The sequence below is a fragment of the Pseudopipra pipra genome, chromosome 2, assembly GCF_036250125.1.
Source record: "Pseudopipra pipra isolate bDixPip1 chromosome 2, bDixPip1.hap1, whole genome shotgun sequence".
Lineage (NCBI taxonomy): Eukaryota > Metazoa > Chordata > Aves > Passeriformes > Pipridae > Pseudopipra > Pseudopipra pipra.
Genome location: NC_087550.1, coordinates 8713952 through 9711569, shown reverse-complemented (window position 1 = coordinate 9711569; position 997618 = coordinate 8713952). Strand labels below are relative to the sequence as shown.

General features: G+C 39.4%; 2 protein-coding genes and 1 long non-coding RNA gene across 6 annotated transcripts; 1 reads left to right on the top strand and 2 right to left on the bottom strand.

Moving 5' to 3' along the window:
* Nucleotides 1–23522: 23522 nt before the first annotated feature.
* On the top strand, nt 23523–634013 carry CADM2 (cell adhesion molecule 2). Of its 3 annotated transcripts, XM_064643960.1 has the most exons (11): nt 23523–24116; nt 419068–419094; nt 451761–451910; nt 508809–508961; nt 511414–511551; nt 517469–517639; nt 538052–538142; nt 563815–563993; nt 583294–583413; nt 624658–624783; nt 626374–634013. In XM_064643960.1, exons 1-11 carry the CDS (start codon nt 24056–24058, stop codon nt 626490–626492), a joined length of 1335 nt encoding a protein of 444 aa, XP_064500030.1. In that variant the 5' UTR covers nt 23523–24055; the 3' UTR covers nt 626493–634013. The 3 variants fall into 3 exon arrangements, with proteins under 3 accessions (XP_064500030.1, XP_064500032.1, XP_064500031.1); XM_064643962.1 differs by lacking the exon at nt 583294–583413; XM_064643961.1 differs by lacking the exon at nt 419068–419094 and having other exon boundaries at nt 23566–24116.
* Nucleotides 634014–779410: 145397 nt separating this feature from the next.
* Nucleotides 779411–811423, bottom strand: LOC135406551 (uncharacterized). Its single transcript, XR_010426334.1, has 2 exons — nt 811342–811423; nt 779411–783000 (listed from the first exon to the last, which is right to left on the bottom strand). It is a non-coding gene; the product is annotated as an uncharacterized LOC135406551 (long non-coding RNA).
* Nucleotides 811424–877368: 65945 nt separating this feature from the next.
* GDPD5 (glycerophosphodiester phosphodiesterase domain containing 5) lies at nt 877369–988065 on the bottom strand. Of its 2 annotated transcripts, XM_064643959.1 has the most exons (17): nt 987876–988065; nt 941291–941465; nt 906227–906330; nt 903152–903245; nt 902496–902555; nt 900021–900119; nt 898552–898645; nt 895071–895216; nt 889061–889143; nt 885873–886023; nt 885238–885456; nt 884440–884597; nt 882560–882707; nt 882104–882186; nt 881295–881309; nt 878026–878138; nt 877535–877783 (listed from the first exon to the last, which is right to left on the bottom strand). In XM_064643959.1, the coding sequence occupies exons 2-17, from the start codon at nt 941405–941407 to the stop codon at nt 877668–877670; spliced, it is 1800 nt and encodes a 599-aa protein (XP_064500029.1). In that variant the 5' UTR covers nt 941408–941465; nt 987876–988065; the 3' UTR covers nt 877535–877667. The 2 variants fall into 2 exon arrangements, with proteins under 2 accessions (XP_064500028.1, XP_064500029.1); XM_064643958.1 differs by lacking the exon at nt 881295–881309 and having other exon boundaries at nt 877369–877783; nt 987876–988058.
* Nucleotides 988066–997618: the final 9553 nt, after the last annotated feature.

The following is a 997618-nucleotide window of genomic DNA, read 5'->3' as shown; positions in this document are numbered from 1 at the left end:
TACCTATATGTAATTTCACAGGCAGGCTTCATGTAAATTAGGTCACTGCAGAACCGGTTTCCAAATTCTTACAAGTCAGCCTAACTAATGATTTTAGTCTTGAACTTTTGCTGAGCTTCATGCAATGAATTCTCTGCATATACCAAGCCCCAGTGGTATAAGCAGTGGCTTTGGGCTGTACTTCTTGAAATCATTGTGTACTACTTCCAATTAAATTCACCGGGTTGAAATTAAGATGGCATTTGGAGAAGTAGCTGTGGTTTTCTGTGTTTCAGAAACTAAGTGGGAAATTCTGAGAAGAAAATATGAAAGGAGAACAAATTAATGGAAGGCAATGTGAGCAGCAGCAGTACTCGTGATCTCCTTCTTCAGTGTTTCTCCTGGTGTTTCTACAGCGTGTCTGAACTCCCACACAATCCCTCTTTGACTTCAACTTTTCTGCCAGCTTTCCCTGACCATGACATTTTTATCTCTTCGGTTCAGTCTCCAGTTTTTTGTAACAGAACATAATACTGGAGATGTAGTTTTAGTTTTAAAGGGAACAATGGAAAGTGATTACTGTCTTCCCAAGACAACCTCCATTACCCCTTAAAACAGAAAGCAGAGCTGGGATTTGTCTGCATAATGTCAGAGTGGCTTTGCTGCCACTGAAAGCTGCTTACAGAGGAGGTAACATTCTGTGACTGTGCCTCTCAACATAGCTGCCAGCTTTGTAGGACAAGTTGCCAGGAGTGGCTTGCAACAAAGGTGGAGGAAAGAAGCACCTAGATTTCAAAAGTCTAGGGGACATTTCCACTACAATTTCTTGAAAGGGAATCCTTAAGGCTTTTCCTTGATTTTTCTGCTTCAGTTTTAGAGATTTTGAACCCCTTCCAGCAAGGCTAGAAGCCCCTTATACATTTTCTAAGCTGCCCCATATGCATATACACTTTTAAGTCCATGTAGCTAATTATATTGTCTGAGTCAAACATATGCATATAACTAAAAAGTAGAAAAATGCATTTTTATCGGTAACTAAAAAAATATGTAGCAAGAATGCGTTGTCGCTTTCTGAACTCCATATCCTTCAGAGCTGGTTTTCGGTCATCCATGTCCTCTGTGTAATCTTGCTTAGTCTCAATTGCTCAGTCCCAGACACAGTATTACAGCATGAGATACTTTTTCTTTCTGCTTGTAGGACAGGTAGACAGCTACTGCCTTTTGATCTACTTTTACCCACTGCCTCTATTCCTTTTTTGAAACCATAACAGAAGTTAAAGCTTTCACCTTTGGGAAGCTTTAAACAGCTGCTGTGATTGCACTAAGACATATGTGACTGCCCCTGCTATTTCCCAGCTGTTGGCCAGGACTACCATTTCTCCTCCACTGAGTGACTCCAAAGCACGTGCATGAAAGGAAGGAAGAGAGAAAGAAAGTGATCCCCAGTACTCCTGGTTCCAGCCTTGATCCTTGATGGGATATACAGTCCTGGGGGCACAGCCTGGGCTTGGTTAGGGGTACCCTTTTATAGGTAACTTTTTGCCACGTTGGAGATAAGTTTCTCATTTTCTATGCAAATTAGTTATCATGCACAGTCCATTCTTCCAATCATTTCTGGAAATGATTCAAAGGGCTTTGGGGGTCTTAGGTGGTCTTGATCCCCTCCCTGATGTTCACACCCATTTATCGACCTCACTCCTGTGCTCGTGCTGTGCTGTGCTTATCTCCAGGAGCTAGAACAAGGATGTTTGTCCCAGAAAAGTGCTGCCCTACCTCCATAGTGCCCCTTCTCCAGCCACAGCCTGTTCTTTCTCACAGTGTGTTATTACCAACAATCCCTGGCTGTTGTTACCAACACTCCTTGGCTGGCTCCACAGCCCTCTGGCTCTTGGTGTTTGAGATGTATCTTCTGGGCTTCTACAGCATCTTAACCTGGTATTCTAGTATTGAATACCAAGAGAGTTATGATGCTATCACAAGAATTGTCAGTTCTGACTTTTCATATGATGTATCTTCCAGGCAGGTAATGTGTTTACATACACACTCCCACATAGTGAACACACCATGTATTTAATGCAATACTGGAATTTAACTGCATTGAGGTTATATGCCAGCTTTTTAGTAATACAGAGTAACACTATGAAAGCCATCTGTTAGAGCTGTGGTAAGATTATAGGCAGTTAAACTGCTAAATGTTATTCCCCTGTCTTTTTTAGTTCTCCCTTATGTTCACTGAGACTCACTGGAGCATGTGTAGTATTCTGTAACTCACTGAAATAGGAGATACTGCATTCAGACTAGTCTGCTACCAGAGAAACAGTATCACTGTGTCATTTTTCCCAAGCCTTTTCCTGAAGGCTCAGTACAATTGAGAATGATGCTGCCTGGAGGTTGCTGTTATTGCTAGACTCTCCAGTGATGGACAGCTCAGAATTTAAGAACTTCAGTGGCATTACTCCTTCCAAATGTATGCTTGCTTTTGAGGTATGAAGTGTTTAGTCAGAAAAGAAGTACTGCTTAAGGTCAAGTCTGGTTTGTTTGATGTCAATTCCACTCATCTCATCAACATTTTATTCATAATGGAGTTCTCCAGAAAGACTGATATAATTTTCTTCAAGCAACATCTTGCCCCTCTGCTAATTCAGTCAAGGCAGCTCAACAAAGCCAACATGAGTTTGAAGGAAAGCAGAACCACTGTAAGAGGAAGGGAGTGCACTTCAAAACCAGCATTTTTTTTTTATCTGTTTTACTTCTTTTTATTCTGAAGGAAAAGTCTAAAAAGTAGAAAACAAAAGTTATGCAGTGTCATGGTTTGAGATAGTCCCCAAATCCAATTCCCTAGTTCCATCCCCCCTCCCACATCTCAACCTAATGTGAGATGGGCTTTTCCAGACAAAACACACCAGACTCAAAGTGGGGGAAAGGGAATATATTACAATGACTGTACAAATAAATACCATATCACATTATACACACAATCACAACTATCTCTACCATGACATATAGTATTTACAATGGATCAGATCTCTTCTCCCCTCCAAATAAAAGTCCAGGAGGGAAAGAAGGACAGATCCCTTCCAGTTCTTAAGCAGCAGGATCTTCTAATGCAGCAGGTTCTGTCTCTCTTCTCCACATGCAGCAGCTGATAGCTGGCTTTCTTCCAGCACTCAACGAGGGAGGTATCAAACTCCCCCGGCCCCATCGCCTCAACCGAGGGGTCTTCCGTGGGCTTCGTAACCCCAGACAAGGTCGTATCACCACGTCATATCACGAAGACACAGGGGGGTCTTCGTGACTGTCTGGTATCTTCAGGAGACTCAGCTCCTTGCTTGCAGGGCCTCTGTGCTCTGTCTCTCAGGCTGCCACCGCGGCAGCAGTGCAAGGGGGGGAAGCCAAGGTCAACTCCCCCCGCATTCCATCTGGCCGTCCCGGTCCAGCTCCGGGATGCTCTGAGCTTCTCAGCTCCTCTCTCTCTCTGGTGCTGCATACTCCAAGGCTCCTTTAAAATAGGAGTCCATGTCCCTCTTCTCCAAGAGGGTCTCCAAGGGAGTTTTGGGGGCGCTGGTACAGTCTTACCCCAAACTCTGTCTCTCAGCTGCTGGCTCTCCTTTTCCCGGCTCTCCTTCCAGGAGTCTTCTCTCCGGTGCTGCATGTTGTTTCTGCTGCTTCTTCAGTTCAGGTCTTATCTCTGGCTCTCTGCCACCTTCTCTGGTGCTTGCCGGTTGCTGTCTGTGCCCATGGAGAAAAAACATCTCCCGACATAACTACAGGCACCTAGCCCAGCTTTATGCTGTTCCAGGTCCCTGCAGCCCCCAGCCAGGGCTGGGAGGGGGCCAGAGGCCCCAAGGGGCACAGAGCCCCTTCCTCGTGGCTCTACAACATGGCCACCTCTTCTACAACAACCAAAACTACAACTCTTCTCTTCCGGTCTGGTTGTGATATGTTTACATTTCTGCAGGAGCGCCCATTGGGCAGAACTTCAAAACTTCTAGGGGTTTCCACCCCTTGGGGTCTACCACTTTCCTTAGCCTCTGGGGGAAAACAAGGTCCAAACCACGACAGCAGAGAAGTGGTATCTTTAAGACTAAACTGAGTGTTATCCCTAAAAATCAAGGACACTTATGGAAATTTTTCACTCTTCTCACCTAAGAAGTTTAAAAGGTTTTATTTGCTCACCAAGTAAATTACACTTGCAAGAAATCATCACTCTTAAATACCTATGTTTCTGCTTTAATTCCTCTACCAGTTGTATAAAACATTCCAAAAAAGCTGAAACCTCATTCTCTTTCAAGATATCAACTGATTAAACTATGAGGTCTAACAAAGAATCCACAGTTTGTAAGAAAGGTATCAAGTGTTTTGTCACCAGGACAAGTTTTTAAACTATTACTCCCCCCAAAAATTTTGTGTGTTATAAGCACTATTAACAGTAGTGGCAAGGGTTTTTTTCCCAAATACTCAGTATTCATTTTCAGAACTGAAGTTTAATGCAAGTGCACACAAAGCACAGTGAAAGTCCATTTTTTAATACAGGTTCAAAGAAAAGGTTGGTTGCATTCCTGCATTAACCATGGAAAGAGAAGAAGACTAATATGTAATAAGAACATGGCTTCATAAACTGGTTTCAGATTTCTCTAGCTACTTCTTCAGACACTGTAAACACTACTGTTTTTTGGAATTAGGTCTTCAAACTGTTTTGAGACACTCTCACTAAAAAATAACAAATAAAAAGGCAGCTTATATTTCTGGTTATATTTTCTTTCTATTTGAGCCCAGTAAAGGGACACCTACAAATGTGGGCCACCAAAAAAAAAATATTATTTTCCATCAAGGACACAAGTGAAAGGACAAAATCTCTCAGGTTTTGCCAGTCCACTAAAAATCAAAGGCCCTTATCACTCAAAGTTTTCATGTATAGTCTCAATTTTATTACTGTACATCCTATTGAATTTATTAACACTTCTTACAGTGAAAAATATATACATATATATATGAATATTTACAGGATTGTTGCCTAACTCTGAAGAGAGAGCTTGTTAGATAAGGAAAGAAGGAAACAAGCACCCTTGTACTCTTACCCGGGCACAGAAAGTGGTGATATAACTTAGTGAATTCCTGAGAGAAGTAGTTTGTAAATGAAGTAACAGATCCAAGTCATATAGACTCCCTAATAAACCACCAGACCTATTTTCTGACAGCAAAAGTAATAGGCTTAATACTTGCTTGAAAAGGACATGTATGGAAACTTAGAGCAAGCTCTAGAATTGACCAAATTGCACATGTCAGGGGATTGGGAGTGTCTGTCCCCTAAAATCCATGGAAGATCCAGCAGAGGACGTCGCTTTCCTGACTTTGGACAAGGGCATTTCTTTATGTAAGTTGAATCAGATGAATTCCAACTGTTTTGATGCAAAATTAAATTCTTATGTGTCCCATAATTTTTGGGTAAGAAAGTAGCTCGGGAATGCTGGACAACTTTAATGATTAACATTGCCTATACATGTACCTCTCAAGGGCAAATTTTCTGCGTGGTTCATTATTAATGGAAATTGCATGCCTGTACACCATGCAGAAAATGTACTCCTTTACAACTATCCTGATACAAAAAGTAAGAAAATATTTACTTTCTTATTTTAAAATTATATTCAAAGTATCTCTGATAAGAAGTTAATAAATATGCAAAACAGCTGAAGAGAAAAATAAGTGAAAGTGGAAAGAGGTTCTAGCAACAATTTATTTTCAACACAATAAGGTGATTTCCAATATCTTAATGTAAATAAAAGCATTCTTTAAGGTTATATCTTCTTATACTTGCAAAACACAGACTTTATTGTCTTTGTTTCGCCAGTAGTAATTATAGAAAATCATGTAATGCATGTTATGCACTTAAAACTACTATTAGGGAAACAAAGAAAAAAATCACAATCTTTTTTCACTGTTACTGGAACATGAGAGAGCATTTCTAGACAAAGAAGGGTATAGAACCACAGTAGTTTATTAGTCCCCAGCATGAAGGAGTTCCTTATTTTAAAAATACTGAATCTTGATCAAACAGGTTCCCCTTCAAAATACTGGTAAGTAACTTAAAAGTTGTTTCTTAATAGCTTTGCTGAAGTCTAAACTAAACATTCTCACTGCCTTACATATGAGAATTCAACCAAATAAAACATAGAATCATAGCTGGAAGGATCCTGAAGTCCAACTCCCTGTTCCTTACAGGAGTACCTAAAATTAAATCATATAACTAAGAGCATCATCCCAATGGTCCCTGAACTCTGACAGCTCAGCACTGTGATGGCTTCCCTGTGGAGCCTGTGGTAAAATAAATAAGTGTCATGAGATAAAATAATGTGTTATTTAACTGATATAAACTGCAGGATCTCAGAAAAGCTACCACAATATTAAGCAGAACGTCAAACATATGGCCTGGGAAAAGTGTTGGTTCGGTTTTTGTTTGGTTTTCTTTGAATGATAAACAATAATAAGCGATAAGAAATGCGCACAAATATACCGTGAAAAAATCTGATAAAAATCAAATAAACAACAGAAAAAAATTCCCAAGGAAAAATAATATTGTAGTAGAAACAAAGAAGTCTTGGAAAGTGGGATACTCCAGGATCAACTGGAAACAAACCATGATTATGATCTGCTTACAGAGGACTGGATGGTTGAAGGACATGACAAAGCACTCGCTGCTTCACAAATAATCAGGAGTCAAAGCTAGAACAGATTCCTAACAGTTACAGAAGAGTCTCATACATATTAATTTAGTAAAATAGGAAATGGAATTCAGTACCAGTAAATGCAGAAGAATGTATGTCTGGCAGAAACAAATGCACCCGCTACATATTATATCCACATATAGCCCATTCTTCTCCTTTCTCCCAACATATGTACACAACTACACAGAAAAATAAACAATTTCCCTTAAGTCATCACTGAGATCCTCACTGGTTTTCTACTGAAGAACTGATAGTCAGGGTAAAGAAGCAACAAGGCAATGTTAGAAAATATCAAGGAAGGAAATTAGAACAAAACTGAACCAAGCATCTCACTGTATGAATTTATGGTTCCTTACATTTTGAATACTATCTGTCTGTCTGCTGCTTCTCAAAAAGCATAGAGAAGAACTGGAATAGATAAGGAGCAAGTCACAGGAAGATTGTAGAAACAGTATACTCCACTACCAAAGACAGATTGAACAGAATGGGACCATTTAGTTTGGAGGAGAAAAGGGAAGGAAAGTTTGTCCAACATGTAAGGAAATCATGAAGGAGTAATGAACCAAGTAATTGTAACTCAACCAAAGAAATTATCAGGCAGTGGACTTAAGAACAAGAAAAAGGCTTAATACAAACAAAAAGAGTATGACTTATACCACACATTCAAAACTGTAGTTGATTTTGCCACAAAGAGACTCCGTGCTGTAACTATTTTTCCATATTAAAGAACATTAAAATCTGTTGACTACTGCAAACCTATTGCCTACCTAAATCCCAAGCCTGTTTTTCAGTATCACTGCCCTGAGGCTGATTTTTAGAGCTGCAAGGGATGATTCTGTCAGACGCTATTGGAACCTGAGTGCCATCTTAGAACCCTCCTACAAAGTTCCCAGCTGCCATATGACCAGGCTAAAACCAGATGAAGGGAAAAACCAGGGAGGAAAAGGGAAAAGGGGAATAACATAGCTCTCATGAGAGTTGTGTATAACACGGTCAGGTGGGAAGCAGTGCAGTGTATAGACCTCACTGATCTGTTCTCAAATGGAACAAGTCATAACCATTTTCTGTAATAAGCCAAGTTTCTGGATTGTCTTCAGATGCAATATTGTATAGTCTATGCAATCTTGAAAAACACAAGCAAATCCCAGACTGGACATCTGAAGACTGGAATTACTTGTTTTTTCCATTTTAAGTGATCCCCTGTTATTTAATGAAAATGAGAAAGAATGGTCATAAATTGCTCTAATTTGGAACTCAGCACCACATCTTCCAAGGAAAACAAAGTAAATTCAAATTGCCTGTTTTGGGTAAAACCACATAGCCACTTTTCATCAGCTTTCTATGCTTCTTTTTCCCACAGAATTAAAATTCTGTTTGAGACAACCCTGGTAAAAGTACTAAGTACTATGAAATTAAACAGCAGCTGTAACACTTGTGCAAAATTTAATCTGCGAAATGTTGAAGCATCTGATCTTTCCATTTCAATTTGTATCCCAAAATGTAAGCAAGATGATTGAATGATGAGGTAATCTAACTTGTGATTTGCTATGGCTTAAAATGCAATCCCCATTTCCTTTGGTTATTCCGTATTACTAGTTGGCGAAGTAAGAAATGAATTAATGAGAATTTATTATTTTATCTAATTTTTCTCTCTATTACCCTTTGATAAAACTTTGTTTGAAGGTGTTAAGACTGTGGACTCACTGTTACAGTAATTTCTTTTTCTGAATTAGAAGGTTTGGCTGACTGAGAGATGCTGTAAATATTTATGTCAGATCCTCTGTACATCCATTCCAAACACTGATGGTGCACAGCAGTGAGCTAGAGCATCCATTCAGACTAACACAAGCTGCATTCTGGATTTCTAGCTGTAATAGGTTAAACACATCAATATTTAAAACAGTCCACAGCCAGCCTCTAGCATTTTCCTTTTCTGTGAATAGATAGCAAGACTCAGAACAAATAGATGAAAAATACAAACCAATTGTTCCTGTACACTGAACATAAAATATTGTTCTCTTGTATTATTCGGGGCCTGAACAATAAAACAGTTATTTCAGCAAGTTTCAGCTGAATAATAAACCTCATCATTACTAATATATCATATTATCCATGTGAAACAGAACATAGAATCATAGAATCAGAGTTTGGGTTGGAAGGGTCTCTGAAGTTCATCTCGTTCCAAACTCCCTGTCATGGGCAGGGACACCTTACACTAGACCAGGTTCCTTGGAGCTCCATCTAGCCTGGCCTTGGATATTTCCAGGGATGGGGAATCCACGGCTTCTCTGAGCAACTTTACATCTACTGATGTGGAACAGGGAAGGGGCATAACTCCACCTCAGCGGAACAATCCATATAAAGGCCACAGGAATTAATGGGACCATTAAAACATTTACATTTGAACACATGCTGCACCTTTTGCTCAGGTAGTACCTTTGGAAGCTGCCCTATCCAGGAGTTTTTGCATCATGCTGAGATCACCAGGACAATAGATTTTCACAAACACATCAGTAAAGAACCCTCAGCATGTATCCAAGGCTTTGAAACATTAGAAAAAGAACTATTATGATGCTAGTTGTACAGTTATTATATTGAATTTAATTTTAAGATTTATAAGCAGGGAACACAAAAAAAGCAGCTTTTTGATTTTGTAAGCTTCAAGAGATCATATAGTTAATGATATACAGCAGCTAAATTAATATATATCAGGAAAAACATTGGAGTTTGAATGAGGTTACTAAAGGAATGCCACGAGAGCCTTACAGTCTGTTTTGCTCAATTTATATAAAAGTGAGAGGTGAGTTGCTAAAACATGCGGATAACAAAACACAGAATGAAGATGGATCGACAGGAAAAAAGAAACTACAATAAAACTCGGAAAATTCTGGAAAAGCTATCAGTAATGACTTATGCAATTTGATGTAGAGAAGTGTAAAACAACAAGCCCAGGGCCAAAAAGAGAAAGGAAAAAAAGGACAATCTATGATACGCTCTCTGCAGCATTATGCTCCACAACACTGAACAAACAGATGTTCTCAGGAAGTACTGCATAAAGTTTCAAACCTTTTCAGGATACTATTCAGTGAGTGAAAAAACGTACTGAATTATGGACAACGTCAGTGGACACATCAAAGATAAAACAGAAGAAATTTCTCTGCAGTATTATTATCTCAGAACTGTACCTGGATATTTTGTAAAGCCCTTGTCCCTTTCGCTAGAGCTAAAAACTTGTGAAGGAAACCACTGGAATGCAGAGAATCAAAAGAAGTTTCCATTAAAATAGGTAAGAGAATTGAGCTCTTACTTAGGAAAAGAAACCTGAAAAGTGAGAAAATAAACGCTGAAGTTATTTGAGCAAGTTATCTCGAGGCACCCAAATGGCATGGGAGTATTGGGTTTCTATGAATTTTTTGATCTTCCGTAGGATTTCCCTACAGATACCAAGCCCTTCACACTGCTACACAATATTCTTGACTACATAACCTTCATACAGAAGTCTGGTACCTTAATTGAGGGTTTTAATTACTGTTCTACCTTCTCTCTCTCTCTTTTTTTAATTCTTTTCTTCTGTTTAAGCAATTATAACTTGAAGTTTTATGAGTCTTTCCTAATATTCATTAGTTCTGTGACTGCTAATGATTGCTCTTCCAGCTGTGTTCATCACTAGTGCCAGACTAGGACTATTCCCACTAATTTCAGACAGGCAAAAACATTTTTTCACCCCATAGGATGAAGCACACAAAGCTCTAGATTGTCGTTTCACACCCTTTTTTGGTCAGTCTAAATCATCAGGGTATAAAAACTCTTCCCTTTCTGCTTCTTTACATTTTAGGTTGCTAAGCTGCATTCCTGAAAAATTCCTTTAATTTCAAGTATCAACTAGTATAATAGCAAAATAGATGATTTTTCTTTTAATATTTCTCTTTCTGAGGTGTACCTCTACATGGCACCGGCTCTGATTTTTAGGCAGTGAGGAGCCCACTTCATACTTGTAGGATTCCTAGAGTAGAACACACTGCATATCTGTTTTAGAAATGCATAATTTACCAGAGTTTATTATCCTAACTTTTGTAAAAATAGTAACTGTACCAAAATCAACAGCAACCTTTTTCTCTGAACATTATAGTTTCCTGACACGGAATTTTTAGACTACCATGGTAGAACAGGAATTTTTACACAACACATTCCCTTTGCACGCTGAGCTCCTCAAATGGAAAGCAGAGAAATTCTCAAGAAACATAAAAGAGCAACTTCACAGGAAAAAAAAGTAATTAAATACTCAAAATTATCACCAGATGGGAGAGAAGTCGGTAAATCCAAATGGCAGCTTGATCATGGACAAATTCATACCAAAAAAAAAAAAAAAAAGAGAGCTGAGCAATTTCAGAGAAATTTCTGATAGTTTGAGCGTGAACTTCAATGAAGTCGTGTGGAAGGTGGATGATGCATCTGCACATCGCTGGCTGTGCACTGCTAAGCCTTTTTCAGGTGGGACAGACAGTAAATGTCAGTTGTGTTATACAACAGCCTTATTCAGGACATGCTTTAACAACATTCTCCCGTAACAAATGGTCACTGAGACAGCACTTAGAAAGGGAAACTCTTCTTAAAACATTGCAGAGTAATATCTGGTCTGCCAACACAACAGTCAAACAACAGAATTGTGCTGTCCTGTGTTCAAGTAATGACACCTCATGCACCTAAGAATGCAAATGCTAAACAATTAAAAATAGAAGCTAATTTTCCATATCAATTATTTCTCAAAAAAAAAAAAATGTACTTAGGCCAATTCTTTTGGGGGATAGACCTATATAGACTGGGAGTATCACCAGTACAGAACAACTGAATTGCTCACTTGTGGGTTATTTATTGTTTCCTATTCAATAAATATTTATTAATATTATTTGATACTAAATTAACAAATTAAAATATCACAAATGTAATTCTATTACTCTAACGTAAGGAAAGTTTATCAATCTTATCAGTAGAAATTACATAATACACTGAGATCAATATATTGTAAGACAATTAATTTACTTCATGCTACTGTGTGAGCAATTTCACACCAAAATTCACTCTTTTGGAAATTTAAAAAGTGTAAAGAAACAGGGCTATACATACATTAAAAGTTTAGATTTTCTTCAGGAAGAATCTGTATTTTCTTCAGCAAAAGGAAAAAGCATTCCCCATCTTGACTTATAAAAAGTTTTCTTAAAATTCAAATCCTTGAAGATTTTGTTCTATTGCTGATTTAACGAGCTTAGTTGGATTTGATAGAAAAGACTCCAGGCTTATTAACCCACCCACTAAGTGGACTGAAGTGTGTGGGTCGTGTATCTGAGAAAGAGGTTGGAAAAACAATATTAATGGTGTTCTGAGGGTCACCCAACCAAGTCAATATTTTCTGCTTCTACAAATCCTGTGGAAGGATTGATTATCTCACCCTTGTATGACGTGCCAAAAACTGTTCAAGACACAAAACATCAAAAAATTTGAATTTCAAGAAACTCGGGGAGTTAGTTTCTTTTACTTCTCTTTTTTTTCATCATCCATAAACTAGTGTTGACTACCATGGACCTCAGGGAGTATAATCCTGTACACTTAGTTTTAAAATGGTAACATTCTTGTGGTGAATGTCTGTAAGCACAGAATACATCTCCACCTTTGCTGCACTGTACTTCTGATCCATATAACCAGACAAGTAGTCTATGAAAACACTACAAAATGAAAATGAAGGCTGAGAAAGAGCCATTTCATGATTATATTTGGAAGTGCAAATCATGGTCTTCAAAGACAAAACACTTATATTGGCACAATTCAAAGTGTCAGATACTTGAATTCCACATGATATGACATAATAAAAATTGTAAATCTTCAGCCTTACTCATGGCTGTTACCAACAGTGAATGACTAATAATAACAACAACCACAGTTTCAACTAAACTGTATAAATGTTAATTTATGTAGTACAGATAAATGTGTTGGCTAAATGTAAATCAATTTTTGCATGGCATCAAACAAAGACCTAGTGCTCACTGGAACTTGCAATGTTTTGTCTGGGTCCCTTATCAAAATACTGTCAAAAGGCTTGTCATGGAAACCTCATATATTGTTATCAAATTAGACTGTCTAATCTCTCAAAGGAGTAGTGGAGTCCAACAGTCACAGGCTAGAGAGGATAAAGAGATTCCTTTAACAGTATGAACTGCAAAACCTCACACAGCAAACATTCCCCTAAAATCCCTGGAGAAAGCCAAAACATACCAGGGAGCATAGCTCTTATAAGGTCAAGTTAAAAACCCTGGAAACTCCTTTGCCTTTCTAATTTTGTTACTGTTCTCAGTGTAAAAGATTAATGAGTGCTGTACTTACAGTAAAGCTGCTGGATGTGACAACCACCACAAGAATTTAAATCGAAAGTTATATTTTGGTAAATATACTGCAGTGAAGGCCAGAAAATTCGTGAACATGCTTAGAAAGAAAACTGGACCTAAGAGCTACAGGAAAATACAGTTGTTTAGCAGTTGTCCCAGGTTGTTCTAGTACCTTCAGTTACAGTGACTTTAGGGTCATCTTGAAACAATTAATGTTTTGGTCATGACCTTTATTGGTCAACTATAAAGAAATTTAAAGACAATGGTTACACTCATCAACCTCTTGTTGTGAATGTAGGAAAAATCCATTGTTCAAGCTGTCATCTGCTATGACTATTGTACAGTGAAAAGTCTGAAATGTTCAACAATGATTGTCTGCATGATCACCTTGGCTTCCAAACTAGTTGCATAGGAATTTTCTGGTAATGAAATCTCTCTGAATTCTCTGCTTGTAACAACACTGTCCAGGAGCAGCACCTGATCTGCTTCCTTCTGCAAATATACATGCACAAATCATATCACGATAACAGATTAGGCTCATTCCTAAGGGAAGATCCCTCTTGAAGTCGATCACACAAGATCAGAAATCTGCATCAAGGTGTGGGGACAGAAACCAAGTTATCAAGCAGGCAACAAACTGTATATTTTTTTCAGCAGTACTGGAGCACATTCAACTACACCTGAACAAGACATAAGAAAACTACATAATCTTTTCTATAAATGAAGAGAGAAGAACACAACTTATTCCAACTACTCAAAACTTCAGATCATCTCATATATACACACAATTACCAACCTCAGAGTACACTTGCAGGAGACACAAAAGGAGTTGTATCACATCTTCCCAGATTCTCATGAGTCATTTAGTAATCCTAGTTCCCATTTTCAATTCGTCATCACTTTTGGAAATGTTGAATGTGAAACAATTATGAAAAAAAATAAAAGAGAGAATCTCTACTCCACAAATTGAATCTTCATTAAATACCTCAGTTAATAATTTTTTAAATGTTTTTCATAATGTTAAAATAATATTCAGTTTTTATATGAAGCATTTTTGTATATCAAGACACATTTTGGAGTATGAGCATTAGGAAAGTATCCTTTGTTATCTTCTATTTTCCTCATATAACAAACACCTGAACAGAATGCAGGAACAGAACTTAAATAATGTTTCCTGTTTTTTTCTCTTCAACTTACCTTTTATATAGTAAATAGTTATTGTATACTGTTAAAGTGAAATATCAAAATTATTTAATTAACCTCTTTTGACCTCTGTAAAATGCAAAAGCTATAAATATGAAGCAAATCAAATTGAGTTCTGCTGTAGGCAAGAGACCAGCCTCCAGTGGATTGCCTGCTGCTCAGATAGCATTTGTTAATTTTAGTCTTTATACTTTCACAGGAAAAACTAAGGGTACACTTGCAGTATAGTTGTATTTAGGGATTTTCTGTAGTTTGGTACTATAAAAAATCATTCTGATCTTCAGAAATAAGTCATAGCTTAAACCAATTAATTGAAGAATCTCTGTTGCAAGTGAAAAATTTTGGACAATTGAGACCCAGAAAAACAATTTCTAGAATGACATTTAGAATGTGTCCCTACTTAACACTATTTCCATAAGGAGCCTCTACCAAGGGCTGATTTTCAGCTCATTCCAATCTCAACGTCTGTCACTTAAAAAACTACTGACAACAGGCTAAAACACAGTCCTGATACTAAGAAAAATCTCAGGAAATAATTTAGACCCATAAGAATCAAAAATCTTACTTTTCACGTCAGTATTTTAAAGTGCTATTAGTACCATCTTTTAACAACTGAAGTATTAATGGCAGACAATTTGAATTCTGGATTCTAATCCGTTAAATCTTCTGCTTTATGATTTTTCTATGGGAAAACAAACAATGCACCCCCTTATGGCTGCAGGCAGTGCAACATATACTTTCTTTTATCCTTAATTCCATTTTTCACCCAGAAGCAAACTGTTTGACTTGATCAAACATTATCACAATGGCAAGTGATATAATGAAACACTTTACTGCCTCACTATGTTTCGATTGCATTAAAAAATATGCCACATTCATTTAATATGTTGTGTTCATTAAACAACATATTAACAGGGCTTGTTATGCTGCAGGTCTAGAGCGACACTTAATAAAAATAAATCGAGCAAACTCATAAATGTTTGTATTCCACACATTTCTGTGATTCAAATACATTTCAATGTGATCACAAATAACAACGTTCTGCTTAAAAAAGAATTAGAAGGTTTACATGCCAAATAATGTAGTGATCACAGTAACAAACACTTCTCACCTGCTCCAAAACTGGTACAGTTCAACAGAGAATGACAAGCTGTATTTTGTGTAATTCCTTGTTTTCTTTCTTTCCTAATATACTTCCACCATTTTTCTTCAAAGGATGGGTGAAGTCAGTTCCATATTTGGAGCCAGTAGCAAGTTGCAATGTAAGTCATTATTTATCTTAGCAGTCGTAATGTCTGTGTTCATTTGTGATTTATTGGCTTAATCCACAAGACTCACACTCTTCAGGGGAAAAAAAAAAATCCTGAAACTTTCACTGACTTCATTTGTGATGATTATGCTTCTGAGATCTAACAGATTTAAAAGTGTTAGGTAAATATTTCAAAAGAGTAACTAAGTCAAAGCTAATAAGCTAATAAAAAAAATTCTAATATCTGACCAAATAGATACACAAAGCCATATTAACATCACTAAAATTGAAAAATCAAGGACTTGAGAAATGCCAGGATTCAGAATTGCCTATGCAACCTTAATTTGTCCTCGTTCTGCAGATACATTATAATGAAGTATTTAATTAAGATTAATGTCAAAGGTAACCACTAATTCCAAGTGGCCAATTTTCATTACACAGCTCTGCGTGTTCTTAGTCCAGTTCACACTGGCTTTAGGATGTCTGCAGTACTTCACATTTCTGCAGATAAGACTCTTTGGTATGAAGTTGGGAACTGAGAAAATGAGCATTAATATCAATTTATTAGCACTGTAAAAATGTTGGTTGACTTACCTAACATCACAGAGGAACTCTGTGGCATAGTGGAACATAATCCAATTCTCAAAGGCAGCGTTCAGTTACTCTAAGACTGTCTTTTCTTCTTTTAGACTTCTGTCACATTGTTTACATATTTTCCATTTTTTTTTTCAGTTAATGAATTAGAGGTTCTATCTGTCAAAATCTTCCTTCTCCCCAAAACCAAGAATCATGCCCAGAGCTTCTCCTTGGGTTGTATAGGACCAAGGCTTTGTGTTAGGAGGGGTGAAACAGGCTGATGGATGGACAAGGCATGGAAGAAAACATAGGGAAGACCTGTCATGCAGTTATACTTCATCATATGAAAATGCAAAAGCAACACAAAGATTGTATAAGTAATAAGTTCATTTCTTTCATTATGAACATCTCCTAACTGTAAGATACTTACATACAGTACATGTATGTGTTTCCCTATAATTTATGAAAGTGAATGAGGTGGAAAAAATGTTATCCATAGACATCACCAGAACGCCTAGTGGCTTCAAATCCACCTGACACCTCTTCTTTTGAGCTCATCAGTTAGGGAGTAGTATTGTAAATTACTATTTCCTAAAGGAAAGAGTAACCTCCTATATACTTTATCAAGAATCTCAGGTATTTACTAAAAGCAGATGCATTACGAGAATGAGATATGATGAGTTTCAGGCCCTGTAAAGCAATTTGGGTACCAACATTTCTTCTTTTTGTTTAAAGCCTGAAATTTTGTTATTTTGCTAGTTCTGTCTCATCCACCAGTAGTTACTTCTATAATTCCCCTTCCCCTTCCTCTGACTTCTCAGCTCATGATGCATAATTTCTACTATTTAAATCTTGATTTTCTTTTCCACGCTTCGTGTCTTTTTTTGTCTGCTCTCATCTCTTTTTACTGTTGGACTTTTTCTTCTGGTTCTTCATCCCCACACAGTTTCCCTTTGTTACCTCTTTTCTAGTATTGACTCATGCTCCCCATCCTGTGGCTCCTCAGTCCAGTTTCTGTGCTCAAGGATTCTCAGTTCCTCTTTGAAGCTTTACTGTCTTTTCAGATTTATCTTATGGTTTGTATTTTCCAAATGTTCTTCTGCTTGTCCTAAATTCATTACCTGGGTGATCACACACTTCTTTCCTCCTGGGGTCTCAACAGCATGTTTTCATTGCTTTGCTTTTCCTTACTAAAGATTTGTGTTCCCCCACATTTCAACCTCTGTGTTATTCCAGCCTTTTCATCCATTCAACCTGTAGTCTTATTTTTACCCTAACCTTCCCTCATACCTGTATTTCTCTTTAGCTAGTCTCCCAATATAATTTGACTGAATATATTTTACCTTCTTCCCTTATAAACTTTTCCTCTCTCTCTCTTTTCTTTTTTTTTTTTTTTTGGTCACATGACATCCCTTTGATTCCATCTCATGTCAGCAATTAAAAAACAGCACAAATCTCTGAAACCAAAGACCTGGATCTACTTCCCACTTCTTGGGAGCTCTGGTCTCTCAGACCACATCTGCTAGGAATCATTAAGTGTGGGATTGCTTTCCTAAGGAAAGGTGACCCAGGAACACAGTCGTGTCGTGTACATTTTTTTATTTCCCTGAGGCTTATGCCTTGGACTGATTTTCATAGAGACAGCAAGAGAAATACTCTTGTCAGAAAGGTCCTATCAATTCTTAAAAATTGTTTTAAGAATTGTTTTAAAGCATGGAGGTGCTAGAAAAAATTATTTTAGGAGTCTTTAGTATTGGCAAACCAATGTATTTGTTCAATTTTTTGAGTCTTACTCTGGATCAGCTGAATCACTTCGACTTGTATTTGAAAATATTTTCAATACAAGATATGAAAATCTTGGTCTGAAAAAACCTAAATGTTGGATCTAAATGTTTAGAGTCTCCTTAAAAATTACCAGAACATGTAAAATAACCATTGCAAATGTTCTGGTGTCAGTAATTGAAGCTGCTCTTGAGAAAGAAAAATGGATTACACGATGTTCTACAGAATGAACAACTTCCTTCTTACCGAGTTTTTGAATGTTTATTACCTCAGCTGAGTGCAAGAGAGTTTTTTAAAAATATATTTTTTTGCATAATTAAAAAAATGCAAAGCAATTAAAAGCTGCAAACCATCAGAAATAACAAAACTAGATAATTGGATAAATACATATTTCAAAGATGTTGATAGATAATTGGGTAAATATATATTTCAAAGATGTTACCTAGGATGTATTCTAAACTGTATGTTAACATGTTCAAGCATATTTAAAACACAATTAGTCTCTGTTTAATTCATGTATTAATATGTTTTTATGACCAACCGTGACAATCATCATATAGAATCATAGAATATCCTGAGCTGGAAGGGCCCCACAAGGATCATCAAGCCCAGCTCCTGGCCCTGCACAGGACAGACCCAAGAATCACAAAATGTGCCTGAGAACATTGTCCAAATGCTTCTTGAACTCTGGAAGGATATAACTACAATTTTATCGTCTGGGGTAGGTAACTTAAATGTTTCTTCAAGTAGTTGCTTCTTAGTTAACAGTTAGAAGGTGTAGGACAGCACACACTTTTGCTAATTATCCATCATTCCAGGAGGAGAGAGACCTAACTAGAATGTATGGAGAATTATGTTACCAGCACCATCTTTTTCCATGTCTTCATTCCACAAATTATACGGATGAGAGGTCAGGTAATGAATAAGGTAATTCTGCTTCCACTCACCATTGGTAATTCTCTCCTGCAATTATATTCACCAACTCAAAATGTAGATTAGGGATTTTTCAATGATAATGACACCAATGAGGTTTGACCTTGGTTTATTTTGCACTGGCATTGCACTGACAGTTTTTTTGTTTTACAGACTTTTTTCTCCTCCCAAAGTCTGTGAGATATCTCATATTTATAATTGCTTTATAAATGGGACTTCATCTCACACATATTTTATATGTAGTATTTGCAGCATGCCATTCCTTTTACTTGTTTCATCTTACTAACTAATGCAGAACAAAATTTCACTGAATTCATAATATTGCTCTGGAACTGATAGAGATACATACTGTAAATTTACACACCAATATGTTTTATGGAAATGAACACATTTCTTCTCGGCAGCATATTTTCAAACTTCAATTGCTCTTTACAGAAGCCAATTTTTTTCCAAACAACAAAAAAAAAAGTGCAATGCGTTTCATGTCTATATATTTTTATTCATGCCAATATATTTTCACAGTTGGATAGATTTAACTAAATTAGTAGTTACAGTATTTGTTCAAACCAATGCATTTTTGCTGGCATCTGGTAAGTAAATGTCATATGGGTTTTGTTGGTTTTGTTTGGTTTTTTTTTAGTAATCAGCTTTAACCAAACCCACATCATTTAAAACAACGCCAACTCACCTCCATCACTCAAAATTTCTCACCCAAACCAAACAAAACCCCGACTCTTCTCTTCCAGCTGCTGAAGGATGGTAAAGGGTGACACAAAAGGCAAATACACAGACTTCAATTGATGAACATCTGCTCTTCTGGTTTCCACATAGGCCAGTAGTGATGCACTGGGCAGGGAAATGCCCTTTCTGTGATCACACTGTGTTGCCTTCAGGAGAGGGACTCCCCACATGAGGGAAGCTCTGCTGCCCTTTTCAGGTACAGAGGGGCAAATATAAGCACTAAAGACTTATTAAGGACTGCTGCAAAAAGTGGCTGTTATCCAACCAAATAATTCCTCAAGGCTGGGTAGCAGCTGTAGTGGAGTTTTCTCACAGGATTTTTTTTATCGAGCCACCTAAACAAGTCTCACTTCTCAAAATACTATTTTAAATGTGCTTGTGAGTGTTTAGCAGTTTTGCAGCTCAGGATGGAATCTGTCTCTAACTTCTGTCACTGCCAGCTTGCCTTCTCCATACCTTACTTCCTCTGGGGCTTCTTTGTTGTTGTTGGAACTCTGCAACCATATTTTGACTACTTCTTCACTACCCTCTAGATTACACAAAATTTACTTTAAAGTATGTATTATAGAACATAGCACAAAGCAAGTGTTTCTAGAGCTATGTTTCTCAGCTTGTAACATTGGAAGGTTCTCTCTCCCTTAAATGATCTCTACATCTTCCACCATTTGCTGAATTCAACAAAGCCACAATATTTTGCCAAGCAAATAAGCTTTCCTTGGGCATCATTTACTCTCCCTAATCATAGAAGACTGATGCTATCACAGAGCATAATTAAAAACATGTTTATCCCTCCAGATTTTGCTTGTCTTTCAAGGCAAACTCTAGGGGTAGATTGGCCCAATGCAATACAGATGGCTCCTTCTAGAGGAGGTGGAGTTTAGCTTTTCAGAGAGAATCCCAAAGTCTTGTTTATCAGCAGTAAAAAAGTGTGCAAAAAAATTAACCAATCATGTAGTAGACCCAGATATGAAGTGATTTATACTATAGACCAATATCTATGAAATCTATGCCATCTAAAAAAGGATGAAGAGGAAACAATTGGGAGGGAACGACTAAGAGAGCTGGTTGCTCTGCTAGAGAAAGAGTTTGTTCATTTTTGAGTGAACAAGAAAAAAATTGTCAGGTAGGAGAACGTAATGTAGGGTCTATGCTGAAAGTGTATGGGAAGCTGGGCAACTTTTATTTATTGATTCAGTGAGAGGAAATACTTGAGGACCCTTTCTAAATCATGCTTGGGAGTTAAAATCTTTTGCTTGGCTTGGCAACAGGAATATTTGTGCATATCACCTTGATAAATAACAGAATAAAGCAGAAGAACATATTTCTGGTTCTGATAAGATGTTTACCCTCTGCATCTGATTTTCATTGTTCTCTTGTGTTAATATTTTACTCTTTGCTTTGTTCTGAAGTGTGTTTCCTGAAGAGTCCCTGTTGCCTTTTTGGAAGTAACGATGCTTCTGGCCATGCTGTGTGTGAGCTCCAGCTCCACAGACTAATTACAAAGTTCTGCTTATGTTTGGTGTCAGCTGCCACTGGATGTCACAAGATGTGATACTATGCCTACCTAAACTGTCAAATTAGCACGGCTAAGTTAATCAGAAGAAGTGTGACATCATGTCTGGCACGATTCTAATGGTTTTAATCATAAATTTTTCAGTTATATGGTTAGTCAGATAAATCACAGGGTTTTGTTGTGAATTCTTTCTCTTTTTGAAAAATGGACAGAAAGATCACTTCAGCACATACAGTTAAAAGACCTCTTGATACTCCTCTGCACTGCAGTGCTTGGTGGGGCTTTATTGAATCCCAAGTGTAATTTTCTAATGTTTAGTAAATATTTCTGCTCTGTTATGCAGCGGAATAATGCTAACCTCCCCTCCTCACTCCGCTCCCTGAGAACCAGTTTCCCATCAACATGTTGCCAACTCATTTTGGAAACACTTGAGCCAGAAAATAAGGGTGAGTTCCAGTGTTTTTGGTTATGCTTCTGACATGGGGTGTGGTGTAATGTCCATATTACTGGATTCTGGGAAGAAAATGTGAGCTACACTTGCCAGGGGACCTCTTTTTACACCTTTTAATCACTAAGGTGGGAAGACACTTGTATCTTTTTTATAATGTTTCCTGGAACAAGGCTACAATCAAAAGTATGTCTTGTCAGAAGTACAGAGCTGTCAGTTGTCATAATTAATGCAAAAGCACTTCAGGATGGATTATAGTCCTGCCTTAGTGAAGGATTTAAGTTGCTTATTTTGTAGGAATTGCTTTTTTAATTTCCTCTCCCAATAAAAAAAAAAAAGCATTTGTTGACATTTATAGTGCTGCCTTAAAAATGATGACTTGATCCTTTTTGTAAGACTTCTATAATATTTTGATAATCATTCCCCAATCATTACTGCCATACCTGCACTTTACTCTGAATACAGTTGTAAAACCTTTGCTTATTGTGTATTTTTTCAGTATCAATAAAAAAGAAGAGGTAAGACAAGTGTCATCCAATCTACTCATCCATTAGAGACAGACTTCAAATCTTCCCTTCCTAGGGGATGTTCTAGTGCAACATCTTTGACTGTGTTCATGTAACCTACCAAAGGCATGGAGATGTATGTGAGGTTCCTTTGATACAAAAGCATACAAATGACAGAACATTAAAATGTAATTCTTTAATTCGGTTCTATATTTTATGTGAGCTTCTTTTGGAGATAAGAGGAACTCAATATAAAACCTGATGCAGTCTCAACTGTTGCCAGGTATAATCACCACTTGCTAATGGACAAAGTGGAAGATATGAATACAGAATACATAACTTCCCAGATCCCACCCTAGCACAAGCTCTTTGAGGCAAAGTTGACAACTGATTGCACTTTCTTGATGACCTGAGACCATGGACCCTTTGGAGAAATGAGCTTTTAAAGAGCTTCCCTCTACTGCAGGAAAGACTGTTTCATCACTCAGATAAGTAAAGCTCTTTGGATTCAAAGACTGGCGGGAACACAGAGAGCTACGGTGGGAAACACACAGTAAAAACCTCAACAGAAAAGGAACGGAACCAGAACTGGAGAAACACCTGATCACTACAGGCATTTGGGTGCACGGGAATCCTGCTTTCTACCAGATAAGGCAGCACAATTCCTCCACAGGACGTTCACGGGCAGATCCTTTAAAGCTGAACACAAATCACACGAACATGGAGTGGCTGCCTGCCCTCTTGGGTTCCTCACCACATTCAGAGCCTTATCTATTAGACCACAAGCGCTTTAGGACCAGGAAATGATCCCAACCCTCCCAGGAAACCCTCCAAACGAAGAGCTTTCTCCAAGCCGTTCACAGTCCGGGCAACACCGCGAGAAGTCCAGGACGCTCTTTATTGCCATTGTTCCGGGGCCTCACAGGCGGAGCCGCGGGAAAGGCGCCTGCACAGGAATGCCGGTGTTCCGAGGAATCCGGAGACTCATCCTTTTACCAGCTGTTTTCGGAGGGGGGCGGGAGGAGACGCAGAAGGCAGAGAAGGGGCTTCACTCCCCGCAGTGAGGGGCGCTCGGAGCCGGCACCACCCGTCCCGCACCCGCCGGGGCCGCCCCGGCTCTGCCGCCGCTTCAGGACCGGCCCTGGACAGCGCCCGCCGCCGGCCACGCCCCCCCGCGCCGCTCTCCCCGCCCATTGGCTGCAGCGCGGCCGCGCGGCCGCCGCCCCTCGCGATTGGCCCGAGCCGACCGCCACTCAGCGAGCCTGGCGCAGAGGAACACTCGTTCGCTTTGTAACGCGCCGCCTCATTGGCCGCGCGGCCGATGTCGGGCGCCGGCTATTGGGCTGCCGCGCACGCCACTCACGCGCCCACCTGAGGGGCGGGGCCGCACGGGCGGGGGCGGGGCCAAGGGCGTAGTGGAGGCGTGGCAGCGGAGCGGGGAGGGCCGGGGTGTGGCGATGGGGGCGTGGCCTAGGGGCGTGGTTTAACCAGAAAGAGGCGGGGCGTGCGCGGTGGGCGGGGCCGGGCCGGGGGAGCCCGGCGAGCCCAGAGTGCCCTTGTGTGTCGCGCCGGGAAGCGGCGGGAGCGGAGCCGAGTCCCTGCGCATCCCACCCCTCCTCTCCCCTCCTCCCGCCAGCGGGACGGCACGAGACGGGACAGCACAGGAGAGGCGAGCAGAGAGACGGACGGACGCGCCGGCAGGGGCGAGGGGAGCCGGCGGGGGCACCTGGCACCGCTCCGCGGTGGGAACCTGAACCTGCCCAGCAGCGCCGGAGCCAGCGGAGAGAGCCGCTCTTTCCTCCTCCTCCTCCTCCCTCCCCAATCCACCCCCGCGACCCTGGTCCTCCTCCTCCTCCTCCTCCTCCTCCTCCTCCTCACCCCACTGGATACAGCGAGGGAGACACTGCGGCGGAGGCGGCGGCGACGGCGGCTCCTGCGGGGGGAAGGAAGCGCCCGGAGAGCGGAGCGGCGGGAGGCTGCGGATCTGCGTGCCTGGCGCCCACCCAGCCCGAGGGGAGCCCCCAGGATGCGGCTGAAGCCCGGCGCGCTCCTGCGCTTCTACAGCCTCTGCGGGATCCTCGTACAAGGTACCGCCTCCTCCCCACCCCTGCCCCACGCGCGGGGAGGGAGGGACGCCGGGGGGGCACCGCCGCGGCCCGGGGCATCCCAAGCTCCCCCCCTGCCCACCGCCCCACTCCTGACCCGCTCCCTCCCTCGCTCCTCTCCCGGCTTCCCCCCCTCCCCGGGCTCCTCCAGCCTCCCTCCCGGGTAGCGCTATCCAGCGCTGAAGCGCCGCACGGCTGTTAACCCTTCCTGCCCTTCCAACGTCAGCCTCTTCCCGCCCTCCTTCGCCCTCCGCGCTTCTCCCTCCACCTACACCACCACCCCCCCCCGCCGCCGCCAGTCGCTCGTGGAACCCCCTCATCCCCCTCCGGCTCCCCCGTCCCCTCCTCGCCCCCTCTCCCGCCGCAAAACGTGCCCCCGAAAGTGCGGGTGCAGCCGCAGCAGCGGCGTGAGCGCCGCAACAACATCCCGGGGAACGTGCGGGCTCCAGCCGTGCCTCCCTCCCCGGCGGGGGGGGCGGCGGGATCGGGGTGGGGGGAGGATGGCGCCGGGAGTGCGTGTCTGTGTGCGAGGCATAAGATGTGCACGTAGGGTAATCGGATGAGCCGCGGGTTCAGCAGCCAGATCCCTTCACCATCCTGCTCCAGGCGGCTCATCCTGCGGCTAGTTTGCAGACTGGATGTATATTCCCCCTCTCCCTCCTCCTCCCCGCCGCCGCTCTGTTCCCCTTCATTCCCGTTATCCGGCCAAGTCGGATGGAGCGGCCGCCGCGCAGGGAAGTCCCCGCGAGGCGCTGCGAGGTGCCTGCGGGAGCTTCCCGAGCCCTCTCCCGCTCTGGGGGGAGCCGAGCCCGCTGCGCTGCCGCCGGGAGCTCGCCCCCTCCCTCCCTCCGTCCCTCCCTGAGCGGTGTTCGGGATGACGGCGCGGCCCCCCGGCCGCTTTGGGGACCACACGGTGGGAGGTGACGGTCGGGGGGGCGGCGGCCCCGGGGGTCGGGGAACCACCGCGCAGCAACTCCGCTGGCCGGCGGGGCATCTCCCTGCCCTTCCCTCGCTCGGCGTGCGGGGCGTTTCGGTGTGGGAGAGAGAAGCGAAGAGTCGATTAAAACTAAGTGGCCTTGTAAGATTTTTTTTTTCCTTTTCTTTTCTTTTTTTTCCTTTTTTTTTTTTCTTCGCCTCCGTTGTGCCATCTCACGTCAAGTTTAATATATCTCGCGTTTCACATGGCTGCGTCATGTGTCGGGCGATCTCCGGGGGGAGCTGTGGCTGGAAGCCCGGAGCGGGGGCACAGGCAGCCGCCCGGGTTCCCCGAAACACACGAGCCTCGTACCCCCCACACCCCACATCATCCAGACCCCCCCGGAGTGCCCTCCGCTCCACTTCCCGGGGAAGTTACCGGCCGAGGAGGCGAGAAGGGATGGAAGGGGAAGGGAGTGCTCTGGGCAACTGCGAAGGACGGTTCCGTCGGGCGGATTATTTGTATTCTTTCCCGATGTTTATGGGTTGCCCGGTACGTCACCGCACAAGGAGCCGCTGTGTTGGTGCTATACAGGATTATTTATTGGGGCATGTGCGGCGCGCTGCACCTGGGGGCTGGCTCCTCTCTGCCTTTTGCATTTCCCTGTGAATTGTCAATTCATTGCCCTGCAAAGGAGCGGGGGGGGGTGGGGTGGGGTGGGAAACGTCTGGACTGACTTTCTGTCACCAATAAAATCGGGGCTGCTGCTGGAGGAGGAGGATTTGATCTCTCCTAAGATGCAATCAGCCGCATTCAGCGCAGCGCAGTTTTGAGAGTAAACCAGTGATTAAAAACAGTGATGTCTTTCACTGCAGTTTAGGGAGCGTGCCAGGCAGAATGTAACTCCGTGAACTGCATCAGGTAAAAAACATGTTGCAAGAAACGGGGTGTAATACAAACCTGACTGCGACTGTGTGAAAACAGCCAGATTGGGCCTGTCCTTGAAGATGGGCAAAAGCGAACCCAGCTTGCCCCTATGCATGTGTAAAACATCTCCCCCCTCTTCGGTTTCTCACACAATTATTTTTTCAGCTCCTGATTAAAACTTCAATCAAACATACTTAGGCACTCTGTGTACTGCACTTCAGCAGAGAGCTGCTTCAAGGGGATATAAAGAACCTTTAACGCTCCGGCAGGAGTGAGAGGAAGTAATTTCTCCTATCCTTTTCTCCTAAGGTAAAGGAGGATGGAGAAGAGGAGTAAATATTTTCTGGAAGACTGTCCTCAATAGCAACTGTATCTGACAGAATATCGAATTCTTTCAACCCACCTTACAGTGCAGCTTCATAAATGTTGTTTTCTCAGTTTCTGCCATTTATTTTGACACAAATAGCAGTCAGTTACCATATTAGACACATTTCTTTTTGATAGCTTTATAGCTGCATTTAAAAGTAGTTCTTGCTGCTGGCTTGATTGACTTGCCCAAACTGTGTTGTGAAGTGGCTGAGTGGATTTGTTAGAATCCTCCAGCTTTCTGCTTGTGGGCCGTGGGAGATGCAGGTTTTTCGTCAGCTTTTTACGTGAATAAGATCTTTGTTCTGAGGATTTGAAGCACTTCTGGACTGTAATTACGGATGGTTTCTGTTTGGTGAAACTGAAGCTAATTAAACACAAGGTGACAGAGAGTCAAGCTGACGTGTGTCCTGTATGGAAGTGTGCCTTTCTGGCATGGTCTGTGGAGAGACTTGCTTAAGAAATCTGTCCTGAGTATTGATGAAGCATCAGCTGAGGGAAGAGGACATAGAATAATTCTTCTCAGCTTGTGCACAGAATAGCATTAGCAGCAAGCAGTCCCTTCAGAAAGGAGGCAAACAAGAAGTAAAAGAGACCAGTGTCAACTGCTTGCTGTGAAAGGGGAGCGATGGAGGTGGAGGAGGGACTAATAACATGTTGGGCTGAGAAGCAGTTTGTCAGCTGAGTTCGGGTACGATATTAGTCTGCTCTGCCCTTTCCAGCGTTTGCTGTGAAAATAGTAGGATCTCTGGCTGCAGTTGTTCTTAGCTTGTGCTCTGTAGTGATTCTGGAGTACTTAAATGATGTCCCAAGGGGTTAAGCTGTTATTTATGTTTACAACCAGCCTTACTTTTTTGTTGTATTCTGATTGCTTTTTTGCTACATGAATTTACTCTTACTCAGGCAAAATTTAACAGTTGAAGGGGGGCATGTTTTTAGAATAACTCAAGTACATCGTCTGAGCTGTTTTTATGCAACCTGACAAGCAAGCTTGTTGTTGTCAAGAGGTACCACGTGAGAAACTGTAACAATAAAAATAGTTCCGTTGGATTCATAGGGTACAGATACAGGTTAGGATTATCCTGGAATTGTAGCTGCTGTAGCCCCCTGCTGTGTGATAATGCAAATGGCATCTAATGCCTTAATGTGCTCGGCTCCAAGAAGGCACTGGCTAGTGCCGGGTGTGGGAGCAAATGATCTACTTCCAAGATTTGCCAACAATGGGCAAACCTCAGCGTGGTTTCTTCGTGTACTTCAAATGCTTGCAACCTGTCTGCTAATGAAAATGATGTAGGGATTCTTTAATTTGTCTGAAACTGTGGTCACTGATGCAACAAATCAGTGAAGACAGGTAATTGCTTTCGGGCGAGACTCTTTTTTTCATTAGCCCAGACCTGTTACGGGCAGAATTAAGAAACCCCCAAACAAACCTGGATGGATATGCAAATGACTACTTCTGAGATCATGTAAGCTGATTTAAGATGAAGTTATCATACATTACTCAATATCTTCTGTGTCTAGATTCTGTTTTGAATTTTCCGTTGGGTTTCTGTTAGCAAAATCCAGGCAACCTAATGCTGTGTGCATAGGGGTTGTCTTGACAGCAAAGTGTTCATGTGCTAATACAGTGTACAGCGAGTCAAACACATGCAGTTGTAATTCTGTAAGGTCTGCAAGGGTGTAGACAATTACAGAATAAAAGACAGTAGTTTTAATACAGTCTTTATTTGGAATAGCACAAGTTGAAACATAAAATATATCACTCTACTTGACGGCGTTTTTCTTTATATGACTTCCATCATTCTATCCAAGGCCTGGTAGGCTTATTAGCTGCTTAGTTCCCAGGCTAGTTCATATTTTATGAATTCTTTTACTTGATTTCATCATGCATTTTTATTGATAGTCATCATACAGCAGTTCACTTTCAGGTTTAGAACACGACGTAACTAAACAATCCAGATTCCCATTGATGATGTCACACAACTTCCCTGAGGAGTACATGAATAGGGATGACTCACTCACATAATATTTATCACTCTTGCACTCAAAGTATTTATCAAGTGTCTATCATCAAATTAACAGTAAACAGTTCTGAAGTTTCTCATCAAAGAAGTAACTCCATGGAAATGCTGATCAAGAGTAGAACCTCTGTTGAAACAAATTCATTTTTCTTGTCCACTTTCTTGTTGGTTTTCTTTTTTTTTTTTTCAATATTATTTCCGAAATGTAAAGCAGTGAATCTCCCTCTGCTTTTAAATTTGCTTGTCAGTTGCAATTCCATTATAATGTACTATAAATGTCTTGAAGTTATAGTTTATTATTATAGAAGCCTTAGTTCTCATAATTAGCTTTCTCATCATTCTGGCCTGATCCTACTATTGACAAAATATGTTGAATGTGATTACTCTTACTCTTTCCACCAAAGAATTAATCTTTTAATATTGCTATGTGAAGTCAAGATTGGATTTTGAAGTGATTTTTTTCTCTTGTGCATCACAAATGGTGATTAAGTAACTGATAACAGCTGTTATGTATGGAATGGACATGGACATCTGGTAGTTGCCAAGAGAACAGCAGTATAACCAGAGTGTGGTTGACTGTGTTAGAACAATGATTAGAACAATTATTCCCTCTCCATTTAATATTTAAAAAGTAGAAATAGAAGGTGTCATTGTCCTCTTAATGCCTTCTCCAAGAGAAAGAAGGATTACTTCAATTTGTTTTAATTGAATTAACCAGCAGGCAGAAACTCTTAAAAGTTAGACCCTCTCAAAACAATGCAGGGTCTTCTGCAGAGAGGATGTGTATTTTAAAAAGCATGTCAGTGGCATTCTAAAACAAATGTAGAATGGTAAAACTATTAGACACAGTTTAGTATGTGAGTCCTCTGGGATTGCATCGATATTAAGTATGATCTTAATGAGCATATCCCTTCTTCCCAAGGAGTTTTTGAGGTGTGTTTGAAAGGAAGAAAGGCAAATATCACATCCAGTGGCAAGGAATACATTGTTAAATCATGATTACTCTCAGGAATTTTCCCTTGAACAATTATCTTTCTACATAATGAAAATATTTCAGAAAGAATTGAGTATTTTCAAAAGGAAATGTGGGTGTCTTTGCGAGGGTTCTTAATGTCGTGGGGGTTTTCTATCTTTTGCCTCTGAACCTATTTCAGGATCTTTTCCCTTCCTTTTATGAGTGAAAATTAAAGACAAAGTCCAAATTTTTACAGTTTCTTTTATGCTAATGCACTCTAAGCTGAGGATGGGTGCTTTATAGTATCAATACATAAGACTTTACCGTAAGGGCATCTTAAAGGGGAGAGGAAGAAGCAGAGAACATTTATTTCAGTGACAAAACATTGGAGGCTGTGTAGAGCATCTTCCAGGGCTCTCTTCTAGTACTGGTGTTTTGTGTGTAGGACATTTTAAGGCCCAGAGGATTCAGTGAAGAATGTAGGTGCTCAGTTTTGTTTTCCAGAGATTGGAAGACTCCTTCCTGTCTCTTCCTCTCATAATGTCTGCATACTTGTCATCCCATCTCCTTTCCCTAATGTCTGTAAATGTGAAAAATAAAATCATACTTACATCCTTTGCCATCCTTTTCATTTGCAGTGTAGAGATCTTGGGATCTTTATAAGCCTTGTTTACAGGACTGTTTCTGCTGTCTTGACAAGTTTGGGATTTTTGAGGGAAAGACCATTTCTTCCTAACCATGAACTGAGTTGTATTTACTGCTTTGTAGTTTAATCCAATGGCTCCTGGAGAGTGTGAATGCTTTTATAGCTTTCACATTTTAAGTAACAGCAAATCACTTTTAATATAGTTTTACATTACTATAAATTCATACATATAACTTTTTTTCCTATTTTGTAGTACTGAGTTTAGTTTTCTCCTTTTTTCTTACATAGCTGATAAAGAATATTAAGTGTCCACAGGCAGCTGCTCTTCAATTTCAGAAAAATAATTAGTGTATGATCTATGTTTCTCAATTTGAACACCTAAAGCTCCTCTGGAGCTGAAAGCTCCTCTGTGTAAGTTTTGTTTACATGGAGATACATTACTGAACTCTACAGCTTATTCTTTGTTCTGTGAATGGAGTTGGCAAGGTTTAGGTTTTTTGTATAATAGTGTGTATCATCATATATGTAGTATGGTGGTTGTTTAAATAGCTGGATGTTTGACGTTCCCTCTGTTGTCATCTTTGTGCAAACAGTTTGTTGACTACCTGTCATTTTCTTTGTTGGGTGGGAAGGATAGCGCAAGAGAGAGACTGTTTTCTTATGCTAGAGATAAAAACACCCTGGTTATATTTTAAACTTCTCATACACCACAGTATTCATCAAACAGTGGTTCTAATCATGGTAATTCAATTACTGAACCTTAGGTTAAGTAAACCAGAGTGTGCTGTTACACGCAAAAATAATTCGTGACCAGATATGAAAGCGCAGTTACGCCTTTCTGGGTATCATCAATAAATGATCCCCTGCATTATTGCTGCTGCTTCTGGCAGCAGCTGAATAGGCAGCACAGCTGTACAGGCCTATCTAAGTCTTAAAACTGGGTTTTTTTTTCAAAGTTCAGCAATGGAAATTCAACAACTGCAACTGACTGACAGCTATGAAGAGAGTGAGGCCAAATTACTTCACAGCAGCAGTTGTAGTAGGCACAGGCACTTTAGTATTTTCTGTCTGTTCTGATATTTATCCCAAACTGACCTACATCTGCTGGATTAAGAGTGTAACTTGACCTGCTTTTATTCCTGCTATGCTATAAGGCAGGAAGGCTGTTCTGGTTGGTCCTTAACAAGGGGAAAAGCTGTACTAGTTGAAGCAGAAACAATCAAATCTCTTTTAATTAAAAGACTGTACAAAATATGCTCTAATGTCAATGTCAATCTCATATTTATCCTTTTCAAAGTCTTTTTTTTTTTCTTTCCTGAGTGTTAATATGTTTTTTGTACGTGAGGCAGAAATCTTGACATGCTACTTGATGCTTCATTGTGGTACACTGGAGAACAGTGAAGAATTCTCTATACATTTGCACAGTTAATAAAGAGAAAGTAAAACTTCATTTGATAAATGAAAACACTTGTTCATACTCCAGACCATGAATGGAAAGAAATTTTTTATGTCTTCAAACACACAAAAATGTCGAACTGCAGCCATTTGCAAATTGGAAAATAAATGCAGTGACTAGAAATATTACTAAACTGATTACTGATCAAGGACTAACATAACATAGTATCCCAAATCTGTGACAGGTCATAAAATGGCATAATATACTGAAATATACCGTAGTGTTTCTTTTATATGAATTGTTTTGTTAACATCTAAGATAATAGTAATGGAGATGAGAGAACTTCTTTTCTTTGGAGGAAATCTTAAACTAGCATGGCCATTTTTAAGTGTCATGTGAAATATTTTCTTCATTACAGTAAGCTTGGCATTACGGTTTTCTCTTAACTTTACCGTTTTTTAACTTTTCCATTGCAGGTTCCTAATGGCATTATTGATGTCTCCAGGCTTGTACCATGTAGCCTTGTAATGCTATTAAAAATAGGTGAGATCTCGACTAATATGGAGCTATAAGTACCATCGTGTTCGATGATAATTGTGGTTAATGAAAAATTATATCTGTGCAGTGGAAGGGGAATCCCTTCAATTTTAAATTAAAACCAGTTGTACCAAAATTAGCAACCCCTAACATTGAGGAGCTTTTCAGAACTGAAATATAAAATTTGACAACTAATAGGATATTGCATATTAAAAGAGAGTGTGTCTCATCTTTTGATATAAAACCAAATTAAAAATGAAAAAGCTTTATAGACTGTGCTTCCTTTAGAGGCTGGACTCCTCAGTCTAGCATGTCTTAGGGAATATCTTGACTGCTGCTTATATAAACACAATCAAGATGATGTGTTTTTGAACACAGGCAGTGTATAAGTTATGTGTGGGCTAGCACCTTGACTATTTGCCCAACTTCTTCAGAACCTTCTTCTTACCTTATCTGGATTTTTTAATCAAGCATTTGTCAAGTATTTGGCATCTCTCTCCTTAGTCAATGTGAAGTTTTATGGTTTACAAACTGCTGGTTGATGCTTCTTTTTGGTATGCATAATGCGAAATGCATACCATTCATAGAGCAAGTAAATCTCATTCACTCTTTAAAGAATGGGCCAAAGCTCACAGAATTTCGGTACCTTCCCTACAAAATAAGCTTGAGTTTTTGAACTGGGTCTAAGTAAAATTGTTTTCTGCTTCCTAAGTCATCTTTGTTTTGCAGACTCTAATTCATTATTGCTTTGCTGCATTCTGAATGGTGAATTTTGGAGGCACTGGGGAAGGCACATAATCAATAGAAATACATGGGCCATTTGTTTTTATTTATGCTAGAGAAAAGCCTCAATGGCCTATAGACTTATTTACTGGACGCTCACATATGTTTAACACACAAGATTAATGTAATTTGAAAATAGCTTGGAGGAAAAGATTGGTTTAAGTGACTAGGTTTTTATATATCTTGTGCAAGCAATAGTTGGGGAGGGGAGGAGGAGAACATAATAATGTGATTGCAGAATTTCCCAAACCATCTTTGGATTTTGAGAAAAGAGTTATATCAGATTTCATACAGATTTGTCTTTTTCTGTTACAAAAGCAAGGGATGCTCCTGTTCTACAAAAGCACAGTTTTCTCCTGATCTGATGCAAAATGGAGTAACAGAAAATCTGGATAAAGAAGGTAGTTAAACACGTCCTATAAGGGATATTCGTCATTTACTGTGACATCTGTATTGCAGGATTTGGAAGTGCAGATGCATTTGTTGTTCATTAGATTTTATCTATTGCAAGCTGAAATATACTGTAAATCACAATAGGAAACCAGAATCTAGTAGCCTTTATCACATAAACTAAACAAATGAAAATTTGCTGTTTAATGAGTTAATATCATAGGATTATTTTTTCTCTTAATTGGTCTTTAAAAACTGTTATGATTCAAACTTCTTCCAGAAAGTTAACATCTCGAGAAAGAAATTTCAAGATAGGTGACTGGCTGGTCACAGATACATGCAGGGTAATCTCCCTTCAGGCCTTGTCTGCCTGGGATACCTGTCAAGAAAAACAAACTTCTCTTTTTCTGCTGTTTGCTGCTGCAAGGCTTGTGGTGGGGAAACAGCAGTAGCCCTACTCTGTGTGCATGAGGGATTTGCTTTCTTAAGATTGTGAGGATAAGAGCCTCAAATTTGTCTAGTCTGTTTACATTGACGTGTCAATTCTGCAACAAGTGAGCTATGCCATGACAACACATGGATGATACGTAGGTACGTGGATAGATGGAGGGCAGGGAATGTGGGCAATTAATTTTCTCCAGGAATAAAACTTGCCTTCCAGAGTCACCACAGAAGCCTTTGCTGTGAAAGACAAGGACATGTATGAAGGTTAGGCTGGGGCAAACCCCTGTATGATTGGAGGGTTGCAGGATGGGAGTGTACCTTTTCTCCTTGCTCCTGCCATGCCTCTCCACCTCTTCCTCTCCACAGGAAACGAAATGCAACGAGGAAAGATTTTAGGGGAAGTGCATTCTGTAGAAGCTGTGAGAGGACATCCTTCTCCCTACTTAGAGGAGAAAATACCTGAGAGGGATGTGATGGCTGGCTTAGATTTTTTTTTCCTTTTTTTTTTTTCGTTAAATTTTTAAAATTATTGTTGTTTTCTTCCCACTACTTCTCTGCCTTCCTCAAATGTGCACTGAGAGAAGGCAGGAGGGGAAGCAGTGGGAGTCAGTCCCTGGCACTGGAGCCTGAGCCCTGCCAGGGGCACCAGTTTCAAATGCTTTTTAGTGAGGTAGGCATAAGGCTCTAGTCTCTTCCATCCGTTAATAGCCTGATTTTTTTGAGTCAGTACAGCATGGAAGACTTCTTACAGGCATCGGTGAGAAGGGGCAAATTTGAGAGCAGAAAAATACTTCAAAAGCTACCATATGAAAACCAGGAATCTAGATGAATTTCAGCATGTTGATACAAATGTGCTACATGAGAGTATTTCAGCGTGGCTGCATTTCATTCTCCTCTTTCTGAGTTAAGATAAATCAACTAGCTGATTTGAACGTTTGATTCAAGTGCAGCTAAAACACTTTGTAGGTGCAGTTAACACCCCTTTTCTCTGTGATATTGCAAGACAGGCCATCTCAGTGTAAAATTCAGCACTATCCAGAATACTCACAGTGTCAATGTCACTTGTGCTTTGTTTCAATTAAGAGACTTACAGGAAAAATCTAGTGAAATGTATATTAGTATAAGAAATTGGAGCTGACTTACGAATGTCAATGTCAAGACAGATGATGACTTCAAAAATACTGTTCCACTGCTATTATTTCCTCTTGATGTGCGTGAGACCCGAGGAAATCTAGCATGCCTAGAAAAACAGAATGGCTATTCTGCATGTGTAGTGATGTGCTTATCATGTTTAAACACTGGCAGCTCTGCTGGTAAAACTTGGTTAGGAGCAGGTGGTTTCTGGGGCAGGAGTAGGTAACTTCTCAGGTGCTGCTGTTGTCTCCTGGTAAACTTCTGGATTGCTCCAGTGCACATTTCTCATTCTCTGGAAGGGGAATTCCTGACATGAAAACCTCGAGTCCAACTAGCACCTGAAATATCTACCCCTTTTCTGAAAGGCTTCTACTGTTTGCAGAATAGAAAAGTAACGGTGAAACAACTTGCTTGAGCTCTAATTAGGTTTTTTAACATGTTGCTCAGGGTGTCTGCTCCATTAGTATATTTTTTGTATCTGCAACACATATACATACTGTGAAGTATCAAACTGCTGTATGGAGGAATCAGCACAAATACAGTGTTTTGGTCAAATTAGAGAAGTGGTCCCACAAGTAGTATTAGGGATGGATGAGAAATCCATCCAGTGTTTATGGTGCTTCGGAACAATATTTGTATTATTGCAAGTCTCTAGCATTCATGTGCTATGTCATATCAAGTCTTTGCTTTTGGTTTTGTTGTTTTTTTTTTCCTTCACAGCTCACACTTGTGAAGTATCTACATCAGATGCTTTAATAACTCCTGACAAACTTGTTAGTATTGTTTCCTATGGCAGTGTGACAGATTTCGCTGCAGAATACACAGGCATATGTGAATATAGATTACAAAAATAAATCAATGGATGATAATATTTGAAAACTTTTAAATAGAGAACTAGGTGGTGCTGTTCTTTCATCTTTGTTGCTTAGCTGAATTCTTAAGTATGGGCTGAGAACACCAGGCTACTACTTTTCAAAAATGAATTTGCCTGTCTTAAATGTTTGAAGAAGTTATTGTTCCAGATTTCTTTGGCAATGCTACTTTGAGAGCTAACAACTGCACAATATAGCACTTTATACTTTATGAAAAGGAACTTTTGCATTGAACAAATGTTTTAGTTTTATTCAGCATGGTGATGTATACTTCCTTTTATTCTCAGTTTGAATTAATTCAGAATTAATTCAAATAACTTTTTTGACTCTTTACTTGTCTGTATATTTAGGATTATTTGGCCTGGTCAGTTTAGCATGTCTAGATGTGTGAACCTTTTTAATCCTTTTCTGTTGTTAGTTTCTTGAACACTTTGGGACTAATTTAGTAACAGCACAATGAGATCATCAATAATAGCTGGAAGAAATTTGTTGTAATTGTGTAGTAGCAGTATATAAACCACAATTAATTAAGCAAGAAAACAAATTTATTAAATTTTCTTCCATTTACAGAAAGATATAAATTTTTAATCACTGTCTTGTCTCAATGCCATTAATGCTGCAGTTGGAAATAGTGATGCTAGATTATAATGAACTGCCTAGGATCTGGATAGATTTGTTTTATCAGTGTTCAGTGTTGCAGCAGAATAATAAATGTCTAATTAGAATCCAACTTCAGTTTGCAGCACTTTTGTAGAGAGTGCCTCTCATTGACCACTGCTTAAACTAAAAGTTGGAAGAACAGATGGAGGATAAATAAGGGGAAAATGTACTTCTGCACTGAAAAAGTGATGAAAATGTGCTCTAGCTAGGTCAGAGTTATAAATGTGTTTGCTCTAAGTATGTAATTACTTATTCAAAAAATAAGCTGCAGCTGTTAATGGAGGAGTGTGAAAACACTTTTTCTTGGAATTTATCTCCCCTATTCCTTCTAAAGCACTGCAATATATATAGTGGAGTCTAGAGAAGAAAGTTTTAGTTGTGCTTTTTGGTTGTTCATTATTAACAGTAAAATGCTTTTCCTTGATTTAAATTAGAGATTTTGTGACATATACAAATAATACCCATACAATTGAAAATTAATATCTACCAAGGCTAAAAGTAATTCATTTTATGATGATTCATTTTATGTTGATTTTTTTGGTAAGATTTCAGTGTCACAGGTGTAGTTATTGTTGTTCCAGTGTTTGAAAAGCACCGAAAGGTGTTTTGATATTTTTTTGAAAAAGGAAAGAAACCCAAACCAACTCTAATTCACAAAGAAAGAATTTTAAAAATCCTTTTTTATTCCTGAGCATTAAGTATTCTTGTCTCTGAAGCAGAAGTCACATTTTGGTATACTGCATGTGTTAATTGGCTTTGTGGAATGTTTTTGGTTTGTACCATTAGAAACTAATAAATTAATAAAAACTCAGTGCCAGAGTTAATGCAGTGCTTAGCACTTGCTTGTTCCAGAATTGTACCTCAGAGATAATGGTTCAAGTTTGCGCGGGTTAGCAGAATATTAAGTTTTAAAAGGGGTGAGTTAATAGATTATGGGTTCCTACCTGTAATTGGGTACAAATGTGCAGAAGATTTCTGAATGCATGTTATTAAAAATTGAAAACTCTTAAACTAGCTACCTTAAGAAGCTTCTGCTTTCTCTCACAACCTGCAGCCTATGGATTAGCACATACTCATGGATATTGGAAGTACTGGATTTTTGCAGTATTTTCCTCTTTTTCCCCGGAAAGTGTTGGACACCTGAATCAAGTCCTCCTAGGTGCAAGCGTCCTCCTAAAGAAACGTTTGACTGGAAAGAAAGATAATTTATTTCTAGTATCTACTTCTTTTCAGTTATTCTCACTCAAAACAAACAGAATTGACCATTTGTGTGCTGTATTTTAGGTGGGTCTGGGAGGTCAATAAATAAATAAATAAAGAACCTCTTCAAAGTCTTTCTACACCAGCCCACTCCTTTCAAAGCAGTGAAGCACAAACGTGAGAAGGAGTGAGGTGTCAGAGTCAGAAGTTCTGTTGTTTTACTGAGGGATTTTTCTAAGTTACAGATTTAGGAATCTAATTTTAGCCTGTTGCACTGGAAACGTCCTGTGATTTCGACAACATTCCAAAATAGTTTTTAGAAAACAGACGCTGGTTGATTCTCAGATCTGAGAAGGAGAGAGGGTTATTATTTGAAATAAAACAGAGCAAATGCACGATAAAAAAATTATCTTTATTTCTTCTGTTTTGTGTAGGTTCTGGGAAACACAGTGATTCTGAAAGCATGAAATGTGTGGAGGTTGGAACTAGATCATCTTTAAGGTCCCTTCTAACTCATATGATTCTATGATCATATATCATATGATCAAGCTCAGATTTGCTTTCTGAGTACATTAAAATAATGCTGAATTGTTGGTTTCCCACCCCCCCTCCTGAATATTACCAGATCTGAACTAAGTACTGAGTTTAAGTGACTTCTGTTAGAAATCATTGAGGTTACCACTGCAGGCTTTTTCCTTGGCTTACATTGCAATGAATAATTTAAACATGAAGTGCAAGATGACACCATGTATAAGGTTACTTTCCTAATCCAAGAAAATGCCACAATTTAAAGGCATCATAAAATATTTTGCATTTTTATTTGTGAGAATATGGTATTTTTTTTTCCACATTTTTTCCAACATTCTTGTATTTCCAACGTCTCTTAGGCTTCGTGATCCATTTTCAGGTTTATTCTCTTTTAATCTGCTCTTTCATCTCTTCTTCCTGCATTATCTAGGTTTTTAGGTTTTTTTTGTTCTTATGTCAGTGTGCTGACATAAGACTTGATATTTTAAGTGCATTAAATCCGTTGAAGAAGTCTGAATAAACATGAAATTGTCATCTGTTTTGGGCCAAAACATGAGGAAACCATTCTCATCTGAAACTTCAGCACAGGATTTTCTTATCTCAGATGTAAGACAAAATTTTGTGGGATTTTTTTTTTTTTTCTTGCTTGAGTTGGAGTGAGGATAATGGAGATAACACTAAACATTAATGTCTGATATAGTAAAAATGACAACTAAGAACAACTTCCATTGTATCTGTGGAAGGGATGCAGGTTGTGAAAAGGGGACAATAGAGAATTACCCTGTTTGTTGTAACAATATCTCAGCTTTTGCTGGGGTTATAGTTCTTGGATAGCTTCTTTTGATATTTCCAAGTACTTTCCCGTTGTTTTCATAGGTTCAGTTGCCACAGTTACAGTAGCTGTTTACTTTAAAATACAGTTAAAACAAAACTCTTTAGTATACCTTCAGTATAGGGTATGACTTTAGTTCCTTTCTTCAGTACAACTTTAGACAATTCATATTTCAGATTAAAACTAAATGGATGTATATAGAGAATTCAACTGGAAGTCTTTCTTCCAACTATGTAATTTAAAGGAAATATTTAATATTTATAGTAAGCCAAGTGGTTACTCCTTCTTTTCCCTGATAATGGGATCTCAGAACCTTTGGATTTAACTTTTTAAAGTTAATACTAATTAAATTGAGCTCTAAGGCTACTCAGGCTCATGAGAGTATGCAGGTTTCTTTCAGAGGTTTTCATAGTGTTTGTCATGATTAATTCCTCTTGGAAACCTCTATCTGTGCCTAACATTGCAAATATAGGGGAATTAAATGGGTATTATGAGATAGGCGAAGAATTGTTTGTGTGCATCCCTTTAGATCAATACTGAAAATAAATGATCAAGAAGATAGGGCAATTATTTTATTTGATGAATGTAATTCAATTTTTTAGCTGACTGTTTGCAAATGTTCCCAATATCCAGGAAAGAAGTTGTTGTTTTTTTTTTTTTGCCAGCCACCCTCCCCCCACCCCAGAAGAATTTTAAGTGTGTGTGAAACTTTGCTGGCAACATGTAAAAAATAGATAAAATAAAATAAATAAAACACTAACTCTTCTGCCACAAAACCAGTTATCTAAGCTGAATCAAAGATGATTGTCTCCTTTCATCTGTGGGGAACTGTATCATTTGCAATTCTGTTTATTTTCATTGTGAAACACAAAAGTAATCGGTATCAATGCTCAGATAAAATTGAGATTTTGTTACTGCAACGGAATTACTTGTGTGTTGTCTATAATTTTTTTGCAATTGCAGCTGGAATTGTAGGAATGTGCTGTGTACTTACTTGTCTGTGAAAATTCAAAGGTGCAGTCACAGTATATGAAGAGTCATTCAGCCACACAAGCGTGTTGGCATTTTTCTCAACGTGCTGAGTGCATAAACTGTAAATCTTAAGTAATTGCCATGTAGAAACCTCATACATATAACAGGACCATTTTATCTAGGCTTATTTGTCAGCAGCTGCATCCCAGCAAGAATTTGTTAAATAAGTACTGCTATTCTGTGGTTTGCACTCATGAATGCTTTTAAGTTGTCTGATGATCCCAGCAACTCAAAAACTCTTTCTCTCCCCCCTCAAAATCGTCTGTTGAGACTGTGGAAGTGCTAAAGTTTGTTCATTAAAGTGATACAATAAATGATGCTTTCAGCCACCTAGAATGTTGGCTAAATGAGTGGCTATTTGTCCTTTTTGTGTTGCTATGTCTGCTGGCAAACTTCTTTCAACATTTGCATTTTTGAAGCTTTCTCCTCTCAAAATACAGTGAGACAAATTATGAAGTAAAGCAGAACTCTTCATTCTGCACTAACTCTTGTGTGGAGCCTTTCTTATCCTGTGAAAAGTGTATCTTCTGAATAGTTACAGTTCAGTAGCTTATAGCAAGGGGAGGAGGCTGAAAGAGGAGCTCTCCAAATAAGTCCCTGAACTAAAAAGATCACAGGGGCTGTGGTTGAGCTGATTAGCCTTGTGCAGTTGATCTTCAGTATAATTGTTTTCCTTACTCTTCTGTTTGCAAACACAGCCACTTAACGTTTGTCCCATTTTTCTCAGTGAAATTTTTTTGGTATCAGATCATCCTATTGCTGTACTAAAACAGATCCAGTCATTGGTTTTGGTTTCTATTTGTAGTGTTGTAGTAGAAGGCTAAAAGCACGTTGAAATTCAGAGTTTTGAGTGAGATGTAGACCAGCTTAAAATGCAGTATCCACTGTGATCAGTAAAACTTCTTGTGCAAAGTTTGAAAAGAGTGAAGTTGTTTCTTCTGTTATTTAAGCAATATGTGGTCTATAGGCTGCATTTATTGAATATGCACATTTTAACTGTATTCATGTATAAACTTACAAACTACGTATAACTTTACATATATATTTTTAACTTTATAATTTTCATAACTTGGTTTGCACTGATAAAGCTCATAAATTAAATCTCAATGCAAAACTTGATTTCTGACCAGAAAGACTGGGCAAAACTGAAGAAAACTTAAGCGCAATAACTGAAGTGCTCTGGAAGGGAGAAATGGAAACTTCCCCCAGAAATGTTGTTGGTTTTTTTTTTTTTCCTCTGTAAATAAAAGTCACACTAAAAATATGTGCTATTTGTTTTTGGAGTGTTGATGTCAATACAGATGAGTTATGGAAGACCTGGTGCTGGCTAGTTCAGCAGAGTCAGAATTATGCTGTTCCAGGTCATCCTGGGTCATCTGGTTAATGCTGGATGTGAAAGGCTGTGCTACATTCCAGCCTTTGTCCTACTTTCATGAAACAGATGCTCTTCGCTGAAGAGGCATCATTAATTTCTGTGAAATGGGAGGGTGTCCGTTTGCCATTCATCAAATGCAATCATTTTAGTTGAAATCAGTTAAATTCTTTATTTTTTTTTTTTTTGTAGCTGCAGGAGTTCATGTGTTAAACTTGTGAATTTCTTAGGCTGCAAGATAAGCGCAACGAATGGAAACACAAGTGTCTGACATAAATACTTCCAGTGTTTTTAAGCTTTTCGCCTGTTTTGCAAGCATTTGAGCTTATTAACCCTAAAAAAGGTAATTTGAAATGGTAACAAATATAAGTGTTAATGCAACCTCCTTTTTCCACAAAAACAACCTGAAATTTGCAACACCAGGAGGTCACTTGGAAGGCCTCTAGTTTAGTGTTGAATATGGTTTAATAAGCGTTTTCTTCCTTTCTTTGAGATTTCTTTGTTAAGCAGTAATTCTCCTGTAAAAGATTATTTACTAGCAGGATTAAAAGGTAATACATCTACTAAAATATAATAGCATGAATTTTATTGTGTGTGGGAAGTACATCCACTACATTTCCAGTGGCAGATGTATTGTTTTTTATTATTGGCTTCCACAGACTCCAACGAGGGGAGCTGCCAAGCCAGATCTTGTGCGTGCACTTTGCTAATACTGGAGTTTAGAGCCTAATCTTGCTAATCTACAGACCTGAGTGTGCACATATGCCTGGACTAAGCACCGTGATTTGACCCTCAGAACTACTAGATCAGGTTCTTCTTAAACAGGATTTAAAGAATTAGGGAGGCACCAGGACTTTCTAAGAAACAACAAATATTCTTTCTGAACACCTGTTCAGAAATCTGCTTCGTTGCTGGTAGTGAACCAGAAGAATCCAGAAGTGAGCAAACTGTACTAATACAAAAACAGAGCAGAAAAACAGAATGGCAGAATTCCTGGATGCAGGATTCGGGAGAGTAATGCTGCTGTTAATTCTCTGACAAACTTCTAAACTTGTTCTATGTTTCCTTTTTTTCAGAAGCTTGAATTTAGGATCAAGCTTCCTCAGATGATTTTATGTTATCTGTAGTATCTGTGTAGTTGTTCTCAAATTTTCCTAACTTCTGCATGAAAAAAAGTTTTCAAGAATTTGACGTAATGAGAAAAAGGATCACGAATCCATTTTTGCTTTTATTATTCTTATTGTCCTATTATTCTCCTGTCTCCATCTTCAACCAGCTGGTCTCCACCATGAACAATAAAAGTCTGTAAAGAAGAGGCTTCAAGTTTGGGCTTTTTGCCCTAGTGTTTTGCTAAAAATATAAAGAAATAGAAGCAGGAAGTTTTCATAGTTTCAGTTTCTTTACTTGAAAAACAAGCAGCAACCTTGGATCAGTTTACCTGAAATTCAAGCATATGTGGGAGAGCAACTGAAATGGGAGTTGGCAATTATCACACTTAAACTCATAATGACAACCTAGAAGTGTTTGGAAGATCTCCTGGGAAAAAAAAATATTTTTCTTCTTATTTTGTGTCTTAATGTAAGCTGGAAATTTCGCTGTGGGGTTTTATAGGTACTTGTCACAAAACTGTTAATGGTAAAGTCATACTTGTGTGTAACTTTGAGTCAGCTACTCTAATTTATAGGTTAAACATGAATACTTCCTGCACCTGATAATGTCACTTCACTTGTCTTGGACAGTGCCTTGTCTCATAAGATCCTTTTCTAGTTTTATGGCAAAATGCCTGATTGCTTTTGTTTTTTGGAAGAATAGCTTTTTATGTGTTGCATTTTCTCAGAGACCACCTAACCAAGGCACCTTCTGTGCAAAAACATGCCCACCTTCCTGGATAGTGTTAAACATGAGTGGTTGTGGTCGTGTGTTTGTTCTTTAAGAAGAGTTTTAGTATTTTTTATCTCTTGATCCCCTTACTGAAGTTTTTACTGTGTTGCCTTTTTAGTCTGGAAGTGGTAAATTTGTAGGGGTGGTATTTAATATGGAACTAAGCTGCTGGCTGTGGTTACACAGCTTAGAACTTAAGGAACTTTAGAATGTGGCAGAATATTTATTCATGGCCAATTCTTGCACCTTCCCAGCGAAGCTCAACTCCACAAAACGTGTTGGTGTTTCTCATGGGTACCTCTCTGTCAGCTGAGGAGAGATTTGGGAGAAATAGTGAGGCAGCAGGCAGACAAACAAGAAGAATGACTGAAATGGATAAGCAGATATGTCCCTTTACTGATCACTGCAAAGAGTAGCAAAAAATTGAAAATTCAAGGACAGTTGGCCAAAAAAAAGGAGATATGGGCAAAAAAAAGGAATTGCAGAGTTGGTCAATGTATCATAACTTCTGTTTGGCTGCGTGGCATTTTTGTTTTTGCCAACACAAATGAACATCCTAAAATTCCAAATCTTCAGGAAATTGTCTGGGTAGAGGTAGGCATAACTTTATTGACTGTGGAAATAAAATTTAACATGGCAAGAGCCGAAGTGAAGTAGTGGAAAAGAAGAATATTTGATGAATAGCGTGGTCCATGTGCATTTGGTACTGCAAATGTAAATGTGTTTTTGGCAATTGCTGTTGTTGCTTGGCCAGATCACAGCCAAAGACTGGGAACAGGTGAGCATTGCCTGATTCCTTGGTACCTGCATTCACATGATAACAATATATCTTTATCAATTGATTATTATTATTATTATTGATTAATTGCTTATTGAATAATTGATTGTTATTGATTATTAATTTTTAAATTGTGCAATTTTATGTTGTCTTATTTCTTCACCTTTTTTTATCTATGTGGCACCTCTTTAATAATGGTACACTTGTTTCTGTGGTTGGTTCTTCCTGTGCCTGATTTCAGGAGAACAGCTTGAGTGATTTCCTCAATTCAGTTTTTATATTGTGACAAGTATCTCATACTTCTATTCCAAATGCTGTGTGCTTGACTAGCCACAATCCAGAGGGTGAATATCCCTCTGTGAACAGAACCTATATTAATAGTTTTCAGAATATGTATCAGCACTACTCTGGTATTCTGAGCTGCCACATACTATAGTCCCTTTTATGAACCAAGAATTCATTTATAAATAAGACTAGGAAACTTTTGTGACTAAGACTAGGAAATTTTTGTGACTAATCCTTCCTTATTTTTAATGTTCACTGCTGCTGGATTACTCCACTTGTCATTTATAGGAACTGTCACATTTGGAGCTCACACTTGTGAGTTGTTTGGTTTTCTTTTTTTTTTTTTTTTGCTTCCAAGTCTTGAACTATCAGCTTAAAACAGGAAATTCTCTACACAAAAGGAGTGAATAGTTACCATTTGTCATTTCAGGCTGCTGTATTGGCTTAGTGCTTTAAGTTATGAAGTTTTTTCTAGATGTTAAATTGTCCTTTTTCCCTACACTGAAAGTTCTTCTCAAGTTTATCATCAATAAATTTAATTAGAACATTCTTACCTATGTGGTAAATGTTGTTTACGGGAATGCTAAATGAAGTTTGTCCAGAGATCAACCTGAGGCTCTCCAGATATAAAGCAGAAGCTAGTAGAATTTGTTTTCCATATGATATTTGAAATATTTGTTTTCTTAGGATAATCGGAGAATATTTGATTCCTACTGTTTGTTGTAAAAAAGGATAGGTTTTTGTTTTCTTTTTTTAATATATCCAGCATGGCATTTCTCACACTTAAACTATTCTACAGCTTCTGACGTGGAACTTGAAATTTGCTTTACTTTTGAATCAAAATTCCATTCCCATTGCATTAAAAAGAAATTACACAGATGGAAATATTTTTCCTTAGTCAATCTTCTTTATATATTAATTGCAAGACTTTACTTGTTGACAGTTCTTTTTATCCTCCTTGTAAGCATTAATTTACTCTTGCCTTGTTTCATTTTTAGGACTGCGTTTTTTTTTGTAAATACCGTTGTTTTCAAAAGGTTAAGGTGAAAATTGATCAGAGTGGTCTCTTGATGGAGCTATTCAGTAAAGTCAGAAGCTTCTCAGTAGCTTTTTGGGTTTCTGTTCTTTGATTAAGATACTATTTCCAGACAAACTCATGTGAAAGTGCTGAGTCAGTATTTGCCACATTTCGGTGTTGCAGATGCTTTAAGTCTTTATTTTGTCCTTCTGAAATGATAATGCTTTACTTTAGGCTCATTTTTTTTTATCTTCTAGTTGCTCTGAAGTGTTTTCTAGTTGTTCAGTCCAAGGTTATATTCTGCTCTCTTGATTTAGCTACTTACCAAAACAATGTGTAAGATAATATGACCTCTAGTTGATATTTTGCAGCAAAAAAAAAAAAAAAACAAAACCAAAAACAAAAAATCCCATCTCAATCAGATTTCTGTATTCCAAATACTGGTACTCAATGTTCTTGAATGAATATCTGGAAAGCTGAAAACTCTAGAAATGAATTAAATTCTTGTGTTGTCTGCTGACAGACCAAATCCACCAAGTTGTCAGCAGAGTTTGAACTTGAAAAGAAGACTCTCCTGCAGGACTTGCAAAGTTCTTCTGTGTGTTAAAATCACAAAAGAGAGAAAGCAGATGGCATATAGAGGTAAACTCTCATAGAATATTTTGCAAGCGTGTTATTGAACATAAAATCTAATGGGTATTCAGGATCAATCTTCTGTTTCTCCTTTGCTGAATCGTACTTCTAAAGTTCTCCCTTTGCAGAGCATAGTACAGCAAATCTTTTGAAGTGTTTCATCAGAAACTGCAGGTGCCTAAGACAAGTGAGACACCCGAATAGCTGCCTTGTGAAATCTACCCATTGTATGGTATTCAGGCAGATTTGTGTTTATCTACAAGTCAATTTAAAATCCAGTTCTTTCACTAAGCACCAAGGCAATGGTTGAAGATTTCTTTCCATCATAGTTACTGAAGAAAGACAAACCAATGGTGTCAGCTAGCTGTTCCATTTCCATTTTGAAAAACAGATTGTTTTCAAAGATTGACTTTAATGTTGGAGCAGATTAGAAAGTAATAGCCAAAAAAAGTTTGAAGTTGTTATTATTTGGTGTGTTTACCACATATGCACCTGCTAAAATCTCACTAAATCCAGGTGCACATTTAAAAAGTCACTTACTTAAATTATTAAGCTGGGGATGACAAATTAAAAGGCTGATTCATTGTTTATTTTAACGAGGTCAGTTGCCAGAAACATTGCTACCCTCCTACGTTGTTTCTAAACATTTTTGCTTGGGAAAATGACCAAATTTTTCATAATTTCTGGCTTTGCCAGGTTGCATTTGTTCTGTGACTTAAAGCTGTTAGATATGCTCCAAATCCTCTGGAAATTATGGATCGGTTGGATGGCAGTGTTAGTCAGCATCTTCAGCTGCCGTGTCTTCCAGCAGGCTGTGGAAGGGTGACAGGGAGAGCACGCAGCACTGCTCAGCTTTAGGATTTGGCTGTGTGCCTCAACAGGGGGTTTTCCTGGTGGCATTCCTGGCAGCTCTGGGGAACGTAGAGCAGCTCCTCAGGCAGCTGGTTGCTCCATCTCTGAGTGGCTTTGGTTCTGCACTCGCCCGTAGGGATAGAGCTGCGGTTGGAGGTCGGGAGGAAGGAGGTGGCACAAGCACACCTGAGGAGTGGTGAAGGTTGTCAGAGCTGTAGCCAAGAGGGACTGATGAGGAAACACTGTGCTGCCTGCAGGAGAGGAAGATGGAAGCCGTGAGGAAGAGGATACAGCAGTGATCAGAGCAAGAGGGAGGAGAAGTGTGCGGTGAGGAGACAACGGTCTGTGGAATACGCAGGAAAGAGGAGGAAGCAGGAGCTTTTCAGAGAAGGTGGAACAAGCGAATCAGACACTTCTTAGAACTTTCATTTGGGTAGTTATAATCATCAACGTTAAAATTGTCCAGGCAAGAACACGTACAAATAAAATGATGTATCCTTTGTCCCTCCTGGTGATGTAGCAACATAAAGAGGTGACCCTGGCGCTGCTGAAATTTTAATCCATGAGCTTGGAGTTCAGGGCACAGCCAGCATGCTGCTGACCTGTGTGTATGTCTTTGCTCTTGGATAGTGTTCTGGGACACTGATTATTTTGCTCTAATTTGAAGACATCTTAAATTGTCTCTGTTGCTAGGTAGAAAAATTTTACAGCTGCCAACATTTGCAGGTTTGATTACGTCATAGAATTGGTTTTACCTGTGCATTAACTTGTAAAATATTTCCTAACTACAAGTGCTAAAACAGTTAATATGCCTGTATGTCCTTTTTCTTCATTTTGAATTGTGTTGCTTTGACTGACAAAAAAATAAATGCAAACAAGAAGTACAGTTGAGTTGGGACTTTGACAATGTGCCAAATATGAGTCAGTAAAAAAAGAATCAAACGTATTTCAAATATAGATATTGTATTAATTTGAAAGAATTTAACGTATGAAATATAAAACAATTGATTATTTTATTTATGTATGTATATAAATAGATTAAAATAATTGCGTGGATATATATTTGTATAAGATTCTGAGACCTTATGTTGTTCTAAACTGTGCAGTAAACCCTGATTTTGTAATAGTCATCCTAAAAAAAACAGGAAAAATTTCTGTCTGGCTCTTTTCTTAGCTTCATGTCTGGCTTTTCCGTGGGCTAAGAATACTCTTTTGTTATCCATCCTTAGAGCCTGTCTGAAATTGTCAAATTTAGAAATATAAAAAAACCCAACGAAACAGCCAAAGCCTAAAGCTAATACTTCCCTCTCCCTCTTCCTTTTTGTATGTCTTAGATGGTTCAGGTGTAAGGGAAAAACACAACAGTAGAAGACATGGGCATGTTTTTCTACATGTCAGGGGACAGAGGAGAGCATCCTGTATCCTTTTGTGAATGTAGCTTCCTCCTGGCTTATCAGAACTTATTTTGCCAGTTTTATGTCTTCTTGTAGCTGCCTCAAAGTTTATGGCCCATCTGTTGGACATAAACAAGGTAGCAAGTTCTCTTGGTTTGCAAGAGCTGCCTGGTTCAGTGGCATTTCAAAGCAGAGTCTGTGTTTGGATGGGGACGATGTTGTGTTCAAGGACTAGATGTGTACAGCATTGTAGAAGCTTTTGTAATGCAATGGATATTGAGGAGGAGGGAATTTGGGTGACTTGTGGCAGAGAAGGAGAAGGGGGGACAATCTCCACTGGGAGCTTGTTCTTCCTTCCCGTGTTTTGTTGTCAAAAATTTCTAAATCAGACATGTGTGTGCATGCTTTCAAATGATTACTATCTTAAAGATCCCTCATAGAAATAATTGAGAATATTCTCAGGGCATTAGAATTCCCAGAAATAGGGAGATCCTTTGATACTGCAAGTGTCAGCGCTCCTTCTGCTGCATCTGTTGCCAACTCCATGTGCCAGGGTATTATTTGACTGTAGTGCAAGGCCTGGAGAGTTTTATTTATGGAATAGCCCTGTTTTAATGTCAGTGCCTACTTGGTTCAAAAACTCTCAGATCATCTGTTTTTTGAGAACAGTGTTTTTTGCATGGTAAAATTGCTACAGCAGAGTAGTTTTATGTAAGTGGATGCTCCATATTCATCAAGGTAAGTGCATTCAGTACATTGGCAGTGAACACTATTAGCTCTGTTACTGGGACACAGTGGTTTTTGATGATCTTTTTGGACGCTTAGCTTTTGTGTTTAGGGTTTTTTAAGAGGCCGTTGAGGTTTTCTGAGTCACATCACCCTTAGAAAGTGCTTCAACTTGCTATCATTTGGTCAAATAACACACAAATACAGATAAGTAAATTCAGTTAATGCAATCATGGAACTTGCATATATGATATATACCAAGCATCCCTTGTATGCCAGGGATGCAGCAGTCAGCATTTTTATAACCCAAAGAAATCACAGGTGCTTGAAGAAAGATGTGAAAATTTAGTGTTGCATACTAGCAGGTGCACTGATCTCTCATAATTGTGGCTGAGTTTGTAAATCTTGATTCAGTGAAAATGGGGCAAGAATAATTTGCCTGTTCACACAAAGGAAGCTAATGCTAGCACAGCCTAGAAAAATCACTGCTTTAAAATGGTGTGCTCGTTTCATCTACAAGGTTGAAGGAAATTCTGCATTTCAATATTGCCTTACTTTCATTGATTTTGTTCGTTTGTTCTTTTTTGGTTACTTAATTAGTTTCACTCTTCTGAGGAATTTCTCCTTGCACAGATATAGTGTTTAAGGAGATAAAAGCTGAGGCAGAGGCTTGAGGTTTTCTGTACCAATCAGATGAGCAAGATCTTGGGAGGGGACCTAGCCAGGACAGTTGACCCAAACTGACCAAAGGGATATTCCATACCCTGTGGTGTCAGTGCAGCAATAAAAGCTAAGAGAAAGGAGTAGGAAGGTTGGCCATTGTTGCTGAAGTGGAGAAAAGAATCGTTTGTTTTCTTTTGCTTCCACATGCAGTCTTTGGCTTTTCTTTGTTAAACTGCCTTTGTCTTGACCCATGTTTGTTTTTATTTCCCCCCATCTTATTTTCCTTCCCCCCTGTTCTGCTGAGGAAAGGAGTGATGGAGCAGCTTGGAGGATCTGCCATCCAGCAAAGGTCAATCCACCACGAATGGCAGCTAATTTATTGATACCTTGGAGGTTTGCTGAGAGTTCTCATAGTCATTCTGTACCTCATATGGCTGTAACCAAATTCATCAAATGGAGATTAGTTTTGTAGTGTTAAAGAAGGAGAGTCTGGGTGCTCTTACATGCCTTCATAAGGTGGAGGGAGATCTGTGTGTTAATTTAGGTGTCTAAGATGGGTTTAGAAAATGAAAAACACTGAAAAAGTGGAGAATGAATTTACTTCTCCCTGTTACAGAATTCTTCTGGTGATGGACTATTTTGTTATTATCCGTGCAGCTCTAATGGAATTTTGGAGGTAGCTGTCAAGCAGGGTTAGTTGTTTTGTGGGTTTTGTTTTTTGCTTTTCTTTTGTTTTGTTCTGGTGGTTTTTTTGTGGTTTTACTGCTTAGCTTTTATTATTCTGTGCTACTGTTGGCTTCTCAGTAACACTGAGAAAATACCTAAACACAACTTTCCCAAATAGAAGATCTTGTTGAGGGTATAAGTGCAAATGTAGTCCTTAATCTGTATTTGCTACTGTCTGTCTTTGTAATGGTGTATCAATTCACCTTTCCAGCTTTTGTTACCAAGTGGACTATGTAGCACTTTGAATTGCTTTCTTTCATTTACTTCTGTTTTCAATATTCCATTTAATTACTTGGCTTAGACTAATAAATGGGTTTGTTCTTACATCCTGAAAGTATAGTTTTACTTTAATTGCTATATCTGATTTCACATTAGTGCGCAGTATCCTAGCAACTTAATTCCTTGGTAATTTTTCTTACTTCATCGGTATTTCTTCTGCAGTTTGACCAACCTTTTCTTTTCTTGTCTCTTGCAATGTGAATCTAAGTATGGCTCTGTCTAATCTGACATTTATTTCTTCAATAAAATGGAGACTGTCCAGTTATAGAAATGGATTCTAGATTAGTCAAGTCCACTGAAAACTGATGCAATGTGGATCTTCTTGCTGTATTAATGGATTTCTATTCTCTATCGTTTATTCAGATGAGGTAAATGTAGCTTTTTGCCTTGAAATCTCTCTTGACCCTGAAAAACTGTTTTCTAGTCTTTAGTGTGTACACAGTTATGTTCTGCAAAATTGGCATTCACGTTGGGGAGGTCATCCTGACAAGTGTGTGTTTTCATCTCCAAGGCTATTTGTTTGGGAAACTAAATGCAAAGAATGCTATTATTTCTGCAGATGCCTGATGTTGTAGCAAATAGGTTTTGTATATTGGGTATCTAAATGTGTTGGACTACATTTTTTTTTTCCTTTTAGATTTTGAGTGCTTGTAGTGATTGGATGTGTCTGCTGTTAAAGTTATAATTATAATTAAAATTATAATTTATTTAGCATCACTTTTCTCCCAGTTAGTTCCTTTATCGCAGAGTACCTTTTGGGAAGAAATTTGTTTATATTTTGGGGCCCTGAAATAGAAAGCAAACATCATCCTGGGCTTGAGATTAACATCAAGCTTGGAGAAAATTGGAGTGCTGTGCAGCTGGAGTTATTTGAAAGTGTGCTGGGCAGAGGAATTAAAGGGCAGATGTTTTTCCATATAAGCTAATACAGATATGTTAAATATGAGAGTAATGGTGACACATTGATAAAAATAAGAAGTACAGTATATATGTATTTTCCTGCTGAGAAGAATTTAAAATCTTTTCTGACATTACAAAGTTAAACATCAAAATAAATAAAATATACTTGGTTACTGAAGTGCTCACTAACATGGGGGTCAGCTTTATGACTGGACCTTGATGCATTGACTTTCACTCTTTGGCTATAAGGAACCTGTGCGGAGATCACAAAGGTGACAAAGCTGTTTCTGGGAACAGAGAGAATGCCTATGATACTAGATAATTTTTGCAAAATAAAATTCTAAGTATCTTTGGGGGGAAAAGTAACTTGTTAGAAAAAGAGTGGCTGTAAATACCTATTCCCACAGCATAACTGTCTTAGAGGCTGTAAACTCGGAAAACCTGGGAGGGCTGGAGTTCCTGAGAAACCCTGTGGTCAGAAGCCACATGTACAGAGAATCCCAGCTGCACCTTCTGGCTGCTGCTGGACATTGGCAGCCCTTGGGGAAAGCAGCAAAGCAGATTTACATCTGATCTCACAAATCTGCTGTGGAAGGGATAAGCCATCGCTTCAGCTTGAACTCTGCAGTTCTGTGCTCTGTGAACTTAGACATGACTATAATTTTCCTTCCCTCTCTCCCCACTTTCCTGAGATTCTGGATTTTTATCTTTGCATGTAATATTTAGCCATTGATTCACCTTGTCAGTTGATGGATTGAATGCTTATGCCAGTTAATGAGCAAAGTTAAATTTTTTGAATCTTCCCAATGGAAGACTGCTTACCAGTCCCTTCTCCTTATGCTTTCAGTACTAAGGGTATTAAGAAAATGTGTAGTTATTATTAGAATTCCCAGGAAAAAAAGAAAAGTTGATCTTCATCTTAGATTAAGAAGATATTCAAATAATAAATATCAGTAATCAGGATATTTAATACATCCTGAATTGTGGCTTTTACTAATGAAATTTAATGTAATATGTGAACATATTTTTCCAGGCACAAATGAAGAAAAATAGAGATCCGGTTTGTTTTAATCAATTTTTATTAATTCTGCCCTGAAGCTCTTCATGATTTCAGCATGGAACACAAACACGCAGAGCAGCAGACAGAGAGGAAATCTGTCTCATTAATCTCTTTTGGACAGGGCATGGTGGAGAGTCATTTAGGATGCAGACAGGTTTTATGGATAACATGCTGTCCATGTTTCTACCCAGGCCAGAAAGGCTCTTGTGTCCTGGTCCAAAAAGGTGCCAAGCCATTAGTACAGAGTGTGCAGTCAGGAAAGGGGTGAACAAAGTTTCCTGTCTTCAGCTTGGGAGGTGGAGGGAAAAGGCAAAGATCTCAGGATTTTCCTTCTGTGAAAGCAATGATTGATATTAAACCACGTAACTGTGTCTTATCAGAGGCCTTGTGTGCTAGTTTCGGGCATCTTTATTTCTAATCCTCAGGAAATATTTGAAAAAACTGTAAATAGATGATTTTAAAAGTTTTGTTTGTTTGTTTGTTTTTAGCAGGTTTACTTTTAGGATAAAAAACTTCAACAGTAATTAAAAAAAAATATTATGGGAAATACCTTAAAAAAAAAAAACAAACACGAAACCAACCAAACAAAACCCACACAAACCCCCAAACCCATAGGAAATAGCAGTTGGTGTTTTAATGAAGAGCAGTTGTGCAGCAGGCTGGAAAAATCTGATACACTGAATAGCTTGTAGCTTTTTAAGGCAGTTTGCTCATAGTTGTCTATGCTCTAGAAAGCTCCCAGTTCTTCAGCCAGGACTGGAATTCTTCACAGACCAGCTCTGAGCTTTCATGTGCTCTTGAACAGAGGCATTCTCAGATTTCTGTGCTCCAGAGGGATTCAGGCTCCATGTTCCACGGAAAGGAGAATGGAAACCTGGCCACAGAAAGGCTGTTCCCTGCCTGTTCACACAAGGTAATAAATTATAGCTGATACAATGGCAGTATGTCCTGAAATTGCCAATAGTGGCAGGTAACCTTCCCAGGCAGTGTGCCCTGAAATTTCTGATTTCATAAAAGGTTAATCACCTCTGAGACATTTTGGTAGTGTTTAGCATTTTCCAAAAATCCATTAGAAAATATCTCTGTTTAAGAATCAATATTGAAATGCAGCGTATTAGGGCTGTGTAAAATGAGATACTAGCCTATGTCTCCAAACTGGAATATAATTTGAATTACATTTTATAAGGTATTTTCTGAAAGACACTAATACCTGATGTAGCTACAAAAAGTGTGTGTTCTGCAACAGATCACAAAGATGGTTCTTGTGACTTTACTTCTTACAGAGAAGTAAGAATTGAAGTTTTGTACATTACTATCCATACAGTCTGTATGCCCAATCTCTATTAAGAAAAAAATAGGTTCAAAGCTTTGCCTAATTAAGTGTTAAGTTTTATTATTTAGTCATTTCAGTTGCTGTTCACTTTTTAAAATGATCTATTTTTTAGAATCTGAAAGAACTAATTTTTCCAGGAGAACAGAGCCGGGGGGGGGGGGGGGGGGGAGGGAGAGACATTCCAGCTGGACAGCTCCCTTTTAGTTTGGCTTCATAGATTATAAAAGAAAGTGGCTCTTAAGTATCTATCTATTTGTTTGTTTCCCTCCTCCAATATCATTGAGTTCATTGCTGGATTGACATGAGGGAGAAGAGAACCATGAACAGAGTATCTAGTTTGAGAAGGGGCAACTGAGTTGAGTAAAATGTTGAGAATCTCTATAAAGCAGGAAAGGACTTTGCATTTTTTTGTGTGTTTGTTTTTTGGTGTACCTTCTCCATTACACTGGTATTTTGGCTTTGGAGACTGATAGTTTGCTGTCATAATTAGTCTTTTCTCTTTGTAAAGTGTATGAGTGGTAAGTCACCATCATAACCCCTAATTACTGCTGCTTCTCCAATAAGTTAATGTAGAGGAGGATTATAGCCATCATGTTTTGATGTCTCACTACATGACATTATAAAAATTCCTGACTGTTTGGATACACTAAATATCTTTCTTGCCATCTGGAAATCATCAGGAAATTATGAGTATATTTTTGGTTTAATCTGCTCTCATCTCTTTCTGGGCAAGACACTGAAGTCCAGATTCACAGAACGACACTGATATAGGAAGTAAGATATCTAAAGGATGAGCTTTAGTTACTTATCAGGGATTCTAGATGTAAATTAAAGAATGTGTACTACAAGAACTTCCAAGACATCTCCTGTTGTACATGAAGAAGAACCACCACTTTAATATCTCATCATCTCTTTCATACCAAATTGGGAACCAGCTCTGCCCTAAGTCATCAGGGGCTGATTGACAGGCAGGTGTCACCTGCCTCAGAGCACTGCTCCAGCCAGAGGGCTTGGAGAATCCTGCTCCAGGAATTCCCTCTCTGGAACATCAGGTTTGCTGTGCAATGTTAGAGTTGTGATAGGAAGAGTGTGAAGTGTAAAATGACTTATTTCACTTGATAAAAAACTTAATATTCCCTTAGTGAAACAGGATGGATTAAAACCCTTCTGTCTGGGTAGTGAGTCTGTACTTTACCTTTTTTTTTGATTATTCAAACCACTGTGCTTTTGGAGTTCTATAAATCCTACTTAAATGTTAGTGGATCAGCAACACCCTGCTCCCTTCTGCTTTCCAAGACTGTAATTTGAAATACAGCAAGGTTCCTCATATTACAATTCCATTTCTAGGGATTGCAAATTTCAGACCTGTTTATCTGACAGTGTTAGATTCTCCAGTTAGATGCTTAAACCTCTGAGACCTGTGGAATGAAATAAATTGTTCACTGTCATCCAAGTTGTATATTTTCCTGCTCAGTATCTCTAAATTGTATCCCCTGGCCTTAAATTGCTCTTTTCTGTGAATGCTTTATACAAACTGGACCCTCACTGTTGACTTGGACACAAAACTGTTAAATAATTGCAGTGTAAATGCTGAGTATCATTGTTCTGAAGTACCATAGTTTATCTGACTTTATTAAAGATGGCTTTTGCAAGTTTTAAGTTTTCAACACTTTGTGTGAAGTTAAGAAATTCTTCATAATAACTTTATAGTTTTCTCAAAATCATACACTTTCCAGATTTGCTTTTTTTTTTCTCCTGACAAATCTAATGCCTGCAAAGGGAAGTGTTATGATTACTCATGGCTGCTAGAGTAAAGAATTGGCTCACTTCAATGCAAACCTTGGGTAATAGTTGTACAAAGAGAGAAACAACAGGAGAAATTAGGAAAGATGATAGTGGCAGTTCTGAATGGCATTTCAAAATTGAATCCACAGCTGGGATGTGTTGGAAAAACCAAATTAATTTTCCGTAGATTCTGCTGTAAGAGTGCACTTCTTTTCTTCTGAATTTTCCAGGCTTATGTTGCTGCATGAGTAACTCATTTGAACATAACAGCTTTGATATATTTGCCTGTAGAAGTATTTTTTAATATGTGTTAGCAGCCCAAAAATAACAAGCCAGGTTTAAGTGAGATTTCTGTGAAGTTCTTCATGGTTCCATACCTGCAGTCTGTACAGATTAGCTGTCCACCCTGGTTTGTGCACAGTGGAAAGGTGCTGAACTGAAATCACTTAAATGAGGGAGAAAGAAGAGTTTGTATGAACTTCCTTTGAGAGGAAGAAATTCCCTTCTTTGGGAATTGTTCTTCCTTTTCTTACCATATTGAGTCTTCTGTGTTGATTATTACTAAAAAAGCCCCCTCTCTCTAGCCAAGGCATTTAAATAAAAAAAGCAGTCAGTGACTTCTGAAGTAAACTCAATAGGCTGATTGCAAGGATATTTTCATTATTTTTCAATTTCTTAAGTTTTTAGAGAAGAGAATTTGTCAGTAAGTATTTATGTTTCATTTAAAATAACTGACTCTTGAGTTTTTTAGGTGTTCATATTGGTGACTTTCACTAGCAAAGTAGCTTTAGGATTATATTTATTTTATAATTCCATTTGATCCTGATGTATTCAGAAACCTCATAAACAATATCTATATGTCCCAGTTGGTTGAATAAAAATAAGTATAAATGAATATTGTGTCACTCTTCTCACATCCTTAATTCTGACAACATTCTAAACCCATTCACTTTTTAAATATTTTTTTTATTTAGTTGGAACTTGCAAAATGTGTGTTAAGTTGACGCAGCAAAGCCTCTTATATTAGAAATGCTCTATAATTACATTTTTTCAGTCATGAAAAATGAATTAGTGCTGCATTTATGTGATGACAAATTTTCCTGTTTGTTCTAATTTTACTGAATAGCATGCTGTAGTTTCTTGGCACAGCCTAGAATAACTCTATTTTGCTATGAAAGTAGGAACTGTGCTTCATACCAGAAAAGGCCAATATTGTGTGTAAACAATTAAATTACATGAAAACAAAGTGAAGCAACTCTGAGAAGGATGACATGGGGGAATTGGCTGTCAGACACCAGTACACCAGTTGGTCTAGACTATTGGGATCAATGAAAGTGCTTGAAATGGAGCTTCAGCTGGACTGTTAAACAAGTGGTACAGATATTTTCTCTTCTGGGAATACTAGTTTATTTCCATCTAACTTCCTTTTGGTAGTGGTGAAGTAGGAGATGGAAGACATCAGTGGTTTTTTTTTCCTTCATTGCTGAAAAATCTGATTAGAGACACAGCCAAAGCTTGCATTTTATTTTGTCGTGTAGGAAAGCCTTGTTTTTGTTTTGTCCATTCCAGATGAAAATGGAAAACACCCAAGAGACCAATTCTCAAAAGAAAACATATTTTGGGTCTGTCAAAACACTTTGTTTTGATAAGTGCTGCCTCCTGTTTTTTGTTTTTAACCTTTATTAAAGATTGGTAATCAGGTTGCTTACACTTTGATGTAGTTGGCTTCCTAGCCATGATTCTTACTGATGCTTCCTTGGTTCTTGTAAATTGTCAGATGGAACCAGACAACCATATTCTTGTTTAACTCCAGAGAATTAGGAAACACTTCAAACAAACAAACAAACAAACAAACAGAAAAACCCCACCAATCTGGGGTCCACTGAACCACATCCATTTCATGTAGCTTTCTGAACTAGATCATGCTAATAATTGAAAAAAAGGATTTTAGATGGGAGAGATAGATAATAATGACTATTAATCTAATTCCCGAATTGTGTTGCTCTTCTGATGCTGCCTTTTGATGCTCAGGTTAATATCAGTTCTTTGCTTTTCTTTCTGCCATGGTTTATTGCTATTGAGACAGTGTCCTTCTTTACAGTATATATTTAAAGTTCAGAAGGTTTTTATGTTATAACTGATGTGATAAATGCATTGTTCAACCAGGACAGAATACTTTCCATGCCTCTGTGCATTATTCATAATGCCAGATGAATGTCTTGAGTCACTTAATTCAGTGTTTTTACTTGTCAACTGGAAGGCTTCCTCAGCTTTCAAATCTGAATACTGTGTGAGATGGTCAAAAGCTTTCCAAAAGTCAATGTATAGTGCATTCACTGTGCTCTCCTTATCTGCATAGACAGTCATTTTGTCACAGGGGGAATTGGGTTGGTCGAGTATGATTTGCTTTTTGTAAATCCATGTTGACTGCTCCTGATTGACCTTTTTAAACGTGTTTTGAAATGAATTGTGAGGATTTACAATCTGTGGCTTATGCCTTTCTTGTTATCTCAGGTGGTTGCCTGATTTCCTTTTAAAACAAAACAAACCCAGAGTCCACAGCGAATCATTTTGGCTTTGTTTAAAAGCCTTTTGGAAATCTTTGTGAATTCCTTAGATGGAGCATCGTTAACCCTGTGCTATTGTTCCTCAAAGAACTGCAATATGTTTCCAGGCTTCTCTTCAAAAAAGCCATGCTCACTGTTCCAATATAAATCATATTTATCCACATATTTTACTAACTCTGCTCTCTGTTATAGATCCCTGCTGTTTTGTCCAATGTAGAGATCAGGTGTATGGAACCTGCAGTTCCTTTAATAAAACATGGAACCGTTTTTAAATTATTTTTTTTTATTTTATTTTATTTTATTTTTAAATTTTTTTAAACAACTTTTGATTCCACTTCGTAGATAAGTAGATAATTTTAAATGTGTTTAATGTGCAAGATGTGAAGTATTGCATAATGAGCAAAAAACTGTGTCAGAGGGATGGATCCCAACCAACTTCAGAATTTGTGGGGATATTTTTGGTGGTTTTATATTTTTGGGGTTTTTTTGTGTTTTTGTTTTTGTTTTTGTTTTTTAACTAAGAAATATAGTTTGGGCTGCCTTGAGGATCCGTTATCAATTCCTGATGCTGATCAAGATAATAATTTTGTTTTAGCTAAATGTAATTCTTAAAAAGCAGTTTGCACCCTAATTTGGTAACTTTAGGCTGTTCCAACAGGCTTAAGATATAACACAGAGGAATGTGTACTGCAGTAACCCAAATTTAGTAGCCAATGGAGGGAAAAAATCTGCTTTGGAAAGGAAAGTTTATGATGTGCTGACTGCGCAGAGACCAGGAGAGGTTGTTAGCACAGGCAGCTCGAGCAATACAGAAGCAGTCATCTTCACAGTGTAGAACTTGTCACAAAATAACACAGCAGCAACAGTTTTGTAAATATAGCAGCTATAATAGCTGTCTCCATTATTCTAATGTGACCTCTCCTAGTGCATACAGTTTAAACAGTCTAAATGAACTGGATAAATAGCCAAATGGGGCGAGTAATTTGAAGTTCTGTAAATGCTGCAAAAGCAGTGTCTCGGTGCAATTAGGTGCCTGCCTTGCCCAAAATGAGACTTTTTTTTTTTAATTTTTATTTTTAAGTATATCTTTTGTTAAAACTGCATGCATGTTTCTAGATGAGTTTAACGCTTAGTCACATAGGAATTTGTGTAGCTCCAGCTGATGTGAATTCCTAGTCAAATCATAGAATCTTAGAATCATAGAATCATGACAGGAATTCCTAGTCAAATCTGTAAGTGTTTTTTCCACACAGAATGTAAGATTGGTTATGCCTGCAGTAGTATTAAAAAAGAGATGCCAAAAGAAAGTAAAAGCAAGATGAACATCTTTGGTGGAATTTCTCTGGAATATTATCCCAGTCTCCAATAAATAATGATTAAGATAATACCTGTGTTACAGGTGACGTTTCCTCTTTAATTAGGTGTTTGGTCATCTTATCATCTTCAATAGCTAATTATTATCAACCAACTTGATTACTTTCCTATTCATCTCTTCTTTGAGATAATTTAATAATGGACCTTCTAGTTGCTATCTTAGAGCACTTAATTGAACATCTCCAGTTGTAGTATCAGTCACTCCCCCAGTGACTTCTCTCTGCTGTAAACCAGGCAGGTATTTCCTCAGGCTGGGCCTTACATCTGGTGGCAACTTTGCTTCTTTAAGCACCTGTGGAAGGGGCATTGTCAAAAGCCTTTTGTATTAACAGGGAGACCCCTGTCTGTGGCTTTTGGACACCTTGACAAGACTCCAATAGCTTTCTGAAGTATTACTCCCCTTTACAAAAGCCACGTTGATTCTTAAGAGGAATGTTTTTACTTACTAATTTACTCAATAAACACGTTAAGTTCACAGAGCTGTAAGTTTTTATACAATATTCAAAAAGCTTGTTAGAATCGTATGGCCATATTTTTCATGCCATGCTGTAATTAGTAGCTGAGCTATTTTATCCCATCAAGTGCTGCTCATTTGTTTGTTTGTGTTTGAGGTTGGAGTCCAACCCTTATGTGTTTGAGGTTGGAGTCCAACCCTTAGAGTCCCCCATGCAAATCAACAGGGGAAGGTCTCTTCCCTCTGCACATCCTCTTAGCCATCACTCCTCAGAAGGTGCTGCTGACTTCCTGACATGTTTCCTGCTCCCATCGTGCTTGGGAAAGAATTTGCTATTAATTTATATAACTTATTCCCCAAATGTTCTTCGGACTGTCTTACTGAGTCCTTACCTCAGATTCACCAAATTTTATGATGTTTCCTTCCTCTCATTTGTGCTATTTTGGTTTACCCTGCTGTCAAGCATGTTTTTGTGCAAACTTGAATCATCTTTGATAAATATTAGTTTGGTTTGGCCTTTCTATATTGTTTGGGTTTTTGGTCTTGTTTTTTGGTCTTTATGTGCTCTGCAAAGATGATCTCCTTCGAGCTTCCTTTCAGCATTTTTTTTTTATACAAGTATCCTTATTTCTATGCAGTGTTCTTTGAAAATAAGCACAACAGCCATAAAACACGGGAATATTGCTGATACAGAGCTATGAAAAATGTATGTAAAACACTTTTTCAGTGTTAAGCCTTGTAGTTCATCTGCTTAATGCTTGTTCAAGTATTTAAATGACGTTTTATTCCAAAATTAATTAAAGCCTGGTAGACAGAAAGGTACCCATTTAAACAAATCTTGCAAAAACTGACTTTAATTTGTGATGAGTGGAATAAATAGAAAAAGTTCTGCTGTGTCAAGGCCCCAAGGGCACTAACAGGCCTTAACTGCCCTGACCAGCATCACCTGGGACTGAAGCCCACAGCCTCTGCTCATGAGCCCTGGAGCTCCATTTAAGGTCAGGCCAGGCAGCTGCTCCTGCTTTGCATGTCTGTCTCCAGGCCTGCTCCTGAATGTCAGTGGGATTCCCTAGCTTAACTTTGGCTTGTTCCTTGGTCTGTTGCTTACTGGGGGTGTGTTACTGTCACTTTGTGGCTCTGCTCAACTTGTTCAGACACTGTGCCCTGCCAAGGAGACATCATTTGTGCTGGGGTCACCCACAGCTCCCTGACTGGGGAGTAGCCCAGCTCTTGCTGCTTTCTGGCCATGATGTTGGTGAGTTTTAGAGATTTAAGGGTTAAGATTTTTGAAGTAAATGAAGCAGTGTTGGAGATTGTTCCTTCTAGTTATATACTGTGAATAGCAGGGTTTTTTTCCTGTTTTTTAAAAAAATAATGATGTGGTATATATTGCAAATAACCAGAAGTGGCAGAGTTTTCTGTGTCCTGTGATCTGATTAGTCTCTTGTCCTGCATTTCTCACTTAAAGCTGCAGATACTGAAGCTTAGTATGCTTTTAATGCTCAATATGGGCCCTGTATTCACATCTTATATTTGCTTTAACATTGTTACAATTAACTTATTATTTTCAGAAATTTAACTGAAAGTGTATCCTAAGCCCCATACTTTCGAGGACCGCTATTAATGAGTTTATTAATTTTCATCTCTCATTTTTCTCCCTCTCATTATCTGTATTTGCAGCTTCTGGTTGTTACATAAATGAAAAGGCTCTTCTGGTACTTTCAGGCAGACAGGCAATCATATTCTAGATTGTTTAGTAACATGCCATTGGCAAGACAGAACAGCCTCAAATTGCACGAGGGCAGGTTTACATTGGATATTAGGAAGAACTTTTTCACTGAAAGGGTGGTCAGACATCAGAACAGGCTGTCCAGGGAAGTGGTGGAATCCCTGTCCCTGTTAGCATTCAGAAAAGTGTAGATGTGATGCTTAGGGACATGTTCAGTGGGACACTTGGCAGTGTTAGCTTAACAGTCAGGCTCGGGGATCTTGGAGGTATTTTCATATAACCTAAATGACTATATGACAGCTTTTTTTTCTTTTTAGTTTAGTTGTTGTTTTTTTTTTAAGCTTTGTATGGCACCCTTGAAGAGATTAGTAGCTACACAAAAGGTTCTAGGCACCAGTGAGATAGGCCCACCTAATGTGTTATGTGATGTTATCTGTTATGTATTTTTTTCCTAAGCAACAGAACGTAAATTGAGTTATTCTGTTCTGTACATGATACTGGATTGTATAACTAATTGCATGACATATTATGGGCAGCCATGAGACAGACTTTCTCTGTTCTTAAAAACAGCTGTAAGCAATGCATGTTTAAACTCATGTATCCTGCCTTTAAGCAGGAATTACTGCTTTAGGTCCAACGTTTTCCCTGTGCTAATGCTGTCAGAGGAAATACTTGCTCATGTCTGCCTATGAAAATCCATTGTAGCCTTGACTGTTTGAAATGTGTTGTAGAAGCTGACAATGCACAGTTAGTAAAGAATAACTTTCTGTACCTTGTAGTAATTAAAGAAGCTTGGCTTCTGTCATGATCAATGCACGCTCAGAAAACACTGGAAAGAAATTACAGATTCAAAGAAAGGTTGTTGCTGCTTAAAACACGCAGGTGTGCTGCTTCAAGCAGCCTAGATGCACAACATGCCTGTAACTGAGTTAATGTAGAATTAAAAGTAAAGTAAAGCCACGGAAGACAGTTAAACTGAAAGCTGATGTTCCTTTTTACCCATTCTCTTTTTAGTGTTTAACTCTATAAAAGTTTTGCCTGAATTCTCTAAGACTTAACAATTCAGTGAGAATTTGCTGCTTCATCTCGGTGCCGAGGTTCTTCTCTGGCTGCCCCTGTGCCGGTGCTCTCTCTGCCGACCGAGAGCTGTGTCTGTGTAAACAGCATTTTACATCTGTTACCAGCTGAATGTGAGCACTGCTGACGTGCCTGTTGAGTCATCTTGGAGGCAGCCCTCTGGAGGGTGAGGTTTCACAGGCGACAGCAGGAAAGCAGCTGCTTTGTAAAAAAAATTTTTGGCTGTGGATAATGCAAAATACTTGTAACTAAACATCCAGGTTGAAGTTTGGGAAGCTGCAAGCTAAAGGTAACTTAATCTTTTCTTATGAACTGAACAGTCTCCTTACGTTGTTCTTAAAGGTAATAAATCAGTTTAGATTAGTATAACCCTATGGTGGTGCTATTCTTTGGGTAGATGCCCTCAGAAATTAAGTTTAATGTTTAGTTTGTTGGTTTTTTTTGAGAAGATCAAATCTTGGAAGAGTGTCACAAAACTGCCTTAAGGATTGACTATAGAAAAAGAGTTCACTTTGTTTCAAAAACTCAGTCATATGAGACAAATATTTGCCTGAAATAGGAGAAAGGAGTAAATCAAACTGAGAATAAACACCAACTGAAAGCAAATGTTTTAAAGCATATATGCAATAGCATTAAAACCCACTGTAACTTTTCAGGAATGTCTGTTTCTATTTGTAAGAGCTAAACACTAAACTGTCACAAAACAATTCTGCTTTTGAGTCCTTAGTTACATATTGCAGTTCACAATGGCCTTGTCCAAATTTAAGTTGGATTCCATGGAGTAGCAGGGGACTTTTCATTTGTTTTCCTTCCTGTATGTAGTTATCAGAGCTTCTCTTTGCATTGCGGTCTCTGCTCCTCAAAGTTAATCTGTACCAATTATTAAGGATTCAGTTGCTAGCAGGAATGAAATTAAACTAGTATTGCTACCAGTCACCAGACTAAATTTTGTCTTTGTGATAAAAGGCTGATGGAAGTTTGAGAGAACTTCAGTAGAAAATACAAGAATCGCTTCGTGCACTAAGATGCAAAGAGCTCCCTTAACTTCTGGTTTTGCCAACTCCTTTTTGCTATCATCTACCTTCTTTTCCACCTCCTTATGGGTGTAGGTCCCATCTCAAGGAAGCTGACTTTTTTATTCAATAGAGATAGGGATTTGAAAATGGTGTATTATATTGCCAAATATTTTTGATCTACAAACTCTTTAGGTTTAAAGAATGGTAGTTGTTATTTCAGCTAATGAATAAAATATTTACAGTCAGAACTTGGTGCAACTATGTTTGTTTATATACTTCTATATGTATATATCATTTCAAATATGGCTTTGTTGTGTTTCTCTAAGCTTATTAAATGTCCCTCTTCAATGGTGGGCATTTCAGTATATGTGTGGTAAAACCTTACATGGTTCAAAACATGCCTGGAGGGATGCAGTAGTATAGACTGCTTAATTTCTCTAGTGAGAGCCACAGATCATACTTGTCTCAGACCTTGAGAGGTACTAATACTCTAACTCTATAATTATGACATGCACTTCTCCTGTTGCTCCTGAGCCACATTTAGATGCATATTTGAATTTGGTACCTGGTTCGGGGTTTTTTAATACACAGGTTTAGAATCTTTGCTTCAAAGAGGAATTAAATTATGAAATGAGATCATACTTACTAGCCAGTGTTTCATGGCTGTTATTTTAGTGTTGTGGCATAAGTTACTCTCTTTGAAGATTGTGTTGAGTTGAACTGGACAGTTCTTCCCTTTGTCTTGAATATTTGTTTGGAGGTCTTTAAACCTGTCCTTGCCAGTTGCTTCAGAAGTTTCTTTGATTTAAAGGTGCTTGTTTTAGATCTGTTAGAGTGTATAAGCAGAATGATTGAATTTTGTGAGCATCAAATGTTGGATAAGAAAATTGACTGCTTTGTATATATGCTTCAAATTTTAAATGTTTAAAAATTTGCCTGTTTCTTGTTTTCTTGAATTTGTTAGAAGACCAAATGCCATCCAAATAAATAGTGACAATATTTTGCAAGATTTAATGTTGTATTTTTTTCTAGAAAGCTGCTTTTTTTTCTTATTTATTTTTAACTACACTCAAAAGCATATGCATATTTTTAAGTACGGTGGTTGTTTTTTTCCGAATGATTTTTGGTTACTGGTCCAACGGTGAGGCCAGAAAAAGTGTATATGTGGTGGCAGGAGATCTAAGAACTTGCAGATTACAGCTAATCGTTCTGCTAAGTTGTTTTGTGTTTGGATCCCTTCCACAGTCCAGAAGCCAGCAGCAACAGTGTAGTTGGCACAGCAGCAGAAATAAACAATATGGACTTACAGGGAGAGATGGGCCTCCTTCCTTCAGTTCCTTACAGTGTTTAAGTTGATATGGAACTACAAAGTGATGGGGAGTCCATCTGAAAGGGGATTATCTGCCATCTGAATGCTTTTGAAATATGGCGATGGCTTACATTTCACCTTATAATTTTATTTCTTTCTGCTTTTGGAGATTTTGAAGAAATAATTTTTCTCTGGTAAGGGCAGCTGGCAGCTTTGAATTCCAAACATCAGCTGAGGGTGTTATTTCAACAGCTAATACTGTCTTGCTGTTAAATTAGTTTTTCATTTGATCAGGCGTAAGTAAAGACTTGGACATGCTCTCCTCTGATTACTGGTTGTTTTTTTCTTATTGTATAATTTCTACTTCTTTATTTAAACAATGCAGCTACATTTGAATTGTAAATACTTTGGAAAACATCCAGTTGAAGCAGATGTTTCTACTGTAATCTGTTTTAATTACAAAAAAATAGTTTAATTGATTTTAAAGTTCGGAAATTCTGAAGTTTAAGTTGGCCTGGTTATGGTTATTTGCAAATACTTTGATTAAAAAATGCAACTAAAATTAGGAAATATAAAAAGGAGACGGTGAAATATTTCTTGCTCATTTGCACTACTTCAGTGAGGCTAACTCAGAGAGAATGTCACCTTCTTCAGTTAGTTATTTCAGTTTATTTAATACTTCTACATAAGAAATTACTGTATTTACTCATACTTAAAATGTCCTGCTTCACAGTTATTGCAAGAGACTTAACTGCAAGTTAATGGATAGATGATACTCAACTGAGGGAAAAGATTTTTATACCTGCAGTTTCTAAAATTCCAGCACAGGAGAGGATAATTCCAGTTGGAAGGTACCTTTGGAGGTTTCTAATCAATCCTCCTGCTTTCAAAGCAGCATCAGCTGTGAGGTCTAACCAGGTTGCTGAAGTCTTGATCCAGGAGGGTCTTGAAAGCCTCCAAGGACTGAGATTGGGAAAACTTCTGGCAGCTTCTCACAGAAGCCACCTCTGTAGCACCCCTGGCTGCCAAAACCTTGCCATGCAAACCCAGTACAGCCACCTATTTGCTTAGCTGGTGCCAGATGTTTCCCAAAAGGTGCAACTTGATAAAACTGCTGATGTAAATTGTATTGGTAGTGTTGCTAGGTCTGAAGGTACATCAGGAAAGGTTGTGTGTTGTTTTTCCAAGCCTGTTGGTAGCTTCTGTGATCCTGTATAAGAGTTCTGTGAGGGTAAGGACAAGGAAAACTATGCTGTGACCATAATAACGGGGCAAAGTCTTGAAACACAAAATGAAATGGGGGCTCAGAGAGGGGGTGGCCTTGGCAGCAAGGCAAAAGAATCCTCAAAAAATGTTTTTGTGTAAAAGGTTGTCACAGCCTCTGAACAGGAGCTCTATCTACTGTGAGAATGTGGTACACACTGCTCATTAGAGAAGAGAATCATTGTGTTGGAACTCCAGACACGAATACTTGAAGCTGTAACGTAAAGGAAGTAGGCTTGCTGTTTCCACAGCTGCTGTTTGGAAGATCAAGTGATGATTTGAAGGTGGATTAATCAGGATATAGTGTTGGTCCTTCTCTCTATTCCCTCTGCCCAATAAGGCAGCTTTATAATAGGCCATTTGACTGTGTAGTAGCACTCTAACTCCTGGTTTATATTGTGGCCGTGTCTTTTTCTGTATTTGTCAGCATTTTGGAAAGTAGCTGCTTTTTCTAAAGCATCATGAAAAGTGATTTAAATGCAACTTTTTCAGGAAGCTGTATTGCCCATTCTGAAAAAAAGGAGTAGAAATCATGACAAATTAATGTGTCTGGATTTTACATACAAGTTGTTGGGATTTGTTTATCTTGTGCATTAGCTTTTCTGAAAAGCAAAATCTAACCTAAAATGCAAGCAGTAGAGTATTAGATGGTTGCATTTCCTACTGCTTCACCTGCAAACTCAGTGCAAATTCTTACAACTGCTTCTCTTTATAAGAGGCTGAAGAAGTTCAATGTGGGGGGTTTTAGGTTTTTTTTCTTCGTACTGTTCTATCACTTCTCTTTTTGGCAATGCCTTTTGTTCCCCTACTCACCCATGTGTTCAAGACTGCATTACCTCCATTGTTTTGCCCAATGGAGTGATCTCATTTCTCAGTGAGAATGATCTCTGAGAAGTTACAAGGGCAAAGAATGGCAAGAGCTTTAAGGTGGAATCAGCAAGATTAGTTAGGGAGCAAGTGTATTCTTTGAAGTTCAAGGTCTTACTTTAGTTTTCTTGCCTTTTCAGTTGAGCATTAGTGCTCAGTGTGGGGGTAAAGCGTATTTGACATGAGTTTATGATTGATATTGTGCAGTTGCTCTTGGTCATAGAGAGGTAATTTGCCTTCTTCGACATAAATCTTTGTCACTTCCTTCAGCCCCTTCTTGGTGGAGTTTTTCACCCTTTTCGTTTGGGGCTTGTTTGTTTTTTTCTTTTTCTTTCTTTTTTTCTTTTTTTTAATTTCCTTTGCCAGTTCTTAAAATGGCATCTTATTTCTCAGCTATTTTTGGTACTTTAAAAAATAACTTTCCAAGGAATAAAAGGAAATAAGAGGAGCAAAAAACAATTATGGAATGAGAAAGAATCCCACCTAATTGCAAAGCTTGTCCAGACCTAGAAGTGGCACTGGGCTGTGTGTTCCTAAAAGCTCTACCTCTGCCCTTGCTGCCAGCATCCATGGATTATGGCACTTGGATTTGTCAGCCTGCTTTATCAGGACTTCAGATGTCTGCCAGCAGAAGGGAAAAGGCTATATGTGGTTAAACCCTCAAGTAGTAGAGTATTTAGTTCAGCTGAGCTGTGTGTGTTACAGTTGCCCTGCAATCCCTTTGCCTGCCTATGCCCGTGAGTCTTTTGGGGAGCTGAAGCTGCCAGGACTGGAGCTTTGTTGCTGCCCTGTGTGGGGTCCCTGCCCCTTGGGAGGGTTGGGGTCAGCCTGCCCTGTCTGCCACCTGGGAACAGGATGGTGGTTTACCTCTCAGCCTTCTTCTGTCAGGCTTCAGGTTTAGAGGTGGCATCGCCACAAAAAAATTTGTTCCTGAACACAGAACAAGCTACCAATTGTGAACTGCTGTGGAAACCTGGGGAGAAATGGAAAAGAAGGAAAGGGGGAAACAACTAACACTGCACTTTCAACATCATTCTTGCTGAGATGGGGTTTTAAATCTTATAGAAAAGTTGAAAAAAAAATTAAGTCCAAGTTCAGCTGGTGATGTCAGGCACCTGAGTCCTAAGTGCAGTGCACGGGGTGCAGGGGCTGCACAACGGGAGAGGGGGGAGGAGGTGATCCAGCTCCCTGCCAGAGCAGGGATTCCCCTGCAGTTCCGAGAGAAACTGTGCTGGGACAGGTATTCCCTGTGGAGAGGACTGTACCAGAGCAAATACCTGCATTGCAGTCCATGGAGAGCCCCTACAGGAACCTTTATCCTAAAGGACTGCACCAGTGGGAAGGTCCTGTGCTGGAGAAAGGGAAAAGCATGAGGAGGAAGGAGCAGCACAGAGGAGCTGAGGACAGACCATAAACTGCTGTCCATGCTGCTCAGGGAGGTTGGACATAGAGGAGCCAAGGTGAGCAAGGAGGGGAGAAGGTGCTTGAGTCTTGGTTTCTCATTGAGCAACTCTATTTTATTTGGCAATAAATTAACTTAATTTTCCCCAAGTTGTGATGTCTATTTTTCTTGTGGTACTAATTGGTAAATGACCTCCCTGTCTTTATGTTGACCCAAAAGCTTTTCCATCTTATCTTCTCCAGTGATGAGAAAGGGGAGTGAAGGCAGCTGGGTGGGTGCCTGGCAGCTGGTCAAGGTCACCTCATCATCACTAGGAAGTTGAAATCCACATGTGTTGTTGATGATATTTAGCACAGTTATTTAATTTCAATTATTTTCCTACTAAAGCATTTTTAGAATTTGTGTAGCCCATCATGAGGTCAGCAAAATTCAAGTGATGTTTTATTTAAAATTTTGAAGAAGTTCTTGAGCACAACATACTTCTTAGCTAAGTCATGCAAAAGGAGCTTCAATTTTAGGATTCTGTGCCAGGTAAAGTTTTTTAAATTGAGGTGACTCATGTATTTTCCTAACTAATTCCAATGAGAGAAATTAATATTTGGCAAACTAGGAGAACTCGATGTGATAAATAGTAAGCTTCTGGAAAGATTTGAAATAAATATCGTAATAAAAAATATGTTGAGAATTGTCCTAGAGCGTCTCCATTTACACAGAACAGATGGCATGGAGATTATTAATGGCATACAAAGCTTTTTACCTCTTGGTCGTGGGTTTGAACTGCTATGAGGCTGGACATGATTGAAAGTTGTGACCATCTGTCCAATGGCCTACTTGAAATGAGTTAGTTGTCTAAATCCAGTTACTAAAGAGCATCACCTTCATCATCATGTAAATTTCATAAATAATACCCATTTTTGTCTTTTATCAATTTGCCCTTTTTGGAAGGGAAATAGCTTTTCAAGAATAGCCAAAGCTCCTATGGGTTGCAAATACCTTTTTGCCATGACATGAGTTTGCTTTGCTTTTCCACAGATATAATGTGACTGAACACGTTAATTTAAAATATCCTGATTTTAAGGAAATATATTGATGTTCTGGCTTGCTATGTTGAAAGAGGCATTTTATTTCAGTTGCCAGCTGCCAAGAGTCCTAATCTGACTCTGATCCCGCAGTTATGCCATTCCACTAGCTTTGCTGTGCTCTGTCTCCACACTGATTGAATGTTCCAAAGGCTTTAAGGGCTGATTTTATTAGTTTAAGCTTAACTCTCTGGGTCTCTAAAAGCCAGAATGATATTAGCAAACTCTGTGCTTTGTTCACCTTGCAAAGCAAATTTTGCTGCTGTTCTTTTGAAAACTTGAGTGATGTCAAACAAATAAAGCCTTTTTTCCCTAAGCAGATGGTTGTAAGAAAGCCTGATTGAAAAATCTGAGCCTTTTGATTCTTTAGCTTTTGCACCACGGGCTTAATTTGCAGAGAGGAAAAATTCATAAATGAAAAAACATTACCGCCTTGAGAAGGAAACAAAAAACCCTTTGCACCCCTCACTGTTGTCTTTGATGTGCTTACTGTATGCACTGTTGAGAAGAATTTTTATTGGGAGCTGGAAAATTTGTTGAGGTATTTGACACGTTTCGTTATAAGCCGAGCCTTTGGAAGGGCTTGAAATGCTGACTGTTTTCTTTTACGGGATTATAAAAACACAACAGGTCATGCTGAGGATTCCTGCACTCTGTTTGGAATACTAATGAGCATGTGAAAGGAATCAATGGACTTGAAGGACTGATGCAGTTGAGTAATATAGGTTTTTCCTATTCTTCTAGTGACCAATTTCCTAAGAGGTTACCATGTAGTGAGGGAAGGGGAGGTTACAAGGGACAGGAAGATCTGATGTTTTTATTTCACTGAAAATATTTGTGAATACTTGTTTTAATTCCGTCACATTAATGTGTGAAAAATACAACTGAATGCAATAGATCAAATCACAAGTAACTTACTCTTTTACAGTTTGGTCATAAATAACTTGTGCTTTTTCACTGTCACTAAGATTCTGTGAATTATGCAGAGTATACTGCTTGTGGTTAAATAATTTGACGTGTGCACTGGCTGTGCATGGATAGAAGGAATTCTGAAGTAACTGGACTCTTCTGCATCCTCAGTGTCTTCCTTCGTTGACAGAATAATTTGTACCATATCCAGTGAAATGGAGGCTTTTCTGGTGTGCTCAATAACACTTCAGATAATATTTTGTATTCTTTACCCACTCTGCATTATGAGTAGGAGGAGAGGTGGGGATGAACTTGCTAATGTCCTCAAAGCTAAAATAGTCACAGGACCAGACATGTTCGTGGTAGAAGCAAGAGGTAATTGAGTGTTTCCCACTGAAAAGGTAAAATGCCTATTTTCAAACTTAATATTACTCCCTCTAAGTGGGAAAGAACACCAATTGCAACCTACTGAGTGGTAGTTTTTGCAGTCTGAAAGCAAACCCTTTTCTCCATTTGCTCTTTTGGTCATAAGTCAGTCAAACCAAAATCAATGAAAGAGGAGTTTGCTGAAGTTACAAAGAAACCCTGCAAAAATGCTATTAGTTATATCTGTCCACTGGTTCCTCTGAAACCATTCCTAATATCCAAGATTATGAAGAGGCAAAATACTATTTATTACTTCCAGTGTTTAAGAAGTAGCCTTTGTAGCTGCAGCACCTATAAAAGGGAATTTAAGAAAAGAGTTGATTTTCATGCCAAATGAAGGCCCAAGATATATCTTCTTTCTTTGTCGTGATAGTCATGGTCAGAGAGATGATAGACGTTGGAAGATACTTTCCTGATGATTAATATACTTCAGATTTTACTCTGGAATTAATGTAACAAGGAGATTCCTCGGTAGGCATCCTTCTCTCAACTCTGGAAGCATCAGTGAAATTGCCGTTAAACAGGACACCTCTTCTGCAGTTCAGGACAAAATAAACTCTGTCTTAACTGCCAAGATCTGATATTGTTAGTACGTTTAGTTTCAATGGAAGAGTACCTGTTTACAGATCAAGTTCCAAACATTTGGGGTTTTTTTAAGTGCTTATTGGTGAAGTTTCCAGCTCTATTAGTAGAAAACTCTGTTGTGTTCTCCAAAGAATATTCTCCATATTGAAATTTTGGCACGTGTTATGCAAACATGGGATGCTCTCAGGAAAAATGCAGATCTTAAAGGCCTCACTTGTGGCAGATAAACCCAAATGTGTGTGCGTGTTTTCGCTTTTCTTTGTTTAGTTCTTCTGACTAGAAAAGTGAAAGCAGAGTTTTCCTGTGATCCTGTGTGAGATTTCTTTAACTTGGCACTGACAGAGCTGTGTGTATTGGTGAGAACCAGCTGTTTGACTTTTCAGAAGGAAAATGTATGTCATTACTTGGGAAGCTCACAAAACATTCCCAGATAATCCTCGGCAGCGCCAGTCAGAGCGCTGTCCTGGCGCGCTCTGTGGTGTCTGCAGGGTTTGTGCTGTTCTGCAGCTGCTAAAAATTGTCAGTTTTTAAACACAGTATATCTTTATCTACTGTTGGTATTGAAATCACATGGTTTTGTTTTTGCAGACAGAATATTGGTCGTTAATATGCAAACAGGTACCCAATTATTATCTGTCCTGCTGTTTTCGATTCTGGCGGATTGTTAGTGCTGGGATTGGAAACGAGCTCCTTAGTGTGAAAGGTCTCTCTGTTTTGTGAAGAGTTCTGACATGCACACAGACTTTTCAAGGCTTCCTAAGTCATTTGGTAATATTAAATGTATCGCATTTTTTGTAATTATCGGGGTGTTTAAAAATGAATTTTGCTGCAGCATTTGAAATATTAGAGCTAATATCTTTGAAGAGACTTGACTTGTTGCTATTTTGGCCAGGTAACTTATACAACTAGGCTGATAAAATTAATATAAAACAGGAGCTATATAAGTTTCATGGGTAGCTGAGAAATACAATTGGGTTTTGGCTGAATCTAAAAGCTACTTAACTAGAAGTAATGCAAGTTAATATTTTACATTTTCACGTGAACTGTGTTTCCAGAATTACCAGCTTCTGTAAAAATTACTAACTAGGTGATGCAGATAATACAGGTTAACTTAGTAGAAACTACTAGTGGGGGATAAAAATCAAAAAAAAGGGTCAGACTTCCAGGAAAATGCATGTATAAAAGGTTTCCATGTATTTCACCTCATTTCCAGTCTTGAGCTAAATTAGATGCATATGTTTTTGGTTTTTTCCCCGTGGTTTATACTTCTTTCATAGTTTTTGCTGTTGTTAAGACTTGTTTCCTTTGTGCCCACAACAGACTTACTGCATAACAGAACTTGTACTTGTGTTAACATAGAACTAACATTGCCTATGTGAGAGGACTTCAGGATTTTTCATTTTAAGTTCTAAAAATAAGTATTTATTTCCTTTTTTGTTTGTTTGTTTTTTGTTTGGTTTTTTGTTTGTTTGTTTTTTGTGGGTTTTATGTTTTTGTTGTTGTTGTTGTTTTTTGTTTTGTTGGGTTTTTTTTTTGTTGTTGTTTGTTTGTTTTTTGTATAATATTACTGTATTGGCTTAAAAAGTATGTTTGATGTTTTGACCAAGGATAAGAACTTTAGCCAATCAGAATATATGTGTTGTTCCTCTGTATGCTTTCCTCTTGGGGAGAAATGCAGACTTGAGAGGATTTTCAGATTTTAGGGTGTTTTTTTCATAAATATGCAGTAAGTTGTGGATTTTACTTTGTGAAGAAAAGGTTGTTAATATATTTTATTGGGAATGAAAGCTGAGGTGCTACTGGTAGTCATTACAACTCCGTCTACCTTTATAAACAGGAATCCTAGTAACATTCCTCTGACTGATTAATATTGTCCTAAAAGAGTAGTTTTGTGGCAAAAGTTTGTAATGGTTGATTATCACATTTGCACAGAAACTTTGGAGGGCATTTTGCATATTTTGGGCTGATCCTAGATAATAACTGAGGGATCTGTCTTAAGCTTGCCAGATCTTCCTACTGAAGTATGGAATGTGTTTGTACCAGCTTGCATTACTGAAAAAGTGTGCATGTTGGAGTTTTCCGAGTTGTTTGAAATTCGAGATCAAATGGATTGATAAATAACTTTGGAGCTGAAACTCTGCGGGGTTATCTGTGGTCCTTACTGAATTAATGGGAACTTGGCTAATTTTGAACTCCATGGAAGCAGGTAGGCTGCTATTTGAGAAGGAACCATGCTGTTTGGGAAGTACTCCCAAATGTCTCTAATGTTTTATGTTGAAGAGTGTGTGGAGTATCATCTGCTGTAAGAACATATTCAGGCTACAAGCTTTCCCAATTCATGGTGCTTTTTATGGTCCCTAGCTAGATCCTTAAGGAATTTTACTTTAAAGAAAAAATAAATAACATAATATTCTTTTCTCTTGATGACTTTTATTCTTGTTAGAGCTGTGAAATGTAACCCTCTGCTACAAGATATGTGTTCAACATTAATCTATGCAGTCTTGTTGGTGGTATTTAAAGCATTCCCAAAGTATATAGTGTGTGTGTATATATATATATATATTTTAAATTATTTTTCCTTATCAGAAAGAGGTTCTTGCTGATGTTTGTTGGACTGATCAGTAAGTGAAATACTGAGATAGTGGAGAACATTTCTCTCCTGCCAAATACATGCTAAGATGTATATAAAGGTTGTTATACATACTTGGCTTAACATGGTGGGATTATCCCCATTTACCTTTTTAGTTTTTGAACCATCTTTTGGCTTCAGAAGAAGCAGAATGTTAAATTTAGCTGTGAATATCTTCAGTCTGAGATGTGGTAAAATTCAAATGATAAAAGGCACTTTTTTGTGCCTGTTAGTGTCTACAGTCTCCTAGTTTTGGGCTCTTTTTTAAGCAGAGGTCTAAAAGATATTATACAAGAGTATGAACAATGAGATGACTTTTTTCTTATATTGTTGGCCCAAGGTGGTGGGTTTTCCTTTTATTTTGTTGGCACTTTTTGATACTGCTTTTGTTTGAATTTAGTTCAGAAATTTAACTGTGCTTGTAAAATGCAGGTCTAGCTTAGGTGCTGAATTCTGTCTGATACAATCTGTCTGATTTGATTTCTTTAGTTGCTGTTCTAGTACTTATTTATATGGATAATTTTTCCAATAGCGATTTGAATCCCAAAATAGACTTAAGCCTCAAGGAAGAAAAATATAAATTATATGATTGCAGCTTTCTAGTTTAGAGAACTCATGACTGATGATCTGATATAGTTCATAATTACAGTTCATAATCTATAAAATTATTACCTGTGTCTAAACTTGATGTCAAGAACTGACATTATGACAGAAGGTACACCTGTCTCTGCAGTCTGGAGTCTGCTTTTGCTACATAACCACAACATTTCTAACTCCAGTCCTCCAAAGGAAGCCTCAGGTGAAAGTTTTTCCATGTCTGTCCTGTTTCAAGCTTTGCAATGAACAGAAGATATCCTTAACTATCACCTTGGTATGGCTGGCACACTTCTGTACACTATTTTTCCCTGAAACTTGAATTCCAGATGAAGCTTTCAAAAGTGCCAAAATCATGTTGAAACTGAGAAGGATTTATTTTCCTTACTTCTGTTGCTCTCCCTCTTCTTGTGGGCAAAAAGAAACTTAGTGTATGTATACAGGGCCAAGGATTTATTGTTAGTTCTGTTTAATATTTTTAACAATCTGATAATCTGAACTGTCTGATTAATATTGGAAAAGTTTCAGTAAAGGCAAATTTCAAGTCTTTATCTGTATCCATGTAGCCAGCAGCCTACATGTAACAGAGAAGCAGCACTGAATTTGGTTTTGGTGTGGCAATAGATTCTTTATTTGCCATCTTCAACTTGCAGCTCTTGTAATGAGATTTATCTTGAAATTTGTATGCTGCACTTGTGGGCTGGGGCAGAGAGGAGTGAGTGATTCCAGGTTCTATGGAAAATTTATGAACATAACAAACAATAGCTTGTGCTGTTGTATGTAGCAGCAGCTTGAGAGCTGGATCTTGGTGCAACAGACATCCATATTTGATGGGAGAGGAGGGAATGATGGAGATAAAAGATGTTCGGACACAAATTGGGGAGCTGCTGAGATTCTGTCAGGCTGCACCCACAAAACCTAATTTGGCTGAATTTCGGTGTGTGATTTTTAAGCAGATGTTACTTCACAGGAGCCCATTTCGTTTGGATGCTCTGGGGTCAGTTTAAAGCAGAGTGTTTCAGTTTAGCTCATACAGGAAACACGTCGACAAATTTAACTACAAAGGAGTTTGCACTCACTGAAACAGATTTATGTCTACTTGTGTAAAAGTTTTGTTCTGATAAACACTTAAACTTCCCCAGATTTGTGGTATGATGCAGAAATGTTGTTCTCTAAACTGTAGAGACATGAAAGTATAGGAAAGGAAAAAGTGGTTTTGTTTTTTTCTTTAGACCACCCAAAGAATTTTTGTTTGAAACATATGCCAATGTATACTTGTGTTTCTTCCTTGAAGGAATTTTGGCACCATAGATATAAAATATTTGGGGATTTGTACCCCAACCTTGTTAAGTTATGCAAAATAAATAAAATTTTATCTAATGAAACCCTTGATGGCTTGTGGAAGCTAATTTCAAGGAAGCGTTAAAATAACATAGAATAGGGTCTGAATTTTGCTGTACTTCCATTTTTTTAGGAGAATGATTTACCAGTACTGTGGCAGCATTTCAAGGACTTCATGTCTCCTGTCAGTTGTTACCCAGGTAGATCTGAATTTGTATCTCTAGCTCATCAGGACATAAAGAAACTTTTGGAAAATAATACACCTTGCAAGTTCTTGAATATGTTATTGCAGTAATGGAAATTAGGTAAGAGTAACATTTATTTTGTTTCAGTTTGGGGTTTTTAGTTAGGATAGTTTTTATGGTTTTGGTTTTTTTTGTTGTGGTTTGTTTTTTTTTGTTTTGTTTTGTTGGTTTTTTTTAGAAAGGACTTTACATACCTGGATTTTATAATATGACCATTCCCCACAAATACCATTACTCATACGTGTTTACATACAATACTTGCATGTTTTCAATCAATGGTTTAAAAAATAAAAAAAATTATGTTCCATGCTAGCACTGGACTAAAAAGTATTAGGAAGGGGGAAGTAAAAATAGGAAATATACGAATTCATTTATATAATTTATTAAAAAATAATTTGCAATGGGAATAAGACAGTTAGAGAGATCAAACAAGACAGGAGCAGTAGTGTGAGTTGGGGAAGAATATGGTGGGTTCAAGATGTTATGAGTTATGTTGTGTGTTTCAGAAGAAACCTTCAGATGCCCAAGTTGCAGCTTTAATTTCTGAAGTAAGTTCTTACATGCAAAAAGATAAATTATGCAAACTGAAATAACAGGGATCAGTAGAGGAAATGCTAGGATTTTAGAGTTAGAAAGGATTTTCAAAATAAGATTTTAATATGAACTCTCCTGGAAAGGGAATATTGTTAAAGATGGTATTGTGCTGAATTGGAGATTTACTTCTATGGAGATTGGAGATTTATGAGGCAATGGGACAAACAACACTTGCTGAGATCTAGACTTGTGAAGGAATGTGTAATGAACAGTATCTGCCAGGACAGAGTGGTGTAACACTCAGAACCTTAAGACTTAGCAGTAGCAGTCAGTGTGGATACTTAATTTCTGAAGGATATCTAATAAACAGTAATTTTGTAAATTCATCTGTAGTTGTTAGCTACACTTCTTCAAGCTCAGGGACACATTGGTTTTGTTGACTGTACACTGCAGCCATAGTTAGAAGGGGATGGAAAATACTCAGCACAGCTGAGAAATGTGGAGAAACCTTGTTTCCTCATCAGTGGTACAGAGAACAAGCTCCTTGTAATCTGTACAATTTTTTTATTATTGTTGTGCAGCAAAAGTGATGGCATATATAATGCTTTAAACAAAAGTTGACACAATCAATGAACTAATTTGTCTTGGTTGAAAAAAATGTGGAAGAGATCACACTTCTTTTTTTTTTTTTCCCTTCTTTTTCATTTTGCGGTAAGAAGTGATCTGTGATTAGGTAATAATAAAAAGATCACAGTTGAGCTACTGGGTGGGAACTCTCCACGAGTTAACTTTGTTGCTTAATATTAGATATGGGGTTAGATCAAGACAATTTAAGCAGAAACAAAGGAAAGCTCATTTGATTTAATTAGAGTTTGTTAGGAAATACCCACTGAAAAAGTTACTGTGGTATTACAACTACAGAAAACAGTTGGAACAGTTGTTGAGATTGCAGAGGTTCTGCTAGGAAAGAAACAAGCTTAATGAGAGGCTTTTTCAGCTGACTGGAACAAAGAAAACTCCCTCGAAGGTTGCAATTGAGGCAAATAACAGGGTTGAAGTGTGAGAATCAGGTAGTAAGGTTTTCTGGGTGAAATGAACCAGTGCAATCGAGTTCTGGTTTCTCTGTTTTCAAATTTTAAGTCTGATATAAAAATACTGGATTTCCCTCATCCACTGCAACAAGTAATATTGGTATGGATACAGTGAAGCATTAGCTACTCAAAGTAGTTTTTATATTGAAAGAATATGGAGGTTTTGAGTATTCTTTTTTTTTCCCTTCTGAATCTTTATGAACACCATACCAGCTAAATTAGGAATATGCAGTAACAGGTTTGTCAGAAAAACTTTGACCTATCTCTCCTACTTGTTTTTGCAGTGTTAGCAAGTTTCTTCTTCTATTGTACTGAGCTAATAGTTGGAACCTTTAGCAGAGGTTCTGTCTTCTGATTCTGTTTTCCTATATTTTTATCTAACCTGGCAATGTAACTGGAACTGAAGTGCAGAGATGCAGTTCATTCTGCAGTTGTCCTTCAACTCATCACAAAACTTTATCAGACTAGCACAGTCTTTCCATATCTGCCTGAAAAAGAGAACTCAGTGACATTTCTTATGTATGTTTGCAGCCAGTTTCCATCAGAATGGAGGTTGGTATATAGAGAAAGAGAACAGTCAGCACAGTGGCTGTAGGAAGCTGTGATTTTTCAGTTTATTTTTTTTAATTGACCACATTTTTCTATCAACCAATAAGAATCTTTCTGTTCTTCAAGTTAACTCGAACAGGTTGAAAAAGTTTCCATTTTTTCCAGAAAACCTACACAGTATTTCTCAAATAGTCAGAACAACATAAGTCTTCAGGCCTATACTTAATATGTAAGGAAGATATTTGGAATTTATATCTTGTCAGTTGTCTAAATATAAGGCTTTTTGGGATTAACATGCTTGGTTCTCTCTGATAATTTGGCACAGACTATATAGGTAGGTATAAGCAAGTGGAAGTAATGAAATTAGGGCTTGCTGGGCTTTCCTTTGGACTAACAACACGTTTTGGAGTAGTTCTGTTCTCATTTCAAAAACAGAGCTACTCAAACTGAAGGCAAGCAAAAGGACAAACTTTCTTACAGTTTGAATAGAATTATATTTTGTCTTTTAGGTAAATTAGACAAAGCTCTTTGGCCTGAGGATTTCTTCCCTCTCCCCTCCCCTGCCCCCCAGTATTAGGGCAATTTATTCTGTATGTTGACAAGGACCTTACGAAAGCAGCCATTTGGTACACAAAGATGCTTTTACTCGGTGATTTGTAAACACTGGCAAACTACCAGTGTTGAGAAGTGTTTATTTCTTGATTTCCAGCTAGTGGAGGGAAATTTAGGTTTGAAGTGGCAAATCAGTCAGCATTTCACTCGATTCAGGAGCTGATATGATTTACAGCTTAAACTTTTCATCCTGCTTTGGATTCGTAATAAACAAGCTATAGAAGACTTTGTAGCCTGGATGCAGAAGAACATGTGACTGGACTGAATCAGTCTTGAGGACCATAAATCTTTCTGTTTCTAGCAGTGAAAACAGTGGCACAAGTGTTTATGACATTACCTCTAATATCTCTATGCCTTAATTCTGTGAACTTCTAGAGCCAGATGTGGGGTTTTACATAGCTGGCTACCCTCTTTGGATTATTATTCCATGAATTTGCCTGGTCCCCAGTGTAATATTTAGCTTTCACTTATCTTTTGGCAAGGAGTGCAGCAGGTTTATCTCCCACTGCAAGGAAACGTCTCCCTTTTGTTTTACATTACTAATTCATTTTGATAACTGCTAGCTCACATATTAGAGTGTGCAGTGATACTTAACTGCTCCTTCTGTGCCACTGATGACCATATAGAGTTTGTAGTCATGGCTTTTGAATTCCTTAGTTGCTGCATGAGTTTGTCATTGCTATTGCTCTGAGTTTTTCCCAGTATTTTTTTCCTGTGTCCTTGTAGATGGAGTGATTGGAACCTAACACAGTGTTCAAGATGCAGACAAACTGGATCTATACTGTGGTTCAATGGTGACCTCTGTTTTATTTTCCTAATAATCACTAGGATTCCATTTTTTGGGCAAAAAGCCAGAGGGTTGGCTTGATTTTTATAGCATTATCTAGCATTATACCAGAGCCTCACTCCTGAATGGAGGCAGCCAACTTAGCCTCCATAAATGCAAATATGAATTTAGGATTTTTGCCATATGTATCACATGACTTGTACTGAAATTCATGTACAATTTCGTTGGAAGTCACAAAGTCTCATTAAGATGATTTGCAGGCCTTCATTTGCCCATTGTACTTCCTATTATCATCACTAAAAGCATGTAAATTTATTGTTTGTCCCCCTTTTTTAGATAATTTGTGTGCATTTTGGCTTACTGCTATCTATAAACTTTCTGAGCTTTTAGATGGACTGAAATATGACCCTGGGATTAGAATTGTCAAGACAGTAATTTACAAGCTGTGTATGGGATGGGTCTCTGCCCATGCCATCAGATTAAACATATCTCTTTCTGTCGATTAAAATCCCTTGGGATCTTTTTTTCCTTGTTTTTCCTGCTCAATGCCAAGGTTTCTCTTCCTCCTTTTTACTAAGGCAGCTTCCATTGCCTGGCTATTGGTGCTTCTAAACTTTCTCCCTCACTGTTCTTCAGGTGTGTGAGCACCACTACATTAACATCAGCAAGCAGCTTCTCAGCACTGCTACCAGCTGGAGATAAGTGCTGTCCTTTTCCAGTGACTCCTGGGAAAACAATCTCGACTTGTTTCAAGTCATTACATCTTCGTTCAGCTTCCATGAAATTACACTGAAACTTCTGACCGACATTCTCTTCCTTTTTCTAGTTATTCCTTGGGCATGGTCTCTTTTCTGCGTGTGAGGGTTTTTTGGTTGGCTGGTTGGTTTGGTTTGTTTTTTTGTTTAGTGGTTTGGGTTTTTTTGGTACATAGATGTTGAGTTAGTAGGAGACTAGTCTGTGTTTTATGAGCTTTACTACCACAGGTAAATGAAGTATCTTATACAGAAAGGAGCAGATGTCACTAAATGTAGTGGAAGTCTTCTATAATCATACACATCAATAAGGACACTTACTGTAGTTATGGAGACTGAGATTCTAATTTTATATGTATTGTACCATTAGGCTTTCAGTTAAAGTTAAGGAAAGAAAAGGAGTTATTATTTTTTTTATTTGCTAAGATATTGTGCATTTTGATTTTTGTGCACCGTAGGAGATAAGTTTTATTTTTTCCATGCCCTCTTGTTTTTGGGAGCTGGCTTTTTACATAATCTGACTGCTTAAACACTACTAGAAGCGGGGCTGTGTAATGTACGTGTTAATATTTGAAGTCAAGTTAGGTGATGGGGTGGTGCTTATCACAATGAGTTGTCTGGATAGGGGTGAAGAATGGGCCTGTTGTGCTCAGCTGAAGTGGCAAATGGGAAACATAATAGAGCAGGGAGTAAAGCACTAGGAATTGAATCAAGAAGATTATTTGGGAGCGATAAACTTCATTAGGAGAGGCAGGTGCAAAAGGTTTTGAACTGCTTGAAGAATCTGGAAGAGAATCCAGAATTCCTGAGCCTCAGACTTTGCCAGATGTTGGCAAGTAGCCACAAAATGCACTCAGAGAAAACATCCATTTCCCTCTCTTGCTAGTTCACACAGCTGTTGTAGATTATAATCTTGGATCAGTTAGGAATGTCAGAATTCATGTGACTTCTTCATATTTAATTTACCCCCCATTCTCCCTGTGAGTATGTGTTATAATTGTCTTTAATTACATGTTCACACACTGTCTTTCACTGGATTCTTACTCAATTTAATGGAGGGTATTTGGAGAATGAATGAGAGTTGTAGAGTTAATGAAGCTGTTGTCTCTAGGGTCTCGGCTGTAACTTGGTGCAGAAATAAAGTCATGTAGTGAATGAAATAGATAAATTAGGGAGAAGAAAAATAATGGTCTTCCACTGTAAGCCATTCCAGAAGATTACTGCTCCCATGGCTTCCAACTTTGATGTAGTTTAAACCAGCTTTTCATATACATCTTCAAAGTGTTGCTCATCAAAATGACTTTAATATCTAGTCTTTTCCATGGTAGGTGTCTCAGAGCAGTTTTGTAGACACCAGCACAGCAAGGAAGAAGGATGACTTCAGTGACCTTGCTGGAAATCTGAAGGAAGACAATAAGAAAATTCTTAAAAGCATAGCTACAGGTGGTGCTGTGTTGTGCCAGGGATCACAGCCTTAAACTTGTGCGACACCGCAGAATCAATATCCTATTTGGAAAAGGAAGAGGGCTTAAGGGGTTTCTAAACCAGAATTGTATGATTTTTTTTTTTTTTTTTCCCCTCGTATCAGTTTGGAGGAAGTGCTGGTAGAGTACTGTATCCCATCTTGTTCTAGGCTGGTCTGTCTCACTGTTGTTGACCTCATTTTCCATATAAATCCAGTGGAAGGAAATGAGAAAACAGACTTTTTTTATCACCATCTAGTTAAGGCCCTGTTTGCAGGACAGCTTATTTAATAACAGAGGCTATTTGAGGGTTGAGTACTTTTTGATGTGAAGTGAGTTTATCTACCAGAGAATGGCACGAAAGCTAAATGGGTGATAAAATGGCTCCTCTTGTCAGGGATAGCAGACTTAGGTGTGAACTGCTCAGCACTGGCATGAGAAAAGCAGTTTTATTTATATACTGAAAAATAGATGCCTTGGAATCCCTTTGGCATTTTGTACTAGTGGTACTTATCTGGCCAGATGTTGGGTTTTGAAATGCAAAAGGCTCCCCAGCATGATTCCTTGGTTCTACCTCCTGAGCCAAAACACTGAAGGTTTGCAGCCCAGGTTCTTCCATGTGGATCCCATCATTCTGGGGCTTTCTGGCCATGGGAGACTTGTTGCCCTGCCACGAAGTCAAGCCCATGAAGATGCTAAAGACCCTTCCCCACCATCCATGTCTGATATTGGATCTGATATCCCAGCGTCAGAAGGTGTGTAAAATAAGGGTGGACAGTAAGCTTGATATTTTGTGATTTTGTACTTAAACCAGTCAGTGTGATTTTTATTTTTATTTTTTTTAGGCAGTGTCTGGAAAAGTATGTAACTAACAAAGCAGCTGTTAGATCTTTCCAAAATCACCTTCACAAAAGTGTTTCGTCTGGCAACACTTTTTTTAATCACCAAACATTATTAGAAATGCTAGCACGTTTGTACCCATGCACAACAGCCATGCTGAGAATTTAAACAAGATTAAGTCCATAATTGGACTATGAACACAGAAAAAAAGTTCTCTGGAGTGTATGTGTGTGTGGGATAGTTGGTGGTTGTGAGGCTACAGGAATTTTATTGGGCCACTGTAAACGTGTTCCTCAGTATTAACTGTGATGTTTTATTTTCCCCATCCTTAAAGATATAGCAACATATGTCAGTACCTAATGCAATTTTTTTTTTGGTAAAACCAAATCATAAATAAAATTTTTCTAGAGTGCTGAGATACTACACTGATGAAGATGATGGAAAACAGAAGTGCTGAATTCAAAGAAAGATGGTTATTTCTAATAAATGATGCATAAGAACACATACTTAAAGATGAGAAAAAAATCTAAAGTACTAGTGCATCTCTTATAAAATGAAATTTCAAGATTCTCCTATATAATACTGTTCTATTTTTAATGTCATATGTAAGAAATATAAGTATAAGCCTTTCTAAGACAATTTTCTGTAAATTTGAGCTTAAAAAATAAAATTTCAACTGTGGGTAATTAGACTCAATTATATGCCACTACTGCAAAAGGAAAACTAGCAGAATGTTCTACTTTTTAATGTTTATGTATATTTTTGTCCTTTTGACATAATTAAGAGGAAAATGAACTCCCACCTTGTAGGTGATAAACTGGGGATTTTTTCCTCTCAAATTTTTTTATTTAAAATTCTCAACAGAGCTGGAACACAATTTCTTTTTCAGAATCATCAGTTTCATGTTCTTGATCATTGTCTTCTAGTCTTTCCTCCTTTCAAGTGCACTCAGGTTTTTTTTTTAGAAATGCAGCTTCCAAAAAAAAAAAAAAATGTCCTGAAAGATTTTATTGCCAGGTAGTCAATAGCAGACTAAGAGCAAAAGCAACAAAACAGAATGTGAATTTTAAAATATTTACACTGACTCTAATTACTCAATTAATAAGGGTTTTAGAGTTCTTGAGGATGACCTATAGTTGAGCTGTTAACCCTTTCTGTTCAGTTTTCTTCTAATTAACTGAAGAGCACTTAGAACCTGATATTTCAGAGTGTGAAAAGTCAAAGCTAATCTTCTAACCTTTCACCCTTTTCTGAGCTTATTTTTTATCACTAATGATTTGTCGTTTTTCTCAAATTGGTTTCTGAATCACTTTGTTTCATAGTGATAATACCTTTGGGTACTGACAAACTGATTTCAACAGGGTTAATGTTAACCTGATCTTTGTTAAAAGTTCAAGGAAAATGAAAGGTAAAGAAGGGGCTGTGGTATTTGGTGAAATGGAGTGGATTTTAAGGAAGGGGCTAGTTTTGCCTAGAATTTCCCTATTTTCACCCCACAAACAGTAATAAGTTTTCATGCCCTATCGTATACGTGCACAGCAAATGTGGCTGCCCTCAGACTTTCCGTGGCTTTGAAAAATTTGTCTGTGTAAGGAAGAATTCTCAAGGATTTCTTGTAGTTTAGCTTCCTTAGCACAGTCAGTCCAGCTCAGCTGAAGTAAATAGAAGCTCTGGTCAAAATAACAGGCACCTGTGGTGCCTGTGAAGTTGGTGGCACAGGACATCACCAGTCCTTTGTCTGCACCAGCACTTCCATCTGGAGTTTTCAAACATCTGCATCCTCATTAGTGTGACAGTGTCTGATGCAGTTCCTGGGAAGGTGGAAAGGGATGTGTGTCCCTTTCCTCAGTGTCACGTGCATGAGGCTCTGGTTTTTATTTTAATTTTTCCTGCAAGGCTCTCACAGAGGAAAAAAAAATGTTTTGCTTTTTGTAGCTGTCAAAGTATACCTCACTTAAAGGTGTGCTGATTTTACACACTCGGGGTCTTTATGGGGCGAAAGCGAGTTTATTCTTTATTCTTTGTGTTTAATTCGGAATCATGTCATGTCCTCTCTTGACCTGTCATGTCTTTTTCAGGCTGAAGGGTCATAGTTATTTCTTCTGCAGAAATAATTTGGTACCTTGTTACTTGGAAATACATCTCAAGCTCAGCTGCTGGAAGAACAAACTCTCATTTAAGATGCATCTTTGGCTGGTTCAGCTTTCAAGTATGACTAGGGGAAAATGAGATTCAAGACTTACCAATGCCTTTTAGCTCCAGCTGAAATCAACCATTATAAAAATATTTGCCATTACTTTTCCTTTCAGACGTCCCATTCAGGATATTAGTGTGGTTTCTAATCTCAGCTTTATCCACTGTGAACCAAATCCTAATGTGATGATAGGACTGGATCTTTAGGTTTTGACTTGATCCCAGTGACAGACTGTATTCGTCCATGGAAATAAGACTCTAAATGTTGAACTGAAACTTAGTTTTAATCTTGTTGCTGTACCACCTGTGGAAGACTGAGCTTGCCACTCAACACATTTGCCTTCCTTGGCTGAAGATTTCTGAGACCCAAGATATGTTGTTCAGAGCACTGCACAGGAGCAAATATCTCATTGACCAGTGAAGTCCATAATGATCAGTATTTTTTTAAAAAAATGGCTATTTTACTTAAACACAATTGCACTTTGATTTTTATCCTAGGAGCAATTAGAGCACAAAAATTGAAACTGAAGTGCTTTGTGATTCTGAAAGGAAGATAGAGACTATATAGCTTTTCCTTTTTGAGTAGCAAGCAAACAGAAGGGAGGTCAAAGCAGCAAAGATGTTATCACATTTTGCACTTTACAAGATCAGTGTAGTTACTAGTGGTTTTTTTCTGAAGTGGTAAGATTAAATTTAAGCAAAGATTTCTAAAACATGTCCTAATCTCTGCACCACAATTGTCATATTGCTTTCCATTTCATAGTTTGCATTAGGATCAACAATTAGTGAAACCAAACCAATTCCAATTTCAAGGTTTGGAAGACCTCTGAACTGGATAACTGAACTTAGAAACTTGGATAAATGTTGCAGCCTAAAAAAATAGCTTTTACATTTCCATGCAAACTTCAAATTTCTCAATTTCCTGTATTGTATTAATATTTTAGTGTCTAAGTATTTGAGAGTAAGGTTAAATGTTCAGCCGAGCCTCCGATCCATGCAGTATGTGTAGAACTATTTGAAGTTCTATCTTAGCCACATCATCCTTCTACACATCAGCGTAAAGATTGATTATGGGAAGATTTATGTACAAGACAAAATCTATACAACGTTAGGAATAAACTTTGAGGCAGACTGGTAATTTTCAGTAATCAGTCTTTTTTTAAAAAAAAAAAATTGAATAACATTTCTTTCATTAACGTGTTTTGTTTTTGTTGCATTTTTGTCATGGCTGTTATGTTCTGAAATAATTTGAATGTTCAAAATTATTTTAGTGAATCGGCAATTGAGCAAGTCAAATTTATCTCTTGTCCTGCAAACCAATTATAGTAAATTACAGTCATTCAGAACATAAAGACTGTAATAACTCTGACAGAATTATGAGCAAACTAATGGGTCATTTATTATCAGATAACTTTGCTTTCATTGAAAATGAATATATACTCAGCTATTTTTCCTTCTAACTCAAGAATGGCTGTTAAAGCAAAAAACTTGAAAGATAGCCTGCTATATTACTGTAATATAATTCTACCTCATACTGTGTTAACAAAGATCTATTAGATTGGAATAATATTTTACCAGTAACAGAACTGACCAAGTTAATTTTTATTTCAATGGAGCACTTATGAACAGTTTATAGTTTTCTGGCAGATGAGCAGAGTCTGGATAATATTACCTGATGGGAAGGAAATAGTCCAGTACTGCTGTTGCTAAAGGGTGTTTGTTTTAAAGGGTATTCTCACTGTTTTAAGTTGTCTTTCTCACCAGAAATTAGAGCATGTTTTTGTTTAGTAATGACTTTATAGGGTATGTGTGTGGAGCAAAATGTCTTTGTCAACAACAAAGACATCATGTAGGTATTATTTAGGTGGTTATTCTCCTAAAAATTGACAAATAAAACTATTACCGTGTTTGCAGATAAATTTTAAAATACCTTTGTTGAAATCAGATATGAATGATTTGTTATTTTTTTACGCAGCAACAGTAGTAATTGCATGCAAATTGGATATACATTATCTTGCATTGGTACAATTTATGTACAAAACTCTAAAAGGCAAAGAGTTCATGTTCTGAATAATTTTTTATTTTTTTTTAACCATGTTTTTTTTTGGTTTATGAGCTTTTTCCCACGTGCATGTTGGTCTGTTACTTGCTCTAAAATTCAAAAGTTTTTCATATTCTTAAAGCTGAAATGCATTCAGATGCATGTCAGAGAAACTTGATGCTTCTTTAATAAATACACCTGCTCTAATTTGAAACTTAGTTAATGAGCTCTGTGTTTAATCATGCACCGAAGAGGGGAAAAACATCAGTTCATCTTTTGCCTGTAGCAGGAGGTACTTTTGAGAAATGTTTTAATGGGGTAATTGATTGATGTGATCAACCAGCCTAATCTGTAAAATCACAGGGAAAAAATCACAGGAAGAGCCTTTTTGGTAAAGGATAGTTAAGAGAAGGGTTCAGAAAGATCATCATGATTAATATCAGTAAGTGCAAGGGGTATCTAAACCTCAAACTACCAAGGAAATAGGTTGCTGAAGGCTGTTGCTTCTGATGAACTTAATCCAAGGGGACTTCAAGCAGGATGATAGAATTTGGAGTTATTAATAATTTTTAATTCCATTTGGGACAGCAGGAAACTAAATAAAGGTGGAGGGAGAAATGCCATCAAAATACCTGTTATTCCTCCAAATTATTAGAAGAAATAAAATAGTTGTAAGCATGAAAACATGGTTGGGTAGGGAATAGTATCTAAACAGTGCTTGAAAGTAAGGTATTTTACTATCACCTTACCTCTGTAAGTACAGAGGAAAGGTGAAGCATGGTTATTATTAATTCTGGTATTGATACATACAACTTAGAGCTTTTCAGGTTACTTTTTAGGGGATCTTTGCATTCACAGAAAGTATGGCTGGGAACCAAACATCATGCATACTTGAGAGTGTGGTTTAGGGCTGGACTTGGCAGCTTAATGGTTGGATTTCATCTTCAGGGGCTTTTCCAATGTAATGGTTCTATGAATGGTTGACTAAAACTCGCTGAGACACTGTCAGCTGGCAAAGATGAGGGGAAGATAAGTGAATTTTAAGAGACCAAAGGCCTCTAGTGAATAAGCCTGTGGTGGAATGGTTGTATTTACCAACTGGGCCCTCTCTGGTCGTGTCCCATCTGACCTGGGTTAACTTGGTAAAACACAGTGATTCTCTGCTGTGGGGGTATCTGCAGTTCAGTTTTGCTCACAGTTCTGTTTCTTCTTTGATTATTAGCTATTAATTTCTTTTTTCCTTGTTTTTTCTGGGGGCCTCCAGCAAGGCTTTTGTAAAACTCTAATGTGTGTAAAAATACCTTCTGAACCTCTTGGATATGTAATAAATAATTTTGTTCTTCATCTTAGTTTTGTCTGAGAAGTAAAACACCCTATTGCAGTGTCATATTATAAAGTCTTTTTTTATCATATACCCATGTTTTATTAGCATCATTAGCTGTTAATGATGCTTGTAGAGAAAACAAATCAGAAAAAATAGAAATGAAAGTTTAACTGATACTTATAAACCAACAATTAAGTATCTTTCAGAAGGGTATCACAAAAAACCCGTGCGTTACAGACCACTTTCAGAAGATTTTATTTTTAAAAGGAAGAAAATTAAGTGGACTAAGTTTCAAATTGGAAAATTCAATCTCCAAATAAACATGAAACCAAAATTATCTATGGTTAAGTTCTTTTTGCTGACAAATGGATACCTGCAGTGCCTTGCTGATTAAACTTGAAATTATTTTGACTGTGACCTTAGATAACCCTGTGACTGTTTTTGTTGCAACAAGGAAGCACTACCTCAGTCATCATTTAGCCAATCCAGTAATTATGGAGAATATAAAAGAGTAGAAATCAGAAATGTAAGACCAAATGCCTATTTGAAATAATTGTTATTTAGTGGTCCCATATCCAGTACTTAGGTGATTAATAATTTAGCCTATAAAGAAAAAACTAAGACTTTTTTATTGTTTGTTTCCATTCTACGAGAGTTGGTTTAATTCACAGAATAAAACAATCTAAAGCAGTGTTTCTGGTTATTGACATTTATTGCATACTATGTTTGGGAATTAGTTTTACTTTACAGAGGAAACTAATGCCAAATATGAAGCTCAACTGCAAAATTAATTGTCTTGAGTATATTGGCAAACCATTTATAAATCCTAAGACACTTGAAGCATCTGCAAAAATTTTAAACTCCTTGAATGTTATAACAATGTAAACTTTGTTTCTTTTTCTATCCTTTGTCTGCAGGAAGGCAGGAGGAAACTATTGCTCAAGACAGGTTTTTAAAGTGAGTAGGGAAAGTGAGAACAATTCTGCTGTCATATGGACAATGGTCTAGAAGGAAAATATTACAGTATACTAAAAAGGTGATACCAGGTGTGAAGAAAAACTTAGGCTCGTAAGGGAAAGCAATATGAAGAATATGAAGATTACTGAAAGTTTGGGGGGGGTGCTCTGAAAGGAGTGAAAAATTAGGTTAAGAAGGCTGAGCTGTGTAATAAGCTTTTGAGGGCACTTTAAGCAGAGAAAAAGGATGTCTGTGGATGTTACAGTTGTAGATATCAAAGGGGACAGGAGAAGTAGATTAGCAGATTTAAATAGTAAGGAATAGATTTTAAAGCAATATCAGGATTTTTTTTATTTAATTTTGATTGAAAAACTATGTGGAAATTGAAATGTAAGAAAATGTTTGATGGCAAAACAAGCACCACCAAGAAGGAATTGGTTTCTACTGAGAAAAGAATGTTGTGGAGAAGTTAAAATGATTGTTTCTTTCTCACTCAGAGCTGCACTCAGGGTGTTAATATAGATCCTGGTCACTTTTTCCTCAAGTTGTCTTTTTGCTAGAATCTAAAAATCCCGAATTGCAGGTTTTTTGGGTCACAAAAGACATACTTAAGAGAGCAAATAGAAGACTCACTGATAGATAACAAATTTTGTTTTCTGCATTTTTAGTTTAAAATAGAAAGTAAACAAGTCCAAGAGTGCTGTAGGCAAAAGTACTTTTAGGGCAGAAGTGTAGAACTTAATGTACACACTAGATAAATACAATCTGGTACAGTCAAAATCACTATTCAGTCCCTCTACAAACTACAAGTGAAATATTCTTTCTTTTATTAATGTCTTCTGTTTGACTACAAGCTGTTTTACTTTTTAGATGTGTTTGTTGTTGAACAAATCCCTTCTGATAGCAGGGACCCAATTATATTTTCTTAGACTACTTGTATCCTTTTTTTTTTTTTTCAGAAGTGTCATTTTACTTCACTTTTTTTTTTCCTGGAAAAGTATTACATTTAGGTTATTTTGATGATGAAATAGTGTGACTTAGTCAAAGAATGTCTATTTTAAAATTCCCTTTCTATTCTGAAGTTATTGAAAACAGTATGCAGCCTATCAGTAATTGATATTTCTTGTCTCATGTTGAAATGAGTATTACACTTTTCATGTGAGGTAATAAAAATTAGTTAGGCCATTCTCCAGTCAAAGACAAAAAAAGTTCTTCAGCAATTATTCTGGCGAGGCTTGTTTTTTGTAGTAATTTGCTGAAGTTTGGCAGAACTTCTGTATTGCAAGTTCCCTGGCATTGTTCTTTCCCTTCTAAGTGTGTACTATTGACTATATAAACATTTCCATAAAGCTTGGTGTGTAGATGAATCTTTCTCTTTATGCAAAATGTTTTCAGTTTATTGTATGGTGTTAAGAGCTTCAAACTAACTTTGTTTGGTCAGATCTGCTGTGAAGCAGAAACACTGGTGCACCTCAAATGTGTACTTGAGTGAGAACTTATAGCAATTATACAAGCCATTAAGCTCTAGTTTATACCAAAATGCTGATCATAACATTGTAGCAACACTATCTTCTGATTGCCACAATAAAAGCAGCTTCTGTTAGTCAGACACGAAATATTTCTAGAGAACAGAAAGATGCACATTAAAATATGAAGTCCCAGCAGAGCTCATGGGTGAATAGGCCAAATGAGAAGGCACAAGAAATATTTTTGTGTTGACACTTTGTTACAGTGGACAGTGAGGGGGTGATATCTCAGCTTTTTGAAATATCTGTAATGCCCGAAGTAACTCCCTTTGTTACAGAGTCTGCATATACATCTGGGTTAGCTTTGGAGCTTTATAGCCAGTGCACCTAGATAAAATAGGTTCCTCTCTGTCCCCTGTAAGTATTTTCCTGGTGTTCCTACAGATTCTTGTCCTTGTAAGAGCTTTAATCTTCTTGATTCTTTTGTATTAGCGATAGCTCCCGTCCACACCTTGGTGATTTCTGCTCTTCAGATGCATCATCTGAGGGGAACTGGTGTGGGTGAAAGCTGATAGCCTTGCTCCTTCTCCTTTGTGACACCTTTTGTAAGGGGAACAACCACAGTAGCATAGATTGGTTTGGGTCAGAAGGGACCCTAAAAGTCATTTAGTTCTAACTCCCTACCCTGGATAGGTACAACTTCCACTGGATCAGGTTGCTCAGTGCCCTGTCCAGCCTGGCCTTGAGCACTGACAGTGATGGGACATCCACAAATTCTCTGGGCAACCTATTCCAGTGCCTCATCACCTTCACAGGAAAGAATTTGTATGGCAATAAAACTGGCTACGTACTTTTTACGTTCTGTTTTGAAAGCCGTTGATGTGAAGAATTCAAACTGAACACTTCAGTATTGTTCTGGGCTTGATGTACCTAAATGGAAAGTCCATTATTTTGTTAATAAAGTTTTATTGCCCTGTAATGACAGCTTCATAAAAGACCATATTCTATAGTGCATTTAGAAAAGAGGTATAATATTTTCCCTCGAGGATAGTAGATATGGTATATTTCAATTAAGAGAAACACTAATGTTTTAATATTCTTCATAGTCAAGTTACCATAGTTAAAAAATTTGTAGAAAATTAACATAATGACTGTGCTTTATTTTTTTGTGTGTTAACCTTGTTTAATTTTAAGAAATGCAGTATCATTCTGTGAACATGGAAAATACTGCATTCAGTGTTCAGGTTTTTTTTTTCTCTCCTCATCTGAATGCCTTCTTTTTAAAGCAAGTCACCTACCCAAACAGCTTTTTTTTTTATTTCTGTAAAATGTGGCAAAACATTCAAGGATCCATAGCAAAGTACTGAAGGGGGGGAAAAAGAATTGCTGCTACAGTTGGCTACGTGAAACAATTTTACTGAAAGATACTTCTATGAAAAAGCTGCTGCCTCCCTCTGTGAACATTTGGTTACCTGGATGAATGCCCATCCCTTGTGCTTAAGGCTGCAAATACTGCAAATATATTTAATTACCCATTGACAGCATCTAATGACTAAGTTAATATGATTAGTTAGAATTTGGAGTTTTTAGTCAGATATTAGTGGTCCTTGGCAGGGTTTTTGGACCATGGTGACTCACATGCTGTGGCTGCTTTTCTTTTATTTGGTTTCTTCTGTTTGCTTTCCTTGAGAGGTCTCTGGCATACACAAATTCAGTGCTGTTTGATTTTGCAGATTCCCTTTCTCACATGTGTGTCTTTCGCAGTTAAACATTTGACGTGACCTTTGGGTTTCTGCACATGCTGTTGCTGGCACTGTTTGGGTTTCTCCTAGGTTGATCTTGAATCTCAAGGATTTTGCATAGGTAGCAGTTCTCCCTGGAGTATGAAGGGTGTATTATTAGCCAACAAAGCATGTTTGTCTGCAAAGTCGTGACACTTCTGCACAGTCAGCTGTTGTATTTTTTTTCTCTTTTGACCTGTCTCTCAACCATGCTTTAAAAGAGAAGGTTAGAACACAGAATTGCTGGGTAGCTCTGCCTTTGTGAAACTTACGTTCTAAGTTTATTCTTTCAAACTGTTAAGTTGCACTTCATATAGGCTTGCTTTTAGATTAACTTGGATGGTTTGCAGATTCCGAACTGTTCACATGCAACACAAGTCCAGTGGAGAAGCTGTGCACGTCAGGTCAGCAAAACATTGATCTGTATTTACTGTTCCATAAAAGCAGGCGATTATCTGGGGCATGGTCTGTCTTTCATAGGATTTTCAGATCAGAATTGTCTTGTATAAACCCGGATGAGATTGCATGATAACCAGATGCAGAATGAGCCCTCCAAATATGCCCATCTGAAAGAAAATTGGGTTCAGAAGCAACTGAGATGTTTTGGTAGTTTTGTGAGTGCTACTCAAGTATTTTTATCTGGTACATGTGGTTACAGGGTATTCATAATGGAGACTTTGAGCTCAGGCCTCTTGTTTCCTTTAGTCCACATACTTGCTATAGCTTCTGTACTCTGTCCTGAATTTCTGGTTGGTTTTATATGAGAATTAAAGTACTATAAAACTTGCTCAAAATAAGGGTATTTTAGTCTGATACATAGTCTCCTTCCTCCTAAATTACTGGGTTTAGCTCCAGAGCAGCTCTTATCACACTGTCTTACATACACTCATGTCTCTTATTCAGAGACATTTCTCAAGTCCTTATTGCCACTGCAAACAACACTCTGTGACCTGTCTCCAAGAACAGTTGCAAGACTTGTTGAACTGTGAGTAACAAAAGGCAAAGCAAGTACAAACCACATAGGCTGTATTTTGGTAGGGTTGTCAGCTGCTGTTGTGCTTCAAAGCAGATAATGTTTCAGCAGGCAGCTCTTCTGAAAGAAACCTCTCTAAAAATGAAAGTAAAACGTGTATGGAGTGTATGGAGTAAATAAAATTGAGGCACTGAACTCAAACCTGTTTAGGATGAGACTGCCCTCGAGTACTTGGAGTGAACAAAGAGTAAAAATTAAATGCCTACCTGCTTGGAGAAATATCTTAAAAGCTGATGTGCTGGAAATGGCCAGCAATATGATCTGCAACCTCACTGCATTCTTTCTAGGATGAAGCTGCTTTTCTGAAGCTTTGTTAAATTGTATCTTCTACTGCCTCTGCTGAGGTTTTAAATGAGTCAAGTGTATGCGGTTTCCCTGGTTATCAACCTCCCACAAATGTTCCCTGCCTTCTGCAGAACAGTGACTTCCCGAGAAAAAACAGAGGACTTGCTGGGTGATGTCATACAGAGCTCAGGCTGATATTATTTAGTTACATACAAATAATTCTAACCAGGGAAAGAAAATCTGCAGTATACCCCAGAACTTCAGGAACATCTATCAAGCTGGTTTTTATGTGTGTTATTTTTGTGGATTTAAAAAAATCATTTGTCACAACCTAACCCCATAAAAATCATCTTAGTTTTGTTGGATGACATTACACTGTATGCCCTTGTGAACAGACTTCAAATTTATTCTTGGTCTAGAGCAAATGTAAACAAAATTTTCCAATTCTTGCCACTCTATCTGTTTCATGAATTTGAATTCTTGTGTAGACCTGTGCCCCTGCATGTGTGTAACTTTTAGTTGCTCTTTTCTGTAATGCAATCTGCAGACAGTATAGACCAAAACTCAGCATTATAGTTAAGGAATTTCTGCATCCGAGCTGAATATGTCAACTCAGTTTTCCTGCCTAACACATGTGCAGGTATCAGTATTACTAGAAGCATTTCAGGTTCCTAATTCTTAGCTGGACTTCACTGTCCATGAGATATGAAGTTAGAGTTGCCAGTGAGATCACAACATGGGAAATGCATCTGGATTATTATTAAAAAAAAAAACACCCAAACTTGTACAAAACATGTTCCACTGCACTCCAAAGAAATGGTTGTCACAAGGGCTTTGCTTTGTCAGAAACTACAAGCAAAAAGGCCAAACAAAACTGGAGGAATTAGGTTTCTGTTGAGTATTTTTTTTATTATTATTATTTTTTTTTTTAGAGGTGGGAGTTGACTTTGTTTTGGTTTGGGAGTGTGGTTTCGTTGGCGCTTTTTTCTTTGAAAGGCACTGTTCAAAGTTTGTTCTTGCTTCTCTAATGAGCTGTGGTTCATGATAATGTCCTTCTTCCTCACAAGGAGGAAATGAGTGCAAGAGTAATTCCTCAGCAGGAAGTCTTGCTAATGCACACAAGCAGAATGGAACTGAGCAATGCATACAGTTGCATGGTTAGCTACGTGTTCTAACACTTTTATGTGTGTTATCCTCTTTTTTAATGTGTCCCTTGAAGAGATTTAAAGGAAGGCAGAGTTTTAAAAAAGGTGTTTTTAATTATTGAACATATTCTAATAGGTTTGTTGTAACTCCCTGCTTAAATGTGCTCATTTATCTGAGAAGCCATCAGATGGTCTGCTGTGAGATTTAGGGAGCACCTAAAGGTTAATACTTCAGAAAAAAAGAGGGTAGGGAAGAAGGTGGTGGGGTGGTGGAAAGGATTTTCATTGCCTCAAAATGTGTGCAGTTCTACACCAGCACAATATGATTTATGGTGATCTAATTACGTCTGAAAAAGAACACTCCTAGGTAGCTGAGGAGGAAAGTGCACAAAACTGTAGTGAAGAGCAGCTTTAAATGGAGATTAAGGCTGGTAAATGGAAATTCTGTGTCTCCAGTTTAAAAACCTTTGTGAATATTGGATTTTATAATCCCATGAGAATTTCTAATAAAAAATAATTGGGAGAAAGACATCATCAGCTGCTTCTGTTAGTAATAGTTGACCATAATATCTACATGAATAAATGTATGTAAATTGCTTCATTTGGGGACTACTTAGTATTGTAAGATGCCTACAAATGTGAAAATATATGAGTGTTCCTGCCTCACTTCAGTGACTGGTGAAGACATTTTTTTTATTACTGTATGAAATGTATAATAGTAGCTACTAAGATGTATCCAGTGCTCAGCATGAATACTAAATTGGTCACTTATGCTGTAAAATTTTCTATGCTAATGACATTTGGAGGTTCTTACTCTATAATTTAGCATACTAGAACACTGAAAACAGTTGTTTCGGGGGTTTTTTTCATATTTCTTCAAAATAGGTAGAAGTCCAATGGATTTCTTTATTCACCAATTTTTATTTTTTAATTTTTTAAAAAATTATTTTTATTTTACAGCGAACTCAGTCCCCATTTTAGGAATTGAAAGTGTAGATAAATGTTTTGTGTGGAACTTTGATTCCGCAAGTAGAAAAGCAACTCAGAAGTTTTTGAGTGCGAAGTCTGAAGTTCATTCTAAAGAAAGCAAATCTAAAGAAACCTCTATTTAGAATAGTTTTGTGGTTTCGGGTTTGTGTGTTTTTTGTGATTTTTATTGTGTGTTCGTTTGTTTGTTTTGGAGCTTTTTTGGGGGTGTGTTGTGAGTTTTTGGATTTGGGTTTTTTGTTTGTTTGTTTGTTGGGGTTTTGTTGTGTTTCATTTGTTTTTTTCCTAGTTTAAGTTACACTGCATTTTTCTAGATCTGTGTGTGCAGTCTGTTAGCCCCAGATTGAGTCTTGTGGCCAATGTGACACAGCTACTAGAAATTACAATGAGCAAGGAGAAATAACACCCCTTCCTGTCTCTTTATCCTGCTGGAAAGTGGGCCAGGCAGTTTTTAAGTCATTTCCCAGAAGAGTTAAATTGTCCTTCCTCCCATCTCTTCCCAGCCTTTGATTTTTTTTTTTTTTTTTTTAGTTTTTATTCTGTTTAAATAATGATGTAATAAAGTGAATTCTTTAACTTGAGTATTATAGATTGCCGATTAGTAACTGTGGAGAACTGTTGCTCTGTTAAAATTACCAGGTACACTGCTTGTAATTTTTAAGTATTATTAATTTAACAAACATTTTCTCACTTGAAGAAGACTTAATCTTTTAGTATTCAGATTCTGAGAGGCTGCAAAAGACCCCTGTAGTAAATCTGTGACTGTCCCATCCCACAATGTTTTAGAAGCGGGGTGGAGTTCTAGGGGGTAAAAAACCAGGTTGCCTCTTCCATTTTAGAAGGCTTATTGAATGAATTTAAAGGAAAAATGTGTTATCTATAAATGTGCCTGTAAGTATGCATAGTGATGTAATTTAGCTACCTACCTTTCACTGAACCAGCGTGTTCATAAGAGGATGACTTAAGCTTGCCTTGAGTTCCAGTGAGCGTGTGGGCCAAGTTTGATATTCTGAGCTAACATTTTCAAAGCCAGCTCTTGTACATTCCTGCCTTGCAAGAGTTTGCATTAATTTATTTTGGATTTGGAGCAAGAAACACTGAGGGTAGGTAAATGCCCTTCATTTCTTTATGATCTTTATTCCTTTTTCTTTTTACCTGAAAAGCAATGCTCTCAAATAGATCTCCTCCCTCCCCCCACAAATACAATATTAAATAAGTAGGACAAGTACATGCAATAGGAATGTTGTGTTGCAACTGTTTCTCTTACTCATTGCCTTTATTTCAGTCCAGAAAAGTTGAGATTGGTCAAGCAACACTGTGCTTTCACACCAGATCAGTTTTAATTTTGAATATGATGATCATCTATCAACGTTTTTTCTTCAATGATAAACCCATGTTTCATTTTTCTTCAGGTCTGCTGAAAGTCTCAAAGTCAAAATATGTTACTCATATTTTCCGGGGTGGGTGAGGGGGGGGAGGTTTGAAACAAGGGGTAGGTTAAGTGACTTGCTCAAAGTGTCAAGCTAAGTACGTACTAACAGCAAGCTCCTCTCTTGGACACTATGTGCCCTCTCACTTTTTAATGCCTATAAATACCAATTTATTACTAGAGATGAGATGAGAAAACTGGAAAAAAACATCCTCCATACAGAAGATGGAAGATGTGTGCATTTATGTGCTGTCAGTACTTTAAAGAAGGAAAGGAATGACAAGAAGCCTAAGGTAGGAGGGAGTAATGCTGAGTAATAGCTTACAAACACACAGCATGGTTTCATGAGCAGCCTGCACCAATCTGAACTGTTCAGGCTTGGGAAGGCCTTTTTTACCCAGCATCCCAAGGTGAATCCAACTATTAACTACTTAAGTAGAAAGTATTAGGTTTTCTGTCCACTGCAGTAGCAGAAGATGAAAATGGCTGGTAGCAGGTTACACAGCATCAGCAAAAGCAATGTTGGTGGCCAGTTAAAAGCAAGCCTGACCTTGGAGTAAGGGTGGGAAAAAGAGAAGGAACCAGAATGAGCAAGGGGGGAGATGAATGGGCTGCCATGTGGTGACTGTGTTCTCAGACTGAAAGGTCAGGTGCATGATGGTTTCTTGCCCTGCTCTATGTTGTGATGAAGGTATAATTTGCCAAGCAATTAATTTTTTTTGTTTGGTCCATCATTTTGGCCTGGATTAGCACTCTTTATGTGAAACAGTGCCTGTGGTCTGCTGGAGTTTAGAGTGACGGGTCTGGTGGTCGTTTCTGGACTTGTAGTTATAAAAATGTCTTATGTTAAATTTATACATGTACACAAAACAAACTAAGATGTGATTGAAAAGCGTGGCTGATTATATGTAAGATTAAGTCTTGACATGTGGATGCTTTGGCCAGACAGCCTCCTGAAATGAGATCTACTGTGGGTTTAGTGTCACCACCTTCATATACCGCAGTGCTGAACTCGGAAGAGCCACAAGAGCATCCTCAAAATAATAATCACTGAGACCCAAAAACATTCCACTGTTAGTGTGTGTTTGGGGAGACTCAACCCCTTTCCTTGAGTGCACTGTAGCCCACTGGGGCATTCAGTGAACTTTGTATCTAAAGTTTGTTGTGCACAGTAGTCACAGATCTGCTGTTAACAATCCTTATTGTACACCAGAGTTTCCTGCCTTGGGATGTGTCGTTCAGCCAGGTTGACTGACAGCTTGCACAAGGTCATTTCAGGTAGGACTGGGACAGAAGCCAAGCTCTCCTGCACACTGACAGTGTGGCTCTCCATTACCCCTCATCACTGCATATCAACATGTGACACTGCTGCTGTTCTCCTGAGGAGGAATTTGTTCACTCCTTGAGCCCACGTTCAATCCTTCACGTACCTTGTGTAGAGTAGCTGTGACAACCGAGCCATTGTTTCTTCCAGGAACTGAGTGAAATCCTCGAGTATCTATTATTTTGGTTTTCTTGTTGTGTGTACATTTCCTTGGCACCCTTGAATGCAAATCAGTGGGGTTTTTTTGTGCTCTCCAGAGGAAAAGCAGGACATGTGTTTGTTTCTGTCTGCTAATTAATTATACCTGTAACTAAAATGATGCAATTGGTAAGCATTCCCAAAGCATGCCAACTTCCATGCTATAGCTTTAATATGCTCTGTGTTCCACCTTGTGGTGCTCTGTTTGTTAGTGGTTTTATCCCTTGTTTTTTCTTAGGTAAAGGAACAGTTGATATTTTGCTTTTGGGTCCTTTACCATGAAATCTTTCAACTGTAGCCAAAATGATTTCATCTAACTTTGTAAGATGGCAAAATTGTTGTCTTATGTACTTAATTTAGGTTGGGAAAACAAAAGACTGCAATGGAGCACATATCTGCAGGGATCTCAGAAGAGTGTTGCCACAGATAAAAAACCAGTTTGTAAAAATGTGGATGCTCCTGGGAGCTTCAGAGAATCTAGAGAGCGTAGTCAAAGATGGCATGTAGATGATAGGAATGAATGACTGGGAAGCAGATTTAAGAGGGCATAGAAAGAACTCACTATTTCTTCTGGGTGGTTTCTGGCACAATGATTTGGAAATCAATTACTGTTCCATAGGAAATCCTGTTTTTTTAATTGTCACTCCAATTCAGGACAAAAACTGTTTACCGTAGAAATAACACCCTAATAATTTCATTATGGATGCACTGGAGGCTTTTTGCCTAAGTGATGTTGGATCATTCCTATTTGATTTTGAAAAAACTCAAAACCTTATAGATTGAAATGCATCAAAATTGTAAAAGAAATACAGAAAAGTAAGGTTTTAGTAAAATAGAAAAATCCCAGTCAAATGTTTTGAAACTAAGTCACAGAATATTTTCTAACTGTTCTGAACAAAACCAATTTTGATAAAAATATATTTTTGATGAAACAGTGTATGACTTATGTTATCTTTTCAAAGTCCTGTAGGCTATATCACACAGATGAAAATGAGGTAGTTGAAACTATTATGAGATAAAGTTAGCTAGAAAATAGTTGTAAAAGTGTTAGGCTGAGAGAGGGCATCCTGCTTGTGCTGCATTTCCACTGCTGAACATCATAGTACCTATTTCAAAAGGTACAACAAATCTTGTGTGACTCACAATAGGCATCAGCTCTGTGTTTCTAAGGAGCTGACTTAAAATATTTAACTGAAATTTTCTTATCCCAGCAAGGGATTCAATGGATGACAATCAGGCTGCTCGTATAGAAGTCCACAGTTATAGTTTATATTCATATTTGCCTAGAACAACTTGAGGTGAGTGAGGGGGTTGCTTTCTTTCCTAAGCAGCTCTTAAGGGATTAATGTAAGGAGATCTCCTGCAAAGCCAACTGGAGAAATGACACAGAAACAATCAGTTCTATGTTTGTGTATTTTGCATGGAGTTGTGCTGTCAACAAAAGCAGTAAAACAGATTTTCCAAATTTGTATAACCCCAGAGGAATGCACAGAAATCATACAGTGCTGATGAGACACGTGATGAAATAGGAGAAGCAATTTTTAGAAGCAATTTTTATATACTTGCTGTAGATATATCAAAAAATCCAGGCCAGACCAAGAAATCCTGCCTCTTGTTTAAGAACAAAATTGGTTGTAGTAGAAGATATCTTTAGGCAGCAGTGAAGAAAAACGCTTCAGAATTTTTCCTAACAGCTGAAACTTTAATTTTTAGAGTAGAGTTTTAGAATGCATCTGGGTTTTTTTGTACATGTTTCTGTTGGTATTATTTGCCAAGATGACTAACAGAATACATTGCTGTGAAATAAGCCACTAGGAAACACTCTGAATTACTAATGTGCTGATCTGTCCATTCCAGTGAGGTTTCATTAACGTTTCTGTGCTTGAATTTTAGGGTACAGGTTGACTGTCATTCTAACTTATAATTTAAGGTTAAGTTGCCTACGCATGTACAATAAGTGTGTGTGATTTCAGCCTACATAGTAGGGTTTAAATACAAATGTATGAAAGTTAATCAAGCAAATAACTTCAGAGAGTGCTGATAAATAAGTGCTGGCGTATCAATATATCTTACAGTCTTAGCTAAAAGGAAAAAATAGGCTGATAAAGGCTTATTTCTCTAATTTGAGAGTACGTGTCAGTGGTTTTCTGGTGATTATCTTCATTTATGAAGCAGTTAATCCTTAAGTAAACATCAAAATACAGAAGCCTATATATGTGTCCAACATTGAAATGTACCATAAATTAACATGGAGTCTTTAATGTGATTCAATTCCATGCCAGGTTTTCGGGGTGTGCTGAATTTTTTCCTTTTCTTTTTAATAGTGGGTTAGTATGTTCTCAGATTGTGACTGGATTTCTAGAGTTTATACTGTGGGTGGGCCCCAATCCTTACCAAGAATACATCAGTGCAGTATTTGCAGTGTTTTTAGTGACCTCCAAGAGACCTAAACGTATCTATTTCAGGCCAAAAATATTGTCTTGCACTGGGAGGTATTTTTCTTTATTATGTGGCAGACGAGATTACGGTGTGGCTGTTCTCTTTCAAGAAACTGTCTTTGATTTTAGTAGAGAATCATGCTTGTTCCAGGAAGAAAATACACCATTGAAAATAAGTATATATTCATATGTGTGTATATCTATTTAAAAGAACTGGTGGTTGACTGTGTTTTCTGAGTAATTAACCAATTTTTCCCACTCAGAACCAGAATGTGTTACTAAATCCTTCCCAGAACACTACTTTAAAACATTTGCACTCGGTGCATCGTTCATTTATGTAGCTCTTGTTCATTCATGGACAATCTCTTAAAACTTAATTGGTGTCTAACAGTAAGAAAAATCTTTGCTCGGTTGTTGATTTATGAGAAGAGACAATGTTTATCCCTGAGTTGATTTAGATTTTATCAGGCAAATTAGAAAGCTTTTTAGTAGAGAGCAATAACTTTAAAGTTACAGTCCATGTTTGTAGATTCCCTGAACAATAGGTTGTATTCATCTCAGTCTCTTCAACTATTTAACTCTCCTGTTGAGAAATTTATTTTCTAAAAGCGTGTTTTTTCTGAAATATTCAACTAATTCTGCAGAGATATTTTACTGATAACCCAAGTCTTCTTCCTAGCTGACTTTTTTTTTTTCCCCCCAAAATGAAAACCTTTCTTCTGATCAGAGGTTTAACCTTCCAGCATGGGAGATGTTAAGTGATTCAGCTGCACTCTGACTTTTATTTTCTCAAGAGAAATAAAACCCTTAGGTAAATAACAGGAATAGTAATAATATATTGGAAAGCCCACTAATACTTTTGGATTTTCTGAACCTTAACATTTTGAATAGCCTGGCCTTCAAAGGGTTTTGATACTCTGTCTAGCCATTATGAAATCCAAGAGCATTTATTCTGTGTATATAATTTCACATAGAAATACCTACAAATTTTCAATGTGATCTTCACACTTCTTAAGTAAATTGGACCTGTAATTGAAGTTCCCATTCACTGTCAATGCTGTTCTTCTTAAGAGATGAGCGGATATGAGAGAAAAAAATCATAGTAGGTCTTTCACTCTCATGGATGGGTTGTGTCAAAAGGATAATTTCCTTGATGTATTTTGCAAGTAATTAATTTTATTAGCTTTCACCTATATTGTTTGTTCCACAGCCACACTTCTATTACCACAATCACAATGAACATGTAGGAAATGTGAATATTTGGTGTGTTTTGGCTTTTACCCTTTCAGTTGTTTGTTTGCTGAGTCCTAGAGAAAGATCAAGCAGGGGAATTGAGTTGTAATTAGGGTGTGGCATGTTTGTGTCTTTGTTGGTGATGCTACTGAGGATGTTACACTGTCTTGAGAGTCAGACCAGCGTGCTGTGATATTTTGAAGTGACCCATTGAGGATGGAGGTGGTTGTACTGTGAGAATTCAGGGATAACCACATGGTTTCTGCTTTCTCTGAATTACAGTAGTACAGTCTGAAAGTGGCAAATATATCGTAGCTGGATCCTCTTCAGGTGGGAAAGGACACCACCTCTCATCCTGGAAGATTTGATCTTTGGACTTCTACAGTGATATGTGTGGGGTTCTCTTTGGTTTGGTTTGTTTGCTTGTTTGTTTTCTACATTAGCAACTGGGTTTTCTGTTAACCACAGAAACCTTTAGATATTTTTTTGTCCTAATCTGCTAGAATGTACTTGTCTGCCGGGAGGTTGAGGTTAACTTGATTTCTCACGTGAATTGAAAAATCAATTTAACTACCCCTTAGTTATAATGCTATAAACTACATTTGAGAAGCTGATCTAGTGTTGAATTATATGTGCCTTTGTGCTGGGAATTGAGTCCCAACTTCCTGAATTGGGGTGGGGGGGTTCATAAGATGACAGGCTTTTTTTTTTTTTTCCCCCTCTTTAATATCATTAGCTTTAATGAGAAGTAGCTATAAATGATGTTTTGCCACAATTTTCTGACTTTGCTTAGTTGCTGTTTTTAGTTGTTGGGGTTTTAGTTGTTTTTTCCATTTTGGTTGTGTGATTTTTTTACTTGCATAGATACAGCATAATGTAATAAGGTTTTTTATATGTGATTCTGAGAATTTTCTGAGAGTTCTTTCGTTAAGTGCTTGTGGTCAGGTTGCAGCTTATAAAGACGACTTTAGTAAACAAGCAGAAATACTACATGGATGAATAACACTTTTACTGTCCATAATATAGATTATTTTAGTTTGGGGTTTGGGGTTTTTTTTATTGTTTTGGTGGGTATTTGGGCTTCCTTAAGGTGAAAGTGTCACAGACTAGTTTTCCAGGTGAAATTTTTTGTTACTTCTGAAAAAAATTTAAAAAATTCATTAGTTCTGTTGGATTTTTTTTTTCTTTAGTCTCATCTACCAATGACTCTGGAAGTGAACTTCATAAAATTCAGCCATTTGAGTCATTTCTCCTTCATACCTTGTTTGTTTGTTTGACCACCTTGTGAACTGGCATAAATTGGAAGGAAATTAAATACTCCAGTTGGTTTTATCTGATATTCCAGTTGTTTGCTGTGTTTGGCCTGCTGACTAATTGCATGAGTGATTCAATGTGATTCAGCACATCTGTATTTTTAAATTTATTGTCAGGCAGCTGTTGCTCCAGTTCAGGGTGTGATTATGGGCAGTTTAACAGAGGCAAGGCTAACGTGGAAGTGGAGGTGTGTTGGGGTGGAAGAGTTCATAGGAGAAGAAGCTTTTCGCTTTTTTGAGTGGAAATACAGCATCAAAATCCAGAGAAGGCTGAATTAATTCAGTTTGATTGCTCAGCTTGATGTTTTGTGCTTTACACTTGGGTGATACTGTGGAGTACTTGAAGTTACAAAGTTTGTGTGACAGCAGACAGGTTATGATGGTTTTGGTACTATTCAGACAGTCCTGCTTAAAAATGTGTTGGCAGTAAGAGGCACAGAGAGCAAGAGCAGGATGTAAGAGCTTAACAGAAAGCAGTCTATTCAATTTGCTCTGAGTTAAATTACATCATGTTTATATTAATATAAATGGAGCCACAAATTTATTGAAGTAATGTGAACTTCATGGTTCAGGAATATGTTGTCAGTCATGCCTAAGTGCACTGATTGTCAGCTATGACATGGAGTAGTGTTTTCTGCTTATTTTGAATGTGGGGAGAAGAGAACAAAAATCTCAGGTATTGATGAAGTTTGCAGGCAGGTGTTTAGGTCTAGTGTGTTTTTTCTTAAGGATTTCTTCAAACTGTGATATGGAAACTTCAAAGTGAACTCATGGTGAACTCACACTATTTAAAAAAAAAAGAGCAGTCTTATCATGGCATTTTTGTGCTGTAGAATGAATCTGTTTTGTTCTAATATTGTAGTTGTGACTGTCAGGAGTTTGTTTCTGATAAACATGGGTCACATTACCGCAAGCTTAAGTGGGTACACATTCTGTGTTTGAAGGCACTAGACATTATTCCTGCATAAATTACTGTTTTAATATTTCTTTCTGAAAACACTACCAAATTTGTGAAAGTGAAAGACAAAGCACTCATCTTGGATTTTAGTTTTCTAATGACTGCGTATGTAAAGTTTTTACTTAATCACTTTTACAGTCAGTTCAGTTCTATTGTTTGTGAATTTATTAGAAGGAGTTAAAATAAATGGTTATAACTAGCTCAGATATGTTAGGATCGTTTGCTTTAAAGCCACTCTGATTTCATATGCTGTAAATGAGGATAATTCTGTCTCTGTGACTAAGAACCAGCCACATGACCTTTTTTGGTTTCCCATCTGTTAAAGAGTGATTGCTGCCTTTTATCACCTGAGGGATGGTAATGCTTGAAACATGCCAGGAACCTGTACATGTAAAGTATTCTATGGACTGTTGTGTTTTCTGATTTCTAACACCACAGAAATGAAACTTTTTTTTGTAGTAGTTATAAGAATGACAAGAAAATATTTATAATGTCTGCAGCATATGCTTAATTTACACCAGGGAGTAGTTTCAGTTATTTAAATAGATTACAATACTTGCTTGCATAAACTACCTACTATCCACCAGGCAAATGTTTGTAGTGAAACTTAAGTATAGCTACATCAACCACCACTATTAAGGGCAATTTTTCATTTTTTTTTTCATGTTTTTTTCATATTAATAAAAACCATAATCATATCTCACTATGTCTTTGAAGGTAAGAAAAAGCGTTGATGAAGTAGTTTTAGATTTCTTTCTTTCTTTGTGGGTTAATCAGGACTCTTTGGTTGCTGTTTCCATTGTCTTTGAGCAATCTTCAATGCACCTGTGCAATTCTATGTGCCTTAATTTTTGTGACAAAGTTGTATTTGGAAACCCCCTCGCATGAAATTAGAATAAAACCCAAACCAACCAGCCATCTGATATGTTACTGTGCATGCCTGCCAGATAAAAAGACATTGCATTGACCTACAACCTGACAAATGACTTTCTGCTTTATTACATCTTGTGGCTCAGTAATGCTGTTTCTATCCCAATACTATCTACTTAATTATCTTTTTTGACAGATAATAAACATAAAAAGTCCTTTTGCTATAGGACTTTCTAAATGAAGATTTATGGTAGTTGTGTACAATATCACTTCAAATCCTGTGTACTTCATCAAGGGTGAGATTTATTCTTTTAAATATTGTAGTCAGTGGAAAATAAATGTAGGTGATTGAAAAACTGCACTTGTGGGTGTTATAAGGACAACAGACCCTTTTTTGTTTTCCCTTGACTGTCAGATGAGTTTTGGTTGTATTAAAGCAGACCTGTTAGTCTCCTCCATCAAAGTGGAATAGAGGAGCTGCGGAAAAGGAAGGAAGGAGTTCTTGCTGGGATGGATTAGCAGTTGGCTATTGATTGCTGTTTCCTTGTGGTACCTTATTTAAGTTAAACTGCATCTATAATATTCTGTCTGTCTGTGTGGTGTTCAAAAAACGACTGAGTTGAACCATTTGCAGGTCTGTGGTTTGAATTTATTAGCAGTATTTTACTTGAATTTAAAAGGATTCCTGACACAAATAGGCTTTGTTTGAGAAACGGTGTAGCTGTTTTGTGCATAGCATACAGTACATCTTATTTCACTTTATTTCTTTTCAGTATCTTTTGAAGACCTTTTCAGGTGTTCAATAAGAATACAGACAAATCCACACCAGACAGGAGCAGTAGTTAAGTGCACTTATACTTATTGCTGCATGCAGTACATCAAACATAATGGGAACATAACAATATGCTGTTGTATACAATGATTTTTTTTAAAGTCAGCCTCTTTAATAATAAATGTTAATTTGTAGTTTTCATAACTTATAGTTTACTGTACTGTTCTTTTTATAAATGTAATACTTGGTTTCCCTGCATTTTTGAGAAATTAAAATTATGTGCTGTGTGGTAGGGTTTTTTTAGTGTTTCTTTTTTTAAAAGAAAACTCTCACACATGAACAAGTTATTCAAATTCTGGATGTAGTTGTCATGTAATAGTGTTGTCCCTATTTGATTTAATGGCTTCTTCATATTTCAAGCTTCCTAATGTAAGTGATAAAGGAAAAAACTATTGGTTTTGGAAGAGAAAAAGAAATCCTCACTACTGTGCCTTTAGGAAAATTCACCTGTCTCAGAAGAAGAGGTTTAACAACAAATCTGTGTATATTCCAGAATCAGAACTTATGTACCTAATAAATTAATTTAATGTTACATCCTATGTATCCAGAACAGCAGTCACATTACCGAAATTGTGCTCAGTGGTTAATTTAACTTTTAAACTCCACTTAAAAATATGTCCAAGTCTGAACTTCAAGCAGGTAGGAGGCAGACTCATCTCTTACTATTGCAAATGTAATGTGTCACTAGATATCAAAATATCTATGGGCACACCTTGTTAAAGGCTTGTTAATCTTCTCTGCTCAGGTAACAGGAGTGACAGGGATTGATAATGCCAGATTTGGTCTCCTTCATTGTATTAGAGCCAGGAGCCATTGGAGAGCAGAACTGACATCAGAGCTGGGGCAGGCATCTGCTTGCATAGAGGTCACTGCAGAAATGGAGCCATAATATTTATTCCATCTTCACCTTTCCTTGTGTTACATAGGTTTGTTATTTATTTTAAGTTAAATGTGATTTTTTTTTTTTTTTTTTTTTGGTGTGTGTCCTGTGTCAGGAACTGTCGAAATCTACTGTACTCTAGTGAAACACTCTGCTCACTTAAAAGCAGCTCACTTTAGGAACTAGAATTTTTTTCAAATTAAATTAAGTCATTCTCTAGAACAGTACCACTACAACACTAATGTGAACGTTGACTTTCCATGGTTTTTTTTATTTAACCTTCCTTGAATTGATTCTGAATGACTCCTCCTTGCTTATTCATGATAAATGTTCTGTTTCTGTTTCAGATTATACTTTCTCCATGTTTTGAGGTTCTTAATTTCCTAGGAATTGGTTTCATAAGAGAGACATTCAAAAATGCTTCTAATTTTCCTTCTTGTGATTTACCAGAGGGACTGATAGTTGTGAAGGGAATTCATATGTACAAAACAATTTCTTCCAGCCTGGATTTCAAACCTGGTTTCATGCAAAAGTGGGATACACAGAAAAGTAAGATTGCTTATGTCCATCCCTCCATTAAATATCCCCCAAATGTTGAATAAAAGAAACGTTTCTCTCTCTAAGCAGGGTGGAATTTAGGCAATGTGGGTGGGAGGTAACTTGCACCAGGGATCCTGGAAAGGGACTCTGTCCTGGAAAGGGGTTTTCTGTCTTGCTGTGTCAAATCCAGGGGCATCCCTTTTCAAAGCATGTTTGAATATTAAACCTCAAGGGAGTGGTCAATTACAGGCAAAACTGCTCTGATCTTTTTAACTGGAAAATTTCTTTCCAAATGTTCTGAAGCGTAAGGGAAAAACTGTTTTATTTTGAAATAAAGTAAATGCTACTAGTGTTGAGAATTGAATACATGGTAAAGCCTTAAGGTGGATGTGACACCGAGAACTTGAAAAAAAATTGTTTGTTATTTCATCATTTTTAGTCTGATCATGAGGTTAAATTACTAGAACTGCAAAATTATCAGACTATGGGAATCTTAAAATATTTTATTACTAATGCAGAAATGATCCTCACTCGCTCCACAGTATATTCTTTTGAGTCATGCAACCCTTAAGAATAATTTTAGAGCACTCAGTTGCTAATTCTCCAGCTGCCCAGACAGAGTGGAACTGCACATGAGAACAACTTGAATAAATGCAGAGATGCTGCACAGAGATAAGGAGAGTTGGAGGCCAGCCTGCACATTTGAGAAGGTGGTGCAGTCTTCATGCTGCTTTAACCACAGGCCTGGCTGTAGAAAGGACCAGCAAAGACTACTAATAGTGAAGTGTGATACTTCTTCTCCCCCCTCCCTGGTGTATTGGGTTTCTGTGGCAAGGTTTGGATAAGCTGGAGGGAACTACAGGGGTGGCTTCTGTGACAAGCTGCCAGAAGGTTCCATATTCAGCAGGGGAAACACCAGCTGGCCTCAAGACAGACCTCAAGATGGCCAAGGTCAAGTCCATCAGTGATCAGGAGCACCTCTGGAATAATGTGTTTGAGAAGGGAGGGATAAAAAAAGTCCTGGGCAACTGCAGCCAGAGAAAGGAGAGAGAATATATCTATGGTGAAGGATCTCTCCCTGCCCTTATCTCGACCAGTGAGCCTTTCATTGAGTTTTCTCTCCCTGTCCAGCTGAGGCTGGGGACTGATAAAGCAGCTTTGGTGAGATCCAGCATCCACCACACCCTGTGATGTGGACAGGTGCTTCCTAGGAATTAATTTGTTGATCTCATGAATCATTTTTTAGACCATCACTACTTAGAGGGTTCCTGAGATTCAAGTTTAAAAACTAATGCTCATGTTAAAAATAAGCTTGATAATGTATGGTAATCACAGTCTCTAAATTAGCTACTGTTATTAACTGAAAGAAAAGAACAACCCTCATAGAGATGTTATAGGTAGTTGCTCGACAGGGTCAACCTAGTGTTTAGTTACTATTATGGAATTTCAGAAGGGAAATGGAATCAGGAACAAGAGTAAAGATCAGTATATAATTGTAAATTCATGAGCCACACTATCTTAAAAAGTCATAAATTAAAAATAGGGAAGTTACACAGTAGGATAACAAAAATGTTAATTTTGGGAAGGTTTCCATTTCAGGTGAGATTAAATGTACTGCACTATGACCTGGAAGAGAGGCAACTGAGAAGAGTTATAACACAGTAGTGTGGCACTATAAAGTACACAGATAAGAGGAACAAAAATTTGATTCACAAAATAACAACTTGGCTATAATATGAATAAAATCTCAGGCAACTGGCTTAAAATTAAACAAAGTGCCTGTTCTCAAGTCAGGTAATTACAATCAGCTTCATGGATTCAGAGTGCTACAGTTGCCCAAACATGAACTCAGAAAGCTACTACACAACACACACCCCCCCCTACCTAATGACCACTTGTGCCAATTTGGAACTACAAGTAACTAAACTGCAAGATGTTGCAGGTGGGGATAATGCAGAGGCCCCCTGTCACAAAAACCCCTGTATTTCAATTTATTTGTTCTTTGGGTACTTGTCGAGGCATGATTGAGTACCTGGAGATTGATTTTCACCTGGTTTTATGTTCCTTGTAGAGGAAATTAAGCTACTTAAGAAGAATAAGTGTTGCTCTAAATTCCCACTTCACCCATACTTTGACCACTTAGTATAGACTGGTAGCTATTCAAAAGCAAAATCTGTCCATTATTATTATACATTTGCAGTTTTTGTAAGACTGTGGTGCTTGAATTTTCTATGCAGGAAAGCCAAGAAAGCCAAAGAAAACTTCCTTAACCAATCCTCAAATCGAAGTAACATATGAACAGCATCATTCAGTTAGCCTTGTGAGCAGGATTGTCAGTCTTCAAAGTATTGCTTAATGAGCCTTAAAAAAAAGTTGTTTTTCTTGTAGTAAAAGGAAAGGTGGGAGAATTAATTTTGTAAACAGAGAAAACAATAATTCAAAATAAGTTTGCCTCAGAAAAGAGTTTACTGAGTGAAAAGAGGTGGTTGGTTTCTGTATTTGTTTACTTGATTGATACACAGTGAAGGTTTATATTACACAGTGTAAGATTAACTGCTCTGTGAATCTTACTTTTTTGTAATTATCTCTGCATCTTTCTATTAATGAAATCAGCACTACATAGTATGTTCAAAACTGGAAGGTAACCGTGTTATCTAAGCACCAAGTTAACTTCCTGAAGAGCTAAGAAAAAAAGTAAAGAGCTCTTCAGAGTAAACACATCATTGCTTTTCTGTGCTGGTTCAGAAGACAGCTAACAGCAGAAACAAGCTTCCTTCCTGAGTGGGAACTTCAGGTATTGGCAGGACATAAGTATTGATAACAATTTTTAATTTATTTTTTTTTGCATGTGTGTACATATATATTTATTTAGTTACTTATTTTTTTGATAGCTTCCAGATATCCTGAGAAGCCTTTTCCTGATTATTGAAAAATAGCTTTTCTTTTTTCATAAAAATGTTCCTTATAATGTTGTTTATTTTGTTGATATGAACATATTTATGAAACCTAAAATCTGAATAACATTAACCATATTAAGTGTTAAGAAAGGGCCTGATGAAAATGTAGGAGCACTTTAAGTCTAGGAGTAAGGTATTGATAGCAAGTAGGTTGAATGCTTTAAGTGAGGTAGCATCTGTTGTGTGAGCTTGAGTTACTATAACAATGGTAAGAAAATAAGAACAGAACTATGACTTTCTGAATTCTTGCAGCTGTAAAAGAGACAAACTCTACTTTCTCCCTGAAAATAAAATAAAATAGCAGACCTTTTTCACGAGGGAACTTGTGGAACATATTAGAATTCATAAGAGTAAAATAAACCTTACAGCTAATTCTTCTTAGAATGGAGGAAGGAATAAATTAAAGGATTTGAATATTAAACTGATTTTCAAGGTCTTCAAAGTGGTAAATTATCTTCCCAGTTTGGTGTTCTTTAGTTTTCTTCTTCAGCTCTTATGTTAGTGGCTATATCCTAATAAATCAAATCTGTATTTATAATGATTAGGTTCATTTTGTATTTCTAGTAAAATAAACACCCTAGTAATTGCATGCTTACTACTGGTAGCAGATATGAGATGATAGACTATAGACAAACTTTTATTTTTTGACTTTTAAGTTGAAAATTAGAAAACAGGAAAAAAAACAAGTAATAGGTTTATCAGCATGAAGGAATTGTGAATGCATTTTTGGTATGCATGCAAATTCTCACATATATTACTGACAACACTTTTTAGGTATTTTTAATGTTTATGCATTCTTGGAGATAGGTTAATTTTTTTTAGCTGATAATTAGAATGTATAATGTGTTCCTGTATAAAAAATAGAACATTAATTCAGTTGAATTATATAAACCAGTAGTTGGAATACATGTTTTCAAATTTGTTTTATAAATTTTTAATGTGGTGCAATTTGCAAAAGGTGATCCGTAAAGCTTTTTTTTCCCAGATGATGCAAACAGAAATTATTCTTTCAAATTTAAATATTTAGCTTTGCTGAAATTGCATCACGGATAGTGGCAGAGGATTAAAACATCAGAGGTTGAAATCTGTCAGGTCTGGTTAATCAACAGACTCATTTATTGAACCATGAACACATTTTTATTTTCCATGACAGAATCACTCATTAAAATTCACATTGTACATAAATAGCCATGTCACATGGAAAACTGTAAAACGTTAGTTCAGTATGCAGTGTGTTGTTCATAACTGTAGCATTCAGTCAAATATCATGTAACAATATAATTCCAGAAGAAGCACTGCTTTTTTTTCCTCACTTGTTTTCTATATAAAGAACGTTTCCAATTGTTTTCTAAAAAGCTGTGATTTGAGTTGTTATATATGCATATACATATATTAGAATAGAAGTAGAATAAAAAATGCGAGTCAGTACAGTAAATTAATATTATGTTTTCAATTACCATATTTTGAAATCAATCAGCCTGTTTTTATGTCCAAGATTAATGGGTGTATAGAAATTCCAGTGGAACAGTGTATATTTAATTTGACAGTAAACAAGCTAATAATTAAAGATGACACCCTCTTCTTTGCCTAGAGTAATTAAGACAATTCAGATAATATCAACTTTTTTTTAAAAAAAAAAGCACCAAGCAAAACAATCCACCAAAACAACAAATCAAAACAAATCAAAAGAAACCCAAAAACCAACCAGCCAAAAAAACAACCCACTGAAAAACACCCAAAGCCTCACAAAACCCAGAAACCAAACTCAGGAAAATACCCTATTCTGTACTGCTCAATATCCCCTTGAGTGTTAATTGAGTGGATCTCAATAAACTGGTTTGGTAAAACCACTCATTTAATATATTGAGAAAAAGGAATGAAAAAGAAACAGTGCTTTGGTTTTTGTTGACCCAGGTCTTTTATTTGTGGAGGTTTTTTTTGGTTTTTTTTTGTCTTCTCAGTCTTTGCCATCACTCAGATGAAGCATTCCTGGGCAGTCTGGAAACACTTCCTCCGAACTCATCTGCCTTAGAAAGGTTGCTTTTGGTGGTGGAGACTTTGGGCTACCAAGATCTGGTTTTGCTACCCAGACAGTGACCTCTTGCCTCGTGGGTGTTTCTGCTCTCATCTCTGCAGATCAGATCAGCTGTCACTGTGCAGCTGTCCCAGCTCAGGTTTGGATGCTGCCTCAAAGCATCTTTCACTCTGGTGCTGGATAAACTGAAGAGGTGAAGCAGCTTTCAGTTTGGGAGTTTCAGGTGCTTCTCTCTTCTCTTTTTTCAAGAGAGGATTGTTTGGGAAGTAGAGAGGTGTCTGGAGAAAGCTTTAGGAGAGTGTGAGGCTCCTGGGGAAGGAGGTGAGGAAGACACTTGGGGTGATGGATGCCTGTGTAGGAGGTTGGTCTTCAGAACCTGCCTTTCTTGTGTGCTTGCCAGGCTCATGTGTCTGATGGTCCAAGGTCATTCTTTTTCTGATGGATTGTCTCAGTGTGTACATCCACTAAAACCACGTTTCCAGTATTTGCAGAGCCAGGGGAGCTTCAGTTATTCTCATTTGCTTTTATTCACTGCTTCACTGTTGTTGGAATTTCAGGTGCCAAACCATAATCTTGATTCAAATCAAGAGTTCTCCAGTTTTCTGTCATGTAGGACTATTTTTCTATTGATTTTTTTTTTTTTCCCCCCTCGTGGAAGGTGGCAAAATAGCACTTTCCTCAAAAGTAAAGAGTGTGGAACTTGTGACATTCATTTATCATTAGTTATGTCATTATTAATGTAACATTACAGGTAGGAATCATGAATCTGATTTCAAAATAGCTTTTATAATTATTTTTATTTTTAAAAAGTGCTGTTTTTCCCCTTATCTTAGAAGTTAGCTTTTACCTTCTGAAAAGTAAAGCAAAAATTGTCTCTTTGGGGAAATAGTGGATGAAATCTATATGGATGTACTATTCTTAGCATCCTGTTAATTGAAATACTACAGTGAGTCCAGAAGTGTGAATTGTAATTCAGTGCTGCTTGACTGTCATGCACCACTGTAGAGATCTGTTCACTTTCTGTTCAATTCCTTGGACTTGTGTGTTAATCTTGTAGGATATCACATACATAAAATAAAGAATATAGTAAAAGACTGCTTTGGAAATTCAGAGGAATGGAAAGTGTAACTAACAGCCGATGGAGAACATAAGAGATGAGAAAATTTCCTTAAACAAGGAAATATTCCCCTAAAAGTTACTTCAGAAATCATGCTCTAGGTTTTAATTTGATGGAAGAGCCTTCACTACTATGTCAATCATCCTAATTTATAATTCATACTGGCATAAAATTTTTGGAATTGGTAATATTTTAATGATGAATCTTGGTACAAATGTATAATTTACTAGATGTTTTCAGCTTCAAGTCTTTGCCCTGACACAGATTCCTCATTACTCCATCAGACAGATTTTATTTAGTTGGGAAAAAGATGACAAAATCTTGCTAAGTTGTTTTAAGCATTTGAACTTTTTAAAGAATTTCAGTGTTCTGTTTTGAAATATCAACAAATGTAAAGTTGGACTAGTTTTCTTTTTGGAATTGTTCTCTTATGGAAAGAATTGTAAAACAATATTTTAATTCAAAACTGCATAAACTACATTTAAGAGTAATTTACATGTCTGGAGAAGTTTAGTTTGCATTTGCTTATGAAGTGGATTCTATGTCACTTAATTACTGCTTTATATGGTGCTTAAATGGATCTCTTCAGTCACTTTATATAAGATACAGGTAAATTGTACTTGTCATTCCTCTGCATGAATCTATTTTAGTAATAAATAAATAAACTGACAGAAACTCTATCAACTAAACCAGTAGCTTATTATAAAAGGAAGTGGGATTCTTTTTCAGCAGTAGGAATAGGGAAGAAGTAGTAAGAAGAAAGTTGAAATGAGACAATTTTAAACCTTTTTTTCAAAACCAGAACAAAAACCATTCAAGTAAAACCCACTATTTAAAGTATTTCAGGAGGTCTTTTACAAATACAATTTTTAAGCAATTAATTAGTCATCCGAATGCAAAAGAGACAGTTCTTTTTTTTATGACCTTTTTCAGGCTCATTACAGGATTATTAAAAATTATGTTCTTGTTTCAAGATAGCAATAATTGTGTATATTAGCAGAAAATCAACAGAGAATTTATAAAACTCGGGTTCAGTGTTTTTATTTAACTGCCCTGAGATAGCAGTTCATAGCATGTTGTGATTTGAAGTGAAACGTATTGTCAGATTTCATTTAGAAAATTTCAGATAGGACTTTGTGTGTTAAAATTGCTTATTATATATAATTCTACTTCTGTGCTCTCACAACCACTGGCATACACTTACGCCTTAAAGGTTCCTTGTAAGAATTGAAGGTTTACAATTTCAGTAGGATGTTTTTCCCTTCCTGTGTAAAACATGCACACATGGATGGAATAATTCATCATGGAACAGGTCTTTAAATTTTTATTTATTTATTTATTTATTTATTTAAATCCCAGGACTCTAAAGGAATGTCAGTTTAGTTTTTAGGCATAATCATCCTTTGAATTATCTTTGTCAGATCAGTATGTCAGCGCAGCTGAACTTCTAATCTGAAGGCAAACAAACGTGTTTACTGAACCTCCTCCTTACCTGTTGTAGTTACCAAACCGGAAATATATTAAATGTCTGCGTGCTAAATGGCATAAAGACTTTGTGATAATGATATTCATAGAGTTTAGCTTTCAAACACAGTAAGTACTTTGCATGAAAGGCACAGTGCACAGAAGGTGTGTGCGACACCAGCTTTGGTCTCTCCCAGTTGCTGTACCCGGCCTTTGATGCAGTCAAGGTGATTTTAGTCATCTGTGGAGCTGTAGGCAAGGCTGGAAATCTGCACCTGGAATATGATGAAGGAAACAAAAGCTCAGCTCACCTTTTTTGGGGATGAGGAAAATATATTTTCCAACTCGAAACTGTAGAGGAATCTTTTTTAAGGACTTGGTATTTCTACAGTTCCTGTAAAGAACGGAGAGCGACGTCTGATTTCAGATGTTTAGAAATGCAACTCTAAACACACAGAAGAGCTGTGAAGGAGTAGAACCTGTTCCACTCCAGTTTAAAGGAGAATAGGAAAATGTGGTTAGGAAAACAAAAAACAGAGATGCAGGTTTCACGAAATACGTGTAGAAGTAATTTTCTGCATATTTTGATTCAATTTCTTTAATTTTTCTTAGATACCATTGAATTAAAAATACCAAAATGTAATATGTGTGTGCATTAATTTCAACAGTTATTTCATATGTAACATGTTGAGTTCTTTTGGCAAGTATTTAATCAGTTTAGAATTAAAATAACATGTTTGGTTGTTGGCTTGAAAAGTCATAGAGTATCTTAACAGGTTAGAGAAATGTCAAACTGAAAAATTTTCAAAACTTGAAATAAAAAATATTTTTAAATTCATGTTTTTGTGTTTAACCTGTAGTGACTTTGACCATTAAAGGGCAATGACTTTCTGTTAGTCCACTTCAGTTAATTTGTTGGTATTCAGCGATTCAGATCCATTCAGCCTGAAACTGGCTCTTCCCCTATGGCATCTACTTCTAAGGCTTTTCCTTTCAAGTAGTGGAAGGAAATGAGATCTGGAAAGGCAGTGATTAAATTATTGCTTTACTTCATGGTTGAGTTGTTTGGGATTGTTGCAAGTTGGCATCAGTGCTAGTTTTCCTGAAACTCTGGACATTTACTAATTCAGTTGATTCTTTGTATCTTGTGTGTATATATATATGTGTTGTCAGGGAATTTTCATTTGAGGTTTTCAAATCTGTGAGAACTCTCAATGAATTTGGCACAGAACAGTATGACTTTGTCACTAACACTACTTCATGCTCTTCCACCTGCATTGTTCTGCCCTGATTTAGAGACATCTTTTCTGTCTTTGGAATCTAGGCAGACATTTCAGGACAGAAGCTTGTAATTCTTGTTCTGTTTTTAAATATGTTTTTATATACACATACACACATATACATTTGCACTCAAGATAATTTTAACTAATATTCAGAATTTATTGAAATTATAGATTCTCAGTTCTTGATATATGCTTTTTTTTTCTATGGGGGGCATATTACAAATAACTTTGAGTGAATTGCAGGTAACCATTATAAACCCCAAATTCAAAACAAGCTAAATTGTTTTTCTTTAATAGAAAAAGTAACATACTTACATCTGTGATTGTATCATAAGAGGTCTAGAGAGTTGTGGACATGTGCTCTTGGAAAAAATAGTACTGAAATGAGGTATATTGTGTACAAAGTACACTTCTGTGTGTGGTGGTTAAATTGAAAGATGCAGATCTGTAGATGACATCTCTTTATCTTGGAGTGTGCCTGAGCACACTTTGCATCACTTGCAGTTTGTGACTCACAGTTGATACTTGAATATTGTAATTTTGGAGTCATTGTTTTTAAATTGCTGCCCTAACTGTGTTCTGAACAGTGTTCTGTGACTGCCACAGGAATGAAATGCAGTTCACTACTGTCTCCCTGGTCTCTTTTGGGTTTTAATTGTTGAGGTCTTCCCTGCCTAAGCAGTGGATCATGTTCTTTCATGCCTGGGCCAATTTCTGAAGTGGTGGTTCTGAGCCATTGATAACAATGTTGGTATTTGAATGATCAGTCACATCGAAGTATAATGATATAGATGAAAAAACAAACAAACAAACATGTAAGGCAATATTTAGCAAAACTAATACATATGCTTGAGCTATTCCCTTGGACTTCACAATCCCAGGAGCTGGGGGTGTCCAGATTTTCTCTGTATCTGCTTGCTTCTTGTCAGAGCACCACAGAGATGATGTGCTGACCAGCTGCAGGCAGGTTGTTCCTTTTCATTCCTTTTCCAGAGAGCTTTGCTTGGTCTACAATAGGTGGAAAAAGGGAAACCTCCTTTTATCAACAAACTTTTTTTTTTTAACTTGTTGGCTAGGTATTCATAAAATGGATTTATAAACTCAAGACTTTTAGGAGCTTTTCCTCTGGTACTGATTGAGGAAATGAGACCTGTTCCAATGTATTTAACACGAGAGGTTCTTTAGAAACTCACCCCTAAGACCTAGATTCACATTTCCCTTCTTATGTGTGGTGGTTTGGTTGGTTGGTTCGTTGGTTGGTTTTGTTGTTGTTGTTTGGTTTTTTCTTTGCATTTTATTTTTCCACATAGGAAAATCATCTGATCAAATGACATGTAGTCCTGATCATGTTTCAGGTTGGACTGAGTTAGTTCTGTTATGGGCTTTACCCAAAATAAATAAAAAATACCAAAACAAGAAAACCCTCAAAACCCAAACCCCCTTGAATAAAATTTTTCTGTCCACATAGAACTCTAAAATATCTTAAACAATTTATTAAATTTGATGAAATTTTAGTGCAATTGACATTCTGAAGACTATTTATCAAATCATCCTACTTCGTGCAGTAACATTAAAATATGAGGGAAAGCTAATAAAAATTTGCTTCACTGAGAAATATAATGAAGTAATAGTTCACTAGGCAACGTGTCAATTAGTGGACATATAATTTAAATATCTACATGCCCAACTGCAGCTTCAGAATATGAGATCAGCTGTGCTGTTCTTGTGCTTGCAGGGTCATGTAGCTTGACTATTGAGTTCAGCCACTGACTGAATGTACTTCAAGCTTGAGTTTTATTTCCAGAGTAATTGTTTTAAATTCATCTTTTATTTTGTTGACTGTATTTTTCCACTTAGTGAGGCAGCCATCCTGCCAAGTAGCCTTTCCACATTTTAGTGACCTCTTTAAGCACTTTGATGTGAAAATGCCCAGGATCTTAAGCTTAGAAAATATGCTTGCTCTTTTGTTATTTTTTTGATACCTTTCCCAATGAGTTTTTTTCTATTCCAAAACTAAGTCTGAAAAACTGACTTTAGTCTTTTTTTTTTTTTTTTCTTGGTTTGGCATGGCAGCAACTTGAAGGTTATGTGAAGTCGCATTTTATAAGTAATAAACAAGCTCTTAAAAGGTTTCTCTGTTCAGATTTAGTACAGAAGACTTTCCTACTGGACACATGGATCTTGCAGTATGGTTTTTGAACAGCATTTGTCAGACTTATCATGAGGATAAAGCTTTGACTCCTTCCCCCTGTGTGTGTGCTACTGGAAAAAAAAAAAAAGTAATTGATCTGAAAGTCTGTAGCCCAAAACCTGCTGTCCTCAACCCTGTAACAATTTCTCCTGCCCAAGGGAAATTACCAACGGAATAAACAAGCCACTAGTGAAGACACATGGGAAAGAAGCAGAAAACAGAGTAGCAGGCTCATGCTCCTTATTGGCTTTCATTTAAGGCCAAGTCTTTGGTAATGTCTGTGTGGAAAAGATCTCACATGACTCTTGAAACTTTGCTGTTACTAATAAACAAATATTTTCTACAGTAATTTTCTACAAAACAAATATTTTCTACATGACAGCTTTTAAGAGTTGATTAAAAAATCTGGAGACAATGTGTTGTATGGATCCAGACCAAGCAACTCGTTCTGTTTTCGAAGGGGAAGTGCTGTGGCAGAAATAAAATAAAACAAACTGTGTGTCAGCTGGGGTGCTTTTTGTGAGAAGGAGGCTGATGTAAGGAGAAATGAGGGAATAAAGCAGAAGTTTGGTCCAAATAGTCACTTTGAATGCAGTGGAAGAAAGGTGTAGTTCTTACAGTAATTATAAGAGATGGTGCAGGTAATCTTGCTGGTAGTGTCAAAGTTGAGACAATTAAATTTGCAGAAGAAAATACTAAATTTTAGATGCCTTTTAAATTTTCATGAAAATGAAGAGAAGGAAAGGAAAGAAGGACGACTGCCTTGCTGGTTGTAAGTGGTGAGGTTCAGCTGAGGTTCATCCTGACTAGATGATTTTGCAATTCTCTTCCTCTAGTAGCAGAAGTTTATTTTTCTGGACATTTTTAGTTTGTTCCTGTGTAGTTTTGATGGAGATTTTATTTCAGCCTGTCCAACTCTTTAGTAAGTTGTTAATTCCTCTAGACTAAAAATTTATAAATCTTTTGGTGTTCTTGATATGTTTGCATCTCGCTGTGCTGGTGCAGTTCATCCACTGTGACAAATTTGTTTTGGAAAATTCACAGGATATGGAAGAGTTGTTGCTAACAGTCATCATGAACAGTCTGTGATGGTTCTTGTTGGAGACTTGGTTTGGTTTATATTTACATTTCACCCATTAAGATCTTTAATTCAACAATTAAAAAAAAAATAAAAATATTGGAACCAAGTGATTGGAACCAAATTTTAACAACAGGATTGGAGGGGGGGGGGGGGACGAGAGATTATTTTAGGGGGTGTATCAGATATGTTGAGAAGAAAGGTACAGCAATGCTTTAAATTGGAGAATAAGGAGTGGAATCTCAAGTAAAAGGCATAAATTTTTTTACTAAGGGGCTTACCAAAATGTACACATAACAGAGAATTCTGCAGAAAGACAGGAAGATTGGAGGTTTTTTTCTTCCTTTTCCATCTTATTTAAACCTTAGGTGGACCCATTTAATCATGTGTTTTCAAGACTTTGTATGTAACTGAAGTGTTCATATCTGAAAACATCTAAAGGTGGGGACCTCAAAATTTCAGTTACAGACGATTTTTCCATTTTTGGTGAAAAAAAAAAATTAAACTTTGATCTGTCAAACCTATTTATCTTTATAAAACATTTATATAACTTTTTTTTTGTTTTGTTTTTTTATTAATTGTTGTGGTCTCGCATTAAAATGTTCTAAAAGGTGTGACCCTTATAAAATGTTTGAAAACCAAAACACAACTAGAAAAGCAGTGAGCATGTCTGGGCCTGCTGTGCTGTGGAAACAGTCAACCAGAGAAATGAGGCTGATGTATGTAAAAAGGCATCAAACCAACAGCAGTGAAAACCAGGGTTGGCAGCAGAATGACATGAGCAAACAGTAACAGTGTGATGCCTGTGAAGATTTTGCAAGATTAATAATGAATAGGTATACATAAATAATTATAGTTTTGGACAGTTTTAATGACAAGTCATCCGAGGCAAAAAAAAAAAAATCTGCATATTTGGAATTGAAAAATGACGAGTTCGAGATGACAGAGGGAAAGAGGGTTGGGAACAGAGACAGGCAGCTTGTCTAAATATGTGTAATGCTAAATACAGGTGATTATTTTATTTGAAATTAAAAATAAGCTCTGATTTGGTTATTTTTAAATTGTTAGGCCTTCTCAGCTGCAAATTTCACCAGGTGCTAGGAAGATTTGTAACAACAGTCACACCACTTATTACTTAAAAATGACATTCTTAGGCATCAGTGGATGCCTTTCCACTTAGGGAATGCTGTTTAGCATGGTGAAAGGCCAATTCCCCCTTTTTCCCCATGTATTTAAAAATAACTTGTGAAACTGTGCAATTTGGAAGCAATAGCAAAGATTTTTAAAGAGTTATGGTTTGGACTGTAATATATTGATGAATTGGGCAACTGTTGTATGTACTATGGATTTTTTTTTTGTGGTTACATCTAAAGGTGAATGAAGAAATACCCCTTTTGGCTTGTAATCTGTACTCTTAAATATGATCACGTTTCCCTTTCTTTTGCCTCATCAATCTTGCTCATCTCCCTGTAGCTTAAAGTACTGTGGAAATCAATAGGCAAAAATAGAAAGCTGCATTTATATTTTTTACAGTAATGTGCCAACATTAAATATGTATAGAACACTCAAAACATGTAAAAACCCCCTTGTTTTTCCCTTTTTGGCCTGTACCAGTGGGGTAAGTTGGTCATGGTTTAATAGTTAAGTCAGGAGAAGTATCTGTGCTGTCCTGGAGCCCAAAAAAGTCACGTGTTGGAGCAGTATTGATGGTTGTAACATGACATATGCAGTATAATGCAGGACCACCATAGTGTGATCTCCAAGGGGTGCCAAACTTTACTGGAGCCAATGTGGGGCTGAGAAACAAAGAAGCAAGGTGTTATTGGTATCTGGAAAGTTATCATACAACCTCATGTTACACAAAGTGATGGTAAGAGTCCTCTTGAGAATTGATTACTTTTTTTTTTTTTGGCTCTTGGCATTGAAAAGATAGGGAGGGCTTGTTGGTTTTATTTATTAGAATAAATAAAGAATATCTTACAAATACTTAAATATTTACAGCCTTTGGAAAAGTGGCTTTTAAATGACAATGGGTCAAATCATTATCCCAGTATGATGTGGTATGTCAGTACCTCATTATCTTAAGATGCTAAATCTCAGTTTTGATTGGCAGTAAGTATAAAGGTCTAATATGCTATTTGCAAGCTATTTATCGGTTGTAATTTTTAGTAATGACTAGACAAAGCTCAGCTCAGATAAGCTTATTTACTTGTCATACATGTCAGCTTCCAGTTAGCACAGGATTACTTTAAAAGGTTTGTTATTTTAGTTATAGATGTGTCAAAAAATAAACCCGTGACGATGACACCTAAAGAACCGACACGGATGAATTTTAGTGTGTTTTGTTTTCATGTCTTGTTTTGAAGTTTTATATGGTAAATACTGAATCCAGGAAGAAAACCTGGACTCCTTTTTAATCTTTGAATTTAAGTGCTGTCAACTTTCAGAAAGCAGAAACCCCTGAATCTCTGCATGCATTTCGGTGTGATGTTGATATTACTGTGATTGTCACTAGACTAAAAGTCTTTTCAGTGATGCAGAGATCTTAGAAACACAAATGTAAACTTTCAAGTATCAGATCTAGTATGCTTCCAAGAGCGCCTCTGTAGCATTATGTGTGTGTGTGTTCATCTGGCTGTGTCTGAATATACATGAGCTCTTTTATACTCTTAAATTGTGGAGTGTGTTTCCAAATGTATTTGACAAAAATGTGAAAGCTTTGATCCGATACTTTAATTTTATCATACGTTTGATCTTTTGATCATTGCAATTACTTTCTAATATTCATATCCATGTTGTGTATAGATAAAAAGAAGCACATTTTGTTTGGGAAACACAGCACAAAAGTAGCCTTGTGTCTCTGAAGAAGATTATGCAAAATATCAGGAGGTAATTATTCACAAAAATGTATTTCTAAATAATTCTGTTTGCTTTTAAGCAGTTGTTGGAGGGAGTTTTTAATATTTAGAAAGTGGGTTGAGGGTAGGTCAGATGCAAAGCTTTGAACTTCGAATGTATTTCAGCTTAAGTTAGTTTTTATTTTATATGTGTTGATTTGTTTTATCACCTGATAAGAACTAATCGACTTGTCCACAGAAGGAGCAAGCTAAGTAGTGAGTTGACAATGTTTTGTTCTGTCATGACATAATCAGTAGCTTCTTGTTTCCTAAGCAGGTCACCAAAATGAAGCTTGTTTGTCGTGACCCACAGCAGGCTCTGGCTTCTAGTACCTGGTCATGGATACCTCAGCCCTGGTTGATGAGGTTTCCTGTCTCTCAGAGCAGTGCTCTGTCTTCCCTACTGATGCTGTATTTCATGGATTTTGAGTTATCATATGACAGTTCTTCCGTTGTGCATCTTTACTGGTGGTCTGCTTGATTTCTTGCACGAGTGAAAGAGTTACTACACCAATAATGGCAAATACCTGTTGTTTACTCAAAAAATTCTGTGTTTAATGTTTGATGCAAAAAGTACTGAGTAGCTAATGAAAAAAAACCATTCTTGCTACTTGTTGCCATAATTAGTATTACAAGCAAACAAAATCAATAATTAAATTAAGCTTCACCCAAGATGAGATGCTAAGTGATGTCATCCATTTTGGAAGAGCATTGGTGTGTGGAAGTTGTGTGAAGAATTTCGCTGCTCAGGCTTTTTTGAGGGATATATGTTATCTAGGATAACCAAAATGACGTTCATTTGTCTTTAAATCATTAAAGCTTTCATTAAGCTTAATTGCACTGGAAGTTTGAAGAGTCTGTATGAAGATAATTAGAAAAGAAATATACCTCTTAACAAATTTTTTGTAGTTTTATAAGGAAGTCACTTCAATTAGTTAAACGATTTCTTAAATGCTTAATTGACTAGAAAGTTTTCAGGAGTTAACCTCTGCTATTAATATGCATTGTCACATCATTTTTCATATATAGACAGCTGAATTCTGGCTATAGGTGTACAAACCAGCCTTAATTTTAGATTTTCTACAGTTGAAGCCCACATGACACAGATTATGTTCTCTTTAAACTTCCACATCGATTGCCTCATCTGTTGAGCAGGTAATTTTTCTGTCTTTGGCACTGAACAAATGTTTACAGAAAGTAACCTGGTGCTTTAATAATGACTGCTTTAACTGCTGCGTTGCTTTATGTGATGTTTAAGTTTACAGACTGCTACCTGTAAAAAAGAAAAAAAAGTTTAGCTTTGACCTAAGTTACAGCAAAGAGGTGATGCTGCTTGCCTTGTTGTGACATGCTATGTTTTTTGCTCTATGCCATGTTTTTACTAATAGTATGATTCCTTGTCTTATTTGGCCTGGATGTTGGGCATGATTGTAAGACAATGTACCTACAACATGGCTAGAAGCAAAAAACCCAGGAAATTCCTAACCTTTAAAATTATGAGATTTTTCTTTTTTTTTTTTTTTGAGATTAAAAACTAGAAATATTGATCCTTAACACTGTGCCATATATTTATTTTTAGATAAAAGTATTCATGTAAAACTCAAAGGAACCATGTCATTAGAATTAAATATACACCTCTTCACTGTTCCTTTGAAAAGCTCAATAATTACTGAAGCTGGCCTTTGTAAAATGATTTTTATTTCCTTTTAAGTAAATAGATGTATTAGACCTAAACTGTTTCAAATGTCCTTTCATTTGAAAGCTAATTGTATGTCTTTGGGAGTGGAGTTTATCATGATGGCAATAAGATTAACTAGAAGTCCAGTTGAATGCCACTATAACTTGGATTGAAACTATTTCCTTTCTATGTATGTATTCCCAAGCAGAGCAGGCTATTTAGCATGTGTGTATCTTCCTTCAGTGAAATTAGGCAAGGTGGTTTCATTGTTACTTGAGTCACACAGAGAAGTACTAGATAGCCAAACAAAACTGCAAAGGAATTGTAAATTCACTCTCATCAAGAGAAAGACTTTGGAAATAGCAGTGTGTGAAATATCTAAGGATGACTCAAAGAGTAGGGCAGTAAAATCTGAGAGAAAGAGGACTGATGGGATGTTGGTGGTGAGATGAGTGAGGAGGATGGGAATGCTGGGAAAGAGAAGGTTAAAATGGGCAGGGGAAAGGGAAGTATTAGAAGAAAGAGTTCATCTTCAGTACTTCTTACCTTGTGTGGATGTCAGTAGTGCTGCATTATTACAGAGTAGTCTCTTTGCTTTTAGACAGAACAGTCCTGTGCATAATAATCATCTTGAAGTTTGCAGTAACCAGTGCTGCTTATGTCACTTTTGGTTAGCTTCCAGTAGCCATGAAGTGCACCTCTCTGCTCTGAAAAGTGACACTGACACACTTTTGTATTGATTAAAAAAAAAAAAAAAAAATTACTTATTTTCTTATTTCCCAAAGAAAGAGCGAAGTAAAGTTGGTGATTTGTGTCACGTTGTGTCCCCTTTCCCCTATGGTGTTAGGTTATGTTGAATATAAAGCTTAAGGAGACTGAAGTTCAGCCAGAACTCTGTGACTTTCACTTCTGATCAGTGCTTTTGGAATTACGATGCCTTTATACAGTATTCCAATTAATTATTGTGTGGATAGATCTTTATTTCTCATGAATTTTAATACACAGTTATCTCATACTTTACCAATACAATTGCTGTCCATGTATACTAGTACCATGGTGATCTTTGAATTTTAGGAACATTTCTAACATTTTAGGAACATTTCTGACATTTACTTATGTTATATAGTCCCACATACATTTGAAAGTAACAACCCAGTATAGAATTAAAAAAATAAATAAAATTTAGATTTAGTTTGCTTTTTACATTGAAATATAATTTGATTTAGTCAGGAGCAATCATGAAACAGGAATTGTTTTGGCTATCGATATTGTATAAGACAGTCTCAAGGTCACTTTAAGCATGTAAACCATTTTACTCACTATTTTTGACTAATGACTACAATTTGCTGTCACATTAATAGTCTGACACTGGGAAATCACAAAAGCATAACATTGGAAAATGCAGTTGCTTAGAAGATTTTTCACTGCAGCATTTATACAATTTGAAGGACTTGATGAAAAAAGTTAGGGTTTTTTTGGCTTCTAAATTACACTTCTGTATAGGGGCTGTTTTTAATAGAGTGATTTTTATTTAAGACAATAAAAAGCATTTCCTGTAAATAATATTGCAGCAACAAAAGCGATATAACATATATTAGAACCTCACAAACCTTTTCTCTGCTGGTGCATGGGTTTGTTGTTTGCCCTTGCAGAAACTGGAAGCAGACATGCACACTTGATGGTTTGGTTTCACAGTAGAAATTTGATGTATTACATTAAACTACATGGTAATGGTAAATATTTTAAATGCTCTCCGTGTTGATTTTCAATTGGTTGTTTAGAAAAATACTTTGCCCCACTAGAGTGTGTTTTATACTGCTGCCATGAGTTTTACATTTCCTAAAGCTAAGTAAGTCTTATCCTTGCTAGCTTAGATTAACAATATTGCTAGTTTGGAATATAAACTTGGGGGCTTCACAATTACGCTGGCACTGACAGCATTTAAAAGGCTTTTTACACACAGTATTAAAAAAGTTATGAAAAATAAATGGTCGCCTTATGGGTGCAGATTTGTTCACCTGCTACATTGGGAAGTTCCACAACCATCAACCACTGGCAGAAATTAATCCTCCCTCTCTCTGCATGAGTAGGGTCAAGTTTTGTCCTCAGCTGGATTTCCTGTTAAAGTGAGGTGCTCAGATCTTTATTCCCCAAACATGTTTGTTTTTTGTTTTTGTTTGTTTGTTTTTTTTTAATTTGCTTAATGATTGCTCTGAGTTATGCCGGGAGCGGTTCAGGTTGGATATTTGGAAAAATCACTGCAAGGGTGGTTAAAGTTTGGAACAAGCTGCCAAGGGAAGAGGTGGAGTCACCATCCCTGGAAGTGTTCAGAGAACAAGTAGATATGACATTTCATAGTATGGTTCAGTGGCCATGGTGGTATTCAGTTGAAGGCTGGACTTAATGATCTTGGAGGTCTTTTCCAACCTTAATGATTCCATGACTCTCTCTTGGACCATAGATTTCTTCTGCAATCTCTTCTTAGTAAAATGGGGAGGACAAGATCTCCATGTAGACTTAAAGTTATGTACTTAAGTCTTAGAACTTGAAACATATAGTCTTGAACCAGTTTAAAGACTGGCTGTTACCCTGCAGGGTTATTGGAAATTCTGTTATGGAAAACGCTATGTACCTTTTCAGATTTTTACAACAGTGTTACATACACTCTTGGAAAAGCGTAAGGCAAGTTCAACTAGGCAGTTTGCTCTAGGAAAACATAAAATAGAAAGAAAACTGCTTTTTCTAAACCTTGGATGCATGTAAGAGCCTGCAGTGGCATCTAGGACATGCTCTGATACGAAACTTGGTTAGTTTATCTGCAGCAAGCCAGTCTGACCTTCTAGACATAATATTTTAAAGTTTTTTTCCTGAAGAACCTCTGCAAGAGAACTGAGTTTGTCCTGTGAAGACTGGCAGGGGTGTAACAGAAGCAGTTTTAACAGTCCTTTCCACGCCTCTGGAAATTCTTGTGAGTCTCGCAAAGCCCCTAGGTGTCCTTCTTGGTGTGGATGGCTTTGCCCCTCCCTGTCAGCTGAGCAGTCTGGGTGCCAAAGAGAGATTTACAGGATGTGCCAGTGGCTCTCCATGAACTGAAATGTATCATTGGGATCACCCCTGAGCCGGCAGCTGCAGTGCTTTGGGGCTTTGTGAGTGATGTTTCCAAAGAACTGTATTTTAGGTTCCTTGTGGTTGTGACTCTACACATTGGGTGGGTAAGGAAAGATACACAAAAATCTTACCAGATGATGGTGATTATTGACAGTATTCAATTCTAAGTACTTTGTATCTCGACATTAAAAACCAGAGTGAATTATGTGTCAAAAACGTTATTTATAGGGACACTTTTACCATTTTAAATCTACTGTGGAAAAATCATGTTGTTTGTCATGTTTCTTCACTAATGTAGTGTCCTTAGGTTTTTAATGTATGCTCAGTTTCTACTAACTTCCATTTTATTGCTTCCTTTGTAGTTTAATTCCTTGGCAAAATCTCTCAGATTGAAAAAGGCACAGCCTTTCCTAAAGCTAATGCAAGTTTGTGTAATATATTAGAGGAAAATATTAGCTTTCTTGGTAAAGGTGCTATTTAATATGCTTTTATTGTTTGGGGGATTTTCTATCTATTTTAAATATAGGAGAGTTAAGGCCTTTTTTTGAACAAGTGTGGCTTATACATGTACATTGATGAAGAAAACTTTTATTCTAATAAACATAATTGTTTTCCATTCATGCTACTCATTAATAAATGCTGAATTGATTAAACCTCTAGAAGAACACATCATCATTAATACTCATTTGGCATTGCCTAAAGCACAGTGTGTTCACTATTCTGTTGAAGAGAGAATATGATAAAATATATAAATATGCCAGTTTAGAAAAGCTGTCAAATTTTATCTGGCAAAACTTTGGATCTGTCAGCAGGCTTGACTGGAAACCTTGAAAGTGATTGTAGTAGTCACAAAAGTTAATTAGTTTTGTAACTGTGTTCTGTTAAAATGTTGCTTTAGGCAGCATATTCTGAACACACAATCTTTATCCATTTTGGTCTGAGAAGGTTTTGAGACTCCTCTGGCAGCAGAACAGTGTTGTATCAGTGCTGCTGCTCAACAAGCTGGTTGGATTTTACACAAATGCAACTTTAACCAAATCCTTGTTTTGTGATCCACCTCCCTGTGCCAGATATTTCCATCTCTTTCCTTTAAGCTTGAATTTAAAAATATTTTGTTTCAAAAATTTCATGAACGTGGGAGCTTACTGTGTAAATTAAGAAGTAGCACTGTCATCTTCCTCCTCCTCACACAAAGTTTGCTTATGCATTTCTCTCCTTTTTTCCTAGGTGAGTACCTGAAGGTTAACAGAATTCCTGATTTTCAAGGGTGCTTAATGCTTTTCTGTAGTATGTGGTGGGTAAGTAAAAAAGATGTTGCTTGTTATTTTGTTGGGTTTTTTTAATGAGCACACAAGCAAAAATGAATAATTTGTAATGACTTCTACAATGGTGTTTTAATCAGTGTTGTAATTGGCTGCTATATTAACATGACATAAAAACATGCAACATATTTGAAAAAGTGTTTTATATAGGGAAGCTTGGATTGGAGGCATTACTCAGTTCCATGGAATTTTCTGACTGCTGTGTCCCTTTGTCATCTAAATTATGTAGGGGAGACTTTTAAACATTTAGAGTTGTAGATGCCAAAATGATTTGGTTTTTATGGGAACAAGAGTACAAGAAAGGCTAAAATTCACAGTTGTACACATCCATTCAGAAAATTATTTCACAGATTTGGATAACTGTTTCGTACTTGTGGCTACTACACTTATGAATAAATGTGTTGTATTTTCAAATTTTATTGATGGGCAACATTATGCTTTGGAGTTGTATTTCTTCTGCAGAAGTTGCTAGGAAAAAAATCTGCTATACTTTAAATGCTTAAGAACAATCTTTAGAAATGTGGAAGAAAAATTTTATAGATACTTTGTGTATTCAGGTGTGTTTGAGTTTATATTTTTAGACAGCAGATTAACTTTTCAAGAACTAGTAAGACACCTTTGAAGTTCAGATGTCTTGTGTCTAGATCGAAAACCTTGATTTTCCAGAGGTTTTGTTATCAAATCTCAGACTATTTACTTCAATTGAAATACAGATAATCAAGTGATAAGCCTCGTGGAAGTGAGTGGAAATATTGCTTTCAATGGTCAGTAATTCACCCCATATGAAAGTGTTCAGTGTGGTGTTATTTTCATTCAGTGATTCCCTAATTAATAGCTACGATGTATAGACTATTGAGGGAACCTAAATGGGTTCAAATGTGACTGTAGTTTGCAAATCTGAAAGGTATTTTGTATTAATTTCCAGCTACCTGGATATATAAATCTACTAAATGAAGTAACTGGACTGTAGTTTATTGTCTACTTTCTGTATCATTTCTGTTGCTGGGAACTATTCACAGTTGTCTGTATCTTACAAATAGACTTAAAGCAAGTTCACAAGAGGAAATATTGAGGCCGTGGATTTATCTGCTAGGTTAGATTCTATCTAGGAGTGTAGGTTTGAATAAGGTAGTCCAGGAAAAAGAATATTAATATGGAATTAAAAATATTTAGTCTGTAAGTAATCACTAATATAAAAGCAGTATTTCCAAGAACCTGGAATTTTTATGTCAGCATTATTAGCTGTTGGAGAAGCCTCTGGTAATATAGGAATAAACCCAAATGTTGGTGACATACATCTCTTGAACACAGAAATAGATTGTATTCATCTTATATTCTACAGAAATAATCTGAATTGCATTTAATGAAGTTGAAAAACAAAGCTAAATGCAGGGGAACCTTAACTTAGTTATGTTAATAAACAGTTTTAGGAACAAATCAGTTGGAAAATACCAATGCTATTTTCATTGCTACCCGATTAAGTAACCACTACGTGTGGATGGATGCAGTGTGTCATCTAAATATATAATTCTGTACATAAAATGTTAAATTTTAAATAACTGCCTTAAAAGTTTCTACAGGAATGACGTCTTCTGGCACCTTGATTAATTACATCACCTATGTTTACATACTAAAACCATTCTTCATATCTTTTTTTGAGTGGGCTTGTGTTACTAAGGGCAGCAGTAATGGAAAACACTTGCATTTGTAAATATTGGTGACATTTTATTGCAGTGTTAAAAAAATAAAAAAAAAGAAGTTTTAACTCCCACTGTTGTAGCCAGGTTGATATTTCTCTTTGGTTCACATAAAATTTGGTATGAACTTTTCATCAATTTGTAGTTAATACTACTTAGATCTTTGGTTCTATAAACCAGAGCATATCCATCCTTCCATCCTACTGTTCCTCCCCCAGACCTTTAAGATTGTCTTGTGGTGTTAATTGAACCATAAAAATGCCTGAATCTGAAAACAAGTTGTGACTACAGGAACACCTTCCCAAATCTTTGCATGAAAAGATTTCAAATCCAGCTGACACAAAAGCAGGCATTGTACTTGCTGTCAAAAACCAGAGGCACTGCATCCACGGTGACTCTCCTGCAGCTACAAAATCAAGGTGCAGCCAAACTGTACAATTTTTGAAGTACCTCAACAATTTGAGCAGTCAGGACCGTGTCTGATGAAAAAGGTGTGTTTCAGATATGCCTTGATATAAAGGATTTTCTCTCATCTGCAGGTAACTTTAATACTTCGTTCTTCGCCCCAGTTTGAGACGAAATGTGAATTTAATAGGCTTTTGAGCGCTGTGACTGTGCCTTGTTTTATTTGATTGAAGGCAAAATAAACTAAAGAAATAGTGTTCTGATAACCTGTTACTTATTCCTTTTTTCTTGGGGCTGGTTTTTTTGGTTAATTGTTTTGTTTGGGGGTGTGGTTTTGGTGGGTTTTTTTTTGGGGGGTGGTGGTTTTGGTTTCTTTACCCTTCTAGACAACATGCATTCTTCGTTTAAAACAAAGGCTGATTATTTACCCTTTTATTCGTAGGGCAAACAAATCCTTTAGAATGTCTGCATCGTACTTCAAAGTGAAACAATAAAATAGGAAGACTAATACTGAGACTTGATAGATTTAAATTTTTATACATGGAACTACTACTTGTGGAGCATTTTTGATATCTCAGCAATGGCAGATGAAATTTTTTATTCCATAGAATCTGCAAGCCCTGTGAAACTAAGATCAGTTTGAAGCTTGTCTGTTTTATATGCTGTGAGACAGTTGTTGAGACCAGTTATGCTCTGCTGTCCCTGAACAAAAGTTGTTCTTTTATTGTAGTCTTTAAATGCTTTCTTGCTAATATATGTGTATGCAGAAGAAGATCTGTGTAATGTGCTTAAAATCAGATTTTATTCCTGTCATTTGCAAATTTGTGCACAAAGTGTGATTTTCTTCTTTGGCTATTGATGAGTTTTCTGTATACACTAGACAGAATGGAGTGTCGCTGGTAATTCATGGTGTGGACTAACACACCTTAACTTGCAGATGGTTTTGTAGCTTTTTGTTGAAAGGTGACAAATTAGTCTTTACAGTGGCAAGTTAAGCTTCACAGGGACTACCTGTTTGTGTAGCACACCTTAGTTGTGTGAAGATTACTCCACTTGGGGTTTCTTGTGCATGTTGCCTGCTATTTGAGTAGATGACATGGTTGATTCTGGCCAGAAACATGGGATGTGCTGCAGCTTGCTGGCCAGGTGGGCCAGGCTGGGGCAAAGAGCATGCAGAATTCAAGTTTAAAGAGGAAAAAGAGTGTGTGGTGTTTATGATGACTCTGCTGAAAGAGTTCGTGTTTATTTCTAGCAGCTTTGTGCATAGGTATATGACACTAAATATTTTTCCATGTCAAAGCTACCATGTAATGACAACTTGCATTAAAGCAGAGTAATTAGAGAAACTTCACCAAATTTTGTCATGTCTGCAGCATATTTCTATGCAGTGAATGGAAAGTGTTGCTAAGGGGCATGATGTGCTTTGTCTGTGATCTGAAGCTTAATTGAACATCTTGTTATGTGTTTGTTTTATTACTTATAGCACACAAAATATGCTATGTGACTTCCAATGTAAATATATTATCCTTCATTCAGCTTGCAAGATGCAGTGCTGTGCAGGAGTAAGGTGATAAAAAGAAGCCAAGGAGGGAACATAAGCTCACTGCAGCCATATTCATTGGGACCTAAAACAGTGTGTTTTAGGTCCCAATATAAAGAGCCTTCATTTGATGTTAAAGAAATAAAATAAGGAAAAATATTAAAAATATTTGGTTGGTTGGTTTGTTTTTTGTTTTGTTTTTTTTTTTTTACTTCTAGAAGACAAAGGTTAAACTTTTTACCTGGGTTAGCTCAGGAAAGGCAGCTGAGCAATTAAGCTGCTGCTTGTTCTCACAGATAAACTCTGGTCCAGTTTGTGCTATGCAGAAATCAGGAATTAACACTACTGATTAATAAACTTGCCAGAGAGTTTCTCTGGCTACCTGGATGCTCTTTTTCATGGTGCTTATACATTTGTTTTCAGTGGAGACAAGTACCAAGCCAAATTGGCTGGTTGACAGAACTGTGCTAGTTGGGTGTCCATTCAGTGACGGGGACTTTTGTGAGTGAGTTATTGTCTCTCACATTCCCCACTCCAGGCTCTTTCTGTTCTGCTGTGTTACAGCTTCCATCTAGTAAAGCCCATTTTATGCTTTTTCAGCTGCCTTCCATGCCTTATTTTTATTTGGATCATTTAGGGGTTTTTTGTTGGTTTTTTTTTTTTTTTTTTTTTTTTTGGTTTGTTTTTTTTGTTTTTTAAGGAAGAAAGGACAGATTAATATTTTCTGCAAAGAACGAGAAAAGACTTATTTTGGTTATTTCCCTCCAGAAATGTCTCTGTCAGTCTCTCCTTTTTTTTTTTCTTTTTCCAAGTTGCTAAAAACAGGCGAGGCCACGTAGAAAGATGGATCAGATAAACAGTTTAGTAGTTTCCTTATTTTTACTCTGTGTGGAAATGTTGAAACAAATTCTTTTTTTATTTTTTTTTTTTTTTTTAGCAAGTGCCAGGTGTTTCAATAGGAAAAAAAGAGGCCTTTCAGAGATTAGTCAGCAGTTCCAGGCAACTTGTGTGTGTGTGGAGACTTGAGATCCTACTACTCTTCTGTGTCACTCAGAAGAGGAGCCAAATCATGGTTCTTCTGAATGCAAGATGAAGATCATAATGTGCTGTTCATGCTGGTGTGGGGTAGTGATGTCTGTACTTCTGGCCAAAGATTGGCCAATTCTGCTTTGAATTAGAGAATTTTCCAAACTTTCATATTTTCCAAATAATACCAGCAGCAGTAAAAATTGTTGGACTAATAGTAAAGTGTCCTTTTTGTTCTCCATGTGGTATTTTTTCTCTGAAAAATTCACTAGTGATTCACCTCTTGCGTTTCAACAGCTCCAGTAAAATTCTACACAGAGCTTTATCTTCCTGTCCTACTGTACTATAGATACAGCATGCCTAGTATTGTATATCTCAGCTTTTCAGCACTAGAATAGTTCTTAAATATTTCTACTATAAAACTATTTTAGATTTTTCCATAACATTTGCAGTTGCTTACATGGCATTAAGTTTTTGCAGGCTAAGTACCTAGTTAAAAATCTATTAGTAAGCATGTCTGTAACCCATAGTCAGTGAGATGAGGTTTAATTTATTGTCAAATAAATTGCCTGTTTGTGTTATGTAAGTTACCGTTTAGGTCCGTAGAGCTTGAAGGAAAGGAGAAAAATGAAATTTACTATCCAATACTAAAAAAAATCCCCAAAAGCAAAAACAAAACAAACAAACAAAAGAAGTATACACTTTTTATTTATGTGTAACAGACTAGTTTAAGGTTCAGGGTTATTTTCTGTCATATAGGCCTGCTTGGGTTTGTTGGTGCTTTCTGGCTTTTTTTTTAATTTCTATTTTATTTCTATGTGCCAAGTGGCTTTACTGACTTTTTTTTGTCCCTGCTAAACAAGCTGGATGAATGGGATCATTTCATTTACTACTATTTTAGGAAAGTAATAACAGGTTTCAGGCACGAACGTCTGTAATATAGTCCATTAAACAGAAAGAAAAACAGTGCCCTTTTTGATAATATTGTGCATGACTTATTAATAAAATGTTACCCCCTTTATTGTGAATATATTTAGAAAAATTGCCTTGAACTGTCGGGTTCAATAAAAGCACTGGCATAACATTGGATGCATTTACTGAACAGGATTCAGCATAAGGAACTCCTGAGGTTTTTGTGGGAGAGAGGCAAAAAACTGACTCCCTGTAAAACTAGTTTGTAATTGTTGGGTATTATTATACTTCATATACTTATAATCCTTATTGGTTCGGAGGGGGTTCTTTTTGAAGTGAATTATTATTATTACTTTTCCTTGTAAGGTAAATTATGCTACATGTTTCCTTGCTCTTCATTTGGACATTCACTTTCATTTTTGTCTTTAAAAATTATATGACTACTTGATGCAACGTTATAAATTTATATCATTCAATTATACTTTCTTGTGACATGCTGTCTCTTCTTAATCCAGTGCCCATAATCTATCAATAGGAACCCTTAATGGGAAAATGATATTTGAATGAACATACTTTCTGCTTTTGTTGTCCCTTCTCTGTTCAAAGTCTAACATGTTCTTTTCTAGCTTTCTGGATACCTTTTTTCACTTCATCCTCTTTAAGGTTTTGTAACAATGCTCTTTCTGCTATTTATTCATCGTCATTCTCACAGCAAATTTTAATTTTCCTTTTACCTTTTCTATACTGTTAGCTTTATTATGCTTGACTGCTTTGTAGTTTCAGTGGACACTAAGAAAAAGTAATTGAGACTTTGATCCTACACTAAGCAATTCTCTTATTCTTTGAGGGCAGAAGTGACTCAGTACAGAACAAAACTGTATAATATTAAACTTATTTCATGGATTAAGTAGTGCTAAAATGTTAGCTGTGTTAGTGCTAAATAATTAGGAATTTAAAAGTCATCTGGCTTGGTCCAGTGGCAATTGTAATCATACTTTTTTTCATTTTTAATTTTTTTAAAAATTATTTAAGCTGCAAGAAAACTATTGGAACACTTGCCAAGTCAAGTCTGTCTTGAAAAGTTTCTCATTACATTTTTGATTTAGAGGCGATAATTTTTTTGGTTTGATTGTTCTTTAAGAATAGTCTCGCTTTTGAAGGTCTTTTGGATGGAAAAAAGTTAGTTAAAATGAGCTAAAACCCCTTGTTACTACCATTTCTGAGGAAGGATTTTTGTTTCCTTGAAGGTAGAATAAGACAAATTGATAAAAAGTAGGACTGGAAGATGTAGCTTCTCTGCACTGACCTATTGGCAGATGTGCTAGAGTAGCAAAAGCTTAACATGTGGTTTTTACTCCTTGCTAAAAGCCAAGACACAGGGTTGCCTAGATCAACCCATTTTAGGATACAGTCTAAGTATTTCTCTAACAGTAAATGTAGTTGTTTAAAATGGTTGCCACCTTACTGGCAATTAGCACCTCTGCAGCTGAATTAACAGACTGTCTGAATTCTGTTCTTCAAATCACAGTAGGGCTCTTAGAAAAATCCAAATAACTTTGTGCTGAAATGACCAGAGTCCATAATGAGCATCTGTTGCAGTAAGTTTTCAATCATTCCAGCTTGCTGTGCCAGAATTCATCTTTTTATGCCCTTAGTCATCGATTTTTGCTGGGCTTTTTGTTCGTTGACTCATGGCAGTGTTGCAATTGAAAGTCTTGACTAGCTAAATCAAAACCCTTTTCGGGAAGGTAGTCAAGGAATGAAAAGATGAAGGAAAAAAAAAGAGAGAGAAAAGAGATAAATCAAGGGGAATCTGAGAAAGGGCAGAAATGCTGGTGTTAAACTCCAGACCTGTTTCAGAAAGCAGCAGAAATCAATAGAAGCTGCAAGTGCTTTGAAAACCTCTGTATCCCTCTCTGGTTTGTTTGATCTGGAACAGCACAGAAGCGCCAAACACAAAACAATTGTTCCTCAAATCCCAGAAGCTGACTGAATGGCAGGAAGGGTCCTATTTCTTCCTCATTTTATTTCTGTTTTCATCAGTGCCAGCGTGGAGTAATTCCATTCCAAATTCCATGTGCAAAACATCCTCCTCTTTCATCCCTTGGCTCGCTACTTAGCGCCACGTTTTTTGCACGCTTGGATTGTGGATTTTTGATAGTACACTTTTTTTGTTACAATCACTGATCTATCAACTCAAACTCAGTGGTTTCAATAGAATAATTCTATCCATTATTATTTTTTTCTTATTGTTATGGAGAATTTTGAGTAATACAAGACTGAATAGCCCAGGCTAACAGTAGCCATGCAAGATCTCTGTGAAGTGACGTTCCCTGCCAGCTTTGACAATAGAAGATCGTGCTGTGCATTCACTTTATGGGACATCCCAGAGAGAAATGATGTTTTTCCCTCACCTTCCTTTTTTTTTAAATGGAGATTTAGTCCACAAATAAAAAAGTCAAAGGAGGCTAATGCTTTCCAGGCCATAGTGAACTCTTTAAGCAGATTATTCTCTTATGCTCTGGTAATCTGTTTTGGATTAGATATTCAGTAAATAGTCCCAAATGCATCATGCAATAGTTTGCAATGTCAAGTGGTTTTTCAACAGTTTGGGTTGGTTTTTTGTTATTGTTTGTTGGGGTTTTTTGTTTGTTTGTTTTAATTTGGATGTTTTTCTAATAATAATAATAACATTCTTTATATAATCAAGACATGATTCGTTCTCAGTTTTTGTATAAATGTTTTCTCTACATTTGCATTACTCTTATGCTCCTGTATTCTGTTCTGAATGTACTATGGGCTCTCAGTGGAAAAATCTCAAGGAACTTTCTGGTACCTTCTTACTTAAGAATTACATTAGATTAGGATATGTGAGGGAAACTGATATTCTCAGTTCCAGCAATCTCAAATTTGACCTGTCCATCACTCGTAGAAAAACCTTCAGGTGTGGATCTTTTGCTTTTATTTTTGAGCACATGTGTGTGGTACCTACATATACATAATTAAATTTACAAAGTATATTTTTAAGGGTGCTTTTTTAGCCTCTTCCTTTTCACTTCTAATTTGGTGTTCTAAACCTAAACTAGCAGCCACCCAAACAGCTTATGTAATGTGTGAGGGTTTGTTTGTTTTTTTTAATAAAGGAGAAGGAGATGGAAGTGGGATGGTTTGCTAATGCTGTATTGAAAAGATTGAAGGAAAAAACAGATAAAAGTCCCAACTTTTTTTAACTTAAACATTGCAAAAATTAACAATTGTACTTCCACTCGATTGCAGTAAAGAATTGCTGTCTGCTTCATGAATGGACTTCTCAGTTTCTTAGAGCTGAGAAGACCATCACCGACTGGCTTCCTTCTGCAAGCACTTCAATGGAGATTGTTTAGCACATATAGAATTCTGCAGTTGCTTGCAGACCTCTTCATTTAACATTCAGGCACAAAAAAAAAATTAAGCAGTTTGACACATGCATCTGTAATTAAAATTTTATATACAAATTTATGACAGAGACTTCAGAATACATTTAATTTCAGGTGAATATGTGCTGTTACATTCTGAAAGTTGTTGCATTATTTGCTGTGGCCACAAAAGGACTTTTATTTTTATGGCTACACACTTTCCCATTCTTTCACTAATCATCTGAAAGAAACTTACTTCAAAGACAAGAGATCCCTCTGATTTATAGATTTTAGATGCTTGGGGAGTCCTTAAGTATTGTGGTCATTATACCTCGGTGGCCTATGACTTAGCCTATCAAAAGAAAGGGGATGTTAAGACAGATTGAGGTCTCCTGACTTTGTTTCCTGAATAGCCTTTGTTACAGTAATTGGGAGATGAAATTATTTGGAAAAACGCCTCATAAGATATCTGGGATGCAACAAAAGGATTCATCTGAAAATTGATCTGGCCCCAAGACTTGTTTGTCCTTTCAAGATCAGAAAACAAAACCAGATTATGTTATTCCTACAGAGTAACTCTTAGAATAGCAAAGCTTGGGTGTGTAGAGAAATTAATTTTTGAGTGAGAAATTTCTTAAGACGTATTGACCTCTGATGGCTACTGACTTGTGCCTTTATGCTCCCAAGAGATTTACTATGTTAAAAATAATTGTTCATAAGGAAGAGATTATGAGAGTACAATTAAGAATTTTCAGTAAAACTTAGTGAAGTGGCTGAGAGCACTTTTTAAAAAGAGCAATAATGTTTTTATTGAGCAATGAAAATTATTTATCCATACAGATAGTACACAGAGCTTTATCTGCTCTTTTTATGCTTCTTTGAGACCCCTATGTTGATGGTCTTTTTTTAGCAGCCCACATTTTCATTGAGGAAAGAGAAATGAAAACCTCCAATCGTTACGTGCCTGTGGAAGATGGTTGGTACTTTGAGGCGTACAAAGCTTTTATGAGCAGTGGAAATTTTGGCTGAGGGGCAGTGCCTGCAGGAATTAAGATCTGCTCCAGGATGAATTGACAACACAGGCTGGCAACACATGGAGCAGTGGTCTGAGTTGTAGGGGAAGGGAATGTGGAGAGCAGCACTCACCCTCTTGCATAGTTAATGCATTTGTGCAGCTGTACCAGGTGAAGGAGTTTCACTCAGAAAAGTCCTTGGAATACTTGCAATTCCTGAATCATCTAACGTTGGCTGGGCTCTGGTAACCCCTCTGGGAAATCTAATTGCTGGCAGCTTCTTAGAGGTCAATATTATAGATTGCTTTTTACAGAAAGATCAAGGAAAAGATCAAGCTGTACTTCTTATTTGAAGATGGGAGGGAGGAAGGACAGGTAGGAAAGGGCAGGGAGCTCAATAAGAGAATGTGCACTGGGGCACTGAAACAACTTTTCCTTGTAACCTGGTATTTGATTATGGTGCTTCAGAAGTAAAGCCCAGGGATAAAAACAGAATGAAATGATTAAAAGTGCCAGCCCTGTTAAATAATTTCCCATGGAGAAAAAGTTTGATTGTGAAACTTTCATGTTTTATTATATGAACAGTTTTATTTTTGTTTATATTTGGAGTTCAAACTGTAGTTTGAAGCTCGGTTTTTATATTTTTTTAATTAAAAGCAATTTAGATCCTGTTAATTTTTGAGGAAGTGACTCTATCAAATAAGTCCTCTTTGATATGACAAATATAGGACACCGATAGATGTACTGAACACTTTCATTGCAAACAGTGATGATAGCAAAAATGAACTTAATCTGCTTCTTTATAAAATTGAGAAATAAATTATTCCCTAAGTCAGACATGGAGTATGTGTCCTTTTTCCTTGTGTTTTTTCTTTTCTTCTGAGTTTTTCAGTCCAGCTGTTGTGCAAGTGCTGTGTATAACCACTGTGAGTTGAACACAGAGAATTAGGCTCTGCTGGTAAGTAGATGCAGTGCGTAAGCAGCATTCATAAGGCCACAGGTTTTTGGAGTTATTTTGTTAGTGATTACCTTCACTTCCCCTCATCTGAGGCTCTATTAAAGGTAAACAAAGTAGCAAACTGAAGCTATGGAACTGATTGCTTTGTAGAATCTGTTGGCTGATTAGTAGATTAAGTTTTTCAAGTATTAATAGATAAGTATTTCAATGTATATAACCAAAGAGCCAAGTTAATCTTCTTCTGCTCAGTAAAAAAAAAAAAAAAAAAGGCAGTTATGATACCTAAAGCCTAAGTTCTTTGAGTTCTGCAACATGACCAGGCAAGCTTTCTGATGGACTTCTCTAGAAAATGTCTGAAGAATACTAGAAAAATTGAGTTTCTGAACTTTGTTTTCTCTCTGCACTTCACTACACTTGTAGAATGGCTTGATAGAATATAGAACCACAGGAAGAGGCTCGTGCTACATCTTTTTTTAGTTTTTACGATGGGGTAGCAGAAGTTGATATAAACTTAGTTCACGTTTAGGGTGGGGAACAATTTAATATAAAGAAGTCTGTTTTATTGACCATTTAAGAAAGTGCTGGGTAATACAGCAATAACACTGTAGTATCATAATTCTAAAAGTATGTTTTAGCATCACTAATAGTTCATCCTCCCTGTTATGCTGCCAGTTGAGACCTGAAGAGATATTAGAGTTACATCCCATGCTCTTCCAGAAATTCTCCAGAAGTTCTCAATATCCAGATGTACCATTCCAATTTGTGAGCTATAAGAAATTAAAGAATGTAAAGAAGTGTAATTTTTCACTTGGCACCTCCTTTGATTGTGGAAACCTAAGTCCTCAAGGAACTCATGAGCAAACACATAGGGGGTGATGGGTTTCAAAGGGTTGACAGGCAACACCACAGCTTATCAGCACTCTACAGTGAACTTTGTCTTCATTAAAGCCTCAAAGCCAGAAATGTAATGGGACAGTAGGGAGAAAACAAGAGTACAAAACATCATCATTGGTATCTTGCATCCCCTGCAGAAATAGGATCCTTGTTAGGTAAATCGGAGATCATTTCAGCAAGAACCAAACATGACCCTGCAGGGTGAATCAGCTGTGCCAGAACCACTGGGGGATGAAGGCTGGGGACTCCCCTTTTTTCACTGTTCTCAATTCAAGTGCTTCCCTGGATGCCAGGTATTCATTGCTTTTACAGTTAGCAGTGTGCTGTCTTGCTGTCTGAGGCTTGATAAAATCTTTAGTTGAATGAACATGTTTTTATTTGCCATTTTGTTCCAATTATCTTTGAACAATGCATCTTAACTAATGCTCCTCTGCAAGAAAAATATTTGTCAGGTATAGTGATCTGTCAGAGAAGATTAGGATCTTATAGTATAAATTTTATCACAGGTGCCTTATGTGCAGACTTAACTAGTTTAGCATTTGTTGTGCTGCGATGATTTCCTTTTTCCTGCTTGTTCAAATACGCTTTTGTATTGTATGCATCTGTTCTGACTGACACTGGATAGTTATTCTAATATGCATTTTGATAAAGTGTAGAGCAATTAAAAGGGAGATGACACTTGAGGGAAGACAAGTAGTTTTCACTAGACTTTATCATTTATCATTTTTTTATTAGAGAAAGATAGAAAAGCTGTATACAGTTCTAGAGTGAGGGCAGTGGAGTGTAGAACTGCATGCCCCTGTCAAATTGATAAAGTGGAGATGTTGAGGGAGATAATGGAAACTTTCTATTCAGTGAGGAGTGGAATAAAGAAACCATTTCTAGTCATTCTTCAGCATTGATTGCCTCTGTGCTTTAGGCTTAGATCAGGACTTGTACATAATAAAGTTGAACAAATATGGAGATCCACTTGGGAAAATCACAGATTATGCTGAGTTGCAAGGGACCTATAAGATCATCGAGTCCAAGTCCAACCCTTAGTCCTGCACAGGACCATCCCCAGGAGCCACACCACGTGCCTGAGAGTATCATCCAAATGCTTCTTGAACAGGTGAAGCTGATCCTTTGATGCAGAGAAACCGGGAAAATATTTAACATGGAAATTTAATGTACACAGCTACAGTGGTGATATACAAAGGAATAAGCTGCAGTCAGTAGTGCTGATGAAAAGTAAAACATTTAGTGTGTAGTGGAATAAATGGTTCTGTCCAAAACCTACAGTTCCATATTTCTCATTTGACCTTATTGCAAGGAAACAAAGGCAGTAAAACAAACCTACATTCCAATTTTAGCAGTTCATACTGTTCTTTATTTGGGACATGTCAGGATTCAGTTCAATTTTCTTCACACCTGGTTGTATCACTCAGACAACACTTATGTATTCCACACCTGCTAGTACCTTGCCTCTGCAATCATCGTTGCAACGATTAGTATATTAATTTAATCATTTAGCAATTTTATTATGCAACCTTCTGAAGCTTTAATGTACTATAATTTTAAAGCAGTGTTGTTATGGCTACCTGCTGGGAATTTTATGTTCAATTTTCATGACGCTCTGTTATTCATTATTTATAGTTGAGAGTTGTCCAGAAGACTGGATTTTGCAAGGCTTAGAACAAGGACATAGGAGCACAGAGTCACAAGAACTGAAAGCAAGTGACATAAAAGTGAGCAACAGAACAGCTGCTGCTGTACCACACACAAGAGTTTTGCTGTTCCTGCATCATGCTTACATTATTTCCAAAATATTAAGCTGCTGTTAATTGACACTGGTTTTAACAGCCTGGGGTCAGGACTGTTCATTACAGTAAAAGTGGTGATTGCTGTAGCTGAGAATAAATTAGAATTTCTATGAGTCACAGATAGCAGATATTCATCAGTTTGGGACAATTTCGCTGTAGAAGAGTCCATGTGTGAGTTGGAGTGTAAATAGAACAGAAAGCCACCTTAGTATTATGAAAAAAAAGAGTCAACCAAAAACCACCAATGACAAGAAAAAAAAACACCAAATCCCACTTCATTTAGCTTTTTTTCACTAAGGGATGGAGGACTGAAGCAAGATTAGAAGACAGAATTGAAGATAGTGGGAAGAGAGTTTTGCACCAAAAACTGTTTTTAAACTGAGAAGGTTGCAAACCATACAAGAAAAAAATAAAAAAAAAAAAAAGGGAAATTGTCATTGGCAAACAATATTAATCTGAGAGTGAAATAATAATTAAAGTAATTTGGATTTTGTAATTTATTCTGTACTATTATGTTTTTTAGTGGAAAAAGCTCAGCTGTTTTTTATGATCTTTTCCTTTTCTATCATTGCCTGCCTACAGGTGAAAAGATTTTTAAAACATTGTAGGAGATATCAAAATTATCCATAATTCAGTTTGTTATGATGTTCACTAATGGGTCTATTTTTTTTATGCTGTTTATTTCAATCTGACACTGGAGGAAGTAAGGTAGAAAAGTGGGTGGTTAGAGGAATTTCCATGGCCATCTTCTCTTCTTGACCCAAGTCCTTAATGGGAAAACAGAATATTTAGGTCAATCTAATGCTTCAAACTGTTGTTACTCATCAAAAGATACAATTGTGAGCATTTATTTGCCTCATTTTAGGAGCAATTGTTTTTAATTCTTGCTGTAAGTCAGAAAGAATTGGGTCCTGTCTCATTTGTGTACAGATCTTTTGTGTATTATTGTCAATATTTGCCCTTCAGCTTTGTAACTGGGGTTTTTTTCAGGTTTTCATGTTTTGACTTCTAGGATTTCCTCTCAATTTTAATTGAAAATTATAATGTCTCTGATAAGATTCAAGCTGAAGCAAACAAGCAGGATTTACACTTGTTTTAATAGCCTGTAAATGTCAGAAGGAAGGAATTTTCTATGAAAATCTCTAATTTTAACAGAACTAATTGTATTATTGTAAAAAACTATTATGTAAAAAACATGCTTTTCATTGTCTTGGAACTGAAGACAATATTTAAAAGTTGTTCTTTATACTTAGAGACGTTCTCAGAAGCTACAGTGGAATTCAGTGCAAGGTAATACATACATTATATCATAACCAGACTGGTAGTATATTTGCACAATAAATAACTTACTATTTCATTTCTTTTGTCAGAGTAGAATTTACCAAATATGTGCTTATGTGATTTTTCAGATCTCTTAATGGTTATATCTGTGAAAATATTTATGTGTAAAAAAAAAAATTCACTCTCTAATTCTGTTAACTAGTATTTTGTCATATTCTTGTGCATTTTTGTATATAGTTTATCTGTGTGAACATAAGAAATTAGCGGCTTAAATCTAATTAATTACTGTATCTAACATCTGCCTGCGAAGAAATTATTGAAAATGTAAGACAAGCACAGAGAATCAGAAGCCTTTTTAGCAGTGTAATGAATAGTGCAATGGGACAAAATATTTGTTGATGTTCTATGAATGCTAAACAAGTGGCAATATAGTTGTTAGTATATTAGCCAGGACTATCCACTATTTTTGCTTTTTAAAATTATTTTTCTTAAATACCTTCTTACATCTCTACTTTTATTCTGGGGTTTTTTTTACCTGTTGTTTTAGTAGGATGTCCCTTCTACAGTAAAGGTTACTCTACAAGACATGCATAAGGTTCATCTTTTTGTAAGTCTGCTTTGTGAAAAGGGTATTCATTGTCCATTAAAACAAGCAAAATATATTAAGGAATACTAGATAGTTCACATTCAGGTGTTTTTATTAAATAACTTGCCTGAAATGCTTAATAGAGTTTCCATCGGTGTTGTCAGCTGGTATTGTTGAAGTACTAAAATATATTGAAGAATGAAGAATAAAAATAATTAAAAAATGTTTTATGAGGTACTTGACCTAATGTTATCAACTTGAAATACAAAGAATCAACTTACTTGAAGTTTTGAGTGTGCAGGAAATAACAGGGAGGACTCATTTTTAATAGCCATTCAAGAATTATTTCAATTGCTAATAATAAGAGAAAGAGCTGTTTACTTCTACCTTCTTGCTCCATATCTTCCTTTGTTAATTTGAAACATTAGATAAATCTGGAGAATACTTGAATTAAAATCTCTTATTAGATAACTGAACACAAGTGAAATGAAAGCAGTATGTCAATCTACGTTGTGGTATTTTGCTACTAGATTGGTTAAATAACAAGTTCATCTTGTTTTCAAGGGCAATCACAAAATTGCAGACCTGTAACGTCGCTCAGAAAAGGCATCCATGAAATTATTTTTGTATTGTGAAGAAATAAAATGACAAAGCTTATTACAATATCATAGAAGTCCATGGCTTCTAAATATTTAAATGTAAACAGCTATTTGTAATAAATATTGAAAGTCCTTTCAAAAAAACGAAAGGATGTTCCCTTCTTGCTTTCCTGTAGATTACTTATTTGTATGACTGGAGTGGGAAGAAGTAAGGCAGTAGTAATAGTAGCTTTTTCATTATTGTAGTGACTTTTATTGGCTGGTATAATGTGTCATGATAGTCTGAATATAATGTGTCTTTTTTTTGTAATGTCCATTACATGTTTCACAGTCTTAAAATAAATGAAATGTCCTTTGCATAGCTATAAAAAAAAGATATATAGGTATAAAAAAGCTTTAAAATACAGAAAAAGGAAGACAAACTTACCAAATTCTCTATTTTGTTTAGTTTTGCCCAGAGAAGGGGAGTACTGAGTTGTTAACAACAGAATCTGTAAGAGGTTTAACAGCTTAATACTAACAGTGTTTCTCACTGCTAAAATATCTCTTCTTCCTTGGTCACTCTGACAATCATTTTGTTCTCTGAGATTTTTGAACTTTATCTGTTTGCAAGAAATTGCTGATTTGCTAGCCTGCACTAACCAAGATGTCATTTGGTTTTTACTTCATGATCACTTGACTTATTTTGATTTTTTTTTTTTTAACTATGAGATTTTTTTTTATTGGACTGTTATCTTCTATTTACACTATCTTCTTTTATTAGACTTTTATGAGACTGCCATTATTTTTATTAGACTATCTGATCTTTTTAGCCTGAATGTTTCTCTCTTGCTAAGGAAACTGGGAAGATGGGATGGGAAACAACATTTTCAGCAGGCTGAAAAGATCTGTGCTCTGTCCTTATCTGTCAGGCTCTCCTGGGGCAGTAGATCAAAAGAAAGCTGTTTATGTGAGCTTAGGGTTTGGAGAGAGCTATATGCCTGTTAGCTAATAAAAGCCAGCAGGTATAATAATTTCCTGACAAATGATGAGAAGATGGCAAGAGGAAATTACTGAAGTTAATTCTCTGATGTTCAGCAGAGCGTGTTTTCGGGTCTTGTGCTACCTGTGACTCGCACAAGTCATAAGTGCTCCTTGCCCACCATGGCTTGGTGTGAGTTGAACTTGTCTTTCTGGGGGAATGTGTTGTGAGCATGGTCTACATACTTACTGTTTGGAGGCCAGACTGGCAGAATATTTCTCTTTTTTTTATCAGTTTACATAAAGACTGATTGCCTAAAAATTTGCTGCTACTGTTCTGTATTTCTGGACCTCATATTGCCAGAGACAGGGCTATCTTAAAGTAACTGGAAAGATGCCAGTAGCAGGATGCAATTGTGAGGGACATCTGGCTTACAGCTTTCTCTTGTCATTAGTCTGCTGGCATCTGAACTCGTTAAACTGCCAAAACACTACAAAACTCACTCTTTCCCTTCTCTTCCCCCTGTTTTCTCCTGCCCAGCACATCTACATACTTTTTTCGAGTGCTGTTGAGGCACAAGTGGATTGAGAACATTCATTGTTGTAGACAAATTGCTCTGTGTTTGTACTTGCTTAATATAGCACAGACATGTATTTTATAGCCTTTTTTAATGGATTTGGGTAACACTGCAAACTTCTTCAGAAGGGAAGGTGTGACTCCTTTCAGTTGAAGGAATAGATTCTTCAGATACCTGAGAAGGGAAACCTCAGGACTTTCATATCCGTGCTGTCAATCTGATGACATTTTCAGTAGGTAATGAGTGACAGTTGTTACCAGCTGATGGCTGCGTGGTGACCTGTGTGAAAGCAATTGCAATTGTGTTTGATTTCCTGGTGTACAAGTGTCTTCGCTGCAGAATAAACCAACAAAACTGACAGTAATTGGCATTGGTTGCAGCAGCCTTTGCAAGAGGTCAAGGGCAATCCAGCATTCTAGGACATTGCTGAGGCATTTTTCTGAGGAAACTTCTGTGGTTTCCCAAGCTCCAGCTGCCCTGAGGATCAGGAGAGGGTCTTGGTTTCCAGGAATGTCAGCTTGATACTCTTAGCGGGGCTGTCTTTCCTTTAGGTGGGAGAGCAAGATGATAATCTCATTATGAGAGTATTAATTCCTTTCTAGAAATACCTAACTGAAAGTGTATCTTCTGCATTTCATTAAATAAGATTGGAAATGAACTTTTAATAGTGGTTTTGATTTCAGTTTTAATTGAGAATAATAAGGAGAAAAGAATAGGGCTTTTTTGTGAACGTCTGCGTGCATGTGCATATATGCACAAACACACATGGGTTTTATGTAAACTGATTAAGCACAGCATATTGTGTGTAATTGGTGATTTATGGCACAAAGTGGCACGATTAATAACAATTAAATGCCAATAAATCCTTAATTGTACCTTATGCTCGATATAATTGTGCAGTACTTTCCTTTTTTGTGTACTGAAGAGTCAGCTATGAAAACAATTTCTAGGATCCACCCTGAACCTGTGCATTTTGTGGGTATAAAATGATTGTTGGGATTTTCTTCATTTCTCTTGCTTTGAGTTTCAGTTATGAAAGACCTTTTTTTCAGTTGTTTTGATTAGAGAATAGCTTAGTGTTTTTACCTTCACCCCTGCTACCTTGATCTGTGATAGTTCAAGAAATGGTAGCAGAAGTTTACCATCTTCAAATTGACGTTTAAATGTAGCTACCTTGGAGTTCTGGCAAGTACAGTTGGAGGAGACTCCTCTGTATCATTCTGTTATCAAATACTTTTATTCTTTGGAGAGAAAGACAGTGGAAAGAGGAGGGGGGAATTTCCTCCCCTCCAGTATGAACCAAAGAGTATGAGTGAATGATCGTATCAGGGTACCACTGGGTGGTACATGTGAACCAGACTCTTGGAAGATAAAGCTTGGGATCTTTTTGGCTGAGAACAATTGTCCTCTTTTCCAGATGTTTGAATTACATTTAATCCCAATGGTGACAGCCCTCCCCGTTTGTACAAGGTGGTTGTGTTCTAACCACGCAATTCTGTGCCCATTCCTTACTCCCAGAATCTTACCTTTTAAAATTTGTATAACATTTTAATAGCATCAGCAAATCAGATACATTAATTCATTATGCACTTGTATTTTCCTTTTTAGCGCTGCGTACCACAAATATTTAATCAGCTACTTGTAAGTACTCTTTAAATCAAAACTTGTGCCAACTCTCAGAAATCAAAACATACTCCTGGAAAAGAAAAAACAAACATCGTTGCAAATATAAGTTATATCTATCATAACGATTATCTTTTTTGGTTTATCTTTTCTCCACAATTTTGGATTCCAGATATTACTGCTGACTCGGCAATTTTTCAAATCTTCTAGTGTTTTAGCATGAGATTGATCTGTCTTTCTGCTGTCATGAGATATATTTGGTGCATTTTTTTCATCACAGAAGTTGAAAGTGTTAGCTTGTACCTTTAGTAATATGTAAATTCAAGGATCAATACGCAGTGCTAGCAAGTTAAGGTTTTCTAAACCAACATTTAACTCTGAAGGAGGTTTGGTGTTTAACTCCTTCAGGTTCCTTGCACAAATCTCAGTGTAACTGTGTCTTAATTTGGAAGCAGTAACCTAATTTTTGTTCCTGCGTCTTCCTTCTCCCAGACCTTTTCCATCTTTGTCTTCCTTATTTCCCTTCGCACTTTTTAACTGGGACACAGAAACAGGGCATGTGACTGTGCTTTTGTCGTGAAATAGTCTCGTAATATGGGATTTTATTAGTTTTTAATTCCATGTTATAGGAACCTGGTACTTCTGTGCTACACTGTGATTTTAGCACAGTCTGTATGCTTGCTTACAATTCGTGCTAAGTCAGGGAAGGTATTTGGTTTTATTTCATACTATTTAAGATGAAAACACTTTACAGCGTTATAGTATTCACTGAAGATGTATAAAAAGCTATAAATAGTGTTATTAAATTGTTGAAACCTATGTGATTTACATCACTTATATTTCATTCGGTATTTCAGTGCAGAGCAACATCTTATTTTCATTAATATGCACTTACATAGAACCAATAAATGCCTTTTAGAAGTATATTAATGCTGTGGTTCTGAAAGATATTTTAAGAATTTGCTCTATCCTGTCTCAAGCAACTTATAAACAAAAGAAAAAAGGTGCATGATAGAGAGATATTTCTCCTTGCCATTATTAACTCTAAGAGATCTATTTTAAGAGGTCTGAGGTTGACCCTGGGGGGCAAGTAGGAAAGGAGAAATGTATTGATGAATGAGGACAGAGATATTTCTAGAAATGTAAAGCAATGCTCTTAAGGCAAAAAAGATAAGTGAAATAAAATATTTGGGAAATGCAGAAGAAAAGAATGGAAGGAGAGCTAGTTGAGATGCAAGTCCAGTTCATGCGCAGAGCATAGGTGACAAAGAAGAACTCAGCTTCGGGGCTCAGGAGGAAGTTTGGGAAACTAGAGTGGATTGCATGCTTTGGGTGGTGGAATAGAATTCCATTCCATTGCAATTCATTCATCAGTAGCATTTTGAGAAGGAAGTAAGCAAGACTATAAATTGTTTTACTTAAAATGATGTATTCAGAAGCCTGTTCCAAGGCTGAATAGTTCACCCAACAAGAGAACCTAAGGCATGCTAATCTTCTATTGGGGCTATTGAAGAAGAAAGTGGTATGATCATCCTTTCATTTCTACAGTTCAAATGACCAGGCTCTCATTCATGTGTGGATTAAAAAGAAACAGCTTTTCACATACATTCGGAGCAAGGCTCATGCATGACTGACTTTGTGGTGAGATGCATTAACTGTATATTTCTGATATGAAAAGTGAGTATAAAGCTAAACCAAATTTATTGTAGCCCATTTCTAATTGAATTGTATTTGCAGAAATTTCAGTCACTAAAAAGGCAGCACTCTTGTGATTGTCAAGTGTCAGATTATAAACCCATAAAGGATCAATAAAAAATAATAAAAATATAGTTTGTAAATATGTGCTGAATGAATTGTTACCTTTAAATGTATTAAAAGAGGGCATCTATCTTTGCTTAAACTTTGCCTTCTATTTAATTTTTGTGTGGAAAATTAAAAAAAAACTATTTCTTTTAGCATTTTGTAACCTCTGGTTTTTAATTGATCTGTTATATAAGTTTACCATCACTCAGCATAACATACAGTGTTTCAAAGAACGTGAATGCCATTAAGTGCTGAGTCATACAGGCAAAATTCAGTGTGATGATTTAAAACTGCATATTTTAGATTCTTCATGTGGTATTTTGATCTGCAGCATTTGTTACTGCTGGTGTAGGATAAGATGGCGAGTCTTATTCATTGTAATGCTCCTTGGGTGGAAGGTGGCAGGTGTACAGGATATTACAGACATTCATCTTCTCTAAGACAGTATTATGTGACGAATCTACAAGTATGCATGAGAAAAATATGAGCTTCAGGAGCTGGAAATAATTGCTCAATTGCCAATGTATTAGTGGATAATTCAAAGGAAACCTGGACAAGTCTTCCTCTTGACACACAACTTTCTTGTGATCTTAGGTAAACTACTAAGGGCCAGATTTTACAAAAACAACACACTCCCTCAGTTTTATTTTTTAAAACTTGCTTTAAGCATTATGCTTGGTGTGTTTTTTCCTTGTGCTAGGAAAATAAAATAACTCAAAATGTAAACACAGGCATGAGTGAGTTTCTCTATCAGTAAGGGATGTGTGTTATGTGTAAAAGCTCGTAAAATAGGTTAAGAATACACTGATAATGTCTAATGCAAGTTTTTGCTGTATTTAACTCTGTATTGAAAGGAAATAAGGAGCATTCTTTCTACCCAGAGCAATAATTCTATTATAGTGGAATAAACAGTTTGTCAAGTTTGGGCAAACTGGAAATCAAGTGCTTTAAAATAAATGTCATAACACCAAGGGGGGAAAAATATCCAGACCTTAATCTGGAGAGACTGGGGAAGGAAGGAGCCTGTGGCAGAACCAGAGGCTTTTGCAATATTTATAGTCAAGAAACTACCTTTTAGGTAATGTTGAAATCTGGTATGTCTTGAGACTTCAAGAAAAACTTTGTTGTTACTTCCCTGAATTACAAGTCTTTAAACAGAGTGGATTCCACCTTGTCTGAATGTACAATAAAATCAATCACTGAGTTAGATTCTGCTTTGGTTTTGTTTTCTAATGAGGGAAAGTTGACTTTGTCACAATGGAGACAGACCTGATGACATTCAAAAGTTACTTAACTACGCAGGATGTTTTCCCCCCTTTATTCATATAAAAAAACCATTACTATTGCAAAAAAAAGGAGGATCTGAGGTTAAGATTGATTAACAACAAGACAGTAAATCCAAGCTACAATGGTTAATTAGGTTTCTTCATACAGTGTTTGAAGAGAGAAAGTGGAAAACAGCTCCTTTTGCTTTTTATGCATCTGAGTGTACACACATGCATATATATATATATATGGTGTCCTATTGCCTAAATAGCTGGAAGGCTATAGAAAAAGAGTAATTTTTTTTAACCTCAAGTAAAACATGTCTTCAGAACATGTGAAGATGATCCTAGAACTAGTCCCTATGTATCTTGTGTATTTGTGATCTGCATTGTAGCATCTTATGTGTAAGGTCCTAGGTCATCTTCAGTGATATATTAATGGTTTAGGAACTAACTCTCCAAAAGCAGTGCCAATTAAACATAAAATGTACTGCAGGTACATTGTTAATTAGTCATTATTATTCTCCAATGTTACTGTCTTTTAACTGTAGCAATGCTCTGAAAAATTCTAATATTCAGAGTATGGTCATCAATCATTTTTTATGTGTCATCCTCTTCCAGTAAAGTTTATTGTGACGTGTTTACTTGAATGTCTTCGTGTTGGTTGGTATCGCGCCCCTCTTGTGAGATGATGCATTTTATTGCACTGAAGATTTTTAGATTTAATGTTATGAAAGATTAGCTTCCAATAAAATATTTCTTCTTCTAATTTCCATTTTTAATGTCAGTGCTTGAAGTAATGTCTGTGCATGTGTGTGCATGCAACTCTTCCCTCCCTGCTAACAGTTTTTGAAATTTGAAGCACAAGTTTCCTGCATGAAATTTTCAATTTATTTTATGATGCTTAGTTTTTAACAAATTTTTCTCAGGATCCTTTTTTTTTTTTTTTAATTTACAAGGTGGTTAGTATAGGTGCTGTGATGTGCTAAGCTAGTCCTTAACTGATAGAGAATATTTGAAATTTAAGATTTTCTTCATTCACCATTTTAAAATAAACACTCTTGGAAGATATGATGGTCACTGCAATTTCTTTTTGACAAATGATACATATTATAATGAGCATGGAGGTCATTGTGTGTGAGGTACAGTGCTATATAAATGTCTACTATTATTTTTTATTACAAAGTAATTTACAATTCCCTTGTCAGTCAGTGACCCATGTATGAATGTTTCTGTATACCAGTCAAAGCAGATCTTTTCTTTCTCAGAAAAAAATCAAATCCTCATTGCCTTTACAATATTCTCTGACAAAAGACATTATCATGAGATAATTGATTGTGCTGAAGAATTACAAATGTTGCAGCACCACCAAGGTCATCTAACCCTCACCAACGTGGGTTACCCAGTGATAAAAGTGCTTTGTTCAGAAATACTGCTGTTGCAAAATGGTTTGATAGCAGCACAAAGATGATGCTCAGAATTTGAAAAAGCCATGTTTTGAGAGACAAATGCTACCCAGAAGCAGAGCCCATCCAGATAATAGTAACAGTTTAGTGGGATGCTATGGATGATAAAAGTGTTCCTGACTAGAACTTAAGTATCCTATACCAAGTTTGTGCACTTTGCACTGTGATCTTTACCTTTTGAAACAACTCGGATCTGTTAAGAGCTGAAACTGTATACCAAGGTGTTCTAGATGCAGAACACATGCTTAAATTTCCTAAATCTCAAATATTGAAATCCAGGGTGTCAATGATTCTAATCATCACCTGATGATACTTAACAGGTCAAAATAACTTCGTGTAATGGGCAGGATTTCTGTCATCCCTGAGTAGATAATTTACCCTAAGTATACTGTAGTAGCAGTTCAAGCTGTGGCAGATTCATCTCGCTGTTCATGGGAACAGAGAGCATGATGATTGATTTTAGTGGTGTCATTAGGATGTAGAGATAAAAAGTGTTGTAAGTAGGACAAACTTTGTGTGGAAAAGCGTGTGTCACGGAAAACCAGGGGATAGGTGCTCCAATTCATTTGTTTCTCTGTTAAAGAGACAATTTGTCTGCATTACATATACTTACACCTCCAAATTAGCTTAGGTTGAAAAGAATATCCTTCTGTGTAACTAATACTGCTGCTGCAATGAACCTCTTTAGTGGGCTCCTGATTAATGTAAAAAATACATTAGCATCAAGAAGTTACTGCAGCAAACTTATACTGATAGATGGTACTTTTATTCCATACTTTGTGCAGTAGGTGTTTCAACAGTTTTAAATATACATAATATTTTTTTAGAGTCCTTATTTAGGCACTTAACGTTCCTACATTGATCTTGTGTCTTGCAGCTATTTATTATCATAGACCAACTTTCAAAGCTGAGTTCTGAATTTGTTTTAGGACATGTATTTTCACCTTCAAAGGCCTGAAAACAGCTTCTCATGAGTACATAATCTGCAGAATCTTTCTTGACTAACAAAGATAATACGATTTTGCAGTCCTCACAGAGGACAATGTGTAAGCTTTCTGATGTTCCTTCACGTGTTCAGCCTTAGAAGTTGTGGGTAGGGTTTCTCTTGGCCAGTCCTGTGGAGGCCTTTCTGAATTAGTTGGTATCTCAGTGGCTGTGGAAAGGAAGACACAGGAAGCGAATGGAACTTCCTTAATGTGATGCATCAAATATGAGCTTGGTTGTTGTGCTCATCTGAAAACTGTAGCTAGCAACTCTCCTTGGGAAAGGCTGTATAGTTGCAGGGTTTTTTGGGGTTTTTTTGGTCACTTCTAACACCTTGGAAAGCTCTTTGTCATTGTGCAAAAAAAAAAAAAAAGTGAATAAACAGATCAAGCCAAGATGCCAAGCAAATTATCAGGCTGTGAAGCTGAGGTGTAAACCACATACCTCTGTGCACTTTCTCTGGTATAAATTACTTTGTTTTGTTTATAAAGGCTATTTAAAGAGTTGTCTCCCTTTGTCAGCAGTGCTAGAACCATCATTAAAGAAAATCCTTACCAGCATGCAAGTTGAATTCCTGTTATGAGAGATTTGGCAAAAATACTGGTTTTAAGTGGCAAAAAGTGGTCTCAGAATTAAGGCCTCTGAGGTGATTTCTGACAGTAGTAATGTTTGTAGTGCACAGCCAGGAAGCAATGGTGAATGAGTGGTCACACCTCAGGATTACTGCAATTATAGTTACCAGGGTCTGAGACCATTTGTTTTTTCTGGTTTTGTTACTGTCCATTCTCATTGTATCAGTCTTCATTCCTCCTGTTTTTCTACTTTTGAAATGATTAATTTTTAAAAGTAGGATATTTGGGTTACTGAAATCTTCAAAACTGGGGTTAGTGATGTAAGTTCCGGTTATTTCATTCTGGAGCATAGGATTTCTAGTAATATTTCTTAAAACTACTGCCAGAGCCTTCTCTTTTTCAGGCTGAAAAACCCCTACTCTCTCAGCCTGTCTTCACAGGAGAGGTGCTCCAGCCCTCTGACTTATGTGGGCTATGTTTGAATACCAGAATGTTTTCATGCCTGAGAGTATGTGGCAAGTGTTATTTTTATTCCCCACGAGAACTGTTCCCTAGTTGATATTATTTCCAGGTAACCACTATGTACTGTGCTGCCATCTTCACTATGACATTTTCAAGTCTGTCTTTTCAGTCATTTTCAGTTGGTCACTGCCAAGAACAAGATTTTATTTTATCTGGGTATTTGGCACTGTGAAGGGTAGCTGCAAAAAAAATCCAAGTTGCGTCATGCAAAATTTTTGTTTCTCTTTTGTTTGTTTGTCTGGTTTTTTTATGAGCATATGTGGAGTGAATACCAATTCAAAGACTAATTTCCATTAGTGTGGGAATGTGAAAGGGTCACTGTCATATACTGATATCTGCAATGGTTAAAGAATTTATATATACTGAAAATTGGATGTCAGATGATAACATGAGTTTGCAAGGAATATGACTGGAGTTTAGAAGTCATTTCAGTGACAGAAGCTATGTAGTATTTGAAGGTTTTCTGTCATTTTTTCTTTACAGTGATTATAGATCTATTTCTTTAAAAATCTCGACCACATAGGTTGAATCTTCATTTTTCAACTTTGTCGTTTAATTTTGGTTATCCTAAATATCATGAATTCTTTGTAAGACATTTCCTACTCCTTTCTTGTTTTCCTGATGTGCTAACATGGCTAGAAGTTTTGACGGATTGTTCTGTTTAATTACTATACATGTTGACTGATTATATATTATTTTTGTTATTATTTTTCATGGCAGTGCTTGCCACTAGTTACTGAAAACCCTGAGAGAGCTGTGTCTGTCTTTTGAAAGATGACCCAATAAAACATATATCTTCATATGCAGTGATCCACTGAAGTGCAGTTTCGTCCTGTAATATGCTATGATTACATAGCACTTTCCATTTCAGAGTGTTTTGCACTTTTTATCTGGAGAGTTCAGTGAGAATGCAGCCATACTTACTGCCCTCCTACTAGAAAAGGTTTAAAGTGAGGAAGGCTTTTCACAACAAGGAACAGAAAGCAATATTGCTTTTGCCCTCAATACTGCTAAACCTTTGGCAAAGAATCAACACTTCTGAGAAGAGCTGGTAAGTGTGCTTTATCTTCTGCCAGAAGAGGAAGGGAAAGGGTAAAAAGTTGTCCAGCTTTATTGAAGCTTCTTAGAAAGGATGTCCACATCAATAAGTCTGGGAAGTCTCACACCAGCTAGCAGGTGGGCAAAGTCTATGCCAAGCCATCCAGGTGACCACGGGGATCCATCTTTACCAATGCCAAGCCAGTGTGAGTTTTGGGGAATTAATCTTGTGTTTACCCTGCAGTTCTTAAGGAATAGCAGCCCTTTGCTGAGTCAGACTTGAAGTTTCCAAATGACAGATGTCCCAAGGGCTGTCAATCAATTTTGTGTCAACCTCTGTGGACTTCTGCATTCTCCTTGCTCTAACATGTCTGACTAAAACTGTCCTTTATGGAGAAAAATACCTCTGGAGCCACTTACATAGTGGATTTTTTTTTTCCAAACACATTGGGACTACAAATTAATGTCTTTCCAGTAACTGAAATCTGTTACTATAGTACAACAAAGCTTAAGCCTGTATTGTGAATTTACTTTTTCCCTGGTCTTTCTCTGCAAGCTGGAGGAAACCAGAGGAGCTCACCCACCACTGTGCTGTATCTACTGACAGGCCACCACCCTTCACTGTCACGTGGAGGACCAAAAGCTCCTACTGCAAACCTGTCACCTGGCCATTCACTTGCCATGCTTTACTAGACTCTTGGTGAAAGGAGGGGTTACCAAAGCACAGTGTAGCTCTTGGCCTTGAGATACTTCTTTTGCCCACAAAGCGTTTCAGAGCAAGAAAACCCCCTTGAAAAGTAGTTTGCTTGCCTTACTGTAGCTTAACCTTCCCTTTTTCAGAGACCAGCAGAGACAGGGAAAGGGTTTAAATGTCTGTAGACTGTCATGAGAAGCAGTGTTGGAAACGTTTCTCAAAACTTGAAAAAAACTTGAAGCAAAATAGCCATTCAGCAGATGACTATATTTTATATATATATATATATATATAATATATAAAGCAGATAAAATACTTTTATTTTATTACTGGCAGCTTTTCCAGAAGTGGTAGTGTATCTGTTGTTCATGTTCTCTGTTTTGTTAATCAACTTAAATTCTTCTTTTTCACAAATATAAGTGATAAAAGAGTCACAAAAAGTCATGTTACATTTATATTTATTTTTACCCTATTTAAAGGGAAGTAATCCATCCCAGAAAGGGAAGTTCCTTTTTATAAAATTTTTACTCAGTAATTGATACTGTATATTTAGAGAGTGAAAAACAAAAGAAATGCTAAAAAACAAAACACGGAATATACTTTTAAGTCTATTTTTAAAGTTTATCGCTCAAATTACTGTCATTTTGGCTATATATTTAATTTCAGTGAATGTGGGAAAAGAAGCTGTATGTTTTGTATCATATACATTTTAAAATAATGAACTATTTAGGAAAAGATTAGTTTCTCAAATGAAGTTAATGCTATATGGAATTAATAACTTTCATACAAAGCAAATTCAATCAGACTTTAACCTACCTCTCTCTGTGAGGAGAAGAAAATAAGACAAAAGAAAATCTGAGATGCAGGCAAAAATAACATTTGGACCATTTTAGCTGATTGAGAGAATGAGAACATGTTTCCTGAGCTGAAATCTGCTATCAGTGAAATAAAACCCCTGCACATGGAGTACAGGTACATCCCCAGAACTGTCAGATCCCATATAACAGATAGTCCTTCCAGATACCTGGTTGTTGAGGAGTAGGGAAGTGTTTTTCCAGCTTTGCAGGACAGAAGTCAGCGTAGGTCTTGCTTCAGTTTAGAGAACAATAGGTAATGGAAGCTTACTGATTCAGAAATCCTTAAGACTAGTAGGAAAATTAGGCATTTTGCTTTCTTCTCTTCACTCCAGATAGGTTTTGTTCTTATGGTCGTGAAAAAATTCGTCTGCTTCCTTTGCCTCCCTTCTCCCCTTTCTGTCTGCATGTTTTTGCTTACCTAACAAAAAACAATCTGAACTTGCCAATCTCTTTGCCTTGTTTTTATTTCTTCAGATTTGCATCTCAGTATTTTTTCATCCCCAGGATATCTGTAGTTTGCACAAGGGGACAAGTCTACCCTTTCTCAATGTATTAATAAATTAATCATATGAGAGGACGTGACTCACTGTAAGCAAGGGCCTTTGGATTCTGCAGCAAATTAGCTTTCATCTTGCATTGCTTCTGGATCCTTCTGCACCAAAGGAGTAATGTGGGAGCTCCTAGATGATTTTAAACATGTAATTGTAAGTATGAAAATGAGCAATAATTTTTCATGTGCTAATGGGTGTTTTTCATCCAGTTCGGGTCCATTTGTTCTATAAAAGCCCTCAGTCTGAAAACAATGGCATTTGCTGTTGGGAGACGCCCATCCAGATTATTGCTTGTTTGTGGAAAGCAAAATTTCCCCAAATTTCTCTTATTCCAAGCGTCCCTCATTGCTGCTGAAGATAAAGTTGTATGCAAAGTATTTTGCAACTGTTGGAAGTCATTTTGTGGAGCAAGTCTTAGCTGGAATTAAGTTCATCCATAATTTAAAATTTCTTACATTACTTCAATCATAAAGATTGAAGAATCAAAAAGAAGCAGTCTTTGGGTTGGGATTAGAGACCATGAAAAGGAAGAGAAATGAATCAGCAAGTAATAATCCAGATAACAGTAAAGCTTCCCTTTTTTACAGAAGTTGTAAATTTAGCTATAGCTTTTCATATTAATATGAAATATAGCTGGATTCTGTGTTATTTAAGTGCAGAATTTTAATTCTCATAGCTCCCAAACAGCAACATGTAGGAGTTTGGTTATCTGTATTATGATTTGCTGTCATGGACAGCTTTTAAGTAATGAAATACTCTGAAGAGACAGGTTCTCCCATGCAACGTGTATCAGTTGGTGAAAATATTTTTGTGCATGGAAGCTTTGCATGACCTAAAAGAAGGACTAATTTATCTTTTTTTCTCATGACATATATTAAAAAAAATATTATTGAGAGTTTCAGGGATTTTTTAAAAAAGTTTATATAGAAAATATCTAAAGTATACCCCACTGTATGAAATGTTTTGTAGATGGAAAAAATGCCTATCTAAGGGAGGAAAAGGCTTTTTTTCCACATACTTGATATATGGATAATAACATTCAACAATTAGTCACATGATGAAATTCTCTGAATAAAAAGGCATAACAGCAAAGTGGTATAATATGCATTATGTTGACATTCATATGCCTGCATATAATTGACACATGATTTCCACTCTTTCTCTTTATGCATCCCAATTCAGAGTTTCACGTATTTTATATCAGAATAAATCGTCCAAAATAGTGATTTACAGCCTTTACTAGCTGTGATTTATTTCTCATAAATTTCATTTCTCTGGAGTGGTGTTGCTGTAATGTGGCATTTAGCATTATCTAAAAGATCTGTTTCACTCGGGTTAGAGCAACAGCATTTTCTGTATATGAACTTTTTTTTTTTTTTTTTTTGCAGTAGCTTAAGTGTTAAAGCCTGAAAGGATTTAGAAAGCTGCAGTGAATGTGTTAAGACTGTTAATGAAGCCTCTGAATCTGAGGACAAAATTAGCTCTCACACCCACACTGTGCAAAGTACAGCAACTGTCTGATAGAATTGCATCATGACTTTTACCTGGGGACACGAGTATTATATTCACTTGAAATGATGAAATTGGGAAGACAGATGTCCCCAGTGGACACTTTAAGGAGCTTGTACCTACATAAATCGCTCCACAAAAATCCCTGAAATTTGAATATGAAACCTATGTAAAAATGCTTATTGGGTGTGAGCGACGGATAATACATTCTATCTTGTAATATTTGCTTTTAAGAGTGTACAGGAATATACTTAGGATACAGAAAAACCTGAGAAAGAAAACGTGAAAGGAACTTCTGAAAGCAAGGACTTTTAACTATTTAATTTTGTTCAGGGGGAAGATAGGTCTGCATGTGAGTTTCTGATTCATCAGAATCGAGCGCTGGAGAACAGAAAAGGGGGTGGCTACTTGTTTCCTCCGTTTCAGTGAGTGGGAAAGATGACTGTGGCTGTAGTCATGGAAAAGGAGAATCTCCAAGATCCAGAATATCCTGTTCCTCTCACATCTCAGCCCACGCCAGCTCCTCCTTTCAGGTGCAGCACAGCCATCAGGCCCAGCAGATCTGTAAAGAAGGACCCAGGAGCGTTGCCATTCCCTTGGCAGCTCATTGCTAGTTCCATGCTGCTGATTCCATCTTTTCCTTCTCGATTTTATCTTCCCATTTAAACTCCCTGTGTTTGTGCAAGATCGTGAGGACTGAACAGCACTTGGCACCGTCCAGCAGTGTAGGCTTTGAGTGGGCTACAAGAAAGCACTGCAGGAGGAAGAGGGAGTAGAGAGAGCAGGGAAGAAAGGATATAAGCCCATTGAGCACTGAAATGAAAATATTCTAGGTAGAGGTAGATGGTGGGAAATGTATATAGAAATGTGAATGGATATATCCTACAGTATAGAAGCACCAAGTAAAACTGATAATTAACAAGAACAAAAAACTTGCAATTGCAAACATATTTGAACTGTACATTCTTTGCAGTAGTTTAAATAGTTTCTTTTCATCCACTTGACCCAGAAATACAGGAAGTGATCTGCAGATCAAATATGTACCAGCAATACAGCAGTGCTTGTTTCCACCAGAAGCTCCACACATGAGCAGATGTTATAAACCCATTTTTTCCCTTCTGTTAACAGAAAACTTACAGGAACAGGAGTCTTAATCAGGCAATGATTGAGAAGATCTTAATTAGAGATTAAAAAAGGATATTTGTAGGAAGTGGCATCTTTAAGAATGCTCATGCCTCTTCAAAAAGTATCCAGTGAAGGCACTTCACAAAGTTAAACAAGGATTAAGCTTGAATGCTCCAGCCTTCAAGTCCAAGTGTAATTTCTTCATAATGGGCTACTGAGTGTGCTGGTGACTAAAAGGAAGCACTTCATAAAGAAGGGTTTAGTTATTTCTCCATGAAGTGTGTTGACTCCAATAGCACAGAACTAAACACTTCTGTATCATGTCTGCTCACATCTCTGTAACTTCCACAGTGCTATGTAGCACTGAAAAACCCACTGGCTACTTCCTCCTTGAGGAGGAAAACGTGTTGCTTTTAATGAAAAGAAAGAGATATATTTTATGTCTGTGATTCTGTTAATTCTTGCAAAGGGGTTCTTGTGGGTATCGAGATAACAGTTGTCCTTTGTTAAGGTGGATGGTAGTAAAACTATATATCCCATCACTGTAAAATTGAAGTTTCAGATCTGATTCTTGTAGCTGTTCTTAGAACCCTTTATAAAATTAAAGTGTTTGGAACTGCTGAATGCCATCTACTTGCACTCATCAAAATGTAGAGTAATTTTTGCATGATGTGATATTAGAAGGATATCAAAGTTTAGAAATGTATTTTGTGAGAATTTTAGAAATAAGGGGTCTAGTGCATGTGAGGAGATTAAAAATTCTTATTCTTACATTCTTGAAATTGATAAATTGACCCTGTTATCATCAACAATGAAGTATTTTATAAACATGACAATAAGGTGAAGTAAACTAAAAATCTTCAGAGATCCATTTTACATCTATGGGTTAAGGCACACACACACAAAATCCTAGGCAAGTTACCAAATATGAGAGATCAGTTGCCTGGGATACTGAAATCAATTTTAAGTAGGACTCTTAGACAAGGAAAACCAAGAAAAAGCATTTATGATTAGAAAATGAGCAAGTTAAAAATCCTGTAAAATAATTAATAATTATTGATTAAAACCAAGAAATGGAATAACTTGGAAACACCTTTTGTTATGCATACAGTCACACAGGAAGATGCATATATTTATTCCTTATTTTCTATTTACTAAACAACTGACATAGACTGTGACTTTTGACATTTACCTTTTCAATTTTTGTGGTGAAGCTTGGATCTCATTTATGTTGGAAATAGATTAGTTTGGTCTTAACTCCATTTCCATAAAAGTACAGTATCCTACAACTTAGAACATATGCTGAAATCCTATCAATGGACATGTAGATTAACTTCTAGGTAAACCCATTTTTGCTTTCTCTCTAGAGCCTAAGGCTGTACCACTGGTTAGTCAACAAATCAGTGCTTGGAAAGGCAGTGTCTACCACAGCTCTGCCTATGACTTCCTGAAATACCAGAAGCTATGAAGGAAATGTATAATGACCAGGAAAAAAGCAGATGTACTATAAAAATATTGTATGCAATCTTCAAAGGGTGAGATATAACAAATACATAGCCTATAATTGCCAATTAATTTGGTAAATAAATCTTATTATATGAGTTGATTCAAAAAAACCTACAAAACTTGGGGCAGGGGAATGAGGAAGAAATCAATGTAGTAATTTTGGATTTTTGCAGAAGGTTGGCTGTTGCTTTGCTAAGCCTGACTTGCAAAATTAATTCAAATTGGCTTGGATAAGAGTACTGTCATGTGGATTAAAAGCTTGGCTGAAAGACTACAAACAAAGGGTGTCTTGAGGGTACCACGGGGATCACTGCTAGAACCAGTCATTTTTAATGTCTTTATTAATGATCTGGGAGAGAGTGTTAACGATGTGCTAATAAAATTAACATGTAATACTAAATTGTGAGGGAATAGAAATACTTGAAAGTTAAAAAAAAAATAAAAATATGCAAGGCCTACAGAGATATTAGAAACACTGGCAGAAGTACCACAGTGAGCTTCAGCTTCAAGAAAATGCAGTCCAATTAGATCTCACGAGGGGCATTTGGAAGATGGATAACATAGTTAAGGAAACTTGGAAGCAATTAGGTAGAAAAGAAAAAAAAAAAAGCTGAAAGCAAGAGTGATAATCAACAGCAAACCAAATGTGTATAAGCCATGTAAGAAGAGGGTGGCGAAGGAGGGCGAGTGCAGCTGGAGCAGCCCACGAGCCCCTGGGGCTGTGGGTTGAGCTCTCAGCAGCTGAGCTGAAGTTTTTAAGTTTGTTAGGCATGCATCTGGTAAATGCTGCAGAGGGGAATAGCCATAAAATGACAGATTAGTTGCTTGTGTGTTTCCTTCCTAATTTCTTTGGGTCTGACGTGATGTTGTAAAGGCCACATCCCCTGGTTGTCGCTGTGATTAATTAGGACCAGTTAAGCTGTTATTGAAAAGTGATGTTACTAAATTATTACTCCTGAAGTACCAATGGCAAATACCTGGCAGAATCTTAAGCAATGAATCAAATCACAAATAAATAATGGAAAGTACAATAGTATTGAGTACCTCTGCAAGTGAAACCAATTTAGTCCACATAGAGTAGCAACTGAACAATAAATCTGGTATTCCTATAAGTGAAATATAAACACTTTTTCTATCAGAATAAGAAATGCTGACTTGAGTCGTGGTTGTGTAGTATACTTAGTACTAAATTCATAAAGAAATAGACTGGTGTTCTTAAAATGCTATTCAAACCACTTCAACAACTGCTTCTGGAAATCTTCCTTTGCAGTTTACAAACATACAAGCATTTAAAGTTGTATTTAAAGCATTACCTTCCCCCACTTCAGTGGTATTAGTGTGAAGAGATAGCTTTTGTTCTGTTTTACTATATCTCCTTAAACTTTTTAAAATGGGGAAAATAACCTAAGGTTTTGGAGGCTGAAATATTGTATAAGGACATAAATTATTATAACTGCATTGACAACATTATTTTCTTGATGGAACCAGGTGCTTCTTGCTGGTTGTTGTTTTGTTTTTGTTTGAAGGATGTTTTTCAGACTGGCTGCTTTCTCTCCCAGAACTCCACGAAAGTTTAAGGATTCTGGATCCTCCTTACTTGTAACCTCTTTTTTTTTTTTTTTTTAATCAAAAAATCAGTGGGTTTGTGTTAGGAATCTTATCACATAAATATTTCAGAAACCACTCATTTCCTCCTTTCTGTTGAAAAGAATCCTTGTAACCAGTTGAAATTTAAACAGGGTGGCAGCAATAAGAGTCCGTGAATTTCTCTAATGCTTAGTGTGGTTCTTCAGATCTAAGAGCTGATGAGAGGGAAGATTTGTTGTGGAAATGTGTGAAAAGTGGGCAGCAGATCTTCCTTGCCAGCTGTTACGTTTCAGCTTCTGGTTGGCCCACACTGGACACAACCAAACAGCTCACATTGTTGGAAAAGCATTTGCATTGATTTTGAAGCTCTGCATCCAGGGAACATGTTTGAAGCAGCAGTGATAGGCTGGGCAACATTTACTGCATTAATTGTTTGTGAAACTAAAGGTGAATTATATTGGAAAATTGATCTGGCTGAACAGTAACCATTATTTTATTTTAAAGCAGTTTATGTAGCAACATTATGTGTGAGATGTAGCCTCAAAAAGAGAGCATCTCCTGTTGTAGCTCTATTGCTTAATTGAGAAGGAGCTTAAAGTCTGTCTGTCACCTCTGGTGGGATCTATACCTGTAGATCTATTGAGGCTTTTTGGGGTATGGGGATGTAACTGTAAGGACCCTTTGTTATATGTACATTCCTATGAAACGTCTAACCTAGAGAAGAAAATGCTGGGGGACAAAAAGCCTTCCTGATAACTCATTTGTCAGCTACAACTCTTTGAAAAATAATAGAAATTTCCATCTTCTATAAAACTCTGAAAATTAAATCGACACCAGTGGTGAGTGATGTCAATTGTGGTTCCAGTAATCTGTTTAGTATGCCACTGAAACCTGGCTCTGTCTGAGTGCTCTCTATCAATAACAAAGGTTCAGTTGTTTTATTTGTTTAGCTGTTTGCTCCAGCTTTAGTCAGCACATTGAAATCTACATTTTGAGTGCTTTTTTGAAACATTTGTAAAATAGATTTTTGCCTTCTGTTGATGATTAAGGTAACGTGGTACAGTTCCAGACTGCAAGAAAATACACTGGGTTTTACTTGTGATTAAATAGATGCAAATCTGCATATTTTTTTTTTTCCATTTAACTTCAAACTGTGAGGCTACTTGGTCTATGGGCATATTTATTCCACTGTAGTGCCGGTATAAGCAAATAAAAAACTGGGCATGAAATTAGATTTTGATCAGAAAATGGAGTTCTGTTTATATATTCTTTATGTGTGCAGTAGTATTATAGATTTACAATATTTGAGGGGACAAATATAATATGCATCTTAATTTCTAGAAGACTGAAGTATATCTTTGTCGCCCCTGTAAATACAAACAAATCGAGCTCATAAAGTGAGGTTTGTAAACAACTTTAAAACTTGCAAGGTCACTTTGAAAGTCTTTTGCAAGTTTTTAATCTTTTAAAGGTTTTAAAATATTAGCTATCTAATCCTTTCAAAAGCTCGGTGAGAAAAGCAGCGAGCACAGCCACACCGCTCAGCTCCAGGCAGCAGTGTTAGGCTCTGCCATGGCATCCAGAAACTTCCCTGGCTCTGGAATGAAGCGTGTGCCCTGACTCCAAGTTGGTCTTGGACCTAGGCACACTTCAGTCCTGCACTTCCTTCTTCCACTTTGGCACGCTGTGGTTTTCACGGGAATCAGCCAGGCTAGAGGATGGCAATGACCATGGAACATGCTCCAGAGAGCACCAGGGGCTGTTCTGCCCTGAAGTCTCATCCCAGCTTAATGTCAGCCAGAGGAAATCAGAGAGAGCCAGTGAAATGGAGTGTGGAGGGGTGTTTTATCCAAATGTTTAAGCAAAGAAGCGATCGTTGGAGCTTTCTGCTTGTTAGCAGCAGGGATTGCTCTTTCCTGAAGGCTTTGTGTGGCACACACCTATTGACACAATGTAGAAGTGTAACCTGTTATTAATGAAAAGGCACTTGGCAGAATCAATTAAAGTAGACGTTCGTTTGATTCATGGTTGTTGCTGTTTGTTTTTCTATCAGTTATTTACTGAACTTGGTTGATTATCCCGTTCTCCTTTGTTTCTGCTTACGGGGGTAAAATCTTCCGAAGACTTAGTTTAAAACTTTCACTTTTACTAATAAAATACACTGTGCAGAATCTCTTCAGAAAGCTGCCATCAGTGACACAGTACAGAGTTGCACAAAACAGGTTAAACCATCTAATTTTGCATTTGATTCACCAAGAAATATGCCAAGCATTAGTGGTTGTCTGGAGAACTGGTGGTAAAAACAGGATGATATTGCAGCTAGAATGCCATATATAGGAAGATCAAGACTAGCATCTCTAGAAGGGAATACAGATTACTTAATTTATCACTAGAAAAGATGCCATCTGTTTTCTTTTTGCCCTACAAAGGAGTAGGAACACTATAGTTGTGGGTTGGATTTTTTTTTTTAAGTTCTATATATGTGAAAATATTTCTTTTTTTTTTTTTTTTTTTTTTTTTTTTTTAGAACATCAGATAACATCAAGCCTCAAAAAGGGAACAGGAAAAAGAAATTGTTTTAGCTGAAACGAGTAATAGTGTACTGCCTTCATCATTTCTGTAATATAAAGTAATGTGAAGATTTGTACTGCAGGTACAGAGGTGCCAGAATGGTTTTGGGTTTAGGGAATCTCTATGACCTATCTATTGTGTGCAAGGTATGTTGTTAGTTATAAAATGTTTTCGTAGGTTTGGTTGTTTGATAACATTTGCCAGTCATTTCGCATGGTTGAAAGAACTGCATAGGGTAAAACCACTTCATATTGTGTCGTTTAATTGACTGTAATAGCAATTTAACATGCATTGTTTGAAAGGCACTGTGTAATCTCAGCTAAGGATATTGCTTATAGGATGAGCTCCTGCACAAATTGCTTTCTCAGACAAAAAAAAGATGTAATCAGTTTTAAATATCTACAACAAATTTTGTGCAGTTGCTTGGTGTTGTGCTCACTTTAACATAATGAGGAAAACAGTGCCTTATTTCAATAAGCAGGATCTTTGAATGTTAATAGCACCAAGGGTGAATTTTATTATGGAGAGTAGTTGAGAACTTGAAAGTATAAGAGCAATATTTCAAAGTAACAATTAAGATACTGACCTAAAAAATAATGTCTACATTTTCAAAAGAATATATGTATGTATGTATAGCATGTGGATAACCATATTATCCATAGGCTGCTCAGGCACTGGTTTACAGGGAGAGGACTGGAAACTTTCTTTGATAGTCTCCAACCTGTAGTTTGTGTCTGTCACCTCCTGGATGCTGCCAAGTGGGGACCAAGGGGCACCAGGCCTCCCTCACCATTCCTCCGGGTTCTGGAGGAGAGAGCTGTGCTTTGCCAGAAGTGGATACTCCCAGGGATGAGCAAAACAGCAGGAGAAAAGCAGAAGGGGAACAAAACATGTTAAACAATCCCACACTTGAAATAATGGAATAGAACAGGATTTGGTGGAGAACCAGGGCAAGCCCAGCATGTTGTTGTGCTTCATGCACTTTACAAGGTATGTAGTCTTTTCATGAGAGTATTTAGCTATAGAACAAGGGAGAATGGCTTTAAATGGAAAGAGGGCATGTTTAGATATTAGGAAGAAATTCTTTACTGTGCTGGTGGTGAGGTAGTAGAACAGGTTACCCAGGGAAGCTGTGGATGCCTCATTCCTGCAAGTGTTCAAGGCCAGGTTGGATGGGGCTTTGAGCAACCTGGTTTAATGAAAGGTGTCCCTACCCATGGCAGGGATGATCTTCAAGGTCTGTTCCAACCTTAACCATTCTGTGGTTTGTGTCCTGTGTGGATAATGGCTGGATTCTAACCCTCAGGGGTTATTACAGGCATCATTTTATAAGCAGTGTACTGTAAATAAGAAAAGCTATTTTTTTTTCTTCAGGACTTTGTTTCATTGATTCCTTTGGTCCTATCGTGCCACAGCTAAGAGGCAGTTCCATAAATTTACATCTGTTCCTCTCATGTATGTCTTGGAACAGGACAGATAGTACTCTAAATCCTAGATGAGAAATTATCCATTGCTCCTTCCCACCTCTAGCAGCCTTTTGAGAGTAGTATCATGTTGCCTTCTCCATCCACTATGTCACTCCTTGCTGCTGCATTTAACAGCAAGAGAGTCCACAGTGCCCTTTTTCCTTCCCTGATGTTTGGCAGTGGAACAATTAACACCGACTTTTAAATTGTTGTCATTTTGCATTTCCATTAGCACCTGTTTTGACAAATAGGATCAGTCCACACCTCAGAATAGCTGTGTCAGCCTGTCTGCAGCCCTCCCCAGGTACCATCATAAACCAGACCAAACCTTGTGAATGTTACTGTCTCTGGTGTACGGGCTGGAGAATTTGGGGTTGATGAAACTAAGATTCTGGAGTCGAGTTATGAAGGAACCTAAACTAGAAAGGATAATTAAGCAGGCATTTTTTGCAGCTGCCTAATTGCTTTATTCAGCAGGTCAGGATTGTGCTGCAGTAATAAATTGTAATGTTGTCCACGCCTTTTAAAACGTTATCTTTGCTTTTGCATGCGAGGAAATAACAAATAAGATGTATTCCAATTTTCAGGTAATCCAGTTCATTTAATTCTAGTTTGCATACATCACATTTCAGTTGAATTTATCACCACTACCAAAATCACCTCTTAGAAAGCAAAGCCTGACTAATTCTGAATAATCTCAGCAATGGCGCAAGCATTGCTTTTGTTCGTGGTTTTGTTTTGTTTTGTTTAGTTTTGTTACCACATCTAACTTTTCAATTTTTTAAAAAGTATTTATTCAAGAATTTTTTTTTTCAGTTGCAAATGCTTTCTATTTATTCCAGCAGCCTATAGAATCAATCACCGGCTCACAATAAACCCTGTTTTCTTAGAACAGTTGTTTTTAGGATATTTGGAAGCAGTTAATTTGTAGTATGTTAAAAGTGAAACCCCTACAGGGTTCCATGCCACCCATGAAAACATACTTCTGGCTGTAAAAAATTAACTGTAATTTGAATCACTTTATTACATATTTTAGGATAGTCACACAGACCACTTCTGTGGCATTTTCCTTTTCCAAAAGTGAAATTGGTCCTTTCATTTTATTAGGGTTTTCACTGTATAACAAATGCTGTTTTCAGATCTAATTACTGAACATCTTAATCAAGGCTTTTGCTTTTAGTCTCAAAGTTAATAAAGTTTAGAAAGAACTGAATTTAAATGTGAAAGACAATTCCCTAATACAAAAATGTTCAGTTTTCACTGAAGAACTCACCACTAAAAGCAAAATATGCTGCATTACCATTTGTAATTTAAAAATAAATCTATTAATATTGTTTTGTAGCATTTAATCATCAAAGCCAATGTTATCTGTGCATTTCCCTTGGCAAACTGTATCAGAAGAACTAACAGGGGCTTCAGTCCAAGCATGCAAAAACTGTTTCTGCTGAGAGGGGCAGAAATTGTTTTTTGTTTAGGGTTTTTTTGATATGTGTACAAGTCGGCACTCTCTTCTGTCCTATTAGGAATTTCAAGTATGTAGTTAAATTCTTTCTGTTCCCATAGCAAGGGAACTTCAAACCTTTATTGGAATGAGGCAAAGACTACATATATATTTGTTTGGTTAAAAAAAAATAAATAAAACTCCCCAAATTGAAATTCAAGTCTTTCCAAACAGATAAATGATTGCCTTGGGGGTAAGTGCAAGCTTACTTGCCTTGTGGTAGCAAATAATTATCATATCTGCAGGTTGATAGCATAGGTCAGCTTATTGTTACGTAGAGGTAAGGGTGTCACTGTCTTATCTTTCTCCTGTACCTGTGGTAAATCTTATCTCTCTCTTAAAAATTAAATTAGACAATAATCCAAGTTACTTTTTGGACTTCAAAGAAGTTCTGACCTTTCTTCTTTCCTCCTTAATATCTAATGTTCAGATGTTTTAAGCTTGCATGTTTTCAGTATGCAAGTGAAAATCAAATTTAATATAAAATCATGAGGTTTTGAGTCTATTCGTAAAGTACTTAATGGATTTAACAACTTTGCTCCAAACTGGCTGGTGGATCAACTTTCTTTTCCCTTTGAAGGGGAAATCCAAACTTTTCCTTTGGTGAAGACTGAATTGTAGGTGCTTAGATTCAAGCTGTTTTGTGTGGGTTTGTTTTTTGTTTGTTTGTTTGTTTGTTTTGTTTTGTGTTTTGGATTGGATTGGATTGTGGGATTTTTTTTAGCAGAGTTTTAATGAAAGTAATATCTGTTTGAGGTCTCCAGCTCTTCTGAGAAGTTGGCAGACTTTCCCCTTAACAAAGATACACTCAATTGCAAATTTGACTGTCAATTTGTTTGCTTTGTCACAGTTATTTCAGTAGATGTCTCATCTTTTAAGATTTGTCTTTTCTGTGGGTGAGGGTCAAATTAAATTGCTACTCTGCAGGTAAAATCATCAGTCCATCTAGTGCTTAAATTTTGTTGAAGTGTAACACCAGGAATCCAGAACTATGAAAGAAAACAATGTCCTTTGGTTGTCCTCATGTTGTCCCTAAAACATTCTAGTCCTGTATCTATTTTGGATACCGAATATCGGGGGACTACCATCCTTCACTCTAAGAAATAACTGATTAATTTTTTTACACTTTGCATGGTGACTCTGTCGCTGAGTAATTGAAATTGAATTATTCATGTGCCAACTGGTGACATGAAGTGTGTTACAAGTTTTCCAAGTATATATACTTTTATTTTTTCCTAGCTATATTGTATTAATTTGTTGTGGAGGTAACAAATTCCATTTGCCTTACTGAGAAAGCAAACCAGAAAGTTAATTCGGTTTTTGGTTAGCATGTAAAAACAGCGGAATAATAAAGCATAGGAAGGAGGAAGAAATATAAAAACTTGATTCAAGACTGGAGAAAATACCTGAGGGAGCACAACCTTGGGTTCACACAACTTGGGAAAGTGTATATCGAATAAAATGCGTGGCATATAATGGAGGAAAATAAAAAATGAGAGGATCTTGTATGAGTCATTGGATGCTCATATGTAGTGGGTTGACCCTGGGCAGATGCCAGGTACCCACTGAAGCCACTCTCTCACTCTTCCTCTGCAACTGGACAGAGGAGAGAGGAAAAAAAAATCAGCTAAGGATTCATGAGTTGGGATAACAGCTGGGAGAGGTCACTTACTGATTACCTTCATGGGCAAAACAGACTCAAAGTGGGGAGAGCACTTAAATTTATTACTAACAGGGTAAGAGCCAAAGAGTGAGAAACAAAACATCCCCCCAGCAGTGCAGGGGATGAGGAATGGGGGTTATGGTCAGTTGTTGGTTATGGTCAGTTGTTGTTTCTGCCTCTGCTCAGAGAGAGGAGTTGGAGTCCTTCCCCTGCTCCCACGGGGTCCCTCCCATGGGACACAGTCCTTGATGGACCTCTCCAGCGTCAGTCCATCCCTTGGGCAGCAGCTCCTCCCAAACTGCTGTCCTGTGGGTCGCTTCTCCATGGGGTGCAGTCCTTCAGGAATGATCTGTACTGGCGTGGGTCCCCCACAAGGGCCACAAGTCCTACCCAGGAAAAACCTGCTCCAGCGTGGGCTTCCCTCTCCACAGCCTGCAGGTCTCTGGCAGGATCCTGTTCCATTTAGGGCCTCCCACGGGATCACAGCCCCTCATGCACCCACCTGCTCCAGCATGGGCTCCTCCATGGGCTGCAGGGGCACAGCTGCCCCACCATGGGCTGCACCATGGGCTGCAGGGACCACAGCTCCGGTGCCTGGAGCACCTCCTGCCCCTCCTTCTGCACTGACCTTGGGCTCTATGTTGTTGTTTCCATGTTCCCACTCCACTCTTCCCTGGCTGGAATTCTTTCTGCTCCACAACCTTCTGTTCTTAAATATGTTATCCCAGAGGCGTTACTATTATTCCTAGTTGGCTCGGCCTTGGCCAGCGGCAGGAAGCCCGTCCTGGAGCCGGCTGGCATTGGCTCCATGGGACAGGGGAAGCTTCCAGCAGCTTCTAACAGAAGCCACCTCTGTAGCTCCCCCCCACTACCAAAACCCAGCTACAGAAACCCACTGCACCGTAGTGTTGGGGTTGCAGTACTGCCTGTCAAGCACCGACAGCAGCCCAGCCCACCTGTGTGGCTGCTGAGCCCCCTGTGTGCTGGGCAGGGGATGCTGAAGCAGCAGTTCACAGTCCAGGGCTGTGATCATGACAAGTTAAGGACCAAAGCCTGAAAAAGAAATTGGCTTGTCCAGAGGCAGTGCCTGAAATGCTGATTTGGAGACAACCACCGTGGATAAATGTTATTTCAAAAATTGGGCATCAGCTCCATTGCTCAGAAAGCCTCTTCTTTTTCTCTATAAGACCTCATACTGGGATTTAAAGAATCCTCTATTTCACAGCGGAAAAATTCCAGCTTTGTCAATCTTAGGATTTTTGTTGTCTCGTGTGGTTTCTAGGACAAAGTGAAAGAAAGGGGTAGTTAACAACGTGCAGGAGCGAAATGGACTTTCTGAACTAACAGAATTGATACTGTAACCTATACTGAACATTTAAAAAAAAGGAGGGAATCTCAGTCAAAACCAATGAGAGTCTGTCAAAAAATCGATGAGCGTGCAAAGTACTTCAGAGACTAAATGGATCTGGACAGAGGGATCCATTCTTTCGACTGAAGAACAGGACACATTGTTCCAGCTCCTGCTGTTGGGGGTCTGCAGGCAAATCTGTTTTGCGAGGCCTGTAAGGCCAGCTCTAAGAACCAAATGATAATTTTTATCCAAACTGTTTCTCCTTCAGATTTCTCACTTGAAAGGTGCTTGAAAATAGTTCATTTAAGTTAGCTAGGATCTCTTTCATGATGATTAAAGAGAAATTTCCAGAGTAAAAAAGCTCTATTAAAAAATTATAGCTTTAAGTGAGGTTTTACACTTATATCTAAGGAAATGTCTGCCCTTGAGTGGACAACAGACTGTCAGGAGAGATAGTTATTTAATTAATATTAACTTTAAGCAGAAAGTTAGAGACATTGTAAAATGGAGAAAATTACTGCTTTTGTCATCAATGAAATCTAAAATGTAGATTGTTGCAAGAATCTTTATTTTTTTATGTTCATGTTTCTCACGCACCTGAAACTTCACAAATTTTGCCATTTTCCTGTCCTTTTGCACAAGTAGATATTTAACAGAAGAAATTAAGCAAACAAAGCTCATTCAATACTGTATTGAACACTATTTTGCCTGTCTCCTCTGCAGCAGCTGAAGTTAAAACAAATGAAGTGTTTCTAGTCACACTCAGTTTGTCAAGCATAACAAACTTGTATTTCAAGCAAAACAAAGCTGGCACTAGAACACTATAAGCCAGGATGGTGTTGTCTTGAGCTCCATGACATTAATTCTAGTCCAGAAACATTGTCAGTTCACAGGTTCTTAAAACAACCCGTTCACTTCCCTACGGTTGTGTCTTTGACTAGATCAAACTGCATCTGCTTATTAGTTTCAGCACAGTAAAATGAATCAAAGCTCAGGCAGAATTTGGTTTTGGTGGTTAGCTGTGAGATACTTTAACTGCATTCTGCCTTACCCATGCCATGGGTGCTGCTGGGAGCTGAGGCATCTTGATGGCAAAACTCCTGAGGACGTATCAAAGGTCAGGCAGACCATCGCATCAGATTTCAAGAAAATTGTAATTTAAGAGATAATAATTGGTGTAACCGTACAGACAATTTATTTGTTTTGTCAGTGGCTGTAGGAGGCATATCAGATATTTAGAGCATCCTAGAAGTGGGATGTGATTGACTTGACCTTATTCTACTCTGGTGGTTTAAGTAGAACTTTGTTATGTTCCTTGACAGGTGGTGACTGACTGTACACACAGACTTGTCTAAACACAAGCAATCTGCCCATAATACTCAAGGCAAAGAAACTGGCATTTTATTCTGTCTGAGCAGTCTTGTGACTGCTGGGCCCAAAGATCCATCAGCACTAACTCAATTATGTGAATGCCTGGAATCCTTCATGCCCCAAGTGCTTTTAATCAGCATGCAAATAATGTAAATAATGCAAACGTGAACCACTCAAGAAAAGTAAGAAGCCTCACCTCGGACTTTTTTTGTTCAGTGATTATTATGCTTGCATTTATGCCATTATGTGTCCGTATCATACCATACATTTATTCTTTTTGATTTTGAGTGCTTTAAATTTTGGAAGACAACTTCATGCACAAACTGCAAAACCAGTATGACCTGAACTAATACATTTTCCACGAGTTCCATCAGTTTCTCATTTAGCTGTAAGAAATCGACTCAAAATGTGCCTTTTTTTTCTTTTTTTTTTTTAGTGTGTGTTGTGCTAAATGTAAGCCTTTGATCAGACAGTACATGAATAAGAAATGTTGTTTTTCTGAATTAAGTGGAAATGAGGCCTAAGGCAGCCTGCTGTCAGGATCATAAGTACTAAATAAAATATAAACTAGTTAAACTTTGCAACCTTCCAAGGACAGCCATAATTTCATATACTGAAAGGAATCTCATACAGTGAATTAGCAGATTTGTCTTGTATCAGGCCATGTATGCATTGTTAAGACTTAAAATAAAGGTTGAAATTTAAAAGTACTAAAGTCCTAGAACATACACAATTTTTTTATCTACTTCCTCTCTGTTACAATTTTTTCTTTAATTATCACAATAATATTTTTTTTACCCTTGTATTTTGTTGACCTTTAAAAAATGTTTTGGAGTTCTACTTGTGTTTCCTTCTCAGCTACCTAAAGACATAAAAAGAAAGTTGATTCTTTATTCAGTATTATTTGTCTTTTACATTCTTTTTTCTCTTGTTTCTTATGGCTTGCTACTCCAGCAAATTGGAACAGAGATGAGTCTTGAAGAGGTGATGACCAAAAAGTAAATGAACAATTTAACAATATTTGTTCACTTTCTTAAAATAATTCTGAAAGTATTATGGCTTTCAGCCTTCGTTTGGTGTTGGGGAACCATTCACAGTCTCTTCTTTAAATTCATCACCATTGCATTCTTGGCTCTTTTTTACAATTATCTGCTATTATTTTTCTTCTTTTTGTTTGATGGTCCTTATATTTCAGTTTTATTGTTTTTCAGTATATCAGGTACGTTCTGTGCATCTAAATTTTGGTCATAAACGCTAAGATTTTTACACTTTGATGTAAGTTTTTCCACAACAGTAACAAGAATAGAGCAAGACCCCCACAAACTCCCACTGCAGTGCCCCCCTCTCTCCCTCCACACATGACCACAGGCTACAACAGCATTTGTGTCAGGCCATATACCACGTGAAAAAGGGTTTATATAGCGATAGTGGGGCATGTGCTGTGTTCAGAAACTCGTGCTCTCTGTCATTCTCACACCCTGCAGAGCTGTGTGGCACCTTGTTTTCAGGTCACCAGCATTTACATTTTGTATGGTCCTCATGAGCTTAGACCACATAACAGCAAAATCTGAGTCCTTTCATATTTTTTCTCAGGGTGTTCCATATCAATCTTTTCCAACCCCCCCCCCCCCCCCCTTTCATTTTCCCAAACATGGTTAACTGGATACATGCCCTCAGTGTCTGTGCAGACATAGATAGTGCTTATACAAAATGGGATGTCACTAAAATGACTCAAGAGAAGTTCTCCCCTGTTTCTGTGGCACTCAGGTAGCTGGAAATATTCTGATCTTATCTTTGCTGCCTTGTTTGTCTGATGTAGCCTCACTGTATCATTTTATCAATTTTTTATTTAGTACATTTTAGGTGTAGCCTGTAATTTTTTTACCAGCATTCTAGGTATATTCACTCATTAAATAATTCTTTACTAGGTATATTTAATTCTTAGTGTAAGTCTTTCGAGCTAATAAGTAGAAACTGCTACAAGTGTTCTGTCTCAAAACTGGGGATAAGTATGTATCCTGATTTTATTCTGTGCACTCTTCAGAGAAATTATTGCACGTTTTGGATACATTGTTGAAAAATTTTGGTAAATATTTTAGTAAATATTTTTGTGTGTAATATTTTCATGTGTTGCATTATCAATGGCAGTTCATAGAAGCCATTTCTCATTTCAGCTTGGAGCCTTTAATGGGCTTAAGTTTCAGCCTCCCATGGAAACATTACCCATAATGTTGTAATAAATATCAACATTAGTATTTTTATAATGACAAAGATGTTAAAAAGTTATTAGATTACAAAAGAAACAAAGCTTCTGTGCAGATAAGCACAGAAGCTTTGCTTTTTTTATAATCTAATAACCCTACCTTTGTAAAATATAAAACCATTTGATACAGGGCTTCATCCCTTAAAGAAAAATAAGACAGGTTAATTATTGATTGATTTTCCTGTGTAGCTGTCAATAATGCCACAAAATGAATACAAATTAGCTTCCCATTTTTAGATGCGGCTGTAATTTATTATCTTCTCTGAAACTGCTGTCCCAGCAATTTTATTTTACTTCAACTTGTGTTACATCCATTAAACTCTGGTAGCTTTTCCACGTACAGTGAAGAAAAATGCGTGGTTGCCAAGATGGTGACAATAACGGGGTTGACTGACCTTTCTGCCCACGACTTACCTTACCTTACTTCTGCTGCTGCTGCTCTTTTTTGGAGTCCACATGATACAGTGACAGAACAGCATGATGCAGAAGAAGGAGATCTGAACCTCCAAGGATTTTCATTAAAACCTAACTACTGGCGTAATTCATTATTTTGTTCTTCTTCAAAGCATAACAAAGCGATTCAGACCTGTTTCAACCAGATCAAAATAGTTCCAACTAGTTCCAATCAATTCAAAGCAGATCAATCTGGCTTTATCTGGTTCCAACTGGTTTAAATTAGATCAAACTGGTTCCAACCAAACCAAAGAGGATGGTTTTTGATCCAGTTGAAACTGATTGGATCTGATTTAGTTTGGGTTGCACCAATTGGAACCAGTTTGATTAAGTTTAAACCACTTTGGTCTGGTTGGAACCATTTTGATGGGTTTAAAATAGCTTAGTCTGGTTTGGTCCAGTTGAATTCAGTTTGAATTGGTTGAAAACCAGTTTGGTCCAGTATAATCTGATTTGAACCATTTTAATCTGGTTGGTAAGTTAATGTACAAACTTCAAAGCATAAATGGAGTCTTAAGCAGGACTTTATCTGAGGAGACAGGGGAAACAATCCAGCAGTGATATTTGCCATGCAATATAAATTATCAACATCCCCCCTGTCAGCATTGCTCACCCCTTCTTCATATGGTATTGAGACCAGGTAAAACTGCAGAAATCTTTATGGTCTGATATCCATCACAGCTGCTTACAACTGTTACTAAACTTTCAGTAATTTGTACCTTTTTACAATTTAATTTGAGAATACAGTGAAAGCTAAAGCAGCTTTGAACTGTTTTTAACATTGTGTAAAACAGTAGTTTGCAGATGTATGGCCTATGCTTCTGCAGTGTAAATGATTGTTTAAGGATTATTTTACTCAGTACTGTTCATTTTTTAATTACTGATCCCATCAGGAAAGAGATGTAATTCTTGGTCGCTGTTAGTAATGTCCACCTCATAAGGAAGGTGTTCTGGAGAACAGCCAGCAGCTTTTTTTCTTCCTAATCACTAACTTGTAGAGCCCAAAGGGTAAAGATGAAAATTAGGCATATGGACCAGTTTATCTCATCCCAGGCCTCACCTTTGCATCTTAATTTTAGCAGTCAGCTCTTAAATAGGGTACCTATCAAGCTATTTCTTTTGGCCTAAAGAAACACACTGTGTATGCAAAAGCATTTGTTCCTAATCTCATTAAAGTCTTAAGTCTACTCAAAGAACTATTAGCCTCGTTACAATGATATGAGTACTTATAGACCAAATTATGCAACTATTACAAGTTGTTCCTCATAACTGGACAATTAGAACTGATATAAACAAACTTTCTGTGTGTACCCCTTTCTCTGGTGTTACCCTTACCTTTCTCAAAGCCTCTTAGGGCTAAGACTGATGGTGGTGGTCTTATTCAGTAGAAAAGTAGAATGGAGTTACGGTGAGTGGTCAGAACCTCAAATTCTACATCGATGTTAATGTTTTTGTCTTTTCTTTGGTGGGAAGAGTGTGATGTTGTCCTAGAGTGTTTCTTCCTCCTCAGCTGGGGTCTGCTTTGGTTCATTTTTATTGTTTGGCTAACCCAGTCTAATAACTTTATTGACTGGGAAAATATTTCCCCCCCTCTCCCCCAGCTCACAAGCTTGCACTTTCTTAGTGGCTTGTGCTGGACTGTTTCTGATTTGTGTTCATAGCTCTGGCAGCTTTGCCATTGCCATCGTCCTGTATTCCCTCTGTCAAGGCCTTTGCTGTCATATAGTGTTTGTGCTTTTGGGGAACCTGTGCTTAAATCCCTTGTTTTTCTTCAAGGTGTGGTTTCCTGGTAGCCTGAATAAAGTTTCATGGCCACAAACTGGTCACATATAAATCTGTTTTTCTAAGACACTTGACAACAATAATGATCCATTAGAAGAATCTCATGCATAAAGTAACATAAAACCTCAAAAATATTTTTGCCAGTGTAAGTAAGGAGGGAATAAATGATTAATAGTCAGAGGAGTAAAGAGGGAGAGCAGAGATTGCTCAAGCCATGCTGGTGTTAAAGGGAATGCACTTGGAACCACACCTTTCAAGATGAGTCTGGTCTTCCATACGTCTTCTCTGGTGTTTAGCAGAGCAGAGAAAGAACGTGCAAAGACAGAGGGAGAGCACAGGAATGTGGGAAAGCCTCCTGACAGCCACAGGAAACTGTCAGCAAGAGGAAAGCAGGGAGTGGAAGAACTCATCCCAAGACTGAAGGATGCTAAGAAAAGTTACAAGCTCTGGGAGAAGTTTGAGATCCATTGATTTGTAGGAAAACTATCCAGAACAGTGAGGAAATCGATGCAATAATAATTTTTTTCTTCTTTCTCTTTCAGGGGTAAGGGGGGCATTTTTTGTCTGTGTGTGGTTTTGTTTTGTTTGGTTGGTTTTTTCCTAGGTCCATGTATTCCCTCATGCTACTAGGTAAAGCTGTACTGTGTTCTACATGTGTTGTGTTTCACACCGAACCTGAAGTACATGTGGAACATAAATTCTTTTGTGTTGTTAGAAATAAGGTCAACACTGGTCTTAGAGGCCTAGAACAGTCTGGCTTTTGGACTGCTTTCCTGTCAAATAGTAATAGGCAGATGTCACAGCCAGGAAATATGCCAGGAGACTCAGGGGTTGAACACAGGAGCAGTTTAATATAGTAATCTTGCACTCTGCAAAACAGTTTTGGAGCTGGAGGCATTATAGCTTCAGACATAATAGCTTCAGAATAAATTATCAGTGTACAACCTGAACTAAGTAGCCTTGCTGGCAGCAAGGCTTACTGACTTCTCAGTGCATTGGAAGATGGTATCTCATTGTGGTCTGGCCCTTCTTGCAGAGCTTGTGTGGGAGCTGAACTCAAATTCAGCAGTGAGGCACAAAGTCAATGCCTGCAGTCCACACAACCTTCAGCAACTACGTGCATTAAGTCTGTGCACAGTAAGTGTGAGCATTGCACAGTAACAGTCCATCCATCTGCTCTTTCTGTTAAAAGACATAAGGAAAAAAGGAAAAAAAAAAGAAAAAAACAAAAAAGCCTTATTTGGTTTTGCTCAGTACTTCCAGCTTGTACAGGTTCAGGCAAACATGGCAGCAACAGTGCAGTTGAACTGTGTCCTCAGCAAGCTCTACAAAAACTTTATTTGTGATCAAGGGGTATTTAAACATGTTTTTGTTGAGGAATACATTTGGTGCAGGTAGCTCGGTTTGCAAACTGCAGACCGAGCTCTGGGTGGGAGCCCAAGGCTGTGATAACAAAGGGCACTAAGATGGGTGGCACCAGCCAGGTGGGTGGGCACTGGGAGGCAGAGCAGGAACGGGGGACTCAGAAGGAAGAGTGAGACTGTGGCATGCTTGGGCTGTGAGGGGATAAAAGCCTGGGGAGTCCTTTGTTAAGGGTCTTGGAGGCACCAGGTCGGGCTGTGTCTGTGGTACTGCACCATAAATAAATTGATTTGTGCAATGAGACATCTGAGACTCTGCTATGGGGAACTTGGGGGATTGAACTGGTGAGGAAAACTGGTCTGTGTGAGTGGGATGTGCAGGGAGTCAAGGGGGGACCTGTTTGGTTAGTGGAGCCGTTGCTGTGAAGGGGCCTTGGTCCCAGCAGTGAAAGTCTGTGATGATGAGAGCGTGACTGCCAGAGAGTCCTGTGAATGGTCACACTGGGAGTTTGCTTTAACAGTTTTGTTGGTTTTCTTGTTTGGTTGGTTGGTTTTGGGTTTTTTGGTGGTTTTGTTTGTTTTTTTCCAAAAGCAAAAGGATTTGTTAGCAATCTTTCAAAGTCTGTGTACTCTGGAAGTTTTTCTAAAATCTGCTCCAACATCAAAATTTGAGATGTGTGAGAGATGGCTCACTTTGAACAGCCTGGCTTGTGGCCTGGGCTGTGGACAGAACCACTTCTCTCCACTCTCTGCTTTGAAAACCACACTAACACTGATCACTACGGGTCATGGTGTGAAAACCTAATGTTAAAACTTTCATTGTGTGTAGAGTGATTACAACCAAGTCAGAAATAAGTGTTTGAGTATACTGAATATTTTTGTGAGAAAACCACAAAAAAATGTCTGAGGGATATATAACTAAGATGTTTTGGAAGAATTTAGCAAAGATTAAAAAAAAGTTCAGTGGCTTTTTTTGTTTTATTTTTATTTTTTTCTTTTTGTCAGAAGTTTTGATTAGCTGATGTGAAAATGGAACTCACTAATTTTTCTGCTCACTCAATATCTTTCAGGTAAAGGCTTTAAAGTGCATCACACATTTGTGAAAGAACCCATAACTGAAACTCAAATTTCCTGGCACATTTAGCATCTAATTAGTGGCCTTGGTTTCAAGTGGATGCATGTGGCTGGATCAATACACAAGTATTAATCTCTACAGAGCAAAACGGAACTGAGCTGAGCTATTTACATTTGTACTTGCAGGAGCAGGTTCCTAATTTACCTTTATTTTCTCAAATATTATATAACAGCCACTGAGAACAGGAGAAGCAATTGAATATGATTAACCTGTCATTGTAACAATTATATATGGCGTAAAGTTGGGATGCTAACAACAACTCATCAGTTTTGTTTCAAACACAAGACTTCTGGGGAAGTGAGGATTTAGTAAATTTTAATTCCATCACACATGCTGAGGTTAAACTCAGTTGGAAGAACTTTATCCCCAAAGTTTCTAGTCAAAGCTTAATCACTCCATTAACTTTCTGAAACTAGAGGATTGACCTCAAATCCTCATCCTTAATAAGAACTTTGCAGTAGATAAGATTCAGTAGAAAACACTTCTCTATCTCTAGGAAAGGCTTTCTTTACATTCTTTAATGAAACTGGAAGGATGCAGCTACCCTTCTATTATCAAGTCAACCTTCACTGAAATTTTTTAACTTCGTGACCAGTACCATCAAAATTACAGTCCACTTGTTATTTGACTTTGCAGACTTCTTACATTTTCTCAGTGTAAATATATAATTACTTGTTTGCCAGTTAATGCTGCCTACCTTGATTGAGTTAATGGCATGCAGCCTCCACACTACTGTTAGTCATTAGTTTCTTGTTGAGACTGATACATCGCTATAAAGGTTCTTGTGGTTCATCCTGACCGAGACTTGGGATCAAACCAATAAATAATCCACCCTCAGAAAAATGTGTCAAAATAGATTTCTGCGTGTTTTTTGTATTGTTATTTCGTCGACTGAACTGATTCTCCAGGGTCAGACAAGACTTTTTTCGACTGGAGATTTTTCAGATTTGATAACATGCCTCCAGATACGACTTCAGATTGAGATTTGCAGAGCAGACAGTTGGAGTTCATTTAACACTTTGGCAAATGATTACTTTAACATTGTTCCTTCCAATAGCTTGACTGAGTTGCCAGTCAAGTAGTTTTGTAGTATTTGTTATCTAGATTTTCCCTATCCATTAACCATGTTTGATTTGTTTGTTTGCTTGTTTGTTTTTCCAGAATATTCTTGCCGTTTTGCCTGAAGCTAAAACTTATTCTTAAAAATAACTTAGTTTACAATTAGTTTTAAATGAACGTATCACTGAATAGTCTGAGTTGGAAAGAACTCACAGGGATTGAGTCCAGATCTTAAGCCTATACAGGGATCCAACCCACACAACCTTGTTGTTACATTCTCTTTTTTCCCCCTCTCTATAAAGCTTTTACTGAATCTTTCAGGTTTGATGATCTGAAAAGCAGAAAGGAAGAGCAAGATTTCTCTTCTTTGTTTACTTATCCTTCTTTGGCAGCTTTTTCATGTCATCTTTTCAAAAATCCCTAGTTGTTAGGTACTTGGATTCTACTTAATTACAGTGAGATTTGGATTCCTAAATCACTTAGTACAGATTGCCATATTCCCAGGTGTTAACCCAAAGCAGTCAGCACACCTGAAGAGCATCTACTGGGCAAGAAACTGGACTTTTTCCAGCCAATTACCAAATGCTAATTAGAAGATGAGGTAGGTCAAATGAGAATGAATAACTTCTCTTGCTTGTCTTTGCTCACATTCTTTGAGTGGGCTCACGAACAAGGCTTGGGAGAGATCACAGCTTCCAGAGGCAGATGTTTTATGTGCCCCGGCTCATTTCACCACAGCTCTTCTACACCGTGTGTTTCCTATCACTAGGGCTCATCTAATTTTTGTGTGATTGATAATTCCTCCTCAGGTCCTCTAATTCACACTTCCTTTTAATGTGGCACTGGTAATTCTATAGGCCATTCCTAAATACCTCCCAAAAATCTAGCCAGACTGGAACTGGTATGGGAAGCCAAAATTCAGAGCAAGTATAAAATATTATATAAACCTATGTGATAGTAAATGAGACAAGGAATATGCTTCCATGGTTTGTGGGCTATGTACATTTTTTGGGAAAACTTCTCGATGCATTCAGTGAATGATATTGAACAGTACAATTTGAACTGTGTAATGCCAAGGTTGCTATAGAATTTATGATGGTCCTCAAAGTGTTTGTTTTCCGGCGGTCCAGTCGTACAGAAAAGTTTGAATTTCAATCACCTGTTTGTAAGAAGTGAAAGAGTACAGAAGATGCAAACTTTTTGTAAACAACAGAGATTTCCATGATGTTGTCTAAAAAGTAGGATGAAAGAATTGAGTATGTTTTTAAGCTTTAGTTTAGATTTCAGTTTCTGAGTATTATTTATTTATTATAACTATTAAGGTTGTTATTTGCTAATTGCTACTTATGTAGTGCCATTCCAATAGATGACACAATTACTACAGTGCTTTCCCAATTTTATTTGAGATAACTATTTATGCTCCACAGAGAGGCCAAGACCTGTCCCTTCCAGAAGGAACACACAAATGCAGATTCTTTCTTTGCCCTTCTGCTGTTCTTAAATCTTGATCTTGTGGATTCTTTTGGGGGTTGTGTGTGTGTTTGTTTGGTTTGTGGTACGTGGTTTTTTTGTGGGGTTTTTTGTTTGGTTTTTTTTTTTTTAATTTTAAATCCATTTTAAATGGATTTAAATTTAATTTTAAATTAGTTCTAACTAATAGAATTTAAACTTGATTGACTTTATAGAAATATTCAAAAAGGATGGTTTTGAAGGGAAAATGAAACAGCTAAGAACACGTTAAATATTTCAAAAATGAGATAATTTGACTTTAATTTCTTTGAAGAGAAGAATGACATCTGCTAGCTGCCTGGATTTGGGAGGAAATTTTCCCTTGAGATTTTCTTATGTGTTCTGAAACACCTTATCCTGTCAATGTCACAGATGGAGCATCCTATTAAACTGCTTATGCTGTAATTTTTATATTTTATCTATGAAGTGCAACTCTAAAGGAATCATGGCAGGAGAAAAAAAAAACACATCTTGAAATACAATGAGCTCATCAGTGAGTAAGCCTTTAATAAGATTAAAAATATGCATAAATATCTTCCTGAATGAAGTCCATGGTATGAAGAGTAATGTAAAAATGCATATTATTGAAATACTTCCATCGTGGACTATATAAGTATATGGTTTTTTTTAGTGCTTGGCATTTTATTCCCTTGTTTAATGAGGTTGAAATATCTCTTTATGCTGTTTAATTTGAACATTTTTTAAAGGCTAGTATTTGTTGAGCATTTTATTGCTGTAAAGTGGGTGGGGAAACTGGTCTTCCTACAAATTCTGTCAGAGCAAAATTATGGCTCTTACATCTGGATGTCTAAACCCAAAGACTGAAGCTTTCTGCTTTTATGATGAAAGGCAAATGAGCTGTTATTCTAATTATAAATTTAAAATATCAGTCGAAGTACCCACGAAGTAGCAATAAACATCTCTATATAAATTTCCTGTTATATCGATTGTATCTCATATGATAGCACATTAACTGATTGCTGTTGATCAGCAAAATGAAATGAGATTATATTTATTGCTTTTCACTGACGAGTCTCATAATTATTATGGCAAATGTGAAAAGCAGAAAAATAATTGCTACTTCATTTATGTTAATTATTCATTATTTTTAATATCAAGCTCCTTTAAAACATATATATAGAATAAATTTAATCACCAGTTTATTGCCATACACTTAAAATGCAACAACTGTTTGATTGTTTTAGGCTTTGAAAGCAACAGACCTTTTTGCACTTTTAACCTCTTACAGTTCTACAGCTCTCATATTACTGTGTAGTTTAATTTTTCCTGTTCTTGGAAACAAATATCATGAATGATATTGCAGCTGCTGCCCGTATGTTTAATTGTTGACCTTGGTGACACTCTACTTTTGCGTTGGCGATCCCATCTTAGAAGGTCAGTGTGCTAATTTCCAACACGGGCAGAGCTTAAACTTGCTCTGAGCTTTCTCAACTACTTTATAAGCATGTTGACTTGTGGAAGAGTCTCTGTTCCCTTGATGGGTCAGTTTTTCTGTTTTGCCAGATATATTTCATGCGCCGTCTCTGTCGTTATAGTCTGCAGAGGTTCTTATATTGCCTTCACCTCTGTCACCTGAATGTCAACAGTCAAATTGCCAGAGTAGCCTGTTTTCCAGGCATTGAACTAATGCAAGCATGAAATATTAAAATATTTTGTTGGCTTTTTGTGTTTGGGTCATATTCAAATGTCCTGTGACTGGCAACAGGAAAATACATAACCAGGTGATAGCGAACTTAAGTTGTGATTTCAATGTTATGTACTCATCCTTGTTTGATGCATCAAAAATCATTTTGTGTGCTGCAAATTACCATATTAATAAGATCTTTCAGAACAGAAATCAGTGACCAGGTCTGCACTGTCATCTGAACTGGTTCTGAAGCTTCCCACTCACAGTGAGCACTAAAACTGTTATTTATGTCTTTATGTTACACTGGAACTGGATGATCATTAAGGTCCCCTTCAGTTGCATGTAAAAGTGAAGCAGAATTCCTACATTTCACAGTGTAACTAGTATGCCTGTTCCTCTCTGACAACTGAAACAAATAAAACTATCACTTCTGTTGAATTAGCACTTACCCTGGTGACAGCCAAAGGTGAGTGTAATTTTATGTCAGCTCTAGGAAATCCCTCTCTGTGTGAACAGCAGTACACAATGGGCTGTAATGGGAATTTCTTACAAATCCCTCCCTGCAGGGATTCACGTTGTCAGTATTCTCCCACATATAATGTGCCATAATTGACAGACAGTTTTTTTCCTCCTAATTACACAATAATATTGTCTTATGTGTCATGTAAAACACATATTTTTTATGTTGTGTATATCTCCTTCTAGCAAATCAGAAAGTGAAGGTGACTTTTTTTCATCTGTTCCTTTTCTTCGAGGCCAAGAACGTTTTGTAATTTCTTAGGCATGTGTTTCATACCACTGGACTGTTTCCTGTTGTTAAATGGCATTCTGGCTTAGTCAGAGACAGTGTCATGGTTTGAGATAGTCCCAAAATCCAATTCCCTAGCTCCATCCCCCTCCCACATCTCAACCCAATGTGAGATGGGTTTTTCCAGACAAAACACACCAGACTCAAAGTGGGGGAAAGGGAATATATTACAATGACTGTACAAATAAATACCATATCACATTATACACACGATCACAACTATCTCTACCATGACATATGTATTTACGATGATCAGATCTCTTCTCCCCTCCAAATAAAAGTCCAGGAGGGAAAGAAGGACAGATCCCTTCCAGTCCTTAAGCAGCAGCTCCTCTTCTGTCCTCCATGCAGCAGTAACTGGGTTGTTGTAGCTGGATCTCTGTTCAACATACACAAGGGGGTCTCCAAGCCCCTCGGCTCTCCTTCGGTCCAAGCGAAGGCCTCACCTGTGGACTGCCAGCAGGGACAAGACTCGCATCACCACAGGCATATCACGAAATGCAGGGGCATCTTCGTGAAAGTCCCTTCCTCAGGGGATTCAAACTCCCGTTTGCAGAGCTCCGTGCTCTGTCTCCAGGCAGTGGGGGGGGCGAAGCCCTCCTCCACATTCCTTTGGCTGTCCTGGTCCAGCTTCAGGACACCTTTGAGCTTCTCAGCTCCTCTCTGTAAGTGCTGTAGCACTCCAAGGCTCTTTCAAGTAAGAGTCCATCATCTTCCTCCTTCCAGGAGGTCTCAAAGGAGTTTTGGGGGGTCTGGTACAGTCTTACCCCAAACTCTGTCTCTCAGCTGATGGTTCTCTCTCTCTCCCTTTCCAGGAGTCTTCTCTCCGCTGCTGCATGTTACTTCTGCTGCTCCTTCAGTTCAGGTCTTATCTCTGGCTCTCTGCCACCGTTTCTCTGGTTCAGTCCCGGCTGCTGCTCTGTGCTCATGGAGAAAAACATCTCCCGGCATAACTACAGGCACCTAGCCCAGCTTTATGCTGTTCCAGGTCCTTGCAGCCCCCAGCCAGGGGCTGGGAGGGCCCAGAGGCCCCAAGGGGCACAGAGCCCCTTCCTCGTGGCTCACAACATGGCCACCTCTCCTCAACAACAAAAAAACTACAACTCATCTCTTCCGGTGAGCTTGTGGAATGTTGACATTTTTGCAGGAGCGCCCATTGGGCAGAACTTCAAAACTTCCAAGGGTTTCCACCCCTTGGGGTCTACCACTTTTCTTAGCCTCTAGGGGAAAACAAAGTCCAAACCACTACAGACAGGTATAGCATCAAAACCAAAGGCTGGCTGACATAAAAAAGAATGAGACTATCACATAGGTAATTTTTTAGTGAACTATGAGTCAAGATCTTTTATCATGTATTTATTTGTGGCAGAAATGGGTATTTGAAAGCAACTGATCTGATAATTGTATTTCTTCGTTAGTCTGGATTACATATATTCACAGATAATAAAGGCATCTACAAAACTGGGTAAACAAAAATGAAAATTAAACCTATTAGAAAAGATTGTGGAGGTTGGAAACTGTGACACATTGAAGTGGTCACAAAGATTGAAGTCTTGGCTTGGTCTATCTAGGCAAAGTAATCTTGCAACTTTAATAACACACATCCTGAAAATCGAATCACTGATAGACCATGTGACCCTTGTGGTTTGTCATCAGTATTTTCTACAACAGGTTTTTCCTGCTGCTTAAACCCCAGGATATTGTGAAATTTCATCAAAGGAATCTATATACACACCTCTGAGGCAAAAAACCTGAGACCCAAGCACTGGGAAGCCATCCCTAACAAGCTGCAGTGCTCTACCAGTGTGCACGTCTGAGGGACATGTGTTATAACTGTCCTGCAGGAAAATGAGCTCAGCAGATGCTCTGCAGCTCTGGGCAAACCCTGAGGTGCCATATGTGGCTTTGCAATTTGCTTTCACAACAGCTAAGAGGGGCAATGTTGACACGATTGCTGTTTTAGTGCGAGTCTAATCCAGGGCATCTGAAAGAAGTGGGATTAGGAGAAAAGAGACCCAGAAGAGCCAAGCAGGGATCCAAAGTTTTGATCTTGGTATTTTAACATAACAATTACTAAGAACAAAAGGCCAGATTTTGCATTTTACTGTGGTTTATCAATAAATGGTGTAGATGATGGTAAAGGACACAAACTTCTTTCTGAGCTGCTCATCACCTTAGAGTTCCATCAAGAGTCTCATCTGATGAAGCAGATTGTTAGCTTTCTGCTGGATAACCCAGTTGTGAACCTCTGACACAGCTCTTATTATATGATGTACAAGGTGAAGGATAGCAGATGGAAATTAGGAAAGTAATACTGATTTTGCAGGTAACTGCTAAAACAGTTACTGTCATAATATGCTTAACTTCAGTATCAACTCTTTAAAAAAAAAAAAAAGCCTTAAGAAACTGGAAAGATGACAGAACAGAGTTACAGGACACTTCAGGAATGGAATTCTGCAGTCTCAGGAAAACTCCATACAGAGAGTTTATCAAGTGAGGAGATCTAACATCTGTTTTATACCAATTGCTCTGTGTCTTCTGTGGTGCTGTCCATGTGGACTGCAGTCATCTCACTTGGCATTTAGATTTTCTGGATTTTATTTCACTCAAAAAGATCTCATGGCAGAAAGGAGAGTTTGTGTAAAATCACCTAGGAGTGTTTCTTGGCTTTTAAGGTGAGCTTTTCCCTGTGTGTGGAAATTGCCTATTGAAGGCTGAAAGGAATTGCTTATAACTGTGTGAATGAAAAACTTTGGACTAAGAAACATGTGCATGGTTCTTACTTTGCAGGCAACATGTCAGAAAGCATTCCAAATATGTAGTATAAATTATATAAAAAAATGAACTAATGTTGACTGATGTTCATATAAAATGAACAATCAGAGGAGTCAGATGTTATTTCTTCCCAGGACAGACAGTGTTACAAGTGTATTGCCCATTTGCTGGTTTTTTTTTTTTTAGTCTGTTCCATTTTGAATATTTAAGAAATCAATAAGAGAAATAAAATCAATAAAAGAAAAAAACCATGAAATGTGAAAGAGTAACACAGACCAGAAAGAAACTATATACATGGTATATTTATGGCAACACTTAAAATGTCCAGAATGATAACTCCAGGAGAAATCACAGGCTAATAGAGAGCTGGAGACTGCAAGGTTTGCTCTGTCTTTCCTTATCTGCTTGTCTTGTCTTCTGTAGAACTGTGTCGTTTACCCTTTAATAACAATTCTTTTTTTCTCACATATTTTCTTCAGCAGTGTATAGGTTGATATTACTTCTATTAATTTTTTTATCTTTGGGTAAAGTATCCATTGTAGTGCAACACTCAAGGCAAAGAAAATATAGCTGAGTTTTTTTAACCCTTAAGAGTTCAGTTTTATTGCATTTTTAGGTGATTCATGTTCGTGATTCATGAAAGGAAAACCTTTCAAAAGGTCTTCCATCAAAATGGATATTGCATGTGCTATAACACTCTATAATACTTCCCAGCAGGGGGTTACCTAGTCTTTAGGTTGCATTAGTCTCCTCTTAAAATATGGAATCATAGAGCCATAGAATCATTTAGGGCGAGAAAAGACCTTCAAGGTCATTAAGTCCAACCATTAACCCAGAACTGCCAAGTCCAACCCTAAACCATGTCCTTGAAAGCTGCATCTACACCTCTTGCAAATATCTCCAGGGATAGTAACCCAACCACTTCCCTGGGCAGCATGTTCCAATTCTTGACAATCCTTTTTGGTGAAGAAATTGTTCCTAATGTCAGATCTAAGTCTCCTCTGGCACAACTTAAGGCCGTTTGGTCTTGTTGGTTGCCAGAGCACCACCCCATGAGGAAAGATATGAGTGTTGAGCAGTGAAGAGTGCAGTACATTAATTTCATATTGGGGGGAAAAGGGTAAATTTGAACTCAGCTGTGCACTACTTACGAAAGCAATATATCTGTTCCAAAATGCGTTCTAAGAATAATTGGGTTTCTAGGCATTAACTAGATAAACTTCACCATAAAACAAAAAAGTTTATAGCTTAGATATAGACTTGTAAGATTTAAAAGATGACTTGGCATATCTTATGTACTTACCTCAAGATTTGCATTCCAATGAAGGAAACACATTATTTTTCCCCCAAAATAAAACCAAAACAGAAGTTGTGGCAGGGTTTTGACAGTATTTTTTAATGGAGAAATAAGAGGATTGTGATACATTTTCTACAAAATCTGTCTTTCCTCAGAGTTCTGTAGCTGCAGCATAAATTTTAATTCACCAGAGCATAGTTTTTATAAATTCATTTCTCATAGGGATTACTTTAAGCACAACCTATAATGAAAATGTCATTCATAGTTTTCAAACATTGAAGTATTACACATTTTCTCCTTACAATGTTATTAAACACATGCTACAGGCAGAAAAAAATTAAAATTCTGAAATATGCGATCAAAGATTAAAAAAGAAGAATCAACACTTCTTTATTATACGTGTAGGAGACCTTTCCATATTTCCCCGCCCACAATTTGCTGTTTTAGGGCCAGACTAACCTGCTGGCATGCCAGGCAGTCAGCAAGAAGACAGAGGATAATGGAAAAAGACCCTTAAAAATACCCACACTGTTGGGATGTGCAGCACAGCCCAGCGTGAAAGCTGTCATATGGGCCCGGCTTATTAGTGCTGGCTCCCTTCCACGCCAACAGGAATCCAGACTGGCTCCTGCTGGCTCAGCCCCCTGTTCCTCAGTGTTTTGGATCCATGAGCAGCTTATTAGCTCAGGTGCACCGCCTTGCAGGGCCAGGTTTTGCCTGGGATTGAGTGGAGGCCGATAGGAACCCGGAGCAGCTCGGAGTCGGCCGAAGCGTTGCCCTGAGCAGCTGCTCCGCTGACCTGGCTCAGACATCTGTCCATGGCTCTGCTAAAGCATCCTCCTGGAAGGAGGGTGCCTCTGCAAACTGCCAGCTCTGATATCTCAGCATCTGTGGGTCACTTAATCTACAGCCCAGATCAAGTGCACGTGGATAGTTCTGAGCTGAACGTGTTTTTAGAGGGTGACCCTGCGACTAAACCGTCCCCGACTCTTTCGCACCTTCCCCTTTCCCTCTGTTTGCAGCTCCCGGGTTGACTGAGAGGGCAGTGAAGGCTGAGCTGGGAGGAATCATGAGCTGGCCAGCAGCTAGTTAACCAGTTAGTTCAGAATTACTCCGGGCCTGTCTCTGGCTCTGTGCACTGCATGTTGCTTAGTCACATTTTGGAGGCTGTCTAAAATTCCTCTCATGAGCTGTCTGCTCTGAACTGTTTGAAAGCCAATAAAGCAAAGGTGTCTTCATGTGCAATTTGCTACTGAGTGTGAATTAATGCATCCACATATCTTTCTGATACATTTTAGTAATTTAATTACTTCAGTAAACCTATGATTTAGAAATTTAGCTTAGTTAAATGAATAATCTAGCTTGTCACTTTGATAAACTGGCCAACTGTCAACTCAAAATGATAAGAGGTGAACAAAGAACAAATATCATTGTTACATTACTTCAGTAATGTCTTTTTTATTCCTTCAATGATTTAAGCTTTTCCTGTCATAATACTATATATTATTACAGGCATATAATAATAATATTATTTATTATTATGGGTACATATTAAAATTGCTAAACCCAAGATATGTTGGAGAAGAATAAAAAAGCTTATCGTTATTTTTTAAAAATAGTTTCCTTTTTAAAGCGCAACGAAAATCAGCTGGAACTTATTAGTTAATAAGTTAATAAGTGCAAATAACTGTTTTTACTCTCTCTCCAGCTTCTCTTCCAGATACCATTATTCTCTTGCCTTCAGGGAACATTAGCTTTAAGAGTGATTTGCTTATTTTTTTCTCTGTTTTCTGTGCTTTTGAGGGTACCATGAGAGATTAAATGTGGAGCTGATCACAGCAGTTAACATTTATATTGGAGGTTTCTGTTGTCCTGCCAAGTCTTTCTGAATCCACAGGTGGTCTGCAAGTTTGGACGGTTTTTAAATTTTTGTAAAATTATATGTTATACCAAAGAATGCATAACAGTAATGTTAGTAGATCTACTTTGTAAATTAATATTAACATCCTCCTAACTGTACTTTCTTTCTGTTTTCTCAAAAGATACTTAAATTTTCAAAAGCACGCCTAAAAATAGTGCCAAAAAAGTATTTTGAGGGGAACTAAGTAATTATTTTACTTTGATATGTAGATTTGCTCTACACAAAGTATTTTCTGTTTCTGGATGTAGCCGTGGGATTCTTACTAGAGAAATAATTTATTTTAGAGAAGGTGGTATAAAAAGTTGTCTTTTAAAACAAAAATTAAATTTTATTATCACAGACTCCAGTACAATTCTCATTAGCAGATTTTCAAGCCAATTTACCTGTCTTTTTCTTGTGGATCCTGTAACTTCTAGTTGTCATTATCCATATTTTTGAAAAAGAGTCCTTTGAAAATGAGGGAGGAAAAAAGCAATTTAATTTTAAAATATGACTTCTAGTAGTATTTTTGGTGGGTTTTTTTCATTTTTTTTTAATATCTTCTGATGTTATACATTTAATAAGATGTGAGTGCCCATTGCTGCTTCATTCTCTTTTCTCTTCCTTCTACCTTTCATGATCGAGTCTCCTTTTGTGAACACAAATTTCCCTTTCTGCGAAACTCGTCACGTCAAAACACTTTCTGCCAGTCACTGATCTACAGTGGGATTCTATTACAATCCAAGGGATTGCTCTTTTAAGAATCTCATTAAAGTCTGAACAAACAATATGAAATGAAAAATCCTTCCCCAAGGCACAAAAGCTGTAGACAATACTGCATTGCAAAGCTGGATGGGTGGGATAATGTTAGACAGGCGATAATGACAATATCAGAAAGATTTCATAGCTAAAAATGGGTAACAGCTAAGGTCAAGAAAGCAGCCCATTTTCTGATTTTAAACATTCAGTGTAATTCACAGATGAGAGAGCATAAATACATGAAATCTTTCATGATAAGGCATTGGTCAGAGGGGGGTTTCTCATGGACTTTTCATAGATCTACTGAAAATTCTACAGTGAAGAAAGTATTTTAAAGATGCCCATCAAAAGTATACCAGAAGTTGAATATCTCTTTTTTTTTTAAAGAAAAGCAGTTCAAACAAAAGATATAGGTACATTAACTTGCTTTAAAGCTCACGTTCTATAAATGTTTTCAATAAATTTACTAGTGCTAATTTTACTGAGTCACGGATATACTATAGGATGATCTTGCCAGTCATTAATCTGGGGGTAACTTCTGTTAGCTTTTAAAATAACTCATATTTAAACACATAGAGATTTTTCTATAGCTGAGTATTTTATAAAATTTTATCTATAGTCAGGGCTTAAATTGGTTTTTTTCTAAGTTTGTCTCTCTGAACAGCTTTTCTTATGATGGCTCAGCAGTATTTTACGTAGTTGTCTCTTGAGAAGAAAAGTGCTTGAAAGCTCTTATTTCTGAAAAGGTGATGAGATTAGAGGGATGGTCCAGAGACAGTAGGGAAAAAAAAAAAGTATTTTCTAAAGTAGACTCTTTGAAAATTGTTGTGTTTTCTTGGTACTGAAACTTTTAGCTCTGGGGTTCTTGACAATTCCTGTATTCTTCTGGGTGGCCAAAGGCTGCTGCTGTCAGAGCAGACTTGTGAGTTGGGCAGTTTTTTTTCTGTTTGTATTTTTGGATGAAAGGCTGAGTGGATTTCTTTTAGATAAAGACCTCATGAGAAGTATTCTTTGCCTCTATCTCATCTCCATGTAGGATCTGCTCATTTCTGTGGCTGCATATATGCCATAAAAACCCGAAGAGAAAGTAATCAAATGTTACTGTCTGTAAATTAAAGCTTGAAAAAAAAGGTAATTAGTGTTAAAATCCAAAGGTTCTAAATAAAGATACACATAACTTGCTGTTGTGTGCTTTGGACAGTTAATTTTTTTTATTTTGGGGGTAGAATGCTGTTTGTCTTCATATCCCACTAATGTGTAATTTCTGGGTTTCCTTTTAAGACATTAACAAAGAGTTTATCAGGGGAATTCATTCATCCAAACAGGAAGGTTTAGCTATTTGAGGATTACACGCTGTCAATTAAGACAAATAGTTATTGGCTGGTGGGAAGCTCATGAGCAAGTAATTACAAGAGATGTTCCCCGTTGAACTACCACATGCAATTCATTGGATTTCAAGTGATGTGGATTAGGCTGATAAATTGAGTTGCATCATTTGTGCCTTTCTCCACCTTTGCACTTTTTAATGGTGTTTGCTTTTGAAGTGAGGGAGGAGGAGGGGAGGAAAAGCTTTTTTTTAAAATTCAAGTCATTTGTAACTGAGCTGAGAAAATAATATGGAATCAAAGTTCTTCCTTAACACTGGTGAGGTGTGATCCTCCTTGCAGTGAGAATTTGCCCCAGTTGCTCTGAAAGAGGTAAAAAGTCCTCCATTTTCCTTTCCCCATCTCTCAAAGGAAATCCAGTTTTGGTGAATTTGTCACAATTGACCAGTAAAAAAATTCTCAAATCTGTTAAAAAGAAAACAAAAACACTGAAACTGCAAAATTGTAAAATTTTGCTTTCTATCCTCTGATACAATTTTTTTGATTTAGATAAAATTTTCTAACTGTGTAGGGTTTGGATAAAAGTATGTCAATAAACATTATGAATCCCTTACAAAAGAGAAGATTATGATGCCATTGCATGCCATAGCTCAGCAGATGATGGTTGTTTTTTTCGTGTTCATTGTTGTAGCTATAAATGAAAGTAAAAAATGAACTTGTCCGCATTCATGTTGTGGAATAAATAGTATAAATATTAAAAATAAAGCCTTACAAAACAGAGGGTAAAAAAATCACGTGCAAGTAAATAGATATATCTGGGACCTAATGGGTTAAAATAATTTATTTTTGTTTGCAATGGCTTGCATGGTGCTAAATTAAAAACCAGACACCACCAGGCACTCTTCTGTGTGACTGTTATATATATATATATATATATACACATATATATATTAATCTGTGTGATGTATACCATAAAGATGAGCTTAAATTTCCCTGTCCTCTATTCTCTGCTTGCACTGAGAGGAGTGGTACGAATAGTGAACATGGGTATAATTCAGTTGGTATTCACATGAATTTTTGGGGCTGTTAATCCTTAATAGCCTAACAATAATGTCTGTATTGTTGCTGACAACTAACTAGTTCTTTCAATGGTTTTTTTTCTTAAGGGTAATTTCTTTTTGTACCTGGGCTTTTATGATATCAGGTCAAACTGTAGTGGCTTGTTAGATGTAGATTTTGTTGCAAATGCCTGATTAGGAACATGTAAATAAGAAAAAATAGAAAATTCCACTTGTTCTGTTAAGTAGATGGTTTTTGTTATAAACCTCTTTCAGGAACATTACTCTGAACTCTATGGACCATATAAGACTGCATTATTTGCATGGTACACAAAATATCTGGATTTTTCTCAACAAGACAGAAATCCTGTAGGCTGGATCAACGTGTCATCTTTGATTTAAGTGGGTGATTTTCTGAAAAGAAAACTTGCAGAAAGATCTATCTCTGCAGGCATAATTTTGTGTCTAATAATACGGTACAGTATCAATATATCTGATTTTCAGTCAGGATGAGTTGTACTTTGTATTTAGGCCAATCTATAACCATACATATCTTTTCTGTCTGAGCTGCATGTTTAGTATGGGAAGTTGGGTTACATAAATTAAATATGCAGTGGATCCAACAGCAGGCCATACTGAAACAGTTTGTATTTCATTACAATTTTTCAAGGGCATTTCCTGTGGTTTTGGGAGCCTGGGCTGACCTTAGTTATGGAGAAGCTGAAAGTGAAGCCTTGTTACAGAGTAATCTCTCACACTGGTCAAGTATCAGACACTCTGACACTCTCCTACTGTGCTGAACCACCTTTTCCCTCCCTGTATTTTGTTGAATAAATTAGAAGATAATCAAAGAGTGTTCTCAAGGTGTGATAGCAATGAATGGTCTACATTTATTGTAGGTATTTACATCTTCTGAATGTTTTTATGTATCAGGTTTCTTTTTTCTTTTTTTTTTTTCCCCCCAAGTTTTGCCATATTGTAAAATTTACGTATGGGTATGTAATCAGTGTGTTGTTTGTTATTGGTGGGGGTTTTTTTGTTTTGTTTTTGTTTTAGTGTCTTTTTTTTTTAATTAAAACCTTAGTCAAATCTCATTAGACATCTTACATGTCATTAATTTATAAAGAAAATACCGCATGCCTTAAAATGTAATTTTGGTTAGTGCAAAACAACTAAAATTATTAATGACTTTTCTGGTAGTCATTAGTCTTGGAACCTCTTTCTCCTTGGAAACGTACAGCAGCTGAAATAGCAGAGCACTGTGTGAAGTACAACATCAATCAGAAGTTACTGATGATGCACCACAACAATGACAAACATTTGTGATCAAAAACTCACCATCTCTGTTTCTGGTCCAGCAAAGCATGCAAATATCTGTACACTGCTTTCAGTGCCCTTATTTAGATGTGTATGAGAGCAGAGTGCTCTGCATGTGTCAAGTAGGAATACATTCAGTATTTAGGGAGAGCAGATGAAACTTGGACTTCAATTTGGTGGAAAATAGATTGATGGAGAAGTATGCAGATGAGGAGAAAAATGATCCTATTGTATGATGTTACCTTAATAGTTCTCTCTACAAAGCATAAATTCTAAAAGCTAAGAGATACATAATGAACCCAGTTTCTTACTGGCTGCAGTTCATCAGTAACATGTAAAATATTTAATATCCTGTCCTTTTTATGTAACCCCTTGGATTGGTCCAAATTTTTCACTGTTTCTTTGGCTGGACTCTGCTCTGTAAATCTTGGTCAAGATGTTCTTAACAGCGACACCGACTCCAGCAGTCCAAGTGACGTCTTCTGTCTCCCGTTGGGAGATAAAACATTGTTCCAGTCACTCACTTGGAACCAGGAGATTGCCTGCTGCAAAAACAGGCTATCAGCATTTATTAGCACGACATTCTTCACGGGTTTGAGACAAATGAAACATTTAAAGGGAGTGAAACTGGTTGGGTTGTTTGTTCCCATTTCTCCTAAGAGATGGGAGAATGCTTTTCTCTTTGACTCGTACATATATATGTGGGTACACTTGTATGTATACACACAGAGACCGTGTAAGACTTAATGTTTACAAATTGGGTTCTGTCTTTAGGTTTACCAAAGACAGAAATGTTCTTTACCAACTCAGAAATGTTAGGCATAGCACTTTGAAGTTGACCGTGGTTTTGAAACGAACAGTGCGTAATTTTTGGAAAGGAAGTGAAGAGAGTTTATTGCTTTAATTACAGTGTAATGTTCATATTAAATATACTTATATTTTAAAATTCTGGTTTTAAGGAGATTTTAATAGAAGCTGGAGCTGATGAGGCAAAGCAATGCAAAGAGGCCGTTCCAGATGGCACACATCCAGAGGGAAACATTTGTGTATTGACAACGGTGGAAATAATATGAAAAGAGAAATAAGTAACAAGTATGAGACTAGTGAAGAGAATCCGAGTGAAAATAGCTCAGGACTCAATCTGTTGTTGTAAGGAGAGGAGTAGTGGTATTCTCTACATGCTGTAATCTGGTCCCAGGGAAAGATACTGAAAATGGTCAGTGCTTCAGTCAGGCAATGGGGGAATTCAGGAATGAATCAGCAGAGCAGTTGTAGCTGAAATTGCAGAGTGAGAGAACAAAAGTTTTGCAAAAACAGGAGGAAAGAGGGAAGATGAACTTCTAGTGAAGGTCAGTCTTGAGGTGATGATAGAGATATAGAAGTCATTTTTATGTATTAGAAACTGAGAAGACTACATTGTGTGAGGCTTTACTTACTGTCATGGGTGATCCAGTGATCTAATCTGGCATAATGGTGATTCTTCTGTGTGTTGGAGGATCATTTTCTTCAAGGAAAGCACTCTGTGAGGCATAATGTTTATATTTGACTAGCTGCATTTAAAATTAATTGAAAGGAATATGAAAAATACTATTTAATGCTAAAAATCTTTCCCATTCCTTTTTGATGTTGTTTAAAATGACACCACCAATTCTAGGAATACCTTATAACTAGCTCAGGCAAAGGTTAGAACTAAATATCGTGTTAAGGAAAGCAGGCTCTTTAGTTAAAAGCAAATACCAGCTGCTGCCTTTGAGTGTAGAGGATAAGTTTTCTTGCTAAATGCCTAATTATAGTGTTGTGTATCTGCTCCCTTTTCATGCAGCTTTTGTTCAGACTCCTTGTTCTGATGTGGCTTTAAAATTTAGTGCTCACTTTTTAGCCCGGTGCTGTTTGGATATTTTGGTTTAGGTATTAATTGCTTCCTCATGTGCTTTTTTCCCTCTGTGCTATCAAGAGTCTTCAGTGTCATGCCATAGGCACAGTGCACTGTGGGAGGCACTTTTTTGCCTCCCCAGGTGCCACCCAGCAAAGGTTCCTTGGGAGGGCTCCTGGGAACACGGGGAGTTTCATAAATTGAAGATTAATTAAGCGTTGCCCTGCTTGGAAATACGAATGTGCTGCCTCATGCTTCACAACTCCCACCTGCTGTCTCCAATCCAGCGTGGCATCATCCTCACTTTGCTTCTACTGCCCAGAATATTGGCCTAAGCTTTGCTGACCAATTTTCTTTGCAGCTCAGAGCGATGGGGAACATGGAGCTTCTGCAGCCACCCTCTGGAAGTAACGGATCGTGGTTCTGCAGAGGGAGGCAGGCTGACATTGTGACATTGCAAATTTGAAAGAGTAAATACAGTGAATTAAAGTAGACTGTTCATAACTTAAAAAATATGAGAGTTTCTTTTTACTCTGCCAGAAAGAGTAAAAGTTATGCCCCTTGCTAAGTTAAAGTCTGCTTTTATAATGAATATTATTATGAGATGGTAGACACATGGTTCAGTGCCTGTATCATTACCATCTTATCAACTTTCTGAAAGCAGTATCCATCCATCAACTATGGATTCACTTTCCTTTATTACAATCACACAGTATGCAAAAAAGACACTGATACATAAAAAAAAAAAAATAATTATATACTTTTATATATTTCTACTGCGAGTGTGCTCTTTTTGCAATCAGAACATGTTGGCTTTGTGTTATCCTAATTTATTGTGTAGTATATATTACATAGTGTATCTGAATTTTTTAGCACATGATAAATATGAAATGCAGCAAAATTTACTTGCTATGGTTTTTTGCAGAGAATAAGCCACGTGAAAAAGCCTTCTGAGCCGCAAGGCAACGTGTGAACTCGATACATTGGGATATTTTGAAGGGCAGATTTTTCAAGGGCACAAAGGGCAGGAATGTGCCCCTGCCATCGAGGGGCTCTGGTTAGATAGGGGTGGGTAGGTTGTAGGGAATGTACTTCCCACCTGCCCCTCTGGCTGAGCTGCCAAGGTCCCATCCAGGCAGGGAAGTTGGTTCAGCTCTGCTTGGGAATCTGCTGCTGGAGCAGTTGGGGAAGGAAAAAGGGAGGTGAGAATCAAGCAGTATCAAAAGTCTTAGGGTGGAAAAAAAAAAACCAAAGGAAAATCTATGTTTTGTTGACATTTTCTTAAATAGAGCTGTTTCCTGGAGGATGTCTTCAGTGTCAAGGCACGTTGGATATGGCTTTCAGTTTGCACTGATGTAAGCTGCAGGGTCTAAATTATTATACTTCGTTGTACAACAAAGGTGGAGCTGCCCTCAGAAAAGAACTTGTTAATATAGGCTTGTAATTTCAATTTTTCACACATTTCTCAGTCTGTGTTTCAGTAAAAATCTAATCTACCCAATCACTGCTTTAGGCTAATAGCCTTTAATACAGTATAGTGTCAAAAATGTCAAACCTAATAAAAAAAAAAAGGGAGGAATCATAAGTGCTCACTGAAACCACTCCTTTAAATACTTTTTTTTCCACAAGATCTGTGCATTCTCTTTGCTGGGGTTTGTGGAATATGTATTAATCGAGTCTGAAATAAAAAAAGAAAGCTGTACTGCCATGAAACTCTTCTGTGTCTAAGGTATGTATTAGATCTATAAATCTATTATATATATTTTTAAGAAATCATTGACCAAAAACTCAATAGAAGGTTTTATGCTATGCATGTCAGATATATTCTACTCTACCTCGTTGAGACTTGTGCTTGACCTTTTTAAAATGAAAACCTGGAAAATTTTGCCATCTGTTGGGCAAGGCGGTCGAATTCTTTACTTTTAAAACGGTTTAAAATTTCTATTGGAAAGTTAAAAGGGGAGAAGGAATAGATTCTACAGTGTTCATGCTATTTAATTGCAACAAATAGTTTAATTACCTGACTCACCCATGTATGACCAACCCCTGAAAGCTCAGAGGTAATAGGATAGTACATGGGAGGTGAAACACCTGCATGTCAATACTTGGGTGGATTTGCATAACTCCCTTAAACAGGAAGGCAATGGAAAACCAGCAGCAGTGATTTAGCAAGTCTTTGTGTTCACTGCTGTCCTTCCATCTCTGCCATTAATATTTGTTTTGTTTTTCTCCTTCATGCTACAGCAGTAATGCTGATGATGCAACCCCAGACAGTCATTTCTGTGTAATAGCTTTGGGCATGAAATGCTTGATTTGCACTCCTGAGCAGCTATCACAGGCTTGGCTCCCCAGGTTTGGATGTATGAGGGATGGAGAAAATGAGGAATTTTCTTCGAACTAAGGGTTGAGGGTAATGCATGGAGTAACAAAGGAAGAGAGTGACTAAGTAATGCAACCACAGTGCAGTTGAAAGCAGGAGTAAAAAACCTTTTGCTCAAAACAACAGATTTATTCGATTCGACTCTTGGAGAAAAATAAGCAAAAGTGTAATTCAAGAAGAGGTTATTCTTAGTCTATCCTACCATAAATAAAGCTGCAGCAAAAAACTGTTTGCATAAATTTAGACTAACTTCTTTTCTTCTGGACAAAGATTGTCTGGACTCATGGCAGCTTTCTCCTGAGTTATTGAGGTAGTAACTGCAGAAGAAAAACCTATTATTCACCAATAGGTTACATATTCTACTTGTGAAGCCTCTCAGGTCAAGAATTATAGCATTCACAGTTCTGTTTTTTCTTCCATTTAGATTTTCACAACTTCTTCCCCTCCCCCCCACCCCACACACATTCAAGAGACTTTTAAACTTTCCTTTAAATCCATTGTAATGGACTTAACTAATATGATAAATGTCAAGCATCTTCAAAAAGTTTCTGTAAAAACCAGTTCACAGAATGAAGTTGAGGCTGAGCAATTTGAATCCTTCTTGTCCATGCAGTCAAAACTTCAGTGGAAAACCTATCCAGAAATAAAAATGTAATTTGCTGTTGCAATAAGTAAAATTGTCTGATTCGGGTGAAAGTTAATTCATTTGCAGAGAAAAGATCACCTATAAATTTAGTAATTTTGCTTCTGGATCAGAAATAAGGCCCGATAACTAAGTGTATACTAGTAAAATATACTACATGCTTTTATGCCACTGTATTCCTATATACTAATACGTTACAAAATATGCTGTATCCTCAAAATGCCCCAAACACCATTCAACAAAAATGTTGATTGATTTGACACGTTCTTATCAAATTATTTTTCCAAAAAGTTAAGGATGGTATTCTGAAAAGTGGAAATAACTGAAAATGTTCGGGATATCCATTCAACCCACGTGAGTAACAAAGTATACATCAGGGATGCCTGATGGCATTTCCAAATACACTTTGTTTTTATTTAACAAGGCCTGAAAATTTGTGTATTTTTACTTTACTTAGAAGCAATATTCGGATTTTGATCTCGAGCTTTGGTTTATGAGCTTATCTCCACCCTCCCCATCCCCACCGTTAGTTCATCCCTAATTGGGAGACTTGTGAAAAAGTCAGTGATGAGGTTAGTCTTAACCATCTGCCCAAAAAGTCTCTTCTCTAGAAGTTCACACGTTCATGCACCAAGACACACCACAGGGTCACTGTCGTTTGCTAACAAGCTACTTAGGCAAACTGAGTGAGCAGGATTAACTGCACTTCCCTACAGAGATTTATTCCTGCTTGAAGTTAGATGCAAACTCAATTCATATCTTCTATTAAATTTGGTACTGCTGGATTTCCACGGTGAGAAGTTTCTCGTTGCTTAAAAACAGAGCTGGCTGCATTTTCTGTAATGTTAAAAATGTTTTTAATCAGTTAAAAGGGCCCATCTTTGGGTAAGAGTTATCTGGGGGTGGATATTGTTCCAACAATGTTGTTTCATCATGTGGAAGTATCCCACCATCTTAACCAACAGGCATTCACTTGCTAAGTAAGTTTATGATCAGTGACTTACCATATAAATTGCCTGGTTTTCTGTTTTAGTGCCAGATTTCCCTTCAGCTCCAGGTAAAAAAGTGAGGGGGTTGCTGGATTTATTTCTACATGGATTGTCAGCAGTATTACTCAGTATTACACAGAGTTAGGGTAGAATCAAAATGTTTTATTCATAGGAAGTACTTGATAAATCTGAAGGTTTTCCTTTGCCTTCAGGAAAAGTCAGAGTGACTCAGCATCTGTAGAAGACTGGCTTTAAGCCTTGCCTGTGTCTGTGTACATACACATGGGAAGTCAGAAGCCTAATCCATGCAAATCTATGAATAATTTGATGAGAGTATTTTAATCTATTTTCTGCTAATCAGTACATGAACATTTCTACACAAAATGCATCTTTGTAGTGAAATCGCTACACTGGAGTCTATTATAGAATTTAAAATATAAAATTATTTGGTTACTGTTACTATGCAGCTTACATTTTTACCTACTCTTAATTCACTGTCATGATCTCAATCTGTATCAATTTCTTTTCTTCTTACTAGATTTTGATTTTTAATTTATTTTTTTAAATAAAATGTGATCTAAAATGAAGAACGTCTTTTCCATTCAGTACCTTATAGCAGCAATGGGAAAAAAAAATTAAAAGGGCTTGGAGTGAGTTTGATATTTTGGTTCAGCCAAAACCATCACTTTTTTCTTAACAATAACAAAAAAATAAATAGAAAAAATAGAAAAAAAATTCATCCTAAATTAAAATTTGAATATTGAAATTTGAATACTTATCTTCTAAAACATAAATTTAAGAATATTTCAAAAAGGAATTCTATTTTTAAAAAAAAATCAGTCATTTTTCTCCCAGTTTTTAAAAAAAAAGATATGAACATTTAAAAGCAAAACAAAGAGTAACCTTCTATCCACTAAAAGAGAAAGCAGTATGGATTTATTATAGCTGTGAAGAGACATTAAATTACCAAGTAATCTCTCTCTTCCATTACAATAATTTTATTTATTCCCTTCAACTTTAAATCTGAAATGTAATATATGAATAAGTAAATTTTTTGAGTGCTTTTGGGTTTTATACAATATGTCTCGAGCTATTTTGGAAGAAGTTTTTTATTTTAATTTTTTAGACAGTGCTTTCAAAAATACATGTCACATGTCCAAATGCATATAAAAAATGAATGAGAAATATTTTTACTTTTTAATGAGAATGATGGGCTGTGAAATATTTATATTTATGGTTTTTATACCAGACATGCTCTTTTTTCACTCTCATCAAATATGTAATGCACTAAATTTTTGGTGTCAGGAATTATAAAAGACCACACATCGTTAGATTGGCAAATTACGAGCCACAGGAAATCTTCTGTTTTAGGGAGATTTATCTTCCTTACAAAGAACTGAACCTTGTTCTGGGAAGAACTATCCAATTGTTTCTTCTCGGAGCAATCACTCTCCTGAACTTTCCCTGTGTGATGTAGGGAGATCTTAAGCAATTAGAGTATGCATGTACAGCATTAAAATTAGGCAAAGAAATGATGCTATAAAAAAAATTAGAAAGCCAGTTGATTTGAGTGGGGGCAAAAAGAAGATCTTAGGTGAAGTGAAGAAAGAGAGGATTTTTGCCTGATTCTCAATTTTATTTATTCAGCTTCCCAAGTCCAGAATGTCATTGCTTTATAAACATAAGGGGTGTGTAAAAGTCGCCTGAGGAAAAAAGGTGAGACTTAAGCTGACACACAGAGAAGGCATAAGTGGACTGGAGCAAAAATAAACATTTTAAGTACTCTGGCATTATACGTGTATAAACAAAGTCTGTGTTTCTGTAACACATCTATCAACATAAATAGTCAGAACATGGTTGAATCATTCAGAGGCTGAATTTTTTTTTCTTTCTACCATCACCTCATTTTGTATGAATTCCCATTTTCTCTGTGACCAATGTGTACATTGGTCATTTTTTTTTCTGGGATTTTGCCTAGATAGAAAGGATATTTCTGAGATGGAAAAAACAATTGAAGGTGTTAGAAAGACACATAGAAGTTAAGGGTTCTAGAGCAGCCTCTCTAGACTCCGGGAAGATCAAGGTTGAAGAAGACATATAAACCCTAACCAGGTTCCATCTCAACATTTCCTGTCTATGGCAGAAGAATTTCAGAATAATGTTTTAATATTATGGCTCTAATCTCCAGAAGATGAATCATGAACATTTGTGGCTCTTGCTAAAATTAAAGTCTTGGTGCTGTTTTGTTCAACAAAGAAATAGTTTGGATGTTTTCTTCTGGTTTTAGATAGTTTAGAAATACCACGTTCAAGCTCCATTCTTCCCGTCCCTCCAGTTTGCTTATCAAAAAGAATGCAGAGCAATTTTAAAATATGAACTCTTAAACCCTCTTTTTTTTTAATCTGTTTTCTCTACTGCCTGTTTTATTTTTTTGTGTGTGTCTTTATTCTTTTCCTCCTCCATATCCTACAGGTCGAGGTATATTAGAGTGCTCGCTAAGAATGATCTCAAGAAAATCCTGAATGCTTGTTGAGTCAGATTAAAGGTTGTTTCGGTGGGGCTGCAGCAGCCTCAGGTCAGGTCCTCCTGATGAGATTTATAGGATAGTTCTTCTGAGTTTGCTGCATACTCTCATGAAACCTGCTTTGCTGACACGGTGTCACGGCCCGAATCCAAACATGGGTGTGCCAGAGCCACACAGCTGGTTTTTGTCTGCACATTCCCAATCCAGCTGACCCCTGGGTTTCCCTCCCACGCTCACCAAGGCTCTGGGCAGCACTGGCAGAGCACTGAAGAGGCGGTGCTGGCCACTGGGATCATTAGGAAAATAGGATGGAACAGCTTAATATTGAATGTTCTCTTGCTTCAGCTGACAGCTCCCTCTGTCCCTGCACAATCAGAGTAATTCACTGGGTACCTGCTTCAGAGCTTCAAGAACCTTTCTTTCAGTTAAAATGTTTTAAAAATTGAGAAGTAGCAGAGGAGCAAAATGCCAATGACAAGTTGTGTGGTTTCTGCTGTGAATGCCACATCAGTGGTCATCCTCCTCCTCCCCTGGCAGTGTGTAGTTTCTGGGTTTTGTGAAGGCATTTTCATGTGGTGTACTAACGTCAATGCCTATGAACTGCAATAGGAGATAACTCTAACAGAAGGATATGTGATAATATGTCTAATTATATGAGTAGTGCTGTCTGTAAGAACACTATTGTTTTCTATGTACATTTTCTATGTACATTTTCTATGTAAAGGTTATTTCTAAACTAAAATCTCTGAAATTTTAGTCAGGAATAGCCATTTTGTAGAATTAGCACGGTATACAGAGAGAACAGTTACATTAAAGGAAAAATTAAAGTCTCTTTTTAGTAGCTATCTTCATAAAAACAAATGCAGTGCTTAAATCATTTTAGTTTCAAACTGCACCCACCTACCCTACACTTCATACCCCAATTAATAATTTTCTGTGGGGCTTTGCTGGGTTTTCTTTTGAGTGGGGCAGGGGGGGTGGGTTGTTCCTTTCTCTTGTGGGGGCTGGTTTTTCAACTTATAAAATGTCTTAGAGAGAAGTCTTAAATCAGTTTTGAATAGGAAGGAAATTTTAACTGTCAGAAAACTGGGGTACTCAGTAACCCCCAAGTGTTGATGTAATTAAGCCAACTGTCTGGTTGACAATCATAGTGATGATTACCTTTTCTGTCTGATGTGAGATGATTGTGTTACTTGTAGAAAAGGAATTTTACTGCTTGCATCTCAAAATGTGGTACAATAGTTACCAGAGTGCTAAGCTACATTTAGTTTGCATTCCCAAATTTAACATAAAAAGTATTTATAATAGTTAAGCATCAAAATGATTACTGAAGCTGCACATTCACATCTTGTCTTTTCTCAGCAGACTTGTATCAATGGAAAATCCTGTAGAGATCTGTCAAAATGAAACTTTCAGGGACGTGAGTCATTATCAGCCAGGAGTGTTTATTGCCTCTGGATAGTTTGCAGTCATTTGGATCTGCAGTATTAATTCTGCATTACCCAACATCATACATATAATATTTAATATATACCAAACAATTATCTAAGTGTATCCTTTGCTCTCCCCAGCTTCTCATTTTCTCTGAAAACAAAGCATTGCAGAGAAGGCCTTTGAGATAAAATAATTGTTTGAGAAAAGTGAGGCCAGGTAAGGCCAAAAGTGTCTTCAGGCTAACGGTATTGATTAGCATTTTTAAAGTTTGACAGCTAACAGTTTAACTTTTTTTTTCTTTTTTTTTTTTTTTTCCTTCACAAAGCCTTTGGTTTAACATGACAGCCACATTATTAATTAACAGAAATTGGAATGAGTGACTTCGGCTAACTGCTAGCTGCATAATTTATTAATTTATATACAGTATAAATACTTCTGTGTGTATGCCAAAGGAATTAATAATCATAGGAATAATATCACAGAACTTTCATATCAAGGAGACACAGTAATACTTTATTACAACATTTGAATTAATGTGAAAAATTAACATCCTTATTCTATGCTATGCTTATTACAGTGAAGAGAGAAACTGCTGGTGTTACAGACCTAGAAGCAGGAGACTATAACTGGAAAAAACACATACACAAACAACTTTAGAGGTTGCCTTTCACCTGGCAATTGTGGATTATAGGTAGTGGAAGGAAGACTAACCTTATGTTCTTTGTTTGGATGCCTGATGACTTAAAAATAAAAAAAAAAAAAACAACCACCAAACCCAAACCTTCTGTGAATGACCTGATTTGTACCTTACTGAATTCCTACATGTCTCGTGTTTTTATGTGTAATAGGGAAGGAAACTAATATTTCATCATGCATGCTTAGCTGGTATTGATGGCAGTACTACTTTTTGTTAGTTAATGGGGAGGAAAGCAGCAAATTTTTTTTATGACTTGCATTCTCTGATATTTGAATCTGTGACACGAATATTCTGATCAGTTCTGGTGGTTCGTTTCTGCTGTTCAGTTTTGAATATTTCACTTTTGAAGTACTTTATCCATTCATTAATTACTTCTCCAAGTAGATTATATGTAGTTACAGGACATATTGAAGGCAGACACCACCCAGGTTTCTACTCTGTGTGTTGGATTGAATCATTATTTTGGTCTCCTTGGTGGCACACACAACTTTTCTCATTCTGATTTTGTGTACTGTGCCTCTGGGCTTTCAAATGCAGGCACACCAGAGGCCTCACAATACAGTCATGGCTATATATTGTTTACTGAAGTTGTTTCCTCAGCATCAAAAATAGTGGTGAATAATGACTATCAGAACATTCCTATGAGGGTTATGAATTACCTGTGACCAAAATGAAGACAGCATATGATGATATATGGAAAATCTACTTTTGAAAACTCATGTATATTACCTTTCCAGCTGTTATCTAATGGATGGATGAAGTTTCTTTGGAAGAATGGATATTGAATTTTCTATATTGGGTTTCTTAAGAAACTCCCATTGTGAGGCATCTATGCAATCTTTTTGTTTGCAAAAGACTTGAGAAATGCTCCCTGCTAGGTGGATTTTCCTTATTAAATGCCCTTTCTCGTGTAGAGTATGAATTTTACCTTTTTTCCTACTATGCCATGATTTTACTATGCTTTTTGTATATTGTGGTTTCTCTCTATAGATGTAGTACTTTTATTTCAGCCATGTTTAGTACTGTATTTTAACTGCATTATTTCCTTAGTATTAATTAAGTGCTTGAGCGAAGTGGAATTGCAACAGTTTTATGTGAAGTATGTGGGTTTAGAAGTAGAAAATACAATTGCTTTTGTTACTTGTCTATCTCTTAAATTCCCTCAGACTGACATTATTATAACTCATGCAGAGCACCAAAGTTCTAAAATTTTAAAGAAATATGGAATTCTTAATAAAGAATAACCTGTGGCTTTTTTTTTTATTATTTTTAATTAATTTTCTATTTGTTTTTACTTAAGCTAAATTTCATTCTTGGCACAGAGTCAATGAGTCCAAGTTTAGTCCTGTCTTGTTGCTAAAAGAAAGAATCAAAACACTTTTATAATACTCAGACTTGTAGAATTCTGTCACTGTAAAGTACAAATGGGGAGGAAAAAGCTGACCATAGGCATAAGGATTTAATAAATGCAGTTCAACGTTTTTCTCTCATTTTGTGGTTCTGCACAAAAGAGCAACAACAACAACAAAAAAAATCAACCTTCCAAACAAAACAAAACAAAACAAAACAAAACAAAAAAACCCAGCCAGAACAATTGGCATGAATGATGCTGAAAAAAGTATTTTATAGGACTCAAAATTCAGGAGCTCTGGCTTCTGCTGGTATGTAACAATCTGCTTGTTTCACCTTCCCCTCTACTTCAAAGGTCTGATCCTAAAGCTGATAGAAAATAAAAAGAGGAGCGGGGGCATTGGGATGGCAGCAATCCATTGCAGTCAGCCAGGTCAGGAACCAGGACAGTGCACAGGATGATGCTCCTCTGCACGACTCACTCAGACCCAACTGTCTTAAATCACAGACATCTATGGAATTAAATAATGGACCTTTTTCTGAGTCAGCCCTCATCTAGTAAAGACAATGGGGAAGGTTGTATAGTATTTCTGTCCTTCCTTTTGTGGTAAGTTTGTTTGGCTTATTCCTTCTACTAATCACAGAATCACAGAACACCAGTTTGGAAGGAACCTCGAGCACTGTCTGGTCCAATCTTTCTTGGCAAAGGCACAGTCTAGACAGGATGGCCCAGCATCTTGTCCAGATGGAACTTAAGCGTCCAGCACTCGGGGATCCAGCACTTCCCTGGGGGGTTGTTGCGATGGCTGATTGTTCTCCTTGTGAACAATTCTCCTCTTGAGTCTAATTGGAACCTCCCCAGGAGTAACTCACACCCATTGCCCCTCATCTTGTCCGTAGGACTCCTTGTGGAGTCTCCATCTTCTTCGTAGCCACCTTTTAAACACTGGAACATGGTGCCAAGGTGTCTTGCAAGCCACCTTTTCTCAAGACCCAGTTCTCTCAGCCTGTCCTCATATGGCAGCTTCCCAGACCTTTGCTTACCTTTGTGGTTGTTATCTTCGTGATAATCTTATTTTATTGTGAATAAGAAGATTATTTAATTTTTGGGTTAGAACAGTAGCTTTGTCTGAGTCTTCAGCAAAATCGTGCAAGCATTTCCCACTGCTTGTTTCCCACTTACTCATTTTGTTCTTATGAGTATTTTGGAGCTATGAATATCAGGCTTAGAAGTGAACATTGAAATTAGGTTTATAATTTCTAACTAAGGGAAAGTGCAAATGTACACAGTACTGCTTCAGTTTCCTTTTATGACCAAAATACTTGGTGTCATACTTAAAAGACTATGCTTTTGAAGTTGGAATTTCAAGCTAAATGCCAAAAGTCAAGAAAAATACCACTCGGGTAAGGAGCAAGAAATTATCAAAGTTCTTATAGAATCAAGTGTATCGTATGCACTTTCAAAGAAAACAAACCACAAAGAAATATCTTCTCTGCTTCCTAGTAGAGATATTTAGTAATAAAATGTTTCTGAAATTGCTATAATATACAAGAGATTTTTTGTATTAATGTTTGCAGAAATAAGTATTGTTTTGGAGTTTCTCTTTGGGTCTTTTTTTTTTTTTAAGTTGTGAAGAACTTGAAATTGTAACCTGAACTTTCAACTCTTCTTCAATAAGTTCTGTGTTACTTTTAGACATGTAATCACAGAAACAATTAGGATGTTGTCCTGAGACTCCTTTACTGCAGGTGCAACTGTCTGATTGCTGTTTTGTAATTACTGTATGATTCTCACCACCCATCTGCATCAGATAAGTTGTGCAGTGTGCTTCAAATAAGTGAAAACCCTTTTTGAGTTCAAGTAAGCACTTAATAATTGAGGTTGCTCTGTTATTTAGTCTCAGATCTACTCCTTGTTTTATTTGGTTTGTGAAACTCAAAGCTAATGGAGAATTTGTCATGCAATTGGTTAAATTGTTGCAGAAAACTGTTGAATAACGGTGCTGATTAAAACACTGAAATTAGAATTCCTTGAAATATGCAAAAGGCTTTAAATTATTACAGAGGCAATGCCAACTTCAGGATTTTTGTTTTTGAAGTCTTTGAAGTCTGACTTTGCAGAACAGATTGTGAGTCCCTGGCCCATTACACACCTGCAGAGATTTTGGTGTTTTATTTCTCTTGGGCGAAACAGCAGAAGCCCAAACCATGTTAATCACTGTCAGAACCAGTTGTATAAAATGCCAAAATGCAATGAACCAGGAACTTTATAATAAATATGACAATGCAGTAAAAAGTGTTGTTTTGTTAGGCTTGCAATTTGTTGTAATTTATCACTTACAATAGTACTGGAGGGGAAACATATCTGGGACCTCCAAGTAATCCTTTCACTTGGAAGAAATAGTCCTGTATTTGTATGCTGTTTTCAAGATGAAGTAATTAAAAAGTTAAGTGTAGCTATGAGACACGTAAAATGTGTATTTTAAATATATGAAATTAAAATGCACTACAATTCTCTATTAATATCTACTTAATACATAGATGCTACTGGAAATAATATAGATTAGTCACACCTTGTTTATAGAAAGGTACCTATATTCTGTTATCCTGCTAAATAATCAGCAGTTTTACCATATGAGAATATTGGACTTTTATATTATAGAAATGACACTACTAAAAGCTGAAGAATAAGCAGCTCTCAGATACATAAACAAAATCTGCTCTGTTCTGTTGTTTCAGTATATGTACTGCTCCGTGTGAGTGAATTATTGTATCAAGAATCACTTCTGAATGTATTTTTTGAGCAACTTTATAAAATAATTTTCAGAAGACTTTCTGGGAAAGAAATTGCTCCGTTTTAGCCACCTTGACAGGGAGTGAGTGTTGTTCTAGAACATGACTGTGTTGTTTCCTATCACATTGCCATACATGCAAGTAGAGTTCTTATTCTCTGGACTAGTGGATTCCTAAGTTACTTATGCAGGGATGACAGGTTCCTCTGAAATAGGTTTCACTGAAAATACAGATACATTATGTGTCCAATTCTAACAGAATGTACAGATTCAGGTTCTGATATTTAAACCTGAACATGTTTACGTGGGTATTTAAAACACAAGAGTAAGCTGGTTTACTTCACTGGAACTATATCTGAAATTAAACACTTGGATAAAACTTCATAAGGTTAATTTTCTAATGTACTTCTTCCCATGGCTTTGCTACTTTCTGTTGGCTGCAGATTCCAAAGGTGCCTTGTAGGCAGCTGTTGAAAATTCCTGCTTTGTTCCAACAGTAAACTTTCCCTCCTTCTGGCATAGTGCTGCTGGAACTGCTGACCACAGAAAAATTGCTTCTGACTTTGTTTGTTGTTCCTCCTGCTGTGACAGCTTCTTCCATCCAGCTGTATTTTGTTCTGGCTGAGTCCCTCTGATGCCTCTTGACATCATCGTAGTCCCTGAACTAGGTTATAGGCAGTTTAAACATTAGGGTATGATATAATTACAAAGGTAATTTGTAGCTCCTGCTGTCAGATAAATGACCGCTTATATGTTTTCCAGAGTAATTTTCAGTACGGAATACTGAAACAATGTGAATAATGTAAATGAGTTTTGAGGAAGAGTACACATGATCTCCCTGGGAAGGAATCAAAGAAGAAAAATCACCCCAAACTCACCCCAAAAGATGATGATTGGATGATTTTCCTGATATTTTTTTTTTCCTAAGATGGTCTTCCCAATCAATTGGGAAGTAAAGCAACTGGTACGTTTCTCTGCAAAACCAAATAAAAAGTTTTTTTTATTGTTGGAATTAGCTGCTATTTTTTGTGCTGGTCATTTCCACAGACTATGTCCCAAACAGAGCTTTGAAATGGATATATATGATTTATTGCATCCTGAGATGACTGAGAAGGATATGGTCCCTTGGAAGGGTGGTGAAATAAGTGCCCATATCTATCATAATGCCCAGTGGGTTGGTATTAGTCACAGAGATGAATCCATCATTCTTCAAGACCTCAGACAAGCCTTTCATATGGAACCATAATATTATTTATGGTACTTTAAAAGAATTTCTTCCAGGAACTCACCTAAAATCTGATACTTCATAATCATATGGGTAAGAGTTTCCACTGTGAGCATTCTTGATTCTCAGAATTTTAGGTCTAAAACCAATGCAGATTGAACTGTTGACCTCACTTACTGCATTTGATATCTACAACTTTTTCAACTATTTCTCTGTTTTAGAATAATCCCTTTGGGCTACTGTCTAACAACTCTAGTTTTTAATGCAAGAGATTGACAAGAAATTTGTCGCACTCTATTCTTGAACAAATTTTCTCTGTGTGAAAAGCTAATGTTCCTGGGCTTGTTTCCCAAACTTTTCTTGATTTTTGAATGTTGCTGACTTCTAAGCTTCCTTCTTCCGTAGAAATCATTGGAACAGTGCTTAATTTCTGTAGCTCAGTTCCTAGAGGAGCAACCAGTCTCTTTTTACTGACTAGGGAGCGGGCCAAGATATTTCCACACAAGGAAGCCATTGCTAATGACCTGACTCTGTCTGAGGCACATGGCTTTTATCCAGTTTCCCCTTTCAGTCTTACTCATTATTATGACTTTTAATAGCTTGCTTCCTTGAGAGACAAGTGCTTCCTAAGCCTGTAATTTGCAACCAAAAGTATCTGAATTTGCTCAAAACAGGCAAAGGTTTTATTTTAGGAAGCTTTCACATTTCCTCTTCTCCTTTTTCCTCTGATGGTGATACCTACTCTTCCTTTGTTCATGATCCAAGTAGTGAAAGTAAACTGCTTTGCTGTTGCTTCTCTGAAAGTCTTATGTCCTAACAGGGTAATAGGGTAGGGCATTCAATTAGTACCTGAACATATGTTTGGGTATGACAGCTTTTTTGTGATTTCTTGAAGACTGAGAAGGTTTTGCTGTGAAGTAGGTCTCTGCTGAATGGATCTGAGTTGTAACAAGTTCTTGAGAGAGTGACTTTAATCTGGCTCCCTGTTTGCTTCTTGTTATCTACTTTTATCTCCCATTTTGTCAAAGGTGTGACTTTTTTTTCCCTCCTCTTTCTGTTACATCTGCTGCACCTGTGTGATAAGGTCTCTTATGTTTGTTTATCTTTTGATGAATGAGTTCTAAAAGTCTTTTGCTTGAAAGTCAAACAACAGTCTTGTTTGAAAATGTCTTGTCTGAAATACCATTTTGGGATCCTGCTGTTCTCTTTGAATTTGGCTTTAAATGAACTCAGGAAAGAATTGGTTGTCTCTGTGAGTGGCTGACTGACTTTACTCTCTTCTTCTGAACCTTTCACCAATAATATCCATCACTTTAGGGGGGGGGAAGCTTTGTGATATGTGATATGTTTATAAAGTATGCCTGCAATCTAGGAATTCCATGTTTAGAAAGTATAGATCTATTGCAGAAAGTAGAAGCCTGATAGGCTCTATAGCCAGTAAAAAGAAAGAGGAAATGGCCATAAGATAATGGACTATCTGGTAGGCTCCTCCTTAAGTATTTCCCTCTACTTTCCAGAGGAGTCTCTCCTCAACATGGGCTATAAAAGGGAAGTTGAGTTTCAACCCTCCAGAAGAAATCTGTCTTTAAACCAACACACCACTGGGCTGAGAAACTCCCTGCCACAGGATGTTTTAGATGTCAAAAAGTTTATGTAAGCTAAAAAGGCAAACAACTGGGTTAGAGATAAAGAAAGATGTTCGAAGCAAAATTAGATTGAAAGATACAGACTCCAGCACTTCACTTCTATTTGCTCATGATATCTTGCTTTGGAACTTGATCTACTTTCTACACCTTTATGTGAAAAAAAAATAATGTTGCTGACTTTTGTGGATGCTCCTCATTTCTTTTGGTCACTGCAGAACAAAATATTTATGCCATATTTTTATTAAAATAAGGTCAAACTCATTTTTCGGTGTTGATTAAAGTGATACATTAATATACTCATTCTTTTTATATAAGTGTGAAAATCTGGAGAATAGATCTAAATAAACCTATACTGTATGAGTGTTATTAATTACTGCATCCATTATACTATAACTAATAGCTTATTAAAACATTTTTTTCTTTTAATTAAAAAAAAAATCCACAAAAGCAAATGTTTCGTTTATTTGTTTTTGAAACCTCTTGGAGAACTTGAAGGCTGAAAGAAATTAGATCAAGGACAGGTAAAATAAATGTGAAACTCATGTACTGAAATATATTCTCAGCTTGTTTTGTAGGTGAGTCTGTTCTCAATAATAAATTCCAGCTATTTCTTAACACCTCTCAAGACACCCCATTGCAGGTTTACAATTTTAATTTCTGATTCACACAAAAAATATTGTTTCCATTTTCAGGTGTGTGTCCCTGAAATTCTGCATGCCACTAAAGATCTGTAACGTTGGTAGGTCTGGTCATGCTAAATTTTCAATGATTAGTTTTAGATGTGTGACTAATTCATACCACTATAAAGGCTGGCTTGTGTTTCCTACTTTCCAATAATAAATCAGCAACAAATAATTCAAAAATGTAAGTATTTACAATATGTAAAAATGGTATTGATTTAATTTATTCTGAGTGAAGTAATACATATGAAAGAATCATCCAACTGAAGATCAATTTGAATATATCGCTAAATGTATTTGCATCTTAAGAACTCTGACTTCCTAGTATGATATTAAAGTGATTATTAAAATATAATTTTTCATTTTAACCACACGTCTTGAATACTGTTAATGTTCAGGTTTCTCACGTGTGCTTGAGTTGGGGGTTGTATATCTGAGGTTGAGCTGCCACAGGACTATTGTGCCCTTCACAGGCCACTAACTTCTGATAATCTCATTTTATCTTCAGTGCTTGTGCACAAGAAAGATCACATAAATGTGGTGCTATTGAGTGATGTCATGGCTGTTGGGAAAGGAGTGTTTGGGGCCGGGTTGGTACTGCAGCAGAAGGGAGGGGAAGGTTCCTGGGTAAGGAGGGCTGATATGAGAGGCTCTCCCACTGCTTTTGCAGAGTTCATTGTTTCACTTCGACTTTCTCTCTGCATTCCCAAGAGGCTTTACATGCATGGCCTTGCTAACACACTTCACAACCACTTCTGGAACCAGCCTGTGCACCTCTTCTGCAGTAATAATGGTGGAGTGTCTGGTCACGTTAATCTGATAATATTTTTCCCCTTTCTCAAGAGAGTGCGTGGCATCACAAGGAGTTGTGGCCCAGGGTTTGGTACAGGGAGGGCCTTGTGAAAGCTCTTGGGTGAATGTACTTCTTCAAAACGTCCTTTTGTTCTTGCTAATCCTTTGCCAAGCATTTGTGTAATAAAAGTATTGTTACCTTAGATGAATTGCAAGACCTAAGCATACATCCACATGCTGAGACACGGGTGGGAGATCAGGTCTACCTAATGCTATGTTTTTAAAGGAGTATTTGGCAGTTTGTGGTGGGGATATTGCATTCAGTTCTTGAGGGGGGGGAAAAATTGGAAGCCATCACTGTGGCTCTGTGATCAGAAACAGGAGAGGATCCAGATATGCCCTCAACACTCTTTCTAACTAGAGAAAAAAAAATAAAAACCTAAAGGTTTCTGGGTAAACCAAAAGCTGAACAACGTACATAGGTTATAAAATAGATGATGCAAACGTCTTACAACCTTGAAATAAAAGCGGAGCGAGCAAAAATCCCTATTGTGTAAATATTAAACGTTGAGTAGATAATATATTAAACCTATCAATCAGGGAATTTTTTTAATGCGTTTTCTCCCTTACGCCCCCTTGACACTCTATAATAATGAACAAGTTATTTAGTTAATGAAGAAAGCATCTTGTATTTAAAGATCTACATATTAATGTGACCTTCCTTTGTTCATAGCTGTTAATATTTATTGCCTTTTCTCATTGAGATTTTATTTGGTGTTCTGTGACAAACAAGAGTATGATTAGTGAAGCTGTAAAGTTCTCATGGTGGCTGCCTGTGTTCCCAAGATAGCAGCATTAGTGTCTGCAGAAGCATTTAATGCTGTTTATCATTAGTGACAGAGGCTGGGAAGGACCTTCTGTAGCTTTTATCTTTCACCTTGCCAACAGAAGTTGATGAGCTTTGTGATTTAAATGCATAGGTGATATTGTAATATTTATATTCGTTTCACATAGACAAGTGCACAGGTAAACTAATCTTGTTGATGGAGATTAATTAAAACCATGTTACTGTACGACTGGACAGACTATGAATTAATATACTAAGAAAAAAATAGCACTTAATTTACTTTTCTTTTTGATTAAGCTAATGTTTTCAAAATTTGTACAAAAAGCATATAGGTTAGTATTTTATGACTGTTATTCCACTTGTTTTGAGTTTAGAATCTTGAACTCTTCATCTCACACCCACAATTTAGAATAAAAGAATTTTAGCAACGGGTTGCAATGGACTCTAATTTTGAAAGTAAAATTATGTGCCTTATGGACCTTCATATTCAGAGTTCCTTTTGTACTTGTGGGTTTGTGTACCTTGCATCTCCTCAAATTCCAACTCCACACAGAATGTTTCAACATTCAGCTTGTCCAGTATTTAACTGTGCATATCTGGAAAATAGATGATAGACACTACTGCTGTGCCAAAAGCTCATCATACAATTCTACTTGTGGAAAAAGCTGAAATTTGTGTTGTCTTGTATTTTACTTCTGAAGCTCCATTTCAAAGTGAAGTAAGTTGGCTGTCTACATTTCATGGAATCATCTTAAAAGTAAAACTTGTCACAAAAAACCAAAACTCTTGAATAACGAAAATAGTTATACATTTGTACACATTTAGACTTCTTAGAAATTCTTTAGCTGTTTCAAAAGGTGCCTATTTTGAGAGAAAAATTCAAGAGGTAGTCTGTCATGACTACTGTCCAAAGGAGGTACAGACTGCTAACTTACCTGTGATCCTCATTTGTAGTGGTAAAAGTTGGAGGTTTTATTGGATCTGTAGTAATGTAAAAAGAGAAAAGGTGACGTATCTGAAACTAAACAAATGAAATATTCTAAACCAAGCTCCTTGCCAAAAGCTCAGTGCAAAACTGGTACGAAGCACACAGACCTTTTCTATCAGCTCAGAGAATAAAGTGCCCAGGTATGACATTCTTTTTGTACAAAGTATCTCTTTCTGATGATAGTTACCCTTTTTTTCTTTTTTTTTAGAAGCAATTGCTTATTATTTACAAGTGCTTATAGTTTGGTGATTATAATAATCCAGAATATGTTCTCTGTTCTTTTTCCTAATTATTTAAAACAGATTACAGATGAATTTTTAACCACATAAATAATGTATAGTCTTCTATAAAATTTTTGTCTCTAGCTAGCTTGTAGCTGCTTTGATGGTCAAGGTGAAAAGGAATGGAAGAGATGCATGGGGTGGAGGATTTAGTGATATGTGAAGTGGCAGCTACATATGAATGAAGATTAATAGTAATGTTTCTTGACAGTTTGCATTATTACAATATTTCTAATAAGAGTTGGGAAAAAAGAAAGACTTCCTATTGTTTCCTAAAATCTGAATTTGATTGAAAGACAAAGTTTAAAGGCTGAATATTACATATTCTTGTAGCAGCTCACTTTAACTAGGCACAGTATAACAAAACAGTATTGCAAAAGAGAAGTATGAGGTAAAATACACACATCAATATGCTTGCTTACATACTATATTATTACAGATGCTTTATATTCATTTGTCTTTGTGAATGAAAGAGTACTGCTTCAATTTTAAAGTGTTAAAGAGTTAGAAATCTATTATGTGTTGTCTTCCATTACATCCCAGGCCAGCTGTAGAAGCAACACAAGCTTTTCAGCTTGACATCTGTAAAACATAATCTGATCTTTACTTAGACACAGAATTCTTGTATTTGGGGGGGGTGGGGGGGGGGGGGAGGAGGAAAGTTTTCCACTTTCCTCCTTTTGCTGTCAAACATCTTTGAATCATCTTTGATTTGCATTCTTCCAAGTTTTACATTATTTGTAAGGCCAGCTTGGGCAAGGAGCAAGTGTATACTTGCAGCAAGAATGCCACATCCTGTTCTCTTGTTGCAGTCAGTGGTGAAGTGGGAGCTTGTCCACTGAGTTACAATATCTGAGTTATGCCATCACCTGGATATTGTCTGGGTTTTTTTCTCTTTGAGGAAGAGAGCTCAGTAAACCTGTGACTGTATACAAAGCTGTCATAGCAAAGAGGAGAATTACACTTACTGTCTTAAATATTTTGATAAAACCTGCAATGGCTGATAAAATACACGTAAAACAAAGAGTGCACTTACAGTAATAGTATGCAATTTATCACTACAAAGGCAATCAGAAAGAACACCAACTTTATATTCCAAGCTTTGAATGTTACCCGAAAGGTTACTACCAGATGAACATTTTGTTAGGGGAGAAGTAAAACCAAGCTCACCAGAACTGACAGACTAAATTGCAAAGAAGCTCTTAAAGTGTTTGCAGATGGGAACCTTTGCTTTAGTCTGTCTTTGATGCAGGAGGAACAGAATATAAAGGGAAAACCTATCTTTATGACCATGTTGTTAATATGAAATTGTCTAAATTTTATATACAAGGCAACCAAATGTTACTAATAGAAGCTTTTACAATGAGCTATTCACAGATTGGTTCAGTCAGCTATGCCAGTAGAAAATTCCAGTTTGTGCTTTATTTTGATTCTTTTTTTATTTCTGAGATATTTTCAATTTTTTTTATTTTGTCAAGCTATCTTCTGCATTCCTTTTAACCTCTTTCTGGTGTTATTTTATGCTGTCTAATAAACCAAGTACAAAAGACTAAGATTAAGAAAGTTCTATGCTGCTCTTCAGTTAAGCTTTTCACACTGAGTCTTCTTCTAGGCAGAAGGTAAGGGGGAAGTTCCCAGGAAGCTACAGTTATCCTTTTTTGAGTGCCCCTACTTGTGGACATGTACTGACATGGATGTAGGACCTACAGCAGAAGTAATTTCTTTCCAGGTGGTAGAAAACCTTGGATCATGGAGGCCACTTTGTTCAGCTTGCATGAAAAGAACAGTGTTGACGTAGGACTTTTTGTTCTTTGTTGATACAAAGAGGGCTGAGGATTCCTAATGACTAAGAATTAGAAGACTCTTGTGATTATTTATTGAGCTTTGACTGGGAAATAAATTATTGGCGTTTGCAAGTTTAGAAAATGGTTGAAGTGACTGAAGATAAACAAATGTAATAAATTTGCTGCGTAACTCATATAACTAATAATAACTGATAAATCTAATGACTAATATAAAATACCCATCCACAAGAAAAATTAATGTGGTCTTATTAGTTTCTCCCAAATATTTTTCATTGAGCTGAAGATAAAAGGTTTGAAGCCATTTGTCACACTCCCATTTTGCCACCAACGATTTCAGGTGCACTCCCATCCAGAGCAGAGGCAAATGGAAATGGGCATTGATCTCAGGTCCCTTTTTTTTTTTCTCCCAACTCTAACCTGGAAACACTTGATTCCGTCACTGCCAATGAACTAGATTAAGAAGAGTAGTTATTTAATAAAACTTTTCCATAATCTGTGTTGTATTTCACATCCACACACCACACAAAGAAATCTTTTTCTCTCTGCTGCAGTATAAAAAAAAAACATATAATGATGGAGCACAGAAGAGCACTTCTAATCTTTGCTCAGTCTTATGACTGAAGGGTTTATGGAGAAAGTTAGTAATTTGCTTTTTGTTTCTAACTCTTAAATATTTTATATTCCATCGTTGTAATATGGATCTAAGGTCTTTAATTATATAAGCTTTTTTGAATAAATTACCTCAGCTCTTAATCTAGTTCAATAGACTTTACATAGTAGCTGGGGGAATCTTAGGTAACAATTAGTCTAGGTAACTTCAAACTTAATGGTAAGAGGAATTTGTTAAGGTCAATGCTAATGCTACATTAGTTATGCCTGAAAATGATGCATACGAGGAAAACACTGAGTTAAATGAAATTTTAATGTCACTTACCGCCAATATTAGATTGATTGTTATTTTATGTTCAGTGCAAGTAACAGTGCACAGCAGAAAAGTCTGGGCTAAAATAATTTAACATTACTTAATATTTCAGCAGGCTGTATTTGTTTGTGACTTATATGTAGAGAACATCTTAAAGAAAAAAAAACAAAACAAAACAAATACGAGCAAATTAAAATTCAGCAAGGAGAAGGGAGGGAGTCGATCCATAAGTTTTTTGGGTATACATTTTTTTAACCATTTTTAATACAATAAGGCTTTTAAATAATGGTTCAAAGAGAAACTTCTAAATGGTATCAGAAAAACTCTTGAAAGATGAGTAAGTGCTCTTAGATGATACTTACATTTTATTTAAATACTAGGAGCTTGTGCTCACTTTCCTCTTTTTTTTGGCTACATCAGTGACCTGCTGTGGAGTAGATGGTAAAGCTCTTCTGTCCCAAAGAGCTAGGATTGATATTTCCTGCCTAAAAAGCAAAAAGACTCTAGTAAATAGAGAGGCTGGGAGAGGTTTATACAAACCATTCATGGGACTGGAGTCTAAGGAAATTTCTTGTTAGTTGTGCCATGGTTTGGTTTTTTACTCGTGTTTTCATGGCAGCTGACTCTAGCACTTATTTTGTGGAATTGAGGAGGAAGAAGGAAAAGAATCATCAATTTTCAGATACTAATAGCTTTTTTAAAAAAGTTTTTAGACGCAAGTGGGAGAGGAAAATGATGTCTTAGTGAAAAAAATACATTGTATATATGAATGAACAAAATTATTGGTTTGTTGCTGTTTATGGTAGGATATATTCTCTTTGAGAGGAAGCTTTCTTCAGTATTGAAACAGTGTCTTACATTTTTCTTCTTATTCTCCCCTGGATACTCTTGGAACAATAATGAAGTTTATTTTTCCAGTAAGTATTTTGAACATTCTCCTTTGTGCACAGGATGGGCAGAATGCCAGATAGAAAGAGTTCTTCAGTGGAAATCTTTTTTTTTCTCTCTGTCTTGTTTTGAATCTGTCATTGCTCAAACACAGCTCCTTTTTGATATAAATACCTTTCATTTAAAAACAGGTGTATAAAACTGCCAGTCAGCAGCATTGTGATTAAAGAATACACCTGCTCTCTGGGTTTTATTCCTGTCATCTATTCAAAAGGCAGATATTAGTAACTGCAACCACTCGCAGAAGCCAATTTTTTGTTTATAAGAAATTTGTTTCAAAATCAAATAATTTTTAATTTGCTAAAAGTTACAATTTAGAGAAAGCTTTGTAGTAGCGAAGGTTAAGTAACTCAGGCTATGCTCATATTTCATTTAGTTTTATCGGGTATTTGGCTTTGTCATGTTAAGAAGCAAAAAGTTTTCAGAACCAAACGAACCACTTGAGGATAAGAGACTGCAGAATTGGGTGTGAGATGACTGAATTTTGGATGACTGAAATGGTCTGGTCTTTGTGTGGTATAACTCTTTTTAGGCATGAGACTATTTTGGGAATGCCTATAATAGATCCATAACCAAAGCTGACTCTTCAGTTTGTATTTTGAAAGTGAAGCAAATCTTTAGTAACACGTAGTTCTTCCAAAGCTGATACCAACATCTTATTCGATGTTTTACACAAGCAATGAAATTAATGTAGGATTATAGAATAATATCAGTTGGAGGGGGGAGACCTCAAGAAGTCTCCACTTCAACCTCCTGCTCAAGAAGGGTTGGCTAGGGGGTCAGACCAGGTTGCCCAGGGTTTTCTTCAGTCTGCACTTGAAAATCTCTCAGGCTGAAGAGAGGTAGCCTGCTTCACTGCCTAACAGTCCTCGTAAGGAATTTTTTTTTCTTACTTCCAGATGGAATTCCTCCTGTGAAAATAAACCCAAGAACTTGGGCATCTTTTAAAAATCTCAGATGTGTTTCTATTTAATATAGCAGTGAAGGATGCAGGACTCAGTTCTGAGGACATGTGGGTTTTGTTTGTTTTTTTTTTTTCTTTCTGCTGTATGTGGTGGTTTGTTTTTTGTTTGATTTTGTTTGTTTGTTTGTGGGGTTTTGTTTGGTTTAGTTGGTTTATTATCAGTTATGTGTTTATATGGAACGGCAATATTGTACTGTAATCTTATAGTATTTGGTAAAACTGTATAGAGAACAATTGTATTGACATAGATTTTTCATTTGCTTAATGGCATGACATCTTGGAATTGGTTCCACTAGTTTCTTGATGACAAAAAAAAACAAAACAAAACAAAACAAAACAAAACAAAACAAACAAAAAACCAAAAACAAACAAACAAAAAAAAACAAAAACAAAACAAAAAAAAACAAAACACAAAAAACAACAACAAAAAAAAAAACAACCTTAAACCACTCAGTAATGTCTTCCAATAAATCTTATTTTATATTGGTACAGCTTAGAGCTTTACTGCCTCATTAGAGGTTATAGACGTTGGTTCTTCCATGTTAGGAAACTTTGGTATATGCTGGACATAATCTTATGTGTCAGAAATGGTTATTTTAAAGACAGTAAATATTTCAGAGAATGATGGGAATCCTGGTGGAAAAAAAATGCTAAGCAGAATTAAATGAGATTAAACTGTCAAAAAAAATCTTAAAAATTCATGAATGAAACTGCTGTTTATTTGCTAAGTGGTGGTGGAGAGTTTATCATTGTAATATTAGAAACAGAATGTCTTTTCTTCAATTGTTTGTGACAATTTTTAATGGTTTTGCCCATATTTTATTGTTTGTCAACACTTCTTTGGTTGTGATTTAATATTCGAAGGAGAAGACATGTCTTATATAACTATAATTTGGATTTTTGCTGTTGGGGCGCGAGGAGATTGAAACAAAGACAGACTTGCATTTTTTTCTCTCCTAATAAAAGGCTCATGATATATATTGGGTGAAGCAAACAGCTATAATTCTCTGACATTAGTTCATTCATTTGAAACCTAAACCCTGTCCTATTTTTTCACAATGATCAATTAGCTGTCTATACTGTATTCCATTTCGGTGGGTATTTTTTCTCAATTAGATGCAGATCATTTGATATTGAATAATATTTATGCACCTCTAGTACCTATTGCTGTGTATTTTCTAGAATGCACGTCTAAAGGCTAACCAAAATTATTAAAACCGAAAAAAAATTAAGTACTAACAGTCCTTCTGAATTTGAATATAACTGTCAAAGGGAGTCTCATATTTAAAAGAATTCTCTTCAGGAGAAAAAGAAAGATCACATAAGTGCATGCAGGTATTATATATTGTCAATCAAAAAAACCAAAAAGGCTGCAAACCATTCTCTCTCACCTCCCAAATGTGCAGGATCCTACATATACTTATTATGGTAAAATCTCTAGCCAATAGTAGAAGATGCTTAGGAAATACCAGGAGAAAACAGATTTCCATCTGTTTGTATTCTCAGCTTCCTGGGATACTGCATTTTAGGATCCTCTTGCACTAGAGGACATGCTTATATGCACCATAGTTTTGGAAAGATTTTTCTGCCATGAATTTAAGTTAATTCTCTTATGGAATCTGTGTCTGTTGTTTGTCAGCCAGAGCTGTCTGTGATAATGACTTGCAGCGTTTGACCATGCATTGTGTAGGAAAAGGACTCCCTCACACCCTTCATTATATAGTGATTTCTTATCATGGTTTCCAGTTTTGCATTGCGAGCAATAGCGAATTGCTTATTTACTCGTTAAGTAATGAAGATGATATACTCTGCCACGTTCAGCATTAAAAACATTTTAAAAAAATTTAAAAAGCTATGCTAAGCATTACCAGGCTTTGAAGTGGAAAGGTCTTTATCACATGAAGCTAAATGTAAAGGAAGTATGCTTGATTATTTTTGAAAAAAAGCAATTTGTCTTGTTTAATATTATTATGCATTGTTTTTAGACAGTGGCGATCTCAGCAAAAAATGTGATTAACTTGAAGCTGACAAACGTTATTTATAAGAAAATCTACTTGTCCTTAGGAGTGGTATCATCTCTCATTGTTCCTGGGATAAATGCTGCTTCAGCAACACTTGGCAAATGAGGATTTCCACTGTTTTGCAAAGTACTGAATGTCCATTGCAGTGATTATGCTTTTGTTTCTGCTTGCTCTAACTGTTGAATGGAATAAGTTTATATTTGGAACAGGGTGAGATCTTGTACCCTGCCAGTTGCAGAGCTCCAGGTGACTGGTGGTAACTTCTGAAGCAAGTTGTTTTGATCCTTCACCTTTTTCTCCCCAACTGCTGCAGTTCTTGTTGCAGTCCTCCCAGTTTCAGATCTGTATCAACCACCCATTTCTCACAATAAAACTATGGTTTACCTTTCCCTGTCCAGCTGTGCCTGGACTATAAGTCCTTATGTACTATGCAAAAAGTGTTGAGAAGGTCTAATTTTGGGTTTGCTTCTCTCAGAAGGAATGCATTAAGTGGAAAAAAACTGTTTGAAAGACAATACCATGTATTAGGAAGAAAAATTATTTTTGAGAAAACATATCTAGACAAAACAGCATCTGAAAAACAATGAAAAGTAAATTAGTTGCCTGTTTGGACAGACATAACGCCTAAATAACTACATCTTCTGCATAAAGATTCTAGAAAAATTGAAATACAGGGCTACAGGGGTAGCTGGGTACCTAATATAACTAGAATTAATACACTTTTTATCTCACGTCTTAACTTTTTAAAAGCTTTTCTTTAATGTTCTCGTAGGTCAACTCCTCTCCTTTCTCAAAACTCACAAAAATGTTCTTGAAAGGCAACTCTTCTTCCTTCACAGGGATTTGTGTGCTTGAAGCTTTCTCAATCCTTATGCTTTCAATCTCACATAACAGTTATCAGTTTAACGTAAAGCTTAGGAAAATGATGTTGTCTTTCAAATCTGTGCTTGTCAGCTGTTTTCTGAAAAGAGGTGGCAGTGTCTTCCTGAGCAAATTGCATTCATTTTAAGAATTATAGGCATATGGTGAGCATCCCAAGAGTTTTAGCATAACGTATTTAAACCAAAAATGTTGGTACCTCATCATAGTCACGTAGTTATTTCACAGACTACATTCATAAAATAGTTAAATTTCAGTATTCATAATGCTACTACATACAATTTCCATATCCATTATCTTTCTATATAATATAGCTTACAAGAATCTTATTTTCAGTATCAGTGGAGATGCTTTTAACATTTCTGGTAAAAGCACAGAAGTAAAATTAAAGTCTAGAGATTTATCTTCATAAAACTATATAAAACAGTCAAAAGAACTCAACAAAAATAAGAGCAATACAGCTTTTTTTTTCTTTTTCTTCCAATGGGTGGGAAGTTTCTAGACACTTACCAATGCCATTTGGAGAAGAGGACAATAATAATATCAATACTTGTTTTTAACAACTGTTACTAAAACTTAGTTATATTTCTTAGGTGGGTATTTGCTGCTTGAACTAATGTTTTCATTGCAGTAGCACCTGGCCTGTAGCTGCTTCTCTGGAAGGGTTGGAAGGGTGATGCCTGTAGTTTAGGCAGCTGAATTCCAGCTCTAGTCCTGCTTCAGACTGTTTGTCAGTAATTAATCTCAAGAACATTTCCTGTAAACATTTTTTATTTTTTTTTCCATGTTGATGGTTACAACACAACAAAGTCCCTCCCATCCTAATTCAGTGTAGGAAAAAAGAGAATATTTCAGCAAGTTACTCGGTTGTAACAAATGTACACAGCAGATGTTGTGCGAATTTTCAAAGAGAAAAAAGAGGTTGTCATGTTTATACAATCACAGTGTCTTGCAAATGACCTGTAGATACATGGGTTCAATTTTAGAAATGGGTATCGATTTTTATATATCTCATTTGTTCTTTATGGAATAATGCAATAATTTTGTTCTACGTTAATTACCTGTGTATTCATCCAGTGTTTTCTATGGTAACAATACAATGTAACAACCATTAGGATTAAAAAAATAGGCAGGAAAGGCTTTTTAAAGTCTTACAATTTGTGAAGAATGTGCAGACTTTGGTATAGTCAAAATCTGAGCTATAATATTTGGAATTCTTTTGTGACAGGAACCACCTCTGACTTGACTGGGAGATTTAAAGGAGTCAGTTAAGAGCAAGGATTCAACACGTAGAACAAGTTGCAATAATCTAGTGCTGAGAGAAGGGTTGAGACTTAAGGAGTGGAGGTGTCATCCCAGGCTCCATCAATGGTGTTTGTTGGTGATCCTCCACGTATAGCAAACATGGGAGTTCGCTGGCTCTGAGAGGTGTCCCACCCAGAAGGAAATTGGGACCTGCTGTGGTCCAGGAGAGCTCAAAGGGTCTTATCTTGGACCGCTGTTTCTAGGGTCGTAAGAGAATTGCCTTTAGTCATAGTAATTTTCCATCCTGGCCACAATTCAGGTTGGTAACTTTCTTTGAAAGTTTGATAAGAAAAATATTAATTCACTCAGGTTATTATTCGGGCAAAAGAAACGCATTTCCAAAGCTGTTTGTTGAACATCAGGAGCTCATTAGACAGCAGCAATTCCGGGAAGCAGAGAGTGGTTCTGAGAAGGTCAAGTGAGGTGAGCCCAGGTGCTGTTTGTCAAGGCCAAGGCCTAATGAGCATTTCTGAGATCAGAGTGCAGCCTGGGCGTGGAGGATGCACCACCACAGTGCCATGCACTTGTGCCATGCTGCCAGTCTTGGCACTCCCCTTGCCTGGGTCTCTTGGAAATAATTAATTTATGGGGCTTTTTGTTTTCTTCAAGGGTAAAAGTGTAGTTCTGTGCAGCAGTTGCACTCGTCATGGATTTTGCTTTATTTGCTGTTACAATGGTTTATCTGAGGACTCTTAGAGGTGGTTGTTCTTCATGCTGTGCTGAACCAGCAAGAAGCCAAAGGAAGGTAATGCTTCATTTATGGAATTTGATTATTTCTTAAAAATATTTCTATTTCTCATGCTGCTGTTCAGAACTTCCACTTAGCTGACCAAAATGTCTTCTGACATGCCAGTTTTAAGAAAATAGCTTTAAAATTCTGCTTATAACTGGTAATCTCTTCTGGTCTTTCTTGGAAGTCTAGTCCTAGCAGCTCATTTGAGGAGACCCTTATATTACATTACACAGGTAGTGTTTTGAAACTGAGAGCAGGAGAACTTTCACATATGCTAGTTAGTGTGATAGGAATTCATTTCATTATGTCAGAAAAATAAAACTTTGAAAAGAATACATTTCAAGAGGCATACTTTTGAATTCACAAATTGATGAATTATTGATTATGCCTATCAATGCAGAAAACAAATTAAAGATAAGGGAAAAGATTGTTTGAAAAGCTATGTTCATGCAAAATGCATTATAATCATAATATAAATACTCAGAGAAAAGCTAAAATATTTTTAAAAGGCAAGACAGTCACACTGCTTCTGATCCATCTATCTGGCAGTTGTTAAGACAGCTGCTACACATGAAAATGCATTTTTGAAATGGTGCGTGGATATTCGACAGGAGAAGAAGCCTTATGTTAAAACACAAAATACCAGAACACGAGCATATGAAATTAATTAAAAGTGAAAAGAAGGTGGTTCTTTCAAAACAGGCATGTGTGCAAACAAAATGTGTTTGCAGCATTCAATCCCCAAAGAATTTGATTATGGAAAAAGGCAGGCTATGAGCATTTGAAAAGTGCACTCTGAAAGTAATTCAAATTCAATGCAGTGTGATGATGCCCTCTTGGGAGTAAAATAATTATAGAAGGGAGACTACACCAGTCCAAAGACAAATCATAACCTATTCTTATCTATTATTTGAAATAAGTTCCTAAAGTTCTATCATCCCCTTTTTTTTTATAATAAAGTATTTTAAGTGAACTATTTTTAATGTAACTGGTATAGCTTCATTTTAATTCTATATTTTTACTAGAAATGTAATTTATAATTAATATATTTAGGCCAAATCCTCCTTATGACAGTCAAAATATGCTTTTAAGTATGTCCATTTGTCTTCAGTTTCTTTCTAAGCAGTCTCAAATAAATGGATTTGAAATCTTGTGAAAAAGAAAATACTTTTAGTTTGTGTTTATTTAATTTAATTCTATTTAAGTGGAAGCCACTAGAGCATATGACAGTTTTAAGGGTGTGAATTTTATAAGTGTGTACTCATCTGTCTGACACAGACACACATCAAATTATTATGCATAAAATCCATCTCAGCTAATTAGCAGTCTCAACATGTCTCCTGAAGTATAAATGAATTATTAAATATTGGCCCAGGACTGATGAGGAATGACTGAAGTGAAAGAATTACTTCTTTAGCCACTATAGATGAGGATCACAAAAAAAGTAAGCTAATTCTACATTATATAAAAAAAAAATATAAAATGTATATATGAGTTTGATTTGCTTGACTTCTAGCTGAACTCCCCATAAGAAGCATTCTACGTCTGTTCCTTCGACAATTCTCTCAAAAGGAAGCGATGGTTTGACATAGAAATAAAATTGCAGAATTCTGAGCTAATCCTGTAGCAAAGTAATTTTTACAAATTTCCTCATTATAAAATGAAATTTTCATAAAGTTCATATGCTTTTTCAGGTACAAAAAGTCATAATTTGACCCCTGTTACTTTTCTTGCCCAGTTTTGGGAGGAAAAAATGTAAAACCTTTTAGTTTTGGATTTTGGCTTTATGGTTGTGCTGTGCAAGGCTGACCTCCATATTTCATGCTTATTTGGCCACAGAAGCATATTTTTCTCAAAAAAATGCTGAACTCTGATATAAAATGACTATTTTATTAAATATATGAAATGAAGGGCCAGACCATAGCAATGAAACAAAGTCAGAACAAATTGTGACTTTACACTTGAAGCCTGGTATCATCACCAGGGGTCATTGATATGGCCCAATTCATCTCAAAATCATAGAATCATAAAATCAGCCAGGTTGCAAAAAGACCTCTGAGATCATCAAGTCCAACCCTTGGTCCAACAGTGCCGTGGTTACCGGACCACAGCACTGATGTCACATCCAATCTCATCTTAAAAACGTTCAGGGACAGTGAATCCACCACTTCCCTGGGCAGCCCATTCCAATGTCTGATTAGTCTCTCTGTAAAAAATTTCTTCCTAATATCTAACATAAACCTCCCTTGGCAGGTTCTCTCTTGTCCTACTGCTGGTTGCCTGGGAGAAGAGACCAACCCCCACCTGGCTCCCCCCTCCTGTCAGGGAGTTGTAGAGAGTGATGAGGTCTCCCCTGAGCCTCCTCTTCTCCAGGCTGAACAGCCCCAGCTCCCTCAGCCTCTCCTCACAGCACTTGTGCTCCAGTCCCTTCCCCAGCCTTGTTGCTCTTCTCTGGACCTGCTCCAGGACCTCAATGTCCTTCCTGAACTGAGGGGCCCAAAACTGGACACAGCACTCCACGTGTGGCCTCACCAGTGCTGAGTACAGGGGCAGAATCACTTCCCTGGACCTGTTGGCCACACTGTTCCTGATCCAGGTCAGGATCCATTGGCCTTCTTGGCCACCTGGGCACACTGCTGGCTCCTGTTCAGCTTCCTGTCAATCCCAACTCCCAGCTCCCTTCCTGTCTAGCTGCTCTCCAGCCACTCTGTTCCCAGCCTGTAGTGCTGCAGGGGGTTGTTGTGGCCAAAGGGCAGGACCCGGCACTTGGCCTGGTTGAAACTCATCCCCTTGGAATCAGCCCAACTCTCCAACCTATCCAGGTCCCTCTGCAGAACCCTCCTGCCTTCCAGCAGATCAACACTCCCCCCCAACTTGGTGTCATCTGTAAATTTGCTAATGTTGGACTCGATCCCCTCATCCAGACCATCAGTAAAGACATTAAACAGGACTGGGCCCAACACTGATCCCTGGGGGACACCACTGGTGACCGAATCCCAACTGGATGCAGCCCCATTCCCCACCACTCTCTGGGCCTGACCATCAGCCAGTTCTTAACCCAGCACAGAGTGTTCCTGTCCAAACCATGGGCTGCAGCTTTTCCAAGAGAATGCTGTGGGAGACGGTGTCAAAAAATGTGCGCTGTCTTTGAAGTGACACCACCCTGTGCCTTTGCCTGTTCGAGTAGCTGATCAAAAATCTTTTTGTCACTATCTATTTTGTGAAACAATCGATCTGAACCCCTCAAGAGTGTGATCTTTATTGAAGAAATTGTTTCACCAACAGTAAAGGGGTTTGTAAATGAGTTTCAAATGGATGTTTGTCTAGGGCAAAGAGTTCACCCTGTAAAATGTATCCATGCTGAAAAATGCATTGCATAAGAGAAAGATGTGTTAGGAGGAGTAGTTTCAGCGCTTCATCACTTCAGATAAAGACTATATATTTTAAGATAACGACTGCTGGTGTAAGTGGCCTTGCATGTTTAGTAGAGTATCCTTGTTCTTAGTAGATTCACTTGATACTTCATATTGATCTGGTCATTTTATTCATACCTTCTTTAGTCTGCATCCTTGTCCTGTTTATAGGTACTGGTTTTACATATTATCAGCTTTAAGAGGAAGCACTGGAAAAATCACAGCTCCGGTAAAGTAGTTCTTAATTTGTTGTGCACTTTAAGAAATTCAAAGCCACGAATTTTTTTTAACTAATTTCTTATGTGTATATTTGTTCTATGGGAAAAAGCCAGAATGCTACAGATATTGGAATGAAAATAATTTAGGAATGTTGCTGAGGAAGAAAATACAATTTTATTTTCATGCCAAAGTGAAAATTAAAACCGATGGAATTAATTGTCAAACGAATCCTTTTTTTATGTAGTTGTTCCTTGGAAAAAGAACAACTTTTAGTGTATTGTAACTTCTGACTAGGCTGATGGCATTGGATACTATTTTCTTTGGACCTTTGAAGTCCTCTTGCTTTGACATCATCTGGCTTTTATGCTGATAGAAAAATATATTGCATTCAGATGCTCATTTCATTTTTAAATGCACATAACTTTATTTCCTCTCTTCGGACTGTTTGCTCTCTGTACAAGCATGGGGTTTATGCATTTTTTTCCTACTGTGGAGTTAAGATTCATCTTTACAGTTTCATTTTGTGGATAACATCTACAGCCTTTAGAAAGCATTTATTATTAATGCTGTGCTTGGAATGAAATTAAAGCAGTCCTTTACCCTCAAGATCCATATGTACCCTTATACTCTTTATTATATGCCAGTCTCTAAAAAAAAAAACCCAAAAAACCAAACAACCAAAAAACCCCACACTCTCAAAAAATATCAAAGGAGGCAAAACTCTCCACTTTCCCACTCTTTAATGCAAAAACTGAAATAAAAATCAATAAAATATCCCAAAATTATTTTCCTGTTCAGTTTTATCAGGAGACGTGACTTTATTTATTTATTATTACTTATTTCTGTTGAAACTGTCTTGTCAACAATATGTGAACTGTGTTGTTCTTGTTGTGGATCAGCTGAGGATAATAGGAAATGATCTTGAACTTGAGACTTGCAGAGAATTTTCGTCTATTTAATATGGAGATACTAAAAGTTTAGGGGGGTGTTGATATAAATCATAACATTAAATTTTCATCTTGATTTTAAAAAAATTGTATTTAATATTTTAACAACTCTTTAAAGCTATATTAGGTCTCTAAAGAATAATGTAGTAGATTTAAGTCACTCTTATTTCTGATCAGTTCTGTCATAATCTATGTGAATCAGTAACAGTCATCTAATACCACTTAACCAGCTAAGCTGTTAGTTAAAAACATTATCTGAAAAAAAAATGCAGTATAGCTGTCAAAACAATCTTGCTGCTGATCTTAACTTTGTAGAGTAGAACTTTTTAGATTATTTGATACTTTTTGGTCCTTCTTCTCATTTTCTTTTCCAATAAGTCTAGAAAGAAAATTTAGTTTTATCTCTTAGTTTTATGTCTTAGTTAAGTTAAAGACTTTCAGTGCATTATTTCAGGTTATTGATTCCAGCAAACATTTAGTTATCTTTTATTTAACTGTTAATGATAATTAATAAATATGCTGTCATATCAAGGTGGAAATTGATTTAAAACATCAAATATTCATCTAAATTTCAGGGTGCTTGTTTGTTTGTTTATTTGATTTTTACTTTTTTTATCCTAGTAACACAAGTTTGATTACCTGGATTCTAATATGTCCAGCTGGCAGAAGATTATAATTTTCCCCTTATTTTCACATTTTCACCCAGACACCCCTATGTATTTTGTATGAGCAGTTTCAATGAATTGCTGTGTCCTGGTTCTGTGTGGTGTTTAGCTGCCTGCTGAGTTGAATCAGCACAGTCCTTTCCTTTGATTTTTCTACCCTTAAGTGACAAACTGAACACTGTGCCACTGAGGAGCTTTAACTGCTACTGCCATCCCACCAGCCTGTTTTGTCATCCTCTGACCTCGTGTCTGGAGACAAGATATGGGAGCACAGCAAAGGAATTTTTTCTGCAATACAACAGCAGAGTTGCTCGTGGAGCGGAGTCAAGTATTTTGTCAGTCCTGGGCAAATTTATAGCCAATTACTGAGTCCAGCAGCACCATATAGAGATTGATACAGTGCAGTGCTTAGGGTTGTGTTGTCCACAATTGAACAAAATAGAACAGAGTGTCTGCTTTGGCCTGTGGAAATCCTTAACATACACACTTCGAGATCTGTACGGAAGATGACTACAGACAGATCCACTTTGGTGTCTGTGGTATATCATTCACATGAAATGCTTATTAGAAGAAAGTAATAAAATGGGCAAGAAAAAAATAAAAAAGAAGTCATAGGTAGTCCCATTATGGTAGACAGGGCATGTTTTCACATTTTTCTTCTGAGGAATCACCTTGAATACTTTATCTTAGTGAGCTGAGGTGAAGTGTTTGCAGGGCACTGGGGCAGCATGTGTTTGAACAGCAGAGACGAAATGCGTAGCATTCTGTGCATGGTCCATTCAAAAATAATTTGGCTTTTGACCATTTTAGTTGTATGGGCTTGCGGGTCGTGGTTTTTCTTGTTGTTGTTGTTTTTTGGGTGTTTTTTGACCTTTGAAAATAAATTCTCCACCTTTAGAATTTGTTTAGAGACAGATGGTAAAGTGATGACAAGGAAATCGTATCTTTCTCTCCCACAACCAGAAAAACATTGTCGTATTTGGGAACTTCAGGACAAAATGTAATTTTCTTGTGGCTTTTAAGGTATGACTGATTTCTCTGTAGTCGGTGTAAACACCAGAAGGCAAAAAAAAATAAATCTTCTTTCTGAATTCTCTTAGTTTCTGATGACAGAGGGATTATAAAATATAAATACAACCTCTATTTAAATTGTAAAGTTTATGAGTCAAGAACAGCAATAATAATATATTACCGGGACTAGATAATAGTTAGTGTTACATTAGGTTTTTTTGGTTGGTTGGTTTGTTTTTAGTTAAATATTAGGAAGGAAAATTCTGTAAAATCTAGGATAGAATCTTATTTCTTTATACATTCTCATTTTGGGAATTTGAACACTTTATTTTCTAGCTTATGCAAGAACAGCAGTTGGCAACTGTATTTCTATCTAGTTCTTGTTATTGGAAAGAATGCATAAATGAGAAAGATTAAAAACTTGATTTCAAATCAATATTTGTCAATGAATTTAAAAAAATTGAAAAAAAAAAACCACCAAAGAAACAAAAAAACCCCAACAAATAAAATCATCATTACACCACCATCAACCTACTATCCTGAGTTTACTTTTAGTAGGGAACTAAACCAACCACTCCCCTGGAGCTATCCAGTCACTTAACTTACTGATCTCTCTGCATTTGGGTCCAGTGAAAACAAGACCCTCAGCAAGCCATAATCATGTGGAAAAGGGGAAAAAATGTGCTCATTAGTTTATCTTTGGCTTTCTTCAGCAGCCCCTGCCTCTGTCTGCAACCACCACTGAATTGGTGAGGCTGGACTCAGTTCAGATCAGTCAGGTGAAAGTGTGCTTCCCTGAGAATTTGTTAATGACACCAGGAAAAAGAAATCTACAGTAAAAGAAAATAATTAAGAAAAAGAAAGATACCTGAAATACTAAAAAAAACCAAGTAACAACAACAATAAAAATTCGGTATATATTTTCAGAACTTATTCTATGATAATTTTATACAACAGCCACGCTAAAAATGGATGGAGTTATCTTGTGGCTCATGGATATATCCCATTGGAAATAATGTAGTGAATATGAATAGGTTTATGTGCCAGAGCAGCACAACTCCTATCTTCACTGGGAATTTATGATACAGCTGTTAAGCCTCAGACTCCTTGCAAATTTCCCTGTGAATAAAGGATTAGTTTTTGTGCTGTAAATTATTTCATCCCAGTACAAGCAACACTTTATTCAGTGATTTTGTTTGCGTGGCCCTGCACAAAAGATTAAAAAATGTTACAGTGCAATCTTCCTGGGAAATTTGCATGTCTTCTCAGCCAGCTGTAAAGTTCCTGGGAGCAGAGCAGTGACTGGAGAGGTGACACCCCAAAAGCAAAAGAGGTTCTGTGATTAATTGGTTTGTCTCAGAGTAACTGTTTCAGTCCTGGACAAGAGATCAGTTTGCTGCAAGGAAGAAGTTACTCTTTCCAACTAGTGCTTAATGTGACCTGACGTTCAGACCATCTGTCTTAGGAGTAGAACTCCATTAGAGCAGATTTTAAAGGTACTGAGTTGTGGGGGTTTTTTCAGGGATGAAAAAAACCTGCAAAGTTTCGATCTCTTAAGGGCTAATTTTCAGATGCTCTGAAATCTTTGTTCTTTTGACTTTGGTGGAGCTGTAAGGATGTGTATCAGTTCAGGATCTTGTTCTCTTCCCCGTCTGTATTTCGACCAAGTCAAGTGAGAAATGAATCCTTGCTGAAGAGGCGACCAATTTTGCTCCTCTCTTGATTTGGATAAGATCTGCCACTTTGAAGAATTTATTAGATTTCCAGTGTCCTTTGGTTCTCTTTTTATGTATGGCAAACAAGGCTTCATTTCACCTCTGATCCTTTTTTTTTTTTTTTAATTTTTATTTTTATAGAGAATCTCTGCACGTATTACTCGATGAAATTTAACTTGAATGAATGTTTTCTAGACAGTGTTGTCTGTTGTTACACCACTGTTTGAAAGCAGAAAAATCCTCATCCAACCTCCAATTTGGGAAAGAGGAAATAGCATCTAAAGAATCAGATCAAGCAAGAAACCCTGCTTGACATCAAATTATTCCTGATTGTCTAAGAGTCTTATAAAAAGATTTTCCACACTGCAAAATATATTGGCAATTAAGGATAATGTTGTGGGTCAAAATCAAAACATAAACTAACCTCTACTGTTCAGGAAGGAAAATTATAGACAGTATGTTTAAATACAAAATAATCTGCTTTTTAAGGGGAGTAGATGGTAAATGCTTACATAGTCCTCCAGAAAACAAAACAAACAAACAAAATGATTGCAGAACTTTCTTTTGGCAGCATTTGTTTAAACTTAGTTCAGTTGCTTAAATTATCTGGACAAATTGCCCCCAGGTCTCTCATACAGCACAGGACACCTGTGTTTGAGCCATAGAACCACTCCCAGAATCACTCACTAATTAGCTCCTGGTTCCTTATTGTTGTTATTATTATTATTATTATTATTATTGGTTTTCATTATAAACTTTTTAATGTTGTAAGTCGTTGAATGAGGAGAGAACCTTCTTTTAATTCTCTGCAGTTTAATTTCCAGAATATTAAATAATGTTTTGTGCATTTTTAATGGATGCTGCTTTTTAACATGTCATTCTAAGGTTCACTTTTATGTAGTCCTAGCATTAATTTAAAAGAGGTTTTGATGTGTTTGCATTTCTCAGAAAACAAGGCTATAGACTAAGCTATTTGGATAAAGGCAAGCACACAATGGAAGATGGTAGTATCAGGACAGAAAGGCACACCAAACACTCCATCAAAATTGAATGAGCTGATAATATTGCTCCCTGTAATGGGGATGACTTATTCATTCACAAAAGAGGGATCAGTCCAAAGATTTGTTCTTCTGCTGTCAGACAGCAGTTCCTCAATATCTCTGTGAAGATACAGCTTTTCAAAAAGTCATACTCCACCTTACAAATTTTGAGTTTTGTGGGCAATTTTCGCGCTCCTAAATGATGTTGTTCATCCATTAAATGACAGTGTGAAAACCAAACTATTGTTTTTTTCAAGTGATAGGTAGGCTGAGTAATATTTTCCTATCACTAATACTTTTGATGTCCCAGAAAACATCATAAAGGTACTTGGCAGTTAAGACATGTGAGAAGAGTCTATTTACATGAGGAGTTATACATCACCTGAATTAACTGTAGTGGAGCAGGAGCAATAAACAGAAAGTAGATAGCTGACTGTCAGAGCACTTTCTCAACACATAAAAATCAGACTACTGAAAAGGGAGGTACATGAATTATAGTTGCTTGATGACCTGTAATTGGGTTTGGACAAATATTTTGAAGGCAGTCATATTTTAAATACCAAGTACTGTTTGTCTCCTAGAAGAGAGATTCTACTGCAATCCAGCTGTTCTTTTCTGAAAGCTTTGTAATATGCTACCCCCCTTTACAGGTAATATATTCTTTATCACACTAAATCTGCTTTTCAGTTCCACAAAACATAATTTATATGAAACTTTGTGCTTTTTTTCCCCAAAAGCATTTTTCTGTGAGGTATCATTCTACTTCTTCTAACAACTGTCATTTGTTTCTCATGTAAAATTTAAATATTCTTCAACTTTTCCTTTTATATTATATTGAAATATTGATGGAATAGCATTCACTGGAAGGCTGATATTTCTTCTTGCAATAATTTTAAGTTTTCATGTTAAATAAGAACTTACCGTTTCTTTTCCTTGTGTTTCTTTTATTTTCAGAAGTGAGAAGTAAGACTTAAGTCTTGTTTGAAGCAATGATTTTCTGTAAATGCATCATAAATTTTCTACTTTGTTTAAAAATAAATCAGGTAGTACCGACTGCTTCATTGGGTGTGAAGAAATGCATGTGTTATTATATTTGCCTCCATGTGAGGGACAGCATGTATGTTCATCAGCAACAGGAGTTTTGGGTCCTCTCTGTGTCCTGTTATCCTCTGTTTTGTTGATTCTTCATTCATCATGTGCAGTCAAATAACAAGGGAAGTTAATTAACCAACTATCTGTAGAGAGTAATTATAACAATGAACAGCAATCAAGTAGAAAGGTATATTTTTTTATTCTTTAATTACTGCTTTGTGCCACTTACCGTTCCACTACTAAACGTTTTTATTTTCTATTTTAAGTACAAGTGTAATGTTTCTGCCGAAAATGCTTTCAGATTTCCTTGTGTAGCTGTTACTGTCTCCCTATCTCTTTCCTGGCTGAACTGGGAGATTCCAGGAAGATGTTTCACTCTAGAGTTCTTCCTACAAAAGCCTTTACTCTGAATAGTACCAGGTCCAGAAGCTTCAATTTTCAAGTGTCTCTTGCAGATATCTTTTTTTTATTATTATTTTGGATTGAATTGGCTTGGTTTTGTTTTTATTTCTTTCATATGCTGGAATATTTTCAGATTATATCAGAGTAAATTCTCTGATAAATTACCAATTCTGCTTATTGAAATGAGAACTATTTTAGTAGCAAGCATAATAGATTCCACATGCAGAATGGAAAAGTGGGGAGAATAAACTATTGTCTCTGGCACCTTCAAATATAATTCCAAAGGTTCACATGCAACTCTGGAGAAGTATGTAGGAGCAGCAGGTTGTATGAACATCAGTCTCAGGAAGCCACTGAGACAGACAGCCAACAAAGAGCATAAACCCAAGGGAGTGTCAGAAAGTATTCATCCCTTGATGATTTATATTTCAAAAATGAATATTCTGTCTGTGCTTGGCATCTTTAGTAAATTTAGTGCAAGTAGCCCATGAACATGAGCATGCAAGGCTTTTATATTTGTACACAAATGCTTAGGAAAATGTGTCTTTTTTTTTTTCTTAATAATATGACTTTATGCATTTCACAAAGTAGAGAAAAAGGTTCTTCACATTTCTTTAAAATGCCTTTGATTTTAATGTTGTAGCATTAATAAAAACTAGTAATGCTTCTTTTTTAGAGGAATAATAGAGAAACCTACACAAACCTTTCTGCCTGTGGCTCGCTTCTGATCTTACTGGCTTTTGGATTTATGACGAGGACCATTTCTTAGCCTTGTATTTTATTTTCATAAACTTATACTTTGCTCTTGGTTCTTAAGTTATTTTAAAATAATACACCCTTATCATCAAACCCATACATATCAATACTTCCTCTGTCACCTTGCCCTTAAAAGCACCAGTGCCAAGGATGTGCAGTCACAAACTGAATGACTTTCTTCTGGCTTCAGCACCTCAGGTCCTTGTAGGGTGTAGTTACAACTGTTCTCTGAAAAATTATTTGGAGAAACCCATAGCCATGATTTCATAGGAATTATCCTCAAAGGAAATCTTCCTGAGCTTTATTGTTGTTTATGAAATAGATTGTGTTCCTAGCTGAGGGAATCATTACAAGGAGAAATATTATTTGGGCATGAGGGGCAGAGGCTTCTCTCCCATCTGTTCCACCTGTCTGGCAAAGGGTGGAAGATGTTTCTCATAAAGCTCCTATTGATTACATTTTTTTCCTCTGGACCAAAGGGGTTGTTAGCCTGATAGCAGTTCCATGGTCTGATTTTTAGAGTTTATATCTCCTCTTCACACCACCAGCCTTACAGTCTTTACCCTCACACCCGTGCACGCCCCTCAAGTCCCGAGGCTGGCATGAGAAAATCCATCCTCTCACTGAAGCAGATCAACTTTCAAATAAAAAACCATCTCAGATGGCAAGAGCAGTAAAGTCCATCTGCTTCCTCAGCCTGTAGAAAGGCCATGAGGATGGGAAGGAAATATTTTTCTACTGCTCTGTCAACTGCTACAAGGGAGGCAAGTCTTGGAGAAGCTGATGCATTTGATGCAGGGTCAGTTCCAAGCTCAGGCTTTGAAGTTCTCCAGAAGCCACCACTGCTTGATGGAAGAGCCTGAAACAACTCAGCTTGAGAAGAAATCAACCTTAACAACTTTTCAACATAAGTAGAAAAAAAAAAAGATAAATACTATTGAGAGTGCTCCCAGGAATGCTCTCAATTATTTCAGAAATAGAAAGGAATGATAACACTAATTCAGCTTCTGCTTTTCAAAGGCAGTTCGAAATTATGCTGCTACTTAAGGAATTTGGAGAATGTATTTATTAGGTAATTTGAAAAGTAAACATAATGCTAAGTGTTAAACAGGGGGAAGGCTTTATCAACAACTCCGAAACTGAGGCAATATGTATAAGTTTTGCCTGGGTAATTAAGAACCATTATTTTTTGCCATTATGGAAAAGTAAATTTAAGTCAGTGAATGCAGTGAATTTAAAATTGTGTCTCTGACAAAGCAAATGAGTCAGTCTTTGTAGCCTAACACTAGGCTTTAGATTGTTACAATACTACACAGAGAGTCCAGCTGTGTGGAAGCTTTTGGTGAATACATTTTCTTTGAATTGTAATCCTGTATCAACTCTCAGTAAACTGTAAGAAGAGTAGATTCAATCATCAATTATTTGGGGGGGGGGGGGGGAAATGCCCTTTATTGGTTGTCTGCGGATCATTATTTTGTCAAAATGAGCAGACATGAAGGAAAAGGGGGTAATTTCGATGCCAGCGTTCCAGTAGTGCTGCAGTCGGCCTTGCTGTGCATGGGAGTGAGCTGGAGAGGTTCATATGAAAAGCAAATTACTGTGCTTTTCTGCAGTCTTCATTAGGGATGTACTTCACCAGAAGAAGAAAAAAGACAACAAGCGGGAATGGTACCAGCTCTGCAGCCTGAATTGGTATTCTGCTGTGCACGGGGTTTTTTTACTCCCTGGCAGCAAGATGGCTTGTTTTTTCCAATTTCTGATGGTAAAGGGTCAGGAAACAGTATTAACTAAGGCAGGCAATTAGAAAGAATTAAATGGAAAACTTTTCTCTGCCTTGCAGAAGTCAGCATTGAAACCATCTTATATTGCATAAGAGGGATTTATCATTTCACTCTTAAGTGATTTCCTCCTCTCCCCCACCCCCACAGTGATAAACCCCAAATGCCACATGCACAAGGGATATTATTTGATTCTCAAAGTTGTTGTTTTTTATTAAGGTAGGAAAAATAGTTCTTCAAGCACATATTGAGAATTTCCAGGTGTTTATTTCATACGTGCAATAAGCCTTGCTCTAGCCCTTGTAGCTTTTAAGGGAGTGGATTTAGATATACAAGGAATAATGAAACATATTTTTTTCTGAGCTCTGTGTTATCCAACAAGTCAGTGCTCTGATGAGTATTTTGGGAAGTAAGTATGATAGTGGATACAGCAAAACAGAAGCACTGGCTTTCTCATTACTCTACTTTTTCTTTTCAGTCCTTGGAAAATATACCTGAAAGTACTTGATGTGACAGACTTTCAAGATTCCAGGGTCCCAGATCCTCCTTAATGATTTTGTAGAAGAACTCTAGGAAGTTTAATCATTTAATTTTTTAGCAAATGTCACTATTTTGTTTTCCTCTGTTAGGTGTAAATGGCACAAGTGATACACACTGACTTTTTCAAACTTTTCTGTTCTTGCATAGTGAATGACAAGGTTATTAAGAAGTATTGCATTAATGCCAGTGGGACCTTTTGAATTCTTTATGTTAAAGGTTGTACTCCGGTGCAAATTTCACCTTTACAAATTACAATATTTTGATTTCTCTATTTTCTAGGAAGATAGTTTTATAGAAATTACTGGTTTTCACTTATTTGCCATGTTTCCATTCATGGGTCATGAAGGAAGGAAGGGTATTTTTTACCTCTTCCATGTATTAGGATTTAGATTTAGTGTATGCTGAGGTACACAAATAGTAACCACATCAGCTCTTCTAAGGTTCAGTCTTGATATAACTGATACAGCCTATTTTTTAACTGAGTACTCTCTATACCTGTATTAATGATTTTATTTACACCCACCACACACACATGCCCTGAAGACACATTTTGAAAAAATAAAATATAAAATTAAGGAAGGAATACTTTTGGAAGAAGTGTGTTGGAAGAGGAAATCCTATCAGTCTTAGATTTTCAAGAACATAAAACTATAACGAACCTATAAAAAGCTACATAAGAATTTGATAGTTTGTGCTATCAAATATAATCTTTTTCTGTAACCAGGGATACTAGAATTGTGTGGTATTCCCCTTAATGCATTTGGGGGGTATTCACTATGGGCAAAAAGTACATAATTAATAATGTACATTTGTTGTTATTTTACACTCGAACATATTGTTACTGTTTTGTTCAGAAGAGTTCTCAAAACATTTGCTCCCCTACTGAACTTTGGAAATGAAAATTTCCGTTTGTGAGATTTAAATCAAATTTTTGAACAGGATTTAAGGGAGGAATTTTCTTACCATGGTTGAAAAACAAAATCAAGTTTTCAACTGAATACTTACTTTGAAAAAAATAACCTATTTACTTTAGATTATAGGGATACTTTCTATGTAGAAGCCTGTTGCTGTAAAAACCTTTATGTGCTTTCAAAACTTATACCTTTTAATTACTGAAGATCCTGTTTCCTCATTAGTTTTCTTATATAATTAAACAGAACTTGAAGAGATGGCTTTATCAAAACTTGGTCAAGGAAACATTTTGTATATAACACTGTGTAAAATGATATGTGCATTCTTTAGAAAAAAAGATAAGTGTTTTACCAGCTTCTCTTTTAGTGCTTTTGGTCACAGATTGGTCTTAAAAACGAGATACTGTTTTACTGGCTTGTCTCTTTATAAATATGTTGCTATTAAAAATTCAACTTGCAGTGCACAGCACTGCTCTGATATTGTAGTTATATTATGTGGAAAAATTACTGCAAATTTTGTCGTGTACTAATGTTGAAAAGGTTAATTCCCTCCTTTCTCCAGATTTCCTTTTCTTTCTTCTCTGAACCATGGATATGTACCAGTCTTCATCTATTTAGCCTAAATATGTAGTGATCATTGTATTACCTTTTTATTTCTTAAAGCCATTTTTTTTTAGAATTTTCTGGTTTAATTATATTTCAGAACATTTTATTAACTGTAAATATTTAAATATCCTCCTGCTTTTTAATCTAATGGTTTAAAATTAGACAGAGTTTTGAATTTAGGAAACTAAAAAGCATGGCTGTCAGTTTAGTGGCAGCAGTTTATTTGCCTTTAATTTGATAGCCTTTTGTGATGATAAAAGCAAATCAAATTTTCCCTCATACATATCATTTATGGTACGTCTATGCATATGTGTATGATATTGAACATATGATGAATCTCCATATGACCTTTTTTTTTGATTTTTTTTTCTTTTCTGTTGCTTTGTCACATGAAAATACAGCTTTACTTCACTGTTTCTTTTCCCTACCTATTATTCTCCCTTGTTCAGTGAGGTTACTTTATACTTCAAAAATATTGAAGTATTTAGTGTCCTTAAACTCTAAATTCAAGCAGAAGTACTTGTTTTTGTAAGTCATTACACAAAATTAATCTACAGGGTGGTTTTAGAGGTAATTCATTATTATTCATTAAATATTTTGCTATGCTTTGAGAGGAGGACTTGTAAAATTCAAACCCAACTAATAGTTTCTTACTCTGCACTTTCTTTATGAGTTTTTCTAAAGATAGCACCTCTTACCTAAGAACTAAATACTATATTTTAGTGTAGTTATAGTGGTATAACAAAAAAAACTTCATCAGGCTTTGTATCTCTTTTATACTTTCTTTAAGACCTGGTTATTTGCAGGACTATTTTTTATATTAGGGTTGTAAGATTTATAAACCAAAAAAAAAAAAAATCTTGGGAGTGAATGAAAGGACATTCAACTGAAAATGAGTCACTTTTTGTGGGAGAAAAGAGGAAATAGATTTTTGTTTTAAAGACAGTAAGTCTCCTTTGAAAAATGGAAACCACTAGCTTCTACTGTAAGTTTGCACATTATGTTTTAATATATGTTTTCTTCCTAGAATGTTGTTAAGGAAGAAGCTTTTAGCTTTGGGGTTTTTATTGTGCCTTTGTTTTAAACTGTATTACAGAAGTCTAATTTTTTGAGTATTGTTTGAGTATCTTGCACTGGTTTGTAGAGATGTTTCTATGTCTTAAGGTAGAAAAAATAACTTCTCTGGACACAAGACAAGCACAGACATTGGGCTGTTCTTTAGAAAACAGTCTTGAACTTGGAAACTACTGATAAAACATCTTCTGTTTTATCACCAAATGTAACCTCCAATGGATTCTATATAAATACAGCTTTTCAAGTAGCCAATGTCTCCTTCTGGATAAGGTCTGCTGCCCAACCTCCCAGCAGATCTGATTGCTACCACTGGAAATGTGACTTGTTTACTTGCTATTTGTAGTTTATACTTTATACTCCCATTCAGTGTTATTTACTAAGGAGATCCTGAGCACCTTACAGGCATAAATATATAAAGATAGATAAATAGAGGAATTAATTAATGCTAAATTCCTTTATCTATGGTTTCCACCTGTTAAAATTAGAACCGAGTGGTAAAATAAATTCAGCAGAGTCCTTCTAGAGTATTACATCATGTAATAAAACTATGATATTTGTTACAACTTGCAAATAACAATTGATTTCCTTTTTAGTATCACATATTAAGGAATTTTCTATTATATTTCATTCATTAATAAGCCATTTGACACGTTTATAATAAGAGTCTTCATCCTTTCACTGTATGTTACCCTCACCGTGCTTAAACAAGCCACCTCTAAATAGGAAAAGCACTACGAGTTTCAGAAGAGAATGCTGAACCTAAATTTGCTCCATTTCCCTCTCTGTCTCCTGAGACCCTTGAGGACTGTTCTCAGATGCTTAAGCCATTTTTCTTTTACTGTTTTGCCCTATTTAAGAAAATAAATCACCTTGTACAGTCTATACAGGCGTGTCATTTAAACTTGGGATTATATTTTTCACATCCAACATTTTAGAATTTAATAGAATTATCTACCGAGTGCTTTCCTGAGAAAATTAAATTCTGGGAAGGCTTCCAATTCTCATCACCTTTTACTTGTGGTGGCTACCACTATTGAGAAGAAAGATAACATTACTAATTTTGTGCCAGCCTTGGCAAGCTTCCATTGGTTCTAATGTAGTCATGAGATTCTTGTGGATACATAAGCTGTTTTTCACTTCACTTTGTAGTCTTTTCCTCTTCATCCTCTTCTCTTCTTCCCTTTTTTCCCCTTTTTTTTCTTTTTCTTTTCCTTCTGGCTTTTCTCTTTCCTTCATTCTCTCTTCCATTCCTCCATTTCCTTCTTCCCTTCCTTGCTTCCACCTTTCTCTCATTTTTCTCATTTTTATTCTTCCATGTTTTTTCTGTCTTTCTAATTCTGTCTCATTCTCTGTTTTTGTTTTACAGTAGGCTGGGGATTTATAATCTGCTGTGAATCTTTGGGTACAATGGGTTTTGGTTGGCTGCACGCTCCTTTGGGTGCTCAGGAGTTATATGAAATTCTGGACTACCAAAGAAATTCAGTCATACGTGAAAGGCCACTCTGTGTTTTGCCTTTTACACTTGAGAACACAGAAGAAGTTTATATATTTTTTTATTTTAATAGTATTTCTTTTAATGTGAACTTGAATTGAGAAGGAACTGGCAAATTCAAACTCTGTTTTTCTCCCTTCTATTTTAGCACACCTTTATGTAAGGCAAATGCAAATTATAGCTATTATGATCTTCAAGCTATGCTTTTCTGGTGACTTTGTACATTAAACAGTTTCATTCAAAACTGCCACAGAAAAATCCCTGCACACTAAAATTCACAAAATTTAAACAAACACATTTCCCCATTATGGAAATAAATTATTTCCAGATTACTTTATCTAAAGATGTGAAAATACTGGAGATTAGATATGTTTTCTCTGGCAATCTAACTCTATGATGCAAGTTTTCATTCATGAGGTTCAGAATTGGATAAAATTAGTAAAATAAGTACTTTTCCCGCTGCATAGTCAGTACAAACAACACTTTCCTCTTCAGGCATTCTGGTTTTCCAGAAGTTTTAATACTTGCGAGTTTATTTTAATTCCTTCTGCCTGTATTCTCCACCAATATTTGTTACTAGTGGGAAACAAAATACAGCAATGCCTTCCTCATATGCACTGGTTTTGTCATCAAAATTGTAAATAGTATCACACACTGTGGAAGATACTGTTGGTATTTTGGTAGAGAAATTGGTCTTGTAATGAACTCATAGAATTTCTGCAGTACCCCTAAATTTTGAATTCATACTTTTAATTTCCAAATATTGTAACTGGAACATAAAGAATTCTTTTTGAATTAATACTTTTAATTTCAGAATATTGTAACTGGAACATATAGAACTAAATATTGTAGCAAATGTTTAGTCTGCCTCTTCTCCAGCATATTCTGTGTCTTCCACATCTTCTACATGAGACTGAGGTCTAAACAGGGAGATGAAAAAATGTCTTGGCCAATAAAATATCTTTTTTTGTGACTTGAGAGCTCTCAGAGACATATGCATTGTTTCAAACATATACAGACTTCTAGGAAAACCTAATTGGAAAAAAGCATTATTACAAAAGAAAATCTAATAGGTTTTGGAAAAAGCTTCCCTGTGATATCTACTGCAGACAAGATAATGCATCATGTTGTTTTAGAGAATTTGGGAAATTTTTTTTAAGTTTATGATTCAAAAATAGCCACATTTTGACACAGTGTCCTTGCTGATCTATTTTCTTCTCTTTTTAAAATCGGTTCAGTTAATTGGAAATAAACGCACTATATTACTTTGATACAGAAACTGTACCTTTAGGGAACTTCTCAGAGGCGTAGTCTGTGGATAGAGGTCGATGTCTTCTTCCAAAAACACATCTGGGCCATTAAGGTGATAAAGAAGCTGAAACACGAAAGATTAAAATTACCCTAAAATGAAAGTAAAAATTCACTGTAGTTTTATCTAGTGTACCGAGAAAGGAAGGAAGAAATTTAGTGCTTCTGGATGAATGTGATTGCACTTTATCTCCTGCTGGTCATAAAGACAGATTTCAACAGATAATTATCATGTAGTAGGAATGTAAAATGAGCTTTTCGAGCTGTGTTTGAACAGGTAGGAGACTAGTTAACATAGAAGTGACAAGTGAGTGGATTGCAGTTAGCTTGAAACTCCTAAAGCAAATGAATTTAAGTCTCTTTAAATTTTCTCAAATATGCTCGAGCGTGGGGTTCAACCACTTAATAATAGTAATAATGTTTATAGTATTAGTATCCTAAGAAGAATAAGGTAAATTAAACTTCTTTTTTCCCCCCAGGACATATCTTTCTCTCTTCCAAGTAGCTTTATTTTGGTGCTACAGTGACTGTATACTTGTACTGAGTGAAGTAAGCTCTGTCTCCTTAGAGTTGTCAGCTCTTCACCTTATCTTACCAGAGAGCTTCTGTTTCACTCTTCAAACTTGCCATCATATCCAGCACTCTCTTAATATTTAGAGATGTCTTCATACATCACCAAAAGTTTTGCCCCAAGTGGATCACAGGTCTACAATGCTATATGGAGGTGACAAAAAAAGCCAAACAAAACAACATAATAATATAGACAAACAGTGTCTTTTTGAGTTCCTCTTTTTTGTCAGGTGGAATACAGATCTGTGAAAATGAAATATAAATTATTTTCTAAACCTTCACTGTGCAAGGAACATCCTGGAGATAATCTCACAAATAAAGGTGATTCATGTATGTTTTTGTTAAACCCTTAGGAAAAACCATTGCACAGGCATCCTTCTAGAAGGAAAAGTGCAGCACTGCTTAATGAGACTTTTGAATACAGACACAGCATTAAAATAAAACAGAAAGACTGTTAGCATTCCTTATTTTACTTCAGAGGCAGAATATTGTTACATTTTAAGCCATCATCAAATGCACATTTGCTGCTTGGCAGCTGGAGATATCAGATTGTGTGGAGTCAGTGAGGTGCATTTGGGAATGATTTGTCTGAATGTAGCAGTCGACTTCACAGCCAAGGGGAGTTTGTGGATGGAGAAAAGAGGGAACTGGGGGACTGGACCAGTATCCTGGCAAGCAGGCAGGCTGTTTTGTCTCAACATCATGCCACAGGAACGACTGCAAGGCAGGAGGAGAAAACTAGGAATGGACTGGGGCTAACAGGGAATCCTAGATCAGGAGTTTGGAGAAGGAAGAAGCAAATGCGATGATAAAATTCATGCCCCACCAGAAGGTTGTGCAGAAAGAGCTAGTGAAGAGCTGGTTACTGTGACTGGAAGTTCAAAAATATTCCATTTACACTATTTCTTTGGATATTCATAATAACAAGTGAAATGATTAACATTCCAGAATCAAATTACAGTGCTCGTTTGTGGAACTAAATTGTGTCATATAATTGTGGTTTTGTCTAGTGTTTGCACAGGTTTCTGAACCAGAGTAAAGTGGATAGAAAAGGTCTATAGTCCTGGTCAGTAAAGCAGATAAAACCCTTTTCATCTATTGTTTAGCTCATTCTCTTGAAATCTGATCTACTTTCTCCTAAAGAGTCCACTGGGGTTTTCAGTAATTCAGTAATTTGTCGAGTTTCTTCACTTTGGGGGGGTGTATAAAACCTTTTCTCGAGGACAGTTATGGGAAAATGTTTCCAATTCAGTGTTCTCAGTCACAGTCAGGCATAGTTATCTGAAATAATGTTCAGCCTCTAGCCCATTCCAGACATTTTTGTCTGCAATGGCAAATTACCTATTATTATACTTGCCTGTCTTTTATAATCATTATAGAAATAATTTTATTTGGGTCATTACAAAAGTATGAGTTAAAATATAAGTTAAAATATAGTTTTGTCACAGATTAAACTTTGTCCCTGACATTCAGAGTTGCTTTTGTGCTGTTTTTCCATATAGTACAGTCATATTACGTTATACAGTTGCTGGCTTTGCAAATGTTATAAAGCAAAGATAAACCACAGCTGCTTCAGCTTCTACAAAACTTGAATATTTGCACCAAACGAAAATTGTCGATAACTTGAGCAAACAAAATTTAATACATTATTAACTTGCTGTAATTAACTGGCTACTAGCCAGTGATGAAAGCAAGAGATCAGATAGCTTACGCTGTTTCAATTTTACTTTATTTCAGTTAATAGCTTTGATAAACAAGCATTTCATACAGCGGTTTAGGACTCAAAATCTTTGCCTTACTTGTGCTGCTTCACAGCCTAGCAAGAAATTCATAAGCTTGCTTCCTTTCCATAAGAAAGTAATGGCTCTGCTGGCACTTCTTTCCATGCACTTCCAAAATGGGGAACTTTTCAAGTCTCGTGTGCAACAGTTTTTATATAATTGTATTGCTTTACTCCCTCAACATGTCATCTCTTACAGGACTCCAATTGGCAATATCAGAGCTGGACTAGTTAAATGGTCAAGTGAATCATCACACACTCTTGATAATATCTGTTGACTGGCACCAAAAAACTGGCAAAGGCAACGAGATCCCAGTGATAAAGCATGAAAATTAGAAAATATGGAAATGCAATTATCTGTACGTGACCCCAAACTGTCTGGTCTTGCCTCTGGAGCGGGAGATCATTGCATATATGTTACCATTTGTATTGGGCTGTTTTCTGGAAGCTACAGGGATGAAATGGAAGTGCTTCAAAGTGTTCATAGCAGCAAAAATTAGGTTTACTGTGAGACACAATAGAGACCTGCCCTTACCAGCTGAGAAACTGGAATATTTCCAGGCTTTGCCTAACAGTGGGTGGCATGGAATGAGGATACGTATGCCTTGCAACTAGCTGTCATCTGCCCCAGCTACCTCTGTCCTTTTGCTTAAGTAAATGCTTCAGCAGCAGTGTCCTCTAACCTGCCTGCTATTATTCCTTGTAGCACTTGCTACAGCAAGAATAAGAGGCATTGAATTGTTCCTTTGTTCTTCCTCTTGTCATACCCTCTATATCAAATGTCTGGGGTAATGCCTTCCTTCCTTCCTTTTCTGCTAAAGAATCTGTCCTGTGGGAGATCTTGTTTTGATTATACACTACCTTCTTAAAGCAAGCAGCAGGCAAACTAAACCCCTTCCTACTTTTCTTTAAAACCTGAAAGTTGTTAACAAGGTATTGCTCAGCAAGTCATCTCATCCATACATGTTACTGGCAGACAAAATATTCTCTGGAGGCTCCTTCCCATCAATTTGTATTTCTACAAAATTTCCTAAAAGGAAAATGAGACTTCAGTAGCAGAAAAAAAAAAAAAAAGAAAAGAAAAAAAAGCACCTTGAATGCAGCAATGTCTGGAAACGTTTGTTTTAATTATGTGTTGTCATGGAAAAAAACAAATAGTCCTAATGAAATTCAGGCATCCAAACCACAAAATCAGCCCCATGCTGAATTTCAGTTATGCCAATTCTGTTTTCAGTACCTCTGTCTGAACCCTGTAACAGCATTTTAGGAAATCCCAGCTCAAACCCTTTACAGAGCACTTGTAATGAAGACCCATCGTAACAGGTCATGGAGATATAATACTGAGAGCACAAAACACAGCCTACACTTATCAATTCCAGTATTAAGTGATTGGTTTCCCAAAAAGATATTCATCTTCCAATATCCTGCCTGTTTTGTCTAAATTAAAATCCACTGAATATCCAAATTATCAGAATACAAGAATACAGACTTCTGGAAGTCTGAGCTTTCGCTTTAGCTTCAGATCACTAAAGGAGTGACCTTGAAAACAAATAAATCTGCCTAATCTGTTCTCCTCGGTATTCCATAAATATGTGAAGGAATAAAATGGCTGTCAGAGTTACAAGATTCTACCAGAGGTATTGAATGCACATAGAAGGCTGGAAAGAATGTTTTGCAGCTTTGCTTTTGCTTATTCCTCCTTGGCTTTTTGAGGTAATGAAGGGACTAGTTTTAACCTTGATCTTCTCTGCAGGCTGATTCAGAATTGAATCTTAGTGATGTTTCAGTTCCTTTAATTTGATATTCTTGTGCAATGCCTTTATAGGGATATTTTTTTTAATTGCTAATAGTAGTATTTATAACATTTAAGTATTGTTTTTTCTCTGACATAAATTTCAAATGATTAGTGCTACTTTCACAGGTATTTCTACATAATGGGATGAATACAGAATGAGTTAGAAGGCGAATTTAAAGTTTGACACCTAAAAGCTGCATTTACAAAGTAGATTAACCTAAACTAGACAAGGTGCTTCTGGGTCAGAGTAAGAACTTTGAGTCATGAGCTCTGCTGATTCCTGCTGGGCAACTGAAGAAGATCTGGCTGGTGTCCGTCCTCCGTCTCCCTCAGCTGACAGCCTCTGTTCCAGGAGTGGGGAGGATGGAACAGTGGCATTTCTGCTCCAGAGCCATGGTAGTATTAGGGTAAACCAAAGGACATTTAAGTTTATGGGTGAGATGATGAGCCATGGTACCTGAGAGGTCTGATTCACAATCTCTGCAGGATTTAACTGCAACAAGTTAAGAAATTTAGTTCTGCAAAGTGTTGGTTTATTTTAACTGCCTAATTAGGCTGGGGGGTGGGACAGTAACCTCTTCAGCTGCTGCAACTTAATCAGGTAAGAGTGATGAATCAAAGCCATAGTGCTTCTCCCCTGTGACTTGGTGAAGTGGGGTTAATTTGCATTCTGGTTTATTCACCTGGCCTTCCTGCTTTACACCACCATTGGGCTGACTTGCCCCAGCTCCACAGCACCAAATTGCTGGCTCAGAGAGCAGTAGCTGCCTTATGAAGTAAAACTTGTTAGCTTTTTTTCTATGTCACATCCCAGTCTGGGAGATGGGGAAGCAACTTGTACCAGCTTCAGTGGACGGGGAGCAGGCACAGGAAGGGAACGGTTTTGAATGTTCTGGGTTCTCATGGAGGGACCCTGGGTTTGTATGAGGTTTGTAAAAGATGAATCACGGAACCATGTAGGTTGAGAAAGACCTCTGAGATTTCTGTGTCTAACCATAATCCAGCACTGCCACGTTCACCACTAGGACATGTCCCCAAGCACCATATCTAAACATCTGTTAAATACCTCCAGGGGTGGTGATTCCACCACTTCCCAGGGCACTCTGTTTCAATTCCTGACCATCCTTTCAGTGAAGATATGTTTCCTAATGCCTAATCTGAACCTCCCCTGGTGCAACTTGAGGCTATTTCCTCAGTGACTAGGCCATTTTCAACCCTGACTCTGTTATTGACTGACTCACAGAGTTGAGTGAGAGATGCTTCAGAGAAGCAATTCATTGGGGAATCCTTAAAGAATGATCTTCTGTCTGTTGCAGAACGATTTGAGCCTGCAAAGTGATCCTCTTGTTCTGTATATATGTCAGTCTGAAAGAAAGATTTGTCTAGAAATTATGACTGGGTTTTGTGGTTTTTTTTCTTTGTTTTTTATTTATTATTATTTTGTTTGCATTGTACAAAAACAGTATGAAGGCTCAGGTGGTGTTAAATTCACATCGTATCATTCTGAGGTTGAGTTTCTTTTCCATATAATACAAACTTTTTTTTTTTTTTTGAGTGTGAGTAGCTGGATTCTTGACATGGCATTAAGGAAATGTCAAAGTAGACATTCTTAGTCTATAAGTCATTATTTAACAACTTCAAAGTTTTGACAACTACAAAGGAATGAAGCACAAGCACCTTGGTATTGATTTTGTCTTTTGCTTTGTATCTGCTCCATTAAATTCTATTGGCATTGACAACTGCTGAACTCTTCTTCAAAATTCGTTGAGCTTTCAGTCTCTAAGGACAGCTTAATTTCATTTTCCACACCTTTTTCCTTCTAACATCTCTCTATCATTAAACTATTACTGCAATCTCAAGAAAAATTGTTTGAAATTAAATCAATTGAAGTTTACCCTTCCTGTACCTCCGTGAGGTCACATGTCATAGCCTGGTCACATGTCATTGATGATTTTATGGCCACTTCCTATCAATGGATTTTTGATATTAGAATTAGTTAGCCAATGTAAGGAGTAATAATCAGTCACAAATGGCTGGTAACATATAAAGTTGACAATGTAAAGAATAGTTCTTTAAAGGAGGTTTTTTCACCTGTATTACAAAATACTTAATAATAGCTGAAAAAAAACAAATTTATACTTTTATTTAACAAGAAGTCATTAGAGTAGTTTATAGATTGCTAGCTAGGGATATATTTAATTTTAAAATGAAGAACAAATAAACATCAGTAGGCACTTCTAGAAATATCACGTCTCAGTGCAAGACAAGATGACCATCTGAAACTAGAAAAGGGAGAGCATTTCTATACTGCTTTAAACAATGCTGGAAGGGTAACTACTCAGTGCAAAAGTCAGTGATTTTTTCATTCAATTTATCTGCAAAAATAGCTAGGCCCAGGTTGATACTAATGCAGTGTTCTCATGGATGTGCATGTGTACATGCTCTGTGGTGTTCTCCATGGGGACAAGATAATATACAAAATTGATTTAGTGACATCTGGGAGAATTTTTCACCTTCCTTGACTCCAGTGGCTGCATGTGACCTAGCTTTTTTGTCCTAGCCTTCATGGGAAGGTAAGGGGAATAAAGATATGTTCCACTCTAGTCAAGTTGTTTGGGTGGTTAACATAGTTGTTAACCAGCTAAGGACTCTCCGTGGAAAATGAATCCTCAGCTGATGAAAACGTCAATAGAGCTGGCAAACAGTTGTGCCCTGAAAGCAAATATTTGGGTTAAGCCAATATTTATGGGGTGGTTTAGTTTGAGTATTTTGCTTCAGCTAGTTTCTATTCTTTGGTAATTCTCTGCACTCCAGCTGAAAAAAGGCCAAGGAGTAATCCCACTCCCTGGGGCCAATACTTCACAGGGGGCTAAGATTGTGATGGTTCAGACTCTCTAGTGCAGTTGGTCTCGTCCACATTACAAGTCACTCTGCTCTGAGTCTCCTCCACAGTGTCTGAGTCCACAGACAGAACTTTTTTTTTCTTGCTTAAGGTCACACTGGATAAAATATCAGGGCCCTTTTGTGCTGACCACCTTCTTATTTTGTACTATACATGAATGTATGTGATGCTCTGTGCTGTGGCTGGAGTATGTCTGAGGAAGCAAAATATGCCAGGGTGGTTTTGAGAGACTCTTTTGGGTTGATGGGAGGCAGTTTCCTGTAATGTCACCTGTCCTGTGTCTTGAGAGCAGACCTGAGAATAAATTGTCTCAAAAAATGGACATATATTTTACTTTGTGAAGAGCTGGTTTGTTCATTCCAGAGTAGAGTCTGGGACCAAAGTAACAGGTAGTGTGAATGATCTGGGATGATTCAGTGCTCAGTTTCACTTCTAGACATGTTTTACATTCAACATAGATGTACCTTCAGGGAAGTTTATGAAGAATTTTAATGCAGAGTAACTAAGAGATTGCTACAAACTAGTGATAAAACAAGCTAAAACTGTCTTGAGACTTTGGAAGCTGTGGCTCTGTTTTATTTCTCCTTATTTTAGGGGGAACTGGAGGTGGTTTTTCACTAAAAAGGTATCTCATAATATATATATTATTTCACAGACTGTGACCTTTATAATTAGGCAACCAACACAACTTTCTCACTGAGTTGTTCTCACACTGTCCACTTTTGGAATGAGGAATATGGTGCAGAGCAAGTAGTAAAACCATAGATTTCTCATTCTGAGAGGGAGAGATGTGAGATGCACGTTAACATGAGCAAAAGTAGTATTTCTTCTTGGGGGGTGAGAAGAAAAGTCATAGCAGGAGGTGGTACTTGCAGATTATATTTTAACTACCAAGTTCAAGAACTATCTCTGATTCTAATTTTCTCCAGTTTAATTTTCCCAACCCTGGAGATACTGTAAATCATCTTCTCTAGCTTTGTGAATCTCGACTCTCGCTGCCCTTGCTTTAATTTTTCATATTTAATTTCATATCAACTGGAACATAGTAGGAAGGGGTAAGCCTTTGCTTTGCAAAGGTTAGGATGAGAAGAAAGAAATTAGAACTTTTAAAACTAAGTTTGATCTGGTCAAAAATTATAATTAAAATTTTTGGTTCAGTTGCAGATGCAACAGTATTAACAGAGACCTTCTTAGAGCTACAGTTTGAAACTGCCTTCAAAATTTCTTTTGAGTCAAGATTTAACTGCTCCTTATGAATTTTATCTGTCTGGTTTTTTATGAGCCGAAGTTGGAACCACTGAGAAAACGCTGTAGAATCGTGCAGTAAAGTGTATTTCGAATTACTAAATAATTTTAAGGGGTTTGTTTGTTTGTTTTTGTAATAGTAATATTTAAGGTACAACTGGAAACACTTGAATTTCAGCCGAGCACTGACTGTCTTTCCACAGACTACCCAGCTGTAGTGAAGGTAAGCATTATCACTGATAGTTTAGGTGAAGTTTCAGGGACCACAGATAAAAAAGGCAATGCATTTTTTTTAAGCTACATTTTGCCTGCATTCCAGCCAATATGAAACTAAAGTAACAGAAAGAAGACTATAATGTCTCATTTTAAACATGCTTGGATAATGTAAATACTATGAAAAAAGAAAGACCTTCTGATTTGTCCATTTATAAGGAAATTACCATAATTTTCCAGTTCCTTGATTTTTTTCAGGATAATCCATAAGGGCTCATTAGACTTCATGACAGACCTTTCTGACAGTAAACTTGTATCAGATATTGAAGTGTCAAAAAAATCTTTTAAATGCTTCTAATAATTTAGAATATGGACATTTCTATGTGGGTTTTATTCCATCAATTTGAGTAAGACAGATAGTTTTAAATGTAACTGAAGTGATTAACTTATCTCAGAATTTTTTTGATTTATGAAAGCAGATACGAAATTGTAACAGCAGCTACCTAACAGAATGAAGTTATTGGTACTGGCAGTTATACAGAGAGTTGTGTAAAATATTTCAATGGTATTTTTAAATTTAGAGAATCTGGGAGGTATAAATGTATCACAGAAACAAGAAACACATTTAAGGATGCAATAGTTTCTTAAAGGTATCATTCCATTATTTTGCTTGTTATTTTAATTATTTTTCAATTTAATAATTTATAAGGTGACAAAATATAGTTTGGATATTGTCATGAAGTACTAAGCAGTTACATCATTCTGCTTACTTCTCATGGCCTTAAATAAGGTACCATTGTTTGGATTTCCAGAGAGGAAGGACCCATAAGCTGATAAGCTGAAAATTTTTCAGCTGTCAAATTGTAACCTACATCTAAAATCACTTAGAATAGAACCAGAATTATTTAGGTTGAAAAAGACCTTTAAGATCATCAAGTCCAAGTAAATCAAACACTGCCAAATCCACCTCTCAACCATGTCCCTAAAAACATCACTTGAGAAACATCAGTGTGGATGTACAAAGGCCGACTGTCATGAAAGGAGCAGTAAAGCTTAAAATGACAAATGTTAGAGGAGCCTTCTTAACCTAAATTATATTTTGTGTTTTCAGATTTCAGATTTGAAACTTAACCTGTAGGAATCAAATGCTTTCTCATCCCGAGATGAGAGTTATTGTCGAGTTGGTTGACAGATTAAGGGCTGGTTGTTTTGGGAAGCACAAAGGAAGAACGTAACACTGACTTTTCGGGAGGGTGCATTTAGCTTCACTCCCAGTAGCTTGGCTAGAAGGACAGGCATTTTGGTTTCATCTGATTTGAGGTAATTCTTTCTACTTATACCAAGAGAATTGGTATAAGTACCAATATATATATTGGTATAATATATAGTATAATATATATATTGCATCTCAGTGCTGGGAAGATGCAGAATTTACTTGCAAGTAATGAGTGACGTGAAATTGGCTCTTAAAGCAATTTTGTTCTGGCATTTACTTTTTAGGGAGCTGGGGGACAGATACTAATACACGTCTCAGCATCTAGAGAGTAGTTTGCTAGTTCACACATCACTTAATAGACTACCTCATCAACAGGAACTTTTGCTGCTGTTTCTCTAATGACTCACTTCATCTCTTCTTAGACCCAAAATCCAAACTTGCAGCAGGACTTGTTCCAGTTCCTTTAAAACAGATAGCTTTGCACTTGTTTCTCTATCATACAGTGTTCACAATCAAAGAAATGCTTTCTTCACCCTAAACAATTTTATTCTAATTGTATATGAATATTTTCTGCTTATGGGTATGAAAGAATAAGATTAAATGTTACTGTGCTTTCTTTTGGTATCACAAAGTTTTATTAAAATGGATTCAGCTGCCTGTAAGAATCACAAAGCAATATTCTTCATTAAGCTGCTTCAAATATCAACACCAGTTTTAATGCTCAAAAGCTTCCTTCAGTTTTCTAGTAGAGAAGGCAGTTTAATATCATCACAGAAGAATCAATAAATCCAGCCTGGGAAGCTAAAGGGGCATTCCATTTCTGAGTCAGGGGGCTTTGACAATGAACACCCTTCTAGGAGTTCCAACTTTAGTAAATTGACAGAACTCAAGCACAAATTTCTCTGCACTACAATCACACAACAGAGAAAACGTCTCTCAGGTACCCTTTTTCCAGCCATTTAAAGGTCAAAACTAACTCCTTTGGTTCCATTTGAAAGCCCACAGGTGTGGTAAGCAGCTTAGGTTCCAAAGCTAATGACTGATAGAGTTGATTCTGCATGACAGAAGGAATACAGAGATTTCTCAAACAAGATTTAGTTTGCTATCTCTATTACTAGCCCTGCTATTTTAACCTCTAGTAATTATGTGACAGCCATCCAGATTTGCCAACAGATGTGTGGAAGTAAAGCAACTTCATGCACTTAAGGCTTGGCTACTGAAAGGAGGCAGGGGCAAGGGGGAGGATTAGGGAAGGAGATACCACTTTCTTTCTCGCTGTAAATAGGTGTCATACAAAGTTGTGCAATGCAGAAAGTTTTCCTCTCCTCCATCTGGGCCTGTCTGTTCTTTGTGATGGGTGAGTTACCACAGGACCATCCAGCAAATGCTTCTGTTTTCAGGTTTCGTTCTAAAGGAGAAACCAAACCAATGATTGCTGTGGTTTAGAGCAGGCAAAGGAAAGGGAAAGGAAACCTATCTGTAAAAATGAAGTGATTCCTGCTCCTGACTGCCCTGGTGACACCTGGGGAGCTCACTTCTGCAGCTGCAATATGAGGCTCAGAGCTTGGGGGCTGACCACTTCCACTCTTGCTGTCAGCAGAGATGGGGGATTTTTAGAACTGTGGGAACTGAAAATCCTCAGGGGCTGGATAGACATAATGTCAAAGGACCAGAGAGGATAACTGTCAGGAATGGCCTAACACTGTATTTCATTTTGACAATTGAGTGCCTGAGCTCAAGTTATGACAGACCTGCATGGTCTGCTGGGGAAACTGGTGGAAAATTCATGATCACTTCCAGTAGAGAGATGAATAAATGGGGAAGGTTCCCCACTTGCAAGTAGAAGTGATAAATCTGCAAAACCTTTCCTCTCTCCCTGGTTGCAGTAGTACCATAGAGTTAGTCAGGAAAGTTAAGATCTCATTAAAGTTCTCTCAGCTCCTTGTAGGTGGGAAGGGTACAACAAAATTTCACTGAGTAAGCAAGAATACAAGTTCACTTTTTAACCTGGGATTATGACTGAAGAAGTATGTTAAAAGAAGACTAAGATAAAGGCAAAAAGAGGCAGAAGTTGCTTGGTGAACAGATGAAAACAGAGAAGGACAAAGGAACTGGGAGGTAAGAGGAAGAATTCAGTGAGCATAAAGGAGAGCCTGGCTGTGGTCAAGGAGGGATACGAGTCTTGACCTCTGATCTGTTTGTATTTGCATAAAAAACACTTTTTTGCCCTTTGGGATTTATCAGCCTTGTATTTTCCTGAGTTACTAAAATAGGATGCCACACACTGAATACAGAAACTAATCTTTTTAGTAATTTTCCATTTCATTAGTGTTTTAAGTGATTAACAGACGATTTTGTTTTCCCAAGGCAATATTTTAAACTGAATTTATTTGTGTTTGAACATGGCTGATTTTTTTCATATTCATTCCTTTTGTTTGTAGTGGTGGTTGGGCATTTGAGATTAGGAAATGACAATAACAGTGTCCCTTCTTTCCTAGTTAGCGTCATTGTATTTTTAATTGCAATGCAATTTCATTGAGGGCACTTGCTTGGAATTGTGACCATCTCAGATGATCAATAACCAGAAGTGGTAACTGACCAAATGAACACAGAGAAAGTCAAAAGATTATAAATACATTGAAATGTTTTTATCGTGGGAAATCTTTAAACATAATACAATAACTCACAAGGCAACAGCCAAAACCATCATAGTAAATTAAAATGTATCATTAACTAGAAAGTGTACCCCAGAGCTGTCTGTATGGAAAATCAAGACTCACCAGAGTAATACTAACCACTTATATTATTCTTCCTATAGTTGAAGGACTCAGATATGACAAGTAAATTGTCTTCACCACATTTTTTCCGAGTGTGTAGATGCTGTTATCCCTACCTCAGGAGCGTGAAAACTAGGAGGGAATCCACATCTTTACAACTGCCACTTACTAGGTGTGAGGTCTAGAGATCAATAATGCTGGGCTTTAATACATATACACAAATATGTGTATTTCCTATTTTAAAAAAATATATATATGCTATTCTTATTCTGACAGTTTGCTTGTAAAGAGAAATGTGAGAAATACCACTGAAGAATATGTTTTCTTATATTTCATGTATTTAATTCAAATAGCCATAGTCTATTGGAGATGTAGTGATGGGAACATTAGAAATGCTTTAAGTGATGGCTCAGAATCCCATATGAAACAGAACACAGTGACTTAACACTCTTATATTTACACATAAATTAGATTTTTGTTGGCGATTTCAGTGTAAGTAGAATGAATTTCAGTTGAAAGCAAGAAAATTAATAACTATTGGTCAGGACCATGGAATAACTCAAAACTTCATATGCTGCTTTAAAGCATATGTGTGTGTATGTATGCATAAGATGTGTGTATGCACTGTTTTATTAATGTGTATCAGAAATGGATTAAATGCTAGCAGCCAGGAGAGCAAAAGTGTAATTTTTAAAGTGATATTAAGAGTAACACACAAGAGGGATCAGTCAGCCTTTATATAGATTTGTGTCTCTAGGCTGAGCTGCATATTCTTTCTGTTCTGTTGCTGAACTAAGACAATGGGAAGGTTTCAGTTTTTTTAATTTTCTCTTCTCCCTCACTTATCTATGAGTGTTTGCATTGTGTGTTACAGCATCTCTATTTAGGAAAATACTCTGTGATCTGTATGGTCATGACACTTCTGTTTACGGATGATTCATTGCTGCCTTTTCTTGAAGAATATCTTCCCATCTCTTATTTAGCAGTGCTGGCTATTCCACATTGTCTTTTGTAACAAATTCTGACTTCTGAGGTAAGAATAGAGGTTTGTGGAGGCTGACCTCCCGTTCTTAGTTTCAAGGACTGGGATGCTATCTTAAGCCACGGTGATTAATTGAGGCAGACAAGATTAGATAAGAATATATATTTTCAAGGGAGTGTAGGTTTGCTGGGCAGTAAAGCATGGGAATTAAAATCAACTACCAAAGAACTGAACAAGCAAGTACAGCAGGAGCAAACCTCATCAACGTGCTGCACATCAGGGGGAGCAGAGATGGCCCTTCAGTTCTTGGCTTATGCCAGGGCTGCCAACAAAGGCAATAATTGTGATGGGCTCCTTGATGTGATGAACTGTCCACCAAGACCAATGAACAAGCAGCTGCCACATAGGAAGGCATTTAGGTAACCAACACCTGTGGCCTCATTTAAAATTACAATTAGCTGCTTTGTTGAGGAGCACTTACCAATTCCAAGGGATATCTACTTTCTTTTTTCTTCTGCGATTCCTGACATATAATTATATCATGTAATTTTTCTGAAATATTTTTTTGTTTATCCATGCATACTATTCATTTACTAGATCTGCTTATGGAGGATTAAGAAACTTTTTTCTCTGAATGTTGAACGTGGCTTTGATTTTTCAGTAACATCTGTGCATAATGAATTGAGATGCACCTATATTTTTAGCTTGTTTGTATCCTTTCTTTTCTCAGACCATGAAACATTAGAACTTATGACAGAATTGTTTCATTTCAGAGGGTTACTACATTTAAAATACAATAAATAAATATAATGAACTATAAGCAGGCCATAGGCTTTCTATTTTTTCTTATTGCAACATCTATATAAGGAAGAAAGGAGGAAAGAGGAAAGCAGCCTTTTCTACCCTGCATTGTGTACCCTTTAAATAAGGGCCAAAAATGGAGGTACAGAATCTGAAATGTCCACAGTTCTGACACTGAATGGGAAACAAGTGGATTTGAGAAACTGTAAATCAGGAGTTTCATGATTAGACCAATTGACTTAGCAATACATTTGTTTGATTTTGAGTTGTTGCTGGCACATTTCCATTTGACATCCAGAAATTTATTACGACCCAAAGAATTTTCTACCGAGTAAGCATCTCTCCAAGTGGTAAAATGTTCTTATAGCAGTGGGAAAACTTGGAGGGAGCGTAGAACAGCTGCACTACCTGCTCGAATCGGTACCTGATTTCGTATTTGTTCATCAGCTTCTTAAATTAACTCAGAGCTAGCTCAGACTTCCCACGCAGTTTCCAGTGCATTCCTGAGTGAGGTGTGCCAGGTTCTGTACGTGGGCTGAACTCAGGGGGCTGTTGGAGCTCCTCATGCTGCTCGTGGGCGAGGAGCTGCAAAGCGCTCAGCTCCGCCGGTGCACTGTGCATGTCCACATCCCCCACCTTCTCCTTCCTCTGGAGACCCAGGTGAAAATCCCTGCAGGGCTTGCCTCAAAGGAGGAATGGGTTGCATGAGCTATGAAAGAGAAGGTGTTCAAACAAACAAACAAACAAAAATATTTCAAATCTCTGCGGGTCAGTAACGTAGGAGCGTCCACCTCTTCACAGGTTTCCTGTTCCAATCTAATCCGTGACATCCATACAACAGGTTGCCAAGAGAAGCCATAAAAATGGCCCAGACATATTTGCATAGAAAAGCAGGCTCTTAATTTTAAAATCATTACAGCAAAAACTTGATGACGGGCTTTTGAAGACCAACCCTGTCTTCCCTGGGTCATTTCTATTTTCTACACTCTCTTGAAAGTTTTTGTCTTTTTGATTTTTCCAAACAGCTTAAAAGTAATCATTAGAGCTGCCTTGGTTTGGGGAATACATAGAGTTATTATTCCTCTGGCTATATGCAATATTTGTAGGAAATAAGCAGGTATATTTGTGTTGCTATAACAAAGATGTTGTATTAGATGTTTTTTAAAGATAACCTGTTGGAGGAAAACTCTTCTCTGTGAAACTTGTTGAGCTTCCAAAAAGATATTTTTTCCTCACTGGATCAAATGAAGCCTCTTCAAAATCATCTATGTCAGTTTGTGGGTGGGGGATGCTATTTCTATTTTTGTTTTGTTTTGGTATAAAGAAAGAGAGAGAAACCAAAGAAATCTAGAAGTGAATATTCTTACAGCAGAAATGAGATCGCAACAAATGCTCATCCAAGTTCCTGTCTTAAATACTGTTTATTATTATACTGTTCCTGTCTTAAATGCTATTTATAAAAAAAACAATGACCCCCATATAGATGTGGGTCATTGCTTATAAACTTGAGCTTCTTTGGAGATGGTAAAATAGAGGTACTCTTTAGAAAATCAAAGATATAAATAGAATGATTTCTATAGTAGAAGCCCTACTTAAAAAGTGTAGTATTAAACCAAATTTTATTAATCCAAGCTTAATAATGATGTGGGGCATGAAAAGTTCTTTAAAAGGAAACTTTTATGTTTTGAAGCAAATACAAAGCAGTTTTGATGTTTTTATCTCTGTGCTCAGTCTTTGGGGAAAGAAACTAGAAAACAAAACATGACAGTACATTAATTCATTGTTTCAGTAAAAGATCAGATACATTCAAAATGCACATTTGTTTTCCTTCTTTGACTTTAGTCAGTGCAATAGGGGGAAAGACCAGCTTTCTCATAGTAGATGAATGTTGCAAGTACATAATAAACCCAGATCTCCAAACACATCAGTCATGTGTCATCTGAAATATGCATTGTGTCTCACATGGCAATTGCTTCCCCAATATTCATGAAATATTCATGCTGGATACATGCAGTACGTGCCACGTGGATAGATGTGACATGAAGCAACAACAGTAATCAAGACTTCAGTATAAGGAGGCCAAAACAAAAGCAGAATAGCCTCCATTTCACCTTAGCATATGGTATTAGGAAAAAAAAAAATGGATTATTAATGAAGTATGCAAGGCTTCCCTTCTTACACACATGCACACCAGAGCTCTCTCTTCTGTCTGCCCCATCAGTCAAGTCAATGAAGAATTGAGTGTCTAGTAAGTAGTTTTTTACTTTACTCTCTAATCGTGGAGGAATCTTGGTTATTAATGGTGAGTTTAGCTGCTTAAGCTCATGGAGCAATTGGATTTAAAAGAATATTCACACCTTAATCCCACTGTTTGAATTACAGCTCTCTCTTTTTCCTGTTCAGTTAGTCCATCCTGCTTATTTTCCTTGGAAGCTGAAAAAATAAATGGGTCTGTGTTGTGTTTTGTCATCACCCATAAATCCTCAGGAGGATGGAGTAATAAATTTCATTTCATAGGTGGATGGTGGAGTTTGTTTTTATTTAAATTATTTTTATATAGGTTCATGCCTAGATGCCAGGCACATTTGCACAACCTGAAAGAATTTCCAGATTTCCAAGGTCTGGTCAAATTCCACAGACAAAGCCCAGGGGAGCTTGACTCAGCCCAGAGGGATTGAAATCTTTGCAGGTGTTTTCAGTTGTACATTTCTTGTTTTGTTTCACAAAACCAGAAAATAAATCCTAACACTGAAAAAGGGCTATGAGTCACGGCATTTTATTATCCACAGTGCTGTTGCCTTCCTTGAGTGTTCAAATATTTTCTCTAGTTTTATCAAGTGATCCAGGAACTAGAACTCTGAGCTACTTGTGAAGTACTTGAAATGATTACATCCCATTTGAATTCTTTTTGCAGCTAAAATAATGAAATGTGTCTCTAACAGTGACAGCTGATAGGCACAAAGCATGACTGTCTTAAAACAGACTTTGAAACCATCACCAGTGACCTTCCAGAAGAGAAATGCAACATTTCCTAAACCAAACTTTTATTGGTGGCATACCTCCTCTGCCACTATTTATAACTAGGTTTCATTTCACTATCATTATGTTCACGTGCAGGAAGTCTTTTTTTCACTGGTGCTTTGCTGGTGCATAAGACAAGTTTAGGAGGAGTTTGGACCAGCAGAGATGCAGCCCAGCCCTCATTAGAAGTTGCCAGCCATTGGTTTCCTTTTCTAGGCAATGCCAGCAGGATTTTTCCCTCCACCCATGAATAGCAAAATATCAAATAACACAAGACTTGCCAAGTAGTCCCGTAACAAAAGGATATTTTTTCCAAGAGAAAGTTGTTACTATGACTTTTTCAGATGTTTACTTGGTTAACCCAGCCACCTAATTTTATTCCCACAGTGTACAAGCAGAAGAGATGTTTGATCATTTATACCAGTAAATTCATGGTTAGGGACTTCCTTCTATGTGAAGAAAAGTTTTCTAGATGGTGGGTGCTTGTCAGTGTTTAACTGATTTAGAGAAGGCATTATTTTGAAAATTACCATGTCAATTTAACTGTGACGGTAACAGAGGCAGGTACCAGCAGTTTCTTTCTGATTATGTTAAAATCTCATCTATTATTTAGTTTAAAACTGACAGCATATATTAAGGCTTAATGAAGGCTTTCAGTAATTTAAAAGATGGGATTTATCTTTGCAGATTTTGGGACGTTTCTGTCATTTATGAGCACCAGGATTTGAACAAAAGCTAATCTTAGGAGGAGTTTCAATCAAGTTATTTTTACTTTGAAATAAGAAACTTTGAATTTACCAAAAAACCCCAAAAAGTTCTTTAAAAATTACTACATCTGAGTTGGTTTTAAAAGCCACCAAAATGGTGGTGGTGGGGTTTTTTTCTTTTTTTTTCTCCTTTTTTTTCCTTTCTTTCTTTTTTTTTTTTTTTTAGAGGCATATATTAAAATAGCATTAAAAAGTAATAGAACATCATGAGCAAAAGTTGGAAGTTCAGACTGGTTTATGAAAATGAATCTTCTTCATAGACTTTTCATAGTGCTCATTAAAATTGACTGAATTTAAATGACTGTCTCCTGGAGTAAGGAGAATTTTTGAAATTCATACTTCTGAAGCACAGCTCAGAGACAAGACAGCTTCCATTTTATTTGTTAAGGTAACACTGTTTTTGTTTGCTTGGTTGGTTTGGGGTTTTTTTAGTGGTTTGGTTTGTTTTTTAAAAGAAGAGTTCTACAATTATTCAGTGTTTGTGACTTTGTATGACTCTCTCTTCCTCTGAAATATCTGAAGCTATTGGGTGATTTCAGTCAAATCTGACAGAAGGCTCGAGGTCTCCAAGGTAATTACGTTTCTTTAAACTTCATAAAGACAGTCAGAAAAAAGAATGAGCTTTGAACTATCATAAATTGGCCTCAAGAACTTTTATGTTTGTTTTGGGAGAGCAATTTTAAGGAAATGGGAAGTAATTATATTGGGAAAAGGAGGGAAATGTATAAGCATATGCAAAATGGAAAATCTTGATGTGATAAAGTTAAAATAAAAATCAAGCAAAACCCGTAACGTTTTAGGAAAGGGAGGGGATTTTTCGATTTTTTTCATTGTTGTTGTTGTTATTGTTAGGTTTTTTTCCTTCATTCCACTGCATTTCTTTGTTTTAGCAGAGGGAAGGAAAAAGTTAGTGCAGCTCCCATAAAAGATCATTGACTCATCTTATGAGAGAGATAAGAGCTGAGATATAGAGAGGATGACTTTTTTATGAACTGCATTTCTAAACTGAGGCAGCACTTGACAGAAAAATAAATTCCATTTTTGAAGAGCGGTATCTCTTTTGAAACATTCAGAATTCCATATTTTTCTAATTGCATACTTTGGATGATGGCAGACATATGGATTAATCTTTAAAATTGAGCAAGAATTATGTTTCGTATTTAATTTTTGCTGTCAGCTGGGGAGAAATGGAGCCACAAGTGGTTATGAATCTTTAACTACTCTTTATAAATAAGCAATTTTCAGATTAATATCTGTGAAGAAGTGGAGACTGCATTTATGTTGTACTCCCGCATATATTCCTGACATTAGCACTTCTTCTTTTGCAGAACAACACGCGGCTGAATTTCAGCCTTATGGACACTGAAAAATCATCAGAATTGACATTGTATGCACAGGTTAAATGTTTTAATTAATGTGTGGCCAGCATGCTCCTTTATTTTGTTTTTTCTTTCCTTTTTTCATAAGCAAAGCTGAAATTCCTTGTGAGTTTGTAGAGTCTCAAACGTTGGGGACAGTCAAAAGCCATCTTGATTATAAAAAGCCATCCTGAGCAACTAGCACTAAGTGGCACTGCTTGAGGGAAGGAGTTGGATCAGATGGCCTCCAGAGGTCAAAGGAATTGTATGAAACATCGGAATTTTTTTCTTCTCTTGTCACAGTTTCATTTTTGCTATTAGTCAGTAAAGCAATCAATCATAAAATGCTTGGGATATTTGAGATTTGAAAGGGAAATCAGCCAAGAGGAGCTGAGGCTTGTGACGTGGATGGGATCGTCCATGCTGGTGAAATAAGGCCATTTGCTAATCCTGCTGGTAGCAGGTAACTGGGACAGCAAGTATCTGGGTTAAATATGCTGAAATTTCTGTAGAATAGATGTGGAAACAATGGATTTCATTCACACAATAAGAAAATGTCTAGGGCAGGTATTGCACTGATCTGTTTTATATTATTTACAGTATTTATAGTAAAACTCAGAACTTCTGTGTTTCGTGTATTGTGTGAAATGAAAGAAGTGTTTAACAAATGAGCTGTTCAATAAAACTTTTTAATGAAATGGTGGCCCACCATCACTCTCAGAAGTGAGAACATCAGCTCTTGCTGCTCACAGGTAGCACACACACCAAACCAAGCTTCAGTGAAACAGCTGCCATCTTCCCCAAAAACTCTCTGTGTCTTCTGAGGTGTTAGGACAAAGGAAGAGGGTGTCATCTTCTGGTAGGGACCAGCTGGGCCCTGACAAAATTGCCTGTAGAGAAGCTATTGCCTTCCTCAACCACGGACAGGAGCGGAATAACTATTGTTTCTAAGAAAGACAAAGTTCTAACTATAATGGGGAAAAATATTTTTTAATTATAATTTTCCCATGTGCGTTCATTATTTCAAATTACGCAGAGAGTACAAACACTGGAAAACTAGCAATTTGTTAGTGAGAGGAACCAGAGAGAAGTGAGCAAGTGCAGAACTACAATTCTTATGAGACCTTATGTTTAATTATTTTTAATTCATAAGCTAAGTGACAGATTTAGTTAAAATCCTGAGAAAATTCAGTCTTTAATTAGAGTGTGTCCTTTGAGTGGGGAAGGTGTTATAATGTATCCTTCAAATAAAACAAAGAGGATAATTCCTTTTTTTTTTTTTAGTACAAATATCTGAAGTCAATCTTTACACAGGGATTGTTTGTATAATATGACATTAAAAGGAATGAAAATTAACATATGCCAAGGCTACTTCAAGGTGGCAAGGCAAGCTCTTGCAGCCAAGGAAACGCTGTGATGAAGATTGCCTGTGCAACACTGATTTGTCCCCTTCAGGCAGGTGCACTAGTACAGTCTTTAATTACCTGCTCACACACTGGTATTACCACACAAATTTCTGCTGAGTACTGAGTGAGCTGCTCTTCAGTATTTCCTCCCAACCTCACCATTCCCATCCTGCCTGTGATATTTACCGCACACAGTCCAGTCTTCACACTGAACACAGACAGAATTATTGATTTCCTTGTGTGCTTTTTTTCCAGGTATTTCAGCTGTTCTATCTTATGACTAGATCCTCAAAGGGACACAGGTATTTTGCTGTTTAGCATTGCAATGCCTAATTTGTAGGTGTCTGGCTCTCAGCTTAGCTCCTACAATCCCGACTGAAATTCCCTTTCCAGTGTGCGGGCGCCCCAGGGTATTGCTGCTGCAGGCTTTTCTGCAGAACAAGGAATCCTTGGGCTTGGTTTAGGTGACATGAATGCTTGCAGTAGTGCAGGTGTTTCAGCACGTGTCTGACTTAGTCTACCACCCTAAGTTATAGCTTCTGGTGCCCGTTCTGGCAGTCGGGAGGCAAATCCATCACTGCACAGGCTGACTGTGGATGTTTGTATGTCTAAGGGGTGCTTGTACGTGTCAGATCTGAACACAGGGGCCTTTTGCCACTGTGAGAAAACACAGCCAGGGCATATTACATGAAGTCTTTCTTTATTTATGTGACAGGTTCCCCAGGGAGACTGTGGATAGCCCAACCTTGGCAGTGTTCAGTGCCAGGTTGGATACAGCCTTGGGCAGCCTAGCCCAGTGATAGGTGTCTCTGGCCATGGCAGTGGAGGTTGGGATTAGGATGATCTTTAAGGTCCCTTCCAACCCTTAACATTCTGTGATTCTATTTCTGCAGGAAAGGAGAGTGATTCTGTCTTTTTTCCTGTTGTGGTGGTAAAACCTTTGTCCTCTTGCTCACCCCTTACATTCTGGCTCCCCGTTAGATACTCAAACTGTGGGACACCTAGGTTTACTTCTTACCTTTTTTTTTTTTTTTGAGTGAGCTTTCATATCTGCAAATACAGTCTTTTGGAAATAATGTTGTCACTACTGGCCAAGTGATGTTGAAGTGGCAATCCTGCCAACACCTCCTGCCAGGGGTCACCAGAGACCACTGCTAAACCCAGACTGGGCTGGGTGTCACTTGCAGCCTCAGCTGGGGTAGATACCACAGTAGGGAACAGCAACAGAGCTGTGGGTGTACTGGGAGTGGGGTCTGGGGGAGGCTTGGAGTCAAGCCTGATGGTGCTGGGGTTGGGGAAAACCGCTGGGGGCAGCACAGGAGGCAGAGCAGTGCTCTCAACAGGAACAGCCCCATCCCACAGCAGCAAGCCAGGCAGGCCTGGGATGATGGTAAGCACATTCAGCCAGGGGTCCTGATCATCTGCTGTGGCTGTAGGAACCATGAGGGTCAAGGCTGGGTCAGGTTGGTGTCCAGCTCAGCACTGACAGGACTGCAGCACAACAGCAGCACAGCTCAGACAGGGATCTAGGATGAGAGGCTCTGCACAAAAGCAGCTCCCAAGGGAAGGAGGAGCAGCCAGTCCCAACTGAGGTTTCTTCTCACTTTCTTTACAATGTCTGTCTTCAAGGTCGCCAGCTGTGCTTTGAGTCGGCCTTGAGTCCAGCTAGCCAAAGCCCCAGGAGGCAAGATGTGCTTGGGGTCCTGACAGCTCCCTTCCCACAAGTGTCAGAAGGAGGGAGAGGTGAGATCATGAGCACCTCATAGCTTGTGGTGAAGCAGAATTTTATTGTAATATATATATATATCTCCATATGACAAATTCAATTTTAAAACACCTCTGTGATTACAAGCCATATTACTGTTATTCTTAAGTTGTATAGGGTAAACCCAGGCTTGGACAATGTATGTCCAAAAATTTAAAAGCATCAGTTGGGTCTTCAGTTTGGCACGCCTCGGGTATGGTTGTGGAGACATTTATGTGCTGATAGCAGCACTCTCCTTGTTTGTGGTGTTCTGAAGGCTTGTGTCTGCAGATTATGTCCCACATGTCTCAAATTAGTTGCCTCCACATAAGGAACAGACAATTAGAGGCCACGAGGAGGAATTTGATTTCATACTTTTTGATGAGAGTGTATAGGTAGAACAGACTGCTGGTTTCAGCTGTAAGATTATTCTTCCATGGTTTTTTGCTTCTTTCCTCCTCACTGGACAGCAATGAGCTTCTATATCCATGGTAGAGGGACAGTCTTTCTCATGTGACAATTCTTCTATAAATGGGCAGGATTCCATGGAGGGAATGGATGACTTGGACAGAGATAGTCCAGCTCACAAGGGAGCTGAACCATGACTGTACAAAGGAACAATATTTAAATTGATAACCACATATTATTTAAAAACTGTTGTCTTACATAACAGTAAGTAATGTCTTCGGTGTATAATATTAGTGATCTGTAACTGTTTCATTATTCATATCCTTTTGGATATAAGTAGACATGCATACTTCACCCTATATACATAGATAGGCAGAGACATATAAAGGAACAGAAAGTTTCACAGGTGCAAATAATGGATTTGGCCTCCAGATTCACTAATCACCAAGACTTACACACCCCACCTGCATTTTATGGGCCAAAAACGTAACTGCTGAGACCTACAGCTCTGTCAAGCACTGTCTGTAAAAGGTTGAGATGATGTAAAAACAAGGATTTTCAGAGGGGTTAAAATGTTAATTACATTACAATAAGAAGGGAGAGTGAGAGAATTGGAAATGCCCTAGGTATGTATAAGGAGTAAGTAATGGGAAAGACTGAAATGCATTAATATTAAACCTTCACTACATAACTCATCCTTATTGGACACAGCTGTCGATAAAATATGCCCTTACTCTTGACAAGTAGCTCCTGTGTTTTGCTTGTAGATTAGCTTGCAGCCCTGCTCTGTATTCTTTATCTTCATCACTGCACCAGTCCTTTAATTAGGCAGTGAAATCTTCTGCATAGTGATTAGCAAATCACAGTCAAGAAGGTGTTACAAAGAGAGGCTCTGGAAGCTGCTCAAAATAGCTTTCAGCTTTGGAAATTCCTCCATCTACTGTGGGAAGGAAATGTGTGTAGGATCCAGGGAAGCATGTAAACTAACCTTAGCTCAGTTGCTGCAGAAATGTGTTAGCCTTTAGTGCAAGGATACGGTGCTTAAAAAAAATTAGTCTGAGGAGTGTGAGGAGTTAGGCAGTTGCTCACTCAGAAATTAATAACCTTAGAAATTATACTGAGTGCCTACAGAAATCAAAGATGTATTGAACAGCTTCATGTTGATGAAGATTTTTGATTTCAAGAGAAATTATCTGGCATTCTATCCAAATGTATGCAGAACTTCAGCTGCTCACACTGAAATAAAAACTGGATTTGTTCTTCATGGCATTGCTTTTTTTTTTAATGCACTTTATCCCACCATTATTGTTTTGGTTTGTTTTTTTTTTCCTTTTGGAAACATGCTTGCTTCTGTTCCTGGCAATCAGCTTGTATTAACTTTCTAATTCCCCAATCTCAATTACTGCTTGTTGCACGGGAAAGTTTCCACATATATGGAGAAGTAGGGGAGTAGGGTATAACATAAATCCTGCCAAAAAAAAACCAACAAAAAAAAGTCTTTTTCTTTCATCTTGATGCTCATCATGTGAGAAGGAGAGGCTTTCTAACCTTACTGTGTGGAGGCAGAAGACAATGGTGATCATCTGCTGAGGGGGAGATTGATGTTCTTGCTATAAATATATGTATTTATAGAGATAGGAGGAGGCCACCATTCTACAAAGCATCTCCTTTCTTGCTTTGCTGCATGTTTGCATATCTGTATGTTCCCTGTAGTTGTCAGAATAGTCTGCTTTTCAAAGCAAGGTGCTTTTTTTCTTTTTGTGCAAAAAGACACCTAGAAATGAATCTTGATGTAAAATTTTGAGTAGAACATGTAAACATAACAGATTATACTAAACAAGAAGAGTCCTTTTTTCCCTTATACATTTTATATCAGTAACATTCATCCCCCATAATTTTAGGATACTTTTTTTCTTTAATGAATGATATGTCCAGAATCACCTGGGTCATTTTTTTTCCCTCTTCACAAGCAACTATAAGAAACCTTAGAAATACTGAACATTGAACTGTGGTTTATTCCAGTGAATCTGGAGGATCTTTATTCACAACATACACAGATTCAGTGCTTATGATTAGGGGTTGTCTTCTGTCAGTGTGGCTGCATAAGTGATCTAGAGTCTGTGCCTTTTTTTTTTTTTTCATTTTTATGGATTTTTTACTCGTATGAATCGTCTGCTGATATTCAAGGAAACAATTTGGGTATTTCTTCTTGGTGCCTTGATAGCAGCAGAAGAGACTCTGTGGTTGGAAAAATAAATTTAACCTTTCCTTCACCTTGTTGTGAGTTGGGTTGGCCAGTTTTCTGGCGTTTTTTTTTGTGGTTGTGGGATTTTTTTTTTTGTTCTGGTTTGTTTGTTTCTCCCTTTCTGCCTTCCTCTGAAGGAAGGATATAGTTTAAAATTAATAGGTACTTAGGCAGTTTATATTGTAGTTTTTTCCTAGTGCAGTGGTAGAGTTCCATTAATTGCAGATAACGTAGCAGATGTGATCTGCATTACTTGTTCATTACCAGGATTGACTTACACGCTGGTTTAAAATTGATAACTGTACAAGGAGTTGTGAATTCTGTGTGTGCAGAATTGACTCTCTACTCGTATTTATTCTTTCTGTATTTTCGAGTATGGGTTATGTGTTACAAGGACAGATTTAGAATATGAAAAGTCTTAGTCTTTTAGAAATAGATTTTCCTTTTTATGTAGTCATAGGCCTCACTTTCTTTGACCTCACTTTTTACTTTACTATTCCTGCTCCACAGTGCATTTGCTCTTTGTGAATAAAGTAAGGGAAATCACTGGAATGGGTGATGAGAAGGGTCTAAGGATGGCACGAGATCATTTTGAACATTGGACTAGCTTTATAGTCACTCATATTCTGTGTCAGGATATCTTAAATCAGAAAATAGAACGTATCAAGGCTAAAGTGCATGTCTAGCCTTAGAGAATTCTGGCATTAAATACATTTGTACTTTGCCACATAAAGATATTCTAAGTTCCATAATTAAACAGGGAAGTTGGACAATACAGAGTCAAATCCAGGGAAGCAACATGCTGAGCAATGAAGTACACCTGGAAGTTGGTGGATAACACTGACATTTCTGTGTGTTGAAGAGAAGAATATGAAAAAGAGGTGAGTGGAATAGGAAAAAAGGAAAATGAAGAAGATTCTGATGTTTTTCTCCCTTGCTGGCCTAAGTGTCCACTTGAAGACTTACAGTTTGTTGTGAAAGATTACTGTTTTTTTCGGGTATCTTGATAATGTGCTCAAGGAGTGGACTTTCCTTGCAAGGCAGGATCAGTGTAAATAACCTTTCCTGAGTGGGGCTAGGGCACAGTTTAACTTGCCTGGGGGCATCTGCAGAGTTCCCCCTCTCAGGTGTTTTAGGGCAGTAGGTGGGATTTCACACCCCTGGTGCTGGAGTCAGCTGTTGAGCAGTCAGCAGTCTAATCCCAGAGTGTAGAGGGTAAGAGGGAGCTGCCCTGGGGTCAGAGGGACAAGAAGATGAGAGGAGGAAAAGTCTGCTACAAAATGACTGGTACTTCTATGTGTACTGCTCAATGTGTACTGCAGTTCTGTTCCTCCTCTGCCTCCTTGCTTTTGAATCCTGCCTCTCACTTCAGAGGGTGGTTGGACATTTCTGCATTAAATATTTCATTACACACATATTTGCAAGCAGGTTGTAAATTCAAATCGCAGAATCACAGAATTGTTAGCGTTGGAAGGGACCTCTGGAGGTCATCTATTCCAAGCCCAGCCCCAAGAGGAGCCCAACCTCAGCCTGCAGGCTAGGGTAGCTAAGTGAGCCTTGGGTTAGACTCACCTACTCTTAGCTACTGAATCCAGACCACTCTGCAGAAAGTTCTGCAGGGTGAGAGGGAGAACAGAGACCATTTCCTTTTGTGGCCTGCTGTGAATTGTGCTCCTTTGGGAGTGATGCCTAATGATGCTGAGGAAAAAAAAACTCCTGAGCAGTTAATTGAGGGTGAGATAAGGAAAGGGTTTGATTTGTGCCTAGGCATAGATGTTACAGGACACGCACAGGCCGTGTTTAGGTGTTACAATTTATAATCCAAGTTTTGTCCATCCCGTAGCTTTTGCCCTGGTCCACCCCCTGGCCCTCCCCTTGGGATTTAGGTCTGGGGGCTTTTTGGGACCACCTCTTCATCACCTTCGCCATCTTCAGAGCACACGGTCACCCAGTTCTTGACTGTGTTCTGTCATTTAGGCCAAGATATGAGTGTTCTCTAAACAGCATAGGCCTTGCCTTGACAAAAGACTAAACATTTTCTACTGAATTCAGGGGTAGAATTGATATGGGGAGCATGGAATGGGGTGAGAGGGTTGAGGAATGTGTAAACTAAAGGGTGCTAAAGGGTGAGGAATAAGGGCTGCTGCTTCTAAAATCTACTTTTACTACTTAACTACTTATAAAACTTATAAAACTAGGAAAATAAGAAAAAAACAGGTGGATTTTACGGCGTCAGGAGTGACAGGAATCCTGATTCCCAGTCCTGCTTCAGTGAATGTATGTGTTTATTTTTCACTGAGCTGTTTGTGCCTAAGAGCTTTGACAAGCAGGATCCAACCCTAGGACCCTTTTCTCACTGAGCAACAGAGTCATGTATCTACATAGTAAGAAATATGAAGTGGTGTAACTTTCAGGTCCTTAAGCTCTAGCTAACATGAAAAAAGGGATTCACCTACAGTAGCCCTTTGTAAGATCCAACATGAGTGAACTTGATTCTAGTTTGGTCATCAGGGTGTTTTTGCCTTTTTAAAGTAACTGACTTTGAGAGTTTTTTAATTCTCATTTACTGCCTGCTATATAAAACAAAAATGGAGGAAAGGAACATATGCCTAAATATTTTTTTGCTCACTCTCCTTTTCTTCTTTCTTTTTTCTTTTTTTTTTTAATATTTCATTTTTCCCAAATGTAAGTGTGTGTGATGCCAGTGGAGGAAATTAGAAATGTTGCCATTCTTTCACTTCCTTCTCACATAAGTCCCAAAATTTTTATAAAATTTTGGGTATTCATTCCCTTCATTATTAGAACTACAGCAGGTAAGCTGCATTTCATAGGAAGTGTTCATTAGTAGCATTTTCTAGAAAACATGTTATTTTTTTTTCAAAAATACTACTTGTACAACACATAACAATACGTAGATCCCAAGAGTTATGAACTGAGTATTTATACTGAGGCTTCTGAATAACAGTGATTATATGGCAACAAACTGCATTCTCTAGAAAATGTTGATTTCTGGTATTAATGGCATTTACTTAACACAGTGTGTGTTGCAAAACTTCAGAAACTCTTAACAAAAGGGGAAAAAAAAGATCTGATTGTTCAGGCCAAGGCTTATAGCAGCTCCTTTGACTTTTTCTCTGAAGTTACATAATAACTTGTGACAAGTCTACCTTTCATTTTTGTTAACCTCTTCACCAGGAATGTTAAACACCTGAAAAAATCTGAGTGCGCACTGAGAGTCATAAATAATGTTCTATCCTTTTACAACTTGAGAAGGTAAAATGTTGAAATGTAATGGCTTGGTCCAGAACTGATTTTTCATGCTTACATTTTGATATGTTTTTGAAAAGAGGACAGTCAGTGCCACAGTGTCTCAAAGCTTGATTACATGTATGTAATCTGCTGCAGGTAGTTTTAGGCAAATAGGGCAGAGTAATTCTGCATACACTTTATGACAATGGTGAGAAGTATTTCCATTGGAATAATGCATTAGTTGGATAACCTGAGGATATCTTTTTCTGTTCCTGCTTTACTTTAGAGGAAGATTAGACAACAAATAAGGGAATAATTCATGGCATTGTATGTTTCTTTGTTGGATTAATTTCACTTTGTGTCCTAGATTGAAAAGAAAAAGATAGTGACAGTGTACCCTGGTACCAGTTAAACATATATATTAACATAAAGGAAACTGTGAAAAGTTCAGTATTTTTGAAAAATCCTTCTTGTACTGTCTATCATTGAATTAATGTACAGACAGATTTTCTTAGACTCAACTTTCACACTCCCATATTCACAAATATGTTCTAGGGCTGTGTTTTTTTCCATCTTTCCCTTCAACATTGTTCCTTTTGAAGCATCTCCCCCATGCTGTTTCCTTTAGTAGGTGTGTGGGATGAGGGTGAAAGAGGCTGATCTTCTCATCTTCCTTTTAGGACACACAATGTACCTCAAAGATATTAGTCCAGAGTTGATCACAGTTCTAAGCTAGCTGAATAAAATATTTTTTTGGTACTGATTCAACTTGATTCATCTTTCAAATATAATAAAATCACATTGTGTACAATCGATCTTCCATGCAAAGGGTTCAGCAAGGTTGCTGTAACATCATCTGCACCAGCATTTTATTTTAAAATTTAAGCATCTTTTGGAACATGCTGCATGAAACATAGTTACTGTTTCTTAAATAATTAGGCTTTGCAAAGTTCACCTTCTCCCAATGACAGAAAAACAATTTCATTCGCGCTACTGAAATGCCCTTAATTGGAGCAGTCAGCTGCACTGCCAGTTTATGAAAAAGTACGTGAAAATATTCTTTGGCTGTGTGGCCTCTAGCATGTGACACTGGAAAATGGATTTGTAACTCCATGAATTAAGACTTTTTGCCTAAAGGCATAACTATTAGGCATGCATTTTGCCTGCCTCTGAGGGTACCTGCGCTATACCAGTCACTTAATCCTCTGCTCCTTCCTTTGGTAATGGCTGTAGTGTACTACTTCAAGTTTGCTTTTTATTTTTTTTAAGTTTTGTTTCCAATAGTTGTTAATTGTCCAGCTTTATTTGCTCGGTTTTAATCTTCCAGTTGTTTCAGTAATATCATTATATGTCTTTCGTCCCCACGAAGTAAACCTACCGGAAGAACAGACATTTAGAAAGCTGATTAAAAATAAACCATATTTTTTTTTTTTTTAAATTGTGATATGCCAGCCACTGCTGTTTCTCATAGCTATATAGCTCTTCTAGATAAAAGATCCACATGGAGTTGTCATTGGGACAGAGTATGTGGAGTTTTTAACACTGCAGGATGCATTGAATGTCTTAATAGCTTCTGGAGAATGCTTAAGGGCACTTTCAATAGTGCCATTAAAAGAATTTTATATTTAAAGCAAATTACTCTCCACACATCACATTTTAACCCTGAGTTATTCCTGCACTTTGAATGTAAGGATGTTTTAAAAGCCTAAAGTTGGACAGCAGAATTTTGGGTTTTGTTTGTTGTTTGTTTTTTTTTTTTTCTGGATCAAGTAAAAAGCATTAGTGAGAAAACCAATTCATTGTGCAGGAATTATTTTCAATAGATTGTGAGAAAGCTGTGAAAAAAGCCTAAAAAGAAAGGCTGGGGAAGGAGAATGGATGATGCCACAGCTGTGCTTAGTCCTAGTTCTTACTGCGTGGTGAAGGAATTGGCAAAACAAGCCACTAAAATGGCTTCCTGATGGATTTAACTCCTTGTCCTAAATCTGGTGAAGATGTTGCATAAACGAGGAGAATAGATAATTTATTTGCATATTTTTAGCAAAGTGGTTTTGACAATTAAGACTGGAACTAAGTGCAGCTGAAATTAAATATTCATGTACATTTAATGGCTTGATCGTTATTGTTACAGAAATGAGTTAACCCTTGGGACTTCAGGTATCTCTGGCATTTCCATTACCAGCAATCAGCAGCACAACCAGTTTCCACTGCAAAATATCTGTGTGGCAGAGATAGGATTTATTTGGTGCAGGCATAAGTATCTGGAAGTCACTTTTTGGGCTTTTTAGGTAGGTGAAAACTTCTTTGTCTGCTGAGATATAAAAATGCAAGCCTAAGTTCTTTTGCTTCCTCCTTCCTCCCCCCTTGCCAAAGGTACTGGTTTCCTATTAAGCACTGCATAATGAATTCAGATATTTTTCTGTGAACTACACTGAACAGTGAAACTTGGCTGTGTTGAGATACCTAAGAAACATTTGGTACAGGAAAAGGCATAACTCCTGTGGTCAAAGTGGAACATCATCCCTGTGAGCCATCCAGAAAGTCTTTTTATTCTGGATGTAGTTAATATGACTGTATGTTTCCAAGTCATAGGCAAATTAGAAGTAGATTATCTCAACAGCTCATTAGGGAAAATTCAATGTGGTGTACCTGCAAATGTCTACTTCAAGCTGCTAAATTGCACCAGAAAACATTTGTGGGTTGTTGGGAAAAAAACCCACTAAACTATTAGGTGGTAGCTCTGTCTATGCCGTGCTGGAGGTTTTGTGCTGCCAAGTGTTCTTTCTTAAACCTGGCAACTGCTGGTATAACCTCAGCTTTCCCATTAGTATGAGACCTAATAGAGAGAGAAACAAGAACTGAAACAAATATTTGCTCCCGACAGCCACCACGTTTCTTATCAATTTTGCTTTACAAGCACGTCAGTCCAAATTGAAATACTTGTGCAGATGTACTTACAAAAGTGGTATTTAAAGAAATTAGTGTGTCTTGAGAAGAACAAACTTTTAATACTGTAGAGAGAAGAATAAATTCACTGCGCTACTTTTGTGTCCCAAAAATAATTATACTTTTTTATAGGGCACTTATGGTATATCATGGTGGCATTACATGTGAAACCCAAGTATGGATAACTCTAAACTATGAAAACCATAAACTGTGTTCACAAAGACAAAATTCCACAACCTTAAAGAGGGAAAGGGGAGAGAAGAGACAAGATTTTTAAAAGTCTGGGCCAATGAAAATTAAAAAAATCAGTTGCTATACTAGGAAGAAAAAGAAGGTTATTCCTATATATCCAAAGCTAGGAATGGCAGAAAATTGATAGAGAAAATGGGAACATAATCTTTAACCAGCAGCCAGCAAGGACAGTCCAGAAAGAGCTTAAATATATTAGGAGCAAAAGGAATCCTAATGATTTTTATTACAAATAAAATCTGTTAAGAAGGATGTGGAAGAGATATGAGGACTAGGTAATGTATTTGTGTTTGGGGGAGGAAGAACAGCAGACAGCTAATGCAGTCACATTATGTAATGCTGAAATCTTTTGCATTCTAAAAGCAAAGGGATGCTAATGACTGTGTAAGTAAAACTGTACTGAGTATTGCTTAAAAATGCCTTAGGACGAGAGAGAGGTCGGTCACGCAGTTGTGGAGCCTGCGTTTCTCCCTCACCTTCATTATTGCGCCGGCGATTCTTTGCTCTGTGGATTCAGCCTAAGAAGATCTCATGGTCTCTGTCTGGAAAGAAGCAGACACAACTCACTCTCTCTCTCATTTCTGCACACTCGTTTCATCCACCTCAGAGCGAGTTCATGCAGCTTCTCGACTCACAGCCTGTATCTGCAAGAGCTCCCTCTAATTGGCGATTAGCTTGCATCTATCAATCTTATTGTTAGGAGGATTGACAGTTGAGACAGATGTCCGGGCTTATTCAATTAAAGCTCCAGTTGCATCCATTGCCAACCTTATGTCAGGTCAGTCCCTTCAAATGCAATTTGCAGAGCTTCAAGCAGAAGCTTTTTAGATACGTTTTCAAACCTGTTCTCTGAAAATATTTTCCACAATTTTCCATTAATTTTTCTGAGTGTGGTCGGAATCATATTTTAACTTTGTCTTCATTTTGATATGTGCTGGTCTAGAACCAGCTCATTATAATTTTATAGTATGAACTTTTTTAGTGTGCCAGACTAATGCTTCCTGATTCAGTAGTCAATACCCATAGATGGCATTTCCAAAGGTATTATTAGCTACTGCAGGTAAACAATTCCTTTTATTTATTTTTAAATTCAAATCCTTTATGTGAATCCCACAAAAGAGATTAGTTTCTCATTGAAATAAATGAGTCTCTTGCCAGATAAAATCTACTTGCAGTGTGACTATTAAGGTGGTGAATAAATGCCTTTTGTACAGCAGAAGGATTTCATTAACAAGTCAAAAAGGGCATTTTGACTTGTTTCCAACTTGGTGCAAGTATTTTTCATTCTTACTGATCAACACAAAGACAAGCAAGAGATTTTGCTTTATAATGTTTCAGAAAGGCACAACAAAAAGGGGTGTATGTGTGTGTCTATTTCTTCTTCTGTTGCATTGGAAGTGGGGGAGTGAGGGATAAAACTAGTTCAGTCTTATCTGAAAAATACTGCATTATTACAAAAGCACTGGAATTCTTATGCAAATATTTCTTTGCAAGTGCCCTCATGAGCAATCTGTTGATGTCATTAGCCCTCTTTGTGAGCTGGAAGGAAGTTGTACCTCAAAAGAAGCTGGAAAGGATTAAAAATGCTGACCAAAAAAGTAAGTAGAGATTAGAACATCAATGACTCTTCTGTCTTTGTAGCATGCTGGAGTGCTACAACTGATGAAAGTAAAAGGTGCACCATAACATTTCATAACTCTGAGGGAAGTGATCTAACTGGCAACTGAATTAGGAACAGACATTCAGTCACAAGTCTGAATGGTTTCCCATCACCATTTTAATTTTTGTTTCTTGTGTTCACTGTAGCACCATCACATTGTTGTATTTTCAGAAACAACAAAACCCATATTTTGATTCAATCTTTTTGCCCCTCTTTTCTACTGTCATTTTTTCTTTAAAATGGGTTGCATATAAGCAGAGAAGTCTGTATAGGTCAATTATTTGAATGGTTTGAGTCCCTAAAGGAGGGAAAAGGAGTTGAGAGAGATATTAATTTCATTTTTATACTGCTACCAAATCGTTCAGTTGTATGTTTCTAGCCACTTGCATGCCTATGTTGGATAATTGAAATGCTCGGCATAAAATCCTCTGTACAATATATTTGCAAGTATTTCATTTGGCTATGTCATATTTCCTAGAAAATTCAGTTTAATTTTTGTGAATGTTCTAGTTTGGGGTTTATTTTTGTGATATTCTGGTTTGGGTTTATTACCTGCTTTTTCTTTTATGTGTTACAAGTACTCTATTTCTGGAGACTCATTTTTCCTTAGACAGAACTGGTGCTCTAATTGGTTCCATAGCTCATATCTAGCAGCATCTTTCAAAACTACAAGAGAAGTTATGGCTATATCCTAAAAAATTGCATGCTGGACTGTAATCAAACTGAATTTTAAATGTATGAAAAAATACAACATGCCTTACCCTATTTAACTTTTAAGTTGTATAGGTAATAGTGTCTGGAGGGGTTAAAAAAAAAGAAATCCCTCCCTTGTTGATACGAAGGAGTTTTTTCTCATGAGAAGCACTTTTTTTTTTTTCCCTTCACTTTCCAAATAACCTTGAAAATTTATAGGCTGAAAAAGCAGGGCATACTTACTGACAGTGTTCAGGGTCAGAATTTGAAAACTCGCTTTTTTATAGTATCCCAGGAGTTTATGTGGAAGTTTTATGTCTTCCTTTATTCCAGGGCACAGAAAGCCTTCTGGGTTTTCTGCAACAGAATAACAGTGTCAGATTCTTGTCATTTTTATCCTTGTGTATAACCAAAGGCTCAATACCAAAAGAGTTTTGTTTGGGTTTTTTTGCATTAGTTTTGTGAAATATCGTGATTTGGTTTACCTGGTTATTTTGTGGGTGCATGCACGTGTTGTGTTGCTTCTTACCTGACCTCCAAGGGTAAAGGTTTTACCCGTGGCACTCACTATTTCCATGGGCATTGTTTATGACAGGTAGGAACTGGTTAAGGCCAGTGGAAAGATTAAAAAACTCATTGGCAATTTAATGGGTCCACTTGGGCGGTATCGTGGATATACTAAAGAAGCTGGCCAGGCAAGAGAGCAGCTTTGCCAAATGGGCTGGTGAGCAGCTGAGGGATCATCTAGCATTTTGACAAAAGGCATTCTGACAAAACTGATGGCCAGGTTATTTGACAGGGAGTGGACACGGACAGTTCGGGGAGGGCAGAATGTTGGACACAAGTACAGGCACAGAGAGATGCCTGTGTTAGAAGAGAAGCCAGGATCTGCACCAGGGTGAGGAGAGAGAGCCTGCTGAGCCATATTGACCACACACTGCACTGCAATCAAGGCTAATGAGTCACACCCAGGAAGCACTTAGAGATGTGCTATGGTTTGACCGGGTCTGAATAGTAGGGCTACATTAAGTGCAATTCAAATAAATTCTAAGAAATTACTCTCTTTTGCTTCAGCAGAGGCTTAGAAAAATTTAGCTACAAACCTAGAGCTCTGATTTATGGTGCTTAGGTAGCTGGGACTTGTGAGTAAATACAGGGAGTCCAGAATAACTATTACCATTCCTTTCCCTCCCCCCCCCATACTGTGAGAAACTGAAAACTCAATTTTTTTGTGGAATCCTTTCCCAAGACAATTTCTTCCAAGAAGGCTTTCTAGAAAACCTAGTGTCAGAGACTGCATCTGATCTCTTTTCACACTGAGGAAGCTTAGCAGTAACTGGATCCTGTCTGGGATATAGGCATAGCAGCACAGCCAGATTTGATCACAGAAAAGCTTTGCTAGAACTAATGTCAGGCAGAAGCAGAATTAAGCTGCTTGTTTCAGTTCTGGAACAGAGTGTTCAGAAATGCAAGATTTAAGAGCTGTCGATTTCCAGCCTGAGCTGAGTCACTTATTTTATCCAGTTTCACTCAGGGCATTCTAACCTCAAAAGGTTTATTGGCATAACACAGCAGCATGTTAATGTGGCCAGACTGCTTCCAGAGCAGGACAAATAATTTCCAGCAGCCCTGTATAGACTTGCTATTCTGGGACCTCTGTCTTGATCTTCCTTTCGTGGTCTAATTATGTAGCCACTAATTCCTCCAGATCCTTCATTCCGAGAAGGGCTGTGTCATGCCACTAATTTAATAATGCACACTGCCTCCTCATAATGTTTAAAGTGCTTTGGTCAGCACTTGAAAATTTAAGTAAGTGAAATTAGTCATTGTAACTAGAAACCTGATAATTTTAGATGGTTTGTGGTCTTTTCGGGTTGGGGCTGGAGAGGAGAATTTGAGGTGCCAATCAGGGTGCATTTCAACAAACCAGAGCTGCAGGTGGTCAGTCTGTTGATATGCAGTTGACAGCATAAGGATTTAGGAATTCAGCTTCGGGCCCTGTATTTTGTATTTATCTGCCCCACTTTTTTGTCAATTATAAATAAGAACACAATGATGTAATTCACTGGAGTATTGATGCCAAATGCAGTGATGCTTTTCGGTGACAGTGAAAAGTGGCAAGGACAGTGAGATGTCTAAATATATATATATATATATATGTATATAACTTTTGATCACTGTCTGCTCTCGTAGAACAAGGGGGCACTTTCATTATGTGAACTCGTTTTATAGCTGACACTACGTACAACTAAAGTTCAAGAAAGTTCCAGTCACCGTTGACTGAGTGGTTAATGGCCACATGGTAAAGATGACATTAATTTCTCTCAAAGATATCATCAGCTTAGACCTCAGGTATATTTTTAGTTCAAGTGAGGGAGAGTTAATATATTTGAACTAAGATCTGATTTCTTTTGTGAGCAAACTAAGGTCTTCTCCCCTTTTCTTATGGCTGCTTTAGAGTGCCAGCAATATCTTTCTACCAATGAAATTTTTCATTGAAAAAAACACGTGAATGGAAGAGTGAAATTCTAAAAGATGTTGCCAAGGTCATTTTGTCTCCTGTTACTGATGTGGTTTTGCACTGCACATGTGATAGTGTTCACAACTAAAAAGTGAAGTGAGAGGAAAGAACACATTTCACCTGAGGAAAAAATCTGACAAACCTGGACTGTGAGCTCCTGGATTTCTGTGACTTAGCTGGGCAAGAGCCAAAGAATGAGCTTGTTTTGCATGTGTTTCTTCCTACTGTTCATAATGCCAGCTTCAAAGATCCTATGAATAGAACTGTGTAAATGGTAAAATGTTAATGGTAGGGTAGTAAAACAGGCTCATGTATCTGAAAATTGCTCACACTTTTTATAATGGAGATTTCCTGACGTATAAGATCACACAGGTTTGAAACAAAGATTTATGACTGCATTGTATTTAAAAGGACAGTATTTTAAGGGGGAAATGTAACTTCCCCTGCTAAACCCGGTGCCTCTTGCTGCATGGAAGTTCCCCTTTAATTTTGGTCCATGAATTATACACAGAGAAATATAGAACAAAAAATTCGAGAGCTTCCTCTAGAGGTGATTGTGGATAGGTCCTTGAATCTCATTATGGTAATTTTCTAGTTAATAGACAATTTTCAGCAAGCCTGTGTTGTGAATAATATTTAGTAGAAATGGAAATCGCTGAATCTCTGTGGTGACTTCTGCTTCAGTCCTGAAGAAGGTACAGTCTCTGCTAGCTTTATTGGATAGCAGAGAAGGCTCGACTCCTTTAGACTTTTTTGCTCTTTTCCACGCCATTGCACACCTACTCGTTCACTGTATTCATGTCCCATGGAAAGTGATTGCTGCCTCAGGCACTAAAGCCCTGATTAACGACTTACCTCATAGATGCTCAGTCTAACTCAAGGTGAGACTGTGAGCAGAATTCAGAGTTGCTTTTCAGCTGAATTAGTTCCCCGGTATTCAGTGTGCACCAACACAAGTGCCCATTTCGATACAAAGTGGTGTTATGAGGGCAAGAAGAAACAGAAACAGCGACTCCTTTTGAGGAGTTAATTGGGGAAGCACCGTTTCAGCAATCACACTAAGATGGTTGTTAGTACAGTAATTAGTGTATTGTTAGCACTCCTTTTTTTTCTCTCTTTTCTTAAAAAGGGCTCTGAAAATGTGCTTGTTCTGCCGTCTGGCAATCTGGTACTGGTGGTTGCCCATGAATCCTTATTGTCTGCTGTCCAAACCACCTCCAAATCTTTCCAAGGTGTTTGGCTGCTGCCAGATTACTCAACAGTTCTAGTTATCCTCCTTCAGTGCCTTCATAAACCCAGCTTCTTACCATAAGCTCCTGTTTTACCTTAATATATCCAGACCCTCTCAAACCCCTTTTCTCATCTGCCTGCTGAATTTTAGCCTTGCCTGAAACCCGCTCTTCATTATGCAAGTTCACAGTGTTCATTGCCTCAGCCTCTTACCTCAGCTAACAAGCTGGCATCCATTTACTCCTTAGACACCTGCAGCTTCCATTTGCCACATCTAGCACAGCTTGAAGCAGTTTGTTTTGCTATAAATTGGAGTTTATGGTAACATACAATGTATTTGCAAATGTCACAATATTTAAATAACAAACTTCCATGCTCATAAATAACAAAAAAACCCCATAAGCAGCGGTAACAATATGATTCTGTTTCTTCAGTTTTAATGACTTACATAGGTCCTTGTCTATAACTGAAGCCTCCTTAGGAAAACAGAAAGCTCTCCTAACTTAAATCTTGGGTCTTAGATCAGGCCATATGTTTTCAGACAGGCTGCCAGACCACCCACCATCATCCATCTTCATCTTCTATTTATTTTTATTGTGACGACTTCAAATTACATTTTCCCTATTTTACTCTCAAAACTTATTTTGCTTTTACAACAATCTCTTCAGATAAAGTATTTGCAAAGAAACAGATGGTGATCTTATTTTCTGTGCTGTGAAAGGACAGCAATTCTCAGCTTAGTAAGCAAAGTGAGACCCTTGTGGTATTCAGTTCATTTAGAAGGATAAAGCATCAGAACAGAGAGGCAGTCCCTTTTCCATTAATCACTACAGCAGCAACTATATGTTATTTCTACAAAATGGTAGAATTGCATTTTGCCAGTTGATGGAAAGAAAGAGTTGCTAAAGCCAGGCTGTTCCCATTGACCACTGATTCATTTTCAGGAAGTCTAAGTCTTTAATGAGTATTTGTGTTCAAAAGCCACCATTATTCTTCCTTTTAAACTGGAAGAGAGTAGGTTTAGATTGGCTATCAGGAAGAAATTGTTTGCTGTGGGGGTGGTAAGGAACTGGAACAGGTTGCAAAGAGAAGTTGCAGATACCCCATCCCTGGAAGTGTTTGAGGCCAGATTGGGTGGAGCTCTGAGCAACCTGGTCTAGTGTAAGGTGTCCCTGCCCATGGCAGGGGGGCTGGAACTAGATGGCCTTTAAGGTCTAAGGGACTTTAGATGGCTTCCAGCAAATCTCTGACTCTGATGATTTATAACTCTTCCAATATTCTATGTTTGGAGCACAAATGATAAAATATCAGGGACAGGATAAAACAGCGTGTGGTGCACAGTATCTTTACAGGTGAGTGGGTTATTTCTGGTATTTTCTTTATCTTAAATCGCAATTAGAAGAATAAAGATCCTTCTTATCTTAAAATATAGCTCAATAAGAATGCTATTTCTGGAAGTCTGTTCTATAAGAAGAAAGTCTAGAGAATGCAGATACTTGATCATTTTTCCAATTCAAACACTTAGATTTTTATTCATACTAAAAAAACTATGTTGTAGGGTTTCTTTCTGTTCTTGTTAACTACCATTCCACATCTTAAAGTGATATACTTTGTAATAACTAGGACATGGTCTTGTTTTTATTCTTGATTTCTTCTGAAGTATTTCTTAATGATAAGTCTCAAAGATGAGAAGACAATAGTCTTCTTGCTTTCATACATGTATACTGATATACGAAAGCCTAAGATATCTATTTCATTTATTTTCTCAGAATACCTGTTTCAGAAGTAACACCAAGGGCAGTTTAATAAGTAAAATGCAGTCCCCAAATGTGTGAAACTTTAAAAAGGAAAAAAAAATTAAGAGAAGGTCTTTGGTTTTAAAGAAACATTTAAAACCAGTTTAAAGTTAAACATTAGCTTCTGTGATGGTGAATATGAAGTTAAACAACTGCAGATGATAAAAATACTGATTGTTTGGCACTTATATATGATGAGAGACATTGTAATAAATATCCTATGCCACCACCAGCACATTCAGTGGCAGCAGTACCTATAAGTCTTGAAATAGGTGCTCCTTCTTTCTTCAGGGTGAAATTTAGGAGCTGTGTAAGTATGAGGTTAATGCAACAAAGAATGTGCTTGCTATCCCAGAAGATGAGATTGTGTCAGTGTGAAGTAAGTAAGATTTTGTCTTTAGTTGCAATAAAGATCTTGAAAGGGAAATTTTGCAAAATTGTGGCTCATGACTGTACTACTTTAACAGTATTTGATAAGCGCTGTAGCAATTACTAGACATGATATTAAATTCAAATATATTCTCAATGGCTTATTTCCTTCCTGTTTGCTGATCTTTCATTTTTATATATGTGTCTTTTTTGTTATACTCCAAGACTACTGGAAGGAAACAGATGCATTTTAGTATAAACATCAGATTTTTGTGCTTGTGTGCTCAGAACTTACTGCTGAACTCTTGGCTCTTCTGCTGAACTTGTCTAGACAAAAATATATGGTGTGTTTTTTTCATAGTCAGAACTATTTATATTGGTCCAAGCCTTTTGTGCATTTCTAGTTTTGTAGTAAAATTACTCTACAGTTCCCTGCTGGCCCTTTACATGAGAATTTGCAGAATAACTCCTCTGATTGATGGATTGATTTCCATAGTTATGGACTGTATAGGTTACTATAAACTGCTTCCAGTATTGGCTAAATAATTATTTCTAAATGTTTAGGTCAAGCGTCCATTGACAACTGAAGGGAATAAGATAGGAAGATATAAAATACCTTGGAGTTTTAATTCCTGTTTGTCTGTATTGCATTAATTGCTCATCCAAATTGGATGACAAGTTGTCTTTTATGTCTGACAGCTGTAGTAAAATTTATCTCAAAAAATTATATCAGCAGTTCTAAGCACCAATAAGAGAGCTGCAGTGACAAATAGCCCATGAAGTCACCACTGTGCTACTGCCTGTATTTCACTGTCTGTTACTGTAATTCGTTTTAACAAACAGTTATGAAAGCATATGTCAAATAACACTTCATTCAAAGTCTGGCAATAGCAAAGTGGCAACACAATCACCCCTTTTTAATGTGTGGTGTAACTGGTGGCCCCAGGAGAAACGTAACCGATTAATTTGCTTAATATATTCTTCTGACACAAAGAGCCACAGGAGCTCCGCTAAAGAAACTTAGGAATGTAAAAGGTGGTAAAAGATCAAGGAAAATGGAACTCGGCACTCTTTGGATTCTGAAACTTTTGTCATCTAGAAATATGATGGTGTTTACTGTAACATTTTATTTCTTGCCCATCTTTTATCATTTCTGGGACAAGATTGGAGTAATCAGACTCATCAGTTAAGACTTGTACAATCAACTCTATCTGCCAGTCAGTGGAACTGCTTAAGGTGTTACATTTAGATGTGTGTTTATGCACCTTAGAAAAGAAGCACTGTATGATCATTTCCAGCAGAAGGCAGACAACTTACTTCATAAAATAGAAATTTGAGAACATATTTATTTATTCTATGCTACTTTACATATATAGACGGGTGCATATATCGACAACATTGCTTAGTAAATGCACTGTGTGTAGAAATAGGGAGAAAATAGACTATTTTAATGTATAAGTGTTTTTTTATGGAATGTATTGATACGTTAATAGTTCATAAAACAATATTGTTCAGAGGAAAGTATTTTAAATTATTTTTTGAAGTATTCTGCCTCTACCCATTGAGTTACAGTTTTGAATATAATAATAAATTATCTTGTCCTTATTTGGTTGAATATGGAAATATAATTTATAATCTTCTGCCAATTAGCTTTTCTCCTTAGTAGTATTTCTGAAGCATTCATTTCTGTTGTAAAATTCTATTAAGATAAGAAAATACAGACTGTTAGACTGCTTAATTTTGCTCAAGACTATCACACAGTGTTTCTCTCAGTAAGCTGGGAAGAGAGAGAATGTAATTTGTACTTTCCAGAGCTTTTGATTTGAACTGATTGGTATATTCTTTCCAAAAAGCTGAGTAAGTTTTATTGCAGTACAAACATGACCTTCAGGAAAAGGTTAAAGATAACTTTAACAAACTACTTTCCCAACCACTCAAAAAGAAACAGTTAAAAATGACGGGGCTCAGCTCCTCAGGTAAATAGCCCTCATTAATTGTCTGTTCCTGACATGCTCATTGTTATCAGACAATTGACAATTGCTGATATTAAATCTGAACCAAGCATACACGATCAACTAATGAAACTGAAATGCCGGAATTAAGATATTGCTAGTTGGCTTTTATAGCTAATGAGGAGGTTTCTGTAGTCACACTGGTAGTTCCAAGTGGTTTAATGGGATCCTTTATGGGGTTTATAGTTCTAAGATCATGTGGTTTAATTATTTCTAGGATCTTAATATGATCTTCATTCTTTTCACCTTTCACATGAGGAGACTCATTACTTTTCTCCAAGGATCCAGTATGATAGACAAAATGTCAGAAATAATTAAAACTAATGATGGCCACACACACACAGGAACATTGAGTTGAAATTCAGTCTATCTGGTATCAAGAATTCCCCCTGGAAATCTGAAATGAAATGCTTCCCAGTTGAATTTTGACACCTTCTCACCAGCCTTATGGTTTTATTAGTTGGATGGTGTTGTGCTTCTTTGGCACCCTGATTTATCGGCTTATGGGGAAGAGGTCAAACATTTTATGGCCTTGCATTGCTTAGGCTGTCTTTATAACTCCCTGGATAGAATGATTGTTTTGTGATAGGAGTGCCTCCAGTTTAAAATCCAGCATCCTGAAATTTGTTGTAATGGTCCCCAGGTCCCTTTGGCAATAAGAACTATGCTTCTCTATGCTGTAACACTGATATGGCTTCTGGATCAAAATTTAATGTTATTTTAAAACAATTGGGATTGTTTGCAATTCTGACTCACTGTATGTACTCCATCAGCTTTACCTTCATTGCATTCTTGGCAGATTTTCATAACAGCCATATGAGTAATAAGGTTTTTCCAAATACCAAATAGTTGCAGCAGAGCAGGCACCAGATTTTCTATTCAGAATATGAAGACATTAGAATAAGATATTGTCTTCAAGTGGAATATGAGCACTCAGCTCTTCTTTTTAGTCTTTGAATCCATAATTTCATGGAAAGGTTTCAGTTTCTTAGCCCTGCTTATAGCTCAGACGAGTTGTGACTGATAGGGGCAACTAGATTAATAAAAACAACCAAAAAACCCCCCTATGAATTGAAAATGAGAGGTTCTGCCATTTTTAGGTGCATATGCTGGGGAAAGGCCATTTATACACAGTCAGGGGCTGTATTTGGTCAGGGGACAGGGAAGAACTACAATTTACAGCCAAGGGTTTTAGAACATCTGCTTGCCTGGCACATCTGTTTGCTCCAATCCTGGAGCCACAGTGTGGGCAAGCAGAGATCCAGCTGTGGAGCTTGTGGTGGGAGAACATGGGTGGTGGTGGAAGGGGAAACCTAAGCATGAGAGTAGGACAGTTAGACAGTCACAGCACTGTTCCTAAGTGATCTATACAGTGTATACATCAGACAGAAGCAGCTGTCTGATAAGCAGCTCTTACTGTGAAGAGCACCTAATGACACATGGTGCAGATCTGTCTCAGCTCGGGGTTCCTTAAGCAGAGAAATTCTAACCAAGAGGTCTGTTAGTTCTTCTCGCCTTTTAGCACTGCTTCAGAAGGAAATGAAACCGGATGAGGCAAAATATATGGCCAAAACTACCAAGTTCTGCTGATAGTCTGAGGCAAAAAGTGTGCCCCTCCAATTGTAAGTGCTGGGGGGTGCAGTTATATTGATTTGGAATTAATGTCAGTAATATGAGCCATTTTCATCCGTGTGTAATTGTTTCAAGATCTTCACTGGAAATCTTGTTTCTGTAGCTTTTCAGCTGAAGTGAAAAGACTAGGAAAAAGAGCTGAGCATGATACTACTTAAATATTGGTTCTGAAAATAGTGTTTACTTTAGCTCCTGAATCTCCCTTCTCAGGGACCAAACTGTAGAAACTCTAAATCCAAGTGTGAGATGGTTACAAATGTTCTTAATTCCGAATGCATGAGAATCTTTGAGTGTATGAGTCTATTTCTGTCTTTTTAAAATTCGTTCTGTCTCTTCCATATGAGACAAATACAAACAGTGCTTGGAAGGTGGTATTTTGCAGACTGAAATATTACTGACTTGGCTCCTTGCATACTTAGACTTCTTATTTGTAATATATGTCATTTTTATCAAAGACTATTACTAGAAGTGAAGTAAGCATTAAGAATGGTCCTTGCTTCACCTAGAGCTATCAGAGCTCCTTCCCTTTTCCACAGTATTAGGAATAGTGCTCATTTATCTTCTGGTGGTGAATCCTCATCTTTCACACTCGATGAAGCCTTGCTTCAGGATAAATCTTATGTCGCTCTACTTCGTCTTTCCTAAATGAAATGCTGTTAATAAACCAAGTGCCCACAGATTGCATGGCATTGCCAGCAATCTACCTTGTGTATCTGCTGGTGGGTTTAACTGATGTTACTTTTAATTTTGCTTATCAGATCTAACTCCTCTCCCTACCTTTTTGACAGTCGTGACTGAAGTGGAAATCGAGTCCAGCTTTTAAGATCACTTTGTCATTAGGCTTGCATTGCTATGGTGAAAAGCCACAGATAAAAGGGGCTGATGGACAAGGTGCAAGGATTAAAACTATGCCCCCTTTTTTGTGTTCGCATGTGAGGCAATAGATCTGCAAGATTGAGTTTATTTTCTCCTTGCTATTGTTAATGCTGGTCTGGAAGATGAAAATAGAACCTGCTTCTCTCCTGGTATTTTTTTTTCTTCAGTGCATTTCCATTTGTGAGATTGTTCACCGGTGCTAAAACTTCATGCCCTATTTTTTTTGTGACAAAAAGCAGAATTTTTTGGAAAGAGAATATTTATATCCATGGAACACTGTAAGAGAAATGTAAGAAAAAATACAAGAAGAGTACATGAAATTTTGCACCTAACATGCAGGTGAAGTACCAAGCTTGCAAAAAAAACAAATAAAAATGTTCAACTTTGACTAGAGAATATACAAAAACATTAAGCATTACTGACAGCCTAAATAACAACTCCCACTTTCACCCACGCACAACTCTGAGCCAGTGTTGGTTTATTCTTCTTCCCTTTGGAAACCTAAAATCTAGCTTGCTTTGCCTTCAAGTAAATCTTTTGCCACTGCAGTGCTGAAGAATAGGTTGTGGGATGTGGTTGAGTTCAGACCTTGAAAAGAAAACAGAATTGCTCAATTAGACTCTCCAGAAGAGCTTCATTTGTTGTAGTGAATTACATTGGTCACTAGCTACCATTAGGAAAGGAAAAGGGAAGGAACAAGGGATCACACGTTCTGAACAGGTCAGATTAAACCAGACAGAAAGGTTCATGATGTCATAAACATTGCAGAGAGTGAAAAAAGACTTTGATAGGTGATAACTTAATTATCTGCCACTATCAGTTTGGAAGGGCTTTTAAACATGTCCAAAGTGTCTACCAAAATTTCCAGCAGGAGTGACAGCAGATTTTTAAGTAAGGATAAAAATGCAGCAGTCTTCCTGGAATAAGAGTCTGACAGACTATGATGAATTACCTTATTATGGTTGTTCGCATGACAAATGTACTTGATCAGTGTTTCTTCTTGGGAATAGTTGAGCTTATCCAGAGGCAAAAGCTGAAAGGAAATGAAAGCTAACTAGTAATCCTAAGTGGAATACATCAGAATTTCTAGCAACAGAAGCTGAGAAACCTAATCAATTACTGTGTATGTCAATAACAAAACAGTTCTTAGGTTCCCCATAGTGTTAGTTCTTCCTTTATCTGTTTAGTATTATTGATAGAAATTTCACATACACATACTTTTGTAATTGACTCAGAGGTCTACTTAAAGCAAAATGCTTTATAAACAGCAAGATTTAGCCTTTTTCTATGCTGTAGGAGTAGCCACGGCACTAACTCAGAGTACCTACCTTGAGCACAGAGACTGACAGGGAAATTAAGATGGGGCACATCTGCTTGTTGACAAATTGCAGCTGACTGCGTTGCCCTGCTTCCCCAGGGAATTTGCAGCCTTGACAGTCCTGATTATGAGGCCAGTTTGTGGCTCTGTACGGGGTACAGGTGCCCAAGGTCTGGCAGGGGCTGCCGGGTGCCCTCTGTGAGGAGCAGCCAGAGCTGCCCCTTGCCCTCATTCCTCTGCTCAGGTACAGATGGATACAGAGGATTTGGGGTTGAAGAAGTGAAAGTGTTTTGTTTTTTTGTTTTTGTTTCTCACTATCCAACTCTGTTTTACTTGGTAACGAATTAAATTAATTTTTCCCAAGTCGAGCTTATTTTGTTTGTGGCTACAAGAAAAAAAAAAAAAAAAGAGCATTGTCATCTTACTTGTCCTGTTGCCAAAGGGGAGTGAGAGCAGCTGGGTGGGTGTCTGGCAGCCAGCCAAGGTCATCCTACCACTGCATCTCTGTGTTTTGGTTTTTTTTGTCTTGATATAGCATCTTAATCCAGGCCTATGTCTGGCACACACATATTTTCCTCTTATTATTTTCCAAGTGTTTACATTTACATTAAATGTAAGGTATAGTGTGTAATGCAGAATAATATTCAGACTTTGTAGTTGCTGTTTATTAAGGTAACTTGTTACAGTTTTGTGAAATGGTATGTGACACACGATAATTATCTCTTTTTTCATTTCTACATAATTTCAAAAGAAACTCATGACATAGGACCTAATATGTGATTACTTACCCAGAATATCAGAGCTCTCCTAACCTGTAGTTTTCTGATCTGCCTCCTTTACAATTTAAGTATGAAAGCAATGGAAATCCTACTCCAGAATTTGGAATTAACAGATAAGCTTTTGATATCTGTAAAGGTGTAAATTAGGTTGTTACCCCAAAATTACATTTGGGAGTCTACATCTGATCCTTCAAGGCTTCGAGAGACAAGGCTACAAGCCTATCTGGCAGGACATAAAATCTATGTAATAGAACAACTGTGAAATTCAGATGGAGAAAAATCTCAGTATTTCAGACAAATTGAATGTTTTAGTTTAACCTCACTATTTTGTTTTAAACTTGACATAGGCATTTAGAACACTGCCAACTAATTTTTTTGTTTGTTTAGTCCTTAAGCAAAGAATATGTAGTTCTGATAACTACTAACACTTCTTACAAGACTGTGACATAGTAAGCAGGTTAATACACTAGTGAATTATTCCTCTGAGTAATGGAAGTTAGACTGAAGGAAAACTGTAGCTACAAACCAATTTTTGTGATGCATATATCTGTGCTGTTTGGGGTGTTCTTAGTGTATTTTTGCTCTTCCTCTGATTTAGGCATTGGCAGTGGTTTTCCTATCAGTAGTGTGAATTAGGGACATTTTCCTATGTTTCTAGTTATATATAATTATTAGTTTGTCTCAAGGCACGATTTGAAAAGCAACCATGCATGCAAAAAAAACCTTGTGCTGTTGTTTATCTTGGCTTTAGAGGACAGATAAGTACATCTGCATCCAAGCTTTCAAAACTCATCAGAAAATCATTTTCTAAAGAAGAATTACTTCTATTAACGCTTACATTTAAATTGTGGAAAACAAGACTTGGTTATTGCATGTGCTTTGTAATACTGTGTACGTGAAGTGCTCAGCAAACTTTAATGACCTCGATCATGTTAAAATAAATAAAGTTAATGGAATGTGTAGTCAGCTATTTTGAGAGTAAGATTGCTGATATAACACAATTTTTCTCATTGTTTTCCTTGAATTGTTCTAATTTAGACAACAGGAGTGGGACTGTATTTGGATCAAAAGACATATTTTATTATCACTATAAGTATCTGTCCAGACCTGGTATGGATATAATGCCTCTGAGGAAATTAGCACCTCGATGGGTTTGTTAGAATTTCTCTAGATCAAGCTCAGTAGCTTTTGCATTGGAAGTGCAGTGTATGTAGACGCATCAACTAGGATAAAAAAACTAACATACTTCACATCTGGTTTTCAGGAAGTGACAAGCTGTATTTTTTACTGAGCTAGCTTTGTTGCTGGAAGAATCTCTCCACAACAATAGGGAACTCTGTGGGGACAGGAGTAGAAAGTGTTTACTAAAGCAGATGCACAGTGATGATGCAAATCACTTTTTTGTTGGTGTTTTGTCTTCACCACAGAGAGAGGCAAACCCAACACACGGAGTAGGTTCACCCTGGCAGTGGTAACACAGCTGCAGAAGTAGGGCTGCAGGGTCCCCCTGGCCTGGGTACATTTACAATGCACCCTGTATAAACAACGTGCTCCATCTTTCTGGGGAAAAAAAAAAAGAAGGTGAAGAGCAAAGTGTGTTTGTCTCTAGAAGACTCAAGAGTGACCAGCACTCTTCTATATAAACATGCTCCTGAAGGATTATTGTCATTGTCTTTAAACTTACCCAACACGTTTTGTCTTCCTGCTTCTGCTCTCACCTGTGGAGTGAGAAGGGGGGGTCTCACAGTCCTTTGTTAGAAAAGTTCAGTTACAGTAGCTCTGTACTGAGAACTTACGTATTCATAAAAATGAAAAAAAAAAAAATCTGCCTGAAAATAAAAGGATTCTGTAGTTTCCACATCGATCTTTGATTTGTGTTCTTATTTGCTCCACCTGTATCTCAAGCAACGTTTAAAGTGGAAACTGGGATTGAAACATTGAGAAGACAGGTGGGGGTTCTTTGAAGTAATTGAGTTTATCCTATTTAGGACTGATTTCATATCTTAATGGGGTTCATGTATTATTTGGGTTGAGGAATTCTATCAGGTAGGATAAAGAAACAAAAGAACTACCAGTTTCCTGTGAGTCTCCAATGCCTTTTTCCCTTGAAGGCTTCTATAATTTGTACATTTGCTCCTTATCTCAGTTCTTGAATATTCCACTGCCTCTTTGAGTTTTATTTCATTTCTTTCTTTTTAAAATAACAAAACTTAAAATTGCCTGTAAGGACAAAATGCATACATTTAAAAGTCAACTAAAATGGCAATAATTTGAATGAGAGTTTAGATTTTTACTGGGTCTTGTTGTACTGAATTAGCTATTTTGTCTTTATTTCAGGTATTTATCTTATTGTTGTGCATCAAATAGATTGAATCATATGGTACTTCTGTCAAAGCAGTTAAACAGAAGAGTGGGTAAAACTGCAAGTTAATTGAATGGATAGACTTGGGTCTAATGCTTCTCTAGCTGTCATTTGCTTGTTTTGTTCTGCTAAATTTAGCTGCTTTTCAGCTCATAGACTTCGAAGTCAGCTCAAAGTCGAGCTCAAGGAGAATTCATAGGATGCAAGCAGGCCTGATTACCCTGAGAGCTGTGAGCAAGTCTTGTTCCCTGTGCAGTCTACAGAACTGTGGTGAAGATGAAAATATTTATTTTTTTTTGTATTTTGGGTTTGAGCTCAAAGGATTAATGAGAAATTAACAAGGAGGTTGCTAAGATTGAATATATAAAACTGCTAGTTCTAAGATTTTAAATAAGTAATTTGTCTCAAGGGATGGTAATTCAGTAGTTTGACTCATCAGCAGTGACCACAACTAAAAATCATGGGGTTTTTTTGTTACTGTGGATTATTTTATAATGGATTTCCCAACTGGATTTTAAGAACAGTGTATCTGTTTATTCAAGGCTACTAATTTATACTGTGCCATGCCATAAGGATTGCTGTTGATTGCTGACTGGTCAGATATTTGTTGAACTTGACTTATTCTTGGATCATTGGTCATAAAACCTATAACTTCCAATTTACAGGTCAGTTTTAAGGCTCTGATCTCTTTAAATCCTTTGGAAATTAACTCTAAAGCTTTCTAAAAGTCGCCAGTGATGCTTTTTCCTTGTGCCATTTCCTGTTTCTTAAGTCTATGTCCCACAGAATTCTCCCTTGGTCTAGTTTTTTTGTTCCCTTTGACTGTGTCAGATCAGAGCATGTCAGTGCCAGTTTGCTAGCCCACACTAAAGCACTTCTTTTACTAATTATTAAATCGAAATTACGTGTTGCTCACCAACATCTGCTGCTCAGTTTTACACCTGAAAATACAGGGTATAATACTCTATTCCATGCTTGTTTTCTTTTTTTATTTTCTTTCTTTCTATAAAACATGTCCTGGCTACTAAAACTTACAGGTGTTGTTTTGGTGTTTCAGATGGAAGCAATAAATCCCTGTATATGCTTCTAGAATTTGTTACTCTTTTCCAAACACCATTTTAAACTTTCTCTCACGTGACACAGGACACTGCTGATGGCTGCAGTATTGGCAGTCATTAAAAAAAAACAGAATAATACATATAAATCCTAAGATAAATGTATATTTTATTCTGCTGGTTGATAAGAGGAGTTTAAAGGGGTAGAAGGATGCAACAGAAAGAGTCTGTCTCTGAGCTCTCTGAGCTCCTCTTTTTTTGTCTTAGACAAATGTCATGACCACTGAATAGGGAAGATGTGTAGAACTATTACAACAGTTGCAGTAGCAGGACGTCCATTTGGCAAAGTCTCCCTTTCTCAAAGCCTGCTTGGCTTGTCTGGATGGAAGCCCAAATTTTTATCTTGAAATATTTTCGGATTATAGCACTTTTGCATCCTTCTGCAAGGTATTTAGCAACCTCTAAATAAAACACATTGACATTTAAAATTTAAATACTTTGTTATTTAAAAAACCCTAATAGTTGGTATTCTCGCCAGAATATTCTGTAGTTCTTCAAGAGTAATAAAACTCTTATTGGAAGTTGTGGGGATGAAGCCAAGCAGCTTTTCTCTAGAATAAAATCAGAGAAACAAACACAAGAAACCATTTACCATTGGTAATGTTTCCTTTTTTTTTTCCTTTCTCCTCTCCCCCTCCACAACCATCACTCATCCCTAGTAACAATTACCAAGGAAAATCTAAGCTAAGTTAGTTGCTAAAAAATTATGAACTTAACGAAGGGATCACGGAAAAAAAATAATTTTAAAGAGAGTTCCGTTCCACAGGTTTCAGTAACAGGGAGAAAAAAATGTTGGCTTTCCTGTCCCATAGCCATTCACTGAGAAAATCAGTTAGGTTACCTAATGGATAAACAGAACTAGGTTAAAGGAAAGGTGGGGATGCTCTGCCAGCAAAACTAGTTTCCCTTCCCTACTGAGGGAATTATCACAATCTCTGTTGTGTCATTTCAAGCATTGCTGTTACCAGAAACTAACCTAGATCTGTCTAAATGATCCAGTTTAAGAAGAAAACCGAAAACTGTGTTCGAGTTTAAATGGTTTGAAGTCTAGAGTGGGGAATGTCACAAAGTAGTTTTGGGTCAGTGCATGTCTACATAAACAGAGCATGAAGAAACTGTAGCACCTGTGGGGAGAAAGAAATAAGCAGATACGTGGTTTTGGTTGTACGAGAGACTCACAGGGTTAAACGAGAGAGAACCCAAAAGTTTCAAGAAGAGAGGACCTGAAGGATGCATCCAGGGGGCCTAGTGGTCCTACCCCTGAGCTGTCCAAAGCCAGCAGAGCCAGAGGCCACTTACCCTTCCCCCCCAGCTGTGCCATCTCTCCTGTGGGACATGCAGCTCGTGTAATTTATAGAACTGCACACACATCGGTGATTAAAATGGTTTTGTTTCCGAGTTCATTTAGTATCCACACTGTCAACATGGTTTTAAAACATGACACTGCTTGTTTGAATAAGAGGTAGTGATAATTTCACAGGGTAGTTAAGGACACTTCTGCCATGCGCTGTTGGACGGGGAAGGATTAAAAGCCCTCAGACCAAGCAGTTGGTCAACATTTGTTGTGATAAATGGTAACTTGTTAAAACATGTGGATACCTTTAACAAGGCAGAGATACTGCAGAAGGAGAGAGGTGATCAGAACTGAAAATCACCAGCAAGGCAGTCGTAGGTGGACAGGATTTGATTGTGTCACTGAAACCAGTTTAGATGGAAGGGTAATGGCAATGGGAATGAAAAGAAAAATGTTGAAGTAGTTTTCCTGGCAGACCACAGCAGACCTGAAAGGGATATTGTACTGGTGGATTTCAACTTATCTCTAAGCATTTGCATGTTGAAGACAATACTAAGTTGGCTGTTTATGTATTCATTCTTGCTGTGTTGCTCATAAGAAGGTAAACTAAATTTAAAACTTCGGTAGGATTTCTTGAAGTTGATGCGAAATTGTAAATATGATAGCGTTTATGGTTTTTTTTTTTTATATTTTCCAATCCCCCTCACCTAAAAACGTAGTTTATAGCACAGTGAGACCTGACGGTTTATGGCTGCAGCTCTGTATTATGGGATGCTTTGTTTTACTTTTCTCATAAGGTGAACCTGGTGGAAAGTGAACAACTGTAGTTGTGGCTGAGGCCCCAGCAATCCACACAAGTGTTAATAAACAGCTTGTAGGAACAAACTTTCAGCATCCATATAGATAGATAGATAGATATTCTTCAACAAGCAATTGGAAGAGCTTGTAACTGCTCTATTGCTGGCATCATTAGTTACTTTGCTTAAGAGGGTGTATACCATTTAAAGGGTAGGTGGTTTGAAAACATACTTATTTCTTAGTTTATACACTTCATAAAGAGAAGGTGCCACTACTTCTTCAGACTTTCCTTGAGCTTTAAGGTGCTGCTGACAAAAGCTCATGGTACATTTGTTGGCTGGCTGTTGGAAAAGAAAGTGTAAGATGAAATAACACCTAAGTGCATGGGTAGCATCCTTAGAAACAAAAAATCAGTGTAGGGTAAGGTGTATAAAAACTGCCTTTGAAAGATGGGAGCCTGAATCATACCAAGATATAGACAAACATGGAACTTGGATTTTTGTTGCAAGTTATGATCTTACTTGATAAAAAAGGATTCCATCTATATTCATCCAAGGAGATAAAATAACAAAGCTATGATAGAAGATGCTGTCAAATCTCTTAGATTGATTTAATACTAAAGAGCATTTTGCAACTCAATAGCCTAAACCTAATTTGTTGGTTTTATGTAGTTCAGTCTTCTTTAATTTGCAAAATATATAACTTGAACAATGCTATGAATTAATCTAAAACAATTTCTCTTTTGTGTTCTAGGTAAGAGAATATCAGGTTTCTCGCTATAATCCAGCTACATCAAGGTAACAGATTTCAGGTATCTGAAGCCTGTGATGGGACTGTAATTGTGTATGTATGTATATGAACATCAGATTATCTTGCATATGGAAAATGTCTGAATCAGTTAAACCTTTGATTTCCGAAGGAGAAGTAGCCAACTTTAGCAAATCTTTAGCAAGCCTTGAAAATATGATAGAAAAAGTTATGTTCTGTGCTATGGTCTCACTGGGTTATGTTCTACTTTTCTTGTGTGAAAACTATTTAAATCATGTTGTTACCATACTGGATGTATTTTGTATGTCTGTATGTTTGCAAAGACTAAGGCAACACTTGTCTTAGTCACTCTGTGAGGTGGTTTAGTAAATGAAGGAAAACAGGAAGAAATAAAAACAGTTTGATGCAAATGGTAAGAAAGTATGGAGCTGCATATGTAGTTCTCAATATTAAGATTAAAGTAGAAAGACTCTGAAATGCCAAATTATTTATATTAGTACAGGTTATAACCTATTAAGTCTCAAAAAAAAAAAAAAAATAAATCTTAAGGTTGTTTCTTGTGTCCATTAGGGTTTTCTGCGCTAAAAAAGCTCTTCATCCAACTTGATTTTTTTCTTTGATTATAAGTTAATACTCAATATGGACAACTTTAAAAACAAACTAACAAAAATGTTCTTTTCCTTTCACATCCTTGACGTTAGTCAAGATTTGCAGATGTAACTTCTGTGAGAGTCTTTGTATTTGAGTAGACAATCGGACCTCATTTATCAGTGTGATTATTGAAGCAAAATAGAATGGATTCCATGAGCTAAGTAGTTTCAGACAAGATTCAGTACTAGAATGTCTATCATCTCCAGCTTTCTAAGGTTTTCCTGCAAAATTTAATTAAAACTGTTCTGTGTTTTCCCCCTCAAAAATAATCTGTACTCTTCTGGTCCTTGATATGGTAGTTTTCCAGCAAGAGTAATGTGTAGCATCTTGCAAACAGTCAGAACACTTATAGAAGTCTTTCATTTATTGCATCCTGCCTTTAAAATGCTACTTTATAATGGCTTTATAATGACTGGTGTGTCCTTAATAGTGTTGTATTCACATTTGAGCAACTGACATTTTTTGTGCCAGTATCTGGACTGTTGGATACTGGGATAAAATCCTACAGGTACACAAAGACAGGTAAACAGCGTAAATCCTTTACTGCTAGACAGAATGCTGTGATGAATCTAAATGGCTTTTTAAAGGTAAGGTTTGGTGAGATGTGCAGAGATTTCAATATTATTTTGCTAAATCACCCTGAGTTCTTCTGTGAATAACATTGGGATGGGCGAGCCTTTCCTTGTCCAGCTGCATTTTGAGTGCCTCGCCAGTGCCATTGGATCAGCGTAAGATTGATAGTTATTTGATGTGGCAACATCTGTTGTTCTGCAGTGTACTTCCAGCAGATGCTCTTCCTTTAAGTGTAATATGCTATTTGTTTTAATCTTGGACCACGTTACCTGTAGCAGATGAATGGTAGTAAAGTTGCAGTGCAGGTTTTGAAGCCGTGAATTGTCTCTCTCTGGTCGAATCGATACCTGCATATTGTGTAAAACATCATTAAGTTTGATCAGGGTGGCAGCTGGAACAGTTTTGGATTTATTCCCCAAATACTTCTGACCGGAGGGAAATTCATGCTTTTGTCTTCTTTTTTTTTTTTTTCCATCTCTCCCTGCCCCTAGTAGCCATTCTTTTCTCTTCCTGGTGAATTAATGAAACTGCATAAACAAGCATCTTCTCAGAACCACAAGACGTTCCCAAAGTTTGTCGCTGTTTTTCCCTTTCACACTGTGTGAAGAGTTTTAATGAGAGTGCTGAAATCCATAACTTTGTTGATTTTGCATGTATAGGTGCTAGCGAGTAGTCTAGACTAAGATAATTTTAAGACAGTCACTGTTTCCTGCTATAAATACATGATAGCACATATTTTATTTAAGATAAATAAAATGGGGGTGATATCAAGCATTTCTGTAGTCAAAGGAAAGTTTTTGGTAAAAAATGCTCTTTTTCTAGCAAGAATATTAAAACCAGAATATAGTACAATGCAATGCTCTTACATATGTTTGCAGAGCAGGTATCCCATGTTTCTGGCTGTAAACAAGTCCACTTGTAAATACCATTTCCTTCTTTCAAGGAGTGGCATTCTACTACCTGGTAGAATGCAAATCCTGGTTTCTGTTGCTACAGCAGTCAAGAGAGTCCTATGTAATGACAACATCTGCTGAATGCTGTCAGAATTCTCCATACATGCACAGACAAAAAAATGAGGGTAGCTGTAGATGTTTGTTTACATATTGGTGGCTGTTTCATCTGAAGTTATGTTTCTGTTTGAATCTTTTAATAACTGAAGAATTTTTAGAATTAATAACTCTGCGTGATTATGTTTTGCCCAAAAAGAACTTAGGAAGTTATAAAAGGCAGTTTAGCAGCTCCTTTTCCTTGTCTCTATCTTCACCCTGAGGTTTCAGGTCAGTGTATTTGCAATATCTGTTTTGAAAATTTTATCTTTCTTAGGGTTCTAAGAGGAAGTAGGAAACTCTAGAATTTCTTTGGCTGTAGATAGCTCAGTCCAGGCTTCACGTGGGGTTTTCTTTGACTCACATTAACTCTGCTTCTCTGTCAAGTATCTCTTTATTTTATGTAATAAGGTCTAACTTCTTGGGCTAAATAGTGGTCTATCAGACCTTCTGTCATGGTTTAACACCAGCCAGCAACTAAGCACCACCCAGCCACTCCCTCAGTCCCTCCCAGCAGGATGAACAGAGGGAATAAAAAAGGGCAAAAGCCAAACTCATTGGTGGAGATAACAACAGTTTAACAGTTGAAATAATAATAATAATAATAATCCACATAATTTGTAAATAAAAGGAAAATAACCGAGAGCAGGTTTTTCCCCCTGTCAAACCCTTCCCCAGCTCTGTATGCTGAGCATGATGCCATATGGTACGGAACAGCCCTGTGGTCCGTGGGGGGTCAGCTGTCCTGGCTGTGTCCTCTCCCAACCCCTGGTGCCCCTCCCCAGCCCACTGGCTGTTGGGGTTGGGTGAGAAGCAGAAAAGCCCTTGGCTCTGTGCCAGCCCTGCTCAGCAGTCAGGAAAACATCCCTGAATTATCAACACTGTTTCCAGCACAAATCCAAAACACAGCCCTGTGCTGCTGCTGTGAAGAAAATTAACCCTATCCCAGCCAAAAGCAGCACACTTGTATTGAAAGAGATGTTATCAAGGTTCTTAAGAGATCTATTTTTGGGGGAGTCCATTAAGATTAATAGAGGTTTCTGAGCAGTTTGATGAAATAACACATTAATGCGGTATCGTGTTATATAAAGCTACATGATGCTTAACCCAAAGTACTCCTGGTAATTTGTGACAAAGGCTATTATAATCCATTATAATCCATTAGCCATAATTTCCAAGGCAATTTTCAATCACTTTTAAGTTGTGACAACAGCATGTGCTGTCAACTATTGTATGGATTGCAGAGATTCTTAGGTTTTCATATCATTTTCACATACAACCCCATTATAAGCAGAAGTTTTATATGTGAGGTTACATTAGGGCAACTTTGTCTCTGCACCTGTTGTGAATGGAGGTATGGTCTCTTTGTGATAAAAATGGGTAGGGATAATGGATAATCCTTCCTTTTACGCTGTATCCCTAGTTTAGGCAATGTCTTTAAACGTAAGAATTGACTTCACCAGTAAAATAAAACACCTTCAGTCTATAAGATTTCTTGCCACTGCAAAGCTTAAATGGAACTCAGGACTACTGTAAGTAAATTTATCAGATTAAAAGCACACTGATTTTTTCCCCCGCTGTAAACAGTCTAATGTCATGAATGAAGAGGGAGTTGTGCAGAAACACTAAGATAAAATTGTTAAAGCGTGCACTTGTATTAAATATGCATGTGGAATCACATAAAAGATTATGTAGAAAACGAGGTGTTCCTTTTGCAAGAATTTATTTTTTGTACTTCACTTTTCCAAATTTAACATTCTTGTATGTTAGTTTCTGTGCATGTTTCTTAGAATGATCAACAAATTTAAGATTTTATGATATCATGTACAATGAGAAAAAATTAATTATATCCTTCAAAAGTATATTTAGTAATTATTATGTAGCTTTAATAAGTAATCCTTTCTCTTGGGCAACATAGGATCTTCTGCAGTTCTGATTCAAATTATATTATTAGAATATGAAAGTGAAAATCTTTTTTTTTCACAGAGGTTTTGTTGCACATTTGCTTATGCTGTGGCTATATGTGCTATGACAGGCAGTAATCTGAAACTATCTGTCTGCTCCTTAGATTGCTGGCATAGTAACCCAAAATCCTTGTCCAGAATTCCTCCAAAAGCAATGCCACATTGCATTGTCCTGGACATGGGACCCATTATTATATTATAATTTATCTTATAATGAAAGACCTAAAAATCTTAATGCATGTACACACAAATCAAGATGAAGCAAAGCTCATTTCTATAAGTGATCAAATTATTCAGTAGAAAAGCCAGCAAAACTACTGTACTGTTGTGATAATAATTAAAGAAAATATATTACTTTTTAAATCATACAAGTTTAGTAGAAATATAGCTAGAAAGCTAAATCAGAACTGTTTTTATATCAGTCAAATACCAATTAATTTTTAACTAGATTGTTTAAGAAGAAACCTTCAAAATTAAGCTGCTATTAATGCATTAAAAAGTAAATGCAAATATGTTGCTTTCCAGATCATAGGGTTTCAAATGAAAAAGCAAATTCTGGTGGAACACAGTCAACTAATTTTTCTTCATGTGAGTCATTCAACTTTCCATCAGTGTTCTTTTTGTTCCCCTTGATTTGACTATTCAAAAATTCCATTTGTTTTTTTTTTTTTTTGCATTTTTCATTCCATTGCTGTCACCCAGTCGCGAAAAATATATTTGGGGTGGGGGTTTTTTCCTTTTTTTTTCTTTTTTTTTTCCTTCTTTTTTCTTAAGCTTTGGTTTGACAAAATTCAGTGTAGAAAAGAGCAGTACTGCAGGGTGTTCTAGTTCTTGCTGGGTGGAACAGCAGGTCGTTGCTTACATGATCCCACCCAGGTGAAAGGAGGAATGAAGGCACAAGTCTCTGAGGAAACTGTTCAAGCCAAACACTCTAAGGTGGGATGGTGCTTGTTTGCTCATGTTAAAAGTCTGTGCCTGCACCTTCTGTTGCTGGTTAACATTTGAAAAGGCATAATCACCTCGACACCACGCACTCATTCACCTGTGTGGATGTTCCCATAAAGTCATCCCTGCTGACTCCAGCCATGTAAGTCAATAATGTAAAAAAATAATCTAAAAACTGTACATTAGTGATGAGAAATTCTTTCTGTGGGATGCCTTCTTTTCTCCTATCGAAGTCCTTTTGAAGTAGGGGAAGAGAAAGTCTAGATTTCTTTTGTCCACTTAACAGATTTCTTAAAAACCAACAAGACTCATTTAGGCACTGACATTTATTGTCTTCTTCTGACTTATTATAGAAGTTGTTGCCAAATGTGTAGCACTGGATAGAGGTATAAATGTGAGAACTTTGATAGGAATCCAAAAATTCTGAAGGTTAAAAGAAGACTCTTCAGCTAAATGAAAATACTGCTATTTTTTGGGTTTGCAGTTGTTCTGCATTCAATTAGTGCTAACCCACAATTGTCTTAGGCTTCTTTGTCTTGCCACCAAATGTTTTGCCTGCCTTCTTATGAAACAGTGCAGGAAGACTTAGGGAATAAGCTCATGTCTATTTATAATGAATGAAGCTTAAATTCATGCCTAAATATAAATAGACAGTTCAGAACAATTCCCTCAAAGGAATTTTTTTTTATTTTTTGGTAAGATCTCAACTGCTTAGTCTTGGTAGCAGTAGGTTTTGATACAGTCACTTAGAAATAGTCACGTTCAGTGAGGTTCCCATGATTATTTGGGATTTTTGGTTTTAGATCAATAAAAATAATTTGCAAATGAATACAGAAAATATTTTAGCAGTGTTGTCTAAGGATGTTTTTCTTTACAATTATTGTTACTCATGGTAAAGATGAATTGGAGAATAAAATCACTTGCAAACAAATTAGTGAATTAAATGCTGTAAGACACCCAACCCATAACTTTTTAATTTTATATTTGAGTATATAAGTTGACATACCCAGAGCTTTTTTTCCCCAGAATATTCTTGCTATTTTTGTTGAAAAATTTGCCAAATATTTCATTTACTGGCCAGAAATATATCAGGCTCTAGGAAAACCTACCAGTAATTCTTTTATATTTAGAAGAGAATCTGATGAGTTAATTGATTGATATTACCACTTGAAGAAGTAAAAGGGATTATTTTTCTTTTTTCTTTTTTTCTTTTTTTTATTTTTTTCTCTTATGTACTACTCTAAAAATCACAGGAAGAGTCACTGCTGAAAACTCTTCTGTGAAATGCTGTTCATTTGTTCGCTTATCTTTGAAAAGAATTCTTCTAAAAAAAGTTCAGTTCTGGCAAAATATGAAATATCAAGGAATTGAAACTTAGAAAATGGCAACTACTCCTTAAAATGAAAAACATGCATTGGGAATTAATAGCAAATGTTCCACGTTATGGTGGAAAAAATCCCAAAATAGTTTCACCCTCTAGTCACCTTTCTTCATTAAGTATTCTTCCTTGGTGTTTGCAAAGTAGAACGATCCTGGCACTGACAGAGGAGCCAATGACAGCTCCTCAATGATTTTCAGTTAATCAGTCTAATTACCTTTCACTCCATCGGGGAGGCAACATCAAGCTTGTGAAGGAAAACTCTTCAAGAAATCTCCAGGTTTCTCCTGTTGTGTTCTACATTCTTCATGCAGGCTCTGCTGCAGGAATTCATTTTAGCATATACCTAATCCCATTAAAGAACTGCTTGAAGTCATGGAAGACTTCAGCCTGTTTGGTCACTGAATCGACGGAGCGATGTTCTGAAGAGCTTCTCTGAGTTACAGCCTGGTAGTGAGGATGGAATTAAAACCGTTGCTCTATAAGTCATGAGCTTCAGCGGGTCGGTATAAGATTAGAGAACCATAGAATATCTTGAGCTGGAAGGGACTCACAGGGATCATTCAGTCCAACACCTTGCAGGCGTCGTCTTGTCCTGCCAGAGGGGAAGTCTTTGGGAGATGAGGGAGTCTGGCACTGACCTGCCACATTTTAAATTCAACCACCAGTTATTTAAGTTTACATTTTTACAGTAGACTTCTTGAATCACCAGAGGTGATGAGGTGGGGTTTTCAGAGAGTTTTTAGAGGGTCCATACTGTCTGTTCCAGGTTTGTTTGCATATACTTTTTATGGCCACATAGTCTCAATACACCTCACATAACAGTCATTGGCTCATATGTCTGTAAGTATATTATCTATGTTTTATCTTTTTTCCTATAACTCTACAACCTTAATTTATATCTCCTGTTTCAGAGATAGCTCATAAAATTGTATTTCTTCCTTTTTAATTCTGCGGCCCTCACTGTTCTTTCGTGAGTGTGGCAGATGTTTGCATATTGCATTCTTAAATCTGTCTTTTCCTGTCATTTTAATTTTGCTGTGATCCAGTTTAGTAATAACAGGTAGAAGGGAAGTAAAGTTTTTGATTACCATGCAAACCATCAGAGGCTGAAAGGTGTTCACAGTAGACACGGTAGCATAGTTTGTGATATTCAGAAAAAAGTTAAAAGAAGGTTGGTATATAACCCTGTAATCAGAGATCCTTCTCTTTGTCATTACCTGTCGTTATCTGGATATTTAGTTATTTTTAACACTTATTTTTGAAAATTGATTTTCCAGATGAGTAAGAAAGGCCTATGCCAGAAACCAAATGACTTGTTTTCTCCTGAGTGATATATTAGATCCATATTTGTCCCCACTTGAAAAGTCTTTGTTTTGACCCATTTTTTTTAATTCTCTTCTAAGTATGTTTTAACAGTTACATAAAGAATTCAAATAATAATAATCTGTGTAAAGATAGTACACCAAAATACCTCAGGTGCTCTATTTAAATTGAATATGCATCTAAATTGATTCAGATGTAATATGCACTTTGGCAAAGTGCCTTGACTTTCAGACTTAACTGTAGGAAGAATCAGCAATGAAAAACAACCAGAGTTAGAGAAGACAAAGAAATACAGATTGTCTTTTGTGGTGCTGAATTTCAAAGGACATTAATATATGGTTTTATTTGAAAAGCAGGATGCTGCAAAAAAGCACATTCTGTTAACCACTACAATTACTAAGGCAGGTTCTTCATGTGACATCTTCTGTCCTCTGTATTTCATTCAGCGGTGGTCAGTTTATACATGAATGTGCAGGGAAGTCTATTTGGGAATGTCCCAGATACACTGGGTGGTTGTGTCACACTGCACCTTGCACTTCTGTCCTCAGCAATCACATAATTTGTTGATGGAAGCCAAGGATGGTGCCAGATCCACAGTCACAGTGGGAGAACATCTCTGCAGCAGCACTTGCCCCGTGCCTGTTTATAAACCAGTGCCTCTGCAACCCCAGTCTTCCAGGAGTGTTCAACTCCCTGTGACATGAACTGCTCTCTGATTTTCCTCAGAGACCCCCAGATTCCCATTTATTCTGTTTTTTTAGCTCGTTAGTTTCCTTGGAGGAGAAAATAAACCTCTGCCAAAAGCTGGAGGATTTGCCAAATCTGCAGCTATCTTAGAAGAGGGAGTGAGCCTTTGGGAACAGTAGGAGACCCGAATATGCAAGTCTGTCAAAAGAATAATGTTCTTTTTAAAGAGATCTATACATATGAAAATATGATAATTTGCTCTGTCATCCACACTTACTTTTGTGTCATATGTATCACACAACTTAAATTGCACAAAAAGCTGTTGTTCCTTGGGGTGCTCTTTAAAAAGTTAATCCTTTTCATTTAAAAGTTTTTGAGAGAAAAAAAAAATCATAGTTTAAGTAGTGTAATAAATGATAATTTTTTTACCTTTGCAAGTCTTCTTAATTCAATATAAAATCATAAACACTATTTTTTATCCAATTTATACATTTGTATATTTCTACAAAAAAGTCTGGGTAGGTTTTTGGAATGCTGTTGCTTCTGCCAAGTGCGTATCATAAACAGTGCAGAAGGCCAAAATCTCATTTATTATTAATTGGCACAGCTTAAATGAAGCTGGAGAATGAGTGGCAGCACAAGGGATGTCACAGCTATTCTGATGAAGCAACTTTTATTCCAGCAGTCTGTATGAAAATGGGCGGATCATTTGTCGTACTGCACACTCAGTATTGTTGATGTTTTGAACTTTTAATTTAAAATGAAGTCAGGTATTACAAACATCAGTAGACAGAAATACAGGTCTGTAATTTGTTGCCCTGAAGATGGAGTAAACAGAGGATTCTTCTGATGCTCCTTCATTGTATTTTACTCAATAAGCTGTGAGAGAGGTGGTTACATGCTATGAAATTATAAAACTGCAGTGTTCACTGGGAAGTTGTCTGCATGTTGTGGTGTTTCTCAGTTGAGATTATTACCTATAATTTTTGGTTTATTACAATAGTGGACAACTACAAAGTAAGCATATATTAACGTGAAAACTAGGCTATAATTTCTGAGAAACTGTAAAGGATTTAGGTCATTCTTGTTTGCAGATATGTAATTCTGGAGAAAAGAACTTAAGAGATCCTACTTACTGGGATTTGCCACTGAGTACCTGGTGGATAAGTGCCTGTGGTGAAACATTCTCCCCCTACCCTCCCCAGAGCTAAAGGCTGATAAAAAGTAGAGTGATGTTCATTAAACTCCCTTAATTAATTGTATCCTAAATACAATGTACATCTCACATTTATAGAAACAAACTTTGTTTCAATCATAGGTTTCTTGCAAGTAATTTTTTTCATTACTCAAATCAGTGAAAACTTCAAGAGTTGGCTGATAATCTGGCTTTTTTAGTAAATATCTTTGTTTGGCTTTAACAGAGGTCAGGTATTTTGTCATTCTGCTTTCTGGACTTGTTGATGCTGCTTTCCACTTGCGACCTAAGAAATACCTTTCCATTTCTGGAGACACTGAAGAAATCAATTGTTCACATGCAGAGCATTTAATGTGTTGCAAGTCCTAGCTTTGGTAGTAGAACTTTTGTGGTTTACAAGGAAAATTAGTTTTTTATTTTCTACTTTTACTGCCAATTTCTATCATTGCCTAAGAAGTGCCCATGGGCAGGTGCAGGAGGACACAGACATTCATTGATCTGTTTTTTATCGGTCAGACTCTGCTCCTTTGGCAAACCTAACCCTGTAAAATTGGTACTGTAAGAAGCTGGATACTCTCCTGCTCTGAAGTTAAAATGTACATTCGAGAACTGATTTTTAGCACAGCTGAATACTTCGCCTTTTTTATAACATTCAGCTCTCATTCACTAAGTCATTTGTTTCTCTGTTAAGGTTGGCAGCAGGTGTTAATTATAAAAGCAAACTGAAAAAGAGAGCAATCAAAGACACATAGGTGTGTGTAGCTTAAGCAGCAACTTTGTTCTCTGGAAAAACGATGTGACTTTGTAATAGTAGATTTAGCGTGTCTGTTCAGTAAAACAAAGTGACTCCTGCAGTGAAAAGTCCTCTGATGGAAATAAATGTTTTTTGTTCTTGAGGGCTCTTTGTTTTTCATTGTCGGACTAAATACCTGTTGAAGTATCCAGAATGGGTGATACTTATGAGCTCCTTCTGAGTGCATGGGGGAAAGGGGGGTGAAGAAGGAAACAGGAGCCTGCATGATAAGAATGTTTACCTCATTTTCTCAGGGAGGCTTTTCTGTTCGAGAAAGTGTTGGAGGTTGAGCTATTCAGACCTCGACAGGTTATATATCCCCTCAGCTCCCATTTAATTAATGGAAAAGAGCTCTTAATAATATTTCAGTTTGAGAATGTTCACAAGACGAGGTGGCGGAAGCTGAGCCCATTATCCACCTTATCTGTCTCTAATCTTTTACCTGGTCTCCTTATCAAGTGCAGATTCTGAGCTTCATCGTTCCCTTTGCTGCACGCTGCTGACCCACAGGGTCTGCTGCCAGCGTGATGTGGGGCAATCAGTCGTGGGATGGATTGCTGACTACTCTGCAGGAGGTTAAAATGTTTCCCGGGGTTCTTTGGTAGGATGAGAGAAAGGAGACAGGGGACATCTAAGGTAACATACATTAGTGCAGAATTTCACTCAAAGGGGTATTTTAATTTAAATACCTCTATTAAGAGTTTAATAGAGTTGTAGCTTCTATTCCCATTGTGCTGACATGTAACTATTTTCCTCCCCCTGTCTCTTCACAGACACCCCCTTTACACTCACTTCTTTCCATCAAATGTCTTTTTCCTTGGATTAATAGAGATACACTTGAGTTGCTGTATATCTCTTGTAGGAATTAAAATCATAATAGGAAATATTTTTGCTTTCAGACGCAAGGGCGTGGAATAGTGATGCTTAAAAATGAAAGAGGAATTTGAAGCCTTCAAGGACAGCTCTGTGAGAGCAAACAGTATGCAAAGTTGTGTGTACTTGTAGGAATAGGATGAAAGTAGTAATGAGAAAGGCAAAGAATAAACGTTCCTCATACCTCCTAGAGTCAGTCATCTCTCATTGAAAAGAAAGCTGAAATTAAATTGATCTTTACTGTAGAGGAGATAGCTGAAATAATAGGAGATAACAGTGAGATAGTTTGGAAATGTAGAGGCAAATGTTAAAAGAGACTTGTAAATTATGGGAAAGAAGTGAAAAAGACCTAGCAAAGAAGAGTGGCAAAGTGTCACAGAAACACTTGTTACTGTAAGTGGATTAAGAGAATTCTTCAAATTAATTTCCTGATATGGTCATGCTTTCTCAAAACCAAATCTAAGATTCCTGTTGTGTTCAGAAAAGAGTTTTTCATATGCTTCCTGTAAATAACAATGAATTCTGTATCAAAGCAATAGTGATTCTATCCTTGGCTTCCCCTCCAAGCAGAAATTGTCTGTAAGACCACAGGCATTAACTGGCAGTCTGGCTCAAATGGATAAGCAAGTTCCTAAATGTTTGTACATTCAGTTACTGTTTTCAAAGTTTATTTTAGCTGTTGGGTAATCTCATACACAAACATGCTTAAACATACACCCATAAAGTACCCTTAGAAAAAAATTCTACGTGGGAGTCTGATTTTGGTCCCATTCGTGTAACCATTCTGGAGAGAGGATCTGTTGCTCTTCGCACTGATTGAGAAGCAAGCATGGAATTCAACTTCCAAGTGCCTTCCCCAGTGTATGTAGCCAAGTTCTGAACAATTATAAAGAATAGCAGGCTCACATAGGGGATTCCAAGTCATTCGTTTCTGCACTGGCCTATGTGTGTCTATGTAATGTTTCAGTATGATCACGTGGAATATAGAATGGAGTAGGGCTTACTCCATGTTTGCCAGTCCTCTGCCTTGTTTGACAGGTTGTCAAATATATAACCTTAAGCAGAATATGTTCATGCTGTAAGTTTGGTGAGTATTCATACTAATAAACCAGTGGTGTCCCTGGCATAAGGAGAAATAGGAATTAAAGGCCAAAGTCCTCTTCTGCCACCAGGAGGGAAATGAGGTGCACTCCTTTTTTTTAAGCAGAGGAATAGTGGGGCAAGTTGTTATATAGACTCAGGTCTTACTTCTAAGCAGACTCTTAACATAGGGTGTACACACAAGAAGTGGTGCATGCAGTTGTGAAGAAAATAGGGAATGTTTTTGATGTTGAAAGTCCATGTTTCCTACAGGTAGCCTGTGGTTTTAGGCACTGCCTACTATTCTTCCAACTAAAGCTTACCTTTTTAAAATTATAATTATTTTTATACCTCTCTGTAGCATTTCTTAGCTCTTTTCTTTCTCTTTTTGACAATAGAATTCTGGCTTACAAAAGAAGGTATGCATGTACTGCGTGAATGGCCATATGCATGTGAACTAAAATACCAATAATTCTTGAATCCCCTGTGAAAAGCCAAACCTGTGCAGTTAGCACTATAGCTCAGCTCCAGCTGGCTGAAATGCCTGTATTTATGTGAATTCATACCATATGTTAGTTTCTATTTTTCAGCTTTATGTTGCATCTTTAGTGAGTTTTTAGCTCTCTCCAGTTCGTAAATAAAAGGCTGTCCTTTCTTAGACAGGAGCAAATTTCAGTAGCTGAATCCTGTTACACTGTAAATCAATTTTACACAAAAGGTTTTCAATTATTGACCAACAAAACCAGCTTATTTTGTTTCACTGTGTTGTTGCATACACTGGCAAAATCATTAAATAGGACTTAGCCTGCAACACTGAAACTCCTAATGCTTAATTTTTACGTGCAACTTTCCTATGGTATTTTTTAATGCACCCTGGACAGTGTTTTATTCTTTATTCTTGGTAGATCTGTTAATTTGCTGTCTCTCTCTTTTCTATATGGAGCTCCATGTCATGGTTGTCTTACATTTCAGTCAGACTGTAGTTCTGCAAAGCAACCATGGGGTAAGACCTTGTCCCCTCCACCAGGTTTTCATTGATCTCCATGGCATTCCATGTATGAATAAGGATCTGTCTAACTCCTTTTACAGAATCAGACCTTGCCCTTGGAATAAAATTTGAGCATTGTAAGTGAATATTTCTTTTCTAGAAGGACAGATCAGAGGCTGCCTTTGCAGCTGACATATAAGTAGCTCCGAAGATCCCCTAGAGAACGTTGCAGTGTGGTATCTTACGTGTTGTGATGCATGTAGGGGGTAAGAATTATCAATTCCACAGTCCAAACTGCTTTATATATTAATGAGAGTTTCAGAGTTTTAAAAGCTGTCTCTGCAATGGAGGTGTGTGTGCATAAATGTATATTATATATATATATGTTTAAAAATTTAAGAAATGGAATTCATGGTGTATTTAAAGACTCTTGAATTTATATGCAAATGACTCATTATACTTTGGAAAATGAATATATTAATTTGGTTAATTTCTTACCTTATTTAAATCTTACGAAATGTCACCTGCCATTCAATCTACACACCGGTTATAACAAAACAACAAACATCACAAAGAGGTGAAGCAATAAATTTATCTTAAATTTATTTTAGGATATAACAGGTCTCACTTTATGCACACAGACATTGCTGAGCGTGCTGAAAATATGGAGATATTTTACTCCCTTCACAAAACTCATCAGAATAAAACCTTTGGTTTTAAATGTGTAACTGAAAACGTTTGTTCCTGTGTCACAGAAAAAAAAAACACGGGGTTCTATTAATTTTCTGGTGAGACTGTGAACTAGATTTGACTTTTTTGTAGATAAAGGAAAATATAAATTAAGTACAGAATATCTGGAAAATTCGGGGGCTTGACGGAGGGAGTTGGTTGGTTTGGGGTTTGTTTGTTTTGTTCAGGTTTTTAAGTGTATCCTTTCCTCTAGTCTCTTAGAAATTTTGTGTCTGAAGCCTGATGCCTATTAAGAGGAAATAAATTCCTTCATGCCTTCGTTACATAGAAAAGTAAAATGTTGTATCCTTGTGTCTTCCCTGGGGCATCCAGCCTGTCAGTTCCATTACTGCAAGAAGGCTTTTCCCAGCAGTCATTAGCTATCCCTCATGCTTTGGTGTAGAATTCTGTTTAAAACCTGTTGAATTCAGCATCTTCTCTGGGAGAAAACCGTATTTTTAAGTGTTAGTTCCACATTTAAAGCTTAAAGACCAAGTTTCAGTTAACCATACTCGTTTGAAACAGAGCAGATAAACTATTCTATGCCAAAGCTTAAGTTACTGTGGCATAGGTGATTACAGCTTTTCTAGGTATTTTGTGAAACATTATAATTTTCAATGTTTTCAGATTAGTTTGCATTCTTCTAATGTGATTGAGGTAGAATTTTAGTGCAATAGTGTTACTGTGGTGGGTTCTTTACTCCTTTGGAGCCTTGCAAATAGATGTCTTATGGTGTTAGGCCTCACTACTATCTCCTTTTGATGGAAATTTGCATCTCCAAGTGTTTCCTGTGGCAAAGCACAACATGAATTAGCATGTAACCTTCATACATACATATGTAGATTTCTGACCACATATAAATTATAGGTGCTGACTGAAACATTCTCAGATTTTTTTGAGAAAGTGATTCTAGGTTTGGGTGCTTTTTGTATTATTTCCTTTCTGGAACAATTTACTTACTCATATCACTGGAAATATGAGACAAGTTAGAATGACCTTGAGTAGAAAAAATGTAATGTTTTCTTAATTAAATATGCATTTGAAAAAGTGTATCTCAAAAACTATTTCATATGAAAGTAATGTCTACCTAGATTAATAGTTTCATTATTAATGGCTTTAGACTATATTATATCATTTAATTGATGTTTATAAATAGCTTCCTTCCCCGTGGTTATGAAATATAACATTTACCAAACTTCTTCTTTGATGGAATTTACATATGGCACATCATGATGATTAAAAGCCAGCCGTCTTTTCACAGCATGGCAAGAAATAGGATTTGATTTATCTTCGTTGCTCGCCTACCACTTGCTGTGACTGTACTTTTGAAATTTTAATATTCTCATTTCTCAAAAGGAGCTTGTTATGTAAAGTATTATGTAAATATCTTTTATGCTTTGTTTTTGGCTTTCAATGTAAAAAAAAAAATAGTAATTTTAATGTGACGAGCAAACAAAGCAGGAAGGTAGGAATGAAAAGTCTTCTTAGCCAAGCAGATTCTTTTTTTCCAAAGAAGCAGATTTATACTTCTAAATCTGAAAGAATTTCAGTAAAGTGTAACGTGAGCAGTGTGTATTGAACCCTTTTGTATGAACTGTTTAGCAATAATCAGTGGATGGCTGGAAACATGTCACTTCTAGATTTCCAATCCTGGCCTTTTAGAGATTAGTACAAGCACAGTACGGTTTTCTAAGATAAACGAGAGAGCACAGGCCTCTTGTGTGTGGGCAGAGAGAAGATCCCTTTTCCTGCCCTCCTTCCTCATACTCCCCTCTTACAAATACCTCCCCAGTAGCAAATATGTGGCAAGGTCCAGACCTCACGCCGCCTAGGCTGTGATGGGATAATCTTTATGGGCTGGAGATGCAACAGAATGCTCCTGCTACAGCAAAGTACCTTTTGAAAGAGTAGGCTTTGTGGATTCTTTTGGCATCTGCTCAGATTTTAACACTCTCCCTTTTCATGCTGGCCTTCCCAACACAAGAGATTTGATCAAGGTGTTCTTCAAAATTCAGCACCATGCTGGGAAAGTCTAGTATAAACCTGTTGTCTGTCACCTCCTAATTCTTTTTAAGCAATTAAGCACCTGCTGATTTACTGAGGCTACACTAGGATTTTTACTTTGATTTTTTTCTCCATATTTTAGCCTAGTTCTTTTTTTCTTTGTGTGTTGTTCAGTTCAACAAGGGAACCTAAAACTACTTTGGCTGTCCTCCTTTCCCCTCCTTGTGAGACAGCCTGTGCCTACTAAACATCTGTTTCTTAGACAAATTAAAATAAGGATAAATTAAATGTACACAGTGCTGTGGTTTAGAAAACTGAATACAAAACTAAATAGCAAATTCAAACAAAATATTGTCTAAAACTGCACACAAAAGGGAGGATTAACTAACACCTATACCAAAGCTTTGAAACAGGAGGTGCACAGTAGGTGGCTCATATCAAATTCAGTAAACCCACAACCCACAGGTAAATTGGATTTTTTTTTTTAATTGGGTGCTGGGGTTTTGCAGTTTGTTTTTAGTTTAGTTTGGTTTTTTGTTTGTTTTGTTTTGTTGTTGTTCTAAAGGAAAAGCACCATATCCCTTGCCAATATGTCTACCTCCTAAAAACTTGCAAAGCATTTAATGTGCAGAGGAAGAAGGAATAAGTACACCAAGGGCAAATTATATATATATATATATGTGTAGCTCTGACAGTTTGAGCTGGTGAATGTGAAGAAATACTGTCCTCTGTACAAAACAGTCCTACTCTGTTACACTGTTAGAAAATAAGAGGATGGAATCATATCCCTCTCCTAATTTTTAATAGAATATTTCATACACTTGTCAGTTTTCTTTGCCAGTTGTTAAAAATTGTATGTCAAAATAAACAATTACCAGTTCTAAAAATAACAGATAAAATCATTGCAGAAGTGGAGCCGTGCTGGGGCTGTAAAGCTGGTTAAGATGGGATTTTTCTTGGAATACACTCAGGCCCTGCCCCATGAGGTGTGGCACATCTTTAAATCCTATTGGATCTGAATGGTAAAAAGGATTAAATGTTCTGCAAGGCAGAGTAAATGACTCCCTGTCTCAGGAAGAATAAACATATAAAACTAGTGCAAAATGTATTTTTCCTGCTCTGTGCATTGTTATAAATGCTATTTGTTGTGATAAACAATATATACAAATGGATTGTAACCACATTACCTCGACTGAAACTTGTTTGCTAGCTACAGGAGAAAAAAATATAAGGATTAGGTATGACTCCCTGGGATTTAGTTTATAAACTGTAAACTGTAGCAAATCTCCATTTAAATAATTCTGGAAGGAAGCATGACACTCAAGAGTTTCAAATTCAGAACTTTCTCACTTGCTAGCCGGGTCTGCAGTAATAAACTCATGCTGTTTATAAAAAAAAACCTATTAAGCAACAGGCTGCTCTGTCTTGAGTACAAAAGGCTTCCAATCCATAACATGGTGATTTCAGACACTTTGGATATTTGTTTTTCTTTATCTTTTCAATTACACAGTGGTATAGAAGGCTGTAATTAACCAAGAACATATGAGGTGAAGTATTCAAATAATTTAGTAAATAGATTGTAATTTATTTTCTTTAATACACAGTTTCAGATCACACTGAAGACTTCATCAAGGTGTTGGTTGTGTAATGGTAAATTATATGACAGGTGTCCTTTAAACAATTGTCTGTATCCAAAGGATATGTTATAAGGAAAAAAAAACCTGTATAAATGACTTATGATTGATCTCTTGTAGCCTCTAAAGAGTATTGTAACAAAGAAAAAGCATCTTTTTTGTCTCCATCGTAGTTTTATGAGAGGACTTTTAAGATGCTGAATTGGAAAACATTGAATTTCCGTGCAGGTATTTCGAAAGTTGTTATATAATCCTAACATTTAAGCAGGGATAAATATCTTGTTATTCCAATCATACATTCATTTTTGTTGAAACATAAAAATGAGCTTATCTTTGTCTTGCAGAGCAGTATAATTTGTATTTACCATTACTGAGGGATGCCGTAATTGTACTTGTGAAGATTAAGACACTGATGAAAAATGAGGGGCCTTTTCATTGCACACACCAGGTAGGGCATAGACTACACAACTATGCTCATGTTGTTCCACTGCTGATCTCACACATGCCCTGTTCTAACAGAGAATTTTTGTGCCTGCTTGCCTGATCTTCTGCAGAAGAAGAAATGGGTGCTGCAGAGTGCCTGATAATTTTGTGCTTTTGTACATGGGAAACAATAAAGTATGTACATGGTCTCACCATGGCAGGAATAGCAACAAACAGATGGCTTTGGTTCATCCCTGCAGTGGCTACCCAATGAGAAGAAGTGAGTTATATTTTGTATTGTTTTCATAAATCTGTTTCGCTGCACTTGCTCGAGATGGGACTAGGTTCAGAACAGCAGTAGCAAAATGGGTATAAACAAAGCTAAAAAAAAAAAAAAAAAAAACCAGCTAAAGAAAGAACAAGCCCCCAAACATATTATTTCTAATTTTGAATTGTTAAATGATTGCAGATATGGACAGTGTTTCTCAAGACACACTATGTATAATGCTATTAAAATAAAAGTATTGCCCAGCACAGTCATAGTATGGATTCATGGTACCTGTCAGCTGTCCTGGCACTTGAATATATCCCTCATGTGTAACAATGTGGGTTTTCATTGGGATTGAAGCATTGAGTGTTCTGACCTTATAGATACTTGATTCAATCTGAGATGTTTAGCTAAAATGAAAATGGTTTATCCTATGGCTCAGCTTCAAGACAAATGCATACTGAAGAGAACGTAGAATTGTTTATAAGGTAGAGAGGAAAGAGGAAATGGACTTATTCTGCTCTTGGAAGCGTGTGAGATACAGTAGAGTTGCCAGCAGTTGTATCTAAATCCATACCAACTCTACCAATTTGTTGGAACAGTTTTGCATTGCAGTCTTTGCAGTTCATGTGGATCAAAACCGCACACCTTGTGTGCAAAGCAAGGAGATTGTTGTTAGTCTGGCTCAAATCTTACCAGTTTAATCAAATAGTTGTATTATTTAAGCTCTGCTACATACAAATAAAACAGACAAATCATTTATAGAGAAAGTCTCAATAGTAATACATGTAAAATCATTACATGCACTCCCTGATATCTTCTGCTTTACTCTGGTGTTATATTTCTCCAGTATATACCATCCAGTCTCTCTCTGGGGTCTTGGCAGATTCAGCTGTGCTCAAACAGGGGTGGAGGTAAGAGTGGGTTGCATTGTCACCAACGTTCTAAGTTCTTTACTAAGACAAGTATGTCATAAATGCTCTATTTAGCCCTCACTCTACAGTTCCTTTGAGGCTGATTTAACATCTTGCTGTAACATGCTCTCTACCTTTTTTCACTTTAAGTCCCACATTACATCCTAGATGATATGTTTTACAAATGTTGGATGCTTGTTCATTTTTCTCTTAGGATGCAACTCCCAAGGTCACATCCTTTGGTGACCAGTAATTGGCTACTGAAGATTTTTCTCAGTCCTGGGTGTGTTGTCTGTACTTTGAAAGCCACTGCTGTCATTTCATGACTGCACTCCTCTATGTGCATTTTTATGCATATTATTCATAGATAGCTTGCTAGATGCAAAATAACAACTCTCTACTAGTTTGCATCAGTTAAAAAAAGTGCTTTAAAATTCAAATAACAGCCAGGTTTACACCACACCATTGTACAGAGCCAACCCAAATCAAGTCAGGTGGGAGTTACCTGATAATTAGACAGTTGCTATTACAGCTCATTATGCTAAAATAATGCTCAAGGCCAGCCTAAAACAAGCCTAGACAAAAGCTGACATATCCCTGTCTTGAGGCTTTGCAGAGTCACCCATCAGTGTTGTCAACTTTACTGGGTTAGGGAGTTCCACAGCAGCTTCGTGACTTGAAGCCAGTGTTGCCATTCCATATTACTATTTACAGGATTTCATGATGAAGTCACATAATTAAATTTTTTCCTTCTCTCTGTTTGTAATTTTTTGGCATTGTTTTTCTATATTTAGAATCCCAGATTGTATTAGGATTGTTCCCATCCTATTCCGAAAACACTAGATAGGAAGTCAACCCAGGATTAGACACAGTCTGCTGCGTCTTAAATATTTTGGGGGGTGGGTTGGTTTTGTTTTACTTCAGATGGATAGATTAGCAGCTAAATTATGGTGGTAATACCTTGGAAAGATAGTCAGTGGCAATCTGAAAAACTAAACACAATTACAGTGTGGGGTATTACTGGAACAGTTTATTGCAGACAAGAACACAATTTTAAGGGCCTTGGGGGCTGGACATGTAAATGGGGAGGATGAGTTATCTTAATTAGGGAGTTACACAAGTTTTACTGCAGTTTCAAAACAGTTAATTTTTCTTTAAGCCGGATTACACAGGAGGAGGAAGGATTACAGGGGTTCAGACATTGTCTCAAACAATCATCTCAAAAAGTTCTTTTTTAATTCTGCTTGAGCCAGGCTAAATCCCAGGGTTGTACAATCAACAACTCTGATGAGGAAGGTCCAACTTCTTTAGAACATGAGATTCTTGTCAGCCCTAGTTTTCCAAGGTTTATGGTTTAAATTGACCAAGCTCTTTTTGCTGGCAGCTGGGTCTGGGCTGCTTTAGTCATCCCTCCATGGAGCTTGAAAGAAAAAGTAATAATGGATGTCATCTTCACAGGTTTTTTTTCAGTTGCCTCAAGCTGACTCTTAGTTGGATCAGAGCCATCCCCCCCAAAACAGGCCAAAAACTTCCTCTGTGGAAATTCTCTAACATGCTTGTCAAAAATACCCAGAAAAAATCCTAAAACCCGCTTTCATTAACAGAGAGTTAAGTTGCCCAATTATATCATATGCCTTTTACAGGATGTGTCATTCAACAAAACTCAACATGAGGAGGAAATAAAAAGGCAAAGTCAAGAGGTCTTTACAACTTTAATCCCGTGCCTCTTGAAGTTAATAGGAAGTATCTGTGAGCAATGTTTGCCTGAGGTATTCCAGTACTGCGTGGGGGGGGGGAATTACAACAGCTTGGAGAAGCTGATGTGATGTAAAACACCTGAGAGGGCTGTTCCTTCAGGCTTGGTGCCTTGTAAGGGTCAGTATAAAAAGGTGTGTGCCCGCCTAAAAGGGGCTCGTTAGTTCCTTTTCACAGCTCCTTCATGTGTGATGGGCTAAGGGCTTAGCCAGTTGTCCTCTGAAGAGATTTCCTGCAATTAATCTGTGTGTTCTGGAGACGTAGTGCTTGGTAAGTGAAATTATAAATTTAGATGTATTATATGCTTATGGGTGAGGAAGATGTAAAATGAGGAAAAATACTTGGAAAATATCTTTTCTGGGGAGTGGGCTGGAAATGAAAGGTGACTGAGGGAGGAATTTAACATAGAGGAGTGCAAAAATGGAGGGATATTAAAATAATGAGTCCTTAAGAAAAAATAATAGTGTTGGAATTAAACTTTATGTAAACTATATTAAACCTATTTCTGTAGGTGCTGAATGACGATTTGTTGGTACCTTAGGAAATTGGAAGATTAGGAAAAAAAAACAAAAGGAAGTACCTTGTTTTCAGATTATTAAAAGCAAAACTGTTACAACTTGTTGCTGTAGAGTGTTGTGCATGGCCAAAATCTGGATGCATTGGAAAAAAAATATAAAACAGATAATGGAAATAAAAACTTCTCAAAGGTTTCTCAGCATAAAAAAAAGTGTTCTTTGATCTGGGGAATCCTTAGACTTAAGACTTTGTGAAAGCTGCAGGAGGTCATGCTATTATTACAGCCCTCCCCTCTTTTATTTGCTTGCTGCTGTTGAACTGACAGTTCCTTCTGCACATGGAGGAAAAACTGAGATGCAGCCAGTTATTCTGAAAGGGGCTTATGGATCTGTCCACCAAGAACAAGGAAAAGTAGACCTTAAGATTCTCTGCTCTATATTTTTTTAAACCCTATTTGTACTGTCTTCCAATTTTTATTCTTTATTTCTTATCACCTAGACCCTCTCCATGGCAACACGTTCACCTGTAGAGTTTTCTCTAGTTTCAGCTTTCTCAAATGTAGGTGGATTGCCCTTCCTTTTTTGTCTGCCTGTGTCCAAATGTCTCACTCATAACTGTATAAATGACAGCTATATTATTGCAAATAACCTACTTAAAATTAGCTGTGATTTCTTTGAAAAGAAATAGTGTAGGCCTCCTACTTTAGGGGAAAAAAAAACCAAAACCTCCACAAAACATTTGTGAAGTAGGCCAGTATCCCCCCAAAAAACAAGAAGAATGCTTTTATCCAGACTTTCATAGCATTTTCACAGGGGCTGAAATCTGTAGTAGCTGAGTTTCAATCTTTGGCACCTGTTGCAAGATTAATGAAATGGGTTTCCATTTCATTTTAGAAATGACAGCCAAAGGTAAGGCTTGGATAGAAGCATTTTTTTATTAAGCAAGCTGGGGCACAGCAATGCATGTGAGTTAAAGCAATTTATGCTATCAAACTTTTATGCAACAGCATTGAAAGCAGAAGAATTTTGAGGCACACATTTTATTTTCTATTCTGCCATTGGCCTCTATCTTTTGGTAATTAGCAGAATCTATCTGCTGCAATCAATGAGCTTGTTAAAGAATAATTATCCACATCAGTGTTTTTGAGTTACTTGTGTGTTTGTCTGTTAATAAAGACTAGTTCATGTTTTAGTTTTCCTTTGTTTAATATAGTAGAAACATCAATACTGTCCACAACAGTGTTTTAACTGTTGGGGACAGGGATTTTGCTGATATAAGGAAGGCAGAAAAATCCTCCAATACAGTGATAAAGTCACAAGGCATCATTACTGTATGTTCTGGTGCTGACAGTTATGATTATGATAGAGGAATATATTATATACTGTAGGAGTTCAGCCAAAGTTATATGCTGTACATTGAACTGATGAGTTGCTACTTATACCAAAAATAAAGAAAGAAGGAGCAATAGATAAGTTATGATAGATAAGTTATGATTTTTTTTTAAATATAGATTACTTATTTATATAAATAAAATATATTTAGAGATGTATGCAGAGATTTTGTGTGCTCAGCTTGGGCACAAGACGAGTCTAATTGACTACAGATGATGTAGGTGAACTATCAGATGTGGCTGTAAATGAAAATACTAACCCAATAAATAAAAAGCCTAATTTCTAAATGATAAACTTTTTTTTCCTCTCCTTTCTTGCTAGCTGTCATTCACAGCGTGCACAGGGAGGCAGGGCTGCCTGTGCTGCCAAGGCCTGCCCGTGGATTCTGTGTGGAAAAGTGAGAGGAAGGGGCAGTATGAGCTGTATGGTTTTGTGATACCTTAGTGTTTGGACTCGACACAAAAAGCTCGTAACAAACTAAGGTCTATAAACGTTGAAGCATTGTAAATGTTGAAAAGTTTTTATATCGAGCTTGACAAATAATTTAGAGCCTTTTGTTTGCGAAATGAGATGTGATGTTACCTTAAACCAGCAGTTTTAATTATGTGTAAATAAAGGAAAACACCTTCTCAAAATCAAGAGTATGTACTAATCTTGTAGTATATACTCGATTACCAATTTTACAAGTTTGAGCCTGGAGTTGGAGCCAAGTGGAATTACTTGTGATGTTTCTGTTTCCCATTTTAGGGATCTTGGAGCTTGCAAATTCCCTCACGCTAAGCAGGGCAGGCTGTCAGGACATTAAAAGCAATTGCTTTGTGTGGCTGGATTTTTTTTCTTTTTTTTCCTTTCTTTTGTGCTCTCTTTCTGCAAAAACAGAGCTCTAAGAGCTCTTCAAGATGTACTGCTACTAGGTAAAGTCGCTGCTGGAGGTGCTAAGGGTGTCTTTGCTGAGTGTTGTAGTTAAGCATAGTCTTTAATTATGGTGTTAATGTGTTGTTATGAGTTTTTCTTGTAACTCACTCATATTTAAATGGATTTTATTTTAATAACTCATGTCTAGTGACAAAGATAGGTCTGAGTAGTGGCCAGGATATCCTTTATATTGGGGACACATATATTATTTGGAATCCGGGTGTCTGCTACCTGCTGGCTTATGCTAACCCCAGAACTCTTCAAGGAGATCCAAAGCTAAGCCTGAAAGGGTCTGATCTTGTTGAGCAATGTAGTTTACCAATGCAACTGAAATTTGCCTGAAAGAGGGGTTTCTTCCCGACCTAAAAAAAACCAGGAAATTTTTGGGCTTGATATTCAAGCCCCTGCTTCTATCTGCATATGTCTCCTCACTTCCTGATTTCCAGGAGCTCTCTCATAGCTTCTCTGCCTAGCAGCGAAGGTTTTGATCGAGTGCTTTTAACCTCGTTTCCACAGGCTCTGCTTCTACGTTTTTCAGGCCTGATTGCCCGCTTGCACATCTCATCCGACCCACAGAACTGCTGACACCACTTCCCATGGCATTTTCTTCTATGTCATGCCCTTCCTTGCCCTCCCAGTCTAGCCTTTGTTTTTCCCATGCTATAATTTCCCATGTGAACATGTCATCTCAGCTTCCAAACGTCCCTTCCTTTTCTCTTCTCTCTCTGACCTACTTATGTCTGTGGCGATTTTAGGCAAAACTGAACATGATAACTGCTTCTTCCATGAGGGGAATGCTGATGCATCTTAGTCTCTACTATCTTCTAATCATAATGGACTATAAGAAAAATGACTTTATGTCATCTGTGCAAGCATATGTAGTTACTGCTTGGCCTTCCTGTCCTTGCTCACTAACCTGTCCTTCCTTCTGCATTCCCTGTTGATGACCACTTGCCATGTACCAGTGTTACAACACCTCATAGGCCATTCAAGGGATAAGCCTGTGTCTCTACTCTTGTGAGCACAATAAGGATACAGACCTGATCAGAGTTGTGTGCACTCACAGATGTAATCTGGTAGCCAATTCTTTGAGGCCATTTTTCTCAGCATTATATTGAGTCAATAAGTAAGCCAATTATTTTGTTTTCTCTCAGCTTCTGTAATATTTAATTGTGTAAAGGAAAAATTGGGGGGGGTGGAAGCCATGTAGAAACAGAATGTGTTTTGGATTTGCACTTCCAGATTTGACAGTACAGTACACAGAAGAGAATTTTAATAAATCAAGTCTCAGTTGGCTTGTGTGGTATGTGGAAAAAAAAACCAAACAAAACAAACAACAGAAAACAGCAAAAAAACCCCAACCCCAAACATTTAACCTGCTTGTTATGCTGAAGAGTTGCCATACATATTAAAACAGAATTTAGACTTTCTTTTTTTTAGGCAGCAACTATAACTGTATAGTGTTAAATGATTTAAAAAAAAAATCAGGAGGTTTTCATAAATTTTAAATTCTTTTTTTTTTTTTTCAATGAAAACCCAAGGCCTAGGCTTGTTGGGATGTTACTGATGGCTTGACCAATTGTTCATATCAGTTCAGTAAATATTTTTATGCTCTGACTATCTCAAGATATTTGCTACACTTCAGTGCCCAGCAGCACACTAGTGCAGCTCCAGATGTGACTGATAGGAGCTGAAAATTGATTACAATGAGCTTCATCAATTTAAAGTACTGGCGTTTACGTTCAACAACACAGGAGCAAAAATTGACAGCTACCATATCAGCTATAGGCCATTCAGCTGCTGAACAACAAAATGCTGGCAACAGTTGCATTTCTTTTTTCAACTGGCTTTGCTTACAGATTTAAGTATTACAAGGGTAGAATACATTTCTCCAACTCTAATTTAGCAGAAGCACAGCATAAAACGAGTCTCTGTCAGCTTGACAAGCTAAGTTACAGAATAAAGCATTATGTGGAAGACGGCAGACCTGCGCAATTCTAAGTAGCAAGGCTCATATGTGCTTAAAAGGCTTTGGGGGTTCTTTCTGGTTTGCTGCATGTCTGTGTGTAGAGGGATCATTTCAAAATTTATTTATTTATTTGAAACTGAGGCTGTTAGTTCTGTCGCTGACTTTGGGATTACATTATCCACTGTGTCCTTCACTGGATTTCCAGCCAGGCCTGTAAATGAAGGGTGGTTTGTTGCCTGTGAAACTCTCCCATGTTGTTTCTAACCAAAGGGTATTTCTAAGCCTTAAAAGTGGTGGTTGCTAGATAAGGAGGAAGAATCCAACTGTGACATTATGTATAATGTCTTACTTGTCCAACTTTGTCCTGTGTGAGTTGTGAGAGTTTAGGATCACCATGATACCACGTGTGGTGTTTCTACTTTCATTTCACTCATTTCTTGAGACTCTGAAGAGAGATGTGGCATGTTCTGCTGATGGAACTTAACTTCATGTATTTTATACTGATGTTATTACAAAGTAGTCTTTATTTTACAAATGCAACATATAGTGCTTTTTTCTATTCCCATGGCTTTTCCTAATTTTCATTTTGTTTGCCATTTACTGTTACTTTTACACCTGGAATGTTAGGGACAGAAGCAGACCCTATGGCTTTTTTCCCCCCACCCCCTTTAAAACGTGTTCTATGATAAGGCTTTGTCTGTAATGAGTGGGTAGATCTGTGCAGCCTTACAGAATATACTTGCTATTGAATATAAATATGAATCTTGCATTATAGATATGGCTAGAATGCAAATGACAACTCAGTGAACATAAATCATGCTGATATACTAGTCCCTCATATTTTATTAAATTCTTAGATAAATGGACTTAATGAGTACTTCTTTTAAAATTATCAAAGTGTGCACTATTAAAACCAGGAAGTTCTTTTAGAGAGTGTTCAATACTAAATTGGCTTTCATGGAAACAGTGCAAAAAAAAAAAATCAATTATAGCAATCATATTATCTTTCAAGTATGTCCAGTAAAGTCAGCTAATGGATGTAATTTATTCTTTATGGAATTACTGTTTAAATGTACTGGAATGCACTTAAACACAGGAACTACTAAAGTGATTAAGATTTTACTTTGTAGGAAATTCTCAGTTTATGAATGCATAAGCAGCCTAAATTGAAATTAGAGTTTTACAGAAGAATGTGTGGATTTTCCTTCTTCTGAAAGAAAAAAATCTGTAGCTGCCACTTTCTTTGCTTGATTAAATGTCCTTAATTATTATATACTGCCTGAGGTAATAGATTTTGAAAACTATTCTTTCTTGCACACTTAGCAGTCTTTCTAACTTTCCCCTGAAATAATGCAGTGGGCACATGTATTTATCAAAGTATGTCAGAAAGGAAATTTTACTTAAACATTCTCCAGTTGTTTCTCCTTGCTCTTCCCTGTATCTCTTTTTCCAGGTGAATCACAAGTAAGGTGAAATTAGGCACCCTCTTGTTCCTGTAATGTTTGTACTGGAAGCTTATATTGATGAATCCTACCTACTCCCCCTTGTCTTGGGAGGGTGTCCAAACTGATTCTTTGCCTACCCCATATATGAAATGTTTTCTAGAAAGAAAAACAGTTTTATTGGGAGTGCTCCAAATTAAGATGTAACGCGAAGTGACTGCTCTTGGAACCTGATATTCTGTTTTGTAAACCATCAGAACATTTACTAGGAAAGCAAAGGAGTAGCTTTGAAAATATTGAAAAAAAATATTGAAAGCAGTTTTCAGGGTAGGGGATGTTGAAAAATAGTAGGAAATAAGGTGGGAGGTGAGGCAAGCTTATTAGGCTGTAAGCAGGAGTACAATGATGCATTTTCCCTTTTAACTTCCTGTTTGTATGTTCATGCTTACAAACGTATTACTACAAACAGGTTATAATATATGTCCTCAAGCAGTGAAGTCCAAAATTGATAGAAATGTTACTTTTTATTATTTTATACTCTGTTGACAATATATGTAACATATTGTCCCTTTACACAAAAGTCAAAATGGCAAATACACGTAACTGAGATGTTACTTTCTCATTTAACTTCTGGAATGTGTCACTGCTGCTGCTCAATTCCTGGGAGCTCTGCAGTTCACACAGAGGGCTTGATACCTGTTAATGCATAGAAGTTTGCCTGGAGATTTACAAATCAAGGTAGGCATTGACATTTCCAGCCTTAGAAAATTGCTGCTCTATGTCCATATGAATGAATTCTGACCTAGTTTCTAAGAACATACTTAGTCCAATGAAGCAGGGTTTTTATTCATGAATATGCTTCATCACTGTTGAAGAAATATGCCTGGGATGTTTGGTTGATACTACTGTTTTTCTTATCCTCATGTACTTCTATAACATGCTTCTGCCTGCATGAATCATGTGAATCTTGGGGAGCAAGGGGAGGAAAACATTGCAAAAGATAAGTGTGATTTAGGCTGGTTTTTTGTTACTTATTTCAAAGTATTTTTTTTTTATTTTCTCTATCCATGTCCTGCAACTCACATTACTTGTCAAATAAATTTAGAGTACCTTTCTAGACTGTAAATAAATAAATAGACTGTAAATAAATGTGTAATCCAACAAGTCATTGGAGAGAAGTTTGTAATCTGTCCCACACTTTTCTGCTTTTGCTTCACAGTACAGTGTTACTGACACACTATCTTAGCAGTAAAGTAAACCAAGCAAACAAGACAAAAATATCTAGGTCATATAAGGGAAGACTCAGGGCTGGGAATGTCCCTGTGGTTTAATGTCTCCCACTCTTAAGCCCTTGGAGAGGTAAAATCAACAGGCAGGAAAGTTCTGTGCACAGCCCTTCCCTAGGGATGTGGTTCTGTGTTACTGGTTATACCTTTATGCACTCAGGACTCTCAGGATGGAATGATCCACTGACAGTGAGCTTTTATGCTATTGCTGCCCATGATCTGAGGGTTTGGTTGGCCTGTTGCTTTTCTTAAACAAAAAAGAGATCATCTTTACATCTCTTTTTGTTAAAATATCCCAATAGTTGGTGGAGTGAAACATCCAGTATTCATGGCTTAACAGATATTACAGGTACTACTGGACTGAGGCCAAGTGGCTTCTCTAAATTCAAGGGTCATGGGATCAGAAGGGAGAAAGACAAAAAATATTGTAAAGGTCACCCCTTTAGCTGTGCAGCCAGAATGGTGAGAACCTGGCTATCTATTGCTGCACCAAGGTCTAGGTATCTATTTTATTTGAGTATTTTAACATATATTTTAACAAGCTGGATGAACTGACCATAGCAGTGTTTGGATAGAAATGGGAAGTTTTCCTGCCCTGTGGAAGAGCAGAGCCTGTTGAGGTTGATCTGTAAAAAGCATTTTTGCATTGCAGACTGATCTGTTTAAGAGGAATGGGTAGGACACCCCAAATTCATGACTCTTGGTAAGGTCTTTCTGTGAGCTAGATACTGAATTATTGAAAGCCTTAGGATGTGTGCAGTGCTCCTGGGCTTTGATTTGGCAAACTTCCACAAAGTTATGAAGTATGTAGAAGGCAGGAAGACAGATCACTTCCAACTAACTTTATTACCAACACTGTAGTGTCTTGGAGTTTGCTATTCACTGTTCCTTACTTTTCCGGGTCTGTGTGTCTGCTCTCCAAACACTGTGGAAAGGCAAAAGTGGAAGTCTCACTTGAAAAGGTATTATTGTACAAGATCAGTGCATTTTAAACAGGTAGGATATATATGATATAGAGTCTCTGATATAGCTTTTGGGTTGTTTTGTTGGTTTTGGTTGTTTTTTTTTCACCTTTAGGAGAGTATGGTTTTTACGAGCATTTCTGGAGAAAGCAAAATACAATATGTAAAAGATATGATTGGATTAAGTAGAATTGTTCTCCTGTTTCAGTAGGCTTAGTGTTCTGTATAATGTCTTTATTTTTAGTATCTGCAGTAAAATATGCAATTAAAATCAAAAATTTTTACGATGTCTCATGTGGTGTACAGATGGTATCTTTACCCCTATCTGTATGTCTTGTCCTTTCAAGGGCATCCCTCTAGGTATGTTGCCTTCATAGAAACCAATTCATTTTTGGAAAGAGGAGGTCTTTAAAATTTCATTTTATCAAAATGAACTGGTTCTCCTGGGTAAAAAATGTTTGCCAGAAAGTAATTTTCTTCATTTTTCATTCAAATCATCCTTTTTTCATTTTGTAGCCAGGCCTGTTTGTAAAGGCCAAAGAAACAATTGCTAACTGTGCATGATATATAAGAGTTGGATAGAATTAGCATTCCTGTCTTTAGCTGTGGAGTATTTTGGCCCTAAGCTTCAGATGAATTCCAAATAGATGGACAACTATTTCCCCACAGTAGAAAATGAGCCTCAGGGAAAGTGAGGTTGAGTTACTTACAGCTCATTTCTGTGTCATGGGTTTTTTTGCATGTGTGGCTTGGCAAAGCTGGTTTTGCTTTCTTTCTCTTCTATTATCCTGTGATGATGTGGTAATAAAATTTAATGGCTTGGGCCTCCAATATCCTAATGCTACTCTCAACAGTTTTTAGGAGAATGCAGGTCTCTAAATTTGACTTCACTTAAATGAGGAAACATAGGATAAAAAGGAGGAGCAGGTAACCTGTCTTATTTAATAGAACAAATATTTAATAGCTAAAGCTCTGTAATCTGTAGGAGAAGGAATTTTTGAGCTGTGTTCTGGTCTGCCACTGTTCAAAGGGATAGAGAAAACCCAAAGTTGATCCCTTTCTAAAAGGGATTTAATCTTATCTGTAACATTTTGAGTTCATGTCTGCATGAGGTGCAAAGACAGTGGCAAAAGGATCACGAGTATCACAAAGACTTGGGGGCCTGTGAGAAGATTATACTGTTTCAACTAGTGCTCAAATGCCAAACAAAATAAATATTTGCCAAGGAAGCATCAGCAAACCTATAATATTGGGGTGCCAGGGAAGAATCATATACCTACCAAATGCATCACATGGCTGCTGAGTCCAGTAAGAGACCAAGCATCATCCATGGAAGAAAATCCTAAGGGCAGAATTATCCAAGCCAGCAACATAAGAAAGCAGGGCCAAATAAGTGCTGAAATTATTATTTTTTTTTTAAAAAGGATCGTTTTTATTTTGTGCCACAAACTCTCCTTGGCAGTTCAGTTTCATTTATTGAACTGCCTTTCCATTTCTGACAATGTCACTGGTAAAGAAAATGAAGTTGGTATCACCCACTTTATTGATGCTGGGTTTGTCTGTAATAATCTGTACTCTCAGAAAGTGATTTAGCACATAGCTTCTGTTTTCTGAAGCAGTATTCTATGACCTTGTTGGAGGTGCAGTTGCTGCTGGCGTAGGAATAGACCCTGTACACTGTATATTCTTTTGTCCTTCTGAATAATTTAACTTTTGATCAAGTAGATTTTGTTAAATCAACTTAGCTTGCTATGTGGATGAAAATGAAGTCGTATTTGAAGAATATTATCTTCTTTATGCTGAAAGAAATTGTGGTATCAAGAAAAGAAATAATAAATCCACAAACTCTACATGAATGTATGTGTTTGTACATAACCATGGCACTGCAACGCTATTGGAAAATTGCTTTGCTGGAGAACAGATTTCTCCCACTATGATTTTATGCATATTATAGGAATATAGTTACTGAGACATAAAAGCACAACCCCCCTACCCCAAGCAGAAAAGCAGCACTAACAGATCAATTCAGCTTTTCTTCTTTTGGAAATGTTCTATTAGTTGTTAAGGAGAATGAGTTTCAAATTTAAAGGAAATTTAACATCACAAGCTGTGGTCTGGTCAGGAACTCTTAGTATTAATGTCCTTCATGGCTGGAGTAAGTGGAAGACTTACTGTGGGTTTGGCCTTTTTCTCTCTAGAGAGAATTAAGACACTAAAAATAAATTGCCCATGCCATGAAATACAGAAAACCTACAATGAGCTTTAGTTAAGCTCTCATTTCTTTGCTTAATGTTGCTCTGAACTGTCCCACAACCTTGGCATAGATGTTTGCCCTTGTTGCTGTTCTGTGTTTTACATAAAAGTATTATAGGGTTGGTTTAGCTACTGGGTTTTTTTGTTTTGTTGGTTGTTTTGGGGGTTTTTTTGATGTTTTTTGTTGTTGTTGGTTGGTTGGTTGGTTTTTTTTTAAACTGCAGTATCAATTATATGATACATCTTTTTTTTTTTTTTTTCCTTCTGTAGTCAAAATTGACACCAGAAAGCCTTTTATGAAAAGTTGTTTTGGAGAAAAAAATCCACACATATTACTGGAGTGAGCACTACGTAGAAAGGGCTGGAGTTTCAGGCACTGTGACTGCAGAACATGTCAGTACAATAGGTCTTTGTATGTTTTTAATACATGTGTGTGTGTTTTTAGGATGGGTTATTTTAGTTATTTTCTTTTTTCACACACTAGTGACGTTGGGCAGCAGGAATGTGTTTTCTGTACATTGCAGCAAAAGCTAATGGTGTCTCTCTTCCCTTGCTCTCCCCAGGCAATCTTCCTGCACAGCAGCTGTGGGATCAGTACCTGACACCTCCTGGTATAAAGAGGGGTTAGGACCTGCTGCTGCTTCCCTTTCTTGATGTCCTTGGAGGAACAATTATTTTATCCCAACAAAATTCCCCCCTGAGAGCCATAAATCAGCACTGATCTTGCACTCAAACTAGTTCTGATTTGCTTAAGAGAGAAAAGAGCTGCACTCTTGGGAGGGTGGAGGGAAAGATGAAATATGGTCTATCTGCAGCTTTCCTGTTCCAGCTGACAAAATGGAGAGGTGATGTAGATGCAGCCAGAGGTCAAGTGCACAATCCCTGGTAGGATCCTACTCACTGGTCTAAAGAATTATTTTTGCTCTCTGGTAAAATACAGAGACTCACATCAGAGTACTGTTACGTGTTATGTTTTCCTGAACCGTGGAAATTTTTTTGTACTAAATTCAGGCTCTTAATCTGTGAGAAAACAGATTTCAGTTTGTCTGTATGACCTATCAGGTGCCTGGCTTCATGACTGGTCCATAGGATTTTCCAAGTTCAATCCCCTCTCATCATTGCTTTTCAGCTTCTACTTCTCTCCATCCTCAGTTAATTCACTGTTACAGTGTTCTCTGTAAACAAAGAAAGAGGCTGAGACTCTTATCAGTTTGGAATCACTTATAAAACGTGGGTGCAGGAGATGGAAAATTCTGATGTTTTTTCTAAAGCTTCTGAAAATGACAGGAATGAGTGGTGAAGTTTTAAGATGTTGGGGTACGTGCTCTGTGGCAGGGATCAGAGAGTGTCTGTGGTGTTCTGGGTGTGTTTTGAGCTGTTACACCTACTGTAGTTTTCATCATTGCCAAACATAAATGATTACTTCTGTCTTTGACAGCAGAATGTCAACTATAAAATCAGAAGATCCACTTCTGTCCTCCACATTTTATCTACAGTCCAGAAATTGAAATAATAGGGCCGTAATAGCTAGTTTTTAAGAGACTGAAAATATTAAGAGCAATACTCTATACAGAACGAGTTGTTTGGTGGGTTTTTTTCCCCATGTTTCTGTAGTGCCAGTATGTTTCAATGTCTTGGAAGTTTCCTCTGAGAGCCTGAAAATGTATTCTTCAGAAGCACAAAGTACCTTCTGGGTGATTTGTTAAAGTCTTATGATTCTTACAGTGTTTTCCTTTGAGAAATGACAAATATATTCAGAGGAGCTGAGTAAAGATGCATCTTTTGCCAGCCATACAGCTCTTCAAATTAAAAAGAAAATGCTGCAATAGTCTGCTGAAAACAAGTATTAGCTTTTTACTTCTGAAATGTAGACATATTCAACTACTTCCAGAGATTGCATGGACAGAAGTTACTGGAAAAAAAAGAACAAACTGCTGTGTGCCTACCTTCCTGTGTCTGAAACTGTAGTTTGACATGCACAAAATACCTTGAAGCACAGCTGGTTGAAGGAGGCATCTTTGTCTTCTCAAGCTGTTACCTGTCAGTTGATTGTCAACGAAACCCCTGCATTCTGATATAGGTAAACATGTTTTAGTAAAGGAACTCAAGCAGCTGGGGGAACTCTGAGGCAAAAAACACACAATTCTGTGAACACCCATAGCTGTTCATCTACCAGTGTGGGTAATGACATTCTAATGGGAATATAAAGCACAAGGAAAGTAAAAATTGCTTAGCAAGAAATAATCTTTACTGAAGACTGTATATAAACTATTTTTTGACATCTTGTGGAGTTATTTCCATTTTGTCATTATTCAAAAAGTTCTTTGGAGTTGAGAGTTGATTTAAAGATTTATTTTTTTTTCCAGTTATGTTTTATCAGGCAATCTGCGTGGAGAGCACAATTTTTTCCCCAGACACTTACTTGTGAATTAGCAAATGTGTAGTGTGACCTTACAGCAGGAAGAAATACTGTTGCTGCTACAATTTCCTGTGAAGTTTTTCAGTTGTTTGCTGCCTTTACTCTCAAATACAATTGGCAAATGACGTATACACCACATTAGCTTGATGCATCCTTTGAATGGTTGTTACAGGCATTTGTAAAGAGGAGTGTTCAAGCACTTTGCAAATTGAGATAGCTAATGGGTAATATTTCTAGATGGGAGAGATTAAACATTTATATCAGGGAGGCAAATCTAAGAAAAGTAAACAGTGTAGGATGGAGTTGTTATTTTTTTAATGTGGAAAACTCATAGACTCTCTGAGAGAAATATTTAAACCTGCTCAGCCTCTAGATTTTCTTTTTTACCATAGTAAGGGTGAAAATGCAGGTAATGAATTCTCCTTTATTTAGCCATGTTTTCCAAATAAACCTAATGAACTGCATCACTGGAAGCCAGCGCTTGTAATTTCTGTCTGCCTCTTCAAGATGTTGCCTGAAACCTGTGGAATTTTAAATGGTTCCTTGCTGGCTGAGGTGCTTCCTTTCTTTGTTTGACACCATAGCAACAAAGGGCAGATGATGAGCTGGAAGGAACCATCTCTTCATATATTGTATAAAAAAGCAAAATGCAGGTTTGTTTTTAATGAAGGAATGATTGTCAGCTCTGCCTCATGTATTTGTCCATCTAATTGCAAATTTGTATTTACTTCAGGCTGTTATTATAAATAAGTCTTTGGTCTGACATTTATACCTGGTAAGATAGGAGAGAAGATAATAGGGGGTCTCTGGACAACTTTCTTGTGAGGAATTTTTTACTGAATTTTATTTGGTTCCCATTTTAGCTGTATGCAAAGGAAATTATCAAAGGACATCAGTGGGATGTTTATTAAAAAATGGAGATTACAGGATCTAGATTATCAATAAAAATCAGTTAGCTTTCCTAATGAAAATATGCATGAGAATGTAAAAAACAGTTGTTGCAAAGTGTAGGGAACAGTGATTCAGATTTGCTTTCTTATCCTCCTAAATACAATCAATGCATTCAGTCTTATTGTATGGTGGAGGAGTTTTCTTATTATTAATTTTATTATTATTATTGTTTTCCTTGATAAGTCTTCAGTCTCTTTCTTTCTTAGTGAGCTTAAGAAGTTAATGTTTGGTCACTTAAACTGCTGCCCAAGTCAGGTAGGTTGACTTTCTTAGTAACTTATTAATGGAATGTGTGTTAGTAGTAATGCCAATTTCAGCACAGTTATTTTGGGGTCATGATGGGCATGGTTTGATTCGTGCCAATCTTAAGTACAGCACAGCACTTGTGGACTCCAGACAACAGAACCTGGAACATTTTTTTTTTTAAATATGAAGCAGTTTAGGAGCAGGAAGATTGTCACTGGGCAACAGTTGTAAAGGATCTTCCTGGAGGAAAAGGGGGGGGGGAATTTTCTTAGGTTGTAACTGGCATAAATGGTTTAAAAGAGTCATGTAACTGAAGTTGGAGAGGCTGCCAGAATTTAAGATATCTCACAGTTTCCTAAACACCCAAGCTCATTTAAATAATTTGTTTTATATTCATGTGTTTTGATCACAGTAGTTAGAACAGCCTTTTCATAGCTGTTTTATGAGCAAGTTCTTTTTGGATAATTTCCTAGTTTAATCTGGGGAAATGGATCCTCCTTTGGTGATCATGAAGCCCACATTTCCATTTTTCCAGTACTATATACTTTAATAACTGTAATGTACAGGATATGTGTTTTAAGTGAGGAGGTGGAAATTGGAAAGCTTTTCTCTGGCACCGTGCAGGAAAGACCAAACTAAAAATATACACACATTATTGCAATGAAATCAAAGGCCATCTCTGCACTAGCAAGTAGAGTGGTATTGGAGGAAGGGGGCAGTTGATTGTGCTGGTACTCAGGACCCAAAAACGTCGTGTGTGTTTTTGAAATCTTCGTTCTGTATTAGCTTTAGTTTTGAAGACTGGAGAATCTGTCTGAGGGTTAGAGAGCACTGCAGGTGTTCTTGGAGTACCTCTAGTTTAGTTTCACCTGGAAGTGATCTATTTGTGCCTTTCAAGACTGCTGCAAGATGTGAAGCAAAGCATTATAAGTGGGAATGATCAGACCTTTTTGTAAGAAAATGCTGCTCATATAAACTATCCTAGTTGCATAGGACCCACCCAGAGACAGTTATGTGTGAAATCTGGTTCTAAAGTCTGTGTTCTAATAACAAGCAACTTCTCATAAACAGGGAGTTTTATCAGCCCAGCTGGATAAACTTACCACCTCTAGAAGAATTGTACTAATCTTTTTAATGCTTTTAGTGAGCAGTTAGCAGAGGAAGCTCAGAGCAAAGGATGTAAGCCTGACTTTGCCCAAGTCAGCTGTGAACTCTTGTTGACTTGAGAGACTTGTCCTAAATTCTGAGAGATGTTGCCCTTTCCCCATCTGCTGCACTTTCAACTGCCAGAAAACTGTCCTGGTGGTTGACTGGCCCTGTGTCAGATGTTCTGGGGGCTTTTTTTTCACAGTCCTGATGGAATTAGGGAACCACTCCTCCAGCCTGCTAAAATCAGAGGTTTATCTTTTGCCTTGCATTTCTAACTTTTTAATAACTTGAATTTACATACTGCTCTTTCCCCAATTTACTATTTAGAGTCTTGACTTCCTCCCTTCCCTATTTGTCTCCCTCTTTACTTAATGTAATGATCTCCCCCACCCCCTACAAGGGGAATGTGTGCTGTAGTTTCATGCTTCTTTGTTTAGGAGTTTCTTATTTGGTTTTGTTTCTGGTTTATTTTATTTTTTATTTTTTTTTTACCCCTTGGGTAAGAATCAAATCTCAAGGCATGGTAACTAGATAAAGCCAAAGTGCTACCCCTGCACTCTGTGTCAGTTTGCTTAGGGCAGGATTAGAGGGAAGGTGAGGCTTTTGGCTGCTCTGCCACCTCCTATGTTCTGTATCCACTTTTGGTTACAGCAAGACTTGTAGAAACAGCAAATGTGTGATTATGGAGAAGAATTTGCTCCCAGTTTCCCTATCCCAGGGACAGAAACTGGGTTCAGGCAGGATTGTTCCAAGCAGTGTGTGACATAGGCTTCAGATTATGGAAGGGATATTCCTTAGGGCCTCAGTGTGATGGGAAACTATTTCCTCTGATTATAGGACTCTGTCACTGATCTGTGACACAACAGTAGTGTTGGACTAGGCTTCTTTTTGAGAAGAGATAATACTGGGAAAGTTTAAAATCAATCTTCTTCAGTGGATCACCCATAAGTATTTAGGAAGAATGGGGTTTATTCCAATTACGTTTTTCAATACAGGAATTTCCTCTGAGGAAAGTGTGAAATTTGTTTCTGAAAATGCAGGCAGTCTTCAGCCTGAGCATCTTTCAGGTAGACATTATATTCACATTTTGGTTCTACAGACTGGAAGAGTCTGCAAAGAGCCCGTCTCACTGAGTGATAATATTAAACAGTGAAGCATACAAGCACACTGATCTCCAGAGGCAACTCGAAATCTGGAGGGAATACACCCATGTTAGCTGCATGACAGTGCCAGCAGGATCTCTGTCAGGAGAAAACTGAAACTTGCCAGATGTTTGTATCTGAAATGCACCCCAAGCCCCTAAGACATCAGGATGATGATTGTGTCAGAGCAAAGGCCTTTGCAGCACATAAATTCTGCCTTTACCATACGGACAGAGGTGTATTTCAGGATAGACTAACTCATTAAAGCGGGTTAAAGTTGTAGCTTCTCATTTTTAATGAGGATGGCAGTGAAAATCAATATCCTCTAGAAGCAGACTTACCAACTAAAAGATGACCTTCCATGTATTTTGGAGTGTGTGCTGCTGTTGTGGTTTAAGACCACATTGATAATACGGAGATTAAGTGGAGACTGATGCCAAAACACTTTAGTTGCATATGCTGATTCCTTGAAGTTAAAGGATTTCTGTGCCTTGCAGGAGAAATGGTGGTTTGGCAGAGAAGTTGTGTGTGTCAGCATAAGGATTTCTGCCATAATATTCTCAGCCTGATTGCAGGGCTGCAGGGTCCCCTGGACGTGTCCATTTGCTTTTTCTCTTCTGGAGTCTCTTTTGTTCTCTCTTTTGTACCCTGGGAATCTCTTAGATATCCTGAGGTGTCTCCTTTAACTGAAGTTTTTCCCTCTGTGTGTCTCCGGGAACATCTTTCAGAGTGTCTGTTTGGATTTTTCTCCCCAGAGACCTCTTCCCACCCATCTCCTGCCCTGTGGTGGCTGTTATTGCTCACATACATGAGTGCTGTGGTGCCATGGGCGGCAGTTCAGCCTACACTGGTGTGTTTATTCCAGTGATGGAGCTGGTTATGACTAGTACAGAGTGGCTCATAACCTCCTTCCTCATGGATCGCCTGGCAACTCCCCACCATTCAAATTCTGCTGGTTTTGCCCACAATAACTGTAATCCATTTTACTCACAAAAACATTTTCATAAGATGTTTTCTAGAACAATAACTGTTCAATGGCTGAACCTATCTGAACCACAAAGACTGAGGGACAGATAATGAAACCAACCCCAAAGTGAAGCAAAGCTCCCTGGCTGTAGCTGTGGTGGAAGTTATGATCTGATCCAAGCACAGAACCCAGACTCTCAAAGTTTGGTGCAGTGCCATTAGGACCTGATGCTGCCTTCTCTGATCACAGGGAAGTGAACTATGTTGTCTTCCCAAGTAACCACTGCATGATGGGGCCCTGCTTTCCTGGAGATGGCTGCTCATGGGAAGCAGCGACTTAATTCCTTGTTTTGCATGGCTTGTGTGCGGAGCCTTCGCTTTCCTGTTAAACTGTCAACCCATAAGTTTTACAGCTTCTACCCTTCTGATTCTCTTCTTGATCCTGCTGGTGGAGGAGTGAGCAAGTGGCTGTATTGTACCTGGTTGCTGGCTCAGGTTAAACCATGGCAGTCCTTTTTGTCTTTTGTTACCATGACTAAAGATTGAGAATTCTTCTGGCTGTAGGGGTGATAATGTGAAATGCCACCATGTCCTGGTAGCTGTTTCCTGGGAGTTACTGCCACGAGGGATCATGCTGGATAATCTAATTTAATATACCAAAGAATGGTGCTTTGAGAATCAGATTCACATTGCCTACTGCTGCCTGCTCAGTTGTGACAGTCATGTTCCTCCAAGTTTTCTTCAAGATAGCTGTGAGCAGTAACACTTTCAGTCCCACAAGTGAGATTCTCAGAATCTGTATAAAAACTGAGGGCATCGTGGGGAAGAGGTAATGGAAGATGAGGATGTCTTTCGGTAAGTTCATTGTGCATTGAAAAGTAATGCTATTTGGTTCATTTCTGGTCATGTGTTTTAAACATCTGTGAATGCATAACACTATTAGCAGGCAGTAAAGTGCTATCAACCAGCCAAATCTGTTATTTAATCACCTTTATGGAATTTACCCCATGTTAGTTTAGAACTGTTGGCTACTTTCCAACAGTAACTGATGTGTTGCAATGTACTCATAAGTGTGTTTTGGTCGTTGGTTTTTCTTTTTTTTTTGGTGCTATATGAGCAAAGGTGAAAATGAAAGCTGTTTGAACAGAACATCAATGTTACATATTAGGCCCTTTTAAAATTATTAATTAATTATTAATTAAAAAACAGTAGGAAAATTGACAAACTCTAGTACAGGCAGTAGGTGGTTCTGTTTGTGTGGTGTTGGTGCGTTGTCAGCATAACAGCAGCCTGCAAATAGAAATATAATTGAAGCAAAGCCAAGTGTTAGAGTAAGTTACAATGGTGGGGTGTGGTGGAAGCTGATGCCATGTGTTTGTACTTCCTTTGTGCTTGGTTAAAAAGGTGATATACTATCTCTGCAGCTATGTGGCCCAGTAAAGCTTAAAAATATTTCAAAATCATTGGAAAGGGAGTCCTTTGAAAAATAACGGCAGAGCTCTCTTGAAGTTATATTCTGGATAGTGGATAAAACACTCAGTCGTAGAATCAGCTGGGTTGGAAGGGATCTCCGAGATCATCAAGTCCAACCCTTGATCCGACACCACTGTGGTTACCAGACCATGGCACTGCTGCCACATCCAGTCTCATCTTAAAAACCTCCAGGGATGGAGAATCCACCACCTCCCTGGGCAGCCCATTCCAATGGCTGATTACCCTCTCTGTAAAGAATTTCTTCCTGATATCCAACATAAACCTCCCCTGGCAGGGCTTAAGACCGTGCCCTCTTGTCTTACTGATAGTTGCCTGGGAGAAGAGACCAATAACACTTTGATATAAATGCAATGTTCTGCGTTTGAAATTATTTTGTTTTCTGGTATGTGATTTAAAACAGGAGCAAATCATCCATGGCATTGCAATTAAATCGTGAGATAGAAAAAGAATGAAGGCAAAATGAGGTAATCAACATGTGCAAGCAGTTAATCTTATGCAGGTGTCTTATAAGCACCGACATGGAGGCTTTCTACTTTTGATGGCTGTGGCTCATAAGGAAAGTCTGTAGTCCTGAGTAGGTCTAGACTTGAGAGTGTTGGATTAAGGTGGATTTCCCTGTGTAGTGCTTTAACCACAGACAGCAACAAAGAACCTTGCAGCCACTCGTTCCTCCCTCCCGGAAGGTTCAGCTGTCCTGGCCACGCTCTCCCAGCTTCTTGTGCCCCTTTTTGCTGGCAGAGCATGGCAAACTGAAAAGCCTTTGTCTTAGATTAAGCACCACTAAATAATAACTAGAACATCAGTGTGTCATCCACATTATTCTTATGCTAAATTCAGAACACAGCACCGTACCAGCTACTAAGAAGAAAATTAACTCCATCTCAGCTGAAAGCAGGACACCCTATGGGTGCTCCACGTGGCTGCCAGGCACTGAGACTTTGGAGCACAACTGTAACACTGATTCAAGAATATATAATTGCATAGAGGGAGCTTATTTTTAAATTTCTGGGTTGTTTGAAGGTCTTAAATACATTGGTAGAACCCGGTAGAAATCTTCACAAAGAAAATTATTATTTTGTATACCAGATAATAGTTATATAATGGTTTGTGTTTTAATGTATAGGGCTATATGGTGAACATAAGGATGAAAGTAAGTTTGCAGTGAACTCTTTCACTCCAATATAGAGGAGCTCTGATGGTGAAAGCTAATATTTTACTGTTCAATTAGGAATTGTGTCATAGTATAGAAGAAGTGGGTTTTACAGGCTTCCTTGAGTGTGGCATTTCCTCCTTTTGAATATTTTGCTTAGCAACAGTTTCTTTATATGATTTTGTGGATGCAATTTAATATTTATGTAATGATAGTGCCCATGGGCTTGATCACGATCAAAGACCTGTTGTACTAACATGCATATAAACACAATTTCTTTGCTCTTAACTGTTTCTCAACTGGAACTTCCAATTCAGTGTCATCAAATTAAAGCTCCCGGGAAAACGTGTCGTGTTAGAGCTGCTTCTAGGTTAACCAAGCTGCATTATGGCTTTTTAAAGAGTAATATTTACATTCCGTGGAAGAGACTTGGAACACAGGAACTTCCTTGAAGTTGAAATAAAGCTGAACAAAGGTTCCCATAAGAAAAAAGAAATCCTGTTTTTGGCAGGGTGGTATATGGAGAATTACGATGAATATTTTTTTTTCTTACATTTTCTTTCCTATAAGATAGTTAACTGAGAGGAAATGGGCTGCAGGAGTTTTGAAGAAAATGGCAGTGTTTTGGATTTTTTTATTTTTGGCTGCCTGTTACAATGCAAAATCAAAATAAAGAAGATAGCACTGTGACTAAAGAAAAAATGCTCTTGAGCCTTATCCACACTCCAAAGACAATTTTTAGTTTTTTGGAAGCAATGTTTAGACTGAATCCCAGACTGAAGTTTTCAGCATGATTCTTAGATAATTTCTCTTCAGTGGCCAAAGAGGAGAAACAAAAATTATACCAAACTTCAGAGATTTAATTTATGAGGAAAGATTAAGAGGTTTACTTTGAGTGAAGAAGAGGAATACATTTTATGGTGATTTTAGTGAAAATTATTTATTTGGGGAGAGGATGGCTAGTGTTAAATGAGCTCTTTATACATGCAGAAAGAAAAGGGGGGAATCACAACAGATTGGGAAAGGTTGAGAAAAAGCTTGAGTGAAACATTTTTACACATAGAGTAATAAATGTATGGAAAAAATTACTGGAAAGTTTATTGAAGCCTAAAGCATTGATGGATTCAAAAGGCATTTAGTTTCTGAGGATAAGAAGATATGGAAATTAAATAATTGAATAGAAGTGAGGAAAGCATAGATAAGATGGCAAGGATTTTTTCGTGTCTGGAAATGTAAGTATTCAAGGTAAGCAAAATGTGGTTTAAAACAAATTATTCTTTTTTTCTTTTTTTTTTTTTCCAAAAACGTCTTCAGGAGATGAAAGCAAGATTTGAACCTCTCATGTATCATAGGCATGCTGAGATGCACTCTAAGCTCACGTCTTCACCACGTTTTAATGATCAACTTTTGCTGGCTGTGCATGTCCAAAGATTTGATGGTAGTGCTTAACACATATGACTTCCTTCTTCAGGGAGAGATTTTCTCATCTTTCCCTGCGTTAGAATTATCAGTGATATGAATCTAGTCAACTTAACACATCCATTGGTACTGGGAAGTGCATGTGGGCTGCCCCACAAAGCAGATCCAGAACCTCTTCATTTCAGAGGTAAGCACAGGAAATAAGAGGCAAAAGAGGGAAGGATGAACCTACAGAGACAATTTTTTCCAGGCCTTGCTTGTTGCTGTCCCAAATCAGCTCATGTTGCACTGTCTGTCCACCAACTGGCTGGAGCCTCCACAATGCAATCCTGAAAAACTGAGCAGAGTTGCAGGCTGGCCTTTCAGAGTTGGAGCTGGTATGCCAACTGAGTTGGTTTTGGCAGAAGACTTAATACTTTTGTGAAAGAGAGGAAAATAGTGACAGTACAGATCAGCTGACTGGTTGAAATTTGCTTTTGTATTACTTGAAGCTGTTAGCTGTACTATTACAGATGAAGAGGAATAGTAGAAATGAACTAAGATAAAATAAAAATATTTACTCTCTGTTAATTTGGAGTTATAGAATTTAATGCATAGAAAACCAGATTTCATTAGGTTTGCAGTGTACAAAACTACTTGTTACGAATACTGAATTTATGTTCAGATTTAAAAATAAGTCCTGATAAATGGGAAAATACTTTCTTGGACTCAAGCATGCAATTTCTCAGTAGTACTCTCTTCATTAACCCTTCTCTTTTTTCGGAAAGATTTGTTCAATGCATTGGAACAGTTCAAATGTCCATTAGCTTTTGACTTCTTGCCTGTTCATACCTCCTGCTTAGTGGGACATAGGTTGTTTAACATAGTTATGTTAAAGCTTTTCCAGACAAGGTTTCCATACCTGGATGCTTTCCATGAGACTTCATTAGCCCAGGGCTATCATACCCTACCACAGGAGTATGCAAGACAGTAGATAATTTTTAAGTATTAACCTTTCTTTCCAGACTTCTGAAATAGTTTAGCAGCATGCTGGGTATAGCTGACTACCAGGTATAGCTGAGTATTGAAGTTATCTTACTTGTGCAGTTTTAAGAGCTGCTTAAATGCCTTTTGTATATAAAAATTTTCCTCAGACAAAGGGCATATTAAATTCTTATTAAATTTCCTCTAGCTCCATATTCACACACCTATATATAGGGAAATCTGTTAATTAAATCAGAAGTTAATGACAGCAAAGGATCACCTGAAGCTGGAACACAGTTTAACCAAAACAATCCTCTTCACCCCAGACCCTGTCAAGATAAACTGTGAGTAGGACAAAATTTTAGATCCTCTCTTTTCAGCTCCTTTGTATACAAACTTGAATATACTCAAACTTAAAAATGAGAAGCAATTATCATTAAAGAGTTTCAGTTTAGGCTTTTATTGAAGCGTAGACATACATCTACTCTAGGTAGAAAGGTAAATTTGTCTGAGTACAGCTGGGGATTTAAATAAAATAAAAATAAAATTTAAAACCCTTTTAATTTATGTTGCTATGTTCACTGTTCTTTGAGACTTACCTCAAAATTTTAGTAACTACCATAAAACATTATAACAAATTGCAATACAGAATATGATGCAATACATTTCTAAGGAGATTTTTAATTACCTAATTGTGTTCAATGTCTTGCAAGTGAATGGAGTCCAGTCAAAGTTTTCTGTATTGCTGCAACATATGTGGGTCCATTGCAATGAGAACCTCAAAATGCAAAGAAAAAATACAAAATGCTTAAAAATATGCTGCTATCAAAATTGTTTTTAAGGAACATGCTGAAGTGGAGGTATTTGTATGGGAAATACTAGTACTTGCCAATAATTTTGTCAAAGTGAGACATTTCAGTGCAAACTTTAGTTCTTTGGGCGTTTTTCTCTTTTAGTCCATAGTAACTCTGAGTTAACAAACTTGATTCAATAACTTTTTTTTCCACTTGATAGACCAGCAGGGTAATTTAGATCTCATTTCATAGCATGATGTTTTGTTAGTTGGAGCATACTGTTTGTGTGAAGTGACTGAAATGGTGTATTGTTGACAGTAGAGCATGTTCACGAGGTCTGAACTCAAACAAACTGATTAAATTTTTGGCCCTGCTGCCTGATCCGTGTCTTCCAGGTACTTGTGTAATAAGGGTCTTTATCACTGTGCAGACTTCCCAGATTGCAATCTCACAGTTCAGACTTTTTGAAGATCCTTTAAAATGTTTCATTTGCTGTTCAGAGATGCCGAAAATCACAACTTAGACCGGCATCTTTTAGTCATTATGTTAATTTTGGACCAGATTTACCTTTCCTACACGTACCGCTGAGGTAATCCATCATCCCACTAAAGCAAGGGGAATTCCATCCATCACTGTTGGATTCTGATACAGGGCTGGAAGGGGGGATGCAAGTCATCTTCCTGGTAGTAATCAAACAGCTGTGGTACATGCCACTTTAAGCTTGTATCATCCTATAATAGATGGTTTTCTTCTACATGGGAGCCTGCTACAAAATCTTCTGACAGATGGACTGTCTTGCAGAGGTTTCTTTTTTTTTTTTTTATGGAATTTAAGGCTGTGAACTAGTTATTGACAAATACTACATCATCAGTTCCAGTTGAAGACACAGACTAATAAGTAGAACATTGGCACTAATCCTTATTTAATCAGCCTTAAAATGGTAATTTCAAATTGATGAGGGCATGGGGAATAGATTTTATACTTTTAAAGTGCTGCTAAAAATACCAGGAATGTGTGTATGCAACCCAAGGATGAAATTAAAGTGCATTCTGCATGTATGGTGAGTGAAGCATGCTACAGAAAGCTGAGGTCAGAGTCATACTGGGACCAAAGAATTTCTTGTTTAAGAAACAATACACTGCTATTCAGAGTTTTACAGAGTGTCTGTGGGAACACTATTGCTTTATTTTTGTTCTGTGGCTTTTTGTTATTTACTCAAGTCCTTTCAAAAGCTTTCAAAACATTTTAAAGCATTAAGAAACTTTTAATATAAAAACAAACAATCAATGACAACAAAAAACAAAAAAAAAACCAAAAAAAACCAAAAAAAAAAAACAAAAAAAAAAAAAAAAAAAAAAAAAAAAAAAAAAAAAAAAAAACACCATAACCTGCAGCAAGGTAAAGCTTCAGAACTCATGAAAGTGAATTCAGTTTTCTGTCTAATATAACCTTAATTTTGACAATAATTTCCCAGTTCTCTTTACTGTGTATTTAGAGAACCTAAAGCTGATAGCTAACCCTTTATTTTTTACAATATAACTCACTGATTTCTATAATGCTTTTATTTGTTTAATAGTGGTACTGATTATTATTATTGAATATGACCAGCAAGTATTCATATAAAAGCAGAAATAATTTCTAGCCACTTTGAGCATTTCAGCACAAAGAAACACAGTACAACAGGAGAAGCTTGCTTGTCTGTTTAAATGGAGTAATAGAAATATTTTAGAAATCTTACTGAGTACATTAATCTGCAAACATCAATTTCAATCTATTCTGGAACTTAGTAAGGTGAGCCATGAAACACGTAACAAGCATGCAAGTGATTTAGTTGGTTTTTGAAGTTTCCTAACTTGACTATTTTGAGATTTGAGATTTATCTAAATACAGTTAATTAGTTATCTAATGCTGGAAAGCAGCTTGGTTGAAAGCTGAGCTCAGAAATGTTAATGGGCACCAAATAAAAGGGTGCCCATAAACTGTTTGAAGTGTGATAAATGTGTCACTGTATAGGCCTGAGCTATTTGAGTACAAGTATTCATCTAACTAGAGCAGAAAACATTCAGTCGGGGCTGACTTGCTCTGGCAAGAACTGGGATGGATTCATCCAGTGCTGAAGTCTGTGCCCCTTAAAGAAAACTGCTGTTGGCACTTGTGTTCTTAAATTAATCCTAGACTAGGATAGCTTGTTACACTGCAGCATGAAGAATGCTGTGCCTAGAAATTACTTCAGTATGTTTATGTAAAGATAGTTTTATGGATGCTAGAAAGATCATACTACTATGGACAATATTTTACCTATTCTGTGAGGAAAATAAGAGGGATCAGACTAAATCCGTAGTAACTTCTGCAACTTTGCATTCAACGCCAGTTCAAGACAAAGAATTAAGCCAAACAATTAGAAAAAGCAGCATCAAAAAGCATCTATCCAATGTGTTTTTCTGTTTTCCTCTTTTGGTTTTTGCTCCAAACCAGCAAGAAGAGGCAGAGCATGTTTATAAAGCTTCTGATAGTTGGTACAGTAAATCTGCTAGAGATGGTTCTGCTTTCTGCAGTTTAATCACCAGTAGATTTACTTGCATGTGTATTTCTATCTATTCAATAATCTCTTCATCCAGCAGTTCTGCAGTTAGCTTATGGGCACACTTTCCAAAAAAAAAAAAAAAAAAGAGAAAGTGCACCTATACCTCATTTTCAAGATACTGTACCAGGAATACTGGCAGATATAGAAAGCCTCAAGCAATTGATGTGACACCTGGACTACTGAAGATAACTAAAGGAGATACAGAGAAATGGGTTATGCTCTTTGGTGGGTAGTAGAATTTTGAAGGCATGTTATAAGCTTATGATGTGCCTTTCTCTTTTGAAAACCCTTCAAACCTAACAAATATCCATATGCATGCAAGCACACAAACAAGGCAATTTTATTTCTAAAAACTCTTGGGAAGTGTTGGACATGACCACCTTTCTTTGAAGGTATCCTATTGTGAATAAAGCCAGCTAATCCCAGCCACAAACAATCACAGGATCCTTTTGTTGTTGTCAGTATATCTTTTGAAAGTCTTTTAGAAGTACAGCCCTGATATAGCCATTTAGACCATCAACATCCTTTTCACTCTTTCTAGGAATTCTATCTGCCTTCTGCCTGTGATGACATCTCATTAGAGGTAACCTGAGGCACTATTAGTATTGTCCTGCTTAGGGTATTATCCCTGTCTTCTACAAAACAGTAATTTATGCTTTTTAATTACCTTCTAATCTTTGAATTGAAATTGATTGTATGTCCCATCCAAATGCTAAACTTAGATCAAAAAGCTTATAGAAGCAGAGGGAAGAGAAGTGAAAATGTGATGTACTGACCTTGTGTTCTGTAGAATGTTACGCCTTTTCAACAGTGGCTTTGGTAAAGCATCAGAAAACCCAGGATGGCATAGGCAGAATTTCAGTGCCATTGATGGCATAAGCTGCAGACCTGTCAGTCTGGGCCAGACAGCACAGATGATGCTTACGGAATTGTGCTCGTGTTTTTGGTGGAATGAGTTTCATTACTCAAACAGAAAACGCGCAAAACAACACTGGGAACTTCCTTGGTCAAAGTCGAGTATGTGACACTACAAAGCTCTTCCCTTTATTTCTTCACCATTGCTCCTGGACAAACCACAAAAGCCTGGCTTGTTTCTGTGACTAGTTCAGCACAGGGTCTTTTGTCTGGTTTTTTAATGACTTAATTCCTGTGTAAGTAGTCGACTGCTGAACTGACTAAAGTCAGCTTAGTCACCATCTATCAGCACGTGCTTAAATAAAGAAATCTCTCTCAAATAACCAAACAGTGGCAAATAATTTTGGGAATGTTTTTGTACCTAGTACACAAAAAGATGGGAAAAAATGGAAGATGATTTGTAAGAGCAGATTCAGCATTAGAGGTGAGAGGAATTTGGGCAGAATATGCATGTTGTTGTAGAGAGTGAGCCTCTAGCACTAACAAATACTAGCTATGAAATATCTTTAGCAATAGTGGAAGGGTAGAAGGAACTCTACCCTTCATGTTCATAGGTTGGAATGCAGGAGTCCTGGAAATCACACTCCTCCCATACTGAAAAATATAATAAATTTCTTACCAGTGAGTAAACTATATTTTCTGGGTCTCTTTAATAATATGTTAGCTGATGAAAGCTAAGTCTTTGCAATATATTGTGCAAGACTAATGACTTTTATCTTCTGGGGACAGTTTTCATTAATATTTTTCGTCAGTTGTCATTGCCTTTTTCCTAACATGGAGATAATAAAATAGTAATTAAAATGTGGTATAATAACCAAAATAGACAGTTCTAGCTCTTTTTATTTATTTGTTTGTGTAAACCTGAGGACCAGAATGTTAGTGAATTGGTTAGATACAGGAAAGTTGTGGTAAGTTGCTTCATTTTGCTGTGGTGTATCATGAGTCTATATGGTGTTTATCCATCTCCTGTCCAAAAACCTTGCAGTCACATGATGTTGAACACTAAACAGACCGACCTTGTTACCTCACACCACACTTCAAGGATGTTAATTGGTTCATAATACTCTACAGTTCCAACTATTTGTATATTAAAATGTTGATTGGAAATTAGAAAAGGGCAAATTAGCTTTTTATTAAAGGAAATATTCCAGCAGCTGTAACAATTTGCTGACAGAAATATAGACTTAGGCTTGGTCCTGGTTCTGCTTTAGTGTTACTTTTCTTGTCAATAACGTGCAACTAAAAACTGTTTTCCAAAGGTCTGTGGTCCTCAGAAGACACATTTGAATTCAGTGACAGTTTTAAGATATTGTGTTTTACTCTTTTTGAGAGTATCTCTGAGGGAATAACCCAAGTAGAGTGGCAAAAACCACTTGGGGGTTGTGTTTAAAATAAAAGCATGTATTTGAGGTTTTGTCCTGTGCTACAACCCCTCTTCATAACCATTCCAGGTTGTAAAGTCAATTGATCCTTTTTTTTTTTTTCCCTCTGTATCCAGGCACCAAGAAGACAGTCTCTCTAACAAAAAGACAGGAAAGCTTCTTCAAGAAGCTTTTGAGTTACTCAGACATGTCGTTTATAAACATTAAGCCTTATTTAGCAGGTCTAAGAGTTCAAGCTTTTGAGAAACGCTTCCAAATTGCTACCCTGCCTAACTGGTGAAAAGGCTTCTTATAATCTAGAATAGATAAGACAACTGCAAGAAGTGTAACACAGTGCCTGCTAGCAAGGGAAAGGGTTTGATTCCAGATAATGTACTTTGTGAAAACTGCCAGAGATCTGGCTCACCCTCAGTCAGGAAGTATCTTGATCAAGATAAAATCATGATAGTCGGTCCCTCAGCCTTCCAGGGGAAGACTGCTAGCTCTCATTGCACATGTTTGCAAGGAGTACCTTCCAAGAACTGCAAGTATTTCAGATTAGCTATCAGGGAGCAATAATGTGCTCTTTTTAGTGTGACTATTGGCCGCAATTTTCCCGTTGTCACTGTGAAAATCAGGAGTCAAATGCATTTAAAATTTTCTTGTCTTTGTAATGTCTTAAGTGGATATGCAGGGAGACTGGAGAAACCAATTTTGTTGGTGCTTTGTTTACAACCTTAAATGTAAATTCAGAAATTCTAGTAAGGTCTTCAGTGGCAATCCTTTAATATTAACTGAGTTTGTTCTTACTTTCTCTAATCTTCGTTTGGCTCAACTGTGAGTGTTTTGAGAACTCTCCTATGACAAACCTAGACAAGGAAGTCTGAAAAATACTAATGAGTCCTGCTTATCCATACTGAAGGCAGTTTAAATTTAGATGAAAATATCAGCACAAAGCTTGGGTGGCAAATAAATTGACATTTCCGAAGCACGTTCAACTTGCAGCTCCTGTCTGATGAAGTAAAGTTTGGATAACAGATGAAATGTAAGTGCAGAGATGGCTTGTTAGAAGCAGCATTCATTTCAGGTGTCAGTGTAACTAATATTCTAAAGCCTTCACTTTCCTGTAAGACATGAATGTCTTTGGCTGATACGTTACCACTAATGGTATAAAAGAACTCACAGTAATTAGAGGAGGTGAAACTTGAGTGTTCTGAAAAATGAATTTGGTTTATAGAAAAACTCTTGTCTCTTACTGAAAGAGTTGATTTCTATGGTGATTCATGTAAACATGTTCCTGTTTCAAAAGCTGAAGATAATAGATTGTTGATGAGAAAAAGATTGGATAATTCATTTTACTGATGCTTAAAAGTATACATCATTTTTCTCAGGAGCACCAGCATAGTATCTATATAATCAGATGACTTGCAAAAGCCTGTCAATATTGCATTATTAAACAGATAATTTAAATATTAACTTGGACTTTTTTTTTCTTTTTAATCTGTGTTGCTCAGTATATTGGAAACTGTCTAGATGTAATCTCAAATAGGCAATACACTCTTGTAGAATTTTCATTTCAGCTTCTAATTTTCTTTGACAGGTCTTGGCCAAAATCTCCTCAAGCCCTCTGACGCTTGGGCTGTTTATACTACTGCAAGAGTATTAAGATTATGGAGGAAGTGCCAATAGTTGCACTGTAATTAAAGCTGCATATAAAGTAAGAAAAGGTTTGAGAGCGGGAGAGGAATTTTAGATGAGGACTGAAATGGAAAAAGGTTATTTTTAATATATTTGCTTCACTTATTTATACATTCTGTGAAATAAAGGAGGAAGGGAGTACCAACTTCCACAGCATACTATTTGATGAGCTGGTATTTCAGTGCTGGATTACCCTTCTGACCCTTTCCACTGGTCACCCAGCAAATCTCTAACTACTACATATTCTTTCAGACTTGCATACCAAATTTATTTTGCCATTTTATCTGAATGACGCAAGTCAGGGAAACAAAAATAATACAAAAACCTGATGATTGTATCTGTCACAGGGCCATTGACCTTCCTTTTCTTTCCCAGAGCCACTGTGTTGGGCTTTCTTTATGCTTCTGAATTAGATCAGCTTTCTGAGCTGCAGGGGCAGGGATTGGGATGAGCTGCCAGATACTGGACAGCTCATCAAGGAGAAAATGAGAACTGCAACAGAAGAGGAGGGAGATACAGTTTTGCTTGATCTATAAGGCCTCTGGAAATAAAGTTTAAAATTTGGTATTTTGACTAGTCCATTCTGACTAATATCCAGGTTTGTTGTTTTTTGGTTTTTGGTTTTTTTTCATTTCAGGAAATGAATATCTTTACTGTAAGATAATTTAGCAACATGTGGAGAAACTTCATGCATTGGGAATCTTATTAACAGCAACCTATTGGTAGCTTAGTGCTGACTTCCTTCTAACTGGCTGTTACTCTTGCCAGTACAGGATGTGGAAAATGTGCATGATGGAAATTACATTCCAAAGAGGGAAAGCCACTTAGAAAGTGCCTGTTTCAAGTAATTTTATGCTTGCCCCTTTCTTCATTTAAAAAAATGAAAAAATGTATAGTTACATTAGACCTTGGCATTCATATTGAAAGCTTTAAGTCACTGCTTTGAGGCTCTGAAGAGCTAGCATTTCCATTTGCTTCATTAGTAGTTTTTTGGTCTTTTTTTTTGGTCCTAACAATGTTTAATATATGTATATGTATATCATGTGTATATATCAATTGTGTATGTATATAATATTTAGAAATTCAAATTTAGAATTTCAAATTTTAATGCTTACATTAAAAAAACCAAACCACAAATAAAAAACAAACCAAGAAAAATTCAGCAAAAACAAAAAAGTGCATGTAAACCCCAACATTATCTCTACTTAGATGTGGATCTTACTGTATGAAATTTTGGGGGTCTGCAGACTCTTTTCTGACTTCCTTTGAGAGTCAAGTTCTGTGGGGAGCACTCTGTTCATCCATATGGGATTACAGTCTTTCATGAAATCAGAAGTGTGAGGGATGATCTTCATAATAGAACAGCTAAAAGATGAGAAAATTATATGTAGTTTACCAATGGTACAGTAGTAAAAGGCTTGTTCTGAATGCTCCAGCCAAGACTATATTTCAACCCCAAGGGGTTCCCCTTCCCTTCTCCTCCCATGAAACTGCTTTTTGGTGTTTTCTCTGCCTCAAACCTCTTATCTCTGCTCCTTGAGCTTCAGCATGAAAATCATAAAAAGGCAGAAAACTGTGGCTGTAGGAGCTTGAAAAGAAGTGTAAGAGAATGAGTCTAATGCAGTCCTAGGGGCAGAAAGATGTTATGTCTTGGGGGGATGAGACTTGCCCCCACATTTATTCTTGATTTGTAGAGGATGCAATTACTTATTGGTGGATCTGATAGCAGTTTTATTACTTATATCCTAAAATTGATTATTCATTACTTTCAGTAAGGTTATGTTAGAGACTGCTTTTCTTTTTCTTTTTCTTTTTTTTTTTTTTTGAATAACAAGATACAAGTCAAGCCAAAAACTCTGGGTTTGGATTTCCTTAATGGCTTTTAACTGTCAACAACTTCTTTATAAGAAGTGCATAAGTGTAATTTTTTTTGTTTTTAAAAAGCAGCTCATCGCTGTAGACCTTATACATACTCCTGCAATGCAGCAGGAGCAAATAATACACTATGTAGTCCATGTTTTTAAAATACACATTTATACCATGTGAGAACAGCACGAAGGTTACCAATTGTTTCAGTTTTAGTTTAGATAGTTTTGCTTGATACTGTTTTTAATGTAAGTTCTAACATGATCATTGCTTTTAGGGAGCCCGTGTTCTAAATTTGTAAAAGTACAATGCCTATGAACAGGTAACCTGGATGAATAGATATTTACTATTAGGTCCCTCTAATAAGTAAGAGTTAAAAGGAATTATCTGATTCTTTTTAAAGAGCTATTTAATATAACTAGCTTATAATTTCCTGTTGACCCACCTCTTCCATATAATGATCACAGGAAAAGCCTTAACTTATTATTGTGTCTACCTACTTACACTTGAGGGAAGGAGAGATGGTGCTGAATGAAAAACTTCTCCAATCTGAATAGAGAAGCATGTAAGTACTCTTATGTATGTTACATGCATTTATAATATGTGGAGTTCTGCACACAAATAAAATAACAATGATATAAAGAAGGATGTAAAGTAGACTTCAAATAGCTCTCCTTTAAAAAACGAAAACAAAAAATAGAAGCAATTAGAACTGGAAACACACATTTCATAGTCTCGTTGCATTTGAAAGTACTCAGTAGTGAATGATGAATTGTACCCTTCCATTAACTGCAGAAGAAGCATAATTTAGACAACTGTTCCAGTAGGTGAACTTGCATTTTGTGATGTGTGATGTCATCACTCAGTAGGTTGGTATCACTTTGATTCTTCTCTACCTTGAATCATCTTCATCAGGCAACCCTCCCTTGACATTACTTGTTCATTTTGCTGACGGAGTGTCTGAGAGGGTGGAGCAATGAGAAGGGTACTGAGGAGCCAATATCTACACAAAGATAGAGGTAGTTGTCAGTGTAATCTGTGGTCTGTAATAGCCACTACCCAAATTTTGTATTGTTCAAATTAAAATAAAACAAAAATACTGTTTCCTTGTAGTGGACAGATCTCTATTCATGGATGAACATATATTTCAACAACATAAAAATCCCAAAGAACTTTAAATAAGAGGATATTAGGAGATCATGATAGTCTTTGAAAATAATTGAAAAGTGTAAAACCAGCATCAAAAAGCAATCTGGCAACAGAAATATGGCCCTGTATACAAATTTTGAGCTTGCTCAGCAAATCACCCATAATATAATTGCAACAAGATTCAACAAGATCAAGGATATTAAGGTTGAAGTTATTAGAATAGCACATACTGGGGGAATAAAAAAGGTACAATAACCAATATTTGTATGCTGACCTACATCAAAACAAAAATGTGGCAAATGTAAAGTTTTTCATTTTGACACATCAAAGCCTTTTCATCCTTCAGTGAGTATTGTTTCCTCTTTTGCACTAATAATCACTTCTACACCATTTTAAAATTCATTCTGCTTTTGCATAAAGCTTAAAAAATTGGTAGCCAGCAGAGATTCATGTAATTGCAAGTGTCAATTGTCTCATCATGTGTATCAAATGCATTTTGAATCCAGAAAACCATTTTGAAGTTTTAGATTTAATTCTCCCGTACTTTTGTTTCTGCTACAGATATGCTGTCTGTACCCAGCTGCCACATACAGAGTTCAGAATTGGTGTGGTTTTGGATTCACAATGTGGTTAAAAAAAACAAAACAAAACAACAGAACTGTTGCAGGTAAAAATCATTATGGAACAAGTAATAACTTTTGGCAAATTACTAGTATATCATTAATGCAGCAGATAATTATTACCAGCCTGGCTTACTCCTCAATTCCAGCACCAGGAAATGGAATGGTAGCTTGTAAGGGGGCAAAAAAAATAAAAAATTTTCTTTATAAGCTTTATAATGACAGTAGAAAAAGATAGATGCTCTAGTCCATTTTCTCTAGTTTTTGGAAAGTCTCAGTTTCTGAATTTAAGGTATTTTCCTGAATGGCACTGAGAAATCTTGTTGTTCTTTTGGTAAGATTGATCTGCTTACTTGCCCTGTTAGATTGCTTGTGTGTGTATGTGAAAAGTAATCCCAGCTGCAGAGGAATAGCTGTGGCACTAGGAAACAAGCTTAGACACAACTGTGGTCAGAAGCAAGGACAGATTAACAAAAAATAAATGTGAGTATCTAAAAAGGTTAATTTTAGAATCGTCACATATGCTTCAATTATCGCATCAGGAAAAATGGAGACTTGTTAAGAGTATGCTTGTATGTTTTTCAGATATGGTGCCCATACTTCAGGTAGGTTTTTTGCATGTCTTTTTTTCTTTCGCGGCTACTCTTGATTATTTTAAGGCTTTTTATTAAATAAAATAGTATTAGTCAGTGGTTATTTCTGAAATGGCAATTTTTCTTTATGTGAAATTTAAATATATTCATTTAGCCTGATGATAAAATGTCTGTACAGCATACTGCCCACAGGGAGACCAGCTGCCAGATGAATTATCTGTGTCTCTTTGCCTCTTCTGGGGAAAGCAAAGCAAAGCTGTTCTATGACCAGTGGAGAAGTCTGAAGAGATTTTTATCTCCAGTTCAGCGAACAGTTCTCAATTTTGAAATGAGTCTCACATGTAAATGAGGATCTTGGAAAGTATTGGGGTTTTACATAAAATTTACCTAATAAGTTACTTTCTTCAAACTGGGAATGCAAAGAAATGCAACAATATTACAGGGAGCAAGTTAAACATTAAAAGCAAAAAGGAGATATCATATTTCTTTCAGAAAGTTTGTCTTTCCTGATGGAGATGAATTCCTAAGAAACAGGTTTTTGTGCTCTTTCAAAATACTGAAAAAACAAACTGCTCTCCAGCCAGGGACTGTCATGTAACAGTAGCATTTATACATGGAAAATAGATAAATATATATGTAAATATAACTATGTAATACTTATTTTAGTATACACTTATATAATATATATGTAAATATAACTGTGTAAGTATGAAATAGCATGAATATTCTAGAAGAACACAGAATTTTCCCCGTGTCTATATGTTTTGATCTATAGTAGGCTGATCCACTTATGTCTGTCCAATCCTCTGGTAATCCTAGAGACTCTCACTGCCTCCACTATGGAAAAAATAATTTGTTTGAAGTTAGTGATTTGGTGTGATCTGGTTTGAATGGGGGTTTGTTGCTAAAGCAGTCTTGGTAATGCTGTCTATGTGATTCCTGATCTAACTCCATTGTGAAAGACAGATCTTGATGTTCAGGGATTCGCTTCCGCCGTTTGACAGGAGCGAAAGAAAGACTAAGGAAACATGTAATTCTTGGACATCTTTTTCCTGTGTGGAAACACAAAGAGCGCTTTCTGAGTTGCTAAATCAAAGCTGCTGCTCGGTGGCAGGAAGTACAAGGGGTAAGTGGAGCCGTGGTTCAAGCTACCTGCCCTGTGTAGTGGCCAGCAGTGATTCCGAACGTGGCTTCCGAAGAGGCCGCGTGCGCTGCCCATCAGCCTCTTTGCTGTTGCTGGCAATTCGTGAGCCAACAGCCCCGGAAACATTTGTGAAAAGGTTAGAGGTCTTCAAAAATGTTCAGTGTGATGCTTAAACGAAAATTCGGGGAGAAAAAAAACTCCGAGGCAAATTAGTTTTGAAGGTGAGATAAGGAAAGGGTTTTGATTTATGCCTAGGCATAAGATTACAAGACGCGTGCCCCCATGTCTCAGATGTTACAATTTATAACACTGCTTGTCCAATCCGAGGTTTTCCCACCCTGTGGCTTTTGCCCTGATCCACCCCAGGCCCGCCCCTGGGGAATTGAGGGCGGGGGTCTTTTGGGGACTGTCTCTTCATCAATCTTTATCTTCTTCGGAGTACAGGGGGCACATAGTTACTCAGAGTTTGACTGTACTCTGCGGTTTAGGCTAAGATACAAGCATTCTCCAAACAGAACAGGCTTATCTTAAAGAGAGACTAAACATTTCTGCTGGAATTCAGGGGGTAGAATTGATATGGGGAGCACAGAATGGGGTTACAGGATTGGCAATCTATGTAGCTTCTGTTTTAAGGGTAAAGGAATGAAATGCTGCTGCTTCTAAATCTACTTCTACTATATAACTACTTATAAAACTTATAAGAATTAGAAAAATCAAAAAACCAGATGGACCTTAAGACATCAAGTGTCCGGAATTCCATGAAAGCAGCAAGGGCAAGAGAATTGTGGTAGCTGTCTGTTAGTCGAGGGGAAAGAACCATTATTTGTGTTCCATTTGAAAGCAGCTAACTCACCGGTCAGTACAAATATACCAGCTAGAAAATAACACCTGCTAAACGTGGTATGTGTTGGATCTCTTGTCCAGTGGCTGTTTCATGAAAGGGATATGGGAATTTCTCTGCTGGAGAGAGGAGTTTAGTGAGTAAGAAAGAAATCTTTGTAAGGAAGAAGTAAGATTTTTCTGTCCAAAGAAAACTTGTTTAAATCCTTAGTGAATTGGAGTGCTCTGGAAAACTGTGTTCGGATGTTTCCTTAGTAGAATAATGGAGTCATAATTTAAGTTGGAAGGAACCTCTAGAGGTCCAGTAGTCCAAGTGCCTGCTCCCACTATGACCGATTATGTTGGGTTGCTCAGGGGTCTCGTTTGGTAAACTTGTGAACAGCTCAGAGGATGGAGATTGCACAACCTCTTTGGGTTAACCCATTCTAGTATTTAACCACTCTGATGGTTTAAACAAACTAAAAAAGAAAAAGGCAAGAACAAAAAACACCACACAAAGAGCCTGAAACAGTATTTGTGGGAGGCCTCTATGAGGCTGAAGAGGGAAGAGGGTTCCCTTCCCTAACCCAGCAGGCTGCACTGGTGCCAGCACAGCCCAGGCTTTGGCTGCAAAGATCCACTGCTGACCTTTGACATGTCCTCTAGGGGCCCAGATCCCTTTGTCTTCAATAAGGTGCTGTGGGTTTGGGTATAATTTAACTGCAATGAGAATTCTCAAAATGAAAGAAAAGCTTGTGCTGTTCTTACACAGGAAATAATAATAAATGCTAGCCGGTTCTGGTATTTTTCCTATTTAATTTGGTGAAGAGAAGCTTGGACAGACTCTGTAGTTCTTCTTTTTAATTTTGCACATTCGACTTGTTTGAATTAGATTTCTGATAAGTTTCATGCTATTGGTTTATTGGTAGAACATACTTTATATTCTAGAAACATCACCTGCAGGTATGTGAGATTTTTATGGTGTTTTTTTTTTTAATGTTCCTCTACCCCAGTGTGGATGTAACAGCATTACAGTGTGTTCTGTTTTAGATCACAGGAGCAGTAAATTACTTTTAAGTTCATGCTGGACACTAGTTTGTTATTTAACATTAAAAATGCTTACTTTATTTGCTAAAGAAAATCAGAAAATACTTCCAGTGACATCATTTTCTGTGTCTGATGATTTTTTTTTCCCCTTATTATTTTTACCTATTCATTAAAATCACCAGCTGGGTAGTTTCTTTAATTTACTTCTGAATCTCTTTGGAAACCTCTTCTAACAGTAATACTTTACCTCATGCATATATAAAAACAGATGCTGACCGGAGAGCAGCTTATGGCTGACAGAGTGTCAGCCTTATGTGCAACACCTGCCTCATCTTTTTTTATATGCTGTAAACAACAAGGTGAGAAATAAGCACACTATGAAGCAACTGAAACACAAAAGGAATTCTAATTGCAAGTGTGGATGATTCAGTCTAGAAAAAAGAAAAGGTGCAAAATACCTAAGTAAAACCAACAAAACCAATGTTTTGAGTTTTCTCCAGCTGCATTTTTCACAGTAACAACAAAGTGATCTTACTGCATATTTTAATCCTGATACATATAGGTAGAAGGGTAATTAACAGTCATTTTTCTTACTACAAAGATTATTGGTATTTTAGGCGTGTGTTGGTATTATCTGAGATTTTTTTTCCAAACACGTGAACTCTTCCTGAATCACAAAAGATAAAGGGCTGAGTGGGGTTTAAGTGTTCACTTATCTTAGAGCCCTGCCTGGAGGTGGAACCTGTATATTGGTTTTCAAGAACATTCAGTAGGAGAGATTGCACAGGGGGTTCAGATCATCTGTTTGATTGCTCTAGTTCCTTTAAAAATGGATTTTCCTTTCCATGCTTCCCTGATAGTCAAATGTGACTCTTTCCTTGAAAAGCAAGTCCATCTCTGTGCCCTCCAGCAGAGGACAGGGGGAAGTATTGAGTAAACATTCTCACCCCATTGTATATTGGGATGTATGTATGTGTTGTATATTGGGAACACGTGATCAGTCTAGAAAGCAAGCATTTGATGAGACACAAAAATCCAGGTTTTCTGTAACCTTTTGTTGCAAATCATACATTTCCACCCACGTGAACTTGGAAAGCTTTTTCCCTAGGTAGGTTTACATTTGTGTTTAGACAGTGTTGTGTATTCTTCAAGGAATACCACAAACCTCACACTCAAAGAATAAAATGGCTGCTCTGTGTTGGCCAAAAGCTGACAAAATGAAAGGGTTTTATACATATTTTGTTGCATATGGTAATTAGACAGTCAGGAAAGCCACAAATAAAGAATGTTGAAGGCTGATTTAAGCCTTGTTCCCCTACTTCAGTAATTCTGTCTTGACTGGTGCAAGTGCCAACCTGCTGAATTTGAAATTTCTTGTTTGAACAAATGCTGGTTGCTCTTTCAATAAGCTCAATTCCAAACTTTAACTGCCTGATCAAAAAGCACACTGCCTGTGTAGCAGGTATAACCTTTAAGGTATAAAATAACTTTCACCAATTTTAATTATTGTAGTCTTTTTTGTTTTACTGGTCATAGCGGCTTCAAAATGCTCTTTTATTGGAAGAGAATGCTTTATCAAGCAATGGAACTCCTATCTTTGCCCTCTTTTTGTGGCAAAGATACGTGTTCTGTCATAGCCAGTTGTGGGAAACTGCATGAATGTTGAAACAAAGAGAATAATTTGTGCAAAAGGATCTTAGCATACGGTATTTCAGGCTATGAATGATGGCCATATTTAAGGAAATCCAAATAATTTGCCTCTGTGGTGCCACTGCCTTCTGACAAACATACAAAAAAACTGTTTTATAGTGTTCTGCACCATAGTTTAGCTGTCCCTGAGTCTATATTTTGCAGGCTAACTGTTTTTAATATGGGAATTTTGATAGATGTTGGACTCTTAAACTACCCACATATGCATATTAGTCTTTATAGACACACTCTAATCTTAAAGAGCCTTTCTCACTCCCTGTAAAATACATGCTTATTCTAATAGTAATTTTTCAGGGATAAAAAAGGCAAAGCACTGGTTTTCTATATACAGGTGACAATTCTGTGTAAAATTAGTTGTGGTAAAATTCCTGGCTCTAGGAGCCTTCTTAAACCAATCTAATTTCTTACCATGAACTTTTTGCTTGTACATATGTGTACCTCACATACAGCTGAGCCAGATTTCTGGTTTGGATTAAATTCCATATAAGAATCATGACTCAGGTTTTCAGTACAGTGGGAGCAGCACCAGAGTTGGAGATATATTGCAGGCCAACAGGTAGTATTGACCTATCCAGGTATTGTATATCTAAGTAGTTAAAATGAGCTCCTGTCCAGCCACCTTACCAGGTGCATGTAAGTAAAAAAATCTACTTCAAATTCCTGCTGGGTCTCCGTTAGAGCTTCCAATCTTGTGACAGTATTACAGGCTGTCACTGTTGTTTTCATTTCTACTTGTGTCATTGGAGATGCCACCTTCAAGAGTAAAGATTCTCTAACCTAGGAAAACATTTATTTATATGTGACCTAATTAGCTGTTATTTCATACTGAAACCTCTGGAATTCGAATAAATATGATTCAAGAGGTATTTAAGAGGGATTTTAAGATTTCTTAGTGCCTCTTCCCAAATGGAAAAACTCTTTGCTCAGCATGAAAACTATCCTGGGAAAATGAACAGCCCTCATCCATAGATGGATAAATATGAGGTGAGCCCAGTAAAGCTTTGGGTGATGCTGGTGACTAAAGTGCAGCTGTTGGGCTGATGTGTGTGACCCCTGAAACAGTGGAAGTCACTGAGCTCTTCATGCTTTCTTTTCAAGAGACTCCAAACACTATTTCAACTTTGACTTCTCTTGCCTATGCTGAAACAGTCAGAGTACCCTCTTAAGCTTTTTAAAAGCCTTTTGCAGTGACATTGCAGCACAGGAAATGCTCCAGTAGAGTAAATGACTGTGTGATAGTTCATAGCTGGGACGCACCAGCCTTGTATTCTGCACTGGCTCTTGGCAGCAGCTGAGTTCCAAGTGGAGTTTGGCAGGTCAGGTTTGACCTATATCAGCTCGATTATCCTTCTGGAAAGACTGCTTCTCTGCCTCTGATGTTATATTCCCAACAACTTTTTGGAATCTAGGAAGTGTGATGAAAAACTGGTTAGTGGCATCCATTAGCTTATTTGTCACAAGAACCAGATATTTCACACTTAGCAGTTTTATTGTTACTGTTATATTACTTTTTCCACTAAAACTTTTTGTGTCAGCACAAGCTTAAGCATTTCCAGGATACAAAAACACAAGAAGAGCTTGAGAACCACATGGCTTTCAGAACTTTCACTGATTCTGGTTTTTGTTGTTTATTTATTTGCCAATGAAAGCTTTCAAGCAGTTTGGGAGGGCCTGATAAGCTCTGAGGATTCCTCTCTGTGGCAATCATTCTTTCAAGGGTAAGAAATACACAAAGGCAAAAAAATTATATAAAATAAACAGAATGATGCCTTTTCCTTCCACTGCAGGGCAATTAGAACATTTTGCATGCTGCTTCATATTTTAGCAAAACATTTTATTAGATTTCTTCTATAAAATATAAAATTCTAAATCAGTCTAAGTAGTTTTAACTCCAAATCTAACAGGTTTTTAGTCTACATTTCTCTAAAAGAGTTGCTAAAAACTTCCTTTAATCTGGCATCTGATTTGCTTTTGTTACAGCACGTGCTTTTTATAAACTTTAGGTGACCCTTGTCCATTGAGGGTTTTCTTGGACCTGAGTAAGCAAGAAGCTCTTTGATTACCTCAGAATCCATGATGATTGTCAGGCTGTGTTTTCACTTTCCTTACAGGGATTTGCCGTTTAGGGGGACACGGTAGTGAGGTAACATTTATATTTTTAACTGTACAGTGTGTGTCCTTACAGAATAAACATGCATGCATCCTGTGCTAAACAAATTACTATTTAAATTTTGCTATGCACTATGAAGTAGTTTTTCAATATTTGGAAGAAGCAATATTGAAAAAAATGAGTAGACTAACATCCTCAACATTGCATTTCTTCCTTTGGTCAATTTAAATGAAAACTTCACAGAGATTTTGCATTTTTTTTAATTTAATCTATTCATCAGTTTTATTGGAAGTAATATAAAGTGACACTTAATTCTATCATATTTGGCTAATATGTAACTCAGCTGTCATGCACCCAGAGAGATTCTTTAGGGTGTTCAGCTGTCATTTGTAATTTATAATACAGTTTTGTTGCACGAGAAAGAAAAACAAATATATTCAGCTTTAAATTTGCCTTTCCCTGTGAATGGAAGGGAGGGATCTGATAACAGTCTTTTTAAGACTTGATTTTCATATATTTGCCTTGATAATATTGACCTTGGGCTTTTGTAACAAAAACAAAGATTGAAAAACACAACAAAAAAAGGTTCTTGCAAAAACATTCTCTGAGATGCCTGTAATATGCCTGCTGTTAGGAAGAAGAGGTCAGGAACAGTAGAAGAGATCAAATTATACCCAAGTAACAACTCACCCAATGAAATAATTATAAACACAGTATTAAATTCCTGTCATTCCCAGGTGTCCCCTCCTATACTTGGTACTCAAAATATTGAACTAAACAGTATAATTTACAATCAAAGGTAATTAATCTCAGTGAAATGAATCAAATATGTCACCCATATAATCATCCTCCATTTTCTCAACTATTGTTCCGTCCTAGATTTCCTTCTTGTGAAATAAGTTTCCGTACTTGTGAAGTAACAGGTGCTGCTTCTATATATGGTATAATAAACATTTCATGATTTTTAAGCATACTAAAATCATATTGGATATGGAAAACTGATAGCAGAACTTTTAAAACTACGTTATTGTTAAAACAAGCAACCTAAACTTTAACTTTTTTATTTCTAAACAGGTTTTCAGCACAAATAAACCAGGCTCTCATGATAATACATTCCAAGTTTTCTTGGTACATCATTCCTCTCTCAGGATTTTCACAGTTTATCCAGCCTTCAGAACAATGTATGTAGAAGTAGCATGAGTAGCAAACCCTTTTTTTTCGATGTGGTGGTTCAGCAACTGACTTGCTGGTTTTTGTTCAAATGCTGCCTAAAGGGCAATGAGGTCAAATAAATTTAAAAAATAAAGAAAAAGGTCTTACATCTTATAACTCCAAACTTTCTGTTGCTAAACAAGTGAGCATACCTTATCAAACTGCTATTTGTTAACAATTTAAACATCTGTGGTTACCTCATTCCCATATCAAGCTTTTTCTTTCCTTCAGAAAAGCTTTAAGGTTTATGTCTCCCTCTGGAACTTATGGGGACATGGGAAAAAAACTTAACTTTGATTAACACTTTGCAGCTTTTCCTGCTTCTTGTCTTTTAGTAAATGCTGTGCATCCAGCTTTAATTGCTTTCCTGATGCTTTTTTTTTTTTTCATAGACAATTCATAACACTTTCATTATAGCCTGGCTGTTTGGAGATGAGAATAATTTAAAAATGGTATAATTTTCTCATAAAGCCTCAAAGCTTTAATGGTTCTTTCTGCTAATTTATCTAAAATATATGAACACCAGTGTCACATGTGAAACTATATTGATGTGGAGGAACATTTATTCCTGAGACATGTATTGTTTTCTGACACATTTGGAAGAAGAAAAGCAACTTTGACTTTGGGTTGCTATATTATTGTTCATAATAGCCTGTTAAGCCACCAGAGTGGTTTTACATTACAAAATTGGTGCCAGCTAGAGAAGGACAAGTGTAAAATTAATGAAAAATGCAAATAATTGAATGATGAACTAAGAAACTGTATTTCACCTGTCCTTCAAAACATTCTGAATAAGCAAGACTGGTTTTACTGAGATCACCTGTGATCCTGGAATGGCATCTGAGTGATGGATGCCCTCCTGATCCTCCACACACTGCTCTAAAAGATCTCTGCTTCTTAATCAAGAAAAGAAACCCTACAACAAACCAACAACAAAATTGAGAAGAAGTTAATGGTAGTATCTCAGTTTTAGAGAAGGGCAGATAAAATACAGAATAGGTGGTTTAGCAATATTTCTGTTGAAAGTCCTTGAAAGAACAAGGAACTGAAGTGACATAAACTTCAGTCAGATTTAAAATGTTGCATTTGCACTACTATTCAGTGAAAACCATTCACTTCATAAATGCATAATTGAACATGGCAGTTTATTTTCAGTTGCTGGTCCCACATGTAAACGGAAAAAATGTAAGGTGTATTTGACAGCACTGCACTAATGAGTTTTGATATTCATGTTAAATTTTAAGAAGGTACTTAAATACCTCTCTATTGAAAGTGTAGGCTTCAGTGGGATTGCCAGGATAGTTTGTGATAGAATTTTTTTACCAATGCTCAATGTTATAATGAGATTTCAGTTTGCATCTTTGTTCATGTAGTTATTTTTTGGGTTTTTTATCCGTTTATAACCTATTTGTAAGCCCTTCCTATGAATACTTCAGTCTAGCCAAGATTAGACCCTAGGCAGTGCAGTAATGCATCTTAAGGTGAACAGTTCATATGTCTACGTTTGGAAACCAATGTTCTTTATAGTTCTGCAGTTCAAGAACAATTTCCTGCTCAAATAAGTCTTATTTTTCTGTCTTGAAAAAGACTGGTCACCACAAACGGGTTCCCTAGAAGCATTCTGTAATTCAAGGTGTGTATATGGAAACTTAAGAGGAAGGAGTAGGACAAAGTAAGACTGATCAAGTCATAGATACTGTTCTTAGTTTTACATCTGAAAGAAGTCTGTGCTTACAATTCCTTGGTATCTGCATCGTCTCTTAAACATATACAACACTTTCAAAGAGTTATGGCTGGGAGAATTTTAGTCAGAATTGAAAGATACATTTTCTCAAATGGACAGCACAAAATTTCAGGTTTCCCTTTCCTAAAGCTATTCAAAATTCATAATCTCTGTTCCCTCAGAAGTGTGCCCTAGCTTTTGTGTTTTCAAGTATGTTGAGCTTGGGTGATCTATCTCCACTTAAAATTTTTACATGCTTGCAGATAAAAATCAATGAAGCAGAAATTGTTGTTACTTCTAATGTGGTGTCACTAACTACAGAATAAGGAAAACTTCTCATTCCCTTGATTTATGACTCAATAACTGTTTACATAGTATGTATACAGAGGAATAATTACAGCAGGTTTCAACTCAGAGTATCTTGACACATGTTAATTAGGACAGTTATTTTACTGTAGTGTGATTACACAGATCTTTGTGTGTTTTTTAAATGGAAAACAAATACATGATGGTTTTTGTCAAGTAAAAATATTTGTGGTAATTTTCAGTACTAGTTTTGATCAGGAATTAATTATGTGAGCAAATTGTTTTGACATGAGACCTCTCGCTAGATACTTGAAAGATTAATATGCTTGTGAGCAAGCACTTTATATAGTTACTGAGAATTGTTAACAAGTTAACAATATGTTAACAAGTGTGGTAAAAAAAAAAATAATTTGGAAAGGAGGTAAACATCTCTTTAAGGAGGAGATCCTTAGCTTGCTTCCAATATCACATCATCGTGTTCTGCCACACTATATAACAGGTAAGCAAGAGCAGAATGAAGTCTTATTGGAAAATCACTGCTTCACTTGAAGTAAAACTATTTAAAGTTTTCTTCCTAATTTCCTGCTACAGTGAACCTGTGATTTCTGATTAGAACAGCCATGTGTGGAAAAAAACCCACAACCTAGTAAAAGCAGGGGTGTTAATTTACCTCTCTTCAAATCTTACTCTAATCTGATTAACTTGATTGTTATAAATTTGACTGCTATTGAATGAATGAGAGTCTTTGTGTCTTCTTCAGTTTTTTCGAACTCCATGTCCTGGCTTGTCCTCTGAGTTCCCCAAGTGAAATATTAGAAATTAAATGTAAAGGTTTTGTATGATTTTCTTGTATGTTCTGTACTTCCCTTGGCTATATAATCCAAATATATATCTTGAACTAGAAATAACATTAAATTAGTTGTTGACTAACTGTGGATTTGACAAAGATTCATTGGAAAGCAAGGATTTAAAAATTTGAAATTTTTCTGTTTGAAAAATTGAAAAAGTCACTTTGCCTCAAGGGACGTGCAGGTGCTTAAGGGGAGAGTAATGTGAGAAAGTACAGGATGCACTGAAGAATTCGAGTTTTTGGGGTTTTTTTAAATGCAGTTGAACTCTCAACCATCAGAGATACCCACCTAGCAAATGCTCAGGAACATTAACAACTATTCCACCGTGATTTTTATGATCACAATTGCATAAAAATTAGCAAAATCTTTGTCACTACAATTTGATTGCTAATAAGTAGAGTATTCATTTGAAGGTAAGGGAATGATAGTAGGCTTCATTACTTCTGAATTTCCTGTGAAATCTGATGTATGATTCATAGTAAAGGGTCTGAAATTCATATCTTGCCTTAGCATAATTTCTTTGCTCTTCATGAAGTGAGCTTGTCAACATCCTGGTTCCTCAGATTATTTAAGTTATGATTTTCTTATTAAATTATAGATACGAATCATTCCAGTGATTTGTTACGTGAACTGGCAGAGACAATTATTGGAGCAGTGGCTAGAACAAAGACTGAGAGAACTCTTTTCCTCCACAAATAAATTGAATTGCCTAGAAAAATTCCTTTCCCCAAACAATCCAACCCATGACTTTCTGTTGTGTTCTAGATTTCTATAAGAAAAAGAACCTAAACGTTACCTGTTACTGGTTTGCTAATTTGTCACCACATTTACTTCACATTTACTTTTTTTTCTTGGTGTGAATTAAGTCTTTGGTTTTCAGAACACATTCCTTTTTTTTTTGTAAAGAAGGAATAAAGTTGCAGAGATCAAATAGATGGACTCGTTTGAACCATTGGTCCTTGGCACTTGATCACTTAATACTCAAACTGAATTGCAGAGTTGTTTTCCTCTTTGATGGAAACGAGTGGTAGTGTTCTAATTTCATACAGATATAATCTTTGGTTTGAAAAGTAGCTAGTTTAATAGATATCATCTCAACCACATGTTTCAAGTGCTTTGAGAACTGTAAGTGTTCCTCTCTGTGGGAAATGTATTTCTCACTGAAGTTTTTCTTCAGTAAACAGTAAGTTTTCAAGCTATGCTGTAAGTATATATCTAAGTTATAGTATAACTTAAATTTGAAAAGGCATATTTTATTGTTAGTCCTTGAGACTTGGCAGTTAGGTTGAATGCAGAATGTTTCATCAATAGAATCACAGCAAAGGAGTTTATAGGAACAACCTTTCTTGAAGAGCATTGCTGGCAAATATGAGCGGTGCTCTCTCATTAAAATACCTAAATAATTTTCTAGCTGTGCTTTTGAAATAACTGCCAAAATCACAAATAGCCAAGTTTGGACTGTGCCTGTGATAACAGCAAAATTAAAGATTTCTGTGGAGTTATGGTATGGGTTCCAAAGTTCTTTAATCTTGTGTTTTTAAGGATGTTTTGGAAAGCTTCTGGTATTTGTGTTCTGAACTGGAGATAGAAAACACATCCTCAATTAAAAATACATTTCGTATTCAACACTCCTTAATGGGCAACACCTATAATGTTTTAGAGGGAAAATGTTTAATTTATTTCACTTGAATCTGAAACCAGGTTATATCTTGTGTTTTCCTGTAGATTATAATATGAGATAAGTCAAATGTCACAAAATCTCCATTTCCATATTTTGGAAAGTTTCGTAGTTACCTTTATTAGTTTCTTGTCCCAAATTCAAATTGAGGATAATTAAGAAAATGTCTTCTGCAAATTTTTTTACAGAGGGAAAAGTGGAGAACAGGCAAGTAGAGATGTTTTTGCTGTGATTTCATAGCAACTCATAAAGAGAATAGAGATTTCTTCACCTTTTACATTTAGGTTATTATTAGAATATAACAAATACTGTAATACCGAAGCTACAGTTATAAATATGTATTTTTTTCTATAATTAGTATACTATGATGAATTTAGAATTTTGACAGTAATAACAGTTAGGAGTAATCAGTCATTTTTGTAGTGAGATACTCTAAAGCAATGACACTACTCAAAATTTGAAATCCATAACACCTAAGAATTGATGGCACTGTTACACAGTGTCTTTAGTATTCAGTCTCCTCAGTCAAAAAACTTCCTCTTCTAATGTTCCACCATTCAACTGGAAAGCAGAATGGATGGGTGGCAGCCTTTCTGAGGAGGGGAAAATATGTCTTAATAGCAATTGAATTAAATCATCAACTTTGAGGAAACTTTTACAGACATGAAGATTATAGACAGTAGAGACACTTTTTACACCCCTTCCTAATACCAGCTATTTTTGTTTGCTAGATACAGATTGCTAGATAATTTATTTTGGGGAGGATCTACAAAAATAATTCAAGTTTGTAACAAAGCTTAACCACTTGAAATTCTTCATCAAATGAATGATAAATGATGAAGTATTTACAATTCTTTTTCAAAGAATCATAGTAAGGTTTTTGTTTTAATCTTGTCTTTCAAAAGTCTATAATACAAATACGAGATGTTTTTAAAATGCTAAATGAGAAGTAATGTTAAAAGAAAAAAATCCAAGTAGTTTTGTAGGAAAAAACCCAAGTAAAATGTTTTTGACAGGCTCTGAGTGTGTTTTTAATTTGAAATGTGTTTTCTCTAAAATTGAGTAATTGGATTTTTTTTTTTTTTTTGTTTAAGCTGCACTTTATTTAAGATTGCTCTTCAGTTGTTTCTGACTCCTCCTTTTTTCTGTCCCAGTATCATCAATGGGGTATTTAGGTAAGACAGCTTTTTAATAAATCAGGTATTAATTGATGTGTCCCTTTCCCTGTTTAATGGAGTTGAAGGAGTGTCATCTTGTACCTCTTTGTCCTTTCCTGGTTTCCCCACAGCTGTGTTTGTGCTTCACTGGGTCTCTGCCATGGTGCAGATCTGCAGGGTCTTGAAGTGTTAAGCCAGGAAGGAAGGAGGGAAGCTGTACTCAGGATTTCACTTCACTGAACATGTCTGTGCCCTTCTCCACAATGCCTCCCAAATGTTTTCAAGAAATCCTCAGAGCTGCTTCCTGCTGTTTATTCTTTATTGATGCTTCCCTGCTCGTGCTCTCCCTGCGTGTCTGGGTAGTGTTGGAACTGAAAATAGTCTGCATGACACAAGGAACTGGATATGATGGGACACGGGAATCTGGAGTGATAATCCTTGAAGACTGTGGATGGCCTGAATGATGTCAATCTGGTGGCTGCAGCATTCAACTTAAGCCTAAAATGTAAGCCTAAAGAAATATAAATAAGGAAGCAGGGACTCTATTGCAGGTAAGAGCTTGAGGATCAGGCAAATGCAGGGCACGACAGTGCTGTGCAAGTGTGACACTGCCTGGATGGGGGAGATATCAGGCTCCCACACTGGTTGGAGGGGGCCTTGTTCTTGCCCATCAGTGCCTTCCTTTCTTACCTTTCATGTTGGGGAGGAGAGAAGCAGCAGCAGCCCAGTCTGGGTAGGCTTGGTTAGATGAAGGAAAGGAGTCCACACCCACTGATTCTGACAGTCCCATCCTAATCTTGCCTTTTGCTTTCTTCTGTAGGAAGGGGATATCCAGGAGAGTGTGCAGGGAGATGCCTAATTTGAGTTTTGTCCACCAAAGTATACTCGGGCTTCACTCCGGTCCGAAACTGCTGTTGTTGTATCTGTAACAATACGTTTTTCAGGAAATTAAATTTCCATCTGTTCCTTAGTGCAACTGATGTAGGAAGACACTGCAGAAGCCAGGCAGTGAGGAGCAGCAGAGCGTTAGTGGTTGTAGAAGGCTGTTTGTCCTCAAGTCAGGTGTAGTAAAATATAGGCAGATACTCCATGCTAAGAATTCTTCACAGAAACAAAATAAGTATAACTCTATTCTCTTTCCCATTTCACTGTTACTTCAGAACAAAATGAAACTACAGTCTTAATATCTTGATTTCTGATGAACTTATTTATTCTACATAAGGTAATAATTCCTTTTTTTTTTTTTCCCCAGGAAGTAAACTCCTACTTCTACTAGTTTATTCTGAATATGTTCTTTTTTTTAAATTGTGTGTTGGTTTGTTTCTCCTTTTCGGATACCACTTTTTTTCCTGTCTGAATACTTTTAAATTACATTGTATTTGTTTAATGTAGCATTCCATACTCCTTGAGCTTTAGTGTTAGTAATACCAAAGCTTCTATCAATGGCTCACTCTCAGGGCCACATACAGTTCTACAGAGTATTTATTTCAGAGACCTGCCACAATAATAAATATTAGGATTGTTGTTAAAAGTAATTACATTTAAAAAAAAAAAATATGAGCATGTAATGCACAATATCCGTTTCTTTACACTAAAGTCCTGATTTGCAAATGTGAGTGAAAGATTGACTTTACGTTTCCAGAGATGATTAGCTGCCAGCTCTAATCAAATTGAGAAGTAATTAGCAAATCAAAACTTGATTAGCTCTTTGCTTGATTTACTAAAATTACAGTTTATGCTGTTTAAATGATGGGGGAGGGGAAATGTCTCTTGTCTACACACTGTTCTGTATTAGGGGAGCACGGGAAGAGGATCATTGCTTACAGTACTTAGCTCTTCAGCACCTCAGCACTGATACTTCAGTGAAAGCAATGCTGGATAAGCAAAAAAAACTGAAATAAACGTGTTGTGAGTAGCTGCTTAGATTTGTTTGGGATATGCATGACCCAGACAACCTGAATTTTCATTACCAGTACTACTCTTCTTTCGTGGAGTTCTTCAGTGTTGTTTCAGAGTTATTAAAATGTGAAAGTTGTGCATGTGATTCTGCAATAAAGTAAATTATCTAATTGATGTATGTGCTGTAATAGTGCAGGCAAAGTTGAAAAGGGAGAGCAGTCTTGACAGGGTGAGAGTTCAGTTTTCACCTCTGTCACCTATTGTCTCTGGGACATTTGCCTGTGCTTAATTTCTGGTTTTTCCTTTTTGTGGAACATGGATTTTGTTCTTCCACCTTATAGAGCTTTTGAGTTCCTGATGAAAAAATAAATACATCTGTAAGCTAAAACGCTAGAATAGATGCCCCTCTAGATACATAAATCAAATGCAGAGTATGAGATTTTTATATGCACGAGGCCAACAATAAATGTGAGTGGTTTTTCCAGTATGCAGTTTGTTACAGTCTTCCCTGTCTGTCTTCTCCTTGAGATTAGGTAGCTGTAATGCTCTCTGCATTTACATTGTGACCAAGACACGTTTTAATGCATCTTTTATGCTTGAGTCTTATTTGTTGCAGAAGTAACTGCAGTAGAGAGCTTCTCTGAATTAATTTAATGACAGAATTAGCAGGCCAGCTGTAATCCCATTGAAGTACCTTAAAATCTGCACTTTTTGGAGGTAGCTTTATTGAAAAGCAAGAGATTTAAAACAAATTCAGAACAGAGTATAAGATACTGGGGGTTTTTTTCCTGGAACTGCTCTGCCAATACCTTAAAAATAAAAATTACATTGTAATTAAACAGAAGACTAGAGAGATAAACTAGTAATATTATGGTACAGAGTATTGCAGAAATGCTGATATTTAGGGAACCCAATTCTGCTCTTAAATGCTAAGTGTGAAACACTAATTAAAGTAAACTGAATCTTCATTGTGTTTGTACATCTGAAAGAAAAATGGATCCCTTGTATAGTCTACATTTCAGAGTATATTCTAGCAAAGTTGCAGAAAAAAAAATGGATGCTCTTTTCAATTGATTTTTTTTTCCCTTTAGTTTTTAGGGCACTTTCTTTTCAGACATGGGTTGTTTATACAGCAATTTAATATATTGAGTATTTCTGCCTCAGGCTGCAAGGTTGTGGTATGGCAGCTGATCTATTTCTCTTTTGGATTAACTATTTAATCCATAAAATTTTCCTTTCTCTGGGGAACTCCAGTAGCTTTAAACATTACTCTTGGGCTTTCAAACTTGAATAGGCTATTAAATGAACTGTTGTATATTTTTTATCAGAAGCTTTATTTACTTTTTCTTGAGGTCTCAAGAACTGCACCATGCTTATCTTTCCCTGATTCCTTTCCTCCAGCAGACTCAACCTGCTGTTAGGTACAAAACTCCTTTTCCTGCATTTACTGGTCACGAAGCCTTTTTCTCATTGTACTGAAGAGAGGCCACGCAATTTATTTATTTACCTTCAGCTAAATTGTGCTGTGGAAGGAGGCAGATCTTAAGAGGAACAGAAGTGGCAGGAATCCTTGACAAGCAAAGATGGTGGTCGATAGCTCTGTGAATGGGATTATATGATGTGTGCTGAGATATGGGAGGGCTTAAGCTGGTCTCTCTGATGTCCCATCCAATATTCAATTTAGGTGCCTGATAGCTGGAACCTCAAGCTGATAGAATTCATACCATTAGAAGGGGATAATTAGACTTCATAATTTTCACCTGAGGTTCTTAAAGGAACAAGCAGAAGACAATTTCCATTTTTCTATGTAAAGGCAGTGGATCTCTCGTAACTTTGTTGCTGCCAAGGCTGATTTTAGTTACAGAAAACTGAGTTTTCACTTAAGGGATGAGGAGTTTCATTTTTTTGGCTTGGAGGTGTTGTGGTGGTAGACAGCAACATTTCATAAAAATATGCATTGTCAAAAAATAGAAGATATTGTTTTGACAAGGAGGATAGAGAATATGTAACTGAAACTTTCATTTTCAAAACTATGTTTGCTGCTTAGTGTTGTCTCTTGTTTAGGGTTTTTAATCTTTTCATTTACTTACATTTCCAACCGCTTAAAGTTTTTACTCTGAGTGACATTGTTTGCACTCAATCTTGTTGTAGAACTATTCCTCATAGCAGCCTGGATGGTGCTGTGCTTTGCGTTTGTGGCTAAAGCAGTGCTGGTAACACAGCAAATAGTGCAAAAACCTTGGGTTTTTTTCTTCTAGCCCCACAAAGACTGGTAGGCTGGGGATGGGCAAGAGGTTGGGAGGAGACACAGCCACAGCAGATCCCAGCTCACCAAGGGGGGGTATCCCATACCACGTGGTGGTGGTGTGCTCAGCCATAAAACCTCAGGGACAGGAGGAAGAAGAAGGGGCAATTCAGGGTTATGGAGTTTCCCAAGCAGTCATGAATGTGCACCGAGTCCCTGCTTGCCTGGGAGGGGGCTGAACATCTGCCTCCTGATGGGAAGCAGGGGATTTTGCTGTTCTTGCACGCGCAGCTTTTGCTTTTCTGTTTTTAAACTGCCATTATCTAATCCATGAGTCTTCTTGCCCTCCTTCTATTTTCTCAAAAAAAAAAAAAAGAGTGGAATGAGCAAGAGGCAGGGTGGGTGTTTGGCTGCTGGCCAGGGTCAGCCTCCTGTGAAATTATGGAGGGGAAAGAGGTAGTCTTTCACAGGCCTTGAGGATAAGGATTGATAATGTTAGGGAGGAAGACTGTAGGTACTGTCAGGAGTTGAATTTGGAAGCAAAATAACTGCTTTATGCATTAGAATCTATTCCACGATAGCTTATGTGAGAGTGGTGAAATACTGGAAAAGGTTGCTCAGGGAGGTTGTGGCAGTGTTCAAGGCCGGGTTGGATAAGGCCTTGAGCAACCTGGTATAGTGGGAGGTGCTCCTGCCTGTGGCAGCAGGGGTTGGGACTAGATCATCTCTAAGGTCCCTTCCAACCCTTAACATTCTATGCTTCTATGTCCCATCCCTAAATGACACCTGCTAAGCTCTGAAAAAGGGGCAGAGCTTGTGTGGATGGGAAGTTCAAGGTTCCTTTCCTGAGGAACTCCAACTTCTTTTGATTCCAGTGCGTTATGAATATGAACTTCACATTGTAAACTTGAGTCACCCTCCAGAAAATTAACCATTGCCAGCCCAACTGTGGCTGCAGCCATAAAATTTTACTTGCAAAAAGGTCTGATCTTTTCTTGCTGGCCCCCAGTTACTGCTATAGTAGTACTGTGGCAAGTCCCTTGTACCTTTTCCCTGGCTGTTCTGTTGTTTCAGTGGGAATCCTTTGTGAAATAAGATTCCTCTTTGATAAACAATGCAGCGTTAAGGGAATGCCAAACTCCTATTTGCAAGAGAACACTCATTATTAGCGACATCCCAAAATTTCAGTGTTTGCAGGAGTTGAATAGGTAGATAAAAGTCTGAGAGGTTTTACCCTTAGGAGCATTGTGCCCCAACAGATGTGATGCTGCTTCACACTATGTGTTGCCATAATTAAGAAGCGTTCAGAAGTTGTTTTTCTTTCAGCGATTTCAGACATGTTCTTGTGATTCAAATTTCAGTGAGGATCGTAACCTGTACTCCAATTGCACAATTAAGGTAATTGACAAAGGCAAAACTAGTTTACAAAGTTAATTAGATTTTTCCATCTCCTCACTTTCAATTAAGCTTGTTGGTCTGATGCGTTTCTTCCTGTTTAATTGCCATTATTTTTACAGAGTATACAGCCTGTAGTAGTGTAGTAGTCTGTCAGATAAATAGTGGTTATTGAAATAATCATGGAGCTGAACTATTTTTTCCAAGTTTTGATTATCCTCTTTTGTTCGAGCAGTGGAATTGTATAATTAATTTTTACTTATTTATGTAGCAGTTTTGATTTGTGCTTTAAATTGCATTTAGGTTGTTTTGTGAAGACTTTGTTGTGGATTATTTTTTTTGCTGGAGAACAAGGACCCTCCTGTATTGCAGGAACAGACGTAGCCCATTAAAATAACTGTAATTACAGCAGATGAAATATTAAGAGACTACAAATCCTTTAGACTCTTCGTGGATTAGGACAGAAATTATAGCAGTGTTGAATATAGAATCAGACAGTGTCAGAAAAATATTTATGGCTTTGGTAACACAGCAGTATTAAAAGTTAGATTACTGCCCTGCAGATCATACAATTATGTCAAACACTTTTCCTGAGCAGCTATGTTATGGTTCAGCTAAATAATTCAGCCCTTTCAGAATGTGTATTGGTTTGCAATACCATTGATAAATTTATTCTTTTCATTGTCATCTAGGTGAAAGGAGGATAAATACAACTAGAGTAAGATTAGATGCAGATCACAGCTATTGCTTATAAAGTATGAATAAATATATATTTTTAAAATAAAATGCTTGTTCAACATGTGGATACAAGCATCTGTCCCATCCCTGCCATCATGAGATGCCAAAATCACTTGGTTCAGTTAACTACCTTGCAGAGTGAAAGGTAAAAATTCCTGGTTCTCTTGAATATAATGACATTTGTACATTTGAGTGAAAATCCATGGCCTGCCAAGTTTGAGGAGTGAAATGAAAACTTAAATGTCTGTTGGTTGTGATCCTTGTCATCCCACAGGACATGAGGTGGCTCTGTGCTGATAGTTTGGAGTTCTCACAGGGGGTGTGAACTGCAGCTGGGTGAATTAATTCTTGTCATACCCTTGTATGGCCTAAGATCCGAATGGAAATCACAGCTGTGTTTCTCATGGATTATCACTATTTTATGAACCTTGCTGCAAGTTGAAGGCCTTCAGAGACAGTGAATGATATGGGCATTGTAATGAAAATGTCTTAAATGGCCAAAAGTAAGTGACACAGCAGCCAGGTTGGTACTTCCCTGACCAAACTATCCCGGTGGAAATAGCTGTACAAAACCTTGTGCCATTTGGCTGAAATACCAGTGCAATACAAAGATCTTCCAAACATTTGAGTAAAATGGTATGGGGTTAAAATGCCCCTCTGTCCATGCACAGTGAGGGGTGTTAGCTGGCACCTGAGCAGGCACAGAATTCCTGTGTATCTACACGTGGTATCAACGCTGCCCATGAAGGTCTCAGCACTGGGATACTGGCCCACTGAAAAACATTTTGACACACTGGAGGAAAATCTTCCTTATTCTCAGTTGAAGATGGGTATTTGGTGCTGCTGCCACTGAACACAGCTGGTGATGTTGGTGGAAATAAATTGCTGACTGTGACCATCACACAAGTAATACAAAAAGTCCATATGAAGCATCTGTGAAGCACCAGTTAAACTGGAATGAGTGGGAATGTTTCTAATATTTTCCTTCTTTGTTTTTGTTTGGGGTTTTTTCCTTGTTTCTTTTTGTTTTTGTTTTTTAATTTTACTTTTTTTTTTTAATGCATCTGTCTTTCTGTTATTTCACTTGTAAACACTTCCAGTCAAGCTCCCTACAAATTTACAGATTATTATCATGCACATTGGCCCAGGAGTCTGGACATGTGGAACTTAACAATATTATGGATGAAAATCCCTCGGTTTTGGAGCAATATGCCCATTTCAGTGTCTGAATCCGAACAGTTTTCAAGTCTAATCTTCCCTGATACAAAATTATTTGTTTCTTTGAGACCAGTCTTCTATTCCTCTGAGAGGTGATGTAAGAATGTGTTAGGGCAGAAGATTTTGGTCTTCATAGGCATTTGCAGTGACTCATACTTGTTTAAAATGTGTGAGAGTTGGCTAGGAAGCTAGATTCATATTTTTGCTGTTGTTCAGCAAAATCTGAGAGTCTTGTTTTCTTGTTCATTCAGTAGAGAGCAGAAGATACTGCAAAAGACTGTAGGAGGGCTGATTGCTTTTATATCATATTTCCCTAGACAAAAACGGATGGATGAAAACAGAAAGCTTGATATTTCCCATACTGATGTATGCAGAGATTTTTCTGAGTGACAGTGTTAACATTTACAGTGATCCATTAGGCAATTGTCTTACTTAATGATATGTTTCAAATATATCTTGACATGTCAAAAATATTTAGCTTTCATCTTCTATATATTCAGCTATTCTGTAGGACTATGATCTTCCCATCGTGACAATGTACTGCTCAAGTTAAAAGGACTAAAGACTAAGGTTTTGGAAAGCAGTTGGGAAGTGGACAGTCTTGGGAGGCTTTTGGTTTGTACGGTTTTCTTGTTTGTTTCCAGCAAATGTGTTTGTCCCTCCATCCCTGAAGGCTGATAGAGCCAGCTCTCACTGAATCTGATCTACAACTGAAGGAGCTGAGGAACCTTTGAAAGCTTTGCGGGCTTTCTAACTCCCTTTGGACAGCAAAGATAGTTCAGTAGTGAGTTCCATGGCGTGTAAGATGGGATATGTTTCTTATATTGAAGGGTTTGTGGAGTAAGACCCTAAACTGTTTTACTGAGGCTTATGTGAAGGTGAAGAGGGCGTCTCTCCTGCACTTAAGGCAAGTAAATGTGTATTCTTTTCTGCAAATGTTATCAATTGTATCTATTCCACTTTTAAAAAAGCTGAATTAATGATGCCATATATCTCTGCTATTCAGATGGCTGGCTGTGTTTTCTTTGTAGAGTTGATCAGATGATAAGTTAGAACTTCATGAAGATCAGCAAAATGAAAACCATTGTTTCTGAAGTTATACCTCCAAACATGCAGGGACTCGGAGTACTTAGTCTGGATGCTCAAACTGCAATGCAGGTGATGCACTGGTAGAACAGGCTTTTTCTTTTGAAAGAATAAATGGACTATATATATATATCTATAGATGGACTACATATATATAAATGGACTACATATATATAAATGGACTACATATATATAAATGGACTATATATATCTATAAATGGACTATATATATCTATAAATGGACTATATATATCTATAAATGGACTTCATATTTAGAAATGGACTACATATATCTATAAATGGACTTCATATCTAGAAATGGACTACATATATCTATAAATGGACTATATATATATCTATAAATGGACTTCATATCTAGAAATGGACTACATATATCTATAAATGGACTATATATATCTAGAAATGGACTATATATATCTAGAAATGGACTATATATATCTAGAAATGGACTATATATCTATAAATGGACTATATATCTATAAATGGACTATATATATGTGTGTATATATATAAATGGAATATATATATGTGTGTATATATCTAGAAATGGACTATATATCTATAAATGGACTATATATCTATAAATGGACTATATATCTATAAATGGACTATATGTATATAAATGGACTATATGTATATAAATGGACTATATGTATATAAATGGACTATATGTATATAAATGGAATATATATATGTGTGTGTATATATATATATATAAATGGACTATGCTTCTGGGTCTTGTGAAAGAGACCATTCAAAATTTTTTTAGACAGAATATTTTCTTTCTGATGCCAAGGTAAGTATGTCACTCCATTGACCTCACTCAGAAATGCCCTATCGGTGTGGGATCCCTTCAGTACTTTTCCTCAGAGTTCACCTGGCAGACGCTGCTGCCTTTTTTACGGATTGAGGGAAGGAACACCAACTTCTACACATTCCTCTAGTGGTTTAGTTTATTAGGGAAATGATGCATTTAACACCCCTACAAACAAATCGGCTGTGCCATGGGATATTAACTTTCTCTTGCCTGAATTAATGAAATCTGTTGGAGGATATTTTTTTTCCCCTAACCTCAAGTGCCTTAAATAGAAGGTTATTTTCTGGCAGAAGCAAATGCAGTTCACAGACGCAATAAACTGCAAGGTCTAGTGACTGAACCACAAAATATGAAAGCTAAAATGATGTTGCATGTTAATTCAGAATTCTCCTCTGTGGAATAATTCCATGGCAATCAGGCAGCCGTGTCAATATTTTGTTTCTCTGTGCAGCAGTTTTAGAAAAAGACTAACTTCAAAAAAGAAGGCCTGGAGGAGGGAGGGAAGTAAGGCAGAAGGGAACAAATCTGTCCATTTTTTAGGAAGAACAAATGCAAATATCCAGGAAAAAAAAAGCCTAAACTTTGGGTTTAACATTACCTTCTGTACCAGTGACTGTCCAGGGAACCTGTGTAGGAGAGAGCTGGCTACTTGTGTTTCTCATTGATATTCCTCAGTGATACTCATGCTTGTAGGTCAAGTAAAAGGTCATTCAACCAAAGCAGAAGAGAAGATTCTTGCCAGCCTCAGGTTAGTGCTGCCTCTGGAGGTTTATATGTCAACCACTTGGATTTCACTGCATACCTTTATTAAATACCAGAGCTACCATGTAGTCATTCAGGAATTAATGAAAACCATGTAAAGTTTCCTTAATTAAAATACTCCAGGCATATCATGGTTGTGATGTATGTGATTGAGAAGATATCTGAAGTTTGAACTGCATGAATTCTGTGTATCTTTGTCTGTTTCTCGGGAGCTAAAAGAGAGATATTTATTTAAATATCAGTCTGAAACTTGTGAACCAAACTTCCTTGGAAAAAAAAAAAACAATTTCCAAACTGAATCCCAAGTAAGAGATATTAGCAAAGCCACATCTTTGACTTTTTTGTTTTATTGCTGCCATATTGTACTCTTAACACCAGTGGGAAATGGATCCAGCAGTCAGCTGCCAGCAGAAATCTCCAAAGGATAACTCATGTTTTCTTCCTCAGCTGCTGCTAGTGTGGTATTTTGGAGTTTGCCTCTACAGGAAAGGTTCAGAAAGGGTGTTGGAAGAAGAGCTGATGTTAACAATAACCAGTTTGGGTTCTATTCTGTGGAAAAGCAAGCCTCCCTCTTTTAGATTTAATAACTTCTGCGTTAGAAACATAAAAACAGAGTAAAAAGGGCAGGCTTTTAATGAGCATTTGAGAGATTTAAGAATAGCCTCTACCATTTAAATTTTTGACAATACTATGAATTTTTAACTAACCTTTTCATGAAGATCATTATTCATAATTACTTTTAACAAACTGGGTAATAAATTTGAAACATGTAATTTAAAGCATCTCTGTTAGTGCTGTGATTATGGCTAAATTCAAACTGATTTTTTTGTTTCTTTAGTAGCTTTAAGGGTTCGAAGTACTGAGGGAATGAAGAAGAAAAAAAGAAAAAAGAAACTGCAAAATAATGGAAATAGAGGAAAGCTAAAGGCTGTATGTGTTCTAATGTACCATTGCAAAGTTTAGGGGTTGGTGTTTCCACTACAGAATGACCACATTAGTATCAGTGAAGAGATTTCCCCCAAGTATTCTTGTAATGATATTTGCTGTCCTTGGGAGGTGTAGACTTCTATGGGAAATAGAAAAAAGAATTATAGCTGTTATGATAGAACTGCTTAAGGTGATGAGAAGGACTGTCTTTGCCTTTGCTTCTTTTCCAGTGCTTTAAGCCTTGTAGGGAATTTCTATTTCTACATGTTAGCTTTGTGACTAACATTTTTTTTTTCTTCATTCTGGGCCCAACACAGAAAAAAAATAAATCCACTTGATCTGGTAATTATTGATATCATATTAAAAACAGAATGAGGAAGCAAAATAAAGTATTATACAACTCTGGGCACCTACAGAGGCCCCTTCAGTCTTTCAAAAATCCACCTTCAGTTTCAGTTGAGAAAGAAGGCTTTAAGCATCTGCTTTTTCTGTTCTCTAAGTGGGAAATGATCCAGTATGTCTTTGCCTCTGTGAAAAAATCTTTGAGCCTGCTTTTTCAGATCCACAGAACTTGGAGAAGGAATTAGATTATTGTCCTTGTTAGTGAATAGCACAGTTTTAGTATAGATGCACATTATACGTGTTATGTACTTATTTCTGGTTGTAACATCTCAGATTATACTCATTACGGTAAAAATAAGATATGTTTATGGTTCAGTAAGACAGTGGATATAGATTGTACAGAAAATGGACTTCCCTCAGTTTTTCAAGTACTTAAATTCATTTTTGCTTTCTTTTATTCTTTTAATAACAATGCCTGTTTTCTGTAGTTTAAGAGTTAGTTCAATCATAGTGTTGCTATCATACTTGTTAAATAATGTTTATTTTGAATTGCTGTTCGCCATGACTCTTATTACCAATAACACCAAGGGCCTAGTGTTATATTTTGACCTCTTATTAGTATTCTTACCATACTAAATAGAAGACTCTTTCTTCAATAATTGATAAGATAAAAAAAAATGTAATGTTCTGCAACTACCTCATTTTTCCTCATTTGGCTCCCTTATAAAGATGCTGTGCAGCCATCTTCCTAAGCAGAGAGCACATTCCTTGCCTAAGGCCAAAACAATTATCTGCCATCATAAAGGAGTTAAACCAGTGTGGACGAGGGGGAGAAAAGGCTTGAAGTGCTAGTTATGAATTCTAGCAGCAAATCTGCAGGAAAGTAAAAAGAATCAGTAAAGGGTATCTCTGGAAAGCAAAGCCATGTTCCATTTGGCATAAAAAACACTGGGCTGCAGAGTTAGGACAAGCTGGAAGGGTGAGTGTGCTGCAAGGGCTTTGCATGTTTGCTGTTTTAAATGTCTGTGACTTGAGAAATAGTTTGGCTAAAGATACATTTTTAGATCTCTCTATAGTTAGACACATAAAAGGGTAGCGTTGCCAACTGAAAACTGCGTCATGATATATTATGGAGTATTTTGGCTTATGAAACAATTTGTCCTTTCCTGCTTTAAGTTGCTGCGTTATTTTCATTTCTTTTTCAGTTACTGCACTTGAAATAATGCCTTTGTCACTGGAATCAGACATAAGCTTGTATCTTAATGAGCAGTACTTTATGAAGCAGCAAATTTACAAAAAATACACAATGTTCCTTTTATCCATATGATTGCAGAAACTGAGGCCTTAAGAGACATTTGTGTTTTTGCATAATTTGTCTGCTTTCCTTTAAGCCAAGTATAAGCATACTAATCAACTTTCTTTTTTTTGCTGTTTTTTGTTTGTTTGTATTGTGAAGGGTGTTTTTCAAGGGTCTATTAATTTTGGTGTCACATAGCTGATCTCATGGATAAACTGCTTGTTTACGGATGCTGAATGTCTAAATAATCATGAGACCAGAATATAAAACACATGATGGAGAATTTTTTTTGTCTTGGTTTAGAAATTTCTCATATGAGCATAAATATTAACTGTTGATTACATTTCCAGCGAGACATAGCTTTTAAGTGAAAATATTTAAGAACCATTTTGCTACAGAAGAATGCTGATTTTATAAAACTCTTCCCTCTGCCCCTTCCTGCCCTCCCTTGCCTCTCTCTGATATAGGTGTACCTAATAATTTGATATAGCTCCTCTTTTTCAAAATGTGGTTGTAAAATATAAGTAATAATGTAGCTGTTTCCTGGACTAGCTGTCTTTCATTGAGATTAAAAAAGTGTAGTCACAGTGAGGTTTTAGTTACAATTCATTTACATTAGTATTTTCCACTCATTAACTTTGTAAGTGTGAATGGGGCTGTGCTGTACTACTTGATCTATAAACACAGAGGCAGTAGAAGATCCATGTCTTGCAAGAATAGAAAAGCCAAATATAAAGCAGAAACCAGAATCAAGCAGAGAAATAGAATCAGTGGGATGGTGTCACAACCCTGGCTGGCACAGTGGGCTGCAGTTTCAGTGCTGTAACAGCCTTTGTTGTGATCCTGGCAGCACGAGGAAGGTGAATTTTAAGGGGCTGTTTCAGGAAGACTAACCCTTTAGGATTGCCAGCTGGTGGAATTGTCCTTTCCATTAAAGGGGTCTTGGAGGCTTCCAGCCTGGGTCGAGAAGTACAAATAGGTATCATAATGTTGAGGTAGAGAATGGGATAGGACAAGAAGGGTAAAAAGGTGAAAATGAAGAAAGCTGATGCTTATGCAATAAAGACAATTGTGTAAATGGCTTTAAAAAAGTACTGATGGAGTACAGGTGAGATTCCTTGGGGCTTTACATAGTTGTACTGAGGTTTACAATGAGAAGAATGGAAACATTTTTAGGTTGCGTAACAGTGCACTGCTTCCCCACCATGACCTAGAGGATTCATATTGTAGCAGCCATTGCTAATGGAATACTGCAGTGTGAATATCTTCATGGATAAACCTTTTCTTTGGTGGTAGCCCAATGGAAGCCACACTTGGAAAGGGTTTGAGCGGTGCAAAGTTGCATTTATTTGGGCCTAAACAAGGAGTGCAGCCATGCAGAAGTCAGGATGAGATTTTTTTTTGTTTGTTTGCTTGTGGGTTTTTTCCTTTTATTTTTCTTTTTTATTCTTTTTTCCTTTTATATTTGTTTTTTATTCTTTTTTTCCTTTTTTTCTCTTTTTGGGCCTTTTTTGGGCCTTTTTTGGGCCTTTTTGGGGCCTTTTTTGGGCCTTTTTTGGGGCCTTTTGGGGGCCTTTTGGGGGCCTTTTGGGGGCCTTTTGGGGGCCTTTTTTTGGCCTTTTTTTGGCCTTTCTTGGGCCTTTCTTGGGCCTTTCTTGGGCCTTTCTTGGGCCTTTCTTGGGCCTTTCTTGGGCCTTTCTTGGGCCTTTCTTGGGCCTTTCTTGGGCCTTTCTTGGGCCTTTCTTGGGCCTTTCTTGGGCCTTTCTTGGGCCTTTCTTGGGCCTTTCTTGGGCCTTTCTTGGGCCTTTCTTGGGCCTTTCTTGGGCCTTTCTTGGGCCTTTCTTGGGCCTTTCTTGGGCCTTTCTTGGGCCTTTCTTGGGCCTTTCTTGGGCCTTTCTTGGGCCTTTCTTGGGCCTTTCTTGGGCCTTTCTTGGGCCTTTCTTGGGCCTTTCTTGGGCCTTTCTTGGGCCTTTCTTGGGCCTTTCTTGGGCCTTTCTTGGGCCTTTCTTGGGCCTTTCTTGGGCCTTTCTTGGGCCTTTCTTGGGCCCTTTTTTCCCTTTTTTCCCTTTTTTCCCTTTTTTCCCTTTTTTCCCTTTTTTCCCTTTTTTCCCTTTTTTCCCTTTTTTCCCTTTTTTCCCTTTTTTCCCTTTTTTCCCTTTTTTCCCTTTTTTCCCTTTTTTCCCTTTTTTCCCTTTTTCCCCTTTTTTCCCTTTTTTTTCCCCTTTTTTCCCTTTTTTTTTCCCTTTTTTCCCTTTTTTTTTCCCTTTTGTCCCTTTTGTCCCTTTTGTCCCTTTTGTCCCTTTTGTCCCTTTTGTCCCTTTTGTCCCTTTTGTCCCTTTTGTCCCTTTTGTCCCTTTTTTCCCTTTTTTTCTTTTTTTTGCCTTTTTTTTTCTCCCTCCTTTTCTTTTTCTCTGTATAAAAAGATACCATGCAAAAGGTATCTGTGGACCAAAACAGAGAAGGAATTAGCAGAGAGTATAACCAGTAGAGTGATTTAAGTCAAGTTTAGAAGGCTGAGCTGCGGATGGTTATTACTATTGGAAGTATTCATGAAAGAGATTTTAAAAAGGGGAGAAGGGAGAGAAGGGAGGGTGAAGAAGGAAGAGCTGCAGTTGAGCTGTGATATCCCTGAAATGCATGCTAGACATCCATAAGAAAAGGCCAGAGGAAGAGGCTAATGAGATTTTAATTTGGACATGGTAGAAGAGAACCTGAATAAAGAAGTAGCTTGGTGAGACAGGTGCTTAAAGCTCTTCCCTTCCCATGTGTTATTTGGGTTTGTGGGTGGGAATATGCAGTTGTGAGACCCACATCAGGGACAGGGTTCTTGAAGAACCTTGCAGAGCACCGGGGTGAAAGGAGGAGGCTCTGCTGAAGGTCACTGGAAGAAAAATTAGAACACAAAAGGAAACGAAGCCATTTAAAAATGGGGTGGCACAAGGTTTAAAGAAAAAAACCCTGAAATTTAGACTTCAAAAACATGGAGAAAACTGGCACAGCCAGAATTAAAACCAAGTGGGAAGTGGTAGTAGTTGGCTCAATCACTACAATTGAGAATGTTTGTAATTTGTTCTCTAAGGTGTTTGGAAGGACAAAAGGAAGTTTGAGAGCTGAGAGAGACAGAGTAGCTATCTTGGAATTTTTTTCTGTGAAGACTTCAGATACAAAATATTCTTTCCCAGAGACAGGAATTAGAGATCTTCAGTGGCCCTCTGCATTGAAGATAAATGTGTAAGGGATGAAGGCCCTGTCAAAAAAGAATTTTTTGTGGAATTAGTAGGAAGTTTTGTACTTTTTAATTCAGGAAGCAAAATGATTATTCTGAATTTAATATTTGTATTCCTATAATAAGTTTCCATAATTATTTTTATTAGCAGCATGTTTTATACATAGCCTTTCTAGCTGTTTGTAAAGAATCTTGCTTGTATAATAAAAAGATTTCTCTAAGTAACTTGGCTATGACGAATAATGGCTTGTTTTCCCATTACATTGTTTTAAATAACCTTTTAAAATCTAGTTTCACAAAGCTTTGCCAATTTATGTGCAAGTCCATATGATACCTAATAGGTTATACACATAAAGCATACTTTAAAAAAAAAAGTTTTCATCTGTTGTTTTCCTATTCGCTTTTTAATGAGATTTATAAAACCCATCAATAATAATGAACTCCAGAATTTGTTTTGTAAAGTATTTCTTGAGGGTCCAGCTATGAATTTACCACCCACTATTCTCTAAGCTCTTAAAATCTCATAACTGCTAGTCTTTACATGAGGGCAAAATACATATATAAAAATGTGTATGTACACACAGAATTTACATGTAGCGTACATAATGCATATATGTGTATGTGTAAAACTGTCACATTCAAAAGACAAAGACTGCACAGAAAAATAACTTTTGGGGTCTAATACTTTCCTCATAAATGGGAATGTTTCAGCATTGTCACCTGGAATGCCTCAGATATTAAAAAGTGAGAATTTTAGAAGACAAAGCTGAAATAATGAATAAATGTAGCATGTCTGTAGTTCTCATCTGTCAGCAAAAAGTACTTTGAAGTATGACAGTGATTGAATTTTTAATATGCACTTAATTGAATAAGTTGTGGTAATGTGTCCAAAACATGTCTGGAAGAAAGACAATAGGTATGATTATATCAAATTTGGTGATGATAAATATTTCCCACCACCCCAATACAACTGGCATTATGTAAGCCTGGTTCTTCTGAAACTCCTGCTCTTCACACAAGATAACGGCATCTAGGGTTGTTTACCTGAGGTCTTTACAGCAATTTCACATCAGAGTTGCTGGGCCAGATTTGCTGTTTTTAAAGCAATTGTTTGACTTAATACATTAATGGTAATATGAGTGAATTGTGAGTTTTAAATAATTTCTATAAAATGGTCAAAACCTGTTTCTGAGACACCCTCCCTACTAAGAACCTCACCCTTTCTCAAACGTGGTGTTTTGCTTTACAACTGTTTCAGTAGTTTAGGGTCGCCATTATCATACTGTCAGGTCACCAAGATTCCTTGTTTTGTAGCTGTTTTTTATAATTTATTCCTTCATTTGCAAATTAAGTTTCATTTGTGAGCATGATAATTACTACATCTTCTAATGCTGTCTTGAGGCAAATCATAATTTCCTCGTTACGTCCAATTGTTTCTCAGCGGAGCTGGAAATGTCAGTTTTTCCTTCCATCAGAAAAAAAAAAAACAAACACATTTTTCATTAATAAGCATGGTGTGATTAAGATACAACATTAATTTCGATGACTTTTCTAGTTTTGTTCACTTAACACAGGGAGAGCAATCTCACATATAGGCCAGTGCTGAATGCCAGTGGTTCCAAGCCTGAGCATGGCAGTGCTGTTCCATTGGTAGGGAAGGGAGACTTGAACCACTGCTGTAACTGCAGTGATTTGCTCTTTCACTGTGAGGAATATTTGCCTGATTTCTTTGCCCATAGTTGTGTTTTGTCAGTGGACAAAAATAGATCTGCTCCAAGAAAATTATTTTCTCCAACTTGGAGGAGAAAAACAAAGAGAAGAGCTATGATTCATTCCTCCAGGAGTTCATTAAAATGCATTTTGTATTAGTGTGGCAGTGAAACATTGCTATTTCAGTTAGTGGAAGTGCATACTGGCTGTGGAAACTTTCAGGTAATTGAAATTTTTACACTGAAAATCCTTGTTTAGTTTTGAGTATGAAATTCAAAGTCTTTTATCACAAAAATAATGCTTCTGAAGTGCATTTGTTAGATCTCAGAACAAGGCCACTGAGGAATGCAAAATGCCCTTTGGTTAGTGGGCAAGTGGCAGGTGGTGACCATGTGTGATCCCTCAGCCCCAGCCTGGCCAGGACCCCGTATGCTGGGCTACCATAAAGCAAACAGAAAAAAAATATCCTACTTGTTATCTTAAGCTTGCTACAAGGGGTTGTTTTCAGAAGAAAACATAAAATTAATACCCAAAGTAGGTTTTGTGGCTTCCGTCTAGCTTCTGAAGTGTTTGCATATAGATGAGAGAGTGTGATTTATGTTTTCAGCAGTCAGCTTCCTGTCACTCATAAATATTTTTTTTTTCTGAAGGTATCCTCAGTCAGTGGTTTTGGGTTTTTTTTTTGAAAAGTTTGCTTTAGATGCCTCAGCAGGAATGTCAGGCTTAGTCAGAAAAGTCTGATGCCTGTTGATGTTGATGTCAGAGAGAAAAGCAAACTTCTTTTCTGTAGGTGCTCTAACAAGTTCATCTGATATTTTCGGATCCAGAGTTCCTGTAGCTATTAGCCAAGCCTGTTATAGTGTGAACTAATGCAGTATGAAAGGAAAGAGCCATCAAATGGGGGCTTTTGTAGAAATGGATTTTATTTCTTGAAATGTAATTGGGTTTCCTGGTATCAACCATAGATGACAGTGCCAACACAAATTAGAGTTTGAATTTCCTTGACTGGTATTGTGAGAATATTTGTGGCTAACCTTTTGTTTTGTTTTGTTCTCAGAAAATATTTTTGCATCACTCTGTAGAAATATATTTTAAAGTAAAGTTAATTGAAAATTGATTTAGGTCCTGATGATAATTGTACTCTCAGGATTCAGTAGTTATGTTACAGAATAAACTGTGAAGTGACTACAGCTCTTACATCAGCAATCAATTTCCTGAGCAAAAAATTCAGATAATTCATAGCATACTATAATATTACAATCTTTGTTAAATCCCGTGGTTATCCTCAGCAAATAGTTGTCAAAGACTTTCTATTATTATTAAATCTGCTTTGAATCTAGGGTCTCCTTCAGGGGAAAAAAAAAAGATCAATTATATCTTATATGTAAAGATCCCTTGCCAGAAGCCATTTAATATCACCTTTTGACTAACTTTGAGCTTCTAATGTATTTTATACTTGGTGAAATTCTACTCAGGCTGTTGCAACTGCTGACTTCTTGCTGCTGGTGATGTTCCAGGAGCACAAGTGGAGAAAAGTCTCTTTTTTTTTTTTTTGTCTGACCTGTTACTACAAGAAGAAGAACCCATAGCAACAAAAAAAATGTGGTGACCAGGAAGATGAGAGGTATTGGTTGCTGAAAAAGACATTTCAGTTCATTAGTAGGTTTCATAAAGGTTTGGTTTAATAAAAAATTAAAGGGCTGTGGAGTAAGGTGGTGCCAAGGGGCAGGAATCCTGAGGATAGCATCAAAGAAAAGCCAGAAGAGAATAGTGGAATTTTATAGGCAGAAAGTATTGGGTAAGGAGCTGCAATAAGAAGCAAAATTCTGTGAGATCTTGAATGAGAAATAGGCAGCCTAACTATGAGCATTTATTAAGATTAGAACTGATTTCACACACCTGGCAGGAGGCTTTTATCTTCAGAGAAAGAGAAGTTTCTGTACTAAGGTGTGCTGCAAGCAGAGTGTAGATACTGCCACTGGAAAATGGTCGTGCTTTCTGTTTTTCTCATGTCACTGAGTGTCAAAGCAAACAGTGGAATTAATATTCTGAGCCCAACAGTCTTTATTAAGAAGACTGTTATCACCTCTCTTTGCCATTTTTCAACACTGATGCATTGTGCTAAGTGAAAAGCCATCTGATCAATAGAAAGATTTTGAACTCTTTTATCATCAGTCTCTGACTTCATGGAAAACATATTCAAACTTTAAACGTGAAGAGAAATATTAGACAACTATGCCATTACCATATCATATTTCTTACTAGTATGGGATTTATACCATATAGCAACTAACTTGTGAAGTAGTAAACTATTGCTACCTTAAATGTCTATTATATTCTCATCTTCCTTCTCTTTACACTGTACAAGTAAGAGCAAAGCCAGTAAGTAATTTGATTTGTTACATTCAATTGGTATATCACTGTCTTTCACCTTATTTCCAGTAATGATTATGTTCGGGTTCTGCCCTAATTTTACTGAAGTAAACATTGCAGAAAATACACACTGTGGTTTCCCCATTCAGAATTTTTGGGGTGAAACTATGACAGATTACTTATTACCTGTTCTACAAAAGAGAGATCCTCCTACCATAGCCTGTTCCCTTGGTAAATTTTACCCAATGAAATCACTTTCCAAGCTGTTAATTTGCTTGCTGTCATTTTGTTATTAGAGAAGTTTCACTGGGGCCTTAGCTGTTAGGGCCCTGATATTTTATCAGTTTTAGTTATTCATAGTTCGATTTAAGGTTTTTCCTGAGAAAAGATTTATAGTTTGAGTATTGATAGACAATTATACCGAGTCTGCTTGAGGTGGAGTTAATTTTCCTCACAGCAGACTGTGTGGTGCTTTTGTCCTTCCTTTTCTCTCCCCCATCCTGCCCGGCAAGTGTGAGCCAGCAACTGGATGGAAGCTTAGGTGCTTGTGTGGGGTCAACCCACCACACCATTCTTCAGATAGGGGGTATAAAATATGTTCATAGTGTCATAATCTGAAAAATCCATCCATCTGTCTTTTCCTTTGAGAACAGTTTATCCTGCAGTCATATTTAAGAACAAAGTGTATCTTTGGTTATTTGGTGGTGTCCTTCATCCTACTCGTTAAGGTGGCTAATACATTTGCCTTGTATTATGGTCATTTGTTTGAATAAATGTCATCATTATACTGATTAATGTCCTGCCTTCGAAAAAACCCATAAAATTTCCTGTCTAAATTCTCAGTGTCCTATCTTCAGTGATGCAGAGCTACTATTTTTCATATTTAATACACTGAAAATCAGTTGGGGGAAAAAAGTACCAAAGGAATGGAACAAACTTGTAAAAGCTTTTTTTGTTCTTTCTTAGGAGGTGTTGAAATAAGGCTAAAATATCATGTGAAAATCTAGACAGCTGCTTAAATCTAGGCAAACAGAGTTTTTCCCCCTTGTTGCATGGTGGAATCATCGTGGAACAGCCACAAACTCCCTGGAGGTGGAAACACCCAGTGTAGCTGAGCACAGATTTCAGCAGACCTGAGCTAGACTGAAGATTTAGGCACAGAGTGATGGATGTGAACTTGGTACCTAGTTCCTCAAGCCTCATTTTGCTGTCTGTGATATTCTCTGATAAGCGTGTCTGACAAGACTTAATGTGAAAGCTATAAAGTCTGATGTGTCTTTTCCATCCAGCTCTCCAGCCGTTCTACACAAAAGGCAGCTCTGGAGTTTAGTATCAGTGGGCTGAGACTACCATAATCTAGCAAGAGAGGAGAAAAAAAACAACTCTGAACTTGTGTTTGAAATGCTTATAACAAAGGGGCTAAACTGTTACAAATGTGAGTTGTCAGATCATCTGGATGACATGATAGGTTATGACAGTTTCAGCAAAGAAAAATTTCCTTGATCAATTTGTTGTTTTCTGTGGAGGATAAGCTTTTAATATTTTCTGTCTCTTCTCAAGGACTTCTTCTGTTAAGGACAGAGTCCTTTGTATCTCATGCCCTACTTTCCAGTGTCCAGATATATAAATGAAGAGCTTTAGATGGCTTCTGAAGTGTTTTAAGTTCGGTGAATCCTTACACGGCTCAAGTTCTCTGTGATTCTTTGTTCTCAGCCAGTCCTTTGGTCTTTTGTTTGCTTCTGTAGCACAGTGGGACAACTGGGTCCCATGACTTGCAGACGATAGCAGCAAATGGTTTTCCTGCTTCAGGGAATTGCTGCTGACTGTTTCTCCCAGGTCAGCTGTTCAGTCCTTCAGCTGGGACATGGGCTGCTTTCAGCATCTTCTCTTTCCTGGGCTCAGCTCCAAGGGTATAGAGCTCCTTCTGCCAGTGCTTTGTCAGCACGGACTAGAAATGGTTTTGGTGTCAGTCAGAATGTGCATAACAGCTCTTGCTCCTCCCCTTCTCCCTTGCCGGAGGTGCTGTCAGCACTGTTTAAAGTGCTGTTTCTTAAGCTCCTGCCTAAAGCTGTCCTCTGTCGGTCAGACAGGAGAGGGACAGCCGTTCCCTCCCGTTCTGGAACACTTCCATACTGTTATCTCTGAAAGAGGCTTCTCAGTCTCCATCTGGCTGTGGGCTGCAGCCTCTGGGACTGACTCTGTGCTTTGCTGATGTTCCTGCTGTTGTTTTAAGGTTGAGGGTCCTTGCACTGTGGCGTGTTTTATTTCTTTCCTCAAATTGCTTCACTATAATGCACCTCTCCTATAATGTGTGTCTACCTTTTTCTGAGGAAACTGGAACTCTGTCCTCTTTCAGAAAAGGATACATAATGAAACAATGGAATTTGGTACTTATTGTGATGATAGCCACTCAATTAATTCTTTTTTTTTTTTTTTTTTACTTTCATGAAAAGCTTTTGATATTATCTCCAACCCAGAATATGGTTTCATAAATACTGCTGCCAATAATTATTCTGAGGGTAATACATTTTCCTCCTATTTATTGAAAGATACAGAGTGATATCCTTGTTCACTCCCTTGAGTGTGGTGAAGGTATATTCTGGATCATGTTGTTTTAAGGAAGTAAGAATTGCTTGAAATTTCAAATCTTTGGAGTTTGAAAATTAGTAGTCCCATGATGAATTTCTTTTCCTGGGTAGATAAAATTTTAGTGCCTTTCTGAATGGCCCTTTATTTATGCCACTTCCTTATACCTGCTAGTTGTTTTGTAGATATTTGTTAATGTGTGTGCATGAATATGTACTATTTTCCTCAGATCAAACAGCTCTGAATATTCTATTTTTGTGTCTAATGTCTTTGTTATAGTTTGGAAATTATTTAAGTACAGTTAACAAATCAAATTGGTTTTTGCATCTTGCATTGAGTTTTGTCTCTTAAAAACGAGTTGGCTAAGTGCAGATATTAAATAATTCTTCAAAATATCATAAATAATTACTATTGCATATGGGAATCATTTAGAGCTGTTCATACATGAAATAGTGTTTTTCATAACAGCATAACATGAATAAATAATTGCACTAATAGCAAGCACATATGAGGAGATATCAATCACGGTCAGTGTTATTTCAGTGTGCTGTGTTCATGCAGGTGTCAGAAGTGTTTCACAAATGCTGATTAATCTGGGAAATAAACTAATGGAAAAGCACAAAGCTGAGTTTCATGGCAAGCATATTTATGTGAGCTTTTGCCTGAATCTTGCCCGCTAAGTGCTGCAGGTGAAGTCAGTTCTACCTGTAAAGTTCCAGGGATATTTAATGTGTGCGTTGGTGTTTTAGTCACTGGATGTTCAATGGATTTCGTGAAGTGTGGTAATCTGTTCTTCTTTATAAAGAAGATGTCTCCATCTTGTATGCTTTGCAAAGCAGTCATTGAAGGAGATGCCCTTTAAAGAAATGCAAAATATCCAAGGGTGTTTTTGTAATATATTTTTAATTTCACTGATTTTTTTTTTTCCCTACGCGTATATTTTGTTCTCCTTCTTGTGGATAGTTAAAATATCAGATTCAGCAAATTATGTTTTTCAAAGTGCAACACCTTATTTTAGCCATTATACAGTTAGAGATTCACCATGCAATACATGTCTCTCTATGCTACAAATAATATTTGTAAATAAAAAGCATTCTTCAACCTGCTACCACTGTAAGTGGTATAGCTGGCTTCATCTTCTAGTGAATCTGACTTTTGTCAGGTAGGAATAAAGGAATAGCCCTTTGTCTCCTGTTCTAACCATTTTGTTCCCTGTGCATATCTGATGGACATATATAGACAGGCTGACAACAGATTTGTTATCTCCAGGTCAGAGGAAAAATTAAATAATACAGGTAGGAGTCTAAAGAGGAGTGAGTATAAAATAACAAACTGACAAACCCCTTATAAAGAAGCTGAAGGAAAAGGAGAGCTGTTTGATAATCCTGGCCTTTGTTGGTTTACTCTTTTTTTTTTTTGATAGAACAAATATTTAAATTAAAAATCCATATAAAGTGCTGTGCATTTCTGGAACAAGCGTACTTTTTCTTTTGTCCCTATTATGTGCTACTTGGAAAAAGTCTTAAAGTTTATTCATGCATGTATTGATTTTTAACCTCTGGGCTGACCAACAAAAGGGTGGTTTGCTTATATTTAACAGTTCCTAATCCCAGGACTAGTGATTTTTGTCTAAACTAAGGGTGCACCTATGTAGGCCTTTACAAGGAGGTGTTTCCTCGGGCTCTTAACTTGACAGGAGGTTGCAGAGATGCCACTGAGTACAGGTTGCAGTGCCATGTGTAAGAGAATGCTGCTGCTGTCAACATTAATAATTTTGACTCAATAAAATTCCACATCTGTTCCCATGGATTCTGGTCATTATGGGGCTATTAAAGCTCCCGAGTGATGTAAAGCTTTTTGCTACAGCAAAAGAACTGTGAAGGTTTATCTCAGGAAAAACAAACAAACAAACATTAGTTTTAGTTGAACTGGAACAATATCCTTCCCTCCTCCTTGCTTTTAAACATTTGGGAAAGTTTTTTTCATTTGTTTGGGTTTTTTAATTAAGAATAAGTATCATGTTGGAAAAAAATAACTTGCATGGGCTGAAAATTATTCCCGATCTGCCCAAAATGAGTTGCACATTGACTAAAACTGAAGAAAACGTTTCTCAGGAAGTATAAGTTAAGTCACAAAAACACTTCTACCTTTCTTTAACAGGATATTTTTTTAAATGAGCAGAAAAAGAGAGTATTCTTCAGGAGTTTATTCTTCCTTCTGAGCACACCTGGGATGTGTTGGTGCAGTTCTGTTTGCAGTGTAAGACTCTACTGGCCTCTTTCCCCTCCCAAAGAGGTGATGGTGGTCAGTCATTTGCTTGTTCCCCAGTAAATGTAGGAATTGTTCTTGCTAATCTATCCTTGGAGTTTTGTGCTCACTTATGGTGTTTACTGCATAGCTTTATTATATTATTTCTTAGCAATATAATAGTATTTCTTTAAAATAATAGCTGGTTAGATCACTCCCACAGGAAACAATTTGTTATGGAGTTAAAACAGACACTTGTTTCCTGAGTTTTCCCCGGTTTCTACTCAACATTCCTCTTTCAGGCAGAGGGGAAGAAAAAAGATAAAATAATACATGAAAAGCTGCCTAAGAATTTCAATAAAGAAAGGGCAGATTAGTGTCTGTTGCTTTTGATAATTTTGTAGTAGCAGCCTAAGTAACCAAATGCATGCCAGCTATGATGGATTTTAGGCCTAACACACTGGTCTGGTAAAAACAGACTTAGAAAATATGAAATTCACCATCACTTACACTTGTACTCATTATTTTTACACAATTTCTTAGGATTTTCAAGAATGTGGTGACCCCTGTTCAGTGAGTTAATTTGTGCAATATGTCCAAACCACTGCAATAACACACAGAAAAGGTCATATTCGAACAGATGATTGGTGATTCCATGTTTTGATACTACCCTGGCTTCCTCTGATAAGAGCTGAAGATATTGTCAGGAAGCTAAATAAAAGCTGTCTGGAAATTTATTTCATATTGCTCTGAACTCTGTTTTCTACCCTTCTCTTGTCCTCCCAAGAAGAACAAAGAGAAGACTTTAAGCCTCTCTTGATTCAGTCTCACACTTCTCACAGCACAGGTAGGGGGACAGCTGTTTGAGCATGAAGGGAGCTTCTAGACAAGTCAAGGATTTCATTAAAGATGTGAGGGTGTTTTGCTCTTATTTGTTTTGTCACTGTTGAATCTGGATGCCATTGAGGCTCTTTTTTTGTCATGTTTGTTTGTTTTTGTTTGTTGTTTTTTTATTCTAATTGATTTACCAGAATAGCCACGTTTATCCTGCTTTCTTTTGAACCTGTTCTTTCGTCCTGTTTTCCTCTTCTTGTGTCCTTTTCCTGCTTTAATTTGTATCAATCCTCTGCTGGTTTTCTCTCCTTTTTTTTTTTTCCCTCAAAAATACCTTTTTCGTTATTCCAGTCATACATTCCCCTCCTTTCTTGTAATGCCATACAACATGTGCCTACACAACTTTCTCTCTGGCTTGGTTCTCTTGTCCAGCAGCTTCAGCAGTTCTCTGGACAAGGACTCTGTGGGCCAGAGTTTGTGTAATGTTAAATGCAGCAAGACCTGTAACCCCAGTGAGACCCTTATTCCCCGATTTTAAGAGATTCTGTAATAAATTAATGGAGGAAGACACGGGGCAGAGAGGAAGCCTAACCAAAGACTTCCTCCTCTTTTCTGCTGACTGAGACACGTTTTTGGTAGGATGTGTGAGAAGCAGGACAAGGGCGAAGCAGAACATGTGGGGTGGGCTCAGTGCTGGTTGTCCAGTGGCTTTGTAATGCACACAGCAGTGCTCCCTTCCCATGGCACAGCTGGAAACCTGTCTTGACACACAGCAGTGCAGTTCCCCAACCTGAAGAGAAAAGCCTCAGCAGATTCATCTTGCATCGATTCCTGGAGCCAGGAGACTTTTCTGTCACATTCCAGTATATTCTTGGTGCTTAATCTATATTAGAGTTAAGCTGCCACCCATAACCATTTGCAGGAATGTTTTTCTTTGATTTTCTGACTTTCTCATGTGCGTGTCTTAAGAGATTAAAAATGGGGGAGACTACATGTGTAGATGTTTTTGATGAATAGGATCTTCAGTAGAAATTTAATAACCTCAAATGTAAGATATCGATCTTTTTGTTCTTGCTGTTATAAACTCCTTTAAAACTGCAACTTTTTTGTTTGTTTGTCTTTCCACGTAATTGCAACTAAAACAATCTTAACACCTGTAATCTAACATGTGATGGGATGCAATATACAATTTGCAGCCGTGAAGGTCAGGAACTTGAGAGAGAACATGCTAGAAAGGCGTATTTTTTAGAGAAATGGAGCAAAAGGGAGAGAATTCATGACATATTCCATACCACACACCTTGTAAATGGCTATGGAAATTAAGTACATTGATGTATTTTAGTAAATGCATTGACAACAATACTAAAAAATACTTGAGTAGTCTGTGCTACGTATGCTATGGTATGATTTGATGATGATCATACCATCTTACAAAATTGCTAATAAAAGGTACTGTTAAACAGTGTTGTGTTCTGGGCTCTTGCTGAGTCTTGATATGGAATGAGCAGTCTGGTCTCTGTGTGTGCCTGAGCTAGTCTGGTGTTTGAAACAGTGGAGAATATATTCTGTGGTGAAAGTATAATGGAGTTTTTACTGTTACAGCAGGGAAAGTAGGTAAACTTGGTCGGTGTTTGCCTTGTTTGTCATTTACTGCATCATGCAATGTTACTGTTTCAGGTCTCTGTATGCTGTAGAGCTTTCCTGGCTAAGTTTTACCATCTTTCTAGCAGAATTCTCCATTGCCAATATCCCAAATGGCTTGTTAGCACAATTCTGTACTTTGATACTCTGAGGAATAGTTTGATGGTAAAGGCACTGCAAGACTATTCTAGTTTCTTGGGTTTTCAGATTGCCAGACTCTTGGGTTTGGGATGCCCTAGCATTTGCTTGGTACTGTTAATCACCTTTAACATAAACTAGCTTACAATATCATGTAAATGAACAAACAATTTAAAAATTCTAACTATGAGAACATATTTACAATTTTATGGAGCTAATACTGTTCTTTCTAGTCTACTGAAACTGTGTATTTTCTGTCTAATAACCTGTTTGTACTGCAAGAGGGAAGGTTATAAAAATTCTTAATTTGCAACCAGAGGGGGGGGAAAAATTCTTTTGTACGTAGCCAGACCTCAGGTTCTGTGCTTATTCAAATCTTAATTCCACAAAGAATAATATCTTTAATTCCTAATATAATTCAGGGATGGCTTTAGATTTTTTCCTCTAAATGTTCGCAGATCAGGACGCTGAATAAACGTTAGAAGAACTGTAACTGTAGAGTGAGATATAATAGGTCAGAAGTCCTATTAGTCTTTTGACATACCCAACATATCATTAATAATAAAATACCCAAGCTGAAGTTTAGAACCACAGACTTGAAGATGAACTCATTGCAAGTAAAATTAGTGATTTTTGATGGAGCTAACCATGGAGTAACTTAGGCTGGAAGGGTCCTCTGGAGGTCATATGATCAAGATCCTGAACAATTCTGAAGTTGGGTGGGCCTTCACTGAACAAGTTTTGAGTGGGTCCAAGAAACTGAAGTTCTTCAGTTTCTGTCCCAGTGTTTGACTACCCTCATGGAGAAAGTTTTCCATCTGCTGCGAGAGCAGACCTCATAATGATGTTTCTGAGGGGAGGATTGCCTGGAGTGCCTAGCTTCCTGCTCTTCAGAGGATTCTACCATGGCATATATGTACAGCTTCTTAAAGAAAACCAGCAGGGGTAATTCCAATGCTCTTGGCCAGTGAGCATCTTCCTAGCCCTGGGTGTTACAGTGCCAGGCTGGAAGCTGGCAGGTCTGCAGTCTCACTTGGTGCAAGAGAGGAGTAATGCTAAGATTTTGCAAAGAGTTACAAAGCTGAGGTGAAAATGAATGGATGACAGTGTTTTCTGCTGAGCCACAGCACAGGCTGGATATTCTACCACACTGCTGATTGCACACTAGCTATTTTTTTTATAGCCCTCTCAGCCTTTGGAACAGCAAGAGTGGAAACTCTGAGCTAACCCCTCTTTACTAATCCACTTGTATTTTCTGGGGTTTTGTTTTTTGGTCATTTGTTTATTTGGGTTTTTTTGTTTGGGTTTTTTTTTTTTTTTGCTTTGGTTTGGTTTGTTGGGGTTTTTTTTAATGGTAAATTCAGGTTACTTTTTTCCATGTCTACAAATGGATTTAATAAAAGATTTTGCCTCAAACAACAAGTTGTCTTCCTGTTGTCTTCCAACAGGAACAAGTTGTCTTCCTGTCGTCTTCCAACAGGAACTCAATCAGAGTCATAGAACAGTTTAGATTGGGATAAACCTCTGGAGTCATCTGGTCTAAATCCCTGATCGAAACATGTTCAGTTGTGCAGCTGTTGTCAGAGGTATAAAAAATTAAACACTAAAAATAGGTGTCCGTATGGGTTTTTTCTGCATTTAAAAAATCATTTGCACTCCCTAGAATAAAATGAAACAATCAGCTGCTATAACAAAAATGCTTTGACCAAGTTCATGAGTTGCAGTCAAGTGAATGGACTGAACAAAGCTCTGAATCTGGGTATCTGTTGAACTGTCTTCTATAATCCTGGCTCTGTTAATTCTGAAGGTCACTCTTAAGCTCACATGGATAGGGTGACTATTAATCTATTTTAACTAAGTCTGTCATTATTAAAACAAAGCTTTTAACAGGGAGAGAGGTGGGGGTTTATATTTTTTGTCGTTGCTGTGGATAAGTTTGAATTCAGGAGTGAAAAATAGAAGGAACTCATTCAGAAAAGCTCTCAGTTTAGTTTTCTAATTTCGTCTCATTTCTATAGTTGAGGTGAAAATTCCTCAGGAAGAAGGTGGTATTTTTGGTTTTCATGTGTTTTTGTTTTTTTTTTTCCTATGTGAACTCTGAATATAGATACAACTTGTATTCGTACAGTGTAGAAACTGCAGGCAGAGTAACTCAGAAAGGCACATTGTACTGATGTGGCTGCAGATGGCAACTTCTGAAAGCCTGGGGGCACGGGAGAATATTGAATCTAACTTGAAATGCATTTACTCAGGTCCTTGTTATAGGGGTTCTGCAACCTGTTTATAGTCAGTGTTGCTGCTGTCACTTGTCAGTGAGAGCAGAGGAGTGCCAGAGGTTGAGGAATCTCATGCCCTTGCTCTCTAAGTGAGCCGGGGCAGCCGGCGGTGCAGCTCGGCTTCTCCTGGCTGCTCTGGGCAGTAATTGGGAAGAAAGAAGCAGCCTCTTGGACAAATCCCAGTGACATCTCAGTAGCCAGGGATTTTCAGCTTTGACTCCTTAATAATGGATGCCTTACCGGCGGCGATGGGGAGAGAATGGTTAATGCAGCCCCTGGATTTCAGGTGAAGGTCAGCTGCCCTTGGGTCGCAGTTCTTTGCAGGCTCAGAGTTATTGTAGTGCAATGTATGAAAAATTCTCATTGGGAAATACGACACGATCCTGTACTTAACCTCCTTCATTGGCTTCATGTTATTTCACTCCCTGTTTCCTTTAGAAGTGGTGTTTGCCATTTTTGGGCAGGTATAGGCTTTAGTGGTTTAAAGCAACACTGCTAAACTACTCTTACTATTTTAATTTTTTTTTGTGTATATATATATATATATATATATATATATATATATATATGGTGTGTGTGAAAATAGGTGCCTAAAAGTGATCACGATGTAAATCTATTTGACATCATCTTTCTTTGATAAAATTCTGAAGCTTTTCTTCTGTTGTTTATAAATAAGGACATGCTAATAAACTTTGTGGGCTTTTCTTGTCTTCATAATAGACTTAGCATGAAGTGTTTTGAGATGTGTTGTCTGGAGCCATTAATTTTTCTGTTCAATATGTGGATAATGAAAGGACAGTCCAATTTTGCACAATTTTATATGACTTTCCACATATATGTGCTTCCTTCCGCTTGTCCTCCTTCTTATTTTATTTTAACTTTTTTTGCCACATCAATGCTCTTATTCATGTTTCCTAAAGTTTTAGTTTTTTGAAAATTTTTGGCACAGAAGTTTTAGAAATATTACAGCAGGAAATAATGCATATAAGTTGCACTGCCTGTGCCCAAATACATTTTAAAAAGTTGTAATTCTTTTTAGCAATTAAGTATCCGATAGGATGCAATGTACATTTTTCATGTTTTCCAACACCTTTTTTGCCTAATGTACTTTCTCTGCTCTCTTCTCAGCTCCACTGTCAATAAATAAACAATTGTGTAGGAATTTCAAAAAGATAGTTGGAAGATGTAGTATTCTTGTAGTCTGGTTTCCTTGTATTAGCCAATTTGTCATCTTCACTTTTATTTGTTGCGAATGACTTGGCATTGTGCGGTTGATACTGGTGATGGTGCAGTGGTCGGGAGTTAGATTAGATGAAGGGTGTTTGTGGTGGGTAGCTGGAACAAGATTTAGTTCTGTATTTATTTATCTTGTGGTGGTGTGACACTTCATGGAAACACAAGCACTTCCATACTGAGTCAGCCCATGGATTTCTGTAGTCCCATGTGCTGCCCTTGGCAGTGGCAAACAGGTTAACAAGTGGCCAAAAACCACAGCTCCTTTAAGAGTTTACATTTAAGGCATGAAAAAAATGTTATTAATAATAGTTCATGCTGTACTTGGGGCAGACGGATTCTATTTATACCCTGAAGCTTGAGATTTAATTACTCTTACATCATTGTCTTTGCTTACAAAGCTGCCACTGTTGTTTATCATCAGAAAATTATCCAACCCTTTTAAAAAACAGCCTTAATATTTGTCTCAATGAACTTTCACAGCAGTAACTCCATAAATTAATTAAACACTGCCTTGGAAATTGGCTCCTTTTTGCAGTTGAAAGTTTAGCATGATTTCATAGAAGCAGATTTTTCACACTCAGGGAATGAAGTTCAAAAGAAAGTGGATAGTTTCACTATGCCCTTCATTATTTTTTTATGCTTTATTCCCAGTTGATAAATTAAATGACTGACTGCATTTATTAGGTGGGCTTCATCCCCCTGTACCCCCCAGACCCTTACCTTCTCCTTGGAACATTTCAGTCCGAAGTTAAATACACAATTAACCTATAAATGAGAGTAATCTTATGATTAGTTGCTGTATTTCTGATACTGTCTTTATCATCTTTCAGAAGTATGTTCTTCTAAAGCTAAAACTTTAAAGTTAACCTTCAATCAGATTTGGCAAATTCACTGAGTCAATTAACATCAGCTTAAATATCTCCTGTCTGTGGATGCTGAAAATTTCAAGTTATGTGCTGTTTTCATTTGGGTTTCTCCTGTTAGCATCAATTTGTATTTACAAGACAAGGTGTAGATTATATCTGATAGCTATTTATTGTTCCTGATATTAACTGTAATACATGTTATATAGTATTTTCAGATTAAAGATGCGAGGAGAGGCTTTTTATGAGGGTGAAGTATATAACAGTTATAGGAGAACTGAGTCCAATGAATCCACAGCAACAATGCAAAGAAATTAGTTCCAGCTGTATCAGCTCCTCCATCAGACTCTCCCAGTAGTTTGAAATGTACTGGCATAAAAGAAGAGGGGGGGCACAAGTGGTTGGTGGCTGGACAGAGGAGAGGAATATGCACTCTAGATTTATGGTCACTTAATTCAAAATGGTCCCAGAATAGAAAGGCTTAATGTTAAAAAAAAAAGTATGATGTCAAGATGATTATCTTCTGCTATTTAATTCTCTTTGTTACTATTATACTTCTATCTCCTTAATGTCTTCTCCAGTGCTTTGAGATTTGTGGTTTTAAATTACCTGGGATTATTGTTAAGGCAGTTTTTCATGGACTTTTGATGACTGTTTACTCAGTGTGGCATTAAGCTTGAAGAGGACCTTCATCTGTCTTTTTCACATATAATTATATCTGTATAAAAGACCCTGTGTTCCTCAGGAGTGGGTGCTTTACCTCTTCTAAAAATCTAGAATGACAAATAGTTTTCTCTACTTGAATGAACTACTCAGCTTTTAGAAACTTAGAAACTGATAAAGCTACATGCTGCTTCTCAGTACATCTCTGAATTTTAGGGTGAAAGTATGAAATGGCATGTGACAGTTTTGGGAGTAAAATCATGGCACTGACAGCCAGTGATCACCTTCCTAGTGGTTCCCTTTAGTTGAAGTGATTTTCAACACACTGGTGTGAACAACAGATCAACCACACATGATACCTGCCAGGAGACAGACCATCTTATGGCTCTTTGCTCTGCTTCTCAACTTTACATTATATTATTTTTTTCTTATTGGAGTAACTTCATGAGGTAGCTGTTTGCTGTGACAGTGTTGGTTGCATGTTGATTCCTGGATCTTATTGTCTCAGTCATCATTTTAGGTAGCAAGTCTTTTGAAGAAATTGTTTTTATTGGCCGTGAATATTCTCCCTGATAAAATTTCCTGGTTAATTTATTTTATCAGTAGTTTGCAATGTACAATAACCATCCATCTTAGCTGATAAGTATATAATAATATGTACATGTGACTTCTGATAATTGCTGCATTACAGGATGCTGAAAAATGCAATTTCACCTAGCCAAGGTTGATATCAGATTATATAGATTATTCTAGGGTTGCTTCCTTTTTTCCATTTATTTTTCCTAAATCACAGTTATTTTTCTTTCAGTAATCTACTGGTATAATTATTGCTTGATTCATAGCCTAGTAAAGTCAGTAGAAATATCCCTGTTATATTCAGTGGGTGTTAGACTTATTTTTAACCTGGATTGTTTCTTACATGCATACCTTTTTCTTAAAATATTTTTCATTTGTTTATGCTGCACAGGCCAAAACTTTTTCCTTCTCTCCCTCCCTCTTTGAATGTCAGATTGCAGTTCTGATTGAAAGCCATATAAAATTAATTGAAAGACTGTTTTGTGGTTTTTTTCCTTAGAAGACAAAACAAGAAGGAATAGAAGATTTCTGTCATTAAAGGAAACAAAATGTCTGAATCTTAGAAGGAAAACCTATGTTGACTAAAAAGTTAATTTTAAACAAATAAATGTGTATATTCATATGTTCATTGTAAAGGGATTAGTTCACTGCCTCCCACAAGTTTTCTGATAGACTGTCATTGGGACATACTTTATCTGTATGTTACATATTTCAACTTAGGAAGAGCAATACTTGGTAGTGAAAATATCTTTGGGATTATTTATCATATGACGAATTATGGAAGGTCATGTAGTGTTGCCTAAGCACAAATGATACTTCTGTTCCTAGTTCCTTCATTAGAAATGCAGAATAAAAAAATATCGAGTCTAACAGGGCTTTTTAGCACTTGTATGTTTGCAGTAAGTTGTTCTAGAGCCAAAACATTTATACTTGTTACTCTCTGGTTGACAACTTCTCACAGATTTAATACCAGTGTTTTACATAGAGTGACTTTTTTTGTCAACATTCTTTTTGTTTCTTTGAAGATAATCTAATTTGAAGTCATAGTTTTAGACAATGTTCATCTTAGAGGACTTGCTTCTCAGTATTGCTTAGCAGACAATGTGCTGACTGTAGCAGCTGTTTTGTTTCTCTTCTTGAAAGTATTGTTATGAACTGAACTTGTCAAAATAATGGTTAACCAAAGAAAATACCACAGTAGTCTCTCTTTCTGTATGCATACTTCTATTGTGGGTGAAAACAGAGAGAGAAGGAAGAGGGAATAAAATAAAGTCGTCTTCTAATGTTTATGTAGGTTTCAGAAATTGTACTGTGAAGCATCGTCTTTTCAATGATATGCTTTTCATCCTAGAGCTGCTTTTGTTCTTACTGGGAATCAGTACTAAAATAACTGCATATATGAGAATACATTTTACTGTTGGTGTGCTGGTTGACAGTTTAACCGAGTATTTCTGTGGTTCTCCAAGGGAGGCTTTGCAATCAGCTGGTTCTGGCGTGAACCAGCTGACAACAGAACCAAAGGTGGATATTTTCAAGCTCACTTTTGTGCACTACCACAGAGCACTGTGGCTGCTGCAGCGTAGGCCAGGCTTTGTAATGAAATGAGAAGAGAAACAAGAAATATTTTATCTCTCTCACGGAGAGATAAATATTTCTTAGCAGGCAGCGTGTCATGGTGCCGTGTCTGTCTTGATCCATTCTCTGACTTCAGAGCAATGTCATCAAACCTGGTTTAGGGATTTTTATAGTTTACCTTTTCTGTTAGGCAGACCTGATGTATATATTCAAAATAATAATGTTTGTTTTCACCTTATTATTACTTGCCTCTTCACAGAATGTCACTTACCAGTTCAACCAAGATGACAATTGAAATCTATATGTACAAGAGAACATTTTTAAAAGTGTAATTTTAGCTGAAAAGGTTACTGCTTAGCTGGCTAACTAGAAAGATATAAAAGTTGCTGGGATTTGCCTGAACAACACAGCCTTATTGTCTTCCCTTAAAAAAGCAGACAAAACAAATAAAAAAAACTTAAAGCTGTTAATTTCTGGTGTATGCAGAACAAGTTATGGCACTACAGCATTTGTTTTGCATATTTCCTTTTTATATGTAAAATTTCACCATGTGTTTTACCAAGTTCAATTTTATAATTTTGTTAATAAATTATCCAGTCATTCTAACTAAATTTGCAGTCAGACACTATTTTTGCTTTGCCAGTGGTAGTGGCTTTAGTCATTTGATAGTCTGATTGTGCCCTTTCCATGCTTTCCCAATTGCAATGAAATTTAAGCATCATATGCCTAAACTATAAAATTGTAAAAACCACAAGAGAATTTGCAGAAGGAAATCTTATTGAGTATGAATAGAATTATTAGAAGATAGCATTGTATAATTAAAACCTTTTTTAGTGTTAAAGCATTTTTTTCATTCAAATCATATATTGGTCTTCTGTCAAGAAAGCTTTTATTTTATTTTAAAAATAGTGAAGGAATGTGAGTTACCTTTTGCCGTGGTAAAAGCATAAAAACATCTCTGAAACACAACAGGACAAAATAATGTTGTAAAAGTCCATTTTTTGACACTCTTGCAGCTCATCAATCCAAATTATTGTTTCCCTTTACTTAAGTAATTCTACTGTACAGGTTCTTTGCCACTGTTTAGTTGTAAATCTAATAATATGATTGAAATTGCTCAATAATCTTCTGTCTCAAGCTTTTCTTCATTTCTGATTCATTGTGTCTATTATTAAACCCAGCTGTTGATGCTTTTGAACAAACTGATTTCTGAATTAACTCTGCATTGTGTTCTATAATAACACCACTTCTGAATTATCGTGGGCTGCTCCCAATTTACTTTTAGATAATTAAAGGCTGCCTTTATTTATATTCAAGTTGCCTGTTTTATTTCCCAGAACACAAGGATGTGATTTCATTCATGCTGCTCTAGGGGTCTGAAGTTGATAATCATTTTTCTACATCTGCCCTCATCAGTGTCATCTTCCAATATATGGTGCTCCAGCATTATTCCTTGGCTTTACTCATTAGCATTCAGGGTGTTGGTGCTGTGTTGTGCTAGTCTGACACAAACCATTCCCTGTTGTTTTCCTGAGAGGTCTGTAGAGGAGCTGTGGAGTAGCCTTGAGTCCTAGAGTACATTCCTCTTCTTTTTATTACCATTTGTTCACATAAACTCTTCTTTCTGTTTCAAAATCAGTGAAATACCTTGAAATCATGCACTCCTTAAATATTTAAATGAGTTGTATGTGAATTAATATGAGTGTCATTGGGATCATCGTAGTGTCTCTCAGGTATGGTGCATATACTAATTACTAAATTAAATTTAAGGACTTTAAAATTAAAACCTCGATATAATATACTTTGGATAACTAATTAATGAGGTTCTGATCTCTGCAAAACAAACTAATGTGTTTGGTTTATTTTTTTTAAAATCACAAAAGCCAGCAAAACACACACACACAAAACCAACCTAGATGGACTTGAAATAAAAATACTGACCTGTGACGTGTTTCAATATGGGATCATACATAATATCTAATTTCCTTCTTTCATCAGCTCAGGTCATTGCTAAGTACAATAGGAAGACTTTCTCACAAAATTTAAAATTAAAAAAAAAAAGGAAAAAGTAAGGGATTTACAGTAAACCCCCATGAAAATTATAAAGAATTATCTTGTTTATCCCCACTAAGGTTCATAAGAAAAGGGCATTTTAGGTTCTTAACAGTCTGTTTAAAATTAGTGTTGACCTCAATTTATGAGGGTTGTATTTATTTCCCCTTGGCAAGAACAAGAATTTTAATCTAATCCTACTACTTTTATCCTTTTATGACGTGAAATTCCTGCACCACCTTCTACAGTTGAGACCTTTATGGACTGGTTTCTTCTGTTTGTTATTTTTTGAGGGACCTGTGGTACTTCTCAGTGTAGGAGTAAATCTGAGCAATGGTCATGGCAAAGAATGATCCTCACTTTACTAATCAATAGGATTAATCAAACAGGGCAAGAGTTTGATGTACAAGGTGTGCATCTATTTGCTTAAACATGTGGTGGCAATTTCTTTCATGTTAGTGTTGCCTTCATGGAGCAACTGCTTTTACCTGCTTCATTTTAAAGTTTGGACTTAATGATCTCAAACATCTTTTCCAACCTAAATAATTCTGTCGTTTCATGTAACTGTGTAAAAAATAAGTTAAACCTGCCAGTGCATTAGGTTTCTGTTTACCTTTTTACTTTAGATGTGAGACTTTTCTCTCTTATTCCTCGAGAGGCAACACTGTTGAGATGCTGTGTAAAATTCTCAGACAAGTGCTGAGGCACTGTAACAGAAACACGCGTCTTATTTATGATGTGTCAAATTACTGTTCTGAGAGTAGACCTTTTAGGTTGCATTCAGCCTTTAATTTGACTGAATTTAAATAGCATAAAACGCCTTTTAGTTGGAACTTGGCTCGCATATTACGTCTTTCATTTCAATGAAAAACATTCAGATGCAAATACGGCTTGTTTGGACTGAGTACAAATGCCACTATCATGACTGATGAAGGCTTTTGATCACACATCTACAAACTGAAACCTTAAAAAGGAAGAGGCTATTTGGGCTGGATCTGCAGTGCCATGAATTATTTAGTTCCCATTATTCATAAATCTCTTTGAAGGAAAGGCTTATGAGGTTTTTAAGGAGGAGCAGTCATAGTTGTGTTGCCAGTTGCTATATACTCTGTGACTGACTGCATGTGCAAACTTCTTCTAATTTGCAAGAACTGTGCTGAATATGAAAGAGGTGCATGTGCAAACCTCTCAGGGATGGTCCTGAAATGTTCCTTTGGTTTCCTCGGATAAGAATGTGGATGCTCTGTTATTACCCTCTGCTTTGGCAGCCTCCAAGAGGTGTCCAAGGCAAGAACACATCTGCATAATTTGCTGAGCCACGCAGTTAGTTGCTAGGGACCTGGTTGGCTCTTGCAGGGCACGTGTTCACAGCTGGAGTTTGTTCTGTGCTCCTTCACTGAACTACAGATCTCTTTGGGCTGTGTACTGAGAGCCAAACAAAAATAGCAACACCGCCCTCCTTTCTGCCTTCTTCTGCCCAGTATCTTCTATTGCACAGTGTTTGTGCTACAAACAGGTGGTATTTCAAGACATTTCCTCCATTTCCAGCAGTGATTAAAGCAAAACACTATATATAAGCACCATTCTGCTATACAGGAGGTTTGTTTTCTTCTTTAGGCCATTGTAATTGTGTAATAATGTTGTCTAGAAGATGCATGTTGGCAGAGATGTGAAGGAATGAATTTGAAATACTCGATGGTAACTTGTTTAGTTGCCTTGCAGACTAGTTTGGTGTCCAGGGGGTGCAGGGGATCTCTTTTTTGGGGGGAGTTGCTTGTTTTTCAGGAGGGTTCCAGGCTGCATTATTGAGGAATACCTTGAGCAATAATTTGTCTGGTATATGTTCTTCCAGGACATTATAAAACCTGCATTATGCATCAAAAGGCTATGAAGAGTCAACATGCAGTTACTGTAGGGTTCAGAAATGTACAAATCATTTCTTTATCATAACATGTTTATCATTGTAGGAGTAGTAAGAATATTTTACTTCATAAGTCATAATTGAGAGGATTACCCCAAGAATCACATAATTGTCTGTAAATAGTCACTCTGACTATACTTAGTGACTTTAATTTCCTAAAGTGATATTATTCAAAAGTTTCTCTAAAGTGTTTCATGAGACTTATATCATCTTTCATTCTTCAATTGACTGTATGCATTACTCTTAACTTGATTTCATTCATTGTTGTCCAAATGTACCCAAATGCATTATATTTTACAGGCTGTAATATATGTGTAGAAACACACACTTTAAATATCATACATAGATTGCTTTATACTCTTTTATAGAATATAATAATTGATGTTATTATATATATTATATCTAATATATATTTATATACAATATAATATATAATTATATATGGGTTTATATATTATATAAAATGAGGGATATTGAATTAATAAATTTATATAACATAGACTATGACTATCTTATATAGAAAATAGATTAAGACAATATAGTAACAATATATATAATATAAAATATTACATATATCATATTCATATATTCTATATAAAAATAGGTATACATTTACATTATTTTGAATACAGGGAGTATTTTTACTGAAGTGAAAGGAAAAATAAATGAGAAACTAAAAGTGCAAGAAAAGTGCTTATATTCCATATATAAGAAAGGGGAGTTGTTTGTTTTTTTTAAGGTGAGTAATGCAACAACCTTGTTGCAGTGTTAGAAGGAAGGAGCACAGGCAGAGACTATCATAATGATAGTAAGGAAGTAATTATTCATAAGATATGAAGACTTTCCAGTTGTGTTATTATGTTAAATATTCATTTACAGTCAAGCCAATCTCTTTACATGCTGTATAGAATCATAGAATTGACCAGATTGGAAAAGACCTCCAAGATTGTCAAGTCCAACCCTTGATCCAACCCTGCCATGGTTCCCAGACCATGGCACTGATGCCACATCCAGTCTCATCTTAAAAACCTCCAGGGATGGAGAATCCACCACTTCCCTGGGCAGCCCATTCCAATGGCTGATTACTCTCTCTGGAAAAAATTTCTTCCTAATATTCAACCTAAACCTCCCCTGGCACAGTTTAAGATCAAACCCTCTTGTCCTACTACTGGTTCCTGGGAGAAGAGATCGACACCCACCTGGCTACAACCTCCTGTCAGGGAGTTGTAGAGAGTGATGAGGTCTCCCCTGAGCCTCCTCTTCTCCACGCTGAACAACCCCAGCTCCCTCAGTCTCTCCTCACAGGACTTGTGCTCCAGTCCCTTCCCCAGCCTCGTTGCTCTTCTCTGGACCTGCTCCAGCCCCTCAATATTCTTCCTGAACTGAGGGGCCCAGAACTGGATACAGCACTCCAGGGGTGGCCTCATCAGGACTGAGTACAGGAGCAGAATCACTTCCCTGGACTTGTTGGCCACACTGTTCCTGATCCAGGCCAGGATCCATTGGCCTTCTTGGCCACCTGGGCACACTGCTGGCTCATGTTCAGCTTCCTGTCAATCCAAACTCCCAACTCCCTTCCTGCCTGGCTGCTCTCCAGCCACTCTGTCCCCAGCCTGTAGCGCTGCAGGGGGTTGTTGTGGCCAAAGTGCAGGAGTTGGCACTTGGCCTTGTTGAACCTCATCCCGTTGGAATCAGCCCAACTCTCCAGCTTGTCCAGGTCCCTCTGCAGAGCCCTCCTGCCTTCCAGCTGATCGACACTCCCCTCCAATTTGGTGTCATCTGCAAATTTGCTAATGTTGGACTCGATCGCCTCATCCAGATCATCAATAAAGACATTAAACAGGACTGGGCCCAACACTGATCCCTGGGGGACACCACCGGTGACCGGATCCCAACTGGATGCAGCCCCGTTCCCCACCACTCTCTGGGCCTGACCATCAGCCAGTTCCTGACCCAGCACAGAGTGCCCCTGTCCCTCTTATACTTACTCAATATTGGAATGTTATCTGAAAGTGCAGATAACTGGAGTTCAAAATTTTGAGATTTCTCTAGTAGTATGTCTCATACACATTTGGTTCTCTGAGCTGCCTGATCTTGATTTTGAGTTTAATTTCTCCCCTTCTTTTCAATTACCCTTGGCTTTTTTTCCCCCCTTCTCTCTGCCTTAATCTTTTTTACCTCACTGTTCTTTTTTTTAATTTTTCTTGCTGACTTTGAAGAACTTCTTTTGTCATCTAAAATTTTCAGTTAATCCTTATATATGTGAACTTGCTACCTCTCCTAGGCTCAGTTTTTAAAGATCCTGTGCTACCTACGAACCATGATTCTTCAGCCTTCTCCTTTTCATGCCACCAAAGTGGCAGAACTTGCAGAATGTTGTTTCCCTTGCTTCACCTATTTCTGGCAGTCACTCAGGAGCTTTTGTTTGGTGCTGCCTCTACAGTGATCCATGTACCACCGTCAGTGTGTCTGTTTGCCAGGTGCATGTGCTGACTTTTACTGTGTCTACACACCCTGCTAAAGATGTTCTATAAGTCCTTATTTTGATGACTCTGAGACAGAACAGAGATGTTCAGGAAATGTATCTGGTCTGGTTTTGAGGGATGGCCAACATGTACAGCTAAAGGGCACATGGTAAAAGGCCCCAGTGCAGAACAAAGCTGTGACAAACCACGTCAACAGCTCGTGTCAGCAGTTTGTGGATGGTCTGGTTAGTCTGGCAAGGTGTGAACCACCCCTTCTGAAACTCATTCAGATGGAATGCAATCTAAAGAGAGTTTTAATATCAATGTAATTTTCTAATTATGATTGCCGACCACCTAAGCAGAGCTTTTCAGCCCATCAGCTTAGTGCCCAGTAACAATTTTTTTTTTTTAATTTCATTGCTGCAAAAAGCTTCCAGATTGAATATTCCTCCACAGACAGTGCTTCCAGCTTTTTAAATGCCAACACTTTAGGCCTATGATTGCATGTAGTAACCTGTGTGTGATATGGAGAGCCAGGACTAATGACAGCTGCTATAAACGTAGATAAATTTTTAAATTAATCTTGCCTAAAAATGATTTCAGTACAGTTGCAATATAATTCAAGGAGGAATAGAAGTGCATTTAATGCTCAGATCAAACAAAAATGGGGCTTATGGCAGTATAAAGAGTATAACATTTGAAACAATTATGGCTTTTTTGAAACTTTCATTTTTAAGCCTTTTAAACAGTGTTTTAAATTCTAAATTTAATATTGCTTTCTTTCCTGCCTGAGAAACTTAGTGGCCGTTTTATGAGTTTACAAATTCTGAATATCTGGGTACATGATTGTAGATTCTGGGTATTCATCCCTCCAGTCTTAATCTCATATAGAATTATTGGATTGTGTTTCTTTATACAAGAAGAGAGTGGGGGTGGATGTAAAATCTTTAGTCTAGAATTGTGAGTTGCTTCAATTTGTGAATTTGCAGTTCTGTTTCTTGCAACTGTGGGAAAGTTCTAGGATACCTGATTATTTTAACTGTATTTGTTTGCATGTTCAACACATAAATATATTTAAAACCACAGCAGAAGATTAGAACTATATACAGGAAATGAAATTGTTCTTTTTAGTACGACTAGATTGTTAAATTAATGCATATAGTGAGGTAAAGTTTCAGATATACAGTGAAAGATGGTGTAAGATCAAAAAAAATTGATAGTAAGGATGAAATTTATCTCTGGACAGTGCATTCATATAAAAATAGTTCCTCATTTATGTGTCTCACCCAAGCTACAAAAAGAAGTATTATTTAGTAAGTCTTGCCAAGGCAGCTTTTCACCTTAACAGCACTAGTAGGCATCAAATTTGATGTTGGCTGACAACATGGAGTGGCACTGAGTCCTTTCTGTTTCCAACACTGGAGTCCTTAGTTGTAAAGTCAGATATAAAGAAAAAAATAGGAGTTAGCCTTTTATTTTTTTTATATGATTATGAATAGCAGATGATAAATTGCAGTCAAATATTTGAACTTTGGGCACAGTACACATTCTTAATATTTTTTTTCCCTTTAGTTTACCCTTGTTCCTTGAACTCCTAGTTGTTTTTTAATATTACTTCTCTGGTAGCCATATGATAAGGCTGAAAGATTTGCCTTGAGTTCCCCATTATCCAAACTGGGATAGATCCTATAAATAAATCATATGGAATGTCATGTGTCTTCCTACCATGTTTCTGAGAATAAATGTGTTTGAAGCTGAATTGTTTGAGTGAGATAGTACTATTTTGGTGTAAGCTTTATTTTGGTATTTGGGGGTCTTAACAAAATACTGTGGTTGGTTTGCTATTACACCTGAAATTCCCATTCTCCAGCTGAAGAAGTGCTTAGGTTTAGAACATAGGTACTGATGTTCACTTAAACCTAAGAAAATCCAAGTGTTTGAGCTCTGCACTGAATTTACTATGGTATTTTTTTTTCATCACTATCGCCAGTTACCCAAGTTTGTCTGTCAATATCTGGAAAAGTATGAACTGATAATATTTGGGGATTTAAAAAAAATAATCTTATTTTTCTGTTTAAGGTTTTAATTCTCTGTCCTTTCAAATATGTGCTGCTTTCCACATGTTTCAATTGCTGCTGCCCCAGTGGCCCTTAATACATAGTTTAACCTTATTAAGAAAGCATTTCATAGGGATGATCTATTATGATTGTGATGTAACACTTCTTATATAGAGATACCAAGGGCTGTGATACTTAAAAAAAAAGAGAAAAATAAATAATAGGGAAAGTATCATGCAATTACAAACCTTTTCAAAACTTTCTTAAAGCTTATAGTAGATGATTTAATTGTAAGTAGAGGTAACATGAGGAGAACCCTGTCTGTTTGTCTACCGAGCTCCTTGCTGTGGATTACAATATTTTTGATTTCATGCAGATTGTCTGTTTTCAAATACAGGAACCATTAGCCCTTTGTGGGTTATCAGACCTGTGGACTGTGACTAGAAACTGATGTATGTAAGCACAGCAGATTGAGGAAATTTCTGTTTGTAATAGTGTCAGATAGAATATACATTAGCAAAAAAAAAAAAAACAACCTGACCTGAGACGAGAATGTCACAGGTTGCTCCTGGGTTGAGAAAAATGGACAGGGCATAGTTTGAGGTGTTTTTCATGGATTGATCTGCAGATGTGAAAAGAAACCCAAGCTTGCTGCTTTACAGCTGCTTCTGCCTGGTCACAGTCACACGATGACAGCCAATTTGTGGATAAATAGTTTGCTAAGTGTTTCCAAGTAGGATCTTTTCCTTTCTATTTGTGCTGGAGACCTGACACACACAGAAGTTGGGCAAGTATGTGTGCGTGCACCTTCAGTGTGATGCACGATTCTGATAGCTTGTCTGAGATGATGAATAAATATCAAAGTTTTTCAAATATATTTTTATATTTCAGAATATGTGCAAAACAAAACTGAGTACTTGCCCGACAGAACCACGCTTATGGCCTTGCAGAGTTCTTTATTCTGCAACTCCAGACTTCTTAAAACATTGTTACCTTGATAAAACAGAATATAAAAATTGTATTTACTCTTGTTTATCAACTGTATTATTTATCTGCAAGTGAAATTTCTGTGATGATTTATGGAAACCCAGCTTAGGATAAAATTGCTTACTTGCAACTTGCATTGCTTATAGAAGTTACGTGTCCAGTTGTATTATAACATGCACAAAGTTGGCATTTTGGGACAGGCAAATCATGTTATCTCCATGCCTTTAAGAGGAGCCTTTAGGGCATGATTATACTCATCTTCTATTTTCACTATACAGTCATATAGTGTGACGTGTTTCCAGCTGCTGATGTGGATCAGCTACAGCTGGAACCCTGAACTCTAGTGATGTTTGGATTATAAGATGCTTCTGCTGATCTCCATCATGCCAACTGTAATGAGTATTGAGAACAAAATTACTGTATTTATAGTCTACTTTTCAGAAAGAAAATGGAGCTGCGTGTTTTTCAATATTTTGTGATTAGTGCCACATAATACAAGTCGCTGCATGTGATAATCTCGTCAGTTTTAAAACTGAGGAAGACAATAAAGTGGAAGCTGAAAAACATTATATTAAGGAAGTGGAAGAATGTGATTTTTTAGGCACAGAAGAGTTAAAAATTCTAATTTGCAAAGGGTTACATTAAAGAAGTTTGTGTTCTATTGTTTCTACTCATGGAAGTTATGAGAAGGTTCAAGTAATTGAGCTAATCTCCTACATGGGATGGTTAGGTTGTATGTCAGCAAAACAATTCACCATTAAGAGGACAACTGTGCACTAAAAGAGATTACCTGGAGAGCTTTTGAAGTCCCCATCAGCACATATTTTAACAATATGTTTGTCAATCTGTTAGGAGAGGTCCAAAGACAACTCATGATGCTTCAAGCCCAGAGGATGCAGTAGCTGACCTCTTCATAAACCCTTCCAAATTAGCACTTTTGTCCCTTTTTCAGTTCTGTCTTCAAGACTGTATTTTATGTTCTAAGAGGAAAAATTATTACAAATTACTATATACACACATAATCCCTACTATATACCATATATTCAATATACATTATATTTTATACATTTAATGTTACAACTGTGATTAAAAAAACCCTCAATTTTTGTCATGGCAAAATCACATATTGTTGTTGCATTTCACTTCATTTGTAATTTTTCTCTTGAACCCTGAGGGAAAAAATGTGTTAAATTCTCAGAACCAAAAAAGTTCTTGGTTTTTTGAAGATCAGTCAATGAGTTTAGTAAGTGAAATTTATCTCTTTCTGAGAGAAATTAGCTGATGTCGTTTTAGGAACTTGTGTTGTGGTTAGAATGATGCAAAGAGAGAACACAGAATAAATAGAATAATAGAAGGTCACATGTTTTGATTCCATTTAATTACATGTGCACGACTGCACAGATTTTTAATGGTTATGTAAATACAGAGAGGAAAGCTTGTCTAGGAGTATCTGGATTCTGATTATATCTGCAAATGTCACTAACTGATGTTTTAGAAACCTCCATGAGAAGAGTGTGCAGAACTTATGTATAAAAAAGAATATTCAGTATAAAATGCAAAGGTGTAGCAATAAATGCTATCGTATGAGAGATTAGAAAACCAGAAGTAAACAAATTTATCTGTGACATTGTATCTAGGGTTTTTATACTGTATCCAAAGCTAGAAGAACTCCTAACATCCCAGATTTCTCTGTCATCTGTCAACCACTCTTCTAAGTCTTGGCAGCGATGTCTTCCTGAATGTAGGAGACTCAAAATTCCCACCAAGAATTTCAGGTGATGGTAGTGGTTTCTTTTTCCTTCAGTGGCTTTTGGAAAATGTTGGTTTTGAAAAAGAGGGGGAAAAGCATGATGAATTATAGCACTGGTATCCTTGCTTTGAATAGGTCTCTAGTCTGTGGCAACCTAATAATTTGCATTATTTTCTGGAGAAAATGATCCTACTAAGCCTTCTGTCACACAAAGGAGCTTTTCCAGTCAGAGAATTAGAGTTGGCATTTAGGTGACCTAAATGATCAGTGATAATCCATCAGTCTACTCAAAGGGAAAAAAAAAATGTTCTTGTCATCATCACCCTAAAACTAAAGAGAAAATTCTAAATTTAGGTAGTGTAAAAATAATGACCTTTTTTCGGAAAACCGAAAATCTGCATTATATGCATTATATATTGGGTGTGTTGGGGAGCAGGGTTGTGTGGGTGTTTGTGATTTTCTGTGGGGGTGGGAGGTATTTCTGTATGCTGCTTCTCTGATCATTTTTCACGTTCCATGATCACAAAAGGTTTTAAGACTGGAGCAAAAATACAGATAACTAAATGCATCCATTCTGTAGACTGTTGATGTCTTAATTTTTTATTGAAGATGAGAGGACCTCCAGATTTGCTGGAAATGTGCATTGCTGTATTCAGGAGAAAATCAATGCAATGTGCTTTATGTGACATTATGTGCAATGTGACTTTCATATTGTTTCTTTTCTTGAATACAGTCATTATAACATTTAGATCTTAGACTGGTTTTTCCTCTGTCTGCATTCTTAGTGCATGGAATAGGTGAAATGAAAACAAGACTGACCTCAAACCTTTTGCTTTCCTTTTTCTTTCTCCTTTTGAAATAAAAGGTTAGGTAAGCTGGATATCAGGGGGAAATATTTTTTCCCTTTTTTATTTTTATTGCGCTATTGAAGTAATTGGAAAGATGCAGTTTTTTCCAAAGACAGAAGACAAAACCCCAGATTGAATAATAAATCACATATAAGAGAAAAATAAAATAAATGCTATATCAAATCTGTCTAAAAATGTCCACAAAATTGAACACTGTAGAGACAGCTGAGTGTGGAGAAAAGATTGAACAACTTGTAGCCACCATTTATCAAAGAATGTAATTTAACAATTGTTGGCATACAAAAAGCAAGAAGTCAGAAAGATATATCACAGAAAATAAAGCACAATATATTATTGATATTTGAAAGCAAGGGTATATTAGGGGTTTTGAAATTTGAATCTAGCTTTTTATGTTCAGGCAGTGATTTTTAAAAAACATTGTTTCAGCAGCACAGCTACAACAGAATTGCTTTTCTGATTTGAAAATGCCCTAAAAGCCTTAGTTCTGTGAAAATTAACTGCCACGACTGAGCACCTGGCACGGTTGTCCTCTCCTTTCTGGATCTCTCATAGTGGACTCCCCTGAGATCTCTGTCCTTGACTTCTTGCTGTTCTGTGATCCCCTCGCCCTACAGACTTTTCCAACCTTTTTGTTTTACATATTCCGTGACCAGAAGAGCCTTCAGAAAATGCAGTGCTGTTTAATCTTGATAGAGAAAGTAGATTTATTTCTCAGCCTTACCTAGAAATCTGGTAGCTCTGTCATGCCTTTCAACTTGACTTCTGAAAATATGGTCTTTCTTCCCACTTTGTCTTTCTTTCTTCTCCGGTCTTTAAAATTTTCCTTAAATTCCAACAAAGGTCATTGTTCACACTTTTCTGTAGTATGCCTCCATGTCCAGAATCAATTTCCTAAGAAAGACAAGACAGAGCAACTAAGGAAAAAAACCCTCATAAATGGTTTTTACAGAAATCCCTGAACATACAGAAGTACCAGAAGTCATTGCCCTTCCTTTTTATCAGTTTGCTGATTGTCTTGTTCATTTAGCCAAATAAAGCATGTGCCAGCCATATACAGCAAATCCTAGTTTTTAGGTTACATTGTACCCCAAAATGGCCAGTCCTAAACCATTTTACTTGTGCTACAGAAATTTCAAATCAATGTCCTACGAGTCTGCTACCTTGAGGAGAGACTCACTGCCTTGAAGACTTTGTCTCTTTAATCAGCAAGCAAGGAGGTCTAGGTGGGGAAAAAGAGAATGTGTTATGGGAAATGCAGAGAAATCAACTGCCTTGCTGAGCAGAAGTGGGTCCTTTGACTGTAACATTATTTGTTAAAACCCACAGGTCTTTTGTCACTGATTTTAGTGGCATAAAAAGCTGAGTTATCCCACATCTGGTGCTCTGACCAAGATCTCATCTTCCCTCTGCTAAATTTCAGTCTTGCTGATGCTCGTTTGAAACATTTATCTGTGCTTGTCTTCTATGACTTTTCATCTAAGGATGATAAGTAGATAAAAATTTTCAAACATAATGGATATAGCTGAAAGTTGTATTCTCTTTACACAGAATGACAAGGAGAGTAAAGAGGGAAGAGAGATTTTTTTTTTTTTTTTCCTTTTGGAAAGAGAAATACCTACCTCAGTGATACCGGTGAAAGGGAATTTTCCCTCTTGCTAGGTATCAAAAAGATGGGTTGTTGATGGACACAGCTCCAGCTAGTTGCCTGCAGTAGGCAGAATTATATTTTGAAAGACCATTTTCAGCTAATTTGGCTGTTGTGCCATTTGAACTTTATGAATTGACTTGTAATTGGACCGTGCTGTCGGTGGAAAAACTTACAAGTATCGAACATGACATTTTTAAGAAGGTTACTGTCATCTAGTCCTCTATTAGTGGATTTGCAGAGAGTTATAATTGGCCTAACAAGCCTAGTAACCTGCCCTACTTCCAATTATAATGTACAATCTCATTTATATCTTTTCTTTATTTACTGATACATGATAGGTAATAATGCTCTGTCTAGTGTACATGCTTCAAAATAAAGCTGTCTAATCATAGAATGCATGGATTCTTCTAATATACATATATATATGTACCCATACACAGATTATATCGTTTCCATATGCATATGTGTGTATATTTATTTATTCTGAAGAATTCAAGTACATATGTATTTTAATGTACATATTTACATATCCACACTCACTCATACATCTTTTTTATTGAGATTAAGTAAGTATAAAGTCTCCTGTTGCTTTTAAATTTCATGTGGGGAAGGGGAGATAGTATTTCCTCCAGACCTTTGTTGAGTTTATATGAGTAATCTGACTAGAAGTGATAATGCATTCACACGTGGATGTAATTCTTAGGACTGAAAAAGAAGGGGAAAGCGTGAGAAAATGAACAGGTTGATGAACTCGGTGCATTCATTATCGACTTATATTTGCATGAAGGAGAAACCGTTCACTTCTTGTGAAATTAGAACGGCACCATTAATTTTGTTTACTGCACAAGCAATTTTTAGCATATGTAAGATTTACAGGCAGTTTTGCAGGTGAATATGTCTGGTTAAATAGCCTTATGGAAAGAGCTCTGCAGGAGCATCTGCACTCATTGCACCTCCCAAAGCAGAACTGTTTCATGGAGTAATGCTGAGTGTAGACATCATGAGACTGCTTTTTTTGTTTTGTTTTCACTGCCAGGAGAATTATGCCAATTGGGCATGGTGCACCTGGAAGCAAAGGAGGGATCAGTGTAGAAAAAAAATTAATATCTGGAAAACCGACGTTTTTTGTTAAATGTCTCAGTTTTCCAGCAATTTCTTCATATAGATGGCAAATTGGCCTTCGCTGCTATGTCTCCTTTTTTGTCTTAGTAAAGACTGATTGGTAAAACAGCAGACCAAAAAAGCCCAAACCAAACCAAAATAAAACAAACGAAACAAAATAAAAAACTAAACAAAACCATAACCAAACCAACCAACTAAACAAACTCCGCTAGGTATGAACAAGAGAAGCAAATAGAGCAGATGGGGAATTGGGTCTTTCTCCTTTTCCTTTGTGCCTTTTGATCACAAGTGTAGTTGCCTTTGACTTGTTAATGTAGTTGTCTTACAAGAAGGGCCAGCATAAGAGGAATTACCTTGGGTTTCTTTTCTGAGGTACCTTTTTTTCCTGGAGATGCTCTTGAATGAAAGCCTTTTCAGAGTGCACTTGATAGTTTAGAGAGTTGTGGATAGTACTTTTTTGTGTAATTTAGCTAACAGAGTGATTCCATTCTAACTTTGGGTCCTGATTATCAACAGCATTATCTATGAGCCTCAGAAAACAGAAAATAATGGTTCTATTTATTTTGGTGGTAGGGCAGAGGTTAGTGGAACATTTTAAGCTGTACTCATGTTTTTCTTACCTTGTTGGGCATACACAGTTAATAGCATGAAACTGTGCGATTTCAGGATACTCAAGGAAGGCTTTGGAGTCTCTCCCTTTTTCTCTGAGTTTGAACACTGATCACTGTTCATTAAAATATTGTCTGCCCCTTTTGCTTTGCGCGCTCCATCGGTGCAAGAACAATCCAAAGATACAGGCTTCAATGAAGAAAAACAGTGATCATATAACATAGATTATAAATCATTGGAGTGTCTGCAGTTTAACCAATGTTTGTTTGCACTGGTGTTTCAAGAAATAGGAGCAAGGGAATGACGTAAGATTTAGGTACTTCAGAATGCACTTTTGGCCAGGCAAATCATGCTGTAAGTTTTAGAATTCACAAATGTGTGTACATATGTTCTCACCTGCTTGTGATTAATGGTCCATGATTTTTCTGCTCTCCTCTACGTGCTTTTTGAGTGCGTGTTCTGATATATTTTCTAAGTTTTCAACACAGGGTTTCTGACAGAATCATAGATCTGAACTATCTCATAGCACTGCAGTGTCTCCAATAAATAGGTCAAATAATCCTAGAAACTGTGTTTGTTAGCTTTGAATCGATAGTGATAAAGTTTCTCTGTGTTCTTACCTGCTCAAACTTCTGTCTAATCTATCTTTGTTCTCTTCTTCTTGTGCAATCTTTTCCTTGCTTCCAGTGGCTGCTACAAAGAACAAAGCTAGAGGTGAGTTTCTGCCTGCACTCTTCAATTTGTATTGCATGGTTCTGCAGCCCACGCATTTCCCACAAGGTTGTTCCTGCCTCTCAAAACACAGAAAAATATCTTTAGGTCTTATCGGATGATAGATTAGTTCTTTACAATTTTGTAATTGCACCTAAGGGCAGGCTATTTTCATTGTTTTTATCAATCAGCACTGCTCATGCTGTATTTTGTTCATTGCTTTAATTTAGAAAGTTTTTAGGAGAAAGATAAAACCAAGTGCATTGTAGTTAGATTTCTGGCTTGCATTATAGCAATGCAGGGATATTTATGGCATTTTAATCGAAATGAAGATATTGCATAAAAATGCTCATAAATATGTAAATGTAATTTTTATTTTTTATCTCTAATCATCGTCATAAATATCTGAACAGAGAACAATGAACTCCTAAATGTCTCCTAAGCATTCCCTGTCTCTTCACACCAGTATAAATGATCATCACTGTTTCTGATAGCATACCAGTATATAGATAGGCATGCTATAATGCCTACAGAGATTCATGACTTCAGAGCAGCAAGGTGATTGCCACAAATCAGTGTGACAAAGAAATAAACCTTTCAGAACTAATCATGTAAGGTCAGCAGTGCTGTAAACCATTTCCTGAATTTCAACGAAGCAGTGATGTAGCAAATGTAACCTGAGGGATGTATTCTGACTTACATATACATATAAATCCACACATGCTTGTGTATATATATGTATGACAATGTATTTATATGTATGAACATACATTTTCATAGAAAATTGTGAAAATGTAATTTTTTTCTGTTATTTCTCTCAGATAAAATTGAGTTTTCTGATAATTAAACATCAGGTTTTAAGGCAAATATCTATGCATGTTTACGTGTATTTTGAAAGTTAAAAACTCATACTCAGGATGTTTATAAAGTTTAGTTATATACATTGCTTAGCTTAAGATGTGGAACAATAAAGATAATCAGAAAAACCAGCCAACTGATGGTGTTAATGTATTAGTATAATTAAATCAATAATTAAAATTCAGCTCAGATTTTTTTTTTTAAACCCTTGCATGGCTTTTTTTTCCTCAGAAACTTTGCATGCATTGAATGTCATGAGTGAGGGGAGTGAATAAAATTGAGTTCATGTATTCGCCTATGCATGCTTTGAAATTTGCTTTACTCTTTCCTGTATTGTTATATATTCAGCTGTGATGCTGTAAAACAATGGGTCAAGACTTTAGGACCTTCATAATTAACAAAAAAAAAAGAAAAAAAAAAGGTAAAACCAAAACACATGCACAGAAGCAAATCTTCAGCACAAATGAGCACAATCTCGTCCATATTCAGTGATCATGTACCCATATACTGCCATTCAAACAGAAACTGCCCTGGAGGCACTGGAGTTATAGAATGAGTCACAATTACTCATGGGCCCCACTCATCTGTGGACATTAACACCCCCTTATTTCAGAAGTGCACACCAATGTTGAATACACAACTGAAGCTATATTTGGTAAACTGGGCTTGACACTGTGATGTGCATTATCTTTGGAGCTCAGTTGCACAGGGCCTTCAAGAAGTCTTCAGCTCTTCCTTTGGTGCCAAACAGCCCTGTGATGAAGGTACCCAATACCCACAAGGAATTCAGTCCTGCAATAGTTCTATCTTTTAACCAAAGCATAGGACCTATTTTATAATCTCCTGTGGTGGAAGACATAAAGTAGATGATGTCTTATGGCTTTTCTTGTTGCTCTGTCTAAGCATTAAAGAACGTTCTGTTCATCCTTTTAAAGTGTCACACTTAACTGGCAAACAGGTGCCTAACATGGCATCAGAAACATCAATTCACAGCTGAGAGAATTCTCAGGAGTCTCACTTTTGGTACTTATAATATGAAATCCAGCACTCTTTTATGTCTACGATCTTATTTATGGATCTTCATCTTTCCCTCCTGAAAGTCTGGAATTTGTGCTGCCATTTTCAGCGAGGTGCAGCTGGGGCTCACGCCTGCCCTGAGATCTGAGGTTTTCCTGAGCTCATTAGAAGGTGATAGTCTGTGGGACCAGCTGTCTTTTGTTTGTGCATTGTTAGCACCGGAAAACTGCTGGTCTCCCTCTTCCCTCCCCCTCCTCATGGGATTGTCTGTAAGGAGAACACTAGAGCCCTTGCTCTCAAACATTGCATTCAATGCTATTTCCTTTCAAGTATTTTCTCAGACTTTATTGAAGACTGCTTGTATTAAGTGCTGTAAAGCAGCTGTTGAACTTTCTACTTTATCCTTGCTTTGTGGCGCTTGGAATCAATTTAGGTTGGAAGGTCATTTGGTCTGCAGGTCATCTAGACCTAACTACTGAATAAGTAAAACCCTCTTAAATCTGATTGCTCAGAGCCTTCCAGTCAAATTGAAGTGTCTCAAGGATTTCACAGCTTCAGGATAGATTCACACAGTGATTGCTTTGTTTTACCATGGTTTTCTTTCTTAGACTTTCCCTTACCTAGAAGGAACTGCATGAGATTGTTTTGTGTTCTCCAGAAAGGGTAAATACTTGGATTTTGCATAGAAGGCTGGATCTTGCTTTGGACTACTTTGGGCAGGTGCTGCCACAGCACAGTCATGTTTTGGACAGAATACTTGTGACATTTCCAAGAAGTCTAGTTCAGAAAGATTTTAAAGGGTAGGGGCTAAAATTAAACCTGAAAATAGTCATTTATGGCTCTTAATTTGATGAAGCAGAAACTGAAGATGCCACCTGAAAATCTCAGACTATCAGAATTGTTTCAGTGCATAAATATTTTAAGGACTGTTTCTTAATGCACCAGATGAGATTTGTTTAACTTGATCTCTATAAATGAGCATTTCCTTCAGCAAAGCACCATTTTGAATATTGCTTGACCCTTTAAGAAGGGCCACTGTGACATTTTGGGGGCAATATTTTTGCAAATATCTTCTGGCAGCAGTTGACAATGGTTTCCAGGCTCTGTGGTCCTACCAGATCTGCTAATGATGTGTCAATTTTCAGTCAGCAAGCGAAAGAGAGGGGCCAAGTGTCTTCATTTGAATGTAATTATTTGAGGACAGGAGTTCTGTGCTCCCCATTTTCATTTATTTGATACATTCTGTGTCATCTGCTGTTAAAAAGTTATTTCCAGAGCTGCCCTAAACCTCATGTAATAAGGCACTTGGCTTTATAACCCTTCCAAAGGCAAATTGGAATTTCTGGTAATTTTAGTTGTGGGGGTTGTTGGGTTTTGTGTTTGTTTCATGGCGAGGTTTGGGATTTTGTTTTTGTTGTTGCATTTGGTTTTTTAGTTTGGTTTGGTTTTTTTAGTTTGGAATAGTGAGGATGAATATGGCAACCTCCTACTAAAAAAAGAAAAAAAAAAAAAGAATGTAAAGGCCAATTGCTGTTGTAGCAGGGGAAAACAAGCCCTCCAGAAAGATCACTTATCATGTGCCTGTTGAGAAGGACAACATTCCTTCATGTTCTTAAGACTTCTGAGGCCAACAGATTGGAAATGGTGACATTTCCAAGAAGATTCCGAAGTCCCAAGAGGAGACTGCTTGGGGAAAGATGTAACTGGCTTAACTTTGCAGGATTTGTACTATCCAATCTATATAAAAACGTATTGGATTGGTAGCTGTTTCTGCCGTGCTCCTTTCCCCCATCTTAGCTATGTAGCTCTGTTTTTAATTTTTCTCAGTGGGAAATAACCTTCATGTCATAGTCCCACTGCTTCTCCTAATGCAGTACTACTTTTGTACCCATTCAGTCTCTATATACACAACACTGTATCCTCTCTCTACAATGGTTTCTAGAGGAAGTCCTATTGATGGGAGATATCTTCAAACTTTTATTTTAATATTACACTTTTAAGTACATTAAATGCCTTTACCTCTATTTCACTTGCTTCACAAGTTTAATATCAACAGTACTATTTTTTTAGCCTGTTGAATATCCAGGAGATTTTTGAGATGCCTCTTTTTCTTGACTTGTACTGCACCCGTATCCCAGAGAAATTGTCTTTTGTCTTTTGTCTTTTGTCTTTGAGTTCCAGGGTTAAACATTTTTCTCTTTCAGTCAGCTCCTCTACAGATGCAGAGGTGTGTTGTTTCTGCCTTACATTTAAAAGGGGAGACTGATTTAAACTCCTTCTTTAAACATAAGATTAAATTTAGCTTTAACAATGCTGCTTAAAACATACATCTCAGTCTCTAAGATAAATCATCGTAGCAGTTGATACACTGTCTAAATGCATCTTATCCAGGAGGCAAAGATCACTCTGGACTTTATTCACTTGATTTATTTTGTTTGTTCTCATTATGTCAATGAAATTGGTATCAGCTTATTTGAAGTTTAAATCAGGAGGGATCATGTGAAGGATGTTGTGCAAATATACTCTCTTATTGCCTGGGTAGTTGTGCAATGACTCATTTTATCTTTTAGTTGGGAATCAATTTGTTTCTCTGGACTTCATCAGGTTTCCATCAATGGTCGTGTCCTACCCAACCATCTCTTAGATTTTCTTACAGCATATGGTAAAGGTTTATTGTGTTGCTCTACATAAGTATTTGTAAATAATATTGGTAAAGAATAGGTTTCATGAATTCCATTGTTTCCACTAAAAACCATATAAACCAAGATAAATTGTGTTGACCAGAATTGATTAACACAGTTGGAAGATCTACAGGGTCTAAACCCACTACTTTAGGTCCTTTCTTCAGAACATGTAATTAGACAAGCACGTCTCATTCATGGTAAAATTACTGTAAAGTCAAGCAAGTAACAGAGAGCAGCAGCATCTGTCCATGTTAGGAACAGGAGGAGATAAATGTACACAGAGGAGACACAAACACTGCTGTTTGTCTTATTTGCATTATCTTCACAAATTCCTGAGCTATTCAGTTATTGACATCAGTCAGGTATTAGCTCTGCTGTTGCAGAGTTTTCTTTATTGAGGGATGGATAACTCAGGGTATCATATGGCTGCAACATTATGGCAAAAATTAAAAACTAGTGGAAGTGTATAGATTTTGAAAGCCTGAATCCAGCGTAGAGCCTGGGGAAACTCCATAACTCGCAGTAGTTTGGAGGAGCATTTATTTATGGTTATAAGCTTTCACCCTTGAGACATGTAAAAATAAAAGCTTGTCATATTCCACTTTTACTACAAGGTCATTACAAAAAGCTTGCCAAGACTGTTGTAGTAGCATAGTGTGATCTGAAGCCTGATTGAAATTTTTCAGATATGCTAGTGCTGTAGAAATAGAGGAGCTCTTCTTTGTAAAATCTTATGATGTTTTTATTCAAAATACAGTTTCAACTCCTGAAGGTAGAACGTTCATATGTCACTTTAAGGTATTAAAAGCACCTTTAGTATTTATAAGTGATTGTACTTTTGGAGAGAACAAAGCTGATGAAGGCTTAATAACCATTCCTTTACTGTCTCTTTGGTATTCCCTCCCCTGTAGTTTAGTCACTGCTACCAGTGTATAACACAGGAGGTCCAGTGCTTTTTTCCAGTGATTAAATCCTATCCATTGGTTAGACCCGTGAGGTTGAAATGTGTGGATTTCATTCCTACGTCTGCCACAGTTTTCCTCCGGGATTTCTCGTGGAAGTTAAGAGTCAGAGTTTTCTCCCATTCAGCATTTCTGAGGGGGAGGAAAGTGGTGATGAAGAATAAAATCTGATGCTTATCTGTGAAGACAGTGCTCAGAAACATAAACTTTTGAAAATTAAGATATTAAGAGTGCAGAGGGACTGTGAAGGCAGATATGAAACATTGCTCTTCCTTGCACGCTTTTGCTGTCAACACTTATACAGGAGCAGGTATTTGAGAAATTAATTTAGGTAAGAAATTGTTATTGTTTCTTCAGTTCTTGTTCTATTTTGGTGAAAAGAATATGGTATTGTCAATTTAATGTTCAGTCTCTAAATGTAACAGTGTGTTGGGTTTTGTTGATTTTTTTTTTTAAATCTTAAATGCAAAAGTTCACATTAGATCAAGATAATAGGTTATTTCACAGATATTTCCATCAGATAACATAAAGCATTATAATTATGTTAGACTCTCAAAAAACCCATACATACCTACTTAAGTATATTTTATATATGTCATTTGCCAATTTGGGAGAGAAAGCAGTTGTCTGAGTTGTAGAGAGTTTTTTTTTAGAAGAGTCACAAAACATGTTTTTATACTTTTTTTTTTCTCCTTAAAACCTCCAGCTGATCCTCAGAGGGAAAAAACTGGAATCATGATGATGATAAAAGCTCTTAACAAAGTTGCTCACTGCTCTTCACCTTTTGCAATTATATTGGGGAAATACTTAGCCCTAGCACCTGTAAGATATTTCCAATATAGAGACAGCTGAGATTTCCAGGTGATGTGTGTACACAGTCCAAATGCTCACCACTGTGGTTCCAGCCAGAATCTTTCTCCCATTCAAGGTCCCAAGTTCTGCTATGTGCTAAGGAGACTGTGAAAATATGAATTGGCTTTTCCTTTCTGAGGTGGAGCAGCACTGGAAGCAGCAGTTTGACAAGCATATATGTCCTCTTTCCTGCTTTTAATGCATTTTATTTTGGTATGTTTTCCAGAACAGATGTAAAAAAGCACTGTTAACAGTGGAGGTAAAGTAACACTTTCGTTAAAGTTGCAGGTCATCATGGAATAAAGCCACTTGAACACCACAGAAATAGTACAGGAAAGTACAAAGCCTCCCTGAAACAATATCTGTAGGGGGAGGCTATTGCTGTTGGCGTCCTTTTCGTTTGAGAGACATCTACACTGAGCCAATATGTCAGTCATTTATTGACTAAATAGTTATTTAGGCAGCGTAGAAGAAGTTGGGATGGAGCAAGGTAATGTTTGTTTTCACACCTGTGAAGTGCAGCACAGTTATGGGAGAGGGACTCCAGGGAGGATGTTCCATTTTGAGGTGGACCTGGTTATCCTCGGCTAAAGCATTTTGTCAGTTCTTAATCCCCAGCTTTCAGATAGGCCACTCTTCCCTCCACAGTGGCTAAAATGAATTCTGATTGCTTTTTTTTTTTTTTTCAATTTGTCTGCCCTCATTTGGGTGTTAAGTATTTGAGACCAGACTGTCAAAAGCAGTGCATTAGGAGAGCTTGCCATACTTGAATAGAACTCTGCTGGAAATGTGGTTCCTTTATTTGCTATTTGAATGAAGGTACTGTTGTAAATCTGGTCATGGTATTAAGCACTGAGCCCTTATGGTTATCTACAGTGAATTTCTGTAGGCAGAGCTGCATTTCCCATATGAAAGTATCATGAATACATAGGACACAGAATACACAGTACACATATTGCTGTGTACTGGCTCAGTTAAGTAATTTTTCACATTCCAGCCAGACAAAACACTGCTTCAGAGTCCAGACTGTTAATTTAGGTACAATCAAAAGGATGTAGTGAGTTCTCAGGATGTGTTTGTCATATTTTAAACGTGCTGTGGAATTGCTGCGCGTGACTGCCTGAAATCTGGCAGTTTGATAGAGCTGCTGCTCTGAGGCAGGTTGTCAACTTCTCTTTGCCCCAAATATCTGAAATCCTCAATTTTGTGAGAAAAAATTTCTTAGAGAGAAAAGGAATTTGATAAATGTACTTAAATACTGGAGAAAAAAGATAACAGTTGGTTACAGTAAATCCATGATCACTGACTTTTACTCTTCTGTTGATAAACACTTTTGAAAGCATAGGCTTTTCTTTTGGGTTTGGCTTTGTTCCAGAGTGCTTTTATAACCAAAGGAAGTGGAGGAAGTGTTTTAAATATAAGGATTTTTCTTTTTTCCTCGAATGCTTCATTGAACACCATTGGACTTACTCTGATTCTCCACATTAGCTCAGTTCTTAAGATTTGTTTCTTAAATCTCTCTGTGACATCAGATCTTCAAAGAATTTATTTCACTTTAGTGGACAGTGGTTGGTGAAACACATGGTGTTTAAATGGCTGAGGATTCACTATCACTGCTAACAATTGTAGCTCTATATTTGTATTAGCTTGCTTTCTTGGTAGAAGCATAAAGGCCTCAATCAGCTAAGACTTTTTCATGTGTGCTACCATAGTTCCATAAGGATCTCTAGTTCTTTGTAAGTAGGCATTATGCTCAGCATTACTCTGGGATTCTTTCAAGGGCTAATAACTTCAAGGACTTCCTCACATTTTAATGATGGACTGCATATAAGGGAAAGGTAGTGGAAAACACTTGAGCAGAGTACTTTGTAGCAAGGTTTTTTTTTTCCTGTGCTGTTCATACGGTGCTATTTCAAAAAATCTGGTTAGAGATGATCATGGGATGATTTGTGCTGATCTATTGACCACGAGATCTGGTGGATCACTGGAGATGGAGAGAAATATGCCGTGTTTGCCTTAAGTTGTTGATTCTGAATTAACATCCTTTGCAGCAGCCAAGGGTAGAGGTCCTACCTAGGCTTTGCAGGTCCCCATGTGCCTTAGAGCTGCTGTTAGAAGTCACTGTCACTTTGCCAAAGCTTTCCTCCCGGTGCTGGTTTAGATGGTGTAAGCAAAGATTAGATTCCTGATTTATATCAGTGTCTGTGCATGATGGAATGCATCCATCTGGTTTCCCACAGCCTCACTTTTCTTAACTTCTACTGAGAGTACTGCAACCCTTCTTCTTTTGTGAGGGGTGGCTTTTCTATTTGTATGGTATTTCTAATAGTTATTCTCATTTCTATGCATGTACATTACACGTGCTGTGTGTGGTGCATCAGGAGAAAAAGGATTTCTTTTAGCTGGGTTTCTCAAGGTAGAAATTTTTGCTTTTCACGTAGTTTTGCTTTTCATTCAAAATGTCTGTCATCGGAAATCCCTTTGTTTCATGGCATAGTTTCTTTCAGAAGTAACAGTTTTCATTTGTTTTGGGTAATAGTACTTATTGTGTTTATCTATCACTGACTTCTGGAAATGTAAAGTGTGTCAGCTAATGCTTCCCAAGCAGCAGCTCAGAAATTAAGGGAGAATATCATAGAATCATAGAATCAACTAGGTTGGAAGGGACCTCTGAGATCAAGTCCAACTCTTGATCCACTACCACTGTGGTTCCCAGACCATGGCACTGATGCCACATCCAGTCTCTTTTTAAAAATCTCCAGGGATGGAAAATCCACTACTTCCCTGGGCAGCCCATTCCAATGTCTGATCACCCCCTCTGTAAAGAAATTCTTTCTAATATCTTAACTTAAACCTCCCCTGGCACAACTTGAGACCATGCCCTCTTGTCCTGATGATCATTGCCTGGGAAAAGAGACCAACCCCCACCTGGCTCCCCCCTCCTGTCAGGGAGTTGTAGAGACATCAATCCCTGCCTTGATGTCCATTGGCATTTTAGGAATTTACAAGTGTTTAAAACTAATGAGCTAGTAATTCAACATTCTTTTCAAATAAAGTTAGGTACAGAAATGAAAAGGATGAATAGGCTTGCCTCCCATTGTTGGGCTTCTCTTACAGAATTTAATTTTTGTAATGATTATCATAATGAAATACCCATCCCACTCAAACAATAAATATTCCCTAGGAAGCAGACTAGTAAAAATGCATTTCCAGACCAGACATAATATAATTACTCTAATCTTTGGCTTTTTTTCTCTCTTCAAAAGCTCAGGAGAAAAAGTGGGCCTTGTAGCTCCATTGAGAAGTTACAAGTTTCTGGGGTTTGGGAAACCATCTAGTTAGCAAGGTCCAACATCAGGGAAGCACACTTAAAAGGAGGGGAAGCCGTATGAGGGGAGGCTGAGGGCACTTGGTGTGTTCAACTGGAGAAGAGGAGACTGAGGGAGAGCCCATTGCAGCTACAACTTCCTCGTGAGGAGAAGAGGAGGGGTAGGAACTGATCTCTGCTCTGTGGTGACCAGCGACAGGACCCGAGGGAATGGCCTGAAGCTGAGTCAGGGGGGGTTTAGGTTGGATATTAGGGAAAGGTTCTTCACCCAAAGAGTGGTTGGACACTGGAACAGGAAAGCAGTAACAGCATCGAGCCTGTCTGAGCTCAGGAAGTGTTTGGACAATGCTCTCAGAGACGTGGTGTGATTCTTGGGGTGGTCCTGTGCAGGGCCAGGAGTTGGACTTGTTACTGCAAGTCAGAACTAGGAAGAGGTTTTGTCTTTAGCAAGGCAAAGCACTTGAGCACATCCAGATTAGCACACTTGATGTGGGTAATGGAAATTCCAGCATGATCTTTTTATCTGCTGTGCTAATGTCAGAGCACATTTCTTTGCAAGGCTACTGACTTAATTTCTTTACCTTCTTGGTTTGAGGTGAAGGCATAAGTTTCTAGAAAGTCAGTAACTCAGCACTGGAACATGCAGTAGATGAACATTATGAGGGAACATTATTAGATGAACATTATGAGGGAACAACAGGAGGTTTTTTAGAGACTTCCCTGCATTTTCATTAGCACGATCCTAGTTATACAGAAGACAAGTGCATGTGACTGTTCAGTTGTTTGTAAATACTCTGTTCTGTGCTGCTGGAATTACAGGGGAAGTTGTCTGAACCTTTTCCCTGGATTCTGGTCAAAACCTGCATGCCACTGTTTCACTTCTTCACCCTGGGGTCAGAGGTTGAAACCTCCAAATCTGTTACAGAAAAGAAGGCAAAACAGGAGTTTGATATACTTGGGACCTGTGTGAAGGGTGATGAGAGAAAGGAACTCCTGAAAGGAGGAAGAAAGAACTGAATTAAGCGGGAGAGGATTTTTAAGTAAATGCTAAACACAGATTTTACATATCAATTAAACTAAACCATATTTCTAGTGCTCAGATCTTTCAGCTTCCATGCTGATTTGCATTTCAGAATTTCTCCTGGTAGGCCATCCCCTTGGCTTCCCACCAGGCTCTAGGGTGTTTTGGGTAATTTTTTTTCCATTTTCAGTGTTGTTCTGTCACTTGTGTCATTCAAGTATTAAGGCCTTATGAAAACATATTGTTTCCCTGTTTCTCTCTCCTTTGTTTCCTTGAGTGTGTGATGTGAGCTTCTATTAGGCATAAATTGTGTATCCTGGGGGAGCATAATAGAAAAGCACAAAATGCCAATCAATCTGTAAAATTCCACAGCCACGCTTAAAATGTGTGTGGGAGAAGTGGGGATCCTTAGAGGAGAAACACTGTGCTGGGGGAGAGATCTGGGCTGGCATCGGGAGGATGCCAGTGAAAGGAAAGACAAGGCTCTCTCAACTAGTGTGGCTTGTGATTGAAATTAGCCCATTTAGACTCGAAACCTGTTGAGCTTTGTGTTTCAGCCATTGCTATTCACTTATCTGCGCTATGGTAATGTAGTCATTATGCTTTGTGTGGCTGTTGAATGCGTTACAATGTGAAGTCAGATTGAAGCATGAAAGTTCACTAAAATGCTAGGTTTTCTTTTTCTCTAAAATCAGGGTGAAACATAGCAGAATTTTTTCGATGGTGAACTCTGTGAGCTGGCCTTCAAAATGCACATATGCTGTCTTGTATACATCTAGATTCATTCTTGACTAGAAAATACTAGCTAGCTGAAAGAGGCTTGGGCAGCTCAGGAAACCTAGAAAACTGATATGAAACACAAGCTGAAGAGAAGCAGTACCTCAAACTTATTTTATTTTTCATTGATTTAAATTTTCTATCAAAAAGTAATGATTGCAGTGTTTTCTAGTGGGGATTGACTTCTATTTTTCTAAGAATAAAGGGCAAAAATGACATTTGGATTCCAGAAGAAATGTCATTTAGCTATGTCAAAGAAAGTATCTGGGACTCTAATGACCTACTTTCCTGTTAAATCTCTAGGCCATTGCTGAAGCTAGGAGCATAGGGAAAATACATTTCATCTTCAAAGACTTCAAGATGAGGTTTATAACTTTCTTTAGGAGAAAAAAATGAATCCTCTCTCTTGAATTGAGACAGATAAAGTTTCAGCCCAAGATGGATATTTTTCCCCGAAGATTTGAAAATTAAACCACCTGCTTTAAATGAGAAGTTGGAAAAAAATGCAGTGCTAAACCAGTGTCTTCAGTATGAAAAGAAGAGGAAATTTATATATTTTTACTTCTGTATAGGTCTAAGTAAATAGAAAAGACTTGGGATTTTTCAAATAGCACAAGGACTGAAAAATACTTTCATATATGCATGGGTCCTAAGGGTACTGACAGATGAAGTGGATAAGCCATTATATTTTAGAAGTTGTGGCAGTTGGTAAAGTTCCCACTGACTGCAAAAAAAGAAATATAACCCCTATTTTTTAAAAAAGAGGAAAAGGAAAACCCAGGGAACTACAGCCCAGTCAGTCTCACCTCAGTGCCCAGCAAGATCATGGATGCGATCCTTGTGGTAACTCTGCTGAGGCACATGGAGAACAGGGAGGTGACTGGTGACAGACAGCAGGGCTTCACTAAGGGGCAGATTACGCCTGACAAGTTTGATGGCCCTCTACGATGAGGTGGCAACACTGGTGGATGAGGGAAGAGCAGCTGACAACACCTACCTGGACCTGTGCAAAGCATTTGATACTGTCCTTCACGAAACCCTTGTCTCCAAACTGGAGAGACATGGATTTGATGGATGGACTGGCTGGAGTTGTGGTCAACAGCTCGGCTTCCAAGTGGAGACCAGCGAGGAAGGGCCTTCCTTGGAGGTCAGTACTGGGACAAGTGCTGTTTAACACCTTGGTCAGTGACAAGAACTGTGGGATTCACCTCACCCACGGTGAGTTTGCCAGCAACACCAAGCTGTGTGCTGGAGTGCACGCACTGGAGGGAAGGGATGCCCTGCTTGTCTGGCTCGAGGCACGTGCCTGTGTGGAACTCATGAAGTTTAGCAAGGCCAAGTGCAAGGTCCTGCACCCGGGTTGGGGCGATCCTAAGCTGGTAATGGCTTTAAACTCAAAGAGGGCAGTTTTAGATTAGAACTTCAGGAGAAAGTTCTTTATTGTGAGAGTGGTGAGGCATTGGAACACGTTTCCTGGAGAAGCTGTGGATGCTCCATCCCTGTAAGTGTTAAAGACCAGGCTGAATGGGGCTTTTAGCAACCTGATCTGCTCTAGCTGAGTGTGTCTCTGCCTATGGCAGGGTTGATGAAATTAGATGATCTTTAGGGTCCCTTCATACCCAAACTTTTCTGTTCTATGATTCTATGATATTTTAGCTGGAATCAGAGCCACTTTAAGTATCTGGGGGGAAATTGCATTGTTTAGTAGCACTTCATATTTTCCTGTATTAAGGCAAGTTGCATATCAAGTATATTTCACCCTATTTTTAGTTGAATCTGATAGCTTGCCTGCAGATTTTCATCAGTCTGTTTTAGGAAATAGTAAACTGCTCACAGCCACGTGTCCACACAAGTAGCAAGTAAACATGCAGGCTTGCAATGACTGTGGGTGGGGGGTTTGGAGCAGGGAAGAGTTGATGCACTGTGCCTCATTGGGCCATATAGACATTCCCCACACTTCACTAGGACTTCAAATTCTTTTGAGTCTTTAATATAAATGAACCTGTTTTGAAATCACCCTTTGTTCTGAAAGAAGCAAAATCTTTCTCTTTTGAAAATTAACTGTTCACGATGGAAGAAATGTTCAAATTGGCATAACATGCTGGTTCTTACATTCTCAAATGCTTTATCTTCTTCGTGGAATTTAGTGCATCACTGCAATCGGTACTTCAAAGTTTTATGCAGCTGCATCATTTGAAGAAAGGAGATGTGCTGAGGGGAGTGAGGAGAGAAATAAATAAAATGGGAAGTAGAGAAGACAATTTTATCTGACTTTTTCAGTATGTTAATTTTTGTGTTAGTGGCAATTACTCTTCATAAAACGTTGGACCTGACCAAAAGGAAAAAGGTATTATTTTTGTCTCCCCCTTATTCTGTGACTCTCAAGCACTCGTGTACATGAACTCCAGCACCTTAGTTGTGGTGTTGGGGCTTTCTGTGTAATTCATCATAAAAGAACATGAGGCATTCACCAGTCAGTGCTCATTCAGAGATGTTCTGCTTTACTGGCAGCACTAGTAAATGTGCCTGTTCCATACATAATTTATGGTTTTCAGTGGACATAGTTTTATGCTTCATAATAGGTTAGCTTTGATCCCTTAAATTTTGTTTGTTAAACTTACAGGTTGGGTACAAAAAAAAAAAAAAGAGTTAAAAATCTCTTTCTTGCATTGCTTGTTTCAACATTCTTTGTTTCCACATCCCGTTAACAAGGTTGAAATTGTTTCTGACCCACTTTTGGGGAAATAAGCCTTCCTATAATGGGTTTTGTGTGTAAGACTTTTTATTAGCCAATTCCCTCCACACCCAACTTGAAGCAGAATGAAAATTGGTTTAGTCTATTCTATGCTTCTACTTAAAGAATTTATTGTTGTTTCTTATTACCTGTAAGAGAGAAATGGAGATAGACTTTGTGTTTTGTGAATCTCTCTTTTATTGCTGTGATGCAACTAGAGACTACATATAAATGTAAATGAATGTTGTGGAACTCATTGAGGTGTGATGTTTGGGTTTGGAGTTTTTTTGTAAAGTTTTACATTAAAATAGTCTATATTAGAATTTTTTTTTTTTATTCAGAGTATTTGAAGGATATTCCATCCTTCAAGTTCAGTGAGGTATCAAGGAAAAAAAAACAAACCAAACCCAAACAAACCAAATTGAAACAAAGTCACTTTAAAATGCTTTAGTTTACTAAAACTTAAAAGTTTTCTTTTATAATTTGTCATTAGTTTGTTTAGCATTTCTTATGCAATGTGTGATTTTAAGAATTATCAAATGTAAAAGGCAATATTTAAAGACAAACAACAATCTGAAATGCATTTCTAAATAAAAATTTGCAATGTTCCTTTCTGGCATATCAGAGTGTAAAGTTATTTTTTTTAAAAACAGAAAGTCATCAGAATGGATGCATTTCTGGGACATATTTTGGTGTTGACCTTCTAATGGAGTTTGTACTTTCAACTTTCTCTGAATCCAATTTTCTCTGTATTGATGGGGTTTTTTTTCCAATTCCAGCGATCGCTATACTTTACCCTGTTATCATTCTTTGTTTTTAAAGCCTTCTTCACACCCAAGCTGTTTCAGCCAGAAATTTTGAATTGACTAGTGGTTTTCAGTTTTTCAGCCGATCCTAAGATCTGCCCTTTGGAAACTAGGCCTCTTCTATACCTGTTAAGTTAGGTATGTTAAAGACTGATTAAAAATTGCTCATTGCTGTTCAGACTTCTTGTCATAACCTTTTTCTCTCCGTCTTCCTGAGGTTTCAGTCATCTGCAGGTAGCCTGCCCAAAGCAATGTTTTAATATTCTCTCTGTCTACAGTCCAGTTTGGTTGCTCTGTTTCTCTGCCTTAGGATTCCATTTCTCCAGTGTTGTCTGCAAGACATAATGTCATTTTAGTCCAGCCTTCCTTTCTGCTGTTACACTTTAATGTTTTTAATGTTGAGGGGTTTTTTTTATGGAATGTGGTCTCTCAGCTATTTTTAAGGGATAATAACTGAAGCCTTACACCATGAATGCAAATTGGAGAATGGGGCAGAACCAGCTCTTACCAACTCTTTGACTTACCTTCTGAAATCATTAATCTGTGTATGATCACACACCAGCAAAGCTTTTTCTGACTTCTTAGGAGTGTGTTTGCTTAGAGGTTGGGTACAGCTTTTCTATCTCATCTTTAATAGCACAGCCACACTGGGCAGCTCTGTGAGTGCTAAAAAAGTTACCTTCTACCTCTTACCTCTATTTGTTATTTGAATACTTTTGGTCGAGTCATCTGTAAGCATATGAGGGAGAACAAATAAAAAAGTTTATTTTCTTTGCTGGCAAACGCTGCTTCCAGCAGTGAAGGGAGGGAGCCTTAGCTTCTTATTGTAATGGTTTCACTGTAGCTCTTAGGATGTTGTGTTACATTTCATTAGATATCTATGGTTGCCATAATTCGGGAGCAAAAATTTGATTAACATCTCTTTTGCAATAACTGTAGTGGCATTTATCCATATTGAACACTTTTTCATACCATGTTCTAGGCAGGAAAAGCAGAAATACCCTACCCCCTCATGCCTCCATTTAATTTTCCAGAGGTCCTGCGTCAGCTGGATGTGAACAGTGTCTGCACTTCTCAGGCTTGCAGGGCTTTCTGCAAGCGCTGGGTTTGCTGTACATTTTGTTCCAGGCTTTTGGAACAGAACTTCCCATATATGAACAAATGTGATATTGCTTTGGGGGGTGAGAGGGGCTGCTGGTTTTGTTGATTTTTATTTTTTTCCTCTCTCTTCCCTGTGATGTTGTCCTTCTGTATATGAAGCCCGAAGCAAGAGTATTTGTAACATCAGTAGTTAGAGCAGTCAAAAGTAAGTGAGTTTTCTGTATCACTGTACTAGTTCTCAAATATAGACTGGTATAGAGATTTCATGCTTTTCCTGTTCTTGTGTCAGCAGCTTAGTGCGTCTTGTGTGGTTTTTGGAACAAAAGAATCAGAGTGCAGCAGTGATGCAACATGCAATTGTTTCTTTCACATTTTCATTTGTATCTGAAGAAGAAAGTTCTTATGTCCTGCTGTTCTGTGACAAGTCTCATGTTGTTTGGTGTTCTGTTTGTTTTCTCTTTTACTGAAGCTCCAGCTCTTGGAATCACTGGATTTTATATATATATATATATATATATATATATATATATATATATATATATATGTATGTATGTATATGTATATATATATATGTATGTATGTATATGTATATATATATATATACATATATATATATATATTCCCATATAGTTTGAATAAAAAATTGGAAATCATTATGCAAATCCCAATTAATAATTTTAGTTGTTGGTTTTCTCACCTTGTGTTCATCCTTTCTTGGAGCAGGTTCATTTATTTCGAAGATTTTTTTTGGATAGTGCTGTTCTGCCTGTTTTAAAGCTTAGATGAATTAAAAAACAAAACATAACTCTTTATAGGCCAGTGCAGTTCTACAAGAGCTGTATATAAATGGTTCTTGCTGAAAACATAAGCAAGGCCTAGTTTTGATTTTTTCCCCTCTTGCCCCAAAGCGAAGCCATTAAAAGCTGTTTTTACAGAGGACATTTGAGAACCTGTATATAGTCCTAGAAGAGAAAGATTCCATGCATGTAGAATGAGATGAACTAGCTGCAGTGAGTTTATTATTTCAAAATAATTGCCTAGGAGCAGTGTAAATAATGTTGGAGTCTTTCAGTGGAAAAGACACTGCAGTATGGGCTTGTTTGGAGACTGTAAGTTACCTTGTTTTTTTCCATGAAAACACAGGGCAGAGTTATGTTTAACTAAAAGCCAGCCAGTTATTCTTGGCCTTTTAAATATGCAAACTTCCTTTGTGAAGTGTTGCTGTAAGTTGTTTCTGTAAGTGAGTTTAGTGTAATGTTAAGTAAGAGAACTCCGGCTGGGTTTTGAGTCATCTTTTGTAATCCATACTGCATTCAGTGAGTATTTGCTTTACATGTGTCTGCCTGCATGTAAGTCTCTCTTGCAGACAGGAAATCACAGACATGTGTTGTTTGGTAATGATTTTCTTTCTTCCAAGTTGATATCAGAGAGGTTCTTCCCAGTCCTCGTGTCCTGAGACTGCTGAAACCCAACCATTTCACAGGCTCAGCTCAGGGTCTGGCCAGTCTGAGAGCTGGAGTGGTACAGCAGCACACAGGGTGGAGGAAGCAGGACTTGGCAAGGGAGATAAGCATCTCCAGGAAAGAGCAGAGTCATTCTAGACTCTGCTGCCAATGGCAGAGTAAGGTAGACTAACTGATCCAAGCCTGTCACTCATGAGAAGTATGCTCAACAAAAGGCTTCGAATTTATACTTTTTGCCATTGAAAGCAGTTGCTTCAAAGTGGAAGGATATCTAAATTAGACATGATTTAATTTTATGTCAGAATAATTGAGAAGGTCAAATCCTCTTCTATGCCCCTGATTTTTTTAGATGTGTTCTATACTGTAGCAAGCTACATTTCTTCTGACTTTTGACTTGTGTTGGCATTACTGTGTTGGTAAGTCCATTTTGATCAGTGGATGTTATTCCGGGAGAACTGAAGAATGGGAAGTCCAACAAATGCTGTAAGAAAGATTTATAAGTGCATGAGACTATAATTCTGTGGTGCTCAGGAGAACTGGCTGAGGCTTTTTGTACAATGCATGATGGTAAAAGATGTCTTCATTGCTATCATTCTTTCTGTTCCTTTGATTCTCAGAGTCAAGCAGAAGGAGCAACATCTAAAAGTGAGTAAAACAGCACTTGTAATATCAAGAGGTAGAAGACTGTAGAGAAGCTAGGTTTTTACTAAGGGTTTAGAAAGAACTTGTTAATGGATTTTGCTGTACCTTCTTGAAATTGGGGATACATTACTATTGAAATTAAGACAGTTCAAAAAAAGCCATATAACAATGTTGTAGAGGGCAGTGATCTCCACTCCACAACTGCTTGGCCCAAAGGTCAGGTGTGGAAGATATACAGTTTATCTCAATAATTTGTTTGTGGAGGAAACTCAGGAAGATCAGTAAAACTGATGGTTACACTGCAAATTGGGGTATACTGTGGAGATAGCTGTGCTTGCTCTAGATCAGAAATGGAGAAACAATATAAATGAGCCCTTGTAGGACTTGGTCCTGTAGCAGTTACCTACTTCCCACTGTTCTGAAGAGAAAGCACTGAGCACTGGATTACAGACTGAAAAGAAAAAAAAATAGAGTCCAAGCGTGATAGATGCCTTGAGGCTGAGTATTGACTGAGAAAAGGTTTGAATCATGAACAAAGTCACCTTTCCTATTGTTTCATGTGCTCTATGCTCAGAGACATAGAACTTCATGCACTCTTTTTTAATTGGTAGGACTTCATCACAGAAAATGCCCACTACATCATCAGCTTCCTCTCCCAAATGAAATGTTTCTCAAATCTTTATATTCTTAGCTAACTACTTCACAAAACTAGTTACTCTATAATGGCTGCAGTCAAAGGAACCTGTGCAGCAAACATGTAGATGTGTGTGGGTATAAAATTTGCAGTAACAATGTTAATACAATGCATTGTGTTCTAAGCACTTGCTTGTTTGCTTTGTCAGTGTACATAAACAAGTGCACAGTCTTGAAAATACAGAAGTCTTGATACTCAAAGCAAAGGCACTTGGTGAGCGAGATCAGTTCTCTTACCTTCCCCTCATATATAGTATTTCAAGCTGGGATTCTGATTGCTGAGGGGATGAATGCCAAGAAGGAGGTGCTTTGTGCAAACAGAAAGAAAAAAAATCAGTTGAATGTAAGCAGGCAACAAGATTTAGAAATATTCATGTTGCATTTTCTGCTGTGTAGGTTTAAAAAACTAAGAAAGACCAGCTAGAAAAAAAAAAATAAATTACTTATTTTACTCAGAACATACTGTGATTGAAAGCTACTAATATAATTATGCTCCTTCTGAGACCTAAACCCAAGTGTGTTGTTTGCAACGTACTTTAAAAACTAACTTTAAAATTCAGAAGTTCAGAAACTAATATTTGACTTACATTCCTCGACTTCAAAACACATTAATTCACTGCATTGCTCTTTCATTCCTGCACCTGAGAAATGCACTCTGCTGTCCAGAGAAGGTCTAGTTATCTCAATCTGTGCAACAGATGTTAGCCATTGTGTCTCCTCCTCCCCTCTCCTGCCCTCCCCTGATATGCAAATGGGGTCTTTGACATTTATATTTCCCTAATGGGGAAATATATTTGCCTGTTTAGTCTGTTAAAAAGAATTTAAAAATCTGTATAATGAAGCTGGTAAATCAGTCTGGTAAATTTTATCAGATATCCTCCTCTGCTATGTAATTAATTTCTTACCGAGTGGGAGATTTATGCTTTGTAAGCCCCCTACATTTTCAAAATGAATTTGTAGTATCTTCTAAGGCATTTCAATTCATGCTTGCTCTTGTTTGCCTTTTCCTCTCATGAATAAAACCATCAACAGTCAGTACTAATGTGATTAACACTTTCTAGAACTGACTGCAAAGGAGAATCACGTTTTTGCTGCATGCCTTTGTGGAGCTCGCAAACTGCAAAGCTGCTCAACAGACAGCGACACATTAATAGATGCAACTGAGAAACTCTTCTTTTCTTTGCGTTTCCCTAATTGCGTAGCAGCGGGTTTTTTTTTGTTAGTTCTGCAAATATTTCACACCTTAGGGTGATTAAGGAAATGGTACACCTGTGGCTGCCCCATATGTTCCTTTCAGGAATGCTGCTGCTTCTACCTCCATGATCCCTAAAGAGGGGGCTTGTTTCAAAGGTACTCGTCATTCAGCAAGCAAACCTTCAGCTGCTCTGCACTATTTTATTTTTTTTCTGATATGTGGTTACTCCACAGCTGGGAGTTACCTCACTGGGCTTTAATGTGTGTGAGCACTCCTGCCTTTTAGTCATGGCAAAATAATATGATTTAATCCTGGAAAATAGCATATTTGCGTCAATTTATTACGTAAAATGCAAGAAATATGGTAATGAGATTAGGAGCAGAATTTTTGGCTATCCTGCAAATTTGACTCGAGCAAACGTTTTTTCAACCATGTACAGAATAATTGACGTTTTCTCTTTTCTAGAAGAAACTCGCTCAAGTCAACATTTTTTTAGGTACCAAATAACCTTTAGAATAATTCAGTAAATTATAAAATGAAAGGTTTCAACTAAAATATTCGTACAGCCAAGTAGGGAACCTAGTCAGCCATTACTGACATCAAGTCACTGATCTAGAAAATTGCTTTAATGCACATATCAATATACTTGCTGATTTCTAACATTTCAGTGGATTTAAAAAAAAGTTTTATTGCAGAGAGCCCTTGTGTATCACATGTCATAAAAGTCACTAAAACTTTTCTATACTAAAGCAATTATAGCTATTGTAGCCTCTAATTATGACTTGTTTTAATTAAAAATAATTTTTTTTTAAGTAGGGCTTAGATTTATACGCAGCTGATTAATTTGATTCTTTGCCTTTGAATGCAGCTAATTTAACTGTGATTCTCATTCCAGATCTGTAAGGAATTCTTTTTTCAAGAGTACACACCAAAATATGATTTTAAGGAAGACAAAAAAATTTGAATTGTTGTGTTGATATACTTATTGCTGTGAGGAGCTGGAATTACTTCCTAAGAAATATGCAGTTTTTCTAATTGAAAGTAATTGATGAATAAAGTTATTCTGTTGGGCCTGTTGGACTATAGGCCATATTAGTGAAAAAGAAACAAAGATTGCAGTCCAGGTGACGTTGATAATCATGTCAATAATGATAATGCCTCTTGTAGAAATTTAGAAGCCAGCTCTGAGCTCCTAGTTCTGCCACTGTCTTCACACCTGTCCTGTCCCTTTTTGTGCTTTCTGAGGAGTCAGAGTTTAACTGGCTTAGGAGAGAGGAATAATGAATCTAAAAATACATCTCATGAATGCATAAAGTGAAGAAATTCGGAAAACATTTTTCTGCTGATTCCTTTTGTTCAACCAAATCATTACTTTTAAGAACAGTAAGAGCAAGGGTTTCAGATAAATATGATAATTGGGTTTAAGTGTTTTATTTATAGACCACTGCAAATGACAGACCCCATGTCAAAGTTTCACAAATAAAAGGGATCCAGAGGTCACAATAAAAAAAAAAGGAAGCAGGCTCTAGAATAAGAACTTGGAGAGCTGGAATAAAAGACACTTCCTTTCATCTACCCGTGAAAGTGAAGTCAAGTGATAAAAAATAATTTTTCAGAAAGCAGTTTTTTAGAGCAGCTGGAGAATTTGGGAATATAATTTCCTTTAAATTATCATAGAAATATAGAAACACAGACTGGCCTGGGTTGGAAGGGACCTTAAAGATAATCTCATTCCAATCCCTTTACCATGGGCAGGGACACCTTCCACTAGACCAGGTTGCTAAAAGCCCCATCCCACATGGCCTTGGACACTTCCGGGGATGGGGTATCCGTGGCTTCTCTGAGCAACATTCCATTTTTTAAATCAAATTTAAAAAAAATTTAGATTATTCTTGTTCCTAAATCCCCTTAACAGTTTCCACTTTCACAGTCTGAACCATCTGTTGTTGGGGGCAGGCCGTTCAATGCAACTGGCATTTGGGCATTTCTAAATTTGTATTGTCTGTGAAACAGAAGTCTTACATGACAGACCTTTCTAACTTACACCTGTGTATTAATCTAAGGTTCAACAGCACAACAGGAGAAGTCTAGGGATATGTTTTTAAACCCCCCAGACTTTATGTTTAGCTATATTCGAGGAACATGGCATTTATAAACAACCCTTTTAAAGAGGACTGGGGAAAAATACAATTGTTGTACAACACCACGCTTAGCGCAGCCACAGCAGCTTTTTCCTGTCTCTGCTGCTACATGGCACACATCCAGATATCTGCTGTACTAACATTTGCTCCTGGGAGGAGATGAAGAAAAAAAGGGTCCATAAGGTTTCCATTGGCCTAGACAACCGAAACATCTGCTAGATTCATGAGCAGCTTGCTGGCCTAAGTCAGCAGGGAGAACTGCTGCAGATCAGCACTGCCATATCAATAGATATTTCATAGACCACAGGGAGGAAAAAAGAAAGTCAGTCGAGTAAGAGATTTTATTTCAAAGTACACTGAAGTCTAATGTAGTTTCACGTTAAGTGATATCTAAATTGCACCAAATGAGAGCCACATCTAAGACTGATCTGCGTGTCATACTCATTAGGGAAACAGGTACATGAAAGACTAGCAGGATGCAACCCTGATCTCCTAATATCTGTTAATAGGAACCGAGGCTCCCAAATGAAATTTGATAAAAAGCAATCACCTGAGAAAATATTCTCTTCAGTCTGAAGCTTGCACAGAGGAAGCCTCCTCTGTCTGAAACACAAATAGTGTTGTTGGAAGGACACGCAGCGGAAGGAAAGAGCAAGTGTTGAAGCAATGAGGATAGAAGACAGAGTGGAATATACATCTTTGTTTGGTGTAAACTGCCTTTCATGTCTGTAGTTCAAGCCTGGGTTCTGGTGCCTAAAAATGTTGTCTGGCCTAAGTAGTTTTGTTGTTTATAGTTTGGTACCACTTAGGCTCAAAAGGGCTACTGGAACTGTATACAGCAGTCATTCTCCAGACCAAATTCCTCATCTTGTTTTATTGTGTAAACCAAAAGAGGGGAAAAAACCATCAAGTACAAAGTCAGTTTTAAACCTGTTGTTTTGTATTTGAACTTTTGTTAGCTTCATCAGAGAAGTGTTTCAGAGATCTCTTCTGTACTAGAAAAGGAGTCAAACATCAAAGAAGCCAAATATTGACATGGAGGGTGAAATCATCAGTAAGGAAAACTTTGTGAATATACAGATGATCACAAGTGGAAAACGTTTTATTTATCATTCTGACTTCTGCTCTGTGAGAATCAGAACTGTTTTCTTCAGAGAACGTTCCCATTTGGCCAGGATGTATCAATGTATTGATCAACACAAAGTCATCAAGGGAGTGCCTGTTCAGATCAAAACCATCTGCAGGCACAGTATTTCCCACCTTCAAGACAGTATTGCCTTTTGTGTGTTAAAAGGCAACATACACACACAACTCTTCACAATAGTTTTAATAGTAAATATATTTATGAAGAGGATTTTTTTTTGAAAGTGTGTTTAATGGTCCATATTTTGTTACATTGACCAAACTCAAGGATCAAACTTCTTGGTATTGATCCCCATTTACCACTAGGATGATTTTGTCAGGACTATTTACAACTACAGAGTATTTCACTGAAAAGACACTGGTAATCTGGAAATCAGAACAGGTAAGTGTAATGCCACACACACAGCATCTCTGATCAAAACCTGATTTTTCTACCTTTACTTTTTCTTCATTTATCTTAGAGAATTACCTGAAGCAAGCTGAACAGTGAAAGTGTTGGAAGTCCAGGTAGCAAGGATTTATTCAAAGTACTAGTGCAATGACTGGTTTTAGACTTGTTTCCAAACCAGAGGTTGGAAGAACAGGGTTTAGATATGCTGTTCTAGTCTAATTTAAATATACAGTCTGAAGTAAAGAGAAGTTAAATTTACAGAAACAAGTGGGGGTTTATTGATGATTTTATCTCTCTCCTTCTTCATCCCCTGTCCCGTTTGGGTATATATGTGCAAACAGGTACAAGGTGTATGTTTAATTGTATATTTTAACAGGAATAAAACCTTATATGTGGGCACATGCTAAGGCAAACCTAGAACAGTTTTAATTTTCAGTTGTGCTCAGTTGTTTGGTACAGTGAAACATTTGAACTTCCATTTAAATACAGAAGGCTTCACTCCGTGAGTAAACATTTTCCAGGGGTATTTGTAATTAAGAATAAGCAGTTCAGTTATGGTGGATTTTCCTTTTTTGATTTCCAAATGTTTTTTGAGGTTACAAACATTCAAACAACAACACTACTCAGATCTGACTTGTACAGTTGCCTCTTCTTCTGTCTTTTCACTTCTCTTTTGGATGACATTTCAGAAAGTGGTGAGACAAAGGTAAAAGTGAAAGGATTTTAAACCCGGGTTGTTTTCTGCTAAGGTAGAAAAAGTGGTTGGACAGGGAACAAAGAGAAACAGGGAGACAAAAAGAAAGTCCTTGCCAGGTGGGTGACCAGCATGTTGGTCTTCAAACATCATTATTTGTTTTTAAGGATGCAGAAAGGAGGAAAAGTGCATTCCTGGAGAGATGGAAGTATATTTTCTTTTATAATGACTCAATAGCTGGAAAGCCTGAGAGAGCATTTTTTCCAGTAGGTTTGATATTTTTCACAGGTGGAAAAAGGAAATCATTAAAGGTGTTGTGGCAAAACGAGGAGGAAAAATATGAATCAACAAATGTAATTTTTTTGGTTGTATAATTATCTTTCAGTGGAAATTTTAATGTTGAAAAATTAAATCCAAAGTATTTTGATTTTTCTGAAAAAAAAAAAAGTTTTGACACTAGTGAAAGCTGAATATTTCTAATGTTTTCAGTTCATCTTTACTTTTAATCTGGCCAAAATTTTCTCAATTATTTTGGAATTTCTTGTAATTTCCATCTTCCTTAAACATTACTTATCTTCAGTAAAGGTGTTATTTTCCAAAATATCTCCTACCAATGTTGAGGTGAAATGCATTCACATCTGCCCAGAGTATTTCAAACCAAGATTAAAATAGGGTAGAGCTGGGGGTAATGTTATGACTGTGCTGCTGAAGTATTTGGGAGATTAGCTCAGGTATCTTCTTGGAGCAATTGATGTGAAGTAAGAAAATGCAACTGTTCTCATATTAAAGATTAGGAATGGAAATGAAGTGACAATGAGGCCCAGATCCTCAAAGGACTTACTGTCTAATTCCTTATGCTTCATGTTAGGGTTGGGTACTGTCCTGCTTTTAGAGAAAAAGGATTTTGTTGAGGCACAAAGAACTGAGCATAGCACTTTAAAGTGAAAAGTGACACCAAACCCTAAGCCATATTTACACTTATGAGAACCAGAAAATTCATCAGTTTGTTATCACAGTTGTGGGAAAATGAGGTTCACTTTAATTATGTTTGTATCTGTAACTTCCATCAGGAATTTAGGGTGGTGGAGGGGAATGCTTTTTTCCCCTTTCAAAATAAATAAATAAGACCCCTGGATACTCTTCTCCATTTGCAAACAAATAATACCATGGTGATAGCCTGAAAAGGGTAAAAATAGTCACTTATGCAAGGTTCCTAGGAAACAGCACTGTTTGTGCATACTTTTTTTTTCCCATTGTCTCTCTCATACTTTTTCCTATTTGTCATTATGGAATGATTGTGCTTCCCTATGTATTTTTTCCAATTTATATATGCAATCTCTTTCACTCTAATATAGTCCAAATTAATCATATCTTGAGTTAGCTGCTGGTTTGGAAACATACTCTTGAAACACAGGGGATGAAGGAAGGAACAAAGACTTCCTGCTTCTCTCTTATTGATGTATACCATAAATCCTGTAGTCTGAAATCAGAGGCTGTACCAGTGCACTCTTCTCCTTAGCATTGTTTTAGAATTGCTTAACCTTTCAAAAAAGCCAAATGACCTTGAATGAACAGTCTAGAGGTAACAGTAGTAACTTTCTACAGTTGTGTCATTAATTCCAGTGTTCTCTGCAAGTGGTTTTGTTACCAGAGTTTGGAACAGTTACTAGAACACAAAATTTGTCTGTTTATTTTGTTTCTTTTTTTAAAACAATGTTTCTTTAGTGAGCAAACAATTTACAGAACATTCCCCCTGGGCATAAACTCTAAAAAAGTATATACTATCCAGATATAGGACTAAATTATTGCCATTTAAGGCAGCAAGTTAGCAAAGGTGAATTCACCCCGTCAAAGACTCTGTTTATCCAATTATGCTCAGGCAAGTTTCTCTTTCTTTAACAACACTGTATGAACATAGTTTAACATGCAGGTACATTGCTGTATTGTCTTTTAAAATAATGCAAAGCAGGTAGATCTGTATCAAGAGTTAATCTTCTTTAATCTCTCATCAATATTTTACCACACTCTCAAGACTTTTCTTAGAAATTAAGTGAAATAATAGAGGCAACAACTTATGTAGTTTCTTTCGTCAATGTTTCCAGCACACTAACCTGCTATTGGGTATCCATGCTGAAAAAAATAGGGAAGGGGATTCATTCCTATTAGAAAGTTACAAGAGACATTAGTAGCACAGTAATGCAGACCCCAGTTTGTGCCTGATGAAATGCAGTTTACAGTATCACTGCTCTTTAAATTAAATAAAGACAAGCTAATAACGCTTCATCTCCTTGGAGAGATGTTTGCATTATTTCATATATAAATTGAGAAAGCTAGGAAAGTGATATTAGATGTTTCATCATCATATATTAGATGTTTCATCATGCTGGCTTTTGTTTCTAGTGTTTTAGTTTCTTTACTAAGAAAGAAGGCCAAAATTGATGTATTCTCTCCACAGATGCAAGCTGCTATTTGAAGTAGTAAGTTCCTTGCCTTCTCAACCAAACGTGTGCTCTGTTGTTTGGTGGTTTTGGGGTGTTTTTTGTTAGGGCCTGGTCCAAATGAAATCAGTATTAAAAAATCAGACAGTTTTGAAAAATTATTTGTTCAATAATTCTTTTCTTTATTTCCTCTGATACAACTTTGCATTTTTATGGGCTATGGTTTTGGCTGACTTCATGCTATAAAGGTATCAAATAAAAGACTTTGTGGTTCTGTGTAAGACTGAAAAGGATAAATCTCTGTTATAGAACTGTAAACTCTACTTTTTCCCTCCTATATGCTGACAAGCTTAATTTACCTCATAGGGACACTGGGCAGGTAGAGCTGAGGTGTCAAAACATTGCTATTCACTGCTGTCACCTCTTGTTCAGGCCCTCCTCTCTATCCACAACTACTTTTTTTTTTTATTATTATTACTTTCTGGTAAACAGTGACATGAGTAGACAAAGCTTCCTGCACTTTTACTGTGAAATGCTCTTATTTTGTAACATAACTGTTTACTACAGGAACAGATATTTGCAGAAACAAAAGTAAAGAGAGGATTATGTTTTCTCAGTGCTTACAGCCACCTAGTCACATTTATAATTAGCCTGGTAAATTGATTAGAATGTATCACCTAAGCATCAAGCAGAAGTGTTGAACTCTATTAAAGAGCTTTCATTGTAATTGCAAAAAAGTAAAAAAAAAAACAAACCAAAACCCAAACACACCGAACCCACGAAAACAAGCAAAAAACCTAACCCAAACATAAACAAATAAACATGAGACGAACTCACGTGATGAATGTTTCCGAACTGGACCAAATAATGATAATTATTCTGCATAGACTTGTCACATACTGAGATAAAAATCAATGTTAAAATCCACAGAAGCAGTTTAGCCATGATTTCTAGGGGGGGGGTAAAAAAAAAATAAAAGCTTTTCTTGACAGGAAACAGCTTGTGGCTAATGAGATATGAGCCCGTCAGTTCTACTGCAGAGCAGTATTGGTCCTCCACAAAGCATTGCAGAAACAACCTGTGGTAGAATACACTTAACTATAGCTCCATCTAGTCAAACTAGTTGAAATAATTTTTTTAAAAAAGCTTCCTAAAATGAGCAGAGGGACTGGGTCACAATACGATGACAGCGATGTCTAAATGCAGCAGCCTTTCTGCCATATATTCATTGCTTATTGTAACTTACCTTTACCTAATATTGTAGTGTTTTCTAATGAAACTCCTTGCTTCCTTTTCAGAAAGGAATTGTAATATGGGCCATCAGTAATTTATTTATTTTTTTGCTCTTTAGTAGTGTACTCCAAACAGACAGGAAAATAGTTTGTCCTGCCTCAAGGTTTGATCACGGAACAGAATGTAATTGTATATACTGTGGTGGATATGTACGTGTTTGATTGACTTGACCTGCTGGTGGAGGGTAGAAATGTCATTGCCAGGAATTTGTTGTGAGAAAAGCAAGTCTGCTGGGTGGGCAGCCCTGTCTTTACAATGGTGATCATCTGAGTTGTATTCCTTATCTCAATCATACCTGTCAATCACCTCAGGTAATAGTAAAGTAGGAAATAAATTGTACTGAACTTACCTAAAATGCTGTGTTCGGGGCAGTGAAACATAGGGAAGTGTATCTGAGAGCTACAGGAGGAGAACTGGAATGAGAGCCAGTCTTTGGAATGGTGTCTGAGAAAAAACTCCCAGCACCATGGTAGACCATCAGTCACAGCTGGATTCCTGCATGATCCTCTAGCCCAGGGGACTCATCTTGGTGTGCAAACAAGAACACAAAGTGCTGGTAGAGAAGTGGCATCACCTTTGCAGTTTTTTCCTTCTGTAACTGCAGCAGTGAGGTTTCCAGGTCTGGGCCTGAACACACTTGAGAAAAAAAGATGACAAATTGCAGAGGTCACAGAGAAGAGCCACGGACTAATTAAGGGATTAGAAAAATACAGTTTCTACAGGAAGACTTAGGAGCTCAATTTATTTAGATTATCAAAAAGAAGGTTAATGGGTGATATGATCACAGTCTCTAAGTGCCTACAAGAGAAATTTGATAAGAAACAACTCTTCAGAGCAGGGTAAAAGATATAAGAGCTACTGGAAGCTAAGTGTTACAGCAACATACCAGGAGTAAATTCTGTGGTTTTGTTTAAACAAGGGTGACTCCTGCTCTCTGAAATAAGTTACCAAAGGGGCCATTAATTTTCCATTACTAGACTTCTTAAGTGAAGGTGAAATGCTTTTGTTAGAGGACATTTTCTTGTTTAATCTCTGCTTCCAGAGTTAAGGAAGAAATGAGGAAATGGGAGTTTAATACCAGTATTAAAAACTGTTCATACTAAAGAGTCATAGTGATGGTGTTGGGTTGTTGAAATTATGATAGCCCCAATGTGGCAGGGCCTTTAGACTTGCCTTTTTATTGAAGGCTCATCACCAACTATTCTTGATTTAATGGGCCTATTCAAATGGATCAGAACCAGCCTATTCAATGCTGGGAATATGAATGGGTTTTTTGGCAGTGGTAATAAGTTGCCCCAGCCATAAGGGGTTTTCCAAAATAAGTGCCTTGGGGAATGATGTGATTCCGGTCAGTGGTCTCCAGCTTCGGGTCACTGGGCTGCAGCAGGAGCCTGCACCACCTATGGCCTGGATTCTCCATCTCACTGAGCACTTGCATGGGTTGGCACCTTCCCTGGCATCCTTCCTGGGAACATGCTACCTTTCTGTTTATCAGAAACAAGGCCTCTCCCACAAAACACCGTCGGTCCCCTCAGGAACCATATGCAACCTCTAGTGGCATAAAACCACTTCTTTGACACTTAAAACACACAATGCTGGTGCTTTCTTTAGTGTTCATCTGTTTCATGCAGGGTTTTACAGCCTTCTCCGGTCCACTTGCTGATAGATTTTGTCTTTATTGAGAAGTGTTCAGTATCCATTCCTGTGGTCTCACTTTATCTATTTTAATCTGTTCTGCATGGGCTCCTTTCTTTCCACTTGGGCTAGTTTCCATATTAGATGGCTCGTTTTCTCTGTACCTCTTTCTCCACTCCAAGCTTCCTATGAAGCCCTGTGCCTGTTCTCCAGATCCACACAGCTTCTGTGTTGGTAAGGGATAGGATGAATGTTTGGGTCTCATTTTCATATGCTAGGTTATTTCTTGCTTCCAAAACTCCAGCACACATTAGAGTGGTCAGAGAAAGGAAAGTTCTTTCATCCTCTTTGGATTGTGGCATCTCCATCACCCATTTATCTGGTTGATCAGACTAGTTTACATACCAACCACTCTTCTGATCAGACAAGTCTGTGACTTCACAGTCATTAGCACATGACAGACTGCAGGTACACTGACACCTTCATGGTGAGAACTGTAATATCCGAAAGGGAATATAGGGTAATTATGGGGAGATCAGGGTAATTATGGGAAGATCTCCTAAATTGTGTTAATAAGGTCCTAAATCATTACAGCAGGTTTTTTATTAAACTATCTTCCATTCCAGGTCTTTCATGTAAATGGCAGATTTCACTGTGCTAATCTCTGGCAGTAGGTTCTGTTTAATGCTTTTTGTATGCAAAAAGTATTTTAGCCCACATAGCCTCCTATCCAGAACTCATACTTTAGAAGGTTATTTCTTTGGTAAGTTGCTTGTAATTTAGTGGAAGTAATAACATGCTGTGTGCGGGTTTTTTGGATCTTTAAAATTCTAATTTAAGCGATAAGCAATTTATGCAATATCTTGAGGTTCCTTGACACATTGGAATTGAAAGAGGGGAAATAGAAGGAAATGACAAATCTTTTCTGTTTTCTTTTTTTTTCCCCCGTCCTTGTTTATGATTTTTCACTCATCAAGTATTTCTCAACGTGTGGCTTTCAGGAAGCAGGGTTTGATTAATGAAGTGTCAGATACAGAGGATGTCATGAGAATTTCGGCATTTTTTGTTTGCAGCATTTAAATTAGTCATGGTGTTTTCAGCATTCCTTATTTTTTGTTTACTATATCTGTTATCCTATGGATAGTAAATACTCTCTTAGAGTAAATTTCAGAACACAGTAAGTGTTGATCTTTAGATATCTGTAGGAAGTTGATATTTATGCAAAAATTATACCAGTTATTCAGATTTGCAGTTTGATGGAAATATTTATTTCACTGATGTAGGTACTTATTTTCCACATCTAAGGCCATCATAATTAATATAGGGAAACCAATCCATAGGGAAATCTGGCTACAATTACATCTTTGGTAGTATCAATAGGTCAAATAGAAGTTCAGTTGTTAGTCTTTTAATTTGTACGTCCTTATTCTGCTCATCTGAAAACCTGTATGCTAGATAATAGATTTTCATTATCTTACCTTTTATGTAGAAGACATGCTTCAGTTTAACTTAGCTGGGAAAAACTGGGATGAGAGCCACTAGAATAAGATGTTTCTGTGAAGGTTTTGTGCTGGATTTGTGATTCTGTATTGGTATGATTAGTGAATATTGTATATATTATTTCCTTGATGTACCTATGACATGTCTATGAGCTTGTTTGCTCCTGTAGGACTGTAGAGAGGTTTTTAGTTTCTGACACATCCCACTTGAGTGTCAGTCTTGGCATTATGGTTCTTGTGTGAGCAGCTCTACCTACTCTTCAGTGCTTCTTTTATTGGCAGAACTTGTATAAAAGGAGGGGAAGAAAGAAGCACAGGTTTGATTTAGAGTACTGGATTGTCTTTCTTTTGCATAGTATCCTTAAGTAAATTAATATATGTCCTAGATAATGATCACAGAATCCATGATGTGTCTTGCTGACTACTGAAGGTTTCTTTCTTTCCCCGCCTGTATTAAAAATGTCTTCCATGTTTTTCTTCCACGTTTTTACCCTGCTCCCTTCTTGCAATACTGTTTGTCAGAATGTGTTGTGCTGTTTGACAAGGGCTGTGCTATTCTCCCCACACATAAACACTTTAGTCTAACTATGCCATTGAAAATGCTGGTGATTTAAGAACCTGAGTGATACTGCTCCTGTATTGTGTGGAGGCATTTGGAAATCTTCCCAGTGACTTTTCAGCAAGCACTTAATGTGATTCATAATGCTCTGGGATAGAATCACAGATGTGCAAGAGACCTACTACATCATCTCTTCCATTTTCATATGAGATCAGGTTATATTCCCTCAGCAGAGTATGCATCGGGTATTAGATTCACACTACATTTGCTCTCCAACAACTTTCCAAACCTGACGTGAAAAACGTCATCCTGAGAGGCCTTTAAAATGTATAAAAAGAAACAGGGAGTCATGGTTGCCCTGTCCCTCTCTTTGAAAAAACTCTGTGTGGAGTTTTGTGTTATGCTTTCAGTGATGTTTTCAACACTGATTTGACTATATTGTCTGTACTGAGTCATCTGTGGGTATGTCTGAGGAGATAAAATTGCAGGGCGCTTCTTTGTAACTGTATAGTATGTCTTACGGGGGGGGGGGGGGGGAAGAATCCTTGTTTCTTAATTCATCTATCTGTTTCTCAGATACAGAGAATATATTGTAAATGTAATTTTTTTTTGGTTTATTGTGCTACCTTGGTCAGAATAGATCACATTGAATCTGCTGCAATAAATTCAGTTCTACAACCTAAATATTTTCTTTTTTTTCCTCTTACTCTCTTCCCTTCTGCATTCCTCCCCTCCCTCCTCAGGCAGCCAAGGGCAGTTTCCACTTACACAGAACGTCACGGTTGTTGAAGGGGGAACGGCAAATTTGACCTGCAGGGTCGATCAAAATGATAACACCTCCCTCCAGTGGTCAAATCCAGCTCAACAGACACTGTACTTCGATGACAAGAAAGGTAAATTGTTTCCTCAACTCATGCTTCTGCACCATTTTTTGTAAGAAAAAAATTGTTTAAAACCATTTCTCTTTAATATTCTAAAATGAAAATATTTACTAGGAATGTATTTTTTCATTTATAATTTAATTTTTTTGGAGAGGCGTTCACTAGAGTACTCTCTTGCATATAAAATTATATTTAAATTATTAAAGGAAAAGAACAGGATTTGAAAGTCTGATTGTAAGGTAATTTGGAAAATATTGTTGCAAAATATCTTGGAAAAGCATTTATGAGTGGCAAGAGTTGGCAAGAGAAGTAGTAGCCCATAAACTTTGTGACTTGTTTTTATTAGTGTATATGCATATATATCTATATTATATATATTTTATATAATCCCACTGTTAGCTTCAAGTGTACTGCAGTGTGGATGTTAGTGCAATGCACAGTTCCTGGGTTAGGTGTTCTTAACAGCTAATAAAAACAATTGGGTTTTGTGCCCTAATATTTCCAATTTTTCCATGCACTGATTTTTTTTTTAATTTTAGTTAAATTAGAGCATAAAAAAAGACAGGAAAACATCCATTCCTTACAAAAAGATGGTCATTATATCTGCAGTGGGTTTTATTTTTGAGATTTTTATCTTAATTTGAACTGAAAAAGCATTGGATTTTACATAATATAATGTTAACATAAAGGTTACATGAGATTCTGTAAAGAAATTAAAACTGAAGTTAGGGGTAGTAAATTCATCACTTAGCTTTAAAAATGTACGAGCTTTGGTGTCGATTTCCATGGTACAGAAGTTCAACCTTTTTTTTTTATACTTAATTCTGGTGCTTGAATTTATTCTGAAAGGTGCTACATACTCTAGAACATATTTCAACAAGTGCACTTATTACTCTGCTTAAAAAATAAAGAACTGCAGACCAAATGCTTTGCTGAATGATTACAAGACTAAAACGCCTTGTAGGACTGAAAACACTTTGTGGATCTGTGCACTTCAATAAAAGAGAATCTAAACCCTGTCATTTTATACCTGCAGAAGCTGCAATCAAAATATGTTTTTTTACTATTAATATAATAGCTGAACAGAATCTCTTGATGGTGTTGAAGTGGTTCCTTTCTCTTTTATCTAATTTCCTGTAGCGTGTAATCATTTGATTTGCAATTTCTTTGAAATCATAAGTACCTTTTGAATGTAGGATTGAAGATGAGAGGTTTATAAGGTGCAAACTTTTGAGCTGTAAGTCTAGGGCTGTAACCTCTGCTCGTATGGACTCCTTTATTTCAGCTGTAATCGTTAGTGATTTGGGGTGGGTGAGTAATATCTACAGAACTAAAAGCAGAGAGAACTTGTCTGTTGATAGAGCACATCAATACTCAGAAAATCTATAACTTTATAAAAAATAAGTGACATTTTAAAGGATGCTGAGAAGGACGTGGGAGGACTGCAAATACATTAATTCGAACATTGTAGCCATTTTGGTGTGAATTGAATTTTCTGTGTACTTTAGCTAAATTTGTAATTTTACAACGAATAATTGAAGTTTGTATTACTTTTTAATATAATGAATTGAAGCAACAGAATTTGAATGGCATGCAGAATAGTAAGTACTTAGAAGCAATTTATATTCCCCACAGGAAATGTGAGGAGCTGAAGTGTGTAAATTTAAAGGACCACACTCTTTATTGAACTTTCAGCTTTTCCCAAGACTTCAAGGAATAGTGGATAATTCATTTTATGGAGGAATTACTCTGCATCTGTTAGATGGGAAAATGTCTTCCTGTGGTCAAGAAAAACTGCAGGTCCTTCAATCAGAGATATTTAGCCTGTCTCCTGCTGGTGAAGGTTTCCACTCTGTGTGACATTTCCAGTTTTGAGTCTGCTGAGGGGAGTGAGCAGAACATCCAATTCCTGCATGGAAATCATTCTGCCATTTCTGAAAATGAAGTACAACTTTCACTGACAATTTTTTTCTGTGCGTTCTTATAAGTAAGAAAGAGATTTCCTTTATGTTCTTTATATGCTTGCATTATTGAACCAAAATGAAAAGAGAGATTTATGGCTCTTATATCTTGGTGGCTTTCTCAGGAAATGATGGCAAGTGAAACTGTAAAGTTGGGGTTTTTTGTCCCTCTCCTCATGTCCCACTTCCCACAGCCAGGCATATAATTTTGCTATTAAAAAAGTAGCTTTCTACTGGATCCAGTTATTGCATTTAATTTATTGAGAGCAGTGCCTCAGCCAGAGCCTTTTCGAACCTTATTGTTAGCCAAAACCAACCTTCAGGTCTTACTTATCCCTTCAACACCATGAACATTGGTGTTTAATACTATGTTTCTCCAACCCTGAAAATTAATGAAAGCTTGGATAGGTATAGAGTTACCTTCTGTGTGGGAAACAGAAACTTAGACAAGGAGCATCACCAGTAGCCTTTATATCCATCAGAAATGAGTAACTGTGGGTGTTGCCACATTCAGAAGTAAATGAAATTTGCTTACTTTTAACTTGAATAAGTTATTTTCTATTTATACAAATGACATACATAGGAATGAGAGTATATTTCTTTCATGTCCAGAAGCATAAAAAAAAATTCAAGAAACCTTTCTATTGATTGCTATATATTTTAAGAATTATGAGAGGGTCAAGTAGTAAAATGAAGGAAGACGTAAATATCAAAGGAGGGTGGAATGTACAGCAAAAGATGAGGGAGGTGAGACCTGTCAGCCTATAGAATCATGGAATTGTTAAGGTTAGAAAAGAGCTTTAGGATCATCAAGTCCAACCATTAGCCCAGGACCACCACCATATGGCAGAACAGGTCCAAAAATAGAGCAAATTGTCCAGGTAGTGAAAAGCCCTCCACTGCTAGATTGTCCTTGTGGGACCCCTTTCAGGTTCGTGCTTCTTTTTCAAGCAAATTGGTTCCCCTGTCTTGCAGAGATATTTTCTGACCAAAACAGAACTCACCATGGGCCGAGAAAAGAGTCTCTTGGTAACCTGGAATTTCTACTTCCCATCCCCATGCCTTTCCACAAAAGACATTATTATTATTAGACATTATTATTATTAGAGTCCAGTTAATTAAAAATGGATTACATATATATTATGAAAAGCACATTCATGTCATTTTGCTTTCTTCTCAACTGTGATGCAATCATTGACATGGAAGTTAGGAGTCATTCTTCCTTTTTCTGTTTTAGGCATTCTGAATAAGTACAGAAATACAATGAGACAAACACACTAATACCAAAGCTACATTGTTAAAATTATTCTGCTGCTTCTGGTCACATACTGCCATGGCCGCCTGTTTTTAGGTACAGGTTTTTCCCACTTAGGAGGATTTTGTAGCTGGGAAAGAACACTTCTACCCCTACCCTCACATCAATTTAATTTTTATTTAATATTTATGAAGGAGACAAGGAACTATTTTTAACTTGAGACATTTTTGGCACATAGCCTATGCAGTCTTAAAATGATACAAATAGAAATTTAATAGAGTTTTGTTTCAGAAATGGCAATGCTATAAATTTAGTGAATATGAAACCACAGTTCAGAGATTGTTTCTGGGTTTTCATCACTTTAAGTAGATTATTTTGGGTTTTTTATAAATTGAGGCCTAAAATATGTTTTACTCATTGTGGTGATGGAAATTGGGAGAGGAAAGAAATCTCATTTTCCTACAGGAAATTAAGTCATAGCTTTGTTTTAGTATCTAACCAAGATAAACCAGATGCTTCCCTCCAGTTCATACTTTGTCACTCTAAAACATATTAAGGCTGGAATTAACTTCGTCTTCATTGTTGTTAGAACAATAACACAGAGTAGCTAAAATATATGAAAATACAAAAGTTTGATCTTGTGGACTTGATCTCATTGATGATTTGTCTCCTTCAGCATGTTGTCTGCCCATTGTCCTTTTTGGTACTTGTGTTTTTTCTGGTTCTTCTGCCTTGTAGCTTCAAGGACATTGTGCATCAATTTGATTTTTAACTCTTCCTCTTTAATTTAAAGCATAAAATATTTACCTTACAGTAAAAAACACTGTATTGCATAAGTGGATACATGGTCTTAAATGTTAACAAGCTTAACAACCTTACCTTGGTTTTCCACCCCCTGATAGAATTTTAAAGACTGTGTCTTCCTGAAAATTAGGAATTCACTAACCCAGCCTAAACAAGTTCAGATTCTTTGGAAACAAATTCAAATTGCAGGCTGCACTTGAAATGAGTCTTTCCCAACACAATTTCCAATTAAATTGAATAATTGCCATGGAAACCTCCATATCACTTTGTGCACCCTAGTACCCATAATTGCATCGCTGCCTTTGGAAGAAGCACAATGTATAACCGTGTAGAACTGGCAGATATTATTTTAAATTAGCATAGGTTATTTTAGTCTGTCTTCACCAGTGTCACTGGTGGAGTGGATTTTGAGTGGGCAATAAACACAGAGAGACATAAATATGAATGCAGGTCTATAGGAAAAAGGGCACAGCATGGAAACACAGAGATAGTTGATAAAGGGAAGGCTGAAAAAAAGAAACCCTTATGCAGCTTGCTATAGCAGCAGTCTTCTCATATTCCCATTCAGTAGGGAATATAGATAAATATGGAGCAGGATATTGAGTTATAGAGGAGGCATGTACAACTGAACAATGGCTGTTGATATCAGAGGTGTTCAATCTCGACAATACAAGAATGTGTAATCAGACCAGAAAAAGGAAGAGAAAGTTGTACCTGGCGCATGCATTACCTGACAGTTTTGCTCAGTCAGGCAAGTGCAAGTGTAAACTACCTCCTCTTCACCTTAACAGGGAAGTTTGCAGGTCTGTTGATAGTAAAACAAGTGTGTGTTGACGTTGATCATGATAAGTTTGCCACAAACTGCCACACTGGATTTTGATGAGACACGTGCCTGATGCTAATCATGGATGGGTACAGGTCCCCTGTGCTTTCAAGTGGTAGCACTTTCATGTCCTAGTAAAAAATTAGCAAGCATATTCCAGCCTCAGGATCATTCATCCCTCAGCAGCAGAATATGTTTCTTTAGATGACCTTTGATTTTTGTACATGTAAGAGCACTTGGCATTTATGTAACTCCCTATCATCTTGAAAGCTTTCAGAGATACTGGTGCACTAGGCAAGGGTTATGAGAGGGCACTGAGCTTGCAAAGCTCCTGAGAGCTTCCCTGATAGGCCTGCTGCCTCAGGTGATCCTGTGGAAACGTGTTTGGGTAGAGTAGCTACCCATAAGGTTTAGCATTTGCTTCCTCTTGGGGATGGCACTATTGTGTTAGAGCTTGTGTGTAAGTTTAGAGAGAGGACATGTCTCTAATCAAATTATTGTGACCATGGGGATACCCAGCTGTACTATCAGCTCCATGAAAACAACTCTTAACCTTTTTTTTTTTCCTGAATATAAAAATATTTAGAGTGAGACTGAAATTCACAGTGCACAAGGTATGGGATTTTAGTTACAGTGTCACATGTGTCAGTTTAGGAGGATTCATTAGTCCGGAGAAATTTCTTACTATAACACTGAAAACTAAATGGTGATTGAATTGCCGTATAAGAGGCTGGTCCTTTCAGGCATGAAAATCCTGTCTCTCTGATGTTACAGTTATAGAGGTCCTTCCTAGTTAGTTGTATTTACCCTTTAACTTGTTTTGTGAAAGCCAACTCTGGATATTGAATTTAAGTACAAGCCAAATTTACACCAATCTGTGGCGATTCAGCTTCAGATTCTAATCTACATAAACAAGCAGAGGCACTTGTGAGTTACAAAAATAATTTGAGATTATTTCTGATTGGAGGGAAATGATGAATGTACCTCTTGTAGGATTTAGTGATTCTTATTAAACAGTTGAATTTAAGATGCAGTGTATACATGTAGACAAAAGGAATAGGTTTGTACAAAATGTGAGCCAGAGAAGCAAGCAAACTGATGTTTCTTTTTTGCAATAGAAAGGAAAATAGAACATACATGCTTTAGATTAGTTATGCAGACAGGGAGGCAGACAGGCTGTAATGTTGGGAGGACTGAGAGCATTAACATTTCAGTAATGTGAAATGAAATAGCAATGATGGATGGACTTACGTCTCCACCTTCACATGCTCTGTTTCCTATTACATAATTGAGTGGAGATGGTATCAGACAGTAGATGATGACCAAACTTAACCTCATCCTAAGGTATACATATAAATTAAAGATTCACTGTTACTCAGAGTTTAATAAACCCTTTCAATGAGATAATACCTTGCAGTGAACCTATGAAGTAGCAACAAAAGCATTGGGAAAAACACAAGAAAACTATACAGACAAGTATTGAAGTACTAATTTATATCTGGAAAAGTTTTGGGGAAGTTATACAGAGGCACAGGATTTTATTTTATCTTCTTTTTTTTCTCCCTGAGCTGAAGAGTGATAGTTTGTAAATGCCTTATAATATTTGAGAGGTTCCTGACACTTAAAGAAAAGATTGTATGAGAAAGAAATCTGGTTTTCACAATGGGCTTTTTGTAAAGGTCTTTTAGAACAGCCCTCCCTAGGTATGTAGTTAAGTCTAATTTTTTATGTCGGTCTGATCTGTTGATTTCACATTTATGCTGCACAACTCGCAGTATCTCTCTGGCCAGCTCTTATCTTTCCTTGAGGCCCATAGTATGACATATAGGGACAGATAACCTGGGTTAAGTCTTTCAGTTGCAATTTTGTTTCTTACTAATGAATTCTTACGTTTGTTCTTATGCTCACGCACTGCCCTGAGAAAAAGTTATGGATCAAGGTTAAGACAGTTTGATAAGGGAAGGAAATGGAAATAAAAAACCAGCTGATGGGAAGGCAATCACTCACCCCCTCCCACCAGCAAACCAGTGCCCAGGTAGTCTCCAAGCAATCCCTGCTTGGGGAAAACAACTCCCAGGTTTTCCTGCTATATTGTATGGAATAACACCCCTTGGTCAGTTTGGGGCAGCAGTCCTGGCTGTGTCCCCTCCCAACCTCTTGGCCACCCCCAGCCTTCTCACTGTGGGTGCAGAGTGAGAAACAGAGAAGGCCTTGACACTGCTTGGCAATAACCAGTGCACTGATGTGTTTCCCACACAGTTTTGGTCACAAACCCAAACCACAGCACCACATGGGCTGCCAGGAAGTATCCCCACCAAACCCGGCACACCTTATCTCCAGGTCATGGATAGGAAACAACCTTAAATGACTTTGGGTCATTTAGTTCCTTAGTGCTCAGAGGAAAAAAAGAAGCTGCCTTAGATCTTTTGAGATCAAGAAAAGTCTCACTTTGTCCTTAAAACCCACGGTTTCAAAAACAGGTTGCCACTTTTGAAACCTAGAATGCTTGCGTTCGTGAATCTTGAAAAAGATAACGTGATAAAAGAGAGCAGGAGTCTGTTAAAATATCTTGACAGTTATTGTCTGTATGAATATGAAAATTACATTTAAAAAATGTATTACAATGCATTAGAATATTATTTCACTGCAATAAATTAGTAGAACTACTCCCACTTACAGCATTTTTTTTTTAATTTCTTAGCAGTATTAAGGGAGTAAATGGCCGTATTGTAGAGATGGTTGGAAAGCGTAGGAGTTTGCATTATATTGTGCTGAAGTGTGGGTATGTGCAAAATTAAGTTTACCAGCACTCAAGCTAAATGGAGAATGAAGCTGATAAATTGGAATATGATGAAGTGAAGCAGTAGTTGTGATGACACTGCTAAGATTTCTCTGTAATGAAGTTTCACGATACTCAGGCTGCCGGCTGTTTTTGTGTTAAATGGCAAAGAATCTTTTAAGTGTGAAGAGTGAGATTCCCTCATTTTTTTTTTGAGGTGGGGGGTGGGGGCGTGGGGCTGAAGTTCAAAAGAGGTTCAAAGAGAAATTTCGTATACCTGCCCTCTCTTCCATGTTTACGTGGATGAGCAAAACTTCCTAGGATTTCTGAAGAAAATGGACCTATTACATTAAATTGTGAACCTGTTGGTGTTTTTTTCAGGCAGCTCTTAGACCAAATGATAGTGAGGAAAAATTTGAGGGCAGAGAAGGGCAAGTGGGAGAATATGCTCATGACCATAAGCAGTAGATCCAGTAGCAATAGAGCTCTACATTGTCCATCATGTACACAAACGTGAAGGGGGCAGGAAAAGACATTTGTTTTTAATCAGCATTGCTCCTTACAGAAAGTGAAGGTCATTTTTTTGAAGAAACTAAGTGATAAATAAGAGTGCTGATTGTTGTATCACTGTGTATTCAGTACAATGCAGTCACAGGAATAAGAGAATTACCAGATAGGCCTGAAGCTGAGTGTTTTGTCCTCTAAGTGATTGTTAAATCCAAGAAAACTTAACTTTGGAGAAAAGAAAGAGCAGATTTTGCAAAGGATAACTGATATTTGCAGGTCGGGTGAAAATTGTGTTTCTCAAAGGAAAACAGCAGCAGTGGAAAAGGTTGAAGTGCAAATATTTAGAAATGGCATATCACTAGATAAAAGCATAAAAATATTTATGATTAAAAGGGAAAGACAGTCACAGAACGTTCAGGTATTCCCTGGACAGAGATGTGTGATGTATTGGATACAGAAATAAGAAAAAACCGACACCACAAGCATAGTCATGACTTTGCATCTGGAGGACAAGCTTCTTACAAGGGCAAACCAGAAACCCCTGAAAACATGACAATATCTGCTTGTCACAGTGCCATGAAGAGCCATCTGAGCCAACACTTAAACTAGCTAAGATGTTGCACATTTGTCTGTCCAGATTCCACGAGGTTTCTCCAAGCGAATTGGGTCAGCTGAAAAGAACGGCCCTTTTTAGCGTAGCTTATAGACATGGATGTAACTTCTCACATTTAAAATTTAAGGTTCTGCAACACACTGGGTTGTGATACTGGGAACAGTCACTCAAAAGCTGACTTTGAAACAGAAACTGGAATTGAATGCAATAAAATCACAGCAGCCCTGGACTAACAGCAGGTGGTACAGTCACTGCCATCCCAGCTGCTTTTAGAAGGGTTAATGTGGAGATTAACTGTCAGTCAGTAAATGCTGGAGGAATAAAAACACAGCAGGTCAAGGAGAAATGTAGTTCAGGAGAGTGATTCAACAACATATTTTTAGAGAATTACCCAAGTGGATGGAAAAGAACTCCAAAGGATACGACTTGAGGACAGTGACTGCTAGGTAGGAAAACAGTAATGGAATAGGAAAAACATCTTCTATCAGCATGATACAGAATTCCCACTCTGCATTAACTAGGCCTGAGACAACTGGATTGATTCCAAACCTGGAATGTGGTTTGATAACATAGTTGTACCTGTGGACTTCAGCCCTGTTCCTTCTGAAATTACAGCTTCTCTGAGAAGATGGAGGCTTGCCAGATAGAGGAAAATTTTCCACATTGCTCAGGCAAATATGGTAGAGAATTCCCAAAGCTACCTGTGACCCAAGGTGTTATGTCCTTGTAATGTTGCATTAGCAGGGCTTAAGAGTCTGCTGGCTAGGAGAGATAAATTTTCTCTGGGTTAGTGGCAGTGAGTGTGAATGTCTCTGCAGCATGCTTTCCTTCACTTCTGTTCTCACACTTAGCAAGAGTGAAGACAGCTGGGGTCTTTTTTCACTGGTAGCATGAATTTGCTTTTCTTCAGCCTAAAAAAAGAGAATATACTGCTAAAGGCTTACTTTCAGCCACTCTGTATGCCCCAGGAAGGCTCAGTGTAAATGACTGGACTGCTTATGTTTAAAGACTGTAGTAAAGAAGCATGACATTTTACTTTTGAATAGTCACCCTAAAAATAAGATCATGTGTACTGGCACTATGTGATATTAAGGAATTATATGAGAAATTCTTATTTTGTTTAGGATAAAGAGCTGCTTGTAAAAAAATTGGTAAGACATATAATATATCCACTGAAACAAATTTATAAAAGACGAGTACTAAATATAACTAAAAATTTTTTGGTGCATCCTGCATATCACATTTACACCTTATCATGTGAATATATTGCCAAATCCTGCTATACTGCCAAAACCAGAATACTATATTGAAATTTCCAATGAAGGTGAGAAACAAATTAAAGAAAAATTTTACCAGATCTAACATCAGATATCAGGAAGCCAATACTGAGGACGACCTCAGTATTAAGGTCAGGCAAGCTGAGGATTTTAATATATCCGAAGATTTAAAATAGAGGCAGTAAGTGTATGTTTTTATAGTGCCTAGATGTGCCTAAAAAATAATAGTATTTTCAATTTCTGAGGTTGAAGCAAAGGATCTATCATTATTAGAAGTGCTCATCTTTCCACTCCCTTTCTGGTAGAAACTTGTTTAAGGAACATGATTGTTTCAGCACAGAAATTGTAACAAATCATCATGTCCTGGATCTTTAAGGATCTGTGTGCAGAGAAGTAATTGCTGATGAGCTGCTGATATGGGGTGAAAATCCTCAATAACTCAGTGAGAGACTGTGTGATGTTCTGCTGTGAGCCAAAGAAAATAACTTTAAATTGAACAGAAACGAGAACTGTATCAACCTGAATGAGATTACTTTCAGAGGAATGTACTCTGGGTAAAAGGAGCTTGAGGAAACACAGAAACCAAAAGGCAATTGTGTAGATGGAGAAAAAAAACCCCAAACCAACAAAGCAGTAGCACAGAGAGTTCAAGTCATGTTAACAGATGTTAAAAAAACGATTAATTAAAACTCCACACCTGTAACAGTTAATCTACAGTAACTGATGGGTAATTATTGATATCTGTATATTCACTGTCAAATATTAATAAGTTTTCAAGATGCTGCCTAAATAATATAAAATAATTTCAAAACTGGTAAGAAAAATTAAGCTTCTGAACTCTGAAATAAAACCAAGATGTAAGATTAGTGTATAGATGTTAATATAAGTATTTTTTGAAAGAAAAAGGCAGATGTGAATTTCCACTAGGAAGTCTGAGAAGCAAAGAAGCATTTTTTGTATGTGGCAGCTTTATTAAGTCTGGAGCTGCATCCCAAGTGCCTTCTAGTTAGAAATATATACAAACTGTTGGACCAGCCATTAGCTTTTTCTTCCTTGAACCTCAGCTCAGCTTCTGCAGCAAAGGCCCATTGATCAGTCTGATCAAACATTTTAAATGTAACCTGTCACTAACTACTACTATTTTATTTCTATCCATAGCTGTATTGTCCAGCAGCAGCCTAAGAGAATAATAATGCCATGCAACTACACTGACACCTCAGATGTATGCTAAATGGAAGCAAACCAACTTAAATAGTATTTCTCATTATCTAAAATAACACTTTGAAGCAAAAAATAGAATGCCATCTTACTGGATCATTCTTCCCATGGAGGTTATCTGGTTGTGGTTCAGTTTATGACAGGGAACAAAAGCTTGGTTTATAAAATGTGCATCGAAATGTACAGTCTTAGCACATGTACATTTATTTTCCCTCATACAGGACATGTTTTCCCTTCAATTTTTTCAGTCATTTTTTTCAGCCTATAAATAAAGCACATGTCATTCGTATTTTTTCCCATCTTGAAAGAAATAATCATTAGTCTCAGTGCAAATCTCATCCTTTCTATTTTTGATACCATGGTTGTGCTGCTTATTAGCACTGAGGAGAAAACCTGTCTGGAATACGCCAAACTAGCGTGAAACTATATCTTATATTTGTTGAACAGAACTAGTACTTATAATGCCTGTAACTAACACAAAAAAGGGCAGACAAGACTTAAAATCTGCCTTATTCAAGGAAGAAAAAATTCCAATGACTTGCAAATCAATTTGTAGCATATGATTGTGGGAATAAAATAGTACCCTTAAATCGTTTTTACCTCAGTTACAGAGATATGAGTTTTATCAGCCACTAGAACAGTAGAAAAGGAACAGTTGCACTGTTTATACTATAATCAAACAGTTTGGGTTTTGCATGCTGCTTGAACAATTGAATAGTGAGCGAGCTTTAAAATTGTTATTATTAAAAATACATATGAATAATTCAATCTCTTAACTGTCAAAGGTTGCCAAGGAGAATCAAGGAACAGTCACATTCCATTTCTTTTAGCAGCACGATAGAAAGTTTTTGTACACAATTAAGGCAATGATTATCTGAAAATGAGAGATGGGGTCTGAGTAGTAAAGAATTGCCTCTGTTGAGTTGAACCATGGGGAATTTCTGGAAGATTTACAATTGTATTGGCTCATTGCTTAATCGGATGGCAGAAAGATGTTCTCAGTATGTATTCCTTCTTTTAATGAAAGAGGTGATTAACCCATGCCAAATGCTATCTTTAAAGGCTTTTTTCTCCAACTACCTAGCAAAATTTTATTTAATCCCTCTACAGATGCACAGTATGTTCTGCTGATGTAGTTGATAAAAAAAAAATTTTTGGTCATTTTTAATTTTTGAAGAATAAATGTTTATCATCGTCACATCTTGTGAGAAAACCAGAAGAGGCATGAAGGACTCTGTACAGCTGAGCTCTTGGCAAGTCTAGTAGCAACACTTTTACATGCTCCTGTCTCCAGTTGTCTGTCCTGCCCCACTGCCAGATGTTATTTAAAGGCATTGTGAAAACAGCAGCAGAAGGGAATTTGCTCTCTGCCAGTACAGGAAAATATGCAGCTCTTTTCCATCAGATTTTGTTCCTTTGTTCTGATTCTGTTATGGGAGTGGTAATTGCTAGTGCTGGGAATAGAATCCGAGGCTGTTTCTTAAACCACCATTACTAATTCCATCAAAGCACTTACGCCACAACTCAGACTGCTACAGAATAACTTTGCTCTGCAATCCTCTGGTCTGCCTGGGGAACATTCCTGACAGTTCTGATCCACTGGAAAAGTAGAAATGTCAACTTAAAAAGTCAGACTTGTATCTGCATTAGTCAGAGCTTTCTTAGCAACTGACTCACACATACAGAATTTTCTCCCTGGGCAGATAAGACAGGATTGTGAACGGGTATTTTTTCAGACCTGTTGAAAGGCTTCAGATTCCCCTTATTAGCATAAAAAATAATTTCTTATATTTTTTTTTTCCTCACAATTCACAGTGCTTTGATGCTGCCTGGTCAATTTTTTTGCATTTCAAATGGTTTTTTTTCCTGAGCATCTGTTAGTGTGGGGCCAGGTAAGGAGCCTTGGAAGGGAGGGTTTATTCCTTCTTTGTTTGTTGCAGTGTACAGTTTCATACTGGAATTATTTCACCATTATTTCACCATTATTTCACCATTATTTTCACCATAGTAAAGCTATTGAGAAACCTCATGGGTGTTTTTCAGGTAAAGTGGTTGCTCACCAGTCATAACAAAAAATTATGTTATAAACAAAGTATCCAGGTTTTATGTGAATGACACATGCCCGATCTTTCACCCTAAATTAACTTCTGTAAAAGGCTATGAAAAGGGAACATCTTTCACAGTGAAAAACAGAAAAAATCTGGAAAAAAAAGTACTAGACTACTGTATCCACACCTTCTATAACAGGCATACTTAGTCATCAAGACATCTTTCCTTTGTTTGTCTTTCAGGTGTAGCTGTGTATTCATGATTAACAAGCTTCTTTACTGAAGCTGTTGAGCATTAATAAGGAAAGCTTCATTTCTTTTTTAAAGCTACCCTCCTTCAGAACTTAACCGGAGTGAGATCTGGACTTGCTGTGTTAAAGGAAACATCACCATTTTATTATTTCTCTTTTCAAAATGTGACATTAAGTATCAAACTTGATTTAGGAGAGAGGAGATAATTTGCCTGATGTAAGCATACTATTTTTAAAAATAATTTTTAAATATTTATTTCAGTTCAGATTTATATGTATGGAATGGAAACTTGTTCTAAAATGAAAATACTCCATTTCCATCTGTTGTGGTTTAACCCCAGCCAGCAGCCAAGCTCCACACAGCTGCTCTCTCACTCCCCCAGCAGTGGGATCAGGGAGAGAATCTGAATGATTAAAGTAGGAAAACTAGGAGGTTGAGATGAAGACAAATTAACAGGGAAAGCAAAGGCTGCACACACAAGCAAAGCAAAACAAGGAATTCATTCACTGCTTCCCGTGGGCAGGCAGGTGCTCAGCCATGTCCAGGAGAGCAGGGCCCCATCACACATAAGGGTGACTTGGGAAGACAAATGCCATCACTCCAAATGTCCCCTCCCTTCTTCCTTCTTCACTCCACTTTATATACTGAGCGTGATATGCTCTGGAATATCCCCGTGGTCAGTTGGAGTCACCTGTCCCGGCTGTGTCTCCTCCCAGTTTCCCAGGCACCCCCAGCCTCCTCACCAGCCTGGCAGAACAAACAGCAGAAAAGGCCTTGGATCTGCTCAGCTAGAACAAAAACATCTCTATATCATCGACCCTGTGTTCAGCACAAATCCAAAACCCAGCCCCACACCAGCCACTGTGAAGAAAATTACCCCAGCCCAAACCAGCACACCCTCCTATCACCACAATTGTTTTTTTGTCTTAAAACAGAAAGTAGAAAGTGAGGCAATACTACATCAATTAATTAGTGATTTTTTTCAGTGAATAACATGGGGTTGTCAGTGTGGGGTTTTTTGTTTCACACATCAGCCTATGTGCACAGACTACTGACAAAGCATCATTCCTTTTTCTGTCTCTATTCAACAGCTTCAGATTGAAAACTAAATTTAATATAGGGCTTAGTTTTATCACCTTACACACTCGTTACTGGTGTGGTATGTTGGAGCCATCGAAAGGTCCACTTCAAGAATCAGGTTCATATGTAGAAGAGTTGACCTGAAACTGAATTTCAGTCCCTTGGGAAAAAGAACAAGGAATCAACCTTGGCACCACAGAGCAAAACCCCACCAGCACAAGCTGCTGCTTAGAATGGCTCTTCCTCACAAGTATTCCCTGTCAGAACAACATGCAGTTCTCTCAGAGGGGGGATCAAGCCCCTGGGTTTGGGAACTGCAGGCTCAGTTCCTGCTCCATAACAGCTGAGGGCTGGGGCACCTGTGAGTGCTTGTCTGTAGAAAGTGAAGGGGCAGCATGACAAGGTAGTGTGTTGCTAAATAGCATTACTTTGTGTTGTGGGAAGGTCCAGCAGTAGGATACCTGTATCATTTTAGATTCTTTTTGTGCCAGTTTCCGGTGGGATTTGTTCCCAGTAGAAGCAGAAGATTGCTGCTTCCTCTCTGGGCCATCTTGAGGGGGTTTTTTTCTGCTTATTTTCAGAAAGCAAGCAGCACCAATAGGGACAAAAGAAAGGTACAGTTTACAAGTCCTTTAACCATTTCTTTCTTTGCTCATTAAAAATTAGGACCTTGGTCACATCTGTGCTGTAATATAGGAGGATGAAAAAGCAAGACATATCTTTGTTTTGATGCCCTGCTCTTTTGCTGAACTCTTCTACTCTCAGCTCCTGAGGAAATTAAAACTATAATATTGAAACATGTTGTGGCTTTGGGTAAAATAAACTCCCTTTTGTAGTGAGTTAGACTTTCAAAATACAGCTTGGTTTGAGTATTGAAGTTATCAAAGAGGTGCACACTTTTACCCATTTATAGATGAAAGTGTGCTAAGCAGAGAGGCATATTTTACCCACTCTTGCCAGCTACATCCTTGCTTTATTACTCACATTATTCTCTGTCTGCCTGTATTCCAGTTAAGGTGATGTAAGAAAAGTTTATTCCAAACATATTTCTTTCTGTTCTGCCTCTACTGCTCGAGCCAGAGTTCATCATCAGAGGATGATGCAGTGCCACATCAACACACAATGCAGAGGCTCCCGACGACAGTTGTAAACGTTTTCCTATCATGTTATGTTTGAACCACTTCTTTTGAGAGCCTACAGAGGAATTCAGAAAAGCTAATGCAACTCAGGTCAGCCTGTGCTATTTCCAAGATTTTTAAGCCTGGATGAGCTTGGACTCATCCTCCAGATCGATGTGTCCTAAAGTGTATATCATTGCTTTTTCAAAAATGAGAGGATTTACTGTCCAAAAAGTGTCAGCCTTGCTGCTGAAGACTTTAAGAGGTGCAGTTCATCTGTGTTTTACAAAATCTGCTGTCAATGATGTTGTCAATTTGTAATGAAGTAAGTTAAAGGGGTCTGTATACAATCTATCAGTGCACTGCAGCTTCCTGAGGGAATGGTTTTCACACTGGTCAGTAATAAACCCATTTTGTGGGGGAAAAAAAACCAAACACAAACCCTTATTAATACAGATTTTCAAACTGTGACAGAATCTTCCCCTTTCTCCTGAGACAGTCAAATAGCCCACATCTATGTTTATGTTTTCAAACATGGGAGAGAGTAGCAAAGGGAAAGATCAAATGGCAGTGATACAAAAATGTCCTTACTCATTTTATGTGCTTGGTAACAATTTTGAAGGAAGATATTCAGGGATTCATATTTTGTATCAAGTTCCTCTTTCTTCTTTTAACTACCAACAATAAATGGGCATTTTTTTATGCCAAACTGATCAAGGCGCAGTAGATCAGAATCGTCCTTCAAGTTGTTATAGAGGCGATAAGGATTAATTTCTTATTTTAAAATGTGCAAATTACTCTCCTTGTCTGAGAGCAGTATGTCACCCAGCCATCCCTCCCATTACCACAGTTTTACTTATGATAAAAAGGGCCTTGCATCTCACTGTACAGGCATGACATGAAGGAGACCTATTAGTAAAGATTTAATAGGCCTGGAATAGAGGGTAATAGAAATTGAATTGGTGTAATTTATGTGGTGCTGACAACAGTATGATCTGAGAATCTTCAAAGGTGCTCCCTTCCACCTGGTACAGAAAGGAGCTGGTATTTTCAAGTCATGGTCCTGCAAGGGATGTACTGTCAGTGTGGTTTTCTCAGACATGTTCTGGAATTTTGTGAGTGTGTGTTTAATCTGAAGTGTTGGAAGAAAACCTATTTTTCGGCAGTGTTCCTAGCGAATGGCAGCAAATATAACTGCACCATCACTTAATTCAAATTCTCTTCTTCCAAATGCTGCCTCATTAATATTTGAATCTGTTGTCCAGTTCCAGTCTGTTTTAAAGAAAGTGTGAGTATCGAATATCTATAAATTCATGGGTATTAGGAGCATGAAAGAAGACAAATTTATTCTGCTACTGCAAGAAAGGCAGGTAGCATTTTTTTCTCCTCCGCTCAAAGAGGCAGAGACTACCCAGGCAGCTGAGATAGAAGAATGAGGCAGCTAGAGAGCTCATGCAGAGCTCCAGACAGGGAGAGTAAATCCCATTTGTTTCTTACCTAGCAGGGAAGGATGGAGAAATAAGCTGGGAACTTTTGTAAAAAGGGCAAATTAATTTCTGTGATGTAAACAGGACAGGTATAAAGCCTTGGGAGTTCATGTTTCAGTAGCTCTTTGCTGAAAAACTGGCTTAAAAATCATGGAAAGCTATTCCTTTAAGAACTTTCTGTGTGTTCGAGAAATTAAATTATAGCAATCTCGCTCCCAACAGTTGCCTAATAGGCATGTTGTGTCTGTAAGAGACCAAATCATGACATGGAATAGCAGATACAACTCTGTCCTCATCAGTGACATTAACTTATGTAAGGAGTTAATTTGGCTCTATGATTCTGAGTGTAAAGAAGTTCTGTGTCAGGCTGCAGAAGTCTATAATACACAAACATGAAAATACTCTTTTTACTGGAAATCAACTGGAACTTTATTCATCTGCTGTTGAAGTGAACATGAACAAGTGCTCACTTCAAGTCAGTGTTTATTCCCAAGGTAAAAAGGAGTTTAAAATCTTGACTGGCTATAAAGTAGACAAAATGAAGAAGAAAACTTTCATTTTGAAATTTTAAGCAATTTCTGAACAGACTAGGAAAAAAGGATCCATTAAATATCCATGTTAATGATGTAGACTCTCTCTGAAAGTAAAATGGGTATTTTGACAATGCAATGGTAAGCATTTTTATACGAAAGGAGTAATGCTGGAAGATCGTGCAGATAATGAGGATCTCCCCCACCACTAAAAATTCATTGAGGGTAAAAATGCAGTAAGAAAAAAAAATTAGAACCATTAAACAGACTAACTTACTATTTTGTGCCTAAAAACAATGCCAGGTTTATGAAAACTGGATTCATGTGACATGGAAACCTACCTTAGGCATGTCACTAATACCAGATTGCAGCTTTTTGGAATTGTACACCAGGCTTTAGGCATAATTTTTTTATATGCCATGTACCACAGACAGGTAGGGGTTTTTTATTACAATAAGAAGGGGAAACTTAAAAGCATTGAACTGAATTATGAAAAACTTAAGTTCTCAGCTGAGGAGATTAAAAGAACAAAAGAAGTCTGATAGTTTGCTTGGGATCTGTAGCACACTGGCCTATGGTTTCATGTTTTACAAGACAGACTTTTATTTGATCATTGAATTGATGGAAGACTTGTGATAGTGTTTAGGAGGATGATGATAATGTTGGAGATTTACTTGGAAAACCCTGATTTGGTTTTAAATGACAATTCCAGAATAAAGATGCTGAAAACAGAGTACTTTGGATGAGATTGACTTTACTGGGACACTGTGACCCTCCCTACAGGAGTTACAAGATGGATTTTTAATTAAACATAAGCTTTTAACAGACTTTAGATTTTACTGATAAAAGTAATTATATGTTCATTTTCATTATACCCCTCGTGAACACCTCGTTTTGTCTGATTTTTTTTTCTTTTTTTTTTTTTTAATAAATCTGAGACCGTGGTGTAAAAGATGTGCAACTACACAGGGAAAACTGAAGTGCCTTACACTCACTGCAGACAGATCCACTTCACCATTTACCACCCAGACTTTCTACAAGAAACAGTTTCTGGCAGTTGGCCATACCTTAAATGGTGCTTGACATTTAGGAATTGAGTTTTGCATCCTAATCCTAAAACAAATGGACTCCTAGATGTTAGTTACTTGCCCAAGGCACTGAGGCAGTGAGTTTCAAAGATAGGATGAAAACACCAGGAGTCTGGCTTGGAAGTACCCTCTTAGAAAAGGTATTCTTCTAAATATTTGTCAAATATTAGTTTATAGAAGTAACTGATATAACAGTAGTAATGTGTTGTTTTCAATTTATGACTCATATTTGTTTATATGCAAGACCTAGGAATTACTTATAAAGTTTCTGTATTAAGACCCTTTTTTTCACAGGCGGTTTAACACAGCATGTCAGTCCTTTTGTCTTTTGAGGTAATGACTTGAATCTTATTTTGTAAGTGTCTTCCAGAGAATAATTATCTTTGTGTTACTATTCAAAAACAGAGTTTGGTTGATTTCTTTTAACTTGACAGCCATGTTTCTTTGGTTCAATAAATGTTATCAGGCATTCTTTGGCTGCTCCTATTGCATCAACTTTAATTAGTTTTTGATTGCTGTTAATTTCACAGCTTTTTCTCCTTAATAAATTGCATCAAAAATGCTTTAGTTTTTTGTTGCATGAAGTTTAATTAGTTTTGTGCTTTGCTTACTCTATTTTGCTTGCTCTTTTTAAAGAAACTCCCCCACAGCTTCTTCCTCTGAGTCACTGATTCTGATGTTGATGATTATAGGATATTATAGAACCTCTGATCATTAAACCTGTCTCTCTCCAGAACTGCTTGGCTAGCTTGAAAAGGATAGGCTGATGCTACAGTTCTTTAAGTATAGTCAGGTGGTTTTGGAAGGCCACATTTGGTGGGGAGAGTGATAGGAAAACTACCAACTCCCACCCTAACAGTCCAGTCCTAAGGAAGTTTAGTTCAAATTAACAGACCTGGAATTAGACTCTTGCTTTTCTGACTCATCACTTTACAGGTAAAGTTAAGTTCTTTCCAAACTCCATTTAACCTATAGTATGGTGGAAAGAGGTCTTTTTAATTTCCACTTCTGACATCATCTGGAAGTCTCTGTACTCCTTGTTACTCCCTCCACTTCTGCATAGTACCACTGAAGATTTCTGTAGGACTCAAGATTTTGAGCAGTGGGTGTCAGAAAGGTCTCAGATAATATCAGGAGGTGAGATTTCAGAACGCTGCTTCTGTGTGTTGCTCATTTCTGTAGAAGATGGGGATTTCAAAGAAACAAAGGAGGCAGAAGCCGTGTTTGGGAAGAGAAATGAGGAATGAAGAAGGAACATAAATGGCTCCAAAGGAGCTCAGAAGAATATCTAAAAGAATAGGACAGAAAAAGAGATAATCTTAAATCCCTTTGTAGTACTTTAGGTATAAGTAGCAGAATGACTTCTCAGTAAGAGACTGTGAAGGTAGAAACTGGTTGAGGGGAAGCTGGTAATTACAGAAGAAATACTTTTATGCATAAAGTACCAGATTAAGATTAATGAAATGTGGTTTTAATTTCTCTTTCAGTCAAAGTTTTCTTATGTAACCTTTGGTAAATAAAATGGGCTGTCATTTTCAAAAATATCTGCATACTGAGAGAGGAGAGACATCTAAGCAACTTAAATGTTTAAGGAAGATTTAAACAAGACCATAAAATAGGATTCAGTGAGTTTGAGATGTCTAGAACTGGACAGAGGCACACTTCTTCTACTGGAAAGCTCACAAGAGAGGTAGATTTCTGCTTCTGTTCATGTTCTGGAGTATGTCAGCTAGAGCAGCTAAGCTCTACCAGTATCAAATACAAGATTTAAGTTTTCTGTGTTTCCAGTTTCTCATTTTCGTATTCTCTCTCTTCCTCTCTTCCTCTCTCTCTCAATCTCTCTCTCTCTCTCTCTCCTTCTTTCTCTCAAGATCCTTGCAAGAAGTGTCACCCATTTTTTTTTTGTTTTAATGAAGGCAATAGTAGTGTTTAGCCATATTTCTGTGACATTTCCTTGGTAAAAGTGTAAATAAACATTAAAAGAAAATCCTACTTCAATGACTTAATATTCAATGCCATCTTCCATCTTAAAGACTCCAAATTTACATTTCTAATTTCACAGGTAAGATCCTTGACCATCAGGCAAAAGCTTTTGAGGGCTTTGGCCCATTTCTTTAAGAAGAAAGTATATTGTCTGTTTTTGGTAACAAGTGCTCTTGCATCTGTCCCTCATAAAATTGTGGTCCAGAGAAAAGGAATGTTCAGGGTTTTTCATAAGCCTTTATGTGTTTTCAGCACTGGGATGGGGATTAGACAGACTTAGGAACCCTTACATCTCTGGATGTCTAGGGAGACAGTGGTCAGGTGTGGTTTGTGTTTCATCAAATAAGCATTTTTGCAAATGTGGCCATCAATCTTTTTCAGCTTCTCTATGATGCTTATGGTTTTGAGGATTTAAATGTTCCCTTCTATGTCTGCTTTGCCTTATACACTTATTACACCTTTGAGGACAAAGTGTCTTTGTCATTGTTAGTGTACAGTGACTCTAAATTAAAGATGTGTTTTTAGGTATTATATAAAAACCAGAGCAAGCAGTAATTGTTATTTTCCTAGCAGCAGGCTTTGAGGCCACTCTGCTTTATTCAAGTGGATAACCTGCAGCAAATTTAATAATATTGGTTTGCTTCCCTATGAAGGTTCTTTCAGAGTTTCTGTAGCTAGAGTCAGAAAAGATACATTATTTATTCCACATATGAGCCCTTATAAGTAAGCTTTTTCCCTTGTGAATTTATGAGTTTCCATCACAGTCTTTCACTTAGCAACATCCTCATAAAATTATTGCCCATGTTTCCAATTGCTGACTTATTCTGAACAGTACCTACCTTTTCCTAAGAACCACTATTTAAAGGGAAGAACCACTGTTCTGGAAATCATACTGTTACCATAAAACTTATTTAGCTGCTTCTAGCATCCAGAGCCCAAAAGCATTTGGTAACATGCATCTGTCTTAGGAATGAATGGATTGTTCACCGTAGCTTTCAGTATGTGTCTTGCAACACTCCTATGAATCAAGTGTGGGGGGGTAATCAGATGTATGGAGTGACCTCCACAGTGCTTGATAGCAATGTAGGTTCTTCCAGAGTTAGCTGACAAGTAGCTGTAGGGAAAAAAAAAAAAGTCACAATAAATCTGTAAATAACAGAGTTAAAAAATGATGTGCTCTGTGTTTAAGGGTCCTTCTCAGAATTCTAATTCCAGGCTCCTGCCTCCTAATGTGTTCTGATGCCACAGAGGAATTGCTTAATGACGGTTTCTTTATCACAGCCTTTTTGAAATGTGATCACTTTCTGTCAGTAAGATTTCCAAGCTCAATCATGGCACTTTTCATTTACTTTCTGCTGTTTTCCCCTTCTGTGTTAAATGGGCTCAATTGCCCCGTGACCAGACACAGCATGCTGTCTTTTCTCAGAGTTATTTTGGCTGTGTTGCAGAAATTGTCTTTTGTTAATGAAGTTGAGTAAATAATTTGTAGCAATTTTAATGCAGCAGTTTGATAAAGTTATTAATTGAAATGCTCCCTGTGATTTTTAAACATATGTTAAAGGTCACAGCTGCTTGCATATCAGAGACTTTCTTTTTCTTTATATACGTCATGAACTAGTGTTCCCTTTTCCAAAGACTCTGTGGATTAGGCTATAAGAAAATATTTTCCCAAGGTAAAAAGGAAAATTCAGGTCCCATTCAAGAAAGCTAGTTATAGGTTAAACTGCTGTTTGTTGGAAATAAATCAAGCAGTAATAGAATGCTGAAGGTGTATATTTTATAGTTGGGGATAATTATTTGTGGTGCTTTACCCAAAAATTACACAGGGTAAAAAGTGTAAAGGCAGTGGTTTAGGGAGTTTTCTTGTTTGTGTTACTTGAAAATTATATATTCAGATACAAAATTCTTTGGTCTGGTGTTCTGCTTTGAGTAAATGTGTTTCGAGGTTTTAGGAATAGCTGGTTCAAGAGTACAAGTATTTGCCTTGACCTTCAACTTACATCAGGGCAGCTCAGCACAGACAAGAGAGAGAATGAATTCTAGCATGTCACACATATTTGGTAGCCAGCAGTAGCTCATGTCTTGATTGTGGTGCACCCACTGGGTCCTCAGTGTCCTCATTAGTGTCCTTCACTGATTATGATCTGGGAGTGTTCCTAAAAGCCCAAAACCCACCTGTCTTCTCTCTTACAGCCACAAGCCTGTATGGAATAAGCAGTCCCCATGCTCAGGGATGGAGTGACAGCAGTGCTGCTGCTTCCTTTCCTCTCTGGGATTCACTCAAAGCTTCACGCTTGGAGCCAGTTATGTCGAAGGTTAAATAAACCTGGGTTGCAGTGCAAGCTCAGACCTGCCTTCAGATTGCAGTGCAGATACAAGTCAGAGTCATTTTAGCAGTTGCAGTGAGGACAAATGTAAAAAGTGAAGGTAGGTGGCAGCTGAAGCTTAGTATGGCAATTGATGTCAGAGGACCGTTCTCTGCAGCATCCGTGCTACTGTGATTCCTTTTCCTACTGGCAGCAGCAGTGGGTAGATGAGTTTGGACATAGCCCTGTTTGGTGTATCTTTCATCCCAGTCTTGTTAAATGATATCATAGAATCCAGCAATATATTAGATCTAGAAGGAATCAGACTGCAATGTTGTCTGATAAGTAACATAGAACTATAACGAGAGTTACACTAGAAAATATAGCAATCTAAGTGTTGGTTTAAAACATAGTGTGAAGACATATTTTTGTTTCCTCTGGATCCAGTACAGTTAAAGCACTGCTCATAATCCTTCACAAATACTTAATATTGTGATCCCTGAAATACCAAACCATAATTTAAAAACCTAGCTCCATGGTACTTTTTAATTCTAAAATTTTCAAATTGTCAGGCCATCACTAGGTTCAAAGGCTTTTGTATGAAGAAGTTCACTGAGCACTCAATTCCAACAATGCATCATTAAGTAAAAGGCAGGAGGAGAGGAGTAATGCTTATTATATGATTTCAAATGTGCCTTTGAAAGAGCTCTTTAGTTATTGGTTTCCTAGGTTTGTTTTTCCTTTTTTCACCCATGCTTTTGAGATGCCTAATAACTTTAGATAAGAAATACTCAAAGAAACTGTAAACACAGTGGCAAAATTACTTACACAAAGATGTGCTTATTTTCCTGAAGGCTGTTTCTGGGGGTTATAGTGACATCCTTTTTTATTTGACCAGTTATAACATGTGAAGTTTATTTTTCCCCCATCCGCTTCTAATCCTTGGCATTATACACAATTTCTTGTACAAACAGGATCAGAAAGGTTTTCTTGGGTTTTATTTGTAATGGAAAGTTTATCCTTTTTTATTACTTTCACTATTGACTCTTGATGCGTTCTTGTCTCTACAAATACTGCTGAAATAGCTGTTGTCATCCATTCTGTGATATGTTTTGGCTGGACAGGTGCTTTAGGGTCAAATGATAGCTCATTCAGCTGAAACTGTGGTAGCAGCAATTGCCAGCCTCAGGCCAGCTCTTGCAGTTTAGATTTTCGGGGTGGAAATCTGTGATTACTTCTAGTTCTGAAACTTTCACCAAATATCAACGCTGCGGTGTTGCCCTTTGATAAAATTAAGTATATATATGGATACATATATATATAGCATAGATATGCTATATCTATGCTAAAGAGCTCTTCCATCCTTCCTCTACACCAGTACATGTTAGCTCTTAGCTATGTTCACAGTGATGCAGGGTCTAAAGGAAATGGGGAAGTTCTCATCTTCCACATTATTTCATGGATGAGGATGATGTGCTATAATGTAGCTGTGTCCATGGTCAGGAGCTGATTAAACTTCAGTGACTTCCAAGATGTCGGGGTTCAAGGGTTCACACATTTGGTATTTTCAGCTGCTGTTTATGGGACTCATTCCTGGCATCTCTAGAAAGTTAATCCATAGGAGATGACAGTTCTGTAAACTTAAACATGTGCTGTGTGTTTTTTTTCTTGTGATGACAAATTCCCTTTTTCACCTGATAAGAAATTCTGCAGATTTGAATTTTAGGAGGACTTTTGAATAACATAAAAAAATTGAGAAGATTTGGATACACAGGTCAGCCAGAAGCAGGATGGGATGACATTCATGCTTAGTTATGTTTCCCACACCAGTGTAGAGGATATCAGCAGTGTCTGTCATTAAAAAGTAGGCAAATTCTCATTGAAAAAGTAATGAAGTAGAGCAGGCTTTTAAAAAAGTTTTCTTCTTCAACAGTTTCAATATTTGATTGGCCTAGTAAGTGTCAGCAGAACCTGGAGGAATTGTTTCTGCTACTGTTATTTCAAATGAATCAAGTCAATAAAGAGGATTACAATCTTGGTTTTGGCTTGAAGTGTTACATGGGCTGGTTGGAGGTGCTGGAATGCCATATACATAAAACAATACCAAATGTTTTCTATTACAAAAAACATTTTTTAAACTTCTGATAAACCTACTCACTTCATTCTTATCTGTGGGTCCTTTTCAGTATTTGTTTTCCTTTTTTTTTTTTTATTGTATGTTGTTCTTTGTGCTGCCACAAGGAAAAGTATCATCTCTGATAACAATGCTGATTAAAACAGAAACTGTTAAAAGGAGAAATGTCCTACCAAACAAGGGTTTCTTTCTCCAGGAGTGTTAATCACAGAAAGAGTTTCTTTCCTAAGTGGTTTAGAGAGACTTACCTGTGTTTTTAACTCAGCTTTGCAATATTCTTACACTGATTGACAGTAAAATTTGATTACCTTTAAATATGCTTTAATGGAAACTTCATTAGGTTTATGCCTTGGCCTACATTTTAAATGTCCAGATCATTGTTATATTTGCAGTCTGATGCACATTAACATTATTCAGAATTTGTTTTCTTTACTAATGTTCTTGCTGCCATTTTTCATTGCCATTTTAAAGTCTCTGTGATTGGTAACAACAGTTATTAAGTCAATCATACAAGTCACGTTAGATATTATTTTTAAATAATATTATCTTAAAATATTGTTCTTTTTTAATGGTCTATTAATTTTTAATAGCTTGAGTAATTTCAACATTTTTAATGCATTTTACACAAATCAAGAGTTGGTTTATAAAAAAGGAATAGCCCCAAATGATCCCATAGGTAGTTCAAAAATTTTTGAGTGAATTCGAATTTTAAATTAATTCTTTGGTTAGGCTCATCAGGTAGTTCCAAGGGAATCTGTTTCCAGCAAAATCAATAGGATTACGTGTTAATCCCTAATTCTGAGACCTTAGTTTATGAAATACTGACCCATATTCTGTTACAATTCTTGAATTCTGAATTTCCCTAGATTGTCAGCTCGAATAAGGACAGAACATAATCAAGTTTATGCATTTTTTTTTCCTCTGAACCTTTTTCTTAGAAGTGTCAAAAGAAACTTCATTTCATCCTCTTATCCATTTTCCCTTGCAGAACACTTACATTTTGTACCAGCAGTGTCCAGATGATAAAACTTTGCTTGTCTAGTGAAGGAGTCACTGTTGTATTTTTCCACTAAGTCATATAAACAGGATAATATTTTTGTATTCGTTAATATTTTAAGTGGATAAAAGCTTCATAATTAAAAGGACCATTTCTTTCCTTACGACAACCATTTCCTTAGGATATGTTACCAAAGCTTAGTAAAGTAGATACAAGAAGGTATTATAACTCACGGAGGATACTTGAGGTGTTTACAGCCCAAATTTGATGTTATAACATCACTTAGCTTTACTGAACGTTGTTTATAGTTTATTCCACCTTTATGAAGGTTTTTTTTTCATAAATGTGGTTACTGTTGCCACTTTCACGATTAAAATTATGCACTAAAAGCAGGCCTATAACAGTGACATAAGAGTATTGCCCTGAGGCTGTGGAGGGTTGTGTGACTCAGTTATCATCCTTGGGTAGGGTTTTTTCTAGAACTTTAATATTTCAAGTTCATGTGCCCATTTTCATGTTCTTATGGTGATAGCAGGCTATCATCCATATGAGTAAATGTTGTCATGATGTGCTTAGAAAGACTGACACAGCTGGCTTGGACCTTGTCCTCTGCCATTAAATAGCTGTCAAAACATAAACATCTGCTTTCGAGCTGACTGAGATTAAAAATGAAGACTATTCCATAGGCTTTTCCAAAGCTTCATTCTTTCCATTCTGTGAATGGCCCTAAATGTGCCTCAGCTGGAAATACTGGTCCTTGAAGCACTCAGGTATGATAACTTTATTTTTTGAAAGGAATTTAAAAAAATTATGTTATGCATTAATAAAACCTGTGTGGCTCATTATGACTTTAAAATATAGCAGCCATTGTATTAATGGATTTTTTTTTGCTTCTAAATACAGATAAAATAGGAATATTTTATATTTGTCTCTCCATTATTCTAATACTCTGCACCCTCGTTTATCCTTTGCACAGAAATTACAGAAGTTTAAGTGCTTTTAACATCTGGATGTCCAAAACTTAGATACACTTGGAGTTTTACAGAAAAAGAAAAAAATCCATTTGGATTATACATGGATCCAGGTAGTCCACCTTCTTAATAAACACTTGGACAGTCCAATATTAACTGCAAATGCAGAAAGAGCTGCCCTCTCTCTTTTTCAAAGATAGCTCTGCAAAAACCTTAACGCTTTTATCTACTTTCCAAAAAGTCCTCAGAATGGGTAGGATTGGAAGGGACCAAAGTGGGTCATCTGGTTCAACCTCCCGAGATGAAGCAAGTTTATCCTAGAGCACATGGCACAGGATTGCATCCAGGCAGGTCTTGAATATCTCTAGTGAGGAAGACTAACAGGAGAGTGAAAAATACCAACAGAATGAGCACTGCTGAAATGAAGACACCAGCTCCCATGGCTCCACGTGCAGTGCACACTGCAGCATGTTCTGAAAGTAAGCAGCTTTGACCAAAGGCAAGAACAACTGCAGAATTAAAAGCTGGGCAGGAAAAGCATTTTCCCTTCGTTTTAGTCCATTCTGCACTGAGCGTTTTCCAGCTCAAGTGTTTCTGGTTATCCCAGCCTTGCAGGAAAGTTCCACTGTATCAGCTGTCTGTATCTCAGGCAAGGCAGAGCTGTGTGGCTCAAATCTACATCTTACGTCCTCTCTGGAGATTAGCAAACAGCCAGAGAGATCCCCCAACAGTTGTGTGTGGGTTTGGCAATATATTCTTCCCTTAGAATGAGATGCAGAGTATGTGTTGTAGTAATCTGGATTATTGACAGGTTATTATCCTGGGCTGCATCAAAAGCAGGGTGGGCAGCAGGTTGAGGGAGGTGATTCTCCCCCTCTACTCTGCACTTATGAGGCCCCACTTGGAGTGCTTTGTCCAGCTCTGGACTCCCAATATAAGAAGGGTCTAGATCTGTTGGAAGGAGCCCTGAGGAGGCCTCAAAGATGATCTGTGGGACGGAGCACCTCTCCCGTGAAGACAGGCTGAGGCAGGTACGGTTGTTCAGCCTGGAGAAAAGGCCCTCAGGTGACCTAATTGCAGCCTTCCTGTACTTAGAGGGGGCCCACAAGAGAGCTGGAGAGGGACATGTTACAAGGACACATAGTGATAGGACAAGGGAGAATGACTGAGAGTAGGTTTAGATCATATATTAGGAAAAACATCTTTGCTGTGGGGGTGGTGAGGTGCTGGAAGAAGTTGCCAGAAATTGTGGATGCCCCATTGCTGGAAGTGTTCAAGGTTAGGTTGGATGGGGCTTTGAGCAAACTGATCTTAGTAGGAAGGGAGGTTGGAACTAGATGATCTTGTTTGCTTCCAACACAAGTGGTTCTATGGTTAGGATTTTCCAAGTAAACCAAACGCGGATTTATTCTAAGTCAGCATGATACTGGTACCTCTTTAAACTACTTACAAAATGTATGTCTCAAATCTTTGAAGCACAATTTTAGAATAGCTGGCATCAGTAAGAAAATTTGGCAAACTCTATGCTGCTCAAGAGCAAGCTGAAAGCACTGCTTCTTATTGTTTTTCCACAATCTCTTTGACTGTAATCTTCAAGGATTCAAGCCCCCTCCAGTCAATGATCAGGCACAATCCTCAGAGGGTACAGCAGTTGCCTCAGCTCTGCCTGCCTGGAGCTACAAAGACAGGATCTATACCTTTATTCCCTGTTCCAAAGAACAGGTAAGGCACTTCACTGCAGTAGTTTAGCTAAACAAGATATTCATAGATAAACTGAATGCCATGCGTGTACAATGCCACTGCCCTCACTTCTTACTCAACTTCTGTAAGGAAATATAGATATATTGATTGATAGGTACATTGAAAGAGAACGGAGCTCTGTATGAGACAGCATGAGAGGTACAAAGTATTTGTGTAAAATTGCCTTCTCATTGCCTCGGAGAAATAAGCCATTAAATGGTAGCAAGCTGAAACCATAATTGATAAACATCTTAGCTGGTGAGCTCTCCTAATCTGTGCAAAATGAAGCAGTGTAAAAGAGCACATGCCTTTTATTATTTTAGAAGCCAATCTGCAGTAGCTATCCTAATTTTTATAAAGTCTAAGGGGAAAATGATGAGTGCATTTACTCACATTTCTTCCTTGTAGCGGCTGTTAACAGAAAAAATAGGAGCCAGGATTTTTATAAATACATAAAAGTCACGTGTCCATACTTAATAATTCTCACTGAGGTAAATCAGTTTGGTTATACAGTTTGTGGGAGAAAACAGTAGCAGGTCTTCCATAGATTTTGCATCCCTGGGCTTTGGGACCATATGGAAGAAAAGTTTTTGGATTGAGGACCAAGCATCCAAATTACTTGCTGGGACGGGAAGCTATGAAAGTGAGTTTAACCTTCTTCATTCCGACCATCATGATCTTCCCAAGCAAATAAGCTGTTCATTAGAGTACTTGCATGAAAGGAGATTCCTCATATAGAAATTAAAGTTAAGGAAAATGAATTCATTCTTTCTTTTCCTGCCTTGTGGAGCACTTCATGCAAGAGAACGAGGAGATGCAAACATATGCATCAAATGTCACCTCTGTTTCAATTCTCCCATCTGCTTGATACATAATACTTGTCATTATATAAACCATTAGGGAAAGAGTTGAATGTATTGAGATGGACCTTTTCATCTCCTTCTTTCATTTGGCAACGTGAAGCCTGAATGCTCGAAGCCCAAGTGTGTCATTCATTTGACAATTTTTGCTGACATGGAATGAATCAAGGCTGTCTCATCGCTAAAGGATTTTAGAGGACAGCAGCTCATTCGGTGTTCTGCAATTCCAGTGTTTTCTTTAATCACATCTGAGGATAACCCTCATTCCTGTATTTATTTTTTTTTTGATAGATGCTCGTAATAGCTCATCCCGGAGCCTGATGCAGATTGCTGCGACCATATTCTGCGTGACCTGAGGCAGCTACATGTTTCCTCTCAGAGAATGACTAAGTGTTTCTTCTCAGCCCCCTCTTATTTCATGGACTATACTGTTAGTTTGGTGATGACTTTAAGACTTTGACTTTAAGAGCCTTAGGCATAGGGAAAAGGTAGTTTTCTCTGATGACCTTAGGCCAAATGGGGCATTAGCTGAGGCTAGACAAAGGCAAAAACATACACCATTATCATAGAATCATTTAGGTTGAAAAAGACCTCCAAGATCATCGAGTCCAACCTTTGCCACGTCACCAGCTTGTCACTAAGTGCCACATCCAGTCATCTCTTGAACACCTCCAGGGGCGGTGACTGAGATATGCTTGGTGAACCTGAAGACTTTGCCCATGCTAATTTAACATTTTGATATTCAGATAAAAGATAATGAATCTCTTTCTTCAGAAGGTTACCTCCTTTCTGGTTCAAGATTTTTCTTTTTTTTTTTGGGGGGGGGTATAGTTTCCTAGTGCTTTATTCAGTTTTATTTGGAAAGTTACCCATAAAGCACCATCGGATATTTTTGTGCAAGGACTATTCTCTTGTCAAACTCACTTTTTTTTTTTATTTTTTTTTTTTAGAAAGCCTTCTATTCTTACTTAGGCTAAAGATGTAGTTCATTCAAGAAAATGATCCTCATTTTAGCTACAGTTAGCTGAAACAGAGAAGTGACATCTGGCTACAGATATGGTTACAGGGAAAGAGATATTATCAGCTTGTCACTTAATACAATCTCAGTGTCATCAGCCAAAAAGGCATCCATTATCACACATAATGTCTTGTATGTTGTGCACTTAGGAAAACAGACTGAAGGATCAGCTGAAAACATCACTTTGCCAGAAGACCTGCTGAGCTCCTTAATCCTTATGAGATACTAGCAAATATGTTGAGTATGAATAAGAATCAAGTGTGTATTTTTACTCTAATAGAGGAAGTCTAATTTATTTCTGATTAAATTGTGCCTGATTGAGGCAATGAGAACAATCTGATGTGATTGGCGCAGAACATTTCAGAGATAGTGTGTTGTGATGCAAGATTTTATTTTCATACACTCAATATCTTCCAGTAAATGGAAGGTCTCATTTATTAATAAGAGTTTTAGAAATGTGTTTAAAAGAAAAAAAGATGCTAGGAGTTGTTTGTGGCTTTGTTACAGAAACCACTTTCTCTTATTTTTAGTGTACTAACACTTCATGAAGAAACAAAAAGAACAATTTGACAGAACATGCTGTTTTCAAGGCATAATAATTGCATAAAAATCACAGAACAAGAAGGAGTAATTAGATTACTAGAATAAGTAAGATCAGAAATAGGAAACTTGTCAATTTTCATAACATTTTGAGAATAACTGAAAAGACTGAAAAATTATTAAATGTAAGAGAGAACTGGGACTTTATCTCCTACAGTTATTTGGCACTTTTATTTTGGACTTTAATGGAACTATGGATTCATAGCATTAACAAAATAATTATCGTTAGAAAAGCAGGTAATAGTTGAGAACCTCTAGTCAAAAAAATAAAAGCATATGGTTATATAAACTGATTAGTAAACCAGTTTTTTTAATCATTATTTGGTAGATTAAATATGGATTGTAGAACTGTACCTCCGAGATGGTGTTATTAAAAAAAAAAAAACAACAGCAAAAAACCAATAGAACAAAACCCTGCTACTTTATATATAAATATGAAATCACAGCCAGACATAACTGAACTATTTCCCAGTCAGTCTTCTACTCATGGGATCAGTTCCATGTATACAAGTTCTGTATGTGTAAAAATAGTTTAGAGCAGAAATACGTTTGCAGGGGAAAAGAGGGACAGTAAAAAAACAAAACCAAAAAAACCCCCAAATAATAAAAACAAACAAAAAACAAACAAACAAATAAAACCCCCAACAAACAGCAACAAAAAACCCAAACAACATATAAAACAAAACAAAAAAACCCCAACCAAACAAACAAAAACCAGAAGGGAGATAAACAGGAGTGAGAAATGGTTCATTAGAATACCTGCCACACAGTGATTTCCCCCTGTTCTTGTTGACAATTTGGGAAGTGCTGGCTCTTGCAAATTCTGAAAATGACGTGGTTTTAGGAAGGAAATTTTTTTAAGGACTGGTATCTAAAGTGGAAATTCAGCATTAGCACAGGCCTACCAGATATGTACTCTTACACAGAGTAGGAGCCTGGCCATCTTCCCTTGCCGTGCAGTCACTGTGTCTGTATCTTGAGCAGGCAGGTTGTTCTGAATCCATTGCTCCATCACCTTCCTTTGCCATGTCAGAAAAAATTTAGTTAACATCTGAAATCATGCACTTTAGATTCCAGATGGTTAGTTGTTAGAGTATTTCCCTGAATTTGTGGTTTTGACATAAGTATTGAAATAAAGGAGAAGGAGCGTGTGAAAATATGAGGAGACAGAGACAGGAAAGCTGAGCCATGACAGGTTCTGTGTTTTTCAAATGTGTTTTTTATTTAATGCAACTGTCCCAGAAAGCATGCAGTCATTTACTATTTAGTTCCCTTCATGCTATCTTATCTCCTAATGTGCATGTCACACTAGTGTGTTCAAATAGCAGTTTACAATGTATTTAAATTATATGTAAGCTGTGGCCATTGTTGTATTGGGTACATCCATACAAAAGAGTTTACAGGTCTTGTAATGATTAGTAAAAGGAAAGGCTAATGAAATAATACTCAATGTAATTAAACTGAAAGCATATCTGTGCAACTGTGCTTGTTACTACAGCAAAAAGAAAGGGGACTGTGCCCAGATTAGGGCTGATTCCTTCCCCTTCTAAATTCAGAATGCATGACAGCTTCACTCCTACTGTGTACTTCAGCACACTGTAACAATATAGAGACATGAAAGTAGATAAAAAGAAAACAAAAGGAATAAAAGAAGTAGAAGACAATAATAAAGAGACAGAATAAAAACCAGGCTAGTAAAACTCTGTAAAACAAAGTGCATTTATGAAGTACAGTGACATAAGAATGGAAAAGAGAATGAAAACATAAGACAGCAAAATAGTATGTGGAAAGGAGTCTTGAAACAACCAGAATAATCATAAAAGTTTTAGGGCTTGATTTATCAAATCTGAAATGGTGTGCAAGCTACAAAGAGCAAAGTAGAAGAAGCGGCATCATTATTCAAGGAGAAAGTGCCTCAAAAGCTTTTGAGCAACATAAATTGCATTGGAATAGGACTACACTAAGATTATTGATGAAGGATTTTATGCCACTAACTTCCTATTCAATGAAAGTAATATAGTCTAGTATACTCCTGAGATGTGTTTTGAAGAATATTTTTTTACAAAATCAGTGCTACCAATACTTAATGTGAACTAGGGAAGTCATGAAAAAGTCATTAAAATAAAAAAAAGTTGTTTTGAGTACACCTAGAAGTACTTGAATGTTTTTTATGTATTTATATACCCATCTTAGAGGCTGCATGTCTACTGTGCCTTACAGTTTGAAAGATAATGTCATGTTTATGATGTTTTCTCTCCTAAACATGCACTGTCTTCCTCAGTGGTCCTGCAATTTGCATCACACAGGTCTCCATCTTAGATACAAACTAGGCAGATCTTGCAAATTCTCTTTATCCGTCAGTTAATCTAATCACAATTCATTAAAATGCTGTCCTTATCCTATCCTCAGTTACAATGATGCAGTCCTATCAGCATGTTTTTCCCTTCCTTTGGTCTCACGGAAGGGGAACAAAATCTTTGCAGTTAAATGAAAAGCTATGTAGGCTACCATAACTAAAATTTCTGAGTAAACATGGCCTGTCTCTGCTTCTCTGTGAGTTAGGCTACCTTAGGATACAATAGGGAAAATGTGGCACAAATCTACCTGTCATGGGGCTAATGCACCTGAGGACTCGCTGCTGGAGCAATGAGTCCTTGGGAATACGTGTTTTGCTGAAACCACATTCTCCTGTTTGCAGCAGGAAGTGAGGGGAGGTGTCCCTCTGACTCAGACTGTGACATGCTTGGACCAAAGGCTCACAGGGGCAGGAATTGCCTGGTAGTTGATTGCAGCGGGGCTTCCTGCTGATTAAGATGCTTCTCAATGTGAATAATAGTGACAGATTGTCTTGACTGTTCTTTTGTAAATCTAGTGTCAGTTTTAGAGGGCTCTCAGTGATCCTACTCTTCCACCAGATCCTAGAATCACAGAATATGCTGAGCTGGAAGGCACCTTTTGGGATCATTGAGTCCAACTCCTGGCCCTGTGCAGGACACCCCAAGAGTCACACCGTGTGCCTGAGAGTGTTGTCCAAACACTTCTTGAACTCCATCAGGCTTGGTGTTGTGACCACTTCCCTGGAGAGCCCATTCCAGTGCCCAACCACCCTCTGGGTGAAAAATCTTTTCCTGATATCCACCCTGAACCTCCCCTGGCTCCGCTTCATGCCCTTTCCTCGAGTCCTGTCACTGGTCACGAGAGTGAAGAGGTCGATACTCGTTCCTCCGCTTCCCCTCATGAGGAAATTGTAACTGCAGTGAGGTCTCCCCTCAGTCTCCTTCAGGCTGAACAGACCAAGTGACCTCAGCTACTCCTTGTACAGCTTCTCCTCAAGGCCCTTCACTGTCTTCGTTGCCCTCCTTTGGACACTCTCTAGTAGCTTAATATCTGTCTTATATTGCAGTGACCAAAACTGCCACAATATTGCAGGTGAGGCCACCCCAGGTCAGAGCAGAGCAGTACAGTCCCCTCCCTCACCTGGCAGGTGATGCTTTGCCTGATGCCCCCCAGGGCAGGGTTGGCCCTCCCGGCTGCCAGGGCACTGCTGACTCGTGTCCAGCTTGCCACTGACCAGGACCCCCAGGTCTCTTCCCACAGTGCTGCTCTCCAGCCTCTTGTTTCCCAGTCTGTACACACATCCAGGGTTGCCCCATCTCAGGTGCAGAATGCAGCACTTGCCCTTCTTAAACTTCATGCAGGTGGTGATTGCCCATCTTTCAAATTTATCAAGGTGTCTCTGCCCTCGAGGGAGTCCACAGCTCCTCCCAATTTAGTGTCATTGGTGAACTAACTTAGTATTCCTTTGAGTCCTGCATCCAGGTCCTTAAGGAAGAGGTTGAAGAGAACTGGGCCTAAGATGGAGGCCTGTGGAACTCCACTAGAGCCCATTTCTGGTAGAATGGAGTGAAAAGGCTTCTGTGAAAATGATATGGGTTCTAGCACAGTTACAGGAAGTAACTTGCCTATGTGTGGCAGCAGTTTTGTAAAACATGTCTGAGCTATGGTATAGCAGCAATCAGCTCTGTCTGCTCATGTCAGGCCAATATGAGACCTGTCTGCTACTTCACAGAGCAGTTTTCTTTCCCCTTTGAAAAGTAATTAAGCTTATCGGTGATGAATATTCTCTGTGCCAAATGATCTTTTATGGTGCATTGATTCTGGTAGTCTGACCACCTTGCAATGAAAAATAGAAAATAATTTCTGCTTTATCTTTCTGATTGTAGAGCCACCTTTTATTCTATGCTTTAGAAACTTATCTGAAGAACTACAACTCCCAATATGATTCGCTGAGATAATGAGCATAGGAAAACTACTTAGATCTTAAACAAATATTGCAATAGATGAGTGATACAGGCTGATCAAATATTTAGGCAATCAATGGTCCTGTAAATCGTTACTGTGAATTCTGATGCACTCTTGCTAGTCCTGCTGGACAATTATTATCCACTTTGTAATGGCATAGTACAGTATCTGAAGGATAAAAGGCCTTAATATGAAGGTTACACATTATTAATTACAAGAATAAAACAGTTCTCTGTTTTGTGGGGTTATTTTTTTCAGCAATCAATGTGCCAGTACAATCAGATTCAACTCAGTAAACAGAAAAAACTTGGAAATTTCCCACAGTCAGTCGCAGCATTGCTGTGTCAGTGAGACAAAAGCCTTTCAAGAAGCCTTGAAAAACACCTACATGTCAGTCAGGAGGCAGAGAGACTGAGTATGCAGCCATACTCAGGATAGTACTGTGCAGAAACACCAGCACAGGTCCTCAGCGTGGTGTAACCACATCACTGTGCTTGCATTACTGCTGCTGAGCCCAATTAATGCAGCTGGACTGGTACCAGATACCTGTGCACCATACCTGTAGTTGCATGCTAGGTCTGATATTCCTATTGTGGTGCTGCATTTTCCACTGCAGGATCAGCTTTGGTAGTGCCTGTACTGCAGTTCTTACAATAAAGCACCTCCATGGTGCATTGCTTTGAGACTGTTCAAAAGGTCATTAATTTGAGCCGTAACTACCAAGAAGAACATTTGCATGTAGAAGCACGTGTTTGTTGTGTATTATATCCTGTTTCCCCTTAACTTCTGGGTGCAGCTTAGCCTAGCTTTCTTTTTAGTCCAGCCTCATACAGTGGCATTCAACTATGTTCAGTGATATTCTACACTTGCAGGGTGTGTCATTCATGTGTGTCCACAGGGGGCCATGAGATGGTACATGCTTTGGCCAGACAACAAAGAAAAGCTACAGTGATAAAACTGCTTCTCAAGTGCTCCACAGTCACCACCCTCTTGTCATATTGGGGATTTCAGATGCCAAATATACCCAAGTGAGGAGCAGAGGGCTCCTCTGTCTTGGAGCCAGCTGGCAGTGGTTGCCTCGGACATGGGGGAAGCTTCTGGCAGCTTCTCACAGAATCCAACCCTGTAGCCCTCCCACTACCAAAACCTTGCCATGTAAATCCCTGTGCACATTGTCATTAATGATATTGTGGTTTTAAGATTTCAACTGGGAATGTCACTTATTTTCTTGAATATAAGCCATGTTCTTTACCTTTTTCCTCTGAATGCTTTCTACATTAAGGGACTCAGTGTCTCTCCTGCTGCTAGTAACTATCATCTACATTTCTGAAGCAGGAGTAGAAAGTAAAAAGTTTACCTGATTTATGAAAAACTAAGAAGAGATTGGTATAAATTCTGAGATAAGCATCTGCAATTCCTACCTCCCAGGTATTTGGCTTGTATCTCATAAAAGACTTGGAGTCTGTTAGTCCAATTAAGAGCTTTTTTCTTGCCAGCGCAAGCATTTGTTTCATGTTGCATGTGGATGTGAGTGTAATTTCCACTTACTGTTGTAAAGTTGTTAGTTACTTTAGCGAAGCACCTGAAATTTCGAGGAAGAAAATTAACTGATGTCATCTGAGAGTCTGTTTATGATGAGGAATGTATTAGAGCAGGAATTACATCTGAGCAGTTCTGAGTGCTTTCCTTCATTGTTATTTCGGTCAAGATCACATTCTTTCATAGTCAGACTAAAGCTGCTTTGACAGGAGGCTGACATCAGGGTGTAAAGAACATCGTACTTTCAGGCTGTCTTGTAATATTTTTAGGCTGCCCTTGAAACCACAGATTTGTTTAAATGCTTTAATTTAATTGTTGCTAAGTTTCACTGTGGAGTGTGGCACAGGGAGAGGAGTAATGACACGGTTTTGTGGTTATATTTTTAAATGATAGTCAAGTCAGTGCATCATGTTACTGCTTTAAATATAGAAGACTGAAATGATACAGTTATCAGAAATTTTTTTATTATACCATTAAAAAGTATAATAAGAAGAACCTATTTTCTGAAAAAAAAAAAAGCAGACAAAGTAAGGACAGATCTTCATATTAAAAGGCAGAAATTCTATATAAATTCTAGGAGTATGCCTGTAAGACCTGATGATCTGTTTAAGAAGGTGAATGGCTATACTGCAGTGGGAAGAAGCAGTTCAGCTAATGCACACATCAGCAATTTAAAAAATCCTCTGTTGCACCTCTGTTGAATTTCATTCACATATTTTACTCTGTCCTGTTCCAAGGAAGACAAGATAGCTGAAAATTTGGCAGATTCCTGCACCTGAAATAATAATGAAATACCCTGTTATCACTGGAAACATGTGAATGGAGTGCAGGACAAGGAATACTCTGTTATCACTGGAAGCATGTGAGTGGAGTGGAGGACAAGGGGATGGAGGAAGAGTTCTCTCCTGCCAAGTTCACTGTGTAGGCGGGTTTTCTACATTACTGAAGTAATAAGACATGATAGGGTGTGCATTTCTGAGCTTTGGGCATTTTTCAGGTACTGTGATGTGATGCCAAAGAGAAATAAATTCAACAGCTGCAATAACGTGCCTGTAGCACAGTGGTGCACACTGACACATTATAATATATATAAAGGCATTGTGATGCAGCTGTAACACAGGAAAGAGAGGGGAGTTTTCTGATTATCCTTCACGCTGTGAATTGTTTTGCTTACATTGACCACTGTTAAATCTGCTGCTAAAGTGCAACTTTAAAGCAAAATTATTTGTTGAAGCTTGAAGAATATGTATGTGATCACTCAAAATCACTGAAATAAGGGAGAGGAGGGTACATCAGTTTGCAGTCAGTGAGGAGATCAGAACTGAACCTTCCATCTCAAATGCCGTGGTAGCAAACACATGGACACAGAGCAGTGGGACTTGTCAAATGCCTGTTGAGTTCAGCTATTCCAAACAAACACCTTCTCCCTGTCCTTGTTGCTGCTGCCTCAACACTCAGAAGCCAGGAGATGAGTAGAGCTGTTAAAACTCAACCAATTCGTGTTTCTGTGTCAATAAAGGAGTACTTTCCAGTCCATTCTGGAATGACACCTGACTCTCCACCTTTCTTTGTTACCTTGCCCTTTCCCTAATAGCACTTTACAGCAAGTGTTAGATGGAAGGAAAAGTCGTTGTCACCGCCTGGGGTTAGAAATCATAGGCTCAGTGAGCTAAAGTGACTCCAGACAGGGTCAAACAAAAAGCCAAGAACCAAAGAAGAAGGAAGTCGTGTTTCTCAGGAGCACATGGAGTGCTTTGCAGGGGAGCAGGCCAGCCTCAGTGGGAAACACACATTGTCACTCCTCAGGATTGTGCCTCTCGGTGTTAGTTTCTGTATGAGAGGAAGAGTGAATCAGGAGTTAAAGTCCCTTCTAACTATTACATGTATTTGCTTTTATAAGAGATCTCTTGGAAGTCTTAAAGATGTACCTTGCTAGTACAGGCCTGTGCAACCCCTCTAGTGAAAGGAATGAATCGCAAGACACTGTGCCTCTATAGGGTTCCTTCTTCAATTTTATGGGGTTCTTGAGTAATAAAGAAGAGTAATTTGAGTTTTGTTGGCATTGCATCCTTGTGTGCACACACAGACATTTGTTTAGGGGAAGATTTTGACAGTGCAATCTCCTGTGTTTTTTATAACACAGACTTACTTCCCCTTTGAGTTACTCTGCAGAACTCTGAAACATACTTGGCTCATTTCAGGGTATTTTCTACCAGCTGTTTCTTACAGAGTAATTGGGGCAATAACCAGAAAAGTCGCCTTTTTTCACCAGTACTTCACTATGTAGATTGTTCCTTTTCTCTCTCTTTGTAGTTTCACCCATCTTACCAGATTTTTGTGCTATAATTAAATGGTGCTGCTTTGCTGTTGTGCTCTATAGAGACCTGTGTCATTTTCCATTTTTAGTAGTTAGGAGCTGATGTGGCAGGATGCTTTTAGGCTTTGTTTTCTGAGACAGCTACAAATAGAATTGTTTGATAATATTCCATTATTCACCGTGATAGTACCTAGGAGGTTATGCAAAACTTAGTTTTGTTTTCAGCTAAGTTGGACACTTATCCAGAAGCTGATACTGCTAACAAATTACTAGGGCACTGTGATATCAGCATTATAACTACTAATCATGAATTTAAAAAAGTAATGATGTCTTAAAAAAAGTTATATCAAAAGTTTGTGGTAGCTCGCAAAGGTAATGCAGAAAAAGGCAATAACAAATAAGCCACCCCTAAATCCATCAATACATTTTTCAGAGTGCAAACTGAATGCCTAGGACTGTTCCCGTGTCTGTTCTGTCAGTCACCAACCTCCTTTTATTAGCCTTAGATAGAAGATAAACAACAAGACTGACAGCGTTGTGTCCTTTGGCATTTTTGTGTCACCATCACGGAGTAAGAGGGTATTATGTCATCACTCAAGCCTGTCAGGTTTAGTTTAGTCTGCTGTTTGTCTTAGCGATTGTTTTCCTAATTTTTTTCCTCTCAGCTGATACACATACCCTGTATAGATTGTATATTGTTGATGTTAGCAGAATCCATTTTTCAGAGGAGAGATGTCTTTAACTTCAATTGTGGGAATGTCACCCTTTTTTCCTACACAACGAGATAGAAATTAGAAAAATAAGCGTCTTCCACACTCCATCAGTTCTGATCCATACAGAACTTTTTCATAACTCATATATTCAAACACTAATTATATTGATATTACAAGCAATGAGAACTCTTATATTTGTTTTTTTTAAAAAGCTTTGTTCAGGAAAGTTCATTGCCTATAACTCTCTTATGGAATCTGTATAGAACTTCAGCACTGTACATTGATAACTAGTGCCCAGTACCTCACTTTAATTGTGCCATTTATTATATGATGGAATAAAAGAGAATCTTAGCTGGTGTTTGGCCTTTGAAAACAGTCAAACAGTGTGAAGAGTCAACACTTGGCTTTTGTTAATGACTTGGTAACATGTTCTTTTAATGAAAAGTACAGTTTTTCCTCACTAGGGAAGCCGTAGGCTGGTTCCACAAAAAGGCAGATGTACCTAAAGGAAATGTCTGCCTCAGATTACAGGTTCAAACTCTCTGAGAAATGTCTGGAAAGAGCAAGACAAATTAAGAGTGGAGTACTCCAAAGACAGCAAGCTGAAGCAGAAAATATATAAGCTAAAAATTATGAAATCCTAATGAGGGGGAATAAAACCTTGACAAGCAACTTCAGCCTAAAGGATGCTATTTGGTGCTTCTTGGGATTCTCTAAAAGTGGCATGTAAACCAGGTCTGATCTTCCTCACACTGAAACAAAGACACAGAGAAGAAGCTACTTGGTCTAGCCAGTAGTCAAATAGTTGGATGAGCCACTGCTTAAGGGATGAGTGAGGAAGGGACAAATTCTTTAGCTGCCACAGTCTCTACTGCAAATCAGTAATAAGACCTTTTGTCAACCAACCACCTCAGAGAATATCCCAACCATCTGGCCCCTGTATTTTCTTAATGGATTTTGCTCACACCTTCAATTACCAAAGATACGCCAAGATTTGCAGTAAAAAACACAGGAAAATAATGTTTAAATCTTTGCTTCAATTAGTATGTATTTATATTTATATGTGTATAGTGTGTATCCATACAAAGTAGGACAGTTTAGAAGGAGACTTTTAAAGGCAAATCCCTGAAAGTCCAGCGTTGCTGGCATCCAAATGGTCAAGTGATTTGGAAATTCTGGAGTCTGTCCCTTCTGAGCAGGGGTCTCCAACCAGACCTTTAAGGGTGACAGTGAATAGGCAGGTTTGAGAGAATCACAATTTGCCAGAGGAGACCTGGCAAGTTACTCAGGATGTGTAGTGCCCCTGGGTAAAATAAGTAGAGGAGCACTTTGTTGTGAATTGCCCTGATGCAGACACTGCATCCTCTCCCCCCTCCCCATGAAGTTCAGTGACCCTGGAGAATTCAGGCAGTTGCCCTTAGGCATTTGTACCTTCTGAGGGCCTTGAGCTCAGCGACTCAGCTAAGGTACCTGTCGTTGCATAATTGAAGGGTTTCAGCAGTGCCCAAAGGTTTACCTTGGGCAAGAAAGAGTTTTGGTTTTGATATTTGCTATAGTTTATTTTTTTTGTGTTAAGTTCACCCATAGCTAGAGCTAGGTGCTGTTCCTCAATAAATTGCCAGAAATATCAGAGACCGAGTGATGGTTCGGAGTGCCAGTGAGCTTGCTGGGATTGTTGTATTGGCTCTTTGACATGTCTGTGACTGCTGCTAAATTTATTCCGGTAGAGATCACCTTACAAGATGATACTTGATTTACATTATCTGATTTGTTCTGTAATGGGGAAGATCAGAGTCGAGTCTTTGATTTCATTTTCACAGGGAACAATATACCTTTAATTTTAAGATGGATGATCAACGACTACATTCATAGAAAAATTCAGTACATCACCTTGGCTACCGCAATGCACATTGCAGAGAGTGTAATCATCCTTCCCATCCTACTTCCCCTGTTGCAGTCAGAAATGTTTCATCTAGGCTCATTTATAGCTCTCTGTCTTGGGTCTAGATGGACACACCTGGGCCAGATCCTCAAGTAGTTCCACAGTCTTTCTCCCCACCCCCCTTCCCTTCCTCTTAATTTAAGCAGTCTTCAAGGAACTTTATCCTCTAAAGTTCTATTGAGGCAGACAAAAGCAGTTTTTGCCCCTTTTTGGCTTTAATCCACTTAGTGTTTTATGTCTGCTGGTAGAATTAGGAAGATGGATTTGCGTATGAGGATATAATTTTGTCTTCATCCCCTAGAGATCAACCCGATTGCAGACTCTGCTAATTATTGGTGTAAAGCTCATGATCTAGATTTTACAGGAGGAGCTTCCCTACGGTCTCCTACACAACTTTACAGTGCCTTTGAGTTAGTGTTAATCTCTATAGCTCTGATTACTCTTCTCCTGGCTGTGAAGTTAAATCTGCTGGTATTCTTAAATTGCTAGGATTATGGTTTTCTGTGCTAGCACTGTTTGATCGTTCCTTTTTTTGCTACTTCTTTTTCTTCTTTTTCTTCTGGTGGCAGTGGTGGTGGATTGTTTTATTTTAATCTGTCATTGTTTGGTGATACTTTCCAGAATTCAACTACAGGAAATTAAATCTGCAGAGAAAGTTTCAAATTTAGGAAACACTAGAGAAAGGATTAGCTCTGAGCATTTTTCTACTAAGTTATTGCTTGGGAGCTTTTTGATTCAGATTTTTAATCAAGGGTTAGTAAATTCTGTATGATTCAATTTTTCTTTTCCTGCTCTTAGAATGGACCTCTTGGAAATAAAGTAATCCAGTATGATTCTTGTCTATCAAGCGTAGAGGGTTCAAAAGTGTATTCAGTAAGTCAGCATTTGGAGGTACGTCATGACTGCACCTTTAATAACTGGATTATAGAACTCACTTTTTTGTCTACTAGGGATTTTCCTAAATAGATTTCTTTGACTCCAGCTGAATCCTGATAACACCAATGAGATTGCTGGTCTGAGGAGGAAACATTTTAAATTTACAGCTAGTAGTAACATCCTTTCTCACTGAGGAAGTTAACCTCACAGGTTTGGGCTTTTCAATAACTCTGAACATCTAAGTTGCCAGAGCTTCCAAAACTTGGTGGTGGTTGTTATTTCTGACCATGATGCTATAATTCAGTGTTGATGCAAACGTTTTCTTGGGAGGCTCAAGCCTGTGGTGCCCTACAAGTAGCAAAAGCAGCTCAGAACAGATCACAGACACCTGGAACACGATCCTGAGAGCTCACCTATACGTACTCAGGCAAACATCAGGCAAGATGCCTTCTCTCCAGCTTCTCCCTGCCTGTTGTTCTAACTAGAAAGATTTTCACTGATTCAATCAAATGCTTTTGAATTGTTTTTTATTCTGGGGGAAAAGACATTTTTGTGGGAGGACCTGCTCAGAACAGCACTCATTTCCAGAGGAGATAACATTAATCTGTCAACATTTTGACAGTAGCAGGTAAGACTTATCTCTGTGGATGGATAGTTTCCAAACAGTTGTCTTCAGTACAGTTCAGCAGAGAGCTATGCAGGATATCAGTTGTTAATTATAAGAAAGCAATTTAAAAGCCAAAAGGGCGGAGAATAATGCTTGAAAACCTTTTCTGTTTGTTTTATTTTTCTGTAGGATTATGAGACAGGCTAAAGCTGTATGAATCAGAGAATCATGAAATAGTGGTTGGAAGGGACCTCTGAGGATCATGTGGCCTGATCAAGCTGGGTCAGCCATAGCAGGTTGCTCCAGACCATGTCCAGTCAGATTTTGAGTGTGTCCAAGGATGGAGACTTTACAACCTCTCTGGGCAACCTGTGCAGTAAAATACAGTGCAATAGTTTTTTTCTGTGATTAAGTTTTAAGTTGATGGAGGACTGTCTCCCATGGGAGGGGTACAAGGCTGGAGGAGGAGAGTATGAGGAGTCCTCCTACTGAGGAGGAAGCAGCAGCAGAAATAGTGTGTGCTGAACTAACCACAGCCCCCATTCCCTGTCCCTCTGCACTGCTGGGAAAGAGGAGTTAAGAGAAAATTGGGAGTAAGTTAAGCTTGGGAACAAGGGAGGGTTGGAGGACATGTGTTTTAATATTTGATTTTATTTCTCATTATGCTACTCTGATTTGATTGCTAATAAATTAAATTAATTTTCCCGAGGCAAGTCTGTTTTGCTCATGACAGCAACTGGTGAGTGATTTCTCCCTGCCCTTATCCTGACCCATGAGCCTTTTGTTATATTTTCTCTTCCCTGTCCACTTGAGGAGGGGATTGATAGAGCAGCTTTGGTGAGCACCTGGCATCCATGATAGGTGTTCCAGTTCCTTGTCTATGTGGCCCTTTGTTCTACTCACTCCACTATGACCCTGTCTCTCTTCTACTGGTGAGCCCAGAACTGGACACAGTACTTCAAGTGTGATCTCACCAGTGCTGAAGAGAGGGGAAGGATCATCTTCTTGGACCTGCTGGCAATACTCTTCCTAGTACAGGTCAGGATGCTGATAAGTGTAAAGTAATTTAAATTTACAATTGTTACATTTTTGCACTTCTGTTACAGAAAAGATGAAATGTACTTTGGAGTTTATGTTGGGAAATATAAAGTAATAAGTTAATTTTAGTACTCTTCCCTTTTAGAGAGTTGCTAATCAGTATTCCCAATGTATATTATATACAAAATTGGTTTAACCTATTCTTATATTTTTTTCATTAACCTTGTTCTCATAGAGAAGTCATCTATCACACAGAGAAAATAAAATTATTTCCTCCAGAAAATGGGAAAAGTGTTACTAATAGGGATACCAACAGGGTTTTTATCAATTAAAGAATGATAGGGAGAAGAGGAAGCAGCTAGATGGAGTAAAAAGTGGAGTAAAACACAGCTTATTCCAAGGATTGGCAACACCCACTATGTGTGCAGTCAGGAAAGATTTTGAAGAAAAAGAACAAAAGAAGATGAAGAATAAGAGGAGTAAAAGAATGAGGAAAAGATGGGATCAGTGGAGCAGGGCAAATATTTTCTGTTGTAAGATAAACATATATTCGGTATAGCAAAGGCTGTTACAGGGGAAAATAATTAAACATAAGATTTTATTTAGTAAGTTTTTGTTGAAGGATTTGGAAATAATCTGATTAAAGAAGAGCAAGAGGAGGATCTGAAGAAAGCATCAAACCTGGCATCAAACCTATTTTGTTTGAAAACAAAATAGAAAATGGAAGAAAAAATGCTGCTTTTATTGAAAGTGGTAGTGTTAAAATATCTTTGTGTACCACAGGAAGTGGATGTGATATCTGTAATTTTTCCAGAACTGTTGAGTGTACCAGAAGTTGAGTAAGATGAGAAAGAAGATTCATGTATGTAGACAACAAGTTTATATCTCTGAATACTTTTAAAAATAGAGGTCTTAAATTTTATGCCTGGAGAAGAGCAAAAAGTAGTTTAATGCTATGTAAAAAGCAGTTAAATGAATTAGCTCTGAAGTGAAGAGGGGAGAGAGAAGGAGGAATCAAGGTCAGAGCATAATTAAAAATGGAATATTATAACTTAGATACCAAAAAAAATTCATGTATGCAGTGTTGCAGATTGTTACTGCAGCACTCTCTCTTACTTCTGACGCTGTGAACTTCTTATCATCCGAATGTGCAATTAATGTCCTTTGACAGGCAGTTTGTTGACAGACAAGGAAGAGTCCAGCAACATTCTCTGCCCTGAAGGCCAAGCACCTCCTTTGCTTGTGCCATGTCTTGGAAGCAGAACTGGGAGGCACTCTTGATCCATTACATATAATTCAGTAGTACACAGCAAATGCAGAAATTCTTGTTCGACTGTATTTCCAATGCTTAAGTGATTCGCTGTCTATTAAAAATGACCACAAAAATATGTGGTTCTTCCAGTCTCCATTGGAAGAACTTCTTGCAATTTTTAAGTATTCAATGCTTTCCTTCATGTGACAATCATGATATACAAATCAAAAGCAATAAGATGGAGACAGCTTAGTTATGGTGGTTTCTTGGTGAGTCTTAAAACTATATCAGTGCAGTATGAGAACCAATAATACTAATCAACTGTTGCAAGTGTGAGGGGTAAGTAGCTGTAAATTGTTGTTACTCCATATATTTGCTTTTCAAATGAATCTCTTTTGTCCTTTACCTGTTGCTACAATTTGAACTGCAGAAAGAAACAACCAGAAGAATATTTTTCTTCAACTCTTATTAAAGGAAATGCCTGCAATAAATGTTTAAATGAAAAGGCCAGGATGCATTGAGCTGCTTTTTGACTAGACATAGATGTTAATCATAGACAAGTTTTTCCTGGTGTAATCAGATATATCTGGTGTATGTGAATGTAAGGTGTTGGGGATAAGTGCTAGTGATGGTGGCATGATTCTACACATCTATTACTGTCAGTATCTACTGTTAGTTAAGTAGTGCATTTATTCACAGTGGAGATTTTATTCAGTGCGTCTGTCAGTACTTAGTATGCCATCACATGTCAAATGTTTTTTCTATTTTTCTGAATAATATTCTGTAGCACTTGGTGAATACATCTGGCCACCACCATGGACTCCAAATATTGTGTCACCACATTCTGGGAGTATAGCTGCAGAAGAAGTGCATTTGCACAAACAAGAAATTTAGCCTAGAAAAGCTAATTTTTCTCTTCCTCTCTCCTTTTTTTTTTTTCCATCGACTATAAAGGGGAGAGACTGGCAACCTTTTCTGAGGGACTCAAATACAAATCCTCCACGAGGGAGAAAAATGCTCAGGAAAAGCTGAAGATTAATCTTTCTGAATATCTACCAGAAGGTTTTTTTTGTTGGCGCTTCAGGACTGGTCACGTTGCTGAATTTTGTGATATGCAGGTTCTTTACCCCAAAAACATCCAGAATCACAAGATCACAGAATATTTCACATTGGAAAGGACCTCTGGAGGTCATCTAGTCCAACTTGGTTCTCTGAGTAGGTCCAGTTAGAGCAGCTTTCTCAGAAAATTAGAGGTTTAGGTAGTTCTGCTGCAATTTTTTTTTTCTTTTGAATGTAGATTGATTTCAGGATTTTCTGCTTCTTCGTGCTAAACAATCTCAAGTCTCTTATCCTCTCCTTGTATGAGAGATGCTCCAATCCCTTAATGATCTGCTTCTGACACCATTTCTCACTAATAGTTTCCTTCACAGCACATCTGCATCTGGAAGATTAAGACAAATACCACAAAAGAGGCAGCATCTGTGTACTTGTGGTTGAGAGAAAGATTGTCTGCTGCTAGGCTATAGGAGAGACATTATAAAACTTTAAGGACTCTATCATAAAAAATGTTAAAACCATCAAAGTGCTTTCTGAGAATCCTCCCTGGAATTGCACTAGACTCATCTCAGATCTCTCCTGATATTTTGTTCCATATATCAGTTCCCTCAGTAGTGAGGTCTGAGTCATCCCTCACAGCATTAATATCTTCAGTATTGATGTATACATTAGTTTTTGATTCTTTATTGATACTGGAATCAACTGCTAGGTTGATTGCAGATATGTTCATCAATCATTGATGATTTCTTAGCTGTTTTATCCAGGTTCTGTAATATTTTCGAGACAGTGACCTGTTCTTAATTGGCCTCTGGAGAAAGATAGTTTACTCCACTGGCTGCAGAAGGAGTTTAGGGAGTCTAACTGCTTAATGTAGTTAGGAAGAATGAGTGTTCCTATGTTGGCATCTCTAGCCAATGCAGCCATCTGCTACAGGAAGAATGATGTTCATTTATGTATCTACATGAATGATCAAGAAGTGCAGAAAGAACAGGGGCTTCTCAGAGCAGTTCTCACTTAGAGAGAAATCTCAGATCATCAAGAAGCGAGAAAGTCTCTCCATATTTTGCTGAAATAATGTGTTTGAACAGGGCTGGGCTCTTTGGAAATGAGAAGACTCTGGCTTTCCAAGAAATACGGAGCAGTACCATAAACACGACTCTACCATGAGTAAAACTCATTCATGCCACTAAAAGCACTTTCAGTGTCATGGGATCATTAAGCTTAGCCAGTGAATGAGCAGAACTGTGATGTCACCATCTACAGGGATGGGGAAGTACAGGACAGCACCTTCCTTAAGGCACAGTCAGCTGCAGACATGTACAAAACCCCTGTTGCATTTGGGCAGCTCTGAGCAGAACCTGAATTTCCAGCGGTGTTAAGAGTGTAAAATTTGGCCTAGTTGTTCTGTGTCCCCTACCTTTTAGGACTCCTTGCATTCAAAGCTGGCTAAAGCCAGTCACCAGCAGTGACTTTAAAGGGCAGTCCCTGGACAAGGACAAAGAGAGTATATTGTAACTGATGTGCTCTAAAATACGTGCATGGTCTTGGCAGAGGTCTGTGCTGCTTGGCTAGATGGTACCTAAAGAATACCTTTTTGATACCTAAAGGAGCTTAACTCTGCCTTGGTCAGCAATCAGTTAAGCACAATGATTAGTATCAACATCAGTAGCAAGAGGAAAAATTACCTGGTTTTCACAGGGGAACAAACTTGGAAACCTGTGTGACTTTGGTTTAGTTTGCAAGAGGATTAGTATTTATTTATCTCTTCTGCTTCAATAAAGTCATTATTTATCGGTCTCTCGCTTGCAATGAGCTCTCATTTAGCCTGAAAGATAGTGTTCAAAATTATAGAAAATAAAATAATTCTAACTTTTGTTACTATTTCCTTATGTAGGTGTGGACGGTTATTACAGGTCTCTGTTGTATTATTCTCATTTTTTTAATATTAGTTGTGCAGCAGTATTCCATCAGTAGCCCTACAGAAATTATCTTCCCAACTGAGAGACTGTTTCTGTCTGTAATTTACAATATATGGCACAGTGTGATGTGTGCTATTTTGGAATATTGTAACATTTTCTTTTACCATAATTGCCAGGATCAGTACAACCCAGAATAGGATTCATCTTTTAAGAGTGGTGCTGCATTTGAACATATTGTTAAATAATTTCCTCTGTAATCCTCAGGGCTTCTTTCCTGCATTACTGCTTTCAAAACATTTGTCTCCAACTTAGTATATAAGATTACCAATTACTTTTATCTATTGAATCTCATTTATTTTAATTCTGTCCATCTCTAACCTTGCCAGATCATTTTGCAACTTTAATTTTTGCAGCTGCATATTTGAGAAGAAGGATTTTGAAACATTTTCTAGGCTACTGTGCTGTGGCACATGTCCAGTTGCATTAGTATAATAGGAAATCTTGTAATTCCCTGTTGCAGAAGGAACCAGATGAGCAGACCTTGTAAGACAATGTTTCATTCTGACTAATGTGATTTTTGTTTTATTATTTGGAGGTACAGTTAAATATTATTTCAACATGGTAAAACATATTCATAGTTCAAAACCTCCATGTTTTAGAAGGATTTGAAACTTATATTTCTTATATGAAAGAGAGTCAGCTTCTCAGGCAATGAATGTCATCCTTATGATTTTCTAAAGACAAGAAAAATGTAAGTTCAGTGCTTCTTTAATACCAGAAACAAGCATTATAAACACTCTAGAAGGCAAGCTGTTCCTCTCTTTTTGCATATTGTCACATTTCTTGAATGCTCTGAAAAAGAGAAAGAAGTGAATGCAGAACATAATTGTGAGAGACAAAGTAGCTCGGTGCAGAAAATCTACCATGCAGGAAAGTTTTCCCATATTTATTCCATCCACGAAGGGCATGGAATTGTCCTGGACTTCGTTTGTCGGTTGGCAACAGTTGGCAAAACCTCACTTAGCAGATGTGTTCAAGATCATAAGTCATTGTAAGTCACCTTAAACTTGTTTTCATTTTACCCAGATTGCAGGGAACAGAGACTTGTTATTTTGCTGAAGAAATTACCTTGCTGTTTGGATTTTCCTCATAAGCCTCTAGGGCTGTACACCCTGATAAATAATAGATAATGTTGTACAGACAGGTTCTGAGTCCCCAGTGCTTTGGCCTTTTCGAGGCAGTAAGAAAGCACAGAGTAGATGCCTCTCTTAGTGGGACTGTCAGCACCTCTTCTGATGGAGGGAGTTTGCTGTGTGCCTTTGGCACATGCATTATCCAACGTGCAAAAGTTCTGGAAAAATTCAAAAAGGAGCAAGCAAGCAGCTTGCTGTTGAACATTTTTCTTCAAATAAGCAAATAAAATGTTTCAGCAGCGTATCTCAGCTGAAAAAAAAACTAGTCTTGTCTTATTGGATTACAAACCAGAGCAGAAAGCAAAGATGGCTGGATGATTGGAGGTAGAAGAGGTATTGACTCCATTCTTTCTTCCTTTTGATTACCAAATACTTCAGAAATGCACTGGAATGAAAGTAAAACTTATCTCCAAGGATTGTTGTGTTCTTCTTCCATTTCTGAAACCTTACTTAACACCTCTTATGAAACTCAGTGATGCCCTGAATTTATTGAGCACATGAATGGGTTGGAAAATTCAGTGAATTGGAAGTGTTCATAGTGTCCAATTGACACTGTTTGGAATGTCTGATTGAACTCATCTGTGTTACTAATCACCTTCCTAATGGGGGAAAAAATCATCATGTACCTGCAAATTGGTTAGGCCATTCCACAGCCAATTAGCCAAAGATCTCTCCACAGTACTGTGACCTTCAGTTTATGTGATTTCTGCTGATTTTACTTATAAATGGTGTCACCTCTAAAGGACACCAACCTTACATGTCAGCCAATCTGATAGGTTGCACAAAAGCTTCTAATGCTTTTCTCTCTGCATTAGCACCACCTTCTATCCCAGTCCTGAAGTCTATCACGGCTCTAGACTGATTAAGAGTTCATCTGTCTTTCTGACCTTTGGACTGATTTGAAGTCATGACCAACTAGTAATTAGGGAAAAAGTGCTAGTTTCATGGACACAATGCTGTGAGAGAAAAGTGACCTCCACTGAGAGGTAAAAATGGCTTCACCACACGCAGAAGTAGAAATAAAAAGCATGGGATTAGTAAATATCCACACTGCTACCCTTGTATACTTGTATGAAAGCAATCAAATTGCTTGGCTGGAAATGAAGGAGGAAGGAAACAGATTTTCTTTCCACATGCAAACAATTGAGAAGTTTTAAAATCTTAGGAGTTTAGACACCATGCAAGTACAGACTAGATATGGGTTAGGCATCAATAGAATAACCATGTATCAGCTGGGCACGCTGTTAATACAGCAACAGACTAATGAGTCTTTGAAAGCAAATGTGAATGTTTTGAAAAGAAATATGAAGGTTTAGGAGACACAGAATAACAATAATAGTTTGGTTTCTTCCATTTACTCCTGTTGTGTCTCTTTTTTTCTTTCTCTTTTGGTGGTGGTTGATGCACAACTGTGAGTGGTGTAGATCATCCTATAGGGATCTTGGTATATTGAGTTCATTAGGAGCAAAGAAAAAGGCCTTCTCGAGTCTATCTAAGTATATCCAGGAACACAGCATAAATCCCTTGAAATCTATTTCAGATTCGATGATGGTACTGCGTTCAGAAAGGTGGAATCTGAAAATCAGAGGGATTGTTTCAGTTTTATAAGTGTTAAATTTCTGGGAGTTTAGCATTACCTGTGGAGTATCAGAAATCTTTCTGGTTCCAACTAATGGTTACATTATTCCCATGACAGAGGGAACAGCTCTAACATAAGGATGAAAATGTTGTTGAGTGAATCCCAGGATGGCAGCATGTGCCAAGTTAGTATTGTCAAAACATTGGCAAATTACTCTGGAGGATTTCAGGATTTTGTTGCTTGGGGGTTTTTTTCCCCATTCTTCAAATAAATGACTCAAAATACTAGGAAGATGTGGTCATTTTAGATGAAGTAACATTAGACATGTTGCTGTGTGGCTATGTCTGACAGGTCCAACTGCCTTTTCCCCACAGTGTGAAATGTGGATGATTTTTTCATTTCTGCAAATTTTTAAGTTTCTTTTTTCTCTTTGATATAATTCCTCTTGCAAGATTTCCCTATGACAACATAGGATCTTTTTTTTTTTTTCCAAAAAGTAAAGTACAGCTTTTTGTGATTGTGAACAAGGAGACCAGTTTATTGCAGTGGTTGTCAGTCTCAACAATTCCTAATTAATACAGCTGAAATACATGGCTATCTTTTACTCATAATTACCTAAACTATACAAATTATCAAGGTTGCTTTTTTCTGTGTCAGAAAACATTCTGAAAGAAAATCTTTTCCACAAGAGAAGAGAATGACAGGTAAAATAAATGAAGTGTGTCTGCTTAGGAACAAGTGTTTTATGCATAATTATTTCATGCCTTGCAAATTAACTACATTATATGTGCCTGGGAATTACAGAAAACTGAAATAATGTACTTAGGGCATATTGGAATTTACTATGTAATTATATTTCTTGTTGCATTTTGTATTTTTTAAAGGGCTTGCAACATAAGAATACAGAAAAGAGATGTCAGTGCTGGTATTCTTTGTTACTGTTTTGGCATATGTGTATTTCCCAGGAGTCAAATACATATTCTGTTTATTTACCCTTTCTCTAGCATCTCTGTATCATGCAAAATATAGGGATGCAAACTATGGATAGGGTAATGATTCAGCAATGTAGGTTAAAATCCCCAGGAAGAAGCCAGAAAGGTCTGTTTGGCTTCTAACAAAGCAAAATGGAAAAAAGAAACAGTTTCCAAAGAAAGTCCTGAAAGAGCAGGCAGAGATAGGAGAGGGGGTTGGAAACCATGCAAGTCAAGTGAGGACAGAGCTTGTAGAGTCTCTAAGGCTAAAGCTTTATTTTCTGTGCCCAGCACCTCTGCTGTCTAGTTGCTGCCATAATACAACTAATAAGTAGTTTGTGGTGAGCTAGTTGTAGTGAAATACTGACATTTGTCGCTTGCAGTAACCATTCAAAGAGTAAAATACCATGCAAGAAGATGTACTGCATTATTTTTTCATAATTTCTGATTAAGGGAAAGCAAAAATCACTCCCTTTCAGATTATGAAGTGCTGAACAACAAATAGACATTTCAGTATATAGGAAATCTAGTCTGTTTGCTAGTGTGTACCAAACTCCAAAGTCATGCACAATGTCCCCATATGTGTTCTACTTTTTGTTTTCATCTGCTAATTAAATAAAAGAGAACATTTTGTATTTTACTGTACGGAACTTTATTTGAACTACTGTGGTGGAGCCTCAAGTTGGCTTAAACTTTGTAGTGAAAGTCCCCTCTTTGGGGGCAATTCTCCATTCAAATAAGAGCAATTAAAAAGCTTACAGAAAGCTTTGGAAACTCATGTCCTTTAAAAAGAGAAAAATTACCTGGATGAGATAGGTCATTAAACAAGTAGAACTAAGATATGCTGAAAGAGTTTGAATAGATCATTGTAAATAAATGCCCTTCTCATTCAGTAGCTCCTTGCAGAGTATGTCTTCTCCTTAAAACTTTTGCTTTCCAGTTGGTACCTTTGAGTAGCTGGCTCCTGTCTGGGCACCCTGGGCTTCTTTGCTTCATCAGCCAGACTTGGCAAGACTTTACCCTCTGTGGTGCTCAAGACCCTGCTCCACTCAGTCACGATGCCTGGGTGCCAGGAGCTGGCCAGAAATCCTGGCTTCTCCAACGTTGCTGATGTTTCCTTTGCTGTCTAAGGGAGCCGGTCATCCTCTCTTAGAGGGCTCTCTCTGCCCCAAGGTGCAGGAGCCAGGACTAGACAGGCAGCCACTCTTTCTGTCATCCAACTTTGCCCCTTTAGCAAAATATATCTAACATAGAAAATGGAAACAAACCAGTTCTGGCAGCCATCACAGCTATCACTTTAGTGAAGCGAAACTGGGGTCTTTCTAAACAGATACAAACAGATAGAGAAATACAACTTGAAAATAAGATTCTAAAAAGTCTCTAAGTGCTGGCCTTGTCTAAGCAATAGTAGTAAAATTTGGTTTGCTCTCACGTCTGCGTAGATAGGAAAACTTACAGATGTGTAGGTTTGAAAGTGATGGCACAGATAGTTAATTGTGTTTAGACTTAGCACTTACAAAAATGCTTCTGACAAACAGCTTTGCTGCAAAGGAGTGTTATGTTGGTGCTATTTGCAGCATTTATTGCAAAGGCTCTGTGTTGGTATTTCCATTACAAGACAACCCTTCTGTTCTTTCAACAAAAATTTACTCCAGACTGAAACATGGAACATCTGGTCTCATCTCTTGACCAGTGGCTGTTTTTACCATTTTTACAGAAAATTGACTCAGCTGAGGTTTTTATATTGTACAAAGGTTAAAAAAGGTATGGAGGGGAGGAAGTGAGGGAGGGGAGCAGTAGGAATGTAGTTGATGGAAATGGTTTGTATTTCAATTGTAGGATTGAAATGGTGTGCTATTGGCATCATCTGTAGGCCAGTTGTGCTCTAGTGCAACTCATTACTGTTCTTAGTGCATGAAATTCTGCCTCATCTGTAGGAAAGTATTTCAACAAATATTTCAACAAAGATTATCATCTTTGTCACAAGGCTGTAACAACTGAAAATTATAACAAAGTAAAATACTATGTAATATGATATGCTGCATTATTTTCTACATAGTTTCTGATTAAGAGGAAGCAAAAATCACCACTTTCAAATTATGTAGTGCTGAGAGGTTTTTTGTTGTTTTGGGGATTTGTTTTTGGTTGGTTGGTTGGTTGGTTTGTTTTTGTTGTTATTTTGTTGTGGGTTTTTTTCCTATTTTCTATGCTGTTGCCAAATTTTATAAGTGGGTGTGGTGGTAACCAAACCGTTTGGAAGCACCGAGTCATTTTGAAAATAATGTGAAATAAACTACCATTCTTAAGTCTGCTCAGTTTGCATGTAACTAGCATTGAAAAGCTGAGAAAGGAATTCTGAGTCCCCATCTACTTCCCCTAAGATAGCAACAGCTTCACTGTTGTGAGGAGTTTTGGCTGGTAAAGCCCCAGTCATCAGCTTTGCCTGCTACTTGGGGTTGGTAGATTCTTGCTTTATGTACTTTTTGTTTTCCTGAGCTTATTTTTCTTGGTTGTTATGTCAGCATATTGGTGTACACACAGCTTTTCATTTTGTGGCCTCTGTTTTGCTCGCTTGGTTGCTTTAACGTTGCTTCTATTTCCACCATTGTATACATTTTTTATATTTTAGACTACATAACTACTTCTTTTCTGTTGTGGCCAGCCAGCCAGTGTCTCAGTCATGCTTGGAATATGTCCATTCCACAACCTCAGTCACTTTGATGTGCCTTGAAGTCGTTCATGGCATGACTGTGTGATAGGGCTGCTTAAGCTGTCACCTTTCAGTCATCAGACCCTGCAGAGAGGGAGTCGAGCTTTGCCTGGCCTACCCTGAAATAATCAGTAAACTCAGCTGAAAATTCATGGTGGGAAAAAAAAACAAAAAACCTGAATGGGAGCCTTAGAAGAAAACAAATTCAAGTGACATTTTTGCTGAATCTTCACTGTAGCTGCTTATTTTGGTGTAAATCTTCCTGGATTGACTTCAACAGCAATGGGGCAGAAATGTCTAGATTTAGTAGCAAAAGAACTGCAGCAAAACTTTTTTGTTGTTGTTTTTTATCATTGGAAGACATATATGTTAGACAAAACTAAGACTCTTGGGGGACTTTAGAAAGAGGTGAGTGAGAACAGCATGAGGGGACTTGAACTTCTTGGTTCTTCTCATAAATGCAAGCATAACTCTCCTGACAAATACCATAGTCCCAATTTACCCTTGATTTTCAGAAGTTTACTACAAAAAGTAACTGAAGTTTCAAACACTGTCAGGTCAGAGATTTGAATCTAGGGGTACACAGCTAAATTCTCTGAGTTACAGAGGCATTTTTGTTGTTTGCTTAGGAGAATAACAGTGTTTACTTACTTATGATGTTAGTATTTCTATGCTGTGGAAAGTCTTGATTAATATATGCAGATTCCTGAAACAACTTTATAGAGAAATAGAATGTTTGGGAGTGTTTTGGCTGGTTTTCCATAGAATTTGGGGATTAATATAAATATAGGTTTTAAAATGTTTTAAATTTTAAAGTATTAACTATAACGACATTTTGAACGTGAGTGAATCTACATGCTCCTTTTCCCTCATTGGTTCCATGCCAATAAAATTTTATAGAAAGGATTTTATGATACAACATCATAATTTTAGTCATAATCCAAAAAGTAAGGCCACTTATACTCAATTACCTCAAATCATGAAATGTACTATATATGCATGTAGAAGTGGAATTTTCAATCAATGTATAATAAGAAATATCCTGTTACAGAATTCAGGAAATCTGATATTCCAGTTCAATATGAGTAGTAGTGGACATGAGAAAAATCTGTAGGCAAACTATGCAATGTTAGACACAGGATTCTCAACATTTGTAAATACATGAAAAAGAAGCTGAGTTAATAGGAAGGATTTATTTTAGGCACTGAACAAAGCTGTGAGGGGACAGAAATCAGAAGTCAGTGTTGGGTTTTTTAGAGGAAGGTCAAAGGTAACTCAAGTCACTTAATTTCTAGGTTTATATATGTTACAAACCACTCAGTACACCACCCCAAAACTTACTAAACTCTCATACTTTATTCCAGAGAGGAAAAAAAACTACTTGGATAACATGCAGTGCTTTGTTATCGTTCTGTGTCCTACCTTAACGTGGATCTTTGTTTTTCAGCTCTGAGGGACAACAGAATCGAGCTGGTCCGAGCTTCGTGGCACGAGCTGAGTATCAGTGTCAGCGACGTGACCCTGTCAGATGAAGGGCAGTACACCTGCTCTTTGTTCACTATGCCTGTCAAAACTTCCAAGGCTTTTCTTACCGTTCTCGGTGAGTATAAAGAAGCGAGCGTTAAACTCCTCGGGCTTTTGGCAAATTATGATAAGAATGATCTTTTCTGAAGCTTGGCAGAAGATAAATGTAAACGTCTGATCTGGTTTCCCTGATGTTTATTGTTCTATATTGCCGGGCTGAAAAATAACATGCTTCTTACTGTTTGCGCTGTGGCAGGATAATGAATTAGGGAGCAGACAAACACTAAGGTGTGAGTGCTCCATAAAATGGACATAACCTCCACATCCCGAGCACCAGAAGTGCAAGGAAGGTGCATGTGTTCATCTCCTAACAACGTATTGTATAGGGCAAAGAGGAGAAAGTCAGAAAGCATGAAATCAAAACAGGCTTTAGAGCTTTATCATTTTTCCTTAGCTGTGCATTTTCTTGGCTCATTCTGCTGTCTTTTTTTTTTTTTTTTTTTGTCTATAAAGTGCAAATTTTCACTGGGTTTGCTACTTCTTTTGTGCTTTATCCTCTAAGTGCTCTGCTGTTTTCCCCAAAGGTTATAGATACACAGAGAAAAGCAATAGATTTCAAGAGATGCCCAGGAAATAAAGTTTCTGCTCGAAGCTTTATATGATTCTCTGAATGTCAGTAGCCCAATCAGCCAAAATTGCTGTAGTTCATTGAAACACACCTGCGTACCTAAGAGGTTATATGATTTTAGAGATTGATTTTTATTCCTTTCTCCTTTTTTTTTTCTGTCCCTGAACATGACTCTTTCTTTTTGTTTTATTTTTATACGTAGATAGGCAGACAGTTGAATTTAATAGGACTAATGTAAGGTATTCTCTGTGCCAGTAATACTCACATTAATCCAGCCAGGGAATTGGTTTTGTGCTTAGGATATGAAATACGTCTCCCTTTCAGTCCCTATGAGACTATTTTACAAGAATCTTCACAAGTTTGCCATTAAGGACAAAAAGTACCCACTGAAAGCAGAATATTCTGGAATAGCAACTGCCTGTGCTTAATCTTCCTTTCTGTAGAAAGGCAGTTCATGATCTAAACAATTGATGAATACACCAGTTCAACGTGTTAAATGGCACAAAGATGTAGAAAGGTGTTACAAAGACAAAAAAAGCCCATCTAGCCAGTATTTATTAACAAAAGTAACTTGATGTTTCACACTCCTGTAAGTTTTGTCTTCATTTTAGGGGACGGTTTCATGGAGTTTTACCAAGATCAGCTACTTACCTTCCAAGAAAGAAAGCTGCAGCATTTAAGACTCCTGTCTTTTTCATTTTGTATTTGTAATTTCCAAAATAACATTTTAAACTCCTTGAACATTTTCTGTTGTAGAAGGGGAACATTCCCACTGAAATATATTACATCTTTTAATCAGATAAATTATCCTTTTATATTCTAATAATGCCTTTATTGACTGCTCTGTTATTGATTAGAAAATTTAAGTGCCAAGGTATTATAGCAGACACCATTTCCTGTCCTGAAAGAGAGGGATAGATTTACTACAGAAATGTACTATGTAATAGGTACTGCTGCTTTTTTATATATATATAATCTGTCATTTTGATAAAGAGATGTAAAAAAAACCAAATTATGAGATACAAGGCATAGGACCACTTACTGTGACTGATCCCTTTATCTAGCCACAAATATGAATGCCTCATAGCACTGTAGATGCAACTTATAGCCAACATTTTTTGAGATTTTAAAATTACAGTCACCAGTATTATTTTGAAATAACTTATTCTTGTGTTTTCATAAGTTAATTGAATTTATACAGGTAGTGATCAAATCTTTCCCTATTCTCTTTGTATTTTTTATTTAAATCATTCATGGTTCATTGAAAAAACACTATTTCCAAATTTAGTATTTTGTGTATGGTGTATCAAAATCATGTGACCTCTTCCAAAAGACTTGGATTCAGCTGAAGAGCTTTCCATGACCGATGGAGCTCTGATTATACCTCTCGATGTTCTGATTTTGTGTTCTCTGAAGATAAAGTGACTCCTGTATTTATTTTCATCCTCCCTTTTCCCTGGATTTTGTATTAAAGTCTTCATTATTCAGGTTTAAACATCTGTTCTGAACTTAGGTCAGCTCAGCTTTTTGATGCCAGTTGTGTTTCATTCTCACAGCTGTGCTTCTAACGTGCTTTGTCATCCTACTTGCTGTACAGAGTGGTTTAAACACTAGACTAGACCTGCATGCAGAATATACATAGATAAGATATTTATTAAAATGCAATCTGTTTCTCTTGGAAAACCAGGTTAATTTCTGTTTTCTTTCTTTATTTAGAATCAACTACTGTTCAGACTGATAATTTATTTACAATAGGAAAAAGGCTTCACTGACAAGGCATGAGGAATTAATTATCCTGTTTCCAGAATTTAGAGCATATGAAGAAGTGAACTTTAAGTTGGTCACATACTCATGGCAGTAGCTGACTCTATCAGAGACATTTTGCTTGTTTGCTTGTTAGGTGTTCCTGAGAAGCCACAAATTACTGGATTTACCTCACCAGTTATGGAGGGAGAGAGGATGCAGCTCACTTGCAAGACATCTGGTAGTAAACCAGCAGCTGATATCAGATGGTTCAAGAACGACAAAGAAGTTAAAGGTATTTAAAAGGACTGTGGTGTAATTTGCTCCAATTGCCAAAACTATGCATTCTTTAGAATTATGTTTTTTAATTTGTGTTTGTAAAGTTTCTCATGTTGAGTCATGAAATGAATAGATGATAGTACATAGACAAGGTAATTGCTTGTAAATGGCCATATAAGCATCTTTTTATTGTTTCTTCAAACAGTAAAAACTGATGTTTTGAATTGCTCAGAACTCTGTTCAGCATAATAAACTCAACTGTGAGGCTTGATAGAAAAATGTTTTGTGAATTATTGTTATCACAGTCACACCACTCACCCCTGATGTTTTACCTTTCCATTTCTCTTTGCCATTCTAATATGATGTATGTCTGATGCAGTCAGTTGCCAGATTTATGTTATTTATTTATTGCACCCCTGGAAATAAAGTGATCAGGTGAGGCAGGACCATCTGGAGGGGATGGGAGATTGCTTTCCATAGGGGAGCTATGGAGCCTGCTCTGGTGTGGAAAAGTCAGGATGTAGCAATTGAGGGAATCTCATCTGGGAAACTGGGAATCTACAGCCGAGGCAAGGATGGTGACGGTCTGTGGTGAGTAGCAGGGAGAAGGTGGACTTTAAAGGTGATCAGGAAAACCTCACAGGGACTAGGGGGAGTTGGACAAAGTCTGCTGTAGCTGAAAAGTCAGTGGTAACTAAAACCAAAGCTGACAGCAAGGATTTGCCTTTGAGGATGCAGCAACCTAGGAAAGAGCTGCATATAAAATCTATTTATTTCTTTTCTATCTTCTCTTTCACTTTGTACTTTCTTTGCTTAGAACTTAGTTTTCTAGTCCATATTCTTATCAATGCTGGGATAGTTTTAAATCCTTATTGGTGAATGAGTGAGTGAAGAGAGCTTCCTACAGCAGAAGGCTTAGTCACATCTATAAGCCAATTGATGTGCCCATTATAAAGTAGATAAATAAAAAGGATAAGGTATTGACATTTATTCATGTCACCTCTATTCATTCTGCTATAAGACCAGATAAATAAATGATTCAAAATCCACTTTTGCTGTGTAGCTTTAAAAAAAACCAAAAACAAACAAACAAACACCACAAAAAACCCAAACCAACACTATTATCTCTTTTGTCTCGTGTTTGTCTAATATTTTGGATTTTGTTAGCTCAATAAACTGCCTCAAGAAAAGTTACAGCATTAATTACAGAATCCGTTTATCTTCCTTTGCTGCTCTCTACCACAGTTCAATGTGCAAAACCAGAGCTGGGATACAAAATTAGTAAATAAAGGAGATTACAGTGGATTGTATGAGGAATACAGTCTATTCGAGAAGTGTCTTTGTATTTCCAATAAAAATGAGAATAGTGTTGAAAGAAACAAGAATTTTAGACTGGGATAACTGGAAATGTGTTTGAACATTTGCAAAAAGGATAGAAAATGAGGAAATGGAGAACAATTCTTTCGTCAGTTTGAGGAATTTGATGAAAGAAATGCAGCACCTAATCAAATGTAATTAAAAAGAAGAATTTAACAGCACAGCAAATACACATGGCACAATATAGATTCTGTCATCCAGAAAAGTTGACAGGATGAATATATATATTCAAGGCACGTAGAGATTAGAAATCACTCCAAGCAGTGTCAATACTTTAAGAGAAACACTGATACAGTTGGCCTAACAAGGCAACACATTTGAAAAGATTTTATTTTAAAAATTACATTTTAAAATCTGGTGTAAGAATCTTGCATTTCTTACAGCTGACGTGTAATTGAAGCCAGCAAGCAATTGACTCTTTAATTATTTTGCTCTTCTCAAGAGTTCCTAAAGAGAATTTTTTTAAAAAAAAAAAGAGAGTGAGGAAGGAACAAAAAAAATGTATGAAAAAGAACAGTAAAGGGGAAAAAAACCCCCAACAACCAGAAATCAGAGGAAAGTACTGTGCAAATTCATTTCAGTTTAGTTTTCTAGGTCTTCTGAAGAGCACATTGCCATTTCACAAAGGTTAGAAATAAAATAACCTAACCGGTCTGCAGTGGCATCAGCAGAAGTTACATTAGCTTTGTGCAGTGTAAAAGGTGAAATGATAAATCTGAGAAAATAGATATGAAATTATATGCTAATGCAGCTGACATTAAAGGTTAGGAGTTCTTCTGTCTAGCACCAGTAAATCCCATTGTGTTACAGTGTATTATACATGTTGCAAACGAATATAAATGATGCATCGAGATCAGAGTTGCACCAAAGGGGAAAAAAGCCATTCTAAAATTGTAGCTCCACTGCTATTACTCAAAAAAGGAATCATCATATGGTAAAGGAATACTGTTTGATAAAGTAAGTGTTAGTGATGAGAGAGACTGAATGTGAAGCACTGGGTGCCACACCTTTTACTTTAGCATTCTGACACTCATACCTGCACCAGCCTAACAAAGTGATGGGCACTGCATCATTCTGGTGACATTTCTGGAAAATTATCAAAAGGAAAAATCCTGGAGAAGATAAATGCATATTTTTCATTTTGAAATTACCTGTTTTATCAACAGAACTTGTTACATGCTTTTTCAACAATACTATATAAAGAATTATTTTTAGGTTTCAGAGATATTTTCAATAGATTTTTTTTTCCCGGCAAAGTTGGGCTTTAAAAATAAAGTGGTTTATTTTGTTACAACAGATTAAGATATTTTGAATTAGTTTATATATTTGTAGTATACACAAAGAATTCAGAGAGGCACTGAACATTTTGTCTTGATGAACCTCTAAATCAAAGATGAAATTTTTTTAGATAAAATTTTTTTAGATAAAAGAACCATCTCATGTCAGAACTTGAGTTTAAATATAAAAAGAAATTACATCTGCCATGTAAAAGCAGAAATACTGTCTTTTTAAAAGATGGGTGTTTCTATGTGAATGTTACAGCTTTTTGCCCTTATAAATAGCTTTTAATGAACAATGGATGATGAAAGACGTTTCATCGTTTCCACTTATTATTTTCACTATCAAACATGTGAGTTATAAACCAGTATTTTATGAGATACAAACCAGTATTAGTTAATAAAAGCATATCTATGTATATGCACCTCTCTGACAGAGTCACAGAAGCAGGGCCATAATTGCCTCTTGGGTTTTTCATATGGCCCAGCCTCTGTTCAAAGGTTGGGTCAGGTGGCTAAAGGCCTTCTCCTGTTCAGTTTTGAAAAATCTCCCAGGACAGAGATCCCATAGCATGTCTGGTCGAGACATTTCAGCATTTTAAAGCCCTGTTTGTGGAGCATTTTCACTGTATGTAGATATTTCATGATACATAATCAGAATTCGCCTCAGTGTAAATTATGTTTGTTGCCCCTCAGAGTTCTCTGAGAGAACTCTGGCTTTTCCTTTTCTTCTTTTTACCATGCATTAGGTACTTTTTTTGATCTGGTTTTAGTCTTCTCTTCCTCAGGCTAGTCAATCTCAACTATCTTAAGCTGTCCTTGTGCATTGTGTGCTCTCTCCACTGGCCATCTCCATGGGTTTTGGCTGAACCTGATCAGGGTTGTTGACATGTTTTTTGTATCAAAAAAAGGCCCCAAGCTGGGCCTGGTACTCTGGATGCAGTCACACAAGTCCTAAATAGAGAAGAAAAATCACTTCCCTTGACTTTCTGGCTGTGCTCTATTAATACCAGACATTTTTTAGCTTTCAGCCCTGCAAAGGCACACTGTTGTCTAATGTTCAACTTGTCCTCAAGACCCTTAGTTCCTCCTCTATAAAGCTACTTTGTATTTAGCCATCCTCCAACCTGTTCCATTGTGGATTTTTCTGGAGAAAGTGCTCCAGTAATGGATTTTTATTTTTTTTTTCACCTTTTTTCAGGGGAGTGTTAGGAGAGAGCAAGAAAATAAAACAATGGACTACAACTGACATATTTAATAATTCTGGTAAAAACCCTGGGTAAATATTCTGAATGGTAACATACCCAGTACCTGACCTTCAGTGCTCTTACATCCAGGTGGGCTTACATTTGGGTATCACACGCCACAATCCCACCTTCATTTTGCTATGAAGAGACATCTGAGAAAATACAGCTGATGAGGAGGACAAGCTAATTATTTCTGTTGATGAATTTATAGAATAGTATCACTGCCCTTTTCACGGAGGTGGTTAACTCCAAGAGTTGAAATCTTCCAAACCATAGATGCCTAGAGAAAGACTTCCAAACATCCATTTAGGAAATTAACTGCTTTTGTTTTTCTATAGGATTAAGAATTCACAACCTCTCACTAAAATTAAAGTTGCTGTTGTTTTGAGGGGCCTTCTGTCCTCTACCTGAAACCAGTAAGCAAAGGGATGTGTACATTGCTTATAAGCAGAAGGCTATCTCTATAGGTGCTTTTTATTAAATCTGAAATCCTAACTCTGGGAACAAAAGCTCATGTGTTTACTTTAAATATTAGTGAAGACGTTTGTTGTTTGATTATAAGAATTTTGCTTTAGCCCTGTCAATGTTTCCCTCATCTACTGGTCCCTAAACATTAGTAGTGACCATGGCAGAAATTGAAATATTTTAAAGTTTAGCAACAAACAGGCAGAAAAATGCAAGAAATAATTATTTCTTAGGGAAAAATGGAAATTGTATAACTACATGGTGTCTTCATCTGTCTGGAGACAATGAAAAAGACTGCCTTTCTGATATCAGAGGTATTTTTAATCTAAAATGGTGTAACTTAAGCCATTGAAGATTTGCTTTCTAAAATTGATATTTCATGGAAATTTTATTCAGGTCATCTTCTTCTCTAGTGGGATTTAGTACAATTTGTAAAACAGAAACTCTTACTTTTTTTTTCAGGACACAGAGGATATATGCAATCTCAGTGTAATTTTATATATATGTTTAAGTATTTATATATGTATGTCTTTTCAAGCTTTCATTGCAATAAATCAATATAACAAGCTTACCATTTTTCTGAAATAAGCTAAGATCAATAAGTGTTATAAGAAGCTGGAAACCAAGTAAAACAACTCTAAAGTATGTTTGAGAAGATCTCACGTTGCAGTTAAAACATTAAAATATTTTAGCATAAATGCTCAGTCTTTTGGATCTTCAGTTCTAGCGTGTATGTCCTACAATGAAATGTTCTGAATTGGAACCTTAACTTTGAGCTGAGTTGATACTTCTTAAGCAGAGATGTAGACTCCCTACAATCTAGTCCCTGGGCTGAAAACTGTCAGATTTTTAACTGAATCTGCACAAAAGCAATAGGTCAATTTAGAATTGGATATAAAACAGTCAGTGTGAGGCCTCTGAAGTAATTTTGTTTCTTGTCTTCTTGGGGTTTGTCTGTAGATTCCAGTAAATAGTATGACATGCTCTATTTACAGTTGTTCATACCCACTAATGACTATACCTTGATTGAGTTTTATTCATAAATTAGCATAATTCTAACCAAACAACAGAATAAGCAAGGAATAAAGTAAGCACAGGATTAATCTGACTACATGCACGTGCCTTCAGTAGTATTCATATATTACATTATTGTGAAAGATTGTAAACATGAACTTAGAAAATTTAATATTTAGTGGCACTGTGAATATGTAGGATAATGACGGTAGGAGGACACCACATTTTTTCTGATGACCTGCAGAGAATGTTTATATCAAATTTGGACCTAAACATTTAGGAGATAAAAGTGAATGGAATTTCTGTTTGAATGCAGTATCATGGAACCAATTTTAAAACTTTCTCTTTCAATCTGTTGATACGACAATGACAGAAAATGAGGAATAACTACAGCCTCATTACTTTTATATCAAAGAGATCGATACAGATAGAAAAGATATGTTTGTTGGGTTTTTTTTTCCACAAGTCTGACAGATAATTTAGCTGTCTAATGCTGGTGCTACTTTTCCTAAAAATATCGGAGAGAAAACCATTTGTTTGTTCTTTCTTTCAGACGTTCAGTATCTAAAAGAGGAAGATGCAAACCGCAAAACGTTCACAGTCAGCAGCACGCTGGATTTCTTAGCGGATCGCAGTGATGATGGTGCAGTTGTAAGTTGCAGAGTAGATCACGAGTCCCTAAACTCGACACCTCAGATAGCAATGCAGGTTCTAGAAATACACTGTAAGTAATACACGTTATAAGTGCTTGCTTTCGTAGTTCTGCTTTGCTTCAGAGTTTCTACTGGGGGAAAATTCTCTGCTGTCGTGCGGACAGACAACGTCTTTCTTTTAGCCAGATTCTGTGGTTTATATTAGTTTGGTTGGTTTGGGGGGTTTTATTTTAATTTTACAGGAGTTACTCTGAAAAGTTTAATGAAAGCTTTACCAGTGGGACTAAGTTCTTGATTTGCTTTGAGAAATAGTAGAGAGAAAATGCATTTGTCTGTTTTGTTTATCATTGAAGAGATGTGAAAATGTTATTAAACATCAAGAACTTCCTAGTTCCCAGTTTTCCTTGAAAGTATCTAGAAACTTGAAACAAGGGTATAGATAAGCAAAGTTTGCAGCAGATTGCCTCAATAATGTTGAATTCTGCCAATGAAACTCTGTAATGTTGTTAATAACACAAGTCCAGGAGGAAAAGCCCTTTAGAATTTATTTTTAGGCTTGGTCTGCACAGGATATTAGTCTAGATAATCCAAATTTCAGTTGTTTTGTATCTTTATATACTGGCTTTTTTTTTTTCTCAAATAGCATTTCTGACCTGATGTTTTCCACAGTGCATTGTTTCAAAGTTGAATGAACCTGCCTTTTTATCTGTGTGCCCTACTCTCAAGTCATGTTGTCCTTTGAGTCAGTGTTTCTTTTCGCTTAAAAACTGTGAGACTCTCAAGAGAACACCTTTTCACCATCAGTTGACATTTTCCTATGCACTTGCATTATGTCCACCATTCTTCAGGGTGCAGCTATTTGGATTTCTGCAGAATGCCTGTGCATCTCACTGCCAGCTAGCAAAACCAGACACCTGCAAAATAATGTCAGAACAGGGGAAGGGAGCAGACCTGTCATGAATCTGTTTCTAGGGTAGGTGTAATCAACCTGTTATAAAGCAGACAGGGTTGTCCATAAAGCAGACAAGCATTCAGTAACTGCAACTAGTTCCCAAGATACCATGTCAAGGACTGCTGGCATATGTAACTTGTCTCCAAACAGGGATATTTCTATAAGCATTTAAGACTTGTAGCACATGTGAAATGCAGTGATGGCAAAAGCCCTTGATGCATGGAAGCTGACAATTTTGCTAAAAATGCCATCTGCACAAAAGTCTGAAAATGAAGAATATGTGGATTAGCATACGTGCTAAAATTTTAGCATACATGATAAAAATGTTTTCTGAAACATTCTACCCATCGTTTTACTGATGGAGGTCAGAGCCTTTCTTCACCAAATGGCTGTTAAACACCTCCCTTAACGTGTTCAAAGGCATCTGTGCTGGAGATGTGGATCCTTAACAGCTTTATTTCCTTGAATTCTAAATTGCACAACCATCAGCCACTGAACTTGCCCATGCCTTCACTTCCAAATTTCTTGCTCTTCCTTCAGTGCCCTGCTCAAGGTGTTGGCACCACAGGAGATGAACCAAACTGAATGGAAAAGTAGATACAGAAATAGGACAGAAGCTACACAAGGTTTAAACTTAGCCATGGTGGCTGCAATGTAATGTGATTGAAGGTAAAGGCAGGGTTCTGCTTTGCATGAGCATCATAAGGCAAAGAAGCCATATATAAAGCTTCTTGAATATTTATTGTTTCCTTCCAGTTTACACCCTTGGTAGCAGGACACTACCTTGCTAAATAGCTGTGAGTTGCATCTTCCTCTATGCCCGTTGCTTCATGTTTTGAATAAGACCCTTTTCTCTCTTCTCTGGGTTCACTGAAGTTCTCTAAAAAAGGCCAAACTGCAATTTGAGTAATTTACAATTACTCATGTGCTGCATGTTATTGCCCACTCAGACTGACGACTTATCAAAAGCCACAGTGCATAAGTGATTGTTCTCTATCATTCCACCTTGCTCCATTAATTTTCCACCAAGCAATTTAATACTCTTCAGCACTTATATAGAGTCATCATACATGGAAAGAGAAGTAAGGAATGTGCCAAAAGAAGCTGGAGTTTAGAAGAGAAGGTGGAACTACCACTTAAAGCTATGGAAGAAGAAGTATTCTATTTGTTGACAAGGAGAGTAAGAACAGCCTATTATCATCCTTTTCCTTACTACCTACATCTCCACAGTTAACATACTCAGAAGTCTTAATGCTGGGCAAGTTTCAAAAGGAAACTTTTTGAAAAGAGAAGAAGATTCAGGGAACTGCTGATGTGGTTCATCAAGGAGCCTTGAACGAAAAAGAGGAGAAAAATTATTTACTAGAGCAATCCCAAATACACTGAATGGAGTACATTGCACTGGAACTGGGCCCTTTGATTTTATTCTCCTGGTGTTGCTCACCATCACTGTGGGTGTTACTGCAGTCACTGGAATGTGCTTTCTTCCATCAATCCATAAGACTTCAAACATACAAGAGGCATCCTATTTGTGTTAATGAGAAGCAGGCTCACAGCACCCAGTGAACCTGACCCAATATATATCCTCAGTGTCACCTTGCAGCAGTTCAAAGTAGTGCTGGCAAAAGAGATGAATTATGGGACTTCACGAGAAAAGTCAGGAGAATTTGTTGAGCCTATAACAACCAAGTAGTGTGGCATTGCCACAAGTAGGGCACTTGTTCTGAGTGCCCCAGAGATGTATCAGATGAGCAGGGAACTATAGGAGAATGATAATCAAGTACCTTAAAATGACCAAGCAGAACAGCACAGGTGAGCATCATTTTGGTAGAGAACAGATGAGCAATGGTGAGGTATCACCCACTAGAACTGCACTTGATTTTTAAACACCTTCTTAAAATCTGAAAAACTTTATTTGTGTTGCATAGATGCTCCCTATTAATTAGCAGTGTATCATCACCAGTTAAAAGAGAAAGGCAATAAGAACTTGTCTGGCCATTTCTGTCCTGTATCATTATGCTTGAAATTTGAAAAGTGTTCTTTGTTTCAAGCAACTGGCCCCTGACAATGGACAAAACATTTGTGGCTCCATCAAAACAAACACACAAGCAAACCCACAAAGAATAGGAAAACAACAAAACAGTGGGAATTACAGGATTGTGTTTGCATCCAGTGGATGACAGATAGAGAAAAAGGAAAGCAAAATAGTGGTTGGAATGACAGGCTTTTATTTATGCCTAGTGAAAGGTAGAATAAAATTAAATCTGTCTTAGATGCTGAGACTGTATGGAACAGATATTTGTAATTAGTCCATGGAGAGATGTAGATAGAGGTACCTTTGAGTCCACACAGCTGCTTTTATCATCAGCTGTAGTAGGAAGTAAACTTAACAAAATGAAAGCCATCAGAAGCAATATTGATATGGAATATGCTTTATTCCCTCTTCTTCCCCTTACACAAATTTTAGTTTTTATTAGTGTGATGCAGCAATCAAATCAGCTTTCCCCAGAAGTACTACAGTACATGAAATGAAGCTGAGGATTAACTTTTACAATAAAAATATTTTTATTTTCTTTTATTATATACTTATAATATATAATAAAATGTATGTGACAGAAATAGCACCTAATCCTTCTACTGCTCTTTTTTTTTATTCTTAAAGTTCAGTCTAGTGGTTGATATTATCTGTATTATTTATGACTTGACTAAAAGGAGGATATTTTGCAGGAGAGTATGATCAGTCCTTGTTTTCACAGGACTTTCCAGATTAATTTTGCAGACTTGAAATATTAAAATAATGGGGGTAAGCATAATGTACCCCACTCCAGAGTATGGGATAATTAGCTCCTCCAATCCTTTGATTTCTTTGTTACTAATTTGTGTTGCATCTCACTTCTACTTAATCTTGTTCTTGTGTATGTTGTGCTCTGTGCACTGCAGGGCAGCCCAATTGCCCAAGTGTTTCTGTCGTGCTGAAATGTTTGGTTGTAATTTAGTTTCTGCTTGGCCAGCAGAGGTTTGTGGTAGCATGACACTGCTTGCTGAGTTTATTTTTCCTCTGACCCTTACTGTCAATAGTAAACCTAAAATAGACTTGTATCCCCTCTGGTTTTGCTCTGAAGTCTGCTTGTCAGCCTAGCTGCCACTGATTATTAGGAAGTGTTTCTTGTAAGTGATAAATACAAATCTCAAAGGGATGTTTAATTTCATTGTTTACTTCTGTGTTCAAACCAAACAAAGGCTGCATTCTTTGTTCCTGTTTTAAAGAATCATGGGTACTGTACTTCAATTTTGATAGCTTCTCAGTACAATATTTACGAGATTGTAAGTCCTCATGCACCCTCCTGAAAAGACATTTTGAGGGCATGTACAGCTTCTGGTCCACATCTGGGAAGCGAGTGAATTCTTCTCATCCCTCCTCAATGTCTCATTCACATTTGGATTCCCAAAAGCAGCATCTTCACTTTTTTCCAGGTCTTATCTGAGCAGGTCAGCCAACATGTTTCTTCGTACTGAACAGAGTGCTGTAAAATTACCCAGTGGTAATTACCTTACCTTAGTGAAGATTCTCTGACTACAGTGAATTACCCAGCAGACCTCAGTAAAAATTAATTGCGTAAATCTACCCCAGAGGCTGCTTTTGAAGCTTTAAAGTGAAATCAAATCATTTGAACTTCAAACCTAATCATCGTGATCCTAAAATGGCAGCTGTGATGCGATCCCAGCTAATGGACTCGGTGAGATTTTGCTCAAAAGCTGACCACACTCCCAAATGACAGCACTAATAAGCTAAATATGTGTTATGTAAAGAAGTGTCTAGAGAGGCAATTTTGAGTAAATTCCATGTTGGCAGACACAGATGTGCAGTGAATTGTTGGTCTGACAAGTCTATAGCTTTCTGCAGGCTGTTCCAACATGTTTGTCTGATAGGCGGTTTCTTCTTTTGTGGGTTGTTATTAGATTCTTTTGCAGCAAGCATCTGAACTTGACTTTAAAATTGGGCAGCTATTTCAAGAGAATGTTGGAATTACTGTCCTGGAAATAAACTTATTGATTTTGCATTAAGTAAACAAAGCACCCTGAGTGCTGCAGACTACAGATCAGCAGATCATTTGGGCACTTGTGCAGCCATGTAAAGCACAGAGTATATGTGAGTGCATGTGTGTCTAACAACAGTGTGCTACTCTGATTCCAGATGTAGTAACAAATGGAGGTTACTCTGATGACAGGAGGGGTCTGGAATTTCTGCTGGTGTAAAGCAGCATAATTTTATCAAAGAACCACATTACCTTAATCTCACCGAGAGAGTTTAACTCATTCCCTTTACTTGGCTGGTTTCAAGTTTTTCTTGGAAAAGAGTTTCTAGAATTGCACATTCCGAACAAAAATTAGTAAAAATGTGTGTGAATATGCGAAAATATAAGACATTAAATAAAATATATCATAGTATACATTCATATAGTACTATGCCAAATAAGGCATTACAAATAAAGGCAAGAGAAGGGCCGTGCAGAGTTGACTGCTTGACTCTTTGTCTATGATACATGCCTAAAACACTTAGAGTTGCCCATCAGAACAGTATTTAGAGACAAAAAACTGTCTTCCTTAAGTCTTAATGTTCAATTCTAATGACTTAGTCACGTGTTAAATACGGTAGGTGGCTCTTCAGGGTGACTCAGCCTGGGCTTCCTGTCTTTTTGTAGCTCACAAGGGGCAGATGTGTGCCCATGCAGAAGCCCACAAAATGGGACACCTCTTACCTCTGTGAGGGGGGTGAGGAGGAAGGAACAGTTTGGCCTGTGGCCTACATATGGCCCTTCTGTACTGTAAATGAGTAAAATATGCATCACATATTCATTTTCTTTCAACTGTTTGGGAAATTGTCTCTTTGAAGCCGTTCAACTGATATAAGATTTTCATTTTCTTTTGCTCCCTTCTTTTTACTTAATTCAGTTATTTTCCCCAAGTTTGTGCTTAAAAAACAGTTTTGCTTTTGCACTTTGGCATATCTCCTTTTTTCCTTCGCTTCAGAATTATTTATTTTAATTATTATTATTTTACTTTTTTAGCTTGTGGTATGTGTCCCAGAACTACCTCAGAGTTAAGTGGTACACATACTTTAGGAAAAAAGGCACATTTCCCTTTTTTTGGAAGTAGTTTGTACTGTCTAAGCAGAGAACATATTTTTCCAAAGTGGAGAGAATATGAGACTTAAATGAAATTTCCTTCACTGATGCTTGTCTTTTTGGTTTCTAACCAATGAACAGCATTGTTGGTCGTTCTCATTTGCTTGTGACCATCTCTTCATTACACTGTGTGACACCCTGAAAGACATTTGGGCTAAAAGTAAATTTGGGAACATTTGGTGTGATTACACACTCCTTCAAATCTTTGTATGAACAGAAAATGGTTTACTAACTAGGATTATAAGGTGTCACAGCCTTCCAATTTTTCATTTAACAGGGCTGCAAAATATTTAGGCCAACTCAAACAGAGATAGATTGTATGTTGAGTAAAGACTGAAAATAGTTGGAATGCTTATGAGATTTGATGTTGCCATGAGAGAAAATGTCTGCCCAATGATAACTTTAGTCAGTGAGTTTAACCACACAATTCTGTAACTTCTGATCCAGTGAAAAGACATGGATTTTCCAAGGGCATAATTCCCTAGGGCCACAAAGAACTTTGTATTTACACATCCAGGGCTTTGTGGTTCTCTATTCCAAATGAGCATGATTTGCTTTCTTTCTACAACCATTTTATCTTAGTATAACTCAAGTGTTTGGGAACTGTGATACCTCAGAGACCTCTGGGATTTGTGGAAGGTGGCCAATATCCCAAGCTTTAGCTTTCTTTCAAGACTAGCATGGAGGCACTGATGCAGCATCACATTCTCTGGCACGGCTCATCCGATTGTGTTCTGTGGATAACAAATGGAAAAGAAAATTTCCCTTTGAGGAAGCCGAATTGCAGAATTGTTTTGTTCCAAACTGATATACTCCTAATGCTTTTGATGGCTTTAATGCTTTAATTCTTCAAGAGTCCTTATATTCAACTCTGCAAACTGGCCACATTTAGGCTGTGTATTCTTTTATCAAGGGAACAGTCTGCTGTCAACATCATACAGCTACCTAGGCCCAGCCTTTTGGAGGTCACTAAGTCATTATCAGACTGTCATCTCTTATCAGTCATTCTGATAATGGGGCAAAGCCAGATATGAATGATGGACCACAGCAGGGAAACCCAGAACAGATTTTGGGGGTTTTTTTGAGTGATTTATCAGGACTGTGGGTGTCTTGGCTTCAGACACCAAAGAGTACTGGGTTTTGGTCCAGCACTGGTATGTCCTAGGGAACTTTTTTACATGTGTCCTTTTATCCTTAGCAATGAAGTGTACTTCCTACCCTGATGGAGGGTAGCAGCTGGTTAATATAAGATACCAACAAGAATCTTGACCACCTGGGCTTAACTGTTGCAATATTGTTTTCAGGGCATACTCCACCTGTACAGAACAGGAGGAAAGGACCTCAGGTTCTTAGATCTCAACTTTTCAAGTGGGTTTCTGTATCTCCCAACTTAAATGGTCTTATTGATCAAAGCCACTTTTTTTTTTTTCCAGCTTAAAAAGCAAGAGGGCTGTATAGTCTGTGTGATGTGCAGACAGGACTTTGGTCTCTCACAAAGCCTCTCTGATCATAGACCATCTCTGTAAGCCTAAGCAAGCAGGGATTTCCTTCACTTCAGTGAAAACCTTCAAGCTGTTTAGATCCTATAGAAGATCATGAGGAAAATCTGGATGTTTTCTTGCTACCTGAGTCTGAAAGAGAGGTACCATTTCTTCAGCTGATGCTCCCATCCTTTAGAGGTCAACTATATGAGTGGTGTTGCTGATTTTCTCTTTCAATTAAGGTGTTCTGCAGGACTGCTATGACCTTAAGAATGAGAGAATTTCAGCATCTTCCAGTTGACTCTGTGTTATATAAGTTTACCCTTTATACACATTCAGATTTCCACTCAAGGCTCACCCAAGTTGTGATATTCAACCAACCCAAACAGGTTTTGATTTTTGTTTGGGGTTTTCTGTTTGGGTTTTATTACTATTATTATTATTTATTTATTCTTGAATCCCACTGTGAATGTTAATATGGGCAATAAATATATCTCACTGTTACTACTATACTTTGAGGACCACCTTTTCATTCTATCTCCCTTAAAGGAGGGATATTTCTATATTTACCAGTGTAAGATGCAGTTAAAAATTGCAATAATAAGAATGCAATTTGAAAGCTAGTTTCAGTATGTGTACATCTCTTCATATTGAATGAAAATTAAATAAGAAGTTATTGTATTTAATTATATAGCTCAATAATTATGTAAGCACTGTGTTAATAAGTACAGTTATCTTTTTTTAGCTTTTCATATTAGCAAATGCTTGCAACAAATGAAACATAAAGGATAGTTACTGTAAACAGTAAGGAGTGATATCTGTGAACATGAAAGTTCACTGCCACAATTTGCATGTTTAAATGAGATCAATTAGGTTAATGATGGATGAAAATAAGAAATCCATGATTTAAATGCAAAGTAATTCAAAAACTTGTAAGTCCATTTACTGCCAAACTTTCATCTTTCAAAGGGGATATCGAGTTCAAAGGGTTAATGTACAATCCTGACCTTTGCCATCTGGAGGTTTATATTCAAATATGGTTTACAAGTGAAATATAATCTAATATAATTTATTTCTTGATAAAATCTTTTGTAGAAAATCCACAGTGGCTTGACTGTTCTGCACAGAAACTTTAAAATCTGGTTTGGGCAGATTATTCATATGCTTGTTGTCTGAATAAGAGAGGGCTCAAGAAGGTTTCAAAGGAAGTTTGGAGGGGAAGGTTTAATGATATTAAAAGTAGGACATTCAGGAAATAAAACATAAAATCCCATTTCAGAGGAGTAAGCCTTCAGGCATGGAAAAGACACAACCCGTGGTAAAAGGACTGAAAAGACAGAAGGCATGGCTATGCTGGGAAATGGAGCACAGAGAGGTTGATATAATGTGGGTATATTAGATGATCTATGTTAGACATATATAGTGGAAAGTTGAATTTCAATTTATAGAAAAAACTAGGAAACAAGTATTTAAATATACTCATCATAACTACTTTGTATCAGGTAGCACTAACAAGACAATAAAGATCGAATGACAGTCCAGTGTCTGAGAAGTTCCACATCAGGCCCCAACTGGTGCAGGAATTTTTCAGGTACCTGACTCAGATCCATGAAACTCCATGCTGCCTTCAAAAATATGGTTAAGATACCTAGCCTAGACTTGGTGTAATTTCAAATGAGATCCTTTTAGAAGGAGACTGAAAATTACAGAATCTGTAATAGTTCACACCCCGTATTACCACTCTGGTCACCTTGACCCTAATGACAGAGAGACAGAGCTGTTTCAGGCCTTCCTTGCAGAACATTTTCAGGGGCTGTGTATTTCCAAAACTGAAGACTGTCAAGCAGGTGAGACAGTTTGGAGGAAAACATGTAGAGATCGTTTGCAGAACCTCACAAGGAAGAGAAGCTTGACCTTCATGAATGTGTAGTATATGTTTATAAGAAGCGAGTCAAATTTTCATGCCCTGATGCTACTGCTTAGTTATTTTTATACAGACTAAACTTTCATAGTGTCCACTATCTGATATGAATGTCAGAGAAAGGCTTGAAGGGGTATTTGGGAATGCTGAGCATCCAGAGCTCTTATTTACTCCTTCAACAGTTTTGGATGTGCTACAGTTCTTAAGTCATATTCAAGATAATTTAAGTCAGACATAACAGAACAGTGAAGTCCTTAAGCAAAAGAATCTGAGGATTTCAGGAGATGAAATTATATTGAAAGGTCATGCTCTGTCTCAAAGTTAGGCATTTCTTCATAATGTCTGCGGTTTAGGCAGAAGGCTTTTCTTTGTCTTTTTTTTTTTTTTCTTTACTCCTCTTAGGTGACAAGGCAAACATGAGATAAAATATAAATAAGTCAGACAAAGCACAGTGTAGGGCAACAGAGATGTTAAATGGAACAGATTGTTTAGTCTGAATAAGTGGCGTGACAAAAATAATTAAACAAGATGTGAAAGTTGTAAAACTAAGCTTTGTCGCTTGCATTCACTGAGGAAAACAGAATTGATTTACCAAAGAAAATATTATTTCTACCATATCATTCATGTTTGCATGGGACTTAATGGATAATTAAGAGACCAATGACCCATTCTTCAAGAGCATGTAAAGGGGAGTAGCTGTTGTCTGGTGCTATGTTCCTGAGGGGGCACACATTTAGAACTGTGGAGACAGTGCCCCTCTGTCTACCACTTAATTCAGCAGGGTCTAATGGTGTGTCCAACACTGTGCTCACATTTATCTCTGCCTCTTTTAAGATCAAGCACAAAGTAGGTGAGAATGATCAATGGACACATTACGTGACAAAGGAAGGGTAAGGTTACAACACATTTGAAAGGGAGTGGAGAGGAATGTGGAGCTTTGGTAGTGAACCTCCATCTTCTGTTTCACCCTCCCAAAACCCCAAGCCACACATTTTACTTACTTTTGGTTTTTTTTACTATCACATTTTACTTACTTTTTTTTGCTTTAATACTTGTGGTAAAGAAGACTGGTATGACCGACAGGTGAGATGTTGAAACAAGTACCGTGAATATTTTTAAAAGAGTACGAGATAATCGGCGTTCACAGAATTAGTAACCTAAACGGTTTCCTGCAAGATTGGTGCTTGAATTCAAGCACTCATGTATTATGAGTGTCAGGAGGGAATATTTCACTGATCAATCTTTCTATTCCCCCGCACTGGCATCTGCCTTGTTGTTTTGCATCCAGGAGAGTGTTTTTTAGGTCCTCTGGTACAAACTCTTATCACTTTTTATTTCAACGAACATAGTTTTGAAATAAATTAAACCAGATGAAACTAAGGATGACATAATAGTCATCAAAGAATCTCGGAAAACAAAGGGACCATATGCTGTTTCTGAACCTGCTTGACTGTAAAGCAGTTTTTAAATATATACACAATACTGAGTTTTTCTGTCATCCATTTAAGTAATGTGTTACTCCTTCTATTCTGAAGCAGAGCACCAAACTTACTCTATCTCTCAGGGTACTTTGATGAAGTTTGCCAATGCAGACTTGCTTCACAAGCAAGTCTTTTGCTTATTCAAACCAAGAGGGCACAGACAGAAGCCGTGCTACTTGTCATTTACAAAGTAAGCTGAATTTTGGGGAGTGCTGACTCACAGCTGTAGGATGCATACAGCTGGTAAGTGTAAAAGCTATTAAAAATGGTGAGCACTTCCACAGAGCTGATTACAGTACTCCTCTCTCTTCTTTCAGATCTCATTTGGTATATCCAATCTGATGCTTCTTTTTCTGCATATTACAGTGTTTTGTCCTTGGAATTTACTTTTAAAATCTTTTTTTTTTTCCTTCAGGAGCATGTGGCATATGTTTCTAAGTCTGCTTACTTAGATTTTTTAGAAATATGAATAAAATTATGTAGGAATACAGAATTTTCAAGGAGTTTTGTAATTGCTATCCATATATGAAAATTATGATCTTCTCGTGGTTTCTGAAGAAAAAAATAAGTACCAATGTCCTATGCTTACTCCAGTGCTAATTAATTTAGAAAGTAGATACATCATCATTTTCAGAGATATCTGCTTATTTTATCTTTGCATCTGGAAATGATGGAAAGGTTCCAAGGAAATAAGAGTGAGAAAAACCACGATGAAAAATGTAGAAGGCTCTGACATAAATAAATTTTACAAATATTCACTTTGGAAAAAAAAAAAAAAAAAAACGGACAAAAATGGGTAGAAAATAAATGAATTAGTCTCTCAGGAAATACTTTTAAAATCTTATCATCTGGCAGTCATTCATTACCAGGTAGCAATAATCTTTTATTATCAGACTGTTAGAGTTTTATAACATTTTTTAAAATGATAGCACCAGAACTGTTGTTGTTCACTGCCACAATCTGAGAAATTTATGGAAGCTTTTCAATATTCAGAAGGTTCGTGGTCATAAAATAAAACTATGAAGTAAAGACATGCTGTTGGTAGCTCATAATTTAGCTAAACCTGTAAGAAGAAAAATGTGTTGTAACGAATCAGTTATAGTAATTTAGACTCTGGTACAAAGAGGAAATGGTGGTTAGTGTGGGAAAAAAAAAAAAGATTAAACAACAAGGTAAATAAATTAATTTAAATAAATCTGAGTATTATAGATCCAGGCAGGAGATGCTGCTGTACAAGGTTAAATAATTATGTCAGATCTTAGAGTAGTCTGGGAAAATCAGTGGACAGTGGTAGGAATGTGGGGCTTAATATTTTCCTTTTGGTGAGACAGGAAAATTTTGAATTTTCCTGGGCAATGGCAATTGCTGGCTACATAGACAGCATGAAACAATAACCCTCAGTGACAGAAAGGTAGCTGTTTGTCTTTGGAGGTATTATGTGCTATTATGATCTATTGCTCTTGGGGCTCTTGTTAGAAATAATGCAGCAGGTGATGGCAAGAGAAGAGTGCAGGGAGCCTCTCCAACCAACCAAAGCAGAATTTCATATATTGCAACAAAGCACAACCTGCTTGCTGAGAAGATGAGAATCCTCCTGTTATTCCTAGAAATCCCAACAAAATTTCCTCTAAGGAGAAAGAGAAATCTAATTCCAGTGCCTTTGTCAAATAGTCTGGCAACCATAACATGATTGTTATATTATAGGTAGGACCTATGTATTTTATTTGGGCTGCCTGGAGCTCATCTGAGTGGTTTCCAAACTGGCAGGTAGTTAATAAGACCTGTGTTGCTTAGGGTCCATGAAAGTAAAACCTGGCATCCATGGGAAGCTCACTGATCACAGTGGGAAGAGCAGCTCTGTCACACGAGCAGAGCTCTTTTCCTGGATGGATCCACTGGCATATTTCATACTTTGGATCCAATGCTCAATGAGGTTATTAAAACAAAGCCTTTTCTCACTAGCAGTGCTTTCAAGGCTTTTGAAGTCATTGTACGTGGAAGAAAATTTCTAGTGACACAAAAGGGAATTAAAAACATCTAGTCATCGTCCTGAAAGATTAAATGAGAAAGCAGTATCAATACTTTTAGGAGGAGGAATTTTAAGTAACATTTGTAGCATATCATGATGTTTTGTAAGCACTTGCATCCTCTGACAAACACAGCAAGTGCTCTATTTGCCCCTCCCTGTGTCTTTCCTGTGTCTTTCTTATTACTGGTAACATAATTTGCACTCAAACAATAAGTCCAGCAAGGATGGCAGGTTTCATTACAACAAACTCAGCTTCCTGCTGCAGCTGGAGAGATGTTCATAGCATAAACTACAGGGAGAGAATCACCTTCAAAGGAAAAACACGTCAGAATCAAAGTATTCCGGTGGAGGCCTGGGGTCAAATGATGTTAATGAGATGTTTTCAATTATTTAGAACACAATTAAGGACGGGATTGTGTTTGCCCTGGGTTTGAAATAGGCACCTGACAATTTGTCTGCAGGGAAACTAATCAGATAGGAGGGCCTTGTTTTGGGGGTTTGACATGTTTGGTGTAATACATTGTGCAGAGGTGTATGTTTTTGTTCACAACAGGCTAGAATTTCACCAGCTGTGCCTCCTTTTCTTTCTACCATTTTCCCAAGGGTTAGACCTTCTGGTACTAGTTTGAACTTGGAAGACTAAGTAGGGAATTGTAGGGGGGGGAAAGAAAGTACAGAATCCCTCATGTTTTAAGAAAGAGAGATTTAGACAGCATATATCACACTAACGTGTGCCATGCATAGAGGAAAGAACCTGACCAATGGATTCTTATTTTTGAAACCCAAAGGCTCATAAACCAAACTAATTCAAGAGTTTAATCTTTCTCTATACACCTTGTATATATTGAACCTTATATGTTACATAATGTCCCCCAAAAAGTGGGACATTTTTTTCTGTGCCAGGTCTTTTGATATCCTACAGACCAGAAAAAAATGCATTCTCTGATGTAGGACAAACAGTGGAAGCCAAGAGAAATGTGATTTCTGCCTGACACCGTCACCCACTTCCTCAAAATTGTGTGAACCAGCCTACCCAAAATTAAAAGTTGAGACCAATACTACTTCATGCACTGATTGTTACTTAAACAGTAAAAGACTTTATTTTAATATTTATTTTTTAATTGGTTTGATCATGACAAAACCATGGTAGCCATGTACAAAGAGAAGATCCAAACATTTGGCAAAATCACTGTACAGCATGCAAACCCATAAATGGATAATACTACAGGAGATTTTAATTGGAAAGTTATAGAACTCACATCTTCTGTGTTGCCATTTTACTTTGAGAAGCAGGAGTTACAGACTCCATACAGTAAACACATTTAAAAACCAAAAGACTTGAAGGGGCACTGCACTTCTTATGAAATAATAATGTGGAAATATAAATACCCTAGCTGAATATATATTTGTTACCACTTTGAGCAAGGTCTTCTTAAATATGGGTTGGTGTTAGTAAAATATCTAATATCTGCTTCTAGCACTGTGGTTATATTTAGTGATTTTATTAAAAAGAAAAGTTTAAACATTAAAAATGTTGCCATCTTTGACAAGTAAGGATACTCTGAGGCCATAAGCTCAAAGGCCTTTGAAAACAAATTTCAGTAAGTATTTTGCATGTAAAACCCAAGAGTGGATGTACCAGTTACACCTGATGCTAAGCATTGACACATTCCTAGGAAATGTGTGGGGAATATTAAATTTTTATGAGTTTTTCTTTTTTGTGGATATCATAATTGGCTTTAGAAACCTTTTTCTACATGTAAGATGAAGCGTATATTCCATGTTATGTTGGCATTGAATGTAAATAGGGAAAATTTGAACAGGACTGAGTTACTTGTAGAATTCTAATTCATTATGTGGATTGGGTTAAGAATGTCCTAATACCTGGGTTTTTTATAGTGTGTCAGAATATCCTACTTTTTCCAAACTAGGACATAGGGAAAAAAAAGCTTTTTCAGATTCAAAGGAAAATCTTAGTTCAAAATCTGACTGGAAGGGAGGCCTTAGAATACCTGATAGAGCTTTGCTATTGCATGGCAGGTCAGCACACAAGCCCTTGCACTCTTTGAATCAGACCAAACCCTGAATGCACAAACTCTGAAGGGCTGAATGTTCTAATCTCTGAATTACTGTAAAATAAGTATTTTGCTGGGTCTGATCTGCTCAGTGTCATTACTTCAGTACTCAGTGGAGTAAGTAACCTCTTTTTCTCATAAATTCTCATAAATTAGAGCATGGGCTCTAATAACTTGGTGGACTGATTACCATTTCCCATAAAAATCAAATTGCCTGTAAGTGAGGGAGTGTAGAAATGGCTTCTTAAGATTTGGGATTAGAGAGGGCCTCTAATATGTAGAGTGCTGAAGTACAGGACCCTTCTTCAGGGATTAATAACACTATCTCTGTAAATGAAAAAAAGAAGGTGTCCTTGTTCTGTTCTGCTTTCTGGAACTTTAGCCACGTTGGAAGATATTTGGGGTGCTGAGTTCAAATTTCATAGTAAGCTATTGCATTTATTTCTTAAAAAAAACCCTGTAATTCAGCAGAAAACTTGAAAATTAGGAGCCCTGACCTGGATCCCTAGATCTGATACAATAATCCTTTGGAAGTTTCTGCAGAGGAGAACCTCTAAGATTTCTATTAATCCTCCTTAGCCAATGAAGACTAAGCTTTGAACAACATATTTACCCTTTAAAAAAAGTGCAGAGAAGTCGAGTTGCAAGTAGTTTCTACTACAGCTAAACAAATATATATCTCAAAATTATCTGGACAAAAGACTGATGCATGTATCTTTGGATAGGGGCATTTCTAGCACTCTTTGAATTATAATGACTGTGAGATCAAAAATATTTCTTCTCTTGAACAGTCTACTACTTCCAATAGTAATTTCTCAAAAGTCTCCATGAAATGTATGTACTCCACCCACCCTATCATCTGCCCAGGAAAAGGGTGGTCTTATTTTATGTTTCTAGGATTGTAATTGCATTAACTGAAGACAGTTGCATTAGGGAGGGATTATTTGATTAAAAAAGGCATGATGCTATGATGACATCATCATAATGTTGCCCCTTTGTCTCATAAAATGGTTTTTCTTCTACGTACTGGTAATTCCTACACACCTTTTGCTGATTAACGTCCTAGGATGCATAAGGGTTATACTTTGATTTAGTTATTCAGCCAGCTCCATGGAAAAGTATCCACAGAAGCTCTGGTAATCCAGCATGCTGAGGACTGGCAGGAAAAGGACTTCTAAAGATAAATAAGAAAAATAAGCCAAATTACTTTTTTACTATCTTATTACTAAGAAGAAACTATTAGAGATTAATTTTCTGATTCTGTTGGTGACCTGTTTTATGATCTTAAGCAAATTTGTTTATTTTAAGAATTCAGTTTTCCATTTTTACCCTGTGGTTGTCAAGGGTTTACATGTGCAGTATAACATAACTTATCATGTGGGAATCTTCCAGCAACTTTCATTTGATTACTTTATATAAGGAAATTTATGTGAGGAAATGTATATGAAGAAATTTAATCCTGCATATAACCTTATAAAGCCTTGGTGATAAAATATAAATACATACTGAAATATTTTTTTACTTCAAGCAAAGTAAAAACAGTAAGTGCATTACAGCTAAACAAATATATATCTCATTACAATAAATATTAAAATAAACCTTTAAGCATTGAAGATCTGATTAACAGCAAAGGTCTAGTGATTGATAAGAACTGCCTTTATTTTGAAATAACTTCAAAGAGATTAAATTAATCAGTAAAGCAGTTCCACAAGGTGTGAACATTGCCATTAGTTATTGCTAAAAGTACAACAAAAATCATGTGTTAAAGTGTTTAACTTCTTCATGTTTCAGATAACATTCATTATCAGTGTAAAATGGCATCAATTTTCCACATGCTGAAGGTGATATAGCCTGATCAAAAATAGATAAATGCCCAAACTTTTGAAATGGTTTCCCTGCTCTTGTGCAATGAGATGTACCCAAATCCTAGAAAGACGGATGAAGTAGGATCACTCAGTGGAATTTTTGCCTTTGGATATTTTACACCCCCAACTCCATGCCATAGCTCTTATCTGTAGCAACTCCTAAGCTGGCATTACCAGGAAAAAAAAGGCAGATTCTGTGCACACAGAGTGTAGAAGATGTCTTTTTGTGTGTGTAGAGGCGTGTTTGAGTCTCCATTCCGATTGCCAATCCATTGCAGCTCACAAGTACCTCATTACTCAAGCTAAAGGCTGGAGGGCCAAACAGCTCTCACTGTTGGAGACACATGTAAAAAAGAAGTCAATGGGATTTACCATGAAGGCTTGTTATGTTGCATTCATAGACTACTGTGGGGTTTTTTACAGAATTGGATTTTCCCGGAACTTATTCTTTTTGCAACATTTATCTCCTCCATAATGTCCTTAGAACTCAGGATAATGATATATTTGTAGGTATTGTAAAAAAACTGTGGTCACCAGTCCCTTGTTCATAAGAATTCTGCTTGAATACTGATCTACAATATTTTATTACCATGAAATTACTGGGCCAAATCCTCAAAGAAGATTCAAATTATTAAAATTTGGGTTAGTTTAACTAATGTAAATCGATATACTTTTACTAACTATGGAGGAGGAGCAGCAAGAGATCTGACCCACAGTAAAACCCTTGACTCTATTCCTTTAGTTTTGGTTGTAAAAGTAGAGGGTTTTTTGGACATACCTACATTACTTATAATAAGCTGATGAGAAAACTGAAAATAAATCAACCTCTTACTCTATTACAGTTCTTGATTTTCTTTCTTTAAGCTGTTTTCTAGTATTGATGTTTGCTGAAGATCTGGTGATGCTCCAGTTGTTATGATTAATACTTGTAACTGTGACAGGTTAAAGCTCAGAGTATTGATAGAGTACATTTATACTTTTCAAATTCTACTAAAATGAACAGTCCTAGCAGGAGGTAGTATTTTTCGTGTTCTGGAAAAATACCAGTCAGCAGGGGTTTATCATCTTTGTTAAAACAACATATTTAGGTTAGTTTTGATTTAATTATTCTAAAGATTTCTTCTCATTTAAAATATTTATGTGAATGTGAAAGTAGAGGACAAGTTTATATTAAAAGTTTTCCCCTTTTAAGCGTGTACTTTAATTCTGGAGAGAAATCAAGCATGGCATGAAAATAAAATGGAAACAGTAACACTGAGAATAAAACACTCAAAATAGGATATCTAGCTTTTGAAAAAAAGCCATTAATAAAATGCAAAAGTTGTCAATTGTTAGCTTCCCTGAAAACTATATATATTGAATTAAACCTTGTGTTTCCTGTTTTAGCGAAACAAGTAGTTACTGTTTAAGTTAATTAGTAAGGAAAACCTCTAGGGAATATATATTCCTACACTGCTTTGTTGTTCATTAGAGAATGAAATATAAATATAAATATAACCTTTCTTAGTCTCTGTTAGAAAGCTCTGTTTAGAAGTGCAAGGAGAACACAGAGCTGTCTGGCCTATTAAAGTAGAAATGGGAACTTCAAGATGGGGGAAACAGCACTGCATTGATCCATGCGAATGAAAGCTTAATTGTCTGAAGTCCCCTCTTTTTTTTCATGCGGGTCATTTACAGTATTGCATAAAATGCTGATAATTTCTTAAATATTTAAGGCAGTAGTTGTAGCTCGATGGGCCTTTATTTTCTTTCTTCACCTGTGGCTGTCATGATTATTTCTGTCAAAGTTTATCTCTTTTTCGTATTTCTCTGGAAACCTCTTTATCTCGTTGCATTAGTTGTCTCCCTCCCTCAGTTAAATTCTTCATGTATTCCTCTCTGATACTAATTTGCTCCTCTGGTTCAATGTATAGTCAAGAGAGTAATTTATTCATCTTCAACAGCACCACTGAAATCACAGAAGTACTTGATGCCCTGATTTATTAAGGCACTTGAGGTCAGTGCCTTAAGCATGTGCTAGAAATGAAGCGAATGCCAGCATGACCTCCAAAGGATTAGTCACCTGCATAATGGCTTGCAGGGTCCTTAAAAATATGAACTTGGGGAACAGATTTGCTACTGGTGTTAAGGTTAGTGCAGCTGTACTGGCAAGCTAAATGATGCTGACAATACTTTCAGTGGAATTATAACGAGTCGACACTACCCTTTTTTTTGTCTTATGCCATGCTGATACATGCCAAAAAATAAAAATCAGAAGTTGGAAAATTTTTTTTCATTGTTTTAATTGTTTAATTGTTCATATGCCACTTAGGGCTCAACAGGACTATTGCCATCTCAGTAAAGAACTATATTGTTACAGCATATCTCTTTTTTTTGCCATTTGATTTTTGTGGAGTCATTTTGTCACGCTCCTTCACATTTGCTTAATAACAGGACATCTGTCATGTCACTACTAATGAAAACAGCAATTGCAAATTGGATGAGACAAAACTTAGATACCCTAGATTTGCAGGTTAAAGTGTTTTGTATTAGGAAAATATGGATAAAAAAAGAATTTGTGGAAATTCGGAACCTGGGAATTTTTCTCACTTTTTTTTTACTTCTTCCTAAGGAAAAAAATGTGTTGTTAGAGATGTTCCTTTCTTTTTGATCTTTTTTGTTCTTTATAATAGGTGTCCCTTAAACTCCTGTGTTGACTATGAGAGTATATCCTTTCAAGCCAGCTGGCAAAATTTTTTAAAAGTTAAATATCTACCTCAATCGCTTTATTCTACATGAATTCACCGTAGCTTTATTATGTATCTTTTTGCAATTAAAACTATAAAACCAATCCCATCCTATAGAACAGATTGCAGACTTTTCTCTGGTGCTTTATGCAGATTTTTGAAACACTCTCTTTGCAAATTCTATTTAAAAAATGTTCTGGTTTAGTGGCAGCATTATTGCATTTCAGAAATAATATCCTGTAAAATGTCTGTAACAAGGTATTTTATCTGAAAGCCCATTGTAGCTTTCTTATTATGAGTTTCAAGCTTCTGCAACAATAAGAGGGTTCTTATTCAAATGTATACTATTGCATTCATTCCTCTAATAGCAGCATTCCATCATATCAACCTGAAAATAGACAAACAATTGCACAGAGTACTTGTTATTCATCCTCAATATATTTTATTTTGTTGTTAGATATCAGACTTTGGAATAGTCATATGGAGAATTTGCATTAAACACAGGAATAAAAAAGTTATTTCCTCTGAGTATACATATGCTTTCTATCTGTATTTCCTAGGGATATAAAAAGTTACTGGTTTAGTCACACTGGTCATTTTTATTACCTTCCTGAAGACAATGGAAATTGCACAAGGCTCCATATGAAACTGTCTCCGAGTGTAAATTAAATCTATGGTTTAGTCTGTTGTAAATAGAGAAGAATGTACTCTTAGATAATAAATATTTTTTGTGTATATCAACAAGTTGTCTATTTTTTTCTTCCTAGATACACCTTTAGTTAAAATCATTTCTTCCAATTCATGGCCTGAAGAAGGACAAACTATAATTTTGACTTGTGAATCCAAAGGAAAACCAGTGTAAGTGATTTAACAAGTAATATGTTTTTTTGTTATTTTACTTATTCTGCTGTGACTGCAATCCTCAACTGCAGAAATCTTCTGGTTTTGTCTCATCCTGGGGTGTAAAGTAATCTCTGGTATAGAAAACCCCTTGAAGCCTGTCTTCATTAAGTGTCTATAGAGGATTGGTCTTTTATTTTGTCATCTATTTTAGTTTTTTAGGAAGAATTCCAGCTGTGAGATACTTTTTTTTTTTTTTTTTCTGGTCAGGTAAATCAACCTGAAAGGAGTGCAGGCTTAATCAGTCACTGTTTACATCACTGAACTGATGATAGAAGAGAAAATGTCTCATGAAAATCTTCCTGCATCAGCTGGCCTCAGAGAAAATATATTAAACTTACTGGATGCTTTGGCTGTCATTTACAGGGGAATTTGAAGTTTAATGATATGTGCAAGTTGACCACCTGTTTGGAATTTGGAAAGATGTAGCCTGCTTTAAGAATATAAATTGTTTTACTTGAAAATTAACATCTCTGCCATAAATATCTTCAAAGACAGATCTTCAAAGACTAGCCCTTGTACAGAATCTACTATTTAAATAGACTTCACTCTTGAAAACTGTATCTTCTCAGAAGAGCTGTTATATAGTTACTCATAAATTTGCATAAATAATTTAATTGCTTAATATTAAGTTAATATGCACCAAGTTTCTTAAATATTGACCTTCTGCTCAAAATATCAATATATAGTGGGATGATGATACACAGCTTTAGAAAGGTCTTGAAAATGGTAATGCAGTAATACTTTGGATCTAGAAAAGGTGCAAATTGCATGACAAAAATCATGTCACTTATGGCTGAATTTCTCCCTGGTGTAAATTTAGTGACTATGGAATTGCTTTACATAGGAGCTTGAAGTCAGATTTAGGTCAAATCAAGCATTTAAGTCCAAAATTTCTACTTTGAAAAGCTCTTCTGAGTTCTGTCTGGCATCATTTGAACTCCATAGGTACATTTCTTTTTTTATATTGTATGTCTGCATCATTTTAAAGCAACTCCTCCATCCAGATCTTGACTGGGCTGAGCAACTCAGCATCTAGATCAGGCTTCTTCCCTGCTCGAGACCAAAACACTGGTTTAGTCTTACATGATTAGTCCATGAGTCTTAAATGATGCTCAATGTAATCGGTTTTCTGCTTACCTATGCAGTTTTGACATAGTGTGTGTTTCTGAGAGAGACACCTCTGCAGGTAACACAAAAATCAGTTGTGAAACATCTACTGCTTTTATAAGAAGCTTGAAGGAGAAGGAATTATCCATTTACCTAATACACTTTGAGCATTCCCCTAGGTAACACAAGGCACAGAGTCTGCTTCCCCAGTATTTTCATAATCAGCAGAAGATGTGCAAGTGCTTAATTTTAGGAAAGAGGTCAGCTCTGATTGCCCTGAGGGCACTGTTGGCTAGGTGATACTTAGGATTTTTCCTGTCTCAGTGTTTTCCTCTTGACTTAACAGGGTACAACTACATGAAAGTCCTCTCTTTATAGACTAAAGGCATTCTAGCCCCAGGTGTTTGATTTTCACTATTGATATTCATCTAGCACTCCCTGTAGGGAAAAAGATTAGAAGTAAGGCAGTCATTATGTATTTTTATATTTTTAATTACCTGTTTTTTGTTGTTGGGAGGGGCAGTTTGGCCCTTGAAACTCGGTTTAAATAATGAAGTGTGAAGGCTATGGGTTCATTTCTTCTTTCTGTTCTTTTTTTTTAGTTTTGTGAGACAGACAGATAGATTCAACCTGTATGTAATTGGTATGTAATTGGTATGGGAGGAAGGAGAAATGTGTGTATAATAGCAACTGGGGGTTCTAGTCCTCCAGTGAAATCATCTGAGTATTGCAACAAGTAGGCATGATGCTTTTCAGTTTCAGAGTGTGAGGAATCATTTCAACTGTCTTCAAACAGCTGCACAGTAGAAATTTACATTTGAGCAGCTCTTTTCGGGCTTCCCTTTGCATTCAGTGGAGAGATTTAGGCACTGTTATGACATGGCTGTTCTGCTGTACACTAGACAATTGCAGAAGAGCCAGACTGAGCCAGACCTCTGCTACTTCCTTTCCGCTGAATACATGGAGTTTAAACACTTAATTCAGTCAGAGATCTGTATGTTGGAATACCAAAAGTAGATGTCTAAATGGAGACATCGAATTTCATATCTGTGTTTAATTTTGGTTTAGTTTTGGTAAGATGCATCTTGCCTTTTGTCTACAGCTTATAATGACATTTTCATAATTCATTCACTACTTCCCATGGGCAGTCAGGTGTTCAGCCACCTCCAGGAAAGCAGGGCTCTGTCACACATAATGGTGACTTGGGAAAACACTGTCATCCCAAATGCCCCCCACTTTCTCCTTCTTCCCCAGCTTTATATACTGAGCATTAATGTCATATGGTCTGGGATATCCCTCTGGTCAGTTGGGGTCAGCTCCTTGTGCTTCCCCAACCCGTTCACTGTTAGGGTGGGGTGAGAGGCAGAAAAGGCCTTGGCTCTGTGCAAGCCCTGCTCAGCAGTAAGGAAAACATCCCTGCATTATCAGCACTGTTTTCAGCACAAATCTAAAACACAGCCCCATACTAGGTAGTATGAAGAAAACTAAATCTATCCCAGCCAACCCCTGCATGCTCTGTTAATAAAAGAGATAATTAATATTCTCAGGTAGTAGATTCTCTTGCAGACCTCTCTATTTGTTAATCATTTCTGAAAGCAATAAAAAAACTGCAGAGGTGTTATGTTTTTCCTTGACATACACACATAATATTATAGGTATACTCTATACCACTAGGAGGCTCTTGTTAAAACATAGTAATTAAGATGGAGCTTCAATTGAGATGTTTACTGTTTTATTATTTTTTTAAAAATAAAACTCTTTTGTATCCTTAATGGATTCAAATGCAAACCTCACATGTGGTTTTGAAAGGGCAGCCAAATAAAAACTTCACATCAGAGAATTATCAAGGCAGGGCACCTGTGTGTGGCAGCCTTTGGGGCACAAATATTTTGCCAATAAATGCACCTCTAATTGTCCCTGCCACAGGAACTGCCAACATCAGCTGCTCTGTATTGCTTCATTAGGTCATTCTTTCAGGGAGCAGAGCCAGTAATAAATAGGCATCCTCCTGGGAGCAGCTTGCAGTTGCTTAGCATGAGAAACAGTAATGTCATGCTCCCAACCTGCATTATGATTACCTTGTGGCTTGTAGAGAGAGAAAAATTGTAGAGCTCCACAGAGCCCAAAAATGTCAGTGTCACAAGGTAAGTGATGAACTCTGGGCTTCGTGAGGAGCTCAGAGCCAGCCACGGTCCTTCACAGCCATTTGCCCACCATGGGTTAATTTCTATAGAGTGTCAACTTTGTCACAGTTGCAGTAGTCTCTCTGGTTTCCTGTAGGCAGCAGTGAATCATACCAGTAAATGAACACTTACTTATAGGTGCATTTCTCTTGTATCCCAGAGCAATTTTCCCAGGCTTCAAAATGACATTTGAGATGAAAACAGATAAAGAATGAAGCCAGGTAGTGGCTGTGGTGACATTGATGATACTGATAGCTGCTGCAGAGTAATTCTTTCCCAAAAGGGAAAAGCAGAATGAGGCTAAAACTAGAACATACACACCCCATCTTACAGCTCATCACCAAGCTCCTCCTTGCAGGGATTCTGCTCCTCAAACCATGTATATCACAGTTACACCAATACTGTGGGTTTCCAATCTACAACACAGTCCTGAGGAAAAGCACTCCCTAATTTACTGTCCTGTAGCAGGAAATAGGAAGGAAGATTTGCTCAGGCCAACACCTCTGGGTAATCAACTGTACACTGCATCTCCTGCTGAAACAGCATCTTCCAGAGATACAGCAGAAAGACAAAGAACAACTGTTTACTGTGTTAGAACTGGAGAACTAGGGCCCTGCTGAGGTTTCATGATTTAGGGTGTGAGATTTCACTTGACCATGACTTCAGACAAGAGAAAAAATGTCCTCAGACACTTGTGTGGCATCGACTGTCACAATGTGTGAGATGAGCTGGAATTATCCCAGACTCTGAGGTTCCTGATTGCTATGAATGGATTTGTGTCACTTGACATTTGTGGTCTCGGTGCAGATACCAATGTTGGAACAGGGAATTTGAGAGTGGGCTAAGGGGGAGAAGTTGGGGGGATGGGGTGGAGAGAAAGATGGAAATGTGAGCGGGCCATTCTGAGTGATTCAGTGAGGCAACATGAGAGGGTGTAAGACAGGATACATGAATTCTGTTACTGCTGTTTTATCTCTCTGCTCATCACTGTGAGGGTGAGAATAGCTCTGACTCTGGTCATCATCCCGTGCTTATTTCTGTTAGGGGAATTACTTCAAGGCAGGAGCTGAAAATTACCTTCTTTTGGGTAAGCACTGTAGAAGTGTGATGATACCAATAAAAAGAGCAGGCCAGGTTTTCCTGCCTGTTCTGTGATGGTTTTGCAGAGGCAGGCCATGTTGGCAACTAATAAAGTGTAGCAGATCCTCACAGATTCTGTCCCAGTTCCCTTTGGAGTGTGTGTTGTAGATGAGATGGGCTGCCTGAGAGCTGCTGAGGAGGTCACTGAGGAGGCTTTGCCCCTTGGGCCTCTGATGGGACATGTGTCATGACACCACTCCCACCTGGTGGGATGGCACAGTGACCACAGCATTGAGTCAGAATGCAATGGTGGGATGGGGAGGGAAGGAAACTTCTTCATCATCCACTGCCTTCCAAAAGACCTGCCTCTTGCTTCCATACACAGCTCTGGCTGCTTATTGACTCTAGGATCTAGCATCAAAGCTTGAGTATTCCCCAAAGACATTGTTACACTTATGGATATACACTTCTGGGTTTGCTGATGTTCTGTTCCAATCATGTGGCATTTAGGGCATCAATTCTGAGCAACAGTAGAAGGCCGGAATTTGGAATATTATGTGCATAAAGATATGATATTTTCAATTAAAATTTTCTGTTGGTGCAAAGGAATAAAGGAAATATATTCATCAGTTTAGCACAGATAAATTTAACTCACTATAGAAACATACCTTATTATCTGTAATATTTTAATGGAACATGAGATATAGCATTTGTGGGGATTGTTGTCTAATTGGTTTATGCCCAGTTTGTAGACCAAATTTAAGAGTTTTCTGTTGGAAAAATTCCCACAGCTACCTTAGTCTTGCCTTTTGCAAGACTTGGTTGATAGTTTCTCAGCCTTATTGACAATTTTGATAATATTGATGTCCAGGTTTGGGTTTTTTCGTTGGTTGGTTGGTTTTTTTGTCAAATTGTAGGTAGAAACATATTTAGCCTTTTTTCTACATAACTTAGGTCAAGACACCCTGTAATTGGTATCACTATTCAATATAATTCCATTTTAGGACATAGTATTGTATACTTTCAAACCAAATTGAAGCTAATTCATTGCCTTTTCAATCCTTAGTGCTATTTTGTCTTTTCCAATGTTTTTGGCTGGATCCCTGGACAGTTGTCAGTCTATAGCATTTTAGTAAATGAGCTTGCCTAATATATCCATAGAGTATCAGTGGCTCTTCTTAATTTAATCTTTTTTTAGCATAATATAGATTTACATAGGCTTTGTTTATTTTCCAAAGAAAGAAATGTAATTAAACTTCAGAAATCATAGACATCCCTTTTATGCAATGTCTATACTTTTCTGAAGTCCTATTGCCTGACAATATTTTGAGTATTTTAAATTAAACATCAGATAGCTGTAAAAAAATAAAAAGTAAAGAACGAAATGATCATTTACAGCCATCTGCACTTACAAAATATTTTAAAAACCAATGTCTTCTTATTGAAATCTGTAACTTCTGTACGCTGTTATGTCTTAACAATATAGCCTTGTTGACTCAAAACTGCCCCAAAAGTAAACTCAAAACTGTCCCATAGTGAAAGAAAGGTTCAGTATTTTATATTCTTAGTCAGTACTGTCATCAAAGCATGCATGAAATATGTGAGTTTTTTAAAGTCAGTGTCATTTCAGCAGTAAGGACGTCAAAATATAATGGAATAATTAGGGCACAGGAAACAGAGAGTTAGCTGTCTCCTGTGTGCTTTAGAGAAATGTCTTTCCATTCCATGCAGCTCAGGGGAATCATAGTACACTTGGTTGACTAATGTAAAGCGAATATTTGGCCTTGTTTGAAATAAATAGGGAAGATTTTTATTTCAGAAAACTCACATAGGTATTCTTCATTAGAATAACATTATTCATAAGGTCACGAAAAAGTTATAGAGAAAAGCACAATCAGTAATAGACACTAATATTATATGTACACAGTAGTATAAAATATAGACAACTAAACATTTTAATATCAGAAAAATTGGTCACTTTTAATAATGAGGGTGCACCAAATAATCAAGCTTGTGCTATAAAGTTTTTGTAAATTATGTGTATGGTATTTCCACAGAACGTTCTGTCTTTTCTAGTACCTATTTAAAGAAGGCTCCCTTGAGTGAGAGAAACATTTTGAAAAGGCTGCTGGAAAAAACTACTAATGACAACAGAGAAATACTCACCACCATCCTGTCAGTGACCCCAGAGAGTGGCTGTGTCATTTGAGAGGGACCTGACAGGGCTCCAGGTGAACCAGAGAAAACTTAGTGAAGTTAACTAGTATTCAGTCACCTGAAAGCAGTGGAGGATGGACTCGAACTGGCTCTAGTTTAGCCTGCTGTCAGCCAGGACTCCCAGGTTCTTCTCATCTCAGGTGTTGGATTTTTCATCCGTGCTTGCTGAATTTCCCTGCCTCCCATGAAGGAACTGTTGGCCTGTTCCTCCAGTCTGTGGAAGTCCCTCTGAATAGTGTCCTTCCTTCACAGGTATTCACGTTTCTTCCCCATAGTATCTGAGAAGTTAGCAAATACTAAGCAAATACTAAGCAAAAAAAAAAAAAGTTTATTTTTGTAACACCTGTGGATGATTAGGTTATTCAGTTGCCTCGAATTTACAGCTGGGAACTGAAGCAGAAAAGAATCCTAAGTTCAAAACTGACAAATAGGTCACATATATTTTGTGTCTAACACTGAACACAGTTCCCATTTTCCCGAGAGTATTTGGAGTGACATAGCATCACCCTCAGAAGATAGCTGGTTTGATGAGAACAGTGAGTTCTTAGCATGTCTGCAAACCTATGCTCAAGAGTGAAATCAGAACCTCGGGGAGAAAATTGTGGAAACCCACTTGGCATTCAGCTGTTAACATTTTGGTATATAGGTAGTTTGCCAATACTGCTTTAAAACTACCTCATAATGGCAGGTTTAGATTTTGAATCATTAGTCTGACGGCCAGTTTTTGTCTGTGTACAATTTTTTCTGTCCTGCCTTGACATGATACACTTCCCAGCTTCTCTGGCAGGTGAGATGGAGGTTTCGTAGGAAATGATCTCGTTTTCTACATAAATTTAATTCACTGCAGAATATTATCTGCATTGTGCCGTGAGCACCTAGCAGCCTAGAAAGAAATGCTGGTATCAACTCCGCCTATATGAATTATCATAATGAATCTGCAAAAGCATGCATGTTCCTGTGTTTATAAATCACCATGCAGAATGAATCCACAGCCCAAGCTGGATGCTCAGGCAGTATCAATAAATATTAATGATTTGGAAAATTGGATGAATTTGCCCATATCCAGGATGAAATACTACTCTAGCAAAATATGAATGTGGTATCAAAGTATTTCTCTCCTAAGCTTCAGATGCTCGCAGAAATCCTGAATTATAGGAGTCTTTTTCCAGGTTTCTCTGGAAAGGACCACCTAGAGCTATAATCAAGCAGGTGAAAAAGAATTAAGGGAAGTTAGGTACTGGAGTTCCACTGTTTTATATTTTGATCAAGACAATCTTTGTCTTAGCAGAAAGGTGGATGGTTTTGAACAAATCTGCTGTGCATTTGAGAAACTGGGAGTCTCCCTTGTGTCCTTTGCCTTGATCCCAGAACTAGCATTAACTGAAGTTTCTTCCTTTGTCTATTTTATGCTTTCTGAAACACTGAGTTTACATTTAAGTTTCCAGGGGCACATGTCACACATGTCAGCTTTGGGCAAGATTCTGTAAATATATACTTGAATAAATGCCTACGTATATAGGAATAAGTATTGTATTTGTGGGTGTAGACTTGGACAAAGGTAAGGAACCCTCCTTACAGTTCCCAGCCCTGCATTCCTTATCACTGGAGAACAGCTCTCAGGATAGCTCAGGCTCTTCTGTTCATGTCTTTTGTCTTGCTCTCTGTCCATTCTGAGTTGTCTTGCTTTGAATTTGTCTTGTTCAGCAGTTAGATACAGCCTGTCTCCTACAAATGCAGTAGATATCTCTGTGTTGTCTGTCTTTTCACCCTTGTTCTAGTTTCTTGAAATGTTTCTCCTTTGTCTTTTTTTTTTTTTTTTAGATGCTGCCTTTTCATCTTTGTATCTTTATCCTATTTAGGCCGTCTGTATATTTTTTGCTGTTTGGAGAAGTGTGAGCTTCCCCTTCTCCAAGAAGAACTTATTCTATTTGAGTAGGTAATTGTTAACTCCAAACTAACCTACTGTTAATTTGTTCTGATGAGATATGTTCCATATTGGCTGATGTTAATCACTCTGAGTCCCGTGGTTATTGTCAATCACGTGGAAATGTCTTATTGTCAGCCAGACTTGTAGGTTAAGCACCTACATTCTCCACCCACATAGGCAGCAGTGTATAAATAAAGAAAGCTTTATTGGTATCAAACACTACAATTCAAGCTCTTTCAGTCTGGAAGGCGAAGAAAAAATATATCGTGTGCAACATAACACTGATCACGTAGTGAGTGACAGAAGTTTTGTAGGTTGGAATATACATAATTGTTAACAACAGTGCACCTTTTCAGCATCCAAATCGTATGTCCAGCTTAGTTATAAAATAACTCTAGCTAATGGTCACTGATGCCAGCCCAAATCTCTGTTGAAGTCAAACTTGGCAACATTTGCCAGTACTTTGCCATCGTTGCTGCAATTACTTTCTTTGGATAGTTGACCAGTTTTTTAAATTATTTTTATTTTGAAGGAGTTCATGCTAATGAGATCTCCTGCCTTGATTTAGCATGCATATGTTGCGTGCTATGTTTACTGAGTGCTCATTTTCAGTACAATGTTCTAAGATCTTATGAAGAGCATCACATTGTAGAAAAAAATCTGCCTGGTGAAACTGTGCAGATAGATAGTTTGTCTTTCCAAGAAAAAAACAATTATTTTAAAGGATAATGTAAATATTCTTGTAACCTTCTACACCAATTTTTCATTGACATTACGCCTTCATTGTAAAATTATGCCATGATATGGTAGATGATATATTAAAAAGTGAGTAACATTTTTGCTGAGATACAGCTGGTATGTTTAATAGATTAAATTTAGTTTGTGTTAAACATCCTGTCCGTCTTGGGGGTTGTATCTTCTTTTCACAGCTGGGACCTTCTACAGTTTTGGGGTTTTTTTTTCCCAGAATTTTGCAGGGAGTAGGGAAATCGGTGTTATAAAAAGTGTGACACAAAAAGAAACAGGTGGGAGCATTAGTACCTGTCTGAAAATTACACTTTACAATAAAGCCTCCTGCAGTGCTTAAGAACTTCCCCTTTAGTGTTCTGTAAAATAATCACATTACCTAATAGGCTCAATTCAATAATTGCTTTTCCTCTTTTTTAAGTGTCCCTTTTCTGCAGTGTTTACCCATAAAAGTGCAGAAAGTACAGTGTGAAAAACAACTACATGCAGCATTTTTAGTGCTCGTTAAATCCATTTTGCATGTGTGTGCCTTTTGAAATAATTCTTTTCCTCACTCTCAGGTAGAAACACATTCTAAAATAAAAAGGCCCAGGAAATAGAATAATAAATAAAATTGAAATACAGCATTGGTAATTCTAATTGAGTACTAGACTGGAAGTTAAAACATGAGAAAAAAACTTTTGGGAGAAGATATGATGCCCAGTCTTTTAGATATTTCAGTTTCTGTAGGTAAGTGATTAGCTACACTTACACACAAAATTATAGAGGTCTTGAATCAACCATAAGTAATAGAGCACAAAAAGACACATAAGTATTGCTCCTTCAGTGCAAGTCATGCTCATCACACTTACTCTGCTTCACAACTCCAGAATATGTATAGCAGATGTTATCTGAAACACCCAGTGTCATGGGGAGCACCAGCTCATTAAATATCTGCATTTTTGCCCCACATTTATAGCAACACAGTACCCCGAAAACATGTGTGTGCTGTAAGCTGGCAGGGTAAAACACCAAACTTTTAAAGGAGCTTAACAATGTTCTTTGGTGTTCTCCTCAAATGGAGGAGACAAGATAAGTGAGACTGTGGTTCTGACAGGCATAGCAGGAAAGAATTAAGAATACTAATAAATTAACACACTTTATTATTAGTGTGAATTACAGATTATTCATTGTTTGGTTTAGGTAGTCTGACCTCCTATTGCAAGGAAGATCTCAGGGATTTCTCAGACCTGAGTCTGGCTGCTTAAAACAAGATTTCCAGATTTAAGACTTACTATTTAAAAAACCACAGTAAACTTTTTCCAAGACTTATTTATTTATTTAAGACGTAGGAAAGACTGAGTCTGTGATTTGTAGCCTTGCACAGGAGAGCAAAAGCAGTGGACTGGCAGGATGCAGAACCACAGGGAGCAGAGAACAGCCAAGAAACTGCTGTAGCTGATTGCCTGATGTGCCCCTCATTTATGAACCTGCTATAAGCAGGTGAGGGGCTGAGCAGCCATGTCAGGGCTCTGAATGGTGGGTAACCCAGTCAGGGAATGATTGAACTGGGAGACGGGGTGAATCTACTGGTTTTTTGGCTAGTGGGGCACTGAATAGAGAATTTCATCACAGCTGTGTGTGCTGAGCTGCATGCATACCTGTTTCTGTGTGTTATGCAGCAGAGGTTTCAGGGAACAGTCTTCTACAAGGGAAGAACGTCACAAGCCATTCATTATCAAGATAATACAAAAAAAGATGAGAGTGTTTGGTTTTTATACGCTGGGAAACAGAAAAAAAACCTTGTCTATCACTTAGTACAGGACCCTGTGTCTTTCTCCTGTGCATCTCCTTCCATGCTTCAGGGGAGTTGCCACATGCCCATCTGTGGTGAGTTGACCATGTCCACCCAACCACTCTCACACAGCCCCCCTCAGCAGGACGTGGATGAGGTGAGGATAAGGAGAGGATAAGGAAGTCACTCACCAACTAATGTCAGAGGCAAAACAGCCTCTGTGAGGGGAAAATGCAATTTATGTCCAGTTAAAATGGAGTTGGATGGTAAGAAACAAAAACCAAAAACACCTTTCCCCCCCAGCCCACCCCTTTCTCCCAGGCTCCAGGGAATGGGTGCTATGTCTGTACATATGTGCTTTGTCGTTGTTTTGGTTTATCACTGCTTAGAAACAGGGCATTGGTCACTCTTAAGGTGAAATTGTAATGGTTTCAGCAAGGGTTAAGAAGAGCTGATGGGGTAGACTGTGGTATCCTCATGGTGGGAGCAGGAGAACCAGCCGTGGCTGCTCAGGGCACAGACCTGGGCCAGCTGACTGGGTGCAGGGGGGGTGTGGGTGTCTGGGGGGGATGGCATGAGGGAAACACAACAGTGTTTCTACTCACTATTGCTTTTTAATGATGATTTTTGCTTGGGATTTTTTTTTTTACTTTCTATTGCTCTCAAATATCCCTAACCTGCCTTCTTACCTCACACACGTGGTTTCTAGAGTGCTACAAAGGAAGTCAGTTGGTTTGCTGGGAGTGACAGTCTGAGGGACCTCTCAGTACCATCTCCGTTCAGCTCATTCTTAAAAATGTATTTACTTGCCTTTTGCACCTAGAGGGAAAAAAACAAAGCCTGGGCAATTATATGGTAATCAACATCAAAAAGGGGAACTACATAAGGGCAAAGAATCTTGTTAAAAAGAAGCTATAAGGGGCAACTAAGAGAATTAAATCTTTCCAGGCAGCCTGAGGACTATGTTAGAAAAATAAAAAAAAAAAAAGTTCAGAACCACAGGGTCAATACACATCACCAAGCAGAAACACTTGAGAAGGAGAAGTTGGTGAGGCTAAACAGAAGAGAAATCAAAGTAATAAAAAAAAAAAGGAGAAGCTATAATTTGAAAAGCTGAAGTTTTTTCCCAAAGGAAAGAGAAGATTCTTAGATTTTGGCAGATTAAATATAAAAAAGCAGTAAGCCAAACCACCAAAAAGGGGGGGGGGGGGGGGGGGGTGTTTAAGCAGCAACTAACAAAGAAACTTAAAAGTACTTAATTTTTTCCAAAATATATTGGGAAGTTTGCCAGACATTTTTAAGGTCAAACAAGGATCAAGTTTTAAGGGAAAGCCAGAAGAATTTGCTACATTCATATTTACTGTGGTAGAGGAAATGGGGTATGTTACCAACTGATTCCCTTTTTTCTGAGGTTCTCACCAGCAAGATTTACTTAAATGGACTGTGGAGGTGGCTGTGGAGAAGTAAGAAATCAGCAGGACCAAAAGGTTTCACCCAGGCAGTCAAAGGGAATTCAAGGATCAGATTGATGAATTATGAACAGTGACAGGAAACTTAATGCCAACCACCTTGCCAGCTCGGGTCAACGAGGCTTCAGGAGAGATCCCAGAATGTGCATTTCTGTAGAACTGACATCTGAGCTTCACAAATACTAAAAAATATAAAAAGGACATCTGAATTATACCAAAGTCTTTGGGGAGAAATCCCTTTGGCAGAGGGAAAAGCCTATTTTATAAACATTGGAGTTCCTTGAAGGGCACAGAAAATATGCCTTGTGGTGGCTTATCTGGTATAGAAGGGAAACATTAAAGATGTTTCCAAAACTGTAAATGGCACAGAGATAGTTGTTAAGGATTGCTGGCTTATTTTCTCTTCAAGTACAAATGTTATGGGTAAGTTAAACCAGTATGAATCAGGTGTTTGCAAAGTAAGGACATAATTTTTCATAAACTGACTGGTAAACTTCGGGAATTTGTTGTCAATGGACATGGCAGATGGTAAAAACTCTCAATAATTCAAGGAAAAACTGTGTAAGTTCATGAGAAGGCAAGTCCTTAAGGTTTGCAGAATATTTTTAAACTGTGCTTGGTATCAGAAGTGCCTGAGATCTGTGCTTGGGCTCTTCCCTGGGCATTTGCTTATCCCTGGTGTTGGAGATGAGGCACTGGGGGAGCTGAGCTTTTTGTCTGATTCAGTGCAGCTGTTCCTGTGCTGCTAAGCCTTGAACATAGGCTGTTGTGGCTTGCTAGACTGGATGCTAATGGAGCTGGATCCCATAGAGAGCTCGAAGATATCTCCTTTACAGTGCTAAAATTATTACCATGAAGGTACTAATGAATAATTTTCTGTGTGAGAGAAGTTTGCGCGAACCAAAGCACTCCCCTCTGTCTGGAGATAATGACACGTTTGGGAAAAGAAAAGCAAACTCCTGTAAGTAAATAATGTTTGTCTCTTTCCCCCTTTATTGTATTACTGTTTCATAAGTTATTTTTAGATGCAAAAGGAATTGACACAAACCATGGTGTAGGACTTAGCTCTGCAACACAAATAATCGTGAGTTCCCAGTGTATTGTTATTAAGATAGCATTATATTATCTGGAAAGCATAAAGCATTTTATTATTCATCGTGGTTTAATACAGTGCACTTCAACATCAGCTTTTCTTGACACTGGTGGAAAAAAAATTACCTGAGGTACAAAAGTTTATGGTATATTTTCATTCCTTTGGTGCTCCTACAAGCCGTTATAAATAGCAACAAACACTTGGTTACTTCCTGAGAAGAACCCACTATTCAACTGAAGACCTCAGAAATGTTGTTGTTATTGCTAGTTATTAATAGTACCTTCTTTTGTGAAAGAGGATATTTTGCTACGTCTCCCAAACTTCATGATGTTCTTACGTGCATTTGAAAGTCAAGAAGTGCATACCTTGCTTAATGAGGGTTGGTACTAAAGACTTTGTATAGTCCTTGCTTGTCATTCAAGTTGCAGCACTGGTACTTTTATCAGCTCTCCGTGTGTTGTCACTGCACCTCAAGTGCAGGAAGGAATTTTAGTTTAATGAGGCTTCTCCTTGGCTGTGTCTTACATCAGCAGCAAATGATTTCAAACAAGTAGTATTTGGACAAGCAAGTAACTGTGAATGAGATTTTCAACTGTTTACTTAATGGAAGAAGCGGAAATGAATCAGCCACTCTTCATTTTCCTCTTTGATTCTCATGCCAGCAAGCGTTTGACCTGAACTCAAAAAATGCAGCTGGTGTTTCTTAGATGGGAATTCTCAGCTTATTAGACCAAAGTTTCTTAGAAATGTTGGGACACAGCTCTTAGCAAAAACGGTGCAAGCTAGGCTTGTGAATATCCATCCATGTGTCAGCCTGAAATATCTAAGCAGTCTAAAATCCTGGCTTGTCAAAGGGGAAAAGAAACCTCCTAATAATATTTCCTCATCAATACCTTGATATACACTTCAGGCCTCAACTGGCAGTGGGGATATGACCAGCAGACAAAATACTGATTAAGGAGAAAGAGGAAAAGGAGCTGAAAATGTGGTGTGAGAGTAGTTACCTTCTGCTTCCTCGTTTTTGTAGTCCCCACCATTATCTCGATGTGGCACTTTAGCATAGCCTATATTAGACAACCTAGTTTAAGGAAATGTACCTTTCTTAATCCTGTAATATGAAAATGTAAAGCATTTAAAATAAGTGGTCCTGAAGCTCTTTCTGCTGTTTTTTTTTTTCCTGTTATTTCTGAGAAATCAGTATTCTCTTGCTCCTCTGGCTGGGGATGCAGTATGCTTGTAAGCTGGTACGAGGAGACATGATGTTATAAACAGATCTGCAGGCCTGCCAGTTGAGATGTTATTTTCCTCTGCATAGTAACTACGGTGTGCACATCCTATCATTATGCTTTGCTGCTGCTTTCCTATCCCCAGCAGTACTTCCTTCATTAACATTAAGAACTTAGTTCCTGGTTAATCCCAGTAATTTTCAGCAGCCTTTCTGATGCATCCACTTGAGCACCATATTATCTTAATACTGCTGACATTTGCATGTCTTTGAAATACATTTTTTTCAGATATTGTCCATTTAATCCATGGCAGTTTCTATCGTCCTTTGTTCTTATAGTCATGCTTTACTTACAGCTGATGAAAAAGAATAATCTACTAATTTCTCAATAGCTCTTAAAGGTTAAGAAGGAATCAACAAGGTGTAAACAGCAGCATAAGAAGCCCGAAGATTTAGCTGTTTGAACACTGACTACATAATTAGAAACCTATAGAACTGGAATTATAGTGAAACCAGGCCATTAAGATTTCAATGTTTAATCAACAATTTTTCATGTGAATAAAATTCGTACATGCCATTTATCATTCCAGCTGTACTCTGACAGGAAAGAAAAAAGCCCTTAGGAATAGCAATAAAATATTTAAGCAAGGTGTGACAATTATTCTTTATATCCACTTATCTGTATATAGTTTCTCCTCTCTCCCCTCCCACTTCCCCACTCTTATCTGAGAGTGTAGGTCTTAGCTTATGAGGCTGAAAGGCAAGGGATTTGTCTTTGTAATTTGCACATCAATATATGGCACCAATCCCAGGCAGAACAGGGGAAGGGCGTATATTACCCACGTGCTCCAGTGCTGATCCAAAGTTCTTTCAGCTCCAGAATTTTAAAGGAGCTTTCAGGGCACCAGTGTTTCTCTGCAAGTAGACCTCACATCTTTCCCTGCTTCAAGCTCAGGCTCTGCTGACTTCCCATTCTCCGGAAGAATTCCGTTCTTCTTCACGGAGTCTCCCTTTCCCCCTCTGCCTGCTGCAGCAGGGGAGATGCACCTTGTGGAGAAGGTCTCTAGCCCTTTGCTTTCTTGCACAATCTCCTAAAAACAAGGCTGTCACTTGCCCTTCATTATTGATATGTCATTAAGGATATCTTATCCACTGCCTGTGGAGCTGCTGAACAACTGCACAGCAGATAATAATTGTGCATCCACCCAACCAGGTGCAACGCTGTGCAATCTCGCCGTGTCAGGCCTTCAGTACAAGAGTTCCGATACAAAACCAGAGGCATTGCTACTTTACAGACATTGGAAAACACCTTATCTAATCTGTGGTCAAGTCCAGGCCAAAACAGTGATATTTCTTGTAAAGTATTACCTACTGCTTTGTCCTTGAGCTCTTGTCATTTAGCTGACAGTGGCAGTCACTTCTGCAAGGTCTCCGTTCCCCACAAAGTAAGGCAGGATTTATGACTTAAGACTGTTTAATGTGGTTTGGTTTTTTTGGTTTTATTTTCTTGTTTGTTTGTGATTAGTGTTTTGTTGTTTTTGTTTGGTTTGGGTTTTCTTGTTTAGTTCTGCTTTTCTTCTTCTTCTTTTCTTTTCTTTTTCTTTTCTTTTCTTTTCTTTTCTTTTCTTTTCTTTTCTTTTCTTTTCTTTTCTTTTCTTTTCTTTTCTTTTCTTTTCTTTTCTTTTCTTTTCTTTTCTTTTCTTTTCTTTTCTTTTCTTTTCTTTTCTTTTCTTTTCTTTTCTTTTCTTTTCTTTTCTTTTCTTTTCTTTTCTTTTCTTTTCTTTTCTTTTCTTCTCTTTTCTCTTTTCTCTCTTTTCTCTTTTCTCTTTTCTCTTTTCTCTTTTCTCTTTTCTCTTTTCTCTTCTCTTCTCTTCTCTTCTCTTCTCTTCTCTTCTCTTCTCTTCTCTTCTCTTCTCTTCTCTTCTCTTCTCTTCTCTTCTCTTCTCTTCTCTTCTCTTCTCTTCTCTTCTCTTCTCTCTCTTCTCTTTTTCTTTTTCTTTTTCTTTTTCTTTTCTTTCTTTTCTTCTGCTGTACTGGCCTACACCTCTCCTTCTGCCTTTTTAGCCTCGGGAATCTTTTTGAAAGTGATGTTACACTTCTGTGGAGGACTTTTCTCTTTTCCCCCAGTCAGAATTTAAAAGAAATATAAATTATTTATAAACTGGCAACATAAAATTAACAGTATAGCCATAAGTATCATTGTTTTCTAAAGACAGACGATTTTAAAGCACTTTTTATGAAACCTGTTTGTAAGCTGTAGATGTTATAATGTTGCCTCTGAACTTGAGATGTTTTGAGCTTTGGACTTTAAAATACATATAAAAAAGTGTGGTTATTAGCTGGTTACTAAAAATATTCTAAAATATTAGGCATTTTGATTTGAACTACTAAAAAGGCATTAAAATATCCAGATCTTTTTCAGATTTATTCTGAAACAAAATGAAGTAATTGCCTATTCCCTGACCTAATGGTGTATTTAAAAGAGGTTTACCTTTCTTCTTTCTGGTATGCATCAGTGTGCCTGTATTCTTCATTTCCATTTTCTCCCAAGTGATGGACTGGCCTTGAAAATTTGGAAATATGGCAGCTTCTTCCTCTCTCCTCTGTTTTGTGTTTCTAGATTCATGATGAGGGAAGGCAAAAATAAAGTAGTTCAGCAAATTTTGCCTTTTATGAGTATAATTGCTTGCCTGGTGCAGAAATGTCTTGAGAAATAATAAAAGAGTGGAAATGTCCAATCTATTGTTTGGGAAGTTGGTCAGATTCAGAGAATGCAAAAAATCAGAGCGGGGGCAAAATGAGACACCAGAAGTTCGAAAGTAGGTGGAGTATATGACAAATGTGGGAGAGATTTGCATAAAATAGAATAGAAGAGGGAGAGGTTATAGGATGGGAACTATACAGACCGTCAGCTGAAGGCCCTTCCTGTTCTCTGCTATGAAAGCCGGTTAAAATTAGCACATCTGCAGAGCTCCCACTTGCTTCTGAGGAAGCAGCAGACACAGATGCCCAAGAAAAAGGTTGGAGAAAATCAACAGCCCCTTAGAAAGCATGAAATGTTTTTAATCTTAATTTGTGTCAAGAAAGTGGAGGGTATAAGCACAAGATTCTTTTTTTCCCACTGTGAACATTTGTGTGCAGGCGAGAGGGAATTGCACAACCAAACTAACCCTGGCAAGACCCTGGTTCTCCAACACACACACAGTGACTCTTGATAATGAGCCATAATTCCCTGAACCATTTTTTCCCTTCTAATGGGGATCATGGAAGGCCAGTGGATCACCCACAGCAGTGAGCACACTGCTTTGGTGTCTGCTTCTTCCTCCTGCATTAAACTTGCCTGAGGGAGGACGGTACTTTGTGAACAAGTAGGGGACTCCCCCACGTGTGCTTTCACGTGGCAATGGATTTGGAGTTTATTTAAATGAAATTCTGGGCACATCCCTATGGCATCTCACTCACAAACTTTGGTTGGATTTCTTTTTTTTTTTTTTAGGCAATCTTTTTGTCCATTTTTAGCCTCCCTGCTGCTTCCAATGGTAGAATACAAGGGATATTTCTGATACAATTCACTGATAAGTTGTCTTCTGATTTCACATAAGTTCTCTTGTTGATCTGTCTCATGACTATGAGAAAGCCATTCTCCAAAATGTTATTCACAGCAGGGTTTTTGCACTTCTTTGAGAGGATAGTGAATAATACAGGAATTAGGTAAGAAACTTCATATATACATACATATATATATATATATATGGATTATGCACTTTTCAGAATATTAGTCTGATATTGCCTTGCCTTCTTGAAAATGACTAACAAAGGAAACATTTTGAGGATGAGAGGGGAAAGGTACATGATATGTGCAAAAGGAAAAGCTACAGATAAGTGGTTTCGAAGTTCCGATTATAATTGATGTAATAGTCAGATTCCTACAGACAAAGGTTTTTGACCTGGAAGGAACCTTAAAAGAGGTTGCAAGGAAAGAGTGGAGTGTAGATGGGATATACTTGTATCTTTGGGTGAAAGGATAAATATCTTTGCCTTGAAAAGACTCTTCGTGATTTGCTTGCCTTGAAAAGACTCTTCGTGATTTGCTTTAATCAGTTGATGTCACAGGACTCTCATCTGCAAATTTAGTCTATCACATCAACATGCTTAGTACCTGTAATCCAGTGAAAGTGGATTTATCTAAGGCAAGCTACAAGCAGGGAGGTCTGTCACCCAAGTACAGTTGTGATGAACAAAACAAAGGCTTTATCTGTATCTAGGACAAAAGGCAAGGAATGAAGGGTGTTTGGTTGGTTTTTTGTTTGGTTGGTTTGGTTTGGATTGTCTGCTTTCCTTTTGTGCTCTATTTTTTTTCTTCTAATTTTTGGGGTTCTCTTTTTTTTCTGGTAAATGATGAATACTAACACCATTTGAGAATCTTATTATCTCTATATATTTATTATTTAAGCAACTTTTTTAAAGGCATAATACACTGCAACAGTCTTCAGCATTTCTTGTTTTTCCTGCTGTCTTTATAGCTTAAATTCTTGTCAAATTTTTATGATGTAAGAAGTGGAAATCCAGTTTGTTGCCACCTCATTTTTAATCTATTTTGGTAATTTAATTCTTAACCATTTAAAAAATGTTAGTATAGGATATAATAAATGTTCCTAGGCTACGTTATGTCGGTTGAGATGCTTAAAAAGAAAAATAGAGACAAATATAATAGACAATTCAGATGTTCAAAGTTTCCTTCTTAAAAAAAAAAAAAGAGAGAACTTCATTAAAGGTACTTAGGATATTCTTTACTAATTCTTCTGGGGAAAAAAACACTGTATGAAGGTTACTCAGGCTTTGCAGAGCTACAAAATCACAGACAGTTCTAATCTCATAAAATAAAACCCATCTACCCAAGCCTTTTATGAAAGACCAGTGACTGTGGGTATTGATGTTTTTGATAAATGAAATGCTCCCAAAACAGCTCATCCCAAAATGACTCATCAGACTGAGGCTTTATATAAACAAGAGGTTCCCTCAGGGTTTAGGCTTTGAACTGGATGATTAACTGACAAAGCTAAAAACCCAGTTTCTTGATACAGAGAAACTATGTTTCCAATTAATAAAGCAATCGTTCCCTTAGATGACTTGTAACTTTGCGGCAGGATTTCGACAAGAAACACTGATAAATGTTGTGATACCTTTTCCATTACTCATTTGAACATATCCACTAGATTATGGTTTTATAGATTTCAGAGAATACAAGTGTAACCCTGCTTAGAGAAGTAAAAGGTATTGTTTGAGAGGGCTGTACTCAAATAATGAGTGTAGTTGTCTTTTTAGTGTTCCTCAAATTCTCCTTCCATCCTTCTTATTTTTACCCACACCAGCTACAAAATTTTGACAGGATGCTTAGATACCCAGTTGGATGATAATATCCTCAGTGAGACTGAACATGTGAAAAGGTGGCATTTTTTTTGTTGTTGTTGGTCTGGTTTTTTGCTATTTTTTGTTTTTGGGTTTTTTTTTTTGAGTGTGATCTTATGGAAACAGAAAGGTTATCCTGTGCTATTACTAAGGGCCAGTAACTTATCCAAGTGTTGTTTAGTAAGGTCTCCATGAAGAACACTTTGTACATGACCTTTCTGTACACAAAAATCAGAAAAGGGCAAAAAAAATGAATAGAGCCAAGAACTTCCAAGTGCAACTGAATTGCATTGCACAAATTCACTTTGTTGAGAAGGAAGAGCTAATACAATAGATATATGTATCATTTTTAAATGAAGGGTAAGTTAACTATAATAGTTGGCTATAAAAATATCGCTAGAAAGGAGGATTTATAAGAAAGTACTGAAACATCACAGTCCTTTGGTTAAGAATAGAGGAGGGGATGGAAAATAAATATTTTTTTAAAAATATTACTGTGTAATTTTAAAGGCCACAGCTATAAAAAGAAAATATTAGTGTGGACTTAAACATAACTGTTGACTTTCATGTTATGGAAACACTTGTTGAAAAGGTGTCAGTGCCCAAGTGTTCTTTTCTAATCAAATCTGACTTTTGTTTTGAAAACATTTTTTTTTCCAACACATTTCAGTTTGCCCTTAGTTTTCTCTCTGACTTATTTTGGAAAAAAAAAGTTTTCTTAACCTCAAGATTAGAAAACAGTTTTGCTCTATTTACGAATTCTTTGTTCAATTACTTGCAAGAAAACTCCTGTTCCACAGTATAAAACGTGAGTCATTGTGCAACTTCACACCAGTGTTTTGATACCTTCATTGCAGTCCCATTTCAGTTTGACTGGGAAAGAATACCAAAATTTGTTGCTTTTTATGTCAGGTTTTGAGGCTAACAGGAAGACATGCAACAAAATCATTTATTTATCCTAAAAAACAGTTCCCTTTTATAAGTCAGTCACTGAATGCTTCTGGGCTTTTCTGTTAGGATTAAACATGACTTATAATGAAATCTAAGCCCATTTAACAGTTCATCAGGGGAAGTATAGGGTTCAGATTTCTTGGGGGCAGGCAGAGACATTACTGTTCATAATGCTTGTGATTGGTGTCTCTGGTTTCTTTCTGTTTAACACAGTCCTGATAATGCCACCGTGAGCAGCTGAGTGCAAAGTCAAATCAGTAAAAGCCATACGTACCAGTCAAGGAAATATCAGGGGCTGCCACAGTTGAGCTGTGTCTGTGGAAGTATTTCATCAGTACAGCATGCTTAATTTGTTTGGTTTTTGTTTTAAAAGGTGTCACACCGGGAGCAAATTAGTATGGGTAAGCCAGAAGCAGAGCTGTGTTTTGGGGAAGCAGACAGCACCCTGGTGCTTCAGCTCTGCTGCCTCCTTCAGCCCAGTGCAGGGTCTCAGTGGTAGCACAGCTCATTTCCACTTAGCCGCGTCCACATGGGAGGGATTAAACCACAGATATAGAGAAGCAGCTCTTCTCCAGTGCAGCAGAAAAGGGAGGACAGACTAGTTCTTTGGGTTAGTGTATTGTAACTAACAGGCTGCTTGTTCCTGTTAGGACAGAGCGGGTCAGGGAGCTTGTTTGTGCCAGGAGACGTGTGAAGGGAGCAGCGTGCAATTGCATTGGTGGCTGAAGTGTTTATTCTGATTTTATAGGGGTTGAGCTCCAAGGAAGATGTTTTCAGGATTGTCTGAAGAAAAATAGGTATTAAATGGCTAGGTGTGGTTCAACTTGAAGTAAGAGCAAACCCAAGGCACGGGGACACCCTATTTGTTCCAGTCCATGCAGGGATAGATAGCATTATAGCAGCCCATTAGTATGAAAAAAAGCACTGAAATTCTGCAGTGTTAGAGATTTGTGCAATGAGGAAAAAAGTCCGATATTAAGGGGTGTACATATTTGTCAGGTGTTTTAGTGTGTCAAACCTAAGTCAAAATGTTGGCTAAGAGAAAAAAACATCTATCTGGGTTTGCACCCAGGATAAACTATGGGGACTTTGAACTTGTCTGTGCCTTGTGTCAGAGAAGGAAAGCTTCCCCATTAGTGCTTCAGCTGCGTTTGTACTTTGGACAATGAAGGTACCAAGGCAATTATCAAAGAACAGCCAATATACTCTAAAGTTAAAATTCTTTTGCCCTTTCTTTTTGAATATTTTTTCCCCTGCTGACAATCTCAGAATATATCAAATTCAAACAGAGAAAGAGGGGGAGAGAGGGGCCTGCTAAGTACAAGGCTGTCATAACTTATAACAAGATTATAATATGCAGAAGTGTTACTTACCATATCCTGCAATATTCATTGCCACTGCTAGGAGATCAGTGTAAGACAGATAAAAGTAAATACATTTTTGCATAGCAGGTAGGTAACTTCCAGAATTCATTGCTACAGGAGGCTGGGTTGATGGACATTATAAGCAGATTCCAAAAAATATTAGTGACATTCATAGGCAACAGGTCTAAATATCAAGTAGGTACAAAAGAGAACAAGAGATGTGCCCTCCAGCATCCCTGACAGAATGATTGTGGGTGCTGGCAGAGTGCAGGAGGAATGGACCACAGAAAAGGGACATACTCATTTGCTTTCCTTAAACAGCCATCCCCTTGTCGCTGACCACAGCAGCACGATGGCCTGGGTGCATGAGCACGTCTCATGTTCTTAGCTCACTCCTGCCTAACTAGTGAATTGTTTAGACCAGAGTGTCTCAAAGCTTCCAAGCAGGACAGGCAAAATTTAATTCTGTGGTTGTGACAGAACTGCTGCTTTAGGCACCATCGTGCCTGAGAGCTGTGCCTGGTGACCAGGATGTGTTGACTATGGGCCTGCTGCCGGCCTGCTGCCCAGGAATTGTTCTGCTGCTGCCACCAATACAGCACAGGATGGCTTAATATTAACTGTTAATTAGCAGCTTCCCCAACATCCACAGTATGCAGATCTGCCTCTCTCTAAGCTGTGATTTTTCTGCCGCACATCATTTTGCAACCACAGCTAAGTGCTCTGTGTAAGACTACAGCTGGGATATTACAATGTGACAGAGCCCCTGAATAATTTATATCTAAGTCTCCATTTCATTCTTATTTGTTATCCTATGGGTTTTCCCCTAGGATACGCCATCTAGTTTCAATTTAAAACATAAGTTCCATAAATTACCACTGCACAGAAGTTGCTTTAACACGCCATTTGTGCAGGTAATGGTGCACAGTGCAGCAGAAGTGTTTCAGAGTCTCCACTCCTGGGATTGCAGATTCACAGTGAGCTGGTAAAGGGGAAACAATGAGGACAATGAGGAGTTTGCTAGAAAATTGAACAAATCCGCCTTAACACATCAAAGCAAATCACACCCTGATGTTGGGAACTCTGCAGGGCAATGTTTCTGCAGCAGCGTGGACATTGAGAGTCTCTGCTCGCACTAAGCAGAGAGGAGGTGTGTGTGTTGTTTGTCATGTGCATTTAGATACCAGTTCATGGAAGTGCACTTAGGAGGAGTATTATGACATATTTATGGTGAGGTATAAATAAGGCCCATTACACCAACAGTTCTTAATCCTTGCTTTATTCTCTGGGTATATGATTTTCAAAAAAAAGTCATAACTTCAGAGAACAGCCAGTCTTAAGTTCAATGATGTTTTAGCAGGGTGTCAAACAAATATCACTAAAACATGTATAAATCTGTTATGTTTCAAGATAAATGTTTCAGATGTTCACAGGATATTTTGAGTTGGAAGGGACCCACAGTATTTTTATTTTAAAGAGTTAAATAAATTATATAGCAGTAAGTGCATTTCAGAAAAATTCCCTGTTTTCATGTCTTGCCTAATTTAAAAGAAAATCATGTCACTGAAATCATTAGGGCTATTTTTCTGTGCATGAGGCTACATTTTGGCAAAATGTTTCTCCTTAAATATTTAGGTTTAATTCTTATTCTTAACACTTATTAAGTTTAATAGGCTTAAATTAATGAAATGAACTATTTCTTGAGTAAGACTAGTGACCATTTTGGCAACTGCTAATTTTGTAACACTGTATCATATTTTGTTTTATTACTTAGTCATACAACTGCATATTTCGATAGGATAATATAATGTAATGCTCTCCTATCAAATATATGTGCCAATCTAGAACAGCTTTGGACTGAAATCACTTAAATAATGTACCCAAAAGAGATCGATATTTGAGTTACAGTGTACAAAGCTATCAGCTACAAGTAAGGTATCAGTGAACCCCCAGGCTGTTAAATATCTTGCTTGAGTGATCAGTATCTAAGGGCCTGAGATGCTCTGCTTGTGACATAGACAGGATTCAGGAAGCCAACTTTTCATTCCCAGTCACGAGTCTGCATTTTTGGTGATTTGCCTCATATAAATTTGAAAGTATATCTTGTTATGTGTGAGTGAAGACTGCATAGCAGTAATAAACACATCCTGCTGTCTATTAGGCAAATCTGAACTGGGGAGCTTCTTGAGAGTCCTTAGGAAAGAGTTAGGTATCACTTGCCAGTGGGAAGGTGTGAATCTGGGAATATGTGAATCTGCAGGATGGTCAGTTCCCTTCTCTGTGGTGCCCTTAACTTGCCTAGGGGATTATCAATGCCAGTGCATTGCTTTTGGCCTGGTTGATGCAAGTGCACGAGGCACAAGAGGAAAAGTTTCGCAAAAGAAGGAAATCCAGGATTTTAAGTTAAATCTTACATCGCTTGTGATAACGTGTAACAGGCAATTATTTGAGGGAAGGATGCAGAAAGGGCGGGAAAAGGGATGGTCTGTGACACAATGCAGCAACCAAAACAAATTTAGATTGTGTGTAAGATGTGCTGCCTTGATACTGATAAGCCTGGTTCAGGGAAAACCCTCGGCACATGGGAGCGTACTTGTGAATGTGAATGGCCTAAATAATTTGAGAATCCATTTACAAATCACTTACATGTACCTCACCCACCCTGCTTGTGTGATTTCTGGTTCCTGCCACCCACACAGAACCACATTGTTCATCACACAAACAGAAAGCTGCTTTCACTTAGCTTGCCAAGCACCTTGCCAAACTGTGGGCCCTAAAACCTTGCAAGAACTATTTTTTAACCTAGGAAAGATCTTGGCCTGTTCCAGTACTCTTCTACTTCCTTTTTGATTTCTCTTCTTTTCTCTGCTTGTTCTTTCACTTTCTTTACTGGCTGACATCTGGGATGGTGAGGTTGTAATAGTGACAGTTCATTATATCCAGTAATTCAAACTATCGTTGAATACTCTTTGATGGTCGGTTGCTACTCATGAGTCTCTGATGCTACTATTTCTGATGCATATGTTGCATATACATGTTTCATGTATCTAAATAAATGCATTGCTTTGGATCCTCCAACAGGCCAGAACCAGTACTGTGGACAAAGGACGGTGGAGAACTGCCAGATCCAGAGAGAATGGTTGTCAATGGCAGGGTTCTAAGCATCAGTTTCCTAAACAAAACAGACAATGGCACATACCGATGTGAAGCAAAAAATCCTATTGGCCGAAACAGCACAGAATATGTCCTGATAGTACATGGTGAGTGTGTTCTTGTTAGTGCATGTCATGCATATGTAGCATTTCAAGCCAATACAGTCATTACAGAACATTCTGTAATGACATTATGGTCATTACAGAAAGAATAGCAAGAAAAAAGTCGGTAGTATAATTACATTCTATTTATGCTGTCACCTAGTTATGGGATGGATGTTATCTTTCTTTTGTTATCATGCCTCTCTTCATACAGTTTAAACAAAATATAGTCGCTTACGCTGTGAACTTTTTGGTAAGTAAGCACCTGTAAAAATGTTTTGCAGTATGTAGGTACTGTTTTAAAAACACTTGCCTCAGGCCCAGCTGTTCAGATAAAGCTGGTCACAAAAGGATATATGGAGAGAAATACCAGACAGATGAGTGTTTGAAGTTTTCTGTTTAGTTTTTTTATAGACCGCCAAAGATGGGAGATCAGATTCTTCACACAAGTTATAGCCTCCTACTGAGAAAATTCAGCTTATACAAGTTAGCTTGTCGTCATCTGACTTATTGTTACAGTGAATTGTCAAAACTATGTCATGTCCTTAATTCATTATACTAATTCTAATAAAATTGAAAAATAGGAAGGTTCATATTAAATTCCAGTTGATTTTTTTTTTCCATAATTAATTAGACAGCAATATGGGTCCCGTGAAAGGAATAGCTGCCTTCCAAGTTGATCGTGAAATAGATTGATATAACAGGTATAGGAGAAACTATAATACAAAATTAGGATTTACCTTTAATACAGCCTTGCAGTGTGGATCTAGCAGTCTCAAAACATGATGTTTTCTTATCACAAGTATGTATTCCAGAAGATGATGATTTCCATAATTTGAATTTTAATCTAAGTGAATGTAAAGGAAGAAGCTCCACTGTAGTTCATGAAGGTACTTTTTTTGTGTATTTTTTTAAAAAAATGTGACTTCTTATAACTGACAAAATAAAATGAAAAAATCTAATGAAAATGATAGTCTGTAAATAGACATGAGAATTATGTAGATTTTATTTGCTCATGATTAATTTGGTTATAACAAATACATGTTTCTTTGATGGTTGTAAGGTCTCAAAAACATTTTTCACTCAAGGTTTAACTTGCCTTTAGGTATTTGGCATAAAACTTCTAATAAGTGCTGCTTTCAGTAAGGAGCTATTTATTGGCACTGTTGATGAAATGTCATTTGTCAAAAGAAACCCTTAGATTACTTTTCATTTTTCTTAAAGTTCACTACTAGTTTATATAGAATTAGTGGCACAAGTAAGGAGGGGGTCTTTGCATGAGGAACACAGAGCCTGTGCTGCTGCCTGAGTATTTCTGTATTAAAGGCAAGCAGAAAAACTAAACCCTCTAACCTCGACTTACATTGGTTACCACAAGAAGAGAAAAAGAAAAAAATGTCTTTTTTTCATCCTGGAGGTTGTGATGTGGTGGTTGTTGGCTGCAGGCACAAAGTGCACTGCCTTTGATGAGATAATGGCTTCTGCACTTGCCACGTGTTGAAACTCCTGTGATTCGTCTTTTCTGCCCAATTTACTTACGTGATTATTTCTGAAAATATGGCCTTTGATAACGGTAAGATTCTTTTCCCATCAGTGATGACTCTGCAACACACCTCTACCAAAGAATACTTCACCATTTCCTATGTGCCTTTCTCACAGTGGCGTGCCCCCCTGTCGGTCTGATTATCTTGCAACAACTTCGTGGTAGTCTGTAAAATCATTCATTATCAGGGAGGTGTTCTGTTATGTTTGGCAGCACATTAGGCACGTTATCAGGTTTAGCTCCCTCATTGCTGACCTCTTCTGTTATGAGTACCAGAGTTTTCCTAATTGCATTTCTGCAATGCCAGTGTTGGAACTAGAGAAGGTAAATGTCAGGTGCTTCTGAGGCTTCTGAAACAATGAGAGTAATGTGACAGAGTATGAGATGATGTTTAGTGCTTAACAACTCACTGCATTTCAGAGCTGTTAGGTTTATTTTAAGTACAGAGGAGACTGACACAATTATTTTATCAAGTGTAGAACAATCAGTTGTATAGATCAATTTAAGCAGCCTTATCCCTTCTTTAGCTCATTATATTCATGAATGTCTCTAGTGAAACATAATCCTCCCCAAATTATACAATATTTTCTCTCTATTTCTCTGGGGGCTAAAAAACCTACTTTTTATCACTTTCTGAGATGCATCCTTCCATTTAATAGAAGATGTATTTTTTTTATCTTCCTAAATATATCTGGAAGCATCCTTTGATTTCTCATCCCTTCCCCTGTGCTTAATGTGTTGATGTAATTTTTTTGTCCTACTTCTTTGCTAGAATTGATTTATCCCACAAGTATGCCTTCTTACTTTGAATGTTAGGTTTCTAATACAAGTACATGCCAGATTTTCCATGTGAGGAAACAGAGGACATCAATGGAAGGTATCCTCTGCAGAGGCAGGGGAGTACAACCTGATTCAGAGCTTTTCTTTTCTAATCTATACCTGATGTGGACTACATTTTTTTCCTTTTTTTCACTTCTACTCTGACAGATTTTCTGTCTTTCTGTTTGTTAATGTTATAAAAGCTTCATCTGGCTTCTATTCTTTTTTTCCCCCCTATGAAATGCCCCTCTCAGTGGTGGTACTCAATCTAATAATTCTGTCAGTTCCTTAAGTTATCTTCCTAACTGAGAGAAGATTTAGACAGCTTTAGTGTAGAGAGAGGATTCCCTAAAAAATGGAAGGAATAGTTTATCATAATTAGAAGTTAAAGGCAAGCGAAGTATTTATATTTATTAATTATACAAACCAAGCAAAGAGTGTCTCATGCCTTTAACTGGACCAACCTAGACACAAAATTATACAGAAAAGTAATATTTTTTCCACAGTAAGTGATGATGAGGTAAAACTGTTTTGATGTTAAGGGACAGCACTGGAAATAAATATTGCTATAAGCGATGAATGGCAATCTGTCCAATGCAATTAGTGTCTGATAACATAAAAAATCTTTTTAGATTTGCAGTATAATTAAAGAAATCGGACTTCAGAGAAATTGAACAAATTTGAATAAAGTTAACGACATGGACTATTAAATATGCTCATGCTGCTTTGCTGAATCAATATGTCTGCTAATTTAATTTTTCTTAACATTTATTGTTAATAATGAATGTCATAAAATACTTTATGAAGCAGGAGGGTGGGCACAAAGTCAGAGTTTATAGGCAGAAGTACAAAGGCAAGACATAGTTTGCTCAAACATTTGTCTCTTGCAGTAACAAAGGCACAAGCTTTAATGCCTGTAGCTGTTGTCATTTCTGTATTCTAATTGGTAAGCCTGGTGCTTTAGAAGTGCACATTCTGGCTAGATATATTACACCCTTTCTTTGGTAATGTGCCCCAGGCAATTTTCACTCTCTTCCAATTTATTAAGAATTTTTGTTTACCTTTGTCCAAATACTTGTCATTAATCATCAGCAAACAGAGCAAACTGTCAGACTCATGTTGCTCTGCCCAAAACCAGAGATTCTACTTGCAAAGCTTAGGTAATGAGTGCACTGACTTAGCTGGAGTAGAGGAAGGAGGTGGTCATAATAATCAAACTGAAGATAACACCTGTGATTTATGTAGGAGTAGTTCATAACCTCTGGAGGTCACTGCTGAAGACTTAGTTCATCATCACACTGGAGTGAGTGACACAAGTCCACACCATTGAGAAACCTTCTTAATGGCAGCATTTGACAATTTGCAGACCTATTCGAAATGGAGAACCTTGGTGAAATATCCTGATACGCCAATCTACAGACAAGCATTAAATTAATTGAAATATTCAGAGCTGTAATGTGTCATGTAGCAATTCTCTAGAAGAGCAATATGGAAATTAATATGAATCAGCAGCTGTGGATGGTCAAGGCAGTTCTTACTGCCCTAATTATAGATACATTACATACATAATATTGCCCATATTATACATACAAAACATTTGAGCCAGTTACTTAGTATCTCTGAAGAATAAAAAAGGGTCATAACATATTCCTTTGTCTTCAGCCTCTCTATTTTGTACTTTTTTCTTAGGCAAGCTATTTTTTGCAAATAAAGGCAGCTGAAAGACCAAGTTACATCCTCATTAGTATTTTGAAAAGTGCTTTCAAACAGAAGATCTCCTACAGTGTGTAAGACCAAAGGTCCCACTGCACCTTTCCTAACTATAACATTATTTGTATTCCACCTGCTTGTCCAGTCCCATTTCAAAACATTTGTCATCTTAGCTTTCACAGTAACCTGTGGCAACAAGTTTCTGAATTGAGTTACGTGCTTTGAGGGAAAAGTATTCTCTTTTGTTTGTTTAAGCCTGCTGCTTGATCTCTTCACTTCCCAACTCTACAAGCTGTTTGGCCTCTCTTGCTGTTTGTCCTGGAAGTAGGCAATTCCAATCACTTTTGTACTTGTCCTGCTTCCCTTCAGTAGATTCTCACACCCTGGTCTCATTTTCTCATTAGTTATGATCTTGCACTCTGCATTTCCTGGATTCCTATCCCTTGTGTCCACTCTCTTTCTTCAGTGGTCTTTTTTTCACCTTTTTACTTCATTTTTGTTCAAGTTGTAAATCTCTGTGATTGATTGTTCTCCACATCTGGTAAATGGCCTATACCAAATCTACACCACACACCTTGGTTTATTAAATCCTACCTCCAAATACATATATAGAGGCTCATCTTCTGTGGCCACTCATAATTCTAGCGTGGTGCACTTTTAAATTTATACAAGTTTCTTTTCAAATCTCTCCAAGAAAGTAGAAACTGAGTCTAACAGTAAATTGAAAGAAAACCGAGGAGGTGAGGATATTTTCTGCTTTCTTGGAAAACTAAGCTTACTGAACAGGCAGTAGATCTTTTGATTTGCAAATGTTTTCACTACAGAACTCTGATAAATCTTATGTAGTGTTTTTGGACACCTCATCATCATAACCATACATCAAAAAAACACATAAAAAATATTCACTGGAGGGGCAGAGGGGTGGTGGGAAGGAAAGGAAACAGCATCCACGTGGAGCAGCAATAGTGGGTAATTTTGGTTAAAAAACCCACAAAATTGCCCTTTCAGCTATCGAGGCATATCAAGAATGTGGGACTCAGAAGACATCTTAGGATATAATTAGAAAATTAGTGCATTTGAATATCTGTGCCTTCGAGTTTTGAGATTTTGCTTTTTTATATCTGCGTTTGAATTAAAAGAAGGAAGTCTCAATTTGGAGTCCTTAAAACAAAGGTGAAAAGTTTTTCCAATTCCCATCTTATAAGAAGATGATAGAGACTCAGAGACAGAGGAATCTGAGCTTTCTGATGAAAAATAAATAAAAGAATGCTCTTGAAGACTCTGTCTATCTCAAAAGCCTTCCTTCCCCCTAAACTCTCTCTTTTTTTCCTCTCTTCCACTTCCCCACCATGCATGCGTGCATACATACGCACAAGCAAAAGCAATCAGAGTCTGCTAAATTATCCAGGAAGACATCTCTTTTTTCATCATCATCATATCCTTTGAAATCCACATCAGCTGGATAGTTTCAGCAAAAATCAAAGTGAGGAGGAGCGAGGTTACACTGTGTCAGGCCTAAGAAAGCGAGTCATTAAAACCCTGTGTCAAAGGTAGCATTATAAACACCCAGAGAATTTCATACATATGTTATTCTTCAAAGCACAGCCCTTCAAATTGTGTTGAAATGTTTTGATTTTGCATATATATCAATGTTCTAAAATGACATTAAACTATTAAATAATTATCATATTATTAAATTTGACTTCTCCAGAAGATGTGGTCCAAACCTTAAAGCACAACACAGTCAGATGAATTAAGAAATCATTGTGTAATACAGCTGTTATTATTGGACTAAAGAAGAATAGTGTTTAGTTGACATTTTCAGGTATGAAAAGTCTGTCAAGAAACTTATGGTGGAATTGTTGGCTTAATTTTATGGATGAATTGTCCAGCTATTATCCCTGAACCCTCTCAAGGCAGCTACTTTGAAATTGCTTTTTGTTGATAAATACTTGAATAATGGGGTGTATGGTTGAGCTGCGTGAACTGATCTTTCTTCATTTATGATGACTTTAGAAAAATAAGATACAAATTTTTTTCCAGATAAACTTAAAATTATTTTGGAAAGGTCAAGTAAATAGCATTCCAAACCACACTAACAATTTTGGGGAATACATTTGACACTTCTACATTTTTACATTAAAATACTCTTTTTCATGAAAAAAACCCTTTGAAAATAAACTGATTTTGTCAGATAACATATGGAAGAAATTTTTAATTTTTTTTTTTTAATTCCTTGCTAGAGTGCTCATTGAAATAATTGAACACAGAGCATTTAATCAGCAGCAAATCTCTCTCCAGGTCCAACCTTTAACAATATATTCAAATATATATAATTCTTTCCTATTTGAATGGATGTCATGTGTATTCTAAAAGCCTGTAGTTTTGGATAATGTCTCTAATAACACACAACCCTTGAAAATATTTAATTTGCTGTGTATACTTATAATTGGCAAATGTGATAGTTCTTGATTGGAATTTCTTATGTGATTCCTGAAAAAGAAAAGATTATGTGTTGGTTTTGAGTTATAATGAGGGCACCTTCAGTGCCATGTATTTCTGAAATGGTGCTGTCGAGTTTATCAGTGATTTGCTGCAGTAGCAAAGCTTGCTCTCTAATTTTTCTGTACTTCACACTTTGCTACTGCTCATACCCCCAGTTTTCTTGAACTTTACTTCATCTGAGCTTTTCTGTTTGAGAAGTCAGATTGTAAAATTACCATGCCTGTGAAGATCATGTGCAATCTTCATGAAGAAAATATAACTGTTCACAGAATAATTTCACTTGAGACTGATGATAAAGTTATAGTCTAACAGTTGCTAATGATCTTCTCTTTCCATCTAAATCATTTATTATTCAGAAAACTCAAACTATAAAGATAATATTAAAGTGACTTAGTAGTTTTTCTAAGCTGAAATCTTTCCTGCACCATTAGGTGCTGTGGAATGCAAATAAGGGTATCCTGTCCCTATCTTTCTCACGTGGTGCTTCTATAACTCACCTTTCTTTTGAGAAGAGGTTGCTCAGGTTTTCACTCAATTCAAGGAAGAAAATGGTACTCTAGCTACTGATATTGCATAAAATGACAGCTAGTGCTAAGTGATACATCAGAACTGTGCTCAGTTCCAGCTGGGATTGGGAACCTTGGGAAAGTTCTGACCAAATGGAAACAGGTAAAAATGCTTTGAAGGCTGAGAGGGGCAGGGAAAGCTTCTGCAAAAAACCAGAACTTTGAGAACTTTCATATCTGAGATCTCTGATCACATGTAAAGAGAATGGAGGCTCAGAAAAAAGTAGACACTTAGTTTATCTCAAGCCATTAATATTTCTAACATCCATAATTTGATGTTAATAATGATTGGTACTGATTATTCTATTTTTCCTAGTTGAAATTTTAATTATGGTAAATTTTTCTGGAGTTTATCTTAGCCTGCATTTCTATATTCTATAAAGGAAAAAAAATATTCAATCAAATGTTTCTTACAGTATTCTAGTAACATTTTCCTTACAGCAAATAAGGTATTTCCCCACTTGTTTTCAGTATTCTTTTAACTAAAAAACAGATCATACTGACAAAAATTTGAAATTTTCCTGAAAAAAAAAATCTTTAAAAAAATCTTTTAAATTTTGTAAGTCTTCCTAATCTTTATTCACAGCATAGGTTCCATCAAAATTTGTGTTGGGACCTTGAAGTGTCTTTAGCCCCTCCTCCAAAATGGAATCCTCTAAGCTGCAATCACAAATTATTTTTTCCTGCTCTTACTTCTCGAATTCTTGATGCAATGTAATAAATTTCTCTTTGTTTTGTAATTAAAGTCACTTTTTTTTTTTTACTAAATCCTATCATAGACTTTCTGAATTGAATCTTACTCCGAATTCCTGTGAACTGCCTTGACTTTGTCTCAAGTATTCCAGACTCTTTTGGCAGCTTTCAGAAAAACTCATCACATCAATCTTTCTGTGTGTCTCTCACAGAAAGGAGAACAGACAGCAAAAAATAATCAGGAGGGCAGTAAGGATGTATCTCAAAACCATTCTCAAGTTGCAAGGAGAAAAAAAGAAAACCAAAACCAAACCAAAAAGACCATTGCCACCAAAGCTGATAAAGCTGGCTGGAATATGCCCGTGAGGATCTCCCACAACACCCTGACTTGTTTCAAAAGGCTATGGTTCCCTCACGAGCACTAAGAAAGCTCTAAACCCCCTTTGAAGAAACTTGACTGTGAACAGGTCTCCAGGTATCAGCTACAACTGATGGTGTTCATGTTACGGTGGAAGGTGATGTGTCATTTGTGAGAGTGATCCAAACAATTTTCAGTCAATTTTATTTTGTTAGAAGGCCTCAAGGCAGAAGAATTAAAGTGCCTGGGTTTTTTGCCTTATCTACTTTATACTCAGATGTGCATTTTCATTACTTTTCCTTCACTGGTATCCACACAGCTCCCACATACACACTGGGAAGTTTACTCCCCACATACACCCTGGAAGATAAAAACTGTTTTTTCTTGGTAGCCTAGTGCCTGAGGAGGGTATATCTTTCAGCTGGAACCGCCCATATTAATCCTCATGGCAAGCGAAGGCAAAAACAAACCAAAGGCCAGGAGGAAGCACAGAAAAAGTTTGGCAGGGTAAAACTGTTGTTAAAGCATTTTATTCTTTAGATATTACTGTGGGCCATTGCACTAGTGGATTTGTTTTCCCCCCCAGCGATTTCTGTGTTTTACATTTACTGCAGGATTGATAATCCTTGATTGGTGGGAGGCAGGGAGGAGTTGAAGGACCCTGACATGTTGAAGTGCTAGTTTGGTGCTTGATTGAGGAGAGCTCTGGATGGCTTTCAGCATCCCTAAGCAGGAAATGAAATCTCTTTGCACTGGTTTGTATATAATTTGATTTAAAATAAATTAACAATATGATCAAGCATTCTTTATTAAAAAAAACACTGTGATATTCCACTGGTGAATTATCCTATTTGATGGCTTAATAGTTAAGGTACTAAAAATCTGCCAGCCTGATGGCAAGCTGGATAATATTAACAAAATTAAGTCTTGACTGTGTTGCATTTATCCCACCATCCATGGTTATGTGTTATACAAGGGCAAAGACTCGTGACAGGAATTCGACCACATGTGTAGAACTCTTTTGAGCAAGAAAAGAGCATTACAGGTTGACAGCTAGAAAGATAGGGCCTTATTTTCTCATGTAGTGTACTTTGGTGATAGGAACGTGAGAATTAATTGCATTAGTCAAAGACAGTGCAATGAAGTGCAATAATCTATGTTTTAGGTTGCAGAGATGCCACTCACTTTCCCAAAGTGATTTTCATTGAGGTACAGCTATGCCACTGTGACAGAGTGTTTCAGATTAGTCTTGGACCCCTCAGATTGTATTTTGAAATAAAGCCATTTAAAATAACTGACATTCTCTGCTATCTCTTTTTACTAACCTTAAAATTATTGAAGTGAGTTTTGAGTTATTTAAGCAATTTCAGTGATCTGTCCTGAATTTCTCAGAGAAATGAAAGTAGCAACTGTAATAAAATAGAGATCAGCAATCTGTTTGCCTCCACTTAGTTTCAACACATGCCTCCGTAACAGGGAAATTTGGGAAAATTCTCTTTGACCTCTTTCTTCTTCTCAGTGCAATTCTGGCTGAGCTTTTTTAATTTTTTTTGTGTGTGTGCAGAAAGAGTCAAGTGTCATTCAGGGAAAGCTGTCATCTTTGTTCAAGGCTGCTGGTGTCTGAATTTGTGTTGTGCATTAGCTTTTCCTCATAGGTTTTCAAGGGCCAGCTGCCGGTGCTTTATTTCATTTAATTTTGAATGATCCTATTTTATGCCTTGGAAAAACAAGGAAATATGGCTTGTCTGTTTACTTAAAAAGAATAAAAATGAACATTACAGCCTAATGTGATTTTTAAGCAGTGGCAATGGGCCTAGAACACCATATTAATAGTGGGGGAAAATCATGCTGGCTTTATTCATACAAGATGTTTGGTGGCTTTTGTGGTAACATTTTGTCTTGAATGCAGTGAAATTGGCACTGCAGGTATAAGGACAACTGCTTTTTTAAATGCAGTTTTGAGAGAGGTTTTGTTTTCCTTTGTGTTTTTGATTTTTGGGGTTTTTTTTTAGTAGAGGATTGAAATGAACCTCAGGAGATCTGTTTTGAACTCCCCTGTCAGTCTCAGAAGTCCGTAACATTTAAGACATTCCACTTAATTCTTCTGTGTTCGTTTCCCCAGCTGTGAAATGGGAATAATGCTACCTCTTTTTCCCTAACATTTGGTCTGTACTGTCCAAATAATGACCTTACAAATCTTCAAGGCAGAGATCCATTCTTTACTGTGTATATATTTGTTAATGTAGGGTTGTGAACAAAATCAAGACATCCATAGATGCCTTTTTGTAGGTAAATCTTCTTCATTTCAGGCTGTGGTCTCAAACAGTGCTGTAAAACTACCTTTTTATTTAAAATGTTGAATTACAAAATTAATTTCCTTAGCCTCCTGCATGCTCTGCAAATTTAACTAATTTCTTTCAGGCAAGTTGCATAAGCTTCAGTGATTTGCCCAGTGCAGTATTTGTTACTAATGAGAAAGGTGAGCTTTTATACAAGAGAGATTGACTCCTTTAAAATGATAGGCTTTATTATTATTACTACTCTTTAATTAGAAAGGACCTTTTTTTTAACTGCTAGCAAAACTTATGCTAAGTTTGGGAAAAAATTAGGTCTTGCACTTTACTGCTAAAGTAAATTGTAATTTGAAGTCTGTATTATATTCATATAACTCCAGAACATGGGAGATTAGTCTTCCTGTTGAACACTTGGTTTGATTTGTCCTTAGAGGTAAATCTTGCACTAGTAAGCATTAGTAAAGTAAAACTTTGAGTACTTGAAAACAGTAATTCTTCAGTATTAAAGAATTGCCTAATTGAGAATATAATTTTTTCTTGTACTAAGGTATTCTTCAATGTCCAATCACCTAGTTAAGTTATTATCAAATGTATCCTTTTATCTTCTCTGTGTATCACCTGGTTTTAGCACAAGCAGAAATTAGGAAATAACACATTGCAGCCCACTCATTTTCTACAGTACAAATGTTGCACTTAATATTATCTGCCCCACCAAAACTGAACAGCAATAGGTAAATGTGTTGAGAGATCCTACATTATGTCACCTTTTATTCTTCTGCTTCCCTGAGAGCAAGAATGGTGAGCTTTTTAAATGGCTGGACCGGTGACAAACAACGAGTCTGACGGACGGGGAAATGGGAGCGTGTTCCAGCATCTCAGGGCCTTCATTGCAAACTTGTCTTTCTGTTCCAGGGGAGCTGCAGCTAAAGTGCTTTTGCTGATAGCAAATTCAGTGGAGTGCTATGGGGAGCAAAATGATCCCTAAAGTAAGCACTGAGGGCTTCAAAGGTCGAACCCGACCTTTTGAAAGCTACGAGCCACCGGTGCAATCCTCAAATGTTCATGTTAGATGCTTCCCTGGGAAATGCTGGGTTCAGATTTCCCGGGATCCCTGAGTGCAGCTCCACCAACTGTGTGTGCAACAGACTACGCCGGTCTCCAGGTGACAAAGCTGTGTTTGTGGCAACATCTGTGCTGTGCAGAAAGGTCATGTTCTTCTACCCATTAAAAAAAAAAAAAAAAGAGAAAGAAAAAAGCCTTTTTTTTCTGTTTGCTGCTACTCTTTGAATTTTAGCAAGTACTCATGAGCATTATAGAACACACAGTCCCAGTGCCTACTAAATTCAGATCAGTGCAAAGGGAAGGGTGGGGCTGCCTCTGCTCAGTGAGCTCTGTTTGTTAGAGTCCCCTTGGAAGGTGGCAGAAGTGGGTTTTACATAAATACCCTTCCCTTCCACATGACCCAGGGTCCCACAGCACTGCTGAGAGATGGCCTGAGTCTGGGCAGATGCACCTTGAGGGAGGAGAAAAGTCGCAGAGCCGGTCACTGTTCTCAGCCCTGAGAACTTACCATGTCCTTCCCAACACACTGAGGCACTTCCTTTGCACTGCTTCTTTCTTGTCACCTGCCTGAGATCCACAGCTGCTTGTTTTCTGACAGCTCCCACACCTGTCCTGAGCCTGACCTGCTTTACTGGTGGAAAATCAGCCTTTCACACACCCATAGTCTTTGTGAGTCCTGCTGTTGCTCTGGTGCACAAAATAAATGAGATATTCACTCATTTGTTGGAGGAGTTGTTTGAAGACAATTTAGGGCAGCTGGCTTTTTCTTCATATTTCAGTGTCAAATGAGATGGCATAATCAGAAATAACTTGCTACTACACCTTGTTTTTTCACATTCATCACATTTTTTATTTTGTCATAAGCAATTCTGGTAAGAGCATGTGTTGTAAAAATGTGCCACGGTGTGATATCAGGCCCTCATTTTAAGTGATTTGGGATTACACCATACTGCCAGTACTAAGTACTAATGTTGAAATAGGCTTTATTCTTTTGAGTTATATTCTTAAACTTTCTAAGGACAGAATTTGGTGCAGGGATGTGCAGATTCCAATTTTTGGTTGCCTCTTTGAAAACAGATGGAAACAGTGTTTTTTTTACTGTAACTTAAAATACTTCCTCCTCCTTCGTTTGCTACTGAAACCTATTGCTTTTGAAATGGGAAGAAAAGAAAACAAAGAAACAAACCACAAACCAACCACCAAGACAAAAAACTTTCTGTAAGAAGAGAAAACTATTGTTCTTACCAGTTCCTAACTCAGGAAGCAAGAAAAGCAGGATTAAAATTGTAGTATCTCAGCACTTGGGTTTTTTTCTCTATCATGACTGTGCAACTAAATTATGTTTAATCAAACTTTAATGAAATGTCTCACATCTTCTAACATGTAGTATCATTTACAGGCCCATGAAATGTCTTACAACCATGGAGCTACGTGAATTTATTTTATTTTCCTTCTAGGCTGCCTAGCCATTTTAGCCCAGCTGTATGTCTTGCAATATGAACTCATTCACCAGAAGTCTCTCATGCTATAACTAGTGATATAGATCTACATGGAGCTTTTGTTAAAAGGATTTGGATATTTTTAATGACATCTGATTTGCTAGCAAAAATGTCAAGCACATAATTGCCATTTCAGAGTTTCATAAATCTGAATCAATTAGTAAAAAGAACCCCTTGACCTCATGTCCATGAGCGTTCAGGATCATTCAGTCTAAGTGCTAAGGAGCTATTGGCACATGATATTCAAGCTGAATGATCCTTTTGTTCAATCCCGTTTTCTTAGAACAGAGGGTAAGTGCAGCTCCCTTTGAATTTAAAACCTTGCTAAATTATTTAGTGCTACATACCACAGACTGATTAAATTTTGCACAGAGTAGTGAGATTGTTTCCCAGGTAGGTCATCACTCAGTTCAGTTTACCACTTAAAATTTCTTTCTCAGTCAAAATACAGCAAGGGCCATCCATCATTATCACTCTGTCCTTTAATTTTTCTGTCAGCCTTTGTCAAGCTTGAAACAAAAGCCTTTACATTTTTATCAACTTCAGCTATTGTTGTCTGATTTGTGCTCAGTCATGTCAAAATATCAGTTGTGTTTTTACCAAAAAAAGTCAAATATTTTCAATAGGTCAGATCTATCTTTCACATAAGCCTGCTAAACCAAACAGAACCATTTCTCATTTCTTTGGAGATGGGGAGTAAAAATGCTTAAGGCCAAATCGGCAGTGAGAGTAAATTGTCCAGGCTCCCTGCACTTAAATGGATGAATGTCTTCTGCCTTAGCAAGAGGAATGTGGCATCAATTCAAGAAAGGAGAGGCAAACAGGAAATTTTGATCAGGCACAGCTTGACACTGTTTCAAGCTGATCTTGTACAACATTATTCTGCCGCTCATGAGCAGCTCTGCTAAGGAGCAACCCCCAGACCAAGCCAGGCGTTGCATGCTCCTCCTTTTTCCTCTATCCACTTGGGATCAAACCTCCAAAAAACATGGTCAGGACCCCATATTTTTTGTTAAAAATCCCATTCAGGTCTTACCTGTATAACCTGTGGAAACATAAGTGAAAAAGAGTTGGGACTGGAGTCAGTAAGTCCCCTTGGCATGAAGGTCAGCCCCTTTTCTATTTCCAACAACTTTTATGGAAACAATTAGTTCTCCATGAATTGTTTGTATTTCAGAGCTAGCAAGGTTTTGAAATTAATACCAACTTAAATACATTATTGGATTTCTGGCTAAATATCTCTCTGTCAACAGACATCCAGTTTAGAAGTAAGATTTCAAAATTAATGGTGACAATTACTGCTTGACTTCTAGATCTCTGAGCATGGCTTTTCTATCTTCTTTGGTTCCCCATCTGCAAAATATAGCTATTTTCTGCTTCACAGGAGGCTAGGGATTAATACCTTAGTATTATTGAAATAGCAATCTTGTGCAGTGATTTGGGTATGGCTACTTGAATTAAAAAGTTCCACTCTATGAGGTCTCTTGGTCATAATGATCCTTGGTGTTTAGTGGCATGAGAGGCATAAACAAAGATTTGCTTACAGCTGAACATTGTGTACAACCAGATTCAGAAATTGCAAGACAAGGAAATGGAATTAAGTTTCACTCTAACACAGGTTTCTTGGGCAGAAATGTGCAAATCCATTCTGCTAAGATCCTTCTTGACAGAAAGCTCAAGAGGAAAAATCTTCGTAGTCCCTTTGATAACATGTTTTTGAGCAGCTGCCAGCAGGGAGCTCTGGATAACATAATGTGTGCCTCACTAGTGATGTAAGATAGCTCTGCCCTGCATTATAAAAAAAAAAATAAAATAAAATAAAAAAAGTCCTGCAGGACTAGAAACAGGTCAAATTGTCATTCCCTTTTCTGACACGAAAAAGAAGCAGCACACCCTCTATGAAACACAGTGATCCAGATGCCTTAAACAGAAGCCTGTGCTGTTAAGTATCATTTCTTACCTGTAGTCTGTCTGATTTTGGGAGCTTCCAAACCCACTTACATCCTACACCTGCAATACTGAAAGGGGACAGAGGACCACTGTACATTACCACTGTACATTACTGTACATTTTCCAGGGAAAGACAAAGTTTTCATGAGAATCCATAAGTCTTGGAAGGACTGATAAGAGCCTTTCTGTCAGACTTGATAGGACTGAGGAGCCCCATCTACATAAGAGGGGCTCAGGTGCTTTTCAGAGTGCTGTGCCTGGATTTGGGCCATCCAAAACAAGACTTAAGGATGAGATATGGTCCCAGAGTTCCAAAATGTGTTGTCTCTGTGCTTTATACATTCCTGTTGCGGACTCTCATGGTGTTAATGAAGCAAATCCCCCCGGCAGAGCCTCGAACCTGGGCAGGTATGAACCAGACATTTCCAGAGCCCAGAGCAAACTCAGATTTCATTGCTCGAGCAGTGTAGTGCTCCTCAGGCTGCTGATTCCTTGTTCCTCTCTTGTGCTGTGGTCTTTAAGAGTAAATCTTTAGAATTCTGTGAGCAAAGCAGACCAACTGTAGCCATTTACACAGAGAATTTCACCTTAGTCTGCAAAAAAAGAAACAAAGCAAATGTTATTCCTTGTATTTAGGTTTCTTTTGAGAACATATGTTTTTCTTTGAGGCTTCTGACAAGCTGCCCTTTTGATGTTTGGCATCAGAGTTTATGATTTTGATCAGGAAACTAATTTCTGCAAAAGTTTTCATTATTCTTGACCTGATGAGAGAAGATGGATTTATCACATCTGTATTAAAACGCTGATGTTATATTCTAGTTCTTGTTAACTAGAATTTTTCCTAGATAGCCTTTCATTTAAAATGAGAAATCTTGTTGGAAATGCTTCAATCAGAAGAGAAACCAGAAAGCAACCAAATTCCAAGTTTACCAGTCACTCATGTAAGCTATTATTTGGTAAAATAGTGTCATGGTTTGAGATAGCCCCAAAATCCAATTCCCTAGCTCCATTCCCCCTCCCACATCTCAACCTAGTGTGAGATGGGTTTTTCCAGACAAAACACACCAGACTCAAAGTGGGGGAAAGGGAATATATTACAATGACTGTACAAATAAATACCATATCACATTATACACACGATCACAACTATCTCTACCATGACATATGTATTTACAATGGATCAGATCTCCTCTCCCCTCCAAAATAAAAGTCCTGGAGGGAAAGAAGGACAGATCCCTTCCAGTCTCTGAACAGCAGGAGTATCTTCTAAGGCAGCAGGTTTCTTCTTCTCATCTCATGCATGCAGCAGCTGTGGCTAGCTTTCTGCCAGCACTCACCAGGGAGGTATCCAAGCTCCCTCGGCCCCCTTGACGCAGGCAAAGGGGTCTTCTGTGGGCTTCGTAACCCCAGACAAGGTCGTTTCACCACGTCATATCACGAAGACACAGGGGGGTCTTCGTGACGGTCTGGTATCTCTTGCAGGGCCTCTGTGCCCTGCCTCTCAGGCTGCCACCGTGGCAGCAGTGCAAGGGGGGAGCCAAGGTCAACTCCCCCCACATTCCATCTGGCTGTCCCGGTCCAGCTCCGGGACGTCTTTTGAGCTTCTTAGCTCCTCTCTCTCTCCGGTGCTGCATGTCTAAAACTCTTCTCCTTAATAGGAGTCCATCTCCCTCTTTTCTCAGAGGGATCTCAAAGGAGTTTTGGGGGGCTGGTACAGTCTTACCCCCAGAACTCTGTCTCTCAGCTGCTGGCTCTCTTTTTCCCGGCTCTCCTTCCAGGAGTCCTTTCTCTGGTGCTGCATGTTGCTTCTGCTGCTCCTTCAGTTCAGGTCTTATCTGTCCTGGCTCTCTACCGCCGTTTCTCTGGTGCTTGCCGGCTGCTGCTCTGCACCCATGGAGAAAACATCCCCCGGCTTAACTACAGACACTTAGTCCAGCCTAGCACTGTTCCAGCTCTTTGCAGTCCCCTCCCAGCCAGCGGCTGGGAGGCCCCAGAGGGCCCGAGGGGCTCAGAGCCCCTTCCTCGTGGTCCTACAACATGGCCACCTCTCCTCAACAACCAAAAAAAAACTACAACTCATCTCTTCCGGTGAGCTTGTGGAATGTTGACATTTTTGCAGGAGCACCCCTTGGGCAGAATTTCAAAACTTCCAGGGGTTTCCACCCCTTGGGGTCTACCACTTTTCTCAGCCTCTGGGGGAAAACAAAGTCCAAACCACTACAAATAGGTAGACAGTGTGTTTGCAGAACAGATAGCACTGCCATAAAACCCTAACTTGCCATTGCAGAGTCTCAAGTAAATGGCATATTCAAGAAAGATAATTAATGGAGCCGTAAGTCACACTAATTAGGTTTTACATACAGGAATGATTTGTAAAGCTTTCTTAGTAAACAAGGCTTTGCTCTTCTTATGAAGTAGGTGGGTTTTTTTCTGTTTGATTTCATTTTTAGCAGATACTTATCAGGGAGGGAGTTTCCCTTTATGAGAAGAAATTGCATAGATCAGTACATGTGACATGTGTCTTTTTAACATGTTAATTTATTTCTAATGCTTGTTATACTCAGTTCTGTTTAATTATTGTGGTACTCACACTCCAGGTAATATTATCATTTTTCCTGGTGATTAATGTGGCTACACTGAGGGAGTTTCTAAAAGCCTGTTCTAATTTTTCTGGCTTGAGAATATTTTGTACTGAGAAATAGATTAAATATCAGTGTACAACAGATGAAAGAGGGATCTTGTGCTGTTTTCTGAAGGCTTCAGAAGTGGAAAATCCCAGAAGTGTAGATTCCAGAGGCTATAGTGCTGGTGTTCATCAAAACTAGAGGAATACAGAAAATTTTAGGTGACTTATAGATGTTAACTAGCAAGGAGACTTTTAAAGTTGCAAAATAATCTGTCGTCCAGTATGAAAATAAGGTAAGTATGCTACTTTGAGGTCTTGAGAGAGTAATTATGCAATGCTGAACACAAGGACCCTGTGTCTGGAGTGTGTTCTGTAGGGCCCAATACTGAAAAGCTCTGAGCTACTTCAGCTTCCATTGATTTCAGTCAGAATTGATGGTACTCAGAGACCAATTGCATTTCTTTCCACGGCAAGGGAAGACGGATTGTGGGTCAGATTTTGGCTCTTTTATTGCATTGAATAGCACCCTTCAGAAATATTTTCACTGAAATCAGTATGGAATGGGTTACTCGCCATCAGCTGCCAAGAAACGAGTCCTTTCCTTTTAAACCTGTGATATAAATAATCTGAAAAATGTCAGATGCTTTTTATGTCTTCATGGAAGTGCTTTTCTTTGGTTCTCTTCAGGGCTTTTGTTTGTTTGTTCTTTAAAACCTGCAATCACCTTATAAGCAAAGTCCTATTGGTCTTTATTGCTTTTGGCAGTGTAATCAAAGGATTTTCTCTCTGTACATCTGGCTATGTTCTGCTCTGTACTGGAGCATTTTGCAACAGATATTGTTGGTTCCTCTGCAGTGAAGCAGTGGTGCCCCCAAGCCTGGCACACCTGCACTTGATCAAAAGCTGAAGGGTTTTTTAGGACTGTCATCATCAGGGCTGTGCATTTTTTCTGACTTGCAAGCACGGGTTTGTTAACAGCAATATTGCTAGAATTTCTGATTTTTAGTTTGAAGCTGCTTTAGAGGAATACTGATGTGTGTACTAACAATAAATTGTGTTAAGGATGACTGAAAGATGAATGTGCCTGCTAATTAGGGTAAAGATTTTGAAATATACTCTGCTCTGGATCTTAGCAGACAACTGTGTCTTAATCAAATGTGTGGGAAGAAGAAAAGCAATCCGGAAAAAGCAACTCTTATAGTTAGTAGCATTTTCTCCCCTTTTTCCCTCCATTGAGTCTGTCTGAAAGTGGGTGTTTTAACATACAGCCATTTCTCGTTAACATGTGTGTGTTTATTTTAGCATGATGGTGTTTTTTTCATCTCCCACTCTGACACAGCATGTTTCATCTGTGTATGGTTTCTACTATATGAGGCATTTAAAATGGCTCAGTGAAGAAATGGATTCTTGTCACTTAAACCGTCACTCTCTAGATCTGTGGAAGCTTGGTCATTTTAACAGAGTTTTAAATTCCATATGCTCAAAGATTGACTAAAAAATTGAGAGTGATAAATGTCAAGAATTTAAAGGTACTCTGCTGTACCCGTAATAATTTATGTTAATCATGTTTTAATTTAGTCATTTTCAACATTCTTGTATTTACAAATTAAACCGCTGTTATGGTTCTCCTTTGTTTGCATGATATGATTTTATTTTATATTTTTTTTTTTCCACTCACCAGATGTTTTCAACACTTTGCTTCCCACTACTGTCATCCCCTCCCTTACCACTGCAACAGTCACAACCACTGTAGCCTTAACAGCCAGCACAACCACCTCGGCAACAGCCACCAGCATCGGAGGTACAGTATACTTCTTTGTTATGGCCTGGAAAGCACATTGCAAACAGGAAATTTTAGGTTTTGTTTCTAAGAAGGGTAGATATTGCTAAAGAGAGGGTTCAAACATTTTGGTTCAATGTATGCTATATATCTTTAATGGAATAAGCCCCAGGATGGTACACGGTTAAGAAAGATTTCATATGACCTTGAATATTTTCATTACTCTAGCAGTGTGTATGTGAACTTTGACAGGATGCTTAAATTATTTGTATAGATTTGCATTTAATTTTTTTAAGGTTAGTAAATTAACTTTAACGTAAAATGCAAGCAAGCTATTTTTAAATAAACTTGACCTTTTAAGAGTGGTTATTTTGGGTGCTACCATTTAAAACAAGATAGGTGCCTCAGCACTGGAATTTCTGTTGATGCAATCTTGCTTGATATCAGAGGCATTGCATTACATCACCCTTGTTGGCTTTTACAGTTTAAGGTATTCCTAAATTAGGGGTGTCGTTATCTCACCAGAACTAGAGTAAGTAAGCTGAAATTTCTCTCTCCCCTCCGTGCCCCCATCCTGTTGGGTTTTTGTCTGTTATAGCTTTTCAAATGTTTCTAGTAATGCTTCATTTCTTTATGTGCAAAATATAAAGGTTAATTTTACTCTTTTATTCAGCAACTGATCAGATAACTTGTTAAATAGGGAAGATGTGTGTGCAAAGTTTCACAGATTATCATCTTCTGGGTAGCTACGAATCTCTCACGGTAAATGAAATGGCAGAAGCTTTCTATGTGGTCTCTTGAAAGCTTTCATTGCACAAAGGGAGAGGAAATAATATTCATTTACCACTCTGCAGTGTTCACATGTTGAGGTACAACTAGGCCAGCCAGGAAAGTTAAGACAGAATCTTTTCTTTCTGGAAATGTTGTAGTGACCTAACTTGCAAGAAGAAGCTGAGCTAATTTGCAAGTCCATTGTATAAAGATTGTGATAGTATCAGATCACCCAACTTCTTCCTTCATTGGTATTTTAATATTGTGGCCTTCATGAATAAACTGGCATCAAACCTGAAATTACATTTTTTAAGCTCTAGTACTGCTTTTAATGTAAAACGTATTGTTGTTTCAGTGAAAAAGAGAACAAGTGCTATAGTAATCCCTTTTCTCCAGAAAAAAAGGGATAGACCATAGAAAATAGTCCCGTGCTCATGGGTCTGAGTGGTTGCAAGAACATTTCCTGAAAAGAAACATAATGACAGGAATTATCATGTCTTTCTAAGAGAGTGGTTTGTGTCAAGCACCAGAAACTTGCCAGCTTTCTGAGGGCTCACATGCTGGAAGGATAAAGTTCTTGGTGTGCTGTGCTGGTTTTTTCTGTCCTTAATGAATTGTTTTCTTCTGTTTGTTTTGTGGTCATAACTAAACCATGTCACCGTTGTGATCGTATATGTAATGTATTCATGTTTTTAAGGCATTGTCTTACCTCCTACATGAGGTTTAGGGCCTCATTTTCCTTCACTATGAAGCATTCATTTTTATCATTTGTGTGCCCAGCACCAAGAGGAAGATCTGAAACAGGAGAACTCTCTTCTAAGCCTCAACTCTTAACACATATGAGAATGCATGTCATTTGATGCCAGAGTTACAAAGAGATGCTGTTTTGAGAGAGAGTCCAGGAAGGAAATCTGGGTGAACGTGATCAGTGGCTAAAACATGAGCACTCACTTTTCCCAGCAAAATGACTGAGAAGGTGAAACCACTTCAGCCTCAAGGAACTGGTAGTTACAGTCTCTTGGGCAGATAAGCAAAGGGACAAATGAGTGTGGGAAATCTGTTTCCTGAAAAGCTTGTATTGAAAGGAAAATCTATCCCAATGCAGAGGAAAAGACAGGACACGTGTAATAAACTAATGAAGTTGTTTATCTAACAATCTGAGAAATCAAACACCAGGAAAACGTCAAAACAAGAGGTTGCTGGAAACATAAATCATAGAGTAGATCGGTGGGGAAGAAACAGGAGACCAGGTGCAAAACGAAACTAGCAAGTTGTGAGAAATGTAATAAAACAAAAGTGTTTAGAAATACGCTGGATGAAAGACAAAAATGAAGAAATTTAGTGATCCTGTTGATGAATGATGAGGACAAGGCTGAAACAATTGGTGTTTTATCCAGCAATGGATGACAACTAGAGCGCTATTTCTACTGGGGGGGGTCACACTGAAAAATTACCACAAATAGAGATCAAAAAACAAGGACAGAAAATTTAAAGGTATGTTCTGAAAAGAAGCTGAAGGCACCGGTTTGTTTGGTTTTGCTTTTGAAAAAGTCAATATGACTCTGATGAAGAGTTATTTTCCAAGTTCAATGGGAAAAATTAATCCCCTTATTTAATGGCAAAGGCATTTAGTGGAGACACTTTGTAAATGCACAGGAGGCAGTGACTCTGATGTAGCTATTTAAGTTCTATGACTTCCTTCATCCTGGCTTTCATTAAAAGTGCTTGATTCCCATGGCAGAGCAAAATGGACAGGATGCTCTCCTTAGGCCCCTTCATCTCCTTTCTCGGACCCATAAAACAAATAATGTTTGCAAACTTACAGTGACTGCTGTGAAGGCAGAGTTCTCCTATCCTGAAATACTAGACTGAACCTTGTCTAGGTTGTCAGAACACCTCCACAGCAGAGGTACAAATGGCACAAGGGCCATTTTGGAGAGGGGCAGATTTTCAATAGTATCTGTTGTTGGCTGAGCAAAAAGTCCCACATAAACATACTTTCCTTTGACATTTCTTCATCCTATTCCAGTGAGATTTTTGACATGAAGGAATATATAAGGACATTAAACTGAGAAACTATTCATATATTCTCAACCTTCAAAACTATTTTTTTTTGTTGGAAGCAGCATTTCTCTTTGTCTTATGTTATTGGATATACCTTAAAGAAACAGAAGTTTGCCCCAGATCGTAGGGCAGTGCATCTATTTAGTAATATCTTTGAAATGGATTTCCAATAGCTGACATAATAAACTTGATAAACAGATTTCACTAATTCTGTTCTAAAATTATTCCTTCATACTTAAGAATCACCTCAGGTAAATTTTACAAGACATTCCTCTATTCTCCAGGACTTTTACACAGTCCACTTTGAGGATATGTTACTCCAATCCAGTCACAGGAATATGATACAGGATATAAAGAGGCAAGAGAACCTGTAAATCTAAGGCATTTTGCATTATGGTGATTGTACCTCCTCATTACCAAAAGCCTGAATTACTGGGGAAAAAAATTCTCCAAAAGTCATCAGTTAATTCTGGAACCGTGTGATCCATTGCTCTCTTAATTTGCATGGCATTTAGTAAACAGCATGAAAAAAGCTACTGATCCAGTTGGATGACAGCATGATAATTCATAAACTTCCTATTCAGTCAAACTTTTCACTTTCTCAGACACACGTATGCTTGCCTTTGTGCTCAGTCCTTCAGGAATTAATTATTCTTTTACTGGTACATTACCTACTAACTCAAAAAATCTAAACATAATTTGATGCCAGTGAAGAGTGTTGCCCTTTATATATTTGTCAAGGGTATCTTAAAGCCTAATAACCGTGATGAGGAATGTACGACAAAATGAGAATAAAATGTATGAGAAGAAACAAATCTGGAGGACTGCTGAAAGAATAATTATACACTGTGTGAGTAGTTGTCTTTCTATCAGATTTATGTAATGTTATTTGTGAAAGCTGTGCATGAATCCATGCTATTTTTCCCTTTTATGACTGGAAAGAGGCACAGGAGGATTGTGGATTTGCTCCTAATAGTGAAATAAGGGATGCCTCCACTGGAGAAATTCTTTGTTAGTAAAAAGTTAATTTAGATGATGCCATTCCAGTACTTCAAAGTCCTGTAGGTGGAGAGGGCATGTGATTAACAGTCCAAGAGAAACCACCTCAAGTCAGAACAGCTCTGTGTTTCTGGATTCACAGAGGTAAAAATGCTTGTGTACACAAATGTACATAAAACCCTCCCACAGGCTGGCATTATGTTAATCACCCACACACAAACAGAACAATTTTTTTTTTATTTTAGTCTTATTCCTGACAAGGAGAGGGAAAAAAAAAATTCAAAGAGGTTATAAAACTTGCTTATTTTGACTTCTCATTGCTGAAGATTGAAATCTCACCAACAGCTCCAAAATAGGTGCAAAATTAATTTTGCAAGAATATCCCAAGCTCAAAAGATAGATCCATTCCGTTCATTGCACATATCAGAGTGATTCAGCCTCAGCTGACTCACTTGTATAATGACTGTACCAGAATGTTTAAAGCTCTATATAGAAATGCCTAAAAACATCTCCAGAAGTTGTTGTGTACAGCAGAGACATGATGCTGCTCCCAGGCAGCTGCACTGTGAAGTTCAAGAGTTTATTTGTCAGGGTGACCACAAAGCCAGCGAATGTACACATTTATATGTGAATGAAATCCCTGCTTTATTATAACCCACTTTGCTTTTATTGGCTTTGGCTCTGGTATAAAATAAGGATTTCTTAAAGGAGATCTGTGGAGCTAAATTTAGAAGAAGAGTTTACGGTGGAGTAAGGAAGAGTTTGAGGATGTAATAATTTTGAAAACTATTGTGACTTTAGTTTGTGAATATTTCTGTTTAATAGCATAAAAGTCAGCCATCTTAGCTAAAAAATTACATTGCTTTCTTATTTCCTATTTTTACCTTGAAGTCTATATTAAGAAATATAGACTACTATATAACCCTACTAGAATAACTATTTCTTTATGGCTTAAATGCAGAAACTGTTTGGACAGTACTTGTAGTCCTCATATACTTTTCCTATCCAAAAAGCTAAACATTGCCAGTTCTTTCCGTGGGATTTCATTTTTCTTTCACCTAATCTGATTAATATAACTTGGCACTTTGAGATATTGACAAAGAAAGAAACAACAAAGCAAGGATAAGCTGTAGAATATGTGAGGGGCAAGGAAGATAAGGGCAGACTTGTACCTTAAATATAGTTGTGTATGCTTACTTGCATTCAGCACTGATAACAAAAATGATGGTTGTCTAACGTTAAAAGCAGTTGCCTATGACAGTGAGCTACAAGCCAAGTGCTTCTGTAGCAATAACATAAAACCTAATTTGTGTTTAGTTTTATTCAAGCTGGGTAAGAAAATTACAACTTTCTGGGTTTTACTTCTTCTTTCTTCCTGCTTTTACACCAATCTCCTATTGGTGTATCCAGTGTCTAGATTTTTCAGGAGGCCAAACAATCTGAGATTCAAACCAACAGTTCTTCAGATCATTTTTTTCCCATTAGACATTCAAGTAAGCCTTTAGCACCACCTTTCAAGAATGACCATTTCACGATTTTATAATGATTTCTTTCATTACAATTATTTTTCCATTCTTCTTGTTTCTCAGCTGTTTACATGATGCATTAAAAAATCACAATAAACCTAAGTCAGACCATGGTGAAATCACAAACCTGTTTTACAAGCCTCTTTCCCTGAGGCTTGAAACTGGGCTGCCTCTGGTCAGAGCTGTTACACTGGTGAAACATCTGCAGGCTCCAACTGAGGAGTAGCTGGAAAACCTTCCCTAGCATCTGCAGCCAGGGATGGAAAGCACCCTGTCATTCACTGGCACTCGTATGGGCTAAATAGAGGAGACCAGGAAGAGAAATGGTGCCCAGTTTCCCAAGATCCACTACTAACGGGTGCAGAGAGGAGATTCAGGAGTGCAGCCCTGTCTGCCTCCTTTTCCGTGTTCTCTCTGCTGCCAAGCGCTCTGACATTGGGAGAAAACTCCACAGCTTTGTTTGTGCCTGGCCTCAGCTCATTAGCAGACAGGAGCCAAGTCTTGGCTTCTCTGTAACCAGGAGGACAAACCCAAAGCAGAAATCCAGAGTGCTGGGCAAGCAGAGAGATGGCAAGATCTGAGAGTTGTTTTAAGATCGAATAGTTGAATTTTTCTTTTTTTATATCAAAACAGGACTTGGAGTTTCTTAAATTCTACCGTGATATTTTCATGAGGCTTAGTAGCCCACAGTGCCCATTTTAGGGGTAACAGAGTATTAGTTCCTTTTCCAAAGCAACATTTAATTTGGTTTTCATCCCACTGGCCAAGCTTCGTGGTACAATTAATGCTGCAAATTCTCAGAGCTCACAAAATTAAGATCAACAGAGGAGATTGGAGCATCTGTTCTGACTCAAAAAACTCTTTGGTTTTTAGATCTGATAGACAGAGAGCCAGGAAAAGCCTTCTTATAATGTCATTTGGGAAAAAAATAAATTAAACCCCTCCCTTAAACCCCACATATCCAGAAACAAAACAAAACAACAACAACAAAAAAAACCACAAACCAAAAAAATAATTAAAAAAAAAACCAACCAAACAAACAAAAACCCACCAAAACCCCAAAACAAACAAACAAAAACCCAACCCAACCCAAACAAAAATCAAAACAAACAAACAAACCCAAAAAAAGCCCAACAAGGCAAAATAGACAAACAAACAAAACCAAAATAAAGCAGTTTCCTACTTTATTGGCTGGATTCCTACAGACTTCTAAGTGTGTCCACAGAGAATTAGAATCATAACAAACAGTGCATGCTCACATGCATGGTGATCATGGACCAAAAACATACCAGCTCCAAGCAAGAGGCTCTACAAACATAGTCTGAAAATAACCTTTTCCTTTTTTTTTATTTAAGTTAAGGTTAGGAATTTTGGGTGTTGGTACATCCACAGAAGATATCTTCCTGTGTCTTAGAGGAAATAAGACAACAGAGCGCTAAGTGGCATCAGAATATGGTTATGAAAGGAGGTACTTTTTCATGCAGTGTGAAACTAAATAAGAAACTGCATTATTGCTACATGCTAAAAAATGGAAGTATCCTGATGTCTATTGTGAGCAGACCAAAATCAGAACCAAGTGTTTCTGTGTGGAATTGCCAGTCCTCAAGTACTTTTAAAAGATGTTTTTTAGTTGTACTATGAACCCAAGAGTAATCCTCCAGGCAACATGCACAGCATTAAAGCAGTCTCACCCCAAACAAAAATTCTGGCAACATGACCCTCATGATGATAGTTGCCTCGACAGCCATGAAAAGTACTTGTGCTTTTCAATTTTTACCTTTTACAGACTTAAGCAAAGAACTGTGCCATTTAGAAAATGGCAATTTTCTCTGCTTAACGGCTATTATGAGGTAAGATGAAGACTGTCGTCATTATTATATGTTATTTGGTCATATTATTCATGAAATGAGGCTGTTGCATTCTGGAACAAATAAAGATGGATTTCATAATCTGAATAGTTTGCCAAGTAAATGAATATCATAAATGAGACATAGATTACACTACAGGCATGCTGAATACATGAAAGAAAGTATCATAATATCATATATTAGGAACCTGCTCTTTGTGTCTGGAACAAATATTTCTGGTGCTAACAAATCCATCCAGCTGTCAGCTCGCAGTAATGAAGTAGGCAACTTAAAAAGTACACAATGATTTCCAGCCTTGATGGATTATCACTTAACCCAAAATGCAACGCTGTACAGATAAGTATCACAATTGGTTGATGGTCTGATAAAGATTCCATTATACAGCTGAGCTCCAGAGAGGCTTCAGCAATGCGTCAGGAATTCAAACATTCCTAACCTAAGCTCTGATCACACTGGGGTGTTTTTTTTTTTTTTTTTTTTTTTTGGTGCTGCATATGAATTATGCAGTCTAACAGTCTCTATTGTGAGCTGGCAGTAGGAGAGATTTTCCAAATTAAGAGCCCCTTCTGCTGGAAGCAGGCTGTCTGCCTGCAAAGAGCATCCTTTGCTCGGAATTCATCCTGAGACTTTCCCTCGGGTGCCACAATCTGGAGGGTCTTAGCACCCCTCAGCAGCTCAGCCTGCACATGTAACTAGCAGGGAAGCACAGGCCTTTGGAAAAAGTCCTTGGGAAGGACTGAAGTCATCAATGTCACCACCTCTCTGCAAGGTGTAACGTCAGAGTCAGTGCATGCTGAAGACTGTAACCATTTCCACCTGACCTTTAGCCAGTGGTGACCTCGTTGCAGTGATTTTCAACATTCAGATGTAAACAAGGCATGAAACCTCTATTATGTGTACTAACTTCATAGTCTATTCAGGCTTAAAAGTCTTGTGACTTTCAAAATAACAACAATAATAACAATAACAATAATAATAATAATAATAATAATAATAATAATAATAATAATAATAATAATAATAATAATAATTTACGTGTTCCTAGCTGCTGCTTTAAAAGCTAGAATTCCACTGGTTTCAAGGGACTTTTGGAATCAAGTATTTCCAGCTCTACAAGCAGTTTGGCTTGCAAATTGGCTAAATGAGTTTATCCCATCTAGATGACAGGTAGTTTTGAGGTTTGGATGTGCCTGGATTTTCCAGTCCAAAGAGAGACAGGCTGTTTTTATTGTATTGTCAGTGCTGCCTGCAGTGCCCCATAAGCTTGACAATGACCTGCAGGTATGTGAAGTACTTCTCTGCAGGAGAGTACTTTCCTCTCTTCCAAGTAAAACCTTACATATCCATAAGCTCATTAATTTTGACTGGGACTATGTGTATGGGACTATATACTATTGGAATGCTATTCATAGATAACATCTGTGATCTGCTAAGTCTAGAGGGACCTGCTGGGTCAGTTAGCCTAAATTTTTGTATGGTTTCTACTCTTATAGATCTACAAGGAGGCACAGAAACCTTTATTTTATTAGAGCTTCCACCAGAACACATGTAGACTTAATTTAGGGCCTAAGGAAATGGGGAATCCACAATTCCCCTTGGTGTTTCTCTTCAGCACTTAAATATCCTCGTTGCAAGCTTGAGCCTTCTCAGTTAAATTTCTCTGAGGTTAGCAACCGAAGACTGGTTCTTATTAAACCATTCCCTAGTAAAAAGGCTTTACAATCCACATGTATTTTCTTCTCAAAGGTAAATATGTAGTGTAAAGAAGGCTATGAAAATAAGCTTCTAAATTTATTCTTGGACTTCAGTTGAAAGAATTGAGCCTATGATCTTTAGGATCTTGTTAAGACTTTTAGTTGCTTTGGTTTGTTTCAAAGGTGTTGTCAAGTGTATCTTCAATTATGGGATTAAGGGAAACATTGCATTTCTTATAGCAGGGAGAAAGATTAGAATAATAGTTTCTGTTGAATGTGTTTCACTGTTGCTCTATTTGTATGAGATCACAAGGCTAACAATTTTACTTTATTTAGAGAGATGTTTATGGTATTTTAAAGACAATAGCAGCAAAAACTGGTATCTTTGTGTTTGGGGTATTTTTTTTATATTACTGTGTTAGGCAGATTTTGGCAAGTTCTGTTCTGTCAGAGTATTGATGAAGTGCTTCACTGTTAAAAGCAAAAGTATACAACTAAATATCGTTAGAGTTAACAACGAGGACAACTGAAGCAACTGTTCCATTGCCATGTGGGATGTTAAAAAAAGACTGAAGCAGCGCCAAGTTCTAAAAATGAGGAAAGGACAGAAAAAAGAGAGAAAAATGCTTATAGTTTCAAATGCATTGCTAACACCTTTAATAAAAAATGCACGTCTTTCTCACTAACCAGTGAACTCAAGTCATCAACTGTGCCTTTGAAGCTGAAAAGATTACTCTCTCTGCCCTTCGTTTCTCTGACATTCCACTTGAAACACAGTTAATAACTTCCAGTGTGAGCTTCACAAAATGCAGAATTGATACTAATTATATTAAATTTTTTTTGGATGAAAGATGACCTTGGTAAAACTTGAAGCTACAGCATTCCCCAGAACAATAAAATAAAAGCAAAATCTACAGAGAGTGACTTTGGAGATTATTTAATCTGACCTATAAATTTTTGCATGTGAGGTTATTCAGATACTGAATACCAAAAAGGGTATTCTTAAGGTAATTTTTTATCTTTTTTTTTTGAGCATCGAAATAAATTGCAAAATCATACCCCTAACCCATAAATCTTTTAAGGTCAGTATTCTGCTACAGTGTGGCCGTCACACTGCGTGCAGAGAAGCAGAGTCAACACAGGGGAAGTGAAAAAAAGGTGAACGAAAATTGAATACCAATGTTTTAAAAGATTAGCTTAAAACACACCGTAAAAGGAACAAAGTGGGAGAGAAGTCTGATTTGAAGTCTAGGGTATCATAAGTGGCTGTACCTAATCACAGCTGAGTTCATTTTTTTGTTGCTGTTGTTGTAAAAATTGAGCAAAAGAGAGAATTACAAACTCATCTACTCTCAGAAATACAGGGTGGAAAACCTTATTCAATAACACTTGACTCGCTGTTGGGCTGAGTATAAAAGACCAAAGGGGAAAGCAGAAATGGAAGTGACTGAAAAAAATGAAATTCTGAACCAACACAAGGAAGTACTTTTCACTCAAAGAGAAATACAATTTTTCAATAGCCTACTGAGCCTAGTTTGGAATTGGAGGCACTGGGGTCATTAAAGAAGAAGGGAGATACTATTCTGGAAGAACTGTGTTAACCAAGATGACTTGCAATGGGCTGAATGGCCTTTTCCCTTTCCCCAAATTTATGTTCTTTTTGAAAAACTTTGATTACAAGTCATCCTGCTGTGATTTAGATAGCATGAATTTGAAAAGAATGTATCAAATCCTTTCAATCAAGATGCTTGGGTTTCTTTCCAGTCTGAATTCTGCAAGCCTGTAATAGAAAACCATCAGTCGAGGGAAAGAAATATCAGGAGTAGCAATTTACGTTAATGTACAATTTCCTTTTCCACTGTAAAGAGCAAGAGACAAGGATCCCAGACAACAAAGGCCAGAATATAAATCTTTATGGGAATATGTCAAAAAAAAAAAAAAAAAAAAGGAAAATCCCCAAGACTGACAATTTAAGGAAGACATTCTGTTTCTCTGTTTCTTTTATATACTTCTTTTCTTGTGGCTAACAAGTCTCTATGTATACACATCAGGTCATGCAGTGCATTCAGCACCCTACAGAGGAGAGACAAGTTTCATTTTAATGAATTCGAAGTGCCATAATGGACTTTAGCACTGACTTCAGATCAGGTCCCTGGACATACTTGAGAGAAGCTAGCTTTTAAAACTGTATTAATTGGTTAGAGAATGGGAACCTCATAGAAAATTAATATGCAAAGCCTTTCCAAATTTTAATTTTTTTTTTTTGTAGTTTTCAATACAGATCTAAGAGGAATATTTTTAACTCTTGAGTTTGACTCAACTACTGTCTCTGGTGCAGGAATCCTCTCTGCTACTGGGCTGAATTGCATTCCTAGGCACACTTTGAGATTCTTTGACACAATTACTGCCATCAATCCTGAACTTGTTTATCCCCTACAATGCAGTGTTGTTGCTGTGAATGCTGGGTTGCTACTGTATGTGGACATCCATATGTCAGGTTGTCTGTTGTTTCGGGGGTTTTTTGGATAAGCTGTGTGTTTTAGAAAACAATAGCAGACCTGGGTTATTTAAGTTTTTAAGGGTTGTTTAACTCCAGAGCCCTGTCCCTCCAGTTCATCTCTGAAGCATCTGTTCCAAATATTTTGAAGTTAGTAACACTGAGAAGAAATTAGTCTTTTATTACAATCAGGTTGGATCTCCTCCACCACAAGACCTTGTGCCAAGTAATTTGTGAGGGGTTTTATAGATTCCCAGTCCCTATGGGACTGTTTTGTTGTTGTTGTTATCCTAAGTCCCTGTATTATAGCATGAGTGTGGGAAAGTGTGTTAATTGCTTTTGTGTAATGGAAATCTCCACCTTTTCACTGCCTGGTGCTTTTGAGTAGTATTCACTAATTTTTACCAAATCATTTCTGTGGAAAGATTTGCTGCAAATTGCTGCTATGAAACTCAGAGATTTTAGTTTTGGTTTCCCATGTGGAATTTGCTTCTCTATATTTATTGTGAAATCCGAGGGGACTGTAGGATTTCTGCATAATTTTAAATCCCACTCAACCAAATAAACATTCGGGAGAATAACTCATACACAACAGAAATTCACAGTAGTGTGGGGTTGCCTACCACATCATAATAAAATAGATGGGTTGTATGCAGCACGAAACATCTTGCTCTTGTTATATTTGCAGCGTTACAGAGAAATTAAAAACATTGCAAAAGTTCAAGGGGAGGAAACTTTTCCTTCTGTTTTATAGGCAATGTGTGCATGCACATATATATAACAACAGATTAAATAATGTACACAATAGTCAGTCTAGAACATTTTCTAATGTGTGTGTTTTATTAAAATAGTGATGAACTGTTAAGCTGTGTTCTGAAGACAGAACACAACGAGCAGATTTGGGGGCTTTGGATGTTAATGCTGCTCAAATATTTTTAGGGTTTATTTTTTTTACTTTTTTTACTGTTGAAAGTATGTCTGAGTTGTCTTATGTTGCAGTCTACTAACCCTGTTAGCCATTGTCCTGGTTCCTAGTCTGAACTACTTTCAAAATCATAACATATTAAATGATTTTGTGAAAAATTCTCTTAATCACTGGTGGGTAGAGGCACGTCAGCATTTGAGCTTAGTTCAGTATCCAAAGACAAGCCTAAACCACAGTTGTGTATCTCAATGTAAATGAAAATTAAACCTGCTCAACAGTTAGCATGTGCTTTAAACAGAGATCATACACACCACAGTCTCCATTCTTTTTGGGGTCATCTGATTTGGGTTTTGTAGCATTGGACATATCTTAAACCCTTCTTTCTCTCTCTTTTGACTTGATGACTACAAGAACGATGCTGCTAATTCTTCATGCTTTCAGAAACTTTAGTGGAGAACCCAAAGGAAACTCTTAATGAGTATTTAAAATCAAACGTGTCTAAAATTGAATGGGTGTGTGCTTGGCTAAACAGGGGAAGGCAACAGGAAAAACAAAGCTGGATAAGAGAAAGAAAATTAGTGGCTTCTTCTGTGCATAGTAAGCTCACTAAGTTCCCCATTTTTGTCCATTTCCACCTTGTATTTCTCTTTCACACTTTTTGTTATTATCATTCACTTTTTATTTATACCACTTTTATTACTGATTACCTGGTTTTAAAAAAGAAGTCATTTACCTGTGGAAGTATTGGGGATGTGCCCATATTATAATTGACCTACTCATTCTGAGTCAAAATTGGCATTAATTAATCGAATTGAGAAGCAGATAAGAACCCTGGGTTTGTCTAGTTTGGAGAAAAAAAGGCTGACCTCATTGTTTTGTACACCTTCCTGAGGAGGGAACATGGAGAGGGAGGTGCTGATTTCTTCTCCTTGGAATCCAGGATAGGAGGTGTGGGAATGGTTCAGGGCTGCACCAAGGAAGATTTAGATTGGACATCAGGAAACATTTCTTGACCAAGAGAGTGGTCAAACACTGGAACAGGCTTCCTGGAGAGAGAGATGGTCGATGCCCCATCCATGTCAGTGTTTTAAGAGGATTTGGACAATGCCCTTAATAAGGTGCTTTACCTGCCAGACCTGGAGCAGCCAGGCAGCTGAAGTAGATAACTGTTGTGGATCTCTTCCACCAAAACTTTTCCATTCTGTTCTATTCTGTTCTGATTTATTCAATTCAACCTTAGGATTTATATCATGGTAACCGTAGCAGATACCTGATGTTGCGCTAGGACTTGCAAGCCTCCAGTTGAGATAGGTTCCTGAAAAGATCTAAGTTTTACATTTAATATCACACGTGAAAATCTAGGTCATCTTCTCTTCCAAACAAATTATAATCAAAGGATTCAAGTTAAGAAAGAATATAATATAATTTTTTAAAAGGCACACAAACGTTTAGAAGTGTTACAGTTGTAGGTTTCCTCATCTGTTGCTGGAATCCTTCAGTATATGGCTTTTCAAAGCTTCAAAAAGCTATTTTAATTCTCTTTGTAAGGGTTGGAAGAGGGTCATTTGTACTGTGTTCAAAAGACTAATGTTGGAAAAGGGCAGTTATTTTAGCCATATTACAATATTAACAGTATGTTAAAAGGATGTCTTCTGGAAAGGGGAAAAATGAAAATGGCAGTCAGATATTCTCAGAGTTCGTCTTGGTCAGTTGAGAGTTCCAAAAATCAGCTTTATTAGTCCTGAACATCAATTAAAACCTTACTACTAACTTCAGAGTTTGGTCAAAAATATGGATGATTTATTTATTAGTGAATGTAGTAAATGGAATTTCCCAAAATGATTATTGTGAGAATGGACACTCCTTTTCTGTCAAAAAAACCTTTTATTTATTTGATTTGTAATGAATTGACCCATGTCAAGAAATTTATTCTTTCCATCAACAGCTTATAATTTAAGATCCCAGTTTTATCCTCTGACGTTTCATTAGCATTAATTACTCTATTTGCATTGCATTGTGTCTTAGTGAAAGAAAAATACAGATAAAAACATAGAAATAAAACCGCGTAGTACAGAAAAATGTGGGGGTTTTGGAGACTGTGGCAGCAAGTGCCACAAAATACATGATGACCACTAACTGTTGCAGAGGAATGTGAACTAATCCTGCCTGCATTCCACAGCTATTCTTTCAGCAATCAAAAGGAAAATGATGTATCAGCAGCAGAGCTGTGCTGCATTGGAAGCACCACTTACATACATAGTAGGGCAAAGGCACTGGAAAGAATGGGACCTGCCATCCAGCAGAGTGTTATTTAGTCTAAACTTTACAGGTGGTGTCTTTTTGACAGGCCTATACTTAAAGCTTAAGAACTTTTCATCATTTTCATCCATTATAACTGCATATGAATTGAACTAGTTTGTGACCGTGTAATCACACAGGATATTCTCAACATTAACACTTTGGTAAGTGCTCTCCTGTGATAGGATTTTTTTGTCTTCTGGGCAAATGACATTAATGAGGCTGCAGATACCGGCCTGGTCCTGCAAACTTGGGCACTTTGTGCAGAATGAGCAATCCCATGGAAATCAGGGAAGCTGCATCTGTTTTTTAATTCAAATGCATGTGTGTCTTTAGGAGATTAGGAACATTTTTAACATTAGAGCTAAACCTCATTCTTTGAACTTTATTTAAGAAAGTTTATTTGGAAGGTTGTGTAGAAGGCACTGTGGCTTAATCGTGCCCAAATATTCCATTAATTTGATTTTTTTTTTCACTTACTCATTGCATACTGAGAAAAGTAGAACAAAAATGAGGGGTTTTGGTTTGTTCTTTTTTCGTGGCACCCAGTCTGTGTTATTATAGATAAATAATTTTCATGATAAGGTTAAAGCATTTATATTGTTATGCACTTATCATGCATTTACTCTATTTGCTCATTTTATGTAACACTTCACAACTTTGATAAGGTGTGAATATTAAGATAAGACCCAATTTCTGTCTGAAGTGTCCACAGAACCTGCTTCAAAGAAAGAAAAAGTAATGGGACTTGAAATTTTTACTCATTTTCCAAGTATATATCTGAACATCTGAAGTACCATAGTAGGTAATGTTAAACAGTACTGCTACTAGACAGCAGTAGTACAATGGTATTTTTATGACAGAACTTTAAAACAAATTAAAACTATGTACTCATACGCTGAATCCCCATTCCCATTTCATCTTCTAAGTTCTGAGAGTATTTATCAAAAATGCATGATTACCTTGCACTTCATATAACATTTGAAATCACTTTTATGATAAAATTAGGAAAGATTCATAATTTTCAGTGTCAGCGTATTTGTAGGAGTCTACCAGAGATTATGTGTATTTTTCCTTCACATACTAAAGGGGACAATCCCTCCCTACCCCTCCTTGTCCAGTAGTTCTGTTTTCACAAGCCACTTGTAAAATAACTTGACGCATTTACTGTGTCCATTCTGGGCCCTCAGTTCAGGAAGGACATTGAGGGGCTGGAGCAGGTCCAGAGAAGAGCAACAAGGCTGGGGAAGGGACTGGAGCACAAGTGCTATGAGGAGAGGCTGAGGGAGCTGGGGGGGCTCAGCCTGGAGAAGAGGAGGCTCAGGGGAGACCTCATCACTCTCTACAACTCCCTGACAGGAGGGGGGAGCCAGGTGGGGGTTGGTCTCTTCTCCCAGGCAACTGTCAGTAAGACAAGAGGGCTGGGTCATAAGCTCTGCTGGGAGAGGTTTAGGTCAGATATTAGGAAGAAATTCCTTACAGAGAGAGTAATCAGCCATTGGAATGGGCTGCCCAGGGAAGTGGTGGATTCTCCATCCCTGGAGGTTTTTAAGATGAGACTGGATGTGGCAGCAGTGCCATGGGCTGGTAATCACAGCACTGTTGGATCAAGGGTTGGACTTAATGATCTCAGAGGTCTTTTCCAACCCAGCTGATTCTATGATTCTATGATTTCAAGACTATGAGGAGTACAAAAGTCTTTCATTTGCTACCTGAAGTGGGATTAATTATTTCACCACAAGGAAACAAGCCATAGGGCCCTGGTTTGTTGTGGACACAGTCAGTTGGCCCCACAGCACTCCTGCCTTTTGCTGAAAAGAAAGGACAACTACCAAGCAGAGAGAGGAGGAGAAAGAGCTGGATTGTAATGTGCAGGGAGAGGCCACAAGGCAAAAAAAACATGACCATTCTGGGCATGTGACATTTAACTAACTTAGAAATTTCATACAGTTGCAACGCACAGTTACAGAAGCAACCTAATGAAAGTATTATAAGTGAAAGCCAATTCAACTCTACACACAGGAACAGTGAATGTGAGATCTGAAAGAGCTGCTGCTGATACTTTGCAAAGAGGTGTTGGATCATTGCAGCAAGTTCTTTGCCAACAAGTCAGGATTCAGTGCTGACACAGAAAGGCAGGAGAGAAGTAGAAACCCAAACAGAAATCGTTGCCTTGTCCTTTCGTAAATCTGTGGCGTCTCTTAAGGACTGCACCTTAGGGTGTGCCTTACATGTTTAATACTGCACCTCTGCTTTGGAAATCCTGCATGGAGTTCTAGCAATCCAGCAGGAAAAAGAAATATGATAGATATGGGGAAAAAAAAAATGAGAAGGATGGCTGGTCTTTGAAAATGGTGTCTGTGCTAAGAGAGATTAAACAGACTAGCACTCTTCACCTTGGAAAAGAGATAGCTGGAGAGAGAGGTGGCAGCAGTTAAATTAAATTAGAAATGACATGAAAAAAGTGAATGATGTGAATACAGTCACTAATGCAGAAAGTTTCTAGGCTCTGGAGTTGAAAAATGGGTGAGTGAACAAGGGAAACTTTATGTATTCTATTTTTCATCTGGTTGTAAAGGAAATTGGACTAGATGGTGGTGTTTTCCTATCTAATACAGCCACTCCAATGTTCTCATATTGTTCTGCACAGGAAAAAAATTACAGATCTCATATTCATCATCATTTAAATGAAGAAAAACATAGCAACCTAAAACCATACCTTTAATTACTAGAAATAATAATTGTAAAAATCATTAAATCAAAATGGATCTTTCTAACTGCTAAGTTGACTAAAATAATTGTAGACTTTGAGGCTATTTTTGTTGCAATGTTAAGAACAAATAATTAAATATGTTAATTTAATAACCACAGATAAAAATAGTGAAAATTGCAAGATGACTAAATGACAACCATAATATTTCTCTACATTATTCCAGTTTTGTTAAACTAAATCTCCCAACAATATAATCTACTATTAAAACCTTACTGATGTACAGACAATGCAAATATACTGCTGTCCTTGTCAGAGTTCACATAGCACAGCAAACATAGGTAAATATCATTTGATACAGATCTTACAAAATCAGACCAAGTCAGTAATCATTACACAAATCAATATTTCCAAGCACCACTGTGTCCTTTTTCTCATGAACTCATCTTTCAGAAATTTCTATTGACTCACAGCGTTTTTAAAAGAGGTTTCTATCATTTTGTGGCAAAGTGGGGTTTAGCAGGGAGAGACAAAGCCCACTAGAGAAACGTCTTCATGCAACATGAGAATGTTTTTGTCATCCTGCCTAGCTCTACCTGGAAAATGGGTCTATAATTTCAGTACATTGTTTGGAACTCAACACCAAAGCCATAGCTCTCCTTATTTTCTGGTAAAGAGAAAAAAAAAAAAAAGCTACAGTTTCAGCTGGAGGTGGTCTTGCTATAAACCAGTAAAGCTAGATTTTTTATCAGTAGTCCCTAATATTTTGAAGGATTATTTTTACAAAGTTACATTTACCTGCCTGTGTAAAATTTAAAGACTAGGACAGGGCTAAATTTGAAAGGTTGTGAAAAATAGCAAATACTGGAACTTTTTGTCACTGAAAATAATTTTTTAAGGGCGCCGTGGTGTATTTTAATTAGGTCTCAACTCTGAAAACATGAAAGACAACTTATTATGAATGTACTCATAACAGTAAAGTATATTGTGCTTTCCTAAAAGATGCTTCTGAATAAAGTATGTTTTATTTTGGTATTACAGAATTTGCAAATTTTTCCTCAAGTTTAAATTTTTCTTTGTAAATAAGCCAAATAAAATTCTAATGGTCACGAAGAAAACAGAGATGCTTGAGAGCGCAGCTTAATTCTCCCATTACTGACATAAATAATAGCGATATAACACATCTTAACAGAATGAATTACTAATTTAGATTCTTTATTGCCAGTCTCACAGTTTCAATGACATTATAAAATCATAAAAAAAAACAAGTTATGAATTTTCCTCCTTCCAAATAATGCAAATAAAAATTACAGATGAAAAAGGCATTTACTCATCCTACAATATAATTTACTTTATCAGAAGAAAAATCAACAATACCATCTGATGAGAATGTTCATCAGATGTGACTCTTATTGCTATAAGGGAAAAAATAATTTTTCTCTACGGCCAGCTGCTGTGTGAGTTCAATGGTAAAATAATTATCAAACTATTTGACAATGGCACTACTGGTATGTGTAAAGAAATACTGTCTGGGTGGCTCAAGGTTGTAATAGCAGTAATGGTTCCACAATTAACCAAAGTAATAGGGGAACCTAAAGAGCATCTGTTACAATAATGGTAGGAATAGGCAACATAAAGCATATAGAGAGGTAATACAAATTCAGATTTTATAGCCACAGATAAAAATACTGAAAATTGCAAGATGATTAAATCACAACTGTAACAACCTTCTACCTTAATCCAATGTAGCTAACCCAAATCTTCTAGCAGTATAATTTACTGCTAAAACCTTATTGATGCAAATATGCTGCTATGCATATCAGAGTTAATCTACCACACCAAACATTAGTAAAACTTTTGGTACAGTTTTTGAAAAATTCGATTAAGTTGGTGATCATTAGACAAATCTAAATTTGAATGTAGTACCAGCGAAGGCAAATTTATACGAGCATGGAGTACATTGTGAATAATTTATACAGATGCATTGTCTTTTCCCACCGAAAATCCTCACATTTTTCAGTATTCAGTAGTTACAAAATCCGTGAATGAAGCCATAAAAATAGGAATTGTATATAGTGCATTAAAGAAAATAATTATTATAGTGGGTTTTGGTTGGGTTTTGATTTTGGTTTTGGTTTTTCTTTGGGAAAATGTGCTATTTCATTAGAGACTTTTTATTGGTCTTTTTTTCTTCTGGTGATATGCATAAAATTCAAGCTGATTTTCGTGTCCAGGCGTGCTCCCAGGAAGATCATGCAACAAAGGTGACGCTGTGACCTGAGGTACATCACCAGAGCTCTTACAGCTTATTGTCTTGAAAGAGTAAATACCAGAAATTGGCACCCCACTGGAGCTGTGTTCTGCTTTTTTGGGCAGAGAGCAAGGAGGGCCATGCTGCTCTTGAGGTCCCAGGCTGTAGCTGAGCAATGAAGCTGCTGCAGTTGTTTTCATTTGTAGCATGCCTTGTTTGGTTTCTGCTCTTACTGAAGTGCCTGGTGTGAAACTCCAGCTGCTAAGAGGACACACATCCTGGTCAGTCCACCCAACCCCCTCTGATAAACAGGCAGGAGAAAGAACAGCTTTTTCACATCTAGTCATAAATCAGAAACACAGACTTTTGGCCCTGGAAATTTAAAAGTGTCTGGATTTTACCTTTCTTTGTCAATACTCACCCATTCATGAGTGAGAGAAGAATTACTGGAAACAATTAGAGAGGCATCAATAGGTAGAAGTTAATAACCTCTGTAGACATTTTCATCCAAGTTACTTGGTTTTATATACCCTGAACAGGCTCCTTGCTACTTCACATCAGTGAAGACTGTCAAATAACAGCAGCTTACAGTGCTCAGGCTCTGTGAGTCTAACCCAGTAGCTCCATGTATAAAATATTGTGCATGTTGCATTGAATATGTGAGGGAATATTCAGGCCTGGATTGTTTGGGGGAGTTAAGGGTGGGTGGGTGAAGAAGGTATTGAGTTGATTCTTGGCCCATCCATTAAATACATCCCAATTATGTCTTCTTGTGCTAAAGAAAATAAAAGGTCATACTTGAGCTTAATGCAGTGCTACAACTGTACTATGCAAGATGCTTGAAATATGTTAAAGAATATATAGCAAATGTATATAACAGCACTTCTCTTCCACCAGATGATGCAGAGGAAGACTCTGCCCCCGTGTGTATATTCAGGCAGTTGAACTGAGCATACACTCACTCTCAGGGCCTAGTTTTGTTTGAAATAGGGATGTTAAAGTTTCATTTCAGCAGAGGCTCTTGCCTGCTTCAGGCAAAAATTGGAATCCTGGCTTGGTCCCAGCAACTTGAAAAGAGTCTGATGCCTATACAAATATACATAATGGCAGTCTTAATCATTAGGAATTATGTTATTTTTCTGTTTCTCCAGTAGTGTTTCATAATGAATCAAAATGAGCTAGACAGTTCACTAGTAGTTTGAATGCTAATTAAATGGAGACCTTCAGCAGTTTGTGACCACTTCTAGTGCTTCTAATTTCTGTTTGTTTACATTTCTATTTATCAGTGAGGCTTGTGTTTTAGAAAACCCCAGCATAACAGAAGAATCCTAATTTCTTGCTTTTTCTCTCTTTTTTTTTTTAAGAAGCAAAGCTTCCAAATCTATAGTAAACTCTTCCTGCTCAGACATCAGTGCTATGCGACTACGCAACAGGATTTTTTATCCCCCTGAAGTGGGGATTCAGAATATTAAGCAGTTCAGAGTAGGATTTAGAAGGATTTTACCTGCCTAGTTGCTCCACCATTTTCTCACTTTTTTTCTTCAGTTTTGATTCAGTGGACAGAAAATGAGATTCAATGAAAACAAAAGGAATTTAGCAACAGCAAAGCAACTGACTAATTGGAGAAAGAAAAGGGGAGGGGGAAGGGAAAGCATCCTAAAATACATATGTTTTGCCCATCTGGTTTTTGCTAACCATACAACAGTGAATAGAGCATTGACCAGTATTGTGCTTTGAAATCTGGTTTTGCTGGTTGAATCTTCTGGCTGATCTTCTTAGAGGGGCTGAGTTTCACCTTTGTAGCTCTTCCCATCCTCACTCTTCTCAGAGAGGATGTCATTTCATGCCTCTACATCCCCTTTTTTATAACGTTGAAGGAACACACGCCAACTATGAAGCAGAACCCACCAGCTCACTTGTGCCATTGCTGTTTTAACTGCTCTGATGGATGAACAGGGCAAAGCTCTGAGCTGGTTCCCTGCCAGGAGGAGGCAACTCCCAAAGTGTGGGGAAGGGACCCAGCAGTTCTGGGCACCAGCGGGCTGCGTTTTGCACAGCAAGGAAACAGCAGCAGCTCCTAAAGCCTGGTTTCTGCTTGAGTGGTTTTCACAGAGAAAAATCAAAGAGTCACAGGGATATGCAGGCATGTATTTAATTTCTCTGTCGGTATGCTTCTGTCTTTCAATGCCTTAAGAATAGAAATAGTGAAATTCAGGGAGCTCACTATTTAAAGAATCACTATTTAAAGAATCCCATATAATTTCTTTTAAATAGTGTGTAAAAGAGCCTATGGAGGAAGCAAGCACCAGTTTATAACACTAATTCTAATTTTCCTGAATGATACAGAGTGCTATATATGTAAAATAAAACTGGTACTCCTACTCCTGCTACTAATAATAACAGCGATAACTAAGAGAAGGTCACACTAATTTTAATTCATTATTCTTCTAAGGAACCTCTGAAAATCTGCCTTTCTTTTCCCCAGCTCTGCCAAACAGAGAGAAAAAATGTATCCAGTACTTTTTCTTGGTCCTGGTTCATTTCATCCACAAGCACAGTAACTCTTTCTGCTGAATTTTAGAGCGTTCTTTCATGTAGGAAGCACCAAAAGTCATGGCTGCATCTCTGTGATTCAACAATGTTTATCAGCTAAATGAAATGAGAAAAATGAATGGAAAGAGGTTTGCATTCATAGGACATATTCTTTTCTCCCTTTCACAGTATTTCCAGTCTCTTCTGTTTCTTTAAAATCTCTTAAAATATTTTGTTTATGTTCCTGTATCAAGAATGTTACTAAGCACATAATGCTGTGAAGAAAACATGGTTTTGCTTTTTCCAAAATTTCCACAACCAGTGTAACATCTCTTTTTCTATAATTGATTTTCAAGTTTGTTTACAAGGTTTCATGAGGTGTGACCTATTGAAATGAGTCATCTGGTTTTCAGGGTGTTCTGGGAATAAAAACTTCCTGCACAATGTAGGTGTAAAAACACTATTAAAATGTTAGCACTAGAATAACTCTCCCTAAACACGTTGAAAATGGTTTGATTGTTTGATTTGAAAGAACAGTTCAACTCACCATCAATTACACTCAGAGCTCATTAGGTTTGTGCTGTTATAATTATCAGTCCTTTTATGTCTTGGGCCTTTCTTGTAGCTCTTTGGAAGAATATTTTGGTTTTGATGCACAGCTGCTTGTTTCACACGGGCTCTGCCTCAAAAGGGAAGATCTGATATCAAACACTGTTGTCAGTTATGAAAAGCAATCACAGCCACCATTTTTTTATGTTTCCTCCGAAGGGACATATGAGACATTTCAAAGTGTTGTATTGGAGTGTTTCACAACATTTTTGTCTCTTTAAGCAACCCCTTGAACTTGTTCCTTTGTTGTGTCATGGATCCTCTACACATTGTTGCTTCTTTAAGGGAAGATACTCTGAAGTTCTTACACTATGTGGTGTTTTGCTCCTCAAGTAAACTTATCTACATTGCTGTTGGCATATGAAGAGGTGGAATAATTTGAAGTTAGATTTTGCGAACTGGGAATTTAAAGGAGAGACTTTCTCTAGCACTTCCCTTAGTATTTGTTTCTCCGTGCGAGTCTACGGACTAAACAAATTTAACTTTTTAATATTTTCCATTATGTTGCCAGCATTTTAAACAAGGATTTCTGTGGTAGGTGGTTATAAAACTTGCCTCTAAAAAAAAATCCCCCATTCATGAAAAAACATTATGCCAAAATATCTGATTCAAAATGATAAATATTATCTTTACTGAAATTCTACTGCTTGGACTTGGTCACAGGGGATGTACCAGCACAAGGGTTGTTCTTTCCCACCAAGCTGTACATACTTCTGGACTTTGTTCTTTGCTCTGAGATAAAAGACTTCCGTTAAAGATTATAAATCTAGTTCAGGAAGTCTTCCTGATGATACTATGTTTATATGCATGCCAGGCCACGGCATACATATGTGCATGAGAAAAGTACCTGTTCACTGCTTTTCAGAACTGCTTTTTGTGTTCTGCATACTAAGAAAAACGTCTTTGAGCACCTCACACTGAGAAGTTCCCAGAAGTGGTTTGTATTGGCTGAGAATCATCTCTGTCAGCCAGCGGATCTTGGTGGTAATTTTGCCTTGGTTAAAATATTTAAAAGCTTGAAATGTGCATTGAGTCAGATGGGAGGAAGACTGCATCCTTAGGCACTGCAAGCAAAGCAAGCATGAAGCATACACAGTGTCAAACTGTTCATGGCTAAGCCTCTGATGAGGGACTCAGTCATGATAGTATTTGTTCAAAGGGTTGGCTGGAGTGGTTCTTTGTGGACCTAATGGAAAACCAAAGTATTTGTTTTGTCTGGGAAAGCTTGTTTTTTCCCAGCATATTGCAGAAAAAGCAACAGTCAACTTCTCTTCTCTGTGTCTGTTCCGTGACGTGACAGACATCTCTTCGGGCAAAAATATCTTGCAGTAATTTGTCTGACTATCACCAGGCAGGTAAATAAAGCTTGAAAAGCAGATGTTTCAAAGAACAAATTTAAGCAGCACTAGACAATGTGATTTACGTTTAACTGTGCATCTTAACTTCTACAGATTTTCTATTGATAACTGGAAAATAAATTCTGTAAAAATGAAATGCTCGGAAGAAAAATTTCCAAGATTTCACTATTTTCTTCTGTGCTCTTATAAAAATGTTAACTTGTTTACAGTAAAGAAAATTATTCAATTATCTATAAATTCCTGTCATAAAATGCTAAAAGTAAATTGTTTAAACTGAATAGAGGTGAATCTAAATGAATAATATACCCTATCAATTAAATGTACATGTGCTTAAAACCATCATGTTCCAATCACCAGCTGTGATAGAGGCACACACATCTGAAGTAAGATGGAGGGGGGGGATTTTGACTGAATGTCTGTATTCTCTTGAACATCCAGTCAAGAATTAAATTAACCATTACAGGCAGTAGGGGAACATGTTTGTGATGCCATGTTCTTCATATATGATATCTTCAAATACAGCATCACAGTTCATTCATAGATTAAGTGTTTTAAAGAAACTACCCAGCTGACAGTAGTTCATATCTTATTAAGAATACCAGAACATTTTGATCATACCCAGGGGCAAATCACACCATTACTGGTCAGCACACACTTGCTCGTGCATGAAAGGGAGATGAGTTGGGAGATGAGTCAGGAGACGTGTCACTGCATCCGTCTTCTGAATTATTTTTCCACAAGCAATTCGCCTTTCTAGGGGCACCTAGTCAACAGAGAATGAGGCCAAGGAATCTGATACTCAGTGCATGGTGCTAAGGAGTCAGCTACAGAAGAGGAGGTCAGTGCTGAATGACACATTTCAAACTGTTCTTGGGTACAATAACTCGTATGTTCTCTCTACCTGTGCTCCAAGCCAGTTCCATTCAAAATTGGTGTTTCCTTGAATTAAGTTTACAAACCCCAGCTTCTCAGATAAAATGACTACCCACTTCTGGGAACTTGACTTCATTTCTGTCTCGCAGTGAAAAGGTGGTCATGGCCTTGGCATGTAATTTTGTTGTGGTGATGCCCTCACTATTTTCAGGGGTTTTCACCCTCTTCCATGCATGCAAGAACTGTATTTATTCAAATATTCTTTGTTAATCTCCACATCCCCAGTAAGACATAATGATTCTGCTCCTCTTCATGTTGCAACTTGAATAAAATGTCTGTGGTTAGTACAGTTTGGTTTGAATTCAGTGTTTTCAAGTGTGCATTTAACACTCTTGACGTGAAACAAATTACTTGGGCCCTCAGGCGACTTGGGGCCAGAGACACCTACTTTGTGAATTTAAAACAACTTTATGGGGCAGGCAGGTACACAGATGATCAGCTCAGCCAAAAAGCTGCTGCCTCCGGGCATGCGCATATTAGTTATCCAAGGATGTGTCTGTCAGGGGTGCATTTTTCTTTCCATCCTTTCAATGGCTTTAAGCCAGGCTTTTGTGAACACACTTCATGGCTTTGTTGCTCAAATTTGATTTAAGACTGTGGTGTTAAAGATATTTAAATGTGCGTTGGTTTCTTATCTTGAGTACAGAAGCACATTGAATAAAAAAAAATGATGCCAGAGGTCTCGTGGAGACTATTTTTGGGACAAGGAAAAATTCTTCATTTCCAAAGGAATAGCAGGAAGTAACAGAAACACCAGCAAGGCAATAACAGGATGTGTGCAGATGCGTGTGCCACTGGGGAAGTCATTTTAATTGTCAGTTTTGCTGAAGCTGTGTGAGCATCTTCCATGAAAAATTAGCAGAGAAGTGAGAGCTGTGGAAGGCAGAAGACACAGAAAACTGTGTGCAAGCACACTCCTAAGTATAGTTTGGATGTTATATCATTAACAGGTATTCTGAGAAATTTTACTCTGCTTGAAGTCAAGTTATGTTACCAAAGAGCAAGGTATGTAGGAGAGCAGGAGGACAAGAGAGATGGCTGAGGCACTCCAGAATGTTTTCTCACAAGATTTGGGGGCGGAGAGAAATTCCTGGCTGGAATTTTTGCGGCAGGATCGTATCTCCTCAGGTTTGTGTGGAAGATTTGGACCATATATTTAGTTGTCAGATTGTTAGATGAGGGCTTCCATGTGGTAGTTCCATCAGAGCCCCTGCTGTGTTTGGGGTCTACTGTGTACTTTGAAAAATGCGTGCTCACTGTTATTACATGGAGATAAGCTTCGGTATATTTTTATCTACAAAATGTTTTGTGCATTGAATATCAAGTCTGACAGGCAGAGAAGCAGTTTCTGTGGTTGCTGGTTCTTACTCCCTGCTATTACAGAGAAACACCATCCATCCAGAGCATTACTTGCATGGCGATTTCTCTAGTGAGTAAAGAGATACAGGATGTTTCAAATGAGTTGACCTTGCTATAAATAAACCTAGCTATACCTGAGGAAAACAGAATTACACTAGTTTTGTCAAGCTGGCCATAAAACTGAAATCCTTATTGAAAATACTGCAATTGCCACAGAATGCTGAACTGTCAGCTCATTTCTTTGTAAATCTAACCCCTCAGTAATTGTAAATCTAATTTGATGGAAAGTCCATTGGAACAATTTGCTGATCTTTGACATTCTCATTACGTATAATGCTTTGTAAAACACTCTCTGAAATAATCTAGTGTGGATTTTTTTTTTTATTATTTTTTTCTAGAATGGTTGCTGTGACCCTGATTTTGAGATTAAAAAAAATATACATTTCAAGAAAAAATAAATTATTAGAGGAAGACACACTGCCCTTTATATCACATAGAATTTTCCTCTGCCAACATACAGCTGCTTTCTGTGATGTAATTTCTAAGGTTTTATGTGAACTCTTGCTCCCTGATTCATGTGTGTCCTTTACTAGAAGGTAGGAGAAAAGTAATTGGTGAGCTTATTGAATTTTTGAGTGTAACAGTGATGGCAACAACATAAGACAAGAGAAAGTACAACTTAAAGCAGTAGTAGGATCTTGGCATCCATCTGCTGGATGCTAGTTATTATTAACCGACACTTATTTATTAACTATCCATTTTAAGATGCAGAAATCTCATTTTTATTTTTTTTCCCCATTTATTCTTTGTTTTGGTGGCTTATGGCCCATCTCCTAGAAGGATAAAATTTTTAACAGACCTCTGGAGATCAGCTGGTCCAAGCCCAGCTTAGGGCGGGGCCACCATACATCAGGTTGCTCAGGGCCTCATTCTGGTGAGTTTTTCATATGTCCATGTGTGGAGAACCCACAGCATCTCCAGGTAACTTGTTGCAGCAGTTGACCATCCTTGTGGTGAAAAAGAATCTCTTAATTTCTAGTTGGGATTTTTGATGTTCCAGCTTGTGTCCATTGTCTCTCATCTCCACACGCATCTAAGAAAAGTCTGGCTCAATCATCTCTTCTCCTTCCCACATAGTAGCTGGAGATAGCAATAGTGTTTTCTCCCTTAACTGTCTCTTGTTAAGCACAAAATGATGTAATTCTCTCAGCATCTCCTCATGCATTATGTGCTCCAGCCCCCAACCACCTTGTTGACCCTTTCTGTCTATGAGTGCAAGCAGCCACAAATTAAGCTGACCTCGGCAGGTTGTGGATTTGCTGCTCTTTTATTATTATGTGTCATTCACAAACATTGTCATACTTAACATATGTGAAATATATTGCATTATGGCTCCTACTTGCAGAGAGTGCCATGAAGTTTTAACCACTTAGACAGCATGGTAATGAAGGGCACGAATGTCCCTTGAACTACCAAACATGTTCGTGTGCTGGAACAGTCACTTAGATTACTAAGAGAAGTCATTCTACCTGTACACACATTATTTTAGAACATTAACATTTTGTGGGTCTCTTATTGTGACTGTTGGGATTGCTTTTGTTGCTTGGTGGTCACAAAAATGGTAGGCTTACTTTGCAGTACCATTCCCTGAAACCTTGACAGCTAGAGACGGGTTTGATTGCTTCATGTAATTTTAAAGTTCCAGACGGTATTGTTGCATTTGATTAGCATACAAATAAAACATCTAATATTTAACTGCTCCTCAGAGATATTAGGAGCTTAGTGTAACTAAATACAAAGAAGTTTTTATCATAATTTCTAAGTTTAATTGTAATGCATAAATTATTAGCACTTGTGAGAAAGTAGGCATTATTGGGATGAAAAAGAAAACTGAAGCCAGGAGACTATAGCTGTTCATTTTTTAAACATTAATTCTATTCTACCTTCTTGTGTCAGCTGACATACATCTTCAGTGATTCCATCATTAAAATGGAACAACTTTTCCTATTAAATTCAAGGTTATTTATGAACCCAAGAGTTCATGTCGACCTGTTTAACAACGTTTAACAACATCCCTAGTACTTCTCTGCTTGTTTCCATAATCTGGAAGTAGTTTCATTTTATTTCTGCTTATTCCCATATTTCTGTTTATTTTTATCTTCATCAGTTTTCTGGTGTGAATTACTTTCAGTAATGTAACTGTGTAAGACTATCTTACTCAGTCTTATCTCTTGGAAATAAAGGCACCCAGCTATTAATTTCTTCATTATGCAAAGTCATAATAATAGATGTCCTTTTATTAAAAAAAATAAAATTAAAAATACAATCGACAAAAGCTTGGTAAAAATTAAACCCAAGAAACCCCATTTCAAATATATTTTTCAATACTTTTCGGTGAAATATTGTTTGTAAGGGCAGGTGAAGTACCTGCCTTACCACTACCACCACAACATCTAAAAATCATTCTTTTACAAGTCATTCTGTGAGTCAAGGTAAGACATTGTTCATGAGTCTCACTTTACTTTGGAGGAACTTTGGCTCAGATAAAGAGAACACTTCGCCAAAGCACACGCTCAGGGATCTGCAGTAAGGCAAGGATTTCAATTTGATTTTCCATGCTTATTCCCTGGAAAAACCTTTGTCTCAAAGGGTGGCACCAGCGTGATGTCCTGGAGGAACACCTCACACATCGCTGGGCGCAGATTAAGTCACGGCTCAGCAGAGCAAGCGCACTTTTTTATGATTTTGCTGGACAGCGAGGTGCAAAAAAAAAAGCAAACCCTTTCCACCTTAAGTACGGAAATAGATTTTGAAGGAGCAGACCACATGCTGCCTTCTCGGCCCAGGTGACAAGAGCAGGTCTTTGATGAGAGGCAGCTGCCAGCGAGGGGGGCTCTTTGATTATGTGCTGCCCGACGCCGCGGGCTCGCTGCTGCTGCTGGCACCAGAGCCAGGCGTGCTGGTGGCAGAGAGGAGCCGTCACAATGGGCTCTGAATTCATGAATCTCACCTCCACAGGAGGAGGAGCAGCCTGCTAAAGCTTTCCAGAAGTCCAAAAGCACTGCTTCTCACAGCTAAAGGATTCCTACCTGTTTCTTAAATTTACCCGTGTCTCCTTTGGTAGCCAGTGCCTTGCAAACTGAAGCTGGGATTTAACATGCCAGTTGCAGCCCAGCAAAGGTGCTTAATTGTGTTTTAAGTCCCATTTGTTGGGTGCCTGCATGTTTTACTGAATTAAGGGCTGTAACACCCTTGAAATATCCACATTTGGCTTCACACCTTTCAGAAATAATCTCTGGATTTCAGCTGAGTGTACTGTCTACATGTTGGTTAGATAGCTACATGTTGAGATGTTGGTTACATAGTCATAACTAAAATTTCACTAACAAAAGCTTCCACATCAAGCAGAATACCAATGAACAAAATAATATACAAAATAATGAACAAAATCATTGAAGACCATCTTCATTTTTTATCAGTTTTAGCGTGCAGAATACTTCAGAGAGAACTATCATGTGCTTTACATGGTGTAATGTAAAGGGAGCAGTCTTGTTAGGAAGAAGGAAAGAGGGAAAGAAAAGAAGCTCAGCAGTGGCGTTTGGATGAGTTGTGTTAATTCCAGCTTTGTTTGGAACGTTGTTTTCTGCTTTCACATTTTGTGTTCTTGACTTCCTTAAAGAGAGGACTAAGTTTTTAGAGGTCTTTTAAGAGGAAATGTCATTTAATGAACCACTTCAGTTAAGAAAGAGTGGATGCTAAGTGATGTGGGCTAATGAGACAATTTAGGTTGAAGGGTTTATATGGAAAATCTCATGCAGTTAGAATAAGAACTGAATAGGGAAAGGAAGGGAAAGTTCCTTGTTGGAGTGATGAAATAGTAGATGAGGAGAATACTTCTGGAGCAAAAACAGACCCATGAGATTTTTCCTAGGCTCATAATGCTTCCAAGAACTTTTTCCAGACCATTGTTGGAGTGGAAACTAATTTTAACACTGCAATATAAAGATGCTGTCCTTTTAAGAGCTGTAGAGCAGCAAGGGCTTTCTGCTCAGCTTTAGAACAATTTACAGGGTCGGAGCTCTCCTTGGTAGGCAGCATCTTGATTTACACAGAATATCCTAGTACACTTTCTGGACAGAATGAATGTTCCACAAGAACCATGACAATGTGACCAGAAATATCCATAGTTTGACTAGGGGATGGTATTTGCACCAGTATTTTCAATTTTGAATTAATTTCATTGTTGTTCTGTGAGTTATAAAGCTCAAGAAGCTGTAAATCATAAGAACAGCCCTTCTAACCAGAATTTGTTACTCTGTGAATATCCTCCATACATTTTTGCCCAGTTTTTCTTTCTTACCGTAAGTTTTTAGAAGACCTTCAGCAATGTACTAAATTTTGACTCTCCACATGTTGCAGCCACCACTGCAAGGAGAGCTGTAGAGTAAATGGTGAAATGGCAGCATCATTTTTTATTTTTTCCCTTGAAAATTGTATTGTTTCTTTTTGAAGTTGCTGGTTGGGATTTTTCTTTAAGGGAAGGCCCTGAACCACTGAAGTTCTGTTCAGAGAGAGATCTGCATTTTTTTTGCTGCAGATAGTGTATAATTTGACACTATTGGCACATTTTGCAGACTTGTCTGATTTTTAAAGTTCTCCTCAAGAACTGTTCCAGCACACTACTTACACTTATTTCCCCAGTGTTAGACTTTCTACAGCTTTCCAGCATCAGGAACAAGCTCAGGCTGCTATTAAATTGGGTTTGCCATCTTCAAATAGTGTGAGCACAATCAGCATTTAGTAAAATAAACATGGCCCCATTATTTCTTAATGCCTTGCTTAACAACTTTAAGATTAGACCGGGTCTCCCATACTCCCAGTAGGCAGCACTTAAACAGTGAGTAATATTTCTGTCTGCCGTAGTCAAGTAATCCCAAATGTAAGTAATTTACAGGATGGCATTAGGGACTGTTACAAGAGACATATTGTAATATGTCACTGAAAATCAGCCTGCCTCTGCACATTTGATCACCAGCCAGATGTAGGCTTTTATCACGTTTATTTAATCTGAAATATACATAGTAATTACAGTGGACCTCTGATTTTTCAGTCCCAGGAGAAGGTAGGAAATGAATCCGTCGTTTGGAAACTGGTGTGGATGTGACCCCCTTGGTAGAATCTGGATGCCTTGCAGCTAGTGGTGCTGACAGTAGAGATCATGCTGCTGGAAATGAATGCATGCTGCCAAGTTTAAAAAAAATAAAAAAAACCCTGCCCATAAACCAAACTCTGCGGCTTTATTTTTTTATGAATACAGAAAGGTTTCAGGAAAGCAAAGATCAATGTTATTCTTAGCAAATCCATTACCAATCAATGGCATGAAGAGCAAACGGTGTCTTACTAATAGCTGGATGGTATTTAACTTTAAGGCATCTGAAAACAACAGTCTTAATGTTCCCACAGGAGAATTTGGTTAAGCTATTGGATTCCATCAAGCATGTCATTATTAAATGGGGAAAATATTGTTGGCATAAAGAATGGGTAGCATTCAATTAAGCCAGAGGCTAAAATTCAAACAAACTGAAGGTAGTTTTATTTTTTGGGCAGAAATTTCACGTTATGTTACTGCTGTCCCAAAAAATTTGCAACAGATTTTATGCCCTAATTAGAGCAGCTATAGAAGATGCCTCACATATTCACAGTGGTGCACACCTTCTTATCAGTAATTTACTCCTCTTTTCAGTTACTCTGTGCATTACAACAAACTGTCTCTGCTAATGTCTCTCACATCTCTCTTTCTGAGATGAGCTGGATCAGTCAACATCCTCTCTTGGATCAGTTACCCTAACCTCAAATATGCCTGGCTAATCTTCTGGAGATATATTGACAGATAAAATATACTACTAACTGCCAAAGAAGAAATTCTGTTACAATTACTCATTCTGAGTAGTCCCATGACAGATTAAATTACTATTCAGCATGAATAAGGTGTCAGATTCTGGCTGTAAGTGGCTGGTTTACTGGGGTGTTTTGATGTCATTATAGGCTTATAATTATTCTAATCTGATTTGGTAAGAAAAAATTAGTATGACAAGCATAAAGAATTCATTTGAACAATAGGTTTTCTTCCACCACAGACTAAGTTTTAATTAGAGCTGTTCTTCAATTAAATTAAATCTGCCCTTCTTTAAAACTCTCATGAACGTATTCAGTACACTGTACCTTGTATAACTGTGAATCTGTTGCTGCCTCTCTGATCCTTATACAACCGTACCTGTTCTTGGCTAACTTTATGTGTGTGGCTCTGCTTTACTGGTGAGAAAGCCTTCTCCTCCCCAGCTTCTGCCATCTCTCTCTCTCTCCACTTCACTGATCCTCTCCATCCACTTGTTTCATGCCATTTCTTAACTAAAAGTGTGTCTTTCTTCCATGGCTTGCTTGAGGTGGTATTTACTATTTGAGCTCTTGCTGATTAGCTCTGAGAAGCAATCTGTGAGGGAGTTCACATAACAGCACAAAAAACAAGGTGGCAAAGAGGTCACAGTGGGAATATTTATGCTCCTTTCTAGTAGGCTTAAGCTATTGGGACTTCCTTAATTTAGCAGAGTAACTTTCTTAAATGCTTTAAGCGATGACTCCCTTAACAGTCTCACCATAGTTCATGGTGTGTAGTTATGGTGATAATGAGTTGCTTTCTCACAGTATGTGCAAGATAAGACTGCCAGAGACCATCTGAGTGCCTGGCCCCAGCCCTTGCAATGGCAGCCAGCAACAGATGCCCACGCTCAGCAAATTCCACGGAGCACTTGTGCCACGATCCCTTCCCACACAGTCGTGTTCGCATTTTCTCCAGCAAACCAAAGTCTGTAGGAAGGAACTGAAAGCCACAACTCAGCGGTACTACGAGGAAGGGAGCAGAAAAGGACATTGGCATTTCCAGTTTCTGTGTTAATTAGGCAATGGTTTAATATTTATATAGATAATTAACTTCTGGTGACAGGAAAAGGAGTTGTGCACACACCTACTCCATCTGGTCTCTGGCCTTTTTCTGATGAAGAAAACCAAGAAGGGCAGGGATCCTCTTATATTTATTGATTTTCTAGGTAGAGATGGTTTTTTGGGTTTGTTTTTGGGGTTTTCTTGATATCTAATAGGTAGGTGTTTCCAAACTTCAGTTGCTATTTTTTGTTTTCTGCAGTGAAGGCACTGAGCATTCTGGAACTTCACTGGAAGATGAAAATTAAAATGCTGGAACAGTTAACTCATTCAATTTACCAGGGAAATTCTCATGTCATCTGTGCCAGTTGTCTCTTTCCCTATAGCCTCCTGTTTCAGCAGAAAGAAGTTATAGCTGGATGGGCTGCAAGTATTTCTTCAGACCCAGAACTGACTTAATTATCCTCTACAGAAAATAAGATGAAGACAAAAAGTTGCAGATTTCAGATCTTTTTATTTATAAGAGAAAGTCTGAAGCAATTAATGAGTTTATTGACAGCCAAAAATATAATGTTGTCAATAGAAAAATCTTTTATGTGCTCTAATTAGAGGAACTGTTCCCTTTTAAAGCAGCATTAAAAAAGAAAATAATCTTTAAAAAAACCATATGTCAATGATACAGGCACAAAATCTGGAAGAAGGCTCTAAGGACCCTGAAAATTATTGTTGTAGGTATACAGTTAATGTTGTAGGTATACAGTTCTCTTCTAAGCATTTTTAAAAAAATACATTTACAAAATCAATAGGTAAGGGTAATGCTTTTATTCGCTTTGACAAGGGCCACCTACTCACGAATACACATCAGAAGACATTTGGGTTTTTCTCTCCACTGAAAAAAGTCTTAGATTCACGAAAGCAACACGAGCTCTTCAAAAGGAGCTGTAGTTTTCAGCTGCTGAAACATTAGTGTGGGACTTATCCTTCTGGGATGTGGGCTCTTCTTAATAGGAATGTATATATAATTCAGTACTGTGAAAAAAAAACAGAGGCAAAATGGGCCAAATGTGCTACTGCAGTAACATGGGAAGAAAAGGCTATAAATTCCTTTGAAGATTTGCAAGTAAACTTTTTCCTTGCCTGTCTTCTGTGTGGTTGATGGTGTTCTACTATTAAAATAGCAGTTTATATATGCTGTATATTAGTACACTGTTCTTCTTTGCTTCAGGCACTGAAGGAAAAAAGAAGCTTGTCACATATTTTAAGTTCAGAACTGGTTAATAACAAAACACATTTTCAATGAATTTCGCAACTGGCCCCTTTGGGCAGCTACTCTTTGCAATTTAAATGAAGGTGCAGAAACTTTCTTTTCCCCCTTAACAATACTTTCACAAGTTTCACATACATTTATTTTGGTGGTTAGTAGTATATTACAAAAGGAGATTAAAAGTACCTATTTCAGCACTCTAGGCCAGGCAAGGGAAATTGAACACTGGGGTGCCCAAATTAAGATGCTAAAATGAGTAAATTCTACTTACAGCATTTATCACAGAGAACACTACTGCCACTTTTCCTAAGGCAAATACCTTGTCAGCTATCACTTCAGTCTAACCTTCTATCCATATTGTGAGAAAATTCCTACTTCAATCTTTTTTCCTGCTGATGTAAATCACTGAGGTTCTGTTTTTGAGGTTTTGGGATTTCTTTCGTTTTGCTGTTGGGGTTTTTTTATTTGGTTAGTTTGGTTTGGTTTAGATTTCGCTTTTTTTCCCAAAATTTGCATTGGTGGGACAGTTAAATATCATATAGGTCCTATGGCTAAATCTGGCAGATTATATTAGTCTAACTACATTTTAAGACCCAAGTTTGTGCCATAAGCTGCAGAAGGAAATCTCCTCTGGTTTCCATGAGATGCCTCATGGCTGAGTACCTTTTTAGCTGAATTATAGAAATACTGCAGTGTGACCTGACCCCTTATGAGACAGGAAGGAAGAGAAGCAGGAAGGGTGGGTTTTGGGGGAAAGAGGAAAAAGGTGAAGTAGGAAGGGCTCAGATGTTATAAATGCCACCTAACCATGTGAAAAGCTTCAAACAGGATCTGTGCCATACTGGGCACTAAAATATTTGCAATGGAGACACAACTCTAATGAAAAATTGAGAACTCTAAAGAAAAATTGATTCTTGGGCAGAGATTTTAACTGAAACTTCTGTCTCTGTTAGGGTTTTTATAAAGGTATCTATCTTACACATTCCCTGATATCCAAGACGGTCTGAGCTCCTGCTGTAGCCTGTGCTCTCAGGTTAGTTATAGGAAAACAATAATCTTGAGATCTTTACTGCCTCTTAAAACTTCCTGTAATGGATCCATGGTTCTTAAGTAATTTGGAGAGAGTGAGAGCGTGATCACACAAGGTATCTCTCCTTAGGAAATTAAGCTGACATGCAGGGAAATGTCAGTGGGTGATATTCCTAATGTAACTTACATTCACTGGTGGACTCCACAAAACCCAAAACTACTTGCTTTCTGTAGTTTTTTGCAGTTTGCTCTCTGCTGGCCAGAGCACTTGAAAGTAGTGCAGTTGTAGATGCCTCATAATTTGTGGTTGCTTGACAGATTCTCTCCAAAAATGTTGACTGTCTCCCACCACTCCTTTTCACTCCTGTCTACACCAATTCAACAGCCTCTCAAATATGACAGAGTAATTTATTTAATTTTTGTACTTTTTGAGTTTCTCCACCCTAGAATGCACATTGCTTTACTGATCTGATTTTGAGCCAGGTCCTTCAAACAATTGCTTTTGCAAGAGTGTGAAGTGTTGGCAAGTTGTACTGGGGGTGACAGAAAGACCCTGAATATAGGGAAAGAAGCAGGAGTCATTTGAAGAGATTTTTCCACCAAATTGTAACATGGAGCCCCAGGATCCCTTGTTGGAGTGATTCTACTGTGCCACAGCAATTGATTATTCATGAAATCAGTAAAAGTGACTGTAGGTTGGTGGTTTCAGTCCTTCTGTGAGAAATGGGACATCTCTGTTCTTTTCCCAGCCTTAAGGAACACTCATTTATGAATAATACATATACTTAATATCTCTTCATTTTATGAATGCTATTTAAGCTTCACAGCAAATTAGGACCTTTATTTCCAGTTTTTCTTTTAGTAGAAATGGTCAAAACAAATTATTATTTTGGATGCCTCAAACCTAGGTCATCTCAGAGTGACTTTTTTTAAAAAATTCAGATGTGAGATAAAAATACATGTTGATAAAGTTCTGCAGTAGAGGGGACTACTTGAGCATATATTCCCAAAAATATGCCATTTCAGCATTCACAAATGTGCTTGTTCTGCCTTGGCTCAGGAAAGGGTTATCTGACCCTTTCCTGCAGCCTGCTCAGTCAAGTCAACTATGCATAAATAAGAAGGAAACTTATGCATGAAGAAACTGAAATTAGATGAATAATTAACATATACTTTATGCAAAAGCATGAAAAACTGTTCCAAAATTTCTCTGCTTAACTAAAGTGTGAATTCATATTAAAATATTCTACACTGAAACTTCGTCAGCAGGTCATAAAAGCGCATATCTACTTATTTAATGGGTCTAAGATTTGACTGATGTGTTTCATTTCCTGGTGAATGATACATTTTTTTTTTTACTCAGTAATTTTAAGAATGTTATTTAATTTAAATGTGTGCTATTTCGTTTAAGTGTATTCACTGTTTGTGAACAAACAGTAATGGCCAAATCCCAGAAGCTGAAAATGGGCACATCTTCACAGCATCAGCAATCAGGACTTTGAAGAGGCTTCCTAAATTTAGAATAAAAGCAAATAAAAGAGAATTAAGTGCTTCTGTGTCATTATCTTTCCGTAAGTTTTTCTTAGTCTCATCAAAAGATGAAATAAACAGAAGAAGAACTGATCTTTGAAGAAGATCGTCTGATTGCAAAATTGTAATTTCACTGTTTCAGGCCATGACTACTGTAGCTGTCTGTGGTCATGCAGGAAAAAACAGTATATATGTGAAACGATAACAGTGTAATCTAATTTTTTTTTTAATGAGAACAGCTGGGTTATAAGTATGTATAATGCTGTATAGATACCTAAAATACAAAAAGGCATAGTTTCCAAATCCCTGTATTTCTATTTTTCAAATACTGCTCAGGCACATTTTGATATAGAAATTATTTATACGGTGATAGATATCCCCAGATCTATAATTCACTCATGGGGCTTAGGTCACTTCGTGAAAGGCAAAAGTATACTGCATTACTCTGTATGCATAATGTAGAGCATATTTATATTTAATGCTAACATTATTTTTCAATGATGACACTATTCATGAGGTATTCTTCCTGTTCAGAATATTGTTTATGTTGTACAGATTTTCATTTTGAGACAAAAAAATGCTTGTTTCCCAAGAAAATGTTGGCCACTTTTAACCATCTTAATTTCCTTCTCCTCCATCTTTCCCTTCCTCTCCTTCCTTTCCTTTTTTCTTTTAATAAATAAATTGTTCATTGGTAATATGTATTATTATAGTATGTATAATATTGTATGTTGGTAATAGGTCATGTATAGGTTTTTTCCTGGACAAACTTCTCTAGCAATGCTAACCAATATAGTTTGGCCTTGATAGCAATGTTGAGATTATAGCAAAATATATAATACTACTTTTGCAGTCCAACGAATACCTACATTAATTTTAATGTTAAAAATTTCAACCTATAGCAGTATTAGAATCTCATTAATCTACACTATTAGGTGGAAACCTTATGTTTATGCTGGCTTTAGGTCACTTCATGTAGTCACATCAAGTATGTCAGAGGAGGAGTGAGTCACTATATAGAGTGACTCACTATACATAGGATGAAAACAGAGAGGAGTACTCATCTCAGTGTATTGTGAGGATTTTTATCTATAATGTTTATTAAAGCTCGCAGAGAACACACACTGTAAATCAGGGTATTAAGGTAAGGCTGTGCACTTCAACCAGCTTTTCAAAAAATGCCTCTGAAGTTCTGTGCTAACCCTTGTCTGGATTATCATCTACATCAGGAAGTTCATTATCCCTTAAAATATCTCCTTTCGTTCTTTAATGTTACTGCCAGTATACCAGCTGGAGTAGTTAGTTTTTAGTGGGAAAATATGTTCTGGCTGCTCCTGACCCAGCGTTGTAGAAGAGCATCTCCCGCAGGTCGCACACAGGACCTGCTCCTCAGAGCCCATGTGGGTGCTGCCTTCGTGCTGCAGGGAGCAGGTTTAAGTCAGCATTGCCACAGGCACCACAAAAGGAGGAATTTTCTAGATGGCTCAAGCAGGCTGACATTCCTGCAGCAAGCTGTCACCTCTCATCTTGTCAAGTGAGCAGTCACCTCCTCCTTGCTCCTCTCAGAAAACAAAGCCCCTGCAAGGCACAGAAGAGGATGGCTGCACGCTCCAAGCTCTTGCTGTGCCAAGGCAATGCTTCAGCATTCTTGCTTCCCCCTGCTAGTCTGCTGGTGCACAGAACTTGGGGTTCAGTTTTAGTCATCAAAACAGAGCCTAAGTGCCCTTGGACTGATTATGTATGCTCAGCATAGTGCCACCAACAGCAGCACCATGCTGGGAGCTCTGTGGAGTTGGAGGAAGAAGCAGCCACAGCTGACTTTATTAGGTGTTTGTAGCTTTTTTTGAGGCCCTAAACCTACCACTTGCCATCATGTCCACATGATGTGATCAGCTTCCCCAAAGTCCTCTTGGCAACCAGAAGAGAATGATGTGGGAGCTCTGAAAGCCAGCAACAAGTGACAGTCATGTCTGATGAACCCAGTGACCGTGAAGAGCAGAACTGAGTCTGTAGCAGTGGCCATACCACTCTGTGCTCCAGCAAACCTGAAAGTGTGGTTTCAGAATGCCTCACAGATTACAAAAGGAGGGGAAAACACGATTGTTTTATTTAATCTATATAACATTATATTTCTGTACACTTGTATGTTTGTAGATCATAGAATGGCTAGTTGGAAGGGACCTTAACGATCATCTAGTTCCATGGGCAGGGACACCTTCCTCTAGACCGGGTTGCATAAAGCCCCATCCATCCTGGCTTTGAACACTTTCAAGGATGGGGCATCCTCAGCTTCTCTGGGCAACCTCTTCCAGTGCCTCGCCAACCTCACAGTAAAGAATTTTTTCCCAATATCTAATTTAAAATTAATATCTCTCAGTTTAAAGCCATTTCCCCTTGTCATATCATTACATCCCCTTGTAAATAGTCCCTCTCCATCTTTCTCATAGGCTCCCTTCAGGTAATGGAAGGCCCCAATTATGTCACCCTGAAGCCTTCTCTTCTCCAGGCTGAATAATACTAATTCTCTCAGCCTTTCCTCATAGGAGAGGTGCTCCATGCCTCTATTAATGTTGGTGGCCCTCCTATGGAGTTGCTCCAACAGGTCCATGTCCTTCCTGTGCAGGGGACCCCAGAGCTGGAGGCAGCACTGCAGGTGGGATCTCCCAGAGCGGAGCAGAGGGGCACAATCCCCTCCCTCACCTCCTGCCCACACTGTGGCATCAGCCCAGGATGCAGTTGGCTTTCTGGACTGCCAGCAAACATGGCACACCCAAGTCCTTCTCAGAAGGGCTGCTCTTGATCTGTTCATCTTCCAGCCTGTGTTGATACCGGAATTTGCCCCTCCCCAGGTGCCAGACCTCTCACTTGGCATTGTTAAACCTCATGAGATTCCCACATCAGATGTACCCATGCATTCTGCTGCTGCACAGTGATCATGGTCAGCAGACTGTGATTATGGTATTATGGAATCACACTGCCCCAGCAGTATCACAGGCCCTTCTAATCATCTTCACGGACTCGCCCTCTTTTCTGTGTAAATATATTTCCTTGCCTTTCCCTTTTGCAAAGCAAAGAAGTTGTTTGCAAACTATCCCGTGGGCTATAAACAGCTCATACAAGGGAAATGCCCTTGAATCAGTGAGAGTGGACTGATTGCAGCATACAGTACATGCTAATAGCATCTTCAGACAGATCTTCATAGCAGAGGCGCTTTCATTATAATAGAAATCTTACCATGATCCTTAGATTGAATTTTCCCCTTCTACTGCATATATCTGGTGTGTCAAAGTCACAGGTTGCTGGTTCATTGTTGAAAAGCTCCACTAAATAGTGCCATTTCCCATGATTGCTTCTTTGCAACTTTTGTGAAGCATCAGGCTCGTGAGCAGCACAGAAAGCTTGAATCTGACAGTATTCCTAGAGCTCTGAACAGAGCTAGTAAAATGAGCCTGCTAATGGTTATATCTATTGCAGGCTTACTCACATTGGGTATTAATCGAGCAGTCGTAGTAAGTTCACAAACTGACACTTGGGACTGAATGATGATCCTTCAGGTTGCCTGATACCTTTATCTGACCAAATTCATGCAGACTCAGCCATGTGCAGAGGAACTTGGCACGGCTGCACTTTATCTACCTTTTTATTTCTGGTGCAATAGGATAGGAATGAAGAGCAAAGAATATATAAGGATTCCCCACTGAGAATCAATTCTATAAATTATGTATTATGCAGACACTATTCTGCTGATGCTATCCAATCCCCAATTCTCAGTTCCTTGTTTTTTCTTCTATAAATAACTATGGCCAGGTTTTCAGTTGTAAAATGATGAGGACAAAACTAGAAACCTTTCCCATTTAATAACCTCTGCCGAAAGAAGAATAAGGTAATATTTTTTGTAACAGCGATGCCCTCAGGGTTTTAACAATCTGGGAATACAAGCAGCACTGTGTTGTTGATAAGTTACTGGGGGTAAAAGTGGGAATAACCATGCTGAATATTAAAGAAGGCAATGCCCTATTTTCAGGATGATCAGTATAAAGCTTGGTATTCTGAATTTTCCCGTCATATTTTGTCTGTGTAGGACCACTCTTGCTTTTTGTTTCTCCCTCTAGATCCAAACGCTCTGGCTGGACAGACCGGACCTGACCATGCTCTTATAGGAGGAATAGTGGCTGTAGTTGTCTTTGTAACACTATGTTCTATAATTCTCCTTGGTCGATACCTGGCAAGACATAAAGGTAGGACAGATTTAGCGGAAGTTCCGTCACTTTTGGAAGCGTGGCATGAATTCAGTGGGAATTCATGTGCCATTCTCTTTCACCTTTCCCCATCTGCTAAATGGTCTGAATAAAAGAGCTTAGTTCACAGTCCAGTTGCAAGCGAAGCCCCTGTGAATTTTGACCAGTTTTCCAGTGGCTAAGGCAAAGGACACATCATCTTATAAGTCAGTTATTTAGAGAGACTAAGAGGTAAGATTGCCCCTTGGTTTTGGCCCTTAACCTGGACACTTGATTACATGATCTCATAGTTTTATGTAGCAATTCTCAATATATATATATATCAAGTGAACAAGACTTTTCCTTTTAATACATTATGCTGATATTTTAAGTGTGTATTCAAAAGATAATATTAGAAACCGTTGGCAAATTTTCAAATCAGTTTACCAAGGATCCCTCTGGAATAAGGGGTTAATTCCTGGGGCAAGCTTTACTTTATTCAGTGATTTCACCTTAATAATTCTGCTCTTTTCATTTTCAGTCCCCTCTGCCCTTAGAGATAACAGGGATGGGGTGACACTGATTTCTGACTTCTCTATGATTTGATTTTGACCTAGTTAATTCCAAAATCATTTCTTGAGATTTAACCTCTGCATGTCTTGTGGACCTGTTGTTAAAAATAGGTTGATTCCATGCCACTCCCCTCAAAAGAATTTTAAAAAGGAATGAAGAGAGGATGAGTGTTGGTATTAATTCATTAAGCCTCATGTTAGATAATCATATGCCTAGCAAACATAAGCTCGTAAAAACATCTTTTTAATTTGATTGGACCGTGTGAGGGAAAACCAAGATTTTTTTTTTTTAATGAGCCAATGAAAGTGTGTCTCTTTTGTTTTACTTTTCTGAATGAACAGTTTTACTTATTATGCCAACATAAATAATGCTTTTCACAAAGGGAAATTTGATTATTGTACACAATTCTTTTTATTCATATCCAGAGCATAAAAATAGCTGTGATAGTACAATGTGAGTTGGTTCAGTTAATAAAACTGCCTTAATTTTGTAATTCTTGGAAACTACTATGATACGATTCTGTAAAATTAAAGCATAGATATGATCAAGAAAGAACAGAAATACAAATAATCAGTGGCCATTAAAATAAAATAAAAAACCAAATACGTTTTTGAATATCTAAGTCTTCAAAGTTAGTTTGGTTTTGATGGGTAATTACTCCATGAAACAATCAAAGTTTTATCACTTGTTCTAGAACTGCAAAATATATTGCATATTACTGAAGTTAGATAAAGTGGATTTTTATTAAAATATTTCCTTAATTTATTGTGGATATAACTTCCTTAATATTGTGAATATAACAGAGTTTGTGTATGTGCATTAGCAGTATAAAAAGTGTAAGTATTTCTTAGGCAGATGAGAAAGCTGAGCATACCTTTATGATGCATACTAAAACTGTGTCCATATTTGTCCATTCATGAAATAATCGGAGCATTGTTAGAAATGTACTTCCTGTAATGCAGCGTAAAGCTAAAAAAAAAAAAAAACAACTAACCTTTCTTCTTTTTTTTTTCTTTCCTGTTGTACTGATTCCTATAGGAACATATTTAACAAATGAAGCAAAAGGAGCTGAAGATGCACCTGATGCCGACACAGCCATTATCAATGCAGAAGGCAGCCAAGTCAATGCAGAGGAGAAAAAAGAGTATTTCATTTAGATGCAGAGCTAGAATCTTGGAGTTTTACTTATCAGGCTGACTGCTGGAGAAAACTGGCTATCATTTCTCAGAATTCCTTTCTGCCATCTTCTGCTATCTTTATTAACTCGCATACCTGCTATAAGTAGCCAGTTTATGCCAACAATCAGCTGTTGACATCATCATTCTATAATTACAGTATCATGCGTAAAACAGGACATTTCTTATTGCCTAAAAATCATATCCACTGCTCTCTTAACATACAGTGCTTGAATATACAGCCTTAACAATGTTAATCATCATCTTAATCCAAGTTTTCTACATTTTTAAATGTTACGCAGCTTTCTTTTTCAGTTTTCTTTTATCATGTCCCTACTAGTATGTCCTAGAACAAAATTCATAACGAATACTATTAGGTAAGGTCCTAATTTACTTACAGAAAATGTTAAGTCTAAGATTAGAGGTTTACAAAGAATGTTTTATACATGTCTATCTATAATTCAAAAAGCAACTTGTTTTTGAAACATTTGCCCTTGGAAACACAGATTGAAATCTGTTTAGTATAGTTTCCTTTATGTTTGGATTCGGTGGAAAAACAGATCAGTCCAGTGAATTTTTTGTTTTGTTTTGCTTTGTTTTGTTATGATTTAAGTGGTACCTTGATAACAATGCCATGTTTCAGTGGTGAAAACATGCTGAATAGCTATACAGATTCTGCAAAGTTAGATAATAGTGCTTTATTTGAAACAATTTGTCCTACCCTTTTACTGGCTTTTGGAATCACGAAGATTAGAGAATTTTCTGAGTAATTTATGTTTTTATAATTTATTTGCTAAACATGAACTCACCTGCCTACTCAAATTTGAAGTGTTCATGGGACACAACTGCAAGGCATTTTAGTATCTGTATATAGTGCATATAATAAATTCAATTAAACATTATTTGATACATATTCAACTTTTTTTGGCAGTAGCTGTCAGTCACAAGTAAGCATTCTCTAATGTCCATTATATCCCTTTAGATATGACTCAAATCAATATTCTGAGTAGATAACATGTGTTAGTATTTTTTTTGTCTGTATGTCCTAGCACTGTTCAGCAGCAAACTTTTCTAGTTCTTGTTAATTTTTTCTTTGTTATACAATGGAAGCACAATGTTATATGGAAAGGTAGTTTTAAGCTAACAACCAGTGCACAGCCTCAGGTTTTAAATTACAACCACATTTGATTACTATCCTTAAAAAATACTATTGAGTTGCTAAAATTCTCAATTTTTAATTTGGCAGTTCCAGAGCTGCTTCTCTATGTTGGTTTGCCAAAAAAAAAAAAAAAAAAAAAAAAAAAAAAAAAAAAAAAATTAAAAAAAAAAGGGAAAAAAAAAAGAAAAATAGAAGTGTTAAAACAAAAGATATATGTTTTGTGTATACAGTAAATGGACTAATTCTTTATATTAAATTCCTGTCTATGCATTTTGTGAGGTACAAACTTATGTCACCGTGAATGATAGAGAATTCCTGCCATGCTTTTAGCTCCACAGTGAAAGTCTCTGTTTGGATTATTTCTGAAATTTTTTTGTGTAATTGACAGCTGAAAAATCACATGCTCTTAAATATGACAACAAAACACTGTAAGCCCATCGGCTTATTTCCTCTTCCAATGAAATGAAAAGGTTGCCATAACAGCTCTTGGGAACGATTCTACACTGGAGAACGTGAGTTAGCCTAGTTGGAGCTTGTTTTGCTCCTACCTTTTGCACCTTTGTCGAAAGAGTATTTCTCTCTGGTTGCTGTATTTGTGAAGCATAAAAGCATGATGGTCTGCTGTAAAGGACTTTCTCCTGGGATTTTATTTTTGTGTGGGGAAGGGAGAGTTTGGAGTACGACATCATGTAGTATGGTAAAATGGAAGATAAAGGTGCTGTGTCAGATTATTTATCAGAAGAATATAAACCTTTTAAGGACAATATTAGAGTATTTTAATTGTTTTTGTTGAAGCATTTATCTTGTTAATTTCTAAGAAAAAAAGGTGACGTCAATCAAAGCAGCACTTTTTTTCAAAATATACAGACATAAATAATATGATGTGGTTGAGTGTTAACATAATAAATCATATACAGTATGACATTTTAAAGAAATAAGTCTGCATTGATGTGATTGCATGCTTGTTTTTACAGTTCACTCCATACCCATGTGTGGAAAAATGCAATAATATGTTAATATAATATGGTAGTTTGAGAGAACCAGGTAGGTGCTACTAGACACATTGAAAACTAGTATAGGTTTACAAGATATTCATGTCTTTCAAAACATACACATGTGAAAGGCTGGCAAAGGAAGTTATTCAGTTTAATACCAAAAATATGGGTTCTTGTCACAGCAGTACGTTACATTAGCTACAGTACAGTACCACTTACAACTAATTTTTATTTCAGGACCTGGGGCCCAGTCCAACTAAGCTTTTAAGCACATAGCTTTGGGCATCAGAGAAGTTCCATTGGAGTATAAGGCACTATTCATATGCTTAAAAAATAAGTGCTTCCCTGGATGAGAGCCTTATTTGCTCAAGTGGAATTCCCCACCTGCGTGGTGTTTACGACTTTTTGCATTCTTCCTAACTCCAGCTTGTTGGAATAGCAGAATTGCTACTTGAACCATTACACTGCCAAGGTCAGGTAGGACCTTCCAAAGGAGAATTGTCCTCGTGGTAACAATTTCAAACCATTTTCTCCGGTGGCATAGAAACAGCATTTCAACTTGGCAAAAAAAAAGACATATAAATTGTACTGATACAAATTGTACTGTTAAAATAGGGGTTTTTTTCCATTGGCTTTCAATTAAAACTTCTCACATATGCTCATTTTTAACACGGCTGATCTTCCGTTATCTTGCACCTGGTGATGTCCCTTGCATCTGTGCACAGCACAGGTGTGAAAAACCCCACACAGAGCATTCTACCTGGGTAGCACTTCGCAGGCCTGTCTGGTTTTCACAGGTTGAAATTACCACACTAGGTGTAAAGAGGCATCCCCCTCTTTTCTGCAAGCAGAATCATGGCTCAGCATGGTTCAACTCAATCACTTTAAGTAGGCCAAAAGCCAGTTGTCCATTCCCTTTGTCGAAGTTCCCATTCTGAAAAAATTGTTTTTCCTACGGTGTGAGGTGCCCATGGAGCGTGTAAAACGGAGGCTCTGAACGGGAACCACCTTTGTTACGATGTAGGTGACATCCTCTCCCACACTTTACTTGCAGAGTAGTTTTCTCAAGACCAGGTAGCTAGTTTCTGCCAGTGTACTGTTTACAGTGTCGATTGCTGATTATTTTTAAACTTTTTGATGTAGATTTTATTTTTTTTTTTAAATGCTTCAAGAACATTCTCATGTTTTGAACAAGAAAGCGGTGCATCAGAAGACAAGGGGTGCATCATCCCACTCTTTTAGGGTCATCTGACAAACCAAGAGACAGTTTAAGGAACCTGATGTTTAACTTGAGGCTCAGAGTTTAAGCTAGAACACTTCAAAAAGTTTCCACATTTACTTAAGGATGGTTCGTCTTGCACTGAGACTCCCTCTGTAAAGGAATACATGAAGAAAACCAACTTTTCTAAGTAAGACATGAAAGTTAACATCTTGTGTATTTTCATTGCAGTATAATATATATATATATAACTATTTCAATGAAAAGAAAGGACAGAATCATCTGTAATTATGTAATTCATGATTGTAACAGCACTGAAGTTACCATGTACGCACATGTACAGTAGCTATTTCAACAGTTACAGTGTAGTTACATGTAATTCCCTGTAACATAGCAGTTATAGTGTAATTTAGTGCCACTTATTGTAAAGTGTTACCAAAAGGAAAATGGAGTTCTTACCTTTACAATTCCGTTCAAATTAAAGGTAAGTTTATTAAATTAGCACCGTGAATCTGACGTTGCATTTCTTAATTAAGGAGGTGATTTAAAACTTCATGTTCACACTGCAGCTTCCCCCACCGCTTACCCAGACTCCTCCAAATGTCTATTCTCTACACTCCTAGGAACTGGTAATCTGTGATGAACATACCAAAAATCCCAGCTACTTTAACTTTAATTTAATAAGCTGTCTAATGGAGAAAAACAAACAACAGCAAAAAATAACGAGTAATGCTTTTTATTAAGTGGCACAAAGTACACACTAAAAACTATGCAAAAATATAGGTAAATACAGTGTACTTACATGTAAGTATCTTGTACTTGCTGTGTATGGATATTGGAAAACCGTGTAATTATAATATGCATTTTGATTATTTCAGGCAGGGGGTGACCCCTAACAGTCACAAGGAAGAAGTGGAAGGTACATATACAAGCAGTGGATATCCTAATGCAATATGTGTAATTCCTCTACTTGCAATGACAACTAATTTATAAAAATGCTCATACCAGTCCTCATTCTCACTAGCTTTGCTTTCCATTTCTTGGAGGCTCATTAAATATCACTGAAACACCTTTAGGCAAAGTAAGACACTGACTCCGCTAATGGCTTGGCTGCCAGCACTCTGTCTGGCAACACTGTTCTGTAATCTTATTTCTGGCTCAACAGCACAAGTTTCCTCTTTTTTTCTGTCCTCAAGGGAACCTAGTATGTTAAGATGCTGAAATATGCTGCCATATGCCCTGGTATTTTTAGCATGAACAACAGAGAAAGAGAGAGAGAAAGAGAGAGAGAGCTGCATTCTTCTGACCCCTATTTTGCTGAATCACCTCACCTGGAATTTCCACTACTTTCCCAGTAACTCCAGGTAATGTTAAATTGTAAGTACAAAATACTTCCATTAAAGTACAGAGGATGCCTTTAATTACAAAGCTAACATTTTGTAAACATGAAGTTTTGTATTACAGAGCTTTTTGCTTCTTGACACTTTTCCATCATACCCTTCCAGAAGAAATGCACTGAAAGAGAGATAACATAGAGTATCAAATGAAGAAAAGAATATTGTAAGCTTTCTTGTGGTTGCCATTGCTATAACCCTCCTTTGTGTCCTGTGTAACAGGCAAATACATGTATTTAGAAACTGCCATTAGCATCATTCCACACTATACTGTTCCTAGAATATGACATCTACCTCTTAGTCTAAATACTAGCTATGAGAGATTTGTATACATTTTAAATACTACTAGAATCTTTGGTTTAGTCTTGAAATGATATCACTGTATTATTTTTTTTTCTGTTAAAACTAGAAAAAAAGTATTGCCTGGGTTCATAATTCTTGCCCTGTTCTTGACTAATTTTGAGATAGTTTGAGCTTTTAGCAGGGCATAAAGACACAGCCTCAGCTGGTATAAATCAGCTTCACTCTGTTGCCTTAAATGTGGGCCAATTTACACTGGCTGGGGATTCATCCCAAACAGCTTAAAAATAAACTGCTATAACACATCAATATTTAGTCAGCACTAGATAATGATGTGCAATCCAACTGCAACACAGTTCTTACCAGTAAGGCGTGCAGGTACGAAGAGAAACTTTTAAAAGCACATGCAAGCTTTTGAATTAAATATGCAATATCAATACTGTTTAGATATCCTGACTTGTCTCTTACTTATTTAAGCATAATATTGCCAGGGCATGTTTACATTAAAAACACTCAATGCGTGGGGAACAGACAAGGACTATTGCAAACGATAGGAGAAAATTAAATGGATAGAGCAGCCTTTGATGTCAACAGAGCAGAGTAGAAACTCTTTTCAAGAGTAGGACTTCCTGCTTGGTTTTTCAGAGTGGACTTTGTGCATTAATAGAAACTAGCACAGTTCCTTCTTGCTATCGAGGAATCTAACCCAGCACTCTGCACTTCTTTTAACTCAGGAGAAAATAAGGGTACAAACATGGTTTAACAGCACACTTCTGTATCACTCCACATCCTCAGGATGCTCCAAGCCTTGTGCGCTTCCAGCAGCCCTTAAGGGAATTCTTCCAGCATCTAGGAATCATCTTGTTGTCAAGCTGTGTTCATTTTCTTTAGCAATGTTTAATGTACTCACAACCAGACAGAAGGTGTGAAGCCAATATGATGACTTTACAGTACTAGGGGCTTCCAGAGCCTTGCAGTAGATGGAAAAAAAAAAAAAAAAAAAAAGAAATAAAAAAATTCTTTGTGGCTTCTGTGTTTACTGTAGATCTGCCCTCCACATTTATTCTCTGCTGGGCTAAAAGCAGCGATCTAATTGGAAAGGAGGGAGGGAAAAAATAAAAGTGTCTCCTCTAAAAGCAGCAATCTGAGCTACTATTAAAGAAAAGTTCAAGGATTTTTGTTGCTTCTGTTTTTTAAGATTTCAGGTGCAAAGCCAAGCCTGTTGGGGTCAGCACTTTAGCACTTTCCCTGTGTTCAGGGTCCAGCCAGCAGTGTTTCATGTGTGAGCTCTGATCTCACATTTCAACACAAACAGCCTTAGCCTGCCCTTATGCATAGTGCTGAAAATCACCAATGCTATTTTCTTCTAAACATGCTAATTTTCTCTGTCTTATTCCAAAAGGAAATATTGAAGGGTTTATATAATAGGTTTAAAGGGAGGGATTTTAAAGTAATAACTTGTAAGGAAAATGGTAAGGGTGATCACCAGTCCTTTGTGTTGATTATAAAGAGGACGATAAGCTTTAATTGCTGGGTTGATTTCTTTATCATTTCCTCTTTCTCTCCTTTCTATGCATATTGATTAATGTTAGTAAATATGCAGTTGCACAAGTTGTCCTTTTTCAGTGAAAGCAGATTTGCTTATACCCCTCTATAACTTCCATAAAATTATGCAAATATGACCTACAGTCATCTGCTTCTGCCAAAACAGTGAGGCAAGAGAGTGAGCTCATGGATTACTGGATTCATATATGTCCTGCTTCCATAAAAATTGAGTACAATATGCCTATTGATTTGAAGAGAACAAGGCTCAAGTCCTTAATGCACATGTTTGAGTTGCTATTTAGCTCTTTTTCAGAAGAATTTTAAAGCAATCCTTGTGCATCCTTTACTTTTAGCCTAGATATTTTATAACTACAAAAAACCTTCAGTTCAGCAGGAAGTTTCCTAGAATAAATAATAAGGCATAATTTGTGAAAGGACTATAACAACTTCATCTATTCATGGTCAGTGTAAGTGTGTTGTCCTAGGAACTCCAGTATACTCTGCTCTTACACTGACAATTTATGGCCCTGGGAAGGATATATTTCAATGGGTCAGAAATACAAATGCTAACCTGTAAAAAAAAAAAATCCACGGGAATTAAACATATTGCACTGATGATAAGACACATTTACTTCATTTTATTTCCTCGTTAATAACTTCAAGCAGACAAAATGCATATTGTAATGTTGGGTACATGACACTTGCATGTTGCTATGCCTATATACTTACAAAGTATTCAATGTGTACTTAGTGGCGCTTAAAAATGTCATGTACAATTCTTCTAAACATTCTTACAGGGTTCCCATTTGCACTTCATCTTTCAGAAAAGTCTTGTCAGAAAATTGTCTGATGAATATTATTGAAAAAAAAATAAAATTTCAATTTTAGTTATCTGTTGGACATTTCTGAATTGTCTATTCATTTTACACATTGCCTGGTGCTTGCCATTTTGGCAGTGGAGTTGATTTAGACCAGTGGCTGTACACACAGACTGTTCACTGAGCATATTTTGCTGTTTCCACTAGAATTGTTGTAATCATATTCTTCTCAAAATATTGCTTCTGAGATTTTAAACAGTAATCCAAGAAAATAATCCATGAGACACTGATTTTTTACAGATAATTACAAATTTTATTATTTTGTTTGGTGTTTATATACTATTTACTGTGTGTTGCTTTGTAGTTTCTTCTGACTGACAAAGTAACAACTGTTGGATTCTGTCCTCACTGTAGGAGAAATTCATCCTTATGAAGAGGTCAAGTGATGAAAAAAAGCATTTAAGCCTGTGGGACTTAAATGGTGGATTAGCCCTCTTGAAGGAGCTAGAGAATTCATGCAAGGTTTTCTACACCACTTATCGTGCTTGAGTTGCTGTTGTAAAGGGCAAGAAGGCCACTGGTCTCAAAGGGAAAGAGACAAATGTCACAGGGAAGAGGAAATTCTGAGCAGGTTCGTGTTTATGAAAAAGAAACGAGTCCCAGATACCGAGGGAGACACTGTTTGGTACCTCTGTGCTGAGGATATGCCAGTGCTGTTGAGCCTCTCTGATGGCAGAGTTTTCCTGTGACCTAAATGAAGCACATATTTGACAAATGTAGGTTGCTGTTGGATTCAGTGCATTTGTTCTTATCTTTATTGCTTCTTTTCACTAAACCAAAATATGTCCTCTGAAGCAATTTTTTAATGTGCAATAACAATCCTTTTAAATATAGCAGCAATTTCCACATGAGCCTCAAAGTCACGTGCCCATGATTTAGGGCAAAGTATGCTGGAAATCTACAGTGTACCCAAGCAAAATGACAGAGTAATCCACCTCATATTAACAGTTTTCTGCATTCTAGTTGTAATTTCAGTACTATCCTGGTTTTGTTCATCAGCCAAAAGTTTACCCAAAGGGTACTGCACTTTGCTCTGTGGCTTTCCCTAGTCAAGAGTAGATTCTTAGAGTTATCACTCCAACCTTATATATCCCTCACATGATTCCCATAAAAAAAAAGAGTCCTAAATCTTTAAATGCTACTAACAGATTTTTTTGATCAACAGCCAGCAAAATACCTCCCTTCTTCCCTACTTCCTGTGGTATTAAATGAAAAGAGTCCCTTTTTGTATGGGTTTTTGGTTTGATTTGGTTTGGGTTTGGTTGGTTTGGTTGGTTTTTGGTTTGAGGTGTTTGGGGTTTTTGTGGGGGGTGTTTTTTGTTTGTTTGCTTTCAATAGGAATACTGTAAGGGGAAACAAACGGGGTTTCTTTTAAACTGTAAAGGCTGCCTGAAATGTCATTGAATACTGAGAATGATTTCATTGCATACATAATCTCTGTACCAGACTGTCATGGCATTATACACTGATGTGTAAAAGGGGCAACTTGCCCCTTTTAACAGTCATCAAGCACCTATATGAAGATATACAGAGTTTTTCAAAAGTGATATTACAGAGCAACACTTGGCCAAGCCCTGTTGGTAAGTGTAAGGTAAAGGTAAGTGCAATTAGTGAAATTCAGAGATAATTAAGTGGGGATAATGAAGATGATTCCTTGCTTGACAAAGCGCTGTAGTATATTGCCTCCTGGTTCTGCTCCAAGCACTTGGCAACATCCTGAGCCATGGGAGGGCACTTTTGATTATCTCTGGGCTCCTTACTTGCCCTAGCTCTTCCTCCTGCTGAGTCTGTAGCAATAGCTTCTCTGCTGCTCAGGGCTAAGAGGCTGAGGCCTTATTGATTCTTCAAGCTGCACACAGGAAGAAAAGAAGACAGAGAGTGTTTTTAAGCAAGCCGGAAAGATTTTTTAGAAAGAGGCCTCTTCTTTATTCTGTGGCAACTTACAGGAAATTAGCACTGATGTCAGCTGGTACGGATAGCAACCATCCCTGCTTGGAGTACTGAGGGGGAGCACATCCTCTGGTCTGTGCCAGCTGGATGGATGAAAAGAGGGAGCAGAGACAGGAGGCAAAGCTTTGCACATGCCAGGAACATGGGAGACAGGTTTGTCCCTCTCTGGGTGTAGGACCAAAGGGGGAGCATGTTACTCTTCTTTTTAGTCTGTATTCACTACTAGAGATTTAGCTAAAAGAGGTGCAAAAAGAAACTGATCCAACCAGCAGAATCACAAAGCTACTGAACAGCAAGAAACTGCCTCCAAAAAAACTGATGCCATCACCTGGAAAACAAGCAGTGCTTCCCACTTCAGGGACTTTGAGTTGATTGAACTTATAGAGTGATGGGAATTTATAGAATACAAAGAAAAGAAGATACGAGAAAATCAGAATTTGGACCTTGACAGATAAAGTTGGACAGAACATACAAGCAACAAAAATGAAAAAAATTTGCAAGAGCTTTTAGTTCTGTATCATGGTATTAGCCAGTCCTGTCTCAGGACAAATAGAATATTTGATATAATTCTGTAATTTTTATGGTGCATTTTCACTCTTTCTAGTGCTAATCTCAGAGACAAAAATGCATATACTATGCAGATCCATTTCAAATACATCACTCACTAATATGGTATGAGATTACCCTCCAGAACAGCAGAAAACAACATGACTAAGAGCTGTCATATTCATTTTCTCATTCATACCCCGTGAAGGAATGTGTGTGCAATGAAGCATTGCAGTTTATTTTTTTATTTATTTATCTTTTTCGTGTTTCCCCTATGTTTATGTAAGAAGTTTAGATTTAAAAAGCACTTTGTACCTGAAGATGAAGCCAGTGCAGTTCGTGACGATTCCTTCTTCCTGTGAGATTCAATGCTCCAGTTTTAGAAAATTCGCCCTGTAAAACCTCCAGTGTGATAGAGGGATAAGGTTATTGATGATGGTTTACATTTATGAGCTCTAGTGAGCCTTTTAACTACACTCAAAGATGGCCTTTAAAATAAAGTCCAAGACCTTGGACTAAATTCCAAAAGCTACAAGAAGCCAGTGTAGGCTGTAGGAAGCAGGCTGAGCTTGTTTATTACTGAGGAGATACATCCAAGTTTTGCATGCCTTTGAGGGTGCAAGAGGATATTCGTCATGGTCAGCTGACATAGATGAACTGCTGCCACCACATTCAAAATAATTCATTGCCTAAAGGTGGTAAAAAGCTGTAGCTCCTTCTGTAGAAAAGGGTAGCAGTACTCCTGTTGGGAGAACAGCAATGCTCTGGATCAAGTCTGGGGCCTGTTTTTGGCATTCCCTAGGGGCAGACTGACCCCTACGTTTTATTTACCTGGACACGAGCGAGACTGGTGCCCCCTTCATGCAGACAGCACGTGATTGCAGTGCATCTGATCAACCAGCCTCCTGTCTATCTGATCAACCAGCCTCCTGTCTGCGTGGGCAAACTGAAGGAGAGGGTTAATCCCAGGGGGCTGGACAGCTGCAAGATGGAGATATGGTTTCCCAGAACTACTCCTTGGGTGCCAGAAGAAGCCGCTGTCACCACCTTCCCCTTTAACAGCAACCCTTGTACAGCACACAAAAACCACTTTGAGAGACTTAGAGAGTCTCAATTACACATTCTCTGTACATTCTCTGTACATTCTCTCAATTACAATTCAACACGCTTCTCTGATGGGTCGTGTGGGACTGTAAGAAATCTGTTTCATCCTGGGGACCTCACTGCCACTGTCCAAGCTTTGCTCGGCCCCGGCAGATGAACCTCAGGATTAAAGGGTGGGCTCAGTTCAGCGCACGCTGTGTCTCACCTAAAAAATCCACTGCGCAGGCTCGAAGGGTTTATGACCTTTCCCAAATCTTCGCTTGCGAAGACTGGCCACATATATATATTAATACGAAGGCAGGGTCTCCCTATGGTTCTTCATGGTAGGCTATAAGTTCGGGGGTTTCATTTTTCAGGTTGATGAGCTCACAAACACACAGGCACAGCTGCACAGAAACGTACATACACGTAAGCACAACACTTCCTGTATTTTTCTATGCCTTCTTCTTGCGTAATAGATATGTTCTATGTTCTCTACTACTCCAAGCTCATGATTTTATATCTATCATAGTATCTCAGGGCACAGCTTTCTCTTTTTCAATGTTTGTTTTCTGCCTGCACAGCTACTAGTGATGCTTTGTGTGGCATAAGTGAACTAACTCTAGGTTTACTCATTTATCAGGAACTTTGGTTGGAAGTTTTTCAGTGAGAGGTATATTCAGGCTTTCTAAAAGAGGTCCTAATATATGAAAAGTGGGATGGGAGAAATAATTTTGGATTTTCTCGCCCTGCTCAGTACAGCTGGGCAGTATCCACTGAAGGGGGAGAGAGATTCAGCATCAGTACCTGGAGCTGCTTGTTGCAGAACCAAGGATGGGAAGGAAGCTATTGGTTGTGTCACTGGTTTTGGCTCTGCTGTAGTTTGGCAGAGGGTGTGTGTCAGCAGAAGCACCAGATCTGGGCATTATTTGATCACCAAATCACATACTTTTCTCTGCCAACACCATTCTTTATTTCTTTCAAAGTGGGAGGGAAATAGCAAAGATTGTTTCAATGCCCCAGGGGCATTGAATCTACATTTTCATTCAGGAAATGAATCACAATCATCCTGCCTTTCTGTAGGGCAAAACCAAACAAATTTGTATTTCCCTTTAATGCACAGAGCTAACAAATGCTGGTCTTGTAAGGAACTGGAAAGAGAGGGAAGAGAATTATGTAAGCTGTGTGGGGTGGAGAAGAACAAGAAATACAAAGAAGTAAGAAAAAGAAAGGTATTGGCAGGAGGAAATCTGCAATACTTCTCTCAGCACCTAAAGTCTCATAATTAAATTGTAAATGTGAGGTTCACAATTAAAGGAGGGCACAGCCAAAGATTCAGATAAGACTGCAAAAACTGCTAAGGGCTCGGGGAGGGAATGAAAGAAATTTCAAAGCAAAGGCAGAGAGAGAAAAATGCCTCTGAAAGAAGATGATGGCAGACTGACAGAGTGTCACTCGACACTGCTGATATGCCCTGAAGTCCCCAGAGCTGGGACTGAGGAGGCATCACATCAGGTTCCCAACAGAAAGACTTCCACTGTCACTCACAGGCGGCCTTCAAACTGAACAAAGGGTACTGCTGAAAACCCACACTGAATTCAGGAGTCCAAGAGGGAGCAGGTTGCCTACAGGCAACACCTTGAGCATAAAATCTGAAGTAGGCAATAAAGCAGAAGGCAAGACCTGAAGGTTCCTGTAGCCCCAAAAGACCCTCTCCCCATAACTGGTGGGAAATGATGATACAGTCTAAAGTGTTCCCTGTTCTTTTGGGGTAAAAGTATACTAGCAGCTTCAATTGGAACAAGCACATTTGATATAAATATTTACATCTGCTCAACTCCTCTCTCAAAGCGTACTGGAGACGTAAGGAACTCAGCAGCAATTGCTTCAGGCCAAAGCTCTGCTTCAGCTATCACAAGGAAATGGCAAGTGAAGTCATAGCCTTTGTCACCAGCTGCCACCCATTTACTCGGGTGCTTGCCAAAAAGAATGACAGATAGTTACTCTCTGACAATGGCAGAGGCATTCTCACTTCTTCATAGCTAAAAGGAACTGTAAAATCCCTCTGTTAAATTCATACTGAAGGAGGTGAAACCTTGATGCACTATTAATAAGCTCAAGAGACAAAACTTGGAAATCTCTCACCTCCTTATATACCTCGGGCAGGAATTTCCTTCCCAGAAGTAATCTCTTTTTAAGAAGCCAATGAAATTTGTTACAATTAACCAAAAGAAAGGAGTGAAGACCACTGTCAGAGTTTCATGAGCTGCAGAGTTCATTGTACAAGTCATGAAATTCTCTTGCAAATGGAAATGAAGTACTCTGTAGAAACTAGGATCATTATATAAGAAGAATAAGGAAAGCCCTTGCTGCCCTATATCCCCAATGAGTGAGCTAATTTATGGTTTGATTTAGTTTTTGTAATAACTGACAATGATTTGGCAGATATGACATATCTGTTTGAAACAAGGTGAAACAGAGAACCACAGAAATCAGGCCGAGTTATACCAAAGCAGGCTCAGTTTAAAATCAGCCTAACTCCCCCAGACCTCTGTGAAATTACTCCTGATTCATCTGGATGTACTTAAGTATAGAATCCAATTATTGTTTTTGCAAACTGGTGGATGTAGTGTCATCCTGGGGCAAGGAATAAAGAAAGGTTTAGTTCAGCCTTTTTTTTTTTTTCCTCGTTTCTTTTCTTCCCCCCCCCCCCCTTTGAATGACCCCTCATGTCAAAGTTCTCATTAGGCAGCATCAGAGACATCAAAAAAAAATGCATGAAGTGGTACAGTACTGACCCATACCTCGTCTATCCTCCATAAAAGTCAGTAGCATGTTAATGCAGTGACCTCTTACAAGAAGCAGAGACAACTACACAGCTTGTTTCTAAGTTAATGCATAGAAATTGGAGTGGGAGGATATTGGGAAGGATTAGTGTCTGGCACAGTGATATACTGGTAGCGAACTGTCCATGTTTTAAGTTAGAAAATGTGCAATTACAGCTGGACAGAAAAATAAAATATCTGAAAATAATGGGGGGACTCGGTATTTGTTTTTTCTGACAGTTTATATATTTCCTAGAAGTCATGGGAAAGCAGGGTGGTTTGGTTTTTTTGTAGGGGGTTTTTTGTGGGTTTTTTGTTGGTTTGGTTTGGTTTGGTTTGTTGGTTTGTTTGTTTGTTTGTTTTTTGTGATAGGTTACAGGAGGACTTGGCAAATATGACAGGGGAAAAACCATGAGAAGATATTCCTAAGAAGAAGTTGTTATGTCAGTGAAATGTGGGCCTGCAGGGAGAGGTCTGGGAATTAAATGTCCTCATAAAATTCACTGGGCACAGCTGCTTTCAGTAGCTGTGCTGAGCTCCAGGAAATGCAAATATCTGATTTCTGAAGAACACAGAGCCTGGTACAGTGTGAGTAACCCACGTGTCCTCGCTCCTTGCTGGCCAACAAGCCACTCTAATGCTCAGTTTGTTATTGGAAGCTAACTCCCATGTGGGTACAGAGCTGGCACCAAGAACCAGCAAAAGCTTTTTTGGTGGGACTGATCTAACAGCAGCATTTCCTCGATGGAGAACCAGGCTTTAGACCAAAAGCAGAAGTCTCTGTAAGACTCCTGTGTGAAAAGACCCTTCACAAATAATTTCTCAACAGAATACTTTCCCCTTTCCCATGAACTGATAAAAAAATACTAATAAAACTCTAAAAAATAATCTTGAGGTCATCCCTTAGCTTCTCAATGTTCCCAATTCTTTCCTACTTTTATTTGTACCAGGTAACTTTAGGAAAGATATGATAATCAAAAAAAGCCCCAAGAAAAATTGTAACAAAGAAAAGTTTAAACAATATGCAAATTTTTGCTTTATTTGCTTGTTTTTTAAACATAAATACAGTCTGAAAGTACCTGGGTTTCTTACTGCTTCCTACTGTGATGAATTAGAAAGTCTATCCACGAAGATGAACCACACAGTGCAAACCAACATCTCAGATGGGACTTGAGCTGTGATGAATGAGGCCAAGGATTATCTCACTTACTAGTGCACCTGTGCCTCTTGTTAACCAAAAGTCCCATAGCAACGTGGCTAGAGAATACAGATACACATCTAAACTGATCTCAAAATATATATACTGATATCTCTAAATGTATTTACTCAAATCCCTAGGCATCATTGAAAATCCTTTTGTCTCTGACTCTCTGTGTGTCTATGCAAATATATTTTGTTGTCAACATGTTTGGGTGGGGAGGATATACTTTAGGGAGTGTTCTCTTCCCTAAAGCCCTTTAACTGACAGAAACAAAATCAATATCAAGATACCTAGGTTCTACTGGTTTTTGAGCAAGTCTGGTATCATTCCATCTTTTCTGTCTATGAAATGAAGGTAATATGTAAGGTACTTTTTCAAATTACCAAAAGATTGTCATGTTAAAAATTAGCATGTTCTTCTTACTAATATGTTAGCTCAACATATATTATAAATGCCATTGGATTTGCACTTAGGTTGGGTGGTATCAGGAGAGCAAATGGCTGTGACAACCACATGTAGAAAGAAACTGAATTCAGCAAGATGTACTGAATCTGCTAATAATCCCAATTCAGATAGCTGTCAGGGCTGGAAAGGCAGTAGCTAGTCTGGAAATAAGCAGGCATCTCTGAATCCTGACACTGGAAAAGCATGTCCTCCGCAGGACAACTCATCTCCTGCCGCAACGTCTACCACATCTTCAGCAACGTAAAGCAAAACAACTTTGGAAACAGATGGGCTGTGTGACAGTCAGATGTGTCAGTATCTTGACTCGAGAGAATAGGAGGTTGTAATTAAGGTTTTGCTTTAGTGCAGGAGTTTTTATAGCACAGATATTGCTCCTGGTATTTGTTTCAAGTAGAAATCAGTAACTTACAGGGGACTGACAGTAGTGACAGGTATTGAAGGGGCAAAACTGTTGGAGACTTTCCTCTAGCTTTTGCTGCTTTTATAAAATGTTTGGATGGTCTGGATATAGCATAATGCAATCCTCTTTGTCCATTCAAGAAAGATAAATTATTGTGTGAGTTAATTAATAATAATATTAATGATTTCAAGGTATTGCCTGATACTTGGTTGCATAAAGTGCAAGTTCCTGTACAGACCAATTTCTCTGGGTTTCCATTTTAGCTGTTCCATGCTTTATTTAGAAATAGCAAAATTATTTTTTTCTTACTCTGTCTATGTCTGATATGGACTAAACAATAAGTATTACTAGAATACAAGGGATTATAGCAATACATCTTTATTGGAGCTATTGCCAAGTTAAAAACCTCTCATCAACACTTTTATCAGACTCTTAGACTTGAAAACTAGTGCTTCAGTTTGTATGGTTAGTTCAAAAGATAGCAAATGCAAAGTTTACAGAAGTGTGTGACAGTGATATATTTGCCAGCAGCAAATTAGTCCAAGTGAGTTGTAAAGCTTGCACTGACATATATAATTCTTAGCAGGTTTCAAACTGTCTTCTCCAGGCTGTGATTAATTTCATTAGATATTCTTAAAGTTAAGAAAAAAAGGAAAAGTAATAAGGTAGTCTGTCAATCACAAGTTCTAAAACAAGAAAACATATCTCAGATTAAGTAATCTTTCCATTCTGTGGAATTGATTCTCATCTCACTGACATGAAAATGGTTCTGCTGCACTCATAACCCATACATTTAAGCAGATGAAGATTTAATTTTAGCACCAAGCACTGATGGCTGATATGTTTATCTCAAAAGATCTCCTCCAAAATGGAGATTATGCAACAATGTGTTTTAAATCTACCTGTCCCCAAATAATGTGAAATGCCATATAAATGGTGAAATTACATGCCCATAAGAAAATGCCACTGCATGGCCAGTAGGCAAAACTATGCATATCATGCAATAAAGACTATTTATGTCATAAGTGAAATAAAGATTTAAACAGTAATTTACAGCTGGAATTCTGCATTGTTATGGTCAAGTTATGAAGCACATTTATACATTCATCACAAAGAAACCACAATGACAGAACTTTTGTGGAAAGGCAATTTGTGGCCTCAGTACCTAACAATAGAAATCAGCCTTAAGGTGGCCCACTGGCTAATGACAACATGACTTTCGTTAATCCTTGATGATTAACAATTTACTTTTTTCCCCCCTCTTGATTCCATTACAGATTTGAGTTCCCAAAAGAAGCTTGATCTACTGATGACAGTGTTATTCTTTAAATGAGTGGGGAGGGCCAGGGGGGACACCATTTCTCTTCTGTGGTAAGGCCCAGTTCTCCTTTCTCTCCACGCAGGCTTTGCCCATCACTTGTTGGGCTGGCTGGCTCCTCTGATCAGGACACACAGGGCTGTGGTTTTTTTGCCCTGGTGCTGCTGACACCTGGCTATCATTGGCCTCAGCTGTTGCCATTTCACTGACTCTTTAAAAGATATGGGAGAGTAGGTGTGGGAGGAGAGAAGAGATTAGACTGTTTATTTCTTACCTCTGCCCACAGCCCACTCCTGCTTAAATGCTGCTCACTACAGCTTCCAGCTCTCACTTCTGAAGACAGACTACAGCAGCTCAGCAGCATGGCAGTGAGTGTAAATAACCTTGTTCAGAACAGCAGCCAAATTTTCTTGGAGATTACTGCTTTTATTCTCACAAGATGCCTGTGATAGAGGGTGGGTAGTGATTTCGTGTCACGTAGAGGAATCTGAGCACAAAGACGTGGATTGGTAAAGGGGTTTAAGGATCAGCCATGTGCTTTGATACCTAACCTTTGGTGCCTACCTGCCAGAGCAGAGTTCAGAGCTCTGCATTAAGTCTGTGTGGGTGGATCTGAGTGCCTAGGATGTGGCTTTGCAGCTTTAGCCCCCTGAAAACAGGTGCATTTAAAGTCAATGTGTAGTGTTGGATGGCAAGAGATGCTTACAAAAGGGATATGCCTGAACTTGCACCCTTCTCTGGAGCTTTGTCAAATTAGCTGAGCATATAATAAATCAGCTATTCGTTTGGGCTCAGTACTGGAACCTCTTACCTGAACCTTTTCCAGAAACTGGGTCAAACAGCAGATCTACCAGGAAGGGTAGCAGGGTTGTGTGGTCCCTGGTGTCAGTGTTTTTGGTTCTGGCATGAGTGCTCTGTGAAGTGATATGGCTGCAGAGACACCCACGTTTGCTTGAGGGTTTGTTTGTCACCACTGCCAGCTCTCAGAAGAATAAGATCACAACTTTACTGGGTCAGTGATGACGAGAATACTTCTTGAGGCTAACAGCTAGGGACCTAACCCATTCTTCTGCAAAGTCAAACCACCTGACCAAGCAGGGGAAGAACACACTTCTCCTCCTCCTCCTTCCCAGTGCAGCTTTTCTTTCAGTTGTGTGATAGCAGCTCAGAGATTGGAAGATGTAGGCTTGAAATACCCCAGGGAAAGTGGCCTTCCCCCAGATATGAAGCCAAATGGGATCTTTTCTGCGGCAGGTCACTTCTTTACCCACTTAGACCTATATAAGATATGAAGGCATGGTTGCTGCTGTTTTCTGACTGATTTTTGAGACAAAATGAGACCTGTCAATTGTCCTCCACCTCAGCAAGATGTACAAAACACAAGGCTCTGGATGACTGTCTCAGCAGTGAATAGGTTAAGGATGACTGGAGTACTTCTTGCATACACCAGCCTGCTGAGAAGGGAGTTTTATACACCCAGCTGAGGCAACTGTAATTTTCCACTTGGCGCTGCTCACTTGGGAGTTGCCATTAGTGCCAGCATCAGCTTAGGGACTGGCTCAGGAGAGGGGCTATACTTTACACTACCATTTGCACCCCAGCTCAAGCCTTTCTCATCAGAGTTAGAGCCTTTTCAGTCACCCACGGATGTTGTCACGTGGGTAACAACACAAACTAATATGTGTAGTCATTCTCTTAATTTCTGAGTAGGACCAGATTACAGTGGAAAAATAAGAGCTAATAGAAATGCTTGAGCAGGCAAATGGGAGTTGGGCTTTTTGCCACTTTCTCACTCTAGTTCCTCTGATGCCTCTCACTTCTGCTTTGCAATAACCCCTGCTACTCCCACCACACGAATCTTGATCAGAGTCTGTCAGTCACGGTTTCAATGTGCCAGATGTGATGTTATGTTATGCCAAATGTGACTCACTATCAAACTGTTTTCTCCTGTGAGCCAAACAAGATTTAATACAAAAAAAAAGGGAAATAAAAAACACTAGGGTGGGTTTTAGACATGACTGTTTTGTAGTTTGGTTGGTCTCTTGGCTTACTCCTTACACACGTTGAAAAGCAGTATATTTACTAGCCTTTGTTTTTATACAAGCAAACAGTGAGTGACCTCAAATAATATGGGTGGAAAATAGCTTGAAATGAGGATTTTTTTTGTTGTAAAAGCACATGGATTTTTGGGATTGTCTGGAGCAATTTCACAGAAACAAGGGCAGATTAAAGGAGGTAATGACATGTTTGTAATTTCATTCCTAAGGCTCATGGTGTCCTTGCCTCTGTCTTGTTTTCAGCCTGGAGATAAATCAAGGGCTTCAATTTCCAAATCTGTCATAGAAGCTTCACAAATAAAAATGCTGACAAAAAATATCTGCTTTTAAATGGCTACTTGCAAGCACTGACAACTAGCAGTCTATACATCTTTCACCTCGCAGGGATGAGAAGCACTGTGTATTGCCAGGAAAAATGAAGAGCAGAAAAGCAGTGCTCCTAAAGTTAAAGTAATCTAAAAGTACGGCAACAATAAACCATTTACAGTCATGTTTTGAATGCTAGATGAAAATAGATTTCAGGTGGTGTATTACCAAAGCCTCACAGCTGCCTGGCGTGGAAAAAGAATGGATGCGGTGTTAGAATATGAAGTAGAGAGACCATGTGGACAAGCAGAATTCCTTCCCACCCCCAGCTGCCCTCACAGCTGCTGTGGCCGCTCCACATGTGCTCCTCTGTGCCCACAGAGAGAGCTTGTATGTGAGTGGGGAGGAGTGGGAAACAGGCACCATGAAAACCAGTGCAGGTTATGCTGGTTAATGCTGAATAATTTGCTGTATCTGTTAGCTGCAGGCTCTAGCTTTTGCAGGCTATGAATTCCAATTATAAGGCAGAGCTGGAGCAGTCGATAGCAATAGGCAAACTAGGCCACTTACTCCGCCGAAACTGGGGGTGGCAGAGCTGAGAGCACAGCAAGGAGTGCTTCACCTGGCAGCACTGCAGGGTCCCTGAACCCCCAGAGGCCATGGCCCCCTGCAGAGTCCCAGCACAGGCATTTTGCCTGATGGTCATACCTTGGTGCATGGGACTGAATTTTGTACTAAAATTGCAGGGCTATATCTTGTTCTTGAATATTCCCCATACCCTTGCTGACATTAGAAGCAGAACAGTCTGAGTCAGCCCCCCGTGCTGTGTCAAGGTTTGCTGGCTTCATGAAAGTTTGGACCTGCTTCAGCCTAAAGCCAGAGGATAACTTGGCATGCAGACTGTGTGGGGCTCTGGTCTGAGTGCAAGATCTGAATTTGCGTGGCAGAATAAATGCACCCATCCACCCTTTCTTCCCAGGAGAGGGTTTGTTCTTTGCTCTCTGCCAACATGTGTACTTGTAGGTACTTGCCTTCCAGTAAACCTGTCTCCTTAAGGCTTCTGCCTGGTAAATCCTGAAGAGAGATGTCCAGCAGTCTCCAGATCCAGGGGATGGAGTGAATGATACATGCTTTAGGCAGTTGAAGTGCCCTATTTATATTCATTTCGTGCACAAGCATGCTGTCCTTATGGTGTGTGACTCTAGGATTTGCCCATGCATGTGCTGTGGGCAGGCTCTGTGATGGCTGCAATTCCTGTTCCAGCAGGACCTGTGCTCATATCCTACCTAAGAGGCCAATGGCCACGGTCGGCCTGAGTCTGATTTTTAAGGTGGAGGTAGAAAACATGTCAAGGGAAACTTGTATCTGATGTAGCCCTACAGATGAGAAAGGACAGGATACAAAAGACAGAGGACCATGTTGTCTGGCTAAAATAAGGACTTTTTTTGAAGTGCATGAAAACTGCCTGTGGGACATAATAGCTTTCTAGATCAGGGGACTTTGCACATACTGCTGCCTTCCATCGATGGGGATATAACATCTGCTCAAGATGGTGATTATCACTACAGGTTTGTCAGCTGGTTGAATTCAAAATGAGTCTGGAGAAGGTGGATGCTCTCATTTTGCTCTTTACCATTTATGCTTCAAGGTCAAGCGAGCACTGTGAACCTCACCATTCTAATTTTGCTTTTAGTTTTATCACAGTTGTAAAAGGAAGGGTTAGGATAAGTTTTTACTTCAAGTAGAGGACTTGCCACCTCAGCCATTGAGAGATTAGGCTCAGTAAGTAGCCACCACCGAGTTTTTATTTCAGTGAAAGTTTTAGAGAAAGAATGCTTTAATCTGTGGGTCTGAAAAGTAATCTGTGAATAAGGGCAAAAAGGGTTAGTATTTTTAGGACATATTATATGTTCAAAAGGCTGTGCATGGTGCTAATGCACAGCCATTAACAAATTGATCTTCAGCCCCTGTGTGCAGTTAAGTAGGAGCGTTTTACAGACGGGAAGACGGAGACAAAGCATCTTGCTCGAGGCTGCCCAGCGACAGAGCTGGCCTCAGAAGTCAGCATCTCCCGTCTCCCTGTGTCATTCCTCCAGACAGCACTGCCAAGCAACAAAAAGCTGAATCAGAGACATCTTTCTGTAAGGCTTAAAAAGCATGACCATGAAATAAATATAACAGTTAAAGCAAGAGGCAGTCCAAACAGAGCCACTGCATTTTGAGCGCTGGGGTCTGCAGAGCAAAACCATTGATATTTTGGTAAAACTAACACAAAAGACATTAAGTTTTATTATCAATAGCAGATCATTGCCTATCTTGGTAATCACTGAACTATGTGTTTGATAAAAGACCGTTTGAGAACAGCTAGGCTGTTATTATATGTAATTGCTCTTTACAATGACTGGGTATCTCTAGTGAAAATGAATCAGTGATCTCCACTGTAGCAGAATCTATTAAATAATTGGAGACCATGGCTAGTATCTTTGATGTTGAAAGGAAGAAATTCAATAAGCAGTCTCGTCAGGCTTTCTAACACAGCAGAAAAAAAGGGCTGCAGGCAGGAACATACTGACACTACAGGTCAGTGAGGGCTTATGGATTTGTGTGCCTCAGAAAGGAGGCAGAACCTGGCTGTACAGGACTGTTGAACCATTAGATACCTCAGGGTGTCAGGGTATTGTTGTGTAGCCTTCTAAAAATATAAATGGTAGGGCCAGACATCAAATGTTTCTCCCCTGCCCACGTTTTTTGAGAATATCATGTGTCCTGAGGATATGTCAGAACTGTGCTTCAGCTGTTTTGCTACTTGACAGTGGCACATTATCCTTAGAAGGTTCATTTTCACATTTATTAACCCATTTCTACCTCACAGACTAGCATTTTTCCATCAAAGAAGTGCCTGTTTGTCTTTGAATTAATAGCTTAGATATATGTAATGGCCTTCATTACAAAAAAAAAGGCATTCAGCTTCCTCTGCTAGATGGAAGACAGCTGGCAGGTACTTAGTGCACTGCCCTGGGAGAAGAGAGCTTGGCTGAAGAAAGCACAGAAAAAGTCCTTATTCGCTTCTAACAAGAGGTACCCTGGGACCTTTAATGTGACCGTGGGACCAGCTTTAAATGGCTCCTCTGAAAAAACTGCACACAATATGCCTCATGATGCACTCTTTATCTGGAAGGCTGAAGGAGGAAAAGGCATCAAGGGGCTCTGAGGACCGAATTATACCTTTCTGATGTTCATAGGAGCATTTGTGCTGGCATTAGGCTGTCAAAGGGATATTTGAAGAAAGAGTTGACAAGATCATGTTAGTCATTTCCTCTGTAAAGATGTCTAATAACAGAGAGCAAAGCACCCCTGCTGCAGAGTTAGTTATTGCTGCTTCAGTGTGCTGGGGGTGGTTGGTACACGATGTTGGGATGGTTGGTGTCAGTGGACTGCCCCACAGTCATGTGGTGGCCCATTCCTGTGTTACACCTCGCTTCTCCTACCTGAGGAGTCAGCCAAGTTGAAGGAAACTGGTCAGGAGAAAGCATAAACACTCTGTCCATGGTGACTTCTCAGTCTCCAGGGCAGAAAACCCACCCTGGCTTGTGGTGCTGAGGACCAGTGGTAAAGCAGCGAGAAAGATGCCAGGGTCTGTGGGCAGGAGAAGCTGGGGAGACCTTGTTCTCATTCTCAAATCCCCCTGTCAGTCCCACAGCTGTGTGGCACAAGGATGGGTGCCAGCAATAAAATGTGGTCACTCCAGTGCCCTCACGGACAGACATCTGAATCCTCTGACTTGCAGGCTATTTGTGAGGGTGTGGCCTCAACACAGCATTGAAAATCCTCTGGACAGCATTAAGCACTATGCAGATCTATTATACAGCATTTTCAGTATCTCTCAAGTAGTCCACCTTACTATTGTTCCATATCAGTCCATCTCACATTCATTATCTGTTTGCTTCAAAAATCATAAATACAGAGCTGATTTTAAGTGTAAATTTTTCAGTTGTAAGGTTTTAGGTTTTCATCTTTTTTGAGACACATCTCCTCTATAACATGATGATCTAAGCACTCCAAGGGCCAAATAAATATAAAATATATTTTTTTCACTTTGTACTAAGCTATGGGGGGAAGAATTCTAAAAGACATAAAAGACAAGTTAACGCTTTTTCAGAAGTCTCAAATGAAGTTGGATTGCTGTGAAACCATTTCTCTCATAAAATCTTCTCTTCCTTGACCACCTTTTTGAAGCTTAAGCAAATTAAATGGAGAATTCATACACAGATCAAAGAGAATGTTAACTGTAACTTTCTGGACTCATTTTCTCTTTTAGGATCAGTAACTTTTCATCTCTGATGTAGTGTCTTGATTAGTTTTTTTTCTCACCTCTATGCTTTATTTCCATTAAAATTTCTGTACAGATTGATAACTCCCCAATACAGCAAGGACCTGAAGCCTCCATGCTGTAGAACTGAACCTTTGCTTGGAGTACACGATTAAAAAGAGCAGATGAGTACAGGGAAGTGAGCTAATCCCAAGGGCAATATTGAGCTTCAAGTATTGATCTGTGCTTTAGACACTTCATAAAGCATCCTTTACAGGTGTTGGATTCTGTGAGGAAATGGTAATGAGTTTGTATTTTTGGACAAGCTTCCAAGATATCCCAGTATTCTTGCACTTGAAGTTTACCGGATCATGCTGAGCTGCAACAGGGCCGATGATCTGTGTTGGAGTGTAGCTGTAGATATATTTGGGATTCACATCTTGCAGTTCTTGAGGGTTGAGGCTTTAAGTCTTCAATGAGGCAGAGTATGAGCTGAACACAGAGCTGGAAATTGGGGTGTACATGCTCTGCTTGTCTGGCAGTGGGCTGTTGGTGCACTGTGCTGCCCAGCTGCTTTGAGGCATCTGTCCTTGCTGCTGCGCACAGCATTCCAGCTGCTCTCCAAGTGCCATGTCCCCATTATATTGTTGTTTTTTTTTTTAATCACCTCTGCTCTGTCTTTTAATTGAAAGAAATGATGGCCTTTATTTTTTAATTTGTACTTAGATGTTCGTTTTTCCTTTGACGCCAAACAATGGATTCTTTCTTGTGAATTCCAGCTATAAACAAGATTTTTGTTCCCATTTGACCTGTGCCACCTCTGTGTCATGCAATGCTCATGGCTCTCTGGCCTGGGGTCCTCCCAGGGTGAGACACCAACTCCCAGCAGCTCTGAGGAGAGGGCAAGTCCCTGCAGTCCTTCCCTGCAAGTGCCTGCAGGAGGTACTTCATTAGGAACAGGACAAAGGAAAAGAAGCCACCCTCGTGTGCCACAGACTTCTGCCATTCCTCCACCAGGATAATTTAGGAGCCATGTGACTATTGCCACTTGCAATGAGCCTGAATGTCTCCATGTTGTAATGACCAGAGCACTGCAGTGATCAAAAGCTGCTCCTGTGCCTCAGCTGAATTGTGTCTATTTTGCTACAAAATCAGACCAAGGCTCTTGTGATACCTTGGCTTATGGAAACAATAAGTCAGTGTAAAATGGCTTTTCTGTGCTTGAAGTAGAAAATCACTAAGCAAAAATTATTTTAATAATTTCTTAGAGGTACCTTTTCTAAAAATCTTGTGCTTTCTCTAATTCAGATATGCTTTTTATCTCATCAGCACCTCAGTACAAAGACCATCAATGTTTTAAATTGGCTCATTTTATGTTTATGAAAGCTTTCCATATTTAAAAAAAAATGTCAATTAAAAAGCTTACTGGTATATACTGATACTTCAAAAGGAGTAGAGAAAGATGTATGTTTTAGATAGTCAGGACTCCTGGGGTGAGTTGGGTTTAATATTTTGACAGGGAGAAGTTCCATTAAATCCATATCATTATCACCAAAGAAAGGCTTTTCTTCCTTTATTAAAAGCTTAACATTTTATCACATTCAACGTCAAGATTGATTTTTTCTTTTTTTTCTGAAGACATCCATTTTATATTTAGAGTGTTCAATGTGTAGTCCTTGCCATATTCTGCTGTTGTAAAGTCAGTATGCACCCCCCATTTATCAGAAAGCATCTTGTTTTTCACAGTCACAGTTCACTTGCCTCGATTAGATCCTTTGCTGTCGGGATTTCATGATAATAATTTGTATTTTTCAGCTGTTGTATAATTTTAAGGACATTATAATACATATGAGATTTATAATTATAAGTCACCAGATATTTTTAAATGTTACCTTATGAAAATTGAAATAAATTAAAACAGAGTCACAACTCTGTCGAGGCAGCTCTCTGAAAATGAGCAACACCAGCTGACCTTGATCTACATTCTAGATGCCATGTAACCAGTCCTATGCCAGTGATACGGTCCATTGAAGTGGAAAACATGGAACTGCAATATTATGTGCTCAGCTGGTTCCTGGTTCATGGGTAGAATAATGTTGGCTGTACTCCTAGCTGCCATAAAGCAGTCCCATAGCTCCTACAAATTAACCAGTCAGGGTGGGAAAAGCTTGGCCCTTTGAATGATTTAAGATAAAGAAAAGTAGAGAGGCAACTTAAAGCCCCAAGCAATTTAGAATCTGATTTTAGAAGAATATGATACAGAGGATAAGAGTAAAATTGTAAGATAGGGTGTGATACTGACAGCATTTAGAGCACTGCTGTCAATCTAAGTGAAATGTAGGTTATATGGAGGGATTTGAAGGAAGAGAATGAGAGTTCTTTGCTGACAAGAGAGAAGGGTGGTTTTTGAGTATAAGAACTTTGCTTTGAAGGGGATAGCAAGTTTAGAAAAGGAATAGACAGAAAAAAGGAATATGTATGAATGGTGGTATTATGAAGATGCTAATATCTGTAATATTTAAGCAATAATGAGCCTAATGACATATGTGAAAATTCTTTTGGAAAGTATTGCAGGGAAACCTAACAATGTGGTTTTGATGGTTAGCAGTTTCTAAATCCTACTCTCTGCCTCGGAGTTTCCTTTAATGGGTTACAGAATTAGCTACTGAATATATTTGGAGTTTAAATAATATTCATTATTTTCCCTGTTTAAAAAGGAAATGAATAAGGAAAAAAGTCAAGGCATTTTGAAAATCACTTTAGATTTGTATTTTCAAGCTAGTTAAACACAGGACTTCATAAAAGTGCCATGCTTTTTCTCACCTGCTTCATCCCATTACCATATTTGCTTGTTTTACTGATTTAACTTAAACTCTCCCAGAGCAGACTTGTAAATTGAGTAATAAGACAGAGAGAAAACTACATTTGTGTTACATTTTTGTATAGGAACACTGAGCAGTTCTTTGCTTCCTTCTTTATTTAAAAACTCCCCTCCTCAGTTGACCCTGTTATCAGCAATGATGCAGAGAACAGAAATAGGGTGAGCTTGAAGTATTTTTAACCTGGTTAAGTTGGACAGGGAATCCTTAAGAGAAGAATGAGATTGTGGAAAGTCACCTTTAGAAGCTGCGAGCAGCCCTAGGTGGTTGTGTAGACACTTTGTCTCTTTGTATCTTTATAACCCAGCCCTCTGTTTGTTTAGTGAGCCACTTGTTTGTTTTTTTCTGAAGCACTGTCTCCTCCACTCCAAGTGTTATACATTTGGGTCCAGATTCATGCTATAAAACCCTGATGAAATGTTTTCAGCTGGGAGACATCTCTGAAAGTCAAGTTGAAAGAGAAGAGACACAGGTAAACTGCAGGAGTTTAGGACTCGGTGTCCTGTTGAGGATTTCTGTCTGTGCATCAGATCTGTCCCTGTAAACCCACTCTTCTTGCTCTTTCTGGTAGACTGGTGTAATGAAAAGAGCAGCAAAGCTTTGGCCTCACAGGTTAAATGTGTGCTTGTGTTCTGTGCTCATAAGCCAGACATTATATCTTAATGGCATATAAGAGCCAGAACAATTTTCATTTGTTCAGCTGTTCCTGGTCAGGGTTAGAGGACTGCAGAGTGAGCCCAGGCAGTAGTAAACCTCTAAGGAATACAAATAACTTAATCAAGGCTGCTTCCTGCCTGACAAGTATAGTGGCTTCTGGGGAACAAATGGCTGGCACAGAAATCCTGGATTCCTCCCAGGCAGTCACTCCTTTCAGGAAAATAGCATGTAAACACAGGACAATGAGAGGATCCTGTTAATTCTGTGGGGATACAAAAGTTCATCTCTCAAAATGCTACCAAGCCAAAACGTGGGAGCCCAGCTTGGTTTGAAGACTCAAATTTCATGGAGTTGAAAGCAAAAAGCGCTTTGCAGCTTTCTTAGTAATTTCTTCTGTGTCCTTCTGATTTATCTGCAAGCTGATACACAGTGCTTCAATCCACCTGTGCACAGATATGCAAATACTGAGTTTTTACTTGGTCTTCAGCTGTTGCTTCTATTAATTTCTCCTTATGATTTGATACTGAAAAGATCAGTCTACTTTGTTCATTTCTACTTTTCAAAAGATCTCTATTTTTGAGCCTTGATATTTTAGATATGGGTGAAAATTTACGCAGGAATAAGCAGTCAAAAATTTTTAAGCAGGAGTGTTCTCTTGCCCCCTCGATTGAGAAATGTAACAGCACAGCTAAAGAAAAGTTTCTGCATAAAACTTCCTACTTTTTCTCACCTTTGAAAGGGAAGAGGACAATTAATCTAGATCAACAATTTTGTAATGCATCTGTGGCAATCAAACTACTTGAACAAACACTTTGAAAACTTTTTATAGAAACACACAATTTTTTTTAATAGCTAATATTTTGTTACTTTTGAGTGATCTGCTTTGAAGGGGATTGTTGTTCCTTCCTAGTCCTAAACAGCTTTAGATGCAGCATCCTAGTTTTGCCCCTGAATATGAGGGAAAGTCTATTCTGACCTCAAAACCAGAAAAAAATTGGCTTTAAGAATTTATTTTTGTTCAAATGTTATCAGTTATTTGTTTGCATAAATCTGCATATAATTCCTCCCTGTATGTCACCTCTCTAAGGAGTAAATTTCCTCCTTTCCTTTCTCTTCTTTTGCCTCAAATTAATTGAGACTAAGTTCTCCTCTCCAATGCTGGCTGTGTTTGCAGTTTCCTCCTAATAAATTTGCCTTGATACCTAAGTACTCTTCACTGTCTCTGCAAGGGATGCTGTCTCCCAGCAATGGTTTGGATTTCCAGTATTTCTTTTTATTCACAAGGAAAATGAGGGCTAAACCAAATAAGTAACTGATATACCTGAGAATCAAACATATTCTCTCCTCAACTCTGAATTTATAATGTAGAGCTATGCAGCGGGTGCCAGGACAGGTGCACAGGCAGGGTTGCCTTCTTTTGAGTAGGGTGCACAGAGCCAGCTGTGCATTTTATAGCCACTTAAAATCGGCATGCTGGACATACAGCTGCCTTGTACTGGCAAATGGAAGCCTCAGAAGATGCGAGCAGCCCTTCTGTGACACAGGAGTGGTGATTTGTGTGCAAACCACCAACTCTCACTTCCTAAAACCTTTAGTTTACAGCTCTTGACTAAGACTGCTCTTTAGCAGTCATCTACTGGAAGAGGTGTGGAGGAGGTGGGTAGTATCACTTCTTATTATCTGGTAATTTAGCATGTTTCATTAGCAATTCATCCTCTGCCCGAGGGAATGACAATGGGTGCTTATCCTTTACCTGAATGCTGCTTTATAGTAGCAAGTCTTCCTTTCTAATTTCTTTTCATGAATCTCCAGAAGCTACTGGGACAGGAGGGAGGGGGGGGGGAAAAAAAAAAAAAAAAGAAAGCCCTGTCAGTCTGGGAAAGTGTTTCCTGGAAGTGGAAGAATTTAGGCTTCTGAACAGCAGCTGTTTGATACGTATTTGATGTGTATTCTGGGACACAGAGAACACTTCTGAGGAAATATTGAGGGGCACAAATTGTCATCTTTCTCTCCTCTACAGAGCCCAGCTGGGCTTACCCTTGCATGCACAGGTATGGAGGTTCGTCCCTGAACTTACAGGACACAATACTGTTTATTTGTAAATAAACTATAAGTGATTTAAGTTCCGTAAACTCCTAGCTGAGAGCCTAAAGATTAGTGCATTTTTTAGGGAAGCAGCAGGATTTTTCTGTTTTGTTTTTTGGGGTTTTTTGGAATGGAAGGCCTGGAACCCTTTCTTATGTGAACGTTTTAGCCACAGGCTAATGCATTTGGGGCAGAGGCAGTTGCTCATCTGCTTGGCAAGGGCATCCTCCAAAGGAGTAGTTGCTCTTGTGCACATTTGAATTCACATGCAAAATTAGAGCTAGGGAAGTTTAAAAAGTGTGATCTTTATATACTATAGAGGTCTGCAAGTTCAAATGATTTCTCAAGGTTAAATTTCAGGGCTGCAATTTGAGATTTTCACTTTTTTTTTTTTAATTTTCAATAGGTTCATAAGGACTTTTTCCTTCCCACTAATTACTTTGTCTGTGGTTATACTTCATGCTTTGAAAGATATATTTGACCTCAAACTCTTTCTTTCTGCCTTATAAAGATTATTCCTCTATATAACCCCACTTTTTTTCTTGAGGCTTCATACATTCATGACATTTTCAGGATGGTGTTTTTGGGGCAAAAAACACCTATAGCAAACCAAATGTGAAGCCTTAATAAAATATATTCCCTTTTTAGCTTCTTTTTGTTCTTTAGCTACTTTTATTTTATAAGAGTGAAATGAAGAGTGGGGATTTATTGAGTAAATGTTCTGTTAAGCTCCTACAGCTTAAAAATATGTCTGATGTTTACTGTGTTGACCGATTTGTTCTGGTAGCTCTAATTCCCAGGTTATAAGGTATTTTGGCTTTACCCTTTGGAGAAAAAGCTAGGGCAGAAAGGCTTACTACTTGTGTATGGTCAGTAAATATCAATTAAAATTATTATTGAAGATTTATGAAATTCGTTTTACACCCTTGACAACCAGATTGACATGAAAGGCTATAATTGCTCCCGAGCAGCTGTTAAATTCCATTACATCGATGATCTGTGAACTAAACAGAAGTTGACTGATAGACTGTAGCTTGATTTGAAGAAGCCATCATGGGCCATTGGGTCAAAAATGGCCTTTTAAGAAGAAGCCTAGGTGTAAATTCACACCAACTTGAAAGGAAAATTAAATAGCCACAGGGCCATTTGGATTGTGTTTCAAAACTTAAAATGGTTTTCAGAGTCCAGCCCCCTAGAGATGGAGCTCGGGTTTAATATGTGTCTGTAAAGCACCAAGCATATCTGCAGGGGAGTAATCACCATCCCCCCTGAGGCTGTATGAGTGTACATGCTACATCTGCAGCTCTGAATAAGAGGGACTAGTCCTTCACCCCAAGGCTCTGTGGTATCCACCAGTCATGTCTAGACAGCACAAGCAGATTGGCCAAATCTGTGCTTAAGTGGTCCTTGAACTTGGGATTCCTCTGGGTCCCAAGGAATTTTTTATTTATCTATATATTGCTTATTATAAAATAGTTTGTGTGGCTTTCTCGGCTTGAAACATCTCGTATCACGTCAAAGATCTTGTAGCAGCCTAGAAGAGTGGTTTTCCTCTGCCATGAACCTCCTCAGTCAGTGACAAACAACTCTGTAGAGAAAAGAACCCATGTCCTGGTAAATGTCATCTACATCAGCTCTGGAGTTGAGCTGTATCTCTGGATGTACTTGGGCAATGTGATGGAGAGTTATAGTTCAAATAGTCAGAACAGTGAGGAAAGAGCCAGTCTGGGTGATCAGAGTCCAGTGCCCAAATTTGTTTCCTGGTCCTTTTTTAGTGAATGGTGTTATGTGTCACACAGTTATGTGTCACTCTGTGCCACCCCTCTTGCCTGCACAGTAGCAGCAATAAAGTTCAGTTCAGAAGTCTGCAATATCACAGAATTTTTGTTTGTTTACTTCCCTACATTAGTGACTGTCTGCTGTCATATACTCTCCACACCTGGCCTATTGCATTTTGAGCCAGCTAATAAAATCCCTGTTCAGGGCTCTCTTGGGAAGGTGTGGGAAGGAAACAGCTGGCTGTGACAGATAATGGTTTGTGTGCTTTTGAAAGGTGCTAAGCATTACAGGAGAACAAGACTTGTATGGAAAAAAAAAATCACAAATCAGAGGCAAAAGTTTTGCTAAATGCAGATGGCAAAAGGAATTTTGCCTTTGGGTGTTGCAATATTCCTTTAGATATATAAAACAAGCCAGTGGTAGGCCTCTTGGAAAACTGGCAGCAGGGCTCTGTGGCAGTCACTGTCATAATACCAGGAACCCCTGTGCCAGTGCAGTAGTTGCTGACCTAAAGGCATAGCACAGTGTACTCATGCATCAGATCACTCCCTACCCTGACAAAATTAGGGAATTCCTCTTTCTGCCTTGTTACCTCTCACTTTTCTCTAGCCTGGGATCAGCTGAGCAGACAAATGTGTACGTGAGGGCAGTGAAGAGGTTTTCATTGACCTGTGGCAGGTGAAATTTAAATTACTTCAGTTGTCTTTGATATAGATGCTTGAATTGGGCTCTGCTACTTGTGGTTTGTACCAGCCATAGAGAAAGCACTTTCCACGCTGGACTGTTCTTCTGGAAAACAACAACATCTTCAAGGCTAATAGAAGAACTGTCCAAAAGATCATAGTTGTTTATTCCCAAGTAAATTCGCTGTGAATTAGAAGGAAAAAAAATCAGTAAGATTAATGGTCTTAATTACCCACTCTAATTAATAACCATGGGGAAGTTTTCCCGAGCTGCCTACACAAACTGTGTTTTCAAAGTACAGAAGATCTCCCCATAATGCTAATTGGTTATGAGTTCATGCATCTAGAGTTGCTCATCCTTGGACCTATAATGAGGTTGCATCTGTGTGTTGATGAAAAGTGGAGCGAGCACTTCCTTTTTTTTTTGGTAGATCCACATAAAGCTGATGAATGGTGAGTGATTTGCTTATCAAAAATATCCTCAAGTCTGACAACTGCCAAACAAAACTTTCTGTTCTCGAGTCCTGTGGAGAAATCTGAGGAGCAATGAATGCACGCTTTTGTTTATGACAATGTATTAGAAAGGAAGCGGCTGAATACCGAGAGCAATTTTATTCTGGAGATATTCAGAGAAAGCTGAGAAATGCCAAATGGATTTTTTCTGTAATAACGAGATGAGGAGAAAGCTAACAGCTAGAGCATAGATGGTTTGCCCTATGCTTATTAAAATTTATAGAGGAGAAACTAATTGTTCACTTGCGGAAACTCAGTCAATGGGCCAAAGATATTTGCATGATTATGAATATTCTTGAGCATGTGGTGTTAGTGTATGTTGCTTGGTTAGGCTAAGGATCTTGCCTAGCTGTTTGTTTGCCAAAACAAGGGATGCAACTGTTTTTGCTCTTGGTTATGCAGAGATAATCTATAAGCACCTCACAAAAAAAGCCATTTTATTAACAGATACTGCTTGTTGCTTGGCTGAATTAGAGTAGTATGAAAGCACAATAATGCTAAAGAGTTACAAGTCTGAATTAGAGCAAAACATATGATTTATACTGGATTTATGCAGCTTTGTTTAACTGATACTGTTAAGAGAGTTTGGTGGGGGTGGAGTGGGATAGAAAAAGATTTCCCAGAAATGGTTAGAACTGCTCGTTGCTGTGGGTTTGACATAGAAAAATCCTGCATGAATCTGTGGTATTAAAGTCACTGCAGTCTATAGCACAGACGTGTCAGATGAGAAACAAGGATTGCTGAAGATGAAAGGGCACGATAGGAAGTTGAGTCCTGCCTGTAGTGCCCCTCGTTGCCTTCATCCCTCAGAGCAGACTAGATTTGACTTTCCTGGCCCAAGGTAGATCTGTGACTTCAGGGAAAGCATTAAGTGATTTAAGAGTTGAGGCTTATCTCTTTCTGGGTAGCATTTACTTCTTTATTTCGGGTTTTCTGCTAGAAGTCTTTTATCTTTCGGGTGCTCACGACCTGTTTGGGACTATGAGGGAGGATATTGTTTTCATTTGCTCGCTCTTTACTTTGTGTTCTGGGAAGAGGCTAAGGTGGGAGGCAGGTGTCTGGTGGCCAGTCTTGCCTGAATGCAGTGCCCTTGTGTTACCAGGATGCTTTTTAGAGGGAGGGTGGGAGGCTGTTCACCACAATGAGCAGTGGGGCTGCCTTGGAGGCAGATGGTGCATGTGGAGGGTAGAGCAAGAGATGGCCAGAGGAAGAAAGAAGAATAAGGCAAGGATATTCCTTAGGGGAGCCGAAGTACAGTGGTGCTAGCAGGCCAGCACAAGGGGAGGCAGTGTGCAGGAGAAGGCAAGAATGAAATTGTTTCTCTCACTGGCAGATCTGAGGTGTTAGAGGTAGTGTTTGCTCTGATAAAACATTGTGTTGGCACTTGCTGTTAGGAAGAGGCGTTCATGCCTCAAAACTCCAGTTAGCTGAGGAGAGCAGCACAGCATCATTTAAACTCTTTCAGGCGTGGAAAAGTTTGTGGGGTTTCTGTTGGTTTTTTTTTTTTTTTTTTTTTTAAATTTATCTCGACATGTGATACTAGATTAATTTTTGTTTGAGTTAAAGCAAATGAAGAGCACACGGATTTCTCCATAGTTCAGCAACACTTTCCAGGCCCCTTTTTCAAATTATTCAAGACACACACAAGACTTCAGGAGTGAAAAGGAGAGTGGGAAATGCCTTAAATATTTCTTCTAAAACTGAAGGGGAATCTAATTTCTTGAGTCTTGCTAACTAAGGATGACTGTGTTCCAGAGTAAAGGATCTCCACCACCTACTTTGATCCAGGGCTTGCATCCTGTTTATTTCAGATAGCTAATCATGCTGTACAGCCAGCAAAGGGATGTGTCTTGTGCTGTGGCTCAGCTGTCTGATGATACAGCAGTGTCTACTATTCAGATGTAAAATCTGCAAGAACAATGGTTATAATAGTGTTTGATCACAATTTGGTCATAAAATATGGATTGCATAGCTAAAACAACTAGATCACAGCTCTGCTTTTCAGACTGAGACTCAGCTGCTCTTAAATGCACAGTGGCTTGACTTATGTACCTGCATTTCTTTTTCACCCTGCTAAAAATGAGATCATTTATACAAGGCACAGCCCATCCCTTCCTCCACCATCACAATGCAGACTTTCAAAGTCCCCCTAATATGTTTTCTGGGTAGGTCATGCATTGTGACTGTAGTCTTCTCCAGTCACCAGTCTGCTCTCCTCATGACATGCTTTGGCTATAGGGTAATTCATGATGGCTTGTTTTTTGGAGCCAGCTTCCTCTGAAGCTCTGAGTTAGGGAGGAGAGGGATCTCTATCCTTCCCTGGGAGAGGAAGATGCCTGGGTGGGTGCCTGAGGGTGATGATGGCGTGGTGTCACTGCACTGCCCAGGCCTATTTAGGGCCGCCAAAGCCTTTGCAGGCTCCAAGATCATGTTTCCCATGTAGAGCAGCTGAAGGTTCAAACAGACATTCCTCCTAGCACGCTCTGGACTGTACTTTTAGCCTCTTCTGTCCTACCACTTTTCAGCTCCAGCATGACAGCCCTGAGTTAACATCCTAAGAATATATACGAGGGTGACTTCTTGTAAGAAGAAAATCAATGTGCACCTTCCCATCCTGCAAAATTATGTGCCTCCTAACAGTCCCCAGGGGCATCATCCTTTCCTAAAAGCACTCATTTTGCTTCTTGTTTCCCTTTCATATATGCTGAAGAGGGTATCTCTGTGCAGAGTTCTTATGCATAATTCAATTTCCAATGTTGGTTTAGAAGCTGCTTTTAAATTTGAAGGCAAAAGGGTTATTTTTGCTTTGCCCTACCTGTGAGGAGAATTTGAATTTCCTCTAGAAGAAGCTGCATCCACTGGATTGGGGGCACTCCTGCCTTATTACTCTTCCATCCATGCCTCTACAAAAGCACATAAAGAGAACTGCATTAGGAGAAGCCTGTAATCCAAGTCCCATCACAGAAATCTTCAGCGAGTCAGTGTCATTCTAGGCAGCTCCTGGTATTTGGCCATTTATTTCCTTTATTCTTCCTCCTGAAATAACACATAATGGATGCACCTGTCCACTCATGCAGAGAAAATGAGGGCACTGCTTGTAAGTTAAGTAATGATTCTCTAGCCCTAAATGTTTCCCCCAGCGTTTTGGTTCCCAGCATGTAGTGGTACATATTTTTTTTGTCTCTCTCTTTTAAAGCAAGACTCAATTTAATTCTCTCTGAAGTGTCAACTGCTGTGATTGCTTTATTACACGATCTTATGCCACTCATAGCTTATCAGATTTTAAATTACCATATAAATCTACATAGTTTGACAATACAAGAAACATAATTTTAAATTTATCTAATCTCATTTTCAAAGTTAGATAAGAAACAATCAACACTTTAGAATGAAAGAGATACCCCTAAGCTAGAAAACGGGACCTAACAAAATTATCTACACTAATCATCATTAACTGTAATAATACTTGCAAAACAAAAACCACTGGTATAATTAATTGTAACACCTAGTGGGTAAAAAGGACAAGACAAAAAAAAAATCCTGGGATTACACGTTGTTTGCTAATTCTACAACATGGTAATGTGAGGGTTCTGTAATTATATACGTTAATATTGCTTAAGTTTTAGCAGAATATTTGTAGTGTACTGCGTGTATTATAACATGGTAGGTACGGAATAACCTCTCTGAATTTGGACTCCTTCAATAGAGAAAGAAAATAATAAGCAAGGGGTCTTGGCTGAAAATCTGTGTACAGCTACCTTGTGGTCAGCAAAAAGAAAGTCTGCTGCAAGAACAGACTTGGGAGTAATGCTTAATGATTGTATGGGAGGAATATGGTTGGGAAGAAACTCTTGCCTGCCTTGGGAGGGTTGCTTTGGCAGGAGCTGAAGTGGGAATGCCGTACCAAAGAAACAAAGCAGGAAGGCTTGTTCTGAATTTTATTAGTTGTTTGAAAGCAAGCTCTCAAAAGTCCCATTACAGAGGAAACATTCAGTCCGATTCCTTAGGCAAGAAAGGAAAACAGAGATAAACAGGCCTGAGGCAAGAGCGGCCAAGGTGTCATGCAGTAAACATGACTCGGGCTGTGTAGACTTGGGTCTTAGAAGTTGAGTCTCTGAGGACTGGGAGGCACACAGACCAAAGACGTGGCTGCCTAGTGAAAGCTTGACCTCCTGTGATCTGAGCAGCATTTCCCAGGTGGAACTCCTGCAGCACCACCTGCCCGATGCCATTGGCATTCCGCTGCCTTGCACGCTGGCTCGTAACTGTGGTGCTCAGGGAGCATTTCTAGCTGCTTTCCCATTAACTCCTGCTCTGAACACAGAGTGAGGAGATTGCAGTGCTTCCTCAACTGTTTTCGTGGTTTTGCTCATGTTGATTCTGATTGTTAAATATTCAGTGTGTGTGTCCCGGACTGCAAACCTTCCTTTCGTTAAAAGGGCTGTTCAATTCCTGAATAAGAATTGACATGAGTGATTGAAGCTTAAAATGATGACTTGGCCCAATACATATGAAATGAAATATAAGCAGGCTGAAAGGCCTGGGACTTCTGAGGAGAGCTGGTAGTGCTGCCCATCAACTGGATGGATGGCTTTGTGGTAGAAAAGCCTGTCTTTACCTGTGTATAACTTCTAATTTTAGGAGTTATACTGAAGGTTTCTAAGACCTGCATCTGCTTTAGAGTGATTAATGTATGTGATTGCATTTAAAAGTTTCAGATGATGTATACTTTGCCAAAAAGGAAAAACACGGCACTTTTCTCTGTGTAAGTTAAAGCCTGACTGAGAAGCTGGAAAACCCACATGAAACAGGGAAGAAACCTGCTTGATTTACTCAGGGGGCAATATCCAAATTCTGTGGCTGATGCTCCAGACGAGATCAGCTTATGGCTGCCTCTTGAGCCTCAGGAGCTGCAGCTGCAGGAGGTTACACTGGAGATGGTGGCTCCTGCTTGACTGCATGGGAGGGGAACTGGAAATGGGAATGCCAGCTTCTCATGCTTCAGGCTTGTGTGGCTAGAGTGGCTGTGCTGCACAAAAGCAGCTTTCTCTTTCCTTCTTCTCTCACCTCTGCCTCCTCCAGCTGCTCTACCATGCCACGGTGTGACCCTGCCATGCCACACGGGGCATGAAATGCCTCACAGCCACTGCCCACGGAGCAGAGAGGGAGCCGAGGGAATGGCCAGTTGTGCCTGACAGAAGCTGTCAGCCCTCGCCTCTCTGTTCTCCTCCACTGGCACCTGCAAAGCCTGTGGGCAAACACTGCTCTAGGCCCTGCTGGCTGCTGTCAGGGAGGCTGGGAGAGACCTCTGCTGCCAACCCCGCTGGCCAAAGCCCGTGCGGGGCTGGAGGTGTCGTCGGGATTCGGTGCGGTCTCTGCCTGAACACATCACATTACCAAACAGTCCCGAGAAAGTATTCAGAAGGGTGGCATGGTTAAGCCTCCAAAGATAATTGGAAAAAAATCCCCTCTTTTTCCGATTGTCACAGCATGAGACAAAGTCCCCCAGTGGCTCTAAACTCATTTGGCTCTATTGCTTTATCGGAGTTGTGCTGGTTCATCCGGGCAGATGAACTCATTCAAATGTAGATGGTGTCCAAGTTTCAAATTGTCAGGCTTGTAAAAAATTAGAAAGCACAGGTACTTACAATGGGAAACACCTAAAATAGTTTTAATTGCAAGAACCTGTGCTCTGCATTTTACCCATTTGCTTTGTCTATGGTTTCCCAGCATTTCCAAGTCAAGTCTCTCTGTTTGTTCTCTTGCAATAAGATGCATTTCATAAAGATAAGCATAGTAGTTGCCTTAAAATCTCATGGAAATGAATTCTAAGAAGTCTTATGCTGTACTGCTCTTTTTCCAAAATAAGGAGAGCCTGACATTCCTCCTCCCCTTATTTTTCCTTTTTTTTTTTCCTTTGTCCTTATAGTGCAAATTCTGTGTATAATTTGTTGTTTTACAAAAGTAATTCTGGCTGACTCCATTCATTTTTTCACTTATGATTATTCACTTTGTTTGAAAATGCAAACCTACTACAAAGTGAACAGAAAACTGGGCACTTTCTACTTTGATGCTAGTTCTGCTTTTTAGGAAACTTACAGAACACGAACTCAAACTGTCTAGCATGCAAAATTCAGTGCAATATATGTATAAATTTGTAAAACATTTCTACTAAAACCTAGTAGATCTTATGAACTGCAAGGTGGTCAACCCAGTCTTGTCTCTAAATAACAATGTTGATTAAACATCCTGAGATGAAAAGTAAAAGGCAGGTAGGTATACACTGTCTAATAGAAATGATAAGTTATAAAAGTGATGGTGTCAAAAGAATAAAGTAGGATAAGGTCCTATTTTGAAATAAGTGTCTGGCACATCTGCCATTTGGCATCTGGTGAATGTTTCATTCATATCTTGTTCACCATCTCTCTGGTCATCATGGATCATCAGATTTTTATTTTAGTTGTTGTTGGTTTTTGGGTTTTTGTCCCCCCCCTGGCTAGCTCAGATAACCAGCCTTGGAATTTGAGAGGAAGAAAATCTAGGAAATGTATTGCTCTAGTTGCTTCTATTCTGTATTATGACAGATTTTCTTTCTGATATTAATTTTCTTTCTGACACCTTATGAGATTACTGTAACTTATTTTTAGGCTGGGAAATGGAATGAAAAGTTGAAGCTGGTGTATGAAGTAGCCCTGCTTTTTATTGATAGTAGATGGAAGAGGCACTTGCTATGCTGTAAATAATGTAAGTCTCCTCCACTGCAAAGCCACTTTCTAGCCTGTCAGTCCCCATTCTTTGCTGTTGACTGGGGGTATTCTGTTCCAAGCCCAGAAGTTTCCTTATGGTCTTATTGAACCTCCTGAATTTTCTTCTTGGCCCTTTCTACCACCTTGTCACAGTGGCAGCCACCTAGTGCCATCCACAATTTGCCTGAGGGGTCGGTCCCCCTGTCATCCAGCTCACAGGTGATGATGATATTTTGTATCACCTCCACCATCAAACTCTATCATATGTTAGTTGTTTCAAAAAAAACAAACAAAAAGAAAAAAAAACCCAACAACAAAAAGAAAAATCCCAACCAAAACATTGACTGTCAATTAAGCTTCAAAATGTTGACCCAGAAGTCCATCCAGTCCAGCCACGTCATAGATCGCCCATTCAAACCTAGTCATTGAAACTTTATCTGCCAGGTGACACTGGTGAAAATCTTTAGAAACTGAAAGTAAATGACATTCTCTTCTGTCCCTTGGTTCTCAGAGCCAGCCATTTCATCACAGCAGGTAATCATGTTGCTCAAGTGCAATTTTGTAAATCTGTGCTGACTGTTCCCAAGCACCTTCCTGTCATTCACATGCACAGAATTGTCTTTCATGAGGACTTGTCAAATAAATAATTTTTCCAGGACCTTAAGAGTGCCTAAGTGGCTTGTAGCTCCTCCTGATGTTTTTTATTATTACTTTTTTAAAGACGGCAGTAACATTTGCCTTTGTCTTGTCACTGGGGATCATGCAAGTCAGCACAGCCTTCTGAAGATGTCAGAGAGTGGCCTCATGGCTCTCATGCTTTCATATGCCTTGTCCTGTTCCATGGACACACTTGGCCTTATTCAAGCATTCCGTAGTTTGATTCTTACCTGTCTGGTAGTTCCTGTTTACTCCAGCTGAGACTGAGAACAGACCTCCTCAGTAAAGTCTGATGCAAAGAAAGCATTAAGTGCCCTGGCCTTTTCCATGTTTTTCTTATATAGGCCAACTCTCCTTTCAACAGCAAGCTCACATTTTCTTACATCTTGATTTTACTACCTGTTGACTCCCTCCTTCTTGGTCTGCTCACCTCTCTCCAGTCATACTGTTCCCATTCAGAATCCAACCTTGCTCACAGGTGATTTCTTTTTCATAGGTTCTTCTGTTCCCACCTTCCCTGTGCTTGGTTTTTGCCTCTGGACTCTCTTAGGATTAACCAATTCAACCAGGATGTGACTGCCCCACTTTGCCAGGGGCATGCTGTCAGTCCCCAGCAGTTCCTCACTCTTCAAAAAGGGTCCTGTTGTTATGGAAGAACAAGTCCTGGTGTAAATGCCAGCAGCAGATCCAGCCCTTGGATGCAGTGGAGAAGTTGGTGCAGCAGCCTGAATATTGTGTAGAAATCAGCAAAGATCAGAGAGTGACAGAAGTGTCCTTCCAAACTGACTTTGAAGCCAAGCCTGTGGAGAACCTTTCTGGAAAAAAAACCTGCTCAGACTGGGAATACTTGAGCAAAGAAACTGTCCCATTACTTGTGTCTGTTTTACTGATGGGGCAGGAAACTAGTTGTCTTGTATGAAACACACAAACCCGCAGCAATCAAACCTCAACTTCAACACTTTTTCTCCTCAAGTCTCATCCTGAACTTCATGTGTCTGAATGAGTAATTTTCCTTCCCCTTCTATTCCTGCTGCATCTTCCCTTCCCTCTCTGTTTGGTTTTGTGGTGGGTTTTTTGTTGGGTTTTTTGTGTGGGTTTTTTGTTTGTTTGTTAGTTTGTTTGTTTTTCTGTTAGATCTCTGCCTTTTCAAAAACATAGAAATATGTAGCAAAGGCACAGAGAGCTCAGGAAGCAGATGAGTGAGATCAGTCCAGGGAATGTGCTGTTCTGTGCTGCTCAGGTGAAGTGGGACTAAAGCAGTTTTATATCAGCATTCATCAGCATCCCCAGCAGAGAAGATGACTGGGTTGCTTTCTTAATGTGTTCTTGCTGTTCTCAGTTACTGAAGCATCTGTCAGGGGTCACTGACATTTGGGCACAAACTAGGGCTGCAACAATTCTTAACAGGCAAAGGAGAGCAAATGAAAGTAATATTATCTCAGGTCAGGCTGGTAAATAGATGCTCATCACTCTCTTGTTTTTTCCCCTTATTAGTTCATTCTGTTTTAGAGAGATCTCTTGTAGCTAAAATGAAAATAACTCATATAACTCCTACCCCACTCAAGGGATAACAAAAAACACTTAGTGTAAATTTTGGTAATTTTTGTTTCCCTGGGGATTTTTTTCTTTCTTTTTTTTTTTTTTTTTTATTTTTGGTGGGGTTTTTTTGTTTAGTTTGGTTTGGGTTTTTTGGTGTCTGTTTTGTTTTCCCTTTTTCTTTTTCTCATCCAGGCTGTATGACTTCATTTCATGTCTTTTAAACCTAAAAACATGACTTTTGGAATCACAGCAATACACTTAATTGCACAGATGCTTTTACATAAACTGGGGCTACCACCCTGAATTGCAATTACAAGAATAATAAACCTCCAAAATGTCTGTTTAATCAAGAATAGGTTTCAGACTACAGATTACTTTATCCACGTTGCTATGATTAGTTGGAGTTGGGTTTTTTCATTATAGTGTGTAACATAATATACAGTATAGAAAAACATATTTTGACAGGTTTATTTTTAGTGGAACTATGGGTTCAGGAACTCCTGTTTCTAGGCTTTTCATCCAGGTGCAATTACTACCAGCTACAATACTATTTCTTTTCCTGCAGTATATATTGCTTTAGCTATAATTCATTTCCAGATTGACTTTTTTTTTGTACATTTTTTTCTAATTGTGCAGAGATGTTTCAGATAAGTGTGTGTGTATGCTCATGCTACACAAGTTCAGACTATCTCCAGTATGTTCAAAGCATGTGGAATTTTGCTTGTGGAATTCTGTGCCTGACTCCTTTACCAGTTTTGCAGAAAAGAATGCAAATAGCCCTATTACTGCTAATCCATGGGTTCACCTCTTCTTTTTCTTCCCTATTTCACAGGGGATATTCTGGATATTGATATTTACACTGTTAAAAGAGAAATAATTTCATTTTGATTGCGGGGAAAAAAGCTTGTTCTCTTTTTTTCTTTATAGTCAGTTTATCTTTTCTTTTTCTTTATAAACAGTTAGAAACACAATTGGTCTTTCAGCACATCTGTTTTATTACTGACTTCATAGAACCACAGAACGTCTTGGGTTGGAAGAGACTTTTAAACAAAGTGCCAGAGATGGGGGTCTTGCACTGACTGAGTGTCATGGAAAGCATCAGTCTTTGTGAGAAGACTCTTTTGTACATCGTAGTGAAGTCCCTGCATGCCAAACCCCAGAATGTAGTCATACTTCCCAAGCCCTTCTGGATACTTGAATTGTTGTATTAGGATGCCTGTCAGTGTTGAAAATGATAGAATGTAGTAAATTAGAATGCTGTGTTACCATGTAATCCCAGTCAAAGCCATATATCTCCCCGTGTCCCAGGCTGACCTCATGGTTAGCATCCAAAGTGGCTGTGTTGAGGGGATTGCAGAGTCCTGGTGGTGGAAGGGGATTGTGGACCAGTGTTTTCATCTTGTGGTATGAAGTGCCACAGGTTTGCCATGCCATGCCACCTGTGACATGACAAACAATATCACTTTTTCCAGAGCCATTATCGTTTCTCGTGTCATGTCACATCATCTTTTTTTACACTTTGTGCATGTAAGTGCTGGTGCAGATCTTCCATTAGAGGAGTGGGAATAATGCTTCTCTGATTGCTCTTGCTTTGTATTCTTGTCTTCCTGGGAGACTACAAAAGCAAATGTGAGCAAGGCTCACTCCTCACCCTGCCTCCCAAAATCTCTTGTCAAGATGTTACAGAATGCATCACTTTTGCTAGGGATGTATTTGCTGTTAGAAGCATTCAGGAGCACACCATGGAATGAGACCATACAAGTTGTTGTCATATTTCAGCTAGTGGAATGAATTAAATCGTGTCCAGATGAGGGTTTGGATAAAAGACTAATAATTAGCTGAAGGTTAATCTGTGAGGATTGTGGTAGTTCTTTGGGCAGTTCCCAGGAATTGTCTCCTCTGATTGCAAGCCTCAGAATTGAGCCAAAGCACCCTGGCCTGCATTTCAACGTGTCTTTTCTAGGTCTGATGAGTGTTTGGAAAAGGGAAGAGTGAGCAACAGAAAGCACAAAATAAAGAAATCCAGAATGACTTGCCTTTAAGACTGTGTTTGTAATGTTCCAAATTTGGGTTAATAACTTCTGGTCTTACATTTCTCTCTATTAATGGATACAATGTTCACAGGGTCTTCCAAGTGTATCAATAAACCTTCTTGTTTAGATGAATTTGGTCCTTTTGGCTTCAAATTCAGCCATTTGAATTTTCATATTCCTACCCAAAAGAAAATTCCTGACTAATATTCTTACAGCTTGTATATCTCTCAGGTGAGACACTACTAGTCTTTTCTTCTGTCAACATTAATGAAATTGGAGTGATTTTTTTTCCCAGCGTGGAAAGGTGAATGGAAATTCAAGCATATATTTCTACTGATTAAGAATGGGAGATTCTGCATGCTAAAGGTACCAATTTTTCTCCTTTTTGCCTTGCAAGATGACAACTGCCGTGTTTGCTCTTCAAGCTGATTTTGAATAATAAGACTTCATGCCTTTTTTACTTGAAGGTTAAATGTTAATGTACTCTGTATGGGACTGTACCTTGAAGTCATTTATAACCTGAATACAAGATCTAAACCTGTTGCTTATTATGCATCACTCTGCCCACATCTAAAGACTTATCAAGAATTATGTCAACTATTTTGATGTTAAAGTTTAAGCTAAGCCTCTAAGATTTGACTTAATGTAATTTTAGGCCTCCCTTTGTATTAAAAGTCACAAAAAAGAGGAGGATCTCGATGGATCTGTGACATGACAAAGAATATCAGTTTTTCTGGAACCATTATCATTTCTCATGTCCTTGCAAACAAATAAGGAACCTTTAATCCGAGGACAAACATCATGTAACACTTTTATCTCCCGTCTCGATATACATTTTCATATTTAAAGGTATCACTCAGCATTAACAAGCTACTGTACTGTATACTAAAAATACTGTGGAAAAAAATCACCAGGACATACATGAACTGCTGTGAAGAATCGTCACTTTGGGTTTAGTTAATATTTCTAATTGAAGTTGATTTTTTATTTCCTCCTTTTTTTTTTTTTTTTTAAAGGAGATTTGCCCGTACAGGTAATTTATAACAGTGCATGTTCTTTTAATACAACTGATAATAAATTTCATCCAGACAAAATACCATGAATTTGAGATGGAAACCTTAATCACAGATTGAATGAAGGAGGAAAAAAGAGTGAGTTTTTTAACAGGGATGATGCTTTCTACTGCATTTCACATTTGCTTTCCCTTATTGTGCAAATAAGCATAAGAAAATTGTTTACGGTTTTCAAAATAAGGCAAAATACGTGTCCACTTGATAATCTCTTTAGTTACTTCAGCCATCTCAATAATGACCTCAAATTCATAGCTTGTTGAGATATATATTGATTCTTTATATAAAATAATAGCCTCATGAAAGAAATCAAAGAACATATCAGTCCATCTCGATTCAAGAGAACAGCACTGAAATTTATCTTGATGTTCAGCAAACAAGAGCTGCATTTTAGGGGCAGCCTGAAATACTGTATGACTAAGAAGGTCCAGGAGTCACTGTGATCTAGACAGTTCTCTGAATCATTGCTCATCCTGCTGCTTTGGAGGGGGCAAGAATTTACTGCTACCCTACTGTAGTAAATTAAAGTCTTTTTTTTCAACTCTTGTTTGCTCAGCTGCTTCCACCAGCGAGTTGGAGAAAAGATGCAAAGAGGACAGTCAGCAAGTATCTTTTCTTAAACATGCTGATAAGCCAGGTAGCTTGAGGATGATTTCCCTTGTGTGACTGTACAACCTGAGACAGAATCAAGACTGACTAAAAGATGTTCTTGAGAACAGAAAGTATTTACTGTGTTTTATTCCCTCTTTATTTCAAAACCAGGCAGAGCTGAGAATGCACAGTGGATTATTTTTCCCTACTGATTTTGTTTGTTGGGTTTTTCTTTTCCTCAGTTAAAGAGAAAATTCCCTCTTGCAACTATAAGCTTCTGCTTAGCCTGTGGGAAAAGAAGGATAAAGATATCCATCATAGTACTTTCAATATTTTCAAGTCACTGCTTCAACCATGTAAATTCCTATCCACTGCATGATTGCAGCTGGCTGGCTACTGTTAAAGTGTTGTTGGATCTTAGTTTGTAGATAACATCTACTGTCACACAAACCACTTCGTATCAGTGGAATGATTTTTGGCCTAAATGCTTATAGTTAGTAAATAGGAAGGTAAAAAGAGTCCTAGACCACAGGTGCACCCCATGAGTTTATTTTTTACTATCTTCTTTAAAAAAAAAAAAGGCATGTTTTGTTCCTTCCCACTTTCTTTTTTTTTTTTTTTTGTCATGGTCTTTAGTTTTTTTTCTACTTGTCTCCCAAATGTTCCCTTTTTCCTCTAGTAATAACTTTGGAAAAAAAAAAAAAAAAACTGAAAAAAATGCAGCAGCAGGGGGAGAGGTGTGTACAGAGTAGGGAAAGGCCTTTGACACTGAAACATTTTCATAATCTGTTGGTATGTCTTGTTTTCTTCTTCCGAATCTCACACTTTTTTCTTCAAAAGCCATATTCTCATCCATGTTTTCCCCTTATTCTCACTCAGTTTATCCCTTTCACTTCATCTTGCAGGTCTTGGTGCTCTTTCCACTTACTGTCCCTCCCCTGCCCTCAATCTCTTTTTGACCTTTTGTTTCCCTGAGGATTTTCCTCTTGCTTATTGTGGATTTGCTCCCCCTGTTCTCACGTGGATGACCTGATGTGGGTGTCTGCAGGCACCACGTCCCACAAGGAGTGTGGGAGTGCTGAGAGGAGAAGGGAAAGGGGGAGCAGAGACCTGCTGGGCTCTCTGCAGTTCCCTCCCAGCTCTTGAGTGTAGCATCATTTCAGTAGTTAGAGTAAGAAAGAGTGGCCTGGTTCATCCCACAGCTTCTATTTTCCTCCCATATCCCTTTTCTTCTTTTCCCAGCCAGGAGGAGGTGGGAGTAGCTGTTCTTGCCCCTGAGGCAGAACAGGGTGTGTGGACAGAGGAAAGAACATTTTTCCTCAACTTGACTCCTTGTTGTAATGTTTAGCTCTTAATGTATTTTTCTGTAATGACTAGTGTGCAATTCTTGGGGAGAGGGAGAAGAACTGTGAAAGCATTATTTTTAACTTCTTTAGGGTGGGATTTGTCCTTTCTTGGTCCTATATAGCAACATGAATGTGTGATGCAACATGGGGAACAACATTTCAAATAAACACAACAATTATCTCCCTTTGTTAGAATCTTGGCTGAGAACTGGCTGGCTGAGGAGAATGAGCCACTCTTTCACTTAGAAGTGGATGCCTCCAGCTGCACAGGAAAGGAACCTGTGCTATACTAATTCTGTGGAAAGATAAAGGGCCTCACTCTTCAGTTACGATTACTTAAAAGTAATTTGGCATTCTGAAAAAGAAAAAAAACCAGATAAAAAAAGAGAGGGAAAAGAAGAAGGGAAAAGAAGAAGGGAAAGAGAGGGAGAGAAAGAGAGGGAGAGAAAGAGAGGGAGAGAAAGAGAGGGAGAGGGAGAGGAGAGCTAACCCCAAAAGATTAAACAATTCTGAAGGGAATGAGGGAATGTAAACCGAAGGAAAATAGGACTTAAGTTTTCCTTGTTGTTAAACTGTACAATACGTAGATACTGTAGCTATCTGTAACATGGGATTTTGTGTTCTCTGCTGTCCCTACAGCAGTGTTACTCTCTACTAAAAGTAAAGTTAAGCTAAATGCCAATTCTAATTAACCACTGAGAGTTTTGTTGTTGACTTTCATGACAGCAGAATGTCACTCCATGTGCTTCCTCACAGGAGCAGACTTTTCAGAGCTCTGGGGAGGAAAGGAGGGAAGAGAGATTCTGTAAATTTAGAGAGAAATATAGAAGAGAGAAAAAGACCAAATAGCTTCCAGGCAAGGACAGAAACCATACTTATGAGGGTTGCCCAGCCCAGAGTGGCACCCAGATGTTGTGGGTGAAATTCACTGGTGGGGAATAGGATTAGGAGGATTTAGCCTCTTCCAGGTGACAGTCTTTCAGCATCCTGATAGATACAAGAACATCGTCCCTACACTGGGCAAGGCAGACTAAGAGTTCTAACAAAAAAGAGGTTTCCCTTGGCAGTGTTTTGCAGAAATGGGGATGAGTTGGGACATGATGGTGGGGGGTCAGACATCTCACCTGGGACCATGATCCTCAGTGTGATGTGCATGAGGTGATGGGTCTGGATCTGCTCCTGCTGAATTCTGAGTGGGGTTGCCTTAAACTGAAAATCCATGGAACAAAAATTATAATTTGCCATAGCCTATATGCTCTGCTTCAAGCACTACACAACAAAAGGGAGACAACAGAGGAGCCGAGTACCATACCTGCCAGAAGTCAGCCTGCTGTAGAAATCTGTGCCCTGTCCAACTGCACTCTAATAAATCAAATCTGGCACTTTTTTGTAAGTGTTAAATTTTACTATGAGAAGGATGATATTTTTACCTCTTTTAAAACATTTTGTAATGTGTGATCCTTTGAGGGAAGCAGGAAGAAGAGTCAGGGCATCATGCAAACCTCAGTCCTGAGGCTAGGAGTAATGACAGTGAATAAATCCTAGATTCCTTGAAAGGGTAAATGGATGTGAGAATGCTTGGTCTGAAATTACATGCCTAAATGTATGAACCCACCTCTGTGAAAATGGAGGTAGCCAGCTAAATGTAATGTCCTGTCTTGTACCATTTATTTTTCCTGGCCCAATAATATAATAAAATAGAAGAACCACACAGGTGGTGTCCCTACTTTTTATTTCTGTGACAGAAGACCTGATGAAATATAGAGAAAAGAAAGATGAAGGAAAAGTGAGCACAAATTGCATCTCCCTTGCATCTCCTCTGTTCAGTGTCTGGACATGGAACCCTTTTGCTTTCTGTATTTGAGTAATTTTAAGATTTTTAGAGTCACACTCAGTAGCAAAAATCTGAAACAAAGAAACGCACTAAAGGCTGAGTAAGCCAAACTCCCTCCCTTCTTACCACCTTGAAAAACAGAAGGGCTCATCCAGGTTTTTCTTGAATTATGTGAAGCAAACTTCATGTACAGCTGTGTCCATTTTCTGTTTATGTTCATGGATTTGCCATGTCTGAGTTTTTGAAACTGTCCTAGGAAAGGTTTGCCCATGTATGAGCTTAGCGTAGAATATTACTAAATGCTGGAATGAAATGCTTTCATAAAGCACCCTGCTGCCTTTCATTTTTAGGTCTTCCTTTGTGCTTTATTGGCATTGGTCACAGCAACAATTGAAAGAAAAAGTGCTGCAGTTTGACTAGTTCCCATTAACACCTGTGAAGGCCACTGGCTTCAGAAGCAAGAGCACAAAGCCCTGAATGAGGTCTTCTCACTGTTAGCTCCTGACTTGTCAACAGTTGGTGAAGAGAGAGAAAATAACATTTACATTTTCTCTCTAATTTAATGAGAAGTGAAAAGACAAGAAGAGGGAGGGGTTGGTTGATTTTCCATTCAGCATTGACTTTAATGAATTTACAAGGACAAGCTAAGAAAGGCAGGGAGCTGTAGAGTATAATAAATCTACAGCTGCTCAGGTAGCTGGGAGAGGATGCTGTGGTGCTGAGTTCTGGGGGTGTAATCCCGTAATTCAGTCATTCCAGCCCAGTGAGTGCCACACTGCTTTCCACTGAGCTCATTTATGATCCCAAGCAGTTCCTTGCTGTCAGTTCCTATTTGCATCTTCTTCTCACCTAGTTTTTTCCTTTCTCTGTCTTCCCTGTCACATTTCATCTTAATTCTGATTCCTCCTCATCTTTTCTTGGGTTGTTTCAACTTACATTTTTTCTGCTATCACCCACTATTTCCATCATTGAGGGGTTAATGAAGCAAACCCCCTCTAACACCAGCACAGTCCCCAGCTTGAAGCTTTTCTCTGTCTCAGAGCAAGTACAGGTTCTTTATATGCTTGCTATCTGTGAAATGCCTAGTTTTTGCAGCTAAAACAGAACCTCTGCTTCCTTCTCAAATCAAGCTTCCAGCAGAAGATCCTCACTGATGGATTCGTTATAGGGCAGTAAGAGTCGCTATAGCCAGTATGAGTGCTGGCATTGGCACAGCTGATAGTGGTTTGTACTGAAGATGGATATAGGCTATTTCAGTTCTAGTCTGATATTTCTTGATTCCCCATTTCTGTTTAAAACTTTTACATTGTTAAAGCAGTCCAATTAATCTTCATCTCTTTCTTCTTATCTACAGTTTCTTGAGACCAGAAACTCATCGCAAATTGATTTTAATCTGAGTGTCTCTGGGTTATTATTTGGCTCCATCTCTTATATAAACAAGTAATAAATTGTTGGTTGATATGTTTCTGAGCCTGCTACTTGAACAGGTGTGTGCCATTGCTGTCTTCCTTAATTTCCTGGTAGTTTAACACTGTTCCTCTTGAGCAAATTCCGTTCCCATCTCAGCATTAGTCATGTGTAATCTCACAGCCATGAAACTTTCCCGTCGTTTGGTCAGTGACCCGGCCATCTAATCCTCCTTGGCAATCCTGTCACTCACTGTTTCAGCAAGCCCACCCTCTCAGCAAATATATTCTGCTGTCAGCCTTTGACAGTGTTGTTCCACCACATCTCACTCACGGGTTTCACAAATTTTCACGTTATCTCATCCCAATCTCTGAATCCTGATGGTCCTTTTTGCCTTGCTAGGAATGACCAGCTGAAGAGCTGCTCAGTTGGTTACAAGGTGTGGAAATTCTTAGGAGTACACCATTTTCAGGACCTCTTCCCCAAATATCTGTATTTCGGTGCTGGGAGGGTAAGAAATTTTCCAAGTGAGCACCATCACGGAGTCGTGTGGCCGACACATAACTGACAATATCACCACAGGACACCTCTTTTGCATTGAACAAAATATTTTGCTACAGTTAAGTGGGATTTTCTTTGTTGTTGTTGAAGTGGTTCTGAAGATTTTTAGAATTACATAGTTTGAGGTAAACTTTATGCATACCTTATTACAGTATGTTTTTAGGAGCAGTGTGTATTTGTAGGTAAACTGTAGATGATGACGATGATGTAGTAAAATAGGTCATCTCGTTAGAACATTTGGGGTAGGAGGTACTTGGAAGAAGTTTCATGTTGATGGTACTGATTGTATATTCTCTTCATCTTAAAGCATTGCATGTGAGAAATTTGTCCAGAACATTTATATTCAGGAATTCTTTAAAAGCGTATGTAGACAGTATCTGCCATTGTACAAAAGTTACTCATTCTTGTATAAATATCTAACTCTTCGGGTTTTTTTCTTTCATGAAAAAATATTTTGAATAAACTCTTCTGAAATCTTTACCTACATGTATTGAGACAACCTCCAGGGAAGGGTAGAGGAAATGGTACAGACCTGTATACTAGTAATGAAAAAGAGTATTAAGATTTAGAAGCTGCGAATGCAAAATTTCAAACAAGAAAATGTGGGAAGTAATATAGTAGACTATTTAGTGTGGTGTATGCTCTTTTTTTCCCATTCCTTGTAAATTTGGTTTAGTTTTGTTTACCAGATCTCTCGACAGCCTGTGGTGGTGTGCTCTAGGTGACCCTGCATATGAATAACTTAAAAAAAACCAACAAACAACCAAAATCAAAATTAAGCAGTTAGGTGTTGCTTCAACCCGAATGATAGCAAAGGAAAAATATGTTCCCATTTAGGCAATATCCCTGTGACTACATGAAATATTCAGGACTGCATGGTGATTACCATAAGATAGAACAGAGAAGAATTTAGTTAAAAAATAAGAAAAATAATAAATTACTTTGATTATAAATTATTTCCTGCAGCAGAGAACAGATATTTGGTTACAGGAAGTTAAAAGGGCCAGTGCTTTTGCCTTTGTAAAAAACAAAAATCATTTTGAGGCCAATTTTCTCGGATAGTAAATGTCACAGTAGAAATGGAAAGTCTCATAACAAACAGACCATAGACCCAAGTCACCACAGCAAATACTATCTTATTCACGTCTGACAATCATACTAATTAGAGCAGTTGCCAAAAAATATAACCTTTTTCGAAGTATTCCCACCACATTCTTTCAGGGTAGCAAAAGGAGATATAGTGGTTCAGTAAATACTTTGAATGGGCAGGGAACTGACTTCAAATCATAGATTATAGGGTTTAAAGGGATTTCAGAATGCCCCGAGAGAAGACACTGCAGAAAATGACAAGACAAACTTTGTCTGCATTTCCTGAAAAATACTTGTCTTGCCTGTTCTTAAAAATTCTGGTGATGGAAAGTGGATTTCCCTGGCTGCAGTTTCAGCCTGTTATTTCTTGTTCTTTCCTTCATGGACATGGAGGATAAATTATTCCTTCTCTCTCTGCAAAAGCCTTTAATATACTTGAAGACTTTTGCAGTTAGCAACCCCAATTTGTTCAGCCTTTCCTTTTAGGTGATGTGTCTTAGACCTCTGATCCTCAGGAATCTTTGCAAGCAACCCATATGTTTTTGGTGGGCAATACACAAAGCTGAACCCATTACTACAGCAAAATGGGTGAAAGCTAGGGAACACAGAAGAAGTAGAGGTTATGCTGTTGTCTGTAATCCTGCTTCTATGTCCACCTTTTTTTTCCAGAGATGTTGATTCATGTTCTTTCTCTGATCCACTGTAATACTGTGTATTTGGCTGGTTTTTAGCAGGTTACTCTCCAGGCTGTGTTTGTGCAACCTTTTTATTTTGTTTTGTTTTTCTAACTGTAGCTGTCTGTATAGAATGCCCCTCCAAAAAAAAGAAAAAAAGATAAAAAAAGCCCCTCCTATGTACATATGCAAGATAATTTTGAATCTTGGTCTCTTGTATTATGCTTGCTGTCCTCTTATAATAGTGCCATCTTTATATTTAACAATTAGAACACTTTGTTCAGTCACTTCATTGGTCGTTGTCATTGCTGCCTGTGACTTCCTCTTAAGCAGCACAGAGTCAGTGCATGATTTATCAGTCTTCCTATCACAGAAAGGTTAAGATCAGAAGACCAATTATTTCACCATAAAAAGATACTGGATAGATTTCATAGGAATTGTTCTTCACAATTTCTCATGTCCTTGTTTTCTTGCTACTTCTTAAAAGTTATTTGATTGTACTGATGGTTTTTTAGACACTAGATTAAGATGACTGATATATAATTTTTACCATTTCTCATGTCTTTCTCAAATATGTGTTGGTTTTGATCTTTTCCAGCTTTCTAGGGTGTTCCCACATTTCCCAGGGATTCTGAAAACCAGCCATTAATATGAAAGAACTTTCAGATGTTTTAAATTCTCCAAAACTAAGTTTAGCAGGCTCATGAAGTCTGAAAACAAATCATAAGTCTCTCTGAGTTGTTTTTCCCTTCTCTAGTCTTTTTCTACTGACATCATTTTTTTAGTGAAGACTGACAGCAAAGAAGGCATATGCAGCATTTCAGCTGTGTGGGCATCCTTTCTCTATGAAGAGGAGCTTAACTTTTTTTTTTTTTGCCTTACTCGCAGTAGTGTGCTTTTAGGATGATTTCTTGTTACCTTTTACATTCTTAGCTAGTAAACTATGCTTCACATTCCCCCTATATACTATAGCTATTCTTTTATTGCCCTCCTTACTAATCTCGTGCAGCTTCCTCTAAAATGAAGTCAATGGAGAACTTGTGATTTAGACAACAGGGGTCTAATTAAATTTTCTGTTCCTCCTTTACACTGGGTTAGTTTGGTTTTGTGCCTTTGTTATAATTTCTTTAAGGAATTGTTAGCCCTTCAGAATTTCTTGAGGCTTATCTCATTCCTGTGAGGATGTTATCTAGCAGCATTCTGAGCATATTAGCCTCCTTCATCAAATTCACTTCGCTAATTTTGTTGTCCTTCTCAATACTTACTTTTCTAAGAACATTTAATTTCACAATTTTATTGAGTCCCAAATTACTCTTTATTTGTCTGTTCTTTCTTGATGGGTAGAGTTGTATTTACAACTCTCAACTTCTCGACTTTTCTCAACATTCTGTAAAGAAAATCAAGAATTCACAGATGTAACTTTAAGAAATGTACTGATCTCCCTTAATACTCAGCAGCTCACAGGATTCAGTGTCAAGCTGCTTATACAGTTTCTGCAGGCTTTGATAAATTCTTTGTGTCTGGAAGAATACCAAAGACCTCAAGCAAAGCATGTTCAGTGGCCTTAAGGGTTTGACACCACATTGCCAAGCACAGATCCTACAAGATACTTTAAACAATTATTTCCTTTTTTTTTTTCCTTTTCATTATAACATGGCCATCTAATATAGTGTTCTTATTTCTCTTCTGTGCATTCTTTCATGTCATAGAATCACAGATTGGTTTGGGTTTGAAGGGATCCTATGCCATGGACAGAGACACTTCCCCCTAGACCAGCATGTTCAAAGGTCCATCTGACCTGGCCTTGAACACTTCCAGGGGTGAGGCAGCCACAGTTTCTCTGGGTAAACTGTTCCAGTGCCTCATCATCCCTATAGTAAAGAATTTCTTCCTACTGTGTAATCAAACTCTACACTCTTTCAGCTTAAGGCCATTCCCTCTTGTCCAATCCCTACACACCCTTGTCAAAAGTCCCTCTCCAGCTTTGTTGTTGGCTCCATTTAAGTACTGGAAAGTGCTCCAAGGTCTCTGCAGAGCCTCTTCTGCAGGCTGAACAAACCCCAGCTCTCAGCCTGTCTTCACAGGAGAGGTGCTCCAACCCTTGGATCATCTTTGTATCCCTTTGGACTTGCTCCAGCAGATCCATGTGTGGATTTACTGTGCTGGGGAGCCCAGACCTGGATGCAGCAATCCAGGTGGGGACTGCAGAGGGAGCAGAGCAGAGGGACAGAATCACCTCAATCAACCTGCTGCCCACACTGCTTTTGAAGCAGTTTAACATCATAAGCAGCCTTCGGTTGAATCAGGTCGATGATACAGACAGAAGCAATAAAATCCTTTATCTCTGGGTTTTATGGAAGCAATACCTTTTAATTTTTTTTTTTATCTAGACTTCTTGCATGTTAGGTTGTTGACTGATTTAGGTAATGGAGCACTGTGGTCAGTTGAGTCTCTCAAAATCTAATATTAAAAGACAAAAGGGAAGGACCTTTTTGTCAGCAGAATAAACTGAGAAGTGTTCAGGAAGCACCAGCAATTCTCTCTCAGGAAAGCAGAAAATTCATTTGTATTTTAATCTTTTCTGTCTGTGCTTGTTACTGACTTCCATTCATTAAAATTACAACTTTTTTTTTTCTTTCAAAGATGGCTTCTTTTAGATGCTTTTGATTTGAGTGTTAGAAATGTTTAGTAGAGTCACATTTCTATTTTGACAAATTTAAGAATATTATTTTGCCTCCTACAAAGACAAAGAACAAAACATTTCTTAAGTGAATATAAATCAATAGGAGACACGAATGAAAATAATAAACGTTCTGTATCAACTACAGAAAGCTGGTTTGTATTTTGTTCATTGAGTTGCAAATACAGTTTCAATCTATTACTGAAATTTTTGTCTTCCCCACAGTGCCTCCTCTCTAGGTGAACTGATGGTGTAATGCAGTTATAAGGGTCTGTTCACATGTCTGTTATGCTCCTTACATTTTGTAGGTAGAATTTTTGTAGTTGTGCTTTTCAGGTGAATACATCATAGCCAGCACAGATATTAGGACACATGTGCCGGTCTTGTTTGATATTCAGTTCTGGCACTGTGAAAGCTTCTTATTTTAATATTGAATGTCTAAAGGTGTTTCTGTGCAGACAAAACAAATCCAAGACGCTCAGCACAAAACCCTCCAATTTCTCTGATTAGCCTTGCATCAAAAGCAGTGTTTCATCTCCATTTATCCATTTCAGGTTAAAGCATCTTTCACATACCCTTGCTCTTGTACCATTGTGCATGGATAAGTGTCTACATTTCCAGTTTTATTGTAAAGATATTAGCAGGACAGCTCAGTGCACTTTTGCATTTTTCACAGAGCTTGCTCACAGGGCTGCTGCAAAGCCATTCTGTGGGGTTTTTTTTTCCTCTTTTTTCATGTTGTCCTGATTGTCTTCAGGGCTAGTCACGTTAGCCCATCAATTGTTACTTTGGAATGAATGGCTTCATTTGTCCCTTACTTTCTTGCAAAGCAAGGTCTGGGTTTGGTTCCTATTACAAATTTACTTTAATGTTGATGCTTAAAATGTGATAATATTTTAAAATAATAGCAATGGTGGCTGCAAGTACTTCTTCTTGACGAAAAGAGAGATGTAATAGGCTAGGACACGTATTTCCTGCAGGCACTGAAGCACATATTTTCTGACACATCAGGGCTGCAGCATAAAGAAGCTTCATAATAACAAAAAGATTCCAGCAGATAATTTCTCCCTGTGACCATGGTGCTGTGCATAGGTACCTTCTGTGTTGCTTTTTCAAATCCATGCACATCAGCTGGGAATGAGGAAACATTTGATGACTTTCCTTGAGATTCCATCCTGATGGAGTTCATTATCCAGTTTATAGGCCTGATATATTGGATGAGTTTTAGACAGGCCATCTCAAGTCCTTTAAAACAGAGTGCTATATTGGAAGGATGGGGTCTACATCCCCCCAATCCTAAAAAAAAAAAAAAAAAGAAAATATCATATTTGGTGTCTGAGGACTATTGGTCACTGCCATAAGTAACTACTGACTCAAAGCATACATCAATAGCCCTTTCCTAATGAATATGAATAGAAGCTTTAACTCTGAACGTGCTGTTTGTCTGTGCTGATGGCTTTTGGTGCAAAGATCTACTATTTAGTAGTGGCATCAAGGGATGCCTGGCCATGAGAAGTCTTGGGGATGACTAATTCATACAAAGTGTCTCTGGGACATCCCATGACAGGGTGAGGCTTCACAGTGTCTCACAAACTATTAATTCTCAGTGACCCTGGGCTGTGAAAGGAAGGCTCCCCTCTGTATGTTCTCGAGTAGAGCCCTCCTTCCCTATTAGGTTGCTGACCTGGCTCTGGGTGGGGATAGATGGTGGCTCCAATGGCTCTGCTTCTGTGTTTCTGTGAGTGCAGAGCCTGCAGCTGTGACTCCTCTGTGAGCATGAGGGCTTTCTGTGCTCCTCTACCCTCCTTCATCTGGGCTGAGACTCACCTGAGGACCACTTACGCTCTGGGTCCTAGGATTTGCTTAAACACTGTGCCCTGAGCGTCTAGGTGCTGTGTTTGTGCGTGCCGAGGAATTGTAGTTATGCATAGCAGCAGATGTTTTATGGTAGTTCTGTAATTAGCACTCTGCACTATTCTGCCAGAGGCACAGATTTGATCTCCTGCTCTCGGAGCTGGCAGGGGATGGGAGCACTGCTTAGGCAGTGTGCAAAACCCCAGATGGGCAGGGAAAAAGGAATATTTTCCATTGCTCTGCAGTGGCCCTTATAGCTAATGATGACTGTGTTTTGTGCTCTTATGCCTTTCATTTAAGGATCTCCAAGTGCTTTGCAAACATTAAGTAAGACACTCTGTTCTCCAGTGAAACCACTAGTGTGGGGTACAGGGGGATCACTCCACTGCCTACCCCTGGGCCACAACACAGCAGCTGCCCAGGATTAGCCCATATTTTGGGATGGGCAGTAAGCTATACAGCTTTCAATTAAAACCACAGCGAAAATTGAGGTAGGAGGATTGCAATGGAACTTGCACTTAGCCAGAGTGTTTGGACCAGTATATCTGTTTGGAGGGGAAATTGCTGGGTTTCTTAATCCAAACACACATGGCTTCCATCAACACCAACCCCTCCCAGCCACTGACATGATGATGGGTCATTGGCTTAGTGATTCAGTGGGAAAAGTGCCATTCCCTGTCTGATCAGAGGCCCACAGCCTGGCACTGGGAATTTCAGAAGAGCCAGACAAATGATCTGAGCCTCCACCACTCAGAATTTAAGACTTGCATCAGCAAATGTGGATTAAGGCCTTTGTGCTGCAGCCATCTAATCAAGCTTCTAGCTCCATTTAGCAGGTCCTAACAGGACTTTGTACGCATTTTGTTGAATTTTTGTTGGCTTCTTCTACTGTTTTGCTCACACTATTTAGGCCTATGATATACTTCCTATATTCAGCTTGGAAGTCTTTTCATCTCAGTTGTTCAGCAGCATTTCCTTGGTAAATACAGAAAACTCTAAGACATTCACTAAATTTGCTAAGCTAAAAGGTCTCTGTGCAGGTTTTTGGTTTGCCCTTTCTTTCATTTATCACCTTCTTCTCTCATCTCTTACGTGTCTGTCTTTATTTATTTCCTTAGTTCTATTTCTTTTATAAATTATTGTATTGCCATTTTTTACACTTATGCTTTAGCCATTATCCTATTCTCTTTGCTTTTATCTGTGATCAATGCAGAGACTTATGTTTTGTATTGGTTGGGGCTTTTTCACCTATGTAACAGACTTTTTGGCTGTGTTTATGTAACTGTGCTGTAATTCAGGATTTTTTTAGTCTAGTTTTTATTTTTTCAACAAATTTCATATTTTTTTTTTTATGTGTACATCTTCACTTTTCTGCTGTCGCTGTGTGGTTGCAAGTTCCAGTGTTGATTCTTTGTTGATCTGTTCTATTCAACAAGTGCAACAGCTGCAAGCAGGTTGGTATTTCCGTCCCAAATGCTTGAAATCCAATACAAACTGCAGCTTGAAAATCTACTGTATTATCATCTCTTCATTTAGCTAAGTTGTTGACTACTCCTACAGAAACAATCAGCAATCACAGGACATTGCAGAATCTGGGAGCTCTGAGTGCTAAATGACAAATGTAGCCATTCAGCACAGCACATCAGATTCATATCACCACCGGCTACCACCAAATTTTCCTCTTGCGTGCATAAAGCCCGGTGAGGTGATCCAAATTGTCCATGCTTGATTTGTTTTGATTATAATATCAACTAATATCAGGCTTACTGTCTTCTGAAATAGCCTTGTTGTCTTCAATGCAACATGATGCTGCTGTAGCTTTTCCTTTCTTTGGCGTCTCGCTTACTAGCGCTGTGGTCTGGTGAAAACAGAACACAGATGCTTTCTTTGCACATGGATGATTTGGGAATAACTCCATTGGAACCTCATGTCAGTTGTACATCAGCAATTGTACCAACAGCAAAAGTGCCTCTGCCAGGTTCCTCTGCAGAAAAAAAAAAAAAAAAAAAAAAAAAGCCGCTGTGACACTTTAACCTTTCCTTTCTGTGGGTTTCCAGTCATCTGGTGAAATCAGACATATTATTGTCTCTCTCTTTCCACCTCTTCTGCATGTTGTCATGAATGCATTTCTCAGTCAGGGGACATGACATTGTAAAATCATAATACCAATATATTTTTGCTCTGTAGCTCTGTTGTGTCTTAACAATATTGGTACAATTACCCAGCAAAGTTTTCCTGCTATACCTTCACAAAAACATCTGTACACCTCTCTGAATGCAGCCAACTTTCATTCTCTTGCCTGTTTTCACAGTTTTGGGTTGGGTTGGTTTTTTTGGTTGGTCATCTGTTGGTTGGTTGGTTTTTTGTTTGGTTGGTTGCTTTTTTTTTTTGATTTTTTTTTGTGGTTTTGTTTGTTTGTTTGTTTGTTGTTTGTTTGTTTTGTTTTGTTTTTGCAAAGCAGCTAAAGCACAACAACCAAATCTGAAACTGCTGCTTAAGATACTGTGGTACAAAATATGCAGATGACCACGACTATCCCATTCATTCTTTCTGCTATTTCCAATTGAAAAGCAGTAATCCAATAAACACAAAATGGTTTACATGTTTATCTGTTGATCATACCAAGCAGGACAAACTCTGCTCTGGGTGGACAGTATTTGCTCTTCTGTTCTGTCTTGCATATCAGTTCATAATATTCCCTGTTGAATGTAAATGAAGGGAATGTACTTGTAGCATCTTATCCTTCTTTCATTACAGAACATCACTGTTAGTTGCTTGCACAGATCTGTAATTAAGTACCCTATCTAATTGCCACATGTTGTTATGCACCACAAAAATACCTCTTCAAACACAGTGAGGTAAATTTAAATCAGGTCTCGTTTTCTGTGGACGGTGGACCATTTTCAAGAGAATTCTATTGTTGCTGTTGGAATTTTACCAGTTCAGGAAAATTGCTGACATTTTGTCTGGTGGTTGTGTTTGCTCTGTTGAAAGGGGTAAGAACACAACTCCTGTGAGGAAGGTATATCTCAGTTGTGCTGTGCTATAAGAGTCTGAGTCACTTGGACAGTGTTTGCAGAGGTTGACAGGCTGGGGATGGGGAGCAGCAGCAGGGACCTTTCCTGCAGGTGGGCTGGCACCTTGCTCTCATTCTTGTCCTAGAGATCAAATAGACATTTTGGGTTTCTGGAGGCTATAAATAGATGTCAAAGACTGCCACAGTCCCTGGCAAGAACAAGTGACTAGATTCCTTGTCAATACTTTGAGAAGTTCAATATGTTGACCTATATAACTCAGGGCTCTCCTGGGCTCTGCTGTGTGAAAGTGGGACACGCTCCATGGGGAAAAACTGAGCTATTTTGTTACAGAGTGTGATTGCTATATAAATATATATGTGTTTAATGTTCCATTGGTGCTACCTTCGACATACTGCAATGAAGGCTATTGCAAATATTGCTGACTTGTAATAAAATAACCTTTTTCCTAAGGCAGCATCAACAGCTTTAAAAGTAAGGGTTAAACAGCATAAATACAATTTTATTCCTTCTTTTAAGTTACCCATCTATTTGATTTCTTTCGTGTTATTCTTTCATTTCCTTCCATGCTTATTTATATCTGGCTTAGAAACCAGAGCTTCAGTGTTCTGGGCATTGCACAAATACAGAACAAAGACAGAGCCCCTGTGACAGAGGCTTTGCTCTTTTTTTTCATGTTTGTTGTAGCCTCTTATGGAAAAGCTGCCTTTCGACAACTAAAGACAAAGTGTGTGTGCACCTGGAAATTAAATGGAAACTTGTGTTCCCCCCATGCCTTATTTCAGCCCTCACCAAAATAATTTGCATTAATTTTGGCTATAAACAGAACAAACTTTCTTGGCATTTTTCAGATTCAATTATACAAGACATTTCATTTGTTTGTTTGCTTTTAGAAGGAAATAATTAGCAAATATTTCTATTTTCCACATGGATCTTTGTATTCTGCAAAGACGACATTATACCTGGGTAAACAGTCAAGTGATTATCAAAACAAAGTTAAATAAGACAAAAGAGACTTTCCCTTGCTTTCAGAAACTCTTGGTACTATGCAGCAGAATTTCATGTGTAACTGAATCTTCTCAGATTAATTTCTATTATTGTATAGGTGACTAAATATAGAATAATCAAAGCAGTTTTAAGACTAGTAATTTATTTATAATAATTTTATTTGCCTTAATTCCCTTGTGATTGCATTGGATTTAATTTGTGCTACAGCAACCTGCATACAGAAAAATAGTTTTAATGTTTTTTTCATTTTTTAATAATTTTTTTTCTTTTTATGGAGCTTTATTTTACAGCGTGCTTTGTTCTTTGGAATTTGGCAACGACCGTTCCTCCTCTTTCTGAGGTCAGAGTGATTTGAGCTTCAACTAGTTATTTAGAGAGATCTGATAAAGAAATTTCATCTCTGTAGGTGCTGGCCGGTGATGAACAGAACCCTAGGTTTCAATAGAGACTAATCTTGACTCAGGAGGGAAAATTCAGGAGGGGAAAAGCAATCTGCTCTTCGGTGACAGATCGCTGACAATTTACTTCCACTAGCCACCTCTCTCTTCCTGCCTAAACTGTCACAGTGCCATGGAAGAAAAAGCCCTTTGTGCCTGTCTGCAGAAAGTTACTGTCATCACCATTATGAATGGTATTTTACATAGGGCTTGTAAAGATCAGCAATTACTTCATCCTTCCTGCCTCTTCTTTATGCTGGTTCCCCTTCGTACTGCAACCAGCTGACGTTCAGTCCATAGGACATCTGCTTCCCTGCCACACAAGTACCTCTATTAGATTGCCTCATCCTCCAGTTCCTTTGTTCTAGTCATCTTCCCAAATCTGCAGGGGAGAACAGCTTTCCTTTCTCTCCCAGCAGGCTTGGGACCAAGTTAAAAACTCTGTTTTTAACTTAGAGCCCCAACTCAGGCCAAGGTGCAGCCACAGTTGCTGACCAACCCCCAGAAACCCTGGTGGGATGAGTGAAATGATGGGCGTGAGAAGTGAGAATGGTTGGATTTGAGGAGGACAGATGGGTCCATTAAGGAGCATTGTGAATGACAGCAGGGGCATGAAAGTTGGATGGCACCCAACGTGATGTGAAGGAGTTTGAAAAATCTGTGATTTCAATGTTTCGTTTTTCCCTGGATTAAGAGGAAAATAAATTTTTTCTTAGAATGCAAAACTGTACAAAAATTGGAACTGTCAAAAGTTTTTAGGCTGGATGTCACATTGTGCCATCCTGAGTGGGACCAGCCCCTTATGAAAACTAAAATTCAGCTCCTCGTCTCCTTTGGCTCAGATTTGGGCTCACACTACATCCTCTATCAGGTACTGTAGTCAGACAGTGTTTAACAGATTAATTGGAGGGGTTGCTGTGTGTGTAGTTGTAGTTCAACAAAGATGCCTACAGGGAGAGGGTGAGCTCTGGAAAGAGCAAATTTCTCCAGTGAGGTGCCACAGCAGTTCCTGTAGGGAGAGTATTGGTGAATCCAATTCAAAATGGAGGGGGAATGGTTTGGTTTTGTTTCAGAACAAGTAGTCTCAAAAGTCAATCTTCTTTCCTTCCATCCTGAAAAAGAAAACATAAAATGTGACATAACAGAAATTTTCCTGTATAAAGCATGTGGGTTAGGCAAGATGCTCCCATTTTCATTGAATAGGCTTGTCACAGTAAAATTCCAAATCCCTGCTGCTCAGTGAGTCAGACAAATGAGGTGAATAGGGGTGAGTCAGGGTTTTTATGACAAAGCAGTGAGTGAAGATTGATGTGATGGAGGTACCTCCGGTGTGGGTGAAACGGGTGTGAAATGACTTTGTGCAGACAAAGTTTGTTGTGGGAAGTACAAGTATCTGAGAGACACCAGGAATTAATTTTTATATAAGAAAGGGCAGCCCTGTGAACAGCCAGTGAGGATTATGGTTGCTCATGTTTCTCAGTAGCTCCTTCAACATTTACTCTACACCTCATGAATTATAAGTTAATGGGGTTTTTTTGTTGTTTTCAGAAATAATTTTTTTTGTGGGTGATTTTGTTTTTAACAACATGTAACTAATATATAGTTGATGGATTACCCGTTAGTTAAATGAACAAGCTATTTCCCACATTCTGTGCATTGCAAACAGGAAATATTAAACAGCTTGGATTATCATATGCATTTAATAAAAATCATCCAAATGAGAAAGCAGCACATTATAAAGACAAAGGGTAGGAAATCCTTTGATTGCACCTTTGGGTGCAATTCTACAGATCAGAATAGTGGGATCTTATCATCGGTCAGGTTGTTTACCTACGAGAATCAGGGTTTCACTGATGCTTCTGCATGTTTTTATGGTATTACAGTAATTTTTTTCTGTGTTATTGTTCTCTTTCCTTATTTAAATTTCATCTCTCTATGGCCTCTATATTGTATCCGGTCTATGATATTTATCTCATTTCCCTTTTAATCATTTGAACAATTGTCCTTCTAAATATTCTTCTTGTTGTTTTAATTCCTTTTGAATTGTTTAATGTTGGTGTCCATGTTTTTTTACTGATTGTTTCCAAGGAGATAATTCATTTCAGTCTCCTACAAATTTTCTGGATCTTTCTTACTTATATGTGTAATACAAATGTAATTATTTTTAAAGTGTTTCATTAGATTATTTACTTTTTTTTTATTTGCTAAAGAAATTACCTTTCACATTTATGAGGTACATTGACTACCTCTGTGGAGCACTGGTAAATATATTGCAGAATCTAGAGGAGGAAGAAGGTCACCCTAAACACTCTCAGAATTGGTAGATTTGTTTGCTAGAGAATGATGTCAAACCAAACTTCACTGTGTAGTATTTGAAATATAGAGAAGGATTTGAGAGGTTTTGGTGGTTTGGTTTCTTTTGTTTGTGATTTTTGTGTGTTTTGTTTTGGGGGTTGGTTTTTGTTTGTTTTAGTTTGGGGTTTTTTATTGATTCTATGATTTTGGGCAAAGCAGTGAGCTCTCTGACATAAGGTTTTAAGTCTGTAAAACTTAGAGACTAATACCACGCTTCCTGAAGCTTTGGAGATTCTTCTTTTTGAGGAAAGTATGACTATTTTATGTTGTATCGTGTTGTCTCAGAAATTCTTACTGTTTATTGCAGTAACAGCAGGTCTTGTGATATTTTGTATTCCTTTTTCTCTTAACATCCTAGCTCTTGCAGACACGACTGTATAAAAATTTCAGCTTCAGCTGAAATAAGTTTCTAGCTCTTGTCATTGTAAAGAAAGAAAACCTTGATAAAGTCTCTCCCTGAAGACTAAAGGAAAAACTGGGACAGAGAAGAAGAGGCCCCAAACTATGTTTCTTCTTAAAATTAGTCATATTTTGGGAGTCTAAGCCATGGTGTGTGTATCAGGTCTGACAGCATCACATACATGAACAAGAAGGTGAGACAGTAAATGTTAAATATGTGCAGAGAGGCTGATAATTAGAGTTGTCAACCATTTGTCTTCAATTCAGAGGAAACATTTCTTGATCAGAGAGTTGGACAAAGTTCCAGAAAAAGGAAGCAACCTAAGGGATGTTTTTTTCCCCTCTTCTTCCTCCACCTCTCCCCTTGGTACATTGCATCAGAGTGGTTAAGTGCAAGGTTTTCTCTCCTCTTTCATTGCAACCTTTCACTCTTACTAGGAATTATAAATTAATAGGCTTAGTTTACCTTCAGTATTTAAAATTTTTGATAAGCAAAGTGTTATTTTAAAACTGCACTTGTGATAAGCAAAGTGAGCTTGGTAACCTCGCAAACAGGAAAAAGCAGTGTATCTTTACTGCAGGTGCCAAAGAAGTAGCTATAATAATGTTGGTTTCATAGCACTGACACTTTTTACTTTCCTTTTTTTCCCCAACCTTTTGTCTAGACTAGATCTTACATGTTTTAGATGATAACTCATAAAAATTCCTCTACCTGTTCCACCTTTGTGTGCCCACTACTGTTCTCATAATCAGCCCTGCACACTGTCATCATAACTGTGGAAAAATGGAGCAAATAAATTCTTGATATTTAATAAAATATTTCTAAAAAAATAACCTCCTGCATACATCATTAAGAAGAAGAAGAATATAAGTGCCTCTGCAACATTGCCTTTAAAACATTTTAAATTAAAGGGACAAATCCCTGTGTGGAATAAATTGAACATGTACCCATTGAAATCAATGGAGCTACACAGATTTAAAGCAATTTGGTATCTGTCCCTCTATTGGAAATGCTAGATTAAGTTGGAAAGACATGTACTTGAGATCAGTTCATTTCAAAGCACGACTTTCACTTGGGAATCTATAATGATCCTAAAAAATCTGAAATACTCCCAAAATGCGATTTGCACAAAAGAAAAAAAAAAAAAACAAGCAACTCTGCTTTATAGCTTTGCACTGCTTTTACCTGGGAAGATATACTTGAAGTAGTTTTCAAAATGACTGAAGCAAATCTGACAATTTATCATAATTGAAAGTGTCTTAGGAAAATGTCTTGGAGGCTCAATTTCCTGCTGAGAAAGGGAATGTCACTGTTGTCACTGACCTGTGGCTGTAAGAGGCACGTGATCAGGACTTATTAATTACAACATTAAATGCCAAATATATGAGATACCACAGACATTTTATTGGATGTGGGAACTAATCAACTTGCTACTGAAGTAATTCAATTCTGTGCGGGTTTATTATTCAAGCACTTTAAAGCTGGAATGACAGCTGATATATATGGGGGGAAACTAAGAGAGACAGCAATAGTTCCTTTTAATTGTATTTATTGTTCTGGATAAAAGTGATATACAGCTTTCCTTTTTGGTCTCGAAGTGATTTGTCTCATGCTTAATTATCACTTAACTATCAATGACCAGTGTAGAAAAATAACAACCATCCTGAAAACCACAGATTTCAGTGAACTTCTGCACTCCCCAGTGAGTGGGCTGCAAGGCAGAGGTACCTTTGCCAGCTTAAGGTACCTACAAACCTTCCAGAGCTCAAATGGGGCTAATCTGCCCTGCTGAGCAAGGAAGATGCCGAGGTGAAGTGTCCCCTCAGTGCCCTTGTAGGCAGCAGCTGCCTGCCCCGTGCTGGAGATGTCCATGTCAGTAGGACAGGATTCTTGGTGGTAGATTTTTTTATTTCCTTATTTTTTTTCCCCCACAGAAATGCATTACATGGCATGCTAGAGAAAGTGTGTGCAACTTAGTGAAAACAGAAAGATGCTCGTGTTCTGGAATGGTGAACTAGATGGCCTGCTCACAGATGATGCATCTCCTTCAAATGGGAATAACGTGGTTTTATAATAGACTAAACAAGACAAGCTGGTGCTTCCTCAGTTCCCAGGGACTGGATGGTTGTGATTTGAAAACATGTTTTATTTGTATTTTAAGTTTGAAAGCAAGATATGTTCTTGGCTCGGGAAGGAAACTTAGCAGGAGAATATGCATCTACTTAGCCTCTAAGGCTGAAATTTTATGCAAAATTTGTTTTGTGTTTTACTTTTGAATTTGAAATGCAGACTTCATTTCTGTTTACTCTAAGTTCAGTCATTCATGAACATATTGATACAGGTATTAAAGCTATTGTAACAGAGTCATTTTGGGGTCTTTTTTTACAGTACCTTGAAGATATTTTATTGGTTTTTTCTTTAGCATGGTGGTAGAAGGACTGAAGTGTTGTTTTGTTTTGGGGATTTTTGTGTGTGGTTGGTTGGCTGGGGGTTTTTTTGTTGGGTTGGGTTGGGTTTTTTTGTAATGCAGTAGTGAGTCCAGAGAGACCAAGAAAATAAACAATTCTGTTTTTTTTTCTTATTTATGGCTGCTTAGATAGAATTTGTTTGTGTCTATTTGTTTGCTGTCCAAAGATTTTTCTAAAGCAAAAAATGATGATATTTGTAGATGTATTTTCACTCTTGTCAAGCTGGTTTGAATATATCCACTCTTTGGAACATTTACCCTGCTCCTTGTGTTTACAATGGGCTAGAAACTTATTCCTTGTGTTAGTACTTGAAGGCTTACCTGTAAATCAGGTAGGAGTTTGGAAAGAAGATAGATATACCCAGCAGCTTTTGAGGTTGTATAAAATCCTTGTGACAGTCAAGTCATATGCTTGCACAGATTAGCAGTGTTATAAAAAACCTAGAGAATGATGAGCAAATTACTTTTTAACCTCTTTTTACAGATGATTTAACCACAGGAAACAAGGAGGAAGTGCTAGCATAATTAGATAAGCATTTCACTGGCTGGTAACAGTGATAAACACAGTGATACCAGCTAAATTTGGAGTTGGAATTTTAGACAGCATGCTAGCAAGGGGAAGTGCCCACAGGGATGTTTTTGTTACTCATTCCTAATGGAGCTTCACTAGGATAAGGCAGTGGATGTCATCTTATACATTGCCTTCTGGCCAGAACTAGCAATAAAAATGCACAATAGATTTAATGCAGCTTGGCTGTCCTCTGACCAGCAAGTTCTGCCATTTGGCTGTAGGCAGGGGCAAAGAGTACACTGAGCTTCTTCTGCCTTGCTCTTAAGGTTTTTCATTACCACAGTGTTATGCAATGGACACAAGTTGGGCTGAAAACGACCCACTGAACCTATGAAAATGCAAGGCAGAAAAATCATGGTGAAAGCACAGGCACTACTAGAAACTTAAGCAATCTTGCACTAATTTAAAAATGCAATCATAAATGAATTTTTGGCATTGAAAATTTAACACGTTAATATTAAGGATGTGGTTACCCACGCCCCAAGTTTTTTCTATTCAAAAGTGTCATGTTTAAATACCATTTAGTCAAGGATATTGCTGGTAGGCTGATACAGTAGTTTAACCAGACTTTCAGATTTTTAACCAATGATGTGGATTATTAGAAGCTTCTTGAATCCAACCTTCCAGATCTTGATATGAGCATGGAGCAGTTTTGTGGTAGCCATGTCTGGGTGAAGCAGATTACGGGAGAATTTAATCACTAAGGAAATCTAGCAACAAATTCTTTAGATTCCAGCATCTAAAAGGTAAATTACAAATTAATTTGAATGAAAAAGACAGACCTTAGTCACCCATCCAAGGAGTGCAATCCAAAATCCTTCTCTAACACCAAAAGCAGAACAAGCATGCAGATTTATCTTTCACACAATGTTAGTTTCCTTTTAAATGGAAATGAGATGATTTCTGATTTATGCTGGGGACGTCCTGAGCAGATTTGTGCCCATTTGCTTGCCTGGTTTACAAGAGGTGTATTTCTCCTCTGGGCCAAATGTTGTACTCCCTGTAAAACAAAGGTTATGGCACTAACACAAGCTATTTCCTTGAGGCCAAATTCTACCCACAGTTTCTTGAATGCAAATCCCTGGCATTACACATGGGTAAGTGAAATCTGAATTTACCCTTGAGTGCTCAGTTCAGTCAAAATTATTTTGCAGCTTCCCTGCTGATGGCTAAGAAATCATCCAACCCCAGTAGTATAGCTACCTTTTATTCAGTATTCCCTTCACAAATGTAACATAAGGGTTGCTTATAAATATACATGCTTTTGTTGAAAATTGCTGTTGAAATTCACTGCTTTGCATACTACAGGTATAGCGAAAGCAATATCTGAAAGCTCGTAATTAACCATTCCTTTTGTTCAGACAGTGCAAAGTGAACTAAGTTTTCAGACATTTTATCCAAAATATGGTATCCAGATTGTTTTCAGCTATTCTTCGCACAATTTTGACTTGTTTAGGGCAGAGCTGTACTAGTTAACATTCCTGATCATCATCATCACTGCCAATGCATTGTCGTGTGCTTCAGATCAAACCCTGCCTTGCTCTGAGCACAAATGATTCAACTCCCCACTGTAAATCTTTTCTAATTAGGTTATTTTTGTCTTTTAATCTCTTACTCTGAGAGCCATTAATGATTTCGAACTGAGACGTGTATAATGTGTAACAATTTAGCTTATCTGGCTTTTAAAGACCATTTGTTTTGCTTTTAATCTTTAGCAACCCTGTTTGGATTTAAGACTATGTGCAGTAAATGACAAATGACAATTTTGGCATGGTTATGCAATTCTTAACCTGGTGCTGAGGCCTGCAGCTGCAAAGTTTATGATGCCCTCCACGAATGAATTTTAAAAAAAACATCAACTCCAAACCAAGAACAAAAGCCAAGGGTTTAAATGATAATGGTACTAGTGTGTTCATATGGTCATTACTTGCTGTGCTGTTGTATCAAATACCAAACTTTATGTTATTCTGTTGCCTATTTGAACTGGTAGCTTAAGCCTAATTTTCCATGATGAAATGATGTGGATTATTAGAAGCTTCTTGAATACAACCTTCCAGAGATCGCTACGGACTGCAGGCTAAATCAAACAAACTGCTTTTAGTGTACCTGCTTTGATTAACTGTGAAGAAATTTGTTTTAGTGGAAACCAAGAGTGAATTCCCTCAGTCACATACGAGAATGTGATCACTACGTTGGACAATAATTGGAAGTCAGAGTAGAAAGGCCAAGAACTTAATTAATTTCCAAGATCCTACCACATTAGGTTGCTAGATGCTCCTCTAAAATGTGCATTATACATACAGCAGTCAAATAGGGTTTAAAAGCTCTGTATATATGTCATATGTTTTAAAGAGAGTTGTAGAATGATTTTTTTTTCAATGTCAGTCCATAGATATCAATGGGAAACTGCACATGCTTTGATAATTTCTGGAAGATAGTTGTCAATGGAAAAAAAGGTATCATTCTTTATTTTACTCTATTTTTTATTTACTCTGTTTCTGTAGAAAGCCTGGGGAGGTGACTATATTTTATGTCACTTCTTCCTATGCATCTTAGAAGCTTTACTGCCAACACTTGCTATTTTTGCTGTCTCTTGAAAGCAGCCATTAACTGTTCTACAGGGTCTTGTGTTGCCCTACCTCTAGTGCATGTCTGGGATGTTACTGTGCTACAGACAGTTTTCATTAATCAACCATTCGTGTTAAAATGGGGTGTTTAGCAAAGCTGGATAAATATCTCAAATATGGAGGGTCCTTTACTAAAATGAGCTCCAGAAGGATTTTCACAGCTCTATCAGAATCAGTCAACTAGTGATTTGTTTAATAAAAGGCTTGGTTTATATCTAGGGGAGGGGTTTTTTTCTTGCAGTCAAATGCAACAAAGGGAAATAAGTTTCAGAGGTGTTTGGTTTCTTTACCCTTCCCACCACTTCTGCTCTAAATGGTCAGACAAATACATGCCCATGAAACCTTGAGAGGTGTGAAGGGTACCAGTTCACACAAAACAGCACTTAGACATATGTTTAACCCCACCAGACTTCAAGTCAAGTATGTACTGAGGGTGCATTGTTTTGGGAAAGATGAGCAGTTTTCTGTTGCAGTTGCCCATGGCTTCCTGGAAAGGATAATTTTACACACTGGTCAAATAGACTGGGTGAATCTAGAGCAACTTGAAAAAATGGCCTCAAAAGTAATTAGAAGATGTGACATAATGAGTTACTTATGTCCATCTGTGGAGAATGCTATTGATTTCTGACCAATGTAGTTATCTATGAAAACCTCACCTAAGTAGAAAAAAAAAAAAAGCCTTTCAAATAAGCACATGCAGGTTTAGATATTTACACTATGTGCAAAACCGGATTTAACTGTAAAAGAAAAGAACTTTTTTTAAAAATGATGGGGTTTGTCTTTTACTATTCTTAACATGGACTAAATTCCTGATGTTGATAATTTTGCAACAACTTCAAACTAACGTGGGATTGAGTAATGCAGGGAGCTGTGACGATGTGAGGCACACTGCTGGTGGGACCCTGAGGGTGAGGTGGTGTGGTGGGCTCCTTCCCTGAGCAGCCACCCTATAGCCCCCGGCAAGGCAAGCTGTGCTGGCAGGGAATGCTGACAGGATCAATCCCAGTCCCTCTACCCTCAGGTGCTGCCCTAGGCCTGCCTGGTTTCTGACCAGGAAACCAGTGCTCCTGCAGAAAGGGGCTGGACCAAAGTGAAAACACAGCTCAAGAGCCAAAGGGCATCATGTGCATGCAGGACTTAGGTGAGGCTTATCCCTGGTCTTTCTCTTGGCTTAGCTGTTGTCCACAAGGCTTTCTCCAAGGCACTGGTGTGCCATGTCAGAACCCAACCTGGTCACCCTGGTTGTTTCCTGTTGGACAAAATCATCCCAGGCATCAGCTGCCCTCCTGGTGATTGTGGGAACATGCTGTGTGTGTTGATCTGTGTCTGATCACAAACTCTCTTCAGTGTAAGAACTGCCACTGACTAGGGAATGGGAAACTATGTTAAATGGCTTCCTGTGCTGGGAAAGGCTTGGTGGAAATGTGTTTGTGGGAGAATAAACAGATCTGTCCACTTCTCTGCTGCTTTGTTCTCAATGATACCGACATAAATTCTCCTTTATCCCAAATCCACGTTGTTGAGGGCTTTCACTGGAACAATTCCTTCAAATTCCAAATCTAGTTGGAGCTAGACAGTGAAAGAAGTAGAAGAAAAAGGCAGGAAGTCTTTTCATAGCAACAGAGAAGCCTGACAATAACCCTGGTTCACTGGGGTGAGGAGTCAGAGTACATATGGACATAACCCCGAGTACATCAGCACTGGAGAACCACCAGGACTTTGAGGAAGACAAGGATACATTCTTTATGCTTGACAGTTCAAAAAAATTGAGCTCCACGAATGACAACTGATTTTCAGCCCTTCCAGCCCCTCTGCATGCTCCAGCAGGGCATGATGCTTCCACTGTCACCACACAGGCTATACTTTCTCTTCCCTTCTCATCCAATTTTATTTGCATATGTGGCAGAGACTTTCCTGAGGACAGAAGTCCTTTTATAAATGGCTGCTTTTACCCTGCTTGAAATCTGAGAAGAGGTTTAACTGCTGCCTTCTGCGCTCAGTCTCTAAACAAAGAAAACAAGACTCATTCTGAAAATCTCCCTTTTTTGCTGGAAGGTTCACACATGTCAAAATCCTCTGGTTTAATGATATTTTTGGTCAGAGCTTAGTGTCTAAATTTGCTGGAAATAAGCAGAAAGACCCTTCTTTAAAATGGGAAGAAAGGTGGCTTAAGAAGTAGACCTTAATATTCTGGAGTCCTTTTTTATTAACTTCACATTTGAAGAAAAAAAATACCTTATGACTTATGTCAGGATCTTTTGTTCACTTAATGAATTTTTCAAGGTATTAAAAATAATTTGTGCAATGTGATGACTATTAAGCTAGTAGGTGAGGATGGGAGTAGAATATAATTTCAATTAATATCCCATCTGAAATAAAAAGAACATTCTTAAAGATTATAAAAAAATAATCTTTACTGATGCAGAAAAGAACCTCATCTTTGTTTGAAACTAAGCCACATGAAATGGCAATAACAGCTCCATATAAGAGAGAGTGGGAAGAATGTTGAAGATCAGTCTTTACATTTAACACTTCAAAAAATGAACCTCAGTGAAGATACCAGGCAGCCATGCTCTTTGTGCACACTTACAGTATGAGTGTGAGGAGATATAGATACAGATATATATACACCTCACTCCTCCTCATCTTGCTAATTTCTGTGGGTGTCATGACTACAGGCCAGAAGGAGATAAAACCCCAGAGCACAGCTGCATGGTGGCTCTAAGCAAGTTTACTTTGGAAGTGTTAAATGGGTGAAGTGATCTTCAATATATGCAAATTAAAAGCTTCTGGGAGTACTGTGCACGCAATGAAAAGAAAATATAGCCTTCTGCAGATGGAAAAAGCTAGCTTATTAGGAATTAATAACTGTCTTAGTCCTAGGGAAATAAGAGAAAATGGTGCATCTATTTCTTACTGTAGCAAAATGTAATTAACATGAAGGTCAGAGGGCAAGGACATAGCACGCAATTAAGTCTTCCTCAATCTTGCACTACACAGGTAAACACAATACAAGTTTAATAATGAACAGATCCTCTGGTATCTAGCACATATTTTTAGAGCTCTCATTTACATGAACTCTGTGGGGAATCTTGTTTCTTGCTATAGCATATTCTGCAGTTCTGTATAGAAAATTTAGGAAGACTCTAAGGACATTTTCCTCACATCATTCTTTAGGTTTCCTCTGATCCCCCTACCACTGAAGCATTACTATAGTTCATTTTTCTGCGTGTTACTTGAGATTTAGTGCTACTGCAGATAAGGCAGAGCTGTAACAAGGCTGCTGCTAACATGTGAAACTGTGCTTTGAATTGATAGCGTAATGAATACCTATGTTAGTTAGTGCTGGGTGTTCTTTACCTTGAAAATGTCAAACTACTTTATGAGGCAACACCTGATTTTTTATTTTTATTTTTTTCTTAGACCAGGACACTTGGTTGAAGATATAGTATTTATTACATGCCTGTTCACAAATGAGTAGTGGGAACAGATTCAGCTCTGACCGTGCTCTGAGCCAGAGGTCAGAGTAGATGACCTCCCAAGGTCACTTCCAACCTGAATTAATCTATAAATCTAAGATTTGCATGCAGATCTCTGCTAGTTTTTTACAGTTCTTTTAGGGAAGAAAAACATTCCTGCTAAATATTGGATTTCACCTGCAGAATATTCAACTTCTCGAAGTGGTTTGGTTTTTATTCATGCCCCTCTGTTGCCACTTTACTTTCTCTTGTCTCATTTTCTGTCAGGAGCCTCCAGACTTGCCCTTGATTTCTGCCTCATAGCAAATCTAAGACCCACCTCCTTTTTGCCTCTTGCCTTCCAAATGCTTTCTTCTCCATGTCTCTGAGCCCAGGGAGTAATGTATAAAATGCTGCAAACCATAATGCAGAGACACAGCACCCAGCAGGCACTGAAATGGGATGCAGCTTCATGAAATAGCACCAGCAGAAGGGGCTACTGTGTTGTAAGCTTACCTTTCTAGGCAGCATCAGATAAGATTTATGCAAAGGGGCTCTCTGGGCTTGGAAACATGAAGAAACATATCAAGAGGGCAAATTCATACGCTAAATCATCCCCTAACTCCTCATGTCAGACCTCCTGACCTTATATTGTGTATAACTGTGAATGACAAGCTAGAGGTTAATCTTAAAATTGTGTAGTCAGATAAGGGAGGAGTGCAAAAACAGTCTGGTTCATCATTTTTGTTATCAGTTGAGAAGGCCCTTGCCATAAACATGACAGTACTTTCTTTTCTGCATGGACAGGATACCTCGTGAGCAGACAGAAGACTATAGTGAAGTGTCAATGCCCTTCTCCCAGACAACCTATGAAAACCTAAACTATGTTAGCCAGAAAGGAAGAGGAAGGCGGGAATAAAAAAATGGAAAAGGGAACAAGTACATTGACTAATTAGAAAATTAGAGAAGATAATGATTTTTCTCAAATTATTATCTCTGGTTTTTTGAGCTGTCAACCTGTAACCTTTGAGTAGCAGTAAGAAATCATTTTGAAAGTTGGGGGAATTCCTGTTCAGTCTAAATCCCCCTGAGATGAGAATGAAAGCCTCATCAGAAAACAGTTTTGGTCTCAATTAAGATAGAAACAAGGACAGAAGAAGAAGACAGACATTTTTGTCCCTTTTAAAAAAGGCAGGTGTGAAATTCAGGTGGTAGATCCTATTCTGCCAGGTGTACAAGATGTAAGGCAGCAGAAAAACAAGTGCTAGTGTGTGAGATACGAGTTGCACCCCCCACACACCCTCTTTCCAAACGATCGGATGTGAACTGAATTTCATGCACTCAGCTGCTAAAAAAAGGGTGTTTTTCTTTCCTCAGACAGGCATACTTCTTACTGCAACAAAGCAAGAAGAAAGGAACAGCCAATGTACAAGCCAGCAAGGAGTAGCGCAGAGGGTGAATCGGGGTTACCCTCTGAGAAAAGGCCGCACCAACCACGTGCGACACATCCACCACTTCTGCCGCCCCTTCCCCCAGTCTTGCATCTACCTGTGCTGCCTTGGATTTTTTGGGGGCCCTTGTCTTCTTCTTTGCTGATTACCAAAGGAGGCCAGTGCTGGAGGCCACCTCAGGGGTGTGCCCTGGCTGTGACTGTTCACTGGTGAGGCTGCAGAGGCTGCCAGGGTGGCGCAGCTGATGGAAGAATACGACCCTGATGAGGCAACAGCTCTGTGAAATGTTCCTTTCTTCTTCGACTTTAAGACTCATTTACCCTTTCCATACATGTCAAAACATGTCAGATATTTCGAGCATGATCTCTTGAGATCATGCTAATTCATTACTCCCTTAATATTCCAGCTCCTTTTATTGAATGATTGTGGTACATTTTATACTCGTCTTCTGCTTGCTTGCTTTCTCTGGTATAAGTTGAGGTTATGTTTGTTTTCAGGGGTATGACTATATTTTCTCTGACAGAAAATAGGTGGTTAGTTTGAAATATCTGTTATTCTGCACATTTTCCCTTTTCTCCTAGAGAAAAATAGGGAGGTAGAAGATGATCATATTGCAATGCTTGCATTGGCGGGGGCAAGAATACAGATTCTTTTGGCTTACTGAATTCAAAAAGGATAAAAAAAATCCCAAATGAATCATAAGTAATTTACAAACAAAATCAGAGTAAATTTATCATGAGCTTGAGCAATACTGAAGAAGGTAGCACAGATGGATTCAGTATTTTAAAATTAATATGAGAAAATATTTTCTTGAACTGGTGGATTTGGTGGGGAGAATGAGTTTCTTTAATATTAATAATCTCCACATAGCTGCATAGAACAAATGGTGATAGGGGAAATAACCTTACCTATACTCGGCAGTGGATATAATGAGACTGATATTTACAGTTCTTTAGACCTATATTAATTTTACAGAGGAAATTTTGTCCTCTTTTTTTTTTTCTTTTGTGTTGGTATTTGCAATTTAATATGATCCCTAGGAGCAAAACGAAGCTCTAGCACCTATGTTTTTTCTTGTGAATCTCCTACCTGAAGAATGATGGTGATAACCTGGCCAAGTTTTTTAATTTTTGCATGCAGTCAAATCTCAGTTTCAGTTATCTTACTTATAAAATTAACATTGATATTAGGGAAGGTGCTGTCTTCATTATGGTTCAGACACCAATTAGATAGCTATGCAGAAGTCTATTGCACTTCTTATCTGAAAGCAGTGACTCAGAAAAGACATTCATAATAACTGATCAGTTTTCTTTTAGTGACCGAGGGGCTTGTGCCTGCTTGTTTTATCAGAAAGGAAAAAAACTCCTGTATCTGACTTTGGTAGGAATTTCGCCTGAACCAAGCTACAAGCTGCAGTCCAAATGAGATTTCTTTCAGTGCATATCAGTTTCATTTCCAAAGTTCCTATATTTTGATAACACATATGGGAGCGACTTTAATTCAGCTTAAAATTGCTGCTGTAAGAGACCAAGCTGCTGCAGTGCTGTTGGCCTCTTATGCACTTGTTAAGGCTCTGCTTTGTTGCCTGCCCGAATGCTTGGAAGTTGCTAGTGTTTAGCTGAAGCCCAGATGAATCACTGGGAGAACTTAATGCAATGGAGAGGAGGAAAAAATAGCAGCTGCATTCATGGAAACTTTTTCTTTACGTGAGGGCATTCATCCGTGCCAGCCATCCTCCACCCTGACACGGGACAAAGGTCTTGCTAATGATGCTCCTCTCCAGTGTACTGAAGGCTTTGGGCACGCTACACAACTGTAGGTTGGCAAGGACATGACACTATTAACCAAAGCTGTCTCTCAAATCTCAACTGACCTCAATACCGAAGTGGAACTTGCAGCAAATCCTTACTCCCTCCAGGCACTGATCAGTTCTTTTTAAGTGTATGGGGACATAGGGTTTCAAGCTTGTAGCACAATTTGCAACATACTTGTTGCCCAATACATATAAATTGAAGAAAACTGCAGAGAATACTAGATTTACGACAAAAAAGTGCTTCATCACTTAAGTATTAAGTGTGTTCTTTTAATCTATATGGTTTTGAGTATGTGCATGTGAGTAATATATATTTATATGTGTAGATGTTTCTGGCATATATAAATATATATATACACAACTGGTTTATGCAAATCTCTGCAAAGATATTAAAAATGGCTCTTTATAAATATAAATAGCTGAAGCAGATATTTGCTTTACCATTACTCCACCTACTGGTATTGTGCTAAACTGACTGAGATATCAGAGCTTACTCGATAAAATGAAAGAAATAAAAGCATCCCTAGAGCATGGGCTCTGAGTGACTAATTAAACAGCAATTTTGGGGAATTATGGTTTTAAGGAATAAATAATGATTTATTTTGGATGGGTGGAGGTTGCACTGTGCCTTTCTGTCCATAAATACACATCAGTAGTATTCTTACCATTAAAAATATCTAAAACTTAATTTGAGAGGAGCCAATATTATAACAGATATAGTATTTGATTATATCTTTACAACAGAAATATGTGCACCTATATTATTTGAATAATATTGTAGAATTACCTTAGAACAATAAAATATCAATTAAAATTAAGTCTCCCAAAAGCTACAGCAATGTGAGTAAATAGACTATGACAGTGTCTGAAAAATTACAGCAGGGATAACAAACACTGTCACAAACAGACTGGGAGCAGCTACTTGGGGCTGAAGTTTACAAGATATGATTTCTTATCACAGTGTAATTGCTGGAGGAGCCCAAGCTCCAAGATGCACCTCAGACAGCCCATGGAAGCTGTCATTTCTACACCTGACATGGCCCTTGTTCAAGGGCAGTGGATGCTTGTGACGCCTGAATGAAATCAGGTAAATCAAACACAACTGTAGGGCCACCCTAAGCTCTGCTGCAGAAAAAAAACCACAACAGTCTTTTGCTTTCAGAGAGTCTGTAGCCCCAAGGCAGCTTTGTGGCTGCCTGGTTTTTCATTCTTTCCACCTTCACTTGCACTAATATTACCCATCCTTTTGCTGGAGCCATCAGAGGGCTTCATAAAGAGCCCATCATACTGTGAGATCTGTGAGAACCTCCTTCATCAGTGAATTTCCTGGACAAGCTTATCTGATGTCTTTTTAATATTTAAAAAAAACTTAGTCCACTGTTGTCTGGCAATCCTGGCTGTATTACATGTGCACATCACAATATGTACATCACAGATGTGCTCATGGCCAACACCCTCATTTGCCTCTTGCTGGTTACTATCTTGTTAGTTAGCCACATTTTCCTAATAGGTGCTAAGAAATGTGCTTCTTTTAGCAAGTTTTACAGCAATGTAACTCTGCAAAGCAGCAGTTTTTAATTTCTGTGACAAAGGCCTGGTAGTGAACCTTTTCCTCTGTTTTCGTAATTGAAAGAGTGACAAGGGCACAGTCCCCTTTTACTCTGTTGTACCTGCTGAGACCAACCATAAAGTAATCTTTTTAGCAGTAGTTTAAAGACTGTATATTTTCCTTTTCTGTAAAGGACTGCATGCATGCAAGAGCAAAGCAAAACCAGCTACTTCCACCAAAGGGATCTGGAATCCCTGATGGATTTCCACTTCTAGGTAGTTCATTACATCCAGACTCCTCAGCTAAGCCTAAATCCAGGGTGAAGGGGAGAGATGTTCTCAGGATTGTGGGTCAGTGTGCATTGGTCTTTTGAATACTGATTGACACTAGAGAAATGAGAGTATTTGGACTGAATTGCTGGCCCACTGTGCCATCTGACAAATTACTGGAACATGCCATGGTGTGTAGCTGTCCAGGTGTTCTCCATGCTTCTGCTGGTAGGTGCCAAGCACCATCCGGCTGAACCCTTCACACAGGCACAGAACTGGCTGTGTTGTACAACCTTCTGGTGTTGTATCCTCCCTTTCATCCCAGCTGTTACTGCATTTCCTTTAGTTAGCTTACCTGAAGCCTTGGGACAGGAAACAGTTCTTTTTTACACTGAAAAGCCACCCAAGGGTTTAGGAAGAGAGAGACCTGAGGGAGAGGAATGTGCAATGACTCCTTTGGACCAGCAAAAGCTACCTTTTTCACCCTGGGGAGGTGGGAGGGAGTAGAAGAGGGAAGACTGAAGGCTGAACTTGAAGGAGGGAACAGTGCATTGGAAGAGGAAGCATGGAGGGATAATTAGGTGAGTTTGCTCCTTTTCTGTGCTGAACACGGTGCTTATTCTCAGCGTTGCAGAGGTTAAGAGGCACAGGTCTAAATGGTCATCTAGGGGATATGCAATTAGCTTTCACGTGGAGCAAAGCCAAAGCCAGAGAGCTTGCACCTGTGGATTCCTGATGGAAAAACACTCTTGACTGAGCATAGTCTAAAGTGAGGTCTTTTTCTCTGGAGCACAGAAAAGCTGTGCACTGGATACAAGAGGATCAACATAGCTGGTTGCTAACTTCTTGATTAGAGATGGATGAACTAGTTTGGATAAAACAACAACTGGTGTGACGACCCACAGACCCCAAGCTGAGCCTGAATTTGGAAGGGTCAAAGAAATACAAACTTATTATTTTCACTCTTACACATTAACATTTGTCAGTAGTTCCTGGTTGCAGCAAAACAGTTGAAAGGCAGTACAAGGATGGCTCGTTTTCTTGCTGACCGGAAAGAAAGAGGTCACTTTTGGTCTCCCCATCACCAGATGTGTTTCTAGGCAAGAGGTGTGTTTCTCTCTGAGTCCAAGCACACATCAAACAATGCGAACGTTTGCCCACCTCTATTGTATTCAACCCGCAGCAGCCGATAGAAAACTGTCAATAACATCCCCATTCCTGAGGGGTTTTTTTGAAGTGACTGTGAGGTTTCTGTAGAAGAGGTTAGTCTGGGATGGAGCACTGAGGATTGTCATGTGGGCCATTGCCAGTGTATTCTAAGGGTGCTCACATGTCTGCCTGAGGCACCTGGCATGTCACAGCCAGAGGGAGGTGACACTTCTTGCTCGCTCATGTATGTGGCATCCTGGCGATGCTCAGCATTGAAGCTTTGTGGGAACAGTGTGGAAATACCTGGATTCTGGTTTAATACGAGAACCCACCCAGCAGTTGTGTTGGAACACGTGTTTTTTTGAAAGTGCATCTCAGTATTTTGCACAACAAAATACTAGTTTTGTCCAAAAGATCCCTTAATGTACAGTAGTAAATATATTACAGTTTGGTATTCCTATTGAATATACTCACATAGGCCTTTTTTCAGAGTCATCTTTAATTTCATGAAGACAGAACATAGGAAATCCTGTTCTGTGGCCTTATCATTTAAACCATGGCTAATCTTTGGAGAGCTATATTTTACAGTGAAAGCTGCTATTTAACATACATAATAAGGTTTTTTTCCTCTTGAATTGCACAGAAGGGATTGTTTCCAGTAAATTAAAATTTCTTTGACACCAATTATTTGGTAATATGAAGATGTAGTATTTTACTTTCATTTAATTTCCTCTAAATTAATCTGATGATGATTAGATTTAAATAATAAAAATAATGAGATATATTTCCTTCTCTAAATTACTTCTTTGTCATGTGTGTTTCCCTTTGTATTGAACTTGGTGACTTATTTGCTTTTAGCAGTTCTGAAATATTCTGACACTAATTACATTTTGAAATATAACCTTCCAACTATGTTGCTTCTGTTTTTCACTCATTTCAGATTGGTTTAGAAGCATTGACTTGTTATTTTATTGCTGAATATTGAAGCTGAGAGCCACATTACATATATCAGTGTGCTTTCTTTTCCATCTTTAGCTTCGTTAATTAAATTCTGTATTCTCTATATTCCTCATGATTTGTCATGTCTGTTGCCAAATTCCAGGCACCGCAATGTGAAATCTATTCAATATAAATATTTTATTTGTCCAACTGTTTTTTTAAAACTAGTTCAGGCATAATCTCTGGCATTTTTTTTTCTTTGCAGAGTACTAAATAACCATTGCATTATCTAAAAAATCAAAGGAAAACGTTCAGACATAGTCCATGCAAAAATAACAGATTAAGCATATTTTTCTCCTGCTACTAGTAAAACCTCGAGAGATGTGTCATTAAGGTTGCTGGGCTATATGTGACAGAAATATTGCAGATTAGCAAGGGCAGCAGATGAGCTCAGTGTTCCTTCTGGTTGAGCACTGGATATGGGACAGACCCAAGTACTGAGTTGTAGGAAGTTACAAATAACTTTTCACTCTTCACTTTTAATATATTTAATACACAGGGGAGAATATTAAGGTGTTTCAGGTTACATGCCTTGTATCCTAAAGCTACAAATACATAAAGACAATCACAGTGGGTCAGACCAAAGGTTCATCTAATGCTTCATTCTGACTCTGTAGGAGCCTGTACGTGAATGTTTAGGGAAGAGTAAAATCAGATTAAAGATGAGGGATGTTTCCTTTCAATATTTTTACTGGTCTCCAGCTGTTTTCAGTCAGGGAACTCTATATGCCAAGTCTATCTCCTTCTGCTTAGTAGCTGTCAGTGGATTTCTCTCTATGGTCTGTCTCCTCTTGAACCCAGGCGTTGCATCCCACAGCATGTGCATAGAGTCTGTCTCCTGCTACCTTAATTTGATGCCTCTAGTTCTGATTCTATAGAAGAAAAATTAACCAGTTCATTCCTATCTGCTCTTTTCTTAGCAGTCATGATTTTGTAAATCTTTCTCATACCCTCCCTCAGTTACTTAATTTTCATGACAGAGACTGTTAGCTTAATTGTGCTCTGTACAAAAACTGTCCTACACTTTTGATTTTCCACTGATTTTTTTTTCTACACATACTTCATATTACTGTATTTGTTCTGAGATTAAGGAACACACACCATTCAAGATATTGGTATACTGTGTATTTTTAGAATGGAATAATGAATTCTCCGTTTTCTTTTCTTCATTTTAAGATAGTTTCTAACTATGATTTGTCTTTTTCAGCTGGTATTGAACACTGAGCAGGCATTTTCATGGCACTGTCTATCACAATTGAAAGATCACACTCTGAAGCTGTAACTCTCAGCTCAGCAGCCATCACTTTAAATATGGAGTTGGGATTATTTTTCTTCTGTCTGACTAACTGTACTTTTAGCTATATTGAACAACATCTGACATTTTATTGCTCAGCCTCTTAGTCTCATAATATCCTTCTGCAATTTTTCACGAGTCTTGTCCTTCCCACTTTTATAACTTGGTATTTTCAGCAAACTGTGTCAGCTCACTACTCTCCCCCTTTGGGAGACTGTATTTATGACCATATAGAGCAGCAGGGGTCCCAGTGAAATTCCACTGATTATTTTCTTTCACTGCTTGATACCCAGTCATATTACATCTTCTTCATCCCATCCTTAAGCCAATTATCTAGCCAGGATTTTTTTCCCTAGCGTACGTCCATCCAGTGCTCCAAAATCTTTTAGTGAAAGACTTTGTTGGAAAGTTTTTGGAAGACTAAATAGGTCATATATGATCCGTATCTAGATTTCTGTGGAAATCCAACCCTGAGAACTCCAACAGGTTTTTAAGGTATTGTTACCTCTTTGAAAAGGCATGTTGCCTTTTTCTAAGTAGATTATCTTTGCCCAAGTTCCTGTTCATCCTTGTCTTTTGTTAAGGCTTTTACTAACTGGCCACGTGCAGGTATCAGACTTCCATCTTATTCCTTTGGCATCTTTTTCCTGACTTTATTTTATTTTCTAATGACATCATATTTTTTATCTTCAGGTAGCAGCACAGTTTTATAACGATTTATAACCCACTATTTGTCTGCTTCATCCTCGAGCTCCCTTGAAAATCCTGGGTGGACACCATCTGGTCCTGGTGAGCCCCTACTGTTCATGTTGTCCATTCGTGTCATGACTTTTTCTACAATGATTTCAATTTCATGTGGACCCTGTGACAAGTCTCAGAGTCAAAAGAACTACAGTATGGGAGCCTGTGGTATTTTCCATATAGACGGTGGTGTAAAAAATTAATTTGGCTCTCTGATATGTTTGCACCTTCACTGAGTATACTTTTTGTTTCCTTATTGTTTATTGGTCATATATTCATTTTGTTCATTTCTTGTCCCTAATGGAGGAAGGATTTATTATTATGGTGGGTTTTTTTAAGTTTATATTGAATCTGTCACTTTGATTTGTGTGTGTGAATATGTGTTTTAATTAGTAGGGCTCAGCCTATTTAAAGGAAGTCTTGTAATATCTCAAACCCTACTGTTTAAATATTCTGCCTTCTTCCTGCTCTTTTAGAGGTGTTTCTTAGGTGGTTTTATATGTTTTTCAGAAAACTATATGTATTTATTGGAATATTCAGTTTGTTTGAAATGCAGTTGCCATGACTGTTACAGTAATCTGTGACAAATTCTGCACAAGCAGTTAATTCTTTCATCAGATACGTAGAGCAGCCTATAACTGGTGTTTATGTATTTTTCCAAATTAATCCATTTGTAGTAGAGCTAGTGAAAAGTATCTAGAATTCCAATCAGACGATTTCTGGTTAATTTGAATTTGTATACAAACAAGCTTTAAATGAAAAAGGATATGGAAATTATTCAACAAGGGAGACCCACAGAAACTTCTATGATTGCTACAAACATGAGGGAGTCCAGGGGCAATCCCCCACAGGAGCTGATGTGTGGAAACCTGAACATTGTGCAGATTCTGTAAAATTTCAGTAGAGTGAAGATGCCTTTTTTTTCTCTCTGTTGCTTACCCATCTCATCACACCTTAAAATTTTATACATATATATACATATATATATATATATATATAAAGAGGATAAATATTGTCAAGGTTAAATCCATGTCTTTCAATGACTGAAAAATTATTGAACACTTCTGACAGCTCCACAAAAAAATGTTTTTTTTCCTAAGATATGTAATGTGTAAAGAGCTCATACTGTGGGCAGTTTTTCCCACTGTTTTGGGGAGCTATTGTATATTGGAATGTCACATTATGCTGTCAGTTACAGAAATAATTAATGATTTCTCAGAAATACAAATGAAGTTGTTTTTTGACTTTGGTTCCAGGAGAAAAAATAGGGAAGGGAGATGGGAAGAAGTCCTAGAGTCCAGAGGTGAGATAAGATTGCAGGAACAAAGGGTTGGGAGAGGCTCTTGGAGTAGGGGGTGGGTTAAGACAAAAATGCACTAGAAAAGAAGACTGTCCTATTCCTTCTGGGAAAAAAGAGACGGAGAACTGGACCAAGAGTTCTGAAAGCAGCATTGCTAATGAGGAAAGGGATGAGAGTGGATGTGGTAACAGTGCCCAGCCCATGTTATCTACAGCCATCTCTCAGAAAAGCACCTCAAAGAGGAGATGGTTGTTTGGACTTCTTAGACCTCAAGTCAAATTAATGAGTCTTATCTAATCTGAATGGATAAATCTGAAACTTAGATGTTTTCTTCAATCCAGATATGAAAGCTTCCACAACCACAGCTTGAGATTTGCTTAGTTTGTTCATTTACTTGGCTTCTTCTCTTAAACAAAATAAGGATATTTACAAGCCTGTGAATAAGGAATTTTCTCTTTCTTTACCGAGTGAACAATTGCATTAATTACTCATTTTGCATATGTTGATTATTGAACACCCACATGCACAAAAGTCTTGACTATGGGATAAAGATGAGCAGGTCTCCCCTGTTAGTAAAATTTCACCTTGAAGACTAGACATATTTATCTTATTTTTTAGCATGCAGTAAGCTATATTCCCATGTTGAAGACTGTCAGTGGCTATCATATTCACTGTGCAACATGGAAAAAGGCTAAAGATTAACTACACAGCTCAGCTGAGGAGTACTTAAGTGCCATGATGCTTCATTTTTGTCTCTGATTGGACCCTGTGGGTTTTTTTTTTCTATGTGTGTAGTGGCTACCATAAGTGTTATGAGTTCTGCAAATGGAGCTATAGAGGCTTTAATTAGTCCTAACTGCATCATAATTAATTCCTATCAGGGCATCTTTTTCCTGCTCTCAGGAGAAAAGTTAAGAAGCATTAGTATCAAACTTGGAAATTAGCATGGAAAAAGGCCTAAAAAGCACAGGTATTTGTGGGTTAAGGTCACAAGGTCATGAATTTCTCTCTCCTAAGTATCTGTGGCAAAGATTATTTCTGGCTTTTTCCATTTGCAATGATACTGTTTAGAAGCCTAAAGAAGTAGCATAGAGTTTTCAGTTAAAAAAAACCAAACCAACAAACAAAAACCCATGAGGAAGAAAACTGGAGATACCAGAGCAAAAGAGTTTATGGGTCTCTCTGTGTGTATACACTGCCATAAAAGGTCTCTTCTCCCAGGTAACAAAGAAGCATGAGAGGAAATGGCTTCAAGTTGCACTAGGGAAGGGTTTGTATTGGATATTAGGAAAAAATTTAAATGAAGTAAAATGCAGAGGGGGGCAAGAGAAGCAGAGACAAGCAAAATCATTCTCAAGGCAGTCGATGAAGTACCTGTTAGTTAACTGCTAACATGAAAAAAGATACTGATTTCCATTGATTTTATTTTATTTTATTGGTAAAGGGAACCCTTGTGTATGTGTGTAAACTACGTTTCTGCAAGTTAATCTTAGCAGCATTTACTTTTAGGACATATAATTAATGTGAGCATCTGTGAACTGTAAAATCAGAAGAAATATAGATATTTCACAGCAGGTAATTCTACCTCACTCCTGTGCTATTCAAGAGATAAGAGCTGAAATTCAGCTTGGAGAGAGACCCAGGGGAGTAACGTGCCTTGGAACTTTATGTACAGGAGCAAGAGCGAATCCTATTTCAATGGAAAGTCCTCTCGCAAGGTTATGCTAAAGAATGAGGTCATTCCACATTTCCTCAAGTTAACACAACACTCCAAAAGCTCCTGAAGAATATGAAGTATAAGCATTAATTAAAATACCAAGGAGAGGTGCTTCCCTCTGGAAGACAAAGAGTGCAACTGGTCATGCTTATGCAGGGGCAGCAGCAGGCAGGCTGGCAATTTCTACTTGGAAAAATAGTTTCCTCTGGGCTTTTCAAACTTTCTAAATAACAGAGGTAACTGCAAAAGTAGAGCAGCACAGTAGCATAAAGAGATGCCTGCCTATAATGCTATGTTTGTGTACATTCAAGACACCTACTTACCCTGTTGCTGGTGATGTGTTGATTTGTAGTTTAAGCCGGCATTAGACACCCACTGGATTTCACGCGTAGATAACGAGGAATTCAGAGAATTGGCAGCTCGCAGAGATAACACCACAGTTCCTCTGAAAAGGACTCTCTGCTGGCACTGCAGCTTGGCAAGCAGCAGTGCTGTGGTGGAGAAGGGGTGCACAGCTGAAGCAGGGCCTTGGGTCTCTCCTCCTGTGCCTGGCAGAAGGCGCATGTTTTTGGGATGACCTGCAGCTAGGAAGTTCAAGTTCTGAGGCTTCACCGGCGGTGCTGGCTCAGTGCTCAGAAGTGGTATCCTGCCCAGCCTACTGGTAGGCTTCAGAGGAAGCTGCTTAAGGACTTTTCCAGCAAAGAAAGGCGAATTTCATGTTCATGCTAATCTGAATTTTTGAAGACATGGCAGAGGAAGAAGGGTGGGAGGGAGAGAAAGTTTTCGTTTCATCTTCACACAGACTGCTGATAGGAAAGGTTGATGGGCTAGTCATAGCCAAGAAGCCCTAATGGTCTTTTCTGGAGGATGAGTTGATTAAAACTTTGTGTGTTTATGTGGGAAAAATCCCTCTTTTAAATTTGGAAAGATGGTATAAACCAGGGAACAAAGAAACAAAGAATTTATTCGGTGTGCCGGGTCCTTCTGTCACCAAGTTTTTCAGGGAGAAAGACCCCGTGGGCGTACAACTTATACATTTTATAATTTTCCAAAATCCCACCCTTCTCAGATAAATTTTAATGTATTCCTTTTTACCTAATAAGGTTTTTTCTCTGAAAAGGGGCTTTCCCTTTATCCCAGTTCACTGTCAAGGGTGATGGATCTTCCTTTGTTCTTAGCCCAAGGAGAAAAGGAACCTCGTGTACAAAATGGCTCTAAAAGATTTAATTTTTAAGAATTTTCTAATTTCTCTTATCCTGCCGAAAGAGACCCTGATATCCCAGTTCAGCTCTTGGAACTTGAATATCTTACAACTTCACGATGTGCCTATTTATAAAAAAAACCCGTATTTTTATTTCTCATATATATATCTCACCTCACCTTTTCTCTCTCTCTTTCTCCCTCTCTTTTCATTTTATTTTTGAAAACTTTTTTGAATCTTCAATGTCAAATTAGAGTTGGAAAGTGCTCCTTTTCATATAGGGTCAAAACACCTACTTGTCTTGTTTTGACCTTTCCTGCATAAAATCTTACCCGCTGTCCTCCTTCCCCTTTAAAAGGATCATTGGACAAGGTTGGATTAGCCCCCAGATGTTGCCATTCCTTTTTATGTGGAGATTATACATGTGATCATTGAGTAATAATCTTCTAAGCCTCCTCTAACTGAGGTGTGGATGAAAATCACTGTGATGATTAGAATATGATTAGAGAACACTGTGTTCCTTATCAGTTGCAAAGAGAAAGATAAAAGATTGGAGCGTCTAGACTTCAACTGAAGAAAAGACACCACATTTCTTCATGTCTAGGAGGGAGAGAGGGACTTTTTACATGGACAGATAGTGACAGGGCAAGGGGGAATGGCTTTGAACTGACAGAGGGCAGGTTTACATTAGATGCTGCAAAGAAATTCTTTCCTCAGAGGGTGGAGAGGCACTGGCAGATATTGTAGAGAGAAGTTGTGGCTGCCTCATCCCTGGAAGTGTTCAAGGCCAGGCTGGATAGGGCTCTGAGCAACCTGGTCCAGCTGAAGGTCTCCCTGCCCATGGCAGTGGGGTTGGAACTAGATGAACTTTAAGGCCTCTTCCAACCCAAACCCTTCTGTGATTCTGTGAACCTAGGAGATCTAAAAAAACAGACTGGGGTGTAGCAGCGCCCGTGCTCAGCACTGATTTCAGTTCGTATCTCACATATACGGGTGGAAAACGAAGCCAAGAAACTAGTTTTGCTAATCTTAAAAACAGTAATTCACACCACTACTGTCATCTCAGAAAACAGGGCATACATATTTATGACAAAAATAAGCACTTCCAGAATAATGGTATGCCCAATGCTGAAGGAGGCTTGTCCATGACTTTTTGTTGGCTTCTCCCTTCTAAAAAGCCCATTTCTCTTCACAAACAAATAACTAAATCCCAATCTGTGTAAGCTCTATTACAAGGCAATTAATGGTGTTGTAACACTGAGGTCATTCACCAGCCTATGAGCTTCTCAGAAATTTAACACATTGACCCTTCTTTGTTCCCTTTTCCCCTACATCCAATATCTTTAGCGCAGTTGCTAATTGTTTATTTTAGTAAAAACACAAATGCTGCAGTGATCATTGCCAACAGTACAGCATTAACGAGCAGCTCTCTTGTAACTAACCATTGTGTACATCCAACATGAGAAGTCAAACTGGTAAGAAAAAAGCTTTAAGCAGTGTTATTTTGTTACAGATAACAAAGAGGAGTAAAAAAAATTATCTTTGCAATTATTAAAAAGTTTGTCTATCATTCTGAGAACTGAATCTTAATGGGCTATAGTTATTATCACTACTGCTACTGTTATTATTGTTATTGGGGCAGGAATGTTTTGTTGATGATGTAATAACAAAGGCAGTGGAGAATCACTAATACTGCAGCAGATACTTTCTGGCTGAACAGAGAATAAGCAAAGATTTTAATTTAATCTAAAATGCAGCTCAAGATAGCCTATAAATCCAATGCATTTTTAACTCTATCAGATATGTCAGTCATGTCTGAACTCTGTAGAAAGTCTTAGAGGAATGAGTAGAAATTTGTAAATTTCCAGAAAGTTAATTAATTTGCAAATTTCCAGAATGTTAATTAATTTAGCACAGGACAGATTCTAATAGCAAATAGTTTATTCAGCTTTACTAGAAGTCTCTTCTTCAGGGTCTGCACTAGAAGTCAAGACCTCATTATATCATCGGTTCTAACTGCCTGCATATCCTTTCACTTCAACATTTTAACAATTTATATAAAAGGGGGCCCTCTGATATGAATTCTTATAAGCCTACTGTGGCTTGAACCCCTACTTGCAGCCTCTCAGCAGCAACTTCATTAGGATTGCATTCCTTGCTTTCCTGTTTTCATAGTAAGAACTTAATCTTTTTGAAATAAGTCAGCCAATTCATTTAAACAGTGTCACGTATCCCACACATATTCCTTTTGCTATTGCCAACATTTCTACATCTGTCACGAAGGATGCACTGGAACAGGTGCACAAATTCCAACAGCTCTCACCCATGTTGGGACCACTCATCTCCTTCTGCCTCCAACAACTTCATTTGGCCTTTTAGCAGTAATATTGTGTTCACAGTTCATGAACAGGAGATATTTGACCTCATCTTCAACCAACTCATTGTTTTCAGGGCTGTGTCCTCCAATGCCTAACCTGCATCCCGCGATACAGATATAGAATCATAGAATCATAGAATCGATTGGGTTGGAAGAGACCTCCGAGATCATCGAGTCCAACCCTTGGTCCAAATCCAGTCCATTTACTAGATCATGGCACTCAGTGCCACATCCAATCTGCATTTAAAAATCTCCAGGGATGGTGAATCCACCACCTCTCTGGGCAGCCCATTCCAATGCCTGATCACTCTCTCTGTAAAGAATTTTCTCCTGATATCCAACTTAAATTTCCCCTGGCGGAGCTTAAGCCCGTGCCCCCTTGTCCTATTGCTGAGTGCCTGAGAGAAGAGACCAACCCCCACCTGGCTAGAACTTCCCTTCAGGTAGTTATAGATGGTGATGAGGTCACCTCTGAGCCTCCTCTTCTCCAGGCTAAACAACCCCAGCTCCCTCAGCCTCTCCCCATAGGACTTATGCTCCAGTCCCTTCACCAGCCTTGTTGCTCTTCTCTGGACCCGCTCCAGCACCTCAATATCCTTTCTGAACTGAGGGGCCCAGAACTGAACACAATACTCAAGGTGTGGCCTCACCAACGCAGAGTACAGGGGAAGGATCACTTCCCTGCTCCTGCTGGCCACGCTATTTTTGATACAGGACAAGATCCCATTGGCCTTCTTGGCCACCTGGGCACACTGTTGGCTCATGTTGAGCTTCCTGTCAATTAGTACCCCCAGGTCCCTTCCTGCCTGGCTGCTTTCCAGCCACTCTGTGCCCAGCCTGTAGCGCTGCATGGGGTTGTTGTGGCCAAAGTTCAGGACCCGGCACTTGGCTTTATTGAACTTCATCCCATTGGAATCAGCCCATCTCTCAAGTCTATCCAGATCCCTCTGCAGAGCCCTCCTGCCTTCCAGCAGGTCGACACTCCCTCCCAATCTGGTGTCATCAGCAAATTTGCTGATGATGGACTCAATCCCCTCATCTAAATCATCAATAAAGATGTTAAACAGGACTGGACCTGTTTATGTAGGTATTACCCTGAATTTTTGGCTGACCTAAAATGTATACTAATGGATGACTTTTATTAAACCAAGACCTACATTCCACTCTTTATTAGTCTGCTGCATTTCATTGCTAGCCATTAATCCTTCTGTGCTTTGCAGATTCTAATATGTTTATGCCCCTGTGCAAATAATGCGTGGATGCTAACAATGTTGTAAAAGTGTAGTTGTTTAATTCTTTATCATCTTGTATCCCTGTACACTGTGTTATTTCTTCAAAGTGTTCAAAGCTGGGTGTAACAGAGAGCTTCAAAACACAGATTTGAAAGCAAGATGAATTCTCTTACCAAAAGACTTTCTACTTACTATCAGTTCAAATATCCCCTATGTTTGTGCTTTACATGTGTGTGGCTACTGAGATGCCCCTTCAGCCCAGTGCAGTGACGATGATGATGAGTCATTCTTCAAATCTTAGTGAAAGCAGAGATTGAGTTATGTCTGGTTTTGAGAACTTCATCCAATACGAAATTCTTTCTGGATGAATTTTTTTTGTGGTCTACATTTCAAAAATATCCGTCTTATTGGGTTTTCAATTATTTGTTTTGCATTATTTTCTCCTTAAAATAAGTGTTCATTTTAGCTAAATTAGACTGTATCTTTCTCTCAGCACTAGGCATTTCATTAATACATCATTCTTAACAGCATCACAGCTTTATTCAGAAGAATATCTCATTTCATTCAAATGTGGTGAATGGTAATTCCGAAATTAGTGCCACTTTACGTGAATGTCATACTGTAAAAATCTTTTCCAGTTATGGTATTTTCTTCAGCTCGAATGCCAGTGGATGTATCTCATAGTGATTTCCAATGCTGGAGTCGCTCTTCAGATAGCTTCTTCCTTGCCTGCTGGCTCAGAAGTGCCAGCAGCCACTTGTAGTCAGTAGAAAGGTTGCCTTGTATTCAGATAAGTGATGTATCAGCCCCTTTCTGTGTTGGAGCTGTTGGGCTCAGAATCCCCTGGCTTGCTTTCATTAGCTGTGCTGTAATGTGTGTGCTCATGAGGGCGACCCTCCCCATCACCTGCTTAAAAATTTACAGTAACAGCAACAGCCTGTTCAGAGCAGAGTGTGAATGCACTGCTGAAGGTATTAGTGGAGGGATCAGAAAGTTTTGAAGTTTTAAAAGATGCAGTGATTGTTTGTATGAAACAGCCTTGCAGATTTGTGCTGACAATGCACAGCCTCTTTGTTGCAAACAACATTTCCAGAAATGAGGCAGGCAGACCTTTCAAATGAACAAATTTATCCACATGGGTTTTTTTTCCTTTTTCTTTTGTTTTTCTTTTGGGTTTTTTTGGTTGGTTGTTTTTTTTTCCCCCCATACCACCAAAGAACCATCCCCCAATCTCTATGAAAGTACTGGGCTTACAGAGCTTAAGATAAAGGATACTTGTTTATTCTGCTGATTTACTGTGTGGCAGAAGCAACTCTCAGCATGATCCAGCCCCTTCCTGAATATCATCACAGCTGCAGTAAGTGCTTTACCCACATAATCTCTCTGGGTCTTGGGCATCGTTGTGGTTCAGCTGGCACTCAGCCATGCTCATACATTGAATGAAGGCAGAAAAATCAGACTGTTCATTCAAAGCAATGAATTATAATGGTTTGGGGTGGGTGCTGACCTTGTGATTTCTGTCTGCTGTCGTGAATGTCAAGGTGGGGAAATATAGGGAATAGATGTAATTCAGGAAAGGAGAGGTGATGCTTACCCCATTTACACTCATACACTTTAGGGAGGTCATTGGGGTAGCCCTAATATAAGGAAGATCACAGATAGATTTTTAGATTTTTATTCACATTGCAAGTTCTACAATGTCAGATAGTACAAATTATGTGTTTAGGCATAACAAACAGTTTTTATGGTCCAAGCAGACTTTCTTCCACGTTGTGTTTGAACAACTTCTTGAATTTTCCAAGAATACTTAATAGACCCTGTTAGGTTTTGTTGAATTGATATTTTAATAATTTAAACCGATTATAGCTTAATATCAGCACGTTGATGCTCTTGCTGGGGAGTGATTGGTATTGAAGAGGAATTCTTGGTCACCTTAGGCAAGGAGAAGAAATATAGGTTTTGGTCCCAGCCCAAACCCATCAGCTATTAATAGCTCAGTTACAGGCACTGGTATCTAAAATGTATGTTGAAGTAGCAAGGCAGACTTAGAACTTTTAAGACGAATCAGAGACAAAAATCTTCCTCAGGTCCTTTGTCATGCTTCTAGTCCACTGAGGCTTTTTAACCAAAACAGCTCCTATATTCTCCTAAGCTTCAGATTAAAATAACCCTGAAGTGAAAGCATTGTAAGGAAAGGATATCCCTTTGTTAAAGACAGTTCCTGCTGAGGAACAGTCTGGTTCGCTTCCTCCTGTAACTTCTATGGACACGGAGAAGTGGAAGCGTTCCCTCGAGTGTGAATGGGATGGAAGAAAGCACAGCAGGGAAGGCAGAAGCTTTCACCTCCCCACCCTCCTCAGCCCCTCTCCCTTCATATGCTCACCCACCCCCACAGACAGAAGGTCTCCCAGGGCCCATTTTACTTGGCATATAAGAGGGTTGATTCTCACTGATGAAGCCAAAACCTAGTTTTTGTATGGTTTTCATTCTCAGCCTCCCTCCTTTACTGTAACATTTTCCGTCTTTTCGAAGTTGTAGGTGCTATTGAGAAGCTTCTTTTTGTCCGTGCTGGCTCAGGGACTGTGGGAGCAACTGCCTGGATGCAGAAACTTCCCCCCTGACTCAGGAAGAGCCCTGTCACACGAGCAAATCATGCAGTCTCTTGTCTGTGCTACGAAGGGAAGGCTGGCACTGGGAGCAGCTGTCCCTGTGTGGGACTTTCGATCTGCTGGTTGTCTGCTGGCTGCTGTTACAGGCTGCAGCACCACCTCCCTCTGTGGCTTCTCACATGATGAGCTTGAGTAATGGAATATGCTGAGTTGGAAGGGACCCGAGGGAATCACTGAAGTCCAGCTCCTGGGATCCCTCTCAGGAGAATGGCATTAGGCTGAGCTGCTGAGGTCATGTAGGTTTGGGCCCCCTGTCTGAGGTGGAATAGGAGGGAAAGGGGATATCCTAGTAGTAAGTGTAAAGAAGTGAGGTAGGAAGGAGAGAAGAAAAGGGTCTCTCTTTGCCTTTTTGGACATCTGTGCAGAGCTGGGTATGAGCATTGCCAGTGGTGGTGAAGCTTGCTTCAGACAGCAAACAAATAAAGCTGGGAAACTTCTTTCCAAGCTTTTGTACCAGATGTAGAAGAATGTAAATTCTGTTTCAGCCAGAAAAATTTAAATTCTGTATTTTCCATCTCCTTGAGGAGATTCAGTTATGGACTGAGCTGGAGAGAAACCACACTACACTCTTCACAGTGAAGTTGTTCCAATTTTCAGAAAAGACTGTAAGATTTGTTGGACCACAGAGAAAAAAGAGAATGATAGGAACGTCACTATACAGCCTATTTGTTAGGCATTCCATGGCAGAAAAGAGAGAAAAGTTTTGGTCCCTGCTTCACATAGCATCACTGCATGTCCCAATACTCTAAAAGAGTTTAAAAAAACAAATCTTCAAGGTGAGTCAGCTCTTTCCGGTCAAGATAATTGACCTTGAAAGTCTGAACAACTTAATAGTGTACGGAGATAATTGTTGATGTGGCAAGAACTGCTGAGATTTCTTTTCATGCTAATGCCTTGAGCTTGGCTTTAAGTCAGCAACACTTAAAGAGGTATGGGACTAGGGCAAAAGCATGAGAATTCTTTGAAAAATATTTTTTTAGTAACTTCCCAAGGCTTAGCACAGTTCTCTGTTAATTTTACAGTATTTCTTTTTTGTAATACTTCTTTTTGTTTTCCTTCCAAAAAGATTGTTTTCACTTTTTTTTTTTTCCTTTGGCTTAGATTATTTCCTCCCAGAGAAATATTTAGCTGTGTTTGGCAGTGTATGAGCCTAACTGAGAAACGCTTTTAAGATGCATGACTTTCTCTACTGACTATGCAGGAAGCTTGGGGACATTAGGGTTTCACATCATCAAATTTCAGATTTCTACAATATCTAGATCTGTGCTAGTTTTCTAGACTCCACTTATCGTCAGGGGAGAGAAATGTCGGTATAAGAAATTATTTGATTCATTCTAAGCGACAGAAACTGGATCAGAGGAGCCACTGGCTGGAAGTAAATGCTTCTCTACACTGGCTGTGAATATTTCATCTCCATGTAGACCTGTATTGAGGTATTGCCAAATAGCTGTGCTTCCAGTCAGGGGAAAGGGGAGAGGGCATAGTTACCAGTGATAAAAGAACCTCAGCCTTGCACAGGAGCACGTGCCAGCTTCCATTAGGAAAGGCAACAGCTCCCCAGGTACAGGAACTCATCAGGAACTGGGAGCCAGGAGGGGCTGCCTCTTGCAGAGTAAAATGCTGTTAATCAGCAGTTCTCTGGGCATCCTGCTTTGCTGTGCCCAGAGGAGCTCAGGAGGCCTCTAACTCTTATCTGACTGTGTCTGTGTGAGACAACAATTCTCTCTGAGCTTTTGCACATGTTTCTCTCCTCCTTAAAAAAAAATCCTGGAAAAATTTAATTCTTTTGGTTTGGTTTTTTAAAGTAGTGGTTTCTTTGTATTTAGTGCTGCTCTACTTGGTATGTGTTGACAAAGTGGAGGTCTGCAGGAGTTGAATGACAGGTGTTTTAGGTCCTGATCTGACTTTTGAGGTCCTGATCTGACTTTTGAGGTCCTGCTGTGCTCTCAAACGCAGACTGATGTTTGGTTGTAAAAGGCTGAGTCCCTTCCATGTCTATCCTGTGTGCTGAGAACATATAGAGTGTGAGTTTTGAGGTTCTTAGGGCAGCTCAACAGCCTTGCATCGCACATCCTGAACTAGCTTTTAAAAAGCCATGATGGGGCCTGGTGCTATGCAAAGGTATTAATCAGGCTCCCAAACCCTAAGAAGCTATAATAGCCACTCTGACTAATAAACCTTTCCAGTTCATAGGATTTTTTGTTCTGTTAACTGTTCCCTGCACTGTTTCCAATTGCAGACCTTGCAGTGGTCAGTGCCAACACAGCTTTGTGTGCACCATGCTCCCCTACACGCTGCATGGTGACCTTTCCACAGTAAGTGGCGAAAGGAAACAAGGCAGAATAACTGCCAGGGGCATTCAAATATTGCTTTCAAAGCTTCAGAAAGCACCAGAGATTGTGTAACCAATCATGGAGTTTTTATATAAGCATTTTCAGGGTGAAGTATTGTTGCCAAGGTGTTCACTGTGAGGATGGTTTCAGAAAAATTCCAAAGAGGAAAGAAAGATGTACCACAGCCTGAACTCATCTCCAGTTGAGATTACCACGAATGGCAGAGTAGCCCAAGAATCTGCATTCAAACAAGGAAAGAGAGAAATGGAGTCTTACTGGGTGGCAAACTTAAATGTACATCAAGAGGAGAGACAAAAAAAAGTATGGACTAAAGCCTCCCTAGAGACACATGCTATAAATCATAGAGTCCTTTTGATAGCATCAGTTCAATAACTACAACAACAGAGAAGATTATTTTTTAATAACTTGGCCTCCAACTATGCCAGTACCTTGTAAAATCAAGAGAATGACTGACAGACACAAATGTCTTTCAAAAGAGACAGAGCCCCTTTTTAATAATGCAAGTTTAAATTATAAATCATTTCATGGTCTTTGCCCAGAGAAATCCCATGTCCCAGGACTCACTGATTGTAGACTGTGGTTCAGCACCTATGCTGCCAAAAGAGCTGCTCAGATACAAGGTTTCCCTTTTCTTATGTGTGCAATTTCCCCATTATTTTTTCCTCTGTCAGTTTAATTGTTTGGAGACCAGATTCCAGGTCAGATAGCCCTCAAGGACAGATACAGAGAAGTGATGCTATTGCTGCAGGAAAGGAAGTCGTGGGACCTTCCCCCAAGAATTATTCCTCCTCTTCAGGATCACTTTAAAAGTTTGCCAGCTTGCCTTTGGGTATTATGTATGTTTTTTAGGAGAAGTATATACCCATGGCAGGAATGTTAACCTGATATATTGTTCAAGCAGGGCAGTCACAAACACTGGGCTTGATAATTACTCCATTGCAAAAGGACACTGGCATTATTTATGTCCTTCATGCATTCCCCATGGTCCTGAGGGACAGGATAAATAAGATTTCCCCGCAGCCAACTGTGTTTCTCTCCAACTCTTCTGCATTTGTTTACTGTCCATGCCAAGACTACCCACACAGCAACCTACTACTGCACCCTTTCTTGTTTCAGACCAGCTTCAGAGGAGGTAGCATTTACCTTCTCCCTTCTGGTTTATCCTTAAAAAGCTGTCTGAGATGTTCAGTGTGGAGAGGGAAGGCATGCAAAGACAGTCTTTCCTGCAAACCTACTGCATGATTTGAGGAAAACAAGGACGGGAGAGCATTTCCTTGTGCGCTGTTGCTGGGAAGACAGCAACATCTGTCAGCTGTGATATGCTTAAACAAGGACATATGATTTTTTCTTGGCACATGACTACCAGATGAAGACTTGACAGTAAAAATAGCTGACAATAGGATAAGGCAGATAATAAATGAGCAATTTTACACACCCAAAGCATTAACAAATCTCGAGAATATCACAGAACATGAGTGATATCTTAAAAATGATACTTTGAGATTTGTTATTTTTTTTTTAATCTGTGCTCTTTATTTCTGTGGTGTTAGTTTGCATGATACTCATGTTTCATCCTTGTTCTCAAAAATGTGTAGGCTGGAAATTTGTTTTAAAGAGAAGATATATTCATACATTCTGATAATGCTGGCACTGAGGACTACTTGGAGGAATAAAAAGCAGGACTAACAGGACTCCATGAGACAACCAAGATGTTCAAACTGTCAGTCTTGACTGAGATCCCTCAGCTTATATTTTTGGAACCTTTTTGCTGTCTCAATAAAGGTAATTCCTGGCAGTAAAAGAATTACTTTTTTCTTTAGTTAGGGAGTGTTTGAAATAATATGTCACTAAGAAAATCTTTCTTACCACTCTCAGCCAGTCCCTTTTCCCCCACTCTACTTAATGACTTTGTGACTTACATAAGTATATAATCAGTTCCCTTTCATAAGATGGGGATTCCATGCTAGGTAGAAACATGTTTTCTGCAAAGACAAACTTTGCAGAAAAAATCCAATTTTTGCTGCACTCTCCAGATTAAATTCCCTATTTTTCATCCTGAGTTGAGGACTACAGTAGCATAAGACTTCCTTAAATGTGTTGGTTTATCCAGCAGTAATTAAACCCCCTTTGTGTGTGTCTGTGAGAATGAGAATATTATGAGTTATGCAACTGAATTGCTCAGAGATAGTTAAAACCAAGAAACATATTAGATAGATAAAAGCACTGTTTGTTGGCCTGAGGGTTTCTTCAGTGTTTCTGTTTCTGTAAAATGGGGGCCCAAAGAAAAAAAACCAAACAGCAAACAACTGAAAAGCCACTCTGGAAATTTAAAGCAGTTACCTGACTTCTATAGGAAAAAAAGATATAGTGAAGTGTTATATTGCCTCAGCCAGCACATGTTTCTGCACTGTTTCTAGTGGGTAATAGTTTGTTAGTGGGATGATGCATGTTTCCTTGTGGAGGCAACAATGTACTGTCAGTTCTGCAGTTTGTCCAAAGAAATTTTGCCAACCAGACTATTTTTCTGAACAGAGCATAACTACCCATTCCACTCTGACAGGGCAGGATATGCTGATACAAATCACACTGTGGTTTCTGAGCTCCGATGAATCTCATAAAATGAGAGGATAGTCTTCTGTAATTAAATTGTGGAGCAATCCCCATAGAAAAACATACTTCCCTTAAGGTATAATATGTTTTTAATAAAAAGGATAGATCTCAATGCAACGTATTCCCTCCCAGCTGCCTGACAGTGTTTAGGTATGCAGGATGTTAAATCAAACCCTTTCAATAATAAAATTGGAATTCTGAGATCCTGCATTTCTTTTTTGATGAGGAACTAATTGTACCATATCACTGACATGTTGAAAAAATGTTGCTAAAAGATCAAGCTCAAACATCAGTAAGCACATTTTGAAGTCACACACTTTCAACTGTGAGTAGAGGACTTTTTGTGATCAGTCAGTTACATTAGATAGTGATTTTCAAAACTACAGCCAAATTGAGGTAGCAATTGGAATATGTTGGTCTTTTCAGTTCTGATTGGTTTACATGTTAATTTTTAATTTTAATATGCTGTCTATAGAATTACTGAGGATGACTCATATAAAATGGTTCTCATAAAGCAACTTAGCTAATTAAAAGGCATAAAAATTCTACAAACAGCCTAGGCAACGTCTATTACCATCAGAGGCCTTCGTTTCATGGAAAAGAAGCCCTCCGGTGAAAATCCAGTAGTGGCTGTTGGAGTGGACTCTTTAATTTACTTGTCTCCTTTGGGGTTTTTAATAATGAATGCCACTCTACCACCTGGAAATGTGTGTGTGTGTGTGTGTGTGTGTGTGTGTGTGTGTGTGTGTGTGTGTGTGTGTGTGTGCGCCTGGACCTGCACCCACACACTTGAGAAAGCTCTACATAAGGAAGGTCCTTGCCTTTGCCCCCTGGAAACAACAGATGGAATGACACACTTAACCATGGCCCTTCTTTCTTACATAAAGGCCAAACTAATTGTCATACATGTAGCTGGAAAGGAATTTTTTTTGTAGGTTCGTTGTTTGTTGTTTTTTGGGTTTTGTTTTGGTTTTTTTCTCTTTCCCACCAGGGCAGAGCAAAAGGATGACTCACTGTTATCTAACTTGTCTGGATTGTAAACTACATCAGCATACTTCACTTTGGATTTGTATGAGGTCATGTTTAAGAAGCAGCACTGACTCATTGGTTCTTCGGTTGGCTGAGCTGAGTGCCAATTTATTATAAAATTGTAAACCTGAGGGCAGGATGGAGGCTGCCTGTTTCCAGCTGGGTAGCCACTTTCTCTGCCTTTCTCATGGATTATACTTGCTGAGCATCACCAGTTGGAAGAGGAAGGTAGACACTCAGGAAGAAAGAACAACCCTACTAAACCTATATGATCTCCTCATTACTCTGGTTGTCTGAGTAATTCCTGTTCTCTGCTACAGTTTACTTCACAAAATCTTGAGCAGTGTGGAACACCCCAATTATCTGCATTCTGCTGACAGGAGCTAAGAACCAGGCTGTGTCTGTGTGCATATGGAGAGATTTCTGTTAGGGCAGAAATGTTGTGCTTACAGCACTTGGATGGCAAATTCAGCCTAAAAGAGACTGAATTTTCACCATCCAGCTCTTCTGGGAGTGCTGCAAAGGCAATACTGTTGGGTAGCTGGACCGAGACAGGAGTATGGATTTTGTCTTCCTGTGGGAGGTGGCACAGGGTGCACCACAGAGTGAAAAATTCAGGATACTAGGGAAAGATATCAGAAAACAGTACCCTGACATTACAACCTGGTGAGGACTGGTCTCCCTCAGAAGTCTCTTTGAGGGGGTGCTCTGTGCCCAAGGAACTTCACCAGAATTTTTCAATTTGAGCATCATTGAGGGAAATGTATAAACTGGTCAGATTGCAGTGTTGAGAAGCAACAGTACCTCTGCTTGAATCTCCTTTAAATGAGGTAAAAATAGGCTGACTAGAATTAAAAGTGAATTGGGGGTGCATTATGATGGACTGCCTTCCGCTCAGTTTTCTGTCAGCGTTCCTCAAGGCAAGGGTTGAAGAAGTGAGTGCTTTTACTTCATCATTGCTGCTGGTTTGTTTTCATGGTTTTAAACAGGAATTCATGTAGCCTAAGAGGCAGAGCTGTAGTGCCAATCAGTGAAGATCAAAAATACCTCAAATAGCAAAAGGTCAAACCAAATTAGATACCAAACCAAATCCAGTGGAATTCAGCAAAATTGCTTCTGAGCAATGGTTTGTGAATATTCATCCTGGCTTTGCCCTTTCTGTCCCGAGTTTTCCAGCTGACTGTAGGGACTGTAGTCCAGCACTTCAGGGCCGGGGGGCCACTGAGCAATGACAGTGTTTATGTACTAATATCCTGGGGACATTGTTCTGTCAGGAGACTCGTAATCGAAAGAAGCAATTTTTTAGGGGGTGAATAAAGGGTAGGAGACCTGCTGTTAATGATTTGATAAGAATAATTGTTTGGGGGGATTATTATTTACTTTATACCATGACCAGAAACCACAGAATATATCTGTAACCACAAGATACTGTCTCTCAATTGAGAGAAAAAGCTGTATTTCAATAAATAAGTATTGAGCTCAGTCTTATCCTGCTTTTCAAAATACAGTCATGGGCTAACCACAATATTCTGCGTAGTTGATTAGTTGCTTTCAATCTGCCTAATTTATTATGGGTTGTATTTTCTTTAATTGTGTGGGGACCTAAATTTGCAGACATTCTTGTATGAGTTTATAAACCTTGAGGATTAAATCCCTACTGATACTGAGTCTCTGAAGTTGCAGCATTCTTTATTCTTTTCCCATATTACTGTTCAGTGATCCTCTGTGCTGGTAAAGCACTTCCAAAACTCACTGCAGCTGTGTACTGTGTTTAATGATAGGTGAAATGATCCTTGCCTGCAGTTTGTTAAACACTTTGACATCCTTTTGATTTAAAGGAGTTATAAAAGTGTAAGATCATTATTTGGTTTTAGATTCCCAAACATCTCCTACATGTATTTGAATATTGATAAACTCATGGCTTAAAAATGCTGCGATTGCAACTTCAGAAATTTCTTCTGTTCCAGTTTGTTTATCCAAAGCTTGTTTAACATTAAATATTTAGCAAATTTCTTTCTTCAGATCAGCATACTCATTAATAACTTAAAATATAAACTATCATACATTAAACATGCAAATCAGACTTTTTATTCAAACTGGATCCTCAGTCTTCTACACACAGTTATGATAAATAGCACCTTCTGCAGTGAGTCATAGCACTGTTTCTGTCAAAAATTACTCCCTGAGCAACAAGCAAGGCAGAGCAAAGCAGCAGTCTGGCTGTGTCTTTGCCCAGTGCTGACTGCCTGCCACAACACGCCTTTAAACCTTTTGCCTCTGTTTTCCAGCTACTAAGCTCTGCCAATGTCTTATATTTAAGTCACTTCGGGGTGTCTTTACATGAGGACAGTGACAGATTTTTAGGGGTCTTTTGTTGTTAGTTTTTTTTTTTTTTTTTTAGCAGCTTGAACTGACATTTTTACCAAATTATTTCTACAAAATATCTTGTCCATTTTTGGGAATACTGGAAGTTGAGGACCAGGTGGCTGGTCCAAGATATAGTATTGTGAGATAAAAGGATGCTGGAATATGCAGATGTCTGGGGGTAGAAGATCTATTTCATGAAGCTGGCAGGCTACATATAGGTGCATATAAGACAAACTGATATTACATCTTAGTCCTTGGCACAATAAGAGACCCCAAAGCTTTCAATAGGTAGAACATATCAGCTTTGTGTGGATGGAACTTGAAAGGGTCTTGGTGAAACACAAGCAAAAACAAACCATGCAGACTTTTTTTCTCTCAGTAAAACATTTTTAATGGGTTTTTGAGGAGGGCTCCCAATGGAGTTGTAAGATGTTGGTAAAAAGGAACTATTGAACCCTTGAGAGACTTGGATATTGATGAAATCAGGAATAGGTGCTGAATGGTGTTGATTTTGAAATAAGCTACTTTTGTGTATAAACAAGGTAGAACCTGGATTTAGTAAGTAATCCCATCCAAGCCTATTAAATAAAAAGTAATTAGTCTTTGTAGGGAAAAAGAAAGTACAAAGAGGCAGTTAATACAGCCTGTCAACTCCATTTGTTTTGGAAAGGGGGGAAACTGAGGCAATGCATTACCCAGTCCTAAAATGAGCAAGCTTCTGTGCTCAGACTGAGAGCATTTGTTGTTTGTCTTACCAAGCCCTATCATAATGTTGTTTTCTGATCATGTCACATCAGGATTTAACAATGTGCTGCTCCTCTCTCTTCAGCACAGCCTCTCTGCTTGCATGCATTGCCAGCATGCCAATGGTGAGCACTCAGCAACTTCTTATGTTATACATGACTTAAAAAAAAAATCTCATACGTATACATTTTTAGTTAAGGTGAAACAATTATTTTTAAGGATTTTTAAGCAAGAATTACTTTAAAAGACTAAGATGATTTGAATATGTCAGTATTTCATTCTGAAAATTACATACTTTTAGTATTTGTTTTGGTTGAGTCCCTGCTGTTTGATAGAATCCTTATTTGCAGAAAAGAATTTCATCAGCTTTAGCCGGTGCTGCATCCTACTCCTATTACAAATTATGTTTGAACTTGTAGGACCTAGGCTGTAAGACTGTGAGACAGAGGAAGACTCATACAAGGAAGGAAAACATTGGCAGGACATGGATTGCATTAAATTCTACCCAGCATTTTAATTCAGATGTATTTTCTGGGAATTGTTGGTTTTATTTTGGCTCTAGAATGATATTGGTAAATAGCAGCCTCTGAATTCTGAAAATTCTAGTCTGTCATATGGTGGCTAAATTAATACCTGAGCTCTTTGTTTTGAGCATATAAAGGTCTCATCTGGTTATCCTCTTTTTTCCTAGTTTTCATACCAGTGTTATTTATTAAAACAGAAACATTGCCCTTCAGCTTTCAGAGCACTTGGCTCAATGGCTATCACACTGCAGGCTGCCTTTTCTTTTAAGCTATTTGTATTACATCTGAGTATAGAAATTGCTTAGTGCACCACAGCCGTGTGAAAATTGTTGTTTTCCTTAATTCTTTATTTTCCTTTCATCCTAACTGATTACCACCTCAGTCAGAATTTATCAGCGCTGCTCTGTGCACTGGACTGTGTGACCTAAATTTTATGACCTTGCGTCCAAAATCTAATTCTCTGGTACAAACTCATATTTCTTTGTTGATCTTTTAAAGACATTTTCCTCATTAGCATGGCAGGAAAGCATGTGGAAGCCAAGCGAAACAATATGCAATTTTGCATTACACTCAAATTCCTTGCTGCAGTGCACTCAACTAACCTTCTATTAAAATTGTATTTTCTCCCGTATCCTTTCTTTCTGTTTTGCAAACAAATAATCTGTCAGTGCTAAGGAGTTATTTATTTTGGCCATCTTTGATTATTCCTGTTAGCTATCAGCCTTCAATATGTCCATTTTTCTATGGCTACTCAGGTAACCACAGTGCTACCAAAGCCTTTACAATACTTTAAAAATCCCAGCCAACTGTGTTTCCAGTGCAAGGGTATCTTTATCTAAAATTGCAATATTAGCACAAAATTACATACAATGAGAAAATAAATCTAACTCCCAGTTGTGCAGAAATCAGATAAGTGGTTGTGAGTAGCAGCTTTTTTTCCCCTACAAGAGTTCAAGAATTTAGATCATTTTAATAAATGTGAAACTAAAGACCTATCCCAGGCATTTATATATCCATTCCTAGGCAAATAAAGGTATTTGTATGTAGCTGTCAATGCAATTTTATTTGACCATGTCACATCCTAATAGATACACTTATTCTTATGGGTCACTTCCAAAGCTGCATAACAAATATCCCTCCAGAAATAGCAGGATCATCAGCTGAACAACTATAGATACAAATTTAAGGTGCTCTTTACAATCATAATATTTTTTAAGGCCCATGCAATCTTGAAAAACAGGTCTTGTCCTTCAATTTATGTAAAAAAATCACCACAGTAAAGTCAGGAAATAAACAAAAAAAAGAATGAAGGACATCTGAAGGATTTTACTATGATGCATGGTGCAAACTCAGGCTGATATGTTTTCATTTTTACTTGTTGGATAATCTGCTAGTTGTATTCAAAGCTGATGTAGATAACACAGTATCTTCAAAAAAACACTGAACTGGGAAAAAAGGTGGTTCTTTTCCAGTCTTGTGTTCATCTCTAAGGTATTGTCTGACTCTGGAACATAGCATGTAAGCTGGATCCAGGTTTTTTTCCACAGTTTACAGGAACAAAACTCAAGTGGGAGTTTTTGCTCTCATTCTCACTCTACTTGTTTTGGGGTACATACACTGCACACTAGGTGAGGAACTGGAAAAATTATTAGTATTAGAGCTATTTGGGGGAAGGGAGGTGAACACACTGATGGTGAAAATACCCGACGTTTCCACGTTACCAGGCTTTCTGTGACAAAGGATTGCCAGATGCTGAGGCTCTGTATAAGGTAGTGTGGTCCTTTTCTAGACTGTACAAGAGAAGAGCAATTTTATGGAGTTGGAAAGCTAGGGAATCCTAAAGCACAACCCTTTTTTTTCTCCTTTGTTTGTTGCTATTAAAATATGTGCAGCTTTACCAGCTTCAGAGAAACTTTTCACTGTTCACTGTTTATTCAGCACATGGTAATACACTTGATTGGGTACTTAACCTCTTGTTAAATCCATTGGCTCTTGCTGAGTTAAGGAAGGCTGACTTGTGTGCATGCTGGATACCTTTGTTTCGTGGGATTTTGGGGTTTTTTACCAGCTGAGAAGTTCAGTATCCCAAGGTTTCCTGCTGTCTCTCAGAAGTGACAAAAACTCCCGCCCATGTTCTTTGTCAAAAGTGGCCTGTGAGGCCCCAGTTCCCATCGTCTCTCCCCTCTAGAAATGACCCTCCAGTACCTTCCCAATAGGCACATCCCAGACAAGCAGTATAAATCCCTACAGTGGTCAAATGCAAGAACTGATTTAGCTGAAACACATTGGGTTATTAATTCAAAGACCCACAGCACCATTTCAAGAATGCAAACACCTAAGTTTTGAAATAATTGCCTACAGAAGCATTCAAAGCATAAATAATAATGAGACAATATGCAGTGTTTGCTATGGCAACATGAGTTCAAAAGCCAGCACTACAGTAATAATGCCTCTGAAGAGAAAAATGTGGAATTGCTCTGGAAGGCAAGTGTCTCAGTATTGCTTAGAAGTTGATCCAGACCACCCCTGGGTCCAACTGTTGTACCTTAAACAAGGTTATCTGTATGTGTGTGGTTTCTTGCAAAGCTCAAAATAGCTGAAATATCGTTAAAGAAGCCTATAAAAGAAGTTTTGGGGTTGCTTTTTTTTTTTCTAGCGCAAGAGGTAAAGATCTGCACTGTGTGCTTTGTAACAGCAGGAAAGAGAGGTTTTAAGATGAGGAAGATACTGTAATATAGTATTGAAGGACTGCATATGGTGTAGAGAACCAAAGCAGAACAGTCTTATCCAAAATGAAATATAGGTAACTGTCCTTGGATTAAAGTACTTGAAACAACTCAGTTTTGGTTTGCTGGAATCTGGTTGGTTTACTTTAAGAACCTACATTTAAATCGACCTGTGTACAGTTTGGACAAGCAGGTCACCAGAACTTTGAAGTGAAGTCGATCACAAAGAAGACAAACCCTTTATTGTGTTTCCTTCTCTGTTCAGGGGTTGAAAGAAAACATTTAGATGGTTGTATATAAAATTCAGTCTGAGTGTTACATTCCCAGGAGGAACCATTTGCAAATGTTTTTATGAGCCTGTGTAGAAATCAAAGGCCAAGCTTCTGATGCATCTTTCATAACTTCTAGGGCCACAGTGTCTTGAGTGTCAACAAAAAAATTATTTCAAAAACAGCTACCATCAGATCAAGACTTTGTGCTGCAAAAGAGATGGTTGAACAAGTCAGATCATTCTGATAGCTCAGAATAGATCACAACCTCACTTGTGTTGACTGGTGTTGTGTTTCAGTAAGATTTGAAAAAGTATTGTCAGAACCCATCTGCTTCCACAGATAATGTGGTTAACATGTTGGCTGCAATTAAAGAAGCAGAGCTGTCCTCTCAGATGCTTTATATACTCTCAGTTCAGTTACTGTAAAGGGCCTAAATATGCACCAGGTGAACAGTGTTTGCATCATTTGTCCAAAGCATCCACACAGCAAGAACAGTGCTGGAAAAAAAAAAGAAAAAAATAGCAGCTCCTGCTGGCTGTTTCCCAATGTAAATTAATAACAGATGTTCTAACCAAGTTATGACATATTATCTGGATACTTGTTGCACTAACAATCAGCTGTTAGTGCCACATTATTGTCAAAACAGGTCTGGAGAAAGGGATTAGACCTCATGACTCCTTTGGAGGTGATTTGACAGAAGCTGAAAGTGTCGTCAAGATCCTAGAGCCCATGAAACCTGTCATTACAGTTCTTTGTGGCAAAGACATGCCTACAGTTTTGGGGATCCACCTGTGTATATTACCAAAAATCACTGAGCCTGGATTGGCAGCTTATTGGTAACAGCAGTGAAAACTTCACAGTGGATAAACACCTAGATACCATGAGGTTTATTGTTTTATTTCTGTGGGGACACACACAAGGGGTGGTGATAGGGAGAAAATCACGTTCATTTTTTTGCAGGGAGCTGTGTATTTGATTCCAGATGCAAGATCTGCTCCCATGAGGAAGCCCAGAAAATTAAGATTTATGGTAGATCCTGTAATTCTAGGTCTATAATATGGCATGGACAGTGAGACACACTGGTAGGGGGTAACAGCACTTCTGATAAATCTTTAGAAGGCAAATCCTTGTAATTTACCCCCCACCTGTGAAGTCCTTAAGCGCAAGGATTTGAAAATGTGTGCTTGAGAAGTTATTAGTGGGTGTTCTGGTACAAATCAGGAGGGTATTAAATATGCTCATGTATGAGATTACCAGCTGAAAATCGAAGACAGTAAAACGTGATTCCCCCATGTGGTTGAAGCTGTGCAAAACCAGGTATTCATTACTGTCAGCACTAGCAGAGGAATACCCAACAATACCCAGCAATTTCAAATAGTTAGTGAAAGAATCTGCTCAGCTCCTTGTGATATTATCAGTGCTCAGAAGTCTGCCCCTCTGGGGAGTATGTCAATCAACTCATTATCATTAAAAAAAGTGAAGTAGAGAGAAAAGTTTGAAATGTGTATTCTGCTACTCTGACTTCAGAGTGTTTTTGACACGGTCCTTGTTCGTTAAAACCAATTTGCTTTTTTTGGAGCTGATTTCATTTTGAAACCGTTGCGAATATCTTGTTTTCTGTAGAGGCACATAATTTGTTGCAATATGCACAATGTTGTCAGGGGTGCTTTTTTTTCCTTTCCTGTTTGCTAATTACCTTAAATAAACTGTAAAATTCATAACAGTTTAAGGAGGCAGTGACTGTTTTCAACATGGGCTGCCTGAAACACAGTCAAGAGATGTGACCCTTGATCAAAAATGTTGTAGAGAGGAAGAGGCTGATGATTACCAAAAGGAAGAAACCAGAATATGTGGTATATCCAAGTGTCTGTGTATGGTTCATGAAAGCTTTGTTTGATAAACTTTCAAGATGAGCTATAAAACTCCAAGATTAGGATACTTCTAAATGCGATAGCTGAGATCAAAGAGAAAATCACAATGTTGTATATACAAAAGCACTCATATCTCTAGAATACATTACTCAGTCATGGCAGGCAACCCACTTTAGATTTCATGATTACTTGAAAAACACTTTGTGGTTTGCATGCTGCAGAAATAGTACTTAAGATATGCTGTCATTTATGTATTGTAGGAAACAAGCCAGGAATATCATCAAAATCTTACATCTATTGCATGGGAAATCAGCTAGGAGGCTTAACAGTAAAGATTATACTAATATGTTCGAGGATCATTTAAGACTTATGATGGTCATCATGCCTTTGGAAAAATTCCCTCTCCAGCTTCCTTTTAGACCCCCCTTACGTTCTGCAAGGCAGCAATAAATTTCCCCAGAGCCTTCTCTTCTCCATGCTGAATAGCCCAGCTCTCTCAGCTGGCCTTTATAGGTGAGGTGCCCCTTTGATCATCTTTGTGGACCTCCTCTGGGCTGATTCCAGCAGGTCCACATCCTTCTTCTGCTGGGGGTCCAGAGCTGGACACAACACTCCAGGTGGGATCTCACCAGAGCAGAGCAGAGCAGATCTCAGCCTCCCTTGACCTGCTGCCCACTGTGCTTTGGATGCAGCCCAGGACATGGCTGGCTTTCTGGACTACAAGCACACATTGTCAGGGTGTGTCGAGCTTCTTGCCAGTCAAGAACCTTGAGTCCTTTTGCTCAGGGCTACTCTCAATCCATTCTCTGCCCAGACTGCATCTGTGCTTGGGATTGCCCCTGCCCAGGTGTAGGACCTTGCCCTTGACCTTGTTGAACTTTATGAGGCCCTCCATCACCTCCAGCCTATGATGGTCTCTTAGGATGACAGAGCATTAAACAAATGAGAATAAGCAAAAGCTGCATGAGTACAGCTTTTCCAGTTCTGAGACACAGAAGATAATGTGTGTTCTGCTAGGTTAATGACCTTGGCCAGGGACAGGAGGCATTACAAAGTCTTTAATTAACATCCCCAGAGCGCTTGTGACAACAGAAGATAATCAAAAGTACAGAGAAAGCTCTCACTTGTATCTTTCTCCATAGAAGGAACACTTAAGGAATTAGAAGTAATAAGAATGAATAGAACTGAAGATAGGGTGGGTTTTTTTCTTCCAGTGGCAATAGTTATAATAGTGAGTGTTGAGTGATTCAAACACGCTGAATGGATGTTTCATATGAGATAGTTATGATAGCTTTGAAGACTGTGGATACATAATTACCTGTGCAAGAGAGAGAGGGGGAGAAAAAAACACCTTATTTTTTATAGTTGATGTTTAGGCAAAGCTATACACTGATGGAAAAAGAAGCAGTGTCATAGGGAAAGCAACCAGTTTTCTATTCTTAGCATTTATACAGCACCTTACAGGCTTAAATCATTAAAGACTGAACAATCTGTATTTATAAAAGTGGTTTTAACTCTCCACTGACCTTCTGGATAGTGTTAATGCACATTATTGTTGTTGTTCTTGTGTTTTTTCTTGTTTGAGGGTCTGGTGGGTTTTTTTACCCCTGCAATATTGCAATATTGCAATATTGCAAATAAGCAACTATAATTATCTTGATCCATTTTACCAGAAGTATTTTTTCATGATCTCATCTCTGAGTAGTCATCTGTAGAAACATGTCAGCTGGTTCTTGCTGATGGAAAAGTGCAGTCTGTCCTTCTTTTCTTTCTGTCCTCTGGGTTCTACCAACAAACTTCTCTCACTGTTTCACATTTCAGTACTAACTTGTGATGGATTTGGAGCTGCTTGGTAAGAGTGATGCATTAGATTTGGAGCAAGATTTGGAGCTATTCAGGAGTGATGTATCAGTTCAGTCAGGAGACTGGTGCCTTTTCTGCTTGATAAGGAAGTGTAACCTCAGCTTCTCCTCATAGAAGACACTGTAATGGTCCATGGCTCTGAAAATCTTTTCTGTATAGAACTGGCACGTCCATTTTCAGTCTGGTGATTTCTTTTCTTGTCATCAGCACTAAGAGGCTTTCTCAGTGGAGCATATAAATCAGTCTGCTTTTTTGCTGCATATCCTCTCTCTTACTACTTTGTTATTTATAAAATTATGAGCATTCACTAGTATTTTTAAGACCACAGTCTGTTTGACTAATTCTCTATATATACATTATGTGTCAGTTTTAACCCCAGAGTGGCAAAATGGATGCTGCTGTTCCCTCCATTTCTCTTCATGACAGACTTATTAATAGGTGCCCATTGGCATGCTAAGTTAACTATGGCAATTCCTTTTTTCTTTTTATTCTTTCCCTAATCTTGGTTATTGTTGTCTCTTTCTCCAGTTGCTGGATCTAATTTTCGTTCTCCTTGTCTTTTTTTTTTTTTTCCTGTCCTCTTCCAGCTTCTCATCCTAAAAATTGTGTATGGAAATTCCTTTTCTCCCCTGTTAGCTCTCCTTCAGCACTGCCTTGCTAACATAATTTCACATTCCTGTCCAGAAATGTGCCCTCTATGTCTCAGTTCAGAGCAAACAGTGAATCATGCCAGCACCTCCTCCAGTATATCTTTGGTGTATTCGAAAATCAGTGGCATCTCCAGACTTGACAAATTCTATTCCGTGAAGTCCATTAAAGAAAAGTTCACAGAGGAGCAGAATGTTTCTGGTTGTGTAAGCTATTGTTCTCCAGGAGATCATGTTTCTGGGCTGAATCATGGCCTTAAGAGCAATGAACTCTTTTTAGGCCTCACCAGAGGGTCAAGAAATCTAAGGCAAATGTTTATGTAAATTTTTTTCTTCACATAATTTTCGACTGAATTATTGGCACTGTACAGCAGGTAGTATCAGTCCTGAGTCTTTACATTTCTTGACATAGTTAAAAGGTCTTGTGTATTTCTGAAAGGTGGCAATTTTTTCGTTTGTTTGTTTGTTTAAATACCTTGAAAACTACAAAGTAAACTTCATGGCATGAAGCAGTCCATTTCTGTGAAACAGCTTCATTTTAGGTTAAAAAAAACCCCTTGTCTTTTTGCAGCTGGGAAAAAAAACCAAATCCTGAAGAAGGTGTTCTCCCCAATAGGGAGAGGGTGTTGGGGCTTTAAAGCTATTTTCTCATGTTGCAATCTGAAGCCATCTATCATGTTTCAAACCCTGACTACATACCCTCATTTTTGCTTGGGAATGGCATGCTCCTTCAGTTTTGAGCTATTACCCCTGTTTCCAGTGCTGAGATTGCACAGGCTGCAGGTTTTCAAAATAGTTTTGTATTTCTGTGGCTAGCTCAAGACAAAAAGGATTCTTTGGTAAATCTCTCATTAAAGACACAAGTGTTGCTGCAAACTGCACCTGTACTGGAAACTCAGGATTTTGGATAGTGGAAGTTTATGTAATCAGTGTTTTGCAAGTTTGAAAACTGCTGAGGTTTGTATGTTACAGAGTGAGCTTTCCAAAATTGTTGAGTGCTGAACTGGCTCAGCTCCTTCAGTTGCTGAGAGCTCTTTTCCATTCATTTGGAGCACTGCTCAGTCAATACAGAGGGTCTTTGAAAGTATCATCCATTCCAAAGTTACCACCAATTTCCCAGCTCCAGAATATCCAGTTTTCCCATTTGTTTTCTAGTACACTGTGGTGCGTATTTATCTTTTTCCTTGCCTTACTTAATAAAGATGTTGTTCAGAGTTAAAACCTTGTCTGATGATGACTGGAGTCAGTGTCTCCACATCTGAGGACTTTATGGACTAAATTGGTTTAGTTCGCTGTCTGTTTTGCATTAGCTTGTTTGGGGGTTTTGAGGGTTTTTTGGGTTTTGTTGTTTGTTTTTTGTGGAGTATATTCAGTATTAATATATTGTTGCTGCTTCATTTTATGTTTGCCTCTGTCTTGCTGTTTTTTATTGAAGAGCTACATAAACTCTTTTAAGATCTGTGCAAAAGAACTCTGGTGTCTAAGAGTTTAAAAATAGACAAATCATTTCCATAAACTATTATGTTTTTTGCATGTGCAAAGGTACAAAACTTTTTGTGGCACATTGAAGATAACAAGACCTCATGTAAGTGTCTGCATGTAACATAGCAGCAAATTACTTTGATTCATTGCAGTCTAATTGTATAGAAAGCCAATGAATTGATATGTCATACGCTTGAAGTAATATAACTTAACTAGAACAATTATGTAGCTAAGTAGAATTATAATTTGATTGCTAGTCTATAATAATTTCTCATAGGAGAAAAAATTTCTTATTTATCCTTTTTTTAGCAATAACAAAAGTTAAGATGGTGTCTTCCCACTTCAGGGAGGGAAGGCAGAAAAAGAAAAGATGAAGACTGGAACTGAACAAATCTATTTTCAGCCAGTGCTGTTTCCCTTCTCTGTTAACGGACAGACAACAAAAACAAACAAACAAAAAAACTACAACACCCCCCCCCCCAAAAAAACCAAACAAGTCAAAATAAACAAACAAAAAAACCAACAAATTCAAAAAAGAACAAAAGGAGAGTTTTTTTCACAATATTCTAGTTGAAGCCCAAGATGAAACCAAATCCTAACCTCGACCCCCTAGAAACCTCCGCTGTAATCCAAATGGATAATTCACCTTGTGCTATTTTAATGCAAGGCTATACTCAATAGGTACTGACAGCTGCACTAACCAGTGCTGAAGAATCATGTGTGTGCTGGTGTGAAAAATGTATTGTGCAAAACTTGTTACCGTTTCGCTTAAAACTACAGGTCATTGTTGTATTTTGCATCGGAGGAAAAAAAAGGCAAGACATCTTATACCAGTGACAGACTTGTCAAGTTTCACTAGCAATCCAGCTTGCTCTTGATTGGTGAGTCTGTGTTTTGTGTGCTGACATTTAAAGGAAGTGAATCTCAGGAAAAATATCAGGGCTAAAACTGGGCAGGAGACTATCAGGGCAGAAGACTGATGGACAGGGGTCCGTAAGGTCCTTTCCCTTTCTGTGACATTAACTTCTTTGTGACTTCTGCGACTGCACCTCCGAAGCTAATTTCTGATTTGTGGTGTGCTGCTGTGTTGAGGGAAAACAGGTTGCAATTATTCACAGCTCCTTCACAGAATACTCATTTAACAGTTTCTGAAAGGTGTGGAGTCCCTGCTGACATGTCACATCCATCCTACAGCATCAATTTTTAGGCTGGTGTTGTGACTCACGCGGTCCCTTGGCAGGCCCTGACACTGCTGCCAGGGGAGAGGGAGCTGAGTGTGATGCAGTCTGAAATGCAATGTCCTTGATTACGTGTCTTATGTTGCCAAAGCAATTCCTTTCACCCTCTTCTCAGGGTAGGATGTCGAGGAGGAAGTTTTTCTTGAGGCGGTGGAACAGAGAGGTTGTTGCATCCCACCACCCCCAAATGTAACAGTCCAGCATCTTTCTCAACATCCGTAAAATGAACATAAGAGGTGCCTTTTGCCAATTGATTCCCACTGAGACAGTAGAGTAGGAAGGAAGCAATTAACAGACATGTACTGCCAGTAATAGCTGCTCTAGGCAGCACATTAAGCAGTACATTAATTGATGTATTAATTGATTCATAAACACCAGCTTCCTGATTAGCTTGATTATTGCTATTGTACCGGGATGAGGAGGATGGTGGGGGTCTGAATAAGACTTAGTAACAGTGTAATTAAACATTTCTTTTGTTATACACTCTGTGACATTCACTAAACCAGTGCACTAAATGGTGCGCTTTTTCTCTTCTTGATTAATGAGTTGGATTAATTTCAGCAAACTTTACAATGCTCAGAGTTGCTAAGGGTTTTCTGAAGCACAACTTATGCAGAAAAAGAAGGTGGTTTAGTGAAATGAACAATGAAAAGATGCAGGGGTCTGCAAGGTGGAGAAGGGTTGAGAACCAGATGTTTAACTGTAACAAAGTGTGTAAGGAAAGTTGTTCTGCTCACTGCCACACCTGGACCTTAGAAGACATCTGCCTGAAAAGGGGCTTTCCAGATCCCTTTTCTGAGGTGAACTTCAAGCTTTAGCTAGTCACAAGGAGCTAAATTATGGCTTTGTGTTATTCAGCCAAGAAGATAGACTCTGCTTTTGCTTACAGGGCAGGTGCTGCCCCTCCATACTCTGGATGTTTCCACTGGCAGTGGGCAAAGGGAAAACCAAGAGAAACAGGGCGAGTGTGCCTCCTTGATCAGTCCCTTCCCTGATGCTGGGCTCAGGGAGAACTGCAAGAGTGTAAATTGCACCCTTCAAGGGCTTCAGGAGGGAGCATGTGTGAGACAACACAACTGTATGTTCCTTCTCAACACGGGCTGTACCAAAACCTTTGGGCTGAATTCTGCTCTTTCTCCACCACATCATTTGCTCACCTTCCCTCTGCAGCCTCTTCCTCACCGTCTGTCTCTGCAGCCTGCTCCTCTCTTCCCAGTGGATCAGCAGGAGCTGTGAGTCATTCCACATCTCATACTAAACTCAGAACAATATTTAATCCCTTGACATCCCCCCTCAAGTCGTTAATGGACTCTGTTCCTCCTCCTTTTGCCCTCTCATCACGGCAGGGGCAGAGAAGCATCTCTGGGGTCTGCCAACACTTTGCTCAGACAGTTGATTGGGCATTGCCCCCGTGTCAGCAGCAGGCATTAGCACAGAATTGGGAGTATAGGGAGCATTTCTATTCTATTCTAGCTTTGAAGTGATGCAATGTTGCAGTTTAAAACACAGATGCTGCCCAGTGAGTAGCGGGGGTGTCATGGAATCATTGCTAAGTGGGTGCTTTGGGAAACCAGGAAAAAAATTATATATGTACATCCCCTTCCCCCGCATACCATTTCAAACATCCCATTGACTGTTTTTAAGGTGAAAGGGTTTGTCATTGCCTGAAACACAATGATGCAAAGAAGAGAAGCTGCAGCAGAAACACAGAATAATAATGCTCAAGTAAAAAAGCTGTTATTCCAAGATTTTTCTTTGCTTATCTTTTCAATTAGACATCTTACACTAATTTTCAGCAGTTCAAGATAGGTGTGAACTGCACTGAAATGAAGCTCTAGTGCTCATGCTCTGTATTTTTATGAGCCAGGTGTGTTGCCTGTACCAGTGAGGTTTCATTCTCATAGACATTGACATATTCTTCCCCCACGTATGAATGCTTGAGGGCAGCTTAGTGGTCAGGGCATGAAACTGGTGCATCTGGACTTAATCTTTCCAAGTTTCTAGAATGTATTAATATTTGGGCAGTGTAGGAAGCTACTAAGTCTAATTGTACCTTGGGAAACGCTGCACATATTTGTAAGCAAGGTACAAAAATGTTGAAAGTAATGCCTTAGACTTAATGAGGAGAGGGAAAAGCAACTAGGAGAAAAAGTCCCTTTTGTGTCAGTGGAATTTGTGTTGCTGAAATCTCTTAGAAATTCTTGAAAATCCATTTCTAGCTTGGCTAGAAATGTTGGAAGGTGAAACCTCAGATACATTTCTATGCAAAATAACTCTCCAGTGTCCATCTTTTCCCTGTTTATTGCAACTGACAGTGAGTAGTAGTCTTTTGTTGTTTGGGTCATTGGCACTGTTTGGATAATTTGGGGCAAAAAACAGTACAACCTAAGTAATGTTTATCTTTTAGTTGCTTTTATAGAATCTGTCCCCAAAGGACTTCATATAAGAGCCTGCTTCTTCTTTAACAACAGCGCTATAGGGGCCTGCTGGTGGAAAAGGGATCTGGGTACAGAGCAAATGAGGTTGGGAACCAAGGTTTACAGGCTAATACCAGGGTTCAGCTTGAAATGGAAGCACAGGGTTGATTCCATGCTCTGTTTGCCATTTTGCTCACCTTCAAATCTGGGCTATTTTTCCCACATGCTTTACATTTCTGTTTCCACATTAGTGAAACAGCAGTAGCTCAAGAGCAATACAATCATCTGGGCTCTTAGTAAGTGCACCATGACCCCCTTACATTACAAATGAATAAAACACAGAGCAAATTTTATGTAGCTCAATACCTTACATGAGGGCACCATGCCTCTAGACAGTTCATTTCTACCTCTGTTATCATTGAGACAGCTCTTCTGGCTAGTCCTTTTTTTACAAGAGTCCTTTCCTTGATAATAACAAGTGGCAATTCTGCTCTCCAACTGCTCACAAAGTTTGTGGACGAAAACAAGTTTACTCTTTATAAATGCCCAGAAGATAACATTAATCCTTTCATATTGTATCGCTTAACTGGTTTTGTCCTAAATGCTCCAGAGGCTCTGAATTCAGGCCCTTGAATACAACTAGAATGGCTTACACAGTATTACTCCTAATCATCTATCAATATATTGTTTGGTTGGCAGTTACACTTCAGAATGCCAGCTTTCCTGATAGTGGACATGCATGCAAAATCTGATCAGAAGCTAGAGATAGGTCTATGTACAAGCTGTTATTGCATGGATATCATGAGTATATCAATGTTGCTGAGGATTGTTTATCTATGTCTCTTAAATGGAATGATTAATATATAGAATATGTATCACTATATTACTGTTACTTTAGGACTAACATGCCTAAACTGGTGCCTTTTGCTATGTTGGTTATGTATTGCTGCTGCTCTGCACTTGCCATACAGGGAGTCAGGTCTATTCAATCTAGAGAAATGTTTGAATAATTCAGGGTCTTTTGAATTTGATGCTATAGTAATCACAGAACCAGTTTTAACCTGCTCAGCAAACGATCCCATATAATGCAAAATGTTCCATCTGAAAAACAGACAGCAGGAGATTGTGGCTGTTCCTTGCTTTCAGTGGAGTGAGAAGGAGTAGGTTTAGGATCATCAGGGACTTAGAGATGATGGAAATGGGGTGTCTCAGACGGTTCTGGAATGTATTTCTTCTGTGCTAATGGGGATTAACATCAATGGCATTCACTGGCATCCCGTCTTTATGTCCATTTGAGCTACAGAATGGTTATGGTGATTCTGGGGGACCAAAGGTGGAGAGAGGGTTTGTTGTTGGGGTCCAGCTTCCACCAAGAGCTCTCTTACTGGTAGTGCTCCTCCTGGGTTTGCAGGCATTCTGGACATTCTGGCTTTCTTTCCTGTTGTGTGGTAGAACAGTTGCTTACACGAGGTGCCCTGTAGCCTTAATAAACAGCAACACTGTTGGTATTTCAGGGGAATAAAATATAATGGTGATTCTTCAGCCCACCAGACATGTTAATATGTTTTCTGATTACTAAGTTGGTTTGCAGTAATAGCAGCAGTCTCCTCTTGTGCAGCAGTTAGAGGCAAAGACTCTAACTGTAATTACTATTGAAATTGTAAATGAGCTTCTCTAGACTAAATGGGCATTAGATCAGGTACTCTTTGAGAGGTAAACAGGAAAGACTGAAGAACCTTATCGATGTCTTATCAGGTTTTGTCTCATTTTCCTTTCTCTAAATCATCACCATTATTATGCTCAGATTTTCCCAGTCACAGAAAGATTTGAAAGCAGGAACATTCTTGTGGGTTCATTGGTATGATGAAAAGTGCAGAAGCATATGCTGGTGAGTTAAGTTTTCATTCTCTTGGCTAGTGATGCAGTATTGGAGAATGTAAAAATGTCAGTTTAGAACATATAGCTCCAAATACTTGCTCTTCTGTGAGGCTGGATAAAGCAATATCATGAAATTACTGCTAATAAAATGAATTATGGTTTAGATTAATGTTCACAGACAGTGTCTGTTGATTTTTCCTTTTTTGTTTGTTTGGGATTTTTTTTTTTTGTTTTCACCTGTAAGCAAGGCATTTTGATTTCAGGTTTAATAATCTCTAGTAGCCTCTTTTTTAAGGTCTGCTAAGCTAACAGTATGAGGTAACTACCATTGATCTAAACTTGATTTATGGTCTATAGATGACCAAGCAAAGACTTGAAAAACTACTTTGCAATAAAGAATAGCTATAAACCCCACTTTCCCATCAGAATGAATTTTGTTAGCCTGAAGATTCTGCTAGAAAAAACCTTGGTATCATGCTCACCAGATAATAAATTATCTGCAACCTTTCCCAGCCTGCAATCAATATGTTATTCGCTATTTATTTCCCGATTTTAATCAAATCCAAAGACAGAAAACTCAGAAAAGTCAACCCAGGACAAAACTGATGATAACAATGACATTTATTGACATTTCTGAGGCACAAGGAGATTTAAATGAAGTTAAAAAACCTTTCAGCAAATGACAAGGGGTCTAATGAAAACCCAGTGAACACAATAAAATATGCACCGTCAGCTGCACGCAGGTCAAAGATGGAATTTACATAAAAGTAAGATAACTTTGCTTCTGTGTCAGTTTATCCCACTGCCAGACAGCTGCCTGGTTGTTGCAAACCACAGCAATAACATCCTGCTGCCCAGGCCTCATGGCCTTACTTCTGATTATGGAAATGAGAGGGAAACTGTAAAGGAAGGGTTGAGAGGCAGAGAAAATCCAGCAGCTAAAACCTCTAAGATCTTTAAGTACTCTTTTAATCACTTATGGCATATATATTTACATGGATTTCTATTTGCTAACAGACAGATTCCCTTGTTTGCATCTTTGATTCTGTTGGATATGTGCATTTTAATGTTCCAAGTGTTTGGCCCTTGCATTCCTGATACATTTTGTCGTGTTCCACCAGGTCTTCTGCATGTACAGCTGTTACCAAGCCCAGTTTCAATCAAGGAGTCTTTTTGCCCCTGGTCTCACCAGAGACATTGCTGTTTGGCATTACTCTGCTCAGTATAAGACCCTTAGGATGCTTGAAATGTTCCCTCCTAGCTGTCTTATATAATTTTTACTATAATTATGACTCTAACCTGCAGTAACAGATGAGGCTGTATAAAACAAACAAACCAATAACTTTGAGGTAAATTCCTGCAGCAAAGGACTGTAGCTATCCCAGTGCATTCCAGCTGATGCTTTGTAAGGCTGAGAAAATAAAAGTCTTGCTAAAATCTCCTTGGACTTCTTTATTCAACTCCACCAAAAATCCTCATTTTACTCATCTCTATGAACCACATTTTGGATGCAGGACTTGCAAACATCTGTAACTTATCTGCTGTTCATTCAGCAGACAAATTTCATGTTACTATTAAAAAAATCCCATGTCTGAAGATAGAATCAGGTAATATGAGGAAACAACGGTGAACAGTTGTTATTGGTGTATCAGAAAGCAGGGAATGTAGCAGTTGCCTCGTGGAGTTTCTGGGATGAAGATGTGGAAGAGAATATGTGGGAGAGTGAGGTTATAGCACTTTCAGATTCTTGAGATGCCATCTTCAGAAAGCAGGCTTGTTAACAAGAGATACTAGAAATTTGCACAACTTATCTTTCAGGTTACAAACTCTTCAGGGCAGGTGCTGTTATTTGTTCTCCTGGTGCCTAAAGGTCTTAATCCTGGAATGCAAACAGTAATTTAGCAGTGTGGAGGAGTGGAGAGGTATTCTTGATTACAGCCTGTATGACGGCCTGCCATACAGCCGTGGGAGATGTTTGGGGCAAATGGTTTTTGGAAGCAGCAGGAGAGCCCAAAACTCAAAGCAGCATTTAAATGGAACCAGGTAGGGCTGGTTTTGCAAGTGTATTCTTATACCTGCAGATTGTGCATCACAGGGCTCTGTGAAAAATTGTAATGTTATTGAAGCACAGCACAACATTCTATTCTATTACAGTCCCTCCAAACTGCTTTTTAATGGCTCTGAAATAGAGCCGTAAGTCCAATGAAAGGTTTAGAAAAATTTGGGAGTAACTTCAATTTTCAAGGTCCTACTATGGATGAACAGAGAGATTCAGGTTTTATTTAGAAGTAGAGTGGCATTTAGAAACGGGGCACTACAACTGCAAACCCAGGTTTCACAAGGTTACAGACTATACAACCACTAAAATAAAAGCAGGCCCTTGTCTGATCTTTAAATTCAAATTGACACAAAAAATAGAGGCAATACTATGATATTATATTGGTAGGTGATGCAAGAATGCATTCAGTAGACTTTTTGAACATTGGATCAGGCCCTCAGCAAAAACATACAGCCACTCTATTGTTTGTCAGTCTATGTACTGTAAATAATTGGGATAATGAGTCTTATTCTGTTAGTAACCATTTTTTATGTATATATGAAATAAAATGAAATATGTATAATTACTCCTTTGTACACAAAGCAGAAAAAATATACAATCAAGCAAAATTTTCATTTTACCTTTTTTCCCAGGTTGGCATAAAATGTGTGATACAGTCCTTTAAAAGGTATGGTTTTGATACTCTTCCATACAGAGAAATGAAACGAGCTGGTGTGATACAAATGACAGCTTCTGAAGGAGTACTTCCATTTACTTAATTCTGCCTTTTTGGTTTTTTCCTATTGTACAGCTGATGACTTGCTTTTAAAGCTGTTACTTTGTATGAATTGTGTAAATACGATTAGTGCTTTGTGCATCTGCCGAAATATTTTTTCGGTTAGGCAGCTGAAAGTCTTGGCTTGTCTTTTGTTATAGGTCGGGCTTTTGCATTTGTCTTTGCTCCTTCACACTCTCTTGTGATCCCTTTCTGTCCTGATAAGGTGGAAATCACAATCAAATAAAATTTAGATTGATTTTATATTTATACTTATCACCCTACATCATGCAATTTGTCGAGAGAGGAGCTGTAGTAAAGCTGCTGCTGTACCTACTAAAGTCATTATGCCATAGATCCATTGTGCTGTTTTATGAGACCATAATCTGCTTCCGTATGAGGCAACTGGATTAGTGCCTCATAAAAATGGCAAAATCACCACTATTACTGTTCTACAAGTTTTTATGCTTTGCTGAATTTTATCATTATTATTGTTGTTTTACTGTCAGTGTGGCCTAGTGAAGCTGTGTTTAGAAGGGAGAATTCTTTGTCTAAGAAAAACCCACAACTCAGTAGCTTGACAGAAGGGTAACCCCCTTTGACAGAAGCAGGGTTTTTGTCTGTAGGTTTGGGACAGGATACGTGCCTCACCTACATATGTATCCATGATGCTGTTGATGTGGATGTGTGATTTGTGAGGCTGAATAAATTCACAAGTCTGACTTCTGAAGTGGGGTAAAATAGTTGACATCAAAATTGTTAAAGTAAGTGATAAAAAGGACATATGTACCCCCATATTTACTTATTTAAATACCTGTAGCAGTATTTCAATACTAAACTTCTATAGCTCTTACAGGGTCCCTCACTTGTTCTTTTTGACAAAAAAATAAAATTATTGGCACATACAAGCACTTTTAAAACTAGAACTGGGGGGTTTTTAATATATCTTTTTCTAGATAACAGCTGTGACAATAACAGGCATTAGCATGCTGAACTTGTAACAAAAGGGGGGTATTTTGCTTCTGTTTGAGATCAAGCAAGCAGAATTATACCCATTTGGTCTGTGGAAATCCACTAAAAACCTGAGGGAGTTTTATCTGTTTATTTGCATATATATTTATTACTCTGAGAAAGCCACGAACAGTTTTTATTTTCCTCTAATTGTGCCCTTAATTTTAGAAAAGCTGGATAATCACAGGGACAGTGGCCCACAAGTTTTAATGAGAACTCCTGCAGACGCAAAATGATACAAATTGTGTCCTTTGTGCCAGGGGAGGAAGGGAAATCCTTGGAAGGAAAGGGCAGGCAATTTGTCTGTCACTGCAGCTTTTGAGGGATGAAGGACAGGGTAAGAGAAGTGTAGTTTCTGCTGGGCAGCCAGCCAGGGGAAGAGCTCAAACCAAAGCATCTTGAAGTCAGGTGGTGATGTCCATGCCCCTTGCTCTGGGCACTTTGCCTCTGCCAGGGCACAGAGTTGGGGGATGATCCCTGCAAAAGCTTTTAGATACAAGGACCTGGAATAGCTCACAGTAAATCACTGTGCCACCTGGCTCAGTCAAAACCAAAGAATTAATTTTTTTCCCTTGTAGCTATTGGCTAAATGACTTGAAGATTTTAGTTATCCTTTGGTGCTGCAGTTTCTGGATATCCCACCTTTTGAAGCTGATTTTCCTTCTGTTCTGTCCGGTGCTTTATACTGAATATAAATGATAATTGCAGTCACAAATAAGAATATTTGTTTTGGCATCACTTTAAGTATGTTTTAGCAGAGTGACTCCTGAGTGCCCATTCAGCAAAATGCATCCTTTCAGGTAGGGTCATTTGCTTTCCTTAACCTGTCAGACAGAAGACTATTTCAGCTTTAGTCTCAATATCTCAGGGCCCTCTTACTTTAAATTTATTAGAAGCCAGGGAAGGTGCCCTGCTGCAGCATAACCTTGGATGTCTTACAGGTTTTTCAGCTGCAGTATAAGGGCAATGCCCTGAGTAGATACAAATTTAACTAGACATGAGAAATTGCAAAATCCTTTTTTTTATTACCAGTTTTCAAGTCCCTTGATTCGACCATCAGAATAAATTTTCTATGATCTCATAACTTCAAAAGCTCTCCTCGCTCCCCTCTTCCCCCATCTGTTTAACCAATAACCTATTCTCACAAACACTGAAAATCACATTATGGGCAAAGTTATCTTGATGGGTCTGGAATGTACTGTGGATCCATGATGAATTAAGTTATATGTGTGCTGAGACTGTGTAGTCTAGAGTAAAAGGGATTACTCTTTTCTTTAAGGTAGATTTTCTTAAAAAATACATTTTTTTACAGGAAAAATAATAATGGATTTGGGGAAAATGTAGAAAAATGAAGATAATTTTTACAGCTATAGTTTAACCTTTTTATTCAAAAAGAAAATAAATCATCAGGGAATATGGATAGAAAGATTTTTCCCACCATTTCCCAGTATTACTGACAAGTCAGAATCATCATTTTAATGACTTGTTTATTTTGTTCTCCTAAATAATTCAAGTGGATGTTGCCAGTAATCTCACAGAGAGTATCCAAGGTCTGAATCCAGTTGTAGGAAGTGAGGTCATTGTGGTGTTGTCAGAGATGGTCGTTATCATGAAGATCCCTATCTTTAAAAATTGAAGGAGCCAGTGAAATAGGGCTGTATTAGGTAGTCATAATTCTTGGAAAGATGTGAGACCAAAGCTCCATCCGCAGAATGGATTTTTTTTGGGATGCAGTTGTGTCAAACCAACAGACTTCATTCACTTCTACATCATGCTAGGGAGGAAGGACTGAATCCCTTGTGTCTTGGCTTTGAAAAGTCTTCTGACCCTGTCGCTCCTGATATCCTCAAAAGTAAAGAAAGTATGTATGGTCTGCAGGGATCTGGGGCAGAGTGTGTATGTCTAAAATTGTTTGAAACTTGCCCACAGAAGGCGTTTATCAGTTTTCCTATCAAACCAGAGTGGTGTTGGAGCTGCCCTGTGCTGCTCGTTGTTCATTAATAATCCCCATCCTCAAGGCGTTGGGAAGTGGAGAGGGAGGAAGCTGCACAGACTGGACAACGAGAGCAGAATTCCAAATTATCTTGGCAACCTGGGGAAGATGAGCTGAAGTGGAGCGGGGGGAAGTGCACAATACTTCACGTAGGCAAGCTGAGTCAACTGCATAAATAAAGAATGAGGAGCAGCTGGCTGGAAAGCTGTTATACAGGAAAGGGTCAGGGGTTGTACTGAACCACGAGCTCATACGCATGAGTCATGAGTTAAAAATGTCACACTGCTGTGGTGAATCCAAATACCACACTGGGAGGCAGCAGGGCACTTGAGGTAGTGTTTCCATCCTGCTCAACTTTGATAAAGATTCAAGGGCCTCGAGGCTAAAGGGTTATATTGAATTTGGAGCACTCGCTTAAGGAAAGATCTGGATCAGGTGGAGACACTTTAACAATTTACAAGAACAATTAGACTCCTAGAAACTGGCATCTGAGATCAGAGACCAAATTGAAATTTCATATACAAGAATACAAAAAAAAAAAAAAAATCAAGGGGAGCATATAATATTTTTTAAAACTACAGAAATTGCTTGAAGGAAGGAAAAATGGATCTCTTCTCCATGCTTATGGGCTAAAACTCACAATCTGTAGTGGGCTACAGCCATATCAGAGTAAATATAATTTATTTGAAGAGGCAGGAATATAAGGAGGGCTTTGAGAAGAGAAAGAGTTCAGGAGTTTGTTGACTAGCTGTGTAAATGAGGATTAGGAATTGTTGGGATTATCAGGCAAAAGGTAGCATAACGCCCCTGGTAGTCAAGGAAGAAGGTGGGATGGTTAATCTTGTCTGTCTCAAGTGTAAAAAAGCTCCAGATAGAGTTCTGCTGATGTATAGAATATGGGTACTGGCAATTTGGAATGTGACAGGAAAGAAAATGTGACAAGGAACAACCTGCTAAATCAAAGTAACCTGGAAAATTAGAAAAATAAAGGACATATTTCTGGAGGAAGAAGAAGAGACTTAGCTAAGGAAGGAATATTGCTATATTGCAAACATGAAAGGTTTACATGCAGACTTACTTTGAATTTGTCCCTGCTTTAAAAGGCAAGGAATTAAAGTTCTGCTTTTGAAGTCTTAGGAGCTTGAACACACTGAGGAGGGGCTAGACCAGACTCTGACTGAGAAAAGTATTAAATGTACAACGGTGTGCATTTGTAAATGCTCCAGAAACCTTCTATATCTACTTTGGCTGCCCCTGCACAGCGAAATGCACATCATCCTTGCTGCAAAACTACCACTGTGCCAGCCAGACGAAAATAGCAAGGGGTACATTGACACTGCAATTGCACCTTTGTTCTGCTTTATACACGTCCCCTGCAGTGCACAACACTCACAGGGTGTACAGGGGCTTTGCAGGATGAGGCCAGTTCCTGTGGGCAGAAAGGGAGGGACCCGTCAAATGTCATCTTTAATTTATATGCTGCTCAAAAATCATGGTCTGTGTCTTGGCTTGTAGGAGAGCAAACACGTAAGTCGGGAAGTGAAAACAAAACCTCAGGTTACCCTGCCAAAAGAAAACAGGAAAAAAAAATGAGTTAGAAAACCAAACAAATAAACTAAAAGCAAAACTGGATCTGACTGATGTAACAAAACATTCCTCACTCTTTGGTTGACTGGAGAGAAGAAACATTAAAAAAAAAAGATCAAGAAGGGGAGATGGAAGAGGAAACAGGGGATATACTTTCTATATCCATCCTGGACTCTGGCTCAGATGGTGAGTGAGAGAATTTGCCCTGTGGCTGCAGAAAGGGGCTCTCTCTTTCTCTTGTGAGATTTCTTCATTACCATCTTTCTTTTGTAAGGGAAAGGGACTCTTTTTATTATTCAGTTTTTGATTATCCAAGTATCAGTGTGGCAATATATCACTGTTCTGTGTCCCATGCTGCTATCTCCGTGGCTCAGAGAAAAAAAATGAAAAGAAAAAACACTGTCAAGCCAGGTAAGGATGGGTAGAAACACAAAAACAAAACACATGGAGCCATCAGCATGTGCTTTTTATGGAGACCTGTGTTAAACAGGCCTGACCCAAACAGAGCCCTCAGTCCTGAATTAATTTTGCTGCATCCTTCTAGCCGCGTAGGTTGTGTGATGATTTGTTTGTTCTGTCTTTACTTAGATTTTTAAAAGGTGTGTTACTTTTAAGTGCCTGTACACTGCATATATCCATAAAAATGACACTGTCAGTGGGATCAAGAAAGTTCTATAGTCTCCTAAAATAGTCAGAATTCTAAGCAAGAAAGGCAGAGAAAGGAAAAGGGGAAAAAGAAGAAAAGAACCTCTCACTTCGTTGAGATGAAGAGGCCATTTGTCACAGAACCATAAAATCATGGAACGGTTTGGGTTGGAAAGGACCTTAAATATCATGTGGTCTCCTCCCATCATGTGCAGGGACATCTTCCATTGGACCAGGTTGCTCAAAGCCCCATCCCACCAGACCTTGAATGCTTTCGGGGATGAGGCATCCACAGCTTCTCTGGGCAACCTGTTCTAGTGCCTCACCACCCTCACAGTAAAGAATTTTTTCCTAATAGATAACCTAAACCTGCATCTCATGAGAAGGAAAAAGTCCCTCTCTGTATTTCCTTAGGCCCCCTTTAGGTACTGGAAAGCCACAATGAGGTCTTCCCTCCAAACTGTTGACCACAACCTTCTGAGTGCTGCTGTCCAGCCAATTCCTTATCCACTGCATGGTCCATCCATCAGATCTGTGCCTCCACAGGTTATAGACAAGAGTGTCATATAGGACAGGCAAATGATGTCACTTGTTCTCCTTTATCCACCAATGCTGTCACCCCACTGTAGAAGGCCACTGAGTTTGACAGGTGTGATTTGTCCCTAGTGAAGCCATGCTGGCAGTCACCAGTCACCTCTTTATTTTCTATGTGCCTTAGCATAGTTTCCAGAGTGACAGAATTCCATCATTAATCTTCTCATACTGAGGAAAGATTGTGGGAAAAGTGGTAGCTCTTCAGCTCTTTCATTATCTCTTTTAGCCATGTGTCTTCTGAGAAACTCCAGTGTTTTTCTGACCTAAACATAGCAGTGAGATAACCTCGCTTCTTATTAACGTTGACAGAGGTACCTTGTCTCAACAGACTCCACAGCTCTCTCTTCTTTTAGCATTGTACATCACAGAGTCCTTGTATGAACATCTCAAGGATGTGCAGTAGCTGGCTTTCAGCTGTGTCCTTTAAGGCTTTTCAATCTTTCATATCACTCCCCCCAACCTTTGGAAATGATGTATTATCCAATTCTTCACATTAAGAATTTACCATTCCTTGGGATGCCATGCTGGCATCCATCCCTTGTGATGCTTAAAAAGACAGCAGTATTTCATAGCTTTTGTCACTGTAAGAGTAACCTAGTTTCACATACACTTTTAAATTGGAGTGGGCTTTAAAAATTATTTGAACTCACCCCATGACCTGAATATTAACAGTCTTATCACATTAATTCATTTGAATCTAATGATGTCATAACAGATTTGGGCAAGGCTCAGGTAAGTGGCTTTTCAGCTTAAATAAGTCTGGAGAATTCTTTCTTCATAAAAACTAAAGCACATGGAATTACACAGTGCTGGAGTTGGGCAACATAGCTCTGTGTGCTTAAAACAAAACATTTAGCATAGAAAATGCACTGGACACAGTGGAGAAGAGGAGCTTTGGAAACTGTTCATATCTCTGAAGACAAGAAAGAGGTATTCAGGACTCTTATTTAGTGGTGAAATCCAGATTATTTATCCAATCTTTTTACCAAAAAACCGAAGAAATAAAACATGCCAGGGAGGTGCAGTAAAATAATGGAGCACAAATAAATGATAAATACAGTAACTTAATTTTGGTGGTTTTGCTTTCCATTGTTTTTTTTTTTTTTAACCAATATCCCACCATTTAATTACACAGTGTCAATGTTCTTCACTGCTATACTAGTAATTTTGTTTTCTTTTGGGGTATTGTACTTTTTGTGGCTTATTGTAGACTTCATTCTGCCATCCATGTCACCACTGTATAGCTCACATTCTGCCCTCCCAGTTACAGCAGGAATATAAAGGAAGTGAGAGACTAATCAGAGTGAGCACAAAAGGAGACAGAATGTGTCCCTGAATGCTTAAACTCATCAAGAGAAGGCCTGCTGCCTTTTCTATTTTGAATGCACAGTTGGTGCCCAATATCAAATACTTTTCTTTTGGTAGTGAGGTCTATGGCTGCCTGCACAGAAAGCATTATGATCCAAGCACTAATTCCTATTCCCTATTCTGTTCTACTAAAAGTTGTCAGTGCTTGCACGCACCCATTGAAGTAGTTTAATCCCACTGCCGTTCTGACACCTGAATAAAACCCTACTCCCTGCGTGGTTTAAGGGGCCGAGCAGATGTTTCCACGAGGCAGAAATGAAAACAGGAATATTCAGGTCAATGGCATTGCAGAGACAGCAGTCAAGGGCCACAGAAGGCATGAGATGTAGCAGCAGGTGAAAGATGTCTGGCAGGCCTACCAGAATGTAGAGGAGATTGGGACAGCATCTGGTAACTCCCTGCTGCTCCTGCCTAAATATATAAATATATAAAGGAAGAGGCAAACAAGGGTGTTTGCATGTCACATGTAACTCTACAAATATTTGCAAATGCAAAAAGGAGGAGGATGCTTTCTCTTGGATGTAGCTATAAAAGCATTAATGTATCCAAAAGGATAACTTCATCAGAGACTAGGAAGAAGGGATACGTGCAACGAAATTCAGACTCTGTTAGACATTTGCAGTGCTCTGAAATTTAGCAGAAAAGAAGACAGAAAAAACACAATAAAGGAGGAAGTTAAGGTAGCAATAGTATATACAATTATTTTTCCAAGCAAAAAGGATTGGAAGCACTCTTCAAAAGATAGTGTTCATTTCATGACCAAAAGTTATATAGGAATATATTTTGAAAATAACTCTTTTTGTAAAGACCTAGCAATAAAGGAAGAGAATATTAGAACCATTAGTTATGTAGCACATCTTAATACCAGTGGTAGAATTTCAGCTGTCATGAAGCAAGAACTACAAAAAATTCAGATCATAGCAACAAAGAAAAATCTACAGATCTAAGTAACTAAAATAAAATGAACTGTATCAAGACATGCTTCACAAACAGTGGTGGTGATTCAGTCTGAGGTCCTGGCTTTTAAGAATAAATTCTCATAAACCACTAGTACACAGAAAATGTAGAAATTGCAGAAGGCTGTAGTCCCATTTAGAAACGCAATTGTGCCAGTTTCAAATGTCTCACACCTGCACTGCACTTTCACAGGGGTAAAGAGGCAGTTATGAGAGCAATGTACATGATGTGTGCCTTCTGCTTTCCTGTCTCGCAGTGTTACGTGCCAAGGACAGCTCATCTTTCTCTGTGTTCATGTGTACAGAGAGGCCATTTTAATGCTTCATGTTAAACATCAGCATTTTCCTGGAGTAGCTCAAAAGCCCTCTCTGAGGTTTCTGGGAGAAATTGTTTTGGTTTTTTCCACCCTGATCAAATATCCTCCTGCATCCTTCCCTCAGTTCTTGTGGGCCTTCACACAAATAACTGAGCAGAACGAGGCCCTCGTGCCATCAGCTGCTGGCAGCTTCTGCCTTACTCGAACCCCTTTCAACCTTCTCAGCAATATGTCAGCCACAATCAACACGTCTGGAGTGATTTTGTGGCATCTGCTCTTCTGTTCCCCCTACCCAATAACCTGAGACACCATGAAAAGGTTTCTTTTCTCTGTCACATCTCCTGTGGGCTCACTCTGATGTGACAGACTCCTGAGGTGCAATTCCACGAAACACCTTCTCTTAAAATAATTTCTCAGAAAAGTACTTTAGGATTTGTTTCTTTCTATAGAAATCTAAAAAATCGTGTTTTCTCTAGCAGTTTGGGCTGGCAGGAGGTTGACTCCCCTGTTTACTGGCAGACTCATCAAGAGCCAGAGGACCTGTACTGCCCACAGGTTGCTTATGAAAAAGTCTTTTGCTGGTCCTGGAGAGAAAAATGGTAAGGCACCAAAATGCTAATTCTTAAGTGTTAGATAGTAGTAATGCAGGTTATTATGGACTAAAATCAGCTGAAGCCATTATCTTACCACCTTCTGGAGACCATGTACTACCCATCCTATGACAGACACACATAACCGTCATCCTTCTCTATTTCAAATGGATGCCAGTGATAAATCAGGAATATATGTGACATTCCCTATATCCCTAAATCGTGCTGTACAAGCGTGGTGTTCTCCCCAGTGACGTTATGAATATCTGCAGAATGCATTGTTCTTTTCCTGTTTGTTGTGGGGTGCTTACACCACTTCCTTCTCTGATGCTTGCATTCAATGAAAGGTTTACATTTATTATGAAATTTGTTAGAAGGTTTTAGGTGCTCCAACAGCACTTTTCAACTGTTCATATCATTTGTTTATATGGCACTTAGTGGCAATATTCTAGACAACAATATTCTAAAAAAAGTAGGAAATTCAGTACTCAAACACAGTGTTAAGATCTTGTAGGGCCTCTCTGATCTGAGCAGACTCTCGGTAGACTTTCATAAATGCCTTTGTATCTGGATGTTGAAAATTAGCAAACAACTTTTCTAATTTTAGTGTGCTTTTAACCTCTGCTGTTAATAGTCGCCTTAACTTATAAAGATGATTCACTACACTGTACATAGCAATCATAACAGAAACATTAACTTTGCTAGTATCAGTCTGACTCAAGATACACTTTAATACCCTTTCAGAAAACTAAAAGTATATCAAATTTGATCTGTGCATGTTCTCAAATGTTTACTGAATCTTTGTGTGGTACTAGTCAGATGTCTCTTTTATGGGACCAAAGTGAGAGAAACAAAGAATAAAATTACCCTTGATGTTGCAATTCCAGAAATGTGGAGGGCTTGGTCAAGAAAAAAGATCCTTCCTTGCACCTTCTGAAAATGACTTATGTTCCTAGGGATGTGAAGGTGGTGTTACACACCACTTTTCACCAGCCAGCACAGGCATTCACTGAATGTTCCCACTTGAGACAGGTGCTTACATAACTGAATAAAATTAACAGCTTTCCTCTTTATGTAGTCATTGGGAAAAAAAAATCTCATTAGGATATGGGTCCTATCTCAGACTGCACTGCTCTTCAGGAAGCTATTTCCTTCTGACTTTGCACAGAAAAATGCAGGTGGTGGCCTTGCATGCTTGAGTGACAGCCCTGGTTTCTGTGTATTTTCTGACCTGAAACCAGTTCCCCAGAGACTGGTACCTGCCTGGCACGAGCTGCAGTCACCAGATTTTTTTCCACTGCTGAAGTTATCTTCCTTTCTGCTTCTGAGCTGTTGAGATGTTGAACCATTCCCGGAGGAAAGTTTGGCAGCCATTCCCAGTACACCCAGATTTGCATGAAAGGGTGGTTCTCTGGTTAGTTAGTTAGTTAGTTAGTTAGTTAGTTAGTTAGTTAGTTAGTTAGTTAGTTGGTTGGTTGGTTGGTTGGTTGGTTGGTTGGTTGGTTGGTTAGTTAGTTAGTTAGTTAGTTAGTTAGTTAGTTAGTTAGTTAGTTAGTTAGTTAGTTAGTTAGTTAGTTAGTTAGTGTTTGTTAGACCCTGCAGCATCATTCTTGCTTGTGTGGCTGATAGGTGCCTGCACTAGCCAGCATTGTTTGCTTGTTCACTTCAGCAAGCTCTATACCCTCTTCCTTGTGTCTTCAAATGGTGTTTTAGTTACACTTGGTGACTTTCTGCCTATGCAGAATTGCCAAGGACATCTGCAGATCAGCCCCAGGAATGCTGCAGAGCTGTTCAGTGTCCATGCACGTGATAGGAAGACCAAAAGTAGGAAGGGAAGCGAGGGTTTTTACAAAAGGATGAATATTTTAGGAATATTCAGAAAACCTTGGAGGGCAGAAAAAACTAGGTGTCTGACATTAAACTGGTATCTCATTCTCCATTGTGTAATGTATACAGCTGTATCCTTGTGCATTCTGGAGCATGGAGCCACCCAAGGGATGGGGAACACCGAGATACTTGTACTGGAGCACTGAGTGTTTGCTGTGCTTATTAACTGGAATGTTATGGGACTGCCAGTATGAGCACCCAAAGTGCACAGACACAAATAAAAATGCAATACTGTTGACTAATAAATTTTCTGGAAGTGGTACTTTCTTCCAGAAGTAAATTTGGCTGATCTTAGCAGGGATGTAGATCTACATACCCACCCAACTGATAGCCAGGCTTTTAAACATTTTTTTCCAAGGGAGACAAGTTACTAAATGTGCATAAGAGCAAAAGAACACCAGCCTGGCCTGCAACCACGGCTTGCAGTGACACCAACGTGACACACTGAGGGTCTCTGCTGGCTCATGATCAAAGAAATGAAGGCAGCAATTCACAGACAAATGCTGTAATAAAAGTGTCATGAGGCATTAATGGTTTGCTGCTGAAGGGAAAGAAAACAAATATAAATATATTTTAACTGGTAAATGTGAACTTAGTTGAACTTTTTAAAAGTAGAAAGAACATAAATTATGTTTCACACTTTTTTTTCTCCTCCTTTTTTTTTCTTTTTTTTTTAATCCTTTTGAAAGGAAAACATGTACCAGTAATAATCCTTTAAGATAGCAAAATTCTTTAAAGTAAATTGTCAGGAGAGATCAAAGAGTGAATCAGGAATGTAGGAAATGCTATGTCATATCCAATAAAGAATGCATGTTTCTTTAGCATGTTGCCAAAGGGAGCCAGGATCTGGTCTTTTACATAAAGCACTAGAAACCTTGGTGTAGGTGGTAGGCAAGCAGGTTTGAAGAAAAGAGGAGGAAAAAGTAAAACAAAGGTCGTTTTTAGCATCTTCCTTTAGTCATAGATAATTTTTCACAGTCTGTTATTTGATCAACTGCTGGGACTGGTCAGACCATATGGGAGATATTAGCAGAGATGAAAGAAATGCCACAGACAGGGAAGGAAAGGGCTGAGAGCAGTGGCAGCACAAAGACAACTCATCTATAAACAAGACACAGGTAGCAGAGAAATCTGGTTGGCTGTATAGCTCAAATTTAAAAACAAAACAAAAAAAAAATCAGGAGCAATCTCACCACAGATCTCTCATTTTTTCTTGTTGCTTAGAATTTTCTGGAGTTTAGCAGCTGTTTTTCTCCATCTTCTTACTTTCAGGTATTCCATCTTTAGCAGGTCAGCTGCTTTCCTGTAGGTTGCATGTCTTATAGTTGTGCCACGTAACAAGCGAGCAACCTGTTCTCTGCCTCTTCCATAACTGGGACATGGTTTGAAATACCAGATTTTCACACACCCCCGCTACCACCACCCTGTCCTCCCCCCTGCAAAGTGGGAGCCCTGGAAGTGCTTCTCGTGGGCTGAAAGCAGACCTTGCACCCTTGCAATTTTTTCTCTTTCCCCACGCACACATCAGCTTGTCTGCTGTATCTGCCAGGCACCCTGAAAAATCTCTTTGGAAGCTGCCAGTGGGCTCCAGCATCAACACTGTGCTTGGCACAGCCAAGAGTTGCTAGAGATCAGCTCAGCTGGTTGGAGCTTGGTGCTAATAACACCAAGGTTTTGGGTTTGCTGCTCATATGGGCAAGTCACTGAAGAGCTGGACTTGCTGATCCTTGTGGGTCCTGTCCAACTCAGAATATTCTGTCATCACTGCAAGTCATGTCCCTGAAAAGCAAAGGGATACCCTTTTGACCTGGTGGGATACCCTTTTGACCACCAAGATATGACTGCTGATATTAAACCCAGCTAAAGCAGAGTAATGTGAAGGGTCTATACCACACACATGTAGTGCTGAAAGATAAGCATGATTTAAATGACTAAATGCTCTGCTAAATGCAACTGTGTGCCAGAACCAAGGCATGTCTAAAGCTTAGCCTCTAAAATTTCTGTATGATTACATATCACAGGGGGAGAGCTGCCCTGGAATGGGTACCAGAAGAGTTTCTGTGGTAGCTGTAGGTTATTACAGACCAGGATGAGTAAGGAATTGTGATGATGTACTTGCAGCAGGCTGCACGGCTGGCAGGCTGCTGGGTGGGTGGGTGAATAGCCTTGCAAATAAAATCATGTGGTGGGAGTGAGTGTTCCCATCTGATGACAGACACATCTAAATGGGGACCTCACTGAACTTTAATTAGCTAAAAATAATAGTTCTTTTAGCACAATAAAAAAAAGTCCATGAGCTGATGAAAGATAAAAGAGGAGGATTAATGGAACGCATTCCTATGAGTCAGTGGCAATATCCAGTTAGTTACAGCAGGTAGGTTTTTGTGTTGGGGTTGGTTTTTTTTTCTTGATGAGATGTCTGGAAGCTCTTCCTCATCTGATTTTCTTGGCAGATTCAGACCTTCCCAGGGTGAGAAAACAGATTATAAACTTTGTTAAAGTTACAGGAATAGAATAATGAAGGAAGACATCAATAAATTTATATTTGGATAAATAATTCTATTTCAGAATACATATTTTGCTTGTAATCTCATACTTTTGTTCTGATTTTACAGGCAAGCAAGAGAATATTATCCCATTGTGTCTCAGGGCTGCTTCCACTTATTTGTCAAATTGTTCCCCAGTTCAGCCAAGACTTAGATGGATTAGAAGATCTCAAAGATGAAAGCCTTATTTTGTGAAAACTCATTCAGGAGAAAAACTGAAGTTCCTGGTTCTATGAAGGAAAATTCACAGCCCCAGGTCAATTTGATTGCTCCTCTGGCCTCTTCTCAAAGTAAATCCAGGAGAAGTGCTAAGGCTGGCCTTCTAAAGAAAAATAGTAAGGCCCTGATGGCAGAGAGACCAGGGGTTTAAGTCATATGTGGAATTAGGAGCATACTCGTAACAGAGGGATGGTGAAACCTCTCTCTGGAAAGGTCTGCTCATACTGGAATTAGTTGTGTCCTCCCTTTCCTTTCAGCTCAGATTGTGAACTCAGTTCTTACACGGAGACAAAATGATATTCATGTCTCTTTTCTTTTTTTAAGTGGTGTTAGCCCTACTTTACCATGGATTCTGTGGAGGTGAATTGAGGTCTGTATTCCAGAACACTTCCTCAAATTCTCTGCAGCGTTATTTCCATCTCTAGTGTTTGTGCACCACACTGTGGTAGTGCCATACAAGCAATGCAACATACCCATGGGAAGGAGTCCGAGTAGGCGAAAATTAATTTATAAGCATGATTTATTTTTTTTTCAAGCTGTCTTATTTCTCAGCCACCAAAGACAAGTTTCCCTTTTAACATTCCCCCTTAATTCTCTATGTCAATTTTCAGCTTGGACTTTTCTGATATTAGGTCTTTCTTAAGTGGACAGAGGGATGTTTTTGTGCATCTCATCCTTTTTTTTTGAGTGCCTGGAAGCAGGAAAAGTGAAAAGATTGAAGGCAGGTGAGTGTAGGGCAGTGGAAGGTTCTGTTTTCCCTCACCTTCATTGCTCCATGAGCTTCTCTCATATCTCTGTGCTTATTATTTGGCTGCTGAGCCCTGGCCCAAGGTAGGACCTGGTCTGCCAGAGGCTTGTAGTGACAGCTTGATGAGATGTTTCTTCAGTCATTATGTGCAGAGAGAGACAGGAGAGAAGATTTAAACAAACAAACAAACCAACAAACCAAAACCAGGGTTGGCTGCACCTCTCTACAAAACAAGACCATAGAAATTGCCATGACCTATTAGACCATTGGTCCGTTGCATCTTGTGTCCCAGCTCAAATTCTGGCCAACACCAGATGCTTCAAAGTGTGAAACAAGGCACTGTGTAGCAGGCAGCCAGAGTAGCAGGAGGTGTTTCTTTTAATATTCAGTTTTTTATATTTTTTTTTTAATTTCCTGTCTTGGAATCTTAATTCACTACATGAATTTCAGCACGTTCCTTTCTCCTAACTGTTCCTCTGCCTCAATAAAGAGTTTGTTTCTCTTACTGTAATACCAGTTTCCCAGTCATCTTTGCTAAGCAGTTGAAGGATTCACCACAGGGAGAAATACGTGTTCTCTTAATAGTAATTTAATTCTGTAAGTACTGAAAGCTGAGGGAATTTGTCTGCAGTTATATCTGCTCTTTGGCTCTGTGTAGTAACTTCTCAGGCAGGTCATGTACTCCATTCCACTGCTATCTGCTGTTTCTCTGTATATTTTCCTGCATTTTGCATTATCATTTTTTAAATACATTCCAACCCGCAATTTATCTTAGTCAGCAGATTTAGGACCTTTGTGCCTCCCTGCACACCCAGGGAATTTAGAAATAAATCACTGCTCTGAGGGGTTGTTTCTAGTGCAACAAATGTTTTAGAGAAATTCAAGCAGGGCTTGGTCAATATTGTCTGGACTCTCCTGTGCAATAAAACATTTTCCATATGCTTTCCCAGGTGGTAGAAGAATCCTGATTCAATTCAATTTTCTGCACTTGCTATTTTTAATTTTTAATATGTATGTTTTTCATTGGATTCAAGCTCTGCTGGTTAAATTTCATGTGTAGGAGATAATGCAAGCACTAGTCAAAATTATTTTTCTACTACTTATGCATTGATTTTTGTTGGCAGGTTTTACATAAAAATACTCTTTCTGAATTTTTTTATAGGTTAGATGATGCAGAATAAGCTAAGAAAACAAGAAACTGCATACAGCACAACTTTGTTGGGCAGGATTTCTTAGATGTTCAAAAACAGAATCTGTTTTTAATAAGATGTTTCCTAAACCACATTGCTTTATTGAGGTGGAAACTGCACTAATGTAAGACAAACATGTCTGTTCTTTAAAACCTGTCAAAACCAGGGTTCTTTGAAGTGAGGAGAAGTATTTGCATAAAGATCTAGGTCTTCCTCCTGCACCATTGAAACAAGTGACAATCTTTGTGCATCTGAGTCTGACCTTATGGTCGTGTGGGGGTGGAGATCTCGCTCCCAGCACAGTGAATTTTACTGGGTAGGCTTGCCTGCCTTAAATGTTAGGAGATGGTGTAAACGGGGTCCTTTGGTGCACAATGGAAGCACCCTGTGCTCTTCTGGATCAAAACAGGTGCACTTTTCACTGGCAGGGTTGTACCATCACCCACAGCCTCGATGTCCCCTTTGGTGGTGTGGCCAGGGGGTGAAGCACCTCTTGTCACCACACAGGGCATGTTTTGGACCCTTGGCTGGGAATGCTCAGGAAAGAAGGCTCTTTGCCCATCAATTCATCTGTCACTCTCAGCAGGGTGAGTCCTCTGCAGTGATGGGAGTCACTGAGCACTCAGGTAATAATGCATAATAAATGATGACAGAGTAAAAAACTGTTGTGAGGCTTGTGTAAAATTGATTCAAATGGGAGGCAATTGTCACAACTTGCTTCAAACACGAAAGCAGGGTTTTTTAACAGAGCTGTAGCTGTAATGGTTCATTATCACAATCAAGTTTCTGTCAAGAACTGAGGAAGGCTGGGAGCGCACGGGGACCCCTCTTGATAAAGAAGTAACATTCACTTCTTGTTTGTGAAATTAGTCTACAGGTTTAACAAATTACAAATAATTGCTGAAATGAAAAATGATTGAATAATGCATTCAAGGGACAGTTTTCATATTAGCAAAGAGATCTGGTGCACATTCAGAGGCATTTTCCGCCACGTTATTTAGCAGCAGGGATCAGAAATATTCATTTTCTCACAGTAAGTTGCATCTAACGCTTTTCTTAATTTGGAGACAATTAAGGCTGGAATGTGGAGGGACTATTGCAGTGGAGTGACTCATGCCGTACTTATTAGGGAACAATAAGATTACTTTGACTTCTGAAGCAAAGCTAAATCTCCAAACTACTTATTTTTAAATAACTGCAGACTATATACGAATAGGGATAATCGGATTCTAGAGATTTTTCTGTTACTGAACCAACGAAAAGCTGACACATCTATTTGCTGTGCCTGAACAAAATGAAGGAAAAAACCAATAGCCTAGAGAAAATGACTTAAGTTTATAAGTACAACTGATGTTTGCATGTGTGCATTAATATTCTCCGTTTGTTTTTTGAGATTCTCCCGACAGTGGTAGATGAAGTTATTTTCAGCTGAGGCAGTGGGCAGACCTTTGCAGCTTGTGTTTCCTTATCACTTCATCAAAAGTAGAGTTCTGATATGTACAGACAAACTCTGTAAGAAGGGAGATATTATCCTGCCAATGTGCCTACCCTTACCTATTTGTTATGTTGCAAGACTGCTATATGTAGAAATGTGGATTTAAAACACATGGCATGCCTCTGCTTCCAACTGCATGGACATACCTGTCTTCAAACTTGTTTCCCCTTCAGAAAGATACAAGATTTTCAAGTAATCATCTTTCTGCCTTTTTAACCTAAAAGTCACCATCTTAAAAATAATTTGCCAGAAAGTCCATTTGCTTAGAAATCTATGCCAAGAGACTCTTTTCAGGTTTTAAAGCTTTATTGATATAAAGAAAATTTCACGTCAAACAGTTCACGTGGGCTTCAGTGCTAAAAATTTTACTAATAAAAGTTCTAATGTCACAAATGGATTTTGGGCAGAATCAGGGAGTCACTGAAATGGGAGATGCCAGCAGAAAAGAGGTTGAAAATCAGTGGGACTGTCCTGTGCAATCTTTGTGGCTTTCTTTGTCCTTCACTGAACTTCAAGTGTATTAAGAGACTATAAGGAAAGAAGAGGTCAGGTCTGGACAGAGGAAGAGATTTATAGAGATGTGAAGTCAGAATATATGAACTGAACAGGCGAGAGGGAGAGCATGAAAAAAAGGAGAATGATCTTGCTGTAGCTAAAGCAAAAAAGGAATATGAACTTGTCTTGGAGGAAGAGAGGGAAGAGGAGCAGGGCAAGTGGGACAAGGAATTTTAGTCATTGCAAAGCAAAGAACGGGCTTAGCAGTAGGAATAATGATGAATGATCAGCTATACAACTCAGAGACAAGATAGCTATTAGGTAAAGGAAGTTGTACAGAGGTAGCTACAGGGAAAGGAAGATGGAGAGATAATTACATAGAAGTGAATCACAAAGCAATATGTCTGTATAAAGAATTTAAGGAGGAATTTAGTAAAGAATAAGATTTTTAAGTACATTTCCAAACAGATTTCAGCTCAGGTAGAATCGATTTAGATATTTGCTTTTTTAAGGGTCAGTGAGAAAGTTATTTGCAACATCCTTCTTAGAGAGGAGTGTTGTGACATTTGCTGGAAGTACAAGGATTTTCAGATGATAGTTTGTCTGTGTACAGTCAAGATCTCAAGAGAACCTGAAACATTTTAAGGCATCAGTAAAGTAGCCAGTAGCACACTGTTTGAATTCTCTCAAAATCTAGACATTGTTTTTAGCAAAAGTAATGTTTGGACACTGAACAGTTTTTGAAAATGTGTCCTACTGTAGACACAAGCATTTAAAAATCAGTTCCTCAACAAAAAAATTCCTTCTTTCTCATGAGATTTTTGTATTTTTTTCCTTTAGATTATTAAAAATAAAACAATCTGAGAAAATCACATCCATTTCTTCTAGTGATTTTTGAGGAAGGCACTATCATTAGAGACTAATACTACATACCCAAAACCACATACTACCAGAAATGGGATACCTGGTGAAAAGTAAGTTTAGTGTGATCTCAGAGAAGAGCTCTGAACTGATAAGCTCGGAACACCTCAACTGGATTTAGTAGAATTCAGGATGATTTGAAATCACAGGACAGTTGTTCAGTGCTCTTAAAGACTATATCAGCAAAAGAGTTTGATAGAACAACAACAAAAAAAAAGCTGTGATTTGCAGCAGGATTGGGATAACTTCACTTAATAAAATTCCTTTTTATTTGTTTAACTGTGCTGATCATTGGGATCCTAAACGTAGAGGAGCTTAGGAAAAGCAATTTACTTATTCAGTTTCTCAAGGGGGGGAAAAAAACCACACAAGAAAAATACTAAAATTCAAAAACTAAAAATGCAGGGAGCTCATGACTCTGTTTGCATCCAGCTGTGAGCCATTACTCACATGAGTAGTCTCACTGATTGCAGTGGGTCTATTTGTAGAAGCTGGAGCTTATGCCTGGGAGCAGAGCCAGCAAACGGCACAGGAAACATAGGCACCAGTTTAGGGAGAGAGGCTGCAGCAGGAAAAGGTTGTTCTGCCTGTGCTGGAGGATGTGTAGGTCAGCATGGCTGTGTTCCTGCAGTCCCACTCTCTGGTGGCACCAACACATACAAGGTATGAGGGCAACTGCTGCTTTATTACCTTGAAGCCTCTGCTCTGCACCACCTCCCTGGCCCAGGGGCAACAGGAGCAGCAAGCAAGGGATTGTGATAGGGTTATTTGGGTCTTGAGTGAGGAAGAGCAACAGGACAAACCGGAGAATAACAAGACAAAGAGGAAATTCCCAAGCTGATCTTTCTTCTCCCCTCACTTATCTGGTTATTCCACCAAAAATCCTCCAACCCTTTCCTACTCTATTCACTTTTCTCCACACAGCTCTGCCTTTCCTCCTCACCTGCTGTGGACTCCAAATCCCTCTCATTTATCCAATAACACTATGACTCTCACTCACCTGAAGTCCTTTCTGGCACATGAAGAGCCTCAAGATTTTATTGCATTCCTGTTATCACAAAAATATGAGTTTTCAGCTCCTTTTGCCCTTCCTGGCCCTTCAGCATTCCCCTTCACCACAACATGCACACCTGTCAGCAGGTGACTCCTTCAAATCTGGCCTGTTGCTTATGCTGCTGAATTGAATTTGCTTGAAGGATTTTTGGAAGGACAAAACTGAATTTGTAGCTGAAAAGCCTTGAGCTTTCCCATCTATAAAAGAAGCTGAGGGAAGAATCAAATTCAAAATCCAATGTTTAGTGATTCATATGTGAAATAAGTTTTATGAAAAATATCTTAAATGGGGTATGGCATAAAACTTAGAGATCTCAGCTAATAGCTCAAAGCCAAAAGAATAAGGCATGATGTGTTAAATCCCCTTGCTAAAATCTGCTTACCTATTCCAATTAGAGAGATGTCTCACCAGGACACTGGCTACTCCTCAAATTGTTTTTATGGTGGCAGAAATTTATGGCCAGTTCACAAGAGGAGAAGTGTGACAGAGAAAAGGGACTAAAAATGCCCTTTATCTTTGTTATACTTTCCCCCTTGGATTTGGGGCCTGGGGTGAGGGAGAGGGAGGGGGTGGTTCTGGTTTTGCTAAATACAGAGTGTGGTTTATATGAATCTCAGATCCATATGGTGCAGCTGTATGAATCAGCTGTCACATGACTGTGGAAAACTGGAAGGATAACTGACTGGCCTAAGCTGTTTCTCTTTGACTTTCCTTTTTTTTTTCCACGTTGTTCCCCTTAATATTCCTTAAACAGTATTTTTCCCCAATACAGAATTCAACCGGAAAAATCTGAACAGTGATATACAACCAAACACAGCTGGAAGTTTTGACCAGCTTCAAAGTGTCCCTGGGAAGCCAATATCCCATTCTAGAATAATGTCGTCATTCAATATAATCTTTAGACAAATAATTAAGTTTGTGATAAAATAAGTATGGCTGGAGCAGGTGCTTCAGTGCTTTCATGGATCAGAGACTAAAATCATCATAAACATCTAATTCCAATTTCATTTTTTTGTCTTTAAATGCTCAAAGAAAATCTGAAGGGAATCCAGACAGTTCAAAACAGCTGCCACTTGATGTAAATTCTATGATTTTTTTTTTCTATTTTCCTTATATCATACGAATTGTTCTTGTTTGTTTTGGGGATTTTATTTCTCCGTCTACAAAGCTAAAGATAATCCATGATCTAGTTCTGTTGCTTAGTGGATGTTTTGGCATTCAAGGCACTTGAGCTCAGGACTCTGTCCCATCTGTAGAAACCTGCTATCCTTTCAGGTGAGTGTCTAGAGTCACCATGATATGTGAATAATACATTCACATTTGGTTTTATAAGAGCAAGGTGCTTACCCAGCCCCTCAAAAGGCATTGAATAGCTCACTGAAGGTCTATACTATTAGAAGTAAAACTGCTCAAATGAGATGTCTTTGTGAGTGTGCCTCACAGCACCTAATGCTGATGGGGATTTAGCTCTGATCAGCTGTGTTGCAATACACAAAGAAAGGTTTCCTCCACCGTCTTGCCCTCATGGCCAGACCCGCTGTGTGTCAAAGCAAATCTGTCTGATGCTTTCTTACAAAAAAGATGGCAGATCATGGCAGTACCCTTTTTTATTTTCCCTTACCATCAGGCTAAGAAGTAACATCCTCTCTGGCTTCCCCCCTCCCATTTTCTGATTCAGTTATTAGTTAATTATTCAGTACAAACAGAACTATTTCTAGCATTGAAAGGGAGAGCCTCTGATCACTCCTGAATACTTGTCACTCATTGCTGGAACACCTTCCCTGGAAGATAGAGAATACAGATTCAAATAATGTAAGTGGCATTCTCCCTGTTTCTGTTTATAAACTTTAAAATGTCTGCAGACCTACCGGGCTGTGCATCTGCTGAGCTCGGCAATCCCAGAATGTGTCAGATTTAATCTGTGTGGTATCCAGCACATCTAAGACATGCTGAACTCAGAGCACATTTGCTCTAAGTTGATCTAGAATCTACAGTGGCATTTGTCTGGCACTTTGGGGCATCCAGACTTTCTGCTCAGATGGTCAAAATCCTCAGGTTCTGCCAGCTGGAAAAATAATTTGTCTGAAGAAAACCTGGGTAGTTTTTGGCTCAAAGGGGAAAAATATTCTGGGCATGCCAAAAGCCTGACTTTGCATATGCAAGGAGTTAAGTAAGCAGAAGATTCTGAAAGCCTATGTGGTGGACTTTGGCAGCTAACACACGGTCATTAAATACAGGGCAGCCACTAACACAGCCTCTGACTTGTGACAAACAGCACATCTGAGCACCAATAATTCCAAAACAGTGGAGGGAGCCTTAATCCCAGAGGGGTACCTCTCTGAAGCTCATCATAATGCACCTGCACATCTTGAAAAAGCATAACTCTGTGTGCCTTGGGTGGCTTAGATGAGGTGACTCCTCTGAGGTTGGTGAAAATCCACATATATGCACCAATCTCTTCCAGCATCCTGCGTGTGCTCCTCACCCTGAGCACGGGATTGCAGTGGTTAGAAAGGACTCTAAAGGCTGAGAAATGCAGCCTGGGGTTGGAAGCTCTTGGTCTTAGGGCTGGCTGAGTTGATCTTGTGGCTTTCATCCAAAAGGAAGTGTGCTCATTATTTTATCTAAACCAGATAAAATATTTCAGACAGATAATGGGTCAGGATTCTGGAGTCCAACAACTTTAAATTTTGTACTACATGTTGATCACAGTTGATGGCAAAGGTTGATTGGCTGAATTGGGTACTCTCAGAAAAGCTGAATGGTTTAGACAATTATTGCATTCAGTTTAGTACCTCACGCAAATGTGAGTATTCCTGTATGTACCCTTGATTTCTGCATACCAGATGGGGCTTTTCACATCTAAACAGAGTTGTGCTGAAGTTGGATATAACTAAGACTTTGTATAGCTTTAGATTCCCTAGTCTTACTTAGAAAAAATGAATGTGGTATTGGATATCATGCATTAAAATTCGTTATTTAAAATATGATACATGATATACCAAATGAAACTTGTCCTGATGAGAGAAAAAATTACCAAGAGATAATAAAAAGTGTAAGTCAGACATGAATTACCTGGAGAATGAAATTTCTCTTTTGTACATAATTTTTATAAAGATAGTGGTCCCACTGAAGATTTCATATTGCTAGCTCTTGCTGCTTGCACGAACTTATGACAATACAAAAATGTTGGAAGGGGATTTAACTCACTTCTTTATAATGGTAAAGTTTTTGAACTATGGCAACTATTTCTGTAGAGTACATATTTATTGGGGGAAAAAATGTACTCTGGACACTGAGCCACTGGGCTGAGAGGGGATCTGGGTTTATTCACCCTGGCTATTCTCCCAGAAATAGATGGTTGATCCAGAAGACATTAGAATCCAAGATTTTTTGGATAGAAGCCCATTTCAAGCTGCAGACCTCGCTGGTGTCCTGGATCTTGGAGAGAGGGAAGCCTTGAGCAGCTGCTCCAAGTGAGCCACTTTTGGCAGTGTGGCTTGGCTGCCTCCAGATGGTGTGTGTGGGGTGTCGGGGGTACAGCAGGCCCGAGGGTACCCTCAGACCAACACAAGGCAGCACACCTGTGCTGTTTGACTCAGAGCAACTGGTTTTCCAATTCTTTATCATTTTCTTTCGTTCTGTTCCACTGGTATTTATGTGAGAGTGACTACAAGAGCACTCCTAAAATGCCTACGGTGCGTTTGGTCTCGTCTGAGTCTTCAAGGCACCACTCTTACGGAGATTAGACAACAATGTTAATAACCTCAGAGAACTTGTGACAATGCACTGCAAATTAGTAACCAAAATATCTAACCCAAGGCATCTCCTTGATTGTAGTTTAGTTTACCATAGTAACATGAAACCACTATGTTTCTCAAATGTCCTTCAGTTTGAGGGCTCTCTTCATGTGAAAGATGCAGTCAAAGCTATCACCATTCTACATAGTTTAAAAGCTGCTTTTTCTCCCAGTTTTCTTCCTAAAATTACCTTTGAGACAACACTTTCCCCTGCATCCCTAATTAATTATTATATAGAAAGAGCTATTTCTTAAGTTGAATGAAGTCTGTAGTGTCCTAAAAATGTTGAGTTTGGGGTGCTATTTTTTCATTTCTTTATTATTTCTTTAGTAAATATTTGGAGTTCCTCTTCTGATCCTTCGTTAGACATTATGTTGCACATGTGGACTCTGGCAAGTTGAGAGCTGTGGGAGTAATTCTGATCTGAAACAGCCTTTTGGTAAACACAAAAATGAGTGTATACCAATTTCAGAACCTCTCTGTCTAGAATTACCAAAACAAACAGCTTGGAAATTGGAAAATGTGTTTGCCCTGGCCCTTCAGCCTGGCAGAGCAATCTGGCCCCATGGAATGGAAACCATGCATTTGAAACATCACAGGTACCACAAACGTTTGGAGACCAAATAAGAAAAAGGCTGTGAGCATTCTGGCTGGAAATACGTAAGGAAGGGAGGAGAGAGCTATCTGGATTCACAAGATAATGTGGGACCCTTCAGTTGTACAGGGTTAGCCAGAAAGCTCTTCCTTTTTCAATGCAAGCAACTAGTGTAACTTCAGGAATCTGGAATCTCATGAATGCCATAGTAACACTAATTATTTTTCAGAGGCATTTCAAATGTTGTAATGGGAAATGTGATATGCTTTTGTCTGTACTCTCTACTGACAATAAAATAAGAGGCAGGTTATCAATCTTGGAACTTTTTGATGAAAACTAGTGTATCTCATGCTGCATAATTTAGGTTATTAAAATGCAAGTTTAAATTGTCAAGTTTTCAAATTAAATGTACACGAGGGAAAAAATATGATAACAAACTTTAATGACTAAATTTTTTTATTAGATCCCTCTGAAAGATTATGGAAAATAGTTATAATCACAAGAAGAAGTTTTGTGCGTGGTTAAAACCCAGGGAACTTGGCAGAATTTTGAAATGTGGTGTGATTGTCAGGGCTGATCACTATTTTACACACATAATGGGCCAGAGCTGACTGAAAGTAGTTTATCTTAATAGTAACTACAGACTAAGTGCTTAAAAATATTGCTGTTTTATTTTTGTTCAGTGTATTTATAGGGATCCTAAGAAGCAGGTTATTAATGCATTGCAATTTTATTTCCAGCATCGACTGGTAATATGAGCCTGTGAGCCAACTTTGCAGATGGCATAGTCAACTTTAACTCCACTTATTTCTATTGTGCTGCCCTTATCTAATCCACCAATTATTTCAGGACTAAATCTATGATTTCATCTTTTCCTTGGTAATCCTAACCATTCTAGATAGCCCTAACTGATTTGTAGTTATAGTCTGGATGGCATTCAAGGTACAACTGTGAGCTGGTTATATTCCTCTGCAGATGTATTTAGGCACGGAACAAAATTGTAGGCCTTCCTTAACAAGGTAAACTGCACAGTGGAGAACTTCAGGGTGGAAAAGCAGATGGTGTGAAGATCCAACAGACACAACGGTTGTCATTCTTGCATTTTCCTTTGGTCTGGCTCTAGACTGATCCCATGGACTGAACACCACGGCTGAAGGATGAAAGGAGAGCTCACAAAGTTCATGCTTTGGTTTAGTTTGATCCAAAAGGATCTAGTTTGTGCACATTGAGTCTGCTTTGTTACGCAGACCAAGGCACGGTGAATAGGAACAGCCAGAATTTAATTGCTGGTTTGAAGTAAAATGCTAATGTGGAGGCATTTTGTGAAAGATATTCAATCATTCAGAGCCTGAATAGTGGTTTAGACAATCTCATCTTTCAGCAGTCTAGTTTCAAGTCAGAATCATACAACCTAACTTCTATGTATCTGTGAAAGGTAACCCATGACACAGGTCTGGAATTCCTTCCGAAAAGCTCTCATTATCTTCCTTCTTTTTCTGTTTTACAGTGTCCAAGCATTCCCCCCCTTAGAGAAGAAAAGATGCACGGAAGGGTTTTCTTTTCTTTAATACTGTCAAAAAAAGACTAAGATATGAATGTGATTTGCTCCAAAAATCCACTGCAGTGAAGGAAAAAAAAGCAATGAATTTTTCCAAAGACATAGTAACACTTCGGCGGACAAGTTACCAAATTAGACAGAAGAGAAAGTAAGAACTATTCAGAGCTTCTTCACCCAAGGACTTTACAGTATAGACAAACCAATGAATTACAGGATTTTTGTATTTGTGGTGACCTCTAAACTATTGTAACTGTGTTAAGCTGTTGAGATGAAATATGAGTTTGTAGGAAAAGCTTAGCCAGCCCTTGTCTTTGAATGAATTGCAGTGTTAATGAACGAGTCTTCACACATCTCATACAAACACTGTAGTCTGAGAGTTTCCAAACCTCCAAAAGGCTTTACCTTTTTGCAGCATATGAGCATTTCAATAGAATGTTATCTCCTGCTTCTTTATTTAACAGGTTACGAGTGCTTACGAGTTTGGTGATTTAATGAGCACACACCCAGTTGATGCAGCAAAGAGCAGAATTGTTAACATGAACAAATGACTTCAAGTCTTTGACTTAGATGGGGCTTTTAGCCAAAAAACTTACATTTCACATATTCACACAGCTCTCATATTCCTTCTTGCATGTTCTAGCATGACAGTACAACTGTTCTCCTCAGCAGTCAAAGTGCCCCATTTGAACATACACTGTCCTAATCAAGCCTACCATTTCTAATAGCTGTCAGACTTTTAGGACATTTTTTTCAACTCTTTGAACAAACTTTGGGTAGTGCTGGCAAAAGAAAGCAAGCAAAGCCATTTCTTCAATTATAGCAGAGTTTCCATGTGTACACCGAGAGAAACCACCTAGCTGTGTAGTGACAGTAGATTTACAGGCCCTGTGACTTGCAAGAATTATTTATATGCAGTTGTTTAAAAAGTTATTTGGGTTGATATAGCTTTGGGCACCTCATCAAATCCTTTTCATCAGTATATTATGTGAAAGTACAGTCCCATCAACTGTTGCCTACTTTTTCTTGGTCACTGCAATGCACGTCAGTGCTGGCTGATTCTTTCACTGCTTCACTGCTTCCTGTAAATTGGAATTAGGGTTATTTCATGTCACCACCATATATTGCATTTTATTTTGTTATATATGTATAGATATATCTTTGTATATATGTATCCTGTGCATTATATATCTGGATGCACATATGTGTGCGTGTGTAGAAGTACAGTGAGAGAGATGTCTGTGTGTACAGAACGAATGGACATCAAATAAATATTTTACTGTGTGGTTGTTGTTCTTTCTGCCATGAGAGATTTTCACATAAAACATTTGCCAAGATATTGTGGAATAAATTCTTTGTGGATTCTATGAAATGCTTCCCTGTATCGAAGTTCTTTGTGAGTGTAGGTTTACAAGCTAAACAGGCTGAAAACCAACCTGTAAATAAGACATGGTTTTCCCATATTGCATTAATTTTTCTCCTCACTCTGTCATCATCTTTTTTTTTTTTTTTTTAATTTTGGTGATTTTTTTTTCCTATTCGTGATCCAAATATAACAAAATCCACTTATAACAAAATTTGAAGTAACTTTTGGAGTTATTTCATAAAATGACGAAGGCGAGACCCTGACTACATTCTCCAAGGATTTTTTTGCCTTTTATCATTTTCTTCTTCTGAAGCATCATCAGTCAGAGAGGAGGTGAACCTTGTACTGTGCAATACCAGGCCTGCAGGCAGCTGTTAAAGATTTCTGCTGCTGTGACTACATGCAGAACTTTTCATCACTGGGTGTCTTCCTGACTGCAAATTGTTCTTTTGGGTTATTTGCTACTTGAATTTTGTTGCTTCACAGGCTTGTTTTCTGGGAGTGCCACGCTGGTTTATCATTCTTTCTCTCTTTGAGACATGAGCTCTGTCACAGCTGAGCACATACAGCATCCCTTGTGGCGTCTGAGTCATGGAGTGGTCACTCCTGCCTTAAACTTGGAGAACTAAAATAAATTCTCTGGCTATTGTGCTTCCCTTTGGGTTCTTTGCAGAGAAACAGCACTGAGAAGAAAACTGCAGACCATGACCGCAAATTACCATAAAACCCTGTAATAAAGCAAAATGAACTTAAATACTTTAGGCTTCCATATGACCAAGCAATAGGAGTCCTCATCCATTATCTTCAGAATTCCACCTGCTAATGAGTTCTGTGACTAACTTCTGGATCCAAATGCAGCTTAGCAATGTTAGTGAGCCTTTATCGCTTTTCCCTTAAAGAGTTTGTGTCCTGAGCCTTTGGGCTTTAGGAGTGTTGCTAAGACAGATGTTTTATAAAAGAGCTGTTAGTCTTGTGCAGCCAAAGATGTGACAACCTGAGACCATTTGCCAGTATCATTTCACATTCCTTAGGCATATCCTTCAGACACAAGAAAAGATATGATGCCTAGGCTAGTTTTCTTACAAACCTGTAAGACATTATGGAAAAATATTTATTTTATTGCAGGTTGAAACAGGACATTTCATCTAAATGTTTTTCCGAAGTTATTTTTGCACTATCACATTTCAACCTTGGCAAATATATCAATACACAGACATGAACAGCGGTTGACATAAAGATACCTGCATTTATGTTTCTTAGGCAAGTTATTTAATCAGTTTAAGAAGTTATTTATCCAAACACTTATTCATAAGCTGGAAAAAATTTCAGACTTCAACATGCATTATTCTATGAATTGAATTTAAAACTGCAGCTGACTTCACACTGAGGTATAGGTCCCTGGTTTAAAGAGGGAGAGGCAGACTATCCTTCTTCCTGACATTTTTGATTGGATTAATGCTGGGGACAAATAAAACTATTCCGTATCTCTGAACACGGACATTTTTCAGAAGGACAAAAATGCGTGCTGCTTAAATATTAGATATCCATGTCAAATGTTCCTTTTGTACATATCCTCTCGGTATATTGGCATTACCTGGGCTTAACTTAATGCATTTCTACTCGAGGAATTTGAGAACTATTATTTTCTGGATTCGGTTTTTTTTTTTTTTTAGCATTGGTAGTTTTGTCACGTCGTTCATTACAGCCTTCTGCTTCTCTTTGGGAAGCATTACTCTACTGGAAAGCAGCAATAGGATTTCATGACAGAAGCACGTTACCCAAGACAATCGATTACAATTGTAATTTCTCACAGATGCTTTAACCCGGTGGGTTTAAATTGATATCCAAGCAAGTTTTAAGAGACTTCACAAAATGGATGTGCATCGCCACTCTACATACGGTTATCTTCCTGACAGTACAACTTATTATCTGTAAGGAAACACCATATGGCTTTAACTCAGAGGAGGCAGCACCACTGTGTAGTAGATGAATTTCTCCAAAGCTGAACAGCAAAGCTATAATGCACCATGCTAAAATGCATATGTGAAGAAACCAAGAGCGTTATAAACACAGGTGACAGCCTGGCAGGCTTTTCTGGAAGCATCACCTGTTCTATCAAGATGAGGCATGATGAATAGATATTGGCTGTACACCTTCTTCCTCCTTACTTAGTGCTTGGTGATGTTTATGTTACTTATGCAGCTGGGTTCTTTGGTAATACAATTAATAATGTTGTCAGTTTTGACCTCTAAAGACCTCTGCAGCAAATTGCATTCCCCGGTGCTTTATATTAGTCAGTTGACTCTAAATCTGAGGGAAACACATGTATTATAGAAAAGGTTTCTTAAAAGTTGTATTTCCCACTAGGCTGCTGTAGCAGTTGACATATGGCCTCATGTTATGTGTAAAAGTTAGCACTGTACAAAACCCACTCCAACTCTCATGAAATTTATTAAAAACTGACTTAAATAAGAAATCTCACCAAAAAATTCAAGTGGAGCCATTTTTTCCTTGGGGTCACGGAGAAATTTTGTTTTTTCCAGTGTTATTCAGTAAGCTGTTTGTGCCTTGGCTTTTGCAAACTGATGCGTTGCCAATTTTGACCAAAACATTCTGGTTTGATATTTCGCTGAAATACCTGTGGAAATTTTTTGTCAAAGTGACTTTTGTTGTAATGTTTCCACTGGGAAAATAAAGTTTAAGAGAAGGAAGAAAATGGGTTTCTTGTATGACACAACTTTTCTTTTTAAAATGCAAATACCAAGGTCACCAGAGGTGAGTTTAGCACTTATTTCTTTTGAGCCCAGCTGGTGACAGTTGTAAAATGGGATGGGTGCTTCAGGTGAGGCATTCTTGCCTTTGCATAGCTAAGATTCCTTTGAGATACTGTTGAAAATATGCTATTTCTTTAACCTACTCTGGGTGTTGGTTGACTGCTAGTGCTTTCTTTTCCATTCATTTTTTATGTGCACAGGAACTGCATCTTTTTTATTATTATTTTTTATTTCTACATCAACTGTGATTTCTCTGCTGCCAGGGCAACATTTTCCAGCAAACTGAATTTAGAATTTTAGAACTCCAGGTGAAAGCTGTCCAGTACCCAGGTTGTCAGCTACCCAGTCCCAACACAACACACCGTCAAACAACTCGAATTTATGCAACAATTGTGAGGTTCTCTGGAAAACAGGACAGGAAGGATATCTCTCTGACACATCTGTACCATTGTTCTTCTTCACCATTGATATCACTGGCAAAAATATAGTCCAGAACTTCATTGTTCACACTCTCTCCATGGAAATGATGGCAATTCCCCTCACAGAGCAGGGAGAGATGGAGGAAAAAAAACCTAAAAGTAGTGAGACTGGGTGCTCTCCCATTCCTTGCTGGAGTATTTCCTGAGAGAATGGTGTCATTATCTGGTATGTGAAAGCAGAAGTATAACTTAAAGACGTCGAGAATAAGACACTGAAAATTAGGGAACTGAAGTCTTGACCTTGACAAGTGTGAAATGGTTGAGTAGGAACTCCTACACATCTTGCCAAGTTGCTCTGTTCTCTGCTGAACATCCTAATATTGTCAAGAATTTTTTAACCTTTCTTGTGCCCCTCTAGTCACTGAAGAAAAAGACCTTAGTGCTGTTTTGAAAAGCTCAGTGGTAACAAGACTATTGAGAAAAGGAAAGACTATTGCAATAAGGAAAGCAAAACAGAACTGGTAACATAGAAAAATGTATTTAATGCTCTCAGTGAATGCTGACTAGTCACCTCAAACACTGTAGTTTCCATGCTACCTGTTAAAAAAGGACTGTGGAAAAAAAAAACAAATTCGTTGGGGAATAAACAAGTGTCACACACGGTAAAGTAGAAGTACAAGATAAATTTTAATACAAATTTATACAGGTTTGGTTTTTTAATCATGCTGCTAATCTGACCTTGGTTTTCATTGCCACAGGATGAATAAGCTGAGAGATATTGATGTAGAAGCAAGTATAAAAAGATATGGGTTGTTCTCCATTTAGATGGCATATTGTTGCTTTCTGCTTATAGTAACATAAATATATATGAAGGCTCTTTGGCTTCATGCATCAAGAGAGGAAAAAAAAAAAGCTTTTATTCAAAATACTTGGTACATAGAAAAGAAAAACAGGGAGGTCTTTGGTTTGGTCCATGGCAGGATTCTGTTGTGCTCTAGGCATCATTGTACTAATATGCCTAAAAGTCTTTGTAATGCCTCATTCAGGTAGATGGGTTTTGTTCTAATTGCACAGAATAATCTTAATAAGGATGTCTTAATCTTCTTCTAATGTCAAGTAAAAATAATGGATGACTGCATGTATAGCAGTGAAGTTCCATGATCTTCAGGGTGTATATTTTCCTTTTCTTCTAACTCAGTTGGAGGTCAACACTAACAGGCACTAGATTTGAAATTGTGTCCTCAGTCCTGAAAAAATGCTAAACAATATTTTTCTTTCTGTAAAAATAAGAGCAACTACTGTCTTAGCAGTTACAAACAAAGAACAGAAACATCTGTCACAGTAACTTCCATAAAAACAACAGTGAGGAGTCAGAATTCTTCCTTTAGATGTATCCTTCTGAGCAACGTTGATATGGCCTTTGGTTGTGAAATGTTTCCTACTCCAAGATAATGCAAAGCAAGCACAGTGACTAAATGCTGCACCTTTTTGACATTTTTGGAGTTATTTTGGCTCATATTGAAAGTTAGTATACGATGCTCAATTTTAACGTTTTAAAATTTTTATGTTTTATGGGCTTGAATTTTGCTCTTTTTTTTTTGTTAGAATTTTCTTATGTAGTTTTTTTTTTTTCTTAGGTAGTTTCCTTAGGCAGTTTTCTTTCAATTGATTTCTGGAAAGCTAAACATTTTTACTGGATATCTAAAGTGATGAGTCTCTGGAGTATTGATGCATTGATTACCACAATAATTGCAGAAATTGAGCATGAGGTCTGTAAATTATCCAGTCTTTGTAGAAGAAAATGAGAGATGTTATTACTGGTATTTATTTCCTTTGGCTGCTAGATTTGTGAAGCTGAGTAAACTCCTCCACTGAGTTACAAGTGACAATATCTTTGTGCATTCTTGAGAAGTAATGGTGTTGACAAGTAAAAGTGCTCATGGGGGAGGAGTTGTCCTGGTCTTCCAGGCTGAGAGAGTTTTGTGCCTGATATTTATTTATCCACCTGCAATTTTCTTGAGTAGTAAAAATGCATAGAGGTTGCCTCATATATTTATAACCAACATCTCTAGTAGTTAATGGAAAAAACCCCTCTGTAAGGAGCAATATTATGCCAAATATTGCCTTGGTGAATTTGCGCCTATCACTGTGAACAAAGTGGAATTATTTGAAGAGAACCTGACCAAACAAAGTGTATAAAATAAATTATTTCATAACTTCTTTAATCTGTTTCCCCTTCCTGCTGCCTCTCTCCTTCCAGTTTCTTGAGGTTCATTCCTGTTGTGTTTTTTCCTTACATTTGTCCCTTTCTCCATCAGTCTCTCTTCTGCTTTTTATCTCTCAGGTTTCCTCCAAAGAGACTCCCTACGTTTAACCATCCTCTTCTCAAAGCACGTGCTCCAAATATTAGGAAACAGAAAAGCATAATTTACTCTCACTCTCTCTGCAATCTATATGAATTCTATTTTCATGTTGTCATTTATGTTTTAAAAACCCTCTGCTCAGGTCTGGTCTGCTTCCTTTCGGGATCCCTAGTGTGGCAGAAGGATGTGATTATTCAAGGAACTGCAACACAGACTGAAAGTAGAGATAAATAGACAAGATTTCTGTTTGGAGCCAAGCAAAAATGGAGTAGAGGAATTCAAAGCAGGGAGTCTGGCTGAGGAGGCAAACACCAAGAACCAACCAAACACCTGTAACTGGTCTGTGTGAGAGCTCCCTGCATCACACCTGTGGCTGCATTTCCAGATAGTTCACTAACAAACCGATGCTTCCTATCTGTTCTGGAAGCTTGTTCTTGCCAGCATCTTTAACTTTTTTCACACCAACCTTTCATGAGCAATATAATTTTTGTTGCTCCCTCATCCATGATGTAGTAAAAAGCAACTGGTAAATGAAATTTGCCAAATAGTCCAAAATAGTTTTCAATGAAGCTTTTTTTTTTAAGTGAAAAATGTTGAAAGATCTCATCCCTACACCACTGTCCCAAATAGTACCACTATCTGTATTTCTTCTTTATGTAATCCTTCTTTGTATTCCTCTACCTTATATAGGTTTCCAGTCTTATTGAAGGTAGAAACTACTCCTAACTGGGAAGCTGATGTGAACAGACATATAGGTGATATGAGTGTAAAGGAGAAAAGAGTAGCTCATAAGCTCATAGCAGGTAGGAAAAACATACTGTGATATCAACATGGTAAAAATATATTTTATTCATGATGCACAGGTAATTTAAACACAGTGAAATCAATTTAATGTAACAATTTTATAGAAAAATTTGTTATAACTACCATTATAGTTTACAGTGCTTTTCAGTGTTTTTGTTTGCTTTTGCAGGGGATGGGGAGGACAAGGGGGATTGCAATATTCTTCTGACTATCCAAACGTATTTCCATTCTACTCTTGTTCACTTTAAATACATTTCACTGTACAGGCCTTTCAATAGCTTGGTAAAACGCTTCAGATCTGAACTCTATCACTCCACTGACTGAACTTTGCAATTTAAAACTAATGTGCTGTTGCACTGTCTACGGGCACTCCTAATGGACAACTTTAACATTGTTTAGATGCCAGGTAATTTGTTACAACCTGCATTTCCTTTTCTACTTAATGGCTGAAAGTTAAATGTTTGCCATCAAACCCAGTGGTCTGTTGAACATTGATCCATGTGAGAACAGTGAACCTCTGTCTCTGCGAATTTGTTAGTCATCTAAGAGGCAAAGCAAAGCTGACCTCGTAATGTCAAATCCCATTTAGAGCTGGTGAATAGGTTGGAAAGAAGGTACTTGATACCTTTTGAGCAGTATTAAAAATACACTGCTGTGCAGAAGGATGAAAGCCTCAGTAAATTAATGTGGAGAACCTGGCCTTTCCAAATAATTTATAGGTGAATTTTGTCTTTTAGGAGGAAAGGAATGCAGTTAATAAAGGTCGTGACTTCAGTAAACAGTTTCAGAGAGAGGATGCTTCCAAAGCTGCGGCTTTGCCCTTCTGCATTTTCTTTAAGTTGTCTTTCCTTAAATCTCATTATTAGTTGCACTTTCTAGCTTCACTCAAAAGTGGTAACTCACACCAATTTGCTAAAACATCCATCTGAAGTTGAAATATCATATACCTAACTGCATTTTACCAAAATATACAGATTTCCTCTAGTCTATACGTTACTTAAATTCTTCTTATTTATTGGCTGCAGGAACACCGAGGCACAGGAGGTCATGAAGCTGGGGCTGGTGCCCACAGTGACACAGCTCATGTTAACACTCAAGATCAGTGTTTCCTTTTCCCTGCCCGGTGATGTGTTGTCCTCACTCAATAAATTCGCTCCCCTGAATGTCAGCTATGAAACTTTTAGGGCTTCCAGACTTGCATCTTTAGGATCTGATTCTCAAAACTACATAATGTAGTGGATGGGTATCCACTTTATTTGACTGAATTAGCAGATATTGTTGCTGGTTTAACATTAGTTTTTGCATAGTGGGAATTAAATTTTTAAGGTCTTTTTTTTTCAAACCTCAATAACCTATTGAACTGCAAGTATTTAGGTAATGAGGTGTTCATTTGTAGGTATTGCACAGGCTCTGAGCAAATGCAAGAAGGATCTCCATCCAATCCCCTGCCAGAGTGTCACTGCACCTTTTTTAACACATATCTACTGGAAACACCCGGAGTAGGGTTTGAAATTGAAACCAAAATTTCTTTTGAAGGGCAGTAACAATTGATCAGAATTGTCAGAGACCAGTGAAGAGGGCAGTTGCTGGATATAAACACAAGATGTGACACTGATGGTTGTGTGTGCTAATATATTTATGAATTTGGGCAGAAAGATGATCGGATACTTCATCTGTGCCTAATCCAATTTTGTGCAGATTCTCACCAGTTGTGACCTCTTTGCATTGCTCCCGAATGTTTTGCCTGAAATAGCTTGCTCTCTTCATCCCTGTATTTTTTATTAGGCTTCTGCTGTGGCCAAAAGCTACAAAATCTAACTATGCAGACTGTAGAGTGCAATGTTTTCTGAGGAATTTAAGTGGAGCCAAAAACCAGGCTCCAATTAGACAGCTTGCTACATTCTCACCATGGAGAGGAGACAGCATGTAAACTACCCCTATGCATAAATTATAATCTCCTCCCTTACCTTCCATTTCTCAGCTTGCCAAGTTTCTCCCTAAAGTGAATTCTCCTGCCCTTTCTTTGTGGCTGAGACTGATGGGTTTTACCCTGTGAAATTAAAAAGAGATGGGCACAACCAAAAAAAGGCTGATCCACAGGGACCCCATCAAGCAGGTGTATGGGGTTTTTTGTTATTTGATTTTTTTCTTTTTCACTGAGTCACTGGTGGCTGAGAGTGACAGTGGGGAGCAATTAGTGTTTTCATAAAACCTAGACCTAGGGCTGAGGAGAGAGCAGGAAGCAATTTATCTGTGGTGAGTAAGCCTCAAGAGTCATCATTTCCCTGTTTGTGTTTCAGTTCAGATGAGTGCCACCCTGTTGTTTGTTTTATAAACTGTTTAATAAACTGTAATGTTTATTAACAGTAATCCATTAAGATTGTCTCCTTTGAGACCTTTTCCGTACAGAGCTCTGCACTTCAACCAGGAACCCAGTTTTATTTCCCTATTTTTTCTTGCTTTCATATCCATTCAGAAACTTTAATGATTTTATCTAAACTTTTATACCCTGCTGCATAGAGAAAGAGCTCTTAAAGCTGTTTAGACACAACCTCTGCCAGCTCCAGCCTTGCCACACAGAAAAATAATGAAGTCTAGAATATGTGTATGTAAGCACTATCGTCTGAAATTGTAACAGCTCAATTTCCTTGCTAGGAAGTGGGAAAATTAGCTTTGCTATGTCACGTGGTGGATCGAGGTGGGAGGTAGCACAGGTGGTCATAACAACTGCAAAGGTTTTATTATGGAAAGCTCTGCTCACTTTTAATAAAATTGTCCTTGAAACCCAGCTAGCCAGAAATTAATAGGAAGCTTGCAATGATTTTTTTTTTCCTCAGTAAAGCCCTATGAAATTTCACGTAGTGAAAAATCACTTATCGGTGCATCTAAACTGAGTTTTATTTTAAAATACAGTTTTTAATTAAAGTTTGCAATCCTGAGCCTGCTGCTAGTACCTGACACTTTGCTGAAAGGTCACCTCACTGGTGGCATTAATGGTATGAGAAGCCGATATAGGAGATTATGAATGTTCAAATTGTGTTTCAGTGCAGGTTCACCATTAGGAAGGGCTGCAGCCATTCCTCGCTAGAGGCAGGTTTGGGGATGACAGTGAGAGGCTCGTTCTTTGTTGTAACTGCTGTCACAGGCAGGCCAGGCTGGTTGGGTGTGAGTGTGTGCAGGGAAGGGGCAAGTGGTTGTCCATAGTCTCAGCTGCCACCTTTGAGGAGGGTGTTGCTCCAGCTGCCTCTGTGCTGTGATGGGCAGGGTGGGGATGCTGACTGGGGTAGGCAGTCATGCTCTAATCACTGGAGGTGATAGGAACAAAAACTCCACCTCACCGTCCAAGCCCCATGCCCTCTTCTGAGTTGTCCTTACTCAGAACAGGAACTGCTTCACATGGCTGGTGCCCCTTACTCTTCATGTGACAAAGGTGACTTTGCCTGGAGCGCTGAAAAGCCTTGAGCTGGCTTGATTGCAGTTGTATCTTGAAATGTGAATCAGAGGGTCCTTCAGCAGCTTTACTGCAGCTGACCACGATATGGGGGGACAGTGGAGCGGTGGATTTTTGCCAGAGGAGAGACGAGCTGCAACAGTTTCCAGAGTGGCATTGCAGAGAACTAAAGAGAAGAAAATTTAATTCAGAAGCTGTAAGAAGACCTCAAAAAGATAGTTAGATATTTATGCACAGGGGTGCCATTGCTGTATTCCGAGCTCCTGGAGCAGACCAGTATCACACCTCCTGCCTCTGGAGCATAAACGAAGGAGTAAAACAGAGTGATGAACTTAGCACAGCAACTCGTGTAGCTGTGCTGTTGCCTGAGCCAGCAGCCCAAAGGTGCTGCTGTGCAGGGGCAGGCAAAGGACAAGGCTTGCAAGTCCTCCAGTGTGGCAGGAGGAAGATGTTTAGGAGGCTTTGGAGCCGACATTCTCCCAGCACTAAGCGCAAGACTAAGCTGTCCAGAAACAACCCCAAGGATAGATTGGGTACAGCCTTATTACTCTGGCCATAACTCTAAATTACTATGACTTTAAAAATATATTGGTCCAGTGAAAGCTGAAAGTAAGTGGAACATATTGCCGTTGCCCGTGGGGATCTGGAACAGAATCACCACTGAAAGCAGAAATGATCATTTGCAAACAGCACAGAAACCAGACTTCTGATAGTCAGAGGCACACGCTTCAGAACATCTGCCAGATGAGCCATGGCACAAACTCCAGTGTTAGATTATGTGTGTTGGGCTGTTGGGTTTTGTTGTTATTTTCTTTTAAAATTGCTGTTCGGTCCCAGACAGCAATGCCTCTTTGCCAGAGCCACTGGTGAGGGTGAGGCTCCCACTAAAGTAATTAGGTCTAGCACAGGGTCTCTCTGAGAGACCATACTTTTAAACTTGTGTTACCCATATGAAAGTAAGTTATCAATAGCAGGCAGGTATTTCTAAGAAGTACTGAGATGTTCAGAACTCTTCAGAAAATAAATAAATAAATAAACAAAAGGGCACCTTTAAAAGGTTTTTGTTTAGGAATACAAAATCTGAGCCATAGTCTCAGCCATACTGAGGAAACCACTATGCCAAAAAATACTACCTGCAATAGCTGAAAGTGGCTACTCAACAAGATAACAAAAATAGGCTTCTCTCTGTTTACTTTTCCTGCATAGGAAAGTAACTGTGTGTTCTAAACCATCAATCTTTTTTTTTTCCCTGAGGTATCCTTTCTGTAAAAAGACAAACCAAACAAACTTTATAATTTGGAGCCTTGGGAACTGCGACACTTTCAAAAGAGTGAGTCTATGGAAATTGGTGGTGAGGAACAGAGGTCTTAGGTCAGAGTGATATCAAAAAGGGACTTTTGTCATTGCAGAGAAATACATGCTATGGCAGAATAGGTTATGCCAGTGTAAGGCAAAATGGGAGGGAAGCAAAGGTCTTTCTGCCCAAGACAGCTTTATATGGGCAATAACCTCTGCTGGATGAGCTGGCTGAGCCTGGGGACATGATTCATCTGGTACTAATGAGCTTTTTGCTGCCTCAGAACAGGTGAGACAACACAGGGTGTCTCAGAGATTAGCTGACTACAGTTAGCAAGTTGCTTTCATGTGTTGGACACTTTTTATTACACTGGCTGCTATTAGGGCTGTGTTTGGTTGAGGAAGGTGGAGGAAGTGGAAAACTGTTATTTTAAGAAGATCTTTGTGCAGAGGTTTGTGTTAGAGGTTCAAGGCCAAGCAATAGATCTTAGAAACGGAATGAGTTTCTCAACACAGCTTTTGTGTTGCTCAGCAGCCAGGAAACCGACCTGAAGATAATGGCTTTTGAGAAAGGTAAAGACTAAACAACTTTTGGTTTTCTCATTAAAATCTTCTCATTATTTAAAAAGATATTCACCTAAGACAGCAAGCTGCTGTCTTGTGTTTTAGCCCTCCTCTGAACCTGGGCCTCTGAAAAGTCTATACTGTCAAGCAAAGGGAAAAAAAAATGGTAGTGCCTGATTGCCCAAGGTAAAAAAGCACATCCAGGAATTAAATCCAAGCTGCTTTTCCCCCCCACACCCCCAACACTACATATAGCCTGAGGATTCTGTTTTGGCCAGCAGCAGACTGCTCTGAGTGACCCTTAGTCTTTCTTCTTATGAAAAAAGGTACAATCACTGATAACAGTCTCAATATGCCTTGTCCTTTTAAAAACAAAGTTAACCACTGGAAGAGGCTTTGCATGTAAATGAGCTTCTCTTCAGGTTTCAAATCTAATCAAAATGGATTCAAATTTCTTCTGAAGAATATGCAAATTAGGAGGTCAAACATCCTTCAGCCTCTAAGTTTATCACCAGCCTGACGTCAGTCTGGAAATCCCAACTTTCTTAAGAGATGATAAATGTTATCTGCCAATCTCTTCCTCTGAATAAACTCTGTTTGATCTGCATTAATCACACTTGGCAGAAGCTGTTCAAGCCTGCTAGCAGCAATCCTGGTGAACAGCTTGGCATCATTGCTTAATAATGAAGTGGAACAGAAAAAAAAAAAAAAAAAAAAAAAGAAAAAATCATGAAGGAGCCTTCTTTTCATTCCCACCCCAAAGTTAATGAAACACACATTAAAGTGTATGGTTTAAAATATTCAGCAGATCTGAAACTGTCTTCTTGTAATCATATTATCACTCTCAAGGGCAAAACATAACCCTTTCTTTTTCACTTTTCGGCTATAATGCTATGTGCCAGAAGTGCACAGAAAGAGAAACACCAGGTATTTCTATAATTTTGATACTTTTTTATAATTTTAATAAAGAAGCCTTTAACTTTCTGCATTAGTCTTCACAAATTTTGCCCAAGAATGTTTGATTCATTATTGTTTTCCCTCTAATATGATCAAGCATAGTTCTGAGCTCAGCAATTCCTCTTATTTTTCTTTGTAAGTAGAGAGCCTGAGACAGGTCTGTGCATCACTTCAGTCCAACACATCCTATTGTGAGGGGCTCTCCTGATATTTAAGCAGTGACTGGAACACATGCTGAGTATTTCTATAAAAATGCCAGCCCTGGTTGCAGGTTCTCATCCAGCAAATGCTTCAAAACCTTTTTTGAGTAACTTCACTTGAGTGTGTAGATGCACTAAACTCAGTGGGGCTGTTGACACAGGAAAAGTCCAGCACAGAAATAAGGCATTGATAGAAACAGCTATTAGAGTACTCAGGGAGAGTGAAAAATGTACTCCTGTGGGGTTACATAGCACCTGCCTTGGTTTTGAATAAATGGGAAGAGGGAGCAATAAAGAAAGTGAGCAGGGAGGGAAGTGCAGAAAGTAGAGGCATCGCACTGAAAAATGAGATGTAAGAAGGGAAAAGAAAAGAACACAGGAGACAAGGACAAAACAGAGTGAAAACACTTGGTTTTACATGTGGCCAGATGGAGAAAATAACGTTTTTAAAAAGTGAGAGGTCTTCTCCAAAACCTCTCATACCATTTCTGGGAATACCTGGTGTGCAGGGCCCACTCAGCAATGACTTGCAGGGTTTTATTGAGGAATTTCTCTTGTAAAAAAGAGCACTGGTAAAAACAGCATGATTGACAAAGGAAAAACCACCAGTAAACTTTTTCCCTTACAAAGGATATTAAACTCCTCTAGAGAAGCTGCTTCAAGTAAAGCACTTAAACAAAAAAAGGCATATTTCTTCCTAGTACTCCAACAGATTCATTGAATCCATTCAGTTTAAATATAAATTTCTTCCTCTACCTATGATATACTATATATAATATATATTATTGCATGTTTTCTAAATAGAAATTGTGTAATCTGAATTCTGGGTGACAGATCCCATGAAATCACTTAACATTGCAGTTGAAGTAACATTGCAGTATTTTTCTCAGGAATTTATTGCATTACAAAAAAGTTTATTACAAAAATGAAAGGCTTAGAATGAGTAAATAAAGAAAGTAACAAGGACATAAACACATAGTAGACAAGACATTAACACAATGTATGACATTATTTCTGAAGTTTATGGATTCAGACAAGGAAATCAAGAAGGAATCAATTAAATTATCATGTTTTTGAAGATGTGTCCAAATACCTCAGTTGTGCTGGTCACAGAAGGTACTTTGGTTCTTAAAACAAACAAAGTTAATCACTGAAGTTTCAAAAAGAATATAGACATTAGACAGTCGGAAGTCTATGAAAATATTTAATCAATTACTAGTGTGCCAAAATATCTCCTATGACTGGTAACATTTGTTTTCCTTCTTGCAGACACACACACACACAATGTCTTGTTAATTTAAAGGGATTTGCTACATAGTCATCTCTCTCGAAATTCACTTTTGGCTATACCCACAATTAACCCATGCTTTTAATTTTACTCCACTAAAGAATTGCAGTGTCCAAATGGCAATATGTATGCAATGAATATCATGTTAAGTCAAATTGCTCTTCCCTGTCTGAGAAGCTGTCAGTTTAATGAGACAGCACAAATAACGTGCTACCTGAAAAAAAATATCTCACCTATAATTGCCCAAAACGTGCATTCTATCTCCAAGCTGCATTTTCACTGCATGCTTAATTTTTTAAAGTGTTGTTGAATGTAATACCTTTTGCTCTGAACACTCTTCACTCACTGGCTCGAATTTCCTTCTTGATATAAGAGGGAAAAGTTGAAATTGCTTCTAGACATCTAGGGAAACCTCTAGAATACAGATTAAATTCTTTACAAGATTTTGGTAAGTCAGGAGTCCACTCTCTGAGGAGCAGGTAAGCTAACCAATAATGAGGTAATGTTAATTACTTCATTTTCTTGTTCAGATATATATATACACACAAGAACTGGATAAGGCCATATTCTCTTTTCTCTGGTATTCCATTCTTTTTTTCTCTGGTATTCAAAGGAGCTCTTCCTAAAGCCTCTACTGCAAATTGATTTTAACCACACAAAACAGAAAGAATATTAAAAAGGAAAGAATGTATATGATGAGAAAAAAATATATGAAAGAAGAATCTAACAAAAAAGTATGGACACAAAAGTACGACCAGTAAGGAAATTGTAGGTCCTCTCCAACTCAGCAGATTCTATGAAAAAAAAAATATGGATAAAATTTTCAAAAGCATCTTATTCCCAGGTTCCAAAATGCTAGACTTCACTGAATTGAAATTTGCACCCTCTCCTGGAACATCTGCTCTCAGACACATTTTAAACCCAGGAGTCTAAAAGCAACTAATGCCCGAGTGCATTTTTGTTAGAAACTTTTGTATCTAAAGGTAACTGGTCAGACAGAGAGTAATTTATAATGGGATGATATATACATACTAGTAAATACAGTGTCTCAATTTCTTTTTGTTTTGTTTTCCTGTAAAACAACTCTCAACACAACTATTCTGTTGGAAAAGGATAATTTATGAGGAGTGGTACTGTTTTGGAAACATGCAGCTTTTAGTATCAATCTGAATTTTTCAGATAAAGGTGAAAATTGTCTTGAATATATAGAACACAGAAGACCTTTTCAAAGGTTAATGTAAATAGCAGGCAACTATTGAGATTTTTTTTTTTATTTTGTTTATGAAGATTAAAGGACTTATTGCTGTTCTGAAGTGAAACTTCAGTGCCCTGGGGGAAAAAAAGGTCTGTTTACAGGTACTGCTTACAGATACATACTCTGTAGGGTAAAATGTCTGAGGAAACTGCTACCTGGGCTGCTGGAAAATGTGGAAGTTTTTATTAGCAAGTCTGAAATTTTTCCTTACTTCAACGTGAGATATGTTTTAATAGTCATATTAAAAGTCACATCACAGAGAAAAGGGTTCTTACCATTAACTTTACTTAGCAAATCAAAATTAAAGCAGTGAGTACTTTGTTTTCTTTCTTTCAAAACCTATTGACATTGCAGAAGAGTCAGGACTGTGAAGTACCTGGAGATTAGGAAGTGATCTCAGGATAATGAACAATGAATCTACGTGCAGGCTGAACAGATGAATTGGATCAAGGTGTTATAAACACCACTGTTGTGGAGATGTACAAACGATGGAAACACACTTCCTAAGGTGGCTCATCAGGATTTCTTGTGAGCGCATCTTCGGGCCTCTTTTTTCTGCTGTAACCTTTGGTGTTGACAAGCAAATCATTCCCCAAGTTGTAACTTCACAGCTGGGGTGCTGAGGTAAATGTACTTATCTTTTCAAGGGAAGAAACCAGTCATTCTCATGGAGAGCTCAAGGATTACTAGTCTGAATTTCCCCCCCACCATGTGGATTAGACTCTCTGGGTAACCTGACAAGTCTCCCTTCTCACCTTTTTCTTTTTTTTCCCTCAAGTCATGGCAATGTTTGCTGTTGGTATTCACTAATACCACCTGTGTTCACTAAAACCCTTTCACTTCTGGTGACAGCAGTAGTGGTTTTACTGTAAATTTATTTAGAACTTCTGACAGAAATTGAAGTGCAAATAAATAAACAAACAGGGCCAGTCAGAGTGATGTCAGATTCATACTAGTCTTCCAGGTAGCTGACAATGACTCAATCCCTTCCAAATAAATGCCATCTTTCTTTGAGTGAAATGGCATTAGAGTATCTACAATGACATGAGAACCTTTAAAATAGCAAGACACTGCATAAAAAAACACACAGTAACTTTGTCACTTAAAAATAAAAATACCATTTCAAAACTAAAAAGAAACAAAACCAAAATATACTTGAAGTCGTTTTTTCAAATCGAGTCACACATGGCATAGATAAGACTAACAAAGTATCACCTGACCTGTGGAACAGAAAAAAAAAACCCTGTTTGAACACAAAAAGGAATGAATCTGACAGGATTATTTGTGAACTGTTGTTAGAGAAACAGAAATGCAGACAGCTCACTACAACAAATGCATTCAGAAGTAGTGGTTAGCATCATTGCTCTTGATAATTAGAAATAACTGCAAATTTTTTTTCAGCATTGAGATATAGTGAGAAGCACCCAGGGGTAATATTTTCTTTTCTTTGACATATGGGAAAATTTTAACTTTTATTTAAACAGTGCAAGTTATACTGTTGATTCTAGAATCTGGAAGAGCATGAGTTCGAACATGTGTGAGGGTTCAGTTTCAATATTTCTTTTAGTACATGTAGCCAAGATTCTTTTACCTCTCTGTTTAATCCTCATGTATTACCATGGGTCTTCCTTGGAAGTATTTATTATTTAGGAAAAAAAAAAAAAAAGGCATCAAAATGTGAACATGTCAGAGTTCTGATGGTGAATGCAGGAACCTGCCTTGGTAGTGTTATAATATTTGTTAAAATGCTTGCCACAAAGGTGAGATGGTATCACCACATCACATATCTCAATCAACAGAGATTCCCTGTCAGGACCTCGGTTATTATTCCTTCAGAGAGTTGATTTGATTGTTTATAGCTCTATGAGCTCACATGGTAGACCTTCCTGTTTATACCCATGGGCTTTTCAAATACCAGTTTCCTGGAGATATATGAGACAGATATATGTGTGTTAATTTGATGATCTGTTATGACGTAGACATTGAGATCCAGCTCTGTCATCATTTATCTTTCCATGCTATTCTTTTTTTCTAGTAACCTTAAAAATAGGATCAGTCTAGACAAGACAAACTTTTTTGCAGTGTCAGGGTTAACTCTGTGTTTTACTGCCTACAGGGTTTCTTTCAAGGCATCTCACTTGGGCATCTGACCCCTAGCAATCCCTTTCATCCCTGTTGCCTTCATCCCTTGCTGTAAAGATGGTTTTATGGGTTAAACCCCTGGCTATAATCAGAGTAACAACTCTGACTTCAGGTTCCTATTTGCAGTTTCTCTCGTCTTGCAGGGCACTGACAAACGCACCCAACCAGTTGTGGCTCCTGCTTCACTTTGGTGCAGTCAAGTCTGAACAAGCAACAGACTGATCCATTCCTTGTAGCATTAAAGTCCTTATCCTATAGCAATGGACAGACAAATTTCATCTTCTACCGAATATGTGGAAAAGAGAACCAAAATTTTCTCTTATGTAATTTCACCTGAGATTTTTAATAGAGGCAATCAAAGGAGCATACATTTGCTATTGACTGAGGAAGGAAAGCTAAATTCTCTGCCATCTGGGGATTTTATCAAGCAGCAGTTTGAAATATTCCAAAATGAAAGTGAGCAGCCTGATCCATATGTTGGCAAAGGAGAGAATTATTTGAATTAAATTTGCTGCTGTTGGTTCTAAGACAGTCTTGGCCATCGTAACCTTGGAGGTAAAAAAGGTGTAATTGCTTTCCTGCAATGAGAGGTGGAGTTCACATAGGAATACTTCCTAAAAAGACAAGGGAAGTATCCACCAACAACCTACTAGTGCAAGCCAAATTATCTGCCCACAGAAATAGATACAACCCCATTGACATCAGAGGAGTTTTATCCACTTACAATAGCAAATACCTGCCTTCTTACTGAGGTTTATTGTTGTACACATTCTGCCCTGGGGTCATTCTGTAATTACTATAGAAAATAGTGTACTCACTTGATAACTTCTTCGAGCAGAAAAGCAATTAGCCTGCCAAGTCACTTGATGTTCCTAAGAAGGTACTGAAGTTTTGGGAGGCTGGAAGTTTCAGTAGAAAGAGATAGAAGGGAAAGAAGGAAAATGTCTGGCTGGCATGGTTCAAAGGAGAGGTCTGGGTAGGGAGATAGAGATGGCCATTTTAGGAATTGCAATTCCCAAAAAACTCTCAAGCTTTAATGTGGTACCAAAACTAGAAAATTGCTTTGCTAGCCAGCTCTTTGCAACGCTGAGAAAAACAGTTGGGCTTTCTACCTGAACAATTGGCTTAGGCTATTCTTGGCTAAGTGAGCAGTAGCCACATTCTGCAAGATCAGTTGTCACATCTCTCTGATCTAAAACATTATTGATGCCAAAAGGAAATAGGTCCTTCTGTACAAAAGAGGTATTACCATCTGAATAGCATTGTTAATATGCAAAATACTGCTTGACCATTGCTTCAGATCTAGTTTACTGGCTTAGGATGGTGCTGATGAAATCTCAGTTTATTGGGCACAAAGGCAGAGATGGAAGCACTAGTGGATATCTCAGATTGTTGCAGTAGTGTTCTCACAATAGCACAAAGTGTCATTATTTTGTTATGAAAATCAAGACAATTTCTCTCAAACAGAAAATAGATGCAACATATGATGGACTGTGCAACGTTTGAGAAAACTGCTTAGGCAGTTGGGAATGAAAGAATAAATTAAAGTGCAGCAACCTTAAAGAATAATAACCATTTTTTGACTCTATTAGAGGGGAAAATGATTTTGCAAAGTGTGATTTACCTGGTTCCGTTGAGCAGGCTGTGTTGCATGCCTCTGTTGCATTTTCCAAAAAAAATTTAGAATCAATATGTTGTGGAATATTGGAATGTCAGTATCTATTGAAAATAAACTGGTTTATGCTGATCTGATATAATTAAAATCAATGCACATATCTTTAGAAAAATATGTTTCTTTTGTGGCTGGAGCCATGTAGGGTTATGGGGTGAATAAAATGCTCCCACTTGACTGCTTTTTTTAGAGAAAGTGTTTATGTGATTTGAATCTCTATTTATTGATAGCTAATGTTCTTTTTTATCTCATGCAAACTAGATTAAAACCAGAAAGACTTACAATTTAGAGTAAAATGTATTTTAAGAGATGTATAAATAAATATTGCTGACAGATTGTACATTACTGACATGTAGTTGGAACAAATAGCATGTCAAGTCCACATATATCTAAAGGCTTTATGTTTTTAGACACAGGAGAAATGTTTAGATTGTATATCCCCATCTACTTTTAAAAAATACAAAAACAAAACCCCAGCCATTTGATAAAAATATCCCCTTTAAAAATCCCAATCAAGGTCCTAGAAGGCTCCCACCAGCCTTATTTCAGTTTTGAAAAACACTATAAATTCAGAAGGAAGTGAATCCGTGCAATATGATCCCTCTGAGGAGACAAGGAACACAGACTGTATCTAAGAAAAAGCAGAGTTAATTTTTTCTTCTGACCAAAATGCACATTTATCTAAGTTCATCAATTCTTCTTGAAAAATCTTCACTTTTTAAGGTGAAAGAAAGGGTGGGTGGGAAAGAGTTGTGAGACAGCATGAATTCTCACTATTCCTCAGAGACTACAACTGGTGGGAGATTTTCTGAGGGACTAAGAGGAACAGGACGGCAAGAAATGCAGGATGTCTCATAAGCACCAATGAGCTTATCCTTCTCTGCTTCCCAGTCTTTGCAGGGACAGAATCCTGCAGATTCATGTGCAGGGATCCTACAGATCCCTGGTCTCACTTAAAAATTAAGGAAAACACGGGCAAAGTTTTATTTATAGCACATTATTTGGAGCATGTATTGTTTTTCGGGGATATTACATGTAAAGAACAAATCCTGCAAGTGGCAACAGGCCACACCAGTCAGGAATGCTGAATCCAACACTCAAGTTTGGTTCACAGGTTTAAAAAAAGGCACTTCCTGCACTAAGCAGTGACCAGGACCTGCTGCACTGAATAAAAAATACAGAATTTCATTAGTTCAGCTGTAATAATCCTACCTAAAAATTCACTTAGGTTCCTTTCACCCACACATACACAAAATACTTGCATTTTTTGTATTGTATTCACCGGACACATAGGGAACACAAGTTTCAACTTCTAAGCATATGTTCTGCTTTTGAGGAGATACATATTCAAAGGTAGAAAAAAAAGGAGTACTCAATTAAAATTTACATGCCTTTTCTTCAAGTTGTTATTTCTGCATGCAGGGTTTACACATGTAAAGGCACAGTTAAGCTATATGTATAGTTAAGAAAGTTCAAGTGTAAGCCTGTAATAGCTGCAAGCTGGGAGTGATAGTTATATGCAATAGGGTTCAGTCTGCAAGTATTTGACACCCATATGCAATGTCAAATAATTTTCTAAGGCCAGATAGTCATGAATAAAAGTTCATAGATTAATTCCACACTTTTCTCTGCTACACTTTTTAATGAGTTCTCTCACTTAGATACAGATTTCCATAAGGCAGCCTGTTAAAAATGAAATTGAGACGCTTCCACCGTCAATCTGAGCATGTTGTAACATCACAGCTCTACTAGGGCAAAGTAGAGTTTTAGTTTTTAGTTTTGCACTGGGTTTGGATTGCAACTTAATGACATGTTTCCCTCAGTCCCTTCGCTCCAGCACAAAGCATTTTGTGGTGAAGCTTGTACGAGGTGTGCTGTGTACGGCCACGGGTAAAAAAGGTTTTATGCAATTAAGGCAGCTAATTGCAAGAGCACAGCTTGAAGTAATACTTGTCCTGTCACTACAGAGAAGTGTATACGAGGGGAAAATGTCATGGAGTTATCAGAGGTGACTCCTGAAGCAAGGTGTTGTATCTTTGCCGTTTCCATCTGTGGAAGTTTCCCAGACTCACTCTCTTGTCCATCAGTGTGCTTGCTTTGGTGCAGCACCTTCCTTAGGCTGCATTCACAGCAGCTTTCCCCCTCTCATTCCACATGCACTCCCCAGTTGCCCATGCTGGCAGCTGTTTGCAGTGAGCTAACATCCCAGTTTTAATGAGCTGGTTTGTGGAATTTTTTTTTTTTTTTTCTCAAGGCATATCAAGCATTACAGACCTCTAATTAGTGGTACTTACAGCCAAAGTTCAATAGTCAAGTCTTTTGAGGCACTAAGAGATTATATCCTTTAATAGCTCTGAAATTAAGGGAAAATATCCTTATTTGCTTCTCATTTCTCAGCTTTATCAACTTCAGGATATAATTTGGTGTCATGGAATGTGTGCATTACATGCTCAAGAAATATACTGGTGCACTGGCATATCACCAGAACACAGAGAAAGCTCTTGTCTGTAAAAAAACAGTGAAATCCAAAAAACTGAGTGAATCCAAATTAATGTGTGCATGTGTTTGTTTCTATCAGGGAGAACTTCTGTTTCTTTATCCTTGGCTATGATCTTGCAATGCATCAAATTGTCCCTTCCCTTTTATTTGAATGACAGCAAAGCCAACACTTGCTGAAACTTTTTTTTTGTTCCTCACATTTCTTATCCCCTTTTTTTTTTAACTTCATTTTTTCTCTCCTCCTCTCCAGAGATCCATCATAGCAGCATGCAGCTCCCAAGTGCAATCTTTGATTTGTTTGGCAATGTATGTCTAAATCAAAGAGAAGGGACAGAAAGTATCCTGACTGATGTGCAACCTTATAATGATTTTTTTCAATAATCTCTCACAGAGTAGTGTTCAAAGAAAAGCTAAATAATTACTTTAAAACAGGACCTCATAGTTTCATGACAGTGTTCTGCATGTCAAAAGCTCATTCTGTATTTCAATTGCAAGAAATACTCTATCTTGATGATCAGTCAGTCAATTAAAAAAAAAAAAAGTAAACAACTACTCAAAATCCAAAACAAGAAGGAACCAAACCCTTGAAAAGTACCCTAAAAAAATTCATGATCCCAGCTACCCCAAATACTCCTTTCTGTGGCTAATCATAATAGTAAAAGTCAATAAAGATTGCCTTGAGTTATTTTCCCACCAAATTAAGGGTATTGAGTTGTCAATAACCTCAGGCTTTACAGATCATATCTGATCCGATGTATCTGAAATCTGCAGTGTAAGACCATTTTTTTTCTCCCCTACTGTGGTGTTCAATTGAAGAGCAACTTCAATTGTTTGTTATCAACATCAAAAACATTCAGAAAACTACACTCACATCTCATTTCAAAGATAGCTTAGCTGGAATTAAACTTTTTTTTTTAACAGAGTTGCTTATGTTTTGTAATTATGGAGAATATTTATTTATCTGTAAGGTTTCCAATTCTGCTTCCAACACATCTATCTACTAGATATACCACTTTGCTTACCCTGTTGCAGCTTTAGCTGTGTTTCAGTACACATACACACATGCACATATATATAAACCAAATGCTTATTAAAACACAGCTTGTTTCATTGCTGTGCATATTTTGACACATTTATAGAAGGATGACCTCTCAGTTCTTGAGTGCAACTCTCCCAGAGTTGAAGCCAGTGTAAAGATCCCACTGTGTTTGCATGAGCTACACTCCTGTGATAAAGTTATGACAGAAGAAAAGGTGTCAACGTGCGTTCCTTCAAAGTTGAATTAATTTATTTTTTCTCTCTCAAGTTCTTCACAATTTTTTTTAACACATTTGGCTTTGGTCAGGTACCCTGCTGGACACCCTCAAGTGCAATATAAGAACACTTGAAAGCTACGATCTGAGCCATAAATCCCCAAACGTCCATTTCAGTTTGTGAGACCCTCTTGGCACCTAAACTTTTATTTTCTAAGCTGTTTGAGTTCTGCAAATGTATATACCCAGTAGCACAGCCATCATGCCTGAGCTAATGGCAACAATTTCATGCCTTAAGACCATTTTCTACGCTTTGAGAAGTCTGTTCTGCTGGGCAAATTCAGTGTATTGCCTTTGCAATTACAGCAGTGATGGGCACTTCTATCAAAACTGTAACCAGAGGAGATGATGTCATTCTCTAATTTTTGAAAAAGTTAATAATACATCTTCCATCTGGGAAATGGAAGACTTCCCTTCTTAAATATCACCTCTATTGCTTTCCTACCAGATAAGCACCCTCATTAATAATTAGAATCACAATTTTCTTAATTTTCTTATGTTTGTGTGGTTGTCCCTCTGAATTATGGATATTTTTGCAGTCTGGTTGCAATTAAGTGTTTCTTTGCCCCAGACTGGTGAACAGCTGTCTGCATAGCACATCTCACAGCAAGGTCAAAGCCACGAACCTAAACTACTTCTGACTAAGGTAGATCAAGAATTGCACTTCTAGCTCCAGCTAATTTTACCTTGGCATAATTTTAGGGTAGTGATAATATACTGCCTTCTTGTCCTACTGCCCTAAAATCCAGTCAGCCTCCCCAAAAACTCACTTTGCGCCTGCATTTCCTACACAGAATATATAGATTATAGCCCTGAGTCAACACTTCAAATGCACATTTCTTTTGGGAACACTTGTGCTGTTTGGGTTGCTATGAATTTCACTATTAGTTGAAAGTCTTCTTGTCTCTGTTCACTTAGGAGAGAATTTCGGACCTAATCTGGATTTATCAACACAAAATTTGGCACTAGGTTGCTCTGGCCTTTTATTTGTACATAGTTACTGTAAATGCAATGGGGAACCCAGATTGCTGAACTATGGATATGGACTTCATTTCTGTTAGACCTGCTTGTGCTGTATTAAATAATTATGCAGGCATGAAAAATTTGTCAGAGACAATAATGAAAGACTTTGAACTATCAAAGGAATGATAGCTAATTTTTTTCTCTTTTCTATAAGAATATTCATAAATAAGCTGGACTGCTTTATGGAATCAGTAAAGTAAGTTCTTATTTAATGTCCATATAGCATTCAAAATTACTTAATAACACAATTATCACTTATTATTAAATTTTTTTCATGTTGGGCTTATGTGAGTTAGACTTTGCTGTTATTAGCAATTCAGCTGGTGTGGAAAATGATACAAGCCAGCACAAAAATAGAATCCAGCTTGTTGTAATGCTTTTAATATTCAAAGCATCCCAAAGTACTATATAGAACATGTTGTTAGGTATCATTAAAGACCTCCCATTAACTGGGGAAAGCTGTTTGATGGCTTCAAAGATAATTGAGAAGATGTTTCTTAATGTAAAACTAAAAATAAAATGCATTCTCAAACAAACTTATCCTACAGAGAACAAGATGGGGAGAGAACTGACATTTGTCCTCTCTTGGTCAATAGATGCTATTAAAACTCTGAAATCATATTAAACAATATTTTAGGGAACTGACTTAAATTCACAAGGGGAATAAAAGAGAATGAAGGCAGATATTTATTCTGAAATTCCATACTATTGCAACTGTATTTCAGAGTCTGATGACACACTATGCACACGTTATTATTCACCTTCGGTCAGACAGCATGGGTTAAGATAGGAATATTATCCCAGGCATTAGCCATTAATCTGGGTATCTCATTGCTTTAGCAAGGTTTAGGTTATACAGATAATAACTCCAGGCCATATTTTGACACCTTTATTCATGGTGAATGGCATCTTATGCAGCATCAAGTCCCACGAAAACCAGAAGGTTATTTCCTGAGAAACGCATTAGTCAACGTAGCGGAATACTGTCCTTTGGCAACATCTGCAGATGAAATTGTACTGTAAAACATTACTGCAGCAGCCAGAGCAGGGGACCATAATGGCTTTGTATACAAATTTGAAACATATTCTGAGATAGTGGCTCCTGATAATGTCATTTCGCTCTCTCTTTCATTGTGTGATTCCTTGTCACAGAGCTGTAATGACAATACAACACTAACGTTTTATCAACAACTGACAGTCAACTGACTTAACTCACAGATAAGAGTTATCAAAGTTATAACACTGAGACATGTTTGGGACTCAAAGTCAGATAGAAATTTAGTGTGATGATCTTTAAAACTGCTTTAGTTTATTGTACACCATTTTGAGATTCTGTGTTGTTATATAGTTTTAATGCCATCTTTCACAAACAAAATCACAGACAATTCTTTTAAAACCTACTTTAAACTCCTTTTGGTGGTAAATTAGGCTCTTTTGGAGCCATTTCAGTCTATTTGAGTCTGTGCAATAGCCATAATATTGGAAAATATTATTGTAAGGCCTGTAACTGCAATGTTTGCTAATGATGAGTCCCCCTCTAATAACCTCAAAGAACTACATTTCCAAGGAACTGGATTTGAGGAAATTAAAAAACAAAACAAAACAAACAAACAGAAAACAACAGAGAAAAGAAATGGCAAAAATTACAAATGGAAAAACTGCAGTTCAAGAGAAAATAGAACATTTTATTTGATTTAGTCAGATACCCAGTTTAAGCATGATCTTAGCAGCTCACATCAACAGCTAATTCCTGATAATACAAAAATGAATGCACACCAGGTACTCTTGAGAACAGATAATCAATGTTGTCTTCAAGGATGGGAGTTACAGGAGAACCTTGGGCCTGACTTTAAGCATCTTTGCCATTTGATTTCATGGTGCTATACCTGTGTCTTCAGCAAGATTTCTTGGGGAGAGACAGGTGCCTGTGCATTTGAGAACAACCTAGGATGTCTTATAAGGTACTGAGGGAAATGAAGTAGTGAAAGCATTGCACTGCTGCCTGTGCCTTTCAGAGGCTTGGTTTCAGTGCTACAAACAGCTTGGAGAGAAGCTGATCACGTGTTGATAAGAGCTACTCTGCTCTCCCGGGTTTTCCACTGCTGCACAGAATGTTATCAAGCTGCCAAGGTTAGTCCCTACATTGTGATTTTTGTTTAGGACCAAGAGCTTGTGTTGCTTCTAGAAACTGGTAAAACCTTTCTGGACTCTTTCCAACATTTCTGATACAATGGGTAAGGCCTCCTTCCTCAGGGTGTTGAACCCTGGTAAGATGTGTGGGCTCCTGATGAGAGGTCCCTGGACAGAAGTTCACAGCCCAGAAAGTGAGGCATTTGAACTGGCCCCCAGCTCCTTTTAAGGAGCTTCCAGTCACTGTCTGGAGTAAAGATGGGCTCAAGCTTTGAGGATTTTATCAAGCATGCTGAGGACAGTCATGAGGCACTGAAACACAGCAGGGGACATCTCCCTTCCGCTCAGAAAAGAAAGGCTGTTTTTTTTCTAAGATATTTTAGGACCATTACTCTTTCCATGCCAAGAACTTCTGCATCACTTAGTTTATCAGTCAAGGACAAAATGGTTTTTGCTATAAAACATGGTCTCATGCACACCTTCCTCCATCAGACAGTTCACCCAGTAGATCCTTTCATGACTCACTTCTCTGATTTCTTCATTCTCATTGCCTGTGAAGGGGATTTTAAGGGAAACTATTAGATGATCCTCAACATGTTTATGTGCTTCTTTGTTGTGTAGAGTGTCATTCTGTTTGCATCCTCCACTGTCTTCCACTGTTACCCAACAACTGCTGCCTCCTCTGAAGGTATTTTGTGCTTTCTATCTCTATTGCTGCCTTGTCTCCCCTTAAAAATTGCTCATTCGGCACATGAAACTGAGATTTTTCAGAAATTAAAATGTGTCTGGTTATGAAACTTTTTTATGGGAATAACACAGAAGTGTCCATTACATGAAGGTGACTGTCTCTTGCCCCACTCTATACCATCTGCTATTACTGCCACTTTGCCAAATGTTTTCTGCAGAGCAAATAAAAGCTAGAGTTTTCAACCCAACGCTAAGAAAACCTTATCCTGCCCCTAGAAACAGCTAAGATAATTTGTAAAAAAAATCCCCCCCTCCCCCTCATCCCACAGACCCCAATACACACCAGAAATTAGTCCAAAGGAGACATGAGCAGCTTGGAAAATGTGACACTGAGCGACAGTGTGATGACAACATCATAAAATGAGAAGTGTTGTGCAGCTTTAAGATTGGCTCAAACTAAAGGCAGGACTTGTAATTAGAATCAAGACAGTGAAAGGAGCACAGCTACTGACACCAGGGCTAAAATCCGTCCTTGGATAAGTACATTGTAAGAAGTTCCTATCAACTTCCAGAAGGAACATTTGCACGGATCCAGCTGTGGATTTCAGCCTGAGTTTGCAGGAGGTTGTGTCTGATTTTGTGCTGGCATCATTATCAGCTAGAACTGCCATAATTTCTGCCATTGTATACACCATGCTATGAGGAGAATAGATATCAGCAGTGTGCTAGGATGGTAAAAAAGATGAAAAGTTTTAAGTATAATTAGTTTACAATATAATCAAATCACACTATTGGGCATTATAATACTTCATGATGTGCACAGTGTCACGGATGGAAATTTTAATTTTTACTATTGATAAAATTATTACTGTATTACTTCCTTGAAGTTTTCATTCTGCTTCTGAGAGAGCTCCAGGAAAACAAATGTGAAGTAAAAGGAGTTGAAATGTGCAGTATGGGTGATGAATCTCCCGAGCTGATTGCGCTGTTCTGGGTTTAGTGGTTGTAGACAATTCTCTTGGATTTATTAAAAGTTAAGAGTGTACATTAAAATAGTTGAGACCCTGGTAAGTACAAAGAACAAAAGATAGGACTTCCTTTGGTAGACAGAGATGTACAAATACAATATTAATGCTTACTATAGGTAATGCAATACACTGTCCACTAAACAAATCTGAATGCATTGGGAATTTAAGCCTTTCCAGGAACTGATGTTGATGCCAAATCAATTCATGTTCTGCACATAATATGACTAATAAGAGAGAAAAGCAAATTGAACACTCAACTTCTGTTGTGGCTTAGTAACTAAATTCTGGGACTTAAAAAACATTGTCCCCCCACAAAAGTCCTTACAAATTAATAAGTGGCCTATAAGTGCAGTTTTAATAAAATTGACTTAGATACATTCCAGCCTACAACTACATACCTGCGCTTTTAAAATTTAAGACAATATTTCTAGTTAATCCTTTTTAACACAGTTGAAATTTCTAAAATATTTGCTCTGAGATTCTGCATTAGGTTTTAATAGTTGAACTTGTGTCTAGCAATCAATCACTGCATCATATTGATTGCTGCTGCCAAGTACCTCTCAGTCCTTAGGACTCTGAGCAATTTTCCTGAGGGATTGGAGCTAACTAGGGCCAGTACCAACTCACCTCTGTCTCATTCTCTGACTGTTTGTAAAAGAAAGTTCTTTTCCAACAACTTGAAATCTTTGATCTGCAGGCTGCTCCTCACAGCATGCAATAATTTAAGGGTTAATCTCCCTTATCTATTGCCTCTCTTTAAGATGGTCACCAAATTCAGCTCACGGATTTAAGTCTAAGACTTCTCTCACTGCAAAGCTATTGCACAATCTTAAGCCTATTTTGTGCCCTTCATTCTACAATGATTTGATTTTTGGACTTTTTGATAGGACCATCTCCTTCCTAAGTCCCATATGCTGTCATTTTGTACATACCTGTGATGTTGGCCTAAGAATAGGAGAATTGCCTGCTCTCATCAGAGCAGAAGAAAAGCTGGTACATTTCAAAATCTGATCACTTCTTTGCTATGATAGTTTCCCTAATAAAAAACATCCCCTCCCCCGTAAGATCCTGCAATGTTGAATGCACCTGTATTCTGGGCAAAATAACTTGCTGTAGCAGGACTTTCTCCTCTGATCACTGATGTGAGATAGAGCAGTCAGAGTGGCTAACAATGAAAAGTTATATTCTGTACAGTGCAGAGGCCCATTTAATCTTATGGGGTGCAGAGATCAACCTTAAGGTGCCATGTTGAAAACAATAATAGTACTTTAGTAAACAGAAGAAACAAACATATTTATGAAATCTTGGCACCACTGAAGTCAATATCAAAACTTCTGTTAACTTCAGAGAAGCCACTGTTTATATCCTCTTTTCAAATAGTATAGATTGTAGAAAAACAGGCCCTGAAAAGTTGTTCCACCTGCCAGACACAAAAAGGCAGATGCTGGAATATCCTCCAATTCCCTTTAAGGACAGTTGCTTGGATCTTTGGCTCCTTCCATCAGCCTTCCAGTTTGAAAGCAGTGTCTAAGACCACAGGTAACATACAAATAATGTTATGTTTTCCTTCTTCTAAAACCATCTGGTTTTGTGCTGTCTGCCTGCACAACTAGAACCAACCTAGAGCATAGTAAAGCAAATGATTTGAAGTTACCCACCAGTCTCCAGTGAGGAGGTGAAGCAGGGATTAATTCCTTTTATATATGTCACCACCCCTGCACTTTGTACTGAGAAGGAAATTTCTCCTTACAGTTTATCAGGCACAATTTGAAGCTTTTCCCCTCCCATTTTCCTTGGTGAATATGAAGAGGCTGGCCGTTAAAGTTTTAGATGAATGCACTGCATGTCATTGAGCTTACAGATATCTAGCAGATGTGATGAACATTACATGCTTTTCCTTTCACTATCTTGGCTTATGTGCACAGTTTAAAAAACGTTTAAGCTTGCAAAAACTGTCCTGTGAGCTCCAGTCTCCTGAGAACAAGGATGAGGCACTCAGCATCAGTGAGGGGGCAACGCCGTGCTGCTCCCTCTGACTGACAGTGCTGCTCTGCCTCCCAGCTTTTCTGTCTCCTCCCCAAGGGATACACCTTTTCAGAGGGCTCCTGGCAGTGCTGGGGGCTGCTCCCTGGCTGAGCTGCTGGGATCACTGTAGGCAAAGCCAGGGTTGCAGCCACAGCAGCCAAGGAGAGCACCATGCACAAGTGCTGCTTCTGCTGTGTCAAAGCTGGGAGAGTGGGAGGGAGAAGAAGACAAGATCTGGGGTGCATTCTCTCTATTGCTTTTGGGTTTTGGTCTCTGACAATTAACTTTCCATTTCTCAAAGGCAGAGAGTGAAAGGGTTCACAGGAACCTTATTTCTTGCTGTCCTTTGAGGGAAGGTCTCATAGCCCATGGGGTAAAGATGTTTGCAAGTAGCACAGGATCACCCCAACTGAATCCCTGTTCTTTAGCAGTGCTGTAATTGCTAATTCTGTTGGAGTTTTGTTTGGTTGGTTTGTTTATTTTCTTTTTCTTAATGTCTTGTTATTTGTAAATATCATATACGTGTTTGTTCTGTTCCCCTTTTAAATAAATAGCAGTGACACTGGAGAAGTCAAAAGGGGAAACAAAGTTTGTTAGCACTAAAGTCTTTTTTCTTTTTGTCATCCTGTCAGCTTTACTACATGACAGAGCATAAGGTTTAGATGAAACAGCAGGACTGATCCTACATCAAAATAAGGAATGAACTCTTCTGCTTAAAACTGTGCTTATATTAATGCAACCATTGAATGGTAAGTGGATCTTTGAAGCTGAATGCTTAAAAATAACATTTCAGTCATTTCAAAATACACACACACACACACACACACACACACACACACATGAGTATTTGTGAGAATTTGACACTTGTTATTCATACTGCATTGTATGACCAACCAAGCGCTCCAAGCACAAACATCCAAAACAGCAAATCCATAAAAAAACATGCAAAACAGCGCAGAGAGGACGTGGGAGTTCTGTTATCTGCAGACATCCCCAGTAGTTTAAAATCAAGCAAACAAACAAAAATACATCTCCTACCTGCTACTGAGAAGGAAAAAGAAGTATAGACAAAGCAGTGAAAATTCATTACAAATATCTGAGTGAAACTGTGCAAGAACTTTTTGGCTCTGGATACTGATTACGCTTTGACCTCCATTAGAATCTTCTTGTTGCATTTGACCTGTTTATGTATTTATTGCAACATGGTTTCATATCAAACTTCTTTTTTTGGTTGGATATTTCAGTACTTTTTAAAGTGTATACCATGGCAGCGAAGCAATAGGTGTGGTGGCTTATAATAAGCTTTACAGTGAGGCAAATATGTGTTTTGATCAAAAGAATGTCTGAGCTGAAAAGACACCACTGTTCCCATAACTTCTAGTATAGGATTTAATGCCTTTGTATCAGATCTTAATCTCTGACCACAGAGACAAAGAGGAACTAGGTGATCAACTGTGGGTTTAATACGACAGAAAACAGCCTGTTTTATCTGTAGCAACTCTGCAAGGTTTATTACCGTTATCCCAAATGACAACAGTAGTGTCACTATTGCAATATCTATTGTGTGATTCTTCAGTCACAAGCTGCCATTGCCACAGCGCTGTGTGAAAGTGGGAATTGAATTGATTTGGGACTGTACAGGCAGGAGACAGGCAGCAGATGGAGAAGACAGCAGAAGAGTAGAAAAGCCATGTCACTTTTCAGGCAAAAATGCCCGGGATGAGATAAAGCCATGAATACAAACAGGCAAAACACCGACCAAAAAAAGAGGAAGACTCGAAAGAAAAGAGTCACGTGAGAGTTGGATGAACTGAAAGGATCAATAAAATTGTAAGACATTTTGCCATTGTTAAAATTTCCATTCTCATCTCTGCTTTTTCCCTGTTGCACTAGGCTGGTTACTGACTGACAATGTGATTAGGTTTTTGGTCTTTTGATTTCACAGAAGAAAATGCAAAGTTGTTTCAGTGCTTCTTATTTCCCACCTCCCTCACTTCATATCTTTACAAGTTTAGGATTTTTTTTTTTTCCTTCCATTCTTTGTAGCACCTTTCTCCACGAACAACATTTTGCATACTGAAATTCAGTACCCCACTGATGTGCAACCTGCACTAATATACAAATCAGTGATCTCGTACTCTGTTTTTGGTAGTAAGACATCTGCCTTATGAGAATCTTAGTCTACTGCCAGTGCAACCATCCATGTTTGTCGAGATATCTCTGTTGTAACAATAAGAAGAAATAATAACTGAAATCAGATTCAAAATGAGGGCACGTTGGATACAACTGGGTCTTTTAAATGCCTTACAAGTTTTATCCATCTCTACTGCATTGCAAGAGATTTTTTTCCACAAGTATATGATTCTGTATATCAAGTCCATTTAAACTTGAAGTTAGAAAAAGAAATAAAGAAGGAAGAAATTAATTATCGTGACAATTCATCTCTCTTTCCGAAATATTATTTTTATATCCAACTCCCAGCAATTCGTCACTGTGCCACATTCTACTTTCATGTCTTTATAGGATTATTACTTAAACAATTTTTATTGAAATTTTTGATACAGCGTAAAGACAAGACAAGTAAAGCCCTAGGGACAAAGCATTTGATTTATGTATTCTCTTGTGTGTTATAGTAAACAAAAAAAAAATAAATACATTTCCCCACCAGATGTATAAAAGTAAACACACAGGAAGAAGTTTCAAAGGAGAACAGCATTAATGGCAATTTAAATATAATCAAGCAATCAAAGCAATCTCTGGTGCAGTGTTACTTTAACAAGAATAGTGAAGAACTTGCTACAAGGGAAAAAACCAACTTCTTGTCACAGTGAAATAATGACAGGGCCTGCAGAGCATGCTAAAAAGAGCAAACTAAACATGGTAATTAGACTTTTGCTTGTCAGTGCAGCCTCTGAAGACTTAAGCATGTTGAGCTAAAATATCAAAACAGAAGAGAAATTGCCTGCAAGAGCTATGATGGCTGAATGTTACTGAAATATGTTTTGTATTTAAGTTTTTGTGGTTTCGTTGGTTTTTTTTAATTCTTGTTATTTCGATCCAAACAGTTTATCCCTTTCCCTCTGCTGCCATTGCTAATATTTTGGGACAATCTGGCTTTCAAACGGTGGCACACACAGGCACAGTTCCCTCTACTTGGTTCAGCCATGGAGAAATGATGTAATGTTACTGCTGCTTCAAACTGAGTTTCACAGTAGCAAACAGCTCATTGCATAATAATATTATGTAAAATGTGACCCCCACATCCTTAAACAAGAGGACTGTGTTTTACTACAATAAGGCTTGAATCTTTGTGTCCAGCTGGAATTATTTCCTGTGGCATGGTCAGAGAGATGACACCAAGTTTCTCAGTTATGTTCCCAATGCAATGATAAATCAAGGAGCAACTGTAATTTGCACCAACATATCTAAACTGGACCTCTTTTATTCTGAGAGTCACTTCCCACTTTTTGGTCATGGTGATTATCAGGTCCCATGGAGACAGAAAGTGAATCCTACAGTGTTTAGTGCCAGCTTTGACCTATGCCCTGGGCAACACACACAGATGCCCCATGTATAGAGCCCCTCAGCTGCTTGGAATAGATTCTGGTAGAAGTAATTTGCGCCACAAATTACAAGAATGCTGGAGTTGTCTCCTCAGTTTGCCAGGTTCCTTTGTGCCAAGAGAGTTTGTTATGTCAAGGACTGACTCTGCACTGTGGCACATCACTGTGAGGCCTCAGAGTTATCCCAGAATGACTCCCACAGTGCTGACACCTTAGGCCCCAGTGATATGGCTACAGAGGGGTCCTGGTGCTCTTACTGTAGATTTGCAGAGAATTAAGTGATCAGATAAGTTTTAAGTAGGTTTCATCCTCTGCTGTCCTCTAATATTCTTGTTCCCTTGGATCTATTAATAATGGAGCTTTGTCCAGTTGAGGCAGCCTTTCTCTCACTATTTCTCTGGGGTGTACCACAGTATCAGCAGCTTTTTTACCATTTCACCATTAGCAACCATTGCAGCTGCCTTTGTTGGAAATCCTTCTGCAAATGCAGCCCTACAGCCTCATCTAGTCCTTCCTGTCAAGACTGCTCAGGTCTCTCAGCCATCCTTCTTTCTTTGGATAGCAAAAATTGAGTGGAATTAAAGCTATATAGGAAGAAATTGGCCCTTCTTTCCATTTCATGAGGTCTTTTTATTCCTTCATACATATGTCTCTCTTCTGACTCTTCTTCACCCAACCACTTCGCTTCCTTTTCTTCTATTCCCTTCTATAATTGTAGTGCCCCATGGTGCTGTTCTTCCTCCACATATTTTTGTTACACACGTGTGTCACTTCATCTGATTCCCTCAGCTCGCACCAATCTACGAAAACAGCTCCTTTCCAGCTCTCAGGCAGCAGAAGTTTCTGCCAGAGAGATCTGAAGAACTTCCCCTCTTGACTTTAAATTGGTTTTACACGTCTCATTTTCAGTGGAGAACTTGGAGAAGCAGATGAAAATAAGAAGCACTAGTATTAAGAGACTTTACTGCTATGAAGCTGGTCATTGAAATCCTGAGATTAGTTCTCAGACTACAGATTGCAAGTCAGTAACATACTGTTTAGAAAATGAAAGTAAAGTATGAATAAATGTAGTGATCCATTAAAGCATAGTTAAATATAAACTAAAGGCCACAATTATTGCAGAGTGAATTGTTTTTCTATCTCATCACATCAGTCACACTCAAGAAGTTCATGAAATCTGCAGCGGTCTTCTCATTTAAAATAGAGGGAATATCTCCTTTATGCTGAGACACCATTTTTAAGGAGAGAGCTTACATGGGAGCTGCTGTATGTCTATTATGAAAAAAACCCCAACAAATCACAAATTTTAAAAGAATGACTTTTGGAATGAACCGAATCTAAAAAATTAAAGAGAAGGGGTTTATACAAGATCAAGATATGTGGTCATGCCTCCACTTAATTTTTTTGCGCATAACAGAAATGCACCAGTCAGGTCTGTTTCTACAAACTTGCAGCTGCAGCTTCTGATTTGTTCCACCCTGATATAATCAATCTGAATTCACGGTAGCACCCTGTGCTGCCACAGGGATGACTCAGGGGAAGCAGAGCAAAATGCAACAGATCCTGCCCCGGGGCTGATGGGTGTGACATAATGTCTTTACCACAAGGTCAGTTAGTTAAGAGCAGATTGCCTATGACCTTCTTCTTGCTTGTAAATTTAATTGCTTTGGTTATTAGCTAATATCCTGGAAAAGAAAAAAAGAATGTAACCAGCTGATTTATATTTGTTTATTCTGTATTTGAATGTTTTACCCGTTAAGAAAATCATTGTCTGAAATTGTGATTGCTGCCCAAACACGAATATTTGAAGTGCTGATATTCCAGACTAGTTTACTGTACTATTGTATTTTCAGTTGATGGTCTCTGCACATCTTTATTCAAGAATATACATTGTTGTTTAGTATACTGCCTTTGTATTTGGATGTTATGTATGCTTACACTCAAGTCCACTGCCCTGTGCTGAGATGTGTCCCTGAAAACCTCTCTTGTAAGCACCCTGCTCACAAAGCAGAGATGGAGAAGCACTACAATTCAAATTGTGGGATTCATATGGATTCAGTTGCACTGGTGTGAAACTGTGGTTATACCCAAAAGTTAGGTGCTTTTTCTGCCTGATATGCAGATGGGCAGGAGGGCAAGGGAACCACTGAGGCTGTGATTTATAAACAGATAATCTTTGGGAATTATTTATCTTACTCCCTTTAAATTATTAAAAAAAAAAAAAGAGTGTAGTGTGTACTTCTCCCCAGTTTATTTAGTCTCTTGCAGTGAAACCAAGCACTAAGGTAGGTTCGGTCTGAAAATTGAACAATGAGATAATTTAAATGCAACAGGAGATGGTCCAGAACTGTGCATTGGTTCTGTTTACAAAATTTTTCTGTTGTCTTGTTCACTTTGCTGAACAGTCTTGTATCTAGTCAGGAATGTTTCTGACTTGACAATCACTGAGACTAAGTTCCCAGAAGCCTTTTCCAGTCATTTTTCCAAGTTTGGCTAAATGAAAATGTTGGTCACTGTAGTGACACTGTCAGAAAAAAAAAAAAAGAAAAATCACTCTTGAGACACCCCAGTAGACAGGAGCTTTGTTAATTAGCAGTGGGAAATGGGAGTAAGAACAATTTTCTTTTCACAGAGAAGGCATTAGGTTTTTGTTTTTTACTTGGATATTAAAGCAATAAAGCCTTGATATGTTAATTTGTTGGATCTGAATGTGCTTAGGCTCTGTGATGAAGCTGTTTTGACATTGGATGATGGGGATGTTTTGATAGTGCATTTCTGAGGTTGTGCTGTTTTGACACAAAAGGGTTTGACAAGATATTTGTAAGGTCACTGTGACCTACCACTGCTGTTATGTGGAAGTGATGGAAATGTAAATATACAGACATCTAATCAATGGAATAAAGTACTGTGGAACACATGTAAATTGAGATGCAAATTAGCTAGTTTGGGTTATAAATGAGCAGGTTTGAAAAATGCTTCGTGGGAACTTGGCCATCTTGGTTTTCCACTCCTGGGGGGAGAGGAGTATTTGTCTCTGAAAACCTTATGAGGCCTTACAATGGTCTTCCAGTACTTAACAGGGGCCTACAGGAAAGATGGGAAGGGATGTTTTATCAGGTAGTCGGTTGGTAGGAAAAGGGATAATAGTTTGAAACTGAAAGAGTGTAGATTTAGATTAGAAATTAGAAAGTAATTCTTTCCTGTTAGGGTGGTGAAGCACTGGAACAGATTGCTCAAAGATGAGGATGTGTTCCCTGGAAGTGTTCAAGGCAGGTTAGATGGGGCTTCGAGCAACCTGGTCTAGTGGGAGGTGTCCCTGCCCATGGCAGAGGGTTTGGAACTAGATGATCTTTAAGGTCCCTTCCAACTCAAAGCTTTCTGTGATTGTATGATTGTATGAAAGCAGTGTTATGGCCTCTTTCTGCATATTAAGACAGGAAAAACTGTATCTTTAGATCCCCATTTAAGAAAACTTGTGACTGTAATAACCTTACGAATTTGAATTTAGTGAAAGGAACCGCCTTCAGCGGGCCCTGTATAATCTCAGCCTAATTTCTGGTCAACCCCCAACGGAAAAGCTGCTGGTTTAGTGGCTGATGTAGAATCCACATCACAAAATTCATTTCCCCTCTCAAAGAAAAGAGGCTGCTGTCATTTCTGCTCCTGAGATAACACCAGGATAAAGCAGGCAGACTCAGCAGTGCAAACTGCTGGGCTGGCAGAACTACAGGAGGCAGTGAGGCAACACCCAGGGAAGGGACGCTGCTCCGGGCTGTGGGATGCTTGTGGCTGTCTTTTTTTGGTTTTTTTTTTTTTACTGTATTGTACCAGGCCAGACAACTATTGAAGAATTCACAGGGGGCTGTACACAAATAGAGCAGCCTCTTGTATTGGTGTGTTATGCAATTTAATGCCCTGACAGGAGAGGGATCAATGTCGTAGCGGGAGAGGTAAGGAGTCCGAGGAGATTAGTCACAGAAGGTGAAGAGAGGGAAGAGGCAAGAAGAGGAACAAAGAAAGGTTCCTCCTCTCTTTCAAAATTAATATTAATATTATTTTTATTTTTCTTTCAGATTTGGTCTGTGTGCCTGTATATATTTGGGGTTTGCTCTTTATCGTTGTTATTATTATTATTATTACTACTACTACTATTACTATGACTATTACCATCACTATAACTATTTATTTGTTTATTTATTATTAAAATATTTATTTATTTACTGTAATTATGTGTCTGTTTTATTGCTCTAAAAGCTGCCAGAGCTTGATATCACTGAGTTGCTGCCTGAGGAGCTCGTTCCGGCCTCTATTTCCAATCCTGTACAAGCTCAGTTTGAACAGTATGGCAGTTGGCTAAGAAGAGCATGTAGGTGGAAAACAATCACTATAACGTGATGCAGTTGATTTTACTTCAGCATGGCCTTGAGATAAGCCATATTGGCACATGGAACGTGTGTGGTAACTCCTCTTTCTCAGTACGAATTCACACACTTGCAGATTTAAATTTGTCCTTTCTCGAAACAATTTTAGAAAGTGTACAATGAGCCACCATTATTCTTTAGAAGGTAAGAGCAAGTATTAAACAGATTGCAAACAAGGCAGCCTGACAGAGAAGCTTAAGATATCCCATTAAGTAAATCCATCATTCCTTCCTCCCTTCTGTACCCTTTCACCCACCTTACCACTTCCATCAATCTTCAATCACTCTAATCATCTCCTTCCAGCTTCTGCAACTTGCAAAGAGCATGAAAAGCCCTGCACTGGCTTTGTGGTTTCATTTCTCTTCTCTTTGCTCCCAGCAACACAAATAAGTGATTTCACAACCATTGGGAAGGGAGAGCAGAGGGAAAAAAGACTTAACCTACCTCATCTAATCAGAAGCTCCTAACAGATGGAGGGAAACTGCTCCCTGTGCCCAACAGGGAACTGAGCCAGGGTTCTTCCCTCATCACCAACTGCTGCCAGCTAAACATCTGAATTTCCTCTCTTCTGGAAGCTTACAAAAGCTCTAATCCAAGAAACGGCACCTCCTCTTCCCTCCCTCCTGCCATCTCCTTCTCCCACAGCACATGGCAGAACACCCCTCCAGACAGATGAGTTTCAACATTGTGACAGTGTCTGAGTCACCACTTTCCACCCACTGTCAAACCCACTGTAAGAAAAAAAGGAAAAAAAAAAAAGAAAAAAGATGAAAACCAGCAAAGAGTGGTAATACTTTCCCTTTCTATCATGTCCTCTCAAGTTTTTTTTATCAGAAAGGTTCAGATCACAGCTGTGGACCATAGCTGCTGAAATATCATGAAGAAGCACATTTTATATCAGGAGGGTAAAGGGCAGAAATAAGGATAAACACAGCTACAAATAACCAAGGTCAAGGAACTTATCTGCGATTTACGAGATCTAAAATTCAGGTATTTTTCTGGCAAAAGGTAGCATCTATTAACCATCCATTTGCATCTTTTTGGGCTTGCCTTTCCTTTTTGGAACAGAAATTTCATCCTGCACCTGACTAACCTCCAAACTGGAGATGATGCCTTGGTCCCTGTCAGAGCACTAACTTCAGTTGCCAAAATTAAATCGCCCATTACACCAATTACTCATTTCTGCTATTTGCCATGTCTGGGCTGAGTAGCAGGTATACATGGAAGCATATTTCAAAGTCCAGCTCCTGCCCGCTCATCCAGATGGGAAACACAGCCAGTATTCCTTGGCTCCCGTCCTACAAAGTAATGCTGTGCAGAGGATGGGGCTGTCAGATCACCCAGATGTGGGGCTATGAGTGGCCAGACCCAAGGGCTGGAAAGTCTGCAGTGGTCCCCAGGTTAGACACAGCTTTACAAGTCCTAGTATGGAAAATCTTGGAGTGAGCATCTTTAGTATTCAGTTCCAGTGAGTTGTTGGCTCATGTGGAACCTTAAACATAAAAAACCAGCTTTACCTAGTAATGATCAGGTATGATCACTGGGTGTTTATTGCAAAAGATATGCCCAGTGCAACCCACCTGCAGAACCTGCAGAAGTTTAGCAGAACGATCCTTGATAAAAATTCAGGTACAATTCTCTTCATTAGACAGCATTTTGTATTTCATCTTCCTTAAAGGAAGGAGAACACCCTTAAATACAAGTACATAAGTGGTCGACTGGGCACTAAAGACTCTCTGAGGAAGGGACCAGAAACAATGCTTTTTTCAGGGAAGTTCATCAAGTTTTAGTTTTGCAATTGTTCAAGTGCAATAATATTTTGATAGTCAACATGATGCCCCTGCTCAAACACTATACCACAGACTCCTCCTGGATTCTCCCACGTTCAGTTTTGAGATTCAAACACAAAATTCTTCTGAGTTAGCATTTAGTGTTTTCTTCAGAGACCTACTGTGCATGCATTCACACACATGTCCATCCACACCTCTCACATACACTGAAATGGAACCTAACAGTAAAAACCAAACAAGTAAATTCTCCTAAAGTTTTAGAAGGGACAAGAACAATACTGTAATTTCTTGCTTAATACCTACTGTTATTATTTGATATAAATTATTTTATGGCTTGTATTCCAGCATTCACTGGCTAATAATTTCTTCATTTCTCTACATAGCCAGTCATATGCATCGCAGTGAATAAGATATGACTTTTGTATCATAAGGACTTCCATGTGTCCAGTAGCACAAATATCTAGGTCACTGTTACAATTGCACTTTGACAACTTCTGAGGAAAAATAGGTTCACTTTTTGTAGCTGATTTATTTCTCCTGCAGAAAACACCTTGGCAACAAATCCATTTTGTAAGTGTAATAAGATGTGACTTCAAAAAGTAGTAAATAGGCACAAATTGAAATGTAAAAAAAAATTATTTTCAAACAAAATAAAAATAATTAAAAAAAAAAAACACTTTTTTGTTGTTTTTCTTTTTCATTGTGAGAGTGATTAAACACTGTCACAGGTTGCCCAGAGAGTCTGTTAAGTCTTTATCATTGGAGATATTCAAAACCCAACTAAGCATGGCCCCGAGCAACACATCTGTAGGTGACACTGCTTTGAGCAGAGGGTTGGATTTGATAATTTCCAGAGATGCCTTCCAGCCTCAGCTACTCTGTGAATCTAAATAGTCATGTTTTCTCTACAGTCACAAAGGAGTAGTTTCTTTTTAGATTGTTGCATGAATTCCTTCTGTTGTCAGATTCAATAGCATCAGTCATCTCTCTGTTTTTGTAATAGCTAAAGCTTATCAGAAATAAGAGAGACAATTCAGAGGTGATTTCTACCTTTCCAGGAGAGAGGGTTGAAACAAAGATGAGCTTTGAAGCTATTGCAAATTATTGATGCTGAGTTAGAGATAACAGAGTGCACTTTCTTTAAGTGGGAGTTATTTACAGTCTTTCATGTTAATAGTTCTTTTTGAATGTTTAAAGACTCTCCATCCTTTGAATGGGAAAGTCTTTCAGGTAAATTAGAAATAGGAAGTGTTAATGCACTAAGTGTTTAAGATAAAATAACCAAAATGAAGAACCGTATTATTGCATCCTAAGCTGACATTCTACAAAGGGATGAAACTAAAAAGACAGGGATAAAATGTGATTGGATCAACTGTATAACTCAGGTGTCAAACGTGTTCAATAAGCCAGTGAGAGAGAATATGATAAACTGTGAAGGTTAATTACTAATGAAAAAGTAAACACAAAAAAGGTGGGGAAATAGAAAGGAGAAGCCTGGAGTTTGTGGTGATTGAATGCAGCATGCTTAGGGGACTATTGCCATACATCTGCTTTGTGACAAGAACAGTAAAATTAGTTATGGATCATCAAAGAGATTTCCAGCACTTAACAAAATGAGACTGAAAATGCATTTTTTTCCTCACGTTCAGACATCTGGGAAAACATTAATCAAACATAACGGATTCAGTGGGAGGAAAAATCTGGAAAACAGCAACATTGAAAAAGACTGAGTAGATAATATTGGCAGAAGATTAGACGTGAATCTGCAATGCAGTGTCACAGCAAAACAGCCATCTTTGAATTTGATTTTCTTTTTATTTTTTTTCAGTCTGCATATGAAGAACTACCATACTTTTATTCAGGAAGGAACAGTAATCCCATTCTGTTCAAGAATGGTGAAATGGAAAATCCTGGTTGGTCCTACAAGATGCTTAATGTTTCCTACTAAATGCCCTTGAGTCCCTCTGATGCAGAAGTGGCCTGACCCTTAGAAGGCAGCATATGAGCCTGGACAACCTCTCAGAGCAGCTGGAAGGGAATTCAAAGAAATGCAAAGCTAGTGATTGCTAAGGGGACTGACTTACAAGAAAAGATTAAAACTTGTCTGATTACATCTGTGCCTGGTGGGATGTAGTGAGGATCTTCCTAAGAAGTAGACAGCAAAAAAGGAATTTTGTGATATTGGCCACTGCATAAGAGCTGATTCCTTATTTGGGGAAGAGAGCTCTCCTTTCTCTAGTGTGTAGAGGCAATCTCTTGGGCAGAGATTGGTTTTCATCTAATTTGCTTTTAGCTTATTTTTAACACTTCTTCTTAACCTAGTTCAAATTGGCAGGTTTAAGAGCCTGGGTTTTTCTTAATCTATATGTTCGATTTATTATTATTTCTAGTGAGTAGGTGATGATATCAAACAACAAACAATTACAAGTACAGAATGTGAAAGTCACTGTGCAAATGGACATAAGGAAGAGCAAGGGAATGACACTCTAAAAGGGGCATGGTCTATGGAGGATAAACAGTGATGATAAAATTGACTTTGAATATCAGCAGAAATAGCTTCTCTCAGACTTTTCTATGTGTCCTGCTTGGTTTGCACAAAAGCATGACCCCTTTATCAGTTGCATATTCCGTTCTGCACTATATCTGTCTCAGTGAGCTTGCTTCCACCTCCCTACCCACTCTGTTCTATTTTTTGTGTGTGTAGGCGATGAGCATTGTGATTTTTTTTTTTTCTTTGGTGTGCTGTGAACTTTGCCTCTCTGCAACTGCAATTCTGGGTCAAAATTCACACATATCCGTTCCTAGACCTGCCCATTTGACAGTTTGGTACCTTGCAAGCTACTTTGAATAAAAAGTGCCCAGTATTGCATTGCTGGTCTCTATCAGTGCGTGTCAGGCACGAAAGAGGGCACGTGTTTGACATCTTGCCCCTGTTGGCCTCAGCTCTGCAATTCAGAGCTCAGAGTCAGACCAGCTTCTGTAAGACTTTTGGCTTTGTAAGTTATTATGGCAACTTTATCAATATCACTGTAGGCTGATTAGCAAAAGCACAAGATGCACTGCTTGCTGGTAAGCCAGACCTATTCTCTTTAGTGAAACAGACAGCAGTGTTCCCACCACCTTGATCACATTAGTAGAGGTGACAGAATTCTTATCCTGGGAGACTCTGCTAACTCTCTCCTGCCTTTTTCTAAATAATAAAAATCACAAGAAAGAGCAATTTAACTATCACCTACACTACTGGAGGATGATACAAGGGTAGATGACATTGCACTGTAAGTAGGCTCCGTGTGCTGGGCAGTACCCACACATAATTCCACATAATTCCATGCTACGATTTGAACAGTTAAGAGAGCAGAGAAATGAAAGAAATTCCTTCCTCCAAATCACATTTTCCCTGGACACTTCATCACTTAATCAGAGAAGACTTTTGTGGTTTATGGGCTATGGTCTATGGAGGATAAACAGTGATGATAAAAGTTCAGAGTTTAGGGGCTATATGATTGCTCTTCCCCCTTTTTTAATTTGTGTATAGTATTTTCTTCTGTAATTCATGAACATTTAGTAGATTATTTCTTAAGGATTACACAGACTACTTTGTGAATGTTGAAGGGGTATTGAACAAAGACCTTTTAAAGTGGGAGAATACTGTATGGTGTGGTTATGTTCCTACTTTATGTCTGTGGTTATGTTACTCCATTTTATTTTAAACTTAGTCTATTGAACCATGAAATAATTTTAAGCATGAGAAATGTACTTTTCTTTATTAGCTAGTATTATTAGCCTCATAAAAAAACATATCTCAGATGAATAAAGGAAATATTTATCTTTGCAAAATACGAGTAAGAAGATATAACTATTTAACCACTGCTTCAAGAAACTGTGCAAAATTACTCGTGTTGTTTCCCATCCATGGGTAGAAATCAATCTAGGTTTCCAACAGATCTGTGCCTTACATCCCTTCACCTCGTACTCCCCAAGCCTCCAATAACCCCATACTTCCTCCTACAATTACCCCTCCCACATATACCACATCAGAGCAATATCCCTCTGTCTTCCCTAGTTCCCTCACATACTGTGTGTCTCCTTTCCCTCTGTGTCCATGTCCCCAGTGTTCCCAGTAAACCATCTCCTCTACACATGAGGTGTGCAAGAAGCAGCATGAGTGGTTTGGAGCTCTGCATGAGGAGCCTGCCCAGCCAGACATGGCCCTTGTCTGCTGGGAGAGACAAGCAGAAAGGCTGTGGGCTGAGCCACCCCTGCCTGCCCTTCAGTACATTTCTCTCTTCCACCTAGTCCTGTATTTTCCTGATGTTTCTGTATATTCAAAACCTGATGTTCTCTGCCAAGTGTGGCTGAAACGCTGCTGTGAGTTTGAATATTATGGAAAGGGAAGGAGGAGAGACAGACATACAGGTACACAGAAAACTTCCTTGTATAAGCCTTCTTTTCAAAGAAAAGCAGTCGCGTTGAAGAAAATATCGCAAGGGCCGTAACGGCGCAACATTTCGAAATGATTGATTCACAAAAAGAGAAAAAACCTTGCAGCCTTTAAGCCTCCAATTCACCATAAATTTTTTTCCTGCTGCTTCTCTTGGATTTGCTGTACAAGATCGTTCGTGCCACACCTCTCTAGGGCAGGTACAAAGTACCCAGAGGCAGCAACAGTGTTTTGAAACAAGTGTCCAGCACATCAGGGGTTAAGGATGCCCAGAGCCTCCTGCCTCACTGCTCCCTAAAGTCTATGCATTTCTTATGCAGAGCCGACTTACAGCTGCACTGCTAAGTTTTATCCTGGGAAAAAGCCTCAAAAATATGTTTCTGCTACAGAAATTCTGCCCTCTGTAATTGAAGAAGAAAACGCCTATAAGACATGCTGCAGAGTTCTATGATACAACATTCTGAAATGCACTTCACTATATACCATGAAAGCTGGAACTTCAAAACCCTTTGATTAAAATGAGAGCATTATTGTACTCTGCTAATTAGGATATAGTACTTAACACTATTCTTAGTTTGCACTATGCACAATGAGTACACTTCTATTAATAGTTTTTTTGGGGAGGGTAGGGAGACAGTGTTTATATTTTTATTTCTTTTTCCACGTGGAAAGGCAGGAGCTGGCAGTCATCATTTTGAGATGCTGTGGTAAGAGGAGCTTTCCTGCTGGGAAGAGCCAAACAAGAGTGGAAGGAGAAAATTGTGTCAGATGGAAGAAGGAAAAGGGGAACATAACAGTTGAGGATGGATAGCTGGGGTGAGGCTATAATGAACTATGAAATTCTTACAGGTTTTTTTAACCAGTGTTTCTGGGCTTCAACATGGAAAATACCCTTTTGAACGTTTAGGTGAAAGGGCTATCAGCATGCAGGAAATAAAATAGGGCTTGTGCAAATACATACGAATACCTGTTTGACAGTCAGAGTGGGAGCAGGGAATTTTAAATGTACACAACAAACAGTGAGTCTAAATAGTTTTTTTCTCTGCCACAGTCACTGGATTCAGTGCATGAGGAAAGGTTAAAAATTCAAACACTCTCCAGCAGATACATGGAAAAACAGGTCGTGGAGGTGTATCAAAATATATAATATTGGTTACACCTAAGGGAAGCAAAAGGAAAGTTAAAAGGTAGAAAAGTAAAGGGAAAAAATTGGCACAAGCCCAGATCACTTTCTTGGTACTAACAAGCTGCCTACGCGAAGTGCTGACAGGTTTTATACCAGTGGTGTAAAAAGATTCATGCTGGCCTCTCACTTCAGTCCAGAAAAGCCCAGCACTGACCCATCAGCAAATCAGCCACCTGAAGAGACAGCCTTGTAGCCTTGTAGCCACATTTCATCGCACAGCAGCCTGACCCTTCATCTTTTCTCCTCTAGGATATCTGTCCAACTCCAGGCAGGTGATGCTCTTACGCCAAAGCACAGTTAGATAAATTAGGGGGTATCACCAACATGACCTCCTGGTTGTGTTTGCCACCAGCCAAGGGCTCTCCCCAGCTGCTTGTTGGCGTTTAACAGGCAGTAACACCCAGTGGTGACACACAAAGATGGGAGCAGGAGCACAGGGCTGTCCCCTGCAAGAGCTCTTGGCTCCAGGAGAGTGTGTGATCCAGCTGAAGCCACTGAATATCAGTATGCTTGCAGTTAATGCACTCTGAATCTACCACAAAAGCAGAGCAGAATATATTTTATCTCAGCAGTTAATACACGATAAGATTTATGCCGTGTGAATGCAGGTGACCTGAACGTGCAGAAACCAAGCTTGGAATGAATGTGAAGGGAGCTCCTGCTCCCCTGTGTAAACAAGTTCTTAATCCTTCTAGGCTCTGCCTGAGAAAGGAATTAGGATGCTGATCCTCAATTTTGTCAGTCTCCTCTCCATCATCTGTGGGTGTTTACCAAAAGACTGGGTTGGTTACATAATTTTTCACATTATTCTCACAGGCTGTCCAATGTATGAAGTCAGTGTCTAATTGAAGTTTCTATTTGCATGCTTCACAACCCTTAAAATATTCTGCTTGGAATGTTCAGATGAGGTTAATTGAGGACCCTCTTGATGATGGCATTATTGGAATTTGAACTTGGAGAATCCAATATTAATTCTAAGAGGATTCTGTAGGATTTATTTTTCCTCTTTAGGTTTTATCTTTGTATTGAGAATTAGATGGTAGTTTAAATTCAAACTGATTTTTAATATGGTGAAATTCATAACGTTCTAATGAATTCTAGAAATCATTCTTTCCTAGAAATAGGATGATGGCATTGCATTCAAATATTACTTCTTGAATTCTACAACACATGAGACTGCTTTAGACCCTTTTTTGGTTTGAGGAATTTTTATTTCCCCTTGGCTATACGCAAGAAATTATTTCTCGAGTTTGGCTGAGATCAGCTATAATTACTGTTCTAGGCTGTTGCCTTAATATGACTGAAGTTGTATATTTACTTTTGGAAAACTGACTGTAAGAGTCATTTTTTACCTACCAATAAACATTGTTTAGGAATATTCTATTTTCCCTGCCATTTTTAGCAGACAGGTCATCTCCACGAGGAAAGGTGTTGGACCCTGTTTAAAACACAGAATAACATGACAACAACCTAAGTGAAAAGCATCTTTGTCAAAGGACTGAAGCATCCATTCAGATCTGTAAATGCAAATTTTATCACTCAAAAAATATGGAAACTTTTTTTTCCCCTAAGCATACCTTGGCATCCACTTTTCTGTCATCATAGAAAGTTCATGCCCTGTTGAAGCATTAGGTTTTACCTTGTGTTGCCAATATTTACCATGGTCACATTGGATATATTTTTACAAATTCTGTAACAGAGGTAAGCACTGGCACAGTGTATAAATTTAAATTCCTCATCTATCACCAAACCTATTTCAAACTAAACCCTACGATGATTTCAAAGAATATGTATAATAGCTTTTAGTCCAAAGTTTGGCAAGAGTACCTAAAGCCTCATACAAGGCTTTAACAAATGCTTTAAAATGTCCCCACTAACTTAATATCCAGGCATTTCTACATAGTTTAAAAATTCCATTATAAAATCCTCAAGCAATTGTTTCATATTAGAAGGGAAACTGCGTATTTGTTTCCTAGCACATCATACTCTTGTTCTACAGAACTGAAACAGCATTTGGATACAACTGTGACATTCTTGCACTGTATCATTAGACAGCTTTTAAAAATGGGTATTCAGGCAATACTCTACACAGATTTATTATTTCAAGTTTCGTGTCCGATCCTTCAGAAACAAAGAGAGGCCTCTTTTTACCTCCACGTGGAATCAATGTATTCCAAGGGTCATCTGCAGGAGACTGTTTGAAAACACCAATTTCATGCTCGTGTTCATATCAGTCCACGAACCGATGTTCACGTCCATATCAATTTTATACCACACGGCTTTTCTGTGCTCTGCTGGACTGTTCAACAAAGTATCTTTCTTTTGTTTGTTTTTTTTTTTAACTTAATATTCTGGCCTTTCAGTTTTACTCCTCTGCACACCTGTGTTTGAGTCATGCACTGAGAAGAAGAGAGACAATGCTTTACTGTAGAACCATCAAGAAACCATTCTCCTGCTGCACAGCCATCACTGTTGTTTCTGTGCAGAGGATACTCATTATCCAGTATGTGAAATTACAATGGGAGAAAACAGTGAACGGCTCAAACAGAGAAGTAATTACCATGTAACAGAAATTACATGGTTATGTTTGTTTTTCAAAAATGTTGTGGAAAGTTTTTCTTATTTCTTTCCTTTTTTAAAACCTCGGATCCTTTAAAGTACTGTGGATTTCAATACCATCACTCTTTTCTGTATTAAATATCACAGCTTCATACCATCCTGGACTGTCACTATTGCAGCAACAAATGTGATAAATTACATCATGTAACTAAACACCCAACTCCTACATGTCCACTGGTCAACTAGAGAGAGAGAAAAAAGTGTGTAGAGAAGCATTTTTATTTCTTTACGAAATAGCAGATAAATTTAACCTCCCAAGAAAAGCTCAGATGTAATTCTGAATAGTTTTTAATAGTACTGAACACTGCAGTGACTGAGCAATACTGGAGAAAAGAGGTAGTTTGTAGACAAGGATGCCATAAAAGTCAAATATTTAATAGATACAGTATTTTTGAATTTTTCTTAAGCAAGGCCTAAAGATCTGAATTTTATGGTCCATCACATACAGACTTACAGCAAAGAAATAAAAGAGTTTATCAAAGAGTTTAACAAAGAGTTTATATTTTCCATTATTTTTCTTTTTTTCCCAAGTAGCCAACCAAACTGCTCAATGAAAACAGACACTATGGGCCAGAAATAAGAATTTGGACTCCCCTGACACGGCATTTTTTCCCTTAACAGCTAAGAATCTGGTCCAAACCCTCTAGATTGTAAAGGGTCCTTACCACAGATTTATTTTCATTCATTTTCATATGGTTCATGAGAACCAAATTGTTTTCAGAAATGATACATGAGCAAGGATGAGATTCCTAGTTTTCCTTGTCCTTCATGGAAGGCTGTCGTTTCTCCTAAAAGCTCCATGTTCACCTCTGTTTCACTGCCCTGGGAAAAGCAAGCTCAGATCCCCACGTGCTACAGTCCTGTTGACAGTAACCACAGATCACTGTGTAACATGTCTAGCCAGGGGCAAGAGGAGCTGTTGTGAGGGACAGGTGTCCATATGGATTGCCCTGTTTTTATGCACGTGCAGGGGCTTTCCCTGCAGCTTTTCAAGCTGCTTGTTATCCTCTCCCCTTTAGATGGGAACTTACATTTGTCTTTCTCTGCTGGCCCTCTCCCTAAGGTATTACAGCAAAGGGAGGTGATTTGTCCATGGGTTATTAGAGTAGACACCACATACTCTAGGAATTCCCAGTGCATAAATAATGTCCTTGCTAATTAATTTATTTGTGTTTGAGTCTCTCGTCCTGTCCTGTTACTGGCACTTGTGATTATTAGAACAGAAAGCCCAAGTCCTTTCCCAGCCTTTGTCATATGGCTGCCTCTTGTGTTAACTAGTGGGCTGCTCTGTACACCGTCCTTGGAATGAAAATTAGCTGCTCTGCAGAAAGCAACAGCAGGGAAAAGAGAGAAATTGTGGAGTTTGAAACCCCACAACCATATGTGAGTTAAATTAATAATAAAAAAAAAAAAGTATTGCTGTCGCCATAAACCTGAAGATTAACAAGGAAGACATACAAAACACCAAACAGACTGTTGGCTCAGTGGAATGAGATGCCACCTTTCTTGTAAAAAGGAGAAGAATTAAGCTGGTTATAACAAAAGCATATCCAGCTGTGTCAAACGAGGATTTCATTAGAAGAAGTAAATAGCAGTTTTACTCTTCCGGTGACTGCGCGTTACCCAAGTGATGCCACAGGAATCTGAAGTTGTTGCAAACGTTTTGTCCAGAATTTCAGCCTCCCGAGATGAGCTGCTTGTTGAGAGAAAACTGATGGAGACAAAGCCAGCTCCTTTGTCTCCCACAGGAGAGGGATTAATGTAGAGGACAAAAGCTGCAGTTTGAGCCCACTACTAGCGTTAGGTCACAGAGATCAGACATTCCATGAGGGACAGGCATTGCTCTGACATACACATGAGATACCAAAAGCACAGCTCATGGTGCAATTGCAGTGTGTCCCCTTGTCCTTGACCAGCCCCTTCCCAGCTATGCCTGAGCAGTAAGGAGACAAGATCTTCACTGTGAGATGGGATTTAGTAAACAGAACAATTTAAAAAAATGGCATTTCTTGTCTGACCACTGTTATCACTGCTAGCAACTGTCACTATATAGATTTCCAGTAGCTACAAGAAATACAACCAGATCTAGCCTGGCAGATGTTCCAAGTGCTGTAGCAGAGTCTTGTCTAGGTGAAGGAGACAAAAATAAATGTTTATCAAAGAGTTCTGATTACTAGAGAATAGTCACCCCGGCTCCTAACGGAAAGTTACATTTTGCAGAACAATCTATAGATGCTATCTCACAGCTGTCACAGTGAAATTACCTTCACAGAAGTAAACCAGGACTCTGCTAGGAGTCATAGAGTGTGCAAATGTCCTGAATCTGAGCACCCCAGTGGTGCAAAGTTATCTCTCATTTTCGTTAAAAAAAAATGCAGCGAGGAAAGATTTCACATTATTCTTCAGGATAACATGAAAAAAGCACCAATTCTGGACTGTAACATTCTTATTCCACCCAAAAGTAATTTGCTTCCTATGCATAAGTAAACTGCTATTTTGTTTTGTGCATCTCCAGAAGCATGTATTTTTTTCCCTGCTCAACAAAAACTCTGTGTGAAAGTAAATATATAAATTACTTCTAGCACTGTGTGGTAACTATGCAGGGTGCCTGACTAACACTTCAGAAGACTGAGAAAAAAGCCTCTTGATTTTATATTTGTGACTTTTTTAGTTTTTTGTCGTGGGGTTTTTTTTAGTTGGGTTGTTTTTTTTTTAAGAACAGTTTCTATGCTGAGACCCATGGAAATAATCAAGAAACTGAAGAGACAAGCAACAATAGTCATCTCAGAGAAGTTCAGAAACATGTAGCTGATGAAAAAGTTTAGCAAACAGCCTACTGAAAATGCAAGGGAGCTGGTTTGTGGGGTTTTTTTCTCTTCATTTTCTGTGGCAAGCAGAATGATGCAAAAATACGTATGTTGGGAATTTTGTTTCCTCAGGAGCTGGGCGTATGTGAGAAGAAACTTTGGCCTAAAATTAAGAAGGTAAATATGTAGATTACATAATGGAAAGCATTTTGTAATGCTGAAAACTGTTAGGGAAGTAAAAAAAAATACCTAGCTATTAAATGAAAAAATGCACAAAAAACTAAAATTCCACACATTCTCTGAAGAATGTATACTCAGAAGCCACAAGTCTTGGCTTTAGATTTCAATCTAAAAACATAAGATCTTTTCTCCCCCTTTTTCAGTAACACATAGGTTAAACTGACCTTCGCTGTCATGTGTACTCCAAAAGAATTTCCAGAATGGAAATTCTGGAAATACATAACCTAATAAGGGTTCCTGAAAAATCCAGATCTGGAGAAGGTGGCAAGACATGAAAGCATAATTCCTCTTCTCGGTTTAAGATCAGAACTGCAACATGTAAAGGGTCTCAGAAGCTGTCTCAACAGAAGCTGTGGAGAAAAGAGAGGACTGTGTACTAAAACAGTGGCTGAAACTTGCTGCACCTTAATGAAGACCTGTCAGCAGCAAGTTATTACTGAATTGCTTGATGCTTTGAACAGAATATTAGAAATAGACAAGTTCTGACAAGCAGCAACCCAGTTCCTGCACCCCAAATATCTAGATCCTTCAGGACATTCATCATGCCTGTCAAAACTGGATTCACAATCCGCATGTTTTAAAAAAGAGCAGGAGTCTGTTCTTGCTTTGGGAGAGGGGGCCAATATTTTCGTTCTTTCTTCCCTTCCTTTGCTTACAGCCTTTTCACCTACTTCTGTCTGGACTCGGTCCAGTGGTAAACTACCAACACGAGTAGCTGGGGCTCCCTGTGGCCCTTTGCTGGTGAGGAAGCTGCACCGAAGCCACACCTCCTACAAAATGAGTACAGAAAATCGAGCTTTCGTCTCAGCCACCCCCATGTCAGCAACTGAGCGCTGAGAAACGACAGACAGGGCTGCAGAGTCACGGGGGGAGGAGGGGACAGGAGCGAGCGCTTTGTTTAATTATCCTACTCCGGGTTGATTGCTACGGTGTTATCTTAAAAGTGCAAAGATTTGGCAAATAGATTTCTGGTAATTAGCGTTCAGAATACTGTAATGCTGGCACCCTGGATCTTTCACTGGGGATTTACTCACAGCAGGAAGAAATAGCCAGCCTCTCACATTCTCTGTCTCCTCAGTGGACCGGCTATCATGCACGCTGGCAGACAAGTGCACCAGGCTCATGGATCAGACACACTCCTGTGGCAGGTAACGAAGAGGGGACTACGTGTCTGTCGGGGCTGGAGAGAGATACATTTCATCCTTCACGAGGAAGCCCCTGCTGGCCGTGCTACACCAGCGTGTTCGCAGGCATTACTGTCACCACAGCCTGACGCCGGGTGAAACTCTGCTGTCATTTACTGCCTTGGTTGAAGCTGAAGTCCAGCACATATAATAAAGAGGAGCTGTAAGCAAGTAGTCAAGAAAGAAGGGAGTATGAATGTCAGATATTGATGATACAGTGTGCCCAGTTTGCAGCTGCACTACAAGGGGAAATCCAAAAGAAGGTATCACAAAAGCAATGGGTGTCACAGATTGCCTTCCACAGCGGGGGATTAGCAGCACTGTTACCTGGACAAAAGATATATTTAGATAATAATTCACAAATAATTAGACTGTATGGTAAAATATCAGCAAAAACTACAACACTGCCTTCTACAACTCTCTCAGGCAGCATACACTATCTGAGACAGAGCAGAACAAACCACTTGGATCCCCAAAATGACTGCTCACAAGGAGATCACAGCCTTCTGATCGCTCCCCAGATCTGCATCTATTTCAGGGGACAATTTGGAGTATATGTTGGCATAAGCAAGCATATGCACCAAAATGAAATAGTTTGCCAGTGCGAAATAGAGGAAACTTTTCTGTCTGCCAGCTGTGATACTGGCTGGGAGCTTGGACAACTACCACATAAACACCTGTTTTCATTTTCTGAACGGTGCTGTGACACGGGGGTAAGCAGTGACATGAAGCTTTTCATATGGCCACTATCTGAGTTCAAAGCTTCATAAACAGCTCTCGGTTGAAAATACCATGGAACGTGGGGTGGTTTTTTTTCCCTTTGTTGCTTGCAGTTCATCCTCTGAGTAAGAGGAGCCTCTGTGCTCATCTGGGCTTCGGAACAGCAATTCCCTTGAACACAGCAGGCATTCAACCTGAGGCTGACCAGGTTCAGGCATTGAGCCATGAAGCTTCAAGTGTGCAGGCTTGTCTTGCATAAAGAGGGAATTACAAGCTGCTAGTAGGGTGAGATAGCTGCTATTTGAAAATAAGAGAAATTGCATTAACAAAAATTCAATTTAAGTTAAAAAAAAAAAAAGGAGACCAACCTATTTAATTTTAGGAGAATCCATGAGTCAAAATGTAAGACCTTTAGTTAGGAAATAATTGCACACTTATGACCCGAGGGAACATTCAGACTTTGCTGGAAAAAAAAAATGGCACGTCATTAAATTTAATAATACTTAATTATATAATCATAAATATTTGAGATTGGAAAGGCCCAGTAAGTCATTTAAGTCCCTCTTCTTATCAATGCAGGACTGTTCCCTACTGTATATATGCTGCTATGTTTTCCTCAGACTATTAGAACTCATTGTCAGGAGGATTTGCCTTAAATTCTGCCTCAATTTTCCATTTCTTAATTTCATCCCATTACTCCCTGATATACCTGCTTGTTTCCTGCTAAGTAATTCCTTTCCTTCCCTAGTGTGTATGTCAGTCAAATATTTGTAGACGGTTAGAATGCCTCTCCTTAGTTGTCACTTAGCCAAACTACACATATTTATTTAGTTCTTTTAATCTTCCTCACAGGCAAATCCCTCCAGTCCCTTAATTATTTTGTTGCTCTTTTCTGAACTCTCTCTTTCCCAGCCTTTCTTGTGGTCATATTGGATGCAGTATCCTGGTTCTTGCCATCCACAGCCACAGAAAAACCAGGGGTGCTACTGCATCTCTGCTGCGTGTGCTGCGCCTTTGTGTCTGACCCACTATATTTTTTTTCCCCTGATCCATCACTCTGAGCACCATGCAAGGCTGGAGAGAGGTCAAGGCAACCTCTGTTTTTAAAAATTCTGCCCTGCAGCTATCCCTTACGGTGCTGTCAGCAGGGAAGACATTTCTTCTTCTAAAATCTTACTTTTGATACTTATTCCGCCTAAAGATGTTGAAACGTGAGCCTTCTTCTGCATTGGGCAATAACTTCACTTATACTTCCCCTCTCTTTCTGTGCTTCTTTACTGTCCTGTGTGTTTCAGAGGAGATCAGTGAGAATGGGAAAACAGACAGGGCAAAAAGAGAAAAAAAAAGGTAGTTTACTGCAACAGCAGTAAAAAAAGCCTCGTCTCCTGGGTTTGTCATCCCACAGATTAGTAGGCCAGGATGAAGAAAAGGCTCTAGGGAGGCACCATGATGAAAATTCAAGAATGAAGACTGAAGTAAAGGAGACAAAGTAGTACAGGAATAACTTATTGGGGCAAGCGGACAGGGGAGATGAAAACAGGGAAGACAGTGAATGTATTATCTTCCTGGCCAGCACCCAGCAACAGATTCTGTTCTTGAATAATTGGTGCTGCGTTGATTGCTTTGGATGGCTTTGTTTCGAGTTTTCCTTGTCTGTTTTGATATCTCCATTTACACTAAAATACTTTCTTCTTCCTCAGACCTTGGTTCAACACGGTTGAAAGGTGGATCTTCCATGCAGACTCCAACTTTGCTTTCCTGGTAGGGCCTCAGCCCTTGCCACAAGGTCCCCTAGACAGTGAGGTCCATCTCTTTAATGTCTTTGACACTTAACATGGAGTCATTTCCTACAGCACACTGCAGAAAAGTTGAGGATTTAGGATAACTTGGTTGATGCTCAGGGTTAGAAAGCGACTAGTGAGCTTTTTCTCTTGAGACCTCACCTGATTAAATGGAACCAAATATTAAATATTAAATAAAAAATATTAAATATTAAGTAAATGTTGCCCAAGAAGTACTAGATTAAAATAATATGTATCAGTTGTATCAGTGTTCAAGCTCAGGGATTTTGTAGTGTTTGCTTTATCCTTATCTTTTTCACTTTTCATTTCATCTTGTAAAATCATGACAATTGACAGAGCTGTGCAGGAATGCAAAAAGTAAATGTAAAAATCTGCATACATAAAGGTATATATGTAAATATTCCAGTAAAAAGATGAGTGTCTACATAAAGGACAACCTATTTCTTCTTCCTTTCTTAAAGTGCTCAGCTCTTTTGTTGGGGTTTTTTGGCTGAGGTTGTTCCCTGAAAATAAGGACAGGGTTACTCGGAGAGACAGGACCATCTGTAGCACCAGGGTGTTCCAGATCTCTAAGGGTATTTAGGCACCTAACTGCCAGCTTGGAAGACATGAGGTTGCATCTCACAGCATTTTTAAGCATTTATTTATACGACAATTGCCACGATATTTGTTACAAATAATAGAAAATACATTTTTTTTTATTTTTCATTTAGCTGCCAAGTATCATAAGCTGCCAAGTTGCATAAACACATCTGATAAGCCATTATCAGAGTAACTGTCTGAAATCATTCCATGGGAAGAAATTGATCCTTGAGAAAAATCTATTTCAAACAACAGGACAAAGCATGAATGTTTCCATCTTTGACACAAGACAATATTTTCCAACCTAGCCATCAATTTTGTGTACATCCAGCCATACACAAAAGAGTGCCCATGTGCATGTTCATGTGAATAGCCAGTACCTGAAGCTGACAGGACCCAAGGAAGCCATCACCTGCCTGTGAAAATGGTGCTTAAACAAGGGATCCTGAAGAGCTCTCCTCATCAAAACCTTTTACAGTTGCACATGGATGTAACACCTGCACTGCAGTGAAGGCAAGGAGAGCCTTGAGATCATGCTCTTACAGCATGGGCTTGGCCCTGGCTGTCCACAATGCCAGGACTATTCCCCTTTGGTTCATTTTGGGTGCTACGGGAACCTAAATAAAGTTGAAAACTGAAGGCCTGAGGTAAATTCAGATGATGGGTACTGAAAGCTTTTGCATATCTAATATGCCACACAGTCAGCACGATACAGAAGGAAGGGTGTTTATGAAGCATTTTTCCCAACTTACACCATTGTCTCAGCCTGTGTCTGAAATGCTAGGGCACTAAGTTGTTTCTTCTCCCCCTAAAAAGATTTTTGAGACATTTTTTAAAAAAATATATAAATAAATAAATAAAAAGGCAAAACATGCAGAGATTAAACTCTAGCCTCCAAATCTCCTTATTTTAGATCTTCGTTTTGGTGGCTCAGAAAATGAAGGCTATCGGCTCTTGGATTATGCAAACTGACATGGTACATTTCATTTCATTTTCTTCAGAGTGCACACATCAACTTATCCATAAAGTATTGATTGCAAGGGGTTGAAGCTGCCTGCACAGTGGTGCCTGATTTTATAAGAGATTTTATTTGCAATTCTGCCACAAAAGCAAGGTGTTGCTGTTACTTATAATGGAAAGTATGAGATGCTGAAGACATGCAGGTGTCTGTGGGAGAGTGTCTTGCACTCTAATATCCAAGTTTGTGCTTTAAGCATGGTATAGGTGAAAACATGAGGAAGTCATTGCACTTGAGTCATTCCTCTGGGGTAAATTGCCTTCAAAGCTTTGTTTTCCCAGCTACATCTGCTATATTTCTTGCTTTCTCTCTCTTTTCCACACATATATATCTACAAGGGATTTCCCAGTCAGAGTCATGTAGCTACGTGCCAAACACTTGTTCAGTGCACAAACAGTAAAGATAAGGTTTCAAGGATGTATCATACACCGAGCTCCTTCTTGGCAGATCCTGGAAAACGTGTCCTGGAAGCATCATCCTCGATGAGCAGAGCTACATGGCACAACTGCAGAAACCCTGAGCATCCCAGTTGCATGCCTGGACCACAGCCAAAGCAGAGCCCTGACGTGTCTGAGAGGACCAGGCATGTGGCAGAGCCTTCACGCAGCTAAATACCTCAAAGCTCTGGGAAAACTTGAAAACTCTTTGATAGAAGCTGGACAAAACTTCCTCAGACAAAAGGTTGTTTCTAAGAAACTCGCAGCCACTACAGGGGTTTTGACATGAGAGTTGCCGAAGGGATTGCACGAGCTCCTGGGGCAATGGCACAGCTGCACCTTCTCCTTTCTTCACCCTCCTCACTTCCTTGAGGAGAGGGCAGGCAGTGCTGCCTCTGGCTCTCGTTTTAGAGTCACAGGTGGTCTGTGTTTCTGATGTAAACACAGGTATATGCTTTTATCTTTGGACTGAACAGCCTGGCCGCCTGACCCAGGGCCCTGGGGCATCAGGTGTCCCCAGTCCAACAGCTGTGCCCGCAGGAGATGGCAGAGATGCTCAGTGCTCCCGCCCTCGCTCTCCCCGCTCCCCCACCTCCTGTTTGGAATTCTTGCTTGCTCTGCTAGCCCTTGCTTCCTTGCTTGTCGTCTCCTCAGCACAACCCACCTCCACGAGCGTTCTTCCAGTAACCGGTTGATGCTGAGGATGCGGCCGAGATCGGGGTGCCGGGATCCAGCCGGGAAAGGCGCTGCTGTCCCGCAGCTCCCCGCCCGCACGGCCCTCCCGTGACGGGTGCTCACACTACAACTCGCAAACAGCCTGCTAACATTTCAAATAGTTTTTTTTTTTTACCCTTCTCCGAACACCATAATAATTCCCTACCTGCATTCGGGGTAGGTCAGGCATTTCACTACAGGGACACGATAAATTACGATCGCGCCTGTCTTCCACAAGGTGCTAAGCATTTCCGAAGTTTCGCGACGCTCTAAGAGATTTGTGTTAGAAACAAAATGGCCCTCGCTGCCTGTTGGGTTTTATCTGTTCGGGCAGCGTTTCGCTGCCTTCTGGCTCCTCGGAGCGGCGGGCGCCGGCAGTGCCGCCCGGCCGCGGGGCGGGGGGAGCGCTCGGCTGACCCACATTTCGAAGCACGGTGGAATAAAAACGTACAGCTCCTATTAGTCCTGGCTGATGACTGGATTAGCGAACTGATTATGTAGCGAGGTATCTGCGGGTTTTGCGGTGTCTCTGTGGTGTGGTTCTGCACGTTGTGTCTTGCACTTAATTTATGCAGAGCATACAATTTTTTTTTATTTTTTATTTTTTCTTTCTGCGTCTTAATTTGTCACCCCTGTGTCACGCCTTATTGAAAAGGATTTCTCAGAACCGGAGGGGTCCAGCTGATTAATGAAACTCACATATTCTTTCATAAACATATCTTTAAGAATTTTAATAACACCGCGTTGCAGCAGCTTCTTGTGCTCTTGTTTTAGGGAATCAGCATTTGCACCACAGAAGACAACATCAGTCACTTTCTCAGATTTTGTAGCCCATCTGCCCTACACTGGAGATCCCTGGAGATGTCATTACTGAAGCGATGAGACATTCTTGTTTAAGGGCTCATGGTCTCTGCAGAGCAAGGAGTTGGGAATTCAGTATGCAATTTATGAAAAGTAGTGCAGACCAGCATCAGTAAATGTCTATTCTTCTTAATTTTTGCTTTTAGATTCATGGGGACTAGACGTAACTATTGTCAGGTCAGAACTCAGGATTTTTAATTCCTGTTCAGGCCTGGATTGGTACTGCTGAACTCCATTGTGCCTCTGGGAATTGGACACAATACTTGCACTTACTATTGAGCTGTCATGCTGACCAGCTGCTGCCCAAGCAGGTCTTCAAAAACATAAGTGCTATATGGGGAAGAAGGTTTATGGTTGTAATGGAACAGGGCTTCAGTAATTAGTCTTGGTTAAGATAAGACATCTAGAGAGACTACCTGTCCTGCCCAGTGAAATTCTGGATAATTTGCCAGTTGTCTCAGAGGGAAAATTATTTAATTTTTCTTGTTAGTTCTTTCACAACAAATACTTCTGGTTTTTCTATTAGTATATGCAATGTGGTACATCAAACATGTCTGTGTTTACTATGCAACAAGTTCTGTGATTTGTTTTTTTGTTTGGATCACACACTAAAACACAGAGCAGCAATCTGATAGCAATGCAAGCTTTGTGTTGAGGTTAGCACTAATATATAGCAGAACTCCTTGTGCTTAAAACACAGCTACAGTAAGCTGAATTATTGTCCCTGTGCAGTTTTCATAGCTATTACTTGGTAGGTTGCCTCTTCAGTGTCAAATTAGAAGTCGTTCGACTAGAACCATTGCAGTGGTGCCTCTTGAGGTTTGTAGGTCCAAATACCTGAAGTATATTACACATTTTTCCAAACAGTTGTGCTTTCACAGGGGTCTGTATTAGAACAGCATGAAATCTGCTGCTGTTTACCCTGGTTTCATCTCAGCCTCACTGGTGGGTTCGCTTTATGCAATGTCAGCAGCACTGAGAGTCAAACTCTGTCTCTGTTTCAGACAAACTTGAAACTTAAAAGAAAACTTGAACTCAGCCTCCTGAATCCCTTCCAGTATCTTTCTCCTTTCCATTCCTTTCTTCAAGGGCAAATTTGCATTTAGCTTTCTGATATTGTGTGAACACCAAACAAACCATATTTTACTGCTTTTCAAGAGCCATTTTATTTTGCCCTACCTTGAACACATTTATCCATGTCACACACTTGCAGAAGAAAAGAAAGGAGGATGAGAAGCAAGTATAGATTTCATTCACCTTTTTGTCTTACATGCTTTTGGGCATGGAGGATGAATTTTCTGTGTTAAAGTGTTTGCTCAAATGCCGGTTGTGGAGACCATAAAACAGAGGACAGAACCGAAGGGCTGATGAAAACATTCAAGGAACCAACTGTCTTATTCAGGTGAAGAGAAATTTCAGGGAAGAAGTGCTTACAGACTATAAAAATAAGACTTATACTGAGCATAAAGGTAGAAAGCCTTTTGTCTGTACCTTAGCAATTAAAATAGAGAAGTATCGTGGTCCTCATGTCGCTGTTAAGGAATCTACAGCTCAGATAAATGAAGGTGGAGAGAAATATCTAACCAGTTTAATTTTGTCTAGAAACATAATAAAAGGGCTAGACACCAAATTAAAAAAAAAATAAATATAGGATTCAGCACAATAGTGCTGAATTTTCTTTTCTTTGAGTCCTTCTGCTGCTGTTAACTTTGCTTGGTCTCATCCCTTTTCTTAAAAAAAATCTTTTTTAACCAATCATACAGCAGCTATTATGGTATCTTTTCCTTTAAACTTGACTGAAAACCAGCCTTATTTTTGAGATAATGCCTTTCCCTGAAAATGTCTTCTGACAAACAAGACAGAGATTTGAGTACAGTGAAAGACAAATCTGTGTATGCATTAAATCAGAAAAGAGTTCCAGTCTTCCCATAGGATTCTTAATCCTAGAAAGTAGAAAAACAGATGAGATTAAAAAGAATTATATAGCAAATATAGTTAATGCTTTTATCTAATATAAAAAGAAGGTAAAATTTTAAACATAGACAATTAGTTTTAGTTAAAATTATTAAATTTACTGTAATATATGTTTTGTATTCTACAACACATGTTAACACTGGAGTCTCCAGGGAACCTCTTAGAGTTTTAGATTCAAAGTAAAAAACTGACTGAAAATCTACCCTTGATCATGGTTATTAAAACAGATATCATGAACCTGAATTGGTCCTTGTGCAGTTTAATTCGTCTGTCTTTGTGTAAGATGAACCGTCATAAACTTTGGTTTGATACTTCTTTTTCTTTTTCTAGAGAAAAGATGAGAATTTTCCCCTCTATTATAGTTTTTATTTGCAAAGAGTGATGGATAACTGGGTTCAAAAGGACCACGATCCACTAAAATATTTTCATTATATGGTGGGTGTAATTTTTTTATGTGAAATAATGGCAGATTCCAACAATAAGGAGAGTCTCCTTATAACCCCTCTTCCATGAAAAGGACGTGCATACATGTGGCAGTTGCTTTACTTGTCAGACACCAGCATTTATAAAAGCAGCACCTTCTCTAATTCCTTTCTTTATACAACCAGGTGCACACAGGTACACACGCCGTGTTTTTCTTCAAAACTATCCTTCTGTGGCCCTGCCCAACATTTTCCTTGTATATATTTCAGTGGATCTGTTTCATTCTGCTGGTGGGAAGCAATGCTACATCTGGATTCTAACCAGATTTCTCCAGAGTAGGGATGGGGTTTTTGTATTGTCTGAAAGGCAGCTGTGATGGACAAGACTGATTGATAGTGTCTGAGACTCACGGGACCATCCTGTGAGAGCTTCCCTTTGGGTTCACCCTCACACCAATGCACCAAACACAGGAAGCAGAGAGCCCATGGAGCACATTATGCCAAGAGAGCTTGAAGTGTTGGGTAAGGAAAGTCCTGAGCTTCCTCAAAGCCCAGTGCAGATTAAGCCATGGTAACAGGAGATGGGAAGCTCTCTTGGAAAGGCTTTTGCAAAGCCTTGGTGTGAGCTCATGGCTGCAGCTACACCTCTGAATCCTATCCAGAGACATTTTCGTGCATAACATATGATGTGTTGGCCCAAAATTTGGAAGCTATACCAAGCATCCTGCTCAGGCTTCCCAACAGGGTAGTCATGCTTACATGGGAAGATGCTGGGCAGAGTCTGTTGTAAGATTAATGAGGGTAAGTGAAGGCTCAACAGAAATGACAAGGAGAAGTATCAAATGAAATCCTCTGCAGGTGTCTCCTGTGTGCAGAGTGTAGCACAAACCCCTCAGCTACGTAAGAAACAAAAATAAATTCTTTCTAGGTCATTTTATTGTTAAAGATTAACTTGAGATCAGAGACTTGCATCATGCTGTGCCAATGCCTCTGTGTTTTGCAATACAGTTACTGGTACAGACTTTTAAGGACTAAAATGTCAAAATAGCTCAGTAGTTGTGTGAAATCTAATAATTTTGTACAGATTACAGTACCTCTGTATTTGAAATGGATTTTTTAAATTCCAATTTCAGCAACTGCATCTTTAGCTGTTCCTTGATTGTTTGTAGATGTTACGAATGCCTTTGGATCCAGACAGAGTGATAATGACTTTGAACATAGAAATGGACTTGCAGCTGGATTCTCAGGAGAGCTTTCTACACTGGATAATAGCTCACATATTGAAATGTGCTCATCAAAGAGGTGTTACGGGGGCAGTAAAGGGAACCAAGATTTGCCTGCAAAATGGAGATTAGAAACTGGAACAGGTAGAATGAATCTAATTTCTCATGGAAGTTCTGGTAAAAATCAAACCTCATTATTTTAATCACTAATTTTAGGCCAGGATCTGCAACCGTTGCTGAAGGTGTGCATTACCTTATTTCCAGTTCAATTCTGTTTATTACAGTATGTGTCAAAGAAACATAGAAAATTGCTCTTACCAGGGTAAGCTACTGCTTAACATAAGTGTCAGAAGTGTCTAGCCTTTATTGATTCATATTCTGAGTTCTTTATGTGATATAACCATCCTAAGCAGAAATAGCCAATGTGCTGAAAGGCAGTACATTGTATGTGCAAAAAGAACAGCATGAAAGGATCTATGCCGCAGTGATGTCTTGTTTTCTTTACTGTTGCTGTGGAGTTGAAAGCCCATCTGTCCTCCTTATTATGTTAAATTCATTCAGGAGTCACTTAACTGAAGTATCCTTAACCTAGTGCTTCTGCAAACTAGTATATCTACATAGAGAATAGTTATTAAAATAAACATCTCATTATCAGCATCCTAATGCAGTACCATTGTGAGTAATCAACGAGGTCTCTGGCAATCATGGGAATTATACAATATAATTGAGTTATTTATAATAAAATTGCTGAAGAGTTGCTGACTTTCCCAGTTAAAACATTTTTTTTCTTTCTCTCATACAGCCTGCTGATCTTGCTCTGAGTTTTGAACACACCATGTTTTCTTCTTTTTCCTGACATAACTTTAGAATAGATATCTATTAAGCTAAGCACAGGCTTGTAAAAGATCATGGAGTCACATTACAGAATCATGTTGCATTCCTTAAGCTTTAAAACCATCACTCCAGGTAAGAATTTTAGGCTATCTTCCAAAATGAAATAGAAGCTGAAAAGATACAATAAGAATTTTTTTTCTGTGTTGCTTCCACCTCATACTGACAGTCTACATTTTGCCCTTTTCACTTTAGTCTCTTAGTCAGCCATGCAGTAAAATGGGTTTGAATCCCCTGCACACCCATTACAGAGAACATGTAAGAATCAGGCTAATGCTGAAGCCTTGGCTCTGAGTAAACAAATATAGGAATAAGAAGCTTCCAGCAGATACAATAAAAAGCATAAAAATGCCTTTGCTTTGCAAGCTCATGCAGCCCTCCCCATTTGTTCCTGCTTCTCTGCTGGTGGTGGCACACACAGAAGTCCTGGTAGAAAGCTGCCAGTGACTACTCCTCATCTCTGAGGTTTCCAGGTTGGGTTAAACTGATGATGAAGGCAACGTAAAATAACCTTGCAGATTTTACCCAAAAGTGAATTAAAGACAATTCATGTTCTGCAGTTTTGGAATTAAGAAGAGTGATCTCTATCAGCTGGGTGTAGGTAATCATCTGGAACTAGTAAAGTTTTAACCAATCCAAAACAGGGTGTTTACCCACTGGCAAGCAGCTGTGATTTTGCTGTCTAGACTATCTGACAATGTAGAATAGGGATGTAGTGATTATCTTCAGATTTATTACAAATATTTTCCTCTCTCCACAAGGTATTCCAGAAATTATTTGGATCCTCAGAGTTAGATTGTCATTAGAAGTCATTGTCTAGGTCTGCATTAGGACAACACTGTTGTGAGACCATTGATATCAGTGGGTTTGGATGAGTGTCCAAGGGATTGATGTAGATGCTGTACTTCTGATTGCATACCTTTATTTTAAGGGGGCAGTAGGCTGGTCCCCTTTTCTGTGGGTACAGGATTTGCAGTACTGTGCACTGTTGCAAGAATGAAAGGTCAGAATACATTCAAGTCACCAGCATGAAAATTCAAGGAATGAAATTCAGAGATCCTATTCTGGGTCAAGAAAAAACCTCGAGAGAAGAGCAGTTAAAGCTTGTTTATTTATCAGGCAGTTGAGTTTGCAGGTGAGCTGACTCTGAGCCACACTGTAGTTGGGGGGCTTTTCTGTTGGCTCACAGCAGTGAGCCAAGAAGGACAGCCCAGAAGTTCAGGTGGGAAAAGACTGCTCTCTGCAGCCTCAGTAGTCCTTCCAAACAGAGGACTTAGGGACACTATGTGTCTGTGGGAGTAGGGTGGGAGAGGTAAAACATAATCACGATTGGTATAAAATAAAAGCTAGACCTAGATTCTCCAGGCTTGGAGGGTCTTCAACCAGCCTTAGAGGTAGACAAGGACAAATCACATGAGGACTTGCAGGAGATGTTGCCTTGCAACTTTTTCAATGCATAGGAATGTTGATGGAGGAAGGGTCCTGCCAGCTCTTTTTCCTCATTTGAAAAGCTGTACTGCTGTGTTTCATTTCACTTAATGCAAAAATGGTAGAGGGAGGGAGGCAGGAGAAAAGGATCCATATCAGACACAACAGAAGGAAATATGGGAGGAGGGTGGAGAGGTGGGTTGGTGTTGTCTGTTTTATGGCCCTTCTGTGTCATCTGAACGGTACAAAAGGCTAAAAACCAGCTTGAGCATCTGTGTTACTGTCTGCACCACTATGATAATGAAAATCCACAAATGCTTAGAGGAATAAACAACATTTCAAGTTTCCCGAGGTTATAAAAAGGAAATATTTATTCTATCTGAAAAAAGACGATGTAGAGAAGTATTGCAGTTAAAGAAAGGCATAATGTGTTCACAATGTGAGGGAGAAGAGCAGCACAGCAAGCGACCTTAACTAGGCTGTTTCCAAACTTTTGACTGCCTAACCATGCAGCCTTAATGCTCTGTTACCATATTTGTCATGCACACAGTATTATATAGATACATATAACACCAACTGTCTGGCTAGATATAGATATCTTATTTTTATTGGAATTTTATCCTCAGCCTCCTCTCTGCTTCTCTTTTCACAGTTTTTCTTAAGCAGAATGTGAAACTAATACTTTAAAATTTGAGCTGCACTTTTGAACTCACGATATTTGAAAGCAATTTTTTCTCATCACAGCCTGAAACTGATATGTTGTTACATGGGAAATGTTGCACATCTCAAAACTCTCCACTTACAGAAGACACGGTATGTATCCTTTCAAAGGTGTGGAATGCATATGAAAAAAGTACCAAGATTACTTGGCTCATTGGAAATTATGACTGCAGTTCTTTCTCTGCCTCTTTTTAGTTTATGTAAGTGCCAAAATTGTCTCTTAAAAATGTTTAAAATTCATATTCTGTCATGTAGATCCTGGAGTTCATTTTGAAATGCGAGCTTGTCTGTGAAAGCTGTGCTGTGTATTTTGGTGTTTATGCTACACAAAAATATTAAAGTAAATCTCAGCTCTGGTCCGTAATTAGATCTAAGACAGAAATTATTAAAGCACTTGAATGATCCCCAAGAGCAAATCCCACCTGCCCAAGGAGAGCCAATGACACTGGACTCCTCCAACTCTAAGATTATCAAAGTATCTTAGCACCCAAGGAGTCTCACAGATGTTAGTACCTCAATCTACCATCTAAGGATAGACAATTTCTTTCTATTTTATTACAAAGGAATATGATTTTTGGAGGCAAAGAGAAGGGATAGAAGATGGAGCACAATCCTCTAGTCCAGTGAGATCAATGTCTTGAATTTGTGGGAGTTACGTGGAATTACGAAACAGTCCTCAAAGTAAAGAGGAGAAACTTTGGCTCCTCATAGAGAAAGGGATATCAGAAGGGAGACGGTGCTTTTTGTTACTTCTGAGCAGGATCAGATGCAAGATAGGAAGAGCAGGGAGCTTTCTGGTGAAAACCCAAGTATCCTTAGCCTTTGGGATGCCAGGGAGGTTAAGAAAGGGTTTTGCGAGTTTTGTTCTTTGATTCAGTTGTCTAAATCTCACAGAAAACTAACTCAGGGCATCTATCTGCCTCTGCTGAATTTATTTTGTTCCCTAGTGGTTTTTTCCTGACTAATTATGTATCTATTTCTTATATATGTATACATGTTAACCCTGCAACTGATGCTGTCTTAGGTATCAGATCATATTCTGACAAAGGTAAGACCGAATTCCTCTCTAATTTCACTCCCAGAGTTCAGTTAACTCTACATAGAAAGCATTTGTCATGCAGGAAAAGCTGCAGTGTTGATTCTGTCTCCAGTAATCACCCATCCATCTAATCCATCATACTTGACCAGATTATGTGTAAATCTGATTAGCTCACATAAGAATGTAAAAGAGTTTCTTACTCCCTTTGGTAAACACATCAGTCCAATAACCCAGACATCAACAGCAACAAGCTTTACACTTTACGGAGGAGAATCAATAATCCTAAGGATATGCTGATTATAAGTGCACACAACCCGCCAGGAAGGTTGTAGGCAGCTGAGGAGAGAAATCCTTCATCTCTTAAGCTGGTCAGACCCAAAGATTTGTTTGGCTAGCTGATCTTGCTTTCTTTGAGAAGGCCTAAGTGCTTAATGCAACAGCCCAATATGCAACATTAATTTTAATTAACAAATTGCTTGTAGCCCTACAGCTCTATCATATCGTTACCGTAGCCGAGGTGAGGAAATTGTCCGAAGAAAATAAATTTGAGGCAATTCAGGCACAGGTAAATAGCCCGTTATTATCTATGAACCATTGTCATTATGGTCACTTCATGAAAAATCATGTGTTTCCCATGGTTCATTAAATCTGTTTTACTGCCCGAATAAATGAGTTACTTTGAGATGTCAGCAACAACCCCAAGCAAGAGGCTTTATTCCACTAAGAAAGATGACAATCAGCAACAAGAAAGGCATCCCAGAAAACATCTTATATGAAATTCATGGTTTTATTAATTCATAATGTTAAATGTTTTTGGCAGCTAACTAGTCACAGAATTTCATCAAGATGTGCACTTATAAACAAAGGGAAAGGATTAGCTTCTCTTTAGCAACTGTGACACCTTTATTCTTTTGGAAAAAAAAAATAAAAATAACATTCTCAAAATGGAAATTTTCTATTTCAGCAGGTCTATCTACCAGATTGTCAGAAAATGGCTTCAAAATGGCCAGCATGTGGCTTCCACCAAGGCTTACCAACAAGGGAGCAAAAAAAACCCCCGTGTTATGGAATGAGAAAGAGTGAAGAAAGGAGAAAGGGAGAGGATGGCCTGCTCACTTCACACAGGGGGTTGCACTGCCCTTGCCACAAACAGATTTCAGAGCAGGCCAGGCTGCTCAGTGTGACTGTAGTTGTCACAAGTACCCGAGCAGGTACTCACATGATGGCAAATGGAATTTATATCATGCTGTGTCATTACAGGAATGCTGTGAAGAGCGATAACAGAGAGGAAAGCTGGTGCTGGGGTTTGAAGAGGACCACCCTAGAAATAAGAGAGGAAGGGGAACTACACCTTCTATCAGAGCATTCAAACAAGCCAGACTCCCAATTCCTCTGGAGAAAAGGGAAGAACAAGTGGTGGGAGAACAGGAAAGCAGGGAAAAACGCTTCAAAGAGAATTCAGGAGGGGTCACTTTATCTCAAACACAGAAAAAAATGAAAGTTACTAAAAATTTGAAAGAAAACCTGGGAGAAAAGGACCCGTCCTTCTCAAGAGGAAAATTGGTTTTCCAGCTTTCATATGTTTTACTTCTCACTTTTTAGGTTCTGAAGTTTCCCTGCTTGTTTAAGTGCGTGTGAGGTTCTTAGAATTCTTTTCCCCCTAATGAATCCTGATTTAAACGGCTACGAAACCATTAACTTCTGGTTGATGGGAAGGGTTTCTTTTTTTTTTTTTTTTTTTTTTGCTTTTTTATTTTCAAGGCCCTCCTGGTGTAGGGCTTGTGAGCAGGTAACCCTACACCACCAGGTGTAGTTGTCAGGACCGACAAATCCCACAAACGTAGAGGATAGCTAAGGAATAACATTGAATCACTCTAGGATTGCTGCACAGCGACAACTAGAGGAAACTCTGTCTCCCTCCCTCTCTCATCACAGCACCAAAACCTGCAAGGAGATATATGCTTGTATGCAGGTATACATTCTTGAAGGTATACAGTGAAAAGATTCATGTTGATGTGTTTCCACATTTCAACCTCCGTGGTGACCCTTTTTTACATTCACAGGCAAAGCACAAACCTGCCCACGACCCAACACTGCCTGTGGGGCAGGCTGTCCTCCAAAACAGCCTCAGTCAGGATATTGAACACGCTTTTTTTTTTTACCACCAGAGTGCAACAGGGTGTATGTGGAATATGCACGACATATTATATTGGTTTCTAGCTACCTGCCAAAATTTGATGTCAGGAAATTTGCACGGCTCTTGTTGTAGCCAGGTGACAGATAATAAGAGAGGGGTGCCATTGTTGGAACTATCAGTATCAGATTTTCTAATATAGCCCTGTTGTAATGAAATCATACACATTGCTCAAGCTGCAATCAGAACTTCCACTGAAGGAATGAGACTGAATAATAATAAAAGCAGAAAGCATTTTAAGTAAATAGAATTTCCCAGATACTGCATAATGTTGTTTGTTATTGCTATCTTTTATGAGCCTTGAGAAATATATTGTATAAGAATGATTTCCTTCAATATAAGCTGTTATCATAGAGGTCTCCTATGTCAATTCTTATTTAAAATGTATTTCCTTACATTCTCCACATTATGAAAGCATAAATTAATGTGACCTCTTTGCTTCCATTCCATGTTCTTATAAAGCCTCTCCGTAGCTCTCCAAAGAACAGTTACGTGCTGCTTTGTACAAATGTAGCCTAAACCACTCCAAATAATAAGATCCATTTTGGCAGTAAAAATTCATTTTATGTACAGCTTTTGGAGCCCCTGAAAAGCCAAGGTCTCTCAGTGAACATTGCACAGAGCATTTTTTCCTGGGCTTGAGAGTTAAGAAGCATGTAGACAATCCACTCTCCTAATGGAAAACCTCCATGAGCCTGAGCAAGTGCTGCTTCTTTTGAAGAGCTTGTGGGAGCATAAACAGGGAGCCTGACAGGGCCAGCAGCCAGTGCAACAACAACACCCTGGCAAATGTAGAAGGGAGGGCAGACTATTTTCATGAGCTACAGTAGCACAGTATTTCCCTCTTGCCTAAAGCTTGCCATTGGCAAAAGGACAAAGTCAAAACAAACTCCTACAGCAAAATACACATTCCTGTTTAACATTTCCCTATTAAGACCATTTTCCTGGTTTTGCACAGTTTGCTTTTTGTTTTGATATATATATATATGATTGCTGGCAGAAAATAACAAATATAATTTCATTATTTTATCACATCAAGTTCTGACCACCGGATCTTAGTATGCCGTTTTCTGCTAGTGTAAAAGAGCTGTATGATTTCAAAAATTCTTCCTTAAGTAGTTAAAGTCTTGCTTGCAGGCAAAGGAGAAACATATATATATAAGGTCAAAATTTATCATTAGTACAATTGAAATCCTAACAGTCTAACTAAGAATGATTATTAGCTCAGGTACAGGTGTTATGAAAAGAGAAAGTCTGTGCAGAAAATGTTCAGTAATAGAAACAGTAATGCAGTTACATTTTTACACATGCACTCAGTTTCTACCTCTTTACATGAAGTTATGCTCACCCTTCTGGTGTTCCTCTCACCCCTAAGGCTGGGGATTTCATTCTAGTGCTGACTGTGTTCACAGCGAGTTGTCGGCATCCCAAGTCTTTTGCCAGGAGGAATACAATTTCACTTTGAAGTTTTCCTCTTTCTCTGTCTCAGATTCATTCAGGGTCACTTTTATAGCATGTCTGCTAACATGCTTTTACAGCTAGCCTTTATTTCATTAATCTGCACCTCCATGCTATAGCAATTTTTTATGGTGGCTTTACGTACGTTAGATACTATTTTTTTGTTTGCTTGCTTATCCTAAAAAGCAGGAGCAGTCCAGTTCTAGGTCCACATTTTTTAGCTGTGGGGCTTCTGGTGTCAGTCAGTGCCCCATATCTCATCACTCCAAGTCTGTAACCCCTCCACACTGCACCCCATGCCTCTCTTATCCTGCCTGGACTGTATTTACCTGCATTGGCAAAACCATGGTGGCACCACAGAAAGATAAACAAAAGTAAAGCAAATCAGCCATAAAATCCTAAAGTGCTTGAGAAATTTCTGTCACAACCAAACCAACTGAAAAAAAGCTGCAGGCAGGTCAAGGAAAGTTCAGACAGAGCAAGTCCTGACACCTTGCAAACTCAGTGCAAAGCTTCTGGCATGTTACTAACCATGGCAATACTGTATTACAGATCTACATAATGACAGTCTGATCTTGTATAATATCTTTTCATCTTAGAAACATGAAACAGATTTATCTTCTTTATGCTTTTACTGTAAAACATGAATTTCACCCCCAAGTTATTCTACAATTCTTATAAGTACTTTGCTTTTTGATCTTCAATAAAACGTTTACATGGTAGCAATAGCAAAATAGTTATATAATGTAATATGTATAGGTTAGTGAAATTCATCATAATGGACAAGGTACTAAATTTCTTGGCTGTCACCTATCTAGACAGTGCTTCTTGCTCTTTTGGCCTCCAGCGTTTTTAATTCTGTGATCCAATATGGTTTAAAACAAACCTAGAAATTGTAACATATAATAAAGAAAGAGAAAAAGCCGGTAGATGGAGAGCCTTATATAAGCAAAGGTAACAACTGATGAGACTATCCTGTACACTTTATTTTAAAAAGCACCCTATCACTAGATTATCCAGCACATGTCCACTGCAATTAGCTTTAATGAAATCATTCCTAAGGAATGACATTTGAAGTCGTGGTATCTTTTTGGTAGTAAGGGGAAATAGGCCAAAATAAAACATCCATAAAGTTTTTGTACCATTTCCCACATTTTTTGTAATCCAAAACAGGGGCAAGTCATCTCAGAAAATACTGATTTTTAACTGAGGAAACATGGTTTCAATCATTATAAAAAACAAGAAACCCTCATCAAATACAGTAAAAAACTCAGACAGAAGTCTGCATCTCACTGGTCTTTGCTGGGCTGCTTCTCAGGGAGCAGGTTGCTGGCCAGTTAATGTGTTGCTGGGCAGTGTTCAGTGTTAGCCATTGCAACAACTCTTGTCCAGATGGAAAAAAAAATTGCTAGATAAATGAGAATAAACAGGCAGAAGATAAGGTGGTTTTAAGACCCTTATAAATTTCTATCTTCAGCCTTCTTGCTACAGTTCTGCTTGCCAACAAGACCACAGTTTTTCTCTGATTCCACATGCATCAACACAGGAGGTGCAGAACTGTTGCTCTGAAGAGCAGCTGGGGATAAAACAGCTGGAATGGGCCCTTCTCCAGCAGCAGCCCCACGCTGCAGGTCTGCTCTTGTCACCCTGTCACACCTTAAATGGAACAGAGACAAGGGAAAAGGGGAGTCAGGTTAGTGTTCCTCAAGCACCCTCATCAGTGCTGTGTCCACTCTGGTAACAATAGCGGGACTTTTCTGCTAATTTTCCATTCGTTGCTACCAAACATGGAGACAATGACAAAGAGAACCGTTAATAGGAATGGAAACAGAGGTTTATACTCCTTAACAATCAGATCAGAACACAAAGAACTAGTGCTGAAAAGGTTCACATTACCAGGAACACAGTCTACAGTAGAAATATCTTCAGGTCTTTGCCGTTATTACCAGAAGTATGACATTTTTGTTAAGTTCCCTAGTACAAGTCTTGTGAGACAACAGTTGTCTCTTTAAAACATACAAAAAATCTGTCTTAAATTCACATCTAGGAAAGACAGGGCACAGTCACAAAGTAGTTTATGGATTTTTTAGTCTTAAGTATCACATCTGTTTCCTTTGGGTTTTTGCTTCCACCTGATTTCTATTAATTTTTTAAATTATGACATTTCATAGAAAAATATTTCTTGTCTCTGTGGCAAATGCACAGACCTCATCCTGTAAAATACTGTACACCTGATCTGCTCTGGGTGAGAAAAACCAGTTGCTTCTTTTCTATTTCGGCAAGCTCTAGATACCCCAGCCAGAGGGAGAGGACAACACTACAAGATGCTGCCTACACATGCAGTGAGCAGCAGCTTCTGTTCTGATAAATTTATGATTACCCACTCCATTTATCTCAATGAGATGCGAACTTTTAAGCTTGCATGGTCCATTAGGGCCTCAAGTGAGCAAGGCATTTAAGCATGTGCTTAAATCCATCCATATGCAGGAAACCAATTAACTACATGCTTAATTTTAATGATGGATCCTGTACTGAGGCCTATAAAGCTAAACTGCTATTAAACTTGGACAATGTCCCCTTTCCCCTTATTTCAAAAAAACCTCAAAAAAACAACAAGGAAGTTCTATGCAAGAGGTCATGTTGGTGCAAAACAAAACTTTTCCATTGCCATGTGCAACTCTCAGGGATTAAAACAGTGAGGATTAGTTGTAATAACTTTAACCTATCCAGTAAACAAATATGACAGGAGGCAGAAGGGTTAATTCGTGAAAATTAACTTTGCCTAATGAGACAGGGCAATCAGAGTGGCGACACAAGGCTTGTGCCTCTTCAATGACTGCAGAGGCAGCCTAGGGAGATTAATATGTCTAGCAGTGAGCTAGCAGTCATCCTGTATTTGTGTAACCAGGCCTAGAATTCAACAGCCTCCCATAGTAGACAGTATAAAAGCACAAAGTAAATTAGCTAATGGCACATTTCTTTTCCTGTGCATTTTTATCTGCAGCTTTAATCGTTCCATTAACAGTGTCATAGATGCCTTTATTTTGTTTTCTAAGCACTGCTATGATCAGACCAACCAAAGCTACAGACTTATTTCACACTGAGATATGTTTGATGCCTATTGATGTCAAAATTAAAGGTTCCTGAAGAAACAGTGCTGCAACCTTATTATTAGTTCACTAATTGCTCATCCAGTTTGGACTGGGTAAGACATTTCATAATATATTCCATTTCACCCTTTTCACCACGCTATGTAGGGCAGTTAAGTACTTTGAAAGCTTTAAGGAGGTCTTTCTATTTATGAGGGCAAAGGTGATGTGTAGGCACTCCTTAGTAAAGTAGGTCTGAATCAGCATTAAAAAAGTTAGAAATGAGGCAGCAGTTTATCAAAATGGAGGTTTAGAGACAGACGATTTTAGCAAAGCTACCACTCATATTTGAAAATACTGGAAAGTATCCAACAACACCACAAAATTAAATGAGCAGACAAGTACCACAGCTTGGCTCTGTCCATCTCTGAAGGACTAATTTTGACTTATATTAACTGCTTAATCTAGGGAGTTCAGTTTCACACCATTAGAAAAAGCAGAGTACACGTTTAACAAATGAACAGACATAAAAATACCTCAAAGCTCCAGCTCAGCTCTTACTACTCAATACAGCTGTTAGAGCAACACTGGCCCAGGGCACATGACAAGTGGCAGAACAAGAAGATAAAGAGGTTAGCAATATATTTACAGATAGTAACTTTATACTTCCGAAAAGAATTATGTGTTCCCTTCATAAATGTACATATTGGCAAAAAGGTAAAGATTTATTTTAAAGCAGTGAATTGATGGGCTGTTTTTTTCAGGAGACAACTATAATAAAAAAGACATTTGTAGTAGCATTTGTGCCCAAAATTCAGAAGCATGCAGATGTACAATTATCAGACATGTCAGGAAAATGCATCCTGAACTTTTTCCTCCCTGAACTCTTTGTTAACTTTCTATTCTGTACCCAGGTTCCCCCTCCTTTTCTCAAATGCCAGCTAAATTGATCCAGACCTACATGTACACTTGACTCCCCTTACAAATGTTTATGTCCTGGGTGGAACGACAATCGTTCGCTTGTACGAACCCTGCGCAGAAATTGGCTGTCCAACTCCCAAAATTCCATACAGACGAAGATTCCTCCCAGACAAAAGGTGCCACACCAGAAAGGTCTTGCTGCCCATGGAGTGCCCAGGCTGGTCCACCGACTGCACCTGAAACCCAAAGGTTCCAGGCATTCCCCCCTTTCTGGGGGAAAAGAGTTGTTCGCTTTTCAGAGCCCCGTGCTGAAATTGGCTGTTCAACTCCCAGAATTGAATACGGACGAAGATTCCTCCCAGAGAAGAGGTGCCAGCACAGAAAGCTCTTGCTGTCCGCGTAGTGCCAAGAGTAGCCCACCAAATGCATGTGAGACACAGAGGTTAAGGGCTTTCTTTCTTTGGCAGTAAAAGCTTGTGATGGCCAATGTGAACCCACATGTACACTGGTGTGTTCAATTATCTCCCAGGAATTGGGAGAGGTCTCACAATTCCCCTTTTTTAATTATTATTTTTTTGGCGGTGTGCAAGTTTTTCAGGCTTTGCAATGTGGCAATTATTCCCAGGGAAATGGAAGAAATCTCATGTTTCCCTTTGTGAGAAATAGTTAAATGTTTGCTGGGTCACAGACAGAAAGAGAATGTGCTGCATTCGCTTAAACTAACCCAAGGTACACTGGGCCAGAAAAGAAAGAGGAGGTCTCTCACTTCCAAAGATGTTGATCCAATAATGGCTTATTCCAAAGCATATAAAACACTGCAACATCCCTTGGAGCATCTCCCATTTTCTTGTCTCTTGGGTGACTGCCCACACAAGAAGCCTGCTGTGTGAGAAGTGGGCCCATCTCCTCCTCTGGCCGTGTTTTAAAAGAAAACAACTTGTTGCCTCTGTATTCTCTCTACATGTCCTCCAAAAACCCATGGAGCAGTCCTCATTTGCAGGAAGGTTTTGTACCAAGGTCCCAGCTGATACAGGCTTTGCTATGAGTCATTGAGAAATGTAGCAATTCTTCATATACTTACAAGGACACGAGAAAGTTTCACGTGGTGTTTGGAAAGCTCCAAAATTAGGATGTTAATCAGTTGGAAGTGATCCGGGGTTTCACTGGTGGTTTTGGATCATGTCCCTGAGCCTGCAGGTAGACAGGAATTGTGTGGCAGAGCTCTCCTCAGCATTTCTCACTGCAGGATCTTCAGCTTTTGCTGCAAAATCTCAGCTTTCTTCTTTTTGTTTTTTATGTGCATCTGAAAGGGTCCTAAAAGCATATACCTTCAATCTCCTTTGAGTCATCAAAGAGCAAAACAACACCCCTGAGAGCCTGGGGACAGAAGTGATGCTGTGCCACCATGAAATTTGACATTTTGCTAAGATACCACATGAGTCAGTGTTTTACTACAGTTTTAATTATTTTGCTGCTATCAAAAGTATGAATGCATTAATTTTTCAGAGCCCATTCCTTAGTGAGACTGGATATAGCTGCATCTTGCTCTGCATTCCTCGCTGCAAAAGAGGAATACATTGATAGTGGTAGGTATAGGAGAACCAAAGCTATATCACTTAGTCTAAAAAAAAAAAGTGAGAGCATAGGAAGAAGAAATGTTATTTTACTAACCATATTTGTCTGTTGGTGAGAGAGATGATAGCCTGACAAGCAGAGGAGAAAATACTCCTAAGCATCTGCTATGACTGTAGGAAAGTGAGAACAAAAGAAAACCTTGTATAACCTTTCCCATTACCCTGTATGCCCATACCCATCCAGCACTTGGATTCTGTTACAGCTCTTTCCTCACTGCATGCAGACTTTGTTCCTTTGATCTTAGTAGACTTCTGTTCTTTGAATGAATTTTTCCTTGGGTAATAAAAAGTCCTCGTGTTCCCGTGAAAAAGATTTTTTTGTGTGCCACTTGAAAACAGGTGCTAAATAATATTTACAACCTGAAAAGGCAAGTTTGATCCTGATAAAAGCATCAAACGGACAAATGACCTAAAAGATATGGCCAGGAACATGTAGGGAATGGATCTGCAGCCAGCTGAAAAGTGTGGAGGGGACATGGACTGCTATTAAACTGTACTGGTGTGTTAAACTGCACTGGTGTTCACCACCTGTGGAGCTGGTCCAAGGTCAGGATGGAAGAATCAGGGCAATAATTAGACATTCTGCTTTGCAATTAGAAACCACAGATGCAGTAATGAAAAGCTTTCCAGAACATCACTTACTATATTATTGGGTTGGATTTTTTTAATTGGTTCTTAAAATTAATTCTGCTTAAGTGACTAACTAGACAGTCGCTGTTCAGCTTGGGAAGTGCAAACAGGCTGGGGTAACCAAAGCAAAAAGGACTGAATTGATTTTCATATTAATAAGAGAGTTCATTCTAGACAGAAAAGGTTAATTTGCTTTTCAGCAAGTTTATGAAGGGAGTGCTTGTGGCCAGGGGGATAATTTACAGCTAAATCATATGTTTGAAGGCAAAAGTGATTACAGAGAGGCTGGGAACAGCATTTGCAGCATTATGCAACAGAACTGTCAGTGATGTTCTCTGTGCTTTCTTCTTTCCCAGGCACAAGGACTTGAGAAAGAGGCCAGCACAATAGCACTGTCAGTTGTGGTCTTATTGTTCCTCTGCACACCAGATATCTTAACAGATGCAGAACAGAAATGCTTTCCCACCCAGCTTTGTCACCTTATAGTCTGAGAGTACTCCTCAAATACACATGGCTTTGGTTGGGCTTGGCTTCCCCACAAGAGAGCTGTCTGTAGGTACTGAATTTTTGATTATTTTTTTTTTAACATACTAATTCTCGAGATTTGCAAGTTTTCAGACATGCAAGCAAAGCAATTTGTGCATAACGTGATGAGCTGACACAGTTAAAGTCATTGTGAATATGGGTTGATTTTTTTTTCTTTTACTTTAGCCAATAAGAAACTGTGATATTTGTGGAAATGAGTAAGAGGTGGGCGAATTTGCTTCTTTGATATGTCTAGGTTTAGTAGTTGAAATTTTGGCTAGTCACCTGCAAGGTTAAGTATCAATAACCCCGGTAACTGTGCTCCTAAGTTACGAAGTGCTGTAATAAATGTGACTTGATGCAAATGACCTAGAAGGAGATGCATAATATAGTGAGGAAATATTTGTAATGACATTGTACTGATGTGGGTCAGAAGTAGTGGCCATAGCTTACCTATCCTACCATTAATGCTATATTAAAGGCTTAAGCAAACATGCAAAGCTAGACAAGTTCAACAAACAAATACCCACCAATGTCTACCCTTTTGAAATTTTTAAATAAAAATTGCTAGCACATCACCTTTAGAACTGTGGGGTTTGCTACATCTGACGTAGTTTGCATGGGAATGGAGTGAGAAATCCAAGTCAGAGTAGCATCCAAAAGACCAAAATTTAAGTTTCTACTCCTTTTTGTGTGAGCGTCTGAATTTGCAGATTTCAAACTACTTGGAAGTAGACTTTTTGTTGCTGCTGCTCTGCGTTATCCATGTCCCTGACTGAAGTTCATGGGCCCTGCTGCACTAAAACTAAGCCAATAAAAAATGTAAAAATATCCTTTAAAAGCCTGCCTCTCTGATGTTGTATGCTGGCTCAACTGTTTCAACTTCCTCAAATATCTTTCCGTCCTGCCGTGATGCTAAAAAGGGGTTCTCTGGTTTTCTTTTTAGCTACAAGCTATTTCAAATTCTTCTGTTACACCAGGCATAGAGTTTTACCTTCTCCTTCACAGTGAAATTAGTGATAACATGGCAGGAAGAAAAGAGGTTCCAGGATGCCTGTATTTGGACAAATGATGCATCAGTCATGCAAGTTGCCAGCAATTTGATTCAGCTATGAGCTGTGAGTGAAACTTGATGTTCAGACATGTTATAGATCTGATATGGCTTCTTCCCTTCTGATTAAGTGTCAGTCATATCCTACTAGAGCTGGACAAATCCAGTGTGTCTCTGTTGTACTGCTCATTGTTCTTCCCAGATTTCAGCAACTTATTAAGACTGAGATGTTGAACGTTGCACATTCCTGTTCTACAGATCCACCTCTGCTTTGCTAAAAAACCCTTCTGATGACAACCAACCAAAAGACCCAAAACACCAATGACATTGTGCTTCATTTTCCTTTTGGATACCCTAAGCCACGTAGGCATGTGCCCTCTGAATGAATGTGTTGTATCACGTGTAGATCTTTCCAGCACCTTCTCTGCCTGAGAAACTTCCTGCACATAAAACGGCTCGTTCAGTTTGATGGGACAACTCATGTTTGTGGGACTAAGGCCCTGGAGTGCATGGGTAACTTTCATTGACAGTAACTGTAATTATTTGTCTTAATTTGATCAATCTGAGACTGGTTTATATGGGGATGCTTCAGACTAGAACTATTTTCGGCTCATCCTCTAGTACGGAAACATCCCTGAATGCTTCCAGATACTCCTGAAGAAATGAGACAAAACCAGAGAGAATACTCCTGCACTTTAGGAAACACTCTTGAATGACATGTACAAAAGTGCATACAGGTATTTTCACAGGCTATTAAAAAAAAAAAATCAAATTGACCAAGAAATAGTTAAAACCTGTAATCTTCAGGATGCTATCTGCAGTAAAGATTATGTATTGCAGATCACAAACTATACTAAAAAGAATATCTTTGCTATGGCAAAAGACCCATTGCACCTTCCACATTTCCAAACTCACAGGTGGGCATGATAAAATCTTAACAACATGCCATTAAATACGCCTTTACAACATCAATTCTGCCTCATCTAGATATATCTGTGAATCCTTCCTTTGCACTGGAGATTAAATAAACTCCCTGAACAGCTGAGAAGAATTAAAGTATGACCTGATAGTTTCTCTGCTTGACAATAATATTGTCTGTCAGTTTGTGCTGTATCCAAGATACTGTTCTCTGATCCACGCTCAGAAAACAGATATTGATGGGTTTAGCTGATTAGCATCTCTATACCATTTGGCCTTTCAGTCTCAAAATATGTTTTGTGAAATGTTGCAGCAGGTGGTTTCCAGACTATGCACAGTGATGCTCAGTGCAAATATTTCCATTATCATCTAGCTAATGCCTTGAAACTTTTTTTCTGTTCTAACCAAACTGCAGTGCTGTTGAAGTGTGGCCCCTAGAGCCCAACATTTGGACCTAGACACGGCTTGCACCCTATAAGAAAGTATGGGACCCTTCCAATCCTCCATTACAGGACAGGACATCAGCTGCTAGCTGGTCTAAATGCAGGTACACCAATACCTGCAAATATACCCAGCAATTTTGGGCAAGTCATCTAGACAGGTAACAACACAGGGAAAATACTCTTCTGCTACATGCTGTGAAGTATATAAGTGCATCTTGAACATGATCCCACTCCTACCTGTCACACAGCTGAAACACCCAAATCCCAAATTTTAGTCAAGCAGCAGATGATCATCAGGTGGTGTGGGAAGGGAGAGGCTGTGAAGGTCCCTCAGGAAAAGGGTAGAGGAAAGCAGGACACAAGGTTACTCATGCCTGCCCTGAAATGCCTCTAAGAAAATGTTTGTTCAATCATTGTTAATTTAATAACACAGTACTTCAGACCTTTCATTCATTTAAGGTTTCCATCCAAATTGCCTGGAACTCTACTAAATTCCTGGTATTTCGGCAGTAAGTGAAAGAAGCAGGTAACTGTGATGTGTCTCAGAGGAACCATTCCTCACCTCCAAGGCTGGGGAGGAGAGAGGGTGGACCCAACTCTGGGCAAACGAAGCAGCTTCTGAGAAAAGATCTCAGTTGAGTTTAATATCCATTACCTTTTTTATTGTAAACAGATGGTGTAATCCCAAAAATAAGGAAATGTATCAGTTTTCAGAATTAGGAACTGCATGCAAAAAGCATAATTCACGCTTTCTGAAAAGCTATGGAGAAGAAGAATAATGAGACCATTCTCAGAGACTTTCCCTCCTCGACCAGTCTACGGAAAACTGATGGAAATTTCAGGAAACAGCACTTAGGCAACAGTGGTGGTTCAGCTCCCTCCAGCCCCCTGGATGTAACAGAGCTGAAGCTATGTATCTCCCACTATAATGTCTCCAGACTGATCCTGTGGGAGCTGAGAAGCGTCAGGCTGAGGATGGGTGGCACCATCACAAAATGCCCAGGTCCCACACTAACCTTGGGACAGCTGGAGAGCGATCTGGGCACTGCTGAGATCCCCCCCTCCAAATCACCTCTTGGCTCCAGGCCTCCAGAGAGACCCAGGGCGAAGGGTGAGAGAGGAGACAGCTGTGGTGGTTTGGCTCCTACCTGTTTGCAGTTTATGGTCAAGGTGTACTGTTCCAGCTTCAGGTCACAGAGCATGAGCCTGCCATGCCATGCAGATGGAGCCCAGGTGAAAAGTGAAAAGAGGATAAAATAGCCAGAAAGTGTGTGGTGGCGTAACATAGATGATGAAATACAAACAGGGTTGCATAAGAATAGTATATGTTGTAGTAGGTATTACAATGAATTAAGGCTGCAATGAAAATACGTAAATCTCTTTTTTCTGTTTTTTTTGTTGTTGTGGGGTGGGGTTTTTTTCCATTTTCATTAACTTCTGCTGGTTTGGGAGCCATTCCTATGCACACTTCCAAATTCCATAAAGTGATTTATGGACCACTGGAAATTGTTTTAGGTATTCAGTCCCATGTTACAAGAAACTTCAAGATGATGGCTGAACTATGACTTTGGAATCCAATTTAAACCGGCCATATTTGCACAAAGCTACACACTTTTATTATTGCAAATTGATAAAAGAGAGATTCTCTCCTGTAAAGCAAATTGTCTTATTTGTTACATCAGCTCTTTTTTTTTTTTTTGCTTTAGCACTGGACTTGTGAAAGCTAGATAAACAAAATACGAGTTCCAACATAGCTGATATTTTCCTGGAGCATGATGATTTTTAGGCACTTTTTTTCTCTGTTTTCAGACACCTCCAAGCCTTTCATTGCAAACTGCTCCCATTTGAATTCATCTTTCTTAGCTATGGCTGATTAAAACTGGGGACAGTATTGCTGCAGGTGAGGTGTAAGCAGTACCTTGTAAAATGGCACAAACTCTCCCTCATCTTTACTGAAAATAACCTGTCAGAGGCATTTTTGGATTGCCATTGACTTTTCACAGCACTGGTGGCTCTCAGTTGTCCCATGGCCAATACACCCAGATCCTTCTCAGTGTCAGTCATCCCAAGCTAATGAGCTCCCAGTATAGAGCAAAAAAGTGATAATAGCCCCCAAGCCCATTTACACTCTGTACTATAAAATTTAATTCCACTTCTATTACTTTTTCCCTTGAGGTCATTCAGTTCTCCCTCCCATGACAGCCTGATCCTCTTTACACTGGTGCCCCCTCATGGTGTCATCAGCAAATTTCCTTCGTGCCCTTAGTGCGTTCGTGTGCCGACAGCACCAAAATAAATATTAAGCAAAACCAGATTTGTTCTCTGTCGTGTTGCTTTGAAAACAGCCATGAAACCAAAGTGAGCCCATTCCTTTAACAAGGGCGGCGCAGATGTGGAGCTAGAAAAGTGCTTAGCCAAGTGCAGGCATCCCAATAAGGGCCCCCCTGTGCCACTACAGATCCATCCACACTAAGGACCTGTCACGGGTCGGGGTGGAAAGCTTAGACAAAATTTATTAAAAAAACCCTGCTGTTCAGTCACAAGGTGCAGAAAGGACTCCCTTGTTTCTAAACTCCTTCTCAGAGAGGAGTCTGGGTGCAGGTGATTCCAATTAACTGCAGATTATGTCAACGGTATAAATTTAAGTAATTACAGAGGTATGACTGAATCACTTTTGTCCCACATGTTTTAACAATTGGCAAAATGAGAATATTTACATAAAATGAATCATTTATTATTACAAATGATCAGACAAAAAACCTTAATCACAATTATTTACTACACAATATAAAGGTTAAAACTACTAGTAGTGTAGTATAAGATAGGATAGCGCACTACACTGAAGCAGTTATATTAAAAATAACAAAAAGAAATAATTATTAAGTAGAGATTTGGTGTAACTCACCATACCAATGCTCATGGGGAGATTTCTTTCGCTCAACCTCGAGGAGTATCCTTGGAGGGCATCCCCAGCCCAAGGGAGGAATCTCCACACATACACCTCAAGAAGGGTTATGTTAGAAGAACCTGACTGTATGAAAGGAGACTGGACTTCTATAGTAAAAAGTGATTGACTGCTAGTCACAAATTTACAGGCCAGCTACCAGCTTATCTGTCACCACATCCAACTTCAAAAAGAGCAGGATGTGTGTTTGGAGTTTGGTGGACCAGGCTGATTTTAGCATAATTCCACACCAAAAACATTACCATGGTGCTGCTGGTAGCTCCTCACAGATAGCTGGTGTGACAGCTTGAGTTTTATGCACTCCCTGATCAGTCTCTAGGCCTTATCAGGACAGGCCCTCCTGCCACAGGACCTCACCGCAGAGCTCCTTTGGAGGCACAGTCCAAGAGGGTTACACACCATTATGGATGTGCCAGGCAGGAGTCAGAGCAGTCAGAACAGCCACAGAACACGGCTGTGTGCTGTTGGGACGAGCATGGACCTCCTTGCTGCACCAGGGCTGCTGAGTCCCGCTGAGCCCAAGGGCCGGGACACATCCCTGTGTGCAGCATCACCCGCTCCGGGGGAGCTCCAGCAATGTCAACCCCACCTGGCTGCCAAGAGCCCACAACAACCACAGGGCATATGAGCAGTAAGAGAAATAAAGAGAGTCAGGGCATAGACCCTCCAGGTGGTGAATACAACAGACGTCTCAGATTTTCATTTTGATAATCTTCAACTCGTTTTGCCACTGGCTTTAAATGCCCAATGTGCAGGTGACACATCTTTGTCCTCCAGCTTTCTCCCTGGTCATGTAATACACACACTTTTATTCCAAGGAAGCCCAAGTAAGTGAAACTCTATGGCCTTGACTTTTATTCTCAGCACCCCATGCAGGTTTTCTGAAAAGAACTGTTATAAAGATTTTTCAAAGAAATTGGGGTCACCTACTGCAGTGAACTGAACATAATTGGGAAGTACTGTAGATATCCTCTGTTTGGAAATGCATTGCGTGTGGATGATGGCTAGTTCAGTTTTATATGAGTTTCTGGCTTCACATGCTATTTTTAAGAGCTGTAAATGGAGCAGGTCCTGCCCCCCTCCTTCCACCCTCTCCTCCTACTCACTGATTTCTCATCTTAAATTAAATTGGGTACAAACACTGTAACAAATAATTTTCTCTCTACATTATAGGAAGATAGGCACAGACAGAAGTTCAGACACATACAGCATGTAGCATCTTTACAAGATAAGATCAGCAGTGTGGCTTTCTGTCACAGGGTTTGCCTTTAAAAATTGTAATCATCAGCTTAGAATGTTTATCATCCTGGTAAGAGGGATACTCTCACCACTGCCTATGAAGAGAGATTGCTGCGATAAAAGATTACCTTTATGTTTATCAGAACCCTTTAATTGCCCACAGCATGCATCCCTTGAGGATCTACACTGTGGCCCTCACAAGCTTTGCATTAAGAAGGAAAGATGGTGCTATCATTTGAGAAGATGTACATGTTAAAATGGATGCATCTCCTTCAGTCTAAATTTAAAAGGGGAACCAGGAGGCTGCTGGCTTCCCCAGCTTCCTTAGCCCTCACAAGAGAGAGGAGTTTGAAAGCAAATATCCCTTCCCTGCTGGCTGCTGCCATTTTCTGCTTTTGCACTACTGAGGTGAGTACAGCAGTCCTGGTTTGCTTGAATCAGGAGACTGATAACAGCAAAGGCAGACACCCCTCCTGTCTCCCCCAGCCTTTCACGAGGGTTTGCCTCAGAACTCTTTGCAGAAGATGACAGTTATGACTTGCTAATTTAGCCTAAGCTCAGGTCTTTATAAAACACTCAGTATCTGGCTCAAGTTAAAAGAGTCAGATACCAGCTGGGAATGGGATGTCCTAAACTCCTCAAATAAATATTCTCCTTGTGCCACTTCACATAAAAAAAAAGCACAAAACAAGAGATCTTCCTTTGAAGTGCAGAATTCCTCAGGACATCTTTAGAGCAACTTTTCAACACACAAGCTGAGGTGAGTAGGTATTATTGCGGTAAAACAGTCCTTTCAAACTGCTGCTCTTTCTTTATAGCTCTTCCCTATGTTCTTGCCACTTTTCCTTCTGTCTGTCACAGGTCTCAGGACCATTTCCATGCTTGGCCCAAGAAGTCAAGCAAAAGATGCAGGGTCTTACAGCCTGTTTCGTCCAGGATAATAAATTGATGGGGACACCAGATAATTTGTAGATAATGGTGCACCTTCCTAAGAAAAGGCAAAGTCCTCTTTTTTTGCCACTCTACAAGGAATTGAAAAACATACTCTTAAATCTCCTTTCTGAAAGGGCCTGCCAGGACCTTTCCTTAGGCCAGACTCACCTTACATATGTGGGCAGTGCTGCAACAATCACCACTGTCTGCCCACAGAGCACGTTTGTGTGTCACCTACACACTCCTGCTCAATACACTATGGAAATGGAAGCCCATTGTTCCAGCCAGTGAGGCTGCAGTTGCACAAATCTTTGCACTGAACAGACAGAAGGACTACTTTCTGGGCTTTGGAGATCACCATTAATTCAGCTCCCTGCTTTCAGGTGCTCTAGAATCTCTTGCAGCCAACCTGAAGGACAAAGATTTTTCCCACCAGTTCAACCCAGTCTGCAACAACATCCCAGGTGCATCTACCCAAATCCACATGGCCAGGGAATAGCAACCCTTGGCTCTGTAACATGACTCTTCCTTTATACTGCAGCCCGCTTGCAAGACCCAGTTTAGTGCTTTTGCTGTCCACTCTGCTGCTTCTAAACTGTAAACTGATTCTAGGGAACAAGGAGAGAATTCTGGATCTAAAACCATTTATTTGCTCTTTTCCTGAGGAATGACTGAACAAGTCAATACAAAGGCTCTTGCTGAAATCCCAAGTCTACCACTGCAAAAGTGTTCTTAGGAAAAAACTATTCCTTTGCTGCTTCTCACACATACTGTGCATCTATTTTGCCCTTCAGTGCTTGGCATCCCTTACTGAATTCAGCCCAGCAAAATACAGGTGGAACCACAGCAGATGGTGGCATATCCCTGCAAGCTTAATCTAACAGAGAAAACATTAAGGGCACTTCTTCAGGAAAAGCAAATTTTTGCTCGAGAAGTAGAATATGAAAGTGTCTAGATACCAAGTGTTATGAATCAAGCAATAACATAGCTCCCCTGATAATGACAAAGTTTTGAATAATTTTTATTTGAATAGATCTGCCTGCATTACCTATATCTACAGTGTTGCTTGGTAACTATTTCCTGATACCAGGAGACTGAAAAACACTTTTTCAAAACTAAATTACAATTCTGATATTAAGTTTCACATTTTAGTGGTTTCAATCTGTCCTCTGTATTGCTGTTCAGCCACAGCAATGTTCTTGGTAACATTCTTTTATGGCATCCACATTTTGTTTTACTTTCTTTCTTTTCCAAAAGATGCCAAATGAGTTTACAAACAAATATTTTGCACTCCTTCCTTGGAATTATGTTGATGTTGTAAGAAGAGTCAGTGAAACCATAAAGTGAGAATGCAGAGGATTGCAGACACCAGTTGCATAATTCAGGATGAGTTTAACAATGTAAATAGAAAGCAATTCTAAATTATCAGTGGACAGAAATAAAATTACCACATAAAATAGAAAAGCAAATGATATTAAAGTGTTGCATGGCAAAGAAGTGAATATGTTTAAATATTAGTCACTGTATTTATTTTGTTGGTGGTGCAGTGCCAGCCTTCACTTATTTTCCAGAAGCTGCATTGTGTGGTCATGAAGATAAAGGAATAGAATAATAATAATAGTAATAACAATAATAACAAATGTAATACTGTTGATAGGATCATAATTCAGTAATGAATAAAATACCACAATGCTCTACTAAATTACTTGTTAAAATTTACCTCAGATAATAAAAAGAGTAATTAAAAAGAGGAAGGAACAAAGCCCTCTGTGCTGCAGTTTTAAAAGTGTATCCACTGATCTCCTCACAGGTTGCAAATTTTCTGTTACAAAGGCATTTCTCTCTGATTTTATGAGGATTAACAAGTTCACCTCTGACTTCTTTGCTAACAACGACAGTGCTACAGAAGGTGGTAGAATGCTTGTAAATGCCACTGTTTTGTTGATTTGTGGATACTTCCATGACTTAAGAAATGTAGCAATTGTGTGAGACGACCCCAAAAACCTCTTTTTGCTCCCTGACAACGCCAGATTGTGCAGGAAGCTGCCTAGGGAGCTGTGTTTGAAGACTAAATTCCCACCTCCCCAAATATATGCACAGTGACTTTCTGAAACATGACTGATTTTCACAACAAGTAACCACTGCTTGTTCATTTGCTTTCTAAATGCCCTCTTTTGACTGAAGGCACGAAACTGGCAGTTCAGAACCATAAAGGTAGAAGAAAATTGGAAGAAAGCAAGTCACATTTATTAATACCTATTGGTAGTAACAAAATTTTAGCTGATATGTGGGTGAGTACTTCGAGTCTGTTCCATAACTTAAAAAAGAGACATCCTTAAAATCACTTTGGAACAACCTTTCCCTGGCTTTGAAGGAACAGCAATTTCTGCATGGTAGCTGATAGAGTGGTTCTGATTCCCACAAAATTCCACAGCCACTGAAGGTACTACCTAAAAAACTCGTTCTCAACCAGACAATTTAGTGGGGAATAGGACTTTCAACAGTGGCAAGGTTGTAAAATGTAGAAATGGACAGGAACTGTAGAAAAAACTGCAGTGTAAAACTTCTCCCAGCTGATTCACCAGGTAAAACTGCCCTCTGATGTTTTAAAAAAAGAATTGGAAGGGTTTTGTCCCCAGGGCCCTGTGTCCACCTTCCTGTGGAGACTCTGGAGCTTTCAGTAGTGGAAGTCTGCAAAAAACAGATTAGGCAGAACTGTCTGGAGTTGATGTCAGCAGGTAAGACTGCTGTAAGCCAAAGGAACAGCCCAAAAGTCAGTCACCTCGGGAGGTCTCACTTCCATCATGATATTAATAATATTAGAAATCTAATTTGGTAATAACTGCACTAACAGACTTGTCCCCCTTTTTCTACAAACACAGGAAGCACTTAAGACCAGCTATCTTTCAGAAGGAATTCTATGCTTCAGGTATTCTGGGCTCCAACAAGAGATGCATGGGGAGATTTTTGCTCTGTGCTACAGAAAATGTCAAGCCCCACGGCTACAAAGACCCCCAAGAATTCTAAATTCACAGAATATATCACTGCAGATGTTTATTCATTTTTTAACTACAGAGGTACTTAATATTGCCCAAAACCGGACACAGTGGGGGGCACATCTTCACTCCATCCTCTCTCACCCAGAAATATATTCTCTGTGATTCTTCAAATTGCTGTGGTGGTGGTGGTTCATTCAATCACATGGGAAATCACTGAGACAATAAGGGCAGGATGCAGTCTTCATGGTACTGCCATCCCAAAACACTAAAAAAGTTATGAACTCCATGCCAAGAAACAATGGTCGGGAAATTGTTGGTTCTCTTTATTTGCTTTGGGGAGGGTTTAAACTTCTAGGGGTCACTTCAACTTTTTTTGTCAAAACCATGAAATTCCCCTGAGATCCTATGGCTCAATCTGGTGGAGCTTCTCAAATAGCAGTATTCTAGAGTGAGCCATGCTGCTGACAAATTAAAAAATAGATTCTCTTCTTGCTGAGGGGAAAAAGGGCACATTGTTGGATGGCTTGGTATTTCATAGGGGTGATAGGAACTCATACTCCTCCCAAGTTCTAGCAATTTAATATCTTCAAGGCATCAAGCCATGCAGAAGCAGAAATTACTGTTGGTGTTACTTTGGTGATCTTTTACAATTAGACATTTTCCTCATGTTTTTTGATGCTTTTGATCACTAATATTGCACTGTATATCTCCTCTTATTACTGCAAAGGCTAAAATAATATCTAGGAGAGAAATGCACTCAGAAAAGACAGATTCTAGTTTTATTCCCAAGCTCACACTGCAAAATACAGCATACAACAAATCTGCAAGAGAATCTGGATTCGTGACTTATGTGGGCCATTAATATCTAATATATGCAGTATCTACTCTTTTGCAGGTTTGTCCATATTCTATTCTAATATCCTGTAAACAGTCTCCAGGTAATTTCTGACATCTCTGGAGACGGAAACTGCTATGTATACAAAATTCAAACTCTGCTGAAGATGAGCAGTGATGGCAGAAATAAGTGTTAGAGCCCTTTGATCCCCCCTTCTTCTCTGCAGCAGTAAATATATTCAGAAAGGCAGTGCTGTAGATTTATAAATGTTAGAACTCTGAGTGAAGTCAAGCTAATTTACTCTATGAACTTCTCTGACATTATGAAAACTTTACAAAGAGATCATTGCATGTGAAGTATTAAAATACTATAATTTTAACTTAAATGTCTGGTGAGAAGGGTTTTTAAGTTCCTTTCTGTATATCTTCTGTGTTTAGATGCATTTTAAGAACAAGAGGGAACACCATAAGGATGGCAAAACGAATTATGCCTCTTGAAGCTTAGGAATAACACCAACACAAGATAAAATGGTATTAATCCATTTTTCATAGATCAAGACTGTAGCAGTTAGGAAAAAGAAGAGCAGAAGGGGCTTGTTCTGAATGAATTGATGGTGCTCAGGGAGACAGCAATGCCAGAAATGCCTAATGCAGTTACAGAGGGGTTGAGCACTGACACCTTGTGGGGCTGGCCTTGTCTCTCAGGTGATAATCTCATGCACCGTTTGTCCTGGGGGAAAACTATTTGACTGGTGTCAATTCAGGACTCAGCTCGTTGCAAAGCTGAGGGTGGTGAGTACAGATATCTCTTTGTTAGCTTTGGACTGGACTATTTTCAAGCTGGATGGCTTGAACCTGTAAGTTCCAGCACTCTGCCACGCTGCTCCAGTCCAGAAGCCACGCACTCAGCACCACTGCCTGCAGAGGCAGGTCAGCCCATGTGGTACTACAAGCTGCAGCTGTGTTTTCAGACCTTTTCCTCTGCTTCTGCCCCATGTTGATAGGCAGAACAAAGGGGAAATTCCCCTAAGGAGACAAAGCCTGGAGGCTGAATCAGAGCAGATGATCATGTCTGTCAAGAAAGAGTATAAACAATGGGTAGAGGAATACTTTTCCTCCTGATGTGAAGTTCTCTCCCTTAGCAGCAATTGTAGTTACCACTTTCACAGAGTCTATACCAGGCTAGGAAAACCTTGCTGCCTTAATTAGTTCAGAATGGTGCTCGATATCTTTTTGGCTGCAACAGACCTGTAATACCTTTGTTCCACTCTCTACAGTGATTTTCCATAGATTTTAAAATCCTGTCCTACCGTTTGGATCTCATCTGAGAGCATGTCTTGGCAGCCACCTGTGGCTCTGAGGTAAAGGTCATATATAACATCTATATTTTTGTGGCATTTGGCTGGAGGACCTGACCTGTGCTGTGAACTGATCAGATGATGGTTCTCACCACTTTCCAATCCTAAAGGAAGCAATTTAGTGTCATCCTGAACAGTAATGTGTATCTGCTTTATACAGTTAATGAATGTGGCTGTCCAAATTTCAGCACCCGAGTTAGACTGCTGAGAGTTAGCTTAGATATCTTTCTTCACAGCACCATCTAGTGCTGCTTTTGCAACCCACAATTTTCTTTGTCCTTGCCTTCTCTCACAGAAATACGCAAAAACATATAAGTTTCAAATTAAAATAAACACGGAATGAACTCAAGGTCTTCAAAAAAAAAAAAAAAAAGTACTTGCATAAATACTGAGGGGCTTCTTTTTCCCTTGTAGAAATAATGGGAGAAAAAAAATCACACCAATAGATATGCAGTGATTTACTGCACTCTAGAAACAATGCTGATGAAGTTGCTACAAGAATCTCAACAAGGAAGGAAAATAAAACAAAATAAAATAAACAACCAGCATTTTATTTAGCTTTTACAAGTTTTTATTAAGACTGTGTCTTTTGTCGGGACTAAGAAAGTGTGGTTAGATGTGGGTTTGCTAAATGGACTCTCTTGCCTTTTATATGCCTTGCCCACTTTTTCTAACCTCAGACAAAGCCTTTTGCTTGACATTGTTAAAACATGTTTAACTTCACTGAATAATGAAAGCTGAAGATAAAGACTGTCTTTGCTGCAAGAACTCACACTATAACTGACAGAGGTTGTTGAGCTATTGCCAAATATTCCCTCCATGTTAATCATTGCCTCAAGGGACAAAGACCCTACAACCTCTCCCCCAAAACTTGATTTGTCCTTTGCTATGATAAAAGGAAAAAAAAAAAAAAGAAATAAAAAAGAAACAGAGTCAAAAAAAAAAAAAAGGAAAGGAGGAAAGGGAAAAGACAAAAAGGGAAAAAGGGAAAGGGAAAGAGTGGAGGAAAGGGAAAAAGAGAAAAGTAAACATAGCCAAGCAAGAAAAATGTTTTTGGTTTGGTTTTGTTTAAATCCTGATTATAAATAAATTATTAAGCTTTTCTAATCATCCTGAAAATTGCCAGCATATGGAGGGGGAAGTTATGAAAGTAGCCAGAGGTTTGCCCAGGGATTTTTCACATGATCACCTTTGTACTGTTACAATAAATTCTTACAGAGTCTTCAGGAGATCACAGTGGGAACCAAGTGCCATCTAGACAAAACAGAGACACAGGGAGCTGTAGTGAATACCAGAACACTATACATCGATAGAATTTAGATGTGTGGATGTTCTCCCTCCACAAAATAATGTCTAGTTGAGTCTCATATTCATTGATTGTAACTCTGTAATTTGACCTGGACAGATTGTAAATTTTCAGGACGCTATTCTTGAAAGCAATTCAGGCAGGTTATGCTTTCAAATCACTGGTGTCATGGTTGGACTTTATAGGGAAAGGTACATGTTTTAAGTAGCTTCTGTGTAAAAACCCCACAGGGTATGCCAAAGACAAACTAATGACCACTGGTGAAGCCACAAATGGAATTGGATAATATATTGATAGGAGCAGTAAACAGTATTCGATTTTAACAGCAACTGGTATAGAATAACATGTCTAATTTAATTTATGAACCTAATTTAAACACTGGAGAGACTTGACACAGAAAAAATAGTTGCTGTGCTGTTTCTGTATTTTTATTTGCTGCCTATCAGGGAAGGGGAAGGACGTTAATAGCGATTGATGTTAATTCGTTCATCTGCTTATGCTGTTGATATTTCTTGCCTGTGCGTGGCATATTTGCAAGTAATCCTACCTGCTCTTAATCCTGATTCAAAGAAACAATTGATTTTTTTTGTTATGATTTATTATCATTGATCAGACTGCAAATAACACATTTTTGCTTTTGGCACGTTGTATGGCCACAGCTAAGGTTACCAAGCTTTTTCTATTTCCCTCTGCAGGGAAGAAGTAACCATGACTTCAGAACTGCAAATGTTCTTTCTTTGTGAGTAGCTTTGCCCATGCAAGTAAATCCCAGTGAGGTCACCGGGATAATTCACGTGCACAGGACTGTGCCACCATGGCACTTGTGTACGGCTCAGCTCGAAACTTTCTGATTCTTCTTTTCTTTATGGTATACATTTTTAAAGATTTCCAAACTGTTTATATTAATAATTGAGAAAGCTAAGGGTCTGAGCCTAGAACTGCTGTTCTAGTATGATTTTGAAAGACAACAAACAAACAAAAAAACCCAGCTTTGTTTTTTTGGGTATTTGAATGATGACCTTATGAAGTAGGTTGAAATGAAAGAAAGAAGCCTCCTGCTAAGTTTTTCTAAAAAATAAAATAAGCATTACTAACTTCTATGACTGTATCATTTTCAGGTCTTATAGGCCTGTCTTGTTTCACTATTACCTTTGCTAAATAAACATGATCACTATATTGTTGTGAAACATGGCTAAATGGGGAAGATTTTACTCTGGCAACCACTGAACAACAAAATGTACCACAGAGCATTCTATATGTACTAGAAGATACCTTTTATTAACTAATAATAAAAATATTTCTGACCTTCACAAAAAGAATAATATTTATGCTTTTTTAATATTCCTCTCTGCTGGTGAATAGGGTGGCTTTCACTTAGTTTTCAGCATCAAACTTTTGCAAGAACTCTCCACCTCATACAAAAGTAGAATTCCACCAGTCACTGGGAGTGAAAGGGAGGGGTTTGACCTTCTGTGTCCCCCCCAAGCAAGGGATTAATCAGGTTTTCTACCTGATTAATTAAGTAGCCCCTTCCTCTGGGTGACTTGCTGGAATCATGGGCGTGGGTCAAGATGATGCTCATAAAGAAAGCAGCACAATCTCAGCACAGCCTCAGCTACTCCTGCTGCATTTTTGGTGTTCAATATTTGTCTCAGTGGGGCTCTTTTTTGTGTGGCTGGATATCTGCAAAGCACAGCACGGCAATGCATTGGAAAGCAATGCCATGATGTTTCTGAGCTTTAGCAAAGTAGCTTTTAACAAAACAGTTTCAGCAAAAGGGAGGTTTGCTAAAATCTAGAATTGATGACCGACATCTTGATGACTGTCTGATTTTAACGATAGCACGATCCAGCACAGCAACAGGAATTCTCCTGTGATGCTTAATTTGCAGGATCAGAGCTTCCTGACCAAAAAAAATGGAAAAAAAAATAGATCAGGGAAATTATTTTATAGCTCACCTATTTTTGTTTCCCAAACTGTCCCTAATGAAAAAAAAGATGGCAATTATTCCCATTCTGAAAACAGGGAATTGTGACATTGAGAGTCTTTCTCCTTCACAAATCTACTCTCTGTGAATAAGAATCCAACTAATGGTTCAAGTACACTGTCTGAGACAACACTTAAAACCACAGATATTTCAGGCTTAGTAGCAGCAAAAAAAAAAATAATCTTTTGGGTTTTTTTTCATTTTTACTCTGCACCATGAAAAGCCAAATAGCCAAAAGTAGAAATTCTTTATGTACATGCAGAGAAGAAATAGATTTAGAGTGGAAACTTTTTTGGCAAGGATGAGTCTAACAGTATTTGAAGTAGATGAGATATTGATTCCTAAAATAAATAAATAAATACAAATGCCCAAACCTTTTAAACTTCAAATATCTGCGAAGTTAACAACCTCGCATTCATAAAACTGACAGGAGAAGAAAAGCCCTCTCTATGAAATTGCTGTGAAACAGGATTTCTCTCACTTTTCCTTTCTGAGGACAGCAGCATGCGTGGCAGGAGGGAAAGTACACAACCTCACAAGTGGTTCCTGGACTTTGTGGTCGAGGCCAGACTAAGCTGATAAGCAAAGGTGTTAAAAAGAAATGCAGTCAGAGTCCAGACTGCCTATTAAAATAACTACAACAGCGAAAAAAAATCCCAACCCATCAGCCAAGCTCACTCAGATTTGGAGTTCCAACCTTTTCCCTGGACTGTTCCTGGGAAATGGACACTGTTCATTTGCTAGCATACACTTGACTAGAGTAATAAAGAGATGTTGTCAGACTAGCAGCAGGTCTAAGCAGTGTTGCACACTCCACGTTCTCCAGCTGTGAATCAGTTCCAGTCCATAACCCGCAAACATGTCCCCAAGCCCTCAGCCAGTGTACCCCACCTTTCAGCTGCACTTTGGGCCTCGTATCAAGTTCCACGTTCTCAAGTTGTGAAGCTCAGAAGCAGCTTTTAGTATCCAGCTGCCCTGGCTCATGGCAGCAGCATTTTTGTTATTCCCCACTAAGATCCTACTGTTCATGCACAGTTTGTGTGCAATAACCCTGCTTGCAGTTAAGCAGTAATTTGAAATCAGGAGCAGTGCTGACTTGAAATCCCAGAACCAACAGTCCTATAGGTCGTAGCTGGTTTCAGCTCTGCAAGGCAGAGTGTTGCTTCATACCTCCCCTGAAGGGCTCAGCAAACTCCAAGCACATGGCAGGAATGTCTCCATATATCTGTCAGCTTTCAGACCAGAGCTGAGGGCCGGGATGGAAGAAAGAGAGGGAAAGAAACTCCATGTAATGCTCAGTAGTCCAAGAGGGACATATCACACAGCTGAGCCGAAAGGCTAAATTAATTCTCCCAAGTTTATTTCACTAAAAGACTGCAGGAGTATTTCAGCTACAGCACCACATGGGAACTCATTTCTTCTTGCACGGGCTCCCACGAAGCCCTCTGTGATCCAACGCCAGCCAAGCAACAGTACATCATGTTCAACCTGCCTTTCTGGGGCAGGGGCAGCTCCTGCTGCAGCCTTGGGTCTCTGCTATATTTCAGTGGTGTCAGGCAAAGCAGCTCCTAACTCATGAGTCATATTTGCTGGCTCAGGCTGGATCAGAGGCTTAGGTCTTGCTTGCTTGTTTTCTCATTTATGAATATCGGGAACACTCACACATTTTTTCAAGCTGAAAATATGTGCAGATAGAAAACTTTACTTAGCAATCAAGATCCACTGAAGGTTTTTTTGTTTTAATTTGATCTTGTGTTAAAAAGTAAATTTGATATTGATGGCATTAGTTTATCTGTAACACATAGCCTAATCCCTACAGAATTTTGCCAATTCAATGACTGACTTAGTGCCATAGTTTAGTTTGCTAGGTGGTAATTGGTCAAAAGTTGGACTTGATGATCTTGGAGGTCTTTTCCAGCCTAAATGATTCTGTAATTTATTTATTTAGTGAACCTGGATATAATATACAATGAAGGAGAAAGAAGATTTGTGTCATTTCTTCTAAAATAAAAGCAAAGCCCTTGCCCACACACAGGTACAAGATGTCAAAGAAAGACTAGCAGTTGTTATAAAAAGGGATATCTGCATGCAAATATAGTGTAGGTTTTTTGTATAGACAAAAATAAATCAAATTAAATCCCTTTAAAAGATAAATTGCTACTGCAATTCATCTGGGGATGGGGGTGGATGAGGAGCTGGGGAACAGAGTTAAAATCCAAACCACCTCTAAATCCTTCCTTGCAGCCTGCACTCCACTCCTCCCCTTCTCATAGGTGTGTGGTATTGATTTCCCCACCTTCACAGACCATTATGGATGAGGCACTGCTGCACTCTGACACGCTCATTGCTAGGAACGTGCAGTGGCTTGTGAACAGTTATTTGAAATTTTGCTACCAGATGGCTGCAGCTTTGCAAACCACCTGCCACAAGACAGAGCCACCCTGGCTGTGGCTGGAGCAGGAACAGTGACTGCTGCAGCTCCAGCTTCCCCTCTTGACTGCATGGAGAGCGTGTGAAGCTCCAGATAAAGATGGGAGAGTGGAGCACATGGAGCAGCATCTCCTAGGGATGTATCATGGAATGTCTGAATCTCTGCAACCAACATCTCACTGGCCTTGGGCAGGAGGAATCAGTGAGTGGGTACAGATTAAGTTACAGCACGTCAGTCCTTAAAATAACAGATATGGCAAAACAACATATATCTCTAAAAGCTAATTTATTATTAAGAAAGCCCTCTCAGGTACAAAAATCAGTATAAAATCACTGATCTCACTGCACTTTATTCTCCACACTTAGAATATCTTTACTGACCATTTCTGGCTAATATAGATTGCATTTATCTTATCTGTAAATTAGACACAATAGATGAAATTACTTAAAATTCTGAATACATATAATTTATATTCCACTGTAATAATCTGTCAGTAATCAATACTCTCTACCACTTCTTCCATAGTTAGAAACTTTGGGATTGAATTTATCAATAGAATAGCAATGTCTTGCTGTATCCAGAAACTTGTTTAAATTTTATTTGATAAATATGGAAAAAGATAAATTTACATTTATGAACTTGAGTAAAATAAAATTAATAAATGGGAACTTAAAAGGTGCTACAGAGCCCTGGGAAAGTTCTGTGGACAAGATGAAAAATCCAGAGCTCACAATTACATGTTTAATGATCAGCGAAGTTAAGCATCCTGTAAGATACCTGATGAATCATGCCCTTTGGATATAAAAGCTTTCTGTTGGCATTTTTTCCCTTCAGCTTCTAAAATTAAAGTCTCTGTATTTCAGTTTCTGAAATGTGGTCTTCCCAGAAATATATTTTCCCAAAAAGAGAATTAAGGCAGATAAGTGTTTCAGGTATTCTTCTTCAATAATCTCTGATGAAAAACTACTATTTTCTGTCATCATCAATTCATTGTAAAGCAACTCCAGACTTATTGTGGCCAGTAAGCCTCAAGGATGAATTCATATTAAATTCTGAAAAAATGAAATGGACATGAAAAAGGAAAAATACCCATTGAAAACAACATGAGAAGGCCCTCAGCACCATACAAGCGTTATGTGACAGATTGTGATTTACATGGAGTGTGCTGGTAAAAGGTCTCTGCATGTAGATTATATAAAGTACAATAGGCCATGCAAAATGAGCAGGAAGTAGTATAGGGATTTTTTACATAAGAATTGGAGGGACCTAAAAAGGAAATAGCACATTTATATTTGCTCAAGTTCCCGTTTCCTTGAAGAGCTGGATTCTGTCTCTCTGGCTTGTTACCTACATGTTGCTACAATGCATAACATTTTAATTATGTGGTCCCTTTGCCAGCATTACAAGTCTGGCTTCATTCAAAAGGTTTTTACCTTTGAATTGTTGGTGTTCAGCATCATCACATCCACTAGATGTCACTCAATAGTCATAATTTCCAGCATTGACATAAACACACACAAAAAAGAGGGCAACAATTTTTTTCTTCAGACTCAGAATAATGTTCTTTTAAAAAATTTTGTAGTCACTGTTTAAAATTGTGTTGTCTGAAAGATTTTCATCATCACTTCAAAAATTATAACTTTAAGCTGATCCCATCAGAAGCCCTGGTTGCCATCTGAAAGTTATGTATTCCTTTAATAAATGTGCTTCTTCTTGGAGTGTGATGGGCTTGATGCTAATGGATAATTGTGCCTCTGGACCATGAACACATTGATCAACATTTTGATCTGCATAATGCTTGAAGACATTGATCTTCAGTGCTGTTGTTTTCTAGCTTATATGTTCATGTCCTGTGGGGTTTTACCCTTAAGAGGTGTTTTGAATCACATCCCCCAAAAACATCCATTTACCAGGATGGACAGAGCCTCTCTTAAGCTGCTTGCAATAATGTGTTTCTACCTGGACATTCTCTGACTCCCAGTTCCAGGCATTTGTTCTCATATGCCTTTCAGAACTGAAATCACATCACAGTGCACTTGCCTGTTCTTGAGAAACTAAACAAAGAAATTGTTCTCTAGCCTTCAAAGATTTTATTGTCTTTTTCCATACTCCTTCTGGCTTCCAAACAGCCTTTTCAAAATACAGGTGCTAAAACTGTTCCCAGCATTGTAACACCAAAACCACTACATATGGGGAGAAAACAGCTTCACACCCTTCACCTGCTTATTACTGTTTTATATCATTTTCTTTCAGAAAGAGGCTTATAACTTTGTTATGATGTATTTGGTTCTTATTTCAGGGCTACCTCACTGTCCTACCTTTTACTAGATTTGTATTTTCCCTGATGTTGCTGGTGTCCCTCATGAATTCCTATGTTCAGTATATATTGACAGTTCATTTATTCCCCCAGAGCCCAAAGGAATACTCTCTATCTGAGGAAGCCATAAAACTTTATCATCTCTTGCCCTAATCACCAGCAACAGTGACATTTTCAAACATGTACTGCAAAGACATGCAACAAATTCTGCTCAAGCTGGATATTCAACCCCAATGCTCAGAGCAAGGAATGCTAAAAGTGTTTAATTTGCATGTCGGGAGAAATTTGCATAGAATAGTAAATAAACCGCTATGTAATTTGCATAAAGAGCCTTTGTGAAGGGCCAGGTGGGCTCCCCTGTGCCAGGACTCTTCAAACATACAATGAATGATACTTTTGGACCAACTCACATTAAATTCTTGCATTGATGTAGGGTTCTGTCATAGGTTTACTTGTTCTAAAAAGAACCAAGCAGGGAATTTTTCTTTCCCCTGCCTCGCTGTAAGAGGTGTTGAATGAGGAAGGGGTAACTGACCCACACAAAAGCACTAACTAGCAGGCCTGCATTCCAAGCTGATGGCCCTCACTAAGGCTGTGAGGAGGGCTGGTGAGTTTTTTCCTCCTCGGAAATGGGGACACTTCACTTTTGCCTTAACTCAGGCAAGGTGTGTGTTGGAAAAGCTCTGAAGTCGTTTTGTTCTCGGTCTGGTCATCTGGCTATTTTCTGGCCCTGGCTTGCCTGCACCCTGTTCTGCCCCCAGACCGGACCTGCTCGGACTTCATCGGAGAGGTTTGTCCCACTTGCAGAGGAACTTCTTTTGGGGAGAGGTCACCCTCTCCCTCCTCCGCTCCCGTGTTGGCAGCGGCACGTGTTCATCGACGGAAAAAGGGAATTCCCGACCACAGCCAGCCGCAGACAGCAGGAGTTTCCTGGCAAGAGTTTTTTTGGTTTTTCCCTTTTTTCTCCTTCCTCCTCTCAGTGTGTGGGGGGCAAGGCCTCCATTTTCAGCTTCTGCCGTGAAATGGGGTCTCACGCAGCAACCGCCAGAGCCCATAAGAGCCCCCTGCTGACCAACACTGAGCAACTGCAGGCTCTGCTCCTCCAGTGATCCAACAGCGTCTCCTGCCAATCGTGATTAGAATTGTAAAAAAATGACAGCAAGTATAAAACTCTTTCCTCTTTGAAGGAGACTTTTGGGTAGAGCTTTATTGTTTGGTTGCTTTTGTGTTCTTTTGTTGTTCTGCCAATACCAATTTATACTTTAAAAAAGGGCTGTTATGTTTTCTTTCTCCATATTTCCTCAATTAATTCCGCATTCACAATTGCTTAGGGGGAGGAATTTGGTCTACCTAGTAACTCATGCTGCTTAGAACAACAACTCTGTCTCATTAAACAGAGACACACAGACAGCAAGAACTTTCTCTGAGGGCACCTCTTGTCAAGGAGGAATTTTTGTCCATATGCAATTTTGGGAGTCAGACAGCCAATTATGCGCATATCTCATATACATGAAGGACTGCTATTCCACTAAGGAAAGAAAGCCCTGACCCTCCGTCACTCAAGTGCAGTGTGTGGGCCAGCCTGGGCAATCCATGGGCAGCAAGAGCTTTCTGTCCTGGCACCTTTGGTCTGGCAGGAATCTTCGTCCATACGCCATTTGGGCAGTGGGACTGGCAGCTGGATCACAGGGCTGAAAAAAGCAAACGACAGCCCTTCTCCCTAGCAAAGAAAGCCTGCAACCTTTGGCTCTTTGGTGGGCCAGCCTGGGCACTCCATGGGCAGCAAGAGCTTTCTGTCCTGGCACCTTTGGTCTGGCAGGAATCTTTGTCCGTATGAAATTTTGGGAACCGGATTTGCCATTTCAGCAGAGGATTCCTGAAATTCAACAACAGCGCTCTTCTACAGGTAAGAAAACGCTTAGTGTTGTGGTTTGTGCTGCAATTGTTCAGACAGCCTGGGTACTCCATGGGCAGCAAATGTTTTCTATCCTGGTACCTTGTGTCTGGTAGAAATCTTCATCCATATTCAATTTTTTGAGCTTGATTACCTATTTCAGCTCTATGATTCCTGCAAGCTAACATCAGTCTTTTTTCCCTGCAAAGAAAGCCCTTAACTTCATGGTTTGTGTTCCAGTTTGTGGGCTAGCTTGGGTACTGCATGGGCAGCAAGCTCTCTGTGCCCTGTCATCTGAGCAAACCAGCTCAGCTCAGCTGCCCTTGAAGACCTTCTGAGGTAACCAGGAGAGGAGCTGAAGTTCTTCCTCGGTGATTTACACTCCATGGAGAAGCTCCTCCCAGCTCAGTCCACCTCAACCCAGCTGTACTGCAAGCTCTAATCATCTGATCATTGAATGGAGCTGAGGGCGTTTGTGGGAGATTTAAACTGCAGGGACAAACTGCTCTCAGCTCAGCTCGGCTCAGCCCAGCTGCCTTGTGAGGCCTAATCAGCTCACCAGGGGATGGAGTCCAGGTCGTTTCTGGGTGATATAAACTGGTCCAATAGGAGCAGGCAAACAGGGTTGTGGTATGTTAGTGAGGGTGTGGCAGGACACTTTGGGCAGCAGGTCGCCCGGGCAGAGAGAGCAGAAAGAGCACAGCCACGCTCCTTATCAGCTCTCTTTGATGGCCTATGAGGTAGGTCTGTCGTTGACTATGCTTTTCCGGAGTAGGACTGGCAATTTAAGTGGAATACTTCAAAACCAGAATGAGGGCAGTTCAACACTGGAGAGAAAACCATTACCATGTGTCTCCTATCTTCAGCTGGTGGGACACTCCTGGTATTCTGTGTGCAGAAAGACCCTTCTATGGTGGTACCTCTTCCCTGGGAGGAATCTTCATTTGTATCAGTTTTGGGGAGGGGGGGGGCGGCAATTGCACTGCAGGGCTGAACAAAGGGTCCAGCAGCCCTGTGCCCCAGGACAGAAAGCCTGGGAGCTTTGGCTTTCAGGTGCAGTTGGTGGGTCAGCCTTGGTACTCTGTGGACAGCAAGAGCTTTCTGTGGTGGCACAATTTGGTCTGGGAGGACTCTTCGTCCGTATTCAGTTTTGGCCCTCAGATGGCCGAGTGTGGTGTGGCTCTCCTCCTCGCAAACAACTATCTTTCCAGCCTGGAAAAAAAGCCCTGACCCTCCGTCTCTCCCCTGCCATTGGTGCAGCACTCTTGGGACTACGTGCACAGCAAGAGCTTTCTGGGTGGGCACCTTTGGTCTGGGAGGAATCTTCGTCCGTATTCAGTTTTGGCCCTCAGACGGGTGATTTAGGAACGGGGCTCCTGCCCTCGAACGACTGCCCTTCCAGCCTGGAAAAAAAGCCCTGACCCTCCGTCTCTCACCTGCCGTTGGTGCAGCACTTTTGGCACTACATGCACAGCAAGAGCTTTCTGGGCGGGCACCTTTGGTCTGGGAGAAATCTTCGTCCATATTCAGGTTTGGCCCTCGGACTGCCAATTGCGGTAGTCATTCACGGGCAGGTGCACCGCGCAGAAATCGGCCGACTAGCGACTGAACAAAGAACGAGGTCCCTCCTCACCGAAAGCACCCTCGGGGAGAAGATCCTGGGGTAAAAACCCCCTAAAATAGAGCAAGCACCAAGCAAGTCTTCCCCTTTCTATCACACATTTAGCAAAGAACTGCTCAGGGACTTCCCGAGCTGGGTCTTGCAGCCGGACCCCTGTGTTTCATAAGTGCTAACACAAGGAGGAGCCATTTATCCCTCCTGGAACTTGCTTATGGGTTTTGGCCTCCAAGGCACCCTGGAGCAATGACTTGCATAATGTGTGTTAAAAATAAATTGCTTTCCATTTGTTTGGTTTAAAACCACTGTCTGATCACTTCTGTGGGGGCATCATCGTCCCCTTGGGGCTGCAAAAAAAAGAGAAATTGTTCTGCAGTTACTGCTCCAGCCTCGAGTTTGCATGGTCACCTCCTCTCCACACCACTGCTCCTTAGCTTCTGTCTTACCAAACCTGGAGGGAGAGAGCCAGAGAATCACAGCAGAGTTTGGGTTGGAAGGGACCTTAAAGATTATATTGTTCCACCCCCTGCCATGGGCAGGGACACCTTCCACTAGCCCAGCTTGCTCCAACCTGGCCTTGGACACTTCCAGGGATCCAGGGGCAGCCACAGCTTCTCTGGGCAACCTGTGCCAGGGCCTCCCCACCCTCTCAGGGAAGAATTCCTTCCCAATATCCCATCTCTCCCTGCCCTCTGGCAGTGGGAAGCCATTCCGTGTCCTGTCCCTCCACCCCTTGTCCACAGTCCCTCTCCAGCTCTCTTGGAGCCCCTTTAGGCCCTGGAAGGGGCTCTCAGCTCTCCCTGGAGCCTTCTCTTCTCCAGGTGAACCCCCCCAGCTCTCCCAGCCTGGCTCCAGAGCAGAGGGGCTCCAGCCCTGGCAGCATCTCCGGGGCCTCCTCTGGACTCTCTCCAGCAGCTCCACGTCCTTGTGCTGTTGTTCCCAGGGCTGGAGCAGCTCTACAGGGGGGTCTCACCTGAGGGGCAGAGGAGCAGAATCCCCCTTGCTCTGCTGGATCAGCCCAGGGCACAGGGGGTTTCAGGGCTGGGTCACGTCCAGCTTCTCCTCCCCCAGCACCCCCAAATCCTCCTCAGGGCTGCTCCCCATCCCTTCATCCACCAGCCTTTATGGATACCAGGGGCTGAACCGACCCAGGAGTGAGACCTTGCCCTCCTGAGCTTCCCAGGAGCTTGTCCAGGCATGGACATCCCATCCTTCAGGCATGTTCACCACATCACACAGCTCGGTGTCACCAAGGGGAGATGCAGCACAAGCACACCAAGCTCAGGACAGACAGAGCTCCGAAGCTCCCTCTGCTCAGACCTTCAGCTCCCTCAGGGAGCACACAGAGATCAAGGAGGATCAACTGCAAGCAGTGCCAGAACACAAAACCACGTCAGACTGGCAGGGGAATACTGACAGTTTATTTCACAGAGCATCTCAGAGTTTATTTTGGTCTAGCTCTATTTTCATCAAAAAGTATCATCTTTTTTTTTTTCTTTTTTAAAGAAAAAAAAAGGTAGCAAATATTGGGGACAATAACGGGAACAGTCAGTGCATTACACAGGAAGTTTGGGTCTCGTTGTAAAAAAAAAAAAAGAAAGAAAGGAAGAAGCTAATTGTGAAAACAACTCTTAGTTGGATTGCTTTTAACACTTCCAAGCTTTTAAGCACTTCACCTCCTCAATAAAGTCATCTCCAAGGAAAAAACAGAACATGCAGGTGATTATCAACAGATGCTGAGATTTAACAACATCTCTTACTTGGCAATGACAATCCACCAGGAATGTTTCAATACAGCACCACATCAAAGGGAGAAGAAACTTAGTTCTCAAAATACCTTCAAATCCACGAAAAGCTTGCAGTTCTGCAGAAAAAAAACCCACACTGTATTTCACAGACTTGAGAGTACCATAGAGAAGGACTGTATTTGGGGGAGTTAAGAGGGAGCATGGACCAGGGTCTTATTACATTCATAAAACCCAGGCTAGATCCAAAGGAATTAAAGTCTTAATTTTAGGCTGTGCTTATTAGAGCACCGACATTCACATTTTCATTATCAGCATTTTTCCTTTCCATAGAAAAGTTGGCCACTTCTGCCCCCAATCCTTCCACACTAAGCCCAAAACTTTAGTGTTTCAAAATGCTAATGGAGTACAGCTTTAAAAAAAAAAAAAACCAAAAAAAACCAAGGACAGAGCAGTTCAGTGCTGCCAAAACAAGGACAAACCGCTCAGGGCTGGTTTTATCCCGGCTGTGGGTGTGTGATGCACATCAGCACCCCCAGACCTCCTCCTCCTCTGCAAGGTGACCAGCTCCTCGTGTGCTGCACAGCCCAGCTGGGCCAGCACCCAGAGGCTCAGCTCCCAGGTTTTCAGAGCCACGGGAACAGGGAGGTCCCGTCCCCTCCAGGGCAGCTCCGGAGGGAGCTCGTGCTCCGGGGGGTTCCTCACGATGCACACGGTGCCCACCAAGATCCGGCAAGGAAGGGAACAACCCAACAGCGAGCCAAGAGCCATTCCCAGCTCCAGCAGCCTTCCAGCTGGCTTCAGCTCCTTGGGAACAGCAAAGTGACCCAAAAACAGGCTCCTCTCCACGAGGCCTTGAAGGTCCCAGCAGAGAGCTGAGACCGTCTCGGGGAGGGGACAAAATTCAACTGTCCCCAACTTGGTTTCGGAGCTTTTTTTTTTTTTTACCTTTTAACCTCTGGTCTAAGATTTTGGTTTGAAGCCTTTTGCATTGGAAACACACTGAGGGGAGCTCCTGCCTTCATGAGCCCCTCAGCATGTGCTGCAAGACCATCACTCCTTTGGAGGACACGAACGTGCAGCTTTAAGGATCCTGCCTTGAAAGCAAGGAGGAAAGGTCTCCTTGCAGGAATAATTATACTCTGGGGCTGCTTCACCTTCCAAAATATTTACAACTCCTTCACCCGTGGGCACCTCGCTGGCCCAGAGAAGGGGAAGCTCACACTGCACCACCTCCCCTTGTGATGAGGGTGCAAGGAATGGGAAGCAGGGAGCAACTGCAAATGCCACTTGGAGTGGCAGGCACTTCAACCAGATCCAAGCAGTGATGGTGCCCCTGGCATTGCTTTTCACAAGCCACCCAGGCTCCCAACAGAGCCCAACTCAGGGAGAAGACGGAAAGAAAGAAAAAAGGGGAAAAAAAAATCCAACCTGCTGCCAGCAGAGGCCAAACTCCAGCCAACGCTCAGGATTTGCCTTCAAAACTGCAGCAGGACTTTTTGAAAAGGCCATTCCCCATGGAGCATCCAGGCTTTGGGGAAGGAGGATGGGACAAGGAGAAGGTGCCCAAGTGACTGAGCCAGTGCAACCCCTTCCCTGGCTCTGAGCTTCAGCAGGGAAGGTTCCTCTCCCAGGAAAGCTTCTCTCCTCCAAACAGCCTCCTGGTGCATCAGAGCTACAATTTAATTGCCCAGGAAAAGGGGAACGAGGGAGAAACAGAAAAAAACCCATAACAAAATCAACACTTCACAAGAACACCACAACGTTCAGCTACACAGTCGCTGCACCAAGGGAAGGGTAGGGGAAGGGCAAGGGGGAGAACAGGGACACACGTCCAACATGTTCCCAGAACCCCCCAAGGGGACTCAGGCTTTCACATCAAGATTCAAATACTTTCAGCCATAAGGTTGAGGGTTTAATGAACATGGTACTTCCACTCATGCCCTGGAAAAATTACACTCAAAAAAAAACAAAACAAACCCAGACAAAAAAAATTCAAATTTTCTACATATTTACAAAAATAAGCCCCCCAACCTCACAACCAGGGAGGTGGAGCAGTTAGTGGTGGGGTATGGGAAGGGGTCTCTGCCCGACCAGCAGTTCCTCCAGGGTTCCCATCCCACAGGGAGCAGAAGAGCACGGCTCTCACTGCCAGGGAGCACACGGGGCTGGCCCAGAGCCCCTCAGTTCATCCGCAGCTTGGAGTCCCGGGGGTCCGTGGGGGTGAGGATCTCGTTGGCAAAGCCATTCTCAGAGCAGAAGGACAACTCATCCGTGGGCTCCACGCCGTTGTTGATCTCTGGGAAGGGCAGAGAAAGCGGGGATATCATCCCTGAACCAACTTGGGATGAATCCCAGAACGGTTTGGGTTGGAGAGGACCTTAAAGATCATCTCGTTCCCACCCCCGTCCCAGATGAGCCACGAGCACGTCCCGCCAGCTCAGCCAGCCGGGTCAGTGCAGCCACCCTGAGGCACGAGCAGCTCCTCCCCCAGCAGGGTGGCACTGAGGGGAGCAGCACAGGGCCCCTCACCAGCCCTACCTGAGAAGATGAGCTTCTCCTTCATGATCTTGACGTCGCGGCTGGAGCGGCGCACGGCAGCGCTGAGCATGATCTGCTCCGGGTTGTAGGTCCTGATGCTCCCCAGGCGCCACCTGCGAGGCGGGAGCGGCAGGTCAGGGGCTGGGACCCCCCAGATGTGGGAGCATTTTAATGCAAGTGGCCACCACCAAGCCCCAGAGCCCCTGAGGCCTTTGCTCCCTGGCACCGACACAACCCCCCATGGCAGGAGGATGTTGGGAGATGAGCGTGGCATCTCACGCAGGCAGGTCATGTTAACATCCCAATCTCACCAAGGAATTACACCCAGGGACCGATTTCATCAAGGGCTGCAGCTGCCCCACAGCCCTCTCCAGCTGTCCAAAGGATGTAGGGGCAGTTTAACTCTCAGGGCTGGAAAGAGGGAACAGAACAAGGCACCGAGCCAAGTAAAGAATCCAGAACCTTTTCCTCACCCTCAGGTTCGTGGGAGAAGGGACCTCAAATTGCTCAAAGGCAATCTGAAGTCTCTAAACTGAGACACAGCAAGGAAATGGTCTCAAATAGTGTCAGGGGAGGTTCAGATTGGCTATTAGGAAACACTTCTTCCCCTAAAGGGTTGTCCAGCCCTGGCACAGGCTGTTGCTTAGGCCAGGCTTTCATAGCCCACCCCCCACACCATTCCTCCTGCCTCCTGTCCACAGAGGAAGGCTTTCAGTTAAATCCCATTCTCCCTGCCAGAGCCAGGCACCCCATAAAGCTATTTGATGGGGAAGCAGCAGGGCTTTAGGGTGGCTGTTGGGCTTTCTGATCTTCTGGCACCATCTAGTGGCTCACCCACACAGGAGAAGGTGATTATTTACTCATTTACTTATTTCTAGGTGCCAATCACCTTCTCTTACATTCCTAACCCAGCCCCAGGAGCAGAGCATTTGAGGAGCTCACAAATTTCCAGCCTGGGTCTGCAGCACCTGCCCGACAAAGCCGCGACGACAAAAGAGCTTCTGCAATTTTTTTTCCAGGAAAATCTAACTGGTGTCAATTCCTCGGGGTTTCCACCCCCTTCCCAAATCCCAGTGGGTGACACTGCACCATCAGGCTTTGACCAGGGTATGGATGAAGGAGAATGCTACAGAGAAAAGGACGGGTGGGATGGCAACACAACGCAACTCACAGACCCACGGACAGAAGCAACGCAGAGGAAACACAGAGGAAACACAGAGGAAACAGAAAGAGGCAAAGACATTAAAGTATATTCAAAAAAAAATTAAAAAATTAAATTTCTCTTCCATCATCATCATCATCTAAACTGAGCCACTCTGACCTGGAAGAAGAGCATTTTTTGCCTTAGTGGGATCTGCCTGCAAGGGACACTAAAGTCAACGTGGTTGCAAGACCTCACAGGGTAAGACCCTCCTTAAACTACAAATCAGGACCAAAACATGCCTCTACAACAACGAGTCTTTTCTCTGCCCACACACCAGGATTTCCAGCACCAGGCTGGGCTGTGTGGCCAAAAGGCAGGGCCCATTCCCAGACACCCCATGGAGAGCGTGGGTCATCGTGAGGCACAGAGAGCCCAGACTCCAAGGATTCCAGGGACTAAGGGCGTTTCTCCTCCTGCCTAGAGGAACAAGCACTGCTCTCTGCTCTCCATCTCCCAGGGTGGCTGTGCTCACACCCAGGGTGGGAAAACATGCACGAGGAGGTGATGCCTCCTCTCACAGGGGTGCCTTGCTCTGGGTGAACAAGCCAGGAGAGGGTAACCCCATTTTTCAGGGGTACTTTGAAACATCCTCTTAGAAGAGCCACGAGTACATTTAACCACGGTGCCACTCCAACCAACACCACACCAAACACTCCGTGCTGTGCTCAGCGGCCTCTGGGTCTCCAAAAAAGCTGGTTTAATAGAAAATAGCACCTCTCCTACCCCCTTGGGCTGTGTTGTGCTCGGCCACGTTTGGGACAGCAGCGTGCAAAAGGGCCAGAGAGGCAGCAGGAAGGTCCTGTTCTGGGAGGTTGGCGGCAGAGCAGACCAGACGGACACGGGGTGGGAACAGACTAAAAAATACTGGGACAACAACACAGAGACAGCACACACTGTGTTAGGGCCACAGCCGGAGCCCTGGGTGGGAGGGGAGATGCTAAAATGGCAGGGAAAAGGGTGGGAGAGGGGCAGGCAGGTCCCCGGTGCTGAGGTGAGAAGATGGAGCGAGCACAGAGCCAAGCCAGCCACAAACGGTCCCATCCTAAAGCCTGCCCAGTTCCTCCATGCCTGCCTTCTCCTTTTCCATGAGCTAAGGAGGGAAGGGGAGCTGGAGAAGGGGAGAACACCCAGCTCCCTGCAGCCAGGCCCTGTTTTGGGGACATGCCACACCCCAAGTGCCAGGCACTGCTTGCTGGTGGCCAACCCTGAGGCTGGGGGTGGGCACAGGGAGGGGGGCTGGTAAGCACAGACAGGGAGCAACCAAGTCCTTGGGAATCTGACCCCAGGGCACACAGCAGGAGGAAGGGAGGAGGGAACACGGGGAGAGTTTGGTCCAAGGAGGGACACGGCGAAGGCTTTACTGCAGGACAGCGACAACGACTGGGGAGGGAAAGGAGAAAGCTGGGTTCCCAAGTGATGGCACTTCAAATCCAGCATCCCAGGCTCATTCCCTTCCCAAGGGCAATGCTCTCTGTTTTCACACTGCCTTTCCAGTTCCACAGCGGTGTAACTGGGACGAGACTCCTGGAAGGTCCCAAGCTCTGAGTGCAGCCAAACCTTTCCAGCTCTCAGCCCTTCTAAATCATTCCCAGGGCCAGAGGAGGGCTACTGTGTATCACTGAACAGGTTACATGATTTTCTTGAGAATCGAACAATTTAGAAGAGGTTGGTCTCAAAAACCTCTGGCAAATACAGGAAGGAAGGGGCTATTTTGCCTGGGAGAGAGCATTACATCCACTGGGAATTTCCCAGTTACAACGTGCCACAGGGCCTCAGAACAGGGCTGTTTTAAAAGGTAGTGACTTAAGACCATTGCCACAGAAGGTCAGATTGCCTTCAAAACATCCTCTGGCTTGAGCATCAGATGCCTGTGGTGGTGGTGGCTGTGGACTGCCCAGTGTTTGACCCCTCCTGGTCCCCCCACAAAGCCAGATGTTTGAAAGCATCGGGAAAAGCTGCATCCTACCCTGTCCATCTGCAGTGAAGCCATAGCAGAGAGGGAGAAAGAAAGAGAGAAAGGAAGGTTGAATGAAAAAGAGAAAGAGGAGGAAAGCACCAGAATTACCTGATCATGTGATAGCTGTGAGATGCCAGAATGCAGCAGAGAGAGAAAGAGGAGGAACGTGCACAACAGTCAGAGCAGTAAGAAAATAAACAAGGCAAAGAGGCAAAAAAAGGTTAGTTAGAAGTCATCCCAGTTGGTATTCCCCCTCTGGAGAGGCTGCCACAGTCCTGTCACCGGAGCAGAAGAGCAGGAGCAATCCCTACCCTACGGAGGAGAGAAGCCATGCGGAGGACACAGGACGAGCACATCAAAGCGGTGGCTCTGCTCCCACCCACCCCCTTGTCCCTGCAGCAAGGGAGCAGCTCTGGTTTGCCCCAAAAAGGTGATTTTCCAACCCAAACCATTCTGTGATTCTGTAATATTTCTATTTCTTCTTCCTCCAAACAAGAACAAACTGATTTAAGAAAAATATAACGTGTTCTTTTTGAAGACTCTCATGGTGGAATCTCAAAACCCCCCTATTCTTTTTCTTTTAAAGTATTGTTATGTCTTTCTCAACATCCATTTCCCTAAAGCATTTACAGTTTCTCTTCCACATGTGTTTAAGAGCAAAGCAAGGCATCTATTGCTGCTATTTTGAGATCTCTCGTGCTTTTTAAAAGGTAGCAGCAACTGCCTCCAGTTCTGTATCAACATCTTGGGAGCGGAATTATTGCTTGGATCTTCACGTGGATTTTTAAATAAACCTTTCCCTGCTATCACAGTCCAAGTTTTGAGGAGCAGAGCCTCTCTCCCATCTCCACCCCAGGCTCTGGACAAAAACACACGTCACAAATGCACGAGAGATGAGCTGTAACAAGGCTACTTACTTCTGGAATATAAAAACTCCTACAATTATGATAAATGAAATGAGATCAGACGTGATCCAGATTAGATGGTACTCGTCTGGAGGCTGCAAGACAAGAAACAGAAGCAGACCTTAAACCTTCTGGTTTGTGCAACCACAGAGAGACCACACATGGCTGAAGTTACCATCAAGGAGCAAGAAAAGCACAGAGCTGCAGGGGTGGGGTGTAAATCACAGCGTTTATGACCTTCCCAAGGCCAGGCTGTCATCCAGAATGATGTTATCAGGAAAAACTGCCAACAGGAACAGTGTTAAACCCTCCCTCCTTTCATGTGCTGACATTGGCTCTGAGCTCTGTGGGCTCCAAAACAGCACCTTAAACCCAACCAAACCCTCCTGGAAGATCCCACTGGACATGTGGTGGGCAACACCTCTCCACTGCATTCCCTCCCTTCCAGGGGCCCCTTCCCAGCCTTACCATGAGCCAGATGGGGAAAGGCACCTTGCGGAGGACGTGGGAGCTGTCGGAGGTGACCGAGGGGACCCCAGCACACCAGAGGATGGAGAACAGCCAGGGCTCGTTCACCGTGTACAGGTTCACACTCAGGTTGGCCATGGCATAGTCCCTGCCAGGAGACACACAGGGTGACGTGCAGGACCCTCCCCAAACCTCAGAGCCTCAGCTCCCAGAGCAGAGCCCCTGCCATCCCCACCCAAGTCGCTTGGAATTAATTGCAGGAAATGGTTTTTTTAACACTTCCTAAGCAACCCAAGGGCGCTGCAGCCCAAAGGTTTGAACTCTAGACCTTCCTTGCCCTCTTGGCTGCTGTCTGACCCAGCCCACAGACCATCTCAAAAGCTTCCCCATGAATGAGGGACATGGAGTGTACTTGTGACAACCACCTCGCCAGGTTGATGCAAAATCAGCATCTGGCTCAGGGGCCTCTAACAATTCACAGGCAATTTGCTTAATTAAACACTGACACACCTGCCTCCACCATCAATTCCTACAACTTCCACGCCCTTGTTTTGGGGACAGTGGCAGAGTCACAGCTTCCAGTTTCCTGAGGGCATTTTCCAAGAAGCTACAGCTGCAAGCTGGGGGTCCAGGAGCTGCCAGCAGCAAACCAGGCACTGGCAGTGACTTCCGGGGCCCCAGATTTGCATAATTGCTCTGTTTCCTTATCTGTGAAGAAGAAGCATCACTAATCCCCCTCACCCTGGCAGCACAGACTAATCCCTGCAATTTAATATTGGCAAAGCACTTGGAGGTGGAAGGGATCGGGACAGGATGTGGACACAGCTCAAAGCTGCTCCAGAGGGATGCTCAAGGGCAGAGGTGGTTGTCACAGCAATGTGATGTCCAGGTGCTGATTCTGGGGGGGATTGAGAGCACTTTGTTAAACCAGGACTGCAGCAATGTTTGACAGGGCACCACAAGGTCTTCAGGGTTCAGGAAGCACTCAGGGTCTGATTTGGGAGACAGCTCAGGGGGGATTGATGGGAGACTGGCATAGGGTTCTCTCCATGGGATACAGCAAATACATGGGGGGAAAACCAGGCAGGAATTATCCCACAGGTAAAGCTGGCAGCCAAGGAAGGACACCATGGATTATGTTAAATAGGGCCATGCTCTCAAACAGCCACTGGCTCAGCTCTTCCCTACTTCCAGCTCAAACATACAGCAAGGCAGCTCTTTTGGAGATATATATTGTTTAGTTTTCAAGCATTTAAGCTTCAAAAAATAGAAAAGCCCTACTAGAAACAATCTGCCCTCCCTGAGAAAGGGGGCAAAGCTGGAGCCAACACACCACATGGTGCAAATACAGCAGAGGAGCCCACCCTGTGCCCGTCTCATTGAAGAGATGAGCTGATCAGCCTGAAAAGCTGATACAGGACAGGAATGAAATGGGTGAATTCTCTGCAGAGACACATTTCTGAAAGCGTTTCCAGCTTTTGGACTAATCACAATTCTGTGGGAGCAACTCTGGAGCAGGCGAGTGGAAGCAAAGGGCAGCTGCTAATGAGGACGGAACAGCACTCGGAGCGAACAGCCTCCACTTCCTCCCAGAGCTGAGAGTGTAATAACAATCAGCCAATTCATACAACTGTATTTCCAAGGGGACCAGCACATACTGAATTAGCATGTAGAGGCTGTCACAGGCAGCTGGGCACCCCCAGGAACAGCCTGGCTGGGTTCTGCATCACGGGTAGGGAAAAGCTTGCACAGCTGGAGCTTTCGAGAGCAAGTCCATCTGGAAGGAAACCTCTGGGCAGACAGGACAGCCTGGGATGATGAGGAAAGGATGCACTCAGGGCACGGGGATGCAGGTGGGCAGCGTGCCAGCAGGGCTGTACCTGACATCCTCGCTCGTCACCTTGGTGTAGCGCAGGTTGAGCTTCACGATGCCCTTCTCCCTCAGGCGCTCCGTGTCCAGCTTGAGGCCGGAGGTCTGCTGGAACCCCGGGGCCACCTGCCTGACCAGCTGCCTCTCCGTGTCCGGCAGCCACATCACCTGGCAGGGAGCGGGACAGAGCACAGGCCGTGGCTGAGGGGTCCCCAAGGCTGGGACGCGAGGGCCTGCCTCATCTGCCACACTAATTGTCTGGGAAATACAGCCTCCCACACCTCTAGATGGTTGGATAGGTGGGATATTGGGAAGGAATTCTGCCCTGGGAGGGTGGGCAGGCCCTGGCACAGGTTGCCCAGAGAAGCTGTGGTTGCCCCTGGATCCCTGGGAGTGTCAAAGGCCAGGTTGGACGGGGCTTGGAGCAACCTGGGCTAGTGGAAGGTGTCCCTGCCCATGGCAGGGGATGGGACAACATAATCTTTAAGGTCCCTTCCAACCCAAACCAGTCTGGGATGCTGTGATTGCTGGGAATTATCACATCCCTCCATCTCTTGGCCACACTACCATTAGCACACCCCGAGGTGCTGTCAAGCCCCCTCACTGCTGCATCAGCCACCACTCTGGGAGGCTTTCAGAGGCCCATCCCAGTCCTCCCCAGCACGACATCCTAGCACAGGGTGGCACTTCCAATCAGCTGTCCAAAGTGAATCCTTCAAGGATTGATGCCCAAATGGAGACACTCAAGGACTCAGGGAAACCACAAGGAAGGCAGTTTTGGAAACATCACCAACCCCCCAGAACTCACAGCCTGTTGCCGAATTCCAGATGCCAGGATGGTTTCCAGGGTGATGTTGATGTAAGTGCTGTAGTAGGGGTGAGCTGATGGCAGGTCCTGGAAGTTCAGCATGAGTGATGTGTTGTCCTTGATCACCTCCAGCATGTCCTGCAGCTTGCAGACTGACTGGTTGGCAGCTTCCAAGTAGTCAGACCTTGAGAGAGACCCCACTGTCCAGAAAGGATCATTCTGAAAGCAAAGCACATCCCAGTATCACTGCCACAAAGTCCAGACTCCCCCAGGCTGAATTCCTTACTTTTTCTCTGTGAAGATGATTGTGTCCAAAAGGAAATTCAAGAGAAAGGAACAGCTTATAACACACTTTCTTTTCTGCCCTCTTTATAATCACCTTCACCCTCCTGGGGGTCTTGAAGTTCTTTCTGGTGTCAACCAGGCATTAAGGCCCCTTCTTCCAGGTGGCACAGAAAGACAACATGTCTTTTAGACCAAGTTTAGTAGAGACAAACTACATGTGGTTCATGGACACTTGGTCTCGCTGCACTTCGGCCCACACCACCAAGGAGATGTGTCATCTCCACCTTTCCACCTCCAAGAGGACTTAGGCACGAGCTGTCACGCCATGGCCATGGCTCTGTGGTACACACCTGAAGGAACCACTCCCCAGCGTTGAGCTTTTCCAGGTCAGTCCAGTTGAACATGGAGGAGTGCTCGTAGGCCCGCTCTGGGAACACCTCCTCCACGTTTGTGGTTCTCCTGAGTGTCCTGTCGTGCATCAGGAACGGAACTCCATCGTGGCTGCAAAGGCAGAGGGGCCCTGTTACAGGAGGAGGTGCACAGCCACGCTCACAGCAGGAGAGAAATGCCCCTTCCCACTCCAGCCTCCCTCACAGCTTCACATCAAAACCACTGCGAAGGTCTCAACCAGCTCAACACCCCCCAGCATCCTCAAGAGCAGCTGAGGTGCACCCTGAGGAAAACATCTCTTAGATACCTGCTGGATGTCGGCAGCCATTCATACACAACACAACTCTGTCCATCCCTCACCCATCCCTCCATCCCACCTCCCCACTATCCCCTCAAAGATTTCCAGACTGTCAAACTCAGGCAGTTTGGACAGGAACTCCCACCCTGAATGCTCACATAAACCAAAGCTTTCTCAGCACCTGCAGCTCCCTGAAACATCCAAGGTTTTCCTGGATGCACAGACAAACACACACAAACTATCCTCAAACTGTTCAGAGCAGAAAATGAGTGAGATTTTCAAAGGCTCTCAGACTGGATGTGAACATCAAGGCTTTCAGCAAGATGCAAGGATTCCAAACTACCAAAAATGCTCTGAAACTGCCTTTTCCAATTGAAAACTGGTTTCAGGAAACAGCCACACCCACGTGAGTTGTTAAGTTCATGCATGTTGAAGAAACCCCAACTCTCAGATGAAATTAAACAGCCAAATGTACGCCCTGGGTTTTTAAAGTCACCTAGATATTACATAACAAAGGTTCTGGGAAACACAGAAAATGCTTTAGACTTTCCTTCATCCAATTTTCAGTGCCCAAGTCAGTGGTGACCCCATGCAGGGCAGGAATGGTTTCTATCAGGGGCAGAGGGACAGTTGTCCGCACTCAGAAATCAGGACAAAGCCAGCCTGATAACAATGACATTTTCCAAAGCAAAGAGCCCACCTTCAGAACAGGAGACTCAGATAGGGCTTGGAAAAGGGGTGGGATGAAAATAAAAATCCTATTTGAATTAGGAGACGACCCAAAGCACTCAGCCCCAAGAGCTCTATGGAAAATGAAACCCAGTTTTAGATGATGGAGCAAATGTTGCCTCAGCTTTACCAGTGCCTGCAGAAGTCCCTTATCACAGAGGTCACTGATATCTTTATTTGCTGTTTCCAGCAATGTGCTGGGCCAACACTCCCCCCAGCCCACAGTAACATGCTGACACAGCAACCCCATGCTCAGCACACCATGCTCCTGCAGTCAGGAGGGATTTTAATAAATACAGTTAAAAAAAAAAAAAAAAGAAAAAAAAAGAAAATATGCTAAACAAGTGAAGAGTGTGGGGTGTTTAAGGGTCACAGGAGCTGGAGTGTTAACATCTCATCAGACACCACTAAGCTGTTCCCACAGTGTGGAAACCTATGGGGCAATTAACATTTGTTCCCTCCTTTCCAACTCTCCCCACCACGGAGTCACTCAGCACCACTCAAGGTTAACCACAAGGTATTGGCAGGCACAGGTTTGAAACAATAATTCAGAGACAGGACCTGGAGCTTTAGAAGAAGAGCTGTGGGAGGGGGGAGGAGATAGAGAGATAGGAACAGCAGTGATGCCGTGCTCCCGCTGCCTGGAGCAAAGCTGGCTTTGTAACCAGGGCCACTGCTCTGGGAGGTGTGACAGGCAGGGAGCAGGGTGGGATGGGTCTGAGGGTATGTTCAAGCTGCCCACCCGCGGCTGATATGTGCCTACAAGGGCACGGAAACATTCCAAGAGGGATCTCCCTGGCTGGAGGGACCCATCCAGCCACAGGCACAAGGAGCATCTTTCAGAGGGGTAAGGACAGCAGTGGGTGTGGTGCCATGACCCCCTCCCAGAAGTGCTGCCAGCTGCATTGCTATCACTTCTTCAGCCTGAAACTCAATGGAATCCTCTTTTCCTAAAGGCACTTGTGCTCCCAGAGAGGGCTCAGGTAATTGGGCCATCAAGAGCATTGTTCAAGTAAAGGGTGTTTGGAGTGCTCCTCTGGGATAGCTGAGGAGAGGCAGTGTGGAGAGCTCTTGGAGCTTTTCCAGCTCTCCTCCTCCCCAAAGTCCACCTTTCTCCTTGGCCAGTGTTAATGGAAGTGACTGGTTCAGCCACACGAGCCAAGTGCTCATCTGCGAGCTGGGCACTCGAGTACTTGTCCTTCCCAGCAGTTACTGAACTAATTTTGGAAAGAACAAGACTTGTATAACACACATCCCAATTCAGACTTCATCCTTCCACAGTGACCTTCCACTCCCTGATGTGAAGAAAGTCCTTTGGTTTTCAAATAATTTTCTCTCAAAAAAATTATGCAAGGTAAAAAGAAAGCAATTAACAATTAAACTTCCCCCCACCAGGCAAAAACACCTTTCCATCAACATAAACCTCCAAAGCAAGTCAGGGAAAAAATAAAACATCTGCTTTGAGTCTTTCTTGAATTTATAACTGGAACTGAGACAAAGTGAGGGATCACCAAGAGCCAGGTTAGAAAGCAGGTGCTGTATCTCACTGTGATAAAACAAAGATAAACTCCAGCCTTCCTGCAAATGGAGATTAGTTTTGTGACAAAGGGATCCAGGTTCCCCCAACTGGACAAATTCACCTTTCACCACCATCTGAGGGAAACAATTAGGAGCATCTGTGCATTACAAATGGAGACAGGCAGGAGTTTTTGGATGTGGGAGACACACAGGAGTTATTGGATGTGGGAGACACGTAGGAGTTACTGGATGTGGGAGACATGCAGGAGTTACTGGATGTGGGAGACACACAGGAGTTATTGAATGTAGGAGACACACAGGAGTTACTGGATGTAGGAGATGCAGGAGTTACTGGATGTGGGAGACACACAGGAGTTATTGGATGTGGGAGACGCAGGAGTTATTGGATGTAGGAGATGCAGGAGTTACTGGATGTGGGAGACACACAGGAGTTATTGGATGTGGGAGACATGCAGGAGTTATTGAATGTGTTCACCACAGCCCTTTCCAATGGGGAAAAGCAGAAACCACCAGACAGGAAAGACCCACCAGGGGTTTGGACTGTGCCCAGACAGTCTCAGACTGACCAGCCCCCTGACTTACCTCAGTACAACATCAGCTTGGACTCCAAACACCTTCTGCTCCACTGCCTTCTGGAAGGACATCAGAGTGTTTTCTGGTGCCAACTGCGGGGAAAAAAAATATTCCAAAAGCAATGAGAGGTCACTGGTATGTAGTGGAAAGTTCACACAGTAACATCAGCAAGGATGCTGGGAGGCAGGTTTGGAGATATCAGGGAGCCAAAACAATCTTGTTTTGCAGGTTACACCTTCAGAGTTCTTCATTCTTCTACTTTTCTATGCAAACAAGTGTTTCAAATGCCATTATAGAAAGAAATGCATATTTATAGATCATAAAGCAGGGTGTTACCCCCACCAGGAAGAACAACTAGACCACACATTGGGTACCAGGCATTTTATTTCTGCATCTAGTAATTCAATAAAGTCATCTATTAGACTAAAAATCAGATGGTTTCTCTAATAATAAATGTCAAAGTGAATTTTAACAATAATTAAAAAGCAGCCTTAAGCCTAGAAAATTTATCCCTACGGACAGGACCAAGTTTGCATCAAGATACAAGCTTTCACAACCCATGATTTTCAAGGCCCACTCAGGGGTTGGAAAGAGGAACAATTAAGAGCAAAGGCCTAATTGCACCACGTGAGCAAGATACACACAAAAATAAATACAGATAAAAACCCGCTCAAGCATCTAAGGTGCCATTTGTTTCCTTACAAGCTGATCACTTTACACCCTCGGGGGTAAAACAATCAGACCAAATTTCAGCAACCACCTTCTCCCAGCCCTGCTACCTCACTGCATTCCTCTGGCTCCAGCCGCACACCAGGACCGGTTCACTGGGATGTTTGTTCAACAAAGGCAACACGGGGGCACGTTATCTTCCTAAAAAAAGCTCCCAGTCAAAGCCAGGCTTGTTTAGGCGAAGACAGAGGCACCCCCCTGTTCCCAGCCCAGCGCTGGGTCGCCCAAGGTCGAGCTGAGGGAGGTTTTTTTCCACGTGTCCGATGCCCAGAGCCGTCAGCAGAGAGCAGCAGCCGCGCAAAGAAGCCCCGGAGATGCCATCCAGACTCGCTCCTGTCTCCTTGGGCTGCTCCTCAGTACCTCGGGTTCCCCTTCCCCAGCGGCTCAGGTTCCCACAGGCTAACCCCACAAGGTGATCCTCTCTCTCCAGCACGATGCTCAATGCTGGCTTTTCGAGGGGGAAACAGCGAGGAGTCCTCAAAGGAGAGAGAGCTGAGCCAGAGAAAGCCAGCTGGCCACGTGCAACACAAGCCCCAGCTCAAGATGTGACACCACCTCAAGCATCAGCTGCACCCAGAGCCCCATAAACACCCCTCCTGCGGAGCCAGGCTGGCAGAGTCGGGGGGTGTCCAGCTCTGGGGAGATCCCAGAGAACCTTCCAGTGCGTAAAGGGGCCCCCAGGAGACCTCACTGCAGCCCTTCCACTGCAAGGAACTGAACGAGCCACTCACAGCGAGGGCAGAAGCCAGTGAAGATCAACCAGAATGCCAGGAAAGCAGATTTAACCTTGTCCCCTAAAATCCAACTATTCCCAGAGGTTCCCCCGGCCCCACTCAGTAGGCAGATTCCCCTGTACCAGGAGTTTATAACCCCTGCAATGGGAGGTTTTTTGTGAGAAGGGAGAATCTGAGATACAAGTATTCCCATCATCCCAGCCTGTCTCTATTCCTCCAAAAAAGAGGGAGCTGAATCCCCAAATTCAGCATATTTAAGGCAGAGATGCGTCCAAGTGGGACAGTTGCTGTTACAGGAATTAAACTACTGACATTAGTGTGATTTTTTTTAAAAAAAGGTTTCCCAGGAAAACTGCAGTAACTAAATAAATGTACCATCTTTCTGCTTGTGTTTGTCTCCCTCCGGGGTTCTTAGGGGCTTCCCCCTTGAAACAATATTCATATACAATATCTATTCAGGCACATTATGTCTACATCCTAAATCCATGTTTGCAGCAATGGAGTCAACCAACTTCTTAAAGGAACTTGGGACACAAAGCAATGATTTCAGCCCAAATCCCCTCTCCTGTACAATCCTACATCCCTGAAAGCCAGACGGGGTTTGGAGGAGCTGCTCCTCCTCTCTGTGCTTGGTTTGAAAGGCTCACCCCCCTTACAATCAGGCTGCTATTCTTTCCTCCCTGCTGCAGAGACACAGCAAGTCATTCCTACAAAATTACCCGGGAATGAACTCATTTGGACTATTTTTGGGCTCCCAAATCCATTGCAAATGCATTCAAACAGAGTCAAGAGCTCTGAACCCTCCTTAAGGAAGATTATGAAACCGTGTTAGTTAGAGTAGCATAACCTTGCTCTGGACATCACCACGTTGTATTTTTCCACTAATTAGCCAGGACTTTAAAAAAAAAAAAATCATGACATCATTTGTACGTTGGGGAGGTTAAGGAAGGAGCTTGGACAGAATATTTTGTTCCAAACTAACAGCAGCACCTCTGGCTGGTCTAGTGAAGGTGCCCCTGCCCCTGGCAGGGGGTGCAATGTGATGGTCTTTAAGGTCCCTCCCAACCCAAACCATCCTGGAATTCTCTGACTGTGCACTGAGCTGCACTAAAGGATCACATTTTTGTTTCATCAACATGTTTTAAGGATATTTTCTTGTTCTTTTGGAAATCTGAGCTTTTTTATTAATATTATTATTTTCTCTCTCTTATCTCTCCTTTCCAATATTAATCTGGAATTGGACAAAAAACCACAAGGCATGGTTACGGTAACACCTAAAAAATTGGGGGGGGGGGGTTGATGTAAAATGATGCCCTTTGAAAGTTTCCTGTATGGGGCTTAGTGTGGGATCTGCCAGTACACTGGATTTCAGCATTAGTGGCCCAGTTTACTAACAATTCTGTCTAAAACATAAAATAAAATGTATGTTTAATCCCCAAGGATTCATATTTTAGAGAACATCCATAACTAACCCTGGGGGGTTGGAACTAGAGGGTCTAAAAGGTGCCTTCCAACTCAAGCCATTCTGGGATTTTGTGATCAACTTTTCAGAAAATAGCTAAACTAGACTGAAAGGAAGGGGAAAAGCACAAAACAGAGAGAAGAAAAAAAACCAACCCCAAACAGCCTTAGACAACAGGATAAACTCATAAGCAAAAGCTATTAGGGATTTAATAACTCCATACAGGAGATGAGAGCTCATTACTGTCCTGCACACCCAGAAAAGCTGAAGGTTGATTTAATGAAAGACTCCCTGAGCTGACAGGGATTTATCTCAGTGAGCACGAGCCTTTCTCCAGGTCTGGCAGGAGATGCCAACTGGGATTGTTTGCTGCCACAGACTGGGCAGCACACAGCTCAACTGCCCTCGTTTTTAATATGTGCATAAGCTGTACAACAAACCAAAGCAAAAAAAAACCCCAAAGCCACCCCAAAGAGATGGTGAGAATGTTTTAGTACCTAAGATAAAACAAAAGAAAGGCCCTCAAAACCACCAAGGCAACAAAGCCCCCCAAACCAGCTGAAAAACCACCAGTTTTTCTTCAGCCTAAAGCCTTTTTAATGTAAAGAAAAGAGCTGGGGGGGCTCAGCCTGGAGAAAAGGAGGCTCAGGGGGGACCTTCTGGCTCTGCAACTCCCTGACAGGAGGGGAGAGCTGGGGGGGGGTCGGGTTCTGCTCCCAGGGAACAAGGGACAGGACAACAGGACACACCTCAAGTTGTGCCAGGGGAGGGTCAGGTTGGACAGCAGGAAGAATTTCTTTGCAGAAAAACACTGGCAGGGGCTGCCCAGGGAGGTTTGGAGTCCCCATCCCTGGAGGTGTCCAAGGAAGGCCTGGATGTGGCACTCAGTGCTCTGGGCTGGGGCACAAGGTAGGCATTGGGCACAGGGTGGGCTCTGTGACCTTGAAGGGCTTTTCCAACCTCAGTGATTCTGGGATTCTCTGATCCTCCTCCACAGGTCCAATGCCAAGGCTCCTCCTGAGCTTTAGATGAGCTCAGGGGTTTCTTCCCCCACTCTTAATTCCAAAAAAACAAAGCAGGACAACCTGAGGGCTTGCACTGCAGCTCTTCAAGCTCCAGGTGACACCTGACACAGTGAAAAGCTGGGCACGGACAGAAGTACAGAAGGACATTTTGACTACTCTGGTCCTCATCTTCCCCATCCCACCTCAGCCGTTCCAGGGCACTCACTCCACGTGCAGCAAAGGCAAAGCAGCTGGATAAAGCTGCTGCCAGCTCCTCATGGGACATGCAGGCTGTGGCCTGGGGGGTGGAACAAGGCTTGCTTGTCCCTGATCTTGATTCTCCTGGGACTCAGAGCAAACCACCTGCTGCTCACAGCCAACCAGCTCTGGGTGTCATGGAATGGGAAGAGGAGGGATGTGCCCTGCTGTGCCCTGGCACAGCTCCACTGCTGCTCTTCATCAGCCTCTAACACACAAACAGAACCTCCCAGAAGGGTTTATTCCCTACTGCAACAAGTGTTTGCTGGCTCCAAGGAAGAACAAGAAGCAAAGGACCAAGGCTCAGCTGGGATTCCTGCTCCAGATAAGGTTTTTGTAAATACCTCAAGGACAGAAGGGATTTGTTTGCTGTTCAGTTCCTTTAGAAGGCTGTGGAGGGCACACAGGTCTGGAAACCCCACAGGAAGAGAATCTCCCCACAGGGTTTGTGATTTCCTGCCTTGCAGAAAGCACACAGAGCCCAGGTTCTCACTTGGCTTCTTCTGGCCTTCGTGGTTGGTACAAACTCAGCAGGACAGGAAAAAGCATTTCTCGTGCCCAGAACTTCATCCCACCACCCACAGGGGAAATGCAGTTAAAAGGAGTGATGCAAATGAAGCTGGCACTTCAAGGGGCTGCTAGAGAAAGAAAACATGAAGAATAAAGAGAACTAAAATAAAATACTTGTGTCACGACAGGTGTTTATCTCACCCAGCAAACTCCCAGTGCACAGCCCTGAGCTTGGAGAGGAGCTCAGGCACACTCCAGCCTGCAAAACAGCTTCTAACAGCCTATACAGATCTTTCTGCTTTGAATGCCACAAAAATGTTAGCTGGATGCCTTAAAAAATCCAATTCATTCCCAAGGCCGGTGCCTCCACTGCAATCTTTGAAGTCAATCAGCCAGTACAGAGAGATGGGCATGTGACCACTCCACAGACCTGGGGGCAGAAGCCCCCAAACTAGAGATGTGCCACCCTAGGACACCTCCGGACTGGATGACCCTTCCAACCCAAACCATTCCATGACTCTGCGCAAGCCAACCTGCTCTCCCTTCCACCTGGACAGGTCCAGAAGCCTTGGAGAAGAAAGGACTGTGTGATTATGCTTTCAAGGTCTACCCAGAGGCAGAATGTTTCCCCACCTCCCCCATTCTCATGCTGATCTGCAATGCAAGAGCACGGGGCACCCTAGCAGGCTCAGCACAGCTTGGTTTTTTGCAGACTGCCACATCCTGGAGGGCATTTTGCTGTGAGCTGAGTACAACCACTGCTGCTGAGGTCCTGCAAAGGACATGGACACTGAGCCCCAAGCTCTAAAATAATAATTACCAGAAGCTTCTACTGCTCCAGCTCGTGGGCCAAGCCTGGAGAGCAAAATCCAGCAAAAAGAAATACTTAGGTTAGATATTAGGAAGAGAATATTTTCCTGTGAGGGTGATGAGGCCCTGGCACAGGCTGCCCAGGGGGGCTGGGGCTGCCCCATCCCTGGTGGTGTTGGAAGCCAGGCTGGACACAGCCTTAAGCAACCTGCTCTAGTGGGAGGTGTCCAGGCCATGGCAGGGGGGTTTGGGACTGGATGATCTTTGAGGTTGATATCCTCTGGTTCTATGAAAAGCAGCAGCCAAAACAATGCCCAAACCAGCCTGAGCGAGGCAAGGATTGCCCTGGTGTTTGTGAGGCACCTCAAACATCTGGGGGGTGGTTCATGTCCAGCTTCATTCCCACGGGAATTCCTGTCAGGAGGGCGCTCAGACTCCCAGCTGGTGTGCCTGCTCCCTGGAATCAGAGCCTCCCCACGGGCAGAGGGGTGGAACCATGGGGGGCTACTCACCATGGGTGCTCCACGGTGCCCGATGATGGCTGGCTTTGGTGCCAGGGCCTTCTTCTCCATGATGCACGGGGAGGAGATGGTGAGGGGGACGAGGTAAAGTGCAACGACAACGGCGAGGTACGCAGTGAACATCAGCATCTGGGAGGCTGGGAGGGCAGAGAGGGAGACAGCCCGTGAGAAAAACATATTCCATTAAAAAAAAAAAAATAAATCCTGTACTCAGCGCTGGTGAGGCCACACCTAGAGTGCTGTGTCCAGTTCTGGAGCCCTCAGTTCAAGAAGGACATTGAGGTCCTGGAGCAGGTCCAGAGAAGAGCAACAAGGCTGGGGAAGGGACTGGAGCACAAGTGGTGTGAGGAGAGGCTGAGGGAGCTGGGGTTGTTCAGCCTGGAGAAGAGGAGGCTCAGGGGAGACCTCCTCACTCTCTACAACTCCCTGACAGGAGGGGGGAGCCAGGTGGGGGTTGGTCTCTTCTCCCAGGCAACCATCAGCAAGACAAGAGGGCTGGGTCATAAGCTGTACCAGAGGAGGTTTAGGTTAGATATTAGGAAGAATTTCTTTATAGAGAGGGTGATCAGCCACTGGAATGGGCTGCCCAGGGAAGTGGTGGATTCTCCGTCCCTGGAGGTTTTTAAGATGAGACTGGATGTGGCATCAGTGCCATGGTCTGGGAACCACAGCAGGGTGATCAAGGGTTGGACTTGATGATCTCGGAGGTCTCTTCCAACCCAGCTGGTTCTATGATTCTAAATCAAGTCCTGAAGGAGGTTTTCACTTCGTTTTGTATTGGGCAAGCAAAATGTGCAGTCGGTTATTCAAAGCCCAGCAGTGCAGCCTAAAACGTGGCTGATTTTCCACCCTTTGGGTGGGCCAGCACCAGATTCTGCCCTGCCTGGCAGCAGACACAGGTGGCCACTCACACAGAGCTCAGGACAGGCCGTGGCACCATGCTGAGCATTTAACAGGATTTAACATCATTGTGTTTGTGCTGCTGGCTCACCAGCAGCACCCAGCTCCGGCACTGCACCTCCCTCTGCAGCACGTTCTGCAGGAGAGCAGAGCTCATCTGCACTGATGTTTTCCTGATTAGGCTGGAGATGTCTAAATAAACCCTTGGGTTGTGATGGAGCTGCAGCACTTGGGGCCAGCTGAGCAGTCCTGCCTCCCACTCCACCAGCGACTCCCACGAAGCCCAGGCTCTCTGGGAATCTCTGGAAGGTGCTGACAGTGCAACAGAAACACCCCTTGTGCCCAACAGACTTTATTCCTTATAAAGGACAGCAGGCACCTCTGAACTCCTGAGCTATCTGGAGTCACCTGAAACCACACAAGTTACAGCAGAATACTTCATTTTTTATTTTTTATTATTATTTATTTTGCAAAGGCTTTGGGACTCAAGGGATGACCTCCAAAATAAATAAATAAAAACCCCCTCTTTAAAACAAATGGGGTGCAATGGGTGCAAGATGGAGAAGGTTCCTCGCCCAGGTAAGTTCCCTTTCAAGTAAAATGACTCTGAAATAACTTTCAGATCAGGAGATAGGAGTGTTTTTTTCTTAAAAACAAACAAACAAACAAAAAAAGAACCCAGGAGCAGAAAGAGAGAAGGAAAACAGCTTCCTGGCTTCTAAAAGAAGAGAAAAAAGAAAGAAGAGAGATAAGAGGAAGAAAAAAGAAAGAAATGAAAGAGAAAGAGAAAAAAGAAAAAAGAAAGAAATGAGAGAGAAAAAAGAAAAAAGAAAGAAATGAAAGAGAAAAAAGAAAAAAGAAAGAAATGAGAGAAAAAAGAAAAAAGAAAGAAATGAAAGAGAGAGAAAAAAGAAAAAAAAAGAAATGAGAAAAAAAAGAAAAGAAAAATGAGGAAAAGAGAAACAAGGAATAAAAAGAGAAACGAGGGAAAAGAGAAGCAAAAAGAGAAACAAAAAGAGAAAGAAGAAAAAGAAACAAAATGAGAAACAAGAAAAAAGAATAAAAAGAGAAACAAGAAAAAAGAGAAACAAAGAGACAAGAAAAAAGAAAGAGACAAGAAAAAAGAAACAAGAAGAGAGACAAGGAAAAAAGAGAAACAAGAGAGACAAGAAAAAAGAAAAACAAGAAAACAGAAACAAGATAAGAGAAACAAAAGAGAAACAAGAAAAAGAGAAACAATAGAAAGAAAAAAGAAAGAGAAAAAAGAAACGAGAAAAAGAAATGAGAAAAAAAGAAGGAAATGAGAAATGAGAAAAAAGAGAAACAAGAAAAAATAAAAGAATGAAGGAGGCAAAGATTAAAAATGCTGGAAAATAAAAAAATAATCAAAAGCTATTTTCAGGGAAGGCAGCAGAGAAAAAGAGAAAAAGAAAGAGGAATTCCTCCTTTCTGCTCCAGGTAGAACCACAAACCCTCCTCAATTGGCACCCTCACGACATGCTGGGACACAGTTAAGAACCACCAGGTACAGCCTTACTGGCACATTTATAAATTAAGGCACAATTCTCTCCTGGAAGGGCTCTCTGGGTAGCAAAATCTTTCCATCTTCAGACATTTCCTCATTCTCAACTCCCACTTCTTGGAAGTCTTTTGCAAGCGCTGCCAAATCCTTCCAGGGCTTGTGTTTTACTGCAGGTTAAACACCAATTAAACCAATATTTTTCTGGAGCTGGCACCAATGTCTGAGAACATCCCTGGCTGCCCTGGAGCAAAACACTTCTGAGGGCACAGAAGGATCAAATAATTTCACAGGAAAACCTGAAGGAACAGTTTGGCACAGCATGTCCTTCACCACTCTGCTCCCTGAGACCTCTGATCACGTCTCAGTATGGATTTAAAGCAGAACCCTCAGCCCCCCAAACATCCAGGGGAAGTTTAGGTTGGATATTAGGGAAGATTTCTTCCCCGAAAGGGTTGTCCAGCCCTGGCACAGCTGCCCAGGGGAGTGGGGGGATCCACATCCCTGGAGGGGTTTAACAGCCCTGTGGATGTGGCACTTGGGGACATGGGTCAGTGTGGCCTTGGCAGTGCTGGGGGATGGTTGGACTCGATCTTTTGAGGGCTTTTCCAACCTTAATGTGTTTGTGATCAGGGGACCAGATCCCTGCTGAGCCCTTTGGGTGCTGCTGCACCACACCCAACAAATCCATGAAGGCTTTCTGGGAACCCAGGTGAACAAGAGCCAAAGAGACAGAGGGAGGGAGAGACTTCTGAGCTACAGAGAAGAACATCTCACATGAGCTGCATTTATGTTTCCTAAAACAGACTGATGGAAATCTGCATGCTTTTACTCATTCCATCATTGAAAATCACCTTTTCAGCTCCAGCCCCGGCGTGCACAAAGCGAGTCTCGGGGTCTGGGTGCATCCACCCCCCCCCCCGGCGTGGCTGGGATGGAGACTGAACCCTGGGAAGGGAACCAGCACTGCCAGCTGGTTGCCAACAAGAGGACCCAGTGGCCCAAGAGCCCCTGAGCAGCCCCTGACCCCCCAAGGCCACGGGAGGTACTCACTGGCTTTCTCTGTCCGTGCAAACTGCCCCGCCACCAACCAGGACAGCGCCGTGACTGCTGCCAGGGCTCCTATGTGCAGGAAAGGGGCTGTGGCCTGCAGGGCACAACAACACGAGAGAAAAACAGGCTTAAAACATGATTGAAACCACCCCCCAGCACTTGGAAAATTCATTGGCCTTGCAGGTTCCGTGGGAAGTCAGAGCACTGCTTTCCCAGCTGGACTCTGTACCAGCGGGTTCCTGCAGCTGCCTTGGCCATGGCTTCTTCCAAACTCTGCCACTGCCTTTGGCATTTAGGTCACTGTGAAGGGAGAGAAGGAAGACTCAAAGCCCACTTTGGGGGAATAGCTCAGGTAATAACACAGACAAGGGGGAATGGCTTCCCACTACCAGAGGGCAGGGTTAGATGGGATATTGGGAAGGAATTCCTGGCTGTGAGGGTGGGGAGGCCCTGGCACAGGTTGCCCAGAGAAGCTGTGGCTGCCCCATCCCTGGAAGGGATGTTGTCCAAGGCTTGGAGCAACCTGGGCTGGTGGAAGGTGTCCCTGCCCATGGCAGGGGGTGGGACTGGATGAGGTTTAAGGTCCCTCCAACCCAAACTCTGCTCTAATTCTCTGAACACACCGGACTGTGCATCACCATGACACAAAGTTGGAGATGTCTCATCTGAGTCATGCTTCTGCCCTCCAGCTCTGCTGCCTAAATCTTAAAAAAACCCCAATAAAATGAAGCACTTCTGAGAAATGTTAGTCACTTGTGTGAATGCCATTTCCACCCTCATTATTTGCATATATTTGCATACTCCCAAATATACAGCAGTGATTACCAGTAAAATCTTTTTTAGCCTTTCATGGGCAAAATATTTCTGGAGTCCTTTTTAAGGGAGATGAAACTACGGAACAGAGAGCAGGTCTATCAAGAAATTACCAGTTTGTAAGTATTTTCCACTAATATTTCTATAGCCCTGCAGGATCCCACAAAAGTCTTTCTTAAAACAGCACCAGAGCACAGAAGTTAAATTTATATTTATATATATCTAAAAAAAAAACCAAACCAAAACAAAACCAAACATGTGCAATGTGGAAATAACCCCAGAGTACTCCTGCCATAGTCCTGGGAAGAGCAGGATGCTCCAGGACTGGACACCAACATTCAGAGCCTTGAGGAGGAATTGCAAATTGTCCTCTCCCTCCAGAAACTCTGAGTCACATCAGCCCCAGGATTTTCCACCTCAAGCTGCAGCCAAGCCCTGGACTGAGTTGAAAGGAAAGAGCCCAGGAGATGGAGACACAGTGATTTAGTGGCATTGCAAACTCCACGGGAGTTTGGCTGCAAGCTTTGTGCTGCCAAAATCTGGGAGTGACAAACATCAAGGCCAAGTTTCACGCTACAGGAAGCCACCAAATCCCTGGCATTCAGGTGCACTTGGGCCTTTTCCCACCCAGAGAAGCACCCTGGCAGTCACCTCACCTGCAGTGAAATGAAGACCATGTCCCATTCGTCGTCCCAGAGCTGGGCTATGGATGACATGGTCACCACCGTGGTTATCAAGGTTGTCACCAGGCCAATCTGCAACAAATCAGAGAGTGTTCGTAGCCTGGAGCCTGTGCTGTCATAAAAAATTCACAGGTTGGCAAATGGAGAGAGAGGAAACTTTTGCAGGTAATAAAAGGCATTAAGATCCACAGGGAAAGAAGCTGGGCTTGTGTGCTGTGCCAGCACAACCTCCCCTTTTCTACCACAGGACACTGGGCTGAACAGTCCCAGGAGGGCACATCTCACAGGTGAGCTCTTGTTCTCCTCACACAAAACTAAGGGAAGATCAAGTTATTTGCTTTGCCAACAAGCTGGATTGAAACCAGCTTAAACGGAGGTTGGGTTCTGCCAGGAACTTCAGGAGGTGATCCCAGACTCTCCTGGCCCTGCTGCAACAGCATCCAAGTCATTGTGGCGGAGCAGTTATAACAGATATTGCAGCTCGAGAAGGGACTCTGGATGAGCCAGTGGCTGAACTGAGATGGCAGAGACCCAATCCATCCCCAGTGTGCGGAAGCACTGGGCAAAGCACTCAAAGTAACACCACAACCTGCATTTTGAAGGTAAAAAGTTCAGCCCATCAGAAAGTGCCACAGAAATGACTGCAGCTGTAAAGACCGAAAATCCAGGCTGTTGGTCTAAAAAATAATTCAGCATTTCCCACCCCTGTCTGGTACCTCAGTCTCTGCTGTCCTACACATCTGCAGGTTCAGAGGAGGAGGAGGATGCTCTATGGATCAGTCTCATGTGCTGTCAGACCTGAAATCTGTCTGGACACTTGAGAAGAAGTGGATTGGTCATCCTGGATGCACAGGACACCTCTACACCCATTTCAGGTTCACTTAACCTCTCAGACAAGCAAATAAACCCCCACATTCCCAGTGCTTACAGAAATCACTTCTGTACCTACAGACAGGATTGCTCTTTGGACTTTAGGCTCAGTTCCACCTGCTGCTCCTCACCCAGATGCCCAACAGCACGAGAGGTGCCCCCAGGGCAGCAGTGCCTCACCCTGAGCTTCCAGGGAACAGGAACAAACCACATGGGGCACCACGAGGGGCCAAGGGATCCAGCTGCCCCGGGATGAAGAGGAGCCCTGAGCCAAGAGGCTGCACTCAAACCACTTGTGGCACAGAGGTGTCAGGACACCTTCTCTTTTCCCCTCAGCTCCCACTTACTGCTTCTTACCCTCCCCCATCCATCTTCAACTTGGCTTACAATGCTCAGCTCTTTCCAGGGAACTGCAGGAGAAAATTGGAAAGAGCCTTTCTCACTCCCTCCAATCTATATCTGAAGATAGTTCAGCACAGTTGCAGAGAAAAATATTAACTTATTCCAGTGTTGTATCTCCACCTCCTCAGAAAGCTGAGGGAGGCGTGGGGAAGAGAAGGGATGGAGCAACACATCTGAGCTGCGATGAAAGATGGGCTTCTTTGGAAGAAAGGAAGGAAGGGTGGGGTCCTGCAGGGTAGAACTAACTGATCTCCACCAACACCTTCCTCTTCTGGACTTACTCATCTAAACCCACCAGCCACCTGGAGCGTGTCTGAAAAATGCCATTTCCCCTGATGAAGAAACATATGTTTGACTCCAGAACCGACAGTTTATTTTTCAGCAGCAGCCAGACAGTCCCTGCCCCCTCTCTCATTGCATCCCCTTCTCCAGAGGAAGCAGAATTTCCATAATTCCTATGGAAAAAAAAAAAAGGGAGGGTTGGCAGGGGTTTGCTCTCCCTGTGCTGGGAGGCCTCTGATCCTGCAGGACATTGTCAAGAGCAGAAGGAGCAGTTTGAGGAGGAGCTGTGGATCAGCAGATCTGGGACAGGGCCCTTCATTACCAATTAGCAATTACAATGAAATCCTGCCAATCCATTTCCTTTGGCACTGCCTGTCCCTCCATCCCCTTCCTCTCCCCTTCTGTGCTCCACACCCCAGATCTGCATCTTCCCTGACATTTCACAGCACTGTTTTTCAGACTGCTTTACCCACAAACCAGGGTCAACTCAGGTCCCACAAAGCCCAACCTGCACGTTGCACACCCCCAGTTTCAACACCTGCACCTTCTCCCGAGGTTTTTTCCAGCCAGTTCCTCCAAGTGGATCCTGAACAGCTTCACATCTGCTCAGCCCCATTCAGGGCTGGGCTCAGCACAGGAAGGAGCCCCAGGGAGGTTCGGGTTGAGCTGAGACTGAAGTCAGGTTGTTTCTCCATCTCCACAGGAGGTCCCTCTGCCAGCAGGGACCCCAAAGCATTTCAGTACATTCCTTGTCCCCAGGCCCCTCCTGGGCACTGTGCTGGGTGCTCTGAGATGAGGGCACGTTCACCACAGACACGGTGCCAAGTGAGTGCCACACACACCACCCGCTCCTCAGGGATCCTGCTCCCTCTGGAGCTGGGAACTGCCACTCACCTTGTGCAGCCAGTGCAGGTTCATCTGCTGTCCCACAGCTATGTGACATAGTGCCAGGATCTAGGGGGGAGAAACCAAGAGTCAGGCAGAGACACATCTCTCAACCTCTGAGTGTCTGAACGTGCAGGAACACGTCACCATCCAGGAAGGACAACCAAAAAAGCCAGGGCAGCCAGCTGGGCTGGAGTGGGGATGGTCCAGCAGATGCCACCCAGCTCAGCTGTACAAACACATCCTCTCCAAAGCCAAGGATGTGGAGGGAGACACTTTGACCTCCAAGGTGCAGGGAGTTGAGAGTCTGCTCCATGGACACCACCTTGAAGGCCCCAACACCTTGGGATGAGGGGGAACAACTTGGACTTGTGCCTGGCAGATACACCAAAGTGGAAACTGGGCCATACAGCAAGGGAAACAAGCTATATTCCTCCTCAGGCCAACTGCACCATGGGTATCAAGGTACCTTTGATCATGTGAGGTCAAAGCCCGTGAATTTTTCACTTTCCACTTATTTTAGGCAACTTAAGGCTAAGAAAAAGAGGCTGAGAGAGAAATCACTTTTGAAAGGGAAATCGCTCCAGTCATAGGTGTACTGAGAAGTTCATGCCCTTTTGAAAGCAAACACACAAACCTCTAAGAATTGGCATTTTTTTACTCACCAGTAACACTGTGATGTAGGTGAAGCCAGCAGCAGTTGTGACAAGGATTGGAATGGACCAGTCACTCCAGTATCCCATTCGGTTGTATAAAAACCTGGAAGAGAACGTGTGAAGTGCAGATTAAGAAGGGATTCAGCACCGGAACAGCTTCACCAGGATTAGATAAGACTCTAAAAAACAGGGCTTTCCATTCTCTCTCTCTCCAGATGAGAGAGAGGCAGCAAAAAGCACAAGTCGCTCCGAAACAAACCCCAGTGTTTGTGCTTTGATTCCTCACGGGAAATTAACTCTGCAAAGAGGAATTGGACAATTATCTCAAACTCAGCAACCACTTTGCTTTGGAAAAAAAAAAAAGAATCGTCCAAGACCAGAACTTGAGTTTTCTGAAAAACATTCCCTACCAACATCCCGCCTCTCCTCAGCACCTTCATGAAGCCAGTGGGCAGCAAAAGCTCTCTGAACAGGAGCACCAGGCAAGGCAGACCATTATTCAGGGCAGCAGTACTGCCCCTCGTGCTTTGGGGTCTCAAGTGTCAAATCTGCATTCAAATAGCAATGTACTTCCCAGTAAAACCATCCTGGAGTTGGATTAGTGAGTCATTAAAGTGTATTACAGCAAAGCCACAGCAGGACACAAGGCAGACCTGGGCAGATCCCTTCCCTGGGCAGAAATGAAGGGCACCCAGGCCCCACCACACAAGGACAGAGGCAGACACATCCCAGAACCTGCTTGCAGCTTCAAATCCCACCTGCCTTAAAACTTTTTCCAGTGGATTATTAGAAAAAAAAAAACAACCTCCCCCAAATTGACCTGGCTTAGGGTTCAGGTTATCTCCATGCAAAGCCTTTGGCACAACAAGGACAAGAAGGTTGTGGGGTGGATGGTGCAGCAGTGGAGCTCAGGTTGAATGGTCCCACCAGCCTTCCTCAGCCCTCCTCATCAGCTCATTCAATGAACTGGCAGGTTCTTCTGTTGCCTTTTATTTTAGGTGACAGCAGACAGAAATGCTGCATTACACAAATGCAGGTCAGAGCCTTGACCTCCCCCCACCACTCGAACCCAGCACTGCCCACCAGGCAGGAACTCTGGTCCAGCCCCTGCCCCAGCTGGACAACACCCATCTGGGGGATTTTTGGGGCTGTCCTGCACACGGCTTCCTGATCCCTGCGGGTCCCTCCCAACTCTGTGATTCTAATTCTGTCCAGGAGTTCCCTTGGAAAGTCTGGAAAGCAAATCCTGAGGCTCAACAACCATGGCCCACGTCCAGGTTCTGCTCAGGGATTCAAAGAGCCACAAAAGCAGGGATCTGTAGGGATGCAGACAGGCTGTTGGCAAAACAGAGGGAAGAAAGCAAAGAGGGCTCCTCTGAAGCCTTTGCTCAGGCCACCACCAAAGGCTCCTTAGCTCAGCTTCAGTCCATTTAAGTTTTTGCTCTGATGTCCCTTCAAGTGGCCCTCTGATAGCTCCAAGTCTTCACTTGATGTGCAAATGACTGCTTTAAAATGCTGTTTCCATGGCACTTATAAACCAGATAAGCCTTCTCCAGAACTAGGGAAGAAAAAGAATATCCTCCCCAGACTTGCATTTACAGTCCTGCTCCAGAGGGAACACAGCCAGGTTCCCAAATTGCAGCATCTCTTCCTGAGCCAGAGTCAAGCTTTCTGTGGCAGTACAGACCTTACCCACACACTGGAGAGCTGAGGTTTAATGCAATTAAGTGGAGACACCAAAAGGGGAAATGCCTGAAGCAATAAATTAAAAAAAAAGTAATTCCAAAGTGCTTTCACTAACAAGGACCTGATGATATTCAGCCTCGAGGAAAAAAAAAAATGTTAAAAGCCTGAAGCAATACATGCTGGGCTCCTGCTTTGTTAAATCCCAGTTGCCTGTTGCGTCCAGGGAAGACCTGCACATCTCCTCCCACTCCTGCAGGAACACTTGGGAACCCAAACTTGGCAGCTGCAGTGCCCGTTCACAGCATTCCCAGGGCTTTCCTTCCTTCCTGCACAACTTTTTTTTTAGCCTTTTCACAACTTGGAGCTGAAACAGCTTTGGCTTTTCACTGGGGTGAACTGGGAGCGCTCCCATCCTGCACTGAAGGTGCAAACTGAAGGATGGGGGAGTTCCAAAATACCACTTTAAACACAGCATTTTCATCACACTCCTGGTATAAATAATCAAGAGCAGTGGTGATGGTTTCAGCTCTCACAGTGTGGGTGGGAGGAGAGAGAAAAACCCCCATCCTGGGAGGACACACCTCACGTCACTCCCTCCCAACTCCAGCATCTAAAGCACAGGATTTATTGAAGGGATCTAAGGACCCACAGGCCTTTAAAATACAGCTTAGGTATCCTGTTTGATAAGCAGATGATGTCAAAGCAGTTTGGTCAGAAGACAGCCCAAGGTGCTGCCAAAATGTTTTAAGGTGCTGCCCAGACAGTAAAAGGGAGAGTAAGTTCCAGCACTGGAGGGAGCTGGCAACACCCTGAGCCCCCCAGCACTGGAAAGCTCCTTTGCAGCTCCTTTCAGCTTTGCAACATTTTGCACACCCCTGTGCTTCAGGCTGAACTTCTGCCATTTGTATTTTGTGGGAAGGTGCTGTCAAATTGCTCAGCCACTTCCAAAACCAGCCAACCATAGGAATAAACAAAACAAAACCACCAAAACAAACAAACAAAAAAAAAAACCAACCACAAAACAAAGCAAACAAACAAAACCCACACACACCTGAACAAACAAACAAAAAAACCCAATAAAAACCCAACCAAACAAACAAAAAACCCCAAACCAACCAAAAAGCTTCTAAGTGATTCCACAGCACCACCATTGTTTCCACGTGCTCTCCAGGGAGCACATCCACCCCAAGCTCTGTTGCAGCCACACAGTGGAGATGTGAGGACACATCACATCCATACATGGACCAGGCAGAAGCAGCTCTTCTTCAGCCTCACTTCCCACCTTGCTTTCCCTTTATTATCATTAACAAGCCCGTCTGAAAGATCCAAATGCACCCAACAGCTCTGAAAGGCAGATGAAGGCAATCGAATAAACCTCTTCAGGAAAACCCCACTCACCAGTTGATTTCATTGTAGTCATTGTGAACTTCCCACCAGAAGTAAAACCAGACCAGGGTGAGGAAGAAGGATGAGGTGAGGATGAGGAACCAGAGGCGCTCCCACTGCGGATGGAAAGAGGAGTCAGCATTAAGAGGATCCCATTTCAGTGCCCCATCCTGTCCCACAGCCCATCCAGAAGCTGTTGAGATTGGATGGAGGGAACACACATTTCCAAGGGCTATTTCAGACCTTTGTTCCCTGGGGGAGATGGGATACACAGCCCTGTTCCCAGCTCTGAGCAGAGGGGTCATTTCCGTAGGTTTATGGAAATAAAGGAGAGCATTTCTCCAGCTGCCAGGGCATGAGGGAGCATTTCTGGCTACAGAGCTGGTTTTTTTAGTTGGTGAGGGGCTTTTTTGAGGCAATTGTTTAATTAACTTTCCCATTCACGAGTGATGCAGCTTTCCATCTTCCTCTCCCAAGGGTTCAGCCTAACTGACCCAGTGAGGATTACACAGTTGGTTTGGGAGCTCCTACTCCTTATTCCTTCTCCCAGGGCACTCAGATTCTTCCTGCAGGGCCAAACCACCCATCCACATTTATCCCCACCACTACCATGTGTGTTTTCAAGTAACACAGCAGGACAGAGACCACACCAGCAGCAGATGAAGAAGATTTGCACTAACGTTCAGTTTGAATGAGTGTTTCAAATCCTACTCAACGTGCACAAAATAAAGCCCTAAAATGCTCCAACACCGTGAGCAAAATCCTAAACCACAGGGACATCCATGAAGAGAACAGTGTTAGGAGAGAAGTGACCCCAACCAGAACCATTTCCACGTGCTGGAAACCTACAGGGCACATGGACCCCATCAGCCCCCCAGGTCTGGTTTTCCTCCGAGGTGTTAAATAGTCCACGTGAGTTTTTATTTCAATGGAAACCTTTCCAACACTGAAATAAACTCTTCATGGAAAACATTCAAATGAATCCTCTCTTCCCAGAACAAGCAAGAAAGGCTGAAAGCTGAAAATGTCCACGGGCAACTCTACCACTCTAATTCCCTTCTGGGATCCTGGGCACAACACTGATCTCTTTTGGAAATGCCCTTTTCTCTGCTGAACTGCCTGATGGCTTTTTAATTATGCAAAGCAACACAACCAGCATCAACACTGGTTTGGTGATATAAGAAAACCTACTATTTTTTGCCCTCCCTTTCCATCCTAAAGGCTGAAGTTATTAACTTAACTGTGTGTTGACTATTTTTCATCTTGCATCACCCTGGATACCAATCCTGTGATGCAGCTCCTCCTTGTATTCTCCACCAATCAGAAGAGCCAAAAGAAAAGGAAAGCAACAAAATAAAAAGGCTTGGAATTATTTCATTTGTGCCTTGGCAAAAATGATGTTTTCTGCTAGAAATTCCCAATTCTTGGCTGGGGTTATGGTTTATTTTTTTTTAACTCAGCTCAAGTTTGTTAACCAGCTTCTAAGCAAACCTCAGCAGCACTGATGCCCCGAGTTCCATGAAGGGCTTTGTGGTTCCCATAAATGGGGGAAAAGGGACCAGAAGGAGGTACATTCAAAACCCCACATGCCAAAACTGCTCTGTCAGGAGCTCAGAGACCACAACCCAAGTTAAGGCACCCAATTTTACCAGAGGAGCTGTGGCTGCCCCATCTCTAGAAGTGTCCAAGGCCAGGCTTGGGGCAACCTCGGCTAGTGGAAGGTTCCAGGTGGCTGGAACTGGATGATCTTTCAGGTTTTTTCCAACCCAAACCATTTCCCTCATCCAGTCTGCACATCTCCACAATTTCAAACCTTATTTCCCTTATTATTTGCTTTTTTTTCCCTCCCCTCCCCATTGGGGTCAAACACCCCCTTCACCTGTCACCTGAGTGGGTTAACTGGGCACGTTTTTGCAAAGCAAGGCAGGTTTGATGTATCTCAAGTGCTGAGGACCAACATTACTACAAACAAAAAATAACTCCTGCAGCTCTTTAAAGGTCATTGTGGGCTAAGCTTTGCCAGCCTTCAGGCACTGGATGATGCTGATTTGATAAACAAGCCAAGGGAAACATTTCAGAGCATGTTTGAGCTTTTTTCCCCCCATACACACATATATTTTCCCTCCCTTATTTACATGCAAGCAGCATAGCTCATGCCAAGCCCTCCAAAAGCTATTTTTGCTCTGTCCTTGACGGTGCACTTGCCAGATAGACACAGATTTTGTGAAAACCCAATCACTTCCATGGGCATCGTTCAGTGGGTTCAAGCACAGGTCTGGGTGGGCTTTCAGAAGAAAACCTTCCCTTCCAACCATTCCATGACTCAGCATGAACTGAGCCAGAATCTGAACCTCCCTCAGTCTGCCCTACGTGCTCAGTATTCTGGATTTAAGCTGGGTCCTGTCCAACCTCCCTCCAACAGCCTCTCATCAGAAGAGCTTTCCTGGCCCTGCTTTTGCAAGGTCCCACAGTGACTTCTTTTAAAAGGTGAAACCTGCAGCAGCTTCGAGCCTCTGCCAAAAATAAAGCCTTCAAATCAGGATGATCCTGATCATCCCACCACAGCCAAATGGGGGTGGGGGGGAAAAGTGCCACCTCACCTACAGAAACTGAGGCAGAACCACGAGGATGCTTGGAAGGGGCCTCAAAAAGCATCCACGTTTTAGCTCTGGGCGATTTCTTATTCCAAGGGTATCCACAGACATAATCAGAAGAGCCTCCAAAGGAAATGAATGGAGAGAGACATTTTGCCAAGCTGCAGTTTGTCAGATTTTTTAATTTTCTGTTAAAATCACCAAATCCTTAATTAAAATAAAAATAAAATTTTAAAAAAAATCAGTATTTCATACACATTTCTTCTGCACATTCCCAATCCCCACCCTCTGCCAGGTGGGAGCAAAACCAACTCCAAAGTAAGGGATGATGGAGGGAAAAAAACCCGAAATTAAAGGAATTTGCCACAGAAGAGCCAATGTTTGATTCCATTGTGAAGCTGGCTCACACATTTTATACCTTTCTCCTGCTGGAAGATTTAATGTTGTCTATAACAGCCCTGAAATTCCTATCACAGAGGACAGAAGAGTCTTCCCCATTTACGGATCAAGCCTTTAAATCACCAAATTGCCCACTGTCTTCCCATAAAGCAGATCGGCACCAGTATCTAAACAGAGTTTAGAACACAGAAGGAACATTTAAGACCTTAAAAATCAAGATTGCCCAGGGTGAGACTCCACTGATCTGAAGTGGGTCCTCACTGCATTTACGTGTGCCTCTCTTCCTGAGGTTCAAATATTTTAATGGAATCATTAATCAGAGAATTACAGAGGTTGAAAAAGACCTCTAAGATCATCAAGCCCAACCATACAATTTAAATTCTTCATATTATATATTACTATATCATATATTTTAAGAGTAAAATGACCAATATTTATATATAATATATAAATAATTTTTATATCCCACATAGATCTAATATATAAATAAAATTGATATTTTACATGGATATAATATATAAATTCTGTCTCTTTATAATTAATATTAATTATAATAACCTAATTAAGCTGGGTCTATCCAGAAGTATGTCCCAAACCCTGACTGGGATGGGCAAAGCAGAGGGGTCCAACATGTGAGACCACATAAAAGAAGGAAGAAGGGGGGAAAAGGGATGAGGGGGGAAAAGAAGGGACAGTGTTTGCCACAGGCTGGAAAGAGTCACAGAGGGGAGGCTGAAGGGTAGCAAAAGGTTTAGAGGAGCCCACGAAAATCACTGGAAAAACTCCAACTCACTTCCCTGTGCTCTGGCTTTGGGCCAAAAATCCTTTCTTGCCAGATTGGATATTTCAGGAGTGGATAAATTGTTTCCCTTCAGTTCTGCATTCCCTGGGCTGGTAATTCATGTTCAGGCTGCCCCAGGAGATCATTGGGTTCCTGGGAGAGCTCCCTCCTTGTCTCAGGGCTACTGAGAGCAAAACCCAGGCTCATTCTGCCAAAACTCTTCATCTGTCCCTGTCCTCCTTTTAAACACGTGTTTTTTTCAACCTTTCTCTGAAAGTAGCTGGCCTTCCAAATCCCAAACCTTGAGAGCTCTGTGGGCCCACGTTTGGAAAAAGTCTGGGAAAACCAGAGCCATAGAAACATCTGAGTAACTTCTCCCCATTCTCACTGAGTTGTAACCAACACCAGGCAGAGTTTTCCAACTTCACAAGCTCAGCTGATTTTTCCTCTTGGGCTGCTGACAGGATCTGGGCAGAGCTTCCTGTGATCTTTAAGCCTGTTTCTTATATCACAGACTGGTTTGGGTTGGGAGGGATTTTTAAAGCCCATCCAGTGCCACCCCCTGCCATGGGTCGGGACACCTTCCACTAGCCCAGGTTGCTCCAACCTGGCCTTGGACACTTCCAGGGATTCAGGGGCAGCCACAGCTTCTCTGGGCAACCTGTGCCAGGGCCTCCCCACCCTCCCAGGGAAGAATTCCTTCCCAATATCTCACCTAAGCTTCTCCTCTTTCCACTTGAAGCCCTTCCCCTTGTCCTGTGACTATATACCCTTGTAAACACATAAGGATATCCCCACCTACTGAAAAAAAAAAAATGGAAGAAAGTCACTCCATGCTGAAAAAGAACAGCAAATGTGTTTATCTGTAGCTACCCTGGCCAAGAATTATGATCCAACACATGTGAGGCTCCACACAGTGACAAGAGGTTTTCCCACGTGCTCCAAACAAAGGTTTCCATTAAATGACCTGAATTTGCTCTGGAGGGAGCTGCCCCTCTTTGTTACCTACATAAAGCCCCTCCAGAAGCAGCTTCTCACTTTCAACCCCTACACCCAGACAGTGTGAATCTCTCCCACCATCCAACCTGTGGGGCCAACATTAACAGAAGGAAGTTCCACCTCCAGCCCCCATGACCAGAGAGGGTTCTCCCAGCAGCCTGTGCTCCCCTGCCAGAAATCAAGGAGCCATCAGGGAGGGACAGACTTGTTTCTGGATCTGCCACTCATCCAACACAAAGAAGGCTCTTATTCCAAGTCCAAGAGCCCCTGGGAATTCATGGCTTTGAGTCTCCACCCATTCTCTGTCTCCTGAACACAGTGAACCTCCTGTTCATTCATGAAAAATAATTACAGAGCTAAACAAGGATCAAACTAGAGCAGGAAGAAGCTTTTTAACAACGTCTCCCCCCTCCTTCCCCCTCCATCCCCCGCTTTTTTTTGTCAGAGAAATTCCAGCTGTGAAAAACAGAAGCCTTTTATAGGAAATATAATATTTTAAAGCAATTTCTTGCCGAAGGGCATCTCAGCCCGAGATTGGAATTTCTGCTCAGAGGAAACTGGAGAGAGATCGAGCCCTCCCAAAACCTGGCAGCACAATGGGGGGGACGTGGACAAGCAGATGGAGAACAACAGGACGTGGATCTGACCACACAAACAGACAACAAAATAACCAAATCCCGTGTGGGCACCATTCTCCAGCTCCACCCACCCAGTCATGCTACTGGAGCAACTGCAGCTGCAAACTGGGCAATGTGGAAGAGTCCAAGGGGAAAGCCTCCAGGGAGGGAGGGGTGATGTGACCTCTCTTGAAGGATCCAGACCATGTAGTCCTAAACAACTGCCCTCCACACCAAGAGCAAATCCAAATGCTGGACTTGAACTGGAGCACCATCATCACTCAAGTGTTTTCAGGAGGTGTTAATTCACTCCTGGACACAACAAAGAGTTTATTGAGGAGTCTGCACTGCACTGTTCTCTGACATTTTCAGGACTCAATTCCCTGCAGGCATTTATCAGGATTAGTTCTGAGAGGAAAGGACCAGAGTTAACATTTATCCAGTGAATACAAAGGAAAACCCCTTCATTTCTGGATTACCCAACTGCACGTCATTCAAACAAACAGCAGAACATCTTCTTTGAGCAAGTTATTAAATCATCCCTGAGGATGGAGGATGGCTCCTTCTCCCAGCTGGGCCTGACAGAATCAGAAACTGAGGATCAGCAACAACTGGAGCATTTTGTCAAGGGACCAACACTTGAGTTCCTGTGGAGAAGTTCCAAACTTCCATTACTGACTCTCAGGATGTGAATGTACAGTCCTTAAAACAGCCACTGCTTGTACCAGGAATGGGAATGAACAGTTTTCCACCCCACTTGCTCTGGAGCTTGTTATGTCTGAGCAGTGTCAAGGACCAAATGCAGACCCCAATAAATACTTAAAGCTAAAATACGTGTGGCTGGCCCTGCTCTGACCTTCCCCCAAAGCAAAGCCAGCTCAGGTTCCCCGGGGCAATGTCCCAGCAAGATCTCAATGTCCCCAGGGATGGAATCCCCACCCTCCTCTGGATTCTGCTCCAGGGTTTCACTGCCCTCACGGGGAGGAGCTTTCCTACTGTCCACCCAGAATTTCCCCTGGTGCAGGCTGTGCCCATTGCCTCCTGCCAAGGGCCATCCTGGCTCAAGTCTTCAGACCAGGTTAGAGCACCCTGGTCTGGTGGAAGGTGTCCCTGCCCATGTCCTTGGACAGGAACGTCCCCATCCCTCAGTGCTGGGGTGCACTGTCCCTGTCACAGGGATGGGATGGGCCTGCACTACCAGGAGCACATCCAACAGCTGAACCCCAGGCTGCAGAGGGATGTAACACAGGGAAAGTGCCTCACACTCCAAGGACTGGGAGCATTTAAGTGAGCCAATCAATACATTGACCAGCAGATGTTGGCCTGACAGACCGCAGGGACAAATCAAGGTGCCTGGGCTACAATTCCCTCTCTGCAGACGGATCAGGCTTCATCCTCTGCTGGATTGAGGACTCCTGAACCCAGGAGGGCAGGTGGAGCCTGCAAGACCCAAAGGGCATCAGGCAGGACTTTGTAACCTGTCCAAAGGCTTCAGTAACTCTCCATCCCACAACCCAGACCATGAACAGCTGGTGCAAAGCTCCCCTTGAACACACCCTCAGCTTTCTGTCTTTCCCCTTTCTTCGCTTAGTACGTCAAATTTCCTAAGGTGTGGGACTGCCTCCATTTGCTCCAGCCCTCTCCAGGCACGGCATGGACCTACTGGAAGGATAAAACTGTCAGCAAAACCAACCTGGGCCAGTCTGTCACTTCACACACACTGCTCAGCTTTCAGCTGATTCACCACTCCCAGGTAACACACTCTGCTCTTGCACAAGAGGCATCTGCCAATAATTACATAAAGGGGAAGAAAATGGGTCTAACAGACAATGGGTCTGAAGTAAAGCAGGGGGGGGAAAAGGCATTCCTGCCATTCTGGCTGCTGAGGCTTCAGTAACTAAGCAGATGCTTCCCAAAGTACGTCCTTGCACACCTCAGGCACATCTGATTTGATTATTGTAAGGACTGGGCTAATGGCTCTCTGCACACCTTGTTAGAGAGGGCCATGAATGAGATTTCTGAGCTGTGACATGCTCCATTTACAATTCAATTTAGCAGGTCAGAGGAAGTGGCACAGAACATATTCCTGCAATGCCTGTTCCTGCTGGGGCTGCCACAGCTGAACTGCAGAGCAACAGATGCGACAGAACCAGAGCCAAAGCCCTAAAAATATCATCAGAACACCTCCAACACCCAGCCTCCAAGAGCACAACCAGCAGGGGAAAGTCAGGCAGGATGGCTGATCCCCTTCAGGGAAGGAGGAGCAACTGGGCAGGTTTTCTGGCCTAAACAGGAAGCAGAGGGATAAAGGTATCCAGACTAAGGGATAACCCACACCTCCCCTGCCAGGGAATTCCCGAGCTGTTCCAGAGACAGTGCACAGCTGGAGCCTGGGCTCTTTGTGCCTATTAGTGGCCCCAGGGGACTCTGAGCAGCAGTAACAACAGCCTGCACCAGCTCTGCCTCCTACAATTACATCCTCCCTCCTTCATTCAGCACAGAGGTAAACAAAGATCCCTCAGGGAGCCTCTGATTCAGGAGAAAACAGGACAGAGACACTGGGATTCCCCAATCCATCCCCACAGCTCAATTTACTCTGCTTTCAGAGCTCCTCACCATTTTTAATCAGCTGGATTTTGCCAAAAAACACAACCAGCCATACCCAGTTTTTCTGACCGTATCAATGGAAGGATCCAAACATTCCACCCCTACTCCTGGTGCTAACAATGCACTATAACCTCTTTTTATTACCAAACATCTTTGCATCTTTGGAGGCCAAGGGGAGATAGATACCTTTTCTAGACTAAATAGGTCCAGATTTTTCAACCTCTACTGGTGAGGCTCATGGAGGAAAAAAATAACATGGCCCATGGCTCTCGCCCAGACCAACCAGAGGAGGTCCAAGCCTGGCCTAACTGGAGCACCCTGCTGGGCACAGCATCCCTGCTGAGCTCTCAGCAGCAGCAAGTAGCATCCTCAGTGCCTCCTGAGGATGTTATTCCTGCTGCCTCTTCCCGGTCTGGTGACAGTCCTTCCCAAAGGCACACAATGCTGTCGACTTGCATTTGTAGCTGATGGTTCACTTTAATTAAAGCCCCCACATCCCAGGGCAGTGGGGTCTGAGATTAAAAACAGCCACACCAAAAGCAGGTTTAATCAAAAAAGGACTACATAAGCTGACTAAGAACAGAGTCAGATGTAATGGCCTCAGTGCTGCACTTCACTCAAGAAATCTCAGGGAAAAAAAAGATTCCCAGCAGGAGGATCGTTTGGTACACAGGCTGGGGGGTTTGGGAAGGTGTTTCCCTGGTGGTCAGCTCCTGGTCCCAGTTGGAAACAGGAAATTTGGCCCTATAATACCAGGTCTAGACAAGATTGCAGTCATTAAAAACCCCAGACACCCTGGGCAAAGCTGTGTCCCAACCTCGCTGCATTTCAGTGATCACTCAGTGGCAGGGCAAACAGCTCCACATTTGCCTCTGCTGAGCCTATTCCTGGCCTGGCCCCAGGCTGCCTGGGCCATTTGTCCAGCTCAGCCTCAGCCCAGGCTGGGATGAGCCTCCAGCCTTTCCCTCTTGGGTGTTCACGAGTTTCATAAGCACAGCTTTCCTTGGGAAGAACGGTGGCCAACAAATCCCGAAGGTTTATCCCTATTTAAACAGAATTACTGTATTCCAAGATTGTTTACAGGGATCTGTTGTAAAATGCTCTGTACAATCTCCCAAACAATCTGCTACAGATGTCAAATAGATTCAAGGGCAAAGGGTTGGGCTGGGAGAAGGAACAGACAGTGAAGTTGATTCCTCAGACAATTCTTTCCCCTACATTACTCTTGGCAGCAAATGTCTGCAAAGCAAGTTCTAAAAATACTATTTTGTCACGATGCTTGGCACAAAAAAATCAAAGCAAAAAAACAAACCAAGGGTTTCTTTGCTGGTTGGAAGGGTGAGAGCATCACCAGCCAGTGCTGGAAGGCAAAGTCCTGACAGTGAGAGAGGCAATGGGTGCCATTCCTGATTTCAGCAGGAGCTCTTCCACCTTTCCTGGGTGTAAGAGCAGATGCAGAAGGACAGAGCTAAAGCAGGAGCATCCACAAAATCGGTGCCAAAAGGCAAATCCCACCCTGTGGAAATCTACAGAGGCTCCTTCTGCCTCCATCAGCAGCACAAGTGACGGGCAGTGACATCTTCCAAGAGCGTTTGCAAGGGGTGATGATCCAGCTCTTCTGCCTGAAGGGCCAGCTGGGCTCCAGCTGGGCCAGCAGCAGGGGAAGCCATACAGCAGCAGCAGGGGTCTAAATGCTTGTGTTAGTCACAAATCACTGTCTGCAAGGCACAAAAATGAGGACAAAACCAAGCATGAATGATTGCCTAGTAAAAGCTGCAGCAGAAAAGCCGAAGGTGTGACTTCCACGAGGTCCCCACTTCCCAGCAGCTCTGACACATCACACATCCCTGTTGGTGCAATGGGGCATTTTCTGGGATGTTTATGGCTCTGGCACAGCAAAGCTGAATTATATAACAATGACTCTGTGCGTGTCTAGACGGGAGCTGTGAGGTTGCCCTGCAGCTCTTTCCCCTCAGTGCCCATCACCAGCAGGGAAAGGTAGGCAGCCAACCTGCAGGCAGGAGAAGTGAGTTGTTCCCACCCTGTTTTAAGCAGGAGCCTCACTGCTCCCTGCATGTGTTGGAAAAGGGCTTTGCAGCTGCTTCCCCTCCTGGTGCTTTCCAGTGGCAGCAGCACATGAGCTGTTCCCATCCCAAAATAGTGGCCATGCCCAATTAAATCTGTTTTATTTCCCTTCATTCACCAGGGAATCGTCTGCAGCAAAACACAAGGACATGCACTGAGCAAAGGACGTAGCAAGGGAGGTGAGGTACAGAGCTGCCAGGGGAGGAACATTCCTGATCCACCTCTCCAGAATGGGATCAAATTTAATGTTTGATAGAACCACAGAATCACAGACTGGTTTGGGTTGGGAGGGACCTTAAAATTCATCCAGTTCCACCCCCTGCCATGGGCAGGGACACCTTCCACCAGCCCAGGTTGCTCCAACCTGGCCTTGGACACTTCCAGGGATGGGGCAGCCACAGCTTCTCTGGGCAACCTGTGCCAGGGCCTCACCACCCTCACAGGGAAGGATTTCTAATAGAATACTGGGACATCATTCCTTCCCAATATCCCATCTAACCCTGCCCTCTGGCAGTGGGAAGCCATTCCCTGTGTCCTGTCCCTCCAGCCCTTGTCCCCAGTCCCTCTCCAGCTCTCCAGGAGCCCCTTTAGGCCCTGCAAGGGGCTCTCAGCTCTCTCTGGAGCCTTCTCTTCTCCAGGGGAACACCCCCAGCTCTCCCAGCCTGAGCGTGCCCTTGGAAGACAAGCAGCCCTCTGGAAGGAGGCTCCTTGGAGAGAAAGCTCAGTTCACTTCCTTGCACATTCACAAGTTTCAGGAAAGGCACTTTAATCTGACTCATATTCTCAACTCGGTGAAAATGGGAATAATTATCCCTCTCATCAAGAGCTGCACATTGATTAAAGCACTTCCATTCCTGCCATGAAAGGTGGTACAGGAATAGCAAGTCTGCCATGCCACTGTTCTGCACCTTGCTGTACTTGAGAGCTTTCCAAAGCCAGTCTGACTTTCCACTCTCCTTTCAGAAGGCAACGTGTCAGAGGACATTTTCTGCAAGTTCAAAACAGCTTGTGCTGAAAATAACCCAAAGTTCAAGATTTTTCCTGGTTCACCACTCCCCGGCTGTAAAACATGCCAGGAAAAAAAGTGCTAATCCTGCAGCTCTGGACATTTTGGATGAGCAACCTGCTTTCACACCACCTCTTTGCACAACCCAACATCAACATTCAGGGAAATATTCAGAGATAAAGCTGCTGTTGTGGCCTGGAGATGGATGGACCAGACAGATGGGAAAAGTGTGCAGGGAAAGAATTCCCAAGGCACCACTGTTTTGCAGCCAGGGATTTTACAGACAATCAACAACACGGCTTTTGGCTTCACATCCAGGATACAGGCTAATAAAAGTTATTTCCAAGCACAGGAATAGATCACTGCCCACAGTGTCAGCAATGCCATCCCAAAATCCCAACCCACACACAACCTCTCTCCTGATCATAGGAGAGACCATGGCCCAAAATCAGGCACAACCTGCACTGAACCAAGGTACAACACCTGCATTTGATGATCCTTCACCAATTTTCTCATGGAGCAAAGGAATTCCTGTCTTTGGCACAGGTCCAGTCCCAATTCTCCCTCTCGGATGAAGAACAGCAGAGCTTGAGCTCTGCCCACACTGCCACAGATTAACATGGCCAGAGGACCTATATACATATATATATATATTCATTACTTGTTTCCTCAACTCTCCATAAGTTTTAAAAATAAAATTTAATTGCTCACAAAGTTGCTTTTATTGGCATAAAAACAGCCTCTTCTACGGAGAAGTCAAAAGTGTCCTGAGCACCAGAGAATGACAAACAGCTCCATCAGAGGAGAGACGGGGAAAGGGGAGAGAGCTCACAGCAACATCCCACCCTGGAGCTCAGATCCTGAGGCATGATCTTCACTCTGATCTTTTGGAAAGCTGTGCCAGCAATTCCTCTGCCTGGGCTTCCATTAGGGCTCCCCAGGATGATTAATGGGAATGAAGTTGCTTTCCCATATGGCATTAATTTATCCTCGTGTATTCCTGGACACCAGGAGAGACAGGGCCACACTGTGAACAGCATAATGGCCACGAGCTGCCACATCCATCAGAGGGCACTGCTCCCTTTGCATCCCAGTTAACCCACAGGAAGGCAAGGGATAGCAGGACTCAGTGTCTGGGATGTCCAGAGACCAGCTCAAGCCTTTGCAACCAGCAACCCTTCCCAGGCAGGCATTAAAACATTCCTCCCAGAAAATCCAAACCTCGTCACAGGAAATATCTGAATTATCATGGCACTGCAGCTCCCGTTTCAGTGGGACTGATGGAGCCTCCAAACACAGCAGGTGCAAAGCCATATTTCCGAGTTTTTTATAGCCCTGATAAAAATCCCTGCTGAGCATCAGGTTATCAACGCCTCAAACGTGCCAAGAGAATATCAGGGGGGGTTGCAGGGATGCAGAAGGACTCTCTGTTCCTTCCTATCCACAGACAGCCAAGGAAGCTCAGAGGCAGGAGGTGCATCTGCTGTTTAAGTCTATAAGCTCCAGAGGAGACTTGCCTTGGACTTGTTCCAGCACCAAACATGCTGCAGTTACCAGAAGAACCAGCAAAAAGGAAAAGAAGGAAAAGCAACAGCTCTGAAGCCGAGCAGGAGCAGACTCCCTGAGGGATGTGAGCTTTTAAATGTTCTTGTTGCATTTAATACCAAACTGGTTGTGTTTTACTCGTGATAAAGGAAAGACAGAGATGGACTGAACGGTGAGCTCTGGTCTCTGAACCAGGCTGGTCCCACAGCCCAGCCCCTGGGTGGGCACAGCTGTCCAGCAACCACATGGAATGTGAGTTCCAGTAACAGGGACTTCATCCAGACCCTGCCTGAATTATTCAGGCAAAGGCTCTTCCATCATCTCCCTGGACATCCAGGCTCCAAATGATCTCCATCAGATGCTGAGACTTCAAGCACCATCAACACGTACCAAAACAGGGCTGACTTCTCCATTCCCTGCCTCATCCCAGGGGGAATTCCCCACAGCACTTCCTGCCCATGGCCAGGAACTTTGGGAGCCACACAGAGGATGGAGAGGACAAAAAGAGGGAGACCTGGCACCAGAAACACTATTTTCCCACTACATGAATCTTTGATGAGCAAAGCTTTTCTAGCCATTAAGGAAACAACGTCAGGACTGATTTTCTCCAGCCTAGGACCACCCCTCCCTAAAGTCCTGCCTAATGCTGGGATTGCACTGTGCCAGAGTGAAAAAAAATGCAATAAAATAATGAAAGCAGTGTCAATAAATCTCCCAGCAGTAGTCTGGGAGCAGGCTGTGACCACAACCCAACCTCATTTACAGCTCAGCCTGCAGGAGGGGAGAGACAGGAAAAAGGTGGAATACAACCCACCCAACCTCAAATTAGGAAGCCACAAGGAAAACTGCTTATGGATGTTGGGATTTCCAGCAAGAGAATTGATTCCAGAGACAGGCAAGTCTCAAATATACCAGATCTGGGACCATTTAAACAGGAGGGGGCTTGCAGGTCCCTTCCATGATTCCCATCATATCACACATTGGAGCGTGTCCAGGGCAGGGAATGGAGCTGGGGAAGGGGCTGAGGGAGCTGGGGGAGCTCAGCCTGGAGAAAAGGAGGCTCAGGGGGGACCTTTTGGCTCTCTGCAACTTCTAAGGTTTCCAGTGGGCAATCTGGACTTCAGAGGAACCGGTAGATTTATTCTTGTAGCCAAATCTTTTTCTTCTGCGCTTAAGTCTGCAAAACTTCTACGCTTAATGTCTGCAAAGAAAAACTTGAATTTTACAGTCACTTAATGTTTACCTCCCCTGAAAAAAAAAACAAACAAAGCTTTCCAGACCGTTTCATGAGCTCTCAGCAGGCAGGGCTCCCACTTCACACAGAAGGGGTGTGTAGGAAACCACCAGACAGATGTGGCAGCAGCCTGGAGTCGTGCAAGTGTTTAAAATAAGGGTGTCAGAATCAAACAATAGCTCAGAGTAGGTTGAAGTCAGTTTTCTGCTGGCAGGTTTTTTTTAAAAAAAGCAAATAAACCAACTGTACTGTATCAAAACCATGGCCTGTGGTACACGAAAGATGCTTTATGCTATGCCTGGGTAATGAATGGAAATCCAAGTGAGCACAGAATGGAATCACAGCTCTGCTTTGGCACAGGGAGACAGCAAAAATGCAAAAATGAAGGGGATTTCTTCCTAACCTGTTGCTCACCGTGGGGAAGCAGCTGAACATCCCACAAACAAATCTGAATCTTCCAACTTGGAGGGAGTATCCCACAGGTGGATTAGAAAGGGCTCAGCACGTCGAGCTCAGCTTTACTCCAAGCATTTCAGCCTCACCCTTTCCCAGACATCATTGTCGTGGACAACCTCAACCCACCATCGCTCTTCCTGGGACAAGAGTCACCGAACACTTGCTGGAAAAAGGGGAGCCAAGTCCTTGATGTGAGGCAAAGAATAAATAAATAAATAAATAAAACCAAGCCCCACCCAAATAAACAAAACCCTCAAATAAACAAAACCCCAAAACCCCCACAAAACAGAACTAAACCAAGGACAATAAAACCCCACCATCCTGCACCAGCCACAGACTCAGGGTCAGCAGGGCTCACACAGACACCTGCAGAAAACTTGTTTGTGAGGGTTTAAACATCCCCAGGGAGCACTAAAGCGACAGGACATGACTTTAGAGCAAAATTCACGTCTTCATCCATCAAAGCTCAGCCAAACTAGTCCCATCCTCTGGATTTCAGCTCATTCAAGGGTTTTATTCCTCAGCCATAAATATTCACTGCCCTGGATAGTGAATACAAGCATCCACAAGACCCTCAGGTGACATCAGGGCTGGGCTAGGTGACTGCAAACCCAAGGTGGTGCTAGATGGGATAAACCAGCCCATAAAAGCACTGTTGATGCTATTGAGCTTAATAAACTGCTGCTAAATTATTAGGTCTGGCCTGCTGCATTATCCCTGTCTGCCCTGAGCAACAATCCATAGGTTTATTGGATTCTAAATTAGAGTCAACAAATCGAGCAGGGCACAAATTAAAACCCTGCTTTGGAAGCCTCATTATCATAATGCCATAAATAGTGACATGTTGAACCAACCTCCCTTCTTTTGCTCTTTATTACACCCAGGCTTGGCTTTAATTTCACAACAAGAATCCCAGAGCATTTGCCTTTTCCAAGGATGAGCCATCACCAGCTGCTCCAGGGGGAAAGTCCCAGGGGGGCCACAGGAATCCATGGGCTGCATCCAGGGTCAAACAGCAGCCAAGGAGTAATAAGGGCATCTTGAAAACAACTGTGGTGAACAGCCCTGTGCATCAAGGGAGAATCAGGAAAACCCTGAGCTGCCACCTCCTCCAGCAGAGCTCTGCTGCATTCAGAGCTTCTCTGTGCCCCTGTCCTGCAGCTCAGAAACAGGGAGACAAGAGGGGAAGTCTGGAATTTTTCAGGAGTCCCCAGCTGGGACATTTCTTTGCCTGTAAAAGGCAAACACTGTTTGTGAGCCCTGGAAACAACTGCAGTTATTTGCTGCTCGTGTGGAGCCCATCACGGGGTCCCTGCACTCATTTGGCTCTGAGGTGACAGAAATAAGTACATTTTAGGGGCACAAGCAGTTGTAAGACAACCCAACCTATTCCATCTTCCCCACCAGCCAACGTCTCTACAGGAAAAGCAGCATTTCCAGGAAGAGACTGACCTGGATAATTTGCTTTTCAATATTCGGAAACCCTACAAAAACAAACAGTGACCCTGAATTTGTCTTTCATGCTCAGAGCCCACAAAACTGAAGTCTCCATTCACAGACAGCAAATCAATCCTGACACCCTCTCCAGACCTCTGAGAAAATTAAAATCATTTTTAAAACCCAGCAAACTCTGACATCTGGAATTTGACTGCACCAGGACCCCGGGGAGGATAAATAGCTGCAATTTTGCAGACAGCAGTGACAGCACACACAGCTATGGAGGACTCCTTTCCTACTGGAAATAATTAGATTTATATGTATATAACCCTCCTCCCATCAAATTATATGAGAGGAAATCTACTGTGGAACATTCTAACAAATAGAAAGCAGTAGCCAGACATACAGGAAGCACATGAATTATTTCACGAGCTTTCACCAACACCCTCAGTGTCCTCACACTGTAAACATGGTTTAATAATAGAGCTAAAGTCCTCCTTAAGCAAAATTTTGGGAAGCCAAGGAAAACAAACCATAATCCTATTTCAAGGCAGCACTGTGATGACAGACAAAAGTGTTTAAACAAAGCTCAAGATGTTGATACATCAATTACTGGGCTCAAAGCCTCTTTTTCACCAATTCAGAAGACACAAGAAGCATTTTATAACAACCCCACAAGCAAGACAGGGACACCTTCCGCTATCCCAGGATGCTCCAACCTGGCCTTGGACACTTCCAGGGATTCAGGGGCAGCAACAGCTTCTCTGGGTAACCTGTGCCAGGGCCTCCCCACCCTCCCAGGGAAGAATTCCTTCCCAATCTGCAACCTAAACCCACCCTCTTCTCAGTTTGAAACCATCCCCCCTTGTCCTGTCACTACATGTTCTTATAAAAACTCCCTCTCCATCTCTCTGATGAATTCTGCCCTAAACATCCAACATTTGTCTCCACCAGCTCTCAAAATCCAAACACTTTGCAGTATCCAGCTGCATTTTCCCACCATAACCAGGCCCTGGTGGGAAGGTGGACAAGAATTCCTTTCCCATCAGAAGATCCCACTTCACTTTGAACAGATTTATCCCAAGTTAAGAGGCTTGAAAGCCATTTCTGGACTTCACTTTTTCCCCCCAGTTTTGCCCCAGTTGCAACTCTGGATGACAAATCATCCAAAGAAATATATATAACAAATTTAAAAATTTCTTATAGAAAGAAACAGACACTTCTTTACACAGTTATGCTCAAAGACCAGCCCTTTCTCCCTAAACAGCTGGAAGAGAGAAGAAGAAGAAGAAAAAAAAGTCCTAAATAAGAGTTGGGATTCTTCTTTGAAGCTGTGTATTAATGCAATAATATGTTGGTTTGGGGTTTTTTTTCTTCAGGAGTTTTAAACACCCAATTTTAAACACCTCTGAGGAAGTCGGTCCTGAAAAAGTAAAATAGGGGGAAAATGGGGGGGGGGGAGAAAAAAAAACAGGAAAAGGAAAAAAAAAAGGGGAAAGAAAAAGAAAGGGGGAAAGAAAAAGAAAAGGAGGAAGAAAAAGAAAGGGGGAAAGAAAAAAGAAACGGTGGGAAAAAAGAAACTGGGAAAGAAAAAAGGAACAGGGAAAGAAAAAGAAACGGGGAAAAACAGGAAAAAAAAAACAGGGAAAAAAACACAAGGAAAAAAAACAGAAAAAAAAACCACACAAAAAATGAAACAGAAAAAAAACAGAAAAAAAACAGAAACAGAAAAAAAAAAAAAACACAAAAAAAAACCACCAAAAAAAAAGAAACAGGGAAAAAGAAAAAGAAACAAAGAGGAAAAAAAATAAGGAAAAAAAGAAACAAAAAAAATGAAATTAAAAAAAACAGAAAAACAAACAAACAAACAAACAAAAAATAGAAAAAACCCAACCAACGAACCAAAAAAAACCAGGGAAAAAAAAACAGAAAAAAAAACAGGAAAAAAACCCCACAAACAGAAAAAAGTCCCAAAAACAGAAGAAAAAAACTCGGAAAAAAAACCAGAAGAAAAATAGAAAACCATGACTAGCAGTGCCCCGCAGAAGGAACACACTCTGCCTGTTACTGAGAAGTACCATGAATGTCACCCAGTTCTTTTCTTTACAGATCTCCAAGCAGGGGAAAACCAATCTCTTCCTTAGTCTGGCGTTGTCTTTAACTCAGCAGCCTCAGGAACACGAGGACAGGAACGGCTCGTCCTCAGCCAGCTCTGCTGCAAAGGGGGCACCCCAGTTAAAAGGGGGGTTGCATTTGAGCAGTCTGGGATTACTGCCATTGCAGCTCTCAGCAAAGGGATTTTGGGCTGTTTCTCTCCTTCCAAGCAGAAAGAAAAAAAAAGAAAAAAAAAAAAGAGATCACAGAAAGAGGGAGAAAAACAGAACAGGGAAAAAAGGGAGGGGAAGAAGTGTGTGCTAATTAAATAAAACCCACAAAGCAACGTGGCATTTTACTGCCAAGAAATGAAAAATAAGGAGGGGAAAAAGGGTTAATTCAGGGCAACACTGGATGTTGGACGAGCCCATGTTGGTGGAAACTCTGCGGAAATGGAGAAGCTGGAGCCTTTCTTTTCCCACTGTTGCTTTTTCTGACCCCACGTTCTCAGGAGGTTTCAAGGGGAATGTCCCCTCATCCACAGAAATCCCTGCAGAGCATCACCAGGGCTGGGAGAACTTTCTCCCTGCATCACATCCCACCCTCCCAACAGCCCTAAGGAGAAGGCAAGTCCAGAAGTCGCTTTAAAAAGCCATTACAGCACTTCATTGCTTTATTAAGCTCCTCATTACAAGGCACCTCAGAAAAACACCTCCATCAGAGCTAACGATCACAATGGAGGCTTTAGCAGCACTTTCAGCCTCTTCTCCCCCTCTAATAGCTTTAAACATTGCTTGCAAGTGTTGAAAATCTCCAATTTAATTTGTTTTCAAGCCACAGAGGCACTGGACTAATAAGAAGCCGTTTCAGTGCTCATAAACCAGTTAATTTGCCAACAGCAGCAGATGTTGCCAAAATTCTCCCTCGGGTGTGATATCCAGGTTGGGGATGGGAGTCATTTACAAAGCAAAGGTAGAGCAGCATCGTAAGAGTAGGATGATTATTCCCATTTTTAGATAAGGCCAGGGAAGCACAGGGAGGAGAGGAGGACAGGTTTTCATCTCCAAAGATGTCCTGCAGTGATTTACGGGACAATAAGTAGAAGGGGTGCAAGACCCCCAAGAACAAAATGGATCCAGCAGAGAAATGAGCCCTAAAATAGCCCAGAGCAGCCACCAGGAATTCTCTCCACCATCCCTGAGGAGCTGCTGCAAACCCCCACACCTGCAGGGACAGACTGCCCACATCCATCAGGTTTGATTTGCTGTCCCAGCCCCCTTTGGAAGGAAGAGGCAGGAGCGTTTCCAGCAGCACCTGACTCGAGGTGAACCCATCCATCACTGCTGGCAGGCTCTGAGGCAAACACATCCCCCGGGATGGCCGTGTGTCCCGCTTCCAACTGGGAAATGACAGGCTGGAGAACAAGGGATAATTGATAAGGAACAGCATTTGGGAGCACAGGCAGTGCATTATCCCATGAATCACCCAGAGAGGGTGAGGAACTGCTAAAGCTTCACCCTGTCACAAAATATAATTGTTTAGCACCACTCGTCAGGTGATTTAATACGTTAAAACATCCTGACAGGATGCAGAGCCAAGGCCCAAAACGTGTTCAGCATCAGCCTCTTGCCTCAATCCAACTCACAGCTCCCTTTGATGGTCCAAGCTCAGGAAAAAGAACATCCTCCCAACCTGTTTCACAGTGAAATTCCCAAAACAACAGTGGGATGCAAACTGGGAGAACAACTGAAAAGGAGACGTGATGTGGATACACAACTGGCTAAAAACACTCAGCAAGAGTGACAGGGAGCCTCAGGCAGAGCTCCGAGGAGGCAGAGCTGCCCCATCTGCAAATGAGATGTTAATGAGGACAAGCTCCTGTAATCAGGGACTCTGATTTGTAGCAGAGAGCAGAGTTTGGCCAACGAGACAAGAAATGTAATTAGAGCATCCAGTCTGCAAGGCTGGAGGTGCAGAGCTGCGAGTCACAGGATGCCACGTGCCCCCCTTAAACCCCAGTGTGAGCTTGGGGCAGCCCAAGCACCTCGTCCCCAGGCAGAGTTTCCAGTCCAGCTCCTTCCCTGCCAACCCCAAAAAACACCAACCAAAAAACTTATGGTCTGACTGATCTTGAAAGATGGAGAGGAAAGGGAGGGAGAGGGTCCCTTCTCCATCATCCATCACTCCTCCCCAGCTCCAACTTGATGCTCTCACACAGAGTTGCTTTTAAGGAACAAGTTCAGCACAGGGAAGCTTTGCCTCCCACAGCAGGAAAAAAGGGCTTTCTGGAATTTTCTAGAAAAAGGAGAAGGAATCACAGAATCACTGAATCGCTGGAGTTGGAAGGGACCTTTTAAAGCTCATCTAGTCCAACCTCCCTGTATCCCAGATGTCACACCTAAGTGCCTGTACACACCAGCATCCCCTGCTGCCACTCCACCCTCCAACAGCCTTGGCAGTGTCTCTACATTGCTGTTGTGTTCAAGGACAGAAAATACCACCTTTTCTTGCCACTCCATATCCACCTCGACTCGTTTTAGATATTCCAGGAGGGGATTAAACACTTAGATCACAAGATGCCAGAAGGAAGAGGTTTATCCCACTTATTTGGCCACCCACCACAGGAGGAGGCAGCAAAAAAATCCTAATAATTTACATGCCTGAAAACATGCAGTGGGTCAGATTCTACTTGAAATGCTGGAAAAGCAGAGAGAAATCACCAGGTACTGCCTCCCGAGGGTTACACACATGACACACAGTCACAGAAGAGGTTGGGTTGGAAGGGGCCCTAAAGATCATCTGTTCCACCCTCTGCCATGGGCAGGGACACCTCCCACCATCCCTGGATGCTCCAAGCCCTGTCCAACCTGGCCTTGGACATTTCCAGGGATGGGGCAGCCACAGCTTCTCTGGGAAATCCATTCCAGGGCCGCCTCACCCTCCCAGGTAAGGATTTCTAGTAGAATACTGGGACATCTATCCAATAGAATATCCCCCCTAACCCTGCCCTCTGGCAGTGGGAAGCCATTCCCTGTGTCCTGTCCCTCCATCCCTGGTCCCAAGTCCCTCTCCATCTCTCCTGGAGCCCCTTTAGGCACTGCTTTGGAATTAAGAAGTGTTTCAAATCCAAAAGTAAATCCCACACCTCCACATCCATCCATGCACTGGTTATTCCCCCTGAACACAATTAAAACCTTCAAGCAGAGCAAGAGTCTCATGGCAGCTGCACTGAGGAACCACTGAAAAGACAACTCTGAGCAGAATTTGCCTTCAATCCCAAAGAAATCAATTTTCCAGCTCTCCCATTGTTCAGCCCTCTGTGTTCATCCCAAGGGAAGTGACACCAGGATGCCACCAGAAAAACACAGGTTGATTTAATGGCATTTGCTGTCACTCCAGCCCAGGGTGGCAGAAGGATTATTTTTATTTGATTTTCTCAGTTCCCTTTTAGACAAAACACCAAACCACCCCTGTTTGGTTTAGTATATTTGCAGAGGGCAAACTAAATTTTCCCATCACAGGACCAGCAATAAAGTCTGAAGTCCTGGCAGCACCAGTTTTCAACAAGTGCTGGTGAAAATTAACTTCAGAAACACTTTCTCTCAAATGAATTCCCACATTCCACAATCGTACGGAATCTCAAAGGAAACAGGGAAAGCAATTTTTTTTACTTTTCTTGAAATAGGAATAAAACCCAACCATACATAAAACATCACTTTTTGCTCCGTTTTTAACTTAAACAACTGGGTATATAAAATTCCTCCCTGGCTGCTACATATGCAAACAAACAAACAAACAAACAAAAAACCCTTTCACAGATTTATCTGCTGGTTTATTATGGAAACAGTGACAGGCTCTTGGAGAGGAAATAAAAATTGGGGGGGGGGTTTATTTCACACAATTTTCAGGTTACAGCACCCACAATTTTGTCCTCTTTACCTACAACCCCGAGGAGAGCCAAAAACTACCTCGGGGGGGAAAAAATAAACAAACAAAGGAAAAAAAAAAGTCTTTAAACAGCAACAGCAGAAATCCAGCAAAAATACAGCCCAAAAGAAAAAAGATGATTTTGAGTTTACTTCTACTCTCATGCAGGTAAGCTCTGCCTGAGTCCTACAGAAAGACTCAGAGCAGCAGAACAATATCCTAAATTATATGAAAATGCAAGATATGGAAGGAGGTCGCTGGGACCACCTCCAACCATCGCCCAATTCTCCAGTTTTTCAGAGGGAACATGCTCAAAAATAACTGTAATGCCATTTTATTACTTTAAGAAGTCCACATGTCACCCCCCCAAAGCAATCTCACTAAACAACTGGGGAAAAAAAGATGTTTTCAAGATCCTTGTCAAGTGCTCCCTGTTTAAATTGGAAAGGTTTCTCTACTCCCTCTTCAGGTGAGTTGATGGACATCAGATAATTAAAATCAGGAAGCACAGACAACTGTTGGATCAGACTGGATCCAACTCCTGGACTGTTTCATTCCCTTGCCCTTCATCCTCAGGCTTTATCTTGAGGGTTTGGAAGTCTCAGCACATACAAAAAGAAACTCCACCTCATAAAAAGGAGGCAAAGGATTTGGAATTTCAGTCCATCCTGGCAGGTGAAAACTGCTCCCGAGGAGCAGGAAGGGCAAGGGGGGGATGACAAAAGGTGGGATTTCCACAAAGGAAAAGGAGGAGTGGAATGTCCCACCCTTGGCACACAAACCACCCCCCAGCCATGTCAAGGACAGCCTGGAACAAGGCTGATGGTCAGATGGGTGTGGACAGCCTTCATTCTGGGATTTATTAGTTCAGGTAGGTGTCAAACAGAAGATTTTCTTGCTGAGGGAGGCACATTAGCCAAGTGAATTTCCCATCCCTGCACCCAAACTTCAATCCCTGTCCTGCTCTCTGCTGGTTTTTGGTGGGTTTCACTTGAATTGTTTGGTTGGCTGGGGTTTTTTTAGGTCAGTGGATCTCCAGGTGTGCTTTAATCACAAGTTTTGTTGAAGGTTGGCCCTTAGGCCGCTCACAATCCCTTCCACTAATCCCAGGTTGCTCCAACCTGGCCTTGGACACTTCCAGGGATGGGGCAGCCACAGCTTCTCTGGGCATCCCCAGCCCTTGGTGTACCCCAGGGGACCAGTGGGCAGTGACAGATGCTGAGCCTGCCTCCCCTCCCAGCTGCCCTGAAAGCAGCTCTGAGCTGTTCCCCAGTGGTCTGTATTCCATAAATGCTTGCTGGAAGGCAGGAGGGAGAAGGGAGGAGCAGGGAGCCCCAGCAGGATGATCTCTTGCTCCTCCCAAAGCCCCATCCCTGTGTCCATGCAGGGACAGGATGTGGGCAGGACAAAGGGTCCAACCCAGCTGGAATCACCCCATAAATACACAGAGTAATTCATCCCCCATGGGTCCAGAGGGCACAGCCCCATCTGGTCACAAAAGGGGCTCATGTGCCAAATCCTCCTGCCCCAGCTTTGGCACCCACCCAGTGACCCCAAGGGCTGGAATAAAGAAGAATTAGAGCAAGGCAAAGCTGGAGTGTCTCTCTTTCAAGGGGAAAATAAAGAATAAATCGATGAGATCAGGGTCTTCCCCAGCCTCCCAATGCCCAGAGACCCTCTGACACACTGACATGTCCCAGTTACACCAGCAGGAGGTTAAAGGCTTCCCAGAAACAAGAGTGCACTTGTTCCTGTGTCTGCCAGACAAGGGGAAGCTTTGTGCAAGTCACAGAAATCATGTCTTTTGCTAATTCTTGACATATGGAAGGGATTTACCTGTTTTCCCTAGAAGGGATTTAAATGGGTTCAGTGGAAACCAAATGAAGTCCCAAGCTCCAGCAGCAGCTGAGCATCCTAAGCCAGCACCCACGTGGAGGGAAGGCAGAAGCTTAGCTACAGGATTTATATTGATTTATTTATTAAACCCCAAGGGTGAAGAGTTACGGAAAGAAAATACATAATCAGCCATCATGGGAATAATTTAAGTGCCGGAGCTGGCTCGTCACACAACAAACTGGATATTCAAGCCCTCCTATCCACAGCAGGGCCACACTCCTGCAGCACATGAGAGGCACTGGAGCAACATCCATGGACAGTCACCCACAATCCACATCTGCACCTTTTAGACTTTGCTCACTCAAATGAGTTTTCCAAACTCAGGATACAAATGCCTCTGTTTTTTCTCTCTGATACATTATCAATTTAAACTATAATTTACTTCCTATATCTTGATCTATTTATCATTTCCCCACGTTCTTTTTCAAACAGTAAACTCACAGCGTGAACTTACTGAACAATTTTTTGTTACAGCTGAGAAAAGGCTGGTTTTTTGGCCTAAAAGCTGGTAAGGAGGGATAAATTATTTAAGAATTACCACGTTATCATGTGTGGGACAGGAAGCAGCAGGGAATGAAGAAGAATTTCTTCAAGAAAGGGTGATTAGACATTGGAAGAGGGAGTCACTATCCCTGGAGGTGTTTAAGGAAAGAATGGATGTGGCACTGGGTGACAAGGTGGGACTCGATCTCAGAGGTCTTTTCCAACCCAAATGACTCTGTGATCACACAGCAGCATCAAGGCAAGTTTCACTTGGAGTTGTGCTGTGTACCCCTCACTTCTTGCTGAACAACAGGAACCCTTATGGCTGCAAAGGGCAGCAAAAGAGCCTGGTCAGACCTGAGCAAACAGCTCCTGACTCCTGCAAACACACACATGGTGACTCTGCACCAAACACACACACGGTGACTCTGCACCAACCTCAAGGGGGAAAAACACCTGTGAAATGAGATATCCTTTCCAGATATGACTCAGCTAAAAGCTCCACCACCCCTCCTGACGGAACTTCAGGCTCTTGACCTCACTGGGGAAGGAAAACACCAAGCTGACAAGGCCCAGCTCTCAGCGGGGTGGTTTGCTGAGGTATGGGGTTGGTTTGAGTGGTTACAAACCAGGCTTGCCAAGCCAAGCCTGCAGAAAGGCCCAGCTCTGAGTTAGAGGAACCAGGAGGTGGGTTGTTTTTTTTTCCAGAAAGGCCAGAATAGCTCTGTCAAAAGACATGAAAACACGAGGAGACGGCTGTGAGCAAAAATGAAAGAGCAGTTTGTGGTGAAATGAGCAGGCTGGGGGAGAGAGAGAGGCAACACACCCTCTTCCTCTGGCCTTAACCTGCAGTCCTGGCAGCAGGACTGATGTCACCAGAGTGTCACACAACACCAACAATAACCATCACCCCCAGCATCATTAGATGGGATACTGGGAAGGAAATGTTGGCTGTGAGGGTAGGGAGGCCCTGGAACGGATTTCCCAGAGAAGCTGTGGCTGCCCCGTCCCTGGAAGTGCCCAAGGCCAGGTTGGAGCAACCTGGGATACTGGAAGATGTCCCTGTTCATGGCAGAGGAGTTGGACTACATGATCTTTAAGGTCCCTTCCAGCCCAAGCCACTCTGTGATTCCCTGATCACAATCAAGGGAAGGGTGGGTTTCTCCTGGAAGGGACGAGAGGAAGAGCTGAGTCTCTCCCCTCTCCCTTTGCTAAACATCCCACTGATTTGATTCCATTGAAATGGTTGAGGTTTAAATTCCTTTGGGAATTCTGACCCAGCAAGGACACTTTTGCATAAAGTGAGGTTAAAGGCACCAGACTCCTGCTCACATCACCCTCAAGTCAAGAGCTATCCCAGCATGGTCCCTGCCCAGCGAACTTCCAGCCCCAGCTCATGGGTAGGGAGGTCAGAGCTGCTCTCCTGAGAGCAGAGACTGTCTTTGGCACATGATTTGAACAACCATCCAAGCTTTACTTGATGGCAACTGGTGCTGCTTTTTGTCACCCAACACTAAACTTCAAATTTACACGAGGAAGTTGATTCAATTTTTAGGACTCAGGGTGCCCCAAGCCTGGAAGATCTCAAACAAAGCCTCAGTTGTTTCATTTTCCCCCCCTATAACTGTCCCTGAAAAAGGGCCTCATTTGACTTCCCTGAAGTCAATTGATTCTCAAGTGCTCACTGACATCATCTGCAAACGAACCCGGTGCCAAACGAAGGCTCAAAACCACACGTCAAGTAGAACACGACACACGATGGGCCCAGACCAGTTCATCAGGTTCCCTTTGCAACAGCTCATTGCAGACAAAAGAGAAAGAACAATTTCCAGGGTTGAGATGAACCACAAACAACCAAACCCAATTCAGACCTCCAGCCACGGAGCAGCACAGCTTGTGTTTGCACACCCCCCTTGAAATCCCACTTTGGAGCTCAGCAACAGCTCTCCTGGGAACAACCTGGAGAAAAAGGCTCATGCTGCAACCAAACACCCCTAAACTCAAGGCCCCTTGTCAAGAGGAGCTCAGGAGACAGCAAAGGCACATGAAAATCACAGATCACCTTCCCTGCCGACGAAGAACGCTCATTAGGTTTTCCAGCTTTGCTAATCAATGTTGTTAATGAGTCAACAACAGCACAGAGGCTCCTTCCCAATTTATCCAAACATGAGCCTCAAGTCTGGGTGCCCAGTCTGGATCCCCAGCCAGGCAGCTGAGCCAGCTCCAAACCAACAAACTGGCAGGGGACTGACATGCCTTGGGACAAACAGCAGCCAAGTTATAAGAAACAAAAATACAATTTTTTATAGGCATATTGCAAAGTTGTAAGATATCCAAGTTCAAAAATACTGGACTGCAGTGTCAGGGTCTTTTTCAGCCGGATAAGGGAAATGCAAGAGTTCTCAAAATCTTTTGGGGCCGTTTTTGTACAAAACGGCTTCTTCCCTCTCTTTGGGCTAAGAACAAAGGAAGATCCATCATCCTTGACAGGGGACGCCTTGCAGCCAATCAGAAGAAAAGGAAAGCCCCTTTTCAGAGAAAAGAAACCTTTTCAGGTAAAAATTAATATATTAAACTTATCTGAAAAAGGGTGGGATCTTGTAAAACTATAAAAGGTATGAGATGTAAAGCCAAAGGGTCTTTCTCCCCGAACACTCAGTGGGAGAAGGACCCGGCGTGCTGAATAAATTCTTCTTTGTTTCTTTGTTCCCTGAGTTTATGCCATCTTGCTAGATTTTAAAAAGGGGTATTTCCCACAAAGTCACAGCTCCACGTGGTCTCAAGTTCTTCCCCACCAGCCACACAAAGCTGTCCTGACAAAGTGGAGGAAGGCACAGCCACAACCACCAGAATGAACCCCCTGGAAGTTGCAGAGGTTCAGGGTTTAACGGCATGACCTTGTCGAGCCACCTACCAGAGGCCATGGGTGGTCATGGTACATGGACTCATTTCACCCACAGCCCAACAACACTTTTGGAACCAGAGCACAAATCCTGGAGAGGAGAAGGTCCTGCTCTGGTCCCAAAAAAAACAGCCACAACCAAAACAGCACATCAACCACGACACGTCTCCAGATGCCAAAGCTTTTTGTTTGAGCACCAAAGCCACATGGGGAATAAATGCTTGTGGTGCAGAGCTCTGCTTCCCAAAAATGCTGCACTCAGCATGGCTACAAAAATAAAGATCTGCTGAACAACAGCTTTCCTGGTAAAGTGGAGGAAGGCACAGCCACAACCATTGGATTCAACACCCTGAAAGCTGCAGAGTTTCAGGTTTTGGGGGCATTTTAATGGGATGAGCTTGGAAACCACCAAGAGTGTTTGCCCCACGGGGAAACGTGCTCTGTTGTCTCCCCCTTTAATGCAAAAACCCCGTGTCTGAAGCAGCACAGAGTTTGATTTATTAATAAATCAATTGGAAACTCCAGCAAGGAAATTAGTCTGTGGCTGTACCTGCTCTGGGCTGATGTTGGGGTGAAGGGCAGGACCAGGAACTGTGTGCAGTTCCTTTTATGCAGAAACTTGGCCAGACTCCCAGAATTACAAGACTGACTGTGAATATCTGTATTAGGAGGCAGAAGGATGTCATGCAAAAGAATTTCAGCTTCCAAACCTTCCTATTCCAGGCCTTCCAGCATCCTCCCCCTCCAAAGGAGGATGAACAGCTGCTATGTCTTTGGCAAGCTCACCTCTGCCCTCCATTTAGAAGCTTTTTACATCCAGAAATGAAACACATTTGAAAAAACCAAAGGGCCCATTAAATCATTTAGCCTGTGCAGGAAAGGCCACTGAATGTCACCCACTTAGCTGAATATTTGCCACACAAACGTGAGTCCTGGGCACACTTTGCACAGAAGGCATCTGATGGGCCAGGGGACTGAGAATGCCCAGCACTGCTGGCAGTGAACCAAGAAACAGATCTGAATAATCCACTTTTGGGAATTGGCAGAGCCTGTTCAAGCAAAATTATTTCCTCGGTGCAAATGAAGACGTTGCTGCAGATTTAAAACCATCCCTGCAGCATTTCCTCAGGCCACAGAGGACATGGGACTGTTCAAAATAGCAAGGAGTTCATTTTTGTGGTTATTTTGGACCCAACAGGCATCCACCACCAACTTCCACAAAGTCTACTTTTTAGGGGCAGGAAAATAAAAGCAAAGGGGAAAAAAAAGCCTTCTCCCCCAGTGCATCCAACATTCCTGCTCTGTCACAGCACAACTGCCCTTGGATCTCTTCCAGGACACCTGGGAATTGAAGAAAGAGGCTGGAAAAGGTGTGGGGGATCAGGTAAAATAAATCCCTGGAGCCCAACTGATGGGCAGCAAGGTCACCCTCACTACCCTCTGGGGGAGCAAAATCAAGCCTCTGCTGGAAAAAGGCCATGATTTTTCACTATTCTGTCAAGGTTAGAGAGAGGATTTCAGACATCAACAAGTCCAACTTCCACACTGTTCATTCCCACTTCACTTTTATCATTTGCTCTCCTCAAAATTCAAGCACAGCTCTACACATGGGAAAGGACTAAATGTGGGAGTGAACAGTGGCACAATTCATCAGCCTGGGCTAGATTACAGGTTCCCATTGCCTCTTCTGTAAAAGGAGTGACACAGTTCAATTTTAAAACATTTGGTTTGGAAAGCAAGCAGAAAAAACACCTAAATTTCCCTCCTTTTAGAAGGAATTCTGAAAATATTCTACCTTGATGCTGTGTAAGTAAACTTCAGCAATAGCTGAAGGCTTGTGTTATCAGCACTGGTTTGGTGACAAAGCCCAAACTGAGCAGAAAATTAACTACATCCCAGCCAAAACCAGTCCAGGGAACTCACAGATGGGGTGGCAGGTTAAACCAGGAGTTGACTGAGCACCCAAATCCCATCTGGGGGAGACCCAGCACCTCCCAAATCAGTAAAGATTTTACAGGAATGGTTGCACACCCCTGTCTTTAGACAGGAACAGCATTGCTGCACCCAGGTGTCCAAGGGAAATCCATGTAAAACCCAACTGACAGACCCACCAGCTCTTGTTTGCTAAATATAGGGCTGGTCTAAGGGACCAGGGCCCCAAAATCCCTCTTTTTCTCTGTCTCCTGCCTCCCTCCCCCCTTTCTACAGATGCAGCTCAGCTCTTGATGGCCCCAAACACATTTTGCAGATGCTCTGCAGTAAAACCCTTTTGACACCTCTAAAGCTTTATAAATCCCAGAGCATGTTAATCACCCAGTCTGAGCCCATAATCCCAACCCAGGCCCCACACTCAATGGGTTTTGCAGACTCTCTCCCATCCCACATTTTGCCTACCTCAGGGGTGGGCCACAAATTCAGCTGCAGTCAAACATCCGAGCCCAGACAACAACCCTGGGCTGCACCACAGAATTAGGCTCTGACACCGGGGCTTTCCTGGGGTTTTAAGGACTTGGGGTTTCCCAAAAAAAAAAAGGAAATCTTTGACAGGACTAGCAGGAGTTTCTGGAGATCACAGTATCTGCAGTCCATGGCTGGTTATTCACGTTGAAGAACACCTTTGGAGGACAAAAAAAAATTACAACCCAAACCCATTATGGCTAAAAATGTTATTTAGCGAATCAAATTAAATTTATAATGCTGCCCAAGAGCCTGGAATTTTGGTCAAGCAGCTTCCTGGGATTGTAGCTCCATGGTAGCACCTAGAGGTGACCAGCAGTGGCCTTCTGGACCTCACCTAAGGAAGCAACAGCTCCAGCATCAGCCTTGCCCTGGAGCAGGTTCCTCCCAACCTTTCCAGGAGCTGCCTGAGGAAGTGGGAATCAGGGATAAGCAAGGTCCTGGCAGGTTAAGCCCAGTTCCTGAGACTAACACACCTTCCTTGCCCAGACTAAGGGAGGTCTTGCTCCTTCATGGAGACCAAAATACACCATTCCCAGTTAGAACCAGCAGCACTCCTTGCAAGTCTGGTCTGCTGGCACCATGCACAGCAATTCCTGCCTGGCTCAGCTGGCACATGGATCTGTGGGCACCTCAAACAGCTTCCCTGGCCAGTCAGCCACCCCTGTGTCAGCTTCCCTGTAAGATGAAGGGCTTGAAGGTGAATTTTAAGGATATTTAAGTGTAAAGCCCTGAAAACGGGGCAGCATTAAGGGGAAAAATAAAAAAGCAGAATCAGAATAGTTTGGGTTGAAAGGAGCCCTTAAAGGTCATCTAGTCCAACTCCCTCAATAAGAAGGGACACCTTCTTAGCCCATCACACCAACGTGATCAGACACATCCATCTGTGGGGACTCAGCTCTGAATCCCTGATCACATCCAGTGTTCAGTGCCCACCCTCAAATTAAACCATCTTGAAAGAGCCTCTTTCCCCCAAAAGCTCCTGTACCCCTCAGGCCTAAGGTCTGGAACACCAACAAATTGAAAAACACGTCGAAAAGGGCAAATTAACCCCTCCTCTAATGGAGGTTTTCAGCAAAGCAAGCGATTCCCGTGCCCAGTGACCTCTGGGCCGCCCAGGAATTAGCCCTGACAAAGTCCCAGCTCCCAAGCCTGTGGCTCAGATCATCTGTTCAGGTCATTTCCCAGCCCTGGCCAAGCGGGAATTAGGAGAGCATTTCACCTGAAAGTGAATTAACAGCTCTCACAGACACAGCACCGCAATTCATTATGCTGATGGATCACAGCTCCTCACAAAAGGAGCCCAAAAAGCCCCGGGAAGCCTCAGCTGGAGGCCACGTGGGGTGTTCAACCAGCTGGACCGTCTGGAATCACACACATCTCACTGCAAGGGAGGAAATGTTCACACCCAGGTCACTAGGAAGGGGTTGGTATCTCAGTTATAGGGGCAGCAATAAAGGCAGGGAGAGGCATTGGAAATTTCCCCTCATGTTAAACACAGGATTAGGAGTTTGGGGATGTAAAAACCAGGATTTTATATCGAACACAGGAAGCTCAAACAACACCCAGAGGGTCTTGTGCCCCTTCACACACCACAGGACAAACAGGGGAGGTTGTTGATGACAGGCTTTCCTATTTTATTGCACTCAATCAGAGCAGCCCCACAAAGGTGCTCACAACACTCCTCAGTGTCTTCCCAAGAGATACAAAAGCCTGTTTCTCCGGAGGGATGTCCAGAAGCGACAATCCTGGTCCAAGGTGCTTCCAGGAGCCTGGAATACCCACCTAGTGCTGCCTTTTTATTGGCTGGGTACAAGAGACCCTCAAAGTGTGACCCAGCAGCACTGAAAACAGCGGCCCCTGTCCCCAAGAACATTTGCTGGCACATGGAAATGGAGCCTGAATCCAGCAGTGGGGAAGTGCCACCCAGCAGAGCAGGAGAGATCCCAGTTCCACCCTGCTGGATCTCCAGAGGATTCATGGTTGGGAAGTACAATTTAATCTGTGCCTGCCACGAAGCAGAGAAGCCAAAGCCCTTTCCAAGTCATGACAGTATTTTATCCTGTTCTATCCTATTTGCCAGGGAACTAATTAAGGCAAAGAGGACACATTAATTCAATACACAGTAACTGGAAAAACCAAATAAACAACAAAACCAAACAAAAAGCAGACAACAAACCACCACCTCTCCCAAAAAAAAACCCCAAAAACAAAACCAAAAAAACACAACTGGACAAACAAAAAAAACTCCCCAAAAAGCCACTCAAACCCAGACAGTCAATAAAAGTGGCTTCTTCTGTTTGCTGGACAGCTAAAAAAAAATCATTGCCATTTCCTCCTGCAAAGAATATCTCCTCATCCTCTCCCCCAAGGGTGACTTCCCAGGTGTGATACTTGCTGGGTACAAACAACAGGGGGTCGGAAGCAATAAAAAAACTCCAAGCCAAAAGCAGTGGATGGATTTAACTTGGTGTGCATTCAATGAACCCATGGACAGCTCCCATGTAGACACTGATCCTGCCACGTGTGGGCAGGGATTTTCAGAAGATGGACTCTCCCCCAGGAGAAAAAGAGATGTTCTGGTGTTGGAACAACCTCCAGTGGTTCATTGGGGGTGAACCACAAAGAGTATTGTGTTTATACCCTGCAATTAGCTGTGTGTAAACTCATTTAATTGCTGGCGATCCATCAGCAGGCTCCTGGTACCCAGGAGCTGCCTGGGAAGGTGGAATCTGAACTTTAGAGCTTTCACAGCACACGTGGCAGCTCCAAGGCAAAGCTTTTTTCCCCCCTGAAGTTTGTGTTCAGGGTGATAGAACCCTGGCAAGGTGATGGATTCCCCATCCCTGGCAGTGTCCAAGCCCAGGTTGGACGGGGTTTGGAGCAACCTGCGATGGAAGGAAGGGGGGAGCAGGAATGGGATCATCTTTAAGGTCCCTTCCAACCCAAACCATTCTCTGCTTCCATGCACTGACCTCAAAATATCTTCCTTGGTTGAATATGTGATGACCAAGCTGTGATTCGAGCAGAAATTCCTTCCTCACACCAGCAACAGGCATTAGAATGATCTGAATCCCAGCAAGGCCATTCCTTCTCCTTTACATGCCTTTCATTTAAAAAAGCATTACAAATTTAAAAAGGAAAAAGTGAAAGAGGATCTTGCCCTTAAAGTTGAAAGCCCACAATAGAAAAAAAAAGAATTTTGCAGATGTTCAAAATTTAAAAAGGAGACCGAGTGTGCTGGTTGTGTGCCTTCAGCCCCCCCCTTCCATTCTCAGAGGAAAGCAAGAGACAATGACAATTCCAGCAAGCAGTGCCCCAAAAAAACTTCCAGCTCAAGCTTACAATTCAAATTCCCATTTTCACATCAACTTTTCTTGTGTAGTAGAAAGCCTGGTGTGCACACACTGGAGGGAAAAGGAGAGGGACCATTAAAATTCTGCTGGTGAGCTGCAGAACAACTCAGAAAACAAATATCCAAGGCAGAAGAGATCACAGAGGCAACGTTGGGTCATGACCCAGATTTAGGTGAAAGCCTCCTGTTCTGGGAAGTTTGGTGTTTTACCAAGCAAGCAGAGAACCACGCTGGAGTTCACACTAAAAAAAGCCCCTCTTTGAATACCTGACTTGCTTTCTGATCATTAAAAAGTAGAAACTTGATTTGGACATACCCTTATTTCCCTGTATTCCCCCTCCAAATAACATCTGCAGGGCACTTTATTGGCATCCAGCGGGAACAAATTCTTCACCCTTTGGTTTGGCCCAACCTGCAGCTCATTTTAGATTTCTTTCTCTTACTCCTGCAATACTTGTTATCTCTATTTCTCTTAAAAGTGGGAGTTGATGCCTCATGTAGACCTTAAAAAGCCCAGTTCTGAGACTGGACATATTTAAGCCTAGATCAGGTGCCTTTAAACACAACTAATTCCTTTCCAGCACTGGAAAAAAACAATTGGAATTCCAAGTGGAACTGGAAGGTTGCCACTGATATTTTTTTGGTAAAGCAAGCAGAGCCAGATTTCACTGAAAAATTCAGTCCACGGCAATTTTTTTCTCTGGATTTTTAGCTAAGAAATGGAATGTTCTGGTTCAGCAGGCAGAAGGAAAAAGGTATTTTTAGTATTTAAGTTAGTGCACGTCCAGCTGCCAAGACATTGTGTCCCACTGTTTTCCTGACAGAGTCTTCCAAAGCCACCTACACTCTCTGCCATGGATGTGCCCAGGAATTTGCTCCCAGCAGTGGTCCCTCAGGCTGAGCTGGCCAGGCTGAAAGAGGACGGAAAACCAGCACCAATATTCCCATTTCGCCAAAGGAAATTTGTTCAGGGCTGCACAAACAGCAGCCCCGACTCTCCAATTCCCACGGGAGCTCCTGGCCAAGCTGCTCCAACAATCCATGTAATTCACAACCAGGAGGAGCATTTCTGGCACAGGATCTGCCACAGTCAGACGTGTTTGTGCCTCAACAGCTTCTTTTCCAGAGGGAAAGCACTCCAAGAGCCAGGAAGATCCCTGGTTATAGACTTAGAAGCAGAACAGAGGAGCCAACTGACACCAGAGCAACATGAAGCACTCAAAAGGCAAGCAAAGGATCTCCTGGGAGCACTGCCAGCAGAAACAAGATTTAAATTTGGGAGTTTTCTCTCCTTTAAGTAGTAAGAACATTAAAAAAAGAAAACAGCCTAGAAAACATGAGAGCCCAACCATTTCCCAGGAGATGTAAAAGGGTGGCTTTGACAGCAGTGTTTTCACACTTATCCCATAAACACAGCACGGCTCACAAGGCCTCATCTCACAGCCCTCAACAACAGGGAGAGTGCAGTGAAGCCCTGCTTCCCAAATTCCCTCTGCCACAGCTCTGGAAAACTGCATTCCCAGGCCAGGCAAGAGTCACCTCTAACACTGCCACATTCGCCCCCCAGCCACTTTTCACTTCCAGCTGCCTCTCATAGGATCCCACAATGGTTTAGGTTGGAAAGGACTTTAAAGCTCATCTTGTTCCTCCCCTGCCATGGGCAGGGACACCTTCCACCAGCCCAGGTTGCTCAGAGTTCCATCCAACCTGGCCTTGGACACTGCCAGGGATGAGGCAGCCACAGCTTCTCTGGGCAGCCTGTTCCCCCTACCTCCAAACTATTTTCCCATGCAAGAACAGAATCAGGGAATCATAAAGGTTGGAAAAGACCTCCAAGACCATCAAGTCCACCCTTGGACCGAGTGCCACTGCAGCGTGTGAAGGCAGAGATGATGCAGAAATGCAGGTCCTACAGGTCCAGTCAAGGATGCTGTAAAGCACCCCAGGGACAGAGAGCAAGGAGGAAACATGGGAAACATGGATGGGTTTGGCCACAGCACTCAACCCCTTTAAGCAGCAGAACCATCTCGTAGGACCCGTGGGGCAGAACCACAGACCCCCAGCCACGGGGCCAGTGAATACCATCATCTATCCAAGCCAATAATTAAACAAATAAACAAAAAAAAATTAATATCCAGCACTTTCAAGCAAGATCTCCAAAGCCAGCATCGGTGGGAAGAGGTGACAGGGCCCAGCACCCACCTTGGTGGTGTCATCATGTGACCGCTGGTACCGTTTCCAGCGGCAGCCGTAGATCCCGGTCAGACAGGACAGACATAGCTGGGGCTCGTAGTACTGCAGGGGTTGGTGTTTGACCATGCTCCTTCCAGCCCCTCTGGAGCCAGCTCTCACCACTCCATCAGGTCCTGGGAGCGCCCTTTGGCAAGAAGGAAAAACAAAAATCCGTTAAAAAAAAAAAAAAAGGGAATTAAACCCACCGAGCAATATTTCACTACATTAACAAGCAATTCAATAATTAACCATGTCCTCTGGCCACGGAGAGGGGGGATGAGAATCACAGCTATTCCCAGCCCTGCCGACGTCTCCCGGTCCTTACTTAACAAGGCTGAGAAGTTTAATTAGTTTGCAGGTTTTATTTCCTTGAGCAGCTTCTCCCACACCACTAAAAGCCAATGGATTCGTAGGAGTTAGCAGGAAGAAGAGCCACAGGAGGACAAAAGGACTGGACCGGTTGTTTGCAGCCCCAGTGATGAGGGTTTTATGAACGACTGAAATGTAAAGAACAACCTTAAAATCGATCCAGAGACCTCCTCAGAGCTGAAACCCAGCCAAGACAAAGCAGGTTATCTTCAGCATCCTACAGAGCCTCTAAACAGCCCCAGACAAGGAACAAACACTTCCAGAGGCACATCACAGAATCACAGACTATCCTGAGCTGGAAGGGACCCAACGTGGATCCTCAAAGTCCAGCTCCTGGCCAACCCCAGGAATACAGTGTGTGTGCATATACATAAAATATATAATACCCATCTCCCTTTATACACCTCTCAAGCAGCCTTCACCCAGCTCCCCTTCCCACCAACCAGCACCCAAAGGATCAGACTGACTCGTGGGAACATCAGTGTTTGGAGGGAAGGTTCTCTGCTCTATCCACCACATGCTCCCTGCGTCACAGGGGGGTTTTTTTGTACATATATATTTAGATGTTCTCTTGTCTCTGGTGAGATTCATATCGGGGACAGACCAAACAATCACGTTCTCTTACTAATTCCCAGAGTTGGTGCTCAGGGGTGGGAAGCTCAGAGACGTTATTTGCCAGTCTGGTGGCGTCACTCTGGCCTCAACTCCCACCCAGGGGTTTTCCACAGGTTCCTGGGGCACAAGCCCACACCCACAGCCCCACGAGCTGCTGCTGGGTGGATAATCAGTGCACTGGGAATGATGTTCAGCAGCATCTGAGCTTGCAAAGAGCCTGCCTACCTTTCCAGAGTGTACAGAGATGAGTGTGGGCAGTAAATCACACCCTGTCTAAGGGAAACACTTTTATTTCCTCGCACACAGGATCCCCAGAGCTCAGCTCTTGCAAAAACCCCTGACAGCTGAGTAGCAACATCCTCACTGGCATCAGCAAAGCGTGACTGGGCTTAAGGAGCTAAACCAGCCACCTAAAAGCCTTTCAAAGCCACATCCTACAGGAAGAAGCCTTCAAAACCCACAGAATCACAGAATATTCCGAGTTGGAAGGGACCCACAAGGATCACCGAGTCCAACTCCCAGCCCTGCACAAGAGAGCCCCAAGAACCCCACCAGGGCTGAGTATGTTTTTCGCTGGAGTTGCTGCACGAGGGGATGCTGCAGACACAGTGGTGGAGCCCAGCAATGTCAGCAGGGACACAGCCAGCTCAGCCCTTCCAGCCTCTGCCCGTTCTGTGGCTGTTCACGCTCCGTGCTGACAGCCTTGTCCTGACTTCCTCTCAGCAGGGTTCAGCCCCCCGGGGGCAGGTGGTTGTTGTGGCTCCGAAGGCCACCAGACTGTCACCACGCTGTGCCCATCAGTGCCCTGCCTTCCCCTCACACAGACACGGGGAATGTGGCTCTGTGCTCCCAGCAAACCTGCCTGGGATGCTCCGGGAGCGCTCCAGGCACTGACCCCGCAGAGGACACGAGATGTGCATGACTTGCACATCACAGATGCCCACGTGGCTCTGCTCATCCCCTCGGGGATGACATGCAGGACAGAGGCACGAACACATCCAGCCTGGAAGCAGAGCTGTTTGCTCCCCCAGCTCATCTGCCCCCGAGCCCTGCTGTGCCACCTCGGTGGCCTGGTGCCTGGGGTCACCTCCCAGCCTGCATTTTTGCCTCTTCTCTTGCTATTTATAAAGCTCAGCATTAGTCACTGTATAGGTCGCCTCCTATCTCCAGCTTTTTTCTGCTTCAAGACCATCCCAACGAAATGAATCTCCCCCCACACTGGCAGAAAAACTGACAGGACAGGACAGAAATGCTGAGAATGTGCAAAGTTAGATGTTATGTGAAGGTCTGGGACAGAGCTTGATCTCTGCCCTGCAGGTTCTCAGCACTGAGTGATGTACAAGACATTGGGGGATAGGTGCAGGATGTAAAAGTCCTGCACAGTCTGCACAGTTAGCAGCTCCCCTGCCAAACCCCTTATTCCCACACTGACAACCTTGAAGGCTACAGCAGTTATAAGAAATCCTCCACGAATTAATCTCCAAAGGAAAGCATCTCTCCTGATTTCCACCTCTTCCTGCTTTGGTCATGCAAGGCAGGAGGGCAGACAGAACCACCTCCAGCTGCAAAAGCTTTGGCCACGTATTTTATTTGTTCACTCTCAAGACCTGGGTCATGAACTCAAACACAAGTGGTTCAAAAAAATGATCCCAAGTAACATTAGATTTAAGATTAGGAAGAAATTCTTCCCTATGAGGGTGGGGAGAGACCCTGGCACAGGCTGCCCAGAGAAGCTGTGGCTGCCCCATCCCTGGAAGTGTCCAAAGCCAGGCTGGAGCAAAATGGGATGGTGGGAGGTGTCCCTGTTCATGGCAAGAGGAGTTAGACCTGGGAAGAGTTCTCAGCTCAGGGCTGTCACCAGGATCCCTGATTCCACCTGTTCAGGATGCAACCATCCCTCTCAGGATGCCTATCCAAAGCTACTGGATAAAGGCCTGAACTTTGCTGCACAATCAGAGGTGGCAGAGGCACCAAAACCTTTCCCAACAGCTTTGCTTTAGTAAGGTGCAAGTGCACTTCAGAGATGGGCAGGGACCAGCAACCAACCCTTCTCCCGAAATTAAAATCCTGCCAGGAACACCAACATCCAGGGCACGTGCAAAAGCTCTGTGTTTGTTGTCTAATTCTGAAGAGCATCTGCCAACCTCCAAGCAGCAGCATCTAATTCAGCACCTCCCAGTTTCCTGGCAGAGTTCAGGAGGGACACGAGTGTTTTCCATACAAAGGGACAGCCCGAAGGCACAGCTGCCCACCCACACCATCACCAGGAGGCACTGCTGGAAGGGTTGGAGAGCGGCAGAACCCACTGCACACAACCAAGAGGACAAAAACTGCAAGCACAGGAAAATCCAGCTGAAAAGGTTCCACAGGGCACCAAGTAAAGCTGAACTCACATGGAGCCCAAAATTCCAGGCTGCTCCCTGTAAAAACAGCCAGGAGAAGCACAGTGAGAAGAAACCCAACCTGAGTTTTTAAAAAGCTGTTGCATCGCACGGGGCACAACCAATGAGCCCCAAATCATCCCCTCTCCTCCGTGAGAGGAAACCCCACAGAAAACCCCACAAGGGAGAGGAAAGCACAAGCACAGCACCCACCCTCCCACCACGCCCTGAGTGGCACAGGAGATGCAGGAGGAGCCCGAGGCACAAGATGCTGCTCCTGGTACCACCTGCCCGGAGATCCAAGCTCAGGGACTCCATACTCACTGCTCCTGCTGCCAGGACTGGGTTTAAGGGAGAGCAGCACAGAGCCTGTGCCACCTCCCAGTCACTGTTCCCATGACATCCCCAGCTCCCGAGGTGCAGAAAGCAGGCTATGAATGATTCACAGCGCTGCTGGTTAGTGTTACACACGGCAATGAAAACAGGAAGAGAGACAACAGGCATCAATTATTCAAATCCAGTCACACTCACCGGGAGGGAAGGGGAGAAAAAAAAAAAAGGGAATCAAATAAAAAACACAAACCCACACCAGCTCTCTACCTTGCCTTTAAAAGTGCATCATCTGCCAGTGGGCTTTTTGGAGCTGAACAAGTGAATCTGCCAGCTGGCCTGTCCAAAAAGGGGGAGCAGGGGAGATTCCATCCGCAAGCACAATGGGAATATTTTCCAAAGGCTCCAGGATGCCTAATTAGCACACACTGCACTCCTGAGATCCTGAAGTGGAGGTATCTGTTACAGCCTGTGACACATTATTCCCTTCCAAACAGCTTCGGAGCAAAAGGGGGGGGGGGGGGGGAAGGAAGAGAAAACAGAAAAAAAAAAAAAAGAAGGGAGAACTGAAGCCGCAAATTGAAAAGGGAAACTCTCTGGGGAGATCTGGCCTAAGAATTGAGATTTTTGTCTCTCTGACTGTAACTCCCTGTATTCTCAGAGTAATACTCAGAAACCTGGAGTAGGGAGGGAAGAGAGCAATCAAGGCCAATCATGAAACCATCACAGTGCTACCATTTGGTGAAGGGGAGAGTCTTGGAGTGCATTGGGAAAATAATGGGAATGAAGCCATGGAATAGCAGGATAATAACCTTTCCCAAGGCTTGGTACCCTCCAAGCCCTCCCCTCTAATTCCCCCTTGAAGTTTTATTTTTTCCTACCAACAACAGTTTCAGGGAAGTCCCACTGATCTCATTCAGCAACTTGGGACAAATCTTCTAACGGCCCAGAGAAAGCCATTTCCTGGGGTACTCTTGACAGCTCCACTCTGGATACACCCAGGGGTTGGTCAGGACAGATTTGGGGAGCCGGAAGGACACAGAAGAGCTCTGGGCTCCTGCCTGTCTTACCCTGACCTCCCAAATTCTCCCCAATTCCTTAGACTGGTTCACTCTGATAAGCACAACTTCTCACTTGAGCCTGCAAAGGACTCCTAAATTGGATCAGCACATCCAAGGAAAAATCAAAACACAGCCAAGGATGCTCTGGTGCATGTTCATGAATAACAAAATTGTAGAACCATCAAGACCAGAAAAGCCCTCCAAGGTAATGGAGTCCAATCATTAACCCAGCACTGCCAAGGCTGCCACTAATCCATGGAATCCTGAAGTCTCAGGAGATGTTGGAGCGTGCAAAGCCAAGAATTTGGAGACAGGTGGACACCTCTGATGTTCTCCAACAGCTCCACCCACCAGGATGTGGGCACCTGAGATCTTCTCCAGCATCTCCATCTCTCAGGGCATGGCCGGGAAGAGCCACCCCATGGAAAACTCTGGCTTTCCCCAAGGAGGCTCCCGTGGTTCCCGAGGGGCAGATTTGTTGGGAGAATGGGGGGGATAACCAATCCCACCACAGCAATCCCTCCACATGCTCCCACCATATCCAGGGAGACCACAAGCCCAGCCCAGCAGTGGGACACCCAAACCCAAAGCAAGCTCTGAGAGCACAAGGTCCCACCTCCCAAAAATCAGGCCCAAAGAAACTCAGCCCACTTGCAATGCAAATAAATGCAGAAAACAGACACTCAGGGGGTCCTTGAGATTTGTGTTTTATAAGTTAGCCCGTTTTAAAAAAAGCTTTGACAGATTCCAATGATTTCCACATCAAAAGCAGTGGTTTTCCTCTCCTCAGTGACTCCTGGGAGCACTGTTTATCAACAATCTCTCTGTAATTCCAACATATCTCCCTCTATCACAACTTCTGTCAAGCCAGTTATGCTTAAAACCTTGTTAAGCAAATCATTTCCTGTCCCAATTAGGTGAGAACATCCCTGATAACCAATTATCCCCATTGATACGCTTGTAAGCAATTGTTTCCCTAATTATACTGGAAAATTCCCATTTTCCTTAATATTTTCTAAACAAGTTAAGCTCTTCCAGAGCAAACCCTCCAGTCCTATGCATGAGGGAGAAAAAAAAAAAAAAAAAAAAGAAAGAGAAATCTCCTCTATTTCCCAGCCAGGGCTGAAATGATTTAAAGCATTAGAAGGAACTGATCTAAATTCTTGGGATTTTCATGGTTTTCATATTATATGAAAATATAGCAAACTCATCCAAAGCAAAGCCATGAAATTCCACTTTCCCTGACTGAGGAGATGGAAATGGAAGAGGGACAACATCCCCCCCCCGTTTAATAACAACCCAGCTATCACAGAGGGATGTTTGCTCCAGCCATTCCCACCAGAGGGAATCTATAGGAACACACACGCACACTGAGCTGTATTTTCCACATTTTGGTGGCCCAGAGCCAAATCAGCTCAACTTGCAAGGTCAAGATTTCATTTCAGGGCAGGAATGGAACAGCCCAAAGCCATAAACAGCCTCAACTGCTGAGCTGATGTGTTTTGGGGGTGGAACGACCCCCTTGATTGCTGGAGACCTTTGGTTGACCCAGGGGGGTTGTTCTTTCCAACAGATTGTTATTCCCCCCTCTGGAAATCAGGATGGGTTAGAGGTCTCCCACCCACTTTTTCCAGGCTCTAAACATCCATTTTTACGCTGATAACACCGAAGTCTCTGCACAAATAAGAGGAGTTGATGTGTTCAAATGCCACTCACCATCTCGTTTTTTTTTTCCCCCTCTGGGAAATAAATGAGACAAACTGCAGCAAAGTATTCCTTGCCATGTGGGTACAGAATTCTGGATGAGAACTGAGGCAGGAAAACACACATTGTCACAACACCCTTGTCCTAAAAGCCAATTGCTTCAGTGACAGAAAATAAGAGGTGGGAGGGACAGAATTTAAAAAATTAAAGAGAGGTCTAGAACTCCTCTGAAGGAGAATCACTGTCTCCCTGCTGCCTGGTGATGCCAAAACCCCATGATTACACCCTAATCCAGGGAGACAGCCTGCAGAGCCACTTGGATTCACAGCCATGACCCAAATAGTCCCATCCCAAATAGGATCTGGCTGACGTGGAGCCCCTTTGGGTCCAACCTGTTGTTTGTTGTTCCTCAATTTTCTTTCTTTTTATTTTTTCTTTAAATGAATGCTTTGAAAGTAGGGCAGTGTGGAGTTTGGGGGTTGGAGACTTCCAGTTAATGGAAATTCAGACTTCAAAAGATAAATACTTCAAAGGGATTACAAAAGAGAAACATAGACTTTAATCTCCCTAAATAAATAAGCAGAGTGTGGACTAACGCCCTCTGCAGCAGAGCTTCCTCATGTTTTCCACAATCTGGGTTCCTAGAACTTGGAAAGGGTTGGAGAAGCGGAACAGGACACCGGAAAAACCTGCACAAACTTCTTGCAGAGTGAGAGTTAAACACAACCTCTGCTCTCTGCACAAACCTGGCAAGTCAAGGTGGTGGCACAGCTCGGAAAACACAACCCAAAAGCCACTGGGAAGAGCCAGGTTTTCTCTCCTCCCCACAAGATGGGAAGGAGCAATCCCAGTTCTGGAGATATTTTAATTACCAGCAGGACTGGGCTGCGTTTTTTGCTGTGGGGGCAGTGGTGGTGGCCACGTGTTGCCCACCTTGTTCCTACAAGCACATCCCGTGTTCCAAACTTAGTCCAAGCAAGAGAATTCCCCACTCAGTCCAGCTGCTCTCTGAACACACTCTGCAGCCACACAAGCCCAGCAGACAGCAGGGTTGAGGTGTTGCAGTAACCCCAGGAACCAGCCACGATGGTCAAGGCAAGGCTCAACCCACTGTCTTTGTCTTGGCAAAGACCACGAGGCCCAAACAATCCCATTCATGGGCAGTTAAGATCCTTCCCAGAGAGATATTCAGGAATGGAGACTGAGCTGGGGACAGATGGCAGTGCAAGGAACCCCATGAGCTGTGCCTCCACGTCACTGGGAACCAGTGCAACCAGTTTGTATCGTGGAATCAGAGAATGGTTTGGGTTAAAAGGGACCTTCAGCTCATCCTGCCATGGACAGGGACACCTTCCCTGGACCAGGTTGCTCCCAAGCCTCATCCAACATTGCCTCAAATGTTTCCAGGAATGGGGCAGCCACAGCTGCTGGACACATCCCAAACCATTCCGTGATTCTCTGATCTTCCCAAGCCTCTGCTTAAACACAAACCCTGCTCCAAGCTTTTCCTGCTGGAAGTGGGGGAGTTTCTGTGCAATAAAACCCTGCAGCTCAGCAAGAGAGACCTCAAAACACAGCCTCCCTTTGGCCTTCTTCATCTCCTCAGTGCTGCTCTGGTTTTAATAAGAGTCCCTAATTCTTAAAAATAAGTTAAAATAATCTAAAACTGTCAGGTGAGTTCACAAACAGGTTCTGAAGCAACTAAGGCAGCAGACAAAGCACAGGCAGGACACAAGGGCATGAGAAAGAGGGCAGGAGAAGCCTTGATAAAGGCAGGACCAGCCCCACCCGAGCTCCCAGGGCAAGGAGTTAATTAATTAGTCCTATAAGCACATTTCCTTTCTATAGGGATTTCTGCCTGAGAAAAGCTGGGAGTGCCAGTGTGGCAGAGGGGTCACTGACCGTGTTTAGAAATAAAGCAAAGAAAACAAATAAACAGAAATAGATCTTGGTAGAAATAAAGTAAATAGCGAAATAAAACAAAGCAAAGGGCTGGATGTGAAAAGCTGCAGCTGCCCCTGTGAGACAACACACCCCAACCCTCTGGAGCCAACGCTTCACTGACTTCCAGGCTAGACTTGCCAACAAACCAGTCCACTTTGGAAAATGCCAAGTTTTCCTGTCCAAGAACAAGTCAAGCAGACTTTCCAAGGCGGCCTTGCCAGCGCTGCCCGGAAGGAGCTGCTCAGTGCCACCCAGGAGCACCAAATAAAAAGAGGTCCCAGGGCACTCTTTGGTCCTTCAAAAAGGTGGGCTTGAAACATGGAAAAGTTCAGTGGGGCATCAGGATTAAAGTATAAGAGGAATGAGGATGTCCTAGTCCTGCCCAAAATAAGGGCTCTGAAACCTTTTAGCCAGATAAACCAGAAGAGGCACTGGGCACTTCCCTGGATTTCTCATGGAATCAGAAGGGTTTGGGTCAGAAGGGACCTTAAAGCTCATCTCATTCCAACCCCCTGCCATGGGCAGGGACACCTTCCACCAGACCAGGCTGCTCCAAGCCGGCCTGGTTTTCTTGCAGTCAGTTCCATGCAGCAGGATGGTGGTGTTTGGAAAGAGGGAGGGCACATCCCAAAGGCAGGTGGGAGGTTCTGTGTGCCAACAGCCAGCTGTGGTGGGAAACGGGGGAGAACCCCCGGGGGAATCTCTGGGCACCACAGAAACAGGTTGGGGGCAGAGGGGTTTTATTGGGCACAGTCCTAAATGCACACAGGAGCCTCCGATACCTGGGTGTACCTCCCCCAGGTACACCCAGGAACAGCAACTCCAGGACAGGTCTGGTCTCTGCCCATGAGGATGACACTGTTCACTCCCAGAGATCACACTGGGAGTCATCACAGGACATCACTTGTGCTGAGCACTGCCTTGGCACCATTCCTGGGGCAGTCCCCTTGGGACATGGCATTCCAGAAACATCCCAACCGGCACAAAAACACAGCTAAAAACCCAAAATAGCAGCTCAATGCTCGAGCTGGGGTGAGACAATACCAGGACCCAGGCAGCACTGCTGGGCTTGGCAGGAGACATGGGGGTGGAGGCAACCTGAGCCACAAACCCCAAGAGACCTGCAGGAAGCACTGGACAGGTCAGGGGAAAGGCAGAAGAGTCAGAGGTGTCTTGGGTACGAGACCCCACATTCAACCTCTGCTGCCTAAAGATCATCTCTGAGGGATCACGGTGATGTTGGTGTGCTTGGGTGATGACACCACATCAGCAAGGCTGAGCAGGGACAGCCACAGTGAGAAAAGAGGAGAGAAAGAGGAGAGAAAGAGGAGAGAAAGAGGAGAGAAAGAGGAGAGAAAGAGAAGAGAAAGAGGAGAGAAAGAGGAGAGAAAAAGAAGAGAAGAGAAAACCAGCAGTGGAAGAAGACGACCAGACCCAGGAAAGCACAGCTGGATGCTGAAAAAAACAAACCTCATTCACCGACAAGGAATTAAAGAATATTTACGGAATCCAAAAATATCTAAGGGATTAAAAAGGCTGTATGATACCTTTCCCCTCCACAGACCCCCAGAGCTTTGCCATCTTCCCCAAGCTGCAAAGCAGAAGTTTGCACCAAGCCTCCCCCAGTGGCAATGTGTTTGTGCTGAGGAATTAAGTGGAAACAGGAGCGGGGTCGAACATGCAGACCCTGACAGCAGTTTCCTTTCCAGACAAGCATTCCCTCCCGGTTTTCCCTTTCCAAACACTCCCCTGAAGAGTTCACCACAACCCCCCCTTGAGCTGTGTTGGCAGGCCCTCCAAGGGGCAGGTTTAAATCTCTCTGGGAGGTGTCAGCAGCTGCAGCAGCAGCCTGTCCCACACATTGCTCACTCTGCTTTTCCTAGGACACGTTCCCTGTTGGAAATTTGGTCCCTGCCCAGCAGGAAAAGAAAACTGCATGAACCACGCCAGCAACACTCATCTGAGCCGGAGCCAAATGCCTCCACACCCACTGCAAGCACTTTAATGGAAAGAGGGAGGAAAAAAAAAAAAAGGCAAAACAAACCCAGCAAGAGTCATTTTACAATCGATCCTCTGCACATCTGCTGGGCAACTGCCACCCAGAGAATTGAGCATGAATGTCTCTGGCTTAATGAGAGCTGGAAAGTCCTGGTTAAATGGGTTACAAGCTCTTTATTTCCCATGATTGATTCCTTCCACACGGCTGCAAGAAACATTAGTCCAAAAAAAAAAAAAAAAACCAAACCAAAAACAAAAACGAAACCAACAACTGTTCTTAAGCAACAGAGGAGCTAAAAATGAAGGAACAAACTTTGCTTTGCCATCCTTGCTGTTCCCTGGGTCTATGCACAGCCAGAAAATACCCTCAGCAGGCACATCCTTTGCTTTCCTTCTGGTTCCAAGGGGGGTGATTTGGAGCAATCAAAATGCACCATCTGACACTGGAAAGGCCTTACACGGATTCACTTCTGGACAGAGCTCTCCCAAAAGCCACGAGCCAACTGAGGAAGCCCAGCAGAGGTTCAAGAAGCTGAGTCAGCCTTGATCAGGAGAGGAATTCAGGCTGATCACTCTAATGTAGGCAGGGGGTGGGAAATGCCAAAGTTTTTGTCAAAAACAGGAGTGGGAATGCACGGGATACGAAGGAATAGTGGGAATTGCCGCCTCGTTCCTGGGAATGTGGCATGAAGTTGGAAAGGTTCATGGCAGACATGCACTCTTCAATCTGAAAACAGCTCTCCTGGCTGCAAAAGGGCTAAAGCTGCCCCTGAGAGGTCACACAGGGTCCATCCTTTGAGGTTTTCAGGACCTGACTGGACCAAGGTTCGAGCCTAGTGCTCCGAGCTCAGTGCTGGCCCTGCCTGGAGCAGGGAGAGATGGAGTCCAGCCTTTCTGAGGTCCCCTCCCAGCCAGGGGACCTGACTGCTCCCACATGAAACAAAACATCAAGTGCTACCCTTCACAGGAGCCTCAGCTCTGACAATGAGATGTACAGGGAGGTTTTCAAGTGACAGCCTGAAAGCTGCTCTCCCAAAGCCATTCCAGATTTAACACGTTGCCCTCCCACAGGTTTGTCTCACATTCCCAAAGCCTCCTTCCAGTTATTGCTGAAGCCTTTCCAGCTCTGGATAAATCAGTCTGTGTTCAGTGCAAGGAGACAGACAGGAGAGTTTCCCTCTCAGATTTACGAGCTCAGCTCGACACCAGGCAGTGAAAGAAAATTGCATTTAAGGGAACAAATGGGCGACAGAGACAAGTTGCAAGCACCCCATCCCACAGTCTCAGCAGCAGGGAAATACCTGTCTCGGAGCCTTCCAAAAGCTGCTGTTGATCTTGAGGAAGAGGTGAATAAGAGAAAGTGATTTTCCTCTGTTTTGCAGCAGCACAAATCTTTCAGGAGAAAGGAATTCTCTCAACTGACTTGGCAAGCACCTGCAACACCCTGGAGCACTCCTGGCTTTCCAAAGAGCATCTCTGAATGCTGGTCAAGGTCACTCTGACACATCAAGGGAGCGGGAGAGGGGGTGAGGTCAGGAAGGAAACGGCCCCTCTGCGCACAGGGTGAGCCCAGAGTTAACAGGGCAGGCTCTCAGTCGCTTCCAACTCGTGCCTGGAGAGTCCTGCTCTAATGAAAACACAAAAACAAGGCTCCCTCTGCCAGTGACATCAGCCACTATCTTGTTTTCCTCGTGGAAAGGGCCAGTCAGGAGGGATTCATAAACTCATTTACTGATGTAGCTCCAAGACCTATTAGTCAAAGTGCTTTCAATCATTTCTGAGGACTTCTAATACAATGAGCATTGATTCCATGGCCATTAACCCTCCCCGTCCCAGTGCCCTCCCCAGCACCAGTGACACTCTCCCACTGGCACCACCACTCAGAACGTTATCAGCAACATGATTTATTCAATATAATCCTCCTTAGAGTGAAAAGGTGACGTCTGCAGCAAACTGCCTTCAAAGATGGTCATCTTCCCCCAGCCCACCCCCAGGGAAACCCCACCCACATGGAACAGGAGGGACTTGGGAAGTCAAATCCTAAGGAATAGGGACACCCCGTGGCTTGTGAAACGCTGTCCTTCCTTCCAGCCACTTCTGCATCTTTCCCCTCCTTATTCCCAACCATCAGGTGATTGATTAGGAGCCTGAGAGAAGGTTTAGATGGGATATTGGGAAGGAGTTCTTGGCCGGGAGGGTGGAGAGGCCCTAGCACAGGTTGCCCAGAGAAGCTGTGGCTGCCCCATCCCTGGGAGTGTCCAAGGCCAGGTTGGAGCATCCTGGGCTGGTGGAAGGTGTCCCTGCCCATGGTAGGGGGTGGAAATGGAAGTGGATGATCTTTAGTGTCCTTTCCAACCCAAAGCATTCCATGATTGGTATCAGTCAGGCAAAGGTATCCCAAGCAAACCCTTGGCTGGGCTGTGGTGATCCTGGGGGTCTGGAGATGCTCCCCAAAGCTCTGCCTCACTAACCCCATGTAGGTCACCCCTGAGGATCCTCAGCCTCGTGCCACAGGGAACGAGATCCTGAGGCAAGACTCCAAGGGCTCCAGTTTGGTGGGAATTGCTTCCAGCACAGAGCAGCTCGTCCCAACATCTGCAGCAGCTGAGCCACAATTCCCAAATCCCAGGGGCTGGGATGCAGCACTTCTGTCCCCTTCCCTGCACAACTCCAAGCTTTCTAGGAAAAGGCCTAAGAAAAAGGACCAGCTGGAAGTTCCTCCTTCTCAAACAGCTCCAGGACATTGCAGGGGGGGAAAGAAAATCAAGATACCCCAGAGATTTTGGGCAGGGTAGAGTGTTCAGCAGCACAGAGTAAATATCCACAAGTCAAACTTCCACAGGTCAGCAGGATGATCCCAGGGAATATGTTCATTCAACAACATGACCTTCCCTTTTCCACCTAGAAAGGCATCAGTGTCACCCCAGAGACCAGAGCACTGCTCAAGCAGACCTTGGGAGAACAATAAAGAAAATAATTAAAAAAAAAAGGAGGAAAAAAAGTAAACTAATAAAAAATAATAAATAAAAATAATAAATAATAAATAAACTAAAATTAATAAAAATAAAAAGAAACTAAGATTAATAAATAAAATTAAACTAAAAATAATAAAAGTAAACAAGAAATAATAAAAATAAACTAAAAATAACAAATAAAAATAAACTAAAAATAACAAATAAAAATAAACTAAAAAATAAACTAAAAAAAACCCTGAAAATAATAAAACCAAAAATAAAACCAAAAATAAAACCAAAAATAAAACCAAAAATAAAACCAAAAATAAAACCAAAAATATTAAAAAACAAGCAAGAAATAACCAAAAATAAACTATAATATAAAATAAAACATAAACAAAAAATAAAAAATAAAATAAAAATAAAATTAAAATAAAATTAAAAATAAAATAAATAAATAAATAAACCCCTAAAAAATAAAATAACCTACACTTCCTGTACATCTTCTGATGAGCCATCAAGGCAAGCATGAAGGGAACAGGGAAATGAGGAGTCTTCAAGGCTCCACTTGCTCCGAAGGCAGGACCCCCCAGGCAGGTGGGTCAGGCACCTCACACACCTGGACCACAGCCCAAAAAACAGCCACATCCCAGGAAGGCAGAGAAGGGCTTTCCAGAGCACACAACTCCCACAGAAAAGCTTTTCTTGTTATTATTCTCTCTCACACACACGTTTATTTAAGAGGTTCCCAGGCAAATTAGCCTGGGTAACTTGAAAGGGCAAACCAACTGCACACAAACAAACCCAGCATTTCCTGGATTAAATGCCTTTTATTCCACTGCCACTAAGCCACTTGGGGTTTTCATCTTAAGTCAGATTAAGAGCCTGCCTGGAGAGGAGCACTGAGGAAGCTCCTGTCTGCTTGGGAAACAAGCAGCTTTCCCTGCTCTAGCCAAGAACTAAAAATATCTTGATTTTCAGCTTATTTTCCTACAAAACCACGGTGTGGTTGCATAAGTGTCTCTGCTCCTGCTCTTTGCTCTCCCCTCCCCTGCTGCCCTGGAGCATCAGCCTCTTCCACAGGCACTGAACCCTCTCCAAGGGGAATTGCTGCCGGGTGGGAAAACATCAAATAAAGCTCCCCCCCGGAGAAGAGCAGCTCTAGCCCAGCCCACTGGTAAAGACTCAGCAGCCTGTACAGCTGGAGACATGAAAGGGTGGGAGTGGGAAGATTAAAGATTTGACATAAGTCCCACAGAAATGAGACTTTGCTTGCTCTCAAATCAACATTTGTTGGGTAAGTGGTAAAACACCGAGAGCACCTCATGTGCAATAATGTGCTGGATGGATGGAGGGCCAAGCCAGTTCCTGGACACACTGAAAAGGTCCTGAAAAATTCTGGGATGTTCAGCAAATTACGAGAAAGCACCAAGCAGCCAAGAGGAGATTGCTGCAAGTGGGAATTCAGAAAAAAAAAAAAAATCAGGGTTAGGGTTTATAAACATGAGAATCAAAGAAAAAAAAAAGACACCCAAAGGAAGCAAAAAAAGACCATCCTCAATTCCCTTCTTTTTGCTGGAATGGTTCTGATGCCTCAGTGAAACTCAGCAGCAAAGCAACATCAAAATTCCTGTGCCCTGGATGAGCACACCTGAGTTCAAAGCCACCAGTGTCCAGGTTGGATAAACCAGGAGACTCTAATTCCAGAGGCAAAGAGATGATGAGGAAAGAAAGAAAATTAAAAAGGTGTAGAAGAGGAGGTTTTTTTTCCTGGAAAAAAAAAAAGTTAACTTCCAGCCCAGAGTAATATCTATGGGAGCAGAAAACAGAAGGAATATCCCTTTGCCATATGAGACCCTGCAGTGGAAGGTGGCAGAGAACTGGTAACTGGTCAGAGTGTAGAGGAAAATGGAATTAGGAAGTAGAGGTAGAAAGCCCAGGCAGGCTGTTCCTGAGGGTGCAAACACAGAGGAACAGGGAAACCAGCACCTGTTTCTCCAGGGAGGAAGAGGAGGAGGAGGAAGAATCCGAGTTCACCACTCATCACTCAGGCCACTGCTGGGAAGATGTGCAGCAGGAAAACACAGGGACTGCAGCTGGCAAGAATTCATTTACTGAGATTTGCACGAGGCTGCAGCATAAAATATCCTGTGTTAACAGGGCAATCAGACACCCGAGGGACAGGGGGGGAAATAATTCAACAAAACGGTAATTTTTGGACACCGTTGTTTGTACTGAGTTCAAAAATTCCCCTGTGAGCCCCCTCATAACCAACAAATCTTCCCAGTCCTTCCAGGCTTCCCCAGGACCAAACACAATGTCCTCATTTCCAGAAACGATCCCGGGAAAGCAGAAGGCAGTGGCACAAATCAGCAGCTTAATCTGTCATTAGTAAGGAAAAGAAAAAAAAGGAGAAAGACAAATGGGAGGAGGGGGATGGTCAAGTGTGCTTTGTTTCTGTTCCCAATCCTGGCAATCTGGCTCTATCCATGTCTTAAGGACTATTTTCAACTTGGCATGTTCCTCCTGCCCTTTCCAGCTGAGGCATTTTTATATTTATATTTTATATACAAATATATCTATTTCATTATATCTAACTAGAGTCGATATAAAATATATAAAATATTTATAAGGGGGGGAAGAAAGAAAACCATGCAACTGCTAGAAGACACCTCCTTTTCTAACCAATTCAAAGGGGAACTCTTGATTATTATTATTATTATTATTATTATTATTATTATTGTTATTACTGCAAATTATATTGCATATATGTCAAAAAGCCCCCAGCAGATTCAGCCCCCTTGGCACCCACTCTTTAGACACAGAGTGGGGTTGGGGTGATTCCTGCTCATCCAACAGTGCAGGAATCACTTTTTTCAAGGAATATAAGGGTCTGCCTTATCCCCTGGCTTTGCATTCCAGTAAGTTCTCAGAGATTCCCCGACAGCAAACGAGGGGAGAACATTTTCTATTCTGCAGCCTGAGTTCAAGTGCGTTTGTAAGCCTGGCTCTGCTCAAGCCCAGGAGCAGCAAAAACCTGCCCTCAGAAGGTCCCCAGAATCCACATTCCTCACGCTGATTTCCCTCACAGGAAGAGAATTTGCCCAGAAGAGAAGTTGTTGAGCCAAAGGTATTTTCTGACCCTTTCAGAGCATGAATTTTGTGTGGCTGGTCGGGATGGAAACCTCTTTTTTCCCAGCATAAACCCCCAATCTGGCACTGTTGCTCCAAGTCATCATCTTCCCTCTCCGTAATCCTGGCTATTAATTCCAGCTTTCTAAGCACTTTTCCACGTTCCTGCTGGAATTGGGGGTTTGGCTCACACTGCTTTCCAAGAATGTCCCTTCCCCTCTTTAGCAGCACAGCACCAGCAACAGATTGAGCAGTTTGGGAGACTTTATTAATTCCTCACCCTTGGGCTTGGATCTTCCTCAGTAGCACTGAAACAAGGCTGATAACACCCACAGAGCTCAAAAACACACTGCCCCCGCTGTTTCTAGCAAAATCCACTCGAATTCCAGGCTTTTCCCAGTGGTTTGCTGTTCAACCTTCCACCCAGCCCTTGAGGTTTCCTCCTTTTTTTTTGTGCCATTTGGTGCTGACTGAGCGAAGCCCACTCGAACCTTCCCCAATCCCCCGTGCTTCCAGGGGGGAGAGCAGAGCATCCATTCCTATTCCACGGCTTCCTCCACATCCCACCCACGCTCTGCTCCCCGGCTGCTGGGATTCACAGCATCTCTCTGTGTCCCCACAGGCCCTTTCACACCTTAATAAGGTTTTTTTTTCCCCCCCACTCAGAGAAGCGCCTTCACCACCTCACACTTGTTCAGCCCCCCGAGCTCGAGATCCCTCCCTCTGCAACAGGTTTTGTGGGGATTTGATCGGGATTTCTCTTAAATCTCTCCTTCACATAAAAAAAAAAAAAAAAAAAACAAACAACAAAACAAACATTTAAACGCAGCCTTTGAGTTTTCTCCTTAAACTGACATTGTTTTTCAACCCCGTGAGGAAGATCCTGGGTATTTACATAACAAACCTGCAGCCACGACAAAATAATCAGAGACAAAGAAAGAAAGAAAGAAAGAAAGAAACGGTGTTTTAAAAAACACTTGGGAGGGATGGAGACAAATCCCTCTTCGGGAATGAGGTGCTGAGGAAGCTGCACCTTTTCCCATCATCAGGTCTTTCCCAACAGGGTTCAAGGAACCTCCTCTACAGAGCAAATGACATCAAGACACATCCATCCCATAATTTTATGCACAGGTGATGGCATCAAAATTCTTTGCTGTCAAGATAAGGAGAGAAGAATGGGGGACCTTGGGAGGTTATTTTTATTGATCTTTTGTCATTATTACTGTTATTTTAAAACATTATTAAATAATAAATAAATATAATAAAACAAATACAATAATTACTATACTAAATGTATTGTTGGATAATTATAGACATAATAAAATATAATAATAAAACAATAATAATAATAATAATAATAATAATAATAAATAAGAGGAATTTTTTTTTTTAAATGGGCTAAATGGCTACAAACTCAAGCATCTTCCAAGAGCCAACATCCCTCATTTTCGGGGCTTCCTCCTGTTGCCAACCTCATTTTAGGACAAGCAGGACACAGAAACAACAACATCCTCTGAGCCTCAGCTCCGAGCCCCCACCAGAATCCACAGAGAGAGGAGTAAAGCACAAATGAGGCAATAAATCACTTTTCCATCACAGTCAGGGTGTATTTAAGAGCAATCTCTTCCCACTCTCTTGGCTGTTACTGAAACAGCTTGAATTTACCAGTATAGAGGATTTTCCCTCTTTTTTTCCCCCCACTCCAGCTCTGAAGTGGAAGTGACTGAAATAAAGCCCCAAAAAACATAGCACAGGGACACAACGAGGTCTGCAAACTCCTCCAGTCCCCCCAAAAAGGACATTATTACATAATTACAAGTCACTTCTGTCCCCAACCATCCCCATCCTGGGTCTGCCACGTTCTCTGATGGGTTTCAGAAGGAACATTTTGGTTGCTTGGTGGCCCCAACCTTTCCCTGCACGCTCTAGAAACCGAGACAGGACAAGATGAACCTTCCAAGTACCTGAATAAACTTACTTGGGTTTTTTTTTCGGGAGAGTTTGGCAAGTGCCACCCAAATTTCCAGCCTCTCACATATTGAAGAGCCATATATTTCTATATATTCATGTTCAAGAGCCAATCAGATCATCCCTTTTACCCCAAAAGGAAACCTAAACCAATCTGATCTTCTCATTAAAGAGGGGGAAAAAAAAAAAATCAAGTCCAGGCTCAGTTCCTCCATTAACACCCACCAGACAATCCCAGCCTCAACAATGCCATTTAAATGAACATGTTTGCAATTTAATTTCAAGAGGAAAAATGTCATTTCTCTTCCCTGCCAGCTCTGCTGCATTAACCTTTGTCACTGCTGTCACATCTCCAGTGCAGGGCTCAGCAGAAACACGAAACAGGAGAGATTTTAGGAGGACAGCCAATGTTCTTGACAAGAAGTTTGAGATTTGCTTTTTCTTTTATTTATTTATTTTTTTTTAATTTACATTCATGCTGCTGTGGAGGATCAAGCACTGGACTCCCACAAACAGGAGCTCCCAGCAGCTTTTCTCCTCCTTTATGGGGTAAATGCTGTCCAGGATAGTTCCTCACTCCTGAGTTCTTTAGGATCCATAAATTTTATTCAGGATCGTCTTGTTATCTTCGTATTACAACAGTTCCTGAATTTTTGCTTTAAGTTACAATGCAGTTTATTAGTGGAAAGGATTTCCAGCTCCAGTCATTGCCTGGTAGGAACTGCACTAATATCCATTCATCATCCCTCCGAATAATGGGATAATTGCACAAGAAGCCAAAGTTCAGCATCAATTTCCTGCTAAAATCAGGTCCTGCAGACACAAAAGGCTTCATTACGGATTTTAATCCGGTTGGGCTTTGAAATTCTCCTCACAAAATGGTTTCACTAACACCATTTGGAAGCAGGAGGTGGCCAAGGTTTCATCCACACAACAGCCCAAGCATTTTGCCTCTTGTTTTCCACGCAACACAGAAGACATAGCAGATTTAGGCAAAGGATGGCAGGCTAAAGCACGGATTTGGCAGCCGCTGAGCTGGTTTTTGCAGTGATCTGTGTGTTCTTGAGTGCAGGCAGAACAGGCTGAGACACTTCCCGACGTGCAAACATCACTTGGGCACCAGCAGCTGAACAGGGAGAAGTTTTAAGAGTTTAACTTCACTTGAAGCACACCTGGAGGTGAAAAGCAGCTCAGATGCAACACGGCACGGAAAGAAAAGCTCTTTATAGAGACAGGAATGTTGAGGAAAAGGTAGTAAGACCTTCACAGCACTCTTGATGACCACAGCATCACCCAGAGACTCCACACGTCCCACGGTTGGAAAACCAACTGAATTCCTGCCTTAGTTTGCTGCAAATGGGAATAACGAGATGGAGGAGCCCCAAAACCAGGTTATCTTAAAATTCCATATAAATCACGATGGTTCAGTGCCCTGGGTGGGGAAGATTAGTCCCAGGATCACAGAATACTCTGAGCTGGAAGGGAGCCACGAGGATCACTGAGTGCAGCTCCTTCACGTACAGACACGCGCACGAGGTTCCATTTCAAGCTGAAGGAAAATGGCCATTTTTTCCCCAACATTTCTCCTCCCCAGATGATATTTTCCTCCACCCACGTGCCACCCAGCTCTGAAAAGCAGTTCTCAGCATGCAGACAACTCTGCTTTGAAAACAGAACAGCACCGTTAAAAACCTGATATCCCAAGGGAACAACAGGACATCCAGAGGGAATAAATGCCAAGGGCAGGTACAGAGGGAACAAAGAAACCCAACGTGATTTCATTGCAGTTCCCAAGGCTACCCTCAAATTCAGTTCATCCAGTTGGGTTTAACTTCAAAGTTACATCTCAAAATTTGGATTTAGGTATTAAAAGACTCAAGATCTTCTGTTTACTTTTGAGCAGCCTCCTGACTATCAAGGCTCGAGCAAAAAAGCCCCAAGGAAAAAGAGATCAAACAGCAAAAGGCAGGATGGGCAAAAGTTCAACTCCCAAAAGGTCATTCCTGGGCAGAAACCTCTCCAAGCTGCTGCCACTTTTTGGCAGCTCAACAGTAGCAAAGGGACACAAATGGGAACAGACCTGACACGGCCTGTTATTCGTGCAACACTCAGACAGATTCAGGTTGCAGTTTCACCAGCACGGAGCAGCTGAGCCAGCCTGAAACTCCCTTGGAAAAGGAATTGTTATGGGCTAGATGTGTGTACGTTACACAAAAAAAAACACAAAGGAAAAGTCTCGGTGAAGTAGTTCAAAAATACTTCAAAAAACATGACTTAAAAATGTGGTGAAAGTTCATTAAAACGACGATTGTGGCACGTTAGCATAATTTCTAATCACTCCTACCCACACACCTGCCTTCAGACCACACAATTTGCTTTATTTGAGACCAACAATAAAGCCAATAAGGCCTCTAGAGGATAGAACCACAAAAGCCCAAACCAAAAAATCACCTACAAAGATGAAGAAAGACCAGAATTGAACAGTGGGTGTTCCTATGGGGAAAAAAAGAAAAAAAAAAAATACCCAATCTCTGAATGTTACATTCCCCCTTTTACATTTATTTTTTTTTTTTACATTTCCCCTTTTTTGCAAACCAGAAAAAAAACCACCAAAAAACCACCAAAAAAAACCATAGAGAGAAGTGCTGAAAAGAAATCTCACCATCACAGTTGGCAGCACGGATGATTTCACCCCAATTACTCGCTCTTGTCATGCAAAAGAAGAACTACGGGAGGACATTTAAATCCCGATCCAGACAACACAACAGCCAAAAAACGAAGACGCTGCCCCAAGCAGTTCTTTCAGATTTTTACATGCTGGGATCAGCCCCTCAGAGTCTCCCAGAAGTGCTCTTGGAGGGAAGACAGATATTAAAGGGCAATTAAAGACGTGAATGTAACTGTGATTGAGGGAGCCCGAGGAACAAGCACACACAGGTCGCTTCAAAGGAGAAAAAAAAGAGAAAAAAAAGTGTGCAAGTTATGCAGAGAATCCGGGCAGAGAATGCAAATTCTGACCTACTTCTCCCTCCTGGCTGGGAGAGGGCACGAGGCAGCTGCTACTGCTGCTCTGCAAGCACAGAGATGAGCAGGAGCCCTGCCAAAATTCCTGCCTGATGCCTCTTCCGAGTAGCTGGAAGGTGGGACAGTCGTCCCTCTGCCCAGGCAACAGGACCACAACCACCCAGCCCAGCAGCAGTGACTTCCAGGGAGGTGGGAAAGTCTGGGACCTTCAGAGAGCTTCTCTTAAAGCCCAGGATGGGAAGGGGGACAGGGACACAGCCAGGGCATGGACACACGGGCTTGGCTGGACCCACGGGGAGCAGGGTCCTCTCTGACCCAAAACCCACCCACACCCCAGTGCAACAGGCCAAGGATGGAGGGAAAACAGGAGAGGAACAGGGAGCCAGAACAGGAGTTTTGCTCAGCAGCTCCTCCACTGGAAGAAGATTCTCAGTGTTATTGTGCAAGCTGAGGGGCTCAAACCAGAGCTCCATGAACTACCCATCCACCTCCTGCCAGGTCAGTGTGCAATGAAATCAGGGATTAATGCCAAGGGCAGGTACAGAAGGAACAAAGAAACTCAACGTGATTTCACTGCAGTTCTCAAGGCTGCCCTCAAATTCAGTTCATCCAGCTTAAAAGTTGGGTTTAACTTCAAAGTTACATCTTAAAATTTGGATTTAGGTCTTAAAAGACTCAAGGTCTCATGTTTACTTTTGAGCAACCCCTCAGCCCAGCAGGATGGATGGAGTGCAGCCAGCCCAGTTCCTGGTACCATGTGGAACCAGTGGCATAGGATTCATCCCACGGGACCTTCCAGCTCGGAAGTCTCCTGTACCCTCCTAAAAACCAAGAGTGACCTTCAGGAGCCACGGGAAACCTTCCTGCCAATACACAACTTGTACAGGAGGAAGCCTTTCAGATGGAAAGAAGTCCAGCTGGGCTCACACAGAGCATGAGCTGACCAGGTTAGACACCAAGGAAGTCCGAGGTGTGTTAGTGCAAAAGGTTTTTATAAAAGCCCTGAGCTGTTTCAGCACAAGGTGACAGAGAATAAAGACAACCAAAGAGAGCCATCAATCTCCCACCACTTCACACAGCACATCCTCCCCCAGGGCACACAGCTGGGAGGGGCTTGGATCAACCTGGGCTGGTGGAAGGTAGCCCTTCCAACCCAAACCATGCCATGATTCTAAAACTCCACTGCTGCATGTCCAGAAGTTTTCACCAGTTCCTGGCAGGTAATTACTATCAGATATTATCCACATTAATCTCTTAATGATACAGTCTAAGGTGTGTGAGCCAGCATCCCCCACACCTCCTGCCTGGGCAGAAATGCCATTATAGACAGCCATAAAACCCTTGGGGTGCTGGCCAGCAACTGCAATTTCTGTCCAAAGCCTACTGCAAACTCTGATTATAGGGCAGGCTTTGTTCAGCCAGACTGCTTCCTTCCCCTTGGGAAACCTTTACGTCAAAAGACCAATAAATGCTGGTAATTTATTATGTGGAAAGACAGTCATGCAGCTGAAAGTAAGAGAGAGAGCTGAGTTAAGTCGAGTTTATGTCTGAAAGGGTCACAGAGCCCTGGGATAGCAAGTCAAAATTGCTGCTCCTCTGTTTATCTGCACATAAATACCTGGGGATGAAGGAGTGTCAAGTAGAGAAGAATTATCAGCACCACAGGAGCATTGAGCAGGAAAATGTGGTTCAGATTTAAAGGCTGTTCAGGGATTGTACTGCAAGAAAAAAAAAAAAAAAAACAGGGAAAAAAGTACAAGGAATAAGATCACTTCAATCTGAAGTGTATTTAGCAGGATTGATTCAGGGAAGATTAGTTTCATCCTAAAGGACAGCAGGTAAGTCAGTACAAGGCCTTTAAGTTCTCATCCCTCATTAAGAGATGCCCCTCCCTTGGGCTCTGGAGGGATCTGTGGTAAAAATTTCATGTTTAAGTAAACAAGAATCACAGAAATGGTATTTGGGGTTGTTCCAATGTCCCAAATACCCAAGGAATCCTCCAGCACACATAGGATGGGGTATCCTGCTCATCACCACCTGAAGCACAACTTGAGAGATGATTCCTCATTTCCCTCTGACCTCTTTCCCAGGGTCTGGAACATTCAAATCCCACCTGGATAATTCACCTGTCCACACCCTTTCTGTGGAACTGGATGAACTTTAAGGTGTCTCCCAACCCAAACCTTTCTCTGTGTGTTTTAAAGAAAACCTGCACAGTTGCACAAACCGTGTTTTCCAAGGGGCCAAAAAGAAGGAAGAAATTCCAGTCAAAGCACTGATTTATAAAGATGGTGATGTATCAGCTGCAAGCACAGCCTGGACAGGGGAGGAGGATAAATCAGCACAGACAGTCCGAGTGGATTTTGTCTTTGCTGCTGGGACAGGGATGCAGCTGCAACACAGAGCACCACTCCCACCCAGCGTGTGGGGGTGTGCCAGCCCCGGTGATTAACTCCCAGCCGTTAATTACAGCATGTAAACAGTGCCCTCCCCTGACCCGCAACCACGGCAGGCATTGACAGCTCACACATGCTCTGGGGAGCCAGCCCAACCCTGCAAGGTGGGGGCACAAGTGCCACAACTGCTCCAGCCCCTGGCCAGCGCCCTCCCTGCCCAGAGGAGCAGAGGAAACCGAGGTGACACCACCTGTGCTTCGGAAACTCTGTGTTTCCACCCCGACTTCTTCCATTCCCTGATTCCAACGGGATGAGGTTCAACAAGGCCAAGTGACGGGTCCTGCACTTTGGCCACAACAACTCCCGGCAGCTCCAGGCTGGGCACAGAGTGGCTGGAGAGCAGCCAGACAGAAAGGGAGCTGGGAGTTTGGATTGACAGGAAGCTGAACAGGAGCCAGAGCGTGCCCAGGTGGCCAAGAAGGCCAATGGATCCTGGCCTGGATCAGGAACAGTGTGGCCAACAGGTCCAGGGAAGTGATTCTGCCCCTGTACTCAGCACTGGTGAGGCCACACCTGGAGTGCTGTGTCCAGTTCTGGGCCCTCAGTTCAGGAAGGACATTGAGGGGCTGGAGCAGGTCCAGAGAAGAGCAACAAGGCTGGTGAAGGGACTGGAGCACAAGTGCTGTGAGGAGAGGCTGAGGGAGCTGGGGCTGTTCAGCCTGGAGAAGAGGAGGCTCAGGGGAGACCTCATCACTCTCTACAACTCCCTGACAGGAGGGGGGAGCCAGGTGGGGGTTGGTCTCTTCTCCCAGGCAACTATCAGCAAGACAAGGGGGCTGGGTCATAAGCTGTGCCAGAGGAGGTTTAGGTTAGATATTAGGAAGAATTTCTTTACAGAGAGGGTGCTCAGCCATTGGAATGGGCTGCCCAGGGAAGTGGTGGATTCTCCATCCCTGGAGGTTTTTAAGATGAGACTGGATGTGGCATCAGTGCCATGGTCTGGGAACCACAGTGGTAGTGGATCAAGGGTTGGACTTGATGATCTCAGAGGTCCCTTCCAACCCAGCTGATTCTGTGATTCTATGAAAAAAAAGCTCCTCGCCGTGAAGAGCTCACAGAGCTGCTCTCACAAAGAACACACCGAGGCTGGAGCATCCTGCCAGAGGGCAGGGTTAGATGGGATACTGGGAAGGAATTCTCCCCTGGGAGGGTGGGGAGGCCCTGGAATGGATTTCCCAGAGAAGCTGTGGCTGCCCCACCCCTGGAAGTGTCCAAGGCCAGGTTGGAGCAACCTGGCCTAGTGGAAGGTATTGGGGGTTAGAAGAGATGACACTTAAAAGGTCCTTCCAGTCTAAACTATTCTGTTATTCCATGATCCCCAGACCAGTTTGAGCCCACAGAAGCTGATGGTCCACTCTCATGAGAGGCACCACAACAAGACTATTAAACACTTCCAAAACTGCCTCTGCCACAAAAAGCCCCCTCAGGCAACAGCCCAGGAGGGCTGGCACTGTGAGGGCAGGGCAGCCAACGTTTGGCATCTTAATTCATGTCACCGTGACCTGCTGCTGCTCCAGAGGCACAACAAGATAACAGAGAGACAAGTGCACCAGGGAAGTTATTCCTGACCAATACTCGTTGTACATCTTTTCTTGCTGTAATCTCCCCGAATATTATTGTTTTTTTTTCATCTTGACTCCTCAGAGAAGAGCAGATCCCACCAGCCCAGGAGACACCAGCTTAATGAAATCAGTGTCTAGTTTTACAAACATGCTCTGAGCCTCTCCACCAAAGCAAAAGCAGAAGCAAACACTCTCCCATCTCCCAGGAAGTTTGCCCTCATGTTCGTTTTCTTCCCAGTATTTCTGCAGGCGGCTTTGCAAACATCTGAAAAGCACCATTTGCTGCTAAATTCACACCCAGGAGGCACAGCCACTCCCAGAGAACACCAAGCAGAGTCAGGATTCCCAGGCTGCTTTTTAAAGTGTAAGAACTTGGAAGAGCAGATGACGTTGGGAGTAGAGAGAGAGGGAATTCAACACCTCCTGGTTTGAGTATTTGCTTCCTGATGTGTGGCATTGGGTGCTGAGCACCAGAAAGGGCTCCAAGAGCTGCCCAAGCACAGCCCTCACAAGCACCAGGGCTTAAGGTGTGTTTACACGCACACAGGGACTGAATCATCCCCAAAAAATCCTTTCTGCTCCTCCATCCATCCATCCACTTGTGCAACACAGGAACTTCTGCTCATCTCGCAGGGACAGATCCAGAAAAACCCACTGGATCAGCAGCTCCTTCCTGCTTCAACTGAGCAGGACTTCTGCACCCCACAGAGGGGTCCCTGATGCAGAGCAACCTGAAGGGCTTTGGTTTATCCTCCACTCTAGCCAACACAGCCCCAAAGCCCAGAGATTCATTTCTTCCTGGAGGTGCAGAGAGCGAGGCTGGAGCAAGGCACATGTCACATCCCTGTCACCCACCCCAAAGCAGTGGGGCAGGCTCAGATTTAGAATCCTAGGATGGTTTGGGTTAGAAGGGACCTCAAAGCCCATCCAGTGCCACCCCCTGCCACAGGCAGGGACACCTTCCACCATCCCAGGTCGCTCCAAGCCCTGCCCAGCTTGTGCCAGCACAAGCCACCCCAACATTCCAGTGGTGCTCCCAGCCATGCCATGCACCACTGTGCTTTTCTTTAAGCACCCCTTTTCTTCCACAGGTTCCCCCAACAGTTTGGAAACTGTATTTCCCCACACACACAGAGTGTGAAACCCTACTCAGCTCCCCTCGGGCGTGATGGGCTCAGCTGAGGTCAGTCTGGGGCTTATCTCCCACAAAGCTGCCTATTCTTAGCAAGCCAGGCTTGCCTCTCCAAACAGTGCATTAGTGAGGATCAGCCAGAGCAACACACAGCCAGGCCACCCCCAGCTGTCACCCCAAAGGCACCTGGCTCGTGCCACCACCCTGCAGGGGACCAGGGGACAACAGAGAGGGTTCTAATTTAGGATGGAGTCCTTGCACAAGGCATCCCTCTGCACTACAGCCCTTGAGCAGCCCTCTCGTGACTGGTTCAGGGCAAAAAGCTAAAATATAACATAAAATAAGGATTTGGGGTCGTGTTTAGCTCTAGAAAAAGTTTTTCTCTCTTTCACAGGTGGCCATGCTCAGCCGTGGTTAATCTCTGCTCAGACACTCTCTGGTGACACTGATTGTGAGTAAGCACAGGGATTAAAAGGGGTGTTCCAGAGGGCCAAGGGCAGCCTGGACAACCAGGAGCCAAAGCCACCCTGGCAGCAGCAGTGTGGACCTGTCCCATCCATGCAAAGGTCCTCCACAGCTCCCTGCAGCACCAGCTGAGGCTGGTACCTCTGCCCACGCTATGCCTGGCCCCTGTGCCAAACCACACCTCTGCTCTGGTCCCCAAAAATCACCCCAGAAGGCAAAGAGCCTCCTGGAGGCTTCCCAGTGTGGCTCCACTGAGAGCAGGTCTGACACACAGGACCTGAGGTCTGTCACCACACAACTCCTGGGCACAAACCTCAGTGACCATCCCAATCTTTCCAAACCTAAATGATTCCACGACAGGACACTGGGAAGACCAAGTGGTCTTGCAGTGGACTTATGGACTTGCCATGTTTGCTTTTAAGAGCAAATTCCACCGAGACCTATTGTAAAAAAACAAAACAAAACAAAACAAAACAAAAAAAAACAAACAAAAAAAAACCAAAGAAAAAAACAAAACCCAAAAAAACCCCACAAACAAACAAATAAAAGAAAAAAAAAATGTATTTTAATGGAATCACAGGATCATTAAGGTTGGAAGTTGGAAAAGCCTTCCAAGATTCTTAAGTCCAACTTAACCCAGTACTTCCACTAACCCATGTTCCCATGTACCACATCCACGTGCCTCTTGAGCACTTCCAGGGCCTGTGATTCCCTGTTCCAAAGCCTGACCACCCTTCTAGTGAAGAAATTTTTCCTAGTACCCAACCTAAATCTCCTCTGGCCCAACTTGAGGCCGTTTCCTCTCATCCTGTGCCTTGTTATGTTTGGGATATAAGTTTCTCCAAGCAACAAGCTGGAGGCTGGAGATGTAGATCTGATGACAGCACATCTTTAAACATCAGCTCTGTCCCTCTGCTCTTTTCTGGATCAGCTTTGCATTGAAGACTTTCCAAAAGTCCCTTCTCTGGGGCCCAAACTCTGGGGCAGTTTGGCTGAGGGGGGAAAAAAAAAAAAAAAAAAACAAAAAAAAGGACACAAGAGAAGAGCAAACAACTTGTGCAGAGTCAGCAGAGAATTCTGGCGCCGAAATCAAGGGACTTGTTTTCTTTTGAGGAATTGGGGAGGAAGGAAAAGGATCAGCACTTCAGAAAAACAACACTCCTACAGCTGTGGCCATGGGGCTGATTCCAAGCAGGCTCCAGCAGCCTGAGGGCTGGGCTTGCAGACTTATCCAGCATTTCTGGAGGAGCCAGCGATGTTATTCCTCGGATGAAAGCAGAGTTGTAAGTGCAGTGCTCAGAAGGGCACCCAAGTTGGCTTTTACAGGACTCTCCCCAAGTTTCTGCCATTCTCTTCCAGAGAGAACATCATCAGGGGATTTCTCTCCCAGAAGGAGGGAAGTAGGAACCTCAGCCCACCTCCAGAGCAAGTCAACCAAGAGGTGTCTTAAGGCCAGTGCCAGGTCAACATTTCAGTGTTTGGGGCCCTGCTGGAGACAGACTCACCATCTCCTCCAGATCTCCTACAATCCTAGAATGGTTTGGGTTAGAAGGGACCTCAAAGCTCATGCAGTTCCACCCCCTGCCACAAGCAGGGACACCTTCCACTATCCCAGCTTGCTCCAAGCCCTGTCCAGCTTGTGCCAGCACGAGCCACCCCAACATTCCAGTGGTGCTCCCAGCCATGCCTTGCACCCATGGGGGTTCCTTTAAGCACCCTTAAAGTATCTCCTTTAAATCTGCTCCAAGTAGCATTTTTTTTAAAATTTATTAATTAAAAGCAGCAACAAGGGATCCCGGAGAACAACTCAACAGTTTGACTCGGCAGCATTTCAAGTGCCCAGTCCCAGCTCTCACTGCACCCCCATCCCTGCTGTGCTTCCCACAACGAGCTCTCAGCACAGGAGTCCTCTGAGCAACCACTCCTGTCCCCCTGAGACAGCACTAAACAGCTCTGACAACGTCTATTTAAACCTTATCTAAAAATACAGCTGGCCCTGGACCACTGCAGAAGCAGGTGAAGCCTTGGGGACTGTGAGACACCAAGGACAGACACTCAGGTCCTGCTCAGCTCACACTGTTCTTGGCTCTGATCTGCCAAGTCAGCAAAAAGCCTCCCTTCCAGGCAGCTCTCGAGTCAATAGTGAAGTCAGTAATCAGAGCATTCCTTGCAATTCCTAATTGCGTGCTTGGAAAAGGGCTCCGGGAGGATTTTTAAATGAATGGGAACAACAATGGATGCCCAGCTAACAGCTCCCAGGAGAAGTCAGAGGGGGAATTTGTGTTGCTGTCAGCCCTTTAAGACACCAAAGAGTTTCCATTCCTGCAGTCATCTTACACTTCGTGGTGCCCGTGGCCAGGCAGGCAAGAACCCCAAAAAACTCCAGGCAAGAACTCCTCTGATTAAAGGGCCACCTTGGCCACAGCAAGGGTTGGAACTGCTCTGCAGTACCTGCACAATCCACCTTAAGCCCAGGATTTTTGTGGGATGTGCATCCAGAAGGGCTTAGAGGTGCTTTTGCTTCCCCACAGCCTGGCTGAACCCACTCCCCGCCCTGGGCTGGACAACCCCAATTCTACACACAAAAGGACAGATCAACACCATCCCACTGCCCCAAGAAAGACCCTGGACACCAGAATGGATCTGAAACTCAACTCTATCATTCCATCGCATATAAATGGCAGACAAAAGGATTTAGGTTCATTTCTATCCATAGAATTAATTATGCACCCTATGCAAGAAGGTTCTTTGCCACTTCCCAAGGGAACAAGGTTTGAAATACCCACCGTGGGCTTCTCCCAAGCTTCTGAAGTCCCAGGTTTCCACCAGAGCATCTCACACAGGCTCAGATTTTCAATAACTCTTTTTACAGTGGGTGTTGGTCTTATCAACAGGATGAGTGTGCCCTGGCCCTGCTGAAGTGGGATACAATCCCCTAAAACCCGTTATCATGAGTTGCTCTTGTTTAATTAGACCACGTGATTTCCACCCAAAAAGAGAGGGCAAACCCCCCCAGTCTGCTGCTGCCTTTCCCACTCATCCCATGAGCTCAGCAATCCCAAGCCTATCATGGAACACTCAACCAGCCTTTCCCCTTCCTCCTCCAGCAGAAATCACCCACAGCTCCCTCAGGAAGCTCCTCTGATAATGCTGGAAGGACCTGGAAGTTCTTATCTGAGTCCAGGGGATGTTTTCAAAGAGAGGTGGGTCAGAGCAGAGCTCCTGCACAACCAGGGGGTTCCTGACATCCCTCAGCCTGGAATATCCCACTGGGTATTTCTGCACAAGGAACTGTTCAGTTCCAGTTCAGTTCCCTCTCCAGCTCTCCTGGAGCCCCTTTAGGCCCTGCAAGGGGCTCTCAGCTCTCCCTGGAGCCTTCTCTTCCCCAGGTGAACCCCCCCAGCTCTCCCAGCCTGGCTCCAGAGTAGAGGGGCTCCAGCCCTCTGATCACTTCCATGACCTCTGGACCTGCTCCAACAATCTTTTCTTCCCAGCACTATTCAAGGAAAAATCTAGTTATTTCTGGTACAATAGATGGTGTATGAGATTGATACAGCTCAGAATTAGAAATTCACATGGCAAAAAAACCCTTTGTCCCTCGGAATGGATGCATTTGAAAAGGTTTGAGATAAGGCTGATCACAAAAACACCACTTCTTCCATTAGGGAGAAAGTGGCCCTCCCAAAACCAAATTACATCCACTCAAGGGATGAAATCCAGTGGTATTAGTCCTGTTAGACTTTGCAGCCTCTGGCAGGTAGAAACCTGAATCAGGAAAAGGTTGGGAAAGACCTCCAAGATCAAGTCCAACCATTCACCCAGCACTGCCAAGTTCAAGGCTGAAGGTAGAAGCTGCTCTGATTGTTAATTCTCTCCATCAGCACTAAAACATCTGGTTTTGGGACCCTGAGATGAGCATCCAGGCAGAAAATATGAAAAAAAAAAAACACCAAGTGGGAACTGAACAGGACAAAGGAAGGTAAAGCAGAGACTAAACGTGAGCCCACACATGGTGAGGAGAGCGATTCCCACGATGGAGAGCAAGGGGAAGGAAGAGAGTCAGCCACACAGGGAACAATTGCTCCAAGGAAGGGGAAGCAGCATTGTTTGAGACTGAACAGAAAAGCACATAAACCAATCCCCCAACCCCTCATCCTTCAGGAAAAAAAAGAATGAAATAAAAGCATTCCCATAGTTTTGGGAAGGCTCAGCCCCACCTTGACATCACCCCCCCGCTCAGAGCCAGAGGGGAAGAGAAGCTGCTTTGTTTGGGTTTTCCCGAGCTGCTCTGCCAGCCCTTTTCCCCAGGAAGGAAACCTTCCACACTCCCCTTCCCCTCCAGTGTGCAAAGGATCCTTATTCCACCTCCCCCAGCCCCCCAGGAGCCCTGACAGGGCGAGGAAACAGGAGCCAGAGGCAGCAGCTCCCCGCTGGGTCATGGATTCCAGTCCAGCCTGGGGGAGCAGGACACCTGCAAGCTTTTCAGGAGCTTCCATGGGAAAGCACTCAGACCCAACATATCCCTTGCTTTCCCCCCTTTCATTGAGAAGCCCTCTCTCTTTCCAGCAGGGAATACCCCAGGGACAGGCAGGAGAGACGGGGCTGTGCACATCCCGTGTAAAAAACCGGAAAACTCGTTGCTCCATCTCACTTAATTCCAAGTGAGACGGAGCAATTCCAATCCCTGCTGTAACATGACTGCAGCTGAATTTTATTCCACTTAAGCCTTTCCCAAAATACCTGTGGTCCTTTGAGGTACTTCTTCCCCTCATGCCAAGCCTTGCAGGAATTCAATCCCATTAGCACATAACCATCATGGAATAACTGTGACATCCCGGGGATTCTTCCTGACAGGCTCAGCAGAGACCTCGCCAGAGGAGAAGTCCTTCAGGTATGAGGCATCCAAACCATCTGAAGCATCAAAGCCTCTCCTGTGCTCCGGATTTAGGGCTCATCCCAGAGCTCCTCAGCCTTCCCCGTCAGCAGTGGGAATAGCCCAAGGGGGATCTGAGCTCCGGGCCTGTCCCATCCCAGCATCCCAGAGGCAGCTGCCTTGGATCACTCATGTTCCATCTCTGGAAGTGCTCAAGGCCAGGTTGGATGGGGCTTGGAGCAAACTGGCCTGGTGGAAGGGGTCCCTGCCCATGGCAGGGGGTGGAATGAGATGGTCTTTAAGGTCCCTTCAACCTAAACCAGTGTGGGATTCTCTGATTCCCAATCCCTCAAAGTACAGGTCAGGGTAACCTTTAACGAATAAATCCCCTTCCCCTGATGTGTGGGGGGCAAAAGCACTTCATGCTTGGTCTTTAATTGATCCCAAATGCTGCAGGAGCCTCAAAGCTCTTCATCTGCCTTTTTAGTGCTGGAAAAATCACATCCTTGCTCCTCTTCCCAAAGGAAACTGGACACATCTGCTTATCATTCCCAAGCCCCATTATCTTCAAGCATTTTCCTACAAATATCTGTGCATTTCAACACTGCTCCAGCAGTATCAGGTCAGATACCACTCCTTCCTTAATGGTATCTTCTCCTAAATTCCTTCACTCTGGAAATGAGCTTTCCTCCAACAGGCACTGCACATGGATGATCCTGCCTGTTCCTCCCTGGATTTGTGGTGCTGACACTGCTCTGTGATTCCATGGAACCAGTTTATTAAACCTGGCTCTCTTGCTCAGCAATAATGAGCCTGTCCTAAGCAATAATTAAAGTTTAACCCCAGCAGTCCTTGCTAATCTTTGCCTTTTGCTTTAGAGGAAGGAAATGTGATCCCAATCTTTAGATCAAATGGCATCTGCGCTTCCATGGACAAAAGTAAATTTGTGATGTGCCTAATGAAGCCTAGAAAGATGTTTGAGATAATGGACAGAAAAATCTCTGCCCTTTAAAGACTTCCAGCTCCCAGAGTTATTGCAAGGCTTCCTATCATGCTTCAGAAAGTGGGGGTTGGTTTGTTTAGGGGTGGTTTTCGGTTGGGAGGGGTATTTTTAACCCCTTGAGCTCTCAGCCTCTGAAGGCTCTGATCCCTTAGATCCTGCCTCACACACGAGCTGGGAAATTCCTTCTCCAGGAAACACAATCATCCCCAAAAAAACCCCAGGAGACAGCTCTTTCCAAAGGCATTTTTTGCCATACCCAAGTTCCCCAAGTTGCATCCGAGCCACATAAATATCCAACCTACACATAAACCAATTAACTGCTTGTTTTAATTTAAACTCTTAAAAAAAAGGCCAATCCAGAGATGTCACAGCAGCATCAAGCTTTGCACTCAACCAGAAGTGGGATCCCAATGACTCAGGTGCTGTTTGGAGCCTTCAAAGCACAGAGGTTCCGTGACAGTCTGGAAGAGGAATCCAAACAGCAGGAAAGAAGAAGGGTGATTTTGTCTAATTAGGAGCCATCAAGCCACTGGGTGACAAATCCATTTGTGCTGGATAAACAAAGGCAGCCAAGCCAAGCTCCTCCATTGCCAAAACCAGCCCCAGGAGGTCAGTGGCTTCCTGCAGGGTCACTGCATGTGGGGACAGCTGGGATGGGATGCTGTCACTGGGACAGCCGGAGGGCAGGAGACCAGGACATGCTCCAGCATCTTCCTCAGACCTCAGAGCACCTTCCAGGGCCTAAAGGGGCTCCAGGAGAGCTGGAGAGGGACTGGGGACAAGAGATGGAGGGACAGGACACAGGGAATGGCTTCCCACTTCCAGAGGGCAGGGTTAGGTGGGATATTGGGAAGGAATTCCTGGCTGGGAGGGTGGGGAGGCCCTGGCACAGGTTGCTCAGAGAAGCTGTGGCTGCCCCATCCCTGGAAGTGTCCAAGGCCAGGCTGGAGCAACTTGGGATAGTGGGAGGTGTCCCTGCCCATGGCAGGGGATGGAATTAATGATCTTTAAGGTCCCTCCCAGCCCAAACCATTCTGCCTCCCTCTCCCTCCAGTGGATCCCACCCCAAGGTGTGTTGTGCTGTGTCTGTCACACCCTGGGGACACTCCCCAGGTTGGCAGCCCCTGCTCAGCAGCAACTGGACCCACCAGCCTTGGTCAGACACGGAGCAGCTTCAAACTCCCTCCTGATCAAACCAGTTTTCACCTTATTCGGTACTTTTTCCCCCCATAACAGCTCATAGCTTGTCCTAAAACGACCCACGTTGAGTGTGAAAACCACCTTTTTGCCAACAATATTTCAAGGACCCACGTCATGCCAAGGGAAGATGCTCCCACCTCCACAGGGGAGGTTATTCCGTGTGAATTCTCAGAGGAGCAGCATCCCCCACCTCCCACCACTCCCACGTGGGAAAGTGCCATTTCCATATTGAACAGAAGGAGCCAACACATTCCCTCCTGCCCTGCTCCCAGATTACTCACAGCACAGCCCACGGAGTCTCTCGGATCCAGGACACTGGGGGTGCAGCAGACACAGGTTCAGCTGCCAGACACTCCTGTGCAAATCTCTCTCAGGGAAGAGTGGCTAAAAATACCTCCCAGCCCTGTACCCACACCCCTAAAACTGGGATTTTACTCCCATTCCAACTGATCCAGGTTACTGGGATAGAAGCCTCCCCTACATATCTAAATCACTACAAGCTGCCTGGGTTTGAAAACCTCTGCTACACTCCCAGCCCGGCCCCGGGGCACCAAAATGTTCTCAGCCATCAGGATGAATAAAACCAACCCTCAGGGAAAGGTTTCGAGCTGCAGAACACGCCAGAAGGTGATGAACAAGTCCCTGGAAGGTTTTCCCATCCCCACCTTCACACCCCACTGGTTCCAAAGCTGCTCCATGAGCTGAGCTCGCTGGCACACTCGGGATAAAGTGGGCAGAGCCCTGTGCCAAATGAACCCCCCTGCAGAGCTCCCAGCTATTTCTGGCAGGTCAGGTCCAAAGCTGAAAGTATTTATGGAATCTAATTAATATCCATCACTGGGGGGGGGGGAGGGGATAAACAGATAAATAATCACAAATCAAGGGTTCATCCTTTGGCTGTGGCACTGGAAAAAAAGGGCTGGAAAGGAAAAGGGGAGGAGAAAAACTGCTGCAGGTTCCTTTTCCTTGTCCCATTCCATGCATTGGACTTCCTCCAGTAAACCTGGATCACTGCTCGTGGCAAAGAGTGACATTAAGCTGAAGTTACTGTTATAACCGAGCAAAACCTCTGTACTGGAATGTTGGAGCCTACACAGCTTTTTCCAGAGCCTCTCTCCCATCTCAGCCCCTAAAAATCCCCCTGTCAGACATGTCTGCAGAGCAGTTGTGTCAAGAAGCCAAAGAGCAGCACCTGAGGAAGGTGGATTCATTGGAATACACCCCAAGGAAGAAAGAAATCTCCATTCTGCCTTTCTACAGCATCCAAGTCTTCTCCACCCTCATCCTGCCCCACTGAGGCAGTGCCACATCCTTTAACCAGGAATACACTTATCTCCTCCACCAAAATCACTGGTGTGTGGATAAAACACAGATGATCCCAAATCATCCCCCAGTACCTCAGACATCCCTCCTTTCAGAGTCATCAGCAACCCAAGACTTCATGGCAAAAAAAAAAAAAATAAAATCACATTGTCTGAGGACAAACAAGCAACACGTTGTTGTCTCAGGGTTGTTTCTCTGTGGGAATTCAGTTGTGGGTAAAAACACGATTCGAGTGTTTCTTAAATGAAAGGAACCAAACAAATAAATGCAGCAAACACAGGCAGTTTCTGCCTGAGCTGGAGTGTGACAGGACACAACTGAAGCCCTCCAGGAGCCAACCCCTCATTCTGAGCAGACCTCAAGCTCCCGAGAGCTCCAGGATGACCAGACAAAGGTCTTCACCGTGACATCACCTTTTCCCATCATTTTAGAGCTCTCCTGTAAAAGCCACAGAGGTGGCAAACCCTACTTTTTGTTTTTTCACGTTGTAAATGCTGGACAAAGGTAGGAGATCAAACTCAGTAGCTGGTTTTGGCTGTACAACAAGAAAATTATTGAAATACAGCCCTCGTGTTGCGTGGCAGGGAGAGGATTTATTACTGCAGGGACACAAGACTTTCCCCAGAGCTACCTGCTCCTTCCCAAATTCCAGGCACTGAGTCCTGGGGGGAATCCAGACACCTCAGCAGTCCCTATATATCCACTCACAGCAGAATTGCTTTCCAAGCTCAGCCACTTGCAGCTGTATTTATGTTTTTAATTCCAGCCCAAAGCTTGTTCTCCACCGCTCTGCCATTTAACAAGCATTAAACCTGATGGAGCATGAGACATAACAGGGTTTTACTCACACCCCAGCCAAGAGCTGCCTCAGAGGAGCTGACAAGAGCCACAAGTGGTTTAGGCAATATTTATATCACACCTTTCCATCAAAAAAAAAATTAAAAATAAAAAATTAAAAATTAAAAAGCCAAAAGCCAGCCTTTTGGAATCAGATATATGGGATTTGTCACCACAACCAGCCAGTTTGGGAGCAGGTCTCATGAGCCTCAGGCAGTGCTGAAACACAGCAATAAGTTTTAGGGTGAAAAAAGAATATAACAGAAGACAGTGGTGGCTGAGCTGAAATATTTACAAGGAAGAGGTGAAGTGCAGCTCCTTGACCAAGCACTGGGGTTTTATCATTAAATACTCAGAGAAGAGTTTTTCCTCTCCCCCAAACTGCCCCTTGGAACTCCATGAGCCTTTGCAAGCAATTCTCTTCTGGAGCCAAGCAAAGGGCTGGGAGAAAAAAACCCCAGTAAATTGGGCTGAGCCCAGATCTGCTGCCAGACACCGAAAGGTTAAGGGAGGATGGTGCACACAGAACATGATTTGAGCTGTGCTTGCAGCCTCCTCCTCCCACCACTCAGTTATTTGTTCTCCCTCCCAGATTTCACCCCAGGCTCCACCATGGATGTGCTTCCCTTCCAACTGGAAGCAGAAAACTGAATTCTGAAAGGCATGAATCGTGTGAGGGATCCATTTAGCAGCTCTCCAGGTTAAAAGGGGATTTGCAGTCACTGCCACCACCTCCCCTCAATGCCAAAGGCTGCTTTGGGTTTTCTCACAGAGATATTTCCACTCGAGAAGCTTCCCAGGAGACAGAGCTTGAAGCATAAGGGCTTTGAGCCACAAAAAGCACCGAAAGATGCTTCTTTCTCCCCAGTTTTCCAGCACGTGGAGTCAGTTCAGGTCTAACAATTAGTGCAGCAATTCTGGTACAAATCAGACGGCTTGGCTCCATGAGGCACTGGAATTGGGCAGCCCCAGGAGCTCCCATTTCCACTGGCCTTTTTGGCTCAGCTGCTATCCCAAAGCCCAGTTAGGAGCACTGTGTTAAACTGTGTTAAACCCCCTCAGCTGATCACACAGTTCCACAGCTGAGCAGTGACAACTGTTTGCTGAAGGAGTGACCCCGATGGCACAGTTTGGGATCTCCACGGTCACAGTGACCCCATGCACAGACCGTGGGACAGCAACTGGTGTTTGCTCCCAGTTTTGGCAAAAGCCCGCTCTTCCAACAGCTCAGCAGGGCTCATCTGCCTTGGACTAAGCCTGGCTCAGCCAGTGTAAAGCCTGGAGCAGAGCTTTGCAGAGGGCAGGCACATTTCAGCCATGGTACTGTCACATCATTCTTGCCAAGTCCCAGCCCCTTCTCTCCTCCAGCTGCTTCAAATGAGCCTTCTCCCTGCCCTTCCAGCACCTAAAGGGGCTCCAGGAGAGCTGGAGAGGGACTTGGGACAAAGGGGAAATGGCCTCCCACTGCCAGAGGGCAGGGTTAGGTGGGATATTGGCGTTTTTTTAGGGGGATTTCTTGGCTGTGAGGGTAGGGAGGCCCTGGCACAGGTTGCCCAGGGAAGCTGTGGCTGCCCTATCCCTGGAAGTGTCCAAGGGCAGGTTTTATGAGGCTTGAAGCCACCAGGTCTATGAAACATGCCCATGGCAGGGAGTTGGAACTGGATGAACTTTAATGTCTCTTCCGACCTAAATATTCCCACGACTCTAGAGAACCTCTTTAGAGTCCCCACAGCAGCACAATGTTCTAAAACTGGGATAAAAACAAAGCCTTCAAATGTACACGTTTTCTGAACACTTCCAGGGACAGTGATTCCACCACTCTCCTGTTCAATCCACATAGAGACCAGCTCCCACCTTCATTAAACATCAGCCAGCTCATTACACCCCCACAACAACCAGGCAGCTGCACCTCAGACACTCCATTTCCAAGCCTCCATCCCAAAATTCCCCTTTTCCTTTAAACAAAAAGACAAGACACGCATTTGAGAGGGACTCACAGAGCAGCAGCGCTTCCAGCACAATTCCTTGTTGGATGTTTCTACACAGCTAAAGGACCCCAAACACCCTCATGTCCCAGGCCCTGCTCTGGTTCAGGTTCAGCAGAGCTGACAGAGCTGAGCTGGAGCAGCTCTTGGAGCAGCTGGAGGTTTATGTGAGGCAGAGCAGGCTCGTTCCAGACCCTCCCTTATCACCACTGCAAATATCAGCACAGATAGAGCCGCACGTCACGCCCGGGGAGCTGCAAGGAATGGTCCTTTCCCCTCCTCTGCCCCCACCTGCCCCAGCCTGTGACCTGCTGCTCACCCCAGGGACCCTCCCCAGCCCACACACTGCTCCAGGGAAAGGAGACTCCAGACTTTAGGCCAGTCACATCCCTCCAGGAAACATTGCAGCCAAGCTACAAAGTTCAGGGAAATAGGGAAAAAGCCCTTCTTTTCCCTGAGCTGGAAGAGGAGAGGCCAAAAGAACAGAAGTCTCACAGGTCCAGTAGAGCTCAATAGAACCACTTACCACAGAAGCTTGGACTTAAATCCCTTCTGTCCTGAGAGTCCTTCACATAATAAGCTGATCCTTTTAGGAGTAGAGAGGACCCCCCTAATTTAAGCTTATCCTGCTGTCAGAAGTGGACCTCTAACTTTTCACTGCAGGGCATCTCCAAAGTAGTCCGGCCACCAGGTTACAGCTCCCCAATAAACCCCCAGGCTTTGCTCCTGCTAAACTAACCTCGTTCCCACTGGGACACGGTGTGTTTATCACACCAAGAAGATAAACCCCACGAGGGCTTTTCAACCCAGCAGGAACCTTTGCTTTCAGGTCAAATCCAACCTCACTGTTAACAAGCCCCTCCTCTGGCCCCTTATGAGAAGGGACCATCCAGCAGGGCAGGGACTGATGCCCCTGCTCGAGGTGGCACTGGGGCAGATCACCAGCATCAGTAAGGCTTCCCAGAGCTTTTCCAGCCTGGCAGATGGGGCAGAATCCCCCCTCTCCTGCTGCCCACATTGTTTTTGATGGAAGATGCTGTGGGTGGACTATCCCATTTTTTAAAGGCCACCACATTCCATGTGTCAGCCCCTCAACACCATCCAAGAAGCCGAGCTGGCTCTGCCTTCAGCAGCAGCAGGAGAGGTGCCCAGAGCAGGGTTTCTGGAATGCTTTCCACCAGAAGCACATTCACCCAGAGACTCCCTTCACAGAGCCATCCCAGAACGATCCCACCCAGCTCTGGAAGTCCAGGAAGACCACGGGGCACATCCTGAGCTCCACGTTACCCCTCACACCCCACACAAGCTCCAGACCAAAGCACGTTGAAGGGCTGACGCTACAACACGAGCAAGGACATCTCCAAACTGGCCTTCAGCCACGCTGCTCCCGCCTGTGTGTTCAGGGACGTTGCCCTAATCCCACAAGCAGCTTTATTTTCCTTTGCAAAGCCAAACCGTCCCCAAGAGCCGGCGCGGTTTGCACGTCGGGAACACGCGGAGACGCAGAGCGGTGACCTTGTGAGGCACAAGGGCTCGTGCCTGGCAGCACAAGGGACACCAGAGCACCCTCACTCCCAGCACATTAACATTTTAACAGATACAGCTGTCCTACACTGCATTCCTTCAGTATATAGCTCTCCCAGAGCACAGCCTGGAGATGCAAACAAAAAAAAAACAACAACCCCACATCCCTACGCAAAGGAGACGGATTAGGAAACACTTGTGATAAGGGAAAGTATCTCCAGCTGAGCTGTCAACCTTGCACTTTAAATTAGGCTTGTAATGAGGACTGCAAGCACTCTGCATTTCAGCGATTAACTCACAGCTAAATAGCAGTTTTAAGACAGATTCTGCCCCCAGGTTTCAGGCAGGAGCAGAAGAGGAGCTTGCAGGATGTCACACAACAGCAACTCACACCAAAGCCCGAGCACAGAGGGTAAAGTCACCCCCTAAAATAAGAGCCTCCCACCACTAGATATTTACAAAGCATCAAATGCAACACAGCAGGTGGGTTGGGAGCTCAGAGGACCCAACTCAGGAAATAAGAAGACAGTAATATCAAAGTGCCTGCCAGAAATGTAGATATTTATGTAAGTGCTGGAAAAAGGGGATTACAAGCTCAGCGTCCCAAGTGCAGAGCAATCCTTGATGAGGAACATCATTTGCACGTGAACAGGAGCACGTCCAAAAATAGACCTTTTGAGAAGCCACAGGTCTGGCCTCACCTCTCAGCTTGATGAATTCCAGGGCTCCCAACAATCCCACAGCCAGCCACAGACTCCAGGGGCTGTTCAGGCACTTACTGTGCAGCCCTGAAGGCTCAAACAGCCAACTTGTGGCCAGGGATGGAGAAATCACATCCCCAAAAGCTTGAGAGCAATGGAGCCAACCAGCCCTGGACACCCAGCGCTGCCTCTGTGCCGGGTTTCCAACTGCACAGGGTTTGACTGACAGTTTAAAGTCTCATTGACAAGATTCATGAATAATTAGGAGGTGGATTGACACCAGAATTCCCACAATACCCGCAAACATAATCAACTGCTGGATCAGGCAACTGCCTACAAAACATCACCCACCTGACAGCTCCGAGGAACTTCTTTATGGGGCTTCTTCGTGCAAAGAAAGAATCACAGAATCAGCAGAGAAAGGTTTGGGTTGGAGAGGATCTTAAAAACCATCTCGTTCTACCCTCCCTGCCATGGGCACCTTCCACTAGACCAGCTGCACAGATGCTGGTTTTGAACACACACTTCTTACTTTCTCCAAAAAATGCCCTTTTGGCCTCCAAGAGAGGTCAGAGGGTTGGATGAGTCCTTCCTGCATCACCAGCTGAGACACACAGGAAATATTTTAATCCCAAGGAAAGCATTAATTACCTCTTGGCAATAAAATGAAAGCAAATCCGAAAAACACACACACACACCAAAATCCGCCCAAATATCTCAGAGTGACCTCACCCCAGAGGTAAATCCCTGTAAACAAACCTAAGCCCTGCCTATCCATCCCAGAGGCACCAGCAGGACCTCCAGGCAGCCTGACCTGAGCAGACCCCAGCCCCACCTTGCCCCCTGGCAGCATTATGGAAAAGCACCGGGCACAGCAAGGCACGGCCTGGAACAGATCCCAGTTTTATCACCACTCTCCAAGGTTTTGTTCAGATAAGAGGGTTCCAATGTGGTCACACACAAGGGCCAGCCCAGGGTCCTGCCCTCCTGGCAAGCTCCTGGGCAATCCAGCAGGACAACAAGCCCAGACATGAGCCCCAAATCCTCTCCAAGCTCTTGAGTGCCCTGCTCAGGATTAGACCTACTTCCCAAGGATCCCGTGGAACACCCTGAGCATCACCCCGTGACCTTCAGGCACCGATTCCCACCCTCCGGAGCCACCTCCAAGCCCAAAAATTGGCTGCACTTTATTTGTTTTGCTGCAATTGCATCAGGCCACCAGAACCCTGACTTGATTTTAGGTTTGATTTACGAGTTGGTGACTGTCAGCTCCAGGGATCCATCAATAAGTGGCCCAAAATACAATCTATTAGAGCGGCTCAGAACCCTTTGAAGGGTACAACCAGTCCATTACATCTTTTTAAAGGCTACACCCAAAAATACCTCTTAAAGGAAACTGGGTTTCACCTTGTACTATTTCAGTCAGATGCAAAAATGCTTTCCCTGAGCAACCTGGGCAAATGTGAGCCTGAAACTAAAACCAGCAAACGACCAGAATATTTCTGCTCTGAGCATCTAAACCCAGGCTGGGGGAGGGAGAAGTTTCGTTTCACCTCAGCCGGGAGGAGGAAAGGGAAGCAAAGCACAGCAGCCAGATATTTATAAAGAGATTTTACAAGCTCCAGCAGAGTTTTAAGAGAAGCAGGTTTTAAATAAATAAATAAAGATTCAAGGCAAGCTCGCTCCGAAGGGGAAAAGTGGAGGATAAAAAGCTGCTTAACACAGTGAAACAGATCCTTTGGAGCAGTCCCAGACAAGAAGAGAATAGAACTTCCAGTCCATCACCTCCAAGTCCTCCTGGATCCCAAACACCTCACAGAAAGCCTGGCTCCCACACAGAGGACACAGGGGATAAAGGGCAGGAGGATTCAATTTGGCATGACTAAGGAATTAATATTAAGAGCACTCCCAGCTATCTCCAAGGAAGAGATGAGCCACCAGCAGGGCTCTGCTGGGATGGAGCTGGTTCCCAGACTTGTGCATCACCCCAGCAAAGGTACCATTTTCCCCTCTCCTGTCCCCACCTCACCCTTCATCCAGTGGGAAAAACTCAAACCAGCCACTTCAGCAATACCTGGATCAAGAGCCACACTCACAAAAAAGAAAGAATATCAGTGAAAAAAAGATATTCACAAAAAGAAACCTTTTTTCATAAAGCTGAGCCTGCCCAACGACCAAGAGGGCAAAAAAAAGACAGAGCTCAATCACGATCTGGAATGGATTCCACGGGTGAAAACTTCCCAATTGCCACCCAAGAAGGTCCTTGGTTGAACACTCTTCAGGGGAACACTGTACCTCGAAACCACTCCCTGGTAGGAATCTTCTACAAGTATTTAATTGCATATAAAACAAACAAACAAAAAAAAATCGGGCTTTTTCTTTTTTTTTCCAGGCTGTTGAGCAATGACAGACTATTTCACCAAATACTCAGGCAGTTGTCCTGCCAGTGTCTGTGGGTATTTTTGGAGGAAGTGGGGAGAACACAGTGGTTAACTCAAGAGGAAAAAGCAGCAAAGCCAACCACCACCACCACGCAGCTATTTTTTTTTTAATTTTGTTTTTGAAAGTCAAGCCATGCATTAAAGGAGCTGCACCTAATCGCTGTTTATAGAGGGGCTGGCAGGCAAAACCGCTGCTATAAACAGTCCCTTAAATCCCTTTTCCCGGCGTCACGCTCGGAATATTCCCACAAAGGTACATCAAACGCCAGGAGCGGAGCTGGAGGGGGAATATTGGGTTTGGGGAAGAAGGGAGAGGGACGAGGTGCAAAGGTTGTCACCTCCACGTGCTGCCCAGCGTGGACAAGGAGGCAGCTCTCGGTGTGACACTGCCCTCTCCTGAGCAGAGGGCACTGCTCAGCTCCACGGCCGGCCCAGCACCGGGATTTTGGGCAGGAACAGCCCCGAGCAAACACTCAAACAGAGGGAGAAGCTGAGACACCGCTCACCCCACAGCAGCTCCAGCACAGCCACAGCCTCCTCCTCGCACCAACAGCACTACATGCACTTCAGCACGAGGATGAACCACCCCTATTCAGGCTCCTTGAAGCTTAATTAGCAGCTGCTGCTAATTAACGAAGCCTCTTTATGACCAAGGCAAAGTGGCTGCCAGGTGGATCCCATTCCTTCATCACCGGGCTTGGAGCAACCTGGTCTGATGGGAGATGTCCCTGCCCGTGGCAGGGGGTTGGAGCTGGATGAGTTTGAAGGTCCTTTCAAACCCAAACCATCCTGTAAATCCGGGAATATCCACACGAAGGTGCAAAGCCCCTCGTTCCAGGGCTGTGGGACAGGAGGTCGACCCCTGTGGCTGCAAAATCTCAAGGAAAAGGAGTTTCAAACCAGGGAAAGCACATTCCTACAGCTCACATTTGTAGGAAAGCTGCTCTCAGGAGGAGCCCTACCGTGAGCAGCCCCCCCCCAATGTCGCTGTCAGGGATAACCACACCTTCCCAGGGTGCCACAAACCAGGAGGATTTCAAAGGTGCAGCCGTTCCCTTTCATCCTCACCCTCGGGAAGGCTCACAAAGAGGGTTAAAGGCCAATACTGCCCCCGGGTGTGTCTGGTGAAAGGGCACCCAGCTCCAGCTTCCACCACCTGTGAGCATCAAAGGGCCTCCAACAAACAACAGGGTGAAGGAGCCACCTGGGACCCGACCTCAAACCCCCCCCTGCGAGTTACTCCAACCCACACGTTAAAAAAACTAAAAAAACAAACCAACAAACCCCTAAATATTTTGGCACCGAGCAGTGTGAAACACCCTGGCAATTTGAAGGCAGTTACTCCAGATCAAACACACGTGGACATGGAGTTCATGGGGGAAAGTACAACAAATAGTCCCCGGCCCTTGCAGCTGCTTCGGCGTCTCGTTGGAATCTTCCAGTTCATAAAAGCAATTTGTTGCCTTGCAAAAACCAAACCTGATATCATTCATTCTGAGCCAGCAGTTTCTGAACCTACAACCAGACAGCCAACAGATTGATCCGCCCAGGGCTCATTTTCATTGTGAACACAAAAGCCAAACATCGGCCGTGCCTCGCCACCGAGCGCACAATTCATCCCAGGGAAGAGCAGAACATGCAGAACATGCTTATTTAATACAAGTACAGCGTGCCAGAGACACCCACTCTAAAATTAACTCTGCCATCAAAGCACGGCTTTCAATTTGCCACTGAAGAAGCGCCTTCTAAATCCCAGGGAAATATTCTGCAGCCCCACACCGCTGGGATATCGTCAGGAAGATGCTTCGAGGGGGAGAAGGTGTTAAAAAAGCAGGGTTTGAGGATTCAGGAGGCATCACTGCTCAGGTGGATAAAGGCTGTATAATGAATTAATGGACTGCTTTCCACAGCAATCTGATGGCTGGGGAACACAGACCTGCCAGGCAAAATGCGAGGCAGGAAATCCATTTCCCTCAGCTTTTCCCCAGGAACCTGCCAAGCGCGAGCTGGCAATTCCTGAGGGGGAAAGAAGGGAGTCCTCCTGCATCCCTGTGCGATCCAACCCCCAAAAAAACCTCTTTAAGGAGCAGCACTGGGCTAAGTTTTGCTGGCTAATAAGCAGCAATCTAAATTTCCTGGCAGCTGGAGCATCCCGAGGAGATCCAGCATCAGAACGGCGCACTTGGATCGAACGTTCCCCGCGCACGGAGTAACTTTTAATGGAGAAAAATCCACACAGGCTTCCTGAGCAACACTCCTTTTCCTCCACAAAGAGCCAGCAAAGGGAACCAGAATTCCATTTTTGTTACAATTTCACACACAGCACAGTCAGGACTGTTCCTGTCAGCTCTCCATAATCCCTTTCCAGCCCCAAAATAACCCTTAAGCCAACACGATTACACGTAACAGTGGCTGGACAGACCCAGCCCTAAAACCCCACAGCACGGGGAGTTCGCCACAGCCAGGTTTTTTCTGGCTGCAGAATCCTCATTTCCACCTCGCCAGGGGGGAAATTTCACAGCTTCCACCCCAGGAATTGCTCCACCAGACCTTTTCCAGAGGAAAATGTGGACTGCAACTCCTCAGTGCCCAGTTTTCTGGGCGGTGACGCTTCAGGACGTGGGTGAGACCTTCAATAAAACACCAACGACATGATTTTTTTTCCCCCTTTTTGTTCCCCTGAATTACTCCTTTTTCCAAGCAGTTTCTCTGGCAAGCATCAAGATAAAATACCACCCTCTACATTCACCCTCTGGCTGAAAAATTTGGGGTGTTTAACAGTGGCTTTGCTGCAGTGGGGGGATGTCCCCAGGAACCATCCAGGACATCCCTGAGCATCCTCACGGGGTGCTGGGAGACTGTGGGTGCTGGATGGGCACTGGGTGCTCCTCCAGCTGGGCAAGCAACAATAAATCCCTCTTGGGATTTTGCTGCCTCAGGATTTTAGGGCTCTGGACAAGCCCTGGGACTGTGGGACACTGCAGATGCCAGGATTTTATATCAAAACGAAGCATTGCCTGGCACACAAGTAGGGCCTAGAGGAGAAAAGCAGGGGAGCAGTTCTACACCCTGATAACTGGGGGGTCTCAGAGACCACAGGGGGCACCCCAGCACCTCTCACCAGGTGGGTGCCCACCCACAGCCCCCCATCACATCCCAACTTTGCTTGGGATGCTCCTGGCCAGGTGAGCCACCCATGGGGGGCACACAGCGTTTGGGGGGGCACAGAGAGCAAAGAAACAGCTTTGGGGAACGGGGAAAAAAAAAACAAACAAGCACTTTGTGGGGCAAAGAAACACCTTGTGGGAATGGGGGAAAAAAAATCCACATTTGGGGGCAAAGAAACACCTTTGGGGAATGGGAAAAAAACAAACAAACAACACGTTTAGGGGCAAAGAAACAACGCAGCACTTTTTTGGGGGCGTCAAACCAACCCATCTGTCACACACCCGACACCCCCCCACCGGCTCAGCACCGTCCCCCCACCCTGGGGTCACCGCTCACCCCCCTCGCCAAAAGGTGGATGCCAAAGCCCCCCCAGCGCTCCCAGTGCTCCCCAGTGCCACCCTTTACCTGCCGCTGGGGAATCCTCCAGCTCGCCGAGCCCCGGGGGAGGGGGTGCCCCTGCCCCGCCGAGGCCGCGCCCCGGCACGGGGTGGGATGGGGCGGACGGACGGACAGACGGACGGACGGACAGAGGCGCGGACGGAGGTGCCGCCGCCGCGTCCCCGGTCCCCGCAGCCGGCTCGGCTCCGCTCCCCGAGCGGGGCGGGCGCGGCACCGGCGGCTCCGCCCCGGCAGCAGCAGCAGCAGCAGCAGCAGCAGCAGGAGGAGGAGGAGGAGGAGGAAGGAGCAGAAGGCTGTGCCCGCTCGTTCGGCTGGTTTTGGGGTATCCCTGCGGGATGGGAAGCCCTGCACGGTGCGGGGCCGCGGGGGTGCGGGGCTGGGGGATAAGGGCACCCCTGGAAAGGGAAAAGCACCACCACCCCCGTTCCCCTTCTCCCTCCCGCTCGGTGCTGTCCCAAAGCTCGGTTCTGGGAGACGTGGGAAAGCCAGGGGGTGTTTGGAACTGTGGATGGGGATTGGGAATGCTGAGCTCCCCCAAAGGGCAGAGAGCACCCGGGAATGGGTTGGGTGGGAAGGAACCTTAAAGCTCATCCAGTTCCATCCCCAGGACACCTCCCACTAGCCCAGGTTGTTCCAAGCCATGTCCAACCTTGGACACTTCCAGGGATGGGGCAGCCACAGTTTCTCTGGGCAACCTTTGCCAGGGCCTCCCCAACCTCACAGCCAAGAATTCCTTCCCAACATCCCATGAAACCCTTCCCTCTGGCAGTTCCTCACATCTGCATCACCCATCACCTCCCCTTCACCATCCATCTTCCTCCCCTGAACTGGGATATAGGGATGTTGTCCATCCCGAGGAGCAACATGTACATCCACACACACACTCAGAGTGGAAGGAAAATAAAAATCTGACCTGGAAAACCTCCACAAGTTGGAGCAAATATATGGCCCCTGTGCTGCTGTCAACTGGGCACCAGTAAATCCCTGCTTGGCAGCAGGAGCAGAGTGGTCACATCACTCACATCATCATCATTCCTGGGGTATTTACATCCAAGGCAATCCTGTCTCAAAGAGGGATGGGATGGGATGGGAGGGATGTTTTGTTCCCATGTGGGTGGTTGGAGGTGGATAAAAAGGCTCAGGTTCAGGCTTTGCAGCCTCCTGGTTTCTCCTGCTCTTTCCAACTCACCTTTCATTTCTTTTCCGATCCCCTTTCATCACCTGCACTCGATCCTCCCTCAGATCCTGAACTCCCAGGAGTGGAGCTGCAGCATGGACCTGATCTCCAGGCTGAGGCCACCCTGCTGTGGGGTCCTCAAGTCAGAGCAGTTTGGGGAGAGGAGGAGTGTTCTGTTGGATCTCAGGACTTGTTTTCTTCACGTTGCAACACCACGGGTCACTTGGGGTGAGGAGGATGCCCAGGCCTGCCCAGCACTGTGGCAACACTGAACTCTGTCCTGACTGGGAATTTTTTGCCCTTCTTGATGCAAGGTGACAAAAAACTTTAGCTGAGAGCAACAGCTTCAGGGTTTCTTGCTGCAAATTGGCCATTTCCCACTTTTTCTGGCCCAGCCCTGAGGGAGTGCACGGTCCAAGCAGTGCAGAAGGAGGGGATGTGCTGTCAAAATAACAAGCAAGTGTGAGGCAGATGCCAGGCTCCTCTTTACTGAGCCAGACGAAGCCAAGAGGTCACTGGCAACTGTCTCTCTTTTCCTAGGAGGGGTAAAATAACCCTGCTGCCCCCACCAGCAGGGAAACTGCCTGCAGGGAAAAGGCTGGAGCTGAAAGATCGGGATAGAGGGGCTGATCCAAAGTGATGAGCCCGGGCACAGCAGAGGATCCTGGCAGCTCTTTGCCAAGTGCTTCTCCTCCCAGTCCTGCTGACAGCAGACTTTTCAGAATCACAAGCCTCTCAGAGCCATGATTATCTTAAATCCCGATGGAAACACATCCTGTGGGAGCATTTGATTTGCTGCCTGGTCGCCTGGTCCCCGCAGAGCTTTGGGCTGTGCTCCCTGCAGGCGGGAGGGTGGCTGTGCAGGGCCAGCTGGGGCAGATGCAGGCGTTCCAAGACGTGGCCACGGGTCCTTGGGACTTTGCCAGATTCTACCCATCCCCGGGTTTGTGCCTCGTGTTTTGTCTCCTTTTCCTTTCAGCAGAAAGACTTCAGCCATTTGTAAGATCGAGGAAAAAATCTTTTCTTCTGGCCCTGAAAAATATCCTTCTAAATCGTGAGGTCCCACTGCAGCTGCTCCCAGTGTCAGCCAGGCTTTCCACATCCTTTTTGCTGAGCAAAAGCCTCCAAAAGAATCAGAGTTTGCACATTTTCAGAATGTTTCTGTGACTTGGCCAGTTGGATCCAAGACAGGCTCCCACCAGGATGCAGGGTTGGGGGAAGGCTTCATTTCCAAGCCACCTCCAAGAGGAATGATGAGCAGAAGGACCTTCTCTCCCCCCTGCCAGCAGCAATTTGGCTGCTAAAGGCTGTGCAGTGTCAAAAAAAAAAAAAAAAAAGTCAGGGAGCAGCTGATGGAAGGGAATTTAACATGAAGTTCCAGACAGCTTCTAGGAAAAGAGATGCAATTTTGGATGGGGAAAGTTGGTTTCCAGTTTAAAAGTTCCTTATCCTGTGCTTAGAGCCTTGAATGCTCAAAGCTATTTTAAATATCTCCCTCTGGCATGGGGGGGATTTCTGCTGTGATTCCTCACGTGGATCCAGCCACATTCATTTCCAAATGATGCCCCTATAAAACCCTCATTAAAACGCTTTGGACTCACTTTTTAAGCTGCTCCTTTAGGACCCAGCTCAGCTTTAAACCAGGGGCGAGTTTTAGGCATAGGCAGATCCCACACCACGTCCTGAAAGCCTTTCTTTATGTGCTTGTGGAAGGGGGAAAAGTCCTCCAGAAGGGCCAGTTTTGTTTTCTGGCAGGGAAATACGAGGCTGAAGGTCTGGGGATGCAAAAGGGCAGCACGTGAAAGTCTCAGAGGAGACTCTGCTTCGGAATTTTGGGGGGTGGACAGGGAAGGAGATGCTGCAGCTTCCCCTGAGAGAGAGAACAGAGGGAAGGGGGTGAACAATCCATAAACACAGCATGGAACATCACCCTCCTCCAGGAAACAGGGCGGTTTCACCCTCTCTGCAGGTAGAGAAAAGTCCCTTTTCCTCCTCCCAGGCTCTCAAGTGAGAAGTACTTGCTGGAGAAACACTTGCCTGAGCCCTCCTGGTCATCCAGACATGGCTCTTTTTTGGGATCACAGGATAACTCCTTCCCACCTGATAGAGAATCACAGAATCCCAGGATGGTTTGGGCTGGGAAAGGACCTTAAAGATCATCCAGTTCTACCCCCTGCCATGGGCAGGGACACCTTCCCCTAGCCCAGGTTGCTCCAACCTGGCCTTGGACACTCCCAGGGATGGGGCAGCCACAGCTTCTGTGGGCAACCTGTGCCAGGGCCTCACCACCCCCCCAGGGAAGAATTCCTTCCCCCTATCCCATCTCTCTCCCTGCCCTCTGGCAGTGGGAAGCCATTCCCCCTTGTCCTGTCCCTCCATCCCTTGTCCCCAGTCCCTCTCCAGCTTTCCTGGAGCCCCTTTAGGCTCTGGAAGGGGCTCTCAGCTCTCCCTGGAGCCTTCTCAGAGCTGTCAGAGCATTTTGGGTGCTGTCTGTCTGTCTTTCTGTGCGTGGCAGCAAAGCTGGTGGGAGGTAAATCCCCACTGCACTGGCCTGTGGGATCTGACCAGCCCTGGGAAGGGGAAGGAAGTGTGGAGAGGGACACAGGGACACCCCATTGTTCTGCCCCTTCAATCCTGGGGAATGCAGGGCAGACGGGAGGGAGAGCTGGGCTTTCCTGTGTTTGTGCTGGGAATATTTTCACTGAGGTCCTTTTTCCTAATTCCTTCTCCAAGGTCTTTGTGCCTCTAATAAGTGTAGGGAGGGTGTTGATTGTAAGTGTCCCCTTAGGCATAATTATTGTGCCATAATGGCATTTACAGGGACAACTCACGGAGCTATTTTGCTGTTACATCCTCTGCATTTCAACCTCTCTCTCACCTTTTTTTTTCCTCCCCAATCTGCCCCAACAAGCCTCTGCAAGGTCTCCACCCCTGCAGCAGGAGCAGGGTGAGTTTGTGAGCCCTGCAGAGCCCTTTGAGGGGGAATCTGTGGATGTTTGGTGTTACCCAGCAACTAGAAACGAAGATACTGTTTGTCCACCACGTCAGGAAACACGTTGGCTGTTTGCACAATCCCTGTGTTTGCCTTGCCTGTGGTGGTTTAACCAGCAGCCCCACAAGCCTTTCAGGAGATAAGGTGGATGGGGGTAAACAGGAGGAAAATCCCTGCCATGGATTGTTGGGGCAGGTAAATCAGGTCCCAGCCAACCCTCAGCCCTCCCCGATCACCGCACTAAAGTCTTTCAGAAAATGGGATGGTTCAAACAGTCATAAAAATAATCAATGGATAAATAAATAAATAAACAGATAAATAAATAAAAGGGCTCATTTTGTCCTGGCACAGTCTGGAAGAGAGAACTGCAAATAAAACACTTTGTGATGTGTCATCAGTCCAAAATCAGCCCTGAGCGCATCAACACCCTTAGATCGAGGGACTGGAAGTCATGACAAAGTTAACTGAGGAGACAAACATGCATCTATTTTTCTTTTTTTAACTTTTAGGAGAAATTATTTGGGCAAAGTGATAAAGAGAAGCAGAAGTCCCCACTTGATGTCTTTGTTGCAAACGAGGTGCTCCTTGGTGTGTAACTCCAGGCTGGGTCACGTCCATAAAAGCAGAATGTGACCTGAGGTGTTTTGTCAGCTCTGTCACACAAGGTATCTCCTCTCCTTTCCTACAGAGGGACAGAGGCTGGGTGTCAAGAGATGAGAAGGTCTGGAGGAGCCAGGAGGAGTCTTTGTGGTGCTGGTGATCCACTGGCAGGGTGAGGAATGTCTGTCTCCATCGAGGTTTCTCAGGATGAAGAGCCCCCTGTGCCCTCCTTTCCCTCTGAAGGATGTTGTTTCCATCTGAAGGACATTTGTCTTATGCAAACAGATTCTGGAGTGGCCCCACAGCCCTTCAAAGGGCTTGGCTGGACAAATATGGTCTGATCAGTCCGTGCAGAACGCTCTGGATGGAGGTGAGGTGGGAAGTGGTGCAGGACCTGGTGCATTCCCACACACAGCTGAGCTGCTGCCAAGTCCCATTCCTGCACCCCAAGCTTGTGACCTTTCATTTGCTGGCATTTTCCCCCCCATTCCATACACCACTGGAAGTCATGAAGCCATCCAGAACCTCCAGCTCTCAGCAGGAAGCTCAGGATAAATACAAGTCTGTGGAGAGAAAAAATAGGTGTAGTAAAAACATCCCATTTCGCCTCCCACGTCAACCCACATTACCAGAGGTCCTCAAGTTCTGGAGACATTCAGTTAGTGGAGCAGTAGAATAAAAATCTGGCTGTAAATCTGGGGTAGTGGCTCCCTCCCAGCCCAGCTGAGGGACAGGGAACTGTCCCCCCATCCAGCTGTGCTCTGCAGCTGGCCTGGCTCCTGGAACATGTGCACTGTGGCCAGTTGGGAGCAAAAACACATCTGGGGCCCTCCTGAGGGCTGGGGGGTCAGGAGATGCAGCCAGACCACTCCAAGCTGTTTATATACCCCATCTTATATGAAAAGAGATGAATTCAGATCACATTGCAGCTCTTCTCTCCTGGAAGGGACCATCTCAGTGCCACCAAGAATCCTTCTCCTCCCTCTTTGAAAGCCATGAAAGCAGCACCCTCCTTACTTTGTGATGATTCCTGAAGGAAGGTAGTTTAAGGGAGGAAAATCCAGTCCTGAATATGTAATTTGTAGCAAATGAGATCATTTCAGGCCTGCAGCTCCTGTCTCAAAACATGCATTTAGCTGTAGGTGGGAATGTCTCTCCACCCACTGCCAGGCTGTGGTTACACAGGACAGGGGGGAAATGACCTCAAGCTGTGCCAGGGGAGGGTCAGGTTGGGTATTAGGAAAAATTGCTTCACTGAAAGAGTGGTTAAGCATTGGAACAGGCTGGAAGTGTTCCAGAAAATGAGCAGCTGTGGCACTTCCCAGCACGGTTCAGTGAGGATGGTGGAATCTGGGAGAATGTTGGACTTGATGATCTTGGGGGTCTTTTCCAACCTTAGTGATTCCATTGTTCTAAATGTATTGGGAGAACTTCAGGACATGTAGCTAAAGCCATTCCTGAAATAATGAGTCACAATTACTGTGTCTGACAGCATTTTCTAGATCCTAGAGAAGATCCACTTAACAAACAAACAAGGATGAAACAGCAAGGAAAGAAATATATTTTTAAACATGATGCAAGATCTCCCTGCTCCTGGGAGAAGGATCTTTACCAAAAATGCTTCTGATATCACCTGACCAGAAGAGTTGGAGAGGATGAGTCTGAAGGGCAAACCTACCTTGCACCAAAATCACAGTTTTGCTGGAGGAGCTCCCATCCCATCCATCCTGGAAAGCAAATCCCAGCATTCTGCCATGCAAACAGGGCTGCTTTGTTCCCTTCTGCTCCCTGCCCACCCTTTTCCCTTAACTCAAACATTAATCAGAGGCTTTTGGATGAGGCCTTTGTTCTGTGCCTGCACCTCACCAGGCACGGGAAGCTCTGGGCTCAGGGATCACATTCCTGGTGCCAGCAGGGGATGAGCTGTGTTGACAAAGCCCAGCATCAATCCAGCTCCCTCCAGGAGGACTTTCACCTGCTCCAGCCACCTTCACGTGGCTCTGGGGGTGATGTTTGTGTCTAAACACAGCCAGGCCACACACAGTCACACCTTTCCCAGGGCTTCCCTGCTCCAGGGAATATTAAACACCTCTGGTGATCTCTCTCCCTTTCTCCAGGCCGAGGGGAACCTGCCACATTCCTCTCAGAGATTCTTTGCAGGCAGCTGAAATAAAATCCCTTGCAAGCAGCTCTGCCCCAGCCCTGAGCTGGATCCCTGAACAAAGCCTCTCTTATTCAGGAGGCAAAGGGGAACATCAGTTTTCTGATCATCTCCATCCTGGAGTTTGCAGTTCAAAACCTCAGTCTGAAAATTGTTGCATGAATCCCTTTTCCCCCTCTTTCTAATAAAGCAGCAGCACATTTTCTTCCTGTGACAATACAATTTCCTTCTACATGAGGCTGTTCCAGTGGATTATATTCATTTCATCTGTAAATTGCTTTTTGCTGGGTGAAATAACAGCATCTGCAGTCAGTTGGCCAAGCATCAGTAACCAAGCACAGACTAAAGTCAGAGTGGCATTTGGGGGCATATTTGGCCCCTGAGGGATTTAAGATCTTGGAAAGAGGAGTCCTCCTTGCAGAACACCACCTGTGCTGCCCAGAATTTGGGGGAGCACCTTCCAGTGCCATCGATTCCCAGGTTCATGGAATATGCTGAGTTGGGAGGCACCCACAAGGATCAGCGAGTCCAGCTCTAAAGTGGATGAGTCAAAGGGCAGAGCTGCCTGTGCTGCCCATCCTGCCCTGGAGCAGCTCAGGATCTGCCTGGCCCAGGAGAGCAAGGACTGTCCCCACCCTGTGGGCAGAGCAGGGCTGGGCAGAGCAGCACCAGAGCATCCCACATTCCTGGGATGGGAGCACGGGCTGCACCCCTGGCTGCAGGGACAGGCCAGTGGCTGGGGATGGGTTTTGCTGGCCTCAGAGATGGAAGGAATTTTGCCTTCATCCCTTCATCCCCTGGACTGCAAAATCCACACTGGGATGCTTCGTGGCAGCCCCAGCGGGAAGGAGGCAGCAGCACCCACTCCAAGCAGCTCATCTGGAGATGCCATGGCTGGTAAGGCCCCCACAAAAATCCCTCCTTAAACCAGGATTGGGAAAGCCCCTCAAGTGTTCGTTTGGGCCCATTTCAGCTCAGCTCAGCACCTCATTCCTGGGCAGAGGGTGGATCCCAGGGCAGGAATGTGCTGCCATCCCAGAGGCTCTCGCAGCCCAGGCACCAGAGAACCTGTTGGTCCCGTCTCACTTCCAGCTTCCTGCTCAGCCAGCCAAGAGCTGATCCCAGAGGGAGGCATCTCAGCCAGCAGCCTCCTCACCTGCTGGAATCATGGGGAGAGCAGAGAATCGTTCAGCCTTTCCTCCTGGGACCAGACCTGCCCTGGCTCCTGCTGGTTTCATCCTGAGTCCCCTCTCCTCTTCCTGGCCTTGGAGGCTTTTCCCTGATCCAAATCTCTCTGAGGTTTCTGCTGCTGTAAACACACCTCTCCATCCTCTTGTTGCCTAAAAGTGGTTGCATTTTCCTGCCAGACACCCCAAACCCCACATGGGGTCAGCAGCCACCCCAGAAATCATCACATCCTCCTACACCACGGTCCGTATCCCCTCATTTCCAGCAGATGGGGAGAAAGGGAATCTCCACTCCTGGGGGCATATTTCCCCTCCTGGTTTGCAGGACAGATTGGAGAGGCCATGAGATATTTGCTTTGACCATGAGGTAACGTCTGGGGTGGAAAGGTTACAACAAAGATGCTTCCAGGATTTCTGTTCCCGGGAGCAGCAGCCACCCCAAGCTGTGCTGGGCCCCGGAGCTGGAACAGGGAAAGCAAATATTATCTTATATAGGGTCAGGAGCTGCTGGGCTTTTAAATGCTGAGCCCATCCAGAGAAAAAAACCTCCTTGAATAGCTGGGATTCTTCCCACCAGCACAGGGATGAGAGGAATAATATTTGGGAGAGGAACACACCCCAGTAAGAGTCTGTGTGCTGGGTGGGAAGCAGGGAGCAGCCAGATCTCCCGGCCACAGATGGTTCCCATCAAGATGATTTTTTCCTTGTTAATCCCAAAACAAGCTTGAGATGTATTTTTATTTCAGTGTTAAGTGAAGAAGAAAAGGAACTCTGACATGACCCCCTGTTTTCTGGCCTCATTCCCTGCTTGGCCCTGCTCTGAGCAAGCACAGAAAATTGAGTTCATGTTAAAGGCTGAGACCAGAAAATCCTGGGGTGGTTCTTCCAGCTCTTCTTGACCTGGAAATGTATCCCATTGGAGCTGTAAGATGAGGTGAAGATGTAAAGGCAGGATGTGTGTTTGAAGCATCCTCTGGTGTGCTCTGGGCTGCTCATCAAGGGATGGATGATATTCCAGTGTCTGGGGGTGTCCCTAAGGGTGTCCCCAAGGGTGTCCATCCCAGAGGACCTGCCTGTGCTGCCACTGCCACCTTTCAAGCCTGCTTTGAGCAGCAGGGATGAACTCCTGAGCTAATCCAGGCCTGAACCCCCCACGTGTGCTCAGCAGCACCTTGAGCTGAAAAAACCCACCCCAAAATGGTGATACGAACTGTGTCAGTGGGAGGACTGGGAATGAACTGTACTCAAAAGACATCCCAAAAGCCCTGCTTTGTGGGATTGCCAGTCATTCCTGCATGGCCTCCCTGACACCTTGGATGCTGTGGTTCCCCAGACTTGCTGTGATGGAGCTACCAAGAGACAGCCCTTGGCACATCCCAGGACAGCTTTCCAAGGAGAGCCAGGGCTTAGGGATGTGACATCTCTCCAGAATGATCAGCTTGGGGCCATCAGCTGGAGGCAAGGCCAGGAAATCCCATGATTAAGGTGTCTTTGCACCCCCAAGGAGCTCCTTTACCCCAGTGGGACCGGCCCTGACACATTTCAGGGAGATGTTCCCCATCCCAGGTTTCCCCATGGCCAGGGCTGTACCTGGTTCACGTCCATCCCACTGGGATGGTCTGGAATGTGTCC

Excerpts from the sequence above, each read along its gene's own strand:
- CADM2 (XM_064643960.1), top strand. The coding sequence starts at position 24,056 with ATGCGGCTGAAGCCCGGCGCGCTCCTGCGCTTCTACAGCCTCTGCGGG. Across the intron at positions 511,552-517,468 it reads GAACGACAAAGAAGTTAAAG|ACGTTCAGTATCTAAAAGAG; the intron begins GTATTTAAAAGG and ends TCTTTCTTTCAG. Across the intron at positions 538,143-563,814 it reads GAATCCAAAGGAAAACCAGT|GCCAGAACCAGTACTGTGGA; the intron begins GTAAGTGATTTA and ends ATCCTCCAACAG.
- GDPD5 (XM_064643959.1), bottom strand. The coding sequence starts at position 941,407 with ATGGTCAAACACCAACCCCTGCAGTACTACGAGCCCCAGCTATGTCTG. Across the intron at positions 903,246-906,226 it reads GACTACAATGAAATCAACTG|GTTTTTATACAACCGAATGG; the intron begins GTGAGTGGGGTT and ends GTTCTCTTCCAG. Across the intron at positions 900,120-902,495 it reads ACCTGCACTGGCTGCACAAG|ATTGGCCTGGTGACAACCTT; the intron begins GTGAGTGGCAGT and ends GATTTGTTGCAG.